Below are 1028760 nucleotides of genomic sequence, written 5' to 3'. Positions count from 1 at the left end.
ACACCTCCAAGCCCAACAACTTGGGTCAAAAGGTCAGGCCCAGAGGCATGGCACAGACAGCCACAGGAAGGAGAAAATAGGGAGATGCAGTAGGCCGGCGGGTCCCATCTCGCAACTAGGGTTAAAGCAGAGGGTGTCCATCAACCCCACAGTATCACAGGAATACCATGTTCAGTGAGGACTGTGTGGGCAGCAAAAAGGATCCAGCCAGCACCCCAGTGTCCCTCTAGCAGGTCCCCGCCATGGCTCTGCCAGTCACCCAAAGAGGCAGGAGGGATGCAGGGCACAACAAATAAATGTCTCCAAGTGCAGAAAGAGTAGGAACAAAGAAGGACAGCAACCCTCTTCATAGACGGTACATTGCGCATTGTGCACCCTTCCCCGGAGCACCTCAACAGCCCCAGCAATCCGCATAGTAAACAAAGAATCAGCCAACGGTCCATGGGGGATGCCCTTAGCATCCTGGCATTCCTCCCATGCTTAACAGCTGGGGCACCCAAGTCAACTACAGGGCCCAGTGATGATGTCCTATGGCCCCCTGATATTTCCAGAGACAGCATGCAGGGTCATTGTTTGCTGCCTTAGTTATCTGCGTCACACACCTCCCAGGGGCTCAGGGGGCTACCTGGCAGATTTCAGGCCTCTGCGGTGCATTTGTGTCTCCTGTGGGCAAATGCCAAAGGTACTGAGCAGGAGCCCGGCCCCTTGAATCAGAGGGCCACGAGCAGTGGCCCGATTCTTACTCGCTGGTTGGGGCAGAGGGGAATCTCCCCTGCAGAGAATGCTGAGGCTGATCCTGCCGCACAACAATGAGTGCCATGGCCTCCGCTCCACTTCAGGGCCACCATTTTGTTTTTACCAGGGAGCCACCAGCTGTTGATCTCCTCAGCCCCCTGTGGGTCTCACTCACCTGCCATATCACCTGTGGCCCCGACCAGGTTGTCAGCAGTCAGGGGGTGCCAGGGCTGGAGTCTAACAGTAGGTATGGTGGCGAAAAAGGCTGGGGTCTTGCAGGCCGATGGGGAGCTTGTGCAGCCAGCTGCTCACAGCATGTTCGTTAGCTCTGCTCCAATATAATGTTCCCTCTTGTGAATTTCATAAGCATGTTATATTGTATAATGCTATAATGCTATATTGAATGCTTATGGCAATTCTTTTCCACTTGCTAAATGGTCAGATCTTGAACATTTTCTTAGCACTAATAGAATGTCTGGTCATATTGCATCTAAAACATATAAAAATGATTATCTAATGATTTTATAAACTTATCAAACTTAAGAGAATTCTGGGATCCTATTCTACGGCAATAGAACAAAATTTGGTCATGCAATATTTCAAACTAGTTGCCTTCTATATGCGGAACTAAAGACTTTGTTTTGTTTGATGGTTATTTGTCTTTGTGAAATTATTTACAGCAAAATTAATTGGCAAACCAGATTGTTTGCATTGTGATAAGGAATCGGACATGTTAAAATACTTAGGGGCTCATTACGATGCTCGTCGGACTGGCCACTGTGGTCCAGTCAGAGGCGGTCAGACTGCAGAGTCTCTCTTTGGAAGCGATTGCACCAACGACAACAGCAAATCAAGACTGCGGGGGTGTTGGAAAGGTCCAATGGAGCTAATCTGGAATTAGACCTGCGGTCGATATGCCCGCCCAATTACGATGTGCATTTCCGAAGAGGTGGCTGTCCAACCATCTCATCAGAGCTTTCAGAATGGGAGGGAGAAAAGATAAAAAACAACCTCCACACAGCTACTCACGTCCTGCAATGACATGGATCCTACATTACACGTCCTGCCGCTGCTGTATCTGCTCGATGACAATGAAAACAAACAAAATCATGGGCACAACTGCCGGTAAGTGGCACACCAATTCCTCCACTGAGATCCCACAGCAAATCAATGGGCCACCACAAAAAAGCAGTGCCTTACCCTTGTCTGGATATTTTGTGGGTGTGTGGGCAATGTGTGTCCCAGTCATCCCGCTGGAACAACATGCCAATATACATGTTGGTTGTCAGTCCCAGCAGGTCACCAAAATTGATGCTCATAAGGTACCCAAAGCAAATTCCTCAGGGTGCCAAATATTTCATTTGCACTGTTGCAAGGTCAGAACAGAAGCATAGTTATCATTTCATGGAAGTAAGTCAGAGTTGCGACTCCAATAACTAATACTACTAACAACCATTGGCAAAAGCAACTGTCCTTGTCACCTGTAGATGCAAAGTAAGTTGTAGTAACATATACCAAGATGTAGTGCTATGTGACAAGGAGGAATATATGTCATTGTGTGGGACAATATGCCAATTACAGATGTACAGGTGACATGTATGGAATTCAGGCCCTCATGTACAACAGCCATGCTCCTGTGAGAGCCCACCCCACTACATAAAGTCCACTTAAACTCCTCTTGTGGAGAACAAGAGGAACAGATTGAAGCCCAAAACTACACAACACTGTACACGTCTACCACAACATAGAAGACAGTGTGTGTATGTGTCAGTGTGCATAGCTCATACATCCCTGCCGAACATCTACAGACACTGTGCATCACCTGACCTCAAGCACTCATTACCAACTCTGTCACACAGTAAATATCATTAAAGGTGGGAAAATACTACATACCCCTCCTGGAGCCACAACACAGTGGACACGGTTAGGCCTGTTGTATCCCTGGTCTAAACATATCTTGTGTGTCCTTATACACAATTGATCCGCCTACGTCCAGATCAGTGACTATGTGCATGTACACACTTAAAAATCCTACCTGTGTGGACATCTCAGAAGCTGGTGTAATGCTGTTTGCAATAAACAGTTCCAAAATACTGCACATCCTCATGAGTACCATAGCAAACATCTCTTGCAACAGCCTCATGGTGTAACCTCAAAAAACATCAGTGTGGATGTCTTTGGAAAAATAAATTCCTCCACTATTGATGCACTGTAATGGGTGTGTACACAGCACCCACATTAAAAAGGGAAGTCAGCAAAATGGGTTACCCTCAAACCACAGTCTCAGACATTTGACGGCCACTTTGTCACTACTCTTAGCTGATTTGGGTCAGCCTAAGCTGGTGGACACCTGGAAAGCAAGTGGCCAAGGCCACACTGCACATAGCACCTGCATCAATGTCTCCATGTACATTGGACCTGTGGCATGGTGTACAATAGGGACAACAAATGTTCTCACCAAGTGGTATGCACATGTGGCTAATGTTTAAGCACAAGTCCCTAAAAAACCTCACAACAGGTTGATCTGCCATTAATTACATTTTGTTTGAAAGAGCACGCATGAAAATGCTTGCATGTACCTACAAAGTAACATATTGCTATAACAAGACCACAACTCCCATGTGTGTTGTAACAAAAACCTATTGTGCACACATCAAACACCCTTCCACCCTACATCTAGGATAATACTGCAAGCTAGCAGAGGTGGACAAAGGTGAATCCAAGAGGCCATACTCACCATAGCAGAGACCAGCCAAATCAATGTTTGCCCCAACAGTAACTCATACCAGATATGCATGCATTTAAGATTGAGCCACAGACTCTGTAACTCCATTACCTGTCTCAATGGCTGAGCATACTTACCACTGTAAAAGGATAATCTATCATGGTGAAACAAACACAGATGAACTCTCTCAGGCCTACATATACACTACCAACATATAGCATAATTAGCAAGGGCAGGGCAAAGGTCTATATGAACATTAAAGTTTTTTTTATTGACACAACACATGAGTGTTAAAACACAAAGACCAATAGCATGTCCAAAATACAATGTGTGGTCCAGCACAATGCTGTGCCACGTAACTTGCCAACCAGATCACTAACAGGGAAAACTCCCCCGGATATGGGCATCTAATGGACAGTCCTGGCACCTCCGAAGGGCAAAATGGGTGGGCTTTGGTTTGGGTTGGAGGGGGTGGATTATTCTTTGGGAGAGCTGAGCTTGGGATTGGGAGGGTTGGGTTTGTCTGTGGCAGTGCTGGACTCAGGATTGGGAGGGTTGGTTTGGGCTGTGGGAGCGCTGATCTCAAGATTGGGAGGTTTGGCTTGATCTGTGGGAGGGCTGGGTTTGGACTTGGGAGGGCTGGCCAGAGCATACGGGGAATTTAGTACTCTTTAAATGTAGTGAAGGGTATAGGGGGGCAGTTTTTGACGTTTTGGTCTTCTACTGCAAAGACTTGGGGTGTGGTGGGGAAGCTGACCTTTTTTGTTTTGGGGCAGTGGGTTGGTTTCAGCATGTGTGGCTCATCCTCTTACTCCCTTGTGGGCTAGTACCTCGTGTAGTAGGGTGGTGCAGGTTTGTTAGGGGTGTACATGGACGTGGAAGGGTTGGCTAGTGGTGGGAACCCAGCCCTTTTGTGTTTGAGAAGGGGGGCATCTGTGGCAGGGCAAAAATGGTAAGGGATCTGGGAGATTTGGGAGGAGGTGAGGTGAGGGGTTGGAGGTACAGGGATGTGAGGTCTGAGTAGTAGATGTGTGTGCTGTATGTGCATGATTAAGTATGCGTGTCTGTTTTGGTGTAGAATGTTTAGGTGCTTGGTGTTGTGTGATGTGTCTGTGGCTGGTGATGTGGGTGTGGTGTCTGGGTGTCTGATGTCAGTTGTGGCAGAGGATGGTGATGTGTGTGTTGTGTCTGGCTGTGTGATGTCACTAGTCTGTGTCAGTGGTATTGTGGTTGTAGCGTGTTGGTTTGTGGCCTTGGGAATGGAAGCGGCAGGGTCTGAGGCTGTGGTGTCTCTCTGTATGACAGTGGATGCTGCAATGAGGGTGGTGATTGGCTGTTCCATTGGTGTGCTGTGTTTTTGCGCCTTATCTTTGTGTTAGTGTGTGCTGCATGTGGATGCGTGCCGAGATGTGCGTGTGCAGTGGACAGGTTTGTGGAGATGGACAGTGGATGGAGAAGAATCAGGAGGTGCGATGGAAGGCTGCCATAAGTGTGGAAGCCAGAGCCTGATCTGATCTCTGTAGGCCTCCCACGTCAGAATGAATGCCCTCCAGGTAGGCAGCAGCCTGGGTCAGCTTGTGGCCAAGCTCCTGGAGGGCATTCAGCCCTCCAGTTTGACCCACAGAGATCTGCCTAAGGATATCTATGGCCTCCACACTCAGGCCAGCAGGGGAGACAGGTTCAGGGGCTGAGGTGTCTAGAGGGAAGGAAACTCTTCTCTGCTTAGGGGAGGGCCCCCGGACAGCAGTTTGCAGAGCAGCAGGCAGGATGGAGATGGAAGAGGTGGAGGTGGGCTTGGATGTGGCAGATGGTGTTCCAGGTCAGTCCGCCACCACCAGGGAGTGGCCAACGGGGCATGATGAAGAAGTGCTGTCTTCTTGCTCCTCCTGGGCACTACCCTCACCATCTGGGCCACTGGTCACCTCTGTGTCATTTTGGTGTAGGGAACCATTGTGGCCAGTTGCAACCCCTATGGTCTCAGGCTTATCTCCTTGCTGCCGTCGGTTGATGCAGTAATAGGAGCATAAATAGGTTAAATGCAATTGACTGAAAACATCATGCAAGTATATTGGGACATTACAAATTACATATTAGCACTGATACCTACTTCTACAAGGATTAGTACATCAGTTCAAACATTGGCATGAGAAAATGAAAGAATGTCACAGGAACTGAGCACAATCCATCACCCTGGAGCCCATATTTCACCCTTATGTGTGTAGCAAGAGATACCATCACCCTCTCAACCATGTACCATAACATTGTTACCTAAAGTTATCAAATGGAATGTCCACATGAATACATCACTACCTATCTACACAGGGTCCTGCATCAAGCAAAAGGTCAGGTATCCCAAACCCAATACAGCAAGGCAGTGGCGACTCGTTCAGAATGGGGTGGTGAGTTGGGGGTGAAAAAAAGTACAAAAATGAATTTACCTTGTCCGCCACGCCGCTGCACACCTCTCCCTCCGCTGCATGCCTCTCCTCTGTCTGCTGGTGCACCAAAAGCACCCAGGCTTCTGGACTCTCCCAGCCAATCACAACACTGCAGAGCAGCATCGTGATTGGTCTGAGCGTCCTGTTTCGATGCTCAGTCAGTGTCTGGCGAGGCTGGGCATGTTCCCCATGGAGAACCTGCTTAGTGCACATGATGGTTTGGCTGGCCCTAGAGAGCCGGCCAAACTGTCATGTGGACTTAGAGGAGTGGAAACCACTCCTCCCCTTTCTGGTGTCACAGAGACAGCCATGCCCTGACTTCCGCTTAAAAAAAGAAAATGATAATATTATCATTTTCATTTTCTTTTTTGCACTGCTGAAATAGCAGTGGGGTGACGCTCCTCCCGCTTAGCGGAGGAGCCGCCACTGACTGCAGGGCAATAACTAGGGATACGTATTTTTAAATTTTGAAGTCACAAGGGACATGGAAGTGCACATTCCACACTGCCAACATTCCCAATTTACATTCTCACTTCTTTCCACTGTCAGATGATGCTGTTAACAGATGCACCAAGTAGCTTAGCTACGTGTTACATGTAGTACAGAAGAGTTTTATGTAGACAAATAGGGACCAAGTCGTGTGAGATATCACCACAAATAAACACTGTACATGAGCCTGGCTAGGTACATCCCCAGTCAAAATAGGTTCATGTGAGCAGACCTTTTCCCCATTCCAATTGCCAATGCCATGGAGACACTGAAAGTACCTGAGGCATTGTAATGAGTCTGTCCCTGACAATGTCATGTTGGACTCCACAAGGGCAGGTTACTCACACTACATTCCATTGATCTGTGACACATTTACCAATGTAGTACTTAGTGCTAAAACATATGTCACACCAACATATCAACATATCACTCCCTGATGTATGCCACCGTTCACAGACTGATGGTTCACTGATGCACAACCCCATCTCAGCATACTGCATACATCCTTATCATTGGCATGCTAATAAGCATTGGCTGAAACAATTGGAACATCATAAACATGTGTGTCATTGCATAAACATTTTAACCTCTCAGATGTCATCCATCAATGTTATTGAGTATGTGTGGCTCATCCACCAAATCCTAACATACCACTATTTTGTCTTACCCCAAATCTGTATGCCCAACACTCATTCATACAGTCATGTACACAATGGCCAGCATAAACATCTGATGCTTACAGATGGTAAATCAGCTATACCCTCAGATCATGTAAGCTACAGGGGTACTTGTGACAGTACAACATGTAAAGGTACACATGGTTGCATGTAGACATCCAAAAAGATGACATCAGTGATGTTAGCCAACTCATACTACTGTACTCTGCCAAAATACCAATGGGATGTTGTGCACAATCACTGTACCCATAGTGCATTGTATGCCATGCTACACATATGCATGTGACAGAAACATCAGTTCCTGCGGGAAAACAAGAAACTATCTTGATAAGTATGTGCACAATCGCAATGGTTAAGGGTTACTATGATGTCAGAAAGAAATTGGAACCAAAAGTAAAGAAAAAACTTGTAAATTTGTGACATATGTGACTTGGGGCCAGATGTAGGAAGCCTAATACCGGTCGGTAATGGACGAAATTACCGAATTTCGGCCATTTCCTACCGGTATTAGGCATTTGAGATGTAGGGGCCTAATTTAAGTATTCGATAACTTACCGAATCGGTAATTTAAGGAATCTGTAAATTACTGAATTCTTAAATACCGATTCGGTAAATTACCGAATCCTTAATGTAGGAAGCACTCAAGTGAGTGCTTTTCCCTTGTAAGGATTTGTTATTTACCACCAACTACAAGTTGGTGGTAAATAACGAAAACAGGTAAAAAAGCAATTTTGTGCTTCTTTAACAGTGCCCTTAGGGCATGTATGTGTGCCACATGTGCACCCATGCACTATTCAGGGGTGCAACATGGTGTCAATGTGACACCCTGCCGCCCTTGTAAGTCTACCCCCTATTACCGATTCGGTATTTACTGAATCGGTAATTCTTATTCAATCCTATGGGCCTCCAGGCCCATAGGAATGAATGGGGAATAGCGAATTGGTAAATACCGAATCGGTATTTACTGAATTTTACTGATTCGGTAACATTTACCGAATCATATGCTGCATACCATTTACCGATTCTAACATACCGAATCAGTAAAATTCGGTATTTTAGAATCGGTAAATGATATATACCTACATCTGGCCCTTGGTTTCCACAAATAACGACCACAAATAATTATGCAATGATCACAGCCACTGTGTACAATGATCAGGGCTGATCAAATTGGTTCGCTTTGATTGGTTGTCGACCACGTTTCGACCCTTTAATTTACAATTTTTTTCTTTACTTTTGGTTCCAATTTCACTGGGACACTGAGCATTATTATGTCTTTTCCTTTATGTACACATTCATACATTGTTTTATATATAAAAGCAATATTGTAAATACAGTCAGAAGTTTCCTTGTTAGACTTTCTTTCTGACATTATAGTAACCCTTAACCATTGTGATTGTGCACATAATTATCGAGCTAATTTCTCATTTTCCTGCAGGAACCGTTGTTTCTGTCACAAACTAATTACCAGGGTTCCTAGCGAGTAGGGTCTCCCTTGTTTTTGTTACCGATGCTACAAATATGTGGTACACCATCACATGAGACACATGAGTGAGGCAGCCACACTGCAGACACAAGGATGACAATTAGCCTGTGTAGGATCACTTACACACATGAAATAATAGGACAATGTAGGTAAGTAGAGACATGAGCAGACTCTTGAGGCGGAAGCCGGGAGTCAGGGAAAGCATTTCTTTGCATTTATGTAATTTTATTTCTTTCTTGCACCATTTTAGTTGATCATAAATCTAGTGGGTGACAATCTAACATTCGTTTCACCTTATTTAGTTTGCACCGTTAGTAGATCGTAAAGCTAAATCTGTGTGGCATTTTAAACGTCTTTTAAACGCTGTGTTTGTGCGTTTGGATTTTAAAATTGTGCACTGCCCTTACCTCCTCCTTCGTTCACCCAGAGAGTCCACGCTGTTCTCAGTGGCCGATTGAGGGCCTCTGGAACGCGAGACTAGGCACGACCAAATTCCCTTTAGGCGCCATATTGGGCGTACCGCAGGTTCAGCGGGCTAGTGTTTAGGGCGATTAGGCTCTGCACTACATATAGAGCGGAAGCCTCCCGAACGCGGTGATAGTGAGCAGACTCTTGAGGCGGAAGCCGGGAGTCAGGGAAAGCATTTCTTTGCATTTATGTAATTTTATTTCTTTCTTGCACCATTTTAGTTGATCGTAAATCTAGTGGGTGACAATCTAACATTCGTTTCACCTTATTTAGTTTGCACCGTTAGTAGATCGTAAAGCTAAATCTGTGTGGCATTTTAAATGTCTATTAAACGCTGTGTTTGTGCGTTTGGATTTTAAAATTTTGCTCTGCCCTTACCTCCTCCTTCGTTCACCCAGAGAGTCCGCGCTGTTTTCAGTGGCCGATTGAGGGCCTCTGGAACGCGGGACTAGGCACAACCAAATTCCCTTTAGGCGCCATATTGGGCGTACCGCAGGTTCAGCGGGCTAGTGTTTAGGGCGATTAGGCCCTGCACTACAAAATGCCCCTCCCACCTCAGCAGCGCAGCGGACGAGCGCAGCGGGCGCGACGATGGCGTGCCGGAGGTGCGCCAGAGGTAAGCCCGTCTGCGCTCGTCCGCGCTAGGCAGAGCTCAGAGCCAGGCACTAGGGTAAATTGTCATCAGCTCCCACTCAGATATTCTAGAGACGCTCTGTTGCACATGAAACAAGATGTAACAACCCCTTGTTTACACTCTGTGCCAGGGGACAGTCCCACTAACCACGGCCTTCATTGCCCTTACAAGCTTACACTGAATGAGCCTTCTCAATCCACTCTTATCTCAATGCGCATGGCCCTAGTCAACTGTAGATCGCTCCCAAAACACACTGTAGAAATTTATCATACCCTAGAAGACCTCCAGTTGGAAATCCTTTCCCTGACAGAAACATGGTTAGGACCTGACTCAGACCCAGACATCATTAAGTCCCTCCCACTGGGCTTTCTTATCCAGCATGTAGACTGATCAAAAGGGAAGGGAGGGGGAATTGCCATAATTTATAGGGACCATCTTTCCTGCCGTCTCCAAGGCAGCCCCTCTCTGACTGCGAAAATGTCCTATTTATGATTCAAATCTCCCCATGTAAATCTCTTTCGGGACTTCTTATTTACCGCCCGCCGGGCCCAATAGGACAGTTCTGTAGCTCACTCTTGGAACACTCAGGCATACTGGCTGCCACTCACTCTAGCTTTATGATCTTAGGAGATCTTAATATCCATTTCGATAAGGGCGAAGACAAACTAGCTTCTGACCTGATATTAGAACTGCAAACCCACCAGCTTAGGCTGGAAAGTCGCTACCCCACCCATACATAAGGCCACCTCTTGGACCCCATCTTCTCCAACATTCCTGATCTTACAATTTTAGGCCCCACCCCATACCCTGGTCAGACCACTTCCTAATATCGTTGAACTGGCGGCTTTCCACCATCTCTCGCCCCAGACCTTCACCAAGCAAATCTACACGCCCCTGGGCTAAATTAGACCCAGAAAAATGGAAGTACAACCTGGAGCTCTCCCCCCCACTACTATTCTCGGATCTTGCATTAGCTGACTCCGAGTTCTCAAACTGGATTGGAGAGACATTGGATAAAACTCTCCCGAAAAAATCTACCTGCAAACCTCGGGGTAAAATTACCTCGCTTTGGTTCACCAAGGAAGTACGCCTTTTAAAAAAGATCTCCAAAAAAACTGAAAGAGAGTGGAGAAAAAACTTCGACCCCATCAAGAAGCGAGAATATAAACACACGATTCTTAATTATAAAAAGGCCCTCAAAATTGCCCAGTCCAATTTTTTTGAAGAAAAAATTAGGCTATCCGCCAATTCATCTAGGGAGACCTTCCAAATTGCTAAAAAACTCCTTAAAACCCCGGATCCTCCCCCCCCTGTGGAACCCTCGGTCAGCCGGTGTAATGAATGAGCCAAATTTTTTGACTCCAAGATCAAAAAGATTCTTAACTCCCTCCCCTTACAAACACTAGACAAAACTTCCCCTCTTAACTTGCCCAGATCTATTCCCCAGACATCGGAACCGCAGCTGACTCGGTTCGCTCCCATGACAGTAGATACACTATCTCCTGTACTACAATCAATTAAAAGCGGATCTCCATTGGACCCTGCACCTTTTAACATCCTAAAATCAGTTGCCCCTACCATTCTCCCCCACATGGCAAATTTGATCAACATCTCGCTTTCTCATGGTATTGTCCCGCCTAGCTGGAAAAAGGCAATTATTAAAGCCCTAATTAAGAAACCTCATTTAGATCCCCTGGAGCTAAGCAATTTTGGGCCGATCTCCCTATTGCCAGGCATCAGTAAGGTCGCAGAAAAATGTGTCAATCGTCAACTCTCCAATTATCTCGAAGCCAATGGCCTTCTTAAACCCTCACAGACGGGTTTTAGGCCTGGCCAGAGCACGGAGACCGCGATGTTGGCGGTTGTCGAAGAGGCAAGAAAGATCATTGACTCAGGAGGATCAGTGGCAGTGATCCTCCTGGACCTTAGTGCGGCCTTCGACACCGTCAACCACTCGATACTGGTCCACAGGCTCAAGGACCTGGGTATCTCAGGGCCGGCCTTGTCCTGGCTGGAATCCTTCTTGAACGACCGATCCTTCCAGGTAGCGGACGGTAATTTCACCTCCAAGTCAACACCTATACACTGCGGGGTCCCTCAGGGCTCATCCTTGAGCCCGACCCTTTTTAATGTGTACATGTCCCCCCTTGAGAAGATCGTCGCCCCATTTGGGATCAAGCTATTAACCTATGCGGATGACACCCAGCTGGTGGTATCCCTAAGTCAGCATGGCCAATCTTCCACCAATCTCCACACATGTCTTGGTGACATAACCAATTGGATGGACAAGTCCCACCTTAAGCTCAATAGCGAAAAGACGGAGATCATGGTCATGGGCAACCAGTCACACTTCCGTCCCGAGTCCTTGTGGCCTCCCTGTATGGGCACACCCCCTAACCCTAAACATGAAATCAAGAGCTTAGGGATTTGGCTGGACGAGGGTCTTAACTTCTCCACCCAAGCCAGGAAAACGTCTGGAACCTGCTATGGCCTCCTACGGACCTCTAGAAAAATCCTCCCTCAACTCCCTGCACAATCCCAAAAACTATTGATTCAGGGCCTTGTGGTGTCCCGTCTGGACATGGCTATGCCCTATACCTAGGGGCCCCCAATAAGGTGCTGGCAAAACTCCAGGCAGTGCAAAACACTGCTGCCCGCCTTCTCACGGGGACACACCACCAATGCTCAGCCAAACCAGCCCTTAAATCCCTGCACAGGCTGCCCATCCAGGAAAGGGTGCACTTTAAAGCTCTTTGCACCACCCATAAAATCTTGCACGGAAAGGCCCCACCCATTCTAAAGGACCTTATCGCCCCCTACAAAACTAACAGAACCCTCCGTTCCTCACATTCAAACCTGGCATCAGTACCTAGGATTAGGAAGGCCCGCTCTGGAGGCCGACTATTTGCGCACAACGCCTCTAAGCTGTGGAACACACTGCCCCCAGACATTCGGTCCCAGCCCAATCTTCTTCCATTCCGTAAAGCACTTAAGACCTGCTGTTTCCCTAATTCTCCTCTTCTTCAAATTTCTTTTGATCTATCACTAGCGCTGGGACGCTCACGGGCAGCCATGCGCTCTAGAAATCTGTAAAATAAATAAATAAATAAATAAATGACACTGCCATGTGGACCTGCAATAGTGGAAAAACATGTTTTAGCGGACCCTGCTTAGTTCCTAGCAACATGACTTATTGTTAGTGGTGAACACCTTGCACCTACCACCATACCTACCTAGGTGTTCATGTGTCTCATTTTTGTATGCCACTGAGCTTGTGGGACTCCACTGGCAAATGTTTGTGACATTCCACCAGACGCAGCTATACTTGTTTGGACTGTACCTGTGCTCAGTTACAGTAGTGGCCCCCTGTTGTGGTTGCTAGTAATACATGATGTTGGATTCCTTTGTGGGGTAGTCAATGTGGATCCAGCTGATTCCCTGACCCATTTCTTACATTACTGCTGATTTTGGCATTGTCAAATGTATCCTCTCCAAACATGTTCTTGAGGTCTGAACATGACATTTGTGGTCACTGACAGTGATCATTTCACTGATGAGCCATTTCACTCTGTGGACAATATTATGACCACTTACGGTTGGTCCACTGTAATAAAGATGTGTTGAGACTGTATACTTCTATGTCTGTGTTGGGTGACATGGTTGCTATACTCATTTGTCTAAAGAATCTTACTATGAGTAAGAATATCCCGGAGCACTCTTGCACACACAGTCAGTGTTGTATATCCGTGAACACAGGTGTAGCAATGCAGTTTGCTGGTCAAATATTTTTCATAGGTTTATTCAACAATTAATTATTGTTCCATCATATTAGTTTCATATGGTGAAATTGTGGAGACATATCCATTATTGATGATCCATGGTACATAAATTAACATCCACTGTATTTTCTAATCCCCGATGCATTTCGCGCTAAAGAGCGCTTCGTCAGGGGGTCTGAAAAAGTTTAAACAGGAATATGTTGTAAAAATGCTGAATAACAGGAGCGGAAAAAGTACCAAAAAGCTCCATAGTGAAGGAAATCACCATGAGAGAAAGATGATGTGAATAACTAGACAAATAGGAGTCTAAAATAAAATGAACCGGCAGTGCACGGAACGTGAAAACCAATGGTTAAATGGACTGTATTAGGGTAGCGCAAAGTCGAAGAAATAAAAGGTCGGCACCCAAATAAATGTGAACTGAAATGTGAAAGGAACGATGGTATGTGGATCAGGACACGTGGTAGATTACAGTGAGGGTGCAGGAAAGTCGAGCAAGAGACGGTTATGGCATACAAAGTTGCCCCTTGTGTACACCAAAAAGTGATGGGATGGTATACGTGTGAGTAATATTTTATCGAAGGATTCTTACCCATGAAATATAGGTAGTGAGAGTCTTCGTCAAAACCATTAAGCGGTGAAAACCAGGTCCCGAATAACCGCGAACCCGGAAGACGCCGCGCATGCGTGGTGTGTGTACAAATAAGGCAAAGACCTAAACATGAAAATATAAGGGTGCCGGCAACTTTACACGCGGATGTTTGAGTTGCCGGCACCCTTATATTTTCATATTTTCCTGTTACACACCTACCTCCTTTATATATTCTTTTCTCATACATATTATATATATATTCTTATATTTTTTATACTTTTTTCATTTTTTTACATTTTCACATTTCTATTTGTCTACCCCTGGTTTTTCGTATTTCTATTTACACACACCCTCCTGATTATTTTGACCTAATCATTATAGTTTTTGTTTCCATTCGAGTACACTTTGAACTCATGTTTGTATTGACTCGGCGAGTCTTTCTTTCATGTTTAGGCCTTTGCCTTATTTGTACACACACCACGCATGCGCGGCGTCTTCCGGGTTCGCGGTTATTCGGGACCTGGTTTTCACCGCTTAATGGTTTTGACGAAGACTCTCACTACCTATATTTCACGGGTAAGAATCCTTCGATAAAATATTACTCACACGTATACCCTCCCATCACTTTTTGGTGTACACAAGGGGCAACTTTGTATGCTATCACCGTCTCTTGCTCGACTTTCCTGCACCCTCACTGTAATCTACCACGTGTCCTGTTCCACATACCATCGTTCCTTTCACATTTCAGTTCACATTTATTTGGGTGCCGACCTTTTATTTCTTCGACTTTGCGCTACCCTAATACAGTCCATTTAACCATTGGTTTTCACGTTCTGTGCACTGTGGTTCATTTTATTTTAGACTCCTATTTGTCTAGTTATTCACATCATCTTTCTCTCATGGTGATTTCCTTCACTATGGAGCTTTTTGGTACTTTTTCCGCTCCTGTTATTCAGCATTTTTACAACATATTCCTGTTTAAACTTTTTCAGACCCCCTGACGAAGCGCTCTTTAGCGCGAAATGCATCGGGGATTAGAAAATACAGTGGATGTTAATTTATGTACCATGGATCATCAATAATGGATATGCCTCCACAATTTCACCATATGAAACTAATATGATGGAACAATAATTAATTGTTGAATAAACCTATGAAAAATATTTGACCAGCAAACTGCATTGCTACACCTGTGCTCACGGATATACAACACTGACTGTGTGTGCAAGAGTGCTCCGGGGTATTCTTACTCATAGTAAGATTCTTTAGACAATTGCTTAACAGCACTTGCACTTGAGGATCCAGGAGGTGAACACCCGGTGCACCTATAAGATTCATAATTTTGAGTTACAGCGGTCTCTTCTTTCAGTTGCTATACTCATTTGCACATTTTAGAAACGTAACAAGTCCATGCATGCACAAGTTGGCTCTACTTACATTTGGGGGTAACAAGGTGTTGATATCATTTTTTCCTAGATGTGAACAATCCAACATGAGCTACTGAAGGTGTGAACAGTGTATTTATTGTAGTGCATTTTGTGACTAATTTACAGTACATTTACAGTGCAAAGGTGAAAACACAGGGGTATAGTTGTCATTGGTGGTGGGGGAAAGCATTACAGCTGTAGCCACATTGTCTGGAGTCCAAAGTCCAAAAAAGTCCAGCCATCAAAAAATTAAATGTGTACAGGGATGGTCAACAAAGTCAATGTGCTATACACAAAGCATGACATCAGGGGCGGCTCTTATCCCCACTTACGTTCACTGGGGTGATCAGCTGCTGCAGGCCCTGAGGTGCCTGCGGAGTCCTCCTCTGCCCAGGCCTCCATTCCTGTGGCAGTCACTGATGTAGATGGCCGAGATGTAGGCTGGTTACAAGAATCAGTAGATGGTGGGGGGAAATCGCTAAAGAGGGTGGTGTGGATATCCCCTTAGCACCCCTATGAGATGGCCCATATTGTCATTATGTTTTTCCAAACGTTGGTCTATGGACCACTGCAGTTGCTTTATTACTCAGAGTTCCTCTAGTACCTGGCTCATCTGTTCTTGGTTGTCCTCATAGGCACCTATTAGTCTGGAAATGTTGGCCTGAGGTTCAGTGGGACCAGTGGTCTCACTTTGCTGGCCCACAAACACCTTCCTACCACCCCTGCCCCCATTGAACTGTCTCCTTGGTGCAGGCTACACCCTCCCACCGGCCCCTCCATCCTTAGTGAGAGTGGTGTGAGAACTCACCTCCAGAGATAGGACTGGGGTGTTGGGGTGCAGTGATCTTGCTGCTGGGGCTAGGTTCACATGTTGTTGGGGCAGTGGTCAGCTGAGATATTTCTGCTGGGGTGGGAAGTGTGGTCGTGGGCACCATAGGACTCACTGTTTCTGTCCGCCCAGGATGTCCAGAAGGGCAAGGTAGGTCCTCCACGTCCATATGTGCAGGAGATTCTGCATCACTGTTGGCTTGATCCTGGGATGGAGCTGGACTCTGGTGCATATGTTGTGTCTCATCAGAAGTAGTGCGGGATCCACCTGTTAAGACAGAATAGAGCGTCATTGTAGTAGGTATGGTATGTACATTCCACATCCTTTAGTACATAGTGAGTAGAGACATGGAAGGGACAAAAGGGGTGGAGGTAGCATTTCTGGACTATAGCCGTTGTGTTTGACAGTTTAGAAAGAATTTGTGCAAAATCATTAGATGAAGGGATATTGGCATGAGCAGTAGGTGAACTGTTCTACTTCTTTTTGACAACAGGGATGGACATGGCATCTCCCAAAGACTTGATGCAAAACCAGTCTAGATGTTACATAGGTATTGGTTACATGAAACTCCTGGTGCGTCCAATACAGGCCTATTGACAAATGTGTTGATAATTTTGCACTGGTTATCATGTATGCATGTGAAATTCCAATGGCTCACCAGAAATGTAGTGTAGGTTGTGTTACCTTCGCACATTACTGACATTTCTGTTACACACTTCATTGGGTGTCTGTTGTGTTGTCTTTCTTTTCACTTATGGAGACCTGGTGGATTTCTGGCTGAATAGGTGGACATGTGCCTGAGCAGAGCATTGTGTGCAATGTGCGCAGTCCATGAGGCATGGGGGTCAGTGTTGACCTGGCTACAAGTGGCTGTGGGGAAAGGAGAGAAGTACATTTTTTTAGGTGCTCAGGCAAAAGGGTCAGATTGGAGCAGTCTTGTCATCCTCTCCCAACCCACACTTGAGCAATGGCTACCTACCTGTGAGGTCAACTTGAGTAGTGACTGGGCTGCCAAGTGACTATGGGTAAAGGAGAGTAGTACATGTTTGTAGGTGCTCGGGGTGACAGGGAGTGATGGGAGTTGCAGTCCTATCATCCTCTCCCAGCCCACACTTAAGGTCTGGCTACCGACCTGTGAGGTGAACCTGAGTAGTGATCTGGCTGTCAAATGGCTATGGGGAAAGGAGAGTAGTGCAAGTTGTTAGGTGCTCAAGCAACAGGGCCTGATGGTAATTGCAGTACTCTCATCCTCTCCCAGCACATACTTGAGCACTGACTACCTACCTGTGAGGTGAACCTGGGTAGAGACATATCAAATAATCTATTACCTATCAAAATAAATTATTTCAAAAAATACAACTTTAATATGTTTCCACCCTAATTCCCTACAAAAATAAACACAGTATTAAAATATACATGCATAACCAACATATGAAAATTAAAGTGCACAATAGAACGCTTCAATAATTAAACATTTAAAAAAATTAAGTAATTTAAATATTTTAAAATTAATATTGAATTAAATATTTATTTAACATAGAAAAAAAGGTAATATTGCATTTAAATACATATTATTCTAATTAACTTCCCACCCTATTTGCCTGCAAACCTAACAACCCGCTTCTAAAATATAACTTACTATAACTAATCATAAAATTACATGATACAATAAAATTAACAAATTAAAATAAACTGCAAAATAGAACAATTAAACAGTTAACATAATTGATAATCAATTAAATAATTAATTTAAAATATAAACGAATTAACATTACATTTAAAATATTTACTATTTAATTAGCTTCCCACTCTATTTCCATATAGACCCAACAACCCCTTACTAAAGAATAACTTTCTATTACTAGTAACACAATTAAAATATGCATCAAACTTATATTAAAATAAAAAACATAATATAACAAACAATTCACATTATTAGTAATTGCAAGGAAATGCCTCTTATTGCCCGATCACACCCACAGTTTTGGACTGATGCTGCTGGCTTTTCAACTGCTAACCACATCTCTGTTCCAGTGATCTAATGCATTACAACATGTATGTTGAATTAGCTACCCCCAAAGGGCATAAGCAAACTTACTTAAAAGTCCCTAGTATATGGTGCCCAGGGTATCTAGATTATGTAAGACAGAGTGTCCACCCAGGGCTGCAGCACTGAATGTGCCCCCCCTGTGTGTGACAAAGTACAAAATGGCTCCCAGCATGCCACTGCAGCCTGGAAGAGCAATGTTAAAACTGCTAGTTCGACTCTGCCATTTAAACCAATGGCAAAGCCCCCTTTTCCTTTAGCAATATATATAGGTCTCCCCTAAGGAAGGCCTAATGAGCCCTAAGGGAGTAAGCTGTATGTTATTAAGTAGGACATATACATTAATATGTCCTAACAGCAAAACATCCAAATTGTTGTTTTTGCTGTGGAAAGGTCATTAGTCCCATTTTGGGTGATACAGAGTTACAGGCTGACGTCTCAGTCCTGCTAACTTCTGAATGGTGTCACTAAAGTGGGTCCTTTAAGGTATCAAATTATTTGTGACATTAAACCTGACTTGATGCCCAACTCACATTTAATGTCTCCTTTAAGGAAGTGCAATTTTTAGAAAGTTGCCACTCTGTTGCCAAGTTTATCCAGGGCCCTACACAGTTGCTGGCCACCAGAGAGTCTTATGCTATTCTGGTGAGTAGGATGACCAAGTCACAGGTTCAGAAACAATAGAGACCTTCCACAGAGGGAGTGTCACCTCCACCCTTACAGGAAGCCAAACTTTAAAGGGGATACTATCTGTGGAGGACAAATGGTGATCAAACTCATGCAGGGATGCCCTTTTGTTCATGTAGATGGGCTGATGGCAGGAACAGAGTGTGGGCACCAGTTGCTAAACTGTTTTTTTTCCGTGGGCATGTAGCCCACAGGTATTCACCTCTCTAGGGTGGGCCACCAAGCTCCTAACCTCAAAGGACGGGTTCAGACCTCTTGAGAGTGGGCAGAATAGTGCACTCTGGGATGGCTAGATGCCAAACATATCCAGAATTTGTCACAGGAGCAATCCAGGAGTGACCACATCATCTCCCCAGGGCACTTTCTTGGCATAAGTATGGCGCCCCTTGTACCTTGAACCTCAGATCCCAACAGAACTGGAGAAAAGACTGAAGACGTACTGGCCTACTGACCCCTGCACCTGGCAAGAGAGGCTGCGCTGACTGCTAGACTGCACCTGACGCTCCAAGGATTAGCAAAAATAGAACTGTGCCTGTGCCTCCAGACTCATGGAAAAGTTGCACCTGAGCTCCAGACCAAAGAAGTGAATCCAATTATCAGTTTGTGAATCCAATTATCAGGGTTGTTAAAGCTGAAGTAACTGATACCAGCAAGGCAGTAGCAACATTCTCTGAATCGCCACTGACCACAGCTGGGCAACCCAAGAGACTTATCCTTCATGGCCAAAAGTTGGACCTGAGTCTTGTAGATCTGGGAGTGTCATCATAGCCCAGTTTAGGCACCAAAGACAGCCACCAATCTACTCAAAGAAAACCGCTGGACTCACTGTGTATGGAGATTGGTAGTTCAGCCACAGCTGGCTCTCTACTGGCTCAAAGAGGACTTTGAGGGACGCCGGCACCTGTGACCATAGTCACCCTACCATAGCCTTGGACCAAGGTATAACTATAAAGACACCCCCACCGACCCCACAGCACCCAGAGCATCTTTCATCATCCTCAGCATCCTGCATCCCCAGTATCAGGACAACTCCATTGAAGTCTATGGCGGTCTTGATGTAAAGTGTGGAACTGGACTTAAGACTGGTTTGGTAACCAAGTAACTGTCCAAATACCACTTATTGGCCCCTCTGACCTTCTCCCTGTTGAAAATGGTCGCCTAACTCGGGTCGGAGCAGCTGAACATTACTCTTTCAAACTTTTCAAAAGTGTCTACACTTTACCGTTACCAATGCTTATTTGTGCTTTGGACTAAAAAGCTGAGATTTACGTTTTACTTAAAAGATATATCTCCTGAACCCTCACCTTGGTGTTTAAAAATGTATAATATAAACTCTTTTTATAAATTGGTGTTGGATTTCTTTCATGTTGTGTGATTTCTCATTTGCTTGATTGGTGCTTCTAAATGCTTTACACTAGTTCCTTTGTTTAAGCCTTACTGCTTAAAGTCACAACTACCCAGGGTTAAGCGAGAGGTTTTCCAAATGAGCCTGACTGGACCTAAGCCAGATCACCGAGTGTATTACAAGGTAAGGCCACACCACCATACCATATAATAGTCAGAAATCCTCACAGTAATCAATTAAATACTTAATTTACCATAAAAAAATAATTGTAATAATATATTTATAATTTGATTAACTTCCCACCCTATTCCTGTACAAACCCAACAACCTGCTGCTACTCTATAAATAACTAATTAAGTTTAAAAATAAATTACCGAACACTTAAAATTACAAATAAGGGTGGGCAGTAAACTCTGCTCTGCCGGCGGTGCTCACTGAGTTTTTGTCACTCACACTCTGCTTGGATGGCGGGGTTTGAAAAAACTCCGCCTATGCCACACAGCAGAGTTTACCGGCACCCACCACTAATGTGGATGTCATTTAGGGTCCTAGAGCCTGACGAGCTCAATCCAATAGACTGCATGGATTCTTCTCTCGACAAGCATTAGCATGGTGTGGTACACTCTATTCAAATATAGGAAATGCTGATGGATGATGCGCTATCACACCATGGTGTAGCGCAGCATCCTATTGTCCAAGCTAAAGCAAGACCTTATGTAGCAACACAAAACAAAATAGGGTCAGGGACTAGGAGGTAGGGCGCATTGGGCATCGCGTTGCAAGCCTCGGTGTCAGACTTCTCTGGTATGAAGCAAGAAATGGCAAAGGCTTTGTGCGCTGAGGGTTGACTACATGGTGTCTTATTGGGCAGAATTCTTAAACTGACCGATTTTTATATACTTATTTGCACTTAAGTCTCCAAATTGTACTGGTGTTACAGCTTTTTAGGTCTCGCCTACGCAGCGCGCATGCGCTGCATTGGAGGAGACCTCTTGGAATCTAATCGCTTTTTAGGCCAAAAACGTGCGCGCATTGCATTGCTTTCTATGGCAACGCGTGCACCTTTGGTGATTTCCTTGCGGGAGCGAGCTTTGGCGACATCTGTTTGTAATTAACTTTCAAACAGATGGGGCCCCTGCTCGCTCCCGCAAGAGAAACGCCGCCACTTGTTCTCTTCTTTTTTCCGTTCTGGGTAACTCAGCTCAGACGTGGAAGACGCATTCACAACAGTCAAGCCAATGCTGCCCTCTGCTGGCAGGGGTGTGAAAGCAGCATCTTTATGCGTGCTTAGGACATGGGGAAACTTATTAGGTGGGAAAGCACTTTGCGCGTGGAGAGGGCCGGTAATTGGACTAAACAAGTAGCCAGGATGAAGTAAGATTATAAGAAACTTACTGGCATCCGCTTGTTATGGCGCAACCTAATTCCGCATATTTTTTTTTGCAGTTTTATAAAAACACGATCGTAACCAGAAGGTATTGGAGCCCTTTACGTGAGCAGCAGTTACATTGCCCAGGACCACAGGACATTAAGCCCGAAGTCGACACTCAAACCTCCTTCCTCAGCTTTAAAGTCGGCAGTTCTGACAGTTATTTCGAGCAGTTTTACATTTGCGTGCATAAACGAAGAATATATCGAATCGTATGAAAACTGTTAACCATACAGTGTACCCAATAATCCATTTTAAACACATTTTGTCATTTCCGTATTTCTAGAAGGATACATTTTTTTTAGAATTTGAATTGCTGGATTACTACATTTCCCTGGCAGACGATGGAGGCAACAAGGTGGTTTTGTAAGGGGGCGATGAGGAGAATACTGTAATGAAGGGTAGCAGGAGCACCAAGGGGATGGGTGTCAAGCAGGGGCTTAGAAATGTACATGAGAGGAGAGAGTAGTAAGGGAAAAGTAACAAGCAAGTGTTCTAAAGGAGTGGTAGTAAGGACAAAATCATATGAGGGGAGAGGAACAAGAAAACGTAAGTGTAAGGTAAATGTGGTGGGGAACTGTGTATTAACGGATGTTTATGCTCACAGTAAACTTTAGTAGTGGTGGGCCGGTGGAGCAACTCCACGCGCTTGCGGAACTCCATGGAATTCCACTGAGTTTTTATGCAACTCTGCGGAATTCCGAGTAGAGGAACGGCAAGCTCTGCCCACACCCTAACTACAAACTATATTTTAGAAAATGCATATTTATACTAATAATACACCTAAAATTAATATATTAACTAAAACATATTAAATTAATCATTTTTTTTTTATTTTTCACAACTTTGTTAAAGAAAACTACATTGACAACAACAATATTCTTGAAGAGTATAGTATATACCAGAAAAAGCCATGCTCTTGCCAGTGATATTCTATCCCACTATATATGAGTAGTAGCAATATTTGTTTAACAATATTGATGTCCCCCGATATTTTGTTGAAGACCCCTCCTAACTGCAGTCCACAGTGCCTACTGATTTTGCATTTGCAAAAACTTTATGTGCAGCTATATTAACTAAAGAGAGAGCTTGAAAAGTCAGTACTCTTGTTGTTTTTAGAGACTGCAAATTTCTGTGATTTGTATAGATTTCTTTGGTGTGCTTGGTGACTGATAAGTAATGCATCCCTTCTTCAAAAGACCTCTTATTTGATTTAAGCTCTTTATCATTGATAGTGTAGATCAGTTTTTGCTGTTGGGAATTTCTTACAGGAAAAAGATGCATGGTGAATCTGTCCAGTAGCAGGCCCCCAAAAAGATAAATAGGAATTGTGTAGGAGAGTAGGATCTGCTTCTTATAGTTACCCCCACTTTTTGCTGATGTTTCACTGTTTTCGACTTACTCTGGCTGGGATTCTGCTATTCAGGACCCCAGCCTAGCTGATTTCTCCTCAAAATTGAGTGCATGTACTTTAGGTACACTCCAGATTGGATTCTGGGGTACACTTATAAGTCCCTAGTATATGGTACACAATATACCTAGGGCATAGGTACCCCAGGGGCCCCCCACAGTCTGCAGCATGTATTATGCAACCCCGGAGAGGCCCTCAAATTGACACCACAGGTCTGCTACTGCAACCTGTGTAAGGTGGTGCATGCACCTCTTACTTAGATATAGGTTCACTATATCTACCTTATTACTACACATGTAAACCTATCAGTCACCCCTATGGCAGGTCTTATCAATCCTGAAGGCAGGGTGCTGGGTTTTATGTGAGAGGGTGCCCATGCATAAGTTGAGCCCCTCTACAGCCTTCGGAATCTATTCTCCGGGGTTGTTCTGCGATGCAGCCATACCATATACTCTTAAGTGCATTATAACCTCACGGTAAAACTAGCTTTAAAACGGCTGCACAGAAACCTGTCGTGTTTGGTGTCAAACACCTTGGAATCATACCTCCACACCAGTAACTGGTGTGGGAGGTATGATTCCACCCTCCTAGAGGGAGCAATATGACTACACCGGTACACCCGATACCAGCTATGCAGAACCCTGGCATCACAGGATGGATGCTGCCAGTCACAGACACGCGTCTGCCCTCCTGCTGCTGGACAAAACTCCAGCAGGGGAGGCTGGACAATAGATTTCCTGTCAAAGGGAGGTGTAACCACCTCCCAGACAGGCTTTAGTGTATTGGGGCTGGGTGGGTGCACTCTGAGAGTGCTTTGATGTCTGCACTGTGGGCACATTTGGTGTACCTGTGCATAGTCCAGCTCAAACCGGTTGCAGGAGCCATTTGCTCCTGCTCTGGCATGGAACTGGACAAACGACATGGGTGTAGCCACCCCTCTGTCCTGACCCTCCCATAGGAGGATCCCCAGAGTTTGTCCTACCCCTTCCTGGGTATAAAGTAGGAACCCCTGGCTACAGGATTTTAGATTTACCTGGACGAAACTCTGCTACAGCAACCAAGTACTTTGACGATCTACACTGCCCTAGATGACTAAAGAATCTCCCTTGGAATAAAGGAGTTACTGCCCTGCTAAGCAGGCACCAAAGATGCATCTGACTGATTTGCAACTTGGAAGCTCCTGAGGACCCTGAAGACTTTTGCAACACACGAGGTGGGTTTCCAATCATCCCTGAGGTTGACTAGTGTGCTCAGCAAACTTGAGACCCATATCCCTCGTGGGGTCCGTGCAACTCGAACCCATAGGCACCGTGTCCATTTGCAGAAGCATCTGCTTTCTGTGGACCCCTTAAACTGTGCTTTGTGCTACTTGTAGTCCAGACCCCGAGCAGTGATTCTACTGAAGATTACTGTCCTACACTCCACGAGTGTTCCATGGGCTAGTATTTTGTGATTCCTATCGAGATCCCTTCGCGATCCCTGGTCCGTTGGTCTGTGGGTCCCTGTGAAGGCAACTTTAACTTTGAGTGGGCCTTCATGGTTGCTTCAGACATGCCCTGACTCTCCATTGCTTGGGGAGTCACCAGGACCTTGCTGGTCCTCACTGAAGCATCTTATCTTTGACCACGTGGGTTGCAGTTGCCAAGGCTTGTTGGTATTCAATCTAGACAATGACCCTCCAGCACTCGACACCCTTCGTGGGACAGCTTGCCTGTGGACTTTGGTCATCCTCGACATCTCCTGGTCCCCGTGGCTGCAGAGTCAAGCATCACATCTTCTCACCTGAAGCACCCGACATCGGTGGGCATTCGTCGACCGAGCCCCTGGTCACTGGCAAGTGACCCAGACTCTGTTCCCTCCGCTTTCAGGTCCTTCTCATTCCCGATCCAGGCTTGGATCCAACCGGACACTTTTCCTCTTCACGGCAGCAGCACTGTGCAGCATCACGCCACGTATTGTGCTATTTGCTATCGCTCCAGTGATTTAATAGTGTACTTTGTGCTCTAATATCATAAAGAGATTAGTAGAGAGTGTTTAGTAATAAATACGGGCCCGATTCACAGAATTAACTTACGACAAAATCCTAAACTTACCACTTTTGGTATTCACAGAAGGCATTTAGTAGTAATAAAGTTAGGATGTGTCTTAAGTTTGACTTAAGACAAACTTAAGACAAACTGAAGAAGACAGACTTAAGACAGACTTAAGTTAGGATTTTGTCTTAAGTCTGTCTTAAGTTTGTCTTAAGTCTGTCTTAAATCTGTCTTAAGTGTGTCTTAAGTTTGTCTTAAGTGAAACTTAAGACAAAATCCTAACTTTACTACTACTAAATGCCTTTTGTGAATACCAAAAGGGAGAACTCTTGTGCATTTAGGGCCAATGAAAGTGGGTGACAAGCCATTCAGAGGTCTTGTCCTGCCCCAAATGTCCTGCTAATGGCATATCATGAGCCAGCCCCAGTAGGAAGGCTCTGAACTTCTGGGGTACCACCAGCACAAGGGCTGACCCAGGTTCAGCAACCTTAGGCTCACTATACAGGAGACTATTCTCCCAGTAAATCAAGTGTGATCCTGACTGATCACCTGCTGCCTGGCTTGCAGCCTGCTGCCGCAAACCCACAAGAGAAGGGCACTCTCGCTGCTCCTTGCAAAATTCTTCCCTGGAGGGGCCTCCTTCTTGCTGCCAATGGGTCTGCTCAGGCACGTCCCCCAGTTCAGCTACTTGCTCCCCGGTAGGCTCCAGGGCAACCCCCTCAGGGTCTACCTCCTCCTGGGCCGTGGGAACTTCGGGGGGCGGTTTCCCACGCCCCTCACCACTTCTCTCTCAGGCAGGTTCCTGGGCCTCCCTCTCAGGCTCCAGGCCCTCTTGAGAACCCCTACTGGTTGACATTAACCGGGTGGTTACGCACGCCCAGTCAGGCAGTCAAACCATCTTCAAGTGAGTTGTTTTCTCCACCTTTTCCCAAGGGGAGCTCTCCAAATCATTTCCCAACAAACAGTCAACAGGCATGGCGGGCCTCACAGCTACCTAAAGAGAACCAGAGACCCCCCCACTCAAAGGTAACCTGAGCCATGGGACAGTGACTCTCTGTGTTGTCGGCATTAACAACTCGGCAAAATGCATGAGGGACAATCTGCTCTTGAGACACCAGGTGACATCTGACAGCTGTCACACTGGCTCCTGTATCGCTAAGAGCCTCCACCTTTTGGCCATTGACGGTCACTCGCCGCCCATATTTCTTAGTGTTCCTAGGCAGCTGAGCTTCTGAGACCATCTCACTGTTTCCTAAAGAGACTAACGTCATCTGTGCGGGACCCCACCCACCTTGGACACCAATCTCCTCCCCCAAGGCTACACTAGCCATCGGCCGGGGTGGAGCACCAGTGGGTGCTGGTTTACCAAATAGGCAGCACCTGGTATCATTCACCTTATGACCCAGGTCACAACACTTGTAACATTTCAGGGGCCCCTGGGGAACAGGACTACCTGTGGGGCCCCTTGCTTTCTCTCAGGGGGAGGCTGGGAACCTTTCACGGGGTTCCCTTGGGGACTACTTTGGGGCCCTTTGCGGAACTCCTCCTGTTTACCCTTGTCCCCCCACTCTTCTGCTGGGGACCCTGCCCACCTTTGGCTGAGTCTCCCATGTGACCCTTGTAGACCCGGGTGCTCACCCTATGGCCCGCCTCCTCAGCAAGCTTACTAGGGTTAGTCAGCTTGCTATCTATCGGATGCTGGCACAGCTCTGGAAAACAAGTGCTCCCATGCAATCAAATCAAAGAGACCTTGAAAATCATTAACCTTGCTGCCCTTTACCCAACCATCCAATGCTCTGCAAAAGAAAGTGACATATTCAACCCAAGTACTGTTTTCTAACTTTTTGCATTTCCTGAACCTCTGCCTGTAGAGCTCAGGTGTCAAACCATATCTCAACATTAATGCATCTTTCATGTGGCTGTATGAATTATGGACTTCAGAAGGCAAGTCTTACAATGTATCCCGCCCCTCACTAAGGAACCTTCCCCACAACCCCGCTCCCCAATCTCTCTCAGGGACCTGGTGGGAAGACATGGCTACCCTATAGGCTCTGAACCACTGACCAATATCATCATTTTTGTAAAACTCTTTCACCACATCCTTGGGAATATACACTCTACTTTCTGTATGTACTGATGGTATGCTGCTTCCAGAGGGAGTAACTTCTAAACTTTTGCTTTTAAACTCCAACTCCCTCAAAACTTTTTCATGCTCAGACTGCATTTTCTTTTCCTCAAGATCTAACCTTCTATTTTCTAATTCCAGTTGCCTATTCACCTTGAACTTGGTAATCTCCATTTCATGCCTTCTTGATCTCTCTCTGTCCTCCAACTCCTCCAGAGACAGACTTTTGCCAGACCAATGGTACATGCGGGGGAAGGTACCTTCCTTCTTCCTGAGCCCAAAGGCCCTTCCTGTTGTACTTCTGCATTATCATCCTCCTCAATCTCAGGAGTTTTCCTTGCCTCTACCCAGGCCTTCCGCGCCTTGTAGAATTATTCTTTCTTGGTGCACCGAACAGTGGAAACCCTGAATTTCTTGCAAAAGTACTTCAGCTGCTTTACTGTGTAGCATTCAAGTCTTTCTTCTTCCCTTTTGCAATTAATAGAGGCTACAGTTTCTGCTCTCTCTACTGCAACTCAATCAGGCATTTTTCAAAAATAGAACAAAAATCCAAAAAGGGAATCTACAAAAAAGTATGTTGTATCAGTAGGTACTTGTGACAAATAGGGACCCTCTCCTCTAGTCAGGATAAGGGAATTACACTCCTAAAATAACCCCTGCTCACCCTCTAGGTAGCGTGGCGCGAGCAGTCAAGTCTTATTTCAGAGGCGTTGTAAGTTAAGCAGTTGTGACCACATACAGTAACCCAGGGACAACACTGGCAAATCAGATTAGCTGAGGATGCGAAGCCAAAAACAGCATTTTCTACCCCTAGTGGGCACTACCAATTTATGGTGATGCCATTTGGTTTGAAGAATGACACTTTTCAAAGGTTGGTGGACAAAGTCCTTACATGCCTGGAAGCCTATAGTGCAGCATATCTAGAAGATATTGCTGTCTTTAGCTCCACCTGGGAGGATCACCTGGTCCACCTGAGAAATGTTTTGCAGGCCTCTATGTTAAGGCCACCAAGTGCCAGATAGGCAGATAGGGCAGAGTCAAGTTGTATACCTGGGTCACCTTGTAGGTGGAGGTCAGGTTCAACCATTGCAGAGCAAAATCCAGACCGGCTCTGGCATGAAAGTGGACAAAGGATATGGGTGTAGCCACCCCTCTGTCCTGACCCTCCCATAGGTGGGTCCCCAGAGTTTGTCCCACCACTTCCTTGGGCATAAAGTAAGAACCCCTGGCTACAGGATTTTAGATTTACCTGGACGAAACTCTGCTACAGAAATCAAGAATTTACTCCTCTGCTAAGCATCTGACCGGTTTGCAACTCTGAAGCTCCTGAGGACTCCGAAGACTTTTGCAACACAGGAGGTGGGTTTCCAAGCATCCTGAGGTTATCTAGTGTGCTCAGCAAACCTGAGACCCGTATCCCTCGTGGGGACCGCGCAACCCAAACCCCTGGGCACCGTGTCCATTTGCAGAAGCATCTGCTTTCCAGCAACCCCTGAAGTTGTGTTTTGGGCTACTAGTAGTCCAGACCCCAAGCAGTGATTCCACTGAAGATTACTGGCCTACACTCTCCGAGTGTTCCGTGGGCTAGTATTTTGTGATTCCTCTTGAGGTCTCCTTGTGATCCCTTGTCCGTTGGCCTGTGGGTCCCTGTGAAGGCAACTTTAACTTTCAGTGGGCCTTTCTGGTTGCTCCAGATGTGCCCTGACTCTCCATTGCATGGGGAGTCACCAGCACCCTACCAAAGCATCTTTTCTCTGACTGCATGGGTTGCATTTGCCAAGGCTTGTTGGTGTTTAATCTGGACTCTGACCACCCAGCACTCAACATCCTTCGTGGGACAGCTTGCCTGTGGACTTTGGTCATCCTCGACATCTCCTGGTACCCGTGGCTGCAGAGTCAAGCATCACCTCTTCTCACCTGAAGCACCCGACATTGGTGTGCATTCGTCTACCGAGCCCCCGATCACTGCCAAGTGACCCAGGCTCTGTCCCCTCTGCTTTCAGGTCCTTCTCATCCCTGATCCGGGCTTGGATCCAACTGGGCACTTTTCCTCTTCACAGCAGCAGCACTTTGCAGCATCACTTCCATTGAAAATGACGAAGATTCCCGACACAATTTTACACCTATGCACCCGGCTTTCCTGGGTTAGGTAACACGAGTACTCCGGTGCTCACATTTGTGCTGGCCTTAGAACCTTCTAAGTTTGAAAAGGTTTCCTTAAACTTTAAAATTCCAACCACGACTTTCCCATAGAGTTGTATGGAGCTCGCGGCTGTGTTCTCACACTGCACGCGTCCCCCGTGGGTCCCCTGTGTCACTACCTTGGGTGGTTCCATGGGGTCCCAGAGATTCTACGTGCTCTAGGCACTGTGTCTAGTCAAGTCGTGGTTGTAATAACACTTTCTTGGTATATGGTTTGTTCTCCCCCTGGAACCCACTGTGTATTGTGCCATTTATTGTTGTTCTAGTGATTTAATATTGTGTACTTTGTGCTCTAATCTCATAAAAATATTAGTAGAGAGTGTTTAGTAATAAATATGTATTTTTAACACCTACGTGGTTGTCCTTTCATTTGGTCATTCAGGAGGTTATAGTCTGGTAAAACAAGCTGCTTTACATTACTTCAAGACTTAGCCTGAAGACTGCTCTCCATAGCTACCACTAGGATAGCTTTCATAAAAGGTTGTCTTTAACCTGTTCATCAGTAAGGGTTATTTGGACTGGAACAAGGTGCCCACTATAACAAGTGGTCAGCATATACCAGGCCAACTTCTCTCAAATGATAGGAAGCATTGCTTTATAATTTAAAAGAGCATTCTGCATTAAGTTGTTGCAAAATAGGTGCACTTGAAAAAACATTCTTTTAAGAAACAAAATTCCTGATCTGTCAAGCTTCAGCATGGTAAATCCAGGAAGAACGGAACACTTGTGGCAATATGTAGATTATGGTTAATGTAGGTGTAGTGGTCCTCTGTACGACTGCTTTAATCATCATCATCATCATCAAAGAACGTTATTGCGGCCATTACAGCCATAAAAGCACATAAAAATTTACAACACATTAAAATTCGGGTCAAGCGAGGAGATCAAAGACATCAAATGGACTAGGTGTTGAGCATAGGCTTATAAGATCACGCATTGGGAAGTAGAGATATAAATAAGGAGAAAAAAAAACACATCATTATTGGAATTTGAGGTATTAAAAGGTAGATTAAAAATATTATTTAAACTAAAAAGTATTAAAAAGAACAATTCATATTCAATATTTTTACAACACCCAGGATCGATATAGCAGCGAGTTGGCAGGTATTGTAATTTTCACATGATTTGATCAAGAAATACCTACAGATAGTAATTACAAAGTGCATATCACAAGCGACAAATAGAAGCTGGTAAAGGGTATAGTGATGAGACTACTTAACTAAATACCTCCGTGTATACCACATAGCATGGAGAAATTTCGAGATTGCAACAACATAAACCGGGTTAGTATCTGATCTTAGGATCCTATACAATTCTATATAGTTCCTAATACCCAGGTTTCTGCAAAGTTGTATAACCCACTTAAACCTTGCCTGCTTGTAAGCCTCGCAGAAGAACAGCACATGGGTTACTGATTCCTCCTCCTCTAGGCACCCAGGGCATAGGCAAGGGGTGGAGCCCATCAATATGTTCGTTATTGTATAAAGCGTGGGCGTCCCATATCTAAATTGCAAACACAATTTCCTCACAAATGGGGATTGTATTATGTCCAACACCAGCTCAAATTTATAATAAGATTTAAAACCCAAGAACCCATAGTTTAAACTAGAGGGGTTAGCTGTCATTAAAATACTTGTCAATTAGTGCTCTTTCACGAAAAGTATCCCTGACAAAGGACCACCAGGGAATACTACCAACCCCCATAGTTGACTTTACCACTTTTAATTCCTCCCTATAGTGGACCAACTCTGGAGTACTCCATAACCGACGCCAGTATAGCAATGGGCGTGAGGAGATTAGCTCCGCAATTGGGAGGATGTCCAGATCCATCCTTAGTGGCACCAGGGGTGTGCTTTTGGGCAGATTAAAAAGTTGTCTGAAAAATGTATTTTCTGTTATTGTAAGGGGTTTCTATAAACTACAGCCCCATAATTCTGCCTAAATAACAGTTGCTCCTCTAGCTTGGGCTTTGTAAATTTCTAGTGGGGGACCAATGACGTGTGATGCACAACTCTTGTAAACTTTTAAAATCCCCCCATGAGCCTGAGTTAGCTTCAAATTAGCTAACTTACAGCTCATCCTACACGATCTGAGACCAGAAGGTAGTCGGGAATGTCACCACATTTTTAATCCTGCAAAGCTCCCTTTTTACTGTGGTTACTGCCACCATCACCTGAAGCCATTAGCCCCCAAGGATTTGGAAGCTCCGCTCACTGGATCACAAAACATGTTTCCTTTGAACTGTAGGTCACTGCCAAAACATCGCACAGAAATTGCACTACTGATAGAAGAACACAAACTAGATGTTCTGTTCTTAACGGAAACATGGGTACAGATTGGGAATGAGCCGGACATTATACAGGCCCTTCCTCCAGGCTATGAAATAAATAGAACTGACCGCATCTCGGGCAGGGGTGGAGGCCTAGCAATAATCTATAAGGACATATAAAGGTGTCGATCCTCACCATCTGTGCTCGAGGGCTGTGAAAGCATGGCCTTCTCGATTGAGTTTACACCCACCAGCACTCTCACTGGTCTGTTGATATACTGTCCCCCAGGAGCCCTAAGACAATTTGTACCTGCGCTTATTGACTTAGTCGCAAACTCAGCTCTTACTTCGGCAAATTTTTCAGTGCTGGGTGATTTTAACATACATCTAGATGACCTTATCAACTGTACAGCTAGTGATCTCTTATCAAGCCTTCGGGCGATTTACCTTAATCAAATAGGCCTCCTTCCGACACATGATAAAGGACATCTGCTAGACCCAGTCTTTAGTAATCTAGGTAACTTGAGCACTGGGGCTCCCATTCCACTTTCTTGGTTGGATCATCATTTAATCCCACTACTCTGGGTCACGAAGACGGGTCTGCCATACCAGAGTCAGACTGTATCCTGGGGAAGGAAATGGTCTAGACTTCCTGTGTTGGAATGGAAGACAGCTCTTGAGACCTGAAAACCCCTGAAGGGAACCACCATTAATGAGGCAAATAACAACTTCAATAGCTGGATAAAGGAATCCCTTGATATAATTCTTCCCAAAACTCCCATTTCAGCTAAAATCAGGAAAAACAATGCCCCTTGGTTCTCTCCCAAATTAAGATTGTTGAAACAATCCTGCTGGGCATTAGAGCGAAGTTGGAGACAGGCTCCCTTACAACATAAGAAGGACGATTATAGGATGGCTATTAGGCTGTATAAAACTGAGATTAAAACTGCACAAGCCCACTTCTATGAGACTAAAATTAGCTTAGCTGCTAATTCCCCAAAAGAAATTTTTCGGATAGCGAAATCACTCATTACTCCTCCTCTAAAGCCTATACAGACAGAAGGAGCTTTGACACGCTGTAACAACTTAGCAGTTTTTTTCCATCAGAAAATCCAAGCTATCTATACAGCTTTCGCCCTTAATCCCCCTGACCCCGTGGAAACTGAGATAGGCGACTCCGCCCCTGTGCTGGAACAATTTCATCTTCTAGACAGTGACACATTAGATCGGGTAATTTCAAAGGTGTCCTCAGGTTCCCCACTGGACCCTGCCCCACCACAACATCTTATTTCGGTCATTGACTACGTTGGCACAACAATCCTCGATGTCTTGAACTGTTCTATTAGTTCTAGCACAGTCCCTCTCCACTGGAAATGCGCGATGGTTAGGGCTCTCTTAAAGAAGCCAAGTCTGGATCAATCTAATTTATCTAATTACCGCCCAATTTCCCTTTTGCCCTGGCTAGGCAAATTGTTGGAAAAACACATCAACAACATCTTGGTTAATCACTTAGAATCCAACAATCTGCTTGATATCTCACAAACGGGCTTCCGCCCCCAACACGGGATGGAAACCGCGCTGTTGATGGTAACAGAGGAGGCAAGGAAGCTGGTGGATGAGGGAGGAGTGGCTGCCATCATCCTTTTGGACCTCAGTGCCGCGTTTCGACACGGTCAATCATTCCATCTTGACCCACCGACTCAAGAACATCGGAGTGTCGGGCGCTGCACTGGCATGGTTCTCGTCCTTCCTCAGTGACCGCTGCTTCCAGGTCTTTGAGGGACACGTGGTATCCTCTAGACTACCCTTGAGCTGCGGGGTCCCGCAGGGCTTGGCTTTGAGCCCGACGCTCTTTAATATCTATATGAGGCCTCTAGCAGGGGTTGTCCACTCATTTGGTATCAAGATCGTCAGCTATGCAGATGATACCCAGCTAGTGGTGTCTTTACACCATGACGAGGGTTCATCTAGCACCTTGGGCCCCTGCCTAGAGGCAGTGGCCAGGTGGATGGAGCTCTCCTATCTTCGTCTCAACGGAGACAAAACAGAGATTATGCTGTTGGGTAATTCATCACCTATTACCTCCGTCGCCATGTGGCCGTCATGTCTGGGTCCCGCACCTCCCCCAAAGCCACAGATAAAGAGCCTTGGTATGTGGCTTGACAGCGCCCTCAATTTTGCATACCAAGCAACCGCACTTTCCTCAATCTGTTATGGATTGATGAGAATGCTTCACAAAATTGTCCCGCTCCTTCCCTTTCAGGTGAGAAGAATCATTGTTCAGGCACTAATATTGTCTCGCCTGGACTATGGGAATAGTCTGTACCTTGGAGCCCCAAAGACCACAATCAACAAACTACAAGTAATTCAGAATTGTGCTTTACCGATGCTCCTTCAGACCCCACGGTGACAATCGGCAAGACCAGCATTGAGACAGCTGCATTGGCTACCGATATCAGCCAGGGTACAGTTTAAAGCTATGTGTCTGGCAGATAAGGCTATCTGGAGGACTGGTCCACCTATCTTCCATCCGCTAATAACATCATATCTCCCGTCAAGAACTTTACGTTCTAGTTCTCTTATATCTGGCCACCACTAAGAAAATAAGGAAGACGAGATGGGGTGGACGCTCCTTCTCATTTACCGCCGTAAAACTGTGGAACTCTCTTCCCCAGGCTCTGCGGTGGAACAATAAACGGCTGACCTTCCGTAAGCTTCTAAAAACCCATTTGTTTGGAACGCTGGTATAGCATCACGGACTGACTCCAATCTGCCCTTCTTTCTCAGCGCTATGAGGCCTCCGGGTAGTTAGGTGCTATATAAATACTTTTCCATTCCATTCCATTGATTTGGGGTCCCCACCCCTTTTTGTCATTTAGGGTGAGACCCAGATAGTCAAAGATTGGGACCCTCTCCAAAGGTCTTTCATCCATTCTTGGATGCGGACAGTTCATAGAGTTAGCATTGAAGACCATGTATTTTGTCTTCTTTATGTTTACCACCAGATTCCTTTTTCTGCAAAACTGGCTAAATTCTTTCAGCACATGCTGCATCCCCATTGGAGATTTCGAGAGGAGCAGGGTGTCATCTGCAAACATTAATGCAGGAATTTGCGATGCGCTAGTTTTGGAGAGTCGATATTCTTAACGGCAAGGAGATCTTTAATTAACCCGTTGAGGAAGAGGGTCGGTGCAAGCACACAGCCCTGCCACACCCCCTTCTCAATGGGAAAATGGGTCGTTAGATTCTTGTTCTTGCCGAACCTTACTCTATCAAATGTTCCCTCATGAGGATGTTTACGCTGGTAACAAAGATATGGTGGAACACCCATGGCCAGCATGATACCCCACATCTGGTCATGGTCCACCATATCAAACGCTGATTTAAGGTCCACGAAGGTGAGGTACAGGCTCCCACCCTCCAGAACGACATGCTTCCAATAGATCAGTTGTAACCTAAACAACTGGTCGATAGTGGAAGTTTTACATCTAAAGCCAGCTTGCAAGGGGGTTACACTTTAAAGTCCTCCATCCATTCCTGTAGTCTTCCCAGTAACACTCTAGCAAAAAAATGTTGTGCTACATCAATGAGGCTAATTGGCCGATAGTTTGCAGGTGCAAGGGGGACCCTTTTTTGTAGATAGGGATTTTCTCTGCACCAGCCCACGTCAAAGGAGCTGGCGCACCATAGAGAATTGCATTAAAGTGTTAAAAAGTATGGAGCCCACACATCTTGTTCACTTCTAAACAGATCCCCAGGGATTTGATCTAGCCCCATTCTTTATTTGGTAGTACCTTGGCTAGGGCAGATAGTACCTCAGCCATAGTGCACGGGGGTATATCCAATAGAGGGTCAGGGGATAGACAATGCAACGTGGTGGCACTCACGCTCAATCCATTCAATGGGTTTGAATACCAATCCCTAAAATAAATACGCCAGGCTTCCTCTCTGATGTTAGGCTCTATGGTAGTCCGACCCTCAGCTTTTCCTGTGTGGACTAGATTCCAAAAGCCTCTAATATCTTTTAAATCCAAGGCGTTCTTAAAAGCCTGCCATCTGTCAAATTCCCATTCTGATTTTGCTTGTAAAATAATTTTTTTTAAAGAAGCCCTAGCTTCCCTTGTGCGCGTACTATTACCCGCCCTAAGACAAGATAGCAGGGCTCTCTTAGCATCCCTGCACTTCCTATTGTACCAGGGGTTGTTATTACTGCGAGGATTACTCTTAACAGGCTTACTGCTGTATAAATAATCCTCCAGTATTATAACCATATCATGGTGGATTTTCCCTATGCCGTTACCAGGTTCTAGAATAACACTAGTTCGGGCGACAAAACTTGCCTTTTCTAAGAGGGACATAATACTTTTGTATAAATCTGACATTATTTGAGGGGATTGGAATATTGAACCCCAGCGAATACGTCTCCCACCTTCGACCACAACTAGGTTATCTGATGCACAGTTGTCAGGGCCTTGTTATATTTCTACCAATTGATAATCCAGCAATACAGTCAGGGAATTATGATCACTTTCTTCTCGCTGGTTAACGCGAAACTTCGAGACATTATACCAGATTTCAACACTTAGTAGAATATAATCAATGATTGATGCCTGGCCCAATCTCTCAAAGGTGGGGTGCCCAGGATTATCATCAGGAAACCGACCATTGCAGGCCCTCAAAAATGGGTCAGGGTAAGAGATATCAATTGCAAAACTGCGGGTCCACCCCTTTATCGGATATGCATTGGATGTGTGTATTAACCATGCTAAATCCTTGTCACTAGTAATAGATGTTGTTAAACCATTGAGGGGTTCGAAATGGCAATTAAAATTCCCACCAATTATAAAATACGCTTTCCTTGTGAGTATATTAAGGAGGCTAGACAAGGAGTCTATCGTCCAAGATGTCCCTCCATACTGTACTGGCCAAGAGTAAACATTAATAATCGCCAACTTTGGGAGATTTCTGTGGGTCAGAAGAATACATAGGATATCTGGTGAGTGGGTTTCCAGTCTCTTCACCGTACATCCCAGGTGGGTTCCCACCCATATACACAGACCCCCCGAGGGTCTCCCCCTTGGGCCCTTCACTGCTGCCTCACAATACGCTGTAAAGCTTACTCTATACGGTGAACTTAATGCCCACGTTTCTTGAAATAGGCAGATCTCGTGAGAGTCTATAAACTCACCCCAGTCGGGCAGGTCAAGTTTCGCCACGAGTCCTGCAACATTCCATGACAGGATCCTGGGACCATTGGTTCTTACTTCCATCCCACTCACGGCTATTACCTCTGAGCCACAACTAGCTCTGGCTTCAGTAGTCTCAGGGTTAATGTTATCAACAACTAGCTTTAGGGGGTTGGATTCAACCTCACATGGTGCAGGATTATTTATAATGGCATCTGTAAGTTTGCCTATCTCCTTACGCTCTATAGAACCTATACCAGATTCAATAGTCCCTGGTACGTCATTTAACACAGGATTTTGTTGTATTACACCGGCACACAGACCGAGTTTTTTTTGTTTTTTCACGGGGTACGCGTATGTAGGCGTACCCCGCGATTTAAAAAAAAGTATTATCACCCCGCTGTTTCGGCGATGACAGTGGGCAGTGGTCGCTTATTGTCAGTCAATCCACCAAATCTAGCACGCTGAATCTATTACTAAGTGGCACAAAAGGTAAAAGAGCAATATTATCCATCCCTTCTCAGTTGTCAGCAGTGCCGATTTGGGCACCCCCGGCACTGACCTTTTCTTGTTAACCGAGTTTAGTCGTATAGTTTGGAGGGGAGTAAAAATATCTTAAATCAAGGGTCTGTATACTAGATCTCGTACTTCTATAGTACCCCTCACAAACATGTTGGACCACCCTACTATCTCTGAAGTTGACAATTATACAATCGCCCACTATGTCTTTTGGTCTACGTCCTACCCCTCTCACTCTACGAACAAACAAGATTTGGCTATGCACATTTGGCGGAAGGGGCCTGTTGTTGTTCAACCAGTGAATAGTTTTATTTTTAAGTTCGATGAAAGATTCAGCTCTACCAGTTTCCAGTTCAGAGACCCCAGCCAGGACACCAACATAGGGTGAGCAATCAGGGGGTAAATCAATGTATGGCAAAATAATCTTAGGCTCAGTGGAATTATAATTCCCCAAAGAGCCCACCATTACATTTTTGCATCAAACCCCCTCCCAATAATTGTTGTACTACTCTCTCACTCTGTGGATAGTCCATTTTTTGCTGTGCCTCTACCCCACCAGCATTCCTTGGACCAGGCAAATCATTCCTACATGCTAAAGTGTCCATTAAGTTTGGGTGAGGGGTGTAAGGCATTGAAAAGTTAGTAACAGTGGTACTACGGGGTCCATTTGTCATAGATTCATTAAACTGACTACTATTCACCAACATTTTATTAATGCATTCCAAATTGGTGGTGGTCAAATTTTCATATTTCAATAATCTATCCTCAATTGCCGATAGCCTTTCAAGCAAGGGTTGTAGAGAAGATGTGATAAGACCACCTATTTAGCCAGAGGCCCTCTTCCAACTGGGGCAAGGAGTCCTCGTTAACAACCGCGGGCACAATGTTAGACGCAGAGGTCATTACCCCAGGAGCTTCAGTACTTGAGGTTACTATATTCGCCAAATCACCAGTCCTGTTGAGTTTTGGCATCTTTGTTTTTTTTCCCTTCTACGGGGTCCCTCCACGCTTCCTCTTCTGAGCCGCTCCTGAGGTATACTCAGGTGGCATAGACTGATCTTTAAGCGGAGACCCAACGCAAATATCTGTGCCACTGGCCGTGTTGAGAGTGAGGTATGTACGGATAGTATGGAATGGCATGACCTTCCAGCCGAGGATAAACTCCCTATTTCATGAGGTATTTGGCTGTCAGTCTGTCTCAAAGTCCCAGGGTCAGGGTCTGAGGTCACATGGTTTTCCGGTGTACGTGCTTTCATTAAACTCCCGAGTGAGGAGCGTTTGGAAAAAAACGGGTCCTGGGAGAGGCAGCGCGCGGTGATAGCTATCTCATGCGCCAGCACTGAGGTAGCCCTAGTTATAAATTGGTCCAATGTCCCTGCTACATACCCACTCGTAGCGGCTTTCAATCAATCAATCAATCAAAACACTTGTATAGCGCGCTACTCACCCGGAAGGGTCTCAAGGCGCTTGGGGGAAGGGGGCAGCTACTGCTCGAACAGCCAGGTCTTGAGCTGTCTCCTGAAGGTGAGGTGGTCCTGGGTCAGCCGAAGGTGGATGGGGAGGGAGTTCCATGTCTTGGCCGCCAGGTAGGAGAAGGATCTGCCTCCGGCGGTGGCTCTTCGGATGCGTGGTACGGTGGCGAGGGCGAGGCTGGCGGACCGTAGCTGGCGGGTGGGTGTGTGAAAGGTCAGGCGGTCGTTGAGGTACTTGGGGCCCAGGTCGTGGAGAGACTTGTGTGCGTGGGTGAGGAGCCTGAACGTGATCCTCTTGTTGACGGGGAGCCAGTGCAGGTTCCTCAGGTGGCTGGAGATGTGGCTCCCTTTCCCCTCGCGTCCAGGCATGGCAAGCAAAATATGTCACTGTAAATTAACATAAACTGATAATGCTAGCGAAGAATGGGGACAGATTGACCAACCATGTAAAGGCAGGTGTTAGGGAGGGGGCCCGGCCTCTTCACGTCTCCAACGGGCTCAAACGGGCCCGCCCTTGGCCTGGGCTTGGCCCGGCGCTGCCCGCGCTCGTCCCGCGACGCGGGAGCCCGGTATCCCTTTCAAGCGCCTCCTGGCGCTGGTGAACGCGGTGGCGGCGTGCGCGCCGTGGGTGCTGCCGGTTGATGTAGTTACGGCAGGCAGGATTATGCAGCAATGTGGGTCAGTGTCCAGGGCAGGGCAGGGCAAAGGTCACTGCAGGGCTCCCACTCCACCGGAGCCCTGTATCCCTTTTAAGCGTCTCCTGGCGCTGATGAACGCAGTGGCGGTGCGCGCGCCGCGGGTGCTGCCGGTCGATGTAGTTTCTGCAGGCAGGATTATGGCGGCAATGTGGGTCAGTGGCCAGGGCAGGGCAGGGCAAAGGTCGCTGCAGGGCTCCCACTCCACCGGAGCCCGGTATCCCTTTTAAACGACTCCTGGCGCTGGTGAACGCGGTGCTGCCGGTCGATGTAATTGCCCCCGCAGTAAGGTGCAAGTGAACCTACACCACCAAGGGGCGAAACGTCGACTTACCTTTCACCTGTCCTACCTTATCATAACAGAACATTTTTGACTGTGTTGCAATATTTGGATAGGACTAGACATATATGTATAAAAGTGCTCTATGGCGACAACAGTGTGCTCATGTGATGTCAACTTTGAAAATGTACTGATGTGACCACATGTGACTTCTGTCAACTTTATCTACATCACCTTAAACCCTCACCAAGCACCTACCCCCTGTCTTCTACCCTTCTCATCCACGCCTTTCTTTGGGCATTTAAACGTTTTTAAATTCTACAATAAATGCAGAATACGTTTATGACCGAGGATGTGAATAAACAACATCACTCATGAAATATAGCTTCATGTATTTTGATTTTGTAATTTATCTATGTGCAAACCAACTTCGCAACTGGGACCCCTCTATATGTAACATGAGGTCGATGTAGTTGCGGCAGGCAGGATTATGGCGGCAATGCGGGTCAGTGTCCAGGGCAGGGCAAAGGTCGCTGCTTTAATCAACAGGCTGGAGGCTCCTTACAATCATTTTCACTGAATATTAACTGTGGAGAGAAACATTAATCTTTGTTTGTCCTCATTATTACCACCATTTTAGAAGAAGCAGTAAGCTGGGATTCTAAGCATTAGCCTGGGGGTCAATTAAAAGGAAGTGGAAATGGAAGAAAAACGGTCAAGGCCAAAACCACTAACCTGAGTTTTCCATAGAGTCTGCAGGAGTGAAGTGTGGGCCAGCAACCCCCCCCCCTCCAAAGCCTGGCACCATACACACAACACTACTATACTGCATGCATAGAGAAGCCCCAAAGGGATGGGAGGTTCAGAGGAGAGAGAGAGAGTTGTCCGAGTTCTACTGTTGGTCTGGACGAAGCATTCTCCAACCCCTTTTTCTGATGAGCTTTAAATGGTTCATCATTATGTGACTGTAGAAGTCTGTTCTGCTAGGGAGAAGTAGAGGAGAGATTATTCACCCTAATGACCCCTGTTACCATGTGCCCCACTGTTGGGAATTGGGTTATTAGTTGTGTGGCCTGCACAAGTAATAGGTCCACAATTCCACCTTACCGGGAACCAAGCACTCCATTGTAGTGCTTTACTCTCTCAAGGTAGCAAAGCAGAGAAATCCAAGGCTTACAAGGGGGAGGTGGTGTGAGTTAGTAGTCACTGTTTGCTGGCACACAATAATAACTGGGAGTGGGTGGAATACTACAGATTCATTCACAAATATATACATTAGGTAGGTGGAACAAATCATAGATGGCATTGCATAATCACCTTTGACCCCCTAAAGGGTCATACAAACATCTAAGGTAAGTCTATTCGCTTAGTCAAAGTTTAAGGTCAACAAATCACACATAAAAATATACCATAATTTTGTGCATGAATTGCATAATCCATAATAACCATGTATAAATGCACTTATTTATGTTAAAGGGCATATTTATTGTGATCCATAGGCATTGTTAACATTATTATAGCAATAAAGCATTTTAAAACAACCAAAACATGTGTCTGTGGTCTTAATGTACACTTTCAGTCATATAGAAAACAATCTTTAAAACAGCCCATAGAGGTAATCACTTTCTGATCACATAACCTGCAACTATAGATTTAGCTCCTAGAGGGTGCTGTACCTCATGTACTTTTCTTAAACAGTATCAGGCCTCAATGAATGCTGCCATAGAATTAGCCCTTACAGCGCCCTGCACTCACAGCTGTGGAGCAGTAGCTCTAACCTCAACAAAAAAATCTCCGAAAGGTCCTTGTTTCCTGACCTCTACAGAAGTAATGTCAGTCCTGTGTAAAAGATTTTAGGGGGGAGCTGCTGTAGCCCCACTCATGCCTCCTTTATTGCATTGGTGGAGCCCCTCCTGTCCTGGGGCCACCACGAGAGGATAAAGATATACAAATTAAGAAGTCCTGCAGGGCATTACAGGGCCCTTCAGCCTGGAGCAGTGAATAGGTGATGAGCATCTCTCCCGCTGTGCTGGGGAGAGCATCAGTTTATTGTATTCTCCTTACTGCCTTTTTCTTTTTTTCAGTTTTGTTACCACCTTTCCTGCCACTCGTGATCTGCTTCTTGTCTTTTTTTAATGGACTGGTACTAGGGGTGGGCATTGGCAAGCTGGTAAACTCTGCTATGCTGCGGAGGGGAGTTCTTTCCAAACTCTGTCTCAAAGAGGAGCGCAGAGTGGGCAAACTCCACTAATTCTGCCAGCGGAGCGTAGTTTACCGCCCACTGCTACTCCTTTGTAGAAACGACCCAGGAGATGGGGTACCTGAGCCAAGGAAAAGTCAGGGAAGAGGGGCTCCACACATGCCACCTCCCTAGAAAAACTAAGGAAAGTCTTCATACGCTGACCCCCGGGCTCTCGCCTCCCTGGGAGTAATTTCAGGAAAGGCTGCAGAGCCCCGTGTGCCGAATAGGGTCAAAGATTGACAATATTCTAAATGCCATAACTCAGCCACTATTGGGCAGATCTGGATGATTCAAGGGTCCTTTTACTTCTGGTTGTGATCTCTAGCCACCAGGAGAATTTTCAGCAGAACGAAAGGTTCCAGATGCCAGGCCCTCTTTGCCAACCCTAGTGTTCCACGACACATCTTCAACCCTGACCCAACCTACTGCACAGCATACTGTGACAGTTATAATTGGCTTCATCCAGAAGTTACTAGTCACATCTCCTCCGGGGGCCCCAGCCCCTCACTTACATCACTGCCAGGGACTTTCTCAACAAATCTTCAAAGGGGAGCCCCCTCCTGTGTTGACTCCAGATGTGTGGGCTCCCTCCTTTGTTCAGTGGGCTTGGGCAGACCTATCCTGGTACTATGTGACAGCTGATTGATTGATGCAGATACTTCAGCCCCAGCCCTTTGATTCTCAGCAACTGAGGGAAGCACTGTTACTTGCTCCCTTTGTGTGGAGAGGCCTTTGTTCCTGCTGCTGGAGAGTAATGTAATTAACTTGGCACAGCAGGCTGACAAAAGGCAAATGCTCAGATTCTTATCCGAGCAAGAGAAATATGGCAATTCTGGACGACCCATAAATTGTACAGAATTCTTTCTGGACATTGCAGGTTTCATTGTCCTGCACAGGTTACACCCAATTTTGATATGTCACTGGAAACGGCATTTTAAGATTGTTTTCCCCATGTGTATAATAAAGTGTCACCATTGACAATACCGTAAATCAAATTGACTTTCCCTATTAGTGTACACTAATATTATAAGGCCATTCCCAGGTAAATATCTAATTATGCAGAATTCCCTCTGCGACAGACTACCTGTGTGCATTCACTGGGCTGCTCACAAGAGCAGTCTCACGTTTACAGTTCTCATGTGTTCATATGTAACCAGCCATGTGCCCCTTAACTTTGCTGCGTTGCCACAGCCTTATCTTAAAGGCACTACTGGTGGTAAGCACGAGCAGTTCATTTGCCATGTGGTTACCATGAGTGAGACACATGTAGTGAGACTCAACCACAGTAAAAAGTCCAAAACCAGATGATCCAAAAAGCAAAAAAAACAGACGTACTAAATGGGCATATCCCAATTGCAACACTGACCTTGTCCCTCGATTTAACTCTCTTTCTCAGGGTATGTAGGATACAGGTAAGTGGTACAGTGTGCAAGTAGCAGGACCACAAGGCCAACAGAGACTCTCTCCTTCTAGGGTAGCTAAAGCCAAGCTGCATAGCACAGCACAGCACATGTTATTTTACACATCCATTCCCAACATGGCCGTGATCACAGCTCTCATGAGACGTGGGAAGGTGCATCCTTCTGGAAAGATATGAAGCAGGACGGAGGCCTTAACCAGGAGGCCGGGTTGGGGCAATGTCACACAGGGAAGCAGGAGGAGGGTGGGATAGGACAAATGGGGGATGAGGTAGGGTCAAGGCGTCAGGGACCGGCAAAGACCAGGTGACAGGCACCAACAAAGACCAACCGGGTAGTACAAACTGCGCAAGCTGAACAGAGAGTAACAGCAATGAGTGTCTCATTCTTTGCTCATTGTCCTACCACTACAGGCAGCTACTTAGCAGCTAATAGTCGTACATCCATCTGCAAACTCTGTGAGGCTTCGTCTTGCTGGTGATGCTGCTCTGACTCCTTGATTTTTTAATGTTGTGGACCCCCTGATTAGGCTTTGTGGACCCCAAGGGGTCCTCAAAATACAGGTTATGAGCCACTGACTTAGACTATCTGGGATGACTTTCAGACTTCATCTCGGAACAGAGGCTTCCTGCTTCTGTTATTGAAAAAAACTATTCTTGATCTCTAGCGCCTAATGAGTTTCTTTTGAATTCCTTTTAAGTCATTTCTATTTTATGGATTTGAACTGACATCTGCTGTGGAATAGCAACTTGGAACTGAGTTTTTTCTCTTCTTCTTACTTGATTACTGCTATTACAAACAATATAGGTGTTGGACTTGGCCCTTCTGGCAGGTTCCCCCCTGAACTTTTTGCCTTTTAAGGTTACATAAGTATAGTGATTTCTGGTCTTTGCGCACTTTGACACTGTGTCCCAGTGTAAAGTGCGTGCGCTCTCTGAGTGTGTGTGTGAGATTGGCCTGCCCTCCCATAGGAATGCATGGGGAATATGTGTGTCCATGATAGTTCCTGATTTGTGGGGAGTGCAGCGTCGAGTTTGGTATGTGCAAACTCGTGAGAGTAAATGCTGTGCGATGATGTGTGCGGATTTACCGTGTCTAGTGTGGAAGTGCCACTTCTAGAAGTTGGCATGTCTGTGCAGTTAATGTGATTTGACTGTCTGGCTTGTGATTGGCTGAAGCTGGCTGGTGTGCCTGGCTCCAGGAGTCAGGATGGGTCTGCCCCGGTGGTGAATGGGGAGAACTGAATGTTAATGCAGTTATTGCTAGAGCCAGAGGGCTCCAACCCTTTGCACTGTTATACTCCTAAGGGCCAGTGAGGGCCCATGTTGCAATTTTGTGTCTACAGCTGCCCAGCAAGTAGTGGGCAGCTGCACAGTTTAGGTTTTCCTTCCTAGGGACCTGTCTCTGGACTCAGGAATGAGTCGCACTCCTTCGCCCCTACTTTGGCCTTCCACAGTTGCGCAGCACTTAGTGCCAGCTGCAGCGTTTAGGCCCTGTTGTTGTCCTCAGCTGCCCAGCAAGTAGTGGGCAGCTGCTACGTTTAGGTTTTGGCGCAGTGGCGCAACCTGGACCTTAAGGTGATTTATGTACTACTTTTTGGGTGTTAGGAAATGTACCATGTGTAGTATTTTGTGCGCACCCTGTCTAAATACCTCTGAATTTATTTTTATGCTTAAGAGGTTGTGTTTTCCAGTATAGGTTAGGCTAGTGAGTTCATGGTTCCCTACGTGATATATGCCTAAGGTGTTTAGGATTGCGTAGAGTGTACTTACCTTTTACCAGTGGTTACGGGTTGTGTGCTACATTTGCTATTTGGTGCTACAATTATTCTATGTTTTAAGTGCTATTCCTACAAAGTGCTATTTCTACAGAGTGCTAGTTCTACCAAGTGCTTATTCCTGACAGTGGTCCATGTGGCCCTGTCCCATGTATATAATCCCCTGTAAATTCCGCACGTGCCAGTGGCACAGTGTAAATTGGGTGTTTATTATCTAATGTGTTTGGTATAATACAAAGGCTATTTTTATATATAACCTTGTGTGGAGTTTCCTTTGTGGTGCGCCTTTCAAGTTACCAAGGGGGTGAGCAGGGGTTATCTTGGTGGGTGACTTCCTTGCCCTGACTAGAGTGGTGGTCTCTGCCTGGCTTTGGCGCAAGCCTCAGGCAACCAGAGATCCCATTTCTAACAATAGGTATGTATTTATAAAGCCATATCTCTATTGCTATTGTATTAGGCAGGAAGTCATTATTTTGGGTCTATCTTACATCTTCTCTTTCTCTAGTTCTAATTAGATGCAATCGTAAGAGAGATTTTAATTTTAAAGTAAATTTTGCTTTGTGGTGCTCTCTCGCAGTTCTGCAGTAACACATAATCAATTAAACTTCTTTACTTTGTAGTTTAGGTCAAGCAAGAATCCTAACCTTTCCTCAGCTATTGTTACTTGCTATTGTTTCTGTTCCATTTTCCTTTTCTCCCAATGATTTACTTTTAAGAATCACTATTAATGTAAGGAATTGAGTTAGGAACGATGAGTGCGGGTTATCTTCAATTCCTGATACCTATATGGACACAGATTAGTGAGATTAGGAAAAAGGTTCAGATTTTGTGAAACCCACAAATTACTTTCACCCTGGTAAAATCGTCAGGAAGAAGCAATTTGGAAGCATTATTCCATAGTAAATGTACTTCTATACCGGCACAAAGCATGGGGGATCCTCGGGGGAGAGAGAGTGTACTGCCAGAGAGAAGCAAGAAGCAAAGGGGCAGTAGATCTTGGTTGGCTCCCAGGATGTTGCAGAGGGGAATTGTCATACATATTTCTGCAAGAATATGGAGAACCGGTCAATGAATTTTGTGCATTGATAGGTCAGTGGGTGGTGCCTCTGTGACATGGTAAGCAGCATTTCTACTTACTGCCAATTTTCAATAGTAAGGTGTCTGGCAATTATCTATTTTACATTGGAAGTGCAGCTTGTTGTTTTAGTAGTTCGCCCACTGTTACCTCATCATTAACCTCTTTGTTTTCTTATTGATGATACCCTCGAGTTTCTGACAAATTAGTCTGTAGTTTTGACCACAATTATGGATTCTGTTTTGTCTTAATATTCGTCCCTTGGAACACTTTGTTTTCAAAGTTTACGTTCCGGGGCTTATACCTTCCACTGATTTTCTACTGCATTTGGCTTAGGTTACCAGCAGCTTATCATCTTCGAACAGCACGCACACAACCGTTTATGGACATACATCTCTGATATTCCCTCTTCACACGACCCTAACAAAACAGATTCTTCTGTGATGAGGCAAAGAAGACCTACCTATCAATGTCCCCATCATTTCCTTTCCTCCTTCAATCCAGTAATTTGTTCTGCTTTTAGAGTGTGCCTATGTTCTAGCAGAATCACATTTTGAAGAGTGGAGTGGATTGTCATCACACTTTACCGGACATTTATTTGGAAACCTTTGCAAACATCAAGGCTGGAGGACCCGATTTAGCTGATACTGGATAAATCTTGCAGGCTATGAAAAAAGACACAGTTTAAACCAGACAGGAGAATCAGAATTTTTAATAAGTAGCTGTCACACTGTCCAGAAAAGGGCAGATACTTCCTAGGTGTGATGCTTCTAGTCCCTCTTCTTTCAGTCCTGCAGCGTCTCCTACCATGACATTTTCAGGAGAGCATGAATTGTTTGCCATATTATTCTTTTTACCATTAACCTTTGTAGCATATTACACTGAGATATTCCAAACGTTCATATTTTTTCATTACGCAGTGTTCTTTCAATTTTTGCCTGCACCAGAAACCAGGGTGACATTTCTGCTCTCTTATCTGATGGGTGATGCAAGAGCTTCGTCCATCCCCTTTGTAGCCCAGAATTGTCCCTGATTAATAGGACTATAAAGCATTTCAGAAAGAGATGAGAAAGAAAGAGATGAGAAGGACATTTGATAGTCAAACTATTTCTTAACTGCAATGCTAAATGATTATGCTTATGATATATTAACAGAAGTGGGATCAACATTCATGAAGGTGGCACACTTTATTTCATTAAAATATATTCTAAAAACTACACAGACTGCACAATAATTCTACCAGCAAATCTTAAGATTACATGGGCTACCCCCAGATACCATCTCAGATAGTTGCCCACAGTGTACTTTCAAATTCTGGAAGGCTTTTTTGTGCGCTAACTGTATAAAAAGCATTGTCTGCTTCCCACTATCAGCAGACTGACGGACACTCAGAAATAACTGATAAAGAGTTAGAGAGGTAACTTCAAAGTTATGTTCGGAAACAGAATGATTGGGTACTTTGGGAAGCTAAGCTACAGTAACTAAAAACATTTACCATTAGCCTATTATCTTTCTTTTTACTTTTAGAGATATCATCGCCCTTTGTTAGTACACACTCCACCAGTTGCACAAACTAATCCTTCCGCTTCTCAGCTGATGCATAATAAACAAGAAATATGGGAAACAATTCATGTATTAAATCTTTTATTGATTTTTAAACAGACTGAAAAAAACCAAGGCTCTCAGCTCCGTTAAATCAATGCTTGTGGGATAACAAGCTCGCAATACATGTCGTTACCAAAGGTAATAAGCATGGAGCGGGCCCCCAAACTTGGTGAAAGAAGAGAACATTTAAGAAAACCATCCACCCCTCCCCCGTCCACCCACCCCTCCAACCCTAGTCCACCTTGAACAACAAAAGGAAAAGAAAGAAGTAGGCTAGTGCTTATCTTCTTGGTTTGCGTTTACCCTTAGAATCGGCATCTGGAATTTGTGTTTCTGGAAGGCGAAGAAGTCGGAGATACCGGGGGCATGTTAGCTCTCGGAACTCTGACACTAGTAGGGTGAGAAAAGGTCACCACAACTCAGGGAATTCAGGCCCTCTACCTGCCAACGTGAGAGTGAGTTTCTCAATCAATCAATCAATCATGCCATTTGTATAGCGCACTACTCACCCGGGAGGGTCTCAAGGCGCTTGGGGGGAGGGGTATGCTACTGCTCGAACAGCCAGGTCTTGAGTTGTTTCCTGAAGGCGAGATGGTCCTGGGTCAGCCGAAGGTGGATGGGGAGGGAGTTCCAAGTCTTGGCAGCCAGGTAAGAGAAGGATCTTCCTCCGGCGGTGGCTATTCGGATGCGTGGTACGGCTGCAAGGGCGAGGCTGGTGGACCGTAGCTGGCGGGTGGGCGTGTAGAAGGTCAGGCGGTCGTTGAGGTACTTGGGGCCCAGGTCGTGGAGAGACTTGTGTGCGTGGGTGAGGAGCCGGAACGTGATCCTCTTGTCGACGGGGAGCCAGTGCAGGTTCCTCAGGTGGTTGGAGATGTGGCTGCATCGGGGGACATCCAGGATGAGTCGGGCGGAGGCGTTCTGGATGCGCTGGAGTCTTTTCTGTAGCTTGGCTGTGGTTCCGGCGTAGAGGGCGTTTCCGTAGTCCAGTCGGCTGGTGACGAGTGCCTGGGTGACAGTCTTCCTGGTCTCGGTCGGGATCCAGCGGAAGATCTTGCGAAGCATACGCAGGGTGTTGAAGCACGATGAGGAGACGGCGTTGACTTGTCTGGTCATCGAGAGGGAGGGGTCCAGGATGAAGCCCAGGTTGCGTGCGTGGTCGGTTGGCTTGGGTGCGGTGCCCAGGGCTGGGGGCCACCAGGAGTCGTCCCAGGCGGAGGGCGAAGATCCCAGGATGAGTTTCTCCATGCCCAACACTGACCACAACCGCTGGAGCCAGCCAGTGTGTGTCGGGAGCTGGGTAGAGCACCAGTGTATCAAAATGTTTTGTGTCGCCACTCCTAGAGCAATAGCAATCAACCGGCCCTTCCGCGTTTTAAGTGGATATGTCAGCGGGTTGAGCAGGCCCAAGAGAATGTAAGAGGGGAAGCGTGGCAGCTGTGTCTCAAGGTGTAAGTCTACTTCGTCGAGAACTTGGGTCCAGTATGATTGTATAGCAGGGCAGCTCCAGAGAACGTGTTCCAGGGTATCCACCTCCCTGCATTCCCTCCAACACTGGTCGCTCCGGCGCGGGTCAAAGCGGTGTATGCGCTCAGGTGTGTAGTACCAATAAGTAGCAGCTTTGGTCAGGGTCTCCGTGAGACCCATATGGTATGCGGAGTGTCTTGCCCTATGGTAAATGCCCTCCCATTCTCTATGACTCTGTGTTCTCCCCAGATCTCTTTCCCATCTGGAACGGCCCGCATTATATGTATGTGTGGTAGCGGTTAGCAGCATTTAGTAGAGGTCAAAGATAATTTTCTGGTCAGAGGTGCGCGTCACAAGCCACTTTTCGTACGGTGTCAAGAGGCGCTATGCCTGTGGTCTAACATTTGGGTGTAGTGCCCAATGTCTGACTTGTAAGTAGGGCAAACGCTCCAGTTCCGTGAGGCCATAGTCCTCCTTGAGCTGCGGGAATTGAATTATACCATCCATGTCGAAGAGGTGGCCCAATGATCTGCAAGGAGAAGAGCGCCATGCCCTGAAGGCGGAAGCAACCGTGCCAGGATGAAACTCAGGATTATGGAATAACGGTGTGAGGGGTGATGGGAAGATAGTTAGTTGGTTGGAGACATTCGTGCGGTCCCAGGAATCCATTATAGTGCTTGTGATGTACGAAGCATACAGGTTCGGAGGCCTATGTTGCTTATGGAGAATGGGCACCCCCTGTAATGGCCTGCCTGCCACCGCCTGGTCCTGGAACAGCCAGTGTTTTTCGGATTCCAGGCGGTGCCACTCTACCAGATATCTAAGTTGAGCAGCGTGGAAGTATAGCTGAATGTCGGGCACCCCCACTCCCCCCTCTCCAGTGGAAGAACCGCAACTTGATGTTGGAATTGCGGTTTGCGCCCGTGCCAGATAAAGCGCGATAGGTCCGCCTGAGTCTGTTGGATATAGCCCCGCAGGGGCCGGAGGGGAATGGTCTTGAAAGGTACAGGATTTGGGGGAGGATGGTCATCTTGATGGCTGCAATCCGCCCCAGCCAGGATATCGTGCAGTGTGTCCACTTATTTAGTGCCTTGCGGATATGTGTGCGAAGATTGGAGTAGTTAAACTCAGCGGTAGCCTGTATGGTGGGAGCCAGTTGGATTCCCAAGTAGGGAACCGCGTTTGATACCCATACCATTGGATGTTTCTCCTGTAGGTGGGTAAGAGTGTGTGGAGAAAGGGAGATATTGAGCGCTATAGACTTGGCCAAATTAATCTGAAATCCCGACCCTTGTGCAAAACAGTACAGTCCACCTAAGAGGGCGCGCAAAGCCGTGATCGGGTTGGAGAGAGAAAGAAGGAGGTCATCTGCATAGAGGCTTATGCCGTGGACATCTCCCCCAAATTTGATCCCAGTTATGAGAGGATGCTGTCGGAGTCTGAGTGCCAAGGGTTCCATATAAAGTGCATAAAGGAGGGGTGACAGGGGGCACCCCTGCCTAGTGCCCCTCCCGATAGGGAAACGAGTGGATGTGTGACCGTTAACTCGGACTGTCGCCATGGGGGATTGGTAGCAGTTTAAAATCTGAGTCCGCAGCTTCTCACCAAAGCCAGGAGCCATCTCTAGGTAAGGCCAGTGCACCCTATTGAAGGCCTTCTCCGCATCAATGGCTAGGAGCATGTATTCTCCCTGGGTATGGGACGCCCGCTCGATCAGGTGTAGGATGCGTTTAGTGTTGTCGCTGGTCTGCCTCTACGGGATGAAGCCCGCCTGATCACGTTCGACCAGCGGGGCCATATATGGAGCTAAACGGGCCGCTAGGATGCTAGTGTATATCTTGATATCTCTGTTTAAAAGAGAGAAAGGCCTATACGCACTGCAGAATGTCTTGTCCTTCCCCGGCTTTGGGATTACAACTATTGCTGCCTCCAGCATTACTCCCGGTATGGCTCCCATTTGTTCGAAAGTGTTAAACAATGCCGTCAGGATAGGGGTCAGTTGGCTGCAGAATGCCTTATAAAAGGCAGCTGTATAGCCATCTGGGCCCAGTGACTAGCCTAGCTTGAGGCGCGAAATTGCCGAGACAACCTCCTCTATCTGTATAGCTCTGTCGAGGTCGTCGGCCTGTGCCTGTGACAGAGTGGGCATATGGGCTTTGGCTATAAACTCAGCGCTAGTCTGGGTATCTAGAGGATCTCCCATGTACAGGTGTGCGGAAAAATCCCTATAGCTGCGTCATCAGAGACCAACTCGCCCCTCGGTGTCTGAATCGTGTGGACACCTTGCCTCTGCCTGGCTTACCGCAGTTTGTTGGCCAAGAGACGGCCACATCTGTCCCCCGTGTAGTAGGAGTGATGGAGCCTGAGGACCACGTACTCGGCCCTATCTTGGTCCAAGGCAGCAAGGTGCTTGCGTTCTACACACAGTTGGCGCCAGGCACGGGAGGCACCAGCTCGTTGGTGCATCTGTTCAAGCTCTGCAGCTCTCTGAGTGAGATCTGCCCCTTTGCGGCTTCTCTCTCTGTTATGTGCTGGGGATATGGCTATAAAGACCCCCTGTATGACTGCCTTCAAAGCCCCCCATTGTGTCGTCGGGTAAGTATCGGGGTTAGCATTAAGGGCGTCAAAATCTTTGATAGCTTTCTGGGCTTGTTCGCTTACAGATGTGTGGTGCAGCAGCGTGTCCCACAAGCACCATTGCCTGAGGGGTCGCTGTGCAGGTGGCAGGCGGAAAGTGGCCAGTACAGAGGAATGGTCTGAAAGAGAGGCTGTCAGAATTTCAGCGTCAGTGCGTAAGTGAGGAGGAGCAGAGAACGTAGTCTAACCATGCATATGTGTGGTGCGCCCCAGAGTAGAAGGTGTAACTGCGAGTACGTGGGTAAAAATGGCGCCAAAGATCGATCAGTCCCATATCCTGAAGGTGGGCTTGTCCTGTGGATGTGAGTACCCCTGCTCGGTGTGTTCTTTGGCAGGAGCGGTCTATAACATTGTCAAAGACAATATTAAGGTCTCCTCCCAATAATAGATGGAGGTCCGCAGTTGCGGTGGCTTCTCGAAGGGCATGGAGGAGAAACTTATTCTGCCCATTGTTAGGCGCGTATATAGAGCCTACTACAAACGTCACGCCACCTAGGGAGAATTGATATGTGAGTAGGCGACCCTTAATTTCTGCCTCTTTCTGAATGACCCTGCCCTGAAAGGAGCGGGAGACCAGTATGGCGACTCCGGATGATTTGGATGTATCGGAGGAGAACATCTGTGTTGGGAAGGCCCGGTATTTCAGCCTATGGTGATCCTTAGAGAGAAGGTGTGTCTCCTGTAGGAGGCATATGTCTGCTTTAGATTGCTCATGATAGTTGAGGATCACTCTGCCTTTAATCGGATTATTCAAAACCCTCATGTTAAGCGTGAGGACCTTAAGTGAGTCACGTGGCAGCGGGGGACAGTGATTAAACTGAGATGCAATATGTGTTGCGGTTTATGTCGATGAGCAGGTGCCGGTAGGGTAACCGAGTGGCACAGAGACTGAAAGACTGTAAACGGGCAACAGAAGAAGGTGGTCGAGGGAACCCATAACCAAAATAAAACCCCCAAAGAAACACAGTCAGAGGAAATGTCCCAACTACAACAAGGCAAAGGGGAACATGGGAAAAGGATAAGTTCCAATCCCGCCATCCTGGAGTGTCTAGGAGGTCGTCAAAGCGGGGCTCGTGGTGTGACCAAGGGAAGGGATCCGGCTCCCCCGCCGTCCACCACCAGACAGGGAGCCAGTTGCAGAAGAATACAGTTCCCGCCGGTCACTCAGCAGTCTGGCTCGCCCCTGCCAGGGCTTCCGTTGCAGAAGCTAGTGCATCTTTTTGGCTCTTTGCTATGTCAGATTTGTTCCGAATCCACCGGCGTCTGCCCTGGCTCTGCCAACTCTGAGGGTGTGCTCTCGGGCCCTGAGCTGGTGCTCTGGTGGTCATCCTCCTCATTAGGAGCTGCTAAACCCAGGAGTTGGCAAGATTCAATGAGTGAGCGTAGTTGATGGAGCTTACCTGTGAAACGAAATATGAGGCGTAATGGATGTCCTCATGAGTATTGAATTCCCTGTTGCCTAAGATGTTCCGTCACTGGACGGAATTGGCGTCGTGGTTGCAGGGTGATCAAAGCTAGATCTTGGTAGAGCACCGGGTAATGACCATTGTAGGAGATAGGATGGAAAGATCTCGCTTTTGATAGGATGGCTCCTTTAGTCTTGAAATCTTGTAGACACGCTAAGATGTCTGCCGGGGGCGTTGGGCGCACGTGGAGGGCCCACTTGATGTGCTCTGTCGAGAACAATCTTTGCTGTCTGAAACCGCCAAAATATGTCGAAACAAGCCCGCAGTGAAAGTGAAAAGGTCTTTGGTGTCATCTGAAGTCTTCACCCCGTGGATCCTGATATTGTGTCTAGGCGATCTATTTTCCAAGTCCTCAAGGTGTACTTGGGCATCCAGGTGTTGATCTTGGAGGCAGATTATCTCCTGTTGGAGCATGGTCGTTTCGGTTGCTGTGGCATCACTCTTGTCTTCCAAAGTGCCCACTCGTTTTCCCACCTCGTGAACATCTTTGTGGATCTCCTTTATCTCAGCTGTCAGGTCTGCTTTCACCGTCTGTAGGTCAGATCTGAGAGTGTTGAAAAGTGACTCCAAGAAGGCCTTGGTGATGGGCTGGTCGCTAGTGCCAGGGGATTGCTGTAGGGTCGCGATCTTGGGTGTCGCAATCGCCAAGTTGGGGATGGAATGAGCTCTACCAAAAATATCTATCAGGGGCTTCTGTTTCCACGTTCCGGACGAGGACATGCTCGTGCGAGCTCCGATGTGTAGTCAACCCGGATGAGTGTTTGATGTCCCGCAGAGGGTGGTCAGATGCATCTTCCAGCTGTGCTAGATCTGGTCACCCCTCTTCGATTGCGCAGTGCTGGGATAGTCCCCCCACGTTGCCAGTTGGGGATCTGCTGCCTTTCCCCAGCTTATATGCGAGAGGCCGCCTGATGTGGGTATTTGTCACTGCCCATGAAGTTGGTATAAAATGGTCGCCGCCGGGGTCAGCCCAACGCTACGAGGTCCTGTGTCTGGGAGTGTAGAGGACCGGTGACGGCCAAGTAGATCAGTGAGAGCCCCTCTCGGCGTGCCAGGGTAGCACTCAGGCACCACTCTGTCGATGCGATCGGAGAGTCTTCTCTCCGCTCTTCTCCTCAATGCGGGTCCAGTGCTAGGCCCCCTCACAAGGCGCAGGGCTTTGTGTGCAGGTTATGACTGAAGCAGCAGAGCTCCACTGTGGGGATTGTGCTGCCTCTCGGGCGAAGGAGTAAAACAGCGGGGGTACAGGGGGGCTCGCCTGTTGACGCCGCAGTGCCCTCTCCCAAGCTCCGCTCTCAGCGCTCGCCCGAGCGGTGTGTCCGCTTCTCCCCACTGAGCTGGGAATACACTTGTCCTGGCACTAGGCAATGCTGTGGGATGTCGCTGAGCCCTGTAGGCCGCACGGGTGCTCTTTCACCACTAGTCCCTTGTCTGGGCTGCAAGCTTTCACCCCCACCAGGCGCTTGAGGCCGATCACAGCCGCCACCACATGTGCGAGGGTCCCCGCTGTCAGCTTCGGGGGAGGCAGGAGCTCACCTCTGTCTCTGCCAGTCTTGGCGGATGGGCCGCATGACCCCCGGGGTGCCTGACAGGCCCTCGGACCCTCAACGCCGTCGGAGTAGCTGCTCCTTGGGAAGCCAACCTCCAAGAGTCTCGAGGTAGGTGGCGCAGGTCTCCAGGTACGATGATGCGCGACCCTCGTGTCTTCCGGTTCGCACAGCGATGGCCTCTGTATCGGGAGCTGGCCTCGACGGCCCCCGGTGCGGGCCGCCCCTAAATCAAGGCCGCAGCATGGGCCGCGCGGGCTAGGCCACGCTCCTCCTCGCCCATCACGGCCGTTGATGCCTGGTGTCCGCGGCCACCCACCACGGGTGCCAGGGGCTCAGAAGTTGCTGGGGAGCCTTCCGGGACCGCAGTCAGCTTTACAAGCTCCCTTGAGGCTTTAAGATGCTTATTTCGGCGGACGGCGAGAAGGAGCTCTGAAAGTCGCGTCCTACCTCGCCGCCATCTTGGCCACGTCCCCCCTTGGAAAACAATTTAAAGTAAGTTTGAAAAGTTTAGAATCCAAGAAAATAAAGAAGCAGACAAGGGATGTAGAGATTCTAAGGTTAGGCTTTCCACTACTCAAGTTTTTCTCTTTGGAAAGTGTAAAATGTTACCACGTTACATTAGGCCTTATTCAAGAACATTCCACATTCCATCTAGTAGCCGTAAAATTACCCCTTCCTTCCACCATGACTGTCCATCCAGTGTCACTTGTTTCTTTGTGGAAACAGTTATTTAAGGAAACATGATTACCAACCAAATTTGCACTACCAATTCAAGACACATAACCACAGAATTAAGTGAAAGCAATTCGAGATTTCTGTAGATATAAAATGGTTGATTGGTTAGGTTATGGTTCAGAAAAGAGGTTATAGAATGATGCTCCGTGCTTAATTTGTAAATGAACAAGTGCTGGTGCCCAAAGTTGTGCTCAGAATCCTGTGGCCCGTGCTGTGGTTCATCAGCATTCTGTATGCTGAGGCTGCATGGTTTTGATTCCACCTCATGCCTCATTAATCTCTCACCAGACACTTTATCCCCCTTTACCTCACGCTTGCAAGCTTCTGCTCTCTCCCATTGTCAATTTTTCTGTCTGTCTTCTGACTTCGTTTCTCCGTGTTTGTTTTTGCTCTCTTGTTCTGGGTCAAAGTTTAATGAGGAAAAATAAGTGCTGCTCCCCAAAAATGAGTGCCAGTGGGGTTGACCCACAACCATCAGCTCAAATTAAGCACTGAAAGTAATTTTCAGGTACATGTCCCAAAGTTGATAACTTCTTTCCATAGGTAAATCCTCTAAACCAGGGCCAGCAGCACAGCGTTGTGGCTATGGTACCATGATGATTCAGCAAGGTAAAACCAGGAAGTAGGGAAGCCTCACTGCAGTACACAAATTATGGCTGATGAAGGCCAAACTGACGATTGTTCTCACTGCTGTAATCCTTGGTGTTAAGCTAGCAGAAACCCTGAAATGATCTGCAACAATTGACCAATCAAAGACTGCCCCTTTACTTAGGAACTTTTGTAATCGGTCTTATGTTTTAGAAAATAGATACATGAACTGTCTATAGAAATTGCCAATGCCTAAAAACGTTTGCATAAACGTAGTTGTGGTAGGTGTTGCCCACTGAAAATAGCTAAATTCTTCCTTTCATCCATCTGAATACCCTCTTGTGGAAATATGTATCCCCAAAACTCTACTTTGGTAAAGTCCATCTTGACAAAGAGAAGATGATCTGATTGCTGATAAAGGTAAGATGTAGTGTTTGAGTGTTTAAGGACTCTCAAGAAATCAGAATATTATCCCTGTATAATATACAAAATACATCCGTAATCCTTGCAAGATTTTGTCAATAAACTATTGAAAATGTACAGGAACATTGCAGAGTGTTTCACCTTAATATCAACTCAAGAATGTTACCCAATAATATCATATCTAAAAAACCCTGGTGCATAGGACATTGTGGGACATATTTTTGTCGTTTTTTAAATTTGAAAAAAAGATTTTTGTTTCTTGTGTAATATTAATATTATTGTAAACAATGCAGTTTTTCTGTTTTGTTTTATGAGTTTTATTTGTATGTTTTTTTTAATACTGTTTAGTGTTATATATAATTATATTAATGTTTATATTTAGTTTATATTGTAGAATTGTCTAGATTCTTTTATTGTTTTTGTTTGGTTTTAATCATATATCTTAAAAATTCTTTATTTAAATGAATTATATTATTTGTGTATTGTATAAATGTAATTTTTATTTTCTTGTGCTCTTGAGTTTGTAGTGGAATAGGGTGGGAGCTGTTTTAAAATAAAAATTAGCTTCAAGTATAATTTCATACTAATTAATTAATTGTTGTATAAAGTATGTAAATAATGTTTTGAACAGGGTAGTTGAGTTTATTCGGAAAAAGAATGTGAATTTATCTCAGAGTTCTGCATATTATATTACTTTTCTAATTATTGCCTAATTTGTTTAATTTGTTGAAAGATTCGTTATTTAACTTTTTGATTTTAATTGTATTGTATTGTAATTGCATTTATATAGCGCTTAGTACCCCTGACGAGGTGTCAAAGTGCTTTTTCGGCGAGTGCACGCTACTCCGGAACCCATAAAGGATTAGTGTGGATTTAGTATAGTAAAATATGAAAGTAATTTGAGTGGTGGATATGTTATTCAGTTATTTGGATGGAGAAGGGTAGCGGAGAGATAGAAGACAGAAACATTTTGCATTTATATGGTGCTTGCTACCCCTGACGAGGTGTTGAAGCACATTTTCGTCGAGTAGCATGCTACTCTGGAACCCATAAAAGATTAGTTGTGAATGAGTATAGTGAAATATGAAATTTGAGAAATGGACGTAAGTCTGTTATTTTGATTGGAAAGGATAGTGGTGGGATAGAAGATTGAAGAATTTAGACTTTTCTTTGTTTGTTTTGGAGGTCATAGCAGTAGGAGGAGGCTTGGGATGAGTCAACGGGGATGTGGAGGGGAAGAGGCAGAGAGAAGAGTTTAGAAAGGCTTGTTTTGGGGGATCAGTATAGTAAAAGAGGTGTCAGATGATGCAAGGAGGGGTAGAGAAGGGGAGTGTTTAGAAAGGGTTATTTTGGGGATCATTGTCTTGGATCTAACAATTTTCCATGAGAACGGGAAGCTCGAAACCAAGACCTTTACGAAACCGACAGCAAAGAATAGCCTGCTGTCATACTACAGTTACCATCCGCGACCATTGCGGGATAACCTCCCCTTCAGCCAGTTTTTACGGCACAAAAGAAACTGCAGCAAAGACAGCGACTATAAGAAACAGGCAATAGAACTAAGTCAAAAATTGCAACAAAGGAACTATACACCAACGGTGATTAATAAGTGCATGAAAAGGGCAAAACATCAGCCACGCGAATGTCTCTTACAGACAAATGTGAAGGAACCAGTTAAGGATCTGGTAACGTGTGTCACTACTTTCTGCCCTTCCACCTATGGGGTACAGAAGTTAATTAGAAAGAACTGGCAAATAATTAACTCTGGACAATTTGACTGGCCAAAACCACGTTTTGCAAATCGGAGAACTAAGAACATTAAGGATGTCCTGGTCCACACACGACCTAAAACTCAAACAACCCTCAAAATTATAAGAGATGCCAGAATGCAACCTGTCTCGGGTCATTACCCATGCGGCACTTGTGGTGTGTGCAAATTTACCAGGCCGACAAAAACTTTGCAACTTACGAACACCCTGACATGGACCCAGAAAAACCACACGAACTGCAACTCCTCTCACCTTATCTACATGATCACATGCCCATGCAAACGTCAATATATAGGCATGACATGCAGACGAGTGAAGTTGCGAATCGGGGAACACCGGAGCAATGTACGCCTGAAGAAAAATAACACAAAATTATGTACACACTTTGTGGAAGCTGGCCACACTTGTGACGACCTGATCTGGACAGTCCTAGAGACACTGCAAGATAAAAATCACAACGCAGAACGGATTCTCTTTGAAAAAGAGCAGAGATGGGTGGACCGCCTTGGCACCCATATCTCTGGAATGAACGACAATATTCCATGGAGTCAGTTCAATTAAACTTTATCGTAATGTCAATGTAATAATTAATCCTCCACAACCCTAGATGTGGATTCTAACTGGGACGACAATGTAAATTAATTAATTTTTTAAATTAATTGAGTCCTGACATTGGGATTTATTGACAAATCAACCCTTCAATATACCTGACAATATTGTAGTACTCTGATGTAAAAATCTATGATAAAGAACACACGAGGGGCCATATTGAATGCAGCATGTGGCTTAAACTTGGAGACCCACCTTTATGTCATTGCGAAATTAGAAAAAACCCAGCCACAGTGCTCCGCCTGCAACCAAGGGCAGAGTCAGCACAGGGCCCAAAACGCGGCACACGAGGGTAAGACTGAGCAAACATAAGAAGAGACGGAGTGATGCGGGTAAGTGTGGTCCCTATGACCCCCTAATCGCTGATACTATCTCTCCAGTAGAGACCCCGCAAAGCGACTCCTGCACCCTTGTGGAAGCATGAAATTTCAGCCATAAAGGTATGAGTCATTGCACGAATAGAGTAAATATATGATCGTCTTGTTACAAAACGAATGCGCGCAATGTCCTGTGGCACATGATTATACGAACACTGACTTGTTTCTAAAAATATATAATGTGCGCGATGTTTTTCACGTAAAAGCAGCGCGCTGAGACGCCCCAGTTATAATTGCTGACAGATAATACCAGTATGAGTGTTCTGCCTCTGACTCACAGTACATTGTGTCCTCGGGCATTTGAAATCACTGAATGCAACACCAAGCAGTTAAAAAACGCACGTTGACTTTTGTTTAAAACCCATAGTGTGCACGATGCTTTTTTTACTATAGAATCTGACTAAAAAGCAGCGCATTAGGATGCCCTTACTATATGTGCTGAAAGATAATATAAATATGACTGACCTATGCATGGAATCACTGCGTGCAACATCTAGCAGTTGTATATAGCTTGTCTCCTGTAACATACTTACTTTTGTTCTCTGAAAATATTTTTTCTCGCTGAAAACGTTTATGTGTTGAAAAGTGATGCGCATAAATGCACTAGTAATTCTAGTTTGTGTGTGCGTGGTTCTTTGAATCACGATGCCTAATTACCTAATCTACAGTACCACAATGTTTGGGATTGTATATGTCTCTGCTCCTATATTTCAGGTGGCAAAAAAGAAACGCTATAATTAGCGACAGGAAGCTACACTAATAGTGTGAGTACCTTATGTATGTTTTGTGTTTTTTTAGTCCTGACGAAAGCTCTACAGACCCGGCTGGGCCCAGAGAGCTGAAACATGTTGACGACGTATCCATATACATATAGATATATGGTAATCTAGTTACTCGATTACAACTATATCGCCTCTTTTTTAACAACAGTGTTCTTCTCCCTTTCCATTAAAATTATTTTGGAGATCCACTGCTTTTATATTTTCTACACCCTCCCCAGTATTTCTGGACACTTCTATTTTGAACCAGAGGTAGCCTCGGGTGAGGCAGGCATACCACATTTTTTGACTACCCTATGAATATGCCATGACACCTGATGGGGCGGAAAAACAAATATACCGCATCGTAAAATCAGGTTGCCTATGAGGGTTGTCAATTTCGAACCAATGGTTCTGTAGACACTAGTGTCCATTCCAAACCTTCATTTGATTAACTGTGGATCTGATCAGGGGAACTGAATGGACCGATTATCCTCCTCCCTCTCTTTTTGATTGAAGTAACTTTGAGATGAGTCAGAATGTTGGGATAGAAGATACATTGAGAGAGCTATAGGGTGAGAAATAGGGTAGAGCATTGGATATGGTGAATTAGAAGAAAGTAATATATATATAGATCCATCAGTACATGGAACATTTATAGATGCATAAAGGAGGTAAGTATATGTAGATTAAAGATATTGATAGAGGTATAGGATGAGAAATAGGGTAGGGCCTTGAACATGCTTGTTTAGGAAAAAAGTAATAAATATATAGGTAGGCGTTCCATGGGTGGTGCATGGGCGCTCATAGCTACAAAGACTTGTAGGCATGGGTTTACGCCAAAAGGGTGCACGTGCCTGAGATTGGTCTAACGAGAAGTCATCATTGGGGAGAGGATACGGCCTAACGGCTACAGCGGGCGACCTTAGAGCTGGGGAACTATTTATGGGTTGATGGATTCATAGAGGAACAGAGTTGGATGTGTTTCAATTAAATACTATTTAATTATATTTGTTAATACATGTTGTATATATATATATATATATATATATATATATATATATATATATATATATATATATATATATATATATATATATATGTATAAATCAACGTAATCATTTTATTTGATTTTAAATGTTGTAAAATAGAAAAGTAGTGATATTTTTTATTGTTTATATATTATGTTAGAAATGTTTACGTTAGCTCTAATCTGTTGTAGTATTACTTTAATCAGGAAGGGGAAAGGATCACTTGTCCTGCTTAAACCTTGGGTTTCACAAGTCGAGGAACTGGTATCTCCCAACAAATATAACTCTCATACACGTGTATTTCAGATGGTTCTTTCTCAGCGGTATATACTGGGTACCCGCTTTTTTTACACGTGCGTGCGTAATCATTGAGTTATTTTTTGTATTGTGCACCCTCCACCAGGAGGTTTTGCCTTTGGTTTAAGGCAGTAGTGATCGTGGATAGTGGGGAAGGGGTTGTGGTAGTGGTATAGTTATTAAAAATCCGGACAGCCAGACAGGAGCAATTTTAATGAGTCTGGATTCGGACTGAGTAAAAAAGTTAGGTGCACTTTTAGAATTTGTTAGGGGTTCAAGTGCATTTCAAAACTAAAAAGAGGTCAACATGTTTCAGCCTTTGGTAGTCAGAGGATCTTAGGCTTTCGTCAGGACCAATAGGGGTGATAAAATTGTGAGAAAACAAACGTTGTGAGAAGAAAAAAGGTAAATTGACCTGATTCTTCGCGATTCAAGGTTTCACTGTACCTGGAAAAATAAACACACACACACAAACAACAAATAGGGAGACGGGGTGCGGAAAAACACATATTATGTACAATAGTACCTTTCAGTTATTAAGGAACTAGAGAATGGCAATACTTTACTTCATACTCATTTCAGGCGTCAACTCTTCCTTTGTCATACTTCGGTAGGCAGGTGGGGCTAGTACTGTAATATGGTGCCCTTAGTTTTATCATTGTATTCTCTCTGTGCGTGTTCTATAGTGAGAACTATTGTTTGTGGCCGTTTCGCGAACGCATTCATACTGCAGTCATCCCATGCTTACTTTCACATATCATTCGTGTTGTTTTAATTTTAAAAAACGAATTGTAAACATGCTTTTTTTCGTTTTTAACTTAACTTATCGTTCGTGTTGTATTTCTAAACGATAATGTGCTATTTATCAAGTAGGAATGTCCGTGAGTCATTATTGCGGAGTACGTTGTGCATGACGTTGATGGTGCCCAATGCGCTATGTGCGCTTTACCATTACATGCATACCTTGTTATTTATGAAGAATTACTTCATCGAGGATTGAGGTTGATCGAGAGAGGTTGCTAGGGGGATATTTAAGACAGTTAGTTACAGGGCGCAGATCATACTTGCGGTTTTAAATCTTATGCTCCGTGCGGGATGCTCCTCGCGTTACCTGAGTGCCTTCTGCTCGGTCTTAGCCGCATGTGCTGACTCTGCCTCTAATCACTCGGAACTACAGGGTGGTGTGGTTCCGGGTGCGTTTTACCTTGTGGTGCTGGAAATGGAAAAAATACTTTCCGCATTTCTTTGATTCCACGTGACTATTTTTGTGATAGGTTAATATGGAAAAGTAAATTAATCACGCCGGCTGTAAGTATTAAATAGATACAAATAAAACAATAGAATATATGGGTTAGTTTGGCCGATTGATTTTCGAATGATTGTAGAACCGGTTGCTTTTGGCAGTTGTATACTTGAGTCGGCTGCAACAGATTCATATATTTATAACCAATCATTTGTGGCCATAGGATATTTAGTCCTTTGGTCAATTTGACTCTGGGGACATAGAGTGAAAGTCCATCACTCTTATGGAGGGTTATCTTGATCGGGAAGGTCATGGCTGGATGTAGCTGTTTTTTGTAAAATGGTTACCTAGAGAGTATTATATATAAAGGCATGAGGGTTTTTCAGTTGTATGTGAAGGCACTTAGGTGGATATTTTCGGCAATTTGCCAGGAATTTATCACTGAGTTGGTGTGGAAGGGTCACATGTGTTCTCACTTGAGGTACAATGATCAGAAGGGATTGGTTGTATTTCATCTGTTAAGGGACAACCAAGGAACAGAATCGTTAAGGCCCTGGGTATCTGTTTTGAGCCTATGGACCCAGCGTTGTTCCTTTTCGAATAGTATTCTTGTAGCGTTTCTATCTACTGTGTCTAGACTTTCTAGGATTACCCAGTGCAGATCATTGGCTGTGTGTTGTTTTTCTGTGTAATGTGCTGACATTTTTGTCGTGCTTCTTTTGCAGTTCACATTACTCCTGTGTTCACAGAGTCTCTGTTTGGCTTTACGGCAGGTCATCCCAATATATCGCATGTCACATGGACATGTGATCATGTATACAATATGACTGGTGTTGCAATTCGTGTGTTTTCTTAGTTTCCATAAGAAGTTTGGAAGTAGCTGTAGTTCTTTAGTTTGTTCTGTGGTTGCACACATTACACAGGTCCCACATGGGTAGTGTCCAGTGATTGGGGGATTGTTCCATAGGCCTGGTTGTTGCTTTTTCTTTTTTGGAGGTGGTCTTGTGTGGACCAGAAGGTCTTTTATGTTGCTGCTCCTCTTGTTAGCAAATCTGGGTTTGGACCAGGTCAGGCTATTTGATGTTATAATCCTCCAATTCCGGTTGATAATCTTTTTCACCTGGTTTGTTATTGGGCTATATGTTGTGACACAGGTAGTCCTGTCCTCGGTCTGTTTCGGGTGACTTTCAAGGAGGGATTCTCTTGGTTGATTTCTTGCTCGTTTTGCACAGGAATTGATAATTCTTTTGGGGTAATCTCTAGCTGTTAATTTTTCACAGAGATCATTTGCTTGCAGTTTATAATCTTTTATAGAACTGCAATTTCTCCTCAGTCGTAAGAACTGACTGTATGGGAGGTTTTCTCTCAAGGGGCGCGGGTGAAAGCTATTGAAGGATAGCAGACTATTCTTTGCGGTAGGCTTAAAGAATGTTCTTGTTTGCAGGGTGTTTCCTTCAGCAAATATAGTTATGTCCAGGAAATCAAAGCTCTGTGCATGGGATGTGTAGGTGAAGTTGAGGCATTCATCTTGAGTGTTCAGCCACCTGTGGAAATCTATCAATGATTTGTTGTCTCCTTCCCAAATTAGCAAAATGTCGTCAATATATCTCTTCCAAAAGAGTATATGACGAGAGAAGGGATTGTTTACATTGTGGACGTAGGTCTGCTCGAAAGTGCTGACGTAGAGACCTGCCACGCTAGGAGCAAAGGTACTCCCCATGGATGTACCATGTTGCTGGAGATAGAGAGTGTCCTTATATTGGAAAAAGTTTTCCATGAGCGCTAGTCTGCAGCACTCTAGTACAAAGTGTCTTGGAGTTCGATGGTGCCATTCATTGTTGAACAATATTGACTCTAGAGTCTCTAAGGTCTTCTGTTGTGGGAGGCTTGTATAGAGGCTCTCCACGTCTAAACCTACTAAGAGCATGCTGTTCGTTGAGTACTCAAAGTTCTCCAACTTGTTAATCAGGTCTTGTGTGTCTTTTAGGTAGGTTGGCGTGGTTTGGACCAGAGGTCTTAGATATTGGTCCGCAAATTGTGACAATGGTTCTAGGATGGAATTTATCCCTGAGACAATTGGTCTTCCAGGTGGGGGCATCTTGTCTTTGTGTGTCTTCGGTAGAGAGTAGAAATAGGGCGTGACTGGTTCTTTTGTTATTAAGTAATCCGCCTCTTTTTTAGATAACCAATTATTACACTCTGCTTCCTCGGTCATCAAGGCTATTGTCCTTTGTAAACGTGATGTTGGATCAGTTGTGATTATTTGGTAGAATTTTCTGTCTGCTAATAGGGTCAAGCATTGATTATCATATCCTTCTGCTGATAGTAGGACTATGCCACCGCCTTTGTCCGCAGGCTTGATGACTATGTCATGATTGTCCTTCAATTCGGTTAGAGCGATAGTTTCGGCTCTTGTTAGGTTCTGGAAAGGTCTTGGAGGATGTTGGTTCAGTTCTTCAACCTCCTTCATGATGGCCCGTTCAAACGTACTGATTTCAATGGGTACTTGCGAGTTGAGTGGGCAGAAGGTAGATTTGTTTCTTAAAGAGGTGTCTCCTTCTTGAGGTTGTTGTTCTCCTTTGAAAAACGCTTTCAATTTGAGCGTGCGGCAGAAATTTGCAAGTTCGCACTTTGTTCTGAAAATGTCTGTTTTCGGTGTTGGCACGTAGCCTAGTCCTTTGTTCAGTACACTTATTTGGTTCTCTGTCAGTTCTAGTCCTGTTAGATTGACTATTAGACTGTCGGGCCTTGGTTCGTGTTGGCTTTGGTGACGCTTCTGGTTTGAACCTGTCGTGTCTGATCGGACCAGGTTATTCCTTTCTGCCTGGACCTTCGGTTGTTCTGGCCATTCCCTAAAAAAGGACGGCCTTGTTGGTAATTTTGGACACCTTGTGGGGGCATTTGGTGATTCATAGGTATCGGAAATTATGGGTTTGGCCACCCTTGGAACTGGGGGTTGAATGGATGGAATGGTATTCCTTGTCCATTATTATGGAAAAATGGGGGGCGCCATTGGTTACTACGGCCCCTTTGTTGTCCTCTCTTGTTCCTAAAATTTCCACGGCCTCGTGGTGTGGTGTCATCTCCGCTCTGGTTTGAGCTGTTGTCTGATGACATACTGTTTGTGTCTGAGTTGTCATTTGATTTGTAGTCTTTGCTACTATAAGGGTGAATGCGTTCTAAGGAGAACCTCTTTAATTCCTTTGCAAGTTTCTGCAGTTTTGTCTGAGTTAGATATTCTTGGTTATCTTTCATTTCTCTGTTTATCTCGTCAAGACGAGTTTTGTAGATGGTGATGTTGATTGTATTGTTCATTTTTGTTTCCAAAATCTCGATCTTGATTGCGAGTTCATCCGTGAGTCTCGTTGCGGTTTTGATTATGAGCACTAGATAGTCTCTGGTACACTTCCATGATATGGAAGACCAATCTTTTCTAAACGCCAGATCTTTCAAGAAAATGCGTGGTGCATTCGTCACCCAAAGGCCTTTGGGTGCAGCGTTGACTCGGAGATACTCGGTCATGATAATGCCATGAACTGCTGTTCGTACCTGTTCTTTTTTGACCTCTGTTGACTCGTCCCATTCTGCTGTCGAAGATAGAGTCTGGTTGAGGTCACCTTCCATGAGTAGAGGCGGTCTTGCCAAGATTTCATCGATGTCCTCAGTTGTATAGCTGAGACCAAAGCTTCCTGCCATGATGACAATTTTTGTTAGGCAGTGTGATGTCACAGGCTGTATTGGTGCCTATGAGATTTTTCTCCCACAGCTGTTCGCTGCTAAATATGCATGATCAATGGATAGGGAGGTAGAGGGAAGATCCTTTCAGTCTCCATACGGTAACTCTTATAATCAGGAAGGGGAAAGGATCACTTGTCCTGCTTAAACCTTGGGTTTCACAAGTCGAGGAACTGGTATCTCCCAACAAATATAACTCTCATACACGTGTATTTCAGATGGTTCTTTCTCAACGTATATACTGGGTACCCGCTTTTTTTACACGTGCGTGCGTAATCATTGAGTTATTTTTTGTATTGTGCACCCTCCACCAGGAGGTTTTGCCTTTGGTTTAAGGCAGTAGTGATCGTGGATAGTGGGGAAGGGGTTGTGGTAGTGGTATAGTTATTAAAAATCCGGACAGCCAGACAGGAGCAATTTTAATGAGTCTGGATTCGGACTGAGTAAAAAAGTTAGGTGCACTTTTAGAATTTGTTAGGGGTTCAAGTGCATTTCAAAACTAAAAAGAGGTCAACATGTTTCAGCCTTTGGTAGTCAGAGGATCTTAGGCTTTCGTCAGGACCAATAGGGGTGATAAAATTGTGAGAAAACAAACGTTGTGAGAAGAAAAAAGGTAAATTGACCTGATTCTTCGCGATTCAAGGTTTCACTGTACCTGGAAAAATAAACACACACACACAAACAACAAATAGGGAGACGGGGTGCGGAAAAACACATATTATGTACAATAGTACCTTTCAGTTATTAAGGAACTAGAGAATGGCAATACTTTACTTCATACTCATTTCAGGCGTCAACTCTTCCTTTGTCATACTTCGGTAGGCAGGTGGGGCTAGTACTGTAATATGGTGCCCTTAGTTTTATCATTGTATTCTCTCTGTGCGTGTTCTATAGTGAGAACTATTGTTTGTGGCCGTTTCGCGAACGCATTCATACTGCAGTCATCCCATGCTTACTTTCACATATCATTCGTGTTGTTTTAATTTTAAAAAACGAATTGTAAACATGCTTTTTTTCGTTTTTAACTTAACTTATCGTTCGTGTTGTATTTCTAAACGATAATGTGCTATTTATCAAGTAGGAATGTCCGTGAGTCATTATTGCGGAGTACGTTGTGCATGACGTTGATGGTGCCCAATGCGCTATGTGCGCTTTACCATTACATGCATACCTTGTTATTTATGAAGAATTACTTCATCGAGGATTGAGGTTGATCGAGAGAGGTTGCTAGGGGGATATTTAAGACAGTTAGTTACAGGGCGCAGATCATACTTGCGGTTTTAAATCTTATGCTCCGTGCGGGATGCTCCTCGCGTTACCTGAGTGCCTTCTGCTCGGTCTTAGCCGCATGTGCTGACTCTGCCTCTAATCACTCGGAACTACAGGGTGGTGTGGTTCCGGGTGCGTTTTACCTTGTGGTGCTGGAAATGGAAAAAATACTTTCCGCATTTCTTTGATTCCACGTGACTATTTTTGTGATAGGTTAATATGGAAAAGTAAATTAATCACGCCGGCTGTAAGTATTAAATAGATACAAATAAAACAATAGAATATATGGGTTAGTTTGGCCGATTGATTTTCGAATGATTGTAGAACCGGTTGCTTTTGGCAGTTGTATACTTGAGTCGGCTGCAACAGATTCATATATTTATAACCAATCATTTGTGGCCATAGGATATTTAGTCCTTTGGTCAATTTGACTCTGGGGACATAGAGTGAAAGTCCATCACTCTTATGGAGGGTTATCTTGATCGGGAAGGTCATGGCTGGATGTAGCTGTTTTTTGTAAAATGGTTACCTAGAGAGTATTATATATAAAGGCATGAGGGTTTTTCAGTTGTATGTGAAGGCACTTAGGTGGATATTTTCGGCAATTTGCCAGGAATTTATCACTGAGTTGGTGTGGAAGGGTCACATGTGTTCTCACTTGAGGTACAATGATCAGAAGGGATTGGTTGTATTTCATCTGTTAAGGGACAACCAAGGAACAGAATCGTTAAGGCCCTGGGTATCTGTTTTGAGCCTATGGACCCAGCGTTGTTCCTTTTCGAATAGTATTCTTGTAGCGTTTCTATCTACTGTGTCTAGACTTTCTAGGATTACCCAGTGCAGGTCATTGGCTGTGTGTTGTTTTTCTGTGTAATGTGCTGACATTTTTGTCGTGCTTCTTTTGCAGTTCACATTACTCCTGTGTTCACAGAGTCTCTGTTTGGCTTTACGGCAGGTCATCCCAATATATCGCATGTCACATGGACATGTGATCATGTATACAACATGACTGGTGTTGCAATTCGTGTGTTTTCTTAGTTTCCATAAGAAGTTTGGAAGTAGCTGTAGTTCTTTAGTTTGTTCTGTGGTTGCACACATTACACAGGTCCCACATGGGTAGTGTCCAGTGATTGGGGGATTGTTCCATAGGCCTGGTTGTTGCTTTTTCTTTTTTGGAGGTGGTCTTGTGTGGACCAGAAGGTCTTTTATGTTGCTGCTCCTCTTGTTAGCAAATCTGGGTTTGGACCAGGTCAGGCTATTTGATGTTATAATCCTCCAATTCCGGTTGATAATCTTTTTCACCTGGTTTGTTATTGGGCTATATGTTGTGACACAGGTAGTCCTGTCCTCGGTCTGTTTCGGGTGACTTTCAAGGAGGGATTCTCTTGGTTGATTTCTTGCTCGTTTTGCACAGGAATTGATAATTCTTTTGGGGTAATCTCTAGCTGTTAATTTTTCACAGAGATCATTTGCTTGCAGTTTATAATCTTTTATAGAACTGCAATTTCTCCTCAGTCATAAGAACTGACTGTATGGGAGGTTTTCTCTCAAGGGGCGCGGGTGAAAGCTATTGAAGGATAGCAGACTATTCTTTGCGGTAGGCTTAAAGAATGTTCTTGTTTGCAGGGTGTTTCCTTCAGCAAATATAGTTATGTCCAGGAAATCAAGGCTCTGTACATGGGATGTGTAGGTGAAGTTGAGGCATTCATCTTGAGTGTTCAGCCACCTGTGGAAATCTATCAATGATTTGTTGTCTCCTTCCCAAATTAGCAAAATGTTGTCAATATATCTCTTCCAAAAGAGTATATGACGAGAGAAGGGATTGTTTACATTGTGGACGTAGGTCTGCTCGAAAGTGCTGACGTAGAGACCTGCCACGCTAGGAGCAAAGGTACTCCCCATGGATGTACCATGTTGCTGGAGATAGAGAGTGTCCTTATATTGGAAAAAGTTTTCCATGAGGGCTAGTCTGCAGCACTCTAGTACAAAGTGTCTTGGAGTTCGATGGTGCCATTCATTGTTGAACAATATTGACTCTAGAGTCTCTAAGGTCTTCTGTTGTGGGAGGCTTGTATAGAGGCTCTCCACGTCTAAACCTACTAAGAGCATGCTGTTCGTTGAGTACTCAAAGTTCTCCAACTTGTTAATCAGGTCTCGTGTGTCTTTTAGGTAGGTTGGCGTGGTTTGGACCAGAGGTCTTAGATATTGGTCCGCAAATTGTGACAATGGTTCTAGGATGGAATTTATCCCCGAGACAATTGGTCTTCCAGGTGGGGGCATCTTGTCTTTGTGTGTCTTCGGTAGAGAGTAGAAATAGGGCGTGACTGGTTCTTTTGTTATTAAGTAATCCGCCTCTTTTTTAGATAACCAATTATTACACTCTGCTTCCTCGGTCATCAAGGCTATTGTCCTTTGTAAACGTGATGTTGGATCAGTTGTGATTATTTGGTAGAATTTTCTGTCTGCTAATAGGGTCAAGCATTGATTATCATGTCCTTCTGCTGATAGTAGGACTATGCCACCGCCTTTGTCCGCAGGCTTGATGACTATGTCATGATTGTCCTTCAATTCGGTTAGAGCGATAGTTTCGGCTCTTGTTAGGTTCTGGAAAGGTCTTGGAGGATGTTGGTTCAGTTCTTCAACCTCCTTCATGATGGCCTGTTCAAACGTACTGATTTCAATGGGTACTTGCGAGTTGAGTGGGCAGAAGGTAGATTTGTTTCTTAAAGAGGTGTCTCCTTCTTGAGGTTGTTGTTCTCCTTTGAAAAACGCTTTCAATTTGAGCGTGCGGCAGAAATTTGCAAGTTCGCACTTTGTTCTGAAAATGTCTGTTTTCGGTGTTGGCACGTAGCCTAGTCCTTTGTTCAGTACACTTATTTGGTTCTCTGTCAGTTCTAGTCCTGTTAGATTGACTATTAGACTGTCGGGCCTTGGTTCGTGTTGGCTTTGGTGACGCTTCTGGTTTGAACCTGTCGTGTCTGATCGGACCAGGTTATTCCTTTCTGCCTGGACCTTCGGTTGTTCTGGCCATTCCCTAAAAAAGGACGGCCTTGTTGGTAATTTTGGACACCTTGTGGGGGCATTTGGTGATTCATAGGTATCGGAAAGTATGGGTTTGGCCACCCTTGGAACTGGGGGTTGAATGGATGGAATGGTATTCCTTGTCCATTATTATGGAAAAATGGGGGGCGCCATTGGTTACTACGGCCCCTTTGTTGTCCTCTCTTGTTCCTAAAATTTCCACGGCCTCGTGGTGTGGTGTCATCTCCGCTCTGGTTTGAGCTGTTGTCTGATGACATACTGTTTGTGTCTGAGTTGTCATTTGATTTGTAGTCTTTGCTACTATAAGGGTGAATGCGTTCTAAGGAGAACCTCTTTAATTCCTTTGCAAGTTTCTGCAGTTTTGTCTGAGTTAGATATTCTTGGTTATCTTTCATTTCTCTGTTTATCTCGTCAAGACGAGTTTTGTAGATGGTGATGTTGATTGTATTGTTCATTTTTGTTTCCAAAATCTCGATCTTGATTGCGAGTTCATCCGTGATTCTCGTTGCGGTTTTGATTATGAGCACTAGATAGTCTCTGGTACACTTCCATGATATGGAAGACCAATCTTTTCTAAACGCCAGATCTTTCAAGAAAATGCGTGGTGCATTCGTCACCCAAAGGCCTTTGGGTGCAGCGTTGACTCGGAGATACTCGGTCATGATAATGCCATGAACTGCTGTTCGTACCTGTTCTTTTTTGACCTCTGTTGACTCGTCCCATTCTGCTGTCGAAGATAGAGTCTGGTTGAGGTCACCTTCCATGAGTAGAGGCGGTCTTGCCAAGATTTCATCGATGTCCTCAGTTGTATAGCTGAGACCAAAGCTTCCTGCCATGATGACAATTTTTGTTAGGCAGTGTGATGTCACAGGCTGTATTGGTGCCTATGAGATTTTTCTCCCACAGCTGTTCGCTGCTAAATATGCATGATCAATGGATAGGGAGGTAGAGGGAAGATCCTTTCAGTCTCCATACGGTAACTCTTATAATCAGGAAGGGGAAAGGATCACTTGTCCTGCTTAAACCTTGGGTTTCACAAGTCAAGGAACTGGTATCTCCCAACAAATATAACTCTCATACACGTGTATTTCAGATGGTTCTTTCTCAGCGGTATATACTGGGTACCCGCTTTTTTTACACGTGCGTGCGTAATCATTGAGTTATTTTTTGTATTGTGCACCCTCCACCAGGAGGTTTTGCCTTTGGTTTAAGGCAGTAGTGATCGTGGATAGTGGGGAAGGGGTTGTGGTAGTGGTAGAGTTATTAAAAATCCGGACAGCCAGACAGGAGCAATTTTAATGAGTCTGGATTCGGACTGAGTAAAAAAGTTAGGTGCACTTTTAGAATTTGTTAGGGGTTCAAGTGCATTTCAAAACTAAAAAGAGGTCAACATGTTTCAGCCTTTGGTAGTCAGAGGATCTTAGGCTTTCGTCAGGACCAATAGGGGTGATAAAATTGTGAGAAAACAAACGTTGTGAGAAGAAAAAAGGTAAATTGACCTGATTCTTCGCGATTCAAGGTTTCACTGTACCTGGAAAAATAAACACACACACACAAACAACAAATAGGGAGACGGGGTGCGGAAAAACACATATTATGTACAATAGTACCTTTCAGTTATTAAGGAACTAGAGAATGGCAATACTTTACTTCATACTCATTTCAGGCGTCAACTCTTCCTTTGTCATACTTCGGTAGGCAGGTGGGGCTAGTACTGTAATATGGTGCCCTTAGTTTTATCATTGTATTCTCTCTGTGCGTGTTCTATAGTGAGAACTATTGTTTGTGGCTGTTTCGCGAACGCATTCATACTGCAGTCATCCCATGCTTACTTTCACATATCATTCGTGTTGTTTTAATTTTAAAAAACGAATTGTAAACATGCTTTTTTTCGTTTTTAACTTAACTTATCGTTCGTGTTGTATTTCTAAACGATAATGTGCTATTTATCAAGTAGGAATGTCCGTGAGTCATTATTGCGGAGTACGTTGTGCATGACGTTGATGGTGCCCAATGCGCTATGTGCGCTTTACCATTACATGCATACCTTGTTATTTATGAAGAATTACTTCATCGAGGATTGAGGTTGATCGAGAGAGGTTGCTAGGGGGATATTTAAGACAGTTAGTTACAGGGCGCAGATCATACTTGCGGTTTTAAATCTTATGCTCCGTGCGGGATGCTCCTCGCGTTACCTGAGTGCCTTCTGCTTGGTCTTAGCCGCATGTGCTGACTCTGCCTCTAATCACTCGGAACTACAGGGTGGTGTGGTTCCGGGTGCGTTTTACCTTGTGGTGCTGGAAATGGAAAAAATACTTTCCGCATTTCTTTGATTCCACGTGACTATTTTTGTGATAGGTTAATATGGAAAAGTAAATTAATCACGCCGGCTGTAAGTATTAAATAGATACAAATAAAACAATAGAATATATGGGTTAGTTTGGCCGATTGATTTTCGAATGATTGTAGAACCGGTTGCTTTTGGCAGTTGTATACTTGAGTCGGCTGCAACAGATTCATATATTTATAACCAATCATTTGTGGCCATAGGATATTTAGTCCTTTGGTCAATTTGACTCTGGGGACATAGAGTGAAAGTCCATCACTCTTATGGAGGGTTATCTTGATCGGGAAGGTCATGGCTGGATGTAGCTGTTTTTTGTAAAATGGTTACCTAGAGAGTATTATATATAAAGGCATGAGGGTTTTTCAGTTGTATGTGAAGGCACTTAGGTGGATATTTTCGGCAATTTGCCAGGAATTTATCACTGAGTTGGTGTGGAAGGGTCACATGTGTTCTCACTTGAGGTACAATGAACAGAAGGGATTGGTTGTATTTCATCTGTTAAGGGACAACCAAGGAACAGAATCGTTAAGGCCCTGGGTATCTGTTTTGAGCCTATGGACCCAGCGTTGTTCCTTTTCGAATAGTATTCTTGTAGCGTTTCTATCTACTGTGTCTAGACTTTCTAGGATTACCCAGTGCAGGTCATTGGCTGTGTGTTGTTTTTCTGTGTAATGTGCTGACATTTTTGTCGTGCTTCTTTTGCAGTTCACATTACTCCTGTGTTCACAGAGTCTCTGTTTGGCTTTACGGCAGGTCATCCCAATATATCGCATGTCACATGGACATGTGATCATGTATACAACATGACTGGTGTTGCAATTCGTGTGTTTTCTTAGTTTCCATAAGAAGTTTGGAAGTAGCTGTAGTTCTTTAGTTTGTTCTGTGGTTGCACACATTACACAGGTCCCACATGGGTAGTGTCCAGTGATTGGGGGATTGTTCCATAGGCCTGGTTGTTGCTTTTTCTTTTTTGGAGGTGGTCTTGTGTGGACCAGAAGGTCTTTTATGTTGCTGCTCCTCTTGTTAGCAAATCTGGGTTTGGACCAGGTCAGGCTATTTGATGTTATAATCCTCCAATTCCGGTTGATAATCTTTTTCACCTGGTTTGTTATTGGGCTATATGTTGTGACACAGGTAGTCCTGTCCTCGGTCTGTTTCGGGTGACTTTCAAGGAGGGATTCTCTTGGTTGATTTCTTGCTCGTTTTGCACAGGAATTGATCATTCTTTTGGGGTAATCTCTAGCTGTTAATTTTTCACAGAGATCATTTGCTTGCAGTTTATAATCTTTTATAGAACTGCAATTTCTCCTCAGTCGTAAGAACTGACTGTATGGGAGGTTTTCTCTCAAGGGGCGCGGGTGAAAGCTATTGAAGGATAGCAGACTATTCTTTGCGGTAGGCTTAAAGAATGTTCTTGTTTGCAGGGTGTTTCCTTCAGCAAATATAGTTATGTCCAGGAAATCAAGGCTCTGTGCATGGGATGTGTAGGTGAAGTTGAGGCATTCATCTTGAGTGTTCAGCCACCTGTGGAAATCTATCAATGATTTGTTGTCTCCTTCCCAAATTAGCAAAATGTCGTCAATATATCTCTTCCAAAAGAGTATATGACGAGAGAAGGGATTGTTTACATTGTGGACGTAGGTCTGCTCGAAAGTGCTGACGTAGAGACCTGCCACGCTAGGAGCAAAGGTACTCCCCATGGATGTACCATGTTGCTGGAGATAGAGAGTGTCCTTATATTGGAAAAAGTTTTCCATGAGGGCTAGTCTGCAGCACTCTAGTACAAAGTGTCTTGGAGTTCGATGGTGCCATTCATTGTTGAACAATATTGACTCTAGAGTCTCTAAGGTCTTCTGTTGTGGGAGGCTTGTATAGAGGCTCTCCACGTCTAAACCTACTAAGAGCATGCTGTTCGTTGAGTACTCAAAGTTCTCCAACTTGTTAATCAGGTCTCGTGTGTCTTTTAGGTAGGTTGGCGTGGTTTGGACCAGAGGTCTTAGATATTGGTCCGCAAATTGTGACAATGGTTCTAGGATGGAATTTATCCCCGAGACAATTGGTCTTCCAGGTGGGGGCATCTTGTCTTTGTGTGTCTTCGGTAGAGAGTAGAAATAGGGCGTGACTGGTTCTTTTGTTATTAAGTAATCCGCCTCTTTTTTAGATAACCAATTATTACACTCTGCTTCCTCGGTCATCAAGGCTATTGTCCTTTGTAAACGTGATGTTGGATCAGTTGTGATTATTTGGTAGAATTTTCTGTCTGCTAATAGGGTCAAGCATTGATTATCATATCCTTCTGCTGATAGTAGGACTATGCCACCGCCTTTGTCCGCAGGCTTGATGACTATGTCATGATTGTCCTTCAATTCGGTTAGAGCGATAGTTTCGGCTCTTGTTAGGTTCTGGAAAGGTCTTGGAGGATGTTGGTTCAGTTCTTCAACCTCCTTCATGATGGCCTGTTCAAACGTACTGATTTCAATGGGTACTTGCGAGTTGAGTGGGCAGAAGGTAGATTTGTTTCTTAAAGAGGTGTCTCCTTCTTGAGGTTGTTGTTCTCCTTTGAAAAACGCTTTCAATTTGAGCGTGCGGCAGAAATTTGCAAGTTCGCACTTTGTTCTGAAAATGTCTGTTTTCGGTGTTGGCACGTAGCCTAGTCCTTTGTTCAGTACACTTATTTGGTTCTCTGTCAGTTCTAGTCCTGTTAGATTGACTATTAGACTGTCGGGCCTTGGTTCGTGTTGGCTTTGGTGACGCTTCTGGTTTGAACCTGTCGTGTCTGATCGGACCAGGTTATTCCTTTCTGCCTGGACCTTCGGTTGTTCTGGCCATTCCCTAAAAAAGGACGGCCTTGTTGGTAATTTTGGACACCTTGTGGGGGCATTTGGTGATTCATAGGTATCGGAAAGTATGGGTTTGGCCACCCTTGGAACTGGGGGTTGAATGGATGGAATGGTATTCCTTGTCCATTATTATGGAAAAATGGGGGGCGCCATTGGTTACTACGGCCCCTTTGTTGTCCTCTCTTGTTCCTAAAATTTCCACGGCCTCGTGGTGTGGTGTCATCTCCGCTCTGGTTTGAGCTGTTGTCTGATGACATACTGTTTGTGTCTGAGTTGTCATTTGATTTGTAGTCTTTGCTACTATAAGGGTGAATGCGTTCTAAGGAGAACCTCTTTAATTCCTTTGCAAGTTTCTGCAGTTTTGTTTGAGTTAGATATTCTTGGTTATCTTTCATTTCTTTGTTTATCTCGTCAAGACGAGTTTTGTAGATGGTGATGTTGATTGTATTGTTCATTTTTGTTTCCAAAATCTCGATCTTGATTGCGAGTTCATCCGTGAGTCTCGTTGCGGTTTTGATTATGAGCACTAGATAGTCTCTGGTACACTTCCATGATATGGAAGACCAATCTTTTCTAAACGCCAGATCTTTCAAGAAAATGCGTGGTGCATTCGTCACCCAAAGGCCTTTGGGTGCAGCGTTGACTCGGAGATACTCGGTCATGATAATGCCATGAACTGCTGTTCGTACCTGTTCTTTTTTGACCTCTGTTAACTCATCCCATTCTGCTGTCGAAGATAGAGTCTGGTTGAGGTCACCTTCCATGAGTAGAGGCGGTCTTGCCAAGATTTCATCGATGTCCTCAGTTGTATAGCTGAGACCAAAGCTTCCTGCCATGATGACAATTTTTGTTAGGCAGTGTGATGTCACAGGCTGTATTGGTGCCTATGAGATTTTTCTCCCACAGCTGTTCGCTGCTAAATATGCATGATCAATGGATAGGGAGGTAGAGGGAAGATCCTTTCAGTCTCCATACGGTAACTCTTATAATCAGGAAGGGGAAAGGATCACTTGTCCTGCTTAAACCTTGGGTTTCACAAGTCGAGGAACTGGTATCTCCCAACAAATATAACTCTCATACACGTGTATTTCAGATGGTTCTTTCTCAGCGGTATATACTGGGTACCCGCTTTTTTTACACGTGCGTGCGTAATCATTGAGTTATTTTTTGTATTGTGCACCCTCCACCAGGAGGTTTTGCCTTTGGTTTAAGGCAGTAGTGATCGTGGATAGTGGGGAAGGGGTTGTGGTAGTGGTATATTTATTAAAAATCCGGACAGCCAGACAGGAGCAATTTTAATGAGTCTGGATTCGGACTGAGTAAAAAAGTTAGGTGCACTTTTAGAATTTGTTAGGGGTTCAAGTGCATTTCAAAACTAAAAAGAGGTCAACATGTTTCAGCCTTTGGTAGACAGAGGATCTTAGGCTTTCGTCAGGACCAATAGGGGTGATAAAATTGTGAGAAAACAAACGTTGTGAGAAGAAAAAAGGTAAATTGACCTGATTCTTCGCGATTCAAGGTTTCACTGTACCTGGAAAAATAAACACACACACACAAACAACAAATAGGGAGACGGGGTGCGGAAAAACATATTATGTACAAAGAGGTTCTCCTTAGAACGCATTCACCCTTATAGTAGCAAAGACTACAAATCAAATGACAACTCAGACACAAACAGTATGTCATCAGACAACAGCTCAAACCAGAGCGGAGATGACACCACACCACGAGGCCGTGGAAATTTTAGGAACAAGAGAGGACAACAAAGGGGCCGTAGTAACCAATGGCGCCCCCCATTTTTCCATAATAATGGACAAGGAATACCATTCCATCCATTCAACCCCCAGTTCCAAGGGTGGCCAAACCCATACTTTCCGATACCTATGAATCACCAAATGCCCCCACAAGGTGTCCAAAATTACCAACAAGGCCGTCCTTTTTTAGGGAATGGCCAGAACAACCGAAGGTCCAGGCAGAAAGGAATAACCTGGTCCGATCAGACACGACAGGTTCAAACCAGAAGCGTCACCAAAGCCAACACGAACCAAGGCCCGACAGTCTAATAGTCAATCTAACAGGACTAGAACTGACAGAGAACCAAATAAGTGTACTGAACAAAGGACTAGGCTACGTGCCAACACCGAAAACAGACATTTTCAGAACAAAGTGCGAACTTGCAAATTTCTGCCGCACGCTCAAATTGAAAGCGTTTTTCAAAGGAGAACAACAACCTCAAGAAGGAGACACCTCTTTAAGAAACAAATCTACCTTCTGCCCACTCAACTCGCAAGTACCCATTGAAATCAGTACGTTTGAACAGGCCATCAGGAAGGAGGTTGAAGAACTGAACCAACATCCTCCAAGACCTTTCCAGAACCTAACAAGAGCCGAAACTATCGCTCTAACCGAATTGAAGGACAATCATGACATAGTCATCAAGCCTGCGGACAAAGGCGGTGGCATAGTCCTACTATCAGCAGAAGGATATGATAATCAATGCTTGACCCTATTAGCAGACAGAAAATTCTACCAAATAATCACAACTGATCCAACATCACGTTTACAAAGGACAATAGCCTTGATGACCGAGGAAGCAGAGTGTAATAATTGGTTATCTAAAAAAGAGGCGGATTACTTAATAACAAAAGAACCAGTCACGCCCTATTTCTACTCTCTACCGAAGACACACAAAGACAAGATGCCCCCACCTGGAAGACCAATTGTCTCGGGGATAAATTCCATCCTAGAACCATTGTCACAATTTGCGGACCAATATCTAAGACCTCTGGTCCAAACCACGCCAACCTACCTAAAAGACACACGAGACCTGATTAACAAGTTGGAGAACTTTGAGTACTCAACGAACAGCATGCTCTTAGTAGGTTTAGACGTGGAGAGCCTCTATACAAGCCTCCCACAACAGAAGACCTTAGAGACTCTAGAGTCAATATTGTTCAACAATGAATGGCACCATCGAACTCCAAGACACTTTGTACTAGAGTGCTGCAGACTAGCCCTCATGGAAAACTTTTTCCAATATAAGGACACTCTCTATCTCCAGCAACATGGTACATCCATGGGGAGTACCTTTGCTCCTAGCGTGGCAGGTCTCTACGTCAGCACTTTCGAGCAGACCTACGTCCACAATGTAAACAATCCCTTCTCTCGTCATATACTCTTTTGGAAGAGATATATTGACGACATTTTGCTAATTTGGGAAGGAGACAACAAATCATTGATAGATTTCCACAGGTGGCTGAACACTCAAGATGAATGCCTCAACTTCACCTACACATCCCATGCACAGAGCCTTGATTTCCTGGACATAACTATATTTGCTGAAGGAAACACCCTGCAAACAAGAACATTCTTTAAGCCTACCGCAAAGAATAGTCTGCTATCCTTCAATAGCTTTCACCCGCGCCCCTTGAGAGAAAACCTCCCATACAGTCAGTTCTTACGACTGAGGAGAAATTGCAGTTCTATAAAAGATTATAAACTGCAAGCAAATGATCTCTGTGAAAAATTAACAGCTAGAGATTACCCCAAAAGAATTATCAATTCCTGTGCAAAACGAGCAAGAAATCAACCAAGAGAATCCCTCCTTGAAAGTCACCCGAAACAGACCGAGGACAGGACTACCTGTGTCACAACATATAGCCCAATAACAAACCAGGTGAAAAAGATTATCAACCGGAATTGGAGGATTATAACATCAAATAGCCTGACCTGGTCCAAACCCAGATTTGCTAACAAGAGGAGCAGCAACATAAAAGACCTTCTGGTCCACACAAGACCACCTCCAAAAAAGAAAAAGCAACAACCAGGCCTATGGAACAATCCCCCAATCACTGGACACTACCCATGTGGGACCTGTGTAATGTGTGCAACCACAGAACAAACTAAAGAACTACAGCTACTTCCAAACTTCTTATGGAAACTAAGAAAACACACGAATTGCAACACCAGTCATGTTGTATACATGATCACATGTCCATGTGACATGCGATATATTGGGATGACCTGCCGTAAAGCCAAACAGAGACTCTGTGAACACAGGAGTAATGTGAACTGCAAAAGAAGCACAACAAAAATGTCAGCACATTACACAGAAAAACAACACACAGCCAATGACCTGCACTGGGTAATCCTAGAAAGTCTAGACACAGTAGATAGAAACGCTACAAGAATACTATTCGAAAAGGAACAACGCTGGGTCCATAGGCTCAAAACAGATACCCAGGGCCTTAACGATTCTGTTCCTTGGTTGTCCCTTAACAGATGAAATACAACCAATCCCTTCTGATCATTGTACCTCAAGTGAGAACACATGTGACCCTTCCACACCAACTCAGTGATAAATTCCTGGCAAATTGCCGAAAATATCCACCTAAGTGCCTTCACATACAACTGAAAAACCCTCATGCCTTTATATATAATACTCTCTAGGTAACCATTTTACAAAAAACAGCTACATCCAGCCATGACCTTGTGGTAAATAAATAAATAATACCTCTATTTTTGAATAAATAAATGAATAACAGATAGCTCAATAAATAAGAGTCAAGATTCGAGGTAGTAGGAGTTTTGCAGGTTTAATACAGCATAAGGACAGGAACAGGACAACCTGCACAGGAATAGGATGGCAGCGCTGCCGGGGGCAGGATCGGAATCGGCGTAATCGGCGTAACATTTAATAACAGTGCACGATCATATATACTAAAACAGTTGCATTACAATACATACGATAGGCGGAGCAGTGGGTGTGGTCAATAGCAGTCGCGAAAGATAAGGGTGAAAGTAGGTGTAACAGGGCGTATACATAGACATGTGATGCAAACGTAACAGAATATGTCATAAATGGGGCGGAAACATGGAGGGGGCTACCTAAGGAGCCGGGACCTCTGACCTGATGGTGCGCGCAAACTGGCAATGACGTGTTACTAGGAGAAGCTGGGGGCTACGAACTCTGTGCTAGGAGCAGAGACTGAAGTCTGGAGAGTCAGGGCGACATGTACCTAAACAGTATCTAGTATCTGATGTTTAGAGAACATGTTGATAGAATCCAAAAGTTATCGGGGTAAAGGCGAACAGACTCTAAGACTAGAGCATGCATTATTCTACATGTAGTGCGTGATGAAGAATATTAAATGACCATTAAATGCAGTATTTCTCTTACATGGAGACGTAAAGGCTAGACAATGACGGAAACTATTGATGCAGTTCAGTAGCTTAGGAATGCAGAGAAGGAGGGCTGAACTGATAACTGGAATCATAACATACTCTTGGCAGACTCAGAGGCAGAGCCAGGCTGAACCGGGCACTGCAAGGCAGGAAGTAAGTGAAGGGTCGAGGATACAGGTGGGGGCTGTATCGCTCCTCAGCGAGGCTTCAGGAGACAGGAGCTGAATCTGGTGTCCGGGCCCTTTTGAGGCCTAGGAACGGGGGCTTTACAATGAAATAACATGCACACTGAGAAACGTGGCAACGTAGCTTTACATAGGCCTGATATTCGTAGTATTCACGAGAACTGGAAATAGACATACTAGAGATGGACACAACTGTAATTGCGTCATTAATCGAACATGGGGAATACATATGCATATTAATCATGCACAGATAACATATGATGGAGGACGCGTAGGGACACAGAACATGGCAAAATATACTTTTCCACATTCCCTCCTTGTCACTACGTTTCCTTCAGGAAACATCAATATTCATGATACCATCTATCATTTCATACAGTATCATTTGCTCGTCTCGAATTTTCTTGGAACGGGTTTTAGAACGGGGCTGGGGACTAGGAATACAAGAGGTAGCACAAATGCCGCAAATCGCAGGGCCACATTGTATACAGAGGCAGCAGCTGAATATGATCGCTACTGTAATACCTAGAAAGGACAAGACTTTCCATCCCCAAGCGGAAATTATAGTCCAGAACCAACCGGACCATGTCCAGGTGCCTGGATCTTGGTGTAACAGATGGGCAATTTTATGGAGTCTGGTTATAGCTGAATAAACAGACGGCGCGTTATTTGGAATGAAAATGCAGCAACTAGATCCGATGACTCTACAGGCCCCGCCCCTATCGGCCAATATGACGTCAAGGACGAGACGATTCTGGAGCACGACAATTCTCATAAAGGATTGTTCTTCGGTTAAATTACTTAGAGCAGAAGTAGTCTCAATTACTACTGCTTCGAGTGTTCTGGTTAATCTACGTATCAGTTTACTATTCACGACTGTACCTAAATAAGGGAAGACACCTTTATTGATATCTATATATTGTTCTAGAGCAGTTTCAGTATAATCGACAATCGGGAGGTTTCTCTTGTGTCTAGTATGTACTAGGTGGGAATTCCTATGGTAGTCGGGTGGGGCTAGAAAAACTGGTGGCAGTAGGAAGGCAATGTAACAGGTTCCCTCCCAATCGAGGGGCAGACGAACATATGCGGTCTGACCACAAATAAAATAAGAATGACGTGAAGCTTTGAAAATAGATTTCCCACTGTCACTATACTTGACAATAGTAGTACAATCACTATGTCCTACATGTACGGAACCATTATTTCGGACACATAATTCACCTTTGACTGGTAGTACTGAAATAGTAGGTAAGTCTGGAGTAGTATCAGACTGAACATTCAGGACCATGAAATTCGAAGAATAATTACCTAAATTGTAAACTTCGTTTTCTAGATCTAACCCTGTTCTGTGGGGAAGACCTTGCTTGTCTGGGAAACATGTACTGTTAAGAAAAGACATATCTGTTAAAGATGACGTTAACGTGGACCATGCTCCACACGAACCATTACGTGAGAATGGATAAGGAAAGAGTGGCAGAACTCCCTTCGGTGTCTGAAAAGGGGGGAGTCGACCACACACCCAACAATTAGTGGCATTGCTGGTCTGGTGTGAATAATGTAACATGTGGATAAAAGAATTATTACGCATAGCGAGGCGGTAAGAGAGTTCATGAGGAGGCAGATCACTAAACGTGTGCTCTACTGTAACATTAGAAGACTTATTTACATGAGAAACTGGAAAATACAGGTAAAATGCATAACTGGTGCAGGAAATCATAATACTGAGAAATAATATGAAACATAGAAAAACGATACATCGGATTGAGTTTTGACTAACTCTCTCACTATGGGGGTCTATTTTATACATGTCAGAAACCGGTCTAACCGTTTCACCTAGGGGAGGACTTAGACAATCAAACTGGCTGACTTATTTTACTAGACCTTAACTTGAGCTTATACTCCTGTTGCGGAGTTGTCTCTAACTGGGAAGGGTTCGTAGCAATGTCTTTTGCGGGACAGTCCTTAAGAATAGTACTTTGGCAGTCTTTAGAATCCTGGGAAATGTTCTTTGAGACTGGCTTCAATCCATAAAATTTTTTAATATGCGAAAGATGCACCCAGCCTTTGCGTCCCTCCAACTTCACGGCTGTACGGGTGGCGAGGAGGACCTGTCGGGGCTCCTTCCAGCGAGGCTCCAGTGGACTTGAGCGATCGAAATTTCGCACTAGGACCATGGATCCGGGAACGATTTCATGCGGTGCCACCTCAGTATTGTCTGGAAATGCGGCGGCAACCTGTGAACGACAAGAGTTGAGGGCAGACATCAAGGAAGCTAGGTAATCTGTCAGCATATTACTTGAAACATCGGTAATACTTCGAGGTCTAGGTGTACCCCACATGTTAGGGGGACGGCCGAAAATGACCTCATACGGGGACAGACCTGATCTGGAATGTGCGACCATGCGCATATAGAACAAAGCGACTGGCAGAGCTACTAGCCAGTCCACACCTTTCTCTTGACAAACCTTTGCAATTCGGATTTTCAGGGTCTGATTATGTCTCTCTACGAGACCGGCTGCTTCAGGATGGCGTACACAATGGAACTTCCACTGGTACCCTAACAATAGGGAAACATGCTTCATGAGTTCAGATGAGAATGGCTGGCCGTTGTCAGAATACACGACTCTAGGGAGTCCATAACGGGGGAAGAACTCACGAACCAACTGCCTGGCAGTGGTCGCAGCTGTGTAATCTGGAACTGGATATGCTTCTGTCCACCTGGACAAAGCGCATACAACTACAAGGACATACTTGAAACCTCGACATCGCTCCATCTGAATGTAATCCATCTGGAGGACTTCAAAAGGGTGGTCAGGGGGCTGGAATCCACCTTGTTCCACCGGGACACTTTTACCTGGATTGAACTGACAACATATCATACAGGTACGGACTTTCTGCTTGGCTGCAGCTCGTAGATGCTTGTTGAACCAAATATTCTGGATACTGTCTAACATAGCTTTCTCTCCTAGATGTGCTGGACTATGTGCGGTATTGATAATGACTTGAACCATAGAGTCGGGGAGAAACCATGTGGCTTTACCCTTCGTTACCCATCCCTGATCTGTCTGGACCCCTCCTTGTTCGGACCATTTCTTGATTTCATCGGGAGTAGCGTGTAACTGAATATCTATGACATCTTGAGTAGGGTCCTTAACTGTCATACAGGTAGTCAGATCTGGAGTGTATGTCGGTGTCTTATTAACTGGAATGTCTGGAGTCTGAACTGTAAGCTTGGCTGTGCGATCTGCTAGATCATTACCTTGGGAAATAGTGTCAGTAACTTTCGTATGTGCTTTGCACTTCATGATAGCAATGGATGTCGGTAAATGTATTGCATCTAACAGAGCCTGAATGAGGAGACCATGCTGAATCTTGGTTCCGTGAGAAGTCATGAAACCTCTCTCCTGCCAGAGCACTCCAAAGTCGTGTACGACTCCAAATGCATAACGTGAATCTGTGTAAACATTAACTTTCAGGTTCTTGGCGTGAATGCAGGCTTGTGTCAGAGCAACTAGCTCTGCTGCTTGAGCAGACAGGGTGTCAATACGGTGTGTTTCAATAACTTCAGTGTCAGTAGTCACTGCATACGCGGCTACTAGTTCTCCTGTACTTGTTCTCATGCATGAACCATCCACATAAAGTGTCAGGTCGGGATCTGGTAATGGAATATCTGTCAGATCTTGTCTTGACTTGGTCATGATGTTAACTACTTCCACACAGTCGTGTGTGGCAGGATTTGGATTAACTGACGGTAACAGTGTAGCAGGATTTAGGACGTTGCAGCGTCTGATTTCTATGTGTGGCTGAAACAGTGTCAATTCATAACCTGTTAAACGTGCAATTGTCAAGTGCTGAGTTTGTGTTCGGTTTAAAAGAACTTCCACGGAGTGTGGGACTTGTACTGTCAGGGAGTGTCCTAAGACTATGGAATCACTTTGTCTGATAGCTAGGGCTGTGGCTGCAACTGACTTGAGGCACGCAGGCAGAGCCTGGGCTACAGGATCTAATGTGCTCGAAAAATAAGCACAGGGCTTGTATTGTCCTGCTTGGTCTTGTGTGAGGACAGATAATGCTGTACCTTCGCGTTCAGTGACAAAAAGTGTAAAAGGCTTACTGTAGTTCGGTGTAGCTAGAACCGGAGCTTGACATAGGGCTTTCTTTAACTCATTAAAACTAAGTGTATGTTCAGATGTCCAAGGGAGGACAGTCGATACGGCTGCCTCCTGTGTCGTTAACTGTATCAGTGGCTTGGCTAGAAATGCATACTGCGGAATCCATTGTCTGCAGTAAGAAGTGAGGCCAATAAAAGCACGTACCTCCTTCTGGGTCTTGGGCTGAGGAAGACTCGCTATTAACTGGATACGGTCAGGTGTCAACTGCCTACCCCTCTTGGACAGTAAGTGTCCTAAGTAGACCACTTGCTGGACACAGAATTGAAGCTTAGAAGGGGACACCTTGTGCCCCATCTCGGCAAGGAAATACAATACTGTAAGTGAGGCTCGCTCGCAAGCACGTTCAGAACGGGCTGTGATCAGTAGATCATCGACATACTGGAGCAGGGCAGTGTCAGTTGGCATGTGAATATTGTCTAGTTGTCTCTTAAGTGCTTGACTGTAAATACTAGGACTTTCTGTGAAACCTTGAGGAGCTCGTGTGAACATATAGCTCCTTCCATTTAAACAAAATCCGAAAAGAAACTGGCTGTCTGGATGAATGGGAACACTAAAAAATGCGTTCTTGAGGTCTATGACTGTAAAAAAATGAAGCTTCGGAATCAATGGCTGTCAATAGGGAAGAGATATCTGGGACAACTGGGTACTGGGGAATAATACATTTATTAAGCTCTCGGAGATCAATCACTAATCGATATACTGGAGGTGCATTTGGATCAGTACGTTTCATAACAGGAATGATCGGAGAATTGCATACATTGGAGTCAGTTTCTACAACTACTCCTTGAGCCATGAGCTCGTCAATAATTTTGGATAAGGCTGCTACAGCCTCAGGTGGCAATCTGTACTGTCTGATTCGTGGCAGGACTACACCTGGCTTGAGAGTCACACGATGGGGTGTGATTTGCATATAACCAACATCAGTTGGACCTTGCGCCCATAGATGCTGCGGGACATTGGACAATCTTGGATCAAAATCTCGTAATACATAGTGACCCTTGAAGTCACGTAGGAACAATCGTATTCCCTCTGGGGAACAGCATATAACTGCACCTAATTCTTTCAGTGTTTTAATGCCTAATAGATTTTCTGGACATGACTTAGTAAGTAACAGGTCAGTAGTGCGGGACAATGGACCTACTTCTAGAGTAACTGGCTTTGAAATTTCATTTACAATAGGTTTTCCTGAAAATCCAAGGGAAACATTTCTAGAGCCTGAGAGCGGAGCCCCTGGAACTTCGGCGTGACTTATAGTGGTCCTACTTGCCCCTGTATCAATCAGAAACTTTCTGTCTTTCCCTAGTACTTGACTATGAACATAGGGACCTTCTTGATCTACAGGTATCTCGATGAGAGGCAAGCCTACCTCCCTCTCTAGGCTGTTTCATGAATACGGTTGATACTCTGGATACTCGGACTGTGCATACTGATACATCTGCTGTGTAACATGCTGTGTTGCAGCAATAGGCTGCGGTACAGTAACTGTCTGTGGTGCATTCTGTGACTGAGAAGTCTGTGAAACTTGTTCTTGTCTAGGCGGACGTGGTCTTTCTTTAGTCTTACCAGTAGCTATGTTGTGTTTCAGAACTACACACTCGTTTATAAAATGACCTGGCTGTTTACAATAATTGCATGTCCCTTTAACGGGAACTGCAGGATGACTGGCTTGATTCGGACCCCTCTTCTGACTGTCTTGAGGAACAGATTGTGCAACTAGTACTTTCATTTTCGTGTCTTTCATACGTTTCCTTTCATGTTCTTGCTCTTCTCTGATTCTATTCTGGTGATATTGAAGCATCTGTAACATCTGGGACGGGGTATTAGCTTGCCAGGTACTTTCGACCTTCAAAACTCGATTCTTAACTTGTGGACTTGAATTCTCGACTAATTTAGTAACAAAAAGATGAGGGTATGACTCACTACTTGTCTTGAGGCCACTGTTTATGATAAAACATTTTTCAAATCTAGAATAAAAATCACTAGTGTCTTCGTCTTGTTTCTGTTTACAGGCTGAGATTGCATCCCAGTCTTCCTTTTTAGTTGCTAATAGTCTGGGCAAAACTTGTATTAATAATTCTGGTAATTCTTTACATTTATCTCCAAGACCGGTACCTGGTACTCGTGCCTTGTCTTCAGCTTCTAGGACTGCCCAATCGATCTTTTTCTCTCCCACCTCCCATTCTTTTTCCTTGAGTTTCTCATATACCCCTGCGGGCAACAGGACTTTTAACATTTTAATAATATCTGGATACGTGTATTCTCCCATACGGAGCATGTCTTTTAATTCTCGGTGGAACCCTGCTGGATCTTTGTCATGACAGGGAATTAACTTTTTCATCTCTAAGAGTTCCATCTTTGTGATCGGGGTGTAAACAAACACTCGTTGCATTTCACCACCGTCTGTCTTAACTGGATGCACTTCTCGTAACGGATTCTGTCTGTCTATGTAAAAGGGTTTACTTTCTGGGGGTGAGACATGAACAAAATGCGGGTTCAAAAACATACTATATTTGTGGCGCTGTTCTAGAATGACACTAATTAAATCGGTACCTAAACCTTTCCATTTATACTGGAGTAACTCGTTCAGGACATCATGTAACGGACCTGGATCAGAATGTTGACCCTCATACAATGTAATGAGGTGCTGGATCATATACATACCCGCCAGTCGCTGCTCGGCTGGGGGCATTTTCAGAAACATTTGTGCCACTATTTCGTCTGGAAAAGTGGTAGAATCAGTAGTCCATCGGACTGCTGATCGGACTAGTTCTTGTTCATGCATGGTACTTAACTCGCTATAACCGATTCGTGATTTCAGAATGTGATCAGTGGCTTGAAATACTTGTTCTAGAGAACCTTGTTCTGGTGCTGAATGGTGAAAAACTGGCTTGTGTTCTAGACGTAAATGGCGATCTGGGAATCTAAATTTTCCTACATACGCTATTCTGTCGGGATTCTCGTCCTCTACCTCTTCTGTAGAAGAGTCATTTTCTTTCTCGCTTACTTGTGCTGCTTTACGTTGATCGTGTAACCTTATTATTTCTTTACGAATTTTCTTGTACATACTCTCTATACTACCGATAGTCTTGTGCTTACCCTCGGCTATATTATCACTCCACCTTGTCAGGACTTTCATTTCGGCTCGATCTTTGGTCGGATAATCTTGTTCCCTTATTAGACAATTAATCAGAAACTTTAATAGCATGAGCTGGACTTCAACTTTTCTTTGGCACATGACGTCACTAATACTTTCTGGATCATTCCCTGTACGGATGAAACGATATATTCTGTCTAGATCTTCTTTCATATCTGGTAGGGTAACTAGATACTCGGTCACCTTTCTTACGCGTAATGAATATAAAACCATACTATCCTCGCCTGGGACTGGATCATAGCCACATTCGTTAAGGGCTTTTCTTATTTCTGCAACAGACTGATATCTGGGCGTACGCTGTGACGCTTGTGCATGTAATTCGGCTAACGTTAAGCGCTTGTGTGGCGGCGGGGTTTGAGGAGGACCTCCCCCTGAGGCCCCTAAACTAGAGTCGTCTACTGATGCTCTTCGTCCTGGCAGAGTGGGAAATGGAAATGCAGACTGGACTTGTATGGCGGGCTGGACCGGGGGTACCGTAACAGGTACTCCGGTGTCTGGAGGAGCGGGAAGTGCCTGATTTACAGGGACTGGCGGAGTAGTAACAGGATTTGCATATTCTGGGACTGTGTCGTCCAAATAGGACGAGATGAAAATATCAGCTGCGGTCGGTTTGTGACGTAGCTTGGTCGGAACTAATGGTGGCGGAAAGTTACTGGATGCCTCCGGGGTCGCTTTTGGCAAGCCCTCGGCAAGAAGAGGATACATACCCTTAATAAGAGCATGCCTCTGTCTGTCTGACTGTTCGGTTTTAACTCGTTCACCAATCTCGATTAATTCCCTTTCTTGGGCTCGTTCCAAGGATTCTCTACTTAATTCTGACTTTCTGATTTCTTTTTCGGTTCTTTTATGAGATTCTTTGCGCCATAACTCGATGGCATCTTTCTGTGACTGTCTGGCTTTCTTTTTCCATAATGCTTCTTCTACTCTCATGATGCACTCGGCATCCCATGTGCCTGACACAAGCCATCTATACTTTTCCTCTAACTGTTTGGTATACTCGACCCATAAATCTAGATACAATATGGCGCTTATGCCATGCTTCTGATACATAAAATGACCTGGACTGTCCCTAGGCGGGACAGGAACTGCTGCTTCTAGCAGACCTTTTCTAGTTCTCAACTGACGCAGTTTTGAAAAGAGTGGCATGACTGAACTATAATCTGGACACAATACAATACATAATAAACACGATAACTACTTCACACTCATACCACGACATCAAAGTACGTGAAGAACATTTAAAATAACAGTTCGAACAGAATACCACCTGGAATACGGAAAACAGAATACATGAATTTTCTCGAGAACAGAACTGACTAGAACAGAAACTAGATGCACTGCTGAAACAGTACGAAACTTACCGGTCTCATAAAGAGACACGTCAGGACCCGCATCCACCGAAGTGGACACTTCGTTTTGTGGGTCTGTGTACCACCAACCCACGGACCAGAGTCAATTAGATCGACCCTGTCTAGATACTACCCCAGTAATGGTACTCACCGGGCAGCAAGAACGGAAGGCCTCAGACTGGACGGGACTGCTTGGACGCCGGACGGACGAACTTCGGACTTCTGTTACGGGTGGGCCTCCGGATACCTCGGACCTTGGACTCTCGGCTTGGGCTCTGGTCGGGACTCGCCGCGTTCCTACACCGTCTCGTCTGGATGCTGGACCGCCTCCTCCGTCTCCTCCGTGGGCCTGAGGGATACTTGAAGCAGAAATATCTGCCGGTGCGCAGAAGAGTTCCGTCACGACTGCAGAGGGTCAGGGGGTCGGCGTGGCTTCACCGACGCGTGGGGAAAGGGCAAGTCCCTATTCGGGCGCCATTATGTGGTAAATAAATAAATAATACCTCTATTTTTGAATAAATAAATGAATAACAGATAGCTCAATAAATAAGAGTCAAGATTCGAGGTAGTAGGAGTTTTGCAGGTTTAATACAGCATAAGGACAGGAACAGGACAACCTGCACAGGAATAGGATGGCAGCGCTGCCGGGGGCAGGATCGGAATCGGCGTAATCGGCGTAACATTTAATAACAGTGCACGATCATATATACTAAAACAGTTGCATTACAATACATACGATAGGCGGAGCAGTGGGTGTGGTCAATAGCAGTCGCGAAAGATAAGGGTGAAAGTAGGTGTAACAGGGCGTATACATAGACATGTGATGCAAACGTAACAGAATATGTCATAAATGGGGCGGAAACATGGAGGGGGCTACCTAAGGAGCCGGGACCTCTGACCTGATGGTGCGCGCAAACTGGCAATGACGTGTTACTAGGAGAAGCTGGGGGCTACGAACTCTGTGCTAGGAGCAGAGACTGAAGTCTGGAGAGTCAGGGCGACATGTACCTAAACAGTATCTAGTATCTGATGTTTAGAGAACATGTTGATAGAATCCAAAAGTTATCGGGGTAAAGGCGAACAGACTCTAAGACTAGAGCATGCATTATTCTACATGTAGTGCGTGATGAAGAATATTAAATGACCATTAAATGCAGTATTTCTCTTACATGGAGACGTAAAGGCTAGACAATGACGGAAACTATTGATGCAGTTCAGTAGCTTAGGAATGCAGAGAAGGAGGGCTGAACTGATAACTGGAATCATAACATACTCTTGGCAGACTCAGAGGCAGAGCCAGGCTGAACCGGGCACTGCAAGGCAGGAAGTAAGTGAAGGGTCGAGGATACAGGTGGGGGCTGTATCGCTCCTCAGCGAGGCTTCAGGAGACAGGAGCTGAATCTGGTGTCCGGGCCCTTTTGAGGCCTAGGAACGGGGGCTTTACAATGAAATAACGTGCACACTGAGAAACGTGGCAACGTAGCTTTACATAGGCCTGATATTCGTAGTATTCACGAGAACTGGAAATAGACATACTAGAGATGGACACAACTGTAATTGCGTCATTAATCGAACATGGGGAATACATATGCATATTAATCATGCACAGATAACATATGATGGAGGACGCGTAGGGACACAGAACATGGCAAAATATACTTTTCCACAACCTTCCCGATCAAGATAACCCTCCATAAGAGTGATGGACTTTCACTCTATGTCCCCAGAGTCAAATTGACCAAAGGACTAAATATCCTATGGCCACAAATGATTGGTTATAAATATATGAATCTGTTGCAGCCGACTCAAGTATACAACTGCCAAAAGCAACCGGTTCTACAATCATTCGAAAATCAATCGGCCAAACTAACCCATATATTCTATTGTTTTATTTGTATCTATTTAATACTTACAGCCGGCGTGATTAATTTACTTTTCCATATTAACCTATCACAAAAATAGTCACGTGGAATCAAAGAAATGCGGAAAGTATTTTTTCCATTTCCAGCACCACAAGGTAAAACGCACCCGGAACCACACCACCCTGTAGTTCCGAGTGATTAGAGGCAGAGTCAGCACATGCGGCTAAGACCGAGCAGAAGGTACTCAGGTAACGCGAGGAGCATCCCGCACGGAGCATAAGATTTAAAACCGCAAGTATGATCTGCGCCCTGTAACTAACTGTCTTAAATATCCCCCTAGCAACCTCTCTCGATCAACCTCAATCCTCGATGAAGTAATTCTTCATAAATAACAAGGTATGCATGTAATGGTAAAGCGCACATAGCGCATTGGGCACCATCAACGTCATGCACAACGTACTCCGCAATAATGACTCACGGACATTCCTACTTGATAAATAGCACATTATCGTTTAGAAATACAACACGAACGATAAGTTAAGTTAAAAACGAAAAAAAGCATGTTTACAATTCGTTTTTTAAAATTAAAACAACACGAATGATATGTGAAAGTAAGCATGGGATGACTGCAGTATGAATGCGTTCGCGAAACGGCCACAAACAATAGTTCTCACTATAGAACACGCACAGAGAGAATACAATGATAAAACTAAGGGCACCATATTACAGTACTAGCCCCACCTGCCTACCGAAGTATGACAAAGGAAGAGTTGACGCCTGAAATGAGTATGAAGTAAAGTATTGCCATTCTCTAGTTCCTTAATAACTGAAAGGTACTATTGTACATAATATGTGTTTTTCCGCACCCCGTCTCCCTATTTGTTTTTTGTGTGTGTGTGTTTATTTTTTCAGGTACAGTGAAACCTTGAATCGCGAAGAATCAGGTCAATTTACCTTTTTTCTTCTCACAACGTTTGTTTTCTCACAATTTTATCACCCCTATTGGTCCTGACGAAAGCCTAAGATCAACAATAAGACAGGAGCTCGCACAGCAACAATAATCAAGGTAATGTCCTGTAAGGATTTGGTGTGCAGCAAGAGGAAACACTGTCTGCACTGGCAGTGTAGAAACCAGGGTACTCATGCAAAAGCTGACTCGATTGAGAAAGCACCTCTGTGCACAACGGTAAAGACCAGGTGGTCTAGTTATTTAATCAACATAAAGTGTAAAGTCATTAATTCCTCAAAGATAGTTCTTCAGCTGTCACATTTTATTCATGTTATGCTGTTGAGAGTCAAAACAATATTTCCAAAAACGTGGATTCCATCTCACAGATAAGGTATTTCCCAGCATATAATCATAGGTCCCAATGCATTTCGGGCCAAGCCCTTCGTCAGGGGAAAATTCTAAGAAAACAATCCAAATAGGAGCAAATCAGTCAAGTGTTAAATCTATACATCCTGTTCAATCTCATACATCGTGAATTAATAGATCAAAAAAACGTGTAAACGCAAAAACCTGTAAACACAAGCAAACCCATGTGTGTCATGCCAAAAAAGTATCCACATTGCTCTATTGTCGTGATAAATAATACCCTGTAGGTGGAGAGTGTATCCTTAAAGCAGTGCGTAATCAAAAATAAATGCTGAGAGCGTGAAATAGATGAATAAACAACATGCAGGTATTCTGAAATGGACCCGAGTGAAGGTTGGTCTCTGCTACACAAACATAATAACGAGCAGTAATCGGTGAGTCTAAGGGAACCTCATGAGGTTAAACAATCCAACCCGAGTGTCATGCAGTTTAAACGTGTCTGTGAATGTCCATACGTCCCCGAGTGGGTACTTACATCATGCGGGTAACGGACCAGTTCAGAGCAAAGCCGCGGGGTCAGTAAACGATCACCAGTCAAAGACGCCGTGATATTAGTATGTGAAACGTGGTGGGTGATCCAGAAAAGTAAAAGTGAAAATGAAGGAGGGACTACCTCAGTAAAGTAACAGAAGAATAGAAAGCCAAAACGGGGGCCATTTTGAGGTGGCGAGTAAAATAACCAAAAGGAATACACAGGTCAAACAAAAGTAGCAATAAAACACAGCTATATCAATAAAGACAACGTTGTCATAGTGGTAAAGAGATGAACATAACTAGACATGTCTATAGATAGCACAAAAATTCCATCCGGTCATTAAGACCATTCGGTGCCATGGTGGACATAAGGCGGATCCAAAAGTTTTCTCTTTTAAGTAGAGTGTTCTTGTTGTTGCACGTTATTTTGACTTGTTCAAGTATTTGGAACTTCAGTTGTGCCACATTGTGTCTATGTTCAGTGAAGTGAGTAGCCACACTTGATTTTGCATTCTGTGTACGTATGTTACTCTTATGCTCAAGAATACGTGCACAAATCTTTCTCTCGGTATGTCCAATGTAGCATTTGCCACAGGGGCACTTAAGCATGTAAATTACATTGCAGCTGTTACATGTGGCGTTAACTTTCAATTTAATGGTATGTCCTTTCATGGGGTGGGTGGTTGTATTTCCAGGAATGCAATTCCCACAGTTGCTGCAATTGTAACAAGGTTTTAGACCGTGGTAAACCATGGGGGTGTCGATAGGTGTAGGGTTGCTCAGTATCTCTTTTACATTGCGCCCTCTAGTGAATGCAACTTGCAAAGGAATTAAAGAGGTTCTCCTTAGAACGCATTCACCCTTATAGTAGCAAAGACTACAAATCAAATGACAACTCAGACACAAACAGTATGTCATCAGACAACAGCTCAAACCAGAGCGGAGATGACACCACACCACGAGGCCGTGGAAATTTTAGGAACAAGAGAGGACAACAAAGGGGCCGTAGTAACCAATGAACAAAGGACTAGGCTACGTGCCAACACCGAAAACAGACATTTTCAGAACAAAGTGCGAACTTGCAAATTTCTGCCGCACGCTCAAATTGAAAGCGTTTTTCAAAGGAGAACAACAACCTCAAGAAGGAGACACCTCTTTAAGAAACAAATCTACCTTCTGCCCACTCAACTCGCAAGTACCCATTGAAATCAGTACGTTTGAACAGGCCATCAGGAAGGAGGTTGAAGAACTGAACCAACATCCTCCAAGACCTTTCCAGAACCTAACAAGAGCCGAAACTATCGCTCTAACCGAATTGAAGGACAATCATGACATAGTCATCAAGCCTGCGGACAAAGGCGGTGGCATAGTCCTACTATCAGCAGAAGGATATGATAATCAATGCTTGACCCTATTAGCAGACAGAAAATTCTACCAAATAATCACAACTGATCCAACATCACGTTTACAAAGGACAATAGCATTGATGACCGAGGAAGCAGAGTGTAATAATTGGTTATGTAAAAAAGAGGCGGATTACTTAATAACAAAAGAACCAGTCACGCCCTATTTCTAGTCTCTACCAAAGACACACAAAGACAAGATGCCCCCACCTGGAAGACCAATTGTCTCGGGGATAAATTCCATCCTAGAACCATTGTCACAATTTGCGGACCAATATCTAAGACCTCTGGTCCAAACCACGCCAACCTACCTAAAAGACACACGAGACCTGATTAACAAGTTGGAGAACTTTGAGTACTCAACGAACAGCATGCTCTTAGTAGGTTTAGACGTGGAGAGCCTCTATACAAGCCTCCCACAACAGAAGACCTTAGAGACTCTAGAGTCAATATTGTTCAACAATGAATGGCACCATCGAACTCCAAGACACTTTGTACTAGAGTGCTGCAGACTAGCCCTCATGGAAAACTTTTTCCAATATAAGGACACTCTCTATCTCCAGCAACATGGTACATCCATGGGGAGTACCTTTGCTCCTAGCGTGGCAGGTCTCTACGTCAGCACTTTCGAGCAGACCTACGTCCACAATGTAAACAATCCCTTCTCTCGTCATATACTCTTTTGGAAGAGATATATTGACGACATTTTGCTAATTTGGGAAGGAGACAACAAATCATTGATAGATTTCCACAGGTGGCTGAAGACTCAAGATGAATGCCTCAACTTCACCTACACATCCCATGCACAGAGCCTTGATTTCCTGGACATAACTATATTTGCTGAAGGAAACACCCTGCAAACAAGAACATTCTTTAAGCCTACCGCAAAGAATAGTCTGCTATCCTTCAATAGCTTTCACCCGCGCCCCTTGAGAGAAAACCTCCCATACAGTCAGTTCTTACGACTGAGGAGAAATTGCAGTTCTATAAAAGATTATAAACTGCAAGCAAATGATCTCTGTGAAAAATTAACAGCTAGAGATTACCCCAAAAGAATGATCAATTCCTGTGCAAAACGAGCAAGAAATCAACCAAGAGAATCCCTCCTTGAAAGTCACCCGAAACAGACCGAGGACAGGACTACCTGTGTCACAACATATAGCCCAATAACAAACCAGGTGAAAAAGATTATCAACCGGAATTGGAGGATTATAACATCAAATAGCCTGACCTGGTCCAAACCCAGATTTGCTAACAAGAGGAGCAGCAACATAAAAGACCTTCTGGTCCACACAAGACCACCTCCAAAAAAGAAAAAGCAACAACCAGGCCTATGGAACAATCCCCCAATCACTGGACACTACCCATGTGGGACCTGTGTAATGTGTGCAACCACAGAACAAACTAAAGAACTACAGCTACTTCCAAACTTCTTATGGAAACTAAGAAAACACATGAATTGCAACACCAGTCATGTTGTATACATGATCACATGTCCATGTGACATGCGATATATTGGGATGACCTGCCGTAAAGCCAAACAGAGACTCTGTGAACACAGGAGTAATGTGAACTGCAAAAGAAGCACGACAAAAATGTCAGCACATTACACAGAAAAACAACACACAGCCAATGACCTGCACTGGGTAATCCTAGAAAGTCTAGACACAGTAGATAGAAATGCTACAAGAATACTATTCGAAAAGGAACAACGCTGGGTCCATAGGCTCAAAACAGATACCCAGGGCCTTAACGATTCTGTTCCTTGGTTGTCCCTTAACAGATGAAATACAACCAATCCCTTCTGATCATTGTACCTCAAGTGAGAACACATGTGACCCTTCCACACCAACTCAGTGATAAATTCCTGGCAAATTGCCGAAAATATCCACCTAAGTGCCTTCACATACAACTGAAAAACCCTCATGCCTTTATATATAATACTCTCTAGGTAACCATTTTACAAAAAACAGCTACATCCAGCCATGACCTTCCCGATCAAGAAAGCGGGGCAGGTGACTCACAGTACCCACGTCCACCCCACTTGGGAAAGAACTTTGTTTTATTTTTGGAAAATGATTAGGGCGCCCACATGGGAAGAGAAGCAGCGCACTATGACATCTAGAAGGCCGTGGGGGGCCACGCCCAACACGGCAGGTGTTTAAAATGAAGTGTGCGCTATACAATTGTGCTTTGATTTCTCCACAACATCTCGCCACAGAAGAAGGGAAGTTTGAGTCCCGAAACGCGTCTGGCGTAAAGACTTTTGTGATGTGGTTCCTGTCTAGTGACTTGTTGGCAGGCTGCCATTAAAATTACATGAGAAAAATACATCTTCCTGTGGCCTTAATCGAAAGGATATCCTGTACTGATTGGATTGATAACGGCCCTTCCCGGTCGTGATTTAAGGCCCACCGCTGGTGTGCGGGTCCGAACAGACACCAAGCCTGGTGTATGTGCATGAGGAAGGAATGAGTGTTGGCGCCATTGCAGGGTGGTGCCCGCTAGCTCGAAGTGACAGCCAGAAAGCTGGGCAGGTGACTCACAGTACCCACGTCCACCCCACTTGGGAAAGAACTTTGTTTTATTTTTGGAAATTAATTAGCGCGCCCACATGGGAAAAGAAGCAGTCCACTACGACATCCAGAAGGCAATGGGGGGCCATGCCCAACACGGCAGGTGTTTCAAATGAAGTGTGCGCTATACAATTGTGCTTTCGTTTCTCCACAACAACTCGCCACAGAAGAAGGGAAGTTTGAGTCCCGAAACGCGTCTGGCGTAAAGACTTTTGTGATGTGGTCTAAGTCTAGTGACTTGTCGGCAGGCTGTCATTAAAATTACGTGAGAAAAATACATCATCATGTGGCCTTAATCGAAAGGGTATCCTGTACTGGTTGGATTGATAACGGCCGTTCCCGGTCGTGATTTAAGGCCCACCGCTGGTGTGCGGGTCCGATCAGACACCAAGCCTGGTGTTTGTGCATGAGGAAGGAATGAGTGTTGGCGCCATTGCAGGGTGGTGCCCGCTAGCTCGAAGTGACAGCCAGAAAGCTGGGCAGGTGACTCACAGTACCCACGTCCACCCCACTTGGGAAAGAACTTTGTTTTATTTTTGGAAATTATATAGCGCGCCCACATGGGAAGAGAAGCAGCGCACTACGACATCCAGAAGGCCGTGGGGGGCCACGCCGAACACAGCAGGTGTTTAAAATGAAGTGTGCGCTATACAATTGTGCTTTCGTTTCTCCACAACAACTCTCAACAGAAGAAGGGAAGTTTGAGTCCAGAAACGCATCTGGCGTAAAGACGTTTGTGATGTGGTTCCTGTCTAGTGACTTGTCGGCAGGCTGCCATTAAAATTACGTGAGAAAAATACATCTTCCTGTGGCCTTAATCGAAAGGGTATCCTGTACTGGTTGGATTGATAACGGCCGTTCCCGGTCGTGATTTAAGGCCCACCGCTGGTGTGCGGGTCCGAACAGACACCAAGCCTGGTGTTTGTGCATGAGGAAGGAATGAGTGTTGGCGCCATTGCAGGGTGGTGCCCGCTTGCTCGAAGTGACAGCCAGAAAGCGGGGCAGGTGACTCACAGTACCCATGTCCACCCCACTTGGGAAAGAACTTTATTTTATTTTTGGAAAATGATTAGGGTGCCCACATGGGAAGAGAAGCAGCGCACTATGACATCCAGAAGGCCGTGGGGGGCCACGCCCAACACAGCAGGTGTTTAAAATGAAGTGTGCGCTATACAATTGTGCTTTCGTTTCTCCACAACAACTCTCAAAAGAAGAAGGGAAGTTTGAGTCCAGAAACGCGTCTGGCGTAAAGACTTTTGTGATGTGGTTCCTGTCTAGTGACTTGTCGGCAGGCTGCCATTAAAATTACGTGAGGAAAATACATCTTCCTGTGGCCTTAATCAAAAGGGTATCCTGTACTGGTTGGATTGATAACGGCCGTTCCCGGTCGTGATTTAAGGCCCACTGCTGGTGTGCAGGTCCGAACAGACACCAAGCCTGGTGTTTGTGCATGAGGAAGGAATGAGTGTTGGCACCATTGCAGGGTGGTGCCCGCTTGCTCGAAGTGACAGCCAGAAAGCGGGGCAGGTGACTCACTGTACCCACGTCCACCCCACTTGGGAAAGAACTTTGTTTTATTTTGGGAAAATGATTAGGGCGCCCACATGGGAAGAGAAGCAGCGCACTACGACATCCAGAAGGCCGTGGGGGGGCACGCCCAACACGGCAGGTGTTTAAAATGAAGTGTGCGCTATACAATTGTGCTTTCATTTCTCCACAACATCTCGCCAAAGAAGAAGGGAAGTTTGAGTCCCGAAACGCATCTGGCGTAAAGACTTTTGTGATGTGGTTCCTGTCTAGTGACTTGTCGGCAGGCTGCCATTAAAATTACATGAGAAAAATACATCTTCCTGTGGCCTTAATCGAAAGGATATCCTGTACTGATAGGATTGATAACGGCCCTTCCCGGTCGTGATTTAAGGCCCACCGCTGGTGTGCGGGTCCGAACAGACACCAAGCCTGGTGTATGTGCATGAGGAAGGAATGAGTGTTGGCGCCATTGCAGGGTGGTGCCCGCTTGCGCGAAGTGACAGCCAGAAAGCGGGGCAGGTGACTCACAGTACCCACGTCCACCCCACTTGGGAAAGAACTTTGTTTTATTTTTGGAAAATGATTAGCACGCCCACATGGGAAGAGAAGCAGTGCACTACGACATCCAGAAGGCCATGGGGGGCCATGCCCAACACGGCAGGTGTTTCAAATGAAGTGTGCGCTATACAATTGTGCTTTAGTTTCTCCACAACAACTCGCCACAGAAGAAGGGAAGTTTGAGTCCCGAAACGCGTCTGGCGTAAAGACTTTTGTGATGTGGTTTAAGTCTAGTGACTTGTCGGCAGGCTGTCATTAAAATTACGTGAGAAAAATACATCATCCTGTGGCCTTAATCGAAAGGGTATCCTGTACTGGTTGGATTGATAACGGCCGTTCCCGGTCGTGATTTAAGGCCCACCGCTGGTGTGCGGGTCCGAACAGACACCAAGCCTGGTGTTTGTGCATGAGGAAGGAATGAGTGTTGGCGCCATTGCAGGGTGGTGCCCACTAGCTCGAAGTGACAGCCAGAAAGCTGGGCAGGTGACTCACAGTACCCACGTCCATCCCACTTGGGAAAGAACTTTGTTTTATTTTTAGAAATTGATTAGCGCCCCCACATGGGAAGAGAAGCAGCGCACTACGACATCCAGAAGGCCGTGGGGGGCCACGCCCAACACAGCAGGTGTTTAAAATGAAGTGTGCGCTATACAATTGTGCTTTCGTTTCTCCACAACAACTCTCAACAGAAGAAGGGAAGTTTGAGTCCAGAAACGCGTCTGGCGTAAAGACGTTTGTGATGTGGTTCCTGTCTAGTGACTTGTCGGCAGGCTGCCATTAAAATTACGTGAGAAAAATACATCTTCCTGTGGCCTTAATCGAAAGGGTATCCTGTACTGGTTGGATTGATAACGGCCGTTCCCGGTCGTGATTTAAGGCCCACCGCTGGTGTGCGGGTCCGAACAGACACCAAGCCTGGTGTTTGTGCATGAGGAAGGAATGAGTGTTGGCGCCATTGCAGGGTGGTGCCCGATTGCTCGAAGTGACAGCCAGAAAGCGGGGCAGGTGACTCACAGTACCCATGTCCACCCCACTTGGGAAAGAACTTTATTTTATTTTTGGAAAATGATTAGGGTGCCCACATGGGAAGAGAAGCAGCACACTACGACATCCAGAAGGCCGTGGGGGGCCACGCCCAACACGGCAGGTGTTTAAAATGAAGTGTGCGCTATACAATTGTGCTTTCATTTCTCCACAACATCTCGCCACAGAAGAAGGGAAGTTTGAGTCCCGAAACGCGTCTGGCGTAAAGACTTTTGTGATGTGGTTCCTGTCTAGTGACTTGTCGGCAGGCTGCCATTAAAATTACATGAGAAAAATACATCTTCCTGTGGCCTTAATCGAAAGGCTATCCTGTACTGATTGGATTGATAACGGCCGTTCCCGGTCGTGATTTAAGGCCCACCGCTGGTGTGCGGGTCCGAACAGACACCAAGCCTGGTGTTTGTGCATGAGGAAGGAATGAGTGTTGGCGCCATTGCAGGGTGGTGCCCGATTGCTCGAAGTGACAGCCAGAAAGCGGCGCAGGTGACTCACAGTACCCACGTCCACCCCACTTGGGAAAGAACTTTGTTTTATTTTTGGAAAATGATTAGCGCGCCCACATGGGAAGAGAAGCAGTGCACTACGACATCCAGAAGGCCATGGGGGGCCATGCCCTACACGGCAGGTGTTTCAAATGAAGTGTGCGCTATACAATTGTGCTTTCGTTTCTCCACAACAACTCGCCACAGAAGAAGGGAAGTTTGAGTCCCGAAACGCGTCTGGCGTAAAGACTTTTGTGATGTGGTTTAAGTCTAGTGACTTGTCGGCAGGCTGTCATTAAAATTACGTGAGAAAAATACATCATCCTGTGTCCTTAATCGAAAGGGTATCCTGTACTGGTTGGATTGAAAACGGCCGTTCCCGGTCGTGATTTAAGGCCCACCACTGGTGTGCGGGTCCGAACAGACACCAAGCCTGGTGTTTGTGCATGAGGAAGGAATGAGTGTTGGCGCCATTGCAGGGTGGTGCCCGCTAGCTCGAAGTGACAGCCAGAAAGCTGGGCAGGTGACTCACAGTACCCACGTCCACCCCACTTGGGAAACAACTTTGTTTTTCTTTTGGAAATTGATTAGGGCGCCCGCATGGGAAGAGAAGCAGCGCACTACGACATCCAGAAGGCCGTGGGGGGCCACGCCCAACACAGCAGGTGTTTAAAATTAAGTGTGCGCTATACAATTGTGCTTTTGTTTCTCCACAACAACTCTCAACAGAAGAAGGGAAGTTTGACTCCAGAAACGCGTCTGGCGTAAAGACGTTTGTGATGTGGTTCCTGTCTAGTGACTTGTCGGCAGGCTGCCATTAAAATTACGTGAGAAAAATACATCTTCCTGTGGCCTTAATCGAAAGGGTATCCTGTACTGGTTGGATTGATAACGGCCGTTCCCGGTCGTGATTTAAGGCCCACCGCTGGTGTGCGGGTCCGAACAGACACCAAGCCTGGTGTTTGTGCATGAGGAAGGAATGAGTGTTGGCGCCATTGCAGGGTTGTGCCCGATTGCTCGAAGTGACAGCCAGAAAGCGGGGCAGGTGACTCACAGTACCCATGTCCACCCCACTTGGGAAAGAACTTTATTTTATTTTTGGAAAATGATTAGGGTGCCCACATGGGAAGAGAAGCAGCGCACTACGACATCCAGAAGGCCGTGGGGGGCCACGCCCAACACAGCAGGTGTTTAAAATGAAGTGTGCGCTATACAATTGTGCTTTCGTTTCTCCACAACAACTCTCAAAAGAAGAAGGGAAGTTTGAGTCCAGAAACGCGTCTGGCGTAAAGACTTTTGTGATGTGGTTCCTGTCTAGTGACTTGTCGGCAGGCTGCCATTAAAATTACGTGAGAAAATACATCTTCCTGTGGCCTTAATCGAAAGGGTATCCTGTACTGGTTGGATTGATAACGGCCGTTCCCGGTCGTGATTTAAGGCCCACCGCTGGTGTGCGGGTCCGAACAGACACCAAGCCTGGTGTTTGTGCATGAGGAAGGAATGAGTGTTGGCGCCATTGCAGGGTGGTGCCCGCTTGCTCGAAGTGACAGCCAGAAAGCGGGGCAGGTGACTCACAGTACCCATGTCCACCCCACTTGGGAAAGAACTTTGTTTTATTTTTGGAAAATGATTAGGGCGCCCACATGGGAAGAGAAGCAGCGCACTACGACATCCAGAAGGCCGTGGGGGGCCACGCCCAACACGGCAGGTGTTTAAAATGAAGTGTGCGCTATACAATTGTGCTTTCATTTCTCCACAACATCTCGCCACAGAAGAAGGGAAGTTTGAGTCCCGAAACGCGTCTGGCGTAAAGACTTTTGTGATGTGGTTCCTGTCTAGAGACTTGTCGGCAGGCTGCCATTAAAATTACATGAGAAAAATACATCTTCCTGTGGCCTTAATCGAAAGGATATCCTGTACTGATTGGATTGATAACGGCCCTTCCCGGTCGTGATTTAAGGCCCACCGCAGGTGTGCGGGTCCGAACAGACACCAAGCCTGGTGTTTGTGCATGAGGAAGGAATGAGTGTTGGCGCCATTGCAGGGTGGTGCCCGCTTGCTCAAAGTGACAGCCAGAAAGCGGGGCAGGTGACTAACAGTACCCATGTCCACCCCACTTGGGAAAGAACTTTGTTTTATTTTTGGAAAATGATTAGCGCGCCCACATGGGAAGAGAAGCAGTGCGCTACGACATCCAGAAGGCCATGGGGGGCCATGCCCAACATGGCAGGTGTTTAAAATGAAGTGTGCGCTATACAATTGTGCTTTCGTTTCTCCACAATAACTCACCACAGAAGAAGGGAAGTTTGAGTCCCGAAACGCGTCTGGCGTAAAGACTTTTGTGATGTGGTTTAAGTCTAGTGACTTGTCGGCAGGTTGCCATTAAAATTACGTGAGAAAAATACATCATCCTGTGGCCTTAATCGAAAGGGTATCCTGTACTGGTTGGATTGATAACGGCCGTTCCCGGTCGTGATTTAAGGCCCACCGCTGGTGTGCGGGTCCGAACAGACACCAAGCCTGGTGTATGTGCATGAGGAAGGAATGAGTGTTGGCGCCATTGCAGGGTGGTGCCCGCTAGCTCGAAGTGACAGCCAGAAAGCTGGGCAGGTGACTCACAGTACCCACGTCCACCCCACTTGGGAAAGAACTTTGTTTTATTTTTGGAAATTAATTAGCGCGCCCACATGGGAAAAGAAGCAGTCCACTACGACATCCAGAAGGCAATGGGGGGCCATGCCCAACACGGCAGGTGTTTCAAATGAAGTGTGCGCTATACAATTGTGCTTTCGTTTCTCCACAACAACTCGCCACAGAAGAAGGGAAGTTTGAGTCCCGAAACGCGTCTGGCGTAAAGACTTTTGTGATGTGGTCTAAGTCTAGTGACTTGTCGGCAGGCTGTCATTAAAATTACGTGAGAAAAATACATCATCATGTGGCCTTAATCGAAAGGGTATCCTGTACTGGTTGGATTGATAACGGCCGTTCCCGGTCGTGATTTAAGGCCCACCGCTGGTGTGCGGGTCCGATCAGACACCAAGCCTGGTGTTTGTGCATGAGGAAGGAATGAGTGTTGGCGCCATTGCAGGGTGGTGCCCGCTAGCTCGAAGTGACAGCCAGAAAGCTGGGCAGGTGACTCACAGTACCCACGTCCACCCCACTTGGGAAAGAACTTTGTTTTATTTTTGGAAATTATATAGCGCGCCCACATGGGAAGAGAAGCAGCGCACTACGACATCCAGAAGGCCGTGGGGGGCCACGCCGAACACAGCAGGTGTTTAAAATGAAGTGTGCGCTATACAATTGTGCTTTCGTTTCTCCACAACAACTCTCAACAGAAGAAGGGAAGTTTGAGTCCAGAAACGCATCTGGCGTAAAGACGTTTGTGATGTGGTTCCTGTCTAGTGACTTGTCGGCAGGCTGCCATTAAAATTACGTGAGAAAAATACATCTTCCTGTGGCCTTAATCGAAAGGGTATCCTGTACTGGTTGGATTGATAACGGCCGTTCCCGGTCGTGATTTAAGGCCCACCGCTGGTGTGCGGGTCCGAACAGACACCAAGCCTGGTGTTTGTGCATGAGGAAGGAATGAGTGTTGGCGCCATTGCAGGGTGGTGCCCGCTTGCTCGAAGTGACAGCCAGAAAGCGGGGCAGGTGACTCACAGTACCCATGTCCACCCCACTTGGGAAAGAACTTTATTTTATTTTTGGAAAATGATTAGGGTGCCCACATGGGAAGAGAAGCAGCGCACTATGACATCCAGAAGGCCGTGGGGGGCCACGCCCAACACAGCAGGTGTTTAAAATGAAGTGTGCGCTATACAATTGTGCTTTCGTTTCTCCACAACAACTCTCAAAAGAAGAAGGGAAGTTTGAGTCCAGAAACGCGTCTGGCGTAAAGACTTTTGTGATGTGGTTCCTGTCTAGTGACTTGTCGGCAGGCTGCCATTAAAATTACGTGAGGAAAATACATCTTCCTGTGGCCTTAATCAAAAGGGTATCCTGTACTGGTTGGATTGATAACGGCCGTTCCCGGTCGTGATTTAAGGCCCACTGCTGGTGTGCAGGTCCGAACAGACACCAAGCCTGGTGTTTGTGCATGAGGAAGGAATGAGTGTTGGCACCATTGCAGGGTGGTGCCCGCTTGCTCGAAGTGACAGCCAGAAAGCGGGGCAGGTGACTCACTGTACCCACGTCCACCCCACTTGGGAAAGAACTTTGTTTTATTTTGGGAAAATGATTAGGGCGCCCACATGGGAAGAGAAGCAGCGCACTACGACATCCAGAAGGCCGTGGGGGGGCACGCCCAACACGGCAGGTGTTTAAAATGAAGTGTGCGCTATACAATTGTGCTTTCATTTCTCCACAACATCTCGCCAAAGAAGAAGGGAAGTTTGAGTCCCGAAACGCATCTGGCGTAAAGACTTTTGTGATGTGGTTCCTGTCTAGTGACTTGTCGGCAGGCTGCCATTAAAATTACATGAGAAAAATACATCTTCCTGTGGCCTTAATCGAAAGGATATCCTGTACTGATAGGATTGATAACGGCCCTTCCCGGTCGTGATTTAAGGCCCACCGCTGGTGTGCGGGTCCGAACAGACACCAAGCCTGGTGTATGTGCATGAGGAAGGAATGAGTGTTGGCGCCATTGCAGGGTGGTGCCCGCTTGCGCGAAGTGACAGCCAGAAAGCGGGGCAGGTGACTCACAGTACCCACGTCCACCCCACTTGGGAAAGAACTTTGTTTTATTTTTGGAAAATGATTAGCACGCCCACATGGGAAGAGAAGCAGTGCACTACGACATCCAGAAGGCCATGGGGGGCCATGCCCAACACGGCAGGTGTTTCAAATGAAGTGTGCGCTATACAATTGTGCTTTAGTTTCTCCACAACAACTCGCCACAGAAGAAGGGAAGTTTGAGTCCCGAAACGCGTCTGGCGTAAAGACTTTTGTGATGTGGTTTAAGTCTAGTGACTTGTCGGCAGGCTGTCATTAAAATTACGTGAGAAAAATACATCATCCTGTGGCCTTAATCGAAAGGGTATCCTGTACTGGTTGGATTGATAACGGCCGTTCCCGGTCGTGATTTAAGGCCCACCGCTGGTGTGCGGGTCCGAACAGACACCAAGCCTGGTGTTTGTGCATGAGGAAGGAATGAGTGTTGGCGCCATTGCAGGGTGGTGCCCACTAGCTCGAAGTGACAGCCAGAAAGCTGGGCAGGTGACTCACAGTACCCACGTCCATCCCACTTGGGAAAGAACTTTGTTTTATTTTTAGAAATTGATTAGCGCCCCCACATGGGAAGAGAAGCAGCGCACTACGACATCCAGAAGGCCGTGGGGGGCCACGCCCAACACAGCAGGTGTTTAAAATGAAGTGTGCGCTATACAATTGTGCTTTCGTTTCTCCACAACAACTCTCAACAGAAGAAGGGAAGTTTGAGTCCAGAAACGCGTCTGGCGTAAAGACGTTTGTGATGTGGTTCCTGTCTAGTGACTTGTCGGCAGGCTGCCATTAAAATTACGTGAGAAAAATACATCTTCCTGTGGCCTTAATCGAAAGGGTATCCTGTACTGGTTGGATTGATAACGGCCGTTCCCGGTCGTGATTTAAGGCCCACCGCTGGTGTGCGGGTCCGAACAGACACCAAGCCTGGTGTTTGTGCATGAGGAAGGAATGAGTGTTGGCGCCATTGCAGGGTGGTGCCCGATTGCTCGAAGTGACAGCCAGAAAGCGGGGCAGGTGACTCACAGTACCCATGTCCACCCCACTTGGGAAAGAACTTTATTTTATTTTTGGAAAATGATTAGGGTGCCCACATGGGAAGAGAAGCAGCACACTACGACATCCAGAAGGCCGTGGGGGGCCACGCCCAACACGGCAGGTGTTTAAAATGAAGTGTGCGCTATACAATTGTGCTTTCATTTCTCCACAACATCTCGCCACAGAAGAAGGGAAGTTTGAGTCCCGAAACGCGTCTGGCGTAAAGACTTTTGTGATGTGGTTCCTGTCTAGTGACTTGTCGGCAGGCTGCCATTAAAATTACATGAGAAAAATACATCTTCCTGTGGCCTTAATCGAAAGGCTATCCTGTACTGATTGGATTGATAACGGCCGTTCCCGGTCGTGATTTAAGGCCCACCGCTGGTGTGCGGGTCCGAACAGACACCAAGCCTGGTGTTTGTGCATGAGGAAGGAATGAGTGTTGGCGCCATTGCAGGGTGGTGCCCGATTGCTCGAAGTGACAGCCAGAAAGCGGCGCAGGTGACTCACAGTACCCACGTCCACCCCACTTGGGAAAGAACTTTGTTTTATTTTTGGAAAATGATTAGCGCGCCCACATGGGAAGAGAAGCAGTGCACTACGACATCCAGAAGGCCATGGGGGGCCATGCCCTACACGGCAGGTGTTTCAAATGAAGTGTGCGCTATACAATTGTGCTTTCGTTTCTCCACAACAACTCGCCACAGAAGAAGGGAAGTTTGAGTCCCGAAACGCGTCTGGCGTAAAGACTTTTGTGATGTGGTTTAAGTCTAGTGACTTGTCGGCAGGCTGTCATTAAAATTACGTGAGAAAAATACATCATCCTGTGTCCTTAATCGAAAGGGTATCCTGTACTGGTTGGATTGAAAACGGCCGTTCCCGGTCGTGATTTAAGGCCCACCACTGGTGTGCGGGTCCGAACAGACACCAAGCCTGGTGTTTGTGCATGAGGAAGGAATGAGTGTTGGCGCCATTGCAGGGTGGTGCCCGCTAGCTCGAAGTGACAGCCAGAAAGCTGGGCAGGTGACTCACAGTACCCACGTCCACCCCACTTGGGAAACAACTTTGTTTTTCTTTTGGAAATTGATTAGGGCGCCCGCATGGGAAGAGAAGCAGCGCACTACGACATCCAGAAGGCCGTGGGGGGCCACGCCCAACACAGCAGGTGTTTAAAATTAAGTGTGCGCTATACAATTGTGCTTTTGTTTCTCCACAACAACTCTCAACAGAAGAAGGGAAGTTTGACTCCAGAAACGCGTCTGGCGTAAAGACGTTTGTGATGTGGTTCCTGTCTAGTGACTTGTCGGCAGGCTGCCATTAAAATTACGTGAGAAAAATACATCTTCCTGTGGCCTTAATCGAAAGGGTATCCTGTACTGGTTGGATTGATAACGGCCGTTCCCGGTCGTGATTTAAGGCCCACCGCTGGTGTGCGGGTCCGAACAGACACCAAGCCTGGTGTTTGTGCATGAGGAAGGAATGAGTGTTGGCGCCATTGCAGGGTTGTGCCCGATTGCTCGAAGTGACAGCCAGAAAGCGGGGCAGGTGACTCACAGTACCAATGTCCACCCCACTTGGGAAAGAACTTTATTTTATTTTTGGAAAATGATTAGGGTGCCCACATGGGAAGAGAAGCAGCGCACTACGACATCCAGAAGGCCGTGGGGGGCCACGCCCAACACAGCAGGTGTTTAAAATGAAGTGTGCGCTATACAATTGTGCTTTCGTTTCTCCACAACAACTCTCAAAAGAAGAAGGGAAGTTTGAGTCCAGAAACGCGTCTGGCGTAAAGACTTTTGTGATGTGGTTCCTGTCTAGTGACTTGTCGGCAGGCTGCCATTAAAATTACGTGAGAAAATACATCTTCCTGTGGCCTTAATCGAAAGGGTATCCTGTACTGGTTGGATTGATAACGGCCGTTCCCGGTCGTGATTTAAGGCCCACCGCTGGTGTGCGGGTCCGAACAGACACCAAGCCTGGTGTTTGTGCATGAGGAAGGAATGAGTGTTGGCGCCATTGCAGGGTGGTGCCCGCTTGCTCGAAGTGACAGCCAGAAAGCGGGGCAGGTGACTCACAGTACCCATGTCCACCCCACTTGGGAAAGAACTTTGTTTTATTTTTGGAAAATGATTAGGGCGCCCACATGGGAAGAGAAGCAGCGCACTACGACATCCAGAAGGCCGTGGGGGGCCACGCCCAACACGGCAGGTGTTTAAAATGAAGTGTGCGCTATACAATTGTGCTTTCATTTCTCCACAACATCTCGCCACAGAAGAAGGGAAGTTTGAGTCCCGAAACGCGTCTGGCGTAAAGACTTTTGTGATGTGGTTCCTGTCTAGAGACTTGTCGGCAGGCTGCCATTAAAATTACATGAGAAAAATACATCTTCCTGTGGCCTTAATCGAAAGGATATCCTGTACTGATTGGATTGATAACGGCCCTTCCCGGTCGTGATTTAAGGCCCACCGCAGGTGTGCGGGTCCGAACAGACACCAAGCCTGGTGTTTGTGCATGAGGAAGGAATGAGTGTTGGCGCCATTGCAGGGTGGTGCCCGCTTGCTCAAAGTGACAGCCAGAAAGCGGGGCAGGTGACTAACAGTACCCATGTCCACCCCACTTGGGAAAGAACTTTGTTTTATTTTTGGAAAATGATTAGCGCGCCCACATGGGAAGAGAAGCAGTGCGCTACGACATCCAGAAGGCCATGGGGGGCCATGCCCAACATGGCAGGTGTTTAAAATGAAGTGTGCGCTATACAATTGTGCTTTCGTTTCTCCACAATAACTCACCACAGAAGAAGGGAAGTTTGAGTCCCGAAACGCGTCTGGCGTAAAGACTTTTGTGATGTGGTTTAAGTCTAGTGACTTGTCGGCAGGTTGCCATTAAAATTACGTGAGAAAAATACATCATCCTGTGGCCTTAATCGAAAGGGTATCCTGTACTGGTTGGATTGATAACGGCCGTTCCCGGTCGTGATTTAAGGCCCACCGCTGCTGTGCGGGTCCAAACAGACACCAAGCCTGGTGTTTGTGCATGAGGAAGGAATGAGTGTTGGCGCCATTGCAGGGTGGTGCCCGCTAGCTCGAAGTGACAGCCAGAAAGCTGGGCAGGTGACTCACAGTACCCACGTCCACCCCACTTGGGAAAGAACTTTGTTTTATTTTTGGAAAATGATTAGCGCGCCAACATGGGAAGAGAAGCAGCGCACTACGACATCCAGAAGGCCGTGGGGGGCCACGCCCAACACAGCAGGTGTTTAAAATAAAGTGTGCGCTATACAATTGTGCTTTCGTTTCTTCACAACTCTCAAAAGAAGAAGGGAAGTTTGAGTCCCGAAACGCGTCTGGCGTAAAGACTTTTGTGATGTGGTTTAAGTCTAGTGACTTGTCGGCAGGCTGTCATTAAAATTACGTGAGAAAAATACATCATCCTGTGGCCTTAATCGAAAGGGTATCCTGTACTGGTTGGATTGATAACGGCCGTTCCCGGTCGTGATTTAAGGCCCACCGCTGGTGTGCGGGTCCGAACAGACACCAAGCCTGGTGTTTGTGCATGAGGAAGGAATGAGTGTTGGCGCCATTGCAGGGTGGTGCCCGCTAGCTCGAAGTGACAGCCAGAAAGCTGGGCAGGTGACTCACAGTACCCACGTCCACCCCACTTGGGAAAGAACTTTGTTTTATTTTTGGAAATTAATTAGCGCGCCCACATGGGAAGAGAAGCAGCGCACTACGACATCCAGAAGGCCGTGGGGGGCCACGCCGAACACAGCAGGTTTTTAAAATGAAGTGTGCGCTATACAATTGTGCTTTCGTTTCTCCACAACAACTCTCAACAGAAGAAGGGAAGTTTGAGTCCAGAAACGCGTCTGGCGTAAAGACTTTGTGATGTGGTTCCTGTCTAGTGACTTGTCGGCAGGCTGCCATTAAAATTACGTGAGAAAAATACATCTTCCTGTGGCCTTAATCGAAAGGGTATCCTGTACTGGTTGGATTGATAACGGCCGTTCCCGGTCGTGATTTAAGGCCCACCGCTGGTGTGCGGGTCCGAACAGACACCAAGCCTGGTGTTTGTGCATGAGGAAGGAATGAGTGTTGGCGCCATTGCAGGGTGGTGCCCGCTTGCTCGAAGTGACAGCCAGAAAGCGGGGCAGGTGACTCACAGTACCCATGTCCACCCCACTTGGGAAATAACTTTATTTTATTTTTGGAAAATGATTAGGGTGCCCACATGGGAAGAGAAGCAGCGCACTACGACATCCAGAAGGCCGTGGGGGCCACGCCCAACACAGCAGGTGTTTAAAATGAAGTGTGCGCTATACAATTGTGCTTTCGTTTCTCCACAACAACTCTCAAAAGAAGAAGGGAAGTTTGAGTCCAGAAACGCGTCTGGCGTAAAGACTTTTGTGATGTGGTTCCTGTCTAGTGACTTGTCGGCAGGCTGCCATTAAAATTACGTGAGAAAAATACATCTTCCTGTGGCCTTAATCAAAAGGGTATCCTGTACTGGTTGGATTGATAACGGCCGTTCCCGGTCGTGATTTAAGGCCCACTGCTGGTGTGCAGGTCCGAACAGACACCAAGCCTGGTGTTTGTGCATGAGGAAGGAATGAGTGTTGGCACCATTGCAGGGTGGTGCCCGCTTGCTCGAAGTGACAGCCAGAAAGCGGGGCAGGTGACTCACAGTACCCACGTCCACCCCACTTGGGAAAGAACTTTGTTTTATTTTTGGAAAATGATTAGGGCGCCCACATGGGAAGAGAAGCAGCGCACTACGACATCCAGAAGGCCGTGGGGGGCCACGCCCAACACGGCAGGTGTTTAAAATGAAGTGTGCGCTATACAATTGTGCTTTCATTTCTCCACAACATCTCGCCACAGAAGAAGGGAAGTTTGAGTCCCGAAACGCGTCTGGCGTAAAGACTTTTGTGATGTGGTTCCTGTCTAGTGACTTGTCGGCAGGCTGCCATTAAAATTACATGAGAAAAATACATCTTCCTGTGGCCTTAATCGAAAGGATATCCTGTACTGATTGGATTGATAACGGCCCTTCCCGGTCGTGATTTAAGGCCCACCGCTGGTGTGCGGGTCCGAACAGACACCAAGCCTGGTGTATGTGCACGAGGAAGGAATGAGTGTTGGCGCCATTGCAGGGTGGTGCCCCCTTGCGCGAAGTGACAGCCAGAAAGCGGGGCAGGTGACTCACAGTACCCACGTCCACCCCACTTGGGAAAGAACTTTGTTTTATTTTTGGAAAATGATTAGCGTGCCCACATGGGAAGAGAAGCGGTGCACTACGACATCCAGAAGGCCATGGGGGGCCATGCCCAACACGGCAGGTGTTTCAAATGAAGTGTGCGCTATACAATTGTGCTTTTGTTTCTCCACAACAACTCGCCACAGAAGAAGGGAAGTTTGAGTCCCGAAACGAGTCTGGCGTAAAGACTTTTGTGATGTGGTTTAAGTCTAGTGACTTGTCGGCAGGCTGTCATTAAAATTACGTGAGAAAAATACATCATCCTGTGGCCTTAATCGAAAGGGTATCCTGTACTGGTTGGATTGATAACGGCCGTTCCCGGTCGTGATTTAAGGCCCACCGCTGGTGTGCGGGTCCGAACAGACACCAAGCCTGGTGTTTGTGCATGAGGAAGGAATGAGTGTTGACGCCATTGCAGGGTGGTGCCCGCTAGCTCGAAGTGACAGCCAGAAAGCTGGGCAGGTGACTCACAGTACCCACGTCCACCCCACTTGGGAAAGAACTTTGTTTTATTTTTGGAAATTGATTAGCGCCCCCACATGGGAAGAGAAGCAGCGCACTACGACATCCAGAAGGCCGTGGGGGGCCACGCCCAACACAGCAAGTGTTTAAAATGAAGTGTGCGCTATACAATTGTGCTTTCGTTTCTCCACAACAACTCTCAACAGAAGAAGGGAAGTTTGAGTCCAGAAACGCGTCTGGCGTAAAGACGTTTGTGATGTGGTTCCTGTCTAGTGACTTGTCGGCAGGCTGCCATTAAAATTACGTGAGAAAAATACATCTTCCTGTGGCCTTAATCGAAAGGGTATCCTGTACTGGTTGGATTGATAACGGCCGTTCCCGGTCGTGATTTAAGGCCCACCGCTGGTGTGCGGGTCCGAACAGACACCAAGCCTGGTGTTTGTGCATGAGGAAGGAATGAGTGTTGGCGCCATTGCAGGATGGTGCCCGATTGCTCGAAGTGACAGCCAGAAAGCGGGGCAGGTGACTCACAGTACCCATGTCCACCCCACTTGGGAAAGAACTTTATTTTATTTTTGGAAAATGATTAGGGTGCCCACATGGGAAGAGAAGCAGCGCACTACGACATCCAGAAGGCCGTGGGGGGCCACGCCCAACACAGCAGGTGTTTAAAATGAAGTGTGCGCTATACAATTGTGCTTTCGTTTCTCCACAACAACTCTCAAAAGAAGAAGGGAAGTTTGAGTCCAGAAACGCGTCTGGCGTAAAGACTTGTGTGATGTGGTTCCTGTCTAGTGACTTGTCGGCAGGCTGCCATTAAAATTACATGAGAAAAATACATCTTCCTGTGGCCTTAATCGAAAGGATATCCTGTACTGATTGGATTGATAACGGCCCTTCCCGGTCGTGATTTAAGGCCCACCGCTGGTGTGCGGGTCCGAACAGACACCAAGCCTGGTGTATGTGCATGAGGAAGGAATGAGTGTTGGCGCCATTGCAGGGTGGTGCCCGCTTGCGCGAAGTGACAGCCAGAAAGCGGCGCAGGTGACTCACAGTACCCACGTCCACCCCACTTGGGAAAGAACTTTGTTTTATTTTTGGAAAATGATTAGCGCGCCCACATGGGAAGAGAAGCAGTGCACTACGACATCCAGAAGGCCATGGGGGGCCATGCCCTACACGGCAGGTGTTTCAAATGAAGTGTGCGCTATACAATTGTGCTTTCGTTTCTCCACAACAACTCGCCACAGAAGAAGGGAAGTTTGAGTCCCGAAACGCGTCTGGCGTAAAGACTATTGTGATGTGGTTTAAGTCTAGTGACTTGTCGGCAGGCTGTCATTAAAATTACGTGAGAAAAATACATCATCCTGTGGCCTTAATCGAAAGGGTATCCTGTACTGGTTGGATTGAAAACGGCCGTTCCCGGTCGTGATTTAAGGCACACCACTGGTGTGCGGGTCCGAACAGACACCAAGCCTGGTGTTTGTGCATGAGGAAGGAATGAGTGTTGGCGCCATTGCAGGGTGGTGCCCGCTAGCTCGAAGTGACAGCCAGAAAGCTGGGCAGGTGACTCACAGTACCCACGTCTACCCCACTTGGGAAACAACTTTGTTTTTCTTTTGGAAATTGATTAGGGCGCCCACATGGGAAGAGAAGCAGCGCACTACGACATCCAGAAGGCCGTGGGGGGCCACGCCCAACACAGCAGGTGTTTAAAATGAAGTGTGCGCTATACAATTGTGCTATTGTTTCTCCACAACAACTCTCAACAGAAGAAGGGAAGTTTGAGTCCAGAAACGCGTCTGGCGTAAAGACGTTTGTGATGTGGTTCCTGTCTAGTGACTTGTCGGCAGGCTGCCATTAAAATTACGTGAGAAAAATACATCTTCCTGTGGCCTTAATCGAAAGGGTATCCTGTACTGGTTGGATTGATAACAGCCGTTCCCGGTCGTGATTTAAGGCCCACCGCTGGTGTGCGGGTCCGAACAGACACCAAGCCTGGTGTTTGTGCATGAGGAAGGAATGAGTGTTGGCGCCATTGCAGGGTGGTGCCCGATTGCTCGAAGTGACAGCCAGAAAGCGGGGCAGGTGACTCACAGTACCCATGTCCACCCCACTTGGGAAAGAACTTTATTTTATTTTTGGAAAATGATTAGGGTGCCCACATGGGAAGAGAAGCAGCGCACTACGACATCCAGAAGGCCGTGGGGGGCCACGCCCAACACAGCAGGTGTTTAAAATGAAGTGTGCGCTATACAATTGTGCTTTCGTTTCTCCACAACAACTCTCAAAAGAAGAAGGGAAGTTTGAGTCCAGAAACGCGTCTGGCGTAAAGACTTTTGTGATGTGGTTCCTGTCTAGTGACTTGTCGGCAGGCTGCCATTAAAATTACGTGAGAAAAATACATCTTCCTGTGGCCTTAATCGAAAGGGTATCCTGTACTAGTTGGATTGATAACGGCCGTTCCCGGTCGTGATTTAAGGCCCACCGCTGGTGTGCGGGTCCGAACAGACACCAAGCCTGGTGTTTGTGCATGAGGAAGGAATGAGTGTTGGCGCCATTGCAGGGTGGTGCCCGCTTGCTCGAAGTGACAGCCAGAAAGCGGGGCAGGTGACTCACAGTACCCATGTCCACCCCACTTGGGAAAGAACTTTGTTTTATTTTTGGAAAATGATTAGGGCGCCCACATGGGAAGAGAAGCAGCGCACTACGACATCCAGAAGGCCGTGGGGGGCCACGCCCAACACGGCAGGTGTTTAAAATGAAGTGTGAGCTATACAATTGTACTTTCATTTCTCCACAACATCTCGCCACAGAAGAAGGGAAGTTTGAGTCCCGAAACGCGTCTGGCGTAAAGACTTTTGTGATGTGGTTCCTGTCTAGAGACTTGTCGGCAGGCTGCCATTAAAATTACATGAGAAAAATACATCTTCCCGTGGCCTTAATCGAAAGGATATCCTGTACTGATTGGATTGATAACGGCCCTTCCCGGTCGTGATTTAAGGCCCACCGCTGGTGTGCGGGTCCGAACAGACACCAAGCCTAGTGTTTGTGCATGAGGAAGGAATGAGTGTTGGCGCCATTGCAGGGTGGTGCCCGCTTGCTCGAAGTGACAGCCAGAAAGCGGGGCAGGTGACTCACAGTACCCACGTCCACCCCACTGGGGAAAGAACTTTGTTTTATTTTTGGAAAATGATTAGCGCGCCCACATGGGAAGAGAAGCAGTGCACTACGACATCCAGAAGGCCATGGGGGGCCATGCCCAACATGGCAGGTGTTTAAAATGAAGTGTGCGCTATACAATTGTGCTTTCGTTTCTCCACAACAACTCACTACAGAAGAAGGGAAGTTTGAGTCCCGAAACGCGTCCTGCGTAAAGACTTTTGTGATGTGGTTTAAGTCTAGTGACTTGTCGGCAGGCTGCCATTAAAATTACGTGAGAAAAATACATCATCCTGTGGCCTTAATCGAAAGGGTATCCTGTACTGGTTGGATTGATAACGGCCGTTCCCGGTCGTGATTTAAGGCCCACCGCTGCTGTGCGGGTCCAAACAGACACCAAGCCTGGTGTTTGTGCATGAGGAAGGAATGAGTGTTGGCGCCATTTCAGGGTGGTGCCCGCTAGCTCTAAGTGACAGCCAGAAAGCTGGGCAGGTGACTCACAGTACCCACGTCCACCCCACTTGGGAAAGAACTTTGTTTTATTTTTGGAAAATGATTAGCGCGCCAACATGGGAAGAGAAGCAGCGCACTACGACATCCATAAGGCCGTGGGGGCCACGCCCAACACAGCAGGTGTTTAAAATGAAGTGTGCGCTATACAATTGTGCTTTCGTTTCTCCACAACAACTCTCAACAGAAGAAGGGAACTTTGAGTCCCGAAACGCGTCTGGCGTAAAGACTTTTGTGATGTGGTTCCTGTCTACTGACTTGTCGGCAGGCTGTCATTAAAATTACGTGAGAAAAATACATCTTCCTGTGGCCTTAATCGAAAGGGTATCCTGTACTGGTTGGATTAATAACGGCCGTTCCCGGTCGTGATTTAAGGCCCACCGCTGGTGTGCGGGTCCGAACAGACACCAAGCCTGGTGTTTGTGCATTAGGAAGGAATGAGTGTTGGCGCCATTGCAGGGTGGTGCCCGCTTGCTCGAAGTGACAGCCAGAAAGCGGGGCAGGTGACTCACAGTACCCATGTCCACCCCACTTGGGAAAGAACATTATTTTATTTTTGGAAAATGATTAGGGTGCCCACATGGGAAGAGAAGCAGCGCACTACGACATCCAGAAGGCCATGGGGGGCCACGACCAACACAGCAGGTGTTTAAAATGAAGTGTGCGCTATACAATTGTGCTTTCGTTTCTCCACAACTCTCAAAAGAAGAAGGGAAGTTTGAGTCCAGAAACGCGTCTGGTGTAAAGACTTTTGTGATGTGGTTCCTGTCTAGTGACTTGTCGGCAGGCTGCCATTAAAATTACGTGAGAAAAATACATCTTCCTGTGGCCTTAATCGAAAGGGTATCCTGTACTGGTTGGATTGATAACGGCCGTTACCGGTCGTGATTTAAGGCCCACCGCTGGTGTGCGGGTCCGAACAGACACCAAGCCTGGTGTTTGTGCATGAGGAAGGAATGAGTGTTGGCGCCATTGCAGGGTGGTGCCCGCTTGCTCGAAGTGACAGCCAGAAAGCGGGGCAGGTGACTCACAGTACCCATGTCCACCCCACTTGGGAAAGAACTTTGTTTTATTTTTGGAAAATGATTAGGGCGCCCACATGGGAAGAGAAGCAGCGCACTACGACATCCAGAAGGCCGTGGGGGGCCACGCCCAACACGGCAGGTGTTTAAAATGAAGTGTGCGCTATACAATTGTGCTTTCGTTTCTCCACAACAACTCGCCACAGAAGAAGAGAAGTTTGAGTCCCGAAACGAGTCTGGCAAAAAGACTTTTGTGATGTGGTTCCTGTCTAGAGACTTGTCGGCAGGCTGCCATTAAAATTACATGAGAAAAATACATCTTCCTGTGGCCTTAATCGAAAGGATATCCTGTACTGATTGGATTGATAACGGCCCTTCCCGGTTGTGATTTAAGGCCCACCGCTGGTGTGCGGGTCCGAACAGACACCAAGCCTGGTGTTTGTGCATGATGAAGGAATGAGTGTTGGCGCCATTGCAGGGTGGTGCCCGCTTGCTCGAAGTGACAGCCAGAAAGCGGGGCAGGTGACTCACAGTACCCACGTCCACCCCACTTGGGAAAGAACTTTGTTTTATTTTTTGAAAATGATTAGCGCGCCCACATGGGAAGAGAAGCAGTGCACTACGACATCCAGAAGGCCATGGGGGGCCATGCCCAACATGGCAGGTGTTTAAAATGAAGTGCGCGCTATAGAATTGTGCTTTCGTTTCTCCACAACAACTCGCCACAGAAGAAGGGAAGTTTGAGTCCCGAAACGCGTCTGGCGTAAAGACTTTTGCGATGTGGTTCCTGTCTAGTGACTTGTCGGCAGGCTGCCATTAAAATTACGTGAGAAAATACATCTTCCTGTGGCCTTAATCAAAAGGGTATCCTGTACTGGTTGGATTGATAACGGCCGTTCCCGGTCGTGATTTAAGGCCCACCTCTGGTATGCGGGTCCAAACAGACACCAAGCCTGGTGTTTGTGCATGAGGAAGGAATGAGTGTTGGCGCCATTGCAGGGTGGTGCCTGCTTGCTCAAAGTGACAGCCAGAAAGCGGGGCAGGTGACTCACAGTACCCATGTCCACCCCACTTGGGAAAGAACTTTATTTTATTTTTGGAAAATGATTAGGGTGCGCACATGGGAAGAGAAGCAGGGCACTACGACATCCAGAAGGCCGTGGGGGGCCACGCCCAACACAGCAGGTGTTTAAAATGAAGTGTGCGCTATACAATTGTGCTTTCGTTTCTCCACAACAACTCTGAACAGAAGAAGGGAAGTTTGAGTCCAGAAACGCCTCTGGCGTAAAGACTTTTGTGATGTGGTTCCTGTATAGTGACTTGTCGGCAGGCTGCCATTAAAATTACGTGAGAAAAATACATCTTCCTGTGGCCTTAATCGAAAGGGTATCCTGTACTGGTTGGATTGATCACGGCCGTTTCCGGTCGTGATTTAAGGCCCACCGCTGGTGTGCGGGTCCGAACAGACACCAAGCCTGGTGTTTGTGCATGAGGAAGGAATGAGTGTTGGCGCCATTGCAGGGTGGTGCCCGCTAGCTCGAAGTGACAGCCAGAAAGCTGGGCAGGTGACTCACAGTACCCACGTCCACCCCACTTGGGAAAGAACTTTGTTTTATTTTTGGAAATTGATTAGCGCGCCCACATGGGAAGAGAAGCAGCGCACTACGACATCCAGAAGGCCGTGGGGGGCCACGCCCAACACAGCAGGTGTTTAAAATAAAGTGTGCGCTATACAATTGTGCTTTCGTTTCTCCACAACAACTCTCAACAGAAGAAGGGAAGTTTGAGTCCAGAAACGCGTCTGGCGTAAAGACTTTTGTGATGTGGTTCCTGTCTAGTGACTTGTCGGCAGGCTGCCATTAAAATTACGTGAGAAAAATACATCTTCCTGTGGCCTTAATCGAAAGGGTATCCTGTACTAGTTGGATTGATAACGGCCGTTCCCGGTCGTGATTTAAGGCCCACCGCTGGTGTGCGGGTCCGAACAGACACCAAGCCTGGTGTTTGTGCATGAGGAAGGAATGAGTGTTGGCGCCATTGCAGGGTGGTGCCCGCTTGCTCGAAGTGACAGCCAGAAAGCGGGGCAGGTGACTCACAGTACCCATGTCCACCCCACTTGGGAAAGAACTTTGTTTTATTTTTGGAAAATGATTAGGGCGCCCACATGGGAAGAGAAGCAGCGCACTACGACATCCAGAAGGCCGTGGGGGGCCACGCCCAACACGGCAGGTGTTTAAAATGAAGTGTGAGCTATACAATTGTACTTTCATTTCTCCACAACATCTCGCCACAGAAGAAGGGAAGTTTGAGTCCCGAAACGCGTCTGGCGTAAAGACTTTTGTGATGTGGTTCCTGTCTAGAGACTTGTCGGCAGGCTGCCATTAAAATTACATGAGAAAAATACATCTTCCCGTGGCCTTAATCGAAAGGATATCCTGTACTGATTGGATTGATAACGGCCGTTCCCGGTCGTGATTTAAGGCCCACCGCTGGTGTGTGGGTCCGAACAGACACCAAGCCTGGTGTTTGTGCATGAGGACCCATGTCCACCCCACTTGGGAAAGAACTTTATTTTATTTTTGGAAATACAGGGGTTGCTAATTTCAGGTTTACACCATTTAGGAAAAACGCCAAGGGACAAATGGATAAGATTGAATCAAAATCTAATTAAAAGCTGGCGGTAAAATGGTCTAGTGACAGTTATTAAATATGGTTTGAGGGAAGGGGAGATTTGCAAAATATAATTAGCTTTAACAGTTGGTTTCAATAACTCTAACTCCTCCCTCTCCATTGTCAGCATAGAAAGAAAAATGTTCTTAGTCCTGCATATGTCTTTCCTGGCAATGGAATCCGGTACAGTGTAGAGCTCAGGGCGCCCAAGTTTAGTAAACATGATTTTAATATACATTAACCAAGGCACCCTACTAACCCTATCCAGGGAAAGACAATCACGTAGGATTTGATGGTTAAGAGAGATTTCTTGATTCAACCAGGTCTTTAACCAGCATATCAGCGGGGCAACTTTCAGCTGGTCGGTAACATAGCCCAAGCCCAGTTCCGTATTCACAGAGTAAGTAGGGATCGATTGGGGTACAGACAAAAGCGATCTCAATAATTTGTTTTCAGCTACTTGGATCTTTTCCTGCGATGTGTAACCCCAGACCGAGGCACCATAGGTAGCTATGGCGAGGCACTTGGCTTTATAAACGTTCAAGAGCCCCTCCATCGGTCTCGCCCCCAACCTCTTGGTAAAGCCCATCAATGCAGCAGAGGACCTCATGACAGCGTTACATTTTATATTCTGTTGGGCTCCCCAAGTGCCCTTCTCGTCAAAAAGTATCCCTAAATAAGTGAACACGGGGACCTTGGTAACCTCAGCTCCATTACAGAAAAAGGGACGAGGCTTGATACTCCTCTGGCGCTTGCTAGCCACCATAACATGGGATTTTTTACTATTTACCTTCAGCTCTAGCGACACCATAAAGTCGCCGAAACAATCCAAAAGCCTCGGAAGGCCAAGGCCAGTACGGGACAATAGGACAGCGTCATCCGCGTACAGAAGAACCGGGATTACCGCATCTCCTGCTCGCGGTACATCCAGACATGCCCCCGCCAATGATTTCTCCAATGCATTAATATATAAAGTAAAAAGGAGGGGGGGCAGAATACAGCCCTGCCTAACTCCTCGCTCTGACCTAAAGTGTGTAGTGCAGCTGCCATCCTGTGTGACCCTGACTGAAGCTAAAAGCTAAGAAATTTACCAATGGAGGGTCGATACCTAGATCCAGCAACATTGACCATAGTTTTTCCCGGTTAACGAGGTCAAAGGCAGAAGGAAGGTCCATAAACCCCATGTACAGGGACCCCTCTTTTGCCAAAGTGTATTTGTCTATCAAGAGGTGCAAGTTAAGACATTGATCTACAGTGCTTCTCTTCTCCCTGAAGCCATATTGAAGGTTGGAGAGAACCCGTCTATCGACCAGCCAATCTCTCAGTTTACGTAAAATGACTCGGCCCAAGATTTTTACAGCAGAGTCTATCAGAGAGATGGGTCTGTAGCAAGAGGGGTCTCTCCTGTCACCCTTTTTAAACACTGGTATTATGGTCGAAGTGGCCCAGGAAGCCGGAAAACCATTTTCACTGGAAACATTATAAACATTTGTGAAGATCTTGGCCCAGAAATTAGGATAAATACTATATAAGTCCGATGGGACCCCATCAGGTCCCGGGGCTTAATTTTTGAACATTTCTTTCATTGCCCCATGTACCTTATCAACTACAACTATTAAGGGATGTGATTGCTGAATAGGCACCTTCAGACTTTCACCTTGTCCCTGGCCCCCATAACCGTAAATCTCGCTAAAATGAGAGAGCCAGTCTTCATCCGGGATAACACAATCCAGAATTGGATTCTTCTACCCCGAGAAAAAAGGGTGGTTTTGGGCCTCGGAAGCTTGTTTCCGGTCCAGGGAAGACATGGCTTGGCAGTTCGGGCTGGACTGTTCCCATGAGGCACAGGGTCAGACTGATTTGCATATAGCCATGTCTGAACTGGGGTGGCAGAGTGGGCTAAAGAACGGTGATGGATTAAACCCAGATCTTTTGACTGGGTGTGAGTGTTTGATTGATTCAGATGCTCTCTCCATCACCACCCCCTTTTGTACCGCTTTTGGCCGCCATAAGTGTGGCAGGGTATGCTCAGACGTGAGTCCCTTGCTCACTTTGCCACTGGATTCAAGCAAGCCGGGCTGAAGACGGCTGGAATGCCAGAAACCGGTCCTCAGAAGCTTGTTTCCGGTCCAGGGAAGACATGGCTTGGCAGTTCGGGCTGGACTGTTCCCATGAGGCACAGGGTCAGACTGATTTGCAGATAGCCATGTCTGAACTGAGGTGGCAGAGTGGGCTAAAGAACGGTGATGGATTAAACCCAGATCTTTTGACTGGGTATGAGTGTTTGATTGATTCAGATGCTCCCTACATCACCACCCCCTTTTGTACTGCATTTGGCCGCCATAAGTGTGGCAGGGTATGCTCAGACGTGAGTCCCTTGCTCACTTTGCCACTGGATTCAAGCAAGCCAGGCTGAAGACGGCTGGAATGTCAGAAACAGGTCCTCGGAAGCTTGTTTCCGGTCCAGGGAAGACATGGCTTGGCAGTTCGGGCTGGACTGTTCCCAAGAGGCACAGGGTCAGACTGATTTGCATATAGCCATGTCTGAACTGGGGTGGCAGAGTGGGCTAAAGAACGGTGATGGATTAAACCCAGATCTTTTGACTGGGTGTGAGTGTTTGATTGATTCAGATGCTCCCTCCATTACCACCCCCTTTTGTACCGCTTTTGGCTGCCATAAGTGTGGCAGGGTATGCTCAGACGTGAGTCCCTTGCTCACTTTGTCACTGGATTCAAGCAAGCCGGGCTGAAGACGGCTGGAATGCCAGAAACCAGTCCTCGGAAGCTTGTTTCCGGTCCAGGGAAGACATGGCTTGGCAGTTCGGGCTGGACTGTTCCCATGAGGCACAGGGTCAGACTGATTTGCATATAGCCATGTCTGAACTGGGGTGGCAGAGTGGGCTAAAGAACGGTGATGGATTAAACCCAGATCTTTTGACTGGGTGTGAGTGTTTGATTGATTCAGATGCTCCCTCCATCACCACCCCCTTTTGTACTGCTTTTGGCCACCATAAGTGTGGCAGGGTATGCTCAGACGTGAGTCCCTTGCTCACTTTGCCACTGGATTCAAGCAAGCCGGGCTGAAGACGGCTGGAATGCCAGAAACCGGTCCTGGAAGCTTGTTTCCGGTCCAGGGAAGACAAGGCTTGGCAGTTCGGGCTGGACTGTTCCCATGAGGCACAGGGTCAGACTGATTTGCATATAGCCATGTCTGAACTGGGGCGGCAGAGTGGGCTAAAGAACGGTGATGGATTAAACCCAGATCTTTTGACTGGGTGTGAGTGTTTGATTGATACAGATGCTCCCTCCATCACCACCCCCTTTTGTACCGCTTTTGGCCGCCATAAGTGAGGCAGGGTATGCTCAGACGTGAGTCCCTTGCTCACTTTGCCACTGGATTCAAGCAAGCCGGGCTGAAGACGGCTGGAATGCCAGAAACCGGTCCTCGGAAGCTTGTTTCCGGTCCAGGGAAGACATGGCTTGGCAGTTCGGGCTGGACTGTTCCCATGAGGCACAGGGTCAGACTGATTTGCATATAGCCATGTCTGAACTGGGGTGGCAGAGTGGGCTAAAGAACGGTGATGGATTAAACCCAGATCTTTTGACTGGGTGTGAGTGTTTGATTGATTCAGATGCTCCCTCCATCACCACCCCCTTTTGTACCGCTTTTGGCCGCCATAAGTGTAGCAGGGTATGCTCAGACGTGAGTCCCTTGCTCACTTTGCCACTGGATTCAAGCAAGCCGGGCTGAAGACGGCTGGAATGCCAGAAACCGGTCCTCGGAAGCTTGTTTCCGGTCCAGGGAAGACATGGCTTGGCAGTTCGGGCTGGACTGTTCCCATGAGGCACAGGGTCAGACTGATTTGCATATAGCCATGTCTGAACTGGGGTGGCAGAGTGGGCTAAAGAACGGTGATGGATTAAACCCAGATCTTTTGACTGGGTGTGAGTGTTTGATTGATTCAGATGCTCCCTCCATCATCACCCCCTTTTGTACCGCTTTTGGCCGCCATAAGTGTGGCAGGGTATGCTCAGACGTGAGTCCCTTGCTCACTTTGCCACTGGATTCAAGCAAGCCAGGCTGAAGACGGCTGGAATGCCAGAAACCAGTCGTCGGAAGCTTGTTTCCGGTCCAGGGAAGACATGGCTTGGCAGTTCGGGCTGGACTGTTCCCATGAGGCACAGGGTCAGACTGAATTGCATATAGCCATGTCTGAACCGGGGTGGCAGAGTGGGCTAAAGAACGGTGATAGATTAAACCCAGATCTTTTGACTGGGTGTGAGTGTTTGATTGATTCAGATGCTCCCTCCATCACCACCCCCTTTTGTACCGCTTTTGGCCGCCATAAGTGTGGCAGGGTATGCTCAGACGTGAGTCCCTTGCTCACTTTGCCACTGGATTCAAGCAAGCCGGGCTGAAGACGGCTGGAATGCCAGAAACCGGTCCTCGGAAGCTTGTTTCCGGTCCAGGGAAGACATGGCTTGGCAGTTCGGGCTGGACTGTTCCCATGAGGCACAGGGTCAGACTGATTTGCATATAGCCATGTCTGAACTGGGGTGGCAGAGTGGGCTAAAGAACAGTGATGGATTAAACCCAGATCTTTTGACTGGGTGTGAGTGTTTGATTGATTCAGATGCTCCCTCCATCACCACCCCCTTTTGTACCGCTTTGGCTGCCATAAGTGTGGCAGGGTATGCTCAGACGTGAGTCCCTTGCTCACTTTGCCACTGGATTCAAGCAAGCCGGGCTGAAGACGGCTGGAATGCCAGAAACCGGTCCTCAGAAGCTTGTTTCCGGTCCAGGGAAGACATGGCTTGGCAGTTCGGGCTGGACTGTTCCCATGAGGCACAGGGTCAGACTGATTTGCAGATAGCCATATCTGAACTGGGGTGGCAGAGTGGGCTAAAGAACGGCGATGGATTAAACCCAGATCTTTTGACTGGGTATGAGTTTTTGATTGATTCAGATGCTCCCTACATCACCACCCCCTTTTGTACTGCATTTGGCCGCCATAAGTGTGGCAGGGTATGCTCAGACGTGAGTCCCTTGCTCACTTTGCCACTGGATTCAAGCAAGCCAGGCTGAAGACGGCTGGAATGTCAGAAACAGGTCCTCGGAAGCTTGTTTCCGGTCCAGGGAAGACATGGCTTGGCAGTTCGGGCTGGACTGTTCCCAAGAGGCACAGGGTCTGACTGATTTGCATATAGCCATGTCTGAACTGGGGTGGCAGAGTGGGCTAAAGAACGGTGATGGATTAAACCCAGATCTTTTGACTGGGTATGAGTGTTTGATTGATTCAGATGCTCCCTACATCACCACCCCCTTTTGTACTGCATTTGGCCGCCATAAGTGTGGCAGGGTATGCTCAGACGTGAGTCCCTTGCTCACTTTGCCACTGGATTCAAGCAAGCCGGGCTGAAGACGGCTGGAATGCCAGAAACCGGTCCTCGGAAGCTTGTTTCCGGTCCAGGGAAGACATGGCTTGGCAGTTCGGGCTGGACTGTTCCCATGAGGCACAGGGTCAGACTGATTTGCATATAGCCATGTCTGAACTGGGGTGGCAGAGTGGGCTAAAGAACAGTGATGGATTAAACCCAGATCTTTTGACTGGGTGTGAGTGTTTGATTGATTCAGATGCTCCCTCCATCACCACCCCCTTTTGTACCGCTTTGGCTGCCATAAGTGTGGCAGGGTATGCTCAGACGTGAGTCCCTTGCTCACTTTGCCACTGGATTCAAGCAAGCCGGGCTGAAGACGGCTGGAATGCCAGAAACCGGTCCTCAGAAGCTTGTTTCCGGTCCAGGGAAGACATGGCTTGGCAGTTCGGGCTGGACTGTTCCCATGAGGCACAGGGTCAGACCGATTTGCAGATAGCCATATCTGAACTGGGGTGGCAGAGTGGGCTAAAGAACGGCGATGGATTAAACCCAGATCTTTTGACTGGGTATGAGTGTTTGATTGATTCAGATGCTCCCTACATCACCACCCCCTTTTGTACTGCATTTGGCCGCCATAAGTGTGGCAGGGTATGCTCAGACGTGAGTCCCTTGCTCACTTTGCCACTGGATTCAAGCAAGCCAGGCTGAAGACGGCTGGAATGTCAGAAACAGGTCCTCGGAAGCTTGTTTCCGGTCCAGGGAAGACATGGCTTGGCAGTTCGGGCTGGACTGTTCCCAAGAGGCACAGGGTCTGACTGATTTGCATATAGCCATGTCTGAACTGGGGTGGCAGAGTGGGCTAAAGAACGGTGATGGATTAAACCCAGATCTTTTGACTGGGTGTGAGTGTTTGATTGATTCAGATGCTCCCTCCATTACCACCCCCTTTTGTACCGCTTTTTGCTGCCATAAGTGTGGCAGGGTATGCTCAGACGTGAGTCCCTTGCTCACTTTGTCACTGGATTCAAGCAAGCCGGGCTGAAGACTGCTGGAATGCCAGAAACCAGTCCTCGGAAGCTTGTTTCCGGTCCAGGGAAGACATGGCTTGGCAGTTCGGGCTGGACTGTTCCCATGAGGCACAGGGTCAGACTGATTTGCATATAGCCATGTCTGAACTGGGGTGGCAGAGTGGGCTAAAGAACGGTGATGGATTAAACCCAGATCTTTTGACTGGGTGTGAGTGTTTGATTGATTCAGATGCTCCCTCCATCACCACCCCCTTTTGTACTGCTTTTGGCCACCATAAGTGTGGCAGGGTATGCTCAGACGTGAGTCCCTTGCTCACTTTGCCACTGGATTCAAGCAAGCCGGGCTGAAGACGGCTGGAATGCCAGAAACCGGTCCTGGAAGCTTGTTTCCGGTCCAGGGAAGACAAGGCTTGGCAGTTCGGGCTGGACTGTTCCCATGAGGCACAGGGTCAGACTGATTTGCATATAGCCATGTCTGAACTGGGGCGGCAGAGTGGGCTAAAGAACGGTGATGGATTAAACCCAGATCTTTTGACTGGGTGTGAGTGTTTGATTGATACAGATGCTCCCTCCATCACCACCCCCTTTTGTACCGCTTTTGGCCGCCATAAGTGTGGCAGGGTATGCTCAGACGTGAGTCCCTTGCTCACTTTGCCACTGGATTCAAGCAAGCCGGGCTGAAGACGGCTGGAATGCCAGAAACCGGTCCTCGGAAGCTTGTTTCCGGTCCAGGGAAGACATGGCTTGGCAGTTCGGGCTGGACTGTTCCCATGAGGCACAGGGTCAGACTGATTTGCATATAGCCATGTCTGAACTGGGGTGGCAGAGTGGGCTAAAGAACGGTGATGGATTAAACCCAGATCTTTTGACTGGGTGTGAGTGTTTGATTGATTCAGATGCTCCCTCCATCACCACCCCCTTTTGTACCGCTTTTGGCCGCCATAAGTGTAGCAGGGTATGCTCAGACGTGAGTCCCTTGCTCACTTTGCCACTGGATTCAAGCAAGCCGGGCTGAAGACGGCTGGAATGCCAGAAACCGGTCCTCGGAAGCTTGTTTCCGGTCCAGGGAAGACATGGCTTGGCAGTTCGGGCTGGACTGTTCCCATGAGGCACAGGGTCAGACTGATTTGCATATAGCCATGTCTGAACTGGGGTGGCAGAGTGGGCTAAAGAACGGTGATGGATTAAACCCAGATCTTTTGACTGGGTGTGAGTGTTTGATTGATTCAGATGCTCCCTCCATCATCACCCCCTTTTGTACCGCTTTTGGCCGCCATAAGTGTGGCAGGGTATGCTCAGACGTGAGTCCCTTGCTCACTTTGCCACTGGATTCAAGCAAGCCGGGCTGAAGACGGCTGGAATGCCAGAAACCGGTCCTCGGAAGCTTGTTTCCGGTCCAGGGAAGACATGGCTTGGCAGTTCGGGCTGGACTGTTCCCATGAGGCACAGGGTCAGACTGATTTGCATATAGCCATGTCTGAACTGGGGTGGCAGAGTGGGCTAAAGAACAGTGATGGATTAAACCCAGATCTTTTGACTGGGTGTGAGTGTTTGATTGATTCAGATGCTCCCTCCATCACCACCCCCTTTTGTACCGCTTTGGCTGCCATAAGTGTGGCAGGGTATGCTCAGACGTGAGTCCCTTGCTCACTTTGCCACTGGATTCAAGCAAGCCGGGCTGAAGACGGCTGGAATGCCAGAAACCGGTCCTCAGAAGCTTGTTTCCGGTCCAGGGAAGACATGGCTTGGCAGTTCGGGCTGGACTGTTCCCATGAGGCACAGGGTCAGACTGAATTGCATATAGCCATGTCTGAACTGGGGTGGCAGAGTGGGCTAAAGAACGGTGATAGATTAAACCCAGATCTTTTGACTGGGTGTGAGTGTTTGATTGATTCAGATGCTCCCTCCATCACCACCCCCTTTTGTACCGCTTTTGGCCGCCATAAGTGTGGCAGGGTATGCTCAGACGTGAGTCCCTTGCTCACTTTGCCACTGGATTCAAGCAAGCCGGGCTGAAGACGGCTGGAATGCCAGAAACCGGTCCTCGGAAGCTTGTTTCCGGTCCAGGGAAGACATGGCTTGGCAGTTCGGGCTGGACTGTTCCCATGAGGCACAGGGTCAGACTGATTTGCATATAGCCATGTCTGAACTGGGGTGGCAGAGTGGGCTAAAGAACAGTGATGGATTAAACCCAGATCTTTTGACTGGGTGTGAGTGTTTGATTGATTCAGATGCTCCCTCCATCACCACCCCCTTTTGTACCGCTTTGGCTGCCATAAGTGTGGCAGGGTATGCTCAGACGTGAGTCCCTTGCTCACTTTGCCACTGGATTCAAGCAAGCCGGGCTGAAGACGGCTGGAATGCCAGAAACCGGTCCTCAGAAGCTTGTTTCCGGTCCAGGGAAGACATGGCTTGGCAGTTCGGGCTGGACTGTTCCCATGAGGCACAGGGTCAGACTGATTTGCAGATAGCCATATCTGAACTGGGGTGGCAGAGTGGGCTAAAGAACGGCGATGGATTAAACCCAGATCTTTTGACTGGGTATGAGTGTTTGATTGATTCAGATGCTCCCTACATCACCACCCCCTTTTGTACTGCATTTGGCCGCCATAAGTGTGGCAGGATATGCTCAGACGTGAGTCCCTTGCTCACTTTGCCACTGGATTCAAGCAAGCCAGGCTGAAGACGGCTGGAATGTCAGAAACAGGTCCTCGGAAGCTTGTTTCCGGTCCAGGGAAGACATGGCTTGGCAGTTCGGGCTGGACTGTTCCCAAGAGGCACAGGGTCTGACTGATTTGCATATAGCCATGTCTGAACTGGGGTGGCAGAGTGGGCTAAAGAACGGTGATGGATTAAACCCAGATCTTTTGACTGGGTGTGAGTGTTTGATTGATTCAGATGCTCCCTCCATTACCACCCCCTTTTGTACCGCTTTTTGCTGCCATAAGTGTGGCAGGGTATGCTCAGACGTGAGTCCCTTGCTCACTTTGTCACTGGATTCAAGCAAGCCGGGCTGAAGACGGCTGGAATGCCAGAAACCAGTCCTCGGAAGCTTGTTTCCGGTCCAGGGAAGACATGGCTTGGCAGTTCGGGCTGGACTGTTCCCATGAGGCACAGGGTCAGACTGATTTGCATATAGCCATGTCTGAACTGGGGTGGCAGAGTGGGCTAAAGAACGGTGATGGATTAAACCCAGATCTTTTGACTGGGTGTGAGTGTTTGATTGATTCAGATGCTCCCTCCATCACCACCCCCTTTTGTACTGCTTTTGGCCACCATAAGTGTGGCAGGGTATGCTCAGACGTGAGTCCCTTGCTCACTTTGCCACTGGATTCAAGCAAGCCGGGCTGAAGACGGCTGGAATGCCAGAAACCGGTCCTGGAAGCTTGTTTCCGGTCCAGGGAAGACAAGGCTTGGCAGTTCGGGCTGGACTGTTCCCATGAGGCACAGGGTCAGACTGATTTGCATATAGCCATGTCTGAACTGGGGCGGCAGAGTGGGCTAAAGAACGGTGATGGATTAAACCCAGATCTTTTGACTGGGTGTGAGTGTTTGATTGATACAGATGCTCCCTCCATCACCACCCCCTTTTGTACCGCTTTTGGCCGCCATAAGTGTGGCAGGGTATGCTCAGACGTGAGTCCCTTGCTCACTTTGCCACTGGATTCAAGCAAGCCGGGATGAAGACGGCTGGAATGCCAGAAACCGGTCCTCGGAAGCTTGTTTCCGGTCCAGGGAAGACATGGCTTGGCAGTTCGGGCTGGACTGTTCCCATGAGGCACAGGGTCAGACTGATTTGCATATAGCCATGTCTGAACTGGGGTGGCAGAGTGGGCTAAAGAACGGTGATGGATTAAACCCAGATCTTTTGACTGGGTGTGAGTGTTTGATTGATTCAGATGCTCCCTCCATCACCACCCCCTTTTGTACCGCTTTTGGCCGCCATAAGTGTAGCAGGGTATGCTCAGACGTGAGTCCCTTGCTCACTTTGCCACTGGATTCAAGCAAGCCGGGCTGAAGACGGCTGGAATGCCAGAAACCGGTCCTCGGAAGCTTGTTTCCGGTCCAGGGAAGACATGGCTTGGCAGTTCGGGCTGGACTGTTCCCATGAGGCACAGGGTCAGACTGATTTGCATATAGCCATGTCTGAACTGGGGTGGCAGAGTGGGCTAAAGAACGGTGATGGATTAAACCCAGATCTTTTGACTGGGTGTGAGTGTTTGATTGATTCAGATGCTCCCTCCATCATCACCCCCTTTTGTACCGCTTTTGGCCGCCATAAGTGTGGCAGGGTATGCTCAGACGTGAGTCCCTTGCTCACTTTGCCACTGGATTCAAGCAAGCCGGGCTGAAGACGGCTGGAATGCCAGAAACCAGTCGTCGGAAGCTTGTTTCCGGTCCAGGGAAGACATGGCTTGGCAGTTCGGGCTGGACTGTTCCCATGAGGCACAGGGTCAGACTGAATTGCATATAGCCATGTCTGAACTGGGGTGGCAGAGTGGGCTAAAGAACAGTGATAGATTAAACCCAGATCTTTTGACTGGGTGTGAGTGTTTGATTGATTCAGATGCTCCCTCCATCACCACCCCCTTTTGTACCGCTTTTGGCCGCCATAAGTGTGGCAGGGTATGCTCAGACGTGAGTCCCTTGCTCACTTTGCCACTGGATTCAAGCAAGACGGGCTGAAGACGGCTGGAATGCCAGAAACCGGTCCTCGGAAGCTTGTTTCCGGTCCAGGGAAGACATGGCTTGGCAGTTCGGGCTGGACTGTTCCCATGAGGCACAGGGTCAGACTGATTTGCATATAGCCATGTCTGAACTGGGGTGGCAGAGTGGGCTAAAGAACAGTGATGGATTAAACCCAGATCTTTTGACTGGGTGTGAGTGTTTGATTGATTCAGATGCTCCCTCCATCACCACCCCCTTTTGTACCGCTTTGGCTGCCATAAGTGTGGCAGGGTATGCTCAGACGTGAGTCCCTTGCTCACTTTGCCACTGGATTCAAGCAAGCCGGGCTGAAGACGGCTGGAATGCCAGAAACCGGTCCTCAGAAGCTTGTTTCCGGTCCAGGGAAGACATGGCTTGGCAGTTCGGGCTGGACTGTTCCCATGAGGCACAGGGTCAGACTGAATTGCATATAGCCATGTCTGAACTGGGGTGGCAGAGTGGGCTAAAGAACGGTGATAGATTAAACCCAGATCTTTTGACTGGGTGTGAGTGTTTGATTGATTCAGATGCTCCCTCCATCACCACCCCCTTTTGTACCGCTTTTGGCCGCCATAAGTGTGGCAGGGTATGCTCAGACGTGAGTCCCTTGCTCACTTTGCCACTGGATTCAAGCAAGCCGGGCTGAAGACGGCTGGAATGCCAGAAACCGGTCCTCGGAAGCTTGTTTCTGGTCCAGGGAAGACATGGCTTGGCAGTTCGGGCTGGACTGTTCCCATGAGGCACAGGGTCAGACTGATTTGCATATAGCCATGTCTGAACTGGGGTGGCAGAGTGGGCTAAAGAACAGTGATGGATTAAACCCAGATCTTTTGACTGGGTGTGAGTGTTTGATTGATTCAGATGCTCCCTCCATCACCACCCCCTTTTGTACCGCTTTGGCTGCCATAAGTGTGGCAGGGTATGCTCAGACGTGAGTCCCTTGCTCACTTTGCCACTGGATTCAAGCAAGCCGGGCTGAAGACGGCTGGAATGCCAGAAACCGGTCCTCAGAAGCTTGTTTCCGGTCCAGGGAAGACATGGCTTGGCAGTTCGGGCTGGACTGTTCCCATGAGGCACAGGGTCAGACTGATTTGCAGATAGCCATATCTGAACTGGGGTGGCAGAGTGGGCTAAAGAACGGCGATGGATTAAACCCAGATCTTTTGACTGGGTATGAGTGTTTGATTGATTCAGATGCTCCCTACATCACCACCCCCTTTTGTACTGCATTTGGCCGCCATAAGTGTGGCAGGGTATGCTCAGACGTGAGTCCCTTGCTCACTTTGCCACTGGATTCAAGCAAGCCAGGCTGAAGACGGCTGGAATGTCAGAAACAGGTCCTCGGAAGCTTGTTTCCGGTCCAGGGAAGACATGGCTTGGCAGTTCGGGCTGGACTGTTCCCAAGAGGCACAGGGTCTGACTGATTTGCATATAGCCATGTCTGAACTGGGGTGGCAGAGTGGGCTAAAGAACGGTGATGGATTAAACCCAGATCTTTTGACTGGGTGTGAGTGTTTGATTGATTCAGATGCTCCCTCCATTACCACCCCCTTTTGTACCGCTTTTTGCTGCCATAAGTGTGGCAGGGTATGCTCAGACGTGAGTCCCTTGCTCACTTTGTCACTGGATTCAAGCAAGCCGGGCTGAAGACGGCTGGAATGCCAGAAACCAGTCCTCGGAAGCTTGTTTCCGGTCCAGGGAAGACATGGCTTGGCAGTTCGGGCTGGACTGTTCCCATGAGGCACAGGGTCAGACTGATTTGCATATAGCCATGTCTGAACTGGGGTGGCAGAGTGGGCTAAAGAACGGTGATGGATTAAACCCAGATCTTTTGACTGGGTGTGAGTGTTTGATTGATTCAGATGCTCCCTCCATCACCACCCCCTTTTGTACTGCTTTTGGCCACCATAAGTGTGGCAGGGTATGCTCAGACGTGAGTCCCTTGCTCACTTTGCCACTGGATTCAAGCAAGCCGGGCTGAAGACGGCTGGAATGCCAGAAACCGGTCCTGGAAGCTTGTTTCCGGTCCAGGGAAGACAAGGCTTGGCAGTTCGGGCTGGACTGTTCCCATGAGGCACAGGGTCAGACTGATTTGCATATAGCCATGTCTGAACTGGGGCGGCAGAGTGGGCTAAAGAACGGTGATGGATTAAACCCAGATCTTTTGACTGGGTGTGAGTGTTTGATTGATACAGATGCTCCCTCCATCACCACCCCCTTTTGTACCGCTTTTGGCCGCCATAAGTGTGGCAGGGTATGCTCAGACGTGAGTCCCTTGCTCACTTTGCCACTGGATTCAAGCAAGCCGGGCTGAAGACGGCTGGAATGCCAGAAACCGGTCCTCGGAAGCTTGTTTCCGGTCCAGGGAAGACATGGCTTGGCAGTTCGGGCTGGACTGTTCCCATGAGGCACAGGGTCAGACTGATTTGCATATAGCCATGTCTGAACTGGGGTGGCAGAGTGGGCTAAAGAACGGTGATGGATTAAACCCAGATCTTTTGACTGGGTGTGAGTGTTTGATTGATTCAGATGCTCCCTCCATCACCACCCCCTTTTGTACCGCTTTTGGCCGCCATAAGTGTAGCAGGGTATGCTCAGACGTGAGTCCCTTGCTCACTTTGCCACTGGATTCAAGCAAGCCGGGCTGAAGACGGCTGGAATGCCAGAAACCGGTCCTCGGAAGCTTGTTTCCGGTCCAGGGAAGACATGGCTTGGCAGTTCGGGCTGGACTGTTCCCATGAGGCACAGGGTCAGACTGATTTGCATATAGCCATGTCTGAACTGGGGTGGCAGAGTGGGCTAAAGAACGGTAATGGATTAAACCCAGATCTTTTGACTGGGTGTGAGTGTTTGATTGATTCAGATGCTCCCTCCATCATCACCCCCTTTTGTACCGCTTTTGGCCGCCATAAGTGTGGCAGGGTATGCTCAGACGTGAGTCCCTTGCTCACTTTGCCACTGGATTCAAGCAAGCCGGGCTGAAGACGGCTGGAATGCCAGAAACCAGTCGTCGGAAGCTTGTTTCCGGTCCAGGGAAGACATGGCTTGGCAGTTCGGGCTGGACTGTTCCCATGAGGCACAGGGTCAGACTGAATTGCATATAGCCATGTCTGAACTGGGGTGGCAGAGTGGGCTAAAGAACGGTGATAGATTAAACCCAGATCTTTTGACTGGGTGTGAGTGTTTGATTGATTCAGATGCTCCCTCCATCACCACCCCCTTTTGTCCCGCTTTTGGCCGCCATAAGTGTGGCAGGGTATGCTCAGACGTGAGTCCCTTGCTCACTTTGCCACTGGATTCAAGCAAGCCGGGCTGAAGACGGCTGGAATGCCAGAAACCGGTCCTCGGAAGCTTGTTTCCGGTCCAGGGAAGACATGGCTTGGCAGTTCGGGCTGGACTGTTCCCATGAGGCACAGGGTCAGACTGATTTGCATATAGCCATGTCTGAACTGGGGTGGCAGAGTGGGCTAAAGAACAGTGATGGATTAAACCCAGATCTTTTGACTGGGTGTGAGTGTTTGATTGATTCAGATGCTCCCTCCATCACCACCCCATTTTGTACCGCTTTGGCTGCCATAAGTGTGGCAGGGTATGCTCAGACGTGAGTCCCTTGCTCACTTTGCCACTGGATTCAAGCAAGCCGGGCTGAAGACGGCTGGAATGCCAGAAACCGGTCCTCAGAAGCTTGTTTCCGGTCCAGGGAAGACATGGCTTGGCAGTTCGGGCTGGACTGTTCCCATGAGGCACAGGGTCAGACTGATTTGCAGATAGCCATATCTGAACTGGGGTGGCAGAGTGGGCTAAAGAACGGCGATGGATTAAACCCAGATCTTTTGACTGGGTATGAGTGTTTGATTGATTCAGATGCTCCCTACATCACCACCCCCTTTTGTACTGCATTTGGCCGCCATAAGTGTGGCAGGGTATGCTCAGACGTGAGTCCCTTGCTCACTTTGCCACTGGATTCAAGCAAGCCAGGCTGAAGACGGCTGGAATGTCAGAAACAGGTCCTCGGAAGCTTGTTTCCGGTCCAGGGAAGACATGGCTTGGCAGTTCGGGCTGGACTGTTCCCAAGAGGCACAGGGTCTGACTGATTTGCATATAGCCATGTCTGAACTGGGGTGGCAGAGTGGGCTAAAGAACGGTGATGGATTAAACCCAGATCTTTTGACTGGGTGTGAGTGTTTGATTGATTCAGATGCTCCCTCCATTACCACCCCCTTTTGTACCGCTTTTGGCTGCCATAAGTGTGGCAGGGTATGCTCAGACGTGAGTCCCTTGCTCACTTTGTCACTGGATTCAAGCAAGCCGGGCTGAAGACGGCTGGAATGCCAGAAACCGGTCCTCGGAAGCTTGTTTCCGGTCCAGGGAAGACATGGCTTGGCAGTTCGGGCTGGACTGTTCCCATGAGGCACAGGGTCAGACTGATTTGCATATAGCCATGTCTGAACTGGGGTGGCAGAGTGGGCTAAAGAACGGTGATGGATTAAACCCAGATCTTTTGACTGGGTGTGAGTGTTTGATTGATTCAGATGCTCCCTCCATCACCACCCCCTTTTGTACTGCTTTTGGCCGCCATAAGTGTGGCAGGGTATGCTCAGACGTGAGTCCCTTGCTCACTTTGCCACTGGATTCAAGCAAGCCGGGCTGAAGACGGCTGGAATGCCAGAAACCGGTCCTGGTAGCTTGTTTCCGGTCCAGGGAAGACATGGCTTGGCAGTTCGGGCTGGACTGTTCCCATGAGGCACAGGGTCAGACTGATTTGCATATAGCCATGTCTGAACTGGGGTGGCAGAGTGGGCTAAAGAACGGTGATGGATTAAACCCAGATCTTTTGACTGGGTGTGAGTGTTTGATTGATTCAGATGCTCCCTCCATCACCACCCCCTTTTGTACCGCTTTTGGCCGCCATAAGTGTGGCAGGGTATGCTCAGACGTGAGTCCCTTGCTCACTTTGCCACTGGATTCAAGCAAGCCGGGCTGAAGACGGCTGGAATGCCAGAAACCGGTCCTCGGAAGCTTGTTTCCGGTCCAGGGAAGACATGGCTTGGCAGTTCGGGCTGGACTGTTCCCATGAGGCACAGGGTCAGACTGATTTGCATATAGCCATGTCTGAACTGGGGTGGCAGAGTGGGCTAAAGAACGGTGATGGATTAAACCCAGATCTTTTGACTGGGTGTGAGTGTTTGATTGATTCATATGCTCCCTCCATCACCACCCCCTTTTGTACCGCTTTTGGCCGCCATAAGTGTAGCAGGGTATGCTCAGACGTGAGTCCCTTGCTCACTTTGCCACTGGATTCAAGCAAGCCGGGCTGAAGACGGCTGGAATGCCAGAAACCGGTCCTCGGAAGCTTGTTTCCGGTCCAGGGAAGACATGGCTTGGCAGTTCGGGCTGGACTGTTCCCATGAGGCACAGGGTCAGACTGATTTGCAGATAGCCATATCTGAACTGGGGTGGCAGAGTGGGCTAAAGAACGGCGATGGATTAAACCCAGATCTTTTGACTGGGTATGAGTGTTTGATTGATTCAGATGCTCCCTACATCACCACCCCCTTTTGTACTGCATTTGGCCGCCATAAGTGTGGCAGGGTATGCTCAGACGTGAGTCCCTTGCTCACTTTGCCACTGGATTCAAGCAAGCCAGGCTGAAGACGGCTGGAATGTCAGAAACAGGTCCTCGGAAGCTTGTTTCCGGTCCAGGGAAGACATGGCTTGGCAGTTCGGGCTGGACTGTTCCCAAGAGGCACAGGGTCTGACTGATTTGCATATAGCCATGTCTGAACTGGGGTGGCAGAGTGGGCTAAAGAACGGTGATGGATTAAACCCAGATCTTTTGACTGGGTGTGAGTGTTTGATTGATTCAGATGCTCCCTCCATTACCACCCCCTTTTGTACCGCTTTTGGCTGCCATAAGTGTGGCAGGGTATGCTCAGACGTGAGTCCCTTGCTCACTTTGTCACTGGATTCAAGCAAGCCGGGCTGAAGACGGCTGGAATGCCAGAAACCGGTCCTCGGAAGCTTGTTTCCGGTCCAGGGAAGACATGGCTTGGCAGTTCGGGCTGGACTGTTCCCATGAGGCACAGGGTCAGACTGATTTGCATATAGCCATGTCTGAACTGGGGTGGCAGAGTGGGCTAAAGAACGGTGATGGATTAAACCCAGATCTTTTGACTGGGTGTGAGTGTTTGATTGATTCAGATGCTCCCTCCATCACCACCCCCTTTTGTACTGCTTTTGGCCGCCATAAGTGTGGCAGGGTATGCTCAGACGTGAGTCCCTTGCTCACTTTGCCACTGGATTCAAGCAAGCCGGGCTGAAGACGGCTGGAATGCCAGAAACCGGTCCTGGTAGCTTGTTTCCGGTCCAGGGAAGACATGGCTTGGCAGTTCGGGCTGGACTGTTCCCATGAGGCACAGGGTCAGACTGATTTGCATATAGCCATGTCTGAACTGGGGTGGCAGAGTGGGCTAAAGAACGGTGATGGATTAAACCCAGATCTTTTGACTGGGTGTGAGTGTTTGATTGATTCAGATGCTCCCTCCATCACCACCCCCTTTTGTACCGCTTTTGGCCGCCATAAGTGTGGCAGGGTATGCTCAGACGTGAGTCCCTTGCTCACTTTGCCACTGGATTCAAGCAAGCCGGGCTGAAGACGGCTGGAATGCCAGAAACCGGTCCTCGGAAGCTTGTTTCCGGTCCAGTGAAGACATGGCTTGGCAGTTCGGGCTGGACTGTTCCCATGAGGCACAGGGTCAGACTGATTTGCATATAGCCATGTCTGAACTGGGGTGGCAGAGTGGGCTAAAGAACGGTGATGGATTAAACCCAGATCTTTTGACTGGGTGTGAGTGTTTGATTGATTCATATGCTCCCTCCATCACCACCCCCTTTTGTACCGCTTTTGGCCGCCATAAGTGTAGCAGGGTATGCTCAGACGTGAGTCCCTTGCTCACTTTGCCACTGGATTCAAGCAAGCCGGGCTGAAGACGGCTGGAATGCCAGAAACCGGTCCTCGGAAGCTTGTTTCCGGTCCAGGGAAGACATGGCTTGGCAGTTCGGGCTGGACTGTTCCCATGAGGCACAGGGTCAGACTGATTTGCATATAGCCATGTCTGAACTGGGGTGGCAGAGTGGGCTAAAGAACGGTGATGGATTAAACCCAGATCTTTTGACTGGGTGTGAGTGTTTGATTGATTCAGATGCTCCCTTCATCATCACCCCCTTTTGTACCGCTTTTGGCCGCCATAAGTGTGGCAGGGTATGCTCAGACGTGAGTCCCTTGCTCACTTTGCCACTGGATTCAAGCAAGCCGGGCTGAAGACGGCTGGAATGCCAGAAACCAGTCGTCGGAAGCTTGTTTCCGGTCCAGGGAAGACATGGCTTGGCAGTTCGGGCTGGACTGTTCCCATGAGGCACAGGGTCAGACTGAATTGCATATAGCCATGTCTGAACTGGGGTGGCAGAGTGGGCTAAAGAACGGTGATAGATTAAACCCAGATCTTTTGACTGGGTATGAGTGTTTGATTGATTCAGATGCTCCCTACATCACCACCCCCTTTTGTACTGCATTTGGCCGCCATAAGTGTGGCAGGGTATGCTCAGACGTGAGTCCCTTGCTCACTTTGTCACTGGATTCAAGCAAGCCGGGCTGAAGACGGCTGGAATGCCAGAAACCGGTCCTCGGAAGCTTGTTTCCGGTCCAGGGAAGACATGGCTTGGCAGTTCGGGCTGGACTGTTCCCAAGAGGCACAGGGTCAGACTGATTTGCATATAGCCATGTCTGAACTGGGGTGGCAGAGTGGGCTAAAGAACGGTGATGGATTAAACCCAGGGCTTTTGACTGGGTGTGAGTGTTTGATTGATTCAGATGCTCCCTCCATCACCACCCCCTTTTGTACTGCTTTTGGCCGCCATAAGTGTGGCAGGGTATGCTCAGACGTGAGTCCCTTGCTCACTTTGCCACTGGATTCAAGCAAGCCGGGCTGAAGACGGCTGGAATGCCAGAAACCGGTCCTGGTAGCTTGTTTCCGGTCCAGGGAAGACATGGCTTGGCAGTTCGGGCTGGACTGTTCCCATGAGGCACAGGGTCAGACTGATTTGCATATAGCCATGTCTGAACTGGGGTGGCAGAGTGGGCTAAAGAACGGTGATGGATTAAACCCAGATCTTTTGACTGGGTGTGAGTGTTTGATTGATTCAGATGCTCCCTCCATCACCACCCCCTTTTGTACCGCTTTTGGCCGCCATAAGTGTGGCAGGGTATGCTCAGACGTGAGTCCCTTGCTCACTTTGCCACTGGATTCAAGCAAGCCGGGCTGAAGACGGCTGGAATGCCAGAAACCGGTCCTCGGAAGCTTGTTTCCGGTCCAGGGAAGACATGGCTTGGCAGTTCGGGCTGGACTGTTCCCATGAGGCACAGGGTCAGACTGATTTGCATATAGCCATGTCTGAACTGGGGTGGCAGAGTGGGCTAAAGAACGGTGATGGATTAAACCCAGATCTTTTGACTGGGTGTGAGTGTTTGATTGATTCAGATGCTCCCTTCATCATCACCCCCTTTTGTACCGCTTTTGGCCGCCATAAGTGTGGCAGGGTATGCTCAGACGTGAGTCCCTTGCTCACTTTGCCACTGGATTCAAGCAAGCCGGGCTGAAGACGGCTGGAATGCCAGAAACCAGTCGTCGGAAGCTTGTTTCCGGTCCAGGGAAGACATGGCTTGGCAGTTCGGGCTGGACTGTTCCCATGAGGCACAGGGTCAGACTGATTTGCATATAGCCATGTCTGAACTGGGGTGGCAGAGTGGGCTAAAGAACGGTGATGGATTAAACCCAGATCTTTTGACTGGGTGTGAGTGTTTGATTGATTCAGATGCTCCCTCCATCACCACCCCCTTTTGTACCGCTTTTGGCCGCCATAAGTGTGGCAGGGTATGCTCAGACGTGAGTCCCTTGCTCACTTTGCCACTGGATTCAAGCAAGCCGGGCTGAAGACGGCTGGAATGCCAGAAACCGGTCCTCGGAAGCTTGTTTCCGGTCCAGGGAAGACATGGCTTGGCAGTTCGGGCTGGACTGTTCCCATGAGGCACAGGGTCAGACTGATTTGCATATAGCCATGTCTGAACTGGGGTGGCAGAGTGGGCTAAAGAACGGTGATGGATTAAACCCAGATCTTTTGACTGGGTGTGAGTGTTTGATTGATTCAGATGCTCCCTTCATCATCACCCCCTTTTGTACCGCTTTTGGCCGCCATAAGTGTGGCAGGGTATGCTCAGACGTGAGTCCCTTGCTCACTTTGCCACTGGATTCAAGCAAGCCGGGCTGAAGACGGCTGGAATGCCAGAAACCAGTCGTCGGAAGCTTGTTTCCGGTCCAGGGAAGACATGGCTTGGCAGTTCGGGCTGGACTGTTCCCATGAGGCACAGGGTCAGACTGAATTGCATATAGCCATGTCTGAACTGGGGTGGCAGAGTGGGCTAAAGAACGGTGATAGATTAAACCCAGATCTTTTGACTGGGTATGAGTGTTTGATTGATTCAGATGCTCCCTACATCACCACCCCCTTTTGTACTGCATTTGGCCGCCATAAGTGTGGCAGGGTATGCTCAGACGTGAGTCCCTTGCTCACTTTGTCACTGGATTCAAGCAAGCCGGGCTGAAGACGGCTGGAATGCCAGAAACCGGTCCTCGGAAGCTTGTTTCCGGTCCAGGGAAGACATGGCTTGGCAGTTCGGGCTGGACTGTTCCCATGAGGCACAGGGTCAGACTGATTTGCATATAGCCATGTCTGAACTGGGGTGGCAGAGTGGGCTAAAGAACGGTGATGGATTAAACCCAGATCTTTTGACTGGGTGTGAGTGTTTGATTGATTCAGATGCTCCCTCCATCACCACCCCCTTTTGTACTGCTTTTGGCCGCCATAAGTGTGGCAGGGTATGCTCAGACGTGAGTCCCTTGCTCACTTTGCCACTGGATTCAAGCAAGCCGGGCTGAAGACGGCTGGAATGCCAGAAACCGGTCCTGGTAGCTTGTTTCCGGTCCAGGGAAGACATGGCTTGGCAGTTCGGGCTGGACTGTTCCCATGAGGCACAGGGTCAGACTGATTTGCATATAGCCATGTCTGAACTGGGGTGGCAGAGTGGGCTAAAGAATGGTGATGGATTAAACCCAGATCTTTTGACTGGGTGTGAGTGTTTGATTGATTCAGATGCTCCCTCCATCACCACCCCCTTTTGTACCGCTTTTGGCCGCCATAAGTGTGGCAGGGTATGCTCAGACGTGAGTCCCTTGCTCACTTTGCCACTGGATTCAAGCAAGCCGGGCTGAAGACGGCTGGAATGCCAGAAACCGGTCCTCGGAAGCTTGTTTCCGGTCCAGGGAAGACATGGCTTGGCAGTTCGGGCTGGACTGTTCCCATGAGGCACAGGGTCAGACTGATTTGCATATAGCCATGTCTGAACTGGGGTGGCAGAGTGGGCTAAAGAACGGTGATGGATTAAACCCAGATCTTTTGACTGGGTGTGAGTGTTTGATTGATTCATATGCTCCCTCCATCACCACCCCCTTTTGTACCGCTTTTGGCCGCCATAAGTGTAGCAGGGTATGCTCAGACGTGAGTCCCTTGCTCACTTTGCCACTGGATTCAAGCAAGCCGGGCTGAAGACGGCTGGAATGCCAGAAACCGGTCCTCGGAAGCTTGTTTCCGGTCCAGGGAAGACATGGCTTGGCAGTTCGGGCTGGACTGTTCCCATGAGGCACAGGGTCAGACTGATTTGAATATAGCCATGTCTGAACTGGGGTGGCAGAGTGGGCTAAAGAACGGTGATGGATTAAACCCAGATCTTTTGACTGGGTGTGAGTGTTTGATTGATTCAGATGCTCCCTCCATCATCACCCCCTTTTGTACCGCTTTTGGCCGCCATAAGTGTGGCAGGGTATGCTCAGACGTGAGTCCCTTGCTCACTTTGCCACTGGATTCAAGCAAGCCGGGCTGAAGACGGCTGGAATACCAGAAACCAGTCGTCGGAAGCTTGTTTCCGGTCCAGGGAAGACATGGCTTGGCAGTTCGGGCTGGACTGTTCCCATGAGGCACAGGGTCAGACTGAATTGCATATAGCCATGTCTGAACTGGGGTGGCAGAGTGGGCTAAAGAACGGTGATAGATTAAACCCAGATCTTTTGACTGGGTGTGAGTGTTTGATTGATTCAGATGCTCCCTCCATCACCACCCCCTTTTGTACCGCTTTTGGCCGCCATAAGTGTGGCAGGGTATGCTCAGACGTGAGTCCCTTGCTCACTTTGCCACTGGATTCAAGCAAGCCGGGCTGAAGACGGCTGGAATGCCAGAAACCGGTCCTCGGAAGCTTGTTTCCGGTCCAGGGAAGACATGGCTTGGCAGTTCGGGCTGGACTGTTCCCATGAGGCACAGGGTCAGACTGATTTGCATATAGCCATGTCTGAACTGGGGTGGCAGAGTGGGCTAAAGAACAGTGATGGATTAAACCCAGATCTTTTGACTGGGTGTGTGTGTTTGATTGATTCAGATGCTTCCTCCATCACCACCCCCTTTTGTATCTAAACATAGGGCAAGATTTTCGTCAGCCTTAGTAAAGAGCTCATCACAGAAGGCTTCCGGGACCACCCTGTCCCATTTTAACCTTCTGCCCTGATCCTTTGTAATAATGTCCCTCGGGGCTCCATGTACCCTAGCTCTTGGGTCCAAAACTTCACTCCTAGCCAGTTCCAAAGATACCGGGTTATGGTCACTGAACACAGAGGGTACTACCTTATATGCTATGGCGCTAGATAACAGACCGGGGGACAAAAAGATATAATCAATCTCTGTTCCAGGGTCTTTACCTTTAAATGTGGGAACCCTCTCTGTGTCTTCACCAATACCTACTTCAAGGAGATTGTTAGCCGCTAAGAGGGCCTCCAAGGCCTCACCTTGCCCACTGTGTTCAAAGTGCGGGACAACGTTCCCTGAAAGCTCTTGGTAATTTTCTAAAAAATAATCCCATTTACATTGGTGCACGTTAAAATCACCCATAATAATAATTTAGGATAAAGTGTTATTTTTTTACTTATAATCTGCCAATAAAGCATCCAGGGAGCCTAAGTGTTGATTAGGTATCTCGCTCTCTGTGGCTTTGCAAAAGTTAATTAATAAAATATTAGCCAGATTAGGATTGACCCATTCGACGATTAAAAAGTTACTTGAACCTGACTCCAACATTTTGAAAGAGTCTTTAAGTTTTAAAGAAATGAGGAGAATTAGACCTCCTTTTGGTCTACCCCCCTGTCCCGGGATTGCAGGGACAACATGACTCATGAAACCATCCAGGGAAAAAGTCTTAGATATATCCCACGTTTCTTGAAGGCCAATATGTGATATTGAGTAATAAAATTCACCCAGATCTCATCGCTTATCTTTTGTCTGGTAACTGCCACATTCCAACTTATACATTTACATGTGGTTGTGTCAGTTGAGGCCAAGAAGTCACCATTCAAGTGAGGAACAGGGGCAGTTAGTCAATCGTTTTCTACCAGGTTGGATAACGGAGAAAAACGGTTCAGTAAGGCTAAATCATTTACTCGTGAGGTAGACAGATTAGTAGTAGGTAGAGCCTGAGCAGAGAGTATTCCCCCCTCCGCTCTAGGTGGGGACCCACAAATCAAGTTACCCTGAGGCAGAAGAGGAGGGCCTCGTGCTAAACTCATCTGAGGGGGAGGTAAAGGGTGTACAGGGTACGAATTTACATGTACACTCCGAGGTGGATAGAAGTAACCCAGTGGTAGTGGTCTAATTTCAGGGTTTCCTATGGCTGAAGCATCCCAAAACAGTCTGTCAGCCACATTACTCCTGTTAAAATTAACTACCACACAATCTCCCCCTAAACTTTTGGGGCGACGCCCCACCCAGCCCACTCGTCTAGCCATGATGATATTAGGGTCTAAATCTTGACCACCAGTACTAAGGTTGTTACACCAGCCCCTCGACTTCCTGAGGAGATCCTGGGTAGTTTCTACCTCACCCACATTTAAAGGAGAAACTCCTATCACAACAGCTACCAAAGGGGCAGCCTCTGGGGGAAGATCCAGGGTCGAACCACGTAAATGTGTAGAGTTTATGTTACCGGGTGGGATCACAGCGGGGACGTCACTCCTTAGATCAGTAACTTCCATCCGTTGTGATTCCCTTCGCGTTAGAGACCCATTTACCAGAGGTTGTGTGTTACTTACTGGGCCCATAGACTGACTACTACCTAACCCCTTAGTGGCCTTAGGATCATACTTCACTACCTTCTCGGTCACTCCTTCCAGAGATCTTTGCACCCTGTATTCTCTGATAAAATTATCAATATGATCACATTTTTTCAGTAGACCAGCTACACAGGAGTTAAGAAAGTCCACAATGTCTTTGGCTATTGCAACCAGAACTGGCTCCAAACGTTTGTTAAACATATCTTCTACTAGTTCGGCCAGTTGTTCGGGGATACCTAAAGCAACACCTTTAGTCAATGATGCAGGTTTTACTCGTTTAATAACCTTCTTTGAACGTCTGACCTTCCCTTGTTTGTTCAGTGGCAGGGGGGCTTCTTTATTACCTTCAATAATACAGTCTGAGCCATCAATTACTACAGATCCAAATGAGCACTCAGCTGTAGGTTGAGGCGGCTGTGCAATCATTACTATCGGTTCCAGGGGAACATTAGGCACAGGCAATGCTGGTAAAATGTCAGATTCATCACAAGCTCGAGTAGGAAGATCAAGACCCAGTTCCTTTTTGGCATTAGCAATCTCCTCGCTTAAAACCCCCACTGCCGATGTTAGATAGGAGATGATGGATTCGGACTTTCTTGGGACCTTAGCTTTTTTCCCCTCCTGGAACCCATTACTCAGCTGCTTTCCCTTACCCATAATTGTTGGTTAGAGGGGTGGCCCAACCCGGCCTCCTTCGGCCCCTGACGGCCACAGACGGTCCCGCCCTTGTCCCGGGCTTAGCCTGGCGCCGCCCACGCCAGTCCCGCGAGACCGGAAATGGTAGCTGACTAAATAACCCCCGATGTCAAGGGGGAGGGGCCGCTTGCCTGCCGCTTGCCCCTGCAGCCTCCTGGGGCGTGTAGTTCCGCCGCTGGTCACTCTCCCCACTGCCGCCGGTAACGCTGCGTCTACCATCAAGCGGGAGGCTGGAGGTTCTTTTCAATAACCCCGGTGTCAAGGGGGAGGGGCCGCTTGCCTGCCGCTTGCCCCTGCAGCCTCCTGGGGCGTGTAGTTCCGCCGCTGGTCATTCTCCCCACTGCCGCCGGTAACGCTGCGTCTCCCGCGAATCGGGAGGCGCGAGGTTCTTTTCAATACCCCCGGTGTCAAGGGGGAGGGGCCGCTTGCCTGCCGCTTGCCCCTGCAGCCTCCTGGGGCGTGTAGTTCCGCCGCTGGTCACTCTCCCCACTGCCGCCGGTAACGCTGCGTCTCCCGTCATGCGGGAGGCGCGAGGTTCTTTTCAATACCCCCGGTGTCAAGGGGGAGGGGCCGCTTGCCTGCCGCTTGCCCCTGCAGCCTCCTGGGGCGTGTAGTTCCGCCGCTGGTCACTCTCCCCACTACCGTCACTACTTACACTATTTACACCCACTCCCAAAATTTTGAATTTACACTTCCTAATCTATTTTCCTGTGAAGTAGTGTGGCTCACTGGTTAGAGGCGGCAGACCCGAGAGCAGAGGACGGCCCGGGACCAGGGTTCGATTCCCGGCGCGGCAGGTTTCTGGACCAGGGTCAGCGGACTCGATAATTCTCTCGCCTCGGTGCCCACTCTGATCAGCGATCACACTCGGCAACTCTGGGCATTAGCTTGCCTCATCTTCACTAATGGCCCCACCAGACCGCCGGGGATGCCTGGTCTCACCCTGGAGATACCCATTAAGGGACCATCTCTCAGGGAAGCCAGGAAGGGTTTCGCAGCGGTCGAAGCGCCTTGGGACCCTACGGGTAAGTAGTGCGCTATATAAATGCCTATACATTTACATTTACATTTACATTTTCCTTGCTTATTACATCTACATACTTTCACCCACTTTCACACTAACTCTGTTTTAAGTACCACACTCTGCCAGTCCACTCTATGGCACTCCACTCTGCGCCACTCCACTCTATTGCACTCCACTCTACACCACTCCACTCTCAGCTATTACACTATATGCCACTCCATTCTATGTCACCACCCTATATGCCACCCCACTCTACTCAAATCCACTGTACAACACTGCACTCTACACCAATCGACTGTACACCACTCCACTCTATGACACTCCACTCCATGCCACTACAGTCTACACCACTCCATTGTACGCTATTGCACTCTATGCCAGTCCATTCTATTGCACCACTGTGTATGTAACTACACTGTATGCTCCTCCACTATATCCTACTCCACCATTCGCTACTCCACTCCACTCTATTCCACTGTAAGCAGCTCCGCTATACCTATTTCAATCTTTATTTCGATCTAGTGATCATCAAAGATATACAGACAGTAAAATCATAAAAAGCGTTCATATAAAATACACAATTACACATTAGTCAATTCATCATCACATTAAAATGCAAGAATAAATGACAGAGCTAGATTGTATGAAAAGCAAGTTCTGCTTTCAAATAACAGTTGCGAGTAAACCACATGGCTGTAAGGTACTTTGCCACTGCAAACACAATTGGAGGAGACACTTCAGTTTTTAAAATTCTGTATGCTGGCAGGAACTGTCTAAATCCCATGTTTTTTAAGAGGGGAATTAGCCAATATCTCCTAATCCTTCTGTAAGCTTTGCAAAAAAAGACCACATGTAAATCATTTTCTTTGGGGTAGGCGCATGCAGGGCAGTGTTCAGTGGTCTGGAGGGAAGTCCATGAGCTAGTAAATGATCTAAGAGGGAGTGTTCCATACCTCCCTTGCAGAAATAACTTTCTGGTCAGCACAGGCGTTATGCCATCCAGAACACATTCCACTCGGTAATGATCTTTGCTTTGGATAAATGAGTTCGTTAAAGATCCCTCACACACTGTTCTCAGAGTGTTAGCCAGCTTTTGGTCATAATAAACCCTTGACAGTGCTTTACGAGAAATCCTTTTGCTTGCGTTAGCCGGGTCGGTCCAGAGTTCTGATAAGTTCAGGCTCTCACATGAGCTTTTTATATATCCAAGCCATGGGATGTTGGAGACTTTCGATAAAGTTAAAAACTCCTGTAGCTCCATTCTGTAGTTGGTAAGATCTTGACTGCTCCATAAACGCCGCCAAAAAGTTAGTGGTTTTAGACCCAGTTCATCTGCAATTGGCCTAATGCCCAAATCCATTCTCAATGGGATTAACGGGGTACTTGATGGAAGAGGTACCAACTGCCTGATAAATTTATTTTCTGTATTTGTTAAGTTTTTGGCAGAGGTATGGCCCCACAACTCAGCTCCATAGGTAACAGCCCCCCTTGCCTGGGATTTGTAGATCTGGGTTACAGGGCCAAGTGGGCGATAAGGTGATATATTCGCCATCCTGGAGATTCCACCCATTATCTGGACCAGTTTCATGTTTGCCCTAGTCTGTTGTGTACCCCAGGTCATGTGCTCATTAAGGGTTACTCCCAGGTACTCAAATGTAGATACCCTCTCTAACCGCACTGAACCTAGGGAGGGATTGGGACGTGAGGATGGGGTGGGGTTTAAGATCATATATTTAGTTTTAGTGACATTAATCTCAAGACCCCTCCCTATGCAAAATTCCAGAAACCCATCCAGTACCCGTTGTATTCCCATGGGGGATCTCGACAACAGCAGGGTGTCATCCGCAAACATGATTGCGGGCCCCCTGCAGCCGTTCAGTTTGGGGGCGTCAATATCATTAATCCCGGTCAGATGGGCGATTACCCCGTTCACAAAGAGGCAGAACAGGGTCGGTGCAAGCACACAGCCCTGTCTCACCCCTCTGTCAACGGGGAATCTTTCGGTTAAATTACCATTTTTTCCACATCTGACACGGGCAAAGTTATTCTGATGCAATTTCATCAGAATGGCAAGAATATCCAAAGGAATGCCCAAATCTGCCAGGACATTCCATAACCTGGATCTTGGCACCAAGTTGAAGGCGGCTCGCAAGTCCACAAAAACTGTGTACAAGCTGCCGCCCTCGATTAGCGCAGATCTCCAATAAATAAGATTCAGGCGGAATATCTGATCGATTGTGGACACCCCCCTCCTGAATCCCGCCTGGTAAGGGCTCAGAATAGAAGCCTCCTCCAGCCAATTCTGGAGACGATCCAGTATGAGCCTACCAAAAAGTTTTTGGGAGACATCTATCAGGCTGATGGGCCTGTAGTTGGCAGGGAGCAGAGGCGAGCCCTTCTTAAATATCGGAACTACTTCTGCCCCCAGCCAAGTACTGGGAACCTCCATGCCTTTTAAGATGGCATTAAATATTGTCAGCAAGTATGGGGCCCAGACGTCAGGCTCTTGTTTAAAAAGGTCGCCAGGGAGACCATCCAACCCTGGAGCCTTGCCTGACAATAAACGTGCGATAGCCGCTGGTACTTCCTTTTCAGTAAAGGGGGAGCCTTCGGGATAAGTAATGGTTTCAGGGGGAATATAGCATGTTATTCCAGTTTCCTCTGTGTAGAGGGACTGGAAATGTTCTTTCCATACCCCAGGTGCAATATTTGGTTCTATTGCCGATACTAGATACTCAGATCCTGTATTGACAATTCTCCAAAACTTGCGGAAGTCCCTAGTCGCCAGCGCATTTGACAGGTTTCCCCATTTATCTTGGTCCCAATCCATCTTGGCCTGCGTGATCAGTGTCTTGTACTCCCTCCTTTTCGCCTGTATCTCCTGTATTCCCTTGCCCTTCTTAATACTATTCAAAAGGTCCCCCTTCGCTTTACGGCACGTGGCATTGTACCAGGTGTTACGATGAAGTCTACCACCTTTTGTGTTTCCCATGGAAAAAAGATCTGCAGCCAAAGACTTAATAAGTTCCTTATGTGCCAAGACTATTGATTTGCGAGTTTCCGGTATACTAAGATCCTCGCTTAAAACACCCACTTTTTCCAATATACGAATAAGTCTAGAGTAAAGTTTGAGAATATTCTCTCTGCCGGACACTTATTTTTACCACCTTATTCTTTTTCTATTGTTTTCAAGCGAGAGCCCTACATTTGTCGCTCTCGTGGATTGGTCCAAACCCTCCTTGCCAGGGAGGGTGTAGGCCAGCCTGAGGGCATTATGGTCGCTGTCCGTTCTATCTATTACTTTAAAATCAATGATATGCTGCCACGAAGACAGTTGTACCAAAACATAATCCAGTCTGGACTCCCTGCCTGGTCTATTAAAAGTATATTTACTTGGGTTGTCAGATTTGATACGCCCGTTGCACGCTCTGAGACCGTATTTAAGAGTCAGAGCAGTAATCTGTAAGGCAAGGGGTGTCCATGCTCTAGCCGGCAGAGGCACCGTGGGAGGTACTGACCACCTTGCGTCCTCTTCAAAGGAGGACCCATCCAAGAGGCCTGCTAGGGGCTCAAAGTGAGAATTTAGATCCCCTTCTACCACGTATGCAATCCCCTTAGGAATTTCATTCAGGAAGTTTGACAGTTTGTCGATGGTGGGTGATTCTCGTCCTATGTTTACAGGCCTCGAATATACATTTATTGCCGCTGGTCGAAGGGAGTTTGGCCATTCTAATAATACTGCTAGTATGTCTTCTGAATGCAGGGGAAGGCGGGTGGCTTGGCAACCCAAATGTGTAGCCACCAAAGTAGCAAGACCTCCTGAAGGGCGACCCTTTCCCCCCCATTTTGCGGGGGTGGAAAATACCGCGAAACCCTGGCAAGAGTGCTCGTCCCTTGCCCAGGTTTCTTGCAGTAGACATATATCTTTTGAATTGATAAAAGCAATCCATTCCTGTAGTCCGACCTTGTTACCCAGGCCAGCCACATTCCATGATATTAATTTCAGGCGCGGGGAACCTGGGATAAAAACAGTAGTAGTTGGGGGATCAGTGTCAATCCGGCTTCCCTGGGACATTATTTGTGTACCCAAGTCTCCCTGTGCTTCACCTGATAGTATTTCGGTGGGCAGAGGCTGGTCAAGAATTGCCGGGTTGTCTTCCGAGCTATGCACTATAGCTTTGGATTGCCCATACTCTATCATCGACACAATGGTGGGTCTAGGGGATATGATGTCTGGTTCCTTATCCTCCCATGAGTAAAAATACTGGTTACTATCGCCACAGATATACTGTCAATCCACCATATCTAAGCAAGAGTACCTATTTGATAAGAGGAAAAATGTGGGGAGGTGGGCTCCAGGGCGGCGATAATCACCTCTCTCTCTGCCTCTCCAGTCACCCCCCTCCCATAACAAGTATCTCATCCCTCCTCCCCATAATTCGATGTGGAATATGATCGGTAATTAATTCTTGGAAGGTTGAAATCTCCTCTCGCTCTTGGATCCCGCCTACCCACCTTCTCCTGTGAGCCATCCCATCTCTGTTCCTCCCATACATGTGTCAGTGGCGGGTAGAAGAAAGAAAGGGGTAAGGGCTGGATGTTACTCTCTTGGTCATCAGGAGACCAGCCACAGATGTGGGAGGCGGTCCTCGAATCTCTGAAACTAATCAGGACACAGTCTACATTGATGGATTTCCTGGTGTTACCCACCCATGGGACCCTTCTTACCATCAAAACCTCGCTCCTAAGACCTTGTGGGAGTGGTCTATAGATGGATAGCCAACTTACCACCTTATTCTTTAAAGAGGTGGTAGATTCTTTAAGAGTTGCTTTTAACTCTGGGACCCCTGCTAAGATTACTGTGTAGGGGCTTGCCTCCGGGGGCAAGTTAACTACCCTTGCCTTATTAACTTTAACTGGTACCTCATCAGTTAGTGCTACTGATTCCTGGGGTTGATTGGCAACAGAAAAATTATCCTTTGACTGTGTGGGCTTAGATTGTGTCGGGAGTGTGTGCGGAGGTCGAGCTGAGGGCTCCTTGGAAATAGGTATGCTAGCTCTATCCTGCGTAGAGATATTTTTGGTGGAAGTATTTTTGGTGGAAGTTAATTTTGCCTGTTGGGCCGGCGGCACTACACTACTGGTCGCCTTGGCAATAACCAAAGTGCCCTTTTTATTATTAGCCTCGGTCCCCCCTTTTTCGCCATTCCCATCAGCCTTAGTATTTGCTTTCAGGCTATCGGCCAATTGGACCGTAGATTTTTTGATCTTTACTAGCCTCGCTTCTATCCTAATTAGACGAGCTTCCAGTGGGCTCAATAGGGCCCTCAACAGAGTTCCTATGTCGGCCAGGGTGATGTCTTCCTCTTGCGTCCCAGAGGGGTCGATGTTGACATGTTCTGTATTGTCTACATGTAATATCTCAATGGGTAAGTCCTTGCGTCTATTGATGGTCGACGACCCCATTATACTCAAAACAGGACCGTCAGCCTCCTGGATAGAATTGGTTTTCTGAGTCTTTGTCTTCCTTCCCCCCTTCTTTTGGGCCCCTTTTTTCTGTTTTGGAATTGCTCCTTCTCTTGCGCCCTGTGACATGTTGCCATCTCTGCCGGTGATGTTGCCTGCAACCGACGCGCCTTCCAATGGGGTTGGAGGGATAAGATCGGCAGCATGGGCTTGGGCCTGTGGGAGATTTAATAAGCTCAGGTCACTAAGATCACTTGGGTCCTTTAAACTAGTATGTGAAGTAGAGTTGGTCAAATCAAGATTCGGTGTATTATCAATGTCGGTGCTTCCCCAGTTAGTGTACTGAGTGTTAATATGCTCATGTCTTGTATCTGGTGTCTTAGCCTGTGCCAGGGGGCCCATAGAAGATCTCCTCACCCAGTCTATTTCCTGCGATATGTGCCTCTCTAATATAGTAATCTCATCAATCAATAAAAACCCCGCTTTTACAAAGTAATTATCCAAAGTACCTTTGACCGCTCCCGTTGTTGTTGACAACGAGGTTTTACTCCTTGTTTCCCTTGTGGACATCCTCGATTATAGACCTGGGGGGGTGGCCCGGTCCCGGTCTCTCCCGTTCTCTAACGGCCTCAAACGGCCCGCCCTTTGCCCGGGCTTAGCCCCGTGCTCCGTCCCGCGCGCGTCCCGCATCGCGGACTGAGCTGGATGATTTTGTACCTCCAAGGCGAGTGGGCGTAGCCGCTGCGGGAAGACGCTGCAGGTGTGTCCTGTTCCTGCCTCGCAGTCCTGCAGCGGTGCAAGCAGGGAGAGAGGCACGCCCTTGGAGCGGGAGCCGCGCCTGTTGAAGTCCGTAGATGAGCCCCGAAAGGAAAGGAAACAGCAATCCGCCCAGTCAATCCGCTGTGAGTGGCACCCGCACTGCGGGTGCCGCGAAAGTTATGAGCAAGCTGGAGGGCGTAGCCGCTACGGGAAGAAGCTGCAGGTGTGTCCTGTTCCTGCCTTGCAGTCCCGCAGCGGTGCAAGCAGGGAGAGCGGCACGCCCGTGGAGCGGGAGCCGCGCCTGTTGAAGTCCGTAGATGAGCCCCGAAAGGAAAGGAAACAGCAATCCGCCCAGTCAATCCGCTGTGAGTGGCACCCGCACAGCGGGTGCCGCGAAAGTTATGAGCAAGCTGGAGGGCGTAGCCGCTGCGGGAGGAGGCTGCAGGTGTGTCCTGTTCCTGCCTCGCAGTCCCGCAGCGGTGCAAGCAGGGAGAGTGGCACGCCCGTGGAGCGGGAGCCGCGCCTGTTGAAGTCCGTAGATGAGCCCCGAAAGGAAAGGAAACAGCAATCCGCCCAGTCAATCCGCTGTGAGTGGCACCCACACAGCGGGTGCCACGAAAGTTATGAGCAAGCTGGAGGGCGTAGCCGCTGCGGGAAGAGGCTGCAGGTGTGTCCTGTTCCTGCCTCGCAGTCCCGCAGCGGTGCAAGCAGGGAGAGTGGCAAGCCCGTGGAGCGGGAGCCGCGCCTGTTGAAGTCCGTAGATGAGCCCCGAAAGGAAAGGAAACAGCAATCCGCCCAGTCAATCCGCTGTGAGTGGCCACTCCACTATACAACACTACACTCACATTATTCCACTTTACGCCACTCCACTGTATGCAGCTCCAGTATACACCACTCCTTTTTACGCCATTTCAGTAGATGCCACTCCACTCTACTACACTCCTCTGTATGGTATTCCAATGTACACCACTCCACTCTATGCCACTCCTCTGTACATGACTCTAATGTGCACCACTCCACTGTATGACAGTCTACACTTTTCTACTGTACAACAGCACACTCTACACTACTCTATGCTATTCTACTATATGACACTCCACTCTGCATCACTCCACTGTACGCTACTACTCTCAATGTTATTCTACTCTGCACCACTACACTGTACAACCTTCCACTGTACGCTACTTCACATTACACTATTTCACTGTACACAACTCCACTCTATGACACTACACTCTACACTATCCCATTCTATGACACTCCATTCTACAACACTCCACTCTATGCCACTCCACTCCACTCTATGCCATTCGATTCTGCCGAAGTATATTGTACTCTATTTCAGCCTACACATCTCCACTCTACTCCACTGTACCCCACTCCACTGTAAGCTAGTCCACTTTACGCCGCTCCATGTTCCTCCAGTCAATTTTATGCCACTCCACTCCACTCTACTGTCCTCTATTCCACTGCTTGCAACTACACTCTACGCCACTCAACTGTATGTCACTACAGTCTATGCCACTATGCTGTACCCCACTTCACTCAATGCCAATCCACTATCTGCTATTCTGCTGTATGCAACTACACTCTATGCTACTACACTTTATGCTATTCCACTGTATGACACTCCACTCTACCTAACTCCACTCTACGCCAGTACACTGCTTTGGTATTCCACTGTATGCTAATGTACTGTACAACACTACACTGTACGCCACTACATTCTGCGCTATTCCACTCTACTACACTCGACACCACTCCACTCAGCGCTATTCCACTCTACGCCACTCTTCTTTACACCACTACACTGTTTGCCACACCACTGTAAACTAATCCACTGTATACCACTTCACTCTACGCCAATCCACTCGTCACTAATTTACTGCCTGGCGCTCTACTGTACAGTACTACACTCTACACCAGTTCAATTTTCCACTGTATGCCACTCCACGCCACAACACCATATTCCACACTATTCTACTGTATGCCAGTCCACTCTTTGCCAATCACTGTATGCTATTTCTCTGTTTGGCACTCCACTACACGCTTCTACACTGTATGCCAATCCAGTTTACAACACTCCACTCCACCCCACCGCACTATACACTATTGTATTTTATGCCACTCCACTCTATGCCACAAGACTCTGCACTATTCTAGTGCATGCTACTACACTTTACACCACTCCAGTGTATGCCACTCCACTCTATGCGTTTCCAGTGTACGCTGCTACACTTTCTGGCACTCCACTCTATGCCACTTCAATATACAATATTCCACTGAACGCCACTGTATGCCACTCCACTCTACCCAATTCCACCATATGCCACTCCACTCTACATCACTCATCTGTAGGCCCCTACACTCAACACTGTTCCACTCTACACCACTCCACTCTACAGTACTCTACTGCACACCACTCTACTGTATCCTATTCCACTGTTCACCACTCCACTGTATGCCACTACAGTGTATGTCACTGCACTCTATGCTATTTCATTGTTCACCACTATGCTTTACCTCACTCTGCTCTATGCCACTGTATTCCATACACTATTCCACTTTATGCCTCCTCACTCACACCACACAACTGTGTACTATTCAACTGCACCCCATGCCACTACACTCTACAATACTCCACTGTACACCACTCAACTGTATGCCATTTCACTATACACCACTCCAGTTTACCACACTCCACTAGACAACACTACACGCTACAACACTGTCCTCCACTCTAGTATATGACACTACGCTTAACAACACTCCACTCAACAATACAATTTAAAATACATTTTTATTTAAATTTGGAAAAATTAGAATTCAATGAAAAAACCAAGGGTTAATCCTTTGTTATAGTTAGGAACACTTTATTTATTCTATGTTTTCTTTCTATACAAGCAAAACCTAACCTTCACACTGGTTAAAAATTCATAAGGTAAAGTTATACCGTAACTTTATAATTTATGCACCACCTTTAAGTTGCTATAACTTTATTTATTCATTATATACAAACCAAACTTAAACTACACAAAAACTATGCATTCTAAAAATATTTCTGCACTATTAATCTATGATTTACGCAACATCTTCGAATTATAATCACTTGCTCCATACAGTGTATTAAACTCAGCAGCCACACAACATTAACTATAGCTCACCAATCTACCATGCATTGTGTTCTGTTAAATTAAGTGATTTGCAATGTTATAAGTTGTAATGCAAATACTATTATTTTAGATGGTATATAATATAAAATGGTATACCCACTGCATGGAGAGGACGCCTTTTGGAAATCAGGACCTGTTTGCAGTGTCTCCCCACTTTTTTCCCCATTTGTGACACCTGAATGCTGGTTTTCTGACTCTGAAAATACCCTGGGCTCTGTTACCAGGCCCAGGGCCCGTGCTATGTAGAAAACGAATCTATGACATAATATCGACAGACAAAATATAGACATACAAAAATATTGACACAAAAATATCGAAATCAAAAATATCGGAGTTCTATCTACATAAAGGTAAGTACAAAAATATTGAGAAAAAATATCGTAGTACAAAAATATCAAAGTTAAAAATATCGTTTTTTAAAATGTATTAATAATAATGTAAAAATAATTTAAAAATACATATAATGTAACAAATGATAAATATAAACATTAAAACATATTTAAAAAATAATAACTGATACATACACATTTAAAATAAATTAAAAACTCTACATATAAATTAATATATATACTTACTCTACAAATTGCAACAGTAGGAAAAGCGTTGGATAGCGTAGGGGTAAAAATTACTATTCCCACTCCAGAGAGTGCAACAGTAGGGAAAGCGTTGGATAGCGTAGGGGAAAAAATTACTATTCCCACTCCAGAGAGTGCAACAGTAGGGAAAGCGTTGGATAGCTTAGGGGTAAAAATGATTATTCCCACTCCAAAGGGTGCAACAGTAGGGAAAGCGTTGGATAGCGTAGGGGTAAAAATTACTATTCCCACTCCAAAGGGTGCAACAGTAGGGAAAGCGTTGGATAGCGTAGGGGTAAAAATTACTATTCCCACTCCAAAGGGTGCAACACTAGGGAAAGCGTTGGATAGCGTAGGGGTAAAAATGACTATTCCCACTCCAGAGGGTGCAACAGTAGGGAAAGCGTTGGATATCGTAGGGGTAAACATTACTATTCCCACTCCAGAGGGTGCAACAGTAGGGAAAGCGTTGGATAGCATAGGGGTAAAAATTACTTCCCACACTACTCCCCTTTTAACACACAACACACTACACATACAAAAACCCCACAATTAATATACATATCAATTAATCAATTAATAACAATTAATATTATTACATTCATGTAATTATAAATTAGCTAATTAACACATATTAATTACCAATTAATAATTATTTACCAATTAATAATTAATTAACAAGATATTTACAAAAATAAACAATATTTATTAATACATTCTTTATAATTAATATTATGAAATAATTAAAAAAACTAATTACCAATTAATTAATTAACAATTAATTAACAATAAATACCAATAAATAAATACAATCTCTTTAATTAATTTAATTTAATTATGTCACACCCTATTCCCCTATAAACACACAACCCACTACACATAAATAAATCACATAAAAAATGTAATTGTCATTTAATCAATTAATAATAATTAATTACCAATTAATTATTAATTAGCAATAACAAAAAACAATGAATACTACTACATTAACTCTAATTAATTTAATTAACTAATTAATAATAATTATTTACCAATTAATTATTAATTAATAATTATGTATTAATCAAAAATATTTGTAAAACATATTAATTAATTAATTATAAATAAATTACTTCCCACCCTATTCCCCTATAAACCCACAACCCGCTCTGATACTAAAACGCAAACGTAAACAAAATTACTAATTACTAAACATACATTAAAAAACATGTTTAACAAACATATACACAACATAATAAAATACATAACACTAAACAAAATTTCGATATTAGTAACATACATACCTTAATATCGATATTCTGTCTATCGATATTTTAATTTCGATATTTTGTCTCTCTACCGTAGAAAACACACTTAGAATACAGTGATAACACCTACATACACTAGGGTACACCATGGATTAGGGTACCCCTATGATTGGCATGACCTCTCTTATTAGGCCCTACTACATAATAGGGCAGAGGGATTACAACTACCTTTAAGTCCCTAGTGTATGATAGGGCATGGCAGTATAGAGGCCAGCAGCCCTTTCTGCACTTGTATGTGTGCACTGTTGAGAGCCTGATGTCAGTTTAAAAGCAGCTATGCGTTGCAGCACTGCTTTTAAAATGTATATTGTGCCAAACTCGGCTTTGGTGTTTGGGGTACTTAAAATTGACAAACCACAATAGGTCTCCCCTAACTGTCCCAGGTGTGGGGGGTCAGTAATTTATAAGGACAACCCTTATAAAAGAGGTATATTTATGCCTTGAGGATAGAGAAATTGCACATTTCACTTCCCTCATTGTAGTAAAGTGCTTCCCAAAATCGACTTTGTGCTAGGAGCAATGTGGAGTGCAGATCCACATTATTTTTGTAAATTCAAGATTCCTAAAGTATCCCCTAAGTGTCCCAGGGGTGGCGGTGGGCGATATATTTATAAGCAGGGTCCTTATGAAAGCAGTTTTATGTAAATGTAATGTAAATGTATGTATACTTGTAAAGCGCACTATCACCTTTCAGGCATCCTGGCGCTGTATACCGCTGTGGAACCCTTCCTGGCTTTCCCTGTGAGATGCCCCCTAATGTGCACCCCCAAGGTGAAGCTAGGCATCCTAGCCCTTTCGGGGCCGTTGTGGAGATTAAGCAAGCTATTGCCCAGAGTTACAGAGTGGGACCCATGATTAGAGTAGGCCCCGAGGCGAGAATTATCGAGTCCGTGGACATTGAGCCCAAGACCCTGCCACGTCGGGAATTGAACCCTGGTCCCGGGCCAGACCTCAGCCTCAGGGTCTGCCGCTCTAATCGGTGAGCCACACTTCTCCTTTATAGGCCCTGCTGCTGAAGAAATTGGGCATTTCAGTTTCCTCATTGTAGATACCCAGCCACATAGGTTAATATTGCAATAGTTTATAGATTTATAATTAACACAGGGGACTACCAAAAAATATCATTCAAGGACTTAGGAGAATTGTATTGATAAATCCACCAATATGCTGTTGTTGGATTTATCCTAACATGTACAGAAAATAAGTTATACAACTTTCTTGTCTCTGAACCAAAATTCCGCCTTTCAGTGGTCTGCCCTGATTGGCCAGAGTTAATTGGATTAGCCATGCTGCTTTGATGAAGGGGCAAGTGGCACCTAGGGAGGAAAGGCTATCTCTTGTAAGAGGACCCTTCCCCACAGGAATGCCAGAGCACGGGGGAAGGTTCAGAAAGCTTCAGTTTCAAAGGAAAAAGGGGACAGGCAGAGACAGCCAGGTCCATCTACCCTCTTAACCCTCTGAACCCAGCCTGATGGTGTGCTTAAGGAAGGAGTGTGCAGCTGCCAGAGGAAGGGAGACTATGCAAAAAGCAGGATGCCTGTGCAGAAAATACACAGATGTTTAAGAATAACTCTGTGCTACACTTCCAGGGGGAGTTTCATTCGTCAATTCTATATTCAGAGAGGGTCAAATTACAACAGGGAAGGCTATCCTTAGTGGAAGAGGATGTCTCACACACACATATTAGTGTCATGCTTGATCATGGACATCCTCTCCCCACGCTGGTAAAATAGTACTACCAAGGCGGACTCAACCTTCAAGAAGACTTCGGGTGGGAGGGAGTTCTTACATAAAACTTCCTGGATAAGGTGGGATCCAGACAATCAAAATATACCTTAAAGTTCCTTGGTTATCACCTTTATCCGTGAGGACTTTGTGTATAGTTAAAAGCACTTCGCTCTGAGGGTATGGAGAGCACAATGGCTAAAACCCTTATGCTTTCCGGGGGACCATTGTGCCACACTTTGGGTGAAATGGTCATGTTCTGGGCTATTGCCCTGCACCTCATTGGACAGGAGTGCCCTACTGCTTGACCCCAGAGAACACAGGATAAGTATCCGAGAAGGGCAGAGTCTGTCAGCGCTGCTGCTTGAAACTGAGAGAAGAAAGATTGCCAAGCTGTAAACTTGATTTGCACCATCATGCCCTGCATTCTGACTGACCGCGCCTGCTGTATTATCTGGAACTACAACCCTTTGGATGTACCTTGCGTCAAGAAGAATAAAGAGTGGACGCCAAGCTGGAAACTTGATTTGCACCATTAGGCCTTGCATTCTGACTGACTGCGTCTGCTGCATTATCTGGAACTACAACACTTTGAATGTACCTTGTTTCAAGAGGAATAAAGCATGGGCTCCCAGCAAGCTACAGGTTAACAGAGCGTACCTGCGTCATCTCCACCAAGAGTCCCCTGCCTGGAGTGCATCCAGTGGACTTTTAAGAGTTTTGGCAAAGTGCATTGTGGGAATTGTGGTACCAAACTTTCCAGGACCAGTTTGGAGCTTCCAGCCCCTGGATTGTATTTTGGACCCTTTGGACCCTCGAGGAACTTCAGGAAGAATTTCCAGAAGTTTGGAAACATTTGGAGCAACTTTGGAAAAAAAGCTTTACAAGGGGAATAAGTGTTAGAAAGTGTTCATTCTTTAAAAAATCATATCTCAGGTTCCTTACATTGGATTTTCTTTGTTTTGGTGTTGTTTAAAAGGTAACAAATATTTCCTTTTTTTATCAATTGGTGTTGGATTTCTAATGTGTGTTGTGTCTTAATTATTTACTGAATTGTTGTTTTTAAATGCTTTACACATCTGTCTTTGAAGTTAAGCCTGCCTGCATGCAGCCAAGCTACCAAGGGTTGGGCATGGGAATATTTTTCTGAGACCTTTTCTGAGCCCTAGACTGTGTTAGTGGACTATTGCCAGTGGTAGATGCAAATTTAACCCTAATAATAATTCACTTTCCAACAGCCCCTTACTATCTTTAAAAGCTATCCTTCCCTAAAACCCCAACAATTCTTTACTATCATTTAACAAAACCCTTTCCTGATCTCTAGGAACTACTTAATGCCCCTTAATGCTACCATTCCCTGAATCCTTAACTCCTTACTACCCCTTAACAATTCCTACCTCTGGACCCCAAAAAACCCTTACTACCCTTCAATGCTACCCATCTCTGAACCCTAAAAACTCCAAAGCCCTACACCCCCTATTCACTACTGTGAGAAAGTGGGGTAATAGCTCAGGGTTGAGTATCTATCCCACATAATTACCACAATCCATGTCAGGGTGAACCCTTAAAGTCACTAAACTAGCCTGAGCTCAAACCCTGTTAGCTATAGCACAGAGCACACACGCTTAACTTAGAGGCACGGTGTAAAGTATTTATGCTGTACTCAAACAGTAATAAAGTCAAAGCACAACACAAGAAAGATCCCAAATCAATTTAGAAAATACAGTAAATTAAAAAAAACAAAATGACACTAAAGAACAATAAACATCCAACAAGGAGAATAGGAGTTATTAATTTCTAAAGTCTGTATTTAAAAATAGCGGCAAAAAACATTACGCACCAACTGCGGTCATCTGGTTGTGCGTGATCGAGACATGGGTAACTTTTAAGGCAAACCATATGGAGGGCAGTTTGGATACAAGGACTAGGTTTGTGCCGGTCACAAAGTTACCTTTACACATAGAAACGTTTGTGGAGCAAAACGTCTTCAGAGGGGCAAGGCTGCAAGCTGTGTTTAAAATGGCCTTGCAGACGATGGGGGACTAAGTCTGATGTCTTTGTGAGGTAGTCAATGAAGGAACGAGAGCTCCAAGCAGGAACAGTTCAGTTCATGCCAAAACAGCCCTCGACATCGATTGGATACAGACAGTAGCTTGGTCTATAAACCCTGCTACACTTTCGTACTTTCAAACGTTTCTGTAGGTTTGATTTTCTCGGCTGTGACCGAGGAGGGCTCAATGTCATTAAATGCTGATTGACAGCAGTCCAGCTAAATCAGATTTGATACTGCGGAGAAGAACGTTAAGGAATCTGTGCTGAACTCAGTCCCAGCTGTAATGCACCCTCAATGGATCAGATTGGCAGGTTAACCACAGTCCCAGATTAGTTCTCAAAGAAAGAAGTTGGCAAAAAAAATTAAAAGCCTGAGGTTTCAGGAAACTTTCGGAGGAAGCTAAGGGTGCAGGACCTTGGGGACAGCACTTAGGGGTCCAGACTCACTCCGGCAGAGGCCAGCAGCAGGGTGAGTCCAGGGGAGGTCGAGTTGAAACTGGTCGGCTTAGAATTCAGGAAAAAGCCTCCCGAAGCGTGTTGTGTCCCTGTAGCTCAAACAGGAAGCTGGCCGTATGACCCTTGGAGTCCACTTCTTTGACCTGGATACAAGAGGGAGAGCAGGTCCAGCAGTTGCGGCTGCCATTAATTGCAGGTGGAGAGGCTGGGGGAACGTGGGTGGGTCATGTGGGAAGGGAGCGGGGTAAGGGTTAATCTAAAAATAAATAAAAAACGTACCTGTCTGCTGGCCGGGTCCCTTGTTTTCTCTGTAACTACTCCTGCTCTGCTACCACCGGCAGGACCAGAAAGCAAGACAGCCTCCCACCCCTCCCCTAACTCAATCACAACACTGCAATGGCAGCGCTGTGATTAGGGGGGGGTGCCGCCCATCCAGGGGCTTACGAGGAGGTCATTTTCTCCATGTAGGCTGCATTGCAGCCTGCATGGAGAAAGGGCAGAGTGCGCATGACTGGTTTGGGCAGCCCCAGAGGGGCCCACAGTGCCTAGATACCTCCAGGTCATGTTCTGCTTTATAAATACCTCATTTAATTTCATTGCGCCCTCAGAAGTGGGCACACCACTCCTCCCCTGCACCCAGAGCAGCCCTGCCCACAACTAAACATAAAATGGTAATATGGGAAAGTTATCATAATTTTATGTTTCTGCTTGTTGCACTGAGGTAAAGCAGTGGAGCGACGCTCCTCCGCCCTATTGGAGAAACGCCACTGAGGTCCAGTCTTCAGGGCTCTTTTCAGGTCACAAGCAGCGGGTCCAGTCCTCTTTCATTCCTCCGCACGTCCAGAAGTGATCTGAGCAGGGTATTGTGGGTGTCACATCTTTACCTCTCACCAGCCTGTGGATGGGGGAACCCCCTGAGCTCTCTATAACCAATGGGGTAAAAGTTGCCACAAGTGACCCTACACAATTTATAGCACTTCTCATATGCCCTGCCCCAAACAGTCATCCTGCAGTGCCCCTCTCTGTCCAAAGACAGCATGGTAAAACCTTTCGTCCCCTGTGCAGAGCTCCTGCGTCCAACCTAGATGTGTGGCTATGTAAATTAGCAGCCCCTGCCTGTAGTTCTGTGGGCAGCTCCTCTCCTTCTGGGCATGGTGCCTGACTGGTTAGGTGGACTAAGTAAGTGGGCAGGCCTGCTATTAGCTACATCTGTCTAATCCAGGGTAGGCCTTTTTTTAAGTTAAGTGTCCGGCTGCTGTCCAAATAGTCAGCCTGCCAGACAAACAGAACACTCGCCTATCCCCAACAAGCAAATTGTTTAAGTACCTGTTCTAAAGTATTTATAAATCCGGCTTTACCCTTGAATTGGGAGTATAACAATTATTTTTTTACATCCAAAAATGATGTCTGTTGCTGTATCCTAAGCAGAGAATGCAAAATTAAGTGTATTGTTTTACCCTAATGTTTTCCTCTGGAAGAGTTAACCCTTCTATAGTGAAATGTCTTTTAAGACCTTTTCACTGTAAGGGCCTGTTTAATTAAACCTTTACATGTCATACTATTAAATACCATGCACACTGCATTAAAGTGCAGCAAGGCTTACTTATGGATACATTATTAACATTTAAAAAGAGGGTTTTAGGTCTGTCAAAAAGGGGTTATTTTGACAGGTCGAATTGGCAGTTTAATCATGCACAGCTAGGCTCTTGGTGTCAGGCCTGCAGTCATGTTTTTACTGTCACAGCAGTGGGGCGTAATGAGTGCTGCAGCCACAGGTGACATTTAATTTATAGGCACTAGGTGCACTGTGAGTGCCATATACTAGGGACTTATAGATAAGGTAAATATACCAACCAGGGGAATGCTAATTTCATTATGGTGAAAGGGAGAGCATAGACACTTTATTGCTGGTTAGCAGGGGTAAAGTGTGGAGAGTTCTACAGCCAACAAAAACAGTCAAGGCAAAAATCTGGGAAAGATGGTCATTTCCAACAACAATTCCTAAGTCATTTAAACCCTTATGACTTATGTGTTGTAAATGTAAAGAATTGTAACTTACTTTGTTGTAACTTACCTCATTGTGGTAGAGAAGGAACTGTTATGAATTCATGTCAGTGGTGATTCATTGTAGTGGATGCATTGTACTGATATAATATGATAAAAGGGAGTGGAAACTAAGAGCTTTAGAATTTTAAGAAGCTATATTTCTGCAGGCAAAGCTGAAGGCTCATGAAAGTTAAACTGTCTGTGGATTTTAATATAACTTTTTAAGTAGAATTAGATGAATAGCAACAAAAAAGATCCTATTTTAGAGGTATTCTCATGTCCAAAGGCTTCTGAAAATAAAAACTTTGTCCTATTATACGTCATTCCTGAAGGTTTCTCTAAGATTGATAGATGTCATGTCAGACCCTGTTCTGCAGCTTTAGTGCAGACAAAGGCTACAAGTCCCGTGCAGATGTGTTGAGGTTATTTGCCACTGGCATCCTGGGAACTGTTCTACTACCGCTCTGGAAACTGCCAAGTCAACCCTTTCCATACGTGAAACTCAGTGTAGTAAGCATGAGCAGTCCAAGGCATCTCAAGGAGGTATTGGGTTTGGGGCAAGAGGCTCAGAACTAAAGCAATCACACAATAGATACTGTATTGTAATGCACAGCTCAAAGCTTCTCCTTTTAGAAAAAGGTACAATTTTCAATATAAGGTAGAGCTTAATAAAGTGCAAATGGAGAAAGACAATCTAGGGGGATGAACTACAGGGTCTTTGGGGTATCCTACATAATGAAAACATGGAAGTGATCATGATTGAATCTCAAGTGCAGTCTCACTGTGTTGCAGCGGAGCAGCTTCCTAGAATTCTGTGACCCATAGGACACTAAGTAGAAAATGACTATTCAGTTATTGTGCCTGAAGCAATGTTCAATACATTATCCCACTAAAATGTGTTAGCCAAAAGTTAAATGTTAATGTCTCCCAGGCATATGGATTCACATGATGTGTGCAGTTAGATGGGGGATGGGGAGAGCTATCGCTCCCAACAAGGCTCTGTTGGAAATCCCTGCCTCCTTCTCTACATGGTCAGTTAGGTGGCACAACAACAGCTCCACCAAGACACCACTAGCAGTCTGCTCCAGCAGGCAAATTTGAATGATCTTCCTCCTTCTGTCTCAGACTGTGGTGGTTGCTGAAGTGTAATGAAGGGAAAGTCAGCACAGTAAACTACTTTTGCAACCAAATAAACTAAGGCTAGAGTGAGCCACTCCGATGGCAAGAAAAGGCAAGGTGGCTCAGAGCGTTAGGCCTTTGGTGCTAAGAGCAGTGCTGTCTTAATGTCTCAAATTTGAATCACAGTAAGCCCAACTCAGCCTTCCATCCTTTGGAGGTCAACAAATTGATTATGAAAATAGGCAAAAGTAAGACCTATTTCCAATGCTTAGAAAATCAATTTTTCATTGCTTCATAAATAAAACGATTATTATTAGAACAGAAAATGTGCATTGTCAATCGAATGGCAAGAGTAATGTATCTGTCAGTGATGGCTGCTATTTAACGGGGCTTGCAGGGGGGGAAGGGGGTGGTGAGAGAATGAAAGAAAACTTTTACCTCCAGGCCGGCTGCTGCCTCTCGGTCCTCTTTGGTTTCTCGGCCGACTCCAGGAGCAGTAAGCAGGAACCAGGAAACCCATAGGCTACCAGACTCCCCTAACCAATCACAACACTTCCTTAAAGCAGCGTTGGGATTGGTCTGAGAGCCATGTTTTGGTGCTCAGAGAGGGACTGAGAGGCTGTGTATGTTCTCCACCCAGGCTTTGCAATACAGCCAGTGGAGAACATGCAAAGTGCGCATGACTGTTTGGCCAAACCCTCATGCTCATTTAGAGTGTGCTTACCACTCCTCCCCCTGGCCCCTGCTCTGGCCAGCCCAACCCCAACTGCACCTAAGTAGGAACGGAAAAATAAAATGACAATAACATCGCGTTATTATAATTTTATTTTTCCCTTTTACAATGCTTGCAGAACAGTGGGGTGACTATCCTCTGCCTTAGCAAAGGAGCCACCACTTATAACTGTTAGTGAAAGTAATGGCACACCATTGTAGTGGGCTTTTTGGTATAAATATACCCATTGGGATCACCCTTTATTCACAATTTTGAGCTTTTGGATGTATAAGAATGATTTGGGAAATTGTGGTTAATTTTCTGATGCACAGATTCCATTTGATTGAATCAATGAGTTTCCTGTTCTGCAGTAGTGCTATTGTTTATTCCTAACGCTGCTGTTCAGGGCCGGACTGGCAGTATTGGGCACCGGGTGTTGGTCCGGACAGGTGGGGACTAGTTTTGGACTGGTGGGGGCCGGTATTTGTCACTGGGGGCCGGTTTTGCAGCATCGCTGCAATATCGGCCCCCTGTAACAAATGTGCAGCAGCAATATTTACCCCCAGTACCGCCCTGCAAACCCCGATCCCCCAGCAGCTGGTCTGACTTAATTGCCAGGGCAGGATTACGTTCCCAGTCCGACCCTGCCGATATCCCAGGTAATGGTCCAAAGACTATTACTTCACAATATCACAGTTAGTCAACACTTCGCAATTTAATTAATAGTGTGTTGTAATCTACTCTTCATCGATGAATCGAACAATCTCACGAAACGCAACAGCAAACCAAATAATCAGTGGTGATTTATTCATTTTTTACCACTATTGAACAATGTAAAAAGCTTACAATACATATAGGTCATATTGGTTGCCCCAAAGGGAGCATGCAAAATAGAAAGATGTGAGTCAGATGGTGTTCAGTGATAAAGAAAAGAAAAGAATAGCAAAGATTTGCAAAGATTCGTGACATAAAAAGAACACAGTTTTTTTATATTACACAAAAGGATAAACAATCATCCATGTTATGGGACCTGGCCATAAAACAATTCATCCATAATTTTGATTAATTTAGAAACCTATATATCTGGTAGTTATAATGCACAAAGAAGTAATGATATATAGGTCCAGGTCAAAGGTCAAATAGGCGTCGACGTTTCGACTCGACTTCGGGCCTCGCGTTGAGTTAAGCCTGGGCCGTGTGAGTCTTCATCAGGACCAAGACGGGCAACCTTTATTGTTAGATGACCCTATGAGACAAAGACATTTTTGTCTAAGAAAGCTGTTGCTGATAAAGTCATTGAGTCAAAAAGGAGACCGAGGGTCGATAGCTTACCCTAGCTGCGAAGGTGATTCTAGTGTATTTTTCTTAATCTTGATCAATTAATGAAGTGTCCTCCTAAAAAACAATACAGTTTTTGAGGACCTGGAATTAATAAAATATTCAAGATCTGAATAACGGAGGTGAAAGAATTACCTTATTTCCTATATAGTGTAGCCCACCAGGAGGAATCACTCTGGAGTTATTCCAATATGTGGTAAATACCTACAAAAGGAATAGACATATTAGAGTAAACAGATTCACTCAGAATTGGTCATCAAACAAACAGGAAAGTCATGGTAATTGTACCTGTTTGGATCAGTAGTGTAGAATGATTAAATCCTGTTTGTCCCTTCAGCGTACTGATGCTAATGAGCACCGTGCCTCAAAATTCCTTTTTACATTCGGACCGCTATGTAGGGAAAACAGAACTCGATATACATACTAAAAACAATTGAAGGTTCCCACCATATTAATCAGAGGGAAAAAAACGGATCATGGAGCTTACCTAACTCGTGCAGTGTCAGAGATTCAAAAGGTGTGAGGGACGATTAATTCTGCATGTCCCTTCAGCGTACTGATGCTGATGAGCACCGTGCCTCAGGAATCCTTTTTGTTTGGACCGCTAAATGGGGAAAACATAACTAGATGTAAATACTATACACCAGTCAAGATTCCCAACTTTTATCAGGGTACGAGGTCCTGGCGCTTACCTAACTCGTTCGATATATCAGGGATTCAATCGGTGTCTCGCGTCTCGGGCAGGTCCGTGGCAGTACCACAATGCGGAAGACTGCATTAGTATAACACTTTTGATAACCAGGCTCAATGTATCAGTCGATAATTGAATGTGGATACGAGACTCATTTCTGCAGAAGTTGATGGAATATATTACTTGGAAGTTGAGGATTGAGGGTTGTCAGGTGGACCCCCAATTTTAAACGATAAATTATCCAGCTAATACCAGTTCATAAAAAGTTCTAGACCAACATCGAACAGTATGTTAAGGGCACTGTGGTGTGATATAAAGCAAACTCAACTCCTCCATTCAGATATGGATATTATGACATACAATTCTTCCCACATAGTGAGATTTACATAAAACAAACCATTATATTCAAAACATGAATGCAAGCATACAGTGTATTAAAACAAAATTACATTACAATATCAGATCTGCTGTCAATAGAGTACATCTATAACAGTGATATACAAACTGATAATTATACAATCAGAAGGGACACCTGTCTATTAATCTCCTCCATTTCGCTCAATCCTGTCTGTACAGTATCCAAAGAGTGTATCCACCTGCACTCTCTTTTATTCAGAATGGTACTCAAATCTCCTCCTCTGGGGTTAGCTCTCACTTTTTCAATGACCCACCATTGTAAACTATTGGGGTCATCTTCAAATCTAGTGAAATGGTCCACTAAGGGTGCCCCCGGTGTTTTACAACGTATTCTACTTACATGTTGGAGGATGCGGCATTTGATTTTTTGAATCGTTTGGCCCACATATAGAAAACCACAGGGGCATCTGATGACATAGATCACCCCCGTGGTATTGCAATTACTGTGGTCTTTAAGGGTGTAAAAGTTGTACATTCCAAAGTAAGTGGACAAGCCTTGCATCCACCACATTTTGTGTGTCCTGACAAAGGTGGAAGGCCCACAAGGTAGTTTGACTACCTTGTTGTGGGGAAAGCAGAAGGGATTTTACCAGATGATCTCTGATATTTTGTACCTTTCCTTAATGCATGTAGCGGAGGGGGCATTGTAATGTAATTTTGTTTTAATACACTGTATGCTTGCATTCATGTTTTGAATATAATGGTTTGTTTTATGTAAATCTCACTATGTGGGAAGAATTGTATGTCATAATATCCATATCTGAATGGAGGAGTTGAGTTTGCTTTATATCACACCACAGTGCCCTTAACATATTGGTCGATGTTGGTCTAGAACTTTTTATGAACTGGTATTAGCTGGATAATTTATCGTTTAAAATTGGGGGTCCACCTGACAACCCTCAATCCTCAACTTCCAAGTAATATATTCCATCCACTTCTGCAGAAATGAGCTCGTATCCACATTCAATTATCAATTGATACATTGAGCCTGGTTATCAAAAGTGCTAATATTGACCTTGCAATTCACCGTTCCAAGATGGCGGAACATTAGACACATTGATATCGTCATATGATAGTCCCCTTTCTATGTTGGGTTATACTATTGCAGTCTTCCGCATTGTGGTACTGCCACGGACCTGCCCGAGACGCGAGACACCGATTGAATCCCTGATATATCGAACGAGTTAGGTAAGCGCCAGGACCTCGTACCCTGATAAAAGTTGGGAATCTTCACTGGTGTATAGTATTTACATCTAGTTATGTTTTCCCCATTTAGCGGTCCAAACAAAAAGGATTCCTGAGGCACGGTGCTCATCAGCATCAGTACGCTGAAGGGACATGCAGAATTAATCGTCCCTCACACCTTTTGAATCTCTGACACTGCACAAGTTAGGTAAGCTCCATGATCCGTTTTTTTCCCTCTGATTAATATGGTGGGAACCTTCAATTGTTTTTAGTGTTTATATCGAGTTCTGTTTTCCCTACATAGCGGTCCGAATGTAAAAAGGAATGTTGAGGCACGGTGCTCATTAGCATCAGTACGCTGAAGGGACAAACAGGATTTAATCATTCTACACTACTGATCCAAACAGGTACAATTACCATGACTTTCCTGTTTGTTTGATGACAATTCTGAGTGAATCTGTTTACTCGAATATGTCTATTCCTTTTGTAGGTATTTGCCACATATTGGAATAACTCCAGAGTGATTCCTCCTGGTGGGCTACACTATATAGGAAATAAGGTAATTCTTTCACCTCCCTTATTCAGATCTTGAATATTTTATTAATTCCAGGTCCTCAAAAACTGTATTGTTTTTTAGGAGGACACTTCATTAATTGATCAAGATTACGAAAAATACACTAGAATCACCTTCGCCGCTAGGGTAAGCTATCGACCCTCTGCCTCCTTTTTGACTCAATCACTTTATCAGCAACAGCTTTCTTAGACAAAAATGTCTTTGTCTCATAGGGTCATCTAACAATAAAGGTTGCCCGTCTTAGTCCTGATGAAGACTCGCACGGCCCAGGCTTAACTCACCGCGAGGCCCGAAGTCGAGTCGAAACGTCGACACCTATTTGATCTTTGACCTGGACCTATATATTATTACTTCTTTGTGCATTATAACTACCAGATATATAGGTTTCTAAATGAATCAAAATTATGGATGAATTGTTTTATGGCCAGGTCCCATAACATGGATGATTGTTGATCCTTTTGTGTAATATAAAAAAACTGTGTTCTTTTTATGTCACGAATCTTTGCAAATCTTTGCTATTCTTTTCTTTTCTTTATCACTGAACACCATCTGACTCACATCTTTCTATTTTGCACGCTCCCTTTGGGGCAACCAATATGACCTATATGTATTGTAAGCTTTTTACATTGTTCAATAGTGGTAAAAAATGAATAAATCACCACTGATTATTTGGTTTGCTGTTGCGTTTCGTGAGATTGTTCGATTCATCGATGAAGAGTAGATTACAACACTCTATTAATTAAATTACGAAGGTCCCAGGTAGACAGGATGAGCGTGGAATAGGGATGGAATTTATAACACCCAGTATATACCATTATGCCTGATCTAGTCAGGAATGAGGAACAACATGAGGAATTGCTACTTACTGCACCAAATTCCACTTGTTGTATCTTTTCTTCCAGTCATTTTCCCTCAACAAATCTTCAAGAGAATTTTTCATGCAAAATCAGTCAGTGGTATGGTGATGACTGCATGCAGTAAGTACTGCAACACAGACTTTGCACCAAGACAAAGTCATGCAAAGTGGCATAAAACTAAGCAAAGTCTTGCAAGAGTATTTACTTTCCGGTCCTAAAAGGAATTTTCTGCTGATAGGTGCCCATTTCCCAGCAGAAATGGCACTTTATTCTGCTTTGTACCACTTTGTTTAAGGGGGCATTACTGAGGGTTACTTGGACAGATCTGCAAAAGTACCAATAGTTTTTGATGCAAAGCCTGATGTACAAAGAAAGCCAGACCAAGCTTTGTGTCAAAAAAACGAACACCTCCGTGAAGCAGATGCTTACAAGGATAAATGTTTTAATTTCTCCAAACATCCCACACATTGCAGGTGTCTTGCACTGCAAAGTGCTTATACAATGGGGTCGATTCCGATTCGGGAAAAAAACCGTCCGTATGATTTGTATCCGGAGCCCTCTCCGTACGAATCGTACCCGTCCGTCCGAGTCGCGAAGTACGATCCGTATTCCGTGAATCCGTCCGAATCATCGCGATCCGTACGTTTTGCAAGGCTGAAACCGTGAACCGTACGACTCGTACACATACCGTACGACTCGTACTCATGCCGTACAACCCGACGAGTATGATCCGGACTGGTGTTTGAGGACGCGACTCGTACGGTCCACGTCAGGTAAGGGCGAGTCGTACGGAAAAGCACACAAACACATAACCACCGTACGGTCCGTACCCCCATGATCGCAGGGGTATGCACCGTACCCCTGCGATCATGGGGTGTACGAGCCGTACCCCCATTGTACGATCGGTGTACGAGCCGTACCCCATGTACGATGGGTGTACGAGCCGTACCCCATGTACGATGGGTGTACGAGCCGTACACCGATCGTACAATGGGGGTACGGCTCGTACACCGATCGTTCAATGGGGGTATTGCTCATACACCCATCGTACATGGGGTACGGCTCGTACACCGATCGTACAATGGGGGTACGGCTCATACACCCCATGATCGCAGTGGTACGGTGCCTACCCCTGCAATCATGGGGGGTACGCACCGTACCCGTGGGGGCCGTTCCGTACCTGTTTTGGCGCGAACTCTGCTTTTACGGCTGTTTTCAGCTCCCGTAGAAAAAGGGTCGTACGGTGCGTACCCGACACGTATCGTACTTGCTGGGTCGTAAAAAACAGCCGTGAACCGTACAGATGTCGCGTACAGCGGGTTCCGAGGGAGAATCGTACGGAGATTAGAGTCGTACGGTGTCTTGTACGACTCGTACGGAGTACGGCTCCTGGTACGAATCGTACTTCGTCTTACGTACGGGGACGTTGCAGGGAACGATTCGTACGGGAAAAACGCTCCGAACGGCTATTCGGAGCGGTTTTTCCCGAATCGGAATCGACCCCATCGTGTGGAATTTTTCAGAATTTGTATAGGCACGATTTGTTACTGGGAGGGCTGGACTGAGAAAACCAGCCCTTGCAATTGAGTTGGACTGGGACTGCGGACAGGTGGGGGGAGGGAGGGATGCTGGTGGGAAACACTGCTGCTTTTGTTATAGGGGGGCGAAATTGCAGCACTGCTACAAAACCAGCCCCAGTAACAACATGCATTTGCAATGCAATTGGTCTCACCTTTGGGACCTTATATGTATTTAGCTATGCAGGACAATAGCCTGGGTGCTGAAACATCTACCGTTCTTTAACATGGAGGGAAAGTAAGCACCAAACTGCGTGACACGCCAGGTATAGAAACACATGGAGAAAAATATTGCCTTTCAGCTGGAAATGTTATAGGCAAAGCTCTGTTTTTAATATAAAATCAGGGCCTTTGGTAGTCATATTACTGAAAATACAAGATTTGAAAAAAATATTATTGTCTACGGGTGCTCGTGGAAGACAATTTCTATGGACTGGAATCTAGAGAATGCTAAAGTGATTCTGGTATTCTAAAGTGATTCTGGTATCTGGTATTCTGCTGGTTGTTTTCTATCAAGAAAGTTGAATAGAGACAGATGCCAGAAAAATAAAAAAAGAAAGTCCCTCTGCAGAAAGCAATTCTGGTATTTTACTGACCACTGCTGATCGTTTTCTATCAGACAGTTAAATAGAAGCAGTTGAACAGAAAACAAAACCCCTAAGCGGAAGCAGACAAGTCTAAGGGCTGATCTCCAGAGCCAACAAACTACATACACATATAAGTATATAATAAGCATATACTAAAATATATACAAGAGGTCTTGAAGGCTCGACCTAAAAACGGCCCCCACCAGTCCAAAAAAGGCCCCCACCTTTTTGGTTCACTGAGAAAACGCCTATTGCCCGCTACGGCCAGTACGGCCCTGGGTACTGGAAAGGTTTGCAACATGGTGCAAAGACTGTGCCTGCCACTAGACAGCCTTTATAGTGCCTCAGCACAGGGGATAATAGCAGCACCAGCAAGCAATTTTTAATAAATATGGCTCTAGGCTGCTTTCTTCCCCTTACGCAACGCAGCAATTTTGGTTGCTGCGCTGCATTGCACTAAAAAAAATTGGGCAGATTTACAAGCCCCCTGCATCACTTTTGCATCATTTTTCCCATGTTAAAAATGACGCAAAAGTGGCGCAAGGGGCTTGTAAATCTGCCCCCATAAATCTACCCTTAACTTTGGTAATTCCATCCCTACTCGGAATTTCGACCAAGCACAAGCTCCTGGATCAGAATTTTCCAGTCTAGTCGTAGTTGGGGCCTTAACAGCTGAAGTCACGTTTAATATATGCGCTGCATCGTTGTATTTCTCTTACCCCTTGTTTGACGGGTATTGTAAATACGTCGCAGAAACCAACTCAGCTGACCCACTGGGCATTGCGACATGGAACATCAAAAGCCTCTGCGAACTTCACTGGGGAAAAAAAATATTTTTGGGCGGTGACGACTGAAAGCAAACAAGTGAAAGGCAAGCTACAAAGTTCACAGAGCGGAGTTTCCGTTGCATGGATTGTGGTGTGTTCAAAATCCCAGCAAAATGTCGAATATCCGGATTGCTTTTTTTCTGACTTTGATCTGCAATTTGATTGTACTAAGTGATTTCTGTGGGATTTCCACCCATCTTGAAATAGGTAAGATTCATGTATGAGAAGTCGTTTCCTGCATTTGGGTTTCTTGGTGCATATGCCTAGGCAGTAGTTACAATTCACCTGAGTGCAGGTCAGCTTGCTTCAATACTTTGCATGCAGAACAAAAGGAAAAGAGGCACATATATCTGATTTGTTTTTTCCTTGTGGTGGTGAAAACATGATTATTTGATCAGATGAAAAGGAAAGCCTGAAATAAAGACGATTGCCTTTGTCTTGGATAAGCGACGTCTGTTTCTGCTTTTGGTATAGTACCGGAGCCGTGTTGCCGACCCGACCGTATACTAGATTATGTTGAATTTAAATTCCAAGGGAACAGCAGTTCAAGTGACTTGTATCTGTGGGAACCATCGCAGATCAACGATTTCTTTATGAATAGGTAGGTGGTGGTATTCTGGACATAATTTAGAGTTTGTGGAACTCCGTCACAAACATGACGATGTCCCCAAGCCCAAGGTCGGTAGGGCAGTCGGGCAGTGTCAGACAGTTTTTTGGCTGTTTCTGGGTCTGTTATATTGTCTGCTGGGCAAGTTTTTACTGTTGATTTCACTGATATTAAAACAAAAATTTCCTGCCTCAGGCTCAAATCCATGCAGCCTTTCATACCGTGTAAAAACATTTATACATTTTATACAGCGTGTCTTACCAAGTTCAAAACTGCCTCAATTTGCAAACATGGGCCACATTTTTTAGCTGCCTACTTCACTAATGGGAGGCACTTTTATTTCAAATGCCCAGCCCTATTCTTTGTTGTAGTCCGACCCAGATATCCTGTCCGCCTTAATGCAAGCACGTTTGGATAAAATGCACGTACAAAGGTATATGGTACATCTATCATATTTGTGACGGAGTACCCATCTGCTCAAATCGAAATTAGTCTCTTAGGGCAATATGACGGATATCCCATTTGCCTTATTACAAATGCCATACCATGAAATGCACCTCTAAAAAGTAAGACGGTATATCGGGCACATTTGTGACAGTGAAACCTATCCATCGAACTCTCGATCAGGCCCTTAGACTTCATTTAATAAATAAAACTAGTAAACGAAAATGAGTTGTAAATATACTGACATAGCACTAACATCAAATTTCATTTTTTGAGTTTGTCATAAGATACTGCGCTTTTAATGTCATGATTTGAGAGGGTAACATTTAAAATGTGTTCTCGGATGGATCTGATCATGTCTCTAAAATTACATTAACCTAAGTCCAAGAAGTGAATGTTGATCTGACAGCTGTGATGTTAATGTGGTTTCTCTGATTCGTTATTGGGAGGGATAGAAGAGAGGCCATGTCCTGAAGCCAGTGCAGTTTAGTGTCAGTCCCCTTCTGCTAAAAGTCCTGTTTAAAGTCCAGTGAGAGACAAAGCATAGCAAGAATTGATGAAAATGTGCTCTTTTCCTGTAATTTTGTATATTATGATCAAGATTGATTCTACTAAAGATGCTTTTGGAGAAGAGGCTTAAGAGTTTTTACAAGTTTTTCAGCACCATACTACCATAATTATTAGCAAATTAAAAAAATATGGTTTAAGGTAGTGTTTATTAGAGACTGGGGCCTCATGTACTAAAAAAGCATTCTGAATAAGTGGTCGAAATTTGTGCTCCGAATTTTACCGAATGCATTTTTATGAACAAATAGGTTGGTCCACAAACTATAAAATTGTAGTGAGTAACAATTCGAACAACCAAATTATTATGCATGAGGTAGGTCCCAAATTGCGACCCACAGCAATTGGCTACAATCACAAGAATGGTGGCATACTGAAGTCAGTCAACCACCATGTCTATGATTACATTTAATTAAAGCAATCCTTGTTTTTTCCATGCAGCCCATTTTTCGAAAACAGAATGTGTTAAAATAAAAATTAAGGGGCTTATTCACAAGCCCCTTGCGCCACCGGTTCATTACTTTTTCCCATATTAAAGTCATGCACCGGCGACGCAAGGGGCTTGTAAATGAGCACCTCAAAGTTTTACAAACATTTTTTAATTGGTAACGTTGCCTACATTTAACAATGCTTTTTTAATGATTCAAAGATTAAAAGAGGTCCCTTTGGGATCACTTCCCGGTTACCAACTCCTTTGAGGTGGTGGTAAAATGTTAGTAAAAAGAACACGAATACATACCATAAAGAATCCATTTTTGAAAGGGGATACCCTTAACACACCAAATAGTGATTCCAAATGGTTTCCTTAGCCCATTAAACAATTCAGAAAACCTTTGATGAATTGTTAAATGTGTTTAGTACATTTAAAAATGGATTTTAGCATTCACACATCCACTGATTTACTGAATTAGAGGGTGTGCAAATGAGGAAACCCTTTGTACATGAGGCCCTTGATCACTTAATCATCACTTAATCATCGGGGACGGCTCCTCCACTAAGGCAGAGGAGCATCGCCACACTGCCAGGAGCAGCAAAGAAAGGAAAAAATTAAAATTATAATAACGGGATGTTATTATCATTTATTTTCATCCTGATGCGGCAGTGCATGAGGGGGCAGAGTGGAGCTGCAGGGAAGGAGTGGTAGACACTCCTGTGCGCAATGACTGTTTGGTCAGCCCTCTCAGGTCGCCCTAAGCAGTCATGCGCACTCCCCTGTTCTCCATGCAGCTGCATTACAGCCTGCATAGAGAACATGCTCACCCCTACAGCCCAGGCTGAGAGCCATGTCACGGTGCTCAGACCAATCACAATGCTCCATTGGAGCGCTGGGATTGGCTAAGGGGTGGGAGCCTGGCTGCCTGCTTCCTGCTCCTACATGTAAATATTTTTGTACTTGTATAGCGCACAGCTACCCGCAGTGGGTTTCCCGGCGCTTGTACGAATACTGCAAGGGAACCCTTCCTGGCTTTCCCTGTGAAGTGTCCACTCCTGGGCACCCCATGGTGCAGACCAGGCATCCCTCGCGTTGTGGGGGCCGTTGTGGAGACTACGCACGCTATTGCCCAGAGTTGCAGCGCGGGACCCATGATCAGAATAGGCACTGAGGCGAGAATATCCGGTCAGGGGAATTAATAAGGCGGGAATCGAACCCTGGTCCCTGGCCAGAGCTCTGCATTGAGGTCTGTCTGCTCTAACCATTGAGCCACACTTCTCCACTGGAGTCAGACACATGCAAGCAGGAGAGAAGACACAGGACCCGGCGGCAGCAAGCTTAGTTTTATTTTTGTATTATTCCTTTTTTAACCCCTTGGCCGCGGCGGTAACTCCACCGCAACGCTGGGGGGGAGGGGGGCCGCGCGGTGCTCGTGATGGAACCACTCCGTCACGAGCCACGGGCACCGCTGTGCTTGTGACGGAGTGTTTCCGCTAAAGCCCCGCCCACTCAATAGAATGTGCCGCGCAGGTGTGGAATTGCGGCAGCGTGGGTGGGGCGGCGCACTGTAACGGAACCACTCCATCACCAGCACACAAGGGTTAAACCAGCCCGAGCCTTCCCCCCCCCCACCCCCCCAACCCCCACACTAGTTGTTTCGGCTGCCCCTGTTAATCACTGCTCTACAGGAACTCCAGCTACTCCTTATTGAGGAGGCTCTGTAAGGCCAAAACCATTTGGAGCCGGCTTAAGCTTCCTTTCAGATGCAATGTTGTCTAAAAGTTTGAACCATACTGTGTCAATCATAGCAGGAGCCAGGCTGATTTGCAAATGGTTGGTCTCCATCAGTAATGACACAGAATAGTTAAGAAATTATGGTATGAAATACACCAGGAGTGATAAGCAGTTGTTCAGATTAATTCAAGCATTTCCATCCTTCACTTCTTTACTGTCTAGACCACCTTTGTGGTGGAAGCAAAAAGGCAGCTGTGGACAGACCAAGAGCTGAAGAAATGCCTGCAAGACACCGACCATTTTTAGGTGTCTGAGTTTGCAATGTATGCATCATCCAGTGGGATTTTCTAGTGGACTATGCACTATCCACTGAATTGTTTGTTTCAGTTGAGCAACATGAGCTTAGTTCTTCACATCTAGAGGTTAGAAACTAGTGTGTTTGTGCCCAAAATAGGTAATGAGAGGCAGTTCATCAATTCAGCCAGACGGTTTTTCAAGTGCCAATCTTGGTTTTCTTTCTGGTCTACCATTGCACTGTGAAAGTAGAAGTACTTTTTTCTGTTAAGCTACTGCATCATAAATGCTTCTGGTCATTGTTTAAATAGCATTTGTGCTAAAATCACAATGGTCGTAATGAGCTTGAATGAGTAAACCTGGGCTTAATCCTTTGAAGTTATGGCCGAAAATAGCATGCTTTTCCTCAAATCAATGTATGTTAAATATTAGGCAGTAAAGCAGCACCAAAGCAATATTAAAGTGAGGAAACCAAAAAATGATATTTGCAAAGCATTTCAGTGAACTTAAGTATAATATAATAAAGAAAATTAGACAAAGTCGACAACATTGGATTAAGGTTACCAGGGATGTAATTATTGTTACATTTTTAAGTTAGGTATATCAACAGGAGCAATGATGTATGAATGTTGATTTTAGTTTGTTTGTGATACCAAAGGCTGCCAGCAGAGGTCACTATTGACGAAAATAAGAAAAGATTAGCAGTAAACTGTTCTGCCTCAAAAGACCAGGAGTGCAGAGACAGAGGCAGTTGACATAAGAAATGTGGTTATTCGTTAAGAGGAGTAGAAGCCCCACTCAAGAAACAACCATAAATCTTGTCAGAGTGAACTACAAAAGTTACTAAATTAACCCGTGCTTAGCCCTCTGGTAGCTTGGAACAAAGAAGTCAGGCTTAACCTAGACAATGTGTAAAGTATGTATGAAGCACTCATGCATTAATAAAGTGAAAACACAACACAAGCAAAATCCCAAACCAATCTAGAAAAAAGAGTACATTTTAATACAAAAACCTACACCAAAATGAACAAAATACAACCAGCAGAACTGGAAATATTGATTTTGAGTTACAACTGGTCATCTGGGCAGGCAGTTGCAGGAAGGCCTCTGGAAACATGTTGTGTCCCTGTAGCTTACACAGGAGATAATCAGCCAACTGACTCTTGAAGTCACTTTGGGTAGCCTGGGATCAAGGCAAGCAGGTCCAACCTTCCTTCTCAGAGAGCAAGACAGTCCTTCAAGCAGCAAGGCAGTCCTTCTGTTAGCAGGGTAAGTTCTTCTTCTGAATGTTCCTCGGGTCTAGAAGTGTTCTTAAGAGTGGTTCTGAAGATTGTATTTTTATGCCTGATGCCAACCTTTTTGTGGGAGAATTCTCTGAACTTCATCCAAAGCTGGTTCCGGTAAGTGTGACCCCTTTCCAGATCCTAGCTCCAAAGATTCTACTGGGGGGAGTCAAAGACAAGGGTAGGCTTTTTGTCATGTTCCTTTGTATATGCTCTGGACAAGTCCTTTGAAATATAACCAGAGCAGGTTGCAGCTGCTCCCCAGCCATCCTGCAAGGACCACCCTCTCCCACTACACCCAGGTCCAATTATTTACTGTCTGGGCCCAATGCACATTCTTGAGGGGAGAACCATTACCAGGCCCAGACAAACGGAATGTCCTAGAAAGCCTTAGAAGCTTTGTCAGGAAATACCAACTTTCTGAAAGTGGAATTTTCAAAATTATAATCTAAAACTTGACTTTACCATTTAAGAGGATTTTAAATTACAATTAATTTGAGTGTAAAAAGAAAATCTCTACCTGCTCCCAATCTGAAGTTAGCACTTATTAAACTAAGTAAGGTAACCCAATGTTACCTTATGGGAGAGATAGATCTTAGAACAGTAAAAAATGACTTTAGGAATTATTCACTGTCAGGGCATGTAAACCATAAACACACATAACACAGCTTTTTCAATACCATGCCCTATGAGCCTTTAGAGACTGGCTTAGGATTGACTTATAAGTATTAAGAGGAATGTTTAGCCCTGACAAAAGGTTTATTTTGTTAGGTCGAAATGGCAGTTTAAAATTCACTACAGGCTGCAAGGGCAGGGACATATTTTAAAGCGGTACTTTGTGGGTGGCACAATGAGAGCTACTACTCACTAGTAGCACTTAATTTACAGGCCTTGGGTGCAGACAGTACATTTATTAGGGACTTAAAACTAAATTAAATTTGTCATTTAGGTGTCCAACAATCTTCAAGGCTTCCATAAATGAAAAAAGCCAAGAAACTACTTGGGGACTCATCTTCCCCATTGAGAGATTCCTCCACCTACTCTCTTCTAACAGTACATTTCTTGCCTCCATGAATCAATGCTTTACCCAGCTGCAGCTTTTTCACATAAAAACAGGTAAGTTTCAGTGTTTTTATAACCACAAACTTTTTGCTTTCACACTGGAGACTCACAAGACTATGGTTGATCATAATGGATTGGTGCAGCCCCCGATCCTCCAGTGAACCAGACTCTGACTTCTCTGCAATCCACAGCCTCACAGGGAGTTCCAGACTAAATTCACCAGTGTCACCTTAAGGATTTGAGGGCTCCTTGGCAAGACATATTTTGAGGGCCCCTGCAAGGAACTCATTTTGAATTTTATTACCCATTTCCTGCTAACTCAAGCTACCATGATATCAAACAATACTAAATTATTTGCAAAACTCTAACAGGGTCACACAAAAACAGTAGAAATATGATGAGAGGGTTAGAGAGGCAGAGTCAAAGATATAGATGGCAGAGAGGGAGACTTTGCTAGGAAACAGAATAGACAGCTGTGAAAGAGAGAAAGGTCTTGTTCATAGGGAGCCCTTATGAAGGTGGGGGCCCAGGGCAATTGCCCTCTTTACCCATGCCTTAAAACAACCCTAAATCCACACCTCAAATGGAATCTTAAACAACAGACCGCTAAGCGAGTCCAACTACAGAGCCCTTATAATTCATCTCACAGTGTCTGTCTTGTAAACAGGCTAATGTATGCACCTACGTGACCGTGCATTTGGTGGTGAACTGTTGTTAGAAATGGGGTTTCTGTTTGGCTAGGGTGTGCACCTGATTCAGGCAGGACCCACCACTCTAATCAGGATAAGGAAGTTGTACACCCAAGATAACCCCTGCTCACCCCCTTGTAGCTTGGCAGAGCAGCTGGGCTTATCCCAGAGGCAATGTAAAGCATTTGCACAACACACACACCACTGACACACATCCTACATCACAAAAGAGACTAAACACAGTAGTATATACAAATATTGCTTTGTATTAGATCAACCCATTAGACCATCATCGGAAAAATCATAGACCATCGTCACATAAATCCTAAACAGTTTTGTAGGCAATTGTCATGAACATAACATATTTGCCCACATGCATCAAACTGATTTGCATTCGCAAACGGTGCGAATCTCAAAATTCTTCCGTTTGCAAATGCAATTCATTGTTTTGGGATGCATTAACCTTTTTGGCTTTTTCGCAATTTAAGAAATCGCAATTTATTTGCGATTTCTTAAATTGCGATTGCATTTAAGAAATCGCAATTTTGCGATTTCTTAAATGCAATGCATGATTTTTTTTAAATTGCGAAATCGCTAATTGGAAGTGGTAAATTACCATGAAGTTAACCTTCATGGTAATTTTTCAAAACTTTCAAAAACGCACAAAAGTGCATTTTTGAAAGTTTCATTTTAAACACACACATGTGTGGAAAACGCACTTTAAGGTACATTTCAGGGGTGCAGGGGGGGTCCATTGGACCCCCCTGCACCCTTGAAATTGCATTCTCATTTTGCGATTCCTTAATTGCAAATCGCAAAATGAGAATGCCTTCACATTCATTCCTATGGGCTTCTAGGCCCATAGGAATCAATGGAAAGGGATTCCTTAATTGCGATTCGCAAATTGTGAATCGCAATTAAGGAAAAATAAGGAATCGCTAAAAAAATTGCGATTTTTTAATGCATAGCCGTTTGCGAATTCTTAATTCCGAATCCTTAATTTTCGCAATTAAGAATTCGCAAACGGGAACATTGATGCATGTGGCCGTTAGTGTACTAAATCAATATTTATCAGTTGCACATGTCACAAAGAGCCTAATATGAGAGAGACCATTACTGGGAATAGCATTTAGCGCTTTAACACAATAGTGAGGGAAAGGCAGAGGAACACATTGTTTTGTTGCCAATATTAAGAAAGGGCTCCTGCTAATGAGAGTTGTGTTTACCGGGCTCAGCAGAAGCAGGTCAAAAAGCCTCAATTTGGATTTGGCAGAATTGTAGCAGAGAAACTGCTCAGATCCCCACCTTGGGGTTAGCACGGGTGGTACTTTTGAACGAGGGGACTGAGCAGGACCTCCGTTGAGGATTCCTTCCCGCCTGGCTGACTGGCCTTGGGTAAAAACGAAGGGGGCCCACGTTGGCCCATTTGACAAGTGGCAAGACGCTCCTGCATTCCTTCTGCTCATTTACCTGTGGATCCCAGCTCACCTGAGCCCACAAGGCTCAGTCTGGCGATGGTCAGGGGCTGAAGCTGTAATGGAGACTTCTTCTCCCTCTACTTGCTTTAGGTGTACCGGGCAGCCTAGGAAGATGTTGCGGGGCACCACAGGAGTCTTCCTCAGCACCTGCTGCTAGGCAACGCCGGCTGTTCATGTTACACTTGCCCTGCTGGAGAGCGCAAGAGATCCTTTGTCACAGGAAGCCCAGTGCAGCTTTCCAACAGCAGTCGAGGTGTTGCAGGAGGAAAGTGACATCTGGGTCTTCGCCAAGAACAGCCTAAAGGCACAAGGATGCAAGCACCGGAACCTGGTAAGACAGAGTGCAAGCACCAGATCTTTCTCCAATCAAAGTAAAAGCCAGTAAAAGGAAGAATGTGAAGTCCCAGAGTCTTCCACAACAGGAGTCCAGGTCACACAAGCCCTTGGAGATTCTTCACAAGCAGAATACCCCAGCTGGGCAAAAAGAGTCAGCCCTTTTCCTCCCTCATAAGCAGATGCAGCAATTGCAGGCCAACCCACCCCCACACAGAAAAAGGTGGTCCTCCTCACACAGCTCGTCAACTGTTCTTCTTAGCAGGGTCCTATTGTTTCTTGAAGTAATCTAAAGTCCTGGGTTTTAAGGTCTCATATGTTTACCCTATTTGGTCATTGTCCTTTTTGTGGCAAGGGTTTCTGAGCCCTGTCCAAACCAGTCCTGGTCCAGCATGACTACAGGGTTGGAGACAGCATTGTGCAAAGGAGAAAAAGCCTATTCAGTTACTAGTGAAACGCCTCCCACCACTCAAAATGTAGACCAGGTCTATTCAGCCCAGTGATGAGTCACCCAGGCAAGGCAGGACACACCTCAACCTCCCATTGTGACTGTCTAGAGTGAATTCACATCCCCAGCTCCTGTCACTCCAAAACCAGACACTGAATACACAAACAGTCAGAGGTGCACAGAATGGTATAGCAAGAAATTGCCCACTTTCCAAAACTGACATTTTCAAACACACAATTTAAAAACCACCTTTAACGAAAGGTGTGTTGATAAATTTAGAGAGCCTAAACTACATTTACCATCTTGTCCCCATTGAAAATTACACATGTAAAGCGTTACAGTGCAGCCCCAATTATAGTCTATGGGGCAGATAGCCTTTCAACAGTGAAAAACTAAATACACAGTATTTTACTATCAGGACATGTCACACACACCACGTACATGTCCTACCTTTCACACACACTGCACCCTGCCCACGGGGGTACCTTAGTCATACCTTAGGGGTGCCTTACATGCAAGGAAAGGGAAGGTTTGGGCACCCACTTGCCAGGTCAATATGGCAGATTAAAACTGCGTGTGCAGACAGCATAGTGGTAGGTCTGAGAAACATTTACAGGGCTACTCTTGTGGGTGGAACAACCAGTGCTGCGCCCCCACTAGTAGTAGCATTTGACTCACAGGCCCTTGCATACTCAGTGCATTTTACTGGGGACTTACCCGTAAATCAAATATGCCAATTATGGATAACTAATCATATTCTCAATTTACACAGAGAGCATATGCACTTTAGCACTGATCAGCAGTGGTAAAGGTTCCATAATACTATAGCCAACAAAAAAAGAGTCAGAAAAATAAGAGGCAAAAGGCAAAATGTTTGGGAATACATTTTTAAAAAGGGCTAGATCTAACAACTGCTTTATCAATTAACATACATTTAACAAAAAACAAGCATTGAAGTAGGTCCTAAGTGAAACCTCCGGGGTTATTATGCTGACGTTAAGAAAAATTATTGCCTGTATTCCTATATCGTTATATTGAGTTTTTAGCCTCCTTACTATTACAGGTGTTTTAGAACCCTTGAGCAAAACTAGATAGTGAGGAACCCAGACCCATGATGACACTACATCTATCATACTGAGTGACAGTTGTGTGCTAAAAAATGAAATAGCGTTGCCTTCAGTCTTACAGATGTAACTCTCAGAAAACAGCTTCCCAATCAGATGCTTGAGAAGTGTACCCGGGATGCAGAAGATGGGTTTGGTAGTTAATTGCCAATAGATATGGAGATTCGCTTACTTTACTAAATGGTAGGTTTCTTCATTACATAATACTACACTTGACAATTTTACTAGTTTCTATGTATTGCTACAGGACAAAAGGTTTGCGGATCGACCTCACAGAAATAAAAATTCATGTCAGCTTCAAAAAATATATATATTTACCTGTACAGTCAGGGGTCACCATCGAGATCTGAAGTTTCCAGAGTTTGGGCTATATTGTCCCCAGCATACAGAGCCTTGCTTGAGTGAAACCCCCTTCAGCACCCACTAGTATGTGATGGTCTCAGCTCTGGTTGTAAGCATGAGGAGATTGGATTCCGTTAATGCATGTGCACTAGTGCCTGCACAACTACTCCTATGCAGCCCAGGTCCTTGAAAGACCCACCACGGTAATTCACGCTGCTCCATTGTGATTTTCTTCTTCTGATCACATGCTTTCCCTGCTCATCATAAGTTAGGGAGAATTCAATTGGGCCAGAGAGGAAGAGGGCTGCCCAAAACTATGCCAATCCCCCATCCTTAAAGGTGTGCAGAGGCGCTGGACCAATACATGCAGATAACTCTGGGGCATATTACCAAGGGTGGCGATAGGCGATTATCGCCGTTTTAGCGGCCGTTTTCGGCCGCTAAGCGGCGATAATTCTATTGCTCTATTAGCAAGCTGTCTCTAACTGATGTTAGCGACAGCTTTTAGGCGATAGCGAGTGGTTTGGGGCCCGCTTTGCATATCAGCGATATTTATCGCTAATGACATGCAAAGTGGGCGTACCCAACCTGTTAGAGACTGAAAGCAGTTGCTAACGTCGCTATCGCCTATTAGCAAGGCAGGCGTAGCGATGGAAATATTCCCGCTATCGCCAAAAACCAACGCCTGCTCAGACCAGTTCTTAGCCATGTTATCCAATGGGAGGTGGATAACATGGCTAAGAGCATTTCGTCGCTAATGTGTGAATATCGCTGTATTCTCAGCGATATTCACGCATTTCGCCGCTATCGCTGGATATTTTAGCACAATGGAGAAAAACGTTGCTAATAGCATGTTTTCTCCTCTAACATATCCAGCGATAGGCAGCGATAAAAAAATCGTCGCTAAGCCTATTTAGCGATAATTATCGCTACTTGTTGGTAATATACCCCTCTGTTCTTGCAGCTAGCTTTTCATGCTTGTCATCTCTTTGCCAATAATTGAAGGGAAGGACCCCCAGTGCCCCTATTAACCACCACAACTACCTTCAAGTGCAAACTACTATGCTTAGACATATTCTAAATCTTTTCGCATAGTTTGTATCCACCAACCTTGAGGAATCATTATTTTTTGGCTCAAATCCCTGTTTGCCATTGTTAGTAGATAGGACTTTGCTTCAAAAGCCATGGTTGATAGCAAAGGAAAGCTCTTTTACCACCCATGGGACAACCCTTAATAGAAAGAATGTATTCAAAGAAATATGCCAGCAAGGGATTTTGTTTGAAAATTGTGAATTTGGGCCACAGTAGGAAGTGAATGAATCAATTACCCACACTAATGTCAATTGGTGGCTGAGTTTGAATTGAAATTAGAGCAAAGCCAATATTGTTACCACACTAACAATACAAATAAACACAAAAACCAGGGTTTTAGTCAAAAAAAATATTATTTTCTTTACAATGAGTAAAAAGGGTACTAGAAAATGCATTTGGGATAGACGAGGAGCATCCTATATACTCCTACTATAAATCTCCAAAATAAAGTCAATACTGCGAAGTAATGTTAATACAATGATTTCAAATCAACAAGATAAATGAAAATCAATGATGATAAATAAAAATCAAGCAGAATTAGACTTTGTAGTCGACGTTTCGGTCTTTGGGGATGATTTCATAAGACCATCATCAGGACTTCATTATTGTGCATTAAGAGTGATGACCCTAAAGAGGAATGCACAATACACCGCCTAACGGTCAGTGATGCTGGTCGAAGTTTATCAACAAGGTACTATGGAACAATTGAATCCAGGCCTTCAGACTGTATTTAGGCACTTTTATAGATGGTATTTGGATAGAGTTATTGAAATCCAAATATCGAATGCCGGTTTAGTTCCAGAAGGTGTAAGTGATATTCACCCGATTTGGATAATTTTGAAAAACGGCACGACTCGCGTTGACAGCGTCAGGGCGACAGCAATGTGTAAACAGCTGAGTCATCACTCTTAATGCACAATAATGAAGCCCTGGTTTTTGTGTTTATTTGTATTGTTAGTGTGGTAACAATATTGACTTTGCTCTAATTTCAATTCAAACTCAGCCACCAATTGACATTAGTGTGGGTAATTGATTCATTCACTTCCTACTGTGGCCCAAATTCACAATTTTCAAACAAAATCCCTTGCTGGCATATTTCTTTGAATACATTCTTTGCCCAAGCCCGCAAGGGTTTATTGGGTTGCTCACCCATTTCAGACTTAATAGAAAGAAGCACCTAGCGCTATATGTATTGCTTTTAGGGACATTTTCCAGCACACAAAAAAAGTTTTGTGCTGGAAAGGAAATACTCAATTAACACCTTGCACCAGTTTCTATCTCTTTTAGTGAATTTGTACCAGATGAAAGTGTCACACCATGCATATTTTACACCCAAATATTGTGAACAGGCAAACTTATGGGTCCTCGCCACTACACATTGTAAATATACATCCTTGCAAAGATGTAATCCTATTTACAATACTACATAGCTGTAGCAAACCTCATCTACTAATGTTGTAGAAGGCAAGCAATCAGCTGTGAATAACATACTCTGAAGCAGTACTTTTACAATCTAAACCATCTTCCTTCAAACTATATTTCACATGCAGCATGTTTGATGCTGAAGAGGAATGATTGTGCAGACATGCAAAAAGATTTGAAGAGGCTATGTATGGCCTATTTACTATTGTACATATGTTTTGCGTCCTATTGGAATAGTTGGTAGCCACTCTAAGACCATACCAAAACCAATGTGTGGCCTCAGTGCTAAGCTCCTTGAATGTGTAGTACAATTTTCAGTATGACAATTTAGATGTCCATTTTGTGGTCTCTTCATGGCTGAATGTAGTAGTTTTGATGTGGTCTATGAGGTGCTAAGAGGGGAACTGAATGGTCTTTTTAAGTTCTTCTGTTTGCCAGAGCCTTGTGCCCCCTGGACATGCATTTGCGCACACTCAGAGGGCGTGCCCTGCACAGTTTTGAAGTCCCTGGCCTGAATGGACCATGAATCACATTTTCAGCTCAATGTGAGTTGGAAGACTAATACTCCTTCGTGCTCCAATGATTTGTCATTGATTTCGGATTCAACAGTGACTATACAAGATGGGCCTGGAATAGGACTGGACGGAATTTGGCGAGTTCCGGAGAAATTCTTACAATCACTGCATGGTGGAATGTTTCTCCCACAAAGCTCCAGAAATGCAAGCAGGTGAGGGAGATTTTTGCATCCCTAAGCAGGATTTTCTCATGTGAGTGGTCGCTGGCGGTCGGGAGCGATCTCACTCAGAAGGCTGCTTCGCGAGTAAATTTGCTTCAGCTCAAGCAATAAAATCAACTCAAATGGCCGCTCGCTCTTGTACAATTAATTTTGCCATTAACGCTGATTTTTTTCGCACTGTTCTCCCTACTATGCGCAGTTTACACAAGACGTAATACGTACGGGGACGCAAGGATGAGGACGACGGGAGAAGGAGACACCATGGCAAGGAGGAGGGCAGGCAGAAGAGAAGGTAAGTGGGTTTTAAAACAACTTTCATTAAGGGGCTGGCCTCGTACTCCGACCCGCCATGAAATCGGAGTTTTGCGGCAACTTTGCGTTCACCGCAAAGCGCGGAGGTGGTAAAACTTCGCAAACTCTGCTGGTGAAGCGGAGTACTCGTCCCAGGGTTACCAACAACATGGTTTGGTAGAATAAAGATGAACATTTGACTAGCTTTGCAGTTTGAACATTTCCAGCTCTCCCACACAAAAAAATCATGCGAAGACCAATCGTCATCAAACAATACAAATACAGCAGGAATTATGGAAGCTCTTCTTAACCCATACACAAAGATTTGGGAGACTGAAGCAAACATTCTAAATGTGCATGAGCAATTAGTACCGGCAGTGAATTTGAGTCTGGAGAGAGATAAGGCTAGAGAACAGAAATATAGAATGGTTAGAGATATGGTCATTTTTGAGTTGTTGATATTAGAGCGGGCGCGGAGAAATGTAAAATAACATTTTTCACTCAGGCATTCTCAGAATGAACCGTTTGTAAATGTTTACTATAAAGACAATGAAGACATCAAATTCCATGTCCCCAACAACGGTAAAGAACTCTACCCACATCGGTATAATTTTTTGATGTAAATGTGAGAGTGATAAGGGGGAGGTGACTAGAAGATGGAGAATATGATCTACAAAGGAGGAGGAACATAGGGAAGATTACAGAAAGGCTGAGTGAGGCACATGAAAATGTAAAACCACACTTTCATAAGAGTAAGTCACTTGCTATTCACCAAAGTTACACCCACATTTGCCCCAATTGTTCTACAGACCAAATAGGCTCAAATCTACTCCACCCAACCAAGGCATACATCACTTATGGCCTACATATAGGATTTCCCCAAGACATTTTTTCTAGATTTCCGCTGGTTCAAATCTCCCGAAATGATCTCATGTTTCACCTTTTAGAGTTCACCTTCATTGGCTTCCTATTGAGCAAATATTAAACACTCTCACTAACTCATCAGGCTTTCCATCATATGGACCAATCTTTGCGCAACTAAAATCAATGTACTATACCACCATGGATGGCAATTCACCAAAATCCCTGGGGTAACGGATGTGACAAGACTTGCCCTTTGTCCACCCCCAGTTACATCACGGAAAGTGACATCATGAGAACTGTCATATAATATCATCCTAGGGAGTGATGTGTCATGATATTTTACTCTGATGACGCCATGAGAAGGGACATCACTGCAGTTACACATCATGTAATAAATGCAAGGCTGATAAAGAGGTTAGATACTGTCTTTTTGGTCTCCCCTACTACCTGCTTCTCTCTCATCCAGCTGTTTCTTTCTCAACCATCTGCTTCTTTATCAAAGCACCGACATCTTCCTCTCAGCTCTGTTTCAACGTGTTCCATTTCTATTTCTGCTCTCTCCTCCCTCACAGCTCTTGCAGCTGTCTGTCAGCTACATCTCACGTGTCAATCCTGGCTACTTCTCTCAGCTATTTCTTTTTCAGCTCTCACTTTCTTACCTGCCTCCTTCTCTAATGCATCGCATCAGTTTCCCTGTTCCCTTAACCTATCTCATACTATCTCTCTTAACAAAAGTCTTTGCCACCCTTCCACCCCTTCTCTGAATTGGCTTTTTCACCTGTCTCTCTCACCTGACTCCTTATTATTCCTCCCACCTTTCTCACACCTTTCTCACACCTCTCACTCCCTCACCCATCTCTTCCCTTTCTTCGCTCTCTCTGTATATCATCTACCTTGCACAGTACCTTTGCTCATCTTTACCTCACCTGTCCATTTCTTCTTCATTCAGTTGTTTCTATTCCCTCTCTCACCTGTATCACCTCTTTCCCTCTGAGCTCTCTCACACCAGTCTTTCTACATCAGCTTTCTTACACCTGCCTCCTACTTTCTGTCTCTGTCTCTTTAAACTGCCTCCTACTCACCTATCTCTCACCTGTCTCTTGGATGTCTCTTTTTCACCCTGTCCCTTCTCTGCAGTCTTTTTCTGCCCTCTCTCTTTTTAGCCCATTTCTCACACCTGTCTCCCCTCTATATCTCTATTGCACCTTTTTCATTTATATGCATGACACATTTCTGTCTTTCCCAATGTGTGTCAGCTGTCTCTTTTTCACCACTGCCTTCTCTGTTGTATTTCTCCCCTGACATGTCCACAGACAGTATGCCTCCATGGCACTTTTTTGCCAGGTCTACTCAATCAGCAACAATAAATTACATTTCAAAGTTCTTTTATTTCAGTTTACCACTGTGCTAGGTTTTTGCTGGGGATGCACGCTGCAAAAGCAGCTCAGCCCATGTACCACAAGCCACAAATGGTAACATTTTGTTTCAGTGCAGTGTAGTTTCACTGCTGAATCTTTTTCATGTTAATGTTGGCCGCAAGTTAAATGAAAAAAGCTCAGGGAAGCAGTTCAGCATTCCTGACACTACTTTATGGATCTCCTAGGACAGGAGTCGCAAGGGTGGTGCAAGGGGCAAAATAGGGGTCCCAAAAGCGGCCCCAGGCGACCCCATAAATTACGTCCATGTATGCCACTCCTAGGGTCCTTTAAGATTTGAAAGAAAATTCAGGGATGTCACTCCTTTCAGTACAAGGTAGAAACTTGTCAAAGGCTCTCCCAATCTCTGTCGATTCGTAGGGGATTATCTGAACTTCATACAATCTATGAAGGCATTATTACTCTTTCTTTAGTGCTCACAGGTGACAATGTTTCCATATGTAAATCCTTTAGCATCAGGACACCCTTTGTGGGGAAGAGCTGTGCTTTACCGGTCAGTAACTTATCAACATAACGTGCAGTCACTTATAGGTACTGAAATGGAATCACACTTGAGGAACAACACTCACGGTTACACTGGCCTACAGGGCAACCAACATTACCCAAACTGCTGGTCTCATAGGTCAGTGTCAGTGTGTGGCCCGTTTTTGGCTGTTTGTGGGCTTGTTTTATGGTCTGGTGAGCCATATTTAGGTTTTGCTGATGTGCGTGACAAATCTATTGTTTTTAATATAAACTTAAAAGGGACTTACTTTCTCTTTCCTCCTCTCTTTCCTGGCTTCTAATTGGTTCCTCTGCATATCAGTTTCCTGCTGCAAAAATACTGTTAACATCCGCTTTGGTGGAACCATATTTTCGTAAAGTTTTGTCTTTTACTTTCGCAGCATATTTATATAACAATTTAGCACCTGAAGAGATTAAGTGATTTGCATAGAATCACCAGATGATGCACCGTGCAGCAGAGACTCAAACTGGTAACACCCGCTCTCGAGTCAGCAGCTCTGGCCATTGTGCCATATCCTCTCCACTCCCTTGTTATCTGTCAGGGAGAGCTTTCCTTCTCCTGGACGACGATTGATGCAAACAGCTCATCATTCATCACATAGCCAAAATTGACCCATTACCAATGCTTGTTTACTCTTGAGTTCCCCATCAATAATGCTTGCAGCAGGCTTAAATCCATGCAGTCTTCCATACCTTGCAAAACACTTATACAGCGTGTCTTTACAAGTTCAGACCTGCCCAATTTGCAAAGACGGGCCACTTTTTTTTAGCTATCTAATTTACTAATGGGTGCTACTTGTATTTTGGTACCCGGGTCTATTTTCTGCCCCAGTCCGAGCCTGATAACACTACCTGCACAAAGGGCAGAAAAACAAGCAGAAACTTAGCACATTCATTATATGTACATACCTAGACAGGTAGCAATTAATTCTAAAAAAAAATAGACACACTTTCTGCCACACAACATTCAATATAGGCAGTGCATAATCACACTTAGTAGACTACACATATAACTACACTGCTATATTTCCGTTCAACACACTGACCAATGGAAGGGGTGGGGGAATAAATAGCTATTACACCACCACCCTCTCATCAGGTGTTAATCGGAACACAATCATCAACTCACCAAGCACAGACCTGTTACATAGAAAAGAGAGTAACTTCAAAACCATGTTTTCACCTTGTCGTGAATGCCTTTGTCTCTTTCTCCTCAATTTGAGCAACAATACTTGTGCAGGAGAGGCCGGACGTACATGTGGGGGATCTCTTTCTTTGGTATGTCTAAGGATGCAGTGTTGGCAAGACAATGCTTATTGTAAAAAAAAGTGCAATGCAGAAAACTGTATCCAAACACAAAGAGGCACTTACAATTAAATATAGCCGAGTTAAATCACAGGGATAGTTACAGTAAGTGAATGAGGCTGGCTTGGTTTCATCCTTAGATATCACTAAATTCCTGTACCTTTGTTTATTTTCCAGCACACCGGGCCTTGCAGCTTTACACCAGACTTGATTCGAGCGTGAATTATAAGCAGGTAAGGAACTTTTTAACAACGGCTTCTTCTTATATACCCGACACTTTACGTAACAGTTTAGTACTCATGTTTGAGGCTAAGTTTATGTGTATGAACCCTATTCAAATGACCCGAGTTGATATATTATTGCTATTTGCTGGGTGAGTTGGTATACATATTTCGGGGAACATCCTTTACAACACGGATGTTACACCACAGTTCCCTTATGATGCAACTTTTACAACGCAAGTTGTAACAACGAATTGCGCTGGGGGGCGCTCCGGGATAGTAAATAGTTTAATTTACTATCCAACTCCTTCCCTACTATCCATGGGGACTGGAGTTGGAATAGTAAATTAAACTATTCACTATCCAGCCCCCAACAACGCAAGTCGTGGTAACGACTTGCGTTGTAAAACATGCGTCGTAAAGTACTGCGATGTAAAACATCGCGTTGTAACGATGTACATCCACATATTTCTGTTCTGAGTTAGTATAGTGAAATATTAAAGTAATTTGAGTGGTGGATATGTTAGTCAGTTATTTGGATTGAGAAGGGTAGCAGAGGGATAGAAGAGGTTTGCATTTATATAGCACTTGCTATCCATGATGAGGTGTTGAAGCACCTTTTTCGGCGAGTAGCATGCTACTCAGGAACCTATAAAGGATTAGTATAGTGAAATATGAGTGGACATGTTAGTCTTAGTTGGATTGAAGTGGATAGTGGAGGGATCGAAGAGGGAAGGATTTAGACTTTATTTGGTTTGTTTTGAAGGTCAAAGCAGTAGGAGGAGGCTTGGGATGAACAAAAGGGGTGTAACTTTTGAAAATTGAGTGTTTAGACCCTGGATCATGTCTTGTTTGCATGTCCAGCATTGACGTCGAGCCGCCGTCGCTGGCTATGGCCAATGATCTTATAAAATGGTGATAAAAATCTAGCTTCAGCACGCGATTTTCTATTTTGTCCAAAAAATGAAGCTGTGTGTTTAAAACTTTTTCATTATTTTAAGGAGTTCATGTGTATATTTTAATCCTCTTCTCTGCTGCTGCTTGCACAAGAGGGAGATGCTGTGTTCATCTTCCTTCTTTTTGTTCTGCTGCTAACTTAAAGACTCAGCTAAAGTGAGATACTGGATTGCGTTTTGATTTGCACATGCACTGCTGCTACTGTATTGCTTCTAGCGTAGGATAGGATATGTTTTATAAATTCCCTTTGCTGCTAAAATCTAATACTCTGCTGAGGATGAATTCTCCACTTTATTTTGTATTTTAACTTGTTGACAGTTATTGCCCCTTGCACATTTTTTGTATTTCTCAGGATACATCTTGCCACTTTATTCTGTTTTTGAGTAGTTTTCTGGAAATAAGGTGGCTGTCCGTGGATCTTATGTTGGGGTAAAGAGTTCCAAAGTTTGGCTGCTTTAACAGTGAAAGATGTACCACCCATGTTTTTTTTCTTGTATCTTGGGATTTTGAGGCGAGGTGAGAGTCTTGAGCGGAGGTTCCTTTGTTGAATGAGTTTGGGGATTTTATTCCTGATGAAGAGCAGGCCCGTTCCATGTATTGCTTTGTGGGTGATACAAAGCAGCTTGAACGTGGATCTTCTGGCAACCGGTAACCAATGCAGGGCTTTCAAGGCAGGGGAGATGTGTTCTCGCTGTTTGATATATAAGAGTAGTCTAGTAACAGTGAACAGTAACTATTTACGTATTTGCTTCATCAAGTTCCCTTCTGTGGTTGGGAACATTTAAGTGGAGATCTCTTATAATTTGAGACCCCTTTCTCTGGAACAAACTGAGTCTCAAACTTTGTAAGACTACTACACATGCCTTTTCCTTTCGAATCCTCATATCAAATGGGACCCTAATGTCCCCACTTTTCATATGTGGTAACACCGCCCACCATAGAGTTGCCAGTACCCCTGAAATTGATAAGTCTGGTAGACAGAGTTACCAGGAGGACTTCCTGGCAACTAAAGATGAGGACCTTAGTGGACACCATTAGCTCATATTCATCAGTTCCACTTTTGCACAAAGAATTAAAGAAAATGGACATGCTCCTGTAGGAGGTACGTCCAAGTCCAAGATGGCATGTTATGTCTGAGATGTATATAACCGAAGATTATTTTCAAAATATTGGCTTCAGAAAGCACCTGCCACAATTACTGCTATATAAATAAACAACATTGGAAGGTTTGTGGTGTTTCATTGTACATATGCCCCCCTAATTAGGTGAATGCCCACGGATTGGCCCTTGAATTTTGCTATGCTGGTAGACAATGCTAAAGTTAATCCCCTCACACCTCCAGGTTCCCAGTGCACTTGCAAATGCTCACACCTTCACATAACACACATAACACACAAGGAAAACCAATGCCATTCCTACCTCCAGAAAATCAAATGTATCTCTTTCACACGTAGGGCCTCTTTTTATTCCCTGCACTGATAAGGGCCCATATCTCAAATTCACCCTCACAAACTCTAAGGAGGAGAACCCCTTCTTGGATCTTCTAATTTCCCTGAATCAAGGTACAGTACAAACCCCATTTTTTGGAGACACCACTCATGCTGTATATGCACATCAGTGACAGGGATTAACACACTCAACCCCTGTCCCCAGTACCTTAATATCACCCCATGTGTATACCACAAATACTTAACTCGAGAGATACATACTGATTTGTGCGTACATAAATCACATGCCACCCTAGGGAGCCGTTTTATCCACCCATTATTAAAGTTGCCAAATTATCTGGACCATTCTGTTCATGGCAACCTCAATGGATCACGTCATGACATCATCACATCGATGAATTTTCAACATCGACATGCCATCAACAGATGGCTATATTATAGACAGGCCTGACCCAATCAGGCTCACCTGTGGCTGGCTCCTGCTAGCTTGCTCACACCTAATGCATGTGATTACTGCGATCTCTTTTAAGCCCCAGCTCCCTTCAGTCCAGGGTTGGTCATTGGAGCAGTGAATTGATCCTTGTTTCCAGTATTTCCTGAGCTTTTGATATCCTTGTTTCCATTGTTTCATGAGCTTTTGATGTTTTTGTTTGCAGTATTTCATGATCTTTATTTATTGGTTGTTCCTGAGCTACTGCTGTTTCCCTTGTTCCTGAACTAGCACTGCCGGCAGTGCTACCTTGACTCCCGAAGCTTTGGTAATTCTCTGTTTCTGAACCAGCACTGCCTGCAGTGCTACCGTGACTCCTGAGCTTTAGTAATTCCCTGTTCCTGCCCCAGCACTGCCTTCAATGCTACTTTGTTTTCTTGATTCCTGAACCTGCACTATTCTAGTATACCCTGAAAGCCACTTTTGTATATCCTTTTCCAGTCCCTGCTTTTCTTCCCATTTCCTTGGTTGCAGTTCCTAGTTTACTGTCTTTCTATTCCTGCTGCCTTGCTTCTAGTACCTTGTATGTTTGCTACTTGCTTTCAGCCAAGCGTGCCCTGTGAATTCCTTCCTTTCCTGTTAAGCACTCCTCCTTGCTAGCTCCTTGTCTATTGTGTTTGTATTTAGTTCTACCCCCTTGCTGTTACTGCCTTGCGTGGTCCTGTTTGATCACCATGATCCGTGGGCACAGCTGACAACCTAGGTGATGTTTCTTGTTCATTGTAAGTATTGTTTTTGAGTTACATTTATAACATCACCATAGGTATCAGCTCCACCGACCCTGCCTTTGCATGCATATCCTATATGTGGGTATTTGTAGTCAATATCTGTAACAGCATTGAGGGGGAGGAACTTACTGAGCTTCGGTCTTACTGTGTGCTTTACACCACATTCCCTTTATTGTTAATGTTGTTGTTGTTGTTGTTGTGTGTGTGTGTGTGTGTGTGTGTGTGTATATTGTTGTGAACCTATCTAGGACCCTAATTAGATATCCCCGATTCATGCCCTTATGTGGTTATAATAAAACATCCTTATAAAGGCATAGGAATCATGCCCATATCTAGGCATAGCCAATGCAAGCCGAATACGGCAAGGCTACTCCCATAGACTCCTAGAAAGTACAACCCGTTCTTTAAACAAACCAAGCCCCCAGCAGCCCGGGAATTCCCCCTGCTTTCGTTTTGATTTGCGCAAGAACTCCTGGAGTCCAGAAAGAACTGTTAGTTCTTAGTGACGTCTTATGTCCAACCTTACGTCAAACACGGCACCTTTCAGGTATAAATATACCAACAATGCCTTAAGGAAACACACGGTGGTTTGGAGCAGAGCGGCTATCTACTTGCCCGGAAGCCCAGCTGATGCGAGAGCCGAAGGAAGCCGCCCCTCCCTTTTGACGCACTGAGAAAGACGCTGTCTTTTTCTCCAGCCGAGAAAATCCAGCTCCGGTGTTTCCAGTCACCCTTGCGGGTTGCTGGGAGATCGAGTCCTGAGAGAGAGATACAAGACCTCCTACATTCTAGAACCAAGGTACGGACGTGACTAAACCCTTAAGAGATTTCTTGATTCAGATTCTTGGCAAAAACCTAACTTAACTTAAACTGCAACTTACTTACTCCTTCCCACGTATTAGGCTTAGGTAGGCGTATTTAGAAGCACCAATTGAGTACGTTAGTCAATGTTTTTATGTATGTATATATTTTATCCGTTTTAAAGTATCATATGGCTAAGAAACCATATCAATGCTTTTACAGTATTAGTTCATAATACTCCTTTTACTGTATGCTCTTTACTTCATGATAAGTATTGCAATTGTGGCAATTCATTTCTCTTGCATGAGAAAGAAGACTGCTCAATAAATAACACCTTTTTATTGAAAACGCCCGTCTCTCTATTTCTCTGCACTCTGGTGAAACTAAGTATGCACGATTGACTGAGTAAAATAGTTGTCAATTGTTTTCACACGACTCTAGAGATACACTCTTTATTCTGATGGAGCAAAGTTGTCATGTTTATGCGGTTGTCAGAAACAAATCCCTTCTTGTCTATTCAGGGAAGTTAAACTCCTCTTTGTTTACTCGAGAAAGTTTCTAGTGACCTCTGAGCTAGCTGTCAAAACTAATTAAGTCTAATATAGTCAGTAGAGACCTAGTCGACCTCAGTCCTACGTCTACACTGCTGTTTATATTATTGCAATGCGCAGAGCCTATAGGGAAAATAGGAACTACACTACAATATATATATATATATGTCTGCACATCCAACCTGGGTGTAGATATTCTGACTGCTAAATAGCCTCTTGAGTGCCCATCCTTTGAGTTTTAGCCATCATGTTCACTTGTACAGGCTTCCCCTTCCGATTATTTTTTTCTCCTCTGACTCCCTGTGTGATCCTGGACAGCGCTGTACTCCTCTTTCGGTGCACATTTTCTATTCAGTTCCCAGTCCTTGCCCAAGTCCCTGACTATGTCCCAGACAGTCCAGAAAAGTCCCTGACACCCACTACCCATTACATTTTGAAATTATGACAGAGGGATCTCCCTTATTAAATGGATTAACTCCAGATACACTTTAGTCATTTTTCGATCTTTACATTTCACAGAACACTGTACACTGACCCGCACACACCATACGGATAGATCACCAAAAGGTCTCTGACAAAGTGACCCTTCGGGTGACCCGTAGGGCATTGCAGTGCCAGCCCTACGAGGAGCACCACCCCGTGATGAAGCATGACATCCTTTGGAGTGTGAGGGCATCAAGTAAGAGTCTCTACGACTCCCTCTCACTTTTCTAAAACAACTTATATCTAATTCAGCTCTCAGGAACAGTGACTCTCCTTAGCGATTTGTATATAGAATACAACATTTGACCTTAGTGTGTGTTTATACTCCCTCTCCACAGTGTGCTCTTTGTAAAAAGTATATGCAGCAGTTTTTATGTTCTCACTGTTTTAACTAAATGAAATGTTCAGCTGTTGGGACTAACTATTACTCACACTTCATCAATCTCCACACAACTTTACAAGATCAAATTTAGCTTGAAATATTTTACCTGGTTTCCAGACAGAGGCCGCCATCTTCTTAGTGCTTTTTGTGAATTTTTATAAATCTGTGCTACATTTTAAGAATTATTCCTAAAAATACATTTTCCTCTAGATTGACAATTGGGGTTCTGAATTGGGTGGTGGGCCAAGATTTGAGACTGAACTCGAAATCTCATTTAACGTAAAGATTTAACTTGAGTGCCCATCCTTTGAGTTTTAGCCATCATGTTCACTTGTACAGGCTTCCCCTTCCGATTAATTTTTTTCTCCTCTGACTCCCTGTGTGATCCTGGACAGCGCTGTACTCCTCTTTCGGTGCACATTTTCTATTCAGTTTCCAGTCCTTGCCCAAGTCCCTGACTATGTCCCAGACAGTCCCGAAAAGTCCCTGACACCCAAAACCCCTTGTATTTTTAAATTATGACAGAGGGATCTCCCTTATTAAATGGATTAACTCCAGATACACTGTAGCCATTTTTAGATCTTTACTTTTCACAGAACACTGTACACTGACCCACACACACCATATGGATAGATCACCAAAAGGTCTCTGACAAAGTGACCCTTCGGGTGACCCGTAGGGCATTGCAGTGCCAGACCTACGAGGAGCACCACCCCGTGATGAAGCATGACATCCTTTGGTGTATGAGGGCATCAAGTAAGAGTCTCTACGACTCCCTCTCACTTTTCTAAAACAACTTACATCTAATTCAGCTCTCAGGAACAGTGACTCTCCTTAGCGATTTGGATATAGAAGACAGCATTTGACCTTAGTGTGTGTTCATACTCCCTCTCCACAGTGTGCTCTTTGTAAAAACTTTATGCAGCAGTTTTTATGTTCTCACTGTTTTAACTAAATGAAATATTCAACTGTTGGGACTAACTATTACTCACACTTCATCAATCTCCACACAACTTTACAAGATCAAATTTAGCTTGAAATATTTTACCTGGTTTCCAGACAGAGGCCGACATCTTCTTAGTGCTTTTTGTGAATTTTTATAAATCTGTGCTACATTTTAAGAATTATTCCTAAAAAGACATGTTCCTCTAGATTGACAATTGGGTTTCTGAATTGGGTGGTGGGCCAAGATTTGAGACTGAACTCGAAATCTGATTTAACGTAAAGATTTAACTTGAGTGCCCATCCTTTGAGTTTTAGCCATCATGTTCACTTGTACAGGCTTCCCCTTCCGATTAATTTTTTTCTCCTCTGACTCCCTGTGTGATCCTGGACAGCGCTGTACTCCTCTTTCGGTGCACATTTTCTATTCAGTTTCCAGTCCTTGCCCAAGTCCCTGACTATGTCCCAGACAGTCCCGAAAAGTCCCTGACACCCACAACCCCTTGCATTTTTAATTTATGACAGAGGGATCTCCGTTATTAAATGAATTAACTCCAGATACACTTTAGTCATTTTTAGATCTTTACTTTTCACAGAACACTGTACACTGACCCGCACACACCATATGGATTGATCACCAAAAGGTCTCTGACAAAGTGACCCTTCGGGTGACCCGTAGGGCATTGCAGTGCCAGCCCTACGAGGAGCACCACCCTGTGATGAAGCATGACATCCTTTGGGTGTGTGAGGGCATCAAGTAAGAGTCTCTACGACTCCCTCTCACTTTTCTAAAACAACTTACATCTAATTCAGCTCTCAGGAACAGTGACTCTCCTTAGCGATTTGGATATAGAAGACAGCATTTGACCTTAGTGTGTGTCCATACTCCCTCTCCACAGTGTGCTCTTTGTAAAAACGATATGCAGCAGTTTTTATGTTCTCACTGTTTTAACTAAATGAAATGTTCAACTGTTGGGACTAACTATTACTCACACTTCATCAATCTCCACACAACTTTACAAGATCAAATTTAGCTTGAAATATTTTACCTGGTTTCCAGACAGAGGCCGCCATCTTCTTAGTGCTTTTTGTGAATAAAGCTGTGCTACATTTTAAGAATTATTCCTAAAAATACATTTTCCTCTAGATTGACAATTGGGTTTCTGAATTGGGTGGTGGGCCAAGATTTGAGACTGAACTCGAAATCTGATTTACCGTAAAGATTTAACTTGCAATCTTTAGAGATCATTTGATTAAACCTCATTGTTGGATTTCTTATATGTGTGGCCAGAGAGGTTACAGGCAATGTGCACATTCTTTGTCCATGGAAACCGATGCAATTCCTGTGGATAATGGTACTGACTGCAGCCTCTGAAAAAGCTCTTTTTGGCTTAGGCTAACAAGCATATTGTCATGCTAAAAAAAAAATCACTCCAACCAGAAACAAAAATTATGATCATGAAACTGAAGTCCCCATTAACCAATGTTTTCAGGGCCAGCAGCATACCTCTTGAGAAACTAATTTTTCGACTACTTAAAATCAGGTTTGATAGTAAAATAACATAGGCCTGGCAAAGAGACAAGACCACTGTGACAATGACACGTATTATGGATGCTGGTGAGTTGCAAGTACAAATTAGGCCTCCAGTCTCTTCAAATGACCCTGGAGCGATGTAGGGTAAAAACATGATGCAGGTCTTTGGGGGATACCGTGTAGCGCACACGTTTTTTTAAAAAGGCGACTGTCGGCCTGTTCCAGGGGATGGAAAAATGCTTTTTCAGTCGTTTGTATATGAAAAACAGCACCTTGTAATGTTTGCACTACTGTTTCACGAAGTTCTGGAAGTAGGCTTTGCACAGGGATCACTTTACATCACTCGTATGCACACTTATGAAAGAGTAATGTTGTTTAAATGACCATAGAGGGCAAGAACCTGTGAAATGTATCATACATATATATAGTATACCTTTTACCGTAATTTTTGCTGTTCTATGTAACTATTTCTCTTTTGAATGAGTTCCCTGTGAACCACTGTTCTCTACATGTCAACTGCATTTTGAACTCATCAGTTGGCCGTCAAATATGTGCAGGTGCATTTGGCACATGATAGCTTGCCTCAAAGGATGTAACATCATGCTGAATGTTGGTTTAGAAATGTTCTTGGCCATAACAACACTTGACTGGAATGGCCTCATAACACACAAATGCAGAAAATTCAACAACTTCAAAATTGAAAGTAAATAATTTGAGGTACGTGTATGTTGTTCTGTGTCCGTCTCTCCCCAATTAAGACCAATTGTTGTGAGTAAATTGTTTCATCTTCACTTCAAGAACATCGTACAAGTTTACAAAACTGATATAAGTCCCATATAACTGGAAACCCCAACCTTATCCTTATTCTCATGCTTTTAACCTGCATGACAGCAGATGCTGCTCTGTTGGCAGGGCCAGGAGATTTGAAAAAAAAATCCCTAAAGAAACTCCTACATAAGGAGTGTTTGTTGAAAAATACCCTGTAAAATGCAAGGTGTAACAGAGGCAGCAAAAGACATTCAAAGATTTAGGCTAAGAAGCAATACCCAAAGAAGGATAACAGAGAAACTATTAGAAAAAAGGGAGGTTTTAAGCTTTTTCTGAGTAATAGTATGGTCATCAATATCTTGAAGGTATTTAGGGAGCTGATCTAGATCTTGATTGCTAACAGTGAAAAGGATCTTCCACCCTTGTAGGCTAATCTAAAGTGAAAACCTGCAGCAAGTGTTTCAGAAGCGGAACATAGAAAGATTGGCGGTTTATTTCTTCTTATGTGGACTATGACGAAAGGGGCAATACGCCCATTGAGGGCCTTAAATGTTTGCGAAAGAGGGCAGGAAGCCAATGTAGCTTATGTCTGGCTGCTGTAATGTGGTGGGATTAGCAATGATCAGAGGCAACTGTAGCAAGTGTAATGGCGGTGTATTGGATGAGATGGAGATGAGAAAGAAAGTTTATCTGTGACCTAAATAACATGCCTTGGGATAATCGATCCTAGAATGACTGTGGCTACTAACAACAATGGGACTGTACTCAGGAGAAATTCGTTTGACTTCTTTAAAAGCTGAAGCTAAAAGAGCAAGAAGACACAGTTGCACTGATTTGAGTCTTCACACATTTTAGGCACTTTGGGGCCCTGTACTATTAAATGAATTTAGAGCCGTTATAACTGGCCAGACCCCACAATCTTGGAAGAAAGCTGTGGTAGTGCCAATATTCAAAAAGGGAAATAGAAACGATTCGACCTGTTACAGGCCGATTTCCTTTATAGATACCACATGTAAGGTGATGGGGAGGGTAATTCTGGCACGCCTAGAGTTATGGGCTGATAATGCTGAACTAATCTCACATACCCAATATGGGTTTAGGAAAGGAATGGGAACTGTCGAACAGTGCCTCAACTTGTCGATGATCATAGGCAAGTACAGGAAGGCCAGGGGAGTATCGATCCACCTGGCTTGCATCGACTTGTCCAGTGCCTTCGTCACGGTGTGCAGGAGCAAGTTGTGCTCGCCGATGGAAGATATGGGCTTCGAGGTACCACTTGTCACTCTCCTCCGCAGACTACATGCTTCCACTTCTGTAGTCATCCGGTATGGCTCAGGGGGAGAGAAGATAAAGTCCATCGTGTCGACAGAGGGGGTCTGGCAAGGCTGCATCCTAGCCCCGTTTTTATTTTTGGTTTATACAAATGGGCTGGAGCAGTTTCTGTTAAACAAACATTTACACTTCCCAAGAATAGCAGGCGCCCAAGTACCTTTGTTGTCGTATGCTGACGATACGGTCCAGATGGCCTAGACTGCCAACAGCCTCAGGGATGTTTGGATGCTTTCACTGAATATATGACGTCACTAGATTTGAAGGTGAATTATAAGAAATCTTTTGTCATGGTATGAGGGCCCAAATTAACAAAAACACAAAAATACACAGTGAATGGGACAGCTATTGAGAAGGTAAAAAATGTTAGTTATCTGGGAAATGTTTTTAATTCTAACCTTAATTGGGACCAACTTTTAGTATCTCGGGTACAACAAGCTTCAAGAGTTATTGAAGGGCTGTTTCGATTTGTGGCCAAGCTTGGTCATAAGCCTGTTGCAGAGCTGATAACCCTATACAAATCAAAATGTCTGTCAGGAGCAACTTATGGTGCAGGAGTGTGGGGATATCAAAAGAGTGCACAGATCCAAATAATTGAGAACACATTTTTGAAGAGACTCTTATTTATCCCGTCTAGTTCGCCTACCTCATTTTGTCACTCTGAGGTGGGCATGGATTACATTACAGACAGAATACACATGGCACCCCTGTTTTATGGGGGAAAATCTGGTCTTCAGAGGAATTTCTCCCGACTTGTCTTAAAAAATTGCATGAATCTAGACAATGCAATGGCGGTACCCTGGTTACGTTATGTTGAACAAACTTTTTATAAAATAGGGTTAGAAGATTTTTATGATAAGCCTGAGTGTATACTGCCAAACATGAACATGTCCATAAAAGAAACTTTTGGATCTGAACTGAGTATATCTTCTAGGTCCACAGACAGACCGGATCCCCCTTTTTAAAAACAGCAACAATTTTATTTGCCTTTTAGCTTACAGGGAAATGCAAGTTTTTTAATGACTAGATTTCGTTTAAGCACACTGTACTTTCTTGTGGCTTTTCCAAAACAGGTGGGGTGGTGTGAGAGGCAACCTCCCTGTCCTTGTAACAACACAGCCCAACAAAATACTATGCACCTTATGTTATTTTGCACATTATATAAAGACCCCAGGGCGCGTTTTCTTAAACCAATTTTAAACGAAAATTGTTTCTGTTCCCATAGAGAGGGTTTTAATTATTTACATTCCCTAGCAAATGTTTCCATTTGCAGCTCTGTGGTTAGTTTTATAAAAATTGTATTTATAATAAGGAAACGATATGCAATGTAAAAGTACGTAATTGGGTGTCCTGACGCTGTAGGTCTCCCCTACTGCCGCTACCAGCATCATCGAGCGGCTGCAGAAGGTTAAGACCACAGCTCCCAGGTAGCTTAGCGCCGACTCCGCCCACTGATGCCTAATCTCGCGCCCGAAGGCGCTTAAAGATCAGAGGGTCCCTCGGTGGAGCCGGGGTCACAGACGCTGCTGTGGGGGAACCATCACCACCCCCTTTTGTACCGCTTTGGCCGCCATAAGTGTGGCAGGGTATGCTCAGACGTGAGTCCCTTGCTTACTTTGCCACTGGATTCAAGCAAGCCGGGCTGAAGACAGCTGTAATGCCAGAAACCGGTCCTCTGAAGCTTGTTTCCGGTCCAGGGAAGACATGGCTTGGCAGTTCGGGCTGGACTGTTCCCATGAGGCACAGGGTCAGACTGATTTGCATATAGCCATGTCTGAACTGGGGTGGCAGAGTGGGCTAAAGATCGGTGATGGATCAAACCCATATCTATTGACTGGGTGTGAGTTTTTGATTGGTTCAGATGCTCCGTCCATCACCACCCCCTTTTGTACCGCTTTGGCCGCCATAAGTGTTGCAGGGTATGCTCAGACGTGAGTCCCTTGCTCACTTTGCCACTGGATTCAAGCAAGCCGGGCTGAAGACGGCTGTAATGCCAGAAACCGGTCCTCGGAAGCTTGTTTCCGGTCCAGGGAAGACATGGCTTGGCAGTTCGGGCTGGACTGTTCCCATGAGGCACAGGGTAAGACTGATTTGCATATAGCTATGTCTGAACTGGGGTGGCAGAGTGGGCTAAAGAACGGTGATGGATCAAACCCAGATCTTTTGACTGGGTGTGAGTTTTTGATTGGTTCAGATGCTCCGTCCATCACCACCCCCTTCTGTACCGCTTTGGCCGCCATAAGTGTGGCAGGGTATGCTCAGATGTGAGTCCCTTGCTCACTTTGCCACTGGATTCAAGCAAGCCATGCTGAAGACGGCTGTAATGCCAGAAACCGGTCCTTGGAAGCTTGTTTCCGGTCCAGGGAAGACATGGCTTGGCAGTTCGGGCTGGACTGTTCCCATGAGGCACAGGGTCAGACTGATTTGCATATAGCCATGTCTGAACTGGGGTGGCAGAGTGGGCTAAAGAACCGTGATGGATCAAACCCAGATCTTTTGACTGGGTGTGAGTTTTTGATTGGTTCAGATGCTCCGTCCATCACCACCCCCTTTTGTACCGCTTTGGCCGCCATAAGTGTGGCAGGGTATGCTCAGACGTGAGTCCCTTGCTCACTTTGCCACTGGATTCATGCAAGCCGGGCTGAAGACGGCTGTAATGCCAGAAACGGGTCCTCGGAAGCTTGTTTCCGGTCCAGGGAAGACATGGCTTGGCAGTTAGGGCTGGACTGTTCCCATGAGGCACAGGGTAAGACTGATTTGCATATAGCCATGTCTGAACTGGGGTGGCAGAGTGGGCTAAAGAACGGCGATGGATCAAACCCAGATCTTTTGACTGGGTGTTAGTTTTTGATTGGTTCAGATGCTCCGTCCATCACCACCCCCTTTTGTACCGCTGTGGGGGAATCGGACACCAACCTCATCTTGAGCCTGCCGCACCTGGGGTCCTGACGCTGTAGGTCTCCCCTACTGCTGCTACCAGCATCATCGAGCGGCTGCAGAGGGTCGAGACCACAGCTCCCAGGTAGCTTAGCACCAACTCAGCTCACTGATGCCTAATCTCGCGCCTGGAGGCGCTTAAAGATCAGAGGCTCCCTCGGTGGAGCAGGGGTCACAGACGCTGCTGTGGGGGAACCGGACACCAACCTCATCTTGAGCCTGCCGCACCTGGGGTCCTGACGCTATAGGTCTCCCTTACTGCCGCTACCAGCATCATCGAGCGGCTGCAGAGGGTCGAGACCACAACTCCCAGGTAGCTTAAAGATCCCGGAGGCGCTTAAAGATCATAGGCTCCCTCCGCGTCACGGGATGCACGCGGGCAGCGCCGGGCTAAGCCCGGGCAAAGGGCGGGCCGTCTGTGGCCTTCCTGGGCCAATCGAGGCCGGGCCTGGTCACCCCCCTGAAAAAATCGATATGGGTAAGAGAAAACAACTGTGTAATCAGGGTCAAGAGGGTAAGAAAGCTAAAGTACCAAGGAAAGCTGACTCAATCATCTCATATTTGACCTGAGCTGTGGGTGTTATTAGCAAAGAAATCGCTAATGCTGAAAAGGAGTTGGGTATGCCCCCTTCGGTGGCACTGTTGGCTGACTTAAGCCCACACGATCTTGCCGTGGATAGAGGGAATCAAGACACTCAGCAATTACAAACAGTGCCCTGTGGTGGTTTAAGTTGTGCCACATCGTCAGCTCTCGAAGCAGGGTTAGATACTTCAGCGATGTTGTCTTCTCTTCAAGAAGATAACCCCGATATCACGGTTCAACAGGCGAGGGGGGGTCGATCAACCAAGAAGTGCTTGAGAAAGACTAAACATGTGGTCAATCAATCGGTTGACATGGAAGACTTTATCATGAATAAACTTAGCGCTACAATTGGTGAGATGTTTAGTTCCCACTTAGAACCTGCTTTGGTAGCCATTGCAAAGGACATTGTAGACATTTTAAACACCTGTGTTGCAGGGCTACTTAAGAGATGTGAGGCTATTGATGCCTTTGTACAAGATTATCGTGGGTTGTTTGCTGCAGAGACATGCCCTCAGATATTACATACAAATACTGTAGGGCACAATGTGACTATGGCACCAATTGCTACAACAAGCAATACACAACCTAGTGCTAACTTGTCCCTTGCCAACGCAACCCCGGAGATAACTCCTAGGTCCTCTTCTCCTATGGCTAATTTATCAGTAACGGTAAAGGCACAAAAACCTGCCCAAACCCCTCAGACTACAAATGAGTTGGCTACTATCCCATGCCAAACCAAGCTACATCTTCCCCCCGACGCAGCCCCACTAGTGGCAGTATTAACAGGGGTTCCACCGTTGGGGCTGAATACCAGAAAGAGTACTCAGGAACTTATGAAAAAATCTAGAAAGTGGTGCAGACAGTATTCTAGTGGGGGCATAGATATATCCACTAGTATCAACATGGTAAGAAGAGTAGGGTGGGTCGGACCATCCCAGAAGAATTTAGAAGGGGATTGCATTATTTTAAATGTTGACAAACATAATGCTGTGGACCGCCTATTTTGGGATGGTTCCGAATTACAAAACTCTGCCATTAGGCCTCTTCCTTTAGGGTATTTCTATCCCCTCCCACTAAAAAGCTATGGTACCCTGTTGTTCGGACAAGTAAATTTCCTGTTCGTCATCAGAATGCTGCCCCCCACACACTGAGAACTCCAGGGGTACGGAATGCACCTGTGAGGCCGGTTGGCCAATCTGACCCGGGCCTGTCATTGGTCAACCGTTTTAACCCATTAACCTCAATAGAGGAGAACGACTGACTAAAAGATAACCCGGGGTTAGATATACAGTCCCAGGTTTCACCTTGTAGGATCATGAGCTGGAATGTGGCTGGTATTAAGGCAAAAACTGGAAATGAAAACTGGGAAGATTTGTTAAAAACTTTTGATATAATTACTCTTCAAGAGACATGGGATCCCTCAAACAGCTTTTCCTTGGTGGATATAGTCATTTCTGTATCCTGGCGACATGCAGTAAGGCAGGTAGAGCCAAGGGAGGTTTAATTAGCCTAATCAAATTAGATCTGAAGGGCTCCTTAGTACAACGTGACTCAGGCTGTCAAAACTGTCTAATAGTGGAACTGTCAGTTCCTGACACTCCTAATATACTATTCATGAATTTTTATAACTCCTGTGCCAATGATTATACTAATCATAATTTAGATTTATTGGAAACATTTTTGTCAGCATATAGCATAACTGTAAATGCTTTTGAGATTATACTTATGGGGGACTTTAATATTCACCCTTGCGATCAATCTTGCGCCACTGTAGAGGATGAGGGCCCCCTATATTCGGTTCCCACACATTTTGAACACTCAAAGCGGGGGGAGGTACTTGAAAACTTTTTGGCTATCTGGAACCTCTATGAGTCAGGTTGTGGGGAGGGTGGCCTTAGAACCCCCACGTTCAAAGGGACAGACGCGGGTACTATTATAGATTATATTTTTTTGACTTCTTTTATTTTATCTAGGGTTTTAATGTATAAGACTGAGGTCTCTGTTTTTAGCGACCATAACCCCGTTACAATAGAGATGGTGTCAGGGGACATTTTGGGTTTTAAGACTGCATCACATAAGGGCGGGAAGGATGTGACACTGAAAGATCAGGGCCGAAGACTAAAGTGGTCCAAAGTGGTCCCTGAAACCGTTTTGCAGGATGTTCTAACTAGGGTTGAACCTGAGGTGGCTACATGCTTAAACAACAAATCCCCGGGTTCACAGGTGGTTGATGCCTTTGATACCATCTGGGGGTACAAAAGGGGGTGGTGATGGACGGAGCATCTGAACGAATCAAACACCCACACCCAGTCAAAAGATCTGGGTTTGATCCATCACCGTTCTTTAGCCCACTCTGCCATCCCAGTTCAGACATGGCTATATGCAAATCAGTCTGACCCTGTGCCTCATGGGAACAGTCCAGCCCAAACTGCCAAGCCATGCCTTCCCTGGACCGGAAACAAGCTTCCAAGGACCGGTTTCTGGCATTACAGCCGTCTTCAGCCCGGCTTGCTTGAATCCAGTGGCAAAGTGAGCAAGGGACTCATGTCTGAGCATACCCTGCCACACTTATGGTGGCCAAAGCGGTACAAAAGGGGGTGGTGATGGATGGAGCATCTGAACCAATCAAACACTCACACCCAGTCAAAAGATCTGGGTTTGATCCATCACCGTTCTTTAGCCCACTCTGCCACCCCAGTTCAGACATGGCTATATGCAAATCAGTCTGAACCTGTGCCTCATGGGAACAGTCCAGCCCGAACTGCCAAGCCATGCCTTCCCTGGACCGGAAACAAGCTTCCGAGGACCGGTTTCTGCCATTACAGCCGTCTTCAGCCCAGCTTGCTTGAATCCAGTGGCAAAGTGAGCAAGGGACTCACGTCTGAGCATACCCTGCCACACTTATGGCGGCCAAAGCGGTACAAAAGGGGGTGGTGATGGACGGAGCATCTGAACCAATCAAACACTCACACCCAGTCAAAAGATCTGGGTTTGATCCATCACCGTTCTTTAGCCCACTCCGCCACCCCAGTTCAGACATGGCTATATGCAAATCAGTCTGGCCCTGTGCCTCATGGGAACAGTCCAGCCCGAACTGCCAAGCCATGCCTTCCCTGGACCGGAAACAAGCTTCCGAGGACCGGTTTCTGGCATCACAGCCGTCTTCAGCCCGGCTTGCTTGAATCCAGTGGCAAAGTGAGCAAGGGACTCACGTCTGAGCATACCCTGCCATCTGCACACAAATAAATCATAGCCTACAGACCGGAAAAAAGCAGAATAGACAACCAGGCAAAAGATGGTTTAACAGAAGCTGCTCAAAGGCACACTCGGCCCTACTTAAGGCCCTGAAAGCCAGCCCTAAAGATAGGGTACTAATAGTAAGTCTGAGGACAGCATATAAACATGCTATACAAGCAAGAAAACACGAGCTAAAAGAGGAGGCTTGAACTCACCTCTTATCACCTGAGGTCCTGAGAGACAGTGGGAAATTTTGGGCGACCATAAATCAACCATTGTTTTCGAATGACGAGAACTCACCCCTCGATTCTAATATAGCAGACGATGATTGGATAGCTCACTTTGAAAAAATATATTGTACCCCAGGCAATGAGAATTGCATAGTTATTAACTTACCAGAAAATATAGTTTCTCCTGTGGTCTTCGAGGTCCTAGAAGTGGAAAGGGCGATAGAGCAGATGTCAAAGAACAAGGCACCAGGACCTGACGTAGTTCCCGCTGACTTGTTTAAGTTCGCCCCGAAATTTTGGTCGAAAATCTTGTCCGATGTGTTTAATGTTTTGGGCCCACGTAACATCCCAACATCATGGAAGAAATCAACCATCATCCCGGTTTTTAAAAAGGGAGATAGGCAGGACCCCTCATGCTAGAGGCCTATCTCCCTGATAGACTCCTCAGTCAAAATATTGGGACGTGTCATCCTGCACAAACTGACGGAGTGGCTGGAAGATAGAGGGGTCCTGTTGAACGCACAATATGGTTTTAGAGCTAAAAGGAGCACTCTCGACCAATGTCTGAACCTCCAACTTTTAATTGATAAATACACTATAGCTAAGTAGGGGTCGATATATTTGGGGTTCATGGACCTCTCCTCTGCATTTGACCTAGTGAATAGGTCAAAGTTATGGCAAATGTTATTAACAATGGGTTTTGACCAGTCCCTAGTTAACCTTCTAGCTGACCTGCACTCTGGTCTCCTAGCTTCCGTTAGGGTTACCTCCGAGGGACGTTGCACTAGTCATTTTTACTCAGAGAGAGGGGTCAGACAAGGGTGCATTCTGCCCCCCCTTCTTTGGAGCCCGCACTGAGGGGGGCGTCACAGGACGTACCGCGTATAGGAGATCTGGCCATTCCGGTTCTCCTGTACGCGGATGACGCTGTTCTTTTGGCCCGTACGGGGATAGGTCTTCAAGGGTTGCTAGATGCTTTTGGGAGTTTTAAGGAGACTCTGGATTTAAAAATAAATACCAAAAAATCCCAAGTTATGATTATGGGGAAGTGCTGGAGGAAAAATAAGGTCAAAACATTTTTCTGTTGTGGTGAAGAAGTCGGTAGAGTGCCCACATTTCCCTATCTGGGAGTCCTTTTTGACGATAGAGGGAATTTGAGCCTGCAACAAAAATATAGAAATATTGTATTTGCAAGAATGACCTCAGCACTCCTGGGATTTATTAAAAAATTAGGGGCTAGACCAGTAAAAGCAATAATGAAGGTATATAAGGCCAAATGTCTTGCGGGTGCCACTTATGGCAGTTCGATATGGGGTTATTGCCCCCAAGACAGAATCCAGGTGACCGAAAATAAATTCCTGAGATCAGTCTTAACAGTGCTATAGTCCACTCCCACCTATACTGTCCATACTGAGTTGGGGGTGAGGTACGTATCTGATCTAATAAAAATAGCCCCTCTAACCTGTTGGATGAAGACCTGGATAAATCAGGAAATCTCCCTGAACCACATTATCCTTAAAGATTGCCTTCTGCTGGAAAATGTCAGCAAAATCCCTTGGTTGGCATATATCAAAACTAGTCTTCATAAAATAGGGCGACCCGAGCTTTTCTCCTCCCCTGAGTCTATAACATCAAAGGATGTCTTACAGACTAAAAATGCTATGTTGCACGTGTAGTCACTAGAGAGGGAGGAGGTAGAATTGAGGAAACCAATTGTTAGAGCAAATTTTATTTTAGTTAATTCACCTGGACCTGAATTCTATCTCACCTTGGTGAATCGCCCCTATCATAGGCATCTTTTTTTTATTTTTTTTTTTTCGTTGCTATCACATGGTACACAGTAACGAACAATCGGCCTTCAGCGCAGCGTCAACATTCAGCTGCCTATAATCAGTAGAGCAACTTTTATGTTTTACCCCCCCAACTTCAACTTGCTACTTTTAAGGGTTGAAAGCTATGATTCATAACATGAGTTTATATCAACATAGATGTGGCCAGATGCAACTAGCAGTCTTTGAATCAGATACACATTTCAGCAGTTTCACCTATATGTAGGTTCCTAGGGCCTCGTGACATGCACAGCCTCCGTATTCTACTCCTCCCCCCCTCCTATTACTCCAGATCTTCGTCATCCCCTGAGCTGTCCCCACCCTCCTCTTCAGGCAGAGGCTCACAAATGTCTCCTCTATAGCTGTTCCAGGGTGTCCAAATCCCATTCCATTTTCGAGGGTTGTGTCTCTGTTGATATACTGCCCGCTCAGTCACCATGAGCACATCCATATTTCTGCACCATTGCGTCAGTGTCGGTGTCTCCTGTGCCCCCCAGTTTTCCGCGATATCTCGCTTTGCCAGCATTACACCAATGACCACCCATCTTTTCGCATGTAGTGATAAGTCTGTTGGGCCCCACACATTCAGGAGACAAACCCTAGGGTCAGGTGCGAACGGGTTCTGGAGGGTCTGGCCGATCGTGCGTGTGACACGCCTCCAGTAGTCCTGTATATGTGGGCATGTCCATATAGTGTGGTACAGTGTACCCTCCTCCCCGCAATTCCTCAGGCAGTGTGGGTGTTCTGCTCTATGTATTTTATACAGTGTCGTGCGGGTGTAGTAGACCCTATGTAGTACTTTGAATTGGACCAGCCTGAATCGAGTGGAAATACCTGCCTCCCTGGGCGATGCCAGGGCTGCGTTCCAGTCTGCTACATCTAGGTCCCCCAACTCGTCCTCCCAGTACTCCTTTAGCTTCCCCAGGGGATCTGGCAGATTATTCATGAGTTTGCGGTAAGTGAGGGAGGTCGCACCGGACTCCATGTAGTCCGTAAGCAATCGGTCCTCTAACGGAGCCGACTCCGGAAGCGTCACACCAGTCTCCAGCACCGACAGGAGTGCGTGTCTGATTTGTATGTATCTATATATTTCGGTCTCCTCAAGGCTGTAATGCTCCCTCAAGGTCGCAAAGGAGAGCACGCCCCCACTGGACCATAGGTCGCCCACCGTGGAGATCCCAATGTTATCCCATTGATCGAACCCTTTGGAACTGCGCAGGTTACCGAGGGCCTTGGTGTCCCATAGAGGCGTGAGTCCGGTGATCACACCCTCCCACGCCAACCGTCGCTGAGCTTTGTGCCATATGGCTACAGTGTGTTTGGTAGGCCCCTCCAACTTTCTCACCATCCCTTTGTTATAGAGTGGGGCTAGCAGGGTGGATGTGCCCAGTTGGTGTCTATCTGCCCTGTAGGCCGGGTCGTCCTGTGCTGCGTGGATCCACTGGTTAATCACCTTAAGGTGAGCGGCCCAGTAGTATAGTTCAAGGTTGGGGAGGGCTATCCCCCCACTATACCAGTCTCTAGTTAGTTTCAACTGTGCAACCCGGGCCGGTTTGTCTCCCCACAGAAGGCTGGACAGTTGCGCCGATACGTGGCGGAAGAATGAGACGGGGACCATCGCCGGCGCGCTCTCCAGAACATAAAGGAAGCGAGGGAGCGCCAACATCTTAAAGAGCGCCGCCCTACCTAGCAGTGTTAAGGGGAGATTTTTCCAAAGGCGCACGTCATTCTTCAATTTGTCCAGCTGGGGCCTAAGATTCAGGTCAAGGAAGGTCGAGTGGTCCCTCGTGATCCATATCCCTAGGTATTTAAAGGCAACGCGTTCTACGAGTAATTGGCAATCCTCAGGCAAGGCTGGAAGGTCGCCCTTCACCATATAGATAACGGACTTGGACCAATTGAGTTTATAGCCCGAAGCCGTACCGTGGCTTTCACAGAGTGCCAGTAAGACCGGGACACTGTTCGAGAGGTCCATGAGGTAGACGAGCATGTCGTCGGCATAAAGGGATACCCTATCTTCCCATCCACCACCCCATTGTATACCTTTCAGCAGCTGGGTGGTTCTGATAATCGTGGCCAGGGGTTCTAGCACTAAGGCGAACAGTAGTGGCGAGAGTGGGCATCCTTGTCTCGTGCCCCTTGCCAACGGAAACTCCCTTGATATGTGTCCGTTTGCGGTCACTCTTGCCACGGGTTCGGTGTACAGTAGTCTGACCCACGATATGAACGTTGGGCCAATACCGAAGTGCTCCAGGACCGCAAAGAGATAGCGCCACTCCACCATGTCAAATGCCATTTTGGCATCAAGTGACAATACCGCTGCCGGTTCCTCCAACTGCGGGGCTCGGGCCAATACCCCGTGTAGCCGTCGCAAGTTCAGCGCCGTACTCCGGTGTGGCATTAAGCCCGATTGGTCCGGGTGTATGAGGTGCGCCAGATGGGGCAGTAGCCTGGTGGCCAACAGTTTTGCCAAAATTTTACTCTCAGCGTTAAGGAGGGAAATCGGGCGGTAAGATCCGCACTCCTCAGGGGGTTTGCCGGGCTTAGGTATCGCGACGATTGTGGCCGTGCGCTGATCAGGAGGCAGTCGCCCCTGTTCCCGACACTCCTGAAACATATCGAGCAATGGCGCGGACAATGTCTCGGACATGAGTTTGTACCATTCTATTGGTACACCATTGGGGCCCAGCGCTTTCCCAGGGTGTAGTGCCGCTATGGCTATCTGTATTTCTTCCACCGTCAGAACGGAGTCGAGCTCGTCCCGTTGGTCTGGGGAGAGAGCGCGGGTCGGCACTCCTACAAGAGATCCTTCTGCCATTTCCCGTGTGACCTCATATTCAGGGGAGTATACGGAGTGGAAATGGTCTGCCAGGAGTTCCACTATGTGTGCCGGACTGGTCTGTATCTCACCCTTAGGGTCCTTCAGTTGCAATATAGCCCTCTGGCCTCCCCGCGCCCTCTCCAACCATGCCAGGAGCTTCCCTGCCTTATCGCCTAGGTCGTACACCCTGCTCGCCGTTGCGGACATATTGTCCCGCACTCTGCGGCGCAGAAAGTCGGTGTGACGCTGCTGGGCCAGTCGGAGCGCGTGCTGGGTGTCTTCAGTCGGGTTCCCTTCATGTTCCTGTGTTGCCTTATCAAGTTGTTCCTCAAGAACTGTCAGCTCCTGACGCTGTGTGTGTTTGTGCTGCGCGATCACCGAAATCGCTTGCCCGCGGAGGACTGTCTTGTAGGCCTCCCACAGTGTTGTAGGCGACTCCACCGAGCCCACGTTCTCTGCAAGGTAGGAACGTGTACTTTTCTTCAAGGCTGTGGCTACGCCCGGCTCCCTGAGGTAGCCCGGGTAAATAGGGCAAACTCGTCTGCGGGTCCTTCCCGGACTGGACAGAGTCAGTGTAAGCGGGGAGTGATCGGAGACCCCTCTTGGTCCAATTTGGGAATCAGTCAAAGTGAGGAGACCCCCACTCAACGTCAGGAAATAGTCTATCCGCGATAGGCTATCGTGAACTGCCGAGTGGTATGTGTATTGCCGGACATCTGGGTGTAGCCGCCTCCACACATCCACTAAGCCCTGCGCTTCCATGAAGGCATGCAATTTGGAGGGCCCCGGTGTGCGTGTGCGCATTGGGTGGCGATCTAGGGAGTCTTGTGCCACTGCATTAAAATCACCACCCACGACTAGATCCCCTTCTGGAAGGTCTAACAAGAATTTTCCCAGTTCCGGGAAAGCTATGGTGTGTAGTGCTGGCGGGATGTACACCGAGACCACATTGAGCGGCTTCCCCTCCCACTGGCCATGTATCGCTGCAAAGCGCCCCTGTGTGTCTACTGCAATTGATTGGGTTATGAACCTGGACGAGCGGTGAATTAATATCCCGGTGCCCCGGGACCCCTTCGTAAATCCAGAGTGAACCACCATACTGTACCCTTTCCTGTCTAGGGCCTTCGTAGCTGTACCGGTGAGGTGTGTTTCTTGTAGTAGGACCAGGGCGGGGTTCTGCCTCTTTATGCTTTGCAGGACCAGCCCTCGTTTAATTTTGTCACCTAGGCCCCTTACATTCCAGGACATGAGGCGTAGAGTGGACGTCTGCCCTACATTAGTGTCCTCCCCCATCCTGTTTGGGTGTGTGGACTGTGAAATTGCGCTCGTGGATGACCAGGAGGTCTGTGTAGCGACCCTGTGTGTTGCATTGTGACATCACCATTCTAAGTTTATGTGTCCCATCGTAGCTTCCCTGCCCCTGTGTAGAAACTAAAAACCAAAACCCCATCCTACCCCCAACTCCCCCCCTCCCTGCCCCCCTGCTCAACGGACTCAGAACTGCCCGCCCCCCCAACTCAGCAGAGTGCCTGATCCCAACCCATAACATAGTACTTGCTCGCTGGGGTGAAGGTTTCTCCGTGGTCAGCGGCCCCCTCTTCAGCTGCGGAGGCCCTTCCGCCCAGTGTCCAAGGCGGCGTTGCCTGCTTTTATCTCCTTCCGTTCAGCCAGACTGTAGCAGTGGCTTATTGCTCCCCGTCTGCACTGTCCTCATGACGATCGGACAAAGGGGAATGTAGCTCTGCAACTGCGTCGTCGGCTTGTGAGCCCTGTCGGGAGCCAGCTGTACGGTGTTTGTTCTGTCTATTGGAGCGACGAGGGAGACCCGCCGTCCTCCATCCCTCTAGCCAATCCTGCGCCATCTCCGGGGAGTCAAAAAACCAAGTTTTGTTGTCAGCTACGACCCGAAGCTTTGCCGGGAAGAGCATTGAGTATGGGATTTCTCTGGCTCTGAGTTCTTTTTTGACCTCAAAAAAAGTTTGTCTCCTCCTTGCCACCTCGGCCGTGTAGTCAGGAAAGAATGCCAGCGTCGCGTTCTGGATCTTAATGGGGGGCGAGTTCCTTGCCGCTTGTAGGATGGCGTCCCGATCCCTAAAATTGAAGAGCCTCGCTATGATCGGTCTGGGGTTAGCTCCTGTCTTGTGGCGTCCCCCCGGCACCCGGTGCGCCCTTTCCACTGTGAAGAAGGCGGAGAGTCCTTTGGGCTTTAGGGTGTCTTTGATTAAGCTCTCCACATATAGGTCCATCGCCCTCGTATCTTCCGATTCCGGCACACCAATTATACGGATGTTGTTCCGCCTCGAGCGCCCTTCCTGGTCATCGAGCTTGTCGCGCAGTTCTTTATTCTCCTTTGAGATGCGTTCCATGCTGATCTGGAGTTCAGAGACGTCTTCAACCAAGGATTTGGTCACGACCTCCATATTGTTCACCTTTTCTGTCATTTTATGAAAGTCCGCCCTTATAAGTGTGATCTCGGCTGAGATCGACCCCACCGTGGCTTGTACTTGCGTGAGGGCCCGCATGACGTCATCAATGGTCGCTTTCTTGCCACCGGTCACTTCGGCTGTCTTGCTCGATTGTGGTCTGGCTTCCTGCGAGGGAGAGGGAGAGCCGGGCTTATCATACGCAAATCGGTCCAGGCGCGATTGTGCCGCCCCGCTTTTAGGCCCCTTGCCGGCCATCTTGGTGTCGCCTGGGCCGAGCTATTTCCTTCAGACGGCTACCGGGGGTCGTCCCTGGGCCCACGTTGTGGTCAGGGGGCAAGCCTGGCCCCTGCAAGGTTTACTGGTTCCTGCGGCCAATAATGCTTGCAGATAAGTACTGGTCTCAGTTGGTCGGTGGCCGGAATCTGCCGGTCGAGTCACGGACTATTTCGTGGGGTGAGCAACCGACTAGTGCCGCCCTGAGGGAAGTCCTCTGCCCCCCTCTGGCACCGCGTGTACCGCCCCTGACTTGTGGCTGCTGGAGCTATGTGCTTGGGTCCCCTGATGGCAATGGGGGGCCCGAGATGTGGCCAGACAGGTCTTACCGCAGTTAGGATGATATCCCTGCGTGGATGCTCAGCTGGTCTCTGGGCCCAGTCCGGGCGGGGGTGCCTTCGGGTCCGTTTCGCCTTTCAGGCTCCCCGGTCGGCGGGGGGGAGTGCAGTCAATTAGGCCGCGTGGTTCCTTCGCCGCCTGTCTCTGTGCTCTGGCCGCCGCTGCTCAAGATGGCGGTCCCAGGACCCTACGCCGTCGCCCTGGGCGCCGGACTCCGTCCTCTCCGGGCGCCCGGGTTCGTGTCCCCCTCACCTCCGACGGGTCCCCCGTCAGGCAGATCGGCCCCCCGAAGTCCGGTGATGGAGGCTGTAAGTCTCGGTCTCCGTTGCCCCTGTCGCTCTCCGGGACCGGGTATTTCCGGTAGATCGCTGCCCGACACGGGCCACTTCCTGCCAGTACGCCGCTCACTGTGTCCCCCGGTCTGAATGTCGCGTACAGGCCCGCTCGGGGCGCTGTCAATAACTGTACTTTGCGACCTCGGACTGAGGTCTCGTTAATCCGATCTGTCGCCGCCTGGTCCTGGGCTCCGTTGCCTTCCCGCCTGGGAATTTTTGTCAGCGGATAAATGTACGGATTTGACTGGGAGCCGCTTCAATCACGGAGCTCTCCTTCTAGGCTGCCGCCATCGTCGGCTGCTAGCCACGCCCCCTTCTATCATAGGCATCTTTTAACGCGATTTCATTTTAATTTGATTCATTTGACTTTAGGCAGTTTCCCCAAATGGTGTACTCCGGAAAGGCTAGCCCCTGTAATTGTGACAATTTTTCCTCACAGGACACAATACATTTTTTAATGTTTTGTGAATATTATTCGGATATTAGGAAGAAGCTCATGCTTCCTTTACTGAGGGAGGCAGGGTTCTTACAAGTAAAGCCAGCTTTCTTGTATTTACAATTATTAAATACTCACCGTATAATATTCCATGTTGCTAGCTCTTTAGTAGCCGCTGTCCGGATCAGGAACAAGATTAGTTGTGTTCCATTGACTTTGGTTGATCCCGATTAGAATGAATTTATCCCAGACAATGGCACTGATGTAGCAATCAAAGTCAAAATAGAAGATTGTTGTTTTTAACGTGATTTTATTAAATTTCAATGGATATATTTTTGTATAAAATTTGTTGTTTATACTGTGTAATATATTTATAATTGTACCAATGTCTTTTTATGATATTGGTTTATCGAATAAAGTAATTTGACTAACTGACTGGGTGTCTTATTGTCTGCGAAAGATATCACTTATGCTTTTTTGTAAATGTTGTCTTATTTTATGATTGTATGTCTTCCTTGTGAACTTTTATGTTTCATCTGGAATCGAATAAAGGTTTCTGACTGACTGAGTCTTCAAGGTCAATTGTTTGTTCAGTTTTAAACGAGATATTTGGCAGTATTAACACGCAGAGAAAGAGACCTCAATGCAGGGGTGGCACATTTGAGTGGTCCAAATTGAACCAGAACTACCGATCAGAATTTCAGTTTTATCAACATTGATCAAGTATGAACAGTTGTAGGGTTGAATTTGATTCTGAAGCTTGTATTTTGGCTTATTTAAACTAATCAAGAGTTGAATATTGTCCGCATATGAAACAACTCCAATCCGTAGGAACAGATCAACGGACCAGGGGTGGGTGTACCTATTAAATAGTGCAGCAGACAAGGAGGAACCCTGTGGCTCTCCATAGCTAGCCTGTATTTTCTTACATTAAAAAGTTCCAAAGGGCAAGATATGACTGCAGTCCCAAAGAAAAGAGCTAAATCAACTCAACACAGAAATTCTCAGCCCTACAACATGACAAACACTCCACCATAATTGAATGATCTTGTGTGTCGAACGCAGCCGAGAGGTCAAGCAACAAAACTCCTGCAGGCACACACTAAGGGCCTGATTATGATTTTCGTAGTCCTGGAGTGGATGGCACACCGCCACTCTGCTCCAGGACCGCCGAAAGTCACTGGCACCACCCACCAGATTATGAGTTATTTGTGGTCTGGTGGGAGGGTGGCATGTTAATGTAAATGTAAATATACCGGTATTTATAGAGCGCACAGCTACTTCCCTGAGGTAGTGTCCTGGCGCTGTTCGTATACCGCTTAGGATCCCTTCCTGGTTTTCCCTGTGAGTGTCCACTCCTGGGCACCCCCAGGGTGAAACCAGGCATCCCAGCGCTTTTGGGGCCGGTGTGGAGATTAAGCAAGCTATTGCCCAGAGTCGCAAAATGGGACCCATGATTAGAATAGGCACCGAGGCGAGAATTATCAGGTCCGAGGAAATTGAGCCCAAGACCCGCCAAGGCGGGTATGAAACCCTGGTCCGGGGCCAGACCTCGGCATCAGGGTCTGCCGCTCTAACCATTGAGCCACACTTCTTCACATGGAGATCCTGCAGGGGTGCATGCACAAAGTGGGGAACAACATGTTCCCCCCTACATGCATCCCCATGTGGAAGAGCTCTGTTTCCTCTCTGCCATGGTTTACATGGAGCAGGAACCTTCATGTCACCACCGGCAGAGAGGAAACTCGTATTATGCTTGGCACTGGACTTCGGTGGTCCCGCCAAGCATATTGCGTCTTCATGACTGCCGTGCCACCTCCAGGGAATGGTGACACCTTGGCAGCTGTGGGGGTCCCATGGTGGTCTGACCACCAAAGTCATAACAGGGCAATCGTACCGCCGGTGCGGCGGTGGCTGGACTGCCACCGTCGTGCCCTTGCGAGTCTGGCTGTCCTCGGACCACCAGACTCGCAATCAGGCCTTAAGTCTAAGGTCATTGAGGATGGAAACTATTGCTATTTTGGTTCCCATGCAGGGTCTAAAGCCAGTCTTTCTAGGAATTATCAAGAAGGCTGTAATGTTTCCGTTTACCTGAAAGCAGATTACGTGAATTTTAATTCTATATATTTATTTGCTTATTTTTATTGAAAAAAATTATCATCAGTATAGATGGATTAATGACATAATCAAACAAGAAAGACAATATAAAAAATGCTGAGGGGTGGACAGACAGAGAAAACGCAGGAAGTGTCATTCTAAAACAAATCATACACAGCCCAAAAAGAGATATCAAATTAATGACCTCATGTCTTGACCAGCCAGAGTCCGACTCATCTAGGCCCTTACTGGAACCCATATCCTTCTTAGCCTGTTTCTACAAACGTCATGATCTAAAACAGACATTTCTATACCACACAGCCTAAGAAATTTGTACCACCGTACCAAGAAACTAGGAACCTCTCTTAAAAGCAAAAGTTGTGCCAGGATGAGTCTGGCAAGAGAAATAGAAAAAAAGTATATCCTTGCCATGTTGGTGGAATAAAAGGTGAATTCCCCAACATATTTAACTTCGGATCCCATGCATCATCAACATGAGAGATCCCATTAGGTGTACCAAAGATAAAGTCCCAGTTATTGTGTAAAGCTGGGCATGCAGCAAATAATGGACTGCATTACACCATCAGCCTCACACAAAAACATTTGTAATCTAGTCTAAGCTTTATAATGTATAAACGATGGGGCTGAAAATAAAAATCATTAATACATTTGAAATGATGGGCCTAAATTCGGGAAATATTAAGGACACTGCACCAAAGAATTACTAAGCATCATATCATCAACAGTCACTCCTGTCACAAGAAACCAACTCCATTTGTTTGACCTTAGTTGAAAAGGATAAGCCCTCCGTTCCAGTTCTGCTGAAAGACTTAGCTTATAGACAGAGCTGATGTTCCCTATCTGATAACCTCTCCTTACAAAGTCTAAAAGAATATTTTGAAAGCAACAGATCTCATCCTTGTTGTTACTTGCTAAAAAATGTAGAATTTGTAGAATCTAAAGAAGCCCATATGGGGAGGGGAAAACCGTGGCTGCAGGATCTTGCAGATAGAAGTACGCCACCCTCAAACATTTGTCTCAAGGTGCAACGTTTAGCCTCTTCCCAGCAATCAAGGAAGCCCTGGTGAACATACAGAGGTAGATAAGGATTATACCCAAGTATGTATAATGATTGAAGAAAGTACTATTGAGAAATATTTTTTTAAGATTGACCCAGATTAGATGCAGCATCCTCAGGGTCTTGAACCTGGTCCTCTCAAAGTACATGGTATTGATAGAGCACAAATTTACATCCCATATGGGGTACCTGTATGGAGTGCACTGTAATAGTTGTAGTACACACACATATTATCCAGATGGCATTAGAGAAATTTGATGTCAGAGGAGACGCAAGTCAAGTAACATATTCTTATGAAACTAATGTGATTCGATGTGAAGCTTATTAAATGACGCATAGAGTTTGTGCTGAGACATATAACCAATGTAACCTTCTTATATAGGCCTCTTTAGTGATGTGACCCACTGATATGTTAACTGTACTTAGCATGCTTCGCGAGCTGATGTAGTTGAAATATACGTATAAATGTAGTTAAGGAATATGTCCCTATTGGACGGTAACTTTTTGTGACCATATTAACACACATAACATGGTGAAATCATTATTTTAGCCTAAAGTCATAGGCCTGAATTTGCAGTACATATTGAAATGTTCTTGTTTTCTGAATTAATCCTTAAATTCTCATGTGGGTTTCGTGAAATGTTTCTTTGTTCTCATGCTTGCATTTCAGGTGAGCAATGTTTGCTAGTGAAGAATAGGGACATTGTTCTTTTTGATAAGTTGTGGAATGAAGTAGTTGCAGTTAGCTGAAATGAAAATGCGTTTTATATAGCGCGAAATAGTTGCCCAGAGGCGTCCAAGCGCTGAGATTGCAAGATGTTCCAGCAGTAGAACCAATTGACACAGAGAGAGAAAAGAGTTTATTTATTGAACAGAAAAGTTTTCAGGTGTTTCCTGAACGAGGTCAGATCTGGATTAGACCTTAATTGAAGGGGTAGGCTGTTCCACAGCTTAGCAGCGTTCAGGGTAAAAGAACGGCCACCTGATCTAGCCCGGTTGACTTTGGGCACTATAGCAAGGTACGCGCTAGCTGAGCGCAACTGTCTGCTTGGGAGGTATGGGGTGATTGGGGAACGATTGATCGCATGGCCAGTTGCCCAGAATGACTGGTGGGCAATACAGAGGGATTTGAAAGCAATCCTATCTTTAACAGGAAGCCAATGCAATCTTGTTAATCCAGGCTTGGCGGAGGACCTACTAGGAATTTGAAGTAGGGTCCGGACTGCACAGTTTTGGATCACTTGTAACTTCCGCAATGTGAAGTCAGGAGCTCCCAAATAGAGTGCATTTCCGAAGTCCAGCCTAGAGTGGATCAGTCCCTGTACAACAATTTGCTTGGCTTGGAAAGGCAACAGGGTGAGAATCTTCCTCAGCATTCTAATAATACCGAAACAGGTAGCAGCAACTTAACAGCCTGATGGTCTAGCATTAGGGCCCTGTCCAGCCAAATGCCCAAGCTCTTAATGGCATCCTTTGGTACTGGGGGGGGGACCCAGGCAGGCCGGCCAGATGGAGCTCAGCGAGGACGGGACCGAGCGTCCCAGCATCATAACCTCTGTCTTGCCCCCATTGAGTTTGAGGCAAGACAGGGTCATCCAGCTGTTCACTTCGCTCAGACAGCCAGCCAAATCTACTATGAACGTAGGGTCCTCAGCCTGCGTCAGAGAGACCACCAGCTGGGTATCGTCCGCATAGGTAATGATCTTAATACCATATGGGCGGACGATACCTGCCAGTGGTCTCATATAGACATTAAACAACGTCGGGCTGAGTGAGGAGCCCTGCGGGACTCCACAGCCCAACGGTCTGCTGGTGGAGATGGTATTTCCCTCAAAAACCTGGAATGTTCTATTGGACAAAAATGACCTGAGCCATTTCAGCGCTCCTCCTTGGATCCCGATATCATGAAGACGCTGCAGTAAGATCTCATGGTTTACAGTGTCAAAAGCGGCACTCAGATCGAGGAGGATGACTGCCACCGATCCTCCCCGATCTAAGATGCCTCTTGTTTCTTCCAGAACTGACAACAAAGCCGATTCTGTCCCATGTTTGGGGCGAAAACCGGTTTGTGACGGGTCAAGCAGTTGATGATTTTCCAGAAAATTATTTAAAAGGTTGTTAATATATTTTTCCAATATCTTGCTGGTCCAGGGGAGCAGAGAAATAGGACGGTAGTTGTTAAAATTATTCACGTCCATATTAGGTTTCTTCGCGAGTGCCCTCACCCTTGCCTGTTTCCATGCTGGTGGAACCATGTTGGTGGAGATTGAGGCATTAAGTACCTCCAACATGACCAGGAGGATAATGTGGTTAACTGCCTTTAAGGAGCTCGGAGGGGCAGGGTCACTAGGAGAGCCCGATTTGACCTGCGCCGTTAAAGTGGCCAATAGGTCCAAGTGTAGCAAAGGAAACTCATCCAACACAGGTGGCAAATTGTCTGTTATATCCTGCTTGAAATGCTCCAGGATGTCAGCTCAGGTATTTGGGAGGATGGTTGGGAAGGATGAGTAGATGAGATCCACTTTATTATAAAAGAAATCAGCCAGCTCATTACATCGAACTTGTAGGTCGTCACTATTTACAGGGGACTGGGGAAGTTCAGTGAGGCATTTTACTATCCGATAAATCTCCTTGGAACTAGAGCTGGCTTCAGAAATCTTTTGTGAATAGTACTGGGTTTGTGCTTTCTTTATTTCTGTCTTATAGTCCCTAATTGATTTCCTGTACAAAACTTTGTCTGGGTCGGTATAGCCCAAGCGCCATTTCCTCTCTAGCCTTTTGCACTTGCGTTTAATATCCCTAAGTTCCTCTGAATACCAAGGAGCCGAGGTCCTAGATCTCTTTGCCCAAGTTGTTTTGAATGGAAGTATGGTATTCAATGATTTTGTTATCCAATTATTAAATTCCTCGTTGGCTAACAAGGGATCTGCACTAATCAATGGTGTAGTGGCTTGTAGCTTGTCGGTCCATTTACCTAATGGAAGTTTGGACCAGTTACGAGCGTTCCATAATCCTGGCATCAAAGCAAGAGGTTTATGCGTGTGCCAGGTTAAAGGGACTAGGCAGTGATCTGTCCATGGGAGCACAATAGGATGTTCTGCTTCTAAATCGGGGCAATTACTAAATATGGGGTCCAGCAAGTGCCCTTTCATATGTGTAGAGGATCGGACAAGCTGCGATAGCTGCAGAGCGGACAGATCGACAATAAGCTCTTGGGCCATATGATCACCCGAATCCTCAAAATGCATGTTTAGGTCGCCCAGTAGTGTATAATTGGCAGAGGTGGAGGCTAGGTCTGCAACAGCCGAGGGTAGAGAGTATACAAACTGTCTAAGCGGACCCGGGGGGCGATAAATCAGTGCTCCAGCAAAGTTAGTATTAGGCGAGAGTTCCAGACTGAAGGCCATGCTTTCACAGTCTAAAAAGGGACTAGGAAAGCAGCGGCAAGAGTAAATGTCTTTGAATATTATTGCTAGACCACCTCCTTTCCCAGAGGAGCGATCTTACCTTGCTACTTGGTACCCTTGAGGCAGAGCTTGTATTATGTCGGGCTCCGAAGACGGAGTTAGCCACGTCTCAGTAAGAAATACTATGTCTGGGCTGAACTCTTCAAATAACAGAGATAGTTCCGTTTGGTGCTTGGGTAAGGACCTACAATTAAGAAGAAACATCTTAAAGGTATGCTGGGTTCTCGTAGAGGGAGTGGCTTTGAGATGAGAGTGGCAGTGCGGACATTGAATGGGCAGCTTCAAGGGATGGTAGAGATGGTTACATGCTGTCTTAGCAAGTGGTCTTAAGTTAAACAGTTCAGTAGAGCTGTATCCCTTTAGATTTCCTGATGGAGGGGCAGGGGTTGTGGCCCCTGGTCCCGTGCGGTCGCGGACGGGCGCAGACGGGCTTGCCTTTGGCGCGCCGCCGGCACGCCCGCTGCGCCTCCGGGGTAAGAGCTCCATTTTGTACTGGTGAGGGCGTGAGGGCGGGAGGGGCTTAGCACTAGTCTGCTATCCCTCACCTTGCTCCTCACCCAAGATGGCGGGACCCTAAACAGCGCTGACTCGGCTGCAAGGGGGCGGCCCTGGCAGGACTCACAGGCAAAGTGAGCGCTTCTGAGACTGCAGCCAAGGGGAAAGACACGCTGTCCCTAGCAATACGCAACAAGTAAGTTTCAAAGGTTTTAAAAACAATTTCGGCGCTAAATAAAGATGCAGTTTTAAAAGTTCAAAGCAAATTCAAATAAATGCAGCAATCAGCACTCTCACGGCAAGTCCCGGCTTTTCGCCTCAGGACGATGCCATTCGCATACCACACACAATAGCAATAATTGGGGGCATGGGCTGTGGAGCTTTTATACTGGCCAGGGCGTGAGGGCGTGAGGGGCTTAGCACTAGTCTGCTATCCCTCACCTTGCTCCTCACCCAAGATGGCGGGACCCTAAACAGCGCTGACTCGGCTGCAAGGGGGCGGTCCTGGCAGGACTCACAGGCAAAGTGAGAGCTTCAAAGACTGCAGCAAAGGAGAAAGACACGCTGTCCCTAGCAATAGGCAACAAGTAAGTTTCAAAGGTTTTAAAAACAATTTCGGTGCTAAATAAAGATGCAGTTTTAAAAGTTCAAAGCAAATTCAAATAAATGCAGCAATCAGCTCTCTCAGGGCAAGTCCCGGCTTTTCGCCTCAGGACGATGACATTCGCATACCACACACAATAGCAATCAGCCTGAAGAAGATAAGGTGGAGGTAGGAGCTTCAACATGGGTGAAAGAGAGATGACCCAGGATGAGCGGTTCAATAGGTACGTAAATGGAGAAGGTCATGAAAGGAGTTGACATCATGAAAAAGTTTTGTGGCTGAGCCTACCATAAAATATGTGTGAGAAAAGCATTATGGGATATTTGCTGAGTACAACTTTGAGTATATGATGCATTGTAGAGAGGGGCACATTGCCCATTCCTGCTTGCCTTCCAGACAGAGAGCACCTGAGTGCTTACTTGCTTTCTTCTTGCTTCTGGCTTTATGCTGCAGACCCATCTTATGGTAGAGTGACTTCTTAGGCAGGCTCTGCCCACTGGTACCTTTTCCCTTGAGAACCTCTTGTCTAAATGCTAATTTAGTAATGTCACCTTTATACTTAAAAAAATGGTGGAATATGCACACCAGATCCGTAAAACAAATTTAAAAAAAGGATAAGGTAGATTTTCTGTGTTCCACCGAGGTATCGCTGACTGTTCCACCAGCGTAGGGGAAATAGGAATTAAAAGCCTTATCCCACCGGGAAATGTCAGCCGATTGCACTGCCAAAATCCCGGAGGAGGTTCGTCCAATATTAATCAACAGAAAAGTGTTGGTTAAGAGTTATATATATATATATATATATATATAATTTTTGTTCAACATCATAGTTATGATCAAGTTCAAATTCCTTCAGAATGTAATATTGTCATAGAAATGAATGAGTCATGTTGTCTGGACCCAATGCATTTCAGTGAACCTTTCATCAGGGGAAATTAGATCACCACAGTCAGGAGGCAGTTGTCACACGTAAATAGGGAGAGACAGAACGAAATGCTTCATACTGAATAAGTGCAGATGCAGGGGAACTTAGATTTTTGCTTTCTCATTTCTTGCATGATTGTCATATAACTTATTGTTCTTGTCTTGTTGCACACTGTGAATATCTTCAGAAGATTTGGATTCCTTCTGTTTTCCCTGTATTTTTATACTCTCCTGTTAAGATTTGTATATGTCCAGTTATTTCAGAATTTATAAAAATGTGACTAACCTTCAATTGGTTAACAACTTGGCTTCTTGTGTGACCATTATTGAGTTACATTGTGCCCTGAATTAATTACAATGTTTAACTCCACTTTACAATTTCATGCTGTTACAAAGAACCATTGTAAGATCTACTTTGTAGCAGAACTGATCAAATGAGCCCAGGCTCATTATCAATCATACTGATATGGAGGGGGTGATAGAATACCCAAAAGGTAGAGAATCCTGGAATATATGTCCCAGATTCCATGTTTTCTGCCAAGAACCAAGCTGGGTTACAACATAAAAGCAGCCAAGTAATACACCCGAAACCTGTAGAGGGAGAGCCCGCCTTTATTCCGGGGTGGCTGGAAAAGCTGTTTGCTACACCAGGGCTTCTTATAGTTCCAAATTAATTTCTATCAACAGGGTTAATGTATTTTAATAAGACATTGAGACGATGGAGAAGAATGCACCTAAAAAGGGACAGATCGGGAGAGAATGATCATTTTAATGCGGTTACACCACCAGATCAAAACAAGCTGACAGGGATTCCTTTTATAGAGAACCTCAATCAACTGTTGATGAATTTACACTAGTTATATTTAATGATATCCTCCATTGGTAAGGTCAGTTCTACCCCAAGTGGGTACCCAAATGCACCCCAGTCTTATCTTGAACGGGAGAGATGGCATTTGACTGGACCTGTTTTTTTATCCAGGTGGAGTTTGTATCCCGAGACTGAACTGAATTCCCATGCCATTAGAGCAGTGACCGGAGTAGGAGTTAAACAGCCACATTATCTGCACAAGCTTGAACTTTCAGTTCAAGTTGATATATGTACGGAGGATGAATACCCTCAGATGATTTAGGAGCTTGGATATAAGGCTCAATATATAGTACAAAGAGCTAAGGCGAAAAGGGCCAGCCTAAAAAAAATACCAATAGGGTTCAAAAGGTTACCAGCATAGAGATGTCTGGCTTACAACCCAACATATAATTGACAAACCTGAGATATAAATCGAGGGCTGAATCCCTATGCGCCAATTACTGCCCAGAGAAAAGACCAAGAGACCCGGTCAAAAGCCTTTTCGGGGTCTAACATGATTATCCCAACCTGGCCCCAGTCTGCCAACCTCCAAAGCAGTGATAAAGGTATTCACATATGAAGTTGTGTCACATCTGGGTATAAATCCATGCTGATTTAAATCAACCAAACACAAAACTACCACAGATATCCTATTAGCCAAGACTCTGGAATAAATTTGGGAGTCTGTGTTAATTAGATAGATCTGGCAACAAGACCCACATTGCTTAGTGCCCTTCCCTTTTTTAAGAAAGTAACAATATTAGCTGCACCCCAAGTTCTCGGGACCTGACCCAGCGAGTCAAAAGAATTAAAGATGTCCACAGGACTGGTGCCAAGATATGTGAAAAATCTGCATAAACTTCTAAGAGAATTTGGTCAAGGCCGAAGCCTTGCCCTTAGCTAATTAGCTAAAAGCTGTTTTAGCTTCAAGCGGCATTATAAGCTCTTACAATCCTGTCCACTAAGTGTCGCTCAGATTACGATGAATATACTCCCCTATAGATTGATCCACCACTTCTATGGAAGCCGTAGAGATTTTGATAAAAGAGCCAAAATACATCTCTAATAAATGCTGGATTGATATCATGTTCTCCCTTATCACTAATGATCTGCTGAATGATGTTAGCACTAGGGCGATCCTTCACCCTAAAAGAGAGTAATCAGCCATCTCCTAATTAGTTTCAGAGCTTAGAAGTTGCCTATCCTGACACCTTTTAATTATTGGGTCACTTATACATATTCTAAGGGACGCTTGCAAGTTAGCTACCTGATTGGACAAAAATAACTTCTTCTGCCCATCTTAGGCAATTATGCTATGCACCAAACTAAGCTCGATAGAACTAAGAGCCGAATGTATTCGGGCCTCCTCAGTGCCAGATATCCTCCGCTGAAAAGCAGAAAGCTTCAATGTATGTCCCAGGCAGAAGGCCTTAAGCATGTTCAAAACAGAAATAGTGGCTACTGATTCAACATTATCTTCCAATTTCTCCCTCAAATGCAAATTCATTGAGCAGATATACTCGTGGTGAGGAACAAACATCCAGCGTCGTGACCCAAGAGATTGACAAGGCCCTCCCGCTCAATGAATAAGATAAGGAATTGTGGTTCGATATTATTCTCAGATTGACTTGAATATTGAAATGCGGCAAGAGAGAATGTCTAGCTAAAAACATATCAATCCGTGAGAAGTATTTGTGGGGAGGAGAATAAAAAGTAAATCTGAACTCACTACCTCTACAAAGTCACCAAACATCAACAAGTGCAGAGAAGGCCATAAATTGTTTCAAAGGATCCCGAAGACAATGTCTCTCCCAGTTAACCAGATCTGAATTTGACAGCCCCTGTTTTGTAGAGTCTATTTGAGGACATAGTGTAACATTAAAGTCCCAGCAGATAATGAAAAGGTCCAGCCAAAGATGGAGTTTGGCTAATATATATAAAAAATCATCAGATCATCCTTGTTTGGGCCGTAGACTACACACCTAGTGAAACAAATGTCCTAAATCCAGACCGTGGTTATGAGCCATCATCCGCTCAGATCATCTTTCTGCCAGAGCATGATACATTTATCATCCCGGACAAATAGGTACATACAACTCTATAAACCAGCTTTCTTAAGAATGATGCTTGTTAACGGAAAAAGTGTATCTCCTGAAGACATACAATTTGTGCATTTCTTCCCTAATTTATGCTCATGAAGTGCCTTGATACCCTTGATATTCCACAAGAGAATATACACATGCTGTCTAAGATAACTAGCCATTATCATAACATGTCCCAAGCCAAATACTTTCTCTAAGAGCACCACAGCCCTGCACAGAATTGCCCTGAACCTGTCCCCAGAAATCAATGAATCCAGTTTTTTTCTCCACTTTGAAACTTCAAAACGTTTGCCACCCTCAAACAAAGAGCAAACACTCCCATCAACACTGAACCAAAGACCCTCCCATGCCCAACCCCACCCCTCCTTTCCAACTACAAAATCTCCCCACCCCCCAAATCTAAGGCCAGAGAAAAGAGCCACTACCCACAAAACCTAAGCAGCTAGATAGCTCAAGCTCACAGGTAGGCACAGAGGCTGAAGAGTGCCTAGGTACACAAATCTCTAAAAGAAGAAAGAAGCAGCCCGGACCATTTCAAAACACAGACCCTAGAATGAGGTGCACCTTTTCCCCATAGCGTTACCCTGTGAGAGCAAAATTGTATACCCAACTAGTGAACAACACCCCCAAATGAAAAAAACTGCCCAGAAACCGTTGCCCCATCATGAAAAAAATAAAATTGACCATAATATTTAATACACAGGGTGGCTTGCTCCATGAGAGAGAATGTTGCTCCAATATTCTGTAGGTCAGGATTATGCTTCCGGAGCTGACAGCACCCCTTCACCGTTTGATGGCAAAAGTCAGAGCATGCAAAAGACTCAACCCCACAGGCTCCGATCGATGATCTGAGTCGTGCTGCCCAATAGATCTCCTGCTGCAGTGTGAAGTTACCCAAATCGATAAGGATGGCCTGAGGATGCCAGGTGGGCCTCCCATTGTTAGGTAGCCAGATTGGGAAGCAATATGCCTTTTGTATCATGTTATTCATGTTCAAATCATTTATAGCAGGAGAGGATTCTGTGAAAAGACGAACAACATATTCTATGGGGTATTCTCATTGTACCCCTCAGGGATTCTCAAGTTTCTAAGATTGCTCCTACTGGATCTATTCTCCAGATCTTCCACTTTAGAAAAGAGACTAGTATCCATGCTGTGGGATAGAATGCCGATTTTGACCAACTTCTGCTTGAAGAGCAGCCTGAGTCACCTCAATCTCACCCAGATGAGTGTGAATGATGCCCATATTCCTTGACAACTTTCTCAAGACTACCTGAGTCCTCAAATAGGCAGATTTTAAAGTGAGAGAATCTTTCCTGTACTCCTCCCTACACTTCAAAAAATGATTGTTGATAGCAGACAACATAGGGACATTGTTGGACTTGGCCCATTTTCCCGAAATTTTTCGCTTTTCACCCCCACTATTTTAGGATGTCTCCCCCATGGTAGAGAACTGCCTAGGCCATGGGTGGTGTGAGATGTCATGTTAAATGTAATGCACTGGTGTGCGCACCTATAATTCCCCCATCATAAAAATGTACCTTGGTAACATGCTGCGTTTAAAATGGATGCCATAGCTGTGTGTGGTGCCACCTGACTGTGGTGGGTTAGCAGTCTAGTTGTTTGGTTCCCAGCCATCCCAGCTTTTGGAGGGAAAGCCTGTACTCCTCCCCCTGAGCCAGTTAGAACCAGTTCCCTAAACACTTCTAGAAGCTTCTGGCACTGTCTGGTAGGTGGGGTGAGGGGCGTATAAGTAGGGGGCGCTGTGCCACCATGTGCTCAGACAGAGCGTGGACTTGAGAGTGAGGGGACCTGCTGCCAGTGGGTGCCACTGCATGGGCCTGTGTGCTAGCCCCTGAGCCCATCTGCACCCCTCCCCTGTCCACAGGGCCAGTGAGAGCCCGCTGCTAGAGTACAGGCTGCAGGGTATGATGTTTCCGAGGAGCTGCTGTCCTGTACTGATGAGTACCCACTGACTGCTGACCTGGCCTAGCACTGCCTGCTGCTCTCCTGCCCTAGCGCCTCGCGAGTGCTACACCTGGGCCCTGACTGCTCCCTAGCGCCTGGAAGAGAAGAGCGATTTATCTGACTACTAAGGAGCACCTTTGACTGTGCCCAGACGGAGGTGAGGAGCGCAACCTGTCGTCCCTGAAGCCCCGGGGGTGGACAGAACACATCTCAAGCACCAGATGCAAATGACCAGGGAGAAGAGGAGCACGGTCTTTTGCCCATGGAGGTGGTGGGCTGCCTAGCGCCGCTAGGCGCTATCCTCATGACCCAGTAGTGCTGCCTGGGAGAACCTCTGATTTCAAAAGAGCGGGAGCCCACCCCGCGTAGTGGCGGCGCTTTGTGTGCTTTTCAATGAGAGCGGGTGCCTAGCCCACGTTTGTGGGTTTATTTAAACAAACAGGAGCCTACCCCGTATTGGCCCGTAAGAAGAAAATTGCCTGACATCACCGCTGCGGCCCGTGCCGCCGAGCGCACCAGGAGTGGGTGCCTACCCCGTGTGGTGTTTCTACGTAGGAGGGAGCCTACCCTTCATTGCTGCAAGAAGAAACTCACTGGTATCACCATCACAGCCCTGGACCGCTGCGCGGGCTTCCCCGTGATGTCAGGGGAGCCGCGCGGTGATTGGGTGCTGGCGGGAGCACCTGAGGCGAAGTCCCGCCCGCACAGGAAGCAGGAAGAAGCCGGGAAAGGCGGAGGTGAGGCGGGGCTCCCGTGGCGAGGAAGGAGCCCTGTTGGCGGAAAACAACCAGAGCGGGAGTCCACCCCACCAGTCAGTGCCCCCCGGGGGTCTGGAATAGGCCCGGACGAAGCCAGGAGACGCACTGTCCTACGCAGGGCTCTCGGGTGTAGAGGAGAGCTCCGCAGTGCCAGCAGCTGCCGGGAGTGAACGAGAGAGAGAGGGCGCATCGAGGCACTTTGTTGGTGCCTGCCCCCCCCCCCCGCATGGAAGTCACTGAGGACCCGCAGGAGAGACCGAGGAGAGCCCGGTGAGTGAGGGCTCTGGGGGCGAGTCGCGGGAGCTGGAGGCGGCACCAGAAGTGCACGTGCTCTTTTGGGAACCACAGTGTCCCCTCCGTAGCGGCCCGCTGCAATGGTCTTGGACACCTGGGCCTTTGTTCTGCAAGTCCCAGTGGGGGCTCCAGTGCCCCGTCATTACTGCAGTTTTGGGCATACTTGAAGCGAGTCCAGGAGGGGGCTCAGTCATCCCCTGGTTGGGGGGGTGTCGGGGCACAGGATCGGTACCCGCCCCCGGGACCGGTGTTCTGTTGGGGGCCCATTTGAACACATTGTTGGGGCCCGTGCTGACTGTAGCTTTGCACAACTACCCCACCGGACAGTGGACCGCAGTTGCCACTTTTTGGGCAATAGTATTGTGCGAGTCCCAGTGGGTGGGGGGCTCAAGTGGAACTGCACTGAGTGGGGTCTTGGTAATTTGAGAGCCCCAGAAGAGGGACTCCATTGTTCTTCATGCTGGCCTGAGTTACTCTACACAGATGCCTCACAGGACAGTGGGCAGCTGCAACGACCTGGGCCATGGTTATGTGGTATACCATGATTGTGGGATGACATCTGTCCATGCCTTATGCATTTTTGATAAGAAGGGGATGTCTAGCATAATGCCATGCACCATGTGTTTGAGGCCAGTATGATGCCTACCGTACTTGTATGCCCAAAGGTTGATGCCTAGTGTTTCCTCCCCTAACGCTTGTATTGCTGATGTTGCGCATAATGTTTTCAGGCTTACTTGAGACAATGTATATATGCTAGTTAATGTTGGGCCTAGGGTTTTCCGGCTACAGAGAGACCATGTGCTAAGGCTGTTCCCTCCATGTTAAGGGTGGTTATGCTAACAAGATGCCTTATATGATGTTCTAGGGTACGCCGGATCCATTATGTTCCTGTTCCAGGCTAAAGATGATGCCCACTGTTAATGTTGCTTCTGCTAAAGCGAAGCCTATTAGGAGGTTTTAGGTTAGGCCTAAGGATGATTTATGAAATGATGCACCTGTGTTAAGGAGGAGGCCCCAATGTTCCTCTGTTTATGCCTATTTACATTTATGCGTAATGGACTTCTGCCGGAGCTAAGGTGACCTAAGCCTACTCTTATGCATTTGATGCCAATGCCCACCTGCTTACGCATTTTGTATTCCTATGCCCAATGTGCCTGGCCGAGATCCTGTTATGCTCATTGCAGATGTTCCTGCTTAATGTGTTATGTCACTGTGATTTACGCTTCAGGTTTCTACCTTATGCCAAATGATAATGCTTTATGTCTTCATTGCAGGATTGAGACTAAAGGCCTTACCTTTTTCATTTATCCTTTATCCCTTTGCAATGGTCCTGGCAGCGGCCCAATTGGCCCTGCCATGTAAATAATCCCCTTGTAGATATTGCCCTGGCGCCAGTTGGCGCAGTATAGTGACTACTGTGATTACTATTGTATGTATGACCCAATACAAAAGTTATTCTTTTTACCTAATCTGCTGTGGCCTCTTTTTGTGGTGTGCCTTGTGTGTCGCCTGTGTGTACTGCGTGGATGCTTTGCACATGTCCTCTGGAGTTTGGCTCGCCCGCTCTGCACCATGCTACCCCATTTCTAACATGCATCATCATCTGTTGGGGCTTCAAACTGAGCTCCAGAATCAGGAGCTTCAGTTGCATGAGCAGGCACCAGGAATAAAGAAGCGACCAACACAGGAGGGAGAGGATTGATGGATGTAAGTTAGTTAGCATCGGGGTCCCAGAGCAACTTGTCCTGAGCTATTGAAATAGTAGGGTTGAGAATCCCCTGATTAAAGACCGCCCAGGATCTTCACTTGAGTAGTTGTCATAGAACTAGTAACAGTCCTTGGCCTGCTGTTTTGGCTAGAGCTGGCACCTGAGAAATCCTCAGATCTATAGGGACCCTGGTTCAAAGGGAGCCCCCAACCCCCAAAACCTCCAAGTGGGGCTCTTGACAGACTACCAGAATTGTACAGGGGGGAAATGCCATGGTGCAAGGGGGCCAGCATTGGCACAAGGCAGTCAAAATAGTGAGAGCACAGGGCCAAGGACGGAATGCACATATTCTTTAAATATGGCACATTCCTGCCCTTTCCCTGTGATGCAGCACAGCAGTGTGACTTGCTGCGCTGTGCCACAAACTAAAAAATATACCCCTAAATAAATGTATAAGTCCAGCAAATTATCCCCACTATCTTGAGCTCGAAACAGTGAATCATACTGCCAGGTCACATGCACATTCTGAAAAATTCAAGGACGTTTTCAGTCAATAATCAAACAAATTCAAATTTATATTCATATAGTTATGTATTTAATACTCCAGACTGAGCACCACTTGACTTACGGTCACTATAAAAGATGTCTAAAATAAACTGCACAGCTCTAATCCGCTTTTGCTTCTATAACGTGAGAAACCAATTGAAAGTGCATTCATTAACATAGACCACCTTGAAATATTTTAAACCAAGAATTATTACTGTCAAGCTCCCGTGTGTTTGGAAAACATGTTTGACTCCAAACACATACTATTACAGCCCCACATTTAATTCACTATGTGTGGTTTTCCAACAATCCACTTCAGTAAAATATTCCATGTTTAGACTGCAAGGAGCAGAAAACAGTACAGTTTGTCAATCTACCCGTCCTTGAATTAGTCACACCATGCCGGACCTCACATTCTATGCAGCTTGCTACTACACTCCACTAACAAAGTTGCTTTTTTGGAGCACAGGACGTGTGCAATTGGATATTTACTGCCATGATTAAAACTGTGTGAGATAATTAATATTTTAGCATTGTTCTTTCCTGTTACACATTCTTTTAGTTGAATGGTTCTATATTAATGACCCTAAATATAATGTTGTAATATTTTGACTTTTTAATTATAACCAGTGAAAAGGAGCATTAACAGGCCATTCCAATTAAACTGAGTTTTTTTTCCTTTCATCTTGTTTTTTTACTGTCCTACAGCTAATATTAAAACACCAGGATGCGTATCAGGCTGGAAGTGTGTACCCAGACGCTTTCTATCCCAGCGTCTGTAAAGAAGGTAAAATGCATTTTAGAAAATATAAAAAAGGGAAATGTGGGAGAATTTTTAAATTAAAAAAATCGTCAAACACAGGATGACAATATGGTTATCACGCTTTAAAGAATATAACACCGTTCAAATATATGTATTTCGATGTGTGCAGCAACATGTTTATGTTCTATGCTTAAAATTTGCTGCATAAACTCTTGAGGCTATAGAAACACAAGAGAGACTCAAGGATATCTAGGGACCAAGGGTATTGTATGTTTTAAGGCATGTGTGTCCGTAAACATAAATTAAGCAAATAATACTCTGAGAACAAAGAAAAATGCCCAGGAGATGTCCAATCAACAGTTAAAACAACATTTTATTGAAGCAATAAAAATAAAAACACATTCGTAGAAGTGGGTACCCCTATGAGGTAAGCCTCAACAGGTGTTGAGAAGAATTCACTGGCGAAACGACTCAGTGACCTAAAATGTATCCACAAACAAGCTCACCTATTGCCAAAACACAGAACTACTGCACCCATGAATCAATTGTACATAAATCAAGTGGGTCAGAAAGACTAGGGCAATGATGTTTCGACCCAATTAAATTATTTGATCATCATCAGGACAACACATTGTTTGCCTGGATACATAAATCAATGCACAAAATGATTCAAAATCAATCAAGCGAAGATGAATAAAACTAAGCACCTAGACCATGGTGCGGTCCTAGGCCCTATTATGGCCCTGTGTGATAATATCAGATTGGAACCAGATATCAAAAGGAAGGCTACACAAAAGGATTAAGCTATATTCTGTGGCCTCACATCAGACATCAGCTAGGTAAAGTGTGTACGACTGAATGGGAGTCCAAGTAAATAGGATTAAACAATAACCTAATGGAATATTGGTGTGCCAAGAGAGTTAAGAGAGTTCCAACAATCTCTGCAGGAGCCGGGATGTAGTCAAGAGATGCACGCCAAGAATGAATAAGAACTGAGGTGAGCCAAATTGCTGTATCTAAGGACACGCTGCAACACTCACTCCATTTGTGACAGAGAATCCTGTCCGCTAAACTTTAAATCAACCCTGCCCCTTAGTTTTTAAATCAACTTCTGAAGTTTCCTCTGAGGCAAAGGGTCTCAAATAGGTTTAATTCATGTTTTTTTCCCCGCAAAACCCACCTTCTATCCTCCCATGACGTAGCATACATCTCAGTCATTTGAGCTAAAGTGTACAGGGGCCAGCATCCACCCAAAGAGTGTTTGATGCCTGCTTGCGAATGTATTAGTGACCACCCATGTGCAGATGGTTCAGTGCCATGCTAGGACCTTTATTTAACCAGATCATCTCCAGCAGTAAGAGCTATTTGATTGGCTCACATTTTGTGATTCATATCAACATTTGTAAAATAATCAATATCAAATCACTCCATGTAGTTGAATGACATCAGTGCTTTAACTGCGCTGAAAAGGGCAGGAGGGATTCTTTAAAATGGCCATGGCCTAAGATACATATGTACGCTCCCTTATACAAGGCTTCCACTCTAACTAATAGAACATGATCTGCAATCCCCTATGCTCAATGTGATCCTGATCCTCTTCCTCCTCATGATGCTGGTCTTTCTCCTAGTGTTCTACTCCTGGAAGTTGGTATCCTCTTGGTAGCTCTCCTACACTGCCTTATCTCATTCTCTTCCCTTTTATACTCCTGATCATGTTGATCCTCCTACTCCTCCAGGCTTCCAAATAGGGATTCTGGTCGTCAGACTCCTCCTCGTGGTCCAAGTCCTTGTATTCCTTCCCCTCATGATGGTCCTGGTCACCCTCCTTCAAGTTCACCACTGATCCACTTCCTTGTCTGCGGCCTAATTCTTTCGGCTCTCATCCTCCTTCTGCTGTTCCCCATGATGGTCCTGGTGGCTCTAGTTCTTTGAACGGTTTTGGCCCTGCTGGTCCTTTTCTTGGTGTTTGTCCTGGTTCTTTGACCCCAATCTCCAGCTGGTTCTACTCTTAACCTTTTTTGGTTCTCACTTCTCACCCTCCGATCCTCAAAATCATTAGCTGCTTACATTCACCTGCCCCGCCTCACTACATCCCCCCTACTTCTGAGGTCAGCCACATACAACATCCAAGCAGACATAGACTGATGTGTGTTGACTCACACACCAGTGACATAGGAAGGCTGACATGGGCCCTAAATCAAGTAAAAGGACAATGGGCCAACTGCTAAGTGTTCATGTAGTAAACACACCCATAATTGGGGTGCATTAAGCCCTTATTACCTATGGGCTCCAGTTCCAAAGCACCTGCTACAGTATTGATAGCTGTCACCATGGTACACACTGACAACCAAGGTTCATGACCACACAGTGCCACCAGCAAATACCATCAATGGCCAGTTTGCACTACGTTAATGCAGGTCATTTATGTTTTGGCAGTTGTGGCTACTGAAACGGAGCTTTAGGGTGCCGCAATGCCACCTATGAGCCACCACAGTATGTCCCTGACATAGGCACACATCTGATGAGCTTTTCTCTGGCGGTGTTCATGTGAGAACAATGTTCAGCTAGTATGCAGGTCAGGCTTCTCGGCTTCTCTGGGCTCTGTAGCTATTGACAGGAAAAGAAGGAGGCCTGGGAGTCTGAATTACAGATCTACAGAATAATATTTAAGCAAACAGCTGTCTGAAAATGGACGCCTGGATTGAACATGAGCAACGGAATTCATCAGTTAGTCCACTGACAAAAAAAACAACCCATATTTAGCAAACATACTGCACACGCCTAAGGCAGCACCGCTTTTCTGCTTAAGTGGGACAATTTTTGCTCTAATTAAAACATCCCTGATTCCAATTAGCATCTGCACAGAGCAGCAGGGGTGGAGTCCCAAGACTTGTCCCAGTTTCTGATAGGGCTGTGTTCCAGCCCTATCATAAACTGGTAAAGGGCTTTAAGGTAGATCTCCCTAAGAAATGTGATTATTATTTGGGGCAGATCACTACATACCTCAAGGAACAAAATCAACCCTTATCAGGGAACCCCCAAAGTCACTAAATTAACTCTGAGCTCAACCCACGGGTAGCTATGGCACAGAGCAAGAAGGCTTAACTTGGGTGCTGTGTAAAGAATTTATGCAGTTCCAAAACAGCAGTAAGTCGAAATGCAAAACAATAAAAATCCCAAATTGAGTTAGAAAATAGATTAGAATTTCATACACAAAATAACACCAAAAGGAAATAAGTCCAAAAAGGTGAACTGAAGAAAATCAATTTTTAACGCTCTAAGTAGGAATAGTGCCAAGTAGCACAAAGTCAATGGTTGCCATAGACCGGAACCTAAGGTACAATTTCAGACTGACAATGATGAACCATTGGTCGAATACACTAACCAGTTTTGTCCTTGTCAAGATTTGTCCTTGTGGCTTAAGTCCTTTAAGTCCCAATCTATCACAGGAGTATATTTCTAAAGACTTCTAGGACCTCAGCAGAGTCCCTTAGGGACTCACAGGGTGTCAGAAAGGCCAGGCCGGGTACTGTTTCCACTAGTCTTCTCGGCCTTTGCAGGAACAGGCCTCTCGTAGCTTGTTGTGTCCCTGAAGTTTTAACCGAAGGTCTGCCTTATGACCTTTAGAGCCCTTTCCTCTCTCCAGGGTACAAGAGGGAGACCAGATGCTATCTTCTAAATCACTTTAGTTCTCAGAGAGTAGGTTCAGTACTCCACTGATCTTCGCAGGCCCAGCAGTATGCTGATGGAGGTACCTGGAGGTGCCACATTTATGCCTGGCATGAGCTAATGGGTGGGAATGATTCCTAATCATTCCCAACCAATGGGTAAAAGTTCCTAGGGCCAACCCTATCAACTTTGGGCATCAAGATGGCAGAAATCTTCGGCCACACTATACTTGTTCTCTGAGGCCTGGGAGGTGTGTGATGAGTGTGCTGTGGTAATTGTAATGTACACTAATGTCTAAGACTAAAATCCAGGTTGGAGCAGCCACTGTACTCTAAAAAACCCAGAAACAGAAGTCTAGTAGAGCAAAGCAGGGTTTTTCTGCAACCAGACAGTGAATACGCAGGAAATGTTGTGGCATCCTATTACCTGGCCATTCAAGTGTGCCCTTAGTGTTCTATTTAAACCCTATATGACTTGTCAAGCAGGCCTTGGAATGACATTGTAATGTCTCAAAGAGGCCCACTGTATTTGTAGCCTGTCTGGGGAGACAATGAAAGGGCCTTGCCCAGGTGTCAGCTAATGAGCCTGTAGTAGGGGAGGCCTCTTTGAAGCAGCAGTTCCAGTTCCCAGTCACAACACCACAGTTCATCGTGTCAAGGGAACAGCATTACCTCCCCACACCCAGGTCTTTGTTCTCTGCTCTAGGAGCAGTTTTCACACCTCTTCAAATGCTATTTACTGGCTGTCAAAAGTGGAAGAAGACATGCAAATTTAGTCTCCAGGAGCATCAGGCGTGGAAAAGGTAACTTTCTAAAAGGGAGTTTTCCTTAATATTTGTTAAGAATCTGACTTTACCATTGAATTGGATTTTTAGGAACTATTAAAAATGTCTATTTAAATATTTTTCAAACTAGTCCCATTCACGAGATACAGTATTAGAATTTGTATTCTGTATTCTAGTTTTCAACATAGGACAACTAGGCCTGCTGCAGTGAAAAATAGTTTATTGGTACCATTTACTGTAAATACATGATAACATTACATTTCTACATGTCCTACCATGTTCCCTGCCTTGTGGATGACAAGGTATGCATAAGGATGACTTACTAATATTTTTAAAGGAGGTTTTGACCAGTCAAACGGTTTTTGACAAGAGGAATTTCAGTTTTTACACTGCTCTGTCAGGAGACACGGGTAGGACTGAAGCCATGTTTGTACTACTACAGTAGAGATTGGCACAATAGGTGCTACAATCCACTAGTGGTATTTAACTTTCAGGTCCTGGGAACTTCTAGGTATCATGTAATAAAGAATTATGAGTAAGTTAAATATATCAATTAGGAATATACTAATTTGACCATGCCCAAAGGAAAGGGAGACCACATCTACTTTACCACTGGTTATAGTTGGTAGGGGTAAAGTGAACAGAGTTCTAAAACCAGGAAAAATATAACGTTCAGCAAAATGAGAACATTTTGGGGTTACCTCACAGAAGAGGTAGATTTTCTTAAGATGTTATCTTGTTCGGCTTGTTTCTTCAGATCTGTCTGGCTCCTTGTTTGCAATCTGGGATTACTGTTGTACTCCAACTAAGGTAAAATGGTCAGCATAAGTAAGCAAGGTAATTCAAAAACAAATTCCGATGTTGCTCTTTGTGTTAGTGTATGAGAGTGAGTAAGAATGAGAGTGTAATTGAGTGGCACTAAGTGTGAGGGACTGAGAATGATTTAAAGTGAGCGAGAATGAATTATAGTTAGAGCGAATTAGAGAGACTGAGTGAGTGGGAATGAATGAGTGCTTAAGGGAGTGGAAGTGAATGTGAGGGATATGAGTGTGAGGAAGAAAGAGCGAGGGAGAATGAACATGAAAATGAGTGAATCAGAAAGAATGATTGTGAGGTAAGATGTGTGTTATGCTTGGGAGTCTGCCACTGGCACACTGTAGTCAATTCTTTGCATATGGAGGAACCCCTAGCTAAAATGCAGGCATTACACAGTAGATATAAATCTTTTTATAAGGAAGGACAATCTTGTTATCTATGGAGGCACTGGGGAGCTCTGGGAACTTACTTGAATATTTCATGAATGCTCCCTTAAAGAAGTTAGTCTGACTGTCTCGAATTAGGGGTAACTATTATACCCCACCACATTCAACGATCACCAGTAGCCACTGGGTTTGTGTCTTTTTGTAGTTGGCCTCCAAATTAATACTGTGAACAAGTCCATAAAAAAGAGGGACCAATAGTCATCAGTATGAACACCTTTGTTATTTTTCTGTCTATGTCCAGACCAGGCAGGACCCAGTCCGCTCATAGTCCTACAGGAGATGCATATTTTGATTCTTTCACATTCCTCAGTGCTACTCATTATGGGTGTTCCTAACATAAAACATGCGGACAGGTGCTCCAGGATTTGTGCAGCCTAACACGGACCAATCTCCTCCTGGCGGTGTGGCTTTGCACAAGCATACTTCTGAATGGTGGTTGTAGCATCCTCCCCAGCCTGAGTACCCACCTGGGTGCCCGCCAATGACTGTGACACACACAAAGCTTAGTGTTACACGTCTTTACTAGCCTGCGTGTAACCGCAAACTCAATATTCTAAACCAGCTTTCTTTGCATTCTGCTCTAACACTTATGTCACAGTTCTAGGAGTCCATCAGGAACAAAAAGGATTACATCGTTTCTAACTCACAAGACACTACATCTCCCCCTATTTAAAATGAAAAAAATACAGTGTTTTGAAACATATATATAGATAGACATATAAAATAAAATCTCTTCAATCAATCTTTTGGCATTTTATTTGTTCGAACTGATCTTTTCTTTGGAAACTGGGAACTTTTATCACCAATGTCCAGGATCTGCATTGGCGGTGTACAGGCAACAGGAGCCAGTGATGTTACAGACCCAGTCAAATCAAATCAAATCAAATCAAAGTTTATTGTTTAGTTAGTTAAAACCATAACAATTTAAAACCAGTATTTCAAAAACAGAAAAAAGGTGTGTGCGCGAAACGATTACTAAACTGTGATGACTCTTTTTAGTTTTAAGTTTTAATGTTCTGATGGTTAAAGTAATATACTGTACAAAACGAAAGGCCTATACAATGTACTACAAGAAATGACTTATACGTGTGAGGTTATGCTATTACTTCTTATTGTTTGAAACCGGCTAGTTATGTACATGATCAAGCAGTAGAAACTATGAATGTACTCTGTATGTATATGTGCTTCTGAGATGGAAGTTCGAAAGTAACCTTGAAACTACGTCTTATGCCTTAAATTTCAATAAAGATTTTTTTTTTAAAAACAGAAAAAAGAAAACAAATCATTGTCGTATAAGAGAAAAAACCATACATTAATTTCGTCTCTTCTGGTTGTTCTAAAATTCATTATATAAAAAAAATACAGTATAGTAAGATCAACCGTCTTCCTCTTTAACCAAGTTTCCAGTCTTTTTACAGGGCTTAGTAGGTACTTTAAGGAATTTTATCAGTCTGCCCTTCAGAGGGTGGGATCTTCCGGATTTACATACATTCATTTCATCTCTTCTGGTTGCTCTAAAATTCATTATAAAAAAATGCAGTACAGTAAGATCAACCGTCTTCCTCTTTAACCAAGTTTACAGTTTTTTAAGAGAGCTTAGTAAATGCTTTAAGGAATTTAATCAGTCTGCCGTTCAGAGGGGGATCTTCCGGATTTAGGCACGCTGTTATTGTCGCTCTGCATGACCTAATTCCTCTTACATTAAAACTTGATTTTAGGAGCATGACTCGTTCATTGTACAGTTTGTTGCATATACAGATTATATGAATGAAATCTTCTTTCTGGCTGTTACACAGCCGGCATAGTTTAGGACCTGTATACACCCAGGCTGGCTGATCTGCCAGAGATGGTAGTTTACCAAAGCGTAATGTCATTAATTGTTTTTTAACAGACATTGAGAACGGTATGCTCAAATAAGATGCCGGAACAAGGGACTTATAGTTATTTATCACCATCCAAGCGTGTGACCTTGTTCTGAAGATGTTTTTGTCCAGCAGTGATGAATGAGTTTTTGAAGCTTTATTTATTGCTTGTTTAAACGATTGGTATGGCAGATTTTTGTTCCATAATTCTGTTGTACATGTAATTGAGAGAGATTTGAACAGAAATTGATGAAAAGGGGAAGTTTTGTCCTCATTTACTTCCACCCAAAGTGATTCATTGATTTGCGAAGTAGCTGAATTTAGTTTCAAACGGTACCAAGTTTTGACTGTCGCATACATTCTGCCCAAATCTTCGTCTAGTATGCCGAATTCCAGGCGCACCTGGGCTGGGGAGGCTGACCTTTGTATCTGAAATGTTTTTTTGTAGATGGAAGCTACCAGTTGGTTTAAAATCTCACTGTCTTCTCCATGGAAAACAAAGCTGGCATACGTTATTGTTGGTAGAATTTTTGCCTTCATTACGGCAAGCAGAGGTTTGTATGAAGGACCCTTCAGCTTCGCCAATAGACTGAAGGCAAATGTTAGGGAGGTTGTTCTCTGTGCCATATACCCTTTTTGCTCTGTGTGGTTTCTTGAGTTATCGATATAAAAATCCAGGTACTTGTATTTGTTTACCTCCTCTAGTTGGCTACCGTTAAGCCAGATTGTCTGTTTACATCTCAGTTGGCTCCCAATCACCATTGTTTTGGTCTTCGACGTGTTTATTTCAAGTTTGTTCTCTGAAATGTAAGCTGACATTTCATACACACTTCTTTGAAGACCAACGTTTGTGTTGCTCATTAGCACGACGTCATCGGCATATGAGAGATGAGAAAGTCTCAATTTTCCGAGTTTTGGTGGATGGGAGTTGATACGGTCTAGCCTTTGTGAAAGATCCGACAAAAACAAATTAAAAAGGTGAGGGGCCAAGACACACCCTTGCTTAAGGCCTCTGGTTGTTGTTAGTTTCCTTGATAGCCTAGATCCATCGCCTATCTTGATTCTTAGCCACGTGTTGGAATAGAATAACAACATCCCCTTTAGTAGCCTTTCAGGAATGGCCCATGCTCGAAGCTTTTTCCACAGGAGGTGGCGATCAACACTATCAAAAGCAGCTTTTAGGTCTATAAAGCAGAGGTAAAGATGTTGTTTCCTCTGCTTACCTTTGTTTCTCATAATTGATAGACCTAAAATGTTTGTTGTCGTCCCTATTCCTTGCCTGAAGCCTGTCTGGTTGGCCGGGATAATATTGAGATTATCAGACCAAGCCTTAAGCTCTTCTAACACCAGAGAAGCATAGTATTTGGCTTCAACATCCAGGAGAGCTATCAACCTGTAGATTGCTGGATTTGATCTGTCTCCTCCTTTAAATATAGGAGTCAGTATCGAGCCTTGCCAATTTGTCGGTATGTAGTTTAAGGACTCTACCTCTTGATATAGGCCAAGTAGATAGTTACTCCAAAATGATGTATCATGTTTAAAAATTGCTTGGGGAATTCCGTTGGGGCCAGGAGCACCTTCATTTTGAGCTTTCTTGATCGTGCGTCTAACTCCTTCGCTTGAAAGGAACGAGTGACTTGATGCTAGTATCATTAGGCCATTATCCCTTGGCATTTTAACCCATCAATCGATTTCTTTTCTTTGTGTGAGGTTTTATCTTCTTCTGAGCTGGTGATTCCTTTGATCCAGATGGGTTTGTCATTTCCGTCGGCTAAAATTTGCCAGTTTCTTTCTGCTGTATCTTGGGTATTTGTTTCGAAAAACCTTCAGGTCAGGAATTCCGCCCACTCGCGTTCTTGAATATTTCATGATAATACGTTCACTGGTCTCTACAATTTGTTTATGGTAGCCAAAACTATTTTGAATTTGATTTCTTGGAGATACAAAGCAGTTCTGCCCAGAATTTGTCATTCATTTTTCTTTTTTATTCCCAGAGTTTCTTTTTATATCGTTTCCTTAGCTGCCGTACGCTGTCCCAGGCTGCTGTGTCAGGTACTGTTCTTTTTAGCCTCCTTGTTTTTTTTTTTAGATTGCGTTTTAAGGCTCGTAGTCCTGTAGTTGTTGTTTTTTCGGGGTACTTTTTTTGGCCATGATATCTTGTCTGCCTTTGTCCAGTAGACATTAGAGAAGATAGGTCTGCTGTAAATTTTTCCCAGGCTTGGGTGATAGTCTGGGCTTCTGCTTTACAGGCACTTACCTTCTTTTTTAGTTGTTGCTGAAGTGTTTCCATTGTTTCATTTGACCATTTGAGGCGTTTTAGGTCAACCGTTTGTATGTCTCCTTCAAATATTGTATTTGCCTGATGTTTAGTGATTTTTAGCCTGAAGTGTATGAGTTGAAATGAGTGATCACTCTTGGTTGTGTACTCAATAGAAAAGTGGGAGAGGAATGGCATCAATGATACTGAAATGACTGTGTAGTCTAGTCTTGATCTTCTCTTTCCCCCGTGGTATGTATGTTTAGGTGGGAAGTCATCTGGAGTTCTGGCATTTATTACTCTTAATCCAAGAAACTCAAGAGCAGTTACTAAGCCTTGTCCTGAGTGATCCTTTTTTAACATTGTTGGCTGATATTGTTGTGGCACATTCCAGCATATGTTATCCGATGCTAACAGGTCATCCTCGTCCAGGGTATGAATTAAGTTTGAGTTAAAATCTCCTGTAAGTATCAGGTCCCATGAGGGAAAAGTACTCCTGATGTTTGTAATAGTCGTAATTAGCTGCATATTGTGCTCTGCTTTTTGCTTGGTTGACGGATGAGCATATGTATTTATCAACAGGACAGTTTTTAATCTCTGCACAGACCCTGAGGTTAGTTTGATCAGTTGGATGTTTGGTCCTACTGAGTCCATCTGTTCGGAATCAATTTGTAGCTCTGTGGATATGTAGACCGCCAGGCCCCCTTTCGGCCGACCATAAGATTTGGTTTTGGTTGCTGGTACCGTATAGTGTATGTAATTTGTTAGAGGTAGGTCTTCTAGTGCTCAGGTTTCTTTCAATGCGATTATATCGTATTTTTCCCACTTGTCTAGTCGGGACCCGCTTTCTAACCATTTTTTGGCTCCCGCGATGTTCCATGAAAGCATTTGTATGTTTCTTGAGTCTTGAACGGCTAGTTCATTTTCAATCGGTCACTTGCAAGAGGTCGTATTTAGCGCTCCTGGCAGCCAGCCCCTTTTATCCTTAGACCCTTCCGTTCTAGGTGCCAGATCATTCTGTCGGGCTCTATTCAGTGCTGTAGGAAGGCTGCTGCCAATTGCTCCTCTGAGTAGTGTTTGATTATTCGATGAGGTTCCTTTTTGCCTTTGACTGATATCATTGGTGTTTAAATTGCTGTTTAGAGGTCCCGGGTAGCGAGGTTTTATTGGTCTTGATAGTTTAATTCCCCATGCTTCAAATTGTGCTTTAGCGTTCATGATGTGCTGAATGTCCATTTCAGTCTGCCAAGTTGTCAAAGTTTGTTCCTTATTTTTCTGGTCTGTCATTGCAATGAATTCTACTGCCAATAGATTTGCAGTGGTCAAATAGTATAAGGCTGGTATGTTTGCTGTTAATTTCAGTATATTCCTCCTATTCAGAATGTCATGCAAACCTTTTGACTCGTATTCTGGTGTTAGCAATAATTGCCATTTTGATGTAATGCAGCGGTCATGAGCCTGATGTACTGCGTCTTCACTCTTTTTTTCCATTTAATTTGCTTTATATAGTCTTTTATTTCTACTTTTATGTTTACGTGTTGGTTATTGTCTCCCAACTCAGAATGCAAGGCATCGATGTCATCAATTCCACATCTGGAATGTTCAGGAGTAACCGATTCCTGTTGCAGATTTGTTCGGGTGTTATCACCATTCTTTTTGGGTAGAGGAATTGTTTGATTTTCAACCCATGTCTGTGTTTCTGCATGATCTGACAATTTGAAGATATCTATTTTTTTACCATCAATCATGCTATCTCCGCGCTTTTGGATCTCCAGGTTCGGGTTTTCTTGTTTGTCAACTCTTTTATTCTCACGCCTCCCAGCCTCACAAATTCCTGTGATGTTTTGTTCCCTGTTTTTTGTGTGGGTTTTGTGTTGATCTCGTGTATTTACTGCTTTATCTCCCAGTTCTATTTCGAGCCGGGCGTTATGAGATAGTGTGTTGGTCACCCTGAGTCCGGGTTGTTCATGGTTTATCTGATCATCTTTGATGCAGTTAGTACTTTGACCACTTTTGCTCTGGGAATCTTTAGTCTCCTTTAACATCGTTGTTTGAGGATTTCCAGATCTATTCCCCACCTGAGTGGGTTTTTTCTTTAGCCCATGTTTGTTATCTACTTTTCTTTTTGTGATGTTCTTTTGGTCCCCGGTGTTTTTGCATGGTTCCCGGGTTGACTCTCCACCACAATCTTTTGTCTGATTAACTTCTAGAGGTTTATCCTTGTCTACAAATTCTGAGTTCAAGTTGCCTAACAAGTCTTACTCTGATAGGCTGTCCGAGTCCGTTGTTGCATTACTTATTTTTGCACTAAAGAACATTGGATAGATCTTATAGTTTTTTTCTGTTCTGTAGTTGGAGACTGTTTGTTCCGTGCTTTTCTATTACGTTTTTTTTGTTTCCTTGACAGCTTTAGTCCTATATTACTTATTTCCTCCTGGTTGGTAATGTCAGTGTTTCCAGATGACTGGTTACCAGTTTCAGTGATTTGGTAGTCACTCCCAAGGTCCTGCTACTGCCGCTACTCCTCATTGCCAAAGCCCTAGTTACTCTTGTCTCCTCCTTGTAGCCTGTCCTATGACTCCCACTCTCGACAATGATATACTATGGCAACGATTAGGCAGCAGTAAGGCTGCAGGTAAATTCCTCAAACTGTAGACCGAGTGATAAGAAGATCTCTAACTGCCCGCCCCCAGCCCCCAGCTCTCTCCGCTCAGGGAGGCAAGTTGTGACTTCCTGCCGTACTGGGGGGCTCCTGCGACCCCTGGCTGGTCTGGCGATACTTGCTGGTTGCTTCTGCTCTGTCTCATGCAGCACACGGGAGCAAATTTCTTCTCCCTCCGCTTCTCTCCACCTGTCTCCGCTGTCTCTGCTCAAGTGCCTGGAGCACGAGTCACTTAAGCAGCACCGTTGATATAAAAACCGCGGACTGGGCTCACTGACTCCTCGCTGGACGAACACCTGAACAGCCCTGTGAGCACTCACTGTTAATCGCTGTTATTATTAACTTTTTTTTTTTTTACTCTAAAGACTCGGTGCTTTGCAGCCCCTGCTGCACTCAGAGCTTTGCACCCCCTGCTGCACTAGGGGGGTCGGGCCCTCCACTTGGTCCACTCCGTGCGGAACCCAGGTGAGCAGACTAGCAGCTGCTCACAGTCCCATCTGCACGGGAGAGAAAGGCAAGGGGCTGAAAGGATCCTTGAGGATCGTGGCTCCTCTCCTTGTAGTTAGTCAAGCCCCCATGGGGCCGCCACGAGATGGAACTTTGCCGAGGCTAGGGTGACGGCAAGAGAGACAGTTCCTGTGGGGACCCCGCTGTTTGCGGAAGAAAGCACCCAGCCGCTCCTGCTGAGAAAGCTCCAGCCGCACCAGGGGTCTCCCGCCTCCCGTTCTCGATGTGCCTGGGGCTCACTTGTGCCAACGCAGTTCCGGCCTCGCAGTTCACTCGGGTCGCTCTGCCACGAAATCGGACCCTGTTCGCCTGATCTCCGGCTTGTCTGGCGGCGGGGGGAGGGGGGGCGGCGGCGTTGTTCTCACAGCACTTGATCAGCGCTCACGCCCGACTGCACCCGTAGCCTCCTCTCCTCTGCTCTGCTCGCTCAGTCTATCTTTCAACAGTTAGATCTGATGAACGATTAGTTAAGTGCCTAAAATGAGAAGAGTTTTAGGCAATAGACTTCCCTAGGCACTGGGCAGTCACCTGATGCTCCTTGGTAGACACCATTGGAAAAGGTTCTGCATCAAATAAAGCCTCAGATATTCTTCTGCACAACTCTAGTGGGAGCGCTTGCTCCCCTTTCTTAAAGATGGTGTTCTTCACATGTCGTCTTTGGTCAGCATCTGTTTTCATCTTTTGTTTGTTAACCAAGTCCTTCTTATTAGATGCTTTCTTATCTTTCTTTCTGTGATTGTTCTATTCAGGTAAGTTGGTGTTCATGGCTCTCCGGAACATCAGTGGCGCAGGAATTTCACATATGGTCGAGTGGGGTTTTTGCAAGAGTAGCATGATGTTCTGCTTTCTTTAGCATACTCATAAAACGCTCAACAAGTCCTTTGGCCTGAGGCCACACAGGTGTGCTCCAAGAAATCTTTACACTCTTGACTGTAATGTGGTCCATTGTCAGACGCCTCTATGGCTGGAACACCGGAGTCACAAAGATGTAATCTAGTGTTTCAATGGCTTGTTCTTGAGAGTATATGAAAGATCTTCAATTAGTGAAAATCATGAATGTTCGTTCACAATCATCAGCAAATTATGTCCCCTGTCAAGATGACCCAAAAAGGCAATGGCTATTCTCTGCCAGGCATTCTATGGGAGTTCTGACATGTTCAAGCTGTGGTGAGTAGTTTTTGTAGAAAGGCAGCTGTATAGAAGACAGGCCCTTATTTCCTTTTTAACTCTGTCATCACAATCAGGAAACCAAACTCGGTCTCAGAGAGCTCATTTTGTGGCCACAATTTCATAATGTCTTTCATGGCCCACTTTAATACTTTTCTGTCACAGACTCTCAGGAATCAGGATTCTCAAACCTCGTAGTATAACTCCTTCCTGAGTTACGGACAGATCATCCATTACATTTTTGTAATTCACCATCACAGGTGAGCAGCCAAGTGTATTGCTTCCACGACTGGTGTATGATTTATCCTCCAACTTTAACATGTCACTATCATGGCTCATGGCAGCGATAATCTGCGCTAACAAAATTGCAGCTGGTTAGTTTGATTTTACAATGAAGTTAATATAGGCCTCCGCCGTCCTGGATGGAGTACCGTGACCTTATACAGGCACTCTGGAAATGGGGTTAGCAGAATTCTGATCCTTCCATGGATAATGCACAATGGTATAACTGTACTCTTGTAACCGTAGTCCCCATCATTCAATGCGAGGAGGCATTTTGGCCCTTGGATTCCTAAATATAGTCAGTAAAGTTTGATGATCAGTTACCAGCGTGAAATTATTTTCCATACAAGAATATCTGGAAATGTTCACAAGCCCATCCCACAGCTAAGATTTGTTTTTCAGGTTGTGAACAAGCATGTTCTGTTTAAGGCAAACTTCTACTTTCGTATGCCACACTATGCCTTCAAGCATTCTGGTGCCCGCTGTGCTGTGCAAGGATAGCACCTAACCTAATTGGGCTAGAGTCAACAACAAACTCTGTATGAAGCTTTGGATTGAAGTATGTCATTTCAGTAGCATTCTCCATGGCTTGTTTAATTCTTTTAAAGCTTTTCTCACAATCATGTGACTAATGAAATGAAACATTATTTTTCGTCAAGTCTCACAACAAATCATTATGTGCTAAAGTTGTGTATGTATCAGGAACAGTAACTGACAACGTCAAGAAATGAGCACACCATAGAAACATCTTGTGGGGGATCTGCATTGGAAAGCACTTGTACTTTACCGGGATCTGGTGTCAAAACCCCATCAGAATAGATATGACCAAATAATTTTAGCTTAGTATTTTGGAACTCCCACTTGTCTGCATTCAGTAAAATCATCTTCATCAAGTGAACGACATACTGGTGTAAGAGCTTTATCATGTTCTTTATGTAAAGCTCCAAAAACCAATATGTCATCCCTGTAATTGAACGCATTCACTAAAGGTTGTATAATGCGTTGAATGATGTCCTGAAACAGTTCTGCAGATGATGACACCCAAAAACATAGGGGCTCATTAGCGCCCGCCACCCTAACGGAGAACGGGACCGCCCGCCATAAGGGCGGGGGTCCCGTAGGGGGAATTAAGATGTGCCCGCCACAGTGGCGGGCACATCCTACATGTTTTGCATTGTGGTGGGCGGTGCTCTCTGCACCGCCCGCCACAATGCAAAACATAAGAGAACTCATTTGCATATGCAAAGCGGAAGGCCCCGCGCGGTGCCTGCCGCTTTGCATATGCAAATGTGGGGGGGTACCATAGGTACCCCCCCTGTCCTCCCCCTAAGCTGGCGTCACCTGGGGGCCCCACAGGGGGCCCCCCGCAGCAAACACCGCCTGCCTTTCCGTGGCGGCATTGCCGCCGCAGAAAGGCCCCTTCATGTGGACATTGTAATATGGCTGGCGGTGTCCATAGGACACCACCACCATATTATTCTATTACCGCCGCGGTCGCAAGGCGACCGCGGCGGTAAAGCGATGGACGGTCTTTCCGTCCGCCGCTGGTCCCACCGCCATCCTAATCTGGCGCGGGGGAATGCAGGCATGGATGTCGGGCGGATTGCCTCCGCCTGGGTGGCGGTGGCCACCGCCACCCTGGCGGAGGCAATCCGCCCGACACCCTAATGGGCCCCATAGTCTTTTGGATTGAAACAGACCAACATGTGTAGAAAGGGTTGTAATGTACCTGCAATCTTCTTCACGTTCTAACTGATGATAACCTTTATTTAAATCAAGGACAGAGAAGAACTTTGCACCATTTAATTTCTCTATCATGTCAGCAAAATGTGGACCTGAATGTCATTCTCATACAATTGCTGTGATTGCTTGATGCATGTCAATGCATATGCATACAACTCCTTCCCTGGCCATTTTAGGCCCTACTACTATGAAAGAAACACCTGGCTTTGGACCAGTTGAACCCTCAATAATATCAGGCATAAGTAGCGATTCAAGTTCTTTTTTAACGGCTTCTTGCAAATGAAAAGCAATTTGTCTATGTCACTGAGCAACATGACGGATGTCCTCAATAATATGTAACTTTAAATACCCTTGGGAATTAACTTTCCCAAGCCATACAATAACGAAGGGAACTGACTAACTATTTTGTGGTGAGAATTCATGTTGTAATTCACGGAAATCAGTCCCATATCAAAAGCTGTGCTGAAACTGAGTCGACAGGCACTTGACGCCAGGCCTTGAAGCACATGGATGGGTGCTTGCACTTTCGTTTAGTTGTGTTTCATTGTCCCATCAAATGAACCTTGACTTTTTAAGGGCGTTGATGCAGCCAAGGTATACACTTTGTTTTTCGATGGCGTAAGTTGCGACAATGGATTTAAGTAATTGTATTTCTCCTCAGGCATAATGTTTATTGATGCACCACTGTCAATAATAAAAAGTATCGAACAACCATTTACTTTCAATTTAATCTTTAGACAATGTTTGAATGAGTTTGGTCCTTTGGCATGTCAATTTTTCTTTGTCTGACATTTCCCTTCAGAGGCAGTCAAACCATCATGGGCACGCTTTCTGAGGTAAACATCAACATGACACAATCATTTCCATCACTTTCACTTGATACTGCTACAGATCAACTGTTAGACAACAATTTAGATGGCGATTGACTTTGTTCAGTGTCGATTTGTCTTAACTGATGTCACTGCTCGACCTTGTGAGTGTGCATCGAACGTTGCTTCTGGAATGTTTTGGCTGTCATTTTGTCATTGCTCTGTGATGCACTTACATTTTCCTTCGCTTTGCAAACCATAACAAAACAGTTCTTCTTCCCACAACCTTTACATATATGTCCAAGAGCAGGACCTTTACGTTCTCTGTGGAAACGAAAATCTTCACCTAAAACACTTCTTTTCACTTGTGGACATCACTTTGTGCCCATTAGTCTTTTGTTTTGACTTACTTTTCACACTCATGATGGATTTATTGTGAGCACCTAAGTCAGCAGCTTGTCTATCAGCACGCTCTTCAGCCCTGGGAGCCATTAACACTTGCTCCAGACTAAGAGTTTCTCTCAGCATTTGTTGTCTGAATGAATCTTACAAGCATTTGTCAATAACTCTCAGACGCATAGCTTCTTCATTATGAAATTAATTGAACTTACAAAGTTTGATAAGTGTGTCGAGTCTATCTACAAATTCAACAATGGTTTCACCAGCTTCCTGGCATTCTTGGTTGAAGATGTATCTTTCAGAATCAACATCTGCATTGGATAAAACTTGAGAATCAACACTTTAACCTGATGATGTGAGGTCTTCATCAGTTTGCAGCATTTGTGTTAGAACTTCTTTTACACCATCACCAACAAGATTCGCGAGGTACTTGATAATATTTTTGTTATCACGTGCCTCAATGAAATCATCAAATTTCTCTATCCAAGCAGTCCATCTATTGCCAATATTTTGCTTTTTAGCAGTATCAAACAGTGGTGGTTTCAGGAAAGCGTCAGCATTGTAGCCATTTCTGGGAATGGTTGATATTAAGGGTGGAGCTCTCTCCGGCTCCCTCTGCTGTTTATCTTGAGCCTGTTCATGTGAGCCATCTCTAAGGCCTTGAGATGTGCTGACCTCTGGACCATTCTTGAGGGCCTCAGTTTTCAGTCTCTTAGTCTTCCAAAGCTCCACAGATATCTTCAGTTGCTTCGAATTGTCACCAGCTTGGTAAACACAACCACTGTTCTTTGCCTGGGTTGCGGCGCCTGGCGCTGATGTCATTCCAGCACACTTTACTCAGGTTCTGGTGAGTAAATAACTGTTTTATTCTTTGGCGTCTCTTTGCATGCACTTTGTCTTCACCACTTACTAATTACAATGCTATCTTGCAATTTATGATTGCGAATAGCTGCTCTTTGAAAACCTGGTTGTATCTGCCTTGAGGGTTAAGGCTCCAGATTATGTATGACTGTATATTGAGTAGCAGCATGTTACCTTTATGTACGGTCTGACCAGCAGGTTTTCAGTCATTGATAGGAAGATTTCTTTCCAATGCTTTAGTTGTATTCAACTTCTTTACAGCGACTGAAGTTGCAATTTAACTCCACATGCTCTAAGCGTTCTTCAACTGCAACACATGTGGCATGCACAAGCAGTTTGCTTGGACCAAGGCAAACTCTGTGGGAGAGCAGTGTTGATCTTCAGTGTCCATCAGAAGCCAAAAACGTTCCATCATTTATAACTTGCAAGACACTACAGTGGTGGGCATGCACTGGCCAATCTCTTCTGGGCAATAAGGCAGCCTACCAGCCTAGCTTCTTGTGAGCGACAGGGCTTAGCACAGGGTGTGCTTTTCTGTGCACTACAGCTAAGAACATACTGTGCTCCTTCTGGGCACTAAGGCTAATAACAGGCCATGCTTATTCCAGGTTCTACGGCTTCATATAGGCTGTTCTGGACACAGATCACAGCCTTTACTAGGCCTTTACTAGGCTTCGACAATCTTCAGGTTGAGTCATATGGTTCTCATATGTTACTGCTGCTGGAGAGACTAACTTGCCAGCATTAGGGTATACAGTTCTGTTTCTTTGTCCTTCTCTGCTGGAGGTCTCACCAGCCTGGGCTGCCCTGCACCTCAGTAATCCTGAACAGTACCTCCTCCTGAAAGTTCTGCATGCTCCTTCCAACTCTCAGCAAGCAAGCTTCTGGGTGTGTCTGGGCAGGTATACCACTCTTGCAGGAAGGGGAAGGCTCAGATGATATCCCTCAACTCTAGAAAGCTGGCTGCTAGGCACACACCAGCTCGGGTTGCACAGCAGTCCTCTGTGTTGTACTCTGCCATGCTCTCCTTTCTTTGGTTATAGAGAGCTTGAACTGGAACAACCTGTAGGGTAGTGGGGTACCATTTGCATACAGTAATAGTAGACAGGAGAGGTGTATCCATGTCAGAACCAGTTTAAGCTGCTTCTCCTTTCCAGTGTCCTCTCAAGGCTACTCTTTAGGCACAGTTTTTTCTTCAGCTTTCTTCAGCTTGTGGCACCCCTAACAAAGAAACAAAGAGATGTGAGCTTTCTGCACCTAACTTTCATGAGTCAAAATGAAAGTGTAATAAGGGAAAGGCAAAAGGCTAGGGTTCACCTAAGGGGTACCCCTCACCTTGTACAGCAGAGGCTTTACCCCCACCATTTACCCCTATCATCCACCAAATGTCAGTCCTTCAGGAAGAAGAATCAGCAGCCCCACCATCAGCAAAACACCTATTTGAATTTCTTTCCCCTTCTCTCCTCCCTTCAGTGTCTAGATCTCCTCCCTATAGCTTGACTGATGTCAGCAACACTCTCCCATTGTCTCCGAAAACAGGGTCATCCAAAATGGATCCCTCAGGGTTTTATTACTCTGATTCTCACACACACACACACTCCATGCACATACCACACAGGCTATATACACACAAACATATACAAGATACACTTGGGTTGTTAGCTCTAGAAGTTGGGGAAGCACATAGAAGCAGAACTTTACACAGATGAACGAGTAGGCCTTCACTATAGTGACACAGATAAAGTCTTGCAGCAAGTATGGATTTACAAAGCACAGTTCACTGCCACCACCATTCTATGTGCTAAACCCATATCATGGACAGTAGTCCACTGTGTGTCAATGAGAGAGTTCCTGGTGCGCCCATCCAAATCACAGGAAATGACCTCACTCTTGTCATGAGATAGGTCTAGGCCTCTGAACACATGGTAGATTAAGTTGCCTTTGGGGCCAAAATATAAAATCAGGGTACCAGATACATGCAGCGAGGCCCTCAGGGCCAGGAAACTTGACTGTACATGCAGCTTTGACTCCAGAAAATACAGCTTTAAACATAGGCTTCACAATTTTTATTCGCCATGCATATCGTAATTTCACTCAGCAGCCGGAAGGGCCTCCCAATGCTTTTTAATGAAACTAACTTGTAACACAGCAAGATTTTAGTCCCAATATTGACATATTGTTCCATCATATTGAGTTATTTTAACTGTTTATTTATGTATATGCTTGTATGTACTCCACTTTTATGATTGTAATATTTTAATCAAATAAAGTATACCATTTTTTAGGTTTTGCCTGGCGAAAAGATGCGCTCTGCGCATCTTTTTCGCGCAGGCGAAATCCTGATGAGATCTGTAGTGTGGCTTTGGGTCGGCCCTCGTCATTGATTGGCTGGCTCCATAAATGGAGCCTAGCCATTGGACGAGGGGCCTGTCCGTCAATGCCGGACCAGATTCGGGGGCGTTCCCGCGTTTCTTTGGCTTTTGCCGACGTCACGCGACGTCAGCCGAAAGCCGGGAACGCCCCCGAATCTGGTAAGGCACTAGTGGCACCCCGAGCGCTCTGCCGCCTCCTACTACGGTTCAAACGCTGCCTCCCTGATTGCCGCCGCTGCCTGGGGCCGAGAATAACATGAGGACCTCGCCGGGGCCGCGGAGAGCAAGAACGAAGGAGCTGCCCTCCCATTGGCTGAGGCGGTCGAGCCCCCTCAGTGCCGCCGCGCTAGGAGTGGTTCTCGAGCCGCCGCGTCATCGCTGGAGCCGTGCTGCGATTGGCCGCAGCTTCGCCACCATCGGAGGCTCGCCCTGAGAGCGGCGCATCCATCGGGAAACTTCGCCGCCCGCCTGCCTGAGCTAGAGACGGGCCGCCGCGCTGCCCGCGGCGACCCGGAAGTGACTAGCCGGCCGGCCAATCCTAGCGCGGCCGGCCGGAAGTGCCCGCCCCCGCCCGGGGGAAGAAGGAAGACGGCAGCCCAGGAGAAGAAGTATGGCGGCCCACGCGGGGCTCCCGTGGCCTGGAGGGAGCCCCGGGAGAAGCGGAGGACGTTGCCGGTCTCCCATGCTGAAGAGGGAGACCGGAGAAGTGCCCAGGAGATTGCCGCTGTCGCAAGGAGCCCCCGCCAGGACGGCGGCCCAGGAGAAGAAGTATGGCGGTCCACGCGGGGCTCCAGTGGCCTGGAGGGAGCCCCGGGAGAAGCGGAGGACGTTGCCGGTCTCCCATGCCGAAGAGGGAGACCGGAGAAGTACCCAGGAGATTGCCGCCGTCGCAAGGAGCCCCCGCCAGAGTGCCCGGTAAGTTACATGGGCTACCGAGCGCAGCAGCACCACCACCAGAGGCTTGGGGCTCGGAGCCACACCATGGTGGACCTGGGCGGCTGCCCCAGGAAACACCTCTGCGAGCCCCTGCTGCCCCCCGCCCTGCTCTGCTGGGCCCTGCTGCTGCTCTGCTTGGGGCTCAGAGCCGCACCATGGTGGACCTGGTGGAACCTTAACAAAGGCAAAACCATTGCATTGTAAATGCTTGTTTTTTTTACTGTACACCATGCAAGAGACATTCAGTGACAATCCAGCTTCCTGTCGAACCTTTTTAATGCTTCCTTCTTCCTGCTCCCATCTCAGGCTGCAGAAGTGATAGCAGCCAGATATGATGTTTGGAATCCATTTGCCAGCGATTAAAACCAGTCAGATGTCAGTTCATTCCGCCCTTGAGTCTCTAAGATTTTTGTATCATCCCTTAAAGCGTCATTCTCAAGCCAGGGCTCCAGCTGCTTTTGCTTGCTCTCTGTATCCTTCTTCGGAAATGCTCTTATAGAACCAACGTACTCCTGAGGCTTTCTCTCTGGTCCGAACTCTGCTGGTGTTCATCCAATCAGTTCTCTGTGGCTCCTTCATTCAGTACACACAGAGCATGTTCTTATTGCCAGTAGTGGTATGTTCCTGAAGTACCACTCAAACATGAGACCAGCCTCCGAAAACATTAAGGTCCTGAATACAAGTTGCATGTACTGGCGAGGTAGTAAATCTGAATGCAACATTTAGAAAAATCAGCACGAAGAAGCCTCAACTCATCAAATAATATTAGAATGTAATTTGGGGTGGTTATTTCTATGACTGACATGTCCAGCTTTCCGAGTGCATCACTGTTACTCATTTGTGCTCTGCTAATGCACCCTTGAAATTATAACGTGGAAACCCAATGAATTCTTTGCATCGCTACTATCACGGCCGCCATGTTACTTTAAGTTGTGACTGGGAAATTGATTGCAGCCTGAAGGAATGTGTTTTACTTGGGGCATCTCTCAATTTGCTGCCTTTGAAAATAAACCAATGCTCCTTGTTTTTTTATTTCTAGGGCGCTATCATGATGTTTCCGAAGACACTCACTGGGCACCTTTCCTGACCACCAGCATCAGTTACATCAGATCAAATTACCCCCAGCCATGGAAGGAGGTATGATAGGGCGCGGTCAAATTATACAAACATTTTACAAGTGCTAAGGATTTTATTTTGAAGGATTTCACATGCTTCTCCGGTGACCTAACGCGTAGATTACTCTTTTATACAATATGTTGTGGAAAAAAGCTGTACACATGCGAGATCATTCAAACCCTGGTGGGCTGGCCTGCAGTGTTTAAAGATTTCTGCCAGGTCAGCAGATGTTTTTCTCAAGTGTGGCTCCGTAGTTGGAGCTATTTAAACAAAAACATTAAAAATGGAGGTCAGTCTACCATGCCATGTGAGCCTGGTGGACTGGCCTCCCCTTTATGAAATCTTCTGATAGACTACAGAAGGACGGGGTCTATTCCTGGAAAAAGGAAATGCACCCTGGGTGTTGCCTTAGAGTGCATGGTGGACATCCCAGTATTTGTCCTGCCCACATCTGCCAAGGTGATCCCAGACAGGAAAAACATGGCAGAGATGGCGTCGGAAGTAAAGCCCAAAATAGGGTGGTGCTTCTGGCTCCATGTCCACCAGTGGGCTACCCACAGTAAGGGTTTTCTTGATGGTGGAATTGTCATCAGAAAGACTGTCATCCTTGACCAATGATTGAAACAGGGGAGGCATGAACAGATTACCAGAACAATTTTAGGTGGCTGTCTCGTGACCCCTCATATGTAACCGAGGCTTTCAGTCTTATTTCCATATATAAATTACTGTGAATAGACTATTTTTATAGATGTTTTTCTTCAGATTATACTGAAGAAAAGTAGAGCCTAAACGTTCATCCTTGAGAGATGGGGAATTAATAGATATGACACATATTTTCCCTAGGCAATACAACAAGAGAATTCATTCACTGGATACACTTTATAGGCCTATAAAGGATATCAAATAACGAAATGATATTAAGTTCAATAAGGAATATCAGTAGATATTTTGTATGGACTTTATTAAAGACTACGCTTCCACAGGACATTACGCTCAAAATATATAGCTAGTGACTAGATAAAGCTGCACAAGTTTTTTTTTCTTGGCTTTATTGATTGTAAAAGGCCTGTAGCAATATTTTAACATTTCAAATCACAAAATAAAAATGGAATGGTGAGGCGCAGGTATTAATGTATAGCCTGGTTGCTTTAGATAACACATCAATATAATCCTCATACATTAAAATTATTCCAAAGGAATAGTACCTGCACTTTAGTTCTTCCACTCTTTGGTCCGCCATGGGGGCTCCCGATTGAGCGGAGAGAGTGCTGCGCTGACATTGCTGTGACAACCACCTTCTTAAGTTTGAGGTGGTTGGCTCTCCAGCTTATCCATTACTTCTGGAGGGGGAACATATTTATTCCATGAAAAGCCAGACCCGCAGCATATGCAAGCTCTTGTAAGGCACCGCTTGATCATCCTAATACCGATTTTTAAAGGCTAATTTTAAAGGGTCTTACTATTTCATATGTTCTTATTGTTCTATTAATTTTGCTAACCTGCACTTTGGTTCTTCCACTCTCTGGTCAGCCGCAGAGGCTCCCCATTGAGCGGAGAGAGTGCTGCGCTGGCATTGCTGTGACTACCGCCATCTTAGCTGGTGGTGGTTGGCGGTCCAGCTTATCCATTACTTCAGGGGGGATCATATTTATTCCATGAAAAACCAGACGCGTAGCGGGCGCACCGCTGGCAGGCCTAGGCAAGCCCGTCAGCACCCGGAAGGTGCTATGCGCCAGGACGCCTGTCCGTTTTTCAAACTTAACCTACACCAGGGAACAGCTACTGTTCTTAAACAATGGTAGGTGTGGCAGTGTCATTTCTACTTGGTGAAAGGAACAATAACGCCCTGCTATGCCCCCACTGCAAAAATACACTCTTAGCTAGCAACCTCCCCGCTACTTCCCCCGCTCTCTGCTTCCTCGAAGAGATGGGTGCAATCGGAGCCAGTTCGGGGAGTCAAGAACTGGAACTCCCCATGTACCTCTCCGTCCTCGGTTTCCATAGAGGGTGCGAATGTTCCACAGTCCAATTGTGGTTCACTTAGCACTGTTTTACTTAACGCTAGATCTATTATTAAAAACAAATATGAATTAGAATGTCTGCTCCAAACCCCGAATCCTGATGCAGTGTTTCTCACTAAAACATAGGCTACTGCCTCGTCTGAATCGGATTAGGTGATATTGCTACCAAGTGGCTACTCGCTTGCCAGCCTGCCAGATCTGGGCAAATGGGTGGTGGGGTCGCTATTAGCTATAGGTCAGAGTTTGAAATAGTTTTTGAGCCTTTCTGTTGCCTGGAACAGAAGCCATGGCGTTCAACATCAAAATCAGTAATGCGTTAGCCTTTTCTGGGCTGCTCCCCTACAGACAGCCCGGACCCAAATCCCTAGTCTCTCAAGCCTTACGGTCCTCGTTGGAATCATGCCTAGACTCCCCCACGTTCACTATATTAGGGGATTTCAACTTTCATCTAGAACTTGGGGACGATGCTTGCACCTCTGTGCTGATAGACAATGTTGAAGCCTTTGGTCTTACTCAGATGGTGTCAGAATCAACTCACAAGGCACTTCATGTGTTAGATGTGATTTTTACAAATAACCTCTCTATTAGTATCAGTGAATTCTGCCACTTACTTGGACCGACTACATAGCAATTTTTTTCAACCTACCTGATGGGAACAACAAAGACCTGCTGTTATCACCCTTGCCTCCTACCAAAGTACGGTCCTGGTGGAACATCAGGTCTGAGGTGCCAACAGACTTGCTGGATAAAAATATGCCCACCTTAGCTGCAGACTCCAACATGACGGCTGAAAGTTACGACAACTGGATTAGGTCAGCCATTAATTAACTTGCTCAAGAAAGAATTGTCAAACAATGCAGGAATAAACCCACCGCCTGTGGCACAATCTTGAGTTAAAAACATTAAAATCCACATGCAGGCGCTTGGGACGCTTATGGGTGGACAACAGCAGGACGGCCAAAAAGAATTATAACCAAGCACTAACTGACTATAAAGCAGCTATCATCAGCTCCAAAAAGAACTTCTATACTAGCAAAATAGAGGGGGCCAAATATTCCGCTAGAGAACTCTTTAAGACCATCAATTCAAGCTCCAAAATGGCAATGTTTTTTCCCCTGATTAAGGGCTCTGTGAATAAAAATGGCCACATTCTTTCAGCCAAAAGTCGAAATAATATATCAGAAAGCCTGAGCTGTGGCCCTCCTTCCCCTCAGTCCACTCTCACGGAAGACGTGATATCTATCACCTGCCACCTGACCAGTTTCTCCCCCTTGACAATCGACTTGGAAAATGACCTATTGCTGGCAATCAAGTCTGGCTCTCCAATGTACCCATGCCCTCCGGACATCATTCATGGTGTCTCAAACAAAGTCAGTGTCCTACTCGCCCCCCTCCTGAACAACGTTATAAATACTGGTGTATTTCCGACCTCCTGGAAGAAAGCTTGTATCCGACCAATTTTAAAGAAACCCTCCCTTGATCCGCTCAAAGTAAAAAACTATCGCCCGATCTCATGTCTGCCCCTAGCAGCCAGTCTTGGAAAAAGCCATTTACTCAGAGCTCACAGAATACTTAAACACAAACAGCCTCTTAGACTCAACACAACATCACTTTTGATCGGGCCACTCCACTGAGTCTGCATTAATCATAGCCACTGAGCAAATAGGTTGGCAAATTGACAGGGGTGGCAGGGCTATCCTGATCCTACTTGACCTATCAGCTACGCTCGATACTGTTATTCATACTGAAGTTACGCGACGGCTGGAGGCAGTAGGAATTGGAGACACCACACTCACCCTTCTCACCTCTTTCCTCTCAGCTAGAGAACAGAGGGTGTGCTAGGTCACCCTAGAATCAGGGGGAGTGTCACAAGGGTCAGCACTCTCTCCAACGTTGTTTAACATTTATGTGACCCCATTGGTCAAACTAATCAGGGACCATGGCTTCTAGCTAGTATGGTATGCTGACAATACTCGAATTATTATCTCCATTTCATCAATGGCAGACTCAGTGGCAGACATATTCTATAGCTGTCTTGACCACATCATGAAATGGATGCATAAGAACTACAAAAAATTAAACACAAACAAGACCAAAGTCATAGAATTCGGAAATGGTGCTCGAATCTTGACCCAATCATGGTGGTCAACAGCGGCTGGAGTCTTACGGGTGATTGTGCGCTTTACAAATGTGGATAACTGTCCCTGCCACCAAAGTGAGAAACCTTGTTTTTTTTATGTGATGCCCAGCTCAACTTTTCAGGGCAGATCAATCAGTTGATATCAGCCTGTTACTTCCTTTTAAAAATGCTTAGTAAAATCCTACCTTTTCTGCCTATTTAGTTGAGGAAGATGGTTGTGGTGGCTCTTGTTCTCTCCCACCTAGACTATTGTAACATCCTGTACTTAGGCGTTGACAAATGCCAGCTGTCTAAACTTCAATCCCTACAGAATGCGGTTGCACATACCTTGCTAAACATTCCAAAATATATTCATATTTCTGGTGCCATTAGAAATCTACATTGGCTTCCAGTTAAGCAGCAAACTGAGTTCAAGGCACTGTGCCTGGTTCTGGGGGGGGGGAGCTAATGACTACCACAAATTATTCCAACGGCATGTCCCCCGCCAGATGTTAAGATCTGCCATTAAACCTTTGGTCCACGTCTCTAAAGCTAAGAAGACCAGATGGGGGTCTCTCGTTTATGGAATCTAAGCTCTGGCATGAACTTTCACTTAATAATAGGCTTTCATGCTCCAGGTCCCAGTTTAGGAGCCAGGTTAAAACCTGTCTTTTCCCTCCTCAATAGCGATCAAGCACCTATTGACTTCTACACCTTCTTGCCTCTGCCTACGGCAAGACGCCTCAGCATTTGTGTGCTTTATAAGCCCTTTACTTACTTACTTACTTAGTACTTTTAAACTTGTAGTTGTGAAATATAAACAGGCTACTAGTAAATGTATTATTATGATGCATTCTCTAGAGAGAATTGGTGCATTCATTATTTCTTCAAATTGTGGCATCCTAATTGCACCATCGTGCCTGACTCCTCTTGTGTACTACACACATGTCCATGGTAATCATAAAACATACCTGTACTGCTCTGCTTTCACTACAGCTGCTTAAGAAACATGAATAAGGCAAAGGACCAGATCTACGAAGCTTAAGTGAGATTTACTAAGTAGCACAAAGCCACCTTGCGTGGCTCTGAGTCGATAAGTAAATCCTGCATAATGCAAGGCAACGCAAATTGCTGGCTTGCGTTACTCTGTTAAAAAGACATTCCATGGATGGATTGTGGGTGTTCCCACACATCCACACATGCATTTTGGTGCATTAACTGAATTACTAAGGGTAGTAAACCTGGGAAATCATCAAAATGCTAGGCCATCCCAACAGAGGTGAAACAAGGAGAAACGTTTATTTCTCCTCGTTATTTACACTCTATACGTGTACTGCATTCTGCAGCACATGTAGAAAGGGGAAAATGCCTCTGAGGATTGTTTTTAGTGCAGGAAGGTGTCCCTCCTGTACAAAAACAATCCTACCTATAACACAGGCAACATTGCACCATGGAGCAAGCTTGCCCGTAATGGCGCTAGAAAGCACATTGTAACTATGGTGGATTCCTGCTCTCTCTTTTTGATGCAGCACAGCTAGTTGTTTTGCTACTTTGCGTTGCATCAAATATCAGTAAATCTTACCCAAAGTGTTTTGAACACTCTCTTCTTAACGTCTGTTTGTCCTGTGTTGTCCTGCAGGTTCTGTACATGTTGCATGCTGAACTCTTTGTCCAGGAAGGGGCCCTTTCTTGTGATAGTAGCTGGTGCAAAAGTAGATGGTGCTTATAAAATGCTTAGCATCTCACCACTTTATTTTAAGCCAATTGAGCACAAAATAAGTTCCATAAAAACTTAACAATGGGATCTTCCAAGCCCTGTTCAGAAAAAAATAGGATATTATTAAAGGCACAGGGTTTAATTTAAGGTATGGTTGGAAGCTGCCACCTATGTTGTTGACGGAGGTTATTACTTCTGTCGCCGTGGCTGAAATGCTGCATGGATATCACCTCCAGCACTATTGTGATCTTTGTGCATTCACAGGAGCTGATGCAATGCCATGGCACAAAAAAGATTGTAGTACATCTGTCGTGTTTGTGATGGCCGCTCACCAAACCTTTCTCTTTTTCAGGGAAGAACTTCGTAAGGGGAGTTTGTTTAAAAAAAAAAGAACTAATTGCTTCCATGCACTAAGGGCCCTATCAGGATGTTTGGCAGAGTTTCCTCCACCCGTCATCGTCTTGGTCATAGGAAATCTGACACCCAGTTGGCGGTCCCGTCCAACTAATTAGGATGCGACTGAACAATGTTTGTTTGCATTCCTATACGTTACAATGGGAGCATGTATTCCGGCCAAAATGTATGCTCTCATTGTAAAATAAGAGGTGCAGTTCATCCCTGCACCCCATGACAGGCACCTCAAGGGGCCTGCCACTGGGTGCAGGGAGCATCTTCGTCCTCCAACTGGAGGCTGTGCATCCAAGGGGGCCTTGCTGCGGCACCCAAAGTCGAGTACCGACAGCCTTTCTGTGTCAGAAAGGCTGGCTTGGAAAGGCTGCCGAAGCCTGACAGCATAATCCCCAGGGCAGAAAGAGCCACCCTTGGGATTACTGGTTGCATTCCAACTGGCATACATGCTCTCCGAGACCATCAGAAGCCAGTCAGAATGACTGTTTGTATTCCTTTCCAACAGCCTCCATTGTAATGAGGCGGTGAGAAAGGAATTAGACCTGCATATTATGATGCAGTCAGAAAGGCTCCAACCGACAGTTGGAATATCTAGTTATGGATTTTTTTTACAATCATGTTGTTAGATTGCTTGCTTCAGCTACTGTTGTGCTTGTTTTTTCCTTGATTAGTTTCCTATGCAATTTTTTTAGAGAGCTTATTTCAAACTTTTAAGTTAACTGATTCTGTTTTAACTTCAAAATTGGCTCCTCAGGTTTGGGGATGTTGGATTAGCAGTGGCAAAGTGCCCTTATCTTCCTGGCACGGTACATATGAAATTTAAAAACAGAGAATGACCAACAGAATCATCCTATACACCTTGTATTTTCTCCTCCTATTGTAGCACATGAAACCCACAAGTTGCAAACTTTTCATTGAACGAAATTTAGATGTGTAGCAGGGTTTTTCATCCTGACCTGACTCTCACCTTGACGCTGCCCAGTGAGGAAACCTCACCTCCTAATGAGCCTTCAAAGAATTTCTGACCCAGGCCCCAATAAAAGTGGCAATCGGAAAAGACAAGTCTTATCGCAACATAGACGTTTGCCTGCCAGATTTATATGTGGCCAAACTTCTCCACTGGCTGTACTACTCCTAAAGTGAGAAAAATCCTAATTTTAAGACTTTCGGTAATCACAGAAGGCATTTAGGAGTCCTAAAGTTAGGACTCCTAACTTTACTACTACTAAACTGAGAAAAATCCTAATTTTAAGACTTTTGGTATTCAGAGAAGACATTTAGGAGTCCTAACTTTACTACTCTTAAACTGAGACAATTCCTAATTTTAGGACTTTCGGTATTCACAGAAGGCATTTAGGAGTCCTAAAGTTTGGACTCCTAACTTCTGTGAATACCGAAATGAGTAAGTGCCTTCTGTGAATACCAAAATGGTAGTAAGTTTAGAATTTTGTCTTAAGTTAGTTCTGTGAATCAGGCCCCACAACTCCAAACAGTTTCATTTGGATTTATGTGGAGCACAAGATGTTTCTCTGTATTGTGACTGTTTTTAATAGGCAATTATTGACTGAGTCACTACATATGTAAATGCCCGAGGTTTGGAAATCTGCTGTTTCCAACCTTTTACCCACTGTATTTTGGTATATGGATTTTGGTTTGTGTTTTATATTTGTGCATTTAATAAATATATTGTTTCTCCCCTTCGAGATTTTTGACACAGATCTCAATACGGCTCTGTGTAATATTGGTTCTATACTTGTTGGAGTGACTGCTGTCCCTTATAATACATTGCTCACCCTTGGTCCCTCTTGACCTATAGGGTTCCCTTGTTTCTCTACAAAGTCAGAATACATGTTGAATCACTTGCATTTGGAAGATGTTACCAGGTTTTATTCCTGTTCACCCACCTGACAGACAAAATGTTCCCATAGACTTTAATCGAGTCACCTTCTTTTCAAACTTATATCACCCTCCCAAAAAGTGTTTGTTCCCTATTTACCTTAAAGGGATTACCCAATCAAACACTTACCTGCTGACGTATTTTCACACCTAATGCAGAGTCCATTTTTATATTTGGGGCACTATCCAATTAGACCCAAATCACTTTTTTCCACAGGCCATATTTGCATCATTTTTTCCCCACATCTGCCATCTTTTGTGGCAGGAAAACGCCATGTTCACTTTGGGGTCCCTCAGGGATCCTCCTTATCCCCACTCTTGTTTAACATCTATGTCCAACTTTGAATAAGAAACTGGATCATAAGGGTTGAAATATGTTTACCGATGCAGAGGACCCTAAGATACTTCTACTTTTGGAATACCAACATCCCTCCCAACTTGCTTTCTAAAATCCAATGCATTTTATCTGGAACTGGATGGGGAACAAATGCTTAAAACTAAATGCAGAAAAACAGAGATGGTAGTTTCTAATAACAAACCAAATCTTTTGCGGGACCTATATTGGTGTTATGAGATAGGCTGATTACCAACCCCCTTAAACTTGGCTAAAATTCTGGGTATGGTTATAGATTCTAAACTTCTATTGAAATCCTCTATCTCATCAGTGACCTCAAAATGTGTATCCATACTGCTACATATCAGAATGGCTAGTGCCTTTTAAACTGCTGATCCCCTCAAAACCATAGTGGTGGCTTTCATTGGCTCAAGACTAGATCATGTCAATTCTTAGCCACTCGGCATCTCGTCTACGGTGCTACCTAGGCTTCAAGTCATTCAAAATGCAATGGCGTGCATCCTGCTATACTCGTCTAAAAGAGTTCATGGGTCTTCACTTCTGAAATGGTGCACAGTCAAAATATCGAGTTGAAAATTTCGACCTACCAAAATATCGTGTTTAAAATTTCGTTTTTTTTTTTTATATTTTTTTTATTATTTTCACCTGGTATAAAGTTACAAGTACATTCAGATATACCTTCAAATCAAATTAAACTAGTTCGTCATATACATACATGATCTACTCTTATTTTATAAAATAACATTACTGTACATAAATCAAAACTTAATGTCAATTCAGTTCAATTCTAGTTTCCCCCATATTTTCTCATATTTCTGCAGCGATTTGACACCTCTAAGTTCTGCCAACGTACGTTCCATGATATTGATTTCGTTAACCAAATACCACCATTCCAAAGCGTTAGGTGGGTTAGGACTGACCCAAGCTCTAGCTAAAGTCAATTTAGCACAAGATAATAAAATAGATAATAGCACAGAATGTGGTTGAATTGTAGTGTACATACCTAATATTACCATAGGAGCTGTAATTGGTGTGCTGGTAAAATTTTTTATAGCTAAGATTTTTCCCACTTCTTCCCAGAACTCCCCAAGTTTTGGACATGTAAACAACATGTGTATTAGGTCTGCTGCATATTGGTCACATTTTGGACACTTAGTTTTTTCTCCCAGATTGTTATTTGAAGCCCATTTAGAGATCTTTTCTGGCGTATAGTATAGCATATATATGGTTCTGTATTGTTGTAGGCGTAGGCTAGAAGATCTTACATTGTGATGGATATTAGTGTACGAGTTGGTTATTTGTTTTCCTGTTATATTGATTCCCAGTTTTACCTTCCATTTATTAGCTATTATTTCGTTATCATTCGTTCTTAAATCTGTCAATATCTTATATGCTAAGCTAATTATTGATTTCTCCTTTTTCGAGTTTAGGATATCCCAGATACCCCCACTCGATAAGGCTTTGATTCCGTTCTTCCGCACTAGAAAATCGTATATTTGCCTATATTTAAACTCATATGTGTCGAGTAACCCATATATTTGTTTTAAGGTGCGAAAATCCATTATGCCTTGGGATGTATATAAGTCCCCTAATACCTTGATTCCTTTCGATTGCCATCTTCTGGCATCCCCATCACTAAATATGTTAGGTAGTCCAGGATTATCCCATAAAATTAGTTGGGTGTGGTATATGTTACTTTTACAGTGGGTTAGTATATCTTTCCAAATCCTTACTAGATCCCGTGCAGTCTTAAATTTCACCCTTTTGTAGAAATTCGGGTCTGTAATGCGAAGTAAAAACTGTTTGGAATTTTCTTTTAGAAGTAAATAATGGTAAAAAAGCAGATTCTCTGGGTCTAATAAGGATCTAATACGCCTTATAAATGAGGCCCAAAAGTAATGTTTTAGGTCAGGAAAATTGAGACCGCCCGATCCTGTTTGATTTTTTAACATCTTTAGCGATCTCCTAGCTCTCTTATAACCCCAGATAAAGTTACAGAAAGCGCTGTCTAATTGCTTGAAAAAAAGCCTATCTTGTGCCAAAGGAATTGATCTAAATAGATATAGATATTTAGGTATGATTTTCATTTTTATTAGATTTATTCTGCCGATTAAATTCAGTGGAAGTCGGTGCCATTTTTTTAGATTCGAGGTAGTGGTTTTCATTAGTTTGTTATAATTGATCTTATTTATCTCTCTGACATTTGAGGTAATTTGTACGCCTAAATATGTCGCGGTCTTACAAACTTCGGGCATTATTTGAGAGGGAGCAAAGTTAGCTACTACTTGAGTTTTATGAGTGTTTAATTTGTAGCCAGATACATTGCCGAATTTAGATGCTTCTAGATTGATTGCTTTCAGAGGATCAATAATCTCAGTAGAATAAATGGCTATATCATCCGCGTAAGCAGTTAATTTTAAGCTCTGCCTATTAGTTTTAAAGGGTATTATTTCTGGTTGATTATCCAATGCCTTTAAAAATGGTTCTAATGATAAGGCAAATAATAAGGGAGATAAGGGGCACCCTTGGCGTGTGCCTCTCCGGATTGTAAAGTAATTTGACGTGAGACCGCAATAACTGATATATGCGGATGGGTTATCATAAAGTGCCTGGATCCCGTTTAGAAAATTACCGCCGAACCCCATATATCCCAATGTGTGCCATAAATAATCCCACCCGACCCGATCGAATGCTTTTTCAGCGTCAAGCATTATCATTGCTAAGGGAGTGGACTCTACTTCTGCTATGTCAAAAGCTGTTATTGCCGTATTTACGTGAGCTGATGTGTCCCTCCCCGTCACAAATCCGTGTTGTTGTGAACTTACTATTTTAGGCAAAAGCGGTGCTAATCTTCTTGCTAGGCATTTTGCGAATATTTTAGCATCAGCATTAATTAAAGATATAGGTCTGTATGAGCCCATCTCCTCTTTGGGTTTACCTTTTTTGTGAAAAAAAATAATTTTCGCCTTATTCCAAGAGCGCGGAGCGGACCCTGTTCTACTTATATAATTGATTACTTTTAAGAGGAGGGGTGTTAGCTCTTCCATACATGATTGATACAGTTCCAGAGGGATAGTGTCTTCCCCAGTAGCTTTGCCTGATGGTAATGATTTTATAGCTTCTCTTAGTTCTTCTCTAGTTATTTCTGAAGCCAGATTCTCTGCTTCACAAGTTGTTATTTTTTTTGTTAAGTTCTCTTTTAAGTAGTTATCGATTGTTTCGCCATTGGGAGTGTTTTCTGGGGTATATAAAATTTCGTAATATTTAGCAAACTGTTGTATTATTTTGTCTGTCTGATTATATCTCTTATTGTCGACTCCTATAATTTGTGATATTGTAGATTCTGCTCTGTCCTCTGCAACCTTATATGCTAAAATTTTAACAATTTTATCACCCCCTTCATATTGAGCAAATTTATGTTTATGGATCTGTGCACTTCTCTTTTTTATCAAAATTTCTTTTGTCTTGCATTTTAACCGGCTAAGATTGGTGTTGATAGCCAAAATTGAGAGATTTCCTCTTAAAGCCTCCACTAGTTTTGCCTCTTCTGCTACAATGTCCGATGTTAAAGTTAAGTTATATTTACGTCTTTCTTGATTTTGTTTTAGGACATACGTCTGCACAAACCCTCTGATACTAGCTTTGCATGTGTCCCAAACGGTTAAACAGGAAGCAGTATTTCTATTAAAAGTCAAAAATTCTATAATATGTTGTTTCAGTTGTGAGGTGAAAATCGTGTTCGATATTAAATTCCTTGGAAACGTAAAGGCTCTAGGAGGATTACGTTTTTGGAAGGTAGTTAGTTCCACCATAATGGGGTTATGGTCAGATGCGATGCGTGGGTATATGACCATTGTTGTGATAGAACTCATCAAAGAATCTGATACTAGAGCCATATCTATACGTGAGCATAGCTTGTGAGGAGCAGAATAGTATGTATATCCTGGGGCATTAGAATATAATGAACTCCAAACATCTCTAACATTATGTAGCTTGCACAGGTTTAAGATAGATGTTCTGGTTCTGGGCTTTCGAATAAAGTTACCAGGGCGTGTTGTGTCCGTCTGACAATTCATGATACAGTTGAAATCACCCATTATTATAATTTCTCCTTCCCAGTCTAATAAAGCTATATTTAATTCTTCATATATACTTGGTTCTTCTTTGTTTGGTCCATATACAGCACAGACCACAAGCTTCATATTGTTATGACATAATTGAGTGATTGCCCACCGCCCACGTTTGTCAGATTGCGTCTTAATTATCTCGACCTTGAATCTTTTATCTTTTAATATGGCCACCCCTCTGACATGTGAGCCGGCTGCCGAATATATTATCATCTCGAAGCCTAATTGATTCAGTAACTTCTTGTCGCTATCTATAATATGAGTTTCTGACAGAAATACTAACTGGGGGTTATATAAATGTAATTCTTCAGCGACTAGGTGTCTTTTACGCTTATTGTTTAGCCCTGAGACATTCCATGCTAAACATCTAATGCTTTGCATCTTTAAAATAATAAGAATAAACAATAATGCTTAATAACAGCATAATTTGATGCTCTCTAACGTATAAAAGAAAGTACTTTACAAACTTAAATTTCTTCTTAAATCTTTCAACCAGGTTGAAAATATTTTTTTCCCCACCCCTTTTACCCCAACCCTTCCTCCACCCGACCTCCCCACACACGACCCCCCCAACCTGCGAAGACCTACCCTCCCCTTCCCCCCCCTTACCTACTGCTGCCGTTGAAAAGGCAGCTCTTGCGGCGAGAAACCTAGGGCCTCCCCCCCCCCTCCATCCTTAATGGTTTTTCATTTGCTGATAGTGTTAGCTCAAGCTCCCCTCTATATTTTTTTTTTTTTTTTTTGTTTATTTATTTGTTTTAGTTTTTTTTTTTTTTTTTTCCCCCTTTCCCCCCCGTTGTTATATGCTACCTCCTTTCATCCCAACTTTATAGTTGTTTACTCTTGTTAACGCTTAGCACTAGTTAAGAATGCCTGCGCTTCCTGTACATCATAAAAGAACTTTGTATGTCCTTTCAAGGTCACTTTGAGTCGAGCTGGTTCCTGCAGATATGCTAAGCCACCCAGTTTGTTAATGGGATCAATTAGTTTGCGCATTTCCCATCTCTTATCCATCGTAGCTTTGCTTAGATCTGAGCGCGCAAAGATGGTAAAGTTATCAATAGTTACTGGAGTGTTGGGTTTAGCTTTTTGCCATACCGCTTGTCTTAGCAAAAAGTTGCCGAAGTAGATCAAGAACGGGCGTGGAAATTTACTGTTGAGGCGACTTTGACCAAGTGGAAGCCGGTGTGCTCGTTGGATTTGGGAATCCCAGTCCCAATCAGAGAGTTCAGGAAATGTTCGGGGCATCAGTTTCACCAAAAAGGCCCTAGGGTCGGACCCCTCAGCCCCTTCCGGAATACCGTACAATTTAAGGTTTGATCTTCTTAAACGATTTTCCAGATCATCCATTTTTCCCTGTAGCTGGGTTAGTGCTGAATCATGTCGCTCCACGGTGGCATCAACCCTTTGCGTTCTTTCTTCAACTAGTACTGTGCGCTGTTGTAGTTCTGTTATCTCCTGTGTGACTCCCTTTAATATGGAGGCTATATCAGTAACTGAAGTTTGAAGTCTTATAATATCATTTTTTAGTAGCTGATAATGTGCCTCCGATTCTGCCCTTTGATTCACAAGGAGATTTAAGATGGCATCTAGCTGAGGGTGGTCGGTATTACCCAACTTGCTTTCAACATTTGTTTGGTTTGATTCGAGGTCCGAGCCCGGGCCCGGGTCCGCTGTAGCTGTAGCTACTGAGGCCAATAAAGTCAATGAGGATGCACCAGCCGGGGCTTCATTCCCCACTATAATTTGTTCGTTAGCCAGTTCATTAGTGGTATGATTCGTGGTTTGCGTCACTGGGTGAAACCCATTTTCCTGAGGCTGCTGTATCCCACTGTCAAAGTCTACGGGGTTGCCCCCTGAAAGCCTTAGAGTCATATTTTTAACTAGTCCTTTGGCCGCCATCCACTTTCTTAAAGGGCTTTCGTCCATGTTAGTTTTTCTTGTGCTTAAGGGTATTACTCCTGCTACCATATCAGTCAAAGTTCTACCTTTTTTTTTGTAGATCGTCTTAGCCTTGCCTCTGCGTTTCCGTGCAGGTAATTTATTCAAGGTCTTGATCGTAGGATTGTCTGATTCCTCCTCTGTGTCGTAATCACAATCCTCAGAAGAGGGGTGATCCCCGATAGATTCCGGAACTTGTTCTGGCATGTGACTGCTCATGGGTTCAGTGGCAATTTCGAAGGTACAGAATATCGATGTCAAGAATATCGTAGGACAGAATATCGACCCTGAGGTAAGTAATATCGAAATCATTTATATCGATGTAAGTAATATCGAAGTTAGTAATATCGATAGCATATATATCGATGTAACTAATTTCGATGTTACTAATATCGATATTTGTATTATTTCTTTGATTTTTATTATGTATGTGTTATATGTTTTTGTTAAGTATTTAAATTAATTTATATTATATGTGTATTATTTTTATATATTAGTACATTTATTTTTAAGTAAATTATATGTTTTAGTACCGGAGCGGGTTGTGGGTTTATAGGGGAACAGGGTGGGAAGTAATTTAATTGTGATTATTAATTGGCAATTAATTATTTTAATTGATAAATTAATTATTTAATTGGTAATTAATGTTAATTTTTATTAAATGTTATGTTTTGGTACCAGAGCGGGTTGTGGGTTTATTGGGGAATAGGGTGGGAAGTAATTTAATTGTAATTAATTCATTTTAAATGTAATTATTAATTGGCAATTAATTAATTTAATTGATAAATTAATTATTTAATTGATAATTAATGTTAATGTTTATTAAATGTTATGTTTTAGTACCAGAGCGGGTTGTGGATTTATAGGGGAATGGGGTGGGAAGTAATTTAATTGTAAATATTTAATTTTTGATTTAATTAATAATTGGCAATTAATTATTTTAATTGATACTTTAATTATTTAATTGGTAATTAATGTTAATTATTATAAAATGTTATGTTTTAGTAAGAGAGTGGGTTGTGGGTTTATAGGGGAATAGGGTGGGAAGTAATTTAATTGTAATTAATTACATATTTTTATGTGTAATATATTTTGTAAATATTTATTAATTGGCATTCCCTACTGTTGCACCCTTTGGAGTTGGAATAGTAATTTTTCCCCCTACGCTATCCAAAGCTTTCCATACTGTTGCACTCTTTGGAGTTGGAATAGTTGTTTTTCCCCCTACGCTATCTAACCATTTCCCTACTGTTGCACCCTCTGGAGTTGGAATAGTAATTTTCACCCATACGCTATCCAACGCTTTCCCTACTGTAGTACTCACTGAAGTGGGAATAGTAATTTTTCACCCTACGCTATCCAACGCTTTCCCTACTGTTGAAGTCTCTGGAGTGGGAATAGTAATTTTTCCCCCTACGCTATCCAACGGTTTCCCTACTGTTGCACCCTTTGGAGTTGGAATAGTAATTTTTACCCTTACGCTATCCAACACTTTTCCTAATGTTGCACTCATTGGAGCGGGAATAGTAATTTTTCTCCCTTCGCTATCCAACGATTTCCCTACTGTTGCACTCTCTGGAGTGGGAATAGTAATTTTTCCCCCTACGCTATCCAACGTTTTCACTACTGTTGCACCCTCTGGAGTTATAATAGTAATTTATACCCGTACGCTATCCAATGCTTTCTCTACTGTAGCACTCACTGAAGTGGGAATAGTAATTTGTCCCCCTACACTATCCAACGCTTTCCCTACTGTTGAAGTCTCTGGAGTGGGAATAGTAATTTTTCCCCCTACGCTATCCAACGCTTTCCCTACTGTTGCACCCTTTGGAATTGGAATAGTAATTTTTACCCTTACGCTATCCAACACTTTCCCTAATGTTGCACTCATTGGAGCGGGAATAGTAATTTTTCTCCCTTCGCTATCCAACGATTTCCCTACTGTTGCACTCTCTGGAGTGGGAATAGTAATTTTTCCCCCTACACTATCCAACGTTTTCACTACTGTTGCCCCCTCTGGAGTTATAATAGTAATTTATACCCGTACACTATCCAACGCTTTCCCTTCTGTAACACTCACTGAAGTGGGAATAGTAATTTTTCCCCCTACGCTATCCAACGCTTTCCCTACTGTTGAAGTCTCTGGAGTGGTAATAGTAATTTTCCCCCCTACGCTATCCAATGCTTTCCCTACTGTTGCACCCTTTGGAGTTGGAATAGTAATTTTTACCCTTACGCTATCCAACACTTTCCCTAATGTTGCACTCATTGGAGTGGGAATAGTAATTGTTCTCCCTACGCTATCCAATGCTTTCCCTACTGTTGCACTCTCTGGAGTAGGAATAGTAATTATTCCTCCTACGCTATCCAACGTTTTCACTACTGTTGCACCCTCTGGAGTTATAATAGTAATTTATACCCGTACGCTATCCAATGCTTTCTCTACTGTAGCACTCACTGAAGTGGGAATAGTAATTTGTCCCCCTACACTATCCAACGCTTTCCCTACTGTTGAAGTCTCTGGAGTGGGAATAGTATTTTTCCCCCTACGCTATCCAACGCTTTCCCTACTGTTGCACCCTTTGGAGTTGGAATAGTAATTTTTACCCTTACGCTATCCAACACTTTCCCTAATATTGCACTCATTGGAGTGGGAATAGTAATTTTTCTCCCTACGCTATCCAACGCTTTCCCTACTGTTGCACTCTCTGGAGTGGGAATAGTAATTTTTACCCATACGCTATCCAACGCTTTCCCTACTGTTCCACTCACTGGAGTGGGAATAGTAACTTTTACCCACCCGCTATCCAACGTTTTCCCTACTGTGGCACTGTCTGGAGTGGGAATAGTAATTTTTACCCATACGCTATCCAACGCTTTCCCTAATGTTCCACTCACTGGAGTGGGAATAGTAATTTTTACCCACCCGCTATCCAATGTTTTCCCTACTATTGCACTCTCTGGAGTGGGAATAGTAATTTTTACTCTTACGCTATCCAACGTTTTCCCTAATGTTGCACTCATTGGAGTGGGAATTGTCATTTTTACATACCCGCTATCCAATGCTTTCCCTACTGTTCCACTCACTGCAGTTGGAATAGTAATTTTTACCCACCCGCTATCCAACGCTTTTCCTACTGTTGCACTCTCTGGAGTGGGAATAGTAATTTTTACTCTTACGCTATCCAACGCTTTCCCTAATGTTGTACTCATTAGAGTGGGAATAGTCATCCAACGTTTTCACTACTGTTGCACCCTCTGGAGTTATAATAGTAATTTATACCCGTACGCTATCCAATGCTTTCTCTACTGTAGCACTCACTGAAGTGGGAATAGTAATTTGTCCCCCTACACTATCCAACGCTTTCCCTACTGTTGAAGTCTCTGGAGTGGGAATAGTATTTTTTCCCCCTACGCTATCCAACGCTTTCCCTACTGTTGCACCCTTTGGAGTTGGAATAGTAATTTTTACCCTTACGCTATCCAACACTTTCCCTAATGTTGCACTCATTGGAGTGGGAATAGTAATTTTTCTCCCTACGCTATCCAACGCTTTCCCTACTGTTGCACTCTCTGGAGTGGGAATAGTAATTTTTACCCATACGCTATCCAACGCTTTCCCTACTGTTCCACTCACTGGAGTGGGAATAGTAACTTTTACCCACCCGCTATCCAACGTTTTCCCTACTGTTGCACTCTCTGGAGTGGGAATAGTAATTTTTACCCATACGCTATCCAACGCTTTCCCTAATGTTCCACTCACTGGAGTGGGAATAGTAATTTTTACCCACCCGCTATCCAATGTTTTCCCTAATGTTCCACTCTCTGGAGTGGGAATAGTAATTTTTACTCTTACGCTATCCAACGTTTTCCCTAATGTTGCACTCATTGGAGTGGGAATTGTCATTTTTACATACCCGCTATCCAATGCTTTCCCTACTGTTCCACTCACTGCAGTTGGAATAGTAATTTTTACCTACCCGCTATCCAACGCTTTTCCTACTGTTGCACTCTCTGGAGTGGGAATAGTAATTTTTACTCTTACGCTATCCAACGCTTTCCCTAATGTTGTACTCAATGGAGTGGGAATAGTCATTTTTACATACCCGCTATCCAATGCTTTCCCTACTGTTTCACTCACTGGAGTTGGAATAGTAATTTTTACCCACCCGCTATCCAACGCTTTATCTACTGTTGCACTCTCTGGAGTGGGAATAGTAATTTTTCCCCCTACGCGATCCAACGCTTTCCCTACTGTTGCACTCACTGGAGTTGGAATAGTAATTTTTACCCTTACGCTATCCAACGCTTTATCTACTGTTGCACTCTCTGGAGTGGGAATCGTAATTTTTCCCCCCCTACGCTATCCAATGCTTTCCCTACTGTTGCACCCTTTGGAGTTGGAATAGTAATTTTTACCCTTACGCTAGCCAACACTTTCCCTAATGTTGCACTCATTGGAGTGGGAATAGTAATTTTTCTCCCTACGCTATCCAATGCTTTCCCTACTGTTGCATTCTCTGGAGTGGGAATAGTAATTATTCCTCCTATGCTATCCAACGTTTTCACTACTGTTGCACCCTCTGGAGTTATAATAGTAATTTATACCCGTACGCTATCCAATGCTTTCCCTACTGTAGCACTCACTGAAGTGGGAATAGTAATTTGTCCCCCTACGCTATCCAACGCTTTCCCTACTGTTGAAGTCTCTGGAGTGGGAATAGTATTTTCCCCCCCTACGCTATCCAACGCTTTCCCTACTGTTGCACCCTTTGGAGTTGGAATAGCAATTTTTCTCCCTACGCTATCCAACGCTTTCCCTACTGTTGCACTCTCTGGAGTGGGAATAGTCATTTTTACCCATACGCTATCCAACGCTTTCCCTACTGTTCCACTCACTGGAGTGGGAATAGTAATTTTTACCCACCCGCTATCCAACGTTTTCCCTACTGTTGCACTCTCTGGAGTGGGAATAGTAATTTTTACCCATACGCTATCCAACGCTTTCCCTAATGTTCCACTCACTGGAGTGGGAATAGTAATTTTTACCCACCCGCTATCCAATGTTTTCCCTACAGTTGCACTCTCTGGAGTGGGAATAGTCATTTTTACTCTTACGCTATCCAACGTTTTCCCTAATGTTGCACTCATTGGAGTGGGAATAGTCATTTTTACATACCCGCTATCCAATGCTTTCCCTACTGTTCCACTCACTGCAGTTGGAATAGTAATTTTTACCCACCCGCTATCCAACGCTTTTCCTACTGTTGCACTCTCTGGAGTGGGAATAGTAATTTTTACTCTTACGCTATCCAACGCTTTCCCTAATGTTGTACTCATTAGAGTGGGAATAGTCATCCAACGTTTTCACTACTGTTGCACCCTCTGGAGTTATAATAGTAATTTATACCCGTACGCTATCCAATGCTTTCTCTACTGTAGCACTCACTGAAGTGGGAATAGTAATTTGTCCCCCTACACTATCCAACGCTTTCCCTACTGTTGAAGTCTCTGGAGTGGGAATAGTATTTTTTCCCCCTACGCTATCCAACGCTTTCCCTACTGTTGCACCCTTTGGAGTTGGAATAGTAATTTTTACCCTTATGCTATCCAACACTTTCCCTAATGTTGCACTCATTGGAGTGGGAATAGTAATTTTTCTCCCTACGCTATCCAACGCTTTCCCTACTGTTGCACTCTCTGGAGTGGGAATAGTAATTTTTACCCATACGCTATCCAACGCTTTCCCTACTGTTCCACTCACTGGAGTGGGAATAGTAACTTTTACCCACCCGCTATCCAACGTTTTCCCTACTGTGGCACTGTCTGGAGTGGGAATAGTAATTTTTACCCATACGCTATCCAACGCTTTCCCTAATGTTCCACTCACTGGAGTGGGAATAGTAATTTTTACCCACCCGCTATCCAATGTTTTCCCTACTGTTGCACTCTCTGGAGTGGGAATAGTAATTTTTACTCTTACGCTATCCAACGTTTTCCCTAATGTTGCACTCATTGGAGTGGGAATTGTCATTTTTACATACCCGCTATCCAATGCTTTCCCTACTGTTCCACTCACTGCAGTTGGAATAGTAATTTTTACCCACCCGCTATCCAACGCTTTTCCTACTGTTGCACTCTCTGGAGTGGGAATAGTAATTTTTACTCTTACGCTATCCAACGCTTTCCCTAATGTTGTACTCATTAGAGTGGGAATAGTCATTTTTACATACCCGCGATCCAATGCTTTCCCTACTGTTGCACTCACTGGAGTTGGAATAGTAATTTTTACCCTTACGTTATCCAACGCTTTATCTACTGTTGCACTCTCTGGAGTGGAAATAGTAATTTTTCCCCCTACGCTATCCAACGTTTTCACTACTGTTGCCCCCTCTGGAGTTATAATAGTAATTTATACCCGTACGCTATCCAACGCTTTCCCTACTGTAGCACTCACTGAAGTGGGAATAGTAATTTTTCCCCCTACGCTATCCAACGCTTTCCCTACTGTTGAATTCTCTGGAGTGGTAATAGTAATTTTTCCCCCTACGCTATCCAATGCTTTCCCTACTGTTGCACCCTTTGGAGTTGGAATAGTAATTTTTACCCGTACGCTATCCAACACTTTCCCTAATGTTGCACTCATTGGAGTGGGAATAGTAATTTTTCTCCCTACGCTATCCAAGGCTTTCCCTACTGTTGCATTCTCTGGAGTGGGAATAGTAATTATTCCTCCTACGCTATCCAACGTTTTCACTACTGTTGCACCCTCTGGAGTTATAATAGTAATTTATACCCGTACGCTATCCAATGCTTTCCCTACTGTAGCACTCACTGAAGTGGGAATAGTAATTTGTCCCCCTACGCTATCCAACGCTTTCCCTACTGTTGAAGTCTCTGGAGTGGAAATAGTATTTTTTCCCCCTACGCTATCCAACGCTTTCCCTACTGTTGCACCCTTTGGAGTTGGAATAGTAATTTTTCTCCCCACGCTATCCAACGCTTTCCCTACTGTTGCACTCTCTGGAGTGGTAATAGTACTTTTTACCCATACGCTATCCAACGCTTTCCCTACTGTTCCACTCACTGGAGTGGGAATAGTAATTTTTACCCACACGCTATCCAACGTTTTCCCTACTGTTGCACTCTCTGGAGTGGGAATAGTAATTTTTACCCATACGCTATCCAACGCTTTCCCTAATGTTCCACTCACTGGAGTGGGAATAGTAATTTTTACCCACCCGCTATCCAATGTTTTCCCTACTGTTGCACTCTCTGGAGTGGGAATAGTAATTTTTACTCTTAAGCTATCCAACGTTTTCCCTAATGTTGCACTCATTGGAGTGGGAATAGTCATTTTTACATACCCGCTATCCAATGCTTTCCCTACTGTTTCACTCACTGGAGTTGGAATAGTAATTTTTACCCACCCGCTATCCAACGCTTTATCTACTGTTGCACTCTCTGGAGTGGGAATAGTAATTTTTCCCCCTACGCGATCCAACGCTTTCCCTACTGTTGCACTCTCTGGAGTTGGAATAGTAATTTTTACCCTTACGCTATCCAACGCTTTATCTACTGTTGCACTCTCTGGAGTGGGAATCGTAATTTTTCCCCCCCTACGCTATCCAATGCTTTCCCTACTGTTGCACCCTTTGGAGTTGGAATAGTAATTTTTACCCTTACGCTAGCCAACACTTTCCCTAATGTTGCACTCATTGGAGTGGGAATAGTAATTTTTCTCCCTACGCTATCCAATGCTTTCCCTACTGTTGCATTCTCTGGAGTGGGAATAGTAATTATTCCTCCTATGCTATCCAACGTTTTCACTACTGTTGCACCCTCTGGAGTTATAATAGTAATTTATACCCGTACGCTATCCAATGCTTTCCCTACTGTAGCACTCACTGAAGTGGGAATAGTAATTTGTCCCCCTACGCTATCCAACGCTTTCCCTACTGTTGAAGTCTCTGGAGTGGGAATAGTATTTTCCCCCCCTACGCTATCCAACGCTTTCCCTACTGTTGCACCCTTTGGAGTTGGAATAGCAATTTTTCTCCCTACGCTATCCAACGCTTTCCCTACTGTTGCACTCTCTGGAGTGGGAATAGTCATTTTTACCCATACGCTATCCAACGCTTTCCCTACTGTTCCACTCACTGGAGTGGGAATAGTAATTTTTACCCACCCGCTATCCAACGTTTTCCCTACTGTTGCACTCTCTGGAGTGGGAATAGTAATTTTTACCCATACGCTATCCAACGCTTTCCCTAATGTTCCACTCACTGGAGTGGGAATAGTAATTTTTACCCACCCGCTATCCAATGTTTTCCCTACAGTTGCACTCTCTGGAGTGGGAATAGTCATTTTTACTCTTACGCTATCCAACGTTTTCCCTAATGTTGCACTCATTGGAGTGGGAATAGTCATTTTTACATACCCGCTATCCAATGCTTTCCCTACTGTTCCACTCACTGGAGTTGGAATAGTAATTTTTACCCACCCGCAATCCAAAGCTTTTCCTGCTGTTGCACTCTCTGGAGTGGGAATAGTAATTGTTACTCTTACGCTATCCAACGCTTTCCCTAATGTTGTACTCATTGGAGTGGGAATAGTCATTTTTACATACCCGCGATCCAACGCTTTCACTACTGTTGCACTCACTGGAGTTGGAATAGTAATTTTTACCCTTACGCTATCCAACGCTTTATCTACTGTTGCACCCTCTGGAGTTTGAATAGTAATTTTTACCCTTATGCTATTCAATATTATTTATATTTATTTATGTATTTAAGATGTTACATAATGTTGTATTCACTTAATTTTAAAAATATTGAAAGTATATTTAATTGTTGTTATTTATTAAATATAATTATTTATTATTATTTATGTTATTATTTTATGAGTGTTTATGTATTTTTAAATTGTAGTATTTGTTAATATTTTATAATTATTAAAAAAATATGTATATATTATAATTAATTAAGTATATATTATATATTTTATTATTATTATTAATTAAATGTTTAATAGTAAATATGTATTATTTATTCATTTTAAACATTATAACTCTTTTTAACATAAGTTTAAATTATATATAAGTACTACTTACTTAATTTTACATTTTTTTTTATTAAAAAACAATATTTTTAATTACGATATTTTTAACATCGATATTTTAGTTTCGATATTTTTGTACTTACCATGTTGTAGATAGGGTGTCGATATACTTGCCTTCGATATTCCAGCGTCGATATTTTATCTGTCGATATTTTCAGCCTCGATATTCTGTCAGAGATCCTTCTGAAATACCTTAATTGGTTGCCAGTGAGATACAGAGTACAATTTGAAACTCTCTGCATTCTATTTAAGATGTTGCATGGCTAGCCCCATCATTTATTATGAAACACATCAGAAGATATATTTCATCATGCACGCTGTGGTCCACAGCACCACATAATTCTTTCCGTTTTAAGACGATTGGGAGGTCAAACCTTTTTGTTCTGTGCATCTACTCTTTGGAATTCACTTCTGCTTTTGCTTAGGACCAACACAAAACTACTTGTTTCAGGAAATCAATGAAGACCTGGCTCGTCACACAAATTTTGAACTGCTAACTCAAGTTACACTTGTGAAAATGTATTTTGCAAGCAGTCTGCTAATGAGATTTAAAACCTTTACTGATGGTTTATTTTAGAAGTAATCTATTTGGTCAGCACCAAGAAACCATTGCAGATAGCATTCTTTATCAAATGCAATTAAAATAACTTCAACATCTTTTGAATTTTAAGGGTACCAGGGGTTTTTGGATTCCCCTGGAGAAGACTTTGGGCCTGAATCCGATAGAGTTAGGAAGGCCTCCTAATGGCATTTGCTCCATCCGAATCGGATTGGAAACGTGTCTTTCCGACCAAAATTCTGATTGGCAGAGTATGATGCGAGTTAGGCGTTAGGAATATCCCAATCCGAACCCGGCGGCATTCGAAATGACTGAGCCATACGGAGCAGAATTCAACTACTCTACGGTTCGGGTTTCCGAACAACCAATTACGATGCTTTGGGGGCCCGTAGTGGGCTTCCCTGCACCCGTAGCCTTCTCAATCAGGCCCTTGGGGGTACCCATGGGTCCCCCTTACCAGCCATGTAAATGTAAATGTTGTATACTTGTAAAGCGCACTGTTACTCTACCCGAGTGTCCTGGCGCTGTGGACCGCTGGGGAACCCGTCCTGGTTTTCCCTGTGAGATGGTCCCTTTCTAAGGTATCTCCAGGGTGAAACCAGGCATCCCCGGCGTCTGTGGGGGGCCGTTGTAGAGATGAGGCAAGCTTAATGCCCAGAGTTACCGAGTGTGCAGCACAGTGTGGCATGCACCAGAGGGTGCCCAACACAGGGTTCCCGAGTTTCCCCAGCCACCCCTTTCTTCAAAGGGATCCCATGCATTCGGTAAGAATGTACACTCCCATTGACGTCAATGAGAGTCCAACAAAATCGTATCTAAAAGCATCTGATGCATTGAGTTGATCTGAAACCATTCCCAACCCGATTCGGTCGGTAAGATTTTCAAACTGCGTCGGACTTGGGCCCTTAGAACATAGCCAAAGCACAGCAAAATGTTGGATTTTGGTGAAACAAATGGGGAAAAGTGCTGTTCATAAATGTGGGGAAAATGTGTGATTTTAGGAACTGTTTGATTTTTTCATGGCATTCTGAGTAAGAAAACAGTGAGATTCACACAAGTCACGCCCCTGCGGACTGCCTTGAGTGTCTAGGTTTTGAAATTGTATGGGCTTGGTAGGTTTCGCTGGGTAATCGCCTATCCCCTACCCAAGTACCCTGGCTACCCACATTGCCAAAATCGGTTGAATTTTATGGGGAAGGTTTGTTGTCACCACATTGCATTTTGGGACCTTTCCAGCCATGGACGCTAGGTCCAGCTGCACAAGTGAGGTACTGTTTCATGTGTGGGAACCCTGGGTGGTAGGAAGTTTGCAGACCCCCAGATTCCCAAAATTTCTTTCACTGAAATAAGAAGGGTAATAGGTGATTTTTGCCAAAGTGTGAAGTTTGCAGAGCATCCTGGGTAAGGAAACGTAGTGGCTACCATACAAGCCACACCACCTTTGACGCCTTTGGGTGTCTAGGTTTCAGAGATGCCTATGTTTAGTAGGGTTTCTTGGTTGTCGGATGCCTCGATCCCCAATAATGCAACAATTCATCATGACAAGTAAGAGAAAATAGATATATTCCTCCACTCTAGACCATAAGGCAAACTAGACATAAAAGAATCCACATTTCCATTCCCTTGGCATGAGAAGAGGTTGGGAAGGTTATAGGGCCCAGGTGAGCACAAAGAATGTTGGGGCTTTAGGGATGAGGGATAGGTCTGATGCTTGGGTGGTGACACCCACACACACACACACGCAGGCACGCACGGCCCCATTCATGCACGCACACACACACACACACACACACATACACACACACACATGAATACCAAAATGGTAGTAAATTTAGGATTTTTTCTTAAGTTAGTTCTGTGAATCGGGCCGTATGTTATGGAAAAAGCAGTGCATGGCAAGGGTGCAAGTTATAGTTATTTCAAGGCTTGAGTAATAGTTACTTCAGTTAACTATAACTTGTGAATTTCAGTGGTTTTTTTCACTTTAAAATGTAATGTAGCAGCTGCCATTTTCACCTCACAATTAATTCAGTTTAACCTTTGGTTTTTGCATTGAATTTCTTAGTTGGCTTTTAATCGTTTATTCAATTAGTAGAGTTCTAGAGCTCTTCTTGTACCCCGAGAGGGGTATCCCGGCATTGGCAGGGTGCAGTTGGGTAACTCAATAGCCAGGTCTTCAGGAACATTTGGAACTCTGAATGAGATGGGGGGTCCATAGAAGAAAGGGTGGCTCATTCCATGTCTTCGCTGATATGTAGAAGAAAGAGTGCTCTCTGTGTCTGCTATGTCGGAATGCGGGGGAGAAGTCTAAAGAAAGGAACACAGAGCTGATGTGTCTGGTGGGCTGATGGAAGTTCAAAATACATGTACCTTATATATAGTGTTCACCAGAAATGGTCATCAGATATTTTTGCAGTTTCTCTAAGTCTATACAGTGTCTGGTTCAAGTCACCTTAACAAGTCTTTAATTATCCCACAGGATACAGAGAAGCTGGTAGCCTTTCTGTTCGGGATTGCCTCGCACATGGTGGCAGATGTCAGCTGGCACAGTTTGGGTATTGAACAAGGATTTCTCACAACAATGGGATCAGTAGGTGCACATTATTTGATGTATCTCTCATGGTTTATTCTAAACAGCAAAAAAATATCAGCAGATTTAAACTAAAAGAAATGATGAGATGTGATCAAGATCATACATATTGGTAGTGAGGAGCACAAAATTCAAATATAGAAAGCAAAGAATTCATACACGACATGCACTGTCAACAGGCGATAACCTGCAACTCTCTGTATTTATAAAAAGTATTATCCTCTATCATATGTGTGAAACTGTGTAAGAACTTGGGCTATTACATAAGAGGGTAAGTACCCACTTCAAGTAATAATCACAATCCTTGTTAGGTTGAAACATTAAAGTCACTAAATTAACCTGAGGGTAAAAGATTTTACCTTCTGACTGAGGGCCTTATTACAGCTGTGGCGGTATATAGGACTGCAGTAGTCGTAGTGGCGGTCCACCCGCCATATTCAATGTTGGCAGTCAGACCATCACAGAACCAGTGCTACCCCCAGGGATTTGTGATCCCTGGTGGTCTTGCAGTGGTATGAGGCTGGTAATATACTGGCAGGGCTGCTGCAGCACTGCCATGCATATTACTAGATTGGTCGCCGCCACAGTTTTCATGGCAGTGTGACTACCATGAAATATGTGGCACCAGGGGATGCATACAGTGGGGCACATGGTGTGCCCCCTGTATGCATGCATCCTCAGTTCCTGCAGGGCAGAACCGCCTGGCCTCGATTCCAGTTGGAATCCAGTGGGCAGCTACTGTATTGGTTTGGCAGGCTTGGAGTGGGGCGCTGGCGTGGCGGGCTGCTTCAAGACCGTCAAACTCATGATAAGGCCCTTAGTCGTTTTAGTCCCAATACACCACAGGAGTAATAAAACTATCGAGGAAATGCAAGACCTGTAGTTACTCTTATCTCTTGATGACTGCACTAACACTCCTCCATCCATTCTTGAAATCCTATCAGATCTATACATAATGCCCAACCTTAATACAGACAGTGGTCTGAAACAGAAATCAGTTTTCATTCCCACGCTACTATCAGACAATATAATAGACTATTTTCACAGGGCTGTGACCAATGATTTATACCTACTAGAGGACAGATTCTCTATTACACACAAACGTTCTGGGTACAACCCAACCAAAAAGGAAAACCTTGCCCTGCAGGGACTTGCGGACAAGTCAGACATTGTTATTAAGGAGTCAGACAAGAGAGGAAATATAGTGATTATGGTAGATAATGAATATATACAAGAAATAGAAAGACAACTTAGGGATGGGAAGGGTTATATCAAACTCGATAACAACCCTATCAATGAGATTACTAGACACGTTGAGCAGAATTATACATTTTTGAGGCAACAGGGCCTTATCACAGATGTAGAGTTTAAGTACTTGTTTACTCACTCACCTAGGGCACCCTGTCTCAATATACTGCCTAAAATAGACAAACCAGGACATTTTCCACCAGGCAGGCCTTTCATTTTGGGCATTGGTTAACCAACAGAGCACATATCTGAGTTTGTGGATGTTTTCCTACAACCTTTTGTTCACAATCTTCCATCTTACATCAGAGATACTGGTGACCTTCTTAATACATTAGAAGACATTGAATGGACAAGGGAATTCACACTAGTTACATTTGACGTTTGTTCCTTGTATACTAGCATACCACTAGAGCAAGGACTTCAGGCATCGAAAGACACCTTGTCCCAGAGAGACACTACCTTGTACGAAAATACAGAAATGCTAATAGACCTGACAGGTCTTGTCTTAGAGAACAATGTCTTCCTCTATCAAGGAGTCTGGTTCAGGCAAGCAATGGGTGTCGCGATGAGGTCAACATTTTCACCATCATATGCCAACCTTTACATGGGCAAATTTGAACAGAAGCACCTTTGGTCAACCAGCCCACCAGAACTAACAGAACATATAATTTACTGGGGAAGGTACATAGCCAATATTTTCATGATTTTGGCAGGTAGTGAGTTACAGCTAGTACGTTTGACAGAACATCTCAACCATAACATTTACAATTTGAAATTTACTCATAAGTTTGAAGGGTTAGAGATACATTTTTTGAACGTGGGAAATATACATTAAAGACAATAAAATCATGTCTCGAATCTACAGAAAACCCACAGCATATAACTCAATCTTGCATGCTGGTAGTGCTCATCCGATAACCCAGATAAATGCAATCTCATTTTGAGAAATGACCAGTATTAGGAGGAACTGCAGTGAGGATGCCATTTTCTACAGGGAACTTGACAAATTGGAAGAAAGGTTTATGTGTAGGGGCTACTCACGATCAGTGCTTGACCAATCCAGACAAAGTCCTCTAGGGTTACATTACTTAAAAACAAAAACAGGGGCTGGAAGAAAAAGAAGGACACCAAACTAACTTTTATCACGGGATACAACACCCAGAGCCATGTCATTTACAATATCTTACTCAGACACTGGCACCTGCTGACATTGGACAAAACACTTGAGAAACACATTCCCAACAAACCTAGAGTTGTACATTGAAGGGGGAAAACATTGCGGGATATTCTGTGCTCTAGGTATTTACCACCCAAGACTCCGAGCGCCATATGGCTCTCTGAGGCCTTCTATAAATGAGCATAACACAATATCTGCCTCTTTGCATATAACAAACTCACGGAATTCCAGTATAACACTGCCACAACACACTCAATACAGCAATTCATTATTTGAAATTCGAGATTTGTTGTGTATTGCATTAGGTGCCAAGGTGGACTTATATACATTGATAGCAAATACGTCACTTAAAGGAGCGAATTCAGGAACACATGAGGGCCATACGTAATAACAGCACGGAGTATCCTGTTGCGGTCCACTTTAACACGGTACACCCTTCCATGACAATGACCAATATCCGATTTCATGGGATAATGCAAATACCTTGCCATCCAAGGTGTGGGGACAGGACACTAGTGCTTAGACGAGCAGAAACATAATGGATTTTGAAGTTACGGGCTGTGGAGATGAGCCTGAACATTGGCAGGGAACTACATGTGTTTCTAACAGAATAACATTTCTACACCAAGGCATGGGTAGCCCTGATGACAGAATGTTACTTCTTAATGTGTATTAAAATGTACTTTTATAACATTGCACTGTTTATGTATGGTGTAATAGGTTGGGAATGCGGGGACTTGATGTATACTGACTATCACTTTACTATTACTGTTTTCTGTTCTAAGAATTGATAGCTCTGTTACTTGTGATAGACAGTCAATATGGACAGGTTATCCCAACTAATGTGTCAACCTACTACTGTATACCTCTTACAAATGGGCTTAGGGATACACTTGGGGTTGTCTGTCACATCTATACTATCCCACATCTATATTTACAGACGCATTGCTCGCACTAAACAAGAGACTGGGATACCACTTGTCTTTGACCTATTGATACACTTGGTGCCTTATACTTTTTGATCTGTATACAACTATGGACTTTTGACCTTTGAACTTGGTTCTCAACACTCTGGCTGTGTTTTAATATCGCATTTCCCTTCACTTATAAATTCCTTGCTATATCCACTGTGATCGGGTACCCACTCTGAATGGCAGTCATGCACTTGATACAAGTGCAGGAGTCCCTCTTTTACTACTTTTCACGCTTCCTATTGTCACCTTTATTTTCTTGAGTCGCATACGTCTAAATAACTGAAAGAATAATGGATATAGATCTCTCTGGCAGCTTTATACTTCCTTACTGGTACGCTTAAGTTCCTCACAGTAACTACTGGGCTTGGAGACCCACTCCAAAATGGCCGCCATGCATCCAAAATAGACTTACAAGTCTCTTTTCTATTTCTGAAATTGGTGCCTGTTTGCCTCTCTAAAATAGCAGCCATGCATCCAAAATGGACTTACTAGTCGATGCCCGTTTGCCATTTTTTACTTCAAAATTACTGAGAGAATAATTGATATAGATCTCTCTGGCAGTTTTACACTAATGTCCCTCCTTAGTGTTAAGTTTACGTTCCTCATAGTAACTATAGGCATGGGGATCCACTTCAAAATGGCCGCCATGCACCCAACATTTTACTCACTAGTCTCTTCTCTATTTTTAAGATCAATGCCTGTCTGCCATTTTTTACTTCCTGGGTCAGATGAACCTCCACACCTGCTGCTTACCTTTAAATACGAAGGCTTCACTTGCACCTGGTTTCTTACTTGAACCAGTATTCCACGAGACAGCGGACTTATCTGAATAGTTATGGGTAAGTGTTTGTGCTGCCATTAGGGAAACACTTTTCCCTGAAATGTTTTATGTAACTTTAGCTCAAACAGCCCGACTTTGGGGACGTTTTTGTAACTATATTCAGGTATTTCAGTTTTATTAACAGTGGCATACTTCAACCCAGAGTTGACAAACAATAGAATTATAAGTAAGGTTTATTTACTTCAGACCTTTTACCTTCTTCTCTTCTACCTCTTAAATGGGTTGGGCGCCCTCTGGGACTCAGCTTAACATAGTATGATAGACCTTATATTACTTGGCAAACTCTTCTAATGTTTACTATAGATATTTGGGTGCTTCATATTTTAGTACAGGCTCTCAAACTGTATTAAACATTTAGCAATTGTACATTTATTTGGTGAATTCTCTTAAAATGTCACTACAGAAACTGGGGCATTTACACTTTGGTACTGGCATTTGTTATACTGCAGTAAATAGATAGTGAAATAACATAACTATACAATCTAAAATTTCCACATCTAACTTACGGAATTTCCTTTTATCTAGAAGGATGTATCACTGCCCTTCAATTGCACATTGCATGTACCTCTACTTTTTTAATCACGCAGCTTACAGGCATACAACGTATTTTAACGTAAATGACACATTAGCACTAATGTCTTTTCGAACACTAAGCGCAAACTTTCGATATATCATTTTGTACATATGGCTTATATTTGGATTACCAGGACAACCTTCCACATATTAGGAATGGAGTACTACCTATTTGAAGAATCGACTCATGAATTGTGACAAGTTCATGCCCATACCCTCCGCTTTCACTGACTGGCACTTTAATGCGAGTGACTTTTCATAGTTATTTAAATCGGACCATACCTGCAGCTTCTTTTCTTCTTTTACTCACCGTTTTATTTTACTTAAGTGTTTGCAATCTCAGTTGAGAAGTCTAGACCACATGAACTTCTGAAATAGTTTCTCCCTGTGGCTCGTCCACGACGTTTGAAAGACATCAACCGATTTCAAACAGCACGTATAAGGTGCTTATTTATACCTTATCTTCTCTTAACTAGTCATTAAGGACATACGTGCTACATATAACTATTTACCTTAATGTCTCAGGACTTATTTCTTGGCTACTCTTTTTCGTTATAAAGATAACACGACATTGGTGGATTGTCTCTGAACATTTGAAGATCGTCCCCCTTATGTAGTAGCTAAGGTTAGATCCCTCCTTACCATATGAAATTGGGCTTGGATTCCAGCATGCTGTATTTTAAAAAAAAGTGTTTTACCATGAATAGTACTCGCTTTCAGGTGTTGCTTGCTCTGCAAGTTGCCTTCTGAGTATATCTACCTTTCCTTACCAGATTTTACTACACTTAAGTATTATTTTCCCACATGTCCTACTATCCCTATTGATAATGATGTAATGGCCCATTGATTGATATGAACAAGTCTCACTAATGCTATAGCTTTTTTATACTCTCTCACATCACTCTGAGATTTTCTTCACTTGGGCCTTTGCCTCTATTTTCTTTGTATAAAGCGGTACTGTGTTGATCCATATGTATTTACTAAATGTCTCTTAAATCAATTATTTACAAATGCTATTACTATTATTGCAGCCTTGAAGAAGTTACGAAGGTAACGAAACACGAGTCGGCTGTCATGTCTCTATTTCACCGTGCTATTCGTTGCTTGTATGAATATATGTACAGTATGTATTGACTAAATGTCACACTGATTAATACATTTGAGAGAGCCCTAGTACAAATCCAAATATTGCCATATCCTGTGATTTGAGTGATTGATCAAATACATAGATCTGGTGTTTCAATTTAAAAAATCAATGTTGTAGTAATATTGTTGAGTGCTGGGGGACATGTGTCTTTCTAAACATCTAAAGTACCCCAAAACCTCACAGGAGGCACTTAGAGACTCACAGGATGTCAGACAGAGGCCAAAAAGGAGGCCCGGTTGGTGATAAAGCGCAAAGCGATGGGGCACCACTGCAGAATCTCATGAGGGGCCCCTGAATCTAACATATCTCAAAGCTATTCACTGAACTTGGCTTGAATGGGGGTACCATCAAGGTTTGGGGCCTCTGAAGGGGAAGGTCTTCCTATCACCACAGGGGATGCAGGCGCTTGTGTTACTGCTTAATTTAACTACTTCCACTCTAAACTGTTGTGAGGTTCACCCAGACGTTTTACAACCTCAGGATCAAATGACCTGCAACACAAAGATACCACAGTTTATGCATCAGCCAATAGCAAACTCAAGTCCCAAACATCTATCAATCGAAATGGATACCCCCTGTGTTCTGAAATTCTCCCTCTTTAACGCAAGGTCCTTGGTAAAACATAGCCTTGAAATTGCTTATTGAAGATGAGAAATGTCACGTAGTGTTCATCACCGAATCATGGGATCAGGAGTCCGGACCAGACTTAGTAAAGGCCACACCCCCAGACTATCTCTGTTACACGCTAAATAGACAAAAGAAGAAAGGGGAGGGCTAGCGGTCATTTACCACAGATCCATTACAGCGTCCTTCAATCCACTAGATATTGAGGAATGTGAAGTGTCTGAATTTTGTCTCAAACTTCTGCACCATTACACTTTTAGAGGCACCCTTATCTCCAGACCACCTGGCCCAAGAGGACAATTTTTAATACAAGCAAGCAGCATATCAGAAAGGGAGATTAGCAGAAACTCCTATACCATTCTAGGAGATTTTAACTATCATCTTGAATTGCCTTCTGATCCGGACACTTTTAGTCTGCTTGATCTGATGAAGGGTGGAAACCTAGAGCAAAAGGTTATCAGAGAAGCCATCAATCAATCATATCATTTGTAAAGCGCACCACTCACCCGTGAGGGTCTCAAGGCGCTGGGGTGGGGTGGGGAATGCTGCTACTGCTCGAAAAGCCAGGTCTTGAGGAGTTTTCTGAAGGTCAGCAGGTCTTGAGTCTGCCGTAGGTGGATGGGGAGGGTGTTTCAGGTCTTGGCGGCACGGTGGGAGAACGATCTGCCACCTGAGGTTGCTCTTCGGAAGCGGGGGACTGTAGCGAGGGCGAGGTCGGCGGAGCAGAGCTGGCGGATGGGGGTGTAGAAGCTGAGTCGTCTGTTGAGGTATGTTGGTCCGGTGTTGTGGAGTGCCTTGTGTGCGTGGGTGACAAGCTTGAAGGTTATCCTCTTGTTGACCGGGAGCCAGTGCAGGTCTCTCAGGTGGGGTGTGATGTGGCTGCGGCGAGGCATGTTTCGGATCAGGCGTGCAGAGGCGTTCTGGATGCGTTGGAGCCGTCTCAGGAGTTTGGCCGAGGCTCTTGCGAGGGCATTTCCATAGTCCAACCTGCTGCTGACAAGAGCCTGGGTGACTGTTCTTCTCGTTTCAGTGGGGATCCACTTGTAGATCCTACGGAGCATACGGAGGGTGTTGAAACAGGAGGAGGAGACGACGTTGACTTGTTTAGTCATGGAGAGGGTGGAGTCGAGGATGGCCCCTAGGTTGCGTGCGTGGTCGGTGGGTGTTGGAGCGGTTCCCAGGCCGGTCACACGCTAGACGGCATTTTTTCAAACAATAGGCAGCTTTCTTTCAAGAGCATCCGTCCTTTAGTCTCGTCTGACCACTCAGCAGTCATATTGGAGCTCTTTGCCAGAACGTACAGCTCCAAAATCATTAACAAAATATTCATATAAAAGGGCTTGGAATAAAATAGAAGCAGAGGAACTGAACAAATTAATAACCTCTACTACTATCCTAACACCTAGCAATCCGCATGAGGCAACCAGATCATACACTAGTTGGTTGGAATTGGCAAGGAATAAGCTTGCACCTATAAAACACCTTAGCCATACCAGACAACAACCTTCCTCCCCTTGGTATTCTAAAGAGCTGTGGGGCCAAAAGTTGACCTGCAAACTCCAGGAAAAAAACTAGAGGAAGAGATACAAGGAAGAGGATTAAAAAAATCAACTCGGCCAAAAACTTGCCTAAAGAGCTTTTAAAAATAGTAAACTCCTTAGCACACCCTCGCGTACAGAATATCCCAGCAACTCTGGGATATTCTGGAGCTGTGTAATAAAATTGACAAATTCTTTTGTCGACAAAGTCAATTGTATTTTTTCAACCTTCTCGGACTCTTCTCCCAAAATAAATTCCGATTTGGGTAAAGATCAGATTAAATCAGCTCTCGACGCCCCACAACTAAACAACTTTGCCCCCTTAACAGAGCCACACACCTACAATCTACTGGAGAACGTGAAGTCTGGCTCTCCTTATGTTCCTTGTCCATGTACTGTAGTAAAACTGGCAGCAGAGACTGTTTCCCGGATACTGGCTCCCATCATCAATACAATATACTTAGAAGGTTACTTTCCCAAAGACTGGAAACATGCATCAATCCTGCCCCTACTGAAGAAACCCAGCCTGGACACTAATGATCCAAATAATTTTAGACCAATATCCAGATTACCACTCCTGGCAAAAATAATTGAAAGAAATATGAATGCCCAACAATGAGATAGGAGTCAAGGGTACTGCCTGGAAGCTCCTTAAATCATTTCTAGCTACAGAATGCAAACAGTGTCCCTCAGTGAATTCGAAGACGAATCCTTCTCATTACCCTGTGGGGTACCGCAGGGTTCATCATTGAGCCCAACACTTTTTAATATTTATGTACCATTGCTAGCACCCCTGATCGAATCCTTTGGGCTCACCCTGACCTCCTACACGGAGCACACCCAACTTGTGGTGACTTTACTACCAGATGATGTTCAGGAAACGGCGTCAAGGTTGCGGGACTGCATGCAAGCTGTCCCTAGGGTAAAAAAAGCCAACTTGGGCGGTAGAAGCTTAATTGTTAATGTGGCTAAATCCTGGATTTCCTTCCGCTATCCATGAGAAAAATGTCCAACCTCATGGCCTTCAGGAAAGAATTAAAAACATGGCTGTCCTCTAATTATTTTTTTTCTTAACTCTCACACTGCCCCAGACCACAGCAGGCCTTCACACATCGCCAGGACACCTTTGGGTAACAGTTGCGCTCTACAAATACCACGAACATTAACATTAACAATCATGGTCCTGTCTATGTCCAGTTGCCAATGGTCAGTTGGGCAGTTGCAGAAAAAGACCTCTTGTAACTTGTTGTATCCCTGAAGCTTCATCAGTAAGTGAACCTTAAGACACTTGGATTCCACATCTTTGATCTGGGTTGAAGAGGTCCCACACACTGGGTTCAGCCCTCTTCTATTCATCCACAAGTCCAGGGGTTTTCCGCAGTGGGTGTCTGGAGATACTACAACAACATTCACGCCAAACACGAACTAAGGGGTGGGAATGACCCAAGGGAATGCCCCAACCAATGGAATAAAGGTTTTCAGGGATAACCCTACACATATTTGGCATTTTCAAGGTGACCAAAGCCTTTGGCCACACTAAACATGAGCTCTGAGATCTAAGGATCTATATGGGAAGTGTACTATGGTACTTGCAAAAAAGTGGGTTGCTAGTGGAGGGGGGTGGATGCCCCTCTAGAGCAACAATCACAATCCTTGGAAGGATGAACCTCAAAAACCACTAAACCTATGCAGAAGCCAAAAAAGCAGTCAGGTTTAACTTAGAGGCTAGAGTTAAAGTACTTATGGAGTACACAAACAGTTATAAAACGACAACACACCATAAAAAAAAATCCGAACCAATTAAGAAAATTAAGTCAATTTTAATAAATAAAATGAGACAAGAATAACAAACATCCATCAGTAGAACCAGAGATATTGATTTTTTTATTTTAAGTGAAAATATCACCAAGAAGTAGAAAGCACCACTCATGGGTATGTGGTTGCACTAGACTGTGGGAAAGTCACACGTTCAGGCCAAGCTCAATGGAGTGCAGATCAGATACAAGGACCAAGTTAATCTCTCAGATATTTTACCTTCTTAAGTCTGGTGCCAATAGTTCCATTTGCATTGGAGGAGGCTGCAAGGAAGAGACTTTAGGCGCGAAGAGCAGGTCATGCATCACGTATGCTTGTTTTTCTAGTGCGAGAGCCAGCATTGCTGGAGCTTCATGGTTATGAATGTTGCAGATGGTTGCTATTGACACTAAGTGCAGGTCTCACATTGCCAGTTGTTGAGGACAGACACTGTCCGCACTAAGAGCAGGTCTCACTGGAGCATTGGCGAGCATCGTGGGCGGTTAATTCTTGCAATAAAAAGGTCACTGCATGGTTGCAAGGAGCCCAAACCTTCAGGAATTTCACCTTTACTTGTGGAGAAGCTCACGCTGTTGCCAGCCAAGGGGACGTTGGAGGAGGATTTTATTATTAGAATCTCATAATCAAGTAGTACAGAATAAATGGCATAAAGACCAAAAATGAAGAGTGGTACAGAGTAGTCAAAACCAGAAATATTTCTAAGTCCAAAATGAGCGACAACATTTGAAACAAATGAGTTGCATCCATAGTAGCATCGAGGAAAGCTAAAACATCAGTCTCAATGTCAGAAACAAGGGGTTCTTATACAGAATTCTTGGCAAATCAGAATGAGACATGTCATAATTTAAGTACATTATTTGCATATTGGATCTAACACAAAAATCGTTACTATTTACCCACAAAAAATGTATACCCAGAAAAACACTGCCACAGTTCTCCACTCTGATTATTTTATAATCAATAAAACACATTAATAGAACATTATTAATCAGGAATTCATACAGTCTGCATCACTTTTTGTTCTTCATGGAATTATCATCTGTCATCTTCTGATGATTGTTGGTATGATCCTTAAAATACTCCAATTCGTACTCTTAGGGCCTCTTCCTTTTCATTAAACCATTTTTACATCTGTTTCCACATCTCTTGATCACATACTCAGAAAACTTGAATAAAAGAAACAGAACAATTAAGGACCCTCAGCTAGCACAAAATCCTGCATGACTCACAGGCAATATTATCAACCGACATGAATACAACACACTCTTGATGAAGCTACAATGGTGATTTGATGTGTACTGTGGCACTTTGTCAAAGATGTATGGATATTGTCATATGGACTAGCTGCTGCCTGAGCAGTTGCGTACTGTGCAATTGTCCTCCAGACAACTGTTGTTACTGTTTGATTAACAATGTGGTTGTTACAGAAAAGAAAATAAAAAGACTAAAAAAAAGAAAGAAGTAGAACAATTACACAACACATAAATATTTCAGGTGTTAAAATATGCTTCAGTGTGCACCCATCCAAATTATTTCTCCAGTCACCAGCCTTATTAAAACCCATTCCTAACTCACTAAACCAGGAACCTACAGCTTCCCACAGGCCAGATTCTTTGAAAAATTGAAGAACAAGCACATTAGTAATATAAGAATGAATCACCCTAATATTATCAGCCACATAGATACAGCACCTTTTGGCCATCATTACCTTGCAGATTCCACACTCCTTTGCCAGAAGAATATCAAAAGTTTATCGATTCTGCATAACCATAGCCCTAATAGCAACCATTTCTGCATTTACCTTTTTCAAGTCTCTAGTTGTATCTACTGTAAACGTATCTAATAAAGTAGACAAACATTTAATCTTCACACCGTTTATTGCTACACCTATAGGACAATTTATATCAACTAATATATCTAAAACGACCTTTTTAAAACTCTGTTGCACTCTTTGCAGGTCCATCATCAATTTCATTCACACTCTACGAAACACCAAAGCAAATGTATTGCTTCGCCCTCCCAAATAATAAAAAATACCGCACTCCAACATGGAGGCCCACACACAGCGAAGCAAAATAAACACGTAGAAAGGGATTTCAGTCTCATAAAATGAGGCACATCAAAAGACAGTTTTCAGAATAAAGCGTGGGGTTTTATTTGTGTGACACTCTCTAACAGAAAGGCTTTCCCGGATTTTAAATGAAAGAACATATAAATCAATACTAATATAATAAAGAGAGAGCCCAAACCTTTGAGGCGGGTAATCTCAGGAACCACAGCACCAATCACAACACCCAATACAGCGTTGGAAAGGGCAGTTGCAGCAGAAGGACATAGGCTATGCAGACGCCCACCATATACATTTAAAAGGTAAAAGAACCGTTCCAGCAAAGTAGTCCCTTGTGGGCGTGTCTGCGTTGTGCTGTGGGCGTGTGCTGGGGGCGTGACAAACGCTGGGGGCCTGTGGTACGTTCTGCCCTTCATGCCATGTCTCATATTGAGTGCTAATCCCACCCTGCTCCCTTTAAATACCCCTGCACCCCATAATCATAGCCCACCCTTACTCCTTAAAATACCCCAACACCCTTAAACACTAACCCATCTTAACCCTATAAATATGCCCTGTACCCCAAAACCCAAACCTATCCCTCAACCCTAAAAATACCCCTGTACCCCAAAACCCAAACCTAGCCCTGAACCCTATAAATACCCCTGTACCTCAAAATCTAAACCTACCCCTGAACCCTAAAAATACCCCTGTACCCCAAAACCCAAACCTAGCCCTGAACCCTAAAAATACCACTGTACCCCAAAACCCAAACCTACCCCTGAACCCTAAAATACCCCTGTACCCCAAAACCCAAACCTAGCCCTGAATCCTTAAAATACCCCTGTACCCCAAAACCCAAACCTACCCCTGAACCCTAAAAATACCCCTGTACTCCAAAATCCAAACCTAGCCCTGAACCCTAAAAATAACCCTGTACCCCAAAACCCAAACCTACCCCATAACCCTAAAATACCCCTGTACCCCAAAACCCAAACCTAGCCCTGAATCCTAAAAATACCCCTGTACCCCAAACCCAAACCTAGCCCTGAACCCTTAAAATACCCCTGTACCCCAAAACCCAAACTTACCCCTGAACCCTAAAAATACCCCTATACCCCAAAACCCAAACCTAGTCCTGAACCCTAAAAATACCCCTGTACCCCAAAACCCATACCTATCCCTAAACCCTAAAACTACCCCTGCACCCCATAACCCAAAACTATATCTGAACCCTTAAAATACCCAATCACCCCAAAACATATACCTCAGTACCCCAAAACATATAACCCTATGCTCATACTTACCTCATCCAAACATTTTAAAAAAACATGCTTTTACCATTCATGCATTTACAACGAATTTCGTTGTAAATGTATGCGTGGTAAAAGCATATAAAATGTAATGCCATGCGTTATAATGGCATTGCGGAGTCATGGTATTTTCGTAATGAAAGTATGCGGAGTGATGGTATGCGGAAAGAAAGTTGGGTGTTTACCCTCCCCCGTAAGTACATTGGTGGCACGGCGGCCCACATCTCCAGCAACATACTCATATTTTTTCACCACCCATTTAAAAAATGCACAGGTCTCTCTCATTGATGGCCAGCACCGACATACACTTTTAGACACACCTCCCGCCACAAGTTCTAGAATTGCGAACTTTAGAGCTGGGGAGCTACGTTCGAATCTCGGCATCAGCTCAACATCCTGTGATTCCAGGCAAATAGCTTTGTCTTCCCGTGCCTACCACAAATGAATGTGTTCTTCTGTAATGTAAATTGTGCTCATGCCATGTTGTCGAGTTCGCGCTATATAATATTGCAAGGAAAAATAAAGTAGGAAAACTCGAGTTCACACACTACTGAACGCGCACTCTTAAGTGCATCAGCAGTGCACAGTGAATCGGAGCGTTTCACAGGCCTGTCACATATAAGAAATGCTATCAAAACGAAATCCTACAAAACAATATACAAATATATATATATATATAACTTGTTGGGGGCCCACATCACCCACTGGGGTTTGTATTTACAAGCGGACTACAGTAACCATAATTCCCGCAGCACACGCCCACATGGGCGGGACATTTCAAATGTGCTCAGGTGGACTGCTTGGATGGGGTCGCCATTGCCAGTGATCAAGGGCGCCGTAACGCCCGAAACGCGTTTGGCTCATTTGTGTGCTGCTTTCTGGCTAAATAAATCCAAGGAGTAATGGAATAGCACGTTGTGTTGTGGCTTCATCTTTGGGGCAACTCTTTGTATGGATGTAAAGCGGCTAGCTCGGCCGCGATGAGGCCCCACTGTGCAATCGCAGGTCGGTAGTGCAAAAGACGAAGAGGCACTATTTGAACAACGTGTCCACTCCGAGGAGGATGTTACCAGCGTTTAGCCTCATTCCGCACATACCCACTGGGGTAAGACTGTTCATAACTTGTTGGGGGCCCACATCACCCACTGGGGTTTGTATTTACAAGCGGACTATAGTAACCATAATTCCCGCAGCACACGCCCACATGGGCAGGACATTTCAAATGTGCTGAGGTGGACTGCTTGGATGGGGTCTCCATTGCCAGTGATCAAGGGCGTCGTAACGCCCGAAACGCGTTTAGCTCATTTTTGTGCTGCTTTCTGGCTAAATAAATCCAAGCAGTAATGGAATAGCACGTTGTGTTGTGGCTTCATCTTTGGGGGCAACTCTTTGTGTGAATGTAAAGCGGCTAGCTCAGCCGCGATGAGGCCCCACTTTGTAATCGCAGGTCGGTAGTGCAAAAGACGAAGAGGCACTACTTGAACAACGTGTCCACTCCGAGGAGGATGTTACCAGCGTTTAGACTCATTCTGCACATACCCACTGGGATAAGACTGTTCATAACTTGTTGGGGGCCCACATCACCCACTGGGGTTTGTATTTACAAGCGGACTACAGTAACCATAATTCCAGCAGCACACGCCCACATGGGCGGGACATTTCAAATGTGCTCAGGTGGACTGCTTGGATGGGGTCGCCATTGCCAGTGATCAAGGGCGTCGTAACGCTCGAAACACGTTTGGCTAGTTTGTGTGCTGCTTTCTGGCTAAATAAATCCAAAGAGTAATGGAATAGCACGTTGTGCTGTGGCTTCATCTTTGGGGGCAACTCTTTGTGTGGATATATATATATGTAATGTTGAACCTACACAGCAGACACTGATAACAGTCTGTTGTTACTATCTATGATCACATGACTCTAATAATCACGTGGGAAGGGGTGTGCACCTTGTTAAGCACTAAATAAAAAGCAAAAAGTGGCATACCTTTAAAACTCTGCTGGCGAAATATAAGGCAGACATTCTGGAGAGAAAGTCAGCCTTCTACGAGGGAAGAATTAGAGAAGCAACTAATTTACAGCGAGAAACCTTTGTGATCCTAAGAGAGCTCACGCAACAGAAAGGGATAATTTCTGTGAATGATCAGCCAGATTGTGATTCATTCCAAACTTTTTTCCTCCAGAAGGTCCAGGATATCATTACTGATATAAATTCACGCTTAGTTACCCCCACTTTGTCCACGCTAGGGGCTCAGGTGCCGCCTATGATGTTAAGCATCTTTCCTCCTATCGACGACACACGCCTCGAGGAACTTGTTGGACAGACCAAATCTGGCTCCACTATAGACCCATGCCCCCCAAGAATTTTTAAAATGGCATTGCCAGGCATCCAGCCCCAGGTGTTGAGTTTACTTAATAACTCACTGGAAACAATGTATCTTCCTGTCCAGTTGAAGGAAGCTAGGGTCTCCCCACTGTTGAAAAAAGTTGGTACTGACCCGAAAGCCTTGAAAAATTACATACCTATCTCGCAGCTTCCTTTCCTGAGTAAGCTCTTGGAGAAGCACGTCCTAGGCACTTTGTCTGGCTACTTGGAGGAACACCATCTCCTTCACGCCAGGCAAGCAGGGTTCCGATCCCAACATAGCACGGAACTAGTAATGGCCGCGGTCACCGACGAATTGAGAGTCAGGGCAGACAATAAGCAGCCGTGCGCCCTGATTCTCTTAGATCTGTCGGCGGCTTTCGATACGGTCAGCCATACCATCCTGCTGGACCGTATCGCGAAGCTGGGGATCACTGGCCAAGTGCTAAAGTGGCTGGAATCTTTTCTATCAGGTCGTACTCAAAGGGTACAGCTGGGTGATCAGCTATCGGGGATTAGTGAGGTAACATGGGGTGTGCCCCAGGGGTCAGCTCTATCCCCCCTGCTGTTCAATATCTATCTGCAGCCGCTGGTTGAGGAGCTCATGAGCCGGAACTGCGAAGTTTTTAACTACGCAGATGATACCCAGCTACTGGTTCAGCTGGAAGACACCATTGAGGCTCAGGAATCAGTGAGGAATCTGCTTAGCTTCACGGTCAATTGGATGACCAACAATCTGTTGAAAGTGAATGCCGAAAAAACCGAGGTGCTGGTCCTCAGTAACCTAGGGAACCCCTGGAGTGAACCTATACTGGCCCCCAGAGCTAGGTTCTACTCCCCCCCCCTGGTAAGGTGGTAAAAAGTCTCGGCCTGAGCATTGATGCAGACCTCTCAATGGCTTCCCAAGTCGCAGCCGTGGTTGGTTCTTGCACGGGTGTATTGAGGCAATTGCAGAAATTGGTACCCATCCTATCAGCCTCTACCCTGCAATTGATTGTATCTGCTTTCGGGTAAGAGGTCCCGCTTCCTTTAATTTTGAAGATAAGATAAAGCTGACCAAGTTTATACTCCCCCTCATTATCTTCGTTTTTTCTAAATAGGCAGGGAGATCTTTTAAACAAATTACCAAAACCCTGGGACATCTCCTCAAAAAAAAAAAAAAAAAAAAAAATCTTAAGGTAAGCCCTTCACTAATATATAGAAAAAACGGGAAAAACGACCCATATATATTAACTATATTACCTAGTGTTAAACATAATAAATGTACTTATATTGGTCACCGTCTTGTTTTGACAGGGAGATTCTTTTAACCCTTCTACATAGAGCTCTGCCGAATATTTCGGGTAAGATATTATATCTCCTTTGAGACCTAAAAAGTACTGGAGAATTGAAACCCATCATATGATCCTCATAATGGTCTTAATTTTTCCCATTATATCCAATAGGCAGGGAGATCTTTTAAATTATTTATCGTATATCAACGATTCATGAAACCACTGAGGTAAGCGTATTATCTAGAATGGATATCAATTTAAAAATGGACAAAGAAAGGGAGACAGTAACTAACCTCTTTTCTCTGCAATAGACAAATTATGCCAAACTACCTGATGAATAAACCTTAAACTGATGATAAAATGCCTTCTTTCAGATATTTACAGAATAAAGTTGGCATATGACGTAATTAATTGGTTGGAATAAATAAAATAACCGAATAGGATTATGATGTCTCTCTTCATTTTGCATAAACAGAATTCGGAGAAATTCAAAACTGAACTAGATTCATCCAAGACTTACATCCGGTTGGCGGGATATACCACGACATGATATATCAAATAAGGTAATCCAAAAATAGCTACCCACCGGCACCAATATATTTTAGGCAGTTGAGAATGAATAGGTTAATTGAGAGGACTACCATTTTTTCCAAAACCCTTTCTTTCTTTCTTTTTAAGAATTTAGAATACTTTTTCTACCTTGAACCTATTATCTGGACATCAATTATACTTCTGATCAAGTTGTTTTGCAAACGTTCAACATTACTTGTGAGTACCGTATATCTATACGATATCTATTCCAAATCTAGAAATATTAAGCTAGAAAAGATGCATATAATTAAAATGTGTGTCCCTTAGTATCAAAATAATAAATCTTGCAAAGAAGCCTGTACACGACTATAATATCAAACGTTAGAAACTTACTCTTGGGTAATTATCACTCTGTTCCTTCAAAAAGATTCAAAATTAAGCAACAGACTCACATGAAGTATGATAACCTATCCAACTATTCACCCCCATAATGATTTTCTAGATAAATGCAAGGAAATGAAAAGAAAAGGATATGCAGATAATTATGAACCAAAGATGGGACAAATTGGCTACAATGTTAAGATATAGGATGTTATATGGTTTTTTGTATCTTTAAGGATGTACAATTAATGCACTTTTTTACATGTATCTCTTTTTTAGAACTTGTGTGGCTACTCCAGAAGAAGGCGCTGGTTCGCCGAAACGCGCGTAGAGACCCTATTTTGCCACTTTTAGTCTTTTAACTTGCTCAATATATGTCTATAATAATTGTTACAAATGTATGAATTCTCTAATTGACATTATGTGATTTTATACATGTTCACTGCTTTCTTTTTAACCATGTTACATGTTGTGTCCTTATAGAACTTATAATAAAACATATATTTTCTTAATAATTTGTAGCCATTTGTCCATGTGTCTATTACATTGTTTTAGTATAGTTGCCTAGGTTGTTTTTTGTCATAAACCCTTATTCCCTGGCCTTGGAACTATGGTATCCGCACTTTCAGGGGGTCCTTGTTAAATACACGCGATTGATTGTATCTGCCACAGTCATTTCAAGACTGGATTACGGCAATGCACTATACCTCGGCTTGCCACAGAAGCTGTTGAGGTAGCTGCAGGTAGTACAGAACGATGCCGCAAGGCTGATCCACTCCCTGCCTAGAAACTCTCACGCCACCCCCCTGCTCCAAAAGTTGCACTGGCTACCGGTCATGTACAGAGTCCAATTCAAATGTCTCTGTGTGGCCCACAAGGCTCTCTTTGGTAAAGCACCAGAGTACATAAAACAACGTCTCATGAGATACGTTCCGGGTAGACCTCTGCGCTCAGGGAAGACCTCTATTCTGTTTCAACCAAGATTCAAGCTAAAAACCAGAGGAGGCAGGGCTCTGTCTGTTCTTCTCCCACAGTTGTGGAATGCACTTCCGACTACTCTGAAGGAAGAATCTCAGTTACTGCCCTTCAGAAAGAAATTAAAAACTCATTTATTTAAAAGGGCGATGACTTCAGCATAGTCGATGGGTATGCCTGAGAGATTTGGGCTAACAGTGTGTTGTGTTGTTCTGTTTCTAAGCGCTTAGAGACCGGCGGTGATAGGCGCTATACAAATAAGCAATAACATAACATAACATACAGATAGCTGAATGTGATCAAGGGCTCTTGAAGCCCGAAACGCGTCTTGCTGGCTGTGAAGGAACAACAATAAAACTTTACCTTGCCTGATTTTGCTGTGGTCGGTCTGAGTTCCTGCTTCGCCATCCAAACGGAAGTGGTGGGAATTGCTGGTGCATAGTGTCACGGAGGTCAGCTGCCTCTGTTTCCAGACCGCCTCCCTGAAAGCCGGAAGCCGCCCTGAGCTGAGTACTGTTTGCTCCGTGGTGGAAAATTGGTGGCTTCCCCCTGCGTTCAACTGTGAAGTAACTCCGAGAAACCGGCAACGTGTGGATTCTATCGGGTCGGAGGACTCGTAAAGAAGACAATGAGAACGCCGGTGAGTGTGATACTTTGAAAGTGGCAGGAAAGGGGAGTGGCAGCGCCTGGCAAGACGAGAAACAGAACTGACTTTGTTCGCCTGCACGATAACAGTTCTAGTAGCAGCCAGCGATGTCAGCGGAGGATGAGAGAAAGCGGGAGCTGGCAGCGGAAGGGATGTTTGACAAACAAATCAAATCAGCGCGTAACGCAACACAAGTATTGCCTGCCGAATCTGAACAGGACAAAAACGTGAAAGTGCTTTTGAAGAACTTGGAAGTGAAGTCCAAGTTAGAAGTGACAAAATGGTGGGAGAACAAATCCCTATCTAAATATATAGAAGTCGGCCGGGTGCCGCGCGGCCTACGAATCCTGTTGGCCCCTAGTTTCAACAATCCCAATCCTGAAATGCTCCGCGAGTGGGGAGAAAATAACCTTGAGGCATCGATGAACTCGGTTAAGATACTGACAAAATATGCCCAAATAGATCGGCAAGAAATATTGAAGGAATTGGCAGTAATAAATGATGAGCTGGATAAAATACCTGTAACCGAGTATATCACAAAGACAAGAGCAGACATTAAAGAGCGTGTTAAAAAACATGAAGAAAAAATCAAAGCCAGGAAAACACACAAGTTTGCAAGAGATCTGACAGATTATGAGAATGGCCAAATTTTCACGTTCTCTCGAAAATATGATATTAACAAACGGAAGCAATACAGTCAAGATAAACATTCAGCAGCAAGCAGCAGTGTGCAAAAATCTGTCAATATTAGTGATGATTCATCTAATCTAGACACGTTATCAGTCACAAGTGGCTCAAGTGGCAGCACTGAATTGACAAATATAAAAAAAACATCCTGAATATGAGTGAGGAGTTGGATTTTTTAGTGGCAGAAAGACTCAAAACATTGCGCCCGAGAATATCAAGACAGCCACAAAACAACGCAGAAACAGGCGCCGGAGAGAACAGCGCAAAAGATGCAAAAACTGTCACAAACAAGAAGAAGAAAAACTTTTGGCAGAAAAATCACCGCTAAGAGATAACAGCATTATAAATTTATCAGATGTGGTACTAACAAAAGCTGAACAGCAACTGTTGACTTTGGGACTGAATTTTTGTCCTGGAGAGGACTTTAATTATGCGAGGACTCGCATAGACGTGTACTGCTTTATCCGTAAACTGAAGTTGAAAAAGTACTTTGCATTAAAAAATGATAAAAATAATGACATGGGCTTTTCAAATTGTGTGGAAAATATTGAGGGGGAAGTAGAAAATTTAAGCCTACCTACTTTGAGAGCATCTGATGCGGCAGGTGTGATTACCATGCATGACTTATATGAGGGACAACAAGAGATGTTAGAAGAAGGGTCGGCTGACCCAGTTGACATTTCTACACAAGAAAGATTGAGGAACATTGATTTCGTTCAGCAGGGGGCAGGCATTAGTCCTTTTAAAAATAAATCTAGTTTTTTGCCCCTAATGCCAAAAGATGCCATAGACACCTATCATGATATGATTGTAAACGATTTGAAGAAATTAAATATCAATGTCAGAAAAAACAAGCAACAACGTGGTATCTTTTTTAGAAAAGTAGCATATGACAAACTGGTTAAGAAATTGGGAGACAATTGCAATGTGATTATAAAAAAAGTCTGACAAAGGCGGTAATCTTGTATTATGGCCTAAAACGGACTATGTAACCGAGGCACAAAGACAATTGAGCGATGTAACATGTTATCAGAAAAGCTCAATGAAAGAATATGAAAAAGCTAGGGAAACCCTACAAAAGCTTTTAATGCAATGGAGGAGGGAGGGATTTCTCTCCAACGAAGAAAGCAATTTCCTATTTAAGGAACATCGGTGTTACCGATCTTGTATCTTATTCCCAAGATACACAAGGGGGTAACACCGGTACCGGGAAGACCCATTATCTCTGCTATGAATAGCGCCGGTGATAACATTGGTCAATTCATTGACCATTTCTTACAAGATTTGGTCAAATCACTCCCCAGCTACATTAAAGATACCGGTGATTTTTTGACAAAAATGAATGATGTGACATGGTCAGAGGATTCTTATCTAATTACATTGGATATAGAGTCCTTGTATACAAGCATAGATCATACCCAAGGCCTAGAAGCAATTAAATATTTTTTAGCAACTAGACCGTTAGAGTTTTATGGCCATAACAAGGTTATTGTGGAGCTTATCAGCTGGTGTCTCAGTAATAATTTTTTCCTCTTCAATAATGTTCTGTTCAAACAACTTAGAGGTGTAGCCATGGGGGCCTGTTTTTCCCCCAGCTACGCGTGTTTACACGTTGGCTGGTGGGAGGAACGGGTCCTCAGGCGCAAACACCTAAGACAGATGGAGGACAATGTATCCACATATTATCGATACATAGATGATGTGTTTTTAATATGGCAAGGTGATCTAGCTTCAGCACATAAATTTATTGAAGACATCAACTCTAATGATCTTAATTTAAAGTTCACATCAAATATTCATAGGACTCAAATCGATTTCTTAGATGTGAGACTTCATGTAAAAAATTCCAGACTTGTTAGCACTTTATTTAGGAAACCCACAGCTGGCAACATAACGCTACACGCAAGCAGTTCACATCCTAGGCATTTGTTGGCGAACATACCCTATGGAGAAATCCTCAGACTGAAACGCATATGTAGTGATGAGGAGGATTTCAAGACCTGTCAGGAAGATATGTGTGTTAGACTCAGAAATAGGGGGTATAGTGACAAAATCATTGATAACGCTATCAGGAAAGCACAAGAACGTCCAAGATCGAGTCTGTTTAACAGAGAAATCAGTAAAACAACAGTAAAAGTGAGAATCTTGGCGGTCCTAGACTGATCACCACATACTCCAGACAGGAGAGAAAAATCAGAACTATTGTACGGAAGCATTGGCCTATTATCCTAACAGATAATGTGCTACACGAACGTTTATTGTCTTCTCCTACTATAACTTTTAGAAAAGGCAGATCCATGGGCAGTGACTTAGACAAAAATTCCCCAGAAACAAGAAAAGCTATTTCATGGTTTCAACCGACCAGGGGATTCAGAAGATGCACAACATGTCGTGCATGTAAATTTGGATGTAATAAAACATCGTACACGACTCCATTTGATACATCTCCAGTGACCATTAAGGGCAGTTACAACTGCAAAACAGATTTTGCTGTGTATGTCCTGACGTGCACCTGTGGTCTAAGATATGTGGGAAGCACAAGACTGCAGGTGCACGTCAGGATACTACAACATTTGAGAGCTATTCTCCATCATGATACTGCATACCCCGTGGCACGCCACTTTAACAAGTGTCACAATAGGGATATCAATTGTCTGTCTTATTATGTTATTGGAGCGGTACCTGCAAACAAAAGAGGAGGGAACCGCGACAGAAAGTTAAGACAATTGGAAACTACTTTTATCCTTAATCTCGATAGTAAATGGCCACGGGGTTTAAACAATGCGGAGGATATGCATACCTATATATAAAAACGCGGCAGAAAATATGACATCATTATATATACCACTGTGAGAAAACGATGACAACGAAACAGATGAGATTTTATGTGTCATTGTCCATGTTGAGTATAAATATTGCAGATAAACTACCATCTCTGCCAGCCTCTAGCACTCTCTCTATCGATTTTAACAAACATTGATGGTTTTATAAGCAATTTTAGATACCTTTTATATACATCTTTTTAATAGTGGTTTTTTATCCGGCTGGGTTTAAAATTTTACACTGTTGAGATTGTATGACATTAATTTTGCTTTTCCTAAAGATATAACCCCATTTATGAATGTTTGTTATTGTAAATATTTATGAAAATGCACTTTATATTTAATATTCGCTTAATGTTGCACATATCTCGTAGCACTTTAGTAAGGAACAATTGCACTAGATATAAGGGGGAAAACATAGCACAAGAGCACTCTTAATGTATTTTCACAAGTTAATCATTGTTGGGATCAGCAAAGTGATCAATAGAATGTGATGAGGTTCTTAAACTTAGGATTGACGAATATTCAACTCCACAGTGGAATAATTATTGTATTTATTACATTATGGATTTATCCAGCTACAAACAAAAAATGAATTTTATTTAAAATGTATAATAATATAGCAGTCCACCAACTGCAAATTATATTGTTATGAATATGATAATACTATGAATTTGGAGTGTCATATCGTGTAAAAATCTCCATGCATTTAGGCAGTAATGTTGAACCTACCCAGCAGACACTGATAACAGTCTGTTGTTACTATCTATGATCACATGACTCTAATAACCACGTGGGAAGGGGTGTGCACCTTGTTAAGCACTAAATAAAAAGCAAAAAGTGGCATACAGATAGCTGAATGTGATCAAGGGCTCTTGAAGCCCGAAACACGTCTTGCTGGCTGTGAAGGAATAACAATAAAACTTTACCTTGCCTGATTTTGCTGTGGTCGGTCTGAGTTCCTGCTTCGCCGTCCAAACGGAAGTGGTGGGAATTGCTGGTGCATATATATATATGCATATATCCAACAAAAAAATGCGCCAAAACCCGGTTCCTGTACAAAAGGTGCTTTATTTCAATTGGCGCAGGCGACCACGTGACAGAGGCACCTGACGCGTTTCAGCAGTTGCTTTTTTCAAAGGTGTATCCTCTTAAGTGCAATGTCCCAGATGTACCTGATCACATACCACACTATTGGCCGTACTTCAAGTCCCATAATACATCCTGTTAAGAAAAAAAACAATCAGTGTGTGATCTCCATCATGTTATTAATTTTCTGTCTCACAATATCAATAACAGTCGGTAAGTACGGCCCAATGGGGGGAAAAAGCTGATGTACTTATGTAGCACGTTATTGCCCCTCAATCTCCATTAGCGCTGGGTCCAGGACCTGCCAAGAAAAGGCCTCTGCCGTTCCCGGCTCCCTTTCTCAAGTCCCACCACACAATCTCCGGCAATCCTCAGTCTTGTGGCAAGACGAGCGGGTCATGCCCCCCTTATTAAATCCAGACAAAAGATGCTGTCGTCGGGGGCCCCCAACCCTGCAGGGCGGTCATGGCTGATGAGGAAGACAGCGATTTCTGCATTGAACAATCCAACAAAGAAATGCGCCAAAACCCGGTTCCTGGAGAAAAGGTGCTTTATTTCAATTGGCGCAGGCGACCACGTGACAGAGGCACCTGACGCGTTTCAGCAGTTGCTTTTTTCAAAGGTGTATCCTCTTAAGTGCAATGTCCCAGATGTACCTGATCACATACCACACAATTGGCCATACTTCAAGTCCCATAATACATCCTGTCGAGAAAGAAAACAATCAGTGTGTGATCTCCATCACGTTATTAATTTTCTGTCTCACAATATCAATAACAGTCGGTAAGTATGGCCCAATGGGGGGAAAAAGCTGGTGTACTTATGTTGCACGTTATTGCCCCTCAATCTCCATTAGCGCTGGGTCCAGGATCTGCCAAGAAAAGGCATCTGCCTTTCCCGGCTCCCTTTCTCAAGTCTCACCACACAATCGCGGCAATCCTCAGGCTTGTGGCAAGACGAGCGGGTCATGCCCCCCTGGAGGAAGAGGTGTGGCGCCGCGGCCAGGGCGACTGACGCTGGAATCTGGGGATCACGGTTCGATCCCCGGCACCGGCGGCAGATTAGCCCAGCACCATGCGACTCTGGGCAACAGCTTGCTTAATCTTCCCGACGGCCCCCCAGCGCCTAGAGACCCTAACGGGTGATTGTGCGCTTTACAAATGTGGATTATTATTTATTATTATTATTAAATCCAGACACAAAAGATGCTGTCGTCGGGGGCCCCCAACCCTGCAGGGCGGTCATGGCTGATGAGGAAAACAGCGATTTCTGCAATAAACAATCCAACAAAGAAATGCGCCAAAACCCGCTTTCTGGACAAAAGGTGCTTCATTTCAATTGGCGCAGGCGACCATGTGACAGAGGCACTTGACGCGTTTCAGCAGTTGCTTTTTTCAAAGGTGTAACCTCTTAAGTGCAATGTCCCAGATGTACCTGATCACATACCACACTTTTGGCCGTACTTCAAGTCCCATAATTCATCCTGTTGAGACAGAAAACAATCAGTGTGTGATCTCCATCATGTTATTAATTTTCTGTCTCACAATATCAATAACAGTCGGTAAGTACGGCCCCATGGGGGGAAAAAGCTGGTGTACTTATGTTGCACGTTGTTGCCCCTCAATCTCCATTAGCGCTGGGTCCAGGACCTGCCAAGAAAAGGCATTTGCCTTTCCCGGCTCCCTTTCTCAAGTCCCACCACACAATCGCTGGCAATCCTCAGGCTTGTGGCAAGATGAGCGGGTCATGCCCCCCTTCTTAAATCCAGACAAAAGAAATGCGCCAAAACCCGGTTCCTGGACAAAAGGTGCTTTATTTCAAGTAGTGCAGGTGACCATGTGACAGAGGCACCTGACGCGTATCAGTAGTTGCTTTTTTCAAAGGTGTATCCTCTTAAGTGCAATGTCCCAGATGTATGGGGTACACCAGCAACCTCCAGTATGCTCCAGGGGGCTGCGGGGGCTGCGTTGCAGAGAGGTGTAAAGAGGCCATGCCCCTTTTTACACCTCTCTGCAACGCAGCCCCCTGGTGCTTTTTCAGCGGGGTGTGGAAAAGTAAATTTTGCCATGTTATATGTGCCTACGTGTTCCCCATATTATGCTATATGTGCATGATCGATATGCATGTATCCCCCTATGATTGATTAAAGACGCAATTACAGTTGTGTCTATCTCTAGTATGTTAGTTTCCAGTTCTCGTGAAAACAACGAGTATTAGGCCTATGTTGCCACATTTTACAGTGTGCACGTTAATTCATTGAATTGTCCCCGTTTCTAGGCCTCAAAAGGGCCCGGACACCAGTTTCAGCTCCTGTCTCCTGAACCCTCTCCGAGGAGCGATGCAGCCCCCACCTGCATCCCTGACCCTTCACTTACTTCCTGCCTCACAGTGCCCGGCCTGGCTCTGCCTGCCAGTCTGCCAAGAGTATGTTATGCTTCTAGTTATCAGTCCAGCCCTCCTTCTCTGCATTCCTAAGCTACTGAATCGCATCAACAGTTTCAGCCATGGTCTAGCCTTTCTGTCTCCATGTAAGAGAAATACTGTATTAATATTCATAGAATATTCCTAGCACACGCAATATATGTAGAATTATGCATGCACCAGTCTTAGTGTCAAGTAGCCTTTGCCCTGATAACTTTTGGATTCTATCAACATGTACTCCAAACACCAGATACCAGATATGATACAGGTACATGTCGTTCTGACACTGCAGACTTTAGTCTCCTCTTCTAGCGCAGAAGTCATAGCCCCAGTTCTCCCTGGTAACACGTCATCGCCCGTTTGCGCGCACCACTAGGTTAAAGGTCCCAGCTGCTCAGGTAGCCCCCTCCATGTTTCCGCCCCATTTATGACACTTCTGTTACGTTTACATCACATGTCTATGTATACGCCCTGTACACGCCTTCTTGTTACATCATTTTGTCCTTATCTTTCGCGACTGCTACGAGAAACGCCTACTGCTACGCCTACTGTATTGAAAGTAATGTATTTGTTTAAGTATATATACTGTGCACTGTTACTAAAAGTTACCCACTTATGCCCATGCCCCCAATTCCTCGATTCCCATTTCCCCGGCAGCTGCCGTCCCGTGCTTTCAGGCTGTCCTGTTCCTGTCCCTTATGCCTGATTAAAGCCTGTAGACTCAAGATACCTCGAATCCTGTCTCTTATTTATTGAGCTATCTGTTTTATTCACTGTATTCAAAAATAGTACCGGTAATTAATTATTTATTTACCACATAATGGCGCCCGAACAGGAACTTGCCCTTTCCCCACGCGCCGGCGAAGCCACGCAGGCCCCCTGATCCTCTGCAGCCGTGACGGAACCATACCGTGCACGTGCAGATATTTCTGCTTCAAGTATCCCTCAGGCCCACGGAGGAGACGGAGGTTGCGGTCCAGCATCCAGACGAGGCGGTGAGGAACGCGGCGAGTCCCGACCAGAGCCCAAGCCGAGAGTCCAAGGTCCGAGGTATCCGGAGGCCCACCTGTAACTGAAGTCCGAAGTTCGTAGTCCGTCGTCGTAGCAGTCCAGTCCAGTCCGAGGCCTTCCGTTCTTGCTGCCCGGTGAGTACCGTTGCTGGGGTAGTATCTAGACAGGGTCAATTAATTTGTCTCTGGTCCGTGGGTTTGGGTACGCAGATCCAGTCCGAAGTGTTCACCTAGGTGGACGCGGGTCCGACGTGTCTCTTTATGGGACCGGTAAGTTTCGTACTGTTTAGCAGTACATCTAGTCATTCTAGTAAGTTTGGTTCTCGAGAAAATTCATGTGTTCTGTTCTCAGTATACCAGGTAATATTTCTGTCCGAACTGTTATTCTAAATGTTATTTAATGTGTTTTCAATGTCGTGGTATGAATGATTTGTTTTTCCAGTCATTATTGTGTTCATCGTGTATTGTATTGTGTTCGTATTCCAGCCTAGAGAATGCCTCTATTTTCCAAGTTACGTCAGTTAAAGACCCGAAAAGGGTTACTAGAGGAAGCAGTTCCTGTCCCGCCTAGGGACAGTCCAGGTCATTTTATGTATCACAAGCATGGCTTAACTGCCATATTATATCTAGACTTATGGGTGGATTATACCAAGGAGTTAGAAGAGAAATATAGATGGCCCATGTCAGGTACATGGGATGCCGAGTGCATCATGCGAGTAGAAGAAGCATTATGGAAAAAGAAAGCCAGACAGTCCCAGAAAGATGTCATCGAGTTATGGCGCAAAGAATCTCATAGAAGAACCGAAAAAGAAATCAGAAAAACAGAATTAAGTAGGGAATCCTCAGAAAGAGCCCAAGAAAGGGAATTAATCGAAGTAGGTGAACGAGTTAAAGCAGAACAGTCAGACAGACAGAGAAATGCCCTTATTAAGGGTATGTATCCTCTTCTTGCCGAGGGCTTGCCAAAAGCAACCCCGGAAGCACCATGTAATTTTCCGCCGCCATTAATTCCGATTAAGCTACGTCACAAACCGACCGCAGCTGATATTTTTCTCTCGTCCTATTTGGACGATACAGTCCCGGAATATGCAAATCCTGTTCCGTCTGCTCCCGTAAATAATGTAATTCCTGTTCCTCCAGCCACCGGGGCACCCGTTGCAGCATCTGTTACGGCACCCCCGATCCAGCCTACAGTACATGTGCCCGCTACATCAGTCACTCTGCCAGCCCGTACAGTACCCATCGACGATTCTAGTTTAGGAGCCGCGGGGGGAAGTCCTCCTGGAACCCCGCCTCAACACAGACGTATGACGCTACTTGAGCTACATGAACGAGCGTTACAGCGTACGCCAAAAACTCAAACATTTACAGATATCAAGCGAGCACTTACCGAATGTCGTTATGATCCAGTTTCAGGCGATGGTAATATGGTCATATACTCATTACGTTTAAGACGGGTGACCGAATATTTGGACACCCTGCCCAATATGAAAGAATATCTAGACAGAATATATCGTTTTATCCGTACAGGAGTAGATCCAGAAAGTCTTCGCGACGCCATGATTCAAAGAAAAGTCGAGATTCAGCTTATGCTTTTAAAGTTTTTAATTAATTGTTTAATAAGAGAACAAGATTATCCGGATAAAGATCCAGAAGAAATGAAAGTCTTGACCAGGTGGAGTGACCATATAACCGAGGGAAGACACAAGACACAGAACTGTATAGAGAGTATGTACAAGAAAATTCGTAGGGAAATAATAAAGTTACACGAGAAACGGGAAGCAACACAAGTAACCGAGAAAGAAGACAACTCTGATAATGAAGAGGTAGACGACGAGAATCCCTCCAGAATAGCGTATGTAGGTAGAACTAGACTTCCCGACCGACATTCACGCCTAGATCACAAGAAAGTTTTCCCTCCTCCAGCACCAGAACAGGGTTCTCTTGAGCAAGTATTCCAGGCTACCGATCACATTCTGAAATCACGAATCGGCTATAGTGAGCTTAGTACAATGCATGAACAAGAACTAGCCCGATCAGCAGTCCGATGGACTACTGATTCTCCCACTTTTCCAGACGAAATAGTGGCACAAATGTTTCTGAAACTGCCCCCAGCCGAGCAGCGACTGGTGGGAATGTATATGATCCAGCACCTCATTACACTGTATGAGGGACAGCATTCTGATCCAGGTCCGCTACATGATGTTTTGAACGAGTTACTCCAGTACAGATGGAGAGGTCTAGGTACTGATTTAATTAGTATCATTCTAGAACAGCGCCACAAATATCGAACGTTTTTGAATCCGCATTTTGTTCACGTCTCACCTCCAGAAAGTAAATCATTCTATATAGATAGACAGAATCCGTTACGAGAAGTACACCCAGTTAGAGGAACGGGTGGTGATCTAGAACGAGTATTTGTTTACACCCCTATCACAAAAATGGAACTCTTAGAGATGAAAAAGTTAATTCCTTGTCACGATAAAGATCCAGCAGGGTTCCATCGAGAATTAAAAGACATGCTCCGTATGGGAGAATACACGTATCCTGATATCATTAAAATGTTAAAGGTCCTGTTGCCCGTAGGGGTATATGAAAAACTTAAGGAAAAAGAATGGGAGGTGGGAGAGAAAAAGATTGATTGGACAGCTCTAGAAGCTGAAGATAATTTACGAGTACCAGGTACCGGTCTTGGGGAAAAATGTAAAGATTTGCCCGAGTTATTGATACAAGTTTTGCCAAGATTACTAGCCACGAAAAAGGAAGATTGGGATGCAATCTCAGCTTGTAAACAGAAACAAGATGAAGACACTAGTGATTTTTATTCTAGATTCGAAAAATGTTTTATTATTAACAGTGGTCTGAAAACAAGTAGTGAATCGTACCCTCATCTTTTTGTTACCAAACTAGTCGAGAATTCAAGTCCACAAGTTAAAAATCGAGTATTGAAAGTCGAAAGTACCTGGCAAGCTAATACTCCATCACAAATGTTACAAATGCTCCAGTATCACCAGAACAGAATCAGGGAAGAGCAAGAACACGAAAGGAGACGTATGAAAGACACGAAAATGAAAGTATTAGTTGCACAATCTGTTCCACAAGACAGTCAGAAGAGGGGTCCGAATCAAGCCAGTCATCCTGCAGCTCCCGTTAAAGGGACATGCAATTACTGTAAACAGCCAGGTCATTTTATAAACGAGTGTGCAGTTCTGAAACACAACATAGCTACTGGTAAAACTAAAGAAAGACCACGTCCGCCTAGACAAGAACAAGTTTCACAGACTTCTCAGTCACCACAGAATGCACAACAGACAGTTCCAGCACCGCAGCCTATCGCTGCAACACAGCATGTTACACAGTAGATGTACCAGTATGCCCAGACAGAATATCCAGATTATCAGCCGTATTCATGAAACAGCCTAGAGAGGGAGGTAGGCTTGCCTCTCATCGAGATACCTGTAGATCAAGAGGGTCCCTATGTACACAGTCAAGTATTAGGGAAAGACAGAAAGTTTCTGATTGATACAGGGGCAAGTAGGACTACTATCAGTCATGACGAGGTTCCAGGGGCTCCGCTCTCAGGCTCTAGAAATGTTTCCCTTGGATTTTCAGGAAAGCCGATTGTTAATGAAATATCGAAACCAGTTACTCTAGAAGTTGGTCCATTGTCCCGAACTACTGATTTGTTACTCACGAAATCGTGTCCAGAAAATTTGTTAGGCATTAAGACATTGAAAGAATTAGGTGCAGTAATTTGTTGTTCCCCAGAGGGGGTCCGCTTGTTTTTGAGAGACTTCAAAGGTCATTATGTATTACGTGATTTTGATCCAAGATTATTGAATGTACCACAGCATTTATGGGCGCAAGGTCCAACTGATGTAGGTTGTATGCATATCACACCCCATCGTGTGACTCTGAAACGAGGTGTAGTTTTGCCACGAATCAGACAGTACAAATTGCCACCTGAGGCTATAGCAGCCTTATCCAAAATTATTGATGAACTTATTGCTCAAGGAGTGGTTGTAGAAACTGACTCCAATGTATGTAATTCTCCTATCATTCCAGTCCTGAAACGTACTGATCCAAAAGCACCTCCAGTATATCGATTAGTGATTGACCTTCGAGAGCTTAATAAATGTATCATACCTCAGTACCCAGTAGTCCCAGATATTTCATCCCTATTGACAGCCATTGATTCTGAAGCTACGTTCTTCACAGTTATCGATCTCAAGAACGCATTTTTCAGTGTCCCCATTCATCCAGACAGCCAGTACCTTTTCGGATTCTGTTTAAATGGAAGAAGCTATAAATTCACACGAGCTCCTCAAGGTTTTACAGAAAGTCCTAGTATTTACAGTCAAGCACTTAAGAGACAACTAGACAATATTCACATGCCAACTGACACTGCCCTGCTCCAGTATGTCGATGATCTATTGATCACAGCCCGTTCTGAACGTGACTGCGAGCGAGCGTCACTTACAGTTCTGTATTTTCTGGCCGAGATGGGGCACAAGGTGTCCCCTTCCAAATTACAATTCTGTGTCCAGCAAGTGGTCTACTTGGGACACTTACTGTCCAAGTGGGGTAGGCAGTTGACACCTGACCGTATCCAGTTAATAGCGAGTCTTCCACAGCCCAAGACACAGAAGGAGGTACGAGCTTTTATCGGCCTCACTTCTTATTGCAGACAATGGATTCCTCAGTATGCATTTCTAGCTAAGCCACTGATACAGCTAACGACACAGGAGGCAGCCGTATCGACTGTCCTCCCTTGGACCCAGGAACATACACTTGTTTTCAATGAGTTAAAGAAAGCCTTATGCCAAGCACCTGTTCTAGCAACACCGAACTACAGTAAGCCTTTTACACTTTTTGTCACAGAACGTGATGGTACTGCATTATCTGTTCTTACACAAGATCAAGCAGGACAATACAAGCCCTGTGCTTATTTTTCTAGCACATTAGATCCAGTGGCCCAGGCTCTGCCTGCGTGCCTCAAGTCAGTTGCAGCCACAGCTCTAGCGATCAGACAAAGTGATTCCATAGTGTTAGGACATCCCCTGACAGTACAAGTTCCACACTCTGTGGAAGTTCTTTTAAACAGAACCCAGACTCAGCATTTGACAATTGCACGTTTAACAGGTTATGAACTTACACTGTTCCAGCCACACATAGAAATCAGACGCTGCAACATTCTAAATCCTGCTACACTGTTACCGTCAGTTACTTCCAATCCTGCCACACATGACTGTGTGGAAGTTGTTAACACCATGACTAAGCCAAGACAAGACTTGACAGATATTGCATTACCTGATCCCGACCTGACACTTTATGTGGATGGTTCATGTATGAGAACAAGTACAGGAGAACTAGTAGCCGCGTATGCAGTGACTACTGACACCGAAGTTATAGAAACACGTCGTATTGACACCCTGTCTGCTCAAGCAGCAGAGCTAGTCGCTCTGACCCAAGCCTGCATACGTGCCAAGAACCAGAAAGTAAACATATACACAGATTCACGTTATGCATTCGGAGTCGTACACGACTTTGGAGTGCTCTGGCAAGAACGAGGTTTCATGACTTCTCATGGAACCAAGATTCAGCATGGTCTTCTCATTCAAGCTCTGTTAGATGCAATACATTTACCGACAGCTATCGCCATCATGAAGTGCAAGGCACATACGAAAGTCACTGACATCATTTCCCAAGGTAACGATCTAGCAGATCGAACAGCCAAGCTTACAGCTCAGACTCCAGACATTCCAGTTAACACGACACAGACATTCACTCCAGATCAGACTACTTGTATGACTGTTAAGGACCCTACACAAGATGTCATAGACATACAGTTACATGCTACTCCTGAAGAAATCAAGAAATGGTCCGAACAAGGAGGGGTCCAGACAGATCAAGGATGGTTGACGAAGGGAAAAGCCACATGGTTTCTCCCCGACTCTATGGTTCAAGTCATTATTAATACCGCACATAGTCCAGCACATCTAGGAGAAAAAGCTATGTTAGACAGTATTCAGAACCTTTGGTTCAACAAGCATTTACGAGCTGCAGCCAAGCAGAAAGTACGTACCTGTATGATATGTTGTCAGTTCAATCCAGGTAAAAGTGTCCCGGTGGAACAAGGTGGATTCCAACCTCCTGACCACCCTTTTGAAGTCCTCCAGATGGATTATATTCAGATGGAGCGATGTCGAGGTTTCAAGTATGTCCTCGTAGTTGTATGCGCTTTGTCCAGGTGGACAGAAGCATATCCAGTTACAGATTACACAGCTGCGACCACTGCCAGGCAGTTGGTTCGTGAGTTCTTTCCCCGCTATGGACTCCCTAGGGTCGTGTATTCAGATAACGGCCAGCCATTCTCATCCGAGCTCATGAAACATGTTTCCCTTCTGTTAGGGTACCAGTGGAAGTTCCATTGTGTACGCCATCCTGAAGCAGCCGGTCTCGTAGAGAGACATAATCAGACTTTGAAAATCCGAATTGCTAAAGTATGTAGAGAAAAAGGTGTAGACTGGCTAATAGCTCTGCCAGTCGCTCTATTCTATATGAGGATGGTTGCACATTCCAGATCAGGTCTGTTCCCGTATGAGGTCGTATTCGGCCGTCCTCCAAACATGTGGGGTACACCTAGACCCCGTAGTATTACAGACGTTTCCAGTAATATGCTGACAGATTACCTAGCTTCCTTGATGTCTGCCCTACACTCTTGTCGTTCACAGGTTGCCGTTACATTTCCAGACAACACCGAGGTGAAACCGCATGAAGTCGTTCCGGGAGAATATGTTTTGGTCCGCAATTTTGATCGTTCAAGTCCGCTGGAGCCCCGGTGGAAAGAGCCTCGAATGGTGTTATTGACAACAAGGACCGCGGTCAAGCTAGAGGGCCGGAAGGGGTGGGTCCACACCAGCCATATCAAGAAGTTCCATGGATTACGACATTTGTTAAGGACTGCCTTATTCCTAAAGACTGCCTAAAAACAGACTCTGAACTCAAGCCTCCCCTGTTAGAGAAAACTCCGCAGCAGGAGTATAAAGATAAGCTAAGGTCTAGTAAAATAAGTCAGCCAGTTTAATTGTCTAAGTCCCTCTCGGGTGAAACGGTTAGACAGGTTCCTGACATGTATGAGACAGACCCACACAGTGAGAGAGTTAGTCAAAACTCTAAAAGATGTATTATCGTACTATTTTTCTTGTTATTTTTGAGTCTTATGGTTACATGCACAAGTTATGCTTTACATTTATGTTTTCCAATTTCACATGTACATATGTTTTCTAATGCTACAGTAGAGCACACATTTAGTGATCTGCCTCCTCACGAGCTATCCTATCGTCTTGCTATGCGTAATAACACATTTATCCGAATGTTACACTATTCACATCAGACCAGCAATGCCACTAATTGTTGGATGTGTGGTCGACTCCCCCCTTTCCAGACACCGAAGGGAGTTCTGCCACTCTTTCCTTATCCGTTTTCACATAATGGTTCATGTGGATCATGGTCCACGTTAACGTCATCCTCGAATGATATGTCCTTTCTGAATCGAACATGTTTCCCAGACAAGCAAGGTCTTTCCCATAGAACAGGGTTAGATCTAGAAAATGAAGTGTATGATTTAGGTAATTATTCTTCGAATTTTATGGTCCTGAATGTTCAGTCCGATACTACTCCCGTTTTGCCTGCTATTTCAATACTACCAGTCAAAGGCGAATTATGTATCAGAAAGAATCGTTCCGCACATGTAGGACATAGTGATTGTACTACTACTGTCAAGTATAGTGACAGTGGGAAATCTATTTTCTAAGCCTCACGTCATTCTTATTTTGTTTGTGGTCAGACCGCATATGTTCGTCTGCCCCTCGATTGGGATGGAACATGTTACATTGCCTTCCTACTGCCACCAGTTTTTCTAGCCCCATCCGATTATCACAGAAACACACATCTAGTACACGTCAGACATAGAAGGGAGACCGAGTCCCCAATTGTCGATCAAACTGAAACGACTCTAGAACAGTATACAGATTTTAATAAAGGTTTCTTTTTCTTTATAGGACCTGTCCAGAATAGTAAGTTAATACATAGGTTAACCAGAACCCTTGAAGCAGTAGTGAATGAGACTACTTCCGCTCTAGGTAACTTAACCGAAGAGCAATCTGCTATGAGATTTGTCGTGCTCCAAAATCGTCTCGTTCTTGATGTCATACTGGCCGATAGAGGAGGAGCATGTAGAGTCATCGGATCTAGTTGCTGCATTTTCATTCCTAATAACGCGCCGTCTGTTTATTCAGCTATAACCAGACTTCATAAAATTGCCCATCAGTTACACCAGAATCCAGGCACCTGGACATGGTCCGGTTGGCTCTGGAGTATCATATCTGCCTGGGGATGGAAAGTATTGTCATTCCTAGGTATAGCAGTAATGATCATTTTCAGTTGCTGCCTCTGTATACAATGTGGCCCTGCGATTTGCGGCATGTGTGCTACCTCTTGTATTCCTAGTCCTAAATCCCGTTCCAAGACAATTGAAGACGAGCAAATGATGCTATATGAAATGATAGATGGTATCATGAATATTGATGTTTCTTGATGGAAACGTAGGGCACAAGGAGGGAATGTGGAAAAGTAAATTTTGCCATGTTATATGTGCCTACGTGTTCCCCATATTATGCTATATGTGCATGATCGATATGCATGTATCCCCCTATGATTGATTAAAGACGCAATTACAGTTGTGTCTATCTCTAGTATGTTAGTTTCCAGTTCTCGTGAAAACAACGAGTATTAGGCCTATGTTGCCACATTTTACAGTGTGCACGTTAATTCATTGAATTGTCCCCGTTTCTAGGCCTCAAAAGGGCCCGGACACCAGTTTCAGCTCCTGTCTCCTGAACCCTCTCCGAGGAGCGATGCAGCCCCCACCTGCATCCCTGACCCTTCACTTACTTCCTGCCTCACAGTGCCCGGCCTGGCTCTGCCTGCCAGTCTGCCAAGAGTATGTTATGCTTCTAGTTATCAGTCCAGCCCTCCTTCTCTGCATTCCTAAGCTACTGAATCGCATCAACAGTTTCAGCCATGGTCTAGCCTTTCTGTCTCCATGTAAGAGAAATACTGTATTAATATTCATAGAATATTCCTAGCACACGCAATATATGTAGAATTATGCATGCACCAGTCTTAGTGTCAAGTAGCCTTTGCCCTGATAACTTTTGGATTCTATCAACATGTACTCCAAACACCAGATACCAGATATGATACAGGTACATGTCGTTCTGACACTGCAGACTTTAGTCTCCTCTTCTAGCGCAGAAGTCATAGCCCCCAGTTCTCCCTGGTAACACGTCATCGCCCGTTTGCGCGCACCACTAGGTTAAAGGTCCCAGCTGCTCAGGTAGCCCCCTCCATGTTTCCGCCCCATTTATGACACTTCTGTTACGTTTACATCACATGTCTATGTATACGCCCTGTACACGCCTTCTTGTTACATCATTTTGTCCTTATCTTTCGCAACTGCTACGAGAAACGCCTACTGCTACGCCTACTGTATTGAATGTAATGTATTTGTTTAAGTATATATACTGTGCACTGTTACTAAAAGTTACCCACTTATGCCCATGCCCCCAATTCCTCGATTCCCATTTCCCCGGCAGCTGCCGTCCCGTGCTTTCAGGCTGTCCTGTTCCTGTCCCTTATGCCTGATTAAAGCCTGTAGACTCAAGATACCTCGAATCCTGTCTCTTATTTATTGAGCTATCTGTTTTATTCACTGTATTCAAAAATAGTACCGGTAATTAATTATTTATTTACCACAGGGGGACCGAATTCCCCTTGCATACTGGGGGTCCCTGGGGGCCAACTAGCCCACCAACAACCTCTAGTGTGAGCCAGGGGGCTGCGTTGCAGAGAGGTGTAAAAAGGGGCGTGGCCTCCTTACATGTCTCTGCACGGGAGCCCTCTGGCCCATACTGGAGGCTCCTGGTAGGCTAGTTGGTCCCAGGGACGTCCAGTATGTGAGGGGAATTACTTCCCCCTCTGCAAACGCGCCAGGGTGCGCGTTTGCAGAGACGTACAGGGAGGAGGCGTGGCCTCCTCCCGATCCCGTTTAAAAAAAAAAAACTTTTAAGTCTTTTTCTTTTTTTTTGGCCCCATCCCCCAGGGCCTGCCCCCAATTTTTATTTTTTTATTTTTTTAAATCGGAAGGGGGACGTGTGGCCCCCCTCCCGTGGCCTATTTCAGGCCCGGGGACCCCATCCCCCGGGGCAAGGCCAACATTATTTTTTTATTTTTTGTGGAGAGGGGCTGCTGCCCCCCTCCTATATGCCACTTAAGGCCACGGGGCCTGCCTTTTTTTTATTATTATTTTTTTTTTGGGGAGGGGGCCACGTGGCCCCCCTCCCGGGACACTTCTGACCCCAGGGACCCCATCCCCCAGGGCCTGGCCTTCCTTGTTAGGGGCCGTGGGGGGTTCCTCAAGCCCCCCATGGTCCCTGCCGGCTCCCCGTATCCTGCGGGAGCCGGCATTGCTTTTCTGTATGGGGAGCAGCTAACATGCTGCTCCCCATACAGAAAAGCAATTGGCTTTGACTTTTGAAAGAGAGAGCAGGTTTCCTGCTCTCTCTTTCAAAAATCAAAGCAGTTTGCTGTGGTAGGGTGGGAGCCGCGAAGCTCCCCCCCTACCACAGCAAACAGCAGTGTCCCGGGGGTGGGCACCCCGGGACACTGCAGGAGCCGGCCCTGGGGAGTGGCGATCCCCAGGGCTATCAAGGGCTCGAGGAGGGGGGCCAAGCGGCCCCCCTCCCAACATGTCCAAAGCCCAGGGGGGGTCTCCAGGGCTGGGGGGTCGGTCACGGATATTAGTGCCCCGGGGGGTGGCGGTCCCTGGGGCTGCGGGGGGCCGTGAGCCCCCCGCATACTTAGAAAAATAGCGCCGGGGGTTGCGGTCCCCGGGGCTCGGGGGGCCTCAGAGGCCCCCATCACTAACAACAGAGCCCCGGGGGGTGGCGGTCCCCGGGGCTGCGTGGGGGCTCTATGCCCCCCACTAGCATAATAACTTTGCCCCGGGGGGTGGCGGTCCCTGGGTCATTGTGGGGGGGATTTGCTCCCCGGGGGCTAATATTAAAAAAAGCACACCAGGGTTTTTTGTTTTCTCCACGGGGTACGCGTACCGTACGCGTACCCCGTGATTTTAAAAAAAAACTTTTGGGGGGCCTTGGGGGTCCTTGTGGGACCCCCTGAGCAGGCCTAGGGGGTCAGGGTGTTTCTACCCTGCCCCCTGTTTGCGTTCTACACATTTGTTTTTCTGCTTTCTTGTGCCTCAGTCTATGAAGGCATAAGATGGCTGCCAACACTGTCTGGTTTAGAGTGTTAACAGACAGTTGACAGCCAATTAGCATTCAGCTCGTGCTCGGGAAGGTACCGAGTACAGTAATCTTACAGTAAACTTACCGTAACACCTTCAATATATATCTATGATTTTACTTTTGATTTCCTCAGGAACTACTGAACGGATTTACACCATATGACAAAAAGGCCCATCTGCGAACAGAACTCTACATTTTTGCCAAGTTTGGTGTAATTCCGTTCAGCCGTTCAGGCTGTAGCCCCGGCTAAAGTTCCTACTGGAAATTGAATGGGGAAAACACGTTTTGGGACCCCCTCTTTTTTCTAGGCCCCTGCTTCACGAATCACCCCCAAACTTTGAGGGACGAAGCGGAGCAGAGCAGGCCATCTTCTTGGAGAAATTCGCGAAATTCGTCCACAGGCGCCAAAGTTATTCCAAATAGAATGTTGCGGATTTCCTATGGAAACTAGGTTTTAACTATAACTACCTACTGGCGACCGCCAGTAGGTAAAATATATATATATATATATATATACACATATATATATATATTACCTACTGGCGGTCGCCAGTAGGTATATATAGTTAGGATTTTTTCTCTATGGGATTTTTGAAAATTCTATGTCTAATAACTTTGGCGTTTGTGGACGGAATTGGCTGAAATTTTCTGGAAAATGGAACATTTTGTTTCTGAGCAGCCCCTGGAAATTTGGGGGGGGTTCGTCAAGGGGGGGCAGAGAAAAAAGGGGGGTCCCAAAACGTGTTTTTAACATTGAGTTTTCCATAGGGCGGTTGGCCTCACTTTTAGCCCGAACGGCTGAATGGATTTCCACAAAACTTGGCAAAATTGTAGGGACTGGTAGCCCGATGTGCCTTTTGTAGGTCTCAATATATGTGCTACAGTGGATTTTGAGAAATTAACGTTTAAAAAAAGATATATATCTGTAACAGCGGACCGGGCAGCGCTCCAGTACGCGTACTTTTCGCGCAACGGAGCTTTGTGAAGCGAAGCTGATTGGTTCTCCGGCGTCTGTAAACATTCCAAACAGTCCGTAGCGGCCGCCATCTTGTCTCTCGGTAGGATCGAGAGACAAGCGGAGGCCAAACCGAAGGGGCAAATGACCATAAGGGGGCATAGTAGATCCTCCCTGACCGTTTAGGTTTGATGTGGAGGTTTTAAAAGGGCCCCGGGGGGCAAAAAAAAATAAAAATAATAATAATCGAACAGCTGAATGGATTTGCACGATACTTGGCAAAATTGTAGGGACTGGTAGCCCGATGTGCCTTTGCTAGATCTCAATATATGTGCTCCAGTGGATTTTGAGAAATTAACGTTCAAAAAAAGATATATATCTGTAACAGCGCACCGCTTCGCGTACTTTTCGCGTTACGGAGCTTTGCGAAGCGAAGCTGATTGGCTCTCCGGTGTCTGTAAACATTCCAAACAGTCCGTAGCGGCCGCCATCTTGTCTCTCGGTAGGATCGAACAGCTGAATGGATTTGCACGAAACTTGGCAAAATTGTAGGGACTGGTAGCCCGATGTGCCTTTGCTAGGTCTCAATATATGTGCTTCAGTGCATTTTGAGAAATTAACGTTCAAAAACAAGATATATATCTGTAACAGCGCTCCGCTTCGCGGAGATAAAATTATATGTGTATTACCTAGCTGTTGCTAACACCAGTTAGCGACGGCTAGTAGAAGATAGCGACCATCTTGGGCCCCACTTTGCATGTGAGTGATATTTATCACTAATGACATGCAAAGTGGGCATGCCAAGATGTTAGCGACTGGAAACAGTCGCTAACATCGCTATCTCCTATTATCAACTTTTGGAAATATTCGAGATAAGCGCGAATATCTCCAAAAGCTACCACCTGCCCTGAGCAGTTCTTAGCCATGTTATCCAATGGGAGGTGGATAACATGGCTTAGAGCATTAGCTCGGTAATGCATGAATATCGCTGAGTTTTCAGCGATATTAATGCATTGCGGTCGTTTTTTATCGTATTTCCGATAAACCTTGATAATAGCAAGGTTTATCTGCGATAATTTCTGACGGTAAAAAAATCGTTGCTAAGCATCGTTAGGGATAAATATCGCTTAACTTTGGTAATATGCCCCAACGTCTGTTAACGTTAGATTCGAAGGAAATCAGGAAGTGTTGAAAAACATTGTCTGCGCCATCTTGTCTTTTTTCAAATGCCACACTTTTGTCGTGCACGGCAGCCATTTTAGATGCCTTGACCAGACCCACTCTGTGCACGCTGTCGATCCTTAGCATGGCTCCCCACCCTCGCAAGCATCTCCCCCAGGCAGTGGTCACCCCCGCTCTCTGTCTTATGCATGGGTAATAAACCTCCCCCCATCTGCGCTGCTCTTCCCTGAGAATCACACCCTGTGCCCGCCCGACACCTCCCTTTCGCCCTATTCACTACCGCACCCTCTGACACTCCTTTTCCTCTGTGTCCGATTGTCCAGGCTGGTCCTAGGGTATCAGCTAGCCCTGCAGATGTAGTTTATGGCCACAGCTGTAAAGAATCACCCCTCTTCAAAGGAGTTATAGTAGATCAAGGCCCACACTCGATGAGATCCGTCACAGCAGAAGCGTTGCTATTATCTGAAAACCATCCTGTATTGTGATTGGGGAGGGGACCGGGCCTGAAGCGGAAGATTCCAGGGATGACTCTTTGTACATCAAAGTTTTTACAATTATGTGTCACATTAAAAATATATAGCACTCCGACAAAGTAGTAAGATTATAAAACTTTAATAATTTATAAATATATACAAGAAAACAAAAATAGTAATAACATATAAACATTTTTAGGGAAAAACAACGAAGTAGCGGTCGGCTGTGCGAATAGTCCCAACGCAGCACAACGTCCAGATTTCCGGCGTGGGGCGTCGCGGGGGGTGGGTCATCAGTAGCAAACTGTTGTGCGAATAGTTCCAAGGCAGCAGAACGCGCTGAAATCTAGATGACACGAAAGTGATGTCTAGTAAGTTGCCACCCAGCAAATAACGGCATGGGGCGTCGCGGGGGGTGGGTCATGAGTAGCAAACTGTTGCGCGAATAGTTCCAAGGCAGCAGAACGATGGCACCAAGGTGATGTCCAGTAAGTTGCCGCACTGGTTTTGGTATCCTACAATGCTGCTCCGAATAACGGCGTGGGGCGCCCCGGGGGAGGCGGCGTGAACGGGCCTCTCCAGGTGGAGTGTCATCTGTTGTAGTGGGGCGCCCCTTTACCGTTTCAGTTGCCATTCCGTCCGTTTTTGGTCCACTGTGTCAAAAGCCGCAATTCAGCTGAGTTGCGCCCACTCTTGCGGTGCAGCGATAGGCGGCTGTCACAGGACTCTCAAAATGGCGGCAGGCTGTTTCCTTTTTGGGCCTGGTCCACTGAAATGGCCCTGGGACACCTTGGAAATCGGACGCTTGTCTGCTAGGTCTTGGACCCCATTCTCGAAAGCGTCCCCTCCGCCTTGAGAATTCATCAAAAGTTTTGGGGGCTCCGACTCCTGCAGGCTTCTGGTGGGGAGCGGCTGCCATGATTGCTCGCGGAATGACCACGACTGAGCTACGAGATGGTGGTGCTCTCATGCTGACGCCAGCTTCAGTCTGAAACATCCAGAAACAAGGTGGGGCTTTCATCGTTTGGGAAAAAAAAACAGTTTTCATCCAATGAAAAGTGTTGTTTTTAGGTCACATGATCAAGCCTTCCATCATTAGGAAACCAAAAGTAAAATGAACCAATGAAAAGTTTTATAAACAAGTCACATGACCTGTTATGCGGCATAGGGTATAAAAGGCGGAGAAAATACGTTGGCACGTGAGGCGGCGTCAGTAGCGGACCGATGTGCGAATAGGCCGAAGGCAATACAACGCGCCAAGATCCGGATGGCACCGAGGTGGTGTCATAGTTGAGAGTTCTGAGCAGCGGTTGTAACACTGTCTGAAGCTTATTTGCAGCTGCTGCAGCTTCACTACGCGCCAAGATCCGGATGGCACCGAGGTGGTGTCTAGTAAGGTGCACTGGTGTGGCCATCCTACAATGCTGAAAGTCGGCGTGGGGCGCCCCGTTGGCCTGTGAGTTTGCGTCAGTAGCGGACCGATGTGCGAATAGGCCGAAGGCAGCACAACGCGCCAAGATCCGGATGGCACCGAGGTGGTGTCTAGTAAGTTGCCGCACTGGTGTGGCCATCCTACAATGCTGAAAGTCGGCGTGGGGTGCCCCGTTGGCCTGTGAGTTTGTGTCAGTAGCGGACCGATGTGCGAATAGGCCGAAGGCAGCACAACGTGCCAAGATCCGGATGGCACCGAGGTGGTGTCTAGTAAGTTGCCGCACTGGTGTGGCCATCCTACAATGCTGAAAGTCGGCGTGGGGCGCCCCGTTGGCCTGTGAGATGGTGTCAGTAGCGGACTGATGTGTGAATGGGGCCAAAGGCAGCGCAACAATATTTTCTACAATATTTTCGGAGTAGAAGACACCACAAGGCGCTGAGATGCCAAGATCCGGATGGCACCGAGGTGATGTCTAAGTTGCGGACCGATGTGCGAATGGGGCCAAAGGCAGCGCAACAATATTTTCTGAAGAGAATACACCACAAGGCGCTGAGATGCCAAGATCCGGATGGCACCGAGGTGATGTCTAAGTTGCGGACCGATGTGCGAATGGGGCCAAAGGTAGCGTAACAAGATTTTCTGTATGGAAGATACCACTAGGCGTTGAGATGCCAAGATTCGGATGGCACCGAGGTGATGTCTAGCAAGTTGTGCCACTGGTGTGGCCATCGTACAATGGTAAAAGTCGGCGTGGGGCGCCCTATTGGCCTGTGAGATGGTGTCAGTAGCGGACTGATGTGCGAATGGGGCCAAAGGCAGCGCAACAATATTTTCTGACTGACACCACAAGGCGCTGAGATGCCAAGATCCGGATGGCACCGAGGTGATGTCTAAGTTGCGGACTGATGTGCGAATGGGGCCAAAGGCAGCGTAACAATATTTTCTGTATGGAAGATACCACTAGGCGTTGAGATGCCAAGATTCGGATGGCACCGAGGTGATGTCCAGCAAGTTGCTGTACTGGTGTGGTCATCCTACAATGCTGAAACTCGGCGTGGGTCGCCCCATTAGCCTGTGAGATGGCGTCAGTAGCGGACCGATGTGCGAATAGGCCGAAGGCAGCACAACGCGCCAAGATCCGGATGTCACCGTGGTGGTTTCATAGTTGAGAGGCACTTCATCTGCAGTGGGGCGCCGAGATCCGGATGGCACCGAGGTGATGTCTAGCAAGTTGCTGTACTGGTGTGGTCATCCTACAATGCTGAAATGTAGTGGGGCGCCCCTTTACCGTTTCAGTTGCCATTCAGCTGAGTTTCGGCTGCTCTTGATGCTACAGCGACAGGCGGCTGCAAGAGGACTCTCAAAATGGCGGCCTGGTCTTTGGATTTGGGCCTGGTCCACTAAAATGGCCCTGGGACACCTTAGAACTCGGACGCTCGATTTTTTTTTCCTTTCCTGTACATGCAAAAAAAGGTAAATGCCCGGTACGTTACACGCTTCATCTGCCACGATGAACTCTCCAGAGGAACCGAAAAAATATATAGTTGTGGTAACTATACCATGCATCGTCATATGGAGAGGTGGCACCAATTAATTATAGTGCTGCATAAAAGAGAGATTTGGAGGAGAACCCCTGACCTGCTAGTACATTCATCAAAGAAGTGGCACTGAGAGCTTCAGAGGCAAGGGAAACGGTCCCAAATATTTAGAAGAACTTTGGAAAGATTAAAATGACATGTTTAGATTGTGGTAAATTAATTTCATGTGGACAGATGAGTGTTACTCTAATAAATACAGCATATGAACATCATCATAGTCGATGGTTGGTAGAGACATTTTGACTATATCCTGGACCTGCCCGTCCTCGCCCAAAATGGCGCCGGAATAAATGGGACTCGTAACTCCTTGTTGTGTACTGGTTGCAGAACCTTGAAATCACGAGATACGTATGCAGTTTTGAAGCACATGGCGGGCGGGGACGAGTATTGATTGAATATTTCGACATCCCTATTGATATTAAGTTCTGATGTGTTATTGATTACTGTACTGTTGAAAATTCGAATTAACGTCACCCATGGTACTTGCCCGCAAATGTATATCTAGATAATTTTATTGTAACTGGCCCTGTCGTATTTTAATTATAAAATGTACGTCCACCGATTCCGTAACTGTTAGACACCTTAGTTCTTGCAACCTAATGGCCCGCCCGTTACGTTCCTCTACAGTGTAAATGTCTATTCATCATATACGATTACAGTTTGCTCCGTGGCAGGCCCACGTGGTTATAGGCTCGTATTTGTATAATGAAATTTTCACAATAAAGGTTTTTAAAAGAAAACATGGTAGTAGTATATACATTGGTAACGTTTTTAATAATAGTCACTGTTTTAGAATCATTAAAAGGCAAGTGAAATAAAGCAGACCAATTACATGAAGGGTAAAAGGTATAATACGAAGGAACGCAGTAAAGATAAATGGTCAAGGGCTGTTGTGTTTTCTATTCCTGCAACATAAAGTGATCGATAAGAATCTCATATTCAGGCGTATCGGCGACTAAGACAGCAGGTCGACCCTCTTTTGCTCAACGGCTCCGTCATGGGACGAAGAAACGCTCTTTTTCTCGAAAAAAGAATATATTTTACTTGCAGGACAGTTGTAAAATTTCCGGGAAAGTACATTAGCCTGGAACATTATAACATATATTTAAGAAAAAATAATGTTCGGAAGTAATTAAAAGCGTAATTTTTAGGTGATATGACCAAGCCTTTCATCATTACAATAAGAAAAGTAAAATGAACCAATGAAAAGTTTTATTAACAAGTCACATGACTTGTTATGCTTACGTTACGCGCTGCGCGCCCCGGATGACTTCCGGATGCGCCAACGCGGCGCGTCATATGACGCATTACGCGACAACGCAGGTCCAGAATATAGTCAAAATGTCTCCACCAACCAGCGGTCTAAACACAACCCCTTTCAGCAGGTTAAATAGTTCTGTTAAATGACAACAGAAGGGACAGGCAACAAGAACCATCAGTCAAAGAGGGGAGGGCTAGTTCTTCTCTACCGGGTTACATTGGGGCGCTACCGGAACTGATCGAATTGGTAGTCTACAGTGTTTCTGGATGTTTCAGACTGAAGCTGGGGTTAGCATGAGAGCAGCACCATTTCGTAGCTCCGTTGTGGCCATTCCGCAACCAATCATGGCAGCCGCTCTTTATCGTTATTTTGGGCGGGGTGGGTGGCGGAGCCGAGCTGTTTTGCAGCCATCATTGTGTGGAGTTCAGTTCATCTCACTAGTTTTGTATTTGTCATGAGGGGTTGTTCCTAATGTTTCTATTTTAGCGAGGTCAAAAAGAGATCCCATTAGTGGCCTACTGATTTTACTCGATTCCTTTTCTTTTTTTTTACACGATTTTTCGTTATCTGCAAAAACTAAACAGAGTATTGCGACTCTGTGTTTGTTTGTAAATAGAGAATGAACCAAAGAGAACTAATTCTAAAACAGTAAATACTTGGATAACAATCAATCAAATGGAGAGAGAAGCAGGCACGACGGATTACAACGGGGGCAAAGGCCTGCGTTAACTACCTTTCACTATCTGCAAAGAGAGAGTACTCCTAATAGAAATGAGGGGGGGGGGCACCATTCAAAGCAGATCAGTGTGCATAAACACGAAAATGTTTTCACTTACCACGTACTTGACATTCGACAGCTTATGATATTTGGTATTAAAAAACCATTGAAATTCACTGAAAAAACCATAGGTTATAGACCATATATAGTTAGGAATTAGCATTTACAAAACCTTGAAAATTCACTGAAAAAACCATAGGTTATAGACCATATATAGTTAGGAATTAGCATTTAAAAAACCTTATTTTACTCACACAAAACCATTGAAATTCCATATATAGTTAGTTGCACTAACTATATATCGCGCACCCGCAATCCACTGCTGATCATGTCACATATTACATCATTCATGACATGGTCAGTGACATCACTGATGACATCACTGATGACATCTCAAATGACATCACTGATGACATCACTGATGACATCTCAAATGACATCACTGATGACATCACTGATGACATCTCAAATGACATCACTGATGACATCACTGATGACATCTCATTTGACATTACTGATCACATCACTGATGACATCATTCATGTGATAATACGATGAACCTCTTCAGACTCTAATATAACCTTAGATACACTCAGTGTAAACAGACACTCACAGACTGTCACTCATCCATGGAGTTACTCACACACCTAGTCAGTCATGCAAAGAATCAATCACACCTCCATTTCCTCAACTATACAGTTATACACACCTTACTTATTCAAACATATACTAACACATATTTACTCTATTATACAATCCCTGATACAAGTTCACAGTGATCCATACAGCCACTCACACATTCACTGGCTCTTATGCACAGTTATTTATATATGTCAACTCTCACATGTACTGTGTTTTACATATGTACTTACTTTGACATGCAGCACTGAGATATCCATTCACTCACCAATACACTCATGCACACAGTCAACCGCCCATACAGCTGTTTCCACATGCACTTTTGAACCCATACATCTAGTGAATCAACTGCTCACACATCTATGCACAGAGTCATACACCTCCCAGCCACCCACACACACACTCAGTCTCCCATACAAATACTTGGGCAACCAATCAATAACCCATATAGTTACTCATATAGCTACTGATCAACACATGCAGCAGTTTACAGAACAACAGACATAATGATGCACAAATTAAGACAGTTTAGTCACTAACCCATGCACTCAGGCGAGACACATTTAATCACTCACTCATACAGTCAGGCATGCACCTACTAAATCCTTCATCCAGACACTTATACATCCACTCATTCTTCAATATGTAAGACATATTTTAACTTTACAGAAAGATAGTCACTGGATGTTGTCATCAGTGATGTCATTTGAGATGTCATCAGTGATGTCACTGACCATGTCATGAATGATGTAATATGTGACATGATCAGCAGTGGATTGCGGGTGCGCGATATATAGTTAGTGCAACTAACTATATATGGAATTTCAATGGTTTTGTGTGAGTAAAATAAGGTTTTTTAAATGCTAATTCCTAACTATATATGGTCTATAACCTATGGTTTTTTCAGTGAATTTTCAAGGTTTTGTAAATGCTAATTCCTAACTATATATGGTCTATAACCTATGGTTTTTTCAGTGAATATATATATATATATATATATATATATATATATATATATATATATATATATATATTACCTACTGGCGGTCGCCAGTAGGTAGTTATAGTTAGGATTGATTTCCATAGGGATATCGCAACATTCTATTGGGAATAACTTTGGCGCCGGTTGAGGAATCTGCCTGAATTTTTCAGCAACCTTGCCTCGCGGCGCTCCGGTCCTTCTCTGAAAGATTGGGGGGGATTCGTCAAGCGGGGGCCGAGATAAAAGGGGGGTCCCAAAACGTGTTTTCCCCATGTTAATTTCCATAGGGCGGTCGTTCGCACTTTTAGCTCGAACGGCTGAATGGATTTTCACCAAACTTGGCAAAATTGTAGGGACTGGTAGCCCGATGTGCCTTTGCTATGTCTCAAGATATGTGCTCCAAAGGATTTTGAGTAATTTAGGTTCAAAAAAATGTATATATCTATAGCCGCGCCCCGGTACGCGCACCGGGGAGCGCTCCGGGCGCGCCACGCGACTTGCGTACGGAAAGCTGATTGGCTCTCGGGTGTCTGTAAACATTCGAAACAGTCCAGAGCGGCCGCCATCTTGTGTCTTGGTAGGATTGAGACACAAGAGGAGGTAAAAACAAAGGGGGAAATAACCAAAAGGGGGCAGGGTAGACCCCCCTGACCCCCTAGGTTTGATGTGGGGGCCATAAAAGGGTCCCTCGGGTAAAAAAAATGTTTTTAATTTTTTTCGGTTTTCGCGGGGGGAGCGCCCGGTACACGCACCGGGGAGCGTACCGGGGAGCGTACCACAGGGAGAACCCAGTGAAAGAGTAAAATAATGATTTTAAAGTGCTTAGAGGTAGGGTAGCTCTGAATAGAGTTGTTGTGTTATGTGGGTGATTTAAGTACCAACATGTAGGTACCAATGCAAAGTCTTAAATTCAATGAACACCTTTTTTTATGTAGATATCTAGCATGTTGTTATAGAAGTTATTGTGGTATATGGAATCCCTACCATAGTCTGTCAGGAAAGCAGAAATATATTTTGGAAACTACCAAGGCAGTTTGAGGAAAAAGTGCCATCAATTGTTCAAAGGTGTCCTTTAAAAGCATTTCCAGACCTACCCCAGTCAAAGTGCCTAAGTCATTTCCACCACAGTGCAGAATTATGAGGTTAGGGTGTGGCAAATGCAAAAAGGTTTTCACCAATGGTATCAATTGGTGACATCTCAATCCTCTCTGGCCAATCCATTTAATGTTCACATTTGGTAAATCAAGGTTGTGAAAATTTCTGGTAGCTCCATACCTTTGAGCCCAGTGGATATAGCTATGTCCAATAATCCAGACAGAATACATGGTAGAGGAGGTTCTGGTGCAGTCAGATGAAGTGTGGGAATAAAATGGCAGTTGGAACAGTAGGAGTTTGCAAAAAAAACTTGTGGAGTTTCAGTGCTCTTGAATCACAAGCAATGATTGGTAGATTGACATAGTTGAAAACTGTAAGTTAGGGTGCATGGTTGTGTTCTGTGTAAGAAGTAATTTGAATGGTTAAAAAAAAGTCATTTTAAGAAACATTGCACCAGATAAGCTGGTGTATTCGCAGGTCAAACATCCTTGCTGAGGTGATTTGCAACATTGTAGAATAAACTTTTAAACCTGAGAGCTCAGTGAGGAGGGAGTTGCTATGATAACAGGTAGAAAGGGCTGAGGGGGGAAGGGTGTTGGTTTGAAAATACAGAGGGAAGAGTTTTGATTGGTTACCATGAGCAATATGTGGGTAGAATTAGAGGTTTTCTGTGCCATTAATGGTTGCAGTGCCTGGAGAATATACATTTTGCTCTGCTAAAGAAATATTGGTGTGTGTATCTGACACTGTTGTGAATCACCTAAAGCATTTGTAAAGGTGAGTTATGATTCATTTAGATAGAGAGTTCAGATTAAGAAGCACATAGGACCTGTGTTGTGTTCCTAAAATGGTAATTGAAAAACGATTTTAGTGCAAATCAATGGGTTTTAGTAGGGAAAATGAATGCTTATATATGAAGCACATAGGACCTGTGTTGTGTTCCTAAAATGGTAATTGAAATACGATTTTAGTGCAAATCAATGGGTTTTAGTAGTGAAAATGAATGCTTGTATATAGGATCTGTGCAGTGTTTCTAAAATGTTAATTGAAAAACGATTTTAGTGCAAAACAATGGGTTTTAGTAGTGAAAATGAATGCTTGTAAATAGGATCTGTGCTCTGTTCATAAAATATTAAATAAAAAACGATTTTAGGGTAAATTAATGGCTTTCAGTAGTGAAAATGAATGCTTGTACATAGGACCTGTGTTCTGTTCATAAAATGGTAATTGGAAAACGATTAGGAAGCACACTGAGCTTGTTTGCTGTTGGTTTGTGTTATTTTTTTGGGTAATGCTTGATAGCATTGTTTGCAAGAGAGAGGAAATGTATTTTGTAAAATAGTGAGTTTTTAGTAATGAAATGGAATGCTTGTACTCCAGCAATACATCCTTTCACATGGGGAAAGCTGCATGTGAAAGCGTTTGCCTCAGTCTTACGCTTGCTGTAAGGCAGGCGCAAGATTTTGACGTAACAGTGTCCTAAAAGTGATGCAGTGAAATCTCATAGATTTTACTGTGTCACTATTATGAGGCTTTTTGCGGGGAATGCCCCCTCTGTGTACATTACATATCTACAATACATACATTACACCTGACAGAAGTATAATGTGGCGCAGAGATTTAAAAAGTGACGCATCAACCTACATGCGTCACTTTTTAAATATGGCGCAAAAAGGTACATGTTTTATGCCGCCGATGCGTCACAAAAAGTGACGCATTAGCAGTGCAAAACTGACGCAGGGCCTCAAAAATGAGGGTCATCTTTTTTTGCACACTACTCCAGTTTAGTCCTGTCCATTGCACTCTTGGACACAAGCCTCACCTTTTGTGCTCCCCTGGACAGGCTTCATCTCATCTGTACTCCTGCTTAGGTGTCAGAATCCTATCACATGGGGAAAGCCCTATGTGAAAGCGTTTGCCTCAGTCTTATCCCTGCTGTCAGGCAGGTGCAAGATTTTGGTGTAACAGTGTCCTAAAAGTGACGCAGTGAAATCTCATAGATTTCACTGCGTCATTATTACGAGGCTTTTTGTGGAGAAATGACCTCTCTGTGTACATTACACTTGAAAGAGGTATAATGTGGCGCAGAGGTTTAAAAAATGACGCATCTACCTACAGGGAGCGTACCGGGGAGCGTAGCATGGGGAAAATCCCGTTCATTCACTGCGTCACCTCTACGACCCTTTCTTGCGTCAATATACCCATTTTGCATACATTACACCTGACGTAGGTATAATGTGGCGCAGGGGTTTACAAAGTGACGCATCTACCTAGATGCGTCACTTTGTAAATATGACTGAATACGGTGCATTTTTAACAGCACTGGTGCGTCACAAAAAGTGACGCACCGGTGGCGTAAAAGTGACGCATGGCCTCATAAATGAGGCCTTCAGTCTTCTACTCATGCGTCATATTAAATATATGACGTATTATGTCGCAAGTACTTTTAGATATGTCAGTATTTCAGACGTATCTGTAAGCGCAAAAATGATGCATTGCTAGAGTGTGTCACAAAAATGATGCAACTCCAGCAATGCATCCTTTCACATGGGGCCAGGCCCCATGTGAAAGGGCCTTCACCAGTCTTACGCCTGCTGTGAAACAGGCGCAAGATTTGGACGCAACAGCGTCATAAAAGTGACGTAGTGATATCTCATAGATTTTACTGCGTCACCTCTACGACCCTTTCTTGCGTCAATATGTCCCTTTTGCATACATTACACCTGATGTTGGTAGAATGTGGCGCAGGGGTTTACAAAGTGATGCATGTACCTAGATGCGTCACTTTGTAAATATGACTGAATAAGGTGCATTTTTAACAGCACTGGTGCGTCACAAAAAGTGACGCACCGGTGGCGTAAAAGTGACGCATGGCCTCATAAATGAGGCCTTCAGTCTTCTACTCATGCGTCATATTAAATATATGACGTATTATGTCGCAAGTACTTTTAGATACGTCAGTATTTCAGACGTATCTGTAAGCGCAAAAGTGATGCATTGCTGGAGAGCGTCACAAAAATGATGCAACTCCAGCAATGCATCTTTTTTTATCCTTCCACACCCCCGTTCCTTTTCTACATTTTGTTTGAATAACCACATTCCCCATGTTCACTCTCCTTCTCCTTACTTTCGTTCCCAACACTCGCCTTCTTTCAGTCCCCCTACTTCACTTCCTTTCTCCTCTCATACTTTTCTGTTCTCATTTTCCTTTCATTTATCAATGCACTCCACTTCACTTACTCTTTTTCATTTTTTTAAGAATATAGGGCTAGATGTAGGTAGCCCTTTACCGGTCGGTAACGGCCGAAAATCGGTATTTTCGGCCGTTACCGACCGGTATAGAGCGATCGGGATGTAGGTGATAGAAATATGGACAAATCGGTAAATTTACTGAATCGGAAAAGGTACCGAATCGGTAAAATACCGAATCGGAATATTTACCGATTCGGAATATTTACCGATTGGGAAAAATACAACATCGGAATATTTACCAAATCGGAAAAATTACCGAATCGGTAAACTTACCGAATCGGTAAAATACCAAATCGGTAATTAAGAATAGGTCAAATTGAAGATTGAGATGTAGGTAAGCTCTGAAATACCGAATTTGCCTCAAATTCGGTATTTAAGAGTCGGTATTTACCATGGATTCAAATCAGGTGGTAACCAGGTGCAGCCTATAAAAATGGACCCAAAATGCAATTCTGTTTGCACAATGGCGGCATTTAATGTCATCGCAAGACGGCTACGGCTACAGGAGGAAGGAGAGAGGGAATGGCTGAGACAGGAGCAGGTCTACAGGCAGAGGGTGACCCTGTACATGCTCACAGAGGAAGAGATACTGCAGAGGTACAGGTTGGCTCCAGACACCATCTTGGACCTCATCAGGGACCTACAACCACTGTTGGAGCACACTACCCCAAGGGCACATGCAATTCCACCCCATGTACAGGTGCTGTGCAGCCTCCACCTGCTCGCGTCTGGGAGCTACCAGAGCGTGGTTGCTGCGGTGGGTGGGGTGACCCAGAGCAGCCTCTCAAGGTTTTTTCACAAATTCCTTGACGCCATGTTGCAGAGGCTGGAGCATTACATTTCTTTTCCAAACACCCATGCTGAACTGGTTCAAACCAAATCTGAGTTCTACCAGATGGCTAGATTTCCCCACATCATCGGCTGCATTGATGGCATGCACATCCCCATTTGTCCCCCTGCTGCCACAGAATACATCTGCAGGAATAGGAAATCCACCCACACCATCAATGTACAGGTGATTTGCAATGCAAAGTTCGTCATCACAGACCTTGTTGCGAAATTCCCAGGGAGTACCCACGACTCCTATATTTTTCAGAACAGCGGCATCTATGCACGGCTGTCTGCAGGGGAATTTGGCGAAGGATACCTCCTAGGTAAGACAGAGTGTGCGACCCCTTCAACACCTATTGCAGTGAGAATTACAAGTATGCATGTGAGTAATGTATTCCCATTTCCCTTTTAGGAGCCGGGCATATGCCCTACGTTCATTTATCCTCACTCCCTACTTCAACCCCTCCACACCCAGCCGAAGGAGGTATAACCGGGCCCACAAAAGTACACGCAATGTGGTAGAATGGACCTTTGGCATCTGGAAGAGCAGATTTAGATGCCTTCACAAGAGTGGAGGTGCAAGGCAGTATACCCCCATCACCTGCTGCAAGATAATTGCTGCCTGTGCCATGTTGCACAACTTGGCTGTGAGGAAGGGTACTGAGGTGGAGTTGTCTGACTACGAGGATAATGACGACGACAATGCTGTGCCTGACAGACAACCTGCTGGAGTGACAACACCAAGTGATGGCAGATACAGACGTGAGGAAATAACAAGCAACTATTTCTGAGTAAGTAATGAGACACAGACAGGTTGTGTATGGAACAAAAGTATTTTTATGTTGCCACAAAGTTAAAGCACTTAAGTGCAACTAATTAAATTAAAGAAAGGTGGGGACAACATGTCCTGGGTTACATCACCCACACTGGCAAAGTCATTTGCGCCCGAGCTTCCCAGAGCCACTGGGATTTTGCTCACTGCCTTCCTCATTGCCTGCAGGCTCAGCTGGGCGCCTGCTGCTCCTACGAGGCAGAACCACAGCGCTTGCCAAGCTGCTGCGGCTACTGCTGTCGTCTCCCTCAGCCACATCCAGGGCAGGATTGTGTGCAGTTTGAGATATTATCATTGCCTCGAGGGCACTGGTGATCCTGGCCATGCCCCTGGTGACCTCGGCCGTGTTCTGAGTGAGGCTTTCCTGCATGTTATTGCCTCTACGGCATAGCTGTGCTGTGGCTGTGGCCAGGCGATTCATGGCCCTATTGTTTGCACGGGCGTCCCTGCGCCTTGTGTGCTCCAAGCTGTCCAGTTTTGAGCACAGCTGTGTGATTGCAGTAGTCATTCCTGCAGCTAGGTCAGCATTGGATTTTGCAATCTCCCTGTTGCTTTCTACCATGTCACTGATACTCTTCCCCATTTCTCCAATTTGTTGGTTTAGGACACGGAATTGGCAGTGGCAGGCCTGTATTGATTTCCCCTGCATGCGTTGGATGCGCACCATGCTTCCCTCCAGCCCACGGAACACAGTGCCATCTCCAGGTCCACCTGCACTGCTGGGCCTGCGTCGGCGTCTGCGCATGGTGAAAGATTCTGTGGTGGGCTGCAGTGCAGCAGGACTCATAGGTGCAGTGTCTTGTGCCTCAGCCTCTGCTGCCTCCATCACTGGCAGTCGGGCCACGACTCGCCTCCTGGCTTCTGAGGTTGCAGGTGCAGGCAGTAACATTGATGGGGAGGTCTCAGGAGAGAATAGCAATGAAGGGGATTGGGAAAGGTGTGGGAAGTGGGGAAACTCGGGGGTCTGGACTGTCTCCTCTTCCTGGGTGATGGCAGTTGTGTCCTCCTCATCCTGCGAGGCATGGACATGGCTTGGCCCTGCCTCGTCACTGTCTTCCCTCGCTGCTGCAGTCTCTGCTGATGGTGTGGCTTGACTGGCTGATGTTGCCCCTAGGTGTAAATAAGCGTATGTCAACTGAGTGCTACTGTGTCACAGTGACTAAAATAAAATCTTTACACATTTTACTTTCATTAATCTGCATTACTTTCACTGCCTTGCTGATGTCTGTGCAGTTACACATGGTCTAATATTAGCAGACTACATTTCCCATAATGCATTGCTCCTGTATAGTGCTAGCAGTACTGGACTGGGGTTGGCCTGTGCACAAAGGGTTAAGGGAAGCTGGTTGGTATGGGGTGTCATGCTGCACATGCATCTTACCTTTTGCTTTGACTCTGGCTGAGCTGTCCACATCTCCCAGTCCCACAACACTGTCTGGCTCGATGGTTGACGCCACCAACTCCTCCAGGTCAGTCAGGGGGGGTGCTGGGTTCCTGCCTCCACCGGTGAGACCAGCCTGCTTGTGTAGCTCTGCCATCTTTCTTTTTGTGAGGCTCCTGATGTCGTAGAAGCGTTTTGTAAGGTCATCAATGCTCCTGCTGGTGACTCCCACAGCATTGACCCTTTCACCAATGTCTAGCCACATCTTGCGTTTAGCTGACTCAGCTACAGTGAGGGAGAGCTTGCCAAAAAGTTGTTTGTGGACTCTAACCACCTTCTCCACTAGTACCTGTAGCTCCATGCTGCTGAACTTTACTTTCCTTTTCCTCTCTCCCTTCAGACTCTCACTGCTGCTAGCCATTTTCACTGTGAAACACTCCCAGAAATCACTCCCTGCTGCTCTGTGTCTCTGCTGCTCAGCTCTGACTGCCTCTCCAGAACCTTCTAATGAGTTGCAGCTGCCTGGGTAGCCACTTCCTGGTTGGGAGGGGGAGGGTGGTAGCACCTGATTGGCTGTTTTCATTAGTTTCACTTTTGCTTGCTTCCCGATTCGGAATTTACCGATTCGGTATTTACCAATTCGGTATTTTCAATGCATTCCTATGGGCCTTTGGGCCCATAGGGATGAATGGGAAATACCGATTTGGTAAATACCGATTTGGTAAATACCGATTCGGTAAATTCCGAAAGTCCGATACCGACTTTTACCGATTCGGTAAAAAATACCGATTTTTTTACCTACATCTCATTTACCGATTATTGAATACCGAATCGGTAACATTTCGTATTTAAGAATCGGTAAAATCTGATTACCTACATCTGGCCCATAGCTCTTTGATGAGAATTGGAGGTAGTTCTGAAAAGAACTTTTTCTTTTCTTCTTTTTTCTTTTTTTAGAACTACAACAAAAACAGGGAATGGAAACTGCTCAACAGGAGCAAAAAAAAAAACAAAAAAAAAATTAGGGCTGGTAACGGCAGTGATGGTTCTCCAATGCTCGAACCATGAGCAGAACACTTTGCTCCCCACAGGAAAGTAGCTGATCACAGTATCTGCATTTAAGGGCGCCTTTGTTAAATGCAGGCTGAATGTTCAGAACCTGCTCTTGTGATCTCCCCCTCACCGATGGTGTTTGTCCTCCGGTTGATGTAGAGGCCCCATCACTGGGAACCTTTTGTGCCAGAGCCCTGACACTTTCCCGGGCAAAATTCTGGGGGTGCCTTCTCTCCACATGGCGAATCATTGTGGAGTTTCCAAAAGAATATTTTTTATTGGGGTTACCCCGTGACAGGACTGTGCGACAGATCCTGCACTCCACTTTTGGAGCATTTACCTTCTTCTGGTCATGAGGTATGGAAAATTTTTTCCAGATGAAATGTTCTTTGTATTTTGGCTGAGGAGGCTCTTCATCAATAAATTCATTGGAGTCATCTTCACTGCTGGATGGTCTGGCAGCCATGATAATCCAAGATATCCAACAAAGAACCGACAGCAAAACAGGCAGGTCTTTCAGTCACAAAAGTGAAAGAAGAAGTGAAGGAAATGGGTGGGGATTTCATTCTTTATAAAAAAAATGTTAGCAACCAATGAAAAGTGTTATTTTCAGGTCACATGACCCGACGCGCTTACGCTACGCGCCCCGGGGCGCGCCCGTAGTCGCGCTCTGGGGCGCGCCCGCGGGCGCTTAGCGTAAGCGTGTCAAAATGTTGCGCGATCGTATGCGCTCGCGTGATTCCGGGTGCACTTACGCTGTGCGTCATATGACGCATCACGCGTATACGCGATACGTCACGATGTTGTTTTCGTTCGCGAATATAGCGCTAACGGGACGCTCCCCGGTACGCGGCCCGGGGCGCGCCGCCACATTGCGCTGATCGGGGCGCTCCCCGGTACGCGCCCCGGGGCAAAAAAAATAATAAAAAAGAAATAAATAAATTACATAATTATACAATATAAAATTCGTTATAAAAAATATTACTTTTCATACCTATAGAGATTTGCTTTTTAAAAAGCTATGAAATTCACTGAGTGTATCTTAGTGAATACATATATTAGTGAGTAATGTTTAAATATTTAAATATATGTATTAGTGTTTCACTTTGTGTATAAGTGGCTGCATGGGTTGGTTAGTAGCTACATGTGTATGTATATGGGTTATTAGATGTTTTTTTAGTATCAGTATTAGTGTCTGTATGGTTTGGTGGGGGTATTACTTAGCACATATATATATATATATATATATATATATATAATACTGGACGTCCATTGCAAGAAATAAACACTGTTAAATACATGTAATCAGACACAAGGAATCAAAGGGATTACCCTTGACCCAAAACTGGACATGAAAAAACACATCTCAAAAAACGCCAAAAGTGCGTTCTTAAATCTGAAACTGCTTTACAAAACAAAACCCTTCCTCCCCCCGAAAGATCTTAAACAGGCCACTCAGGCATTGGTGCTCTCCAGAATTGACTATGGTATCGCAGCACTGACCGGGACAGCAAAATCTCACCTAGGTCCTCTTACCACTACCCTCAACGCCGCAGCTAGATTGGTCACAGGAACGAAGAAATATGAGCACATCTCACCGGCACTCAAGGAACTGAAGTGGCTCCCTATCGACCAATGAGCCAGCTTCCGTACAGCTTGCTTCACGCACAAAGCCCTGCACACAGGCAAACAAGAATATCTGGCCGCCAAACTCAAAAGTTCCGGTCAGTTCAGGAACCTCAGAAGTTCCAACACGCTTCTAATCATCCCACTGAAATCACGGAAACACAAAACCTCAAGCAAATCCTTTGCGGGAAATGCTCCCAAGATTTTGAACTCCATCCCCCCTCACATCAGAATGACCACCTCCTTCCCGAACTCAAGATACTACTCAAAGCTCTCTTACTAGAGCGCTCTCGTCCATAACGAGAAATCTACAATTGACTGGGGGAAGGACAGATATCTCCCCTTCTCGAAACACCATTGCCTGAAGATGCGCTCTCAAGCTCTGTTCCATATTGCTCTTAAGTTGGTGATCTGCAGATTATTATTTCTCCTTTTGTTCTGTGTTTTTTTTTTTCGCCCAAAATTTCTTGTTCATAACTGTACATGCTTTGAAGCGCTCTGATACCCACGGGTCCAGCTAGCGCTATACAAAATGTCAATAAATAAATGAAAAGATATAAAGATATATACACTAAATACATCAGATGACTACAACCACTAGAGACTTAATTGTGCCCACAGACATACTCACCCATCACAATGCCAATAATGAGAGAAAACACATCACCAGCTGCAATATCTTAATCTTGTTCCACTGCAGACTGAGGGATTTATAGCTGGAGTGAAGGACTCAGCAAGCCAGGAACTGCTACACTGCATTAAATACGTCTGTCCTTCATTCAGGTCAAAACAAAATCCCACTTTCCTAGTCAACAATCCCCCGTTTTATAATCTCAATGCACTAGAAGTTTCTGAGAGGACCTCCTCTGCACCAAGGAAACTTACTGGAGAAGGCTAAATTCCCACAAGCATTCCAAAGGCAAAGTAGTTATCACATATTCTTCTGTGCTCCCACATTTTCCAGCCCCTTATCTTAGCGACGCTTGAGGAAATAGAAAACATCTTCAAAAGTACAGAAACATCTCCAAAAGTACAGAAATCAATCTTGAACGTGGATAGCCTAAACAACTTTAGGGATCTGGTGGCCTGCTTGTGTGCACAAAGCTTGAGTTGGACAGAGTCAACATTCAATATGGTATGAGGAGATTGTCAAAGCCAATGGTAAAAACGTCTTAATACTTCCTAACGTAGAACACAATGCACATTTGTCCACCACTGCCCATAGCATCACACACTTCATTTCCGAATGTACAACACAATCCACAATTGTGCACCACTGCCTATAGCATCACACACTGCATTTCCCAATGTACGACATAATGCACATTTGAGCACCACTGAATATAACTCTACACTCTGAGACAGAGAAGTAAATTCCACAACTTTCTCTCTCTCATGCTTTCAAATGCACATCCAACACATTCTGTTCCTGGTAACGCTATTGAAAAGCAAACACTCCCACTTTGAGGCTACAAGGAGACACAAAATGATATCACAAGGCAAAGTGAATTAAAAAACATGAAATCAATTAAAACAATGATAGTCAAAAGTCATCACGTGGTCCCGATACACAGCAATATTACCAGATCCGACCTAATTCTGTGGCAAATTGAAATAAGCACTTGTTCCACAAACATAATAAATCCCTCCAGAATTGGCTCTCCAACCATCAAATAATTTTAACTGACCTCATAACTTCTTTCACACACACTTTCTTCCACAAATTCTGCCTTATAATTTTTCTAAAGTCTTCAACGAACCATATACAGCTCACATTTTCGTTATTGCTCCATTCTGAACCTAGGATGTATATTTGATCATCTAAATTCTTCCTCTTCCATTCCCTGTTCCATTATGGTTCTCTTCTTTCCAATCTCAAACAACCTTCACTCCTCTCTTATGGTATTCTTTTATTAACATGTTTTCCTATTTCCTCAGAGCCACACCCAGAACCCAAAATAGGTTTAGTAATTTTAGTTTCATGCTTAGTGTATGCAAGCATACTAAAAAATGTAGTGTATTTAATGTCCTTGTTATCTTCTTTCATATGTAAATTCTCTAAAGACACGTTGATATCAGTTAGATAAGGAAAAAGAAAATCATCATTAAAAAATGTAGCAACATACACATTGCATGACAAACCATACAAAATGGGAAGCTGAATGTCTGTAGAGCCCTCACTAGCAAAAGTAGGAAGAAAAGTACAAACAAAGCACTCCTTAATTCAGAATATTTACATCCTTCTGTTTCTTTCTAGTATAGATATTATCCTGAATTCCACTACCTAGATTCTCTTTATGCTCTAATGTCATGTTTCAATTTATTTCTAACAGTACTTCATTCAGCATTCATAGAAGTGTGTCTCATGGGAGTTAGAAAGCCTACCAACAGCCAAGCTACACTAATAATATTATCAATATGATCACTAACCTTGCAATTTTCCTGCATTTCCTGTACTTCATCTTCTGCCTGAGAGAAAGAAACTACTGCAAGGCTCTAAATTTGAAAGCAACAAAAATGTTATTTAAAACAATAATACACTTCTTATTTTTTCTTATTTCTTTAAAACAATAATGAAAATAGAAAAGCAAAATAAGCTCTGCTCGTCTGTCAATAGTTCATTTGCAGACTTTTGATCTTTTATGTATTAATCTCTTGTCTTGTTCACCACTGTCTTTCACTTCAACATTGTTTTAGTAATCTCTTTATTATTTCACTGTGGTTCTTCTTCTGTCTCTACTGCACTCTCAGATTCGGTTAACTGACAAAATATTGCCTCTGAAAAGATCACCATACCAAATTATCATGACAAAAATATCCCTGTCAAAAATATTGCCATCCTTTACTCATGATGGTGGGTACAAAAATATTGAGGAAAAAATATTGTTATAATTAATATTGTTGTATTAAATATCATTTTTTAAAATATATGTAAATATTAACTATATTAAATAGTAACATAACTTTAATGAAAATAAAATAGATTTATGGCCTAATTAGGTCTCACGATGGTGCAGCAGTGGTGGTCCAGCCACCACTGCACCAGCGGTCCGACCGCCCCATTATGAGTTGGGCAGTCAAACCGCCATGGGACTGCCAATGCTGCCAGGGAACCACAGTAATTAGACCCTAAGGGCCCAATTCCATCTCATTCAGAAAGCATAACGACCGACTCGGTTCCAGAATGCTTTCAGTGCGACTCAAATTGAAGGAGTCCGACCGACCGAGTATAATGCATCAAAATGCATCAGGTTCCGATTCGGTCAGACAACCATTGACTTCAATGGGAGACTGTTTTCCGAACGTGAACACAGGCTCTCATTGAAGAAAGGGGTGGTTGGGTATAATCGTGCACCCTGTGGTGGGCCCCCCTACAGTGCCTGTCACAATGTGCATGGTTAGAAAGAGGGGTCCCATTGGAACCCCCATGGCCCCGATTTGGAGGCCCCTGGGTGAAGGGGGCCTGCTACGGGCCCAAAAAGACAGATTCCTGCAGCCGAATAATTCCGGGCCAACCGAATCGGAAAGGCTGTGTGAAACGGTCATCGTACTCGCTTGTTCGTGAAACAAGTCCATATAGCTGTACGAATCGGCTCCGGAAAGGCTCATCCTGTCTGAATGCCTTCCGGAACTGATTCGGTCAGCCCTAATGGTTTCCAGGCCTCGTACTTGGTCATTTTGAACTGGGAACAAGTCAATCGGAAACAATGGCTACAGATCAGATTTGGCAAAGCCGAATCAGATTCGGAGCCCTTCTGACAGATCGGAATCGACCCCTAAGTGTAACAGTGTAAAAACTATTGGATAGTGAACAGATACAATTTACTATTGCTACTCCGTTCCTTAAAACAATCCGGAAAGTGTTGGATTCCGGGTAAAATGTACTATTCCCACTATAGTCAGTGCAACACTAGAGAAAGTGTTGGAAAGGGGAGTGGAAACAAATTACCATTCCCACCCCAGTCAGTGTAACAGTGGCAAAGTGTTGGATTGTGGAGAGGTGAAATATTCTAAGCCCTCTCAAGTCAGTGCAACACTAGGGAAAGTGTTGGATAGCTGAGAGGTTAAATTAGCTATTCCCACTCCAGTCAGTGTAACAGTAGAGAAAGTGTTGAATTGCGGAGAGTGAAAATATACTATTCCCACTCCAGTCAGTGCAACACTAGGGAAAGTGCTGGATAGTAGAAAGGTAAAATTAACTATTCCCACTCTATTCACTGCAGTAGTAGGGAGAGTGTTGGACTGAGGAGGGGTCAAACCTACTAATCCCACTGCAGTCCATCCAACAGTAGGGAAAGTGTTAGATTGCGGAGAGGTAAAATATACTATTACCACTGCAGCCACTAGAAAATTCGAGAAAGTGCTGGATTGCAGAGGGGAAAATGTACTGTTCCCACTCCAGTCAGTGTAACAGTGGAGAAAGTGTTGGATTACAGAGAGGTTACATATACTATTCCCATTACACTCAATGCAACACTAGAGAAAGAGTCGGATAACTGAAAGAAATAATTTACTATTCCCACTCCAGTCAGTGTAACAGTAGAAAAAGTGTTGGATTGTAGAGAGGTCAAACATACTATTCCCACTCCAGTCAGTGTAACAATAGGAAAAGTGTTGGATTGTGGAGAGGCACAATTTACTACTCCCACTCCAGTCAATGTAACAGTAGGGAAGGTGTTGATTATAGAGAGGTAAAAAATACTATTCTCATCATAGTCAGTGCAACACTAGAGAAAGAGTTGGATAGCGGAGAGGAAACATTTACTATTCCCACTCCAGTCAGTGTAACAGTAGACAAAGTGTTGGATTGTGGCGAGGTAAATATACTATTCCTACTACAGTCAGTTCAACACTAGAGAAAGTGTCAGATAGCGGAGAGGAATAATTTACTATACCCACTCCAGTCAGTATAATAGTAGGCTAAAGTGTTGAATTGCCGAGAGGTAAAATATACTATTCCCACTCCAGTCAGTGCAACATTAGGGAAAGTGCTGGATTGCGGAGGAGTAAAATCTACTAGTCCCACTCCAGTCAGTGCAACACTAGGGAAAGTGTTGGCTTGCAGAGGGGTAAAATGTACTATTCCCACTTCAATGAGTGCCATAGTAGGGAAAGTGTTAGATTGCAGAGGAGTAAAAAGTTCTATTCCCACTCCATTCAGTGCAACATTAGAAACAAACAAATTATCTTTAACATAAGAAGATAATTTCAAAAACATAGTAAAGAATTAAAATTATAAATATGTAAAAAAAGAAATACAAGTATGTTTTATTTTTTAAATTAAAAACATACGTATTGCAATGATGAAAACCTATAAATAACTACAAATATTATTATAATTAAAATACAAAAATATATTCTCAACAAATTAACAACTAATAAGTAAAATATTATTTCATTGAACAAACATAACACAATTAACACGTACAGTAATAAATAACATATTTTTTCATAAAAATAATTATCTATATTCAAATTTTTAGAACTTAACTTACATTCTAACCTATACTTTAACAAATTATACAACACATATCTGAAAATGTTATTTAAAATAACATTATTTATACAGGTTACATATTAAAATAATAGTTTAAGTAGTAATATTAAAAATGTATTCATAAAATAAATATAGTTAAGTATACCACCCACCATTTATCCTTACAAATAAAACAATTCACAATAAGCATGTAAATTAAAAAGATATTATTTTCACAATTTTTATAATAAAATCTTGACTAAACATGTATTACTAACAATTACGTAATAATAAATAAATAAATATTATTTAATTAACTTCCCACCATTTACTCCTACAATGTCAACTCACACCTAATATATAATCTAAAGAATATTTTATGTACATACTTTACATTTTTTGTTTTTATTTCTATATTTATAAATTACCTTTATTCATTATTTAGTATTATTAATTTCCTATACACCCTTTACACATACATAAACTACAGCACACACACGAAAAAAATGTTGGGCTGTCATTATGATGTCGGGCGGACCGTTGCGGAATACGGATGGACCGACTGACCTCTGGTATTAGGATGCACACTCCCGTTTCTCTATGGGAGCTTTTGCTGCGGTCAGAAACCGGCAGCAGCACAAGCTCCCATAGAGAAATGGGAGTGTTTGTTAATCTCTGCACTGCGTGGAAGGACCCACACTGAGCATGCCACTCGGTGCAGGGATTGACGGGGGCAACACATATGACCCCGTAGGGCAACATCCAGAGGCCACTACCAAATTGCTTTACAACAGATTTTTCATGTCATAGAGCTCGACATGAAAAGCTTGTGGGAAACCGACATCATAATCCTGATGGCAATAACGCCGTACCAAGGGATTATGTGTCAGTTCCGACTGGCCGATGGGCTCCTTGAGGCCACCGGAAGCCAGCCAGAATGCCGGCTGGTTTCACTTCTGACCGCCATCATTGTAATACGTTGTTTTAAATTAAACCGAAGATGTCAGTCGGAAAGCCTCCGACCGCAAGTCGAAGGCTTTCCAATCAACATCAAAATGAGGGCCTTAATATATTACACAATTTATATCATTATTTTTCATTTAATAATATTATTTAAAAAAAAAATATTAAATAATTCTCATGTAGTTGCTTCCCACAGTATACCCCTACAAAACTCACACACAGCACCTAAAATTCATGAAAAAAATATTCAAACTATTATCATAAATATTTATCAACTAACTAATTATAATTAATTAAAAAATCATTATCACTTAATTATAATGAATTTACTTCCCACCCATTACCTTTCAAAAACCAACAACCCACACCTACAATTTATCCCCAAAAATGAATTAACACAATTACTTAATAATTAAAAAAGTTGATATTATTTAAAAATTAAATATGAATTAAATTAATTTGCACCCTGCCACATATAAACTTCACAAACTGCACGTAAAATGTAAATTAAAAAAAGGAATTGCACTATTAACATAATGTATTATCAATTAAATAATTAATATTAATTAAACACTAATTATTAATTAATTTACTTCCTACACTGTACCCCTATAAACCCCACAACCTGCAGCTAAAATTTTAATTAAAAGGAAATGTATTGTGCAAATAACATACATTAAGGGCCTTATTACGATGTCGGTCGGAGTTGCCTCTGACCGACACCGTCTCAGTCCCTGGCCTGACCCACCTCTGATTGGCGGTTCCGACTGCATGATTACAATGCTTTTCTCCCTTTTCTCTATGAGAGCTTGTATTACGGCCGTACACTGGCTGTAACACAAGCTCCCATAGGGAAATGGGGGGTGTCAAAAACACTGTACCCAGTGGCATAGTGCCTGCCACACAGTGCAGGGATTAACTGGGGGGGTGCCTCGGTAATCCCTCAGCCACCAACCGGTTTCCCACAGCCTTTCCATGTTGGAAAGACTGGCATGGAAAGGCTATCTGAAACTGACATCATAATCCCGACAGAAGAAACGCTGTCCATAGGGGATTACGGTGCGCGTCTGACCGGCTGGAAGACTCCAAGAGCCGGTTGGGACTGCGTTGTAATGACCAGCCAGTTTTCGCTCTGACCGCCAAGCCTACTACACGGTCATCAAGCTTCTGACCAGTAGTCGGAGGCTTTCCGACCGACATCATAATTGGCCCCTAAATAATTAATATTAAAATAAAAACAAATGAATAATTAATTAGAATTAAATTACTTCCCACCCTGCACTCCAATAAACTCAGAACCTGCTACAGTACAAATCACAAAATTGTATTACATTAAATTTAATAAGTAAAATTTTTTTATAACTGTATTAAAAAAGATAAACAAAAATTATACATACAAATTTTACCATATACATCTAAATTATATACTAGAATGGATACAAATATTTTAAAACAATATTGTTAACAACTATATTTTTATAAACGATATTAATTAATTAGATGTTTTCAAAATAAATATTACATACCTTAACAGCGATATTCTTGACAACAATATTCTTGCGGACGATATTTCCCTATCACAATATGTTGTACACAATATTTTGGAAGGATGATATTGTGGTTTCAATATTTTGCCTGAATACCCTCAGATTCACTCTCAAATTTATACAGGCAATGATTCGCCAGATTGCAACTTTCGAACTCGACTTCCTCTTCTTCTTCTGATACTACAGCTAGATATACCTAAACAGGTGAAGCATATTTTTTATTTGGAACTCTCCTTTTTATTGATTTTTTGGCCACAAGTGAGTCACACCTGCTAGTTTCAGAATCTAATTTTTCCTCAAGTCTTTCTAGCTTTTCTGGATTGCAGCGCTTCCTTTTGCAAGTTCTTTTCAGAGGAATATCTTCTTTGGCTTTTGTTTGTTCACCAACAGTCTGTGTTGGGGTTTCCTAATCGATCAATTGACTTAGACTTGAGCTTGAACCCTGATCAGCCTTCTCTGCATGGTTTGCTGCAAACTTCTTTTTTCCTCAGGGGGTATTTGTTACTTTGATTTTCAACTGTACTTTCACTTTTATTGGAGCAGAAACACAATTTTTCTTCTGCCACTCATGCTTTTGGCTTTTATATGGTTACAAACCTTTACTCTGATCCCCGCTTTGAAACTCAGCTTCAGATATTTCAGGTCCTTCTTCATAGCTCTCACTGACCTGAAATTTCACAATTTCTCCTTTTTCTTTATTGGGTCCTGCACCAGTTTTAAAATTGTCGCTACCTCTATAAGCATGCTGCAAACTTGAACTTGATTTTTGAACGTAACTTTTTTCTTGGTTCTGTAGATCAGTAGCTGATTCAGTGGCTGTTTCCACCACTTCTTCATCTCCTGCCTTCACGTTCTTTGCATGAGCAGCATGGATCAACTGAGGCATTTCAGCACACTTCACTGCAGTGCTTATCGTCAGAATAATCTCTCCTTCAAGCAGTTCTACCTGACGTGCTTTTGCACCAGTACCCAATTGCTGGGATTTAAACTGTGGAAGGAAATGCACTTTGTTACTTCTGCTGTCACATTCACTGATGAGAGACAGATTTCACCCTATCAGCTAGACCGTTTACAGTAATCTAGCACAATGTAATTAGTTATCAAAACTAATACAGCTGAAGGAACATAAGCAAGTCTAATTGGCCTTACCATGATCACCTCAAAGGTAGAGAGGCAATTGTTTCCCTCAGGAGTACTTCTCATGCTCATCAAAAAAAGAAAGCTTGTCAGCCACTTTAAACCAGTTGAAGCACAAACTTTAGACAGTTTATTCTGAGGAGTTAAATTAGCTTTCTCTACAACACATGAAGACTGTGGACAATAACTACAGTAAAATGTCTAATTTATATGAAATGCCGTGCAGTTGATTTGCATAAATTCATTCTTGAAATGGGAACCATGATCAGTCTCAATAGAATTCGGGATTCCAAATCTGGTTATCAATTCCTTCAACAATAATGTGGTAACTGTAAGGTTATCTGATCTCCCTTGTAGTATACGCTTTGACTCATTAAGAAAACAAGCAGACAGTGACTAAGATGTACTGTCAGCATTTGCAAAGTAACTTCCCAGAAGAGTTTGCTTGAAGTCCTGTAAATGAGCCTTCTGTTTTGCCAATATGACTCATCACAGGTAGGGGGTGATTATGACTTTTGCCCGAGAAAGTTGCTGCTGCCTGCCTGCCAGATGATGACTTTTAAGTTGTCTGACAGCCAGTCATGTTGCTGTCCCAGTGCAGTGCCTCTTTTAAAGGCCACAGTTCCTTTGCATTGCAATGGGAATGCCTCACAAGGTGTCTGCACAGCATGGCCTCAAAAATCCATGCCATGCAAGAACCTTTTTGCATGCACAAGGTGGGCAACAGCAATGCCTCTAATCTGGACTTCAATGCATCATCCCTGAGGCTCGACACATCCAATGTACTATCCAATCACAAGGGCTTTCCCTAGTGTCATATGCTAATGACTCTCAGGTTATCCTGACCCTTACACCCAACACCACTCAAACTACCTCCCAACTAAACCCCTCCTCAGGGAGGTCACAGATTGGATGTCCAGCAGTAGGTCAAAGCTTAATAGTGGTGTTAGGCAATAATAGCTCTAGGCGGCAGGAACTCCCATGGCCAGACTAGTTAGGCAATAGCCCATAGCCAGCCCAATCAGTAAAAAGCCTAGGTGTCTGGATAGATGAAAAGCTTGCGATGGAGACACAAGTAAAGAAAAATTGGCAGTCTCATGCTGTAGCATTTTAATATCTCTAAGGAAATTCTTGCTGATGTTACTTTTCCCTACTAGAAGAATAGGGGTGCAGGGTCTTATAAACTTTTGCCTTAAATATAGCAACAGCCTGTATCTTGGGATCCTAAAATATATCATCAAAAGGCTTCAAGTGGTGCAAAATACTGCCAGTTAGAAAAAAAATATTCTTCAAGGCTCTCTGTATAGCACATACGACCATCCATGGATAAGGTCTACCTGTCATTCGATCCCTGCTTAACCCCTACGCTACAGGAAGGACCCTTCGCTCTAGCAACCAGGGATTTCTGGTGGTGCCCAAGATCAAACAGCAAGGAGTGGAGGCCGCTCTTTTGTTTTCCTCAACTCTAGGCTCTGGAATGCTCTTCCGGCTTCCCTTAGAAGTCAGCCGTCTGAAGCCTGTTTCTGGAAAATGCTAAAGACTGACCTTTTGTAAATGTGGCTTGAGGAAATGGTTCATCTAAGTTTCGTGGAGGAGTTGTTGTGCATCAAGTGCTGTGATGCCTGTTTGGGTATCCATGCGCTATACAAATACAATTGAATTGTACAGGGTCATACTCTCCCAACCAGAACCCCAATTTCTACCGGTCATGGTCCTTCTGTCAATTTGTATCGCTCCAATTCCCATGTGCATAGCTTGCATTAGATTGATCTCATTAATTCCAGACTGGACATAATTCATATTTGAACCAATTTGGTTTCAGGATCCTCCTTCAAATTGCTACGTCTGGGCAGTCATCAACTTCTCTTTTCAGAATGATAACTCCTGCATTTCAACAGCTTAAAAATGCCAGCTATGGTTTTCGTCTGCCAACACTTCCCTGTGCTCTATATGGTTACTAAGCTCTGACCTCAAACCCACCAAAAAGGCAGAAGCAAAACCACTGACACCATCTTTCTCTGGATCACTAACTGGGCTGAGTTTCTTGAAAATCTTTGTAAGTCTCTTATAAAAAGTATGCATTGATTCTTATGGCTCCTGTCAAGTTCTCAAACTTTTCCACCCAATTTATACCCTTTTCAGACACTCTTTTCTTCAAATGCTCAATTATTTGTTGGTACTTATTGGGTACTTCCTCAGAAGGAGCATTATTAGGAGCATCTTTAGCTGGTTCCTTCTTCGACTATGCAACCACTGCTTTACACTCAGCCCACAAATCACTAGGGACTACAATCTCGAATAACAAATTTAAATCAGTTCACAACACCTGTGATATGTTTGTCAATCTGTGTACCTCTTTATACCACTTCTCTGGCCCTAGCGCAATTTCAAAACGTTTTTAGTGATAGCATAAATATCAGCCCTCATCCATGGTGCATACACAAGATTTCACCATGCACTTCCCTCAATGGAAATTCTAAAGCCGTTCCTTTCCCAGCTAATGAATCACTTGTTGTACCTCTTGGCTTACCTTCAATTACCTTCATTTCTTTGTGCATACTGCCCTCTTCTTCCATCTTTCTCAATGCTTCGTCTAGTAACTCCATTCCCTTGTTTTTGCTATCAAATCCTTAATATGAGCGCTCAGAGTGATTAAGACTTGTTTCTTAATTTCATTGTGTCAAATACATTTTATAATTTCTTTTCACAGTTTTCATCCTAGTGATGTCCACCTCACACTCATCTAACTATTCTAATTTATTATGTGCTTAATTTGAACATCCGGCTGCTTCTTTCATCAAATATCTAATTTCCTCAACATTGTATGTTAACAGGCTATTTAAATTAATGTTTCCCTGTAACATTTCACCAAATTCGATTTTTTTAAATGACAATATTAATTGCAGTAGGAAGCTTTTCAGTTACCACCATTCTTACAGGTAAATACATCTAAAGCTTTCTCTGTTGGTGCACTTGGTACCACTGCCATAGGAGTCATAGTACTATCTCCTCCTGCACACGCATCAGGATCAGGACAAGAACTATTTGTCCCCGTTGCTTTAACAGTATACAGAGGAGGTCTAGAATTCAGAAAATCATTTAGGAAATAATCCTCCTGATCAGAATGATTGATCTGCTCCTCTCCCTTATTTTCTTTAGCATTTGTTTCCTTGACTATGGCAAGATAAGCCCTTACACCCTCCATTGTATCCTCCTTCCAACTTTTTTATTGTCTATCTCATTGTTGTCTAAATGAACCCATCTATGACATTTTCTTTCTCCCCTTCTTTATTGCTATTCAGCCCCATTTATTTAGTGCCTCAAACTGTGTATGTGTGGGCATTGACTTCTTGTCATTCATGGTTTGTCTTAGGCAACCCACCTTTCTAATATTGAATATACCCTTTAACAAAAACTGTACATTTTTGTCAGATGCAGTATGTTCATGACATCCAGCAATCTAAGTATAAGTTCAGATCCCAAGGTTGATTATCATTTCATATGCAGGTGTTCCCTTAGCGTGTAAATTCTGACACTTAGCAACAAATACAACAGAAACTTTATTTTTAATGTATTCCATTCCCCATTATATCACTTAAAACAATCTAAAAAATCACAACAAACAAACATGCGAACAACACATTCCTAGCACAGCTCTGTCAAAGTTCAACCCATCACAGTGCAGCTCTGTCAGCAACCAACCAATGGCAGCGTGCATTTTAGGTAACATCTCACCAATCTCAGTGCAGCTTCCTGGCTGACAAACCAATCACAGCACAACTTCTTCTTGAACAGGAAAACAATTGCAGAACCTTTATAAATCAATTTTAAGCTAAATAATCACTTGTCTGTTCAACCTAAATACGGTAATTCAGAAAGTGAAAACTAGGCAAACCTCTCAATTTGATAAAGAAAGTCTCAATTCACATTAGCAGATCCACGTCTAGCAAAAAACTATCTCCTGTAAAGCGTGACTTAGGAGCAAAGTACACCAACCCAAATTAAGCATACAATCCTGATAAAGAAACTTGTTCATTTTGAAATCCCTGTCTGTGTCCATGTGGGACCTCGTGCTCCACAATACCTTATGCAGACATGTAATTCAATATCTCGAGATCATTGCTTTGGGCAAAATACGATAACCAAACCAACCAATAAAACAAATAGGTTCACAAATATGTGAAAAACATAAATAAAACAGTAATCATTCTACCAATCCAACCCACTATCAGCATTATATATCCAAACATCTCACAGAAATCATAGCAATGCACACCTCCAACTCATACCTTCTATACCACCAGTGCATCACTTTTCGTGCCACTCCGCTGGCACAGGAGCCTGCTCCAAATTTACCAGGCAGCACTAACCCATTTTTGTTGGCTTAATGCTGCCTTGTAGATATTGTTCCCTTTAAAGCACTCTTCTGCATTAACGGGGCGTGCAATGGGTGTTGCTAGGGGCGTACCCAGCAACATCCAAGGCTTTTAGGGTCTGCCCCAGATTTATGAGCAATCGTAACTCTGAGGCAGTTCCCAAAACATACCCATCCCCAGGAGAGGCGCAAGGGAGGCACAACGAGGAGAAATATATTTATTTCTCCTTGTTTTTCCTTTTTCTATGTGTGTTGTATTCTGCAGCACACACAGAAAGAAGAAAATGCCTCTTGTGATTGTTTTTCTGTACAAAAACAATCATCCCTGCAATGCAGGCGCCCTTCCACCATGGTGCAAAGGTGCCTGTGTTGGTCCTCAGCACCCCATTGTGTGCCAACGCAGGGGAAAAGGACAGGAAAGTGCCATATCTGATTGATGCAGTGCATTCCTTCCCTTTTCTTTGGCCATAGAGCAGTACAGCAGGAAGGTCTGCTGTGCTGACCTACGTCAAAAACTCATACATGAGGCCCTTCAAATATACATAAAACACCCAAAAATCAATCCACCCTCTTCATACTTAAACTAAACCATTCAGTAACACACTGTAGTTCACCTTTTGAGGAATTCTATCACCTGAACCACTGGTGAAGTGCCAGAAATATTCACTGTTCTCTTGAACTGGACATTAGGGACGAAGACAAATCATTTGGGGAAACCTTAGAAAGAGGATGTTTCTCTTATGCTCAACCATCCTCTGCTACCAATTTGTGGGAATAGAACTGGGCCCTAATATTCAGGAGAGCCCACAAATTCGGATAAAGCTACATTTACCTCAGACAGCCCTGGCTCATGTTGATCATCAACAAAAAGGCTCTCTCCCCAACATCAATTTAGCAGAGTAACATAAATAAGTAATTGGGACCACTCAATAACTGAGTTTTGTACAACGGTACACATCTGATGGCTGCTGTACACAGAAATGTATCTTTACCAGTGTCACAATAACTTATTAGATTGGTTATGGCTGTGAACTTGATTCTAAATTCTGTGAAGTGTGGCTCTAGTGTGGGAGAGGCGCTATTAAGGGCTTGTGTGGCCTGTCTGACATCACCATGCATATATGAGTAAATAATATAGTAAAAGATTATGATGACAAAGAACAAAAGAAGGTTTGCTGTAGGAAATGGCAACAGCATTATTTGTACAGTTTGTATTTATTATTTATAGCATGCAGATATGCTGAAGCTTCATGGTGCTGAAAGAAATAGAGTAAAATAATCTGGTCACAGCCTAAAATAGATAAGTGTTTAAAAGATTGTGAAAGGGGAGTAACATTGGGGACCGAATGGCAGTCAGTAGGGACATGAGAGATGTGAGTTTATCAGGAGGTGAGACGCATAATTAAAAAGGACGGAGGTTGGACTATGGAAATGTAGGCATTTGAGAAGAGTCATCTCTGTAAGGTACTCCAAACACGGTATAAGGGTTTTTCATTGCAGCCCTTACGGAAAACAGCATCCAGCTGCGCAGTGTGCCTCCATCTTACTGTCCATTTCAACCCTAAACATTCTACTAGGAATATAGAGCTACATACTCTTGAAGAAACAAAAGTACAATCGTAAAATGGTAGGAAAAAAAGGTATTAAACAATTATGTCAATACACACAAAAAAGGCCAGGGTTCTTATTGGTCTCCTATATGATTAGTCAGAATGATCGCTTGGAAATGAAAGGCTCACACCCACATTCATAAATGTGGCATGCTTCAACATTGGGCTTCCCTCACTTTGGACTCTGTTGTAATGTGTAATGTATCTTCCACAAAAACTGACCAGACAAAAAAGTAAACTGGCTATCCCAAATCTATCTTATTAGCTGATGTCCAGATAGGATTAAAAACATAAGCGGATAATACCTGGCTATTTTTGTGTGTACTGAGTTGAAGGACAAATGTTTGGGTTTATTTCCTTTACCCCTTTGGTTGTGTAAGATAATAACCAATTATGTACAAAATATGTAGGGGATATTTGCAAAGGTAAACGTACATGTGAGTAACCTATACCTATACATTTCCTTTTACAATTTGTAGAAATTCTACTACTTTTGGCTAGTCCCATTTATGAGTGTAAAGGTATTACAAAGTGTAGACTTACATGTCTCCACCCCCCATGAATCCAGGAGTGGAGACGGGTTTACAGGTAGAAAGCGTCTAGTGTAGCTTTTCACACATATGCAGAGATCACCTATGACAAAGTGTAAGGAAAAATAAAATAGTGCATTCAACTTAGAAAATGTTATTTTCAAATGTTGTTATAATGTGTGTAAATGTAAGCTCATTATATATATTTATTTTAAATGTAGAACAAAATCAAAAAAACATTTGCTGCTTTATTTATTATGTATTCCTCAAACTCCAGTCAAGACGGTAAAGAACTTAGGAGTAAAGCTGGATGAGACATTATCCATGAAGTCACAAGTACAATCAGTTGTAGGCACCTGTTTTGGCCTCCTGAAGATGCTTTGCAGGTTTCTGTTCCTGTTACCTATTTCTAATAGGAAGACAGTTATACAGGCTCTTATTACTTCTAGGCTCGACTATGCCAACAGCCTTTATTTTGGCATCCCGGAGTGTCTGCTCAACAGATTGCAAGTTGTGCAGAACTCGGCTGCAAGGGCAGTCCTCATCCTTGGGCCCAGAGAGCGGATCTCTCATCATCTGAAGGGAATGCACTGGCTGCCAGTCCGCTGTAGAAAACTTTTTAAAGCTCTGGTTCTGGCTTTCAAAGCCCTGTGTGGTATGGGGCACTCTACACACATAAAAGAATCTCATTCTACACCCCGGCAGACCTCTTAGGTCTGTGTCTCAACATCTGGTAGTAACTCTGAAATGTGCTAAAGCCCGTTGTGGGGTCGCTCTTTTCAGCTTCTGGTGACCAGGTCCTGGAATAGGCTCCCTCTACCGCTTCGACAAACAGCGAATGTTCTTGTTTTCAGAAAGAAACTGAAAACATGGCTGTTCCAACAAGCAGGCTGACCATCTCACTTTTAGGACCCTCGTCTCTCTCTCACTGACTGTGTTTCTGCATCTTTTCTCTGTCTCAACGCCGGGACACTCTTCGAGTAGCTGGGCGCTCTATAAATCCGCCTTAACATAACATAACAACATGTATTTATTTATTATCTTGGCAGTTCGGGCTGGACTGTTCCCATGAGGCACAGGGTCAGACTGATTTGCATATGGCCATGTCTGAACTGGGGTGGCAGAGTGGGCTAAAGAACAGTGATGGATTAAACCCAGATCTGTTGACCGGGTGTGAGTGTTTGATTGGTTCACATGCTCTGTCCATCACCACCCCCTTTTGTACCGCTTTATTTATTATTTAACAAAACACTTTAAAATTATGTATACACTGAATTGAAATTATTTAAAAATAAGACTATTTTTAATTGATATATTTTTAACATTGTATTAAATGTACACTCTTTTAAGAAGTCAAAATAAATTAATCCATTTAGCATTAATTCCTATTCCGTTCTATTGTAAGTTCTTACGTTCATTATTTTTAGCAGCGGTAGTTGGCCATGTGTGATGCTACAGCTAGACCTACCGGAGGTCAGAAGTGGAGTACAGTTACTATTGACATGTGACCTTTTTTCTGTAGTGACTTTAGAAGTGCAGTTTATGAATAGGAATGGGCTTACTCTTTTGTGGGTGGGTGCATTTCCCTCCCTAAACTCCCCATGAGCCTCCATAAACTACTTACTCTTCCCAAAAGCCCTTCTATTTAGTAGTGAGTATTCCTAATTTTCCAACAACTCGCACACGTCCCTCCCACATTTACTACTAAAATGTAGACATACATGTGTGGCGCTCCCTGCATTTGGGTGGAGATTACTGAACAGAAAAGATAGAAGAGGAGGAGTCAGAGACCTTGGCAAATATCTAACGAATAGCATTTGTATTACTCAAGTAGTGCTATTGCAGTACTTTAAATAGTACTGCAGAATGTAGTTCTAGGCCCCAAAGTCTGTGCTGGGTCAAAGTGGACATGCGCCTAATGAAAATTTAAAAAAACAAGAAGAAAAAATATATACATGTACATGTTGAGCATAGGGATTTGGGCTGTGAATCCAATGAGAATCACTCTGCCGATTTACATTAGGATAATCATGTCAATCAGAGTGTGAGGAGAAAGGTTCAAGAGAGAGAGAGACATTTGTATGTAAGAGGGAGCGGAGCCAAGTTTGGCCGGAACATGCAGCATAAAGCTTTGAATTCTATACACTTGCCAGTGGAGTGTATGAAGCAATGATGATGCTGAGGTATATCTAGGCAGCCCAAAAAAGAGGCGCACAGCTGCGTTCTGTATAATCTGCAGGCGATGGACTGAGTTTTTATCTGTGCCCAGGTACAAAACATTACAGTAGTCTAGTCTGGATGTCATCAGAGCCTGCATTACGGCTCTCTGGGCTTCCAGTGGAATTAGCCAGAGGATCTTTTTAAGCCATTTGAGAACAGCAAATCAGATCGCCCTGACCCTAGACACCTGAGGTTTGAGGGTGAGATGGTTATCAATAATAAAACCTAAATTTTTTACTTTCTGGACTGGAGCAGGTAATGGAACCACAATATCAGTCCAGGGAGATATTTCTCAGCTCAAGCTGGGGCAAGGAGGGATCTTGATGCTGAGAGACTGAAAGTGAAAAGACAATCTGGGTATTAGCTGTACATGAAAAGATGGTCAGTCCCGACTTCCCAGCAATGTCCGCCAGAGGGCTAACATAGATGTTAAAGAATAGAGGGCTTAAAATCGCTCCATGAGGCACTCTAGCAGTTTATGCTAAGGGATTCGATCTGATGTTATTCAAGACGACCTGAAAGGTGCGATCTTTTAAAAAAGAGATTAGCCACCTCAAGGCCAAACCCTCAAGGCTTCAAGTTGGTCTGCCAAGATGGAGTGGGACCCTGTATCGAATGCTGCACTCAGGTCTGACAGAGTCTAGTTAGAGTCTAGTTGTTGCCTAAGATATTCAGTGACCCCAAGTAGAGCCGATACAGTGCTATAACCAGGTCTGAAGCCAGACTGTGACAGATTAAACAAATTGTGGATTGCAACATTGTGCATGTGTACTCATAAAGCAATCTAGAAAAGGATTAATTAAAGAAATCTCCCTCTGAAGAATCTTTGTGTAAAATCCTAGGATCAAAACTAAGCTCATCTTCAAAGGGGGTACATGTGTTTTAGGCTTCGGTGGGGACTTAAGATGATGATTGTCAGCACGGAAATTGAACCCTATTAGTAAAGCAGCCATGAATATACCGGCAATGATCAACACTCCAGCCACAATTAACCTACGCTGGTCTTTGTTAAGAATACCCATAATTTCTCTACTGTCAGAAATTTTAAGTAGAATAGGAGCAAGCAGACATAAACATTCTGCTATGTTTTACTTGTGCAAATAACAAAACTGATTTCGTGATTACAAGATGAGATCGGCGTTATGTACTGCAGTCTTAGTGAGTCATCCTTAGCCCTACTCCACTTCCTCCTAGAATAACCAACCCTACTCTTCGACTGGAGACTTGACGGTAGGGAATCTCATTCATTTGTTTCTTACTGCCCTGGTGTTTTAAAAGGCACACACTCAATATCCTTTGATGTCAGTTTTTCCAAGCCAGGGATTTTCGAGGCCAATTGTAAAATGTTCTGTCTGTTCAATATGTCCCATCTTCCTCGTAAAGCATACTCCGGATGTAACATGATGCTTTTCATGCCCTTGCACAGTCCCTTTATTGCTCCAGAGTAGTTACTCACCAATGAGACTTTATTGATCTAATTTATCTGTGCTTCCTTTTTAGGTGAAGACCCTGACCTTTTGTTGTACTTATCCATTCCATTTTCCCATTTCAGCTCGAGGGAACTTCTATTGTAATGGAGCGTTGTTGATTGCTACTCACCCCTCGCCTGTTCCAGATTTAAATTTTTATGGGAGACACTCTTGTGGTAGCTGGTGGCATTAATTGTCAAATAGCCCTTTCCTAATGAGTGGCACTGATGTTGGAGATGATTCTGCTAGACCCTCAGAGTCAGTACCCTATCTTGTCCATCAGGTAGTGCTAATGGCTTTTGGCCATTGTCTCCCACAAGGGAAACAACAGTTACAACGCAACTTTTAAAACGGACTACTTTTACAACGCTACTATTACAACGCAGGATCTTTTACAACGACTGCCTTTACAACGCATGGCATTACATAGCAGATGCTATTACAACACATGCCATTACAACGTAAGTATAGGTAAGTTTATCTTTTTTTAATCATTTATTTAATTTGGGTTTAGGGGTATAGGGGTATTTTAAGGGTTCAGGGCTAGGTTTGGGTTTTGGGGTACAGGGGTATTTTTAGGTTTCAGGGCTAGGTTTGGGTTTTGGGGTACAGGGGTATTTTTAGGTTTCAGGGCTAGGTTTGGGTTTTGGGATACAGGGGTATTTTTAGGTTTCAGGGCTAGGTATGGGTTTTGGGGTACAGGGGTATTTTTAGGTTTCAGGGCTAGGTTTGGGTTTTGGGGTACAGGGGTATTTTTAGGTTTCAGGGCTAGGTATGGGTTTTGAGGTACAGGGGTATTTTTAGGTTTCAGGGCTAGGTTTGGGTTTTGGGGTACAGGGGTATTTTTAGGTTTCAGGGCTAGGTTTGGGTTTTGGGGTACAGGGGTATTTTTAGGTTTCAGGGCTAGGTTTGGGTTTTGGGGTACAGGGGTATTTTTAGGTTTCAGGGCTAGGTATGGGTTTTGGGGTACAGGGGTATTTTTAGGTTTCAGGGCTAGGTATAGGTTTTGGGGTACAGGGGTATTTTTAGGTTTCAGGGCTAGGTATGGGTTTTGGGGTACAGGGGTATTTTTAGGTTTCAGGGCTAGGTTTGGGTTTTGGGGTACAGGGGTATTTTTAGGTTTCAGGGCTAGGTTTGGATTTTGGGGTACAGGGGTATTTTTAGGTTTCAGGGCTAGGTTTGGGTTTGGGGGTACAGGGGTATTTTTAGGTTTCAGGGCTAGGTTTGGGTTTAGGGGTATAGGGGTATTTTTAGGTTTCAGGGCTAGGTTTGGGTTTTGGGGTACAGGGGTATTTTTAGGTTTCAGGGCTAGGTTTGGGTTTTGGGGTACAGGGGTATTTTTAGGTTTCAGGGCTAGGTTTGGGTTTTGGGGTACAGGGGTATTTTTAGGTTTCAGGGCTAGGTATGGGTTTTGGGGTACAGGGGTATTTTTAGGTTTCAGGGCTAGGTATGGGTTTTGGGGTACAGGGGTATTTTTAGGTTTCAGGGCTAGGTTTGGGTTTTGGGGTACAGGGGTATTTTTAGGTTTCAGGGCTAGGTTTGGGTTTTGGGGTACAGGGGTATTTTAAGGGTTCAGGGCTAGGTTTGGGTTTTGGGGTACGGGGTATTTTAAGGGTTAATTAAAAAAAAACTTTAAAAAAATTACTTAAATTAATAAAATTAAATAAAGAAATTAAATTATTATTACTTATTATATATTTAAAAATGATATACTTACCTATACTTACGTTGTAATTGCATGCGTTGTAATAGCATCTGCTATGTAATGACATGCGTTGTAAAGGTAGTCGTTGTAAATGATCCTGCGTTGTAAAATTCACGTTGTAATGGTATGCGATGTAAAAGTTCCCGTTGTAACGTCATACATCCCTCCCACAACATCATTCTATTGCTCTGCTGTCAGCAACTTTACCCTTGGAGGGGCAGTGTCTTTTAGTTAAATTTTTTGTTTCAACGTTCGTTTTCACTTCTTATTTAACCAGGGATTTATTGATATCATCATTACACAAGGCATCTTGTGTAAAGATTGAGAAGGGGTTAAATTCCTGCTTGATGGAACCTAAGCCAATAATTACCTTCTTTTCTCTATTCTTATTTTTTTCATGTAGATTTTAGTTTTTTCTACACCATTCGCTAAACATGTTTCTGTTCTTATTTGCTTTTAAGGCACCTTCTGATTGATCATCACCTTTCACCTCTACTCCTTGATTTGTTACATCTACTATAGTTCTGCTATGAGATACCGGATCACCTGATATTTTATGAGGCACTATATTTTGCGGACAATTGCTTGCTGTTTTTTTCCCTCGTTTGCCCATTTTTGTTTTCCGGGCCAAGAAGTTCACATTTTCGGGAATCATTCCTTCAACATTATCATCCTTTCTTCCATTCCACCTTGTAGTGTTTATGGAGGTACCCACGTTCATATCCTGTAAAAGGGCAGACATGACATATGGTAGGGTGGCTAACTTATCCGCTATTGAGTTACACTGCAATATACTGATTTATCTTTGGCAAAATCTTGTGTCCGAATTATTAATTGGTTTAATCACTCCAGTTTGACATCAAATGCCATATTGAATGTAGCTAAGGTTTGTAGCACTTTAATTTGAATATCCAATGTGTTTGTATGTAGCCTGCAGGCTTTAGTGCTAGCTTATAATGTTTTATTAGGGCATCACCCCATGACTCCTATGTCCTCAGTGGTACTTGGCGGCAGAGTCTAGGGGGGTTCCAGGGTAATGGTCTATCAGCTTATCCTCTTTCACACTCCCCTATAAAGTATACCGCTGATCGTTTCTGCTACAGCAATTGCCAACATACCATCTTCTTCCTGCTCCTGCTCCTCCACCTCCTCAACAGCCGCTACTATCAACTGGATGCATCATCTGATTTGACCTCTGATTTGACATTGGCCACACCCAAGGTAAGCAGTTCTCTGTTCTAGGGGCAGAGGGTGTAGTCCTAATTATGATCTTAGGGAAATGACATTGCCCAGGGCTTTTTGTTGAACACTACCAGAATAAAGAGGTCAAGGTGGGGTGGAAGGTCGTTCACACACCTGGTGCCCAAACTCTGGAACAGCATGGACCCCGAGTTGCGACTGATCGGAAATGAACAGTCTTTTAAAAAGAAACTTAAAACTTGGCTGTTCCCCTCATTCTCACTCGAGATAGCTGTCCTTACCTGTTATAGCGCTGGGATGCCCACGAGTAGCCATGCACTCTATAGATCCCTAAACCTAAACCCGAACCTGCAGGGCTCCACTTTTCTTGACCCTCTAAGGGTGCCCTGAGCCTCAGCATCTCCTTGCATTTTTCTCTATGATCACTTTCTTTATTCACATTCACTCTTTCATTCCCAACATATACCAGGCTAACCCAAACAGAAGCACCCTAATGCTGCATCCACTATTGTCATTCACTGCCTTCTTGTTTCCACTGGAAACAAGTGGGTCACCATCGCAGCACTCCACGATTCAATAATTCACTGAGCCCCCTCTCCCCACCCAGATTCTCACCAGTGCCCAACATTGTGAGAATGCGGCTGTGCAAGTGACAACCAGGCACAAAAAGGAGGGCAGCAGAAAGCAGGAGGAAAGCACAGGAGGAGAGGCTGCCAATCACCACGAATGACCTGCTCTGGTCTACCTCTAGTATCACGCTATGTGATCTTCCTCCTTCCTCGGGCACCCTCAGTGTGCTTGATCAGAAACATAACAGTCAGAACCATCAAAAAGTGGGAACAGTTAAAAAGCAACTTGATTTGCGAAAAGGGTTCTGATTTACTCTTGGAACATGATTCCCATTAAACCTCGGATTCCCCATACTCTCTTGTGTCATTGGTGCTTGGGAACATGCATCATTGGGGCTTATGACATCTTAGGATTCTGGGGTCTCTGCATCGGTACGTTTTGCAATTGCATAGGATTCAAATTCTACATTTGACCATCATTAGACATGCGATATGGGTTTAATCAACAGTCCCGCTTTCAATGGCCCAACCTATTGAGATAATGACATGGAATGGACTGCTTCAGTGTCACCAAATCCATCCATGTACTTGGGTCAATTGGAAAATTACGACCTCTAGCTTGTGGAATAATACATACACCTTGCATCATTTGTCCTCCATCTTTGTATCCAACACCTTACATCATAACAACATTTCTCACGTACTGTCCATTCTAAAATCCCTTTGTTTGGGCCATCATAAACTTTTCCTTAAGGCTTTTCTGTTTATCTACTGTTCATCATAGCGATACTTCACATATCGAAGTATCTCATCCAAAGGCTTACTTTACCAAAAAATAACATTCTGCTGAATATGCAGGCTAATCTTCAGGTGCAATCTGACACAAAATTGCTCAGATCATTTCTTTCTGGTTTATCAACACTGGTATGTTGTCTAAACACTTGCAACGAAAGCTCATAGTAAGCTTGCACAGATTACTTAGCCCCTTCAACTAATCTTCAACTAATCTTCAACTGGTCAATCTTCAAGTAGTCAATCTTCGTTTGTGGAACATTTCCATTGAAAACAATAATCACCTGGTTATACTTTTCCATCCATATAAAAGATGGTACAATTGTCCCAGCCACTCTCGGAGGTACTGCTTTTGGCCACTATATCAACACCTTATATTCAGCACACAAATCACTAGGAACCACTCTGTCGAAAAAAGTTTTCAAATCCTCCCACAATACTTTTGCGTTTTCACAAATTGATCAATCTAAGCTTACCACAAATCGGGACTCACTCTCCATTTTGGGAACTGATTGGTAAAAGTAGCAAGATCACCTCAACTCCAGGGCACCTGCACGTATGCCCTTACGTGTACCTCTGTCATAGGGTACATCTTAGTGGTACATCCATCTGGTGATTCTGGTAGTATTTTTATCATTTTCTCAGCTTCATCCCTTGCCTTCCTTTTTTTACCTTTTTCCTCCACCTGTCTCTTAACTTATCTAAGCTTCTCCAATTCTGTATGCAATTGACTAATTCCTTAGCATGTAAATTCATATCAGAGGTCCTCATGTTCTCAATTTCTTCATCACCTGAGTTTGAAAGCTCCTTTGCAAAGCTTTGATTCTGGTAAGGTCTGCAGCGTACTGAATTTACCAATTCTGTTAACTTTTTTTGTGCGTGAGGTGCACAGTTGGTAACATCTTTACTCAAATATATAAATTAATTCTCCACATAACTAAGATCAATACTTCCTCTAGTGAACTTCTCTAACTCTGAAGTATGTGAATAAGGGGAAAAACAAAAATTGAGAAACCACACTGGAAGAAACCAGCTTGTGGAAAAAAAATTTGAAGGAAAGATGATTTTAAGAAAATACAAATATTTTGAAAATTAAATTAAATATTTTAAAGGAAAGATCATTTTAGCGGTGTTTGGGGTATTTTAGGGATAAGGCATGGGTGGAGTTTAGGATAGTGAGAGGTTTTTAGGGTTCATGGATGAGTGGAATCTAGGGGTGGTAAGAAGTTTTAGGTTTTAGGGATGGGTGGTGCATATGAAATGTTGAGTTTTTAAAAAAAAGTTTTATGGATGGGTGGAGTTTAGGGCTGATGAGTGTTTAACTGTTCAGTGATGGGTAGAGTTTTGGTGTAGTAAAGAGTATTTAGTGTTTGGGAATTGATTGAGATTAAGGTAGTGTGAGGGTCTAAGGGTTCAGGGAGATGGAGTTTTTATGTAGAAAGGGTTTTTAGAGTTACAAGATGGGACGTTTTGGGGTGGTGAGGTGCTTTAGGGGTCATGAATAGTTGGTTTTCATGGTTGGTGAGGGAGAGAGTGGACTTTAGGGGTGGTGCAAGATTTTAAGGGATCAGGGATCGGTGGGGTTTATGCACAGAAAGGCTTTTTGGGTTCCAGAATGAGTGGAGCTTATAGGTAGTGAAAGGGTTTTAGGTTAAGAGATGGGCAGAGTTTAAGAGTAGAAAGGAATTAATGAGTTCAGGAATGGGTGAAGTTTAGGTGTTATGAGGGTTTTTTAGGCCTCAGGGATAGTTGGAGTTTAGGGTTGGAAATTACTTTTAGGGTTTAAGGATTGGTGGAGATTAGGGGTAGGGAATGGTGTAGTGTATGAGTAGGAAGGCGTTTTAGTGGGCAGATTTGGATGGTGTTTAGGGATGATGAGAGTTCAACAAATTAAGAGCATCCAAAGTAATTCTTTGACAAGTGAAAGAAAGAAATCTGAAACAATGACCCCTGATGTAACGGATTAAAATAAATACCTTCACAAAATTGTTTCTGGAACTAAGACCTGCAACCATTTCATTTACACCTTAAAAATAAGTAAAAGATGCCAATTTCGAAAACAAAAGACTTTCCATGAATTAGTTTAAATGAAATGGTAAATGCCGCTCACCCTGGAAATTTCCAATTAACCATTTCGATTAAATGTTTTTTCAGTAATGGTATTCCATTCAATTGTTTTTCTATGAAATCACATACATCACTCTAACTCTACCCTCAGTCTGGAAATATCTAGGCCTCAAACTTGACTGCACCAATGGCTTGTCGTTTACTACCTCGATATCTCCTCTGTTATGGGGATTGCCCAAACAATCAAGGGTTCCACCTTGTCCTGAAGCATTCCAAATTGGTTGGGACTCCAAATTGCCACTTGCGACTTCTGTGTTGTAAGGGTAATAACAATAGCAGGCATTCCAGCAGCCACACTAGACACTATAGGTGTAGAATCCACAGATATCGGGGCCTGGGTTGCTATAAGAGGAGTCGTTGCTACAGGGACAGGCACAAGTGGGACAGTAGTAACCAGGACAGTCATAATAATAGCTGTTGGTGCTTAGACAGTCACAACTGGGGCTGTCGGAGGAGGTCTATTTGTCTGAGCTATATCTTGGTCAACGGAAGTTGTGGCACCATTACCACTACCAGCAGCACCACCATCTCCAGCAGCCTGGGCAATTTTATAAGGTGGCCATCGAGAAGGCAGCAAGTACTCCATGAAATCATAACTAGAGTCGCTGTCAGTGTCAGACTTATCCTGTGCCTCTTCATCATTCTCTCCCTGAGCTCTCGTCTTAGTCTTTTCGTTTGTGAGTAGCTGATACAGCTTAGCTCCCTCAATCATGTCCCTTCCCCACATTCGCTACTCTGCATCCATTTTATCATCTACCCAACTACAAACTGCCTTTTTCAACAAAGTCTGGTATTTTTCGTTCCCCTTTGCATGGGCAGCATGCTACCAAGCTTTCACAACTTTATAATGTGTTAGTCTGAGTTGAGGTTTCAATTCACACAATACCCATCTCAAAATTTCAATTATATTTATATTAAAGGTACCATAACAAGTGGCAGGCAGTACATTTTGGATGAAGTGAAGGGGAGCGGATGGGACACACTCACGCACATGCACACATACACATAGCACTAAAAGCAATGCATTCACTCACACGCATGCAAGCACACAAACACATCTATTCACAACACTCTTCACCAAACATTCAAACATACACTCACGCACACAATCACATTCATTCACAACACTCTTCACCAAACATTCATACATACACGCAAGCACGCACCAAACAGTTTAAGAAAACCACTTACCTGCAGCCATCTCTGTCTCTGAGGTTCCTGGAGGCTTGGGACTGCTGCCTTCCCTCCTTGGCTGACCTTGACGCAAGGCAGCAGTCCCAACGTCATCACAGAGTGGGATGGTTCAGTGAGACTGCTGACCCCACACCACTCTGTCATGAAGTGTCACTGATTGACACTCTACCCTGGGCGCTTCAAGGCTTAAAACTGAAGCACCCAGGTGCAAGGCAATCAGTGACGCTACCCAACGTCACTGAGGGGAGGGCATCAGGGACTTTTCTGAGCTGAGTAGGTCACACTCACAGGAGCTGTGACTTCCTCTGCCCAGCAAAGTTCAGTTCAGGCAGCCAGGAGCTTGTGTTAAATGTACATGCCTGGCTACTGGCTGCCTGACCTGAAAGTGAACAGTGTCTGTCAAGCTGACCTTTGTCCAACCTGACAGACACTGTTCACAAGGGGCGAAAGGTGGAGGGACGTGGCCCCGCAGCCTCAATGGACCGGCCGCTCTTGACCATAGCTGGGAAACTGCAAGAATCCTTCTTTCTCAGCGATATTGTTCCATTGCTTAAGCCAAATACATGTGTGAAGTTCTACCTTTATTGCCATATAATAACCTTGTGCACCTTCACATAGAGCTTCCTTCCCCTCTCCGAAAGGGACTCTCAAATCACCCCTCGTCAAATTTCTTAATGGACTAAAATGTTAAATTTTTTAAATAGGTTCTAACATTTCAAGAATATACAGTGGCTTCAAACAGATGGTGATTTCTCCCAAAACGAATGTAAAGAGAGAGGCCCCCTGCTAATCAGGTAAAAGTTCATTAAGGCAGGGCTACATAAGTCAGTGTAAATATTTAAGGCAACAATAATAATACAGAACAATTGACATTTGAGTGATCAATAAAGAACAGAAGAATTGTTTAGAAGAAAGAACCAATGAAACTATTTATCTTCAAAAAGTACAAAATATATTTTATTAGAAATCATTTCAATAATAAGAAACCCCAGTCATACTGTTCCAATCATGTCTACAGTCATGCATCTCATACAGTCTTTACTCAAAATAAAAACAACATTCTAATCACAAAAGATTGTTCATAGAGATTGATATTTAGTTTTCATTTCCATAGACAAAAGTGTTAACTTGTAACTCAGGATGATGCTTTATCCTTCCAATTTATGATTATGCCCCTTACAATCTGGTCTGTGCGTCCCTTCATTTAATAACTCTTCAGACGCTCTTGTGCTGATAGATCCTACCACGAGCCCCCTACAGAGTGAGAGTGGAGGTTCCCATTTTCACCGCTGTGGGCACAATTAGCAGAACAACTCTTACCTGTATATTTCTCTTTCAAAGGCACCAGAAGCATGTTTTATATTTTCCTCAATTGTTCTCAACCATTCTCAACCGTCTAGTCCCACTTTAGTGTTTATGTTTCTTCATCTGTTGTTTCATCTTTAAATATGCGCATCTGCAATGGAAGCTAACAAAGAAAATGAAGGCTCCTTCATGATTAAGGTGGTCTATATGTACTATGTTCTTTGGATGATATTAGTGTGAGCAATGTTTTTTTTATATCTTTGTACTGACCATTATAAGTATAGGATCACTATATTATGGTAAATGATATTTTTGACAACAATATTTTCTAGCACAATCTTATGTTAGTGATACCTACTTGCATGACACAGAAATATACAGTCTGCTCTGCGTACTGTCCCATTGGATAGAAGAGATGATTTTCTAATGTTGAAGTAGGCTTTTGTTAGTGAAAACAGAATTCCAGTTTAAGGGAGAAACAGAACTAGAAGAACAGAGAGCTTGGACAAAAAAGTATCTCCTTATTATCTGCAATCTATCTCAGGAGATTTTCAGCTTGGCCTCGGAGACCCTTTCTTTTCTGCTCACTCTACAACATGCATTAAGCATTTCTGTGTTCATTTTTTACCAATGACTCACAAGACGTTTAAGCTTATCTCATCACATGATATGAGCTTCACTAAATTTCTATTGTTCATCTGCTGTCTATCATTTGATTTAATTTGATTTTGCGTCTTATAAAGCGCAGACAATTACCATGAGGTGCCTCTGCCCTTATGATGCTGCGATTAAACTCCTCACCATGGTGTTTAAGGTAAATCAGAGGTCTATTTCCCCTCCCCTGCATCTCTGACTGAAATCATATCCAAACTCCCCTATTTCTCCCCCACACAATACTTTTCTTCCAAAAAATAAAAAGAATACCACATTAAAGTCAATAGTGGAAGATATACACCCAATAGGACAATGTTTTAGTAAACAATATTTATATCAAACAATATTTTTTCATATACTGTTCTGACATACAACCCTTCCTTCAACTGTTACCCAAAACACTTTGTACCCCATCTCACTTACATTATTATAAGACTCCTTACGGAGTATGCATCAAGCACAGAATCAATCAATAAACTTCACTGGCTGCCAGTCAGGAAGCGTACCCAGTTCAAGGCCTTGTGTTTGGTCTTCAAGGCTCTGCAGGGAACAGGACCTGACTTTCTAAAAACAACACTTCCATTGGTACTCACCAAAAAGAGCACTCCGGTCTTCTGATGCTAAATTAGTGATAATGCCCCTGATGAAAAAAGCTAACTGGGGTGACAGAAGTTTCATTGCCAACGCAGCTAAGGGGCTTGGAATACCCTCCCATTATATCTGAGATGCATGACCAACTTGATGGCCTTTAGGAAGGCCTTAAAAACTTGGCTCTTCACAAATTAGGTCACATAATACACAATCATTGCTTCTCCAGTAGGTCTTCACCTCAGCGCCAGGACACCTTCGGGTAGCAGCAGCGCTTTACAAATGCAATTAACATTAACATTAACATTTTTATTTACTAGTCCTCATCACTAGAATCTATCCAAAGTAATATAAAGCTGTAGTGAGACACATGCCTCTGATACTGAGTTTCCTTTGATCATACAAATATTGACTTTATCTCCTCTAATTAAGGCTTACCTATTTATTCACATCCTTAAGTATACGTATTATCTAGAAGAAAGATTTGGTGGTCTGATGTTTTATCACCTTGTCTGTGTCCTCATCCCCTTTTGTGGAACACTGCAAAACTAGGATTTATGCATACCCACATGTGTCTTTCAAGGTCCCTTAGTGTCAATATCCCAAAAAGCTGATGTCTCTGTCCCTGTGCCAAATAATCAGGTATTTACATACATACATTATACATATATATATATATGCATGCACGCATACATGCATACATGCATACATGCATACATACATGCATACACACATACAATATAGGGGCATATTATCAAGACAGGCGATAAAATTATCGCCGCTTTAGCGGCAGAAAACTGCCACTAAAACGGCGATAATGGGCTTGATAATATGCTCTATGGAATTCCAATTGAAGCCGATGTTAGATGTCCTTCACATTTAACATGGGCTTCAATTGGAATTCTATAGAGCATATTATCAAGCCCATTATCGCCGTTTTAGCTGCAGTTTTCTGCCGCTAAAGCGGCGATAATGTTATCAACTGTCTTGATAATATGCCCCATAGTTCTATAAAAATACAGACGGTATTATCTTGTCAAAGCCTGAACGTTCTCTATGCATGATGTGTCTACTTTTATTTACACAGATTGATTTTCGTGGATCATACGCAGAGGCCCATAGTGTTGGTGATTTTGGTAAGAAAAAAAAATGTATTTATAATGGTATGTTTCTTAGCGTGGAAGAATCTTACTTACTGCCTGCATCTATTCTGAGCACTAGCCTTAGTCATTGTGTGCTGACTTCCACTACAGATATTAAATGCAAGCTCAAAGACATACAAAAATTCCCATTAAAAATCAGACTCACTACCCCGCCACCACCCTTCCACCCACCCCGCAGGCATCAGGCCCAGCCTTTTCTGGAATCACGCCAGTATCAGACAATGCTCAACAGTACTGCCCACAGGAATGTCATGGTAACATTTTTTATTCAATGTCATAAAGTGTAATAAACTAAGTGAGCTTGTCATGAATCATTCTAAAAATGGACTAAGAATATCTAGAACCATAATGTAATGTGCATTTTATAAAGCAGAAATATTTGTGAAACAGTTCACATTTGATTCATGTGTTGTGTATCTGCCTTAATCTACAATGCCAGTGAATAAATACTGTACTTAACCCAACATTTGCAAAGAATGGTAAAATGCATGGGTTTAGTTATCTCTTTAAATCCTCATACTGAGATTTACAGATCCTTAATTCTCAATCATCGGGTATGTATCACAGTTCCTATTAGGGTCTCTTATTTGTCAAATCCCTGCCATAGTAATAAATGCCTCAAAATTGTTACTGCCTCTAAAAGCATTAACCAGAGGCTCGAACTCTTCCATCAAATATTGGACGCTGAGTCTTTGAAAAAAACAGGAGAAGATCTTTCCATGCTACAGAGCTTAAGCATTTGTGGATTCCAAATATATTAGTAGCACCGATTGAGAAACTGCAGTCAAACATTTGACATAGCAAGGTACTCCTGACCATGTGGTTAGTCAGGGTAGAGCACAGAGACAAATGACAGCAACGCCACAGACAAATTGAGGTGTTGAATTAAGTTGAGCCTGGATGCAAGAATGCCTTGCCTTCAAGCTATAGAACATTTTCAACCTAGTCTAAAATGACAGGAAAACCTTAGTCTCATCTGGTAAGAGAAATGTCAGACTTCTCATGGCTTAAATCTCATATTTCTGTTTGAAATGTCCATTTTGACACAACCCACCCTTTTCAGTCAATTGGCACATGTGACAGATGACTGAAATACCTGCACCTTTCTGAGGAAGAGGCTTTGTGTTGTGTCTCCTCTAACCGCTGGGGAGGGGGACAGTGTAGCTCACTCATTGGGAGTAGGTGTACCCAGCCACCTGAGTCTACAACGAGCACCCCTAGCTGTACTGTAAGCGAGCTAAGAGCCAGCTCTAGGGCGGTGCAACCTGTGCCATTGCACCGGGTGCTGACTTCAGCGGGCGCCGTGTTTGCAAGTTTATTTTGGTTTTAAAAGCACCTACTGCGGCATTGCTTGCCTCCAGCAATTTCCAGACAACAATAAAAATGACAAGATAACTCCGGTGACTAATGTTCTTCCTAGGGCGAGATCAGAGTTTTGTCTAGTTGAGGTTTTGACTGATAATAAATTAGCCCACAGGCTCAATATGCCTGCTGCAAAGAACATGTACCATGCTGATCACAAATGACATAATGGCAATAGGTCTGTGGGTTACTGCTTTTCTAAGAGACAGCCATATGTTACTTGCAGTGTGTAAGGGTAATTGTAGCGCTTTAAAAATTGCAAAAATAAATAAATAAATAAATAAGTTAAAATCCTAAAATAGAACAGTAAATTATTAACTGTCATCAAAGAACAGCATGCACACTGCAAAGTATAGTTTAGCGCATAGATAAATGCTGCGAAAAAAGGTTCATTTGGGTAGAAATCAATTATTTTTATTGAAGAGAACCCCCAACCACGGTGTTCCATTTTTTTCAATTCTGAGGTTGGTCTTCTCCGGACCAAGCACTCTTTAACTATACTGCCTACCAGTATGGATGAGATGTGACTCCTACACCTTGCAGTCCTCTGGTTTATGTAACATTTCCTTGTTTGCTGATTTACACGGATCAGTGACTTAATATCGAGGGACATAATATAGAATGCCCAAAATATCAAATCCAAAATATCTAAGTACAGAATATCGAATCCCTATCTACAAACAGGTAAGTACCAAAATATTGAATCCAAAATATAGATTGTTAAAAATATAGTTAACTAAAATATCGATTTTTGTAAATGTATTAAAAATAATATAAAATTAACTAAATATTAAAAACAATTAAATAAAAATACTTAAAATAATGTAAAAAATCCTAAAATGTCAAAATAATAAATGTAATGTAAAAAAAAGTAGAGAATGTGTTGGATAGTGAGAGGATAAAAGTTACTATTCCCACTCCAGTGAGTGCAACAGTAGGTAAAGCGTTGGATAGCGTAGGGGTAAAAATTACTATTCCCACTCCAAAGAGTGCAACAGTAGGAAAAGCGTTGGATAGCGTAGGGGTAAAAATTACTATTCCTACTCCAGAGAGTGCAACAGTAGGGTAAGCGTTGGATAGCGTAGGGGTAAAAATTACTATTCCCACTCCAGAGAGTGCAACAGTAGGGAAAGCGTTGGATAGCGAGAGGATAAAAATTACTACTCCCACACCAAAGAGTGCAACAGTAGGGAAAGCGTTGGATAGCGGGGGGTGGGGAATTACTATTCCCACTCCAGAGAGTGCAACAGTAGGGAAAGCGTTGGATAGCGGGGGGGGGGGTAAAAATTACTATTCCCACTCCAGAGAGTGCAACAGTAGGGAAAGCGTTGGATAGCAGGGGGGGGGGCGAAATTACTATTCCCACTCCAGAGAGTGCAACAGTAGAGAAAGCGTTGGATAGCGGGAGGTTAAAATTACTATTTCCACTCCAGTGAGTGCAACAGTAGGGAAAGCTTTGGATAAGGTAGGGGCAAAAATGACTATTCCCACTCCAGTGAGTGCAACAGTAGGGAAATCGTTGGATAGCGTAGGGGTAAACATTACTATTCCCACTCCAGAGAGTGCAACAGTAGGGAAAGCGTTGGATAGCGGGGGATAAAAATTACTATTCCCACTCCAGAGAGTGCAACTGTAGGAAAAGTAATGATTTAATATTAAAATAAAATTACATTAATTATTAATACCAATAAAAAATCAATTACAAATAATTACCAATTAATAAAATTTAATTTGCAATTAAAAAATTAATTACAAATTAATAAAAATTAATTATCAATTAATAATGAATTATAAATACATATAAATAAATAAAAATATTTACTTTATAATAACTAAATTGCTTCCCACCCTATTCCCTTATAAACCCATAACCCGCTTCAAATAAATAATACAATTAACATAATTATCAATTAATCAATTAATAAAACTTATTTACCAATAATACAAATTAATTACAAATTAATACAAATTAATTACCAATTCATAATTAATAATCAAGCAATTAATTATCAATACATATAAATAAAAATAAATATTAACTTTATTACAATTAAATGACTTCCCACCCTATTCCCCTATAAACCCACAACCCGCTCCAAATAAATAATACAATTAACATAATTACAATTAATCAATGCATAAAAATTATTTACCAATTAATACAAACTAATTACAAATAAAAAAATAATTACCAATTAATAAAAATTACTTACCAATTAATAATTTATTATCAATACATAGAAATAAAATTTGATATTTAATTTACTATAATTAAATTACTTCCCACCCTATTCCCCTATAAACCCACAACCCGCTCCGGAATTAAATTACGCAAAAGTTAAATTACATAACATTCATAACTTTAAAAAAAATAAACATACATTACAAAATTATGGGAATAGATATTTAAAATTCGATATTATGGGAATAGATATTTTAAATTAGATATTATGGAATTCGATATTTCATACCCCAAATTCGATATTCTGACTGACTATATTTTGATAATTCGATATTCTGGGCAGTCTATATTTGTGGTTCGATATTTTGGGAAGTCTATATTTTGGAATCGCTATTTAGGGTGTTTACCCCTCAGACAGATAAGAGAAGAAAAAAGGCAAATATAGATTCCATTCGGATCACCGTGGGTGCTGGTTTACCAAAACTACAGGGTTAGCAGATGTTCATCATCATGCCCCCTTTGACTACAAATAACACATCAACAGTCAACTTTTAATCTGAAGGGTTGGGGAGAGGTGATGAGGGAAATATAAACAAGCAAATATGGCTCCTGCAGCCCTATAAACATTTTCAATCAGTTTGCTCCTGAAGCAGAGTAGCACACTTGTTGTGCACTTGCCACGGGATTGAATCTGAACGCAAGGTTCTGCCATATTGCTTCAATGTTTGACCTAAGGGGCATATCAGCAAGGGCCGGCGATAATTATCGCTAAGCGCGCTTAGCGCAAGGATAATTATCGCCGGTTAGCGCTGAATTCTATCGCCGAGAGAGCGTGCTATCAGCAACGCTTATCTCCAAAGCGATAGAATTCTATGCGCAAGCTGCCAAATGTGCGAATATCGCTGGAAATCCAGCGACAATCGCACAACGTTTGGCGATAGCTTGATGATAAGGCAGGGCAGACTTAGCCATTATATCCACCTTCCCTTGGATATAATGGCTAAGTCAGATGAAAAGCAGGCGTAAGAAAAGTAGCGATAAGTGCAGTTAACGCTACTTTTCTTATCGCACTGCAGGTTAACGTGAAGCTAGATAAATGGAGAAATGTCGGTTAGCGACATTTCTCACGTTATTTTGGGGAGGAACGCCCCCTTTGCATCTCATTAGAGATGCAAAGCTGGGCGTAAAGGGCGCTGAGGCATGGATTCATGCAATAGCGTGACCTTGCTAATAGTGCAATAAAATTATTGCCGCTTTCCGGCCGAAAACGGCCGCTAAAGCGGTGATAATTGTCTTGATGATATCCCCCCCCCTAGGTTTTTGCGACGTAAACAGCTTAATAGTTAACATATCAATGAGGACGTCCGCCAGTAAAGGGTGATCTGAACAATAAAATTCGATATTAAATATTAATAATAACCATTGCAGGCACTAAACATATTTCTTTATCACACCTACAGGTGCAGATGTCCTGAGTCAGTATGAGCTTGACCTAAATTACCTTCAAGACCATTGGTAAGACCATGTTATGCCCCTGTGTTCAAGAAAAGTAGACTTCTCACATTATAGATAGATTAAAGGTAGCAAGAAGTGTGGCATGGTATTAATGACTACTGGCTACTTTTTGTGGGTTGCTGAATCTGAGAAGAGTAGAATCAGGATCTGAACTTTTGAAGAACATATTCCTATTTTGAACCTGTAAATTAGACTTAGGCATGCCAGAACGTTTATAAGTAGGGTCCCAGCAGAGCAAGGGGTATTATTAGGGAAAGAGGACTAGATACAAGCGGGACAGGTAGGATAACAGCATGGAGTAAGTGATTAATGGTAATAATTTTGATAGGCCTCAAATGTGCGCCTTCTTTTGTGTCTTTGTAGCTCTTATGAAATTTTGTACTTGGTTACTTTTCTGGTTTAATGGCTGTGTGTTTGGTATGATAAATCCACATATACATTCTTTGTTTTATTATTTATTTTTATAAATTGTTTATATAAATTGTATACAATCACAAATGCTGTTGCATGGTTAACCACGACTGGTCGAGAACATTAGTACCTTATTGTCTATTCCGCAAGGGGCCAGCCTTGAAATTTGGAAATTCGCTCCTATTGGACCAACACCAAAGTCCAAGAAAATTCTCTATGACACTCATAGATTTCCAGGAGGGTGTAGATGCAAACATTTACAAATGTAGATTTTCAGTAGGTGGAAAATAATGAATGCAAAAAATTTCAAATTCCAACATTTTTTAAATTTATTTATTTGGTTATTTATTTCTCGATATGCTAAGTATTACTCTTGTCATTGACTGGAGTAAAGATGTGTATGTTTCCAGGGTTGTAAATTACATGGGTGAGCTACATGAACACCCAACACGCATATCAGTTTGTGAACATTCACCTGATGTTCCGTGTACAAACACCAGCAAAGACAACTGTAACATTTAGGCAGCCATTGTGAGTGTCTCGGAACAATATGCAACATTTATTGCACCTGATAAAATCTGACACACTGGTCTTCAGAATTTATCGAGGGTAATAGATTCTGCTTATTACAAGTTGTGCCCTAAAATTGGGCATACCGCATAAAATATGTATTTCGGTGCCTCCTGCGACAGCACTGCATGTCCCAGTATTAGCTGGGCTTCTTTCCTTGGTATATTTCAGCAGATTTAATCTGTCAAGAAGTACCTGGATGCGGAGTTTATTGCACTAACATATTCCCTATTCATTATATTTCTGATACCTAGATAGAGAGGTGGTTAGCCGGGTGAGCGGAAAAAACGGGCATGGAAAACCAGCCCTTAAATACAGAAATTATAGCATAATGTTTAATTTTTTTTAGTTATAAATCCAATTTGTACATGTGCAATTCAGGCCGCTCCGATTTAGTGAATCACGATTTAGTATTTATGGCCACAAAGTGAACTTTCAGCTACCTAAATTTTACTGACATTTGCAAAACACCACTGTTTTGAGACCCCAATGCAGGTGATTGCCATTTGTGAGTACGCACGCGTCCAAGACGGCCAACCATTGTGAAATCATTACACGTGGCTGAATGAGGGACAGAAGGTTTTTAGCACATGTCTACATTGTGCACTCATGGGAACTGCTCCCTATGAGCTTCTGGACACCAGAAGGAAGCGGCAGGTAACCTTATGCCACCATAAAAATGTGGCCTACAGTATCTGACAGCTCTACAGGCCTCCCTCACCCATACTACTTACACATTTGGGACAAATTAAGGAAGGAGACTGTGCCTTTGAAATACAAATAACCTATTTTACATATTCATATTTTAAACACCTAGGTCCTCCTTTACAAGAAACTGACTAATGGGCATTGATGCGTCAGTTTCCTTACGCCAGGGTCAAATGATTTTGCAACACCATGGATGCGCTGGTTTCCAATACAGTGCTCCATGGTGCAAGGATTAACAGATGCTTCAAAATATCTGACGCATCTGTTGTCCAAAAGTGACGCATTTCTGGAGTTGGTCATAAAACTGACGCAACTCCAGCAATGCGTCAGAACACAAAGGCGAGTCATATATTAAAAGGCCTGGGTCAATCTTTACGCCTGGTCGGAGCAGGTGTAGGGATTTTGACGCAGTCAAGTCGCAGAGTGATGCAGTGAAATGTAGATTTCACTGTGCCACTTCTACGTGGTTTTTATGTGGGAACGCCTGCCATGCATACATTATTTCTGGTGCAGGTATAATGTGAAACAGGGCTCTACAAAATGACGCATTGGACCCAATGCGTCAGTTTGTAGATATGGCGCAGTGCGGCGCACAAAAAAGTGATGCATCGGCGGCACAAGGGGCTTGTAAATGAGGCCCCTAGAGTCTTGCTAAGTAGTAGCAAGCTTTCTTGAACAGCTACTTTGAAATATATATACATCTTCTTTTTTGAGGGAGGGGGGTTGTTTACCTGACCCCAGTTGTCTGTGGCGACTTTCGATAGAACTCGCTGTGTTGGTTTACAATAGCATGGGTTGATCCAACCAATTGGAGAGGTAAAATCTGTATTAAAGGATTTTATAGCTAAGACTCAATCAGTGGTTTACCAAGGGTTCAAATGGTTACCAGGTATGCTGATTCAGGGAAGGGGGGGCCAAATGGATGACAGTGAGCGAGCACCTAATCCGAAGAGGAAGTTGAGGGGCTTTTTTATGAACCCCTTGTGACACGTTTGTGCCGCCGTTGCGTCACTTTTAATGATGCAGCGACGGCAAAAAACAGTGTGGCACATTGCAGCCTGTTTACAATGTGACAAATCTAGGCAGGTGCATCACCTTGTAAAGCCCTGAGTCACATTATACCTGCGTAAGGTATAATATATCCAGGGTGGGCATTCCAAACCAACAAAGCCTTAAAGGAGTGGCGCAGTGAAATCTATGAGATTTCGCTGTGACACTTCTAGAATGCCATTGCGTCAAAACATTACGCCAGCCTCATGGCAGATGTAAGAGTGACACAGTGCATTAAATCTAGGCCTCCACCACGCATTGCTGGAGTTGTGTCACGCTTCTGACACAACTCCAGCAATGCGTCAGTTTTGCTCTGACAGATACATCAGAAATACTGACAAATCTGTCATTGCTTGCGACATGATGCGCCGTACATTAAATACGGCGCATCCATGGTGTTGCAAGGAGGGCGCAGTGAAAACTGTTGCATCACTCTTTTCACACAGCAATGCGACAGCTTCCATAAATAAGCCCCTGAGTTCTTTGCTGAAGGTCTAATGTGAGTGTGCATTCTCAGGTGTAAACAAAGTCATTGCAGAGAGAGGGAGTGGAAGAAAAGGCTGTTTCCTTGTTTTATCCTTTTTAGGGCTGACTTGAAAGCGCAGCTGCAGCAAGACTTTACGCAATCAACAGAAACGATCATTAGGAAGCCCTAACTTGACGGGTCAGAGGCTCCGCCCTCATTTTGATCTTCCTCCCTAGCTGTTTTACTTGGCCACAAGGTGTTTGCTTCTGTAGAAAAAGAATGATTGTATTGCAGATTATGGTCACCACTGTACGCCTGTGTTAGCTATGGCCACAAGCCAGTGATCAAGCCTGTAGGCCTCGATGGTTCATTGGGAAAGGTTAATTCAGATGCAATATGTTTGATTAGGTTGTTGAAAACAGTTATGACAAAGGCAGTAGGCCCAGTGGCGTAACAAAACTTGAGGAGACCCCTGCAAAGTACCTGGAGGGGGCCCCCACGATCCAGATCCAGTCAGAAGCTCGCAGGGCAGGGGTCCGTCACCCATGCACAGTGATGGAGGGGGCCACGTAGAGGTCACAGTGGGAGCTGATGGGGTTACTGCTACGCCACTGTTTCACATTCAATGAAAACACAAAGCAGTGCAGTGATACCCTGCTTTGTTGTGGTAATGTGCAGTGGAAATGGAGGGGAGAGGTAGACTCCGGTGAAAGGCACTACTGGAGAGAAAAGCATCAGGAATGCAATTTGCGAAAGGAAACTGCATGGCTACCACCTCACAGTTATTTGATTTGTGAACAGAAGTGCATTCCTGCTGATTTTATGCTCACTGCAAGCCTTCTGTTTGGGCTCAGGCTTCCAACCCATCTACCTCCTCTCCCCATGTGTGGAACAAAATAAAGGGAACATGAATACATAGGGAGAGCACTGAAGAAGGAGTATTCTAGGCCAGATTAAAAAAATAAGCATTGGCAACGCCAATAGGTCTCATTTTTGGGACCTATCAGCTCTGTCAATGATTTTCAGCTGTGTGCAGTATGGCTAAAGAACTTCAAAAAAGCATTTGACATGGCCCACCAGTCATCATTTTGAAGGCATTTGCATCACGCACAACATGCCTACAAAATGATGTGAGAGCTGTATTTTTTCTTTGTAGTTACTGATCTGAATTGGATCAGTGACTAAAATGAAACAAAAAACCGGCTCAGCCTTTTTTAAGCAGATGGAGCCAAGCAAATGGCTCTATTCCGTAAATTATACTGTTTACAATCTCAAAAATGTTTCGTACATATGGCCCCTCATTCTCTAGGCACTGGATTTCAATTCCTGTAAAATTAAAAATAATACACAATTATTGGGAGTTTGCTGAGATGAGGTTCCTTGCCAGAAAATCGAGAAAATGCATGATTTTGCCAAAGTTTGATGTTTGCTGGGCATTCTGAATATGAAAACTTAGTAGGATCCATACAAGCCAAACCACCATAGATTTGCTTGGATCTCTAGGTTGTAGAAAAGGCCAGTGGCTGTAGGATTCCCTGGGGTATAGAGTCAAAATATTGAGTTTTTATTATCGACTAGACATAATATTGAGTAAAAAATATAGAATAGACATAATATCGACTAGACAGAATATAGACTACCAAAATATCGACTAGAAAATTTTAATATCGAATAAAATGGACATAATATCGAATCAAAAATATAGAATGGACATAATATCGACTAGACAGAATATAGATAACAAAAATATCGAATTTAAGCTTAGTTAATAATAATTTTTAATATTTGTGTAATAAAATTCTGTAGCGGGTTGTGGGTTTATAGGGGAATAGGGTGGGAAGTAATTTAATTATAATTAATTAAATATGTCATTTTATTTATTGGTATTTATTTAATATTAATTGTCAATTAATTATTAATTGGTAATTAATTAAAATATATTTGGTAATTAATTTTAATTGATTAATTGATAAATATGTTAATTTTAGTAATTTGTTTTCTATAGCGGGTTGTGGGTTTATAGGGGAATAGGGTGGGAAGTAATTTAATTATAACTAATTAAATATGTTATTTTATTTATTGGTATTTATTTAAAATTAATTGTCAATTAATTTTTAATTGGTAATTAATTGAAATATAATTGGTAATTAATTTTAATTGATTAATTGATAAATATGTTAATTTTAGTAATTTGTTTTCTGTAGCGGGTTGTGGGTTTATAGGGGAATAGGGTGGGAAGTAATTTAATTATAATTAATTAAATATGTTATTTTATATATTGGTATTTATTTAAAATTAATTGACAATTAATTATTAATTTGTAATTAATTAAAATATAATTGGTAATTCATTTTAATTGATTAATTGATAAACATGTTAATTTTAGTAATATATTTTCTGTAGTGCGTTGTGTGTTTATAGGGGAATAGCTTGGGAAGTAATTTAATTGTAAGTAATTACATGTTTTAAATATTTTTATTTGTGTCTAATTTTTAATTATTTTTAGATTGTAAATTTATTTATTGGTAATTGGCAAATAATTAGTATTAGTAGCTAATTTTTATTATTAGTTAATTTTTATTTGTACTTTTAATTGATTAATTAATATATTTCATAAAATTGAAAAATATTAATTAATTTGTAATTGGTATTAATATTTATGTTATTTATATAAGAAGTATTTACTTTCCCTACTATTGCACTCACTGGAGTGGGAATAGTAATTTTTAACCCTATGCTATCCAACGCTTTCCCTACTGTTGCACTCTCTGGAGTAGGAATAGTAATTTTTACCCCTACGCTATCCAACGCTTTCCCTACTGTTGCACTCACTGGAGTGGGAATAGTAATTTTTACCCATACGCTATTCAACTCTTTCTCTACTGTTGCACTCTCTGGAGTGGGAATAGTTATTTTTACCCCTACGCTATCCAACGCTTTCCCTACTGTTGCGCTCTCTGGAGTTGGAATAGTAATTTTTACCCCTACGCTATCCAACGCTTTCCCTACTGTTGCACTCACTGGAGTGGGAATAGTAATTTTTACACTTCCGCTATCCTACGGTAATAATATTGATTATTATTTAATTATATTATGTTACTATATATATGTTTTAACAAATATGATTGTAAAATTATTTTTTTATAACTTTCATTAATTATTTAATTATTATAAGGTAATTTAAGTATTTTTAAGTATATTTTAGTAATTGATTTTTAATATTAATTTAATTTAACATTGTTTTCAATAAAGTCGATATTTTCAGAAACTATATTTTTGTAAACGATATTTTTTTACTCGATATTTTTGTACTTACCTGTTTGTAGATACAAAGTTGATATTCTGTCTGTCGATATTTTGTCAATGATATTTTTGATAGTCGATATTATGTCCCTCGATATTATGTCAGTGATCCAAGGCAAAGAGCTCATCATATAGGCCCCCTAACTATTGTTCCAGTCCTTCCTCACTCATTAATTTTGTCTGCCAACAAAATTTCACCTTATCCGGATGTGGGCTCTCTCCTGCTGTCATCTCTACCTGGTTATATCCCAGGTCTCGGTTGGCCCTCATGTTGGGACACTCCTGCTGACCCCTCCTGCCTAGCTTTTTCCGAGGGGTTCTTTGAAAATCGAAACTGTCCTTTCTCGTTCTCCAGCCTTGTAATCATTCCCATGCTTCTAGGGGCAATCTGAAGAGCCAGGTCTTTCCTTCTGTGACTACTGGGAGATTAGCTGGGTGCAGCATCATATATTTGAGTTCTTTCACTTGTAGTTCCGTTTTCACCTCTTCAAAGCTTCGTCGCTGTTGCTGTCGTTTGTAGGTAAAGTCTGTAAAGAGATGTACTATTGTATTTTCATATTATGTATGTGTCCCCATCGCTGTACTGTTTTGAGGATCACGTCTACATCCCAGTTATTGAAGATGCGTGTGATTATTGATCTGGGCAAAGCCCCCACTTGGGGCGGCGGCACAGGGGCTATGTGCGCCCGCTCCACAGAGAAGAATTTTGACCGTCCATTTGGTTATATGTTTTGCATTGTTAGTTCCTCCATGAAGAGCTCCCCACTTGGCCACTCTACTCCTCTGGGACCACAACCACACATATATTATTGCGCCTTGAGCGTCCTTCGTAGTCCTGTAGCTTGCCCGCCATGATGACACTTTCTCTAATCAGGTGGCTCACTTGTTCTTGTAAGGGCCCTGTTTTTGTTTTAGGGCTAGCATTGTGGTTTCTGTTTCTGACAACCCCTCTTTTATTTTCCTAAGTTCTTCCCTTCGAAGTATCATCTCCATTGTTACAGAATCTGTTTAGGCTATTTATGTCCTTGATGGCTAACTCTATGTCTGTAAGCAATGGTTCTGTGGCTCCATTTGGTCTGTCATCCATCTGCGCTCCCACAGGTGTCCTCAGTGCGGCCAGAGGGTCCGCCGCTGGTACCCTATATTTGTCCAGATTTGACTGGTGAGTGGTCTTTCCCTCGTCATTCCTTATGGTGGTGTGTGTGTGTGAGGCTTTCCTCATGCACCCCGCTTGATGTCTCCCTTGTTAACATACATGAGGAGTTGTCTGAGGGGCGCTACTCGACGTCACCTACCAGTGAGGGCTGTGTTGTGGGGAGTCACTCTACCGGTGGCCAGTTGGTTTTCGCCAGCCCCCTAAGACAGGTGTAGTTTATAAATCCGCAGGAAGACTGCAGCGGGGGTCTGTGCACTATTGAAGGAACACTGCAGTTTCTCACCCAGCTGATGGTACATGCCCTTGAAGCGGCAAGTCACACACTACATTCAGCCATCTCTTTCTAGGTGGGTGGTAGGGAGCCAAAAGAGGAAAAAGAGGGTGCGAAAGAGGGAAAAATGCAGACCGTAAAGACAGAGGAAGAAAAAAACTCCAAAACCATCATAAACAGAGAAGGCAGGAACTGGCAAGAGCAAGAAAAAGGGGCAGAGAGTGTCTGATATTGGATTGAAAAATACCAGCCTTTGTATTAGGCATTCTATTTCACTGACCGCAGGTTTCTGATCAGAGCTTTCGCCACCGGCAGTCTTTATTTTACAAATTAAGCACTGACCACCCCCCAATGATGGGCCCATGAGTCACCCAATGGTGCCTCTCTAAGCTTGTCACGTGAGGTCCCCAGTCCACACAAGTGATGGAGCTCTGTGCTCCATCTTACAAGTTCCCCACTGTGTCAGTCAGCGCTCGCTGTTAGTCCTTCTTCTCGGCTTGGCAGGCCCTACCGCGTGAGCAGCACAGCTTGGTAATTACCAACATTTACAGGCTCTGCCACCACTCAGCCAGTGCGAAGTCCCACTCAGGGTGAGGGTAGTACTGGTGAGTGCAGAATTACAGGACAAATGTTGGGTGATATTATTGTATTAAGCACTGGAGCCAAGTTAGCTTTCTGCCGTCTTTACCGGTGGTTGGGCTTGCCCCCACAACAAAATAAGCTTTTATTATACAGCCATTCTAAGATTTAGACAGTCATTACTAAAAAGCTACGTGCAACAGAAGTCAATTTTTCACCAACAGAACAACATAAAGTCATTAATGAATTCTAGAAGCCTGAATGCATTTACGTATATGTGGCCCTTCTAGGACCTATGCAACTCTTTGCCTGACACCTGTACTGCAAAAGACCTTGAAAAGAACCTTGGGAAGAAAATGCAGGGTAATCTAGCTTATCCACTCAGATTGCTTTACTAACAACAAATGACAAGATCAAAATCAACTGTGCGTCAACCCCATAAATCCCAAAGACTCCTCCAATACCTCGAAAGGCACTGGCTCAGCCGGATCAGTAGCTGGCCATACATTCTAGACTATCCTCATCAAAAGCTCTGCTGTCATCCAAGCCAAAGGCATCATCAAACACTGCTTGATAAAGGAAGGCTTCCCACGTGAATGCAAAACCTGCTTACATACAATTTTGACTCTACTATATATGCTAATTGCTGGCTGATAATTAAATGAGCATTCATAGGCAACTTAATTGAATGATCAAAGTATCTGCATTAATATAAGAAATGAACCTCTTGTTAGTACTGGGGGTCTCTAGTTAGCAGAGGTAGCTACCACTGTCCAAATAGGGACCCTTTCTTCTAATCAGGGTAAGGAGGAAACCCTCTGAGATAACCCCTGCTCACCCCCTTGGTAGCTTGGCACGAGCAGTCAAGGCTTATCAACGGCAATGTGTAAAGTATTTGTACCAACACTCACAGTAACACAGTGAAAACACCACAAACTGACTCCACAAAGGTTTAGAAAAATAAAGGTAGTTAATCTAAACTACACAAGACCAATACGACAAAAATCCAACATACACAGTTCAAGATTATGGTTTCAAAAGAGTTCTTATAGTTGCGTTAAAATAATCCACAGTTGCGTGAAAAGTTCACAGTTGCATCACGTTTAGCCAACAGTACCTTTAAATGCGACAAAGTTCCAAAACAGAAGCTGGTGTGGTGGAAAACAAGTGATGCGTCACTCCTGAGACCTTGGGGGTGGGGTGATGCGACAACCCCGCTGGATGTAGCGGGCATGTTGTGGGGACTCCGGTCTGTATGGGGAGGGAGGCGATACCTTATATGGATTCCGGTACTGAGGTTCCGTAGTGAAAAAGCTCGCAAAGGCACATTGCTATGATCTTTGGGGGCTGCGACGATCTCTGGGGCGACGATGTGCCGTCCAGCGGCGATCTTCCTCTCGCAGCTCCTCGATGCGATAGCTCTGTGACGATGCTTGCAGTGACGTGATGCGGTCCGCAAGCAAGCGGTGCGACGTTCTCACCCAGTGACGACAGGCTCTGCGACGATGCTCGCAGCGATGGTAATCTTCCCACACCGGACTGGTGAGTCCCACAAACAAAGGATTCGATGACTCTGGCAGCGGCAACAGGCGCTGCGATAATCTCGGCCTTCGTAGCAGCAGGAATTCCCTCGCACTGAGGGGGATGCGCTCCGCAAGCGAGCAATGTGATAAAACTTGCAGAAAGTCTTTAAAATCTTGGTTTCCAACTTCCCAACACTGGTACAACTTCCAGAGGCACCACAACTGGCCCAAGCACTCTAGGAAGGAGAGAACTCTCTCAGCAGAGTTCAGGGAAGCTGGGGGTGAAGTCCTTTTGTTCCTGGGACTTCTTAACAGGGAGCCAGCTCTTCTCAGGCCCTTGGAGATTCCTTCAAGCAAGGGGACACAGCACAAAGCAAAGTCCTTCCCCTCTCCTTGGTAGCAAAGCAATAGTAGGTCAGTCCATCAGATCAACAGCAGGACAGTCTTCCTTCTTCAGTTTCAGCTTTTTTCTTGGCAGAGGTTCATTCTTGATTCCAGGATGATCTACTTTTCTGTAGTCAGGGGTCCTGTACTTATACCCCTAAATGTCTTTGTTCCCTTTGTGCAGGAGGGCTCTGAGCCCGGTCCAAACCAGTTCTGGAGCACTCTGTTTACATGACTCCTTCTTTCCTTTCACAGTGCAGAGCAGAAACATCAGACGCCCCACAGGAGGTGGAGCCAGCATTGTGGAGGGAAAGCCCAGCCCTGGAGCACTTTGTTGACATGATTCCTTCCCTCATTTCACAGTGCAGGGCAGAGACATCAGACGCACCACAGGGGGTGGAGCCAGCACTGTGGGTGGCAGGCACAGTACTAATCAGGTCCTAGGTGCAACTCCTCCCTCCCATCTAGATGCAGATCCCTCTATTCACCACAGGGCGGACTCATTCTGTCTCCTGGAATCCCCCAGCCCTGTCACTCACAAACCAGACAGTCAATTCACAAACAGTCAAAGGCACACAGAAAGGTCAGACAAGAAAGCAGCCACTTTCTAAAAGTGCCGCTTTCAAACACAGGATTTAAAAAACACCTTTCCTAAAAGATGTGTTATTCAATTCTGAGTTCAGGGATACCAGACTTTTATGTCCTATCTTGCTCGAATGTATGACATTACAACACATACTTTTACAACGCATACCTTAACAACGCATTTTTTACAACGCAACATCCCTTACAACGCATGCCATTACAACAAATTTTTTAAAACTCTCTTTACAACGCATTCCATTACAACGCATACTACCTTTACAACGCATACCATTCCAAAGCATACCATTACATTGCATGTATGGTAAGTATTGGATAGTGTAGGGGTAAAAATTACTATTATAACTCCAGGGTGGTGCAATAGTAGGGTAAGTGTTGGATAGTGTAGGGGGGGGAATTACTATTCTAACTCCAGGGGGTGCAACAGTAGGGTAAGTGTTGGATAGTGTAGGGGTAAAAATTACTATTCTAACTCCAGAGGGTGCAACAGTAGGATAAGTGTTGGATAGTGTAAGGGTATTATGCGTTGTGATGGTATGCGTTGTAATGGTATGCGTTGTAATGACTGCGTTGTAATGACATGCGTTGTAGTGGTATGCGTTGCAGTGTCATGCGTTGTAATGATTGTGTTGTAATGGCATGTGTTGTAATGGATGTTGCGTTGTAAAAGTTTTGTTGTAATGGTAGTGCGTTATAAAAGTTGTGTTGTAAAGGTTGTTTCCCATCTTGCTCCTATGGGAAGATATGCGGGGAGCCACTGTAGCCAGCATTCCCCATGATAGCCTATGGGGCAAGATAGCCTTACAATAGTGAAAAATGAAAATGGCTGTAATTCACTACCAGAGCATGCCACCTGCACTAGTACATGCTCTACCTTTCACATACACTGCACCCTGCCCAAGAGGGTACCTTGGGCCTTCCATAGGGGTGACTAATGTGTTCAGAAAGGGAAGGGTTAGGCCTGGTCAGTGGGGACACTGACCAGGTGGACATGGCAGTTCACAGACTGCACACAGACACTGCAGTGGCAGGCCTGAGACACCATTTTAGGGCTACTCATGTGGGTGGCACAATCAGTGCTGCAGGCCCACTAGTAGCATTTGTATCACCAGCCCTGGCACACTCAGTGCACTTTCCTAGGGACTTCTTGGTGAGACAAATATGCCAATCATGGATAACCAATTACAATAACAATTTACACAGAGAGCATATGCACGTTAGCACTGATCAGCAGTGGTAAAGTGCCCAGAGTCCTATTGCCAACAACCACAGGTCAGGAAAAATAAGGGAGGAAGAAGCAAAAAGTTTGGGGATAACCCTGCAATTATATACCCCGGCCATTTCCAACACCTCTTCTCAAAACTGCACAGTTGCCACATTTGATGACATTAAAAGTAGTGTTCACCTAAGCAATGAAATGGAGGGGTATTCCTCCCACTTTAACTTTTGGCTTGCTTTCAACAGTGGGCCCGATTCACAAAGGTAAACTTAAACCAAAAGTGTAAGTTTAGACCTGAAGTCTAAGTTTACACCTAAAGTCTAACTTTAATAGTAGTAATGTTAGACTTTTGGTCTAAGTTTACACCAAAAGTCTAACTTAGACCAAAAGTCTGACTTTACTAGTATTAAAGTTAGACACTTGGTCTAAGTTCAGACCAAAAGTCTAGCTAAGATCAAAAGTCTAACTTTACTAGTAGTAAAGTTAGACTTTAGGTCTAAACTTAGACTTTAGGTCTAAACATAGACTTCTGGTCTAAGTTTGCCGTTATGGAGCGGGCCCAGTGTTTATAGCCGATCCCCCCTAAACAAACTTGACAATACGGGAATTCAAGGAATCTTCCTAAAAAAGGAAGCCTCATACCTCACTGACTGATCTCTTATCATCTTACTTCTTCCTTTTCTTCAGTGCCATTCAAATAAATGGTTGGCACACCCAAATGACGGACAACTTGTGGAGCCCCCGGTCCCTTTCTGCTGGCGTTTGGGCATTCGGCGCCGAGGTGCAGTGCAGTGTTGTGGCTCCGGACCGCGTCCGCGAAGGCGAACTGACTGTGAAGGAGTCCGGAGCCGCTTACAATGGAAGCCGCTGCTGTAAGGACAGTCGCCTTTTTTGGCACATTGTCTCAAAGGGGAGTAAGGAGAATGCTCTCACTCTTAGCTATCACATTCAACCGGAGACCTGGGTGGACCACTTTACAAAACTATATTCGGGAACAGAGATGCAGGGTAGTTCTAACTCTTATAGGGCCGACCACCTCCCAGATACCACCATCTTAGCGGCGAATGGTAATAACTCAGCATTGGCCTTCAGCCTAGAAGACACTCTGTTAGCAATTAGTAGGTGAAAGGCAGGAAAAGCCCCATGTCCTGATCTGATCCTGGATGACCTGTATAAATCGGACCCAATGATATGGGCCCCGTATATAAATCTTTTGTCTAATTGTATATTGGCTGGTGGGGATATTCCAGAAACATGGAGGGAAGCCGAGATAATTACCATCTATAAAAAGGGCGATACTGCTATCCCCTCCAACTACAGACCCATCAGCCTGATAGACAATTTACAAAAGATTTTTTCCAGGCAAGTCCTGGATAACTTACAATGCTGGATGGACGATCATACGATACTGTCAACATACCAGGTGGGCTTTTGCTCCAAAATAAGCATGTGTGATCAAGCTTTCAGATTCACTCTATTAACTTGGAAATATGTACTACTCAGGAAGCCAAAGCTTTATGTAGCTTTTGTGGATCTGCGAGCTGCGTTTGATATAGTACTGCGTGACTTGTTGTGGAAGATTATGCTAGATTTAGGTACCCCTGTAGATCTGGTAACAGTGATAGCACAACTCCATATGGATAATTATGCCCAAATCAGATGGGGGAAAATGGTGAACTAACTGAGAAGATACCGATACGGCGCGGGGTGCGACAAGGTTGCGTTCTCACCTCCACGCGGTTTTTCCTGTTCATCAATGATGTGGCAAGTTATTTAATGGTTAGCAAGAACGATGCTCCTTCCTTGAGCGGGGAAAAATACCCTATGCTGCTCTTTGCTGATGACTCCTTATTAATATCTAAGACATCAATGGGCCTGCAAGTATTATTGGATACATTCTTTGAATTTTGTAAAGATCGGAGATTAGAACTCAACACCTCCAAGACAAAGTATATGGTGTTTGGGAAAGTACGTGGTGGCCTTCGGGAGATCAGGATCACCACTAAGCTCCTGGAGCGAGTTAAAAACTTTGGGCCCGATTCACAGAACTAACTAAGACAAAATGCTAAACTTACTACTGTTTTGGTATTCACAGAAGGCACTTACTCATTTTGGTATTCACAGAAGGCACTTACTCATTTCGGTATTCACAGAAGTTAGGAGTCCTAACTTTAGGACTCCTAAATGCCTTTTGTGAATACCAAAAGTCTTAAAGTTAGGATTTTTCCCAGTTTAGGAGTTGTAAAGTTAGGACTCCTAACTTTAGGACTCCTAAATTCCTTCCGTGAATACCGAAAGTCTTAAAGTTAAGATTTTTCTCAGTTTTGGAGTCCTAAAGTTATGACTCCTAATTTTAGGACTCCTAAATGCCTTCTGTGAATACCGAAAGTCTTAAAGTTAGGATTTTTCCCAGTTTAGGAGTAGTAAAGTTAGGACTCCTAACTTTAGGACTCCTAAATGCCTTCTGTGAATACCGAAAGTCTTAAAGTTAGGATTTTTCCCAGTTTAGGAGTAGTAAAGTTAGGACTCCTAACTTTAGGACTCCTAAATGCCTTCTGTGAATACCAAAAGTCTTAAAGTTAGGATTTTTCTCAGTTTTGGAGTCCTAAAGTTAGGACTCCTAACTTTAGGACTCCTAAATGCCTTCTGTGAATACCAAAAGTCTTAAGGTTAGGATTTTTCTCAGTTTACGATACCTAAAGTTAGGAGTACTAACTTTACTACTCCTAAACTGAGACAAATCCTAACTTTAAGACTTTCGTTACTCACAGAAGGCATTTACTCCTAACTTCCATGAATACCGAAATGAGTAAGTGCCTTCTGTGAATACTAAAATGAGTAAGTGCCTTCTGTGAATACCAAAATGGTAGTAAGTTTAGGATTTTGTCTAAAGTTAGTTCTGTGAATAGGGCCCTTTGATTATCTAGTCATAGGTTTGAGTGAGTCACTCAATTGGGAATACCAACTGAACAAGAGTTACTTAATCCTATGCCAAAGGTCCAGACCTACACTAAGATTCTATAAACAATCTTACACTCAACCCCTATCCCCAGCACTGGAAATCTATTATGCAAAAACCCAAAGTTGAGCCCTGTACGGAGCTGAGATTTGGGGCTACACCTCCGTTAATAAGTTAACAAGTTGCGAAAACACTTTTGTTAGATGTCTCACTTCGGTACCGATTACAACTCCTCTCATTCCCTTTTCTGTGATCTTGGGCTGAAGAGAATTGGGGACTTGGCTGCTCTGAAACCTTAACCTACTGGCTGCGCCTATGGATAACCCCCCAACTTATTGATTATCGAAATTCTTTACAGGAGGTTATGATGATTTATGGTGCAAAAAGCTTGCCATGGTTTAAACATATCGCAGACCGGTGCAAGACATTAAGTATGAGGGACCTATGGGAAAATCCGGACAGGGCCACAAGAGATGATATATTGAGATTAAAAGCCAGATATTGGGAGGTGGTGGGCAATAACTCTACCAATAATCTGACCAGCGGGGAGTTAACATCCAAATTCCTAGCTGTAAAGTCATGCATACAATTTGAACCCGTTCTGGCCAGAATCTCTCCTCCTCTTGCTAAAAGCTTATACTTGAGATTCAGATATGGCAATCTGCTCCTAAAAGTTTCTGGCAAGGAGGCGATTGGCCTAGTATTGGATTTATGTCCTGCCTGCATTACAGTTAGAGAAACTGAAGAACACGTTTTGTTTTTCTGTCCTAGATACTAGCAGATACGCAGGAGGTGGATAAGACCATCTGCCTCAATTTAGGACCTAGGCAGCATCAGATAGCACACAGAATTTTAAAAACAGGTGTATCTGAACCAGTATTTTTTTCTGTCAGTTGCTTTTTATTTGCTTTCTGGATAATCCGACAGAAGCTTTTATCATTGATTGTACTGTATTGTGAATTGTCTTGTAGAATGTGCACCTTCTGTACCCATATTTGTCTCTCAATGTATTTTGATGTATGTTTGACTGTCCATTTCTATCACCCCTTTCAATAAGCTACTCGAAAATGTACTTTTTAAATATTTTTTAACTTGGGAATTGACAATGTTTTTATCCTTTGTATACTTTGATGGTTTTGTACAAACAAACTGAATAAAGTTATTTGACTTGACTTGACTGACCACTGCTCTTCTGTTGTCAAGTGGTTCCCGCTCCCCTTTTCCTGTCCTCATGTCTTAATATATTTCATCTGCAACAATTATACTAAAAGTACATAAATCAAACTAAAGCTTGCAAATTCATCAGACCTTTCTTTTGTACCATTAGTCGAGGTGTACAATCAATTGACCGCTAAATGCTGCAGAACCACCTCAAGCTGAACACTGTAAAAATGGAAAAGTAGCATGTAGCAAAGTGGCTATTATTCCTCGCCGATCAGTCCACAAGAACATGAGCCAACATATCATCTGCCAAAACATGCAATCTTTGTGTGCCCTCAAGCTTGAAAGAAGCAGATACCTGCTTCTACTAAGTTCTGCAATGATCAATGTAGGTTCTCGTGACGTCTTGGTGATTTATATGATTTATAGAGAAGCTTTGGCCAACTGAGCTGCACAGTCTTTCTGCCTCTTTTGGAGCCAACTCCCTTGAAACGAACTCCATGAACACTCTAGTCACCTTGAGATTGATCTTTTTTTCAGGCAGTGCAGGTTATTTTTTCAAGGTAGGTCTCAACAGCAGAGAGTCTTCACAGTCCTAAGCCTAGTGCTTGTCATGAAGAAAAAAACAACCAGAAGGATGTTATGTCTGGCAGATATCATTCACCGTTGGAGTACAAAGTATATTTCGTGAGGCCAGGTGAAGTGCAACATATGGATACAGAGGACCAGTATTTATGCTGCTTTGGGAGCACTGGCTCAAAGACATATCTATGGAAAGATTCAAATATTTTCTCCCAAGGATATATCTTCCCAGAGTTTCTGGAGGGCAGAGAGGGAAGACTAGTTTCAACTGATGAGGACATTTGTATGTTTATATTGGATAGGCATTTCCATCAAAATCCTCCTTGTTGCTAGGAAATGTCCAGCACAACTCATGGAAGCAAAGCAGACAGCGCTGCTGACAAAGATGCTAATGTATAGACCCCAGGTCAACAGACACCAACGGGGTTTGGAGAAAAACCAAGGACAATGTACATATATGTTGTCACAGATTGTCACTTTCACAGGGACTAGAAAAGGCAACCATTCACCCAGCTGACAGTCTCCCAGTCACACCCTTGACATATCACATGCAACCCACAGCACAATATAACAGACCATGGGTGGAAAAGAAGGACTTCAGTTATGGGGGAGTGCACCGATTGTACCCTTAAAAGGCCCACTTACATTCAGGGATATGGTGCTCTTCTGAACTATGATCATCTCTCCCTAACCATCAGATACATTACAGTTTGGCTTGAGTGAGGAGAACCCCTCCCGCCTGCGGGTGGGAGTACACCATCAGCAAACAGAGCCTTTTTTCTATAAGTGAACACGACCGAATCATTGTGCACCCTCTGTATAGTCCACTCTGTTCTCCTGGGCGAAAGACACAGCCTGAGGCAATTAGGGTCAGAGTGGTGTCATTTCCCATGCCATGCATTTTACCCCGATGAACATGTTACTTTAAAAAAACTTGTGAACAAATTGATAAGGTGCAACTTATACACATGTCTCGAGTTTGGCTCTGTCTCTAGCGCTGGGAGGCCTTTGGTAGCCATGCGCTTTACAAGTGTATATTCATTCATTTATTCATGACACCAGTGCTGTAATTTGCATGGAAAATCCATTCTGATCAAATATTTTGCTATGGACACCTTTCCCTGATATACACACTTAGGTCAGTCAGATAGAACTTGTTGAAGCTAATCCAGGGGTGGCCCCTGTTGATGGAGGCAGATGCTCGCTACAATCAGAGGAGTCACAGAGCAACTCAAAAACAGACTGCAGTCATGTTTCCCATAAGTATTAATAGAAACTCAGAACATCTGTGGGTAGGTTCTGAAATTGAAATAAAGCTTTTCGTAAATGTTGTTATTTGAATATCTAATGACCGGTACACTTAGGAATACAATAATCTGATGGTGGAACCAATGAAGAGTTATGAATTTTCAAAATGTTTCATTATTACCGGCGGTCACTCAAAACACACCCTCTTCTGCTGACATCTCTCTTTTGCATTTAAATTTACCTTGGTACAGCTCTTGAACAAAATTGAAAGAAACAAAAAAAATCTGAAAGAAACAAAAGAATGCTCAGGATGGGGGACAACGAATCAGTTCTGAGGATCAAGTTGAAGAGACAAGTAACATGAACTCAAAAGAAATCACCGTGAACTGACACAATCACCTGCCATCAGCCTTTACTCAGATAGAGGCAGTTTTACCACTTCCCAGATTCCTACTGAAATTCCTTCCCTTGAATCAGACTGATATCCAGCATTAGGGTTTGTAGTTGCTCTTTTTAGCTCTTTCTAATATATACATGACTTTTAGCTAAAATAGGGACACAGGGAAGCCTAGATTCCTCTATATACAACCACTATTCCCACTCCTGCATCTTTTATCAGGTAAAAACGCCTAAACGCATACACCTTACTAACCCCATCCAGCAGAACATTGAAAGATATGAATTTTCATCCATAGGCTATTATTTCGTTTTTTTAATGAAATGACTATCTTTCAAAATTAACAAGCAATGGGGGGAGAGAGAGATAAGACTGGATTCGTCCTCCCTGGGTATACATAAATAAACAATTAGAATCCACTCCTTGGGAACAAGGGGGTCACTTCCACAGTGGGGAATCACCCTGTGTTTTTTGTGTCCCCTCACACACTAACAGGCCCCTTGGTGTGATGCTTCATCATCGGGGCCATCGTACCCCTCTACGGGGTACGGCGTGCTGCGACCTACGGAGACGCGGGAGCACTAGTATGAATCTATGTGTGGTGTTGGTGTAAGTGTTTTTTTTTTAATTAATGTGAATGTTATGTGGGGTTTGGGGAATAGTGAAAGTTAAAAAGAACCTGGCTCGTGGGGTAACCAAAAACTATTTAATAAGCCCCCGGGCTGTTGCTGCTAAAAATAGAGAAGATAGGAGGTTTGTACGCTAACAATGTGCGTTACCTCCTTTTTGTGTGCGTCAACATGTTTCGGTGCCCGAGGCACCTTCTTCAGGACGGGGTGCACAAATCCCCACCTTACTCACGTTTCTCTAACTCTTACCAGACAATTTCTAATAAAAGTGAGGATTTTTTTTTTTAATAGTGCTGATTATTACCCCTCCGCGGCTCCGGTGACTTTCAAAGTCACCGGAGGCGCGGAGGGGTCGATCAGGAGGTATTTCCTTGTAGAAATCATGCTATTTAGCACACCAGACCCTGACGCATGGGCTCATGAGGTTTTACGAAGAGTCCAAAACAGTTGATGGAAAGACAACGCTCTTCTTTTTGATAGGCACATAATCAGCACTATTAAAAAAAAATGTCCTCACTTTTATTAGAAATTGTCTGGTAAGAGTTAGATAAACGTGAGTAAGGTGGGGATTTGTGTACCCCGTCCTGAAGAAGGTGCCTCGGGCACCGAAACATGTTGACGCACACAAAAAGGAGGTAACGCACATTGTTAGCGTACAAACCTCCTATCTTCTCTATTTTTAACAGCACCAGCCCGGGGGCTTATTAAATGGTTTTTGGTTACCCCACGAGCCAGGTTCTTTTTAACTTTCACTATTCCCCAAACCCCACGTAACACTCACATTAATTAAAAAAAAAAAACACTTACACCAACACCACACATAGATTCATACTAGTGCTCCCGCGTCTCCGTAGGTCGCAGCACGCCGTACCCAGTAGAGGGGTACGATGGCCCCGATGATGAAGCATGACACCAAGGGGCCTGTTGGTGTGTGAGGGGACACAAAAAACACAGGGTGATTCCCCACTGTGGAAGTGACCCCCTTGTTCCCAAGGAGTGGATTCTAATTGTTTATTTATCTTTCAAAATGACAGCTTTCACTGGGTGCGGGATTGTACTCAGTAAAATCACCTGCTTTTCAGCTCACATTTTACATCTGTTGAAAGCAAGGGGAAAATGTGTAAGGGAAAGGGCTCACATTCGGGGAAAACATGGGGTGAAGAGTCTGGTGGGTGAGTCCAACAGCTGCATGTTGATCCCTTTCCAGGCATCTCAAAAATACATTGTGTGAGGTGGGGGCCATCTTGGAATGGGGCCAGATTTAGCAAACGCTGAAGGTTTATACTCGGTCCATGTCACATTGTGGAAGGTTTATACTCGGTCCATGTCACATTCTGGAAGATCTTCTTTCATTCTTAATGGGGTACACTATAGAGAATGCAGACAGAGGGCCATTTTACAGAGACATGTTGTAGTAAATTAAAAATGAATCGAGTGCCTCCGGAGCCCAAACATAAATATATTACTATTTTTTAGGTATGTACCAGTCACAGATCTAATGAACATATATCAGGAACTATATGGACGAAGGGCCATTACGGAAGGCGCAATTATCGACTGCACATATTTACTGTTTATCGAAATGTAAGTAAAGCCACGTTTTGGGTAATTTTACCTTATGTTTTCGTATTTATAACAAAAGCATCAGTCAAACTCATAGGTAAAACAATTCATAACATGTGATTTTTTTATTGTTTATAAAAGAGATGTTGTTCAACAAACCACATTGATTTACCAATGCACAAATTAAAACATTTTTAGATTATTTATCGAATAGTTCTTTCTAATTTTTGTATTCCGTTTTTACTGTTAGCTTTGATAATAGTTGGATTTGATGTGTGCTATGTTGTGCATCACTCTAATAGCTTCTTTCAACTTCTTACGTTAGAAAAATATTTTCTAAAATAAATACATCTAACAAACCAATACAATAAAATTGACCATTAGGCAGATGATGGGAGGAAAAAGGCCCCGAGTTTGGCTGTCTTGATTTCAACATAGCACGTTCTGCATGTTTAGGACTTTTTTGCCTCAGCACAAAGGAAAAGTCTGCACGCATTCTCAGGGCTTGGTGACAACAATCATGCCTGTATCCTGAGGTAAAGCGACCCAGAGCTGTGCTTTGTCGTCCGGAGGGTCAAAGCATGAACACTATCCTTTTGCTGTGAAGTGCTACTGTCAACTCACTTGGCTTCTGAGGACTGACTGCGTTGAGAGTGGTAGATTATAATTTCAAAACAAGTCTTACCTGTTACCCCCAAGAAGAGTCGTCTCCTGGCCTCTCCAGTGAGTTTAAATTGGCCAGCCGGTCCCATACACCCAGTTTGTTCACTACATCAATATGGAAGAGCGATGCTTTATGTGCTTGTGTAACTACTGTGTGTCAAGGTTATGCGTGGAGTGTGTGGCTGTGGCTATCAAAGAGTCCATTTTGAATTCCTAAAGCGCAAGAGGTACCTAAGGTGGATGTTGGAGAGAGCTCCAGAGAGCCATGTGAATTACAAGGTTCCTCCAGTTCATTCCCGAGGATTCTTGTAGTGAACACAACCACAAGGTGTAGAGGGGAGAGAGAGAGTCCTAATGATCTAAAATTATATTTTCCCCACCCTTTCCTGCTCCATTGTTCCTTGGAAGGGCTACACTCCATAGTTTAATACCTAGTTAAGCAAGGCAGACGCTCTCTCTTCTATGTCTTTGGTTTGAATCTCCCTTGACTGGAGATGCCCAAATCTACCTCACCATCCTGCTGACACCTGAAGACTATGGTTTGGACCAGTGTAGGAGTCATGAGCAAAGAGAGGAACTGGTCAAAAACGATCTCAGAGCTACAGCCATGAAATACACATGTTCTAGTGAGGAGATGGGAAAGAATGTTCTAACCACTGTGCCAAGTTTTCTGTACCAAAATCTGGGGTCCCAAACAAGTGGAGTGTGAAAACTTTCTGAGGTCCAGATTTAGGGTATTGTCTACCTAAGCCACATTCTGGACAGGACAGTTTGGGAATTCCACAAGCCTACCAGGAGAAGCTGCCTCAGGGCTACCTTGAAGGAAAGAGCAGAACAACTACTTAAGAGACACACTGGAGTTGCCCTTAAACAAGGAAGAGGGGCAAAATGAAGGAACTGAGGCATAACAAGACCAACTGCTGCTGTGCCTTAGGAGAATACTGTGTTTCTTAGCCAGAGGGTGAGGGAGCGGAAGATCAAAGTAACCCCTCAGCGTGAAGTGGTAGTCAGGGGCAACTTCTCTGCTAAGGCCGAGGGGCGTTTTCCCACTGATCTCAGAGCAGTGGAAGAAGGAAAAATAAAATGATAATATCATCGTTATTATCATTTTAGTTTTTGTAGCTATGAGGCTGGGTTAGCGCAAGGCGGGCTGGTGTCACAGTCCGGGAGGAGTAGTGGTTTGTGCACAATAAGTGCGCATGGCTGTTTGGCCGGCCAACCTGGCCGCCCAAACAGTAATGCGTACTTAGCATGTTCCCCACTGGGCTGTAATACAGAGCCTGGGTGGAGAACATGCACAGGCTCCTAGTCCCCGTCTGATCGCTGAACCAAAGTGATCAAACCAATAACAATGCTGCTAACAGCAGCGTTGTGATTGAATTAAGGGAGTCTGTGTGCTTCCTGCTTCTGGGGCTCGCTAGGAAGTGAAGCAACAATGGAGGAGAGATGGCGGCCGTGAAGAGGTAAGTGTTTTTTTAAAATATTTTGTAGCCGCCCACCACCCCTGTTCCCTGTCAGCTGCCACTGACTACATTTCCAGTGACCGTGGGGATTCATTAAATTCAACGGCATGTTTCGCAGTATTTCTTGACAACTAATAATAACCGTGAATTTTCCTGCTTTAACTTACTGGTGGACTGACTGAAGTGGTTTCTGATGATTATGTACAGTATTGCATTGTGTGTTATAAGTAAATCCTGTTTCCTTTTGTACGTAAAAGCCCCGGCTGGACATTGGATTATTGATAGGATAGGATGTTTTATGGAGTTTTGAGTCTCTAACCCTACACCATATTCCAGAGAAAGCTTTGGACTTTTGGACTTCCTCACTATCATGGTCAAGTGCTACTAAGGTGTACATGGTTCTTAGTTGTGGGCTCAAAAGCAAGGTGAAGCCCCAGGACAGCAATGGTAAAAGTCTGATTGTTACAATCTGAGCCCAGTAATGGCTTCCTGCTCTGGGACTCCTGAAAAGGTCCCAACAGCAGATATATCAACAACATCTGCGGATCAAATGTTTCACTGAAGCACTGGCAAAGTGCAATGCCTTTTGCATTGTGCCACTTTTGTGGAATTGCTCCTTAGAAAATGTTTGAGGTGTAGCCTAAAGTTAGGAGGTCTGAGAGAATCCGACTCAGCGACTTTGATGGTTTGTGGGCACGGACTTTTTCCAACCTACTAGACTGTGTCTAACAGGACACCAGCTGCTCCTTTTGACGATGTGAAGCCTCCAGAATTGGGTTGTTGTTGTGGTGTGCTGTCATTACTCCTCTTGCAGATTGCAAGAGGACTGCAACTGGTAAATAAGTGTGGTTTTATGGTCCTAGTGATCCTGGTAGTTCCTTTCTCATAGTGTAGACAAATCCTATCCTTGCAATAAAATGTGAATGCACTATGAAGGAAGCAAGTGACCATTATTGCCTCCATATGACTGCTACTTCCAAAACATTCATCATCAAAGTTTATTATCAAGATAAGCTCTAAATGTTGTTATTTTCTGTTATTCAAAGATTCTCATCTTAAATCACATTTTTATTACAATCCTTTTTGGATTAAAGTAATTTAAATGATATTGCTCCTTTTCCCATATGTTGGTGAGATTGTAAAATCTTTGGGCAGATTTGTCAAGACTTTGCATGCTGCAAAGTTATGCAAAGCAGCACAAAGTCTTGATAAATGATTTACTTTCCAGCACAAAACATTTTTTTTGCACTGGACAGTTGCCCTTGACGTAGCCAAAAGAGCACTTTGTGATGCTCTGCTCTACTTAGCCTCAAGGGGTCATTCCATGGGTGGCATTACAGGGTTCCAACACTACTGCACATGGTTTTTGGGTCAAAGTGAGGTCTACAAAGAAGGCTTTTTTCATTAAAAAATAACACCTCTTTGAGGCAGGCATTACTTAGTCGAAGTGCATATAATTATCCAAAAATGTCAGGCATTGCCTGAGTTCTGTACTGTACAACACACATCCAATGTGCGAAATGTACACAAATGAGTCTAAGCACAGGATTTTGAATACCGGAAGTGAATCTGGTCAGTGCTAAATGTGAGACATACACAATTTACATATTGTTATCTACGAATGATAAGTACTCAACAGTGTTTTGACAACACATTTGCCCAGGATAGAGACTGGAAAGATATAATAATATGCAGAAGACTGGCTGCTGACTCAAACAGACCGCGTGGCAGTATCTTGCTACAGAGCGATAAAGAAGCTTCAGGTCATGTTATCTATGTATTCTGGGTATTTTCTACACTTTGACTCGCATTAAGAGGCAGATTTTACAAAACAAAGTCATAGAACGGAGCTGCGGCAAATTTGTCAGGGCCACACTTTAACATTTTCAAAAGGCAGGGATATGCCGTATTCACAAGAGACACCCCTATGTTTCCCCTAGCGCTGGCGCAAAAAAAGCCCTAGGTCCAACGCAGCCACCCTGTCGCCATGCTGTAAGGGTCCCTGCGCTGCAGGGACAATAGTTTATGTGCAGGAAGGGATACCTTCCTGCACATAAACAATTAATAATGATGATCTTCACCTTCTATGTGTAATGCATTCTGAAGCACACATGGAAAGAGCAAAAAACTATGAAAAACAAATAATGTCTCCTTGCATCGCACATAAACAATTAATAATGGTGATCTTCACCTTCTATGTGTAATGCATTCTGCAGCACACATGGAAAGAGCAAAAAACTAGGAAAAACAAATAATGTCTCCTTGCATCGCCATTCTAATGCCTGGTATTCCATGGCATTCGTTTTTGTGCTGCCTTAGCCCTTTAAATCTGGGGCAGTGTCAAAAGCAATGGGTGTTGCAGTGGATCACCCACTGCAACGCCCATTGCATTCCCCTTTGCCGCAGAGGACTGCAGTGGAAAGGGGCATATTTATAAGGAGGCGTTAAGATACACAGAGTGGCTTAGCGCCACCTTGTAAATGTGGAAAATGGCACTGCACCACCAGAGCATCAATAAAAGTAACGCTACAGTGGCGGTGAGGGGTTGTACATATGCACCTAAAGTGTTGCCATGAGCTATATCTCTGGAGAGCTATTGCTCCAGGCAGCTACAAGTTTTCAGTGACTCTGGATCTGGAATTACGAGATCCGCAAATCCAGACCTGATAACTCCAGGATCAGAGGCCCCAAACTCAGAACCTTCTGGTAACCTGTGCGTCTTGCAACCAGCTGATTCACTTGGTCCCCACCCTTCCTTATTCTTCAGCCTAGGGGGGCAAAAAAGCTCTGGTCAGCCGAAGTTAAAGAAACTGTGCTCTCTCGCCACCCTTGACCACCCACACTTGAACTTTACTAGGGCCAAGAACAAAAGCTCCTGTAATGTTCACCAACTTCTCCAAGCAGGTGGTAAATGTTCACAGATTTGGGTTTCCCGGGAAGGGGAAATCATTCAGAATCGGAGCTAGTGTTATTAGATCCATGTGTTACTCCCCTTTCCAGGAAAAGTTTAATAATCCTTAGGGCATATTAGCAAGACCCTCGTTAAAACAATCTCACTTTTAGCAGCAGGAAACTGCCGGTAAAACAACGATCATGGGCTTGCTAATATGCTTTATAGAATTCCAATAGAAGCCCAGGTTAGATGTCCTGCACATCTAACCTGGGCTTCTATTGGAATTCTATAACGCATATTAGCAAGCCCATTATCGCCATTTTAGCAGCAGTTTCCTGCCGCTAAAACGGCGATAATTTTAACGAGGTTCTTGCTAATATGCCCCCTTGTTCTCTCCCGGTGGAGGTACAAGCTGCTGTTGTAAATTCCATCCTTGGTATCTCACATTGCAGATAGAGTGGAACTTACAATGGGGGGGCCCTTCGACTTATTTCTCTGCTTCCACCATCATACCTTCTGAGGCTGGATTGTTAGACTCTATTGTCCTCATTCTTCTTACTAATGAATAAATACCAACGCAGTATTCCTACAATTACAATTACCACAGGTATTGCTATATCTGACTTGTAGCACAGCATCGCTGTAGTTTTGGTACGCTTAATAGATTCGATTGTTTTTTTTTGAAGGTTTTTTTTTTTTAAATGTGATATTTGCTAATACAATAGTGTGTCAACATGCTCACTTGCCAAATCCTGAAATGTGGGGAAATACAGCAGGGGTTGTTTTCACACCTGATTCCCTATTTTAATTAGATTTTCCACACAGAAAGCACAACAGCGCTCCCATCAGTTGTAATCCTGATTTAGCCAGCACTAGCAGCTCTATTACTGTCCAAATGGTTGATCACTCAGCACTCATAATGTGAGGATTTGTCAGTGGCGCTCCTGTGTGTAGTCTTACAAATCTGACTGCAGCTTCAGAGGTTAAATGGGATCTCTTCTCTCTAAGCAAGGCTGTGAAACCTGTTCATCGTCCTCTGTGGAGCTGTGGGACATTTGTGGATGTTTGTCTGTTACCTTTTGATATTAATTACATCTTTTATTGCGTTACAGGAAAGCCGAAATGATTGGTGCTTCCAAGGTAATAACATTTCGGCATGAATAAACAGAAACACAAGAGGATATTTACATTTTCATGATTTGGAAACAGGTTTTAAGTCCCGGCTTTTTTCATTATGTAATCATGTATCAGCAACATAATAAAAGAAACATAGCCATGCACTGCCTCAATAAATTATATTTCCGGAGAAAAAATTGACTTGATGACCTTATACTTTCTAAATTTCTTTGTCACTCTAGCTTTTCCCAACCTACGCCAAGAAGTCTCCCTTTTTGGTGGATAGATTCCATGATTACTTTCTTGGTGGATTAGATGATATGGCGTTTTGGACCACACAGATTTATCAGCTAACAAGCCATATGTTGGAGAATGGGACAAGGTAAGTTAGGAGCTCTTTTACCTTTGAAATCATCGCGAATACTCTTTTTAGGGATGATCCACATTGCACATGTAGATAATCTGAGACTCATCAGGTGTCTGTGTGTCAAAATAGTAGAGAAGGCATGTATATTTTATTTTGGCAATGGCTTCTCCCGGGTGACTCTTACAGTGTATGGGTGATTATAGAAAAATAAACAAACAGAAATCAGAAATTGACTAGGACCAATAGACCCATCCAGGATCCCCCTCTCCCAAATGTTGATAGCCCCAATTTCTGTACCATTTGCTCCCTTGATTCGTTTCCAGACATTTTTTGAATTGTCTTATTTGGTCTCACTGAAAAGAGTTTATTGTCATAAATGACACTTTCAAATGCAAAAAAGGTTTATTACTTTCAGAATTCGAAAGTTCGGATTTAAGAAATCAGTATATGACATATTTTCTACTTAATCCTACTCAAAGATGCGTAAAATTGACCAGTTTCTTGGGATTATGGTTTAATCTGTACAAGGTGAGGAGGTAGAAGATAAGTATTTCTAAAGGGGGCGGGGTTCAGAAGGACGTGATCTTCACAAACAATACAAATGGTTATTCACAGAACTTTAGTGGCAAAATATGGTTGAGGAAGTCTGGAAATTGAATAAGAACGTGGTATAAAGTTTTATTTTCATTGTGGAAGCAAAAAGGGTTCAAAAGTAAAAGGTGCCACAACATGATTCCCTCATGTTTTCTGCTGTGGATTGCTTGCATTGCAGGCAATCCTCAGAGAGTGGGGTCAGGGTTAATATAAATGAACATTGATAGTATATTTTTTGGGCATACTCGTTACAGTTCAGTTCAGTTCAACTTTATTCGGATACAATATTAGCCATAAAAGCACAGAATATAAATACATCACAATTATTGAAAAAGATACAAATTCCACGTACATATAGAAAAAATAGCTAGTGCAAGAGTATAAATATTTCATAATGATTAAAAAGGTAAAATTCCATGTACGTATATCCTAAATGGCTAGTGCAAGAATGATCATCATATTGATATATACAACTAATTAATTAAAACAGTTTACAGATTGCGTAAATATCAAGATACCATCATAGACCTACGTGCCCTTATGGCGGTTTTAAGAAAAGTGCCAGTGCGGAAAATCAATTCAACATTGTCTAAGTCTAGCATGCGCCGATATGCTGCCTCCAATTGTAATTGGTCTTCGCTTATTAAAATATGGGTAAAGCAACCGTTTAGAATATTTAAGATAGTATTTACAGAAAAATATAAAATGCATAGTGGTTTGCTCACTCCTATCGTCACAAGGACACAAAGTTTGATTAAAATTATTGCTATAGCCCAGTGGGAAACAGAGTACAAATCGAATTGTGCCTGCTCTTAGTCGTAACAGGATGCTCCTTTCCCAGCGGCTCATTGGTAAAGTCAAGTAGATGCGAAGCGGGTAATAGTGCCGTTCTATGGCCATATAGTTTCGCACGAAAGTTTTCCTGGACTCAACCACTACCCGCTCGTTGTTGTATAGTGAATACAGAGCGTTCCGAAGTTCTTTTTAAGGGACTGATTCAGCTGATATTGGATCAAGGAAAAGACTTTCTTTGTTTATACTACACAAACTAACAAGGACACCGCGTAGCCAATGGGATTTTTTTGGCCTTTGTCACACTGTAGACAATCCTTAATAATCTGTTGTGTCAGAAGTGCCGCTTCATTCTTCCACACTGATACCCACATAAGTGCTGGCTGTGCTCAAATAAAATCAGTTATAAAATTAATATTGAGCTCCTTGTGACATATATATTGAGGGGTTGAGATTAGGGTGCTCAGTAATTTCCTGCAGAACCTATTCTCTTCTTGCTGGATTGCTGAGCAATTAACAGTTCCCCAAATCTCTGCACCATATGTTGCCACCGGGGCGCATTGTAGTTTGTATATTTTCTGTACTGCTAAAAGAGCACCCGTGGTCTTAGGGTGGGGTAAGCTTAAAATTGAGTTGGTGGCCTTTGAGAACTTGCTCCTGGCATGAGCTAAGTGCTCACTCCAGGAGACGTTCGCAGCAAAGGCCAACCCTAAGTAGACAAATGATTTCACCGAGGTACGTTTTTGACCATCTATTGTGATCGTTCCTATTTCGCGCTTCCCTGGGCCACTGCTCATAAGAAAAGATTTTTTTAAATGTACCCAAAGATCTAGCTCTTTCATACAATTATTAAAATTTTGGACAAGAAGACGCAAAGAGTTTGGGGTACGGCCTATAAGAACCGCATCGTCTGCGTAAAGAAGTACCGGGTTGGGCTCTTTATTGACGTATGGGACGTCTTTAGTAGCCGTTTTCAGAGAGGTGTTCAGCCCATTGATATATATAATAAAAAGCTGGGGTGCCAACACGCATCCTTTTCTGACACCCCTGCCAATGTCAATGGTCCCCGAAACCTCTCCTCCCATCCCTATCCTTACTTGTGCCTGTAAGTCTCTGTGTAAGTATGCTAGGAAATTAACCAATGTTTCACCCAACCCACCTGCCAAAAGGATGGCCCACAGCTTAGACCTATTAACTAGATCAAAAGCTGTGGACAAATCCATAAAGGCCATATAGGTGGGGGTCCTCCTTGCAATGGTATATTTTCCCACAATTAAGTTATTGTTCGACGGTTCCAACCTTGACCCTGAACCCCAGCTGGCATAGGTCTAAAATAGCATGTTCTTCTGTCCATCCCACAATTTTATTATATAAAACTCTTCCTAAAATGTTAAGGGTGTTATCTATAAGGGAGATGGGTCTATAATTGCACGGAAGGGATCTATCTCCTTTCTTAAAAATCGGGACTATAATACTTCTTGCCCAGGTTACGGGTATTTTAGTCAAAGTTAAATTATTAAAAACATTCAACAATAGAGGGGCCCAAAAAGCCGGGTTCCACTTAATTAAATCGATGGGGAGCCCATCTGGACCCGGCGCCTTATTAGCTAGACTCTGGTTAATAGCTTCCTTGACTTCTAAAATACTTATATCTATGGGGGCCGGGCTGCCTGGGGTAAAAATGGCCTCGCTTGGGGGTGGGGGTATAGATACCCGAGAAATGTTCCACCCATACCTCACTGGCTATATTACAGCTAATAGGTGTCGAAGACTGGCCCATAGAACGGACATCCCTAACTGCTGCCCAAAAAATGTTGCCCTTATTCTGGCTAGCAGCCTCAGACAGTTTATCCCAACGGTCAGTCAGGAGGTCCTTCTTCCTGTCATTAATTACCTTTGTATAATTTTTTCTGGCCAGTTTGACTTCTGTTGTACACCTCGGAGTGGCTGAGAGGGCCCTACGTAAATTCCTGTTTGCTAGTGAGCAGTCCTGGTTGAACCATCTAGGGTTAGGTACTACTTCAGGACAGGGTTTGGAAAGGAGGATTTTAATCGTCTGACAGATCTTCCCAAAATCCCCAACTATCTGTCTCGGTGGTTGGTCTAGTGAGAGGCAGGACTCAATAAGGGACATATTGTCCCCTGCCAATTTCCTGAAAATGTCAGAGTTGTCAACCCCCTTCCAACTCAATCTTAAATTGTCAGTTGACTCTATTAAATTTGGGGCCCCACATTCGGTCTGAAAAGTCGGCTTTTGGGCAGTGTGTATCGCTATCTTAATGGGGTTATTATCTCTAAAATCAGAAGGTACCCCCTCGGCAGATACCAGTTGCTTTTCTATCAGGGGGCATACAAAAATAAAATCTATGATAGAACAGCAACCCCTTCCCCTATAGGTTGGATGGTTATTCATAGTTGACCCCATAACCAGATCCATAACATTGGACAAATTATGTGATCTTATGAACCGGTTCAGTTCTCTACCTCTTCTTATCGATTGACTATAATAAGCCGGTCATTTTTCAGAATGTATGTCCAATAATTTGGCATTAAAATCCCCCCAGTATAATGCCCAATAAATCCCCATTGTTGGACTGACTGATTGTCCAAATCCAATATAAAATCAAAGAGCTGTATAAAACTCTTATTTGGAACTGACTGAAAATCATTGTTATAAAAATGTATCAGGTGGAAATTAATCCCTGCTTTAAACAATAAACTTGATAGTCTAAACTATCAGATGTGATTGCCTTAAAACTTCCGCCAGTGGCCACATTAATTCCCATGAACAGTCCTCCCGAGGGTCACCCCATCCTAGGTACTTGGGATAACACACTAAATCAATGAAACTCCTGGATGTATAATTCTTCTGTGGCCCACGTTTCCTGGAACATGACAATGTCATATTCCTAATCATATTTACCAGGTCTACATTATCAAGTTTTGTGCGAAGACCTGCCACGTTCCTGCTCAAAACACTCAATCTAATATCATTGCCACTTATTGGTGGGTGTGACCTCTCCAGGGGGAGATTGGCTCTGATTGAGATGTTTGCGGGTAACCTATCATCCGCTTCTACGTTGGGTACCATGTCTAATAGTCAATCTTGTATGCCCAGAGTGGACAGAGCGTGATATCCATTGGATTGGGGCATGGCTGTTTCAATGCTTCTATTTGGAATTGAGGGTGGCTTGTAAAAGTGGCCCAAAGGGAGAGTGCTAATATTAGTCGGGAGTTAAATGATTCTTCTGTGATGGATAGAAGGCGACGGACCAACTGGGGTCTTCTGAAATTTAGGACAATACAGTCCCCTTCTATGGATTTGTTTGATGGTCCTACCCATCCTACTCACCTGGCCATAATTATTTCAACCATCCTGTGCGGGTCAAACTTTTTGTGTTTGTGAAGCCAATCTACCGACTTATTTTGCAAGTCACACCAAGACTCTTTCTGTCCCTCCCTAAGCGCAGGGACACCGGTTAGGACAAGCACATATGGGGCAGAGGCTGGGGGGAGATGTAGTACATCCAAGTTAAAGTTAGAGCCGGGCTTACTAAGATCACCATTCACAGTATTGATGGCAATAACTGGCCTTTGACCCTGCTTGGGCTGCCTACCCTGATTATTGACCCCCTTGAGAGTACCCATACCGTCCTTCCTTATCGTTAATCCGCTGCTTCCGTTAATATGACCATCGTTTATTACCGGAAGGGCTCCCTCTGTCCCACATCGATGACAAAGGGCAGCTTGGGGGAGCACTATAGGATCTGCTGTGCTTCGGGATTGCAAATCACCATTACAGATAATTTGACCATTTGTTTGATCCTTGGGTACTGGTCGCGAAGAAATTTCCCCGGCCCCACCCCTATTTGTGTTAGCTATCGCGGTGTGTTTCTTAGACATATTCTCCCAAAGGACATCAAGTTTCTTAACAAAAAAGGTCCATCACATCATCCAGTTTGAACTCAGAACCTTCCATCAAAGTGTCTAAAATTTCGATTCCCATATCGGTGGCATTAGGACCGTTAACCCAAGGATCTTCAGTCTGGGTGTTAATAGCGTTACACATCTGGGTTTCAGTTATTCCATCACCACTGGTGCCATCACTTTTGCACGGGATGCTTGTATTGGAGTCTGTAGTTTTTTGCCTGAGCTTTAATCGGTTTAATTTTACCGCGTTTTTCTTTCCCCCAAGAGCTGTTGCAACCAATGTCCGCCCTCTGGCAATCTTCCTCAAGGTCCCTCGGGTATTGTTGGCAGGGGCACTTAGGTCCTTGTTAATAGAAGCGAGTGAAGACTGAGTATTTGTGACTACAATGTCAGGGCTTAGAGGCACAGAGTAAGATCTTAGACAGCCCGTTGGAGTTAGGTCCAAGGTACCCCCAGATGACAAACGAGGTTGTTGCGGGACAAGATCTAATGACAGTCGTCTCTCAGTTGCCTGTATCTCGTGTATAATCACCGAATCCGCCCTTGTAAAAAAATCTTCTAGTGTTCCAACTACCCCCTTCCGTTTACTCATTTTGGTAATAGTGTCGATTTATTGCTTAAAGGCAGCCAGTGGGGCAGTATTCTTAGGATGGTATTTTTAATCAGCGAAACTTTGTATAATTAAAACGTACCTGGCTTCCTGGAGTCCGAGAACCTTAAAGTACACTGCAAATAGGGTGGCCCTGCCTGGCCCCTTTCGGCCCCTGATGGCCACAGACGGCCCGCCCTTTGCCCGGGCTTAGCCCGGTGCCCGCCCGCGCGCGTCCCAGGTGGTGGGATAGGCCAGCTGATTAAATCCCCGCCGGTGTCAAGGGGAAGGGGCTGTGGGTCCGTCGTTCACCCTGCGGGATTCTGGGGAGTGCAGTCCTCTGCACCAGCCCTCTCTGGTCTCAGCCCTTTGATGCCAAACAACGAAGCGTCTCCCGCGAAGCGGGAGGCACGAGCTGCAGAAGAAGCCCCCTGTGTCAAGGGGGAGGGGCTGTGGGTCCGTCGTTCGCCCTGCGTGATTCTGGGGCGTGCAGTCCTCTGCACCAGCCCCCTCTGGTCTCAGCCCTTTGATGCCAAACAACAAAGCATCTTCCGCGAAGCGGGAGGCGCGAGCTGCAGAAGAAGCCCCCGGTGTCAAGGGGGAGGGGCTGTGGGTCCGTCGTTCTCCCTGTGGGATTCTAGGGCGTGCAGTCCTCTGCGCCAGCCCCCTCTGGTCTCAGCCCTTTGATGCCAAACAACGAAGCGTCTCCCCCATACTCGTTACGATTTTTGTAGATCCCCTAAAATTGGGAACATTTGCAAAATCATAGGCATAGTATTTTTGATTGTGTAGATTTACTTATTTGTGTGGTGTAAATTGTTGTGATTCTATCTAGGAACGTAATTCGATATTCCGGATTTATGCCCTTATGTGGTTATAACAAATAATATCCTTATAAAGGCATAAGAATCATATCCATATTTAGTAATAGCCAATGCAGTCCAAATACGGCAAGGCTACTCCCATAGACTCCTAGAAAGTACAACGCGTTCTTTAAACAAACCAAACCTCCAGCAGCCCGGGAAATCCCCCTGCTTTTGTTTTGATTTGCACAAGAACTCCTTGAGTCTTAGTGACGTCTTATGTCCAACCTTACGTCAAACCCGGCACCTTTCAGGTATAAATATACCACCGTTGCCTTAAGCAAACACACATTGGTTTGGAGCAGAGCGGCTATTAAACCCTTAAGAGAATTCTTGATTCAGATTCTTGGCAAAAACCAACTTAACTTAAACTGCAACTTACTTACTCCTTCCCACGTATTAGGCTTAGGTCAGGTACACCGGGGTAGGCGTATCTTAGAAGCACCAGTTGAGTACGTTAGTCAACGTTTTTATGTATGTATATATTTTATCCATTTTAAAGTATCATATGGCTAAGAAACCATATCAATGCTTTTACAGTATTATTTCATAATACTATTTTTACTGTACGCACTTTACTTCATGATAAGTATTGCAATTGTGGCAACTCACTTCTCTTGCAAGAGAAAGAAGACTGCTCAATAAATAACACCTTTAATTGAAAACGCCTGTCTCTCTATTTCTCTATACTCTGGTGAAACTAAGTACGCATGATTGACTGAGTGAAATAGCTGTCTATTGTTTTCACGCGACTCTAGAGATACACTCTTTATTCTGAGGGAGCAAAGTTGTCATGTTTATGCGGTTGTCAGAAACGAATCCCTTCTTTTCTAAATCAGGAGAGTTAACTCTTTCCTGAACATTCGAGAAAGTTTCTAGTGACCTCTGATCTAGCTGGCAAAACTAATTAAGTCTAATATAGTCAGTAGAGACCTAGATGACCTCAGTCCTACGTCTACACAGCTGTTTATATTATTCCAATGCGCAGAGCCTATTGGGAATATAGGAACTACACTACATGGCGCCCAACATTTGGTAAGGCGATAATCTAACGCAAGACATTAGAGTAACTCAGTCGTGCTTTTTTACACAGACCCCTTTTTCCGTAAAAACTCCAAAATACATCTGGAGTGGGTAAAAGTTTAATATCCGCCGGAACTTAGTAGGAAGAGATTCCTATGTATTAGTTTTTGGTTTAGTCAACGTTGAAGGAGACACTGTTCCAAAATATTGTGCACCTAATCTTTGTTTCCTTGAAACTTGCTCTGCAACAAAACTTCCTGTCAGAAAAATGTCGGATAGTGAAGAGGAAAGGGAGAGAGCTAAATTAGCAACTCAACTTTTAGCGGATGACACAAGTCTCCAAGAAAATGACCCGAATGCTATAATCATTCCGGTAAATGTAAGAAAAACTATAACTAAAAAACGTATAGAAAATGGAGTATCATCACGAGGTGGTACATTCATATTCGTGGTAGAGGCACATGAATATCGGCAGACAGAGGTATTCTATTCATGGATACATTTTCCAGCAGCACACGCTGTGACACACGAATTCCACTATTACAAAATAGAGGAACCTCCGGATGAATACGCTCCTTTCGAGGTCGTTGAAATCCCACTAACTTACCAAGAGCACATGCTCTGGTTTAAAGGCGCCCTAAAACATCAAAATCACATCACCAGGCTCGGTCCACTAGGTAGACCAGGAACCACGTGGCCTGTTCTAGCCAGCTACATAGCACATCCAGACATTGAAAAAATGTCAAGCGAAGAACTCTTAGTTAAACTAAAAGAATTAACAAAGGCATATAGAGAATTAGTTCAATTGGCAATGGACGATGTAGCATACCTACAGAAATTGAAAGAAACAGATATAGCAGAACAAGCATTTGAACTTGCCAGAATCATAGAAAAATCCTATGAAGAACTAGGTAGAGATAGTTTGGGTGGGAAACCAGCAAAACCCCAACTAACTGAAAATCCTGAAAAAACATTTATTAAAAATAATCTCAACACTCCAAAAAAGAGTTGGGATGGTAATAAACAATCCACTCACAGAGAAAAACGATTCCAGTCCAGAGGAAGGTCTCCTCAACGGAGAGAGAGATCTCCAGAACGAGGAGGCAAGTCCCCCAAGAGGGAGCCCTCTGAGAAAAGATACACCCTTAGAGATAGGGATAAATTGAGAAAACCTGATAGATATCAAGATATTGATACACGTCCCTCTCGATCTTTTCAGACTTCCTCACAGAAATCGGAAAGAAGAGGACGGTCAGAACACAAAGAAGAGCACGTCAAGTCCAAAGACAAGGAACCTGCTCATCAAAGTAAAAAATTACAATTTCCAAAGAAGAAGGTAGCTAGTATTAAAATTAAACATGCCGAGGATTCTGAGGACACAACTGAAAAACAGAGAATGGGCCCAGACAATGCTAGACAGCGCAGCAGAAGTGACCATAGCTCGCAAGATCCTGATGAATCTTCTGGAGACAGTGGACACGAATGAATACATTCAGGTGGAAACTGCAGACACCAGGGTTAGCAAACCCCATAAATTATACGAAATAACATTGCGTATAGAGGGGGACAAAACTAGGAAAGTAAGGGGTCTCTTTAGGGATAACCTTTCGAAAGGCTATGACATCCTGTTAGCTGAAAAAGACTGGCCACCAGGACAGCAGGCCACTTACCGGGGGCTGGGAGAGGAAGCCCGATAGCGAAGCCGCCACCGCCAGGAGTCACCGCGGCAGCCACAGCGGCGGCGCAGCTTGAGTGATGCACCGTAGCGCCAGGAGGCGCCATAACCAGCGCTCTGCCCGGCGGAGCGGGGGGACAGCAGGCCACTTACCGGGGGCTGGGAGAGGAAGCCCGATAGCGAAGCCGCCACCGCCAGGAGTCACCAGCTGCAGGAATCTGCGCCGCCGCCCCGGGACCACAACTCCCGGCTGCCACAGCGGCGGCGCAGCTTGAGTGACGCACCGTAGCGCCAGGAGGCGCCATAACCAGCGCTCTGCCCCGCCTCGCGGGACGCCGAGCTAAACCCGGGCAAAGGGTGGGCCCTCTACGGCCCTCAGAGGACCGAGGAGGACGGGACGGGCCACCCCACTTGGCCCCATCGAAGGAGGAGGTACAGACACTTGAAATCTTTTTTTATTCCTTTTGTTTTATGCTTTGAATTGCCTATTATCGTTTCCGGATTTCTGCTATTATGTCCATCTGGGAGGAGTTGAATGCCCTGTGTGGCACAAACTATTCACCGGAGGTATCAACCCCCCCTATAGTGGGAAGAGACACTGACCGAAAAATCTGCACTTCCCAGGAAGTACCTTTATCCCCCGAAAAAATCCTTCCTCAGGCCAACATACTGTCCCGGGGTTCAACCAGTAAAAGGAAACAGGATGAGGCTAATAACGACCAAATGTGCTGTAGCCCCCCATTATCCCCCTCCAATTCTACGTTATTAATGACGGATAAGGCTGAGATTACAACCAATGACTCTGTGTCGCCTCTCCAATTGACCCTATTGGCCCAAATCGAACGATTGTTAAACTCTGCATTATCACCTCTGGTCACTAAAATCAACGATCTGGGGGATAGGTTGTCCAGTATCGAAAAAACAGTAAAAAGGATTTACCCAGCACCTGAAACCACCGCTATAACTACATGTCCTACTTTTTCTACCAACCTCGAAAAGGCTAAGGCCGTTGCAAGCAGGAAACCTCAAACTATTGATTCCCCTCTTACCACACCTACTCCAATTGGCCGCAATGTTACTTCTAATCCTGTATATGTCCCTCACACAACTGCTAGAACTATTCAAGAAAGAAGGCATCAAATTAATCTACCCCCTGAAGCCGCCCCATACGTAACGGTTATCTCTGGGGTCCCTGCACTTAAACGGGGCAAATTGGAAACACACCGGGACCTGCTGAACAAAGCCATCTTTTGGCTCCAAAATAATAGACCGTTACCACCTACTCTAGATGGTGGAATTTTGAGTGTGAGGAGGGTGGGGTGGCTAGGCACGTTGCCTAAAGATATTCCGGGGGACTTGATATTAATTAAATTCAAAAACAGGAACATTGCCCCTTATTTACGATCTTCACAGCCCAAAATTGGAGATGGTCCCATCTTTACTTGGGATCTGCATGACTTTTATCCTAGCCCCCAACCACTGAATTATAATACCTGGTGAAAGGGGACTGTGTGCACTTTGCGTTATTACTCTGATTAGTTGACTCGTTTTTAGTTTGTTTTAAATAGATGGTTCTCTTTTAACTTTGTAATGAATTGTCGAGTTACTTATGTATGAATGCATTTTTTTTTCTTTGTTGCTTTTATGGTTTTAAACTTAAAAACCGAATAAAGCTTATTTGATTTGATTTGATTTGCTGGCCACCAGAGTTTGTCAGGGAGTGCCCTCATGGCGAAGAAATGATTATGCCTGCCTTCTCAAATCATATTCCAATTCATAAAAAATACACATTTGCAAGAAAATGGGCAGTAGCCCAAGCCCCTGCATTATATAAAAATCATGTAGGATGGGATGAGGATTCTCCTCCCCACAAAATCCAGTTAAAAAATCAACCTACTGCACAAAGGCAGTACCCGGTTAAACAAGAAGCTAAAAAGCAAGTCAGGGAGATCTTAGATCAACTTGAATATCAGGGGGTGATTGAAACATGCACCTCACAAATGAACAATCCTTTGTTTCCTGTCTCCAAACCAGACAATTCATATCGTCTAGTTTTGGACTACAGACAATTAAACTACTGCTGCAAGACATTTGCAGTACAAAACTCAGACAGTGCAGCACTAATGAATAACATTGTGCGCAAAAAAATATAAAACGACATTAGATATCTCTAATGGATTCTTTTGTCAAAACATTGCACCTGAAAGCAGGTATTTGACCGCCTTCTCAATAATGGGGTCACAAAAACAATTCTGTCGACTCCCACAGGGATTCAAGAACAGCCCAGGATTATTCTCAGCAAGGGTAACAGAGTTACTACAAATATATGATGATGAGGCATTATCTTATGTCGATGACATCTATCTCACAGATGATGACCTGGAGACACACTTGAAAAGAGTGAACACCATAATACGTGGGTTCGCAGCTGAAGGGTACAAATTCAACTTTAAAAAGTCACGAATCGCTCATCTAACTGGCCTGTTTTTAGGATATGAATTATCAAGTGAAGGCAAAAGCCTAGCAGACAACTTCTTAGAGAAGTGTGCTGCACTCCAAGCACCAAAAACGCTGCAGAACTTACAATCAATACTAGGTTTCCTGAATTTCGGAAGAACATACATTCTAAATTATGCAGAGAGGGTTAAACCTCTCTATGAATTAATAAAACCTGATTTCAAACCAATTAATTGGACTCAGAAACACACAGAAATTTTAAGATCATTACAAACAGAGATGTTGGCTAAAACAAAATTGCAAGAACACGAAAACGTACGCAACCTTGTAATCCTAGTCATCCCAGGAAGATGCGGATTCACGTACCTGACCTCTAATGAGGGAGAAACTGTGCCAATAGCTTAAAAATCACACTTGTACACACAAGCTGAAATGAAATTCAGTTCAACTGAAAAAATTCTAACTGCGGTTCAAACTGCTGTAGCAAAAGAAAGAGCCCTGGCACAAGGTAAACGAATAATAATCGTTACACCAGTACCTGCCCTAGAAGCAGTAACAAGAGCAGGCATTCCAAATGCTAAAGCACTACATCCGAGATGGATACAATGGGTTAATTCTCTTGCTGCAACAGACGTAGTATACAAATTTGATCCTAATTTAAAAACACAAGAATTTCTCCAATATGAATATGAATGTCCTCTGCCGATCGAAATCCTGCCTCTGGAACATTACGGCTGTATAATATATACAGACGGATCAGCACAACCCGCAGTTGGGGTAAACAAGCATATAGTGCTGCGTGTGCGATTGTTAAAGGTCGTTGGCACGAAGGAAAATTTAGACCACTGGTCACTAAAACCCAATCTCTAGGAGATTGTACAGCTCAGCGAGCTGAACTACTAGCATTTAAGATGGCGCTTGAAAATACCGATCGCGAATTCCCCACACTAATAGTGTGCGATTCATATTACTGTGTTCAGTCTTATAATGAATACTTGCAGAACTGGGTTCAAAACGGCTTCAAAGATGCAAAAGGTGGCACAATCAAGCATAAAACGCTTTGGGAACAAGTAGTTATTTTACAGAAAGAACTACAAAAGACTCACGTGATACATACACTGAGTCATCAACGTGATGGCGTTCATGTTGCGGGGAATTCATTGGCTGATGAAGCCGTAAAGGCAGCTGTGTAAGCGGCTTCCGTAGCTGCTATCACCCGGTCAAAAACAAAAATATTTACAACAAGGGGTGGTGAGGGACAGAGTCTCTGAATTAAGCAGAATACTCTCACCCAGTCAAGAGATCAAGGCTAGATCCAACACCGTTTTTTAGCTCACTGCACCATCCCAGTTTCAGAACCTGGCTGTATGCAAATTAGTCTGTTCCTGTCCCAGTGCATGATGGGAACAGGACAAACCAAACTACAAAAGCCAATTCTTACACTGGGAAGGAAACAAGCTTCCTGGGACCGGTTTCTGGCATTGCAGCCGTCTTCAGCCCGGCTTGCTTGAATCCTGATGGTGCAATGAGCAAGGGACTCATGTCTGAGTATACCCCTCCACGCTTAGGGTGGACAAAAATATTTACAACAAGGGGTGGTGAGGGACAGAGTCTCTGAATTAAGCAGAATACTCTCACCCAGTCAAGAGATCAAGGCTAGATCCAACACCGTTTTTTAGCTCACTGCACCATCCCAGTTTCAGAACCTGGCTGTATGCAAATTAGTCTGTTCCTGTCCCAGTGCATGATGGGAACAGGGCAAACCAAATCACAAAAGCCAATTCTTACACTGGGAAGGAAACAAGCTTCCGGGGACCGGTTTCTGGCATTACACCGTCTTCGGCCCGGCTTGCTTGAATCCTGATGGTGCAATGAGCAAGGGACTCATGTCTGAGTATACCCCTCCACGCTTAGGGTGGACAAAAATATTTACAACAAGGGGTGGTGAGGGAAGGGTATACTCAGATGTGAGTCCCTTGCTCATTGCACCATCAGGATTCAAGCAAGCCGGGCCGAAGACGCCTGAAATGGCAGAAACCGGTCCCCGGAAGCTTGTTTCCTTCCCAGTGTAACAATTGGCTTTTGTAGTCTGGTCTGCCCTGTTCCCATGATGCACTGGGCCAGGGACAGACTAATTTGCATACAGCCAGGTTCTGAAACTGGGATGGTGCAATGAGCTAAAAAACGGTGTTGGATCTAGCCCTGATCTCTTGACTGGGTGAGAGTACTCTGCTTAATTCAGAGACTCTGTCCATCACCACCCTTTGTTGTAAATAATTTTGTCCACCCTAAGCGTGGAAGGGTATACTCAGATGTGAGTCCCTTGCTCATTGCACCATCAGGATTCAAGCAAGCCGGGCCGAAGACGCCTGAAATGGCAGAAACCGGTCCCCGGAAGCTTGTTTCCTTCCCAGTGTAAGAATTGGCTTTTGTAGTCTGGTCTGCCCTGTTCCCATGATGCACTGGGCCAGGGACAGACTAATTTGCATACAGCCAGGTTCTGAAACTGGGATGGTGCAATGAGCTAAAAAACGGTGTTGGATCTAGCCCTGATCTCTTGACTGGGTGAGAGTACTCTGCTTAATTCAGAGACTCTGTCCATCACCACCCCTTGTTGTAAATAATTTTGTCCACCCTAAGCATGGAAGGGTATACTCAGATGTGAGTCCCTTGCTCATTGCACCATCAGGATTCAAGCAAGCCGGGCCGAAGACGCCTGTAATGCCAGAAACCGGTCCCCGGAAGCTTGTTTCCTTCCCAGTGTAAGAATTGGCTTTTGTAGTCTGGTCTGCCCTGTTCCCATGATGCACTGGGCTAGGGACAGACTAATTTGCATACAGCCAGGTTCTGAAACTGGGATGGTGCAATGAGCTAAAAAACGGTGTTGGATCTAGCCCTGATCTCTTGACTGGGTGAGAGTACTCTGCTTAATTCAGAGACTCTGTCCATCACCACCCCTTGTTGTAAATAATTTTGTCCACCCTAAGCGTGGAAGGGTATACTCAGATGTGAGTCCCTTGCTCATTGCACCATCAGGATTCAAGCAAGCCGGGCCAAAGACACCTGAAATGGCAGAAACCGGTCCATGGAAGCTTGTTTCCTTCCCAGTGTAAGAATTGGCTTTTGTAGTCTGGTCTGCCCTGTTCCCATGATGCACTGGGCCAGGGACAGACTAATTTGCATACAGCCAGGTTCTGAAACTGGGATGGTGCAATGAGCTAAAAAACGGTGTTGGGTCTAGCCCTGATCTCTTGACTGGGTGAGAGTACTCTGCTTAATTCAGAGACTCTGTCCATCACCACCCCTTGTTGTAAATAATTTTGTCCACCCTAAGCGTGGAAGGGTATACTCAGATGTGAGTCCCTTGCTCATTGCACCATCAGGATTCAAGCAAGCCGGGCCGAAGACGCCTGAAATGGCAGAAACCGGTCCCCGGAAGCTTGTTTCCTTCCCAGTGTAAGAATTGGCTTTTGTAGTCTGGTCTGCCCTGTTCCCATGATGCACTGGGCCAGGGACAGACTAATTTGCATACAGCCAGGTTCTGAAACTGGGATGGTGCAATGAGCTAAAAAACGGTGTTGGATCTAGCCCTGATCTCTTGACTGGGTGAGAGTACTCTGCTTAATTCAGAGACTCTGTCCATCACCACCCCTTGTTGTAAATAATTTTGTCCACCCTAAGTGTGGAAGGGTATACTCAGATGTGAGTCCCTTGCTCATTGCACCATCAGGATTCAAGCAAGCCGGGCCGAAGACGCCTGAAATGGCAGAAACCGGTCCCCGGAAGCTTGTTTCCTTCCCAGTGTAAGAATTGGCTTTTGTAGTCTGGTCTGCCCTGTTCCCGTGATGCACTGGGCCAGGGACAGACTAATTTGCATACAGCCAGGTTCTGAAACTGGGATGGTGCAATGAGCTAAAAAACGGTGTTGGATCTAGCCCTGATCTCTTGACTGGGTGAGAGTACTCTGCTGAATTCAGAGACTCTGTCCATCACCACCCCTTGTTGTAAATAATTTTGTCCACCCTAAGCGTGGAAGGGTATACTCAGATGTGAGTCCCTTGCTCATTACACCATCAGGATTCAAGCAAGCCGGGCCGAAGACGCCTGAAATGGCAGAAACCGGTCCCCGGAAGCTTGTTTCCTTCCCAGTGTAGGAATTGGCTTTTGTAGTCTGGTCTGCCCTGTTCCCATGATGCACTGGGCCAGGGACAGACTAATTTGCATACAGCCAGGTTCTGAAACTGGGATGGTGCAATGAGCTAAAAAACGGTGTTGGATCTAGCCCTGATCTCTTGACTGGGTGAGAGTACTCTGCTTAATTCAGAGACTCTGTCCATCACCACCCCTTGGTGTAAATAATTTTGTCCACCCTAAACGTGGAAGGGTATACTCAGATGTGAGTCCCTTGCTCATTGCACCATCAGGATTCAAGCAAGCCGGGCCGAAGACGCCTGAAATGGCAGAAACCGGTCCCCGGAAGCTTGTTTCCTTCCCAGTGTAAGAATTGGCTTTTGTAGTCTGGTCTGCCCTGTTCCCATGATGCACTGGGCCAGGGACAGACTAATTTGCATACAGCCACGTTCTGAAACTGGGATGGTGCAATGAGCTAAAAAACGGTGTTGGATCTAGCCCTGATCTCTTGACTGGGTGAGAGTACTCTGCTTAATTCAGAGACTCTGTCCATCACCACCCCTTGTTGTAAATAATTTTGTCCACCCTAAGCGTGGAAGGGTATACTCAGATGTGAGTCCCTTGCTCATTGCACCATCAGGATTCAAGCAAGCCGGGCCGAAGACGCCTGAAATGGCAGAAACCGGTCCCCGGAAGCTTGTTTCCTTCCCAGTGTAAGAATTGGCTTTTGTAGTCTGGTCTGCCCTGTTCCCATGATGCACTGGGCCAGGGACAGACTAATTTGCATACAGCCAGGTTCTGAAACTGGGATGGTGCAATGAGCTAAAAAACGGTGTTGGATCTAGCCCTGATCTCTTGACTGGGTGAGAGTACTCTGCTTAATTCAGAGACTCTGTCCATCACCACCCTTTGTTGTAAATAATTTTGTCCACCCTAAGCGTGGAAGGGTATACTCAGATGTGAGTCCCTTGCTCATTGCACCATCAGGATTCAAGCAAGCCGGGCCGAAGACGCCTGAAATGGCAGAAACCGGTCCCCGGAAGCTTTTTTCCTTCCCAGTGTAAGAATTGGCTTTTGTAGTCTGGTCTGCCCTGTTCCCATGATGCACTGGGCCAGGGACAAACTAATTTGCATACAGCCAGGTTCTGAAACTGGGATGGTGCAATGAGCTAAAAAACGGTGTTGGATCTAGCCCTGATCTCTTGACTGAGTGAGAGTACTCTGCTTAATTCAGAGACTCTGTCCATCACCACCCCTTGTTGTAAATAATTTTGTCCACCCTAAGCGTGGAAGGGTATACTCAGATGTGAGTCCCTTGCTCATTGCACCATCAGGATTCAAGCAAGCCGGGCCGAAGACGCCTGAAATGGCAGAAACCGGTCCCCGGAAGCTTGTTTCCTTCCCAGTGTAAGAATTGGCTTTTGTAGTCTGGTCTGCTCTGTTCCCATGATGCACTGGGCCAGGGACAGACTAATTTGCATACAGCCAGGTTCTGAAACTGGGATGGTGCAATGAGCTAAAAAACGGTGTTGGATCTAGCCCTGATCTCTTGACTGGGTGAGAGTACTCTGCTTAATTCAGAGACTCTGTCCATCACCACCCCTTGTTGTAAATAATTTTGTCCACCCTAAGCGTGGAAGGGTATACTCAGATGTGAGTCCCTTGCTCATTGCACCATCAGGATTCAAGCAAGCCGGGCCGAAGACGCCTGAAATGGCAGAAACCGGTCCCCGGAAGCTTGTTTCCTTCCCAGTGTAAGAATTGGCTTTTGTAGTCTGGTCTGCCCTGTTCCCATGATGCACTGGGCCAGGGACAGACTAATTTGCATACAGCCAGGTTCTGAAACTGGGATGGTGCAATGAGCTAAAAAACGGTGTTGGATCTAGCCCTGATCTCTTGACTGGGTGAGAGTACTCTGCTTAATTCAGAGACTCTGCCCATCACCACCCCTTGTTGTAAATAATTTTGTCCACCCTAAGCGTGGAAGGGTATACTCAGATGTGAGTCCCTTGCTCATTGCACCATCAGGATTCAAGCAAGCCGGGCCGAAGACGCCTGAAATGGCAGAAACCGGTCCCCGGAAGCTTGTTTCCTTCCCAGTGTAAGAATTGGCTTTTGTAGTCTGGTCTGCCCTGTTCCCATGATGCACTGGGCCAGGGACAGACTAATTTGCATACAGCCAGGTTCTGAAACTGGGATGGTGCAATGAGCTAAAAAACGGTGTTGGATCTAGCCCTGATCTCTTGACTGGGTGAGAGTACTCTGCTTAATTCAGAGACTCTGTCCATCACCTCCCCTTGTTGTAAATAATTTTGTCCACCCTAAGCGTGGAAGGGTATACTCAGATGTGAGTCCCTTGCTCATTGCACCATCAGGATTCAAGCAAGCCGGGCCGAAGACGCCTGAAATGGCAGAAACCGGTCCCCGGAAGCTTGTTTCCTTCCCAGTGTAAGAATTGGCTTTTGTAGTCTGGTCTGCCCTGTTCCCATGATGCACTGGGCCAGGGACAGACTAATTTGCATACAGCCAGGTTCTGAAACTGGGATGGTGCAATGAGCTAAAAAACGGTGTTGGATCTAGCCCTGATCTCTTGACTGGGTGAGAGTACTCTGCTTAATTCAGAGACTCTGTCCATCACCTCCCCTTGTTGTAAATATTTTTGTCCACCCTAAGCGTGGAAGGGTATACTCAGATGTGAGTCCCTTGCTCATTGCACCATCAGGATTCAAGCAAGCCGGGCCGAAGACGCCTGAAATGGCAGAAACCGGTCCCCGGAAGCTTGTTTCCTTCCCAGTGTAAGAATTGGCTTTTGTAGTCTGGTCTGCCCTGTTCCCATGATGCACTGGGCCAGGGACAGACTAATTTGCATACAGCCAGGTTCTGAAACTGGGATGGTGCAATGAGCTAAAAAAACGGTGTTGGATCTAGCCCTGATCTCTTGACTGGGTGAGAGTACTCTGCTTAATTCAGAGACTCTGTCCATCACCACCCCTTGTTGTAAATAATTTTGTCCACCCTAAGCGTGGAAGGGTATACTCAGATGTGAGTCCCTTGCTCATTGCACCATCAGGATTCAAGCAAGCCGGGCCGAAGACGCCTGAAATGGCAGAAACCGGTCCCCGGAAGCTTGTTTCCTTCCCAGTGTAAGAATTGGCTTTTGTAGTCTGGTCTGCCCTGTTCCTATGATGCACTGGGCCAGGGACAGACTAATTTGCATACAGCCAGGTTCTGAAACTGGGATGGTGCAATGAGCTAAAAAACGGTGTTGGATCTAGCCCTGATCTCTTGACTGGGTGAGAGTACTCTGCTTAATTCAGAGACTCTGTCCATCACCACCCTTTGTTGTAAATAATTTTGTCCACCCTAAGCGTGGAAGGGTATACTCAGATGTGAGTCCCTTGCTCATTGCACCATCAGGATTCAAGCAAGCCGGGCCGAAGACGCCTGAAATGGCAGAAACCGGTCCCCGGAAGCTTGTTTCCTTCCCAGTGTAAGAATTGGCTTTTGTAGTCTGGTCTGCCCTGTTCCCATGATGCACTGGGCCAGGGACAGACTAATTTGCATACAGCCACGTTCTGAAACTGGGATGGTGCAATGAGCTAAAAAACGGTGTTGGATCTAGCCCTGATCTCTTGACTGGGTGAGAGTACTCTGCTTAATTCAGAGACTCTGTCCATTACCACCCCTTGTTGTAAATAATTTTGTCCACCCTAAGCGTGGAAGGGTATACTCAGATGTGAGTCCCTTGCTCATTGCACCATCAGGATTCAAGCAAGCCGGGCCGAAGACGCCTGAAATGGCAGAAACCGGTCCCCGGAAGCTTGTTTCCTTCCCAGTGTAAGAATTGGCTTTTGTAGTCTGGTCTGCCCTGTTCCCATGATGCACTGGGCCAGGGACAGACTAATTTGCATACAGCCACGTTCTGAAACTGGGATGGTGCAATGAGCTAAAAAACGGTGTTGGATCTAGCCCTGATCTCTTGACTGGGTGAGAGTACTCTGCTTAATTCAGAGACTCTGTCCATTACCACCCCTTGTTGTAAATAATTTTGTCCACCCTAAGCGTGGAAGGGTATACTCAGATGTGAGTCCCTTGCTCATTGCACCATCAGGATTCAAGCAAGCCGGGCCGAAGACGCCTGAAATGGCAGAAACCGGTCCCCGGAAGCTTGTTTCCTTCCCAGTGTAAGAATTGGCTTTTGTAGTCTGGTCTGCCCTGTTCCCATGATGCACTGGGCCAGGGACAGACTAATTTGCATACAGCCAGGTTCTGAAACTGGGATGGTGCAATGAGCTAAAAAACGGTGTTGGATCTAGCCCTGATCTCTTGACTGGGTGAGAGTACTCTGCTTAATTCAGAGACTCTGTCCATCACCACCCCTTGTTGTAAATAATTTTGTCCACCCTAAGCGTGGAAGGGTATACTCAGATGTGAGTCCCTTGCTCATTGCACCATCAGGATTCAAGCAAGCCGGGCCGAAGACGCCTGAAATGGCAGAAACCGGTCCCCGGAAGCTTGTTTCCTTCCCAGTGTAAGAATTGGCTTTTGTAGTCTGGTCTGCCCTGTTCCCATGATGCACTGGGCCAGGGACAGACTAATTTGCATACAGCCAGGTTCTGAAACTGGGATGGTGCAATGAGCTAAAAAACGGTGTTGGATCTAGCCCTGATCTCTTGACTGGGTGAGAGTACTCTGCTTAATTCAGAGACTCTGTCCATCACCTCCCCTTGTTGTAAATAATTTTGTCCACCCTAAGCGTGGAAGGGTATACTCAGATGTGAGTCCCTTGCTCATTGCACCATCAGGATTCAAGCAAGCCGGGCCGAAGACGCCTGAAATGGCAGAAACCGGTCCCCGGAAGCTTGTTTCCTTCCCAGTGTAAGAATTGGCTTTTGTAGTCTGGTCTGCCCTGTTCCCATGATGCACTGGGCCAGGGACAGACTAATTTGCATACAGCCAGGTTCTGAAACTGGGATGGTGCAATGAGCTAAAAAAACGGTGTTGGATCTAGCCCTGATCTCTTGACTGGGTGAGAGTACTCTGCTTAATTCAGAGACTCTGTCCATCACCACCCCTTGTTGTAAATAATTTTGTCCACCCTAAGCGTGGAAGGGTATACTCAGATGTGAGTCCCTTGCTCATTGCACCATCAGGATTCAAGCAAGCCGGGCCGAAGACGCCTGAAATGGCAGAAACCGGTCCCCGGAAGCTTGTTTCCTTCCCAGTGTAAGAATTGGCTTTTGTAGTCTGGTCTGCCCTGTTCCTATGATGCACTGGGCCAGGGACAGACTAATTTGCATACAGCCAGGTTCTGAAACTGGGATGGTGCAATGAGCTAAAAAACGGTGTTGGATCTAGCCCTGATCTCTTGACTGGGTGAGAGTACTCTGCTTAATTCAGAGACTCTGTCCATCACCACCCTTTGTTGTAAATAATTTTGTCCACCCTAAGCGTGGAAGGGTATACTCAGATGTGAGTCCCTTGCTCATTGCACCATCAGGATTCAAGCAAGCCGGGCCGAAGACGCCTGAAATGGCAGAAACCGGTCCCCGGAAGCTTGTTTCCTTCCCAGTGTAAGAATTGGCTTTTGTAGTCTGGTCTGCCCTGTTCCCATGATGCACTGGGCCAGGGACAGACTAATTTGCATACAGCCACGTTCTGAAACTGGGATGGTGCAATGAGCTAAAAAACGGTGTTGGATCTAGCCCTGATCTCTTGACTGGGTGAGAGTACTCTGCTTAATTCAGAGACTCTGTCCATTACCACCCCTTGTTGTAAATAATTTTGTCCACCCTAAGCGTGGAAGGGTATACTCAGATGTGAGTCCCTTGCTCATTGCACCATCAGGATTCAAGCAAGCCGGGCCGAAGACGCCTGAAATGGCAGAAACCGGTCCCCGGAAGCTTGTTTCCTTCCCAATGTAAGAATTGGCTTTTGTAGTCTGGTCTGCCCTGTTCCCATGATGCACTGGGCCAGGGACAGACTAATTTGCATACAGCCAGGTTCTGAAACTGGGATGGTGCAATGAGCTAAAAAACGGTGTTGGATCTAGCCCTGATCTCTTGACTGGGTGAGAGTACTCTGCTTAATTCAGAGACTCTGTCCATCACCACCCCTTGTTGTAAATAATTTTGTCCACCCTAAGCGTGGAAGGGTATACTCAGATGTGAGTCCCTTGCTCATTGCACCATCAGGATTCAAGCAAGCCGGGCCGAAGACGCCTGAAATGGCAGAAACCGGTCCCCGGAAGCTTGTTTCCTTCCCAGTGTAAGAATTGGCTTTTGTAGTCTGGTCTGCCCTGTTCCCATGATGCACTGGGCCAGGGACAGACTAATTTGCATACAGCCAGGTTCTGAAACTGGGATGGTGCAATGAGCTAAAAAACGGTGTTGGATCTAGCCCTGATCTCTTGACTGGGTGAGAGTACTCTGCTTAATTCAGAGACTCTGTCCATCACCACCCCTTGTTGTAAATAATTTTGTCCACCCTAAGCGTGGAAGGGTATACTCAGATGTGAGTCCCTTGCTCATTGCACCATCAGGATTCAAGCAAGCCGGGCCGAAGACGCCTGAAATGGCAGAAACCGGTCCCCGGAAGCTTGTTTCCTTCCCAGTGTAAGAATTGGCTTTTGTAGTCTGGTCTGCCCTGTTCCCATGATGCACTGGGCCAAGGACAGACTAATTTGCATACAGCCAGGTTCTGAAACTGGGATGGTGCAATGAGCTAAAAAACGGTGTTGGATCTAGCCCTGATCTCTTGACTGGGTGAGAGTACTCTGCTTAATTCAGAGACTCTGTCCATCACCACCCCTTGTTGTAAATAATTTTGTCCACCCTAAGCGTGGAAGGGTATACTCAGATGTGAGTCCCTTGCTCATTGCACCATCAGGATTCAAGCAAGCCGGGCCGAAGACGCCTGAAATGGCAGAAACCGGTCCCCGGAAGCTTGTTTCCTTCCCAGTGTAAGAATTGGCTTTTGTAGTCTGGTCTGCCCTGTTCCCATGATGCACTGGGCCAGGGACAGACTAATTTGCATACAGCCAGGTTCTGAAACTGGGATGGTGCAATGAGCTAAAAAACGGTGTTGGATCTAGCCCTGATCTCTTGACTGGGTGAGAGTACTCTGCTTAATTCAGAGACTCTGTCCATCACCTCCCCTTGTTGTAAATAATTTTGTCCACCCTAAGCGTGGAAGGGTATACTCAGATGTGAGTCCCTTGCTCATTGCACCATCAGGATTCAAGCAAGCCGGGCCGAAGACGCCTGAAATGGCAGAAACTGGTCCCCGGAAGCTTGTTTCCTTCCCAGTGTAAGCATTGGCTTTTTTAGTCTGGTCTACCCTGTTCCCATGATGCACTAGGCCAGGGACAGACTAATTTGCATACAGCCAGGTTCTGAAACTGGGATGGTGCAATGAGCTAAAAAACGGTGTTGGATCTAGCCCTGATCTCTTGACTGGGTGAGAGTACTCTGCTTAATTCAGAGACTCTGTCCATCACCACCCCTTGTTGTAAACAAAAACAAAAATAGACAGCAATATAATGCAAGCTGTCAGTGCTTCAGTAAAAAATTATAGAAAAATACACCCGAAAGGCTTTCCAGTAAAGTACTCATACATAACTGATGCAAATAATGTTCCTTTTGCTCAAATCCCTGGAGTGGGGGATAGGGCAATTCCAAACATGGAACACAGGTTAGGACTAATTTTAGCGGCACAAGAAGGTCTCTCTTCTGCACACGCTGGTGTTTCAGCCACAATATCATTATTAAAACAGAGATATTGGTGGCCGCGCATGAGAAAACAAACTAGGAACTATGTTCTAGAATGTGAAATATGCCAAAGAATGAAAGTATCAACAGTGAAACGACCAGCACAGACGCCCCTTCTAATCTCAGTTAAACCATTAGCGTGTGTTTACCTGGACCACAAAGGGATGGCAACTATAAATATATCATGGTCGCAGTGGTTTCCACACGAGATTAATTTGGATGTGACACCAGTGCTCGGCTGACGCCAGAACTGTTATAAAAGATTTGCGAGTCTTTATCGGCACATACGCAATTGGCATGCTACATTCTGACAAGGGTCCTGCGTGTAGCTGTCGGGCTTACAAGGAGGCCATGACCAGCATGGGCATTGCATTGAGGTACTCTTCTCCCTTCCATCCTGAGGGAAATGCGGTAGTGGAAAGAAAAAAACATGACATAAAGCAATCTATAATGGCGAGGGTATTAGGTTCAGGTGATGGGTGGGTCAAACATCTAACAAGTGTCCAACGTAGTCTTAACAATCTGCCAAGAAATTCTCTAAAAGGTATCAGTCCTTACGAACTATTGTTCAGCACTAGAATGCACATTCAGGACTTAGATTGTCACACTTTGGTAGTAGAAGAAAAAGCCTTTGATATCAAAGACCGTTTGGCTGTTTTACAGAACTTGAATGAAACAAGAAGTCTAAGTAACATAAAGTTAAAGCCAACTGCCACTGAAGATAAACCACCTGTCCCAGCAAGACCTGTCTGGATTCCAAAGATTGGGGATCTAGTCAGAGAAAAGATCGCGGTGAAGAAGGAATTTGGGCCTTCTTACAGAAAAGCAGTACCTGTCTTAGCTGTCAGCGGAACAAGATCAGTAGTACTACCGCCCCTTGCTGGTAAAAAGGAGAACAGAGTTGTATCCATCGACCTGGTAAAACCACAATCATGTGGCCAATAATAGGTAGTAGGCCCAGTGGACTCCCAAGAAATAGCAGAAGACCAAATCTTGCTACAAACCAAGAGGTTCAAACTGAAAGACTAATCACATTTGATAAACCTGCAGTGAATAAAAAGGGACTATGCAACAAAGCCATGGAACTTGTGCCTCTTGAAACCCAAATTGCAACAGTTCGTCAAGAAACACCTGTCTACACGATGTAGCCTCAGACTATGCTAATGAAACAAAGAAAGAATCAAAATCAAACGAAAATCCGGAAGCAATTCCAACAATTGACAGAACTGCATCTGGCTACTTCATCAATTTCAATGACTTTTCTGAAGATCCAAGCGAACATGAAGAAACGCCAGCAACAAAAACTTTCAAACAAAAAATAACTGAACTTTTTCACCAACTAAAAGAAACATATCTGATGTCACCATGGATTGAATTTTGGATTGTGTTAGGTGTACTTTTCCTCCTACTTTGGCTCATCATGGTTTTATGTTTGGGTAGATTTATTGATGGAAAATATAGTACAATGGACACAGCAAGTCAGAACATCAACTTGGTCCTAAAGCCTCACAGATCCTCTCACATCGAGAAAAGAGAACTGTCATCAGTGAACATCACAGCCAATCCAATACCCGGTGGGGTAGCATGGGACAAAACGGATTATGAAATCTATGGCCGAGTGAGCTCTTGAAATATCCACACCAGTTTAAGGTTTCCTTAAGTGACTTTGTGACACCAAGTACTTTCTCTGATGATTGGGACTTTGAAAATATTAATAATATGATGTCAGATTTAGTAATGTCAGCTAAATTCACAGAACATGATTACTTACAGGGTTCATCGAACTATGAAGAAATGTACTGTTTTAACCACTATGGTCATCACTATTTGCATAAATCTGCTCAACCTAGAAATGTTTTTAATTATAACCAATGGGAACATTGTCCAACTCCACCAAAAGGCAGCTCAAAAACATTTTATGAGAAATTCCAATACTTCTCAGGGTTTAACAACAGTGATCCAGAAACGTTTTATTTTAAAATGTTAAATAAGACAGGAATTAAAACAATCTTGACAAATACTAAATTGATTTATTCTGAAAAAATTTATGACAAAATGTCTACATTTGTTTTTGAATTTTGGAAAAACAACATTGAAACAAAAACCATCTGGGGTTCAAAAGACTGGCAGGTACAAGGTCTAGAAGCATTATTTAGAGCCTGCATGATCCCAGAACAGATAATATTCCTGAATGACACAATTCAGCAAACAACCTGTCTTGGTTTAGCCAAGATAAAAGACTTAAATAAACCGTCTATTCCAAAGCCCATACCTGATAGTAATAGCACTACAGATGTGGAGATAGACGTATCCCATATTTTACACCAAAACAGAACAAATCCTGATTGGAAAAAATGGTTGTTCTGGCCCACAGACACAAATAACTGTCAAGATAGATTCCTGAACAAAACACAGGGGTTAAAACAGAACAGGCCAGACCCAAGAAATTCCCAGCGACAACATCCAGGGATAGTTACAACATACAGTGTAGGAAAACCATGCCTTGAGTGGCTACAGAAATCCACACTGGCTGAAATTAAGCAACACTTGACTTACTTAAAGACGGTGCTGACTTGCGAGATTTCATACTGGGACCTCGCAAACAGCGTCAAAAACGTTTCATATACGCCGGTATATACGCTACTTACAACGAAGCTTGGAAAGTAAAACAAATTGAAACAGCTGAAAAAATAAGAGAAATTGATCGTATAAATTTGGAAAAATCACTTTCTGTAGTGGACAATGGGTTAACGACTCTGTCCTCCAGAATATATTCACTGGACAGCATTGTATCATCTGCTATTGATATAATAGAGCAGGACTTACTAATGTTACAACATGGACAGTCCCAATTGCGTTCTATTGTACAACTTGGCTGGACGTTGGAAAATCTGCTTTCAGGCTACGTGCCATGGCGTCTAATTAACATAACGTCATTATTCTCTATCTTTAACCTTACAGATAAACAAATCAGTTTGGCACAAAAAGGAGCAGGCTATACGATTCTGAGCATTGAAAAACTTGAGAGATTACCATTTACAATGTCAGAGTGACCTGTCATTGAATGGATAATACACGGAACAATTACAATTCCGATAACAACTTTCCAGTTTAAGTATTGCCAAAAATATATACCAGCAGGCCTGTATGAAAGGTTGGGTAAAGGATACATCAAGTCAACATGGAATTTACCTTATACACTCAAATTTTATAGTGAAGGGAAAAAAGCCTTCATCAGCTTGGATAGCTTGACTCCAGTGGTGTGGAGAGCATGGGACTCACGTCTGAGCATACCCATCCCACTCGGGGTGACAAATGAAAAAACAACAATTGATGGACAGAATGCAGAACAATGTCATACATTCACCCCAATACAGAGATCTGGGCCTAAATCCATCGTTTTGTTTGCACTCCACATCACCCCAGGTCAGACATGGCTATATGTATGCATGTGTTCTGCATTCTGTCCATCACCTGTTTTTTTGCATTTGTCACCCCGAGTGGGACGGGTATGCTCAGACGTGAGTCCCGTGCTCTCCATGCCACTGGAATCAAGCTATCCAGGCTGAAGAGGGCTGAAAGCCCGAAACCGGTCCTTGGATGCTTGTTTCCAGTCCAGGGAGGACCTGGCTTAGCAGTTCGGGCTGGACTGTTCCCATGGGGCACAGGGTCAAGACTGATTTGCATATAGCTGGGTTCAAACTGGAAAGGCAGGGTGAACAAAAAAACGATGGATTTAGGCCCAGATCTCTGTACTGGGGTGAATGTATGACCTTGTTCTGCATTCTGTCCATCACCTGTTGTTTTGCATTTGTCACCCCGAGTGGGACGGGTATGCTCAGACGTGAGTCCCGTGTTCTCCATGCCACTGGAATCAAGCTATCCAGGCTGAAGAGGGCTGAAAGCCCGAAACCGGTCCTTGGATGCTTGTTTCCAGTCCAGGAAGGACCTGGCTTAGCAGTTCGGGCTGGGCTGTTCCCATGGGGCACAGGGTCAAGACTGATTTGCATATAGCTGGGTTCAAACTGGAAAGGCGTGGTGAGCAAAAAAACGATGGATTTAGGCCCAGATCTCTGTACTGGGGTGAATGTATGACATTGTTCTGCATTCTGTCCATCACCTGTTGTTTTGCATCCGACCGACTCAGAAACATTTCCGACCGATCGATTACGATGGAAGGTAACCATTAGGTCAATCCGAATCAGTTACGACCGGCATTCAGAGAATCCAAGTTGGTCGGAGCCGAATCATACAGCTCTAGGGACCGCGTTTCCGATCAACATATTACGATGTTGGATTCAGAGAGCCTTTCCCAAGCGGTCTGTCTGACACTGAACGGCTATCGGAAACTGACTTTAGGGGCCTGTAGCAGGCCCCCTTAACCCAGAGGACTACTACAGTTGGGGCCTGTGGAGATACCCATGGGTCCCCTCTTTCCAACCATGCACAGTGTGGCAGGCACACATTGTAAATCAGATCAGGCGTGTGCAGGAAATAGTATTCCAGTCCATGTTTTACTTATGACACACCAATGCATTATGGGATATGTAGTCGACACAAGCACACAGGAAGTCTGATGTCTAGGAAACAAGATGAGTTCAAATCAATTGTACCAGGGAAGTTCGTCTAAACACACACACTGTAATTCAAAATAACTTTATTGAACAACACTCTGTACTAAAACAGGAAACATGGCCTAATTGCCAACTAATCATGCACTGTTCCACATCACAGTTGCATGTGACCAATAGTCTGACGACAGTGACGGACATGCACCACCAGTCAGTGAGTCTCAGTCAGAAGAGGACATAGCAGTCTCACCTGCACCCACGGCACCAGCTTCAAAAGAACCCAGGACCAATGTGGCCCCATTGCCAGCATTGGAAAGTGAGGATGAGGGGCATCCTGAGCCCACAATAGCAGACGCAGTGGTTACACCCACATCCAGACCACACGAATAGCTGAGACGTGGGAACATGCGAGCTCAGAAAAGCAGGGCAGCAGCACTGTTGAGATCTGGTGCAGGTGGCACTTCCACATCGCATGATGACCTGGAGAGGGCAATGTTAAGGGTTCAGCGCCTGCAGATGAAACACATGCGCTTAATGCAGGGAAACCTATCAACTATTGCATGCAAAGTGGGGGACACGTGTGACAGCATCAACTGTGCAGGATGGTCGCAGGTAAAGCAGAGAACAATTTGGAGAGCTGACTGGGGCAGTCAGGTACCTATGCAAGGTGCTTGCTAAAGGAGGATCAGGTGTCCCATCGCAAAAGACACACCCAATTACTTGGACTCTTGGATGGGTACACCAGGGCCACCAACCGTCTCAGAACTGCCACAGCACAACTATCCCGACATGCACCAGCCATGCAGTTGGAAATGAGCAATTTCTGAGGAGATGTTGCCTAGGGACTGGTCCAAGTGACGAATGCTGTGGAGCAGATGCAGACCAATGCTGTTTCTGGCAGTAGTATAATGGGGGTTGGGGAAAGTGAGGATACCTCCAGCCACAGTAGCAGCTTGGCACCAGTGCCGGAATCCAGGAGGCACAGCACACGGAATATGGCAGGATCAGAGAGCTCACAAAGAGATGTGTCTGACCCCCCAAAACGGGCAATGGGAGTGAGAGGATGCAGGAGACAGTATGGCTATATCCACAGCAACTGTCACTGGTGAAACAACCAGTAACTATTTTTGTCTGGACTGAAGTAAAGTTCCATGACATACCATATTGTACATGCATCATTGTATTCAGGCTATGCAAGTGTGCATTAACACAACAGTTTAAGTTGTTTTAAATAAATCTATTAGGCAAATTAACTGTTTTGTGTTGGATTAGTACTCACATAAAAAATAATTCTGTGTGATTTCTGCATGTCGCGTTCTCCCTTCAGCTGCACTCGCTGCATTTCCTGCATGTATGTTATCCTCTTCCTACTTGAGGTCACTATCCGATGTTTCAAGTGGTACACCTCTTGTAGTCGCTATGTTGTGCAACATGGCACATGTGGTAATTATTGTACAACAGATGTCTGGCCTGTTTTGCAAGGCACCGAAAGTTCTATGGATGCAGCGAAAGAGACTTTTCAGCAGCTCAAAGGTCCTCTCTACCACATTTCGCGTTGTCCTAGGTGCTTTATTGAACCGGTGTTCACTAGGTGTGCTTGAATGCAGGTATGGTGTCAATATAAAAGGACACACAGCATATGCGCTGTCACCTGTGGAGAAACAGAATATGTATTAGTCACTGCGATCTTCCACCATAAAATGTAGATATGCATGAGACAGTGGAATGTGTTTACCGAGCAGGAATCCTTTGCCAAATTCACCCCCAAGTAGATGTGTATGTATGCCGCTGTGCCTAAAGATGTAGGAATCATGCGTGCTACCTGTATATCTTGCCACAATGTCCGTGATTATGTACTTTGCATTGCATGTCACCTGTATGTTCAGTGAATGAAATGACTTTCTATTCCTGAAGATATACTCATTCATTAAGGGAGGGCATATGGCTACATGTGTCCGATTTATGCAACCTGTTACATGGGGCATGTTGGCTATCTGATAAAAGTCCATTTTAGTTTCAAACAATTCCTGTGGGGTGGTTGGGAATCTGCTGTGTTGGCACATCCGCAACAACATAGCGTCCAGGAACGGGTTGAAGAAACGCAAAAGTGAACTTTGTGACACTCCGCCAGCTGTAGCTCTTTCCCGCGGAAGCTACCAGGTGCTAGGAAGTGCAGGGAACACAGGACCTGCACATGGGTGGGGATGGCATGTGTCCTGCGAGATTGTGGCTGCAGTAGTGGGTCTAAATCAGCATGAGATCATATATCATTGCTGCATTCAATCTATACTTCCCATAGATTTCCTCATCTGTCTGCCCCAACAGAGTAACACGCACTCTGAAAATGCGCTCCTGCATCCTCCTTCTCCTTTGTGCTGCTGCTCTTAGCCTCATCCTCCTCACCATGACTTAGAGCGCTGCCATTGTGAAATATTCTGAGGCCTTCTGGGCCTGTTTAAATACTTTCCTAATGTTTCCCACCTGTTCTGAGTGTTTTCACCTGGTTACCACCTAGTTTGATTTGGTGGTATTTTGCGAATGCAAAATTACGATTTGCAATTATTTTCGCAATTTGCGACACTTCATGAATTGCTTCGCGAATTCGCAAATGCTAATCCCAAATAAGTATTCGCTGTATTTGGTAATCGCTATTTTGGTAATCGCTAAATTTAGAGAATACTTGGGATATTCTGGGATTTGGGTTGATGCATTGCTTGGTGCTATTTTGCGATCGGAAACATTCATTTTTTGTGATTCGCACTGTTTGCGATCGCAAAATAACTTGATGCATCTGGCCCTAAGGGTTTGTCTTTTTTTTATTGAAGTTTAAGAACATAATTGTTTCCAATTATGTTTACTATTGCATTTTAACATAATAAAATAATTAATTAATCATCTCTGTCTGTAGTAACTTTAGAAGTATATGTAGTGGAAAGCAGTCCTCTTGGTCTTTTGTGGGTGTGTATATGTAATAGTATGTCCCTCTGTAAAGCCCTCCTTAAATGCCCTAAGCCCCCTCCCTTTGTGTGCTGTGTCCTAATTTTCCAGCCACTCCTCCAGTTCCTACCATATTTGTTACAAAAATATGGTTGGGACCTCCGCACAAAAAAGATAGAAGAATTGGAGGTAGTGGTCTCCACCCATCAGTTTGTCAATAGTGGTTTGTGAATAGGTCCCTACTGAATCGGTAAAATTTGGAAACCCCGAGTCGGTATTTACCGAGTCGGTATTTACCGATTCGGCAAATACCGATTCAGCAAATCCCATTCATTCCTATGGGCCTGGATGCCCATAGGAATGAATGGGATTTACCGAATCAGTATTTACCGAATCGGTAAATATCGACTCGGTAAATACCGACTCGGGGATACAAAATAGCAGGCAGTTGAGCCATCAACCAATCACGTGCCACCACCACGCCCCTCAGCCAACCAACAGAGCAATCAACCAATCCTGTGCATCCACCCCACAACCAGGAAGTGGCCACACCTATGCAGGTGCAGAGTAACTGATCACACAGGAGAGCAGTTACACAGTGACAGGCTGTTGTGAAGCTGAGCTGTTCAGGACTAACAAATGGATTCCCAAGACTCCCAGAGGGAAGGTGCAGAGAGGAAGAGGAAGATGAAGTTCAGCACAGGTGAACTTCAGGTGCTGGTGGAGGAGGTGGTAAAGCACTACTTCAAGATATTTGGAAAGCAGTCTCTGCAGGTAGCAGAGGCTGTGAAGAGGAACACCTGGCTGGGGATCCAAACAAAAGTGAACGCAATAGGAGTGACAACCAGGGAAGTGGATGATCTGAAGAAGAGATGGTATGATCTGAGGATCATTACCAAAAAGAAATTAGCAGCAAGAATGAAAGAGGCCAATGCTACAGGTGGAGGAAAGAACAGGGCACCTGCTCTCAGGGATCTGGAAGAGTTGGTGGAGTCCACTCTGGAGCCAGAGTGCGTTTTAGGGATTGGTGATGCAGACAGCTCAGCCCGAGCTGCATCAAAGAAAGGTAAGGGACATGTCCATCATTCCTCACCCCTTGCCTGTCTCCCTCCCCCAATGTGGCTGTGTGTTGAGGAACTCCAGTACAGGCTTCAGTGTCCACCTGCAATGCATTATGGGAGTGGTAGTCATAAGAATACACATCAGAGCATTCAACATGAAATAATGCCAGGCATGCCACACAATACAATTAGAGACAGGGGAGGAGCAGGAAATAGTGCAAATGATATGTGATTTAATTTTGAAATACACGGTGAAAGCACCACTAAGACACTGTCCATATCTGTCCACAGGAGAGACTTCGCGCAAGACAATTCCGGAGAGGGAGAAGACACATCCCCAAAGGGAGAGGAGTGAGGAAGAAGCCAGGGATGCAGGGCCCAGCACTGCAACACCTCCAGCACCCTGCACACAAGCAGCTGCCACACCAGAGGCAGGCACCATGCAACTGGAAGCATCTCCTCTGCTCCTTGACTCACCACAACATGAGTCACAACAACTTGCCACACCAGCGGACTCAGAAGTGTCAGACATCTGCAGGCCCAGGAGGCATGACGTTCCCCTGCTAAGGATCTTACAAACATCCTCCGATGAGGAAAGGGAGGGTGAGATCCCAATGGAGTCAGTGGCAGGAAACACAGCTGGTCTTCCATTCTTTCCTGTCACTCTATCCAGAGGCACAAGACGTCGTAGGGTCCGGGATGCAAGCTTGAGTGGCCATGATGAGGGTGTCTTCCGTGGCCTCGAGACCACAATGGTCAAGGTTCAGCGCCTGCAGGCAAAAGCTATTAGTGCAGTGCACAGACAAATGCGCCATATGAACAAAAACTTTGACAACATGAACCAGGGGATAACATCCATGGCGGACAGCATGAGGGACATGGCCGATGGGGTCAGGGACATGTCACAGTGTGTGATGTCACTTTGTGACGAACTACATGAGGACCGCGCTCAAAGGCGCAAGGAGAGGCAGTGCATGCAACAGCAGACAAGGGGCATGCACCGTCTTGCAACAGCGACTTCACTGCTGTGTCGCCGTTCTGTTGCAATGCAGGAGGGGCTGGTGCACTGCTGCACTGATCTCACAAGGGGGATGGGGAGAGTCACTACAGCATTGGAGGTGCTGCTGACTAACCAGTCAGCCAACACAGGAGGTGAAGGTTTAGTGACACAGACAACACCAGTAGCAGGAGCAGCACCCCTATCCCTGAATTTCGGAGGAGCAGCAGACGCCAGAATACCGGTGCTGGCACGCAGTGCAGTGCATGGGCGCAGGCAGCGAGGCTGCCAAATTCGGTCGGACATGTGAGGGTGAGGTAACCCCCGTACACCCAGTTGTGTTAGGCACACTTAGGATGTAACAATTGTGTCTTCAGACATGTAACGTAGTGAAAATTAAACTACGTTCATTGCATTTAATCCCTTGCTTTGTCTCTATACTTACTCAAAAGTAGTTGTGTGTGATCTCTGCCCGTCTCTGTCTTCCGTCTGTGGGTGTTGGTACTCCTACTGTGTTGGCTGCTGGTAGTGCCTGCTCATCGTCATGGTCTTCATAGTCCTCCAATTCCACCTCTGTGCCCTTCTTAGTTGCGAGGTTGTGCAACATTGCACAGGTTGCAATGATCTTACAGCATATTACTGGTGAGTACTGCCGTGCCCCCCCACTTTTGTGGAGGCCGCGGAACCAGCTCTTCAGGAGGCCAAAGGAGCGCTCCACGATGTTACGGGTTGATTTATGTGCCACATTATCGTCTCTGGCTGGGGGTCGTGGGGTTGAGGTAGGGTGTCAGGACGAAGGAACGGAGGGCATATGCACTATCCCTTAATGTGAAAAGAGAAAAACATTACTCACAGGCACACATTAACATACGTCTGCATCATCTATCAAGGGAGTGTCACACAGTAATTTACCTAGCAGGTATCCTTCACCAAATTCCCCCGCAGTCAGGCGGGTGTAGATCCCACTGTTTTGGAAGATGTAGGAGTCGCGGGTGCTTCCTGGGTACCTGGCCACTATATCTGTGATCATGTACTTGGCATCACTTATTGCTTGTACATTTATTGTGTGTGATGACTTCCTGTTCCTGTATATGTACTCAGTGGCAGCAGGTGGGCATATTGGGATGTGGGTGCCATCAATGCAGCCAATCACGTGTGGAAAATTTGCCATTAGGTAAAAGTCAGTCTTGGTCCTGAGCAGGTCCGCATCAGTGTCTGGGAAGTGGAAGTAATGCTCCATTCTTTGCATCATGGCATCTAGGAACTTCCTGAAGAAACGGGACAGACAGCTCTGGGACACCTAACCTAACGCAGCAACAACACTCTGGTAACTCCCAGATGCAAGCAGGTGTATGCTACAGAGCACCTGCACATGGGGTGGGATGGCATGGGCCCTTGGTTTTGGGTGGTCCAGGAGTGGGTGCAGGTCCCTGATCAGGTCCAGGATGGTTTGGGGGTGCAGTCTGTTCCTTTGCAGTATCTCTGGCTCTGTCAGTTGGAAGAGTGTGATCCTCTGCCTGTAGACCTGCTCCTCCCTTCTCCATTCACTCTCTCCTGCTGCCTGTAGCCGTAGCCGCCTTGCTATGACGTAGAATGCCACCATTCTGGTTACACTGTTGCATTTTGGGGCCCTATTTTATAGCCTGCACCTGGTTACCACCTGCTTTCAATCCATGCTAAATACCGACTCTTAAATACCGAATTTGCAGCAAAATCGGTATTTTAAGGCTCACCTACATCTAAAGGGTGTTACTTTTTCCATTTCTTAAGTTCCGAATCGGTAAATGTACCGATTCGGAATATTTTCCGAATCGGTAAATTTACCGATTCAGAACATTTACCGATTCGGAATATTTTCCGAATCGGTAAATCTACCGATTCGGAACATTTACCGAATCGGAATATTTTCCGCTTTGTTAAATTTACCGATTCGGATTTTTCTCCGAATCGGAAGTTTTTGGAAGCCCCGCATCTCAATGTCCAAATACCGGTCGGTAAGGGCAGAAATTCGGTAAATTCGGCCGTTACCGACCGGTATTTGGCTACCTACATCTGGCCCAAAGTCACTTGTCAAATTGAGAACATTTGAAACTTTTCTCTGAGCTCCACGTATACCATTGTTCTGGGGAAGGTTAGCTATTGGCTAACGCAATTAGAAGGCTCTGTCTTTAGGTAAAAAAAAAAGATATTTTCAACCTTACTCCAACAAACAGAGTAGTCACAAATCTCACAGAACATCTTCTTGATGCCAGCTTTTCTAAATTGTAAGTCCATTGTCAGATCATCTTGTCATTCTTTTCACTTTCAAAGCTCAAAAATCTGAGAAAAAGGTGGGTGCAAATGGTAGATTCTGATTCACAAACAGGAGCCTGTTTGGGTGCTAATTGAATGAGCTTGTTTCCTGTTTCCTGCTTCGGTAGCGGTATCGATGGCGGTTGAGGTTATGGTTGAGTGCGGCAGGAGCCGCTGAGCACCAAAGGTTGTGTACCATACGCGGCAGGCACGAGCCGCTGAAGACCCAAAACGCTGCCGCCGCCGCCGAAAACCTAAACGTGTGTGCTGGTTCCAAACACGGCAGGAATCCGGACGCGGGGGGTCGTCTGTTCTGAAGGTCCAGGCCCTGAGTGACCCGGGTGGGGCGGGAGCCGCTGGGATCCAGGCGCGGCAGGGGCTGCCGAAAGTCCGGACGTGGGGCCGATGAGAATCCAGGCGGGAGCCGCGGGGAGTCCAGGATGCTGGTATTTCCTCTCAACTCTTCGGATTCCATCGAGGAATTTCAAAAGACCATGCTGCACATTCAGAGCTGGATGGATCAGAACCATCTTAAGCTGAATCCAGGAAAGACTGAGCTGGTACTCCCTAGCAACAGTGCACTCAGTTGGGGCCCTCACTTTTGGCCTTCCTCAATGGGCACTCCCCCATCCCCTTCCCAGTCAGTAAAAAGCCTCGGGGTCACTCTCTGCGCCGACCTCTCACTGAAAACCCAGGCCGGAACAGTGATCTCCTCCTGTTTCTTTCAGCTCAGAAAGATTAAGAAAATCGCCCATTTGCTAACCCACTCCGCTCTCATCCAGGTGGTACTCGCATTGGTTCTCTCGCGATTAGATTTTTCCAACTCCATCTATCTGGGCCTCCCCCTCGTCATCGCCAAACGCCTGCAGATTGTTCAAAATCAAGCGGCCAGATTAATATTCAAGAGCAATCGCAGGAAGTCAGCCAAACCTTTGTTGGCCTCCCTCCACTGGCTCCCCATAGCCCATCGGATTACCTTTAAGACTGGCTGCATAATTTTCAAGGCCCTCCACGGAAAAAGCCCCAGGTCCGTTAATCAACTCATTAACAAATATGAACCGACCCGAGACCTTCGTTCTGCCCATCTGTCCCTCCTCACGGTGCCGACATTTAAAAAGAAAAGACTTGGCGGATCCTGTTTCACATACCTCGCCCCTAAAACCTGGAACTCATTGCCCTTGTCTATCCGGAATTGCACCAAGCTGACAGAGTTCAGGAGAGCGTTGAAGACCTGGCTATTCAAACAAGCGCACGGTTAGAGCACTGTTCCATCTGTCTCTTCATTTACCATCTACCATCTGTTTCTTCAGCGCCATGAAACCCCTGGGTGACCGCGCGCTTAACAAATTCCGCATAAGATAAGATAAGATAAGATGCGGCAGGAGCGTTTTGGGTTCCGAACGTGGCGGAAGTCCAGGTGCGGCGGGTCCCACTTGCCCTAATCATCGAGGCGGTTCACCAAAGCCGAACGTGAGCCGCTGAGAAACTGCCACGGCTATTACCACCGTAATACGTGCCCGTGCTGAGCTGCGTGGGGTGCGTCTGTGGCGTGAGGCACCTGGGCTGCAGCAAGAGCGGCTGGAGCCATATTGTTTAGCTAGCCATGGAAGCCGTCGGAGCAGCAAGTACTTACAGCAGTTGGAGCTTGTGGAAGTGGCCGAACCTGGGAAGCGGTAGGAGTGGCCACTAAGGATAGCTGAGCACGGAAAGCACGGAAGTCGTAGCCTGAGGGAGCCGTATGGTTACCAAGTGCTTCACCCGAGTTGGTCCAGGGACTCCATATAGAATCTCTGGTAGAGCGTCACCCCTTCCATAACCTCTTTAGTCGCATTCTACTCCATCCCTCTTCCCCTATCCTCCATTCTTCTACGACAAATGGAAAACCACCAAAAGTAAGTGGGTTCTACATCTCGTAAGCAATGGTAATGCCATCTAGGTGTCTGCGCTCACAGTTAAAAGTAGTAATTTGAGTGATAAAAGTTCCCTTAAGCCCCAGAAAACTATTTGTCACCGGAGAAACGGTGATCATCTTTCCCTCTTGAAGTCTTATCCATCGGTATTTTCAATGTTTACAAAAGGGGTAAAAAGCTCTAAGCGTGGTAAAGGGTTAATAGAGGAAGAGAAAAAGGAGGATTTATGTGAAGAAGTGATGGATACCCATGTAACAGCGGGGAATAGGGTGGAGAGTCAAGATATAAAACCGGAGGCGCTCTACCCCGCTGTAATCATACGTCGGAACTATGGTGTTGAAACAGATGTGTTACCTCCCCCAAGAGAAATGGATGTACGGCAAGCAGAAAGGGAGTGTAACACTTCGGAAATGGACTAGCCTTATCGGGGGGCGAGGTAGATGGTAACCCTCGGGATAAGAACGTCGAAAAAAAGGAAGTCATCCTATTATCTCCACTGGCAGATTTGGTAACCCTCTTGGATAATACAAGAGAGACTCAGAGGTTTGTGCCGGACTGTTTGTCGATAAAAGCAAGTGATCTTTCTTTGAGGATACAACGACGGGTAGAACCCAGCTTTAGTTCTGGGCAGTCGAAACCGGAGGATTTCACCTTACTGGACATTGCTATACAAATAGAAAAGAATTCAGAACTAATGAAGCAGCTGGAAAATTCTGGCACGTGGGGTATGGACCCAGAATTGTATCGGGGTGGAGAAGTGTACCCGCACGCAATAGGAGCTCAAACATGTATGCCAACTATGTACAGTAGTACACCTACTAATTTGTCCCTGGCCGCTGATTTGTTAGATCTCTCAGTTGAAAAGATTCCAGGAGTCTCAGTGGCTGAGGACAAAAGGGCAGGGAATTCTTTGAATGTAAGTGAGATTGCGTGGTCAGGGGGGAACATGGAGTGCTTTTTTGCATTGAAAAAATCCTTTCCGCAATTTTATCTTTGTTGGAGAAAAGTACTTTGAACACTGATCGCATACTGGAAGTCCTCTCGCCCATATTGGTAGGGGTTCAAGATCTTAAAGAGCTCAACCAAGTCCCTATTTTTCCGGTAAAGGCTCCTCTAGTACCCAGTCAATCATGTCAAAAGCATAACGTGATGCAAAGTACTGACACAAACATAGTGACCGGGGACTAAAAGAGATGTCTGTGGGCTCCGAAAGTGCTTTTCCCAAAAGAAACTTAATTATAAGCTTGCCTCGAGCCAATTCCCATGAGTGTGTAAAGGTCCCTACATTAGGGGAAAAGGTAATCATAAAGGTCCCCTCAGTTTTAACCCCAGTACGTCTTTTCCCAATTTGTAATAAAATCAATTTAAAAGAACCAAGTCTTCAGCTACCCGACGAACTAGTTAACATCTCAGTTAGTGCACCTGTGGGGGAGGCCTCAGTGGTGAGTAAAGGAAATGCCAAAAATGGCTGTAGGGGGAAGAAGAAGAGGAAGAACCGCCGATTCCCGAAACGTAAACAGAAAAAACTGCGGTTCTACCCGGAAAGTGAAATAGGAAATAGTTACACATCCCCCTCTATTAAAAAGAATATAAGGTCTGTTGGGCAACCCATAATGAATGAGAGTCAAAATCATGGGCAGGAAAATGATTTTCAGCCGAATAGTCCAATTTTAACATTGAATGCCCCTTCGAACCAAGAGGGTAAGGAAGAAAGTGGGCCAAGTCCTGGTACAAGTAATGACCTTAATGTAGTAAGTAAATTGGTCTATCTAAATGGCCCTGTAATAGACCCAAATGTAGCTCCAGGAGGTGCTATACAACACCCACGCGGGCCTGATCTGTTTACATTGACAGCTGAATCCGGCCAGGGTATGGGTGAGGGTTGGGGATGGACTACGGCGGTTAATAACAAAGGGGGTAAGTTAAATAGAGATTTACCTATGGGAAAGCCAGGTATCAATAAAACTAGGAACACAGGCTTAGGTGCCGGGCAAGCGAATAAGGTTTTAATCTTTAGTCCTCTTTTCGATGCTGAATCAATGATATTGAATAGAAGTTCCCTCCTTAAGATTCTATCTGAGATAGAGGATCTGGAGTTAATTACCACTAAAGATATAGAATTTGTATACTTAGATTGGAGGAGCACACCTCCTGTAACTAAAGCTACTTTCTCATCAGGAGTAGTGTCAGCACTCGTTTTAGCAAACGTTGATGGCTTTTGGAAAAGAGGAATAGATGTGATACCTAGTGTTGGTCCGGTTAGCGCTCCGACCAAAAGCCTTGGGATATTTTATCAGGCGTGAGAGAAGGGCTTCATTGAGTATGAGGGAGTAAACACACACATAAAGTATGAGGACATGGAAATAACAGTAGGAAGGAAAACGGGTGTTAGAGAAATCACGTTTTCAGCACCCGAGGTTAAGGAGGCCCCTAGTTTGGACGGTGAAGACGATGTGTCAAAATAGAGCTGGGTTGCTGGTACTTTGAATGGGGCAAAAACATCCACTATAAAGCCAATAGAGCGGGGGTAGCCAATTGGGGAACATTATATCATGGAATGTGGCGGGGCTAGGAAAATCTAGTTATAAGCTTAAAGCATTAGTAGAGTTAGACCCCAAGATAATCTGTCACCAGGAGACGAGGGCGATGGAAGAGTTTCAGCTAGAGAACTTTTATGTGTACTGCAGTACAGCAAAGAAATCTGTAAAAGGGCATGCAAGTGGAGGTCTAGCCATTTTACTTAGTTGTGATATAGCATGGGACCCAGTGATATATAAACACCCTTCAAATTGCTGTATTTGTGCAAAGCTGAAAACAGGAAAAGATAAATTGGGGCATGCAATGTTTCTGATGTTGGTAAATGTATACATTCCCCCAGGGCGGGCGTCCAACCCATTGGTTAACTCCATCTGCACCTTTGTGCAAAGTTTAGGTAATACGGAAGAAAGTACTCGTATAATGATGGTAGGGGATTTTAATGCTAAGTTAAGTAACAGCGCAGTCCTGTCTTTCTCTAATTCGGACCTGGAGGAGGTTTGGGCTATTCCAGAGTCTGTTTTCCCGGCCCATTTAAAACCGGACAAATGTGGCCTTTCCCTCCACCAAAACCTTAGGAATCTTGACCTGGCACTTTTAAACGGTAGATTCTCCCGAAGATTCTCCCGCAGCTTATACTTTTAAGGGGATACACGGCCACTCTCTAATTGATTATATGGCAGTTTCCTTTCAATTGTTTAGTGTGTGTACACAGTTTAAGGTTCTCCCTACTAAATTGAGTGACCATAATATTCTAGAGGTAAATATGGTCACAAAGATCGTGAAACCCGAACACTGGAATCAGAGGAATGAAAATGTAACCTACGCTCGAAATAATGGCCGTACTTGCTGGTCATACAAGGCACTCCCAAACTTTCAGAGGGTATTTAAGAATATCGCCTTTAGGCCAAGTCTGGAGTCCCCGGTTGCGAGGTATGAGAGAGTTTTGACAGCAATCAGAAAACTGGGAAGAAATAAGCAAGGTACGAGAGTCTCCCCTATAAAGATAACATCATGGGAAATTAAAAAAACTGAATAAGGAGATTAATGGTTTAATTAGAGCCCAATTTAGAGAGCCCAGATTACAAAGGCAGAGAGAGATACTCAGATTAAAACAGGTTCGGAAAAGGAAAATAGCATCAGATAGAAGGACCACTGAAGATGAAAAATGGGTCAACTTACGAGAAGTTGCTCTATCTGGGGATACTAGAAAGTACTGGGCACTGATAGCAAAGTTTTGTGATGGTAGAGAAAAATCACAACCCATTTTAATCTCAATAACCAAATGGTTTATTTATATTTCCCAACTTTATGCTCCCAATCAACTAGCTGATCAGTTTGAGGGGGTCGCCAATAACTCTATAATGGGGGGTGATGTAGGAGCACCAACAGGTGCGGAAATTGAAGGATATATTAAGGGGGCAAGATATTCTGGTGCAATGGGTCCAGATGATGTTCCGGTAGCCATAATAAAACAGGACCGAGAAGATTGGGCAACATTTTTATATCCATTGTTATAATAACGGGGACATCCCGCATTCTTGGAAGGGAAGTATATTAGTTCCGTTACATAAGAAGGGCCCAAAAAATTCCCCGGCCAGTTTTAGACAAATTTCCCTCTTAGATGCAACGGGGAAACTGTTTGCGAAGAGTGTCCTTGGCCACTTGCAATAGTGGGCATTCGGAAATATTTATATACCTCTGGAACAAACAGGATTCCGTAAGAATAGTGGCACACTGGATAATATTTCTGTTTTGCAAACCATAATCGAAAAATATCCCGTGGGTCGGGGGGTCCCGTTGTATACAGCCTTTATAGATTTCTCCACGGCGTTCGATAGGGTAGACCGGGGGACGCTGTGGAGGAAATTAGTTACAATGGGGATCCCAGGGAACCTCCTAAGATTAATAATTGCACTCCATTCTTCAACGTGGACAAAAGTTTTGTTGGGGGGAACACAAGGCCTCTCAAAGAAAATATGTACACACAACAGGTTGAAGCAGGGGTGTCTTCTGGCCCCTTTACTCTTTTCTATTTATATCAATGATCTGCCGAGCCGGGTAGGACAGACTAAAGGGGACCCTCCCCAAGTAGGTAACCTAAAACTGAGTTGTCTGTTATATGCAGATGATGCAATAGTAATGGACTTAACACCAATCGGGTTGCAAAGACGTTTGACTGAGCTAGTTAGGTACACAGAAGAATATTTTTTTAAAATAAATATTTCAAAGAGTAAAGTGATGATTTTTAGCTACCACGGTTGTAAGGTCAGAAAAAAATTGAATTGGTTTCTGGGAAAGGAAAAACTGGAAGTAGTAACATTTTGTCCATATTTAGGAAAAATATTTACTAACAGTTGTTCTGCTAACAGACACTTAGACCACTGCAAAGGTAAAGCGATTTCACAAGCAGCTGCAATTAATCGCCTGTATATGCAATGTGGGAAAAGACATTTCTCTCACATTATCTCAGTCTATAAAATAAAGATCTCACCGACTTTGAATTATGTTAGTGAAACAATAGATGCTTGTGAGTGGGCCAAATTTGAGAAAGTGGAAGGAAAAATCTGGCGCCAAATTTGTAATCTGAATTATGCTGTGCCGATAGCTGCACTTAGGCTCGAATTTGGTCTTCTCTCTACATTCGTGCTTTCAATGGCTGCCTGTTTAAGATGGTGTAATGCTTTGATAAACGGTTCCGACAATTTTATAAGGGCAGCATTGCACAGGGAAATATTTGTAAATATGTTGGGGGAAAGTGCTATTTCCTGAAATTATGTAAAGGCATTAAGCATGTTTGGTTTAGATATGGACGGGGCAGCGACACTATGTAAAACATCTTTAAAGCAGATAATTAAGAAGACAATATATGTGGTTTCTCGTGAAAGAGATCTGAAACTATGCGCATTGAATGGAAGGATGGACTGTATAGCTGGGAGCTCCATAGTTAAAAATCCCCAGCCGTATGTTTTATGGAACCTGGAACACGGAGTACGTAGGTTGATTCTGTTACTAAGAATGAACTTATTACCTCTAAGAATCGTAACAGGTTCCTGGGAGGGTATTCCCAAAAATGAAAGATATTGTCATCTATTTAACTGTGGTATACAAGATCTGAATCATGTTTTGTTTGTGTGCCCTGCACTCCATTCAATAAGACGTAGATATTTAAGGATTTGTTTTTTAAAGTATAATATCTCTACAGCAGAACAGGCCCGTAATTGTCTTCTGTCCCCCCATCCGAATTGATGTGTTTTAAAAAATTTCGTTTCTTCAAAGAATTTTTTAATATTTATTAAGAATGAAATATGTCAAAGTGATTTGAGTGTATATTATATTACTATGTTAGATCATCAATACTGCTGCTAGGGGGAGCTGGGAAAGCACTTGCACTTTAGTCGGACATGTTAGTTGCCCTTGTCTTTCCTACGTGCACTTTACGAGATACTTTTGCTGCTAGTTATTCATGGGGAAATATATTGACATCTATGTAACAGTGGCATACAAGATCTGAATCATGTTTTGTTTGTGTGCCCTGCACTCCATTCAATAAGACGTAGATATTTAAGGATTCGTTTTTTAAATTATAATATCTCTACAGCAGAACAGGCCTGTAATTGTCTTCTGTCCCCCCAATCCAAACTGAAGTGTTTTAAAATGTTTCGTTTTTTCAAAGAATTTTTAAATGTTTATTAAGAATGAAATATGTTGAAGTGATTTGAGTGTATATAATATTACTATGTTAGACCATCAACACTGCCGTTAGGGGGGGTTGGGAAAGCACTTGCACTTTAGTCGGACATGTTAGTTACCTTTGTCTTTTCTACGTGCACTTTATGAGATACTTTCGCTGCTAGTTATTCATGGGTAAAGAATGTCCTGTATAAAAATATCCTGCTGCTAGTATTAATTGGGATCATTACACTAAAGGAAACTTTTTAACTGTGTGAGTTGTTTGATATATATACGTTTGGATTACAACCGCATTTTAATTCTTCTGTGTACCTTCTTTAATCAGGTTTTTCTTTTTTTTCTTTTGATAATCCAAAGTGCGCTCTAACTGAAAGAAGTCTGTTTATGTTGGAAAGTCATCTGCATTGAAATGAAGTTGGCCATTGTAGAGTATACACTAATGAAGAAAAAAGTGTTCTCTTTTAACCGTATGAGTTTTAGCATAAAATCGAAATTGTAATTTTATATTGAATTTTCATATGTACAGAATGGTGTTTTAATCATGTATTTTATGTGGAATTCTTTGGAATTCTAAATCATAATAAATATTGAATTGAATTTAATTGAATTGAGAAAAACAGAACTAAGAAATATACTTTGATGGGGGAGATGCAGGAGATAGCACTACCCATTACCTACATAAAATATAGCTTCTTTTTTCATGCCCCCAGAAAACTGGAGAAATACATACATGTAATTATGTAAAAAGACATAGATGTAACTATGGCTTAATTTAATTTTAATCAGAACTTGACCACCTTATTTGATGCTATTTTAATAATGAAAACTGCTAAACGCACAATCAATTTTCAGTGTAGAATCAATCCATGGTTTACATCTGGGTTGGCGATTTGGTAATTGGGGACACATAGAGCTCAAAGAGCATGAAGGTCAAAGTGACCCATAAAATATCTGCCTTTCCATCTTTCGATGCATTCTGCAGCACACAGAGAAAGAGCAAATAGCCATTATTGATTGTTTATGTGCAGGAAGTTATCCCTTCCTGCACATATATAATCCTCCCTGCAGGGCAGGCACCCTTGTAACATGGCGGCAGGGTGCCTGTACTGGTGCTAGGCAGCTTTTTTTGTACCAGCACTACTGGAAACACAGGGGTGCACCGTATTCTTGTGAATATGGCGCATCCCTACGTTTTGAAAATGTCAGATCACGGCATGACAACATTTGGTGCAGCTTCGTGCTCTGACATTTTTTTTAAATATGCCCCTAAATGTCGGAAACCCAAAGGCATTCTGTATAACTTTTGGTTTACCTGTGTTATTGAATCTAGTGCTTTGTTACCCATCCTTCTATTTCAATGAGATAATATCACTGTCCCAATGTTATTTTCTATCTACTATGTCTATGTGTTAAACTGTATCTGTGTGCTTCTTATGCATCAGTTCTTCTGAATGTTCTCATGCCTTTGTTGCCTTGCCAATATTCTAATACCTGTGTCTTTTTTCAAGACCACTGTGGCATTAATGGCATCCCTGTGTCAGTGCACTCTATTCTTATCACCAAGCCAGTTTTCGCATCTCAGTGTTTCATTGTTAATACCGGTGTTGCAAGGTCACTGCCAGTATCCCTGTTATGTAGGCAGTTTCTCATGTCCTTTTTCCATATCATGTGTTATCAACCCTTGTGACATCCACTTCACTTTATCTCCCCTTTTCAGTTTCCCTGTGTCTTTTTCTCCTTGTCAGTGTTCCATTATTAGTCTAACCATGTCAGTGTCATTGTGCAAGTGCCCTGTTTTTTCTGCTGGCCCTTTGTCCGTGTTTTCACATCAATGGCTATGTCCCCCTTGACAGTGGAACAGCATTAGTTCCTTCGCACCAGTACCTCTTCATCAGTATCCCAGAGTAAATGTCATTCCAGTGTCCAGGTCTTAGTCTCTCTTGGAGGTTTCCATTAGTCAGTGCCCTTGTGTATGTGACTTACTGTCAGTGCCCTAGGATTTCTGTGCCAGTGACATTACTCTTGTATCTCAGTGTCACTGATCTTGTCACCGTGTCATTGTACATACCATTGTTTCAGTGTCCCTGAGACAGTCAAAGTCAGTGCTCCTGATGTCAATGTCCTTGCCTAATGTCAGTTTCCCATATCAGTGTCCCTGCAGTGAGGAATGCTCCCAGTGTTTTAATTTTGTTTGCTTGTAGATCGTATATCTGCTTAAAGCCACTTCAAGCTACTGTTAGTGAACAGAAAAGCAAATAGTGAACATTCCATGGAGGGAAGTGTCTTGAGAAAATAAACTTTACAGTAAAACTTTTATTTAAAGAAATTTTGCTTTAATAAATGTTAACTTTATATTTCCTCCCCAGAAAATGCATTGCACTAATGCAAAATTGAGCTCTAGCTAACATAGCAATTGTAGGCCTCATACTCCATTTAGTGTGAAGTTCTGTAAAACGTGTATTTTCATGTCTTAGTTAAATGCTGTTTGAATCTATTTTCAGAGGCAAGACAACAACCTTCCCAAGAATATTAAAATGTTGTTTCAGTAGAGTTGTACATGTTCAGGATTCCACATAGCTGTCTTAGCAGAATCACACAAAATGTAGCAATATTTGTTATAGTACAGGTGGCGTCCGTGAGAAGCTCCATGTTGTACAGTTATGGCAGACTTTTTAAAGTATTTTCTTGCAACTGTGTGACTTTAGTTCATTCTAATCAGTTAATTCTGTGGTAAACATGTACTATATTGAATACAGGAGGTCCTTTGTTCGTAACCCTATAAAAGTATGTTCTTTTCGTGTGCGTTTAGAAGCCCTATCTTACTGTCCTTAGGAGGCAAATCCAGGCTAGATTTCTCTCCCATTATATATGTTGTATTTTGCTGACCTGCACTGTACTGAGTTCTTGAATTGATTTTGTACTCTAACTGAGGTTTGAGTTCTGATTTGTTGATGATTAATCTTAATGTTTTTCTTGATTTCTGTATGACTTACAATCTGAAAATAAACTTTTAAGGGTTAAACCTTCCTGTATGTCAGTCTAGTTGGAACAAATGGGTTATAGGTGTCTAAATTGATGTTGTCATGTACAGTGCTTTATAGAGAAAGAGGTCCAACAAGGAGCACCAACATCCGAGAAGGGATTAGCACTACTCGCGGTCAATCATTCACCCAAGAGAATGAGTTGGAATGCAATGTCTAATTCTTGTAAAAGAGGATACTTAGGACTAGACCTGTTTAATTTAGATTGGACCTATTTAGGTAAATTGGATTTAGAAGCTAGAAACTGAACTGTGCCTTTATAGTTCACCTAGTCTTGCCCAGAGATTGAAATTAACCCTTGATCTGATATGCATTTACGATTGGTGATAGCTGTGTGGAGTAATAGCAGTTTCCCCAGGGTTCCTGAAGCAGTTTTTATGAGTATCAACAGGTAAAGGCATTGCACGTTGTTAGAGCTGCCAGCCTGAAAGCTGTCTTCACCCAAACTGTTTGTCTTCAACGGTCCTTTTGCTGATCTCATTTTTGCTGGCCTTAGGACTCTGCAAACTTTACCACTGCTAGCCAGTGCTACGGTGCCTGTGCTCACTCTTAAAACATGATGGAATTGACTTATACTCAATTGGCACATTTAATTTACTTGTAAGTCTCTAGTAGAGTGATATCATATGTACGCAGGGCCTGTAAATGAATGATATTAGTGAGCTGCAACACTGATTGTGCCACCCACTTAAGTAGTCCATATAAACATGTATCAGGCCTGCCACTGCAGCTTTTGTGTACAGCTTTAAACTGCCACTTCAACCTGGCAAGATAAACCTCTTGCCAGGCTCAAACCTCCCTTTTTAGTACATATAAGTCACCCCTAAGGTATGCCCTAAGCAGCTCAAATGGCAGGGTGCAGTGTATTAAAAAAGCTGGACATTGTTCTCTCATGTTTTACATGTCCTGGTGGTGAAAAACTTTTAAACTAATTTATCATTACAGATAACATTAGAGTCACCTTAATTCATTCAATAGGCTGTAACTTCCAGATGGGAGCAGGTGCACAGGTCGAATTTAGTGTCTAAATTGTACTTAAGCCCTTTTTAATGGTAAAGTTGGATTTTAAATCACAATTCTCAAAATGAAATTTTTAGAAAGATGGCATATTCTTTACCCAACCATTTGGTGTCTACTGCCTGTATTCTAGGTCATATGACAAGCAGTTGGTGTTTGTGTATTGCTCCCAGACAGTGAGACAAAAGGAAGCTAGGTTTTGCCAGGATGGGCAATTTTGAGGTAACTAGGGGGAGGATCTGTCACTTGCACACAACAAAGGTCCTACCTGAACACTCTAATGAATGGGTTGACACTAGTCTTTTTTGACCCCAGACAATCTGGGGCCAGGGCAGAGAGGCAGACAATTCCAAGAACATTTAGGGAGTAGAAACCTCTAGCAGCTTCTCCTACTTCAAAGTGGGCGCCAGGTATGAACTTTGGACCTCAGACCCCCAACTCTTCAGTACACTTCTTGACCTGTGGACCAAGAAGAAGGACCGCTGTGCTGCGGAAAGGACTGCCACTATCCTGGTCCGCTGCTCTGAAGGACTGTTGCCCTGCTGTGTTGAATTGCTGCCCTCTTGCCTGGGTGAGGAGGACTGCACCGGGAGCTCTGAACCCAGGACACCAAAGTAACTCCAAGGGCTAGTTGGCTGTCCTCCCGATAAGAAGTGTCAGAGACATAACAGACTTCCAACAACCTTGAACCAAGCATCTGGACTCTGCCAACTGTGAGGTCAACACTGCCAAGTGGTGCTACACCAGTCCTGGACCTTTGAAGTGGGACTGAAGGTGGTCTTCCAGCCCGTCTGTGGACCAAGCAGAACTGACGCATCGCCATGCTGTGCATATGAACAAAGAGGGGTGAGACTTGAATGCGAACTCCGCATCTGATCATTGTCTACCTGCAGTTGGTACGCGGTCCTCTGTCCCGATCCATGGGGTCTGAGGGAACATGTCCATAGGGTTGGATTTTTTTACTCATTTAGGGACCACATTATCATGTACAGTTTACCAATGAATGTCCCTTGAGATATACATAAAATAACTTTTCAAGGGTTCTTTTCTCCTTGTATCATTACACACAAACCCGTGCTGGTTTAGGGTAGAGGTACTAAAGAAATGCCACGGATCCCTCCTGGACCAATAGGCATGAAATATGTCGACCTTTTAAGTGCATGGAAACTGCCACGGTCCATTACACACCAGTGACAGTTCTTTCCCAGTACAGTTTTTAACCCTGCCAAGGAGATCATATAGTATAACTTTTTTTTTACACTACTTAGGTCGTTTTAATCGCAGTTCTTTCTACGCACACTTTACCCTAGATTCACAGACCCTCCACTCACCCATATAGCTTAAAGAGAAGATCTCCACTAAAGAGCCCTCTGGCACTGCAGCGCCGACCCCATGAGGAGACAATTCCCAATGATGAAGCATGACACCCATCAGGTTGTGCGAGGGCTCTATCGTCCATCTAGGAAGCCCCTCCCCTTAATTGCTAAATCTCCACCTACACTTCACATTGTACATTATTTTTTCTTATAGGAACAGATACCCCCTTCTTTGTATTCGGATATTTCTAGGTCCAGGACTTTGCATTGTCCTTGCAGCCTCATTGGAACTGCTGCTGCACAATGCATCACTGACAGCAGCCTTGATGACGATGCAGGGCTCTGCATCACAAGCCCCGCTGCTTGGTACCGATGCTGCGCGATACATCTCCGACCAGCATCTGCATCACCTCAGCTGTATGACGCATCCTTGATGTGGGACTCCACAACCCATCACAACCAGAATTTCAGATACTCTTGTTCAGTGGACCTAACTGAGTCCCTATAGCTGGACCACTCTCCTTCGAGGTCGGCCTAAACTTGTGACTTCATCTCGATCTACTGTGACCAGATATCTACAGTTGGTGCTTTGTGTTTTTTGGCACTATTTTCACTTAAATCTTTAAAATTCTGCCTACCCGGTCTACCCCGACCAAATATGCCCAATTTGGGCTTTGTGCTATTTTGCCCTATTTCCAATTGAATCTTTAAAATTGCATATCTCCGGTTCTACTGATTAGATTTTTTTATTACATATTACTCTATTTTTCTAAATTGGTGTGGGATTTCTCTTGTGATGTTTCGCTTTATTACTGTTTGAAGTGCTGCATAAATGCTTTACACATTGCCGATAGGTTAAGCCTGACTGTTCTGTGCCAAGGTACCAGAGTCAGGTAGAACACAGGTTAATTTAGTTTCCTTGTGACTTCACCCTGACAAGGATTGTGGTTTCCGCTTGTAACTCAATTTCTTACACACATGCACTATAGTAATAGGGAACAAGAACCAAAGTGGTGGATGTTAGGACTTGTAGCTCATGCGAGAGCGTGGTGTCATGTACTAGCCTGCATTTTAGTCTAAGTACTAGCTGACTTTGATTAGTGGACTTATAGGGACCGTGGTTAATGTGATTTTGATGTTTTTTCTCAACTTCTGAAACCATCATGCAGACATGACGAAGAGAGCTTGTTCATGTGATTTAACTTATGTTTGCTGCACTTAATGCAATTGTGATCATTGATATCAGGATAGTTATATAATTTCAAACTATTTTTGTATGTGTACTCACCTGAATTGGTATTCATTTATTCTTTGGTGCACTAGAGCAAAACAATCAGATCACAGCAAGCTCCTGCAGGTCAAGAGTTTGCTGCTGTAAGATTGAGAGCGCCTTTGAAAGCACAATTCATATCATTGAATTGTCCCATTTAGGTAAAGCAGACAATAGATGTTCCTTAAAGTTTTTGCTTTTGAAACTAAGCTATATGCTGCCCCTTTGCGTCATCAGGTGTTGCGCTGGGATAGGTCCGTTAGTGTTGAGAGCCGCACAGTGATTGGTTGGCTTTTGCACTGGTTGTGCTGGGATTGTCTAAAAAGTTGTTGAGGCCATTTTGTAATTGTTCTACTGTTATAGAAGTTTGTATTGGGATTGGTTGACTCCAGTGTTTACCTACAAGCAAGAAAACATGGGGAATACTTCTATGAAGGCCACGAAGGCTATTTGAAAGAGAGATTTGCAACCCAAAGACTAATTGCAAGTAAGAGTTGCTACTCAAAGGCTTGCCTACCAGAGAGATGGCAGCACAGATAGGGTTATGTGTATACTTGTGGCTTAAAAACTGGCACAAGTACTCTGAGAAAGATGGGGATATGCAATTCCCTTCTTACAGCTCTTTTCATATAAAGAGACTTGAGAATCTGAGGAAAAGAATGCATGAGGTGAAACCCCAACGAGACCTGCACAATTTGAGGCTTTAAGTATTTTGGGCCAGGTAATCAATGTGGAAGATTCTCACACAAAATAAAATTGAAATTGGTTGAAAATATAATGGAATGAGAGCAAAAGGATCTGGCATGAATAGATGATGGATGCAGTAGTTGACTTCTGTGCAATTGTGAATGAAACTTCCGAACAGGAAAAATCCCCTACGAAGAAAAAGCAGGAGAATGGGAGAATAAAACAGGGACTAAAAGTGAAGAAGATGATACATTTGTGGATAATTTGTTGAGATCAAGATCTCCCCTTTTCAGTACACAGGGCAACCCCAACGGAGGCCCCCAAGGGAGTAGCAGCAACAGTGTCCCTTTAGATGCAAGTGCACCCGCACTATATGCAGAAATCAGGGCTCCCCAAACACCAGCAATCCAAAGTGTTACAACAATGCCAGCAGCCCTTGGCACTCCCCAGGAGAAAGTAATTGCTAGCGCCCTACAACACCAGCAAGTGTAGGTGTTCATCCTGCACTAAGCACCGGAAAGAGAATCTACTGCCAGATTTGCAATAGTGTGGCTGCAACACCTGTATCATCACTTTACCCTAAAGAAAGTGCCTCCCAAAAGATTAGCACTCTGCAGTTGAAAACTGAGGTTGAGAAGATTTTGAAGGAAAATCTTGGCTTGGATTTTTTGATACACTATAGCAAAGGTGACTTGTTGTATATGGGCAAGGAGTGTGCTAGAATTGTGTGTGAGGCACATGCAAGGATAACGGCTTTAGCTGGGAGTTTGGGTTTGATATGTCACAAATTTAGAAGTTATGAAAGAATTACATTGAAAGGCTTGAAAACCCATGTCAAGGAATTGGTGGATAGTATCAGAGAGTGGGGAGGTTAAGAAAAATACAATGGTCAAAAAAGGAAAGGTCAAAAGTGAGAAAGAAGAAGGTGGAGACTGAAGGTGAGAATGGTGGAGGTACCAATGGTGAGAGTACCCTGTCAAGAGAGGTCCAGAGAGGAGCATACATCCATAATCCGTGGATTTGAGAAAACATTTCTATTTCACAAACAGTCTGCCAAAATTGAGAGAGGACCCAGACAAATGGTACTCCCCGGTGAATAGAATTGTTACTATCTCAAGGTCTTGTGGAAGGATCCAGACATCTTCTTTGAAGTGGTGGTTTTCAAGGATTTGTGGATAGAGTGTAAGAGAGCTCTAAACTGGACTTCCCAAGAGAGCAGTGAATTACAATGCCCCTTCTTCCTTGGTCAAGGCTAAATATCATGCTGTATTTGCACATTTGAAAACAAAGGTACTACAGAAGGAAGTTAACTGGCTACAAAAGGTTGAATACGACGCGGGAATTTTAGGAATCAGTATTTTTTTTTAAACATTGATTCCGGTTTACAGGGAACATAATGGAATTGAAAATCTAAGAATTTGAACAGATTTGTCTTGACTTTTGTGCATGGTTTGCTCCCAGAAACAAGTGCTCAGATACAGCAGAATGTGATTTGTTGACAATCAAAGTCTCTTATGAAATCCTTCAGTATGCAAAATACTGCTGTGATACTCAAACTGCAAAAGAGACGTACATGATAGCACAAGCAAAGTTAGCACAGAAGGGTGCTCCAAGAAGTTCAGTCATAGTGTATTCAGGTTCGATCCTACACTTGGTGTGAATGTAGACATGCAAAGAGTCCCTATTCAGTACATGCAGGGAGGCAATGTAGTCCAACCGGGGATAGACAGAGGATATGTTGGTGGTATGAATATTAGTGCTTTGTAGAATATTACCCCTTGCCACATCTGCAATAAGGTCAGCCATTGTAAGAGAGAATGCAGATTTAAATATCACAGAATACAATTTTTGCTCAGATACAGAATGCCATGACACAAAGTGGGGGAAGCAGTTAGAAGTCCAAATACCGAAGGCCCCTTTGCACATCATGCAAAACCTGAGATTCATGAGACCAATATGCCCCAAGCCCCCATGGTACAACCACAGATGCAAAATGGCGGCTTAAGATTCCAGCCCCATCCCAGAGTTCAGCAGAATTCATTAATGATTAAAACACCATGCTTCTCTGGGCCCCATGATGTTTGAGAGTCCCATCAGATACAATCAGTCGAAATGACGGTGCCCGAGTGGGGAAGACGACTGCGTACTTCGCACAATTCTAGAGGTAGAACAGAGTGGCCCATATGTAGAAGGTGAGGTGAATGGTCATCCAAAGTCATTCTTGATTCCTACTGAAGCTACCTGTGCAACTGTTGAGACCCCAGACCTACCACTGTTGGGAAAAAAGATCCAAGTTGTAGACGGTACAAAAAAAGCAGTGTACAAACAAAATCTAAGCCTCAGTTCTGGTGAAAATAGGTTAGATCACAGACAATCACCAATTTGTCATATGTGATTCAAGTCTTGTGAACCTACTGGGAAGGGATTTGCTCTTAAAGTAAATTGTGTAATCTACTGCATGCCAAAAGGTATGGAAATAGACACTCATGAAAGTTGATGCAGAATTTAAAATAAACCCCCAAGAGTCAGTATTTAGGCTGTTCCCTCACAAAGGAAGATGCACATTTGGATCTTAAAGAGACAATGAAGGAAGAACCATGCTTTTTACAGGAAAATGAGTTATGCAAACTACGAATGCAAAGCCCTACAAAATCACATTGAGGCAGACTGCAGTTCTTCCACAAATGTCCCAACGCAACCTCTTACCAGAAGCAATAGCTGGTATAACACCTACCCTCCAACGCATGTTAGAACAGAGCATTCTAAAGGAAGTCTTTGTGAGTAAATGTAACTCTCCGTTATAGGCTCTTCAGAAACCAAATAAAGATGGAGGATAGAGGTGGATCTTAAACAATAAACCAAATTGTCATTCCATGCTGTCTTGTGGTACCGAATCCTGCTGTTATCATTTTGCAAATTCCCCCTGATACTGAGTGGTTTACAGTCATCAATGTGTGCCATGCATTCATCTCCATTGCTCTACATGAGGACAGCCAATAGCTTTACACATTCAGATTCCATGATAACACCCTTGTGTTTGATCGGGCTCCTCAGGGGTATGTAGAAAACACCTAATTCGATTACCAGACACTGAGGGAAAATCTAAAGCTAGTTGCCTTGTAATTCAAAATGTGTTCAATACCCCAATGATCTGCTCATGGCATCTATGTCCAAAGAAGCCTACAGGCAGGACAGAATTCCCATGCTCAACCATCACAGTGAGAATGTAGACAAGGTTTTCCCTGATAAATTAAAGTACTGTCAGAAGGAACTCTATTATCTAGGGCACCAAATTAAGAAAGGACCAAGAAGAGTGTCCTTCACCCAGAGGGAGGTGAAAATGTTTTTGGGAATGGTGGGCTACTTTCACCGGAGAATTCCCTACTTTTCTCTAGTGACAAACCCCATACAGAGGCTCACGCACAATGACATCAGAGACGCCGTGCCATGTGATTAGAAATGTGGAGCTCAGAAACTTAATTTGCAGCACTTCCAATCTAGGAATGCCAGACTACAATAAAGAGTTTACTTTGTACTGTTATGTGTGATGGATGTGCATTGCATGTTGGCAGAGACCCTGATGGAAGTGAAATCGCCAATAGCATACTTCTCAGCTACGCTCAATCCAGAGCCCGCTGTGCTTCGTGGTTGCCTAAAATCAATTGCTGATGTCAGTCTGAGAGTGCAGCAGAATAAGGTCATCACAATGGGTTACCTACTCATTGTGATGGTCTGGCATTCAATTGAAATCCTCTTGACTGCCACTCGAACTCAACGCATGACTAGTATTCGCCTTACTAAGCATGAACAGGTGGCTTTGGAAGTTGAGAATGTGTAATTAAGGTGCAGTAATATATTCAACCATACTATTATTTTGCAGCTACCTGATAGTGAATCTGAAGAGGATAAGTTCTTCCATAGTTGTGGTGATGTAATAGAGTTATACACTGTCCAGAGACCAAACATTCTGGATGTACCACTCAAATAGTCTGATCAAGCGCTATTTGTAGCTGGCTCTTGTTTGAGAGACACACATAGAATTTTGAGAGCACCATATGCAGTTTTCACTATGACTGGTGCTGTGGAAGCTTCTTACATGTGCAATACAACCTCTGCACAAGTAGCTGAATTAATTGCGGTAAAGGGTATGCTTCATGTCAAATGGGCTGAGGGTTACCATTTATACTGACAGCCAATATGGAGTCAGCACGATTCATGAATTCAGGCAGCTATAGTCGCCAGGAGATTATTTGACCTCCTCTGGTTCCCCTATACAAAATAGTATGCATGTCTTGAATTTGTGAAGCTCACTCCAGTCACTCAGTGAAATAGCAGTTGTGAGATGTGCTGCGCACAAGAATGGCAATGATTGTGTCATCACTGATAATGGTTGTGCAGATGAGATTCTCAGTTATTTTGCCCTTGAGTGTAACACATTTCACTTGGACAATCCATGCAATGATGAAAATGAAAGTGTCGTGAATATGTTACTAAACTCTGTGCATACCTTTAATGAGCTCCAAGAGCTTCAAAACAACGTGTCTGAGATTGAGAAAGAAAAATGGGAAAGTGCAAGTTAATGAAGGATGCTGGCGAGATCTGGGTATCTAGTGATGGAAAGCCAGTTCTTTCTAATTCCTTGTGTAGGGCAATGCCTCTTCTTGCATGGTTTGCCCCCACTTTTTGCCTGATGTGATTTCGAACTGTAAGTGCACTGTATCCCTGCTAACCAGGTTCCCAGTGCGAGTTCTCTTTCCGAAACACTATAACATGATTGGCCCAACTTCAGCTACCCCTATAAGTCCACAGTAAATTGTACCTGTGGCACCTAGGGGATGGGTACTAAAGAGTGTTCTCTAAGGCTGCAGCATTGGTGTGCCACCAGGTACCCCTCACCAAGGCTATGCTCTCTTCCAGTGCAGCTGTGTGTCTTGGTGCAGAGAAATTCAGAGTCATGCCACACACACACTACATAAGATATAGGTAAGTCACCCCTACTACAGGCCTTTAGCCATAATGCAGGGTGCACTATATCCTATGTTAGAGCATGTCAGCATGAGCAGATATGCCCCCTACAATGTCCAGTTTGTTCTGAGATATTGTAAGTGCACAGGGAAGCCATAAGGAGTACATGGGCTGGATACTTGCCAAAATGAGCTTCCTAGCTCACTGATTTCTAAGATGTTTGGTAGGAAACATATTGTCTTAATAAATCCTCATTGATGCCAGTGTTGGATTTATTGATAAAGTTACACAGGAGACCCTTCTAGAGGGTCCCCCGAAAACCTTCCAAGCACTGGTGTGGTCTCTGACTTGTTTTTGCAAGTCTGCCACCAGCAGACATGTTTCTAATCTGTTGGGGTGAGAGCCAGTGCTCTCAGGGGACGAAGACAAAGCCTGCTCTGGGCGGAGGTGCATCACACCTCCTCCAGGACAGGATGTCCTTCCTGGGCAGGAAGCTTCAAAGGCGCTGCCACCTTTGAAATCCAACTCAGGAACCTCCAGATCCTGCTCCACTTTTGGCTGGAGGGAAGGTGGGAAAATGAGTTACGATAGGAAGAGCGTCCCCACTTAGCCTACAGCACCCCTAGGATTGGGCAGGTGATGTGAACCCCTCTCGTCAAATTCCACCATCTTGGGATGGTGGAGAAACAACTTGTCAGGGCCATGGTAGTTCCCCTTCCCACAGAAGTGGTCACTAGAGGGTGTAGACACCCTAAAGGTAGGTAGCCCATTGGCTACTACCTGCCTACCCTTGCAACACCCCTAAATTCAGAATTTAGGTGGCACCCTCAGGCCTGGACATCAGGTTTGGTGGACAAGAGAAGACAAGGACAAATATGACCTGCTACATGAGAACTGAAGCCCTGCTACAGAAGAAAAAGGTGCCAAACCCTGCCTGCTGCCTCAAGGACTCGACAATCACTGCCTGCTGTGTTGTTCTGAACCTGGAAGGATTCCAAGAACTCCGGAGCACCTCCAGAAGTCACTGAGAAGCTAACTTGGAGGGAAGCTATCACTCTGCTGCACACCGCAGGCACCAATCCTGTGAAGTCCAGTTTATAGACTTGCTGCTCCCCAACAACCTCGACGCAGCACCAAGGAAGAAAAGGTATAACAGCTCCAGAGGGTCAGATCTGTCTTCACACCAAGTTTTAGACATCAGAACCTACCGGAGCCAAGGCATACCAATACCCGGGGTAGTGGACCCCCAGCGGGAAACACCCAGAACAAGAGTCCACACCAGACTCCCAAAACACCAGAAGTAAGCACCCTTCAAGGGACATCAAGACACCTAAAACCTAGTTATGGTGTAGCCCAGCTGTCCCAAGAGTTCCTCTCCAATTTGCTTGCCCCTGACCTCAAGGACCTCAGGATGCATAACACCTGGCTGACCTGTTCGCTCTGCACTCAGCTCCACCAGCCCCGGCACCTACCAACCAGCTGTGCTCCCATGGTCCCCAAGCCCTTGCGACCTCCTCCCTCAAAGGAGCCCCCTCAGACTTACCTGTAAGTCCTCCTGTACAGTGTACTTTCAAGTACCCCTCTTTGCCTCTGTGCACCAGCTATCAAACCCTCAGCACTCTGCTCCCGGCTGATCCGGTATGCTCCCGAACTTCTCCTGCTGGAAATTTGGACCTGGTCCCGATATCGACCTAAAACGCGAAGGTGAACCTTGTGAAAGCATTGCCTGATTTGATATGCATTTTTCTCCATTGTTTCCAACAGTGCGTAATTATCTGCTTTTACCTCTGCATACCATTTGGGAGCCAGCTTCCTACACCATGTTGCTGGTGATGGTTTGATATTTACGTGACCCAACCCTCATTGACAAAGATGCAAACGTGTAGACCTTCAAACAGTAGTGATACACCCCACGCGTTCATATCCCATTGAGAACTTATGTCAAAGATGTATTGTGTGTCAAAAAATTGAGCAAAAGACTACTGTGCCTATGATCACAAAGGGATGTCAGATGGCCCAATTAACTACCTTCAAATCAATTTTTCTTGAAATACACTACTGTAGCCATCTGCGGTATATCCTAGTTATAGTGTGCTTATTCTTGTGCTAGGTCAAGGCATATGGAACAAGGAGGTATAATAGTCTGACTGTGATCAAATTTCTCTTGAGAGAGTTGATCCCTAGTTTAGGCATACCTGTTTATCTTGAGTCAGACCAAGGTAGTCATGTTAAAAGTGAAGTGATGCAGTTGTTATGCAATGCTTTGCGAATCAACCATAAGTTTCACTGCTGGTACAGACTGCAGGTATCCAGAGTAATTTGGAGAGTCAAAGAGACAAATACAGATATGCTGGCAATAGCATGTGCCTCCACATTTTCCAAATGGTCAGATGTGCGCCAGCTGGTACATTCAGAGTACCCCCTACATCTGAGCAGGATTCTCCCCCTACAAAATCTTGATAGGGAGGTTCATTAGAATTCCTTACATTACTGCAGCTGTGCTTGTAAATATTACAGATGACATAGTTTTCAACTATTGCACAGGACTGGCTGCTGTGGTGCGTTCTATCTCTCACCAGGTTGACTTGGTACTCCAGCAATGAGACCCACATCTTGCCACAACCTGAAACCAGGTGAATGGGTTCTTATGAAGAAACATGTGTGCAACTCATAGTCCTCTTCAAGTAATTCTTGTTACCAAACCTGCTGTGAAATGTGTAGCCTTACCAAACTGGATACATGCCTTGCATACAAGGAGAGTGAGACAATCAGAATAAGAAAAAGGGACGACAACCACTGATTTTCAGAGTCCAGTTCGACAAACACTGATTTTCAGAGTCCAGTTCAATTTGAAGTATCTGAGGCATCAGCGGTAGAAGAAAAAGAAGAGGTCCTACCTGAGAGTCCGCAGCATCAACTGCCTGATCAGCAGCCAGAGAAAATCCCAAAAGAGGCATAAGGGTCTTAAGCTGAGGGAGAAACACAGAGACCAGAACTAGGCACCACATTGGGCAAGACCCTGGCGAGCTCTGGAGAACAGAGAACAATCAAGCAGGAACCTGTGCACAGACAGTTGAAGACGACGCAGGAGAAGCACCAGGGGTAAATCCAGAGTCTGAAAGTGGAAATGTGCCCCAAGAAGCAGAAGACACAATTACCTCAATTAATATTATTATTATTATTAAATTAGTTTTGTAACGCGCGCAGCTACCCAAAAAGGGTTTCCCGGCGCCTAGCACACAAATTGCTAGAAAAGGAGCAGTCAAGAACCATTTGCTACTAAAAGAGAAAAGCTGAAATAGGACGGGTCATTCTTCAAGGACACCGGAAGAGAATTCCAGATTTTGGGGCGAAGACAAGAAAAGCAGTGGCCTCCCATTCTTGCAAGATTAAATCTGGAAATCATGAAGTCTCCGTGGGCAGGGGACGAGAAGGAATGTAAGGATAGATGAGCTCTTGCAGATACGCTGGTGCCACACCTTGTTTGATTTTAAAGATGTAACACAGGGTTTTAAATTTAATTCTTTGATCAATTCGAAGCCAGTGAAGGTCACGTAAATACGGCGAGATGGAAGCCTGTCTAGGAACTTGACAAAGAAGGCGTACTGCAGAGTTCTGAACTACCTGTAGCTTTCTCACTACCGAGATAGAGAACATTGCCGTAATCGAGGCGAGAGGTGATGAGTGCCTGGACTACCGTGCTTTGGGTTGAGGCAGGAAGCATCCAAATGATCTTACAAAGCCACCTCAAGATCGTGAAACAGATGGCAGCAACACTCGCCACCTGTTGTCTCATAGAGAGACTATCATCAATAACGATGCCCAAATTATGGACATGGGTGACAGGTAGGGGAAAGGAACCCACTTCCTGAGGTCAATGGTGAGTGTCCCATAGGTCCTTGTGCTTGCCCAGGATAAGGACCTCAGTCTTATCCCCAATTCAAAAAGTTAAGGCACATCCACTCTGTCACTTGCCGTATGCCGCACTGAAGGGCAGATGTCGTAGCGTCTTTAGTGGTGGAAAGTGAAAAGGCAATCTGAGTATCATCCGCATACGAATGTAGGGAAGACCCGCCTCTTCCACAATCTCTGCCAGAGGTGTGACATAGATGTTGAAGAGCAGGGGGCTTAAAATGGATCCCTGTTGGACTCCATGTGCTGATACGCAGATCTTGGATGATGCCTTAGCAGAAAAGACTTGAAAAGTGCGACCATCAAGGATTGAAGCAAACCAGGATAGGGCAGTGCCGTCCAGCCCAAGAGACCTGAGGGCGTTAAGCAAGATGTTATGTGACACAGTGTCGAATGTGGCACTCAAATCAAATAGAATGAGTGCCGCAGTTTCCCCTTGATCTAAATGCTGGCGCAGTTTCTCAGTAACCCCAAGCAGAGCGGTTTCAGTTGAAAAGTTGGCTTTGAACCCGGATTGCGAATAATGAAGAAAGCCAACTTTGTCTATGTGTTGTGTCAGTTGTGTATTGATATGTTTCTCCAAAATTTTGTAGAAAGCCGGAAGCAGAGATATGGGTCTAAAGTTAGATAGTACAGAAGGATATGCCCCGGCCTTTTTGAACAAAGGGATGACCATGGCTCGCTTACACTCGGGGGGGTACTAAGGCCTCCCGCATAGAGGCGTTAAGAAGATCGATAAGGACGCCTTTAGATGTGGCAGAGAGCTGACCAAGGATGTTAATAGGCAAAGGATCAAGTGGAGACCCAGATTCAATGGGCCTCATTTATAAGGCCTTGCGTCAGTTTTGCGCTTCCGACGCATCGGCGGCGTAAAACATGCCTCCTGTTGCGCTCTATTTACAAAGTGACGCATCTAAGCAGATGCGTCACTTTGTAAACCCCTGCGCTACATTATACCTGCGTCAGGTATAATGTATGCAGGGGGGCTTTTCCCCGCAAAAAGCTTCGTAGAAGTGACGCAGTGAAATCTATGAGATTTCACTGCGTCTCTTCTAGGACACTGTTGCGTCAAAATCTTGCGCCTGCCTCACAGTAGGCATAAGACTGATGCAAGCCCTTTCACATGGGGGTTGCCCCCTGTGAAAGGAAGCATTGCTAGAGTTGCGTCACTTTTGTGACACACTCCAGCAATGCGTCACTTTTGCGCTTACAGATACGTCAGAAATACTGACGTATCTGTAACTCCTTGCGACATGATGCATCATACATTAAATATGACGCATCAGGTATGTCGCAAGGAGTGCGCACTTAGAAGTGACGCATCGCTGCTTTCGCGCAGCGATGCGTCATTTCTCATAAATGAGGCCCAATATGTTTAAACAATTTTGGAGAGACGCATCTTCAAAAGGGTGCCAGGAAGAAATCTTGGCTATCTGGTCACAATTACTGTGATATGTAGGGTCAAATGGAGAAGCCATACTGCACAAGGAAGGGGAAGGAGCAGAGAGTGACTTGTAAATAAGTTCAACCTTCTGAATAAAGAAGTCAGCGATGTTGTTACATTGATTTTCATCAAGGACAGGAGGAGGGATGGTATCAGAGCCAGCTAACTTCTTCACTACCGAAAATAGAGCCCGAGGACGATTAGATGCCTTAATTATTGTGTTAGCAACGTAGAAAATGCGTGCCTCTTTACATGCTAAATGATAACTTTTAAGAACAGCTTTATAAGCATATTTACAAGTTAAAGAGTACGATCTCCTCCATCTTCTTTCTAGTGCTTTACATTTAGACTTAATAACTTTAAGATCGTTTGTAAACCATGGGGCAGGGGGGGTGATGAGTAAAGCTGCGTTTGGGTACAGGGGGCAGACAGATACCAATGGTATTAGTTAGTCAGTCTGAGACAGCAGTATTTAATGAAAGCAAAGGTAAAGTGACATCAGGTATGCTAGTAGACAGAATAGTATTAATAGACTCCATATTCAACTTGCCCCAAGATCTGAGACTACCTGAGCTAGTAGGAGGGGCCACTACCCTAGATGTGGAAGGCTGCAGGTTGAATGGAATTATAAAATGGTCAGACCAATCTAACTGAAGCGCAGGAGTACTACAGTCATAGCAAAGATTGGACAAAATTGGATCCAGAAGGTGTCCCGCCTTATGAGTAGGGCCCTGATTGCATAACCTTAAGCTTAGAGCCTCCAAATCAGATAAAAAAAGGGTGGCAGATGTTATTCTGATTATCTTCTAGGTGAATTTTCAGGTCACCTAGAATTGAAGACATATGAACAAAGAATGAAGCTATGTAAAAGAGAGTGCTGACAAGATAAAGAAGGCCAGAGACCATTAGAGAGAAAAGAGGGCTAGAAGACAAGAGTACTCAGAACATGAAAAGCTTAGCGGCAGTAACAGTGAGCAGCCAGAAGTCAAGAAATCAAGAAGGTTAGGAAAACTGAACTCGAAGTACTCATTCCCTAAATGTAATTACTTTGTGAGATGTGACTATAAGATTGTCTTCAAAGACCCCAATGAAATGCAGAACTGGTAGTCAAAAGCTTGACAGCTGTCAAAAAAACATATGTTTGAACGATACAGGAGGCAAAAAAAACCTTTCGGGAAGAAAGCCAAAACAAAGTGTTGGTATACAGGTGAATGGTCAGTACTATGGAGGGGATCTTCTTTATTGGGAAATTATGCCCTCACACACCTGTGAAGGTGTCATGCTTCATTATCCGGCGTTTGCTCCTCCTGTGAGAGGGCTCTTTGGCAGAGATCTTTTATGTAGAATGCTGTTATGGTGAGTGCAGGTGTGTGGAGAAAGTAAGGGAGTGCATTAGAAATACCACTGAGGTACCGACAGATCAATTTATTGCAGGGTCCCCCTGGTAAGGTTAAAAAACATACAGCTAGATTCATCAAAGTCCCGTTTTGCGAGTCTGTAATAGAGATTCATAAGGAATCGCTATTAAGGACTTGCAAAATGGGTAATGTAGGAATTGCAAATAATATCGCGATTCCTACATCTTCCTTATTTGCAATTAGCAAATTGCTAATCGCAAATAAGGAATAACTCCTCATTCATTCCTATGGGCCTAAAGGCCCATAGGAATGAATGAGGAGTTATTCCTTATTTGCGATTAGCAATTTGCTAATCGCAAATAAGGATGCGATTTCAAGGGTGCCAGGGGTGTCCAAAGGACACCCTGTAGCACCTCTGAAAAGCAAATGTAGCCAGATGTTGCGCACACACATGTCCAAAGGACATGTGTGTGTGTAACATACCACTCAGAAAAATGCACTAAAGTGCATTTTTCTGAGTTTTCGCTATTTACCACGAAGTTACAATTTGTGGTAAATAGCAGCCAAATATTGCGAATTCGCAAATTAAAAATGGTTGATGAATTGCATTTAAGGAATCTCAAATAGAGAATCCTTAAATGCAATTCCTCGCAAATATGCGATTTCGCAATTACCGATTTTTGCATTTGGGATGATTAATCCCAAATGCAAAAATTGCGCTCGCAAAGGGTCAGATTCTGAGAATCTGGCCCTTTACGAGCGCAATTTCCTTTCATGAATCTAGCTGTAAATCTAATTTGTTCACTCCCAGTAATATGGAGATACAATTTAGTGACGAGTGCAGGTAGGACCTACACTACCTGCACCCTGTTCCTCTCTATAGTGAATTTTGTTAGATAGTCATATGCCATCAGGCAGCCCAACTATGATATGCAGTGGAAGGAAGCAGCCTGAGAAACACTTTGTTTTGTGGATCAACTGGTTGCAGGGTCCAGTATCTGTAAAGTTTTCAGGATCATTAAGAAGTTTAGAGTTGCAGGATTTTTCATCCACAACCAAGATAACCCTAATGTTTTTTACAGAGTGGCAGTGCAGTTGGGCCTGACAACATTCCCCTCTCTGTTCATTGATATACCAGGCAATACAAATTCTCCTCAGCCACACAGGACAGCACAATCGACATTTGGAAATGGAAGACAAGAAACTACCTTAGAGACTGGCTTAGAAGAGGATACCTCTTCATTGAATCAGATATCAAGTCATTTAAGGTCCTTAAAGGAGACTATAGCGAGACTGAGATGTAAAGCTACCACTAATGCCAGATTTATATCCGACACACCTCAATTAAGCCCCAAGCCAGCCAACACCTGACTCAATTTTAAAACTGGATAATTACAAATGAGAGTGACAGAAATATGTAAATTCCTGACAAACACAAATAATATTAAGAAGGCACCAGGAAAGAAGAAGTGAGGGATTGAGTTGGGGTGTACACTTACAACAAAAGAATGGGAAGACATTCTCTATAAGGCAACCATCACATCTAAAAGCTCTGTAGGAAGACTGTTGATGATTAGACACCAGACATACAGATGTTACACCACGATCAAGCTAAATGGGTGGGACCCCAATAGGTCTGATACATGTTGGCATTGTTTTGGGAGTGCAAGAAAACTACTGAATCTCTTGTGGCACTGTCCAAACGTCAAAACATATTGGCACAGCATTGTCAGTGCACTAGATGGGATGTTCAAGACAGCAATTCACAAATGGGGTCTGAGGGAACATGTCCATAGGGTTGGATTTTTTTACTCATTTAGGGACCACATTATCATGTACAGTTTACCAATGAATGTCCCTTGAGATATACATAAAATAACTTTTCAAGGGTTCTTTTCTCCTTGTATCATTACACACAAACCCGTGCTGGTTTAGGGTAGAGGTACTAAAGAAATGCCACGGATCCCTCCTGGACCAATAGGCATGAAATATGTCGACCTTTTAAGTGCATGGAAACTGCCACGGTCCATTACACACCAGTGACAGTTCTTTCCCAGTACAGTTTTTAACCCTGCCAAGGAGATCATATAGTATAACTTTTTTTTTACACTACTTAGGTCGTTTTAATCGCAGTTCTTTCTACGCACACTTTACCCTAGATTCACAGACCCTCCACTCACCCATATAGCTTAAAGAGAAGATCTCCACTAAAGAGCCCTCTGGCACTGCAGCGCCGACCCCATGAGGAGACAATTCCCAATGATGAAGCATGACACCCATCAGGTTGTGCGAGGGCTCTATCGTCCATCTAGGAAGCCCCTCCCCTTAATTGCTAAATCTCCACCTACACTTCACATTGTACATTATTTTTTCTTATAGGAACAGATACCCCCTTCTTTGTATTCGGATATTTCTAGGTCCAGGACTTTGCATTGTCCTTGCAGCCTCATTGGAACTGCTGCTGCACAATGCATCACTGACAGCAGCCTTGATGACGATGCAGGGCTCTGCATCACAAGCCCCGCTGCTTGGTACCGATGCTGCGCGATACATCTCCGACCAGCATCTGCATCACCTCAGCTGTATGACGCATCCTTGATGTGGGACTCCACAACCCATCACAACCAGAATTTCAGATACTCTTGTTCAGTGGACCTAACTGAGTCCCTATAGCTGGACCACTCTCCTTCGAGGTCGGCCTAAACTTGTGACTTCATCTCGATCTACTGTGACCAGATATCTACAGTTGGTGCTTTGTGTTTTTTGGCACTATTTTCACTTAAATCTTTAAAATTCTGCCTACCCGGTCTACCCCGACCAAATATGCCCAATTTGGGCTTTGTGCTATTTTGCCCTATTTCCAATTGAATCTTTAAAATTGCATATCTCCGGTTCTACTGATTAGATTTTTTTATTACATATTACTCTATTTTTCTAAATTGGTGTGGGATTTCTCTTGTGATGTTTCGCTTTATTACTGTTTGAAGTGCTGCATAAATGCTTTACACATTGCCGATAGGTTAAGCCTGACTGTTCTGTGCCAAGGTACCAGAGTCAGGTAGAACACAGGTTAATTTAGTTTCCTTGTGACTTCACCCTGACAAGGATTGTGGTTTCCGCTTGTAACTCAATTTCTTACACACATGCACTATAGTAATAGGGAACAAGAACCAAAGTGGTGGATGTTAGGACTTGTAGCTCATGCGAGAGCGTGGTGTCATGTACTAGCCTGCATTTTAGTCTAAGTACTAGCTGACTTTGATTAGTGGACTTATAGGGACCGTGGTTAATGTGATTTTGATGTTTTTTCTCAACTTCTGAAACCATCATGCAGACATGACGAAGAGAGCTTGTTCATGTGATTTAACTTATGTTTGCTGCACTTAATGCAATTGTGATCATTGATATCAGGATAGTTATATAATTTCAAACTATTTTTGTATGTGTACTCACCTGAATTGGTATTCATTTATTCTTTGGTGCACTAGAGCAAAACAATCAGATCACAGCAAGCTCCTGCAGGTCAAGAGTTTGCTGCTGTAAGATTGAGAGCGCCTTTGAAAGCACAATTCATATCATTGAATTGTCCCATTTAGGTAAAGCAGACAATAGATGTTCCTTAAAGTTTTTGCTTTTGAAACTAAGCTATATGCTGCCCCTTTGCGTCATCAGGTGTTGCGCTGGGATAGGTCCGTTAGTGTTGAGAGCCGCACAGTGATTGGTTGGCTTTTGCACTGGTTGTGCTGGGATTGTCTAAAAAGTTGTTGAGGCCATTTTGTAATTGTTCTACTGTTATAGAAGTTTGTATTGGGATTGGTTGACTCCAGTGTTTACCTACAAGCAAGAAAACATGGGGAATACTTCTATGAAGGCCACGAAGGCTATTTGAAAGAGAGATTTGCAACCCAAAGACTAATTGCAAGTAAGAGTTGCTACTCAAAGGCTTGCCTACCAGAGAGATGGCAGCACAGATAGGGTTATGTGTATACTTGTGGCTTAAAAACTGGCACAAGTACTCTGAGAAAGATGGGGATATGCAATTCCCTTCTTACAGCTCTTTTCATATAAAGAGACTTGAGAATCTGAGGAAAAGAATGCATGAGGTGAAACCCCAACGAGACCTGCACAATTTGAGGCTTTAAGTATTTTGGGCCAGGTAATCAATGTGGAAGATTCTCACACAAAATAAAATTGAAATTGGTTGAAAATATAATGGAATGAGAGCAAAAGGATCTGGCATGAATAGATGATGGATGCAGTAGTTGACTTCTGTGCAATTGTGAATGAAACTTCCGAACAGGAAAAATCCCCTACGAAGAAAAAGCAGGAGAATGGGAGAATAAAACAGGGACTAAAAGTGAAGAAGATGATACATTTGTGGATAATTTGTTGAGATCAAGATCTCCCCTTTTCAGTACACAGGGCAACCCCAACGGAGGCCCCCAAGGGAGTAGCAGCAACAGTGTCCCTTTAGATGCAAGTGCACCCGCACTATATGCAGAAATCAGGGCTCCCCAAACACCAGCAATCCAAAGTGTTACAACAATGCCAGCAGCCCTTGGCACTCCCCAGGAGAAAGTAATTGCTAGCGCCCTACAACACCAGCAAGTGTAGGTGTTCATCCTGCACTAAGCACCGGAAAGAGAATCTACTGCCAGATTTGCAATAGTGTGGCTGCAACACCTGTATCATCACTTTACCCTAAAGAAAGTGCCTCCCAAAAGATTAGCACTCTGCAGTTGAAAACTGAGGTTGAGAAGATTTTGAAGGAAAATCTTGGCTTGGATTTTTTGATACACTATAGCAAAGGTGACTTGTTGTATATGGGCAAGGAGTGTGCTAGAATTGTGTGTGAGGCACATGCAAGGATAACGGCTTTAGCTGGGAGTTTGGGTTTGATATGTCACAAATTTAGAAGTTATGAAAGAATTACATTGAAAGGCTTGAAAACCCATGTCAAGGAATTGGTGGATAGTATCAGAGAGTGGGGAGGTTAAGAAAAATACAATGGTCAAAAAAGGAAAGGTCAAAAGTGAGAAAGAAGAAGGTGGAGACTGAAGGTGAGAATGGTGGAGGTACCAATGGTGAGAGTACCCTGTCAAGAGAGGTCCAGAGAGGAGCATACATCCATAATCCGTGGATTTGAGAAAACATTTCTATTTCACAAACAGTCTGCCAAAATTGAGAGAGGACCCAGACAAATGGTACTCCCCGGTGAATAGAATTGTTACTATCTCAAGGTCTTGTGGAAGGATCCAGACATCTTCTTTGAAGTGGTGGTTTTCAAGGATTTGTGGATAGAGTGTAAGAGAGCTCTAAACTGGACTTCCCAAGAGAGCAGTGAATTACAATGCCCCTTCTTCCTTGGTCAAGGCTAAATATCATGCTGTATTTGCACATTTGAAAACAAAGGTACTACAGAAGGAAGTTAACTGGCTACAAAAGGTTGAATACGACGCGGGAATTTTAGGAATCAGTATTTTTTTTTAAACATTGATTCCGGTTTACAGGGAACATAATGGAATTGAAAATCTAAGAATTTGAACAGATTTGTCTTGACTTTTGTGCATGGTTTGCTCCCAGAAACAAGTGCTCAGATACAGCAGAATGTGATTTGTTGACAATCAAAGTCTCTTATGAAATCCTTCAGTATGCAAAATACTGCTGTGATACTCAAACTGCAAAAGAGACGTACATGATAGCACAAGCAAAGTTAGCACAGAAGGGTGCTCCAAGAAGTTCAGTCATAGTGTATTCAGGTTCGATCCTACACTTGGTGTGAATGTAGACATGCAAAGAGTCCCTATTCAGTACATGCAGGGAGGCAATGTAGTCCAACCGGGGATAGACAGAGGATATGTTGGTGGTATGAATATTAGTGCTTTGTAGAATATTACCCCTTGCCACATCTGCAATAAGGTCAGCCATTGTAAGAGAGAATGCAGATTTAAATATCACAGAATACAATTTTTGCTCAGATACAGAATGCCATGACACAAAGTGGGGGAAGCAGTTAGAAGTCCAAATACCGAAGGCCCCTTTGCACATCATGCAAAACCTGAGATTCATGAGACCAATATGCCCCAAGCCCCCATGGTACAACCACAGATGCAAAATGGCGGCTTAAGATTCCAGCCCCATCCCAGAGTTCAGCAGAATTCATTAATGATTAAAACACCATGCTTCTCTGGGCCCCATGATGTTTGAGAGTCCCATCAGATACAATCAGTCGAAATGACGGTGCCCGAGTGGGGAAGACGACTGCGTACTTCGCACAATTCTAGAGGTAGAACAGAGTGGCCCATATGTAGAAGGTGAGGTGAATGGTCATCCAAAGTCATTCTTGATTCCTACTGAAGCTACCTGTGCAACTGTTGAGACCCCAGACCTACCACTGTTGGGAAAAAAGATCCAAGTTGTAGACGGTACAAAAAAAGCAGTGTACAAACAAAATCTAAGCCTCAGTTCTGGTGAAAATAGGTTAGATCACAGACAATCACCAATTTGTCATATGTGATTCAAGTCTTGTGAACCTACTGGGAAGGGATTTGCTCTTAAAGTAAATTGTGTAATCTACTGCATGCCAAAAGGTATGGAAATAGACACTCATGAAAGTTGATGCAGAATTTAAAATAAACCCCCAAGAGTCAGTATTTAGGCTGTTCCCTCACAAAGGAAGATGCACATTTGGATCTTAAAGAGACAATGAAGGAAGAACCATGCTTTTTACAGGAAAATGAGTTATGCAAACTACGAATGCAAAGCCCTACAAAATCACATTGAGGCAGACTGCAGTTCTTCCACAAATGTCCCAACGCAACCTCTTACCAGAAGCAATAGCTGGTATAACACCTACCCTCCAACGCATGTTAGAACAGAGCATTCTAAAGGAAGTCTTTGTGAGTAAATGTAACTCTCCGTTATAGGCTCTTCAGAAACCAAATAAAGATGGAGGATAGAGGTGGATCTTAAACAATAAACCAAATTGTCATTCCATGCTGTCTTGTGGTACCGAATCCTGCTGTTATCATTTTGCAAATTCCCCCTGATACTGAGTGGTTTACAGTCATCAATGTGTGCCATGCATTCATCTCCATTGCTCTACATGAGGACAGCCAATAGCTTTACACATTCAGATTCCATGATAACACCCTTGTGTTTGATCGGGCTCCTCAGGGGTATGTAGAAAACACCTAATTCGATTACCAGACACTGAGGGAAAATCTAAAGCTAGTTGCCTTGTAATTCAAAATGTGTTCAATACCCCAATGATCTGCTCATGGCATCTATGTCCAAAGAAGCCTACAGGCAGGACAGAATTCCCATGCTCAACCATCACAGTGAGAATGTAGACAAGGTTTTCCCTGATAAATTAAAGTACTGTCAGAAGGAACTCTATTATCTAGGGCACCAAATTAAGAAAGGACCAAGAAGAGTGTCCTTCACCCAGAGGGAGGTGAAAATGTTTTTGGGAATGGTGGGCTACTTTCACCGGAGAATTCCCTACTTTTCTCTAGTGACAAACCCCATACAGAGGCTCACGCACAATGACATCAGAGACGCCGTGCCATGTGATTAGAAATGTGGAGCTCAGAAACTTAATTTGCAGCACTTCCAATCTAGGAATGCCAGACTACAATAAAGAGTTTACTTTGTACTGTTATGTGTGATGGATGTGCATTGCATGTTGGCAGAGACCCTGATGGAAGTGAAATCGCCAATAGCATACTTCTCAGCTACGCTCAATCCAGAGCCCGCTGTGCTTCGTGGTTGCCTAAAATCAATTGCTGATGTCAGTCTGAGAGTGCAGCAGAATAAGGTCATCACAATGGGTTACCTACTCATTGTGATGGTCTGGCATTCAATTGAAATCCTCTTGACTGCCACTCGAACTCAACGCATGACTAGTATTCGCCTTACTAAGCATGAACAGGTGGCTTTGGAAGTTGAGAATGTGTAATTAAGGTGCAGTAATATATTCAACCATACTATTATTTTGCAGCTACCTGATAGTGAATCTGAAGAGGATAAGTTCTTCCATAGTTGTGGTGATGTAATAGAGTTATACACTGTCCAGAGACCAAACATTCTGGATGTACCACTCAAATAGTCTGATCAAGCGCTATTTGTAGCTGGCTCTTGTTTGAGAGACACACATAGAATTTTGAGAGCACCATATGCAGTTTTCACTATGACTGGTGCTGTGGAAGCTTCTTACATGTGCAATACAACCTCTGCACAAGTAGCTGAATTAATTGCGGTAAAGGGTATGCTTCATGTCAAATGGGCTGAGGGTTACCATTTATACTGACAGCCAATATGGAGTCAGCACGATTCATGAATTCAGGCAGCTATAGTCGCCAGGAGATTATTTGACCTCCTCTGGTTCCCCTATACAAAATAGTATGCATGTCTTGAATTTGTGAAGCTCACTCCAGTCACTCAGTGAAATAGCAGTTGTGAGATGTGCTGCGCACAAGAATGGCAATGATTGTGTCATCACTGATAATGGTTGTGCAGATGAGATTCTCAGTTATTTTGCCCTTGAGTGTAACACATTTCACTTGGACAATCCATGCAATGATGAAAATGAAAGTGTCGTGAATATGTTACTAAACTCTGTGCATACCTTTAATGAGCTCCAAGAGCTTCAAAACAACGTGTCTGAGATTGAGAAAGAAAAATGGGAAAGTGCAAGTTAATGAAGGATGCTGGCGAGATCTGGGTATCTAGTGATGGAAAGCCAGTTCTTTCTAATTCCTTGTGTAGGGCAATGCCTCTTCTTGCATGGTTTGCCCCCACTTTTTGCCTGATGTGATTTCGAACTGTAAGTGCACTGTATCCCTGCTAACCAGGTTCCCAGTGCGAGTTCTCTTTCCGAAACACTATAACATGATTGGCCCAACTTCAGCTACCCCTATAAGTCCACAGTAAATTGTACCTGTGGCACCTAGGGGATGGGTACTAAAGAGTGTTCTCTAAGGCTGCAGCATTGGTGTGCCACCAGGTACCCCTCACCAAGGCTATGCTCTCTTCCAGTGCAGCTGTGTGTCTTGGTGCAGAGAAATTCAGAGTCATGCCACACACACACTACATAAGATATAGGTAAGTCACCCCTACTACAGGCCTTTAGCCATAATGCAGGGTGCACTATATCCTATGTTAGAGCATGTCAGCATGAGCAGATATGCCCCCTACAATGTCCAGTTTGTTCTGAGATATTGTAAGTGCACAGGGAAGCCATAAGGAGTACATGGGCTGGATACTTGCCAAAATGAGCTTCCTAGCTCACTGATTTCTAAGATGTTTGGTAGGAAACATATTGTCTTAATAAATCCTCATTGATGCCAGTGTTGGATTTATTGATAAAGTTACACAGGAGACCCTTCTAGAGGGTCCCCCGAAAACCTTCCAAGCACTGGTGTGGTCTCTGACTTGTTTTTGCAAGTCTGCCACCAGCAGACATGTTTCTAATCTGTTGGGGTGAGAGCCAGTGCTCTCAGGGGACGAAGACAAAGCCTGCTCTGGGCGGAGGTGCATCACACCTCCTCCAGGACAGGATGTCCTTCCTGGGCAGGAAGCTTCAAAGGCGCTGCCACCTTTGAAATCCAACTCAGGAACCTCCAGATCCTGCTCCACTTTTGGCTGGAGGGAAGGTGGGAAAATGAGTTACGATAGGAAGAGCGTCCCCACTTAGCCTACAGCACCCCTAGGATTGGGCAGGTGATGTGAACCCCTCTCGTCAAATTCCACCATCTTGGGATGGTGGAGAAACAACTTGTCAGGGCCATGGTAGTTCCCCTTCCCACAGAAGTGGTCACTAGAGGGTGTAGACACCCTAAAGGTAGGTAGCCCATTGGCTACTACCTGCCTACCCTTGCAACACCCCTAAATTCAGAATTTAGGTGGCACCCTCAGGCCTGGACATCAGGTTTGGTGGACAAGAGAAGACAAGGACAAATATGACCTGCTACATGAGAACTGAAGCCCTGCTACAGAAGAAAAAGGTGCCAAACCCTGCCTGCTGCCTCAAGGACTCGACAATCACTGCCTGCTGTGTTGTTCTGAACCTGGAAGGATTCCAAGAACCCCGGAGCACCTCCAGAAGTCACTGAGAAGCTAACTTGGAGGGAAGCTATCACTCTGCTGCACACCGCAGGCACCAATCCTGTGAAGTCCAGTTTATAGACTTGCTGCTCCCCAACAACCTCGACGCAGCACCAAGGAAGAAAAGGTATAACAGCTCCAGAGGGTCAGATCTGTCTTCACACCAAGTTTTAGACATCAGAACCTACCGGAGCCAAGGCATACCAATACCCGGGGTAGTGGACCCCCAGCGGGAAACACCCAGAACAAGAGTCCACACCAGACTCCCAAAACACCAGAAGTAAGCACCCTTCAAGGGACATCAAGACACCTAAAACCTAGTTATGGTGTAGCCCAGCTGTCCCAAGAGTTCCTCTCCAATTTGCTTGCCCCTGACCTCAAGGACCTCAGGATGCATAACACCTGGCTGACCTGTTCGCTCTGCACTCAGCTCCACCAGCCCCGGCACCTACCAACCAGCTGTGCTCCCATGGTCCCCAAGCCCTTGCGACCTCCTCCCTCAAAGGAGCCCCCTCAGACTTACCTGTAAGTCCTCCTGTACAGTGTACTTTCAAGTACCCCTCTTTGCCTCTGTGCACCAGCTATCAAACCCTCAGCACTCTGCTCCCGGCTGATCCGGTATGCTCCCGAACTTCTCCTGCTGGAAATTTGGACCTGGTCCCGATATCGACCTAAAACGCGAAGGTGAACCTTGTGAAAGCATTGCCTGATTTGATATGCATTTTTCTCCATTGTTTCCAACAGTGCGTAATTATCTGCTTTTACCTCTGCATACCATTTGGGAGCCAGCTTCCTACACCATGTTGCTGGTGATGGTTTGATATTTACGTGACCCAACCCTCATTGACAAAGATGCAAACGTGTAGACCTTCAAACAGTAGTGATACACCCCACGCGTTCATATCCCATTGAGAACTTATGTCAAAGATGTATTGTGTGTCAAAAAATTGAGCAAAAGACTACTGTGCCTATGATCACAAAGGGATGTCAGATGGCCCAATTAACTACCTTCAAATCAATTTTTCTTGAAATACACTACTGTAGCCATCTGCGGTATATCCTAGTTATAGTGTGCTTATTCTTGTGCTAGGTCAAGGCATATGGAACAAGGAGGTATAATAGTCTGACTGTGATCAAATTTCTCTTGAGAGAGTTGATCCCTAGTTTAGGCATACCTGTTTATCTTGAGTCAGACCAAGGTAGTCATGTTAAAAGTGAAGTGATGCAGTTGTTATGCAATGCTTTGCGAATCAACCATAAGTTTCACTGCTGGTACAGACTGCAGGTATCCAGAGTAATTTGGAGAGTCAAAGAGACAAATACAGATATGCTGGCAATAGCATGTGCCTCCACATTTTCCAAATGGTCAGATGTGCGCCAGCTGGTACATTCAGAGTACCCCCTACATCTGAGCAGGATTCTCCCCCTACAAAATCTTGATAGGGAGGTTCATTAGAATTCCTTACATTACTGCAGCTGTGCTTGTAAATATTACAGATGACATAGTTTTCAACTATTGCACAGGACTGGCTGCTGTGGTGCGTTCTATCTCTCACCAGGTTGACTTGGTACTCCAGCAATGAGACCCACATCTTGCCACAACCTGAAACCAGGTGAATGGGTTCTTATGAAGAAACATGTGTGCAACTCATAGTCCTCTTCAAGTAATTCTTGTTACCAAACCTGCTGTGAAATGTGTAGCCTTACCAAACTGGATACATGCCTTGCATACAAGGAGAGTGAGACAATCAGAATAAGAAAAAGGGACGACAACCACTGATTTTCAGAGTCCAGTTCGACAAACACTGATTTTCAGAGTCCAGTTCAATTTGAAGTATCTGAGGCATCAGCGGTAGAAGAAAAAGAAGAGGTCCTACCTGAGAGTCCGCAGCATCAACTGCCTGATCAGCAGCCAGAGAAAATCCCAAAAGAGGCATAAGGGTCTTAAGCTGAGGGAGAAACACAGAGACCAGAACTAGGCACCACATTGGGCAAGACCCTGGCGAGCTCTGGAGAACAGAGAACAATCAAGCAGGAACCTGTGCACAGACAGTTGAAGACGACGCAGGAGAAGCACCAGGGGTAAATCCAGAGTCTGAAAGTGGAAATGTGCCCCAAGAAGCAGAAGACACAATTACCTCAATTAATATTATTATTATTATTAAATTAGTTTTGTAACGCGCGCAGCTACCCAAAAAGGGTTTCCCGGCGCCTAGCACACAAATTGCTAGAAAAGGAGCAGTCAAGAACCATTTGCTACTAAAAGAGAAAAGCTGAAATAGGACGGGTCATTCTTCAAGGACACCGGAAGAGAATTCCAGATTTTGGGGCGAAGACAAGAAAAGCAGTGGCCTCCCATTCTTGCAAGATTAAATCTGGAAATCATGAAGTCTCCGTGGGCAGGGGACGAGAAGGAATGTAAGGATAGATGAGCTCTTGCAGATACGCTGGTGCCACACCTTGTTTGATTTTAAAGATGTAACACAGGGTTTTAAATTTAATTCTTTGATCAATTCGAAGCCAGTGAAGGTCACGTAAATACGGCGAGATGGAAGCCTGTCTAGGAACTTGACAAAGAAGGCGTACTGCAGAGTTCTGAACTACCTGTAGCTTTCTCACTACCGAGATAGAGAACATTGCCGTAATCGAGGCGAGAGGTGATGAGTGCCTGGACTACCGTGCTTTGGGTTGAGGCAGGAAGCATCCAAATGATCTTACAAAGCCACCTCAAGATCGTGAAACAGATGGCAGCAACACTCGCCACCTGTTGTCTCATAGAGAGACTATCATCAATAACGATGCCCAAATTATGGACATGGGTGACAGGTAGGGGAAAGGAACCCACTTCCTGAGGTCAATGGTGAGTGTCCCATAGGTCCTTGTGCTTGCCCAGGATAAGGACCTCAGTCTTATCCCCAATTCAAAAAGTTAAGGCACATCCACTCTGTCACTTGCCGTATGCCGCACTGAAGGGCAGATGTCGTAGCGTCTTTAGTGGTGGAAAGTGAAAAGGCAATCTGAGTATCATCCGCATACGAATGTAGGGAAGACCCGCCTCTTCCACAATCTCTGCCAGAGGTGTGACATAGATGTTGAAGAGCAGGGGGCTTAAAATGGATCCCTGTTGGACTCCATGTGCTGATACGCAGATCTTGGATGATGCCTTAGCAGAAAAGACTTGAAAAGTGCGACCATCAAGGATTGAAGCAAACCAGGATAGGGCAGTGCCGTCCAGCCCAAGAGACCTGAGGGCGTTAAGCAAGATGTTATGTGACACAGTGTCGAATGTGGCACTCAAATCAAATAGAATGAGTGCCGCAGTTTCCCCTTGATCTAAATGCTGGCGCAGTTTCTCAGTAACCCCAAGCAGAGCGGTTTCAGTTGAAAAGTTGGCTTTGAACCCGGATTGCGAATAATGAAGAAAGCCAACTTTGTCTATGTGTTGTGTCAGTTGTGTATTGATATGTTTCTCCAAAATTTTGTAGAAAGCCGGAAGCAGAGATATGGGTCTAAAGTTAGATAGTACAGAAGGATATGCCCCGGCCTTTTTGAACAAAGGGATGACCATGGCTCGCTTACACTCGGGGGGGTACTAAGGCCTCCCGCATAGAGGCGTTAAGAAGATCGATAAGGACGCCTTTAGATGTGGCAGAGAGCTGACCAAGGATGTTAATAGGCAAAGGATCAAGTGGAGACCCAGATTCAATGGGCCTCATTTATAAGGCCTTGCGTCAGTTTTGCGCTTCCGACGCATCGGCGGCGTAAAACATGCCTCCTGTTGCGCTCTATTTACAAAGTGACGCATCTAAGCAGATGCGTCACTTTGTAAACCCCTGCGCTACATTATACCTGCGTCAGGTATAATGTATGCAGGGGGGCTTTTCCCCGCAAAAAGCTTCGTAGAAGTGACGCAGTGAAATCTATGAGATTTCACTGCGTCTCTTCTAGGACACTGTTGCGTCAAAATCTTGCGCCTGCCTCACAGTAGGCATAAGACTGATGCAAGCCCTTTCACATGGGGGTTGCCCCCTGTGAAAGGAAGCATTGCTAGAGTTGCGTCACTTTTGTGACACACTCCAGCAATGCGTCACTTTTGCGCTTACAGATACGTCAGAAATACTGACGTATCTGTAACTCCTTGCGACATGATGCATCATACATTAAATATGACGCATCAGGTATGTCGCAAGGAGTGCGCACTTAGAAGTGACGCATCGCTGCTTTCGCGCAGCGATGCGTCATTTCTCATAAATGAGGCCCAATATGTTTAAACAATTTTGGAGAGACGCATCTTCAAAAGGGTGCCAGGAAGAAATCTTGGCTATCTGGTCACAATTACTGTGATATGTAGGGTCAAATGGAGAAGCCATACTGCACAAGGAAGGGGAAGGAGCAGAGAGTGACTTGTAAATAAGTTCAACCTTCTGAATAAAGAAGTCAGCGATGTTGTTACATTGATTTTCATCAAGGACAGGAGGAGGGATGGTATCAGAGCCAGCTAACTTCTTCACTACCGAAAATAGAGCCCGAGGACGATTAGATGCCTTAATTATTGTGTTAGCAACGTAGAAAATGCGTGCCTCTTTACATGCTAAATGATAACTTTTAAGAACAGCTTTATAAGCATATTTACAAGTTAAAGAGTACGATCTCCTCCATCTTCTTTCTAGTGCTTTACATTTAGACTTAATAACTTTAAGATCGTTTGTAAACCATGGGGCAGGGGGGGTGATGAGTAAAGCTGCGTTTGGGTACAGGGGGCAGACAGATGCCAATGGTATTAGTTAGTCAGTCTGAGACAGCAGTATTTAATGAAAGCAAAGGTAAAGTGACATCAGGTATGCTAGTAGACAGAATAGTATTAATAGACTCCATATTCAACTTGCCCCAAGATCTGAGACTACCTGAGCTAGTAGGAGGGGCCACTACCCTAGATGTGGAAGGCTGCAGGTTGAATGGAATTATAAAATGGTCAGACCAATCTAACTGAAGCGCAGGAGTACTACAGTCATAGCAAAGATTGGACAAAATTGGATCCAGAAGGTGTCCCGCCTTATGAGTAGGGCCCTGATTGCATAACCTTAAGCTTAGAGCCTCCAAATCAGATAAAAAAAGGGTGGCAGATGTTATTCTGATTATCTTCTAGGTGAATTTTCAGGTCACCTAGAATTGAAGACATATGAACAAAGAATGAAGCTATGTAAAAGAGAGTGCTGACAAGATAAAGAAGGCCAGAGACCATTAGAGAGAAAAGAGGGCTAGAAGACAAGAGTACTCAGAACATGAAAAGCTTAGCGGCAGTAACAGTGAGCAGCCAAAAGTCAAGAAATCAAGAAGGTTAGGAAAACTGAACTCGAAGTACTCATTCCCTAAATGTAATTACTTTGTGAGATGTGACTATAAGATTGTCTTCAAAGACCCCAATGAAATGCAGAACTGGTAGTCAAAAGCTTGACAGCTGTCAAAAAAACATATGTTTGAACGATACAGGAGGCAAAAAAAACCTTTCGGGAAGAAAGCCAAAACAAAGTGTTGGTATACAGGTGAATGGTCAGTACTATGGAGGGGATCTTCTTTATTGGGAAATTATGCCCTCACACACCTGTGAAGGTGTCATGCTTCATTATCCGGCGTTTGCTCCTCCTGTGAGAGGGCTCTTTGGCAGAGATCTTTTATGTAGAATGCTGTTATGGTGAGTGCAGGTGTGTGGAGAAAGTAAGGGAGTGCATTAGAAATACCACTGAGGTACCGACAGATCAATTTATTGCAGGGTCCCCCTGGTAAGGTTAAAAAACATACAGCTAGATTCATCAAAGTCCCGTTTTGCGAGTCTGTAATAGAGATTCATAAGGAATCGCTATTAAGGACTTGCAAAATGGGTAATGTAGGAATTGCAAATAATATCGCGATTCCTACATCTTCCTTATTTGCAATTAGCAAATTGCTAATCGCAAATAAGGAATAACTCCTCATTCATTCCTATGGGCCTAAAGGCCCATAGGAATGAATGAGGAGTTATTCCTTATTTGCGATTAGCAATTTGCTAATCGCAAATAAGGATGCGATTTCAAGGGTGCCAGGGGTGTCCAAAGGACACCCTGTAGCACCTCTGAAAAGCAAATGTAGCCAGATGTTGCGCACACACATGTCCAAAGGACATGTGTGTGTGTAACATACCACTCAGAAAAATGCACTAAAGTGCATTTTTCTGAGTTTTCGCTATTTACCACGAAGTTACAATTTGTGGTAAATAGCAGCCAAATATTGCGAATTCGCAAATTAAAAATGGTTGATGAATTGCATTTAAGGAATCTCAAATAGAGAATCCTTAAATGCAATTCCTCGCAAATATGCGATTTCGCAATTACCGATTTTTGCATTTGGGATGATTAATCCCAAATGCAAAAATTGCGCTCGCAAAGGGTCAGATTCTGAGAATCTGGCCCTTTACGAGCGCAATTTCCTTTCATGAATCTAGCTGTAAATCTAATTTGTTCACTCCCAGTAATATGGAGATACAATTTAGTGACGAGTGCAGGTAGGACCTACACTACCTGCACCCTGTTCCTCTCTATAGTGAATTTTGTTAGATAGTCATATGCCATCAGGCAGCCCAACTATGATATGCAGTGGAAGGAAGCAGCCTGAGAAACACTTTGTTTTGTGGATCAACTGGTTGCAGGGTCCAGTATCTGTAAAGTTTTCAGGATCATTAAGAAGTTTAGAGTTGCAGGATTTTTCATCCACAACCAAGATAACCCTAATGTTTTTTACAGAGTGGCAGTGCAGTTGGGCCTGACAACATTCCCCTCTCTGTTCATTGATATACCAGGCAATACAAATTCTCCTCAGCCACACAGGACAGCACAATCGACATTTGGAAATGGAAGACAAGAAACTACCTTAGAGACTGGCTTAGAAGAGGATACCTCTTCATTGAATCAGATATCAAGTCATTTAAGGTCCTTAAAGGAGACTATAGCGAGACTGAGATGTAAAGCTACCACTAATGCCAGATTTATATCCGACACACCTCAATTAAGCCCCAAGCCAGCCAACACCTGACTCAATTTTAAAACTGGATAATTACAAATGAGAGTGACAGAAATATGTAAATTCCTGACAAACACAAATAATATTAAGAAGGCACCAGGAAAGAAGAAGTGAGGGATTGAGTTGGGGTGTACACTTACAACAAAAGAATGGGAAGACATTCTCTATAAGGCAACCATCACATCTAAAAGCTCTGTAGGAAGACTGTTGATGATTAGACACCAGACATACAGATGTTACACCACGATCAAGCTAAATGGGTGGGACCCCAATAGGTCTGATACATGTTGGCATTGTTTTGGGAGTGCAAGAAAACTACTGAATCTCTTGTGGCACTGTCCAAACGTCAAAACATATTGGCACAGCATTGTCAGTGCACTAGATGGGATGTTCAAGACAGCAATTCACAAATGTCACCGGGCTTGTGTGCCGCAAAACAGGCTCTTATGGCATTGTGGACAAAAAGTAAAGTCTGACAAACCATAGAGAATGCCTATATAGTTTAGGATTGTTTGGGATCATCTAAGAATGTTCGAAAGTCACAATGATGTTTTGATCAAAGAGCAGCAAGTTTGGGGAGACCTGGGTGCCTTCATGGCCTACTTTTCTTCAGAGTTAAGAGAGCTCACTTTCTTTGGCAGTCAGGCAACCACTGCAGGCCAATCCCCCAAGCAGCTCTTCAGCTTAGAAATAGTCTCTCCTCAGTTTCTTCAGGTTCCGCTCCTCAGCAAAGGTTTCTTCCTGTTTGTCCAAAAGTGATCTAAATTCTTGGGATCAGGGTCCCACTATTTATACCCCAAACTCCTTTGTCCTCTGAGGGCAGAGGGGCCTTTGTGTAATCCAAAACAGTTCTGGTCAGTCCAGGAGCACTCTGTTTACAGGACTTCTTCTTTCCTTTCATGGTGCAGGGCAGAAACAGGAGGTGGAGCCAGCATTGTGGAGGGAAGGCACAGCACTGGAGCACTCTGTTGACATAACTCCTTCTCCCCTTTCACAGTGCAGGGCAGAGACATCAGACACACCACAGGAGGTGGAGCCAGCATTGTAGAGGGAAGGCACAACCCGATTCAGGTCCCAGGTGCAACTCCTCCCACCCATCTAGATGCAGATCTCTCTATTCACCACTGGGTTGACTCACCTTGTCTCCTGGAATCTCCAAACCCCTGTCACTCAAACTCCAGACAAGGAATACACAACCTAGCAGAGGCAGGCTTGGATAGTTAGACAAGAAAATACCTACTTTCCAAAAGTGGTATTTTCAAACTCAGAATGTTAAAATCAACTTCACTAAAAGATTTATTTTATCATTCTGAGTTCAGGCATACTAAACTCGAATTTCTACTGTGTTCCCTGAGTCAGTTAGGATTATAGTAATAATCTAACTGCCTATTCTGGCCTATGGAGAACAGTTAGCCTTGCAATAGTGAAAAACGAAAATCACTGTAATTCACTATTAGGACATGCCACACACACACACCAGGGCTTGTCCTACCTTGTACTTACAATGCACCCTGCCCTTGGGCCCACCATAGTGGTGTCTGACATGAAGAGAAGGGAAGGTTAGGGACTGGCAAGTGGGTGCACTTGTCCAGTCAGCATGGCAGTACCAGAATGCACACAGGCTCTGCAATGGCAGACCTTAGACACACATTTACAGGTTGCTGCTTCTGTGGGTGGCACAACCAGTGCTGCAAGCCCACCAGCAGCATTTGGATTACCAGCCCTGGGCACTCCGGGTGCACTGTACTAGGGTCTGACAGGTAAACCAAACCGCCAATCACTAATTCATACAATAATTTACAATAGGGAGCACTTGCACTGTGGCACTGGACAGCATTGGCACAGTGCCCAAAGCATCTAACACCAGCAAAAACACATGAGGCAACAGCAAAAATGGAAGGGAGACCCACGCCAAGGTGTCAGGTCTAACATCTCCCCTTCAAGCATTTGTTACCTCTTACTTTCAAAACTGTTTTCCTTCATGGGAGGTGGAGGTCGATAAAAAAATCACTTCAATTGAGAATAAAAGCAAGCATCTCCACCACTTGATACACTATACTAGCTTTAACTAGATATCGCTTACCAAGCAGCGACGGCTGTCTGGCTGTTAACAACCTATGTGTACTTACTGTGTACTTATGGTCCATTCATTGCTCATCATTGGTTGACTTCATTGTAACTCACTTGCTTGCTTCTTATCTGATAGCCTGCCTTTTTCTTCTTACTGTGTTTGTCCTTCCCCTGGAGTACAACTCCATTACAATCGTTTTGATTGGTTGACTTTTTTTATTTTTAATTTTCAAAAAACTTTTATTGAATATTAGCAAAGTACAGCATCATTGATTGGGTGACTTGCATCCTTACACTGCTCACGTTTAGAGAACTACTTTTTTCTTTCTTAGTTAGGCACTCCATGAGAGTGCAAGTATTATCCAACTCTTTCCCTCATGTGCCAGACCAACTGCCAAATACCAGCCACTCATCCCCTGTGTTGTTCCCTCTCATATGCTTTTTATCCCAAACACCCCAACCCTCTGTGTTGCTCTCTCCCTTGTTTGCCTTTGCCCCTGTTCCCTGATGTGAAATATTTTCTGTTAGAGCATCTGGAAGGCAACACTAGGCCACAGCGAATTGTCAATGCTCATGTATTTATATCTACTGCACTAAGGGTCATCTTAACTGCACTGTTTGTGCTATTTGTGGCAAGTTCCAATGGTCTAGTTTCTTTTCATGGTGGAAAAAGTCATGAAAAAAAGACAAAGTGCATTTTCCCTAATGAACTGATTTCTTAAATATGTATGATTTTTTCATATATGCTTCAAAAGTATTTTCTGTTTCTCTAGTGGCTGTTACATCCCAGAAAACCCAGTGTTCATACAGTGCACCGGAGAAGAGAGGAACAGCCACATGTAAGTTACTTGCGAAGCTTTTTCAACCTCTGTTTAGGTTTATAAGGTTTACTAGATTATGAGAATTCATCCATAATTTCTTGAACTTTTATTTTTGACTCACACACAATCTATTTTACTGTAAATAAAAGTTTTAAACCAATACATCGATAGAGACAGGAGGCCAAGGCGTTGTGAATAAAAAATAATGTGTGTATTTAACTATTTTACAGACAATATGGCGGTCATGCTTGTCATATGAAGGCTTGTTTATCCCACAGCAGTTTGCAGAAGCCCCCTTCTTGTGTGCAACCTAACTGATAATTGGGGGAGGGGAGGGGTTGGTGTTTAATTTTATCAATAGGCAAAGTCAGTCCAATACTATTTTAGATTTGGTAACATTTGAAAGCTTGCTGACCTGATCATTCTGCATACTGATGAACCATTTTGTTGTCTAGCAGAAAACTAGCAAGAAACGGATTGATGAGGTGCTATAATGGAACCATCTTCCATTAGATGCTCCTTTGGTTTAACAGAGAGCTGCAGGAGGCCACATTTGAGCTAAAGCGGGCCGAAAGAAAATACCTTAGATTGTATGATCTATGATCCATCCCTTGAGGTTGCCTAAAAGCCAGCGTCACACATATAGAAAGTAGCCATAGCCATAAAGAAAGTGAACTCACAGTGAAATGTGTTCACAGTCATCAATTACATTATAGGTAACTCCTCCCCAGGGGCTAAGAGGATCATGCTGGGGAACTTTGCAATTTGTTATCATCTGTTTTTTTAACATAGCTTCTAAAGTTCCAAGCTGATGTTGATATTACTACATGTAAGGAGAAGGTTGATTCACCACTTATTAGACAGGCCATTGAATTGAGCAGTAAGAGGCCTCTATGTAGGCTGAATTAGTTCAAAGTATGCCTTCGGAGAAGCTCAGCTCTAAGACTAAATTGTGCAATTTTGGCTCACCTTTCGACATTCTTCTTCTAAAACATCCTTCTGGATTTACCTAGCTTGACCCTTTCGATTTTAAGAATCATTTTATCCTGGGGGGCGCTATAGGGCGCACGTACAGGATGGACGCCTTTTGGTGAGGCTCCTGTAACCTGGGCCTAATATCCTCAAGTAATCCTTCTTAACCTGGTCATACATCGGCAATAACTCACTAGGACTGCTGCATATCCTGTCCTCCACCCTCGGCGAAAGTTTGGTGCGGATCGGCTGCGGTGGGTCTGAGAACGGAGAGAGGAAGATTTGCCGTGACGGACGTGGAGGATGGGACCGGTGGGCAGGACGGCGGCGACTGGCAGGAAACTCCGTGGTCCACACGAGGCAAGTAGGCCTCAACGGTCTGCGCCGCACACTGCGGAGGCGGTGGCTTCGAACCCCCAGCTTGCAGGGGCAGTCACGGGGGCACAACTGCTTGACTGCGACGCTGCAGCACAGACCATCGCGCCCACACGACGAGAGAGGGGCGGAATCCGGCAAAAACGTGGGGGATCGGGCACGGCTGGTCACGATCGCCGCAGGGGCTTGAGGCGCGATCCGCAGGCTACGTCACTGCAGCACTGCCCGGGAAAAAAAGCAAAGTCAAACATAAAGCCCCCCGCGGTGACCTAATAGATTGAACGTGTGTGGTGCAGAGCAGATCCTGGAACCACAATCTACCCCCACTGCCACGAAGGCTGCCCAGAGAGAAGATTGTCTCGTGCCTCCATGTGAAGGCGAGCCAGAGCTACTGCATGTGGCTGATACTCCACACATGTGTAATGGACATGCTGGTGCACTGGGGCCTTGCACCTATGGTGGGATTCCAGGGCCTATGATTGCCATCACAGGATACTGCATACAACAACATAGACTGTGTGACTTTGCACCAAAAAGTGAATACATCGGGTCTGTTCCCACTATCTGCTGATTTATCGCAGCCGAGAGGCCATGCAGTGTATGGGCGCCCTCTGGTAATTAGAGTTCTGATACGAGCTCTTTCTGGACAAGGGACTGATACCGGTCTGGATACCAAATAGTGGCTGCCTGTCATTGTGATACCTCTACACTGGCTGTGGTGCGCCCACGAGGTCCTGGGACTGGCAGCATGATGGTGAGACAAGACGCTCGTCAACCGAAGCTGTCATTCGAAGCTGGGAAAAAGAATTCGAAAGCCAACTCGGCGGCAGCTGAGAAAAACACTGATGCAATGGCGGGAGGCAGTGAAGCATCCGCGGAATTGGACATGCGTCAGCTTTTGCAAGAAATGCGACAGGGGGTCGCCACAGTGGTTGACAAAGTAGACAGAATGTCTTCTAGAATGGATGCCATAGTCCACAAAGTAGACCAGCATTAAGAGAGGCTAGCGGAAACCGAAAGGCGCATTTCGGACAACGGCGAGATCACTGCAAGACACACAACACAATTAACGCGTATGGACAACCTGCTCCGCACCATAGCTGCGAAAAACGAAGATTTGGAAGCTCGTAGTCGGCGTAATAACATACGCGTTACGGGAATACCAGAATCTACAAACACTGGTCGGATGGAGGACTACATAGAAAAACTACTCCTGACGGCCATAGGAGCTGAGGCTTTCTCCGCGCAATTTGTCTGTCTGTCTGTCTGCTGAAAATACTCCGGCAAAAAGGAGTCTATTCCAACTCCTTGAAATGGATCTGCTCTTTTTTAAGTGAGCGTTCCCAGGCGGTCCATATGGGTCAGTTTCAATCTGGGCCTACCCCCATCGACTGTGGAGTGCCCCAGGACGCCTCGCTGAGCCCCACTCTTTTCAATGTATACATGTCATCTTTAGCCGACATTGGAAGGAAGTGGGGCATCGGCATTTGCTCATATGCGGACGATACGCAGTTGACGGTGGCTCTGAATGAGAAGCCGGATATTATTAAAACCAAACTTCATGGCTGTCTCTCAGAAATGGCCCAATGGATGCATGCCCACTGCCTAAAACTGAATGCGGGGAAGTCCGAGATCCTTTTATTCGGCGGTGCCAAGCGAGTGTGGGACATCTCATGGTGGCCGCCCTCGTTGGGTTTCGCCCCTATCCCTAAACAACATGCTAGGAACTTGGGGATTATCATGGATGATGATTTATCCATGAAAGACCATGTGCGATCCCTCTGTGGCAAGGGATTTACCATTTTGAAGCTGTTGGCTAGGCTTTTTCCCTGGATACCCCTGGACTGTAGGCGTTCAGTAACACAGGCCCTACTGGTCAGCCGCCTGGACTACGGCAATGCGTTATTTGTGGGGATGAATGAACATCTATTCTCTCGACTACAGGTATTGCAGAACTCGGCGGCAAGACTGATTTGTGACAAGGGCAGGCGAGACTCGGCATTGGAATGTCTGAATACACTTCATTGGCTTCCAATGCGTCAGAGGGCCGCCTTAAACTACTCTATCATGCACCCAGAGTGTCCTGCATAAGACGGATCCCACCATTCTCTCAGGGAAGATTGAATTCTACGTCCCCACCAGGAACCTACGAGCCCAATCAGCATTAGCCAGGATGAAATGCATCTATAAAGTTAGAACAGGTGGCCGCTGCTTTTCTTATATGGCAGCCAGGAGGTGGAATGAGCTTCCGGATGACCATAGACACACCACAAACTATCTTCTGTTTCGGAAAAAGCTGAAGACCCACCTCTTTCCCATTCATCGCTAGGTCCTATTGCCTCAGTTTTCAGTGGTGCTCACTTGGGCCCCATTGCATTAGTTTTCCAGTAGTGTTCACTTGGTATTAGTGCCGTGATATCCCTTGGGATGAGTGTCGCGCTCTACAAAAACCATAAATAAATAAATAAACTTATAGTGGAGCGAGCGCATAGGTCCTTGGGGCCTATACCAAAACCCGGTACCCTACCGAGGCCTATCATTGCGAGGCTGCTAAATTACTGGGACCGCGATGTGGCACTGAGGGCAGCGCGTACCAAACAAAACCTGGCATATAACGGAGTGAATTTCTCTATTTTTCCAGAATTTACCCCACTGGTACAAGAAGAAATACGCAGGTTCCTGGGCGTAAAGAAGAAGCTGAGCGATGCACAAGTCGATTACGCGTTGCTATACCCTGCACGTCTGCGAGTGACTCAACAAGGGAAACAAAGTTTCTTTACAAATCCGCAACAGGTGGAGGACTATCTACGAACACTGAGGAAGTCGCAACGTGGAGCGAACGATCGTGACCCTACTCAGCGGGATGCTGCACGAGATACGGATGAGGAAGCTTGATACCATTGCTGCATGTGCGGCATCCTGGTCACACCTGATAACTCACACGAACTGATGCACAGCTGAGAGGTGGGGGACTTTACAAAGAGAACTAGCCGAGTACCCCAGTGGTAATGTATCCCAGGGCCCACTATCCCTCCTCGGGCATGGTCATGGGCCAGGACAGTTTCAAGGCTTGAGGAGGAGGTGGTGGTTGTGTTGCACTCTAGTAGATCCCCCAGCGGGAGAACCCCAATGTTGCTAAATATCACTCTGGGTCTGTTGGGTAATGTTTGGGGGGTGGGGGGGATGTTGGTGGGTATTGTGGGGAGGGGCATTGTTCCTGCGAAGTTGGGGATGCTTCAGTGGGTGGGGGGACAGTAGGAGGGTGGCGGTACGGGATGTTTGTTCGACGCCATATGCACCTATAGACACAGTACAGGCATTTGAAAGATGGGCAGAGGATGTCGTTGTGCAGACTGATTGGTGTCGTTTGCATATTGAAGTTACTCATTGGTACGAATGTTCGGGTGATACATGGATGAAAGGAATGACATTGTGTCCATGGTTCATACTACACAAATGGCTTGCCTCTTCTGGTGATGGGTGAGAGAGCGGATTCTAAACTTACAGTACTTTCTTGGAACATCAGGGGGCTTAAAGATGCTAGAAAATGCAGGCAGGTATCAGCATACTTAGATAGACATGGGGCTGATGTGGTAATGCTACAAGAGATGCACACACCATCGCGCACTAACCCCTCTTTTGCCTCCAGGTGGGCAGGGCTCCGTGTCTTTTCCAATTACTCCTCTTATGCTAGAGGCGCAGCCATACTGTTGAGACGTACGGTCCCTTTTACATTATTAGGATAACTGACGGATATAGCTGGCCGATACGTGCTGATATGGGGAGACTGGGAGGTAGCACTGTAACCATAGTTAATTGTTATGCACCAAATGTGGATACTCCAGAATTCTTTACGATGCTGTGGGGGAAAATACTAGATGCCGGATCAAGACACGTCATCTGGGGTGGTGACTTTAATGTGGCAATTACACCAGCTATGGATAGAGCGGACGGGCAGGCACACTTCCACCCTAGGATGAGAGAGACACTTCAGGGTATACTGGCAGAGGGGCAGCTGATAGACAGTTGGAGACACATGCATCCCGCGCAGCGGGAAGGCACACATTTCACTTCATACACAGGCACATGGGCGCGCCTTGACTATTGCTTCCTGACCAGAGAAATGGCTCTTGGGGTGACTATGGCTAGACACTTGGCCAGAACCCATTCGGATCATTGCTCCGTGTTAATTACGTTGACTGTGCCCGGATATTATCGCCCCAGACCTGCTTGGCGCCTGCACCCTACTGCCCTGTTGGACCCAGTATTTAGGACAGAACTAGAAACTGATATAATAGAATTTTTTCCTCAGAATAAGGACACGGTTGATGATGTAGTGACAGTCTGGGAGGCCTTTAAGGTCACGGTTAGGACGTGGTGTATTGCGAAGAGTTTTGGAGTGCTGCGAGATATACAACGCACAATCCGAAAGCTGGAGGATGAAATGAAGGAGTTAGAGAGCAAAATGCAAGGCACGGGTTGGGGAGAGGCGCACCGAGAATTTAGGGTTAAATTGACAGAATACGAGGATGAGGCACTTCGCGAAACTAAATTCCGTAACAAATACTGGATTGGCCACACATATGGTGAAGGGGAACGACCGGGGAGGGCGTTAGCGGGAGTTATACAGACGACGCGTAGTACTAATGTAATTATGGAAGTCGAAAGTGCTGATGGAGAGTTTTGTAAAGACAATGATACTATTGCGGACGCCTTTAAAACACATTATGAACACCTTTGTAGCACGCAGGCTTCGGGAGAGGTAGATCTGAATGGATTCCTGGGAGACGTAGCGCTATGCTGGCTCAGTGACATACATAGGAACTTTCTGAGTGCGCCCCTGGAACTGGATGAGATTAGGGAAGCTATCATGTCATTGAGCAATGGGAAGGCGCCTGGCCTGGATGGTATACCGGCAGAATTCTATAAGTGTTATATAAATATCATGGCTCCGGTCCTTAAGGAAGTATTTGAGGATTCCTTAGAGTGTGGAATATTGCCCAGATCAATGCGCAAAGTGGTGATCACATCCCTACTGAAGCCGGGTAAAGACTCTAGATTTTGTGACTTCTATAGGCCACTGTCGCTAATAAATTGCGATGCGAAAATATTGGCCAAGGTCCTTGCCACACGACTGTCTCTGCTCATGACGAGGATTATACTCCCAGACCAGTCGGGATTTGTCGCATCCAGGGCGACCTCACATAACCTGGGCACTCTCTTTTCACTTATACAGATGGTAGCCCCCCATTTTCCTCTCGCTGCAGTTTTTCTAGACGCAACTAAGGCGTTTGATTCGGTGGAGTGGCGATACCTATTTACTGTGTTGCAGAAGATGGGGTTCCCACCTGTGTTCATATCGTGGGTGCAACTGCTCTATACTGAGCCTATGGCCAAAATTCTCATAAATGGACACCTTTCCAACCCAATAGTAATAACAAGGGGCAAGAGGCAGGGATGCCCACTGTCCCCGCTCCTATTCGCGATCGTGATAGAGCCACTGGCTTGTCGAATACGACAACTACATCAAGATAGCGCTTTTCGGTGTCTGCAGCGTCAAATATCGGTGTCCCTCTATGCCGATGATGTTACATTATATGTCACTGACCCTCAGACTAAGCTAAATGCTTTACTGCGAGAATTTGTGGTCTTTGGTGGACTATCAGGAGTAACAATTAATTGGGGAAAATCGCACTTCTATCCACTAACATCTGCAGTGACCGACTTCACTCTAGACTACCCAATGGAATGGTGTCACACAGACCTGAAATATCTGGGGATACAAATATCTAGAGATAGCGAAGAGACGCTAAGACTAAATTATGGCACGGCAATCACCAAACTACGCCATAGTATCGCGAGATGGATTGCCCTTCCGCTGTCAATGGCTGGCAGAGTGTCACTTATCAAGATGGTTATTCTGCCCCGTTTTCTATATTACTTTCTCAACATCCCGTATTACCCGGGGGCCTATTTATTTAAAACATTACTTACAGAATTGATCAGGTTGGTCTGGAGTGGGCGACAATCGCGATTGAAATGGGCTGTTATGGCGCAACCACATAACAAGGGTGGGTTCGACATACCAGACTTTGAAGCATATTACCTTACCGCGCAAGCTCACTACCTGTTCCATTGGGTTAAACCCACCCCTTTTATGCCTCAAATAGCTGCGGAAGACTGGATAGCTAGACCTTTGCCCCTGACTGGGGTCGTTTATGCTCCTATCAGTGCGCTGGATATTCCTTCAACCACAGTGACAACTACAATAGATGCGTGGCAGAGAATCTCACGTAACCTAGGCGTTACTTTCCTATATGCACCACGTATGCCCCTTACCTATCATCCCAGAGTAGAGCTATTGCGCGAAACTGGGTTTCAAAATATGTGTCGGCGGCTGAACATACTCACATGGGGAGATCTATTTCTAAATGGTAAATTTCGATCACGTGACCTTTTGTTTGGAAATATCACACCCACCCCATTAGAGGTCTTCTACTATATCAGACTACGGGAAGGTATGAAGGCACTGCTTCCTGACTACCCCAAAGAGCCGGAGTGTGTGGGACCACTGCACACTGTCCTGAATAGCGCTGACGGAGCACATTTGGTGTCACATATTTATAGTAGCTTGCGGACACACACACCGGTAATAGCGGGGTCATCTAGGGTACACTGGAGTGAGGACCTAAAAAGGGAGGTGAATGATGATCAGTGGGAATATTTTTGTAATATTCCGGGAACTATCACATCTAGTTGTCGCCTCAAAATTATCCACTATAAATTCCTACATAGGATATACTATACCCCAGCACACAAATATAGGTTTAATTTGGAGGATAATGACTGCTGCGAAAGATGTAAACGACCTGGAGCTGGCGTCCTCCATCTATCATGGGAATGCCCCCAAGTGGAGCAATATTGGGAACAGGTCCATAATGCACTGGAATTAATGTTGGACACTACCCTAACCAAAGACCCGTTGAATATACTATTAGGATACACTGCACAGATACCCAGAACCTATAGAAAATTTCTAGATGTTGCTTTGCTGCTCGCCAAGAGGCGGATTGCCTGTAGATGGGGAGGGGAAGGGCCCTGAAGTTCAAAGACTGGCTACAGGATGTGTTGTACTGTCAGGAACAGAATAAGATTTATGCAGAAACTCAACCTATTGCGTCCAGGCCTAAGGACATCTGGGGGCCCTTACAGAACTACATGCTACGAGCAGAGACAATACAGATAGGGAGGGAGAACTCCCCTGAGGGCCTAGGATGAAGGATGGCGTGTGACCGCACTGTGAAGTACAATGGATGCACTGCTGCGTCATAACTATATAGGCTATAACCTATGGAGAAGTATGATACCAGCATGTTATTCGCCACGTTAGTTGCCCGTTGAAGGGCCTGCTGTTTTTTTTTTACATACTGCCTTGTATGAATAGTATGCTACATGCCCCTATATGTTCTATGAGGGATTGCTATGCGATTGGTAATTATCTGGATTTGTATGTAACCATGGACTATCTAGACTTGCTTGATAGATGCTGTCACTATACCTGATGGAAAATGTGAATGTATGGTAGATTTGTGTCTGTATACAGTTTGAAAATGACAAAAAAATAAAATTTTCAAAAACAAAAAAACAAAAAAAAAGGATAATTTTATCCTCTTTGAACCAAAGAATTCTTCTGAAAGACTTAACATTAGGATTCTTAAGCCTCTTTAGAAAAAGATGGTGTTAAACTCTGAATCTACTGCACTATTACTCTGTTGCTGGCAGTGCCAAGATCTTAGAAAAAGCGGTCGCCAATCAACTGAATAAATATCTAGAGTCCAACCTGCTCCTTGAGGATGCTCAAGTTGGTTTTAGATCATGCCGTAGCATGGAATCTACCCTTTTTCCAGTACAAGATAACCCACAAAGGGCTGCTGTTGGAAACATCAAAAGTGCTTTAATTTTTCTCAAATTGTCAGCAGCCTTTGACACATTTGAAAACAATCTTATCAGCCAGGCTGATTGCAGTATAAAGGGGCTGGCCCTTGAGTGGTTCAAATTCTTTCTCACAGAACAAATTCCAAGTAGTCTCTTTAGGGAGTTGGACTGCTGCACTGTCAGCAGTATATACTGGAGTATCTCAAGGTTCATACTATCTCTATTTCTTTTTAACATTTATATTAGACCTGTGATGTCTATTGCTAGAAGTTCAGAATGCTTACTATGTTCTTACGCTATTGATATCCAGATTATCTTTTCTCTCTAAGAGGGATTAGTCCATCTCCTCTTTACATAAGAGTACAAACGACATCAGGAGATGGAAGATCTGCAATAAGCTTTAGATAAATTTGGACAAAACTAAAGTTCTCTCCTCCTGGCTAACAATTTCTTTGGCAGAAGTCCTTGGTGAACAGCCTACTCCTAAACCTACTGTCAAATTCTGAGGCTGAAATCTGATGATGAACGGAAATTTAGTCCTCAAATATATGCTGTTGTTTCAACCTCAAAAACAAAGGGGATGATGGATGGATGGAATGAATGAATGAAGGTAGACTTAGTACCGCGCAACTTAGCCCAAGGGCATCAAGGCACCAGATAAAAACAACAATCAGGCTAAACAGGTCTCAAATCACCAAATCCATGACTACGGATATGCCTCTCGAAAAAGCCAGATTTTGAGTTCTTTTCGAAAGCATGCAAAGAGGGCTGTCCCACCAGGACAGGGGGGAGAGAGTTCCAAAGCTTAGGAACTAAAGTGGAAAAAGCCCTGCCTCCTTATCTTGCTCTTACAAATCTGGGAACCACAAGGAGATTTTTGGATGAGGACCGAAGAGCTCTGCTAGGTACGTAGGGAAATAGGAGAGACCTAGTGCCTTCTGATGCATAGCCATAGACAGCCCCATGGGCGAGGCAAAGGAGCTTGAAGGAGATCCTGGACTGTACGGGTAGCCAGTGAAGCTCTCTCCTGGCCGAGGAGACTGACGAACACATAGGGAGGTGAAGGACCAGCCTGGCTGCTGCGTTCTGGGCCATCTGCAGTCGATGAACCATGCTTTTGTTCAAGCCCACATACAGTGCATTACAATAGTCCAGTCTCGAGGAGACAAGAGCCACTGTGGCCTGTTTCCTAGCATCAGGGGAGAGATAAGATCCGATCTTTCTGAGGATCCTGATAATGCCACAGTGTTGAATATTGAAAGCACTCACCCCCAGTCAACTAATCTGGGTTTAATCCATCATCATTCTTTAGCTCACTCCACCACCCCAGTTCAGAAATGGCCATATGCAACCAGTCTGACCCTGTGCCTCATGGGAACAGTACAACCCGAACTGCCAAGCCATGTCTTCCCTGGACCGGAAACAAGCATTCTGGGACCGGTTTCTGGCTAATCAGCCATCATCAGCCAGGCTAGCTTGAATCCAGTGGAAGACATGGCTTGGCATCTTTTATGTACAGGTAGCCAGTTGAGTTCCCTGAGGTAGGGGGTGATGTGGGTTTCTCTAGGGAAATCCCGGACGAGTCTGACTGCGTCGTTCTGTATGGTATCTACTCATCGGAGGAGGTAAGCTGCGATCCCTGCGCAGAGAGTGGTGCCATAGTCCAGTTGGCTGAAGATGAGGGGCTGGGTGATGGTGCTTCTTGAGCTTTGGGGTAGCTATTTGAATTTCTTATGAAGCATGCAGAAGATAAAGAAGCAGGAAGAGTAGACGATTAGGACATGGTTAGATTGTTGTCCAGAATGATACCTAGGTTCCTAGCTTGGTCAGTGAGGTAGGAATAGGAACTAGTTCTGAGAGCCACCAGGATGCTTCCCATTGGGAGCTTTTGTTTAAAAAAATCAGTACCTCTGTGTTGTCCGAGTTGAGCTTCTGGCAGTTGTCCTTCATCCAGTTGGTGATGCCTGTCATGCAGTTGTATAAGTTGGTCTTGGTGGTGTCTTCAGAGAGTGAGAAGATGAGTTGTGTGTTGTCAGTGTAGGATATGATGTTGAGTCCGGGGGTTTTGGCGATTCTAGTCAGAGGTGTCATATAAGAGTTGAAGTGGGTGGGGCTGAGTGAGGATCCTTGAAGAACTCCACAGATGATTTCCTTGGCTTCATAGGTGAAGGGGGGAAGGTTGAATTTTTGCATTCTCCTGGTGAGGAAAGAGGTAATCTGTGAGTGGTTTCTTGGATGCCTATGTTGTGCAGCCTTGTGATGAGTGTGTGGTGGAAGACTGTATCAAAGGCTGCCAAGAAGTTTAGGAGGATCAGATATCTCTTCCATCAAGTAGGGCTTGGATGTCGTCGGTAGATGCGATGAGGGCTGGCTCAGTGCTGTGGTTGCTGCATAATCCGGAATGAGATGTTCTATTTAAGATGTGAGGAACGTTGTTGGTTGAAGTCTTTTTCAAGTACTTTGTCTGGGAATGGGAGCAGGAGAATTGGGCGGTAGTTGTAGAGTTCACTGGGGTCTGATGATGGTTAATCTAATAGAGCGTTGACGTCTGCATGTTTCCAGTCTCCAGTCCTTGGGTGAAGGGGGCTGTGGTAATTGAGATGTTGAACAAAGTGCTGAGTATGCGACTAAGTCTGGACCTTACAGAAGTGTTTTGTTCACTAAGTATTCATCCACACGTTTGTGCTCACATTCATAAAACATAAGGAGACAAATAAAGGATGGAATTTGTCTCTTGGGTGTCACAACCAAAATATGTGATACATTTTATACTTCAACTAATTTCAGCCACTGCTAATTATTCCAGCTGCATTCCAGTCCATTTTGTGCACTCTGCAACTATAGATGAGACACCAAACTTGGTCCTCACCCAATAGGCACAGTAAAGCCTATATTGCCAGGATAACTCCCCTTTAGATCTGAACAAAAGCAACATCAGACCATGCAGTTCATTGTTGGGCCTCATCAATAAGGTGTAGCTTGACACCTGTATAATAACCAGTATGGGACTTATATGTAGGCATACCATGTGGACTTAGGCATCTCATTTGGAGAAACAAAAAGTAATGAATTGAATGTTTGAATATCTTGTAACTCAAGTCAGCTACCAAGACTAGATCAGTTGCTCCACTTCCAGAGGGTGTTTCCGCCTCAGTAGATCTTACTACTTTGGGGAAATGGTCAGACAGGTCTCAGACCCTTGCGGGGGTTGGGATGTGTGCGTGAAGGGCCTATGCTAGGACCACACACCACCTCTTTGAGTATTTATTTCTAATTAGTGCACAATCCAGACAGATCCCAGGCCACTGACAGTGAAGAAGCAGCTGTGCTCAACCCATGAAAAACTGAGGTTAATGGCTAAGTGAATGGGCAATAGGTGGCAGGGGAGAACTCACAAATGGTAATAAGAAATGTCACATAGGGAGTGTGCTTGCCAGCCACCATCACCATGAGCTTGGTTGATCTAATCCTACATCTGAGGAGAGAGTAGTGATAGGGTTCCTGGCACTATGTCTTCCTGCTTCTGTACTCATTGAGTTACCTGTTTGCTTCCATGGAGGCAAATGCAGCAGCATTTCAGGCCAGTGGAGCCTGTGCAGTGCTTTAAGCTTAGTCTAACCTCTGTACAAATAGACAGCATGTAACCCCACAATCAGCAGGTACAGCAGCAAGATCCATGCTTGTCTCTGTCAATGGAGATATTCACTCTGCTCCAGGGGTCACCTACATGCATTATCAGGCCTTGGCAGTTGGGCAATTACAATACTTAACACAATATGGAAACTAAGCTCTACGGATCCCCCATGTCTTCATGATGTGCCAGTAACAACACGATCTGTACAGATATCAATATACATTAGATATTTTACTCCTGTTCGACGCTTCCTAGAAATCTACCAGGACACTCGGGAAAGGAAAGCGGTGGGAATCATTAATTGTTACTATGTGCTGATGTAAATATTGGTGATGTCTGCTATACATAAAAAAAAGCACACTCTCCTGGAAAATATACTCAGAGCTCCTTTCTATCATAGGATCAATATACCAGCATAAACACTAGTTAGAGCTTTTCATAGTAATGTATTTGCCCTTAGGCCTGACCTGCATGATTTATATTTAAAGGTGGTAAACCCATCAATGTTTCCTTGACACTATATTTTAGAAAACCTCCAAGAGATACAAAATAGTCTTGGATATAGCTTTGGTGCCAGTTACTAAGGACTGTTGGCTCTATTATGTCTCTTCTTCAACATAAAATTAAGGAGACAAAGGGGAAAAAGGTCTGCACGACAAAACAATGAGTTGTTCGGCTTTGTTAAATGAAACTGGGACATCTTTCTGTGCGACTTTTTCATTTTTGTCACTCATCCAAGCTTCCTTGTTAATTGGAGAGCGGTTGCAAATCATTGACCATAAAAATGAAATACTGTTTAATGGTGGTGAAATCAATGTATGTGACCGAGTGCAGGCATGTGCTCAAAATACAATAATATATTCTTTCTCTCAAAAGAGTTAAAGCGCACAGAAATGGAAACCACAGGGCTGCGTCTTCTTCACTCATGGAAAAAATGGGAGCAGATATCATTTCAACAGAAAAAGGAGTGCAATTTCGAATGAATTCGTGGGCAAAGGCAAGATTCTGTTTTCTTTTCCAAGGCTCTCTAGCTGTGCATTTTGCATGAGGTTTTCTCTGATATAACTCATTATAGCATCTAGTGCTACAAACGTCCTACTCACATCACACACTCTGCCAGGATATCATTGAAAATATATACAATACGAATCAGGCCCCTTCACACCATCATTTAAGTTTTTGCGATGTCAATACTTCCTATCTAAAAGCTTCATTGTCTAAACTATGCCCGAGCGGAGTTCCGCTATGCGGAACTCTGCGAAGTGAAGTGACTAAAAACCTTTGCCACGCCATGCGGAGTTGCGCACTTGAGTAGACGTTCTACTCGAGCGGCAGCTTCCTCAATGTGAACGGACGGTTTCTCAACACGAGCGGTAGCGACCATTCACGACCACCTGAATTGAGAAATCTCGCTAGAAGGTGGTCTACCATTGGATTTTCCTCGCTCGCACTTGCCAACTTAACATTGGCGAGCGCGAGCAAGGAAAAAATCCACTGCGCTATACATAGCGGAGTTTTTTGCAAATCCACGTCCTCCGCCCAGGCCTAGTCTAAACCTTTTACAGGTTCTGGTGTATCGTATTTGTTGAAGATACCACAAATATGTTTCAAAACCACAGATTTACCATTTTAGGGTGACACTGTGGAGTTGCATATTTCTAGTAGGAAAACTTTCTAGAAGTTCCCCCCACAAAGACCTTTCCCCTTCCTCCATCACTTGTTTCATTCTTGGATGCTCCCAATATTTCCTCTCTCTTCACCACCTGTGGAAAACCACCCACATTGTAAGGCCAGGAGACACGCATATTAGAGGAAATTTGCATCACCTGTTTCTTTTGAGTCTCAGCCATTGGGAATATCCAGTCATGTGAACACTAATCTGGACCATTAAGACATTAGATACAAACTCAGACACCGTTATCACAAATTCACTGAGCAAGCGACCATTCACGACCACCTGAATTGAGAAATCTCGCTAGAAGGTGGTCTACCATTGGATTTTCCTCGCTCGCACTCGCCAACTTAACATTGGCGAGCGCGAGCAAGGAAAAAATCCACTGCGCTATACAGAGCGGAGTTTTTTGCAAATCCACGTCCTCCACCCAGGCCTAGTCTAAACCTTTTACAGGTTCTGGTGTATCGTATTTGTTGAAGATACCACAAATATGTTTCAAAACCACAGATTTACCATTTTAGGGTGACACTGTAGAGTTGCATATTTATTTATTTATTTATTTATTTATTTATTTAATTTGTATAGCGCGTTATAACCACCGGGGTCTCTAAGCGCTGTTTGTCCAGATTACGTAGTGGGGTTCAGTATTTACTTGATCTTAACACCACGCCTAGAGGCTGCTCCATGCTTGCTTGAACAGTGCGGTTTTTAACTTTTTCCTGAAGGATAACAGATTGCATTCCTTCCTTAGCTCTGGGGCCAGTTTGTTCCATAAAGCTGGGAGTGTGTTGGAGAAAGCACGTCCCCCCACCGTGGCCAGCTTAAAACGGGATTGGGACAAGAGGGTAGCGTCCGACGAGCGCAAAGTCCTGCTCGGTGTGTATGGGGACAGGCGGGATTTCAAGTATCTTGGTGCCTTACCGTACAGCGCCTTATGTACGATACACAGACCTTTGAATACAACCCTCTGCCGAATCGGGAGCCAATGTAGCTCCTGCATCAGAGGGGAAGAGTGGGCAGTCCTAGGTTTCTTATAAATCAGCCGGGCTGCATCATTCATAACCCCCTGTAGCATATCCAGCAGCCGCTGGGGTAGACCAATATACAGGGAATTTCCGTAGTCCAGCCTAGCCAGGATTGTGGCTGAGACCACGTGTCTCAAGGTGGAAAATGAGAGTAATGCAGAGATCTTCCTCAATTGTCGCATCAGGCCTATACAGGTGCCCACTACCGTGGTGACTTGTTTTTTCATGGAGAGTTTGTCATCCACGTACAGCCCAAACTTTTGACTGCAGACGCCGGTTCCGGTGGCACACCCAGTTCCGCAGGCCAGAATTTCTCGCTCCAGGGGTTGCCCGTGATGAAAATAGGCAACACTTCCGTCTTGACCGGGTTGATTTTTAAGGAATTCTCGGACATCCAATTGACCGTGGCTTTAAGTATGTCCTGCAACCTGGTAGACGCTCCCGGGCCATCATCCAGCCGGATAATTATCTGGGTGTCATTGGCGTAGTTATATACTAGGCAGTCCATCCTATTCAGGAGTGCAATCAAAGGCTGCAAGTAGATATTAAAGAGTAGGGGTGACAGGGCAGAACCCTGTGGAACCCCACAAGTGATGGGAGCAGAAGTAGAAAGAAGATCCCCCAACTGTACTCTTTGTGTCCTGCCCTGCAGGAATGATGTAAGCCATGCATGTGCTGTACCCCTGATACCAAAGGACCTCAACCGCGACAATAGTTGTTCATGACACACGGTATCAAAAGCCGCGGAGAGATCCAATAGTACCAGGGCGCTCGGTGTTTTTATATCAGCCCGACTCCTCAGTTCATCCAGGATTGATAGCATGACTAATTCCGTGCTGTGGTTGGCACGGAACCCCGCCTGATTAGGCTCCAGCAAGTTGTTGCTCTCTAGATGTCCTGAGAGCAATGCCAGCACATGATGCTCGATCACTTTTGCCAAAAAAGGCAGCTGGGAAATGGGTCGTAAGTTCTTCAAACACTTCGTGTCCGATCCAGGTTTTTTTAGTAGAGGAATCAGGCGAGCCTCTTTGAAAGCTAGAGGGACCTGTCCTGTGTGAAGGGAAGAATTCAACAGATGCAAAACTTCTTTCTCAACTCCTGGCAGTGCCAATTTAAACACATCAGGAGGACATAGATCAACCTGAGAGCCAGATTTAACTCGGTCTATAATCGTGAGTAATTCCTGTTTTGCAATTGGGGAGAACTCAGCTAACAGTGTAATATCCGCCGGGGCAGTATGGTCAGGTGGGCGAGGACAATCAAGGGGTATAGTTGCAGCAATTTCTCCCAGAATATCGGAGATCTTGTTCACAAAGAAGTCCTGGAACCTCTGGCAATCCTCCTGGGTGAACTCAGTGCTTTGCTCTTTGTTTGTCCTGAGCTCAGCCAGGACCCGAAAGATTTCCTTCTGAGGATTTCTAGCTGCAACTATTCTTTCCTCAAAGAAAGCAGCCTTCCTGGTTTGGATGGCTAGTTTGTAAATCGCTAAGGATGAAATATATTCTTTCTTGGCTGTGGCGTCATACTCTTTCCGCCATGCTCGTTCTGTCCTCCTCACCCCACGTTTCAAATCACGTAAGGAGTCATTGTACCAGGGAGCCCCAGCTCCTCTCTCCACCTTCTTCACCCTACGAAGGGGTGCCACCAAATCAATGGCTCTCCCCAGTCTATGCTGAAGGTGTCCACAAAGGGCATCAACATTAGCATTCTGCTCCTTTGCTGGAGGAGACTCTTCCAGGAGATGCACCAATTTCTCCCCATCGATGTTTCTCCACTTCCGGGCCATTTTCCAACCTTCCCCAGGCTTGGACAGGTGGCCGTTCAATAGAATTCTACCCCTTATTAAAGAATGGTCAGACCAGGCGCATGGCAAGGTCTCTGTAGAGCCCTGGACTGGCATAGTGGTCCAAACTAAATCAAGCGCATGTCCCTTCTCGTGTGTCGGTCCCTTCACTTGTTGAGTGAAGTCCAAGGAGGAAATTGCTTCCTCAATCTGTAGCGCTTGCCCCTCTTTAGGGGATTTTTCCCAATGGTAGTTGAAGTCCCCGACAATAATCATTTTGTCATATCTCGACCGTAGATCCTGAACCAATCTAATGAAGAGAGCCGGGAATTCTGGCGAAGCCCAAGGCGGTCGGTATACTACCAAAAACACCACACATACCGCCCCCCGCCTGAGTTTTACCCCCATAACCTCTGCGCCCCCCAGGGTTTCGGATAGAAACCTTTCGGCGCGGAGACGGGCCTGATAGAAAAGAGCTACTCCACCTCCTTTCTTAGCTCCCTCCCTATTGAAATGGAGTGCCAGATAGTTATCTGGTAGGGCCGCCACTAAATCCGGCGCCGAACAATCCTCCAGCCATGTTTCGGTAAGCGCAAGGGCATCTAGCTCCCCGTCTTCCAATAGTGAAAAGACCTCCAACTTGTGGCCCCGTAAAGAGCGCGTATTCAACAGGCCATAGTTTAAAGCGTGAGCATTGGAGTAGCGCTGCCGCACTCTTGTGCTCTGAGATGTAATCAGAAGGCCCTCCCGAGCTAGCAGATGTATACAATCCTGATCAAGGTGGGACTTACCCATGTTGAGTTCCAATAATTCACATCTAGAGTAATGCACATTTGGGCCAGGGGTTCTGGCCCCGGGTCCCGGATGGTCACTGATGGGCAAAGATGGGCTCGCCTCTGGCGAGCCTCTGGCGCGCCTATGGCGCGCCCGCTGCGGGTCACCGCTGCGCGTCATCATGGGGACGTTTAAGTAGCACCCAATCGTGCTATGTCTGCAGCAACAGCTATAACGCCAACAAAGATGGCGTCCCTTGCCGGCACTTCCCCTCCCAAAATGGCGCCTAACCCCCAGTCCAGCTGACGGGCCGCCGAACAGCGGTGCAGATAACAATTTTAATGTGCAGGTATGTCCTAATCAAGCCCACTAATCGCAGCAAATCCAAAATCAAGCATATTTCTAGTAGGAAATCTTTCTAGAAGTTCCCCCCACAAAGACCTTTCCCCTTCCTCCACCACTTGTTTAATTCTTGGATGCTCCCAATATTTCCTCTCTCTTCACCACCTGTGGAAAACCACCCACATTGTAAGGCCAGGAGACACGCATATTAGAGGAAATTTGCATCACCTGTTTCTTTTGAGTCTCAGCCATTGGGAATATCCAGTCATGTGAACACTAATCTGGACCATTAGGACATTAGATACAAACTCAGACACCGTTATCACAAATTCACTGAGCAAGCGTAAATGTGTGATGTAAGTTCAATAACCACCCTATTTTGGATTGAAGGATGTCCTGGCCACAGGAGTCAGGACATCCGTCAGCCTATGTATGCTTGCCCTGATCAGTTAAACGATTTGAGGTTTCCTTAAATTAAAGTGATAGAAAACAGAGACATATTGAAGAATTCTCTTTAAATAAATCCAAGATTCAGGATGATGAATATGATGAAGTTTAATCCAGGAATAAAGATCTCATCCACCAATAAGTCCAGCAGACATCAACTGACTGTCTTAGAACATTCCTATGTACATGAAGTCACATTACTAATGACATACTAAGATTCTATTAAAGCTGCAGTGTTAAATAAGCTGCAGAGTTAATTATCACACATCTCCTTCCCTCCGAAAAACCAAATTATAAGTAGAACAATATGCATGAAAACAACATTATACAGAAATTAACAAAGTCAGAAGTATAAGAAAGCTTCTTAAACAAAGTCAGAAAGGTAAGAAGGCTTCTTAGATACACGTCCGGAAGATCTAATATTTCCAGAACTCGTTGCTTTGCTTTTGGACAAAATTTCTTCTTTGGAATCCAAGCTTTCAGCATCTTGTAATTTCCTTCGGATAACAACTATCCGATTTAGATTCCATATGCGATGATCTTGAGTTTGTACAGCATTGTTCAAAATTTTGATCACTTTAATAGGTTTCATAAACTTTGTTTCTGAGCTACTCACTATGCCAGGACGTTTGACCATGACTATATCACCAATATGGACAACAGTTTTTTTAACACTATTTTTTACATCAAAATAAGTTTTTCTACGTTCAGCTTTATTCAACTCGTTTTTAACAATGTCATCTTTGTTGCACACACATTCTTTACCCTTCAACTTTTCATACTCATTAACCCAAAAAGGTTCTACCTGTGTGTTGGGAATCCTCCCACGAAACAACAAAAATGGAGTCTTCCCAGTTGTGGCATGAGGAGTATATCGGTATTCTTCAATCTTTCCCAAAACACATTTTTTCCAATCTGATGACAAATTCTTTGCTAAACTAATAGTATCTTTGATCACTTTGTTGAATCTCTCAACCATACCATTGGCCTCGGGGTGGTAAAGAGAACACGTTTTATGTTTAATGCCTTTAGAAGACAAATACTGTTCCATTTCTTTGGAGACAAATTGTACTCCATTATCTGATAAAATGGTTGCAGGTAAACCTTCTTTACAAAATAATTCATTTAAGCATTGAATAATCTTACCAGAATCAGTTCCTGACAAAAAGAAAATTTCTGGCCATCTTGAATACATATCAATGACCACCAGTATAAATACTTGAGAATCCTTATGTTGAATAGGACCCACCAGATCTAAAGCTATATCCTGCCAAGGACCATTGGGTCTTTTCCTTAAAAACATAGGTTGCGTGTGCGTATTATAAGACTTGTCACTAACATTACAGTGTACGCATTCTCTAATTACTCTTTCAATCATTTTGTCCATACCTGGCCACCAATAAGACAAACGAAGCCTTTCTTTGCTCTTAGATAAACCTGAGTGAGCAACATGAACTAAATCTATTAAATCTTTCCTGAGACTAGTTGGAGGAATCAACCTTGTCCCTCGAAATAACAAATTTTTACCAACAGATAATTCACTGCGTACCGTCCAAAAAGGCTTAGTTAAATAAGAACCATTCTTACTGGAAGCCCAACCATTTTTTATCAGAGCCATAACCTCACATAATGTATTATCCTTTCCTAATTCTTCAGACCATTTTTTTTCAGATAGAAATTCATAATCAATAGAACAAACCATTTCATCATCTAACTCCAATTTATCTTCCTCATCTTCCAAACCACTTTTAGAAACAAGGCGTGAAAGAACATCTGCAATACCATTATCAACACCTGGAATATATTGAACATCAAAGCTATATTCTTGTAGCCCAATAATCCATTTTGATATTCTCCCAGACACTAGATCCAAGCCTTTTTTATTAAATATTTCCACTAAGGGTTTATGATCAGTGTGGACATCAAAGCCTAGACCCCACAGAAATTTCTTGAGTTTTCTCACCGCCCAAAACACGGCCAAGGCCTCTCTCTCTACAACAGAATAACGGGTTTCAGCGTCTCTCAAACTCCTAGATAAAAACATTATGGTTTGAATGCCATCAGGACCATGTTGTTTCAATACAGCACCTAAACCTTTTTCACTTGCATCAGTAACTAAAATGGACTTGATCTTAGGGTTGAAGCTTTTTAATGCAGGAGCCCTGTTTAGCTGTTGTTTAATTTTTTTGAACTCATTCTCGCATTGATCAGACCAATGAAACTCCACCCCTTTCCTCAACAAACATCTCATGTGTACTGTTTTTTCAGTAAAATTTCTTATAAATTTTGCATAATATTCAATCATGCCCAAAAGCTTCATAAGTTCAGTTTTGTTCTCTGGTGCCACCATTTTGTTTATAGTGTCAACTAATTCAGGTTTAGGCTTTACACTTTCACCAGAAATATTATGTCCTAAGTAGTTTATAGAGTCAGATCTAAATCTACATTTGCTCGCTTTTATTGTGAGATTGTGTTTGCTGAATCTCTCTAAAACCAAATTCAAAGTGACATCATGCTCAGATATGTTTTCTGCAAAAATTAACACATCATCTTGATATATGCAAACACTAGGAATGTCTTTTAAAACTTTTTCCATCACTCGTTGAAACACAGAGGAAGCAGATACTAATCCAAATGGCATCCTCTTGAATCTATATGTGCCAAAAGGTGTAATAAATGACGTAAAATCCCTGCAAGACTCTTCTAGTTCAATCTGGTGGTATGCAGAAGTAAGATCTATTGTACTAAAAACTTTGGCGTTACCTAACATAATTAATAATTCAGCGATATTGGGTAGAGGGTACCTATCGGTAATTATTTTCTTCGAGCTTGAGTGTACACGCACTTGCCGCTTGACAGATTTATATGTCTGTAAACATTAGAACTCACACTTGGGGCTGCTGGCGTTAGCTGATTGTTTTTAAAAGAATCGCTTGAGGGTGCGACTTGAGACAGGGGCACAAAGGCAGTTAGTTGCTTCGCGTTGCGCTGAAGATTGAATATTTATTAATGACTCAGACGCGGAGTGAGGAGAAGGCTCGGTACATGTGTCATAGTTGACAGCTCCTCACGCTATGCTGCGCGCGTCCCTTTGAAAATAGTTCTACGCGGCGCTCTGAGAGATGAGAATGTTTATTTTCAATTCGGACGCTTCACGCTTGGTTGCACGCTTGGCTGCACGAGCTGGACATCGCCACTTTAATAGAGTACACGCGTGAGAACATAAGAATTATTGTTTTTGATTAAGAGCTGCCCGTGTTAAAAGTGTTAATGCCTCCTCTCATCAAGGCTGTAAAATAAAAGCGTTATAGATCTCTTCAGGCTGACGTTTGATTCAATAACAAGCTGCTTACACTTGAATGTATGCACCTGACTGCTGCACGTTTGTCTGCTCGCGCTTGGTTAAAGCTGCTAATTGGATTTCTTCACGCTTGAATATAATCAATTAGAAACGCAGATAAGTCATGAAGGCGTGGGATTAGCAGAGTGTAATTACAGCAAGGAGGACATGAGGAGATGATGAGCGAGGGGTTTAATTTATAGTAAACGCTGAATAACGCTGAATAAAATGAAGTGAAAGCATTACTCACAAGTCAAATGTACAAGATGATAAACGTTCTTGATCTTGATTGATGTAGCACTAAAAGTGCTAGGCAGTTAAGTGAGGGTTGACAAAATTTTCATTGTTGCCAGGGTTAACCTTCTCCTCACAAAGGTTTGTGTTGAGATCTTCCATATGATTCCTGGGAGGGTTTCAAGCCGACTACGCCAGTGAAGAATTCTCTTTAAATAAATCCAAGATTCAGGATGATGAATATGATGAAGTTTAATCCAGGAATAAAGATCTCATCCACCAATAAGTCCAGCAGACATCAACTGACTGTCTTAGAACATTCCTATGTACATGAAGTCACATTACTAATGACATACTAAGATTCTATTAAAGCTGAAGTGTTAAATAAGCTGCAGAGTTAATTATCACACATATGTACTAAATAAACAATAAAATAGATAGGCAAAAATAGGTAGCATTGTGGCACTCCATAGTAAATCAAAGTTTCTGCCAATTGAAAGGGAGGAAGAAAACTCCAATCAGTTTTATCCAATGGGAAAGATTTGGTCTGATCTGATCTACTTGTGGACTGCGTCTCTGACTCCCATATATGACTTAAAGAAGCCAGAACGATTTCATAGTTGACAAGGTGAAATACTGCTGGTGTAGAAAAAGCTGGTCCCCAACATCTTTATCCGCAAAGAATTTTAAGTCATCTAAGATATTTATTTACACAGATCCACATGGATTGTACCACTATGTCTCATCTAAGTTCGGCTTGCTAATTAACAACATATTCATTACTTTCAAGAAAAACTTGGATCTGACAAATTATTGCTTTCAAGTTTCAAAAGAAAAAGTGGAACTGTTCGACGAGGGTAATTACGTAGCTCTGAGGAATCCAGAGAGGGTTTCTTGGGGACATATTTCACCAGTGCCATCTCCAGCTCAGCCAATGCAACTCCCTGTGTTAATGAGGCATGGTCAAGTGCTGCATCAATTTTGCCAGGTCAGGATGTGCCAGATGTAGTCTGCAAAGACCAAAGACAGGAGGCTTGTTTGGGGTTCAGCAGTCGGAAATGAGGAACCTGCAGGAAGGAAAGCAACACAACTATACAAGTGATTTGTGACCATCTCGGATGGAATCAAATCGCGATAACTTTAAGCAAATAAAGGCTGGTGATAACTAGCTGTTGTTGTAAATAGTCCTAATCGTGTCAGATACAGAAATACAGTCCATCAAAATGTTGTTGTGCATGTCTGATAGGATTACGCAGGGCAAAGGAGTAGTAATTGTATTGACTACCTTTTATCCGCTAAAAGCAGTTAGCGACAGCTTGTAGGCCATAGCGAGCGGTTTGGGGCTCGCTTTGCATGTTAGTGATATTTATCGGTAATGACATGCAAAGTGGGCGTACCCAATCCGTTAGCAACTGACAGCAGTCGCTAACGTCGCTATCGCCTATTAGCAAAGCAGGCGTAGCGATGAAAATATTTGCGCTAAGCGCAAAAATCTCCAAATACTAACACCTGCCCAGACCACTTCTTGGCCATGTTATCCAATGGGAGGTGGATATAATGGCTAAGAGCATTTCGTCGCTAATGCATGAATATCGCTGTATTCTCAGCGATATTCGCGCATTTCGCCGATATCGCCGGAAAATGTATCGCTTTGGAGATAAACGTTGCTAATAGCACGTTATCTCAGCGATAAAATCCGGCGATGCTCAGCGATAAAAAATCGTTGCTAAGCCTACTTAACGATAAATATCGCTAGTTGTTGGTAATATGCCCCCATGATTTTATAATATTCCCTATTTTGCTTTAGATAATACGGGCCCCAGTACGCGGTTGACACACCATGCTAAGTAATGCTGAGAGTCTCAGTATTAGCATAATGTAAGTGTTTTTGGCCTCTTCAGTTCCATAATTTGCTTCGACTTCATCCATGTAAATACTGAGCCTCTTTTTGCTTTTAGAGAATGGCCTTTTATAGCTGAGATAAAACTAATGCTGCAAGGCACTAGCTCCCGCCAGCACTGCCTGCTCATCGAAGATCACTGGATGATAGAAAGCATCTTAACTTAAGCCACAATAAAACACAAATAGCAATAGCAAATGGGCCAAGTATATTAATTTTTAAAGGGAACCCGGAGTTGTTTTTTGACAAATTACTATTGTTCATTCCCCACAATGTGAAAGAGGGCAAGTTTCACCAAAGGAAGCTACATCAGAATTTAAAGTATCAGAGCTTTCATCAACATGTCCCAGCACTACTCTGCACTACTTGCATTTGATATACCCAAAATTAGATGCCCTTCGAATATCTGGGTATTTGAAATTAGGTTTTGATTAAACTTGAGCTGCTACAACATTACATTCTCACAAACCATAACAGTGTAGAGAATCACTTTTGTCTGCGCACTCACCTCGCATATTTCACCTTTTGCATACTAATTTGGTTGCTGCTATTATGACTTTGCAATGCTACACTGCCAGGCACTGCAACACTGCATGTCACCACATATGCAGAGTGAAATTGGTAATGCACAATTGGCGTATTTAACTTTCCAGCAACGCTCAGTACAAGTTGGCATGGGAAATGTACCAATGTCATGTAGGTTAAACGTCATTTGTGGGCTGTATTGTATATTTACATCACCCACATAAGTAAATAAAGTATATGGCACCAGAGAATACCATTGTGTCCTGGCAAAGCTGAAATTTAAAACAGAAACTGCAAATTCACATGGTAAGAAACATTAATCTGCCCTGTAGAAAACCTAATGTGTACATTGGTAAGCCACCACTAAGGGTGCTCTGTAGAAAAACTATGACTAGCCCCCAAGCAAATCAGGAATCCGGCACAAGAACTCGAAGTAGAACGGAGTGACACTAGTGTAGCACCAATATAGGAAAATCTAAAAGTAAGGAAAGCAAGCAGCAGAAATATGGTCATGGCTCAAGGTACAAAAAGATGCGTCTGTAGTCGTGTCAGGGCTAACTGAAGAAGGAACAAACTAACAAAGGTGGCGGGGCGAAAGGCTGGATGGGAACTGTGGCAAAAGAGAAAGAGTTGTAACAGCCACTACTTGCAGCCATCCGCCTACGCAAGTGGATTATTTTTATACTACTCTGCATAAACTGACCCGGAGAGGCTCATCGCTGTGCCTATAGAGGCTGGTGTAGCGAATTGAACTTTATTACTCTGGAAGCGATTGTCCTGTTTGTTTGTAGTTTCCCCTGCCCTCTTCCCTTTTCTCCATCTCCTCCACACATGGAGCCTTTTATGTGTCTTCTGTACTGATGCCCTTCTGTCTTCCTTCCAGTGACCATAATGAGCTCCTTAATTAGGCACAAACTGCTGGCCTCCTGGAAGGCAATGCAGGCTTCTTTAAGAGCAAAAAGCATGAAGTGGTATAACTACTTACCTCTTAGTAGATATATGTGAATTATGTGGGTACAGATACAGATGGCAACCCAAAAGACTGCCACAACAACTTCCTGGTTGAAGCGGAGGTCTCATGCTCAGCAGGGGAGCTAGGTGACTGAAACCTATGTAGGCCGAAACCCTTTTCAAACTCTTCTCTCTGTCCACAGCAGGAAAGAAAACTGATTCCATAAGAAGGAGTGGGATATGCCTTCATTTCCACTGAGGTAATATGATATGAAAGGGGATATATGAAAGAGGATACCACGCTCCTGCAAGTGGAAGAAAGCTACCACACCTTGAATAAGGGACTTCGTGGAGGTTTACAGTAATTTGAAAAAGGAAGTACTGCAACATGAGGTTGGATTTCTGTCAGAAAGTTGTAGGATTAGTTTTAGCAAATTCTTCAAACACTAGTTAGTGCTTAGGGTAAGAATGGCACATGGTAAGTGCTTGAAATGTGTACTTGATTCTATTCTGTATAAAATCTCTGATGATGCGTGGAGTGTTCTTTGGAAGCACAGAAGACTGCAGGCTGAGGAGCTGCTAAGATCTAGCTTCCATTTGTATGATGCTTAATAAATACTGGAAGGTATATGCTGTGTAGCCAGCATTTTCCACAATAGCACCTTAATACTATCCCCTCAATACAGTCTTCACTCTAGAAGAACATCTGAAGGAAGAAGAAGATTTTGCCTGAATGCTAGGCAAAGAAGGAAAAAGGTTTCATGATCTCCACTGGCAACCAGCCACTGGAATAGCTATACAGGGCACATCTGGTTGGTTTTCTGTTCACTGCTGCAGGCACAATAATTCAGGTGGACTCCCTACTCTGAAGAAGGTCCAGCTGGCCAGTTGTGAGCGGAATGAAATGCATCTGGAGAGAGAGCCCACTTTAAAGGTGTCTGTTGTCTAGATGCCTGCTTTGAAAAACTCCATCATCATTTGGCCGCTCAGGGCTGTCCGCGCACTCCCTGCTGTGTATGTGTGCCCTAACCTTCAACCTAATGCCCTTCCTTTCATCACTCATGTCTGGCAGCAACTACTCCCACTCAGTACTGCTGCAGCTATCCCTGCACCTCAACATCTCTACACAGCAGCTGGACCAGCGACTTCCAACTCACTCCACTGTCACTGACACCCACAGGTGAGCTGCTTCTGCTGCTGTATACTTCCACTCCATTTGGTATAAGCAAGCGGGGTCACCTCTACTGTCACTTGATATTCCAGCATCATAAAACTAATAGGCTAACTCATGGATCTGGCATTGTGGGTACACCCTCCCACAATTCTGTCTTCTCTGGATCAATGTCTTACACATCAGAACCCCCTGGACACCCTGGTGGTGCGGTAGCACCGGAGAACAAACTAGACATAGTACTGGCAGCAATTGGAAAGTCGAGACTTTGCCCTAAGAAACAAGATTGACATAGTTGTAGTCGACCATAATCTTCTCCTTGATGATCACCGGAGGCTGGAAGATGGAGTGCACGCAATGGAACAGTCATTGACCACCTTAAAACCTCAGCGCTTCAGAAACTCGAATCAGCCATCTTGCACAATGCGTATCCAACATCGAGAAAGAGCAGACAACATAGAGGGCCACTCCATATGGAACAACATCTGAGAGGTTGGCCTCCCAGAGAATACTGAAGGCCAGGAGGCCATCACTTACATCAAACAGTGGATCCATGGATGTGTTTCCCCATCAGCCTGCTCACCGTTCTTCTTGATCAAAGGAGCAGACTGTGTGCTTGCCCTCTGACTGGAGTCAACCCCAGACTTCTGATTTTCAAGGTTTTGCATTACCGGGACTGCAACCTCATCCTCCAGAAGCCCGCAAGGTGGCTGATCTCACTGTGGACAATGCCTGAGTGATGATTTTCCCAGACTATACCTTGGCAGTGCAGCACAAGAGTGTCTCATTTATGGGAATGAAACACCACCTACGTGAACTTGGAGTAAAATACTCCCTCCTGTTCCCAGGTAAACACAGGGTCCTGGTGGATGGAAAATCTAATTTCTTCACAGATCTCAAGGAAGCTTGAGACTGAATCCACACTAAAGGTCCTGCAGTGCAACATCCTTCTCTGCTGGAGACAATACTCCCACGTCGTGTCCGGCACCACTGGAAATGCCGGAGAAAGAACCATCCACCCAGTGTCATATCCACCCCCAATCTAGAACAAGTGATACAGGAGCAGTAACAAGCACGACAGATGGCCGCTGACATATGGGAACATGCTCCCCACTCTAATGCCAACAGGGACTCCACTGGATCTTCCAGCGAGGATGGTTCTTCCTACACGTGACCCTCTCATCCTGACACCCAAGTGATGCCAGATATCATGCCGCAAACTGTGAATGAACTCCTTTAAGTGCTTACTTCATTGAGAAAAAAAACACTGATTCTCGATGGTGTGTCATGGTGGCAGCACATAGACATGTTCACACAAGACACTGACTCCCACAGGGATTGCACATGCTTAATATACTTCAGATCACCCACTTGGCATGGGTATTTAAAGGGAGTATCTCCACATACAGTGCCCTGGCCCATGGGTGCTGGCTCTACCTCTGCCCAGTGTTAACCATGATATTTCTAATTAGAGGGGTCTCCTCCACCTGCACCCATACCTTGCTCTAACCCCACTGGTTGCTCTCTCTCAATAGGGGTAATATGTTAAATAGTTTGGACGGACGCATGCTGTGGTTCTGTCCTAGTAGTATTATGTGTTTGACCTTTATGGTTCTTTTGTTTTGGTTTAATGACTGGTTTTAAAGTCAGCTGCAAATCAAAATATGTAACGCTCCAGATCTGATGCTCACCCCGCTTGGTGAAGCCAGATTCCAACACATGCTCCACTCTGCTCTGCACAAATATGATAACATGAATGTCTGTGGCATGCACACTTCAGCGTGCAGGTATGTTGTGTACTCTTACCTCGGATGCAGCAATACCCATTTTGCTTATTTGCAGGAATCACATTTAATCACTACTGAGGCTATTAAGCTGCAAAAACACTGGCGAGGGCAGGTATACTGCACTAATTTTTCAACATACGCAAGGGGGTACTGATGGTGAGAAAGGTGGAAATCTCTTTTTAGACTGATGATACCAGGATAGCTCCAAACTGACAATACGTCCTAATCAAGGGAAGACTTGACGATCAGCACATTGTAATTGGCAGCATATATGCTCTTAACACAGACCAGGCAACATTGTTGACCAAGGTATCTGCTGTGCTGTCAGCCTGGAAGGGACTGCCCTGGCTGTTGGGAGGAGACTTTAATATTGTCCTGAGACTTAACCCTCATTGCTCATTTCCCCTTCTCTCTAACACAACCACCATGATGAATGCCCAACATCTCAGGGACTGGCTCAGAAATGGACCCTTAGTAGACTATTGGCGAGCGAGTAACACTACAGCTCGGGTGTACTCCTTGTACTCATGCATACATGGTTTACATGTTCGCATTAACCGCATTAGCAGCTCTCCGGACCTCTTTCCACATGTTATGCACACTGATTATTGGGGCACTCACACTCTGACCATAACTCTCAACTCCTGCATTTTAACTGGGATAAGATCCCCACACCTATACCTATTGGCGTATGCAACCAACAGCACTTGAGTGACGCCCTTCCGTACTTTCCTATACACTGCCATAATGGGTTATTCTGAGGTCAATGCTGATTCTTCAATCTCCAACTTAATCGAGTGGGATGCTTTTAAGGTCGTAATACGGGGACAGTATGTAGGCACCACTTGAAATGTCTGCCGACAACTTGACAAAGGCAGCACGAAACTCGAGCGTGGCATGTTTACACATTAACCTCAAGCATTATGGGTCCCCACCTATCAGAACGAATTGATACAGGCACTACAAAAACATATGGCCTTCTTGTAGAGACTTAGGGGCATATTTACAAGGGCTTTATCTCCGCTTTTTTGGCTTACAAAGTCAAAAAAGCGGAGATAAAACCAGCGCCCTATTTACAAGAGGGTGCTAACATGCATAATCGCATGTTAGCACCCTTTTTCCCAACATCTCCCTTTGCATCTCCAATGAGATGCAAAGTGGGTATTACTGGGCGTACCCCAGATGGACTACCTTGCAAATATCACTGATGTTTACATCCCGATATTTACAAGGCAGCCCACATGATTTTAGCACACATTGGATTTTGGCAAAAATGGCTGTTTTTGCCAAAATCTAACGTCTGCTAAAATCCTGACTTAGCCATCCCTAACATAGGGGGTGGATTATGCTGATATGACCCTGTGAGTCGTATCAGCAAGGTTATCACCCTTTTTCAGGGAACATCACTGGAAAACCAGCGATGTTCCCTGCAAAAGGGCAATGACCTCACTATCTCTGGAATTTGTATCGCCCTGGAGTAACGTGTTGTTAATTACGCGCTACCAGGGCGATAAATACCAGAGATAGCCTGCGATAATTTTATTATCGCTAAGCACGGCCAGCGATAATTATCACTGGCCGTTGTTAATATGCCCCTTGGTTGTCTCAATTATGCGCCTCCCTCGGCCAGGACACACACTAGTGCAGATTATCTGGAGCACTATTGGCTTGGTTACTCCATAACAAGGTTGCTTCCTGGCCTGTTTTGTGTACCATTTACATTAACAGTCTGTAAATAGAACTAATGGAATCCAAGGGTGACCGTCCCAAAGTGGGCTTGAGGGCAATCCCTGTCCTCTTATATGCGGAGGATGCCGTCCTTATTTCAAGGACGGCATTAGGCCTCCAAAGCCTCTTAGACTCATACATTTTTATGGAGGTATTATATTTGTCCGTGAATTCTGCAAAATAGTTTATAATGAGGTTGGGCATCAAGCCTGTTAAATCTAGGAATTATTTTTGTCAGAAAGTCTGAATTGCCCAGGTGGGCTCTTTTAATTACCTGGGTGTCCTGTTTGATCACAAATCCCCCTGGGGCCCTTCCCATTTCTCCAAGAAGTCTGCTCTCGCCAGGCTGTGATGAGCAGTAATGGATTTTAGCTTACGGATTGAAGAACCGGGTTATTTAAGACCCAGCGGCGCCAGGGGCACGCCCAAAGTCTTCGGGTCCACCTGTCTTAGAATACAGAGACACGGGACTCTTCGTGGTGGCGTCAAAGATCACATGTATTGGCTGCAGCCAGTAACAGAAGTCCTAGAAGTCATCACGGTATGAGTTCTCAGGAGACTGCTCAATTTTACAAAGCAAGTCATCCCTTTTTATGCCAAAAATCACATTCCAGACAAATGGCTTACATTTACAAACTGTCCAATCACATGTATCCATACCAAAAGTATCGCATGACGGTAAAACCCACTTTTCAGTTACCCGGCCCATGATCAATCATTGGTCAAACTCAACATTCTTCTTAAGACAGGTCGAACGAACCCATAATAAAAAAAGGCACATCCCCATCGTAAACAGACCATAAAGAAAGGAGCAGAAACAGGTGTGAGTAGGATAAGGCATATTTGTGTGCAATAAAGTTTTACGATGTCCTGTGCTCTGATCCTTTATCTTGATCAGCTCAAGGGCAGGAACTGGTTTAACGAGGTCAGCTTCAGGCAACAGGGTCAGTTCACTCAGGTCAAACAGGGGTCAGCACGAACTGGAACAAAGGTGAACATGTACTTAAAAAGACTAGTTCGGCCACAGTCATCGGCCTATGTGAGGGCAACCACAAAATGGCTACCATACACAAAATGGAACCCAAGGGTTCAGAACGAAATCCCTAAATACGTAGTGAATCCATGAGTCTAACATGACGAAAACACTCATACTTGCCGCACTAACTAGTTACGGTTCGCTAATATCAAATTCATAATGAAACCATGACCTTTATGGAACGGGTTCAGAATTCACAGAACCTCAGGATGGGTAGGAAACCTGTGAGTCCCGATCCAGGTGTATAAGGCCAAGTGCGTTTCAGCAATCAGTTATGGTAGTGATATCTGGGGTTATCGCGATTGTGAACTGATACAATGTGAAGAAACCAAGTCGCTCAGGCGGCTGCTGAGTGTTCCACTGGGTATCTCCACATTTACTGTCCGTGAGTAACTTAAGGGGATATGTACAATGAAGTGGATTAGCGTGTTGTTAGCCTCCTTGGCTTAACGACACGCTCCGCCACTTCGGAAATGCAAGGCTGAGCCATATTTACAAGAATGTGGTACAGCCTTGCGTTTCCCGCTGCAATGGCGCTAAGTTTAACAATTTAGCGCCAATGAAGGCACCCTTGCACCAGAGTGCAAGGGTGTCTGTGTGCAGAGAAGGATTGGTTATGTGTGGGAAGGTGTCCCTCCCTGCACATAAACAATCCTAAAATGCCATTTTGTAACTTTCATGTATGCTGCTTCCAGCATTGTAAGACATATATTTTTCATACCCTACCCAACACCTGGTTCCAAGATTGTTTGCTGATAGCCTATACCTTTTTTGAAGTCTACCACCATGTACTGTGAGATCAATTACTTCTGCACTTCTTTCTTTGCAGAATTCTGTGTCTCTTGTGGGTAAGGCAGTCAATGCACTGAACATGAAATCCATTGTGGAATATGCAATAGACCAGCATCCTAATCACATCACCAAGCCTACTGCTTCCTACTATGTGACATCACCCTATTCCAGACTTGGATGGTATGTGAATTTTCCAACTTTTTACTAAACTGTTATACATAGTTGGAGGAACGGTGGGAAACAGACTACAAATCCTAGGTTCCTTAGCTCTCTGACTTGACAAACTAATGCAGGACTCCCACTTGACAAGTATGCACATTTTTGGACAGCACATCCCTAAAACGAGCGTTCTTCATCTCAGGTATGTCATCATCAGTGTAGGTTATGAGCAGGTGTCAGTAGAACCATCTGAGGATGGGGGGAATACTCTAGCAAATAGTATGTATTTTCTAGAGGTCGCGGATAAGCTAAAGTGCTGAATCGAGTTTTAATGGCAACTCCACCACGTATATCTATAAGGGATGTTGAATATGGAGCAATATTTGAGAAATAACACAGGAACCCAGTTTGAGGAGATCAGAAATTGGGAGCAACCTAAATGGCCGAGCACAGTTGCAATCATTCATAAATACACAAATATCAGCCTTTTTCTGTGACTCCTCTCTTTTTTGTTGGACCTTAGCACACCAAACTATATAAACATTCTCACTTTATGTCATCTGTGTACTATATTATGCAGAAGATAACAAGGGAGAATGCTAGAGAACAAACATGTTTTCAGGATTAGAGATAGTAGTTATTTTCCTAATGTATTGAAGAAATTATCCCTCTGGAAGGCTACCACAAATAGTAAACTCTGCATCTCAACTATGCTCTCCTGAAATGTGGAAGAACGTACTGCTTATGTGAGGCTGATCTGAGGGTACAAGATGAATTAAAGAACTTTAAAGGAAGAAGAAACCTACATGGTGGAATGTTTGGTGAGCTGTACACACATTTTGATTAAGCCTGCAAGCAACAACAAAGCTTTTCAACGATGGAACAATGGATGTCTACATTTGGCATCTCTCAACACAAGAGCAACAATAGTATGCATTTATTAGATTTTTTTTGTATTGCAAATAAACATTAAGGCCTAGATACAGACCACCACCATATATTATTGTTTTTGAAGTAGCACTAATAAACCCTAAATGTATGTAGAAAATTTACAATGAAGGGTCATTATATGTAGAGGAGAGATCTTTACAACATCTGAATGGAAACATTGACATACTGTATTATAAAGAAAGTTTGGTGAATGATATATATATTTGTAGATAGCAAACATGCATCTTTGAGGCAGGTATAATAAACATATATTGTAGCCAACAGGACCTTGGTAACATGCTATGGATAGAGTTAGCATATAATACATGGGAGCCTGCAATCTCTGTTTGAAATCCTGTCTCTAATTTTCTTATTACAGCTGATTTGGGACATCTCTAGTCACCTGTAATAAAGAAATGTAGCTGTGCAACTGTAATAAGTTGTTACAGTTGACTTCTTACATAACAATGCTTGTTGCCAGAGCCTCCAACCAAGGTGGAAGGCAGGCCACTAAGCAAATTACAGCTGCAGTTTAAACCAAGAGAACAGGGACTTTTTTTTCTTCTGATCTGCATTTCTAAAAAAGAAAAAATGATCAGCAGAACCGATATTTTCATATCATTATTGAAAAGGTAGAGTCTCTGCATGTTGCTACACAATGGGCTATACCTACATCTATTAGTTTACAGGTAGCCAAACTCTTTGAAGAAAGTCTGAGGACAACCAAAATTATTTTTTTCTTGAAAAAGGCGGCATCAAATTAATATAAACTGCCGAAACGCGTCAACACTAACGGGAGGCCCAATTGAATACGAAGGCTAAGGAAAGGGTGCAAATATAAAATTTGAAATATTGACCCAGGGCTTTCTCAATCAATGTGCAACTGAATTGGTTAAGTTTTAAGTCTTTCACGTGCTGTTGTTGTCCAGATTATGCAGGTCATAATTTGTGTATATGGAATGTGGATTTATTGATTATTTTATTGTTTGTATTTGAAATTGTGGAAATGTATTTTTAAATGGTGTGTACATGACATGGAAATATGTAAATGTACTTTTTTGAAAAATGTGTTGTATATATACTGCTTTTTCTTAGAAAGAAAAAACTTTTTATGCTTGTAATGTAAAAAAAGCCTACGGCTCATCAATAAAGATATACGTTTTTAAACAAAATATTATCTTCTGTGCTAGAATATTGTATAGAGTGGTAACCATTGTGTAGAACCTTATACGATCTGTCACAATAACCAGTATAGGTTGCAACACAATCAAGGGAAACTCCCTCTTTTTTAGCTACACAATCTCAGCCACAGCATTGTGACCAAGTATTATAGGGAATGACATGCACTCTGTCATACATTAAAAGGACGTTTTCAGCCACCTCTGAGTTCCATGGCTTTATAACATGAACTCTCCATTTGGCCTTGTTAATCTGTATGGTGATGGAACTCTTTACTGACTTGCAATATCCTTATATTGTATGGAGGAAGACACACACATGAGAATAGTTTGTACAGTAGTAGTACAAATAAAAAGATTTATAGATTTTAGTCAGCAGCAATACAGAGGAAAGGTATATAGAGGGTATATATATACATCATGACCAGTGTGTGTTTATAGCCATGTCAGTGTCAATTAATTGTTTGGTTGGGTTTAGTGGTTAGTCCTTTAGCTTGGAATTGACCATTGGAAGAGATGCCAACTTTTGGATAGGGGATTGCTTCAGCTTATTCTTATCAGAACATGTGTCCTTACCTGAGGCAGGTGGCTGCTTTGAGAGCCCCTTGGACTTCACAGCTAATGACCATCCCTGTAAACTGTGGTGATCACCTGTGTAATTGTTTAATAGAAAGTCATGTACAGTGGCAGTATCGCATTAAGTGAGCCCTCGCGGCCGCCATAATTTTGTGTGACTAATGTCTTAAGTTGCTGAAGAGCTGGCTGCAGTGTAATTTCATTACCCTCAAACAGGGATAAATGGTTGCTTCCCCCATGCACTGTCAAGACATGCTGCTTTTGAGAGGAAATATAGCAGCATTTGTCGACATATCTAAAGTAAACAAATAAACACCACAGTTAATATATAATATTGTTCACAAAACAGTTGAAACACAAGCAATACAAAAAAACAAAAAACATTGCCATAATACAGCACTACAAAAACAACAGAACATATCACCACCACAATAAAATGCCACACAGCAAAGCTTGTCACACATTACCACTTCCAGATTCCTGTTTTCATAGCATAGAGGTAAACGCTGTGTAGAACAAGCACTATCTTAATAGTGCTAGTCAACAATGTTTTGTGAACTGGGTCCCCGTGCTCTGTTCCTCGATCATGTGTCTCTTACAGGCAGCATTAGTGCATAATTATTGACTCCAGCTGAGAGAAGGGGAGTTATTCCAAAATGTATTTTCCAACCAGATCAAAGAGAGGGGAAAGGGGCTGTGTGTTTGCTTTCCAGGGTTATTCCCTATATTCATTGGGCCTTGTTCTTACAGAGACCAAGTCCAAAAGAAAGGGCCTCTGCATTCTACCTTGGGGTTAAACCCTATTTTAAATACTCCCTCTTTCTTATATACAAGGAAATGGCGAGGCTCAGTGTTAGCCCCCTTGGCTTAACGCCGTGCTCTGCCACTTCTGAAACGCAGAGCTGCACCGAATTGACAAGAATACGGTGCAGCCTTGAGTTTCCTCTGGCACTGGTGCTAATTTATCTGCCTAGCGCCAACCCAGGCACCCTTGCATCAGAGTGCAAGGGTGCCTGCGTTGAGGGGAATGATTGTTTATGTGCAGGAAGTTGCCCCTTCCTGCGCATAAACAATCTGAAATGTGATGAAACTTCCATGTGTGCTGCTTAATGCAGCACAAATAGAAGTTGCAAAACATATTTTTTTATGATTGTTTATGTGCAGGAAGGGACACCTTCCTACACATAAACAATCAATGGCGTTTTGCTGTTTCTATGTGTGCTGCACAACGCAGTACACATGGAAAAAGCAAAAACGAAGAGCAGTTAAACATTTCTGCTCATAACGCCAGGGTAAGACCAGGTTTTCCCTGGTCTTAATTTGGGTGCTGCCTTATATTTACGCTACCCTTGTAAATATGGGGCAGCGTCAAAATCAAGGGGTGTTGCGGTGGAATGACTACCACAGCACTCATTGCTCGCCCCGTTCACACTAAGAATAGCGTGAAATGGTGCCTTATTCACAGGATGGCGTTAAGCCACGTTAAATGGCTTAATGCCGCCTTGTGAATAAGGCAAAGCCCCTATCGCCACCACAATGTAGAGAAAAGTGACATTGTGTTGGTGAAAGGGGCTTTTAAAAATGCCCCTACATTTTTTTTTTAAATTACCTTTCAAATGTGTGAGGTAAAATAGAAATAACTTGCTAAATATAGTTAAACTAGGGTAAACACTATAGAATAAGAGCAAAAGTCCCAAGATATCACCAATGGTTTCATTTACATCTTTTGCTGTAAGATAATACTTCAAAGCATACCATTACTTACAAGGGGACACAGACAAGATGCAACCTTATGACACAAATCCACTGCTTTGTTATAAGGTGCTAAGTAGGTGCTCCTATGCAGTCATCTCTTTAGTGTGCTTTCTCCTAATGCACCAAGCACTATGTGAGAACTTTGCCACACTGCAAACAGTGGATTCCTGCATATCTGTCTTGAAGGTTCTTTGGGCCACTAGGTATTTCGATACTCCCATCAGCCGGCAGATCGGTATCATCCACATCCTCACAGTTATTTTTATAGACTGTGCAAAATAACAATAGGTGTGCCATTGTTTCATCTGCACTGGTGCAGGCAGGGCAAATGTTAGATTGAACGTCTGTAGTGTGCCACTTCGAAGAAAACTAATTTACGGGCAGTGTGCCCACTCTAAACTTCACACACAGTTGCCTGGCTATTGGAAGAGTAAAATAGTCAAAGGTGGCTCCTCCGTTATGGCGGAGGAGTGTTGCAGAGGCAGCAGAGGCAACCGACAAAAATAAAAATACTAATATAACATTTTTATTATCATTTTATTTTCGTCCTCCAGGCTGCTCCGAGGTAGGGGTGTGGCCATCCATACCGATGCTGGAGCTGCAGCGCCAGCGAGGAGGGGTGGGCACTGCTAAGTGTGCTTGATGGTGTGGCCGGACCGGAGAAGCGTGGCTCAGTGGTTAGAGGCGGCAGACCCGGAAGCTGAGATCGGCCGTGGACCAAGGTTCGATTCCCCGCCTCAGCGGGACTCGGGCTCAAAAATTCCACGGACTCGACAATTCTCGCTCCGGTGCCTACTCGACTCACGGGGTCACACTCTGCAACTCTGGGCAATAGCTTGCTTAATCTCCACTAAGGCCCCTCTCAGCGGGATGCCTGGCTTTCACCTTGTGGATACCCTGCCGGGGTATCTCACAGGGGAATACCAGGACGGGTTCCCTAAGCAAGCGCCTTGATGCCTTCGGGTGATACGTGCGCTATATAAGTCGCAATACATACCTCTGGGGATGGCCAAACCGTCATGCGCACATAATTTTCCTCCTACCTGAGCTGTGTTGTACAGCTGTGTGGAGAATCAAAACAGGCTCCCCGTCCATGTCTGAACCCCGAACTAGGGCACTCCCACCAATCCCAGGACTGCTCTCATGCTGGGAATAAGCATGACAGCAGCGCTGGAATCGGCACCTGGGAGTCTGCACAGCAGTGCCGGCTCGTGTAGGGCGTTCCACCGGACGGTGACTTGGGGCGGGGAAGGGGCAGAGTGGAGGTGTGTAAAATACGGGAACGGACGATTACAGGTAAGTATCGTAAAAAATAAATAATACAAATTTTGTTGCGCGCTCTGCATCGCATTTGGCGTTGCAGCGCGCGCAACGAAATTCGTTTTATTATTTTTTACGTAACTTACCTGTAATCATCCGTTCCCGTATTTTACACCCCCACCCTGCCCTTCCCCCGCCCCACGTCACCGCCCGGTGAAACGCCCTACACGAGCCGGCACTGCCTCCAGCCCCACCACTTTGCAAAACGAGCAAGCCCTACTGGAAGTAGCTTTCATAAAATCTTGTACATTTGATGTCCATGAAAGCTTCGGATAAAGAGCCCAATCTAGGGCTAGTCATCTCTATCTCCAACACATATTTCCAATATGTTCCTTTCAGCTGTTCTTTTGTTATTGAGGCCGATCCCATTCTGTTCCTCAGATATATAAAATTATATTTTCGTTTCTGTGTTCCACAGGGCCATGGTGTCTGCTGACCTCAACAAAGACGGGTACGAGGATCTGCTGGTCGGAGCACCAGGGTACAGCACCTTGGGTCACTTTCAGGTTGGGAGAGTGTACATAGTGTACAGTAACGAATCAGGGCTTCTCTCAGACAGCATGGACCTCGATGAGGACAGCGGCAGTATATTACAAGGATTTCAGGTGAGACTCACTTCTGTCCCGGTTAAAACATGTGTGCTGCAACCAGCAATAAGTATCAGAATAAACTTTATTTTTCTCATATTAACTCATACAACGGAACTCTGAACTAAGACCGAACTCAACATCATTATACTATTTAAATATGTTTATTTATCAGTACCTGAATACTGATATTGCAATAAAAGATGATGACTCTTGGTCATTATTACTCGTTTTTATTATTATTATTATTATTATTGTTGTTAATAATATTGTTATTATTATTATTGTTGTTGTTGTTGTTGTTATTAGTATTATTAGTATTATTGTTGGTGGTGGTAGTGTTGATAATTTTAATAATAGTGACAATAATACCAATGACAATAGCAATAGTAGTGCAGTGTTAGTAGGATTTTTTTAAACTATTATTTAACATGTTATGATTATTTGTAATATTAATAGAAATAGTACTATTAGTACTAGTACTTTTGTTTACATGGTTATTAATATTAATATCAATATTATTTGTATTACTACTACTACTAATAACAATAATTGCAATAATAATCTTGCTAATAAAATAATACTGGTAATAGCAATAATACTGCTAAACATAATAAAAATAATGAAATGCATTAAAAATAATAAAATAAATAATAAACAAAGTAATAAAACTAACAATATTTCTAAGAATGACATTGTAGGTCAGAGAGATAGGCACATATTTGCTCTCCATTAAAATGCACTGCCCAGAGTGGACTTTTCAAGAGAGACGGTTGGGTGTGCACCATCCTAGTGTGCTGCATGCGATTAGCGGAGCAGAGACAGTTGGTTGGTAGTTGGTTTGTAGGGGCCTGTCTTCAGGTGTTTGATGAATTGGGGATTGGCCTGTCCTTAATGCAGGACAATGGATACATTTGTGATGTTGTGCGGGTTAGGCTGTCAGTAGCTAGAGGGGAAGGTGTGCCATTGAACACCCTTAACTAAATATCACCTAAGTGTTTATGTGAATTTGTTAATAAGCATGTATTCATTTTAAGGATCTAGAAACAATGGTTCTGGCAGAACAGCACTAGTGACTGATATGATCTTAGAAGGATCATAGGCTGTAATCCTGTGCAGGGTGGCCCTGTCGCTCACGAGGAACTGTGCCGGCACAAGGACTTGTTTAACCCTTGAGGTGGGCATAGCTCAATGGTCAGTGATAATTGTTGGCCAGTTATAAGGGCAAGGCTGTAATCATTCTTGGCAATTTCCACATTTTGCAAGGAGATGCACCCCCATTTTGTGTTACACTACCGAAAGGCAAATGTGCCCTACACTTTACTTTCCATAAACTACTAAAGTTCAACAAGAAGGTCTGGCTCTACCATCTTAAGTTATTGGGATGTCTGCCAAGAAGGAGGTAATGTGGGTTAACTGTGATGTATATTCATGTTAAATGGATTGTGGACATGACCAAGTTCATGGCCTAATTTTACATACCGACATTAAAAGATGGTACGGAATTTTCCTAACGACCACCCTGAGTAATATTTTTAGTATTATGTGGGTGCTGAATTGGATAGCCATTTAGAATCCTGTCTTATGTGTTTTAAGCTATAGTGTGATGTACATTGAATTGTCTTTTCTACTATGGTTTCAACCCTCACTGTGGCTGCCTTCGAGTTGACCGTAACGTATTATTAAACTTATAGTGAAAGCTGTCAAGAGTCAAACTGATCTGCTGGGAAGTACTTTTTCAGAATGTTGGAGGAAGAATACAGAGGAGGTTTCTACGCTTCAAAAGGCTAGTTTAGAACATTTTTGTGAAACTAAATTGAACTCAAATACAAGAATATCATGTGTGCCTTCAGAAGCCTTGATCGGTGACGTCAGATTTCATCAGTGATTTCACTTGTCTGGTGGTGCAATATGCGGTGCCATCAGTAATGTCATCAAAAATGTCAATAAGATTGTATTTGTGATGTTATATGGGCCCATGAGCAGTGCATGGCGATGGTGCAAGTTAAGGTTTCCCCCCTCTTCTTTGAGCTTCTGAAAAAGATATCCTTGGATCTACTTTGGCTAAGGTAAATTGTCTGTGCTGTGGCAAAATTCTTATCTTTATCTTTCCCTTATTAAGTGGTACTGCATTTAAATCAGGAATTTAGTCTCTAGGTGGCCTCATATTTCCATGGTGGCCCATATATTATGCTTCCAGTGTTTTCTCCTTATCCACATTCTCTAGAAAAAGGCTTCTACAGCATTGTGACACCTTTCAAGACCTTTCTATCTCTGTAGAGCGTACAGAGGCCTTCCATAAGACTTAATCTCTGTTACCTTAGGGAGTAAAACCCTCAATTCTACACCTAGCAATTAGAGAAGACAAGACATGCCATATCTAAGACAAGCGAGATGTTGGGGGTAGCTCTTACTAGTTTGATATATGGTAGGTACATAAATGGCATGGCTGCCTCCAGGGTTTGATAGAGATCTCTGCATCATTCAGTTGATGAAGCTAAGTCAACTACTTTTAGGAGATATGCTCTGATCTGTGTGATACTGAATATGCTTCGCAGCTAATTCACCCGTGTTGGAGAACATTTTATCTTTGTGATATTTGCTCTGATTGCACTGAAAACTTGTTGCTATTTAGTAAGGTGATCTGAAGGCCAAGACTTTGAATCCAGGCAAGGCACACCGGTGACATATTCATCTGAGGTTATTAAATTTAGTTTCATAAATTGGGCAATAGTAACATTTGTTATTTACAGTATTTATAAACGGCAGAAGTGTGTAATATTTAAAATAAGATAGTATTATTAAGTGACAATAACGCAACTACTTGGTACATCCTCAAAAGTAAGGCTGAAGACGGACAAGGTGGTCACAGCTTTATGCTTGCTGGTAATCTACATTAATTTCAGTCCATTTTTCCTTAGCAATAGTCCTTCCCAACCCTTCCAACCCACTCTTCAAAACCTTCATTGTATCGTATTCATTGGCCGTGACAGCAAGTGTATAATCAGTTCAAAGAAGTTGTATCAAGTGCAAGGGGGACTGATTTGGAAGAACACTCAGCACAGGCCTATTAGGAAAGTATATTTTTTTTAAAGAATGTGGGTGGGTGTTTTGCCTGTCTTCTAAGTGAGCACTCGTCTAGTGAGCATGGACTCTGAGAAGGCATGAACTTGGAAAGTGTGTGGTAAATAATTGAACCGTTTGTAGCACTTTGACTGTAAAATAGTATTGTTATGTATGTCTCTCATAGAGCCTCTATTGTTTATTTCAGTTTCTGAAAGTCATAACTTCTTGCTATGACATCACAACAGTTGATAACAAATCAACTGTTGTGATGCTATAAAGGCCTTCCAGGCCAGGTGACGGGGCTCCCTGAGAGCCTGTCAGCACAGCACTGCTTTCCTGCTTTGCCAAAAAGCAGAAAGCAGAGCTGCAGGTAGAGGAAGGAAGGCAGTGAAGGTAGTGGGTTTTGGTTAAGGACAGCAGCTAAGATATTTAATTTTCACATTTGCATCAGAGAGGAGGGGCATGTTATGTATAGTTCTCCCATTATCTTCTGCTCCTGCGAAGTATTGGAAGGCAGGGGTGGAGGATTTGGGGGACAGAGGCATAGAATCAATTATGGCCGCAAGTGCAGTGGCACCGGGTCCCAAAGGTCTGAGGGACCCACTGAACATTAATTATTGCTGTTTTTTTATATTTCAAACAGAAGCGAGGAGGCCCATTTCCTTTCTTGCACTAGAACCCATGACACACTGGCTACTATACTTCATGGAAACACTGATTTTCACATGTTGTTCCTCAAAAATCTAGGGCCTTATTTATGAAGCCTTGCAACAGTTTTGCACTTCTGTTGCGTCACTTTTTGTGACAGATCAGCGGCGTAAAAAATGCCTCCTGTTACGCCCTATTTACAAAGTGACGCATCTAAGCAGATGCGTCACTTTGTAAACCCCTGCGCCACATTATACCTGCTCCAGGTATAATGTATGATAGGTGGGCGTTCCCACGTAAGTAAGCCTTGTAGAAGTGACGCAGTGAAATCTACCAGATTTCCGTGTGCCACTTCTAGGGTGCAAATGCGTCAATATCTTACGTCTGCCTCACAGCAGGCGTAAGACTGACGCAGGCCTTTTCACATTGCTGGAGTTGCGTCACTTCTGTGACACACTCCAGCAATTCATCACTTTTGCGCCAGACAGATATGTCACAAATACTGACGTGTCTGTAACTCTTTGCGACATGATGCGTCATACAGTAAATATTACACATCAATCATGTGGCAAGGAGGGCGCACTGAGAAGTGACGCATCAATGGTTTCCCGCAGCGATGCGGCACTTCGCATAAATGAGGCCCTCTGGGTGTTCCCAGGAGTTACCAATGACCCCAGCCAGTATTAGTAGCTTCAGAGACAGACACCAGGTCAAATTACTTGGTATGGAACTCTGAGTGACTCCTCCTGATGATCAAAGTCTAGAAAAGACTATTTACGAGTATCACGTTGGTGCAGTGACAGCACATTGTAAACCGCTCTCGTACTTTGAGTTACACTTCCTCTGTCGCAACAGAGCAAAACCGGTATCATTTATTTGCACTCCAGAATGCAAATCACACAGGGAAACAAATAAACAATGGTTACTTGTGCCCTTCGATATATTTACTATAACATTACAAAGTAAGACACATTAATCCATGATTGTTCTTCAGCCCTCGGGTCGGTTTGGTTCTGCAGTGGCCGCATTGGATTTCAATGATGATGGAATAATGGATGTTGCTGTTGGAGCGCCCTCGGTTGGATCACAACATCTCACCTACAAAGTAAGACAATATTTATTATCGTTTTTCTAGGCTTGAAACTGCCTCCCCATTGAATGGCGCTTCGGTATTGAGAATAACGTAACATAACCCGACGCAGTGCATTCTATATTTTTTTACTGTAAACTTTATGATATTTTGTGGTGCACTCGATATACTTTACTGATTCAAGGGCAGAAAAAAACAGGAACGAGGACATTATCGAATCCACTAGACGGTTGTGTAAATTATCAGATTAACGAAAGTGTCTGGAAAAACTGCACTGTGATTGCCAACACAAAACGGATTAGAAAACCACAGATTACCAGCCGCGGTCGGTTATAGGTGTACCTGCAGGACGGTGACGTGAGGAGGGGGAGGGGCAGGGTAGGGGGTAGTAATGTATGGATTACGGAGCTTTACAGGTAAGTAAACATTTAAATAAATAAAACGAATTTCGTTGCGTGCACTGCATCCCCAAATGCGATGCAGTGCGTGCAACGAAATTAGTTTTATTTATTTAAATGTTTACTTACCTGTAAAGCTTCGTAATCCATAGATTACTACCCCCCACCCTGCCCCTCCCCCTCCCCACGTCACCGCCCTGCAGGTACACCCATTACCGACCGCGGCTGCAGATTACCATCATATTTGCATGAACATACCCACCTTTGTAGGCAAGCATCAATTTAGGAATACACTAGAATCTAATTCATGTTCAAAACGCCTTTTCAGCTCAAAGTTCCACTGTGAAAAACAAAACGATTAATACAAAATACACTTGATGCATGCTGAAAACCTATCTACACACGTACAACTCCCAATCAGACCATTAAAGCCATTAAACACAGCAACAGCGAATCAGGGCTTCAAGAGCTGTGTCTCCCATAACATGTGCCACCATAGCGAGAAATCAGAGAGGATACTCGGTGTAAATTCATAGCAATGGCTGATGTACAGAGCGATTATTACATGGCCTCAAAGGTGAACTCTAGCCCTTAGGGATCGCTGCAGCAAAATGGTGTATTTAAATGTACAAAACCCAAATTATAATTCAGTAACACGTTACCTAATCAATATTTACGTTTCAGATTAAATACAGAATTGGTATTCGGAAGGGGTGTGTAAAGGACTCCACCATTACATAGTGATTCTTTAACTTTAATGTTTTTGCGATTGAATTCCGATCACAAAACATTAATATTTTACCTCCAAATTGGTGGTAACAGAATGGGGTCTCCAAGGAACCCCTTCTCCTTTCTCAGTGGTGACAAAATATTTTTTAGGAGCAGGCACTGGTCCATGGACTGACTAAAAGATGGGGTAGGGGGGCGCACAGCAGGTTATGTTGAGTTTTTGGTATTTTTGGTTTTTCGTTCGTTTTTTTTCATTTTTTTTGGATGGTTGGGTGCTACATACAGGTGGCGTGTCCGTCCGGCACGCGTCTATGATACACGTGGTTACTGTGCCACCACACCATTTGGTGACATCCCTGTGTCTTGTGCACACCTTCGGTGCTCGAGAAAACAAGCTTCCACAATATTGGTCGTTTCCAAAATGTATTCACATTTCGTTTCATGATTTTCATGATGTGAGTTATTTGTTCTTGTTTAGTGTATTACACATTCTCGAAATGGCTCCAATGCATTTCGGGTGCTGTACCTTCATCAGGGAGCTTCTGTGAACAACATTAAAAGATATAGTTCAAGGAGTGTTTGTATTCTGGGTGCAATAATCGTAACATGCAGGTAGGGCTGGTGAAGTGAGTGACGGTTTTTTATGGAGGTGTGGTTGGGGTCAAAAAACGTGTATTTTATAGTGCTCGTTGTGTTTACACAGGACGTGATGGCTAGTTCATAACTTAACTAGGTGCTCATTAGTGAAGTTACGTGCCTAGATGCGATGTAAAATAGAATAGTATAAGTAGTTGGCACTCACGTGTACCCGGTGTTGTGAGGCATCTATGAGAAATTAATGTAACCGAACGTTAGTGCTTATGAGCGAGTCAGCTTTTCATTGCGCGTTAAGCGCCTATGTGGCTCAATTGTCCGATTAGTAGCGCATTACTTACTCGTAGTTAATGTGCTCCGCGTCCCGAGCGGTGTCTGCTTCAGCGTTTCTCCTCCCGGGAACCAGGAAGTGAGTGAGTGGCTTCGAAAGCCGGTGTAATGGATATAGAAAAGGGACTGGGGTGGCGGTCATTTTGAGTGAGTGAATTATAACGGCGGTAGACGTGATTTGGAGTGCATGATGAGCAGATGATGTTGTCGTCCTAAGATCCACATCAACTAAAAATATACATAAACAAGGTTGGATGAAAACAAAATAAAACAAGAATACATAAACTAGACGAGTGAACAGTTGCACTTCAGGAAAGTCAGTAGGCGACATACGGCACCATACAAGGGTGCTTTATAAGTAACATGAAAATTCCAAGTGGTCATTCAGTCCCATGGGCTTCATGGACTGTAATCTAAAAATCCATGTAATTTCTCTCCTTAAGAGTTCTTTGTTGTTGTCTCTACCTTCAACTCTTTTTACAACTTCGAGTATCAAGAATTTATGTTGTGAGACATTGTGTCTGGATTCTGTGAAATGTACTGCCACATTGGATCTTGGATTCCGTGTTCTTATGTTGGACTTATGCTCGTTAATACGAGTTTTTATTTTCCTTTCTGTTTTTCCAATGTATATCATGCCACATGGGCATTTGATCAGGTATATGACGTTTTGTGTGTCACACGTTGCGGTAACTCTCAGTTTGATCTCGTGCCCTTTCATGGGATGATTTATGGACGTGCCCTTAATGATGCAATTGCAATTGCCGCAATTCATACAGGGTTGAGTACCTTTGTGGTTGCTTTCAGTGGGTTTGTTTTTGTACAGAATTTCTTTAATGTTCGCATTGCGGGTATATGCAAAAATGGGAGGATTTGCGAAAGTAGTGCCAAAATCTTGTTCTGCGTTTAGAATCGGCCAATGTCTTAAGATGATTTTTTTGTATGCTACACTGAGGGTGGAGAATTTGGATACAAGGACCATTCTGTCTTCGTGTTTTTTGGGAGTTTTTGTTAACACTTTTTCTCTAGTGGTTGTTCGTGCTCTTTCCTTGGCCTTTTGTATTGTCCCTTCTGGGTAGCCTCTCTCTTGAAACCTTCTGCCCATTTCGTTTAAACCTGTTTCAATTAGTAACGGGTTAGAGATGATTCTTTTTACCCGCAGCATTTGTGATATTGGTAGGTGCTGTTTTAGTGATCCTTGGTGGAAACTTGTATATAAGAGTGTGTTGTTTCTGTCTGTAGGTTTTCGGAACAGATCAGTTTCGATACCCTTTTCTGTGATGGTGATTCTTACATCAAGGAAGGTTATTGTTTTGCGGTTGATCTCCCACGTGAATTGTATCCTTTCATTTGCGGAGTTTAGTGTTGTTAGTGATTGTGTTAAAGTTTCTTCCGAGTTTTTCCAGATGATAAAAACGTCATCTATGTACCTGGCGTACATAATTATGTTGTCCATCCAGACTGCGGGTAAAAAGAATCATCTCTAACCCGTTACTAATTGAAACAGGTTTAAACGAAATGGGCAGAAGGTTTCAAAAGAGAGGCTACCCAGAAGGGACAATACAAAAGGCCAAGGAAAGAGCACGAACAACCACTATAATTCCCTCACTCAATATGGCCGCCACCCCAGTCCCTTTTCTATATCCATTACACCGGCTTTCGAAGCCACTCACTCACTTCCTGGTTCCCGGGAGGAGAAACGCTGAAGCAGACACCGCTCGGGACGCGGAGCACATTAACTAAGAGTAAGTAATGCGCTACTAATCGGACAATTGAGCCACATAGGCGCTTAACGCGCAATGAAAAGCTGACTCGCTCATAAGCACTAACGTTCGGTTACATTAATTTCTCATAGATGCCTCACAACACCGGGTACACGTGAGTGCCAACTACTTATACTATTCTATTTTACATCGCATCTAGGCACGTAACTTCACTAATGAGCACCTAGTTAAGTTATGAACTTGCCATCACGTCCTGTGTAAACACAATGAGCACTATAAAATACACGTTTTTTGACCCCAACCACACCTCCATAAAAACCGGTCACTCACTTCACCAGCCCTACCTGCATGTTACGATTATTGCACCCAGAACAAGAACACTCCTTGAGCTATATCTTTTAATGTTGTTCACAGGAGCTCCCTGATGAAGGGTACAGCACCCGAAATGCATTGGAGCCATTTCGAGAATGTGTAATACACTAAACAAGAACAATTAACTCACATCATGAAAATCATAAAACGAATGATGAAATGTGAATAAATTTTGGAAACGACCAATATTGTGGAAGCTTGTTTTCTCGAGCACCGAAGGTGTGCACAAGACACTGGGATGTCACCAAATGGTGTGGTGGCACAGTAACCACTGGTCCATGGACCACTGCCGGCCCTTGGACTACTGCCTGCTCCTAAAAAATGCTTTCTTAAATTATTAATTTTCTTTTTTAAATGCATTCCATTTTCCTTTAGAGGAAACGGGATGCATTTAAGCAGAAAAAATATTAATTTATTTAAAAGCAATCACAGGAATGGTTGTCTGTGGTTGAGTTAAGTATGCTGGTTCAAATTTAGAGCTTAAGGGCCACATCTGGAACATGTACTTTTGCACACGGCACAGCTGAAAGCATTTTTCATCCGCTTGTACTGTCTATAGCACATACATTTGACTCAGAATTGCTCTTATTTAGTGCCTCAGCTATTGACAGGTCAGTACCAGCAAACACTGCGGAACCTTAATGCTAACTGTAACCAGGCCCTAATAAAAAAACTCACTCTACTGCTAACTGTAAATCTAACTTTAACAGAAACCCTTTTTTTTCAGTTTCATGTAGCGCAAACTCGACCTGAAGGTATCGGAGCGCTTTATATGAGCACCAATTGTGTTACAGATGGACACATTCATTTTGTTAGGCATGGGGAGATTAAGTGATTTGCCCAGAATCACAGGATGTTGTGCATCCCTGCCGAGACTCGAACTACGTTCCCGAGCATTGAGGTCGACCGCTCAAGCCGTTAAGCCACTTGCGGCATCCTCTCCCCTTACTCTGATGTTGTCTATCCTGCACTTAAGTTTTACCACATTCTAATCCCTGACTAATATTGCACTGGTAGGCTGCCCTGCCCTCTCATGATTCTACTTCTTATGTCAGACCTCAGAGCTTTCACCATCACTCATGATGATTTACATGATCATTTCCCTAAATTATCAGAAAACGTTCAGTTTAAAGTAACAAATTCAATCCGTGAGCAAGAAATATAGAGAGCTACTACAGGTTCTTCATAGCTGACCTCTCTGAAAGACCAGTCATTAACATGGCTGCCTTTGCTGTGAAAGCCCAGAAAGCCCACGGTGGAGAGTAGCATTTTCTTTACTGGGTTTGGAAAGGCCGATACGGCTGGGGCAGAGTCACTCACATTTCAATCTTCCACCATTTTCTGACTGACAAATTTGTTCAGGAACGACTAGTGTTTTCAAGGCTATGCTGGTTAATGATCAACTTTACCCCAACCCCTACATTTTTCGAGACAAGTCAGACTTACCTCTAATCGACTCTACCACGGCCAAACCAGCAACAAGTCTTGTTCTTTTAGACGCCCAGGTGTGTCTGTAAGGCTCTCAATATATGAAAATTCAAACTATCTTCATTTTGCGGTGAAATTGAAATGTACCCCATTGAGACCCATTAAGTGGTAGGGGGCTGCCAGTATATTACAGTAAGACAACTCAGTGAGTTGAGCGCTCACTATTGCGAACTATGTGTGATAGGTGTTCTTCATGCCAACACATCCTTCTGAAGTTAGTAAACTAAATACTAGTTTCTGATGGATAATACTATTTATATATAAAAATGTTCCAGCTATAATAGTTTAGATCAGTGGTCTTCAAACTTTTTGATGTCGAGACCCCATTGTTAAACTTTTTTAGGAGTACGGACCCCGACTGATAACATTTTCTAGAAACTGGTTCTCCTCATCATCAACATCTATCGACAACCATAAATGCCCCTTTTAGACCTGGCATCTTTTGGCATGTTTCTCCTGTTTTTTTTCCTTTCTGACCTCCTAGTTTTATCTCTGTTTTTGCTGGTTCAGTGTCTCTGCCCACTTTCTCACTGCTATTCCGTGTTAAAGAGCAAGTGCACCTATTGTAAATTGTAATATGGATTGGTGTTTCCATGATTGGCATGTTTGACTTAATAGTTAGTCCCTAGTAAAGTGCACCGAGGGTGCCAGGGCCTGTAAATCAAATGCTGCTGGTGGGCCTGCAGTACCGATTGTGCCACTCACCAATGCAGCCCTGAGAAGGGTTACCAGACCTGCCCTGCAGTGTCTGCACGGTTTGTAACTGCAATGTAGACCTGACAGGTGCAACCACTTGCCAGGCCCTAATCGTCACATTTCTTACATGTAAGTCACCCCTAATGTAGGCCCAAGGTACCCCTCTGTGCATATTAAAGGTAGGACATGTACTGGTGTGGGTGACATGCCCTGGTAGTGAATTACAGTGTGTTTCATTTTTCACTATGGAAAGGCTGTCTGTCTCATAGGATAGAATAGGAGTTTAATTATAACATCTTGTAAGCATATCTTCCCATTGGGACAAAATACAGAAATGGGGTTTAATATGTCTGAACTCAGAATATAAAAATGCATCTTTTAGATGATTCTTATGTTCTGTGTTTGAAAATACCACTTTTAGAAAAGTAGGTATTTCCATGCTTAGCAATCCAGTGTACCTCTGCTGGGTTTGTGGATTGACTGTCTGGCTTTGGAGTGACAGGGTGGCTGGCGCTGAAGTGACTGAGTCAGAGACTTTCAGTAAGGATCATAAGGAGGGCTTTATTTTTATATAAGATCTCCACTTTCTGCTTGTTATCCTCTCACGAGCAAATGCAGCCGGGTCTGTTAGGGGCTTCCGTGAGGGCTCCAGGATTCCGTCGGTCGGATGGACACTCTCTCTCCAGGCACCGCAACCGGAAAGGAAGAAGAGAATAGGAACAGGTTAGGGGTGGATTTCACAGGGTCAGATACAGGGCCGGGAGTGAGGAGAAAGAAAACCATGTGCACATGTGCCAGTCGTCCTCAATCGTGGTGCGTACACAGTGCTCGTGAGGAGGGAGGGGTATCATTATCTATGTACACGGCTCTTACAGGTTCACTCAACAGGTCGGGCACCCCGTCCCACCCAGCCCGCTACTTTGCCCCATACCTGTTGGAGCCACGCCCCTCCCGTGGGAGCGTGGCAGGGCGGTTCGTGATGTCGGTGGGCTCCTGGCTTCTCCGGGACTTCCTCGTCTGTTTCGGCTGCCTCAGGTTTCTCCGCGTCTTCGGTCGTCCTTCTTCTTCCGGTCACACACCTCTCTCGCTCCTCCTCGGAAACGCCGTTCGTCGCTTCCTGGATTCCTCCTCTCCTTGACGGGGGTCGGGATATCACGTGGGTTTGTCTAACAACCAATTTAAGCCAAGGGCGTTTCATCACTGACCGGGGGCCATTCAGAACAGGTTTCCCTGGCATCCGAAGGGAAAAAGGGACCAAAAAGTGGCCTGTTCAGACCAAAGGACCCAGGGGTACACTGTTATAGATCCCAAGTTAGAAAATATTGGATCCAGCAGGTGGGATGCTTGTACCACCGGTGCATCAAAAAAAGTGATGTTCTGGCATTGCAAGCCTCTCATAAATAAGCTCAAAATAATCTGTACGTTTTTTAGGTCTTTCACCTTCAGGTGTCTACATATAAAATAATGGGCATCATAAATGAAAAATAAATAAAAAAAGTTTTTGCTCAGTGGGAAATGCACTGTAGTACAGAGAACTACAGAATTAAATCTTGATTAGTGCAGTGGAGAATAGTGATGTGTATTATTAGTGCTATGAAGTCGCAGTCTGTGACAGAAAGCACTGTGAATATGCAAGTAATTTTTTTATACTTGCATTACACACTGGGTAAGATAGAATCCTGCAAAACTTGTGGATAGTTTTACGATAAAATAGTGCCTTCAAAATGTACATTTTAATAATACCAGAGCGTATGCAATGCAGTTTTCTTTTTTATATATATGAATGTCCCTTCAACACCTCTTTAGGGGCACTAAGGGCTGTGTACATGCAGTTAAAATGAAAAGCAAGAAATTCTCAGCTCAGTTGTTCACTCTGCACTTCCACTAAAAAAAACACAACTTTGTCTTCACAAAGAGCCAGAACTGCTCCCAAGCATCCTTTACACTTGCAGATTAACTGATAAGGCACATTTACCTTTCATTCAGGCAAACAGCTGATAAGGATCTCAATTAGCCATCCTAAGACAGCTGTCTTTTTGAAGGAAAAGGTGAAGCTTCCTAAGACTTCAGGACCCCCCTGGGGGACGCGACCAACAGTTTGAAGACCTCTGCTTTAGATTAAGGCGCTATGTAAAAATCATATTATTCCAATGCCACTTAAAAATAAACTCAGTCAAACAAAAACATGCTGGTCCTCTTCAAGAGGCCAGGCAAGCTGATCCTGTACTTTCACCTCAATTAATTACACCATTATGTTTTGTGATTGTTTTATGCTACATTGCACTTCTGATCTTTGAACATTTTTTGTTTTCATTTTGTAGGGTTCAGTATATGTATACTTCGGCGCAGAAGGAAGTGGATTGCCAGCGCAGCCTAATATTACAATAAATTGCTGGGTAAGTTTAAGAAAAAAGGACCTTATTTAATGCTTTGGTGCATTATGTCTTATGGCAAATGTAATAAGGCGAACAAGGTATCTATTCAATTTGTGATGGAGTAACCAATCTGCCAAGCTCTATATCAGGCCCAAAGTAGCCAAGGCTTGGTTCAGATTTTCAGAGAGGATGCACGCAATGCAATGCTTCTAATGAGCTGTAGGCATCTTCTGAGCCCTGTATGCAGAGGATTCACTTGTCCTTCTCTGTACAAAGGGACAATGTCTCGTGATAATCACTCTGCCCACATCATTAATAATAATAAGACTTTCTCACTGAAGCAGACCTATTTGTCCGAATGCTGTTGCTGAATGTGCCAGCACTGTGCTATCTGCCCCTTACAAAATGTCCCAAAAAGAGGCATGTCACAGGGAGGCTGCTGTCTTCTCATCCCCATGCAAGAATCTCCAAGGTTTCTTTTGACTACACGGAGCTTTTTACCTGATCTGACTAGGACGTCAGCGGCGCCCATTCCTCACCGCCCACAGCTCGCCGCACCCGCTCCGCGGGTGCCGCGTCGCGCAGAGGGACTCAGGGCACTCTGAGGAGGGCTTGGTTGCTGTTGCTTGGCTGAGGGTGAGAGGCGCTAGCGGGGCTGCGAGCGTGCAGGGACTCCAGGAGCCAGGAGTCCCTGCGAGACCGTCTATCACCTTCCGGTCCGCTCTCCCTGCTGGCCCCGCCCCTCGCCTTCTGAGGACTTTTAAATCTCCCGCCACTGCCTTTCCTGCGGGTTTCTTTTGACTACACGGAGCTTTTTACCTGATCTGACTAGGACGTCAGCGGCGCCCATTCCTCACCGCCCACAGCTCGCCGCGTCGCGCAGAGGGACTCAGGGCACTCTGAGGAGGGCTTGGTTGCTGTTGCTTGGCTGAGGGTGAGAGGCGCTAGCGGGGCTGCGAGCGTGCAGGGACTCCAGGAGCCAGGAGTCCCTGCGAGACCGTCTATCACCTTCCGGTCCGCTCTCCCTGCTGGCCCCGCCCCTCGCCTTCTGAGGACTTTTAAATCTCCCGCCACTGCCTTTCCTGCGGGTTTCTTTTGACTACACGGAGCTTTTTACCTGATCTGACTAGGACGTCAGCGGCGCCCATTCCTCACCGCCCACAGCTCGCCGCACCCGCTCCGCGGGTGCCGCGTCGCGCAGAGGGACTCAGGGCACTCTGAGGAGGGCTTGGTTGCTGTTGCTTGGCTGAGGGTGAGAGGCGCTAGCGGGGCTGCGAGCGTGCAGGGACTCCAGGAGCCAGGAGTCCCTGCGAGACCGTCTATCACCTTCCGGTCCGCTCTCCCTGCTGGCCCCGCCCCCTGCCCTTCACGCTCCCTATTTCCTCCTCCTGTCCTCCCGCAGCGCGGGACGCAGCACGGGCGAAGACTGGGCAAAGACTGGGCCGTTTGAGGCCGTTCGAGGACTAAAGAGGACTGGGCTGGGCCACGCCCCCTGGTTGGTTGGTGCATTATACAGTTTTATTGGTGTAAAATTTTAAAATTTTAATACTTATTTATTGTTATTTATTTCTTAAATCTGTATAATGTGCTCGCGGGGTAGTAGGAGTAAAACCCTTATGGCTGCAAGTAAATCGAACTCTAATCGGACACTGGATGATTTCCTAGTCAAAACCAATTTGGCTATTGACGAGGAAATCAGTAAAATGCAGCACAGGGTCTCTTTAGATCTTGAAGCTGCACGAAGGCTATCCGAGCACTTGGTTACTACTAGAAAGTCTTCGATGGGGAATATTGCCTCTGCCCGTACACCCGAGCATACAGTAGGTCCGCGGCCACTATTGACAACGGCTGTCATCCATCCAGCGCCTTTTGTTTCCTCCTCAATATCCCCTTCGATCCATTCACCTACTCCATTGGTAATAACTAAGGATCCCGCGCCATTAACCTCCATGTTAGGTACCATGCTTCCCCCTAAAACTAACTCACTTATGAATACAGCTAGGGCCAGGAAAATGGCAATACGTAAAAAGAAATGTATTGCCAGGGCCATCCATGCTCGAAAAAAGGCGAAAATCGCTAGATCAAAATTTTTCGATAGTAGAAGGGCACTAGGATCCCTTGGGATAAAGGATGGTAGTTTAAAAATTAATCCGGGCACTCTGGGTGTGGCAGCCGTTTCGGATTTAAACAGCTCCGCGGATGATAGCATCCCGGTTGCCTCCCCAGAGACAACTAGAACTGATGATCCGATGGTTCAAGTGGGTGGATCACCAAATGATAGAGGGGGTGATGAAGAATTTCTTAATTTAGTTTGGGGTACGTTAAAACAGCTACTTACTCCCTTAGAATTAAGGCTTTCTCGTATAGAGAATAATCTGTTGGAAATGGATAAGACCATAGTTACCTTGGCCAGCCTGAGTCTAAAGGAAATGGAAGCTAAACGTGCTAGTGAGATTGATTTAGCTCCCAAAATAAAAGAACCAGTATCCGTACCATTACCCATACAATTACCTCAAAATATTCCTATGCCCTTACCGTTAGTAAAACCTATACCGAAGCCACGCACCACTGTTGCAAACCAGACTGCATCAACTCCAATCGTTGTTGCACCAAAATTATGTCCCTTGCCCAATCCACCCTATAGGCAGAATTCTAATCTACGAGCTGCCCCACAGCATAGGAAAATGCAAAATTCTCTGAATAATTTTCAGCGGCCGATCAGTCGCCCCAATTTTCGTGGCGGCTTTATTGATCTTCCACCAGAAGCTGGGCCCTATGTGACCATACTTGCTGGAGTTCCAGAGTTGGATCAGAATTCCCAGGAGAATCCTCAATCCCTGAAAAATAAAGTCATTCATTGGCTTAATTCCAACACACAGCTCCCTGTTCATCATAGAAGCAGCATATTAATGGTCCGTAGAGTGCCATGGATAGGCCCCACACCTAAGTCCTTGGTAGGTGACTGTATTATTGTTTCTTTTGCTGATCCTTACACAGCACAGAATATATGTGTGCAGCCATCGTATGAAGTTAACCCTACAATAGTTTTGAGACCCCTTACCTTCTTTTATCCTCCAAGAACTCACTATGCGAAAGAAGGTTCCTGGACTATTGTCCAGAATGCTGGACGGACATCAAATAGGTTCGATGGACATAGCCAGCAAAATTGGTGGCAAGGGGCACCAACTACCAACACGTTTGGTCCTTTGCAGGAGGTGGCGGGATGGTTCCCAAATAATATCCCGTTAAGAAATCGTTTTGATCCACTTATGGGTATGGATGAGCAAGATTGACCACCACAATATTCTCCTGGTAATGCCCTGATAATAGAAGAGTCCAGCCAGAGGGCGAAGGGTGAAAGTCGCAACAACAACCCATGGGTGAAAGTTCCCATCGGTGACGGTTGTGCTTCCAAACCCCAAGTCCCTGTGGCCGGTATCAATACAGAAAGTGCGTCAAGTGCAATTATTGAATGGCACGTTCCGGAAGTATCACTTAAGCCAGTCACAAAGACCCAAAGTGAACAAAGGATCTGCTTAATTTCATGGAATATTGCTGGGCTTGCTCAAAGACTGGAGGATGAGGCATGGTTAGATTTTGTGGGTGTTTGTGATATTTTGTGCCTCCAGGAAACATGGAGCCGTTGCACACAGGATATTGATGGCTTTCAAGCCCTTAATACCCTAGCGGTAGCCTCACAAGCTGGTAGGGCAAAAGGTGGTCTAATGACAGCAACCTCATTAAAACTGTGTAAACTTGTAATTACCAAGATAGTTGACACCCCATGGTTCCAAGTGCTTATGTTGGTTAACTTGTTTCCTGAACCGTTGTTATTGATTAATTGGTACTATAACATCTTTGATATTAACGAGACAACTGTAATGTTGAAGTTGGAGGAGGCCATGACCAGGGCACGTCACGAGCATCCCCTACTTTTTGTCATCTGGGTGGGGGATTTTAACTGCTCTCTATGTACCCATGGGGACTCGAAGGTGTGTGGATTGAGAGATTCCCACGACCTTCCTTTGACACATTTCAAACATACACCCCAGGGGGACGCTTTAAATAATATCATCATTTTGAATGACCTAGCTATAGTGGAACCCTGGGTTGGTCCAGACTTGGCCCCGATACCGACATTTCAGGGAAGTAGAGGCACGATGAGTTTTATTGATTTTGTAATTATTTCCAATGGGTATTTCCATTATGTTGATAAACTGGAAGTAGTTGCTAATGCTGCCAGTGACCACAATCCCTTAATCCTATCCCTTTTCTGTCCTGTTAAACTCAAACATTCTGTTTGGGATCAACCTATAAAATGTAACAGGAATCAAGGCATTACTCTTAAATGGGGTAAAATAGATGCAGCAGGTCTTGAGGCCGAGATCATAACTGAACATAGCTCAGAATATGATGTATGCCTATCACCGACATCTAATCCCGAAAAGGTTATAGAGAATTTTGAAATATTATGTGGGCACGTAGCCAAACGCCTTACAAAACCAATTGGGAAAAACAAAAGGTCAGGGCCCAGATGGTTTGATGCTGCATGCTCGGCCACACATAGATCCCTGAAAGTGGCACTAAATCAAAAACCAAGGGATATAGAATTAGTTAGGGCATCTAGAATGGCCTATAAAGAAGCAATAAGAACAAGGAAGCTGGACCTAAAAAATCTGGCTTGGGAAGATTTAGAAAAGGCCTCTGATTTGAAGGACAGTAGGCTATTTTGGGAAGTAATTAATCGCCCTCTTTTCATAAGTAATGGTAAGGATAATATTGTGATGCAGATTCCTTGTGAAACATGGGAATCACATTTTGGGGCTATTTTTAACCCACATGGAACTTCACCTAATGAATTGTCATTGGGAGACCCTAGGGAATTAGTGGTTTCGCAATCAACTTTGTCTCTGAGCTTATCACTCACCTTGCAAGAAGTAGAAGATGCTCTGTTGAAAGGTATGTCATTAAAAGCTCCCGGCCCTGATCTAGTGCCATTGGACTTTTTCAAGCACAATGTCAAGATTTGGGCCCCTCTTTTATTAAATGTATTTAGAGCAGTTGTTATTAGTCGTATTCCATCATCATGGAAGGAGGCAGTAGTGGTGCCAATTTTTAAGAAAGGCAATAGATCTGACCCCCGATGCTATCGCCCAATCTCACTAATTGATGCATCATGTAAGATATTGGGTAGGGTTATTTTAGCCAGATTGGAAACATGGGCAGATTCGGTGGGCCTTATTGTAAATTCCCAATATGGGTTCAGGAAAGGCAAAGGTACTGTCGAACAGTGTCTAAACCTGGCACTGATTATAGGGAAATACATGAAGGCAATGAATTCTTCCATTCATCTTGCCTTCATGGATCTCTCAAGTGCATTCGACACTGTCTGCCGAAACAAGCTGTGGAAGATGATGGAGGATATGGGTTTCGAGGAACCTTTGGTTCTTCTGCTCCGTAGACTCCATGAAGCAACCACTGTAGCCATAAGGTTCGGGCCAGGGGGAGAGAAAACAAAGTCTATCCCCTCGACTGAGGGCGTCCGTCAAGGATGTATTTTAGCCCCCTTCCTGTTCCTAGTTTACACTAATGGGCTGGAAAAATACCTGTTGGACCACTGCCATGATTTTCCAAAGGTTAATGGCAGGAGTGTACCGATGCTTTCTTACGCTGACGATACGGTATTAATGACTCTCACAGGAAATAGTTTGCAGCATTGTCTTGATGCCTTCCATACTTTTATGTTGGACCTAGACCTAAAGGTAAATTTCACCAAATCCTTTGTTATGGTCTGTGGCCCAAAGGGCACCAAAACCAGAAAGTTTGTAGTAAACAACTGTACCATTGAAAAAGTGGAAAACTTTAACTATCTGGGAAACCTCTTTAACAACAAACTAAGTTGGGCCCTGTTAATTAAGACTCGAGTCCAGAGTGCTAGCCGCTCTATTGAAGGACTGTTTCGTTTCTGTGGGAAGTTAGGCCAAAAACCCGTCAAACATCTAAAAACCCTGTATAAAGCAAAATGCTTGTCAGTAGCTATTTATGGGGCAGGGGTCTGGGGAACCGAAAGCCCTGATGCAATACAAATTATGGAGAATAAATTTTTAAAACGTGTACTGGCTATTCCACTAAGTTCCTCAAATAGATTTGCCCATGATGAGGTAGGTTTGAGTTATGTGAGTGACACAATCCGTCTTTCCCCTCTTCTATTATGGGGCAAAATATGGCTGTCAGAGGATCTACAATTGTCTAGAGACATCCTTCGGGATTGTCTAAAATTGACACACATGAATAAGATCCCATGGTTGTCTTATGTAAATGAAACACTTCATAAAATAGGCCTGGGTGATATTTTTGATAGTCCTGAAAACATTCAGGGAGATATCAAATCTGTTATCAAAATAAGTTATTTGAAATCCTCACTTGTGCACCCTTTGGTTAGCCCTCAAGAATTTAAGGTTACTTTATATCACCAGTTTTATTTAACCTTTATAAATCATGTGCAATGGCGATTCTATTTGACAAGGTTTAGGTTACACATTTTGCATTTTCTTTTTGCGTTCCCTAGACAGGGGAGCTGGTGTGAGAGACTGCCCCCCTGTCCCTGTAACAACAAAGATAGCCAAAGCACGTTGCATGTTGTTCTTTTCTGTTCTTTATACAAGGATCCGAGAATGAGGTTCATTAAGCCGATCCTTAAGGAAAAACAACTTTGCCATTATAAAGAGGGCTATGACCATTTGTTAGCTTTGTCTACATCTGACGTTTGTTGTGCAATGTTAAATTTTATACGTGTGTCACTCATGATCAGAAAACGGTATAGCTAATTTTGGCTCCCAGAACCAGTTTTGTTGCTCAGGTATACTGTTGTTTTATTTTTAAACACAACATTGATATGAAGTATTCATGATTAATTGAACCTGATCGAATAGCAATGGGCCATAACTTTTCCTATTAATCAATGTATGTTATTAATTTACCGTACAAATTTAAAAACTGCTTCTAAATGAATTTTTAAAGATGTTCTAAAATGTATTATTTGACTTTTATGATTCTTATGTGAATCGAATAAAGTTTATGAACTGAACTGAATCTCCAAGTTAAAATTGTAAGCTGCACAAAATCAACAGGCACAACTAAGTGAATGGACTTCAGGAGCTGCCACTAAGAATTTGTGTAGGGAAACATCCTTTACAACGCAACTTTTACCACACAGTGCCTTTACGACGCAACTTTTACAACGCAAACCATTACAACGCATTGCGCTGGGGGGCGCTCTAGTATAGGGAATAGATTTAATTTACTATCCAACACCTTCCCTACTATCCACGGGGACTGGAGTTGGAATAGTAAATTAAACTATTCACTATCCAGCACCCCTAAGCACTATGCGTTGTAAAGGCATGCGTTGTAAAAACCGCATTGTAAAGGCATGCGTGGTAAAAGCATGCGTTGTAATGTCATACATCCATTTGTGTATTTCACTGAACATTTGAAGGAATATATAGGTGCTGTTTTGATGCTCTCTTCCCCATGCAATTCACAAACGTTTTGCATTTTATCAACTGCACTCCACACTGGAAATTGCAAATCAATTGATTTCATTTTAGTGCTCTGCATACACAAAGCCATGTGTACTGTTCGTGCAAATGCAAAGATGTTTTGTGAGCCAAACCCCTTGAAAGTTTTTAGCCAAAATTATTTATGAACTCTCAGCCTGATTCATCAAGCTAAATTGCACTCGCAAAGGGCAAGATTCTCAGAATCTTGCCTTTTGCGAGTGCAATTTTTGCATTTGGGATTCATCATCCCAAATGCAAAAATCGCTATTTAAGAATTCGCATATTTGCGAGCAATTGGATTTAAGGAATCTCTAAAAGAGATTCCTTAAATGCAATTCATCAACCAATTAGAAATTGCGAAATTGCAATATTTGGTCGCAATTTACCACCAAGTCTGACTTGGTGGTAAATTGCGAAAATAGTGTAAAAAGCACTTAAGTGCATTTTTTTCTTTTGCATGTTACACACACACATGTCCTTTGGACATGTGTGTGCGCAACACCTGTTCAAATGTGCATTTAAGGGGTGCTATAGGGTGTCCTTTGGACACCCCTGGCACCCTTTAAATCGCTATCTTATTTGCGAGTAGCAAATTGCTACTCGCAAATAAGGGATACTCCCCATTCATTCCTATGGGCCTTTTGGCCCATAGGAATGAATGGGGAGTTATTCCTTATTTGCGAGTAGCAAATTGCTACTCGCAAATAAGGAATATGTAGGAATCGCTATTTATTTAGCAATTCCTACATGAATACCGTTTTGCAAGTCCTTAATAGCGATTCGCTATGAATCGCTATTAGGGGCTCGCAAAACGGCTCCTTGATGAATCAGGCTGTCTGTGTGCTGCTCCATGAAATTCAATGAAGATACAGAAAATTACTTTTTGAGCAGGTAAAATATACACTGTGAAGTAAATAAGGATTTTTTGTTATTTAAATAACGTGTATTATGAAATTGATCGTTTCCAAAGGTTATGTTTATTAAACAATGTTTTTACTTATTTCAACATCTTTGCAACAGCATGCTTAGTTGTTACATTGTGCATGTGTTTTTTAAATCGTGCATATTTGATACATCTTCCATACTTGTTAATTTTCTTAAACCATGCCTTTTTTATATGGCAGGTAACTTAAAATGTAATGTTCTGCTCATATGGGGCCTCATTTATGAGGAATCAGTGTTGGGCAGCGTTGCAAGTCTTCTTGCTGCGCTGCCATGCGCCAATGTGAAAGGCCAGGAATGCACAGTATTTGTGAAATACGGTGCATTCCTGTCCTTTACCCCCACGCAGGCGCACAATTTGCTGTCTAGTGCCAATGTAGGCACTTTTGTACCATGGCGTAAGGGTGCCTCCGGTGCAGGTGGGATTGTTTTTGTGCGTGAAGGGGCACCTTCCTGCACATAAACAATCCAGAGACACGTTTTCCTCTGTCCATGCGTGCTGCAAAATGCAGCACACATGGAAAGAGGAAAATGTGGAGAAATAAAAAAATTAATCCTTGTTACTTACATCTGCTCAGGGTAGGTAAGGTTTTGGCCCTGCCCCAGGTTCACGTGATTAAGTAATTCTGGGGCAGTGTCAAATCCATGGGTGATGTGTGGGAGAACCCACCGCAATGCCCATGGAACATCTCCTTGACTCAGAGTAAGGCAAGGAAACGACTTGTGGTGTTTTGTTGTACTCAGTATTGATGTGGCCATGAAAAGCCACACAAAGCGGTTTTGCATCTCAAAGGTATGATTGAGAGGCTTGCACCGCCAGAGCATCAGAAAAAGTGACGCTTCGGTGGCCCAAGCCTCTCGTAAATAACCCCCATAGAGTCCAGGAAAGATGCTATATACTCTGGGCACATTGAACTCACCTTTAACTCATACTTACTTATTACAGCCTGGTAAAACATCTAAGATTTTCTAGCGGTTGTAGTCTCAAATTATCGGATACATTAATTCTTGATGGCATTGCTGAAGGTAATAATTTCCAGAAGGTATTTGACCCTAATTAAAGTGTATTAGGTTTGACATTCAATATTGACTCTTACAGGTCACGTCTTCTAAAGTCAGTTGAAGGCATTGGAAACGTTCTCATGCTTACTGCAGATTCCTTCCAGGTATTCTGTCAGAGGCGACTGCCCCAAAATGAAAGGAGGGGGGGCAGTTTCATGGATGGGGGAGGGATGGGGGATCTAGGGGAAAATAATGTTTTTAAAAAAAATTATCTTTTGCTCCGCTGCCTCAAAAGCCGACAGCCTCCTCGCTTCTTCAATCCCAGCAGTCTCTGGGAAGGCACAGGCACCCTAGCCAATCCAGACACTGCTCTCATGCAATGAGAGCAGCGCCAGGATTGGTATGAGCGGCATGGTCTGCTGCTCAGACACTGCCTAGGAGCCTGAGGCTTTTCTCCACCCAGCTGTGAAAAAAGCTTAGTTGGAGAAACAGAAGTGAACGTGTCAGTTTGGCCAACCTATGACGGCCGGCCAAACTTACATGCGCACTTCTAAGATCCCACCACTCATCATTTCATTGCCTGCCCCACCCCACCCTACTCAGGCATGCCAGTCAGTCACAGAAAAATTAAATCATATTGTTTAACATTTTTTTTTTCTATGATTGATTCTGACAAGTGGGGCGACACTCCTCCGCCCCTGTATTCTGGCAGCTAATGTGGATAGCATTCAGATTTTCAAATTAGAAACTGATCATTCGTCTCACTACCACTGCTTTTAGTGCTGGGCTGTTTAAACCGAAAAGTACAGCACTTACCTGTGTGTCCATTCACTGGTTGCTGTTATGGAATACTCCTAGCTTCATGGCGACAGCAATCAAAGTAAGGAATGGGTGAGTGATGAGTTTGCCAGCTAAAAATATATATTGAGCCTAACACAGGTTTGATGCGAATTCAACTTATCCTGTCCATGAGGATATCTAGACTTTTGGAGATGTGGTGCTTCGCTGAGCCTTAGCTAGATCTGCAAGTCACAGGATATGCATCGAATGAAGGATCATGATGGAGCTTGTAAAAATGTAAAGTATTGCGGGAGAGGACCCCGTAAGTTCTTGGGTCGTAAAATCCTGTTGAACTGCAAGCATCTGCTGATCCATTAGAAAAATGTCTAAAGGTGAACCAGGATCTCTTAGCGTTTGCGTCACAAATAGATGCTGAAATTCAGTTCCAGGTGTAAGCAAAGGAGACTGCTTCATTGAGGTCTGCCTTAGATTCCGATACAAAGTCTGGCAGCAGTGCTTAATGCCTTTATAAATAGATGGTTAGATGACATTAATGTGCAATGTGCTCGGTGACTGTGGTTTAACCGCTACCGCGCTACCGCGTTTTCCCGCTGTGCGCTGATTTTTTAAAAACGGCCGGTTTGTGACAAAGCCAGCTCGTCATCCGCATAGCGCAGGTAACGCCCATGACGAGCTGGCTTTGTCATCCGCATCGAAGGGGTTAAGCTGTATCAAAGAGAGCTGACTGAGGCACACAGACCACTGGTGTAACAAAAGCCCCCGCAGCCCCCGCGGTGAGGGAGGGGCAAGCTCCTGGGGGCCCCCTCAGCACAGTACTCTGGCCGGAGAGCTCCTAATTGAGTCCAGAGGGGGAGCCTACATGTGCTTTCCAGGAAGTCCCCTCAAGGTTCATTACGCTAGTGCCACAGAAAACTGAGGGGCATATTATCAACGGCCAGCGATAATTATCGCTGGCCGTGCTGGGCGATAATTTTATTATCGCAGGCTATCTCTGGAATTTATCGCCCTGGTTGTGCGTTATTAACAACGCGTTTCTCCAGGGCAATACAAATTCCAGAGATAGTGAGGTTATCACCGCTTTGCAGGGAACATCGCTGATTTTCCAGCGATGTTCCCTGCAAAACGGTGATAACCTTGCTGATACGACCCACAGGGTCGTATCAGCATAATCCACCCCTATGGTAGGGATAGGTAAGTCTGCCTTTTAGCAGACGTTAGATTTTGGAGAAAACAGCGGTTTTCTCCAAAAACTAACGTGTGCTAAAATGCTGGAGTAGCCTTGTAGATATCGCGATGTGAACATCAGCGATATTTGCAAGGTTGTCCATCCAGGGTATGCCCAGTGACGCCCACTTTGGGGAGGCGTTGGGAAAAAGGGTGCTAACATGTGATTATGCATGTTAGCACCCTCTTGTAAATAGGGTGATAGTTTTATCTCCGCTTTGTGGCTTTTTAACCAAAAAAGTGGAGATTAAGCCCTTGTAAATATGCCTCTTATTAGGCTGAACTTTTATAAGCTCATGGTGTTCATGGTAAAATTAATCCTATGGCTGCCACTAGAGATCAAAGTTAACGTCATGACTCGGCACCTCATCTACAAGGGCCTCATTATGAGTGGCAAGATAAAATCACTGTTAGTCTCTGCCCTTGAAATACAGTTACTGAGGTTCATGGGAATTTCTAGGGCAGGGAAAAATTGAGGGTTGCACGATTTTGGAGAACAACATGCAAGATCCAGTGTTTCCACACTGATTCCTGAATGATTTCCCAAGAACATTGACATAGAGATTTCGGCTGCTTTCAGTAAAAGATACAGAAATTTCTATTCTGATGGGCCCGATGACTTCTTACACCGGAAGCTATGGGTCACTGGCGATGTGCTCCAAAGTGCCTTACCAAGCAGGTTTATAACTATCTGATTAAATACATTTTACGAAAGGTTCCTTCTCACTACCTGTGCTAAACATCTACCAATTTCTTATCGAAGCGCAAGTTACAATTTGTGGCAGAGTCCAAGGGTAGACTCCTGATTTGATCCACTTTTGAGAATGGCCTTGCGCTGGCACCTTTCTTGGTTGCCTCATTCAGTACATTCTGAAACGTTCTGTAGTCCTATTTCTTTGCTTACAAACCTCCCATAGCCCCCCTTTCATCATATTCCATGAATGCATATTTTTCTGTATGATCTTAGCAATATTTATTTTACACTGCTAACCTATGTTACTCTACCCTTCCATACGTTAAACCAACTTAACGTGACACAATGTGACTCGATGTTACGTGTCATGGTACAACTATCACAATTACTGAAAATGAAACTCAGTCAATTTGTGCTGCAGAAAGGTCTTGAAGTCACTTTGTCTCCATGAATGGCTGCACCATGGCCACATATAAAGTCTTGGCTGTTGCCCTCTCTTTTTAATATTGGTAAGAAATCATAGTGCTTTGGGGATTTGCATAGTTGTTACATTTTGCCTAGCTGGGTCCAGCTGATGTGTGTTAGGCTTAATGTTGTTGTATAAATTTCCCAAATCACTATGTGGGCTCTGTGTTTTGCTCCAAAAATCAGACTGCTTTTCAATTTACTCCAAACGAACCTATCAATGTGTGTGAGCCAATCATCACCTCATTGCTAATGTACTATGCTTGAGCAGGTCACATGGCATTTTCTGGAATATGCATAATTGCATATCCTGCCCTATAACCTACAGAAAGATCAGTGACCCTAGAGCGGGGTAGACGCCTCAAAGGTCTCGCCTGATGAGGGCGATACAGAAAAGATACTTCCCAACTTGCCTGCAGCTTATGATCAAGTACGCCATTGAATCCCACTCCAGCAAGAATGGCCGGGACTGTCTGTAACTTACCTCAAACAGATTCAGTTCTATTCAACTAACTCCAGATAACAAATACAAATAGACACGTACTGCTCAAATATGAATAGGGTAACATTTGCGGTGTCACACAGATCTTCATCACCACTTGTTGTTGTTGGACTTATTCATGCACATCCTAGCCCAAGTGATCCAACTGCAACCCCTTCAAATTCAGATGTAGGTTTGTGATGTTCAGCTCAGCGTCTGGTTAGGCAGCTCTTATGGAAGTCAGACCAGTCAGGCAGATTTTATGAACACTACGTACTGATGCATGAAGAAGAGTCCTCTATGCCTTACCTTGTAAAAGAGAAAATACATGTTGATTGTTGGAATGCTCCATTGTAGTTGTACATGGAACTAACTTGACCACTGTTCATGTTTTAGGTGGAATACTACACCTTATACTCACATCTCTACAACAAATAACATGCATTGGGCAAAAAAAGTGACAGAATGTGCAAACACCTGAAAAGAAAAGATCACATCACTTCACCCTTGAAGTCATACGCCAGGCTCCCATTGGAATAAAGGTTAACACTTAAAACTGTATGCAATGAGGGAGGTCTTCTGGTAAAAAAGGCTTGGGGCATATTTACTATTATTTCACACAATGCAGCGCAGTTAGGAACCCACTGTGCTGCATTGGGTGAAAAGGAAGAGAGCAGAAATGTTTTATATTTACAAAGATATGGAGCATTTTTGCCCTCTCATTGTGCTGGTGCACTGTGTGCTGCCTAGCGCCAGCGCAAGCAACCTTGTACAGAAGTGCAAGAGTAAAAAGAACACTTGATGGACAGAATGCAGAACAATGTCATACATTCACCCCAGTACATAGATCTGGGCCTAAAACCATAGTTTTTTTGCTTACCATGTCATTCCAGTTTGGACCCAGTCATATGCAAATCAGTCTTGACTCTTTGCCCAATGGGAACAGTCTAGCCCGAACTGCCAGGCGAGGTCCTCCCTGGACTGAAAACAAGCATCTTAGGACCGTTTTTGGGATTTCAGCCCTCATCAGCCAGGATAGCTATACTCCAGTGGCATGGTGAGCACGGGACCCACGTCTAGGCATACCCGTCCCACTCGGGGTGACAAATGCAAAAAGAACAGTTGATGGACAGAATGCAGAACAATGTCATACTTTCACCCCAGTACAGAGATCTGGGCCTAAATCCATCGTTTTTTTGCTCACCTTGCCATTCCAGTTTGGACCCAGCCATATGCTATCCTGCTATCCTGGCTGAAGAGGGTGAAATCCGAAAACCGGTCCTAGGAGGCTTGTTTCCAGTCCAGGGAGGACCTGGTTTAGCAGTTCGGGCTGGACGGTTCCCATGAGGCACAGGGTCAAGACTGATTTTCATATGGCCAGGTCTAAACTGGGGTGGCATTGTGAGCAAAATAATGATGGATTTAACCTAAATCTCTTGACTGGGGGTGAATGTTTTGATTTGTTCTGCATTCCGTCCATCAATTGTGTGTCTTTTGCTTCCTCGCCCTAAGTGTGCCGGGTATGCCCGGCACACTTAGGGCAGAAGTCAGAGGGTGATGCTTAGGCCTTTTAAATCAGAGGGTAAACCCCTGCTGTGTGGTGTTCCGCAGGGCTCTGCCCTCAGCCCTCTGTTCTTTAATGTATATCTCGCCCCCTTGGCCGCAGTTGCAGAGGCTTGTGGAGTCCGAGTGGTCTCCTATGCTGATGATACTCAGCTGATTTTCTCCTTTAGAGATCACTCGGACTCCACGTTTGACAACTTCCGCCAATGTCTAGACAACATCTGTGACTGGATGACCAATAATCACCTAAGACTGAATGCTGATAAAACAGAAGTCCTGTTTTTTAACCAGAAAAATTCTATTTCCCCCTCCCTGTGGTGGCCCACATCTCTTGATCCCGCACCTACCCCTGTCCACTCAGTACGTAACCTGGGCTATCAGTTCGATGACTCGCTTTCATGCACAGCACAAGTGAACAAGGTCACATCTGCCTGCTTCGCGAAGCTGCGCATGATTAAGAAGATCCTTCCCTACCTCCCCTTGGACGCCCGCCGAACAGTCACTCAGGCCCTCATTACCTCCCACCTGGACTACGCTAACAGCTTATACGCTGGCGCCCCTCAATATCTGATCGATCGACTCCAGATCGTTCAGAATGCGGCGGCCAGACTGATCGGCAATATCCCCTACCGTCAGTCAGTTGCCGCTTATCGCAAAAAACTCCACTGGCTTCCCATTGCGAGCCGCATCCAGTTTAAGATCCTCATCCTCGCCTTCCGAGCTATCAACGGCCTTGGACCTAGCTACCTGAAAAAGCGAGTCTCATTATCTCAATCCATTAGATCACTGAGATCTAACAACTTACGCCTCCTGACCTCACCTCGCTTTCGACTCTCCAGAATGGGCGGTAGAGGGTTCAGCGTTATCACTGCCAATCTGTGGAACCGCCTTCCAACCGACCTCAGGTTCTGCCCATCTGAACCCATCTTCCGTGCCAGATAAAAAATCTGGCTGTTTCACGGATTGTGATTCCTGCAATAATCCTTACTCCTCCCCTCCTCCCTTGAGGCTCTGGTTCTAGCGCCGGGACACCCCTTCGGGGGTAGCTGCGCGCTTTATAAGCTACATAAATAAAAAATAAATAAATAAATGCCCAGACATGGGTCCCGGGCTCACTTTGCCACTGGATTCAAGGTATCCTGGCAGAAGAGGAGTTTCCTCTGGTCGGCTGTCTGAAACCGAAATTACGATGCGACCACACATGATGCAGTCACAAACTCCCATTTCCCATGGGAGCATGTGCGGCGCTCGGAAACCGGCCACAGTACAAGCTCCCATAGAGAAATTTGAGTTACTGTAAATAGCTGCACTGTGTGGCAGCCACCTAACAGTGTCTGCCACGCAATGCACACCCCTACCCTGAAACCGGTCCTAGGATGCGTGTTTCCAGTCCAGGGAGGATCTGGCATAGCAGTTCGGGCTGGATTATTCCCATGAGGCACAGGGTCACGACTGATTTGCATATGGCCAAGCCTAAACTGGGGTGGCATGGTGAGCAAAACAATGATGGATTTAACCCAGATCTCTTGACTGGGGGGAATGTTTTGATTTGTTCTGCATTCTGTCCATCAATTGTGTGTCAGATGTGCAAGAGTGCCTGCATGATAGACAGGAATGGTTCCCTTCCTGCAAAAAAGCAATCCAAAGAGTCATTTTCCGATTTCTATATGTGATGCAGATTGTATCACACATAGAAAGAGGAAATAGCGAGAAGAAAAAATTATGTTTCTTCTCATTATGCCATCCTCTGGAAGGCGTGCCAAGTTGATGCAATCCCAGGTTTACAAACCTTTGTAAATCTAGAACTGCCTCAATTCCATGGGCCGATGCATGAAAGGCCTGTGCTCCACCCATGGAAAGCCTACCAAATCGAATTGCTGCGTTGCAAAGCTACACAAAGTGGTACAAATCGTCTCTTGCATTGCTTTGTAAATCTTACTGAAGCCTTTGTGTTGTCCTTGCATCACATTGCGCGACATAAGGACAACACAAAAGCTTGGTAAATCTGTACCATGGTATCTAAAAGAAATTGCCCTCCACTCATCTCTACCTCCTCCAACCTCCACAGCACTTCAGCTGGAACCCACAGGTCCAGCTAATACTAAACAGCCCTCATGACATCACACAAACATTGACCTTAGTGTTATCACAATAACTGTGGTCACATGCCTTTTTTGCGTGCAATTTCTTTTATTAAGAAACATAATGTATAACATACCAATGTACAAAGAGCATTTAGAAATGCAATAGTAAAGTAACAAGGTTGCAGAGACACTAGTCTTCAAAATTAGACATTAACCAGTAAATCAGTATATTATGGAATATACACAGGATACAGTTAGGTTATGCACAGCTGCCCCAGCAAAGGGGCGTCCCATCACTAATCACAAACTGATATAGGGAAGACAGAGTAACGCACAGAAGGACATATTATGTAGGAAAAAGATGGGTTTTTATGGCTTTCTGGAATAACGCATGTTTTTGGATGCTAAGGCCCACATGCATCATTGTTACATTTTGCACTTCCTAATTTGCGAAAAATAAGGAATCGCAAATTAAGAAGTGCAAAATGCTATGCATCATTATTTTCGGTATTCATTTGGGATTCGGTAAAAATCGCAATTTTTACCGAATCCCAAATGAATACCGATTTCTTAAGTAAATTTTCGCAATTCCCATTGATTCCTATGGGCCAAAAGGCCCATAGGAGTCAATGCAAATTGCGAGTGGCACTTAGAAAATGTCATGGGTGCAGGGGGGGGTCCAAAGGACCCCCCCATGCACCCCTGAAATGTATTTTTCGCATCATGTTTCACACACACATGTCCTAAAGACATGTGTGTGTTAAACATGAATGTTGAAAAAAATACTTTTTCACCATTTAAAACACTTTTTCCAAATTTACCGAGTGGTTCAACCACTCGGTAAATTTGGCACCCTAATTGCGAATTTCCACTTGTCAAAGTAATGATGCATTGCTTTTAAGAAGTCGCACATCTGCGACTTCTTAAAAGCACCCGCAATTTTAGAACTCGCAAAAATATTACGAATTCTAAAATTGCTTCATGCATCCCAAAAAGCACTTTTGCATTCGCAAACGGCCGATTTTAAGGAATCGCACCGTTTGCGACTACAAAAATGCTTGATGCATGTGGGCCTAAGTTCTGATACTCACAGGGAGGGAATTCCAGAGGTTAGGAGGCGAGAGCACGAAAGGAACGACCTCCTGACTGTGCTCTCTTGACCCGAATAACAACTGCCAGGTGCTGACTAATAGAACGCAGCTGTCGGGTGGGTATATAGGGTTTAAGAAGATTAGCTAAAATGTCGGGAGACTGAGGATTCATGTTTCATTGGGAAATACAAAGAGCTTTAAACTGAATAGGTTTCTCCACCAGAAGCCAATGTAATCTGTGGATAGAATAGAAGTTAGAACAGATTCTCTGCAGACCGAGGACCATCCGCACAGCAGCATTTTGTGCCCTTTGTAGGCGATGTATATCTGCTCTGTTTGCCCCTAGTTACAGGGAACTAGCATAATCCAGCCTGGATAGTACAGTGGCCTGAATGATCACCTGACGGATGATAGCATCAAAGAAACCCAGCAGGGGTTTGAGACTGTGTAAAAGCCCAAAGCAGACACTGGCTACCGCTTTTGTTTGAGCCTGAAATGTCAAAGAAGTGTCAACCCATACTCCAAGATAACTGGTTGATTTGGGACAAGTGGAAGGCCCAGAGTGGATGGCCACCAATGCTCACTCCACCGATGAGTATCTTTCCCCACCAGCAAGAGCTCAGATTTACTGGCATTCAGTTTAAAGCAGCGGTCATCCAATCTGCGATAGCTGTTAGATTGTCTTTAAATTTTAGCACATCCTGTGCAGAGTTGTCATATAATGCAACCACCAACTGTGTGTCATCGGCATAAGATACCACAGTTAATCCTCTGTTCCTGGCTACAGCTGCCAGGGGTTGGATGTAAATGTTAAATAAAGTAGGCCTCGGTGGGGGTGTCCTGAGGAACCCCTTGATATACAGCATGCTTCTGAGAGCAGAAAGGGGGGACAGACACTTCAGATAAAAAGGAGGTGAACCAGCCCAGGGCCAGGCTGTAAATACCGATATCCTCCAAGCACTGCACTAGGATTTGATGGGACACTGTATCAAATGCAGCGTTTAGGTCCCAAAGGATCAGAGCTGAAGTACATCCTACAACTAATGAACTCCTCAGATGTTCCGTTACAGCCAGGAGGGCAGTTTTAGTGCAGTGACGAGAGCGAAAGCCATTTTGAGAGGGGTCCAACAGGTTGTTATCTTCGATTAACATGGTAAGAATGGAATTAATGTAAGCTTCAGTGATTTTAGATACCAGAGGGAGAAGAGCGATAGGAAGAAAATTCTCCGGCTTTGATTCATCCAGCGTAGTTTTTTTTACATACATTTTGCAGGGTTATTGCTGTCTCTAATTTTATCTGCAAAATAGGCAGCTCTTCTGGATTGATTTATGATACTTCTTAAGAGCTACTTGATATTGTACTTTCAGAGTTGGATCATAGTGCCATCTCCATGCCCTTTCCAAGGTTTTACAAGTTTTCCAAGCCAAGGCCAGGTTGTCCTTGTACCACAGGCTCGACTGGGTTCTACAACTCTGGAACCACCTGGTGGGAATAGGAGTTATCAATATATTATGGAATATACATAGGATAAAGTTGCGAGCTTTGTATAATAGAATGCAAGCTTATTTTGGGAGATGTTTTTCTTTTTTTTGGAAGAAGGGGGAAAAGTAGGGGCGGTAGAGGGAAACATAGGTACAATAATATATACAATGTCACAGATTGATCAGTATCAAACACAAAATAATGGAGGGATAAGCAAATTAATAGTAATAAAATACATACAATTAAAATATGAGCATGAATAATTCAGGGAGTTTTAAGGTGTCAGGACATGAAGTCTGATTTTCACTAAAACGTGTACTAACTGTGTTTAAATATGGTGTAAGGGATTGCCATATCAGACCCCTATTGTGTCAACCAAGAATGGACTCGGTATAAGCTCCAACTAATCTATGATGCTAGCATACGATATACCAACATGCTTTATCTAAAATATTAGATGTACATTTCCAGTTGGCAGTAATCTGCTGCAAGGCAATGGCAAGTAAAAGATCACACAATTTCCTAAAACTAAATGGAATAGATGTGTGAAAGATATGGTTAATGTGTTTCTAAACTATCTGCCAAAAATGTAAAGTATTGAGACTAAAAACAGCATACGTCTGAGAGCACCATGTGAAGATGGGCAAGACCAACATCGCACATCAGTAGTTGTGGAAAAGTTGGAGATGGAGAGTGGGGTGTAGTGAAGTCTAATATAGACAGAAAATAGTGTCTGGGTCAGAGTACTTTTCCTAGAGGTTTTATGAATTTTACACCAAAGCTTACTCCAAAGGTAAGCAGAGCAAAAGTATGCTAAGTCAGTTTCCCACAGGGTTTCTAAAGTGTTTTTTATTTGGGAATATGAAGTGTTGATCAAAGATTTATAAAGGAGAGAGGCTTTGGGTTTAGTACATAAAAGTTGAAGTAGTGACAGTCTCCAACATTTCCAGAAGTACTCCAAGGCATAGTTATAAAAACATCTAAATGTGTATGAACAAACAGACATAATTTGAATTGAAAAGATTAAGGACAGTTAATTTGTGTTGAAACTGGGGAAAGGAAATTGAGCATTAGCAATAACATAAACCTCCAAAAGAGAGGTCTGTTGTCAAGTTTACTAGGATTATTAAACTAAATGGACACTTGGAGGAAGGTATTTCAGTTTAGTGAGTGTGTAGAGATGTGAGAGGGTGAAAGATGTTCAAAGATTGGAGAAAAAGGGTGTGACAAATTAGAAGAACAAGAAATATATTTTGGGAATGAGAAGGGATAAATAAGAGATTTGTCTACAGTCAACCAAAGTAAAACTGCTTTATGAGATTGCTAAAAGTCTGGGAAGTTGACTCCAACCTCAGTTCTAATATCTTTAAATTTAAATAAGGAAAGGTGAGTTCTCTTTTCATCCCATTAAAGCTGTGATAAGAGGGAATCGAAAATAGACAGTTATCATAGATAAGGCATAAAGAAAAATAGCAGAAATCACCGCTTGATTGAATCCAGAGGTCCCCACGAGGATGAGAATACGGGAGTCTAAGTGAACCTAGGATTTCAGTTCTAAGTTAAAGGTCTTTAAGGGTAAGGAAGACAGAAAGGTCAATGGAGTTAGAGAACCATATGCCTAGATATTTGATTTTTTTAAGGGTCCAGGTAAAACCTGAGGGTACAATGAGTTGTTTGGTACAATATATGTTTTGAGGTAGGAATTTGTTTTATCCAAGTTGATTTTATACCAACAGACTTGTGAAAAAGTAAGAATATCCTGGAATAATGCCACTAGTGAAAGCTTAGGATTTGAGAAAAAAGATTAATTTTGTCAACAAACTGTATGTTTTGAATGATGCGTGCCATATTGAAAGACAGATATCAGTAGATTTTGCCTAATTTTACAAGGAAAAAGTCCTAATGTGAGCATAAGTAATAGCGAAGACCAGTAGGAACCTTGATGGTCACCCCTGTTAAGAGTAAAGTAATGAGAAGTTGCACCACTGATTATGACACGTTTTTGGGAAGTCGTATAGAGCCGAGATTATGGGGAGAAGTTTTTTTACCAAAGCCAGTCCACTGCAAAACTTTAAGCATAAGGGTCCAATCAAGTCTATCAAAAGTGTTTTCAGCATCAACATTATTAGCTGCTAAAGGATAATCAAGAGTCAATGTTTTACATAAGACATTAAAGAATATTCTAGTATTATCACGGCCCATCAGAATTTTTATGAAACCAGCTTTTTCGGGCCCAAAAAGTGGGCCAAAAAAGACTCAATACACAAAGCGGGAATTTTAGCAAACATTTTGAAAGTTAACATTGACCAAGGAAATGGGCATATAGTTTTTGAATAAAGTAGGGTTTTTGCTGGCAAATGGCAACTTCTAAAAAGTGCCTTTGAAATAAATTTTGCATTTTTGGTAATGGAATAAAAGAGAAGTAGGAATATAATTAAACAGAAAACCCATCAAGAAACCCATCAGAACCAGAAATGTTACCTTTTTTAATAGATAAAGGGCAGAAACTATTTCAATAGGAAATATATCGCAATCTAAACAACGAATATCCATGGTTGGGTTATGTTAGAAATGGGGGTCTCTATTTGGCATGTTATGACCCTCTACAAGTAGGGACCATTCTTCCTAATCAGGATAAGGGGGATACACTTTTAAGATAATCCCTATTCACCCCCATAGTAGCTTGGCACGAGAAGTCAGGCTTATCTCAGAGTCAGTGTGTGAAGCATTTGCACATAACCAACAGTAATACAGTGAAAACACTACAAAAGGACACCAAACCAGTTTGAGAAAAATATCCAATATTTTATCTGTGCAAAACAAGACCAAAAATGATAAAAATCCACCATACAGTTCTTAGGAATATCAATAAGCAAAAATGAGACTTCGAATACAGTTCTTTGAAATCGATAGCTCTGTCCGGGGCTATTACAGCGGCATGAACAACAAATCCAAACAGTTCTGGTTGACTATGGTGTCACAGGCCAGCTACGGTATTTGGAAGACCAGCAAAAGAGTATGTTTAGAAATGTAGGGCATCGGGGACCTCGCAGTGAGGTTCGAAGAGCCAGCGTTGGTTCCGAAGGTAGATGCAGGAGAAGTCGGACCCTTGAAGTCACATGCGTTACAGATAAAACACTGTGCGGGTGAAGTCAGGAGTTCTGGTCAGTGGGTGTCTGGACTATGGTGTGAAGTGCAGTGACGTGTGGTGCCTTCAGGTCGTGGTGCAGGCAGCAGTTAGGTGACAAAGTCCAGAGGCGTCAGTGAGACCAGGACTGAAGTGGGAAGTGGTGCGGTGCTCGTTGCTGTGCTAGCAGGTCACGGTGCAGCCAGTGTCGTCATTGTTGCTGAGCGATGTCAACAGCTGATGAATTGGAGTTGATGGTACCAGTAGGCCAAGGCTGCGGTGTGGGATGGGGCAGTGCATTGTGTAACTTGTGAGCAATGCACTCAAACCATAGTGCATGCAGCGACATCAATGTCGGAGTGGAGCAGCGTCTTTGGAGATAGCAGGGTGGCAGTGTGAAGCGAGGAGGTGAGAAGTGCAGTTCACGGTGCAAGCAGTGGCTGCTGGCAGTTTCAGATAGGTTTGTTGATGAGACCAGGGTTGTGCTGCGAAGTGCAATGCCTTCAGGATACAGAGCCAGTAGCAGCGTCGTTGACGGTGTTGGGTCACTTTTTCTTCTGTTGCACAAAACCCACTGTTCCCATTGCTGGTAGCAGATTAACTTGAATTCTTTGCTGTTCCTGAGACGTCTTGAACAGGGGGCAAGCTCTACCTCAAGCCCTTGGAGAAATTCAAACAAAGAAGTTGCAGAAAGTTCAGTCCAGTCCTTCTCTCTGCCCAAGACAGAAGCCGCCACTGCAGACCAACACAGCTAAGCACACAGCAAAGTGTTAGTTCCTCCTCGCCGCTTCTCCAGCTCTTCTTATTGGCAGGTCCCTAGATCCGAAAGAGCTTCAAAGTCCTGGGGTCAGGGCACTGATATTTATACCACATTTACTCTTTGTTCTCTTTGTGGAAAGGGTCTCTGAGCCCAACCCAAACCAGTTCTGTCGACTCTAGCCCAGTTTCACTACAGGAGGTATAGACAGCATTGTGCTGAAGGGACAATTCCTATTAAGGTGTTAGTGAAAACTCCTCCCACCACTGTAAATGCAGAACAGGCCGACTCAGCCCAACTATGAGTCACCTATGAAAGGCAGGACACACATACAGTCAATACACAAATCAGGAGAGGCACATAGAATAGTTAGGTAAGAAAATACCCACTTTCTAAAAGTGGTATTTTCAGACATATAATATAAAAATCACCTTTACTAAAATATATATTTTCAAATCCTGAGTTCAGGCATACTAAACTCTATTTCTCTATCTTGTCCCACTCAAAGGTTATTTATTTATTTATTTTATTTATTTATTTATTTATGCATTTTTATATAGCGCGGACTTTACCCGAAGGTGTCAGAGCGCTTCACAATAGGAACAGAACTGATACATGAGAACATTACAAGTGAACAAAATACAAAAGCAAACGTTACATTAAATGAAGCAAAATGACAATTGTGCGCCAACAAAATATAAGAGGTAAGTAAAGCTTGTAAGATGTTACAAAGCAACTCCTATGATAGCCTATGGCACAGATAGCCTGTCAATGGGGCAAAATTAAATTGCCAGTATTTCACTATCAGGCCATGTCACACACACCAGGACAAGTCCTACCTTTTACATACACTGCATCTTGAACATGGGGGTACCATGGGCCTACCTGAGGGGGCCTTACAAGTAAGAAAATGGATGTTTAGGGCCTGGTACGTGGGGGCACTTGCCAGGTTGACATAGCAGTAAAAACTGTGTGCAGACACTGTAGTGGCAGGTCTGAGACACCTTTGAAAGGCTGCTTCTGTGGGTGGCACAATCAATGTTGCAGGCCTACTAGCAGCATTTGATTTACTGGCCCGGGGCACACACAGTGCACTATACTTAGAAGTAAATCACACAAGCCAAACATGGAAATACCAATCCATAAACACAATTTACAGTAGGAACACTTGCATTTTAACACTGAACAGCAATGAAAAAGTGTGCAGAGGCACTAAACCAGCAAAACGAAGTCCAGCATTCCATTGAAAACAGGAGGCAGAAAGCAAAAAGACAGGGGAAATACGCCAAAAGATGCCAGGTATAACGCATGTCCCCTCCAATTGAATGTAGGGAGAACTACCCAACCACCTGGGAGTTCTTTTCACTAAGGTGGAAGAACCTGAACAGACCATAAGCATTGGTGTGTTCTGTGCCAGGGCGGTGTAACAATTTACATTTTTATCAAAATAAAGGCCAGAAAATAATCAATATCTATTTTGTTAGTATTACATTCCAGGGTATAACAAACTCATTAGGACTAGCCAAGTCTTTATATAGTGCAATTCCTGTGTTGGATTGTAAGAATTACATTTTGCTATGGTCTTTCTTTACTTTAAGATAATTGGTCAAACAATTGCCTACTTTATTTCAACCCCCATAGTATCTAGAACTACCTTTTAGCAGGTAGGTAGAGGCATTGTCAGAGGAAATTTTGTTAAAGTGTAGTTTGGCAGCAGCTAAATCATGCAGGACATCATTGGATTTAGAAGAGTAGTATTTGTGTTCCAGTTTTTAAATACTGGTCAATAAAGTGTAAAGTTGGGCAAGTGTGTCACACTCAATAATAAAGCCACGTGCAGTAGCCTTAAAGTAGTCCCACAGTAACTGTGGAGGTACAGGAGGGTTCTGATGTACGGAGGAAAGGTCAGTGGCGAATGCTGTAAAGGAAGAGGAAAATTGGGCATCAGATAGTAAGGAGTTATTAAATTTCCATCTCTTAGAGAATGTCTGGATAGGGAGTAAATCAAAATCAGCTACAACCGAGGCATAGTCTGAAATAAATACCTGTTCAATCTCTACTTTAGTAAGTGTTCGAGAAAGATGTTTACTAACAAATGAATGAACCAGTCTGGTAAGAGAGCTATGAACAGCAAAGAAGAAGGTATATTCACAAGCTGTGGGATTACATCATTTCCAGGAGTCTACTAAAAAACTGTGGGACATAAGCAAATAAAATTGTTTGTGTATTTTCTGCGGAATAAACTTAACCAACGATTGTCTGTGAAAAAAATGGTCAACAATCTGATGGTAATCTCCACCAAGAACAAAACTCTCATAATCAAATTGGAGACAATTCTTTCCAGTATCGTTCCCAAATGAAACATCATTCTGGGTTGAACCATAAACATTAAAAACTGTAATAGGAATTTTATTTACAGAAAGTTCAGCAACAATCCATCTACCATTAGGATCTATTTCTTGGGAAAGAACAGAAACATCTATATGTTCTACAAAGAATAACAACCCCATTCTTCTAATTGTGTGTGAGAGAGACAAGAACTGTGCCTACCCAGGATTATTTCAGTTTCTGCACTTCTGTATCTGCAACATGAGTCTCCAGAAGGAGAAGTAAATCAGGTTCATATAGTACCAAGTGAGAAAGAATTCTGTGTACCTCAATTGGGTGGTTTAAACCTTTAACATTCTATGGGATAGCTCTGAATTTTAACAATCACGCAATATGGAGAAAAATACAATGAGCCTAAAATAAAAGGTAAATGCAGGCAATAGGGAAAGAGAAATAGAGGAACAAGGATAGGAACATAGGAGGTGCAAAGGGGAGGTGCAATATAGAAAAAAAGGAAAGGGGATAGAGGGAGAAAACATGAAGAAGAAAACAGTACATGCCACTCAAGTGGTAACTGAAAAATATACCTGTGTGAATCAGAAATTAGGGGGAGGAGCCATGGCAACAAATCATAAGGATGAGAATCAAGGAACCACGTGCACTTGCAAACCGTGAAAAGGAATGACAAAATTATGATGAAGGATGATACGAAACAGCCAGACCTAAAATGAGAAAAAGATAATCTTATAGGAGAAAAATACGTAGAGCACTAAAATAACGAAAAGAAGAGGTAACCAAAAGGAAATCTGAAAAACTTCAATTTATAAAGAATGGGAAACATATATCAAGACAAATAGAACATATGAACTGGAATCAACAACGAGTAGGACCAGCTAACTCCGTGGAAGCACTGGAATTGTTTTGTACAAATTTCTTCAATTACGAATTGAATTATAAGTGACCTTGAAAATGCATGAATGGAGCAGACCAAAATAAGCACCTAAGGTTCTCAATGCTGGGTGAAGAGAAAGAAACCCCTTCCCTCTATCAACTCTAAATTTGGCAACATCCTGTGTAAAATAAAATGTGGATTCAAACCACAGTAATTGTTTCTTAGATTTTGCAGCCTGTAAAACCAAGAGAAGATCTGTGTTTTCTAGAAATAAGATAATTCCTTTGGGTTTAAACGAAGAAGCCTGATAGAATGTCTAAGGACAAGTCAATTATCTCTTCGGATGCTGAGAACTGTAGAGCTAGGAAGTTCTAAAAGCTGTAGCAGAAAAATGGCAAAGAAAGAAACGGTATGTTTGCCTTCAATATCCTCCGGGAGGCCATAAATGCAGAGATAAATATGCTGAGTCCTATTTTACAAATCCTCAGAATGTTTTTGAAGAGAATGGATTTCTTTCTGCATAGTGGCTATCTTGAAAGTTTCATTTTAAATGTTGTTAATTCTTTGATTGGCTTCAGCAACATGAGATTCCATAGAAGACCGCTTTGCATCCAGATTTTGGATTCTTCTATTTGTTTCTACTACAAAATGATGAAGAGCTCGTATTTCTTCCAATAAAATCTCCATACATATGGAGGCGGTGGATTTGTCAGGAGATGGGGATCCTGTTTAAGCCTTTTAGCAGAACCAGCTTGTTTAAGTTTTATTTTAGATTTAAGCTTAGGAATGGTTGAAGGCATGGTATCACTGGGGAATAGGAATTAGCACCCATGGAGTCATAAGAATTAGTTGCATAAGATTTGAAATTCAATTTGAGTTTCCACGATTCCCCATAAAAAAATTAGAGAGGAAAAAAAGTATTTGCGCAAAATAAATTGAGGAACAAGGATCAGTGTAGTCCTTTATTGTTATCGGATTCACAAAAGAAAAAAGAAAGGTGGGTACCAATTTAGGAAAATGTGTTTGGAATGTATTTCACTACTTTGAAATATATATAATCTCACTAGTGAGAGCTGGATTTTAGGAATAAGTACATCCAAGTCATAAACAAGCTCTACTCGGGAAGGCAGCTAGGCAAGTTGCCAAAGTAAATAGGTATTTAAATTAAATGGAAAACAATGCTGTCAACAAGTAAGCAATGAGGCTGCAGGTAATAGGTTATGAGGTGCTCCATAAATGAAGAAATAAAAGAATAATCCAGGTTCACCATAACACATACAGAAGTGGTAAAAGTCATGGCATATGTATCAGGTTGAGGAAACGTGTCTCATTAGGAGACAGCTGAATTGTGAGGAAAAGACAAAAACGAAGGCATCACATATGAGAAAATGGCTGCTGCATCTCTGAAGAGAATCTCTAGTCACACATAATCAGCATTTACAGCCGAGCAAGAGAAAGAAGGAGGACGGAAATGGTGTACCAATCATCTCCAAGGCTTCATAAAGATGTGCCTAACTTTTGGTCACATTCAAGTTGCTTAGGACGGACAGCCAAATCAATAGTCTCTGATGCGGTGCAGAGCTCTGTCAGTCTGCTCCCATCCTTTTCGGTGCGCAAGCCACGCCCCAGAGATGCTTTGACCCAGTAACACTACAGGAAATGATATAAAAGTGACACATGTAGAATCACTAAAACATCAAAAAGGAATTAAAACATAAAATGCTGCCATGATATGCGGGAAGCACCTATAATAACCTGGACATGATACGTGTCAGGAATCAAAATGAATTTGATGGCATAAAGAGGGCACTATGGATGTGCCTCCACCTGGAACTTACACAAGACCAGTAATACCCTAAGTGCTTAATTATTAGCTGAAGCCACCACTATGTAACACGTCTGATATTTGTTCCTTTTTTTTGTTTTATGTAAGGAAATACATGAATGAAAGAGTTATTGAACCTAATTTCGGCTGGTGGCGCTTCTAGCTGTGCATGCTTAAGTACAGAATTGCTTTAATGTACCAATGAAAAACCACAGATAAAGCACACTTGTTCTTGCTCCAACGTTACCCCTTATTTATGGGAAATGTTAAAGGAATATCCCACTTTCCCTCTGCTGATGCCCAAGCATCGTTTTTTCCTTTCCAGGATATTCCTTAAGAGGGTTACCTGACAAGCGTTTGTATGTGAGTGCATACCTTGCTTAGATTTGCAGCACAAATTTCGAAGGTAACCATTATCACACAAAAATCCAAACGTAGAACTTTGTCACCCCTCAGTTGAGTTGTTTTTGCAAAAAATGTGAGAATGTCACAACAAAACTTTGAAACCAGTTATACTATGATTCTTATGTAGTCGCTTTGTTCTATAGCTCTCTTTTGTGCTGTAGGATCTAGCTAGCACTACACACACTAAACACTTGAATAAATACTGCTTATATTTTACTGATCCTTGTTGATGTGTATTAGCTAATGCATAAGACTGAATGCTGTTTTTCAGGAAACATATTGTAACCTTGGATGGACACTCCTGTCTGCTGATGTCAATGGCGATGGCCTAAAGGACCTTGTTATTGGATCGCCATATGCACCTGGTGGAGGGGAGCAAAGAGGATTGGTGGCTGCCTTTTATTCTAGCACCAATAGGAATAAGAAAGGTGAAATATGCATACTCACCATATGTATTTGATGGCTAATGGACTAATTGTATTGAGTGCATACCTTCATGACTCTGGGCAAAATGAAAATGGCTGTGTCAGTACACCATGTAACAAGTTGTTCGTTTTTGGGAACATGTTTGTGCTAATTAAAATACCAACACAAACTGTGTGATTGAATGGACTTCATCATCAGATAGAAAGACTAAATTACTAAAACATTCTTCGTACCATTACTAATGTCCATTGCATTGTTCAGTCAACTTACTATTCATCAAAAGTAAATACATTCTGAACATTCTAATTCCAACCAGCCTATTGTGGGCAGCACATTCCATAGAACAGCTTCGGCCATATCTCCCTTCTACACAGACAATGTGTTTTCATTAGCAAAGCGAAGAATCCTTTTTTAAAATGTCGATATTCTTAACTACCTAATTATTTTCTTCTTTTTTTTCTACAGACAGCCATACAGTATACTCTAGATGTTCACTTACTGTTTTCAAAACCACTTCTCTGTTCAAAAAAATACTCTTCTAAAGCGGTCACAAAATACATATGTAATTTAAAAAGTACATCGAGGTAACATAATGTAGACTTCTATTGCCACTTCTAGGTTTTGGTGAAACTTACAGACCCCTCAGCCATCAGCCTCATGATTTATGATGTCAAAAGATGATCTCATTGGTAATTTAGGACCAAGTTACATGGTTATCCATTGTGGCCCTAATTAGGACGGTTTAGAAACTGTGAGTTTCCTCAGGTCGGCTGTCTGACACCACAATTACGATGCGACCACACATGATGCGGTCACAAACTCCCATTTCCCCATGGGAGCATGTGCGGCGGTCGGAAACCGGCCACAGTACAAGCTCCCATAGAGAAAGTTACTGTAAATAGCTGCACTGTGTAGCAGCGACCTAACAGTGTCTGCCACGCAGTGCACAACCCTACCCTGAAACCGGTCCCAGGATGCTTGTTTCAGGTCCAGGGAACCTGGCTTGGCAGTTCGGACTGGACTGTTCCCATGAGGAACAGGGTCAAGACTGATTTGCATATGGCTGGGTCTGAACTGGGGTGGCATGTTGAGCAAAAGAACAATCAATTTAATCCAGATCTCTTGACTGGGGGTGAATGTATGATTCATTCAGCATTCCGTCCATCATTAGTTTGCATAGCATCACTTAAGAGGCCATTATCGCTTTAATGAAACATGAAGTCTGAAGCTAATCGCTGATTAAGCTTCAATATTCCTAGATTATTGAGTAAATAAATGCAAGATATTGAAATGGGGCACCCAATCAGAGTTTAAAGTATCATATATCAGGCAGCTACATTAACAAATTTTTTTATAACAGATTGTCTGAAGTGTGAGAAGGGGATGGACATCCCCTGGTTATCTGGAGTGTATCAGAGCTTATGCAGCCTTAATAAGCCCTGCATTTTCTTAAATCCTAGCGAAGCCGAAACTGTAAATAAAAAAGAACTTAGAAGCGCTCTCTATTCGTCATACAGCATTGCAAGGACTGTGTTGGAATCAAAGAAACCCTCTGTTTACAGTTATATGGCTTACGAACGGCACTGCTACCCCCTGCCAAATGATCTCACTCTACCCATGAGTTGTTGGGAAAGGAGCCTCTTATTCCGGCTGAGGGCTGGGACAGTTAAATGTGCATTGTGTTTCCCTTTGGGTTACCACCCGAAACTTGATTCACTACCCTGTCCATGTGACGGAGTGAGTGGCCAGTCAACCCAGCACTTCTTGTTTTTCTGCAAATACTACATGAAATATATCAAGTGGCTTCTTCTCCCATTTTTTAACAAGAGTAGGCCTATCAGTCTGGTTTCTGCTTATTCATGTATGCTTGCCTTGGCTGATGAAGGGTTGGTTTTTCGCCTGAGCACATTTTTGAGAATTGCTACCAGGGCGCGCAGGACAATGCTTAACTACTGAGTTTTAATTATCCTCGGACATCTCATAATCATTGAATGGATTGGTTTTATATATTAGTGATTTATTTATTATTGCTGATGTTTGTTTTAATTTGGCATCTAAATTTCATGATATTGTGTTTATGCAACTGTAATTCTTACTATTATGCATTACTATTCTTTTCTGTCATTTTTAACCATTGTCGCACTTTTATGGATACAATGTTTATCCGAATAAAGTTTGTGAACTGAACTCTATCAATGGTTGCAAGATGAATGCACCACAAGGCTAAGTAATCCATAGTTACAGGTAATTAACTTTCTCTTCTTTTCTTTAGGTCGCCTGTCTCTACAGCAAGCTGATTGGATGGTCAGTGGTGAAAAAGACTATGCATGGTTTGGGTACTCACTTCACAGTCATAAGCTGGGGAAGCAGACATTACTGTTCATTGGAAGTCCAACCTGGAGCAACAGCAGGTATGTCCTATTGATCTCGATAAAATGCAATGGCCAACTTGAGCTATAATGAATGTCAAGCTCTGGTTTGCCAAAAAAGTATGCACATGCACACTAGTTGAATTAGAACATGAGCTGGTAACATTTGTTTCATAATTTATAAAAAAAAGAATTGTGAACCTAAGGTCTCCTCTGGCAATGCGGACCCTATCCTTATACGCACAACCTTTGCAGACCATTCTGAATTAAAATCTGCAAACAGCTGCTAAGCGTTCTTCAATTCTACGTCTGAAGCAGCATATGGAAACAAATCCTATTTCTGAGGTAGATCAATTATGCTCTTTAAAGTAATACTGTTCATATATCTCTATGTCCTGAGTGCAAAATCATGTTTTTTATCCTGTATGATGTTCTGTGCAGTACCAGATAATCTCACAAACCACTTCTCACAGACCATCTCACAGAAAATCTCACAAAGCACAGACCATCTCACAAATCATGTGCTACGCAAACAAATGATGGACGGAATTCTGAATAAATCATACACCCCCAGTCAAGAGATCTGGGTTAAATCCATTGTTCTTTTGCTCACCACGCCACCCCAGTTTAGACCTAGCCATATGCAAATCAGTCTTGACTCTGTGCTTCATGGGAACAGTCCAGACCGAACTGCCAAGACAGGTCCTCCCTGGATCGGAAACAAGAAACCGGTCCTAGGATGCTTACATATGGCTGGGTCCAAACTGGAATGGCATGGTGAGCAAGAAAACAATGGATTTAGGCCCAGATCTCTGCACTGAGGTGAATGTATGATATTATTCTGCATTCTGTCCATCAATTGTTCTTTTTGGACATCTCACAAATCATGGCACTGCTCTGTCAGGCAAGACGACAGACCAGTGCCATGTGTTGTGTTACAGTTTTGACAGCTGGCTAATATCTTCTCTGACTTTGGGGGAATGGGCCACAGAGATTCCGATAAAGCGATACAGTCCCTGAATATATTTTCAACAAAAGGCATCAAGAGTGGTCCAAAACTTTCTGTCTCTATACAAGCCCCACAAAAACCCTCTGTCTTTTTGCGAGATCACCAGGTCTCAAAACTTGCATCCTTTCTTTTGGACTGTGCATTGTGTCCTATGAAAGAGAAGGAAACCATTGGCATGGGACTTTGTCCAAATGAAAATATGCACTGCTCATTACCCTATTTTGGATGGTGCGATCAATGTGTAAAAAGGCATTATTCATTGTGGATCTGTGCACCCTGGTTTTACAAAATGAGATTTTGAGCTCCGTCTATAGCACCAAATGCACAGGTGTTCTTTCATTTACATGGGGTGTAGAAATGAAGGAATCCCCGTTGCTCTTGTGCCTGCTCTTATTACAGAAGTGTATGCATGACAAACAGGCCCTCAGTAGACATGCTGATGACATATATTTTGCCATACGCACACCTTGGTGGGACTTTATGAGGAGAAACTCCCAAGGTGTTGGATTGTTAGCACCTCTACTACTTCAAGTATGAAAAACAGTGCTGGGTGAGCCTATGTGTTCAATTCATTTGGTCATGTTGTGAGCGTGAATTACACAATGAGTCTCCTGGGGATAGTTAGACTCCGACTAATGCAGGTAGCTCTATCAATTAATAAAAAGAGAGAAAATACTAGTTATTGAACATCCAACAATTAAACGCTTTTCTAGAAATCAGCTAACCGGTCTCAGCTCAGTTTGAGTGTATGCTGTTTCAGACTTGTGGATCCTGGGCTTGAAAAGCTCAGATACCCCAATTTTTGGCACTTTATATGAAGAATTTAAAAAAGAAGTTGAGATTTAGGTCTCAGATTTCGAGATGGAGCATATTGGAATTTTTCAATTAAGAATTGTTAGATATGCCATTTGTGGCTAGCAATCTGGACAAAGCCCAAAGCCAATTTCATCCGTTCTATGATCAGGGAAGCTATGCATTTAGACAAGGCTACCCGTATCCCCTGGTTAATGTACATCAAAAACATGAGTAATATTTTGCGCTTTCCTGACTTTCACAAATGTCCTGATCCTCTTGCCCAGCTACGCACCAGACCATCAAAGATCATTTTGGGATGTGGAAGAGACATATTAGAGCTTGCACTGAATCAGACAAATGTTCGGTCTGTTTGTACAGCCCTTTGAATTTCGGATCCATCATTGAACTTTACCTTAATTGGATAGGTAAGAACTACCAGCGGGCCTTGTTAACCAGGTTGAGATTTAGCACTTTGCACGACCTTGGTGGTGTTTCCTGATCCTTTAAGCCAACCTATGACTCTTGACCCATGTCCATGTGATGAATTTTTCTGTGCAATCAACTTTGCACTTGATCATGTTTTGTGTTATTGCTCTTTTAAGAAACATCGTTTGCTATCACTTTTAAAGGATACTAATATTGAAGATCATAAGACAGCTATGTCATTTCTGCAACCTCTTCCATCTTTTAGTCCATTGTAAACTACATTCTGCACGTTTTTAAGCATAGGAAATGTCATTCGTCAAGAAACAATCATGTATTATCTTGAGTGTTGCTATTTTCTGAGCTCCTTTGATTGTGTTATGCTGCTAACTCCGACTGTTTATGCACAAGACACTTTATGATCTTTCTTTAGTTGGTTTTATACTAGACCTGTGAGACGTGATGATACTCTTCTCTGTTCTATGCACAACACTTAATGATATTCTTATAGTCTGCCTTAAATTGGAACACTGTTTAAATAATCATGCTATTGTGTTTTTAGGATGAGATCTATTAAGATATTTATCTCTGTATGTTTTTTGTATCTGCCTTTTATGGCTTTTAGCCGAATAAAGCTTTTGATTGATTAATTGAACATCAAGACCCATCACTGTGTCAAACAAGGGTGCATACCGGCCATAGCCCTCTTTAACCTGAACATCTGGGACCTGCTACCTGAACTGGATTCTGCCGTCAGCCCTGCTCCAAAACCTGCAAATAAATCCATGACCATGCTGTTCTATGCAGATGATGTAGTCCTTCTAGGTCAAACGATGATGGGTCTACACAGACTGATTGATGCATTACACAAACAACGCAATGACAATACATTTAGAAAAATAAACATCTTAATATTTGGCAGAAAAAATAGGTACCTGGTACATGAATAAGCACTGCTTGACTAAATCTAACAAATACTTGGATGTTGGCTGGATGATAAAGGAGGCCAATTAATAGATCTAAATTAATTGAAGCCCAAAATTGCATTGCCTCCAATTTACTTTTCAAACAATGCTCCAAACTGCAAAATGGCCCACATCTTGAAGATTATCAGCACAAAGCATATTCCCTTTCCTGTGTAAGGCACAGAGGAATACCCAAAGAGATTCAGAGCCGATTTGAACAAAGCACAGAGCACTATCTTTAAGTCTATGTTTTGGCTACCACGCAATACATCACTGGCCCAGATAACAATTCGCCCAGAAGGCCAGTTTCCTGAAGTATATGCACACAACAAGAGTGGGCAACTCATGATCCTTAAATAACTTAGGGCCTGATTTAGATCTCGGCAGATGGGTTACTCAGTCACAACGGTGACGGATATCCAGTCCGCCAAAATATAAATCTCATAGCATATAATGAGACTTATATTTCGGCAGACGGGATATCCGTCAATGTTGTGATGGAGTAAACTGTCCATAGAGATCTAAATCAGGCCCTTAATCTGGTCTGAAGAAAAGTCTCCAAGCAGTAATCACACCCATAACTCCTGGTTAAATGTCCTCACAAAGGAATTCAAATTAAAGGTATCGCTGCCCTGTGGACCGAACATCTTCCTCACCTTCAGTTTAAAACAGCTTTAAATAAAGAAGTTCATGTAGCGTTCATCAAGATGAATTGACTCGATTTTAAGAGAAGAAAGCACATCCACCTCAACATTGATAGTTATGCGCAAAGAGGCATTCAAGAGTATCTCTTTGAACCATTTTCTGCCTAGTACAAAATTATTTTCTAGCAACTACAGATGGACAGCTTCTCTTTATTAGATTTTCTTCTACCCTGGGTGCCCCAATCATCCACCAACAAGTGTTTATGCTGTATGTATCAGGAGACACTGTTTCAAATTCTAAAAGAATGAATATATCTTCTCCGTAGGCCCCTGGTTAATCAGGGTCTATGATCAGATCACAATGTCATTGTTTATCTCCTGAGAGGAGCACATTTGCATGTAATAGTGAGCCTCATAAAATACCTAAATACAGTGGATAAAGCATTAAGGAATGCAGCTCCATCAATAGTATCCTCAGGAACCTAGTCCACCCCAGTTTGGATGTCATTCGTAGAACAATGGACTATCTGTGGACACAGAAGTCAGGTTCCTAGAGGAAGTTTGTAATTTTTTCCCCTGATTTTACCAGGAAACATCATCGGATGATTGTTTTAAATGGACAGCGTTAACTATCCTACCAGCACTAAGACCACAATGACTTATTACTGTTTATTGCAGCATGTCTAACTACCATTCCATGAGCCTGTCTGTTGTGAAGCGCCAATGTTCCAAAGATGTTGTGCTTGTTCTACATCAACAGTCCTTTGAGCTCTGTAGTGTTCAGTGAAAGTTCGAAGTGGAAAGCACTTAGCGGCTTAATTACTAGAGCCCTGCATCAATTTTGCACTATGTAAAGTGGTACATGCATGGCACAGGGCTCTGTATCATATTTATGAAGCCATGCAAAGCCACCCTGCATGGTTTTGAGTGGCCTCATAATTCATGAGTGAGGCGATGTTGTGCAAATCGCTGCGTCGCCTTAATCTGCACCCGGGAGGCGTTCCATGGGCGTTGAGGTGGGTTTTACCACACAACACCCATGGAATTTGACGCTGCCCCAGATTTACAACATCATGTAAACCGGGGGAAATGCCACATCTTTGCGCCTCCTGAGGTGAGGCGAATTTCTGCAGCACACATACAAGGAGTAAGACGCCCCTTAGGGTTGTTTCTGTGCAGGAAGGTGTCTACGTTAGCACTAGGCTGCCAAAATGGCAGCAGGGCAGGGAGAAAGGACAGGGATGCACTATATGTATAAACACAGTTCATTCCTGTCCTTTCACTTTGGCATAGGGCAGCACAGCAAGGTGCCTTGCTGCGCTGCCCTACGCCAAAATCCCGTAAATAAGGGCATGAGTTACCTCATTCACACAATAAATTTAGCTATGGATAAGATATATACATGTATCTCACTGCGGAGCTACTTCAATCCAATTTCTTCAATTTATGTATTGCTATTTATGTAGAACAGTTACTTGGGCTGCAAAACGCATATCTATACTATTTATTTGCACTAGGTTAAGCATTTTATCCCAACAGAGCACTGCACTTTATATACATTTGTGGTAGTTTAAATATCTAGGGCTTATTTATATAGATTCTTTTTTGGGTAGGAGCTGATGAACATTATTAATTGTTATCACTCAGGCTTTTGAACATTAAGCCAACAATTGATTACTTGCTAATGAAATTTCTGATTCTGTAAATAGTCATTTGGACTTTACACTGGCAACCATATCAATGTTCATTTGTTCTTTACCATACTTCAATCAAGAAACAATTATGATTCTATAAATAGATGAACATATTGAGGCCAATCTGTTGTAAGCATATGTCAATTAAGATACATATGCTAGCTCTGCACATATTCTTTAATTTATTTTGCTTGCACTTTAACCCCTTGCGTGCTCGTGACGGAACCGTTCCGTCACGAGCCTTGGGTGGGCCGTGCTAGTGACGGAACGGTTCCGTCACGGCCCGCTCGCCGCGCGGCGCGAATTCCGCGCCTGCGCTGACGTTCTAAAGAGCGGGCGAGGCCGTGACGGAACCGTTCTGTCATAAGCACAGCTCATCCGAGGGCCATGACGGAGCGGTTCCATCACGAGTACGCGAGCGCCACGCGGCCCCCCCTCCCCCTTAGCACTGCGGCGGAATAGCCGCCGCAGCTAAGGGGTTAATGAACTTGATTGTCTAAATAAAGCAATTCTCACTGTCAAACCAGGATTTAGGGTACTTGGTTCAACCTGCCTTACTGGGTCCCTTTAGCTGGCTCGCACTTTACCCCGGCTGGCCTGAACTTGTGACTTTGTCTCGGTCCGGTGGCGGCCAGATATCCACAGTTGATCCTTTATGCCTTTTGGCACTATTTTTACTAAACACCTTTAATCTCGAATATCTCTGGTTCTACTAATAGGATAGTTATCATTCTGGTCTTGTTTTCTTTATTACAAAGTACTCTCTTTTCCTAACTCCTATGTGGACTCCCTTTGTAATGTGCTTGCACTGTATTACTGGTTGAAATGTTGTACAAATACTTAACACATTGCCTCTGAGTACAGCATGACTGCTCTGTGCCAAGCTCCCAGAGGGTTGAGCACAGGTTTATTTAGGATTGCTTCTGATTTCACCCTGAGAAGAATTGTGATTGCTGTTTTAGAAGTGTTTCACACCCGCCAACTAACAACCCAATTTCGTAAAAGAATTTAGGACCAATGTCATAAAATATATTGTGTATCGTACAAGCTAACTTAAAAATAATTATCTTGTGTAATGGAAGCTAGTGAAGCTGGCAAATATGGTTGGTACATGGTCAAAAATGTTTTCAAAGTAGGCATTGTCCTAGTCGGTGTGTTTGGATTTTGTATGCTCTCTTAATATTCATCTTGGGGACTAATGAAAGCTAAGTTTCCATTATTAGTGTGGGGATGCATACATTTTGATATTCCATGAGGGAAGGATACAAATGGAAATATTTAGCACAGAATAATCTACTGGGACAAGCTAGTTTTTCAAGCAACTTTTTTTTTTTTAAGTTTTTATTGAAGTACTTGACATTCTACATCATAACAAATAATACACGATGAATGATAAGGCTGTAGAACTCTGGCATAAGCAATATAATGAGACTAAGAATAATAGCACAGACATCAAATCCAAATAAAGAACATACACATCTTAATCTAATAACAGAAATGTCCATTAATCAAAATATGATTTCCATATTTTTTAGATTTTCCTCAACCCCCAAATCCTTTGTGCGTATACATATTCACTTTTCCTAACTCGTTTAATTTTATGAAACCACTCATCTATCGTGGGAACCGTTTCTGACCTCCAATACTGAAGTAGCAATGATCTTGCCACTGCAATAACGATGTAAAGAAGTTTAGCTAACGATTCAGGCAATTTTAATTCTGAATCAAAACCATATAATATTAAATTAACATTGCAAGGAACAGTAATCTTTAAATAAGTTTGAAGCGAAGTAAAAATTTCCTGCCAGAATATCCTAATTTTAGAACAGTGAACAATTTTATGTGACCAGTTAGCGAGACCTTGTTGTCTACATCTAAAACAAATAGATGGATTGTTAGGATACATTTTAGAGATGACCGCTGGAGTGCGATATAAGAGCCATTTACTAAAGAAAGACATTCTTCGCCAATTGGCGCCTCTCAAAACACTAAAATTAAATTTATTTATGGTTTTCCAAGTGTTGAGAGTCAACTCAGAATTTTCGTGTTTCTGACATTTCCTAATTGCTTTACCACTTAGATCGCCATCCCTACTTTGCGCTAAGCAGCGTCTCCATTCGCCGGGGTTCTTGGAGCACGAGGACCCAAAAAGAACATTAGTTAAATGAGAAGATTGACTGATCTGAATTTCGGTGATTTGAGAACCTGCAACGGGGAGGGAATTTTAATCTCTTGACAAATAAGATTAAAAAAAATATATATAAATAGTGTCTGGCCATTAACTGGTTGTTTAAATCTTGAGAGGTACTGTACAAAATATGCGTAATAGTAGTCTTTAAGATTTGGTAGGGCAAGACCTCCTTGGTCCGTATCTTCATACAGAGTATTAATAGCAATGCGGGGGGTCTTTTTTGCCCAGACAGAAGCTGAGAATAAAGACTCGACTTTTGAAAAGAATGAGCCTGGCAAAGAACAAGAGATCGTAGAAAACAAAAAATTAAATAGGGGGAGCACTGACATTTTAATTAAAGCCACCCTGCCCAGGATGGATAGTGGTAGTACGTTCCAACGTGCCAACATGTTACGAACCTTTTGAATAAGTGGAGCATAATTCAGTGAGTACAAATCTTTTACTGAGACAGAGAAAAAGACCCCCAAGTACCTCTTTGGTCTATTATTAGTGCAGCTTTGTATGTTAGAATGTAGTTTGGGAACTATACCACCACAAACTAGAATCGCAGTTTTCTTTTTATTAATTCGATATCCCCCGAGGGCCTCAAATTCCTCAAAGATTAGAAGAGCCTGTGTTTGAGAATCCATTTCAGGTTTAATCAGTAACATTATATCGTCCGCTTATAATTTAATCTTAGCCATTGCTTTTATGGGAGGAGAAATATAAGTGCAGTTGCGAATTGCAGCAGCTAGTGGCTCAATAAAAAAAGCAAAAAGAACAGGTGACAATGGGCAGCCTTGCCTTGTGCCTCGCTGAACTGCAATCGAACCTACAGAAGCTGCATTAATAATAATATTAGCTTTAGCACCCCTATATAAATTCTGAATTAAATTAATTTGTGATGGAATCCCAAAATGCTGTAAAATAAAAAAGTGTCTCCCAAACCACTAAATCAAAAGCTTTTTCCGCATCAAAAAATAAAACCAAAGCAGGAATCTCTCAAGTTTCAAAATAATCTAAAGCTTCAATCAACAAATGTGTATTAGTGAAAAGCTGTCGGCCTGCAATAAACCCGTTCTGTCAGGATGAATCAATTCTGCAGAAACATTATTAAAGCGAATTGAGATTAATTTTGTAACAATTTTATAGTCAGAATTCAGCAATCTGATTGGCCTGTAAGAATTAGGATCCTTAGATTCCTTCCCCCCTTAAGAAAACTAACCACCGTTCCATCTTGAAAGGAAGCTGGGATTGGACCTCCCCCCAACATAGAATTTAATAATAACAGAAAAAGTTCCGAAAAGGAGCTGAAAAAAGCCAGGAAAAACTCAGCAGGAAGTCCGTCCGGACCCCAAGCCTTCCCAGAGGGAAGACTTTTTAATACCATTTCCACTTCTTCCCTAGAAAATGGGGTTACCATCATCTGTTTGTCTACTTGGGAAAGGGATGAAAGAAGGTATTTATTTAAAAAGTCATTTAACTTTTGTTGATCTATATTATGAGACGTTCTATAGATATTTTCATAATGAGAGAGCATTATTGACCCTATCTCTCCGGACTCTGAGGTTTCCGTGTGAGTAATAGGGGATTGTAGAGAGTGAAACCTACTAGCCACTGCTTGCTCCTTAATCTGCCAAGATAGAAATTTACCAGTAAAGTTGCTATGTTCATACATTTTTTGTGATTGCCTGCAGAAAATCTCCTCACTTTTTTCATAATAATATGCACTAAGCTCCCGCTTGGCCGCATTCAATTGATTCTGTACACTACCCGAGGGATTCTGATATCTTTGTTCTGTTAACACCTGTATTTTTTGCTGCAAATTTTTTTTCATATTCCTAGTAAATAAGGATTCCATCGCATCTTTTCCTATAATAATTCCCCGAATAAAAGCCTTCAGGGAGTCCCAAACAACGTGGAGAGGAGCAGTGCCAATATTGCATGCAGTAAAATCTCTTATCTCGGATTTAAGTAATGCTACCCATGATTCATCAGACAAATATATCTTGTTAAAGACCCAGCGTTTAGAAGTTCTATTGCTCTTCCCCCCAAAAAACTCGGTGATTAACACAGCATGGTCGGAAAAATCATTATGTAAAATCTTCTGATACAAAAAATTTAATTTTGTGGAGGCGAGAAAAAAATCGATACGAGAAGATGACTTAAATCTTCCCGACCAGCACGTAAACTCTTTTTTTAAGGGATTCTGTTGCCGCCATGGATCACATAGATTCAGTATCCTAATATTATTAGTAATAGATCTAAGCGATTTAGGTTTAGACTGTTTGTTTATAATGGTAGTGGAGTCTAATTTTAGATTCATAAGAATGTTGAAATCGCCCCGATAACAATATTTCCCCACCATTAAAAGAGACTGAAACAAATCTTCCTAAAACAAAGAATCATCATTTAGAGGAGCATACAAACTGACCAAAGTCAGAGGTATTTGTGTATTTTCCAGTTTACATGTGACCCAACACCAACGGCCTTGACCTTCTTCTGTATGAATAATTTCAGCGTGCAGATTTTTATTTAAAAAGAGTGCAACGCCTCTCTGAGATTCGGTAAATAAAGAAAAACCTCGGTATGAGGCCCAAGCTTTAAACATAGTAAAATCTTCAACTTTTGAGATTGGAATATGGATCTCTAGAAGCAGTATTACTGCGGGATTCTCAGTCATAATTCATGTTTCTATTGCACGCATTTTCTTATTATTATTTAATCCATTCACGTTGAAAGATACAATTTTCAACCCAATTCTAGAAGACATTTAACTTAAACCAACAGCTTTTATTCCTAATCAGATAGAGTAAAAAAAAAAAAAAGAATAAAAAAAAGAAGAATAGACCCCCACCATATGGGCTTGCCAAAAAGAAGAAAGGCCAATTCTTTGTCCTATGTACTTAACAAAAAAGAAATTTATAACATCAAGTACTTCATATTTTATTCTTTTTACCCTGCAACACCTGTGGACCCAACCCCTTAACCCTCCTTCAGCTAGTGGCGCTCCTCCTACTCTACTCCCCCTCACCCATGCTAGCCACAAGTCACTACCCCTTAACATTGAGGTGTCGTGTTGCTACACCCCTTCAGCCACCCCTTTAACTCTCGCCCCCTCCCCCCCCCGGATAGTGATGATGAGCAAGGGTGGGCAGATAGAATATCCCAGCCTGTCTAACCAGCTTCCATCTCCCCAAGCAGCTCCTAAGCTTCCTGAACATCAGACAGCATATAAAATTTGCCTTTAATCCAAACTCTAAGGTTTGACTGCTGAGCTATCATAGCCTGAGCACCCTTAGCCTTAAATAGATGTAAAATCTTTACAAACTCCTTCCTGCGTCTAGCTGCGGCAGCCGACATATCGGATTAAATCCGACATTTCACCGTTGCGTTTACCGGAAACTGCCTCTGTTTAATAGCTTTCGAAAGGATTTGCTCTTTAATCCTGACATCCGCAAAATTTAACAAAATAGTGCGAGGAAGGCTAGAGTTTGAAGGTAGGTGAGCCGGGACCCGATGAGCTCGGGTAATAGTTAAATCACCTTTAAATTCGGGAATCACACCCTGCTGAAGAAATTATGTAACCCAGAGAAGCATATGAGATCCCTCAATTCCTTCTGGAACCCCGACTATTCGATCTTCGATTATAATTTTATATGTCATCTAGTTTAACCTCCATCCCCCTTGTTATCTTAAATACACTTTTAGCCTCCTTTTTAGCTTCTGTCATTTGATCCTCCAGATTAGAGATTCTCTCCTCAGCTACTGATAGACGGGCAGGGAGAGTGGATACTAGTTCTTCAATGTTGTCCATTTTGTCCAGTCTCTGATGTATAGAGGCCAATTCAGTTTTTTGAGACCTCTTCACCTCCCTTATTTCGTCTAGGATTAAATTCAACATGTCTTTAACGGACATCTGCAATTCGCCTACAGTCTCAGTGTTCATGTCTAGGATGGGACTGAAAGGGTCCGCCTCACTTCCAGAATTTGCATCCTGTACTACCGAAGTACGACCTGTACTTGCTTGCTCCTCCGTTGAATCTAGAGTAACTGGGTTTTTAATTCCATTTACGGAAATAGTATCAGATGCCATATTTGTCTTTAAATTATCTGAAGACGTAGTGTCAGCCGGCATATATGAAGGTTGAATAAGAGGCAGAGGAATGAGAATATTAGATGGAGACACAGTTGATTTTTTATCAAAGAGAGGAAACTGTTTTGGAGGCTGGGAGGACCCAGGTGTCTTAGCCTTATTTTCCATATTCAAATCGTGATGAGTGGATAGATTGGGCGATACTGCGCCAATGTTGATTTTCCCAATTTCAAATTCAATATTCGCAGTATTAATTGCTAAGCTGGATTGAACAGGACGTTGTTCCGGAGGATCTTCCGACTCTTCGGAACTCACCGAGGAATGCGTCGAATTTTCCTCCCTGTGGTCCCCTTTCTCTGCTAATTTAGCAGCAGCCTCTTTTGCTTGCTGTCGCCGAGCCCAAGCCTTGCTTCGAGCAGTCAGAAGCTTGCCCATATTACACACAGCGATTCTATAGGCTACCAGACCTATTTAGTGTGAAGAGATGCTTGCTGGACAGAAAATACAATCACAAGAAAGTCTTTTAGATGGCACGATGCAAAAAACAAAAACTCAAATCTGGATAAGCTGACTGAACCATATAGCTATGCAGTAGCGCAGTGCAAGAGTCTGTATTCCTCCGTGGCATAATTTATTCTCTTAGCCAAAAGATAAGCAAACAGTAGAAGGGCTAATATCCAGGGCTCGAGTCGGGGTACCACGCGGGTGGATGGCGTCCCCCCACTTATTTTACCGGGACCATCCCCCCTGCCAAACAGCTGGACTTCACTCTTTGGCCTCTCTGGGACGAGGAGCTCAGCACCTTTCGTGACGTCACTTCCTGTCATGACGTCACCTCCGGTGACAGCGTCCCCCCACTTCTTTTTTCACGACTTGTGCCCTGCTAATATCAGATATCCTTCCCCCTCAGTTACTACGTTTTTTTTCACCTTCCACTGAAGGAAAGCCCCGGAAAAACAAGCGTGTTGAGAGGGAAATCACACACATTGTCTCTGACTTTAATCAGCGTCTAGAAAAATCCTAAATAGCCACTTTCCACTGAAAAGCCTGGGATTATGGATATCGAAGTCCGTAGCACCAAAAGTGAAAAACCAGCTCAATGTTATTTTTTTTAAGTAACATAAAAGTTGCTACCTTTCTGCATTGCAGTTTGTTTGTGTCTTTGCAGTATTTAGCAGTGTTTAACTGTGTTTAACAGTATATAGCAGTGCAAAAGAAAAGGGGTTTCTTTCCCTCCTATGTGTTTTTTTCCCCCACACCGCACGACTAACAGCCGCACCTTCTTATCCTTTTTTTTTCCCGAAATATTCTGGAGCTCACCTGCCACTGCCGCCGCCATACAGAATCGAGACCCAATTTAGGAAAGATGCAGGTGTCTCAGAACACCAGGAATCGCTGGCTGGCTGATACAGACAGGGAGTTGCTGCTGCTGCGAGCAAGGAAGGCAAACCACCGCGGCTAAGCCCCAAGGATTTAGGAAAGTAACTCCTGCTCTTGCCGCTTCCGCTGCCTCGCTGGTCGTCGCTGAGGGATACCTGCAGATAACGCTCTCCGTCCTCCGTCCTCCAACTGGGGTGTAAAAGGACTTTTTCTGCCGGCAAGTTAGAAAGTGTAAGCTGAAGACCGGATGGGTTTTACGAGGGCTCGAGGTTCCGGATCGCCGCCTCAAACTGCACAGTAGCTCATAGTAGCTCACATAAGGCAGGAGCCATCGACCCGCCAGCTACTGCCGCCATCATCTTCGTGGGGGGGAGGAGCTAGGGCACCGTTCACAGGTGCTACGTGGAGGCGTGGAACTCCACCATCGGCCGCCGTGCACCCAGTTCTCAAGTACACTTTGTTCTGACACTCACTCTCAAACAACTAAAACTTGATATTTCTAATTTAACACAGTGCTCACAGCATTCCTAGATTCGTTACATTGGATGCTGATTCACGACAGCTACCCATTGAGTTCAGCCATACAGGGGAGTCCTATCAATTTACCTTGTTTTGGATCAGAATTATTTCTGACCTGGAGGCCTTTCATTTAATAAGCATCCAAGTACTAGTCAGTCAGTTAGAAATCTTCATTCGATCAAATGAATGACCATAAAAGCACATAAAATAAATACATACAACATTCAAACAATAATTAATACGGAATTAAAAAAGATAAAAAATATTATCAAATTATTACAAAAGAGTGTCTCCGAAGAAGCCAAAGCTGGCAGATATGAGTTTAAATTTCTATTACGTCAGATACTATTTATATATCTGTTGAAAATAAATGGGTTATTATAACATGAACCCATATATACAAAGAGCAAACCTCAGTCACAATCAGCTAGCAGATGTCTTCCTTAATTTCAGGGCTGAGACAATAACATTTAAAACTACATGACATAAAAGAGGGAGGAGAATGTAAGCACTGAATATACTGCAGCCCTTCTTTATGCGTTTTAAAATTCATTGCCCATAAAAAGCAATATAAAAAGGGGACTAATGTGCTGTACAATTTACAAACAAGGATAAAGTGCAAGATAGATTGAATTGAAATGCCATTGCATGGACAACACGGGAGAGAGTTAAACCAAGACCCTACCTGGGGAAAGGACCTAAAAAATGAATTGTAGATAATCTTAAACTCAGTGGCGTAGCAAGGGGGGGGGTGGAGGGGGGGGTAGTAGGCGGTGCGCCCTGGGTAGCACACGTTTTGGGACATATTGTGATGTATTCCTATAGGTTCTGTATAGATCCCCCTATTCCTGACCCTATTCTGGTTAACAAATTAACCAGCAGCCATCCCATGATGCAGAAACCGTTATCTGATTAAGCCAGACCACGGCACAGGAGCGCGTTATCTGATTAGGTCATAACGCTTGCCATCTAATTAGACAAGCAATATTCCTCCAGCCCCTGATAAGGCATACGGAGTTCTCAAAACAAATCAAACCTATGACAACCTGGGAAAATCCCTGCGGCCATTGTTTTGATTTCTCAAAGAACTTCAGTAAAAGAATGTGCTAACGACCGCTCGTATGACATCCTTATTGACGTATCTATGTCCATCCTTACGTCAATCTCGGCACCTTACAGGTATAAATATTACCGACATTGCCTTAAGCAAACACACGCGGTGGTGACGAGATCGGAGCAGCGAGACTTGCCAAAGCCCAGCAGAGAGCGAAGCCCACTGGCGCTGCCCCGCCTTCCTGACGCGCTGAGAACGAGACGCTGCCTTTCTCCTGCCGAGAAATCCAGCTCCGGCGCTTCCGAGCAGCCCTTGCAGGCAGCTTGGAATATCGAGACCACAGACGAGAGATACCATCCCTCAACCATCCTAGATCTCAGGTACAGAACTGAATAACCCCTTGCAGAGAATTCTTGAGTCAGTCACTTGGCAAAACAAACTTAACTCAAAACTGCTACTTTCTACTCCAGCCCACGTATTAGGCTTAGGTCAGGTACACCGGGGTAGGCGTGGTTAGAAGCACCAGTTGAGTACGATTAGTCGAATGTATATGTGTATGTACATATTTTATCCATTTTAAATAGCATATGGCTTAGAAACCATATCAATGCTTTTACAGTATTATTTCATAATTCTGCTTTTATTGTATGCACTTTACTTAACCATAAGTATTGCGATAATATCGATCCATTTCTCTTGTACGAGAAAAGAGACTGATCAATAAATAACATCTTTTATTGAACACGCCCGTCTCTTCCTTTTCTCTACAAACTGGTGAAACTAAGAATGCACGTACTGACTGAGTAAAATAAGTTGTCTTTTGTTTTCACACGACTCTAGAGATACACTCTTGATTAGGGGAGAGCAAAGTTGTCCTGTTCTATGGTTGTCAGAAACTAAATCCCTTCTTGTCTATCCAGGGAGGTTCAATTCCTCCTTGCCTATTCGAGAAAGTTTCTAGTGAACTCTGAGCTAGCTGGCAAACCCACAACTTTAAGTCTAATATCGACAGTAGAAGACCTAGTTAACATCTGGTCTAGGTCTATACTATTGGAGGTATTATTCCAATGCGCAGAGCCTATTGGGATAATAGGAACTACACTACATGGCGCCCAACGTTTGGAAAGGCGATAAAACTAACGCAAGACTTTAGAGTAACTCAGTCGTGCTCTTTCACTCAGACCCTTTTTTCCCATAATACTCCAAAGACGTCTGGAGTGGGTGAGAGGTAAAATCCGCCAAACCTCGCAGGAGGGAACTCCTATGTATGGTTTTTGGTTCAATCAACGTTGAAGGATACACTGTTCCAAAATATTGTGCATCTAATCTTTGTTTCCATAGAAACCTGATCTGCAAACAAACAGAATAACCTTCCTGACAGTAAAATGTCAGAAAGTGATGATGAAAGAGAGAGAGTTAGATTAGCAGCTGAACTAATAGAAGCTGATAATACTATGCAAGAAGCAGACCCGGATATAATACTCATCCCGGTCAACATAAGAAGATCTATAACGTTAAAACTTATAGAAAATGGACTGACACCAAGAGGTGGTACAGTCATATTCGTAATTGAGGCACACGAATATCGGCAGACAGAGGTATTCTATTCATGGATAAACTTTCCAGCAGCTAATGCTGTAACAAAGGACTTCCACTATTATAAAATAGAGGAACCTCCTAATGAGTACACTCCTTTCGAGGAAGTGGAAGTACCACTCAAATTCCAAGAGCACCTGCTCTTGTTTAATGGCGCCCTAAAACATAATAATCACATCACCAGGCTCGGTCCACTAGGTAGATCAGGAGCAACGTGGCCGGTCCTAGCCGGATACACACCACATCCAGACATCGAAAGAATGTCTGCAGCAGATCTTTTAGTACAACTAAAACAATTAATTAAAATATATAGACAATTAGTCCAATATGTAATGCGGACTTCAACTGTCCAACCAGTAATTAAAATTCCACAGCTGACCCCTCATCAGGGGAACACAAATAAAATTACACCACAGAACATACAGTCCTGCCTAGGTAAAGTACCAGCTAAACGGGAACAAATACCATTCTGGTTAGCACAAAAAATCACCCAAATAGAGGCGGTATTTCCAGATACCACCCCGGTAGAAAAACACAGGATTCTGACTATCTGTCTTCCAATGGGAATCGCACCACACGTGGAGGACTGTGACACTTGGGGTACAGTCTTTGCTTCCATTTACACAAAAACACATGGAGTTCCATCCATGTCAGTAATACCAGATGTGCTAAAACAAATTCAAGACGAATACGGTCCAGAACCCGCTTTAACTCTCGGTATGAAATTACTAAAAGACTTCAAGCAGGTCTCGACAATATTACTAGCCAACATAAAAGGAGAAGCAGCGAATGTGGCGATCCGTCAGATGTTAAAAGAGACAGATATAGCAGACCAACCAGCTGAAACTGCCAGAATTATAGAAAAATCCTATGAAGAACTAGGTAGAGATAGTTTGGGTGGAATACCAGTGAAGCCCCAACTAATTGAAAGTCCTGAAAAAGTATTTATTAAAAATAATCTAAACAATCAAAAGAAGAACTGGGATGGAAACAAACAATCCAATCCAAAAGAAAAAAGATTCCAGTCCAGAGGAAGGTCTCCTCGGCGGAGAGAAAGATCTCCGGACCAAGGACCCAAGTCTCCCCAAAGGGAGCCCTCAGTGAAAAGATACAACCTTAGAAATAGGGATAACATAAAGAAACCTGATAGATATCAAGATTTTGATACACGTCCCTCTCAATCTTTTCAGACTTCCTCGCAGAAATCGGAAAGAAGAGGACGATCGGAACCCAGGGAAGGGCACGTCAAGTCCAAAGACAAGGAACCTGCTCATCCAAATAAAAAATTACAGTTTCCAAAGAAGAAGGTAGCCAGTATTAAAGTATTCAACAATGCCGAGAATACTGAGGACACAGCTGAAAAACGGAGAGTGGGCTCAGACAATGCTAGACAGCGCAGCAGAAGTGAGCATAGCGCGCAAAGTCCTTATGAATCATCTGGAGACAGTGGACACGAATGAATACATTCAAGTGGAAACTGCAGACACCAGAGTTAGCAAACCTCACAAAATATATGAAATAACTTTACGTATAGAAGGGGATAAGACTAGAAAAATAAGGGGCCTTTTTTGGGATAATCTCTCCAAGGGCTATGACATCCTTCTAGCTGAAAAAGATTGGCCACCAGAGTTTGTCAGGGAGTGCCCACATGGCGAAGAAATAATTATGCCTGCCTTCTCAAATCATATTCCAATTCATAAAAAATATACACTTGCAAGAAAGTGGGCAGTAGCTCAAGCTCCTGCTTTATATAAAAATCATGTCGGATGGGATGAGGAATCTCCTCCACACAAAATCCAGTTAAAATCACAACCTACTGCACAAAGGCAGTATCCAATCAAGCAAGAAGCTAAAAAACAGGTAAAAGAAATTCTAGATCAACTAGAATACCAGGGGGTGATTGAAACTTGCACCTCACAAATGAACAACCCTTTTTTTCCTGTCTCCAAACCAGACAATTCATATCGTCTAGTTTTGGATTACAGACACCTTAACTCATGTTGCAAAACGTTTGCAGTGCAAAACTCGCATAGTGCTGCACTAATGAATAACATAGTGCGCAAAAAATATAAAACAACATTAGACATCTCTAATGGATTCTTTTGTCAAAATATAGCACCAGAGAGCAGATACTTGTCAGCGTTCTCAATAAATGGCGCTCAAAAAGAATTCTGTCGGTTACCCCAGGGGTACAAGAACAGCCCAGGATTATTCTCAGCGAGAGTAACAGAGTTACTACAAACATATGATGACGAAGCATTATCTTATGTCGATGACATATACCTAACAGATGATGACTTGGATACTCACTTGAAGAGAGTGAACACCATAATACTTGGGTTCGCAGCAGAGGGTTACAAATTCAACTTTAAAAAATCTAGAATTGCCCATCTAACAGTCCTATTCTTAGGATATGAATTATCAAGTGAAGGCAAAAGCCTGGCTGACAATTTCCTAGAGAAATGTGCCGTACTCCAAGCACCTAGAACACTAAAAAACCTACAGTCAATTCTAGGCTTCCTAAATTTAGGAAGAACATACATTGCAAATTACGCAGAAAGGGTCAAACCCCTTTATGATCTAATAAAACCAGATTTTAAAAAAACCAATTGGACTCAAATACACACAGAAATTCTGAGATCCTTACAAACAGATATGTTACTTAAAACAAAATTAGAAACACGTGATAACACACGCAACCTTGTGATTCGAGTCATCCCAGGAAGATGCGGATTCACATACCTGACCTCTAACGAGGGAGAAAAGGTACCAATTGCATTCAAATCACACTTGTACACAGAAGCTGAAAAGAAATTCAGCATTAAAGAAAACATTGTTCATGCAGTTCAAACCGCAATAGCTAGAGAAAAAGATAAAGCTGACGGTAGACACATCACAGTCAGAACAGCAGAATCAGCCTTTGAGGCATTAACAACCCCATGCAATTTACCAACAACAGCATTGAATCCGGAATGGATACAATGGGTGAATTCCATTACAATGGACAAAGTAAAATACTACTTTGATCCGGAACTAAAGGAACTAAAATATCTAGAATATGAAAGAACATTCCCTCTGCCAATCGACATTCTGCCATTACGACAGTACGCTTGTGTAATCTATACAGACGGACATGCTCAACCCTCCGTTTGGGGAGAACAAGCATACAACCCCACATGTGAGATTACAAAAGAAGTGTGGCGCGGAGGTATACTAAGACCTCTATTAACAAAGACACACTCAGTAGAAACTAATTCAGAACAACAGACTGAAATAATAGCATTGAAAATGGGGCTAGATAATGCAGATCGCGAATTCCCGACACTTATAGTGTCCAATTCATATTACTGCGTCAAATCATATAACAGCGATTTGCAGAAATGGATTCAAAACGGTTACAAAGATGACACAGGTGCAACAATAAAGCAAAAACTGCTTTGGGAACAAATAGTTCTGTTAAAAAGAGAACTACCAAAGACTCACGTGATACACTCACTGAGTCATCAGCGTGATGGCGTTCACGTTGCAGGGAATTCATTGGCTGAAAAAGCCACAGCGGTAGCAACTGAATCGGCTTCCGTAGCTAGAAAAAAGCGTGCAGTAAAATACATTGACGGTGAAACAATGCTGGCGGTGAAAACGTCATCAAAAGGCGACTGCTCAGCGTTACCGATCAGTTACCCACTCAAATATACATACATAATCGATGCAAACTCCGTTCCTTTTGCTCGAATCCCTGGAGTGGGGGATAGAGTGATTCCAAACATGGACAGGAGAGGCTTGTTAATAGCAGACGCACATATGGGCGAGGGTCTCAGACACCTCAAACTAAAAGATTTTCTGGAAGAATTACAATCAGTGTACTGGTGGCCAGGCATGGGCCTGCATCATACCATTTTTGGAAAAAACTGCCCAAACTGTAACAGAAATCGCAGTGGTGAAAGAAACGGTATATTACCTTGGCGTTTCACACCAGAAAAGGATCAACAATAAAAAATAAACCCAATATGAAAAATGCGTCGTATTAACATACAAAGACTAGTTTTCACTTATAATGTAGACCCCAACTTTCGGCTGACGCCAGAACTGTTATATCAAGATTTGCAAGTCTATAATGGCATATACGCTAGAAGCATGCTACGTACTGACCAATATCTTTCCATTGCCTCTCGGGTTTGTGGGGAGTGCTTGGCCAGAATGAGCATTGCATTTGCGGGAATCTTCTCACTTCCTTCCTGAGGGATACGGGATGGTGTAAAGAAAAAACCAAAGGCAGAGAGCGATCTATAACAGCAAAGGTATTAGGTTCGGGAGCTGTGTTGGTCAAACATCTAATAAGTGTCCAATGTAGTCTAAACAACCTGCCAAGAAATTCTCTGAAGGGATTCAGTCCGTACGAATTATTGTTTGGGACTAGGATGTTAGTCTTAGATCTTGACAGTCAGACTTCAGTGGTGAAAGAAAAAAGCTTTGATATCAAAGATCGTTTGGCTATTTTGCAGGACTTAAACGAAACAAGAAAAGACCTGAGCAACATAAAGTTGAAACAACAGCCAACAACCACTGAAGAAACACCGCCTGTCCCAGTAAGACCTGTCTGGATTCCAAAAATCGGGGATCTAGTCAGAGAAAAGATCGCGGTAAAGAAGGAATTTGGGCCTTCTTACAGAAAAGCAGTTCCTGTCTTGTCCATCAACGGGACAAGATCAGTTGTACTACCGCCGCTTGCTGGTAAAAAGGAGAACCGAGTTGTATCCATCGACCTGGTAAAACCACAATCATGTGGCCGATAACGAACAGTAGGCCAAGTGGACTCCCGACAAGTAGTAGAACACCGAGGTTTGCTACAAGTACAGAGGTGCTAACTAAAAGGCTAATCACATTCGAAACGCCTACAGAACAACAACAAGAACTATGCAACAATGCAATGGAACTCACACCTCTGAAAACCCAAATAAATACGTTTAGTAGAGACACACCAACCTACAATGAAGTAACATATGCAAGAAACAGTAATCCTGAAGCAATTGGAACAATTGATAGAACAGCATCCGGCTACTTCATAAACTTCAATGATTCCTCTGAAGATCTCAGTGAATCAAAGACACAGCCATCAACAAAAACCCTTAAAGACAAAGCTAAGGAACTTTTGAAACAACTGAAAGAAACCTATCTGAGGCCACTCACCGGTATTCAGATCAAGCTGAACTGCTGCCTACTAGTGCCTGACGAGGGATCTCTATCCCTACCTGCTAACTGCATCCCGTTTTGCTGCCAGAGCTGACGCTCTATTTCTTCATTGCTCCGTGGTGTGCCTCCCCTTGACTCGCTGGTGTGAGCGGGAGCTGCAATCCGCACGCTCTGTCCATCGCTCCCAGCTGGAGTCAGTAGGGTCGAGGCCAGGGAGAAATAAACTACAGCGCACAAAGCCCGGGGGACTGCGAGGACCAGAAATCCCAGCCGGGGTCAGCTGGTTCCTCTTCCCCCAGGCGACACGCCCACGGACACGCCCACTGACGAAACGTAGAAAAATCTAACCGCTTCCCGCGTCGCGGGACGCGCGCGGGACCAATCGCGGGGCGAAGCCCGGGTAAAGGGCGGGCCGTCTGTGGCCGTCCGAGGACGATCGAGGACGGGACGGGCCACCCCACTAACATCGAAACCAGGAGATTAGGTCCATCTGATCACTTGGATTACAATACTCCCTAATGATGGCTTTAAAAAAATTGCGCTCAAGAACAATTTATATGAAGCGCATGGGTACCGATGCAGCTATTAGAAAATCTGTCGATAAATCTATGAAACCAGGTCAAATTTCCTATACACCGGCAATAACTAAATACTTTTCTACTCTCTCTGAGAAAAACCACTCATTTCTTCGTACTTCGGAAGAAGAAAAAAAACAAATTCTTTCAATTATTGATTGTGAACATCAGTCAATATTACCTTCAGAACTAAGTAATCAAAATCAAGGACCATCAAATCCAGAGATAAATTTGTCAAAGATCTTCCCCTCGGAAGAGTACCGTCAATCAATCTTAGAGATGTCGCAAATAACACCAATTAGACAGCAGGATAATGAATTAGCCAAGGAGGTCTCAGTAAGCAACATTACGAAGATTGAAGAGCAGAAATCAGTGACTCCGTTAAGAATAAACCAGCCACTCACCAGTTCCCCAGATAAATCACCTAAACTGTACATTAATCAAACTAATCTCACTGACTTTTATTTTTCTAATTTAACCCAGGCAGCTACCGTTCCACCCTGTAAAGAGACGGTTCCCTTGTTGAAAGTAATGTATAGGAGATGTCGTTGAAGTCTTTAAGTGGGTTTATTAAGATAAACCAAAGCACACCACAGGAGCACATCCACACCTGGTAAACTCCAACTGTAGAAGTGACAAACTCACAGTTGAAGCCTACAGGTAATCATTGTCACGAGAGACGCGTCTCTTGAAAGATAACATTCCTCAAGAGACGCGCGTGAATAGATACATCATGAGAAATTATGCACGTGAGCAACACAAGGATATTATGCACGTGAGTATCTGAAAACACTTATTTAATTCTACGAACTCTACATCTCCTCCCTCCTTATCAAATAACGAAATTGAAAGAAAACTTAACTACTAAAAATGAAACTTAACAAAAATAATAATCTCTAAAGCGAGTGGGAAAAGAGCAGTTTCTATGAGTTCTAGATCCATTATTAGAGGTTTGGCAAGCAGCACCATCATTTTCAACATCGTCAGTAAGAGTAAGTGACACCTCAATTGAAAAATTCTTCCATAACGTTAGAACAAAAATGTGAACCATTGTCGCTGACAATTTCTTTGGGAGGCCCTTCCATCCTAAAAATTCTTTGTAAAAATCTTATAGCTGAAGCAGAATCAGGGTTAGTACAAAAATCAAAATCAAACCATTTGGAGTAATAGTCTACAACAGAGACAATGTAACGTTGACTTTGAGGAAGAATTTCAAAGGGTCCTGAAAAATCAATGGCCAACTTGAACCAGGGGTCATCAGGAATAGGAACATTATGTAAAGATACATTTCGTAACTTCCAGTGCTTATCAGAAGCTAAACAAATGCTACAGGTATCAATCCAATCATTTACATTCTTTTCCATAGCTGGCCACCAAAAATGTTCTTTTAACTTGCGTGAGGTACCACCTACTCCTAAATGACCTTGATGCGCAGTGAAAAATAACTTTTTGCGTAAAATTAAAGGTGGAATGCAACGGTCATCTCTAAAAATTATTCCATTAACAATTGTTAATTCTTCAGAAACCTGTGCAAAGGATTTTAAAGGGGCGGGAAGAGAACGAATTTTGGGCCAGCCTGATTTTATAAGGTTTTTTACTGCCATAAGAGTTTCATCTTCAGCGTAGCATTTGAACCAATCCTCTTCAGAAATAGAAAGAGGAGAGAGAATTAAGTCCTCCAAAGAGGCAACAACGCACTCAATATCATTTCCAAGTACGTCATTATTATTTTCTAATGGTAATCTAGAGAGAGCATCAGCTCTCATATTTCTGCCTCCAGCAATGTGGTGAATGTTGAAATTAAAGTCATTTAATTTTGAAAGGATTCTAACTAACCTTGAAGAGGCTTTGCCAGTGCCATTCCCATTTAGAAGATGTATTAAAGGTTTGTGGTCAGTGTATAATAAAAATTGAGAGCCCCAAATGTAAATCTTAAACTTTTCTACAGCCCATACACAACCTAGGGCCTCTCTTTCAATGGTGCTGTAATTGTATTCCGCATTGCTGAGTGATTTTGATGCAAAACCAATGGTATGTTCTACTGAACCTTTCCATTGACAAAGGACAGCACCAAGGCCTTTTTGACTTGCGTCTACAAAAATGCCACATTTGAGACCTGGTGTAAAGGATGAAAGAGCTGGAGAATTTATGATGACTTTCTTAATGTTATTAAAGGCCAAATTTGCTTCGTCATTCCATAAAAATGAAACATCTTTTTTTATTAAAATTCTAAGAGGCTGAACTAATTGAGAATAATTCATCACAAATCTCGAATAATATTCGGTGAGACCAAGAAAGGATCTCAAATTATCTTTGTTGTTTGGAATGGGTACATCTTGAATGGCCTGAGTAAGGGAAAGTTTAGGTTTGATACCTATGGTAGAGATGGAATGACCTAAATAGTCTAATTCTTCAACAAAAAATGTGCACTTTTTTTGTACCAAGGGTGATACCAACATCCCTGAAGCGAGATAAGACAACATATAAGTCTTTAACATGTTCATCAACATTTTTGGAATGAATTAAAACATCATCTTGATATGCTTGTACATTCTTAATATTGCATAAAACGCTGTCCATAAATTTTTGAAAAACACTTGCGGCACTTGCTAAGCCAAAAGGGAGTCTCAGATATTTAAAGGCTCCAAAAGGAGTAATAAATGTGGTTAGTTCAGATGAACATTTGGTTAAGGGAATTTGGTGGTATGCACTCCTTAAGTCTAAAAGCGTAAACAATTTAGAATCAGCAAGTCCAGTGAGAAGTTCTTGAATTTTTGGTAATGGATAACAGTCAATCAAAATATTTTGATTTAATGATCGAAGGTCGGCACACAAACGAATGCTGGAATCTTTTTTTTTAACAACTACGATCGGACTGACCCATAAAGATGAGTCAACAGCCTCAATTATTTTCTCATTAATCATCTTCAAAATTACCTTTTTCAAATCATCTCTTACATTAAGAGGAACATTCCTCAATTTGTGTATGACGGGAATAGCATTGGGTTTAAGACTAATGTGATGTTCATAGTTTTTAATCTTACCAACTGAATCATTGAAGACTTCTGGAAAATCTGAAATGATTTTGTTAACTATTCCTACATCAATGAAATTAACGAAGGACACATCACATTGTTCATTTATCTGAACGGGGCAATCAGAACCAGGGACTAGCTTGAGACCCATTTTGGCAAGATCTTGCCATCCAACAATGCATTTTCCATTAGTAGCAACATATACTTTTGTATGTATTTTTCTACCTAAACAAATCACACTAGTAATGAAAAATCCCCACATTTCAATGCTTTTACCAGCATATGCTTTTGGTATGATATCCAATGGTTCAAGGGTAATCTTGGAAGACCAGTGAGTATTGAACAGTAATTCAGAGATAATGGTCACGGGGGCACCGGAATCTGCCATCATGTCAATTGTTAAATGATCAACAATTACCTGGCAAGTTGGATCTTTTGCGTGTCCCAGACCATTGGAATCAACCATGTAAATAGAAACTGAATGAATAGAAAGAATTTCTTTTTCTATTAAGTTTCTATTGGGAGTAACAATTTCAACAGTATTAATAGTGGTATTTTTCATTTCAGTGTTAATAAATTCGACATCATCAGAGTTTTCACCTGTAATGTAAGAAATATTATTAATCTGAGAACTCTTACGATTACGACAAACGGTTTGAAAATGCCCGATTTTTTTGACAAAAAGTGCACTTTTTTCCTTGAGCTGGACAAATTGGGCTGTTACTTAAGTGTGTTTTCGAACCACAACGAAAACAAAAGGTATTTGTTCTTCTTTGAAAAGGTTTCTGAAAGGGCTTATTTTTAGTATATAAAGCATTAATATTTGTATCATGTTGAATGAGAGAAGAAGTTTCAGTAATGCATTTTGACGATACAATGGACCTTTCAATACCTTTAGCTATTTCTAAGACTTCAGATAAGGAAGGGTCTCTACAACTCAATATTCTCTCTTGAATCTTCTTGTGACAGCAATTATACACAAATTGATCTCTCAATGCGGTTTCAAGGTAAGTTCCGAAACTGCACTCAGCAGCAAGGTTTCTTAAAGCAGATATGAATTCTTCAATAGACTCATCTTGTTCCTGACGTCTTTTCATGAAATTATAACGTTCAAGTATGACACTAGGTAGTTCAAGGAATTTTCTTTTCAATTTTAAAACTGCAGCAGAATATTCATTAATGTCACCTCCACCACTAGAGGATGGAAGAGGATTGGGAAGATTGTTGAAGATCTGTCTGCCTTCTTTACCTAAATTGCTGTAAAGTATTGCCAATTTCCTTTTAGGAGAGTATTCATCAGCTCCTATGGCAATTAAATAACTTTCAAAGTTCTGAAACCAATGTCTCCAAGGTTCCTTAGGTTTCCCAGGTACTGGTAAAAAATAATTTAATGTAACTATTTGCTGACTCATGGCCATTTTGCTTGTAGCAATGTAATGTTGAAAAGACAAAATTTGTAAAATTAAAATTCACTGAAAATTGTTTAAATATTCCTTTAGAATACTCAAAAAGAGGTAAAATTCAATATATTCCTTTAAAAACCGCTCACCGTAAATCCTTTAATTGAGTAAAGGCGGTTGTTTCCTCTCTGATTTCTCCGATCGGTAACTGGTTGTTATGGTAACGTGGAAACAAATTAAAATGGCCTCCAAGCGTAACCACGCTCCTACGTATGCGTGATGACGTGTTAGGAACGAGATGATGAGCTCGTTAACGTCATGAGTGACGCGCAGCAGGGGCCTGTCAACAATTGTAGAAATGCATAAAATTATGCAAAATTGCGAGGAGAAGGCCAATCGGCGGCGGATTTTTCCGTAGTGAAGCTTGTGGAGGTCTTGGAGTCGGCGGTGAGGGTAGTGGGATCGTGCAAGGTAGGTGATGTGCTTTTTCTTTGGTCCTCGTCGCCAAATGTAAAGAGACGGTTCCCTTGTTGAAAGTAATGTATAGGAGACGTCGTTGAAGTCTTTAAGTGGGTTTATTAAGATAAACCAAAGCACACCACAGGAGCACATCCACACCTGGTAAACTCCAACTGTAGAAGTGACAAACTCACAGTTGAAGCCTACAGGTAATCATTGTCACGAGAGACGCGTCTCTTGAAAGATAACATTCCTCAAGAGACGCGCGTGAATAGATACATCATGAGAAATTATGCACGTGAGCAACACAAGGATATTATGCACGTGAGTATCTGAAAACACTTATTTAATTCTACGAACTCTACACACCCCTGTCAAAAGCACTCTTTTCCCTTCAAGACATTTTGGAATCAGTTCTCACCCATCTTGGTCAAATTTTATCCAATTCAGATGACACTCTGGACGTCCAAATAGGCATCCTCAAATTCTTGGTGGAAGAAAAAAAGAAAAAAGAATTACTTAAAGACTTATCCGATAAACCAGAAATGGTCAACCCGGTACAGTCTGAAGATGGTTGTAAAAAAAGAACAAGATCTCAAAAAATGCAAAACGCAAGTACGCAAACATCAGATGCGAAAATAATCGAGACTGAATTTAAGGAATTACGGACAAAGGAAAAAATTCCCATAATCTACTCCCTGAAGAAGCTCTTCCGAGAAGAAAAGGAATATACTTCCGAAAATAGCATTAAACACTATCCCATTTTTTCCAATAAAGAAATTGAGAAAGGTCAAGGTTCGATATCTTCTGAAAATAAAATACATTCAACAAAGGATATCAATGAACATGAAACAAAACAGACGGGAAAAATTATAAAAAACAAAGTAGTGAAGGAAAATATGGGAAAGAAAAAGCGAGGACGACCTCTGAGAAGAATCCATAAGAAAAAAGGGAACAAACTCAAATTTCAAAGACACACTTTTGCTAATTTGGTGAACACTTCACTGACTCAAATAACAACGCTGGCGAAGCCTTTGAACCCTAAAGCAGAAGAATACTGCCAGCCAACAGTAAGAATATCAACAGAGCAAAAAACTAGCAATACAAAAGATCCACAAGATCACAAAATTTGGCAGTGGGATGGAAATCAATCAAAACACCTAACTATCGAGGAACTGTTTCCAACCGACAATATCCCGCTCAATCGAGGAAGAATAATCAATCTATTGCAAGAAATTCCTTCCCTGAACTCTCTGACAAGTAAAGAAATAGACCTAGTACGCTTTCCAAAAAAAGAAAATATCAAATTCGTACAAGTGTCATTCTTCTCTCCAGTTCTCCCTGGAATAATTATAAGAGAGAAGGAAATTCTACAAAAGCATGGTTATGATGTAATCTCAATTCCAGAAATCAAAACCAACTCACAAAATGTAGTAGTAACTAGTCAATCTCATACTGAAAATAAACTCAGCATAGAAAGGGAAGAATATGCATCAAACAACATGAGTAAAGACATATTAAAAATACAAGTAATGCATGGTGAAAGGTTGGTTTGGTCCCGGAATACTAATCCAAAAGAAAAGGAGAATAACCTACTATCTTGGACGTGGTTACCAGAAGTATTAAACAGCAAAAAAATGGACAATCCACAACAACGTCAAGTTTAGCAAAGGTTTGAAATTATCGTTATGGAATATGGCCGGGAAAACCACCAATAAAATGAAAGATTCAATAAAAGATAATCCAGACATTCTTGCTTTGCAGGAAACATGGTTCACCAATTCCTTCACGCAAAAAGGATATTATGTCTACGAAAATCTAGCAAAAAAATCTAAAAGGGGTCACGCGAAAGGAGGTATGGCAATCCTGCTGAAAGAAGACTACTCCTGGTCACAAGAAACAATTGATACCTATTCGCACAATCTACAATGTATCAAAGTTCAACTTAAACTACAACCAGCAGATACTTATAAGAAAATACTACTTTTCAATATCTATGCACCGCCAAGTAAAAAACATGACCCTTTATTCGATCATCTCTTAGAGACCATATCCAACATCCTCGAAGATCAACATCACCCACCATATATCATCATGGGTGACCTAAACGCTAAAATATCAAATAGCGAAATAAAGAAATGGTCTACATTATTTAAGGAGGAATCACTGGAAATAGCGCTCCCGCAATTTCCAAAAGGAGTAAAATCGGATAAAAGAGGAAGCTTATTATTATCATTCCTTCCAAGTATAAACGGGACAATTTTAAATGGAAACATCAATGGAGATAAGCCAGCTTCATTCACTAGGCAAGGAAATGGAGTCCCCTCTATTCTCGATTACTTCATATGTGGGAATGAGTTAAAAGAACAAATTTCTGAATTGTCTATTAAGTTTAATGAGGAAAGCGATCATGCCCTTCTATGTTTAACAACACTTTGGACGCCACAAACCACTTTCCAGAATGATCCAATATTCAGTAAACCCAAAATAGAAGTAAATCCAGTCCAGCGTCGGATCTTTTGGGGTGCGGAAAATTTGGACTATTTGAATGTACTAATTACACAATCTCAATTATTAACCGTTACTTACTCAGAAGATCTTATCAAGAATTATGAAATCGTATTAAATGAACTTAAACATGCTATACTAAGCAAATCAAAACAGGACAGACCAGCACAAAGAAAGTGTGTCAGCAAGTACAAAAATTGCAATCAGCCAACTGTAAAAATGCTTAACAGGATGATTCGGGCTCAGTATCTGAGTAAATCGTCAACATATAAAGCTGAAATAAATAAACTAAAGAATCAAATTCGTAGACAATCGGCCAAACAGGAAAGGTTGAAACAGGACCGCAACTGGATTGATATCCAAATAGCAGCAAGGCAATGCAATCAACGAAAATACTGGTCTTTGATAGCGAAGATGACGGGAACTAAAAAGAAGCTTGAAGCAATCCCCGTCTCAGAAGAAGACTGGGGCATATTTTTAAATGATCTGTACAAACCCAACATGAATGGATGGCCGAGAAAGGACACTGAACAAGAAAAGATAAACAATGATATAAAACTCTCCAGGGCCTCGGCAGTGTCAATTGCTTTGAATATCAAAAAGGCAAGAAGTACGGGCGCATCCGGTCCTGATCAGATCCCGATAAAGGTTTATCAAGCTGACCAAAAAGCATGGGGTCAGATGTTAGCGCCATTATTCAACTATATATTCGACTCCGGGAACATTCCAAATTCGTGGAAAGGAAGCACAATAATTCCAATATATAAAAAAGGAAAAAGGAGTATAGCTGGCAATTATAGACAAATTGCTTTAATGGATGCTGGCGGAAAGATCTTTGCGGCAGAAATTCTTGACCGGTTGAAACTTTGGGCATTTTCGAAGGGATTAATCCCCATGTTTCAAGCTGGGTTCCGATCGAACCATTCGGTTACGGATAACATAGCTACTTTTCAATTTTTATTAGATAAATACGTAACTGGGAAATCGCAAACAATATACGCAGCCTTCATTGACTATTCAACAGCATTTGATAGGGTCGATAGGCCGACACTATGGATGAAATTGAGAAAAATGGGTATCCCAGAGCCTCTACTACAATTAATTGTGAACTTACATAGTAATACCTGGTGCCGTGTCCAAATGGGGGGTGAGAGGGGCCTGTCAAAGATAATACATACATCTAATGGCCTAAAGCAAGGGTGCCTTTTGGCCCCGATCCTATTCTCCCTATATCTGAGTGACCTACCGTCGCATTTACAACAAGGGCTATGCACTCCACCGAAAATGGCAGCTCAACGGATACATTGTTTGCTGTATGCGGACGATATAGTCTTGTTCGACCTGACACCCTTTGGTCTTCAAAATCTCTTAGATATTTTACACAACTACTCGAAAGAACATTTTTTAATTCCGAATATAAGTAAAACTAAAGTAGTTGCATTCACAAAAAAGAAAAAAGAAGTGAAGTACCAATGGAAACTGGGAGGAGAGATCTTGGAACAGACAAAGGAATATACCTATCTCGGAAGAATCTTTTCGCATAATATGAGTAACAGCAAGCAAATTACCCATTTAAAAAGGAAATGTGATCTACATGCTGGGGCAATATCACGCCTGTATATGAATACAGGAAGCAGGCATTTCTCAGCACTAATAAAAATTTATAGAGCCAAAATCTCCCCGGTTCTATCTTACGCCTCTGAACATATTCCCCTAAAACAATGGAGTTATATGGACATAAATGAAGGGAAAATACTAAAAAAGCTATTGAAAGTTTCCAATTCAACACCTGTACAGGCATTAAGACTGGAATGTACGATCACTAGCGCATTTGCGATATCAATAGCAAGCCTCATTAGATGGGCCTATAACCTTCTGCATTCCAAAGAGGGTACCCTACGACATTTGCTAAAAATCGAGACTTTTAGTGAGGATACCATTAACTCTATATTTGTTAAAAACTTGGGAGAGGCTTTTTGTTTAGCAAAAATCAGTGCAGAAATGTTATCATCTTGGACACCCGCACAACTCAAACTATTTTTAAAAACATTTTCTCCAAAATTGAGTTACGAGCTTGATCACTCCCACTGCACAAAACTATCTACGTACAAAATTTATGCTGACTCCCAAGAATATAAGCTAAAATTGCCATATCTGGAATACACTCTTACCCATGGTGCAAGGCGTACGATCATGATGCTACGTCTGGGTATACTCCCCTTGTTATCCTTTACCTCTTCCTGGAAACAAAACAGTACCTCACAATGTAATCTGTGTTTGGGGGGCAAACAGAACTTAGAGCATCTGCTCTTCATATGTCCAAATAAAGACGTTGTCACCGCTAGGTTATCATGTCTAGAGCCTATATATCGGTCCTGCAGGACCACTAATGTAAGGGATTTCCTCTCCGTATGCGTTAAGCCACCTAACGAATATGTTTGTAATAAGATTTATAAATTTTTTAAAATAACACTGAAAATGTATTAAGTTGTATGTAAATGTAATATGTATTTTCTTTTAAATAATTTTGTGGTCCTCGAAAGAGTACCGAAACAAAATAAAAAACTTTTGACTTTTGACTTTTGACCTATCTGATTTCTCCATGGATTGAATTTTGGGTGTCCTTTGGTGTATTTATCCTCATACTTTGGCTCATCATGGTACTATGCTTGGGACGCTTCATTGAGGGAAAATATGCAAAAATGGACACAGCAAGCCAGAAAATCAACTTGATCCTCAAGCCACACACGTCTTCACACGTCGAGAAAAGAGAACTTTCTTCAGTCAATTTCACAGCCAATCCAATACCGGGTGGGGTAGAATGGGACAATACTGACTATGAAATTTATGGTCCGGTTGAAATCCTCAAATATCCACACCAAATCAAGATCTCGTTGAGTGACTTTGTAAAACCAAACTCATTTGCTGATGATTGGGACTTTGAAAGTATTAATGACATGATGTCTGACCTAGTGATGTCTGCTAAATTTACCAAACATGATTATTTGCAGGGTTCGTCTAATTATGATAGTATGTACTGCTACAACCACTATGGTAACCATTTTCTACATAAATCTGCACAACCTAGAAATGTTTTAAATTATAATCAATGGGAACATTGTGCAACCCCTCCAAAAGGAAGCTCAAGAACCTTATATGACAAATATTCATATTTTTCAGGGTTCAATACAAGTAAAGCTGAAACATTTTATTTTAAATTGTCAAATAAGACAGGAACAAAAACCATGCTTACAAACACGAAATTGATATATTCGGACTCATGTTTTGAACAAATGAATACATTTGGTTTTGATTATTGGGACAAAAATGTGGAAGTGAAAAGTGTTTGGGGTACAAGAGAATGGCAAGTTCAGGGTGTAGAATCATTGATTAGAGCCTGCATGATCCCAGAACAAATTATATTCTTGAATGACACTATTCAACAAACTACCTGTCTTGGATTAGCCAAAATCAAAGACTTAAATAAACCGTCTATTCCAAAACCAACAATGAACAGCAATAACTCTGCAGATGAAGAGATAGACGTAAACTATGTATTAAACCAAAACAGAACAAATCCTGATTGGAAAAAATGGTTAATCTGGCCCACAGATACTAATAACTGTCAAGACAGATTCCTGAACAAAACACAGGGGTTCACATTGACCAGGCCAGACCCTAGATATTCCCAAAGACAACACCCAGGGATAATCACCACCTACAGTGTGGGCAAACTCTGCCTTCAATGGCTACAAACTTCCACACTGACAGAAATTAAGCAACACCTAACTTTACTTACTGATGGTGCTGACTTGCGTGATTTCATTATGGGACCGCGCAAACAGCGTCAAAAACGCTTCATAGCAGCCTCTATATATGCAGCTTACAACGAGGCCTGGAAGATCACTCAAATTGAGACAGCAGAAAGTATACGGGAAATTGACCGTATTAATTTGGAAAAATGGCTTTCTGTAGTGGACAATGGGTTAATGACTCTGTCCTCCAGAATTTTTTCATTGGACAGCATTGTGTCTTCAGCAATCGACATAATATCGCAAGACTTACTGTTGTTACAACACGGCCAGTCGCAATTGCGTTCTATTATACAGCTTGGATGGACGTTACAAAATCTGCGTTCAGGCTATGTGCCTTGGCGTTTAATCAACACAACGTCACTATTCAATATCTTTAACCTTACTGATAAACAAATCAGTATGGCACAAAAGGGTGCTGATTATACAATCCTGAGCATTGAGAAACTCGAGAGATTACCATTGACAATGTTAGAACGACCTGTCATTGAATTAATAATTCATGGGATAATTAATATTCCGATATCTACTTTCAGGTTTCAATACTGCCAAAAATATATACAGGCTGGCATGTACGAAAAACTGGGAAAAGGATACATTAAGTCAACATGGAACTTGCCCTATTCACATGCATGTGTCAGTAATAAAGGACAGAAAGTGTTCCTTAGTGGCAATAATTGTGCAATGTCACTAAGCGGTACACTTCTGTGTAATGGAATTAGTTTGCATGGAGCCTGTGAAGGGAACTCAAATAACCTTTCATGTCACCAGCTAGGCACACCTGCAACAGAGATAGAACCATTCTTTAAAAGACTCTATAACGGGAGTTACATCCTAATTGTGGATCGCAGATGTTGTAGTCTACAGCCCAGGGTTCCTTATCTCATAAGTACGACTGCGAAGGTCATGTGCTGTGGACGCTTATTGTTCCCCAGCTCCTTTCCAGACAGGGAGGCAAGGACATGGCCTAACTTGAAAATTACTTCTATTCGAATTGATACTTTAAGCAGAATGAAAACAGTGCTTCTTCAGACGCCGACCAGGCTCACGTCATCAAAAGAAACGTATGATCTCCTAGTCGCAAGGACGACTGCAGAGATTCACTCATTGTTATCAACTAATTCCCCCATACATTTCGCAGAAATCCTGAATGAAATCTTAAATATTTCTGATACCAGTGGAGTCTCAAATGTATTTAAGACATTGTTTTCAGGGGCATTAACACCATTCAAAGCCATACTGGGTATTTTTCCAGACCTCGTCCATTCGATTTTTGGAGGAGTTCCCCTCATTTTGGGACTAATTGCAGGAATCCTATTCTTGGTCCTAATATTTCGTTATGGCAAACCATGTCACAGACAAAACACCTGCGACAAGGGAAGAAACAATCCGAGCCATTGGATACCGGGACCGGATATCAAAAATCCTGGGACTAACCCGGCTTAGAGACCTGAACATGACTTGGTTTCTTTCATTTCGGCCGATATGGCAAAGATGTGTTTTACCTGTATTAAGGTGCATGCTGTGCGGAGAAGAATGCGTGTTGGACACCTGTCTGACGCTACAATCGGATGCTCCAATGGATGCAGAAACATTGTTGGGTCCGGTAACGGCTCATGCATTGTGCTGCCCTCAACGGCTGCCAATCCTGATGACGGCATTCGTGGAAACTTCACCACTACGATTAAGGGGTAGTGAAGATCAAGATGAAAGCAGCATCGATCAGGTACGACCTTCTGTCAGCAATACTACTCAAAACGTCAATGGAGACAATCATGCACATGAATTCATGGTTACATCTTATTCCGAGTTAGTGGAACTCTCACAGGAAGCTGTTGACAGCTTTTTCAGCAGTCTCAATGATATGATGTTCTCACCAGAGCAGAAATAACGACTCTTGAGCAAGCTAGCACACGGCGTTCCCGACACCTTGAATTTGGCCTTCAACTTTAATAATAAAGTAGCAAGAACAATTTTTTCCTCCAGTTCACGGACAGCAATTTTTTTAGCAGCCCCAACATTTTTTTATTAATTTTTCGGGACACTTATCTTCTGCTTAAAGTAAGAACTATTCTTAGAGAACTAATTTCTATTTTTAGAAACTTCATAGACATTAGCTGCCCGCTGGTATGTTCATAAATATTTTTTGAACTGTGATGAAGTGGTCTCGAACCTTTCTTCTGTATTAAGAGCCATTTCATGTGTAATTCTCATATTCAATTACTAATAATGTATACATATGCGTGATTAATTTAGCGTTATTCTACTGCTTAAGTGCATATAGTACATGTGACTATTTTTTTCCCGTATATTACATAATTTCAAAATGCATTATGTGTATTTTGGGGTGGTAAGGTATACACGATATTCTACAGTATGTTTTACTATGCCTAGATTCGTAAATATGGCCATAGTTAGCGTGGAGTGGGTGTGATGTATTCCGATAGGTTCTGTATAGATCCCCCTATTCCTGACCCTATTCTGGTTAACAAATTAACTAGCAGCCATCCCGTGATGCAGAAACCGTTATCTGATTAAGCCAGACCACGGCACAGGAGCGCGTTATCTGATTAGGTCATAACGCTTGCCATCTAATTAGACAAGCAATATTCCTCCAGCCCCTGATAAGGCATACGGAGTTCTCAAAACAAATCAAACCTATGACAACCTGGGAAAATCCCTGCGGCCATTGTTTTGATTTCTCAAAGAACTTCAGTAAAAGAATGTGCTAACGACCAGCTCGTATGACATCCTTATTGACGTATCTATGTCCATCCTTACGTCAATCTCGGCACCTTACAGGTATAAATATTACCGACATTGCCTTAAGCAAACACACGCGGTGGTGACGAGATCGGAGCAGCGAGACTTGCCGAAGCCCAGCAGAGAGCGAAGCCCACTGGCGCTGCCCCGCCTTCCTGACGCGCTGAGAACGAGACGCTGCCTTTCTCCTGCCGAGAAATCCAGCTCCGGCGCTTCTGAGCAGCCCTTGCAGGCAGCTTGGAATATCGAGACCACAGACGAGAGATACCATCCCTCAACCATCCTAGATCTCAGGTACAGAACTGAATAACCCCTTGCAGAGAATTCTTGAGTCAGTCACTTGGCAAAACAAACTTAACTCAAAACTGCTACTTTCTACTCCAGCCCACGTATTAGGCTTAGGTCAGGTACACCGGGGTAGGCGTGGTTAGAAGCACCAGTTGAGTACGATTAGTCGAATGTATATGTGTATGTACATATTTTATCCATTTTAAATAGCATATGGCTTAGAAACCATATCAATGCTTTTACAGTATGATTTCATAATTCTGCTTTTATTGTATGCACTTTACTTAACCATAAGTATTGCGATAATATCGATCCATTTCTCTTGTACGAGAAAAGAGACTGATCAATAAATAACATCTTTTATTGAACACGCCCGTCTCTTCCTTTTCTCTACAAACTGGTGAAACTAAGAATGCACGTACTGACTGAGTAAAATAAGTTGTCTTTTGTTTTCACACGACTCTAGAGATACACTCTTGATTAGGGGAGAGCAAAGTTGTCATGTTCTATGGTTGTCAGAAACTAAATCCCTTCTTGTCTATCCAGGGAGGTTCAATTCCTCCTTGCCTATTCAAGAAAGTTTCTAGTGAACTCTGAGCTAGCTGGCAAACCCAAAACTTTAAGTCTAATATCAACAGTAGAAGACCTAGTTAACGTCTGGTCTAGGTCTATACTATTGGAGGTATTATTCCAATGCGCAGAGCCTATTGGGATAATAGGAACTACACTACAATATTGAGAAATTATGACCTTGTTTAAAGATAATAACATTTCATCTCTCGTTCCCTGTGTGCATAGAACAAACTTTTCAACCTCACTTTATTACAGGTAATGGTGTTTACAGGGGCATTGAAAAGTGTACTTAACCCAAGGTCATCAAGGGAGCTTTTGATGTATGTCAGCCATGGAATAGCAACTGAATTACTGAGTTTAAGACAGTCTTCCACTATTTTTCGAGACAAGCTTAATTAAGGAGAAACACAGACTTTTTGCCATGAAAGGATATGTTCTAAACGTCTCCCGTCCTCTATAAAACATAGGCCAAGTTCACTGTGGGAAATAAGGCTGGGTGTAGATGTGGGGATGGATAGTAATCTACAAAGAAATGTATTGTCTACAGTTTTTAAAGGATCTAATTTTCCATATCTCCACACCCCCGCCCCCGACATGCCTGTTAAAAGGCATTTACTTACAGTGTGAGCATCTCTCCAAGTGGCCTATGTCCCAATTTGTTCGCTAAACTAATGACCGCTTCACAAGACGCCACTTTTTTCGGGGCTTGCTGAGAAAGGAAATGATCCCATGTAATGTAAAAAGTATGCCCTCCAATATAAAAAGCTTTAGAACATGCATTTCTTTGCCCCATTGTGAAAATAAAAGATTTATTTTGATTCACCGGTAAGTTAAGATTACTCATAAAATCATCAAAACTGTCTAAAAAAGCCTGTAGCCCATTTGCTGTGCGGGCCAAAAGGACTGCGTTGTCCATGTACAAAAGTAAAGGGACAAGGCGGAATCCTATTCTGGGGACATCTATGTCTCTAGAGGTTAAAAGTTTATCTAGGGCATTCATATAAAATAAGAATAAAAAGGGCACCAATATACAATCCTGCCTTACACCTTGGGTAACTTTTATTGCTTGTGTGAGGTCACCTAATTGGGTGTAGCAGACTTTTATAAACGTGTCCCAGTGAAGTCTTTTTAAAGGGTCCAGTGAAGGAGAGTCATGGCCTGCTACTTCCATCAACCCCCACAATTGTTCTCGATCCACCAAGTCAAACGCACAGGAGAGGTCCATAAAAGCCATATGAATGGCTCCTCTCCTGCCCTTGACTTATTTACCTTGAATTGTGGAGAGATTAAGTGCCTGTTCAATCTTACCCATGTGAGCGTACACTTGCAAGCTGATTAATGGTTATAAACACAAGCCTGATCTAAAGCCAGCTTGAAAGTTTTTTTAAAAACCATGGTGTTTTATTAATTTGTAGGTCTTGCCTACGCAGCGCGCATGAGCTGCTTAGGAGGACCTTTAGCCGTTGTTCTGCCCTTTTTCGAAGCACATACTCGAGCTTGTGGCGGCATTCACCTTGCAGGAGCGAGCAGGGGTGTGCCATAAGCACGAGTATGTGCTTTAAAAAAGATCAGACTCTGTACGCACGCATACATGCACGCACCACTCCCGAGCCAGCAAACACATGATTGCAGTGCCAGTTCCCATGTTACCCTTCTCTGCTAGCACATGCGCCCCTCCCTCTTCCTGCCACATTTCTTCCCCTTATCTCTTTATCTCTTCTTCATACGAATATTTTCCCTTCCACTCTCTCTTCTCTTACACCCCAAACGCTCCTTCGCTCGAGCACTTCTGTGTCTGACTGAATTCCACCATCTCTCTTCCCCTGTTCCCTCCACTCCTGCTGACTCTACCCCCCACCCCCACTTCTGTTTCTATCTGTGGCATTGCCCCCGCCCCCTTTCACGGCCACACCAGTGCATGTCTTAGCCCCCACTCTGCTCCTCAATCCTTCTGGTTACCCACTGCCAGCCCTGCCTCCCTCTGCATCCTTCCTCCAAATCCCGTGCTCCCTCCTTCCTCTCACCTCACTGTACCCTTTCTCCCCAAGCCCCTCCTCTCTGCCCACACTCCTCATGGCTCTACTTCCTAGGCTCGCGGGCGCAGAGGCTTCCATCTCCCCACTTTCCCCGCCCCTTTCCTTCGGTGTTCTCCCTGCCCCTACTCACTCCTCAGTGTCATTGCCTCCCTAATGCCCCGGTGCTCTCTATTTCCTATTTGTCCTCCTCACGCTTCACCCGCCTCTCCCACGCTTCATGCCTCTCCCCTCCCCGGTTTCTGTAGTGCTGTGTGTCACTGCCTTTCCACTGGTCTCTCTCCGTGTATTTTTCAACCTCAGCCTCCTCCCTTCTCACAATTCCCTGTGAGTTCCCTCCCACCCTCTCTTCTCACTTCTAGCTGTTGCAACAACGTCCCCACCACCTCACCTCCTCCTCCCCTCCCACTGCTGCGTGGAGTGCTTTTCTATCCATCTTCCTCGCGCAGGCTTCTCTGACCAGGACAGTCTTTTCCTCACAGTGTGACACCTCCTATCCTCTCCTCTCCCCAGTGGCCCCGTTCGCGGATATATATATATATATATATATATATTACCTACTGGCAGTCGCCAGTAGGTATATATAGTTAGGATTTTTTTGAATAGGGATTTCTGAAAATTCTATGTTGAATAACTTTGGCGTTGATGGACGGAATTGGCTGAAATTTTCAGGAAAATGGCACATTTTGTTTCTGAGCGTCCCCTGAAAATTTGGGGGGGTTTCGTCAAGCGGAGGCCGAGAAAAAAGGGGGGTCCCAAAACGTGTTTTTAACATTGAGTTTTCCATAGGGCGGTTGGACTCACTTTTAGCTCGAACGGCTGAATGGATTTCCACAAAACTTGGCAAAATTGTAGGGACTGGTAGCCCGATGTGCCTTTGCTATGTCTCAAGATATATGCTCCAGTGGTTTTTACGAAAATTAACTTTGAAAAATATATATTGGGCTACATTGGGCTATATATATGTTAGAGCCCAAATGTAGCCCAATGTAGCCCAATGTAGCCCAAAGATGGCCACCAGAGACAAAAAAAACAAATGTAGCCCAAATATCAGCCAGATGTAGCCCAACTATAGCCCAATGGCAGAATGTCCCAGAGTGTTCTAAAGAACAACTAGAACGCTAACAGTCTTACTTATGACAAAAGTATGGCACACCTGAAGTCATCTTGATTGGAATAAAGTGGTAACACTTAATACATTTAATTTGAAAAGGAACAAAATGAGGGGTTTCATTTTGCCATAGAAATGTTATATATATATATATATATATATATATATATTACCTACTGGCAGTCGCCAGTAGGTATATATAGTTAGGATTTTTTTGAATAGGGATTTCTGAAAATTCTATGTTGAATAACTTTGGCGTTGATGGACGGAATTGGCTGAAAGTTTCAGGAAAATGGCACATTTTGTTCCTGAGCGTCCCTTGAAAGTTTGGGGGGGTTTCGTCAAGCGGGGGCCGAGAAAAAAGGGGGGTCCCAAAACGTGTTTTTAACATTGAGTTTTCTATAGGGCGGTTGGACTCACTTTTAGCTTGAACGGCTGAATGGATTTCCACAAAACTTGGCAAAATTGTAGGGACTGGTAGCCCGATGTGCCTTTGCTATGTCTCAAGATATATGCTCCAGTGGTTTTTATGAAAATTAACTTTGAAAAATATATATTGGGCTACATTGGGCTATATATATGTTAGAGCCCAAATGTAGCCCAGTGTAGCCCAATGTAGCCCAATGTAGCCCAAAGATGGCCACTAGAGACAAAAAAAAACAAATGTAGCCCAAATATCAGCCAGATGTAGCCCAACTATAGCCCAATGACAGAATGTCCCAGAGTGTTCTAAAGAACAACTAGAACGCTAATAGTCTTACTTATGACAAAAGTATGGCACACCTGAAGTCATCTTGATTGGAATAAAGTGGTAACACTTAATACATTTAATTTGAAAAGGAACAAAATGAGGGGTTTCATTTTGCCATAGAAATGTTATATATATATATATATATATTCACTGAAAAAACCATAGGTTATAGACCATATATAGTTAGGAATTCGCATTTAAAAAACCTTATTTTACTCACACAAAACCAATGAAATTCCATATATAGTTAGTTGTACTAACTATATATCGCGCACCCGCAATCCACTGCTGATCATGTCACATATTACATCATTCATGACATGGTCAGTGACATCACTGATGACATCACTGATGACATCTCAAATGACATCACTGATGACATCACTGATGACATCTCAAATGACATCACTGATGACATCACTGATGACAACATCCAGTGACTGTATTTTTCTGTAAAGTTAAAATATGTCTTACATATTGAAGAATGAGTGGATGTATAAGTGTCTGGATGAAGGATTTAGTAGGTGCATGACTGACTGACTGTATGAGTGAGTGGTTAAATGTGTCTCATTGAGTGCATGGGTTAGTGACTAAACTGTCTTAATTTGTGCATCATTATGTCTGTTGTTCTGTAAACTGCTGCATGTGTTGATCAGTAGCTATATGAGTAACTATATGGGTTATTGATTGGTTGCCCAAGCATTTGTATGGGAAACTGGGAGTGTGTGTGGGTGGCTGGGAAGGTGTATGACTCTGTGCATAATGTATGGGTTCAAAAGTGCATGTGGAAACAGCTGTATGGGTGGTTGACTGTGTGCATGACTGAATGGATATCTCAGTGCTACATGTCAAAGTAAGTACATATGTAAAACACAGTACATGTGAGAGTTGACATATATAAATAACTGTGCATAAGAGCCAGTGAATGTGTGAGTGGCTGTATGGATCATTGTGCTCTTGTATCCAGGATTGTATAAGTGAGTAAATATGTTTAGTATATGTTTGAATAAGTAAGGTGTGTTTAACTGTATAGTTAAGGAAATGGAGGTGTGATTGATTGTTTGCATGACTGACTAGGTGTGTGTGTAACTTCATGGATGAGTGACAATCTGCGAGTCTGTGTTTACACTGAGTGTATCTAAGGTTATATTAGAGTCTGAAGAGGTTCATCGTATTATCACATGAATGATGTCATCAGTGATGTGATCAGTAATGTCAAATGAGATGTCATCAGTGATGTCATCAGTGATGTCATTTGAGATGTCATCAGTGATGTCATCAGTGATGTCATTTGAGATGTCATCAGTGATGTCATCAGTGATGTCATTTGAGATGTCATCAGTGATGTCATCAGTGATGTCACTGACCATGTCATGAATGATGTAATATGTGACATGATCAGCAGTGGATTGCGGGTGCGCGATATATAGTTAGTACAACTAACTATATATGGAATTTCATTGGTTTTGTGTGAGTAAAATAAGGTTTTTTAAATGCTAATTCCTAACTATATATGGTCTATAACCTATGGTTTTTTCAGTGAATTTTCAAGGTTTTGTAAATGCTAATTCCTAACTATATATGGTCTATAACCTATGGTTTTTTCAATGAATTTCATTGGTTTTTTAAAAGCTAATATCTATAGCTGTAAAATTTATTCTTCTTTAAATCCAAAAATATATTTTATATGTTTATTAATAATTTTTTTTAAATATTTTTTTTGTTTCGCTCCCGGTCCGCGAACCGGGAAGCTTCCCGTTAGCTCAATTTGATTCCGCGATCCGGTCCGCGAACCGGTAAGCAATCAACATAGTGACGGTATCGCGTTGCCGCGTAATGCGTCTTATGACGTACTGCGTTAGCGCACCCGGAAGTGCCCCGGGGCGCGGACCGAGGCGCGAAACGCAGCTCCCCGGAAGCGATCCGCGGCGCGAAAGCGCGACGTATCGCGTTGCCGCGAAATGCGTCTTGTGACGTATCGCGTTAGCGCACCCGGAAGTGTCCCGGGGCGCGGACCGGGGCGCGAAGCTTAGCGACCCGGAAGCTAACCGGGGCGCTTTCCGCAGCGCGTAACATGAGCGTGAGAGGTCATGTGACTTGTTAATAAAACTTTTCATTGGTTCATTTCACTTTTAGTTTCATAATTATGGAAGGCTAGGTCAGGTGACCTAAAAATAACACTTTTCATTGGTTGAGAAGTATTGTTTTTTCCAAATGATGAAAACCCCTCCTTCTTTCCTCACTCTGACTTTCATCATTGTGAGAGGAAGACCTATTTTGCTTGTTGGAAGACCTATTTTGCTTGTGTGAAAATGGCTTCATTGGTTGCTTCAGCTGGTGGACCCCCACCACCACCTCCACCTCCTCATGGGAAGAGAGGACCACCTCCCCAGGTGATTACCAACACTGAGGAGGAAGATGAAGAAATGGATGAGGAGGGAGAAGAACCACAATTCCTGGAAGAGTTGCCCCGGGTTTCCAGAAAGAAAGCCAGTTTCATCTGGCAGTTTTTTTCGATGCCTCGTGGACAAAAAAAAGTCAACGCGAGGTATGTCACCTGCCTCATATGCAAGGAACAATTGTCCAGAGGGACGGACAAAAAATACAGTTATGGTAATCACACCATGCATAGGCACATGACGAGGAAACATCCCCTAAATTACAGCCGGGCGGAATTAAGGGATATGCTGGACAATCCTAGACCAACTCCTGTGGCCAGACCAACAATACCGGTTTCTTTAACACCAGAGGAGGCACGGGAAACTGTGCCAAATATCCAAGAAAATTTTGGGCATATGATACATTTATGTATGCACTGTCGTGCATTATTAGCTTGTGGCAACATGAGCATCAATGCACCCAACCTTTCATATGAACACCATGATTGCCCTAACCGCCCCCAGTAATTTTTTTTTGCTCCTGTTGAGCCCTTTTCAACGCCTGTTTTTTGTTGTTTCCCCCCCCCCAAAAAAACCAAAAAAAATATAAAATCGTTCAAAAAATACAAAAAAAACAAAAAAAATTCAAAAAATAACAAAAAAATATAAAACAACAAAAATATTTAAAAAAAAGTTCTTTTCAGAACTACCTTCCCTTTCAAAAAAAATTGCTACAATGTTTAGCACTCTGGCAAGCTCTATTTCTTTTGGTTCGCTCCCGGGTTAGCTTCCCGGTACGCGGACCGGGAGCTAACCAAAAAAAATTTTTTTTTTTTAAAAAAAGTGTAAGTATAAGGAAAGTAAACAGAGAGTGATGTTAAAAGAAAGACAGCTATAGGGAGTAAAGAAGAGATACTGTTTAATAGATCTATTTACCGAAGAAAAGACAGAAGAGGGTATAATTGTGAAAAACAAAATAGATAACGAAGTGAAAGAAAAACAAGCATTGGCATAGCCAATAGGTCTCGCCTTTGGGACCTTCTAAGTATTTAGTTATGCAGCATAATATCCTTGGTGCAGCAACATCAACTGTTGCATGGCTAAACACGTATAAGGTCCAAAGGCGAGACCTATTGTCTATGCCAATGCTTGTTTCTTAAGTAGTATTGCAATACGTCTGACTCTTCCATGTGAAAAGATCTTATCTTGTGCTCTAAAGATTGCTAAAGTCTCGACAGAGAACAGGCTAGGCTGTAAGTAGGGTAAATTGCGCTTGGTGATCTGTTTGAGGGAGCGTCTGCTTTGCCTGGTGTCTTTGGAGATCAATTTTGATTGGTATACTGGACAATGTTAGTTTTATTGGTCCAGTAGACAATTAAACTGCTGCATGACCACACTGTGTGATCCTGGGCACACTTTACAAATCCTACCTACCATCCAGCGGCTGAAGTGCAAATTGTAAAACCTGATAGCTGGGCACAATTACAGTGTCATTGCAGGCACACCCTGTGTGATCTTGGACATTTATCACATCTCAAAGTACTTTTAAATGCTTGAGCTTGGGATAAACCCTAGAAAAGTACTCTCATGCATTTGACCTACCCAGGTGTTTGCTGCTACGTGCTTGATAAGAAATAATGCAACACACAATTGCAACTTCTGTGCCCCTTCCAAATAAACACTAGAAATCAGAGTTGTAATTAGTCTCTAGAATGAGTAAGATGCCCTCCAGCCTCCACTTGAAAGCAGGGGTGTATAGTTTGAGGGGAGTGAGGGGGGGGCGAGGGAGGCATGCAATACTTTAACGCAGGTAAAAGTGTCCAAAGTCACACCATCTGCCCACTAAAGAGCGGCTCGCAGTGGCCGGCTGGCCCGGCTGATTAGGGGAGCTGTTGGTGCCGAGCCTGGTGGGACAGGTCCCAGCTGTGCTCTGCCGGGCTGCAGGCAGCTCAGTTATTAGGCAGCTGGTGGCGTGGGGACCACTGCTATACCGTCTGTAATGTGCCCGAGCCTCCCGGCAGGCGGGGGGATCACAAGAGCGACCGCTCCCACCCTCGGAGGCTAATTAATTGGCAGAACAAGAGCGCATTAAGGCGGATATAGGAGGGAGCCCTGTGCTGGCACCTTCTGAGTGTATGAGCTAAAGGCAGGTAGTTGTGTGTTTCAAATGCCTCTCAGACTACAAAACGCAGCGAATGCTACGTCCAAATCTGAAATTAGGAGTGCTCGTGTGCACGTGCCTAGGTATGTCTATCTAAGTGTGTGTGCTTCATAGTAATAGTCTATGTGTCACTGCATCTTAGACTGTGTGCCACTTTAAGCATGTAACAGTGTGAGGGTATGCACTACTGCGCTTGTGAGTCACGCTGTTTGCGAGTGGGTTTGTACCTGACAATTACTGACCTTGCAGTTGTGTGTGACTCACTCTGTGTCTGTGCCACTTTATGCGTGTGCATTTAACCTTGAGTGCCTGTGTATGTGGAGCGTGATGTACTGCGTGTGTGTGCGCGTGTGTGTACAGCGAGTTACTGTATGTGGCCTACTGTGAGTGTGCGTGTGTGAGCCACTGTGTTTGTGTGCGTGTCCCACGCTGTGCTGTGTATCTATCTATGTTTGTTAGTGTGTGTGTGCTGCTGTGTAGGTACCACTGTATGTGTAAGCGGGTGCTGGAGTGTATAGACAAACACACGTGAATCCTCAGTTTGTATGCAATGTACGTCACATGTAATTTACGGTCCTGTTCCGCTTTATTTTATTTTGATTGCAGTATAAAAAATGCTTGTTTATATTAGACTGGGGAATACAAACAGGAATCTAGTCTTCAAAGGGAGAGCTGCATGCCAATGTAGAACAAGCACCGGCCAGCTTATAACCCTACTCTGCGATGTTCTTGACTCCCATGCCATTGTTCACCATTTGAGTGAAGTCATGACCCCGCCTACCGAGCGGGGTAAGAAATGCTGTTCACAAGTGTGGTTGTAGCTGTCTGGGCACTTAAATATGTTGCAGCTGTCACGTTACTTAAAAACATTGTGAGAGCCTAAGTAAAACTAGAGTAAATTATCGCATGGCATTTTATGTACAGCCCTAATGCTGCTGCGGCAGAATGTCACCATGTCCTGGAAATACAATAACAGAGACCAGAGCGTCTGTAAATGTCCATGAATCGGGCACCACGCTGAGCCAGGGAAACACTCGAACAATAACAAGGAGAAACACGAGAGATGGCCTGCGGCCGTCAAAGTGAAAGTACGGCCGGCGGAGGAGAAATGCGACACGGCGGGCAGGGGAGGGGGCGGAGCGGGGAGAGCGGCATGAGGGTGTGAAGCAGCAGGGGCCTGAGACGAGGCCGCCTTGCCTTTGATGTGGTAATGCGAGGCAAGCGGCTGGTGGCATTGTGCACGCGCTTTCACGTGCACTGGAAGAAATCGCCTGGGAATCGCCTGATCTCGGTAAGCTCTGTTTAAGCTGCAATAGATCGAGCTCCCGATCTCAATGCGCACATGCGCATTGAGATAGGTCGCTCGACCTAAAAAAGAGAGTATAACATTAACAAAGAAGAGTTTCTTGGAGAATGTGAGTGAATGTTCAAAATAAGATTAAAACATGGGGAATAACAGAGAGAAAAAATAGAAAACAGAAAACAAAAAATAACAGAAAAAGATTAATTGAAACAGCAAAGAAATGTAAGTAACATAGAGCCATATCATCAACATAGGCAATAAAAGTTTTGCAGCTTTTATTGGCAGAAATGTGTCGCTAAAGCTGCTTTTGCGGCAGAAAACTGCCATTAAAACTACTTTTGCACCAGTTTTCTGCCAATAAAAACAGCAATAATTTTATTGGCTGTGTTCATAATATGCCCCTTAGTGTGCTTCAACTACACAGAGAAAGCATTATGAACAAATAGTGATACAGTGATCAGTCAAAGACACTAAGAGTAATAGAGACGGAGTGAGTGAACAAGAGTGAGGAACTATGAGAAGAGAGGGACTGAGAAAAAGAGTGGAAGGAGTTGAGTAAGTATGTAATAGAGAAAGGAATGAGGGAAGTAGCAAAGGCAGGAAACTGAGGATTAAAGAAATGAAGCAGTGGAACTAATAGTAGTTCAATGTGATAGAAATGTAACGAAAAGAGTACAAAATATTTACCTTATAATTGTCGTTAAATTACTCACTTTTTGTTTTTATACTTTCAATCTGTGAAAGAGAGAACAAACATTTGAAAAATATTAAAACATGTATTTAAAAATTACAAAAGACAAGGGCAAAGATTGAAGGACAAACAGTTTTTCAACAACTTTGACACTTACAGAAGCTTCTGCTTCTCCAGGCCCCCTACACAGTCCTAAAGATATACATTTTAAACTAACAGTATCTTGATGCAGATGAAGTGAGGCCTATCTTAAAACATGGTGCATATTTTGCATTGCTGTTGTTTCAGAAAAGTGTCGCAAGACACTAACATTTTAAATAATTGCTTCAGGATGCCAATAAGATGTCTACTATCCAGAGTTTTGTTTCAGGTGAGGCCTACTCAGGGTTGCAGATGAAATTTCGAGTTGTTGAAGAGAATAGAGGACATAATACATGTGAAGGTCTACCAATGAAGTGAGTCATGTCCACTGCACTCTTCAACAAAGTCCAAACCTCCTATGTTTCCCTGGACAGACCTAAACTTGATCTGCACAATGTGATTCGTAATGATAGGAAACACAGGTGATCTAATTGAAATACATGCAATTTATTTTGCTCATTTCTCAATCACATCACTTGCGTTTCCTTTGCTTAGGTATCTCATTGTGCAGATGTAGTCTAGCATATGAAAGAATACGCAGAAGTGCAGCACTGCATGCAACAACTTTGACACTTACAGAAGCCTCACCTTCTCCATGCCTCCTACACAGTTCTACATATACATCATAAATGCAAACAGTACAGAATTAATTATACATGTTAAATGGTTTATTTTTGCTGTTCTCAGAATGTATCAAAATTCACTAAAAACAGTGACTTGAAGGTATTCATCATGTAACAGCGGGGAAAAAAAAACACAATCAAAATGATTGTGTTTAAAAAACCCATACAACATCAGAAATCAAAATTCAGAACTCCTTAAAGTTAACTTACTTTCCATGACGTCCAAGGATGTCCTATGAACAGCTTACACTCTTTTGTGCTGTTATTACTTTCAGCCCGCCACTTTCTGAAAGAAAATCTCCATCGTTTTTAAAAACACGTTACATGCAATAAATGACTTCTTGCTCTCTACCACAATTTTCCACAAGGCCAAATCTTGTCAGAGCCATTTATAACTCTTGGATTTCTTGTAAGCCAATCCCGTCATTTGGCATTTCCGCAACTTTCAGAATTAAAATGTTGAAGATCATTTTCACAATCCTGGAATAGTAATATCTTCCCCTTCTTGCTCAGTCATGTTCTACTTTTCCTATGACACTGATACAAGCAGACTTACACTACCTCTATGACTACTACAATTATTTAATTCTCTACATCACTTTTAATCACAAAGCAATGTAAAACAGTAGACAGCATTGCAGACTTACATTCCCTCTACTCCATGTTTTGATTGGCTGCTTCAATTAGTTTATAAAAAGATACAGTTTTTCTGAACTCATTCAAAGTGCACGTATTTCTCCATAATGTCCAGTCCTATGGTTAGAAGTTATGTCTCTGAACTACACTTATCCTCAAGGCCAAATTGTGTAGGAGCCATTAGAACTTCTTGAAATTCCACAGAGCACATCCCGAGATTATTTCCCTAAAATTTTGGTTTTAAAAACACCAGGTAAGAGTTTTTAAGGTCATACGGCAATTTTTTTTTGAAAATTAAAACAGAATCATTGCAGAATGACCAGCCATTTCTAGACTTTAAATAAGCTGTGTAATGTCCTGATGTTATTGAAGGGCCGTCATGATATATAATTGCTGCAGTTACAAAAGTCCTTCCTGATATTGACAACTGCGAAGCTACAAAATTTTTAATTAAAGTTGTCAATTTTGTTCCATCAGGCCTACATCGTTGGAACATTAAAATGACATACTGGCCATATGTTCGTATAAATAATGTGGACATCATTTCAGATTTACATTGGCTACACTCCATGTTGTGATCAGCTGCTTTTACTAGCTTATTAAAGGAGTCTGATTTACTGTCTGGCAAAGTTAAATATATAAATCTTTCTGAGTCTACACTAGTAGTACTTGATACCATACAGTTCTCGCAGTCATGCTGCCATTGATAAGAAAGCCCAAACAGCTGATCTACATATACACCTTCAGCATGTAATACATCAAGCATATACATTAAAAACTCCTGACAATCTTGCTGAATATTTTGAGAGAATTGTGTTTGGCCTGAACATCTGTCTAACAGATTTCGAATTTCAGACACACTTTCTATGTTTCTTCTATCAGTGGTACATTTCTCTAACACAGAATTTAACAAACTGCAAAATATTTGATCAGAATTGACCACAATCTCTTCTTTTACATTTTTTAGAGAAAATAAAACATTAACCACTACATTAGCATAGCAGTTGACACCAGAACTGTTTTCAAACTGAAAACCAACAACATCTTCAACAGAATCCTTTTTGTTTCTGCTTGTAATTTTAGGTTCATTGACTTTTTGTCTTTTTGCTACAACCTCCCCAGTATTGTTCTCATTTCTTCGTTTCCGGCCTACCACACGTTTCTCAAACAAAGGATATTGAGGCAAATGTGGCGCATACTCTCTTCTTAACCTATTGTATTCCTTAACACAATCTAGATCCGCACAAATGTTTGTGACATCACACTCAATCAAGTACAATCCCGATAAAGTTCTAACTCGTGACAATGCCACATATGCCATACCCTCCTTGAACACAGAACTGCCAATATTCACCAATGCACTGTCTACACTTAAACCTTGCGATTTATGAATTGTCACCGCATATGCCAAGCAAACAGGAAACTGCTTACGGCGAACATATAAGTCTTTTACAAGCAAAAATCTAGCAGAACAACGAGCAATTAGCTGTACTTCCTCAATGCCATCAAATTTAATTTTTAAAAATTCAATTCCATCTCTATTTCTGTATTTCACAAAATCAACAACATTACCCATTGATCCATTTACCAGACCTCTTTCAACATGTAAATTCCTTCTTAAAATTATACGGCAGTTCAAGCACACATTCAGAGTCTTTTCAAAACCTGCAGTTTTAGATATACTCTTCTCTAATGAATCCAATTTTGTTTTCAGATTCTCAGACAAAATAATTGTTGATCCCATATGCTCTACTCTATCAATAGCTTCCAGTTTCACAATCTCTTGCTTTTCTAAATGCAACATTTTGTTGTTAAATTTGGCACATTCTGCAAGAGTTGGCATCAAACATATTCCAGATTTCTTCTCAGTAATTTTCTGAAAAATATTCTCAGGCACAACATCTTGTTCTGGATATAAATTTGACAGTAATCGTGCATGTAAAGCTTCTTTCCCATGCTCGGTCACTTTTCCAATTCTAACATCTTGTAGAATAGTCTTGTAAACTTCATCCTTCGCCTGACGCATATTTTCATGCAGTTCAGCATAATTGAAGTTTAACCATATATTGACGTTGCCAATGCTGCCTAGGCACTTCCTGGTATCTTCATGCGTGAGCATTTTGAACACAGGTTGCCCTTTCACTGGTGTCAGCTGCAGAAGATCTCCGAAAACAATGATGTGTTTGCCACCAAATAACACATCATACTCTGTTTTGAGAACTTCTTGCATCCTCAAATGCACAAAGGCAAGCATGACATTGGAAACCATGCTTACTTCGTCAATGATAAGAAGTTTCATTTTCCTCAAGATTCTTGAAACTTCAAAACAAGCATCTCCAGATAGCTTGTGATATTGTAATTTGTTGTCATGCTCCACTGGCAGCATCAGTAAACGATGTAAAGTAATCCCTTTAATGTTATGTGCTGCCAGTCCAGTTGGAGCGGTGACAACACAAGACAGCGATGACTCTGTCCTTTCCTGCAAATAGCATGAAATTGCTTTAATGAGGAAACTTTTTCCAGTTCCCGCTTCTCCACTCACGTACAGTCGGACAGGCTTCAACGACGTACATGAGCACTCTTTCTTGTCATGACTTAATCCATGATCAATTTGCATGGTAACTTCGTCATATATTTTCCTCTGCTCAACGTTGAGTTGTCTTTCCAACTCTTCTAAGTTAACCGCATCCTCCTGAGCATGTGCCATGGCTCTTTCCACTTCATTCATAGCAGTGGCAGCTTCATTTTCAATAACAGGTCCTCCTAGTGGATCCTGACTCAATGAAGCAGAACTCTGACTGTCCTGAGAACTGTCTCTGGCAATCTCGGCTGCAATCGTTGCTTCCTGCTCAATTTCCGCATTCAACATTTCTACATATTTGGGAAAAGCAGGACATTCTATGGTCTCCTTGGCGGCATTGAAAGAGTCTTCGTAACAGAGGAAATCTCCAAGCAGTTCCTCTTCTGCACGCCAAGGCTTGAAAAGTTGCAAAAGTGCTAAATAGAAAAACTCCTTTTTTTCAGGAGATTCACCACTCAATTTTCGATGGTTTACCAAGTGGCATTTTCTTTGCTTGACCAGACATCCCTCACTTCCTATTACAGCATACACTCCTTTCTCAGTATCTTCTTTGATGTTCCTCTTGAATATGTAATTTTGCAGAACCTCATACAGACAAACATTCTCGAGGTGACTGCTTCGATTTGGATAATATGTATCCAACATGTTTGTCTTCAAAATGTTGGTACTGTTTGGCTCCTTTTCCGCCAAATACTCAATTTCCCGCACAGGTTTGAGAACTCGATTACGCGTTGCTGCAAGACCAAGACTCGCCCAAACGATACTCCTGGACTTGGCATAGAGACTTGCTGAAGACAACCGGTCAGAACATTCGTACGCTCCGATTTCTCGATGCGACAACATCTTCAGACTGAAACTGTACAACTTCTTGCTGAGGCTCTTTTCATGGGAAATGTCCTCCCACATATCCTTCAATTCTGTCTTCTCTTTTTTGGTGATGTAAGACGTCACATACCGAGCCACAGCCATACAGTTATCAGCCACAAACTGTATATCCATGTTAGCATTCCACATGGACAAAATCACCGGGTTGTAGTCGTTGATGTACTTGGACTCTTCGTTCCTCTTCAAATTGTAAGTGTTTTTAGGTGATTTCTTCATGACATTGTGTCACAGCGAAGACATCAAACTGTTTACTCTTCCTTTAGAAATCACCGGTCGTGGAAAGCCGAAACGACATTTAGTGTAGAACTTGTCTTTGTTTCGGAATTTACGACGGCAGTACTTTCCACATCGATGGCTTTGGAAACGCAGAACTTTTTCTCTTAGGTTTTTCTTCTCCTTTGCGTTTGGAACAGCACACGTAGAATACTGTTGGATGAAACTCATCACTGAGTCTTCTGAATCCGTTCCAAATTTAGGTGCATCCTTGATCCACAGCAACATATGTATATGAGGAGCACCTCTTGCTTGGTACTCTTTTCTCCAGAAGAAATCCAACACCTCTCCAAGAGGTGGATTCTTCTTATTCATGATGAAAGACATCATAGCTTCAAATCTATGATTGAAGTACCTACATACATTGACTGGATCCAAAGAGCACAGTTCTCCGGGTGTCTTGAATTCGATGTTATCTACGTTAGCATTTGCCTCTCGTAGAAATTCAAGTAAGTCTTCCCAGCCATACTCGGCACAGCTCAGAGTGAGGAACCATGTGGGAGTACCTAAGTTCCTCAGCATACATTTTAAATCACCATGACGACGGTACCAGTACTCATTAGTACCACGCTGACACGCCATGAGATTAATCAGGTGAGAATCCAAAATACTATCTTGGACATTGACTTTATCCATAAAGTCACTTGCCGAGATGTTTTGCATGTGTATACCACTTTTCAAGATGTGGTTCACTGCATATGACAGTCCAGACAGATCGCTTTCAAACAGGAGATGAAACAAATAAGGAATGCATTGTCGAAACCTAGCATCTCCTGCATACAATCGCAAAGTCCGGTATTCAGAAGCAGGAATTTGATGAGGTCGCTCATCATATCTTCCTCCCTGACCTGTTGGAAAAAGCTGTGGGAAACACCGAGCTTCCAAACTTTCCTCCCAAACACTAATGGGACTCCCTTTGGCTTGTTTCATTTGAAACAACTCAATAGCATTCCCCATGACTTCCTTGGAATGCAAAGGATGAACACTATAATGTTCATATATTTCTTCACTAGTAGAGGGTTCTACTTTCTCAATTTGACCAGCACACAAATCGCTATCCTCTTCCTCACTTACTTCCTCTTCTGCAACATATACATTCTTATAGTATTTATTATTTTTTTTCAAATACAATGTTGCCTTTTTAACTTTCCTAACATCTACTAAATCTTGCCATATTTTCTTATTCTTTGTCGGAACCCCATTAACTAAGATAACCAGAGGTTCCTCTTCCACTTTTTCTACTCCAATTGTGTTAATGTTTTTCTTCAAATCTAGAGGCAAATAAACAACTCTTCCCTTTAATCCTCTCTGTAAATCTGATGGAGGCAATTTCCCTGTCTTTGGCTCCATTCTTACAATAGCCTGAAAGGGATGGATACTTTGAATCAAAATAGATTCATAAGTATTTAAATCCTTCAATTCAGAAGGAATCTCAACCAATTCCAGATTATTATGAACTGCTCTAGCAGGCATCTGGTTTTGATTTAATTTGCAACAACAATAAGTACACACACGTTGATCCAATCCCAAATCAAAACAATTTTCTACCATCAAGTATGTTGCAAAATCCTTCCATTCACTATTATTTTCCCTTTCACTTTTTGCATATAAATCCACTAACTTAGTCTGATTCTTATAATAAGTGCGTCGACAACACACACAAGTGAAATTCGGCCTCTCACTTGATTTCACCTCAAACGTCGCAATTTCCCTCTGGAAATTATCTGTACTGGAAACCTGTACACTATCTTCCACAAGACCCTCTTCTTCTTGCTCAATTTCAACATTCTCCTCTTTACTTCCAAAGTAACAAAACTCAATTTCTTCACATATATTCTTCACATCTATTTCAGAACCATGCAAAAGAGCAGCGCATAATTGTTTAAGCATAATTGCTGGACTCTTAGCATAATACAACATTCTAACTAATTTCCTCACTTTGTTATGATGCACTGCTAGCATCCTGAAATGATGAAAAACACTCTGGCATACTCTCCTGGAAAGACAAGCCAGTGAATGTCCATGCAAACCTGTCACTTCTCTTACTCTGCAAGGATCTAATTCTTGCAACAACATCATTTTCTGCTTCAAACTTTTCTTATTAAATGACCGTACAAAATCACAAAGCAAATTGATGGAATCCTGTCGCACACTGCAAATACTACTACACTTCCAGGTGTACACAGGACCCTTAGCACGTCTTCCTAAAACCTCATTACCTAACACCTCTTCTGCCTCTGTTGTCACAAGTTTTTCTTTTTCAACTGGACAACCATCTTTTACTTCATAAGCACGACCACTGGTGTCAACTGCATGCACCAAATCATTATCCTGGAAATAACTCTCCTCATTAAAAAATGCCTCACAGCTTGAACTATGCATCCATTCTCCAGAAAAAACTTCACAAAAATTACTACGATTAACTATTCTCTTCCATCTACTATTTCTTTTGAAATCAAAAATTGCCTTGTTTAGCTTCCTAATTCTATTGATTATCAAAATAAATAACTTACGTTTAATTTCAAATGCCTGATCAATAACTTTCTCAACTTTTTTTTTTGTCTTATAAAAAACTAGTTTATGTTGACCTTTCTTAATATTTTTTAACAAATTGCCAATTATCCTGTTCCGGAACATTCGTTTACGGATCTCCCTAAACTGTTGTTTCCTTCTACTATCATGCACAGAGTTATCTCTTGCTCTAGCAGTAACATTTTTCATTGGCCTTTCTTTTCCATTTGATTTCCTTCTCGTTTTATGGACTGAAACATTTTCTGTAGTAATATTTTTTTTATTACACATATTTCTTATAAAGTGTTTTGTGCTCTTACCCGGTGCTTTCTTCGTGACTTGACAAATCTTTTTGTTAGAGGACTGCTGCGTATTATTTTTCACCTGCTGTCTTTGACGTTTTGCAGCCTTTCTCTGTCTTTCTATTGTAGGCATGGTGAAATCTTGAAATGATCTGCAGTTGAATCTGTGGAAAAATATAATAAATAATTTTATTAACCATTATTACCAAACAGTAAATCAGTAACAGTGATAAAAAACTTAACACACTACTTGACATTTTAATTAGAAGATTTTTTAGTCGTTGGCAAATTTACAATACAGAAATACCAGAAAAGAAATGACATTTATATTTATGTTACCTATGCTATTTTATATGTGAATCTGATCTAATTTTATGAGCATATTTTAATATTTTATTGAAGACACTACACATAACCTGCTTTTGAAGGTGTCTTTATTTTTAAATTAAACGGTTTACCTTTTTACTTTTTATTAATTATAAATTTTAAAAATAAATGTTTATATTTCCAAAGGCTCAAGCAGGTCAGCTTCCCATCCTATATCATATAATTCGGACAAATCTGCATCCTCATCACGCTCTTCTTCATCCTCAGGATTTAAATCATCCAATGGATCAACATCCACTGATGTTTCAATTACAAGTTCAATGATGAGGTCAAAATCAACTGATTGCAGATTGTCGCTCATGTTGAGGTTGTCTTTATCTTTAAAGAAAGATAACAACAATGAGATGTTGCAGAGTAAGAGACAAATCTCACAGATTATAATAGTAAAATTGTTTAACAAGAGTAACATTTTGCAGCTATTATTTAGCCATGTCCAGCGATGCTGAGCAGGTGAAGCCTATGTCTAATTTTTCACTGAACAGGACTCATCTGTTCTTAACCTTGGATAAGCCTCACCGACTCTGTGTCCCCTGCACATACTTAAATGTAAAGGGGCAGATTTATGTTAAATGGCACATCCCCAGGCATGCACCAGTTAACGTGCACCACTGCTCTGCCACCCATGGTGTGCCGCATTTACAATCAGATAGGAGAAACCTGTGTCAAAACCCTGCGCCTGCTTGAAGCAGGCATAGGTCTTGACGCAACATTGTGGAGATGGTGCACCCCTGAGCCTTGCTGGAGCTGCATCGCACTTGCGATACAACTCCAGCAATGCGCCACCTTAACGGCACAGATGCGTCAAGCATCTGTGCCGTTTTTGCCCCATGCTGCGCCGCATTGTAAATGCAGCACACCATGGGTGGCGGAACAGCGGCGCAAGATGACTGGCACATCCCTGGTGATGCACCAGTCATCATAAATCTATCCCTAAGCTTCTTATCTTGTTAGAGATGAACTGCCATATGTATCATCAAAATATTTTGCATTTCCTAAATAGCGAATTTTAAGGAATAAATAGCGATTCTTTACCATTCCTAATTTGCGATGAGCAAATTGCTAATTGCAAGTTACCCATTCATTTCCATGGGCTAGGAGGCTCATAGGAATGAAGGTTTATTTTGCGATTAGCAATTTGCTCATCACAAATTAGGAATTTTTCCAAGGGTGCAGGGGTGTCTCAAGAACACCCTGCTGCACCCCTGAAAAAGAAATTTGGGGGCATATGGCACACATACATGCCCTAAGGGCATGTGTTGGCGTCATATGGGACCTTTTGTTTTTTTAAAGAAAAGCTTTTTGAAAAGAATTCACAAATTACCACCAATTTACCACAATAGTTTCCAAATCCTTAATGTCATTTTTTACATATTTTTTGTTTGATACATTGCATTTAAGTAGTCACAAAATTTGCAAATCCTTCAGTGCAATTGCAAAATAAGGAATAGCAAATTTTGCTACTCCTTATTTTGCATCAAACTTGTTTGATACATACCATTTGTCTAATTAACATTCGCAAAGGCCAAAATTCGTAGAATTTTGATCTTTGCGAATGCTAATTAGCTTGATACATATGGCCCCAAGTGAGGCCTGTCTTACGACATGGTGCATCTTTTGCATCACTGCTGCATCGGTTTCATGTGGTACGTTTTTTTTACACCATGACATATCTGCCTAAATGCATCAATTTGTAATGTTGTCGCCTCATAGCAAATCTTTTGCACCACCGCTGCATCATAAAAGTGACGCACAGTGGCACAAAAGAGGCATACACCTATCATAAATCTGTCCCTAGCATTTTAAATGATTAATCCAGGATGACGATAAAGTGTGGCCTATCCAGAGGTTTGTTTAAGGTGAGGCCTACTCAGGATTGCAGATTAAAGTTACGCTTGATGAAGAATACAGAGGAGATAATACATGTAAAGGCCTACCAATGAAGTAAGTAATGTGCACTTTATTGCGCCAGTCATCATAAATGTATCCCTAAGCTTCTTATCTTGTTACAGATCAACCACCATATCTACCATCAAACTATTTTGCATTTCCTAAATAGCAAATTTTAAGGAATAAATAGCAATTCTTTACCATTCATAATTTGCAATGAGCAAATTGCTAATTGCAAATTAGCACCGCCGTTGCATCATAAAAGTGACGCACAGTGGCACAAAAGAGGCATACACCTATCATAAATCTGTCCCTACCATTTTAAATGATTAATCCAGGATGACAATAAGGTGTGGCCTATCCAAAAGTTTGTTTAAGTTGGGGCCTACTCAGGATTGCAGATTAAAGTTACGCTTGATGAAGAATACAGAGGAGATAATACATGTAAAGGCCTACCAATGAAGTAAGTAATGTCCACTTTATTGCGCCAGTCATCATAAATGTATCCCTAAGCTTCTTATCTTGTTACAGATGAACCACCATATGTACCATCAAACTATTTTGCATTTCCTAAATAGCAAATTTTAAGGAATAAATAGCAATTCTTTACTATTCCTAATTTGCAATGAGCAAATTGCTAATTGCAAATTACCCATTCATTTCCATGGGCTAGGAGGCTCATAGGAATGAAGGTTGCAATTTGCGATTAGCAATTAGCTCATCACAAAATAGGAATTTTTTCAAGCGTGCAGTGGTATCTCAAGAACACCCTGCTGCACCCCTGAAAAATAAATTTGGGGGCATATGGCACACCTACATGCCCTAAGGGCATGTATGGGCGTCATATGGGACCTTTTGTTTTTTGGAAAAAAATGCTTTTTGAAAAGAATTCGCAAATTACCACAAACTAGAAGTTGGTGGTAGTTTCCAAATCCTTAATATCATTTTTTACATATTTTTTGTTTGATACATTGCATTTAAGGAATCGCACATTTTGAATTAAGGACATTTTAAGTCATTTCCACATGTGCAGTGTTTTCAAATTATGATTTGAAAATCGTTTTTGGGGAAAAGTAATGGTTTGCAAATTTATGACAAGGACATAATGGTGTATGCTTCTCTATAAGGCATTTCAGTGTCTCTGATGTCATTTTTCCCATATTACATTATAAGACCTTTCCCCATGGAGCACATTCCTTGTAAATATGCTCCCACCTGTGCATGGCGAATTTAGATTTTGACTGTTTGAGTCACATAGCCATGTTAAAAGTGACCCAAAAAAATTGCAAACGTTTTAAAAAAACACATTCATGTGTCTTAAGGACATTTTAAGTCATTTCCCCATGGACAATGTTTTCTAAGTGGCGCAAAAGAGGCATACACCTATCATAAATCTGTCCCTAGCATTTTAAATGATTAAATCAAGATAACAATAAGATGTGGCCTATCCAGAGGTTTGTTTAAAGTGAGGCCTACTCAGGATTGCAGATTAAAGTTACGCTTGATGAAGAATACAGAGGAGATAATACATGTAAAGCTCTACCAATGAAGTAAGTGATTTCTACTTCATTGCGCCAGTCATCATAAATGTATGCCTAAGCTTCTTATCTTGTTAGACATCAACCGCCATATGTATCATATAACTATATTGCATTTCCAAAAAAGCGAATTTTAAGGAATAAATAGCGATTCTTTACCATTCCAAATTTGCGATGAGAAAATTGCTAATTGCAAATTACCCATTCATTTCCATGGGCTAGGAGGCTCATATAAATGAAGGTGCAATTTGCGATTAACAATGTGCTCATCACAAATTAGGAATTTTTCCAAAGCTGCAGGGGTGTCTCAATAACACCCTGCTGCACCCCTGAAAAAGAAATTTGGGGGCATATGGCGCACATAAATTTTAACAACATTCCTTTACCTCAAAAACGATTTTCAAATCATAATTTCAAAACACTACACATGGGAAAATTACTTAAAATGTCCTTAAGACACATAAAAGCGTTTTTTGATTGCCTTTCCTGCATGGTTGGGTCACTTTTAACATGGCTATGTAACACAAACATTCAAAATCTAAATTTTCCATGCACATGTGGGAGCATATTTACAAGCAATTTGCGCCACAGAGAAAGGTCTTACACTAAAATGAGAAAAATAACATCAGGGACAGTCAATTGCCTTATAAAGAAGCATACACCATTATGTCCTTGTCATGAATTTAAAAACAATTCCTTTACCCCAAAAACGATTTTCAAATCATAATTTCAAAACACTGCACATGGGAAAATGACTTAAAATGTCATTAAGACACATGAAAGCGTTTTTTGATTGCCTTTCCAGCATGGTTGGGTCACTTTTAACATGGCTATGTAACACAAACATTCAAAATCTAAATTTTCCATGCACATGTGGGAGCATATTTACAAGCAATTTGCGCCACAGAGAAAGGTCTTACACTAAAATGAGAAAAATAACATCAGGGACAGTCAATTGCCTTATAAAGAAGCATACACCATTATGTCCTTGTCATGAATTTAAAAACAATTCCTTTACCCCAAAAACGATTTTCAAATCATAATTTCAAAACACTGCACATGGGAAAATGACTTAAAATGTCATTAAGACACATGAAAGCGTTTTTTGATTGCCTTTCCAGCATGGTTGGGTCACTTTTAACATGGCTATGTAACACAAACATTTAAAATTTAAATTTACCATGCACAGGTGGGAGCATATTTACAAGCAATTTGCGCCACAGAGAAAAGTCTTACATTAAAATGGGAAAAATAACATCAGGGACAGTCAATTGCCTTATAAAGAAGCATACACCATTATGTCCTTGTCATAAATTTAAAAACAATTCCTTTACCTCAAAAACGATTTTCAATTCATAATTTCAAAACACTGCACATGGGAAAATTACTTAAAATGTCCTTAAGACACATAAAAGCGTTTTTTGATTGCCTTTCCTGCATGGTTGGGTCACTTTTAACATGGCTATGTAACACAAACATTCAAAATCTAAATTTTCCATGCACAGGTGGGAGCATATTTACAAGCAATTTGCGCCACATAATTCATAATTTTCTCCTTAAAGCACACTATTCTCTATCTAAATTAAAGAAATATTTTCTCACCTTAGCAAATACTTTGAGTTTGAAAACAGTCTCAGAAACACACCAATTTGTCTTCAGCAGAGCAAAAGGTATGCACTCCAGAGTCTGCAGCTATCAAAAGCACAGAAATGCTGTAATTCTTCACACATATTTCTCATGTCACCCAATCAAAACTCTTCCCTCACTTTTTTTCAAATGAAAACCCTTCCCCCCTCTGCCCTTTCTGTCTTTTCTGCATGGCAACCACCTCTTGGAAGACTTCTGGTGTTTGCAAGTTCACACAACTTTGTTGCAATTGAACTCTGAACTCTCAGTGCACCTGCATATCCAGTGCATTCTTTCATTTAATGATTTTTTATTGACCATTCAAAATACATCTTTCAAAGAACACATCCGTGCACCCTAACTTTCTGTTTTCAGCAATCAAAATCCACCAATCACTGTTACTGCTTCATGAACACAGAAACTCCACAGTTTTTTTCATTTTAAACTCTCATTTTTTCAACTGCCATTTCATTGCCACACTTCATCTGACTGCAGGAGAACCTTCTCTCACCATGTTTTCTGTCTGGATTGTTGGACATAGTTATATTCACTGGGCTCAAAGGTACGTTGAAAACAGGAAATTACCTAACCTCAATTTACAAGATGTGGAAATTAAGTGGTTTGGCCACAGAGGATTAAAATGTCACCAATTGATACCATTGGTGAAAACCTTTATGCATTTGCCCAAACCTGACCTGTTAATTGTGCACTGTGGAGGTAATGACTTGGGCACTTTGACTGGTGTAGGTCTGGAAATGCTTTTAAAGGACACCTTTGAGCAATTAATGGCACTTTTTCCTCAGACTGCCTTGGTATATTCAAATATATGCCAAAGACAGAAATGGAGGTGGTCAAACCAATTTTGTCCACAAATTGAGAAGTCGAGGAAGCATGTAAACAAATCTGTTTCAGCTTACATGAGAGACCATGGAATGGGCTCCCTGTACAACAATAACTTGCGTTACTACATGCAAGATATCTACAGAGGAGATGGAGTTCACTTCTCAGATGAGGGCAACAGAGTTTTCACTCTGAATTTAAGAATGTGCATTGGTACCTACTTATAAGTACCTAAATGTACCATAAACCCAAAAGCTCTTCTCAGAGCTACCCTACATCTGATCACTCACAATTATTATTTTACTCTAACATTTTTCACTAATTTCCAACAAAATACGCTCCCTGGGGCGCTACCCGGACGCGAACCGGGAGCTAACCTCGCGAAATTTTTTTAAAAAATGGTTTTTTTCCGCACATATAAGCCTCCTCAGCCACCCTCACAAAACCTAGGGTGTCAAGATAAGTCTACCGTGCCCCCTTCTACCCATTCTGAACATTATTTGCCCTCCATCTTGTATCTTAATTCGACCGAAACACAAAATGGTGGACTCCCGGAACGCTTAAGGTTCGCGAACCGGGGCGCTCAACGGTTCGCGTACCGGGTCGCTCCCTGGGAAGCGCACCATCAAAAAAGGTGGGAAAGTAGTTCACAGAAAAGCCACTGGAGACAATTTCACCAAATATAGATTAGCTCATACTACATACCAATCCCTACCATTTTCACAAATTTGATTGGAATTCCATTTAGTCATTTAGCCTGTAGACCTCTCTAAATACCCTGAGGTAAATTACTTCACAAAACACATCTGAAGTGTTGGAATTGACAACCAATGAAAATGTTACTTTCATTTTCTATTTTTTTTACCTGACATTTCATTGGTTATATACCTGAATATATATAAAGGAAGAGAAGGAAACACAGCCATTTTGACTACTACTTCTTGCTGTACATTTCAATAGTATTTTCACTAATTCCTTCAACTTCTTTCTAAAGGTAAGTTTTTATTTTTAAAACTGAAGTATATTGTGCACTATAAGTTAATATGGTAAACTTTTTCTGATAGATATATACTATCCCTCTGTAGTAGTTATAGATTTAGAGAGACTTCTCTGTTATAGTTATGGATGGAGTTAGGCTTCTCTTGTATAATTATGAATTTACTTACGTTAAATCACATACACATTTTTATATTCCTACTTCCACTCTGATACTATACACTGCCCAAAGATAAATTCACTGATAAAAAATGCCTATCTAAAATTATTCCCAACATTGCCCTATCTCTACTAATATATATTTTTTAATTCAAATTTCAGGCAAAATGGAAGGCGAAAACCAAGTTTCTTTTGAAATGGACCTGCAAGACAGCAGCCAAGAATTGATTGATACAATTGATCAAATTGACATTGAATTTTTCGATGAAACTTGGGACAATGAACTACTGCAATGTGTACAAGCAGTAGATAACCTCCTTGCAAATGAGGACATTTTACACCCTCAGAGACTACAATGTATATTCCATGATAATTATGAAATTTCTGACAATGAAATGTTAGAAAGTTTAATAAATTATGAAACACAATCACATTAAAAAAAATGCTTAAAAAATAAAGAAAATAAAAAATAATCAACAAAAACAACAATCAATTAACATACAGCATTTGAAAAGTCTATCATTCATTTTTCATTGCAGTACGCTGCCCAGAACGCTTCCCGGTTCGCGAACCGGGCGCTCCCCAGGCAAAAAAAAAACAAAACATTTTTTTGTATTTTTTGCCCCGCGGGGCCCTTTTAAAACCTCCACATTAAACCTAGGGGGTCAGGGAGGATCTAGTATGCCCCCTTATGGTAATTTTCGCCTTTGTTTTGGCCTCCTCTTGTCTCTCAGTCCTACCGAGAGACAAGATGGCGGCCGCTCCGGACTGTTTAGAATGTTGACAGACACCGGAGAGCCAATCAGCTTAGCTACGCGAAGTTCCGGTACGCTTAAGGTCCGCGGACCGGAGCGCTGCCCGGAGCGCGCTTACAGATATATATCTTTTTTTAAACGTTAATTTCTCAAAATCCACTGGAGCACATATATTGAGACCTAAAAAAGGCACATCGGGCTACCAGTCCCTACAATTTTGCCAAGTTTCATGGAAATCCATTCAGCCGTTCGGGCTAAAAGTGAGGCCAACCGCCCTATGGAAAACTCAATGTTAAAAACACGTTTTGGGACCCCCCTTTTTTCTCGGCCCCCCCTTGACGAAACCCCCCCAAATTTCCAAGGGCTGCTCAGAAACAAAATGTTCCATTTTCCTGAAAATTTCAGCCAATTCTGTCCACAAACGCCAAAGTTATTAGACATAGAATTTTCAAAAATCCCATAGGGAAAAAATCCTAACCATATATACCTACTGGCGACCGCCAGTAGGTAATATACATATATATATATATATACATATATATATATATATATATATACATATATATATATATATATATATATATATATATATATATATATATATATATATATATATATATATATATATATATATATATATATATATTACCTACTGGCGGTCGCCAGTAGGTATATATAGTTAGGATTTTTTTGAATAGGGATTTCTGAAAATTCTATGTTGAATAACTTTGGCGTTGATGGACGGAATTGGCTGAAATTTTCATGAACATGGCACATTCTGTTTCTGAGCGTCCCCTAAAAGTTTGGGGGGGGTTTTGTCAAGCGGGGGCCGAGAAAAAAGGGGGGTCCCAAAACATGTTTTTAACATTGAGTTTTCCATAGGGCGGTTGGACTCACTTTTAGCTCGATCGGCTGAATGGATTTCTATGAAACTTGGCAAAATTGTAGAGACTGTTTGCCCGATGTGCCTTTGCTAGGTCTCAAGATATGTGCTCCAGTGGATTTTGAGAAATTAACGTTCAAAAAAATATATATATCTGTGACAGCGTCCCGGTTAGCGCCCCGGTTCGCGTACCAGACGCGTAACAGAACTTCGCGAGGAGAAGCGGATTGGCTCTCCGGTGACTGTCAACATTCTAACCACTCCGGAGCGGCCGCCATCTTGTCTCTTGGTAGGATCGAGAGACAAGAGGTGGAAATAAACGAAGGGGGAAATGAATGAAAGGGGGAAAGGTAGACCCCTCCTGACCCCCTAGGATTGATGTGGGGGCTATTAAAGGGCCCCGCGGGGCAAAACAATAAAATAATTTTTTTCCGATTTTTCGCGGTGGAAGCGCTACCCGGTACGCGAACCGGGTAGCTCACCGGTAGCGTAACGGGAGTGCGCCATCTTGTGTTTCGGACGAATTTAGTCACAAGATGGAGGATAAACAATGTTGGGAATGGGTATAAGGGGGCACGGGAGACATATCCTGACCCCCTAGGTTTTCTGAGGGTGGCTGAGGAGGCCCATATATGTAAAAAAAAAACACCTTTTTTTTTCAAATTTTTGCACGGTTAGCGCCCGGTCCGCGCACCGGGTAGCGTTCCGGAAAGCGTAACAAGGGGAAAACCAAGGGAAATATTAAAATAATATTTTAGAGTGCTTTGAGGTAGGGTAGCTCTGAATAGAGCTGTTGTGTTGTGTGTGTGATGTAAGTACCAACATGTATGTACCAATGAAGAGTCTAAAATTCAATGTACACCGTCTCCTCTGTAGATATTTTGTATGTTCTAATATGGGTTATTTAAATGTAAATGTGTGGAAAAGCACTTCATGCTTTAAAGCAATTGTATTTTTGAACTGATTGTTCTTTCCTCTTAGTCCTCCTCTTTGGGTTTTTTTCCCCACACTCTTCTTCAGCATGATAGTTGATAAATTCGTTCCCTCAAAAAATGTATATACATAAAAAAATTATATTAAATACATATAAAATATATTTTTCCTTTAAAAGAAGAATACATTTTACAGCTTTTGATATTTGCTATTAAAAAACCATTGAAATTCACTGAAAAAACCATAGGTTATAGACCATATATAGTTAGGAATTAGCATTTACAAAACCTTGAAAATTCACTGAAAAAACCATAGGTTATAGACCATATATAGTTAGGAATTAGCATTTACAAAACCTTATTTTACCCACACAAAACCATTGAAATTCGCATATATAGTTAGTTGCAGTAACTATATATCGCGCACCCGCAATCCACTGCTGATCATGTCACATATTACATCATTCATGACATGGTCAGTGACATCACTGATGACATCACTGATGACATCTCAAATGACATCACTGATGACATCACTGATGACAACATCCAGTGACTGTATGTTTCTGTAAAGTTAAAATATGTCTTACATATTGAAGAATGAGTGGATGTATAAGTGTCTGGATGAAGGATTTAGTAGGTGCATGACTGACTGTATGAGTGAGTGATTAAATGTGTCTCACTGAGTGCATGGGTTAGTGACTAAACTGTCTTAATTTGTGCATCATTATGTCTGTTGTTCTGTAAACTGCTGCATGTGTTGATCAGTAGCTATATGAGTAACTATATGTGTTATTGATTGGTTGCCCAAGTATTTGTATGGGAGACTGAGTGTGTGTGTGGATGGCTGGGAGGTGTATGACTCTGTGCATAGATGTGTGAGCAGTTGATTCACTAGATGTATGGGTTCAAAAGTGCATGTGGAAACAGCTGTATGGGCGGTTGACTGTGTGCATGAGTGTATTGGTGAGTGAATGGATATCTCAGTGCTACATGTCAAAGTAAGTACATATGTAAAACACAGTACATGTGAGAGTTGACATATATAAATAACTGTGCATAAGAGCCAGTGAATGTGTGAGTGGCTGTATGGATCATTGTGAACTTGTATCAGGGATTGTATAAGAGAGTAAATATGTGTTAGTATATGTTTGAATAAGTAAGGTGTGTATAACTGTATAGTTGAGGAAATGGAGGTGTGATTGATTCTTTGCATGACTGACTAGGTGTGTGAGTAACTCCATGGATGAGTGACAGTCTGTGAGTGTCTGTTTACACTGAGTGTATCTAAGGTTATATTAGAGTCTGAAGAGGTTCATCGTATTATCACATGAGTGATGTCATCAGTGATGTGATCAGTAATGTCAAATGAGATGTCATCAATGATGTCATCAGTGATGTCATTTGAGATGTCATCAGTGATGTCATCAGTGATGTCATTTGAGATGTCATCAGTGATGTCATCAGTGATGTCATCAGTGATGTCATTTGAGATGTCATCAGTGATGTCATCAGTGATGTCATTTGAGATGTCATCAGTGATGTCATCAGTGATGTCACTAAACATGTCATGAATGATGTAATATGTGACATGATCAGCAGTGGATTGCGGGTGCGCGATATATAGTTAGTGCAACTAACTATATATGCGAATTTCAATGGTTTTGTGTGGGTAAAATAAGGTTTTGTAAATGCTAATTCCTAACTATATATGGTCTATAACCTATGGTTTTTTCAGTGAATATATATATATATATATATATATATATATATATATATATGCTTACTCCGCTTTCCAATTAAAGGCTTTCTCCTGTGACCCCATGTGGCCTCTTCCTTCTTGCTTCGCTGGAGGTTCTGTTCATATATATATATATATATATATATATATATATATATATATCCACAAGGATTCTCTGCCACCTCCATGGTTCCCACCAGGGAACAGCTCTGCCCCCTGCTGACCTCCTCGACTGTCTCCTCTGGAGCCCTTTGCAGGTAGGATCGTTCACCTCCATGCCCCTCCAGCCTCCTCTGCCATTGCCCCTGTTCAGGCACCGGTCCCTTCCCCTCCAAGGTCCCTCAGGCTGCAACACCCGTAATCTCAAGGGTGACTCTCCCCGCCATGACCCTGCTACCATCGGCTGCACCACCTTCATGGTCTGACCCCAAGCCCTCAACCCACAGTCCCTCTGCAAGCAGTCTCTCCCTTCTTGATCGCTCTGGAAGGGGCACTCCCTTGTGGTGGAGTGGCCTCTCTGTGAGGGCCTCTTTTCCTCAAAGGCTGCTCCAGGTGGGCATCTGGTGATCTGCCCTCCACAAATGTTACTGTGGAGGGCATCATTAGTTTTCTTTGTGGAGGGATGAGGGGCTGTGGCTCCCCACCGCACATAAGCTTCATTTACACCTTGGCTTGTCACCTCTCGGGGCATCACCACCAGAAGGATGGGGGTCTAATACCCCATGTAACCCACCTTTGTCCTCTTCTTCCTTCCCCCAGGGTCAGTGACCGCACTTACCAGCCACTCAGAGCCTCTCATGCACTTACATCGCGGAAGGAGTGGGTCAGTAATTATCCTACTAGGATGACTTTCCATGACCTAACACATCTTCATTTGAGGCATCTCAATGCTCTTACATGAGGGTTTGAGCGAAATATGGGGGATGTAATTGAACATGTGAATTTTTATGTTAAATATCATGTGCTTTGTCAAGAAATGTTACTGGGTGTATGCATTGGAAACATCAATTGATACTACTTGTACCCCGCTACTCTTGTGAAGTAAATCCAAGCTCTGTCCTCCCTTAGAATCCCACCAACTTGTTACTCTTGGTTTTAGTCTGCTGTTGAGTGATGGGAGCTCATGACACTGGACTTCTCTTTCTTCTTGCTACCATCTCAGTAGGGCCTTAACTACTCTTCTTCAGGACACTGCCCCTCTTCAGGTCACTTTTATCCCTCAGAACTTTGTGCTTTTCCTGGAAAACCGGGCACAGCCCAGGAGGTGGGAGGGCATCTATTAGTGGCAAACAATTTCCATCCACTGCTATGCTGAGACACTTGTCACCTAGGTGGGTGACCAGCACTAAAGAAGCCCTATCAGCTTCGGAGCCCTCAATAGGTCTCGCCTTTGGGACCTTATAAGTGTTTAGCCATGCAACAGTTCATGTTGTTGCACCAAGGATATTGTGCTGGATAACTAAACACTTATAAGGTCCCAAAAGCGAGACCTATTGGCTATGCCAATGCTTGTTGGAGATGTTATGTTACTGATTTCTTCAATAACTGTGTAAAGTGTAATAGAAATGGGTATGATAGAAATGAAACAGGATAATAATTAGTTGGGTATTTTGAGTTCATCAATGTCTTTTTTAATTCTAGAAAGCCATGGGAAAGTACAAGAAAACTACATGAGTAGGCTGAAGTACAATTCTCTCCCATCATCATGAGAAAGTACATGCCTAAGAAATAAAGCCAAGTTAAAGCATTAAAGACAATAAATTAAATACATATATGTATGTGTGCATTTTCGATATAAGCAAATGTGATTCAATTAATTCATTAGTTAAGTAATCAAGTGTAATAAATTATTTCACAAAATCATTCATTAGTAAGAGTGGCCTACTACCACATTTTCAAAATGTATCTGTGCAATCCATATTTATATTTGTATATAACTTTTTAATTTTAGGAAATCTAAGTCTCTATTGCTATAAAGAATAACTTTGGAGAGTTTGAAGTTTCTAACTCTTGACACATAGATTATGCACTAACTATCCAAAGTTATAAGTGCATTACAATAAGAACAGAAGAAGACAGTTTCTTAAGCATTTTTCATTCGTTTTCATTATAAGAATTCACGCAATTGCAACTGAAGTTCAATAATGCATCAATAACTAGTTAACATATATTAATTTCTTATTAAGTGTGCAATTGCAGAAAATACATTTTTATGAGTTTCTGTTTCAACATGGTTTTAAAATCCTCCACGAAATTCAAATGTTAGGCAAGTTAGACACACATTATATGACATTCTTCTATTTCTACAATCTAAGCACTCTTTTATAGTGCTTGACTATACATTTTCTCAATATTCTTTGACATTTGTATAACATGTTCAAGGTGCACATGAATTTTATATGTGCTTTTTTCGTTCTCATGTTCAGTTTGTGTTGTGCAAAGAATAACCAGCTTTTTAGCTGGATCACGCCAGTTCCAGATTCCTTACCTTTTACCCACTATGCATTTTGCACTAGAATTCGCTAAAAACAGAATATTCTGCAAGTCCTTTTCTCCAAGACTTCAAAAAAAATCATAAAAATTCATGGCACGATAGAAAAGTCACAAGTAATGATTTAACCAATTGTCTTACACCACTGTAAACATATATGGTGTTTTAATATGTTCCCCTATAAGATGTTCCCCAACTATATCAATGCAACTTGTTCAATTTACCCTCATCACAAAAGATCACTTTGGTTATCGTCAATCACCATATCGCATTGGTCTGTCATTGTTTCCTAAATTGTAGGTCGCCACCAACTGGTTGGACTTGAGAAATGTTTTGATGGGTAGCGAAAGTCCAAGCTATAAATTAAGATTCCTTAAAATTCTGCATTTATCTTGTCACGTTTGTTGCGCTTCAAAGACAGATGTCAAATTTCAAGCTATGTGTTCTGACAAATTGCTGCTTATGCTTTTTGACATGGTGTTTACAAGCTCCTCCCACTTTGTGGTCAGAGAAAGAAAAATAAAATCAATCATGTGACAATCTTGCTGGTGTACACTAGGGTGAAAGAAAGGGCTGAAGTGATCTAATGTTTTTGTAACACACATTACATTATAAATACCTGTAAACAGACTGTATACATTCAGCAGTTAGGAAAGCAAAAATGAAGCACTTTTTTGTAATTCAGAAGTGTAATGGAACCAAAGATTGTAATAGGATCAGAACAAATCAAGATATTTTACTTGGGTATGCACAAGTAATAAATATGCATTGAACCCCGATTTCCACATATTATCATTTGTGTGCAATGTAGTGTTATCAGTAAAACGGTATGCCTGGGCAAATTTAGTGGGCATTTCAATGGAAAAATCCCAGTGTACTACCATACAATGTTTTAGTTACATGAAAAAAATCACCTTCTCATGTCCATTAAAGCTATGTGGGTTATGTAAGTTCTAAAAAGTAGGTCATAATTCTTAAATGTTTGGGTAGCACTGGTCTATGTAATGCCATTATTTCTTTAGTGCGACGTTTCTGATGGAAATGCTACAATTTCTCAACAAATAATAAAATCAATAAAGCCCAAGCCAGGGAGACAAAAACGTATTAGTTTATACTAGCTGCCAGAAGATCGAATTTAATTGACCTTTAGGTGGTAGTGCTGCCTATTTCCTAGTTAAACTTGCTTTTCTGTTAATTGAGAGCTAGTAATTGATGACCTGTGACTCTGGGATCAGCATGGGTGACTTTCTCCACTGCGGAGGTTGACTGAAGGCAATGTTTCCTTCATTCTGCTGACAAATATGAATTTAGCAGAGCAATTTCACTGGAAGACTTGTAAAATGTAAATTGGGCAAGCACATGAAAATGTTTTAGCACCCTTTGGCTTTACTTCAAACATAAACAATATTTAGCTGGTGGCATACCGTGCTTCCTTTTAATGATTGTTCTACCCAAAGTTTGCCCTTAATCTCTGCAACAAACATATACAGCAACTTGTGATTTCTTATTTCAGTTATAGGCCTGACTTCTCACTAGATGAAAAACCAAGCCTTGGCAAAGTGTATGGCTATCAACCACCAAGTACAGTTCCCTATTTTTCAATATCTGGAGACAAGGTAAGACATTTTTTGAGTGACATGGGGATTGAATTAAAAGAAACGTTGATAATCTGATCTCTGGTTAATAATCGCCCTTGTGTTTGGACAGGAACAGAGTCAACTGGGGTCATCGCTTGCAAGTGGAGTTCTATCGGTTGATGGGACCGTCACTCATGTGTTTGCCACTGGCGCACCCTTAGAGGGTAAGTGTTCATTACAACTTGTTGATAGCAACTTTACCCCAAAAAAATTCTTAAATTCTGTTTGAATCCACTGAGATGCACAGAACTTGGCCTCCCCCTTTTGTAATGGACTGTGTTTCGTGCATGTCAATTGTATTGACAGTGCATGCTCTGCGTGTGCACTCCATTCTGATGCTGCAAATATAACATACCCTTTGACTACAGTTTACGCACACATACAGCCTTCATAAACCTAGTCACTGCCATATCGATAGGTACCACCATAATTAGCTTGTTGCTACCACTAAACACCCCAGTCCTGGCATCATGTGAATTGGTGCAACATCAGGAGGCAGTTCACATGCCTAGGTCCTGCCAGCATGTGCTTGGTATAACATCACATGCAAGGAATGACCATCATCTGCAAGATGCACTATGATCAGGCTCAGGTTTAGTTGTTACATGCGCGTGTACAGCCAACACATTCAATGGATACTGACATCATATATCCAGGGTCCACCATTGCATGATCAGGAACAGGCATCAAAGTCTGAAGTACTGCTGTTGTATGCATGCAGGCTACCATTGCATGTTAAGTGCAACAATAATAGGTCATAAATTCTTCCACGACATGGTTAAATAATCTCATCAGAATCTCAAGTATTTTCCAGTCTATCTTTCCCACCCACACATTTCAGAAGAAAAATGGCAACATGGAGGTACTCCCAGACAGTCATGTACCTTACGGCACACCCTTCGTAGTAAATGCAAAATGTAGGAGAATCATAATTTGGAGATTCAGCCAATGTAATGGGGTTGGCTTGGCAAATCTCAACCCTCACATACACTAACACTCACATCAGGCACTCACTCACAGTCTTCGCTCACCTACTTAAATCACTCACTGTGTGACACTATTGCATGGGCTTCTAATCACATGATGAATAGATTTCATATCTACCCTGATAATATGACGTGTTTCCCATGTAGCTGCACATCATGCACCAGATACACTAACCAACAACCACTTGGTGCACGTCTATTAATGAATGTTCCAAATTCTCTTACTCTTATTGGAGGAAAGAGTACAGTGGTTTCAATGCAATGAGTAAGAATGTGGTGGACCATGTTTGTTCAAGAATCTATATTAAAAAAGCACAAAGTCCTTGGTCGTTCCTGGTGGACAAAGAGAGGGCTATCATAACAATAGACTATTATAGGCATCAAACTTGATTATTGCAATGCAAAACGCCTATGTTTCGCTGAGCAACTATCAGACAGTACTTGGAGTCCAGAATATGCTGCTGGCGAAATCTTTGCAGGAATGTCACATAATAATAATGCAAGTATCCCATTTCCCCATCCCCAAGACTAGTTGCTGAAAGAGCCATGTTTAAAGGTGCAAGTATACCACACAATGAACTCTAATGTCGCTCCTTTAACAATTAAAGAAGCAGTAGCACCTATATGTATGTTGGAACTAATGCACTCCGAAAAGCAGCCTGTAATCTAGCTTGCCTATGACAATTCAAGGCAATCATCGCTGGAGATAGAGCCTCCTCAGTGCATTTAAGCTCATGTTATTTGTGATAACTTCGAAGATAAAAAAGATATTTGACATGTTCCCCTTTGTGATGGATGTTTAGAAACCATAGTCACTTAGAAGTCTAATGGGCATGATTTCAGTAGTTGTAAAAACGAATAGCCGCTGGTAATTTTGGCAGTGATGGGCAGATGGTGGTACACACATGCACTCATATAGACTCACTCGCTCACACCCATCCATTCACAAACACGCATGCACTCACCCATTCACAACATTCACTTACAACAAAGTCATACATTTATACATGCATGCACGCATGCACCAAACATTCAAAAACATAAAACTTACCTGCCCTACAACATTTTGTTACAGCACAGAAACCTACTAAAGGTAAAGAAATTGATGAAAGTGCACTACTGATCAAAGCATGCAACACTAAGTTGAACTCACCTATGAGGCCCACTGAGGGCAAATTAAATGGACAGGCAGAGGAGAGTGCCTTTTCACCATTTCTGTGTAGTATCATGACGCCGGTGATCAAGTAGCTGCTGCTCTGAAATGCGTAAGGCAAGATAATGCATTTGAGTGAAAATGGTAGTTTCCTTTTATTAAAGAATCAGTGGAATTCATCTGGTCTTCAAGTGCGTCTTCAACTGGGGATGTTTGTTGAATTATATATATATATTTTTGTCTTCTGGTTTGCCGTTTCGCGAGCCACACTCACAGGATGGTAACGTTGCAAAGCTGACAGGCAGTTCATGCAAGCACACGCACCTCTTGCACTCGTCGACACGTTTCAGGCATAACGCCCTTCCTCCATGGGCTTTCTACACAAATCATGGCAACAAAGACCAGCAGTATTTTCCCTCAATCTATTCACATTTAATGATGGCACTCAGTTGAGTATAGCGCTAAGAATTATGGGACTGGTAGTCAAGGTTAAATCCCCAAGTGGGTTGCTGCAGATAATTGTCTGTTTTTGGAGCACAGTTCTTAAAGGCACTAATCAATGTGCTTAGCCTTGTCGCCTGTCGATGACCGCAGCACCAGCCTGCTCTGCATTCAGTGTCCAAATAAACAACAGCGGACCCACCAGGTTCATGTGACGGCGCTGGCTCGTGGCCCTGGTAGGGGCCACATAATCTTGTCTTTTGGTTTGCGGTTTCGCGAGCCACACTCGGACATTGATAGGTGCCTTTAAGAACTGTGCTCCAAAAACAAGCACCATTTTTATCAGGAGACATGGGGGAATGCTGGGTTGTGGGATATTTGTTTCAGCCCGGTGATGCCACAACTTTCCCATACAAAAAACTGTGGAAAAAGAGATTTTTTTCAGCTAAATTTGAGCTTGGCAGGGTATTCTGGGTACGAAAAAGTTGGGGAATCCACGCAAGCCATACCTCTCTATAATCCCCAGGGTGTCTAGTTTTCAGAAATGTGTGGGTTTGGTAGGTTTCCCTAGCTGGCCACTGAGCACGGGGCCAAAAACCCAGGTGACCCCCCTTGCAAAACCAGGTCATTTTGTGATATGCAATTTTGATGTCAGCTCAATAAGTTTTGGGCCCTTGCCTCTCACGGATACTTGGGCCTCCTACACAAGTGAGGCACCATTTTTATCGGGAGACCTGGGGGAACGCTGGGATGTAGGAAATGTGTGTCAGCCTGGTGATGCCACAACTTTCCCACACAAAAAAACGGTGAAAAAAGTGATTTATTTCGGCTAAATTTGAGGTTTGCAGGGGATTCTGGGTAAGAAAATGTTCGGGAAAGCACGCAAGCCATACCTCCCTGGAATTCCCCGGGTGCCTAGTTTTCAGAAATGTGTCGGTTTGGTAGATTTCCCTAGCTGACCGCCAAGCACGGGGCCAAAAACCCAGGTGATCCACCTTGCCAAACTAGGTCGATTTGTGATAGGCAATTTTGATGTCGCCTCAATACGTTTTGGGCCCTTGCCTGTCGCTTGGACTTGGGCCTCTCACACGAGTGAGGCACCATTTTTATCGGGGGACCTGGGGGAGCACTGGGTGGTAGGAAATTTGTGTCAGTCTGGTGATGCCACAGCTTCCTCACACAAAAATGTGTGGAAATAGTGATTTTTTCAGCTCAATTTGAGGTTTGCAAGAGATTCTGGGTAAGAAAACATTGGGGGAGCCATGCAAGCCATACCTCACTGGACTCCCCCGGATGTCTTGTTTTCAGAAATGTTTGGGTTTGATAGGTTTCCCTAGCTGGCCGCAGAGCACGGGCCAAAAACCCAGGTGAACTCCCCTTGCAAAACCAGGTCGTTTTGTGATAGGCAATTTTGATGTCGCCTCAATACGTTTTGGGCCCTTGCCTGTCGCAGGTACTTGGGCCTCCCACACGAGTAAGGCACCATTTTTGTTCAGAGACCTAGGGGAACGCTGGGTGGTAGGAAATTTGTGTCAGCCTGGTGATGCCACAACTTTCCCACAGACAAATGTGTAGAAAAAGTGATTTTTTCAGCTAAATTTGAGGTTTGCAGGGGATTCTGGGTAAGAAAAAGTTGGGTGATCCACGCAAGCCATACCTCTATATAATTCCCCGGGTGTCTAGTTTTGAGAAATGTGTTGGTTTGGTAGGTTTCCCTACCTGGCCGCAGAGCACGGGCCAAAAACCCAGGTGAACCCCCTTGTAATACCAGGTTGTTTTGTGATAGCCAATTTTGATGTCACCTCAATACATTTTGGGCCCTTGCCTGTCGCGGGTACTTTGGCCTCCTACACGAGTGAGGCACCATTTCTATCGGGACACCTGGGGGGAACTCTGGGTGGTAGGAAATTTGTGTCAGCCCGGTGATGCCACAACTTTCCAACACAAAAATGTGTGGAAATAGTAATTTTTTCAGCACAATTTGAGGTTTGCACGGGATTCTGGGTAAGAAAACATTTGGGGAGCCACGCAAGCCATACCTCACTGGAAGCCCCAAGGTGTGTAGTTTTCAAAATGTGTGGGTTTGGTAGGTTTCCCTACCTTGCCGCCGAGCACAGGGCCAAAAGCCCAGGTGACCACCCTTGCAAAACCAAGTCGTTTTGTGATATGCAATTTTGATGTCGCCTCAATAAATTTAGGGCCTTGCCTGTTACGGGTACTTGGGCCTCTCACACGAGTGAGGCACCATTTTTATCGGGAGACTTGGGGGAGCGCTTAGTGGTAGGAAATTTGTGTCAGTCTGGTGATGCCACAGCTTCCTCACACATAAATGTGTGGAAATAGTGATTTTTTCAGCTCAGTTTGAGGTTTGCAGGAGATTCTGGGTAAAAAAACATTGGGGGAGCCACGCAAGCCATACCTCCCTGGAATCCCCCGGGTGTCTAGTTTTCAGAAATGTTTGGGTTTGATAGGTTTCCCTAGCTGGCCGCAGAGCACGGGCCAAAAACACAGGTGAACCCGCCCTTGAAAAAACAGGTCGTTTTGTGATAGGCAATTTTGATGTCGCCTCAATACGTTTTGGGCCCTTGCCTGTCGCAGGTACTTGGGCCTCCCACACGAGTGAGGCACCATTTTTATTCGGAGACCTAGGGGAACGCTGGGTGGTTGGAAATTTGTGTCTGCCTGGTGATACCACAACTTTCCCACAGAAAAATGTGTGGAAAAAGTGATTTTATTTAGCTAAATTTGAGGTTTGCAGGGGATTCTGGGTAAGAAAACGTTTGGGGAGCCATGCAAGCCATACCTCACTGGAATCCCCCAGGTGTGTAGTTTTCAGAATGTGTGGGTTTGGTAGGTTTCCCTAGCTTGCCGCCGAGCACAGGGCCAAAAACCCAGGTGACCAGCCTTGCAAAACCAGGTCGTTTTGTGGTAGGCAATTTTGATGTCGCCTCAATACGTTTTGGGCCCTTGCCTGTCGCAGGTACTTGGGCTTCCCACACGAGTGAGGCACCATTTTTATTCGGAGACCTAGGGGAACGCTGGGTGGTTGGAAATTTGTGTCTGCCTGGTGATACCACAACTTTCCCACAGAAAAATGTGTGGAAAAAGTGAATTTATTTAGCTAAATTTGAGGTTTGCAGGGGATTCTGGGTAAGAAAACGTTTGGGGAGCCATGCAAGCCATACCTCACTGGAATCCCCCAGGTGTGTAGTTTTCAGAATGTGTGGGTTTGGTAGGTTTCCCTAGCTTGCCGCCGAGCACAGGGCCAAAAACCCAGGTGACCAGCCTTGCAAAACCAGGTCGTTTTGTGGTAGGCAATTTTGATGTCGCCTCAATACGTTTTGGGCCCTTGCCGGTCACGGATACTTGGGCCTCTCACATGAGTCAGGCACCATTTTTATCAGGAGACCTGGGGGAACACTGGGTTATAGGAAATTTGTGTGAGCCCAGTGATGCCACAACTTTCCCATACAAAAAACTGTGGAAAAAGTGATTTTGCTCAGCTAAATATGAGGTTTACAGGAGATTCTGGGTAAGAAACTTTTGGGGGATCCACAAATGCCATACCTCGCTGGAATTGCCGGGTTGTCTAGGTTTCAGAAATGTGTGTGTTTGGTGGGTTTCCCTAGCTGACCGCCAAGCACAGGGTCAAACACCCAGGTGACCTCCCCATGCAAAACCAGGTCATTTAGTGGTAGGCAATTATGATGTCACCTCAATACGTTGTGGGCCCTTGCCTGTTGCGGGTACCTGAGTCTCCCACACGAATGAGGCACCATTTTTATCGGGAGACCTATGTGAACGCTGGGCAGTAAGAAATTTGTGTGTGCCCGGTGATACCACCACTTTCCCACAGTAAAATGTGTGGAAAAAGTGATTTTTTCAGCTAAATATGAGGTTTGCCGGGGATGCTGGGTAAGTAAAATTTGGGAGATCCATGCAAGCCATACCTCCCTATAATTCCCTGGGTATCTAGTTTTGAGAAATGTGTGGGTTTGGTAGGTTTCCCTAGCTGGCTGCAGAGCACTGGGCCAAAAACCCAGGTGACCCCCCTTGCAAAACCAGGTCGTTTTGTGATAGGCAATTTTGATGTCACCTCAATACATTTTGGGCCCTTGCCTGTCGCGGGTACTTGGGCCTCCTTCTTGAGTGAGGCACCATTTCTATCGGGAGACCTGGGGGAACGCTGGGTGGTAGGAAATTTGTGTCAGCCTGGTGATGCCACAACTTTCCCACACAAAAATGTGTGGAACAAGTGATTTTTTTCAGCACAATTTGAGGTTTGCAGGGGATTCTGGGTAAGAAAACATTGGGGGCAATCCATCCATGCCATACCTTCCTGGAATCCTCCGGGTGTCTAGGTTTCTGAAATGTGTGGGTTTGGTAGGCTTCCCTAGATGGTCGTAGAGCCCGGGGCCAAAAACTCATGGGACCCTCCTTTAAAACCAGGTTAGTTTGTAATAGGTAATTTTCATGTCTCCTCACTAGGTTTTGGGCCCTTGCCTGTCGCGGGTACTTGACCTACCCACACAAGTGAGGTACCATTTTTCTCGGAAGACTTTGGGGAATGCGGGGTAAGTGGAATTTTGTGGATCCACACAGATTCCAGAACTTTCCACCACAGAAATATGAGACAAATGTGTTTTTATACACATTTTGAGGTTTGCAAGGGATTCTGGGTAACATAACCTGGTGAGAGCAAGACAAGCCATCCCATGCTGGATGCCCCTGGTTGTCTAGTTTTCAAAAATGTATAGGTTTGCTGGGTTTTCCTCGGTGCCGGCAGAGCTAGGGTTCACAATCTACAGCTAGGCCCTCTGCAAAAAAGGGTCACTTTCACTGAGAAAATGTGGTGTGTCCACGTTGCGTTTTGGGCCATTTCCTGTTGCTGGTACTTGACTCACCCACACAAGTGAGGTACCATTTTTCTCTGAACACTTTAGGGAACGCGGAGTGGATGGAATTTTGTGAATCCATGCAGATTCCAGAACTTTCCACCACAAAAATGTGAGGAAAATGTGGGTTTTTTGACAAAGTTTGAGGTTTGCAAGGGATTCTGGGTAACAGAATCTGGTGAGAGGCACACAAGTCACCCCATCCTGGATTCCCCTTGGTGTCTAGTTTTGTACAGGTTTGCTAGGTTTCCCTATGTGCCGCCTGCGCTAGGACCCGAAATCCACAGGTAGGCACATCCTGAAGAAAATTCAGTGCCTAGTGGGCTTTCTGCTGCCATGGGGAGGGGGGAAATCGAGGGCTATTGCCCCGATATGCCCCCAAGGGGGGAAAAAAGACTGTGGCTATTCTTTGGGGGAGTGGGAGCATTGGGATGGCAATTCTGGGAAGGCCCTACCCCTACTAATAGAAAAGCCAGCATATTCGCTGGCGCCTAGTGGACTTTCTGCCCCCCCTAGGGGGCAGATAAGGGGCTATTGCCCCATCTGCCTCCATGGGGGGGCATAAAGACTATCATTTTTTTGGGGGGTGGGGGCCTTGGCATGCCCATTCTGGGCAACCGCAACCCCTACCTATTTAAAAAATAAATCCCCCGCACTTAGTGGGCTTTCTTCAGGAGCTATTGCCCCCATCTTCCACCTGGAGGGGCAGCAAGTCTTTAGTTTTCTTTGGGAGGTAGCGTGGGGGCATTTGCATGACCCTCTGGGCAGCCCCCACCATGGGCCTATAAAAAAAAGAATCCCTGGTGTCTGGGGTGCTTCCTGCCCCCATGGGAGGCACATTGGGGGCTATTGCCCCCATCTGCCCCCATGTGGGCAGAAAGACTGGAATTTTATGGGGGTGCGGGTATGGTATGCCCATCTAACGCCCCCATCTGCACCCGGGGATGGGGGCAGAAAGATTGTTATTGTGATGGAACTTTGGCGTGCCCATATTGGGCATCCCCCACCCCTAATTTACATAATAAAATAAATCCCTGGTTTCTAGTGGGCTTTCTGCCCCCCAGGGGGGCAGATTGGGGGTTACTGCCCCCATCTGCCCCCCAGGGGGGGCAAAAGGACCGGACTTTTGTGTGTGGGGGGTTGGGGGCATTGGCATGCCCATATTGGGCACCCCCCACCCCTAATTATAATTTTGTTTAAAATCCCTGGTATCTAGTGGGCTTTCTGCCCCCCCCCCGGGGCAGATTGGGGGCTACTGCCCCCCCAGGGGTGGCAGAAAGACTGTGATTTTATGGCCAGGGGGGAGGGGGCATTGGCATGGCCATATTGGGCAGCCCCAACCCCTAAATTAAATGTAACAGAAATCCCTGGTTTCTAGTGGGCTTTCTGCCACCCCAGGGAGGCAACATGGTGGTTACTGCCCCATATGCCCCACAGGGTGGGCAGAAAGACTAAACTTGCTCAAAATATTATGGGGGAGCAAAGGCTCTTGCCCAAGGGGCCACTCCTCCCTCCCTGGTGCCTAGTGGGTGGAGGAGGGCGATCCTCAAGCAGGGATCCACCATTGGACAGGGCATATTCTCCTCTTTCCAATGATACCTATCCTGACTTTCTACATGCTCAGGGGACTGAGATAGCCCCCTGAGCACATAGAAAGAGAAACTGAAATGAGCCTCTTGGCTCATTTCAGTTTCATTTTCATTGCAGTGACATCAGCGTGCCATGTCCGTGATCGGCACTGCAACGAAAATGCAAATTGGCCTCGGGAGGTTGGGGAAGCTCTTCCCCAACCTCCTGAGGCCAATTTAAAATAAGGGAAATCCCTCTGCTGTCTGCAGCAGAGGGATTTAGTGCCCCCTGTTGCCATGACAGAATGGCTCCGTCATGAACACAGGAGCACCGGTGCTTATGACGGAACCATTCCGTCATGAGCACTGAAGGGGTTAATATGTGCTATTCTTATAAAAATAATTTTAAAATGAGTTTTTATCAGAAAAAATTCCAGCCATCAAAAATTAAACAAGGGTGAAGACTGGCTACACCAAATGGCATCACACATATCTAATCTATTAGTAAAGTTCCAAACTTTATATTACTTAGCTAGCATGCAGTTTTATCCATTAATCTAAACATATCATTGGCATTGGCGAGTCATTTAAAGCCCCCCCCCCCACACACACACATACCTGTATGCCTATAGGCCTTAAACCAGGGCCCTGGTTTTCAACACTTCTCCACACCAACTGGTCAGTCAGCTTGCCCTTCCCCATTTTCTAGGATCTTTTATGCTCTTTTCATATATGGGGGTCTATAGTACAAGTGGGTACCCCTCACACTTATATCTTCTATACGGAAACTACTGCATTGTATCTTTTAAATTCTGCTAGCACTGAACTGCCACTAGGTCAAACTCCAAACAGATTTTAACTACTGTGAAATGCTTCGGAGAAAGGAAAAACACTTCTCTGGCTTCTACGACCAGAGCTGCAAAAATCTGTAACAATTTAGCATGTAGATCCTCTGTTAGCAAAAATGAGGCTGGGGAGCAACTATTACTGAAAGCCTTAAATATTGTACCTAACTTTCCGCCATACTCTCCAATTTTTTCTGTGAAAAACCATGGCCAGGTTCACATGAATCAAGGCCAGTGACACATATGATGTCATCAAATATTTCCAAAAGACATACAACACACAACAGTACATGCCAGATTGCATTCTTTCACTACAGAGAAGTGGTGGCTGCCTCAAACAAAGGGTGGTGAGGCGGGTGTAGGGAAAGCAGAAGGGGAGCATGAGGGGAGTGCATGGGGCATGTTAGGAATAATATATTAAAAATAAAAAGAACTTACCTGAAGCTGCCGGTCACCTCCCGCGTCACACCTCCTGTCGTCTTTGTGGTACCAGCAGCCCCTGGGACAGACTCATTTATATTCTCCGTGCTGCAGAGCAGTGCAGGATTGGCCTGAGCAGGCTGGAAAGATGTTCCGCTCAGGCCAGGGAGTCTGTGGGAGTTTCTCCAGCCCAGCTGTTAAATGCAGCCGGGCTGGAGAAACCTAAGTGCGCATGTGTGTTTTGGTCGGCCAGAGACGACTGGACTAACACATATGCACACTTAGGGAGTGCACTGAGCACTCCTCCTCCCATGCCCCGCCCCTCCCTTCACAAGCTGGCTCAGAGCCTGCAAATGAAAAATAAAACAATGCTAAAACATCATTCTTTGTTTTCATTTGCTAGCTCTGAGCCAGGCAGTGGGACGAAGCTCCTCCACCATTGCGGAGGAGACGCCACTACTACACAGACTGTCTCTCAAGCGAGCGGCAACCATTAGGCAAATTCAAGTTGAGACAGACTGACATCACAGTCAACAAGGCACTAGTATGAAATAGTTAGAAGAGAGAACCTTAGATGGAAGCCTATTCAACTAGTGGCAATGTCAATTCGTCAGTCTTACTGGTTCGACTGGTGGAAAGTCTATTGATCTGAGATGCAACTGCAGTTAACACAAATACCTTACGTTTAAGTTTATCTTGCACATGCTGGGCCCCAACTACTTTAGAGAGTGCAGTAGAGAGAATGCCTAGTCATTCTGGTTGAGTCCCTGCAGCTCCTATGGTGTTTACCTCGTAAATATGAAGGGAACACTGAAAACCTGGGCAGAACGTACAATACATGCAGTGGCAACAATAACTAACAATACTTGGATGTGGTTCTACCCACACCATAGAGAACTATCCATGAAGGGTAAGAAGAGGCTTGACTATACGCAGATCTGTCAAGTGCTTTAACCTAACCAAAAATGGAAGTCAGTGGAAATACTAAATATAAAATAATCCTAACAATTTATGAATGGTATAAAACAATAAAGTCCACTAAAAGTCTATTTGTGTTTTCCTGGGACAAATACATTGGGTTAATAACAATAAAAGTTAGCACCAAAGTTTTAACAATTCACTGCTTTTCCATCCAAATGTGACCCAAGCACTCCCTGTGTAGTGTTTAAGGAGTATGGGCCTCACTTACAAGAAAGTGCAACAGCATGGCACAGAAAGCCTCTTGGCTGTGCCACGTTGCAACACTTTCAAAGCACAGGTATGAGACATATTTACAATAATATGATGCATCACTGTGCTATCCCCTGCGCTGTCGCACAATCGTCTGCCTTGCCCCGGCGCAGGCACCTTTGCACCATGTTGCAAGGGTGCCTGCGTTGAGGATATAATTGTTTTTGTGCAGGAAGGTTAAGCTTCCTGCACAAAAACAATCACAAGAGGCTTTTTCCTTTTTCTATGTGAGCTGCAGAATGCAGTACACATAGAAAAAGGAGAAATGAGGAGAAATAAAAGTATTTCTCCTCGTTGTGCCTTCCTTACGCCTCCCTTGGGGAGGCGTACGTTTTTGGCGCTACCTCAGATTTACGATTTCTCGTAAATCTGGGACAGCGTCAAAATGCCATGAATGTTGCTTGGAAGCCCCCAGCAACACCCATTGCTTGCCTCTTTAACGCAGAAAACTGTATTAAAGGGGACAATATTTAAAAGGCAGCATTAAGCCAAACAAAGTGGCTTAGTGCTGGCTTGTAAATATGGAGCAGCCTCCTGCGCCACGGAACGTCACAAAAAGTGACGTTCCGATGGCGTAAGAGGCCTCATAAATTAGATCCTTAGTGTTTGGCAGGAAGTTAAGTGGCATTGTAGGTTTAAAGTCATGGCCTCCCACAGTTATAATATCCGGTACACAGAGGACATTCAGGAAGGAAGGGTAAGAGGATTTTGTTAGCGCACTAGGGTTTCGATTTTGCTAACATTTTGCACTGGGTTAGCATCACAAAAGTGATGCTAACCAGCACAAAATGTTTTTTCCTGATGTACTTTCTAGTGCAAAACTTGTTTTGCGCTGGAAAGTACCCTGAAAGTAACACCTAGCAGTGTGAAGCACTGATTTGCGTTACTTAGCACCAAGGGGGCAATACATGTGTGGCACATGGGCATTCCCATGCTACCACCCATGCCTTTTGACTCAAAACCTTATCTACAAACAATAGTAGACAGGATCTAGCGCCAAAAGTTAACGCCACTTAAAAGAAGGGTGTTAAAAGGAGAAATGTTTTTATTTCTCCTATCTTTTCTGACTTTTCATGCATGCAGCACACATGAAAAGTAGGGAGAGTTTTAAAGTGTGTCTAGTATAGTATTTTTGTACTGGAACTACTATAGTAGAATCAGGCACTCACCCTAGCACTATGGCGCTAAGGTGTGTGCCTGACACACGGTAGCTAAAATCAGCAGCAGAGCTAGGGAGAGGGGCGAAGAGAGCCATATCACTGCAAAAATGCCTCTCTCCTGCTCCCTCCCTGTCTTGGAAAGCAGGGCAGCATTTATGGCTGCTGCGCTGTGTTCCTTGACTTTTTTGTAAACCTGGGCGGCTGGGCCTAGGTATTATACCAGCTGAAGCGCTTTCCATGAACTGAAATAAAGACTATTTTCTGGCCCTTACTGCCAGTAACTGCGTTCTGCCACTGGGTGGTGCTAAAAGATTAGTTTATTACATCTTCTTATGGACGTGCCACACATTATCGCAATTCTTCACACTGCCACGTGGTGAAGGGATATTTTAACTCAGTGAACACTAAAGAGAGAAGAAAAGTCTTACACATTAACCTCTCATGTTTGAGTCGATTGGAGTTTTTTAGAAAGTAAATTGGACCAGGAAAGATCCAATACAGCAGCTTGTGTTTTTCCCCAGGCTCGATTTTGACCAACTAAGGGGCATATTTACATGAGGAGTTGTGTCGCATTCTGAAGATTTCTGTGCTTTGAACCAATCCCAGATTTATCACAATTGGTGGAATTGGGAATGAGCCTTAAAGACTGAACTTCTCAGGGGCGGCGTAACAAGGAGAAATATCTTCATTACTCGTTGGTACTTCCTCTTTGTCATTCTGCAGCATCCATAGAAAGAGGAATATGCCTCTCAGGGTTGTTTTTGTGCAGTAAGGTGCCCCTTCCTGCACAAAAACAATCCTGGACAGCCAAAACGGTGCCGGAGCAGGGACAAAAGAAGGAATGCAATGTATTCTTTAAAATACGGCACATTCCTGCCCTTTCCCTGTCACGCAACGCAGGAAGGTGACTTCCTGTGCTGCGTGACTTTCACTGACCCCATTTTGTTTTTCAAGCCACAATGAGAGATAACTTGAGAAATCAGGTTTACTCTGCAAGTATTGGAACAGTTTTTTCCTCATTCTGAGTCCATGTTTCTCGAGTGAAAACATGGATGAATTGGTGCAGGAAAATCGTGAGTCAATGGGAATTTTGTACATATCTCATAATCTTGATGGGAACTCAAGCACAGTTTTGCAAAAGCAGTTGAGGGCACGTAGACGAATCTTTCTTGGAGGTCCTCTATAATCTTTAACTTGAGTTTTTACAGTGCTGCTTAAGTGGCCTCTCCACCCATTTCTAAAATACAACAGAGACAAATATCATAACCCTGTAGTCTCACATTCAGTTCTTCTATGTTGGACATTTCTCAAAACAAGATAGTCTTGTAAGCAGTGGTTGAAACTGAATTACAGAAGTGTAGGTACTCTCACTGGATAAGAGTACCTGTGTGCTATTGAGAAGTGCTGGTACTCTCCGATTAACCGGTTCCGTGCTGATGACGGAACCGCTCCATCATCAGCCGCGGTGGCGCTGTGCTGATGACGGAGCAGTTCCCTCATGGCCCGCCCGACGGGCCTGCGCGGCACTGATTTCGCGCCTGCACGGCAGGTTCTATTAAGCGGGCGGGGCCATGACGGAAAGGCTCCGTCATGAGCACAGCTCAACCGCGGCTGGTGATGGAGCGGTTCCGTCACCAGCATGGGCCCGCCGCGTGGCCCCTCGCCCCCTTAGCGCTGCGGCGGAATAGCCGCCGCAGCGATGTGGTTAAAAGTATTGTACCCCAGCTGAGAGGTACAGGTACTCTCCTTTTCAAATGAAAGAAGCGCAGGTACTCAGTACCTGTGAGTACTGGACCATTTTAAGCACTGCTTGTAAGCAAATTGATTCTTTTTCCATATTTTATATTATTGTAAGAGTGATCTCGATGCAACCCTGCTGGGGTACAGGAAATTAAAGGAATGGTTGTTGTACTAATACTTACAACATTTAAAAATCGGTAAATTATCTATATCCATATTTCCAACTATATCAACAATAAGAAAATCACAAATGAAGCACTTTATTTTGCAGTTCTGAGGTGTGACGGAAACAAAGATTTTAATAGGATTGAAAGAAATCAAGACAGGTTATTCGATGATGCTCAAGGGATAAATATCCACTGAAACCCAATTATCATTTCTTTGCTATATAGTTTTACCAGTAAAACTGCATGTCTGTGCAAATTTAGTGGCCAATTCAACAAAATATGCGCTGTCTGTAAATGACGGTGCGCAACCACGACTGTGCCCAAAAATGCACTCCCAGGTACATACCACACACTTACCCCTCTCCTGCTGAATGAGCATGGCACATTGGCTGCACTCGTTTTTTTTGTGTGACGTTTGAATTTTCCACAATCCCTAACTCATCAGTGATGTAACATTAATGGCAGCACCACCACTGAGACCACCATCTCAGGCCCACAACCCAAAATGACGGGTATTGCCAATAGTGTATACATCGATTACATAGGAAAAATATGTTTATTCACTTACAAGACTTTTTCATTGTGACATTTTTAAGTGAAAAAGTATTGAATAAGAGAGCACTGGATTTCCACATTTTTCAAATCCTCGAACACCATTTGTGTCTTAGTCCAGATTGACCTTACAATTCTGAATCAGAGAAGTGGTAAGTTATCAGCTTGTCGAGGATTTTGCTCCATTACAGGTTTTTTCACCTCCTCAGAAATGGGAGGTACAGTGGCGTAGCTGGGGGGGGGTCGGACCGCCCCTGCCCCCCTCTTAGCTGCGACCCTCGCATCAGCATTATTCGCCAGCACCCCCCACTCCCCTTGATCAGGCCGCCACAGGCGGCAAACGCAGGGGATGCCATGGGCTGCCTAAGTCCTAGCTACGCCACTGGGGAGGTAGCCTCTAATGTTTCACTTTGCCTGTTGGGGAGGATAGTGGTGGCTTCTCAGACAGTGCTGGTGCTCAACCTGTGGAGTGGAGGAGTGTGGCTCACTGATTAGAGCGGCAGACCCTGATGCAGAGGTCTGGCCCGGGACCAGGGTTCAATTCCCGACGCGGCAGGGTCCTGAGCCCAAAAATGTCCATGGACTCGATAATTCTCGCCTCGGTGCCTATTCTAATCATGGGGTCCCACGCTGCAACTCTGGGCAATAGTTGCTTAATCTCCACTACGGCGGCCCACCCGCTGCGGGATGCCTGGCCTTCACCCTGGGGATACCCAGTAGGGGGTTATCTCACAGGGAAAAGCCAGGACGGGTTCCCAAGGCAAGCGCCTTGATGCCTTCGGGTGATACGTGCGCTATATAAGTCGCAATACATTTACATTTACAACCTGCATCCCCCTGCAGGGATCATCCCACCACAAAACCCCGCCCATGCCCTCCACCAGGCCACCCCGTCAGCTAGCTTAGGCGGACTGACTGGGCTTAGGCTGCAGTCCTAAATGCTCAGTCAAAATGTTGCTGCTATACCATTCATAACAAGATCATATACAGTTAAAGGTGCCCTGTTCACTTTAGAGTATTTACTTTGTCAATGGCTGATGCCTCTCTCCTTTCCTACTTGTTCCCCCTTTACTCAGACTAGCCATGATGTTTTATAGATGTCTACGATTAGGAGTGAATGCTGCCTATCTCACATCCCATCCACATTCATAAAATAACAGCAGAAGCATTGTGTAACGGTCCATCTGCAGCATAGGACAGAGTGCTAGCCACATAGCTATTTAATTAAGTGCCAGTGATATGGCAGACAACATTGTGCAAGGATTTTGCAACCCTAGAAAATATAAATAAATGTATTTGAAATGTGACCATAATTTTTCCTCAAGCCTTGTTTGATTTTCTAGTGTGAGGCCTCCCCGAACTGGCAGTGCTGTTTAAATGTAAGCAAAGCAAAAGAAATGGTGTATTCTAACATTGGTAATGTGAATGTTTGCTGCTGTGTTTTTTTATTTAATGCTTTCTATTGCATTTATTTTATTTCTAATCACTGGAAATAGGTTACTGTTAGAGCTGTCAGCCATAGGGTGGTCTTGCACCAAATTGTTTGCCTGCTTACCTCCATTTTTGTTGCTGAAATTTGCTTTTGTTGGCCTTAGGACTCTGTGCACATTACCACTGCTACCCAGTGCTAATGTTTGTGTGCTCCTTCCCCTAAACATGTTTTGATTGGCTTACTTCTGATTGGCATATTTCATTTACATATAAGTCCTTTGAAGTGTGGTATACTATATACCTAGGGGCTGTAAAGTAAATGCTACCAGTGGGATTGCAGCACTTATTGTGCCACCCATTTAAGTAGCACCTAAAAACATGCCCCAAGCCTGTCATTGCCGCCAGAATGTAGTTTTAAACTGCCAATTCGGCTTGGCAATAAAACCCCCTTATCAAGCCTTAAACTCCCTTTTTAATGCATAGAAGTCACACCCAATGTAGGTTCCAGGTGGCCCTGTAAGTAAAGCGTTAGATGTTTAAGTTTTACACGTCCTGGTAGCAAAAAACTCCTGAATACATTTTTCACTACTGTGAGGCCTCCCTTTCCCGTAGTATAACATTGGGTTGCCTTATTACATTTAATAAGTGCTACCTTTTGTTTGGGACTAGTTCACGTTTGGTATCTATAAAATTGTAGTGACAAATCTTGCTTTAGTTAAAAAGTCAGATATTTACTTGCAATTTTGAAAGTGGCACTATTAGATAGTTGCTATTTTCCTGCCCTTATCTCTTTTTGTATCTACAGCCTGTCTTGGGTCACATGACTGGGTGTACCTGACAACTAGCCTTTGTGAATTCCTCCTAGACAGTCACAGAATAGAGGACTAGGTGTGCCTGAATAAGCCATCTTCTGGCAAGTAGGGGGGCACAGCAGAGCACAGCCCCACTTGCAACGGAAAAGACTGTGCTCTGCTTTCACACAAAAGACCTATCACCTCCACGTTGTCACTGAAGCCAGCTTTGAGCCAGGGCAGGGGAGTCAGTGAATTTAATGCACTTCAAAGAATCTTTCCAGAAGTGTCTACCACCTTCCAGAAGGAATGGCACCAGGCATAAAATGTGGGCCCGTAGACCCACTTTTCAGTTTACTACTAGATGTGTGTAAGGACTCTTAGAGGACTGCCTGCTGCTGAGATCTGCTGTGCACTCTGCAAAACTGCTTTGCTGTACCTGGATAGACTGCTTTGCTGACTGGAGCCTGCCCTGAACCCACAGAGGTAAGCCCTGCTGTTCAGCCCTGCACCTTCACCTGAACCGAGGACTACCAAAGTGATGCTAAGGGCTAGTTTTTTGGCCTTCTGTTAAGAGCCACAGGGACACAAAAGGCTCCCACCATCTAAAGTCCACACCTGGGCCCAACCTGAGGGAGTCCTGCACCCCCAAGTGGTGTCCTACCAGTCTTATATGATTGGTTGTGATTCTAAAGAGCCCATGTGGCCAAAACCAAAAACTGAGGACTTCAAGTAGTGACTGTTTTTTAATTCCGCAAAAGGGTTTAACAGATCACCATATTCATATTTACTGTTGGAGATGGAAAGGTTGCGCCAAAGGGAGGGTGGAAATGAAAACATGCTTGTGTTGGAGAGTAGATAAGAAAAAAGAGGATCAAGATATATTTAACAGATAACTAAATGCAATTTTATGTGTAGCAAACTGGCTACGAATTTACAATGGCTCCAGTTTCCAAATAGGCCTGTCCTTCTTAGATTTGCTGAAAATCTCCAGTTTATGTGATTTCTCACAGGTGCACAGAGAACCATCTTCCGTGAAATGAGCAGGGCAGGGATGGTATCAGGTACAGGCCCACTTGGGGAGAATTTCTACGTTTCGACCCTAGCGCATACAGGGTAATTTACATCCTCTGCATACGGGTCTTCTTCAGGACAGGGGGACGGGGGCAACCTATGGAGTAGTTCAAGGCTGGATACAGCCCCTCACTGGGTGGTCTGCACTTTAGGTTGTGGTGTAGCTGTGGGTCATTCAAGGGATTCCAGCTTCAAAGGAGTGAATTCATTAAATGGTAGAGGGTGAATCAATCGCCCAAATGATCTTCAATTAGACATTCGGTTGCAGCCCGGGGAACCAGCCGTACTCCTCGAGTCCCTCTGGTATTGTGAGAGTGGAAGGGTCAGAAGAAAGAGTGAGTCTAAAAAATACCTCCACTCATCATAGTGCACTTTTCTCCTCCCCCCATTTTGACGATACCAGCCACAGGAATTAATAAAGTGTAGGTTCCACGTAGCCAGGTATTTTTTAGACTCACTCTTTCTTCTGACCCTTCCACTCTCACACTAACACATAGTATTACTTCACAAAAGTGCTCCCACGTCTCTGTCTGTCATAGCACGCCTCGACCTGCTGCAGGGCGGGAAGAACCCAATGATGAAGCATGCCACCAAGGGACCTTTTGGTGGGTGAGGGTTATTTTAAGAAAACTCATTGTTTTCCCTAAGGAAACTTACAATATTTTCCTTGGTAATACTTATACCAATCACTGGAAGGACAGTTTTTCTTGAGAGACGTTTTTCCTTAAATAAAGGGTGGACTTCTTTTGTTTTTCATAGTTTACCAAGGAGGCTGAGTCCACAGCGTCCCTAACCTCTTTCTCCCTCCCTTGTTCTTTGAGCATAAAAACTTTAAACATTGCCTCTAAGTTAAGCCTGACTGCTTTTTGTGGCAAGCTACCCAGGGTTATGCGCAGGTTAATTAAATGACTTTTAGTTGTTCACCCTGCCAGGTATTGCGGCTGTTGCTTGACCAGGGCTAACACTCCAGTCGACCAACAACCCAACTTCTCACAGTTACTACTACTCAATTTAATAGTATTTCATTTACTTACTTCAGAGGGGTGTCTAGCATGCTGGATTCAAATCACATCATTTCAGCATCAAGCATTTAAACACATGTTGTATCCATCACATGAACATGATGAGCATATGTATGTATGTAAGTATTAGCATATATTTGTGACTATCAGCCTGATTCATCAAGCCGAAATCGGCTCGCAAAGGGCCAGATTCTGAGAATCTGGCCCTTTGCAAGCACTATTTTTGCATTTGGGATTCATCATCCCAAATGCAAAAATCGGTAATAGCGATTTCGCTATTTTGCGAGGAATTACATTTAAGGAATCTCTATTTGAGATTCCTTAAATGCAATTCATCATTCATTTAAAAATTGCGAATTCGCAATTTCGGCCCGCTATTTACCGCGAGGTCAAACCTCGTGGTAAATAGCGAAAACTTAGAAAAATGCTTTTAAAAGCATTTTTCTAAGTTGCATGTTGCACACACACATGTCCTTTGGACATGTGTGTGCGCAACACCTGTTTCAATTTGCATTTAAGGGGTGCTACAGGGTGTCCATTGGACACCCCTGGCACCCTTTAAATCGCTATCTAATTTGCGATTAGCAAATTGCTAATCGCAAATAAGGAATACTCCCCATTCATTCCTATGGACCTTTTGGCCCATAGGAATGAATGGGGAGTTATTCCTTATTTGCGATTAGCAATTTGCTAATCGCAAATAAGGAATGTGTAGGAATCGCATTTCTTTATGCAATTTCTACATGAATCCCGTTTTGCAAGTCCTTAATAGCGATTCGTTATGAATCGCTATTAGGGGCTCGCAAAACGGGAGAATGATGAATCAGGCTGTATATGTTCAAGTAATACACATTCTATGGGGAAATTATGTGTAAACTGCAGGGCATTGTTTGAATCTCAGTAGGTGTATTGCAGCCATTGCTTCTTATGAAGTCAACAACATGGCTTCACTCACATGACTACACAGCACTTAGTAATTACACCATAGTGACTCCAAAAACTGCTGAAGCAATTTCTGTGAAACATGTATTATTAAGTATTTGGTAATGAAAAAACAAAGATGTCAAAAAAAGATAATAAGAAAATGGATACAGACTGTAATGCTTACAAAAATATATATACACTCCAAAAATCTATTAACATTTCCTGAACAATACATATGTTTGAGTGTTATATTAAGTAGTATTGGTGCTCTTTTTTTAATTAGTTCAATGTTTTGTAATCTGAATGTTACTGAAACACACTTTTGTTGATTCACTGCTGCTCTACTGTTCCACTATCAATGGACATAGAAATGTGCCACATTGCAGCTAGACGATGTACATTTTGGAATTTGATTGGGTGCGAGGAAAGGGGGTTACCATAAGAGGCAAATATACTTATCGGTAATCCTCGGACCACTCCTGTTTTCCCCCTTTCTTCCCTTAAATCCCATTGAAAAGTTGGTAGATAATCAATGATAGTGGTAACGGCCTTCAGTGCGAGTGACGGCATCCACCTGAAGTGGTAACTCTGGGTAGAATTCTGCCACGCACCATACTGAGTCTTCCACTGAAAAGGATCTACAAACTTTTCATTTATAATGCAAAAGGTACCATTCTTCTACCTTTGTCATGAGATGGAAAAGACTGGTACTAAACTGGTTCCGCTTGTAATCTGGAAGTTTCATGTGAAACTGAAACTTAATGCAGCAAAAAAAGAAAAATCCCTCACCCTCTCCTCTACATTTAGTTGCAGATTATCTGTTGTATGGCTTGAAAAACTGGGGACACTAGGTATTACCCCTAAATCCAGCTCAGACGCCAGGTCTCCCGGAGTCACTCTGGATTCTAGACTTAGCCTTGCTTTAAATGTTGAAGCTGCTGCTAAATGTGCATCCCTTTATCTATGCACTCTAATAAACATCGTGGGGCATATTACCAACAAATAGCGATATTTATCGCAAAGTAGCGTTAGCGGCAATATTTTTATCGCCGCGCATCACCATTTTTTATCGCTGAGATAACTTGCTATTAGCAAGGTTTATCTCAAAAGTGATAAAAATCAGGCAAAATGCGTGAATATCGCTGAGAATACAGCGATATTCACGCATTAGCGACGAAATGCTCTTAGCCATGTTATCCACCTCCCATTGGATAACATGGCTAAGAACTGGTCTGAGCAGGCGTTAGTTTTTGGCGATAGCGGGAATATTTCCATCGCTACGCCTGCCTTGCTAATAGGCGATAGCGACGTTAGCGACTGCTTTCAGTCGCTAACAGGTTGGGTACGCCCACTTTGCATGTCATTAGTGATAAACATCGCTGACATGTAAAGCGGGCCCCAAACCACTCGCTATCGCCTAAAAGCTGTTGCCAACATCAGTTAGCGACAGCTTGCTAATAGCGCAATGATTTTATCGCCGCTTAGCGGCAAAAAACGGCCGCTAAAGCGGCGATAATGTCATTTCGCCAGGCTTGGTAATATGCCCCCAGGTATTTCCCCCTCAGATCCGATCTAAACACTTGGTTCAAGCACTGGTCATATCTAGAAGCATGTATTTCAAAACACTGTTCATTGGCCTCACTGAATACAGCCTCGCTCCTTTAAAGTCAATCCGTTATTTTGCGGCCAGTTTTCTTAATGGAAAGAAGAAATTTGATCACATCTCTCAGATTGTGAGCTCTCTAAACACTGTCTACCCCTGGAGGCGTGCATCACCTTCATATTCAGCATGCAAACTGACTTTTCATTGGAACATCCTGTTTGATATGGCATGCAGCCCTTCACCTCACCTTCAGAAGTATCAAAAAATGAACCACCAAAAAAAAAACCTTTTTCCACTCATGCATTTAAAACCTGCACTGCACACACTTTGGATTTTCACACTGTCCCCTACTTCATACTGTTCTCATATAAATCGAAGAAACATCTAATGAGTACCTGAGAGAGTCATATCCCTTGCACCTTTAGCTCCTCGCTCTTCCCGGATACCCCATCCCACTACCACCTCATCTTTGCCTGTTGTCTGCTTTCCTTGTGACATGTTTGTTTCTGGTTCTCTGATGTATGTCTCTCCTCTGCTTTTCATATTATATCTCTTGATTGATGTGCTCACTGTGAAGCACACTGCCACCCTCCCCTGGTTAAGGCTGTGTCAAATAATACCCTATTAAAATAAAAAATAAAACTCTCAATGACCAAATTAAAGGAATTCATAGAAACCTGATGGAAGTCCAAACCCCAGTGTATCGTTCAAAGGTAAAAGCATTCCAGAGACTTGAGAACATGCCAGATTAGGAATGACAATGATTTACACCATCAGGTTAATGAAGGTTGCAATTAGGGTTTTACTAATCCGGCATGTGCTCAAGTCTCTGGATTGCTTTTACCTTTGAACGGTACACTGGATTTTGGACTCCCAGAGTTGATCAGAATTACATGATGTGCGATAACTATCGCACCCTCAAAGCTTTCCCTTGATAAATTCTGGCTAGTCAAACCTGAGGAAACCTACTGGGGCAAAAGGCAGAGAAAAAAAATGCAAACAACTACTTTGCAGTTTATGCCTCAGCTTCCTGTAGAAAATTCAGAATAGTAGGTATTTATCAAACAATCAGTGACAATATCACCCTGGGTTAATGGTATTAAAGAGGTATTTACCACCTTCTTATTGTAAGTCTATTGTGAAACCGTGATTGCAATTTCCTTGTAACTTTAAAGGTAGCGATTATCACTGCTATATTTCCTTGTTTTGCATTGCGTTTTGTGAGTAGAAGAGAGTACTTTTTCTTTAGCGAAGATAAAGCCAGCGGCGGTTTCTTCATTAGAGCGGGGTTGTTACCCCCAGCCACTGTACCGTGCTAAACGTGAAAAATACAATTTCATTGCCATTTTATTTTTCACTATGGAACACCGCAGCCGCCAGCCTGCCCGAGACAGGGGAGAAGGGGTTATGTCCTCTGCTGTCGATTGGCAGCTGAGGACTGGAGCCGTGACTGATTGGGCACGCCAAAGTGTGCATGACAGTTTGGCCGGCCGTCTTAGGCCGGCCAAACAGGCATGCACACTTTTATTTCTCCAACCCAGGTGTATTGCACAGCCGGGTTCGAGAAAAGCCACAGGCTCCCTGTGCCTGAGCGAGCATCAGGCTAGCCCGCTCAGGCCATTCCAGGCACTTCTCTCATGCTAGCATGAAAGCAGCATGTGGATTGGGTGGGGAGACTCTGCTGAGGTTCATGGACTGCCGGGTGATCTGCTGAGAGCTGGAGAGGAACGGCGAGTCAGCGTTAGTGCAGATAAGTCTTTTTATGTATTTATTTGTATTCCCCTAATCCCCCTCTAACCTCCGTCCCCCCCCCGTCCCGTCCCCCCCCCCCGTCCCCCAGGCCTCCCCTCCACTTCAGACTGGTGGTGGCTGCCCCTGGAAGCATTGAATGGTTTTGATTTCTTGACTGCTATTTTGTGAATCATTGGTTTCTGGTTGTCTATTGCTCATCGCCTACATGATTAAGCCTTGCACTGCTCTGTCTCGCTATCCTCAGGGTTAAGGGGCAAAGGGGTGATCTTGCCGCTCAGTTTTGGAAGTAACTGTAGGAAGAGACAAGCAGACCCAATTGATACAAGTGGAGCACGGTGACAGTTTTTGCCCAGTGGCTCACAAACCCATAAAGGGACTCATAATTAAAGTTCTCACTGTAAAATACAGACGTGCTGGCTAAAGAGAGAGCCCCGAGGAGGTAGCATACTGACCAGCCACTCTGCGGTGTCTGAAGCCTGACCTTGCATGAGCCTCTCACTGGTATTTAGTTGTCTGCTCCAGTGCTGACTTTGCAAAAAAAATAAGAGGCAACAGCTATTTTTAATGAATATAACATTAATAATTAACTGTCGTTGTGGTCATCTCTAAATTAGCTAGACCACGTCACCTTGTGGCAGGTGTCAGACGCGCTGGTGCTGACAATTGAGTGCGGTTGCCGAGCACCAGAAACCACCAGCTCAAATTAAGCACTGGTCTGCTCACAGCTGCAGATGGAGAGGGAGTGAGGGCCTCTTGTAGGACAGACACCCTTAGGTTTAGAAATGCCAGATCTTTCACCGCAGTTGAAGAGTTAGCAGGAGTGGCAGTACATGAAATTGAAAATATCAACGGCAGGCTTTGCCCTCTGGGAGTATCCATTTCATGTCAGATGTTCAAGCACTCAGCTTCCGAAAATCAAATAAGTTTGTGATTAGTATTTCTGAGGCTATACTTTTAGCGGGGCATATTATCAAGGACGGCATTACAATTATCGCCGGTTTAGCAGCAGAAAACTGCTGCCAAAGCGGCGATAATGGGCTTCATAATATGCCCTGGAGAATTCCAATAGAAGCCCATGCTCACACCAGAACATGGACTTCTATTGGAATTCTCAAGGGCATATTATCAAGCCCATTATCGCCGCTTTAGTGGCAGTTTTCTGCTGTTAAACCGATAATTTTTAACGCCGTCCTTGATAATATGCCCCAGCGTTCGTTGCTGCCAGCTACAAAACTAAAGACCCTAGAATGTCCAAAAATCATGCTTTTCCTTATATTAATTACAATTACTCCTATTTGTCAAAAACATTTAAAATGTTGTTTCTGTTCGGCCCGCCACTCCTGCGAATAGCCAGATTCATGATTTGCCACTCTTTCTGCAAGAGCTTTGTTACGATATTATTTTGCCTCACTCATTATACCACCACAAAAATTCTACCAACTCTAACTGTAGATGAGTTTTCTTTCATGCTCTGTTGTATTTTCAAATATTGTGTTATTTTTTAGCATTCTGTTGCTATCAGTGTTCATGCGTCCGCTGAAAGTTGTGTGTACTTTTAAATATAGTTTGAACAGAATATCAAAAGAAATGTGATCAGCAAGCACCATTTATCACCATTTTTCCAATACTTGACTTGGGGAGCGGGCACCTAAATATCTTTTAATAGTTGTTTTTATTAAGCCCTATGAGGGTGAGATCTATGAAACTGTTTCAGTGTGTGTTTTGGAACGTTCCATTTGTCCCTGCTTGCCCTAGAAAAGAAAACTTAAAATTCCACATCCTGTTAGATCTACGGACTCAATGAGCCTTGGAATGTAACATTTACAATTTCTTCGGCTTAAATGTTTTGAACAAGAACTCTAAACCCACTGTCGAGGTTGTTAAATCTCTTCTTCCTATTACAAACGCTTTAAAATTCAATATACCTCACATATTGTCCAGAAAAATTATACCCCCATATACTAAAACAGTGACTAAGTTATCTCTGCAACTAGTAGTTGAAGTGGTCGCCCCACCCCCTGAATTTTGAGTCTAGTTACACCCCTGCGGCGTCCGCCACCCAATTCACCACTAAGATCTTAGGTATGCATGCATTTAACTTTTTTTTTTACTTCTTGGTTCCAAACTGCTGATGAATGACTGATGGGTTCATTCTGTGTCCCGAGGAATTCCAAGTGCAAAATGTGCACCTATGTAGCATAAAACTACTACTTGACACACCTGGAAACAATTCCCACTGAAACATATGCCATAGTGTAGGTGAAAACTGACGATCAGTAAGACCGTGCTCATACAAGATTTAAAAGGTTTTGTTCAGCCATTTTGACCTCTACCAATCTTTCTCCCTTCAGACAGTACCTCCAGGTTTGCATACATATCTGCTGGACTGGCCCAGGCGGGGAAAGCACGGCTGTACGGGCTGAGAGGAAATACTCAACCATCACTGCTCAGCACTTTCAGCGGAGACAGGAGATTCTCTCGATTTGGACAAAAAATTGTTTTAAGTGATCTGGACAACGATGGACTTGGTAAGGAACATCTTGAAATATCAAATCAAATCAAAAATTACTTTATTCGGTTTTCTTCATATACAAAACCATAAAAGCACATTGCAATGTTTTTTCCACACTTCAATATTTATAAAAAATATCCGTATCTCTAAAAAATAGTGTGTCATAAAATTCATTAAGTATTTTTAACAGTTCGTAAAATACAAATGTACTGTAATTCTTAAAAACGATATAAACAGGACACCTTGTGCAATTAAGTAGAAACGATAAAAAATCCTAGACAGAGAAGTCCTAGACTACTCTAAATTTGGCCTGTGCCGGACAATAAACTTCAAAAATGTAATTATAACTTTCGTTAAACATTCCTCTTCCAGAAACTGCAAAAAGAGCAGTGCGGGATGACATCTTCGAATACCCATAGATTTTAAAACCGGGATGAGCCAAAGCCTTCTAGGTTCGCTATAGAACTTACAAAACAGGATTGTATGGATAGTGGCCTGAGTAGAGCGAACGTCGAATGGACAGGGTGGTAATACTGTTGCCCAGTTGTGTGTTTTTGGGAAGGTGACTAGACGGTGGAAAGAGTTTAGCCTAAACCGAATCAACAGGAATCTTTCATAGCTGGTAATGTTGATTGTTAAGTAGGGTTGCATAGTCAAAGTGGTTTGTATAGACAGGATATGTTGAACAGATGGTTTACTGGCCTCTTTGGCCAGACGCAGTTCTTCTAGATGGGTTAAACACTGCGGGGCAGATTTATGTTAACTGGCGCATCCCCAGGGATGCGCCAGTTAATGTGCGCCACAGTGCGCCACAGCTCCGCCACCCATGGTGCGCCGCATTTACAATGCGGCGCACCATGGGGCAAAAACGGCACAGATGCGTGACGCATCTGTGCCGTTAAGGTGGCGCATTGCTGGAGTTGCGTCGCAAGCGCGACGCAGCTCCATCATGGCTCGGGGGTGCCCCATCTTAACAATACTGCGTCAAGACCTACGCCTGCTTCAAGCAGGCGCAGGCTTTTGACGCAGCATTGGCCAGAAAGTGACTGAGTGAAATCTTATAGATTTCACTCAGCCACTTTTAGGAGGCGTTCCTGCGCAGGAACGCCCCCCCTGCGCAGGAACGCCTCCTGATGGCGCAGGGCTTTACAACGTGACGCATCTCCTAGATGCGTCACGTTGTAAATAGGGCGCATTGTTTGCGCCGCCGCTGCGTCAAATAAAGTGACGCAATTGCGGCGCAAAGAGGCGCAAGGGCCTCATAAATCTGCCCCTGCGTTTGAAATGCTTTTCTAGATAACTTTAATATTGTGGTGGGTGCGTGAAAATATTTTTCCAAGCCTAGGTCATACAAAAAGCGGCCCGGAAATGGAATGAACTCCCCATCCAGCTTCATCTGGAGCCATCTGAGAGCAGTTTTAGAACAGAGCTCAAAACGTACCTGTTTCGCCAATAATGGGAGTACGATGCAACTTGCAGGGAAGGGGGGATTTGCTCATCCACTCACTACAGCGCGGGGACATGCCATCGGGCGTAACCAGGCACTTTACAAATTCCCTTATTATTATTATTATTATTATTATTATTATTATTAATATTATAACATATCCACCCAATCTTACGAGCATTTTCCAAGGAAATACAATCCTGAATAAACCCTTGGCAAAAAGTGGTTTTATTAGATGACCAGATACGGTGCCACAAAAGGAGTGGTTGTATTTTGACAATATCTGTCAAATAAGAAAAACCCAATTCCACGTGGCACGTAAAGGTCGCAGTACCCTGGGGAACAGCAAGAAGATACCTTAGAAAACTGTTTTTGACCTTTTGTAAAGCATCTATGTTTTCATAACCCCACACGCCCGCCCCATAGGTTGCAACAGTTAAGCATTTGGCCTTATGAATCTCTATGAGTTCGACAGGGGGCCTTCTTCCCAACCTTCGAGAAAATTTTACTAGAGCAACAGTAGCCCTCATGAAGAGGAGGTTCCTGGACTCAATGGCCTGTTTCCAGGTAATTTTGTGGTTGATTACTATCCCTAGATATGGGTATGTGTTAGTGCTCTCAAGCTTGATGTTATTTAAAAAGATAGCCTTGGTTTTCTTCGTTCTGGATCCCGAAGACATAACAAAAGTTTTTTGGGTGTTGATATTCAGGTCCAGATTGGCCATAAAAGTGTTATATCTGTCGAGAGCCCGCTGTAATTCTATGGGGGTACGTGCCAGTATTACAGCGTCATCGGCGCAGAGTAGGGCCGGTATTGGGCGGTTGTTTATAATGGGAAGGTCATGGCACCCTTTTACCATGTCCCGCTCCAGCCCGTTAGTGTAGAGTGTAAAAAGGAAGGGGGCCAGGACACAGCCCTGCATCACCCCTCTCTCGATACCGAAAGACGCTGTTAGCTCCCCCCTGACACCATACCTCACCCTGGCTGAGGTATTTGAATATAGCTTGCGCAAGAAATCAACAAGCGCCTGCTCTACCCCCATTTCCAATAAGACTGACCAGAGTTTTGCATGGCTAACGCAGTCGAAGGCAGCCGACAAGTCGACATACGCCATGTACAGGGCCCCTCCTTTTGCGCTGACATACTTGCCTAGTAAAAGCGTTAAATTTAGGGCTTGTTCGGTAGTTCCTAGCCCTTCTCGGAACCGGAATTGTAAGTCTGATAGAATCCTGCTATTGTCCGCCCACTGCTGGAGGCGTTCAAGGATGACTCGGCCCGCCACTTTACCTAAGGAATCCGACAGTGACATTGGACGGTAGGAGGATGTCAATTGACGGTCCCCCTTTTTAAAGATGGGAACTAGGATTGATTTAGACCATGATTCCACAAGCCCTACCGCGCAAGATGCCTGCAAAACCCTGGTCAGAATTGGGGTCCACAAATCTAGATTTGATTTTAAAAAGTCGATTGGTACCCCGTCGGGGCCTGGCGCCTTCCCATTTTTGCTGGCCTTTAGTGCAAGCTCTACTTCATCATAGGTTATATCTAGAACTATGGGATATGGAGTTGTTTTTTGTTCAGGGAAGATGTTTTCCTGACAATTCTCAACTTCGTTTCCCCTCATAAAAATCCTGGCAAAGTATTCAACCCAAGTCCCTTCGTCTATAGCCACATCAATTTTAGGGGAATCTCTAGAGTTAGAAAGGAAGGGAGATTTAATAACAGCCCAAAAATCTACCACAATTTTTTTGGGGTACAACTTTTATGGAGGTGATCCCAAAGTTCCATTTTCAATTTTGCTTTTCTGGCTTTCACTGTCAGGTTATACTCCTTTCTAAGAATTAAAATTTCTTGGGGCGCCCGTTCTGTTTTTTGTAAGGCAGTTTTCAGTTTAGAATGCGCTTTTGTACAACTACTGTTTAACCAACCTTTCTTTCTGAGCTTACTGTTTTTTAAATTTACATAAAGGGCCTCTTTTATTGCTTTTGTGACCGCCATGAAGTTAATCAATACTTCCTCGTCAGATGTAGCCATATCGAGACAATTATGAATAGCCAATTGTGCTGTTTTTACTACTTTTGTAGTTAGAACTACGGGGTCCACTTTCTCCCGTTTAGGTGAGAACCCATTTAGTCTATCTAATGTCAATCTATTTTGATCCAAAGTCCTTGCTATGGAGTGGCTATCTGGCTTCTGTGACAGCGATAGTATGATACTATTAGGGTGATGATCACTCATAGCAATTCCATGAGTCGTGGTGTTTATAACACGTTTTTCCGCTTTACAGGAAATTAAAATAAAATCAATCTTGAAATAGACAAGCACAGGACTGCGATGAATGGACCTAATTTAAAGCACTCTCTTCAAAGAGGCTTCCCCCAAAGCGGGCGTGAAAGTGATGGGAGGGGGTCATGAAGGAAGTGCAGTGGATGGCTTGTCTTTAGTGGGTACTCAGGGGCATATTAGCAAGAATAGCGATATTTATCGCAAAATACGCTTAGCGCATTTTTTTTTATCGCTGCCTATCACTGGATATGTTAGCGGAGAAAGCATGTTATTAGCAAAGTTTTTCTCCATTGTGCTAAAATTCCAGCGATAGCGGCGAAATGCGTGAATATCGCTGGAAATCCAGCGATATTCACGCATTAATGCCAATGGGGACTTAACCTGACAATCCACCTCCCATTGGATAAACAGGTATGTTTTTAGCAGGCATTATATTATAGCGATAATCGCACTTAGCACAATTTTTTTAATCGCTTTGCCTGCCTTGCTAGCAGGTCTATATTGAGGATCCTCGGTTTTGCGACGGCCGGCGGTTTCTGTGAAGACTGTTACTGTCCTACAGATCGATCTTTTGACGATCCTCATCTCTTTAAATACTCAACTAGAAGCAAAGTTATATATTTGATCCTCCTTCAAAGAGTGACAGCTATTTTTAATCACTGAGATTGCAAACTTCGCCACTTTCTAAATAAAACTTTGGATCCCGATAAAGATACGCTTATGAGCCCCTTTGTGAAGTCCTAAAGTGCCACATTTAAGGCCCAATCAGGATCCTCAATATAGACCTGCTAGTAACAGATCACTTCACTCCATCCAGTATCATGCTGACCACCTCGTCGATCGTTAAATAACAAGGGCTTTACAAATATTCATTTACCAGTCCTGATGATGGTCTCAAGGATTAACACATAGGAGACCGAAACGTCGACCGTTTACCTTTATCCAAAAAACTCAGATCATTTTTGTTTTGGATAGGTGTCTACAGGTTCTACAGAGAAACTGATTTTATCTTAGTATAATTTCTCCTGTATTCCTGTCTATATATTTGTATTTTAGAATCCCGTGAAATTTCTTTGATAAAGTCTACTTTTTGCCTACACACATGTCCAATGTTTTTGTTTAATGTTGATTGTTTATTGTAATAGTTGTATGTTAAGTGTGAAAAGCTTTGTTACTTGAAACCATTTGAACTCAACTCAACTAGGACTATTAATTAGCCTTCTCTAAATCATTTTTCAAAAGAGTTGAATATCTTTTCATCAAACTCCCTTGGAGGCACTTTTTACCTATGCAAATAAGAACAGACACATTAAATAATGTCTCCATGTATGATACTGTTATTCTTGAAGGATATGGATGAGTGCATGAAATGAGGGAAATCCCGCGAGATTTCAGATCAGTCAGTTATTATTGAGCAGAATCCAAGATCCTGGCTGGCTCCAGTGAAATTTGTCCAGGTGTAATTTGCCAACAGTGGGTCAAATTCAGCAGCGCCTGCCTATTGTCTGCTTTCCATTCGGAGCAGCAAAGTGCAGGCGTTGAGGGGACTTCATTTTCCAGCAGGACACAAAACAAAGGCCTGTTTTACCTACAGAAGACACCGCAAAGACTATGAAAAGCATCCACTCCAGAACACCCACTGACCCCTGCCTGCCGCACATCTTCCTAAGGGCCTCCACCACCTTCACACCCGAACCATCAACTGCTCCCTCGAGACCGCCACATTCCCCGATGACTGGGAATGCGCCAAAGTCAAAACCCTCCTCAGGAACTCATCCACAGATCTGACAGATCTCAAGAACTTCAGGCCCATCTCACTACTCCTTTTTTGCTGCCAAAGTCATCAAGAAAGTCGTCAACACCCAACTAGCTCACTTCATAGAAACCAACAACATCCTAGACACCTCTCAATTTGGATAACGCAGCAACCAAAGCACTGAGACCGCTTTCATAGCCGCCAACAACAACATCCGCACCCTCCTCGACCAAGGCCACACAACAGTCTTCATCCTTCTGGACCGTTCAGCAGCCTTCAACACTGTCTCCTACTGCACACTAGCCACCAGACTATATGACGCCGACATCTAGGGAACAGCTTTATACTAGAATCGATCTTTCCTCTCAGGCATAACACATAGAATAAGACTCCCGCCCTTCCTCTCTGAACCTTCAGAGATCAGAGGCGGAGTACCCCAAGGATCCTCCCTTAGCCCGGCGCTCCTCAATGTCTACATGACCCCCCTCGCAACCATGTTCAGAAAACACGGACTCAACATAGCCTCATACGCCGATGACACCCAGCTCATCCTCTCCCTCACCAAGGAACACAACATCACCAGGCGCAGTTTCCAAGAAGGGATGAAAGACATTGCAACCTGGATGAGTAGCAGCTGCCTGAAGCTCAACTAGGAGAAAACAGTCCTCATCCTCTGCTTCACCCCCTCCGCATGGGACAACGCCTGGTGGCCCCCAGCTTCGGATACCCACCAACCCCAATGGACCAAGTTTGCGACCTCGGCATCGTACTCAACTCTGCACTTCCCATAAACCAGCAAATCAACGCTGTGTCCTTCACTTGCTTCAACACCCTCTGCATACTTTGCAAGACCTTCAAATGGATTCCCCTGATGCCAGGAAGACCATCACCGACAAACTCATCAACAGTAGGCTGGACTATGGAAACGCCCTCTATGCCCGAATCAACCAAAAACTCCTCTGCTGACTCCAGAGAGTCCAAAACGCAGTAGCCAGACTTAGCCTCAATATCCTGCGATATGACCACATCACCCAACACCTCCGTAACCTCTACTGGCTCCCCGTTGAAAAAAGTATAACCTACAAACTGCTTAAGCATGCCTACAAAGCTCTCCATAACACTGGCCCTCAATACCTCAAAAAATGAATCTCCTTCCACGTCGCCAAGAGAAACCTTCGCTCTGCCGACCTAGCCCTGGCCACAGTCTTGTACATCCACTGGGCCAGAGCTGGTGGCAGATCCTTCTCCTACCTCGTGGACAAGATCTGGAACAAGCTCCTCCTCCACATCAGATGAAGCCCGACACTGCACCAACTCAGAAAAGACCTCAAGACCCTGCTCTTCGAATAACCTACGGAGCTGCTCGTGTCCCCCCCCCCCCCTACACCCCCCAGCACCTTGAGACCCTCACGGGTGAGTAGTGTGCTTTAAAAACCGTGATTGGTTGATTAAAAGTGCACCCAGCTCTCTTTGTATTCGAATATCATCCTGGCTTGGAGATATCCCAAACCTAATATCTACACGCCAAAGCACTGGAAGGAAACAAAGGCCCACAGCTTGTTATCACTTCAAATACTTAAGAGAAACTAAGGTTTGGAAGCAGGCTTTTGACATTGCTCAACTTACGTATATAAGAAATATGCATGCACTGTAAGAATTTCAGAAGCATCTCTGCATAAGTAATGACCCATTTTATGTTTTAAATAGCAGTTAATAATTTTTGTATTTTTTAGAGTGCTACTCATCCCAATGTAAGGTGTCAGAGAGCGTTAACATCATACGCATATTATACGCAGACAAAGTTATCATACAAACATGTAAATCAATGTACTCCAAATGTTATTTCAGACAAGGAGGGTACAAGGTGTGGGAGACTCATATGTTCCTTACTGGTAGGCATTATATGTTAAGAGCAGCATTGGCCTGAGACAGAAAAAAATGCCCGGGCATCAATTAAAATTCTCCCAAATGATTTAATTGGATTGCTAAAAGCTTGGGGCAGTTTTGAACGTTTAAAGACATCCTGTATAAGTATGGTATGGAAAACTGAATGGGTTTGAGATTGCTGCAGGTAAGGTTTTTTATATTAGGGAAATCAACAGTATAATATTACACAGGAGACCATAAAACAGGTCCATAAACAGCCAACAAATCTGGCCCACACGCTGACCTGTAAGCCCCTTTGGGGACTGCCTGATTGCCCAGATGTCTACTTTGCCCAGTGGCATCTTAAGGATTCTTTGGTAGGCTCCAAAGACCCTTAAAATAACACTGCCCTGACTACCAGTTTATGAGTTCACAGAGTAATTATTTTTTTCAGTTCCAGCACTGTTACAGACAATATTGTATGAAGCGCTTAGAGAAGGTTCGGTTCTATGGCATTTCCACACCCATCTGCCTTTTGGAGATCCAATGCCCTGTATATATCTGTGTTTTTATGCCCCCTTTTCCCAGAAGCCAAGCTAGCTCATGTTATTCATCTCCAGTGGCGTTTTGGAGTCCACCAATGCGTGCAAACAGAGTAAATTCTTCTGAAAAAATGTGTTGCTGGGAAGGTCTCCCCACTGCAGTAATCCTTTCAATCATAAATAGCTCCCTTTGCATGAGAAAGAATTACCTCATTTATTAGCAGGGCTTTAAGTGGGCCGAGTCCCTCCGGGTCTCAGACCTGGTCAATTTTAATGGTCAGATTAACCAACATTTCATGAAACGCAGCCAAACATGCTGTGCTGCATTGCGTGACAGGGAGTGAGCAGGAGAGAGCCATATCTACAGAGATATGGCATCTCCTCCCCTCGCCTGAGTGCCGTCGCCATGCACACACCTTTGTGCCATAATACAAGGGTGTATGCGTGTGTCTAGCATAGGTTAAAATACTATGCCTTGACAAGTTTTAAAACTTTTCCTAATTTGTGGGTGTGCTGTACAGTGCAGCACACATGCAACGTCGCAAAAGAAAGAAGAAATGCAAACATTGCTCCTTTTAAACCCTGCTTTCAAATGGCATTAAATGTTGCAACAAAACTGTGTCTTAGATTTTTTGAAAGATAGGTTTTTTGCATCGAAAGGCATGGGTGGTTGCATAGGGTTGCATAGGAATACCATACTTTATGCTACTTTATGTTACTTTTAGGCAATTTCCAGCACAAAAGAAGTTTTTTGCTGGAAACTAAAAAAAGTAAGTTGTTTCTGGTTTGTAACACAAACACATCACAAAATGTTGGTAAATCTGCCCTAAAGAAGGAACATTGCAAAGGGTCTCTATTAAGTCCTATTTTCATGTCCTGAACTTTACTTACAAAACACTGACTTCCTGAACAATTAATGTAATAAATATGCAGGTAGTGCATGTCACTGATCTAGTTCCGGTTTATATTTCACATGTTTTACTGAATCTTGCACTCCATTAGATTGTTAGGTATCCCCAGAATGCTGTGTTTCTGTATTTTTTGTGTGCAGCTTATTACTTTTATATAGTGCATACTTTGAAATGAGTCGCCTCGAGGTATTTATAATGCCCTCGATTGAGAAGTCTGGAGTAGGAGTTGAATGCAGTGCAAGTTTCTCGCAGTGCCTGTCAGTGGGTCAAAAGGTGTACAGAATACTTATCTGATCCTTGTCTTCCCATGTGGAGCATAGACAGACAATCACTGACAAAGCCAATCATCCTAGCCAGTTTTAGGTGTATGTGTGTTGTTGTGGTATATAGCTGGATGCAAAACAGAAAGCTCAGAAAGGAGCTAAAATACTGGTCAGGTGGCACACTATGGATATCACAGAAATGTAGTTTACATGTTTAAGACACATCTATTACTATACAGGCCACGCACTATTTAGAGGCACCCCACACACACTTTTTCCATCGCCCCCGCCCCCAAAAAAAGTCAGAAAAAAGGGAAAAAACAACACTTGTGTCGTTTTTATCTCCTTTCCTGCCGAGACTTGGGTGCGGTCCTGGGGGGACGGCACTGAGCGGAGTGGTAGTGCACTCCCTCCGCTGCGCATGACGGCTTGGTCGGCCGTCTCAGGCCGGCCAAACCATCAAGTACAGTGAATATCTCTCCAACCCGAGCTGCATTGCTGGGGTTGGAAAGAGCAGGCACAGACTCCCAGTCTGTCCTGGAGCGCCAATCGCGGGCGCTCAGGCCAATCCCTGCTCTCATGTGAGAGCAGCTTCAGGATTGGCCACAGGACATTCTGGGAGCCTGTGCCTGTCTGAAGCAGCTGAGCATAGGAGCGCGATGCAGGACGTGGCCGGCTAAAGGTGATTTTTTTTATTATAATTCTTTATTTTCCCCCTCCATTCGCGACCTCTATGCTCCCTGTTCCCCCCTCCCTCAACTCCCCTTCGCTCGCCCAAACACAGGCAGCCACTGCTTTTTCTTCACACTAAAGCCCTGTTTGTTAGGTTTAATTTTAGGCATTACAACGCAGCTTTTCAGGCCTGTAATTCCTTGCTGACATGGGGATTAGAAGATTCAGAGGGGGGCTTTACTTTTGGTCACTCAGGATCCCCGTGCATTAACTGATGTTTAGTTTCTCTTTTACATGAATGAGCAAGTTTCATTTGTGTGGAAAACTGGGGAGAGTATGCCACCAAGTGGCTATCTTTTGAATTGGGAATTTTTGTAACGCTCAAATATTTTGAGCGCCAGGTTTCTGAATTTTGACTGCTCTCTTATTAGCCCGAAGCGCCTCTTCATGTACCTGTGATCATCGGCTATGGAATGCCCTGCCACTTTTGATGATGCTTTTCATGGCCTTTTGGCTGCACTTGCTAAATCCTGTATTGCCGCTCTCCGTGGTTCATTCCTTATGTTTGAGTCTCCAGGGAAAAGACTTCTGATTCTCTGAAGCCCGGGGGCATTAGTCATTTCTGCTACTCGCATCAGATTTCCCACATCGTGCTTCTCCGCTTTGTAATTTGGCGAACTTTGTTGTTGTACACAGGGCTTTAAGTGAAATGAAAAAACTAGGGGGTCTCTCAAAGGGGCGTGGCCGATGTAATTGAGGGCGTGGCTTGACATATGCAAGGTAAAAATCTGTGCCTAGCATAGTGTGCCGCCCCACTGGTATTTTGCTGCTTCTGTCATAGCATAGAGACATATAATACAACAAGTAATACTACATCTACAAGGCAAGGCTATTGGGTTTGCCAATGGTTGTTAGTTGTGTAAGATAAATAAACAACAACTATGGCTTTGTTGTATATAATGTTAAAAATGCATCCGTTCTGAAATGATGAGACTGAAAAAACTATAACGAGTCTCTTTGGCACTTAAGGGTGGTGCTGCTGCAGAATTAAGTTTTTTATTACCCTGAGTGCAAAAATGGAGACCCCGATAGCAGGGTCGGATTGGGATCACAATTTGGCCCGGGCACTGACGAAAAAAGTGGCCCACGTTCAAGGGTCGTGGCATACATTTAAGGGGCGTGGCCTACGTTAAGGGGCGTGGCCCACATTCAAGGGGCGTGCCCTTTCATGAAACACTATTTGGTTACTCTTTGAGGTCTAATTCGTAGAGAAATATTTAGTAAATTAAGCCTTTTAAAGCTTACAGAGCAAGTAACATTGGTAAAGACTAGGAGCACTGCAGGTCTGATAACTGAATACTTACATGCAGTCTTTACGCCCTGCACAAGGTCGTTAGATACTCTTTCCCAACCAGCTAATCATCACATAAATCAGAAATCTAGTACAAAGTCAAGGAGAAAGGGTAAGACTGGAATCTCTGGGAACAGAACATGTAATAACAAAAGTAAGAATTCACAAATGAGGAAAAGGCAGTCTGGGGTGTAAAGAATGCTGAAAAAATGTATCTGTACAATCTAGTCATAAATGTATTTCACAGCCAGCAAGTGATGTCTATATACAAAAAACACAGTTTTATTCACATCTGTTGCTGCCTTCAAGTCTGGGCCATGAGGAGACTGAGGATTACTCAATTAACCATGAAAATGATATAAAATCTGCAAAAAGGAATTCTAACCTGAACATGCTAGAAAAGTTAATTCTTCTGCACAGAGAAAGAAGTGCCAAGTTTGCAAATTTTGCGTAGGCCTCGAACAAGGCCTAGCATAGAATGAGGCTAAACAGCTCTCTTTTAAGAAATCACATAACATAAAGTCTTAGACATGTCCTGAAATCAACACACAAACATGTTGCCACATTCTGGCCTAGGACCTAAAATAGAGTGCAGTCAGACCTACACACTACAAACAAAAACGAACCAAAACTTACTAATTAATATGTTTCGCATATAGAGAAATATGCCCCTTGTCTGCATTTTGGATGAGGCCTTTAAAATAAAGTTACATTATTAACTGGCACACAAATGAATCAGTAAATTGTGCAAAGAAATGGTAAACAAAATGGTTCCTACCGGTTCCTTCTTGCTTCAGAGGAAGGGATCGGCTAGCAACACATTGCATTTCTGGGTGCTGGATGTGGCAAGTCAAGTAAACCTTTGAGGAAGACCTACTGAACTGAGTCTAGTGCAGTATTTTCTGGATTCGGTGGGATGACAATTGAGGCACACTCGATGTAGCTTTGTGTACTTAGCTACTAGCTTTACTCAGCCTACTTTGGTCAGCCCTGTGGAGAGTGGGATGCCAAGGGGATTAGATGACCCCTCTTGAGTTAGAGCTTGGCAGTGTGGTGCATCTGGTTACAAGAGTAACCAAATAGAAAAGGCAGGGTGAACACTCTGTAGTTCTGTATGGGAGTGTCAGGACTAGGGTGACCAACTGGCATGGGTGCAAATTCAGGATGGGGAGTGTAAAAATTCAGGACAAAGGGTTAAAATTCAGAACAAACCTTCTGGACAAAAGGTACGTTTTACAGACCCATCAGAGGAGGTTGCGCATTATTATGTAAGTAAGTGAATAGACAACCATTTAAGCACTAGTCAAAATAAGTTTATATCAGGTTGAACCAATCGTGTACTTCACGGTTTTTCGGTATGCACGCAGCTTTGATCAACTGTGCAGGTCTTTTTGTGATATTTCATATGATAATAATCTATATATATGGTTACAGCACTGGGTTGTCCAGTCTGATATTTTGTTTACAATTCATGGTTCTGAGCAGGCATGTTTGGTGAGAGAAATGGTCGGGAAGATCTGCTTGGATAGTCATTGTGAGATGTAAAGTGGCAAACATAAGATGCCGCTAATCCAGATCCAAACATATTCAACCATTTGCAAACCTATCCATCATGTATTCTTCCATCCATCATTTCACTCATCCATCCCTCCATCCACCCTTTTACTCATCCACCCATTATCCACCCATTCATCCACTCTTCCACCCATCCATCCATTCACTCATCCATCCATTTACCCTTTCACTTACTCATCCATCCACCCAGTCACTCACCCTTAGCCACATTCACCCTTTCAGTCATCCACACATCCATCCTCACTTTTTCTCTCCATCCACCCTTTCACCGAATTCATCTCTTCACTCATCCATCTAGCCATTTGCCCTCTCACCCATCCAGCCATCCTTTCACTTTCTTATCCATCCACCCAGTCACTCATCCTTCCACCTATTCATCCTTTCAGCCATCCATTCTCCCTTTCTCTCTCCATCGACCCTTTCACTTAGCCATCCATCCTTCCTTCCATCCACCCAACTATCCATCTACTCATCCACTCATGCATCCATCCATTGACCCTATCACTCATCCATCCTTTCAATCATCCATCCATCCATCCTTTCACTCCTTCACTCATCTATCCAATCTTTTGCCCATGTACCCTCCCTTTCACTCACTCATCCATCCTTACGGCCACCCTTTCACACATCTGTTCATCCATTCACACTTTCACTTATCAATTAATCAATCCATCCATCATTTCACTCATCCATCCACCCATTCTCTCTCATCATCCATCCATTCACCCTTTCATTCATCCATTCACCCTTTCACTGATCCATCCAGCCATCCCTTCACTTACTCTCTCACCCACCTTTTCATAATAATTGTGAGCTGAGCCTTTGTAAGCAGCGTTGCAGACAGAAGAGACTCATCAGGAACTCACCCCTCGCTGTAGTTCCTAAAGCAAAGGGAGGCGTTCAAGATGCCCCTGCACATATTCAATCTGAAACCTTGGAAGTCATGAGTCATGCATGATGCACAGTGCCAGGCCCTGAGGTGTCTGTGACATGGTGTTGTTTCCAGGGCTTTAAGTGGGATGACAAAACTGAGGGGTCTCTCCAAAGGGGGTGTTCAATGTAATTATGGGCGTAGCTTAAAACACCTAAGCTACAAATCTGTGCTTAGCTTAGTGTGCCGCCTGACTGGTATTTTGCTGCTTCTGTCATTGCATTCAGACATATATACTACAGCAAGTAATGTTACACCTACAACAAGCCAGAACTATAGGTTTTGTCAATGGTTGTTAGTTGCATAAAATAGAAAAGCTGCAACCATGACTTCCTTGAATGTAATATTGAAAATGCATCAGTTCTAAAATGACACCGAGAAAGAACTATAACCCTTTTTTTTTTAAAACTTCTTGCACAGGGGGGGGGACCAGGGGGGGGGCTAAGGTGAAGATTGTGCGCTTTCAAAACATTACCTGCCCCCCACAGCCAGACCCATTCCTCCTCGCCCACTGTGCCCTGAATGTGAGGGGCTGTGGGTGAGGTGTTAAGACTATCACTGTTTCCCAGGCGGCGTGGGCCCCAGGGGGGGCCATGGTGAAAATGGCTCAAAAGGCCTGAGAAACACCTGGCCCCCAGGGAGGCCGATTCTTGTAAACAATCACCCCCTCCCCAGCCACCCTCAGCGTGATTGCTTTGCAGGGCAGGGGGTGCAGTAGAGGCCACAGCTGATAATCGCTTTATGGCCTGCACAGTGAAGCGCTTTCATTTCTGTCTCTGTCTCCGTGCTGTGGGCCGTTTTTTTCTCCCATTTCCCAGTCGGCAGACAGCAGAGAGCACTCTCTGTGGACTGGGAAAGGGGAGAAAAAAAACGGCCCACAGAGGGCACTGAAACAGCGGCCCTTCGGCCGATTCCCGAATGCCCGCAGTGCCAATCCGCCCCTGCCCGATAGAGACTATGTAGAACTGCTAATGCTGAGCACCGGCAGGACCAAGCCCACTTAAAGCCCTCGCTGTACATCAGGAGGAGCTGCTTTTCAAGCTGACCTCGCAAAGTTTCCTGGCAGTGTCGAGGGCGATAATGCATAGCTTTCAATTTTTCTGATTGCTAATGTGTGACTTTTCCATGATTTCTGAATGAATATTAGTAGCATTTTACTTTTTAAGGAGTCTACCTCATGCGATTAGCCTCGTAGGCAAGGTTGCCTCTGCAATGTGGCGCAGTGGATGAACGACAAGAAAGCACACAGGGTGCGGGTGAAAGGGTCTTTGCCAATTTATTATATAGCCTCTGGCCACACCTGGCCAGAGAATGTTACGGGGTGCAACTTCCAGTTCAAGTCAGCACCACGAGGGCAGTGCTAAGATCATTACATCCCTCCCTAACTGGGCGTCGACCTTTGTTCTAGTGTTTAACAGGTAAAGTCTCTGAGTCTTTGGTTTGGTGGTGGATTTGGTCTCAAGTCGTAGCGCAGAGAGTGGGAGTGGCTACTTCCGCCTCCAGACCTCGGCTCATGCTGGGGTCTGTCTCAACGCTTTCCCTTGTACTCCGCGGCTTAGTCGTGGAGCAGGTCGAAGGGCTTTCTCCAGGGTCGGACTGCGGCCCCGGGTCGTCTCAGGCTGTTTCTCCATCTCCTGACTGGATGCCCTCTTAGCCATACTCTCTGGTTCTCTTGTATTAGACTGGTGTCTCTTAGCCTACTTGAAGGAAGAGGTGTGGCGCCGCGGCTAGGGCGACTGACTCCGGAATCTGGGGATCACGGTTCGATCCCCGGCGCTAGCGGCAGTTCAGCCCAGCACCATGTGACTCTGGGCAATAGCTTGCTTAATCTTCCCGACGGCCCCCAGCGCCTAGAGACCCTTACGGGTGGTTGTGCGCTTTACAAATGTGGATTATTATTATTACTTGCTGCAACAGCTACTGTACTATGTGTCCTCTCATTAAATTTGTCCCTCAAAAGATGTCCATTCTCTCTGATAACATGTATTCACTCATAAAGCATTGGTCTTTAAAGTTTTAAATGCTGCAGCCCCAACCAGTGGGGAAAAAAATCCCCCTCAAACCTTTTTACAATTCTATTAAATTGGCAAAGTTTAAAATGTCTAGACGTATTTAAACATTGAACTAAAGTTCTCCATTTTAAAAACGCAATCAAATGCAAATTGATTGCAAACATTCTATTCTAGACAGACAGGCCTTACTAACATGTAAACGTATCCACCGTGTGATTATTAGAAATTGAGGTTGTGAAGAGTATCTGGAGTCCCTTCCCTTTTGACATCTTCTCCCAGCCGTGATATAAATGACAAGGGATGCTAGTGTTACTGGGCTCATTTTCTTACCGCTGATAAAAAAGCACTGTTATCACCTTAATTATTCTTTTGTCCAGAGCCTGGTGCCCCCCCTGGAATCACTTGAGGCCCCTCAAAGAAAGGTGAGTGTGGGTGCCATGGATACCCCAGTCATTGCTTTAAACCATGGGTCTTCAAACTGGGGTGAAGGGGGCATTGCAGGGGCTATTCCCTTGTAACCATCCATGAGTCTGGACACAATCCCTACCTATGTACTAACAGTGGTAGACAGGAATTTTCGCCACAAACCTACGCCTCCTCAAGGCGGTCTTTACAGAGGAGCAATTACTTTCTACTTTGCAGGTTTGCTGCACTGTAGAGTGCACATACAAAGGGGAAAGAGAATTAAACCACAGTTTTTGTGCCGGAAGGATATTCTTCCAGTTCAAAACTTATCCTTGACAGAAGCTACACACTTTTGAACTGTGGTGCAAGGGTGTGTGTGTTGGTATTAGATAAATCTGCCTCACGATTTGCAAGTAATAATAACTCAAGAGCATGAAGGCAATGGAAACACTCATCAAGAATATTTTGTGGTGCTTTATTTTCTATAAACAAAATCTATCAACAAACACAGTCTAAAATAGGATGGCACATAACAGTGAACATGCCACATTTGTATTAATAAATTGCATGATATTTAACAAATGTTGAATGATTTTTACATTGACAGATATTTGGCTTTTCACAAGAACAGCGAATTCAAGTAAAAAAAAAAGTGGGAAAATCAGAAAAGACCAGTGCATAATTCCTGCTTTAAAATACAAACTCAAAACAGCAGATACAAGAAGAACACACTTCAGAAGTATTTCATAGAGGCCTAAGAGATGTCTAGATGACTATCAAAGCAAACAGAGAAAACATTGGCATACTATAATAAGTACAACATATTTTACACATTCTTGCTGAAGCTCCAGCCCAAGGCACTACCAGAATCTCAAAAACTTAAATAATGTGTGGAACTTTTTATTTGCAAAGGACAGCAACCTTTAGGTGAATTAAAGCAGGTCTTAGAGAAGCTGTTTTCATATAACACAGTCTTGGCCCAAAGGTATCAGAACACTTTATATAAGCATTAGAGTACAGGTCAAAATTAATTTTTTTGGGCACAGGGATAGTAAGTCATTTTCCAGTATCCCAGGAAGTTAACCGAACACCAGGACTTGAACCTAGATCCCCAGTTACAAAGTCATCATCTCCTCAAGGATATCCCTGCCAAGTACCACGCATTAGGCGTTAGACTAACACACTTCAGTGTAGTGCTCCGCATCACTGCAGTTAATGGCAAAGTCACGCATAATAACACCTCGTCAGCTGTCAAGCTGGAGCGCTATTAGAACCAATGACAGAAAGCTAGCTGGCTGGAGGGTGCGATCCACGTTGCTTGCGGCAGGCTTGAGGGCTGGCTCAGCTTGCTCTGGGCTGACTTAGGCACAAACAATGTAACAAAATTCTGCTTCACCCATGGTATAAGATTCACTGATGTTACAACTCGAGTCAGTGATTCTTTGCCTAATGAGACATCCAGACACTGACTCTTTGTCACATGGCACACAAAGACTGGGCTGCCCGCTATAGAAGGTTTGAGTTTGCCAGCGCGCAGCCCATTGGCTGATGCTCGCACCCTGCACTGTTGTTGTGCTGCGCTGCAACAATGTGACGACTCGCTTTTACCTGACCCCGCCAGACCGCAGCAGCACTGCAGTCCAGCAGCCATAAGAATGCCGCACCGCAAGTCCCCAGGTCCTGGACCGCCGCCGCTACCCACACCGCATGCAGAGGGAAGTCATTGTGACGGGCTAGCCCGTACCTTCTCATGTTGCTGCTCCCCACAGACTTATAAGTGTCACTAGTATCTTCTTCAATAATTATTTCAGTTACTTTTAGCGCATCATGATCTTGAGCCTAAGTAAACTTCCCACTAGGTTAGTGCACTTCCATTTCTGGTGCCTTGCAGCAGTTTTCAGATATTTCTCTTTGCTCAAATGGGTGTAATTTATGGTATTTATGTGTCTTCATTGCTTGCGAGAAAGTCTCACTCATACTCATTGAATGTCACTCAAAATTACACTGAAATTATGAGAATGTCACACATAAGCAAACTGAAACATTGGCAGCTATGCAATGAACGGCTTCCAAGTGACCTCATTCATATGTGAAGTATATCTGAAGCAGTTAACTGTGTGCTCCTGACCCATACAAACCTGATGATCCCAAAGCACAGAAACCAGGGAAAACGTCAGAATATTCAGAGAAGCTGCTGATGCCTGAACTGTAAAGGTGAGGGGCAGGTATTTTATGGAAGAAATGGGCAATGGGGTATCAGAACTGTAAAATATCTAAGAAATCAGGCATTATGTTTCAGCTTTCTGACAACATTGCCATTTTATTGATTTTCATAATTAGAGTTGAACATTGAAACAGTGAGAGAAGGCAGCTGGGAGAGCACAAGTAATATTGGGTACAAAGGTTCATCCCGCAGAAAGATGAATGCAAATTTGCAATATCCCTATTATCGGCAAGAGTTGTACAAGTTCTGAAGGCTATATATCCGTATGTCTAAAGATATATTAAAAACTGTCCAGAGGTGAGCTAAAAAAGATGGTTATGTATTAAGAAAGGTGAAGCATAAAAAATGTGCCTAATATCAAAGCAAAGAAGGAGAGCAGGGTTATAAAAAAAGAGTTCTATTTCTCAGAGGTAATAATTAAGTGTTTTCTTCATATTGAACTTGTTCCATTTCAATGGAATGTAAATAACTGGTGCTGCTATTAGACAATGCAATGGTAACCAAGTTACTGATTTTGAAAGGCTGAAGATCTGAATTGACATGCCAGGATTCAATCCTCCCTCATGCAAATCACAACAGATATCAGTGATGAGTATTATCTGAACAGAGATTTCTGCAGTATGAGTCAAACATATTCCACAGGTTAGGAGGCTCAAGATTAAGAGGTCAGCAGAATGGGCATAGAAGAAAGAGTCTTGGGCACAACACAAGGAAGTCTACCTCAGAGAGGGATGGCATTAAAGATAACCCCTTAAAGTAGGCCTGGTAAGATCCACTTATAGTGCTACATACAGCAAGTCATTATTATGAAACAGCTACTTTTTATTATAGTATAGGTAACACATACTCTTGCCTACTGATATATCATGTTAGTTGTAATGCATTTTCTCTATAGATTCTCTGTTCCCAGCTGCTCAGCCAGTGTGGGATGTCGAGGAATGTTGATGAGCTCCTGTAGGAGTGTCAGTTAGAGAGAGTGGACTGAGCAGAGAGGATGCTGCTCCTGGTGGGGTACTTTACTTTGTAACTTGTAACCTGTAATCTAACCTATAACATCTTCAATAAACCTACAAGCTGTCATTCTACATGAACTGGCTGCCTGACTCCTGCTTACTAAGAGGGTATCTTTTCAATTGCAACACTGGCGACGAGGTTGGGATGTATGGTGTAATTTAAGTCCCTGGTCCTGCAAGAGTTTGGAGTAGGGGGTGAGTGTATTTGTCCCTGGTCCTGCAAGGGTTTGCAGTAGAGCGGGAGTGTTTTAGTTACCTGGTCCTGCAAGGGTATGTAGAAGAAAATGGATGTGTAGCGTTCGTCCCTGGTCCTGCAAGAGTATGCAGAAGAGGGTGAATGTGTGATATTTGTCCCTATGCAGTGGAGGGTGGGTGTAGAGGGTGGGTGTAGTGTTGTCCCTGGTCTTGTGAGTATGAAGTAGAGGGTGGACACGTGGTATTGTCCATGGTCCTGTTAGCGTAGGCAGTAAAGGGATAAGTATAGGTGTGTTTTGAGTATATGTGTTACTGTATGTCCCTAGTTGTGTGACTGATTGGCTGGCAGTAGAGGTAGGTGTAGAATACATGCCTATCAGAGGTGGTCGATTTTCAGCGGGTATCTCTAATATTCCTTCTGAGTGCATTTTACATTAAATTCAACACTGGCATCAGTGTGGTTGTAATGTGCTAAGAAGTTTGCTACTAAACTTCCCAGTTTTTAGAAAAGCCATTATGGAGCTGTGGAGTTAGTAATGACCAACTCCCAGACCAAATACTCTTTATGGCTTTACTACACTGACAATGCCTAAGAATTGGATTAGACACGGTAGGGGTACAGGGCTTATGTCACTGTACCCTCACCGTAGGGCTAGTGCACCCTGCTAGAAGGTTTACTTAACTAGGCCTTAGGCAGTAGGCTTCAGGCATGGCACACAGGGATGTGTGCCATGTAGACTCTTCACTTTTCTTTCCACCAAAACACGCAGTCTGCAATGGCAGTGTGATGGTGTTACGGTACATGGCCTCTAAGGGTGGCACAACTGTGCTGCAGCCCTTAAAGCCCTTTCCTGGTCACACTGCCCTTGGTTCCCATGGTACCTTTTACAAGGGGCTTACCTGTGGCCAGGGATGTGCCAATTGTGGGTACAAAGGTACAGTCTTAGAAAAGAACACAGGCCCTGGGTACCTGATTGGCAGGGACCCAGGGCACATCAACTCAGGTTGCATCAGATGTCAGACAAAAAGTGGGGGGTAACTATGCAAAAAGGGAACTTTCCTACACAATGTAAAATGCTGTTTCTAACTGGGTCAAATACCTCCAATTGACACCTCCATGTAAACAGATGGCTTTAGCCTTCTATTTGGCAACATTAGTTATAGTGTTATATTCCATACAGGTACCTTATATAGGTGCAGGTAACATCGCAACCTTTCACCTATATTCTTCCCTACATTACATACATAATGGTTCTTAGGCACTGACCTTTTACCTAGATACAACACTGCATTCAGAACATGGGTTTTCTCTAGTTCGAATCTCATACATTATGCATGAGTTTTTGTAGAAGCACAGCAGGACTACCATCTACTCTATAATATCTCTGTATAAAGTTCAGGCCAGACGTCATCCTTTAGGTTGACACAGTAACACAGCAAGATAGAACACCTGGGGAGACCCGTGGCTGTATATATACATCATGTCTTGCTTTAGAAAGACAGAGGAGACCGTGGCTTCCCGGCTGACACACTGACCAGAGTCGCTGAGGTTCCTGTATGCAGACGCTCCAGCTAGCGGAGGTCTAAACATTCCTCGCAGGGTGTCCATCTTGAGACCAGAACGGGGTCCAATACTCTCTCATTCTCAGGTAATGGGGTCGACTAGATCCTAGAGAGATTCTTGGCATGACACCCACACAGATGCTAGGTACATTTAGGTACATCTAGTTAGGGAGGCATCATAGTACGCACTTATTATCATGTATTTTGTATATATTCATGTTAACTGCAAAATGGTGGAACTGTATCATCCCTTTATTTTCGTAGTACTAATCATATATCTCAGCTACTGTCTAATGGTTGTTACAGCTCATCTATTCTACACTAGACTAACAACGGTTCAATAAATCCTATTGACTAACGCCCAGTATGTTTATTCAGCGTATCTCTCACAGACAAACTAATTGAGCACGAGTGATTGAACAAAAGGTAGTATATTGTTTCAACGATTCTCAGGGATCAGGGTTGTCATGTTCTGAGGTTGCCAGAATCTATTCTCTCCACAATAAGAGATGATTCTAGTGGCACTGTGAGCTAGCTTATACAGACAGGCTAACATATCCTTTGGGGTGCTCGGAGCCAGTCTGTCACCAATCCCATGGTTTATGTTATCCAAACGCTCCGATCCTGGATAGGTAATATAGGAACTACACGACATGGCGCTGCCAACGTTGGTTGGGTACATATTTAACAGTAGAATCTGAGTAGTTCAGTCGTGCTATTCTCAGAGACCCCTACTCACAAAGACCAGAGACGTCTGGAGTGGGTGGGCACAAGCTCCGTCACAGCTGAATAGGCGAAAAATCCTATTTATTAGTTGTTGGTTAATCAAGCTTGAAGGACACAGTGTCCCTAAAATTGTGCATAAACACCTTATCTTGGTTCCCTTCGAAAAGTTATTTAGTGTTCTAAAAACAATGACTAACCAAGAGTTAGACCCAATTCAACAAGCACTACCCCTCTCTGAGGCGGAAGATGCCGATGCAATACAAATTGCACCAAACTTTAGAAATACAGTCGCCCTGAGACTGCTAGAGCATGGATTATCACTTAGGGGTGGCATAGTGGTTTTCATGATTGAGGCACATGAATCAAACAAAACATAGGTATTTTATTTGTGGGTTACATTCCCAGCAGCAAATGCAAGAACAAAGACATTTCACTCTTACATGGAAGGAGATGCACCAGCGGAATATTGTCCGTTCGAGGATATAGAGGTTCCGCTCACGTACCATGAACATTTATACTGGTTTAATGGAGCTCTACCCCATTAAAGAAGAAGAGTAAGACTCGGCCCGCTCGGAGGAGAAGGGGCAACATGGCGAGTATTAGCGGCCTACACACCACATCCTGACATTGAAACAATGCCGCCTGGAGACTTGCAACAAATGGAACTCAATCACAGGGTACAGCAACTAAAATCCCACCACAAACATTACACGCAGTGATGGGCAAAATGCCCACAAAACGTGAACAAATGTCATTCTGGGTAGCTCAGAAAATAACACAGTTAGAGGCAGTATTCCCAAATACTACCCAGTATGAAAAACACAGAATGCTAACAATCTGCTTGCCCATTGGGATAACACCACAAGTAGAAGATTGTACCACTTGGGGTACAGTCTTTGCTGCCATTTATACCAGGACTCATGGTATTCCGTCCTTAGCAGTGGTACCGGATGTATTAAGACAAATACAAAACGAGTACGGAGCAGAGCCTGCTCTGAACTTAGGGGTGAAGTTACTAGGTATCTATGCCCAGGTGTCAGCTATAATATTAGCTAATATTAAAGGGGAAGCAGATTCAGTGGCTATCCACCAACACCTAAGGGAGTTCAGTCCTTTAGAACAAGAACACAAAATACCTAAAATAATTGAAACTGCATATGCAGAATTAGGCAGAGACAGTTTGGGTGGAAACGCTTTAAAACCACAACTATTGGGCAGTCCTGGAAAGGAAACTTCCAAGCAGATACCTGCTTCAACTAAGAAGAAGTGGGGCAATAAAAAACCAGAAACATTTAAGGGAAACAGATCTCAATCCCAAGGTAGATCTCCTCCACAGGAGCCATCTGAAAAGAGGTATAACCTCAGGAATAGGGATAATATTACGAAACCTGACAGGTATCAGGAACTGATACACATTCCTCTTGTTCCTTTCAAGGTTAATCGAAAAACCCAGAAAGGGAAGGAAGGTCAGAGACAAGTAGCACGCTCAGGATTACACTTCTAAAAAAAGAAGAGAAGCCAAAGCAAAAGCCACAGTTCAAAAAAAGAAGGTTGAGGTCTAAAGATCAGACATGCCCAGAAGTCTGAGGACTCAACTACTAAACGGGGAATGGGCTCTGATGATTCTAGACAGTGTGGAAGAAGTAACAATAGCTTGCCAGAACCTGATGGAATTTCCGGTGGTAGCGGACTTGAATGATTATATCATAGTAGAAACGCCTGATACTAGGGTAAGTGTCCCACATAAAGTATATGAAATAACGCTCCAGATGGAGGGGGACAAACGTACAACAGTGAGGGGTCTCTTTTGGTGGAACCTGACGTTTGACTATGACATTTTGTTAGCTGAATGAGATTGTCCGCCAGCATTCGTCATAAATTACTCTAAGGGAGAAACGGTAATTGTGCCAGCATTCTCAGATGATATTCCCATGCACTTACAACACACATATGCACAGGAGTGGGCGGTAGCACAGACTCCAGCATTATACAAAAGTCATGTTGGATGGGATGAGGATTCAACCCACCACATAATACCTTTACAAAATACTCCACCTGCACAGAGGCAGTATCCAATGAAGCAAGAAGCTAAAAAATAGGTGGTCAGGGAGATCTTAGGTCAACTTGAATACCAAGGGGTGATTGAAACGTGCACCTCTCAAATGAACAATCCTTTATTTCCGGTCATGAAACCTGACAATACATATCATCTAGTTTTAGATTACAGACATTTAAACACTTGCATTAAGACATTTGCAGTAGACCTAGAGGCACACTTGAACAGAGTGAATACCATCAATTCAACTTTAAAAAATAAACAATTGCCCACCTCAGTGTCCTGTTTTTATTTATTTATTTATTTGCTTCTATGGCGCTGGACTCGACCCCCGAAGGGGTATCTCCGCGCTTAGCTCGCTGTAGGTACCAAAAAAAACCAATGTCTTTGGGATATGCAGACGGGAGGCTAAATCTCCCGAAAAAAATGTGTCTTAAGTGCTTTCCTGAAGGAGAGAAGATTGGTGTTTTGTCGCATGTCAATAGGGAGTTTGTTCCAGAGGGAAGGCCCTACGTAAGAAAGTGCTCGGCCACCCTGCCTGGCTTTCTTAATGGGGGGAATTTTTAGTAGAGATTGACTACTGGAGCGCAGAAGGCGTTCCTGTGTGTGAATTTGACATTTCTGAGTCAAGTAATGAGGGCCTGATCCAAAAAGGCTCTTATGTATGATGCAGCAAATCTTGAACTTGATTCGCTCGCGTATAGGCAACCAGTGAAGCTCTTCTAAGAGGGGCCCAGATGGTGTTCTCGAGGGGACATTAAGAACCAATCTGGCATCGGTGTTTTGGGTCACTTGAAGTCGGTTGAGTACATGTTCAGTTGCAGAGATGAGGAGGCCATTGCAGTAGTCCAACCAACTTATTACAAGTGCCTGGACTAGGGTCTTTCTATAGACGTCTGATAGGAAGGGAAAAACCCTTCTTAGGAGACCAATTGTCCGGAAGCAGGATCCCGTCACTAGGTTCATGTGTTCTTTTAGAACCAGGTTCTGATCCAGTCGCACTCCCAGATTCTTTACTAATTGCTTTGGGCAAGGAATGGATCCTAACTCCAAAGGCCACCAGTCTGGGGACCATAGGAGATTAGCTTTCCCAAAGAGCATGACTTCTGTCTTGCCCACATTGCACTGTAGGCAGTTGGAAGCCATCCAGTTGGATATTTCTCTCATGCCCTCAGCAAAAGAGTTCTTAATTTCTGGGGTAAGAATCTGGAAAGGAAACAAGAGCTGGGTGTCGTCGGCATACGACACTGGGGTAAACCCATATGCTCTCACAATGTCAGCAAGGGGGGCCACATACACATTAAATAATGTGGGGCTTAGGCATGAGCCCTGTGGAACCCCCTTGGTGAGCTCCCTAGAGATGGAACGAAAGGAGCCCAAGCTGACGCTTTGTGAGCAGCCGGTGAGGAAACTCTCCAGCCAGGACAGGGCTACACCTCCAATCCCCACTCTCTGCAGACGACCGAGAAGAATCTCATGTGACACAGTGTTGAAGGCTGCAGACAGGTCTAACAGCACCAGAATCATGGAGCCTCCTCTATCCTGTGTCATCTTGATGTTATCTGCCACGGAGAGGAGCGCGGATTCGGTGCTGTAGTTGGGTCTGAACCCAGATTGAGAATGGTCCAGACCCCTGTAGCCTCGATGAATTTTGACACATGAGTGTTCACATGCTTCTCGGCCAGTTTGCTTAGGAATGGTAGTAGGGAGATGGGGCGTAGGTTGGACAATTCTGTCCATGGCAGGGCCGCGTTTTTGCGGATGGGGTTTACTACCGCATTTTTCCAGTCTTGAGGAATTTGTCCCTCTTTAAGAGAGAGATTGATGATCGTTTGTATCATAGGGCACAGTAGATTGCCTATTAAGGCTGTTGTTTTAGCTGGGATGAGGTCTAGCGGGGAACCAGTTTTGATGTTACTTATCAGGGACAAAATTTCTGTTTGAATGGTTTCAGGAAAAACAGTCAACCTAGTTTGATTGTTATCGGAGGGTGTCCGAGTGCATTTAGTACTAACCCCAGACTTCTTGGTCATTGTAATGTTTTGATAGATGGCGTCTATTTTATTTTCGAAAAAGAGGGAGATTTCATTGCATAGGGATTGGGAGAACTCATCAGGACTCTCACAGGCCAAGGGCTTCACAAAGGTTTGTAAGATCCTGACCAGTTTTTAAAAGTTTCTTACTGTGAGGAGCTCAGCGGGGCTCTGTGGATGTGAGGACTTGGCCGCCCTAGCACCGGACCTTCAAGCACCAACCTCGCCGCACCCGCTTTGCGGGTGCCGCAGCGCCAGGACCGAGAGGGGCTGAATCTTTGTTTGGGAGGAAGTAGCCTGGGCTCTGGACGGAGGCTGACAGCGGGGCTGCGAGCGTTGCAGGGACTCCATATCCCAGGAGTCCCTGCGTGACCGTGTGACACCTTCCGGTCCGCTCTCCCTGTTGTCCCGCCCCCTGCCCTCTGGAGGACCTTTTTAAACCCTTACTCCCTTGCTTCCTGTGGGACCAGTTTTTAAAAGTTTCTTACTGTGAGGAGCTCAGCGGGGCTCTGTGGATGTGAGGACTTGGCCGCCCTAGCACCGGACCTTCAAGCACCAACCTCGCCGCACCCGCTTCGCGGGTGCCGCAGCGCCAGGACCGAGAGGGGCTGAATCTTTGTTTGGGAGGAAGTAGCCTGGGCTCTGGACGGAGGCTGACAGCGGGGCTGCGAGCGTTGCAGGGACTCCATATCCCAGGAGTCCCTGCGTGACCGTGTGACACCTTCCGGTCCGCTCTCCCTGTTGTCCCGCCCTCTGGAGGACCTTTTTAAACCCTTACTCCCTTGCTTCCTGTGGGACCAGTTTTTAAAAGTCTCTTACTGTGAGGAGCTCAGCGGGACTCTGTGGATGTGAGGACTTGGCCGCCCTAGCACCGGACCTTCAAGCGCCAACCTCGCCGCACCCGCTTCGCGGGTGCCGCAGCGCCAGGACCGAGAGGGGCTGAATCTTTGTTTGGGAGGAAGTAGCCTGGGCTCTGGACGGAGGCTGACAGCGGGGCTGCGAGCATTGCAGGGACTCCATATCCCAGGAGTCCCTGCGTGACCGTGTGACACCTTCCGGTCCGCTCTCCCTGTTGTCCCGCCCCCGCCCACTACGGTCACTATATACCAGTCCTAATCTCCCGCAGCGCGGGACGCAGCTCGGGGCAAAGAGCGGGCCGTTTGAGGCCGTTCGAGGACGGAAAGGACTGGACTGGGCCACCCCACTGGACTAAATTGTGATCACATGTACAGGTTTTAACTATTTCTTATTTGTACATATTTTAACATGTGCTCACGGGTACTCGTAGCAAAACTGCTAAGGGAGGGCTAAAATCTAACGGGACACTCGATGATTTCATTGTCAAGACCAACATAGCCATTGACAATGAAATCACTAAAATGCAACATAGAGTGTCATTGGAGCTAGAGGCGGCGCGAAGACTATCTCAGGATTTAGCATTTACTAAAAAATCATCATTAGGCAATATTGCCTCGGCTAAAACTCCTGAACGCCTGTCAGGCCCCCGGCCCCTGATACTACAGGCGGTTATCCATCCCCCCCCACCAATCCCTCCATCGGAGTCACAACCTATTCCTTCGTTGATATCTCCCAAGTCCTCTCAGACTTTGATGTTAAAAACTCAAAGTTCAAATCTAGGTATCTCCAAACAATTTGACATGTTAAAACAGCCAGCTAGTGTTAATAAAAGGGATGCTGCACACATAAGCAAACGTCTTGCCAGATCAGCTTATGCTCGGAAAAAGGCCAAAAATGGCGAGGGCACACTTTTTTAACAATCGCCGTCTCATGGCTTTAAATAGAGCAGGCACTAGTGTCCCGCTGGCCAATACTTGCCCTACTGGTGTGGACACTGGTATCAGTATAGATAGTATAGACCTAGATACACAAACGGGGGAACCACTCCCGAATCTAGATGAGGGAGTCCCTGAGGAACTGCTAGGTGAGTCTGGTAAGTTACAGGGGGGTGATGAAGATTTTCTCAAAATTGTATGGGACACTTTGAAGAGGCTTCTATCCCCCCTGGAACTCCGACTCTCACGAATTGAAAATAATCTATTAGAAATGGACAAGACAATTGTCACTCTAGCTAGTCTTGGCCTAAAGCAGATGGAGGCAAATACCCTACTGGGTGTTGAGTGCATCCCACAGGCCCCAGCTGTACCTATATCGGCCCCACCCCTGCCTAACCCTAAACCCATACCAAAACCTCGTACTAAGGACTGTAACCCCTTGGCCACTAACCCCCATCCTATTGCCCCAATCCCCTGCCCTTTACAAGATAAAGCACCTACAAAAATGGGCTTTCAGGCTAGTGTCCAACAAACAAACAAGAGTGTGAATCCACGCACTTACTCCAAGGGACTTAGAAATGGAAATAGACATAATTTTCGTGGAGGCTACATTGACTTACCACCAGATGCCAGGTCTTATGTCGTAGTGCTGACAGGTGTGCCTGTTCTGGAGCCATGGTCTCAAGAGGATCATTGTTCACTAAAGAACAAGGCTATTCATTGGCTCAATGTAAATAGACAACTACCGAACAATCTTAGAAGTAACATCCTAATGGTTCGCAGGGTTCCTTGGGTAGGCCCCTCATTCAAGTCTATCCCGGGTGATTGCATTGTTATTTCCTTTGCTGATCCAAGGACAGCCCACCATCTATGTTCATGGGATGTACGTGGCGATAACTCTGGTATTACTGTTAAGCCACTTACCTTCTTTTACCCCCCACGACCACATACAAACCTAGGAGGGAATTGGTCTACAGTCCATAATACTACGTGGGGTGGACGAAGGGAAGGTTGGCAGGGTCAAAATGGCTGGTGGGAAGGGGTCCCCACTTCAAACAGGTTTGGTTGTCTCGACGAGGTCGATTGACTTCGGAGGGATATTGTACTAGCTCATTATCCTGAACCCATCTCCATCCCTGTGCTTTCTGCCCCTACCCCTCTAGAAGTTTTTGCAGAAAATGTTGTCCCCATTGAAGTAGCAGGTCCTGTTCCAAGACCTGCAATTAGGCTTTCCATCTCCAATCCTCTTGAAACACATGTTGTTGTTGATACACCCTTGGAAGGCCCACAATCTGTTTTGAAATCTGTATTCGGCTTTATTGAGACCAGAGCTGAAGAGGCAGGCTTATCAGAGGTAATACCTCCTAGAGCTTTAGTGAGCCCGCCAAAGGTGGTTCCTTGTAATACAGTTGGGCCAAGGGGAGGTATAGTACTGTCCCCTGCTGTGCCTGCACGAATGATCTCTCCGGTAGTTCCCTTATTGGATACATTTAACATACTGTCCTGGAACGTTGCAGGGGTCAGGGGAAGCTTGAAATCAGAAGATTGGTTGGAGTTTGTGGACTGCTTTGATATCATTTTACTACAGGAAACTTGGGCACCCGACCCAGTCCACAGAGTAGGTTTTGTAAATTTTTTCAAACCAGCTATAAAGGGTGCCAAAGGGCGTGCCTCCGGGGGTCTGCTGACTTGGGTGAAACAGTCATCAGGATATCACCCATCCGAGATATTTGTAGACAACCCGGACCTCCTGGTAATTAAACTGAGCAAAGAGGGCCATCGGGACATGAATATTATTAATGTATATGCACGAGGGCTCCCAGGGGGCCGCTGCCCTGCTGTGTTAGATGTATTGGACCACCTTCTCGCAGGACAGGCCAGAGAAGATTTTATCCTCCTGGCAGGTGATTTTAACTGCACCTTTGAGCCGCTATATGTAGCCGGTGACAGCTGGGGCTCTGCAGAAGATGCCGCCTGGAATATCCCAGACTTACTGTTAAATAAAACTGTTAAAGCTACTGAGGCCGCGTTGAACTGGATGGCTTTGTGTCTTACCCGGGGGCTCAGGGCAATAAATGGTCGGTCAAGATCTGATTTGGGTGCTAACTACACCTTTGATAACGGATTGAGGAAAAGCAGGATTGATTATTTCCTGTTGAAGTTGGAATACTGGCCGCAGCTGGTAGATATGGAAGTTGTACCACGCCCAGAAAGCGACCATAACCCCCTCGCACTTAAATTAAGGTTGCCAGGTATGAAGAGACTAAAAGAATCCGACATCTCCCGGACAGGGGACGTTCTCTTGACCAATGATCGTAGAAGGTTAAAATGGTCTAGGCTAGCGGGGGATGAGACCTTCCAGGAGAGCGTTGAGATTGTGGTTTCTAACACGTCTGGCGAAATTATGCGTGAGGAATTGCAGGGGGGCAGATCTGTAAACACTGTTATTGACCTTCATGAGCGCTGTTTTAATGAGCTCAAATTCCTTCTTTCTTTACCAGGTCAGAAGGGTATTGTTAAACAGAATGCAACCCGCCAGAAATGGTATAATAAAAAGTGCAGGGAGGCCCACAGACATCTTGTTAAAGAGGTTAAGTCCCGGAATATGTGTGCGGTTAAGGCAGCTAGGGAGCAATATAAGAAAGCTCAGTGGGAAGCCAAACGGGAGTGGGAGGATATGTATTGGTCCGATCTTTTGGACGCCTCCACCTCAAATAACCAGCTTAAGTTCTGGAATCTAGTGAAATGGGATAGGGATCCTGACTCACGCACCCCCACAAACCACGTATCCCCAGAAGTTTGGGTGAGCCATTATTCGGCCCAATTCTGTGCTGAAACATCTGAACCTCCCTTCAAATTGGATGAGGTACCTTTGCCACCCATTCGCGGGGAGAAACTCATATTCACAGAAACCGAGGTAGAGCTAGCACTTGGCCTGTCCCAGCGGGGAAAAGCACCAGGTATGGACTTAATCCCTGTTGACCTGTTTAAAGCCAACCCTGCTCTTTGGGTGCCCTATATAACAAAGATCGCTAATGCAATAGCTAATGGGGCAAGAATCCCTAGGTCGTGGAAGGGTGCGGAGATACTCCCTATCCACAAAAAAGGCGATAGGTCTAATCCGGGCAACTATCGCCCGATTAGCCTTATCGACTCCCTCCAAAAAATTATTGCACGCATGGTTTTGAGCAGAGTTCAAGGCTGGATTGAACTAGAGGATATTCTATCTCCCATGCAAGCAGGCTTCAGATCTGGAACGAGCACTATCGATCAGGTGTTCAGATTTTGTCTGATCTACTGGAAGGTGGTTCTGCTCGGCGGTGGTACCATCTTCGCCGCATTTATTGATCTGAAGTCTGCTTTCGATCTTGTGCCGAGGGTTAAACTGTGGTGCGTCCTGAGGGACTTGGGTCTACCAAGGGAACTTCTTGATCTGATAGTTAAAATGCATGAGGATAACTATGCTAGGGTGAGATGGGGAGGCCAGGGACAAGTATCCGAATCTTTTCCCGTGACTCGTGGTGTTCGTCAGGGCTGTGTCCTGGCCCCAACACTCTTCCTGCTATTCATCGATCAAGTGGTCAAATTTTTTGCAGACACCCCCACTGACGCCCCATTGTTGGCAGGGTCGAAGTTTCCAATGCTTATCTTTGCCGACGACACTCTGCTCCGCTCAAAAACACGCAGCGGTCTCCAGCGGGCGCTGGACCGCTTTGAGGAGTTCTGTGCCATCAATGACCTTAAGGTAAACGTTGGTAAAACTAAGTTTATGGTTCTTAACAGGAGGCATCTTGTCCGGAGGTCCGTAAGTTTGAGTGGAGTCAACTTGGAACAAGTTGAAACCATGACGTAACTGGGGGTCACCTTGGACCGTCGCTTGGGTTGGAAAGATCAGGTTGGCGCCCAACAGCTTAAGTTTGCCCGACTCACTGGTTGTCTTCTGAGTGAGCAAAGGAGATCAATTACTAAACGGGTTTCCCCAGCGCTAAAAATCTATGACACCAAGATCAACACCGCAATTTTATATGGTGCTGATCTTTGGGGTTATACTGATCTCTCCAGTCTATTCAGAACCCAGTGTAAGTTCCTAAGGGGCTTGATTGGGTTACCCAAATCATCACCCTCTATACCCCTATGTTTGGACATGGGATGCAACCCTATCAATGAGATGGCTAGATTTAGACTGGTGGCCTTTTGGAGGCGCTTATGGACATCCCCTGACCTTACCCTTTTTGCTAGGGAACTGGCCGAAGTTAGGTCAATTGGGGGATCTGGGAGAATTCCCTGGCTAAAAAGCGTAAAAACCATCTTGATTGAAATGGGTCTAGAACATCTGTGGATTTCCCCAAGCACCAACGCTTTTCCATCCAAACAGGATTTCAAGGCATTGTACTGGGCCTTGGTCCGTTTATCATTAATAATGGCCTCCAGCTCTGTTGGTCTCACGGGAAGGTTCCTGACTATTAAGTTGGATCCCTCCCGTGAGACTTACTGGGACATCATTGCTAAACAGCTGGACAAGAAGCTTTACCATCAGTTTCGGGTAGGATCATTGCCTTTGAACTCCTTCACAAAAAAATGGGCCAACGGAATAACTGAATTCTGTAGTTGTTGTACAAGTTATAAAGAAACTGAGGGTCATTTTCTGTTCGCCTGCCCGATCTATTCTGCGCCCCGTACAAAATGGCTAAAACCCTTGTTCCAGCACCTCCCTTTCAGAAGGTCCTCGGAGGCTATTCAGGTTTTAAAAACCAATACCTCAGAGATGATTGTGGTGAGTGTAGCCAAATTCCTAGGGTGGGCCTGGGCCATTAGGGCAAGAAGCAGACAACTTATTAGGGCCTCTTAATTCTCTTATAAAGGCTTACCCACACCACCCCTAACTAAATTCTGAAATATTGTATATAGTATGAGGTATGTTTTCTGTATCTTTTGTCTGTCTTACAAATTTTAATACGTTATGGTGAGGTTTGTCTTGTATTTCTGTATGTTTAATAACTTTTTAAAATAATGGTGTTGCTGTTTTTAAAGGAATAATGTAATTATAATGAAATGTGTTAAAATTTTGTCTTTTATGATTTTGATATCGAAATAAAGACTTTAAACCTGAAGATCCTGAACAGCTCTCTAGAGGAGTTCCCTGCTTCTGCTAGCTGTGATGTTAAACAGTTCTTTTTAGCTAGCCTGAAGTTTTTATAATAGGAAGTTAAAGCTTCTGAGTGGTTTTTCCGGCTTTCTTCAGTGTGGGTCTTTCTCCATACTTTTTCCAATTTCCTGCAACCCTGCTTTTCTAATCTCAGCTGTTCCGTGTACCATACCTCCTGCTTTGATGTGGGGTATTGTTTCATGAGTTTCAGCGGTGCTAGGAAATCAACAGCTTCTTTAAGGGCTGTATTATATTTGGAAAGAGCTGATTCCGCATTGTCTGTTGCTGTAATAAGCGGTTCTTTCCATACTTTCTGGATCTCTTCTAGAGTGACCCTATGCCATTGTCTGCGCCATATGGGGGGGCAGATATATATTTAACAGGTTTTGCTAAGCCAGGGAGAGTGAATTCAACCAGGCAGTGGTCTGACCAGTTAACTCGAGTCGGAGGGCGGCTACATATCGTGGGGCCATTAGAAAAAATTAGATCTAAGGTGTGGCCTCTTATATGAGTAGATCCATTATTTTGTAACTGAAATCCTAGCAGGGAGAGGTCAGAGAGCAGGGACAGAGTTTCAGGGTGGTCGGGGATGTCAACATGAAAATTAAAATCACCTAACAGGAGAAAGTTTTCTTTAGCTTTAAGATGGTGTGCTAGTAGTTCTGTTAGAGATAGGGTAAATCCATTACTTGGCCCAGGCGGACGATAAATCAGAGCTTTATGATATGAGCTTTCAAGTGAAGGGAAAAGCCTGGCAGCCAATTTTTTAGAGAATTGCATGCTGCTCCAGCCTCCAAAATCATTAAAAAAATTACAATCAATCGTGGGATTCCAAACTTTTGGTAGAACGTACATTTTAGATTACGCAGAAAGAGTAACACCTTTCTATGATTTAATAAAACCTGATTTTTCAGTTAGACAATGGACACAGGAACACACAGATACACTTTGTTCCTTATAAGCTGACATAATATCTTCCAAAAACTTAAAGACATGCATAAATGTAAGCAACCTGGTGGTCCGTATAATTGCGGGTCAATCTGGGTACACCTATCTGACATATAATGAACGTGAAACAGTACCAATTGCATACAAATCACATTTGTACACAAATGCTGAGATGCACTTCGCATCCACAGAAAAGATTCTGACAGCAGTACAGACTGCTGTAGTGAGAGAAATAGCACTGGCTCAGGGAAAACGAAAATAGTAGTGACTCCGGTTCCAGCCTTAGAGGCTGCGACAAAGGCAAGCATACCTAATGCTAAGGCCTTACATCCGAGATGGATACAATGCGCAAATTCTCTCACTGCAACAGATATAGAAAACAGGGACCCAAATTTAAAGACACAAGCATTTCTGCAATATGAACAAGAATATCCTCTACCAAATGAAATAATGCCTCTAGATCAGTATGAATACATAATTTACACTGACGTATGTGCTCAACCAGCCGTTGGAAGACAGCAACAATATAGCGCTGCATGTGCAATCATTAAAGGTCGCATGCGGGATGGAAAGTTCCAGCCAAGTTGCACAAAAATGCAATCTCTAGGAGACTGCACGGCACAGTTGGCAGAGTTAAAAGCCTTGATAACGGCACTGGTAAATACAGATCGAGAATTCACCCCTCTGATTGTGTGCGATTCTTTTTACTGTGTAGTCATATAATGAATACTTGCAACACTGGGTTCAAAACGGATTCAAATACGGAAAAGGTGGCACAATTAAGCATAAAATGCTATGGGAACAGGTAGTGAGGTTTAAATCCGAACTACCAAGAACTCAAGTGATACATACACTGAGTCAACAGCGTGATGACCTTCACATTGTAGGGAATTAATTGTCTGATGAAGCCGCAAAGGAGGCAGTATGCACGGCTTCCGTGGCTGCAATCACTCATTCTAAAACAAAAATAGATGGTGAGATTATGGTGGCTGTTATTTCTTCACGCAAATACAGTGGTGCAGTACCAAAAAGGTTTCCACTCATATACTGCTACAAGTTAGATGCCAATAGCATTCCATTTGCTCAGGTTCCTGGAGTGGGGGATAGAGTAATTCCAAATATGGATCGTAGGTTAGGTTTAATTCTGGAAGCACATGAAGGGATAGGCTCTGCACATGCAGGAGTTACGGCGACTATTTCTTTATTGAAACAACGCTATTGGTGGCCTGGATTAACAAAGCAGACTAAAGACTATGTCTTAAAATGCGACATCTGCCAGCAGATGAAGGGTTCCACGGCAACACGTCCAGTACAGACACCATTGTTACTATCCGACAAACCACTAGCTTGTGTTTATTTGGAGCACTGCGGCCCCTTGAAAAGAGATGGGGCTAACAGATTTATCATGGTTGCAGTGGATTCCTGCTCAAGATTCCTATGGGTGTGGCCCCAGCGCTTGGCTGACGCTCAAACTGTTATAAAAGATTTGCGAGTCTTTATATGGACATATGTAATTGCCACATTACATTCTGACCAGGGCCCTGCGTTTAGTTCTCGGGCTTACAAGGAGGCCATGCCAGGATTGGGTGTACCATTGCGGTACTCCTCTCCATACCATCAAAAAGGAAATTCAGTCATGGAGAGGAAAAACTGAGACTTAGAGCAGTCTATAACAGCTAGAGTATTAGGAACGGGTGAGAGCTGGGTAAAACATCTTCATGGAGTACAGTGGGCTCTGAACAATATTCCAAGAAGTTCTCTAAGGGGTGTCACTCCATATGAGGTTCTATTTGGGACAAGAATATCGGTACCTGTTCTTGATTGTGACGGTTCAGTGGTGGATGAAAAGCCTTTAGACATCCATGATCGTTTGGCTGTTTTACAGGATCTAAATGAATCATGGACACAACTAAGTAATGTCCACTTGAAGTAGACCACCACTGGGAAAGTCAAATCAGTCACTGCAAGACCTGTCTGGTCAGGGAGAAAATAGCAGACAAGAAGGAGTTTGGGACATCCTACAGACAGCCTGTACCGCTCCTATCAGTGAAAGGTACAAGAGCTGTACTTCTACTGCCTCTTGCTGGAAAAAAGGAGAAAATATTTTTCTCCATCGACCTAATCAAACCACACTATGTGGCCGATACTGAGTAGCAGGCCACATGGACTCCAAAGTAGCAGACACCCTCCTTTTGTTACAATTCAATAAGTTCAAATGGAAAGACTCATCACATTTGAAGAGTCCCCTGTATGCAATGAAGGACTATGCAATAATGCAATGGAACTAGTTCCCCATAAACCTGAAATTCGAATTCAGAATCAAAATGAAACACAAATTGCTATTAAACCAAATACAGATGTCTACATCAACATGCCTCATCAAGAGCAAACTACGATTTCTACAAATCCTGATGCAATACCAACAATTGATCGAACTGCTTCTGCCTACTTCATAAACTTTGATACGTTTTCTTTGGATCCAAGTGAAACTGAAACGATGCCAGCCCAACAATCATGTAAGCAGCAAGCTAAAGACTTTCTGAATTTTCTTAAAAAGACTTACCTGGTATCACCTTGGGTAGAAGTATGGGTAATAACGGGGACACCTTTCTTTCTTTTCTGGGTAGGCTTAGTAATAGTTTTAGCATACTTGTTAATGGCAAATATCTTCGACAAAGCTCTACAGCCCAAAAGGTGAATTAAATTTTGAAACCACATCAATCATTTCATTGAGGACAACGAGTCTTGTCATCAATGAACATTACAGCAGTTCCTGGGACAAGGTTGATTTCGATATATTTGGGCCGATGAAAATGTTAAAAATTCCACTTTTATATAAAATATTGTTAAGTGATATCATTACCTCAAGAAATTTTCTGATGATTGGGACTTTGAAACTGTAAAAAGCATGTCTGATTTAGAAAAATCTCCTGCATTTTTTAATAGTGAAACATTGGAAAGCACATCAGATTACGAAACAATGTATTGTTTTCAACATTATGGTCATCACTTTTTGCATAAATCTGCTAATCCTAGAAATGTGTTCACATACCACCAGTGGGAACATTGTCCAACACCGCCAAAAGGCAGTTCAATAACATTTACACAAAAGTTACTATATTTTTCAGGGTTTAATATGTCTAACCCAGATTCCCTCATTTCTCCTCACTCATTCCCAAATCTGCTCCATTTAGAGCTTAAGAAGTAGCGGCGATTGTGGGCACCCATGCCTGGTTCCTCTTTGGATTGGGAAGCTGGTGGTTCAAACACAGTTTACCCTCACTGTCGCTGTAGTGAAGTTACAGCTGCAATTAACCCATGTGCTGCATTTTAGACCAAAGCCATATTTGATCAGAACTTCATTAAAGTAGGACCACTGTCGCTGCTTAAATGCCTTCTCAGCATCCATTGTTAGAAGTAATCCCCCTATTTTGGTATGACCAAGTTAGAGACCTCAAGCATTGTAGACTGTTGTTGTAGACTGTAGACAAAATTGGGGCATGCTCTTGGCAGAAAAATATGAAGACTGTAGGGTGCGTTTGGCTTTATTCATATTAAGCATTATAAGTTGCACCCTCATCGCAAGTTAACTTGAACCACACCTTCACTGAGCCAGTCCTTTAAAAAAAGAATTCACATTTTGTCATTTGGTTCTTCTCTTTTTTCCTTTCTACCTTTATTCAGTTTTGCTGAAATACTTATACAGGACCCAGAGACTTTAGAGCATCTCAGAGTGTAGCTAAGCTGACTTTGCCATTTTCATTGAGTGTTGTGGTGCTCTAGTATTGCATTCTGAATTTCTTTTCTGCGCTCCTGTGCATATAGAGGTCAGTAGCATTTTTTTCAAGTGTTTTGGGGTGGTGGGCACTGTTAAAGTGAAATGCAGATAGGTTTCATAGCTTGGTTAGAAAGTGTGAGTGAACCTATCCCTAATTCAATGTTTTTAGCGCTATAGGTGAATATAGAAGAAAGTGTTCAAGTGTCCCATATGTTGCAGATAAAATAAGTATAATCCTTTAAGTTAGAGTGCTGTGCTTTCCCGATGTCATACAGTCCAAGGGAGTTCAGCTACTACCTCCTTGCTCCTAGAAATTCCTCCTGTCCTGGAGGCTACTCAGCCAAGGACACTGTCGATCATCAGACTTAGATCACCTCCTTGTGAGGGGTGTGTAGAATCTGTGTGACGGCGCAGGCCTTGAATAACTCCTGCCCCTCATTTGGCCAATAGACATTGGCATGGGTGAGGCCAAATTGCCCAATCTGAGTTGATGCACGTAGGCGTTTATGTTGGAGGATTCAGCTCAAGTGAGGACACCCTACTTTGAATGTTCTGGAGGCATGATCTACACTCTAGGTCTTCCATGTGGTTATGAAGGTCCATGTTTTAGTCCTTGATTGTCACTATCTCTTGTCTAAGAGCCTCCACCCCCTCCTCTCTTGCATTCCATATGTTGTCAAGTTTTAAGACTGTATCCCCAAGATCTGCTAACTCAAGCCGAAGGTCTTACATCTCCTTTGTAAGATCTGCCTTTAGGAAGGAGAAACCTTCTCTCATATTCTGGAACAGCACCTCTATGAAAGACAGGGTAAAGGGGGAGTCAGCCCTATCAGTGTTATTTATGCTTGAGGCCACTTCATCAGCTGTCTCTAGCCTATGATGGTGGTGGAGTCATGCTTTGCAGCCATAGACCTCAAGAACATATTCCAGGACAAGTGTTATTTCCTGCTTTTCACCGCCCAGACACAACTACCTCTGAAGTACCCACGGTGATCTATTGGGTCCAGCAGTCAATGACCAGGTTCAACCCTTCACAATGCCACTAGTTTGGAAGCAACACAACAGGAGGAGGGAGTTGGTGTAGGCCCCGTCAATATCTGGAAGCCCTCTTGTCTCCCAGCGCCGCCAGCACCAGTCCCCGACCTACTTGTTCTGGTAGGATTATCCGGCCATTCTGTTGGAGTCCCCCAGCAGGGGTGATGAGGGCCAGATGAAGTTTCATCTATAAGGCAGCAAGAAGATTTTGCAGAGCAAACAAAAGTGACAAACAGCAAAGGCAAAACCCTGACCAAAGTTGAGATAGTAAATCTACCCCCATGGCGAAGCGATCCTGATAGCAACAAAATTCATCTTTGTCCAACTCAAAGCTTGTGACACCAAAACTGAAGGCTTCACCATGAGCTTCACTATAATGTATCTTATTTTGAAGATAGCCGGTAGCTTCCGCTCCCTGTCATACCCCACTGGATGTATTTGAGTTCCTAAAAATCTTACAAGTCACAAGGTAAAAACTTTGACTTAGGCTTGTCTTATCCAATCTTTACTCCATCACTATCTGCCTCAAATCACCCATAGGTCCCGGTCAAGGGTTAACTGTTTTCTGTTGCCACTCTGTGATTTCTTGGCAGGTTTTAATTTGAAATTTTAAAAGTTCATATGTCCAATATCCTTCATCTGATATTAATCATACGGATAGCTTGTTGCTCATGAAATATGTCTTGCTTTTTCTAAATTGTTTGGGAAGTTTATTGTGCTGTGTCCTTGAGTTAAAAAAAAGTTTGGTACTGCTTGAACTTAATCCATTTTGCTGGGCTAAATTTCCTGCTGCAAGAGCAACAAAAACCAGTGCTCAGTGTACATTCTCTTAGAACGGTGTTGTAAACAAACCAGATTGTGTTTATTTAATTGGGAGAGGTACCTCCCAATTAAATATGCCAGTTTCTGACAATGCTGTTCAACTAGTTATCCAAGGTTGTAGGACTAGGTAGGACAGCTCTAACTTGGCTCACCTCCTTCCCGAATAACCATTGCTTCAGTTGTAAATAAATGCATAAGTACAGTTTCTCATATTGTTTCATATGAGTCCAAAACCAGTGCTGACAAAGGCCAGGATGAGGAACACCAAAGCTGCCTATTTTTAATTCCACTTCATGAAGAAAAAGTATTTCTTGGACTCATTTTGACTTTCTGTCTATTTGTCTCACTCTTGCACTTTTTTATCTCTCTTTCTTACTTTGTCACTGTTTTCCTGTCTTTTTCTACCTCCTTCTTTCCATTTTCTCTCATTTTCAGTGGATCAAAGTCAGTTGACAGAAAATAATCACCTCCAATATCTATTGACATAAACATTCCATTTCATAAAGACTACTATGTGGAAGAGATGTGGCGCAGCAGCCAGGGTGACTGATGCTGGACGCTGGGGATCTGAGTTCGATCCCCGGCACTGTGGGCAGGAGTCTCCCCAGCACCATGTGACTCTGGGCAATAGCTTGCTTAATCTTCCCGACGGCCCCCAGTGCCGGGAAATCTACAGGTAGCTGTGTGCTTTACAAATAAAGGATTATTATTATTTAATGTTATTCCTCAGAGAAGGGCTCTTGTGCAGATCTTTATTAACAACTGCATGACTGGTTATGCCATAGAAAACTGGTCAGAAAAACATGTTTTCACATGGTCTTTACTGACTGCAGACAGTGGAATGTGGACAGTCAAAACTGCTGATTAAAATTTTAAAGGCCCAGGCAAACACAGGTGACTACTGACAAGGAGAATGAAGAGTAATCTGGAAACCTCTCACGGCGTGAACGTCAAAAAAGATGGGTAGACGACTGGGTATTTGTCTGAAATTAAATTACACGGTGGCAGTAGCTACTGTGTAGTTATGAGCGAGTCAGAGCATCGATAGGAAGAGTATTTTTTTGTTTTGCTAATAACTTTGGCGCCATTTGCCAAATCTTCACAAAACTTTCCAGAAAAATGGTCATCCACCTCAGCCCCTTCCTCGAATGTTTCAGGGTGAACCATCAAGCGGGCAGACAAAAAGAAGGGGTCCAAATACAATTTTTTTCCCATGCAATTTCCTGAGTAAAATTAGATACAGAATATTCGGTTGACAAGAATTACACCAAATGTTGGCAGAGAGGCTTGATATTTATCCGGAAAGTGTGCTTTTTTGTGAACGGTGTAAATATTTTGAGCCATTTCAGAGAAATTAAGCTTTAAAAAATAGCAGTATCTGTTGCCGCCGGGCTCCTGCGGTACTCATGTGGGGCTCCAATGGTAAAAAAAATCATAAATTCTGAATGACTGTTGCCGTGAGGAACTTGAGGGACTGAGCACTATGACTGACTGGCCGCAACATGAAGAAAAATGTTGGGGCCTTCATTACAGGACTCGGGTTCGCTGCATACATTTCATAATAAAACAATAATTTACATATTACAAAACATAGAAGTTCATTAAAAACAATAAGGTGACAGTGGAGTTATACTTAAGTAAGGTAGTAAGATTTTAACTTACATTAAAAAAACTATGATGCACTGCTTATAAACGCACTTATCCTTACTGTAGGCCATAACAAATATACCAGAAAATCAATTATGTAAATATGATCTCATATTTATTTTATATTTCTAATACATAATTATACACATGATAAATAAACACATGCTAAAACCCAAACATATCACGCTCCAAGACAGTTTTTTAACACAATTTTAAAGATTTTAATTATTGATATATAACATTTTTGTAAAATAAGTATAAAAAATATTACGGGAACATCTTTTAGGGGCAATGTGCAACAATTGGTGATATGTTTAAGCTTTAGCATGTGTTTATTTATTATGTATATAATTATATGAAATAAGTATCAGATAATATTTCCATACTTCATCTTTTAGTATATAAGTTGTGGTGTACAGTAAGGACATTATTTAATAGGAAGTACAACCTTAATATGGTTTATCTGTCACAAAGTGCAAAACTTAGGAGGTGTTGCGTCTGAGAAAAAACTGTCCCCTTTCTCAGTGAAGGGTTACTCCTTGTTGGTTATTAATATATGAACACACGCATTGCATCACTGTTGACATATGAAATCTACGGCGGAGCAAGTTATACTTAAGGCAGTTATAACTATCGAATTTCAGTGGTGTTTTGTTTTTAAACATTAGTATTTTCATTATTATAAGACCTGTGTATAATTCCATTTGAACCTTTTTTTTTCAGTGAATTCCTTCGTTTTTTTTAATGGAAGGTAACTTTTCAACCATAGTGTTTTTTCAGGGAATTATAGATATGTGCGCTTTAGGTCAACGTCTACATTTACCTAACCCATAATATTGAGTTAGGTCCCAAGGGCAGCAGAACTCCTCCCAAATAATGCACATACCAAACCTAGGGCCCGATGTAGGTAATTAGTATTTACCGATTCGTAAATACCGAATTTTACCGATTCGGTATCTGCAAATCGGTAAATGCTATGTAGGTATTTTTACCGATTTATTTAACAAATCTGTAACATTCGGTAAGGCCAATAGGATCCAATGGCAATTACCGAATCGGTAAATACCGATTCGGTAAAATTACCGAATTGACAAGGGGGACAGGGTGTCACTTTGACATCCTGTTGCACCCTTGATTCAGGCTTGTGTGCCATGTGGCACACATACATGCCCTAAGGGTGTACATGTACAGATGTGCATGTACACAGGAATTCGTTATTTACCATCAAATAGTATTTGATGGTAAATAACTAATTCTGAAGGGCCTGTGGCACTGTTTTCAGTGCCACCTACATCACAAATTAGCGATTCGGTAAATTTACCGATTCGGTAATTTACAGAATCGGTAAATTTACCGAATCGGTAAATTTAAGGCCCCCTACATCTGAAACTCCAAATACCGGTCGGTAACGGCCGATATCGCCGTTACCGACCGGTATTTGGCCTCCTACATCTGTCCCCTAATTATTACCGTTTCACCAAGTCAGTGTCAACTGTCTGTAACGTGAAATAGTAATCCATCTGTTTCTTCACAGTTTCTACATTAAAAACTGTGGCCATAATTTACGTGTGATGTTATTACATTTTATTTTCGTTACTTTTACTACTTATTTTATTTTTGTCACCTTTCCACATTGCTGATTTTGTTCTTGAAAACATGAAGATGAAGTGATCGTGGCATCCCCCATGAGAAGTTTGGACTTCACAACAATACTATTTGGAGCAGAGGCTGGCCGCGTTTATATATACAATGGCAACAATACCTCCTCTGGTCACGTGACGGACCACTGTAAATCTTGGCTTTCTCCCTGCCCAGAAGAAATGGTAAGAGACTTGATGTCTATTTCAACTGTGCTATTCTTCAGTCCGAAAGTGTACGGTTCTAAAATTATTTTTGAGCGTGGCCCAACTAGATAATGTTGTAGTTGTCACCATATAATAAGAATGAAGATAATAAATAGGGAGCTGAAAGGTTAAGAAATAGCAGGGTGTTAGGGATCTATGACCCAGCGCCTTCACCTCCTAACCAGTACCACTGGTTGCGTTTTAATTTAAGTCCATCAAACTGGGGTAAGTAATCAACCTTTATTGTATCTTATTTTTCTCTCATTTCTCGCTGTTACAATTTCGGATGTCTCAAAATAGTTTAAATCTATGGTATACTTCAACAAATGCATCTTTATTGATTTAAGAGCTCCAAATATACCGCCAGCCAACATGTGTGTCGAAAGACAAGCACTCTTCCTCAGTGCTTTATTCCTTCTGTCGCCCCTGTAAATGTAGTGTACAACACAGTAGCGGTCGGTGGTGGGAGTAGCTGCCGGGCGGTGACATGGGAGGGGCAGGGTGGGGGGTAGTAATCTATGGATTACGGAGGATTACAGGTAAGTAAACTTATAAATAAATAAAATGAATTTCGTTGTGCGCACTGCATCCCCAAATGCGATGCAGTGCACGCAACAAAATTTGTTTTATTTATTTATATGTTTACCTACCTGTAATCCTCTGTAATCCATAGATTACTACCCCCACCCTGCCCCTCCCTCTCCCCACGTCACCGCCCGGCAGCTACACCCACCACCGACTGCTACTGGTACAACATGCTGCACGTTCTCTACGTCCTCTGGGCAGGCTCTAATCAAAAGAGCAGAGCTGTATGTCATGCACCTTCTTGGTCCGAACTGCGGAGATGAGACTGTAGCAGATGCTGAACCTCCTATCCATCTCAGAGCTGCACTAGTTCGAAGAACCTTATACAAAATTTAAGAATTGTGATTTCCTAATTCCGATTCTTACCAAAAACGCAATTTGCAAAACCGCAATTCCTAATGTAGGCAAACGTACAAGTTTTCAATAGCGATTCCTAATGGGATTGAAATTGACCTACCTCATGAATATTGATGAGGTAGATCGTAATTTTCAATCCATCAGGAATCGATGGCATCACAGGGATGATGGCCTGTTGAGGTTAGCAGACCACCTTGTCTGTGATTGCTTTTTATTAAAGCATTTTTTTTTACATGCATCCCAAAACGGAATGTATTTAACCTCTTCAGTGCTACGCGAATTTCGCTGCAGTGCTGAAGGGTCATAAATCACATTGACTCATGACGGAAATGTTCCGTCATCAGCACCGGAGCACCGACGCTGATGACGGAACCGTTCCGTCATGAGCATGGAAGGGGTTAAAAAAAGAAAAATTTACAATATTTAGTTACATTTTTTGAGAGTAGGCAGTGGTCCATGGGACCACTGCCTGTTTTTAAAATATTTGTTTTCCATTTTCAAAGGGGGATGGGTCCCTTGAGGGCCCCTTCCCATTTGCGAAAGGGTTACCACCTCCTTCATGTAGTTGGTAAAATATGAATGTTTTGCAACTATAATTCGGTCGCAAAACATTCATTCATCCCATTCAGATTAGGCATTTGAAAGGGATGCTCTAAACACGCACCCTCTAAATACCAAATCGCAAACCCAAATTGCGGTTCGGTGACGTGTTACCGAATCGCAATTTGTTATTTTTACATATAGAAAACCATTTTTGCAGTTCAAAACGGTCCGATCGGCCATTTCTGACCTCAAAAATGCTTTGTATATGTGGTCACATACTCATTAGATCAAGCATGGCCCCTTGGGGGGAAGCAGGGGTTGGGATCAAATTTAAAAAAAGAGAGTCTTGGGGTACTTGATCTGCTCAGAGGCTGTACCACACATCATTTCAGGATATGTCACTTATGAGACCTTCTGTGCTTGCGCGGTAGATGTGCACTGGACCAGAACCTCTGGTTTTGGGACGACGCAATACACTGGAAATAACAAGAGGAGGCAGTTACTATCAGTGTACCAACAGGCCTTGATATACCATGACTATACCTTGACATTAGTACCATACACTTATAGGTTTCATCAGCAACACAGAATGAGAGCAGAATAACCAAGATCACAGATTGGAGTTACTGGCCCTCCCAGGAATCAACTTGAAATGTAGATTGGAGTGACTGGCACTCCCAAGGATAAACTCGGAACACAGATTGGAGTTACCGGCACTCCCAAGGCTTAACTTGAAACACAGATTGGAGTTACTGCTGCTCCCAAGGTTTAAATCGGAAAACAGATTAGAAGTCTGGCACTCCCAAGGCTTAACTTGCGATGCAGATTCTAATTACTAACACTCACAACGTTTAATTCAGAACACAGATTGGAGTGACTGCCACTCCCAAAGATTAAATTTGGAACACAGATCTCGGTACAAGGTTCATACATACATCATACGCTCTGAAGTGCTTTCTCTCTGCACCACTGTTCATCAGGGAAACATGGAGTTAAAGTGTAGTGTGTTTTATCTAGGTACCTGAATCGATATTCCTATTCTTTGCCCTTGTCCGGTTATACATCAATAATATCCCTACAACGGCATAGAAACCCTTTTCATAATTCAGTCATAGCGCATGCTGTCACATTAAGCAAGCCTATTCCTCCAGCCCCCTAGAAAGCACACCGAGTTCTTAAACAAATCCAAGCCTTCAGCAACCTGGGAAATCCCCGCTGCTTTGTTTTGATTTTGTCCGAGAACTCCTGTAAAGCACTGTAAGAACGACCAGTTCTTAGTGACATCTTTATTGACGTCTTATGTCCAGCCTTACGTCATAAATATACCAACGTTGCCTTAAGCAAACACACGGTGGTAATCCTGGAGCAGTGCAGCCATCTACTTCCGAAGAGCCCAGCTGATGCGAGAGCCCACGGACGCTGCACCTCCCTTTTGACGCGCTGAGAAAGACGCTGTCTTTTCTCTTGCCGAGAAATCCAGCCGCCGGCGTTTCCAGCCTACCCTTGCGGGTGACTGGGATACCGAGTCCTGAGAGAGAGATACCAGCCCTCCTGCCTTCTAATACCCAGGTACTGAACTGACTAAACCCTTACAGAGAATTCTTGAGTCAGATTCTTGGCAAAACAAACTTAACATAAACTGCTACTTACTTACTCCCTCCCATGTATTAGGCTTAGGTCAGGTACACCGGGGTAGGCGTAGTTAGAAGCACCAGTTGAGTACGATTAGTCAATGTATATATGTATGTATCTATTTTATCCATTTTAAAGTATCATATGGCTAAGAAACCATATCAATGCTTTTACAGTATTATTTTATAATCCTGCTTTTACTGTATGCACTTTACTTAACCATAAGTATTGCAAATGTAGCAATTCATTTCTCTTGTATGAGGAAAGAGACTGCTCAATAAATAACACCTTTTATTGAAAACACCCGTCTCTCTTTTTCTCTGCAATCTGGTGAAACTAAGTACGCACCTTTGACTGAGTGAAATAGCTGTCTTTTGTTTTCACACGACTCTAGAGATATACTCTTATTCAGGGAGAGCAAAGTTGTCATGTTTTATGGTTGTCAGAAACTAAATCCCTTCTTGTCTATCCAGGGAGGTTAAACTCCTCCTCGCTTATTCGAGAAAGTTTCTAGTGAACTCTGAGCTAACTGGCACAAAACTTAAGTCTAATATAGTCAGTAGAGACCTAGTTAACCTCAGTCCTACGTCTACACTACTGAAGATATTATTCCAATGCGCAGAGCCTATTGGGACTATAGAAACTACACTACATGGCGCCCAACGTTTGGTAAGGCGATAAATCTAACGCAAGACGTTAGAGTAACTCAGTCGTGCTTTTTCACACAGACCCTTTCGCCCGTAAATACTCCAAAGACGTCTGGAGTGAAGGTTAAAATCCGCCAGAACTTAGTAGAAAGAGATTTCTATGTATAGTTTTTGGTTTATTCAACGTTGAAGGATACAGTGTTCCAAGATATTGTGCACCTAATCTTTGTTTCCTTGAAAACTTAATCTGCAACAAAAACCTTCCTGTCAGTAAAATGTCAGACAATGAAGGAGATAGGGAGACAGCTAGAATAGCAGCTCAACTCCGAGCGGAAGACACAAGTCTCCTACAGATGACGGGGATAAATACTCATCCCGGTCAGCATAAGAAAAACTATAACTCTTAAACGAATAGAAAATGGACTAACATCGAGAGGTGGTACAGTCATATTCGTAATTGAGGCACATGAATATCGGCAGACAGAGGTATTCTATTCATGGATAAACTTTCCAGCAGCAAACGCTGTCACACATGAGTTCCACTATTACAAAATAGAGGAACCACCGGATGAGTACACCCCTTTCGAGGAGGTGGAAATCCCATTAAAATACCAAGAGCACCTGCTCTGGTTTAAAGGCGCCCTAAAACATAATAATCACATCTCCAGGCTCGGTCCACTAGGTAGACCAGGAGCAACGTGGCCGGTTCTAGCCAGCTACACACCACATCCTGACATTGAAAAAATGTCAATATCAGAACTTTTGGTACAGTTAAAACAACTGATTAAAATACATAGACAATTAGTCCAATATGTAATGCGGACTTCAACAGTCCAACCAGCTATTAACATTCCACAGCTGACCCCTCATCAGGTAAACACAAACAAAATTACACCACAGAACATACAGTCATGTCTGGGTAAAGTACCCATAAAACGGGAACAAATTCCATTCTGGTTAGCACAAAAAATCACTCAAATAGAGGCAGTATTTCCGGATACTACCCCTAATGAGAAACACAGAATTCTGACTATCTGTCTTCCAATGGGGATCGCACCACATGTGGAGGACTGTGACACCTGGGGCACAGTCTTTGCTTCCATTTACACAAAAACACATGGTGTTCCGTCCATGGCGGTAATACCGGATGTGCTAAGACAGATTCAAAATGAATACGGTCCAGAACCTGCTTTAAATCTGGGTATGAAATTACTGAAAGACTTCAAGCAGGTCTCAGCTTTATTATTATCTAACATAAAAGGAGAAGCAGCATCTGTGGCGATCCACCAGAAATTGAAAGAAACAGATATAGCAGAACAACCATTTGAACTTGCCAGAATCATAGAAGAATACTATGAAGAGCTAGGAAGAGATAGTTTGGGTGGGAAACCAGTAAAACCCCAACTAACTGAAAATCCTGAAAAGATATTTATTAAAAATAATCTCAACACTCCAAAAAAGAGCTGGGATGGAAATAAACAATCCACTCCCAAAGAAAAAAGATTCCAGTCCAGAGGAAAGTCTCCTCGGCGGAGAGGAAGATCTCCGGACCAAGGACACAAGTCTCCCCAGAGGGAGCCCTCTGAGAAAAGATACAACCTTAGAAATAGGGATAATTTATAAAAACCTGATAGATATCAAGATATTGATACACGTCCCTCTCGATCTTTTCAGACTTCCTCGCAGAAATCGGAAAGAAGAGGACGGTCAGAACACAGGGAAGAGCACGTCAAGTCCAAAGACAAAGAACCTGCTCATCAAAGTAAAAAACTACAATTTCCAAAAAAGAAGGTAGCCAGCATTAAAATAATCAAACATGCCGAGGATCCTGAGGACACAGCTGAAAAACGGAGAGTGGGCTCAGACAATGCTAGACAGCGCAGCAGAAGTGAGCATAGCTCACAAGATCCTGATGAATCATCTGGAGACAGTGGACACGAATGAATACATTCAGGTGGAAACTGCAGACACCAGAGTTAGCAAACCTCATAAAATATATGAAATAACATTACGAATAGAGGGAGATAAGACTAGGAAAATAAGGGGTCTATTTTGGGATAACCTCTCCAAAGACTATGACATCCTTTTAGCTGAAAAAGACTGGCCACCGGAGTTTGTCAGGGAGTGCCCTCATGGCGAAGAAAAGATTATGCCTGCCTTCTCAAATCACATTCCAATACATAAAAAATATACACTTGCAAGAAAGTGGGCAGTAGCCCAAGCTCCTGCATTATATAAAAACCATGTTGGATGGGATGAGGACTCTCCTCCTCACAAAATCCAGTTAAAATGTCAACCAACTGCACAGAGGCAGTACCCAATTAAGCAAGAAGCTAAAAACAGGTTAGGGAGATCTTAGATCAACTTGAATACCAGGGGGTGATTGAAACATGCACCTCTCAAATGAACAATCCTTTGTTTCCTGTCTCCAAGCCAGAGGATTCATATCGTCTAGTTTTGGACTACAGACACCTTAACTCATGTTGCAAAACTTTTGCAGTACAAAACTCACATAGTGCAGCACTAATGAATAACATCATGCGCAAAAAAATACAAAACAACATTAGACATCTCTAATGGATTCTTTTGTCAAAACATAGCACCTGAAAGCAGGTATTTGACCGCTTTCTCAATAATGGGCTCGCAGAAAAATTCTGTTGACTCCCACAGGGGTTCAAGAACAGCCCAGGATTATTCTCAGCAAGAGTAACAGAGTTACTACAAATGTATGATGATGAGGCATTATCTTATGTCGATGACATCTATCTAACAGATGATGACTTGGATACTCACTTGAAAAGAGTGAACACCATAATACTTGGGTTCGCAGCAGAGGGTTACAAATTCAACTTTAAAAAGTCACGAATTGCCCATCTAACTGTCCAGTTTTTAGGATATGAATTATCAAGTGAAGGCAAAAGCCTGGCAGACAATTTCTTAGAGAAATGTGCTGTAATCCAAGCACCAAGAACGCTGAAAAACTTACAATCAATTCTAGGTTTCCTGAATTTCGGAAGAACTTACATTCTAAATTATGCAGAGAGGGTTAAACCTCTCTATGAACTAATAAAACCAGATTTTAAAACAATCAATTGGACTCAAAAACACACAGAAATGTTGAGATCATTGCTAACAGACATGTTAGCTAAAACAAAACTGCAAACACGCGATAACACTCGCAACCTTGTAATCCGAGTCATCCCAGGAAGATGCGGATTCACATACCTGACCTCTAATGAGGGAGAAACGGTACCAATAGGATACAAATCACATTTGTACACAGAAGCTGAAAAAACATAGAGTATTAAGGAAAATATTGTTCATGCGGTTCAAACAGCTGTAACAAAAGAAAGAGACCAAGCTGACGGCAGACAGATTACTGTTAGAACAGCAGAATCAGCCTTTGAGGCATTAACAAGCCCATGTAATTTACCTACTGTGGCATTAAATCCAAAATGGATACAATGGTAGACAAAGTGAAATACTATTTTGACCCGGAAATGAAAAAAATAAACAATCTAGAATATGAAAGAGAATATCCTCTGCCAATCGACATTCTGCCCATACAACAGTACGCCTATGTAATATATACAGATGGACATGCACAACCCTCAGTTTGGGGAAAACAAGCCTATAACGCCACATGCGAGATTGTTAAATACGTGTGGCGCGGAGGTAAATTGAGACCTCTGGTAACAAAATCACACTCTGTAGAAAATAATTCAGATAAGCAAACTGAAATAATAGCATTAAAAATGGCGCTAGATAATGCCGATCGCGAATTCCCGACACTAATAGTGTGCGATTCATATTACTGCGTCAAATCATACAATAACGACTTGCAGAAATGGGTTCAAAACGGTTACAAAGATGACACAGGTGCAACAATAAAGCAAAAATCGCTTTGGGAACAAGTAGTTCTTTTACAGAAAGAACTACCAAAGACTCACGTGATACATTCATTGAGTAATGAAAGTGATGGCGTTCACGTTTCAGGGAATTCATTGGCTAAGACAGCCACAGCGGAAGCAACTAAGCCAGCTTCCGTAGCTACAAAAAAGCGTTCAGGAAAATACGTAGACGGGGAAACGATGCTGGCGGTAAAAACGTCATCAAAAGGCGACTATTCAGCGCTACCTGTCAACTATCCACTCAATTATACATACGTAATCGATGCAAACTCCGTTCCTATTGCTCAAATCCCTGGAGTGGGGGATAGAGTGATTCCAAACACGAACAGGAGAAACTTATTAGTGGCAGACGCACATATGGGTGAGGGTCTAAGACACCTTAAGATTTAAGGAATCTCTGAAAGAATTACAATCAATATACTGGTGGCCGGGAATGAGCCTGCAAAACTACAAATTTGCATTTTACTGTAAAAACTGCAACAGAGACCGCAATAGCGAAATGCCCGGAGTACTACCAATGCCCTTCTTTTAGAGATCACAAAATACCAATACAAAATACCCAGAAAAAATGCGTTCCATTAATATTAGTATTTAAGACTAGTTTCACTTAAAATGTAGACCCCAGCTCTCGGCTGACATCTGAACTGTTATAAAAAGATTTGCGAGTCTATAGCGGCATAGACGCAATTGGCATGCTACATTCTGACCAGGGTCCTGCTTTTAGCTCTCGAGCTTATGAGGAGGACATGACCAGCATGGGCATTGCATTGCGGGAATCTTATCACTTCCTTCCTGAGGGAAATGGGATGGTGGAAAGAAAAAACCGAGACATAAAGCAATCTATAACGGCAAAGGTATTAGGTTCGGGTGTTGGGTGGGTCAAACATTTAATAAGTGTCCAACGTAGTCTTAACAATCTGCCAAGAAATTCTCTAAAAGGTTTCAGTCCGTACAAACTATTGTTCGGGACTAGAATGCATATCCAGGACCTCGATAGTCAAACTTCAGTGGTAGAAAGAAAATGCTTTGATATCAAAGATCGTTTGGCTATTTTACAGGACTTAAATGAAACAAGAAAAGACCTGAGCAACATAAAGTTGAAACAACAGCCAACAACCACTGAAGAGAAACCACCTGTCCCAGCAAGGCCTGTCTGGATTCCAAAGATTGGGGATCTGGTCAGAGAGAAAATCGCGGTGAAGAAGGAATTTGGGCCTTCTTACAGAAAAGCAGTACCTGTCTTAGCTGTCAACGGAACAAGATCAGTTGTACTACCGCCCCTTGCTGGTAAAAAGGAGAACCGAGTTGTATCCATCGACCTGGTTAAACCACAATCATGTGGCCAATAATAAGTAGTAGGCCAAGTGGACTCCCAAGAAGTAGCAGAACACCAAAGTTTGCTACAAATCAAGAGGTTCAAACTGGGAGACTAATCACATTTGATAAACCTACAGTGAATCAACAAGGACTATGCAACAAAGCCATGGAACTTATGCCTCTTGAAACACAAATTGCTACAATTCGTCAAGAAACACCTGTCTACAACGATGTAGCCGCAGACTATGCTAATAAAACAAAGAAAAATCCAGAAGCAATTCCAATAATTGACAGAACTGCGTCAGGCTACTTCATCAACTTCAATGACTTTTCTGAGGATCCGATGCGAATCTGAGGAACAACCGACAAAAACAAAAACTCTTAAAGACAAAACTAAAGAACTCTTTCATCAACTAAAAGAAACCTATCTGATTTCTCCATGGATTGAATTTTGGGTGGTGCTAGGTGTACTTTTCCTCCTGCTTTGGCTCATCATGGTGCTATGCTTGGGATAGTTCATTGAGGGAAAATATGTTACAATGGACACAGCAAGCCAGAATATCAACCTGGTCCTAAAGCCACACAAGTCCTCACACATCGAGAAAAGAGAACTTTCTTCAGTAAACTTCACAGCCAATCCATTACCCGGTGGGGTAGCATGGGACAAAACAGATTACGATATATATGGCCCGGTCGAGCTCTTGAAGTATCCTCATCAATTTAAGGTTTCATTAAGTGACTTTGTAAAATCGAGTACATTCTCTGATGATTGGGACTTTGAAAGTATTAATGATATGATGTCAGACTTAGTGATGTCAGCAAAATTTACAGAACATGATTATTTACAGGGTTCATCAAATTATGAACAGATGTACTGCTACAACCACTTTGGTAACCATTATTTGAATAAATCTGCTCAACCTAGAAATGTTTTAAATTATAATCAATGGGAACATTAGCAACTCCACCAAAAGGTAGTTCAAAAACATTCTATGAGAAATTCCCATACTTCTCAGGGTTCAACACAAGTGAAGCAGAAACATTTTATTTCAAACTGTTAAATAAGACAGGAATGAAAACCGTGCTAACAAATACAAAATTAATCTATTCAGAATCATTTTATGAAAAAATGAATACATTTGGTTTTGATTTTTGGAAAAATAACATTGAGACAAAAACCATCTGGGGTACTAAAGATTGGCAAGTGCAAGGTATAGAATCATTATTCAGAGCCTGCATGATCCCAGAACAAATTATATTTTTGAATGACACAATTCAACAAACAACCTGTCTTGGCCTAGCCAACATTAAAGACTTAAACAAACCGTCTATTCCAAAGCCAACACCTGACAGTAATAGCACTACAGATGTTGAGATAGACGTATCCCATATTTTAAACTAAAACAGAACACATCCTGATTGGAAGAAATGGTTGATCTGGCCCACAGACACAAATAACTGTCAAGATAGATTCCTGAACAAAATACAGGGGTTCAAATTGACCAGGCCAGACCCTAGATACTCCCAGCGACAACATCCAGGGATTGTAACAACATACAGTGTAGGAAAACTCTGCCTTGAATGGCTACATACATCCACACTGGCAGAAATTAAGCAACACTTAACTTTACTTAAAGAAGGTGCTGACTTGCGTGATTTCATTATGGGACCACGCAAACAGCGTCAAAAACGTTTCATAGCGGCCTCTATATATGCAGCTTATAACGAAGTTTGGAAAGAAACTCAAATTAAAACAGCAGAGAAAATACGGGAAATTGACCGTATTAATTTGGAAAAATCACTTTCTGTTGTGGACAATGGGTTAGTGACTCTGTCTTCCAGAATATATTCACTGGACAGTATTGTATCATCTGCAATCGATATAATAGAGCAGGACATGCTAATGTTACAACATGGTCAGTCCCAATTGCGTTCTATTGTACAGCTTGGCTGGACGTTACAAAATCTGCTTTCAGGCTACGTGCCTTGGCGTTTAATCAACACAACGTCACTATTCTCTATCTTTAACCTTACTGATATACAAATCAGCTTGGCACAAAAGGGAGCAGAATATACAATTCTGAGCATTGAAAAACTTGAGAGATTGCCATTGACAATGTCAGAACGACCTGTCATTGAATGGATAATACACGGGATAATAACTATTCCGATAACAACTTTCCAATTTCGATACTGCCAACAGTATATACAGGAAGGCCAGTATGAAAGGTTGGGTAAAGGATACATCAAGTCATCATGGAAATTACCTTACACTCACACATGTTATAGTGAAAAGGGACAGAATGTATTTCTTAGTGGTGATAATTGTGAAAAATCACTAAGTGGTACACTTCTGTGTAAGGGTATAAATCTACATGGGGCCTGTGAGGGGACTTCAAATAACCTTTCATGTCACCAGCTTGGCACACCTGCAACTCGAATAGAGCCATTCTTTAGACGGCTTTCAAACGGGAGCTACATTCTAATAGTGGACCACAGATGTTGTGGCTTGGTGCCAGGAAAAGCTTATCTCGTAAGCGTAACGTCCAGGGTCACTTGCTGTATGCAAGTATTGTATCCCAACGACACTCCAGACAGGGAGGGAAAAATTTGGCCCAGTTTGAAAATCTCTTCTATTCGAATTGATACTTTAAGCAGAATGAAGTCTGTTCTTCTACAGACGCCAGTGCACTTGACTCGTAGCAGGCATTTTATTTTTGATACTGCTGCTTCGTTATGGCAAGCCATGTCACAGACAAGACTCCAGCAACAATGGAAGAAACGATCCTAGCTATACGCTATCGGGACCGCATAACTAAAGTCCTTGGATTAGCCCGGCTAAGAGATCTGAATATGACCTGGTTTCTTTCATTCAGACCCATCTGGCAGAACTGTATCTTACCTGTGTTAAGATGTATGCTGTGCGGAGAAGAATGCGTGTTAGACGTCTGTCTTACACTACAATCAGAAGTACCAATGGATACAGATACTTTGCTAAGCCCAGTAAAGGCTCACGCATCGTGTTGTCCCCAGCGGTTACCCATCCTGATGACGGCATTCGTTGAGACTTCACCACTGCGATTGAAGGGTAGTGAAGTACAAGATGAGAGCAGCATCAACCAGGTACGACCTTCTGTGAGCACTGCTGATCCTGTCATCGATGATAGCAATCATTCTCACGACTGCACAGTTGCGGCATTTTCCAACTTGGTCGAATTTAAACCTGAAGCGGGAAACTGCTTTTTTGAAAGTCTGTCTGAAATGATGTTCTCCCCTGAACAAAAAGAATAAACTCTTAAGCAAACGAGCACTCAGCGTTCCCTGAACTCTGAATTTGGCCTTCAGCTTTGAAAAACAAAAGCTTCTGAAAATATTTGGAACTGTTTTGACTTCTTCCCCTGAAAAACGAATTTTTTTTTTTCCCGATTCCAAAATATTTATCTTTTTTTTGGCACTCATCCTCTGCTTAAAGTAGAACTATTCTTAGAGAACAGAGGTTCTATTTTTAGGAACTCTAGAGACAATATATTACCTCAGCCTCTAGCATATTTACAAATAACTGTATTTATTTGTGATGAAATGGTCTCGCATTTTCTTTTCTGTATTAAGAGCCATTTCATGTGTAATTTTTGCAAATCATTCATGCTGATATATATGTGCATCCTTTTTAATGAATGATTACACTGCTTGAAAGCGTACAGTACCTATACTCATTTTTCGTGTATTTCACATATGCCATTTCAGATGCAAAAAATGTATTTTGGGGTGGATCAGTATACACATGCACCGTTAGATATGTTTACTATTGCTTAGTTTAGTAATTATGGACATTAATTCGTGGAGTGGGTGTAGTGTGTTTTATCTAGGTACCTGAATCGATATTCCTATTCTTTGCCCTTGTCCGGTTATACATCAATAATATCCCTACAACGGCATAGAAAGCCTTTTCATAATTCAGTCATAGCGCATGCTGTCATATTAAGCAAGCTTATTCCTCCAGCCCCCTAGAAAGCACACCGAGTTCTTAAACAAATCCAAGCCTTCAGCAACATGGGAAATCCCCGCTGCTTTGTTTTGATTTTGTCCGAGAACTCCTGTAAAGCACTGTAAGAACGACCAGTTTTTAGTGACATCTTTATTGACGGCTTATGTCCAGCCTTACATCAAACCCGGCACCTTTCAGGTATAAATATACCAACGTTGCCTTAAGCAAACACACGGTGGTAATCCTGGAGCAGTGCAGCTATCTACTTCCGAAGAGCCCAGCTGATGCGAGAGCCCACGGACGCTGCCCCTCCCTTTTGACGCGCTGAGAAAGATGCTGTCTTTTCTCTTGCCGAGAAATCCAGCCTCCGGCGTTTCCAGCCTACCCTTGCGGGTGACTGGGATACCGAGTCCTGAGAGAGAGATACCAGCCCTCCTGCCTTCTAATACCCAGGTACTGAACTGACTAAACCCTTACAGAGAATTCTTGAGTCAGATTCTTGGCAAAACAAACTTAACTTAAACTGCTACTTACTTACTCCCTCCCATGTATTAGGCTTAGGTCAGGTACACCGGGGTAGGCGTAGTTAGAAGCACAAGTTGAGTACGATTAGTCAATGTATATATGTATGTATCTATTTTATCCATTTTAAAGTATCATATGGCTAAGAAACCATATCAATGCTTTTACAGTATTATTTTATAATCCTGCATTTACTGTATGCACTTTACTTAACCATAAGTATTGCAATTGTAGCAATTCATTTCTCTTGTATGAGGAAAGAGACTGCTCAATAAATAACACCTTTTATTGAAAACGCCCGTCTCTCTTTTTCTCTGCAATCTGGTGAAACTAAGTACGCACCTTTGACTGAGTGAAATAGCTGTCTTTTGTTTTCACACGACTCTAGGGATATACTCTTATTCAGGGAGAGCAAAGTTGTCATGTTTTATGGTTGTCAGAAACTAAATCCCTTCTTGTCTATCCAGGGAGGTTAAACTCCTCCTCGCTTATTCGAGAACGTTTCTAGTGACCTCTGAGCTAGCTGGCACAAAACTTATGTCTAATATAGTCAGTAGAGACCTAGTTAACCTCAGTCCTACATCTACACTACTGAAGATATTATTCCAATGCGCAGAGCCTATTTGGACTATAGGAACTACACTACAAAAGTAGTTAGTTCTTGTGCAATCACAGTTCAAGCAGAGCATGAAAATACAAGAAGAGCTGGAGGAAATCACAGAGAGGGTGTGGAGGAAAAGTCTATAGTCTTTGAAAACGCTTATACTCGGTCCTGCTTACTACTATAGGAGGATAGGTGCACACTAACCTGATATTAAGTACTTAGCCATTTTAACGTAAGAACACAGCAGCAGACCAAGGTCAAGCACATTTACTCTTTTAGTTTCAGAATTACTACTTTGAGTGCAACAACTTCCAGCAACTGCTGCTGAGAGATGCCAATTTACAGTAAGAATTAAGGACAAAAGGAAGGTGCACTACATAAAAAGTCAAAAAGAGGTGAGTTCTTTGAAGGTTCTTCTTTTTATTGAGTTTCTTTGGAAAACAACAACGGCACACAGCCAACGCGTTTCGTTCCCCCGTGCCACGGGAACTTTGTCAGGGCTGCAACAGTTACAACAGACTGACATAAATATACATATATATAAACAATGACCATAGAAATGACATCACACAAGTACATGAATTAGAAAAATAAACTATTGACAAGAAATCAATACAATATTAGTCAAGATGGCCAGATATATCATACAGCTACATTGATATTTACACAGATATGACACAAAGCAAAATAAACATCAAAAAGTTCGTCCCAAACATAATGTCACAAAAATACAGATTAAATTAGACAAAAGACATATGAGGTTTGGGTCCACTCTTTCTATTTGCTTTTCCACAACCTTGCCGTCTCTACATACTTCATTTTGTGGCATTAATTTATAAGCTACACTGCTGTTCTGTGTCTTTGTATGCAAATTATGGTTATTGATCTGACAATTTCCTCTTCTCTTTTTGTTTCTTTTTCTTTTTTCTTTTCCGTGGTCTTCTTCGTTTTCCCTTTCTTTCTCTTTCTTTCTCTGCCCTCCTTTCCACCACCTCTGTAGCATCTTTCCTCCTTCTTGTGCACTTATTATGTTTCCATCTAAATTTTAAATGTACTTCCTGCCAGTTTATGGCTTTTAACGAAATAGAGTGCGTACACAATCCTCACTCTCATTTGTTGATTGATATTGTTATCTTGTTTTATTGTATGCCCCAAAATAATTCTCGTTTTGTTTTTTTTGGCTTAAATATGTCTTTTGTCTAATTTAATCTGTATTTTTGTGACATTATGTTTGGAACGAACTTTTTATGTTTATTTTGCTTTGTGTCATTTCTGTGTAAATATTAATGTAGCTGTATGATGTATCGGGCCATCTTGACTAATATTGTATTGATTTCTTGTAATTGTTTATTTTTCTAATTCATGTACTTGTATGATGTCATTTCTATGGTCATTGTTTATATATATATATGAATATTTATATCAGTCTTTTATAACTGTTGCAGCCCTGAAAAAGTTCCGGTGACACGGGGGAACGAAACGCATTGGCTGTGTGCCGTTGTTGTTTTCCAAAGAAACTCAATAAAAAGAAGAACCTTCAAAGAACTCACCTCTTTTTGACTTTTTATGTAGTGCACCTTCCTTTTGTCCTTAATTCTTACTGTAAATTGGCATCTCTCAGCAGCAGTTGCTGGAAGTTGTTGCACTCAAAGTAGTAATTCTGAAACTAAAAGAGTGAATGTGCTTGACCTTGGTCTGCTGCTGTCTTCTTACGTTGTCTTGGTTGATTCTAAAATCATAGACCGTCCAGCACTCACTCCATTCGTATACCATGTCCCGCTTTGAAGATGGGAGGGAGGAGATGGCCCAGAATCTTTTTGGTACTAACCTGACTAGGAACCCTGTAGCACAGGGGGTAAGCAATAAACCAAGTTTAAAAATACTATTTCTTAAATTGGAAAGATTAAAGAAATTGGAGCTTTCCCGTTGGTGGGATGGGATTACGCTTCAACAATATCTGACAAACAAGACAATCCCCAGGGGACTAAGGATTCTAATATTCCCCACATTCGAAGACTTGAGCGAGGAGCTCTTGAATGAGTGGGAAAGTAACCGGGGCAATACATCACATATTATGATGCAGATCTTAATTCGCCATGCTAGAGATAAGGGGGAGAAGCTACAAGGGGAAATAGAAGCCCTAGAAAAAGAGATAAATGACATGGAGCAGAAGGATCTAATTCAAAAAAACGTTGGTATTCTAAAGAAAGTGATGGAGGAACATCAACTGTACTTAAAAGATAAGAAGTTGAAGAAGATAAAAAGGGACGACAGAGATTATCGTGACGGACGTATATATACGTTCGCCCAAAAATTCGATAATGTCCAAGGGCCAGATGACAGAAAAATAACACGTGAGGATAGGGAAGTGAGTGATGATGCACGTTCTGTGAACAGCATCTCCTCCTCCTCTGTAAGCAGTGTTGCCTATAGTATACCACAATGAATCCCTTTAGAGGCAGGAGCTTCTTCGTTCCAGAAGGAGCTCGCGAAACTCCGAATAAGCAGCAGGCTACAGCAGAAAAAAGACCAGTCAAAATCAGGCGGGGAGGGAGGAGGAGCAAAGGCAGGTATGGGAAGGGGAACAACCAAGAAACAGAACACAGCAGCAAAACCTTAAGTGCTCATGCTATAACACAATGTGACTATGCTAATGCAGATGTATCTGGTAATGACTCGGATTTGAAAATTGTTAATCTATCCAATAAAAACTGGATAAAGGTGAATTGTTGGTGTTGAGTAAAGTTTTGAATTTTTGTCCAACACAAAGGGGGGACTTCACCGATACTCACGTTGACCTGTACAAATTTGTGAGGGTTCTAAAACTCAGGGACTTTTTTGCCAACCAAACTCCAGTACCATTGAAACTCCCTGAAAGAATAGACAACTTTACACATTCGGTCGCCGATGTTCGCAATATACAACTATTACTCAGCATTGATGATGATGGTAATAATGAAATGTCCAGGTTACTGAATGACTTTAACATCGAACAAAATTGTACCATTGACAGCGGGCTCAAACCAAAATCAAAATTTGTACCCGCTTACAATTATCATCCACACATAGATACTTTCTATAAGAAAGTAAGTGAGGATCTATACAAACTGAACTCACTTGATCATCAAGATTCCTATGTCAAACACAACATTACCACCCTTGAAAGGCTAGCATTAGACAGACTTAAAACTGACACTACCATCGTTATTAAGGAAGCAGACAAGGGTGGTAATGTTGTTGTAATGAACCGGGAGGGCTACATGGCTGAGATTGATTGACAATTAAATAACATAACCTGCTATCAACATATTGCGACCAATCCTATGACACAGGTGACCTCCATGATCAAAATGAAATTAAGTGAAAGGAGGGAGACAGGGTTGCTCTCTGATGATGAGTTTAGATACCTCTGAGTTATTAATCCGAAGAACCCCTGCATTTACATATCGCCCAAGATTCATAAGGGCGGCTCCTTTCCTCCGCCCTATAATCTCGGGAATAGATTCACCTACTGAAAAAATGTCACAGTTTGTTGATCTTAGACTCCAGCAATATGTGACGGATCTGCCCTAGTACATCAGGGACAGTAAAGACATATTAACCTAATTTAATGACTTTCAGTGGTCGGACGACCTCTGTTTTGTGACTTTTGATGTCGAGAGCGTATATACCTGCATTAGCAAAAATTTGGCATCCAGGCAGTTCGCTCTTTCCTTGATAGAGGTTTCTTGTCAATAGTTTATTTTTTTAATTCATGTACTTGTGTGATGTAATTTCTATGGTCATTATTTATCTATATATATATATATATATTTTTCCAAACAAAAGGAGCGGCACAAACAGAGAGTTTTAGAAGCCTTTAATCAGCGCTTCCCCCACCAACGCGTTTCAGCCACACAAGGCTTTGTTCACGGTCAGTTGGTCCTTCTACTATTTTCAATTATATACTGGCCCATGTTAGTCGTTATGGAGCATTATGGGATATGCAGTATGAAAACAGTATACACACAATTTTAAATTAAAAGAAAGACTGGTGTGATTGTATTATTTACATTTCATTATGTTAAATAGTTCATGTTAAGTCACATGGGCAATTTAAGTTCATGTTTGGAATAGTTCCAGAGCAATGTCAGTTATATCATTGGGTATGGTACCCCAATCCTCTTTATAGACTGTGCAGCTGGTACTGTTATAGTCACTCTAAATGTACATGGAGATCCTCTCCAAAATTCATACCTCTCGGTATTTTTGTTCGTAACCGGATGATTAAACGGGACTCAATTTGTCGCAATTTCCGAACTGAATCACCACCTCTCTCCGTTTTGGTTAGCATTTTCAATCCATAAAATCGCCTTGTTTTCCAATCTCCTTCTTGGCATGTGTTTATATGTTTTGCTGTGGCGTAAAGCATGTTTTTGTTTTTCACAGCCCTGATGTGTTCCAGGATTCTCTTTTTAAGCATGCATGTGGTGCTGCCTATATATTTGCTCCCGCATTTGCATTCAATCACATAAACCACATTGCATTGTTTTCCCATTTGGTTCTTCAATGCTCTTTTTGCTGATTCCAATTTTGCAAGCTTTACACGAGGAGCAAGGTTTGAATCCTTTACGTTGATCTTTAAGCCAATTTGTCTCAGGTTTTTGCTGGAAATGACTTCTTACCAAGAGGTCTTTGAGAGATGTGTTCTTTTTATAAGTGATTTGTGGTTGCTTGCCTGCCAATTCTCCTATATCTGGATCCCCAGATATCAAATGCCAATATTTTTTCATTTTGTTGGCGATGATTCCACTTTCTTTATTATAAGTGGTTACAAATCTCGGTGGTTCAATTTTGTTTGTGATTTTTGGTTTTTCAACTAACAATTCCGCTCTTGTTTTTTGATCAGCCTTCTTTTTACATTTTTGTAGGACACGATCTTCATATCCTCTTGACTTGAATCTCATCTTGCATTCTTTCAATTTTCTTTCGGCATCCTCAGGTTTAGAGCAGTTTCGTTTGAGCCTTAAGTACTCTCCATATGGTATACTTTTTAGGAGTGCTTGTGGATGGAAACTAGTTCCATGTAACACACTATTGGTGGCTGTTTTTTTACGAAACAGTGTGGTTTCTAGTTTTCCATTTGAGATATAAATTTGTGTGTCCAGAAAATCGATTTGTTTTTTATTTGTTGTGCATGTGAACTGTAAACCAACCTCATTTTGATTCAGTTTTGAAAAGTAATTTTGAAATTCAAGATCTGATCCATGCCAAATTATAAACAAATCGTCTATATATCGGACCCACAAAATGATCAGTTCCAATTCCTGTTGGTTGTTCATATTCCATGCCACTGTTTTTTCCCACCAGCCCATGGTGGTGTTAGCGTAGTTGGGAGAAAATGAAATGCCCATGGCGGTGCCACATTCTTGCCTGTATAGTTCTTGATTAAATAGGAAGACGTTATTTGTTAAGCATAGATGGATCATTTTTAGGAGCATGTTTGTGTGTTCCAGTGTGGTGATGCTTCGTTGTTTCAGGAAGTATTGACAAGCTTCCATCCCCACATTGTGTTTTATCGATGTATAAAGTGAGACCACATCAATTGTGACTAGAAGATATTCCTCACTCCATACTACATCTTGAATAATTCTCAGGAACTCCCCTGTATCCTTGATATATGAGGACATGCTCTGTGCAATCGGTGCCAAGAAGGTGTCCACGTATTTTGAAACATTTTCATATAAGGAGCTGCACGAAGACACAATGGGTCTCCCTGGTGGATTTATTAGTTACTTGTGGGTTTTTGGTAAAAAAATAAATGCAGGGCATTACTGGGTGATCGATGTTTAGAAATTTCTTTTCCTCATCACTGATTAATCCTTTTTTGTGCCATTCATCAAGATGGTTTTTCAATTCTTTTAGCATGTTGCTCATTGGATTGAAAGTCAGTTTAGAGTAATTTTCTTGTACATTTAACTGTCTCATGGCTTCCGTGATGTAGTCTGAAGTTTCCATTATTACAATATTTCCCCCCTTGTCAACGGGTTTAATTGTGATCTTTCCATTTTCCATGAGAGTAGTAATGGCTTTTCGTTCCTCCTTTGTCAAATTTTCTCTGCAATTATTCCTCACTTTCACTAGTTTATCCAGTTCCTCATTTACTGCATCAGAAAAGAGGTCAATTTTATTTCCAGGTGACAGGATAGGATAATACCGAGATTTTCTCTTTAATCCGGTTTCAGGTCTTTCATTAGTTCTAATGTCCATTTGTTCAAGAATCTGAGTATCTGAAAGGTTTGCGCTTTCTTGCTCAAATAGCATTCCAAAGGTTTGTCTCAAATCAGGTAGTTGTTCAATTGTTGTCATTATTTCGCCGTTCTCATTATTACAATTCGATCTTTGTTCATTTGAACAAACCCCGCCCACCCTGGTCATCAGCCTATTTAGGCTCCGCCCCCTTTTTCGCCACTGTACTCGAGCAGTCCTGTGGCAGAGGACTTGCTCGCGGGTGGCATTTGACTTTTGATTTTAAAAATACCTTTGTCTCTCCATCGCTGACTACAAGCAGCCCAGCCCAGCCTCGCCGTCCTGCTGATTACGAGCGCTGGACGCTACTCTCTTTTTAAAAACCCCTCCCAACCTGCCCTGCTGACTCCGCCCACCCTGGTCATCAGCCTATTTAGGCTCCGCCCCCTTTTTCGCCACTGTACTCGAGCAGTCCTGTGGCAGAGGACTTGCTCGCGGGTGGCATTTGACTTTTGATTTTAAAAATACCTTTGTCTCTCCATCGCTGACTACAAGCAACCCAGCCCAGCCTCGCCGTCCTGCTGATTACGAGCGCTGGACGCTACTCTCTTTTTAAAAACCCCTCCCAACCTGCCCTGCTGACTCCGCCCACCCTGGTCATCAGCCTATTTAAACAACTCCCCATGCGTCAGCGCAGCGGACGAGCGCAGCGGGCGCGCCGGTGGCGCGCCGGAGTCGCGCCAGAGTTAAGCCCGTCTGCGCCCGTCCGCGGCCGACTGCGGCCTAGGGCTACTACCCCTGGTCGAAAGATCTACTGGACTAGGGAACAACTACTTGGTTTCCGCCCCCACACTGCCTCCTCCTGTATGCACGGGATGATGAGCAGCGACAGGGTATGCCCTCATTGCAGCTTTCGCATGACTACTATGCCGCGGGACACTACGGAGCAGGCACTGTCCTGCGGCCTCCTGAATGTCAGGTCGTTACGTAAACACAGGCTCGATGTGTTCGAGCTGATTACGGAAAAAAAACTTGATTTACTGTTTCTAACTGAAACGTGGTTAGATCAGTTTTCCGACTCTGACATTATTGAAGCTACACCGGAGAATTACTCCTGGGTCAGGCAAGATAGGCCTGAGGGGGTGGGAGGGGGGATTGCGATTATTTTTAAGGACACTTTGGGTTGCTGCTTAGAACGCACGCCGATCATGGAGAGTGAGGCGGGTCTCTTCTCGATTAAAATTAATGGGGCCATGACGCTTAATGGATGTCTGGTATATCGGCCCCCAGGGGCCTGCACTAAGTTTAGGGAGAGCCTGTTAGAAAGCCTCATGGAGGCGACCCTGCGCAGGGATAAATTTCTCCTTTTAGGAGATCTCAACTTGCACCTCAACTGCCCTGAGGCTATCGGGGTTGAGGATTTTGGTCGGGACATGCTTGCCCTGCAACTGGACCTGAAACTTAAGTCGCCTACGCATCGACTGGGACACCTCCTGGACCCGGTCTATGCTAATTGGGAAGGTGTGGAAGTGTCAGGTGTTGAACCCTTTCCCTGGACCGACCACTTCCTGGTGGCATTCTCCATACAGAGTAGAAATTCCAACAAAACCAGCCAGGTACCCGCTAACTATCTTAGGAGGAAGTGGGCCAAATTCTCGGTGGCAGCTTTTAACCAAGCCCTAACTAGGGACGGTTTGCCAGGGGGTGAGGACATAGAAACAGCTGTCCTCAATCTGAATCAGCGCATTACGGCAGCGCTTGACCAGACAGCCCCACTCTGCCGCCCTACTACTACAGGCGCTCGGAAAGATCGCTCAGCTCCTTGGTTCAGTGCTGAGTTGAGACTGACAAAGGCAGACTGTAGGCGGGCAGAAAAAGTCTGGAGGGTGTCTTATGACAACCAGGCCAGGGATCTATTTCTGGAAAAAAGGCGCATTCACCACAGGCTGATAAAAAAGTCTAAGGCAGCCTATTTTGCGGAACAAATTCAGGGGGCGGAAAACTCTGCCAAGGAACTTTTTGGCATCTATAAATCCTTGACGTCGGTGCAGGCATCTACAGAGCCGGAGAGCTGCTCTACGGAGTCTTGTGACCGAATTGCAAACTACTTCTCCGCTAAAGTAGAGAAGATTTATTCAACTTTCCCTATTCGGCCTATAGGGCTGGACCTAGAGGAAGCAATAGGGCACACAGAGACGGCAGGGCATATTACACGCTTTTGCACCCCTCCTCCTGAGGAATTATTAGTGGTGTGCCGCTCTGTAAAAACAGGTTCCCCGTGGGACCCGGTGTCGCCTAAACGCTTGGCAGACAGTCTGGTAGTCCTGGAGCCTTATATAAGGCATATCCTCGGTGTATCTTTCGGGTCAGGGAAGCTGCCGGTCGGATGGAAACAGGCGGTGGTGCTCCCGCTCAGGAAGAAACCACATTTAGGCTTCGAGGTATTAGAAAATCTGAGGCCCATCTCCCTCCTGCCTTTTCTGTCAAAAGTGGCGGAAAAGGTGGTTAATATCCAAATTATGAAGCACGTAGAGGAAAGGGGACTGCTCCATGCGACGCAGTTTGGTTTCAGGCCACGTCATTCCACTGAGTCCGCCCTCCTCATGGCAACGGAACATCTGAGAGAGGGCGTGGATGCAGGCCAAACTATGGCTCTGATCTTGTTGGACCTCAGCGCGGCGTTCGACACTGTAGCACACAACATCTTGCTACAGTGTCTGAACAGAGGTGGCATCTCTGGCACCGCGCTGAGATGGATCCAAGACTTCCTCAATGAGAGAAGTTTTCAAGTCAGGCAGGGAGACTGCTATTCTAGGGGGGTGCCTTTGGGCCAAGGCGTGCCGCAGGGCTCGTCCTTGAGCCCTACCCTTTTTAATTTGTACGTCGCGCCTGTTGCATCGATCGTGGAGAGTCATGGCCTCCAACTAGTCTCTTATGCCGACGACACGCAGCTGGTAATCTCCCTGTCGCAGGCGCCCTGTCTTGCTGCCGATGGCTTCCGTTCGTGTATGAAAGATCTTGCCGAATGGATGGCCAACAATTGCTTGAAGCTGAACGGCAGCAAGACAGAGGTGCTGGTGGTAGGGAGAGCCCAGTCTGCCTGGTCGCCGGCATGGTGGCCCTCCTGCCTTGGCCCCACCCCTACCCCGTGCCTAGAGGCGCGCAATTTGGGGGTGTGGTTTGACGTAGGGCTCACCTTTGGCCCCCAGATTAATCGGGTGGTGGGAGTCTGCTTCGGGATTCTGAAGAAGCTGAGAAAGGTCCTGGACTTACTCCCGCTGGAAGCACGTCAAACACTGGTTCATGCCCTGGTAACAGCTCGGGCGGACTATGGGAACCTGCTGTACCTGGGAGCGCCAGAAAAAAGCATGGCCCGGCTGCAAGTGCTGCAGAATGCGGCTGCACGGCTGATACTCAGACTGCCAAAAAGGGCGCACTCTAAGTCGGCCCTCCAGCAGCTACACTGGCTCCCTGTAAGGAGAAGAGTGGAGTATAAAGCCCTATGTACCTGTCACCGTATTTTGAATGGCAGGGCACCCATCCCCCTGACGAATTTGATCGAAGCCTACATACCAACACGGGCACTTAGATCAACAGGGGGTGGCTTACTGAGGACCCCAAGAATCAAGAAGGCCCGCATGGGAGGCAGGTCTTTCAGATATTTGGCGGCAACTTACTGGAACAAACTGCCAACGGACCTGCGTCTGGAACTAGATGAGGCCAGATTCCGGGCAAAATTAAAAACCTATCTTTATAGCAAATAAGGGCCCGTGATGTTTTTGCTCCCTGTCATCTGTCTACTCCCACTCTCAGCGCGTGGACACGCCGGTGTGCGTAAGCGCAGCGCTCAATAAATGTCCCAATAAATAAATAAAAATAAGGTTTATTGGCATGAATTTTAGCTAGTTTCAGTTTTCTGACAAACTTGTATAGATCAATTTTCGTTTGTGCATAGTCAAAATGGGTTTCCGGGCAAAACGACAGACCTTTATTCAACACCATTTTCTCTTTCTCAGTTAGTTGATGATTAGAGAGATTTACAACAAGGTTAACTATTTCCTGTTGCGAAGAGGATACTGTCTTCTTTCGATGTTTGGATCTACGTGTTTTTCGGGTGCTGGAGCGGGGGTTTGTTGTACCTGTGTTGCTCTTCCCCGTCCTCTTCTTTGATATGGTCTTCTTCCCCTTCCTCCGCCACGTGTGATGCTTTTCTCTAGATTCATCAACGCTACTTCGTCTAAAACAGACAAGTTTTTTGTCTGGGGTGCTTCAAATCTTGCTCCGTTCTCACTTACATCTGACTCCGTTCTCACTTAATCTGATGTAAGTGAGAACGGAGCAAGATTTGAAGCACCCCAGACAAAAAACTTGTCTGTTTTAGACGAAGTAGCGTTCGGAGGAAGGGGAAGAAGACCATATCAAAGAAGAGGACGGGGAAGAGCAACACAGGTACAACAAACCCCCGCTCCAGCACCCGAAAAACACGTAGATCCAAACATCGAAAGAAGACAGTATCCTCTTCGCAACAGGAAATAGTTAACCTTGTTGTAAATCTCTCTAATCATCAACTAACTGAGAAAGAGAAAATGGTGTTGAATAAAGGTCTGTTGTTTTGCCCGGAAACCCATTTTGACTATGCACAAACGAAAATTGATCTATACAAGTTTGTCAGAAAACTGAAACTAGCTAAAATTCATGCCAATAAACCTTCAAGTTCAAATGAACAAAGATCGAATTGTAATAATGAGAACGGCGAAATAATGACAACAATTGAACAACTACCTGATTTGAGACAAACCTTTGGAATGCTATTTGAGCAAGAAAGCGCAAACCTTTCAGATACTCAGATTTTTGAACAAATGGACATTAGAACTAATGAAAGACCTGAAACCGGATTAAAGAGAAAATCTCGGTATTATCCTATCCTGTCACCTGGAAATAAAATTGACCTCTTTTCTGATGCAGTAAATGAGGAACTGGATAAATTAGTGAAAGTGAGGAATAATTGCAGAGAAAATTTGACAAAGGAGGAACGAAAAGCCATTACTACTCTCATGGAAAATGGAAAGATCACAATTAAACCCGCTGACAAGGGGGAAATATTGTAATAATGGAAACTTCAGACTACATCACGGAAGCCATGAGACAGTTAAATGTACAAGAAAATTACTCTAAACTGACTTTCAATCCAATGAGCAACATGCTAAAAGAATTGAAAAACCATCTTGATGAATGGCACAAAAAAGGATTAATCAGTGATGAGGAAAAGACATTTCTAAACATCGATCACCCAGTAATGCCCTGCATTTATTTTTTACCAAAAATCCACAAGACACTAATAAATCCACCAGGGAGACCCATTGTGTCTTTGTGCAGCTCCTTATATGAAAATGTTTCAAAATACGTGGACACCTTCTTGGCACCGATTGCACAGAGCATGTCCTCATATATCAAGGATACAGGGGAGTTCCTGAGAATTATTCAAGATGTAGTATGGAGTGAGGAATATCTTCTAGTCACAATTGATGTGGTCTCACTTTATACATCAATAAAACACAATGTGGGGATGGAAGTGTGTCAATACTTCCTGAAACAACGAAGCATCACCACACTGGAACACACAAACATGCTCCTAAAAATGATCATCTATGCTTAACAAAAAACGTCTTCCTATTTAATCAAGAACTATACAGGCAAGAATGTGGCACCGCCATGGGCATTTCATTTTCTCCCAACTACGCTAACACCACCATGGGCTGGTGGGAAAAAACAGTGGCATGGAATATGAAGAACCAACAGGAATTGGAACGGATCATTTTGTGGGTCCGATATATAGACGATTTGTTTATAATTTGGCATGGATCAGATCTTGAATTTCAAAATTACTTTTCAAAACTGAATCGAAATGAGGTTGGTTTACAGTTCACATGCACAACAAATAAAAAACAAATCGATTTCTGGACACACAAATTTATATCTCAAATGGAAAACTAGAAACCACACTGTTTCGTAAAAAAACAGCCACCAATAGTGTGTTACATGGAACTAGTTTCCATCCACAAGCACTCCTAAAAAGTATACCATATGGAGAGTACTTAAGGCTCAAACGAAACTGCTCTAAACCTGAGGATGCCGAAAGAAAATTGAAAGAATGCAAGATGAGATTCAAGTCAAGAGGATATGAAGATCGTGTCCTACAAAAATGTAAAAAGAAGGCTGATCAAAAAACAAGAGCGGAATTGTTAGTTGAAAGACCAAAAATCACAAACAAAATTGAACCACCGAGATTTGTAACCACTTATAATAAAGAAAGTGGAATTATCGCCAACAAAATGAAAAAATATTGGCATTTGATATCTGGGGATCCAGATATAGGAGAATTGGCAGGCAAGCAACCACAAATCACTTATAAAAAGAACACATCTCTCAAAGACCTCTTGGTAAGAAGTCATTTCCAGCAAAAACCTGAGACAAATTGGCTTAAAGATCAACGTAAAGGATTCAAACCTTGCTCCTCGTGCAAAGCTTGCAAAATTGGAATCAGCAAAAAGAGCATTGAAGAACCAAATGGGAAAACAATGCACATTGACCAACAAATCACTTGCACATCAAAAAATGTGGTTTATGTGATTGAATGCAAATGCGGGAGCAAATATATAGGCAGCACCACATGCATGCTTAAAAAGAGAATCCTGGAACACATCAGGGCTGTGAAAAACAAAAACATGCTTTACGCAACAGCAAAACATATAAACACATGCCAAGAAGGAGATTGGAAAACAATGCGATTTTATGGATTGAAAATGCTAACCAAAACGGAGAGAGGTGGTGATTCAGTTCGGAAATTGCGACAAATTGAGTCCCGTTTAATCATCCGGTTACGAATAAAAATACCGAGAGGTATGAATTTTGGAGAGGATCTCCATGTACATTTAGAATGACTATAACAGTACCAGCTGCACAGTCTATAAAGAGGATTGGGGTACCATACCCAATGATATAACTGGCATTGCTCTGGAACTATTCCAAACATGAACTTAAATTGCACATGTGACTTAACATGAACTATTTAACATAATGAAATGTAAATAATACAATCACACCAGACTTTCTTTTAATTTAAAATTGTGTGTATACTGTTTTCATACTACATATCCCATAATGCTCCATAACGACTAACATGGGCCAGTATATAATTGAAAATAGTAGAAGGACCAACTGACCGTGAACAAAGCCTTGTGTGGCTGAAACGCGTTGGTGGGGGAAGCGCTGATTAAAGGCTTCTAAAACTCTCTGTTTGTGCCTCTCCTTTTGTTTGGAAAAATGATTGCTTGGGTCTGGATCCGACCCCCGAGTTGAGCACACGCTGCTGAGCGCTCTCGTGGTCTGCTGGATCACTTTGTGACAAAATATATATATATATATGTATATTTATGTCAGTCTTTTATAACTGTTGCAGCCCTGATGAAGTTCCCGTGGCACGGGGGAACGAAACGCGTTGGCTGTTTACTTAGCCATGTTGTTCCACTGAAGTTTGGGGAAGGTTTTGAGGTTTTGATGAAGGGAGTCACAGGGGAATAGAGTAGCTGTGCAGGAGGAAGCGATGAAGGAGGCGCAGGGGAGTTGGAGACACGGGCACCACCAGTTCAACTTGGACTTGAAGGAGACTAGAGTGCTACTCAGTTTGGGCTAGATTCTTCATGTGAATGGGAATGGTGAAGCTTGTCCCGCAGTGAGTGAGGCCAAGCCACAACTCAAGATTGGGCATGGTTTATATACTCTCTCGAAGGCTCAACAGATGAAGCTACTTCGCATGTGCTAGGAGGCACATGGCCGCCTGGTACGTTCTCATCAACTTTGAAGGAAACACGTGTTAGTATACTTGCTTTAACCTGACAGGAAGGGCAAGTGCTATTTGATGGTTGGAACTAATTAACCAGGAAATGGATGTACCGTTTTTGCTCGAACGTACATAATGGAAAACCACACTAAGACCCTAGTAGCAGCGGGTGCAAGGTACTCTATTGGTTCTCTGGTGGGGATGCTTGCAGGGACTCATGCGGAATGTAATCACGGGTATTGGGGAACATCAGTCATGATGTCATAGTGTGCCATTAAACGCCACATGGGTAATACAACGAGAGACCTGCCTGCTAGGCCCATTACACAGAGGGTGCATGAGGGTTTGTGACATTGTATAGGTGGTGTGTAGTGAGATGCATTGCCTTCCTACCAGCTCTGTCAAAGGATTCAGGGAAGGATGGAGTCTACATTACATTACATGTACGAACGTGACAGAATGAATACAGCCATGAGGAATAAGACTTGTCCCTAAAAACACCTGTTGCCTGGCTATAGGTTTGGAACTAATAAATGGATAAAGATACATTTGATGAAACATACCAGAGATTTGGTGTAAACTATTTTGAGACAGCCAAAATTGCAAGATGAAGAAATGAGAGAATAAAGGGAGAGGAAAGGTGAGTTTGTGTGTCTAAATTGTTGAAGGGATTTGTGTTGCATTTGTGAGTACAGATTAGTGTATATGTTGTCATGTAGAGTTTTGAGCCAAGCCCAATCTAGGTTACCAAAGGCCTACACTTTGACCTCTGCTCCCTTGTGACTGATCATGTCAGCAGAGTCACATGGACAGAAAGGCAAAGGGAGAAACAGATAAAGTAAGAGCTATATAAAAAGAAAGGGGTTAATAGAGTGAGAATGCAAGAAAGAGAGACAGAGAAGAGCGGGAATAGGACAACTTAAGACCATAAGAAGGATTAAGGGAGGTTAAATGTTCACATCTATTGTCTAAACAACTGGTCCCAGATTTACTAAGCCTATGTGTTGTCCTTGTGTTGCGCTCAATGTGAATGCAACTTATGTGCTATAAGATATACTTCTCGATCTGAGGCAGACGTTTTCTCCTACTGAGAAGACTAGCTGCTTATAGGATTCCTGAAGGTGCTGGTCATCCTCGAGCTATATAACAACAGTAGCACTTTGGCTGCTCAACAAACGTGTCCAGTGGGCACACCAAGGTCACACCAAAGGCAAGGCTGTCGGTTCTCATCCGTGGTAGAACATTTCTTGCCATGCTGGACCATTTGTATCAGAAACCAATCCTACTCCATTTATTTTAATACCTCTTACATATTTCTTTGGCGTTCTCCTTGTGCGTTCTTCCACTTAAGCTTCTTTGAACAGAGAGGCATTTCATGTATTACAAAATGAGAATCTGTTTTACCCCAAACTCCCTCATAGTGTCACCTCTTTCGCTAATACACCAGCAAAATGTAATAGATTGAAAGCCTTTTTTGTACAGTAAGGTCAGTCCACAAAAAGCATCACCAGATATTTGACCTTATCACCTATATCAATTGCGAGATCCTGTTTCTAACTGAAACATGGCTTAATAAAGCCAGTGCTGTATCATTGATGAATTAGTGCCTTCACATTTCAGCATCATAAGAAGAGATCACCCATATATGAAAAAGGAAAGAGACACATTATCATGAAACACTAAGGGCCTTATTATGAGTACTGCAGTCCTGGGACTACCGTACTTGCCGTGGCGGTCCGACCGCCACTACCCTGGCAGGCCCGCCCGCCATATAATGAGTGTGGTGGTGGGACCGCCACGTGACCCCCATCTCCGCTGGAATCAAGGATCCCGCTGTGGTGGCAGTCTGCAAATGGCCTAAATATGCTGGCGTGCTGATGCCAGCACCGCCAAGCTTATTACGACCTGCATATCCACTGCACCTTTCATGGCGTGGTCAAAGACCAGCAGATATACAGGTAAGAGGGCCCTAACAGAATCTTAGCCTGGGGGTTTGTGCGGGGGCACTCTCCCTCTCTGACAGAACCTTTCCTGTTAACATCCCAAAAAAGAGAACCTAGTGGATTTTAAGAATTTTGTATATTATAAGCTGTTTAAGTGGTTAAGCAAATAACATTTCTAAATTAGTTATCTGTTCTAGATCTGATCCTGCTAAAATGTAAAGATACTCACACCACTTGACCATCTACTCGACCCTCTATTCATGTCTTACAAAGAAATTCAATGTGGTGATCCTATTCCCTTCCCATGGACAGATCATTCGTGCATCAAGTTTAGGACCCTGGTTTTGAATGGGAATACTAGCTGTCAACAATTTTGCCTGAGCATCATTGCTGAGGACCTTAAAGATTATTTACCAAACACAGCAACCAATATAGAGCATCTTAATCCAGGTCACCTTCTTGGCATTTTTCATAATCTTATAGGATCTGCACTGGACTAAAATATACCCCAAATCTGCACTAATAGTAAACATCAACTCAGAAATAATCTAAGCCCTGGTTCCCTGAAGATTTGAAAGGAATTAAAGTAAAAATACAGTTAAGAGAGACCCTGGTATAAAGACTACTGTGATGTAATCAGTGCACAATTGGATGTAAGGAAGAGGCTTGAAACACAGATTGTTCAAAATGAGTTTCCTTAATTCTATTAACCCTGGATAATTATGTGTGGTCTACTGATGCAGGAGCTAATCTCCTACAGATTTCCTCATTCCCCTTTGTCCTTGTTTCTGATTTCTCCATTTTATCTGGTGAGAGTCAGTAGCAGACTGCAGCACTGCCCAATTGTCTGGCGTCAGCAATATGACATCCCCCTCTTAAATGACCATGTCAACCAGTCACAGTTCTTCATTTAGTCGGAGTGAGTTCTGTGTTATAGGACATCTGGTCCAGACCTGGGAACCATGCGTGTTCACAAAGTGCCCACTTGGTTGCCATTATGCCACACTGTCCATTATGAGCTACATTTATGATTTGCTTCCTGAGTAATGCAGGAAGCACAATTCTGGGGTCTCTTAGCAATAGGTCTTGTGTGTTTGTAGTCAGTTCTTCATGTATTTTAGAAAGGCAAAGAGGGTCTTTGCAATCAACTCCCTCAGAAAACATGTGTTTCCAGGTGTTGCCATTGTCCATGATGTGTTCTTCTCTCGACCTTGGCTAGCATAAGATCACTCTTGGCGGACTCCTCCATGGCATACCTAAGAACATAGTTGGTTTTGCAAGGGATTTTGCAGCACAAGGGAGATCTACAAATTGAGTTCTTGGAAACTCAGATTAGAAATGTAAAATAAAGAAAAGTTAATGTCAGTGAAACATTGCAAAAAAGGCGTTTACATGTGTGTCTTTAAAAAACGTATTTATAGGATTATTTACTAGAAAGGCTACCTTCTGCTGTTGGAAACTATGATACCTTGTTATAGCTCGCCTGGGTAATTTGAAATTGAATCCAGCACTGGCACTCGTTTCTACATCAATAGCAGTTGGTGCAATGCTCACGTATGTATAAAAAAGGTGGTTTGAAGGCACAAAAATTGGTAATCGATATTTATGTAAATGCCACATAATTGGCAGATTTGTCATTTTGCCTTTATGTTATTGGATATTATTTCCGCTCCAAATAATTTGTCAGTATGTCAGTTTGCCAACAAACCTTTCACAAAATTCAATTGCATTCTTAAGGCTTATGCTTATCAGAATAATTTTGTTGCCTATATTTTCGATTTCAAAGATCATGAATTTGACAGTTGACCTCTCAGTGTGACATAACCAGTGTGCTTTGTAGAATGTAGAAATGTCAAACTTTCAACTTCAAGTTAGTCATGTTTTTTTAGAATTTTCCAAGTTCAAGCCTGAATTCTTCAAATGTATGAACTTGCCCGGTCCTTGTCACAGAATTAAAAACTCGCTTGAGAACATTAATCAGTCAGGGGAATTGTAAGCGTGCTACTCACCCATGAGGGTCTCAAGGCGCGGAGTGGGGGGGGGTCCGCAGATCTGTTTAGCCGAAGAGCCAGGACTTGAGGGTCTTCCTGAAGGTGTTCAGGGAGGGGGCGCATCTGATGTCTGCCGGTAGCTCATTCTAGGTCTTGGCTGCAATGTGAGAGAAGGATCTTCCGTCTGCTCTGGCTCTGTGGATACGCAGGGTTTCGGCAAGTGCGAGGTTGGAAAATCTGAGGTTTCTTTTGGGTACGTGGTAGTTGATTCTTTCGTTGAAGTATTTGGGTCCATTGTTGTGTAGGCATTTCTAGGAGTGAGTGAGGATTTTGTAAGTGACTCTTTTCTCCACAGGGAGCCAGTGGAGACTTCGTAGGTGTTGGCTGATGTGTTCATGTTGGGGGATGCCGAGGGCGAGTCTGGCGGCGGTGTTCTGTATTGTCTGGAGTTTGCGAAGTATGAACTTGTTGATGCCGATGTAGAGTGCGTTTTCATAGTCAAGTCTGCTGGTGATGAGTGCATGGGTGACTGTCTTCCTTGACTCAGGGGGTTCCAATTTAAGGTCTTGCGGAGGATGCGGAGGGTGTTGAAGCAGCTGGAGGTGACGGCGTTGACCTCTCGGTTCATGGTGAGTGATGAGTCGAGTACGATGCCGAGGTTCTTGGCGTGGTCTGAGGGGGTAGGTGGGCCTCCGAGGGCGGTCGGGCACCAGGTGCTGTCCCATGCAGAAGGGGTGGTGCCGAGGACGAAGACTTCTGTCTTCTTATATGCTGCTGAAAGGCACAAATGAACTGTAGAAAACACTTCATCTCTCAAATATTAATCAATTGATCCTAATCTGACTAGTATAATGTTGTCTGGGCTACCTGAATACCTAGGCAAAGTTACAAATATGCAAGATAGATTTTACTTGACTAGGCTACAACTGGGCACAATACATGAATTGGTGGTATTCCCAAAACACGAAAAATGGCAGAAAATAATTTGCAGATGTCCATGTGTTGGGAAAACCACTCAGTTTATGATGCACTTCATGCTGCCCTGCAAGGTTGATCAAGATATTAGGCAAACATTTTTAGGGGCAATATTTATGGCAAAGAAACTTTTCTTCTATAAGGATGCCATGAACTTTATATGTAACCTTGATAATGAATTTGTCTGCCCAGCTGTTGCAGGGTATATAATCTGAGCTTTAAAAAGAACGAAATCCCTTGTATACTTGGATAACCTGGTTTATGAAGAAGATTGCAAGATGATTTTAGGATGATAATATTTTTAAATTCTGATATAGTAAGATGATTTTTATTGATGGAGTTTTAACAATTTATTGAGCAAGTTTTTAAACTATGATGTGTGGAATTATGTCGAACATTTTATTGTATGATGTTGTTTATTTTATGTACTTTTATGGATCGATAAAAGAATTCTGAATAACGTTATTTTGATTGATTGATCCTAATCTGCCAGGTGATATTTTAATTGTCTGCTTAATTGTGATATTGACAAATGCTCCATGTGCTTGACAGTATTTCATATTTATTTTCAGGCTCAGTACGTGCTAATTTCTCCTGAGGTAAGTTATCATATTCAGTGGATGGCCCTCTGATATAATATACGTTCTCCATTCTCTGCAGTAATTTTACAGTCTGATTTATTTTTTATTTTAGAACAAATCAAGGTTTGGAACTTCTCTTGTTGCTGTAAAATCAAGTCAAAAGGTGGGAAAATAGATTTGTGATACAAATGTAACTTTGCTGCAAAAATTATGTTTTTATAGTACTTGTATTAACAGCTTTGCATAGATATATTATGTACCCAGTGATGGAAAATGCCCTCTCTGGAGGGTCACCCCAAACTTTTTGCCCTCCTCCTCCTCTATTTCTGACCTCCATTTTGTTGGCTTTAGGGGCCCGATTCACAGAACTAACTAAAGACAAAATCCTAAACTTACTACCATTTTGGTATTCACAGAAGGCACTCATTTTGGTATTCACAGAGGGCACTTACTCATTTCGGTATTCACAGAAGTTAGGAGTCCTAACTGTAGGACTCCTAAATGCCTTCTGTGAATACCGAAAGTCTTAAAGTTAGGATTTTTCTCATTTTAGGAGTAGTAAAGTTAGGACTCCTAACTTTAGGACTCCTAAATGCCTTCTGTCAATACCAAAAGTCTTAAAGTTAGGATTTCTGTCAGTTTAGGAGTAGTAAAAATAGAACTCCTAACTTTAGGACTCCTAAATGCCTTCTGTGAATACAGAAAGTCTTAAAGTTAGGATTTTTGTCAGTTTAGGAGTAGTAAAGTTAGGAGTCCTAACTTTAGGACTCCTAAATGCCTTCTGTGAAAACAAAAAGTCTTAAAGTTTGGATTTTTGTCAGTTTAGGAGTAGTAAAGTTAGGACTCCTAGAGCAGGAGGAGTAGACCAATGTCTGTGCTGGACATGAGTAAATCCACTTTCTTCCACATCCATGTCCGTTACGTTACAAGATTGGGTGGGGCAGGTTTACTGGTCACTTCTCCACCTACACCAAGATTGGAACGGGTGGGGTTAAATAAACATCTTCTGACACTAAACTTCTCCATCCTGTCAAAGGCTAGGGTTATGATCAGTGGCCTTAACCTCACTGTAGCTTGTGACCTAACTGAAACAGAGGGGGTCAAAACTAGGGGGCATATTTACAACTTAACGCTACGCTCCTCCACTTCTGAAACGCAGGGCTGCACCATATTTACAACAATATAGTGCAGCCCTGCGTTCCCCCCTGCACTGGCGCTAAATTTAGCAGTCTAGCCAATGCAGGCACCCTTGTACCATAGTGCAAGGGTATTTGTGTTGAGGGGAAGATTTTTTTTGTGCAGGGAGGTGTTTTGTAACTTTTATATGCGCTGCTTATTGCAGCACACATAAAAGTTCCAAAACTTCCTTTTTTTAAAAGATTTTTTATGTGCAGGAAGAGTCACTTTCCTGCACATAAACAATCAATGGCTTTTTGCTGTTACTATGTGTGCTGCAGAACGCAGCACATGTGGTAATAGCAAAAAACGAAGAGAAATAAAGCATTTCCCCTTGTTTTGCCTGTTTAAGATCAGGTTTTCCCTCGTCTTAATTTTGGCGACGCCTCCTATTTTTGTTGGCCTTGTAAATAGGGGACAGCGTCAAAATCAATGGGTGTTGCAGTGGATCGCCCACCGCAGCACCCCTTGCCCTCCCCTGTCACGCTAAGTACAGCATGAAAGGTTGCCTTATTTACAAAGCAGCGTTAAGCCACATTAAGTGGCTTAATGCTGCCTTTTAAATAAGGCAAAGCCCATATTGGGTAATCTACCATTACTTCGCAGCCATTACTACGACTTACCATTAGTGCGCATTTTGTACTTAGCAGGATCTTTTACTACGCATGGTTTTACTTAGCATGCTTTCACTTAGCATATGCCGTTACTTTGCATGTGCCGTTACTTCGCAAATTAAATTACTTGCAGACTATCCACCACAACGTGCACCATGAAGCACGTATGTGTAGTGTAGAGTAGTGTATTTGGGTTGTAGTGTATGTGTAGTGTAGGGGTAGTGTTTTAGGGTTTAGGGTGGTGTTGTAGTGTATGTGTAGTGTAGGGTAGTGTTTTAGGGTTTAGGGTGGTGTTGTAGTGTATGTGTATTGTAGGGTAGTGTTTTAGGGTTTAGGGTAGTGTTGTAGTGTATGTGTAGTGTAGCGGGTAGTGTTTTAGGGTTTAGGGTAGTGCTGTAGTGTATGTGTAGTGTAGGGGTAGTGTTTTAGGGTTTAGGGTAGTGTTGTAGTGTTTGTGTAGTGTAGGGTAGTGTTTTAGGGTTTAGGGTAGTGTCGGGGGGGTCGTAGAGAGTAGTGTTAGAGTGAAGTGCACAGACTGGGGTAAGGTGGACGGTTGTGTAGGGGTAGAGTTTTAATGTTTAGGGTAGTGTAGTGATGTTAGAGTAGTGTAGGGTAGAGTAGTGTTTGAGGGTTACTGTATGATCAGAAATGTGATTCATATCCTAAAGGTATTTTTTTTTAAAAATAGAATCTGTATGCGTAGTAAAAACCTGCGAAGTAATGTACTGCTAAGTAATGCCACTTCAATGGTTTTCTATGTTTATGCAAAGTAATGGCATGCGTTATAAAATGCTGCTAAATAAAGGCACTTGCGAAGTAAAAACTTCATAATAAAAGCATGCTAAGTAATGGCATGCTAAGTAACATCATACATTCCCCATATTGCCACAGGAACAACACTAAAAGTGACGTTCCGGTGGCAATAGGGGCTTGTAAATATGCCCCAAGGTTTGAGAAAAAGCCCCCTGCATAAGGCTCAAGGGGTTTGCAGTGCCCTGCTCCGAAGTGGTTCTTGGATTCTGACCGCTGGCATTCCAGCCCCGAAGTGGGGATTTGTTCAGTCCTACCCAATCCCCACACACATTGACAGTAAGCTTAAATTGCAACATTGGAGGTGTCTCCAGTAAACAGTGCAGGGGCTCGTACAAACTAGTATGAGATTTTTCACTGTGTAATGAAAAGAAGAACTGAGAAGGGCAGTCACCATTCTATCATTAAGGAGGCACCACTGTGTGTACCCATTTTAGGATGAAATCTTCCTTAACAGAGGACCTAAACAACCAGGCACAAATAATAAGAAATAAATAATTAAATCCAAAGAAAAAATCTGGAAAAGTTTTACTAGGTAAACCCAAGGATTCTGAGAAAGGAAACCATTGGACACACTGAGTGACTACCTAGGTGGAGGTAGAGAATCATCTCACTGTTTCTGGAACTGCATGCATTGTGGTGACCTGTAAAGAGGACCTAGCTGGGTGCCGTGGTTTCACTCAACAGCAGTGTAAGGGACAGGATTGTGTTATTAAAACACGTGTTCGACTGTGTCAGAGCGATTCTTTAGGTCATGTTTTCTTTTCATCTTGAGCATAAGTTAGTATGTGGGTCTCTTTTAGAAAATAGTATCTTTTTACATATTTATTTTTTTCCTAATATTCATGTCATGCATTGATGTTTTATTTCGCACCCTGTTGTGATATTGTGTGGCAATGCCGGCTGTTAATGGTTGAATTGTCATCCAGTTCCAAAGTGACCCTCAGGGGCATATTTACATGGAAATGACAAAGCGTAGCACTGCAGCAAATATCGCTATGCCATGCTCCACTATTTCCAAAACGCAGGGATGTGTTGCATATTTACAACAATATGGTGCACCCATGTGTTTTCTCTAGCTCTGGCACTAAAAAAGAGCTGCCTAGCGCCAACACACACACCCTTGCGCCATAGTGCAAGGGTGCAAGCATTGCAGGGATTGATTGTTTATGTTCAGGAAAGTTTCCTTCCTCCACATAAACAATAATCGTGAGTTGTAACTCCTATGCGTGCTGCATTCTGCAGCACACATAGAAGGAACAAATTGTCAATACTTTTGAACGTTTAAGTGCAGGAAGGGACACCTTACTGAAAATAAACAATCATTAACAGTGTTTTGCTTTTTCTATGTATGTTACAAAATGCAGCACACATAGAAAAAGTATGAACGAGGAGAAATACAAGTATTTCTCCTGTTGCTCTATTCTAACGGCTGCTATTGCAGAGTTCGTTTTGGCACTGCCTCAGACTTAGACCTTCTTGTAAATCTGAGGCAGTATCAAAAAGCAATGGGTGTTGCGGTGGAATGCCCACAGCAGCACCCATTGCAAGCCCCTTTCACACAAAAACCTGCTTGAAAGGGTATCATTTTTACAAAGCGGCATTAAGCCACAAAAAGTGGCTAAACATCACTGTGCAAATATGGTGCAGGGCACTGCGCCACCAAAACATCTGTAAAGGTGACGGTCTGGTGGTTCAATCGCTTTGTAAAAGTCCCCCTCAATGTTGGCAAAACCTTTGATGGTGCTCAAGATGAGCTGCCAAGTTTTCAGTTTGCTTAGGAGTGAATTTTCCATCCTTTCAGTGTGTTTTTGTATGTGTGACATTACCGCATAGTCGAGTACCGTGCCGGAAGTGCTTATCAATGTCACAATCTTACCCAGTGCTTTAGAAAATCGGTGGGCTTAAAAAACCGAAAAGACGAGAGAGAAACGAGGACGACTTCTTCCGGCGGCGGCGGTCGGCCTGAAATGGCTGCCGCAAAGCTCCGACATTTTCACGATTCGGGGCGTGTTTTTAGCAGTTGAGTGACGGATGACGTCACGGCTTAAAAACTGCAAAAAACACGCCCCCGAATCGCAAAAAGAGGGGGCCTGAACAGAGTGATGACCCTCTCCTCCAATGGCTGGCCTCCGTTTAGGAAGCCAGCCAATGGAGAAGAGGGGCGGGTTCAAGCCCCACTGTAGCCAAAACATAAAATCTCGGGCTCCGCCCACAATGCTTACGCAGTGTCACGCTAGGCCCGAGACCTAAAAAGTGGGTTCTCTCTGTCACCCACTCTCTAATCTCATTCCTCAAGAATTAAAGATCAAGCAGTAAGCTTCCATGTCTTAAAGAAATAGCTACAGATTGGCTGAATTGCGCAGTGTGAAACTGGAGAATATGCTATCAACCCCAGCTTTCCTGCTTCTACCATGAGGTTTGTTGCATGATTTAAATGCCAAATATTTTCAAGGCTTGGCTCGTGCATGCGCTCGTACAGCCTGAGCCGACCCTTGCCCGATGGTACACCGGCTCTGCTCTCCCTGTTAATTTGTTTGCTCATACAGTCAGCTAAGGCAGAAGGAGACACAAGACACAAAGGATGCAATTTACATAGTGGATACAAATTGGAAGTCAATATTTCACGCTGAATCCAATCAGCCGTTCTTTAGGAGCTGAAGAGGCAGGTTTGTTGAGCTGTGCCAAAGAAAACGAAATAAAGACAATTGTCTTACATGGAAAAGTTTGTTAAGACCTTTCTTGTATTAAATTAATTTAAGCTGAAAAAAAAACTGCTTTTGGTTAAGTTATATTCTAATTAAAACGATTTTGCACTGTTTCTATCAGCCTCATCCAGTTACAATGGGTCATGGTCATTTTTAACAAACCACTATCCTTTGTTGCACAACTGAATGAAATGGTGAAATGAGAAGAATTTAAGTACACTTTCCAAAAAAAAAGCGGAAGCACCATTTAAAACGCCGTGGGGCATGTTATCAAGCCCCTATCGCCACCACAACATCACTTTTTGTGACATTGAGGTGGCGATAGGGTCAGCTCCCGATTATCAAGGCAGCGGTAAGCCACTTAACATAGCTTAAAGCAACGTTAAGTGGCTTAACGCTGCCTTGATAATAGTGCCCCTTTCAGACTAAACTTAGTGTGAAAGGTGGCGTGCAGTGGGTGTTGCAGTGGAACCCATTGAATTTGACGATGCCACCTATTATCAAGGGCGGTGATAATAGGTGGCAGCACTAAATTTAAGACCAGGAAAATCCTGGTCTTAAGATGGCGAAAAGAGGAGAAATGCTTTATTTCTCCTCTTTTTTGCTTTTTCCATGTGTGCTACCTTTTGCAGCACACTTGGAAAAAGCAAAATGCCACAGTTTGTTTATGTACAGGAAGGTGTCCCTTCCTGTACATAAACAAACCTTTGTAGGTCTCGCCTGAGCCAGCGCATGTGCTGCTCTGCGAGACTTTAAGTAAGGGCTTAAAGTGCGACTTTAAGTGTGAGACTTTAAGTAAGGGCTTTTGAATTCTAAACACACGCTCATGCATGTGCTTTTTCCCTAACTTGCAATTGTCTTGTGCATGTGTCTTTTTTTAAAACACAGCACGCAATTGGTGCAAAGTGGGTGATTGTCCCACCTTGTTTGTTGGATGGCCTAGGGTCCTCGGGCGCGTGCTTCAACCTTATCTGTCTCCAATTATCGCATTTGAGGTAATTGTAAACAGATTGTAAACAGATGGTGCTCACTTTTTTTCTGTTTTCGACTGCTTTTGTAGCACAGAAAGGCTTTCTTTTAGTTGAACAGAAGACCAATGTGCAACTTTGGAATGTGTTTATGTTTATTTAAACATTGAATGAGGACTGGTTCTGTAAGGAAGAAGGTTTTGCTAATTAACTGTTAGCTGGCAGAAGACCAACGGGCGAACTCTGGATGTGTTTATTTTTTATTTTAACTTTTGAGGAGCCCCTCATTTTCTGTTTTCGACTGACTTGTGGAATGAAGAAAGCTTTGCTAATTTTCTGTTAGCTGTGCAGAAGACGAGCGAACTCTGGGATGTGCTTATTTTTTATTTAAATGAGGCTGATTTAAAACTGTCGAAGTTTTTATCTTTTCAGATAGAAGCGGCTCAAGTGTGCATGCTCACCTCCCATTTGATGGATAAATTGTGTTTGTTGATTAATCATGAGTACTGGCCTTGTTAAAGTACTTGAAAATAGAGATAAAAAATGCCTTTTAAGACAAACTCCAGTGCTGGTTGCTGTGCTATGTGTTTCTGGGAGCAACGCAGCACCGAGTGCTGCACTTTACAAAGGCTTCCGGTTTATATTAAGGTTAACTGTCTTTATTAGGTGAAACGCGCATTTCGACCTACATATAGGAAGGCTGGTATAAGTCTCAGGATAAACATGGAAGCAAAGTGCACCCCATTTCAGATAGAAGTTATCATTTAATAAAGCAACACTGCGGCTCCTCGGAGCCTACAGTGAAAGTGAAAGCAGCGACAGACAGACAAAAAACTTCACCAGTTGACGCCTCCTCTGCGAGTTAATCTCCGTGTGCAAAGGGGGTTTTAAATTTAAAAGTGGAAGGGTCTCCTCCTCACTCAGTGCCACATAAGTACACGCCACATAATCACAATACTCAATGCAACCTAAATACACTCCACAAAATACCACTCAGTGCCACATAATTATATGCCACATAATTACACTGCACTCAATGCAACATACACTCCAAATATTGCCACTCAGTGTCACATAAGTACACGCCACATAATTACACTCTACTGAATGTAACATATACTCCACACAATACCACTCAGTGCCACATAATTATATGCTACATCATTACAATGCACTCAATGCAACATATACTCCATATAATACCACTCAGTGCCACATAATTATTCACCACATAATTACTCTACTGAATACAACATACACTCCTCATAATACCACTCAGTGCCACATAATATGCTACATCACTACACTGCACTCAATGCAGCATACACTCCATATAACCACTCAGTGCCACATAATTACTCACCAAATAATTACTGTACTAAATACAACATACACTCCCCATAATACCATTCAGTGCCATATAATTACACAACACATAATTACTCTACTCAATGCAACATAAATACACTCCACATAATACCACTCAGTGTCACATAATTATATGCTACATAATTACACAGCACTCAATGCAACATACACTCCAAATAATACCAATCAGTGCCACATAATTACACGCCACATAATGACACTCTACTCAATGCAACATAAATACACTCAAAATAATACCAATCAGTGCCACATAAATACACGCCACTTCATTACACTCTACGCAATGCATCATAAATACACTCCACATAATACCACTCAGTGCCACATAATTATATGCTACATAATTACACTGCACTCAATGCAACATACAATCCTAATAATATCACTCAGTGCCACATAAATACACGCCACTTCATTACACTCTACGCAATGCAACATAAATACACTCCACATAATACCACTCAGTGCCACATAATTATATGCTACATAATTACACTGCACTCAATGCAACATACAATCCTAATAATACCACTCAGTGCCACATAATAACACACCACATAATTACACTCTACTCAATGCAACATAAATACACTCCACATTATACCACTCAGTGCCACATAATTATATGCTACATAGTTACACTGCACTCAATGCAACATACACTCCAAATAGAACCATTCAGTGCTACATAATTACATGCCACATAATAACACACTACTGTATGCAACATACACTCCACTCAATGCCATATAATTAAATGCTACATCATTACAATGCAACATACACTCCATATAGTACCACTCAGTTCCACATAATTATTCATCACATAATTACTCTACTGAATACAACATACACTCCCCATAATACCACTCAATGCCACATAATTACACACCACATAATTACTCTACTCAATGCAACATAAATACACTCCACATAATACCACTCAGTGCCACATAATTATATGCTACATAATTACACAGCACTCAATGCAACATACACTCCAAATAATACCAATAAGTGCCACATAATTACACGCCACATATTTACACTCTACTCAATGCAACATAAATACACTCCAAATAATACCAATCAGTGCCACATAAATACACGCCACTTCATTACACTCTACGCAATGCAACATAAATACACTCCACATAATACCACTCAGTGCCACATAATTATATGCCACATAACTACACTGCACTCAATGCAACATACAATCCTAATAATACCACTCAGTGCCACATAATAACACACCACATAATTACACTCTACTCAATGCAACATAAATACACTCCACATTATACCACTCAGTGCCACATAATTATATGCTACATAGTTACACTGCACTCAATGCAACATACACTCCAAATAATACCAATAAGTGCCACATAATTACACGCCACATATTTACACTCTACTCAATGCAACATAAATACACTCCAAATAATACCAATCAGTGCCACATAAATACACGCCACTTCATTACACTCTACGCAATGCAACATAAATACACTCCACATAATACCACTCAGTGCCACATAATTATATGCCGCATAATTACACTGCACTCAATGCAACATACAATCCTAATTATACCACTCAGTGCCACATAATAACACACCACATAATTACACTCTACTCAATGCAACATAAATACACTCCACATTATACCACTCAGTGCCACATAATTATATGCTACATAGTTACACTGCACTCAATGCAACATACACTCCAAATAATACCATTCAGTGCCACATAATTACATGCCACATAATAACACCCTACTGAATGCAACATACACTCCACTCAATGCCATATAATTAAATGCTACATCATTACAATGCAACATACACTCCATATAGTACCACTCAGTTCCACATAATTATTCATCACATAATTACTCTACTGAATGCAACATACACTCCCCATAATACCACACAGTTCCACATAATTACACACCACATAATTTGACTTGACTCAAAGCAACATAAATACACTCCACAAAATACCACTCAGTGCCACATAATTATATGCTACATAATTACACTGCACTCAATGCAACGTACACTCCAAATGATACCGCTCAGTGCCACATAATTACACACCACATAATTACACTCTACTCAATGCAGCAAAAATACACTCCACATATTACCACTCAGTGCCACATAATTATATGCTACACAATTACACTACACTCAATGCAACATACACTCCAAATATTACCACTCAATGCCACATAATTACTCATCACATAATTACTCTACTGAATACAACATACACTCCCCATAATACCACTCAGTGCCACATAATTACATGTCACATAATTACACTCTACTCAATGCAACATAAATACACTCCACATAATACCACTCAGTGCCACATAATTATATGCTACATATTTACACTGCACTCAATGCAACATACACTCCAAATAATACCACTCAGTGCAACATAATTACACACCACATAATTACATTCTACTCAATGCAACATAAATACACTCCACATAATACCACTCACTGCCACATAATTATATGCTGCATAATTACACTGCACTCAAAGCAACATACACTCCAAGTAATACCACCCAGTGCTACATAATTACACTCTACTGAATGCAACATACACTCAACCAATACCACTCACTGCCACATAATTATATGCTACATCATTTCACTGCACTCAATGCAGCCTACATTCCATATAATACCACTCAGTGCCACATAATTAATCCTCTGAATACAACATACACTCCTCATAATACCACTCAGTGCCACATAATTACACACCACATAATTACATTCTACTCAATGCAACATAAATACACTTGACATAATACCACTCAGTGCCACATAATTATATGCTACATTATCACACTACAGTCAATGCAACATACACTCCAAATAATACCACTCAGCGCCACATAATTACACTCTACTCAATGCAACATAAATATGCTCCACATAATACCACTCAGTGCCACATAATTATATGCTACATATTTACACTGCACTCAATGCAACATACACTCCAAATAATACCACTCAGTGCCACATAATTACACGCCAAATAATTACACTCTACTTAATGCAACATGCACTCCACACAATAACACTCAGTGCCACATAATTATATGCTACATCATTACACTGCACTCAATGCAACATACACTCCATATAATTCCACTCAGTGCCACATAATTACTCACCACATAATTACTCTACTGAATACAACATACACTCCACATAATACCACTCAGTGCCACATAATTACACGCCACATAATTACACTCTACTCAATGCAACATAAATACACTCCACATAATACCACTCAATCCCACATAATAACACTCCACATAATTGCACTGTACCGAATGCAACATAAATACACTCCACATAAATGCACTCTAGACCACATACCACCAATCAACATAAATGCACTCCACACCCTGACACAATTTCACTAAGCATAATTTCACTCAACGCCACAGTTCCAGGCCACACAATTCAACTCCACACATTTCCAATACACACCGCATATTTACACATCAAAAAAACATATTTCAACTCTACAACTCCACAATCCACAGCATACCTCCAATCCACACCATATAGTGTCACCACCTTAGCACCAAACATAATTTGCCACCACCATTTTGCATCAGCGCACCACCTAAGCATCACGTCTGTGTGCCCTTGGAATCTGGCATCTGTTGATTTTCCCCTAGTGTCCGTCCGCTGCTCGTGTTCTAATTAAATTAAATTACTGTTTCCCAACCTCCACTCCCCTGTTATTTATGTTGTGCTCCCCCATAACCCAAAAAAAGGGTGCCTGCGTTGGCACTAAGTTGCAAAACTTAGCGCCATTGCAGGGGGACACGCGAGGCTACAGCATATCCTTAATAATATGGTGCAGTCTTGCGTTTCCGAAGTGGCGGAGAGAGACGTTAAGCCAAGAAAGCTAATGCCTTCCTCCGCCACTTCATTGCTAATATGCCCCGTGTCTTATGCTCCGGTAACATACATCTGGTACAAGAGCACATATGCGACGCCCAGAAGTCATACGTTTCTTAAACCAAACTGTAAATGTTTCAGCAGCCTGCTCTTTGGGGTACTTGGTAGAGATGTGAAATGAAGAACACTTTTGTCCGTGCCACAAAAAGATCATCTTACATTATTAAGCAAGGAGCTCTCCTCTTTCGACAAACCCTTCACATCTGAAACCCTTAGATAGAAGCAAATAAAGTGACTCTATACTGAATGTTAAAAACAATGTGCATGATTTAACAACAAATAAAATCTGTAATGTGTGTTATTTTTATGCTATTGCTCCTGATTCCCACCCGCCTTCGTCGCTTTGCACCTTCAAGCAGATTGCGAGAAGGAGGTCACTTAAAAAAAACTTTATTACTATGAAACAAATATTTTGGTTAACCATATTTCCATAAAGTAATATTGCTATATTTCATGAATAAAAAAATATGTATAAAAAAGCAAAAAAAATATTTCTGTTATGTCCATGAGTAAATATTCACAGTATTTATTTCACCATGATGAATAAATAAATGTATCATATTCTGATTGTAATTTTCAGAGCGATGTGGTGGTAGCTGCTGAGAAAAGTTCCTGGAAAGCCAGACTTGCTGGAGTTATTCATGTGTACAGCCTATGAAACCTCTACAGAGTGTGGCGCTCAGTTACACACTTCCTCACAATTGCCTCTGCTGATGAATGTACTGAGATACCAAGGGATATAATTTAAAATTATAATTAATATTTTATAATAAACCTTAACAGATTCATTTACCTGGCATTATGTATTTTATGACAGTAGTTATTAAATAGGAATATGTAACAATGAAAAATATAATAATGATAGGTTTGAAAACGTTTTTGCAAATTCTAATACACAATAATATAACAATACACAAAATATTATACCTGAAAAGGCATAATAAGTTCAAGGTTAGAAAATGTGCCTTCATATAGGATATAAATGTGGAAAAAACATGCTGTCTATTGTCTGCAGGAAGCTTTCATTTCTATTGGTCTTCACTTGCTTGGCCACACTGCTCACTTATTAAACATTGTCCCTTTAAGAAATATAGGGGCATATTACCAAGGGCAATATCGCCACTTTAGCGGGAAAAATTCCCGCTAAAGCGGCGATAATTTTATCGCCCTATTCCCTAGCTGTCGCTAACAGCAGTTAGCGACAGCTAATAGGAGATAGCGGGCATTTAGGGGCCCACCCTGCATGTCAGCGATGATTATCGCTAATGACATGCAGAGTGGGCGTGCCAAGATGTTAGCGACTGGAAACAGTCGCTAACATCGCTATCCCCTATTACCAACTTTTGGAAATAATCGCGCTAAGCGCGATTATCTCCAAAAGCTAACGCCTACCCAGAGCAGTTCTTAGCCATGTTATCCAATGGTCGGTGGATAACATAGCTAAGAGCATTTGCTCGCTAATGCATGAATATCGCTGACTTTTCAGCGCTATTCATGCATTTCAGCCGATTTTTATCGCTTAGGAGATAAACCTTGATAATATCAAGGCTCCTAAGCGATAAAAATTGTCGGAGCGCGGCGATATTTAAATGCCCGCTAACCAAGCTTAGCGATAATTATCGCTATAGCTTGGTAATATGCCCCATAATGCTTTCAATAAAAAAGTGATTTAACGTTAAAATCAAACTCGAGGGCTTGACTTTTTGTGAAATGTCCTGTGTTCCGAGAAAATGTATTCTTTCCTTCCTCATACCATATGACTTCATATGGATAATGAGCAAGTATTAATGAAAGAAAATGCTTATTGCAGCTTACATTTCGTGATTTAACCAGGACATACCGGGATTTGAACGTTTCATTTCATAGAAAAGCTCACTGTTAAAAGGTGGGAAACCAGACAGCTAACAGGGTAGGCTTTTAATGGCTTAACCGCGGTGGCAATTCCACCGTGGTGCGGGCGTTCTAAAGGGTGAGCGGGGCTGCGACAGCCAACGGTTGTTTGCAGCATCAGGGAGGGAGTGCTCCCGTTGGCCGTTGGCCGTTGGCCGACGGGAGCACGGAAGGGGTTAAAAGGTGCTCATGAGAACCTTCTTGCAATATGTTGTAGTCATTTCTAACGGATGTATGACAGAACAACACATTCCATTGTAACAAGGCAGCCGTTACATGAGAATGCCATTACCATGCCTAACCTTTACCATGCATATTTTTACAATGATTATGCCTTTGCCATTCATGCCTTTACAACAAATTTAGGTGTAAAAGCATGAAGGTTAAAGGGATATGCATGGTAAAGGTTTTCTCTGAGCCCTAAAATCGGCCCCCGGCTCAACCACCTACCCCCACTAGTTCAAAAAAAAAAAAACAGTCTTAGCCCTAAAACTGGGTCCTGTTGCAACCCTCCCCCCCCCCCCAGCCCTTTAAAAAAAAAGTACCCCAGCACTGAGCTCTAAAACTGGACCACTGGCGCAACCCCTTCTTGTACCCAGCTCCCAGCCCTCAAAGAAAAAACTGGTCCCAGTCCAAAGCCCTAAAACAGGTCCCTGGTGGAAGAGTCTTTTCGTCTCCTCTAACAAAGCTGATTGCCACACATATGCCGTTACCACCATTACCATGCATAAGCCCTAACCCATCATACCTTTACAACGTAATTCGTTGTAAGGTCATGCGTGGTAAAGGCATATGCATTGTAAAATTACAAGTGGTAACAGCTGTGCGAGGTAATAGTAGACGCATTGTAATAACTATATATTGTAAAGGCTATGTGTGGTAACAGCCACATTGTAATGACTGTTTCTCATTTTTAACTAACTTAATGCTGAAGGCAACGTTTACCATGGAAAACGCGTGAGAAGACGGCGGACTTTCAGAAGACTTCTTGCCATTGGACAATGATGATTAAATACACCTGTTTTTGTAACATGTTTAGCTGCTTTCTGTATAGAATGTGTACCAATATAGAGAGCTCAAAGACACTCTTCCCATGCATCCTTAATCTGTCATGTCCCTTGCCACTTTGGTGTGCTAGCCCGACTTGCCATAAACTACTGCTTACGGTCATTCTTTTTGTTTTCCTTACGCTTTATGAGGAGAAGTTACCTGTTTATGTTGAGCATAGCTACTGCTGTGATTCCTTCCGTCTCTTTTTTTATTGACGGTTGCTACTTGAATTGTTAGGAGAAATCTTCTGTGTCTCCAGAACAACTCTTCATGGGAATTGTGTTCTTCCATTTAGCTATTTGAACCCACTCCGAAATCTACTTGCTCTTTTGCAGGAGGAACTCTTTATGGGTTCTTGTTAGGGTAGAATAGGTCCTTCAGTTTAGAATAGAGACATTACTCTGAATGGAACACGCTGCTCTATTTTTTCTATGGTTGTTACTAATCAAACTTATCTCTTAATATTTCTGTAATCGATTTGCCACTAATTTGAATAAAAAAACACAAATATTGACTAATCTACTAAATGAGAGAATAAACTTTTTAAACTTCACCAACTCTCTCTTTTTTTTTTTTACTTTTTTATTGACATTTTGAATAAACATAGGCATCATTGGCAAATTAGAGTAGATTTTCCACACCACCAAGCACCCCCCGCCCCTCCACCCTCCATCCACCCCAACAGTATCCCAATCAGCAATTCAACATTGTCTGTCCCAGTTCCACCGAGCACCAGATTGTCACATGTTTTCGTCTTCCAGGGAGGCTTCGCAAGTCTCAGCCTCTTAACTAACAGGCCATGAACAAGGGGCAACACCCCAATCAGCGTGGTTATGAGCATATCAGTCATTTCCCAGGCCCACGTCCAAACCATGGTATTTTCTCCATTTCCCCCATATCTTGCAAAACTTTTGAGGACAGCCCCAAGCTTTGTAAGTCACTCTCTCAGCCGCCATGTATAAATCCATTCCCCGCCTCCATTCTCCCACCCTAGGGGGTAACGGTGCTCCCCATGCTCATGCCAAATCTCTCTGCCACCACTAAGGTCAGTAGGGCAAAGATCAGGTGTGGGCGACTCAAATCCACCTCAGTAGACATTCCCAGCAACACAAACTTAGGGTCCAGTGGAAGCGTCACCTTCAGGATTTTTCTCAACTCTCCCAAAATATGCTCCCAGTAAGCGTTAATGGTAGGGCATTCCCATAAAGTGTGGAAGAAGGTTCCCTGTGGGTGTCCGCATCTCAAACAGCAGGGGTCGCTAGCTCTGCCCATGCAGTGCATTCTGGCCCTGTCATAATAGACCCTACGCAATATTTTATACTGTATAAGACGTAGTCTGGTTTTGATCGCAACCTCTCTATGATGCATCAGGGCCGCTTCCCAATCTACGGTGTCCAGGTTGCCCACATCCTGTTCCCAACCAATCAATCAATCACTGCATTTCTAAAGCGCGCTACATACCCGTGAGGGTCTCAAGGCGCTAGGGGGGGCTGCTACTGATCGAAGAGCCAGGTCTTGAGAAGTCTTCTGAAAGCCAGCAGGTCCCGGGTCTGTCGTAGGCTGGTAGGGAAAGCGTTCCAGGTTTTGGCGGTGAGGTAGGAGAAGGATCTGCCGCCGGCGGTGGTTTTCCGAATACAAGGAACTGAGGCGAGGGCGAGGCTGGCAGAGTGGATACTGCGGGTGGGGGTGTGGAAGCTGAGTCGTCGTTGAGGTATGTAGGTCCGGTGCTGTGTAGCGCTTTGTGTGCATGGATGAGGAGTTTGAAGGTGATCCTCTTGTTGACGGGGAGCCAGTGTAGGCTTCTCAGATGGGGTGTGATGTGGCTGCATCGGCGGATGTCGAGGATCAGTCATGCCGAGGTGTTCTGGATTCGTTGTAGTCGTCTCAGGAGCTTGGTTGTTGTTCCTGAGTAGAGGGCGTTCCCGTAGTCGAGTCTGCTGATGACGAGGGCCTGGGTGACGGTTTTTCTCATGTCGGGGGGTATCCATTTGAAGATCCTGCAGAGCATTCGGAGGGTGTTGAAGCAGGACGGGGAGACAGCGTTGACTTGCTTGGTCATGGAGAGGGCGGAGTCGAGGATGACCCCTAGGTTGCGTGCGTGGTCGGTGGGTTCCGGGGAAGTGCCTAGCGATGTGGGCCACCAGGTGTCGTCCCAGGCTGATGGGGTGGGTCCGAGGATGAGGAACTCAGTTTTGTCTGAATTCAGCTTCAGTCTGCTGTCCTTCATCCAGTCGGCGACGGCCTTCATTCATCTGTGGAGATTGGCTTGGCGGTGTGGGGGTCTTCGGTGAGGGAGATGATCAGCTGGGTGTCGTCGGCGTAGGAGATGATGTTGAGACTATGTTGTCTTGCGACTTCGGTGAGCAGTGCCATGGAGATATTGAACAGCGTTGGGCTGAGGGAGGATCCCTGAGGGACACCGCAGATGATCTCGGTGGTTTTCGACCCGGAAGGGTGGGAGGCGGACGCTCTGGGTTCTGCCGGAGAGGAAGGATGTGGTCCAGACCAGGGCCTTCTCTTGGATTCCGGCGTCATGGAGGCGTGCTGATAAGGTGCGGTGGCAGACTGTGTCGAAGGCTGCTGATAGGTCCAGGAGGATAAGGACGGCTGTTTCTCCCTTGTCCATCAGGGTCCTGATGTCGTTGGTGGCGGCAATGAGGGCGGTCTCGGTGCTGTGGTTGCTGTGAAAACCGGATTGGGAAGGGTCCAGGATGTTGTTGTCTTCGAGGTAGTGGGTTAGCTGTTTGTTGACAATCTTCTCAGTCACTTTTGCCGTGAACGGAAGCAGGGAGATGGGCCGGAAGTTCTTGAGGTCCTTGGGGTGCGCCTTGGGTTTCTTCAGTAGGGCGTTAATCTCGGCGTGCTTCCAGCTTTCCGGGAAGTTTGCTGTTTAGAAGGAGATGTTGATTGTTTTCCAGAGGTGGGCGCGATGGTAGTGCTGGCTTTGTGGAAAACGTGGTGAGGGCAGGGGCCGGAAGGGGATCCGGAGTGGATGGAGTTCATGGTTTTGATTGTGTCTTCGTCGCTGACGGTGGACCAGGCGGTCAGGCTGCTGGTGCGGGTGGAGGTCACGGGGGTGGTGGTCTCGGTGGTGGGTGCGGGGTGTCGGAGTTGAAGCTGTCGTGGATGTCGGTGATCTTGCGATGGAAGAAGGTGGCCAGGGAGTCGCATAGGTCCTGTGATGATGGAATGTCGTTGGTGTTGGAGCTGGGGTTGGAGAGTTCTCTCACGATGCTGAAGAGCTCTTTGGTGTTGTGTGCGTTGTTGCCTAGGCGGTTCTTACAGGCGGTCCTCTTGGTGGTCCTGATGAGTGGGTGGTGTCTGCGGATGGCGTTCTTGTGGGCTGTGTGGTTGTCTGGTGTTCGGTCGTGGAGCCATTTCTTCTCCAGCTTCCGGCAGGTGCGCTTGGATGTCCAGAGGTCTTCGGTGAACCAGGCGGCTTTCTTGTTGGTGTGGTTGGTTGTGGAGATCTTGAGAGGGGCAAGGGTGTTGGCGCAGTCGCTGATCCACTGTTTGAGGTTGGTTGCGGCGGTGTCGGGGTCGATGGGGTCGGCGGATGGTCTCAGGGTGAGGGTGGTTGTCAGTTGGTCCTTGGTGACCTTGCCCCAGCAGCAGCGTGGCAGCTGTTGGGTGCGGTGGTGTGTGGTGGGTTTCCTGAAGGTGAAGTGGACGCATCTGTGGTTGGTCCAGTGGGGTTCGGTGGTGTGGTTCAGTTTACCCAATTCATCTGGTGCATTATTGTTCAGCCTTTTATATGTCAAGAACACCAATTTATTGGAAACATGTTCCTGCAGCAGGCGACCCTCCAATAGAGCGTATTCCGGTAACGGGGGGCGATTGTCACCTCCGCCTTCCAGGCGTGGCGTAACTGTGCATATTTGAAGAACTGCGCTGGGGTCAACCCACACTCCACCCTTAGAGACTCATATGTCTTAAGCTCTCCTCTCCCCATTACGTCCCCAAACGTTGAGATCCCTATGGCATCCCACCCACCAAAGCCCATGAGCTTATGCAGTTCTCTCAGCCACGTGCAAGACCATATCGGTGTCTGCTTGGTTGGTTTGTGAGTCCACCCCATCATCCTCATCGCCCTGTCCCATACTTCTATGGTAATTTGTGTGGCTGGTAGTAGCCGTCGCTTCCCAACTCCCCCGTATAAATAGTGCAGGCTAGTGCGAAGTTCCATAGTGGCCCTTTCTAGCCTGTAGGTCGGGTGATCAGCGGGCGCATGGAGCCATTCATTTATCAGTGCAAGATGTTCGGCCCAATAATGGCCTCCACGTCCGGCAGGGAGATCCCCCCATTATATTGATTCCGTTGGAGCGTAGCAAGGGCTATTCTGGGTTGCTTTCCTAGCCATAAAAGGGCACGCAGCTCTGCGTTTATTGACTGGAATGTCTGCCTAGGCAAGAGGAAGTATTCAATCTGCAGGGCATATAGGAAGTGGGGCCATGTGATCATTTTAAACATCGCTGCTCGGTCCAGGAGCATAAGGGGGAGGGACTTCCACTGGTGGACGTCTTCCGCAAAGTTCTTAATCACCCTGTGGACATTGTTTTGATAGGAGATTTGTTTGTTGGTTGTCAGATAAGTACCCAAGTATTTAAACCCTGACTGGGTAACCTGTAGGGCTCCTTGCATCAGGGGCCAGTGTTCCTCCATGCGCGGGCAGTATAAAATTGATTTATGCCAGTTTATCGTGTAGCCAGAAAAGGAGCCATACCTGTCTAAAAGTTTGAACAACGCCGGTACAGAGGTCGCCGGCTGTGTCACGTACAGGAGGATTTCGTCCGCGTAAAGTGAGATTGTCTCCTCCTGTAGGTCTGCCTGCGTGATAAGGAAGCCGTGCACCTCTTCCGCCTGACGGATTGCACAAGCTACTATTTCGACCGTGAGGGCGAATAACAATGGGGATTGGGGGCATCCCTGACGGGTCCCCCTTCGAACCAGGAAATCATCAGAAAGTACTCCATTTACTCTAACCCAGGCTCTGGGATCAGTATATAAAAGACCCACCCATCGTCTAAAATTGGAGCCGACCCCGAACTTGATCCGTGTCACCTCCAAAAAGGGCCAGTGAACCGCGTCAAACTCTTTTTCAGCGTCTAAGGAGAGAATCATATGCGGGTCTTCCCTCTGCTTCACCTCCATGAGCCAGTTATGGGTCCGCCGGAGATTCTGCCTTGTCGCCCTGTCCGGCAGGAATCCCGTCTGGTCCTGATCACCTGACGTAGTCGGAGGGCTAGAACCGTAGCCAGGAGCTTAGCCTCCACATTGAGGAGGGAGATCGGTCTATACGACTCGCAGGCGTCAGGCGGTCTGCCCTGTTTATATATTCGCACAATAGTGGCCATCCTGAGGTCTGACGGGAGGTCACCGTCTTGGGTTGCGTCTCTGCAGAGCGCCAGAAGATGAGGTATTAAAAGGTCTGCTCCTTTCTTGAAAAATTCCGCAGGGAGCCCATTCGGACCCGGAGTCTTCCCCGGTCGGAGCCTAGCTATTGCCTCCCTTAATTCGGCAGCCGTTATGTCAGCCTCGAGGGTCTCATTGTCGTCATCAGTTAAGACTGGGGTGTGGATCTCGGTCAGATAGGCCTTGATTTAGTCCGGCCCACCCAATTCCCTGGCCCTATAAAAGTCTCAAAAATAGGCTGCGAATGCCTGGGCAATCCAGGGGTCTTTCTTCTGCAGCTGTCCTTGTCTATCGGTCACGCCCTCTACCCACAGAGTATCCCTCTCCCTACGACTCAGCCAGGCCAGGAGCTTACCAGACTTGTCCCCTACATTGTACAACCTGTGTAGGGTTGCAAGTGCCTGCGCTTTTGCCTCCTTTGTGGCCAGGTCCCTGTACTGTTGCTGGGTGTCTAGCAGTCACCGAAGCTCCTGCGGATCCCTATCTGTCAAGTGTTGCCGTTCAAGATCTAGAATTTTAGTTTCCAGCGTGCACAGTTCCTCTTGGGCTTTCTGTTTCTCCCAGGATATCCTACTTTGAGCCCTGTCCCAGAGCACCGCCTTGTAGGCTTCCCATAAGGTTACCCCTGACTGCACGGAGCCCATATTTTCAGCAAAATAGACCTTCGTGTCTGCCCGGAGGCCCTGTATTATCTTAGAAGGAACTCATTTTCTAGAGCTGTAGTGGTGGTATTTGATTTTGCCAGTAGATTGGGGCCTAATCCTGTACATGCGTTTGTGAAAGTGTATCAAGCAAAATGTACTTCTATCACCAGCTACGGAAGTGATATCTGGGGATACAAGGAAGCTGTGAATACCCAATTAGTAGAAAATAAATTTTTAAGAGGGCTGTTATCTCTACCACAGTCCACAGCCTCCTTTATAGTTCATGAAGAATTGGTGCTGGGTATAACTCAGACTTATTGGCAGTTTTGCCACTATAAAGCTGGATCAGGATCTGGAATAACACTGACTTGGAACCTAACCAGATAATTACTGAAGATGGTATGTCTTAGGAGAAGGGCAATAGCATTCCATGGTTTAGTTACATCAACGCCGTGGCAGGGAAGCTGGGTCGTCCTGAGTTATATAGGCCCCCAGATACAAGTAAAGATGTGGACTGGGTTAAGAAATATTTCCTTGCCTTTGTGTATTCTGAGAGAGAATCTAGAGAGCTCTGTAAACCTTCAGTTAGGGCATACATCTTATTAAAATCTTTCCCCTCAACAGAGCCATATTTAGCTGTGGTCACAATGCCTCATCATCATTTCTATTAACAAGATTTATGTTCAATCTTTTGCATTTGTTATTTGCGGAACCATAGGGGAGGAATAAAGCTGAAAACCTGGGTCCCTGCAGTAGTAACAATTTCTCGTTGTAAGGCACCAACCCCCAGATTCATCAAGGTCACATTCTGCGAATTCCAAATTGCGATAATTACCGAATCGCAATTTAGAAATTGCAGAATGGGATTCATGAAAAAATGCGATAAAAAAAGCGAATTGCAATCGGCCGCAATTGCCGATTGCGATTCTGTAAAAATCGCATAAAATTCACAGAATCGGCCGTTTTCCATGTTGAAATTGCGATCTCGCAATTACCGAAATCGCAAATTGCAATCTCGCTAATTGCGAGTTCGCAAAAACGGGAAGTCGCATTCCGAGCACAATGATGGCATCACAACCAGGAAGTAGGCAGTTCCCTCCCTCATTCTGATCCCTGAGCCTGAAAGTGGAAGCAGCACTGGCCAGAGCTCCACTACAGACCACCTGCAGCAGCACACCAGGAGACAAACAACCTCAGAACATGTCCCAGGAAGCAGCAGGGAGCAGTGCCCCTGGCAGAAAAAGGAAAATTAAATTTTCTGAGCAGGAACTTGAATACTTAATAGAGGGAGTGACAAAGGACCATGACCGCCTGTTCGGTAAGGATTCCCGCAGGGTGCCTGAGGCGGATAAGAGGCGCATTTGGCTGCGCTTCCGCGCAAAGGTCAATGCAGTAGGAGTGACCCAGCGCTCCATTGAGGAACTTAAAAAGAGGTGGTATGACCTCAGGGGGCGTGCGAAAGAACGCATCGCAGAGAGGTTGGGGGAGCGAGCTGCAACCGGAGGAGGAGAGCTCACTGTTGCACCCAACACTCCACTGGAAGACCTTGTGGAGGACACCCTGAATCCAGAAGCATGCGTGGGGGTTACCCGGCTGGACTCATCCCGACTCACCCAACAATCCCAAGGTAAGTGCCATGCGACTGCGACCCTGTCCCCTAACAATGGCCATGACTCCAGAGCTACCCATTAGACAACCCCAGTAATGCAGGCCATGCACACCAGAAATGCCCAATTGAATTGTAGGACTCGTAGTGTGACCACAATTACCAGATAGCCCCACATAGCCAGACCTGTCAAGTGAGAGTCATTCCTAAAGCCAGTCAGGGAATGCAAGCCTGCATGCATGTAGCAACCTCCCATGTGCAAAAAACATGTCAATAATCATGGTCCCATTTACATCACAGGTGTCACTGAACAACCCAGCACCGACAGTGAGGCCCTATATATCGATGAGAACCCCGAGGACACCGAGGGAGAGGGCAATCCTTCCACTCAACCCGGGCCATCACAGTCAGCAGCAGCAGCAGCAGTACCACCACCACCCCATGTAAACAGGGCCACCCCTGCAGCCACATGTGCGGCACAACCACCCCATGTAACACCCATGGCAGTGGCACAGGCCACAACAGCAGCAGCCAGGAAGCAGACAAGGCGGACAACCACTGTGCGATCACAGTCCAGCGGACTGGTGAGGGAGCAGCGCGACGTAACAACATGGGCTGGCAGGGGGGTACATGTCCCGGATCCTGGCCTGTCCATCGAACGTCGGATGCTCAGAGTCCACCAGAAGCAGGCACGTCACTTGGCAGCCATCCACCTGCAGATGCACAAGACTGCGCGTAATGTGGGCCAGCTCACTGATAGCATGCAACTCATGACCGCAGCTGTCCGTGAAAACAACCAGGTCCTGCTGTCCCAGCAGGATGTCACCCGCCGCCGCCACCGCCAGCTGCTGAGCCGCCTGTCAGCTTACACACGATCAAATCATATAATTGGAAATGCCACCTCCCAACTATCGCGTCGCTCCCTTGCGATGCAGATCCAGATGGTGCAATGCTGCTAGGACGTCGCTAGGGCACTTGAGCAAGTCACCACAGCAGTGCAGAGTCTGCAGGCGACTGGCCATGGACAAGCTAGTGGGGGGGATGATGCCAGGGAGGGCAATTCCAGCCGTGACGGTACCCTGCCACAGCAGCAGGCCCACTGCAGCCTCACGGGCTAATGCTGATGTGGAGGAAGTTGAAAGGCGACTGGGTGCGTCCACCCGGAGGCACCACAGACTCATTGTGCTGTACCAGCAGGGCCATGCTGATGATACAAGCATGCCCTCTTCACAAACATGGGGATGTATGAGTGAATACAGCTCTCATGTCATATGAAAAACGAATATCTGCATTATTGTGAAAAAAACAATAAGATTTAATAGTCACAAGTTAATCTGACTCATGTCATTTTTTCATTTGTCATGCATGAGTGAAGTGTTGGGTGAGGGGAGTGGGTGCACTAGAAACAGTTCATTGTGATTTGGTTGCGGCGCCTGTGTCCTTCAGCTGGATTCTCCCCGCATGCATAAGGCACATGTGTAGGTGGGCGGTTGTCTCCTTCCGACTCACTGCCAGAGATCTCTACAGGTATCCTCCGCTTGGTAGCAATGGTGTGGAGTATTGCACACACGGCCACGATGCGGCAGCAGACCTCAGGCTGGTATTTGAGGGCCCCACCAGTCTAGTGTAGTATGTGGAATCGGCTCTTCAAAAGCCCAAATGTCCGCTCAATGCAATTTCTTGTGCGGATGTGTGCAGCATTGTAACGCCGTTGCTGTGGTGTGGCAGGGTTGAGGTATGGGGTGAGGAGGTAGTCACAGAGACCATAGGCGCTGTCACCTGAATGAAAGGAGCAGAGGGTGAGTGCCTGTTATGCGTAGCTACATGGTCGCAATGTACTATTTGTTGGCATGTGTACTTACCTAGAAGGTGTCCTTCTCCAAAGACTCCTCTGACCAGTCGTGTGGGCATGTTGCTGTGCCGGAATATGAAGGAGTCATGTGTGCTCCCCGGGTATTGTGTCACTATGTCCGTTATGATTGTCTTAGCGTTGCACACCATCTGGATATTCAGTGAGTGGTAGGACTTGCGGTTTCGGTACATGTATTCTGTTCCTGCAGGTGGGCAGATGTGGATGTGGGTACAGTCAATGCATCCAATTACATAAGGGAATTGCGCAATGTTGTAAAAATCTAGCTTGGTCTGGTTCAAGTCCTGTTGGGTGGTTGGGAATGTGATGTAATGGTGTAGCCGGGTCAGTATGGCCTCCAGGAAACTGCTTAGGCAGCGGGAGATGGTGCTCTGGGAGATCCCCCCTGCAACGACAACTATCCCCTGGAAGCTTCCGGAGGCCAGGAGATGCAGGCTGCACAAGACCTGGACATGGGTGGGCACAGCATTGGTCCTCCTCGTTGGGTGCTGCATCAGGGGGTCAAGGTCCCGGATGAGCTTTGTAATCATTGCCCCATTCAGCCGGTACTTGGAGTAGATTTCCTCCTCAGTTTGGCCCAGAAGTGTGATCCACTGGCGGAAAATTCGCTCCTGGATCCTGCGTCTGTTCCTTGCTGCAGCCTGGAGCCTTCGCCGCCTGACCACCATGTAGAGTCCTGGCATTGTGCATGTCCTCATGCTCCTACTGTGTCTCCTTAAGTGTGTTTGGTCAGGCCCGCACCTGTGGCTAGTTTTTTTTTTTTTTCTTTTTAACTTCATGGTTACCACCTGGTTTGGGTTCTCCTTAAATTGCGCCTCGCAAATAGCGATTTTGTTTTTTTTCGCTAATTGCGATTTTTCATGAATTTGGTTTGCGAATAATTAGCGTTTCGCAAATGAAATCGCAGAATCATTGGAGTCTCGCTAATTCCGATTCGCAAAGGGGGTCCCAGCTAGATTCTGCGATTTTATTTGCGATTTCGCAATATCAATTTTGCGAATTCGCAAAATTATTAATTTTCATTTCATGAATTGCAGTTCATTGAATTGCGATCGCAATAGCTAATTCGCAGCTATTGCGATCGCAATTTTGGTTGATGAATCTAGCTGCATGTCTTCTGTCATGTTTTGCGAACATTACTGACAGTTAAGACAACAGTATATAGTACCTTTATTAAGAGGGAAATGTTTCTTGTAGGACCAGCCCTAATGTATCTCCAGATGCTATTGAGTATTTGAATTTGTTTCAATGTCACCAGAGTTTAAGGAGGTGCTCTTAAAATTAGTAAGAGGCAATTTGCAGGGATCCCAGATCTTGCAATAAACTGAAAATACATGGACATGATCCAGTTTTACTATTGTTGATAATATGAATTTGAATTTTAAATCTTTGATTTTATATGTGTTATTGCACCAATTTACTTGATACACTGAAAGCACTCTGTAATATTTTTGATACATTGTATTTTTATTTATGTGTGTGTCTTTTATGGTTTTAATCAACCGAATAAAGAATGTTTGACTGAGTGCATATATGACCCGTTTTAAACGTCTTCCATTGTTGTGACCCCAAACAAGTCCAAGCCTCTGAAGCCCTCTAGTTGAGCTGCATGACTGAGCCAGTGGCCCCTCCAGAGGAAGACTATTGGGTTGATCTTTTGTCCCAGCCTTTGTATCTATTGGCCGCTGGCCAGACAAGAAAGACCATCTTAGTAACTTCCATAGTGTGGGTGGGGATGAATCGGCCATAGATGGTGTGCATAATGTTATTGAGTCCAAAATGGGCCAGTTCCAGTTGGTATGCCGGACCGTTCCAGCCCCTAGTCAACCTGTCATTGATAACAAGAAGTTGAGATGGCCAATAGTATAATCGGATGTCTGCCACCCCCAACCCTCCATCACAAACTGACTGATGGCACTTGTTAAAGGCTATACGAGGAGTCCGGCCCCTCCAGAGAAAGGAGAGGAGCAACTCCGCGACCCTGATGAACCAGGAGCTAGGGATTTGGAGTGGGAAATTGCCTAGTGGCAAGGAAGAGGAGGACATGATCCGCATACAATGCAATCCTGTCTTGTAGTGCCCTGCCCCAGCTCCATCCCTGCACTCAGGCATCACAAGGTATGGCTAAACACTCGATGGTGGGAGAGGGAGCACAGTTGGCAGGTCTCACGCCTAATCGAGAAGTGTTAAGTGTGCGACAGCAGTGCCCCATTAATGAGGCCTTACTCTGAGGAGCCTAACATACTTTTGGAAGGTGGACCCAAAGCTCATAAACTGGAGGACTAGATCCAAGTAGCCCCAATCAACCGAATCAAAGATTTTTTCAAAGTCTACGAGCAGGAGTGCTGTGGGGTCATGTATTTCATGAACATGGGCCAGGGTGGATTGAACACGCTTGATGCAGTGCCAGGTGCTACGATTGGGCATAAAGCCACATTGGTCTGGATGTATTAGGGAGCCCAAGACTTGTTGCTAATGATTTGGCAACAGTTTTAATATCTGCATTTATCAAAGAGATGGGACAGTATGAGGCACAGGATTTTGGGGGTGCCCCGCTCTAGGAAAGACCACCATGGTGGCTAAGTCTGAGTCGGGCAGGAAGTAGCTGATCCATGCCGCTTCACTGTAGAGTTTAGGCAGGTGGGGATAAGGATATTACAAAATGTACATTAATATTGGAGGAGAAAACATCTGGGCCTGGGAATTTCTCTAGATTTAGTGCATGCATTGCTGCCCGTATCCCATCTTCTGTGAGAGGGGACTCCAGTTCCTCCCGTTGAGACCATGCAAGGTGTGGAAGAGGTATGTCATCAAGCAAAGGATTATCTAATTCCGAGCCGGCCTCAGCTGATGAGCATAGAGGCACTTGTAAAAGTCAGCAAAATTGCCTGCTATTGTGGCTGGTGTGTGTAAAGGGCTGTAGTGGAAGGTATCAATTTGAAGCTATCATCTCTGATGGCAGGCCAGTAAAGAAGCTCATCGCTTTTGTTGCCATGCTATTACACAGGTCTGTTAGACTCTCTCCAGCTTTGGTGCGCTTCATTGAATGCAAGCTTTCGCAACAATAGCCTGCTAAGCTCAAGTTGCCGGTGCAGAGATTCAGACGTATCTGTGGTGGCTTTAATCTCCAGATGTAGTAGGCAGGATTCAAGCTCCGTCATGTGGCTAAATTTGTCACGTTCAGCGTGTTTGAGCCATTCCCATGATTCTGGATTTGCCAGCTGCCCATACAGTACCCACCCTGCCAACTGGCCCATTATTGATCTCAAAGTAAGAATGAATCTCAGTGGCTAAATAATCTGCAAAATGGTCCTTGGTAAGGAGCCAGGCATTAAGGCACTAGAGTGGTCGCTTCTGTGGCACTGGGGTCCACATATGAAGCATGAGTGGTAAATGGTCCGAGATCCCACGGGCAAGAATGTTTGCGGCTGTTGTGTGCATCATATCAACGGCGGGGAGGAGTATGTGGTCAATGCAAGAGAGGGTTTTGGTAGCTGTGGATATATGTGTCTAACACCTTGGAGATCTCTAGCCGGTGCCTAGTAGGGGGGTCAGACACATCCACATCTGGATTTAGAGTGGCATGGAAGTTGCCTCTGAGGATCACCATCCCTGGTGGCAATTTGGTAATCACACCTGTGAGCTGGTCAAGGGTCTGTTTCTGCCGCTGATGGAGTATGTATATGCTGTACGGTTTCCCCCTTCAAGCGTTCCCACCACCGCGATGTAGCAACCTTGAGGCTCATGAACGGACTGTGCAACTGCTAGAAGGAAGTGCTTGTGGAGTAGTACAGCCACCCCTCTGGAGCCCATACTAAAGCTTGAGTAAAAACACTGTTGTAGCTAAATCTGCACAGGAAGCGACAGTTATAGCCCAACAAATGGGTCTCTTGCAGCAAGGCAATGCCCTGCAGGTGGCGATAAAGCGGATATCTACCTCACGTTTGATGTGATCCAAAAGGCCATTAACATTCCACTAGATGAGATGAAAGTTGCAAGTTGGTGGAGTTGACTAGCATTTGGTGGATCAGTGTTCCGAAATGCGGTACATAGCATTGGGTGCATGTAAATATGATATGGTATAGCAAATTAGAACCAATAGAAACACAAAACAACCCTTCCCCTAACAATAACACACCCCTCCACACTTCCACCCCAGAAGCATCAGCACCCTAAAGTCCCCTGGAAAGAAAACATAATAGATTTTGGAGTATTTGAGGTGGACCTCCTTCAATGCAGCATTAAAAGGTTATGGTTGCTGAAAGCCCTGAATCTGGGCCCAATGACCAAACACAGGACAGATCTGGAAGGTTGTCATAGCTGCTACTCCAGTGGCTACGGGGGTCACCCCATCGAAATCTCTGTGTACAATGTGTTCGGATCCACACAGAATGTTGAGATCACAGGGGATTGTTTCCTCCCTTCCTTGGAGCCCCCATGATCAGTGTTCGAGGATTCAGGTGAGCGCTTGCACAAACCTCATCCCCTCCTGGATTTGGGGTGCTGGTGCAGTCGGGGTGGAGTGGAGGGAGTGACAGGCGCTGCCGGGTCTCCCACCTCATCCACACCCGGAGGATCCTGGCAACTGAGTTCCTGCTTTTCCACCATCCATTTTCAGGCCTCCTCTGGCCTCTGGTATGTATGCGACTGATGAATCACCTTCAGTTTTGCTGAGAAACGCAACAAATATTGTAGAGAGGAGTTGGCTTAACGGCTAGGGCGCTCGACCTCGGACCTGGAGAAGAACTGGGTTCGAGTCTCGGTAACGACGCCAAAAACCTCCTGTGATTCTGGGCAAATCACTTAATCTCCCCGTACCTAAAAATGAATGTGTGTCCTCATGTAATGTTACTGGTGCTATGTAAAGCGCTCTGATACCCGATTCGGTTCGGGTCTAGTTCGCGCTATATAAAACTTTGCACAAAAAAATTAGTAATAAATAAATAAAATTGTAGAGACATCGCCTTCAGTTTTGATTGAATTGCATCAAATGATTTGCATTTTTTTCTGAAGAGCCTTTGTATAATCAGGAAAGATTGAAATGGGGGTCGACTGAAAAGTGAGCCTCACCCTGGTGCGTGCATGTTGCAGGATGACGTCTCTATCCCAGTAATTCAAAACTTTAGCTATGGTGGAGTATGGAGATTCACCCTGTGGGGGTCTCTGCGTGAGGGTCCAGTGTGCTCGCTCCACCACAAACCATGGGGAGAGAGCTCCCTCTAGGAGCCAATATTTGATCCAATTTTCTATCAAGGTCTCTGGGAGGGGGATTCGGCATCCTCTGGGAACCCCACAAAGCGAAGATTGCTGTGCTCTAGAGCAGTTTTCTGCATCTTCTGCCCTGGCCTCCAGGATGCGGGTGGCAGAGGTTAGCACTGTCAACCTTGCCTTAAGGTCAGTGACATCAACTTCCAGGATGGAGGCTCTACTTTACACCTCACTGACCCTTCCAACCACATTGCAAAGATCTTGATTAAAGAGGACAACGTCCACCCAGCCTCACCAATTTGCATCTTGGGAGCCTCACAAGAAGTTTGAATAGCTTGCAGGATTCATGCCACCTCTGTGGCTGGTAGGGGCTTAGAAGTCGGGGGCATGCATCGTGATGTTCAGTTGTTTCCAAGGAGCAAATTGCATATTTATCTTCTGTTGGGTACTCATCTGTGGGGCTTTGTCTTTCCCCAGCATTTCTCTAGGCAAGGTGGGGCAAGGCGCCAACACTGGCATCGGGATGGGAAGGGTAGCTGGTCCCCTGCCGGTGACGTGGGCACGATCATGTCCCTTTATGCCATCCCCCCTTCAGGGGGGGTAGGCAGACCTCCGGAACTCCAAGGGAAATTAATGCGATGGGGGGGGGGCGAGTTGCTCCACAGGCTAGCTTACCTAGAAGAGCCACAGAAGTAGTACAAGCAGCTTGAGGTCTATGCGTTGAGCCCGGTGTCCCAGGGAGGTGGGACTCAGTGTGTGCTTTATCAATAGGTGCTCTGGCCGCACCCATCTCCAAATCAATAGTAGGGGGCAGCTCAAGCATCCAGTGAGATTCAGCAGGCCACTCCCACACCTCCAGCAGCCTTAGACGGCACAAACAGCACTGACAGGCCCCATTCAGTCTCTGAGGTAGGGTGGGGGAAAAGACTGCTAGCCCACTTCGGCCCTGGGAGACTACTGGCTGGGTCCATTGCCCTGCAGCACTGCCCCTCACTTAGACGAGCAGTTCATACAGGAGCCCCGCCTTGCAGCTTGGGTGGGATGCAGGCCAGGCGCGAGAGCACTCCGCACCAAGCAGGAACATCAGTGTTCCAAGACCCCAGCACCATCCAACGACCACCTCCACCAAGTCCTTGCACTACGTCCTGCTCTGCAGGTGCGGCATCTCAATTGCAGCACCACAGGATCCCAAAGGTATGGCAGCGAGGCTTCACCACCACTGTCGGTCAGGAACAGTGTTGCTCTGCAGACCGACAGCTGCTCCTTCTATCTCGCCAGCAGTCAAACGGCAGGTGACTGTCCACAGCACCGCAGCCACACTGGGGACTTTCAGTGGCCCAGCAGAGGGGTCTGGGCACTGATCGTCCAGCTCAACCAAAATAATGGTGGTGAATGGCGGAGGAGGTCCGGGAGCATTAAAAAAATGCGTCCGCCATCTTTGCCTCTATGGCCACATCCCCTCAAGAAAATATAAATATACACAGTAGTGCAAATATGTAGCACATTATAAAACAAATATGTGAAAATAATTAATGTTGATGATAGACAACGGGCCCAATTCACTAAGGTAAACTTATAATTGTGTGTTAACTTACCACTTTTTGGTATTCACATAGGTAAACTTAGACCAAAAGCCTAACTTTAATACTTTTCAGTATTCACAAAGGTAAACTTAAGCCAAAAGTTTAACTTTACTAGTAGTGACTTACCGTTTTGAATACTGAAAAATAGTAAAGTTAGACTTTTGGTCTAAGTTTACCTTTGTGAATACCTGAAAAGTAGTAAACTTACAAAAATCTGTAACTTTACCTTTGTGAATAGGACCCAACATTTTGATTGATAGAATTATTAAACGTATTCACTAATACACTGGTCAGCAGATACCAGAATATATCTGGTTTAACTTTGGTATAAATTGAGTTCATATTAGCCATATCTTGTCTGCTTGTGTCCCAGGGGAACGGTGGAGTGTAAGCTCGATCAGAGCATGAAACTGACCCAGGCACCCCTGGTCTGAGCGGGGCTGAGCCTTCAGTAATCGGGCAGTGGTGCAGAGGTAAAAACAGTAGCTTGGAAGTAGTTAACAAGTGGAACTTGCAGATATTTGTGGAAAAGAGTTCTTTTGAGCAGGAAAATTGAAATAAAATAGTCCCCCAAAAGCGAAGGTCAATGCTAGGTCAATGCTTCAAGTTGGAGGGAATGAAAGATAAAAAGGAGGTACAAGAGGAAGGGTTGACCACTAGCAAGCAAGGACTTTTAAAGGACATTGAAACAAACAAAAGAAAGCAGTGGGCGGGCTGTAAGTACATATATATGTGTGTATATATATATATATATATATATATATATATATATATATTTATATATATATATATATATATATATATATATATATACTAAAGTATATACAAGAGGTCTTGAATGCTAGAGTTAAAAATTAGGGGGAACATTGTGTGTGCTGAAAGTAGCTGTGCTTACATTCTGGAGTTCAGACGGTGAATGAGCAATAAAGATGTCTTTACATTTTGTTTTTATTATGGCATGTTCTCTGCAGGTTCAAAGACAAAGGTAAAATGTCAAATGTCAGGCTCTGTCTTCTGCCAAATCAATGCTTGATTGGAAACTGGGGTTTACTTTTATTTCTCTGACTGCAAAGTGAGAGGGTTTTGTTAAAGTAACCTAGATACAGGAGATGAAAGGAAGGGCTTTGGGATGTCAGTTTTTTTTCTAATACAGAACAACATTTAAATATGTGTAAATGAACTATACACATATTTCAACATACTTCAGCAATTTGGAAAGCACAAATGAAGCATATATTTTGTAATTGTGAAGTGTGGTGGAAATGAAGAATTTAAGAGGAACAAATCAAGACACTTTACTTGGTGCAAATGATAAATATTTCCCTGAAACCTGATTTCCACAAACGATTGTTTGTGTGCTATGGAGTTTTACAAATAAATCTGCATGTCTATGCAAATGTAGTGGCTATTTGAACGAAAAAATGTGCTTTATGTAAATGACAGTGTGCCACCTCACCAGTGATCCAAAATGCACTACCTGCTGCAAACCACACCCTTACTACTCTCCTGCTGAATGGGTGTGGTGCATTTGTCACACGTTTGTTGTGTGAGGCTTAAAGTGTTTACAATCCCTATGATTTTGGTGATAAAACAATAATGGCAGCACTCCTATTCTAAAAATTGTTCCAGCATCACAGGGGACCATTGGTTCAAATGCGATGGATGTAGTCAAGTCAGTTATTTTAAAGGTATAGCAATCAGTAGTAGTATCTATAGATGACCAACATAAAAAAATGCTAACAAAAGTGTGAGGTAAACTCTTTTGAACAATATCATTAGTTTACTTCCCTGTAGCAGACGAAAATAGCTTAATGTTTGTTCAGTGAAATAACATACAACAAATTGCATCCCTTGGGTTTAGTAGGCTTAGGGCTTGATTTATATTTCGGTGGCAGACTGGATATCCGTCACCGCTGTGACAGAGTGACTCGTCCGCCAAGATCTAAATCAGGGCCTTAGATTTACTATTCATATTGTTATATGGTTTATAAAAAAGTAAGGTTTAAATGAAGTTTCTAGCTTTAACTGTTTAAAATGTTTTATTCCATATAAGAGAGGCACATTTTTTTATTTTTTTTATTTTATTTTACAGAGTTTTATATAGCGCAAACTTGACCCGAATCAGGTATCAGAGCACTTTACATAGCACCAGTTGCATTACATGAGGACACATTCATTTTTGTTAGGCACGGGGAGATTAAGTGATTTGCCCAGAAACACAGCATGTTCAGTGTTGTTGCCGATACTCAAACCCAGTTCGCCAGATTCAAGGTCGACCGCCCTAGCCGTTAGGCCAACTCCTCTCCTGAATTTGACTGTTCAGAAACATTTTTACAAATAATTACATCATTTGAGAAAGACTCACTCTCAATAAGATGCAAGACATTTTATGAAGAAATATTACTATTCATGCATTACCTGTCATGTAAAAACTGAGGTACATTGAATGTTTCATCTGATCAGCCTGGATGTCAATGGGTAGCAGCCGCTCATCTTAAAGGAAATGATTGGAAAAGAAGTTAAAGTTACCTAGTTTAATTTCTTCACTTGCCAAATCCTGCATTTTCCTTGAATCCTTAGTGCCAAACAGTCTATTGAGGGGTTAAAGGTGACGCAAGGGATCAACCCTGTGATACTTTTTGAGGTGAAGGTTGGGTAATGCTACTTAACAACTCCTCTTGTGGTGAAGCGATGACTTGGCTCTTCAGATGTATGGTTTTACTTATTTGTTATAGGGCCCACTGGAGGATAAGTTCTATTCCTATGCCACCAGCAACACAAACAGACCTGACCCTTAAAACGTCATTAAGGAGTGCCATACCAAGGTCAAGATATTCAGTCATTATTTTGCGTAATTTCTTTTGCAACATGGAAACATTGATGCAATATCATTGAAGAGCAACCCTGGATATAAACTTTCATTATACTTGCATGCGGTACTGTTGTATAACTGCTTCCAGGTCACTTCTAACCACCACCTTCTCCTGCAACCATCAGCTTCTCTTTCTGCATCCATATCCAGCGGCATCCATCTCTATCCGAAGCTCATGTTTTTACCCTGCCCTTACCAGCCTCTGAGTCCCACAATGCTTCCTACCTGCCCCTATAAAAAAAAGTTAAATGATTAAATGACTGTTCCATTGTCTAGATGTGAGGGAAAGTGGTCCGAAACTGACTTGAAGAACAAGATCCTAAGCATCCTAAGCCAGGATGTTCAGGGCAGGATGAGGGAAAAGGGTGGGGAAACAACATCCACTTTAATTAGAAGATCAGTGCATTTTAGAGTAGGTGATTAAGTAAGCAATGTCTTGATACCACAGGCTAAGCTTACAATGCTGTTTAACTGTTGCCAAGGATGTAAGAGCAGGCTGGGAGCAATATAATCTATCAAGCAAAAGTATAAGTCGATCGGAGAGGTGATTAGAGAAGTTGTATCTGGATTTATAAAGTAGGCACTAAGGTTAGGGATAAAAAGTAAGAGTTGGGGTTAGGGATCTAAAGTAGGAGCTAGGGTAATGGATATAACATGCAAGCTAGGCTAAGATATATATATATATAATATGATTGAGGGTTAGGGTTTAGAATTGGGAGCTAGGGTAATGAATATAAAGTAGGAGCTGGGCTTGGGTATATAAAGTACGAGCTAGGGCTTGCTCCCTATTAAACGATTGACGTGATAAAATATCATGGGAAATCAGAACCTGATTGTTAGGAAATTCGCTGTTTTCGGCAATCATTAACGCCTTAGCTGCGGCCGTTATTTCGGCGCAGTGCTGGGCGTTCCAAAGAGTGGGCAGGGCCGCGTTGGCTGTTGAGCGTTCGCAGCACCAACCAGGTAGTGCTCCGAACGTTCAGTGGCCGACGGCAGCAGCTATGAGGTTAACCATATGACTCTCCTTTTGATATTGCCATATTATAAGTGTGCACACCCTACAATAGATATGTATTAGTGAAACATTCATGAAATAGCAACCCAGATTCACTTCCAAGGTCCTGATGGAGCAACGTTTCACACGTATAGAAACTTTCTTGTATTCAACCCTCTCGAAATAATATATTAATCAACATGTTTTGTTCATTAATATTTGCATTACACAACATATTTTGCAAGCTGGGGAAGCTTGTCAATGTGCTTTTACTAACAGTAACCCGAGTGCCTTAATATGGCCGCCGAAAACGCGGGAACTTTACTGCGCATGCTTCCGTCACATCTACGTGGTGTGACATACCTCTGCTTTTGGTGGGAACTTCTTGCTTCTGCGCACTAGCGCCAAAATGGCTGCTGCATGCGTACTCATACTTATGCTCCTGCTGCTGCTTGTACTAAACTTGTTCGTTCCACTTAACTATTAATGCAAAGGTTAAAATAAAGTAATGGGGTTAGATCAGAGCTAAGTGGTATACAGTGCATTCATTTATTTTTGTATTCTAATGTGTCTTTCTTTGACTTTGTTACTAGCTTACTAGCTCGTACCTTGGGCCTTAATTGAGATGAAAACTCCATATTGAAAAGCTGCGCCTGCACAATGAATCCCTGAAAGTCATCAGTCATTGTCATTGAATGGCTACCAACACCCTTCTTACCCACGATGTTCCTGGGAACCTGCTCAACTGACCTCTAAAGAGGAAGCAAGAAGACTAAAAACTAATACAATGTATAAAATGTGTATGCCAATATTGCTGGGTGGCATAAAATCAGGAGAAAATAAATTATGGGAGGGAACTTGATCAATTCAAGTCAATTGAAATTACCTCATCTTAGTATGGTGTGATGACCTCTTCTCGTCTTTCTGACCAATCACTGAAGGGTAACACATAGAATTGCAACATTTAGGGGTGGTACATTGCCCTGAAAATGGTATAACTAAGGTAGTTTTAGTTAGAGAAATTGTCCGACTTGTCCGAATAGCTGACCTGTCACTGACCCAACGCACACTATAGGAGATCTAGAGCAGAGGTGCTGGCGGAGCACTCTGTCCGAAAATTCGAGGAGTTTGTGGGGGAATTATCGATTACCCGATCGGGGTATTTTGAATTGGCTTACTGAGAGAGAGGGGTGTGACGCTGGCGTTGCACTTAACGGAGGTCACCTCCCCTGAACTGCACCTGTCTTGTCCCGTGGGCACCTGATTAGTCGGGAGCCTTGTCCTTTGCCCCAGCCCATTGCCAGGATTGGTCCTTGCACCATTCTAGGTAAATATAAATCCATGTGGTATGTCCTTGTACTTTCCCTTTCTCACCAGGTACCAATGTTGAAAGGTGTTACTGTGATTTCTTGCAAACTTTATGTCCTATTGATTATATTCTTGCTTCTACAATTTATGGTCACCATATTTTGGCCTTTGACTCACTTAAGCTTGCATAGATAAAGCATTTAAAACTTTCCCCGAGTCTGTGGTTATTACACGAAAGGTAAAATTGCTTAAGTTACTGGCTGTTTATTCTAACTCCCTATTCAATCCGTAGGACTTATAGTAAAGGTGACAAGGATTGGTAAGTCATGGTTTTGTCATGATTTCAAATAGGTTGCCACTAACCTGTTCAGCCGGGTACAGCGGGAGCGATGAATGTAGCTAGTTCTCCCTATCCTCTAGCAATGTCACGACCTGGGAGAATATAGATAAACTCTACCAAGTGTAACAAAACCAGGGAAGGGGAAAAAAAGGGACAAAGGAAACAATAAAGTCGCAGCAGCCAAATAATCTGATAGGTGCCTTGAATACGTGTATGAAGAAGGAACCTCACTGGTATCAGGCCGGAAGTCCTGTAGTAAGAGAGGAAGAGAGAGAAGGGAGATCACACACACGTACAGAACCTATAGCAATATCAAAATCCTATGTGTGTTCAGTAACTTACAACATAAAGCTGCCACGTACTCTCCATAGAAAACAGAAAAAAGAGAAAAATAAAGTATAAAAGAAAAAAGGCTCTATTCCTAGCAGTGAGCTAAATAACGGTGATGGATCAAGCCCTGATCTTTGGACTGGGTAAGAGTGGTCTGCTTAATTCAGACACTCTGTTCATCACCACCCCCTTTTCTGAATCGTTTTTGGCCACTATAGGTGTGGCAGGGTATACTCAGACATGAGTCCCTTGCTCACTGCTCCATCAGGATTCAAGCAAGCCGGGCCGACGAGGCTGAAATGCCAGAAACCGGTCCCCGGTAGCTTGTATCCTTTCTGGTGAAGAATTGGCTTGGTAGTTTGGTCTGCCCTGTTCCCATGATGCACTGGGCCAGGGACAGACTAATTTGCATATAGCCAGGTTCTGAGCTGGGATGGGGCAGTGAGCTAAATAACGGTGATGGATCAAGCCCTGATCTTTGGACTGGGTAAGAGTGGTCTGCTTAATTCAGACACTCTGTTCATCACCACCCCCTTTTCTGAATCGTTTTTGGCCACTATAGGTGTGGCAGGGTATACTCAGACATGAGTCCCTTGCTCACTGCTCCATCAGGATTCAAGCAAGCCGGGCCGACGAGGCTGAAATGCCAGAAACCGGTCCCCGGTAGCTTGTATCCTTTCTGGTGAAGAATTGGCTTGGTAGTTTGGTCTGCCCTGTTCCCATGATGCACTGGGCCAGGGACAGACTAATTTGCATATAGCCAGGTTCTGAGCTGGGATGGGGCAGTGAGCTAAATAACGGTGATGGATCAAGCCCTGATCTTTGGACTGGGTAAGAGTGGTCTGCTTAATTCAGACACTCTGTTCATCACCACCCCCTTTTCTGAATCGTTTTTGGCCACTATAGGTGTGGCAGGGTATACTCAGACATGAGTCCCTTGCTCACTGCTCCATCAGGATTCAAGCAAGCCGGGCCGACGAGGCTGAAATGCCAGAAACCGGTCCCCGGTAGCTTGTATCCTTTCTGGTGAAGAATTGGCTTGGTAGTTTGGTCTGCCCTGTTCCCATGATGCACTGGGCCAGGGACAGACTAATTTGCATATAGCCAGGTTCTGAGCTGGGATGGGGCAGTGAGCTAAATAATGGTGATGGATCAAGCCCTGATCTTTGGACTGGGTAAGAGTGGTCTGCTTAATTCAGACACTCTGTTCATCACCACCCCCTTTTCTGAATCGTTTTTGGCCACTATAGGTGTGGCAGGGTATACTCAGACATGAGTCCCTTGCTCACTGCTCCATCAGGATTCAAGCAAGCCAGGCCGACGAGGCTGAAATGCCAGAAACCGGTCCCCGGTAGCTTGTATCCTTTCTGGTGAAGAATTGGCTTGGTAGTTTGGTCTGCCCTGTTCCCATGATGCACTGGGCCAGGGACAGACTAATTTGCATATAGCCAGGTTCTGAGCTGGGATGGGGCAGTGAGCTAAATAACGGTGATGGATCAAGCCCTGATCTTTGGACTGGGTAAGAGTGGTCTGCTTAATTCAGACACTCTGTTCATCACCACCCCCTTTTCTGAATCGTTTTTGGCCACTATAGGTGTGGCAGGGTATACTCAGACATGAGTCCCTTGCTCACTGCTCCATCAGGATTCAAGCAAGCCGGGCCGACGAGGCTGAAATGCCAGAAACTGGTCCCCGGTAGCTTGTATCCTTTCTGGTGAAGAATTGGCTTGGTAGTTTGGTCTGCCCTGTTCCCATGATGCACTGGGCCAGGGACAGACTAATTTGCATATAGCCAGGTTCTGAGCTGGGATGGGGCAGTGAGCTAAATAACGGTGATGGATCAAGCCCTGATCTTTGGACTGGGTAAGAGTGGTCTGCTTAATTCAGACACTCTGTTCATCACCACCCCCTTTTCTGAATCGTTTTTGGCCACTATAGGTGTGGCAGGGTATACTCAGACATGAGTCCCTTGCTCACTGCTCCATCAGGATTCAAGCAAGCCGGGCCGACGAGGCTGAAATGCCAGAAACCGGTCCCCGGTAGCTTTTATCCTTTCTGGTGAAGAATTGGCTTGGTAGTTTGGTCTGCCCTGTTCCCATGATGCACTGGGCCAGGGACAGACTAATTTGCATATAGCCAGGTTCTGAGCTGGGATGGGGCAGTGAGCTAAATAACGGTGATGGATCAAGCCCTGATCTTTGGACTGGGTAAGAGTGGTCTGCTTAATTCAGACACTCTGTTCATCACCACCCCCTTTTCTGAATCGTTTTTGGCCACTATAGGTGTGGCAGGGTATACTCAGACATGAGTCCCTTGCTCACTGCTCCATCAGGATTCAAGCAAGCCGGGCCGACGAGGCTGAAATGCCAGAAACTGGTCCCCGGTAGCTTGTATCCTTTCTGGTGAAGAATTGGCTTGGTAGTTTGGTCTGCCCTGTTCCCATGATGCACTGGGCCAGGGACAGACTAATTTGCATATAGCCAGGTTCTGAGCTGGGATGGGGCAGTGAGCTAAATAACGGTGATGGATCAAGCCCTGATCTTTGGACTGGGTAAGAGTGGTCTGCTTAATTCAGACACTCTGTTCATCACCACCCCCTTTTCTGAATCGTTTTTGGCCACTATAGGTGTGGCAGGGTATACTCAGACATGAGTCCCTTGCTCACTGCTCCATCAGGATTCAAGCAAGCCGGGCCGACGAGGCTGAAATGCCAGAAACCGGTCCCCGGTAGCTTGTATCCTTTCTGGTGAAGAATTGGCTTGGTAGTTTGGTCTGCCCTGTTCCCATGATGCACTGGGCCAGGGACAGACTAATTTGCATATAGCCAGGTTCTGAGCTGGGATGGGGCAGTGAGCTAAATAACGGTGATGGATCAAGCCCTGATCTTTGGACTGGGTAAGAGTGGTCTGCTTAATTCAGACACTCTGTTCATCACCACCCCCTTTTCTGAATCGTTTTTGGCCACTATAGGTGTGGCAGGGTATACTCAGACATGAGTCCCTTGCTCACTGCTCCATCAGGATTCAAGCAAGCCGGGCCGACGAGGCTGAAATGCCAGAAACCGGTCCCCGGTAGCTTGTATCCTTTCTGGTGAAGAATTGGCTTGGTAGTTTGGTCTGCCCTGTTCCCATGATGCACTGGGCCAGGGACAGACTAATTTGCATATAGCCAGGTTCTGAGCTGGGATGGGGCAGTGAGCTAAATAACGGTGATGGATCAAGCCCTGATCTTTGGACTGGGTAAGAGTGGTCTGCTTAATTCAGACACTCTGTTCATCACCACCCCCTTTTCTGAATCGTTTTTGGCCACTATAGGTGTGGCAGGGTATACTCAGACATGAGTCCCTTGCTCACTGCTCCATCAGGATTCAAGCAAGCCGGGCCGACGAGGCTGAAATGCCAGAAACCGGTCCCCGGTAGCTTGTATCCTTTCTGGTGAAGAATTGGCTTGGTAGTTTGGTCTGCCCTGTTCCCATGATGCACTGGGCCAGGGACAGACTAATTTGCATATAGCCAGGTTCTGAGCTGGGATGGGGCAGTGAGCTAAATAACGGTGATGGATCAAGCCCTGATCTTTGGACTGGGTAAGAGTGGTCTGCTTAATTCAGACACTCTGTTCATCACCACCCCCTTTTCTGAATCGTTTTTGGCCACTATAGGTGTGGCAGGGTATACTCAGACATGAGTCCCTTGCTCACTGCTCCATCAGGATTCAAGCAAGCCGGGCCGACGAGGCTGAAATGCCAGAAACCGGTCCCCGGTAGCTTTTATCCTTTCTGGTGAAGAATTGGCTTGGTAGTTTGGTCTGCCCTGTTCCCATGATGCACTGGGCCAGGGACAGACTAATTTGCATATAGCCAGGTTCTGAGCTGGGATGGGGCAGTGAGCTAAATAACGGTGATGGATCAAGCCCTGATCTTTGGACTGGGTAAGAGTGGTCTGCTTAATTCAGACACTCTGTTCATCACCACCCCCTTTTCTGAATCGTTTTTGGCCACTATAGGTGTGGCAGGGTATACTCAGACATGAGTCCCTTGCTCACTGCTCCATCAGGATTCAAGCAAGCCGGGCCGACGAGGCTGAAATGCCAGAAACTGGTCCCCGGTAGCTTGTATCCTTTCTGGTGAAGAATTGGCTTGGTAGTTTGGTCTGCCCTGTTCCCATGATGCACTGGGCCAGGGACAGACTAATTTGCATATAGCCAGGTTCTGAGCTGGGATGGGGCAGTGAGCTAAATAACGGTGATGGATCAAGCCCTGATCTTTGGACTGGGTAAGAGTGGTCTGCTTAATTCAGACACTCTGTTCATCACCACCCCCTTTTCTGAATCGTTTTTGGCCACTATAGGTGTGGCAGGGTATACTCAGACATGAGTCCCTTGCTCACTGCTCCATCAGGATTCAAGCAAGCCGGGCCGACGAGGCTGAAATGCCAGAAACCGGTCCCCGGTAGCTTGTATCCTTTCTGGTGAAGAATTGGCTTGGTAGTTTGGTCTGCCCTGTTCCCATGATGCACTGGGCCAGGGACAGACTAATTTGCATATAGCCAGGTTCTGAGCTGGGATGGGGCAGTGAGCTAAATAACGGTGATGGATCAAGCCCTGATCTTTGGACTGGGTAAGAGTGGTCTGCTTAATTCAGACACTCTGTTCATCACCACCCCCTTTTCTGAATCGTTTTTGGCCACTATAGGTGTGGCAGGGTATACTCAGACATGAGTCCCTTGCTCACTGCTCCATCAGGATTCAAGCAAGCCGGGCCGACGAGGCTGAAATGCCAGAAACCGGTCCCCGGTAGCTTTTATCCTTTCTGGTGAAGAATTGGCTTGGTAGTTTGGTCTGCCCTGTTCCCATGATGCACTGGGCCAGGGACAGACTAATTTGCATATAGCCAGGTTCTGAGCTGGGATGGGGCAGTGAGCTAAATAACGGTGATGGATCAAGCCCTGATCTTTGGACTGGGTAAGAGTGGTCTGCTTAATTCAGACACTCTGTTCATCACCACCCCCTTTTCTGAATCGTTTTTGGCCACTATAGGTGTGGCAGGGTATACTCAGACATGAGTCCCTTGCTCACTGCTCCATCAGGATTCAAGCAAGCCGGGCCGACGAGGCTGAAATGCCAGAAACTGGTCCCCGGTAGCTTGTATCCTTTCTGGTGAAGAATTGGCTTGGTAGTTTGGTCTGCCCTGTTCCCATGATGCACTGGGCCAGGGACAGACTAATTTGCATATAGCCAGGTTCTGAGCTGGGATGGGGCAGTGAGCTAAATAACGGTGATGGATCAAGCCCTGATCTTTGGACTGGGTAAGAGTGGTCTGCTTAATTCAGACACTCTGTTCATCACCACCCCCTTTTCTGAATCGTTTTTGGCCACTATAGGTGTGGCAGGGTATACTCAGACATGAGTCCCTTGCTCACTGCTCCATCAGGATTCAAGCAAGCCGGGCCGACGAGGCTGAAATGCCAGAAACCGGTCCCCGGTAGCTTGTATTCTTTCTGGTGAAGAATTGGCTTGGTAGTTTGGTCTGCCCTGTTCCCATGATGCACTGGGCCAGGGACAGACTAATTTGCATATAGCCAGGTTCTGAGCTGGGATGGGGCAGTGAGCTAAATAACGGTGATGGATCAAGCCCTGATCTTTGGACTGGGTAAGAGTGGTCTGCTTAATTCAGACACTCTGTTCATCACCACCCCCTTTTCTGTATCGTTTTTGGCCACTATAGGTGTGGCAGGGTATACTCAGACATGAGTCCCTTGCTCACTGCTCCATCAGGATTCAAGGAAGCCGGGCCGACGAGGCTGAAATGCCAGAAACCGGTCCCCGGTAGCTTGTATCCTTTCTGGTGAAGAATTGGCTTGGTACTTTGGTCTGCCCTGTTCCCATGATGCACTGGGCCAGGGACAGACTAATTTGCATATAGCCAGTTTCTGAGCTGGGATGGGGCAGTGAGCCAAATAACGGTGATGGATCAAGCCCTGATCTTTGGACTGGGTAAGAGTGGTCTGCTTAATTCAGACACTCTGTTCATCACCACCCCCTTTTCTGAATCGTTTTTGGCCACTATAGGTGTGGCAGGGTATACTCAGACATGAGTCCCTTGCTCACTGCTCCATCAGGATTCAAGCAAGCCGGGCCGACGAGGCTGAAATGCCAGAAACCGGTCCCCGGTAGCTTGTATCCTTTCTGGTGAAGAATTGGCTTGGTAGTTTGGTCTGCCCTGTTCTCATGATGCACTGGGCCAGGGACAGACTAATTTGCATATAGCCAGGTTCTGAGCTGGGATGGGGCAGTGAGCTAAATAACGGTGATGGATCAAGCCCTGATCTTTGGACTGGGTAAGAGTGGTCTGCTTAATTCAGACACTCTGTTCATCACCACCCCCTTTTCTGAATCGTTTTTGGCCACTATAGGTGTGGCAGGGTATACTCAGACATGAGTCCCTTGCTCACTGCTCCATCAGAATTCAAGCAAGCCGGGCCGACGAGGCTGAAATGCCAGAAACCGGTCCCCGGTAGCTTGTATCCTTTCTGGTGAAGAATTGGCTTGGTAGTTTGGTCTGCCCTGTTCCCATGATGCACTGGGCCAGGGACAGACTAATTTGCATATAGCCAGGTTCTGAGCTGGGATGGGGGAGTGAGCTAAATAACGGTGATGGATCAAGCCCTGATCTTTGGACTGGGTAAGAGTGGTCTGCTTAATTCAGACACTCTGTTCATCACCACCCCCTTTTCTGAATCGTTTTTGGCCACTATAGGTGTGGCAGGGTATACTCAGACATGAGTCCCTTGCTCACTGCTCCATCAGGATTCAAGCAAGCCGGGCCGACGAGGCTGAAATGGCAGAAACCGGTCCCCGGTAGCTTGTATCCTTTCTGGTGAAGAATTGGCTTGGTAGTTTGGTCTGCCCTGTTCCCATGATGCACTGGGCCAGGGACAGACTAATTTGCATATAGCCAGGTTCTGAGCTGGGATGGGGCAGTGAGCTAAATAACGGTGATGGATCAAGCCCTGATCTTTGGACTGGGTAAGAGTGGTCTGCTTAATTCAGACACTCTGTTCATCACCACCCCCTTTTCTGAATCGTTTTTGGCCACTATAGGTGTGGCAGGGTATACTCAGACATGAGTCCCTTGCTCACTGCTCCATCAGGATTCAAGCAAGCCGGGCCGACGAGGCTGAAATGCCAGAAACCGGTCCCCGGTAGCTTGTATCCTTTCTGGTGAAGAATTGGCTTGGTAGTTTGGTCTGCCCTGTTCCCATGATGCACTGGGCCAGGGACAGACTAATTTGCATATAGCCAGGTTCTGAGCTGGGATGGGGCAGTGAGCTAAATAACGGTGATGGATCAAGCCCTGATCTTTGGACTGGGTAAGAGTGGTCTGCTTAATTCAGACACTCTGTTCATCACCACCCCCTTTTCTGAATCGTTTTTGGCCACTATAGGTGTGGCAGGGTATACTCAGACATGAGTCCCTTGCTCACTGCTCCATCAGGATTCAAGCAAGCCGGGCCGACGAGGCTGAAATGCCAGAAACCGGTCCCCGGTAGCTTGTATCCTTTCTGGTGAAGAATTGGCTTGGTAGTTTGGTCTGCCCTGTTCTCATGATGCACTGGGCCAGGGACAGACTAATTTGCATATAGCCAGGTTCTGAGCTGGGATGGGGCAGTGAGCTAAATAAAGGTGATGGATCAAGCCCTGATCTTTGGACTGGGTAAGAGTGGTCTGCTTAATTCAGACACTCTGTTCATCACCACCCCCTTTTCTGAATCGTTTTTGGCCACTATAGGTGTGGCAGGGTATACTCAGACATGAGTCCCTTGCTCACTGCTCCATCAGGATTCAAGCAAGCCGGGCCGACGAGGCTGAAATGCCAGAAACCGGTCCCCGGTAGCTTGTATCCTTTCTGGTGAAGAATTGGCTTGGTAGTTTGGTCTGCCCTGTTCCCATGATGCACTGGGCCAGGGACAGACTAATTTGCATATAGCCAGGTTCTGAGCTGGGATGGGGCAGTGAGCTAAATAACGGTGATGGATCAAGCCCTGATCTTTGGACTGGGTAAGAGTGGTCTGCTTAATTCAGACACTCTGTTCATCACCACCCCCTTTTCTGAATCGTTTTTGGCCACTATAGGTGTAGCAGGGTATACTCAGACATGAGTCCCTTGCTCACTGCTCCATCAGGATTCAAGCAAGCCGGGCCGACGAGGCTGAAATGCCAGAAACCGGTCCCCGGTAGCTTGTATCCTTTCTGGTGAAGAATTGGCTTGGTAGTTTGGTCTGCCCTGTTCCCATGATGCACTGGGCCAGGGACAGACTAATTTGCATATAGCCAGGTTCTGAGCTGGGATGGGGCAGTGAGCTAAATAACGGTGATGGATCAAGCCCTGATCTTTGGACTGGGTAAGAGTGGTCTGCTTAATTCAGACACTCTGTTCATCACCACCCCCTTTTCTGAATCCTATTCCTTCAAACAGCAGCACGTTGCATTATTCTGAAGTATGTGCCACTCAGTACTTCATAGAGCATATTTCATCACTTAATTCCTCTGAAACTGGCATCCAAAAATGGCTAAACATTAACCATATTATTTTCATCACATATAGCACCTACTGCAGTTCTGTGCTATGGTTTTTTCAAATTTATCATAGAATGCCAGACTAATAGTTATTTCCTCCTGTTACACGGTGTGTATTTCAATCATACAACTGACTCCATAGTAACTGATATAATCCAATGTCCAAGAAGGTTAAAACGAGATACAGGGTTTTGAATCCACCCTTCAGCCAATGGCTCACAGTAGCTTGCTCCACTCGAGCTTTCCAAAGACACAGAGCAGTTGCTCTCACGATGTCCAAATACTAAGTCACGCCACAGGCGTCTTACCTCCTCAGGACTAGCCAAGAACAGTTCACTCAGCTGTACCTAGAAACCGGGTCACGCTCCTTCCCAATCCCAGCGCGTTCAATGCGCGATCGGGGAAAACGCTGCACGGACCTCCACACGCAACGATAAACAATCCAGAATTGCAGGCAACAGGAAAACAATAGAAACGGGTTGGGAATCACCGAGACGGCTTCGCGGGTGATGCGATGACTCCTGCTGGAACCTACTCCATTGTTCAGGTCACAAGCACCGGATGAAGGAACAGGAAGTGTACAAAAAGGAAAGTAGGAAACAGAAAGGAAGGACATCGCCCTTAGGCATTCTGGGAAATGTAGTTCAATGTTCGTTCAGAGCCCTCCTCCCTTACAGAACCTTCGCGAGTGGAATGTGACAGGTTTACAAGTCTAAGTCCTAAAAGGACTCAAAGCACTGATAAGGAATTAGTTAAGTAATACAAGGCAGGACTGCTAGTTCAAGGTGTGAATGTTTTATGGGCCCAGGTGATTATGGGAAAATTGAGCTAGTGGTCCTGCGCGCTCTATCAGTCCCATACTGCTAGATGGGACCTCAGAGTTCCGGGCTCAGGCTATTGTAAACTCTTAATTTTATAATGACTAATTGTTTTACCATTTAATAGGAATGACACACACAAAAGGTGATGGGAGGATGCTTGCAATATGTCTAACCACTAGCAATCACTCGAGGTAGCATTCAAGCTCATTTTTCTTTTTCACATTATTCCGCTTCAGTTTGGAGCCAGCTCCATTAGGTACAGGCGAGCCCAACCTGCCAAGCTAGGCCTAACCCTGAAATGGAACATAAGCAACCCAAGACCCCTTTCAATCTGACTGGGGCTCTTCAGTCTGGTGTAGTTTGGTTGAAGTGGCACAGTGAGGAGGGAATACATGCCTAGATATACTCTTGGCCACTTAGTGTGTTACATGAAACACACAAACGGTGATAGGAGGATGCTTAAAAAAGTCTAACTACTGGTAATTGCCCAGGGTAGCATTCCACCCCATCGTTCATTAGCCCACCATGCCTCTTCTGTTTGGACCCAGCTATATGCAAATCAGTCTTGACCCTGCTTCAATAGGAACAGTCCAGCCCGAACTGCCAGGCCAGGTCTTCCCTAAACCCCAGCAATCTAAGACCAGTTTCACCTTGATTGCGGCTCTTCTGTCAGGTGTAGCTTGGTTCCAGTGTCATAGTGAGCACGGGCCAAGGTCTGGGCATTCCGTTAGCCATGTAGGACATTACATGAAACACATAAACGGTGATGGGAGGATGTTTTTCACTAAGTCTAACCACTTGCAATCGATCAGGGTAGCATTTCAGCCCATCGTTTTTTGGCCACCATAAGACATCAGTTTGGACCCACCCATATACGAATCAGCCTTGACCCTGCTCCAATAGAAACTGTCAGCATTTGCCCACATGTGGGTATTTTGTGTAGAAGCAGGAGGAAAGAGAGCCACAGAAAAGCATAGTCTGAAATTTAGAACACGGAGAACATGCTTGCACGGTAAACCCGGGAGTGTGAATTTGTTAAAGACCACACTTGTGCACTAGGATCCCATTCTGTCAAGCGAACTAGAAGAAATACAAGAGTTGGCCTCCTGCATGGTACAATGCGAAAGGACGCAGAGAACCGCACTTTCCATAAATTATGGGGAGACACCAGGGTAACAGAGTGCAACTCCTCACACAGAATCCTCCAATCAGAAGCCCAATTCCGAGGAGGACGCAACCGCAAGCTGGCAGCCTGCACACAGGTCTCCCGACAGTGCCTGGACAAATTATTTGAAGTTTGATGCAGTATGGGATCAGTAAGCCTTTAAAACAGTTGTTATTGCAGGCCTGTATCATGCTCCTAATGTGGGAATTTATAGGCCGTTAGGGATGGAATACAATACATATTCATGCAAAGACTTTGAAGAAAGACCATCAACCAGTTCATTCACATGCAGCACAACTGATAATATGCAGGGGAGCTCACTCTTTGCATCCTTTAGTTGCAGAAAGTTCTGCCATCAAAGACTTAATTTTATTAAAGTTTGGACAGAGGTATATTTTGATGTAGTGGGTTAGTTGTATTTATGCCTCAAAGTCATATGTGGCATAGGAATTGGCACTTTCTTGCTAAGTAAGTTGGTCTAGTTTGGTAATTTCTATTACTTTTTTTCCTTCTTGATTTCATTTTAACTCTGCAGATATGGCTTTTATGAGTATTTCTATTTTCAAGTGATGTGTGAATTGACACAGAGTTTGCACAAAACCTCGCATGAGTGGATTAGATAACTGGTTGGACATGCAAAAAAAAGTACAAGCTCCACCGGAGTAAATTAAAAGTGTAGTAAAAGATAAGTTGTATTTGAGAAATCAACAAAAACAATTTATGAAATGTTTACAGACTGGTGCTGGCTTTATACCTTGGGGGACATGAGTGAGGGTGATATTGCTAGTGATGGTGGTGGCCACAAGAAGAGATGTAATGGCCTGTGGTGTTTATGCCCCCACCATGAGGGGAACAGGCTTCAGATTCAGATATTATAAGGTGTCGTCGCCCTCCTTGCCAACGGGTCTCTCGGTGTTGGTGGTATTACCTTCTGACTTCCAGTGGCCCTCCTACTGGTCCCTCAAAATGTGGCCAGCATCTCCCTCACTTACTCCGGAGGAAGCCGAATGCAGATATAAGCAAACTTAATTTACATACTACAGGACTAATCAAAATAACAAACAGTAACCACTGGAAAAACCACTAAACTCGGGGACTAGAGCAGTGGTCTGCCCAGCGTAAAGTTCTTTAATGCCATGTCAGAGTTAGTAATCACAATGAAGAGTAGTTACCAGAGACTTCCCGCCCCAAAGACTTTTGGGCCCCGTTTACAGCTCAGTTGTTGTCCCACCCAGACTTACTGTAAATTCCCAGCACTGCTGCAACCATTTTCTATCTAGCTTAACGGACTGTGTGGAGGTGCCCGCCTGCTGCTCTGACCTAGGCCGCCCCATGAATGTTACCTCGGTCCTTTGCGACTTGTTCTGCCCGGCTCATAGTACCCCGTTCAATCGATCGTCATTATTGCTATTGCCTCACATACAACTGTCTATTGACGCACAGGTGTATTCCGAATGTCCTTGAATTTTGATATTTGTTCTGCCTGAGGGAGGGAGAGGGGGTACAGGGGGATTTATGTAACCTAATCATTTTGTACTCCCTTGCATTACTAGATTTTTTTTCTGCCTATGAAATCAATAAATATATATATTTTTTTTTAAAAGAGTTAGTAATCACTATATGAATGCATTTACAATACAAGTATCCTCAGATTGTATCTAATCCTGCAGCTTTGGCAGTAGGCTCACATGCACCTCAGTGGCGGCTGCTCGCTAAGGCAGAGAAGCGTCACCCCACTGCTTTGAAGCAGTGAAAGAAAGGAAAAATAAAATGATAATAACTAGATGTTTTAATCATTTCATTTTGTTATGCTGCGGCTCCTTGGCGGGAGAGACCGTGCTGTTATGGTTCAGAGAGCACGGCAGGGGGAGGAGTGGTGGGCACACTGTAGCTCACGTGATGCTTTGGCAGGTCCGAGAGGGCCGGCCAAACAGTCATGCATGCTTAGCATGTTCTCCACCCAGACTGCATTACAGCCTGGGTGCAGAACATGCCCAGGCCCCCGGTTCCCATCTGAGTGCTGAAAGTACGGCGCTCAGACCAATCACAACGCTGCATTGCAGGGTTGTGATTGGCTTAGGAGAGCCTGGATGTGCTCCCTGTCATGCGACTCCAGAGGAGAGAGGACGAGGGAGAGACGCGGCAGGAGGTAAGTGCATTTTAATTTTTTACTCTTTTTTTAGACCCCCTTATCCCGTCATTAATCTTTCTCTATTTTTTTCCTTGTACCATTCCTCAGCTAATTGCTGTGATGAAGAACGTGCGTATGCTAGGTACCTGCATGAAGTGGGATAGAGGGGCTCCGAGGAAGTATAACTCGTGAAGAACTAAACATAGACATAACACATTTGTTTCCATAAAAAAATCCCTCAGTTTTTAAACAAGTCTCATAGGAGGCACACATCTCACTGATAAGGAGTGGGCGAAGATATAATGGAGAAAGAGTAATACAGATTAGCACACTTAATCCAGGTGATAAACTTCTGCTCTTCAGAAAACTGTGCCAGCTGGCTCCAGAATGCCCCAGAGAGCATATTCAGTCCACTCTGTGGATGGTTTAAACAACTGCAATGTCCAAGGTCATCATTTAGATGGAGAAGTTGGATTATCCAAAGAGTGACCCTAAGCATGAAGATGGGATTGGAAACAGCATCAGGATAATTGGAGCCCTCTGGAGACATCTGTAATATGCAAATAGGAGTATGCAGGTGACAGAGAGGTGATTCTTTATGTAATGATCCAACTATCACACAATCATGGGAGTAGTAGGTGCGGGGAATCTTCCCCTCCACCAAACATAATAATAAGATTATCAGACTACACATGGAACTCATTCTTGTTTGGTTTATGGGAGTATTTATTCTGCCCATCATATGTATCCCCCAATGACTTATGGACTTGTTTACACAAAGGCCCTTATTACGATGGCGGATGGACAAGCGCTCGACCGCCATCGTGAGGGATTGTAGTATGGTTTATGGGCCTCTTTTTGCGTGCATGTTAAATTAGCATGGCTTATTAGAAGTTTAAACGCCATTTTACCTTTTGCTGCTTTTTTTCACACGACACTGCTTAGCTGTTTTTGCAAAGTTAGCTTTCACGAAGGTATACACATGAGAAAAGGTTTGTTTTTCGACATCTCTAGACATACATCGTGCCCCCAGTCAGTACAGTGAGTGCTGAGCTGCCAAGGTTATCATAGCATATGAGCCTGTTTATCGGCGTGTCCGTGTAACACATTCTAGACACAACATTTTGGCAGCTGCAAGCCGAGTAGGATTATGGCGCCTTTATCATAGCACACTTGCCATAATTTCACACACTTGGAAGATTACAGGGAGGCAGAGACTATCCGGTCCAGATGTAATTTACACTTACTGAGCGGAAAGGTAATGGGGTTCCCCGAAACAAGCTCAAGAGACCTTCTATAGTTTTATAATGCATAGTTCCTATATAGGGAGGGTGTTTAAACTAGGCGCTTTTATCACCTGTTTGCACTATCATTGTAATATGATTCATCCTTTTGTATTTTATGGAGTTGTAACCATGCTGACCATATTATTTTTAATCATATGTTTGCTTATGTTGAATAAAATACTGCACTTGAGAGCACGTCGTTAAAATAAATATTTTAACCTTACTGTGTCTCTTTTTTACTCCTGTTGTGGGCTGGTATGAGAGTATAACAAAAGAGTGTTCTCACTTCCCACCATTCCTGAGATGGTCCTAAATTGCGTGTTCTAGGTTGTCTAATCATTGTTATGTTATGTTATGTTATTGTATCTTTTGTATAGCGCACGGCTACTCAAAAAGAGTGTCCCGGCGCTTTTAATAGGAAAGGCTGCATCATAGTAACATAACACTGTTAAAAAGAAGAAAGGACAGAAGACCGAGCGGATGCACAAAAAGCAGACTACTGGGTAAACAGCCAAGTTTTAAGGCCTTTTCTAAAGGCAAGTAGGCTTGTGGCTCCCCGCAAGGTGAGCGGCAGAGAGTTCCACAGCTGTGGCGCCAGTAGTCCAAAAGAGCGTCCTCCCACGCGAGCTCTCTTCACTCGCGGGACAACCGCCAGGAGCAGGGATTCCGACCTCAAAGAGCGAGTCGGATGATAAAAGGCCAGTCTCTTTTGGAGATACTTTGCTCCCACCGCATGGAGGGCCTTATAGGCCAGAGTCAAAGCCTTAAAGGCAATCCGTTTCCGGATTGGGAGCCAGTGCAAGGTCTTCAACAGACCCGCTGCACTGGCCCGTCTATTTAAACCAAAAATAGCTCTCGCGGCAGCGTTCTGCACTACTTGGAGCCGCTGCAGCAGATACTCTGGCAGGCCCAAATAAAGAATATTCGAATAATCTAGCCTGGACCCAATTAGGGCCTGCACCGTCAGCTTCCTGTGCTCCTCAGACAACAGGGGAAGGAACCTCCGCAACATCCGGATGTATGACGTTATAACGCATACTTTTACTCCGCAGACCATTACAACGCGACTTTTACACCGCATACCGTTACAACGCATAGCGCCTTGGGGCGCTGGATAGTGGTAAGTATAATTTACTATTCTAACTCCAGTCCCCGTGGACCCTAGGGAAGGTGTTGGATAGTAAATTATACTTATTCCCTATCCTAGAGCGCCCCCCAGCGCAATGCGTTGTAATGGTATGCGGAGTAAAAGTCGCGTTGTAATGGTAGTGCGGAGTAAAAAATGCGTTGTAACAGGTGTATACCGCAACATCCTTAGGAGGCCAAAGCAAGTGCCCGACACCCCGAGGATCTGGGATTTCAGAGTTAGCCCATTATCCATCTTGACCCCCAAGTTCTTAGCAATTTTAGAGGAACACAACGGAGGAAACATATTAACGGGCCACCAGGCCTGCCAGTCTGGCTCTGTATCACACCCAAAGAAGAGTACCTCGGACTTATCGGAATTGCACTTGAGGCTGTTCAGTTGGAACCATTGAAAAACAGCCCCAAGGCAATCCCGGATACTCTCCCCGTCAAAATCTCCTTCTCTCTTACACGAGAAGAGGAGCTGGGTGTCGTCAGCGTAGGATACGATCTGGGCCCCATACGACTCCGCCAACGCCGCCAAAGGAGTCATGAAGATGTTAAATAGGGTCGGGCTCAGAATAGAGCCCTGTGGGACCCCGACTCCCAAAGGCGGCATCACGGCGGAATCTGGCGAGGCCCAGACCGTTTGCCGGCGGCCAGCTAGAAAGGAGGAAAACCAGCCGAGCACCGTCCCCCGCAGACCTATCTCATAAAGTCTAACGAGAAGGCCGTCATGGGGGACGGTGTCAAAAGCCGCCGACAAGTCCAACATCACCAGCATGGCTTTGCCCCCCGAGTCCAGAACCCCTTTAATGGTTTCCGAGACCTCAAGGAGCGCAGTCTCTGTGCTGAGATGGGGGTGAAAGCCCGACTGGGTGGCGTGCAGAATCTCATTGGTCTCAAGAAAATTGGAGAGCACCACCTGAACGTGCTTTTCCACAATCTTCGTAAGAGCCGGCAACAGAGAAATAGGCCTATAGTTGACAGGGGCCTTCGGGTCTAGGCCAGGCTTCTTGAGCAGCGGAATCACCATCGCCTGCTTCCAGGCCTGTGGGACCACTCCCTGGCTCAACGAAAGATTCAATAGCGGATTCGCCAGCGGATTGATCACCTCTGCAACTTTCGCCAGAAATTTAGCGGGGCATGGGTCCAGAGGCGAGCCCGATTTAAGATTGCCCATAAGAGCTAAAGAGGCAGAGGCAGAGATCGGAGGGAACACGCCCAACGTCAAACCCGGCGAAGCCAGCGGAGACAAAATGGCCTCAGAATTACATAGGCCCGAAGATACAGCCGGTGGAAAAGAATCCTGTATAAGTTGGATCTTGCTCGTAAAAAACTCAGCAAGATCATTGGTTACTTTGCTATAGGACGAAGAGCTAATGAGACACTGATTGCTAATGAGACACTGATTGCTAGCTGGTTGAGGTTTCTAGGTACTGAGATGAGTTTCTGGTACACCACAATTCACTAATGTCCTAGGTCTCTGTGCACAGTTCTGTGTATGAGTAGTAATCCTTGCAACAGGATGAAGACTGCCAAACATGAAGTCAATGGCTCCGCCCACCTAATTACAGTCCGACGGCCATGAAGGCAATCGGAAACATTCCTTTATTAATTGCAGCTTGTGCTGATGCCCGGGAAAAGGGCCACAGTACTAGCCACAACTGAAAAATACATGTTTTCAAACATCAATGCATAGTGTGCCAGACACAATGCATGGATATTTGGGGGGCACCACAGGAGCCCCCCTCGCCCCATAGCAGAGGCCCACAGAGGACGGAGGCACTGCTAGGGCCCCCCAAGGTCCCATTCTGTCTGCCTTTACATGGTGGTTGGACCGCCGTGTTAAGGCAGAGGGAAAAACAACATCGTAATCCCTACAGCGACGCCTCCGCAGGCACCACCCCAATTGTAGGGATTACGATCTGACAGACTTCTTGAGAATGTCGGAGATGTCTGTCGGTCCATCCAACCGTTGCGGTCTGACTGACAGCATTTTAATGCGGTGGTCGGACCGCTATGCTGGATGTCGGTGGGCCAACCTGACGGTGATGGACCCAACGGCATTGGAATTGGCCCTACATTTTCATAGAGAAATTAAACCACTATATCTCAAAGTCAATTCTTTACACAGTCTTTTTCACTAACCCTGCTCTCCCTGCCCCATTGTGATCACAGCTCTCATAACCAGGATTACCTTTCACCAATTTTCTATAACCATGCACAAAGCTTTGGCCACTGACCATAGCGCAGACTCGTTCCACAGCCTGCTCTTTTCCCCCCATTCTCTCCCCTTTCCTTCATGAATACGTTGCCCCAGTTCACACCTAGCAAGCGAGACCGCGAAAATGTTTCCTTCTGTTCAGAATATATTTTACCATTTTTTTGCAACCACACGCCTGTCATTGCCATCATCCTGAATCAACCTGTAAATCCCTTTGTATGGTGTGGCAAACAGTATCCTTCATTTTAGGGAGGAGGGTGGCAGGCGCAGGAAAGAACAGACTGATGAAAACAAGAAGCAAATCGTTTTGCTTGTAAAAAAACAAAAAGGTGAAAGGTTAAAGGCCAAGCTGATGTCTGAGGGCAATTTGTTGGAAAGTTGAGGGTGGGGCTTAAACCGAGATAGGAACTAAATAACGAGGAGGCACTGGAGGGCTCCAGGCAGCTCATAAATAACGAGGGGCCACCGTGGGACCCCAGGCCTCGAGGGTTTGGGCATTCGTGATTTGATGCTTGTTGTGAAGGAGCCTCCCTCTCACGTCTCCACGCAGTGAAATGATGCAGTGATTTAAATACCGCACTAATCGTTTTAAACTGAGTTAATTAAGGCCTTAATGCGGGTCCTGTAGGGTACCTGTTCAAAGGGCCTAGCGCCTCACACTGGACGTGTTATTACAGGCCCTTTGGTGACCTGTGGCCACAAAGCTGCCAGAGCAGCATGTCATAGGGTACCAGCGAGCAGAGCCCACCTCAGCTAATGATGATCCTATACTTACAGGGAGCCTCAATTACAGCCTTACCTTCACTAATGAATTCCGCCTTCAGTGGAAGAAAGTGCCAAGTCAATTTCAAAAACATAGAGAATGGACAAAAGCGCAGTCATTACAGTTAATTCCTAGCTTGCAGTGATCAGCTAAATGACCCGAGAGAAGGGCGTTGTGGGAGCACATGATAAAAGGCAGGCGGAGCAGCTACTGGGACCGGTCAGGTTGAGTTTTTAGGCTGACTCTGTGCTTAAGTTTGCACCTGCTTATTACTATTTGCTGCACCCTAAATTATATATAATTGAGTTTTCTTTCTATAACGTAAATTGCTACCCTGTCTTCAAAAAATCACAGCATCTGCAGTCCTCCAGAAGGTTTCAACACTTTCCGAAAGCAAAGTTCTTTAAAAGTTGAAAAAATGTGCATGCCATATGGCTAATAGAAGGTGGGTGCGAATTAAACTGCTGATTAGGATGGCGGACGGACCTGCGTCCGTCCGCCACCCCAGAGGTGGAGGGACTGTCCGCAGGGGCAGCGGCGGCCCCTCCGTGCAAATTAGGATGTGACCGCCACCCTGGCGGTCACATCCTGTAAGTTTAACATTGCGGTGGATGCTGCTTGAAGCAGCACCTGCCGCAATGTTAAATTTGCATGTATTACATTTGCATGCACAAAGCGGCAGGTATGTGCACCCCCCACCCCCGACACCCTGGGGGCCCGCAACGGGCACCCAAACGCCAAAGTCCACATGCTTTTCCACGGCGGAAAAGCTGCAGCGGAAAAGCATGTGTCCGTGCACATCCTAATTTGGATGACGGTGTCTTGCAGACACCGTCACCAAATAGCCCTCCCCACCACGCGTATCAGCGGTGGACGGACCAGCCGTCCGCCGCTGGTCCCACCGCAATCCCACCGCCATCCTAATCTGGCGGTGGGTGTTGTCTGTGGCCGCGGCGGTTAATCCGCATCCTCCAGGCCGGCGGAGGCTTCCGCCGACCCGGGGGATGCGGATTAACCGCCATCCTAATCGGCCCCTTAGTATTAGCATTAATTATTCGAAGGGCTGATTTAGCGTTGATGGACGGTACTCAGGGGGATATTTTCAGGGGGATTGCGTCACCGGAATGTCACTTTTTTCATGTTCCTGTGGCGCAATGCCCTGCACCATATTTACAAAGTGGCTTTAAGGCACGTTTTGTGTCTTAACGCCACTTTGTAAGTATGGTACCCTTTCACGCAGTTTTCTGCATGAAAGGGGTGTGCAATGGGTGTTACTGTGGGCATTCCACAGCAACACCCATTGCTTTTTGACGCTGCCCCAGATTTACAAGGATGTGTAAATCTGAGGCAGCGCCAAAAACTAATGCCAAGCAAAAGCAGGGGTTAGAATGGTGAACCAAGAGAAATACTTTTATTTCTCCTCGTTTTTGCTTTTTCTATGTGTGCAGATAACTGTTGTGTGTGTTAGTTTACCTAGGTTTCAGGGCATTTCACTCGAGTGTCATTATGGTCTCTTTTGCCATAGATGACAATTGCCACAGGACTATGTAAGACAGGAGTGGTGGCTGGCTGCAAATTGTAAGATTTATCATCCCTGGGTCCAACCACTTTTGCCTCGTTAAACTTGCTTGTTCTGGAAGGGCAACATTTGCCATTTTTCTCCGTCGTCGCAGAAGCTGGGATGCGTCCAGTTAGATTCTTCCCATCCCACAGATTAGTGAATGACCACATTCATCCTCAATTTCTGTAGTTTGACAGCGTTTCTGTATATTTAAAAGCCTTTTTAATGCTATAACTATATTCATAAAATTCTAAAGAATCGATTTTTTTTTACAGAAGCAGCAGATCAGAACCTATTTTTTTCACAACATTAAGGTTTAATACTTAATTTGCATATTATCCTTTCACACACTGGCGAAACAACGCGTATGTCTGCTAATGGGGGATGATACCTTGTGCACTGCCCAACACATTCAAGGTATGAACCCCGCATCCGCCTCCCGCAATACCCCTCAAGTATGTAGGTCCTAAGTTCTGCAGTGAGATCAGAAGATAAAGCCCTCTACCCAACTTAGGCCTTATTTAGGAGCTCAGCGTTCCAATCCAATTGTTTATACAGGGATTGGAATTACTAGTTGTGGGATAATTATCACACCCTCAAAGTTTTCCCCTGATGAATTCCGGCAAGTCAAACCTGCAAAATATTTTTGGGGTAAAAGGCCTGGAAAAAAGCAAAACATGCGGAAATCTGTCTGCTAAAAAACATGATTCAACATTTTACGCCTCGCTTTCCTGCTCAAAAGTCAGAATGCCCAGCGCGACATTAAGAGAGCGCGCCCCTAGGACCCGGCCCCCCCGGTTCCCGCCCCTTCCTGCTGCAGGCATAGGGAGGGAGGATCGCCGTGAGGTCTCCGACCGCCCGAGTCCTTCCGGGTCGCGAGTGACGCACTTCCGGTCGGGGGAGAAGGGGGCGGAGATTATGACCTATTTAGGGGCCCGGGTCAGTGACCTCGGTCTCTTTGTCCCCCTTCTCCCCACACCGGACGGCTGTGCTCCTCCAGGTCCTGCGCCTCCCCCCTCTATCCTTAGCTAAATTTTAAACTCCCACCCACCCGTCCCTGTGCTTAGTGGTTTGAGGGTGGAGTTGCGGAAAAGAGACCTGCGAATACTGACATTGACTCACACGATGGATGGGGTCCGCCCTGTGTACTCCCCAGGACAGCACTGAGGGGGGGGGAGACGGTAAGCTCTCCGCTTGGAGAAAGTTGACCACCGGCTGGGGAGGCTAGGGTGACAGGTTCGAGCCTCCTGGGTCCCTGGTCAGCCTGGTGGTCGGGGGTGGGCCCCGGATTGGCGGACAAGGATCGGAGGTGGGGCCCACCACTCTAGGGCGCAGGTGGGTTGCACCTGGGCAGGATGCCCCCCCCCGTTGTGCTGGTCGATGGGTACAAATTTAAATGTCAAAGATTTTAAATGTCTATTTTGAAAGTGTTATCTTCTTTGCTAGGTATGCAATTTTAATTCTTGTCATGTTTATGTGATATGTTGATTAAACATGGCCTTTTTAAACCCACACAAATCTCAGTCTTCGATGTGCATGTGGGTTTAAGTTTTGAGGGGTGGGGGCGGGGACATGCTGGGGGGTCCGGGTCCTACAGGAGGTATTTGCCACAAGTGGCAAATACCTCACTTGCGGTTGGTGGTTTTTACCTTCTGATAAATACCTGCCCTATTCTGACAAACTTGTAATGAGGGTCATATTGTCTTCATCCATCGACTCCATCTGTAGGACAAAAATCATAGACTGAAAATAGTCCAATCAAATCCACAGTCTTATCAAGCAGTCACTACTCACAAACTTTTTGAACAATGAGTGGTTATAGAGATCCTGTGCCATGTACTGTAACAAAAAAAGCTAATGACACCTGAAGATCCTTGCTGGACCCTCCAAAGGGGTGCTGATGGTCCGGATCCTCCCTTGTCACGTCTGGGACCCCCACATTGCCGGGAGAGCCTCCGGTGCCCAGCAACGCCGCCGGAGATCAAAGCGGCGCTCTGAGGGCTCCGCCTGACTCTACGCGAGACCGCGGACTGGGCCTGCGCGAGGGAGTAGCGGTGCGTGCGGCCCGCTCGGAGAAGGCATTTCACTGCTCCGGGACTGATCGCATCCACGGATGATCCCCCGGTTGTTGGAGACCAGTGGCGAGCGTCCGGAGCAACTGGTGGAGGGCTGATTTTGGGTCCGGTGACTCCCGCTGACCCGTGTAAGGGATTGAGGTGCCCGTCCCTCCCCCCACCGATCCTCTGCTGCACCGGAGCTCCCGGTTGTGGAGCGCAGCCCCGGGTGAGGGCTTCTCTGGTCCCTAGGGCTCTGCAGGACTGTTGGAGGACTGAGGCGGTGCCGTCGCCGAGGGCTCGACGCTGGTCTAGTCGGATCTGTCGGCCTTGGGGCCCGGCCCCGCGCTGAGTGCCGGTGCGGCCTGCGCGGGCTGCCCCTTTTGGTCTCTCTGCAGATGTGGGGATTGCGACCTCCGCCCCTACCAAAGTGAACTGCAGCGGCCCTTCCACCTGAAGCCTGCGGTGGCGCTGGGACCTGTGGCGACCTGAGGTGCTGACCTCCGGGGGACGTGGGCGGCTTGGAGCCCCCCTGGACTACATGCCATTTTTCCCGACTGCCGGGGCGGCTTCCCTCCTACGTAGCAGCGGAGTGCAGACTTTGGTGCCCCCGGCCCGCGGTGCGCCTTACCCCTTGAGGCTCGAAAATTGTCCTGTTGCTCCTGGAGGGTGAGGGGGCTCGCCTGGGGTGCACTGGTTGGCGGGGGTGCCGGTTGGTTGGCTGTTCCCGACCTGATCGCCGGAGATCCTCCTGCCCGGCCCAGTGGGTGCATCGTGAATTGCTGGCTACCACATTCTCCCTTCTCTCGTGGTGGGAGTCACCGCTTGGACCGAGTCTACCTGACGCTGCCTGCTGCATTGTCCTTTCTCCCGGTCCTCTGTCTTTGCTCTGTCGCTGGGCTCTGTACATGCCCGGTGGGACCCGGCGGGACCTAGCTGAGACGTTTCGAGGGGGCCCTCGATCTGCCCCCCAAGATGGCGGCCCGCAAGGATAGGACTGCGAAATCCTCCCAACCCAACACCATTGTGCAGTATACCACCCCAAGGCTGCTGTCGCAGAGGATCACACGGGAGACAGGACCGGAGGATGGGGGGATGACCCGCATGAACCTTCCCGGGCGGAGATCCTGAAGGCTATCCAGGGATCCCATTCTGCCTTGGAGAGGCAGATCGAGACTGTATCGATAGATGTGAACCTCCTCCGGACGGATCTCCGAAAGGTGGCGGACAAGGTTTCGGATGCGGAGGGCAACATCGCACAATTACAAACTGAAGTGGCTTCCTTGCAAAAATCGGTCACACACCTGACGTCCACTACCCGTGCACTGGAGAGGAGAGCTGAGGATGCGGAAGGAAGGGCCCGTCGGAGTAACATCAGGGTCCTGGGCGTCCCGGAACGCCTGGAGGCGGGAAACGCTGAACGCTTCTTGGAGACGTGGATCCGTACCCAGCTGTGCCCGACCGGCATGTCCAGTGTCTTTGTCATTGAGAGGGCACACAGGGCCCTGGTTCCCCCTCCACGCCCGGGCGAGCCACCTAGAGCCCTCATTGCAAAGATCCTGAACTATAAAGATCGTGATTGTATTCTACGGGCCGCGAGGGAAATGGAGTCCATCACCATTGAAAATAGCCGTGTTTCCATTTATCCTGATTATACTCAACAGGTGCAGGAACAACGGAAGTCCTACCTGGGTGTAAAGCAGAAACTCCGGGACATGAAGCTCCAATACATGCTCCTTTACCCAGCCAAACTCAAGGTGCTCTCCCCGGGACGCGCTCACTTCTTCGAGTCCCCGGCGGAGGTGTGGGAGTGGCTCGAGATACGAGGAGACGACCTACCCCCTGGTGAGCGGGGCGGCCCCCGCGAGACCTGGGGGACCCGGCCCCAGAGGCGTCGGCGAGGCAGAGGGAGACGCAGGTCTAGATCTCGGGGTTCGGCTGAGCCTCGGATTACCGTGGGGGAGGATGGAGCGCTTCACGTGGAAACATCATCGGCGGGAGCCACTCCGGAGTCGCCTGAAGCACCTGCACCTGGTGAGATCGTGGTCCCGGATACCTTGCAGAAAACTTTGCCGGATGCACACTCCGCTCCCCCGGTGATACCGGAAACTGCCTTCTCCGAAACACGTCCTGAGTGAGCTCTGCTATGAGGTACTGTCCTGCTAAAAAGTTGTTGCCCTCGGAGGTTGGGTGGGCCTTCCTTCCTGGATTTTGTCAGACTAATGCTGTCTCTGCTTGGTGCTGGGAATCCTGGTTGGCTGACTGAGCAAAGGATTGATGCTCCGTTGGACGGGGTGATGTGCTGCTGGGTCCAAGAGTTTATGGCGTACCGTCGCCCAGCATTGGAACTGTCTTTCATGAACATTCCCGGAGACTGTCCTGGAACATTGGGTCCTCGGGGAGTTGGGGGGGAGGGTGGGTGGTTCTGGTTGGTTGTGTGTGAGTGTGGGGTGTGTGGGTTGTATGGGGTGGCTGTGCACGTTCTGGCACTGGCAGGGGAAGGGCAGGGTAGCGTTTTTGGTTGTTGCTGCCCTTTTGCTCGCGGGTGGGGGTGGGGGGACTGTTTCTGACGGGGTGTTGAGTCCCACTGTTTTTGGATGGCGCTGGCAGGGGGAGGGCGGGATGGCGTGTTTCTTTGTTGCACCATTCCTGCGCATGGGTGGGGGAGGGGGGGGATCTTTTCAGAGGTTGTGTGGTTGGGGGCATTGTGGGGTTGGGGGGAGTTGTGGGGGGAAACTGTTTTTGGCAAAGTGTGTACTGCTGTTCACGCCCCTGGGAGGCTGCTTGCAGAGGCTAAACTTGGGTGCCCGGATGGGCAGGACCAAAGCTTATGGGATTCAAATTTTTAACTTGGAAAGTGCGTGGCCTGGGTACTTGCTCCAAACGGCACAGGGTGCTGTCCTTCCTTCGCCGCCATGGAGTTTCTGTGGCGTGTTTACAGGAAACGCATATGACTGAGGAGGTTGCTCTTAAGTTGGCGAAGAAGTGGAGGGGTCAGATGTTTCATTCCTCCTTCTCTACCTATGCTAGGGGGGTCCTGATCTGGGTGGCACCCGGGGTTCCTCTGGCGGTCCAGTATGTCGAGGCAGATGTTGAGGGCAGATGTATTCTTATACGAGTGAAACTTGATGGGAGGGACTTCCTGCTGGTGAATTCTTATGCACCTAATGTAGATGACCCGAGTTTCTTTGCCGGCTTGCAGGAGCTTATAGTGTCAGACTTAGATGCCCCCCTCCTCTGGTTTGGAGATTTTAATTGTGTACTGGATCCACTGCTGGACAGGCATCCACCCCGCGCGGGTACGAAACCACGGATGACGGCACGTCTCCGGGAGGTGATGGATAATCTGGGTGCTGTCGATATTTGGCGCCTCGGTAACCCGGGACTGAAGCTCTACACTTGTTATACCCCCACACACAACACACATAGTAGGCTCGACAGAGTCCTTGCTGCCAACATTGGTGCATCCCTTGTCTTATCGGTCACACATCAGGCCCGGTTTTTGTCCGACCATTCGCCCGTGACGTGCGTGGTACAATAGGTGGACCGGTCCTCCCACCCAAGGACCTGGCGGATGCCAGGGGATCTTTTACAGGATCCGGTGGGACGGGACCATATGGAGACGTCCCTGCATTCATATTTGGACCTGAACTGGGGAGTGGGTGATATTCCTTTTGCGACCAAATGGGATGCCCTTAAGGCGGTCGTGAGGGGCGCATGTATGGGTCTGACATATGGAGTCCGCAAACAGCTGCTCCGTGAACTCACGAGTGCTGAGGAGCGCCTCAGACACTACCAATCAATGGGTTGAACATGGACTCTGAGCGTACGGCCCGAGAGGGCGTTCATGATATCCTGGACCGGCTGGATAGATTCACTCTTGGCCGCTATCGTCAGCGACTCCACCGTGAGGGGGACAAGTCGGGCCGATTGCTGGCCTGGATTCTCCGTAGGGAGTCGGCCCATGCCCGGATCATGGCACTGAGAAGCCCCGCGGGGGACCTAGTGCACTCGGAACGGGACCTCCTTGTGGTGCTTCGTACTCATCTACAGAAGGTCTATACCGCTGACCCCCTGGTGACGGAGGCATCGTATCAACCATACCTCCGTGATTTGCCTCTTCAGACCCTCTCTAAAGAGGATGCTGAGGAAATGGATGTTCCAGTGACGCTTCATGAGGTCATGGTGGCGCCGGCCGCCCTACTGAAGGCTAAGACACCGGGTGGAGACGGTTTCCCTCCGGAGTTTTACCAGGCGTTTGCAGATATCCTCGCGCCCCACCTCCTGCAGGTTTACCATGAAGCATTGGAGCGTGCCACACTCCCGCCCACCATGCAGCAGGGAGAAGTCTGCATGCTCCTGAAACCGGGTGGGGATAGCTATGATCCCGCGGCCTAACGGCCAATCACTTTAATCAATACCGACGCAAAAATCCTCACTAAGATCTTGGCCACTCGGCTGGCGCCCCATATGGCGCGCTTAGTTCGTCATGATCAGTGCGGGTTCATTCCGGGCCGCAGCACCGCCGTGAATCTCCGGCGCCTGAACCACGTTCTCCATGAAGTGCGTAACAGGGCGGATCCTCAGGTCCTGGTCTCGATAGACCTGGCTAAAGCCTTCGATACAGTTAGCTGGGGGTACCTGTTGGAGGTGCTTCGGTTGGCGGGGGTGGGGCCCTTTTTCTGCGCCTGGATCCGTACTCTATACAGTGCGCCTACAGCCAGGGTTAGACTCGGAGCGGCCCGCTTGGAGGAGTGGCAGTTGGGCAGGGGCACCCGCCAGGGGTGCCCCCTGTCACCGCTCCTATTCGCTTTGGCGATTGAGCCCCTGGCGGTGTCACCCTGGGGAATACGAGTGGGGGATGTGGTGCACTTGGTCTCGCTTTACGCGGATGATGCGCTGTTCTACCTGACCTCCCCTCGGGAGTAGCTACCGCTCCTGTTACGCCACTTGGAGCGCTTTGGTGCAGCTTCTGGACTGCGCCTTAATCCTGAGAAGTCCCTGATCTTTCCCCTTGCGGGATGCGGTGAGGACCCCAGTGTGGGTTTCCCGTCCCTGGGACTGCGGTGGGAGATGGAGGCCTTCCGCTATCTGGGTATCCAGGTGGCCGTCTCTGATGAACAGTTGCTGGCCCGGAACGCGACCGTGTGCTTAGTTCCCTACAACAATCTGTGTCCTTCTGGAATACGCTTCCACTCTCTCTCATGGGACGGTTGGCCGTCTCGAAGATGGTGATGCTGCCTAGAGTATTATATATCCTACAGAATACCCTCTGTCCTCTTCCTCCTCGCATTTTCACCAAGCTTAATACGATGCTCACCTCCCTGCTCTGGGCGGGCAGGCGCAGCAGAGTTGCGTTGCGCACGGTGGTCAGACGCTGGGGAGAGGGGGGCCTAGAAGCCCCGCGTTTTGATTTATACTATTACGCGGCCCAACTTATACCAGCTGCGCGCTGGTTCACGGGTACGGATAATTGGGAGTTACGACTCCTGGCTGGTAGCGTAGATGAGAAAACGTTACAAGTGGCTCTGATGCGAGGCAGAGGAGCGGATGACACCCTGCTGTATATTGTCCGACACACTGCGGGACTTTGGCAACGAGTTGTGGAAAGGGTGCTGAGACGGGCCCCTTTTCATAGGGAGCTACCAGTATGGATATTGGCTCCGGTCACGTTAATGGAGGAGCACATGTCGTTTCGGGAATGGCGTCAGGGCGGCTGTGACACCTTGGCAGACCTGTATCCAGACGAGTCCTTCGTGACCCTGGAGAGAGCTACGGAGGCCTTCAGTCTTACTGGGGGTCAATATCTTCACTATATAGGCCTGCAGGACATGGCGAGAGCAACCTGGCCACAGTTCCCTGAGGCGCCCCAGGTGTCCCATACTTTGAATATCCTGCTATCGTGCGGCACAGGACGGCGACTGATAACGCTGTTATATACGGCGATGAGATGTGACTCGGTCCCCCCGATATCCCCATCCTGGGCGGCATGGGAGGCGGATCTAGGGGTCGCCTTAGACCCGGGACAACGGAGACGGATAGGGACGCTTACCAGGAAGGTGTCGTGTAACGCACGTTTCAAATTAATCCACTTTAATTTCATGCACCGCACTTACGTAACCCCAGTGGCTTTGCACCGCATTGCTGCGGATAAATCGGATGCCTGTCCTAGGTGTGGTTCAGTCAGAGACGGATTTCTCCATTTGGCTTAGGAGTGCCCGCTGGTCGGGGACTTCTGGAGGGTAGTTGTAGTCCACATCCGGAAGGTCACGAGTCTGCGTCTTGACCTGACCCCGCTCCATTGCTTGTTAGCCCTGGTCCCCAAACCTAGGAAGAGGAATCTGTCATATAAAATGCTGCAGCTGCTCTTGGTGCTGGCTAGAAGGCGGTGGCTATTACCTGGATGGGACAAAGGGCGCCAGACATGACATTGTGGCTTCGGGATGTAGGGGAATGGACACTGGCTGAAGAAACGCACATGCAGCATGCGCGTAGAGATGACCGGCTACAGGAGGACTTGCTTGCATGGCGTATGATGTGCGCTGTGGGGTCGGCTGCCAGCGACTCCGATGCAACTAGTGCTGCATTGTTCTCCTCCGAGGAATCGGGACCTGAGGAAGGGGCGGCGGGAGAGGTGGAGGGAGAGTAGGTGGGGGGGTAATGCCCTGATGACTGCGCTCAAGTTACTTATTGTCAGTTTCTATGCTAGCATTGCATCCCGAGGATTGATTCTTACATCTCCTGTTATATCTGCAACGTTAGAACCATACTAGGACAGTGAACTGTGTACACCTGTATTTATCTATACTGATGCCAATTTTGGGGGGGACTGTATTGTTTATCTTGCTACAAAAAATAAAGTTTTTAAAAAAAATGATGTGCACCCTGGCTAAAGAAGAATAAAAAATTCTTTGACACGGCCAGTTGCATAAGTTTTAAGGCCCGCGCATGTGCACACCCACATAATGGTGTGAGTGCTTTTTTTAATTTTCATTTAGCGATTCAATCTGGATTGGTAAATGAAAAGAAAAAAAAATGCAAAAAGCTTTTTCTTTTTTTTAAATAGGTGGAGAGAAGCAACACACAGCGATGGAAGCAACACTGGGGCAGACGTAGCACAGGACTCCAAAGGGGGGGGGGCAGAAGCAACATGGAGGTGTGGCTGGGGGAAGTAACACAGAGGTCTTGAGTGGAGGAAGCCGCGCAGGACATGGGTGGGAACAGAGAAAAGCAAACAGGTGAGAAAGAGCAATGTGGAGCGCAGGTGATAAAAACACAAAAGGGCAAGAGAGACAGCAACATGGAGCAGGGAGTGGATAAGCACAGGGTTTAGAAAACAACATGGGCAGAAGCACATGAGGGGAAGAAGGACACAGGTGAAGAAGGATATAGGCAAAAAAGAGCATCATGGAATGCTGAGGGAGGAAGAGAAGCACATTAGGGAGACAGATGGAAAACACATTCACTCTTGTAACGTGCTTAAGGCAAAAGAAAAATGTAGTTCCCTACAAGCGACGAGTGGAAGTGATGCAGCGCCCCTCCGGAAATATTTTCTAAAATTCCTCATCAACTTTCCCTGAAGTCACAATCATCTACTCATCAGTGGGGCCCATAACACTGATTTCACCTTACTCACTTTCTCTCTACTTCATGGATTGGTGTGATTGAAAGGAGAGTGGCTGGATCATAGTGGAATGTCTAAATTCAACTAAACTATTTACAAAATATACATCTGCAGTTTAACTTCTTTTACCATGGTTCTAGTGTTAAATCGGTTTATTCAGACACACCACCATTAATTTCGATGGATCATGCTAGTACAAAATTAGGCTAAGGATGAACAAGACCAGCTTTATTCTTCATTTATCTAATTTTTATTTAGCAATGATTCTTTGTCATGACTTTTTTTATTCACGTAATTTAAAATATACTGAATTTAGGTTTATTAATCAATAAATCACAAACATTTAATGTATTAAATGTAAGCTCAGAAATGAACATGTATTTAGATTTGAAGGACACTGTTATTCAAGAAGAAGACATAATCGTTCCCAAACTCATCATTCGATTTCCCTAACTATCAACCTCACCTAAAGACTCCGTTCCCACTCAGGCTAAGTTCAAAATATCAAGAAAAACGACAAAGTTCTTACGCATCAGGATTCAATCAGCATTCCGACAGCATGTCAGGATACATCAGGAAAGAACGTTTTTTACCTCATCGGAACGCCTTCTTTTATACCCTTTTTACTAACTAAACTATCTAAATTTCTGTAACCTTTGGGGCCTTGAATGTCTCTGATTGGTCCAAACAAGGGGTGGATGATCATAACCTCATCTCAGCTTCCGCAACTTCAGAAATTTTCAATATGGTCTTTGTCTTTGTAAATGTTCATGTCACTCGTGTCCTCAATTGGTAATTTCAGTGTTCTTTCCCATGATTTCACTACCGACTTCTATTTTGTTGGCAGTCATTCAGTGTTCCCGGGCCGTTTGTCCTTGACCCATCTCATTCAGCTAGAGGCTTTGCAAGCTTTGTCTGCAGTTTTCATTCACAGCTCTGCGCATGCGTAATACGCCTCAAACTAGATTTCATGCAATCGTCCATTTTTCTACAGGCCACAGAGGCCCATACGAGAACTATTATAGAAACAAACACAAATAGCTATTAAATATTGAATTAAAACCCATTCTGTTTACCTCCCCCTTCATTAAGGTATCCCTATTAGTTGTTACTTAGCAAAATAAAGCACAATTATGCGTGATTTTCTTACCCATCTTCCTGTTCCCGCCACAAATAGACAAACAGAAAGCACATTCATGCCGCTTTCGGATTAATTTAAAGCTGCTTGTTAGTTTAGGACGTGACAAAATCACTTTATTAATTAATTATGGTCGCAACATAAGCGAAATTAGTTCCCACGTGTACTTGTGCAGGTGCAATTTTAATCTAGGTTGATTAGTATTGCAAACCACTCAATTAGTTCATGTTACTGTTATGGGAAGGAGACTTCACGAAGGGTATACAAAATTTTGTTTCTACCCTCGCTCCATCAGAAGAACAAAGTAAGTTGACAATGGTCCAGAGAAGGGACAGACATAAGATAGACAAGGCAACCCATTGAATAAAAATAGGGCAAACAAGAGCTATAGCTAAGCCAAATCAATAGCAAGCAGCGGATAGGGTGAAAGCCCCTATTTGTTCTTGTTACGCCCACAATATATCTTCTGCAACAAGACAGCTGAGCTGTCTGGTAGGCTCTACTTAAACAAGAATTTACAATGCTATGGTCTCAGCATTGTTAAAGTTAGAGCTATTGGCATTGCTAATGACATTATTTGTATTTATGTTTTTGTTTTTAAAACATATAAATAAATGCATTGTCATTTACAATGCCAATAGCTTAATCGCTCGCTAATGCGAGACCTATTGCATTTGCACCCACACACAGAGCCACACACACAAAGCCACCCACACACACATACAGAGCCACCCACACAGAGCCACCCACACAGAGCCACCCACCCACACACAGAGCCACCCAACACACACAGAGCCACCCTCACACAGACAGAGTCGCCCACACACAGACAGAGCCACCTACAAAAAAAAAGCTACCCACACAGAGCCACCCACACAGAGCCACCCACACACACACAGAGCCACCCACACACAGCCACCCTCACACAGACAGAGCCACTCACACACAGACAGAGCCACCTACAAAAAAAGCTACCCACAAAGAGCCACACACACACATACACAGAGCCACACACACAGGCAGACAGAGCCACACACACAGACAGACAGACAGACAGAGCCACACACACAGACAGAGCCACACACACAGAGCCCAACACACACACACACACACACAGCCCAACACACACAGAGCCTCACAGAGCCACAAACACAGAGAACAGAGGGCAGAAAAACAATCACAACGAGGTAACAGAGGCAAGAAAAGCAATCACGAGGGAACAAAGGCAAGAAAAGCAATCACGAGGGAACAGAGGCAAGAAAAGAAAGCATTCAACAAGGGGGCACGGGGTGGAGGGAGAGCTTACCTGCGTTATCCAAGCTGCGGGCCGGGGGTCACATAAGTTCCTCCTCCCCGGGATCCTGCGTGCGGGGCAATCACAGCGCTCGCAATCCAGGAAATGAAAAGGGAAAGCTCGGCCGAGCCAGCACCCGGGGCGCGGGAAGGCGCTGCGCGGGCGGACGGGGCAGTCGGCTCATCGGATCCCCCAGTAACATGGTGGCCGGCCTGAGGAGCGGGAGAGGGAGGGAGGGAGATGGGCTGCCACGGAGCGGGAGGGAGGGAGGGAGCGGGTCAAAGGGAAAGTGCTGTGAATCACTGAATGATGCACATTGTGAGCGCATCACAGAAGCAGGTAATGAAGAAGCCAGGGGATTAGTAACAAATGATGAGCTGTGCGAGTCAGCGAGGAAGCAGAACACGCAATTAAGCAGATAAAAGTAGACTAAGCTGTGCGCATCAGTGATTGCTACATAAACTGTGTGCATACATAGAAATGATGAGAATGCCACAGAAGACACGAAAACAGCTGTGCGCGTCAGCGATATAAGCAACACACCTGTTGCTATGGTGACTGTGCACAAATGAAATGAGGCAATTAAAAATGGCCGCACAACACACACAGTGACGACGTAGCGAAGATATGGCGTCAGGCAGGCGAGTCAAGAAATAGATTCATGTACGCATTTCCTTCGCACAGCACATCTCGGCACCGAGCAGCAACCGCAAGGCCAACCTCAGCCTTGCGCACTTTCAAGCCCTTTGTCGGCGCAGGAGTGCACAAAGCTGAAGTTCCAATACGCACAAGAGCAGCGCGATAAAGGCTAAGCCAGAGTTCCGAGGCGTGCGAGAATAGCGCGATAAAGATCAACAGCCCAAAACAGAAAACAGCAATGAATTGATAAAGTCTCACTGGAACTTCAGAAAAAACAAGGTTTTCAGCACCACAGGCAGTCTATGAACTGCCACACTTCACCCAGCTTCCGGTGCAATCAGGAGACATAGTTTGGAACGGACTCACAATCAGCTCACCGCAGGGCTCCAGGGAAGGCTTAACAAGCACCACCATGTTTTTCCGAGGCGAAGCAGGAATGCCTCGGAGTAACCACCGTCATTTTCGGGATTGAGGGGCGTGTTTTTCGTTCTCTCCTCTTCCCATTGGCTGGAATGTAAAATTCCAGCCAATGGGAAGAGGAGGGAAAGAACCTAAACCCCCCCCCCCCCCCGAATCCGGGCTTGAACGGAGTGATGCCCCTCTCCTCCAATGGCTGGCCTCCGTTTAGGAAGCCAGCCAATGGAGAAGAGGGGCGGGTTCAAGCCCCCATACTGAAAACAAAATTTCTCGCCAGCGAGACTGCGCAAGCACAGCCTACGCAGGCCAAGACCTAAAAACACAGAGGGTAGGGAGGGACGAAATTTTTGGAAGGAGTCCATGTGTCATGTCCTATGATTTCAGGTCTGGGCTGAATCCCATGCAAGAACAGTTGAGGGCAAGGTATTCTCATCTTATAAAACATCCCTGCTCAAGCAAACATAGCCAGCCATGATGTCACCGACTCAGACTCCGCTTCTGGCAAGACTCCACCTTGTTCGATTCAGAGATGTTGGTCTCCAATGACCATTGTATCTGTGTTAGATTTTCTTTAACTGATGGCTGTGGTGTGATCGCTGTAATATCTGACGACTACATAACTAACTCCTTATGCTATCTTCCTCAGCAATATAATATTCAAACCGTTTGTTTGGTTGATAAAACCCCATTTAAAAAAAAGAAATTACCTTCAACAGGGTGTGCTGAACTGCTTCTGGGGAATTAAATGCCCCCCATTCAGCAAGGTAAACCGAAATGTTGGTGATGTGGGAGATCCACGGCCACCTCAGCTCAATTTCCCTACCCTGAGGCACACTAATGCACATACTTATTGGCGCTCATAAATTTGCATGAGTATCAATGCATTTTTAAACACAGCAAGTCTTAAGATCATGACAATAACAATATTTTATTTAGCACCCCAGCCAAAGGTAATAACATAATATATTGTATGCATTCAATCATTACTCAATCAAATTTGATAGATGACGTCTTGCCCTTCTTTCAAGCTGATTAGAGGGCACACACCTAAACATGCCTCCTTCTTTAGGTAATGGTGCAAGTGGACACTCCTTGAGTTGAGTCACAGTTTTGTGAACAGAACTATCTTTCTCCAGTTGACCATATCACTCTGTGCATGTATCTCCCCATGCCCATTTTTTATATTTGCCTTTCCAGTGTACATGTCTGGTAGTGTCTGTGTTTACTAGTGCCTGTTCTCCCTTTGTACTTGTATCTCAGTGTCTGTGTCTCCCAGTGCTATCTTTCAGTAGTATTTGGTCTTCCATTGTATGTGGCTGCCAAAGTTATCTCTCAATGCCACTGTCTCTATGTGTCTCTCGGTGTTCTGCTATATAAAACTCAAATAAAATAAATAAATGTCTCTCAGTGAATGTATCTCCGAATCTCAGTGTCTGTCAATGGTGGTGCCTATCCATGTCAGTGTCTCTCAGTGTTGCTGCCTCCTTGTGGAAGTGCTTTTCAGGGCCTGGGTCTTCTCTTGATATCTTTCAATAGTGCCTGGTCTTTCTGTGTCTCCCAATGTTGTCTCTCCTTGCCCGTGTCTCCCTCTTTCTGTGTCTCCCTGTCTGTGTCTGTAGGCTTATTTACAAAGATTCTGTTGTTAATTACTATTGCAGTACTCCTAGCTTACTTCTTGAATTCAGGAGTAAGACAGGAGTCCAATAAAGATTAAAGTACAAGACCACGTCACATCCCCTCATAGCAAAAAGGCCCTTAGTCCCTGTGTCCCCCAGTTTCCTTGCATTCAGGTGTTGTGAGACATGTCAGCCTTAGAGTGGTCTTTCTGTCAGCTTTTTGCCTTCTTTCTCCATTTTTTCTGACCTTGCTTTGCTGGCCTTAAGACTCTGAACTCTTTATCACTGCAAACCAGTGCTAAAGTGCATATGCTGTCTCCTATAAACATATAGGACCTGGAACCCTCGATCGCACCGGACCCCAACACCACCCAAACGAGTTACCAACAAGACACAAGTAAGCGTAGTTTGTGGATCATTTTATTTTAGCATTAACATAGCAAACTTTGAGCAGATCTGTTAAATTCAACACAACACAAGAAAAAGGTGCATGAAAAACACAAGAATCATCTGTAAACCAATCATATACAAATGTATCAAAATCATGAGCAAACAAACCATCAACTCAATAATTCATGTGTCAGTTGAAGTTCAATAACCGGACACCCCCTTTTGCCCAAGGGGTCACTTTGCAATCCTGGACACCATTGGACCACACAAGCTGCAACCACCTGCATCTGCGAGAAGCGGCCCCATGCACCCGTACCCTTTTCCCCTCAATGGGCACCGCCCCTCGAACACCAAGCTCCCCCGGAGCTGCAGTAAAGGTGGGCAGGAGCAGGGCATACCATGTCGACCCCAAAGATCTAACTGTGCGCCCTAGCCTGCAAGCTGTTGTACATCCTCTGGTTGGCCCAGGACTGCCTAACCTTATCCCTTGCTACTGTCCTGAAGCAGGGGGCTGCTTCAGAAGGACCCCCCCCCACTTGCTAACTGGAGGGAGTGACTTAAGTATCCTAAACCCCCTAAGCCTAACATTAGGGTCGGGAGGGAGAAAATGCTGAGCCCTTTTTTATACCCCCCCCCACCGGCCACCCCGATAGTGTAGCCCAGTGATGACGCACTTCTGGCCGCCCATCAACGTGGAGCAGGGGGCCGGAAGGCGTGGTAGCTGGATCCGGTTCTGGCTGCCTGTGGCTGGCACCCCGCCGAAACGCGGGAGTCTCAGTCCACTGGGGCCCGGTCCTAAGTGCCGCGTCCTCCCCCCATTCGGGGGGTGGACGCTCTGTCCAGTAGTATTGACTTATACGCGATTGGCATATTTAATTTACTTTAAGTCCCTATTAAAGTGGAACTATATGTACCCAGAGCCTGTAAATTAAATGCTTCTAATGGGCTTGCAGCACTGATCGTGCCACCCACTCATGTAGCACTTTAAGCATGGTTCAGGCCTGCCATTGTAAAGCCTAAATTTGTGCAGTTTAAACTGTCATTACGACCTGTCAAAATGAACCTCTTGCCATGCCCAAACCTCCATTTTTAATAAATATAAGGCACCCCTCTGGTAGGCCATGGACAGCCCAGATGGCAGGGTGCAATGTTTTTAAAACGTAGGACATCTACTTTTAAGTTTTAAATGTCCTAGTAGTAAAAAACTCTCAAATTAATTTTTCACCACAACAAGGCACAGCTCTCCCATAGGATAACACTGAAATCGCCTTATTATATTCCATGAGTGTAATTTCCAAATGGAAATAAATAACTAGTTTAAGTTTGGTTTTACTGGAACCATAATTCAAAATCCTATTTTATGAAGTCTTATTTTAAACAGCCATTCTGAAAATGCCACTTTTAAAAAGTTACTTAAAAAAGGTGACGCTTGTTGCCGCCTCAGCTGTTGCACTGCTGTGAAGAGAAAAATTCTTCCATATAAACTAAATATACACTGTAAACCAAGTAATCCGTAGTAAACCAGTGAAGTATGTGCTTTGTAATCATCATCATCTCAATGTATATAAAGAATCAATTTGGAGACAGCTAGATTGCATTGAATGCTTTATTCATGCATTTTCAAACGTTTACTGTGGCCCATCCAAGCTTTAACATAAACATGTTCGATCAATCATATTTCACAAGACTTTCAATATAACCCAATGCATTTCGAACCAATCAGGTTCTTCGTCAGGGATTGCTGTAAAAGATTAAAAACATGCGCTTAGCCATCCACTCTAGAACGTAACCAGCTCAGTGCTTAAAGAAACAAAAGATGTCATCCCTTTAAACTGCAAAAATCCCCTCCCTTAGCCACCATCATCACTACCCAAACAATGTTAAAAAACAATAAAACAATAAGAACCTCCTCTCATTAGTGAAACTAATTACAGAAAACGTTTGAAAATGCATGAATAAAGCATTCAATGCAATCTAGCTGTCTCCGGATTGATTCTATACATACATTGAGATGATGATGATTACAAAGAACAAACTTGACTGGTTTACTACCCTTGCCCTTGCTTGCAGGTTAGGCCGCTCCCTCGCTGCACAGCTCCGCCTGTGTTGCTCTGCCCTTGGTGCCCTCTGCTCTGCCACTTTGTGAGTTCTCCCCCCTCCCCTGCTCTGTGTTTACACTATGTTACTCACTTCACTGTATTTTCTGTATTGTGCATCGTGAGTTTTGAGATTACTGTCCCGCGCCGTTTGTGCTGACCCCCTTTGCCCCTTGTGATCTGTTTTCTTTGTGCCCCCCACCCACTTGCCGTCTGTTCCCCGTATCTTCCCACCGCTGCCTCCCTGCGGCCCCGCCCCCTCGCTCTCCCATTTGCCACCCCGCTCCCGCCTCCCATCGGCTCCTCCCTCCCACCTCTCCTTATATGGTGGCCGCTGCTCGGTAAATGGAGCGACCCTTGGCCCTGCTTGCAGGTTAGACCTCTCCCTCGCCACACAGCTCCGCCTGTCTTGCTCTGCCCTTGGTGCCCGCTGTTCTACTACTCCGTGAGTTTGCGCCCCCTCCCCCGCTCTGTGTTTACTCTGTGTTACTCACTTCAGTGCATTTTCTGTATTGTGTATTGTGATTTTTATGATTACTGTCCTGTGCCGTTTGTACTGACCCCCTTTGCCCCTTGTGATGTTATCTTTGTGCCCCCTGCCCACTTGCAGTCTGTTCTTTCCGCCACTGCCTCCCTGCGGCCCCGCCCCCTCGCTCTCCCATTTGCCGTCCTGCCTCCCAGCTGCTCCTTTCTCCCACCTCCCCTTATATGGCGGCCGTTGCGCGGCTGTGCAGTGGACGCGCCGCTGGCACGCCAAAGGCGGGCCTAAGGCAAGCCCTTCTGCGCCCGTCCATTCCTGGTCCACGCCCAGCGCCAGAACGCCTGGCCCCCGCAAATGCCAAGACACCCATCACCGCTATGATGCCAAAACCTTCCTCGCACTCAACACTGGACGATCGTACCCCTGCTTCCTGTCAGCCCTGAAACACACGCAAGGACCCTTCACCTACCGGAACTGCAGCTTCACCAGCATCCAGCCCGCCAATCCACCGACCAGGAAGGAACCCAACTACCTCAGATGTATTCTTCTCAACACCCGCTCTGCATACAAACACGCCGTTGAACTCTGGGACCTACTCAACTCAACCGCCCCAGTCGTGGCCTTCATGATGGAGACTTGGCTGAACCCCTCCTCAGTACCTGACATCGCCATAGCCATCCCGGAAGGCTACAAGATCACCCGCAGGGATCGCACCAACGGAGCAGGTGGGGGAATTGCCATCATCCAAATAAACACTCTCAGAGGCTCGACCAACACTGACGACACCCTCATCAACGCCAAACACCTACACTTCAATATCCACACCAACCCCAACACCACCCTCAGAGGAACCCTCATCTACAGACCCCCGGACCTCGACCCCAGTTCAGCGACTCCATCGCCGACTTCATCAGCACACACGCCCTTGCCTCCACAGATTACATCCTCCTCGGGGACCTGAACTTCCACCTCGAGAACAACAACGAGACCAACTCCACCACCCTTATCGACAACCTCGCCAACCCCGGACTCAGAAAACTCGTTACCACCCCCACCCACTCTGCCGGCCACACGCTTGACCCCATCTTCTCTGCAAGCCCCCACATCGCCTTCAACCACACCACTGAACTCCACTGGACGGACCACCGCTGCATCCACTTCACCTTTCGAAAACCCACCACACATCACCACTCCCAGCAGATGCCTCGCCGCTGCTGGAGCAAAGTCACAGAAGACCAGCTAACCATCACCCTCGCACAGAGCCCACCCACTGACCCCGACTCCGCCGCCTGCAACCTCAGACAGTGGATCGACGACTGTGCCAACACCCTCGCCCCGCTCAAGTAACCCTCCAACAGCCACACCAGCAAGATAGCCAGCTGGTTCACTGAAGACCTCCAGGCCTCCAAGCAAACCTGCCGAAAGTTAGAGAAGAACTGGCTCCGTGAACGAACACCAGACAGCCACGCAGCCCACAAGGACGCCACCCGCAGACACCATCACCTCATCAGATCCGCCAAAAAAGCCACCTTCAAAAACTGCCTAGACAACAACGCACACAACAGCAAAGAGCTCTTCAACATCGTGAAGGAACTTTCCAACACCAACAACATCCCACCTTCGCAAGACCTGTGCGACTCACTGGCCTTCTTCTTCCATTGCAAAATCGCAGACATCCACGACAGCTTCAACGTCACAACTACCCCAACAACCACTGAGACCACCACCCCCACGACCACCATCAGCACCAGCCGCCTGCTCTTCTGGACCAACATAAATGACGACGACACCATCAAGATCATGAACACCGTCCACTCCGGTTCTCCATCAGACCCCTGCCACAACCACATATTCAACAAGGCCAGCACCTCCATCGCACCCCATCTCCGAAACGCCAACAGCATCTCCTTCGAGACAGCCACCTTCCCGGAGATCTGGAAGCACACCGAGATCAACGCCCTACTTAAGAAACCCAAAGCAGACCCCAAAGATCTCAAGAACTTCCGGCCCATCTCCCTTACTCCCGTTCCCGGCGAAGGTCATCGAGAAGACAACTGACCCGCTACTTCGAGGAAAACAGCAACCTAGACCCGTCCCAGTCCGGGTTCCGCAGCAGCCACAGCACCGAAACCGCCCTCATCGCCGCTACCGATGACATCAGGATCCTGCTAGACAATGGCAAAACTGCGGCCCTCATTCTCCTGGACCTATCTGCCGCCTTTGAAACAGTCTGCCACCATACACTATGCACTCGCCTCCACGACGCCGGGATCCAAGAGAAGGCCCTAGACTGGACCACCTCCTTCCTCTCCGGCAGAACACAGAGCGTCCGCCCCCCCCCTTCCGCTCAGAGGCCACCGAGATAATCTGCGGCGTACCCCAGGGTTCATCCCTCAGCCCAACGCTGTTCAACTTCTACATGGCACCACTCACCCACGTCGCCCGATTGCACGACCCCAACATCATCTCTTACGCCAACGACACCCAGTGAATCCTCTCCCTCACCAAAGACCCCCACACCGCCAAAACCAACCTCCACGAAGGAATGAAGGCTGTCGCCGAATGGATGAGGAGCAGCCGGCTGAACCTGAACTCAGACAAGACGGAGGTCCTCATCCTTGGTTCCACCCCCTCGGCCTGGAACGACTCCTGGTGGCCGACCGCACTGGGAACAGCTCCAACGCCCACCGACATCGCACGCAACCTACGGGTCATCCTTGACTCCACCTTTCCATGACTAAACAGTTCAACTCTGTCTCTTCCTCCTGCTTCAACACCCTCCACATTCTCCGCAAAATCTGCAAGTGGATCCCCACCGATACGAGAAGAATGGTCACCCAGGCCCTCATCAGCAGTAGGTTGGACTACGGAAACGCCCTCTATGCAGGAGCCTTGGCCAAACTCCTGAAATGGCTCCAGCGTATCCAGAACACCTCTGCACGCCTGATCCTCTACATCCCTTGCCGCAGCCTTATCACACCCCATCTGAGAGACCTGCACTGGCTCCCCGTCAACAAGAGGATAACCTTCAAGCTCCTCACCCATGCACACAAGGCACTACACAACACCGGACCAGCGTACTTCAACAGACGACTCAGCTTCTACACCCCCACCCACCAGTTCCGCTCCGCTGACCTCGTCCCCGCCACAGTCCCCCGCATCTGAAAAACAAGCTCCAGTGGAAGAACGTTCTCCCACCTCGCTGCCAAGACCTGGAACACCCTCTCTACCCACCTACGGCAGACCCAAGACCTGGTAAACTTCAGAAGACTCCTCAAAACCTGGCTCTTCGAGCAGTAGCAGCATTCCCTACCCCACAGCGCCTTGAGACCCTCATGGGTGAGGAGTGCGCTTTATAAATGCTATGATTGATTGATTGATTGACTACTTGGTTTATAGTGTATATTTGGTTTATATGGAAAAAAAATTCTCTTCGCAGCAGTGCATAAGCTGAGGCGGCAACAAGCGTCACCTTTTTTTAATGTCTTGAACATGCTGTGAGGGGACGATTCACAGCGCTGCTTGCACACATTTATCTGGTTGTTTCAGCAACAAATTTAAATATGCACAGGAAGGAGTGCATTCACTATTCTAGAATTGTGTTCTGCAAACTTTTTTAAAGTTGCTATGTTCTTGCATTATTCCAAGTCACGGGGGAGCCAACTTAGGTTCCACCAAGCTGCACAGCCACAAGGCTATATGAATCCAATGAGTTAAATACCAAACAATTTCCACTATTATCCTTAATTTTACCATATATTTTTCATCCTCCTTACTTGACTTGGTCACATGACTGGATGTAGTTGGCAGTGGGGCGTTGTGTATTCCACCTAGACAGCCACACACAATGGGAGCTTTGGTGTGACTGGATGGGCCATCCCTGGCAGGATGGGAGGGAGGAACTGAGTCCAGCCTCATTTATACCAGAACATGCTGTGTTCTGTTTCCAACCAAAGGGTTGCATACACCCTGTAGTTAGTCTGGAGCCAAGGAATGGAAGGAAGGATGCCGGGGGACTTTCAAGAAGAACCTCTAGAAACTTGTCCCACACTTCAAAGGCACAACTGGGTATAATTACTGGATCTCAGGCACCACCACTTCAGTATACATCTGCACCAGGAAGAAGGACTGCTGTGGAGCTGAAGGACAGCCACTCTGCTGGACAGCTGTTTGCTGTGATGATCTGATATCTGCTCCCCTCTTGTTTGGGGTAGAAGGACTGGACCTGCATCTCTTGAACCCAGAACCCAGAGTGACTCCAAGGGTGAGTTGGTTAGCCTCCTGATCTGAAGCCTCATGGACATAACAGGCTACCAACAGCCTTGCATCTGCACCTGAACTCTGCCATCGGTGAGTCTACCCTGCCAGGTGGTGCCACCTCAGGCCTGGACCCTTGGAAGTGGGCTTAAGGTGCTTTACCAGTCTCTGTATATCCAGCAGAACAGACGCATCTCATTGCTTCTATAACCAATGATTTACAATCAGTCACACAAAAGTTCAATCAATGTATGTCCAGCATTATATGCTGGATGAAGGGCAATTAATTAAAGATCAATACAGTCAGTCAGTCAAAAAGCTTTATTATCGGTTAAAAACCATAAAAGCACATATATACAAAATTTGGGATAGTGACATACCATTATACAACAATACCACTCAAGATAGCGAACAATACTCCTAAAAAAGTTTAAAATACAATATTAAAAGCATTACAAGATCCCATACAGAATAAAATAAAACAAAAAGTGAAAAAATAGGTCGATCCCTGCGCGTATTAGTATTAGGATAACTTCTGGATTACAGTAATTCAGCGCGGTTTGAGCAGTTTGCCATTTTTTTATTTTGACGCCTCTTGCGCACCACATAGACAAAAGGTATCTGGAGGTTGCAAACACGATCGGGGGAGGTATCATATTTTAGTATTCTAAATACCCCCCTATAATCATTGAGACCCCTAGACTTACATAGTTGGACGATCCATTTAGCTCTAGCCCTAGAGTAGAAAGGACAGAAGAGCAGAATGTGCAGATCCGTCTCTTCACTGCTTTCACACCCAGGGCAGGAACTCGGTACATGGGGAGCGTTTGACCACTTGTTTGTCACAGCCCTCACTGGGAGTATTCCATATCTAAATTGGACATATAATTTCCTTGCCAGTAAGGGCTGGATGTCGTCCATGAATTTCTCAAATTGATAGTTATCCTTGACCTCCAGAAATCTATTGGTCAGCTTACCCAGAGATGTTGCTTGAGTTCAGCGACCAACGACTTCTTAGTGGTCAAGGCGCAAGTTTCCTCAGGAAGGAGCCACATGTCTCCCCTACACAGTGCGTGGCAGAGCTGTTTAACATGTTTTAACCAGGGGATTTTTCCCACACCCCTTAGATCAATACAGACAAAACCGAGGTGCTAGTTTTCAGAACACAAAATTCCATCTGGTCAAATGCCTGGTGGCCTGCAGACTGCGGTCCCCTTCCTGTCCCGGTCAGAGCAGCAAAAAACCTGGGGGTCATTTTTTTATTTATTTTTTTATTTTTTATTTTTTATTTTTTTTAAAGCAAGACTTTATTAGCATTATTCGGTTACGATACATTCAAATGCCTCTACATAGGAAGGCCAGGGTTGCTGAGTAATATAAGTGTGATAAACATTCAAGTACATCAGACCAACTTGGCTAATTGTTGCTTACATTACATGAGGCAATCATGGTGATCAGAAACCATTCCGTTGTATACAGTACATTCGCTTGCATTTTGTATTTTGTGAAAATAATAAAACTGTGAACCAAACTTGTGACTCAACATTCATCGACATAGTTATGTTCGTGGAGTATCGACTCAGGTATTCAATGGCATGTGTGATCTCTGTGCGTATCGCTCATCACCACCTTCCCGTGTGGCCACCCCCCCCATAGCTGCCTGAATCATAACGCACCCTGTGCGACGCCCCCGCCCACGGCATGTCTCATTCCCCAATAGTTAACCATTGTCAGACTCATCATCCGAGCTCTCGCTATCATCCTCCGGCAACGGATCACATATGTCCCCTCTATATGTGTTCCACTGTAGCCAAACTCCATTCCATTTACGTGGATTGTCTCTCATCTTGTACACTGCCCTCTCCGTTATCATAAGAGTGTCCATGTTCCTGAGCCATTGCGCCAGCGTGGGGAGTTCCGCCGCACCCCATTTCTGCGCAATGTCGCGTTTGGCCACCATGCAGCCTATCGTAACCCATAGTTTACCATAGTGTGTCAGATCAGTAGGCCCCCAGACATTCAACAAACATACCCTTGGGTCCTGTGGTACAGTGGAATTCAGTGCCTGTGCGATGGTGCGGAGTACTCGTTGCCAATAACTCACTAGGTAAGTGCAGCTCCAAAGTGTATGTATGAGCGTGCCCTCCCCACCGCATCCCCTCAGACAGTGAGGGTTATCCGCCCTCTGCAATTTATGCAAGGCCACTCTAGTATAATAGATCCTATGGAGGACTTTCAGTTGTATCAGGCGGAACCTAGCCGAGATACCGGCTTCACGTGGGGATGAAAGAGCTGCATTCCATTTAGAGTCGTCAAAATCCCCAAGGTCTTCCACCCATTTTACTTTAAGTTTGCCCAGTGGCTCTGGTAGATTATTGAGCAGCTTACGATATGTTAGGGAAGTCGCACTCTCCAGTATATAGTCTGTGAGTAGGCGGTCTTCCAACGGGGAGGATTCCGGTGGTGTAATGCCCGGTGGGATTGCCGCTTGAAGGGCATTTCTGATTTGCATGTACCTGAATCGTTCTGTGTTGCCTAATTCATATTGTTGTTGAAGGGAAATGAACGGGATCACTCCCTCCCTGGACCACATGTCCCCCACAATGGAAATCCCGATGGCGTCCCATTGGGCGAATCCCTTAGAACGTCTCAAATGGCCCAGGGCCTTAGTGTCCCACAGTGGTGTTAGTTTCGTAATGATCCCCTCCCAGTGTAGTTTCGATTGCGCCTTATACCACAGTTGTACTGTGTGCTTGGTGGGCCCCGTCAGCTTTGCCGCAATGCCCTTGTGATACAGAGGTGCCAACATGCTGTTAGTGCCCAGTTGAGCCCGGTCCGCCTTAAATGCAGGGTCATCCTGTGGTGCGTGTATCCATTTGTTGAGAATTTTGAGCTGGGCCGCCCAATAGTACAATTGCATATTAGGCAGTGCAATTCCACCGTCGTACCAGCTCCTGTTAAGTTTTGCGTGTGCAATTCTCGCCGGTCGATTCCCCCACAGTAAGCCCGACATCAGCGCGGTCACCTTTTGGAAGTAACTGGGCGGGATAATTGTTGGGGCGTTTTCGAGTACGTATAGAAAGCGTGGCAGTGCCATCATTTTGAACAATGCTGCTATGCCTAATAGCGTCAGTGGAAGAGTCTGCCAGTGTTGTACATCATTACGCAATCGGAGGAGGGGAGGTTGTAGATTGCGAGCAGAGAATTCTGCCGCATCCCGAGTGATGTGTATTCCCAGGTACTTAAAGGACGAGGCTGCCACTTCTAGCGTGCATGAATCTGGTAGTGTCGGGAGAGGACCCCTGAGTGCATAGATGGTTGATTTTGACCAATTGATAGTGTAGCCTGACACTCGCCCATGGGAGGTGCAGATAGATAGAAGGTTAGGGATGCTGCTTTCCAGGTTAGTGAGATATATTAACATGTCGTCAGCGTACAGTGACACTCTGTCCTCCCAGCTCGAATCCCACCTAATTCCCTTCAGCAGCGGCGTATTTCGAATAGTAATCGCGAGAGGTTCTAGGACTAACGCGAAAAGGATGGGCGAGAGAGGGCAACCCTGCCTGGTTCCCCGCCCCAGTTGTATGTCTCGTGACACGTGGCCATTTGCTACTACTCGTGCTATTGGATCCCTGTACAATAGTCGGACCCATGCGATAAAGTTTGGGCCAAACCCCATGGAGGCGAGGACCGCAAAGAGGTAACTCCACTCCACCATATCAAACGCCATTTTGGCATCCAGTGATAGTACAGCTGCCGGTTCCGTCAATAGCGGGGATCTCGCCATGACTCCCTGTATCCTACGAAGGTTCAGCGCCGTACTTCTATGTGGCATGAAGCCAGATTGATCTGGGTGGATCAGCTGACCTAAGTGGGGCATGAGTCTATTTGCCAATAGTTTCGCCAGAATTTTTGCTTCGGGGTTCAACAGCGAGATAGGTCTATAAGATGTGCATTCGTTAAGTGGTTTACCCGGTTTCGGTATGGCTACAATAGTCGCCATCCGTTGGTCCGGTGGTAACGTACCGTTCTCCTTACTATCTACATACATCTGCAAGAGGGGCGGACCCAGAGACTCAGACATTGTTTTGAACCATTCGATGGGTATCCCATTAGGGCTCAGAGCCTTGCCCGGATGGATAACGCTAATCGCCAATTGAATTTCGTCCGTAGTTATGTCAGCATCCAGTTCCCGCATCGCCTCATCCGTCAGTGTTGGCAACGCCACATGACCCAGGGCGTCCCGGGCTTCTTCTTCCGTAACAACCACCGTCGGTGTGTATACTACACTGAAGTGGTCAGCCAGCACATTCACTATGTCCTCTGGTCGTGTGTGCACCCTCCCTAGTGTATCCGTGATTTGTAATATGTTCCTGTTGCCTCCCTGTTTCCTATCTAGCCAAGCTAAGAGTTTACTGGATTTGTCTCCAATGTCATACACCCTGTGTTTGGTGGCTGCAATGTCTGCCTTAGTCAGGCGCCTCATATGATCTGCAAGAAGGCGTTGATGTAACTGTAGTGTGTGGAGGTTTGCACAGGAGGGATCCGCCATATGGGTTGTATTGGCTTTGTCGAGTTGTAGTTCCAGCTCTGACGTTACCTCCCCCTGCAGTGTCTTGTGGTGTGAAATCGCTGCTATCGCTTGCCCCCTGAATACAGCCTTGTAAGCTTCCCAGAGTATTGAAGGCGATCTCACCGAGGTTTGATTTTCTTCTAAATAATGTTGGGTCGTTTTCTGTAGGTCCTTATGGATGATCGGGATTTTGAGGTAACCCGGGTAGATCGGGTATAGCCTTCTACGGGTGACTGTACGGCTGGACAGTGTCAGGGTAATCGGTGAGTGGTCGGAGATGCCTCGTGGCTTTATTTGTGTGTCTTCGATGGTGAGATGACCGTTCCCCAATGTGAGGAAGTGGTCAATCCTGGACAGACTATTGTGTGTTGCAGAGTAGTAAGTGTATTGTAGTTGTTTCGGGTGTAGTGTGCGCCAGACATCCACCAGGCCCTGTGCTTCCAGAAACCCGCCGAGTTTGTTGGTGCCAGCCGTGTGTGGGCGTCCGGGGAATCTGTCATGTGTGTCGTGAAGTACTGCCTTGAAATCCCCCCCTATGATTAAATCCCCTTCCGGGAGTTCTAAGAGAAATTTACCGAGGTCAGGCAGTGCCACAGCGTGCAATGCTGGGGGGATGTAAACTGATACCACAGATAATGATCTACCTTCCCATTGGCCAGAAACCGCTGCGAAGCGGCCCTGATCATCTGTTTTGGTGGATGTGATTATGTATCGTGAAGATTTTTGCATTAGTATGCCTGTGACACGCGATCCCGGGGTAAATTCCGCATGTGCAACCATGTGGTAGCCTCGTCTATCCATAGCCCGTGCAGTAGTGCCCACCATGTGCGTCTCCTGTAGAAGGACCAGAGCAGGACCCACCCTCCTAATTCCCTGAAGAACCAGGCCTCGTTTAATCTTGTCGCCTAGCCCTCTGACGTTCCACGACATTATATGCAGCGGGGCCGTCGGGACGGAGTCATCTAGTCCGGCCATGGCAGTAGTGTGTGGTCGTGTCCCCCTAGGATCTTCGGACGTTTGCCATGCCGTTCCCTACGTGGGGCGCTCTCTCGAAGGTGAGCCCACCGTCTCGAAGATGCGCCATTGTGCCCTGCTAGAGGAGGGGCACACGGGGCAACCACAAAGGCATCAGTATGTGCACCCCACCATGTTTTGTCTTGTTGTGCAGTGTTCATGTCGTGTTGCGATGTGTATTGTTGAGCCAAACCAGTAACAATTAGAACCAAACAATCCTCATGAAGAAACACCCCCCCTTCCCCAACCGCCCCCTCCCTGCTCCCCTGCTGTTCGGACTGGACCCTGCCCGCCTCCCCAACTTAGCAGAGTGCATCACCCCAACCCCAACTAGTGTACTTGCGCGCCGGGGTGAAGGAATCTCCGAGGTCAGCAGCCTCCCAATCTTCTCCCCGGAGGCCCCTCGCCCAGTGTCCAATAGCGTGCCTCAGGTGCTCAGCTCAGTAAGTCCAACAATTTGTGAGCCTGGAAGTCATTGTTCTCCGTTGTCTTCTTCATCCGCGGCCTCGCTGTGGGGTGATCCCTCGTTCACACCACTTCCTCTCGATGTTTGGGAATCCAGGTGATGACCGGTCGTACGATCCCTCTGCTGCCGATGCGTCCGCCGAGGGTGGGCGTTCGTTCTCCAACCGTCCAGCCAGTCTCTCGCAGATTCTGGGTTGTCGAAGAACCAGGTCTTGTTTTCGGCGACCACTCGTAATCTTGCAGGGAAGAGCATGGAGTATGGGATCTCTCTCGCTCTGAGGTCTTTCTTCACCTCGAAAAACGTCCGTCGCCTGCGTGCCACCTCCGCTGTGTAGTCAGGGAAGAATGCCACCGTGGAGTTTTGGATTTTAATCGGAGGAGATGTCCGGGCTGCTTGCAGTGTGACGTCTCTGTCCCTGAAATTGAACAATCGAGCTACAATGGGTCTCGGGGCTGCTCCAGGTTTAGGTTGGCCTCCCGGCACGCAGTGCGCCCTCTCTACCGAAAAGAAGGTGGACAGTCCCTTTGGCCGCAGTTCATTTGTGATTAGGTTCTCCACGTACAAATCCATGGCTCTTACCCCTTCCGACTCCGGTACGCCGATTATGCGGATGTTGTTCCGCCTGGAGCGTCCTTCCTGGTCGTCGAGCTTCTCACGCAGCACCTTGTTGTCCGTTGCCAGCTTCTCGACCGCCAGTTGAAGTTCAGACACATCCTCCACTAGCGATTTTGTTACTACTTCCATGGCGTTGACCTTTTCCGTCATTTTGTGGAAATCAGCTCTGATCAGTGTAATCTCGGTTGAGATCGTGCCCACTGTCGTTTGCAGATTGGAACCATCTGTACCGGTGGGGGTTCCGTCCGTGGCGCCGCACCTTGTGCATAATTTAACAACCAGTGTAGCAAGAATTTGTGATTTGCTTTGGACTTTTCGATGGAGATATTTGCATATGTCCAGGGGAAGAAATAACGACAAACAGAAGAATTGGGACTCAGTGGAGCTACCCCACACGTAGGATGTAAGTTTATAAGATACACTCCGCACATTGAAGAACTATACCTTCGCGCCACTTCCAAATTACCATAGGAACTCCTGCAAGCCCTATAGAGGGATTTGATAGACTGCGATATTGTCTCCACTATGGCCTCATCTACCGGTTTCATTGATCTTAACATTTGATGCATCACAGTGTCCCCTGGTTTCCTGTGTATGTAAGAGGAAAAAGGTCCTGAGGAAGGTGGCTGTCCATGCCGCCGAAACGCGCGTAGACCAGAGTGCGGGGTCTCATATTTGTTTCCTGAGACCTGCGAATCAGCAGGGTTCCCCTGCTGCCGAGTACTCAGACTCCCCTTTTTTCGCATGTAGTGTATGTGTATGCAACGTTAGTATGAATGAGTATGTGTGTTTTGAATAGTTGTGTTTTGCCAGGGGTAGAGAGATAGCTATTTAATCACTTTCTTCTCTTTTCAACTGTGTATTATATGGTATATTATTTCTCCTTTGCACGCATTATTTAATTATTATAGATGTAATTATGTCATGTGAATAATTTTGTATTTTATATGTATTCTTTCTCCAATGAAAATTTATATATGTAAGCAATGCTATGAATAAATTATACTTGATAAAAATAAAAAAGATATATATTGGTTAAGGAAAATCCAAAAAAATTGTTGTGTATTTGTCACCTGTTGCATTAAGTTTATGATGTACACGTAGTCAAAATAGTTGTGGCCAACGAGGGAACTTCCTTTTGATTGTATCTTGCAGATGTGCCAGGGCCTGCATTACATCATCCAGAGTCGCCTTTTTAGTCCCCTGTGACTCCATGGATCTACCAGTTGTTTCCTTTCCGGCAGTCGGGGACACCGCAGGCTTGTCACAGGCATATCGGTCTATTCGAGTCTGTGTAGTACCACTCTTCAAGCCTCTTCCCGCCATGTCGCTGTTATCCGTGGTCCCCGGGCAGTCCAGCGACGGAGGACCGCGTCTGCCCCTTCTGCAGCGTATTTTGTCCGCCGACGTTGTAGCCTGCGTCCGTGGCTGGCCGTGGGTATAGTAGTTGGCCCGGGGCACCTATGGCGGGAAGAGCGTGTCACCGCTCCACGACGCCTTGCCGGGACTGTGGAGAGAAGGACGTCGGATGTGACTCGACCCCCGCACCTCTGGTAGTTGCTGCCAATCCGTTTCCAGCCTGCAGATAGAGCGTTCGTGGACCGGCTTCTTGGGGTGGTGGTAGGCTCCCTCAGACACTGGTTTTGCCCAGTAAGTGTTCCGGAGGCGGGTGATGGGGCTCACAAGATGGATGCGCCCTTGTTGTGTGGGGCCCCTTGCCTTTGTAACCTCGGACGCCGTTGGAGTAGCCGCCCGCCGAAATATGGGGTCGTTCTAACCCCAGACAGACCCGCAAGGAAGGTTCTTTAGTCCTGGGCGGCGTGTGCTCGTTGCGACCCGCGTCCCATGCAGGGGCCACAACGTTACATGGGCGATGGCGTGGATCCGCCGGACCAAGCCCCTAGCGAATACGGCAGATGCGCCCCGCCGCTCTGCAATGCGTGCTCCACTGGTGAGGCTGAGTGGGGGATGGCCGCCGCCCGTGGGGCGACTGTTGAGGTCTGGAGTCCGGCTGGCCCGGTGGCGTAGTCTTGCGTCCCCCCCAAAATGGCGGCACACCTCCGCGAGTCCAGCCTGTTTGGCTGTCCGCCTGGCAGCCGCAGAGCACAGATGGGTGAGGAAGTTCACGCCCGGTTTTGCCCAAGTGGAGTCGCTCATGGGCCGAGTCCAGTTCAGCCCGCACTCACCCTGGGTATCGGCGCTCGTCCGCCGAATGGATGGTCCGCGGGAGCTTCCGGTGCGGGTTCCCCCGGGGCAGCCACGCTTCCTGTCGGACTGGAGAGTGAGTTCAGTCCCCGGCTTTGTCGCGTTGCGGAGGCCGGTCCGGCACTTGCGTGGAAGTCGGCTTCCTTACGTCGGACAGTCTCGCCGCTTGCACCCTCCGGCACCGCTCGGTCCCGGGCTCAGGGTCCCTCCTTCTGGGGCAAAAATTACATTGGATGGTGTGCCGGATCTCTGGTGAGGCCGCCTCGACCGCGGAGCTATTCCTTTATGCTGCCGCCATTGTTGGCTGCTAGCCACGCCCTCTGTCTGGGGGTCATTTTTGACGAGGGTCTGACCTTCGACATCCAGGTCAGCCGTACAGCCAGCTCCTGCTTCTACATCTTAAAAACCCTGAGAAAGGGGCTGCCGCATAGTCCATCTGAACTGCACAGGTCCATTATCATCGCACTAGTCACCTCCAGGTTGGACTACTGCAACGCTCTGTACCTTTACATCAACACAGTATCCCTGGACAAGCTGCAGATGGTACAGAACGCAGAGGCAAGGCTGATTCTTAACATTACGAAGTATCAGTCATGTAGGGAAGGGATTTGTGCCTTGCACTGGCTACCCATCAGGAAGCGCATTTCCTTCAAGGTTCTGAATATGGTATGTAAGGCTATGCATAGCAAAGGCTCATCACATTTAAAATCCATGTCTGAGTTGTACACTCCGGGGAGGACCTTGATATCCTCCTCACAGAAAACACTAGTGTCTACTAGATTTCACAGGTCCAGATAGGGTGGTCGGCCCTTTTCTGTGGTAGCCACCAAACTCTGTAACTCCTTGCCCCCTTCCATTTCCACATCGGACTCTCTTCCGGATTTCAGGAAACTTTTGAAAACTTGGCTATTTGCTTCCTAGCTGGATGTTGGCACCTCTCCCTTCTCCCCATCCGTTCAGCACCTTGACTCCCATGGGTATAAGTGCGCTTTATCAATATTATCCTATTCTATCCTATCCTTTGCTGCGCTGCGCAATCCAGAGCATAACCACTGCATTACCGCTGCTGCAGGGATTGGACCCGTCGCAAATTACTTGCATCACCGCCACAACCCATATCGCCTTCAGAACTGCCCCTGCATGATACATCCTCAGCATAGGCTCTTGCATCTCTCGTCAATGTCAGCCTCAACAACGACAATGACGGTCTCTGCATCGCAGGCTTGCAGCTCTTTGGAACCGACGCATTGCCCCAATTACACACTGCATCCCTGACACCGGGCTTTGCATTGCCAGCCCTGTCGATAGGTTCCTCTGGGTTGACGAAAACAGGACCTCACAATGCAGCCTTGCGGCATCTTGGAACAGACGCATCGCTTTGGCTGGGCGGCGCATCTTCGACACAGATCCTCGCAACACTCCGCAAGCAGGATTTAAGGTACTTTGTTTAGCAGGCCTAACTGGTTCCCGGTAGTCGGCCCACGCTCCATCACAGTCGGCCTGAACTTGTGACTTTGTGCAAGTCCTACGCAACAAGATTTGCACAGTAGGAGCGTTGCGCTTTTTGGTGCTGTTTTCACTGAAATCTTACAAATTGACTATCCCTGGTTCAAATAATTGGATTTTTGCCATTTTGGTCTTGTTTTAGTTATTAACAATGACTTTATTTCTCTAAAACTGTTGTGAGCTCGTTTTGGGGTATATTTTCACTGTGTTGCACAAATACTGTACACTTTGCCCCTAAGTTAAGCCTGACTGCTCTGTGCCAAGCTACCAGAAGGTTGAGCACAGGTTAATTTGGGGTTTGCTTCTTTCTTACCCTAACAAGGATTGTGATTGCTGTTTGACCAGGGCTCACACCCCAGTCAACTCATTTTGTACAGTTGCTTTCTAATATACCATTTCCAATTAATGTTTTGGTTCTCCTTCCTTAATGTCTGAGATGTTATGAGGCCATCGGTGTACAAGAACAACAACCCAGAATAGTGAACCAAGGGGCCAGTCAGGAGCTGAACTGCTGATTTGTGAGGGAGAACACAAGAAGCAAATACTTCTCTTGCGAACTGATGTGACCGCTGATATGGAATATACATTACTGTGTATGATGCCAAATGCAGAATAATAAAATGATGACCCACTCTCAGACATGTTTGAAAGCTATGGTGATACCCCTCAGAATACAAAGTAAGTATAGGTAGGCCATCTGTGTCCAGCTGTTCTACATTTTCTTTTTTTTACCATCAGAGGGGCTGCTTTGACACTATCCAAAGTCTAATATGTAAGGCATGGGCGTGGCTTCTATTTGTGCAGCAGATGCAATGGCACCAGGGCCTGGAGGCCTGAGGGGCCCACTGAACCCTGATTATTGCTGCATTTAATAATTGGAACAGCACATATGGGGGCATTTCTTTCCTTGCACCAAGGCTTGTGACACCCTGGCTAAGCTACTGATGTAAGGTATGCTTAATGAGGCAAATTCACAGAGGCATTTATGAGTATAGGAAGTAGTGCTCTTGTAGTACTGTTTTACATACTGTTACATGCCTTTGTTAAGCGGCCCTCAAACTTCTAGAGCTCCCGAATAGCAAAAGTGCAAAACGAGGGCCCTCCATCCTGGTTCTACTAATTGTGTATAATTATGCCCTGAATATTCTCATTTTATCTCAATTTTAGATATTTTGGGGTTAATTCAGAAACGCACGTAGGAGTACATAACAGTCCTAAAGAAGTACTGCTGTTGCTCTGTGTTCTCCAAAATGTCTTTGTGCATAGGCCCCAATATATTTAACAAGCTGCTGAGTACCCCAAGCATTGAACAGTGTCACTGATACACTTCCTTCTGGACAGCTAGTTAAGGTCATATGTAGATGTTCAGCCAATATTCAAATCCTGTCTTTTGATCCAGCTTCATCAATATCCTTAAGGGTTTGATTTTAGTGCAGTTTTATATGGCACAAACATGTTTTAGTCACTGAGGACTAACTGCAGTGACATAGGTATTATTGGTGCGCCAGGTACAGTGGCACCGGGGCCCTAAGGGGCTCATCGAACCCTGAAAATTGCTGCATTTTAATGTACCAACAGCAGTCATAAGGGGCCATTTTTAGGCTGAGCCTGAGCAGCGCATGCTCTGAAAGGCATGCTGTATTGGAGTATGGACTTGAAGCCCCACCCACTCTCCGCCCCTATTTGTCATTGGCCTGTGTCATTATCCTTCGTAAATGCTGGCTTCTTATTCGTTAATAAGCTTGTTAGTCCCTCCTTAGTACAGCCTTGTCTTAATTTTTAACCTCCCAGGACGACTGGGCCTTTTACTTCGGTTGTTACCCGGTCCGTCTTATTTAGTCTGTAAGCACTATTTTCTTTAACGAGTTTCTCCTACTACAGGCACAACATGCTTTTCTGCAACATTCAGTGCGCCATGCAAGCTTTAACAGAGCGCTTTTATTAAAAAAAGCATTTGTTTGTCAACTTGACAAACAAATTATTTTGGGGGGTAAAATCGCCCCATACCGAGCTTTCGTTTTAATAGCTGCCGAGGACCTTTCTTTAGACATGGCTCATCTAAAGAAAGGGGCGTGGCCTCTATTAACGTGAAAGCGCAGCATGGGGCACTTATAAACAAACAGGCATTTGCAATGCAATAGGTCTCGCATTTTAGAAACTTTGACCTATTGGTATTGTAAACAACAATGCCTTTCATTATGACAGGTTTTTAAACACATAAATCAAAGGCATTGGGTCAGATGTATGACCATAGCATTTTGAGACTAACAAATTGCGAGTCGCAAAATGCTACGTACAACACTGTTAGCGATTCTCAACGGGGCTGTAAATTGCATGCTTCATGAATATTAATGAGGCTGTTGCAATTTGAGACCCCATTGGGAATGGCTAGCACTCCCAGGGATGGTGGCCTGCTAGGGTCAGCAGACCTCCATGTCTGGGACTGCTTTTAAATTAAGCAGTTTTTTTTTTAAATACAGCCTGTTTTCCATAAAGGAAAACGGGATGCATTTGAAAAATAAAAATTCAACTTTTCATTTTCATTTTTTAAGGGCAGGCAGTGGTCCCTGGTACCACTGCCGCCCCAAATGTTTGCGCATGCATTCCCAAAGGGGAAGGGGTCACCTGGTGACCCCTTCCCATTTGCAAGTGCTTTACCACCCTCTGAGAAGGGTGGTAAACTGCGAGTGTTTTGCAACATTCTTACATAGCTTTTAGAGTCACTATTAGGAAAGGAACGCCCCTTCCTAATAGCGAGTCTCTAAACCCTATTTTGCGAGTTGGAAATTGCTTGCGACTCGCAAAATAGGGTTGGTACATGGGCCACACGTTTTTTGTAGTCGCAAGCGGGCCTAAAACCCCTTTGTGTCTGCAAAGAATGGTTGTACATCTGGCCCATTGTCATTTACAATGCCAATAGCTCAAAATCTCGCAACTGTGAGAGCTATGGCATTGCAAATGCTTGTTCTCGCTTGCACCAGGGTCCATAGAATCCAAACTAGGCTTCCGATTTGACCAGAATGTGGATCTGAGGCCGGGTTTTGTGAGCGAGCCCCCAGTTCCAAGGTCGCCAGTCAGAGCCAGCTCTAGGGTGGTGCACCGGTGCCACCGCACCAGGTGCTGGCTTCCTGGGGGTGCTGTGTTTGCAAGTTTAATATTATTTTAAAACACCTGCTGCCGCATTGGTTACCTCCAGCAATTTCTGGAAAACAAAATAATGTCAGCATAAATCCTGTAATTAATGTTCTTCCTGAAGAGAGATCGGAGTTTTGTTTAATTGGGGGTTTGACTCACTATAAAATAGCGCAGAGCGTTAATACGCCTGTTGCAGAAAAAAGGTACCGAGCAGATCACAAAATGCATAGAATGTAAATAGGTCAGTGGGTTACTCCTTTTAAAAGAGCCATCATTTTGTTTCTTGCAGTTTATAAGTTAAAATCCTAATGTAGGATTTGAATTATACATTGCAAATAACAAAATGGTGTCTCTTTTAAAAGCAGTAACCCTTTGACCTATTTACATTCTATTAACTTTGTAATTGTACTGAACTATTAACTTTTATCAAAGAACTGCATGCACACAAAGTATAGATTTGAGCAAAGATTAATGTTGCATAAAGGATTAATTTGGGCAGAAATCTATTCTCATTATTAAAGAGAACCCCCAACTATGGTGTTCCTTTTTAAATTCTAAGTGTGTGCTTCTCTAGACAATTACCAAGACTGGGTCTGGGCTCACTGGCAATAAGGACAAGCCTCACAATCAATAACTACAAACCAAAAAGAGCACCACTATTGCCAAACTACTTCAACTTGGATCATGGATGATCTCTCGAATTACTGAGTCAAACAGTAACTCTCAGGAATTGCTTTTTCCGGAATTAATCCAATACTTTTTATTAATTTTACGTCAGAAAAACCATATAAATGGACAATTTTTTTCTTATATAAATACAGACAACACTTTTTAACTCCACGTCACATGTATAAAGACAATTTCTTACAACCTAACAACTTTCATTCAAACACTCATACACAACAGCACATTAATATATACACACACATAATTTCTGGAACTATACAACATTATTTACAATTTCGTTGTTTAGAAAACATAGCATTGGAAAAAACTAATGAAAAGTTTTTGAAAGATTGATATTCAATAGAATATTCCTAATGCTGTAAATAATGTTGTATAGTTCCAGAAATTATGTGTGTGTATATATTAATGTGCTGTTGTGTATGAGTGTTTGAATGAAAGTTGTTAGGTTGTAAGAAATTGTCTTTATACATGTGACGTGGAGTTAAAAAGTGTTGTTTGTATTTATATAAGAAAAAAATTGTCCATTTATATGGTTTTTCTGACGTAAAATTAATAAAAATTATTGGATTAATTCCGGAAAAAGCAATTCCTGAGAGTTACTGTTTGACTCAGTAATTCGAGAGATCATCCATGATCCAAGTTGAAGTAGTTTGGCAATAGTGGTGCTCTTTTTGGTTTGTAGTTATCTCTAGACAAAGCAGTATTAAACTATACTACTTACACACGTAGGATTGGTTGTCTCTGTGGAAGGTGTGTGTGTGGTGCAAAGTGTTCTGACACCGTCCACTCAGGGCTTTAAATGGGATGAAAAAAACGGGGGGGTCTCTCAAGGGCGTGACCAATGTATTTAAGGGTGTGGGTTAAAAAATATATGCTAAAAATCGGTGCTTAGCATAGTGTGCTGCCCGACTTGTATTTTGCTGTTTCTGTCATTCCATCCAGATATATGATACAAAAAGTAACATCATACCTACAACAAGTCAGGACTATTGGCTTTGTCAATGGTTGCTAGTTGCATAAGATAAATAAGCAGCAACTATGGCTTGTATAAATATTGAAACAACTTCCACTTAAAGCCCTGATGACACCACGACAATGTTGCTGCTCCTGAGTTTCAAAAAGTGAAGGGAAATCCAGAGAGAAAATGTCTGTCTTTAAAGGATTTCCCTCCCCCCACAACGCTCACCTGGCATGATGTAATGCTGTAACTTCTCCATTAGTGAGAGGTGAGCAGTGTGAGCAGCACACATCAATGTGCCTGCTGTCACTGCAGTCCGGGGAAAAATGGACCGCCTGTGCCAGGGCACAAAACAGAGCCCGATAGAGACCCGTTTCGAGGCCTCCTTTAAAAAAAACTGCCAGTGCTCAGCACCGGTGAGACCCGGCCCACTTAAAGACCTGCCTACACTGGTATGAGTGGCGCTATATTTGCATCAGTGGTTATGGAGATGTGGGCACTGTTAAAGGCTGGTAGAGAGGGAATCCGTGGTGGAGGTGGTTATTGGGGGGCGCCAACAAACATTTTCGCACCGGGCGTCACCAGCTCTAAAGCCGACCCTGTCGCCAGTTCCAGCCGTTAGGCCACATCTCCTCCTCCGCATGTGTAGACGGCGCTGTTGCTGCGGAAGCAAAGCAACCCTTCAGAATCTAAAGTTGTCCCAAAAATGCTTCTTTCTTGTAATGTTCGTCACGCGAAATACTTTGAGAGAGTACGTACACCTCAGCGTTACAATGCCTTAGACATGGTTGAGGTCAGTCCCACGCTGGTGCGGACATTATTTGCATAAGGACCTTTTACGAATTCAGGGAATACGTTGTGAGTGTGTGTGTGGTAGGGAGATGGGGGTGGAGAACCTCAGGGCCCTTTGCTCAGCCGGCGAAAATGTGTCATTGAAGCCATCTCTCTAGTCTCTAGGCGCACACATCAAAGAGAATGTTTTGGGTAATAAAATATGTGAAGAGGGGCTTAAGTGGGCCGTCATTGGGCTGCCCAGCAGGGATTCAGTCTGAAGTAAAACTGCATGTTTACCAGTGCTTAACTTGTAAAAGAAAGAGCGCCGGTGCCACAGGCTCTGCTCAGAAGCTGCATCCGGTGCCCTAGAATGTTGGCGCGAGAGCAGCGCGGCTGCGCAGTCCTAAATCCACCTCGTCGTGCCTGCATAATCCACTCACTACCAGACGTTCTCTGCCTGATAATCTCAATTTTGCAGATTCCTGCAGTCTCCCGTTGTGACGGTTTTTGTGCCTTTTTCTTTCCTCGTCTCCCCTTTGTTTTGCTCTCTGATGCGGAAAAAAAAAAATGCCGGCCCTCTTCCGGCAACCACCAGCTCAAATTAAGCACTGAAGTTACACGGCATAGACAGGACAGAACTGGAGGCTTCAAATGCTATAAAGAAGCACGTCATGATTGTGTTTTTTATATTACGTCATTGCTAATCGAATTACAGTTATAGCGTTTTTGTTATTTTTACATTATTATGATTAGCTGTAGAATGCTGATGTTTATTTGTACAGTGAAAAGTAGAAATAAACACGAGTGCAGTAGTAGTCGTTGTTTCAGTAGTATTAGCAGCAGTACCAGCAGTAGACGTAGTAAGAGTAACAGCACTAAATGTAGCAGCAGTAATGGTCGCATCAGTGGATGCAGCAGTTGTTGTAGTAGTAGATATATAAGCAGTACCAGTAGTGTTAGTAGTAGCAGCACTAACAGATCTAGTATTACCAGCAGATGTAGTAATAACAGTAGGGGTAGTGGTACTAGATGTAGTAGTTGTTTTGGTACCAGTAGGGTTGGTAGTAGATGTAGCAGTAGATGCAGTAGTAGTGAATGTTCTAGTAATAGAGACAGTAGCAGATGTAGTAGCAGTAGTGGTGGTAGTTTTAGTAGTGTCATTGCTACTAGTATTCCTGGCAGCTTTGGCATCACCACAGCACAGATAAGGAGATGTAATTGCTCACTGATGTGAGGGGACTCTAGGAAGGTGCACCGTTCTTCTTAATTCGCCTTATTTTGGAATGTATGGGTCATATTTACACGGGGATTGAGCCACTGGAGCATCACTTTTTTCGATGTTCCAGTAGCGCAATGCCCTGCGCCATTACAAAGCGGCGTTAAGGCACTTTGCGTGGCTTAACGCCACTTTGTAAATATGGAAACCTTTCACGCAGGTATCTGCGTGAAAGGGGCATGCAATAGGTATTGCTGTGGGCGTTCCACCACAACACCCATTGTTTTTTGACGCTGCCGAAGATTAACAAGGTTCGATCAATCTGAGGCAGTGCCCAAAACTAAAGCTATACAAAAGAAGGCGTTAGATTGCTGCAACGAGAAAAAAACTTTAAATTCTCCTAGTTTTTGCTCTTTTTATGTGTGCAGCCGAAAGAGCAAATCAGTTGTTTATATGCAGGAAGGTGTTCCTTCCTGCACATAAAAAATCATTGCCTGCAACACAGACACCCTTGCACTGTGATGCAATGGTGTCGGTGTTGGCACTGGGCAGCCATTTTTAGCACAAGGGAAATCACAGGGATGAGCTATATTTTTATGAATACAACGCATCCCTGCATTTGTTTTTTACCTATGCAGTGCTGCAAAATTTGCAGCTGCGCCATTTCCATGTGAATGTACCCCAATGTTTCTCCCTTCTCACTTTGCCTCGTGGCGTAATGCAAGATGATGAGGCTCCCCTACAGATCTAGGGAAGAAATGGCTTGGCAGTTCGGGCTGGACTGTTCCCATGAGGCACAGGGTCAAGACTGATTTGCATATGGCCGTGTTTATTTATTTATTTATTTATTTATTTAGAAAGTTTTATAGAGCGCGAACATGTTTGAACTGGGATGGCTTGGTGAGCAAAATAACGATGGATTAAACCCAGATCTGTGACTGGGGGTGAATGTTTTGCCATTGTGCAACATTCTGTCCATCATCTTGTGTGTTTTGCTGTTCTCCCCTACCGAAACTACAGAATGTGATGAGGAGCCTGAGACTCCCAGATCCCAGAGAGAAGGGTCCTCTGAAGGATGACCGCTGAGCCCTCCCCCGCCCCCACCCTTCAAGTGCTGCAGGGGGCTGTGTTCCAACCTCTGCGGACAGAGCCCCCACAAAGGGAATGACATTGATATGTATTCTCTGCCGCGGTGGGTGCAGTGACTGGGCTCTTCGGGTTTTTACTTCTGCTTGCGTCAAACTGTTCGACCTCCATTTTTGTCCACTGGCAAACTTGAGCCTCCTCCACTTCAGCAAACATTTATATAGACATCTGTGAAGGCAGCGAGGCAAGACGATGCCGGGGTATGTGCAATGCAGACCATCAGCCCTCTCACTGGAGAGGGCTGATCAGAATCAGAAACGGACAGGGGTTCGAACTTTCGCTGTCAACGAGTTGCGCTGAGCATCTGGCACGCAAGTTACATTTCACACCGTGTATTCTTGTGCCCATCACATATTATCCCCCGACTCTCTAACTCGTTTAAGGCTGACCAATGGCCATGTCTCACAGGACCAGAAGGTTCTCTGGCCTGGGGAAGGCATCCATCTTGTGTGCCATTACAATCTTAGGGAAGCTCAGCGAGATAGGCACGTACCCACCTTTGACTCCATCCCCCTGCTGCCCTCATCCTCCTCGACCTATCGGCCGCATTCGACACAGTCTGCCACCGTACCTTAACAACCCGCCTCCACCACGCCGGGATCCAAGGGAAAGCTCTGGAATGGATCACCTCCTTCCTCTCCGACAGAACTCAGAGAGTCCGCCTCCCCCCCTTCCGCTCAGCGGCCACCAAGATAATCTGCGGCGTTCCTCAAGGCTCCTCGCTCAGCCCCATCCTCTTCAACGTCTTCATGAGCCCCCTCGCAGCCATCGCACGCCAACATAACCTTAACATCATCTCCTACGCTGACGACACCCAGCTAATCCTCTCCCTCACCAACGACCCCGCCACCGCCAGAACCAGCCCCCAGGAAGGAATGAAAGACGTCGCAGAATGGATGAAGCTCAGCCGTCTGAAACTGAACTCAGACAAGACGGAAGTCTTTATCCTCGGACCATCCCCCTCCGCCTGGAACGACTCCTGGTGGCCCTCCGCACTGGGCAACGCCCCCAAGCCCACGGACCACGCACGCAACCTGGGCTTCATCCTAGACTCCTCCCTCACGATGACCAAACAAGTCAACACCGTCTCGTCATCTTGTTTCAACATCCTGCGCATGCTCCGAAAGATCTTCCGGTGGATCCCCACCGAAACCAGAAAGACGGTCACCCAGGCCCTCGTCACCAGCCGACTGGACTACGGGAACGCCCTCTATGCTGGAACCACAGCCAAACTACAGAAAAGACTCCAGCGCATACAGAACGCTTCTGCACGACTCATCCTGGACATCCCCCGTCACAGCCACATCTCTGCCCATCTGAGAGACCTGCACTGGCTCCCCGTCAGCAAGAGGATCATGTTCAGGCTCCTCAGCCACGCACACAAGGCTCTCCACGACATGGGCCCCAAATACCTCAACAACCGCCTCACATTCTACACACCCACCCGCCAGCTCCGATCCGCCAGCCTCGCCCTCGACACCGTCCCACGGATTCGCAGAACCCCCACCGGAGGAAGATCTTTCTCCTACCTGGCAGCCAAGACATGGAACTCCATCCCACCCACCTACGGCTGACCCAGGACCATCTCTCCTTCAGGAAGCAACTCAAGACCTGGCTCTTCGAGCAGTAGCAGTAGCACAGTAGCAGTGGAGAAGTGTGGCTCACTGGTTAGAGGAGGCAGACCTGGAAGCAGAGGTCAGCCCTGGACCAGGGTTCAATTCCCGGCTCGGCGGGTTCTTGAGTCCTAAAATGTCCATGGACTCGACAATTCTCGCTCCGGTGCCTACTCGATTCACGGGTTCACACTCTGCGACTCTGGGCAATAGCTTGCTTAATCTCCACAACGGCCCCTCGCGGCGGGATGCCTGGCTTTCACCTTGCGGATACCCTGCCGGGGTTATCTCACAGGGGAATACCAGGACGGGTTCCCTAAGCAAGCGCTTAGAAACCGCTCGGTGATTTGCGCTATATAAATTCCTGTACATTTACATTTACCCCCCCTCTCCTCCCAGCGCCTTGAGACCCTAGCGGGTGAGTAGCACGCTCTATAAATGTGTTTGATTTGATTTAATTTGATTTAGGGCGACAGTTTCCTCTTTTCTGAGTATGTGACGAACGAGACAGTAACCTGCACACATGCCACCTTTTCCTCCTGTAATGTACCGTTTGCTACCTCTTGTATGTGTTTGCTCACGATTGTCACGTTTGCCTCATGTAACTTAACGTTTGCTTTTGTAATTTGTTCACTTGTAATTTTCTCCTCATGTATCAGTACTGTTCCTATTGTGAAGGGCTCTAACACCTTCGGGTAAAGCCCGCGCTATATAAAAACGCATACAATAAAATAAAAAAAAATAAAAAATCTACATGGGCAGGATTTTTGAGTTGTGCATGTGCACCAACGCAGTTCGAATTCTTTATAGGTGCGCCGTTCCTGTGTACCTCGAGGATTTGCTTTGCAACTCTCCCAAATTACAGACCCTCCAGGATATTGCGATTTCGCGATTTGCCGCGAAATCAACACTTTTGTAAAAATGCCGCGATTTTTACGAAAGTGCCCGCGAAATCGGCACTTTTTTAGAAATCGCGCGGCATTTTTACAAAAGCTGCTATATCCTGGGGGGTCTGAGTGAAGAACATAGAGCCGTGGTGATTCTTGCTGTGCTCAGGGAGAGTATCCGAATCCCCTTTAAAAGCCTCTCAGCTTCCTTGGTACATATTTGTCAGAACTTGTCTAGGAGAATGAAGACGCCAGGAGCAGCATGGCACATGGCGACTGCACCGCAGACTGTTATGATGTCTTTGGAGTGGGAGGGCAGTGAAGGAGAGGCAAGAAAACTTCTAATGAGTTAGGAATGTTAGTTCAGTGCTGCAGGGAAGTTTTAAAAGCAGATGTGGAGGCGACAGATCTGAGATCGAAGGGGGCACTCCAGTGGAGTGTGTCACAAGGCTGGAAAGTTCCACAGCAAGATTGGGGCCGGGGGTTTGTGAACAGTGCGGATGTGAAGGTTGGCAGAACATGGAGGTGGGAAAGGTTAGTAATGTGTAAGAGTATCAACCAGGTAAGAAGGCGCTAGACCATGGATGGATCATTAGACGGCCAGCACAAGGGGCTTGAGCGGCGCTCTGCTGCTTGCGAAGCCAACTAATTTACTTACTGCCATGCTGCCTCAGATCAAGGAGTTCCACGTAGGCATGATCTGGATCTTTGCATTCCTACCTATTCAATATTGTGTGCCTTCGGGCACCAGGAGCAGAGATGCCTTCCACTTGAGTTCACCTATGAAGCCAGCTGGACCGTCTGAGTCTGTCTTGCCTATGGCTCCTGTTCTGACCCCACTTCCAGCCCCATGACTCATGCCGGCCCGGGCACTTCAACTTCACCTCCTGACGAGGTTGTCCCAATTATTCTTTCTGACACTGAGTAGACGGATTGACAGACATTACACCAGAATCAGCCCGAGGCGCTGCTTCCCACTTTTGATTTACCACAAGGTCGACAACACTGGGCAGCCATCTTTGGAGCCCCTCTTTCCTTTCATTGAAGTACTAGTACTAAAGCAAATGGAGAATTGCAATTTCGAGGAATAACAGCCTTCACCTGTGGGCTGCTTCCTCTATTCCATATTCCAGGTGGCCTATTCAAAGTGGAATACTCTGCTAAAACAGTTTCCATTGATTTAAGGCTGAAAATGAATGATTATGAGTAAAATAAAGTGCCGCAAAAATGCCGCTAAATTTCCATATTTGTGCCGCTAAATTTTCATATTTGTGCTGCTAAATTTGCGAATCCATGCCGCTATATCCTGGGGGGTCTGTTCACTGCTTCAAACTGAGCAGGTAGCCAGTATGTGTTTTACCATTTGATGCACGTGAGCACAGGTAATGTCAGAGTGATCCAGGGGCTCGTCTGTTTGTGGTGGAGCAGGCCTACGACTATGGAGGGGGGGGCTAATGCACCCCACTTCTATCAGTCTATTAATTTAACAGACTGATAGAAGTGGTAAAAGCTTTATTCACGCACAGGGAGGGAAACTGTTTGACCGAGATGTGCAATTACTTCATCTCCCTTTGAAACGCCGAAGATTGCCATTTTTGTGCCAGCGGGCAGCTGATAAGGGCGATTAGCAGGGAGAACATTGGCTGCCTTCCTGAGATCCGTTAGTCATCCCTTAATTATCTATGTTCATTCACTGGCCACACGGTGCACAGGGGCGTAACACGGCCCGGGCCCTTGCATCAGCACCGGGGCAGGAGCCCCACACCCAGGGCCCCTAATCAGTTTAAAGCCTTTAAATAGCCGTGAGATACGTGAGTCTGGGGTGCCCCTCCAGAGTTCTGCTGGGGCGGGGGCATAAATAATTGCGTGTTACTCCACTGACGGCGCATTCATTCTGTCTGATGTGGGCGACGGCTTTTCGGCCAACGCCAAATGCACCAAACCGGACAGATGAAGATTACAACCCTCCCATCAGCCCAATAATATGCGGGGCTTAGGAGACAAAGCTGTGGCCTCCGGGAGCACAGCCCCACCTCCGAGGATTTATTGCATGCTGTAAATGCCACTGCCCTCGTGTGATCTTCGTGCTTAATAATGCTTGACAATGTAGTCACCTCAGGTGTAAAGATGCCAAAGACATGGGCGAGGCACAGTGATGTACCCCAATCCCATGCTGGCCATTACACCCATCATTAAGAACCCCGTGGGATTCCTGAAATTAGGGTTTGTGCCTTTCAAGGCCCCTGTGGAGAGAACACCGATGGCAATGTGACGTAACTAACTGCCTCTTGATCAGCCCGAGGCAGATCTGAACGGCAAATGTCGCAGTAACAAAACCTGTAAATCGCCCAGTGTCTTCCAAGGGGATGCTTTCGGGCATAGGTGATGTGAAAGAGGGCACAGTCTGGTTCAGCCTCAGGTGGACCAAGTGACAGGAGGAGACTTTGAATATCTCTAACTAGTCTCCTCTCTGTTGCCGAGCCTTAAACTTACAGGCTCAGTCCTTGAAATGGAAAAATAAAATAAAAGTGCAGGCTTGTTTCTGAGAAGTGCCGGTACTCTCCAATTAAAAGATTACTAGAGACGTGCCGGTACCCTCCCTCGCAAAATAAAAAAGTGCCAGTACTCAGTACCAGACAGTACCCGCCCATTTAAAGAACTGCGTAAGGTTGAAAATGCATGGAAATCTAATTTCTCCTCCATTTAATGTGATTTCTGTAGGTCGGGGCAGGTGTTTTCGTTTTATATTTATTTATATTTTCATTAAATGCGTTTCAGTGGCCTTATTACAAGCGGCGTGTCTCAGAACGCCACCCTGTTAATAATAACTATCATGACAGGTGCAATATAATGTTTAGATGCCCGATCCCTCAAACCGTCCACAATGTTACATTTGTGAGTCCTGATAACTAGAACAGTTCTGCAACAGTGTTAAGTACTCCTGGGTCTGCTGTCGCTGGACCAACCAAGGGCTCAAAGGCTGAAACTTAGAGGTGGGCGAGCTAACAAATGAACAGGGAGAGCTGAAACCAGGGTAGGGCTCGGATCTTAGAGTCCGCGCAGGAGCCGAGCCCAGAATATACTAGCTAGTAAATCATACAATAAACATCACGTAAAATATGTCAGTCAGAGATACTTTATTTCGGCTTTACAGCGATAAAAACACAAATTATTAAAACAATACACAATATTACAAAAGTTTACAATAACCAAAAGTTTTAAAGATATGGCGATTAGTACACAATGTAGTTTGTGCCAGTGGAATATTATGCTACAAATCTGTAAAGTCATCTATAGTTCAAGTTTAAAATCAAGTCTAAAATTTGTATAGCGCACTACTCACCCAGAGGGTCTCAAGGCGCTTGAGGGAGGGGGGGGGGGTGCTTTACTTATCGAATATCCAAGTTTTTAGTTGTTTTCTGAAGGAGAGGTGGTTCTGTGTAAGGCGGAGGTAGATGGGGAGAGAATTCCAGGTCTTGGCCGCTAAGTAGGAGAAAGATCTTCCCCCATGGTGGATCTTTGGAATGCGTGGAATTGCGGCGAGGGCTTGATTGGACGATCATAGTTGACGGGTGGGGGTGTAAAAGGACAGGCGTGTGTTGAGGTATTCGGGTCCTAGGTCGTAGAGGGCTTTGTGTGCGTGGGTGAGGAGATGGAACGTTATTCTCTTGTTGACGGGGAGCCAGTGGAGGTCTTTTAGGTGACCGGAAATGTGAGCTTGGCGGGGGATATCTAGGATGAGTCTGGCTGAGGCGTTTTGGATGCGTTGGAGTTTTTTCTGTAGTTTGGCTGTGGATCCGGCGTAAAGGGTGTTTCCGTAGTCCAGTCGGCTTGTGACCAGTGCATGGGTGACCGTTTTTCTTGTTTCGGTGGGGATCCAACTGAAGATTTTTCTGAGCATACGTAGGATGTTGAAGCATGATGATGAGACGGCGTTGACTTGTCTGGTCATCGAGAGGGAGGAGTCCAGGATGAAGCCCAGGTTACGTGTGTGGTCCGTTGGTATGGGTGCGTTTCCCAGGGCCGATGGCCACCATGAGTCGTCCCAGGCGGAGGGGGATGAACCTAAGATGAGGACTTCCGTTTTGTCCGAGTTCAGTTTTAAACGGCTAATCTTCATCCACTCGGCTTCTTCTTTCATCCCTTCGTGTAGGTTGGTTTTGGCGGTGTTTGGGTCTTTGGTGAGGGAGAGGATCAGCTGGGTGTCGTCTGCGTAGGAGATGATGTTGAGGTTGTGTAGCCAAACAATCTATAGCCAAAACAATCATTTAAGACAATAGTAGGATTTAAAATCTATATATAAAACAAATAAATTAATAATAAAATCATTTAGGAGCAAATACATACAATTTAAATATGTTCCCCAGGTTTGAGCAATTGATGAGATTGGACCATAATACGTCTAATCAGAGGTCGGGGTTACATTATTGGCCAGCTGATTTGCCCTTATGATGCCTCTGCGGATGCTCCACATCACATATTGTATTGTATAGTAATTGCATTTATATAGCGCTTACTACCCCTGACAAGGCGTCGAAGTGCTTTTTCGGCGAGTAGCACGCTACTCCGGGACCCATAGAGGATTAGTGTTGAATTAGTATAGTGAAACATGCAAGGACATTTTAAGTGGTGGATAGGTTAGTCAGTTATTTGGATTTGGAATGATAGCAGAAGGATAGAGGAGGACAAAGGTTTGTATTTATTTAGCGTTTGTTAACGCACGCTATTCAGGAAGGCTATAAAGGATTAGTGGTGAATTAATATGGTGAAATATGAAGTAATTTCAGTGGTGGATATTAGTCTGTTACTTGGAGTGAGAAGGATAGCAGAGGGATAAAAGGGGAAGAAAGATTTGCATTCATTTAGCACTTGTTACCCCTGATGGGCGTTGAAGCGCTTTTCTGGCGAGTAGCACGCCACTCCGGAACCCATGAAGGATTAGTGTTGAAAATTAATATAGTATAAATATGAAGTAATTTGAGTAGTAGATATGTTATTCAGTTATTTGGGTAGTATATTAGTATAGTTGAATATGGAATTTGAGAAGTGAACATGTTAGTCTGTTAATTTTGATTGGAAAGGACAGTGGAGTGATAAAAGAATGAAGGTTTTTTTTCTTCTATTTTTTTAGGTCTTAGCAGTAGGAGGAGGCTTTTGGATGAGTAAAAAAGAGTTTTGGAGGGGAGGAGTCAGAGGGAAGAGTTTAGAAAGGTTTGTTTTAGGGGATCGGTATAGTGAAAAGAGGTGTCAGATGATGCAAGGAGGGGTAGAGTAGGAGAAAGTCTAGAAAGGGTTATTTTGGTGATCATAGTAGTGGTATGGGGTTTGGGACAAATGAGTGAGCGGATGTAGAGGATATATTGATAGATGTATAAGATGAGAGATAGCGTAGTGCATTGGAAAGAGTAGTAGAAAGTAGTTTGAGATTAGTCGGAAAGTTGGTCTAGAAGATATATTGAGTGAAGTACAGACTGAGAAATTGGGTAGTGCATTGGAAATGCTAAATTAGAAAAAAATGCTAAATATATAGATCCATAAGTACATTGAAAGTATATAGATACATAAATGAAGTAAGTATATGTAGAATAAAGATATTGATAGAGGCACAGGATGAGAAATAGGGTAGTGCATTGGATATGCTTTTTCAGGAGAAAAGTAACAGACACACATATCCAAGTACATGGAAGGTACATAGATGCACAATGAATGTATGTACATGTAGACCAAAGATGATTTTTATTTATTTATTCATTATTATTATTATTATTATTATTATTATTATTATTATTATTATTATTATTATTATTATAATATATTTTTTTCTCTTAACATAATTATTCTACATGTTTATACAAAGTAATACACAAAGATAGGTACATATCTATAGTGAAAACAAATGCTTATATACAGAGGGATATGCTGTAAATTTCTGTTTCCGTATGGTGCTTATGTGGGGAAGAGCCAAATCTTGAGTAGTTTTCTGAAGATAAGGTGGTTGTCGGTGGATCTTATGTTGGGGGTAAAGAGCTCCATAGATTGGCTGATTGAACAGAGAAGGGTGTGCCACCCATGTTTTTTTCTTGTATGGTGGGATTTTGAGGCAAGATGCTCTTTTAGAGCGTAGGTTCCTTTGTTGAATGTGTTTGGTGATTTTATTCCTGATGAAGAGTGGTCCTATTCCATGTATTGCTTTGTGGGTGATACAAAGCAGCTTGAACGTGGATCTTCTGGCAACCGGTAACCAATGCAGGGCTTTCAAGGCAGGGGAGATGTGGTCTCGTGGTTTGATATGCAAGAGTAGTCTGGGAGCCAAGTTCTGAATCCGTTGTAGTCTTTTCATGGTCGTTAAAGGTGATCCGTGGTAGAGGCTATTGGCGTAATCGAGTTTGGACAGAACAAGGGAGATGGTAGCTTGGACCTTGTGTGGAAATCCCAAATGAGGGAAAGTTAGTTGCAGCGTTTTTATAGTAGCAAAGTTGGATCTTGCTAGTTTGTCCACTTGGGCACTCATCGACAGCTTGGAGTCTATGGTCATTCCGGGGTTTCTTACACCCTTTGATACTTTAGGCAGTGATCCCAGTTCATCAGGCCATGAGGCAAGCGGGTTGTAATTTTTCCAATCGCCACACGTGAGTATTTCAGTTTTTTAAGCATTCAATTTGAGATGGCTCCAAGTCATCCACTGATCCACGGCTCTGAGACAGCTGAAAATTGGTGATTTTCCAATGTCTTTGGGGCATTCCATTTGAAGGAGTATTTGCGGTCATCTGCATAGTTGTAGCACGTGAGGTGAAATTTCTTGATCAGTACTGGTAATAACTTCATGTAGATGTCGAAAAGCATGGGCGAGATGATAGAACCTTGAGGGACACCTGCTTTTGTGGAGTGCGGTTTGGACGAGAAAGTTGGGGTATGGATGACATTAGTTCTGTTTCGAAGGTAGGACGCGATCCAGTGTAGAGCAGCGCCCTTCATAAAGTCTTTGTTTCAGAGTGTCATGGTCAACCGTGTGAAAGGCAGCTGAGATGTCCAAGAGGAGCAGCGCAGCAACCCCATTGCGGTCAACTGTATTCTTTAGGTCATCCCAGATGGCAAGGAGGGCAGATTCAGTGCCTCTTCATGGACAGAATCCTGTTTGGATGTCTGAAAGTATGTCATTCTCTTCAATGAATTGTGACATCTGGGCGATCGCTGCTCTTTCTATCAGTTTGCCCAGGAAAGGTCCATTTGTAATGGGTCTGTAGTTGTCAGGGTTCAGCGGGTCCAAGTTTGCTTTCTTCAGTAAAGGGCGTATGTATGACTTTTTGAGTTCTTCTGGAAATATTCCAGTAGTTAAGGAATCGTTGATGATTCTTCTTACTGGAGTGGCAGCAGAGGTTGTTAAAAGAATTGTCTTGATAGTTTGTGGCGGACAGGGGTCAGAAGGAGTGCCAGCAGGCCTGCTTGCTTTGACCAGGTCCATAAATTAATCGTGTGAGATGTGTTGGAAGGAACGGAGAGGCTTGATTAGAGCATTCTTGGATTGTTGTTTTGTACAAGGGTTAGTGCTGGTGCTTTGTTTCTGTTTTAAGTACGAGTCCAACGTGTCTGCTTTGTCCATGTAATGATTTGCCAGTTTGTCTGTGAAATCTTGAGTAACAGGATGAGTTCCTTCTAGGCAATTTAGTTTGCGAAATTCATTGAGTGTTTTATAGAATTCTTTATTTGCACATTTAGCGTTTTGAATTCTGTCTGAATAGAACCTTTTCTTTTTGATAGCCGACTTGTATAATCTGTTAATTTTCTGTAGGTGAAGTTTGTCTTGTTTGGCGTTAGTTTTGAGCCAGGTACGTTGCAGATTTCTAATTTATTGTTTTATGTCTTTTCATTTTCTGCTTCTCCAAGGCACTTTTTTCTTTTGTTCTGTTGTGTGGTTTTGAGGGATATCAGGATGTCAAATTAAAGCTTCCTGTAGCCACTCATATAGATTTTGAACAGAATTTATGGTTTGCAGATTTGTACTGGATGTTAGTTGTGTTTCCAAGTTGAGTTTGTTCCACGGCTGATAGGTGGATGGATGTAAGGTAGTTTTAGGTGAGTCGCTTAGCGTTGTTTTATGTTGGAAAGCAAGCAAGTGGTGGCCTGACCATGTGACTGGAGTTATAGTTTGAAAGGTAACTATACCAGTATTAGCAAAAATTACATCTAGGATATGTCCAGCGGTGTGTGATGGATTGTGGACAATCTGATGCAGGTTCAATGAGTCCAGGCCGGTGATTATTGTTTTTGGATGGGTAATATTAGGCTTATCAAACCAAATGTTAAGGTTACCCAGAAAACATAGGTTGGAGTGTATTGTTATCAGGTTTGAAACTGTGTCTAGAAGTGCATCTGGGAATGTTGCCTTGCTAGGTGGAGATCTGTAAAGAAGCAGGAAGTTACAGGAGGAAGACGGTGTAGGATTGCATCTTGTTAGAAGAGCCTCACAATTCTTTATGGAGAAGTTGTCAATTTTAGTGATATGTATTGTTTGCCTGAATACAACAGCTAGACCACCTCCTTTTTTGGCTATATGATTTTGTTTGATTATTTGATAGCCTAGAGGAATGGCTTCATGCAGGACTGGAGCCATATCCTCTCCCAACCATGATTCGGTTATGAATAGTATGTCTGGTTTTGCACCGGTGATAAGGTCGTAGATGTGATGCTTGTTTTTAGTGAGGGATCGAGCATTTATTAGTAGACAGTGTAGAGAGTGGCCTTTGGTGATAGTGGGACTTTGTTTTGTAGAAGAGTGATCAGTATTGTGTGGGTTTGTAGCAGGTGTGTTTTTAGGGCTGGTATTAGCTGTATTAGGATAGCAATCGTGTAGCTGTTCTGTATCGTGTTCCTCATCCAGCATGCTAAGAAGGCATTTTGATGGGCCTGCTTGTGTATGTGTTGGAGATGGTGTTTGAGAGCGAGTTGGTGTGCTGTGTTGCTTTTGTGGTGTAACATTGCAGTGAAGTAGACATGGGGAAGCAAAGTTGTGAGGTTGGCATGTTGCTTATATTTTTTGCGTGTGTTTAAGGCGGAAGGTGTATGATTCAGGGGAGTTGGTGCAGCATATGGGTCATGTAGTAATGTTCTAAATTGTCCAATGGATGAGAGGCGGTTAGAAGAGAGGTGCAGTATTGCTGCATCTGTGTTAGGTGTGGTGAAAGAGTGAAAGCTTGGCATTGGAATTTGTTTCTTTGTGTGGTTTGACAGGTGGGTATATGTATGTATTTTGTGATGGTAAGTATTATGAGGTGTTGTGCTTTCAAGATCTTGTGCTGGTGTGTGTGATATGTTTTGCTTTTGAGGAGTAGTGAAAAGGGGTGCTGATGTATATGTTTCATGCACTGGATTTGGTTGTGTAGTATTGTTTGTGAGAGGAGGTTGTGACGTAGAGGGGGTGGTGATGTGTTTATGAGTAAAGTGTATGTTGTGTGTAGGAGGGAATGAAGTAGAGGTGAGAGTGTTTATCTTAGACTGGTTTGTTGCAAGAGTTACAAAGTGTGGTGGAGTGCAGTGTATGTGTTGTGTGTTAGTGTTATTATGGTAGAAGGGAGAGGAGGGTTTTGTTGGACAACTGATGGAAGGATCATTATATGTTTGTTAGTGATAAAAGGTGGTCTGTTAGGTGTAATTACAGCAGGGAGAATGGGTGTGTATCACACTTAAATATTCTAAAAACATCAATGTAGTTGCGAATCCCCGTATTCCTACAAAACTGGAGGACCCACTTAGACCTTGTCTTATTATAGGCAGGGCAAAAGAAAATAATGTGGAGTTCGATTTCATCTAATAGAGAGCACCCAGGACAGTTTTGTTTAGTGGCTCCTTTCCATTTATTCGTAAATGCACGTAACGGAAGCGTCGCATGCCTAAATTGTAACAATAGCTTCTTGGCCATTAGAGTTTGAATGCTGTCTAGGGCCGGCTCTAATTTGTATTGATCTTTAAACTCAAGAAACCTAGAAGTCAAAGAGAGTGAGTCTGTGCTCTGTAAAATGTGGGCCAATTTATATTCTTTATAAGCAGTAATTAGGGATTTTTTAGAGATCAAAGGGCAAGTATCTTTTGGTGTTTGCCACAGATTTTCCCTCCCCAGTGCCCGAAGTTCCTTATATAAACCAACCAAGGGAATTTCCCTGCACACTGAGTGGACATAACGTCCATCAATTCCTCTCTATAAGGCGCTAACTCCGGCGTCCTCCAGAAACGGCACCAATATAGGAGAGGCCGAGCGGCGTTTAGGTCGGCAATGGGACCAATTCCCAAGTCCATCCTAGGTGGGGTTAGGGGAGTACTTTTTGGTAATCCCAACAACTGCCTAATAAAACTATTCTCAGTCGCTATAAGGTCATTGGACGGTGAGTGGCCCCATAATTCAGCACCATATAGCGAAGCTCCCCTTGCTTGAACCATAAAGATTTCTGCTGGTGGGCGCAGTTCTTATACACTTTTAAGATTCCCCCTGGGGACTGTATTAATCTTAGATTGGCTTTCTTAGCTTGAGTGCCCCAAATCAATCTTATCAGTTAAACTAAGACCCAGGTAATCAAAGGTAGACACCAGCTCTAGGGGCCTACCTTCCAGGCGCGGGTGCGGGCAATTGATTATGTAACGGGTTGTTCCTTCAATGGCCATACATTTCAATTATTGGTATACATCCTTGAATTTCAAAAATGGGTGACAGAAAAGATTTATTCTAAACAAAGATTATTCAAAAATTACTTTATTTTTCTTTTTTCATTTCATATAAATACTTTTTTTGTAGAAGTTTCGTAAAAAGTGCATCTATTTATTGAGAAGAGAAAGATTTTTACTTCATATTTAAGGACAAAAGTAACACAAATAGATCATAAATATACACAATAACAAAGAAAACCATATCATTAGAAAGATACCCCTTGATATCAAACATATCAGTCAACCTATTCACATACTAACACTCATACCACAATCAGATCACATCCTAAAATGAAGAAAAGGAACTGGGTTGCATTACCTGCTAGGTCCCTCCTATGAGTGGGACCAGGGAAGGTTAAAAAGGGTGCGTGTCTCGTAGACTATGAAAAATCAAACTTAACCCCCTTTTCGGCCACGTATATTTGGGCTTTAAAATATCGACATCATTAAAAAGATGTAGTCTCGTATAATATATAGATTAATTCATTACCCTCGAAGAGTCTATTCTTCGTTCACTACATCGTTGTATTTGTGTTGTAGTTATCTGGATGAGAGGAAGTACTTGCCGTTTGCTGACATTAAGCTCTGAACTATTTACGATTACTGACACCATCATGCGCGGTGTTATCGATGCTGTGAGTCTTTTACATTCCTACGCATGACTTCACCTACATGATCTCAGGCGAGAGGATATACTTGAGTTGCATTATCCCTTGGTATCTGTACAAATCAAACATGATGAAAAAGGTCCTGATGAAGGTGGCCTAGAGCCGCCGAAACGCACGTAGACCTGGTGCAAGGGCCGAAAATTACATCTTGGGGCCCGAGTAATGGCATTGCGATCTTGCCAACTGCAACCCAGTTCCTTTTCTTCATTTTAGGATGTGATCTGATTGTGGTATGAGTGTTAGTATGTGAGTAGGTTGACTGATATGTTTGATATCAAGGGGTATCTTTCTAATGATATGGTTTTCTTTGTTATTGTGTATATTTATGATCTATTTGTGTTACTTTTGTCCTTAAATATGAAGTAAAAATCTTTCTCTTCTCAATAAATAGATGCACTTTTTACGAAACTTCTACAAAAAAAGTATTTATATGAAATGAAAAAAGAAAAATAAAGTAATTTTTGAATAATCTTTGTTTAGAATAAATCTTTTCTGTCACCCATTTTTGAAATTCAAGGATGTATACCAATAATTGAAATGTATGGCCATTGAAGGAACAACCCGTTACATAATCATGTGTTTCTGTTCCCCTCTGTTCCTTGGCCACAATTCGCTCTTTTGAGGGGGTCCCATCGTACATGCTGCGGGTGCGGGCAATTACTGGTATTGGCATGGAAAACCATGTATTTCGTTTTCTGGAGGTTTATCTCCAGGCCCCTTTTCTTACAAAATAAACTAAATTCATCCAGTACACGCTACATACCCATGGGTGACTTAGATAGAAGGAGGGTATCGTCAGCAAACATTAAAGCTGGCATTTTATGATTTGCCAACCTGGGTGAGTCTGTGTCTTTAACAGCAAGGAGGGTGTTGATTAGACCATTAAGAAAGAGGGAGAAGAGGGTCAGGGCTAGCACCCATCCCTGCCTCACCCCCTTCTCCACGGGAAACGGGGCTGTTCATTCACCATTCTTGCCGTATCTAACCCTCGCGTAAGTGCCTTCATGCAGGAGCTTCTGCTGGTGGCATAAATATAATGGGACACCCATATCATGGAGTAAGCCCCAAAGCTGATCGTGCCGCACCATGTCAAAGGCAGATTTAAGGTCCACAAAGGTTAAATAAAGACTACCACCCTCCACCACTACAGTTTTCCAAAAGATTAATTGCAGTCTAAATAACTGGTCGATGGTAGATACTTTGGACCTAAAGCCAGCTTGTAGAGGGGTAAGTACATTCGTCTCATCCATCCATGATTGTAGTCGACCAAGAAGTACACAAGCAAAAATCTTTTGGATCACGTCAATAAGACTAATTGGGCGATAGTTTGCCGGGTTGTGTGGGGAGCCTTTTTTGTATATCGGAATGATCTCTGCACCAGCCAAAGTGGATGGAAGCTCGATACCGTGTAATATAGCGTTGAATAGGGTCCATAAATAGGGTACCCATACAACTTGCTCATTTCTAAACAGGTCTCGAGGAATCCTGTCTAGCCCAGGTGCCTTGTTTGGTAGAACTTTAGCCAACACCAAGGATATCTCTGGCAATGTGCAGAGTAGTATAGTGGTATTAGTATCAGGGATCTGGTTAAAAGCTATAATCGTATTGTCAATTTCTCTGTCACGGGGTTCAGTATATAAAAATTTAAAATGGGATCTCCAAGCTTCTTCTCCTAGATTGGGTTCGATAGCTGAGTTGCCTTCGGATTTTCCTGTTTTTACTAAGTTGCAAAAGCCTCTCATATCTCTATCATCTAAAGCTTTTTTAATTGCTTCCCATCTGTCGAGGTCCCAGTTTGATTTGGCTTCAGCAAGAGTTTTTTTGTAGTACATCCTGGCTTCTCTAATGCGTGCACTTTTTCCTTGCATTAACTGTAAAGTCAGAACGGATTTAGCCTCCCTGCACACTTTGTTGAACCAGGGGTTTTCAGATTTAAAAAAAGGTTTTCTAAAGACTTTTATTAGTATAAAAGAACTATGACAACTTTGAAACCATATCTTGGTGATTCTTGGCTATCATTGGATGGGTTTCATAGCCAGTTCTGTTTTGGCCGACCACGAATGCGGTTTCCGGGAAGGGGATGTAGGAAGGTGGATACCTGACTATGGTTACCCCAGATTTTTTGCCTTGTGTTTAGCTGGTTTTCGACTTAGTTGGCCTGGGATCCTGCTAATCAGGGCCCCAGGCTATCTGCTCTCTCTGTAAAATGGACACCATGTACTTTAGGTACATACCTAATTGGATATTGGGTCACCTTACAGTGTATCATAGGTACCCAGGGCATAGGTGCATCCAAGGCCTACCAGGGGCTGCAGCATATCTTTTGCCACCCCTGGCTGGCCATCCAAACTGACACAACTGGCTGATATCTCAGCTGGGGCAAGGTTGTGTAATCAACCCTTGCTTAGATATAGTATTCATATATCTGACCTTATATCTAGACACATATACACCTATAAGTCACTCCTATGGCAGGCCTTAACAATCCTGGAGGCATAGTGCTTGGTTTTATGTGAGATGAGGCTCTAGCATGAGCTGAGCCTGTCTGCAGCTTTCGGAACCATGTCCTTTTAGCTGTTCTAGGATATAGCATACCATATACTCTTAAGTGCATTATGAACCTCACGGTTAAATGCTAACTTTGGTTTGGCTTTATCAAAACATGTCATGTAAGGTGTCATACGCTTTGGAATACTATCCCCTCACCAGTTCTGGCGACGCGGGTAGCATTCTACCCTTCTAGAGGGAGAAGACATGTTGTTCCTACTAATCCCAGTTAAAGTTAACCAGAGCCTGAGCATCAGAAAATGGATGCTTCTGCTACAGACACAAGTCTGACCTCCTGCTGCTGGGAGTCCTTCCAGTGAGGGAGGCTTGGACAATAGGTTTCCTGTCTTGGGAGGTGCTAGCACCACCCCAGACAGGCCATAGTGTATTGAGGCAGGGGAGCTGAATGAAATGAGACACTGCCTGGGGCATACAAGGTGTCCCATGCATAGTCCGGTTCAAACCGGTGCTGGGGCACTCCAGCCCCAGCTCTGGCGTGAAACTGGACAAAGGAAAAGGGGTGTAACCACCCCCTTCCCTGGTCCCACTCATAGGAGGGACCTAGCAGGTAATCCAGCCCCTAAATTTGGTATATAGGTAGGAGCTGAGTCCCAAGACTTTAGATTTATCTTGACTGAAACTTGAAACAAAACTCTGGACCTTCGACGTTCTACCTGAAGATAGAAGACTGAAGAATCTCCCTTGTGGTCAAGGAGTGATCACCCTGTGTAAGCAGGCACCATCAAGCGATCAACAGTTTGCTTTGTCAACGCTCCAGCCGGAGCCCGAGCACAGAGCCTGACAAGACCCAGACTTCCAGACTTCCCGCAGCCCGATCCACAGCCACAGCAAAGCTGAGACCCATGGAGGTGACGAGAGACGTGGGACCGGCCATCTTGGAAAGATCTCGTATGCTGATGATACTCAGCTTATGTTCTCTTTCAGCGATCACTCTGACTCCAGCCTCTCCAGTTTTCGCCACTGTCTTGGCGAAATCTGCTCCTGGATGTCCACTAACCATCTGCAATTAAACACCGATAAAACGGAGGTTCTGTTCTTTAATCAAAAAATGACCATTCCACCTTCTTTATGGTGGCCTACGATTCTCAACCCTCCGCCAACCCCGGTTCACTCTGCCCGTAACCTGGGGTTCATATTCGATGACACTCTATCTTGCAGCCCCCAAATCAATAAGGTCACCTCGATTTGCTATGGCAAATTAAAAATGATGAGGAAGATTTTCCCTTTTTTACCTATGGATGCACGTAGAACTGTCACCCAGGCCTTAATTACTTCCCACCTGGATTACGCGAACAGTCTATATGCAGGGGCTCCTCTGTACCAAATTGAACGTCTCCAGGTGGTGCAGAATGCGGCCGCAAGATTGATTGGTAACATTCCCTACAGACATTCGATCTCGGCGTTTCGCAAAGAGCTTCATTGGTTGCCTATAGCTAACCGAATTAAGTTCAAAACGCTCATTCTCGCCTTTCGAGCGTTGAATGGAGCTGGCCCAGACTACTTAAGAAAAAGACTGAGGTTATCCTACTCGGTCAGGGATCTCCGCTCTAACAATCTGCGCCTAATGTGTGTGCCTAGATTCCGTCGCACAAGAATGGGTGGCAGAGCTTTTGCTGTCCTAGCTGCCAAATACTGGAACAGTCTTCCTATGGATCTTAGATTTGCCCCATCTGAAATGATTTTCCGCAGACGCCTGAAGACTTGGCTTTTTGTATCTGTGTAGTCTACTTCCTCTCTTTTCTGCCAATCAGTTTTTAGCGCCGGGACACCCCCTTTGGGGGTAGCCGTGCGCTCTACAAAATCCATAAATAAATAAATAAATAAATAAAGTAAGCAAATTGTTTTCCGTGCAACTTCTGAGGCACCCTTGAAGTTGTGCATTGGGGATTGAGAAGCCCCAGCCACGAGCACCAAATGCACCGAAGATCAGCCCTCCACACTCCACGAGTTCTGCGCTGGGCCCTTCTGCATTTTCCTGCTTAATGCATCTGTCCGGTCACTTGCCCGTTAGCTAGTGGCCTCTGTGATGACGAACCTACAAATTTACACTACTGGTCTGGTTGCTCCAGACTTGCCCCTGCTTCCCTGAAAAGGAGAAGCCCATCAGACCTTGCTGGTCTGATCCAGACGCCATCTTCGATTCCTGCGTGGGTTGCCTTTGCCAAGGCTTGTTGACTCCAATCCGGAAGCCGACACCGCCGACAGCGAGAGCCTTTGTGGGACAATCCGTATCCAGCTCCTGGTTGTCTTCGACACCTCCTGGTCCACGTGGCTGCAGACACAAGCTTCACAACATCACCTGATTGCTTCGCAACATTGCCTGGTTCCGTCCTGGTTCCATCCTGGTCACTGGCTAGTGACCCAGACTCTGTCCCCTCTGCTTTCAGGTACTCTTCATCCTCGATCCGCCCTTGGATCCAACTGGACACTTCCCTCCTGGTCGCCTGCAACATCGTTCTTCATGGCTCCATAGGATTCAGCGACGAAACCCGACACACTTTGACACCTATGCACCCGCTTCCTGTGGGTGAGGTAACGCGAGTATTCCAGTACTCCTGTGGGTATTAACTATCCTAGTGTCCCAGTTTCAAGTAGCTTTCTCCTTGTCCATTCGGAACTGCCCTAAAAGGACTCGTTTCCAATTCTTTCGTTCCCATTCTAACTCTATGGTAACTCGCATGTGTGTAAAGACACTGTACACGCATCCCGTGGGCCACCTGCTCCCTATCCTTTGGTAGTACAGCGTAGCCCCAGCGATTCTCCAGGCCCTAGGCCTATCCTTTGTTCGTGACGTGGTACCACTATTTTAGTATATGGTTTTACGTGCCCCTAGGGCTCTACTGTATTTTGTGCAACTTATTGTATGATAATTAGGTCTCTTGTTATGTGCTTGTGCCTATGACCTCATAAAGAGTTCAGAGGAGTAATTTAGTAATAAATACATATATGTTTTATATATATAACCTGTGTGGTGTCCTTTCTTTTGGTATTAAAGGGGTTATATATGGTAAAACAGCTGGCTTCACATGCCATCTTGAGTTTAGCCTAAGACTGCTTTGTCCATGCTACCACTAAAATAGCTGGTCTATATGGTTGACTTTACAACCATCATCATAAGGGTTGTTTGGACTGATACAGGGTGCCCACTAGAATAGTGGACATCACAAATCAGGCCAACTTCTCACAGGGGATAATTTGTTCATACATGTAGGATATTTTTTCACCTGATTGTACAAATGTTCTCCATCATACTCTTCTGCCACCTTCAATCAGATCCCTGAACTTCCTGGAGCTGGAACCACTCTGATGCCAGAACCAGAGGATTAAGATCGCTTTCACATCGTGGCAAGACCGAAAAATTCTTAGATCTATGCCACAACCCAATATCTACCAGAATGTAATTGATTGTAGATGCCTGCCCCATTTTTTCAAAGGTGGGATTGCCTGGGCTATCTGAAGGCAAGTGACCATTACATGCCCTGAGCGAGTAAATGGGTATAATCATATTCATCTGAAGGACAAAGGGGGGTCCACCCCTAGTCGGATATATATTACAATCTGGGATCACCAGAACTGAATCTTCCTCACTTGTTACGGAGAAGGATATGCCATTGAGAGGTTCAAAGTGGCAATTAAAGTTTCCTCCAATTATTACATGTATTCGGTGAGGTAGTGTAGAAAGAAAGGAGGCCAAACAACCTAAGGTCTTAGAGCTTTGGCCACATTTCACTGGGCACGAATAAACATTAATGACTAGATTAGGGAGGGTGTCTGAGGATAGAAGAACACACAAAATATCTGGGGAAAAGGCATCTACAATCTTAGTGGTACATCCCAAGTAAATACCAATCCAGATGCATAGGCCCCCTGAGGGTCTCCCTCTAGGCCCCTGGGTTGCAGGTATGCAATACGCTACATAACCTACTCTATACAATGGTGTTGTGGCCCAGGTTTCCTGTAAGAGACATAGCTCATGGGTATCTATGAAATCTCCCCAATCAGGGAGATCCATTTTTGACATTAAGCCAGCTATATTCCAGGATAGGAGCTTAGTACACTGTATATTTGCTGCCTTGGCGAGTTCCAGGGGCAACGGCTGCGAAGGCAACAGTTCCTCCTGTTGGCATGGTAGTGAATGACCCCTGAGAGAACACCGACGGCAATGTGACGTAACTGCCTCTTGAACAGCCCGAGGCAGAACTGAACGGCAAATGTCGCAGTAACAAAACCTGTAAGTCGCCCAGTGTCTTCCAAGGGGATGCTTTCGGTCATAAGTGATGTGAAAAAGGGCACGGTCTGGTTCAGCTTCAGGTGGACCAAGTGACAGGAGGAGACTTTGAATTTCTCTAACTAGTCTCCTCTCTGTTGCCCAGCCTTAGACTTACGGACTCAGTGCTTGAAATGGAAAAATTAAATAAAAGTGCAGGCTTGTTTCTGAGAAGTGCCAGTACTCTCCAATTAAAACTATAACATTTCTCTTGAGAAGTGCCGGTACCCTCCCTCGCAAAATAAAAAAGTGCCAGTACTCAGTGCCAGACAGTACCGGCCCATTTAAAGCACTGCTTACGGTTGAAAATGCATGGAAATCTAATTTCTCCTTCATTTAATGTGATTTCTGTAGGTCGGGGCAGGTGTTTTCGTTTTATATTTATATTTTCATTAAATGCGTTTCAGTGGCCTTATTACAAGCAGCGTGTCTCAGAACGCCACCCTGTTAATAATAACTATCATGACAGGTGCAATGTAATGTTTAGATGCCCGATCCCTCAAACTGTCCACAATGTTACATTTGTGAGTCCTTATAACTAGAACAGTTCTGCAACAGTGTTAAGTACTCCTGGGTCTGCTGTGGCTGGACCAACCAAGGGTTCAAGGCTGAAACTTAGAGGTGGGCGAGCTAACAAATGAACAGGGAGAGCTGAAACAAGGGTAGGGCTCGGATCTTAGAGTCCGCGCAGGAGCCGAGCCCAGAATATACTAGCTAGTAAATCATACAATAAACATCACGTCAGGCGCGCAACACCCATTGGGCTCACCGGGCTTCAGCCCCCCCCCCCCGTCGTGTGTGTCAGCCCGGGGCTGACACAGCTTTGCGGCTCGGGACGGCTAATTGCAGCCGCACCCGAGTACTTCACAGGTCTGTAGAAAGACCATTTAAATGTAAATGAGGCTTTTGTTATGTTTTTACCCCTTCTTACAGCCACTCTGGTTACGGCTGGAAGAATTAACCCCCCCAAAATCAAGTTACATTACACAAGGTCGCTTTTATCGTGTCTGTTTAGTAGTAAGGACACGACACGAGGAGAGTTGCTCAGTTTCTTTGTTTCTTATCTTGGCAGCAAGAGGTAGCTGCACGCTGCACCTCCACTGCTCGGCATGTAACTTACCTCCCTGTGACGACACAGCCAGCTGGAGGCAGAGTCAGAGTCCTAGAGAGCCCAACTCTACTCCTCCCCGTTTAAACATGGCCCAAAGTTCTTACAAGATCAAATGTCTTCAGTCAGTCTGAAAGGTCTATTCCCCACTCTGCAGGACCGGGTGGTCATCACTGGAGGAGTCAGTTTGGCACACCTCTTGTCACTCAGGATGGTGGCAGGTACATCAGAACTCACGGCCGTCGCCAGAGGTCGTCCTGGTCTCTACTGTGCTATGTGGTTCTGAAGTTTGGTGTGTTTCGGGTGATGGATATGCCAGGATGAGACACCGTGACCATGCTCTCTTTAACTGCTTTGACTTGAAGTAGTTGGGTGTTGAAAGAGGTGTCAGCTTTCTTCTGTTGCTTCTGCCCGGCTACCATCCAGTCACCTGTTTCAAAGGTTGTTTCCTGTGTTTGCTATCTGACATGAGCATGACCTTTCATCTTCCCTTTCTTTTCTCTGTATATGGTCCTTAACATATCAGGGCTCATCTGTCACTCTGAAGTCTTCTGACGTAACTTGTTGCAGACGGATCTGCCAAACATGAGTGTAGCCGGACTTTCTCCAGTTGTTGATTGCGGGGTGGCCCGTTATGCCCTCAAGACTTGATAGAGGGCTTATTCTAGAACAAATCACTCTTTGGTGGCTCTCTGTACAATTCGCTTGATGGTCCTCATGAACTGCTCTGCTATTCCATTAGCTTGAGGCCAAAGCTGGGTTATTCATTGGTGTTCAATCCCAAGGCATTTCAAAAGTCCTTGAAATCAGCACTGGTGAATGGTGCCCCATGGTCAGATTTTAAAACCAAAGGAGACCCCCAAGTTGCAAAGATGTCATTCAAAACTTTGAGTACTTTGGCTGCACTGGTGGAGGAGACCATCTTGGCTATTGGGAAACAGGAATATTAGTCGATCAGTACTAGGAGGTATTAGCCAGACTCTAGTGGGCCAAAGAAGTCAACCACTACCCTCTCCCTCACACCTTCCAGTGTTTCCAACATTTCCAGTGGCAAGGGATGCATGACTGGTGTTAGGCAGATCCAGAGGTGGTGTTTCCGTAGTTCAATTTTCACCATGACCTCTACCCCAGGGAACCACGGTCTATCTTAGAGTGCCCTCTTGATGGCAACCATTCCTTAGTGTCCTTTATGGGCTAGGTCACTGGATTGATTTCTGAGTGTCTAGATAGTCGTAATGATGCTGTATTTCTTGCTGTATAGAAAGACATGGAAGTGTTCAAGAGGCCCATACCACTGCAAGGCTTTCCTGTTCAGGTTGATAATAGGACTTTTCGGTATCTAAGAGACTTCTGCTGGCATAATTGCCTATGTGACGTTGGGCCTCTGAGGTTCCAGACTGTTGAGCTAGAATAGCACCAAGATCTACCAGATTGGGTCAACAGTCACTTCGGTAGATAGCTTTGGGTTAAAGAAAGCCATGATGGTAGTCTTGGCCAGAGCAGTCTTCATTTTTTGGAAACTATGTTCACAGTCAAGATACCACTGGAACGCTATCCCTTGCCTTGTGAGGTGTCGAAGAGGGGTGATAATAGTGGCATAGTGTTGGATATATCGAGCACGTTAATTGGCCATGCCCAAAAAATAGCAGAGCATGACAGCATCTGTTGGTGGGCTAGCAGATGTAAGGGCAGCAACCGTTTCTGGGTCAGGTGTCATACCCTCTCCGAGAAGAGGTGTCCAAAGAATTTCAACTTGGTTATGTGGAATTCGCATTGGCTGGAATTGAGGGTGAGCGCAGCTGCGCAAAGTAAAGGACAGACCTTGTCCAGTACACCATCATGTGCCTCCTGGGTGGCACTAAAGACAAGTAGGCTAGATGATTTTGTGAATGACTTCCTGAAAAGTTTCAGCTGCTGACAAGATGCTGACGTTCAATCTCTTGTAGTGAAAATGTCCTAAGTGAATGATAGATGTTGTGATATAACAGCACCGCTCTTTCAACTCAATCTGATGGTAGGCCTTGTTGAGATCCAGTTTGGAGAAGAGTATCGAACAATTGAATTGAGTGATCAGGTCTGCGATATGCGGATCAGGATGGAGCTATCATTCTATTGCCTTGTTTGGCTGGCATATATCTATTCATATGCAGACAGCTCCTGTTATTGTCTTTCTTCGGTACCATGATGGGAGACACCCAAGGTGTTGCGCCTGTGGATCGCTCAATTATGTCAAGGCGATGGAGACTATTGATTTCTCTTTCCACATATTCTTGGAGGTGGAATGTGACTTTCCTGTGTCTCTGCACCAGCTGGCAGACACTCTTGTAAATGTGAAGGCATACATGGGTATCTTTCAGTTTGCCGAGACAAGTGAAGAGGATGTCTTGCCTTGTAGCACATGGATAGGAGCTGTGATGGATTTCTTACCATGTGAGAAGATTGTGGTGAAGGAACCACGGGTATGTAGAGGGTTGGATGCAGCCCAAGTGTAGACTTTTACAGATGAGTGGCCGAGTTTTGTGTTGTAAGTAAGTTAGGTAGGCAGCAGGACACGTCTCCAGGTTATTAAGATAGATTTATTAAGATAGTATAGCAGAGCAGTAAACCTCACAGCTGACCAGACCATCAACTGCCAAGGCTGGAACCTTCGCATACCAGATAGAACACTCTTAGGTACTATGGGAGGTTGGGAAGATAGAACACAAAGAAAGGACTACTGACACCAAGTAGCCATATTGAAGGAAGTACAAATATACAACATATCTTCTCCCTTTACAGATAAAACAAAAATGAAAGACTCAAACACATAGTAAGAGTTAAAGCATGGAAAACAAGAAGAAGAAAACATATAACATGTATGAGGTCAGAAACCTCTTGGACTTCCAGAAAAGAAGGCAAAGGGACAGGATCAAAACGAGAATCATGATGACCACCTTTTCCCCTTCGATTGACGAAAAACAAAAAGAGACATTCTACTCTCTACAATCCGTCATTGTGGCCAGCAAAAACGGGAAGAGACAGCTTACTTTCTCCAATAAGTCGTTTGCCCTCCGCGGCTTCCCGCTCATTGTTGAAGATAGAAGAGTTCAACAAGTGCTTCTAAGGTTCAAAAAATTCTGGAAGAATGTTCCCGAAGAAAAAGTTGGAGCCATATCTCTTACAGTCCAAGTTGGAGTTCTGGACCAGGTGTCTAGGTTCTGGGTCTTTTTCTTGGGTTACGGGCCTCTGGTTGTAGCTCGGGCCACTACGTTACCTCATTATTTTTCCTTTTGTGGATGATATGTCTCAGTACTGTGGGCTATAAGACCCGGTTCTAGTCATGGAACGTTAGTCCCGGTTCTGGGAACCGCTGCATCACAATATGTGTTTTGGTACTGGAACTTCCGTCCTGGCTCTACTAATAGCTGCTCTGTCTCCCGGTCCTGGGATCTCCTTTGTCCTCTCCCGGTACTGATTCTAGAGCGCACCGACCCCTTCCGGTCCTTGGACTTCCTTTGTCCTCTCCCGGTCCTGGTTCTGGGACATCCCTTGTCCCCTTCTTGTTCCGCCAGTCCTGGGATATCCTTTGTCCTCTCCCGGTCCTGGTTCTGCTGGTCCTGGGACTTCCTTTGTCCTCTCCCGGTCCTGGTTTAGGGAAATCCTTTGTTCCCTTCTAGTTCTTCCGGTCCTGGGACTACTTTTGTCCTCTCCCGGTCTTGGTTCTGGACTCACTCCCTCAGTCCTTCATTTTGAATGTGATTTGAAGTTTGAGTCCCAGTTCCTTTTTATAAATTAGGTGCACCTTTCACTTGCAATATTTTCTCCAGATCAATATTGAAATACCAATTGCCACTTTCCAATTTTCCAGTTGCACTTCCTCTCCAGAGATACACAGTCTTTCTATACCTTTGCACGGTGGCATCTCTTTTTATAACTTTAAGTTTGATTTTTCCTTTTATCTGCCACACTTGCCTCCAAGTTATTCTCTGTCAAATGCTGGCATCAGATGAAACCCTCTCTCCAGAAGGTGATAGTGGGTGCCTAAAAGGCTTTTCTGATTTATTTTCCATCACGCTTTGTATGTTTTTTTAGAACATTGTCCATTTTCCTTGCAGTAATAACACATTGAATTAGTGCTGATAAACACTGTCAATGTGAATTAGTTTAGCTGCAAATTACATTTTCTTTGCTGGTAACAGACTCTTCTAACAATTTAAAGTTTGAGGAAGCTGCATGAAAAATATGAGGTCGCATCAAACATACTCTAAAACTCCACAAAATGGCACTGTTGTCAAGAGTTTCGCTCAGTTAGTGACTTTAAATACACTCACAAGTGCGGTTCAAGCTCAAAGGATAGAGCTATTTCATTTTAAACCCGAAACGATGCTTTAAGAAGTCAAATCCCTTGCACTCACGAGGAAACAACTGATGAAAGGAGCTCTCTTTTTCTTTTATGTGCACACTTGATGATGTAAAGTTTAATCATAACTTCATACCAGCATGATTGAGAACTGGACAGTGCTTCCAATGTACAATGTCACTCATTTACAAAATACACACGCATCATACCGGCGCTTCTTGCGCTTCTGTATCTCTTGGATTTCGATGACAACTATTCAGTGAGGCTTATTTAAAAACATGCGCTCACTTACCAGCATCGAGGCCAGACAAAAAGGCGTGTGAAAAAAACACGGGGCAGATATCTTCAGATACTCATTCTGGTAAACATGGAAACATAAAAACAAGATGGTTGCCTGACGTTGCGCGATAAAGTGTTGAAAGTCCTTCTCAGGTCAGAGGTTGAAGGACGCCGAGTACTCTACGAGAACAAAGAGCGTGCTGCTGCTCCGCTAGTACTGACGGAGGTTCTAACACGTCATGAGTGAGAGGATGGCAGCGCGGGGAAAGGATCTCTACTCAATGACAGTAAGGCGCATAACTTATCTTTTAGTCAGTCAGACCGTCTCACCAACGCTGAGTACCTTCAAACATAGCTACTTCAAAATTGATTCCCCTCGCATTCCAGCTTGTGTCACGGTCAAAGCTTGCCTAAGATGCGCATACCGTTTACCCCAATTGTTTAAATTAACACTTTTCCAGTTATAAATTCCCAATACACCATAGGAAACAGCTTTTCGGACCTGTCACATTTCATCAACCATCGTGCCAATTCGCATTGTTGAAGAAAGTACTTTGGTACACTTTCAACCGCAACAGTCTTTTGAAACAGGCAGATTGTCTTGACTCACGAAGGACAACAGTTGATGTACCTTCGACAGTGTAGTGTTGGCTTTCTAGTTGTTTTACATATGTCATCAAATGGAATGTTACCACACAGGATGACGGTTTGGAATGTTATGCTCTGATGCTAGAGTCAGTTGGGAGATGAGGATTGAGCTGACTGGTGACAGCTCCTGGTGGGGATTTACCTTGGAATTATTCTTACTATCTTGAACTACCACCTCATGTCAACTTTAATTAATAAATACATCTTTCTACAAGAACCTACGTGACCTGATCTTCATTTACATTACTACATTGGCGACGTTTGGGAAAATCAATTTTCCTCATATTTACAAGCAACTGAAACAAAAACTTTCTTCAAACAAGGTAACCTTTTAAATTTCACTTTCTTCAAGCAACTTCTTAGCAAACTGGCACGTTAAAAATCCCCACCAGTGACCATTCCACTCTTTTGGTCGTCCTACAACTAATCTGCCAGTCCCTGCTTTCTAAAATCTTAAGTTATCTACTGCTGCACCTGATTTAAAAGCTGCTGCACCTGATTTAAAAAACTGGTTCACCTGATTGAAAAGTGACTGCACCTGATTTAATAGCTATGGCACCTGATTTATGAGCCTGCTTAATTATAAGCCTATTTTACCTGCCAGTCCCCACTTTCTGAGGCTTTGATTTAAAATTAATTACAGCTACACCTGATTAAGAAGCCTACCGATTTAAAAGTCTGCTGTGTTTGATAAATAATCCTACTGTTTTGAAAGCCTGCTGCCTATAGATTTACAAGCCTGCCGATCTAAAATTCCCACTCTGCTTCACCTGATTAAGAAGCTTACTGATTTGAAAGCCTACAGTGTTTGATTAATAAACCTACTGATTTGAAAGTCTGAAGCACATTGATTTTGGAGCCTGCTGTGTTATTCCCACACTCCCATGTCAAGTGAAAACTGCACTTGATTTATATGCCTGCTGATTTAGAAGCCTGCAGTGTTTATTCCCAAATTCCGGCTGTCTATTGAAAAGCCTGCAGTGTTTTATTTTACATTTTTGTCTCTTCGAACCTCCTGCGATGAATAAAGAGTTAATTGCTTCACCTTCATTCAATTTCATGACTACCAATTTGAACTATGCGGCGTTACAACTAACAGTTTCTACCCTTATCAATATCAATGACAATGCATTTATCGTGTTGTCTTTGGATGAGCATCTGCGATTTGAATTATTAAGTGCTTTTGAAACTTGCCTCTTTACCACGGCCCTTAAACTGTCATCTTTCCTTTCAAATGTGGCTCGAGCGTGCAACCAGTGCGTTAATCCAGCGCGTGCAGCCTCATTTAAGCCCGACGTTTCTCCTTTGTTTGTTTCTCTGCAATGACGCGTTTTCAACGTCAGTAAACCTGCCCTTTGGTGTCTTGGTACATATACTTTCCGCTAACCACCCTGCACAACGCATAAAACGTGACGCCATTTTATGGATTATACAGTTTTGGAGAATCGTCTTCTATGGATGTTTCCTTTGAGTCCTACTTTTGCCAACCACGGGGGACAATAAAGTTATTTCAGGCAGTTGGCACAATCTATCAAGACGTTAGAGTACTCCCTCAATCCAGTTTCTAAAGAATTTCAGTTTCGTGTCTTCTACAGCATGGATCTTCGTGAAATTTTCGGATTTTACACATCTTCATTTTTGGTTAGAGGTATTTCTTTTGTCACTGTCGCAACGTGCATGTCTTCATGATATCGGTGACGTGCACACCATTTATTTATGAAGTTTCTGCTTTCTTTCCTGCTGCAAGTCATGGATTATTTTCAGCCTGCTGTTTCTGCCTTTTAATTGCAATGACAACGGTGACAACTTTATTTATTTTAGTCCTTTATTTTCCTACATTGACAACGGTGACCACTTTAATTATTTTAGTTAATTATTTTGTTCATTGCTTAATAATAACATGAATTATTGAGTATGTACAGTATAATTATACCTTTTAATATTTTAATGCTATTTTAATTGCAGGTTGCAGCAGGTATGATTACTATGGATTACATTCTGAATATTAATGTATTTATGATACAACGCTGAATAATTTTATTGCTTAATTCTTTCTTTATTATCTATCATTTACAGGATTATTATGGTACCAGTAATTTATGTTATGATAGTTAAATTTTAATGACAGATTCTTCGTGAAAATTTTCATTTCATGATGCATGATGCAGTTATGACTGATATTATTTGCTTAAGTAATTTAAACTTATGCATGCTTTATGAGTGGACATTATTTGTCTACGTTACCGGTTTTAAATGATATTTTATGATGTCATTCTTTAAAAACAGTACTGTTTTCTGATTATTATTCTAGAGCTCTATTGATATTATACTCTACCTTTTGCGCAAAAGTTTTATTATTAATGAACATTTCCTGTGCGTAGACGTATGTCACATGGAATTTAGTTGTCATTCTATTAGTGATACTTAAGTTTTAATATTTTACATGTATTGCTTTTGTTTGATTGTTTATGCCAGATTTTCTTCACCTTTAAGGTTTAATTCATGATTGTTCAAACTGGCAATGTTGTTCTTTTATTCGTGCTCCTGATTTTCACATTTCTTTTAATTTTGCTGGAGTTTCTGATTGTTTCTCCTGTTGAGCATATATATATTTTTCTCTTTTTATTCATTCTTGAAGTGTTTCTATCTTTCACCCATTCGTTTATGGTTCACAATTTCTCCAATATGGCCAGTTGTTGAATTTTGTGCTCCTCTTAACGTTTGTGTTGGTTTTCACTCTCGTATACTCTTTCCTCTTTATTCCTTAGGGAGGAGATGTGTCTTGTGTTCTTATTCGCTCTCGTATGATCTTTCCTCTTTATTCCTTAGGAAGGAGATGTGTCTTGTGTTCATTCTTTTAAGTTTACTCTCGTTTCTTAATTCTTTCTTTTAGTCATCTCTAATCATAACTTCTCTTGATTCTTATCTATTTAAACCTTCCCCATTTATTTATTCTTATGTCAACTATTCTTATGATTGTGTTTGCCATTTCTACTCCTGTTTTATCTGATTATTACTTGTGATTGCTTTGTTCACATTTTAACTTTTGGTTGCAATTGCAAAATGTATAAAAGAGGAAGATATGTAGTGTTGGCTTTCTAGTTGTTTTACATATGTCATCAAATGGAATGTTACCACACAGGATGACTGTTTGGAATGTTATGTTCATTTTAACTTTTGGTTGCAATTGCAAAATGTATAAAAGAGGAAGATATGTAGTGTTGGCTTTCTAGTTGTTTTACATATGTCATCAAATGGAATGTTACCACACAGGATGACTGTTTGGAATGTTATGCTCTGATGCTAGAGTCAGTTGGGAGATGAGGATTGAGCTGACTGGTGACAGCTCCTGGTGGGGATTTACCGTGGAATTATTCTTACTATCTTGAACTACCACCTCATGTCAACTTTAATTAATAAATACATCTTTCTACAAGAACCTACGTGACCTGATCTTCATTTACATTACTACAGACAGGTTTTAGCTTGTTTAGTTGTTTTGGCAGCAGCTAGTTTCTGACTACAATGGTTTACTATTTTTTTTATTCTTAAGGCGTTACTGCTTTTACACGTTTCTTCTTAAGTTACTGGGAGCAGATGGGCTGATTCCATATCCTCTTAAAAGTATGGTATTTCTCGTAATCATTTTTTTACTTGCGGTTAATTTCTTTAGGCTTTCTTGCGTTACAAAGCTTTTTGGTTGCTTTTCTTCTTGTTTGAAGCTGCAGTTAGGTGGGTTCTTGGTTGTGAGGTGTTGCTCGTGCTGCGCTGTTCTTCCTGGTCTGCTCCTCTGGTCTGGTCAGCGCTGAATGTCGCCAAAATGTTGTAAGTAAGTTAGGTAGACAGCAGGACACGTCTTCAGGTTATTAAGATAGATTTATTAAGATAGTACAGCAGAGCAGTAAACCTCACAGCTGACCAGACCATCAACTGCCAAGGCTGTAACCTTCACATAGCAGATAGAACACTCTTAGGTACTATGGGAGGTTGGGAAGATAGAACACAAAGAAAGGACTACTGACACCAAGTAGCCATATTGAAGGAAGTACAAATATAAAACAACATGGCAATGGGGTGAGTTCATTGAATTGATTGAAGGACATTACATTGATTAATGCCCCACTATCAACGATGAAGACATGGATTTTTCGTTCAGTACTAGGTGCACAACTGGGCAGGATGCTTGTGGCGTTTGGAAGGTGTACCTGAATAATGATTATGCTACCTGAATGTATTTGCACTAGGCCCAGGCTAGTGGCAGTATCAAGGCACAGGACTCTGGGAACGGGCAATCAATAGTCTGGAATGTAGAAAGTAATCGCACTGTTTCTCTCTCTGTACGTGAAGGATGCTGTGAACTTCCCTATGCAGCTTATTGGCGTATCTTCTCCCCAAATGTGTATTCTCCTTCAAGTGTCGATCAACTGTGAAGTAGTATCAATGGTTTCCAATTGAAACTCAAGTCGTCCTGATGCTGTATATATGGCTGATGTTGAAAATATATTTGATGTATTCAGTCACATCGGTGTGTTAACTTCCTCAAGTAACGGGTCCGCCGAGACTAACAGCAACAACGACTATGAAGGTCTACATACCCGATGTTGCTGTACCCGTTACTTGAGGAAGTTAACACGTCAATGTTACTGAATACATCAAATATATTTTCAACATCAGCCATATATACATTAGGACGACTTGAGTTTCAATTGGAAACGTTGATACTACTTCATAAAAATGAAATGAAATGAAGAATTTATATAGTGCTACAAGTACCCGGAGGTGTCTAGGTGCTTCATAGGGGCAGGCAAGCAGAGGTAGAGATGAAGGTACGTTAGTAGAGCCAGGTTTTTAGGTGCTTCCAGAAATTAAGCACATTTTCTTTATTTTTTAGAGAAATAGGCAGGGAGTTCCAAAGTTTGGAGGTGGTGTAGGCAAAGCTTTTTCCTCCCCATTTAACTTTGTATACCTTGGGGATGATCAGGTTGCCGCTGTCTAATGATCTAAGTGATCTGGCAGGGCTATAGGGTTTGAAAAGTTGCGACAGTTGCCAAGGACCAAGGCCTTATGTAGCCTTAAACGCAATACAAAATGCTTTGAAATGAATTAGTTTGCTGATGGGCAACCAGTGTAGTTCTGCGAGAGCCTTGGAGGCCAAGTCATAGTGAGTAAGCCCAAGCAGGACTCTAGCTGTGGAATTCTGAGTCATCTGGAGTTTATGTATGCTATGCTTGCTTGCACTAGTAAGAAGGGTGTTGCAATAGTCCAGCCTGGAGGCAATTAACGCTGTGACTACTGTTTTTCTTAGCTCAAGTTGAATAAATGGAAGTACTTTTTTCAGGATTTTAAGAATGAATAAGCAAGATGATGTGGTGTGATTGATCTGGGTTTCAAAGGACAGTTTGGAGTCGAAGAGAACTCCAAGATTTTTTACTTTGTTAGCGGGTGTCGGAGGAGAGCCCAAATGATTCGGCCACCATCTGTCTGACCAGCTAACTGGCATATTGCCAAAGAGCATGACTTCTGTTTTGGATGTGTTGAGCTTTAAACATTTATCCTTCTTCCACTTCCCTAAATGGCTCATGCAGTCTTTAAAAACGAGCTGCAGTGTCAGAGGCCGAGCTGTTAAGGGACACTATTATCTGCATGTCAACCGTTTAGGACACCAGCGGAAATCTGAAGCTTCTTATTAGCCAGGGGGGTGACATACAGGTTAAAAAGGGTGGGGCTCAATGATGAGCCCTGTGGGACTTCACAAGGGAGTGAGAAAGCCGGGGAGACGAATGCATTGTGTGCCACCGATCGAGACCTGTTAGACAGGAAGGAACTAAGTAGGAGGAGCGCTTTATCCCTAATTCCCAGTGAGGCGAGATGCTCAACCCACACAGCGTGGTTGACCATGTCAAATGCCACTGAGAGATCTAACAGGATAAGGGAAGTACTCCCCCTTCTGTCAAGCTTTTGCCTCAGCTCTTCAGTGGCCGTAATTAGCGCCAATTCAGTGCTGTGATGGACCCGGAAACCTTATTGAGAATGGTCCAGAATGTCTACCTCCACAGGAAAGCGGACAGTTCTTCATTAAGAAATATTTCAATGATCTCAGCTGGAAGCGGCAGCCTGGATATGGGTCTGTAGCTGGAGGGGTCCTCCGGATCCAGATTGGGTTTCTTCAAAAGTGTCAAAATGGAGGCTTTTTTTCATTCCGTGGGGAAATGCCCTGAAGAAATCATGGTATTGAAGATGGGCCAAAGTGCAGATGCAATGGTCTCGGGGACCAGATGGAGAATTTTCAGAGGGCATGGGTCGAGAGGAGATCTAGATTTAACTAAGGAAATTAATTTGGTGGTCCTTTCAAGCGTGATTAGTGGGAAGACTGAAAGTGTAGGGGTGGTGGAGCTATCCGCCTTGGCGTGCAAAACTGGACTGTCGCTCGGGGCTTGTGGGGCAATGACAAAAGGTTAGATTGGGGTAAGGCATTAAAGACTTGTTTAACTCTTTGTTGAAAGGAGTCTGCTAACTTATTGCAAAATTGCTGGCTACTTTAGTAATTTAGTGATTCTGAGTGCTTGGATAGTTTTTAACTGTGGTGAATAGCCCTTAGGCGCAGCCATCGGCTGCTTCTCTTTTTTCTTTGAAGTAGTCTGACTTTGCCTTCAGAATACGATTTTTGTATTTGGATGGCTAGTCTGTAGTCTGATTTAGTCTGGACATCATTCTCTAGCCTCCATTTCCTTTCTAGTCTTCTACATATTTGTTTTTGTGCCTTCAATGACTCATTGAACCATGGTTCAGAGGGTGACTGCCTGACTGACCTCTGCTTGGTCAAAGGAGCCAACTGTTGACCAGCGGAGACACTCCAGGAGTGATAGCTCCTGACTGCCTCATCCAAGTCTGCCAGGGTCGGGTGACAAGAGCAGGTGAGCATCTTGTTTAGCTTTTCTGCCTTTACCTTATTCCAAGGTTGAGAGCTAAAACTTTCCTAGATACATTAGTGGGCTTTTTAGGTGGCAGGGTAACCTCAAGCATGATCGTCTTATGGTCAGACCAGATAAGTGGCAGTACTCTGTTCCATACAAGATTGGAGTGGTCCGAGAATATCCTGTCCAAGCAATGTCTGTCCGAGTGTGTGGCCTCCTTGACCAGTCCTGTACTAGCCATGTGGTCTATAGGGGTTTCAGTGTCTGTGTCAGCGGGGTTCTCAAGGTGAAAATTAAAGTCACCCACAATAGTAAAGTTGGACTGTTTTGCCTTAATCTCCAGATGCTGACCAATAGAATTGAAAAAGATGGAATTGGCTGTAGGTGGACGAAAAATTAGTGTGCCATTGAAGGTGTTCTGGCTATCAAGCCCGACTTTAAAAATAGCTGCCTTGCTCTCTGTATAATCTAAGATTGGGTAAACTATATATTAAAACTATTTCTGGCTATGAGCGCTAAGCCTCCTCCCCTTTTCCCAACTCTATCTTTCCTATAAATTTTGTAGCCCGCAGGAAGAGCCCCTAGGAGGTCTGGTTTGGAGGAGGAATCAGCCCTGGTTCCTGGAACGAAGGCGATATCGATTGCATGCTTCTCCAGGAGGTCATGAAATGGTAAGGCATTTTTAATAAGACAACAGAGGATCTGTTAAAGAGACTGAATATTTTGCCATGAGGAAGTCTGCTGTGACAAGAACAGCTTGAGATGAAACATGTTGGCATGGGGCTCGTATATTTGCAAAGCAATAAAAGAACTATTGAAACCACAACCTCAATTTATCTGTGTGTGCCTGGAGAACATTGTTGTTGATTCCAGAACCAGATAACACTTGCACATTGATCATATTAGACTTTGAAAATTGTTTACACACATTTGATAGAGTGCGCCAATTTCCCTAGCCATTGCAACCCATTTTGGTTTGTGTTAACCAACTGTGCACAGCCTTGGAGAGAGGTGAGATCTTGTCTTCTGACAACATCGACAGAGGCACCACTGTTGATGATGAAGTTTATGAGTCGCCCATTCAAGAAGAGGGTTACAGTAGACCGCGAGGCCAGAGGGCTGGGCATTGACGTCATCATGAGGTATCCATCTTCATCACTACCACTGGTGGTGGATTGCGAAGATGGTGATGTGGGCGGCTGGCCTCCGGATGTGGTGAGAACAGCCCACAACGGATGGCGTGGCTTGTCGCTTGATTTTGGACACTGTCGGTGATCGCTGCTCAGTTTGTCTCTGCATCTGCTGTGATTGGAGGAGTGTTGTTTTGATTGGGCTTGGCAGACAGATTTAAAATGGTTTTCTTTGCCACAGATTTTGCACACTTGTGCGAGAGCCAGGCACTTTCCATCATGGGTGTAGGGCAGCCCACATCTGTAGCAGAATTTTGGTGTATCTGACGGCCATGGCCTTGGGTTGGTCTTTGTGTGCCCAGTGGCTGTTGCCCATGACCTGTACAGATTTTACAGTGCTTGCACCAGCTTCCATGTCAGCTGCCTGTTTGTTAGCACATCCTTCTATGTGGGCTGTGCAGAACATCTTGGCTAGAGAGTGAGTTTCTCAAAGCATTTGACTTCGAAAGGTTTTAGATTGTCAGCCGTCAATGATTCTAAGGCGCATTGCCTCCTCATTGGAGAATTCAGAGAAACAACAGTGTTTAAAGAGGCACTCAGCAAAGTCATCCATTGACTCCCCTGGTTGCTGACGAACCTTGGCAAGCATGTACTGTTCACAGTCAACATTGGTGGCAGGGTCAAACTTGTTAGCGAGTTCGTTGTTGAACTTGCAATGTGTGTTGGCTTCATCTTTGGGAATTTTCTTGAGAGCTTCTTTGATACCATACCCTGCAAGATTTTTGAGATAGCAAATTACTTTGGTGTCATCAGACTCAATGAAGTAATCACATTTCTCAGTCCAGTCAGTTGACTGCACCCCAGTATTGTGTATCTTAGACATATCGAATGGGGGTGGTGGCTTCAGAACTGCAGCAGCATCATCTGCAGGTTAACCCTGGACGAAGCACTACGCTACGCTCGCATAGTTTGCGAAGTTTGTGCTACTTCGCACTACGTGAATTGCACGTAGCACAGTGCAAACACGCATAGAGTAGCGTAGTGCAGCGGTCATTTTTTGCTTGCTCGCGGTCCTCAATGGCAAGTTGGCTACCGCGAGCGAGCAAAATGACATCCCGGCGAGACTTTTTCCTCGTTCGCGATCATCAACATCAAGTTGCTGATCGTGAACGTGGAAAATAAACTTCCCGGCGAGATTCTCAACGCGGGGAGGTCACGTTTCTCATGGCGAGTGGTCGTGTAGGCTCGCGACCGCTCGCGATGAGAAACTACCAGTACGCGTTGAGAAAGCTGCCGCTCGAGTAGAAATCTACTAGAGCGGCAGAAAACGACCGCTTGCACTGTGCAAGATGTGTTTGCACTGATTGCAGCGGGGTGGACAAGCATCCGGCACTGTGCAATCAGTGCGAACAGCATTTTGCACAGTGCCCACGCAGTTCGCGTAGCTAGGCATAGCTCAAGGTAGTTCGAAGTGCACTTCACATAGCTACGCGTAGGGCTACTACGCGAACAAAGTCCAGGGTTAATGCAGGTCACCTGTCAGCAGGCATTAGGACATTCAGTAGACTGTGCGCACGGGGCACTCACAGCAAATGAGTGACAGTAAGATGTGTGTATGCCACACCAGAGGTAACAGGCCCTAGTATGTGAAAAACGCGAGCTAGAAACAGCCAGGAGTGTCGCATTGGCAACAGTGTTGAAGGATGAACAATGTTGAACAGCAGCCAGGCAGACGGGACACAAATCAGGAGATGATGGATCTCTCAATCCAAGATGACCGTCACCTGGAAACAGCCTCAGGCTAGGAAATAGTGGTCCACCCCAATCTAAGATGGCCACCAGCAATCAATGGGGCCATGCATAGGATTATCAGCTCCCAATCCATGATGGCCACTGTCAGGTAAGGAAGTGTCAGTATTTGGACAGGCCTCCCAATCCAAAATGGCAGCCAAAACAAGGAGTAAGGTCCAGAGCGTAGGGACAGGCATGCAGGGCTCTTATCTGTCCTTGAGGGTTACACAGGGGAGGAGGCTTATGGACGCTGGGCCGGGGCTTTAATACTTGGGCGAACGCATTGCTTACTTCTAAGCCATGCAGGGCTAGTAGATGAGGCAGCCTCAGCAGTCTGGGAGAGGCTCCCCCTTAGCCGACTGGTGTCTGAGTGTGACGCCTGCTCGAGGGAGAGGAGGCCTGGTGGATCGATCGCCATGGTCGATCATCGAGTAATCAAACACTCATATTCTTGGAAGTCCCCCCTGGGCGGGGCATCGTCGAGCGTGACGCGCTCTGAGCAGTTGATGGGGGCTGGTTACGTAGATGGCTGCGTTAGCAAGTGATCACCTACTCCTCACAAGTTGTTGTGTCTGTGTAGTAGTAAGGGTACAACATGAGGAGTGTTGCTCAGATTCTTTATTTCTTGTCATGGCAGCAAGAGGTAGCCACACTCTACACCTTAACTGCTCAGCATCCTGTCTTGGACGACTTGACCATAATCAGGTGAGCGACAGTACTAAACCACCTCCCAGTGGCTACTTTCAGCTATAGAGAACCTCTCCTTATGGAAGTGTGCAACATAGCTGCAGTAGTGTTGTCTTGCCCTGTCCTGCTTCCTTCACCATATTCTATCCAGCTGTCACTACTGAAGGCCCAGTCAGCTGTGACTCCCACACCACAGGTGACCAAAGGTAGCCCAGCAGCATTCAGTAGCAGTCGGAGTCATGGGGTTCTGTAGTCCCCTAACCTGGTTGCCTGATCAGCCATTCAGAGTTTGGCAGGCTTTGAATTCTGGGAATTGTAGACTAGTATATTCCATTATAAAGCCAGGAGTACAAGACACATGGACCTTGGAATCCTAGCAGTTATGCCTTGTCCACTATAACCCAGTGCACTATGATAGTCCGTAGCCAACTCTTGCTTCACATGGCAAGCAACAGAGTGCACTCAGTGCAGCCCTCCGGCTCTGAGCTCCAAGTTATTAGACATAATCCTTTGTTCGCTATCTCTATCCCAGTCCTTTCTACATGAGTGTGGCCCAGCCCACATGAGACATTTTACTTTCTAAGCTGATAAATAAGAAAAAACACTCCAGCAGAGTGTTTTCACTACTTCTATAACACACTCTTCTTTTCAATCATAAAAACACTACTCTGATCTCTCAGCTCTCTCACCTCCTGTTATGTTATGTTATGTTATGTTATTCAGGATTTGTTAAGCGCATGGGCACCCAGAGGTTTCATGGCGCTAATGGAGAGAAAGATGGAAAACAGTAACCTAGCCTGATAGTGTAAAGCTTACTAAAGTGGCAAAGAAAGTGAAGGAGGGAGGGAGGGCATTTAGGACTGTAACGGGGAGGACTACTGTTCAGGGTAATGAAGATTTAGCTGAAATGAACATCCAGTGTTGCACTTCTATGTGCTATTCTCTGCCAATATCACATATCTGTTTAAATCTCCAGTCAGGGATTATAAAGAAAGTGTACTGGACATGTATTGTGACAGGGTCTCTCTACAAAAATTGGCAAGGGCCCCTAAAAGTTTATTTAAGCCAGCTACTCACTGATATATCAAGCTTATGGTCTGCGTGAGGAGACCCCTGACAGTTGTGCTGTATTATTAACAGTGAAAACACTCACAAGGTGGATTGCCCTCACAGAATTATATAAATCTAAAATGTGCAACCACAACCCCTGTAGCTCTGAGAACTGATAGTGACTGGAAGCCCCCTTCAAGTCAAATGAATCAGTGATAAACCACTACTACACTCCATAGTTAAAAGGTCATGTTTATTATCAATCTCCTACAAATGTGACGATCATAAACTTCAAACAAACAATATAAACAATTTTTAGAATTTTAGGAAATAGTTATAAAAGTGTACAAGAAGACGTGCAAAACAACACTCCAAGAAAATTGTGCAGGCAACAGCAGTGATTATACCATGCATCTATTTACAAGTGAGGCATTCCCAGCGGTGTCACAGTACTAAGGACCTAAAATCCTAATCTTCTGCACCACCGGTGGTCAAGAATATCGATTTTAAGGTAAGAAATATCGTTTTCAAAAATATAGAAGTCATTAATATCATTTGCAAAAATATAGCTGTTTAAAATATCAATTTTGTAATTAGTGTTATGTATTTTAGTTTACATTTTAACCCCTTCGCTGCTAGGCCTTCCCCCCTCCCCTGTGCTAAGCCTTTTTTTGGCTATTTGGGGTAGTTTGTGCATAGGCCCCTGTAACGTTTTGACCACATAAGGTATCCACAACAAATTTGCGTCCTTTTCTTCCCACATTATGGGGATTCTAAAGGTACCCAGGGTTTGTGGATTCCCTGGAGGGGACCCAATATTAGCCAAAATACAGCTACATTTTGTTTTTTGGGGAAAAATGGGAAAAAAGTGCTGAAAATGAAAGGGTCTGGTTTTTTCCCTGCAGATGGTATCAAAAAAGAGTTTGTGGGGCTAAAAGCACCATTTTCCCAGCTTGTAGGGAATGACAGACTTTTGTCTGAAAATCAACATTTTTTACACAGTTTTGGCATTTATCTGGGACATAGCCTATTTTTTTTGTTTTTTGTGCTTTCAACCTACTTCCAGTTAATGGTAGAAATGGGTATAAAAGCAATAATGGATCCTGGAAAGCTATACATTTTAGAAAAGTAGACAACATTTTCAGCAAGGGGCAATTTTTGTAGATCCTTCAAGGTTTCTTCATAGAAACTAACAGTTAAATATAGGAAAAATTGAAAACTAGTTGAAAAAAAAAGCCATTTGTGTCAACGTTTTCACCTGTAACTTCTTCTAATTATGACATCTGTTTGAAAGCAATATACCGCTGGACCTTTCTGGTTGTGGGCCTATATAGGACTTGTAGGTTTACCAAGAACCCAACGAACCCAGAGCCAAGAACTGAGCAGCGTCTTGCAATGGTTTTTCTATTATGTACCGGGTATATAGCACTTATTCAGGGAAAATGTATACATGAAAAAATCGGTATTAAAGACACCTATGTATTTCTGAAATGGGAACAAAATATAGAATTTTTGCATATTTCCGAAATTTGGAGCACCTATACTAGCATGAGAATTATAGGTCATTTTTCAAAATGACTTCTTTTTTACACATTGTCTTTCATTTGGAAGGCAGAAATGGATCGAAAGTCAATAGGTAACAACAGTTGATCTACAATTCTGTATTACCCTAATACTCCCGATAAAAATGGTACCTCACTTGTGTGGGTAGGCCTTGTGCCCACAACAGGAAACGGCTCAAAACACAACGTGGAAACACCACATTTTCACAATGAAAAATTGCCCTTTTTTAACAAAGTGCCTAGCTGTCGTTTTTGAACCCTAGCTCTGCCTGCACCTAAGGAAACCTAGCAAACCTATACATTTTTTAAAACTAGACATGCAGGGAAATCTAGTATGGGGTGACTTGACTGGCTATCACCAGGTTCTGTTACACAGAATCCCTTGCAAACCTAAAAAATATTTTAAAAAACACATTTTCTACATATTTTTTTGGTGGAAAGTTCTAGAATTTGCCTGGATCCACAGAATTCTACCCTCCCTGCGTTTCCCAAAGTCTTCCAAGAAAAAAGGTACTTCACTTGTGTGGGTAGGCCTAGTGCCTGCGACAGAAGACGGCCCAAAACGCAAGGTGGACACACCACATTTACACAGTGAAAAATTACCCTTTTTTTCAAAGTGCCTAGCTGTAGTTTATGAACCCTAGCTCTGCCGGCACCTAAGGAAACCTAGCAAACCTATACATTTTTTAAAACTAAATACCCAGGGGATTCTATAGAGGTATGGCTTGCCTAGATCACCCAACGTTTTCTCACCCAGAATCCCCTGCAAAACTCAAATGCAGCTGAAAGAAATCAAGTTATGGCATTACCGGTCTGACACAAATTCCCTATCACCCAGCATTCCCCTGGGTCACCCGATAAAAATGGTGCCTTACTCTTATGGGAGGCCCAAATACCCACAACAGGCAAGTGCCCAAACTTATTGAGGCAACATCACAAGTGCCTATCACAAAACAACCTGATTTTGCAAGGGGCGATCACCTGGGTTTTTGGTCCCGTGCTCGGCGGCCATCTAGGGAAACCTACAAAACCCACACATTTCTGTAAAGTAGACACCCTGGGAATTCCAGGGAGGTATGGCTTGCATGGATCCCCCAATGTTTTCATACCCAGAATCCGCGGCAAACCTAAAATTTAGCTGAAAAAAAATCACTTTTTTCACACATTTTTGTGTGGGAAAGTTGTGACATCATCGGGCTGACACAAATTTCCTACCACTGAGCGTTCCTCTGGGTCTCCCGATATAAATGGTGCCTTACTCGTGTAGGAGGTCCAAGTACCCACGACAGGCAAGGGCCCAAAACATATTAAGGCAACATCACAATTGATTATCACAAAACGACCTGGTTTTGCAAGGGGGTCACCTGGGTTTTTGGCCCTGTGCTCGGTGGCCATCTAGAGAAACCTACCAAACTTACACATTTCTGAAAACTAGACACCGGGGGGATTCCAGGGAGGTATGGCTTGCGTGGATCACCCAAGGTTTTCTTACCCAGAATCCCCTGCAAACCTCATATTTAGCTGGAAAAATCACTTTTTTCACACTTTTTTGTGTGGGAAAGTTGTGGCATCATGGGGCTAACACAAATTATCTACAACGCAGCATTCCCTGGAACTCCTGATGAAAATGGTACCTCACTCCTGTAGGAGGCCAAGGTATCCGCAACAGGCAAGGGCCCAAAACATATTGAGGCAACTGATGGGATATAAAATCGATAAATACATGTTATTGGCCTAATATATACTATATAATCTTATAACCACACGTTAGTATCGCATTGTTCACATTGTATTATTGTAGTTAGGAATGATTCACTTTCTGTCTGTTTAAACCTATTGGTGCGACCAGGCGCATCGCGTTTTGTTTCTCTGTTCCCTGTGCCGTTTCCCTGAAATCACGTGATTAAGCCTTTTGCACGAAACCACGATGGCTGACTTAGCTGTCTGCTCAACTTGCTAGTTTGTAGCTCAGGGAAACCCAAGGTCACACCTGCCCTTCTTGTGGGATGCGCACATTCTAGTAGATCCCGTTCTTGCACTGCTCGAGCTACAGATAGAAAGGGAGGCACCTTACTGACCTGCCCCCGGAATAGCTTGGGCCTAGCTACCAGCAATCAATTGTGCCTTATATGGGTCTTCCTGCTGGCTCACTGACAAGTTGTATCTTTCCTAGTAAGGTGTCATCGTGCTATGTGTGAAACGTATATATGCCTTGTATCATTTGTATTTAGTAAGTCTCCTCTGCGCACCTCTGAGGGTCGTGTAGACTGAGGCTCCCCTGTCAGGGTTTGTATTTTGCAGAATAAACGATTGAACCTTCTCCATTGCCGACTGACTTATTATTGTAAGCAAGGTGTATGGGCTATTGGTGAGTATAGTCCATTAGTGTAATATTTTGGTTCCTTCACAACATCAAAATTGTCTATCACAAAATGACCTGGTTTTGCAAGGCGGGGTCACCTGGGTTTTTGGCCCTGTGCTCGGCGGCCATCTAGGGAAACCCACAAAACCCACACATTTCTGTAAACTAGACACACCGGGATTCCATGGAGGTATGGCTTGCGTGGATCCCCCAATGTTTTCTTACCCAGAATCCCCTGCAAACGTCAACTTTAGCTGAAAAAATCACCTTTTTTTCACACATTTTTGTGTGGGAAAGTTGTGGCATCACTGGGCTGACACAAATTTCATACCACCCAGCGTTCCCCCAGGTCTCCCAAAAAAAATGGTGCCTTACTCGTGTAGGAGGCCCAAATACCCGCGACAGGAAAGGGCCCAAAACATATTGAGTCAAAATAAAAATTGCCTATCACAAAACGATCTGGTTTTGCAAGGGGGGGTCACCTGGGTTTTTGGTCCCGTGCTCGGCGGCCATCTAGGCAAACCCACTAAACCCACACATTTCTCACAACTATACACCCAGGGGATTCCAGGGAGGTATGACCTGCGTGGAACCCCCAATGTTTTCTTACCCAGAATCCCCTGCAAACCTCAAATTTAGCTGAAAAAATCACTTTTTTCACACATTTTTGTGTGAAAAAGTTGTGGCATCACCGGGCTGACACAAATTTCCTACCACCCAGAGCTCCCCCGAGTCTCCCGATAAAAATGTAGTCTAGTTTCCAGAAATGTGTGAGTTTAGTAGGTTTCCCTAGATGGCCGCCGAGCCTGGGGCATGCCCATTCTGAGCTGACCTTACCCCTGAATAAAAAAAAAATCCTGAGGCCTAGTTAACTTTCTGCCCCAATATGCCTCCGGGGAGGGGCAGAAAGACTGTGGTAATTGTTTTGGGGTTTTGGGGTAGGGGCATTATCATGCCCATTCTGGGCAGCCCCAAAACCTACATTATAAAAATAATCCCTGGTTTCTAGAGGGCTTTCTGCCACCCCGGGGGGGCAGATTGGCGGCTACTGCCCAATCTACCCCATGTGGGGGAGGAAAGACTGACATTTCTCTGGTGGGGGGCATTGGCATGCCCTTTTGGGCATCCCCACTCCAGCGCGGGGGGGCAGAATGACTGTCATTCATGTGGGGGGGAGGGTGATGACATTACCAAATCTTTTTTGGGCAGCCCGCACCCCAACGTCAATTAAAAAAAATCCCTGGTGTCTAGTGGGCTTTCTACCCCCCCCCCGGGGGGGCAGATTGAGGGATCTTTCCCCCATCTGCCCCTCAGGGGGGGGCATAAAGACTGGAATTTTGTGGTGGGAGGGGTGGGGGCATTGGCACGCCCATATTGGGCAGCCCCCACCCCTAATTATAATTTTCAAAAAAATGCCTGGTATCTAGTAGGCTTTCTGCCCCCCGGGGGTGCAGATTGGGGGTTACTGCCCCCATATGCCCCCCAGGGGGGCAGAAAGACTATGTTTTTATGGCCAGGGGGTGGGGGCATTGGCATGCTCAGAGTGTGGGCAGCCCCGCCCTAAATAAAATATAAACTCAAATCCCTCGTATCTAGTGGGCTTTCTGCCCCCCCGAGGGGGCAGATTGGGGGCTACTGCCCCAACTGCCCTCCGGGGGGCAGAAGACTAAAATTGTCCAAAATAATATGGGGAGGAGCAAAGGCCCTTGCTCAAGGGGCCGCTCCCCCTCCCTGGTGCCTAGTGGGTGGATCCCTGTTGGGGATCGCCCTCCTGGGGCGATCCTCAACAGGGATCCACTAGGGAGGGGTATCATTGGAAAGGGGAGATTGTTATGTTAAAAAATACTTGTCAAGTGCACGTTCACCACACGGTTTCTTGGCGCTGGAGTGGAGGTGAGGTAGCAGCGAAAGGAAGAAGTCTAGTTGTCATATACCTGGGAAAACTACCAGGTTTTCAGCTTTTTTCTGAATTGTACACAAGAGGTGACCGACCTCAGCTCCACAGGGAGGGAATTCCAAAACTGGGGGGCTAAGACTGCAAATTGGGAGCCACCATGTTTCTTACGTTTAAAGGTAGGAGTGACTAACAGATTCAAACAGGAGGATCGTGGGTTACGAGTGGGGACATAACGTAGAATCTTGGAGGAGATGAAGGCAGGACTATTGCAGTGGAGCGCTTTAAAAATAGTGCATCCCAACTTAAATACACAGCGCATAGCCACTAGAAGCCAGTGGAGGCTTTTAATCAGTGGTCTGACGTGATGCCATTTAGGTTGGTGAAAGATCAGTCTAGCAGCTTGATTCTGGACTAGCTGAAGGCGTCTGAGTTGGTAAGCCGACATGCCTACATAAAGTGAATTGGCATAGTCCAGTCAGGAGATGACCAAAGCCAAGATAACTAAGGTCAGAGCTTCCAGAGACAGACATATTCTGATCTTCTTGATTCTACGCAGTTGATAAAACCTGGCAGAGACCACGAAGCTGATCTGAATTCAAGGACAGGTCATTGCTTATCACTATGCCAAAACTCTTGGCAGAGCTGACCGGAAGGGGAGGGTCGCCCAGAATAGGAGGCCAAAAGTTGGAGTTCCATTAGCAAGCCCGCCAGTGAGGATAAGCTCAGTTTTATCAGGGTTGAGCTTCAATTGATTTTTGTTCATCCATTCCCAAACGGGCGGTGGCGAAACGCCCGCCATCCTAATAGACCCCTAAGTTCTGTCAAATGTATGACCATAAAATCACAACTTCACATAGTAAAATATACATCACCAGTCTAACAAACACCATAAAAAATTAATGAGCCATATTGTTTCCTTAAATTCAACACCTAGATGATATGATTCAAGACTTCAAAACAGATTATTGGGGACTCAAGGCGTTGTAAAACCAATAAACCCTCTTGGGGTGATTTATAGAAGTGCAACGCTCCTGTACCGTATCGATGTGAGGACAAGACAGTCCGAGTTAGCGTCCTCTTGATCAAAGAGGATGCTAACTCGAACTGTCTTGTCCTCACATTGATACGGCACAGGAGCCTTGCACTTTCAACTGTCCCTGGATTCAGGAGGGAACAGTTTCCATATAGGACAATCACAGGACCTTACTATTTTCTAAAGATCTACTACTATGGATGATTAGATTGACTTGCAAAGCCCTGATGAAGTCCAAACCAGTTGGATGAAACGCGTCGGCTGTTTGGCTGTCATTTTATTGAATTCGAAGAACAAAGAAACTGTTTACATAAAATCAACAGTGGATGGACATAATCATTCTTGGTGCTGGTGGTGTATTCCACATGTGTGTGAATGTTCCAGAGTTTATCTCTAACCACTAAGTCAAAGGCAGAGGAGAGGTCCATGAAATCCATATGTATGAAACCTCTCCTGCCCTTGACATATTTACCCCAAATCAAGGAAAATGTAATGCTTGCTTGGTGGTGCCCAAGCCTGGACAAAACCCATATTGAACTTCTGCCAATATTTTTTACGGACAAGGCGAGCAGCGAGATAGGCGGGTAATTTGAGGGATGTTTTTTGTCTCCTACATTATAGATAGCGACTGTTACTGACTCTCTCCATGACTCAAATGGGCCCCTAATTATTCAGACTCTGATAACATTTCTAATCAAAGGGCCTAGAATTCTAGATTGTGTTTGAAGATCTCCCATGGAACCCTATCTGGTCCCGATACCTCTCCTGTTGCAGAGCGCAAAATGGCTGTTCGCACTTTACCCACTGAGATGGCTTTGCTCAATTCTACAAGAGCTCTAAGCATAGCAACGCGGTCAGCTGGCAATATAGGCATTGTTTCAAGGATTTCTAGATAAAATACTTTTGTAAAATGCGAGACCCATTCAGCTTACAACTACACGGTCCCCCTCTATAAATTTTGGAGAAGAACCAATCCAACTGACTATCCTCACCATGAGGATATCTTCATACTCCCAGATAGCAAAATCAAAGTTTCTGGTGAGCCAATAACACTTTATTTTCAAGAGCCACATAATTCTCCTCTCTATGTGATGGAACTAGAGGTATCCCCACTAAAACTGCCACATATGGACAACAGTCTGGCGGCAGATTTAGAGACTGTTGTGCTTGTGTAAGGCTGAACTGGGGGAGAGGGTGTCAGATAATGGCATAAGCCTCAGTGGGTCTTTCAAGACTGAGGCCGACCTGTATCTGGCAATTACTGGGGACTGGCAAACGTCTCTCGTTTGTAGTGGGTGCAGGTATAGTGGCTGCAAAGTCCAGCAAACTGCGTCGAGTTCTGGGCTTGATTATCAGCAAAGCTGATGGTGCTCAGGCAGATGGGATTAGGTTTTTGATCTTGAGATAGCAGAGGAGCTAAAGATGGTATAATAGGTTTATGTTTAGATACTAGCTCCTTAATTGCCCATTCAAGAGTGCTTAGCCTTTCCAAAGTTAGTGCGATAGAGGATAATCTTAACTTTGTCCACTCTACCGTCCCAGAATAAATTTAGCTCCCCTAGACATATTCTTTGATCAAAGCAGGTGCTGTAACTGGCTGATTGAATTTTTCTGGATTCTGTCACATAGATTTAAGGCCCTGTTTTATGTGATTAACTGAGATAGAGCCTGATTTAATTTTCCTTTTCTTCTTTGCCAAGGGCTCACACGAGCTGGTATTTAAGCAGGGAACAGATGTGACTATCGGGAGACCTGATACTGACACCCCCCTTCCATCGGCCCCACTGTCACAGAATAAAGTTCCTCATCGAGCTGTATGTTTACGCTATTTTCAGGAGGGCTTCAGTGGGGTCGGATTGTGATGAACTCACTATGAGGTAACAAAACATGAGTGCTCCCCCAGCTCAAGGGAAACTCATTTTTCGACTAATTTGATTTCCTTCAATACCACACTGACAGCCCGAACCAAAAAGGAGTCAAGCATAGTGCCGGTGTCAGAATTAGTTGGAGCAGTATATTTCCCTAAAGCCATTTTGCGTTTCTCCATGATGACAATCTATGGCTCAATGATATAACAGATTGGAAACATGACTAACCGCAATGTATTACCCGCCAAAGGATCAAAAAAGGTGGCCCAGCCCAGGCTCTTTTGGTCAATGATGGGTTAAAATGGACCTGTCTTGTCCTGGTCTTTGCCCGGGCACACACCAAGGCGCATCCTGCACTGCGGGCTGCCAGACATGAATTTAGTGTGAATTGAATGTCTTTAGCCCCGCCTCTCCTCTTCTTTCCTTGTAGGCAGGGTTGTGGGGGTTTAGTCCCACCCCAGCATGGTGAACAAGCAGTACAGGCAGGACCCAATTGATAAAATTAACCTGCGCTGTGGGCTGCCAGGCGCGCCATTACTGCAACTTGAGGGTCTCTGGCCCACCTCTCCACTCCTTTCCATGCAGGCAGGGTCGCTGGGGGTATAGTCTCCACCCAGTACAGTGAACAAACAGAATGTGCAGAAGCAAATTGGCTGTGGGCCACCAGATGTGCGTTTAGCATGAATCAAGTGTCTCTAGCCCCGCCTCTCTTTTCCTTGTAGGCAGGATCACTGGCGGCTTAGTCAGTTAGTCCTACTCAAACATCAAGAACAGACAGTACGGGCAGGAGCCAATTGATAAAACTAACCTGTGCTGTGGGCAACCAGGTGCACTTTTAGCACTAATCGAGGGTCTCATGCCCACCTCTCCTTTCGTGCAGGCACGGTCGGTGTGGGACGTAGTCCCACCCCAGCACAGTGAACAAACAGTACGGGCAGGAGTCAATTGATCAAACTAATCCCAATCAAAAAAGTTCTATAAATAAATTTCTGCCCTCTGCCTATGTTCCTCTGAGGCCCAACTGTTGATTCTTCATAGAATCATCTGCGGTAGCTTTGGGCAAGCTTTTATGTTAGGGCTATTAAATCCGGTAGCTGCCCGGTACCCTGCAGAAGATTCAATCAGAAACACAATTTAGGAAGGCCTTGAAAACCTGGCTTTACTTAAACTTGGTACATTTATCGTGTCCTGGTATATCTTAGTTGGGATCTTTTCCTCTTGTTCAAATTACTCTGTTTAGCACTAGGACACCCTTTGGGTATTTGTGCACTCTAGGAATGGCTTAATATTAGATAACATTACATATTTTCATTTTGGGCAGTTGGGACAATGAAATAAAGACTGTCTGAATCTTGCCTCCGGTGCGCCTATGAAGTTCAACACTCATGAAGGTGGTTACATTACCCAGGAACAGTGTCCAGAATTCTAGGATAGCGAAAGAGGTGATGATCCTTTCCCCACAGTTCAGGGAAGCCCTCTGGCTGCCAGAATATCCCCTTTCCCAGTTCTACGGGACAGGCAGTTAAGAACATGGGCATTTGGTTCAAGGAAAATCTTAGGTTCACAAATAAAGAAACTGGCTTGCCAATGCTTTGGCACATTGAAGTCCCTTAGGAAGTTTCCCTATTACCCAGGACTGCTATGGAGATGGTCACGCGCGCTTTAATCCTTAGCCGCCTTGACTATGCCAATGCACTTTATATTGGCCTACCAGGATACCAGCTCAAGAAAATTCAAGTAATACAGAACGCTGCAGCCAGAGCTCTGATGGGCATTCCGGCAGGTCTAGCGTAAAACACTTTGCGGGATCTGCACTGGCTCCCACTCGCCCTAAGAGTCAAATTTAAGGCTCCTGAGGGATAGAATCGATTTTTTTCACTTATCGTAATCTTTTGCATGATGTATCTATCCATATATATATAATCTATTACTTTTATCATAGTTTAGAATAATTAGTTACATCAATACAGGAATTCCTTTCCCCGCTCTTGTATTGTATTCCTCTGTATCCGAACTGAGAACCAAATAGACGCCGTTTTGTTGCACATGTATTAGACTTGGGCAGCGGTATCGTGCTGTCCTCCAGCAATCAAGTAGACCCCAGTTAGTTGGGTTACACAAGGCAGCTGAATTCATTCTATTATTTCTTGTTCTAAGACCCAAGGTCGCATCTCGCTTCAGAGGTGATAAGCACATTCCTGGAGGCGCTGTGCCTGTGATCCCAGGCACTGAGACGAAAGGGATTCACCCCTCCTGACCCTCCCCAATAATAGCAGAAACAGACTTCTAAACGAGCTTTGTGTGCCATATAGGGCTTTCCTTTAAACTACTGTGCCAACCAGTATTTTTCCATGTACGGTGATCTCATGTAACACAATGAAAGTATATATGTCATGTATTGAGTGTGAATTGGCAGTCTTCACTGCTCACTGGTTGGGTGACGTCGCAGAGGCTCCTCTATAGAGTATTATTGATTAATAAACAATTGACTTTTCTTCACTGCCAACTGACTGATTATTTGGTAAGACAATTTTTGGGGTCTATTGGTAGGTATCGCTCCATAGATTATTTTTGTAATACGACAGCTCTAACCATGGCCCACTCAGCCCTTTATGGATCAGGGCCCATCTACTTGAGGAAACGGTTAGGTTTTTCTACCTCACAAAGGCATTTGCGTTCTGCTTCACAGTGTCTAGCTTCGATCCGTCGCTTTTGGCTGGTAAGAATTGGAGGCAGCTTTCTATTCTTCAAAGCGGCCAAAGCGTTTGGGGTCGTCCTCCCGTAATACGGGGTGAGAAAGGACAAAGGAAGGGGAACTCTGGTCGAGGGGGTGGACCGACTAACGATTCTGTCTGAACTTCGCTCTTGCGATCAGAGAGCCTCAGCTGCTAGTGACCCCTCGCCGGAGTCCTACGGGCGTAACCCAGGAGATGACCGTGTTGGTCTTCAGGAGTGGGCAGTGGAGAACACGCAATTGTACCTGTGTGCACCAGGTGAGTGTATTGATTTGGTGTTTTTGGATTACGCTGTTTGAGCGGCGTCTTGGAAATAGTTAACTGTATTTGGTTTTGGTGGTTGGTGTACCACGGAGAACTTTGGAGGTCTGATGGGGCGGCATTGAGGCTGCACGGGCAGATGCTCCACGGACTTGTTTGGTGAATAATAGAGGTGTTAATCTGACGCCTAGGTGTGACAAGTGTGGTGCGCACCCGGCCGGACTGTTCTCGGAAAGGCCAGCAGTTGCACCTGGGTAGCCTTTTGGACACATCTGAAGCGGCGCTAAGGTAGCGGGCTCAGTCAGAATTGTCCTGAAGATGAACCAGGAAGATTGCGGGATGGTCTGTAGGCCGGTCTGTGGTTAACTCCTGTCAGATGGCCTCTTGGTAGTATTCGGACTGCCTGTTTTTGGTATCTGTTGGTCTGGTGTTCTGAAATCTGCGAGTTCTCCAAGAACGAGAGTCGACGGGCTCCGTTCTTTGGTATTTGGTTCTGGAAAAAGACATGTCAATGTAAACTATTGTATGTTTTGTTCATCCGTTCTGTGCGTATGACTCTGTTTGAGGACAAATTGAGCATGAGTGAACATGGCCATGTTTGAGAGTTTGTATTATTTGTGAGCGGGTGTATTGTTATAACCAAAATGTCGTCTTTTAGTAAATTGTGTTTTAGGTGTTGTTGCCGCCGTAAGAGCGGACGATTGTATGAAAGCCAGCCTGCCCCGCCAGAGGGCAGACACAATTTCGATATGTATGTAAAACATGGCCTTTCGCCTATATTGTTTAATAATTTATGGCACAAATACACAAAAGATAACGTGGAGTTGCAGTGACCCTTAACTGGATCATTTGATGAGAAAAAGATACAGTATTTACAGGATCGATTGTTCGCCAAAAGAAACCGGCAAGCAATGTTCGATTCTTTAAAGCTATGGCAGAAAGAGGCGAAACGCCGTCGTATAAGGGAGGAAAAGTTGCTCAAAATAAAAAATGGTCAGACCATAACTCAGAAGGCTGAAGCATACGATAAGGAGCAAACTGAGAAAAACATTGAATGTATAGACAGGCAGTTTAGGTTACAGGTAGATAAAAGTTACACAGCTCGAACCGAACCGGAAGATGAAATAGAGGACCTATTGGATGTACGTCCTCCGCCTCCTTATGCCCCGCAACGATTATACCCCGCGATACCTCTTGTAATGGCCCCCGCCTCGTCCGCCCCACAAACCACGGCCCCGGCCGTTACTTCAGCCCCCGCCCCCTACGGGGCCAACTCTTACTCCTGCTTCCCCAGTACCAGTCACGGCTACATTATTGACCGGCACCCTGTTACCCCCACTATGTCTTCGGTAACACTAGCCTCGCCGGCCTCGGCTTGGCCATCTTCGTCAGCCACTTCGACGCCTGCTATGATCGATTCAACCCTCTCCCATGCCTCCGGAACTCTTGGTGCCCGACGGTTCTATACCCGCGCTACGGTGGGTTACCGGGAGAAGCAGATGGTCTTAGATCAAGCATCCCAATGGGTACGGAACGCCATCTATACTGTTCCAGGCATATGGGGGACCATGAAGGATTATGAACCAGTTATGCAGCAATATGCTTTAGAAACTATGGCCAATCGTTTAATCTCCCTATGGGAACAGTGTTTCGTGGATGGGAGAGCCCCCCAGGTCTTATATGACATTGTGGACCGGGAACATATATTCGAATTAGGTTTAGACGATGTATATGGGAATCTCGTGACTAAAATGAAGTACCGAGAATGGTTGTTAACCAAATGCCCGAATTGGGACTCTCAGCATCCCATGTGGAAAGTTCATCCCATTTACCATCCTAAAATCCCTGAGGTCAGGGACGGTGGGAATCAAATTATTGAAGCCCACGTTGAAGCCTGGTTCCAAGAGCAATGGGTTTACACCCCTTGGAAGAGGAGTGAAGTTCTTTCCCTGAAATCACAGCTACCTGACCCTCGAAAGAATCCCACTGCTTATTATAAAGAACTTACTGAGGCCGCTTCATCGGCCGTGATGACCTTAGCCTCTATAGAATTATTTTTTGGTTTATTGGTCCCCGTCGATGTATGGCGAAAGGTGCATGATCATCATCACGTTAACGAGTTAGGTGGAACTTGGGACCAAATTAAAGATTGGGACAAGGATCGGAAACGCGGAGATAAAGCGAAACCATAAATTCTAGCTTTGCCGGGTCGGATCATCACATATATGCATTCTTTAATCCCACCCCGGAAGGTGGATTGGGATAAATTAACCGCTTGCAAACACAAGAAGGATGAGAGTGTGTCTGATTGCTTTACTCGATTTGAGGGGGTGTTCATTGATTTTAGTGGGCAAGATTTGTCGGTGGAAGGTGGGATAAGATTATTCGTTAATCGGTTTGGGACTGATCTGTTGCCCGAAATATCTGCCCGGCTTCAGGCAGCAGAAAGTACTTGGACCACCTCCACTCTTTCTCTTATTTTGAGTATAGCCCAATATTATGAGCATAGGCAAAACGAGAGCAAAGAGAAGTCTGACAAGAAGACGAAGGATAATAAGACGCGAGTATTATTACAGCAAGTAGCTAGAGGACGGGGCAGAGACGGAGTGGGAATAGGGTTTGTCCCGAGAGGGGCGGGAGCAGGACAAGGAGGAGGTCCAGCTGTTACTTTGGGAACAAACCAATGTGCTTACTGTAAACAGGAAGGGCATTGGCGAGCTCAGTGTCCTTTGCTCCTCGCACAAAATGGAGCAGTAAGAGGCAGAGGAAGAGAACGAGGAGGAGTTGATCGGAGTGACATGAGAAGGGAAGAGGTGATACGAGGTGAGGCAGGGGGAAATTGTTTTGATAATTCGAGTGGGAGGCAGTACTTTAATGAAGATTTTGGAACTGACAGGGCAGATAGGTATAGCTATGCATAGGACAGCCACGGACAGAGTAGGGGCCAAGTGTCAGTACCCGTCGATCAGAGAGGGCCTTATGTTAAAGGACAATTAATGGGAACTGTCAAGGATTTTCTAGTAGACACGGGGGCAATGAATAGTTCAATTGCTCGTTCACTGGTTCCAGGGGCTGCTCTGTCCGGGCAAAACAATGTCTCAGTCGGGTTTTCTGGAATCCCGGGAGTAAGCCCCATTTCTAAACCTCTCCCACTTACCATAGGTCCAGTTACAGTGGATTCCCCTTTTCTGTTGACGTCACATTGTGGGGAAAATTTATTGGGATTGGGCCTACTAAAGAAATTGCATGCAAAGATTTATTGTTCTCCTGATGGAGTGCATTTGACTAATAAATCGCCTGGTCAGCACACTCGGCAGTGTTTTGCGAAAAATGAACGCCTCCCTCCTGAGTTTGCTGCCATTCCATCTACATTGTGGGCGACTGGTGATATGGACGTTGGCCTTTTAAATATTCCGCCGGTCTCTATCACCTTAAAATCAAATGCTCGTCTGCCATGTATTCCGCAGTATAAGATCTCACCGGCTGGTGAGAAAGCATTGTTGGCGATCTTACAGGATTTAATTGACAAAGGCATAGTGGAAGAAACGGTTTCAATTACTTGTAATAACCCTATATTACCAATTTTGAAAAAGGCCTCCACAGGAAGTGGCCCTGATTATGCTGATACTTATCGTTTTGTAATTGACCTGCGTGAAATCAATAAAGTAGTAGTACCTCAATATCCGGTGGTTTCAGATATCACTACAATTCTTACCATGATTCCCCCAACAGCTAAGTTTTCCTCCATTATAGACCTGACTTTAGCATTCCGATACACCCTGATAGCCGTCATATTTTCGGCTTCTCGTTATCTGGGCGCAGTATTAGATTTTGTCACGCTCCACAAGGCTATACGGAGAGTCCTAGTATTTATAGTCAAGCCCTGAAAGTAATCTTAGACAAATTGACTTTGCCCTAAGGAAACGTCCTCCTTCAGTACGTGGATGATTTATTAGTGGCTTCAGACACCGAGGAAGGTTGCAAGGAAGCCACGGTTACATTATTGTCCCATTTGGCAGCCAACGGTAACAAAGTGTCTCTTTCTAAATTTCAATATTGTCGACAGGAGGTGACCTATCTTGGTCATCTACTGTCGAAAGAGGGGAGGAAACTAACTCCTGAACGCGTGTCTACTACTTTTAACATGCCTGTTCCTTGTACTCAATGTGATGTTCGAGCATTTCTTGGCATAACCTCTTACTGTCACCAGTGGATTCCTAAATTTTGCTTCCCAATGCATTAGTTAATGCTGTAGTGACTATGGCTCATGGAACAGCGCATGTTGGAGTAAAGGGCATTTGTGCCTTGTTAGATCCAGTCTGGAATAATCCTAATATTTCCAAAACTGCAGCTCATCTAGTTCAGAATTGCATGGTTTGCTTACAACATAACCCAGGGGGACGGGAACCTGTTCTTAGTGGAAACTTTGCTCCCCAATCTTCACCCTTTGAAGTACTCCAGATGGATTATATTCAGTTAGAAAGAGTGAATAATTTGGAATAGGTTTTGGTGGTGGTTTGTGCTTTCAGCAAATGGGTAGAAGCCTACCCCACCAAGGAAAACACTGCTCTAGTGACAGCCAAAGCTTTGATCAAGGAATTTTTTTCCTAGATATGGATTAACTAGAGTGATCTGGTCAGATAACGGGGGACTCTTTAATGCAGATCTTATCACGCATATTTGTAATGGGCTACACATAAAACAGAAATGTCATGCTGCTCGGCATCCCCAGTCCGCAGGGTTGGTTGAAAAATATAATGGAATTCTGAAACTGAAAATGGCCAAAATTCAGGAAAGCACCGGGTTGAAATGGCCCAGCGCTTTGCCTATAGCTTTAATGTCGTTACGTATCACTCCCCATTCCCGATCAGGATTGTCACCATATGAGGTTATTTTTGGGCGGCCAGCTAATGTTTGGGGCGTTCCACGACCAATAAATTTTCGAGAGATTGATTATCCAATGATGACATGTTACCTGTATGCGTTGACTAAAGACCTTCGTTCTATCCATCAACAGGTGTCAGATATGCTGCAGCCCCTGCCGGAGGGTCCCGGACATCGTTTGGAACCTGGCCAGTGGGTGTTGGTGAAGAATTACCAACGGAAATCTAGCCTGGAGCCTAGGTGGACTGAACCAGTCCAAATTCTACTCGCTACTCGGACAGCAGTGAAGGTGAACGGTTGGAAACATTGGATCCATGTTTCCCATCTCAAGAAAATACCTTGTCCGCTTCCTTTTGATCAACGAAACCCAGAAGGAGTCTTGACCCAGGAGAACGAGAGAGCTACTCGTGTTGTTCCTTTTTCTGACGCCCAGGAAATCAAAGAAGGGCAAGAGGAAGGAGCATCGGGCACGGAAGGGGTCTTATTACCAGCAGTTGGATTGGTCCCGGAATCTGTTGCCCTTATCGTTGCACAAGGATTTCATGATAAGTCAGGTATCCCGAATGCCACTTCAGATGTTTTGTTTGCCGACCAGAAGTTACCTGGTCATGTTCGATACAACCTGCGGCCCAGAAAACGTCACGGTACCCCCGATGAACATGGTAGGAGATAGGGAGAGACTTGAGTAATAGGGCATTGCTAGACTAGCTTGGGGGTGCTGAGCTAGACACTGGACTGAACACGTCGAGAGCTGGAACATTGTATTGCTCTAATCAGAAAGAAAGACTGAGAAAGTGGAAAGGGGGCCCAGGTTGCAACTGTATGTAAAAGTCAACGCAAGGATCTGTTTTCTCTTTTTGATGAACAATAGGAGCCTGCCTGTGATGCTCTAGATGGACACAGCAAATAAGTACCCTCTGGCAGGTTGGACTGCGACCCTTAGTGTAGTTTGGACTTTTAGTTAGAAAGTATCCCTTTGGTCGTTTTATTCCTGAAGAGGAAAGCCCCCTCGCTCCTCGATATATGGCTACTTATGTACCTATGTTTTCTTCTTGGACAACACGTTTGAAAATTGCTTTTGTGATTACTATTGCAGTTCTTTTTATCATAATAATGGATGTATTTTTATATTTAGAATTTCATCATCCCATGCATACTGTACTAGGCACTCCTACCACACCGACTGAGCATTTCTTCCTTACTTTGGCCCCTCATAAGGAAAGGCATCGCCAGACCTATGCTAAAAATGTATTTGTAGAAATGTTCCATCAAACACATAGTGCTACCAATACGACCAACTGTTGGGTTTGTGGCCTGTTACCATCGGTAATGCGTAGACATTATCTTTTTATTTCATTGCCTTTATCTTATTTGGGAAGCTGTGAGGCCTGGTTTAAATTGTTGTTGATGATGTACATGCATTACACAGTAGATTCATCTTGGTATTCCGAAAAGGACTACAAGATGATCTTGGCCTATATAGAAGTGCATCAGGGTTTCGATCCACAGGGAAACAACGGAGAAGGATCACTTGACCCGAATGCTTGTATGAATTTATATACAGGATACCAAAATGTTACGTGGCTTAAAAGTGAAATTCTAGACTTTGCTGAATTTAATTTCACTCAGTATTTCCAGCAATTTCAAGATCTAAACGTTACTGATGACAAAGTTATCCCGGTGCCCATATTGAATAGTACCTCTGCGTTCTGTGTGCAAGGAGCTGGACATATTTCAGTAGGAGACAGTCATTGTAATTATACTTATTGACTATGTACCTTTAGTAGCCCACCTTTGTTGACCCCTCCGAATGTTTATTTTGTATGTGGTGAGAATGCCTACACATGGCTTCCCCGGGGATGGACAGGTCATTGTTATTTATCTTTCCTGTATCCACCTGTTTATATAGCACCCTCCAATTATCATAAAGATCAACGATTAGATGGACAAAGTTTGCCTGTAATACGAGATAAAAGGGAAATTGATACATCTGAAATAGATCAGACTGATACTCCAGAGCAGCACTTTATTGACATTGTCAAGGGAGTATTTCCTATTTGGGGGCCCATCATCACTAGTAAGGAGGTAAGGCGCCTGTCTAGAGTAGTTGAGAGAGTAATAAATACCACAGCTGGTATATTAACTAATTTGACTGTGGAGCTTCAGGCTACGAGACTCGTTTCTCTTCAGAACCGTATGGTGCTAGACGTTATCTTAGCAGATCGAGAGGGAGCTTGCCGCGTGATCGGCAGCTCCTGTTGTGTATATATCCCTGACTCCGCCCCATCTGTCCATTTGGCTATTCAAAAGCTGTATCGTCTAGCTTCTGAAATACATGCAGACACTGGTACTTGGTCCCTTTCTGGATGGTTTTGGGGTTTGTTGTCTGCCTGGGGTTGGAAGATCTTGATGATATTAGCTGGAATAGCGGGAGTTATCTTTACCTGCTGCCTCTGTATGCACTGTGGACCTGCTTGTTGTTCTTATTGTGCTGCAAAAATCACTTCCTCAGTGGGAAAACCATCCCCAACTAAGGTAAAAGCTCAAATGGTTCAACAAGAAATACGAGAGATGATGCAGATTGACGAAGGTATTTTTGAGGACTGATTCCCTTGATTAGCTACATCATGCTAAAAGAGTGGTTGTAAGGGATAGAATCAATTTTCTTCACTTATCTTAATCTTTTGTTAGCACAATGTATCTATCCATATATATATATAATCTATTACTTTTATCATAGTTTAGAATAATTAGTTACATCAATACAGGAATTTCTTTCCCCGCTCTTGTATTGTATTCCTCTGTCTCCGAACTGAGAACCAAACAGATGCCATTTTGTTGCACATGTATTAGACTTGGGCAGCGGTCTCGTGCTGTCCTCCAACAATTAAGTAGGCCCCAGTTAGTTGAGTTACACAAGGCAGCAGAATCCATACTATTCTTTCTTGTTCTAAGACCCAAAGTCGCATCTGGCTTCAGAGGTGATAAGCACATTCCTGGAGGCGCCGTGCCTGTGCTCCCAGGCACCGAGACGAAAGGGAGTCACCCCTCCTGACCCTCCCCAATAATAGCAGAAGCAGACTTCTAAGCGAGCATTGTGTGCCATGTATGGTCTTTCCTTTAAGCTACTGTGCCAACCAGTATTTTTCCATGTACGGTGATCTCATGTAATGCAATGAAAGTATATATGTCATGTATTGAGTGTGAATTGGCAGTCTTCTCTGCGCACTGGCTGGGTGACGTCGGAGAGGCTCCTCTATAGAGTATTATTGACTAATAAACGATTGACTTTTCTTCACTGCCAACTGACTGATTATTTGGTAAGACAATGTTTTGGGTCTATTGGTAGGTATAGCTCCATAGATTATTTTTGTTATACAACAGCTCTCTCCATGGCCCACTCAGCCCTTAATGGATCAGGGACCATCTGCTTGAGGAGAGGAGTTGGCCTAACGGCTAGGACGCTAGACCTCGGACCTGAGGATCTGGGTTCGAGTCTCGGTAACGACGCCAAAACCTCCTGTGATTCTGGGCAAATCACTTAATCTCCCCGTGCCTAAAAATGAAAGTGTGTCCTCATGTAACGTAACGGAACTGGAAAAATATGTAAAGCGCTCTGATACCTGATTCGGTTCGGGTCTAGTTCGCGCTATATAAAATTCCGCAAAAAAAAAAAAAAGGAAACGGTTAGGTTTTTATACCTCACAAAGGCATTTGCGTTCTGCTTCACAGTGCCTAGCATCGATCCCTCGCTTTTGGTTGGTAAGAATTGGAGGCAGCTTTCTATCCTTCAAAGCGGCCAAAGCTTGAAATTCTCTCCCCCTTCAACTGTGCAGTATTCACAACCCCTGCCTGTTCAAGAAAAGACTAAACAACCTTGCTGTTTATTTAATCAGTAATCTCTCCCAGTTCCTTACAGTTTTCAGTATTGGCTTTTCGCGCCATGACACTCATGAGTAGCTGTGCGCATTATAAATCATTGTAACATAACATAACATATGACCTGTTGTAATTTCCGACCTCATCAAAAAGGGAATTCTTGTGCTTTCTGTCAACTTACACCCATTCTCACCATCAAAACGGTAGAAAAAAACAATGTGCAACGTTCTGGATAAGGCCTTCTGCAGAATTGGTCTCTTTCTACAAGCTCATCGCAGATTTTTTCCTTCCCTTGCTAAACCTATTTTTGTTGGCTTTTGGAACTACAATTGCGCCCGGTAACCAGTGGTAAAGTGCTTCAGCTCTCCCTTCTAAACATCGTAAAATTGGCCTACACTGAATTTGTACATTTAATATACTTAGAAGTGCCGAATATATCATACTACATGTGCCCGGGGCTTGTAAATTAAATACTACTACTGTCATAAGTCACCCCTAAAGTAGGCCCTAAAGACTTATAGAGCAGACTGTATGGTATTTAACCTCTACCGCGCTAGCAGGTTTTCCCGCTGTGCGCTGAAAATTGAAAATCGCGCGTAACGTGACAAAGCCAGCTCGTCATGCGCGTAGCGCAGGTAACGCCCATGACGAGCTGGCTTTGTCATCAGCGCTGAAGGGGTTATACAAGCATTTGCAATGCAGTAGGTCTCGCATTAGCAAAGTTTGAGCTATTGGTCTTGTAAATGACAATTTTTTTATTTATGTGTTGGTTTTGAAAATAGCTAAATTAATAGCTTTGTCATTTACAATGCCAATAGTTATAACTTTCGCAAATGTGACACCTATAACCTGGAGTTGTGCTGAGTGATGCTGTGGTGGTGCTGAGTGGTGCTGTGGTGGTGCTGTGGTGCTGCTGAGTGGTGCTGTGGTGGTGCTGAGTGGTGCTGTGGTGGTGCTCAGTGGTGCTGTGGTGGTGCTGAGTGGTGCTGTGGTGGTGCTGAGTGATAATGTGGTGGTGCTGAGTGGTGCTGTTGTGGTGCTGAGTGGTGCTGTGGTGGTGCTGAGTGGTGCTGTTGTGGTGCTGAGTGGTGCTGAGTGATAATGTGGTGGTGCTGAGTGATAATGTGGTGGTGCTGAGTGATGCTGGGGTAGCGCTGAGTGGTGCTGTGGTGGTGCCGAGTGATGCTGGGGTGGCGCTGAGTGATGCTGTGGTGGTGCTGAGTGGTGCTGTGGTGGTGCTGAGTGGTGCTGTAGTGGTGCTGAGTGATGCTGGGGTGGCGCTGAGTGATGCTGTGGTGGTGCTGAGTGATGCTGTGGTGGTGCTGAGTGATGCTGTAGTGGTGCTGAGTGGTGCTGTGGTGGTGCTGAGTGGTGCTGTGGTGGTGCTGAGTGATAATGTGGTGGTGCTGAGTGATGCTGGGGTGGCGCTGAGTGATGCTGTGGTAGTGCTGAGTGGTGCTGTGGTGGTGCTGAGTGATGCTGTGGTGGTGCTGAGTGATGCTGGGGTGGCGCTGAGTGATGCTGTGGTAGTGCTGAGTGGTGCTGTGGTGGTGCTGAGTGAAGCTGTGGTGGTGCTGAGTGATGCTGAGTGGTGCTGTGGTGGTGCTGAGTGATACTGTGGTGGTGCTGGGTGATGCTGTGGTGGTGCTGAGTGATGCTGGGGTGGCACTGAGTGATGCTGGGGTGGTGCTGAGTGATGCTGTGGTGGTGCTAAGTGATGCGGTGGTGGCGCTGAGTGATGCTGTGGTGGCGCTGAGTGATGCTGGGGTGGCGCTGGGTGGTGCTGTGGTGGTGCTGAGTGATAATGTGGTGGTGCTGAGAGATAATGTGGTGGTGCTGAGTGATGCTGGGGTAGCGCTGAGTGATGATGTGGTGATGCAGGGTGCAGAAAGGCACAAAAACGAGTCTAACAGAGGGCAGAAGGGCAGAAAAACAAGGGAAAAACAAGTCTAACAGAGGGCAGAAGGGCACAAAAAACGAGTCTAACAGGGAGCAGAAAGGCACAAAAAACGAGTCTAACAGAGGGCAGAAAGGCACAAAAACCGAGTCTAACAGACGGCACAAAGGCACAAAAACCGAGTCTAACAGAGGGCAGAAAGGCAAAACAAGCAAGACACTTTTCTATAGCATTAGAAAGCATATATGTAGCTTCTTAGTGGGCATTGTGTAAAACGCATGATCACATATATTGAAACCTGACACCTTGGTTATTTCTTTTCTACCGCATTTTACCCCATGCAAGTTTAGAAGCAACTTTTGGGCAACCGGGATTCTCTCCTCATAAAACAAGTCTTGGCAATTTAAAGGAAATTTGGGATGGTAATGCGGGAAGTTCTTGATGCAGTTCTTCTGGGGACCAAAGCATTTCCTGCAAGGGGCACCATTTGTTTAGGTTGTCTGGCAGGCAGTAGCTTTCCTCCCATTGCCATTGGCGCATCCCGAGCCCCCTCCCCCACCCCAACAGACACGTGCACATTCAGTCATGCCACTGGTTTAAATATGTGGGATCGTGTATAAAGGAAGGAGTGGAGGAAAGAATGGCTTTGACCCCCAAGGTGCGCCTTCCACAGTTTTCCCATGGAGAGAAACAAGGCCTTGTTCTCTACGGTACATCGCGTTGGACCCTAAACCCACGCCTCATTGCGTGCCTCAACCCATTTGCTGCAGAGCGCACACCCACAACCCTGAGGACAGGCTCAAGACGTGATAAACACTATGAAGGGCTCTCATTGTTCACGCCTGTTTGCTGTACGCAATTAACGTTATTTCCTTCTACATTCAAGCACGAAATCAGTTTACCGTGCCTCTGAAATTGCAAGCTGTATTTCTATTCTGACAATTACGAGGAAAAAGGTGTTCCATTTTAACAGACACATTACAGTTTTGAGGCAGTAATAGAGTTCTGACCCTAGCTTCATTTTTTGGCCCTTGCCCCTCAAGTAAAAGCAGCTTGCTAACCTAATAAATCAGAAATATTGTTACAGAAATTATGTTGTTACTGACACCCAGTCAGGTAGTTTAAATATTATGTGATTATTCCGTTTGTATAAAAATAACATTACCTGTTTTTAACTGGTGCCACTCCCTGTCCATGACTGTAGCTTTTAAATCAAGCTAGTTTGCATGAATCTGAATAAACTCTTTCATCAGTTGTCATCGTTCACCTGAAAATAAGAGGCAGCCACGGGCGGGGACGGAATGGCATGGGTAATTGACAACGGCGCCGAAATCGTTAAAATAACAGGCAGTGACCGGCGGAGCGGCTCAGGCAAATTCCTGAAAAGAAGGATTTACAGCCGTGTTTTCAAGCCGGTTTGCACTCAGTCAGTTTTGGCTTTTATTGCAATGTGAGAGGAAACGTGAAGCACTTGTCCACATGAAGAGGGTGCCGTGCTGCTACACGGCCGGAGTGAAACAATAAAAAATAAAAAAATCAGAAGAGACTTCCAATGTAGCGCCTTGATCAGAACCCAGATGCAGCACATTGTGGCTTGGAAGTAGCTGACTCGTGTTTGTTGGCAGAGTGTAGCAATGGGCTCCTCTATTAAAATACCCTGCTTGTTTATCTGAACAGATGTCATGAAGGCGACTTTTGGCCAGTTCTGTTTCTTCAGTCAGCTGCACTATACGTTTAGAAATTTACCAGCCTGGACATATAATGGAGAAAAAAAAATACAGGACCAATGAAAAAACGTGCGTATGTCCTAAAAAATGCCTGTCCAATAAAAAAGCTTTCACTTTAAAGTCAGCAGGATTGGTATTATTGTGGAAAATAAAACGAAGCTATATATAACAAGCTCTTGGCATTGGGGAGGGGGGGAGGAGAAATGCGAGACACGGCCTGGCGGCCGTGAAAGTGAAAGTACGGCCGGCTGTGGGCAGCAACAGCAGGGGTGACTAATTAGGGGGGAGGAGAAATGCCTGAGGCCGAGCGCACGCTGGGGGAAGCTTCAGATGCCTGTGGGAGGGAGCCTGATGGCTTTGATGTGGACGCGCATCCGCCCCAGTGCCCCACACGAACTGTATGAAATCCGCGATTGTTTCAGACCTTGGTTTAGCCTCTATACTCTCGTCCTATTATCGCTTGAGCGATTAATAGGACGAGACCTAAAAATAGGATATGTGTAGGTAAGCTTGACATGTTCTGACAGTAATAAACTCCTCAAGTCATTTTTCTCTGTAGCAAGGCTATCTCTTCTAAAGAGTAACACTGGGTTACCTCATTACACTTAATAAATATTAAGTTCGGATTGGGACCAGGCGCTGTATACTTCTTACACTCATTTTAATTCTAATTTTAAATCCTTTTAAATGGTAAAGTCAGATTTTATGTTGTGATTCTGAAAATGTCACTTTTAGAAAGTAGTTTTTTTCTGCCCAAACCAAATGTACCTTTACACCAGGGTCACGGGACTGAGTGGCTCTCCTGTGGTATGTTGCGTATTCCTTCCAGACATGGAAACTAAGAGTTTTGAGTGTGGACAGGGTGTCCCCCTCCTGAATATGCTGGCCTGGGTTGTTGTACTCAGCCCTTCCTGATTTCCAAAGGATGTTCCCAGCCCTTTCCTGACTTGTAAGGCTGTCGGTCCATCCACTGACAAATGCAGCTCACACCTAGGCCTGCCTGCCCTTTATTACCCTAGACAGTTTGGTGCCAAATCCAGGAAAGGGGGATGGTTAGACAAAGGGGGCATTCCCCACCGACAGGCTGGCACTGGGTATAAAAATGGCAGCCTGTTATGTAATGTGTTGTCAATTTCTATGGCAGATCTTAATTGCCTGTGAGCGGTACACAGTCAAAATATCGAGTAAAAAATATAGAATGGGCAAAATATCGAGTAAAAAATATAGAATGGGCAAAATATCGAATGGACAGACTATAGACCACAAAAATATCGAATTGAATAGCAGTAATATCAAATTCAAAATATAGAATGGACAAAATATCGAATGGACAGAATATAGACAACAAAAATATCGATGGACAGAATATAGACAACAAAAATATCGAATTTTAGGTAAGTAAGTTAATATTTATTTTTTTATAATATCGAAGTGTTTTTTATGTTAGTATATGTGTTAAAAAAGTATTTTTATTTTATAATTTTTTTTAAGTAATTAATTTTATGGTATTTAATTTTTGCGTAATATAATTCTGTAGGGGGTTGTGGGTTTATAGGGGAATAGGGTGGAAAGTAATTTATTTATAATTATTTAATTATTTAAATTTCTTTATTGGTATTTATTTTGAATGAATTGTTAATTAATTTTTAATTGGTAATTAATTAAAATATAATTGGTAAATGATTTTTATTAATTGATTAATTGATAATTATGTTAATTTTATTAGTTTATTTTCTGTAGCGGGTTGTGGGTTTATAGGGGAATAGGGTGGGAAGTAATTTAATTATAATTAATTAAATATTTTAATTCATTTTTTGGTATTTATTTTGAATTAATTGTTAATGAGTTTTTAATTGGTAATTTATTCAAATATAATTGGTAATTAATTTTTATTAATTGATTAATTGATAATTTTGTTAATTTTATTTATTTATTTTCTGTAGCAGGTTGTGGGTTTATAGGGGAATAGGGTGGGAAGTAATTTAATTATGATTATTAAATATTTTAGTTTATTTATTGGTATTTATTTTGAATTAAGTGTTAAATATTTTTAATTGTTAATTAATTTAATTATAATTTGTAATTATTTTTTTAAATTGATTAATTGATAATTATGTTAATTTTATTAATTTATTTTCTGTAGCAGGTTGTGGGTTTATAGGGGAATTGGGTGGGAAGTAATTTAATTGTAATTAATTATATTATTTAATTTATTAATTGGTATTTATTTTTAACAAATTGTTAATTATTTTTCAATTGTTATTTAATTAATTGGTAATTGGTAATTAATTTGGATTAATAGGTAATTCTTTTTTAGTAATTTTTTTATTATTTTCAATTGATTAATGAGTATAATATATTAAATTGGTAATTAATTTTTATTAATCTGTAATTGGTATTAATATTTAATTTAATTTTAATCATATATGAAGTATTTACTTTCCCTACTGTTGCCCTCCTTGGAGTGGGAATAGTAATTTTTACCCTCCCGTTATCTAATGCTTTCCCTACTGTTGCCCTCCCTGGAGTGAGAATAGTAATTTTTACCCCTACGCTATCCAACGCTTTCCCTACTGTTGCACTCACTGGAGTGGGAATAGTAATTTTTACCCCTACGCTATCCAACGCTTACCCTACTGTTGCACTTCGTGGAGTGGGAATAGTAATTTTTACCCCTACGCTATCCAACGCTTTTCCTACTGTTGCACTCACTGGAGTGGGAATAGTAATTTTTACCCCTACGCTATCCAATGCTTATCCTACTGTTGCACTCCCTGGAGGGGGAATAGTAATTTTTACCCCTCCACTATCCAACGCTTTCCCTACTGTTGCACTCTCTGGAGTGGGAATAGTAATTTTTACCCCTACGCTATCCAACGCTTTCCCTACTGTTGCACTCACTGGAGTGGGAATAGTAATGTTTACCCCTACACTATCCAACGCTTACACTACTGTTGCACTCCCTGGAGTGGGAATAGTCATTTTTACCCCTACGCTATCCAACACTTTCCCTACTGTTGCACTCTCTGGAGTGTGAATAGTAATTTTTACCCTCCCACTATCCAACGCTTTCCTTACTGTTGCACTCTATGGAGTGGGAATAGTAATTGTTACCCCTACGCTATCCAACGCTTTCCCTACTGTTGCGCTCTTTGTAATGGGAATAGTACTTTTTACCCCTACGCTATCCAACGTTTTCCCTACTGTTGCACTCTCTGGAGTGGGAAAAGTAATTTTCACCCCTACACTATCCAACACTTTCCCTACCGTTGCAGTGTTTGGAGTGGGAATAGTAATTTTTACACTCCCGCTATCCAACGCTTTCCCTACTGTTGCCCTCCCTGGAGTGGGAATATAAATTTTTACCTTCCTGCTATCCAACGCTTTCCCTACTGTTGCCCTCCCTGGAGTGGGAATAGTCATTTTTACCCCTACTCTACCCAACGTTTTCCCTACTGTTGCAGTCTCTGGAGTGGGAATAGTAAGTTTTACCGCTACACTAGCCAACGCTTTCTTTACTGTTGAACTCTCTGGATTGGCAATAGTAATTTTTACCCCCATGCTATCCAACTCTTTCCTTACTGTTGCACTTTCTGGAGTGGGAATAGTAATTTTTACCCTCCCGCTATCCAACGCTATCCCTACTGTTGCACTCACTGGAGTGGGAATAGTAATTTTTACCCCTACGCTATCCAATGCTTTTTCTACTGTTGCACTCAGTGGAATGGTAATAATACATTTTACCGTCACGCTAACCTACGGTAAAAATATTGTATTTTTTTATGTATATTATGTTTATATATATATGTATTTATTTAAACATTAAATTGTATGTCTATTTATTTTTAACTTAAATTATTTATTTATTAATTTTAAGGTTATTTAAGTATTTTAAGTATGTTTAAGTTAATTATAGTTAATATTTTATTATTATTCTATTACTTTTAAGATATTTAAAAAATTCTATATTTTGACTATCTATATTTGTTACAACGATATTTTTGATTCGATATTTTGTACTTCCCTGTTTGGAGATAGGAGTTCGTTACTTTTGTATTCCATATTTTTTACTCGATATTTTGCTACATCGATATTTATGTTATCAATATTATGTCAGTGATCCCCTGTGAGCGTCTCCAGGAGTTGAAGCAGGAACGTAGGCCCAGTTGAACAGCTACATTTTCAGTTTCTTGTGGAAAACTGAGAAGTGAGGTAGCTGTCCTAATGTGTTGAGGTGGTTCATTATATTTTCTAGATGCGATGAAGAAGAAGGCATGCCCTCCTGACTTGCTTCTTTGGATGCGGAAAACCCATGCGAGAGAGAGGGAGAGAGAGACAGAGTTATAGTGTATCTGTCTGGAAGGCTGGTAGAGTTGAAACCAGTTGTTCAGGTTTACTGTTCTGGTATTATGGAGGGCTTTGTGGGTGTGGATGAGCAGTTTGAGTTGACAACATTCTGCATGGTTAGCCAGTGTAGTTCAGTGAGGGAGGAAGTGATGTGAGAGTTTTTGGTGACTTCTAGGATGAGTCTGTTGGCAGTATTTTGGATGGTCTGATGTCTTTGCATGAGCTAATGAAGATGCCGACATAGAGTGCGTTGCCATAGTCGAGTCTACTGGTTATGAGGGCCTGGCAAACCATTCGTCTTGTGTGTGTGGGGAGCCATTTCAAAGTCTTGCGAAACATTCTGAGGATGAGGTAGCAGGATGCGATCACAACGTTGACCTGTTTAGTCTTCATGAGTTTGTCATCTAGGGTGATGGCAAGGTGATCTGTGGTCTGTGGGGGTGGTGTGGGACTTAATTTGGGTGGCCACCAGGAGGATTCCCAAGGGGACCTTTTGTTTTCTAAAATCAGAATCTCATTTTTGTCAATGTGGAGTTTAAGGCAGTTCTCTGTCTTTCATTTGCCCTTGTTGGACATGCAGAAGGTAAAATTGGTCCTGGTGGTGTTCTTTGTGTCAGTGAGGGAGAGGATGAGCTGATTGTCATTAGCATAGGAGACGAAGTTGATTCTGTGGGCTCTTAGATGTGGGTGAGGGGGTCATTGTACATGTTGAACACGGTTGGACTGAAGGAGCCCTTGGGGACTCGACAGACAAGCTTCATGTTTTCGGACGTTTAAGGGGAGAGTCTGACTTGTTGAGTTCTGTTGAAGAGGAAAGAGGAAATCCAACTAAGGGTAGGCCCTTGAATTCCTCAGTCCTGGATTCTGACGATGAGGATGGCATAGGAGACTGTGTCCAAGGCCGCTGAGAAGTCAAGTAGGATGAGAGTGGCAGTTTTACCTGTCCATGATGGTCCCGCTGTCATCTGTTGCTGCCAGGTGGGCGGTTTCCATGATGTGGTTGCTGTGGAACCCTGACTTGGGAGAGTCCAGGAGGTGGTGCTGCTCTTGAGGGGTGGACAGTTGTCTATCAAACTCTTTCTCCAAGACTTTGCCCTGGAAAGGAAGTAATGAGATGGGTCTGTAGTTGCTGAGTTCCTTCTGGTTAGCTGAGGGATTGTCAGGAGAGCCTTGACTTCTGCTTGTTTCCAGCTATCTGGGAAGATTCTGCTAAGAATGGAGGAGTTGATTATGGTGGTGAGGTTGGCGCTGATCAGTGTTCTTCCCAGGTTGTACATGTGGTGGGCCAGGGGTCTGTGGGAGTCTGTGGGAGCCCCTGAATGGTCTGCATAATTCTGGCAATGTCTTCTGTGGTGAGAGTGCTCCAATTTGTTAAATGGGGGTGATCCTGGTGGTGGAAGGAGGTTGCATGATGATGTATTCTACAGTGGGTTGGGGTGCGAAGTTGGTGTAGATCTTGACTATTTTGTTGTAGAAAAAGTCCGAAAGGTTGTTGCGGAGTGGTGGCTACCATTGGATTGATGAATTCTCTGGCTATGTTGAACAGTTCTTTGCCGTAGTTGAAGCAGGAACCTAGTCTTAGCACAAGGGCAGCTATCCTAGCTTCTTTGATCTGGGCGTCGACGTCTCTAGAGGTGTTATCTCAACTCGTTCTCCATCTTCTTTCTAGTTGTTTGCAATAGCTCTTGGAGTCTCTAAGGTCTTCTGTGTTTGTCAGGGCCACAGCCATTGCTATACCCCTGATAAGTGATCAGCTAGATTTCCAGAGGAATTCGATCTTGCAGAGTAGAAGAGCCCTAGACTTTTTCTTTGCCACCAAGGGAGGTGGTTAGGCTGCTGTAGGCCTTGAGTGCTGCACTTATATGTCTAACACTTCCTCTTGCTATCGTCAGCATCCAAACCAGTTTAAAAAGTTCGCACCAATAGTTGTGACCCAGAGCAGCGTAGTCCCTATACGACAGTGGTTCCCAAACATTTTCATCCCACGGCTCCCTTGACCTATTGGCCGTCGGCGGCGGCTCCCCACTATGTATATATTTTTTTGCGGATGGGGGATGTAAGCCCGGCGTCAGGAGTACTTCCATTTTTCTCCCTGAAAATAATTGGAATGAAGGCAATGAAGGTATTATAATCATATGACTATACAGACTTTGGTGCTCACCCGATTGGACACGTCTCTTTCTCTCTCTCATTTAGGCCCAATTCATAAATTAGAACTGTAACATTCACTGGAGAAATGACAGACACAGTTCAGTATTTTAAAGATTTATATAGTAAATTAGTAGGCAAATAGATGAAATATGCTATCAATAATTAGCAGTAAAGCATGCAAACATAAGTATCATGAACTTAGTAAATTTCGATAAAATTTCATCATAGATTGTTATTTTATGTTAGTTGCTCTTTTATAGCGCACAAATAACCCTGGGGCATCTCGGCACTGCCTAGAGAAACGTCACTGATAGCGGGTTCCTGGGCTGTAGTAATCTAATACAAGAAGGCCTTTAGATGTTTCCTGAAGGTTCCATATGTCGGAGTATCCCGCAGGGCCTTAGGCAAGCTATTCCAATACTTGGGCGCAAGATAGGAAAAGGCTCTGCCTCCAGTGCGATTCAAACGAATGTGAGGGATCTGTAGCAATTGTAGGGAGCCAGAGCTCAGATTACGGCCTGGAATGTGTTTTTTCAGTTTCTTTTGTAGATAGTGAGGACCTAGGCCATTTAAAGCATTGAATGACAAGCAGCAAATTTTAAAGATGGATCTTTTTTTTACCGGTAGCCAGTGCAGTTTTTTTAGCAGAGGTGCGGAGGGAGAGCCTGCTGGCATATTTAGGATCATTCTGGCGGCAGTATTTTGAATGACCTGTAATTTACTTAGTAATGTCACACCCACCTCGGCCAGCAAGGCATTTCCGTAGTCCAAGCGGCTGATCACCATTGCTTGGACCGGCGTTACACGATGAGCAGTCGGCATATAAGGGAGGATTTTACGAAGTAATCTTAAGCTGTAATAGCAGGAACTCGTTGTGGCAGCTACGTGGTCCTTCATTGTCAATGATTGATCCAGTTTTACGCCAAGATTTTTAACACTCTGCTTGGGGACGGGGCGATGCCCAACTGCGAGGGCCACCAATCGTTGGACCAGACTGCCGAGAGATTTCCCAGTAACATGACTTCTGTTTTTCCTGGGTTCAGCTGGAGACAGTTGTCAGTCATCCAGTTGGAAATTGCCAATATACCCACGCAGAAACAAGATTTATCAGTTTCTGGATTGGGGCCGATGGTGAACAGCAGCTGGGTGTCGTCAGCGTAGGAAATTGTTTCAAAACCCAGGGCTTCTACTTCTTTTGCCAAAGGGGCCATATAAATGTTAAAAAGGGTTGGATTTAAGCAGGAGCCCTGAGGTACACCCTTGTCAAGTGGTATTTTATCTGATTGAAATGGGCCCCAGGTGACTGTTTGGGTTCTGTCGGCCAGAACATTCTGGAGCCATTTGAGGGCTACTCCCTGAATGCCAAAGGAGGTTAACCTCTCCGCGAGCCTTGAGTGGGAGATGGTATCAAAGGCCGCGGAGAGGTCGAGAAGAATCAGTATAGCGGATCCACCTGCATCTATTGTCATAACTAAGGGAGTCCGTCACGGCTAATAGGGCAGTCTGCGTACTGAAACCCGGGCAAAAACCTGATTGTGAGGGGTCCAGGATTAAGTTGGTTTCCAGGTAACTGCTCAGTTGCCTGTTAATAATGCTTTCTAGCATTTTGGCCAGTAATGGGAGCAGGGACATTGGGCGATAATTGCCAAGATCCTGGGGGTTTGCCAAAGGTTTTTTCAGTATAGGGCGTACCAACGCTTCCTTCCAGGCTGTAGGTATGATTCCAGATTGTATAGATTGATTAAATATTTTTTGAATGGCTGGGGCACAACTGGGGGTCAGAAGAGCCATGATTTTGGGAGGGCAAGGATCTGTGGGTGAACCAGATTTAGCCAAGCACAATGCTTTGGTTATCTCTTCCAGTGAGGCAGGTACAAAGCAGTCAAGGGAGCAGTCAGCCAGTTTTCTGGGTCCATCAGGGTAATCCAGAGGTCTCTGATTTACCATGGCCAAAGGTGGAAAGTTAGAATAGATGTTGGCAATTTTTTCCTGAAAAAAGGCTGCTAGGGAGTTACAGAGTTCTTGGGTTTCCAAAGGCGTTTGTTTGTAAACATGGGGTGATACAAAGTCTCTAACAATGTCAAAGAGAGCTTTGGAGGAGTTGCTAAAGCACTCAATTTGGTTCAAAATGTACATGCGGCTGGCTAACTTTAGGTTATGATGGTAGCTAGACAGGGCTTGTTTGTACACTAGTCAATTCTGGGGGGTCTTACTCACTCACCAGCGTCTCTCTAATGGCTTGCAGGAAGATTTTTCCTGCCTTAGCTCTGCGGAGTACCAAAGTGCTGACGTCCGCCTTGGGATGGGGCCAAGGTTATATTTTATTGGGATTATCAAGTCTAAGGCTTTCACAAATTACTTGTTGAAGGAGACCAACATTTTTGATACTTCCAATTCATTTATTTGTGGTTCCATATGGAACACCTCGTCAAAGGCCTCTAAAGAGAGATTACGCCAAGGTCTATGGGCTAAATGTTTCCGGCTTGCAGTCGGAGGTAAGATTTTTGGGCGAAGATTGGGGATGGAAAACTTTATCATGGAGTGGTCCGTCCAGGTAAGGGGCAAAGGAATGTCACAGGTCAGATGGTCCACGTTGGAAAATATTAAATCCAATGTGTGGCCAGCCAATTGTGTTGGGCCATTAACTCTTTGGGTGAGACCAAGATGCTCTAAACCAGTGAGGAGTTTTTTTACCTCCTGGGTTGTGTGTGATTCACAATGAAAACTGAAGTCTACCAGCATCAAGAATTTATTTGATGTGAGGACGTGAATGGCTATATAGTCTATGAGTTTATCCGTAAAATCGGCTCAAGAGCCAGGGGGCCGATATACTAGGGGTCCATTCCAACTTTCCATGCGTGATGAAGTGACCTTAAAGATACCTATTTCTAAGCTCTCGTTAATTAGGGTAGATAGCCAAGTTACACTGAGATGGTTCTTGAAGGCGATGGCTATTCCGCCTCCTGTTTTACCCACCCGATCGAGGTGAAGGAACTTATAGTTCTCTGGGATGGCTAAGTTAATGATGGGATGGTTCGAGGTGTTGAGCCAGGTTTCCGTGAGGAAGCAAATCTCAGGGGAATGTGAGGTAATCAGGTCCCATGTTTCGAAAGGGTGTGTGGCCAAGGAGCGTACATTGCATAAGATGCTGAATGGGCCCTCTGTTACATGGTCTGTCAGAAGCCTAGATGGCAACGAGTTAGATACAAGCGAATCACTTTGAAAAGAGCAGTGTCTGCAAGCTACCGGGCCTTCCAGTGTGCTAGGGAACTTCTTTGGGCAGCATATGTCTGAGCGTCGTTTGGCTCGTTCTGAGGCTCTGATATTGTACAATGTGTCGGCAGGGTATGATATATAGGTAGGATGAGTAAGTTCTACCTGATTTTGAGCAGGGTACGTGGCCTCTGGGCTCGGGAGGGCGCGGACGGGTGCAGACGGGCTTGCCTTTGGCGCGCACGCTGCACGAAAGCACTCCCACCTTCCTTTATGTGCCTGCTGAGCGCGAAAAAAGACTAGCCCGCCACCCTACGTGCCTCCTAAGTTCTAACAGTTTATTCAAACATTATAATCGTATACACGTTGTGTACTTAGACATCATTTCAAGATGGAGGACAATGTAAACAAAAGCTCGGTTTCTAATATGTTTCAAGCTAGGGAAGGGAAAAACAGCTCTTACACCATTCACAAGCAGATAGATGACCACATTATCCAGGAAGAGATGCGATTGAACACTGGAAAATTATGGTTTTGGCTCACCTGTTCCTTTGGGAGTTGGAAAATGAAGAGCTTCAAAATATTTTTTGCAGTAATACTTATATTCATTCTTTATATGTTGATATAAATAATAATGTGCATTGTTCTCCGGATTGGTTCTAATAAAGGCATTGCCAATGCTTATCCACTAACCACTGTTGATGATACTGATAGAGCGCGCAGGTCACCCGACTATAAATTTACCATACTCACCTGGGCCCATAATCAATTACACATTTCTTAAATTAGGTAACCTACGCTCTAACTACCAGATATTTTACCTACTAGGTCCTATACCATTGACTTACCAATACTTATCACTGGTACCTGTAACCTATTGGATCAGGGAGTTAGTTTTAAATTAGGTAGCAAATAACATATGCACTCACATAATAACCACAGACTCGGGAAAGTTTTAAAACTCTTTATCTAAACTTCATAAATGGTCGTGATCCAAAGATTGAACACAATAAGACTCTCAATAACGAAAATCAGAAATAATGTATAACTATGCAAAAGATATATTATGCCAATCATTTAGCAATTTAAAGGGAAGGTAAGAACAAGGAACATGCTATTTAAATTTAAAAAACAGACTTACACAATTTGTCTAAGGGTGGAAAAAGAAGGAACATGCTAAATAGCACAGCTTTAAGCAATTATCAAAGGGTGGGTATGAAGAGGGAACATAATATGCAATCACGAAAACAATTGGAGCATATAACTATAGGGAAGGTAGAAAAATGGAACACACTATTAAATCAAATGACGAATTTATCATTAGAAGGGGAAAGGAAAAGAAAAAGAACATATGCAATCAAAGCTTTTATCGATTTAGGGAAAGTAAAGAGAAGGACACACGGAAATATAATGACAATACCCACACAGATTTATATTTACCTAGAATGGTGTGAAGACCAACCCTAGCCACGGGTCAGTTAAGGACAGAAACCCCAAAAGTAGCAGTTGCTAGTAGGCCAGCAGGTGCAGATAAGAATCAGGACCGGATAAACCAGATCTGGATCAGGACAGGACCACCAAAGGTTAAGACCAGCACCCGAAGTTCAGTTGCAACGCCTGTGCTACTCCCTCTCTGCAAGTAATCAGCCAAAACCTCGATTGGGTTATCAATTTCACCGACAAAGTACTTCGCCAGCACCTCAGCTTCCCGGACCCCGATTGGGTCAGCGAATCTTCTGACAGAGTGCTCCGCTGCACCTCTGTTCTCGATCACCTATTGAGTGCATTGGGTCAGTGACAGGTCAGCTATTTGGACAAGTTGGACAACTTCTCTGGCTAAACCTACACTAGTAATACTATTTTCCAGGTCAGTGTACCACCCCCCAATGCTGCAAGTGTAAGGATCCCCAATTTCGATTGGACAAAAGAGGAGAGGTCATCACACCACACCAAATTTGAGACTTTTACCATCTCTTATTCAAATTTACGTTCCCGCCCATCAAATTCAGGTTCACATGAGGTTTTATTCCACCCAACAATGGATGTTCTGTTGGCAAATACATTGTTTAACATTGTATAGATTTGGGTTTACAAGTCCACGTTCTCAGGAGCATCTTCTAGTCAGTCAGTTCCTTTGCCATAGTCCAAAGGTCACTGTTCCAGAGATGAGATTTTCGCGCAGTCGCAGTATCAACAAATATGGAGTACAGCGTTACAAGCCAGGCCAGTTTTCAAAGTGCGACATGAAATGGAAAAGAAACAGTTTTAGAACACAGAATAAATGAATACACTGTATACCATGTATTTCTACCCTATGCCAATTATCTTAATTTTAACTATAGCATTAGGGTTGGCAGAACAAACAGCTTGGTGAAAGCAGCAGTGCAAGCTTCTTGTATGTGAGAACATAGAGCTGCCATATTAACACTAGTGCGCAGAAGCGGCAGATACCCTCCAAAACAACGAATATGTCATGTCACGTGAGTATGACAGACGCATGCGCAATAGAAACCCTCACGTAGCAGCAGCCATCTTAGATGCAAGCGTATTATGATTCAGTAAATCCATAAGCAAGCTTCACTCGGACACCCAATGTTGATGTAAAATATGCAAAATTAGTAAAACGAAACATGTTGGTTACTTTATTAACGTTATTCGAGGTTCATGAATACAACCAAGTCGCTTCATGTGCGAATCCTTGCTCCATCAATACTAACAAAGAACATGGTGATAAAAAATATAATGACATTGAGATTAAGCTAGAAATTGGTAAGACTGAATGCAATAAATATGCATGAAGTTTGAACCTCATTGTGCAGAAGGGAGGAGATAGTAAACATATGCCTACTGTTAGAAATGGGGTTCTCCAGTTGGTAAGGGTTTGCACCTTTGTCCAGGTAGTGTTCCTTCTTCCTAGTCAGGGTAAGGGGAATACAGTTCTAAAATATCCCCTGCTCACCTCCTTGGTCGCTTGGCACAAGCAGACAGGCTTATCTCAGAGGCAGTGTGTAAAGCATTTGTAAACACATACAGTAATACAGTGAAAACACTACAAAGGGACACCACACCAGTTTAGAAAAATAAGTAACCTTTATCTAAACCAAAACACGACCCAAAACGTCAAAAAATCCACAATACTGTACTAAAAATAGGATTCTTAAAAGATAGAAACAGTTCTGTTCCAAGAAAATGTTGGATGGAACACTTTTACATGAAGTACCTTGAATGCGTCGAAAAATGCATGCAAAAAGGGTCGCAGTGAAGGTGATGCGTTGGTTCCTTACACTCAGGGAAGGTGATGCGTCGGTTCTTTGCTCCGGGGGAGGTCATGTGTCGGCTCCTTACTGCTGCGCTTGTGAGGTGATGCGTCGGTTCCTTATCGTAGAGGAGGTGATGCGTCCGTTTCTTACTGCGTGGGGAAGTGATGTGTAGGTTTCTTACTGCGTCCCCCAATGATGCGACAGCCTTGACGCTTCGATTAGATGTGTGACAAACCGGTACGATGCGGTGAAGACCCGGGATGTGCAGCAATGATTTCAGCCGCGTCTCCTCGATGTGTCTGTTCTTCATCAACAGGGTCTGTGTCCGAATCGGTGCAGTGATCTCGGACTTCAGTGCACACGATTTGTCGCACGGCTGACACTTCAGCCGTGAGCAGACGCTGCGTCGATTCCTCGGTAGCGTGATGAGTCGGGAAATTCTTCTTGTAACGCTGCGATGTATCGGAAACCAAAGAAGCATCGTTTTTCACAGTTCTTGCATTTTCCAGACCCAAAATAGCCTCCAGAGGTCCAGATCACTGGCAGGCACCGTGCAGTAAGCCAGAACTCCACGCAAAGGAGTTCAGGGGGGCTGGGGGTGAAGTCTTGATGTTCCTGAGACTTCAGAACAGGAAGCAAACTCTATTTCAAGCCCTTGGAGATCTTCCACAAGCAGGGGACACAGCACACAGCAAAGTCCATCTCCTTTCCTTGGCAGAAAGTAGCCACTGTAGGCAAACCCCATAGGGGCAGTACTCTTCCTTAGTTTCTCCAGCTCTGCTCCTTGGCAAAGGTTCCTCTTAATTACCAGAAATAATCTAAAAGTCTGGGGACTGGACTCCTCTTTTTATAATACAAATCCTTTGTTCTCTGTGGCAGAGAAGCTCTTTGCCCAGCCAAAACCAGTTCTGTCCTCTCTGGTGCAGCTTCCTGGCAGGAGGTGGAGACAGCATTGTCCTTGGCAGACCATGCCCATTTAGGTGTGAAAGAAATCTCATCGACCTACTCTGAAGGAAAACCAGGTCTATTCAGGCCAGCCCCGACTCACCCTGGAATGTCAGGACATACCTCATCCCCTCAAGTGGCTGTCTGAACAGAATGCACATCCCCAGCCCTTGTCACTCCAAAGCCAGACAGTCAATACACAACCTAGCAGAGGCATACTGAATGGTTAGGCAAGAAAATGCTTAATTTCTAAAAGTGATATTTTCAAACCCAGAATGTACAAATCACCCTCACTAAAAGATGCATCTTAAAATTCTGAGTTCAGGCATATCAAACTGTATTTTCTCATCGTGTTCCAATGGGCAGTAATGCTCATAATATGTTATGAGCAAACTCCCCATTCTATCCTATGGAACAGATAGCCTTAAAATAGTGAAAAACTAAATTAGCAGTATTTCACTATCAGGACATGCCACACACATCAGGGCATGTTCTATCTTTCACATACACTGGACCCTGCCCACAGGGGTACCTTTGGCCTACCTTAGGGGGGCTCACATGTACGAAAAGGGAAGGTTAGCGCCAGGCAAATGGGTGCACTTGCTAGGTCGACACGGCAGTACTAGACTGCACACAGGCACTGCAATGGGGCCTGAGACCTTGTTGCAAGGCTGCTTGTGTTGGTGGCACAATCAGTGCTGCAATCCCACTAGCAGCATTCAGTTTACTGGCCCTGGGCACACATGGTGCACTGTACTAGAGACTTAATAGTAGACCAAATAAACCAACCATGGAAACATCAATACATAATAACAATTTACTAAGGGAGCACTTACACTTTGGCATTGACCAGCAGTGGCAAAGTGCTCAAAGCATCTAGGCAAGCAAAACAGGTACCCAGGGTTTGTGGATTTCCTGGAGGGGACCCAGATATTAGCCAAAATACAGCTACATTTTGTTTTTTGGGGGGAAAAATGGGGAAAAAGTGCTGAAAATGTAAGCAAATGGTTTTTCCCCTGCAGATGGTATCAAAAAAGGGTTTGTGGGACTAAAAGCACCATTTCCCAGCTTTTAGGGAATGACAGACTTTTGTCAGGAAATCAACATTTTTTGCACAGTTTTGGCATTTTTCTGGGACATAGCCTATTTTTGCTATTTTTTGTGCTTTCAACCTCCTTCCAGTTAATGGTAGAAATGGGTATAAAAGCAATAATGGATCCTGGAAAACTATACATTTTAGAAAAGAAGACAACATTTTGAATTCAGAAAGGGGTAATTTGTCTAGATCCTTTAAGGTTTCTTCATAGAAACTAACAGTTAAATATATGAAAAAAATGAAAACTAGTCGAAAAAATAAGCCATTTGTGTCAACGTTTTCACCTGTAACTTCTTCTAATTATGACATCTGTTTGAAAGCAATATACCGTTACATCCGCTGGACCTTTCTGGTTGTGGGGATATATAGGCCTTGTAGGTTCACCAAGAACCCGACGAAGCCAGAGCCAATAACTGAGCAGCGTCTTGCAATGGTTTTTTATTATGTACCTGGTATATAGCAATTATTCAGGGAAAATGTATACAAGAAAAAATCGGTATGAAAGACACCTATGTATTTCTGAAATGGGAACAGAATATAGAGTTTAGAAACAGTAGATATTTGCACATTTCCAAAATTGGGAGTACCTATACTAGCATGAGAATTATAGGTCATTTTCCAAAATGTCTTCTTTTTTACACATTGTCTTTCATTTGGAAGGCAGAAATGGATCGAAAGTCAATAGGTAATAACAGTTGTTCTACAATTTTGTATTACCCTAATACTCCCAATAAAAATGGTACCTCACTTGTGCGGGTAGGCCTTGTGACCACAACAGGAAACGGCTCAAAACGCAATGTGGACACATCACATTTTCACAATGAAAAATGGCCCTTTTTTTGCAAAGTGCCTAGCTGTACTTTTTAAACCCTAGCTCTGCCTGCACCCAGGGAAACCTAGGAAACCTATACATTTTTTAAAACTAGACACTTGAAGGAATCCAGGATGGGGTGACTTGACTTTCTCTCACCAGGTTCTGTTACCCAGAACCCCTTGCAAACCTAAAACATTGTAAAAAAAACAAATTTGCCTCACATTTCTGTGGTGGAAAGTCTAGAATCTGCATGGATCCACAGAATTCCACCCACCCCGCGTTACCAAAAGTCTTCTGAGAAAAATGGTACCTCACTTGTGTGGGTAGGCCTAGTGCCCATTACAGGAAACAGCTCAAAAAACAACGTGGACACACCACATTTTCACAATGAAAAATGACCCTTTGTTTGCAAAGTGCCTAGCTGTAGTTTTTGAACCCTAGCTCTGCCGGAAACCTCGCAAACCTATACATTTTTGAAAACTAGATACACAGGGAAATCTAGGATGGGGTGACTTGACTGGCTATCACCAGGTACTGTTACCCAGAGTCCCTTGCAAACCTAAAGAATTGTCAGAAAAACACATTTTCTTCACATTTTTATGGTGGAAAGTTCTAGAATCTGCCTGGATCCACAAAATTCTACGCACCCCGCGTTTCCCAAAGTCTTCCGAGAAAAATGGTACCTCACTTGTGTGGGTAGGCCTAGTGCCTGCGACAGGAGACGGCCCAAAACGCAAGGTGGACACATGGTTTTTACACAGTGAAAAATTACCCTTTTTTTCAAAGTGACTAGCTCTAGTTTATGAACCCTAGCTCTGCTGGCACCTAAGAAAACTTAGCAAACCTATACATTTTTTTAAACTAAATACCAAGGGGATTCTAGGGAGGTATGGCTTGCGTAGATCCCCCAACGTTTTCTCACCCAGAATCCCCTGCAAAACTCAAATGTAGCTTCCCTACCACCCTGCATTCCCCTGGGTCTCCTGATAAAAATGGTGCCTCACTCGTATGGGAGGCCCAAATACCCATAACAGGCAGGGGCCCAAACATATTGAGGCAACATCATAAGTGCCTATCATAAAACAACCTGATTTTGCAAAGGGGGGGTCACATGGGTTTTTGGCCCCGTGCTCGGCGGCCATCTAGGGAAACGTACCAAACCTACACATTTCTGTAAAGCAGACACCCAGGGAATTCCAGGGAGGTATTGCTTGCATGGATCCCCCAATGTTTTTTTACCCAGAATCTGCGGCACCTCAAATTTAGCTGAAAAAATCACTTCTTTCACAGTTTTGTGTGGGAAAGTTGTGGCATTATCGGGCTGAAACAAATTTCCTACCACTCAGCGTTCCCAGGGGTCTCCCGATACAAATGGTGCCTTACTCGTGTAGGAGGCCCAAGTACCCACGACAGGCAAGGGCCCTAAACATATTGAGGCAACATCACAATTGCCTATCACAAAACAACCTGGTTTTGCAAGGGGGGTCACCTGGGTTTTTGGCCCCGCGTTCGCCGGCCATCTAGGGAAACCACTTTCTAAAGAACAAGGGAACCCAATGGGTGGCAAAGGACCATGGGTGATAGTTACTTTAAGGGAGACAAAGGTCCAGAGCACAATTATAGGTAATGAGACAATGAACAATAGACCACAATAGGCTCTATATGGTATTTTTCTTGTCCAGCCGGACAGGAATTTTAATAGTTAGTTTGATGGAAGTATTATTTACAATATACACAAACAGCAATGAAAAATTGCAATGAAAAATTGCAACATAGCACACTCCTGTGCCATACCGTATGAAACCAGAAGGAAAAATAAGAGAATAGGAAAGGGTGTATCAGGCAAAGAAAGGGACAGGTCACTGTATAAATCAGAGCAATTTGTTAGTGTACCCTGAAGCGGCGCATACAACATTAAATGAATAATAGATCAATGTATGCCCACTCAAAAGAGTCGACGTTTCGATCCCGCACTTAAAATATCAAGGGATCATCTTCAGGACTTAGTTAATTATTTGCCTGGTTGCAACAATATTGATAGCCTTCTGTACCAAATAGGAGTCCTGTACTTGGTCGCGATGGAAAGTGCACGTGTTCCCAAAATGGTAAACAGCGCCGTGTGTGGCGCTGGTGGGGGGGTGTCCCCCGTAACCTTTAATGGTAGTAGGAATCCTTAGTCGGGGGTTACATATAGTTATGCGGACGGTGAGGCTTGATGGCAGCAAACCGATGGCGGTCGGAAATTTCGCGATCCGCTATCTTAAGTAGACAATGCTACGCCGTGCAGGGGTACAGCCGTCTGTTCCAGGCTACTCGACATTCAAGGATCAGAGCTGGGTTGCATGAAATACTTCCATCAAACTAACTATTAAAATTCCTGTCCGGCTGGACAAGAAAAATACCATATAGAGCCTATTGTGGTCTATTGTTCATTGTCTCATAATCTAGGGAAACCACACCAAACCCAAACATTTCTGTAAACTAGACACCCGGGGTATTCCAGGGAAGTATGGCTTGCGTGGATTTCCTAACGGTTTTTACCCAGAATCCTCTGCACACCTCAAATTTAGCTTAGAAAATCACCTTTTTCACACATTTCTGTGTGGGAAAGATGTGGCATCACCGGGCTGACACAAATTTCAGGCAAGGGTCCTGTCGCGGGTACTTGGCCTCCTACAGGAGTGAGGCACCATTTTTATGGGGAGACCTATGGAGACGCTGGGTGGTAGGAAATTTGTGTCAGCCCAGTGATGCCACAACTTTCCCACACAAAAATGTGTTGAAAAAGTGATTTTTTCAGCTAAATTTGAGGTTTGCAGGGGACTCTGGGTAAGAAAACGTTGGGGGATCCACACAAGCCATACATCCCAGGAAATTCCCGGGTGTCTAGTTTCCAGAAATGTGTGAGTTCGGTAGGTTTCCCTAGATGGCCGCCAAGCCTGGGGCCAAAAACCCAGGTGACCCCGTGCTAAATCAGGTGGGTTTGTGATGGATAATATTGATGTCGCCTGAGTAGGTTTTGGGACATTGCCTGTCACGGGTACTTGACCCACCCTTACAAGTGAGGTACAATTTTTCTCGGAAGACTTTGGGGAATGCGTGGTGAGTGGAATTTTGTGGATCCACACAGATTCCAGAACTTTACACCACAGAAATGTCAGGAAAATGTGTTTTTTATACACATTTAGAGGTTTTCAAGGGATTCTGGGTAACAGAACATGGTGAGAGGCACACAAGCCACCCCATCCTGGATTCCCCTTGGTGTCTAGTTTTCAAAAATGTACAGGTTTGCTAGGTTTGCCAATGTGCCGGCTGCGCTAGGGCCCAAAATCCACAGGTAGGCACATTGCTAAAAACAAGTCTGTGCCTAGTGGGCTTTAGTTTCTGCCACCCTGGAGGGAAATCGGGGAAGGGGGCGATGGTTGCCCCGATATTCCTCCAAGGGGAGAAGAATGACTGTGGCTATTTTTTGGGTGGTGGGGGCATTGGTATGCCCATTCTGGGCAGCCTACACCCCCACTCATAAAAAAAGCCAGCGGAATCGCTGGCACCTATTGGGCTTTCGGGGCCACTACCCCCATCTGCCCCCTGTGTAAGGGTTTTCTGCCCCCCGGGGGGCAGAATGACTGACTTTTATGTGGGGAGGAGGGTGGAGACATTGCCAAACCTTTTTTGGGCAGCCCGAACCCGAACGTAAATTTAAAAAAATCCCTGGTGTCTAGTGGGCTTTCTGCCCCCCCCGGGGGGGGCAGATTGAGGGATCTTGCCCCATCTGCCCCCCCAGGGGGGCATAAAGACTGGAATTTTGTGGTGGGAGGGGTGGGGGCATTGGCATGCCAATATTGGGCAGCCCCCACCCCTAATTATAATTTAAAAAAAAATCCCTGGTATCTAGTAGGTTTTCTACCCCCGAGGGTGCATATTGGGGGCTACTGCCCCCATATGCCCCCCGGGGGGGGGCAGAAAGACTATGTTTTTATGGCTGGGGTGGGGGCATTGGCATGCTCATAGTGTGGGCACCCCCCACCCCTAAATAAAATATAAACAAAATCTCTCATATCTAGTGGGTTTCTGCCCCCCAAGGGGGCATATTGGGGGCTACTGCCCCATCTGCCCCCCGGGGGGGGTAGAAGACTAAATTTGTCCAAAATAATATAGGGAGGAGCAAAGGCCCTTGCTCAAGGGGCCGCTCCCCCTCCCTGGTGCCTAGTGGGTGGATCCCCAAGCAGGGATCCACTAGCGAGGGGTACCATTGGAAAGGAGAGATTGTTATGGTAAAAAATACTTGTCAAGTGCATGTTCACCACACGGTTTCTTGGCGCTGGAGTGGAGGTAAGGTAGCAGCAAAAGGAAGAAGTCTAGTTGTTATATGCCTGGGAAAACAACCAGGTTTTCAGTTGTTTTCTGAATAGTACACAAGAGGTGACCGACCTCAGCTCCACAGGGAGCGAATTCCAAAACTGGGGGGCTAAGACTGCAAATCAGGAGCCATCATGTTTCTTAAGTTTAAAGGTAGGAGTGAATAACAGTTTCAAACAGGAGGATCGTAGGTTACGAGTGAGGACATAACGTAGAATCTTGGAGGAGATGAAGGCAGGACTATTGTAGTGGAGGGCTTTAAAAATAGTGCATCCCAACTTAAATACACAGCGCATGGCCACTGGAAGCCAGTGGAGGCTTTTCATCAGTGGTTTGACGTGATGCCATTTAGGTTGGTGAAAGATCAGTCTAGCAGCCTTATTCTGGACTTGCTGTAGGAGTCTGAGGTGGTAAGCCGGAATGCCTACATAAAGTGAATCGGCATAGTCCAGTCGGGAGATGACCAAAGCCAAGATAACTAAGGTCAGAGCTTCCCGAGACAGACATCTTCTGATCTTCTTGATTCTACGCAGTTGATAAAACCTGGTAGAGACCACGGAGCTGATCTGCCTTCAAGGACAGGTCATTGCTTATCACTATGCCCAAACTCTTGGCTGAGCTGACCGGAAGGGGAGGGTCGCCCAGGATAGGAGGCCAAAAGTTGGAGTTCCCTTAGCAAGCCCGCCAGTGAGGATAAGCTCTGTTTTATCAGGGTTGAGCTTCAATTGATTTTTGTTCATCCATTCCCATATGGGCGGTGGCAAAACGCCCGGCATATTAATAGACCCCTAAGTTCGGTCAAATGTATGACCATAAAATCACAACTTCCGTTAGTAAAATATACATCACCAGTCTAACAAACACCATAAAAAATTAATGCGCCATATTTTTTCCTTAAATTCAACACCTGGATGACATGATTCAAGAGTGCAAAACAGATTATTGGGGACTCAAGGTATTGTAAAACCAATAAACCCTCTTGGGGTGCTTTATAGAAATGCAAAGCTCCTGTACCGTATCGATGTAAGGACAAGACCGTCCGAGTTAGCGTCCTCTTGATCGAAGAGGATGCTAACTTGGACTGTCTTGTCCTCACATCGATACGCCACAGGAGCCTTGCACTTTCAACTATCCCTGGATTCAAGAGGGAACAGTTTCCATATAGGACGATCACAGGACCTTACTATTTTCCAAAGTTCTACTACTATGGATGATTATATTGACTTGCGAAGCCCTGATGAAGTCCACACCAGTTGGACGAAACGCTTCGTCTGTTTGGCTGTCATTTTATTGAATTTGAAGAAAAAAGAATCTTTACATAAAATCAACAGTGGATGGACATAATCATTCTTGGTGCTGGTGGTGTATTCCACATGTGTGGGAATGTTCCAGAGTTTATCTCTAACCACTAAGTCAAAGGCAGAGGAGAGGTCCATGAAATCCATATGTATGAAACCTGGCCTCGACATATTTGCCCAAAATCAAGAAAGAATGTAATGCTTGCTTGGTGGTGCCCAAGCCTGGACAAAACCCATATTGAACTTCTGCCAATAACTTTTACGGACATGGCGAACAGCGAGAAAGGCCGGTAATTTGAGGGATGTTTTTTGTCTCCTACATTATAGATAGCGATTGTTACTGACACTCTCCATGACTCAAATGGGCCCCTAATTATTCAGGCTCTGATAACAAATCTAATCAAAGGGCCTAGAATTCTAGATTGTGTTTGAAGATCTCCCCTGGACCCCCATCTGGTCCTGATACCTCTCCTGTTGCAGAGCACAAAATGGCTGTCGCACTTTCCCCACTGAGATGGTTTTGCTTAATTCTACAAGAGCCCTAAGCATAGCAATGGGGTCAGCTGGCAATAAAGGCATTGTTTCAAGGATTTCTAGATAAAATATTTTTTTAAATGCGAGACCCATTCAGCTTACAACTACTCGGTCCCCCTCTATTAAATTTTGGAGAGGAACCAATCCAACTGACTCTTCTCACCATGAGGATATCTTCATACTCCCAGATAGAAAAATCTAAGTTTCTGGTGAGCCAATAACACTTTATTTTCATGAGCCACTTAATTCTCCTCTCTATGTGATGGAACTAGAGGTATCCCACTAAAACTGCCACATATGGACAACAGTCTGGCGGCAGATTTAGAGACTGTTGTGCTTGTGTAAGGCTGAACTGGGGGAGAGGGTGTCGGATAATGGCATAAGCCTCAGTGGGTCTTTCAAGACTGAGGCCGACCTGCATCTGGCAATTACTGGGGACTGGCAAAAGTCTCTCGTTTGTAGTGGGTGCAGGTATAGTGGCTGTAAAGTCCAGCAAACTGCGTCGAGTTCTGGGCTTGACTATCAGTAACGCTGATGGTGCTCAGGCCGATGGGATTAGGTTTTTGATCTTGAGATAGCAGAGTAGCTAAAGATGGTATAATAGGTTTATGTTTAGATACTAGCTCCTTAATTGTCCATTCAAGAGTGCTTAGCCTTTCCAAAGTTGGTGCGATAGAGGATAATCTTAACTTTGTCCACACTACCGTCTCAGAATAAATTTAGCTCCCCTAGACATATTCTTTGATCAAAGCAGGGGCTGTAACTGGCTGATTACATTTTTCTGGATTCTGTCACATAGATTTAAGGCCCTGTTTTATGGGATTAACTGAGATAGAGCTTGAGTGATTTCATTTTCCTTTTCTTCTTTGCCAAGGGCTCACACAAGCTGGTATTTAAGCAGGGAACAGATGTGACTATCGGGAGACCTGATACTGACACCCTCCTTCCATCGGCCCCACTGTCACAGAATAAAGTTCCTCAAGGAGCTGTATGTTTACGCTATTTACAGGGCTGTGTTAGTGGGGTCGGATTGTGATGAACTCACTATGAGGTAACAAAACATGAGTGCTCCCCCAGCTCAAGGGAAACTCATTTTTTGACCAATTCGATTTCCTTCAATACCACACTGACAGCCCAAAGCAAAAAAAGGAGTCAAGCATAGTGCCGGTGTCAGAATTATTTGGAGCAGTATCTTTTCCTGAAGCCATTTTGCGTTTCTCCATGATCGCAATCTATGGCTCAATGGAATAACAGATTGGAAAAATTACTAACCGTAATGTATTACCCGCCAAAGGATCAAATAAGGTGGCCCAGCCCAGCCTCTTCTGGTCAATGATGGGTTAAAATGGGCCCGTCTTGGCCCGGTCTTTGCCCGGGCACACACCAAGGCGCATCCCGCACTGCGGGCTGCCAGGCAAGAATTTAGCGTGAATTGAATGTCTTTAGCCCCGCCTCTCCTCTTCTTTCCTTGTAGGCGGGGTTGCTGGGGATTTAGTCCCACCCCAGCATGGTGAACAAGCAGTACAGGCATGAGCCAATTGATAAAACTAACCTGCGCTGTGGGCTGCCAGGCGCGCCATTACTGCAACTTGAGTGTCTCTGGCCCACCTCTCCACTCCTTTCCATGCAGGCAGGGTCGCTGGGGGTATAGTCTCCACCCAGTACAGTGAACAAACAGAATGTGCAGAAGCAAATTGATCAAAGTAACCCACGCTGTGGGCCACCAGATGTGCGTTTAGCATAAATCAAGTGTCTCTAGCCCCACCTCTCTTTTCATTGTAGGCAGGATCACTGGCGGCTTAGTCAGTTAGTCCCACCCAAACATCATGAACAGACAGTACGGGCAGGAGCCAATTGATAAAACTAACCTGTGGGCAACCAGGTGCACTTTTAGCACTAATCGAGTGTCTCATGCCCACCTCTCCTTTCGTGCAGGCATGGTCGGTGTGGGACGTAGTCCCACAACAGCACGGTGAACAAACAGTACGGGCAGGTGTCAATTGATCAAACTAATACCAATCAAAAAAGTTCTATGAATTCATTTCTGCCCGCTGCTATGTTCCTCTGAGGCCCAAATGTTGATTCTTCATAGAATCAACTGCGGTCGCTTGGGGCAAAGCTTTTATGTTAGGGCTGTTAAATCCGGTAGTGAGCTGCCTGGTACCTTGCAGAAGATTCAATCAGAAATACAATTTAGGAAGGCCTTGAAAACCTGGCTTTGCTTAAACTTGGTACATTTATCGTGTCCTGGTATATCTGAGTTGGGATCTTTTCCTCTTGTTCAAATTACTCTGTTTAGCACTAGGACACCCTTTGGGTATTTGTGCGCTCTATGAATGGCTTAATATTAGATAACATTACATATTTTCATTTTGGGCAGTTGGGACAATGAAATAAAAACTGTCTGAATCTTGCCTCCGGTGCGCCCATGAAGATCAACACTCATGAAGGTGGTTACATTACCCGCGACCAGTTTCCAGAATTCTAGGATAGCGAAAGAAGTGATGACTGTGCCATGTATATACTTATACCGGTTGATCAACATTGCCCCTTAGTGAAGTGCGCCACTAATGGTAATACTCTTTTCATGCCTCCTTGATACTGGTGCCAGACAGTCTGCCCTAAAATCCTCCGGAGTTCCTTCCACACTTCTCTCTGGCATGTTTATCGATGCAGATGGTATCTCCAATCAGAGAGCTCCTCACCAGATTTCAGAACCTGTTCCTGTTGCCCTAGGTTCCATTACAAATAAACATCCTTTACTATTAAGCCCCATATCTCCTACAAACCTGTTGGGCAGAGATCACCTTTGCAAATTGAACTGTATTTTTTTCTTTATTAAGGATAATAGGGATAGTAGTGAATGTTCTACATCATCAGGAAGAGGCAGTTGTGGCATGCTTTGTGAATCAAATGTATCTCTTATTAATTTTCGTACTTCTGACTAAATGAATAAGTTGCTTGAACAGGTTTCTTCTAAGTTGTAGTCCACAGGTGCGATAGTTGCACCCATCAAAATTATGATAAACCTTTTGAAAAATCTACACCTCAACCCTCAATACTGTCTCTGTTATGAAACTGATCAAGTCACTAAAATTGGTCTCGCCAACTGACCCTAGTCAGGCCCGGTTGCTGGCCGCTGTGGCAGAAGCTGTTAACCCAGAAGTTAATTCCCTCATCAATCTGTCCATCCAATCTGCTACAGTTCCGTTCGAATGGAAGCAGGCAAAACTTCTCCCTCTGCTTAAAAAACATTCCCTCGACCCGGCCAACCCAGCCAACTATCGCTCCATTTCCCTCCTTCCACCTGTAGCCAAGGTATGTGAAAAGGTGGTCTTTAAGCAACTGGCCAATTTTGTAGAGACTTCTGGATCATTACATCCTGCTTAGGTAGGGTTTGGAGCTACCTAGAGCACGGAGATGGCGCTTGTGGAAATATCAGAAGCTATGAGAGAGTGCTTGGATGCAGGCGGGAGAGCAGCTCTTATTTTACTGGACCTCTCTGCCGCCTTCAACACCGTGCCACACTCACCGTTATTAGCGCGCCTCGCAAACATTGGTGTCGTCGGCCCAGCGTGGGACCGGATTAAATAATTTTTTTTGCAGACAGATCACAACAAGTGCGGCTACCTCCTTTTTCATCGACCCCACAAAAGGTAACTACTGGAGTATCTCAGGGTTCTACCCTGAGTCCCGTCCTTTTTAATTTATATGTCACCCTTTTGTCTATCTGGCTGAGGGGCTGGGAGCAAAAATCATCGCCTATGCAGATGATACCAGCTCCTCTTCATTTGAAAGGACTCAGCAAAAAACTGTCTAACAGCCGTTTTTAAATGGCTTGCAGCCGCCCAGTTACAGTGCAATGAGGACAAGTCAAGATCCTTTCCCCCACAGTCAGGGAAGCCTTCTGGCTGCCAGAATACCCCATCCCCAGTTCTAGGGGACAGGCAGTTAAGAACATGGGCGTTTGGTTCGAGGAAAATCTTAGGTTCTCTACGCAAGTAAAGAAACTGGCTTGCCAATGCTTTGGCACATTGAAGTCCCTTAGGCAGTTTCTCTATTACCCAGGACTGCTAAGGAGATGGTCACGCACGCTTTGATCCTTAGCCGCCTTGACTACGCCAATGCACTTTATATTGACCTACCAGGATACCAGCTCAAGAAAATTCAAGTAATACAGAACGCTGCGGCCAGAGTTCTTTGCCTTCCCTAGCTAAACTTATTTGGCTTTTCGAACTACAATTGCTCCCGCTAACCAGTGGTAAAGTGCTTCAGTTCTCCCTTCTAAACATCGTAAAATTGGCCTACACTGAATTTGTACGTGTAATATACTTAGAAGTGCCGAATATATCATACTACATGTGCCCGGGGCCTGTAAATTAAATACTACTACTGTCATAAGTCACCGCTAAAGTAGGCCCTAAAGACTTATAGAGCAGATTGCATGGTATTTAAAAAGTAGGATATGTGTAGGTAAGCTTGACATGTTCTGACAGTAATAAACTCCTCAAGTCATTTTTCTCTGTAGCAAGGCTATCTCTTCTATAGAGTAACGCTTGGGTTACCTCATTACACTTAATAAATATTAACTTCGGATTGGGACCAGGCGCTGTACACTTCTTACACTTTAGTTTCTGCCACCCTGGAGGGAAATCGGGGAAGGGGGCGATGGTTGCCCTGATATTCCCCCAAGGGGAGAAGAATGACTGTGGCTATTTTTTGGGTGGTGGGGGCATTGGTATGCCCATTCTGGCCAGCCTACACCCCCACTCATAAAAAAAGCCAGCGGAATCGCTGGCACCTATTGGGCTTTCGGGGCCACTACCCCCATCTGCCCCCTGTGTAGGGGTTGAGAGACTATGTTTTTGGGGTGGGAGATGTGGGCATTCGCATGCCCACTCTGAGCTGACCTCACCCCTAAATTAAAAAAAAAATTCTGAGGCCTAGTTAACTTTCTGCCCCCCCCCCCGGATGGCAGATAAGGGACTATTGCCCCAATATGCCTCCGGGCAGGGGCAGAAAGACTGTGGTAATTGTTTTGAGGTTTTGAGTTAGGGGCATTATCATGCCCATTCTGGGCAGCCCCAACACCTACATTATAAAAAAAAGTCCCTCATTTCTAGTGGGCCTTCTGCCCCCCCGGGGGTTGGAGATTGGGGGCTACTGCCCCCATCTGCCCCATGTAAGGAGGAAAGACTGACATTTCTCTGGTGGGGGGGCATTGGCATGCCCTTTTGGGCAGCCCCACCCGAACGTCAATGAAAATAATCCCTGTTTTGTAAAGGGCTTTCTGCCCCCCGGGGGGCAGAATGACTGACTTTTATGTGGGGAGGAGGGTGGAGACATTGCCAAACCTTTTTTGGGCAGCCCGAACCCCAACGTAAATTAAAAAAAATCCCTGGTGTCTAGTGGGCTTTCTGCCCCCCCAGGGGGGCAGATTGAGGGATCTTGCCCCATCTGCCCCCCAGGGGGGCATAAAGACTGGAATTTTGTGGTGGGAGGGGTGGGGGCATTGGCATGCCAATATTGGGCAGCCCCCACCCCTAATTATAATTTTCAAAAAAAATCCCTGGTATCTAGTAGGCTTTCTACCCCCGAGGGTGCATATTGGGGGCTACTGCCCCCATATGCCCCCAGGGGGGGCAGAAAGACTATGTTTTTATGGCTGGGGTGGGGGCATTGGCATGCTCATAGTGTGGGCACCCCCCACCCCTAAATAAAATATAAACAAAATCCCTCATATCTAGTGGGTTTCTGCCCCCCGAGGGGGCATATTGGGGGCTACTGCCCCATCTGCCCCCCTGGGGGGTAGAAGACTAAATTTGTCCAATAATATAGGGAGGAGCAAAGGCCCTTGCTCAAGGGGCCGCTCCCCCTCCCTGGTGCCTAGTGGGTGGATCCCCAAGCAGGGATCCACTAGCGAGGGGTACCATTGGAAAGGGGAGATTGTTATGGTAAAAAATACTTGTCAAGTGCATGTTCACCACACGGTTTCTTGGCGCTGGAGTGGAGGTAAGGTAGCAGCAAAAGGAAGAAGTCTAGTTGTTATATGCCTGGGAAAACAACCAGGTTTTCAGTTGTTTTCTGAATAGTACACAAGAGGTGACCGACCTCAGCTCCACAGGGAGCGAATTCCAAAACTGGGGGGCTAAGACTGCAAATCAGGAGCCACCATGTTTCTTACGTTTAAGTTCAAGTTCAAGTTCAAGTTCAGGAAATTGTATAGCGCACTACTCACCCAGAGGGTCTCAAGGCGCTTGGGGAGGGGGTGCATTATTTATCGAATAGCCAGGTTTTAAGTTCCTTTCTGAAGGAAATATGGTTCTGTGTTTAAAGGTAGGAGTGAATAACAGTTTCAAACAGGAGGATCGTAGGTTACGAGTGAGGACATAACGTAGAATCTTGGAGGAGATGAAGGCAGGACTATTGCAGTGGAGCGCTTTAAAAATAGTGCATCCCAACTTAAATACACAGCGCATGGCCACTGGAAGCCAGTGGAGGCTTTTCATCAGTGGTTTGACGTGATGCCATTTAGGTTGGTGAAAGATCAGTCTAGCAGCCTTATTCTGGACTTGCTGTAGGAGTCTGAGTTGGTAAGCCGGAATGCCTACATGAAGTGAATCGGCATAGTCCAGTCGGGAGATGACCAAAGCCAAGATAACTAAGGTCAGAGCTTCCCGAGACAGACATCTTCTGATCTTCTTGATTCTACGCAGTTGATAAAACCTGGTAGAGACCACGGAGCTGATCTGCCTTCAAGGACAGGTCATTGCTTATCACTATGCCCAAACTCTTGGCTGAGCTGACCGGAAGGGGAGGGTCGCCCAGGATAGGAGGCCAAAAGTTGGAGTTCCCTTAGCAAGCCCGCCAGTGAGGATAAGCTCTATTTTATCAGGGTTGAGCTTCAATTGATTTTTGTTCATCCATTCCCATATGGGCGGTGGCAAAACGCCCGGCATCTTAATAGACCCCTAAGTTCGGTCAAATGTATGACCATAAAATCACAACTTCCGTTAGTAAAATATACATCACCAGTCTAACAAACACCATAAAAAATTAATGCACCATATTTTTTCCTTAAATTCAACACCTGGATAACATGATTCAAGACTGCAAAACAGATTATTGGGGACTCAAGGCGTTGTAAAACCAATAAACCCTCTTGGGGTGCTTTATAGAAATGCAAAGCTCCTGTACCGTATCGATGTAAGGACAAGACCGTCCGAGTTAGCGTCCTCTTGATCGAAGAGGATGCTAACTTGGACTGTCTTGTCCTCACATCGATACGCCACAGGAGCCTTGCACTTTCAACTATCCCTGGATTCAGGAGGGAACAGTTTCCATATAGGACGATCACAGGACCTTACTATTTTCTAAAGATCTACTACTATGGATGATTATATTGACTTGCGAAGCCCTGATGAAGTCCACACCAGTTGGCCGAAACGCTTCGTCTGTTTGGCTGTCATTTTATTGAATTTGAAGAAAAAAGAAACTTTACATAAAATCAACAGTGGATGGACATAATCATTCTTGGTGCTGGTGGTGTATTCCACATGTGTGGGAATGTTCCAGAGTTTATCTCTAACCACTAAGTCAAAGGCAGAGGAGAGGTCCATGAAATCCATATGTATGAAACCTGGCCTCGACATATTTGCCCAAAATCAAGAAAGAATGTAATGCTTGCTTGGTGGTGCCCAAGCCTGGACAAAACCCATATTGAACTTCTGCCAATAACTTTTACGGACATGGCGAACAGCGAGAAAGGCCAGTAATTTGAGGGATGTTTTTTGTCTCCTACATTATAGATAGCGATTGTTACTGACACTCTCCATGACTCAAATGGGCCCCTAATTATTCAGGCTCTGATAACAAATGTAATCAAAGGGCCTAGAATTCTAGATTGTGTTTGAAGATCTCCCCTGGAACCCCATCTGGTCCTGATACCTCTCCTGTTGCAGAGCACAAAATGTCTGTCGCACTTTCCCCACTGAGATGGTTTTGCTTAATTCTACAAGAGCCCTAAGCATAGCAATGGGGTCAGCTGGCAATAAAGGCATTGTTTCAAGGATTTCTAGATAAAATATTTTTTTTAAATGCGAGACCCATTCAGCTTACAACTACACGGTCCCCCTCTATTAATTTTGGAGAAGAACCAATCCAACTGACTCTCCTCACCATGAGGATATCTTCATACTCCCAGATAGAAAAATCAAAGTTTCTGGTGAGCCAATAACACTTTATTTTCATGAGCCACTTAATTCTCCTCTCTATGTGATGGAACTAGAGGTATCCCCACTAAAACTGCCACATATGGACAACAGTGTGGCGGCAGATTTAGAGACTGTTGTGCTTGTGTAAGGCTGAACTGGGGGAGAGGGTGTCGGATAATGGCATAAGCCTCAGTGGGTCTTTCAAGACTGAGGCCGACCTGCATGTAGCAATTACTGGGGACTGGCAAAAGTCTCTCGTTTGTAATGGGTGCAGGTATAGTGGCTGTAAAGTCCAGCAAACTGCGTCGAGTTCTGGGCTTGACTATCAGTAACTCTGATGGTGCTCAGGCCTATGGGATTAGGTTTTTGATCTTGAGATAGCAGAGGAGCTAAAGATGGTATAATAGGTTTATGTTTAGATACTAGCTCCTTAATTGTCCATTCAAGAGTGCTTAGCCTTTCCAAAGTTGGTGCGATAGAGGATAATCTTAACTTTGTCCACACTACCGTCTCAGAATAAATTTAGCTCCCCTAGACATATTCTTTGATCAAAGCAGGGGCTGTAACTGGCTGATTACATTTTTCTGGATTCTGTCACATAGATTTAAGGCCCTGTTTTTTGGGATTAACTGAGATAGAGCTTGAGTGATTTCATTTTCCTTTTCTTCTTTGCCAAGGGCTCACACAAGCTGGTATTTAAGCAGGGAACAGATGTGACTATCGGGAGACCTGATACTGACACCCTCCTTCCATCGGCCCCACTGTCACAGAATAAAGTTCCTCAAGGAGCTGTATGTTTACGCTATTTACAGGGCTGTGTTAGTGGGGTCGGATTGTGATGAACTCACTATGAGGTAACAAAACATGAGTGCTCCCCCAGCTCAAGGGAAACTCATTTTTTGACCAATTCGATTTCCTTCAATACCACACTGACAGCCCAAAGCAAAAAAAGGAGTCAAGCATAGTGCCGGTGTCAGAATTATTTGGAGCAGTATCTTTTCCTGAAGCAATTTTGCGTTTCTCCATGATCGCAATCTATGGCTCAATGGAATAACAGATTGGAAAAATTACTAACCGTAATGTATTACCCGCCAAAGGATCAAATAAGGTGGCCCAGCCCAGCCTTTTCTGGTCAATGATGGGTTAAAATGGGCCCGTCTTGGCCCGGTCTTTGCCCGGGCACACACCAAGGCGCATCCCGCACTGCGGGCTGCCAGGCAAGAATTTAATGTGAATTGAATGTCTGTAGCCCCGCCTCTCCTCTTCTTTCCTTGTAGGCAGGGTTGCTGGGGGTTTAGTCCCACCCCAGCATGGTGAACAAGCAGTACAGGCATGAGCCAATTGATAAAACTAACCTGCGCTGTGGGCTGCCAGGCGCGCCATTACTGCAACTTGAGTGTCTCTGGCCCACCTCTCCACTCCTTTCCATGCAGGCAGGGTCGCTTGGGGTATAGTCTCCACCCAGTACAGTGAACAAACAGAATGTGCAGAAGCAAATTGATCAAAGTAACCCACGCTGTGGGCCACCAGATGTGCGTTTAGCATGAATCAAGTGTCTCTAGCCCCGCCCCTCTTTTCCTTGTAGGCAGGATCACTGGCGGCTTAGTCAGTTAGTCCCACCCAAACATCATGAACAGACAGTACGGGCAGGAGCCAATTGATAAAACTAACCTGTGCTGTGGGCAACCAGGTGCACTTTTAGCACTAATCGAGTGTCTCATGCCCACCTCTCCTTTCGTGCAGGCATGGTCGGTGTGGGACGTAGTCCCACAACAGCACAGTGAACAAACAGTACGGGCAGGTGTCAATTGATCAAACTAATACCAATCAAAAAAGTTCTATGAATACATTTCTGCCCGCTGCTATGTTCCTCTGAGGCCCAAATGTTGATTCTTCATAGAATCAACTGCGGTCGCTTGGGGCAAAGCTTTAATGTTAGGGCTGTTAAATCCGGTAGTGAGCTGCCTGGTACCTTGCAGAAGATTCAATCAGAAATACAATTTAGGAAGGCCTTGAAAACCTGGCTTTGCTTAAACTTGGTACATTTATCGTGTCCTGGTATATCTGAGTTGGGATCTTTTCCTCTTGTTCAAATTACTCTGTTTAGCACTAGGACACCCTTTGGGTATTTGTGCGCTCTATGAATGGCTTAATATTAGATAACATTACATATTTTCATTTTGGGCAGTTGGGACAATGAAATAAAGACTGTCTGAATCTTGCCTCCGGTGCGCCCATGAAGTTCAACACTCATGAAGGTGGTTACATTACCCGCGACCAGTTTCCAGAATTCTAGGATAGCGAAAGAGGTGATGACTGTGCCATGTATATACTTATACCGGTTGATCAACATTGCCCCTTCGTGAAGTGCGCCACTAATGGTAATACTCTTTTCATGCCTCCTTGATACTGGTGCCAGACTGTCTGCCCTAAAATCCTCCGGAGTTCCTTCCACACTTCTCTCTGGCATGTTTATCGATGCAGATGGTATCTCCAATCAGAGAGCTCCTCACCAGATTTCAGAACCTGTTCCTGTTGCCCTAGGTTCCATTACAAATAAACATCTTTTACTATTAAGCCCCATATCTCCTACAAACCTGTTGGGCAGAGATCACCTTTGCAAATTGAACTGTATTTTTTTCTTTATTAAGGATAATAGGGATAGTAGTGAATGTTCTACATCATCAGGAAGAGGCAGTTGTGGCATGCTTTGTGAATCAAATGTATCTCTTATTAATTTTCGTACTTCTGACTAAATAAATAAGTTGCTTGAACAGGTTTCTTCTAAGTTGTAGTCCACAGGTGCGATAGTTGCACCCATCAAAATTATGATAAACCTTTTGAAAAATCTACACCTCAACCCTCAATACTGTCTCTGTTATGAAACTGATCAAGTCACTAAAATTGGTCTCGCCAACTGACCCTAGTCAGGCCCGGTTGCTGGCCGCTGTGGCAGAAGCTGTTAACCCAGAAGTTAATTCCCTCATCAATCTGTCCATCCAATCTGCTACAGTTCCGTTCGAATGGAAGCAGGCAAAACTTCTCCCTCTGCTTAAAAAACATTCCCTCGACCCGGCCAACCCAGCCAACTATCGCTCAATTTCCCTCCTTCCAGCTGTAGCCAAGGTATGTGAAAAGGTGGTCTTTAAGCAACTGGCCAATTTTGTAGAGACTTCTGGATCATTACATCCTGCTTAGGTAGGGTTTGGAGCTACCTAGAGCATGGAGACGGCGCTTGTGGAAATATCAGAAGCTATGAGAGAGTGCTTGGATGCAGGCGGGAGAGCAGCTCTTATTTTACCGGACCTCTCTGCCGCCTTCAACACCGTGCCACACTCACCGTTATTAGCGCGCCTCGCAAACATTGGTGTCGTCGGCCCAGCGTGGGACTGGATTAAATCATTTTTGGCAGACAGATCACAACAAGTGCGGCTACCTCCTTTTTCATCGACCCCACAAAAGGTAACTACTGGAGTATCTCAGGGTTCTACCCTGAGTCCCCTCCTTTTTAATTTATATGTCACCCTTTTGTCTATCTGGCTGAGGGGCTGGGAGCAAAAATCATCGCCTATGCAGATGATACCAGCTCGTCTTCATTTGAAAGGACTCAGCAAAAAACTGTCTAACAGCCGTTTTTAAATGGCTTCCAGCCGCCCAGTTACAGTGCAATGAGGACAAGTCAAGATCCTTTCCCCCACAGTCAGGGAAGCCTTCTGGCTGCCAGAATACCCCCTCCCCAGTTCTATGGGACAGGCAGTGAAGAACATGGGCGTTTGGTTCGAGGAAAATCTTAGGTTCTCTACGCAAGTAAAGAAACTGGCTTGCCAATGCTTTGGCACATTGAAGTCCCTTAGGAAGTTTCTCTATTACCCAGGACTGCTAAGGAGATGGTCACGCACGCTTTGATCCTTAGCCGCCTTGACTATGCCAATGCACTTTATATTGACCTACCAGGATACCAGCTCAAGAAAATTCAAGTAATAAAGAACGCTGCGGCCAGAGTTCTGATGGGCATTCCTGGCAGTTCTAGCGTAAAACACCATTTGCGGGATCTGCACTGGCACCTAGTGGCCCAAAGAGTCAAATTTAAGGCTCTCACCATGGCTCTCTCAGCCCTTTATGGATCAGGGCCCATCTACTTGAGGAAACGGTTAGGTTTTTATACCTCACAAAGGCATTTGCAATCTGCTTCACAGTACCTAGCATCGATCCCTCGCTTTTGGCTGGTAAGAATTGGAGGCAGCTTTCTATCCTTCAAAGCCGCCAAAGCTTGAAATTCTCTTCCCTTGAACTATGCAGTATTCACAACCCCAGCCTGTTCAAGAAAAGACTAAAAACCCTGATGTTTATTTAATCAGTAATCTCTTCCAGTTCCTTACAGTTTTCAGTATTGCCTTTTTGCGCCGTGACACTCATGAGTAGCTGTGCGCGTTATAAATCATTGTAGCATAACATAACATATGACCTGTCGTAATTTCCGACCTCATCAAAAAGGGAATTCTGGTGCTTACTGTCAACTTATGTAATACACCCATTCTCACCATCAAAACGGTAAGAAAGACCAATGTGCAACGTTCTGGATAAGGCCTGTTGCAGAATTGGTCTCTTTCTACAAGCTCATCGCAGATTTTTGCCTTCCCTTGCTAAACTTCTTTTTTTGGCTTTTCGAACTACAATTGCTCCCGCTAACCAGTGGTAAAGTGCTTCAGCTCTCCCTTCTAAACATCGTAAAATTGGCCTACACTGAATTTGTTCGTGTAATATACTTAGAAGTGCCGAATATATCATACTACATGTGCCCGGGGCCTGTAAATTAAATACTACTACTGACATAAGTCACCGCTAAAGTAGGCCCTAAAGACTTATAGAGCAGATTGCATGGTATTTAAAAAGTAGGATATGTGTAGGTAAGCTTGACATGTTCTGACAGTAATAAACTCCTCAAGTAATTTTTCTCTGTAGCAAGGCTATCTCTTCTATAGAGTAACACTTGGGTTACCTCATTACACTTAATAAATATTAACTTCGGATTGGGACCTGGCGCTGTACACTTCTTACAATCATTTTAATTCTAATTTCAAATCCTTTTTAATGGTAAAGTCAGATTTTAAGTTGTGACTCTGAAAATGCCACCTTTAGAAAGTAGTATTTTTCTGCCTAACCCAAATGTACCTTTACACCAGGGTCACAGGACTGACACTAAGGTCACAGGACTGAGTGGCTCTCCTGTGGTGTGTTCCATATTCCTTCCAGACATGGAAACTAAGAGTTTTGAGTGTGGACAGGGTGTCCCCCTCCTGAATATGCTGACCTGGGTTGTTGTACTCAGCCCTTCCTGATTTTCAAAGGAAGTTCCCAGCCCTTTCCTGACTTGTAAGGCTGCCGGCCCATCCACTGACAAATGCAGCTCACACCTAGGCCTGCCTGCCCTTTATCACCCTAGACAGTTTGGAGCCAAATCCAGGAAAGGGGGATGGTTAGACAAAGGGGGCATTCCCCACCGACAGGCTGGCATTGGGTATAAAAATGGCAGCCTGTTATATAATGTGTTGTCAATTTGTATGGCACAGCTTAATTGCCTGTGAGCGTCTCCAGGAGTTGAAGCAGGAACGTAGGCCCAGTTGAACAGCGACATCTTCAGTTTCTTGTTGAAAACTGAGAAGTGAGGTAGCTGTCCTAATGTGTTGAGGAAGTGTCGGGGTGTTCGTCCCGTTCCCTAGTTGAATGGAGATAGGAGCGAGTCTGTGGGTAGGGTTTACAAGCTTTATTGCTTCTTTTTGGTTTCACGTGCTCGGGTTGGTGCATGAACAGTGCAACAACCCTCAGATGAGCATAAATGGTTCAGTTGTATAGTCACTGGATCGGTCTTTAAGCCAAACAAAGTAAACAAATAGTCTATTGACTAAACGGAGTGTCAGGTTTAAAAGAAACAGGTTTCAAAACAAGGTCTTGACTCTGGGTCCCTTCTTCTGGCTAGGCGTAGCTTCGCGGGGTTGAAGATGTGGGCCGGCCTCCAGAACCAGGGGGGGGGAGGAAAAGGAAAGGAAAAAAAACACAAGACAGTCGTCAGGGTCTCGGTGTTCACTATGTACATTTAGGGAAGGGGAATTGTGCACACCATACACCGGTCCCTAACTGTGGGGTGTCTATGTGAGGGAATATTGTGCTAGCGGCGCAGTGAGGTGCTCAGGCGGCCCGTCCACCACCCTTTGAAAGAATACCCAGTCTCCCCCGTCACTCGCCTGTTGCCACGGTCCCCTGTGACCGTGGTATTGTGAGATCCCGCCTCCTCTGGTTCCCTCAGGGGGACGGTCTCGTTCGCGTTCTCTGGTGTCTTTTCGGCGTCTTCTTCTCTGTCAATCCTCCTCGTGGCGTCCTCGCTGTTCTCCTCCCGCTCATCGGTCTCCGGCTCCTTCTCACCACACGCCTTCTCTGCATACCCGGCCATTTGTGTCCATAAACCGGATGACGTTCGGCCTGGTTGTTCCCGGATGTCTGCAATGCCAACCCTACTTCCGGTTTGGTCCAGCCCGGCGGCCATCTTGGGTTGGGTCGCGGCGACGGATCCCTCACTGGAAGTTCATTATATTTCTTAGATGCGATGAAGAAGAAGGCATGCCCTCCTGACTTGCTTCTGTGGATGCGGAGAACCCATGCGAGAAAGAGAGAGAGAGTTATAGTGTAGCTGTCTGGAAGGCTGGTAGAGTTGAAACCAGTTGTTCAAGTTTGCTGATCTGGTATTATGGAGGGCTTTGTGGGTGTGGATGAGCAGTTTGAGTTGACAACATTCTGCATGGTTAGCCAGTGTAGTTCAGTGAGGGAGGAAGTGATGTGAGAGTTTCTGGTGACTTCTAGGATGAGTCTGGTGGCAGTATTTTGGATGGTCTGATGTCTTTGCATGAGCTTGTGAAGATGCCGACATAGAGTGCGTTGCCATAGTCGAGTCTACTGATTATGAGGGCCTGGCTAACCATTCGTCTTGTGTGTGTGGGGAGCCATTTAAAAGTCTTGCGAAACATTCTGAGGATGAGGTAGCAGGATGCGATCACAACGTTGACCTGTTTAGTCATCATGAGCCTTGTCATCTAGGGTGATGGCAAGGGGATCTGTGGTCTGTGGGGGTGGTGTGGGACTTAATTTGGGTGGCCACCAGGAGGATTCCCAAGGGGACCTTTTGTTTCCTAAAATCAGGATCTCCTTTTTGTCAATGTGGAGTTTAAGGCAGTTCTCTGTCTTTCATTTGCCCTTGTTGGACATGCAGAAGGTAAAATCGGTCCTGGTGGTGTTCTGTGTGTCAGTGAGGGAGAGGATGAGCTGAGTGTCATTAGCGTAGGAGACAATGTTGATTCTGTGGGCTCTTAGATGTGTGTGAGGGGGCCATTGTACACGTTGAACATGGTTGGACTGAAGAAGGAGCCCTTGGGGACTCGACAGACAAGCTTCATGTGTTCGGAGGTTTAAGGGGAGAGTCTGACTTGTTGAGTTCTGTTGGAGAGGAAAGAGGAAATCCAACTCAGGGTAGGCCCTTGAATTCCTCAGTCCTGGTAAATAATAATGTGCATTGTTCTCCGGATTGGTTCTAATAAAGGCATTGCACATGCTTATCCACTAACCACTGTTGATGATACTAACAAAGAACATGATGATGAAAAATATAATGACATTGAGTTTAAGCTAGAAATTGGTAAGACTGAATGCAATAAATCTGCATCAAATTTGCACTTCAATGTGCAGAAGGGAGGAGATAGTAAACATATGCCTACTGTTAGAAATGGGGTTCTCCAGTTGGTAAGGGGTTGCACCTTTGCCCAGGTAGTGTTTCTTCTTCCTAGTCAGGGTAAGGGGAATACAGTTCTAAAATATACCCTGCTCACCTCCTTGGTAGGTTGGCAAGAGCAGACAGGCTTATCTCAGAGGCAGTGTGTAAAGCATTTGTGAACACATAGAGTAATACAGTGAAAACACTATAAAGGGACACCACACCAGTTTAGAAAAAAAGAGTAACCTTTATCTAAACCAAAACATGACCGAAAACGTAAAAAAAAGTCACAATACTGTACTAAAAATAGGATTCTTAAAAGGTAGAAACAGTTCTGTTCCAAGAAAATGTTGGATGGAACACTTTTACACGAAGTACCTTGAATGCGCTGAAAAATGCAAGCAAAAAGGGTCGCAGTGAAGGTGATGTGTCGGTTCTTTGCACCGGGGGAGGTCATGTGTCGGCTCCTTACTGCTGCGCTGGTGAGGTGATGCGTCAGTTCCTTATCGGAGAAGAGGTGATACGTCCGTTTCTTACTGCATGGGGAAGTGATGTGTCGGTTTCTTACTGCGTCCTCCAATGATGCTACAGCCTTGATGCTTCGATTAGATGTGTGACAATCCTGTACGATGCGATGCGTTGTGTGAAGACCCGGGATGCGCTGCAATGATTTCAGCCACATCCCCTCGATGTGTCTGTTCTTCCACAACAGGGCCTGTGTCCGAATCAGGGCAGTGATCTCGGACATCGGGGCACACGATTTGTCGCACAGCTGACACTTCAGCCACGAGCAGGTGCTGCGTTGATTCTTCGGTAACGTGATGAGTCGGAAATTTCTTCTTGCAATGCTGCGATGCATCGGGAACAGAAGATGTGCCAATTTTCACAGTTCTTGCAGTTTCCAGACCCAAAACAGCCTCCAGAGGTCCGGATCACTGGCGTGCACCCCTCAGTAGGCCAGAACCCCAGGCAAAGGAGTTCAGGGGGGCTGGGGGTGAAGTCTTGATGTTCCTGAAACTTCAGAACAGGAAGCAAACTCTATTTCAAGCCCTTGGAGATCTTCCACAAGCAGGGGACACAGTACACAGCAAAGTCCGACTCCTTTCCTTGGCAGAAAGTAGCCACTGTAGGCAAACCCTGTAGGTGCAGTACTCTTCCTCAGTTTCTCCAGCTCTGCTCATTGGCAAAGGTTCCTCTTAATTACCAGAAGTAATCTAAAAGTCTGGGGACTGGACTCCTGTATTTATAATACAAATCCTTTGTTCTCTGTGGCAGAGAAGCTCTTTGCCCAGCCAAAACCAGTTCTGTCCTCTCTGGTGCAGATTCCTGGCAGGAGGTGGAGACAGCATTGTCCTTGGCAGACCATGCCCATTTAGGTGTGAAAGAAATCTCCTCGACCAACTCTGAAGGAAGCCCAGGTCTATTCAGCCCAGCGCAAACTCACCCTGGAACGTCAGGACACACCTCAACCCCTCAAGTGGCTGTCTGAACAGAATGCACATCCCCAGCCCCTGTCATTCCAAAGCCAGACTGTCATTACACAACCTAGCAGAGGCACACTGAAAGGTTAGGCAAGAACATGCTTGATTTCTAAAAGTGATAATTTCAAACCCAGAATGTACAAATCACCCTCACTAAAAGGTGCATCTTAAAATATCTGAGTTCAGGCATATCAAACTTTATTTTCCTATCTTGTTCCAATGGGCAGTAATGCTCATAAGATGTTATGATCAAACTCCCCATTCTACCCTATTGAATAGATAGCCTTACAATAGTGAAAAACGAAATTAGCAGTATTTCACTATCAGGACATGCCACACACATCAGGGCATGTCCTACCTTTCACATACACTGCACCCTGCCCACAGGGGTACCTTGGGCCTACCTTGGGGGGACTCACATGTACGAAAAGGGAAGGTTAGGGCCAGCCAAGTGGGTGCACTTGCTAGGTCGACATGGCAGTACTAGACTGCCCACAGGCACTGCAATGGGGCCTGAGACCTTGTTGCAAGGCTGCTTGTGTTGGTGGCACAATCAGTGCTGCAAGCCCACTAGCAGCATTCCGTTTACAGGTGCTGGGCACACATGGTGCACTGTACTAGAGACTTAATAGTAAACCAAATAAACCAACCATGGAAACACCAATCAATAATAACAATTTACTAAGGGAGAACTTACACTTTGGCATTGATCAGCAGTGGCAAAGTGCTCAAAGCATCTAGACCAGCAAAACAAAATCCATCACACAGTAAACATAATGGAGGCAAAGGCAAAAAATACAGGGGAAACCCACTGCAAGGCTGCCAGGTCTAACACATGTCCCTCCCAACTAAAATGTGGGGAGAACTACACACCCTCTTGGGAGTTCTCTTCACTAAGGCGGAAAAATCAGGACAGACTATCAGCAATGACATGTTCTGTACCGGGGTGGTGTTCCACCGTAAAGTCCATCCCCTGTAGGGAAATGGTCCACCTCAACAACTTTGGATTCTAACCCCTCATCTGCATCAACCACCTGAGGGGCCTGTGGTCGGTCTGAACCCGGAAGTGAGCCCTAAAAACATAGGGCCTCAGCTTCTTCAGTTCAGCGCCCAGACCACAGCAAAAGCCTCATGCTCAATCAGACTCCACCTCTGTTCCCATGGAAGTAACCTCCTACTAATGAAGGCTATGGGCTGGTCTAGGCCCTCCTCATTTAGTTGTGAGAGCACTGCTCCCACGCCATGCTCTAAAACATCTGTCTGCACCAATAATTCCTGTGAGAAGTTGGGTGCCTTGAGCACAGCTGCCATGCACATGGCAGATTGCAGTGCATCGAAAGCTTTCTGACAGGATTCAGTCCAGTTCACTTTCCTAGGCTGCTTCCAGGAAGTCAGCTCAGTCAAGGGGGGAACAATAGAGCCATAATTCTTGACTAATCTCCTGTAATACCCGGTGAGTCCTAAGAAGGCTGTCACCTCTGTCAGGCTCTTGGGGGGTTCCCAAGCCAGAATGGCATCAATCATGGGTTGTAGGGGTGCCACCTGGCCGCTCACTACCTGGTGTCCCAAGTACACCATTTATCCCTGCCCGACCTGGCACTTGCTGGCCTTTATCATGACTCCTGCCCTTTACAGAGCCTTCAACGCTTCCCAGAGGTGATGCAGATGTTCCTCTCAAGTGGCACTGAGCAGTACAATGTCATCTAGGTAAGCAGCACTGAAATTCTCCAGTCCTGCCAACACCTGGTTGACCAGTCTCAGAAAGGTGGCAGGGGCATTCTTCAACCCAAAGTGCATCACCCGGAATTGGTGGTGCCCCTCTGGTGTTGAAAAGGCTGAACTCTCCTTTGGCCCACCAGTTAAGGCAATCCGCCAGTACCCAGACGTTAAGTCAAACGTACTGAGGTACTTGGCAGCTCCCAATCGATCTACGAGCTTATCAGCTCTGGGGATTGGGAGTGCGTCAGTCATGGTGACGGCATTGAGCCCTTGGTAGTCCACACAGAACTGGAGTTTTGCTGTGACACCAGGTGCGGCAACCTTTGGAACCAAGATCACTGGGCTGGACCAAGGGCTGCTAGAGGGCTCAATTACCCTTAGCACCAACATCTTGGAAACCTCCTCCTTGATGCTAGCCTTGACCCTGTCAGTCAAACTGTACATTTTGTGCTTTACAGGAGGAATGTACCCAGTGTCCACATCATGGGCACACCACTAAGGGACACCAGGGGTCAGGAAGAACAGAGCAGCAAACTGTCCCAAAAGTTGGTGACAGTCACTGCTGTTCAGGAGCCAGGGCGGGGGAGAGGTTCACACCGTCCACAGACCCATCATGCTCCTTAGCAGACAGGAGGTCAGGTAGAGGCTCAGTCTCCTCTTCCTTCCCATCATCTGTCGCTAGGAGCATGCCCACTTCGGACCTCTCATATAGGAACCGCAAGGGTTCCAAGGAGACTACAAGCCCACCAAGTAGGTGACTTTTGTCCTGCGCTCCACCATCTCAAAGGGCTCAGTCCATTTATCTCGGAGCAGACAAGGCTCCACTGGGGTCATGATCTATACCTTCTGGCCTGGCTGAAACTCGATCCAAGTGGCATTATGTCTGTACCACCGCTTCATTTCTTCCTGGCTGGCTTCCAGAATCACCAGAGCTAGTTGCCTGAAGCACGTAGTCTGGTTCCTGAAGGCCAGCATGTACCTATATACATCCTGGGGAGGTTTACTGGGAGCTTTCTCCCAGTGTTTTTTGACCATTTGACCAGACTTAGAGGTCCACCTACCAGATGTCCATACAAGTTCAAAGGGACTGAACTCGGAGGACTTCTATGGTACCTCCCTGTAGCGAACAATAGACATGGCAAGAGGACCTCCCACTTATGACAAAAAACCAAAAAGGTGGTGGAGGGTCCGAGGGGAAAATGCTTTTATAGACCAACTAGTACCTAGTCCCCCAACTCAGCAATAAAACACACGAGAGGTACTAAAAGTCTGAAATCAAAGAGATAACTGGAACCTAATAGTGTCCCACTTTATGCTCAGACCACAAAGTTGATCCAGAGAAATAACATTGTTATACCAAGAAACGTGAGAGAGAGAAAAGATACAGAGTCTGAGGAGCTGGAAAAGTACCCATCAGCCCACTCAAAAGTGGAATCTCGTCATCTGGGTTTGTTTGTGTTGGAGAATGGTGTCCTATAGGCTCCTCCCCAGAGAGAGTTTTCCGAGGTTGCCTACTATCGGACCCAATGATCAAACATTCAACCAACAGATGGCAGTATGTGAGCGGGAGGGGCAAAAAGTTGCAGTGCTCAAAAGAAGAAAAAGGAAGGAAAATGATCCACGTGATTTAAAAATACCTACATTGATGTCATAAGAAACTTTATTGGGTCTGACCATCAATGTGGTATGTTTAAAAAGCAGTATAATGATAGCATGCAAGGAATTGCTACCCACCATATATGTTATTTGGTCAACATGTTTCAGCCTTGAAACGGCTTTCGTCAGGACCTATGATGTGCTACTGCAACACTTACTTTCAGTGATGTGATATGTGATCTACACCCACTCTCCAAAAGAAAAATTGGTGTATCTTCTCCTGTATATACAATGTGGGAAACAAAAACAAAACAGGATTACAAGTATACATTTTTGTTACATGTATCCCTTATCTCTGTGATGATTACATATTTACTTAAATGTTTATCACTCACCCTAATTGCAGGGAGAGAGAACCTCACCTCACCTGGCAACTGCTCAGGATAGAAGGAGGCCACGCACTGGAAATAAACGTATAAATCTGAGGTTAAATCCAGAGGCAGTCAAAAAAAATTTTACATTTAAAGTTTAAAAGCATTTTCATTGGTGATACAAAAGGGCAAAATGGCAGGCGTAGATTCAGAGTGCATGAGGATGAAGCAGCGTCTAACTGGAAAAACCTGACTTGGCTAGCCTGAGCTGTCCTGCATGGTGAATAGAGCAGCTGAGTAACCAAATGTCAGAGACCAAGGACGCCTACTCCTATGCTGTGCAATAATTCTTTCCCAGTCTGAGATCTCTACACCGTCTGTCTGGGCAGAGAGAAAACCGCAATCACTCACCTCTCCGTCGTTGCCTCGGGTTGAGAACTGGGCCGATGGGGAGGCGGTGATTCAGAGTTGTCCGCGGCATTAAGTATGTAAAATAGCGGACCTGAGAGGGAACTGTCACTAAGAAAGATCTGATTAGTTCACAGCGTGTACACGGTCTGAACCAATGGCAGCTGACCCTCGATTGAGCAACTCGGGGAGGGGCCGTCCACACCGTTGTAAAAATTAGTTGGACGAGGACCAATCAGAGCAGTTAGCTAAAGCGCAATTAGTTATTGTCAGCGCATAGCGGACTCCAAAATCTAAGAGGAGCGGACTTTAAAGAGAAAATGTTAAATGGAAAATGTTCAGCGACTCAGAAAGGGCTGTACATGGCGCTTGTATAGTTGGTTAAACAGGGACCAATAGGACCGGTAAACTGAAAGGCCATGTGATTCTCAGCGCGTAACGGAATCGAAACTGCAAGCGGCGGACCTTAGAGGAGACTCATGAAGCAGACGCTCCAATTGGTTCACGCATAGTTAGCGGTCTGAGCCAATCACAAACGTCCATTTGTTCGCCAACAAATGTGTCACCTTGTTATCTACAAGAACGGATGCTGTCAGTCCCTAATGTAAACAGATACGAATGAAAACAACAACACATGCTCATCCAGGCTCTGAAGACTTGTGTCTATATATGTTACTGCGCACATATTAGAGTGTCAGCTGCCATTGGTTCAGACCGTGTACACGCTGTGAACCAATCAGATCTTTCTTAGTGACAGTTCCCTCTCAGGTCCGCTATTTTACATACTTAATGCCGCGGACAACTCTGAATCACCGCCTCCCCCTCGGCCCAGTTCTCAACCCGAGGCAACGACGGAGAGGTGAGTGATTGCGGTTTTCTCTCTGCTCAGACAGACGGTGTAGAGATCTCAGACTGGGAAAGAATTATTGCACAGCATAGGAGTAGGCGTCCTTGGTCTCTGACATTTGGTTACTCAGCTGCTCTATTCACCATGCAGGACAGCTCAGGCTAGCCAAGTCAGGTTTTTCCAGTTAGACGCTGCTTCATCCTCATGCACTCTGAATCTACGCCTGCCATTTTGCCCTTTTGTATCACCAATGAAAATGCTTTTAAACTTTAAATGTAAAATTTTTTTTGACTGCCTCTGGATTTAACCTCAGATTTATACGTTTATTTCCAGTGCGTGGCCTCCTTCTATCCTGAGCAGTTGCCAGGTGAGGTGAGGTTCTCTCTCCCTGCAATTAGGGTGAGTGATAAACATTTAAGTAACTATGTAATCATCACAGAGATAAGGGATACATGTAACAAAAATGTATACTTGTAATCCTGTTTTGTTTTTGTTTCCGACATTGTATATACAGGAGAAGATACACCAATTTTTCTTTTGGAGAGTGGGTGTAGATCACATATCACATCACTGAAAGTAAGTGTTGCAGTAGCACATCATAGGTCCTGACGAAAGCCGTTTCAAGGCTGAAACATGTTGACCAAATAACATATATGGTGGGTAGCAATTCCTTGCATGCTATCATTATACTGCTTTTTAACCATACCACATTGATGGTCAGACCCAATAAAGTTTCTTATGACATCAATGTAGGTATTTTTAAATCACGTGGATCATTTTCCTTCCTTTTTCTTCTTTTGAGCACTGCAACTTTTTGCCCCTCCCGCTCACATACTGCCATCTGTTGGTTGAATGTTTGATCATTGGGTCCGATAGTAGGCAACCTCGGAAAACTCTCTCTGGGGAGGAGCCTATAGGACACCATTCTCCAACACAAACAAACCCAGATGACGAGATTCCACTTTTGAGTGGGCTGATGGGTACTTTTCCAGCTCCTCAGACTCTGTATCTTTTCTCTCTCTCACGTTTCTTGGTATAACAATGTTATTTCTCTGGATCAACTTTGTGGTCTGAGCATAAAGTGGGACACTATTAGGTTCCAGTTATCTCTTTGATTTCAGACTTTTAGGACCTCCCACTTATGCCTAATGGGTTCCCCAAGACCCATAATCATGCCCTTCGGGGTCCGGTTGAATCTCTCAACCTGCCCATTTCCCTGGGGGTAGTAAGGAGCAGTGAATGTATAGGTTACACCGCACCCCTGCTACAGGGACTTCATATGCCTAGATATGAGTTGGTTCCCCGGTCAGACACCACCTCTCTGGGGAACCCCACACAGGAGAAAATCCCCATCAACACATGACCCACCACGGGGGCCATCATAGTCCGGAGAGGGATGGCTTCCAATACCGGGTGTCATGGTCCACCAACACCAGGATGAACCTGTTGCCCATAGCGGTTTTGGGGTCCAGAGGCCACAAAATGTCGATGCCCACCCTTTCAAAGGGGGTGCTAACGACAGGGAAGGGTTGGAGTGGAGCCTTACACTTCCTCCCACTCTTGCCACTTGCTTGGTAAGTTTGGCGAGTCCGACAATGGGTGTCAGAATCTTTGCACATCCGAGTCCAGTAAAAGTGGGTGACAAGCCTTTCAAAGGTCTTGTTTTGCCCCAGATGTCCTGCTAATGGCACATCATGAGCCAGACTCTGTAGGAAGGCTCTGAGCACTGCGGTACCACCAGCACACGGTCTGACCCAGGCTCAGCAAACTTAGGCTCACTATACAGGAGACCATTCTCCCAGTAAATCCAATGTGACCCAGACTGATCACCTGCTGCCTGGCTTCCAGCCTGCTGCCATAAGCCAACAAGAGAGGGACATTCCTGCTGCTCCTTGCAGAAATCTTCCCCGAAGGGACCTCCTTCCTGCTGCTAATGGGTCAGCTCAGGCAGGACCCCCAGTTCAGCCACTTGTTCCCCCATAGACTCCAGGGCATTCCCCTCAAGGTCTTGCTCCTCCCGAACTGAACTGTGGTAACCTCAGGGGCCAGTTTCCCATGTCCCCTACCTCCTCTCTTTCTGGCTGGCACCTGGACCATTCTTTCAGACTCAAGGTCCTCTTGATTGCCCCTACCGGCTGCCATAGAATGAGTGGGCACACACGCCCACTCAGGCAGACCCAACATCTACAAATGAGACTTACGTTCCACCTTCTCCCAAGGGGAACTCTCCAGATCATTTTTAAGCAGACAGTTTACAGGCATGGCTGGCCTCACAACTACTTTTAAGGTACCTGAGACCCCCCCCCATTCAAAGGGAACCTGTGCCACTTTTGATAGGCACTCAAGTTGTCAGCTGCAACTACTGGGCAGAATGTGTTGGGGACCACCTGCTCCTCAGACACTAGCCGACAACTGACAGCTGTCACACTGACTCCAGTGACTATCAGAGCTTCCACACTATGCACATTGATGATCACCCACTGCCTGTATAGCTCTTGGGACCATCTGCAGGTCTTACCCCCATTGGGCACCAAACTCCTCCCCGAAGGCTACATAAGCCACCTCCCGGGTATGGTGCACCGGTGGGTGCAGTGGTAATCGTTTTAGGACACCTAGGGTCCCCCTGCAAGTGACCCACCTGACCTTAAGCATAACATGCACAAGGCCCTTTAGGGCCGGCTTACCTGCAGGGACCCATGGCTTCTTTTCAGTGGAAGGCTGCAAACCTTTCCCTTGGTTCCCTTGGGAATTACTTTGGGGCCCTTTTTGGAACTCCTTATGTTTACCCTTGCCCCCCTCTTCTGCTGGGTACTCTGCCTACCCGTGACCCTTTTGGACCCTGGTACTGACCCAGCAGTCCGCCTCCACCCACAGCAAGCGTCCTGGGGTCAGTCAGCCTACTGTCAAGTGCTGGCGTAGCTCTGGGAAACAACTATCTGACAAGTGCTCTTATGCAACCAAATCATAGAGCCCCTGAAAATCATTCACCTGGCTACCCTTCACCCATCCATCCAGTGCTCTGCAAAAATAGGACACATACTCCACCCAAGTGCTTGACTCCAGCTTCTTACAGGCCCTCAACATCTGTCTGTGTAGTTCCGGGGTCAAACCATACCTCCTTATCCAGGCTTCCTTCATGGGGTCATAAGACATCTGATCCTCAGTGGGCAATGCTAGCAACGCTTCCTCCCCCAAGTTAAGAAGCGACTCCACAACCCTGCTCCCCAGTCTCAAGTCAAGTCAAGTCAAAGTATGCTTTATTCGAGGTTTCACTCATAAAAGCAGGTACATTCAACAATTTTAAAAATACAATTAGATTTACAGTTAGATGTGTTAAGAACTAAAGCAATTATTGACTTGGGTTGCAATTCCAATTTTAGGAATTTAAAGCAGTGCAAAATAAGCAATTTGTTAAAAATAGTACAAAAATTAAAATTTTGCCTGGTTAAAACAATTTTATAGATAAAAACATAGGCATAAAATGCGTACAAGTTAGTTGGACAGAGAATAGTCAAATGACTAGCAGTCTCTGTCTAATCGACCATGCCCATCCAAGATACTTGGCAGTAGCTATTAGTAGCCATGTCAGATTATTAGTGCGTATAATACGCAAGGCGACAGTGCTGCTGGTGGTTCCCAAGTTCTTACACATCGGTGTTAACCAAGTACGCCGTGGATCAGAATAGGCTGTGCAAAAAAGTAAAAAATGACCGATTGTTTCTTTAGCAGTACCACAAGCAGGGCAACTGTCGCATGCTCCACCGTCCCATTTTGCTGTCAAAGCTCTAAGGGGAAGTGCACCCGCTCTTAATTGGAAAAGGAGCTTTCTGTCGCCAGGCCTTGTTATGATGTCCCAATAGGGTTCTAGGCAGGGATAAAGTTTAGCTTCAAGGAAGGTTCCCGCCATAGATCCTGTACTCGAGCTACCCCAGCCCCAAGAGGCTACCTTCTCCCAATACATTTCTTTTAAGACTCTTTTAGTCGGAAAAGGCGATCCCGCTGGATCTTCCCAAAGTGGACTCAGACCAAGCTCATTCAGAATTGCACTGAGTGATTTGAGCCACTTGATTTTGTGTGAAACACATCTGTCTTAATAATGTCCAGGAACCCCTCGGCATAATGGGAAAGCTCAGGAGTCGTCCAGAGCCTTCGCCAATACAGAATCGGTCGGAGCCTGACCAAGTCTGTAACAGCTTTTCTGCCCAGATCATACCTCAGGGGCAGCAGGGGAGTACTTTTAGGTACACCAGTTATTGCCCGGAAAAACTTGTTTTCCGAGGATTGAAGTGCAGTCACCTTCTCAAACCCCAATAGCTCAGCACCATAAAGTGCGGAGCCAAGAGCCTTTGCTTCATATACCTGGAGAGCAGGCTTTACAGGTTAAGTCAGGGATTTTCTATGCTCTGAGCTAATAGCTCCTGACAGTTGTCTATGTCTCAGTGTGGCAAGATCTATATGCTGGCTCCACCTGTTCCTGCTCGATATATGAATCCCCAAATATGTGAAAGCATTCATCATTTCCAGAGGGCGGCCATTCATAATGATTTTAGATTTGAAGCTACGGTGGGGGTTGAAAACCATAAGTTTAGTTTTTGCCACATTGACCTCTAGGCCATGTTCCCCACAAAATAGATCAAAGATGGACAAAGCACTCTGAAGACCGCTCGCAGTCTTCGATAGGATGAGGGTGTCATCTGCGAACATTAAAATAGGCATTTTTATGCCGGATAGTGAGGGAGCATCCACCTTCGCAGACAACATATGGGCTACAACGCCATTAATGAATAATGTAAAAAGGGTGGGTGCCATAGAGCAACCTTGCCGGACACCCCGCTCAACCGGGAAGTCCGCAGTCACCTTACTTTGTCCCCCCCACTGAATCCTAGCAAAGTTTGTTTCGTGGAGTCTTATTATCAGTGACAATAATTCTGCAGGAACACCCATAGTCTTGAGGACTGACCACAGCTTGGACCGTGGCACTAGGTCGAAGGCAGCCCACAGGTCAACAAAGGCTGCGTATAGACTGCCCCCACCCAGTACCACGGTCCTCCATTGCAACAAGGTAAAGCGGAAAACCTGGTCCACCGTACTAGTGGACCTACGGAATCCAGCTTGGAAAGGTGACAGGGCGTTGTTTTCCTCTGCCCAGTCAAGCAGCCTGTTCACAATCACACGTCCCACTACCTTTTGGATGGTATCAATAAGGCTTATCGGCCTGTAATTGCCAGGCTGTGATCGGTCACCCTTCTTAAACACTGGTATTATTACCGCACCCTGCCAGGATGTCGGTACCTCTGCACCCTGGGCAATAGCGTTAATAAGAAGGTAGATGTACTTACACCAGCGTTCCTTATCATTAATAAAAACGTCCGCTGGTACTCCATCTAGTCCAGGAGCACGCCCACTGGACACAGAGCTCAAGGCAGCCATGATCTCTTCTAGGCTAAAGGACTTATCTTTAAAGTGGGATGAACTTATACCCACCAATGTAGGGACCTGTTTAGGATCAGCATACTGTGCCTTAAAGTATTTTACCCACTCCTCTTCCTGAACACAGTCTCTTTCAGGGATTCTGTAGGACCTTGTTGCTACCTCATATGCTTTAAACCACTGACCAATATCCTCATGCTTCAAAAAAACCTTAAGAACCTCCTTGGGGATGTATACCTTCCCTTCACCAGGTACTAATGGTGTGCTGCCACCATTGGGATTGGACTCTATACGTTTTGCTTTCAGATACAGTTCCCTCAAACCTCTTTCATACTCTAAGAGCATCTTTTTCTCTTCTAGGACTAGTTTCTCCCTCTGAAACTCCAACTCCTTATCCTCTTTCCTCAGCTGGAGCTTTGTGAGCCCCAATTCATGCATCCTGTTTCTTTCCCTGCTGTCTACCAGCTCTTCTGTTGGAGACAGCACCTTTGAAGATAGACTGCTGCCCCCCGGGAAGGCAACCTTCTCCCAGGCAGACCCAATAGCCTATCCTGCTGTCCATCTAAATGCTCCACCTCCTCCATATGCTGCCCGGCATGCTCACTGGCATCCCTTGACTCCAACCAGGCCCTCAGCGCCTTTTGGTATCCCTCGTTTCTGGAGAGGCCTCTTACAGAGATTTTAAACTTTTTGCAGATAGCTTTCAATTGTAGCACAGTGTAGGTTTCGACCCTATCCTCTTCAAACTCAATATCCACAGATACAATTGAGGCTGGCTTTGTCATGATGAAGATTGGTAATTCTCAGTTGCAAGAAAAAAAAATAGTGCCAAAAACAAGTTTCACCAATTTTATGTGGATGCATGATGGTCTGCACTATACTAGGATCGTACACCAATCACTGTATGCAAGACACAAATGCAAGCCCAGACACTCAAGCTGACCACCAATGTTAGAAAAGGGAGTCTCTAGTTGGCAAGGGTTTGCACCTTTGTCCAAGTAGGGACCCATCTTCCTAGTCAGGGTAAGGGGAATATACTTCTAAAATAACCACTGCTAACCCCCTTGGTAGCTTGGCACAAGCAGGCAAGCTTTTTTCAGAGGCAGTGTGTAAAGCATTTGTGAACAAATAGAGTAATAAAGTGAAAACACTACAAATCAATCAATCAATCATATCATTTGTAAAGCGCACTACTCACCCGTGAGGGTCTCAAGGCTCTGGGGTGGGGAATGCTGCTACTGCTTGAAAAGCCAGGTCTTGAGGAGTTTTCTGAAGGTCAGCAGGTCCTGGGTCTGCCGTAGGTGGATGGGAAGGGTGTTCCAGGTTTTGGCGGCGAGGTGGGAGAATGATCTGCCGCCGGAGGACGCTCTTAGGAAGCGGGGGACTGTTGCGAAGGCGAGGTCGGAGGAGCGGAGCTGGCGGGTTGGGGTGTAGAAGTTGAGTCGTCTGTTGAGGTACGTTGGTTCGGTTTTGTGGAGTGTCATGTGTGCGTGGGTGAGGAGCTTGAAGGTTATCCTCTTGTTGACCGGGAACCAGTGCAGATCTCTCAGGTGGGGTGTGGCGTGGCTGCGGCAAGGGATGTCGAGGATCAGTCGTGCAGAGGCTTTCTGGATGCGTTGGAGCCATCTCAGGAATTTGGCCGATTTAGTGTTCCTGCGTAGAGTGTGTTTCCATAGTCCAACCTGCTGCATGACAAGGGCCTGGGTGACCGTTCTTCTCGTTTCAGTGGGGTTCCACTTGTAGCTCCTGTGGAGCATGCGGAGGGTGTTGAAGCAGGAGGAGGAGACGGCGTTGACCTTTTTAGTCATGGAGAGGGTGGAGTCGATGATGACCCCTAGGTTGCGTGCGTGGTCGGTGGGTGTTGGAGCTGTTCCCAGTGCGGACGGCCACCAGGAGTCGTCCCAGGCCGAAGGGGTGGATCCGAGGATGAGGACCTCCGTCTTGTCCGAGTTCAGCTTCAGTTGGCTGTTCCTCATCCATTCAGCGACGGCCTTCATTCTTTCGTGAAGGTTGTTTTTTTGCTGTGTGGGGTCCTTGGTGAGGGAGAGGATCAGCTGGGTGTCATCGGCGTAGGAGATGATGTTGAGGTCGTGTCGACGGGCGACGTGGGTGAGCAGTGCCATATAGATGTTAAACAGAGTTGGGGTGAGGGATGAGCCCTGGGGTACACCGCAGATGATCTCTGTGGTTTTGGAGCGAAAGGTGGGAAGGAGCACATCTGTGTTCTGCTGGAGAGGAAAGAGGTGGTCCAGTCCAGGGCCTTCTCTTGAATCCCGGCGTTGTGGAGGCGTGTCCATAGTGTGTGGAGGCATGTTCGTAGTGTGTGGTGGCAGACCCTGTCGAAGGCGGCTGACAGGTCCAGTAGGATGAGGGCCGCTGTTTCTCCATTGTCCAGCAGGGACTTGTCATCAATGGCGGCGATGAGGGAAGTCTCTGTGCTGTGGTTGCTGCGGTACCCGGACAGGGAAGGATCCAGGATGTTTTTCTCCTCGAGGTAGCGGGTCAGTTCGTTGACGGTCTTCTCGATGAACTTTGCTGGGAACGGGAGCAGGGAGATGGGCCAGAAGTTCTTGAGGTCCTTGGGGTCTACCTTGGGTTTCTTGAGTAAGGTGTTGATCTCTGCTTGCTTCCATCTCTCCGGGAAGGTTGGTGTCTCGAAGGAGGTGTTGATGACTTTCCGGAGTTGGGGAGTGAGAGATGTGCTGGCTTTGTTGAAGATGTGGTGTGGGCATGGGTCTTACAGAGATCCGGAGTGGATGGTGTTTATGATCTTGATGGTGTAGTCGTCGTTGATGTTGGTCCAGGAAAGCAGGCGGTTGGTGCGGATGGTGGTCGTGGGGGCAGAGGTCTCAGTGGTTGTCAGGGCGGTCATAGCGTTGAAGCTGTTGTGGATTTCTGCGGTCTTGCAGTGGAAGAAGGTGGCCAGCGAGTCGCACAGCTCTTGCGAGGGTGGGACGTCGTTGGTGTTGGAGCTGAGGTTGGAGAGTTCCTTCATGATGTTGAAGAGCTCTTTGCTGTTGTGCGCGTTGTTGTCTAGGCGGTTATTGAAGGAGACCCTTTTGGCGGATCTGATGAGGTGATGGTGTCTGCGGGTGGCGTTCTTGTGGGCTGTGTGGCTGTCTGGTGTTTGTTCACGGAGCCAGATCTTCTCCAGCTTTCGGCAGGTTTGCTTGGAGGGCCGGTGGTCTTCAGTGAACCAGCTGGCTTTCTCGTTGGTGTGACTGTTAGATGGTTTCTTGATCGGGCAAGGGTGTTGGCGCAGTCGTTGATCCACTGTCTGAGGTTGCGGACGGCGGTTTCGGGGTTGGTGGGGTCAGCAGGTGGGCTCTGGGTGAGGGTGATGTTAGCTGGTCTTGGGTGACTTTGCTACAGCAGCGGCGAGGCATCTGTTGGGTGCGGTGGTGCGTGGTGGGTTTCTTGAAGTTGAAATGGATGCAGCGATGGTCGGTCCAGTGGAGTTCGGTGGTGTGGTTGAAGGAGACGTGGGGGCTTGCGGAGAAGATGGGGTCAAGCGTGTGACCGGCGGAGTGGGCGGGTGTTGTGACGAGTTGTCTGAGTCCAAGGTTGGCTAGGTTGTCGATCAGGGTGGTGGAGTTGGTGTCGTTGTTGTTCTCGAGGTGGAAGTTCAGGTCCCCGAGGAGGATGTAGTCCGTGGAGGTTAGGGCGTGTGTGCTGACGAAGTCAGCGATGGAGTCGCTGAACTGTGGTCGGGGTCCGGGGGGTCTGTAGATGAGGGTTCCTCTGAGGGTGGTGTTAGGGTCGGTGTGGATCTGGAAGTGCAGGTGTTCCGCAATGCTGAGGGTGTTGTCAGTGTTGGTCGGGAATCTGAGAGTGTTCCTGTGGACGATGGTGATTCCTCCTCCTGCTCTGTTGGTGCGGTCCCTGCGGGTGATCTTGTAGCCTTCCGGGACGGCTATGGCTCTGTCGGGTGCCAAGGCGGGATTCACCCAGGCGACGTCTGGGGAGGTTGAGTCGAGTAGGTCCCAGAGTTCAACGGCGTGTTTGCGGGCGGAGCGGGTGTTGAGAAGGATGCATCTGAGGTGGTTGGGTTCTTTCCTGGTCGGCAGCATGGTGGGGCTAATGCTTGTGAAGCTGCAGTTCCGGCAGGTGAAAGCTCCGTGGGTGCACTTCGGGGCGGCCAGGAAGCAGGAGTGTAATCGCCTGATGTTGAGTACGTGGAGGGTTCTGGCATTGTAGCAGTGTCGAGCGTCGTGGCGTTCGCGGGGTCCTGGGGTCCTGGCACTGGGCGCGGTCCAGGCTTGGGCGGGCGCTGATAGGCGCAGACGGGCTTGCCTTAGGCGCGCCAGGGGCGTGTCCGTTGCGCGGCCGCCATATGAGGGGATGTGGGAGGGTGGAGCAGCTGGGAGGCGGGAGCAGGCGGCAAATGTGATTGCAGGGGGGCGGGACCGCAGGGACACAGCAGTGGGAAAAATGGGCAGCCCGCGGTAGAACTGGGCACAGGAAGGAAAAACACGTTTGGGCAAGAAAACAAATACAGGCACAGACAAATAAAAACAAGTCTAGGCAAGAAAGCAAGTACAAGCCCAGGGGAATAAAAACAAGCTTCGACAAGAAAGCAAGTACAGGCACAGGGGAATAAAAACAAGTCTGGGCAAGAAAGCAATTAAAGGCACAGGGGAATAATAAGAAGTCTTGGCAAAAAAAAGCAAGTACAAGCGCAGGGAAATAAAAACAAGTCTGTGCAAGAAAGCAAGTACAGGCACAGGGGAATAAAAACAAGTCTGGGCAAGAAAGCAAGTTAGGCACAGGGGGGAAAAAACAAGTCTGGGCAAGAAAGCAAGTACAGGCACAGGGAAATAAAAACAAGTCTGGACAAGAAAGCAAGTACTGGCACAGGGGAATAAAAACAAGTATGGACAAGAAAGCAAGTCAGGCACAGGGGAAAAAACAGCCTTGGCAAGAAAGCAAGTTAGGCACAGGGGAAAAATACAATAGTAGGCAAAAACAATGCAGGCAGAGCCGTGCAGCAGCGTGGGGAGCGACCTGCCTGCAAGCAGGTCGCTCCCCACAAATGGACCCCACACCAGTTTAGAAAAATAAGTAACCTTTCTCTAAACCAAAACAAGACTCAAACTGACAAAATCCACAACACTGTACTAAAAATATAATTCTTAAAAGGTAGAAACAGTTCTTATCAAAGAAATTGTTGGAAGGGACATTTTTACACAAAGTACCTTGGATGCGTCCAAAAATGCAAGCAAAAAGGGGCGCAGGGAAGGTGATGCAATGGTTCCTTACCCTCAGGGAAGGTGATGCGTCTGTTCCTTACAGGTGATGCGTTGGTTCCTTACCGAAGAGGATGTGATGCATCAGTTTATTACTGTATGGGAAGGTGATGCTTCTGTTTCTTACTGCATCCCCCAACGATGAGACAGACTTGACGCTTTGATGTGCTGCGTGACAATCCGGTACGATGCGATGTGTGAAGATCCCGAATGCACTGCGATGATTTCAGCCGCGTCCCCTCGATGTGTCGGTCTTCCACCACAGGGCCTGCGTCATAATTGGTGCAGTAATCTCAGAAGTCGGAGATCGATGCACAGGTTTCGTCGCATGACAGACTCTTCAGCTGCGAGCAGGCGCTGCATCAATACTTTGGCTGCGCGATGCATTGGAAAATTCTTCTCGCACCGCTGCGATGTGTCAGAAACAGGCGATGCGTCACTTTTCACAGTTCTTGCAGTTTTCGTACCCAAAACAACCTCCAGAGTTCCAGAACACTGGAAGGCACCTCTCAGCAGGTCAGAACTCCCAGCAGAGGAGTTCAGGGGGGGCTGGGGTGAAGTCTTGGTGTCCCTGGGGCTTCAGAACAGGAGGCAAGCTCTATTTCAAGCCCTTGGAGATCTTCCTCAAGCAGGGGACACAGCACACAGCAAAGTCCTTCTCCTTTCCTTGTCATAAAGTGGGTTTTGCTGGATGGCAGTTGAGCCAGGGCCTAAATACCGAAGCTACCCATTTTGCCAAAAAGGGGTCCATTTTTATAGAACAAATTGTTAAGTCTCCTCATTGCGTTTCGGCACCTATTGTATCATAGGTGATAGGCCCAGCCACACAAGTGGAGTGTTGTCTTAACCAAGCAAAGTGTGGGACTGCTGGTTGGCAGGAATGTTGGGCATCGCCACAGATTCTGCAAATTTCCGACACAAACATATGATGAAAATGTGTTTGCAGGCTTTTACAGGTGAGAAAACTTTGTGGAAGGCCCGCAAGTCACACTAGCCTGGTCTTCTCTTTGTACTAGTTTTCAGAAATGTCTCGGTTTAGTAGGATTACCTTGGAGGCGGCCAACGCAGACCCAAATATTGCAGATTTGCACATTGCCAAAATGGTGCAATTTGCAAAGCAAAACTATTGATGGCTTCATATTGCATTTTAGAGCCTATTGTGTTGTGGGTAATAGGCTCTGATACATAAATTGAGTGCAGTTTTTATTTGGGAGAAGTGTGGGAATGCTGGATGGTAGGAATGCTATTTTGGGAAACTGAAAGTTGCAGTGCATTCTTAGTAAGAAAATGGTGTGGTATCAACGCAGGTCACATCATTCTAAACTCTCCTCATTGTCTAGTCCGCAGAAATCTTTCAGTTTAGTAGGTTTGCCAGGATGGTGGCGAAGCTCGGCCCCAAATACTGCAGCTACACACATTGCCAAAATGGAGCAGTTTGGAACTCAAAAATTTTGATGTCACACATAGAAATGAAAGATGATACTTCATGGTTCTTTAAACAGGGACGGTAATGTATTATATCAGGCAGCCACAGTGTATATCCAGATATTTTAATTTTGTGGTGGAAAGAATGGTGTTAATGGACCTTGTCACTTTTTAGGTCTCGCCTAGCGACGCAGCGCGAAAGAGCTGTCGCTAGCGAGATCTATTGTTACTGACTTGCTTTTGGAAGGGAGACAGGACATGTGCACACGCAGGACAGACTGCAATTGTGAACACGCCCATGAACGCGAACCACGGCCTTAGCGCAACTTGCAGGACAGGAGATTTGCACATGTACAGATGGCGCCGCGTTAATGCGCCCCCTGCTTCGTTGTTCAACAACTCCCAGGAGAGGAAATAGGCGCCCCACTGCCGCCATATCAATAGGTAAAAGATTTAATCACCCTGCGGCGGCCCGCCGGTAGCACGTTTGATCACAATCCCTCCCCCTGTGCAAACTCCGGTCACGGGTTGCAGCCGGTTACCTTAGGATGTGAAGGGGGCTCTGCTTTCATCGTCTGATCTCTGGTGAAGCCGCTTTTGCCGATGGGATGAGCCTCGGCCTCGGGTTCATCTCCTTTCTAGACGGCCGATGTGCACGCTCACGGCTTGTCTATCAGCTTGCACATGGAAGCGCGCACAGCGTGTCTTTGAGCGTGCGCCCGGACAGCTGAGGTGCACGCTCACGGCATTATTCTTTGCTTGGTGGAACCTGAAGGGTGCAGGGCCTCTTCAATGCTGCCAGGTACTTGTTTAAACAATTGTTGATGGCTGCGCAGAAGTTTCTTAAAGCTGTAAATATGCACAGGTTAATTGTGCAGGTCGGTCCCTCCGCCCGAAAGAGAATCCCGCCAGTTGCTGGGCACTGCAGAGTGAAATCCAAGAACCCCTTCCTTAGAGCAGCAGCCCCCCTCCGGAGTCCGGTTTGTTTCAGTCTTATCTAATTTCTGTGCCTGTTTCCTTGCTCAGCTCTTAGTCTGCTCACACTCCCTCTTTCAGTTTGCTTATGACAATGGATGGCTTGTCTGCGGTGTCTTATTTCGGTTTCGTCCTTTGGAGAATACAGCCTGCTGCGGACTCGGTGATTGGAGTATTTTCGTTGCAACTTAGAGAACATTGGTGAACAGATGCTCCAGACAGCAAACTACCTTTTAAACCCCTGAATACCTTAACAGCAAACTGCAGCGAGCCCTTCCCAAATTACTATCCTTCCAAAGAAAAAAACACAGAAGACACTTACGATCCTTAAAGGGAATCTAATGTGAGACCCTCTCGCACCCCATTACCGCTCCCACCTTTGGGACCGGGCTCCTCGCCTTGTATAAACTCCCTCTTAAGCTCACAGCCGTGACTATCTTGAATTCGAGCTTCCGCCCTAAGCTCCTATTTAAAGTTAACACCTTGGGTGCTTGGGCTATTCTCCTCCTGTGCTAGAGGTCAATGCAAATGGGTGTGGTCATGACGAGCTCAGCTCGTCATGAGCACACGAGCACCGTGCATCATGACGAGCTGAGCTCGTTATGAGCATTGAAGGGGTTAAACCTCAGTGATGATGTATGATGTGTTTCCATCATCGCGTTCCTGCACGTGCTGCATGGTGCTAATTAAGTACTAAATTCATCAAGAAATAAATATAGCACCCACCATAGAATGAGTGATGATTACTCTTTTGACAAATGTTTTATGTTTGTATTGTTTAATACGTGTTGCAATACAAATTGTGACCTTCTCTCTGATACCCTAGGGTTACTATCCTGGGAAATAAAAAAGAAGCTCTTAGTAGGCTTCCCACTCGCTGCGTTAGTTTGAGGAATCCAAGCGATATGCCTTAATCACTAAACGGCTAGAGCGGCCAACTTTCAACCTGAATCTGGGGAACCAGGTTCAAGTCTGGAGGGAGGCTCAAGCATCTTGTGATTCTGGGCAAATCACTTTGGGGAATATTAGCAAGAACCTCGTTAAAATTGTCTCCGTTTTAGCAGCACAAAACTGCCGCTAAAACGGCGATAATGGTCTTGCTAATATGCGTTCCAGAATTCCAATAGAAGCCCAGGACATCTAAGTTTCCTGCCGCTACAACGGCGTTAATTTTAACGAGGTTCTTGCTAATATACCCCCTAATCTCCCTGTGCCTACAAAATATGAATGTGTCCATCTGTAATGCAACCGGTGCTCATGTAAAGCACACTGACACCTTTGGGCCGAGTTCGCGCTATATAAAACTGTAAAAGTAAAAAATAAAAAGCACAATGGTAGCTCCTCACTGAATAACTAATCACCATGCTCGCCCCCTGTGACCATTATGTGCCTAACCCCTGCCCTCTGTTCTCTTGAACCTGCTGGGGGCGGGCAGAGGGTGGAGAGAGTGCTTATGTCGTGATCATGTCACTGCCTACAATGAATACTTTTTTTTACAGTAAATTCTCCACCTTGAAATGCTGCGGTTTTCGAGGGTACTCTTCGGTAGAGGCTGGACCGTACACCCCCCCCTTTTCAGGCCATGTTCAATGAGACTCGGTGCCCCTCCCTACATTCCACAGGGGGCACCATCATTTTGCGTTACGCACCTGTGACGGAACAAATATCGATAAAGCTCAGTCTGCCCAGAGTCTGTCCTGTCTCGCCGGTTGTTTAGTGGCATGACACGGTGTTGGTGTTGTGCTGAGTTAGAAACACTGGCTGGAAAGTTTCAGCAGCTACCCCGCTCTCTCCGGCTGGTGTTGTTGCAACGAATCTTCAAAAGCTGCTCAGGGAAGCTAGGCAAGGTGTCTGGAACAAGGGATTGTTCATCGCATGCCCAGTGCTTTATGTATGATTTACATATAGTGCCACAGGCCCGCAAGGGACTTCCAAGCGCATACAGAGATGATCCCAACCAAGGGATGTTTAATGTGATAAAAACAGATGGGTTTTTACCCACATAGCATAATAGTCTGTTTGTATAGAGCACATTCACCAACAAGCATTTACAATGCAATGGTTTCGCCTTTGGAAAAGTTAGAGCTATTGGCATTGTAAATGACAAAATTTGTATTTATGTGTTGGTTTTGAAAACAGATAAATAAATGGCATTGTCATTTACATTGCCATTAGCTTAATCTCTCGCAAATGTGAGACCTATTGAACCCTACGGACGAGCTCAGCAGACAGCAATTACTACCACACACACACCCAGAGCCCCCCCACACACACACACACTCAGAGTCCCCCCACACACACACACCCCCAGAACCCCCCACACACACCCAGAGCCCCACACACACACACACACACACCCAGAGCCATATATATATATGTAAAAGTAATTATCCAAAATCAGCTGGCTCTTCAGTTACAAAGTTTCTGTGAGCTCGGAAGACTTGCTCATTGAACTGTGGCATAGAGTCCAAGAGCTGCTAGTCTGTCCATACTATCTACTGTCCATTTACCACTCCATCAAATGAACAGCTTCCAAACCTTAACCCAGAACCGTAACCTCATGTTCCCGTACTAGCAGTGCCAAAAAAACTAAAGCCCCGGTCACAACCGTTACCAGTGGACCAAACATGGTCATTGTCTTAACTTCCCTCGTGTCAACAACCACATGAGAAAATAAAGATGAACTGCTACAAACAGCGAGCAATACACACCAAGTAAGTCTATATTTCTAACAAAATGACCCCTTAATCAGTGCCTCCCAAAGAGATGACGCCACATAACAGTTAAAAAACCACAATAATCACTGCCTACCATGCCCATAAACTAAGAAATCCGGGCTTGAGCCACGAGCACATCCAAGACTTGCTCAGTCACAACCCAGAATCACCGCCACGGAAGTAATGTTATAGCCCAAAAGCCAAATTGGTGGTGTTCAACCAAAATTTAGAGGGGGGGGGGAGAACAGGACTATGAATGTCCCGTAGATGACTAATGTAGGCCCAGTGCCACAAGAACGAGCCGTTCCTAGAGACCATATCACTGACAAAATTACGCAAAACTTTCAAAGAAAACAGTTCTCTTCATGGAGCACGTCAATTACAGTAAAAAAAAAAAAAACACAATACTCATGTCCCCGCCGTATGTCCATTGCTGCAGAACGTGCCATGGAGTGAGACGGGGTCAATGTACGCATGCTCCCGGCCACATTTTTGTTGTGGGTTTCCCACTACTCTGTATAGCCATGTGCCACTCCTCCATGCCTGTAACCATCTAGCAGACCAAACTGGGTGAGAAATTAAATAATGTGGTAATCAACATATTTAACTATTTAATAAATCTGACATACTTTGGTACAGCTTGTGATGACAACCGACTTGCCTCTTAATTCACCAATGTCATTGTCATCAGAGCTGCGGAGCAGGAATATTTCCAATTTCATGTTTAAAACTATCACTTCTGATAATAATTCGATATGCTGTGATGAAACACGCGTGTTAAAGCAGAACACTTGTTTTGAGTTTGCAGAAACGTTACATATTTCTAGAAGATGTTGCTGCATGATTTGCGAGCCAGCGCGAGCTCTCAGAGCCAGGCCAGGCGGACCCTTGGCTCGGCTCCCACGGGTAATGTGTTGGCTCGGCTCGCCCACCTCTAATCCACATGCTCTGAAAGCCTCAAACGAGACAGAAACATGCCACCTCTTTAGACGCCCACAGAGCAGCAACAGGCGCCATTGGGGCGTGTCAAATGGCCGCCTAGCTAATCTTGTCGGGGGCTTCAAGGCGCTCCCTATAGGCGAACGGAGTGATGCGATTTGGTTCTCTTTGCTCTAACATAATTTGTCTACAGTGTTATTATTATTTCTGAAGTAGTATTGGGGGGCGGGGGTGTTGGTTGGCAGAGTCGGAGACCCGCACACGGACAGCGGGAGGGGGGACGGCACACGGACAGCGGAAGGTGGGACGGGCACACGGACAGCGGGAGGGGGGACGGCACACGGACAGCGGGAGGGGGGGGCGGCGGGAACGGCCAGCACTCACCTGGACCTGGATTTCCTCCAGCGGCGGGCGGCCGCGGAATGGCCAAAACAAACATGGACGACAAAAATAAATAAACATCGCCCACGGCCGCATGACGTTGTCAAAGGGGCAGGATGAGTAAAAATGGCCGGAACGCCCCCGAATCTGCTCCGCAATTGACGGACAGATCTCTTTTCCAATGGCTAGCCTCCATTTATGGAGCTAGCCAATGGAACAGAGGGGAGAATTCCCAGCCACACAGTGTAAGACATAAGATTTCGCCTGCGCGAAACGCTGCTTGCGCAGCGTTTCGCCAGGTCGAAACCTAAAAAGGGCAGTTTCTTGGCACAGATGCTCATTTTTACCTGTCACAATGAAAGGCAGCGTAGACTTCAGCATGTGACCACAGGTGTAGACAAGGCCTCTGGATGGATACATTAGTCCACTGAGCCAAAGAAACCAAAAGAACTCCCACCTGCTAGATCTTTTTGTTTGCTGTATGTCATGACATGTGAAGTACTGGCTCCATTTTGACATGTGAAGTACTGGCTCCATTTTAAAAGAAGAATAAATCTTGGGTGTGAATCACCATTTGAGCTCTCTTTGAGGTGGCCATACTTGCTACGCAGTCTCCCACTCGGAGAAACATTGGTTTAGTGGTAAAGCATTTTAGGACCTGGCTTCACCTAAGACATTTTGACTTTACTAAAATTATATGTATAATACATTCAACTTATAATTACTATCACTCAGCCCCCTCCATCCGTAGTTCTGTTATTGTGTAATTCATGATTTTCTTCCACGTACTGCAGCATACAGGATAGGGTACAGGGTAAGTTCACTTCCTTGGCGTAGCTAGACCTTTGGCCGCCCGTGGTGGCTCCTGCTCTGGCCGACCCGCGACGGCCGTATGAAAGAACGGGGGGAGTGTGTGTGCTGGCGATTCCTGTGGCAGCTGCCCCAGCAATGGCCGCAGGTAAGAGCGGTGGGTCAGTGGGAGGCCACCGCCCCCAAAACTCCTGCTGCCCCGGCCCCTCTTGCTACACCACTGGCTCACTTCAGCCACTGCAATTGAAAGAAAAACCAAGACGTTCTTCCATTCCACAAGAAGCTCATCCACATGGAAAGTAGTTCCCTTAAGTGTCCTTCAGTACCAGCGACTACTTCCTTTTTTAAGACTCTCTGTGAGCCTCTCTTGCTGTATTTCTAACTGTATCTGTGTTTTTCTCTCCTCTGTCTCATTCCCTGTGAACTATCTATCTATCTATCTATCTATCTATCTATCTATCTATCTATCTATCTATCTATCTATCTATCTATCGATCGATCTATCAATCTCACAAAACAGGCATCAATGTGCTATGGTCCTGTGTATCACCATCAAGCATTTTCAGTGGCATCGTGAATGTCACCAGACACCCCCTCCTCCAGATGGCAGTGTAGGAACATATTGCACAAGTTACTCATCATGTATGTTTTGTATTGCATGCTTACTTTGGTGCAAAGAGCATGACAACATTGCATAATTTTCAAACATGTGAATGTTTATTTCAAGCAGTAAATAAAATACAGGCTTAAATTCTTTAGTTGTGCTACTAATAAGAGAAAAGTATTTAATTATGTAGTTGCAAAAAAGGGCTCCTCATAAAACATGTTTTGCTTAAAAAGCACATTCTGGCTATAGAAATCAGAGATTGTTGAAGCTGCTAGCAAGGCAGAGCTAACAGTGGGCCCTGATTGCACTTAGAAAATGTAGCTTTTGTGAATATAGGAGTGCGCACAAAACAAAGTGGCTGTGCTCAGACATTTTTGTAACTACTTCTGCAATGTTGAGTGAACACTTTGCCCGGATTCTATTTAGAATGCTTAGGGTTTCCTTTTACACATAGACTACTACACAAGGAGCATTGGCTAAGCTCAGCCATGTTTCAAGCTTCTCCTGTTATAGGGCCATATGTATCAAGATACCCATTTGCGATTCTCAAATAGCGATTTTTAAGAAATCGCTATTTGAGAATAGCAAATGGGTATGTATGTACAAAATTGCATTTTTTTTGCGATTCCTTAGAATTCCTTAATTGCGATTAGCAAATTGCGAATCGCAATTAAGGAATACTTTCCCATTCATTTCTATGGGCCAGGAGGCCCATAGGAATGAATGGGAAGTTATTCTCAATTTGCGATTCGCAATTTGCAAATCGCAAATTGAGAATAATTCCAAGGGTGCAGGGGTGTTCAAAGGACACCCTGTTGCACCCCTGAAATATGCATGGGTACACATGTGGCGTACATACATGCCCTAAGGGCATGTATGTGCGTCACATGGCACTTTGAAAAATGCAAAAATGTGCATTTTTCAAGTAATTCGCAACTTACCTCCAACTAGAAGTTGGTGGTAATTTGCGATTCCTTAAGGGCATTTTGCAAATTTTTTTTGCTACATACTCTGCATTTAAGGAAGCACAACATTTGCGATTCCTTAAATGCAATTGCAAAACAAGGAATCGCAAATTTTGCGATTCCTTGTTTTGCACCAGTTTTGCTGCATACATTCCATTTAGCAAATTCGCATTCGCAAAGGCCGAAATTCTGCGAATTTTGGCATTTGCGATTGCGAATTTGCATGATACATATGGCCCTAAGTCTGCTAACAATGGGCCCTGTGTGCAGTTTGAATGTTTAGGTTTTGTTTTACAATTTATGAACAGGTTTCTAATTAAACAGTGGGAAATGCTGATGCACTGCAGAGGCCACCTGTAGGAAAATGCCTTTTATTGAATGGCCACCCCTGTTTCTTCTGATCCTAGTTGTTCTTAGGTCGAGCCTGGGCAGCACATGCGCTGCTCTGCAAGGCATTCTGTATTCAGGTAGGGACTTGAAGCTCTGCCCACTCTCATCCCATATTTTTCCTTGACATGTGTTATTGTCCACTGTAAACTGTGGCTGTTCATTCGTCAGTAGGCTTAGTAGCCCCTCCTTAGTACCGCCTTGTCTCATTTTGTAACAACCCATGGCGACACCCCCTGCTATATGCGTTGTTACATAAGGCTTTAATTACAGCCTCCAAGCACAATGTGTGGTATTGCTCTAGTTGTTTCCGAGCTTTACCGGAACAGGAAGTTCTTAGGCCGGAACCGGAAGGCGGCCATTTTGTGTGGCGCCGGACGGCTTCGAGTGAGTCACTTGTACCCGGCGCTCCGGGAGAATAAAGTAAGCTTAAAACGTAAGCTGTGTCCTCGCATCTTTTAAGGTGAAAGTTCATCTTTACAATGGCGACGAGGCGGGACCGGAATTAAAGAAAAAAAAAACAAAATACAACGAAAATGGAACAATTATAAACGAACCTACGCACGGGCAGAACAGCGCTACCCTGAGCAAGCGAAGGCACGAGAAAGTACGAGGGCACGCCCCACATAAGAAAAGGCGCCGAACACAGAGCGCACACCAGCCAAACACGGCCCACCTATCCCGGAGCGCGGCAGAGGACACCAGACACGGCGGCCCCCAACACCCCGTTCCCCGCACCTGAGGCCACAGCGACTACTCCACGCACGCAGGCCCCCCCAGAGCAGCCCAACCAAGAGGGGCGACCAGCGATACGCGCTGGGGCACGGAGGCAGCTTCCACATCAGTGGTAGAGGCTGAGGGGAGCTCGGCTGGACACACGTGCACCCTGGAACCAGGACACGCTGGCGGAACAGCAGACGCGAGGTGAGGGGCCACGCAGAGTGGAAAGGGGCAGACTGCAAACGGTCACAGCCACAGACGGGGCCACGGGAAGTGTACGCAGCAGGGAGGGGAGCGAAGAAGACACCGACGCCAGGCAAGCCCCGGGCAGCCGCCCAACAACGCAGTTCCCGCCCAGGCAGGCCCGAGGGGCGCAGGCAAGATGGCGACTCCGTCTGCTTCCCTTGCCCACATGGTGCCTTTCCTTCCCAAAAGAGGCGAACCCTCAATGCCGTGGGAGGATTGGAAGCGATATTTCAAGAACTATTAGGAGGCCTTGGAGGAAGAAAGTGAAGTTGCGTACACGGAACAGAGAAGAAGGAAAATATTGTTACACAATCTGGGTCCGGAGGGCCTGAGGGTGTTTGACACCATCGTCAAGGAACCGAGGGATGCCAACGACACGGCAGTGTTCCAACACGCCTTAGAAGACCTAGATGCGCATTACAGACCAGTGGTTTGCGTAGCCATCGACAGGTTCAATTTTTTCCAGGGAAGACAGGAGAACGGAGAGACGGTTGATGAATATGTGGCAGCGTTGCAGAAATTGGCACTCACGTGCAAATTCGGCATTCTACACGACGACTTAGTAAGAGATCAAATTATAATGCACACGACGAGCACACATGTCCAGGAAAAACTTTGGGTCAACGGTGACGCCCCGCTGAAGGAGGTGTGGGCCCTGGTCAAGAAAGCGGAGATGTCCAAAAGATGCGCACAAGCAGCCAGGAAGGACGGAGGGAGCGCAACGACGGTATGTCGAGTCATGCTACACAACAAAAGGGACACTCCTAGACAGCGGGACATCCCCAGGTCGCAAGACTCCAGAAAAGATCAGCAACAGAGCAGAACAACCCTAAAGACAGGAAAAGGGGGAAGAGTGAATTGCTACAGGTGCTGGAGCTCATCGCATTTGGGCAACGACAAAGCATGCCCGGCATTCAGAGCTAAGTGCGCTTTCTGCGGAGTGTTTGGGCATTATGAGAAGGTGTGCCATCGTAAGCCCAAAGGGACCACTGTCAAATACATTGACCAAGGGCAGCGGGAAGAGGATGAGACACGGACTGAGGAGGAAGACGTGGAAGAACTCCTCTACATCGACGCCCAAGTCCTGGAAGTAGGCGGCAGGGAATCAGACAAACCAAAACTCAACATGCACATAGGAGGAGTGGCAATCGAGATGATAGCGGACTCAGGAGCCCCCATAACGATTGTCCAACGACAGATATGGGAAGACAACTTCAGGTCAAGAGTGAAGGAGGAGCTACGTCCCATGGATGTGAGACCTGTTACATACACCAGACAGAAGATACCCATGTTGGGATATTGCCCGTTGCTTTTCGAATTCAAGGGACGCCAAGCCAACTGCAAACTCTACGTGGCTGAGAAGGGTCCCTCAGTACTCAGCTGGAAAGACCAGGGAGCTTTAGGAATCATGCTAAATCCTGGAGGCATCAAAAAAGTGTTGCTAATGGAGATGAAAGAGGAGCAGGGAGAGGAAGCTTGGCGGAGAGAATAACCCGAGGTGTTCTGCGGACAGATTGGTGAATTGACCAAATTCAAACACGTCATCAGGCTGAAGGAAGGTGCCCGGCCAGTCATTCACAAGGTCAGAAACATTCCTTTTCGCTGTAGAGAAGCGGTACAGGAGGAACTCGACTGATTGGAAAAAAGCGGGGTGATCCAGGCCATAGAGAGTGCTGAATGGTTGTCACCCTTGGTGGTCGCCCAAAAGCCCAACGGAAAGGTGAGGTTGTGTGTAGACCTCAGGGAACTGAATAAAAACATCCTCATCGACAAATTTCCGCTTCCCCGCATAAGTGAAATGCTGGCCAACACAAAAGTAGCCAGGTGGTTCTCAACGGTGGACCTGTCATCAGCCTATCATCAGGTCAAACTCCACCCCTCCTGCAGCCACCTTTACCTCCTTCATAACACCGTTTGGGTGTTACAAGTTTGTTAGAATGCCCTTCGGCCTGGCCTCGGCGGCTGCTGTATTTCAGAACCTGATGCACAAACTTTTTCGCAAGATGGAAGGAGTCCAGTTTTTTCAAGACGACATCCTAGTGATGGGGAAGACCAAGTGAGAGCATAATGAAAAACTACACGTGGTTTTACACACGTTGCAAGAAAGTGGGCTCACCGCAGAATGGTCCAAGTGTAAATTTGGCGTGTCTTCAGTTACCTACCTGGGCCATGAAGTCAGTGAGAGGGGAATAGAACCGATGAGGACCAACATGGAGGCAATACAAAATGCTCCTTGCCCGGAAAAAAAGGAACATGTACGGTCATTCTTGGGTATGGCCGAATTCTATAGCAAGTTCATCCCCAATTTCGCCACCAAGACGCACTGTCTACGCCAACTACTGAAGGAGAAGAACGGATTCAAATGGAGTAAGGAAGAACAGGATGCCTTGAAACAAGAGATGGGCAGAGCCATTCCACTCATAGGGTTCGACGCGGCGGCGGAATCCATACTCACCACCGATGCAAGCGACAAGGGCCTTGGAGCAGTATTGATGCAGCGAGCCGACGATGGGGAACTATCCACGGTCTGTTTCGCGTCAAGGGCCCTGGCTCCCACTGAAGAACGATTCAGCGTCATCGAGAAAGAGATGTTAGCGGTGGTATGGGCGATGGAGCGCTTCAGGCAATACCTGTGGGGTGCCAAATTTCTGGTCCGCACCGACCATAAACCCCTGATAAAGGTCTTAACATCCAATGGCCACGCGCTTGCGACACCAAGGATAGCCAAAATGACGCTACGGCTCCTGGACTTCGTGTACAAGGTAGAATATATACCAGGCCCCCAGAACAAAGTAGCTGACTTTCTGAGTAGAGCGGCAGCCATGGAAGGGTCGCACGAGCAGGAGGCACCCGGATGGGAAGGCTACGTGGTGGCGACGATACAGGACATGGAGAAGGTGATCAGTGCGCAAGAGTGGGCGGAGGCCTACGTGCAAGATGAGGAGTTGGAGGTGATCAAAGGATATGTCATGCACGGCTGGCCCGAGAAGAGGCACCTTAAAGAGACGCTGAGAAGATATTGGGAGGTGAGAGACGAACTATCACTGGGAGAAGACCCCATGTATCTGCTCAGAGGAGACAAAATCATCCCTCCGCAGGGACTCATTGAACACCTGATGGCCCTGTTACATAAGGGACACCAGGGGATCACGAAGACCAAAGCCCTAGCCAGACAGGCGTACTGGTGGCCAGCCATCGACGCCCAAGTGGAGAGATATGTGAGGCAGTGTGACTCGTGCTCCAAAGCGGACAAATCCCAGACCATGCTAAGACCACAGTTAGGAAAGTTTCCTGTGCCGGGAGGACCGTGGGAGATGGTGTCCATAGACATCTTAGGGCCCATCCTGAACAGGGAAGGCAAACAGAAATATGCCGTAGTCATGATTGATAAGTACTCCAAGTGGCCAGAGGTGGAAGTAACGGACACGGTGGACACGGAGACGGTGATATCATTCTTGAACACAGTATTCACCAAGGAGGGCATTCCCAAGGTCATAACATGTGACAACGGTCCACAGTTTGTCTCCACCAAATGGGAGGCCTACACAGCCAGAAATGGGATAGAGGTCAAGCACACCCCCATATACCACCCGGCGGGGAATGGTCAGGGGGAGCGTTTTAATAGAGTGATCATGGGGACAATCCAAGCGGCCATAAACGACGGGCAAGACTGGGAGAAGGAGTTGCCCAAGATGCTGTGGGCCTACCGCATCACACCAGGAAGCACAGGCTACAGCCCCTTTAAAATACTGAGAGGCAGAGAGCCGTTCACCAAAGACAATATTGCGTGGAGACAGATGGTTGTACAGAGTAGGTGGTCACCAGCGGTGGTAAGAAGAAATTTGGAAAGGGCGCAAGAGACATACACTGAACACTTCAACAAGAGGCGGAACGTACAAGGAGTGTCACTAGAGAAAGGAGACTGGGTGAGAGTGAAGGTAGCCACCATGAGAAGGAAAGGAGAGAGCAAGTTCACACCGCCTCTGAAAGTCATAGAGCCCTACACCAGATCAGCATTACTTAGTGACGGGAAGATATGGTCGCAGGATAGAATGGCGATGTGTAGCAAAATCCTGCAGTGGAGGAAGGAAGCGGACGAAAGCAAGGGAAGGAATGTTGATACAATGGAAGAGGAATGTCGTGAAGATAGTCTAGAGCAGGTTGAAGAAGGGACACTGCAAGCGGAGGAGCAAGTGGGAGAACGTGAAAGGGACAATGGTGAGAGCGGCACTGGATGGTGCGTAAGCAAGAAAGGAGGCGAAGAGGAGTGTTTGGAAGGAATAATAAATGGAACCGAGACACGGAGAGAAAGCTCTGGGCTTGGCGCATCGGAGAGTGAACAGGTTGACGGAAGAGTGAGAACGAGAGCAGGAAGAATCGTGAGAACGCCCAAGAGGTTCCACAACTACGATATGGACTATAAGTAAGATTGTTCTGTTTTGAATTGTTGCAAAAGCATAAAGGAGGGAGATATGTGGTATCGCTCTAGTTGTTTCCGAGCTTTACCGGAACAGGAAGTCCTTAGGCCGGAACCGGAAGGCGGACATTTTTTGTGGCGCCGGACGGCTCCGAGTGAGTCACTTGTACCCGGCGCTCCGGGAGAATAAAGTAAGCTGTGTCCTCGCATCTTTTTTTTTTCAAAACCAATTTTATTGAGCAAGTAGGCAATAAGAGAGTGGCACCCCACCAATCGGAGGTCACCACCAACATTACAGGTACAGTATATCAGTTAAGTAGCAAATATTCAAGTATGCATTGAAAATAAGCTCATCATTAATAAACCCCCGAACCCACCCGACCCCACAACCCCCGTCCCCCCCAACTCCCCACAACTCCCCCCCACCCCACCCCCCATGCACGTGTACATACAGCAGCGGATTAAGGGCATAGGTGTAGTGCTACATGAGTGTCACAGAGTCAGGCCTAGTACATCCATTCAATCAGACGTCTTCTTCTCGCTCCACGGGGGGATCCAGAGACAGGCCCCGGTATTCGGCCCACCGCTTCCAAATTTTGTAGTGTTTGCGAGGGCAGCCCCTCGCCTCAAAGATCGGCCTCTCAAGGCCCATGAAATAGTCCAGGCCCGCCTTCCACGCCGACAGGGGAGGGGCCCTCACACTCTTCCACGCCTGTGCTAGGTCTCGCTTGGCCACAACAAGCCCCAAAAGCAGCAAATGTCGCTTGTAGACGTTCCCGCCAATACCCTCCATAATATGCAGCAACCCCAACCGATGGGTGCGGGGAAGGTCCCAGCCCAGGACTTCAGATAGACAGCCCCATACGCCTCTCCAAAAGCCAGACAATCTGCCACACAACCACACAGTATGCAACAGGGATCCAGGCACCATCCCGCAACGCAGACATTCTGGGGACGCAATCAGCCCAGCTCTCCACAGTCATTCGCGGGTGTAGTAGGCCCGGTGCAAGTACTTAAATTGGATGAGCCGGAGCCGTATAGCAATGGCGGCCCCACGAGGGGATTCTAGTGCTTCTCTCCAATCGTCGTCATCTAGGGGCCCCACGTCCACCTCCCAAGCAGCCCGAAGAGAGTGCAGGGTAGAGGAGCAATGGATAACTAGTGTCTGGTATATCCGGGATACCTTCCTATCTCCCAGGTCTCCCATGAAGACCTTCGCCTCGACAGGACTGAACTCAGGCAGGGAGTCCAGGTTAGCAATACTCGGGGTGAGGGCATGGCGCAGTTGCAAATAACGGAAAAACTGAGACTGAGGCATTTGGAACTCCGTACGCAGTTCCTCGAATGATTTGAGGGTAGTGCCGGACATGACCTGGCCCAGTAGCGAGATACCTATCGCCTCCCAGCCCTCAAAGCCTGCCAGGGCCGGGAGCTGGCCATTATGCCAGAGCGGCGTCTCAGCCGTCAGTTTGCCCCACCAGCCCATGCGACGGAGGGTCTGTCTCCACACCGCAAAGACCACTCTGGTAACCGACGGCAGTGCACGACGCAGACGAGCTGAGTATAAAATGGTGTGCAGCGTGTGATCGCCCATGAGCGACCGCTCCAATGCATACGCCGGATCCCCCCTGTCACTATACCACCACTCATTAAGAACAAGTAGTTGGGAAGCCTGGTAGTACGAGAGGAGATCAGAGGTGGCCAGGCCCCCGCAATAGGTGGACAGGAAGCACGTTTTCAACGCCACCCTGGCCGCCCCACCGGCCCACAAAAAGCGACCCAGCGTCGAGTTGACTTGGCGAAACCATTGCAGACCGATAGGGTAGGGGAAGTTTTGTAGCTGGTATAGCAGTCGAGGAAACGCCACCATTTTGAAGATGGCCGACCTCCCAAAGATAGTGAGGGGCATTCTGGACCAAGTCTTGACATCGGCTTGGACCCGTTCCCAAACCGGTAGGACGCCACGATCCCACGCTACGGTGCGGGATTCCGAGAGACAGACGCCAAGGTATTTCAGCCCATCCGTCGCAACTCGTAGTCCTGCAGCCCAGGGGTCTACCACAACTCCGCTACCCAGCACCCATAGAGTGGACTTGCGAAGGTTGAGCCGAAGGCCGGAGATCTCGCCAAAGATGCGCAGGACCTCCAGTACCCGGGGACCCGAGCGCTGTAGGTCGGTAATGAAAAAGAGAATATCGTCTGCATATAATGCAATTCTATCCACCAGGTCCCCACCCCACTCAAACCCGCGTATCTGGGCATCTGCTCGCACCCGGGATGCCAAAGGCTCCATCGCCAGGGCAAACAGGTACGGGGACAGCGGGCAGCCCTGTCGGGTACCTCGTCCAATCTGAAAGCGCCCAGACGTGGCTCCGGCCACCCGGACTGAGGCCGTGACGTTGGTGTATAGTAGTTTCAAATACGACAGGAACACCGGGCCGAGGTTTAGGCGGGGCAAGAGCGTAAACAGGTAGGCCCAACTCACTGAGTCAAAGGCCCTGTCAACATCCGCTAATAGAAGCGCTGCCTGTTCATCCCGAGCCCCCATGGCATCTATCGCCGCCTGCGCCCGTTGGATATTGTGGCGGGTTGCCCTACGAGGCATGAACCCGGCCTGATCAGGGTGGACCAAGGCGGTAATATGGGGCAGCAGGCAGTTTGCCAAGGCCTTAGCCAAGACCTTGGCCTCTACATTCAGCAGCGAAATGGGTCGATATGAGTCGTGCCTGTCTGGGGCCCTGCCAGGTTTTAGAAATACCACGATCTCGGCATGGCGCCAATCCGGCGGCATCTCCCCCACCGCCAGTGCTGCCTCAAGCGCGCGTCTGTACTGGGGCCCTAGTTGAAGGTGGAACTTTTTGTAGAATTCACATGGGTAACCACTCGGGCCCGGCGCCTTCCCGGTATTGAGTTGCCCCAGTGCGTCCCCGAGTTCCTCGGCCGTGAGCGGGACCTCGAGCGCAGTTCTAGTGGCGTCGGAGACGGCCAGTGGCAGCAGGTCATCGAGATACGCGGAAAGCTCCTCCAATGCCAGGGAGTCCTGGGGGGCGTATTGTGTCTCAAAGTAATGGGCAAAGCTAGCCGCGAGACGGGCCGGATCTGTCACCACCGAGCCATCCTCCGCCGTGAGGCCTGGCAGCGTGAGAGGCTGGAAGGTAGCCTGACACAGCCGGTGGAGCATTGTGCAGGACTTGTCCCCCCACTGATAAACCCTGCTACGCGTGGCGAGCCACGCCTGTCTGGCTTCATCATGCAAGACCGAGGCATAGGATTGCTGCGCCTGCAAGAGCTGCCGTACCGCAGTCTCATCTCCACCCTCCCGGCCACGCCGCTCCAAGATCTCTACTTGAGCCGCAGCGGCCGTAATGGCCTCCCGGCGCTTTCGTCCGGCGGCTGCACACCAGGCGATATCAACACCCCGTATTGTGGGCTTCAATGCCTCCCACACCGTTACCGCGCCAACATCCCCTTCCGGATTATCGCGCCAATAATTATCGATCGCTTCGCGCAAGTGATGTACGTATTCAGGGTGCTGTAGATGCCACGAAGACATCCGCCAACGAAACGGTTGTCGGTGCGTGAGAAGGTCTATGGTGGCCACTACTGGGGAGTGATCCGACAGACCCCTGGGCAGGATGGCAGCGTCTCTCACACGACTCAAACAGGCACCAGGCATAAAGATGTAGTCCAGTCTCGAGAAGGAACCATGCACCGCCGATACATACGTAAACCCACTCGCAGCAGGGTGAAAATGGCGCCACACATCAACCCAGCCCAGGCTGTCCGCAGTTGCACGCAGTTTAGTATGCGGGGGAGAGGAGGAGGGATCCACTGCCACAGGCGCACGTCGCAGACGGTCTGAGCCCACATCCATAACATCATTCCAATCGCCCCCTACCACCGTCAACACATCCGGCATGTCATCCCACACAGCAAAGAGTCTCTCCGACAAGGCCCACTGCATAGGGGGAGGGGCATACACACTACCAAAAATCACCGGTTCGGTACCCATCTGTCCCTTGATGAAAACAAAGCGGCCCTGGGGGTCAATCCACTGCCTCTCATGAACGTACGCCACCCTGCGATGAACCAAGATAGCCACCCCCCTCGACCCCCTCGCAAAGCCGGCATGATAAACCTGCTGGAAGCCAAATCTCTGGAGGCTAAGGACCTTAGAGCCCAACATATGAGTTTCTTGGAGCAGCAGCACATCCACCTCTTCCCTCTTCCCCCAGCGCAACACTGCTCCACGTTTGATTTTATCGAGCATCCCCCTCACGTTCCATGTTACAACTCGAATGGCCTTATGAGGAAGCACAGTAGTTGGATCAGCCATCATCTAGATATTCACCTCCGTTAGGCCCTCCGCGCCACCCCAGCACTCCCCACCATTCATAAGGTCCATCATCAATATACACGTGCGGTCCCACCCCCCAGCCCCAAACAACAACAAACCAACCCTTCCCCCATCCCCGCTCCCCCCACCCCAATACCTCATAGAACACTGAAGTATCTGTCGCGGCATGGAGAGACCCGGGTCCAGAACCGAGGACCTAGGGCTCACAATACCAATGGATCCCAACACCCCGGTCATCACTCACTCACCCCCCTCCCACACCCACAGCTCGTGAGGGTCTAAGGCCCTTAGAAGTCGCCTCCCGAGCCCCACAGCATTCCCACAGATAGCCCCATATTCTTACATGCGTAGAAAGTCTGGCATCACCAGGACCCTAGTAGCCGATCAGATACAGAGCAGGGTCACACATTACCAGACAGGATTAAGGTCCAGATCCCCCCAGAGTTCAGCTGCCAGCATCTGAGTGCTCAGAGTCCATAGTGCCACTGGTCTGTGTCGCACTAACGGAGGCCGACCGTTTACGTGATCTGGACCTCCGGTGTCGCCCCTTCCGGTTCGGGCGGTTCGTCCGCTCTGGCGATGATCCTCTCGACCCTCCCGGATTCAGCCCCGGCTGGGGATGCGGCCTGATCCTTACCGCCTCGTCCGTCCACCGAAAGACCTCCTTGGGTGAACCGAAGAAATGTGTCCGGGACTGGTGCACCACCCGTAGGCGGGCCGGGTACAGGAGAGAATACTGGAGTTTCAGACCCCGCAACTTAGCTTTAGCGGCCACAAAGGACTGTCTCTGCTGCTGTACCAGCTTCGTATAATCCGGAAAGATCATAATTGTGTGATTTTCATAGGAGAGTGAACCCTTTTTCCTTGCCTCTCGCAAAATGACATCGCGGTCATGGTAGTTCAAGAGTCTTGCAATTACAGGCCGGGGGCGCTCACCTTCCGGCGGCCGCTGTGTCAAGGCCCTGTGTGCCCTTTCAATCACGAAACAAGTGGACAGTGTCCCCTCCGGGAGCCAGTCCCCCAGCCATTGAGTCAAAAACTGCACCATGTCGTCTTTCTCACACCTCTCCGGAAAACCTATAAAGCGTAGGTTGTTCCTCCTTGCGCGCTCTTCGGCATCCTCCACCCGGGTAGCGAGAGTCTTCTGGGTGTGCTCCACCTCCGCCAGCCTCTGCTTCAGCGCGCCAATGTCGGTCTCCGTCACCGTGATGCGAGATTCGGTCACAGTAATTCGCTCTACCGCATTGCGGAGATCCTGGCGCAGCAGCGTAACGTCTGCACCCACGGCCCCAATCTTGGCATCAAGCATGTCCCGGGACTGGGTGATGGCCGCCAAGATCGCCGCATTGTCCGGCCCTGTCCCGTTGCCACTGCTGGGCGCCCCTGCTCCACCACTGGGCCCCGTGTATTTGTCTATAGGGCCTTGTTTGGGCGGGCCTCCTCCACCGCCCCTGGTCATTGCTACTTATAGTCCCAACGTTGTCACTCACCGGACTGCCGTCTGTGGCCCCGGCGCCGGAGACCTCCGCCCAGCCGGACCGTCCACTCGAGATCAGGGCGGACACCTCCCGCAGCAATCCACAGCCAGTCTCCAGGAGCAGGCCTACGACTGTGGGCACAAGGAGCCTCGGGCCCCAGCCGAGCGCCACCACAGGCGTCCCGGGGGTGCAGAGTGAAGATTACTGCCTCCAGGCCAGGCCAGTCCCAATGACGCGAAACTCGAGGCCCCGGTCTCACAAGGGCGGTGTAGGCCTCCACCACACCGTAACGTCCGTGAAAGGGCTCCCAGGCACAGCACTCGTTTATAGGGCGCCCTCACACCTCGTAGGTCACTGGAGCTGCAAAGTCGGGCCGGGACCTACCCAGTTGAAGCGATCTCCGGCAGTCCGGCACCGACCGCCGCTCGGCGTCCCGAAAATCGAGGTCCCGGATCCACTGCCAGTGACCAGGCCGCTCTCCGCTGCCGGCGCCACCAGACCCCGGGATAGATGGAGCCGCCGGACCAGCGCACCGGAGGGGTCAGAATACTCCCCGGAACCGATGCCACTCACGTGGTACAAACTGCGGGCTCGGGGGCCAGGATAAATGAACAATTTATGTCCGGGCCGGCGGGAGCTCTACAAAGCTGCGACCGCCATCTCCGCCCGCCAAGCCACGCCCCGTCCTCGCATCTTTTAAGGTGAAAGTTCATCTTTACACAATGTTCTCAAATTGCTTTGGACACGCTCTGTCCTAACGCTTTAAAAAAAATGTTTATACTGCAATGCAATAGGACTCGCATTTGCAAGAGTTTAAGCTATTGGCATTGTAAATGACAATGCCTTTTATTTACCTCTTTAAAAATCAACACCTAAATAAAATGCATTGTCATTTACAATGCCAATAGCTCAAACTCTTGTAAATGTGAGCCCTATTGCATTGCAAATGCTTGTTTGTAGTGTTTTGTAGTGTTTGTATACAGCGCAAACTTGTCCCACGGATATTAAAACACTTTACACGAGCACCAGATTACATTAAACATTTTTAGGCATAGGGAAATTAAGTGATTTACCCAGAATCCCAGGATATTGAGGCGAGGCCAGAACTCGAACCCCATTTCTTAATTAGTCTTCCTCTCCTTCAGTTTTTTGGGCAGGGAGATGTTTAAAATGGCTAAGAAAAAAAAGTCGGTATAGGGTAGCTGTTCCAAAAAAAAAAAAAATCAACATTGAAAACACGAGAAAGCGTTCATGTGAAGCCAAAGCTATAATGCATGTGAGGCTTTGACAGTCTTCTGTTTTCGTTTTCTGGGTTAGATTTAAACAAGACTTTGATGTACTGGGGTCACTTAGACCCGTTTTACTTTGTAAATATTCAGAAGAAACGAACAAAGAAAGCTTTCGATCAAAGAGCTGAGAATCCGGTAGGTTTTCGCAAACATAACTCATTCCAAATTGCCCTGTTTAAGTTACACTTTGCCTTTGTTGCTTCCATTTCAGTGCCAAGGAAAACTTCTTCTGGGAAAAGCTGGCGTCTTTGTTCCAGTCCTGGCTGTTAATTACCCCCTCTTCTTCAACCAGCCACTCTGTGTTGTCCTGATTTATGTTTTACAAGGCCATTGAGCTTACTGCTTCTGGGCTGCTGAGCACAGTTCAATGGACGAGCATTCACGTGTAATGGATGAGGGATGAAACAAGCATTGGCAAAGTCGATAGGTTTCCCAATTGCAAGCTGCTATCTTTGCCAATGTTTCTTGTTGACGCTGCGTAACATTGGCAAAGAAATGTTTTTTGCCAATGCAGTGCAGAGTCAGCAAAAACATAAAAGAATAAAAGAATAATTCAATGATGTGGCGGTGCACATGCACGCTAGGTCAAACACTACGACAGTCTTCTACAGTGCATGATCTATTGCTCAGGTAAAACGTGCCAATTCCCAAGGTTTGGCTTAGTACTATATAAAAGTTGCAAAAATAAGTAAAGACTAATTTGAACGCAAAATCTAATTTCTTCCATTAAATATAATGGGACAATAACGGATTCCTTTTTGTGCAACAAAGAGTTCCTTCATAAGTTTGGCAGTTTTGTTTTAAGGTTGAAAGTGCTGACCTTAGTCCAGAGGTGTTCAAACGGTGGCCCTTAGGGGGGGCGCCAGGCTATGGCTATGGCGCCAGGCTATGACCAAGAGTAGTAGTAAGTAAGTAATTAAGTATATTTATTGTTTAAGTCTACATAAAACTATTCACAATATTAATTTTGATAAATAAGCACACCGCACATTATTGGTTAAAAAGTTGTTAACGTTCTTAAATACAAATACAGCACATTTTAAAATAAAGGTGGATGTGGTATCTAGATCTGTGACATGATAAGGTTCTGTTGCCATGTGGATACCTAATAAAGAAGTTAAAGCAGTTCTCCTGGAGTCGTGTTACTTTTAATATTGGCAACGAGCGACCTACGCCTGTGGTGAAGCTGACATCTCTTGTGGTTAAAACGCCACTTCACGAACAACATTGTCCTGAAAACACTACTTCACGAACAAAGGGAACAGATCAGGACAAAGGACCCCAATGCAGTGCCAGTAAAGTGTGTGTAAGCACTAGTCAAAGGGCCGGACTAGGAATGCAAACCAGCCTTGGCAATTCAGACGGGCCGCCGCAGGGCGGGGATGCGCCTGGAAAACATTGCAGCTGCTTTTCTAACAGGGAGCTGATATTGCATGCTGCAAAACTGGCCCCCGGTAACAAAAACATCTCCCCAGGGGTCCAAAAATGGCCCCCACCTGCAGGGCCGGACTGGCCATTGCGGGCACCGGGCAATCCCCCGGTGCGCCGCACGGGAGGGGGCCAGTTTTGGGCCCCTGTGGCCGTTTTTGTCACAGGGCTGTTTTTGCAGCATAGCTGCAAAATCGGCCCTGTACCAAAATCGACCTAAAACCGGCCCCAGCAAAGAGCTTGGTGGCACCTCCAACTCCCCCGAGTGGGGAGGGGGGGCCGGCCGAGAACTTTGCCAGGGCCGGTTGTGGTTCCCTGCCCACCTGGGAAACGCCCAGTGCCCGCTAAGGCCAGTCAGGCCCTGACTAGTGGACGGAAAAAACTGTGGGACTAACAGTGGCAAAGTTCTGTTTTGTTTTATCTTTTGGTAAAAATGCTGTGATGCTACTCCTCCACTTTGCACAACCCTTCCAGCCTGCTCCACATCACTGTGTGTGTTCCAGCAGCGTGATGAGGCCATCTTGGATTGGGTCGATCAACCTTGCAAAACTCTGCATTTTAAGCAAAAGGCGTGCTTTGGTGACACAAACACAGTTTATTCTGAAATTCCTTGCCTGAAGCGCGTACTACTTCTGAGAGGAGCAGTGAGCTTTTCTGTTGCATTCGACGCTTGTCTAGGTGACATGCATCCTTTTCATTGGTTTTCTGATTGTTGGTGAAATCTTGTCACTCCAACCTGAAGCGTGTTTTGGTGACACACACACCAGTTCTGCTGAAATTTCTGGTGATATCTACACAACTCGCTTGTGTACAGTGGTGAAGTTTACTTTGGGCTCGGCTCGACATGTGTCTTTGTGACACGCTGATCCAGCGGTTCACCAACAACAGATACTCCACTACCACATACTCACCTGGGCCCATAAAACTCACAGTGGTTAAACCGCTGGGGGGGTCAAGTTTTTATATAATATCACAAACCGTTTAGGATTAGTTTTTCACTGCAACAACAAAATTGGTGGAGTTAGAGTCCCAGGGAATCTGATTTATAGACCAGCGAGGAGAAACTTCCCCTAAACATAATTGGCAAAACACTATCACCACGGGGCTAGAAAACGCACAAAAGGCCTTAACTTGGCAGAGATGTGTGATCAATGTTCGAACTCTCTAAAAAATGTAGTGAAACCTAAAGGAAAGTGGGGGAATTTATTCCTTAAGGACTAGAACCCTCACTCACCCGAAAGTGACATGCTTCATCATTTGGGTTCCTCCTTACCAGTAGGAAATCCTAGTCCTACTGGGAGCTACAACTTCCTTACTATGAGAAAGGAGCTCAGAGATGTTTTCATTGATGTATAATCATGGAGTCAGGATGCTAAAATCCCATATGTGAGGTTTATAGTGTGGTGAGGGTGCAGCGCAGAAGGAGTGATGTGAGGATGTTAAAACTGCCTAGGTCAATGCACAAATCTAGATTTATTGGCGTGCTCTCCCTGGCAGGATTAAAAAGCAGTGCAGTGAGTAGTATGTATTTACAACTACTCTTAAAAATGGGTCAACATGTTTCAGCCTTATGATCAGAAGTCTGTATCAGTGGCTTTCTTCAGGACCAAAAAAATAGAAAGTTACAGTTCCTGCTGCCAATATGAACTAAAGTGTTAAAGTAAAAGATACAAAACCAGTATTCCTGCGACGTGATGTCAGGTAATACTTGGAATATCCTCAATAGTAGGATATGATGCCTCATCTCAACCTGGCAGGCAGCTCAGGGAAGGAGGCCCCGCTCTGTCCGTCGGTATCTCGAGGCGTTATCTGGTTGCCTCAGGCCTTACGGAATACATTCCCCCAATTTCCTTTAGGTTTCACTACATTTTTGAGTGAGTTCGGACATGGATCACACGTCTTTTCCAAGTTAAGGCCTTTTGTTAGTTTATTCACTACCTCTGTTCAATTTTCAACTAACCCTTCGCAGATCTACAAGTTCTTTCCTCTGGTCGATGGACCATTAGATGAAACTAGTTGACGACGATAAATAACATTAAAAAAAATTCCTATACCTTAAATAAATCACCACAGACTCAAGAAGTTTTAAAATCTTTATCTAAAGTTTTGATGCATGTGAACAATCTCAATGCGCTGCAGTCACCATCATTCATAGGAGAGAAAATTCAATTAATAAACACAATACATTTATCTCTGATTCAGACAATAATCGATGCCGGAAAGGGAGAGGGCATAGAGAAAAGATTAAAAACATTAGCAATTAACAGAAAATTATATTTACCAAGGATGGTGTGGAAGACCAACCCCCTGGCCAAAGGGCTGGTTGGGCTTCCCCTGAGATAGATTCAGGAGACAAAGACTTTACGACAGGAATCAGAACAGGATAGTTACCTTCTTTAAAATACCGACGTTTGTGCCACACCCCTCTCTGACACTCTCTTCCTCATCAAGATTCTTCCACAATCTTCAAATCTAACCCAATTAAATTAGGATAGAAAGTTCTGCTTCAGGTTCTGCGATCAGTTCTTCGTCAGCAACTCAGCATCTCACAGCATCAGCACTTTTGTTCTGGAGTTCTGTTGGTATGCATCCACAGTGCGGGGACGCACTGTCTTCCTGTGTAACCAGGCGCTTAATAAATGTTTTTATTATTATTATTATTATTACCCAGCATTCAGCAAGTCACCAGCTCTGACTTACTAACTAGAGCTATCTAAATTATACCTTTCGTTCTACATGTTCCACCCATTAATGTTTCAATATCAGGAAAATACGAAATTTGATTGGTCCGGCAAAAGGGGGTCTCCATCACACCATGCTTATATGTCACAAGATTCAGTTAAACCATGGTCCGTAAACCCAACCCCTTATTTTTTATTCATAAATGTTATTCCCATACACTACATGTATCAATATTGCAACATTAAAACATCATGATGAAGAGAACATTTCACTGTTGAACCCTGCACAATCCCTTCCCAGGCTGTATCAGTCAATCTTGGCTTCCGTTCAACTGCTCTGTCACTGACCTTCATGACTTCACTCAGTGGGCATACTTAGACTTCGTGTCACTCAGCTCATTCAGTTATGCCGCAAAGGCTCAAATACGCACTAATGAAAAAAGTCAAAAGACAAATGTTACATTTTCAAAATAAATGTTTGCACTGTATACCACCCACCTCTACTCTATCCCATTTTATTTATTAGACTTATCGCCGCGTTAGCATTAGTAAAATAGCTTGCTTTCATTTCAGATAAGCAGGTGCAATGCATGTGAGTCTTCGAGCCGCCATGTTAATAGCTTCTGCTCATGCACCAGAATTTCCCTCCAAGCATTACCTCGTCATACTACGTAGATGTAGTTGACGCATGCGCCAAACAGATTTCCCGTTTAAAGCGGTATTAGTCCTTCTTCAATGTTATCTGCGTTAGTACATCCATATGCAAGTTTCACTAACCCAAAAGTGTTTGTGTAATGCGTATTAGTTTCTACAAACTTTATTAGTAACTCGTTAGTGAGTTAAAGGAGCGGAATGCTCCGAGCAAGTCTCTTCCTTCCGAGACCTTGCTCCATCAATCCCCTCTCCGATGGCATTTTTGCGCCTCTCAAAATTACCCATCCCAACCAGATGGCAACATCAACAATTCTCAATTTTTCTCTTTTCCCTTTATATTGTCATCTTTTCCTTCTTTTCCTTCTAATTTTTTCCTTCTTTTCCTTCTTTTACCTTTCATCTCTTCTAGTTGTATTTCCTCATATTATCTCTTTCTTTTCTTTCCTTTCCCTTCTATTCTTCTTCTTTTTCCTTTACCCTTGCAACACTTGCATGTGATCATTATCATTAACACTATTCTCACTATTACAACTACTGATATTATTATTTGTCCTAGCAAAACTCTTTCCAAAGTCAGAAAACCAATACCCTATTGCAATAATACTCTTTGTTAGTCTTTCCAATACACTGTCAACCTCCAGTTGGGTCAAGTCTTCATGAATTCTTGTAATATTCTTAATATATCTTTTAATTTCCTTACTCTTATCAGGTAAGTAAATGCAACAATGTTGAATTTTCAACATTCCACAGACTCCTCCTTCTTTTGCTAATACAATATCAAGAGCAAGACGATTTTGTAAAACCTTCAATCTCATTGCAACCATTTCTGTATTAATCATCAAGAATCCTCCAGCAGTATCAGTCGAAAGACGATTAACTACTGTTGACAATTTATGAATTTTGTGCGAACTCAGAACGACTTCAACTGAGGGTATCAGTGCACCAAATATATTATCAACCACTATTTCAGAAAAACTCGCTCTCTTAATTTGTGTTAGTCCATTAGATATTTCATTGATTCTATTGATTCTGTCCACGTGATAAATGTTTGGAAATACTATTTCAAAGTAACAAGTACCATACCACCTAGCAGGTAACCTATAATACGCATACATAATAGATGCCTGGAAATACAGGATCAGTTCCCTATTTTAGCCCCAAACCCCCTAGAACTAGGAAGTTGTGTTCACATTCACTGGAACCAATGAAAATGTTATTATACTCAGTCCTTAACCTATGGAGACAAAATTTCCTCTTCTTCACAAATTCTAGGGACATAGCAGCATGAGTGTCGCTGTTTGCATAAATTCCCTCTTTCCCAACCCTTGGAGGTACATGGGTTTTCTGTTCAGCAGCTTTCTTTGTTAAATCCTGTCTCCTTTCTTCAACTAAATTAAGAAACTCCTTTTCTTCTTCACGTAATATACATGTCATATTATTCTTATGTGCCTGTACTATATCTATTAAGCTCATTGTTAAAAAGAATTCACCCATGAACTGTGCATCCTTGCTACTAAGTACGGGATTCATATTCTTTCGAACAGGTAATTCTGGAAATACTACATCTATATTATAATATCTGATTATAATATCTTCAGAAAGGATAGAGCCAAGGGAAGGGGAGGGGGAGTTGCGCTAGTGGTCCAGAAAGGAACCCCCTGCGAGATCCTGCCAGCTATTGACATCCGAGGCTCGGAGACCCTAGCCTTCTCTATCACTCTTTCGCCCCACCAATCCTTCAAGGGACTGCTCGTATATAGGCCACCTGGTACTCCCGGCACCTTCTTTGAAGATCTGGATATGGTGCTGGTGGAGCTGGCCCTGAAAGCCGAACATTTCATCGTGGCTGGCGATTTCAACTTCCGGATGGATGATTCATCCGACCCGGCTGCCGCCAAACTCTCGGAGGCGCTGACCCCGCTGGGGCTCCTCCCCTACTTTCAGGAGCCTACGCATGAGAAGGGGCATACCCTTGACCAGGTCTTCTCGTCTGTCCCTCTAGAGGGTATAGAGATCACTCCTGTCCTATGGTCTGACCACTTTCTTGCCAAATTTGTGATCAAGGGCATAGCTAAGTCAGTGCCTATCCCGGCATATCAACAGGGTCGTGTCCATAGGGCTTTCCATCGAGTAACCCCGGAGATGCTGGCCCAGGCAGCTGAGGCCCATCCCTGCCTTCTTTCAGGTGATCTAGACAGGGATCTGCTGACCATGCAAGATTGGTTATTGGACAGGCTAAACGATCTTGCCCCGGAAGTAACATCCCGCCCGACACCGAAACGAGTCTCTGCGCCTTGGTTTACCGCTGCACTGTCGGCTACGCGGCAGCAGTGCAAGGTAGCCGAAAGAGCCTGGCGGGCACAATATGACACTGTTGCCAAGTTGACATACAAAACGGTGGTCAAGGCTTATCACCGGGACATCCGCCTGGAAAAAAAGGCTTTTCTAGCCAGGAGAATCGATGCTGCTTCCAACTCTTGCAAGGAGATTTTCTCCATTGTGAGAGAATTCACCTCACCTTGGTCTAACACCTCGGACCAAAAACCATCTGGTACCTGGGCCACGGACCTTGCTGACTTCTTTACTAGCAAGATCCAACGCATTCAGGAGTCATTCCTGGTACCAGTGTCTGCGGGCCACACTGAACCGGATTTCACCACACTGCCACGGGCTGGGCCAGGGGCGACGTTGAGTGTGTTTCCTCCAATCTCTGCTCCGGACTCCCTGGCTCTCATGGGCAATTTAAAATCGGGTTCTCCCCTTGACCCATGCCCTGCCAAATTTTTAGCGAAAGTCGCGGAGGTGATCAACCCGCTGGCCAATCCACTCTTAAATCTTTCGCTGAGGCTCGGTGTGGTCCCGCAAACCTGGAAGCAGGCGATGGTGATTCCCCTGCTCAAAAAACCTGGTCTAGACCCGAAGGCCCCGGTTAATTATAGGCCCATTTCTCTGCTGCCGGCCCTCACGAAGATTCTGGAAAAGCACGTCCATGGCGTGCTCTCCAACTTTCTGGAATCTAATGAGATCCTACACGCTACCCAATCGGGCTTTCGTCCCCATCTCAGTACTGAGACAGCGCTCCTGGAGGTCTCGGAAACCATTAAAGGGGTTCTGGACTCTGGGGGCAAAGTCATGCTGGTGATGTTAGACCTGTCGGCAGCGTTCGACACCGTTCCCCATGATGGTCTTCTCGCGAGACTTTTCGAGATAGGCTTACGGGGGACGGTGTTCGACTGGTTTTCTTCCTTTCTAGCCGGCCGCCGGCAATCGATCTGGGCCCCGCCTGATTCCGCCGTGATGCCGCCTCTGGGAGTCGGGGTCCCTCAGGGCTCTATTTTGAGTCCTACCCTCTTCAACATCATTATGACCCCATTGGCGGCGTTGGTGGAGTCGCATGGTGCCCAGATCGTATCCTACGCGGACGACACCCAGCTCCTCTTCTCTTGTAAGAGAGGAGGCGACTTTGATGGGGAGAGTATTCGGAATTGCCTTGGGGCTGTTTTTCATTGGTTCCATCTAAACAGCCTTAAGTGCAATTCCGACAAGTCCGAAGTACTTTTCTTTGGGTGCGATACAGAGCCTGATTGGCAGACCTGGTGGCCACTGGATATGTTCCCTCCGTCCTGCTCCTCTCAGGTTGCTAAGAATCTGGGGGTGAAGATGGATAACAGGCTTACCTTGAAATCCCAGATCTTGGGGGTGTCGGGCATTTGCTTTGGCATCCTTAGGATGTTGCGGAGGTTCCTTCCTCTGTTATCCGTGGAACATAGGACGCTGACAGTCCAGGCTCTGATTGGGTCCAGGTTGGATTATTCCAACGTTCTTTACCTGGGCCTTCCAGAGTACTTGCTGCAGCGGCTCCAAGTGGTACAGAACGCCGCTGCCAGGGCTATCTTTGGCCTCAGTAGGCGCTCCAGGGCCTCGGGCTTGCTGGCTACTTTACATTGGCTTCCTATCCGCAAGAGGATTGCCTTTAAGGCGCTGACCTTGGCCTACAAAGCTCTTCACAAGGAGGGAGCCAAGTACCTCCAAAAGAGGCTGGTCTTTTACCATCCGGCCAGGTCTCTGAGGTCGGAAGCCCTGCTCCTTGCTGTTGTCCCCCGGGTAAAGAAAGCGCGCCTCGGAGGCCGCTCTTTTGGACTGTTGGCATCTCAGTTATGGAACTCTTTACCACTGGCCCTGCGGGGAGCCTCCAGCCTACTGGCTTTTAGGAAAGGCCTTAAAACTTGGCTGTTCACTCAGTAGCCGGGTTTCCGTGATTTCTTTGGCCCATTTTTCTGTTAGTTTTTATCTGGTGTTATGTTAGTATGTTGCAGTTTTGTCTCTTTCTCCAATAAAGCGCCGGGACACTCTTTTTGAGTAGCCGTGCGCTATAGAAATAAACAATTAACATAACATTAGAATAGAAATACTGCACCTTTCTGATAACATAAAATAAACTTGATAATACACTACATGACACACCATATGTTAAAGGAATATGGTGATAAGTTACCCCTTCGGATACTGATGTGGGTAGTTTCATACAGACGTAATAGTCACTAATCTCCATTGTATCTACATACTGAAAAAATAACTTAGTAAACACATTTAAAGATGTATCATTAATAGATCCATCATGCAGATACATAGCTTCATCTACTTGTTCTAATTCTGCTTTAGTACTTTTTGTATTGGTATCTATTCTCTCATTAGTGACTGTATTATTTCTATTACTAGCTACCATTAATAAAGGTACCACTGCTGTTGGAAATAACATCGTAAATGTTACTAATGAAATACTACATAAACAAGCTCTATAACATTTTCGTTTCCAACCCCATTTCAGTTGTTCAGTGACTTTAACTACTGCCATTTTCAATCAAAGGAAATATCATTTTCCTCTTTTCTTTTCTTAATCAGTTTAAAGGAAGAATGTGATTTTTATCTTAGGGTGGCTTTAATTTACTTTCATCAATCTGACTGACAGAGGCTTCACGTAAATCTAAATTCTCAAACTCTTCAAGAATGATGTAGGTCCACTCAGGAGCCTCATATTTTCTATTCAGAATTCTCATTCTTGGGCTTCTTCATGTGGATTTTGCTAATTACGTCTTTGGTTCAGTTTGACTTGAAACCTTATTTACTTGCTCTGGGTTCTTCCTTGTTTTTCTTAAATAATCGTTTAGTCTTTTAACTCCTCCTGGCCAATTTTCACCTTTTCTAACTCTTTTGACCTGAACTGCACTTTCACCTTCTCCGTCTTTCTCTAATGTTCTTTTATTTTCACTATGTCTAGGTACAATTTGCTCTTGTTCCCTTTCACTTTCTGTTTGTCTTTGTTCTGTATTTTCTGTATTTTATTCTTCTTCCACTTGTTCTTGTACTTGTTCTTCTATATCTAACTGGTCCTGTTCAGGTCTTTCTGTAATTTGTTCTCGTTCTGCCTGAACCTGTTCTTCTACCTGTATCTGATCCTGTTCAGGTCTTATTTCAAAATGCTCTTCTTCCACCTGACCTTGTTCTTCTTCTCCTTTCTGTCCCTGCTCTGGGTTCTTGATAGCTTTGATTATTTCTCCCTGAGTATGTTCTTCTTTCCCTGTCTTTTCCTTTCTACTTTCCTGTCTCTCTAGATTATTTCTTCTTCTTGTTTTGATAACAACTTCAGGTATTTCAATTACTGGTATCCAATCTTCTTGACTGGTACTGGGTTGCTCTTCATATGTTTGTATGTTGGAATCTATCCAGTTTCTTCAGCTTCACCACCTTCAGCTTCTAACATTTCAGCTTGCTCAGTCAGTTGTTGCTCTTGCTGTTCAGGTGGACTTGGTACTCTTCTGGTATGACTAGCATGAATCCAATTGGGCAAACCTGCACACTTCACTGCTGTTATAGTGACCAGTATGACCTGTCGTGGTTTATCCCACCTGGGTGCTAGTTACGATTTTCTGGCATGTTTCTTCACTAACACCCAATCTCCAGGATTAAAGTCATGCACTTAACTTGGCTGCCTTGCATCTGCGTCTTCTCCAACCTGATGAGAGACAGAAACGCACCAGATCAGCCAATCCTTTGCAATAGTCCAATTCCAGTTATATATATACAGGGTATACCCAGATGACCCTCTTCTTACCTGGGTATGTAACAATATCTATATAAACAGAGATTGGAAGGGAAGAATTAATATAATATTTTTTATTTCTGACTAGAGCACATTTAATTACCCTCTCACAGTTTTTTCTTCAAACACATATGGTTTCATTAATAGAGACACACATATACAATGGCACCTAGTCAATCACAAACATATAATTCTACACAAAATACTTGTGAAACAGAAATATACAAAAATAAACAAACAACTAACGTTGCCAATACCCATAACAATTATTACTTGTGTCCACCCTTTGATCTGGGTATTACACTAAGAGGTAGTCTAAGCTGACAAACAAGGAAAAAAGGGATTCTTTTCTATTGTTCCTAATATTTCAACAAACAATTATTAAACCACTCTTTACATACTACAGACTCCTCCTTAATGGATGTCCAATACCAGATCATCAGTTTTATTCATCAATTTATTTCCAGGAATTAATGCTTGTCTCATTGCCCTTCCATCAGGATTTCGGGTGGACTCAATCCTGTTTTTCTGACAGGGATGCTTCTGAGACCCATAAGTACAAGTGGTAATGCACCTGGTCATTTCAGCATTGTGGATGCACACACCTTCCCCAATCATGATTTAGTTGTACCATTAAGCTGTTCAACTACTCCAGAAGCCTCTAGGCGACATGCACAGTGCAGTTTTTGTTCACTGTTAAATGCAGCACAGATTAATTGGATCATCTCATTAATAAAATTAGGTCCTCTATCTGATTCCAAAGTCACTGGAAAACTGAATCTCGGTATCAATTCCCTCAGCAATAATTTTGCAACTGTCAAAGTCTCATTTCTCCTAGTGGGGTATGCCTCCACCCATCTCGAAAACAAACACACTATGACCAATACATATTTCAATCCTTTGCATGGTGGTAACTCAATAAAATCTAACTGTAACCTGGTGAATGGTCCTTCTGCCTTTCCAGTCTAACCCCAGCTAACCACTGTGTTCCTACCTGGGTTTTGCTGCTGACAGATTAAGCATCATTGGCAAAGGCTCTCAGAGACTACCCTAAACTTTGGTTTATACCAATTCTGTTTGAAAAGTCTGATCATGGCAACCCTGCCTATATGTGTTGCTCCATGATATACTCTTGCCATTTGGGAGAGCAGGCAGTCTGGCATGACTGGTCTGCTATCTGGGTACACCCACGCTTCCTCTTCTGCCCTTTTTGTACAACCTGACCTTATCCAGATTTCTTTCTCTGTCTCTTCAGCTTCTTCCTGCAACTGTCTGACCTCATCCCATGTTTCTAATGCTGAGAAAAACATCAGTTGGCAGCTAGTTTCATTATTTTCCATATCTTATTGATTGCCGCTCTGTTTCTTGCACAATATTAAGCAATTTGGTCGGCATATCCATTGCCCGCGGTCACATAGTCATTTCGTGACTGGTGTGTAGCACATTTGACCACTGCTATTTCTTTTGGCAATTGTAATACTTTCAACAACTCTTTTACATTTTTACTATTTCTGATAGGAGATCCTGAAGAAGTCAGGAATCCCCTCTGTGTCCAGAGCTGGCCGAAGTCATGTACAACCCCAAACCCGTACTGGCTATCCGTAAATATGGTTACTCTCCAATTTTTCCCAATTGTACATGCCTTTGTTAAGGCCACCAATTCGGCTACTTGTTCAGACTTGACTCTTCGTAAACAGGATGCTTCAATAACTCCTGAAATTTTGCATACAGCATAAGCAGCACTTAGGCCTCTTTTTTCCGTCCTCAAATATGACCCATTCACAAATAATACATGATCTGATTCCATCATGGGAACTTCTTTTATGTCTGGGCGAGGTTTTGTACACATTTCAGTCACATCCAAACAATCATGATCTGCCTCATCTTTCACCTCTTCACAACATGGATCTGGTAACAAGGTGGCATGATTCATCATTGTGCCCTTTAGCACTGTCACATTCTCGGCTCCAAAAATCACTCTTTCACACTTAGTCATCCGACTAGGAGTGAGGTGTTTTGTTTGATTTCTTGTTAAAAGAATCTCAACTGAATGTGGTACATAAACCTTAACTGGATGTCCTGTCACAATCGATTCACTTTGCTCCAGACTCACACAAGTAGCAGCTACTGCCTTTAAGCAGCCAGGTAAGGCCGAAGCCACTGGATTCAAAGTGGCAGAGAAATACACCACTGGACGTTGGCTCAGTCTATGTCTCTGAGTCAAAACTGAAAGTGCACAGCTCTCTCTTTCACAATATAATAATGCAAATTATTTTGTATAATCTGGCATTCCCAAAGCTGGCGCCTCACACAGACAATTTCGCAACTTTACAAATGCCTCCAAACATACATCATCCCATTCAATCAGATCCTTTGCTCTTTTCTGTGTCAGTTGTATCAATGGATTTGACAGCAGGGAGAATCCATTGAGCACTGCCTACAATACCCAACCAGTCCCAGAAACATTCTCCTTTTGTGTCTGAGTTAATTACATTTGTTTGATTATTTTTTTTCTTACGAGGGTCACTTTTCTAACTCCTCTTTCTATTTTATGCCCTAAATACTTAACTTGTTGTTGACAAAACTGCAATTTCTCTGGGGACACCTTGTGTCCTCCTTCGGCCAAATGGTTCAGTAATGCAATTGTGTCAGTGACACAATCTTCTTGTGTCTTTGATGCTACCAATAGGTCATCAATATACCGAACCAAAACAGATTTTCCGGCCATTACTAATGACTCTAGATACTTTTTCAAAATCTGATTGAAAATTGAGGGACTCTCTGTGTATCCTTGAAGATCTCGGCACCATGCCAACACACGATCTCCAAACCGGAAAGCGAAGAGATACTTGCTATCCAGGTGCAAAGGTATAGAAAAGAATGCTTGACACAAATCAATCACTGTATACCAACTTGCGTTCCATGGTATCTGATAAAGGATCACTGCTGGATTTGGTACTACTGGATAACAAGGCAACACAATCTTATTAATCTTTCGCAAATCCTGCACTATTCTGTACTTGCCACTAGGCTTTTTAAGTCCCATAATTGGCGAATTACAAGGGCTACCTACTATTTCTTTCAGAATTCCTTGCTCAACCATTTGTTCAACTCCTGCTTTCACTTCTGGACTCATTTTATACTGTTTTGTATTTGGATAAACTGCACCTTCTTTCACCACTATTTTCACTGGATCAGCATTTGTCATTAACCCTATCTCTTTTCCTGAAAAGTCCCACACCTCTGGATTCACTGTGGTTTTCAATTCTTATGGCAATTCATTTTCAGTCATTAATGAAAACATCTCATCTACTTCTGTCCCTTGCTTAGCTAGCAACATCTTGTAAATGATATCCTCATCAGGTGTTTGAAAAGCAAAACCATCAGAGGTACAATAGATTGTGCAGTTCATCTTGCACAATAGGTCTCGTCCTAGCAAATTCAATGAACTTGAATTATACACCACAAACCGATGCATATCATTAAAGTTTTCAATATGCACTTCCATTGGTCTTATAACTTGGGTTCTAATCTGTTTGTTTGATACTTCTACAACTTGGATAGTCTCTTCCGAGAGGGGTAGGCTTGGGATGTCTGCTGTTCTCACAATAGACCGTGTAGCACCACTATCCAGTAGAAAAGTGATGTCACTACCTTCAACTTTCTCATCAATAAATGGACCTTTGATCTACCGGCAAGGATGCGCCAAGCACGCATTCCTCTTCCCCCCCCCTCAGGCACTGTCTTTGCACATAGTCTGAGTCATCTTCATCATTCTGTAAAAAATATTGTGAAACCACAGGGTTTTTATTACCAACTTCTCCTTGAAATTCGGTGTTCGCACTGTATTTTTGAATGTTCACATGGTGGCATAGGAGCTTGTGGAGCTTGTGGCATCTGATACTGTGGAGTAACTACCTGTTGCTGCTGTTGCTGGTTCACAACCACTTCATTCTGCATCTACATTTTGATTTGCCCCATTATTATTATGAAAATTCTTACACTCGTTCTTCCAATGTCCATGCTTTCCGCACGCATGACATTTGTTCTTGCTTCCTCTTTACTCATTCGTGCTCTTCTTCTACTACCATTTGTTCACTCTGACTCTTGTCTTTCATTTGATTTTCCATTTGAGCCACTAAATGTGTTTCTTGCTGCTCTGCCAACTTCACTTGTGCCCACATCATTTTCTCTTTTAACTTTCTATGTTTTGCCTCAATTTCATCGCTGCAGTATTTTGCATACTTCAATATCTCATCAATTGATTTTGCTCTCCCAACACAACATATGCTGTTGAATCATCTGACTAATCTCCCGTTTCAAACCATATACAAACCGATACACAAAATATCTCATATCCTTATCACCAATATTTTCAAAGCCACTATATGGCTTAAACACATGTAACAACCTCTCATAATAGGCATGCACAGACTCCTTAGGTTCTTCTGTTGTTCTGTTTATTTTCACCCAATCTGTTTCTTTAGGAAGGATCTTCCCTTTTAAGAAAGTAATCACTTGGTGATACCTCTTCATCACCTCTTCTGACGGTGCTCCTGTTTTAGGATCACTTGCATATTCTTAATTCGGCCAATCAATTGTAATCTTACACTCCGTCCATAAATCACCAGGAACCACAATGTCTAATAAACCATCCAAGCTTTCAATAATACCTTTGAAACTTTCACAAACCTTTCCACTTCCTTGTACCATTCAACAGGTTTCTCTCTCAACCTGGGAAAATCTTTGTAAATGACAGAATATCCTGTCTACTCCATGGAACATGAACATATCCACCACCAGGTACCTCCCTCATTGGACATACCCTTTCAATCTTTTCTGACTCCCTTATTGGAAATGCAGAAAATGCTTCTTTAGCTTGTGCTTCCTCTTTCTTTCTTATCCAGCTAGTTCTCCATGTATCAATGGCTCCCCATTTTCTCAAAATGTTCATCAATTCTTTTATCTGCAGTCTTTTACCAGAAGTATTTATACTTTCTAAATCTTTTTCAGTAAACTCCACACAATTTAGTTTCTGCAACAACTTCGATCTCTCCATATCTTTTACAATCTCCGAAGCAACCTCTGTTAACTTCTCATGAAAAATCTTTGCTCTTCTAGTTATGGTTTTACACATAAACAACAATTCTTCTTCACTATAAATGTTCAATCTTTGTGTACTTACATTACCAGTTATCATTTCTTCCAAATCCACTTTTAATCTGCTAATATGTAAGACCTTTGGTTGTAAATTTCGTTTTTCTATTCCTTGTGCCCATCTCTCTAAATCCTCAGGAGTAACCATCGTTGAACCTCCCATTCCACTTGGGCTTGTAGACAAATTTTCTTTCGCCTGTTCAGGTGTAACTCTCTTTGGGGTCTCAGTTAAGGGTTCCATAATTGGAAGATCCATTAATGAAATAACCGAATCACTCTCACTGGCCTGATCATCAGACATCACTATTTCTTTTCTAAAATTACCTGAAGGGAACTGTTACAGTTTGGGGTTTCGGACTACTCTTTTTATCTCCATACAATGGGATCACGGGACCAATTGTCACTGGCACTGTCAAAGCTTCAGTATTCAAATTCAACTGATTTATTTTCTGTACTAATCCTTGTTTAGTTTTGTTCAAAGCTTCTCTCTCACTGTCTTGTAACGCCCTAACGTTTAATGTATCAAGAAGAATCTGTGGAACCAGTGGTGTTCTCAACACTTGAGCACTCGGATGACCCTACTAGGTATCTCTTGATACAGTGGAGGATTTTTAATTAAAATATCCTCCATTAACTCATCATCTGATTCTCCATACCCTGACGCATTCATGTGCTTCGTTTTTTTCTTACACTTGCCTACGGACTGTTCTTCAGCCGTTAACACTGGATATAAACCCTCTGATAATATAGCTCTTCTCCTTGGTTTCATCTGATCCTCACATGACTCATATGGATATCTAAGTAAAAATCCCCTAAATCTCTTCCCACCTCTGAATTTCTCTCGTTTCTCCCGTTCAAATGCCTCAGTTTCCCATTCTTCTACAGTCTCATACTGAGTTAACCTAAGTTTTGGTTCTAAATCATTCATTCTGATTCTCAAATTCTGAAGAATTCTCCCATTAAACGTACTATGGGGCATATTATCAAGGGCGTTTATCTCCGCTTTTTTGGCTTTAAAAGCCAAGAAAGCGGAGATAAAATTATCTCCCGATTACCTAGCTGTCGCTAACACCAGTTAGCGACAGCTAGTAGGAGATAGCGACCATCTTGGGCCCCACTTTGCATGTCAGTGATATTTATCACTAATGATATGCAAAGTGGGCGTGCCGAGATGTCAGCGACTGGAAACAGTCGCTAACATCGCTATCTCCTATTACCAACTTTTGGAGATATTCTCGCTAAGCGCGAATATCTCCAAAAGCTAACACCTGCCCTGAGCAGTTCTTAGCCATGTTATCCAATGGGAGGTGGATAACATGGCTAAGAGCATTAGCTCGGTAATTCATGAATATCGCTGACTTTTCAGCGATATTCATGCATTGTGGCCGTTTTTTATCGCATTTACTATAAACCTTGGTAATACCAAGGTTTATCTGCGATAAAAATCGCCGCAGCTTAGCGGTAAAATTTTATCTCTAACCAAGCAATAGCGATAATTATCGCTATTGCTTGGTAATATGCCCCTATGTTCTGGGAAAGTTAGAACACTATCAACTTTTGTATACTCCACCCAATTCTCCAACTACACGCAAGTATGATAACCTCTTTGCATCATCATAAATGAAGCAGGTGTTTTCGGTGGTGAAATATGAATTCCCTCTCAGGCTTATCTTTCTTAAAGAAATTCTCAATTTTCTTTATTAATGACATCTTCCTCTTTTTTACATACATTCTAGACAAACGATATATGAAAGTCTTCCGTAAACCCTCAAACTCTATTACCTATGTCTCGTACTATCTCAGCGCGACTCACACCAGTAATCAAATCAGAATTCAACATACAATTTCTTTTTAACCAATCCAAATAAAGCTTCTATCTAGCAACCAATCAAAGCTCTGGCTTGTGCTGCTCGTCTAACCAATACTAGCGCTGCCTTTTGTGACGTCAGTATTGCTCCTCACTACTGACCCTCCCTTTACAATCTGCTCCCTTCTCACGCCCGCTGCTTCGACCAGTCCCAGCGCGGCTCTCTGTGACGTCAGTATAACTCCTGCAACTGACCCTCCCTTCACAAGGTAATACAAAACTTATTTCTTTAACTTTTCTTAATAAAATTAGTAAGTAACAACTTAAAAATAGCGCTACTCTGTCTGCTCCACTAGATAAAGAATAGATTCAACTTATTCCAAAGTAAATAAGAACTTCTTTTCACTGCGTGTAACACCACTGTTTACCCTTCATCCAAGCTCGGGGAGTACCCGCTTCTACTTCAGCGATACCCCTTTTGGGAAATAAGGCTTAGGCCCCTCTGGTAACACCCTCTGCTATCATTCACACTCTACTTTTACTCGATATAGTCCATAATCTAACACTGCCAGCCCTCTGTAGCTTCTCAGTATAACGACACCAGACGAGTAACCTTCTGCAGTATGGCTTCTGTCACCACCCGCTATTCAAAATTCCATTCCCGGGCTGCCCAGGTATCCACTGTACATGTGCTTCTAGACAACATAAAACAAGACGCTAACTCTTTTGTTAAACATAAATCAATAATCAATAATCAATACTTATCACCAAACTAGTCAATAATAACCATAGATCTGCTACCAGAAAACTGATCCAGCGGTCCACCAACAACAGATACTCCACTACCACATACTCACCTGGGCCCATAAAACTCACAGTAGTTAAACCGCCAGGGGGGGGGGGCAAGTTTTTATATAATATCACAAACTGTTTAGGATTAGTTTATTCAATACTTCTGTTCAATTTTCAACTAACCCTTCGTAGATCAACAAGTTATTTCCTCTGGTCGATGGACCATTAGTTGAAACTAGTTGATGGCGATAATTAACATTAAACTAACTTTTCTATACCTTAAGTAAATCACCACAGACTCAATAAGTTTTAAAATCTTTGTCTAAAGTTTTGATGCATGTGAACAATCTCAATACAGTGCAGTCGCCATCATTCATAGGAGAGAAAATTCAATTAATATACACAATACATTTATCTCTGACTAACGCAATAATCAATGCCGGAAAGGAAGAGGACAGAGAGAAAAGATCAAAAACATTTGCAATTAACAGAAAATTATATTTATCAAGATGGTGTGAAAGACCAACCCCCTGGCCAAATGGATGGTGGGGGTCCCCTGAAATAGATTCAGGAGACAACGACTTCAGGACAGGAATCAGAACAGGATAGTTATCTTCTCTAAAATACTGACGGTTGCGCCACACCCCTCTCTGACACTTTCTTCCTCCTTGAGATTCTTCAGCAATCTTCAAATGTAACCCAATTAAATTAGGATAGAAAGTTCTGTGTCAGGTTCTGCGATCAGTTCTTCGTCAGCAGCTCAGCATCTCACAGCATCAGCATCTCTCCCCAGCATTCAGCAAGTCTCCAGCTCTCTGACTAACTAACTAAAGCTATCTTAATTATACCGTTCGTTCTGCATGTTCCACCTATTAATGTTTCAATATCGGGAAAATACAAAATTTGATTGGTCCGGCAAAAGGGAGGTATTCATCACACCATGCTAACATGCCACCAGATTCAGTTAAACCATCGTCCATACACCCAACCACTTACTTTTTATTCATACATTTTATTTCCATATACTACATGTATCAATATTGCACCATTAAAACATCATGATGAATAGAACATTTCACTGTTGAACCCTGCACCATCCGTTCCTAGGCTGTAGCACTCGATCTTGGCTTCTATTCAACTGCTCTGTCATTGAACTTTATGACTTCACTCAATGGGCATGCATAGACTTCGCGTCGCTCAGCTCATTCAGTTATGCGAGAAAGGCCCATATACGCACTAATGGTAAAAGTAAAAAGACAAATGTTAATTTCCCCAAAATAAATGTTTGCACTGTATACCACCCACTTCTACTCTATCCCATTTTATTTATTAGACTTATCCCACGCTAGCATTAGTAAAATAGCTTACTTTAATTTCAGATAAGCAGGTGTGTTGGAGATATGGGCGGAATTGGAAACTAGGAGGCCGGATTGGGGGTTGAATTGTGAGATTTATTGAAAGTACAACACAGAGAAGATATACTGGAGTATGATGTCAGGAGTAGGTCAAGTAGTCAAGATGGTGTTCTACTGGTTCGCCTTGTCCGGGTGTGTCTTCTTTCGTCCTTAAGTCCTGGCAGCCAGACCGCCGTCCCGATAGACTCAGGCTCAAAAAGAAAGGAAAGAGCGGTCAGTGGGCTGCATGAGGGTTTTAACGTGCTTTGCCGTCACCAGACCCGAAGTGCATGAATGTACTAGAGGAATAGAGCCGAAGGAAGTAGTTTTAGTGGAAAAGAGGGCACTTCCTTAATAGAGAGAACTTAGTCTTTAGGAAAAAAGATAGTGGTGGCTACAGGTTTCTCCTCCTACATCGCGGTTATCAAGGAGAGAAACAGTTCAACTTTGGGGATAGCGTTTGTGAGGGGGGAATTTGGGGGTTGGCGCTTAGGGATTTTGGACGTGCAGGGTACACAACACGACACGGTGCCCGTATACTAGGAGTACCCGTGGTTCCCTCCCTCCCTTCTTCCCATAGACATTCACCGCATCTGCCGCAACTCTCCTGAGTTGCGGCAGCCTTTCATCAACCTCCGGGGGGCGTCCACCAGTCTTCGGACCAGCACTCCACGTCCTCCCCGTCGGTGTCTTCTTCCGTCGTCGTCTCTTGGAGCTTCTTCTCAGCCCAGGAATCCTTCTCCTCAACCTCCGTGGCGTCTTCCGGGTCTGTGCTCTCCGTCTTCCTTGGTGTCCACTCCCACAAAGGGGTTAGTCCCGCCTCTTCCGATGAGTTGTCGCTCTCGGATTGGATCCTGTTGCTTTCCTTCTCCTCAGCTTCCTGTAGAGAGGAGGGAGGGCCTATTGTTAACTCTTCAAGTCCCTTGTTTTCCTGCGGAGGAATTACAGTCGAAAGCGGTGAGTTCTCATTCTCGCCAGCTCCTCTTCACAAGGTGCCATGCATGGAGTCTTCGAGCCGCCATGTTAATAGCTTCTGCTCATGCGCCAGAATTTCCCTCCAAGCATTACCTCGTCATACTACGTAGATGTAGTTGATGCATGCGCAAAACAGATTTCCCATTTAAAGCGGTATTAGTCCTTCTTCAATGTTATCTGCATTAGTACATCCACGCGCAAGCTTCCCTAGCCTAAAAGTATTTGTGTAAATGCATATTAGTTTCCACAAACTTTATTAATAACTTGTTAGTGAGTTAAACAAGTGGATTGCTCCGAGCAAGTATCTTCCCTCCGAGACCTTGCTTCATCAATATGTATTGATGCTTGTTTGATGATCTTGGTGACACGCACACCGATTTCTTTCATCAGCCCTTTTGAACTTATCAAAGTTAAAGAACGCAAGTTGACATTTCTTCATTAAAAAGCCATCATTGTAAAAATTAAAGAGACTGTGGGGCATTTTTGGTGTGCTGAAATTTGGTTTGTGGGTTTAAAAATCTGGTTGGGGCACCTTTAGAATGTAAGGTTGTGAGCCTATAAATGTCGCATGTGGAAGTATATGGTCTTTTGGGCTAACAAGTACTGGATTGTCTTGCTTGTGTTAAGTTTACAGCTGGTCTAGTGTTGGGCCTGTATTTTACCTTCTTTTATTCATATCACTTACACGGGCACCGTTAGGCTGTAATTGTCTTTGCAAATAACTTATATGAGAGTACAGTTGTCATGCAGAATGTTATGGCACTTCTGTTTTTTCTGGCATCACCTGGGGAACTTCCCATACAGTGGATTAAGTGTAAGAAACTTTTTGCTCCCTACACAAGGGTGTTTGGGGCTTCCTCGAGAACAGGAAGGAAGACCTCATTATTGTTATACGGTCTATGTCAGAAAGGGCAAGATGTGTTTGAGCATCTTCCTGAGTTGTCTGGTGATGAAGTAGCTGATCTGAACGAGTATGACATTTGTTTGAGAAAACTTGAATTACATTATAACCCAAAATAAGTACGGTCCTTGAGCTCTATCACTATGGAAAGTGGGTGCAATGACAAGGAGAGACTGTAGAGGCATGTATAACTGAGTTACGCAGATTAGATTCCATATGTGGGTTTCGAAGTTCTAATGAAAAGCATTAAAGAGACCAGTTTATGCTAGGGTGCATGCTGGAAAAGGCCAAAGAGACCATGTGGCAAAAAGATAATCTGTCTCTGCATGAAGTCTTGACAATTGCTAAAACTCATGAACACTCAAAGGCTTGTTTGAAAATTATTTGTAGGGATGAGACAAACACTAACAAATAAACTGACAACGTTTCTGTTAAGATGGTGTGGGAAAGGGCAGTAGAAGAGAAGACCATTATGGGAAAAACTACCCATGATAAAGCAGATGCATGTAGCAAAACTGCTAGAACATTTCCTGTTAAATATTTTCGCTGTGGCAATGGTGGTCACATGGCAAACAACAAAATCTGACCAGGGTAGAAAGCTGTTTGCAAAAATTGTAGAAGAAAGGGACACTTCACAAAATGTTGTGAATCTAATTTAAAGAAAGGGGGTGAAATTGATTGTAATGATGATGATGTAGTTGAGGAGATTGTAGTTCTTCAAATCAAGGTTGATGGTTCAGATGGCCCATGGAAGGTTGTACAAGTAAATGGGGAAGCAGTCAAAATGTTATTTGACTTAGGGGCAAAGATAACCTTGATACCGAAAGTATTTTATGAACAGAAGCTTAAGACCTGTGTGAAACCACTTACACCAGATATTAAACCCATGGGGTATGCTGTTGAACCAATCAAGTTAGCTGGGTACTTTTATGGGTACAATAGAATTTAAGGATAGTACGATTCCAGGGAAGATTTATGTTCCAGTAAAAGGAAACTCCCTGGTAGTTGGTTACATCAGCATGACTTTTATGTGTATCTTGACCCTAACAGTGTGAGTGAGAGATATACCCTTGGTCAGGAGAGTTTTGGAGGAGTGTGTTGAGTTGTTGAGCAAGTATTAGGATGTTTTCTAATATGAGATAGGGTGTCTCAAGAATGATGTTGATAGGATCAAACTCAAAGTCAATGAAGAACCCAAAATTGCAAAGGTTAGAAGTATTCCTTTGGCAGTAAAAGCAAGAATGAAGAAAGAATTGTTCAAAAAGTGGAGGCCTCAGAATTGCTTGTGCCAGTGGTTATGGTATGAAAGGCCAATGGGGAGGCTACGTTGTGTGTGGACTTGAGGGAGCTTAATAAGGCTGTGGTTGTCGACCTCTATCCCCTTCCTAATATTAGCGAGATGCTCAGCTCTCTCAATGGGGCTAAGTATTTTTTGTGGCTGGATAGAAGTTCGACATATCACCAGATAAAGTTGGATGTGAGATCGCAGGATTTAACTAACTTCACAACTCCCTTTGAAACGTAAAATTCTTTGAGAATGCCGTTTTGACTCATCTCAGCTGCATCAGTCTTTCAGAGAGCGATGGAAAGGCTGTTGCAGGGTGTGGAAGGTGTGAATGTCTAGCAGGACGATGTGTTGGTGGTTGGTTCAAATGTACCAGAGCATAATGGAAGGTTACAATAAGTGCTGAAAAGGCTGCAGATGGGAAATTGGATGCTTAAATAGAAGTGTAGGCTCAATATTACAGAAATAGAATACTTGGGCCATTTGATCACAGGGTCAGGAATTCAGCCTAAGACTAGACTGGTTGATACCATTAAGAATCTACTTTCTCCAAAGAGTAAGGAGGATGTGGTGTAATCTTTAGGCATGGCAGAGTTGTATAAGAAGTTTCCCCCCAAGTTTGCTGAAAGAACGGTTTGTATGAGGTTACATCTTAAGAAGGGAAATGAATTTGTGTGGTGTGATCAATGTGAAAGGGAGTTTGTAGGAATCTGACGCTGTATATACTATATTAAAGTAAGGTATAGTGTGCACAGAGTCCAGGGGATCCATAGAGGTATAGCAGAGGCTAAATTAGATAATCACTCATTTACTTGCTTCCTGCCCTTCTGCTGGATTCCTGAATCTACGAGGGATTTGGCCCCCTACCTGTGCTGCTACTGCTGGGGCTGCGTGGACGCTGAGAGCGCTGTGTCAGGCCGTGACGGTGAGCTGCTGACCCCTCCCTACCGCTGCGGGACTGCGAGGCTATTCTGCCAGCTGTAGCCTCTTCCCGTAGCGGCCACGCCCCCTGGACCACGAGGAGTATAAATTTTCGCAGCACCCGCTGTGCGGGTGCTACTCATTTACTTGCTTCCTGCCCTTCTGCTGGATTCCTGAATCTACGAGGGATTTGGCCCCCTACCTGTGCTGCTACTGCTGGGGCTGCATGGACGCTGAGAGCGCTGTGTCAGGCCGCGACGGTGAGCTGCTGACCCCTCCCTACCGCTGCGGGACTGCGAGGCTATTCTGCCAGCTGTAGCCTCTTCCCGCAGCGGCCACGCCCCCTGGACCTCGAGGAGTATAACTTTTCGCAGCACCCGCTGTGCGGGTGCTACTCATTTACTTGCTTCCTGCCCTTCTGCTGGATTCCTGAATCTACGAGGGATTTGGCCCCCTACCTGTGCTGCTACTGCTGGGGCTGCGTGGACGCTGAGAGCGCTGTGTCAGGCCGTGACGGTGAGCTGCTGACCCCTCCCTACTGCTGCGGGACTGCGAGGCTATTCTGCCAGCTGTAGCCTCTTCCTGCAGCGGCCACACCCCCTGGACCACGAGGAGTATAACTTTTCGCAGCATCCGCTGCGCGGGTGCTACTCATTTACTTGCTTCCTGCCCTTCTGCTGGATTCCTGAATCTACGAGGGATTTGGCCCCCTACCTGTGCTGCTACTGCTGGGGCTGCGTGGACGCTGAGAGCGCTGTGTCAGGCCATGACGGTGAGCTGCTGACCCCTCCCTACCGCTGCGGGACTGCGAGGCTATTCTTCCAGCTGTAGCCTCTTCCCGCAGCGGCCACGCCCCCCCTTGACTGCTGAGGGCTACAAGAACACTCTGGGCTTTCCGCGAAGCGGGACGCGCGCGGGACTTAGCACGGGGCGAAGCCCGGGCAAAGGGCGGGCCGTCTGTGGCCGTCCGGGGACGGAGGAGGACGGGACGGGCCACCCCTCTTTTGCCTCTACAAGCCCCCCAGGCTGTTGGGAAGGTAGGACATATTTATTATGTCTACAAACTGCGATAAAACGGTGTCTGCGGGGGGCAATAAAGGAACATTAGAGAGCTACTTTATGAGGGCTGCTACGGAGTTGGACAAGGATATTGCGATGGCAGAGCGCAGGACTGAGCGACGCCGCTCCATTGATTCCATGAAAAATAGACTTTTGTCGGATTTGATGGTTGTATCCGTTTTGCCGGACTCTTTCTCAGTCTCTTCTAGCGAGGACCCACTGTCCCTGGACAAATTTCCCTTACTCCTTAGAGACACCTCGCCTCATCATGTTGTTGTAAATACTGCTCCTTCACCCAATGTGGCGACCCCAAGTATTCATAGTACTGGACTAGATGTAATTAATGTGCCATCTCTTCCGGCTAGGGAGATACCTAAAAAGAAGGGCAAGTTGCCCTACGTACCCAAAGTTCATGGTCCTCCTCCAGCCAAACGGAGAAGGGGGGGGTACCTCAGAGGTGTAAGCTCAGTCACTCTGAGTTTGGCAAATCACTAAAATCCAATGTATCAGCTGTGTCTAAGGTCAAGGCCACAGAAATTTCTGCTGTAGTGTCACCGGCTCCTGTGGTGCTGGCACCTCTGGCCTCTGATGTATTAGACACATCTGATATAATGCCTGTTACCGATCCATTATGTGAAATAAGGTCAGCCCTTCCCCCCCTAGAGAAAGTCGTATTGTCTGGCACCCCCTGTGACTCTATTGAGCACCTATTTAGGTCCTTTATGCACCCAATACTAGATATTCTGAAGAGGGTGGAACAACGGCTGGGGAACCTTGAGTTATTGTTTGTTGATAATACCGGGGCAGGGCCCTCTTCGATTATTGAAAAGCCAGCCCCTCCATCGATGGCCATAGCTCAGGCTCTACTTGCTCATGTCCCGTACCCGGCTGCCCCCAAGGGCCCCATTAAGGGCATTACCAAAGTTAACAAACCCCCTGTCAATACCCACTCGGGAGCACCAGTAACTCAGCAAGCTGACCAACAGGTCCCTTTGGTGAGAGCAGCAAAATCAGCTGCACTGGTTGCTAGAGAATCTCAGAAGGGAGGGGAAAATCCGACCTCCCCGAACAAGCGAGTGGGACGGGGAAGGTTGAGTCGACCTACCAACAACAAAATGCAGGACCCTAATGTTGAATTGCCTCCCGATGCTGTGCCTTTTGTGGTCGTGCTCACAGGGGTCCCAACCCTAGAGGTTGGTAAAAGGGAGGGGTATTCCCAGTTAAAAAACAAAACATTGCACTGGCTAGGATTAAACAGACCTCTCCCATATTATATCAATGGAGAGATTGTTCATGTCAGGCGTCTTCCCTGGTTGGGCAGTAGGGAAAAAAATTTAAAGGGAGACCTTATTGTAATAAACTTTAGAGACCCAGAGGCAGTTAGACTTATACTGAATGGGTCTTCGGGGAACTTGAGTAGTGCCATAGTTCCATATGACCTAACATTTTTTTATCCAAGATCCCTTGTGACCCCCCCCCTTCTACCCGGGAGGACTAGCTGACACACAGCCTAACATGTATATGCCACCCAATAATAGTTACACGGGGCAAGTTCTTAGACCATTGCCCATTAGGAACGATCTTGGGTGGAACACAGTGCCCGTTAGAAGCTATAGTATGCCCCCAGGGAGGTTGGATCACTTACATGGGAACAGGAGAATGGATCATTTGATTCCATTTACCCCGTTGGAAACATCTAACAGATTTAACATTCTCTCCTGCTTCGATGGGTGTGATTGACAGCCGGGGTTCTCTGTGGGCAGTCCACTGGGTACGGTGACTCTAACTCCAAATATTTTATTACATTCAGCATATGAGAGTCCTTTATCTGCAAAAACCATTGAGTTTAAAACTGTATTCCCCCCTGTTGACTGTTGCTCATTTTTAGTGGGATCTGAAGAGGGGATATCTGTTGGTTTAAATGTTGATAAAGCCACCCTTGGTGAATCATTATTTTCAGTCTTACCTGTAAGTTCCCTACCTTCTTGCATTGATGTTAGCCCAACTCTCTGTCCACCCTGCCCAGCCATATCTAGCTCGGCAGGAGATGGGAAGGGGGCAATTGATCAGTGTTTACCGATGTTACGAATATGCTCCTGGAATATTGCTGGCCTTGAATCAAAGCTTGATCTTCCTGACTGGGGGTCCTTCATAGACCATTCTGATATTTGGACGTTCCAGGAAACCTGGGCTACCCGGCCTATTTTTCGCGCTGGCTTTCTGAACTATTCTAGACCAGCTGGGAAAGGTGCCAGGGGCAGACCAGTGGGTGGTCTAGCCATTTGAGTACGCCAACATGTGGGAGTAACAGTGGAGGAGCTCCCGCTGGACAATCCCGATATGTTGGCCATACGGGTAAACTCGTCTTCGGGACTGAATATGGTGATTGTAAATATCTATATGCGGGGTATCCAAGGGGGAAAATGCTCTCCTGTTGCACTGGTGTTGGAGGGTCTCTTGAGTTGATTGCCGGTGAATACAAACAGGGTGGTATTGGGGGACTTCAATACCTGTTTTGAACCTATGGGGTTGGATGATGGTATGCTTACCGAAGATGAGGATTCTTTATGGGGCATACCGGGTTTGGAATTACATCCTATTAAGAAATGGTCCCAATCAGCCATATTTTTGAAGGGTCTATGCTTGAACCAGTGAATGCGTGCAGTCAATGGGCGTTTGAAGTCTGATAGGATGGGGGCAATGACTTACGATAATGGCAGATCTGGTTCTCGCATTGACTATATCCTGGTGAATGTGGAAATGTGGCCCAGTCTGCTGGATATGGTGGTAGTAAATAGAGCCGAGAGTGACCACAATCCACTGGTTCTATCGATCAAAGAAGGTACCTTTGCAGAGCCCTTGGTGGCAGAGGCATCCCTGCCGCAGGTCTTATTATCCAACGATGAAAGAAGGGTTAGTTGGCCAAAAATAGCCCTGGATGAGGAGGTTCTGTCAAGGATTAGAACCATGTTGAGGGATACAATGACTCAAATCAGCGGGTTCAGCCAAGAGTCGGCCCTTCTGGACAACATCACTACATTACATAGGGATCTTTTTCTAAATCTTAAAACTCTTGTTATTAAATCTACTGGCCCTAGAAGAAATAAGCTGAAGCCCCTAACCTGGTATGACAGTGCATGCAGGGAGTCGCAAAAGGCGCTGCATGCGGCTTTAAAGTCAAGAGATCAGAGCTTAATCCGCAGTTGCAGGGCTACTTACAAAGCTGTGCAGGCCACTGCCAAGAAGAACTGGGATGAGACCCGTTGGAAGGAATTGTTGGAGGCTTGCCTGAGTAATAACATGACTAAATTCTGGCGGCAGCTTAAATGGGGCAATCGCCCACAAGATAGATCCCCCTCAAACTGTGTTGAGCCAAGGGAATGGGTCGAATACTATGGGAATCAATTTAAAGCGAATGTCACTAGTTCTGCAAATTTGTTGCCCATTACTTCCAACGAAGCCTTGGTTTTTACGCCTACTGAAATGAGGGCAGTGTTAAGGGTTATCCCGGGGGGTAAAGCACCAGGACCTGACTGCATACCAGCTGATATGTTCAAGCAGGAACAGGACCTCTGTGTCCCATACATTGTTCTTTTAGCCAATGCTTTGGCAAGGGGTGTGAAAGTCCCTGACTCATGGCTGGGGGCGGAGATCCTCCCTATTCACAAGAAGGGTGATCGCTCAGTAACGGCTAATTATCGACCTATTAGCCTTATTGATGCTGTACAAAAGATTGTGGCTCGCCTTCTTTTGGGTGGGATCCAGACTTGGATCTCTGATTATGATGTTTTAAGTCCTCTTCAGGCGGATTTTCGGCAAAATATGGGGACTTTAGAGCAAGTTTTTAGATTTATGTTATTATATTGGAAGGTGGTCTATCTTGGGGGAGGTTTGTTGTTCGCAGCATTTGTGGACCTCAGGTCTGCGTTCGACCTAGTGCCCAGGACTAAGCTCTGGGAAGTATTGCTGGATCTGGGCATGCCCAAAGAGCTGGTGGCGCTACTGATTAATCTGCACTCAAACACCTATGCCAAAGTAAGATGGGGTGGTCCAGGGGAGGTCACCGACAGTTTTAAAGTTGCCAAGGGGGTTAGACAAGGATGTGTGTTGGCCCCCACCCTTTTTTCCTTGTTTATTAATGGGGTGACTAAGTATTTCACCAACTATCCAACGGACGCGCCCTCCCTCGCCGGAAGGTAAATTCCCCTCCTCATGTTCGCGGACGACACTCTTATTATTTCTAAAACGAGGCAGGGCCTTCAGTCCGCATTGGCCCGTTTTGAGTATTTCTGCAGCGAGCATGAGTTAGAGGTGAACGTCAATAAGACCAAATTTATGGTTCTGCGAGGCCCCAAGGCTGTGAAGGCCAAGGTGTCAATGAGCGGAGCCATTTTGGATCAAACGGAGGTTTTTACATATCTGGGTGTCACATTAAGTGAGAACTTGAGCTGGAAACCCCAATTGGATATTATGACCCTGAAACATGCTCAACTTGGGGGAGCCCTACTGAAGGAGCACGCAAAATCTCTCACTAAACCCGCGGCACCGTTGGTAAAAATTTATGGCTCCAAGATAATCCCAGCAATTATCAACGGTGCAGAACTGTGGGGGTATAGTGATTTATCCACTTTGAGGGTGGCTCAGAATAGGTTCCTCAGAATGGCAACTGGTTTCCCACAATCAACACCTTGCTTACCCCTGCAGCTTGATTTAGGTGTTAAATCCATCGAGGACGTGGCACGGTATAGACCACTGGCGTTCTGGCGTCGTCTGTGGACTACACCTGAATTAACCCTGTTTGCTGAGGCTATCGTTGAGGTGAGGGGGCTTGAAGGGTCCCATAGGGTTCCCTGGTTCTCTCATCTCAGGACGCTTTTGAAAAATTTGAGCCTGGAGGCATTATGGGTTGATCCAGCACGTGCGACTTTTCCATAAAAAAAGGCACTTAAAGATATTTATTGGCACTGGATCGCTGAGAGGAGATCCGCTATGGTTGTTGGTCCTACCATGTCACTGGAATTTTTGGTTGTAAAGGATGTCCCTAAATATGAAGCCTACTGGGACTTAATTACTAAGCCAAATGATCGCAAACTGTATCACCAATTACGAGTAGGCTCGTTACCCGTGCGGGGGCTTAAGCACTCTTGGTCAACTGGTGGTAGCGATAAGTGTCCCTTCTGTGTAACAGCAGTAGAGAATATTGAACATCTTTTCTTCTGCTGCCCTAAGTACTTGTTACCCAGAAAAGTTTGGCTTTTACCAGTCTGCCGCTTACTATGTACTAGATCTGCTGTTGCAGCGACTAGGATTCTTAAAACTGATACTTCCCCCCCTATCGCCATTGGTGTAGCAAAATTCGTGAGCTGGGCTTGGTCAATCCGTATCCGCAACCTTGGTAAATGAAGTTCCCATTGTATATGTTTTTATGATTCTTAGCTTCAATGTAGCATTGTTTTTATGTAGTAAGGGGTCTTCCGGTACATCAATTGTCTAAAATGTAATACTTTTCTTAACATGGTTTTAATATGTAATGTATTTATTATCTTATATGTAAAAGCGTATGAACTGTTTTTTTATTATGTATTTGTCTTTTATGATGCAAATCGAATAAAGACCTCTTGAATCGAATCGATAATCACTAACAGCTCTCTTTGTGGTAGTGTGGTCAAGCAGTTAGGCTTATCAGAAGGGTGTGTTAAGCATTTATTGTATTCACCCAATCAGGACTGATGGCACACACTCAGAGAAAGAATCCAGACCAATTAGGTAAGTATAAAAAAAGGATACTTATGGTTTATTTTTAGAAGCAAGCAGGGTTTGGCACAGGTAAGTAGGATAGGCTTTCAAATGCAAAACACAGGTAAGTACGACAGTTTTTAGGTCAAAGAAAGTTACTTTGGTTTCTCATACAACAGTCAGTTTAACAGAACATTTTTGTGACAAAAATCATATTATTTGTTCCTATGGATGAAAAGAGTGTTAATGGTTTACAGGTTAGTAAACGACCTGCAGGAATGGCTTTTGGGATTTAGGACAAGGATTTCCCAAGGTCCAGTTAGCACTCAAATTACATCACTAGCGGCACTAGGACGGCTGGTTGCAGAGTGCAGAGGCCCAATGTTAGCCAATGGGGCCAGGAGGCTTACAAGCAGGCCACTCAGATCTGGGAGCATAGCTCCTGGGGTTAGGAACAGCACTGCAGGGGCTAACAATCAGCAGAGGAGCTGTCGGATGCAGAGAGCCAAGGAGACGTCAGGAGTCTCGTGATTTGCAATGGAGATCTCCAGTTTGAAGATAAAACTGCAGATTCGGCCCATGAGGATTCCTGAAGGCGACCACTGGTAGGAGAGGAAGTTGGGTTCTTGGGGATGCCGTGACACACGTCGGTTGGGCCATCCAAGGCTGAGGAGTGTCGGTGAATGGGTCTCATTAGGTGTCGGATCTTCTTACCAACTCCAGTCCGGGAGACCCTTCTGGTTGAGGCTGCAGGCCTCAGTTTGAAGCTCGAGGTAGGTCAGAGATCACCAGATCCCAGATCAGGATCGCTGGGGACACCTCGTGGTGTTGGGCCACTCAAACTCGGGCCTTGGACCTGGGGTGCAGAGTAGTGCAGAACCGTGGAGCGGCCAGGATCCCGGTTCTGTATTGGAGTCTTTGGTTGAGTGACAGTGTTCACTGGAGACAGAGTCTGTTGGATGAAGACAGGGCAGCTCCTTCAAGTTCTGGATGGCTCTTTGCTGCCGGACATGCTGAGGTTTCTCTGTGAGCAGGTCGGGTCGGGACAGGCCTATAGTGCTGGGGCCAAAGCAGTTGGTGTCCTCTTCTTACTGGGTAACGACAGCTCTTCAAACCTGATTGGTAGAGACCCAGGGCACATCAAGTGAAAGTGCATCAAATGTCAGGCAAAAAGTATGGGTTAACCATGCAAAAGAGGGCACTTTCCTATAGAGTATAATGATGTGAAATCATGTTTGGAGAATGCCTCAGATCTTAGCAGTTTAATACTGATGATGGCATTATTGTCATGCCTGATGCCAGCTCCAAATGGTTAGGGGCTGTTTTGTTACAGAGGTCTGGTGGTAAGTGCAGGACCATTTTGTTCATATCACATGGCTTAAGGGGTGCTGACTACATTTACTCAGTCATAGAGAAGGACGCACTAGGAGCCATCTGGGCTGTAAGAAAGCTTAGGAAGTATCTTTGGGGTGCGAATTTGAGGTAAAAATGGATCATAAGTCGCTTTAGGGGGATTTCATGAAGAAAGGTATTGATCAAATCTCGAGCCACATTTGCAGGGGTAAGTGGCACTTCAGGAGTCTCATTATGAGTTTCTTTATATGCCTGGCACTGGCAATTTACAAGCAGATTGTCTGTCAAGGTTGTGTTCAGAATCAGAGTCTTATGATTTCATCCAAGAAGAGCATTTTGGTGGGGAAGAGTTTGATGAGGAGGTCAATGACTGAGTCATCACAGGAGGAGTTGTACAGGAAGGCGAATGGATAGGGATCTCCAAGAGGATGAGAGTTTACAGAAACTTGTCGGGATGGTCTCAAGTGGTTTAGTGAGCAAGTGCATGTGTGATGAACACATGTTAGTAGCTTACTGGCAGGCACAACATGAGTTAACAGTAGTGACTGAGTGCTGTTGAGGGGAAGCAAATTGGTGCCTGCTTTGAAGTTCAAAGGAAGATTGGTGGGGAGTGCCTGTGCCAGCCACAGGGGCATCTCAAAGACCAAAGAGTGGGGGAAAGTTATTGGCAGCCGGCGGTGGATTTAATAGTAGAGAGATGTTCTGGAACATTGGATTTAGAGTCAGGGCCCCTTTTTCGGGGATAAGCTTCATTAGGGCAACGGGGAGCCCATTAGGGCCAGGTGCACATGAGGTTTTATAATTTTTTTACATTTCACAATGTATACATGGTGCATTCTAAGTTGTGACCTGTTTTCTGTGCCTGCCTTACATGCCGTGTCTGTTTATAACACCCCCTATAGTGCTGTCAAATTCTCTTCCCATTTTGATCAAGTGTTATATGATAATCACACCCAGGTGAATGGATTTTGATATTCTCACTAAGCAATGGACGAAAAATAAAGATTCATTTATTTTTTGTGACTTTTGCAATATTCACCTCTGTCCATTTGCGTTCTCGTTCTGTTTTTTTTTATTGTAAAGTATTTCAGTTCTTAGCTTTTTTATGGCTGTTATATTGTAGATTCCCTTCTACCTTGAACATCTGATTAATTCCTTTCTATATCGCATCTTTTGTAGGCTAATTTCAAGCTCTACTGCATTTTTGTGTACCCCTTACGAGTTTTTATTAAACGTGCTTTCCTGGGTAACTCATAGCTGGCCTGAATAGTCCATGGCTGCATTTAGAGTGGTAGGAGGAGTTTTCACTACCACATAACTAGGCAGTGTCTTCTCTGCACAATGCTGTCTCCACCTCCTGTAGTGATGCTACACCAGAGGACAGAATTGTTTTGGACTGGGCTCAGAGACACTTGCCACAAAGAGAACAAAGAGAAAATGTGGTATAAGTATTGGACCTAAAACCCCAGAGAATTAGATCACCTCTGGGCTCAAGAGGAACCTCTGCCAAGGAGAAGAGCTGGAGAGCCGGAAGGAGGAGTACTGCCCCTTTGCTGTGTCTGCTCTGCTGGGTTGGCTTGCAGTTGCTTCATCTACCAAGGAGAGGAGAAAGACTGGAACTTTGCTGTGAACCTGCCTGAAGACAAATCTCCAAGGGGTTGTGTGTTTGCCTCCTGTTCTGAAGTCTCAAGGACACACCTGCAACCCACTGACCAGCACCTGGACTCCTCTGTGGACTATTGAATTCAAAAGGGCACCAATCCTAGTTCCTGGGCCCTGTGAATTGTGGGGTTGGTGCTGCAAAGCAAGAAAACCCACTCCAAAACAGTCAGCAATAACGCTAGTGCCACTGCGGCCTGCACCTAGGCAAGGGGCACCGGTTGTGAAGTGCACAACACACTGCCCCGCCCACACTGAGGTTCCGTGATTTCGAACCAGGCTCCATTTTGTTTGAGTTGTTCAAGACACCATTTTTGTGTTGCCCTCACGTATGCCGTGGAGGTAACCGAACGAACAAAGTTGCATGGGCCTCATTGTTCATGTATGCATTACCAGCCCCTTTTCTGACTTGTGAGTGAATTGCAGAGAAACTGACCTCATCACCTGAAACTGACCTCGCAAAACCAATTTCCCTTGGTTTGATTCTTGTCTAAAATTATCAATCAATGTTCAGGATATCGTTAACTTTTAGTTTCCTTGCACATATCTTATCCTAATCAGCATCTGAATTGTTTCTTTCCTTACGACTTTTCATTACATGGGTAGTGCTTTCAATTATGGGTTTGTCCGGCTTGTGGAAATTGAATTTGGGACAGTCCTAATAATTAACTTTTGGGTTGGGTTACTGTAAATTGGGTTTTTGTTAATGTGATACTCAGTTAGAAAATGTGTCCTGTTGGTCAGAATTTTGCGCAGTGGGTGTGCATTTGTAATGAGAATATGGTGTATAAAAAGCGAAGTCTCGCTCTATGAAAATTGAGCAGTTTCCTGAGTTGTACACCGTGTTGTATTGCTTGGTTTACTGTTACTAGCTGCAGCTAATAAATTTGATCTTTGACGCCATCCAGAAGTATTCCGTGTCTCTATATTCCAAGACAGGAGAATCCGAAGACTTCGGGTGTGTCCCTAGCACCGCTGGGTTCTAAGAAAACCCAGTTCTTCAACACCGCAACTCCAACACCCTTCGATGCCCACCAATACCTTCAGTTATTGGCCTTCCCGGCGCCAGCCTGGGCACTGACGCCATCACTGCCAGCATCCCGTTGTTACGAAGTCGATAACCGACGAGGGTAACTTCACTGACTCTTCGATGTTGCATCACATCACCGGAACTGACGCCTCACCGTTGACGCCACCTAAATTCCCTGTCTTGGACTCAACACCTCACGGACTCGTCGCCTCGCCTCCCCCATGACAGAAAGGATCCGGCTTCACCTCCGCAACGACAACTCACCTTTACGACGCTGTGCATTGCCTACTGACTTCGCTTCCAATGTACTGTTGTTGGGGGGTCTGTGTGACTCCATGCCCAAAGCCACATGCCTCGCAGTCGGCACTGTACTTCGGATTTATGCCTGTCACGACTTCGTAATAGCCCCAGGTGGAGCTATTTGTTGCTACAAGTGCTATTTTTGAAGTACTGTTCTAAAAGTCATATTCTTGATACATGTATGTTGGATTTTTGTAATTTTGGTCTTGTTTGGTTTTGATGAAGATACTTTATTTTTCTAAACTGATGTGGTGTTCAATTGTGGTGTTTTCACTGTGTTACTGTGTGTTGGGGTACAAATACTTTACACAGTGCCTTTGGGATAAGCCTGGCTGCTCATGCCAAGCTACTAAGGGGGTGAGCAGGAGTTATCTAAAGTGTGTAATCCCCTTACCCTTTCTAAAAGCAATGGTCCCTACTTGTACAAAGGTGCTTGCCCCTGCCAATTAGAAACCCCTCATTTCTAACAATCCTCATGCCATCAGATAGCCTTGAGTGCAGCCTTGAACACATTCAGCCTTCAGTGCATTCAGACTTCAGCTGTAAACTTCTGACTGTGTCACTTGCAGAGAGAAGAGCGGTGAGCAGGTGAGGGAAGGTGAGAGCAGCGGGGGTGGCTGACTCCTTCACGGTGGCAAGCAGTGGCAGAACTACCTTGGCCAGACAATATGGCTCCCGCGGCTGGAGGTAGAAAGTGATTGGTGGCAGAAGAGGCCACTCCAGGTTGTGGTGCAGCTTGCTGCCCAGCTTCTCCTGATTGATGCTACCCACCTGCGGTGCTCTGTGGCACATCAAACATCGTTAAGGGTCCAACAGCACCTCTGCTAGCACCTTCGGGGGCAGGTGAACGAGGTGAGGAGCCCATATACTGGGCAACTAAGCCCCTTCACTGAAGGGCTATGGCAGGCACGGTATAGCAAGGAACAGCACCGCTAAAGAGAGGCTGAGACTGCACCCTGAAATGGCACTGGCTACACCCTCCCCCACAACCATCTCAGGCGTGCTCATGCCCCTTACTCAGTATCTGGGGGAGGTGAAGCGGCACTCTATAGTCCATAGTCCATAGTAAAGCTGTAGTCCATGGTGAAGCCATTGGAAAAAAGCAGCAGTGCCTGAAAGACATTCGGTCACCCTAATCTTCACTTACCTCCCTCAAGAGCCTGCTTGTAGAGAGACCACAAGGAGGAGTCAAAATGGTGGCCATGCGCAAGCAGACCACATGTCACCCCCACAGGAGCCCTTTGAAAGTGCCCAGACAAGAGGCAGGCAGTGGGGTCAGCAGTCAAGAGCAATCAGTACGGCAAGCCGACACTTCAAGTTACCTGCCCAAGCACAACAAGGCATAACTTATATACCTGTTCCACTGCCCAACCAAGAATAACCACCACCAGGGCGCTCCTCTTCATCCTATTCATCCTCTAGAAACTCTTCTCTGGATTCTTTGCCTAGAAGGGCCCCTGTGCAAATTCCCAAAAAGAGGCCTCAGAAGACAGTAACAAAGGTAAAGGCAAGGTTGCAGCAACGCTCAGGGCATAACCCTTCCACTCAAGCACAAGCAGAACCCAGAATGAGCAGGGCCAGGCAGGGCTTCTCGCCTAACCAGGGCGACATTTAGAGCAATGCCAGCAACAGCAGACCTCAAGCAGACAGGGGCCTAAACCCTGTGGAAAGTGTTGTGTAGATGGGACCACAGGCCTATCCCATATAATCCACACAGTCGGAGGTAAGACCCACAGGGAGGGAGGGCCTCGCCCGGTGAAGAAAAAGGAGAAGCTTCTGTCCAAAGTTGGGAGATCTCAGTGGGGCAATCTCATTCATTGACCTATCCTCAACACTAACAGATTCCTACTCATCACTGCCGTTGTGGAAGGACACCGTCAGCATACCCATGGGTCCTCCTGAGTTATCACCACATAGTCCAGCTCGCCGCAGGCCTACGGACTTGATAACTATGGCGCAAGTCCATCACTTGCCCTGACACAAGAAGATGAGGACGGAAATAAGGTGGCAGCACTCTCAGAGGATGTGGTGGCTCAGGAAATTATTAAGGTAAAAGGGATCAAACATACAGTGGGACACGCCCAGATGGGGCCTCAAGTGGAACTAACAACCCCTCTTGAGTCACACCTAAACCACTCCTTACAAACATCTCCAGTTTTTCAGTCCTTTGAATTCTCTGATGCATAGGACAACCTTTTCAAGTCTACTAATGCCTCTCTGACAGCGGACCCAAATGTCCTTATGTGGCAATCACAAAAACTAGGCATTCAGATGGGAACTCCTCAAGTAATGTCCTTGCTCATGGCGGACATGACGAGAAAAGTTGACACACTTTACGAAGCACACAGAAGTGTGAAATCACACTCAGACAGTGTATGTCCTGATGTTGGGGATACATTGGGCATGTTCCCATCTGTCTTAGCCTGTTTAGTCACCAAGCTGAAAGTTATAACCTATATGCGTCCCTTCCCTCACAACACAGGAGCTAACATGGGCAGACAATTAAGGGAGAATTGCCACAGGATGTTGTTATAAAAGTACACTCATTTACACAAACAGAAAATGAGGACCCATCGCCCGACCAACCAACGCAGCATAGTTCTGTCAAGAACTCAACCACACCCTCTACACAAATGAAGCAGCACCGGAAATTGACGGGATTACCTTCACAGAAAGTACAGCAGGGAGCCACGAGAAGGCAGAAGCCTCACCTGTAGCAACAAATTCTTATACTCAGAGAGCGAAGAAACGTCTAAGGAAACGTCAGAAGGAGGAAAGGAAGCAGACAATTAGATTGATGGCACTGACAACTGTGGATGTGTCCCATAATACCAGTGCACAGACAGAAGCACAACCCGCAACTACCGTTGGGCTGACTCCAACATTCTATCCAATATTCCAAAAAGGAGCCCGACATCAGTGCTCCCCAAAAGAAGGCAATATGGCTGATAAACTAGCCGACAAGCTCAATAGCCACCCAGGATCAAAATGGCCCTTACTTCAACTCCGGGGAAATGGAGACTAGTTCTCCTCCAGTACCTACAAACCAGTTGACTTATTCCAATTTTGTCCTGTCCAAACAGGGGACCACCCACCCCTGATGATGACTGGAGAACTCAAGGGTATTTGTAGGCGCCTAGGCCAGGCACCGCACTTATACACATCGGGTGCTCAGGTCTGCTACCCGAAGCAGAGCTACCCTCCTGTAGGCAACCCACTGCATAATAATGGCAGTGGTACCAGGCCAACTTTAAGCAGCCACTTGAGTGCACATCTGGGGCCACCCTTGAACAGTGTAGGCCTGGTGACGCCTGCCCTAAAGGAGGCTGCAGGCTTCGAGGGCGGTGAAGTGGTGACATGGACTTGTCTCCCTTCTGGAGCAAGGGTCATAACTCAAGAAATGCTGGCATCACCTCTAATAAGACAGAGCCTAGACCCCTGGGCATTCAACCTGGGGAATCGTCAAGGGCATCTGCGACTTGCACAACAACAGGCCGCAGCATCACAGATGGAAGCCCCCCAGCCCCAGAGAACAATATTTATACCGCAGTACGGCTCCAAAGGCAATATAGACATTCACAATAGACCATACATACTAATGCTGTGACAGCATATTTCAACCCTGGCCTTTATCGTCACCAGTGACATAATCTGGGTTCAGTTTGTCAGCAGCGCCCTGGATCGAGGAAGAGAATCCACCAATGTAACTAGATGAGACACCAATACATCCAAAAAGGTCCTGACACAAAAAGCACAGTTTGCAAAATGGGGAATCCACATGAGACTAATGGAAGAAGAAAAGTAACCTTATATTCTACAGGTCCCGCCCAAAACTATCCCTAGGAAGGGCATTCTGAAAGGTACAAAAAGGTTTGAGGCCCCAAGCGGCTTTGACAATCTCCACATCCAGTGCAGGACAAACGAGCAGGGAGCATCCCTGAAAGTCACTACCGCCCACGGCAGAGCACCATTGGTTGCCGCCTATTGAGATTGGGTGTGAGTGTTCGATTGGTTCAGATGCTCCGTCCATCACCACCCCCTTTTGTACCACTTTGTTTGCCATAAGTTGGCAGGGTATGCTCAGACGTGGGTCCCTTGCTCACTTTGCCACTGGATTCAAGCAAGCCGGGCTGAAGACGGCTGAAATGCCAGAAACCGTTCCTCGGAAGCTTGTTTCCGGTCCAGGGAAGGCATGGCTTGGCAGTTCGGGCTGGACTGTTCCCATGAGGCACAGGGTTAGACTGATTTGCATATGGCCATATCTGAACTGGGGTGGCAGAGTGGGCTAAAGAACGGTGATGGATTAAACCCAGATCTGTTGACTGGGTGTGAGTGTTTGATTGGTTCAGATGCTCGTCCATCACCACCCCCTTTTGTGCCTATTGAGATTGGGTCACCGCAAGCCTGGTTCAAAGGAAATTGACCTATTCCTAGCATAAAAAGAACGAAATACCAGCGCATGGAAAGCGCCTGGAATCAAGAAGACTTTACAAAGCAAGAGCGTGCTGGCACTTTTCAATGCAGCAGATATTGTCTCCCTACAAGAAACATGGGCATTAACTCCAATGTTACTGAGAGACCCTCAGGTGAAATTTCCATGTATTTCAAACACTCCATGAATCTGATGTTCATGGACTTAACCATTTACTCTGAAATGTTCCAAGTTGGCATACTAAAGGGACTTTTGGACCAAGATGGCCGCCTGCCCATAATAATAATCAACGTCTACTTTAATACCCACTGCACAGGCATTTCAGATAAATTGAACCAAATGATCCAACATTTTGCAGAAATGAATAATACAGTACCCCGCAGCAGAAATTATACTACTGGGGGACTTCAACATTCACGATCTGGGGGAGGTCGCTAGTGGCTACAGGGTCAACAGTGAATCTGCAAAATTCAACATTTTTCTGCAATCCTACAATCTTATATCAGCTCATGCAACAGTCGCAACAAACAGTCTGTGGGTGTCATACGCCCCCTCTTTTAACAATCAACCCACCATTGATTACGTTTTCCTGTCCCAGTGCCAAAGTAAATGAATAACTAATCATAAGGTTATTGAACGAAATAAGTGCGAACACGCCGCCATGTGTGTCAGCCTAGATGCATCAACCAGAATCCTGCATCGTCTCAATCCGCTAGGACATGGGTACTCACAAACATTGGCCCAGGAGCCACAAAGTACTGTCTGTAGTGTGACCGAGGGCCGCACTGATGCCAGCAGGGTGGCAGTAGAAGGTCTGGGTGGGTCAGGGATTGTGTAAGGAGGTCTAAAGACATGTTAAATAAAAGGGCTAGCATATTTGCAGGTTAATAAATGCTTGCCTGTTTATTTAACTTCTTTATCACGGCGCAAATTCCACCGCAGTGCGGGAGTTCTATTAGGTGGGTGTGGCCGCGTCGGCCAACGGCCGCACGCAGCACTACCAAGGTAGTGCTCGCGACGGCCGTTGGCTGACGCGCGCACGCAAGGGGTTTTCATGTTTTCGTAAATATTACTGCTCAGCAACTGAACAACAGCTCGTGCTGCTGTTCACTGGGGGGGCTGCATGTAAAGGTCAAGCGGGCCGCAAACGCTCCCAGGCAGTACTTTGAGTATCACTGTTCTAGGAACTACCAAAGGCGAAGAAGACTACAAAGTCGCAAAGAGAAGTTTGAAATCAGAAAATCAAACTGGGACGGATAGCCTACCATGCCCCCAAATCCTGCAATGACCGCATTCTGGTCCAAGCAGTGCACATGTGCTTTGTCAATCCATGGGTCTAAACAAAATATTATTACTCATCCACTCGAGCATTAATGTATAATATATGACGATGCAAAGTTGAGTGAAAAATAGAGGGCAAAATGAAATTATTATTTTCAATATACTAATATTTTTACACTTTGTGCAAATTATAAAGTAACATCAAAATGAATATATATCACCTCTAAATACATATCACTAAGTATGTCCAGGAACATAGATCAACCTTAAGTGAGCACACCTAATAGAACATAATATATCTAAATAGTTCATTTCATTACATCAAAACAGAACCATTGCTAAGCTTTCGTTGTGTGAGCTCACTAACTCATTCAAATTCAGAACATGCTATGGGTAAATCTCTATATAGCCCAAGTGATATATGTCACTTGTTAGGTGCACCTGTTCGCAATTCCTGATTAGACACTCCTTCTATTGAAGGAGGTGAGGTGGATTTCATAAGTGTGTGCGTTCAGATCTTCTTCGATTTTCAAACCAACAAACTGGAACCCTAGTAATGACTTCCATTATACATCTGGACTTAAATATTCTAAACTGTTTTTGTCTAATCCCCCGTATAATTCCTGGGTATGGAGTCAATAACCAATACTTAAGATCCCGACCTTAGCTCTAAAATAATTGCTCAAAGTGTCGGGCAACTGGGTAAGTCTTATCTCTATTTTTTATCTGCATCACATGTTGAAGGATTCTTTAATGCACCTGTAAGATGGTGCACCTACATATAGCTTAGTGCAGGGACACATTAAGATGTAAACAACATATTTACTCTTGAAATTAAATGCCCCTTTGAACTTTATATGACCTTTTTTTAAAAAGGCAACAAGGCTTCAGTTTTATTAACGCCATATTGACGGTGGCTTGGACGCCGATCGGGATGGCGGCGTGAGCTCGTAGCTCCGCGCAGAATCCCGTTAATTCTCCTGTTTTCGGAACCCTAGGCGGCCCGGAGACGACGCTCCTGCCCTCTGAAGTGTGAGGGGACAGCTAGACACTATTGGTGAGCCGCTGGGGGACTGCAGGCCCCGAGGAGACCGAGTCGAAGAAGCGGCTGAGGTGTTGCCGAGGGTGCGAAGAAAATCGCGGCGTGGAGTTCGGCGGGCCCCGAACTTCAGCTCTGAGCCGAGTTGTCGCTGACTGGCAAGGGATACTGGCGGGAGATCCTGCATTCAGCTGATCGAGGCACTGGGGTCGGCGGTGCTATGCCTTGGGGCCGAGTGACGCTGCCTTGACTCGCCAGGAGCTTGGGGACCCTGACTGGCTGCCGCCCGGAGACTCATCCTTTCCCCCTCAGGCTCCCGAGGGGGGCGGCGGAGCGGAGTGTACCTAGCTGGTCGTTGCTCCTGTGAGTTTCAGTGAAGACATTGCTCTGCCCGGTGCCCGACGACCGGCACTAGCCTACGGGCGCTGACGACAGCGGGCTCCAGGACCTGTGACGCAGCACCCTGGAATGGCAGCGACTGGAGGGCCGATGGCCGGGAGATGCACTGAGGAGGGCTCGGCGACATCGACTCGGCTGGGCGAGGGTCCCTCCCCGGAGCTTGACCGAGAACAGCGGCTGAACCGGCGATTGGATGCCATACTTGATGCGATCGCCTCGACTAAGGACGCGTTGCACCAAGACATCGCCCAAGTGGCCACGGGCCTAGGGCTGCTCCGCGCGGATCATGCGAAGCTAGCGGACAGAGTTAAGGACCATGACCAACTGTTGCTGGACCTGAAACCATCGGTGGTGGCCGCGGAGCATAGGATTGCGGACATGTTGGCCCGGCTGGACTCGCTGGAGCGGAGGGCGGAGGATGCCGAAGGCCGCAATAGGCGGAACAACGTGCGGGTCGTCGGCCTTCCGGAACGAATTGAGGGGGAGGATGCGGTGGCCTATATGGAGACCTGGTTCCGCACTGTGGTGGCGCCGGATGGGCTCACTCCTTTTTTCACGCTGGAGCGGGCCCACCGGGTACCTGCTCGCCCGCCGGGGATTGGCCGCCCCCCCCGACCGATGGTGGTGAGGCTCCTCCACTACAAGGACCGAGATCTCCTCATTCAGCGGGCCAGGATGTCGGGCCCTTATGAGGTGGAGAACAGTAGGGTTACGATCTTCCCGGACTACACCCAAGCGGTCCAGAAAAACCGGGCATCATTCTTGGCGGTGAAGAAAGAACTCAGGGAGGAAGGCGTTCAGTATTCCTTGCTCTACCCGGCTAAGTTGCGGATCATCATGGATGGGGCTACGCACTTTTTTCAGACTCCGGACGAGGTTTGGCATTGGCTGGAGTCGTATAGAGCGGGGACGGACAGATCGCATAAAAGCAGACGAGATGAACCCAAGCGGCCCCGGGTGAGGCAATCGCAACGCATCAGATCCCGCAACAGGCGCCAGCGGGAGAAACGGGAGGCTCAAATGGCGGCGGAGAAGAGGGATGCACTCTCAGCGACGGCGGCCATTACAGGGTCGCAACAGAACAGTGAACGGGCAGAAACGGACTCGGGAGGGGAAGGCAGCAAGACGGGCGAGGAACTCTCGGAGGCGGAAAGCTCGAAGGGGCCGACGGTGACCCCACAGACTTCAGATGGTATCTTTTGCGGCTGAGATTGGACTGGGCTAGTTCGAGACTTCAAGGTAGGGTGGTATCCTGCTGTTGGAGGACGGGATGCCGGGAGGGGAGGCTGTGTGCTTCGGGAGGGATGGAGGCGCGGGGTGCGGGCTCCGCTTGCTGGGGTCGGCGGCGACTCACCCCCTTGGGCCCTTAAGGCCGACTGTGGTGGAGACCACAGGGTAAGAGTGTGTGAAGTTGGTTCAAGGTTTGGATGGGGGCGGACATTGGGTTCGTGTGCTCTGTCCTGGGGAGTGGGGTTTGGGGAGTTTTTCTGTTTTGGGGGTGTTCGGGGGGGGGCAACTGCATTGGGGGGGCTGTGAACATTCGTTATTTGATTTGGACTGTACGAAGTTGGAATGGGGACGTTACCTAATCTGAAATGCCTGACGTGGAATGTCCGGGGGCTGCGAACTATGGTGAAACGTCATAAGGTCCATGCATATCTAGTACGCAGGGGGGTTCAGATTGCCATGCTCCAGGAGACTCATCTCACTAAGAAAGAGTGTACTGCCTTGCAGAAACGATGGAGGGGCCATAATTTGTAAAAAATGAAGTGCAGGTGCTCAAATGTTTGTCAGAGGCCACACCTACTTTCTCTGGCTCCGCCCACTTCATCCACTGGCTCCACCCACTTACTATATTGGCTCCACCCACAACCACTCCATCCACACACACACACAAAAAAGTTAATCTGTAGGCCTCACCTTCGCAGATTTATTATCCATTGCTATTTGCTTCAAAAAAAAAAAAACAGCCCTTAATGTAGTAGTGTAACTTAAGTCAGTCAGAACATTTGCGCATGTTGCAGCTTGCCTGGCACAGCCCCAGGCCGAACCCCCACAGATTTTATGATATTTGAAAAGGAAGCCGAATCCTGCCCTGGGCCTGTAACCTGTACTGATTTCACCCAGGCAGCCCGCAACTGCGCAACAAATAGCCAGTGAGTGCACACACAACAAACCTGATCGTGCATCGAATCGATTCGTGATGATTAAACAACTAGCCTATGCCAGGCAGGGCATTAGAAACAACAACATTTAAGCAGTGTGTGACGTGACGTCCGAACATAAAAAACTTAATCTGCAGGCCTCACC

At 44.5% G+C, this 1028760-nt stretch overlaps 1 protein-coding gene across 1 annotated transcript; it reads left to right on the top strand.

The window, feature by feature from the left end:
- The first annotated feature begins 174080 nt into the window (after nucleotides 1-174080).
- GPLD1 (glycosylphosphatidylinositol specific phospholipase D1) lies at nucleotides 174081-760466 on the top strand. Its single transcript, XM_078685714.1, has 25 exons — nucleotides 174081-174212; nucleotides 192668-192723; nucleotides 236167-236245; nucleotides 258833-258930; nucleotides 285652-285762; nucleotides 374545-374593; nucleotides 379625-379679; nucleotides 400375-400482; nucleotides 406593-406620; nucleotides 406839-406978; nucleotides 489796-489861; nucleotides 503636-503756; nucleotides 522307-522449; nucleotides 528606-528792; nucleotides 533483-533593; nucleotides 542231-542305; nucleotides 571282-571438; nucleotides 573709-573847; nucleotides 644882-644984; nucleotides 645076-645169; nucleotides 671111-671287; nucleotides 713931-714091; nucleotides 747765-747791; nucleotides 747886-747936; nucleotides 760038-760466. The coding sequence occupies exons 1-25, from the start codon at nucleotides 174119-174121 to the stop codon at nucleotides 760113-760115; spliced, it is 2508 nt and encodes an 835-aa protein (XP_078541840.1). The 5' UTR covers nucleotides 174081-174118; the 3' UTR covers nucleotides 760116-760466.
- Nucleotides 760467-1028760: the final 268294 nt, after the last annotated feature.

Source organism: Lissotriton helveticus, chromosome 4_1 (assembly GCF_964261635.1).
Source record: "Lissotriton helveticus chromosome 4_1, aLisHel1.1, whole genome shotgun sequence".
NCBI lineage: Eukaryota > Metazoa > Chordata > Amphibia > Caudata > Salamandridae > Lissotriton > Lissotriton helveticus.
Note: the sequence above shows the minus strand (reverse complement) of the source record. Positions and strands in the feature narration are given on the sequence as shown.

What these genes read in the sequence shown, in the direction of transcription:
- GPLD1 (XM_078685714.1), top strand. Translation starts at nt 174,119, where the DNA reads ATGTCGAATATCCGGATTGCTTTTTTTCTGACTTTGATCTGCAATTTG. An exon ending in CCATAGTGTTGGTGATTTTG is followed by an intron (nt 374,594 to 379,624) that starts GTAAGAAAAAAA and finishes TCACACCTACAG; the next exon opens with GTGCAGATGTCCTGAGTCAG. An exon ending in ATGTTGGAGAATGGGACAAG is followed by an intron (nt 406,979 to 489,795) that starts GTAAGTTAGGAG and finishes CTGTTTCTCTAG; the next exon opens with TGGCTGTTACATCCCAGAAA.